General features: G+C 42.9%; 4 protein-coding genes and 1 pseudogene across 10 annotated transcripts; 2 read left to right on the forward strand and 3 right to left on the reverse strand.

Annotated features, from left to right (window-relative positions):
• Positions 1 to 420: 420 nt before the first annotated feature.
• Positions 421 to 102,951, reverse strand: LOC115151915 (PQ-loop repeat-containing protein 1). 4 transcript variants are annotated; one of them, XM_029696260.1, is made up of 5 exons: positions 102,924 to 102,951; positions 99,422 to 99,717; positions 98,979 to 99,112; positions 72,152 to 72,368; positions 421 to 3,504 (listed from the first exon to the last, which is right to left on the reverse strand). In XM_029696260.1, exons 2-5 carry the CDS (start codon positions 99,628 to 99,630, stop codon positions 3,330 to 3,332), a joined length of 735 nt encoding a protein of 244 aa, XP_029552120.1. In that variant the 5' UTR covers positions 99,631 to 99,717; positions 102,924 to 102,951; the 3' UTR covers positions 421 to 3,329. The 4 variants fall into 4 exon arrangements, with proteins under 4 accessions (XP_029552120.1, XP_029552119.1, XP_029552118.1 ...); XM_029696259.1 differs by lacking the exon at positions 102,924 to 102,951 and adding an exon at positions 102,497 to 102,625; XM_029696258.1 differs by lacking the exon at positions 102,924 to 102,951 and adding an exon at positions 102,384 to 102,625.
• A 417-nt stretch (positions 102,952 to 103,368) lies between these two features.
• Positions 103,369 to 128,509, forward strand: LOC115151916 (heat shock factor-binding protein 1-like). Its single transcript, XM_029696262.1, has 4 exons — positions 103,369 to 103,584; positions 104,649 to 104,715; positions 105,132 to 105,258; positions 128,191 to 128,509. The coding sequence occupies exons 1-3, from the start codon at positions 103,540 to 103,542 to the stop codon at positions 105,254 to 105,256; spliced, it is 237 nt and encodes a 78-aa protein (XP_029552122.1). The 5' UTR covers positions 103,369 to 103,539; the 3' UTR covers positions 105,257 to 105,258; positions 128,191 to 128,509.
• A 752-nt stretch (positions 128,510 to 129,261) lies between these two features.
• On the reverse strand, positions 129,262 to 166,372 carry LOC115151336 (DNA topoisomerase 1-like; annotated as a pseudogene).
• Positions 166,373 to 189,150: 22,778 nt separating this feature from the next.
• On the forward strand, positions 189,151 to 204,899 carry LOC115151917 (malonyl-CoA decarboxylase, mitochondrial). The gene is made up of 5 exons (XM_029696264.1): positions 189,151 to 189,778; positions 200,848 to 200,960; positions 201,051 to 201,207; positions 201,368 to 201,520; positions 203,992 to 204,899. The coding sequence occupies exons 1-5, from the start codon at positions 189,230 to 189,232 to the stop codon at positions 204,532 to 204,534; spliced, it is 1,515 nt and encodes a 504-aa protein (XP_029552124.1). The 5' UTR covers positions 189,151 to 189,229; the 3' UTR covers positions 204,535 to 204,899.
• Positions 204,900 to 289,847: 84,948 nt separating this feature from the next.
• On the reverse strand, positions 289,848 to 974,677 carry LOC115151918 (cadherin-13). Of its 4 annotated transcripts, XM_029696265.1 has the most exons (16): positions 974,503 to 974,677; positions 810,163 to 810,280; positions 746,634 to 746,845; positions 715,723 to 715,836; positions 691,731 to 691,736; positions 691,354 to 691,506; positions 639,128 to 639,272; positions 554,416 to 554,594; positions 465,660 to 465,800; positions 446,264 to 446,446; positions 445,031 to 445,284; positions 383,693 to 383,835; positions 339,764 to 339,994; positions 308,238 to 308,456; positions 293,502 to 293,625; positions 289,848 to 291,738 (listed from the first exon to the last, which is right to left on the reverse strand). In XM_029696265.1, exons 1-15 carry the CDS (start codon positions 974,545 to 974,547, stop codon positions 293,510 to 293,512), a joined length of 2,259 nt encoding a protein of 752 aa, XP_029552125.1. In that variant the 5' UTR covers positions 974,548 to 974,677; the 3' UTR covers positions 289,848 to 291,738; positions 293,502 to 293,509. The 4 variants fall into 4 exon arrangements, with proteins under 4 accessions (XP_029552125.1, XP_029552126.1, XP_029552128.1 ...); XM_029696266.1 differs by lacking the exon at positions 293,502 to 293,625; XM_029696267.1 differs by lacking the exons at positions 289,848 to 291,738; positions 293,502 to 293,625 and adding an exon at positions 297,493 to 297,575.
• Positions 974,678 to 1,146,116: the final 171,439 nt, after the last annotated feature.

Below are 1,146,116 nucleotides of genomic sequence, written 5' to 3' on the forward strand. Positions count from 1 at the left end.
TTGACAATGTGTCACAGCATCATTAATGGCTGGGCCTGTCTAGAAGTGTGGAACATGTAGAATATTAGAGAGGAGAGACATATCTCATCTATAATCTAGAGACCGTCCCTCCCTCAGGTTTTAATATTTCATGTTCTACCAATCTCCTCCTGGACATACCGTCCCCCTGGACCTCCTCTACATAGACCTATAGGGAGCTATGGTAATACATTACCCAGGAGTGGAGAAGAAGCTTCTTAATGAATATTCATCTCCCAGTTCATCTGCACCATGACAGGGAGAAGAGGCTTGGAATATAGGATTTGAACAGTGTTTCACAGGCAGGTATTCCTACTCTCATCAAACCGACACAAATAAATACTTGGCCGTCGCCTCACTCTGTACACACATCACCTTACAGAAATATGACAAATGACCAGCTGTTGCTATGAATGGTTTATAAGAATGAATGTTTGGGTAAATACAAGCATTTCCTAGATACACACTTTAATTTTATTTCCTACAACAGACTTTGGTAAATTTGACCACTTGGACAGTAACTGATCTTACAACAAAACACATTTATATATTATTTCCTATGTAGTTTAGCTTTGGCATAGCTCACAATTTTGAAAGTACATCTTTTGATGTTAAAACAGTGTTTATCCACGCAGATATCTCATCTCTAAAACATTTTTTACAACCAAACTGTAATTACAGCACCGTTTGGTAAAAGTCTTGAGATGTGACTTTTTTGGGAACATTTTGACAGTAGCAGACATCCACACAAAGCACATAGTTTATGTGGACATATCCCAAACACATATCTAAAAACAATGAATATACTTTCAGTATGTTTGAAGTTTAAAGGCAAAAACATATACTCTATAAAGAGTTGGTATAAAGAGTTGGTTGATAGATTGTCATTGGAAGGGTTATCCTAATTTCCTGGGGAATAAAAGGCTGGCTAGCCAGACCCAGTATATTAAACATAGGGAGGAACACATTAACACACAGACAATCTGAGCTTATGGGAAAACATCACAAGAAGGCAACTGATAGGATACAGACGCAATAAGAAAACAACACAAGAAGCCTTCTTGTACCAACTGACTATAATATGGCAATATAAGAATGATGATAAATAATGTCATTGTTTTTGCCAAGTATACTTTAAAACAATAAAACCATGTGAACATACAGTTCATAAAAATGCAGAATCAAATAATTTGGGGATTGGGGGTAGGTTTTGGTTGTGTTCCCCTGCTTAGATATTGAATGCATCAACCAGTGTTTTCATGCCACGTCATTGACTGTGTCATCGACTGACAGATTGCTATAATATATGATGTGGTTAGCTGATACGTATAATAACTTTCCAGGCGTTGTAAGATCTGGCGGCGTCAGCAACACCTTGGCAGAGGGATGCACCCATTAGTTAGATTTGAGTATGGTCCTTCCAGCTACCTAACTTAACACCTCTTGAAATGAATAGAATTCAAGTCAAGCCTACATTTATTTTCTTTATGTGGAGGATGGCATCACACACTTTTTACAGGCAATCTACAGGTAACTGCCAAAATAATGGAAACACTTGAGTAAATTAGGGATACAAAGTATATTGAAAGCAGGTGCCTAAACACAGGTGTGGGTCATGTATAGAAATGCTGGGCAGGCCATTATTTTGGCTACCATGGCTATTCTCCCTTAGGATGACAATGCCCCCATCCACAGTGCACAAGTGGTCACTGAATGGTTTGATGAGCATGAAAACAATGTAAGCCATATGCCTTGGACATCTCAGTCCCCAGATCTCAACCCAATTTAACACTTATGGGAGATTCTGGAGCAGTGCCTGAGACAGCATTTTCCACCACCATCAAAACACCAAATTATGGAATTTCTCGAGGAAGAATGGTGTCGCATCCCTCCAGTAGAGTTCAAGACACTTGTCGAATCTATGCCAAGGTGCATTGAAGCTGTTCTGGCTCGTGGTGGCCCAACGCCCTATTAAGACACTTTTTGTTGTGTTTCCTTTATTTTGGCAGTTACCTGTATCTGCCCTGGTTTTCAGCTTCACACTGCCAGGCAGAGGCAGGAAGGGCTGTCAGCTACTGATGGGAAACCTAACGGGACGGGGGTCTTTCTGCATGCTGTGCAAACATTAGCCATGCAAATTATTGTCACAGTCTCAGCACTGGGAGGCCACAGCCACATACAGACTGGCCATGCATAAAGGTCACATCTGAGGAAGACAGGCAGGCAGGCACAGACTTTCATTCAGCTGATCATCCATCTCTCTCTTTCCTCATTCCAGCAGGGTGTCTATAGCGTTAAACCATTTAGGAGGACTGTGATGGTCATGACTGGCGTCAAATGAGAGAAAACTAAATGTCCCTCTGATGACAATAAAGCTGTTCCCAACCAGAAAGACACAGCTCAGTCTTCTCAGATAGCGCTCAGTAAAACTAAACAGCATGAAATTGACGACCGACACTGATGTGACCACAGACTAAATGAGCCGGGAAGTCTCCATTATTTTCTCTCTAAATCGCCAGACTCAGAACACCATAACAATTTATTCTACAATGTTCCCTCACAACTGACCATTGAAACGTCTTCAGTATGGCAGGAGTACTCGTTAGCAAAAAAATCCAAGACTAACACTATGTTTTAATGGATCCTTATATAATTGTGCTGTATGTGGGTGATAAGATGGAATGGAGAATTGTTGATTTAGATAGCTGTGATACCAAGTATCAATTTTTGCAATACAGTTCATTCTCCTTTCCCTCTGAGTCAAAGGCAGTTCTTCCTGGTGAGTAGAAACCTCCCGTCTGTGATAGTAAGACAAAGCATATATAAACTGTCCAGAAATAGCTGTTTTAGAGAGATGAATGTGGCCCATGCTTCCTGTAGATATACTGTAATGTGTACATTCTGTGGTGTTGCCCTGCACCTAAGTGCCACGAATGCCCATGGCGCCACACACTAACAAACACATACATATGTCTATATTTAATCTTAAAAACACAATGAAGGAGTCACCCACACACACAAAATGTCCCCACTTGTCCAAATTATTTCTTTGTTTTACTATCCTTGTTAGAACTTCTGGTCCCCACAAGGATAGTAAAAGCAAAAACACATATACACGCACACAAACACACAGTGCCTGGCTCCTCTGCTACCATTCAGTTACTACCACAAAAAATTACCCATGAAAACAAATAAATAGCCTCAAAGACAAAAACATACACTCTCTGGTATTCTCTATCTAATTAAAAAAATAGACATGGTAAGGCACACGTTTGGTTAAGAGCATGGGTGTATGAGAAGGTTATGAGGGTTCAGTCCAGTTTGACTCCGATGTCCTGTCCATAGTAAAGCACCTGCAGCAGGATGGCTACGTCGATAAGGATCTGGACCGCCCCACACACCCAGAACTGAAACGGGCTGTCGTTCATCACAAAGTATGCCGTCTTGAAGATGTCTCCAGCAGTCCACAGCAGCACCATCTTCACACTATTACAAGAGAGAAGAGGTAAATCCATATGAACTCAATCACCTTTTGACAGCATCCCTCCTTTTGATTTAAAAACCCTGTATTCAAGAGTATGTTGTGTCTCAACCGATGGCGGGCACAACACAACAACTTCTGATTATATAAAATAGGGTTTAAGCTACAACATATGCGAATATTTAAAACATTTTGATCATTGACGTTTAACGTTAAAAACTTTTTTTTTCAATTCAAAAGATAGTTCAACAACCCTGTTTGTAAGCTTTTTAATTAGATCAATGTCAACCGTCTATCATTTCCAGTGATGAAGACATGGATGTCTCATGGTATGGTGAGTATGCAAAATAGGTCAACTTTGAGCACCTTCATTTCTTGTTTTGGCATTCAGGTCCAAAAAGTCACTCTCTGAGCACTTCTACAATGGGCAAATATGTATGGAAGGTTTCATTCAAATCAAAAGGGGTGCTGTCAGAAAGTGATTGAATTCAAATGGATTTACCCAAAGAGGAAATATGTAGCAAGGTATGCAAAAGAGACATTTTATTTTCTAAGATCCACATTTGGGAAAACCATATCTGTTGTATACACGTACAGACAGGCACAGCAACAAGCTGATACCAGGACACAACAGTATCACTGTTTCTTAAGTACAGTCTGAAATCAGTATACAACAAAGTCTGAGAGTAGGAAAAGAGAACAGAAGATAAACAATCAATAAACAGAGTAAATCGGCCAGCATAACAATGATTGATCAGGCAGAGCGCTGCCTAGACATCTGCAGTGCAGGTTAATACCCTCAAGAGGAGCACAGTAGCCATCTCCATATGAGTTTAGAGCTCAGCCAATAGTCTAACTTACCTAAAGTTAGAGCAAAACTTTTTAAAGAACATTTTGAATGAGAATGATTACCATCGTAACAGAGAATGTGACAGGGTTGAACTGAAGACAGACTGCTGAACAGCTTTCCCCCCTCTACCTCCTCCTCTCTTTCTCTCCCTTTCCTCAGGCCATTTCCATCCCACCGGTATTCATACAAAAATGTGTTTATTCATTTCATTTGAGCCGGGCAGAGTAGAGGAGAGCAGAGCAGGAGAGGCCTGGGAATGGGTGTGGGACTATCAGTCAACCGTCAGTTCTGAGGATAACACAGAGAACAACTCCAGCACGTCATTAAGGTCAGAGTGGCCAATGAGTCTATCACAGGACAGAACAACTCGAATGAACACAGGGAATGGCTGCCACGCTATCCTTGAGCTCTCCTTGCCCATGTCAACTCATCTCTCTTCCCATGAGCCCCAGTGTAACAAATGATCCATTATCACTGTACAAAACGTTGGCAATTGGTACAGCCCGGTGACATGATACAAACACATTATTATGACTGGGGTACAGTGAGGACAAGGTGAGGCTGCAGCTTCTACTGGCCAATCACTGGGTTGTTATAGAGCTGTATTGGGTGAGTACATGTGTATGTTCACATGAGGTGTGTATGGGGTGAAATAAGGATGAGTGCATGTGTATGTGTACACATCTATAGCATGCACATATGATGTGTTTGTATACAGACCAGGAAGAAAACCTTCACTGTGTAATAAGGTGTACAGTAGGTCAGCATACGTCAGTCTTCACTTTAGAGGTAGTTGTATGAGTGTGAGGAGAAACTCATATCTTGCTACATTAATGGACAAAGGATGACTCGAATGTCCTCTATAACCAATTCAAGTCACATTTTACTGACATACAGTATATGTGTATAGGCTACAGTACACTCTTAGACACTCTTAGAAAAAAGGGTTCCAAAATGCGACTGTCCCCATTTTGGTTCCAGGTAAAACCTTTTTGGTTCCAGGTAGAACCATTTTGGGTTCCCAAAACCCAAAACAATTATACTTGGAACTAACAAGGGTTCTTCAAAGGGTTCTCCTATGCTGACAGCCCAAAAAAACTTTTAGGTTCCAGATATAACCTTTCTTTTTAAGAATGTACATGTGCTTTTGAACAAAGAAGGAATGGGAGCTATTCTCAATGATGGACATGATCTCTCTCTCTGAGCTGCTATTCCACAGGGAAATCCAGTCCTTTTGATTGACTAAAAGATTCCTGTTTGAAGCCATTTTCAGAATGTGTCCTCTACCGCACAAGAGAGCTCTCCAGCAGAACCCCTCCCACTAATCCCAAGCACTTTAATGTTTGCTTTTTACCATTTCCCCCTTTTTTTTCTCTCCTGCCTGCCCCATGTCCTCTGCTAATTTCGTTGCTCCAGAGACTGCAAACATCATTAACGAGGATGAGTCATTAACGAGGTAATTAACAGGGGCAGGTCATCTGTACAAGAGCAGCCCCAACAGCAGCGCATCAGAATGGAGACAAAATGGCACTTTAAAGGTCGTTAATCTCATGCACAAAACACACCTCCACTTAAACTCAAGCTGTCACACACTAGCACACCATTCAACTTCTGGGCTGGGTTCAGTACGTTTTTACATTCTGGAACATTTAATTGAAAAAAGGGAGGGGTTGGGTTGTCAGTTGGGGAATACTGTCAGCATGGCCACTGCCCTTTAAATAAGTCACTCATTGCTTCAAGCCACACCTTTCCACACCCACCAAACGGGAGTAAACATACCTCAAAGTCTGTTCAAGAACGTAAAAGAAAGTTTGGGGGAAACGTATCATTCAGTACAAAAAAATCCACAACATAGCAAACATTCAAGCGAACTGAACGCACTTCTGGTCTCCATCCCTCTCGCTCATGACTCTACCTTTCTCCCCCCCTCTCTCACATGCACACACACACACTCTTACACATGTCATTTGTTCGGTGAATCAACAGGAGATGAAGGAAATACTGAGTAAACAATTGAGCGAGTCTTGGGTGGCCTTTGTAGGGAGGAGAAGTAATTATGGCATCGATTAGAAAAACTGACATGCTGTTTCTCGACCTGGGCCCCCCACTAATGCTCTCCAACTTGAGTCCTGACAAGTCCCCTATTGATCCCATCTAACCTGACACCTTCATCTACCCTAAGTCGCAGAGCATAGCAGAGGGAACAGAGAGTGAAGGAAGGACAAACAGAGAGAAAATGTGTGTGAGAGAGAGTGAGATTATCTCTTATTAGACATCTAATCTTTATCATCTCAAAAATATGTATTCATCTCAGGCAAACACACAATTTACAAACACAGAGCGTCAGCAAATCACCCTATACACTGGGTTGTTATAGAGCTGAGGCAGAGGGAACAGGAGGATATACTGTAGTGGTGCAGATGCCAGGGAGGATAGTTGCAGAATAAAAAGTGACAGAGAGCCAGTTGGAGGGAGCGTGTGAATGAGGTGAGGGTGGGTGTACTGATAGGTATCTGGCTCCGGCAGTGATTGTGCTCTGTATTGAGCGAGAGCTGTCAGGCCTCCATTTAGCTTTTCTTACAGAGGCATGGAACACAGATGGAGCATCTGAAAGGTTGCTGACTGCGGCGGCACTAAGAGTCCAGAAAGTTACATTTACAGTGAACTCCTCCTGAACTTAGACCACCTGAACATGAATCCCCTCAGTTCCTCCCCTTCATCACTACTCTCCTCCCTTCTTCTCTTCTTCTCTCCCGCCCTGCATCAGGGCTCATCTGTTCCCTCCTTTCTGAGCCTCTGAGCTAATTACTGTACTGACAGGGGAAGAGGAGAGGAAAGCAGATGAGAGAGGATGAGAGGTGGAGGAGAAGAGTGGATGTCACGTCCTGACCAGTATAAGGGTTATTTGTTATTGTAGTTTGGTCAGGACGTGGCAGAGGGTATTTGTTTTGTGGTTTGGGGTGGTGGTTTATTTAGTAGGGCATTTGATTTATTATTTTCCAGGGTTTTGGGTAATGTTCTATGTTTGTATTTCTATGTGGTCTCTAGTCTTTTGTATTTCTATGTCTGGTTTATTGGGGTTGGACTCTCAATTGGAGGCGGGTGTTTTCTCGTTGCCTCTGATTGAGAGTCCTATATATGGGTAATTGTTTGGTGTAGTGTTTGTGGGAGATTGTTTCTTGTTTTGCCTGTGTGAGCCTGACAAGACTGTTTTGTTGTTTGTGCGTTTTTCGGTTTGTTAATTTGGTGTTCTCTTTATTTAAAAATAAATGACAAGATGAGCATCCACATTCCTGCTGCGTTTTGGTCCTCTATTCCCGACGACAACCGTTACAGTGGAAGAAAGGACAGGAGGGAAAGGGAAGGAGAGGAGAGGAGAGGAGAGGAGAGGAGAGGATGAGACATTAACACTCCTCACCTAAGGGACCCCATGTGGAGGATTCTGGGTGGGATACTATTAAGGCATCTGAATACTAGTTTCGGTTTGCTCCTAGCAGAACTCACCTAGGCGAAGCGAACTTCAGTGCCTCGCATAATCAAGAATTCTGTCATTAATGTTGACGTCTTAGTCTGAGATGTTTGATGCAGTATTTCTCAAGTGAAAAACTGTGCATGAAAACAAGTCGTCTGCCGTTGAATGACGACAAACACTTCATTAAAGAATCCATACTGTTGACCAATCACAGACGAAGGGGCGTAGACTTCGGCTACTGAACTTTAGGCAGTGGGCCATAGCGAGCTATCTGATGTAGTTTAATTGATGATTGATCTCTGTTTTTTATATTTATTTCACTTTTTTTTTTACCAGGTAGGCCAGTTGAGGTCAAGTTCTCATTTACAACTGTGACCTGGACAAGATAAAGCAAAGCAGTGCGACACAAACAACAACACAGAGCTACACATGGAATAAACAAACATACAGTCAATAATACAATAGAAAAAGTCTATATACAGGGTGTGCAAATGAGGTAGGATAAGGGAGGTAAGGCACTAAATAAGGCGAAATAATTACAATATAGCAATTAAATGCTGGAATGATAGATGTGCAGAAAATGAGTGAGCACGTAGAGATACTGCACGTACATCAAAGTTGGATCAGCCTGTAGTGTGGTTTTCCATTTTAATTTTGAGTGTGACTCCAAATCCAGACCTCCATGGGTTGATAAATTGGATTTCCATTGATTATTTTTGTGTGATTTTGTTGTCAGCACATTCAACTATGTAAATAAATAAGTATTTAATAAGATTATTTCTTTCATTCAGATCTAGGATGTGTTGTTTAAGTGTTCCCTTTATTTTTTTGAGCAGTATATTTAAAAACAATAACATGGAGTGTGTGTGTGTGTGTGTGTGTGTGTGTGTGTGTGTGTGTGTGTGTGTGTGTGTGTGTGTGTGTGTGTGTGTGTGTGTGTGTGTGTGTGTGTGTGTGTGTGTGTGCATCCATCAGTTACACATACATGTCAGTACATACACACAAGTAGAGGGAGAGGCATTGTGCAGTGAGGTGCTGCTTTATTAAAAAAAAAAATACTTGTGCTATATAAGATGGAAGGGAGTTCCATGCCCTCATGGCTCTGGATAATACTGTACATTTCTTTGAGTTTGTTCTGGACCTGGGGACTGTGAAAAGACCCCTGGTGGCATATCTGGTGGGATGTATTTACATTTACATTTACGTCATTTAGCAGACGCTCTTATCCAGAGCGACTTACAGTAGTGAATGCATACATTTCATACAATTTTTTTTTTTCTGTGCTGGCCCCCCGTGGGAATCGAACCCACGACCCTGGTGTTGCAAACACCATGCTCTACCAACTGAGCTGTATGTGTGTGTGTCAGTACTGTGTGTAAGTTGACTATGCAAACAATTTGGAATTTCCAACACATTGTTTCTTACAAAAACAAGAAGTGAGTCTTTCCTCAACTCTCAGCCAAGAGAATAGTATGAATAGTATTAATATTTGCCCTCTGATTACAATGAAGAGCAAGACGTGCCACTCTGTTTTGGGCCAGCTGCAGCTTAACTATTTCTTTTTTTGCATCACTGGACCATATGACTGGACAATAATCAATATAAGATAAAACTACAGCCTGCAGGACTTGCTTTGTGGAGTGTGGTGTCAAAAAATCAGAGCATCTCTTTATTACTGACAGACATCTCCCCATCTTTACAACCATTGGATCTATATGTTTTGACCATGACTGTTTACAATCTAAGGTAACACCTAGTCATTTAGTATCCTCAACTTGTTCAACAGCTACACCATTCATTACCAGATTCAGCTGAGGTCTAGAAGTAAGGGAATGATTTGAACCAAATACAATGCTCTTGGTTTTAGAGATTTTCAGGACCAGTTAATTACTGGTCACTCATTCCAAAACAGACACTTTGTTAAGGGTTTCAGTGACTTCATTAACTGTGGTTGCTGATGCATATATGGTTGAATCATCAGCATACAGTGGTTCCTCTTTTAAAAGTTGTGAGCTTACACTGCGGGACTTAGAGGTACCCAGCGTCACGGCTTCATTGCTCCAGACCACCGCAAGGGGGAGTTAGAGCACTCATTATACATTTGAGTCCCAAGGTTTTTATATGACCAATCATATCGAGCAGTTCCAATGTCGAATTTGTCACGAGCCACCCGTCCCTGGTGACTTTCTTCAGCAAAGATGGCTGACAAAACATTACAGTGGAAGCTAATTTAAGTAATTATAACATCATAACGAGTCAAGCAAAACATTTACAGTTGAGAGGAATATGTTAGTTAATGTAGAGACATACGAAAATCGCTATTTAGCAAGTTTTTTTCAGTCATATTCAATGCCAGGTGTATCAAACTCCATTCTTTGAATGATGATGTGTCTGCATGTATGTATTACAATTATACACTTCAACAGTGTTTACCACTCCTGCTCCTGGGACATCAATGATTACACATTGTAACTTTGCAATAGACTAGAAACATGATTTAAGTAAAGGCTGATTTGTAATTCATATATACAGAATAAAAACAGTACATCCTGCCAGCACGCCCACAAGCGAGCCACTCAGGCGGAGAATGACACGTGGAAGAGAGCAGGAACGAGATGGGAGTAACAATCCAGGCTATTTGCTCTGAGACCGGCATAATAATGTAATGAAACAAGCAGAGAGCCCTCAACATTCTAGCCCAAAGTCCAGCACGCTATCGACTGTGCCCAAATGTATTAATTGGGGTTGGGGCCGATTGTGGCTAAAAACACTTTATCAATTGGAATCTTTAACATGTGGAAAGGGGAAAAAGTATTATTACTAGTTTTTCACAAGCGTAACAAGATGGGCTATTAGCTGAACAATAGATTATTAAACCTTTACTAAAGACTTGTCTCATAACTGAGCTAGGTGTGAACCCCACCCCCTTTCCCAACTTGCAACAAATCTTTCCACATCTACCTACACACGGTTAATGTTCTGAAAAAAATATCTATATCTATATATATATTGGTCATGGCTCCCAAGTGGGGCAGCGGTCTAAGGCACTGCATCTCGGTGCAAGAGGCTTTACTACAGTCCCTGGTTCGAATTCAGGCTTTATCACATCCAACAGTGATTGGGAGTGCCATCGGGTGGCGCACAATTGGGCCAGCGTTATCCGGGTTTTGCCGGGAAAAAAGGCCTTCATTGTAAATAAGAATTTGTTCTTACCTGACTTGCCTAGTTAAATAAAGGTTAAATTTAAAAAAACAACTGGTGGCAACCACAGCGCATTCAATAGGAGGTGAACAGTGGCTAGTGCTGAAAATATAGCTAACTTGTTATGCAAGTGTTGCACACCAACAGATGGAGAAAACCTACACCAGTCAAGCAATTCATTTCAACAATAATCTTCATTTTAATTTGACTTTAAAAACAACAAGAGGGCTTAATTGAAGTCTATTTCTTTGGAGCCTAGACCTATATAAAATAACTTAACTGGCTGAGGTAGGCTATGAGGCTTAACAGCCTAATAGAAGTAGGATTCTTTTTATTAGGCCTACTTACAATTGTAACCGGTCTCCCTTAAGCACGACAAAGGGATTCTTTAGCTAAATAGCCCAATACTGTACTGCCGACCGTCACGTTGTACAGCGACATATCTTCCGTTCCATCATAATGGAAACCCAGAGGGTTTTTCGTTTTTCTTGGAATAGAAACACCATAATATTAGTCAAATAAATTAAGCTAGTACCAGTAAAAAGTTTGGACACACCTACCATTTCCAGGATTTTTCTTTATTTTTACTATTTTCTACATTGTAGAATAATAGTGAAGACATCACAACTTTGAAATAACACCACTCTCCCGTGTGCTCCGCATTCTGTAGTACAGACATGGCCTGCTCTCCCTTATGTAAGGAATTAGGCACTTTCCCATGTTTATTACAGTATGTTTTTATTTATTTATTTATTTATTTCACCTTTATTTAACCAGGTAGGCTAGTTGAGAACAAGTTCTCATTTGCAACTGCGACCTGGCCAAGATAAAGCGTAGCAATTCGACACATACAACAACACAGAGTTACACATGGAATAAACAAAACATACAGTCAATAATACAGTAGAACAAAAGAAAACAAAAAGTCTATATACAGCGAGTGCAAATGAGGTAAGTTAAGGCAATAAATAGGCCATGGTGCGAAGTAATTACAATATAGCAATTAAACACTGGAATGGTAGATGTGCAGAAGATGAATGAGCAAGTAGAGATACTGGGGTGCAAAGGAGCAAGATAAATAAATAAATACAGTATGGGGATGAGGTAGGTAGATAGATGGGCTTTTACAGATGGGCTATGTACAGGTGCAGTGATCTGTGAGCTGCTCTGACAGCTGGTGCTTAAAGATAGTGAGGGAGATATGAGTCTCCAGCTTCAGAGATTTTTGCAGTTTGTTCCAGTCATTGGCAGCAGAGAACTGGAAGGAAAGGCGGCCAAAGGTAGGAATTGGCTTTGGGGATGACCAGTGAGATATACCTGCTGGAGCGCATGCTATGAGTGGGTGCTGCTATGGTGACCAGTGAGCTGAGATAAGGCGGGGCTTTACCTAGCAGAGACTTGTAGATAACCTGTAGCCAGTGGGTTTGGCGATGAGTATGAAGTAAGGGCCAAGCAACGAGAGAGTACAGGTCGCAATGGTGGGTAGTGTATGGGGCTTTGGTGACAAAACGGATGGTACTGTGATAGACTGCATCCAGTTTGTTGAGTAGAGTGTTGGAGGCTATTTTATAGATGACATCACCGAAGTCGAGGATCGGTAGTTTTACGAGGGTGTGTTTGGCAGCATGAGTGAAGGATGCTTTGTTGCGATATAGGAAGACGATTCTAGATTTAATTTTGGATTGAAGATGCTTAATGTGAGTCTGGAAGGAGAGTTTACAGTCTAACCAGACAGCCAGGTATTTGTAGTTGTTCACATATTCTAAGTCAGAGCCGTCCAGAGTAGTGATGCTGGACGGGCAAGCAGGTGCGGTCAGTGATCGATTGAATAGCATGCATTTAGTTTTTAATTGCGTTTAAGAGCAGTTGGAGGCCACAGAAGGAGAGTTGTATGGCATTGAAGCTCGTCTGGAGGTTAGTTAACACAGTGTCCAAAGAGGGGCCAGAAGTATACAGAATGGTGTCGTCTCCGTGGATCAGAGAATCACAAGCAGCAAGCACAACATCATTGATGTATACAGAGAAGAGAGTGAACCCGAGAATTGAACCCTGTGGCACACCCATAGAGACTGCCAGAGGTCCGGATAACAGGCCCTCCGATTTGAAACACTGAACTCTGTTGCCCTCCTACAGCCTCCTCCACGTCTCCTGATGTACTGGCCTGTCTCCTGGTAGCGCCTCCATGCTCTGGACACTACGCTGACAGACACAGCAAACCTTCTTGCCATAGCTCGCATTGATGTGCCATCTTGGATGAGCTGCACTACCTGAGCCACTTGTGTGGGTTGTAGACTCCGTCTCATGCTACCACTAGAGTGAAAGCACCGCCAGCATTCAAAAGTGACCAAAACATCAGCCAGGAAGCATAGGAACTGAGAAGTGGTCTGTGGTCCCCACCTGCAGATCCACTCCTTTATTGGGGGTGTCTTGCTAATTGCCTATAATTTCCACCTGTTGTCTATTTCATTTGCGCAACAGCATGTGAAATTTATTGTCAATCAGTGTTGCTTCCTAAGTGGACAGTTTGATTTCACAGAAGTGTGATTGACTTGGAGTTACATTGTGTTGTTTAAGTGTTCCCTTTATTTTTTTGAGCAGTGTATTTATATTATTATTCTGACATTTCACATTCTTAAAATAAAGTGGTGATCCTAACTGACCTAAGACAGGGAATTTCTACTAGGATTAAATGTCAGAAATTGTGAAAAACTGAGTTTAAATGTATTTGGCTTATGTAAACTTCCAAATTCAACTGTAGATTTCTCAAAGGCATTTGACACTGTGGACCATATTTCTTTAACCATGATTTTACCAGATAAGTTGACTGAGAACACATTCTCATTTACAGCAACAATCTGGGGAATAGTTACGGGGAGAGGAGGGAGATGAATGAGCCAATTGTAAGCTGGCGATGATCAGGTGACCATGATGGTATAAGGGACAGCTTGGGAATTTAGCCAGGACACCAGGGTTAACACCCCTACTCTTACAATAAGTGCCATGGGATCTTTAATGACCTCAGAGAGTCAGGACACCCATTTAACATCCCATCCAAAAGACAGCTCCCTACACAGAGCAGTGTCCACAATCACTGCCTTGGGGTATTGGGATATTCTTTAGACCAGAGGAAAGAGGGCCTCCTACTGGCCCTCCAACACCACTTCCAGCAGCATCTGGTCTCCCATCCAGGGACCAACCAGGACCAACCCTGCTTAGCTTCAGAAGCAAGCCAGCAGTGGGATGCAGGGTAGTATGCTACTATATTGATGCAGAGACTGAAGTGTTTTGGGATTACTGGGCATGCTCTAAAGTGGTTTGTGAACTACCTGTCAAATAGAACCCAGTGTGTTAAGGCAGATGGTTGCACTGTAAGTCTGACATCATAGAGATGCACTCAGGTGTGCCTCAAGGATCCATTTGAGTTACACTGTTGTTTATTATCTATGTCACCAACATTGGGAGACATATTGAGACAGCTAATGTCCATTTTTATGCAGATTACACTTTTCTATTGAAGTGGCAACAGTTTGACTTTGGCTTTTGAAAAAGCTTGACCAGCTTTTAACATCATTCAACAGAATCTTGTGGGTTCGATTCCCACGGGGGGCCAGTACAAAAAACCCCCGCATGAAATGAAATGTATGCATTCACTACTGTAAGTCGCTCTGGATAAGAGCGTCTGCTAAATGACTAAAATGTAAAATGTAGAATCTGTACGATTTGAAGCTTGTTCTGAATATCTCTAACACAAAATACATTGCATTTTAAAATAATAAGCACTCTGAAGACCATGTCATTACTACTTTTGTAGGAAATTCCATAGAGCAAGTCAAGACATACAAATATCTGGAAGTTTGGATGGATGAGAAGCTGAGCTTCACTAATCATGTTGACAACCTGGTAAAGAAGATCAAGTTGAGAATAGGTTTTTATTACCGGCATAAGTCTTGTTTTTATTTGGAGGCCATAAAAGAGCTGGTATGGTGTACATTCCTGTCTGTCTTGGACTACAGTCATTTAATTTATAGGTTTATACCAACCAAATACCTCTGACACACCACTGTGATCTCTATAGTGCTGTTGGCAGGTCTTTGTTGACTACATAGGCTTAAACATAGGTATACTATCACCCCTTGACACATCATCAGCAATCTACACACAATACCCCATAATGACAAACTGAAAAACAAAAATACCTTATTTGCATAAGTATTCAGACCCTTTGCTATGAGACTCGCAATTGAGCTCAGGTGCATCCTGCTTTGATCATCCTTGAGATGTTTCTACAACTTGATTGCGGTCCACCTGTGATAAATTCAATTGATTGGGCACACAGCTGTCTGTATAAGGTCCCACAGTTGACAGTGCATTTCAGAGCAAAAGCCAAGCCATGAGGTTGAAGAAATTGTCCAACAGGATTGTGTTGAGGCAGAGATCTGGGGAAGTGTACCAAAACATTTCTGCAGCATTGAAGGCCCCCAAGAACACAGTGGCCTCCATCATTCTTAAATGGAAGAAGTTTGGAACCACCAAGACTCGTACTAGAGCTGGACGCACAGCCAAACTGAGCAATTGGGGGAGAAGGGGCTTGGTCAGGGAGGTTACCAAGAACCCGATGGTCACTCTGACAGACCTCCAGAGTTCCTCTGTGGAGATGGAAGAGACTTCCAAAAGGACAACCATCTCTGCAGCACTCCACCAATCAGGCCTTTATGGTAGAGTGGCCAGACGGAAGCCACTCCTCAGTAAAAGGCACATGACAGCCAAAAACGCACCTAAAGACTCTCAGACCATGAGAAACAAGATTCTCTGGTCTGATGAAATCAAGATTGAACTCTTTGGCCTGAATGCCAAGTGTCACATCTGGAGGAAACCTGGCACCATCCCTACGGTGAAGCATGGTGGTGGCAGCATCATGCTGTGGGGATTTTCTTCAGGGACTGGGAGACTAGTCAGGATTGAGGCAAAGATGAACTGAGCAAAGTACAGAGAGATCCTTGATGAAAACTTGCTCCAGAGCGTTCTGGACCTCAGACTGGGGCGAAGGTTCATCTTCCAACAGGACAACAACCGTAACCACACAGCCAAGACAATGCAGGAGTGGCTTTGGGACTATTCTTTGAATAAGTCACACCCTGATCTGTTTCTCCTGTCCTCGTTATTGTCTCCACCCCTCCAGGTGTTGCTTGTTTTCCCCAGTGTATTTATCCCAGTGTTTCCTCTCTCTCTGTGCCAGTTTGTCTTCTATGTCCAAGCCTACCAGTGTTTTTCCCGTTTTCCTGCTTTGCCTTTTCTCCTTTTTCTAGTCCTCCCGGTTTTGACCCTTGCCTGTTCTGGACTCGCCTTCCTGACCATTCTGCCTGCCCTGACCTCGAGCCTGCCTGCCACTCTGTACCTCCTGGACTCTTATCTGGTTGTGACCTTTTGCCTGTCCACGACCATTCTCTTGCCTATTCCCGTTGGATTTATTAAACATCTTAAACTCCAACCATCTGCCTCATGTTTCTGCATTTGGGTCTCGCCTAGTGTCATGATAAAATATCCTTGACTGGCCCAGCCAGAGCCCGGACTTGAACCCAATCGAACATCTCCGGAGAGACCTGAAAATAGCTGTGCAGCAACTCTCCCCATCTAACCTAAGGATCTGCAGAGAAGAGTGGGAGAAATTCCCTAAATACAGGTGTGCCAAGCTTGTAGCGTCAAACCCAAGAAGACTCAGTGCTGTAATCGCTGCCAAAGACCATTCCACAAAGCACTGAGTAAAGGGTCTGAATACTTATGTACATTTAATATTTCCATTTTCTTTCTTTAATAAATTAGCAAAAAATTCTAAAAACCTGTTTTTGCTTTGTCATTATAGGGTATTGTGTGTAGATTGATGAGGGGAAAAAAAGATGTACAGTATCTCACAAAAGTGAGTACACCCCTCACATTTTTGTAAATATTTGAGTATATCTTTTCATGTGACAACACTGAAGAAATGACACTTTGCTACAATGTAAAGTAGTGAGTGTACAGCTTGTATAACAGTGTAAATTTGCTGTCCCTTCAAAATAACTCAACACACAGCCATTAATGTCTAAACCGCTGGCAACAAAAGTGAGTACACCCCTAAGTGAAAATATCCAAATTGGGCCCAATTAGCCATTTTCCCTCCCTGGTGTCATGTGACTCGTTAGTGTTACAAGGTCTCAGGTGTGAATGGGGAGCATGTGTGTTAAATTTGGTGTCATCGCTCTCACACTCCCTCATACCCACTGGTCACTGGAAGTTCAACATGGCACCTCATGGCAAATAACTCTCTGAAGATCTGAAAAAATAATTGTTGCTCTACATAAAGATGGCCTGGGCAATAAGAAGATTGCCAAGACCCTGAAACTGAGCTGCAGCACGGTGGCCAAGACCATACAGCGGTTTAACAGGACAGGTTCCACTCAGAACAGGCCTCGCCATGGTCGACCAAAGAAGTTGAGTGCACGTGCTCAGCGTCATATCCAGAGGTTGTCTTTGGGAAATAGACGTATGAGTGCTGCCAGCATTGCTGCAGAGGTTGAAGGGGTGGGGGGGTCAGCCTGTCAGTGCTCAGACCATACGCCTCACACTGCATCAAATTGGTCTGCATGGCTGTCGTCCCAGAAAGAAGCCTCTTCTAAAGATGATGCACAAGAAAGCCCGCAAACAGTTTGCTGAAGACAAGCAGACTAAGGACATGGATTACTGGAACCATGTCCTGTGGTCTGATGAGACCAATGTCATGACTGTCCTGATCAGGTCAGGGTACAGGAGACCACCACCCTACAGATTATCTCCCAAACCCCCAACAGAGGAGGAGAGATCTAGGGGTCTGAAGATGTGGGGGTTTTATGACACCTCATGCCCATAATACAGAGACATTCCTTTGTCCTAACAATGGAGAACTGGCCTCAGAACCTTAAACATGCAATAAAGGAACTTTGGAACAATGGTTTCCGTCAGCCACAATGGTGGTTATGACGAAAAGTGGAATATTAAAATGTATGTAACTTTTGTATTGGTTTTTAAAGGTTAAGAGATGACGTTATTATGAAAACATTGTACCTTTAAGAGTTTTCCCAGTATATGCCTGATGTTTATACATTGTACGCTGTTTGGAAAATATCCAAATCAAACAGAATGTTTTGATAAAGATGAAGTGTGAAGTTAGTGTCTAAAATCGGATTTTTAGCCAAATCTAAGCCTTGCCCCCTGTACTTGGTCCGCCCAGAGAATCGCCCTAAAGGCTGTTACACCCACTTCTGACCCGAGGGTATAAGACAGGAGAGTGAAGAATTAACATAGTGGACTATTGACCCCAAGCTGCAGCCAAGGTCTAACAAAGTCGACGAACCCCAAAACGAAACACAAGGTTGAAGACAAAGAAATATTTTTCTACACGAGCTACGGACGAGTAGCTGTGTCTAAGCGGGTGAATTCAAGCCGAACCACCCAGCCTCCACTCTCCATTGAATCGTGGTATCGACACCATTCGAGCCGAAGCTGTGAGCTCTGAGCTACAGAGCTGTCTGTCCTCAGAAGACCCCTTTCCGATCAAGGGTGAGGATCAGACCACTTAGCCAAGAAGGACACTGACATCGTGAGGACAACCAGAGAGTTGCGCCGGAGAACTTCGTCATTTAGAAGCCTAAACGACCCACGCGGAGCTTCCCACCTGAGAACTACAACACGTAATTACATCATTATATTCTGACCCATAAGAGCGGCAGTTCGGGGCAAGGCTAATTTTAAATAAGCATGGCTGACAAATGAACCCAAATGTATATTTCTCTCGTGTACTTCCTTTCTTTCTCTCTCTTTAAAATCCCCATTTTGGGTAACAAGCGCCATAGTGTGTTGGCCCGTTATACTAAGTCCTAATCAATAGCTAGACTGTGTTTTGTGTATGTGCATTTTTATCATCATTTTAGCTTGCTAGTAAATAAATAATCAACTAAGATTGGTGTGGTAAATTCAGTGGTAAAGCCCGTGCAGATTCCCGGATTATACGACTTTCAGATTATGAGACGGTAGAGGAAACTGATTAATTTAGCGACTGTTGTAATCGATATTCTGATATCCTTTGAGTTAATTTGGGAAATAGAAACTCAATCAAAACAATGTTCCCATGGTGCCCCAGGTTAATGAGTTAATAATTGCTTGATTCATTGCTTAATTCATTTAATCACGTAATTATAAACCGTTAATCATTCGATGAGCAACAGTCGTCACATTAACTAATACAACGTCACGACATATGGCGCCCCCTGTGAGGAATCTAAGATAGGACTAGGCCGCACTGTTGTGTTATTCCATATCAATTGTGTAGCAATATATATACATTCCATTAATAGCTATAGGCAGGACTAGTGCGGGAGAGAAGTGTGTGTGTGTCGTTCCATTTGACCCAGATACTGGTCGGGAGAGAACGACCCCTGTTGTATATCTGACCAAAGCCAGTGTGAAGGGGGTCTACTGAATGCTACGAGCTAGGGCATATGTACCAGCCGATGCAGGCATTCTGAGAAATAATACTAGTTGGGCCTAACGTAGTGTTATTTCTGTCGATCGCTTTCAGGAGTGATCTGACTCGGTCATAAGTAATTCCTAGAGCAGAGGACATATGAGCCAGCCATTACGGAAATTAGAGTAGATATATTCGTTTGACCGAAGCGAAGTTATTATCTCTCTACCTCTCGCGTTGGGTAACGGGGAGAGGTTAAGGGTTGAACGTGAGACGTCACCAAGTAAACCCGTTCCCTTGTTGGAGGGAACATCCCTTGTGCGGCGAGGGGGAAACCCCGCGCAAGGAAAGCTGAGCCTTGCGCCAGATGCTAAGCTAACAAAGGGGAGCCGCCATTTTTGTTTTCCTCTTTGTTCATAGTGAATTCCCGCGTTAGACGGGAATCCTGTGTGACCTCAGCTTGGGCTATCCGTAACCTCTGGCGAAGAATCGCCAGTCATTTTTCGTGAAATAAGTCAGGTTACGCTGTAGGATATCAAACCAGTCTTAACTGATTAGATATCATTGTCTTGTTCAATTTTATACATACATTAAATTGATACACTACCTCTCCAGGTTGGTTATGGGAATAATACACACACGAATGTGCCATAACCAATGAGACATGGTTAAACTGTTCCACGTTAACTTAGATATAGCAACTATTTCAGGTTAATTAAAGCTAATTCCTTTAGCCTATACAGGGTTGACTAATCATTCAAATTGATTAATAGATTAAAGCTGTTTTACCAGCTTAATGGTGTTTAGGTAGACTTTTAACAGTTTTGTAAAATTCTATTTTCACTGGTACCCTGTCGATTTTAGCTTGTGTTAACAGTGACCTCCGGTGGTGAAGAATCACCAGTAATTATTTTTAAATAATTCAGGTTATGCTGTACGATATCTAACCAGTCTCAACTGATTGGATATCATTGTCTCGTTCAATTTAATATACATTAAATTGCTACACTACCGTTCAGGTTGGTTATTGGAATAATACGCAAACTAATGTGTTCTAACCAATGAGACATAGTTAAACTTTTCAATGTTAACTTAGATATAGCAATTACTTCAGGTTAATTAAAGCTAATTCCTTTAGCCTATACGGGGTTGACTAATCATTCAAATTGATTAATAGATTAAAGCTGTTTTACCAGCTTAATGGTGTTTAGGTAGACTTTTTAACAGTATTGTAAAATTCTATTTTCACTGGTACCCTGTCGATTTTAGCTTGTGTTAACAGTGACCTCCGGTGGTGAAGAATCACCAGTAATTTAAAAAAAAAAATAATTCAGGTTATGCTGTACGATATCTAACCAGTCGCAACTGATTGGATAACATTGTCTCGTTCAATTTAATATACATTAAATTGCTACACTACCGTCCAGGTTGGTTATTGGAATAATACGCAAACTAATGTGTACTAACCAATGAGACATAGTTAAACTTTTCAACGTTAACTTAGAGATAGCAACTCTTTCAGGTGAATTAAAATTAAAATTCCCAAATAGCCGATACAGGTTAGATTTATCATTAAAATCGATTTAATCAATTAAACCTGTTTTGGCAAGTTCAGTAATAACCAACTCACATTACTGACCCAGTCTTGATGATTCATTGACGTTTACAAACTGAGTTAAATCGTGTTTGCAGCCTCCAACTAAAAACCCCAAACATTACGTAAATTGAAATAACTGACAATCATAATAATGAGCAATCCATAAGATGGGTTTCCACCCATTTCCCCTCTAATCAGTGGACCTTCACCCACGGAAAGATTGATCGCGGACCTCAGCAACGATGCAAATCCTAACTATGCCGAGGGGCTGAAAATGTTAGATTTCAATGCCATAAGCGAGAAAAATGCAGACATTGCGACAGACGCTCTTCAAAATAGACCATCAGGCGGAGGCCTTGTGAAGGTTCTCTCCAGTTTAGCCCTCAACTATGCCCACCAGCAGAGATGGACAGTGCACCAGTACCTCAGTGCCCAGCAGAGGCACGAGCAGGAAGCTGGGGAGTTCAAGGTACAGGTGGAGAGAACCAGGGAGCTGGCATCGAAAGCTGAAAAAGATAAGCTACTGCTAGCTGAGGAACTGTGTGTGAGAACAGATAAATTGGAAGATCTGTCTAACACTTATAACAAAGAACGCGAACAAACTCTTGACCAAGTCCGTATTCTAAAAGAACAACTCGGTTTAGCCAAAACTAAATACGATGAAGTCCACGCGAAACTAGATGAATCGGAAGAGCTAGTTAGAAAACGGGGCGAGCAAATTGATGCCCTACAAACGGTTGTGAATGAAACCACTCAAAGCAATAATGCTCTATTCCAAAAGCTGCAGACCAAAGACGATCAGTTAATGAACACAATGACCAAGTTGGAGGACAAAACAGCAGAACTCATTGAAGTCGCTGATTTAATGAAGGATGAGAAAGACCAGGTGAGAAAGTTGGAAAATGTGACCTCTAAACAAAAGGAGGACATCGCATCACTGGATCTCTCACTCCACACTCGCGACCTCTCCCTGCAAACCATGACAGATAAGTATGAGGCCGAGCGAAAAAAGGGCGACACCTACGTGTCGAAAATAAACACCCTCAACTCCCAGGTGGACTCTGCGATGCAGCATAACACCACCCTTAGGTATCATCTGGAGGAACTCCAGAACAGTCACGCACTATCGCGGGACAACCAAACCAAGCAACCTAGCTCACATCCGGAGCTAAGAGAACGAGGGAATGTAGATGACAGGAGATTTCAGCCTCTTTCTCTTGGCCATTCGGCCCACAGTGAATTGGGGCCTCCTCGCCAACACAACCACAGCTTGACTTTTCCTGTTGGCCTCTCGGCCGACAATTCTCCACGGGAGAGTGCAGATGCTCCCCGCGCACTTGGCGGGGATCGCCTTGACAAAATCGTCAAAAACTTCCGCCTCTTCGACCCCGTTCCGGGAAAGCCAAACGACACTGAGACATTATTAGCAGACATAGAGGACGCCTTGGATGGCTACCCAAACGCTACGAATGCAGACAGGCTCTATCTTTTGAAGCGAACGTCCAACAGACACGTGACAAGGTTCATCCGTCTACAAGAGCAACACGTGCAAAACGACTATGCTAAACTTGCCACGGTTTTGAAAATAGAATTCAGTGGTTCTGCGACTCGCAAACACGATAGTTCGTTGGCTAACAATATCAGACAAGCTCGAAATGAACACCCACAAGCCTACTATCACCGGCTTCGTTCAGCTTACTTTGGCATGCTCACTGAAACAGGAATGGAAGACCTATTACCGTTCAAACAACTTTTTCTGTCAAACATGTCTCCCAACTTCAGTAACTACTTGGGCCCTACTGCCCACGTCGGGTTGCCAATCTCGACGCTACGAGAGCTGGCAAGCACCGCTTTTGAAGCATCAAAAGCAAGCCGGGCTAAGAGCCCGGACACCTCGACTTTCGAGCTTAGGCGGGAACCATCACTCGAATTAGAAGGGGCTGCATCAGGGACATATGCTGTAAAAGAGGACGATCAAAGGGGGTGGCTACCAAGTAACCACCACCCCGACAACCACCGCCGTAACAATAGCTACGATGAACGTCCCCAATCTAACAGGTCCCGTAGAGATCAACCTAGCCGACATGCCCCTCTGCCTAACTCTCACAAAGGGTCAGGACACAAGGGTAATAAGCGTAACAAGGGCAACAAATTGTTCAACAATGATTTAAACGCTAACCGAAATGATATAGAAGCTCTGATAAAAGATGTACTGCATCGTAAGAAATTTGAGAAAGAGGACAAGGATAAATCCTCATGACTAGGCGTAAAATCGTTGGAAACCGAGTCCGCCGAAATTCATGCAATTCAAGAGGACGCAAACATTTCCATTACCCCCGCCCCCACTCGAATCCCTGTCCAGGTACCGCCCGTTCTAGACACAAGCCCGCAGGTTTTGTCTACAGACTTGGACACGGAGGTGGAGATGCACGAGATAAGCAGCTTTGTAACAGATGATTCCTCTACCATTCCGATAGAGGACCCACTGGTCACGTAGGTAACTTATCTGTCTTGGAAATCGACGCAGATTACAAACCGCTCCGTTCTCCCAACCCACTCCATTTTGTTGGGGATATGACGAGAAAAACCAACTCGAACAGGCCATACCTTAGAACAGTCCTGGAGGACTGTGTGACCTGTCACGCTCTGATAGATTCGGGTTCAACAATTTCCCTCATATCCGAAACCTTTCTGGATGAACTAAAAAGGGCAGTGGACCCAACAAAACGTTGGTTGAAAACGGAACATTGCGATACGAATCTTCGAGGTTTCACTCAAGCTACCTCGCCCCTAACCAAACGTCTCCTACTTAAACTCAACTTCGAAAGCGTGTCACTGATACACCCCGTGTATGTGACTAGCATCGAAATCAAACGAATGCTGATTGGGAGTGATTTAATTGACCGTTTGGTACCACTAATGGATTGGAAAACCAATCAAATCTGGTCACAGATACCTATGCCAACTCCGTTGACTTCGCCGCATTCTTCCAAGGCTACCTGCCATACATTGTGCAACGACGTGGGTCCGACGTCAGCATCTGACGCAAACCCTGTGAACTTGGCCATGAGCCCGCCATTTGTGGCAAAGGACAATGTGAGTTCGACTCGGAACTTAACCGAACATGTGGTTTTCTTGTGCGGCTTGGGTGATTCACCAGCCGACACTTACCGCCCTCCTCTGATAGGGGGCGTGTGCCTAAACGGCATTAGGGCTGAGGATACCAGGCTGGCCTCCTGGTCAGAAAAATCCGCAATCAGTTTGGAAATGTTCAACGAAATTTCGAAAACGGCTAACTGCCATCCCCTTGTGCCGAAAACGTTTAGATTTCCACTGGGAACGACTCCCCAGACAACACTCACCGCAATAGGGGTGTGTGCGCTATCGATCCGCATTGGAACCAAGGAATTATCCCACTACCTACTGGTTGTCGCGGACCTCCCACATACAGTCTATGTGGGAGCGGACATTTTGGTAAGATTGGGTGTTAAACTTGATACCATACACCAAGTTCTTTGGTCTTTGGCGCAGCCAAACCAACATGCCTTGTCTTTCGACCCGGTGCGAATGGCTTCCGGGCAGACTATTCCTGAAGCTTGCAAGACGATAACTGAGTCCGCCATGTTGATACCGGCAAGAACCACAGAGGTTTCTGTAAGACTGAACCTGGCGCCCGGATACCGGATGGAAAGCACCACTGCGTTCTTCCAACCCTCTCCAAAACTATTCGACTTGGGGCTAACTATCAATGGTAACCCACTGTTGGAACTAACCGCTAGATCCACTTACCTCCTGGTACAAAATCTGACTCAAGCGGATATTTCCATTCCTCGGCACACTCAGCTAGGAACATTGATCGATTACGCCTTCCATGATTTTGAACTAGTTGTTCCTGTGATTGGGCCTCTTCCGTCCTCCCTAGACCTAGATGGCGAGGGAGGTACGCTGTTTACTTGTCAGTCAAAAGCAATAGCACTAACTCCCGTATTGCCACTGGACGACACATCGGCATTCCGGCTGGATGCCGATCCTGACAGCAACCTGTTAATATACTCCATCGTCACGGAGGATGATATTGCGTCTCCTCCTGCATGCGAAGTACACTCTTGTGAGAAAACAACCGATGACTCTTCCAAAGGTGACATGCCGTCACCACCCGATGAAGACCTGTACAATGTCGCCGAACCATATCCTGGTTTCCATGCACAGGTAATACAACTACTGTCGGAGGCTGATGCTCTTGTCAATGACACTGAACGCCATCAGTTGAGAGAATTGTTTAACAAACACAGTGAGATCTGGTCGACAGACTCGCTGGATTGCGGGGTTACGGGTATCCATGTGGTGCGTATTCCTACGCCACCCGGAGCAACTCCTACGTTCGTTAGACAATACAAAATCCCGCTCGCAGCATACGCAGCAGTACAAGAGATTATCGATTCCTTATTAGCTAAACGGATAATCAGGGAATGTAACAGTACGTACAGCGCTCCCGTGTGGCCCGTTCTGAAACCAACGGGTAAATGGCGTCTTACCATTGACTATAGACAACTCAACAAACTGGTTCCGTTGTCTCGTTGGCCAATGACACAGCTCGACCAAGAGTTGCCAAAGGTGGCAAACGCCAAGTACTTCTCCACCGTCGACGTGGCAAATGGTTTCTGGACCATGACAGTCGACCCGCGTGACCAACACAAGTTGGCTTTCTCTTTCTCGAACAAGCTCTTCACGTTCAATCGTTGCCCATTCGGGTATGCGAACTCCCCCTCAGAGTTCAACATCTTCCTGCACAAGGCGATGCCAGACGCAGCCTCTAGGGGGACGATAATTTACGTGGACGACGTTCTCATGAGAAGTGAGACTTGGTCACATCACCTCAATGAAATGGACCACGTTCTCACCCAACTCGGGACTGCAGGGGCTAAGTTGGCCATCATGAGAGGGCAATGGTGCAGGACCAAGGTAAACTACGTTGGGCTTCTGGCGGGTGCCGAGGGCATCCTGCCACAGTCTAACCGAATCCAAGCAGTCCGCAACATCAAAACACCTACAAACCTTCACGAGGTGCGCAGCTTCTGTAATTACTCCCGTCAATTCATCGAAAACTACGCCGACTTGTCAAAACCGTTGACTCACCTTCTTCAGAAAGACACCCCATTCGTTTGGGATGTCACTCACAACGAAGCGGTGGCTTCCTTGAAAAACCTGCTTTGCGAGGCACCCTGCCTGGTATACCCCAACAAAGACAAGACATTCTTTTTGGAAGTCGGTTTCTCAGAGCACTGCCTTAGCGCTGGGTTGTACCAAAAATACGACCAAGACAAACGTGTGGTTGCTTACGCGAGCAAAACACTCAACCCCGCCGAACACAAATACTCAGACTGCGAAAAAGCGCTGCTGTCGACAGTCTGGGCGATCAAACACGTCACCAGTTATGTCGGCGGACAAAAGGTGATCATAGAAACATGTCACCAGCCTGTGACTTTTCTGAAAAGCCAACGAATCCGTGAGGGTGCTGTACACAACAGCAGGATAGCGGCTTGGCTCATGACGCTGCAGAGCCATGATGTAGTAATCAACTACGCAAAAGCAAAGAACCTGCCTTTGGGCAGTGCTTTGGCGGTGTGTCAACACTGTGGTGACGATGAAACCGACTCCGGACCACCCCCGCGTGACATCGCTCCGCCATTGCCTTCGAACCATCACTATTTCAAAGAGAACGTGTGTCTCGACATGCCGATGGCATTTGTAGATGGCTGTTCTTACCGCCATCTAGACCACTTGCAAGCTGGGGTGGGATTGGTATGGCACAACGACATTCCGTGCAAACCACTTCAATTTCAGCTTGGCAACAAGACCAGCCAGTTTGCAGAAGTGGCTGGCGTGCTGATCACCCTGCAAACAGCGGTGAAACACGGATTGGCAGAACTGGCGATCTGCACCGACTCTAACTACGCGAGACTCACCTTCTTATGCCACTTGCCGTTTTGGAAACAAAAGCACATGACTACTTCAAGTGGTAAAGAGGTGAAAAACAAAGAGCTCATTCTAGCTTGTGATGACCTCATCACCAAACACGACATACAGGTGTATTGGAAGAAAGTCAAGGGACACTCCAAATCACCTGGTCGTGACAAACTTGGCAACGACCATGCTGACAGCATGGCGAAATCTGGTGCAATTCACGGCACCCCTTGGGTGTTTGCTGCTCGAGACGAAAAACCCACTGAGGAAGCTATGGTGTCTGCGATAACGCGTAGCCATGTAGCACCACGGAAAACGTCGTCGCACAAACATAATGTGTTGCTAACGCATTCATTCATGAATGGCGACCTGGTAGCAATGCAACACCAAGATGAGTCCCTCGCCACGTTGATGGCATTCCTGTCGGATCCTGTCAACCACCCAGTGTCCGAACTGGCTTTGGCAGGTTCACACGACTTGCGTTCGCTGTACGCAACTAAACAGCACCTCACACTTGTAGATGACCTATTGGTGTATGTTTCAGAAACCGACACCGCTCGAAGGTGGGTGGTTCCTAAAACACAGAGGGGGATAATGATAGCTCATGCCCACGACGAGCCATGTGGAGGCCATAGGGGGGTCAAGGCTACATGCGAAACATTGCGACAGGTGGCCCACTGGCCTCACATGGAACAAGACGTGGCACGATACGTGAGGGGGTGTCTAGTTTGCTGCCAGTTTCAACCCACCAAGCCACTTCACAGAGCACCCCTGCAACGCACGGGTGTGTCTTACCCCTGGAGCTCGATCCAGATCGACTGGGTCGGCCCAGTTGCCAGGTCTGCCAGAGGCAACAAGTACCTCCTCACAGTGACTTGCGCATTCACAAAGTGGGTGGAGTGCCTGCCGGCGACCAATGACACAGCGGAAACCACTGCCGTTCTTTTGCTAAACCACGTTTTCAGTCGTTTCGGCCTGCCAGGAGAAACCGTGGACAGCGACAGAGGAACCCACTTTTCGGCAGCTGTAATGACCGAACTGTGGAAGCTCCTGGGAGTCAAAGCTAAACTCCACATCGCGTGCCACCCTAGGAGCTCGGGGGGGGTAGACCAGAGCAAACAATCAATTGTCAGAATCTTGAGGAAATATGTGGCAGCCAACCACAAAGATTGGGACCTCAAACTCCCATTGGTACTGATGGCAATCAGAGCCACACGCAACAAGTCTACGGGAATGACACCCTTTGAGATGATGACGGGCCGGCAAATTACCCTTCCTCTGCATCTCCTGTACCAACCGGGAGATGTCGCCGCAGCCACCGCCTACACGGCTCACCAATATGTGACCGACTTGCGGAACCATCTCCAGACTACCTTTGCGTACGCTCAAGGACAATTGGAAAGAAGTGCAGAAGGTGACAAGACCTATTACGACAAAAAAGCCTCACACCAGATGTTCGAGGTCGGAGATAAGGTGTGGTACTACATATACACCAAACCCGCGGGCGTCGCAACAAAGTTCCTGCCCCACTGGACGGGGCCACACGAGATTGTGGTGAAGCTATCACCTGTAGCTTACCAGATCAAAATCAGCAAAGGTCGACAAAACGCCACATTAAAGTGGGTCCACCGGAACCAAATCAAGTTGTACACTCCCCCCATGGGAATAGAAGGGGTGCTAGCCAGCACCGAATAGATAAAAACCCTAGCAAAAACCCAGAGGTACTAAGAAAATTCTTAAGTACCCTCAGCTGATCCCTTCCAGGAGACCAGTACGTTGCACCATATCTTTTATTCTCTTCCCAGCTACCAGATATACATCTGTTGTCACTAGTGATATCGTCCTGCGCTGTACTGATTAAAAATAAGAAAAACAGAAAAATAGTTGTCAAAACAATTTTTGTTTACGAATACAAATAACTGAAATAATCCAACAATCTCTGATTATGCGTTTCTGTAGGATGGAGTTCCTTTGGATGATCCTGACACTCTGCGCCCTGGTCAAAACCAACCCAGCAGACGTAATCACGAACGGACCCCTTACGGGAATCGTTCTCCGCGACGATCCAGGACTCCTCATAACTAACTGCAGAGTACACACGCAGAGGGTATATGTCCGCCTAGATGCAGAGAATGTGTACCGCCAACACATTCCACCTGCGGCGCATTTGAGTTGGGCCGGGGCTGACTGGACCAGCCAGGCAATTAAGCACGCCCAGCTAGACACTGCCCATATGTTGGCCCAACTCCAAAAGTTCACAGTAACCCAGTCAGAACTAGCTGAGCCCAGGCGAGAAAAACGATTCGTCGGGGCGCTACTATCGATAGGGGCAGCCGTAGGGTCACTATTTGCCCTAGGTACCACTGCCGTCAACGCAGTCAGTCTAGCCACAGTCAAGAGGAATGTTAGGGAGATTACTGAAGAGATGCCACTTATCCAGCAGCAGATGAAGGCACAGGCCCTTAGGTTGCAACATGTGGGAAAGTCTCTCCAGGACACTATTCTGGTGGTCAACACACACGCTACTCTCCTGAACAAAACTATCCTGTCTGTAGGAAAGCTAGCAGAGGTCATGAACCATGACTATGCCCATGTCCAATTGGTTCGATTGTTACTGGAGGATTTTCTCCGTGAAGTTAGCTCTTCTATGGACCACTTGGCCATGAATAGAATCCCCTCATATCTAGTGCCCCTCTCAATGGTGCACGACATATTGACCTCAGCTACTTCAACCACACTAAGGCCGTTACAATCACATTTGGCCTATAGTCTGGGGTCGGCCATCCCAATACACGTTGATGTTGATCGTAATGAAGTGGGTTTTCTACTGACGCTGCCGGTTGTTGAACTGGAGAATATCTATAGATTGAAAACGGTTCTCAATGTAGGATTTTGGCGCGACAGTACCCACGTAAAGATTGCCACGCCCCCAGTTGTAGCTTACCAGGAAAACAACCCAGATTTCTATCTCACCCCTAACCTGCTAATGTGTACTCTAACCAAAGATGTCCACTACCTTTGTCCTAGCAAACCATTTGTCAGGGATAACACTGAGCGTCTTTGTGGTATTAAAGCTATCACCAGCGAAGAACGCTGTAGAGCCAAACTAACAGCCAGGGATGGGGCCACCACCACACAAGTGGAGGTGGTAGGGAACCGATGGTTGGTCAACACACCGTTCGCGTCCGCCACTATGACTTACGAACGCCATGACTCCATCACCCAATTAAACCTCCCCAACCAGACTGTTTTTGTTACGGTACCAGAGGGGGCGATTATTCACGTAGACGACCTCGCTCTATACCACCTTCCCGACGACCGGATAGACACAGAGATTGAAATGCCGGACGCTTTTGCTAAACGTTCCCTTGAGTTACCACAAGCCATTCAATACCAAATCCAGTACGAGGGACCCATGACTGTCGATCTTAGCGTACTGGATGAGGCACTGTTAGTCGACCCGACTGACTACAGACCAAAAGATTGGTCTGTCGCCCGCTCTTGGACGGTGCCGGACAGTATCCTGACTGTTACCATGATCCTTGGTCTCATTTCCCTTGGCGTGTGCACCTACTACGTACACAGGCTCACACGTGCAATGGAAGACCTAATGAGGTCTTATACTAGGATCACCCGTGGGACGTAAGCGATCCCGATTTTTGGAAAGGTGGCAATGGATCCGGAAACCCTCTTACAGGACCCAGTCCCAGCCTCCTCTCCCGAACTCGCTAGGTCAGCCCAGTAATGTCCCTAATGTAAGCTTGGCCTTCAGGGGCCAAGTTTTTCCAAGTGCCTTAACTACCCACCTGCAAGTAGGATCAACCTAGACATGACATTAGAGACAATGCCATGATAAAGCTATTTAGCCAAGGCCTTGGACATATATAGAACATAGTCCATATTAGATGATTAAGGTGTGGTAGACATATTTTGTATACTTTTATGTTTTTATTCCAATTTTTCGTTTCATTACCTTTGACACTTAGGAAGCCTTAGAGCCAAGACACCGCTCCTTTGGGGAGGAAATGTAATGATGTATTGCCTGAGTGTTGTGCGTTATTAACGTCTGCCAAGTTACTGCCTAGGTCCACTAACCGGGATAACCGGACGACGGGCCGGAACACAGAGCCACTGCCAGACCTCCTTGATCCATTCTGGTGGTGATCCACAGCTTGCGGAAAGCCTACCAGGGGGGAACCACTAAAGGGGGGGGGCTGCTCTGATGATCCACAGACCAGGACATCCGATGGTCATTCTTATGGTGGGTTGCAACATGCAGAATCATTCCAAGTTGAACCTACCAGAGGGGGACTGTCATGACTGTCCTGATCAGGTCAGGGTACAGGAGACCACCACCCTACAGATTATCTCCCAAACCCCCAACAGAGGAGGAGAGATCTAGGGGTCTGAAGATGTGGGGGTTTTATGACACCTCATGCCCATAATACAGAGACATTCCTTTGTCCTAACAATGGAGAACTGGCCTCAGAACCTTAAACATGCAATAAAGGAACTTTGGAACAATGGTTTCCGTCAGCCACAATGGTGGTTATGACGAAAAGTGGAATATTAAAATGTATGTAACTTTTGTATTGGTTTTTAAAGGTTAAGAGATGACGTTATTATGAAAACATTGTACCTTTAAGAGTTTTCCCAGTATATGCCTGATGTTTATACATTGTACGCTGTTTGGAAAATATCCAAATCAAACAGAATGTTTTGATAAAGATGAAGTGTGAAGTTAGTGTCTAAAATCGGATTTTTAGCCAAATCTAAGCCTTGCCCCCTGTACTTGGTCCGCCCAGAGAATCGCCCTAAAGGCTGTTACACCCACTTCTGACCCGAGGGTATAAGACAGGAGAGTGAAGAATTAACATAGTGGACTATTGACCCCAAGCTGCAGCCAAGGTCTAACAAAGTCGACGAACCCCAAAACGAAACACAAGGTTGAAGACAAAGAAATATTTTTCTACACGAGCTACGGACGAGTAGCTGTGTCTAAGCGGGTGAATTCAAGCCGAACCACCCAGCCTCCACTCTCCATTGAATCGTGGTATCGACACCATTCGAGCCGAAGCTGTGAGCTCTGAGCTACAGAGCTGTCTGTCCTCAGAAGACCCCTTTCCGATCAAGGGTGAGGATCAGACCACTTAGCCAAGAAGGACACTGACATCGTGAGGACAACCAGAGAGTTGCGCCGGAGAACTTCGTCATTTAGAAGCCTAAACGACCCACGCGGAGCTTCCCACCTGAGAACTACAACACGTAATTACATCATTATATTCTGACCCATAAGAGCGGCAGTTCGGGGCAAGGCTAATTTTAAATAAGCATGGCTGACAAATGAACCCAAATGTATATTTCTCTCGTGTACTTCCTTTCTTTCTCTCTCTTTAAAATCCCCATTTTGGGTAACAAGCGCCAGAGTGTGTTGGCCCGTTATACTAAGTCCTAATCAATAGCTAGACTGTGTTTTGTGTATGTGCATTTTTATCATCATTTTAGCTTGCTAGTAAATAAAGAATCAACTAAGATTGGTGTGGTAAATTCAGTGGTAAAGCCCGGGTCCGTGCAGATTCCCGGATTATACGACTTTCAGATTATGAGACTGTAGAGGAAACTGATTAATTTAGCGACTGTTGTAATCGATATTCTGATATCCTTTGAGTTAATTTGGGAAATAGAAACTCAATCAAAACAATGTTCCCATGGTGCCCCAGGTTAATGAGTTAATAATTGCTTGATTCATTGCTTAATTCATTTAATCACGTAATTATAAACCGTTAATCATTCGATGAGCAACAGTCGTCACATTAACTAATACAACGTCACGACACCAAGATAAACTTATTTGGTTCAGATGGTGTCAAGCATGTGTGGCGGCAACCAGGTGAGGAGTACAAAGACAAGTGTGTCTTGCCTACAGTCAAGCATGGTGGTGGGAGTGTCATGGTCTGGGGCTGCATGAGTGCTGTGGTTTAGACATTAATGGCTGTGTGTTGTTATTTTGAGGGGACAGCAAATTTACACTGTTATACAAGCTGTACACTCACTACTTTACATTGTAGCAAAATGTCATTTCTTCAGTGTTGTCACATGAAAAGATATACTCAAATATTTACAAAAATATTTACACACTTTTGTGAGATACTGTAATACTCAGTACTTTGTTAAAATTACTCAGCTCCGTGGTCTTGGAATTCTAGAATAAGGCTGTAATGTAACAAAACGTGGAAAAAGTCAAGAGGTCTGAATACTTTCTGAAGGCACTGTATAAGGCTATTTTTGGAAAACTGCCACTTTATCTCTGTTCTTTTTTGATAAGGTAATTAAATAAATACCAGTTATGGTCTTACTCCTACTTAATTTGAATTGTTCCTAAAAATAGTACGGATCAGGGCAAAAAGTGTTTCAATTACTCAGCTCCGTGGTCTTGGAATTCTCTCCAAACCAGCTTGAAACTCCAGGATCTTGTTTCCTTGAAGGAGCTTAAACGTTTGGTTGACTCACATGTTACTGAGTAATGTGATTGTCATTAGGTACATATGATAGATTTTTTTTAAATCTAAGACACTAGCATGTTTCTGTAATTGAAATGTGTGTCTACGTCAAAACATATTTTTTATGGTGTGTCTATGTCTAAGTTGTTACAGTATATAATATCTGATATCTGTCTCAAACATTGTTCCACCCTGCTGCTATCTTGATTGGACTAGGTCACTCTTGAAAAATAGATTTTATCTAAATGAGACTAACCTAGATAAATAAAGTTTAAATGAAAATAAATAAACAGATACACACGCTTGTTTGAACATCTTTATTCATTATTGTCTCTCACTTTTGTCTAACATGATCTATTCACCAAGTCCTGCAGTTTGAACTAGCTCTGATGCATTTGCCTGTTGTCTTTTGTTTGTGGGTTTTGTCTTACACAGTCTAGTGCATTTTAGAGTTGAAGAACACCAACTACAGATACACACGCTTGTTTGAGCATCTCGAAGACTAAATTCTATGTAGAATCAGTTTGACAGGTGACAAACAGATTATTTGACTATTGTAACATGCAGTGGTGAGAATTATATTGTCCCCATCAGGAGCCCAGGCTTTTTCCATAGATGGTAGAGTTCTTGCCTTTGGACCACACAAGCTTTGGATTGCATTCTGCTTAAGCAAATGTCTCTCTCTACATTGGTCAGCTACATTGATGACCAGGGTGGGATCTTTCCGATATGCCTATGGGGCCTGGGCACACAAATGCTTCTAGAGAGAAGGAGGGATACTGAAGCATACGCTGATACGCTGATGACAGTTCTAGTCTCCATCAGAGGCCGGGGCTTTGGCATAGATGGTAAAGCTCTCATTTCTGGACTGCAACATTGTAAGATTGTGCCCTCCACAACACTTGATATACATTGATTGGTAGGTTACACTATATTTAGATACTTCAAAAACTGCCTGAGACACCTTTGCTATTTGTCTCTGTGCTCAATAAATGGTGAAATACTATTTGTGATGGTGTTCTTTGTTTGAATGTATATGCATGGAAAACACGTCTCACAGTCAGTCATAGTTAGTATGGATTAGCAAGATTTTGGCACCGTCAACTTTTAGAAAGTTAGTAGGAAAGTTAATCATTTAAACCACCAAAATATACTCACATTCACTGAACATTTAGTATTTGAAACTCAAATAGCCATTCCCAACAGATTTTTCGATTTAAGTGATAATGCCTGAGAAGCTGGTGTTTGGAGGATATATTGGCACGGGTGTTAGGCCCGAGACGAAGTTGAGTTATCAACAGGTTACCAACATATTCAAATAATGATTGACATATTTTAATTAAAAACATCATACTACTTCATCCTTCCACAAAATATAGTTACGACCCAGATCTAGGGTTGCTACCAAAGCCAGCTGGTCGTTCATTCGATTGGTTCGGTTGCTAGAGACGTAACCCAGTTGTTCAGTTTTTTTGTTCTGTGTCTATGGACGCGACCCAGTCGTTCGCTCTAAATGTTCCATTGCCATACTGTCTGGCAACGTTCTTATCCCTTGCATGCTAACCAACTACAGCTAACTTACAGTCAAGCCAAAAAGTGCAGCTAAAATAACAGTAAAGTAGCCGCATTTGCATTTGTTTAAGCTGTTTTCTAGTTACAATTATTTGGATACATCCATAATGAGGGAACAAGGCCCGATTCCGCCTGGCATAGAAAATGTGCTCACTTGTCAGGATCTAGCCAACAACACAGCTAATACTATCACTTCAAACTGACGCTGGAAAGACTGAAAACTAGCTGGACTTCGTTTAGTTTTATCTTCTTTCAATTGACATTTCTTTGTATACAGTGCATTCGGAAAGTATTCAGACACCTTGACTTTTTCCACATTTTGTTAAGGTACAGTCTTATTCTAAAATGTATTAAATAATTTTTTGCAATGAGACTCGCAATTGCGCTCAGGTGCATCCTGTTTCCATTGATCATCCTTGAGATGTTTCTACAACTTGATTGAGTCCCAAGCTGGCTCATTAATTCAATTGATTGGACATGATTTGGAAAGGAACACACCTGTCTATATAAGGTCCCAGTGCATGTCAGAGCAAAAACCAAGCCATGAGGTTAAAGAAATTGTCCGTTGAGCTCTGAGACAGGATTGTGTCGAGGCAGAGATCTGGGGACGTTACTAAAACATTTCTGCCGCATTGAAGGTCCTGAAAAACACAGTGGCTTCCATCATTCTTAAATGGAAGAAGTTTGGAACCACCAAGACTCTCCATAGAGCTCGTCGCCCGGCCAAACTGAGCAATTGAAGGAGAAAGGCCTTGGTCAGGGAGGTTACCAAACCCCGATGGTCACTCTGACAGTCCTCCAGAGTTCCTCTGTGGAGTTGGGGGAACCTTCCAGAAGCACAACCATCTCTGCAGCACTCCACCAATCAGGCCTTTATGGTAGAGTACTCCATAAAAATTATGGCATATCTTATCACAGCATAAGTTTGCCAGTGTTGAAATATACTTTTTTTTCTGAGAAAATGTGCAAGAATTGAAGGTGCTAACCAATTTTACAGTAATCATAAAAATATACCAAAAACAGCTCCTCTCTCGATGTAGATCGATCAACTTCCTGGTTTTTGGCGTTGGCCCACCACCTACCTCAGCTTGCCTCAAGAAAACATTTGGTGAACTCAAACAGCTGAAAAACGCTGCCAAACACCAAAACGAACAAAACTGTTTCAACTGGGACGCATAAGATAAGCTTTAGAGTAGCTCTGTCCAACCCACTGCGGTCACATTGAGACGGGTACCTCATTCCCCTGCTCTCCCTCTCTCTCTCCTTAACCCTCTCTCTGTGCCCCTCTGACGGAGTGTGCTGCTCATGAAGACATGACTGACATACAGCAGTCTAATGTGGGCAGAGATATACAGTGCTGCCTCAGGGAGGTCAACCCAGTGAGACTCAGTCTGGACACTCATAACACTCCCACTCACACTGGTCACTCATAGGGCAGAGGTCACTGGCAGTGCAGACAGTGGTTTACATGTCATGTGTCCTTGACTCCATGCTCGTCTGCTCCGACTCACCTTCTAGCCCCACTGTAATCTGTGCTGTGGTAGATAATAGACAGCAAACAGTAGGCTGCTGCTTTAATAATGCCGTCTGTAGTGTTACCATTGAGAATTCAGACACTTAAACAAAAAAAATATGAAATTCAATAACTAACACAACTGCTGCTTCTGTGGACACAAAGACTCCCCCTGAGTGAGTCTAGAATGTTTCTGTTAATTGGGTCATATTAATAATGCTAGCTAGCTAACTTACTACAGTGCTGTTTCTCTGAGTCAGACTTGGCTCAGCACTAGATTCTGGTGTGAAAACCCAGAGAGAGAGGCCTTCAGTTGAGACAGTGTTACATCTCTACTTGGTGGGGGGATTTCACAATGGGACTGTACACATCCACACCGTTTTCCCAGTGGGGTGATAGAGAAGATTTAAAAAGTCTGCTCATAACCAAAAGGATGAAATATGCATAGCTATCGATCGTCAAGAAGCAAACACTTTATCTGGCAAACTGCCAGAGAAAGATGGATCTGCTTTCCCAAACGAAGGAGAGGGGAGAGTTTGCCTACAGACATTTCACATTGTTTACAAGAAAGTAAATACGTCCTCATTCAAGTGAGACAGCCAAAAAGGGACCCTCGATTGTGCAAAGGTTCATCCATAAAAAGCCCAGATTTATATAAAACTGCAGTCATTTTTCTTCCCGGGCCAGACTAGGGGAAACACTTGCATATGCATGTAGGCTCTGACGTGTTCTAATTCCCAGTTTAATGTAACTTCTGTTTTCAAAGGCCCCCGTGAGAACCATGGGTCAAACTGGAAGACGAGGACAAGGAGGATGAATACTGATACAGGAGATGTACAGATTACAGGTAACACGAGCGGAATAAAAAGTGTTTCACATTAAACATATAACCATGAAAATAGAATTACCTCAATGATTAAATTCACAATGCAAAAAGCGAACAGCAGTGTTGTTCTTGAATTGCGGTGGCATTTGGGCATGGCATTATAGTTATATGACAATAGCATTCTTTTTAAATGAAATGTATTTGGGTACATCTTCACCGGTGGAGGCTCCTCAGAGGAGGAAGGGGAGGACCATCCTCCTCAGTGAAATTTCATAAAAATAAAAATGGTGAAACATTAAAAAAGTTATCCTTTTTAGATAAAACTATACTAAATATATTAATATTGTCACCAAATAATTGGTTAAAATACACTATTTGCAATGAATGTCTACAGTAACTTCAACAGCACTGTCTGGGCTAGCACCAAGGTTTAGCTGGAAGACAGCTAGCTTCCGTCCTCCTCTGGCTACATTGACTTCAATACAAAACCTAGGAGGCTGGTAGGCCTCACCCCCTTCCATAGACATACATGGTAATTATGACCACTTCCGGAGGAAGTCCTCCAACCAATCAAAGCTTTTGCAGTATGAACTGACATGTTGTCCATCCAATCATTGATATAGGATCAGAGAATGAACCTAGTGTGTTGTATTGGGATTGTGCCTCAGATCATTATGGGTGTTCTGTGTGGCTGGATAGAGATTAAGAGTGAAGAGTGATAGTTGAGCATTTTTGGTACATTATTCAACTCAAATTCGTTTTTTAATTACAGGAGATGGAGGAGGTATTTAATAAATTGTTTTCTTGGGTTTAGAACTTTATTTTTGTGTCCAGTTAGTGCAATGTATTTACATTTGCCTAGCTAACTTCTGTAGCTAGCTTGCTACCAGCGCGAGTGTGCAGTTTTCTCCGCCCAAATGGTAGAATGGCCAATGCTGCCGAAAATGTTGTGGACGTTTTGTTGAAGAACCCCTTTCATTCTCTGGGGTACACGGAAAAGTTGCAAATTAAAAGTGAGGGTCAACCTCTGCTTGAGATCAGTTTCATGAAGAAGGATGAAAAGGTGAGGGCATTCAATACCAACTGGTATCAAATGTATAGCCTATCATCAAACCGCCTGTAATTGCACATTACGATGCTTTACATGCTGAACATATTTTCTAGGATGTTGAAAGCAATTCCGAATGATTTGATAGCTTCCATCGCATCATCCATTAAAAGTTAGATTAGAGAGGTTGATGTAGCACATTTTTTAGCGTGCGTTCAAGTAGGCTTTGCACTTTCCTCCGGTATTTATTTAGCAAAGATGATAACACATAATCACTCCGGACAGACACAAGCAAAAACTCATTAAATAAATGTTGCAGCAGCCTAGGCTACACCTAAACATTAAAACTCTGACATGCTGTATGGGATGAAAACGAGACTATTTTTCCGTCTGATCAACTGTAGGCTACTAATAAGAGCAGCTGCATACAGTCTACGCGCCCTGTCCATCTGGTCAGGGTAAATGAATTGGTTGTGTACAGTGATGTAAAGGCTCAATATAGTTCCATTAGACTTAGATAAACTTAAATAAGTGTAATTTCATTCATGGTTTAATTTTGGTAGATGTTATTTACAATAATCTTTAAGGCTGCCATTAATTATGAAACCTTGATTTTGGTGAAATGTATTTTGTATTAAATAATTGCATGATTTTGGTTAGTTCCATTGAAACATTAATAAAGTACAATATTTCTCACATGTTGGTATTTTATCTCTATAATTATGTGGTTTGTGCATTGCCAGTCAGGGGTGCCAGTAATTTTGGAGCCCACTGTATTTATAGTCCATTTGTGTGTCAGGAGAAAATGTGAATGTGATCAAATTCAGATTATATTCAACATTGGGCTGGCTAGGCTGCCTATATGATTTTAATCCAAAATTATTAACTGGAATGAATCAATCAACATAATAGTGATGGCAGATGTGTAATCTTTTTTACAAGGTCATTTCTTTTACAAGGCATAGTTGCATAGGCCTGCATGATGCAAACACGCATAAAGCAAGCTCAGCCCTGTGAGTTCTATTGTCTATCAGTTGTTGTCTATGTATCTGGGTAGAGGAAATCCCCCTCCTAATCTTGTCTAAATATAATGTATATGAACAAATATAAGGTAGCTGCAGTTTGAAGGGGTTTTCATCCTCCCCAGAGCCAGTTTTTTAAAACCATGTGACTTGATTATGAAAAACTGGTCCCATCATAGCCCATATAAACCCTTTTTAGAAATGATTAATCACCTTATAGGGTACAGAGTTTCTTAGTTTGGTTAACATATAAGGAAAAACTCCAGGCCCCAGGGGGTAAAAATTGCCCCACCGCTCTGGGACCTATGTTGCCATCAGTCTGCTTGCAGTTGTCAGTTATCGTCAGGTATGTGGATGATCAGTGCTTTATTCAGGAACGTTTCTTGGGCTACTTTGATGTGTCAAGTGGGCAAGATGCGCAGTTTGTTTGACTTTATGAATTTTGAGATGTCTGAGTTTAACTTTATAGAGAAACTCGTTGTCCAAACCTACGATGGTGCAGCTGTAAAGGAATGTATCTGCTATTTGTATTTACAGCTAAGTCCCCCCTGATTAAGAGGCGATGACTACTCCACTCCACTACCATTGTCAACTTTCTCCTGACATGAACTGAAGCCACGACATCTCATGTGTCCACTCATTCCCCACTGGCACATTGAATGTTTCCCTTCCAAGTACTTTGAGTACTCCTATCAATTTTCTCTCATTACTGTATGTAGAGTCAATCACATACACAATCACATTATTACACATCAACGATTTTACTCCTTGCTTGGACTAACTCAATCTTAGCTCTTTTGTCTAACTGTGTACTGTAGTGACTTGTGTTATTGTTTTTTGTCTTCCCAGTAAAATCCTGTCCTGCACTGGTCAAGCCTCTGAACACCTGAACTCATGCCTCATACCCTCATTTAATCACTGCTGTGATCCCTTTCCAACACTAAGTATTAAATGCTTTAGGTTAAAATAATTAGTCTTTGAGGATTTTTGAAACACACTTTGTGGTCTCCGTGCATTCTGCACCTATATCGTGAGTCTCCCATCCTCCTAAATGTTTCAAGTCACCAGCCTCCACTGATTTTCACATTCTAAATCAACTAACATGTCAGCTTAATGACTTTAAATCATTTTTACCATTATGATAACTGTGGCAGACCAGGGGGTTTGATCAAGACGTTACACAGATCAGACACAAGTGTGATACCTCAGTTTCAAGGGTGTTTATTTAAAACAACAAAGAAAAAGAAAAGAAACCGGTCTCCTCCAGGGGACCTCTTCCGGGTTACCGACTCCTGGGCTCCGGGGAATGCTGTCTCCTCTGGGGTAGAACACTTAGTCCTGTCGGGAAGGGCTGGTCGTCAGTGCGATGTACGTCTCCCTTCTTGATAGGGCATCCACGTTCCCATGCTTCGCCCCTGACCTGTGCACAACAGAAAAAGAGAAGCGTTGAAGGGACAAGAACCACCTGGTGACTCGATCATTTGTGTCCTTTCCCCTGGCCATCCAGACCAGGGGAGCATGATCTGTGACCAGGCTGAATTTACTGTGTGTCTCCGGGGCCCGCTGATAGCACCGACTCCTCTCAACCCGGGCAATTCTATGCGAGGTGTACCCGGGCGCCACACTAAAAACACCTCCTTTGGTCTTCATCCACTTGGGGTTGTCGGCGGCGGGTAGACTCTCCCCCGGCTGTCTCTCTGCGGGTCTGCATTCCTTTAGTCCGGCTGACTGTCGGATTGGGGAATACGGTGGTGGGGTTGTCTTTCCGTCCCCTCCAACAGCTCCTGGTCGTGGCCTGCATCCCCTTCAGCAGGGCCTCTGTATTCTGGTGTGTCTCCACGGCTCCCAAGAGGTCCTCCAAGATCTGGGGCGCGCGTAGGCCCGCCCTCTTCATATCGTGAGGTAGCGCCCGTAAGAAGCAATCCATGACCACTTTGTCGATAACGGGGAGGGTGGCTACGTCGGTTAGGAGCCATGCCCTGGTGATGATCAGGTAGGTTGCTCATCTGGGCTCAGTGGGAACCGTCGGCCACAAACCTATAGTTGTGGACCAGTTGGGCCCGACGGGCCAGGCAGTAACCATAGCGGCTGAGTACCTCCTTCTTGAGACAGTCGTAGTTAGCTGTCCGTTCAAACATGCAGAGGTTGATCTCGATGACGACATCCTCCGTTAGCTTACTTAAAAACTGATTGGGATGTGATTTGGTCTGCATTTCTCCTCGCAGCTCCTGACTTCCTCAAGCAGGCAGACATTCTATAGACGCTGTTCTTCCAGCGTTGGTTCCTGAATGTCCTGTTGCGCTTGTCGGGCCCGAACAAACTGAGCTATCAACTCGTCCATGCTCATACTGCGTAAACGTCAACGCTGGTCTGATCATGTTGTCAGACTTGACCGCATTCTCCACCACTTGTGGCAGACCAGGGGGTTTGATCAAGACATTTACACAGATCAGACACAAGTGTGATACCTCAGTTTCAAGGGTGTTTATTTAAAACAATAAAGAAAAAGAAAAGAAACCGGTCTTCTCCATGAGACCTCTTCCGGGTTACCACCTTCTGGGAATGTTGTCTCCTCTGGGGTAGAACACAGAGCCCCTCGGTTCTAGCAGACCGTGAGGACGTCTATCCAGTAGCAACCTTTCACTCCTTCCAAACCTCCCGTGTGCTGCCTTCCTAGAAGCTTTATGGGCCCCGTATGGCTGGTGAGCAATCAATCCCTTGATTACACACCAGCCTCAATTAGACCCAATTATTCCTGTCTGGAGGACCCGTCGAGACCTGGCACGTCCAGCAGAGGTAGCCACCACCGCGTGATGTAGACGCCGTCTGTCACCAGGCCTCAACGAGTCTCTCCCTGGTGGCTTGTCTGCAGTACGCCACATGACATTGTGCCTCCAGTAGGAGTAGTAACAGGTAACACCTATGAGACATTTTAGGTTATTAAGGTCCAAGGCAGCCATTTTTATGTCAATATCAAATAATTTCTGGGTAACAATTAAGTACCTTACTGTGATTGTTTTCAATTGAAATGGTCAAAAAGAAACAAAAATAGCTTATTTTTGAACGTAATGTTATTTCCCTTCATTTAAATTGAATAACACCAAGTGACACTTTAGATTTGTTCAAAAAAGTTCTCAAATTGATGACATACTACAAACATACATATTTGAACATGTATAGCACTTTTCAAAGAATCTCAAAGCGCATCAAAATTAAAACGACAATAAAAAATGCTTTCATGATGGAGATTCAAAGTCTCAGTTAGCTTGGTGATGAAGTTGAGGCAGTTTGGGCTAGAAAAGCAGTGGAGGTTCAGTGGAGGGGGCATCAAAAAAGGGTGTGATTAGCTAATCATTTTATTTAATATTTTCCCGTCCCTGATAACAGATTGCCACCGTAGGGAATGCTCAAGGTCCTTGTATACTGTATCTTTGTAATGAGTGATTTTCAAGGCGTTAACACCAATAATCGTGTTTCCAGTCACAGTTTTTATGCGAGTAAAAACAAATACAGACAGCGGTGATGGAAACAGGAAGTTTTGGTACAATTTTATAAATGCCGGCAGATAATTTGTTTGTTAAACAAGGTGGGATCTTTTTGTGTCTGTAAAATTAATTATGTGAGAAATGGTAGTGGAAACACCTTTCATGAGCAAATATTGATATAATAACCATCATATGAAAGGAAACTTGGAGTCACGCGATGATACTGTGTGTGGTCGTCCCACTACAACTCAGGAAATCATGCAGTTCATTAGGCTACAGATGAAATAACTTATGAACTTCACAGGGTCATGAAAGTGCACAGTGATTAGCTTGATGATCATTTCAAATAAATATTGAGGGTCTTATTCTGGTGACGTGATGATCGATGCTTGTTTGACAAATACAAATATTCTCCCTCTTATCCATAATAATCTCATCATGTAGACTAGCCTACCCGCACTCTATCTGCGAGCTGTTGGCTAGAGCGCATGTGCCAAGACCATTGCTATTTAATGTAACAGTTTTTGTGACAAAACTATACGTAAGTATAGTTGAAAATTCGAAACATATTGAAGTTTAGATTTTTACTTAAGAGGAAAAGTACATTGTGTGCACTACTTCATCATGCAGCGATTTTATTCCCACAACAAGTCAGTTTGGTGGAAACACACCACTGGTGGGAAAATGTGTATATTTTCTTTATGCAGATTTTAGAATATTCACATGAAAATCTGTCGCCAATTGGATGGAAACCTAACTATGGACATAAAACCGAGGGACAGACATTATACTAGTATTTCAAAAGCCTTCTTTGTTTTTATTGATTTATACAATATATTATGTACTTTTGTTTACTTTCTAGCTTTCAAAATAATAGATCTTAAACAAAGCATTAATATACTTTTTCAGTATAAAGGACTTGCATTATGCTTTATCCTTAATAAAAAGTTCAATATTAACAAAAACATGTAACTATTTTTCATTTTAACCTGTTGGGGCTAGGGGGCAGTATTTTCACGGCCGGATAAAAAACGTACCCAATTTAAACAGGTTACTACTCTTGCCCAGAAATGAGAATATGCATATAATTAGTAGATTTTGATAGAAAACACTCTAAAGGTTCTAAAACTGTTTGAATGGTGTCTGTGAGTATAACAGAACTCATCTGGCAGGCCAAAAACTTCCATGCAGGAAGTGCCCTGTCGGACAATTTGTTGTCCTTCTGTTGCATCTCTCTCAAAATTACAGCATCTGTGCTGTAACGTGACACTTTCTAAGGCTTCCATTGGCTCTCTAAAGCGTTCAGAAAGCAGAATGACGCGTCTCCTGTCTCTGGGCAAAGTACAGCAGCAGAGTTTGGAAGTGGCCTGCCTGGGGACAGTGAGACTGAGATGCGCGTTCACAAGACTTCTCCATTTTTTTCTTTCAGTCTTTGAATGAATACAATGTTGTCCGGTTGGAATATTATCGCTATTTTACGAGAAAAATTGCATAAAAATAGATTTTAAACAGCGTTTGACATGCTTCTAAGTACGGTAATGGAATATTTTTAATTTTTTTGTCACGAAATGCGCTCGCACATTACCCTTCGGATAGTGACCTGAACGCACGGACAAAACGGAGGTATTTGGATATAACTATGGATTATTTGGAACCAAAACAGCATTTGTTGTTGAAGTAGAAGTCCTGGGAGTGCATTCTGACGAAGAACAGCAAAGGTAATCCAATTTTTCTAATAGTAATTCTGAGTTTAGGTTGCCCCAAACTTGGTGGGTGTCAAATTAGCTAGCCTGTGATGGCCGAGCTATGTACTCAGAATATTGCAAAATGTGCTTTCGCCGAAAAGCTATTTTAAAATCGGACATAGCGATTGCATAAATGAGTTCTGTATCTATAATTCTTAAAATAATGATGTATTTTGTCAACGTTTATCATGAGTAATTTAGTAAATTCACCGGAAGTTTGCGGTGGGTATGCTAGTTCTGAACATCACATGCTAATGTAAAAAGCTGGTTTTTGATATAAATATGAACTTGATTGAACAAAACATGTTTGTATTGTATAACATAATGTCCTAGGAGTGTCATCTGATGAAGATCATCAAAGGTTAGTGCTGCATTTAGCTGTGGTTTTGGTTTTTGTGACATATATGCTTGCTTTGAAAATGGCTGTGATTATTTTTGGCAGGGTACTCTCCTGACATAATCTAATGTTTTGCTTTCGCTGTAAAGCCTTTTTGAAATCGGACAACGTGGTTGGATTAACGAGAGGCTTATCTTTCAAATGGTGTAAAATAGTCATATGTTTGAGAAATTGAAGTTATAGCATTTTTGAGGTATTTGTATTTTGCGCCAAGCGATTCCATTGGCCGTTGACTAGGGTGGGACGCTAACGTCCCACTGGCCCAGAGAGGTTAAAGTGTTTTTCATGGATGCGAAGTTGGGGGGCGCAAATACCACCACAATTCAAGAACGACCCACCAAGCAAAAAGTTTTTAAAAAGTGCATGGGCAAACTGTCACAAACTGTCACGACATACAGGTGGAGATTGTAGCCATTTCGATACTTCACAAGCAGCTGTCAGTCAGGGAAATGGCTGGAGAAGACTCTCTTAACTCCATGAGCAGGTTCTCTGCTAACCTGATGAGCTCTCCTCTGCTTTTTCATTTTCCCTCTCCTTCTCCTCCTCTCCTGTGCTGGCCTGGAGGGGATATGAATAATTTCGGCTGGTTTCCGGTACAGGAGCTGTGCAACGGCAGGCAGGGCCTCTAATTCAATCATGCAGCTTGGTTTGATCAATGGATCTTCAGCAGCTGCAGTACCAGCCTCTCAGCCTCTCTCCCCTGCTAACTCACATTCTAGTATTCTCCCCTGGTTAACTCCCTCAAAACTCCCATCACCAGTCGGAAGCTGACCATGACACTCTGCAAGCAGTTCTCCAACAGGTGCAAATACAGTGAGACCTACACAATATAAAGACAACTTAGTTTGACCAGAACACTCACATCTTTAAAGAAATTCAATGACCTTGCTAAGCTTCTCCTTTATTTCATGGACAGTAATTGAAAGGGAAGTATGGAGGTGTGTGTGTGTGTGTGTATGTTAGAGAAAAATAAATTACCACACACACACATGCACGCGTGCAGTTTCTTCCTGTCATTATTCACTCAGTTTAAGGCAATTGCTCTGGGCTAGGATTTTTCCCAGTAAACACCTGTGAGCAGATGAGAGTTTCATGATGTGTGTGTGTGATTCCTCTTTCAGGTCATACAGAGGGGAGGAGAGGACTGGGAGCACCTATGGGACAGACAGGATGGATTCACAGGTCACAGCTGGCGCGCACACACACACACACACACACACACACGGTTCCATGATAAAACAAAACAACCTAATAAGAATGCTAGCCTCGTGTCTCGATGAGGTAGATTCCCCAGGTCCTCTACGGTGAGTAATCTCCACACGGCCACTCAGCACTTGGTTATTTTTATAAATCAGGAAACTTTTCTTTCTGCCTGGGCCTCCCTTGGGTAATCAGCTATGGTACGGGCTGGGTGTCTCTAGCGATGGCCCATGGAGAAGCAACCTCCCCAGGTGGCCCCATGGGAGGGAGGTGTCTACGTGTCCCTGCTTGTTTCAAAGACAGATTTGTTTTCTCAGCTCCGCTGCTCAGCAGGAACCAGCCACTAACTATCTAATTGACTTAACTCTATGGATCCCACGATATCACAGGCCCATATTTAGTGATTCTTATATTAATAAATGTATGAAAAACTCACCAATTGCGCTGAAAATCTGTGATCTGATAGTCCCATCAATTCTGAACACTGCCCTATACTACACTGCCCTTCATTCCTCACCCGTTTTGCTTGTTTACGTAAGGGTAGCACAGATTCTTGCTCCCGCCATTGAGGGTTGACCACTGACAAACGCGTGCGGTAGTCATCCCAGTGTCACATCGGGAATAAACCAATAGCGCTTCTATCATTGTTTGATGGATTGACCAATTGACCAATCTCGTTGAAAGGTGAGCCGATAGTCCAGTCTTTCGTGACATAAACTTGTTTTTCGCCAGTGGCTTTCCTATTATTCATTCGCCGTTCCTCTTCAGAAGTCGGCGCCGGCGTCTCATCATTGAATAATGGACTGAGTATCTGCTGCAGGACAGAAGTATATTTTTTGTGAAAACATGGCTCCAAAAAAAGCAACAGAGAAAACAGACAAGAAAAGGCCTATGACAGATGAACAAGCGACTGTTGTTTTCCTATGATTTCTCTTACGAGGATATAGGGTCAGGAGTGGAAAGTTCATTGTCAGGAGACGACCACCATTTTGTTTTGGAAGAGATCCCATGGAGACCTAAGCTGTGTTCGAATACCCATACTAGCATACTGTATACTTAATAAGTATATACTACATACTATTAGTTAATTTTAGTATACTGTAAATGAACTGTATCGTTTCAGTTGAGCGTACTAGAGCTTCGCCTGTCTACCGGATGTTGATGCTGTTGCTATGAAACCTCTTGCTAGCTTGTTAGCATAACAAATAACTAGCTAAACATTTTACGATTTCGGGTGTGTTTGAAAATCTGGAGTGCCAGAGTGTGCTCCGGGCATTTGTAAATCCAGCTCATTGTCAGATTGTTATTTCGTAAATTCATAGCATTTCGCTTTCGGAGCGCACACTGGACACTCTGGGCTCGGGCCGAGGAGTAGCCTGTAGGGTTGATCCGAGCGTTCAACGGCAGTCAAGAACCCAAGCTAACTGGCTAACGTTGGCTAGCTACTTCCAGACACAAATGAGAGAACACCTCACTGACCATTTTACTCTCCCTAGCAGAGCTGGTTAGGCTGTTTACATGTTATCCAGAGTGTTGGTGACTGTAACTGACTAACGCTTTTTTTGCTGACGTTTACTGACACCGGCCAACTGTAAATTCATCAGTTATTCTGTGCGAGAGTGCTCTGAAATCAGAGTAGATAGCCAGAATTAACAATGTCCATTGAAACACATGACAATACCACTTAGCTAAGAATGATGTGAATAATCAAGTCAATAAACTTTGGGTAGTTAGTTAGAAAGCAGATAGTTAATATACTGCCTGGCAAGTTCGATGTATTAGTAGCCAACTAACGTTAGGTAACTAGCTAAAATACCGGTACATCCTGCTGTAATGCTATGCGGTTCGTAAGGATAGTGTAGCTAACAAATTGTCAGCCAACATAAAGTGTAACATAACTTATTTGAAAAGTCATTACTTTATTACATTGCTCAACATTTTCTTAACATTTGTCATAATTAGTTAAAGCAATGAATTTGTGTCCGCTCTCGTCAGACATCGGCTGTATGTTTTCTGCCATTTTCTTCCAATCTGAAAAGTTGTGAAGCCATGCCCATTTTCTGAAGAATTACATTATGAGCCTTAAATGCATGGAAATAGTGTCTACTGCATGTATACTCCGTATTTTGGTGAATTTACTATGACATCCGGGAACTTTTGGCATACTAACTATATCCATACCATGACCAACAAGCATAATTGTAAGGACTGACACCGGAGATGAGAAGGAGGTACGGGGAGTCAACATTTAATACGGAACAGACATGAAACAAGATATGCACAGCGTCAGTACACGGGCAAAACAACGACATTTGACAATCAATGCAGCAGCGGGGAACAGAGATGGGGAACTGACAAAAATAGGGAGGAGGTAATAAACATAACCGCTACACACAGCCTACGTCGTTGTCACCATATTAGCTAACGTCATAGTCAACATAGCTACTATAACCAATTTGTTAATAAACCCGCTACAATCACGCAGTATAGTGTACAGCAAGCAGTTTAGCAGTTACACCGGCAGGCCCCAGTGGCAATAAATTAATACAACTGAAAGCTTACCTTGAATTGGAAGAGTTCCAGTGTTGGATAGCCTTAGCAAGCTAGCTAGCATATACTGAAAAAGATATAAATGCAAAATGCCACAATTTCAACGATTTTACTGAGTTAAAGTTCATATAAGGAAATCAGTCAGTTTAAATATATCTATGGATTTCACATGACTGAGTAAGGGTGCAGCCATGTGTGGGCCTGGAAGGGCATAGGCCCACCCACTTGGGAGCCAGGCCCACCCACTGGGGAACAAGGGCCAGCCAATCAGAATGAGTTTTTCCCCACAAAAGGGCTTTATTACAGACAGAAATACTCCTCAGTTTCATCAGCTGTCCTGGTGGCTGGTCTCAGACGATCCTGCAGGGGAAGAAGCCGGATGTGGAGGTCCTGGGCTGGTGTGGTTACACGGGGTCTGCGGTTGTGAGGCTGGTTGGACGTACTGCCAAAATCTCTAAAATGCCGTTAAGGCGGCTTATGGTAGAGAAAATAACATTCAATTCTCTGGCAACAGCTCTAGTGGACATTCCTGCAGTCAGCATGCCAATCTGTGGCATTGTGTTGTGTGACAAAACTGCACATTTTAGAGTGGTCTTTTGTTGTCCCCCAGCATAAGGTGCACCTGTGTAATGATCATGCTGTTTAATCAGCTTCTTGGTATGCCACACCTGCCAGGTGGATGGATTATCTTGGCAAAGGAGAAAGGTTCACTAACAGGCATGTAAAAAAATTTGTGCACAACATTTGAGAGAAATAAGCTTCTTGTGTGAATGGAAAAATGTAGGGATATTTTATTTCAGCTAATTAAACATGGGACCAACACTTTACATGTTGCGTATATATTTCTGTTCAGTATAAATAGCATTCCTCTCTATTTGAGACGGGTGTTTGAGTAGGCTAAATTAGCTAGCTGCATTAGCTAAGTGAAAGTTCAAAAAATACAATGAAATATAACTAGTTCTCTCTCTCTCTGCTGCTGCTCCATAATTTTTTAAGAAATACATTTGTTCAAAACTGTTCAATTATTTTCTTTCTCCGAGTCAACTACTCACCACATTTTATGCACTGCAATGCTATTTGGCTGTAGCTTATGCTTTCAGTAGTAGATTTATTCTCTGATCATTTGATAGGATGGGCAACATGTCAGTTCATGCTGCAAGAGCTCTGACAGGTTGGAGGACGTCCTCCAGAAGTTGTCATAATTACTGTGTAAGTCTATTTATGGGGGTGAGAACCATGAGCCTCCACGGTTTTGTATTGAAGTTAATGTACACCAGAGGAGGGTGGAAAATAACTGTCCTCCGGCTACACCATGTTGCTTCCCCATAGAATGCTGTTGAGGCTACTGTAGACCTTCCTTGCAAAACAGTTTTTAAATCAGTTACTTAGTGACATGAATATATTTAGTATAGTTTTGTCTAAAAAATACAACTTTTTTTTGTTTCACTATTTTTATGAAATTCACTGAGTAGAATGGTCCTCCCCTTCGTCCTCTGAGAAGCCGCCACTGCTGTATACTGCACCACATAGCCTTCCCTGTAGCTCAGTTGGTAGAGCATGGTGTTTGCAACACCAGGGTTGTGGGTTCGATTCCCACGGGGGACCAGCACAGGAAAAAAAAAAAAAAAAAAAATGAAATGTATGCATTCACTACTGTAAGTCGCTCTGGATAAGAGCGTCTGCTAAATGACTAAAATGTAAATGTAACATTACATGAGCTACAGTACCAATCAAAAGTTTGGACACACCGACTCATTCAAGGGTAGGATAATAGTGAAGACATTAAAACTATGAAATAACACATATGGAATGATGTAGTAACCAAAAAAGTGTTAAACACACCAAATATATTTTAGATTTGTGACTCACCACCTGGATTCCGTCTTATGTACAGTGGGAAAGTAATTCTGCTTTGAAAGTTGATCAACTTGTAAACTCATTTTGAGAAAACCGTATTTCAATGTGTTGGTAGTACTATTGAAGAGCCCTTCTTTGTCTACACCCATTCAGCATTGTTCACAACCTCTTAAGCCTTAGCCCAACCATCTCGTTAAGGGTTGATCTGAGCGTTCTGTACTAACTTGCCAGCTACTTCCAGACATTTAAGAGAGAGAGAGAGAACAGCTCACTGAACATTACTCGCCCTAGCAGAGCTGGTTAGGCTGTTATGTTATCCAGAGCATTGCCGACTGCAACTGTGCTGTCAGATTGTCCGTTTGTAAATGCAAAGTGTTTCGCATTCATATCGCACACTGGACGCTTTGGCCAATAAGTAGGGTTGATCCGAAAGCTCTGACCTCACAACGACAGTCAAGCACCCAAGCTAACCGGCTAACATTGGCTAGCTACTTCCAGACACATAATGAGAGAACACCCCACTCTGACCATTTTACTCACCCTAGCAGAGCTGGTTAGGATGTTTTCATTTTATCTGGAGCGTTGGTGACTGTAACAATTGAATTACGCTTTATTGCCGACGTTTACTGACACAGGACATATTCAATGGCTGTTGAGCGTAAATAAATGAATCAGTTATTCTGCGCTCTGGCACACTAAAATGAGAGTGTTTTGTTAAAAAAATAAGCTAGATAGCTAGCTAGATAAACAACGAATTAGAAACACGTAATATCTGAAAATGTAGCTAGCTAGACTATCTTACCTGTGGTCTGAAATCGGAGTAGATTGCCAGAGCGAATTTACCAGCCAATACGTCTTAACAGTTGCAGTGACATTCTATTGAAATGGATACTTGCATAGTGGAGTCTTTTGTTCAGACATGTAGCTAGCTAGCTAAACAATGGACCATAATCACAACTCATGACGTTACTACCCTGCATGAATCTGCAGGTAGCTAACCAACCAGGTTCTATGACTATAACTAGTCAAGCAAATGTGTCTGATATACGAAGAATAAGATGATACACATAACGTCAGCCAGCTAACGTTAGCTAGCTAACAGTACAATTGAAATGAAACCCCTTTCTGTCAAAATTAGAAACGTGTAATATCTGAAAATGGAGCTAGCTAGACTATCTTACCCGTACACATCATGGTTGGACGCGTCTCCTGCCTGATGCCATGCATGGTTGCCCTTAGTTTGAAGATGTAATCCATCTCCTTAGCTATCATACTCAAATTCCACTGATTTCAAAACTTGGTCCTCCAGAAAAGGGAGACCATACACATAACGTTAGCTATCTCACAGTACACTTTAAATTGACGTTAGGTTATTGCAGTTTTACTACGCGATACATTTTTTTTAAATCCTCGTTCGACACGATTACCTAGACATACTGACCAGCTCCAATAGACAGATGCGTGCTGTATGGCAGATCAATCCAAACTCATCTCTCGGCATGTCCAGCCCACTCATTATCTCAGCCAATCATGACTAGCGGGAAGGTTGCTCACTTTTTCTCTGGCTAAACCAACTAGGCTCGTAATTTAACAACTTTATTCGTATTTACAGATGGCATACAAGTTTTATATTAAGGCACATGAAAGTTCACATGTTCGAGAAGGCATTTCTGCCAAAAAAACGCATTTTGATAAAACATATTTTTTACGGTCAAACGGCTCTCCTGTGAAGTCGTGACTTGCGACATACGCCTAGATTCCTGAATCGGGTCACATTTGAGATTCTTCAAAGTAGCCACTCTTTGCCATGATGACAGCTTTGCACACTCTTGGCATTCGCTCAACCAGCTTAACCTGGAATGTTTTTCCAACAGCCTTGAAGGAGTTCCCACATATGCTGAGAACTTGTTGGCTGATTTTCCTTCACTCTGCACTCCAACTCATCCCAAACCATATCAATTGGGTTGAGGTCAGTGATTGTGGAGGCCAGGTCATCTGATGCAGCACTCCATCACTCTCCTTCTTGGTCAAATAGCCTGGAGGTGTGTTAGGTCATTGTCCTGTTGAAAAACAATTGATAGTCCCCACTAAGCGCAACCCACATGGGATGGAGTATCACTGCAGAATGCTGTGGTAGTGTGAATGCTGGTTAAGTGTTCCTTGAATTCTAAATAAATAACATGCACTGTCATCAGCAAAGCACCCCCACACCATCACACCTCCTCCTCCATGCTTCACGTTAGGAACCACACAAGCGGAGATCATCCATTCACCTACTCTGCGTCTCACAAAGACACAGCAGTTGGAACCAAAAATCTGAAACTTGGACTCATCAGACCAAAGAACAGATTTCCACCAGTCTAATGTCCATTGCTTGTGTATCTTGGAACAAGCAAGTCTATTCTTCTTATTGGTGTCTTTTAGTAGTGGTTTGTTTTCAGCAATTCGACCATGAAGGCCTGATTCACGCAGTCTCCTCTGAACAGTTGATGTTGAGATGTGTCTGTTACTTGAACTCTGTGAAGCATTTATTTGGGCTAAAATTTCTGAGGCTGGTAACTCTAACTTATCCTCTGCAGCAGAGGTAACTCCGGGTCTTCCATTCATGTGGCGGCCCTCATGAGAGACAGTTTCATCATAGCACTTGATGTTTTTTGCAACTGCACTTGAAGAAACTTTAAAAGTTCTTGAAATGTTCAGGATTGACTGACCTTCATGTCTTAAAGTAATGATGGACTGTCATTTCTCTTTGCTTATTTTAACTGTTTTTGCCATAATATGGACTTGGTCTTTTACCAAATAGGGCTATCTTCTGTATACCACCCCTACCTTGTCACAACACAACTGATGGGCTCAAACACATTAAGAAGGAAAGAAATTACACAAATTAACTTTTAACAAGGCACACCTGTTAATTCGAATGCATTCCAGGTGACTACCTCATGAAGCTGGTTGAGAGAATGCCAAGAGGGTGCAAAGCTGTCATCAAGGAAAAGGGTGGCTACTTTGAAGAATCTCAAATATAAAACATATTTTGATTCGTTTAACACTTCTTTGGTTACTACATGATTCCATATGTGCTATTTAATAATTTTGATGTCTTCACAAAACCCTGGAATGAGTAGGTGTGTCCAAACTTTTGACTGCTACTGTATATAGTATGTCATCGATTGGATTTCCAGTATGATGGCCTGGAAATGTCAACAACAAAAAAAAGGTTGTTGAAACACTGTAGCTTCATATATGTCACCATCTAGAAGCTGTAATAGGAGAGGAATTGTGTCTATCTCTCCATAGATGGTACAGTGTGTGAAGCCTGAATCCCTCTCTCTCTCCATCTCTGGAGGGTCACAATCCTCACTCACTCATCACATGAATGTGTTTATATTCCAAAGCAGCTCTGTGGTGGCCTACTCTCATTCTCATTCTCATCACCAGCACACAAACACTCCATCACCAGCCCCACCACCAGCACACAAACACTCCACCACCAGCCCCACCACCAGCACACAAACACTCCACCACCAGCCCTATCACCAGCACACAAACACTCCATCACCAGCACACAAACACTCCATCACCAGCACACAAACACTCCACCACCAGCCCCATCACCAGCACACAAACACTCCACCACCAGCCCCATCACCAGCACACAAACACTCCACCACCAGCCCCACCACCAGCACACAAACACTCCATCACCAGCCCCACCACCAGCACACAAACACTCCACCACCAGCCCCATCACCAGCACACAAACACTCCACCACCAGCCCCACCACTAGCATACAAACACTCCACCACCAGCCCCACCACCAGCACACAAACACTCTATCACCAGCACACAAACACTCTACCACCAGCCCCATCACCAGCACACAAACACTCCACCACCAGCCCCATCACCAGAACACAAACACTCCATCACCAGCCCCACCATCAGCACACAAACACTCCACCACCAGCACACAAACACTCCACCACCAGCCCCATCACCAGCACACAAACACTCCACCACCAGCACACAAACACTCCATCACCAGCACACAAACACTCCACCACCAGCCCCACCACAAGCACACAAAAACTCCACCACCAGCCCCACCACCAGCACACAAACACTCCACAACCAGCCCCACCACCAGCACACAAACACTCCACAACCAGCCCCACCACCAGCACACAAACACTCCACCACCAGCCCCATCACCAGCACACAAACACTCCATCACCAGCACACAAACACTCCATCACCAGCACACAAACACTCCACCACCAGCCCCATCACCAGCACACAAACACTCCACCACCAGCCCCATCACCAGCACACAAACACTCCACCACCAGCCCCACCACCAGCACACAAACAGTCCATCACCAGCCCCACCACCAGCACACAAACACTCCACAACCAGCCCCACCACCAGCACACAAACACTCCACCACCAGCCCCATCACCAGCACACAAACACTCCATCACCAGCACACAAACACTCCATCACCAGCACACAAACACTCCACCACCAGCCCCATCACCAGCACACAAACACTCCACCACCAGCCCCACCACCAGCACACAAACAGTCCATCACCAGCCCCACCACCAGCACACAAACACTCCACAACCAGCCCCACCACCAGCACACAAACACTCCACCACCAGCCCCATCACCAGCACACAAAAACTCCACCACCAGCCCCACCACCAGCACACAAACACTCCACCACCAGCCCCACCACCAGCACACAAACACTCCACCACCAGCCCCATCACCAGCACACAAACACTCCACCACCAGCCCCATCACCAGCACACAAACACCAGCCCCATCACCAGCACACAAACACTCCACCACCAGCCCCACCACCAGCACACAAACACTCCACCATCAGCCCCACCATCAGCACACAAACACTCCACCACCAGCCCCACCACTAGCACACAAACACTCCACCACCAGCCCCACCACTAGCACACAAACACTCCACCACCAGCCCCACCACCAGCACACAAACACTCTATCACCAGCACACAAACACTCTACCACCATCACCAGCACACAAACACTCCACCACCAGCCCCACCACCAGCACAAAAACACTCCACCACCAGTCCCACAACCAGCACACAAACATTCCATCACCAGCCCACCACCAGCACACAAACACTCCATCCCCAGCCCCACCACCAGCACACAAACACTCCACCACCAGTCCCACAACCAGCACACAAACATTCCACCACCAGTCCCACCACCAGCACACAAACACTCCATCACCAGCCCACCACCAGCACACAAACACTCCACCACCAGCCCCACCACCAGCACACAAACACTCCACCACCAGCCCCATCACCAGCACACAAACACTCCACCACCAGCACACAAACACTCCATCATCAGTCCCACCATCAGCACACAAACACTCCACCAGCGCACAAACACTCTATCACCAGCACACAAACACTCCATCACCAGCCCCACCATCAGCACACAAACACTCCACCACCAGCACACAAACACTCCATCACCAGCACACAAACACTCCACCACCAGCCCCACCACCAGCACACAAACACTCCACCACCAGCCCCATCACCAGCACACAAACACTCCACCACCAGCACACAAACACTCCATCATCAGTCCCACCATCAGCACACAAACACTCCACCAGTGCACAAACACTCTATCACCAGCACACAAACACTCCACCACCAGCCCCATCACCAGCACACAAACACTCCACCACCAGCACACAAACACTCCATCACCAGCACACAAACACTCCACCACCAGCCCCACCACCAGCACAGAAAACTCCACCACCAGCCCCACCACCAGCTCACAAACACTCCATCACCAGCCCCACCATCAGCACACAAACACTCCATCACCAGCACACAAACACTCCATCACCAGCACACAAACACTCCATCACCAGCACACAAACACTCCACCACCAGCCCCACCACCTGCACACAAACACTCCACCACCAGCCCCACCACCTGCACACAAACACTCCACCACCAGCCCCACCACCTGCACACAAACACTCCACCACCAGCCCCACCACCTGCACACAAACACTCCACCACCAGCCCCACCACCTGCACACAAACACTCCACCACCAGCTCCACCACCAGCACACAAACACTCCACCACCAGCCCCATCACCAGCACACAAACACTCCACCACCAGCCCCACCACCAGCACACAAACACTCCACCACCAGGACACAAACACTCCACCACCAGCACACAAACACTCCATCACCAGCACACAAACACTCCACCAGCAGCCCCACCACCAGCACACAAACACTCCACCACCAGGACACAAACACTCCACCACCAGCACACAAACACCCCACCAGCAGCTCACAAACACCCCACCAGCAGCTCCAGCTGAGACCTGAGAGTATCTCTCTCTCCACTAGTCACCTGCTGCTGTGGCAGAGACACTGTCTGACGGACTGTATACACTATGTACCACTGACCACAGGAATACATTTCAGTCTAGTCAGATTTACACAAACTAAAGACAATCATATTAATTCAATGCAATGCAGATAATGCACTGTATGTTATTATGCAAGAATATAAAAAGCCTTTTTAGTACATGGCCTTAAGCCAAGGTAAAAATTATATAGGGAGTCCACTTTTATAGGGAGTCCACTTTTATGAATATAGACGGATTATCAGGATATGGTAATTCTGATAATCAGTCTATATTCACAAATGTAATATATACTGTATATATATTCATAAATGTAAAATATAAATATTCACAAATTCAAAATATATGTTTTTACTCTAGGATACTGTAAGATTACAGCTATGAGACTATATCTGTGCGAGAGGAAAATGCTATAATCACACTGCCAAATCCCAGGGGTGGAAGCCTATCTGCAAAGAGGGGAAACACTTCAAACACTTGCAAAAATCAATTTCAAGAGAAACGAAAAAGAGGGTTGGCCTCAAACTTAGCAGACCCGCTTGCCATAGAAAAACAGTGGATCCTCCTGGGGTTGGAATGATCGTACTGTGACTGTGAGGTGCTGGGAGCTCAGTGCATTGCTGCCTGTCACTGTCTCAGGGAATGGGACACAATAGCCTGGTCTCATAGACTAGATGTAGCATAGCAAACGAAAATCCGGGACACAAATTAGTATGATGTTACGTTTGGTATGGTTACATTAGACAGAAGGCCAGGCACCACACCCTGATAGGGTAATTGTTTTCTCTTAATCATATCACCGGTTGAATGTGGACACAGATAATACTTTTTTGCATAATTTCCCCATGAAATTTGGTAATATATGTGCCAAAAATATGTGCATATTTGCATATCACACAAATACACTTATCTGGAGACTGGATGAAGTCAGCCTAAATATTTTGGTTTTATTTTGTTAAGAGACTCCAAGACTGGACGTATACATAGCAGATTGAGGATAAATATTTTTTGTTATCTTTCTATCTGTAAAATACTAAAGAAACGTATGTAAAATTAAGTTTTTGCTCATTTTTCTGAAGAAAATGTAATCTAGAATGGAAATTTCACAACAAATCAACAACCTACGTTTAAGTCTCGAGAATACATCTAGGGATAAACCATACAAAATGTGTGGAATGCAGATGCTTCTGACCATGAGAAAAATTAGTTGGGGTGTAGGAAGAGTCTGACTTTCGGGAAATGGCAGTTAAAAACACTACATTTAAACTACCAAACACCAATTTAGACCCAATAACCATCTCTTCATAGTAAGTTACTACATATAGTCCAGTTAGTAAAATTCTCTATGAAATGGGCTTTTAAATTGTGTGATTCAATGTAGTGAGCTTTGAAATTATGGACGTACAGAATGTCCATTTAAAAGTGGTTACAATTCATGAAATTTTGATGATGGTAGTATGAAAAACTAATGCAAATATAATTGTTTTATCTAATTAGCAACTACTTGCAACTTTTTAGTTACTTTGCAACTACTTAGCATGTTAGCTAACCATTCCCCTAACCTTAACCCTTTAACCTAATGGAGGAGGTGAGGGCACTCGGAGTATGGTGTCAGGAAAACAACCTCTCACTCATCGTCAACAAAACAAAGGAGGTGATCGTGGACTTCAGGAGGAAACAGCAGAGGGAGCACCCCCCTATCCACATCGACGGGACAGCAGTGGAGAAGGTGGAAAGTTTTAAGTTCCTCTGCATACACATCACAGACAAACTGAAATGGTCCACCCACACAGACAATGTGGCGAAGAAGGCATAACAACACCTGTTCAACCTCAGGAGGCTGAATAAATTTGGCTTGTCACCAAAAACACTCACAAACTTTTACAGATGCACAATTGAGAGCATCTGGATCGCCCACAACCGCAGGGCTCTCCAGAAGGTGGTGCGGTCTGCACAACACATCACCGGGGGCAAACTACCTGTCCTCCAGGACACCTACAGCACCGGTTGTCACAGGAAGGCCAAAAACATCATCAAGGACAACAACCACCCGAGCCACTGCCTGTTCACACCGCTACCATCCAGAAGGCGAGGTCAGTACAGGTGCATCAAAGCTGGGACCGAGAGACTGAAAAATAGCTTCTTCTAATAGCCATCAGACTGTTAAACAGCCGTTACTAAAACAGAGAGGCTGCTGCCTACATACAGACTTGAAATCATTGGCCACTTTTTAATAAATAGATCACTAGTCACTTTAATAATGCCACTTTAATAATGTTTACATATCTTGCATTAGTCATCCCATATGTATATACTGTACTGTATTTTTATACCATCCATTGCTTCTTGCCTATGCTGCTCGGTCATCACTCATCCATATATTTATATGTATATATTCTTATTCCATCCCTTTACTTAGATGTGTGTGTATTAGGTAGTTGTTGTGGAATTGTTAGGTTACTTGTTAGATATTATTGCACTGTCAAAACTAGAAGCACAAGCATTTCGCTACACTCGCAGTAACATCTACTAACCATGTGTATGTGACCAATACAATTTGTTTTGATAACTCATAATCTTAACTCTAACCTTAACCCCTAGCCTAAATAACGTTAGCCACCAAGCTGAAATTAGCCACAACAAATTGGAATCTGTAACATATTGTACATATTGTAAATTTGGAACAAATTGTAGGAATTGAAATTTGTAACTTATCATACAAAATGGATGATGGACATACCAAATGTAACATGTCATACTAATTTGAGTGTTACAGATTTTAGTTTACTATGTTACGTCTATCCCTGAGTCCAGGTTGGACAGAATGGCACAGGAAAATACTACACATGACACACTGGTATATTTATACCTCCCTCCCTCTCTGGGAGTGTTTTGTGTTTCCATTGTACCATTTGTTTTTATGCTTTGGGGATGTAGCCTAACACAGTGGATTGAACGAAATATTGAAGGACAGACACAGTCTAATAGAAAACATTGTCAGACAGGAAGAGAGGATAATAAGATGAAGAGAGATGGAAGTAGAAGTAGTGAGCAAGCAGTTACAGTATGTCCTAAAGGTACTGTGAATCTGAGTTATTGCTAGACTTCTGTCTCGCCTCACATTCTCTAATGCAACACAGCTGATCTGTCCAATAAATTAATAAATAAATAAATAAATAAATAAATAAATATCTCTCTCTAAGCTGCCTGCTGCTGTAGACCTAGACATATTCATACAACATACTTACTCTCACAAAGAACGAGAATGTACTACCAGAATGTCCCACCAGTTCCACACATGCAAGTATGGAGCATCCCTAGTTTTATAACCAAAGACCTGTATCTCTATAGGACAACTCTGGGGCCTGTGGGGATTGATGCGGAATGCTGATCCCCTAGGGAGTTCCTCAATGATGCTATGAGGTTATCACAGCATGGGAAGGTCAAACTCCTACCCAGTGCTGCAGTTTTGGCACTGACCACCCCAGGGACATGACAACTAATGAGGAAATGATCATAATTAGTATTAGCCTGAATATAATTACTTGGATAATTGATGTTACAGCCTCTATATTAAAAGGCCTTTTTATAATATCATGACCACAGAGACATTATTGAGCTCTGACTTGACCTTGGGTCAGAGTACAGTACAGTAATGTGAATACAATCAGCTACATTTGTCCTCAGGACAGAATAACCACACTATGAGACAGCTCAGTACAGTAACAGAAGCAATCCTTCTTGTTCTGTCCTCAGTTCCATGCAGATACAGTTGAAGTCAGAAGTTTACATACACCTTTGCCAAATACATTTAAACTCAGTTTTTCACAATTCCTGACATTTAATCCTAGAAAAAATACCCTGTCTTAGGTCAGTTAGGATCACCACTTTATTTTAAGAATGTAAAATGTCAGAATAATAGTAGAAATAATTATTTATTTCAGATTTTATTTCTTTCATCACATTCCCAGCAGTCAGAAGTTTACATACACTCAATTAGTATTTGGTAGAATTGCCTTTAAATTGTCAAACTTTAACTGCTTAACTGCACTAGCATCGAATAGTCCCCACGATATGCAACTTTTCAGGGAAGTCAGGAACCAATACATGCAGTCAGTCAAGAAAGCAAAGGCTAGCTTTTTCAAACTGAAATTTGCATCCTGTAGCTCTAACTCCAAAATGTTTTGGGACACTGTAAAGTCCATAGAGAATAAGAGCACCTCCTCCCAGCTGCCAACTGCACTGAGGCTAGGAAACACTGTCACCACCGATAAATCCACGAAAATCGAGAATTTCAATAAACATTTCTCTACAGCTGGCCATTCTTTCCTCCTGGCTACCCCAACCCCTGCCAACTGCTCCGCACCCCCCGCAGCTACTTGCCCAAGCCTCCCCAGCTTCTCCTTCACCCAAATCCAGATAGCAGATGTTCTGAAAGAGCTGCAAAACCTGGACCCATACAAATCAGCTGGGCTAGACAATCTGGACCCTCTCTTTCAAAAATGATCTGCCGCCATTGTTGCGACCCCTATTACCAGTCTGTTCAACCTCTCGTATCGTCCGAGATCCCCAAAGATTGGAAAGCTGCTGCAGGTCATCCCCCTCTTCAAAGGGGGTGACACTCTAGACCCAAACTGTTACAGACCTATATCCATCCTGCCCTGCCTTTCTAAAGTCTTCGAAAGTCAATAAAGTCAATAAACAGATCACCGACCATTTCGAATCCCACCGTACCTTCTCCTCTGTGCATTCCGGTGTCCGAGCTGGTCACGGGTGCACCTCAGCCACGCTCAAGGTGCTAAACAATATCATGACCGCCATCGATAAAAGACAGTACTGTGCAGCCATCTTCATCGACCTGGCCAAGGCTTTTGACTCTGTCAATCACCGTATTCTTATCTGCAGACTCAACAGCCTTGGTTTCTCAAATGACTGCCTCGCCTGGTTCACCAACTAGTTCTCAGTCAGAGTTCAGTGTGTCAAATCGGAGGGCCTGTTGTCCGGACCTCTGGCAGTCGCTATGGGGGTACCACAGGGTTCAATGATGTCGCTCTTGCTGCGGGTGATTCCCCGATCCACCTCTACGCAGACGATACCATTCTGTATACATCTGGCCCTTCTTTGGACACTGTGTTAACAAACCTCCAAACGAGGTTCAATGCCATACAACACTCCTTCCGTGGCCTCCAACTGCTCTTAAACACTAGTAAAACTAAATGCATGCTTTTCAACCGTTCGCTGCCCGTACCAGCCCGCCCAACTAGCATCACTACTCTGGAGGGTTCCGACTTAGAATATGTGGACAACTACAAATACCTAGGTGTCTGGCTAGACTGTAAACTCTCCTTCCAGACTCATATTAAACATCTCCAATCCAAAATTAAATCTAGAATTGGCTTCCTATTACGCAACAAAGCCTCCTTCACTCACGCCGCCAAACATACCCTGTCACCAAAGCCCCATACACCACCCACCACTGCGACCTGTATGCTCTCGTCGGCTGGCCCTCGCTACATATTCGTCGCCAGACCCACTGGCTCCAGGTCATCTATAAGTCTTTGCTAGGTAAAGCTCCACCTTATCTCAGTTCACTGGTCACGATAACAACACCCACCAGCAGCACGCGCTCCAGCTGGTATATCTCACTGGTCATCCCCAATGCCAACACCTCATTTGGCTGCCTTTCCTTCCAGTTCTCTGCTGCCAATGACTGGAATGAATTGCAAAAATCGCTGAAGCTGGAGACTTAAATTTCTCTCACTAACTTTAAACATCAGCTATCTGAGCAGCTAACCGATCGCTGCAGCTGTACATAACCCATCTGTAAATAGCCCATCCAATCTACCTACCTCAACCCCATATTGTTTTTTTATTTACTTTTCTGCTCTTTTGCACACCAGTATTTCTACTTGCACATCATCATCTGCACATCTATCACTCCAGGGTTAATTTGCTAAATTGTAATTACTTCGCTACCTTGGCCTATTTATTGCCTTACCTCCTCATGCCATTTTCACACACTGTATATAGACTTTCTTTTTTCTATTGTGTTATTGACTGTATGCTTGTTTATTCCATGTGTAACTCTGTGTTGTTTGTGTCGCACTGCTATGCTATATCTTGGCCAGGTCACAGTTGTAAATGAGAACCTGTTCTCAACTAGCCGACCTGGTTAAATAAAGGTGAAACAAAAAAAAAATAATAATAAAACTTGGGTAAAACGTTTCAGGTAGCCTTCCACAAGCTTCCCACAATAAGTTGGGAGAATTTTGGCCCATTCCTCCTGACAGAGCTGGTGTAACTGAGTCAGGTTTGTAGGCCTCCTTGCTCACACAAGCTTTTTCAGTTCAGCCCACACATTTTCTATAGTATTGAGATCAGGGCTTTGTGATGGCCACTCTAATACCTTGACTTTGTTTTCCTTAAGCCATTTTGCCACTTTGGAAGTATGCTTGGGGTCATTGTCCATTTGGAAGACCCATTTACGACCAACCTTTAACTTCCTGACTGATGTCTTGAGATATTGCTTCAATATATCCACATAATTTTCCTTCCTCATGATGCCATCTATTTTGTAAAGTGCACCAGTCCCTCCTGCAGCAAAGCACCCCCACAACATGATGCTGCCACCCCCGTGCTTCACAGTTGGGATGGTGTTCTTCGGCTTGCAAGCATCCCCCTTTTTCCTCGAAACATAACGATGGTCATTATGGCCAAACAGTTCTATTTTTGTTTCATCAGACCAGAGGACATTTCTCCAAAAAGTACGATCTTTGTCCCCATGTGCAGTTGCAAACCGTAGTCTAGCTTTTTATGGCGGTTTTGGAGCAGTGGCTTCTTCCTTGCTGAGCGGCCTTTCAGGTTATGTCAATATAGGACGTACTGTGGATATACAGCGGGGGAAAAAAGTATTTGATCCCCTGCTGATTTTGTACATTTGCCCACTTACAAAGAAATGATCAGTCTATAATTTTAAATGGTAGGTTTATTTGAACAGTGAGAGACAGAATAACAACAAAAAAATCCATAAAAACGCATGTCAAAAATGTTATAAAATGATTTGCATTTTAATGAGGGAAATAAGTATTTATTTTTCTAGAATATGCATATAAGGACTTAATTCTTCCAGCTGCCGGGGATATGGCTGGGACAATGCTGGGGGAAAAGGACAAAAAAACTATACAGACAATAACTGTTTCACGGCGCATCAGTGATATGGCAGGAGATGTTTTGAAACAATTACTTCTTCGCATACAAGCCAGTGAATTCTATGCGTAACAGCTGGATGAGTCAACAGACGTGGCGGGCTTGGCACAGCTCCTGGTATATGTCCGTTACGTTTATGGGGGGTCAATTAAGGAAGACATTCTCTTCTGCAAACCACTGGAAACCAGGGCAACAGGAGAGGATATTTTTGTCACAGCTTTGTGACATCAAATGGACTTTGGTTGTCAAGATGTGTTGGTATCTGTACTGATGGCACAAAAGCTATGACAGGGAGACATAGTGGAGTGGAAACGCAAGCAGTTGGTCCCGACGCAACTTGGATACACTGCAGCATCCACCAAGAGGCTCTTGCTGCCAAAGGAATACCTGACAGCTTGAAAGACGTTTTGAACACTACAGTGAAAATGGCTAACTTTGTTAAAGCAAGGCCCCTGAACTTGTATTTTCTGCACTATGCAATGATATGGGCAGTGACCATGTAATGCTTTTTCAACATACATGTGCTGGTTATCAATGGGCAAAGTATTGACACGATTTTTTAAATTGAGAGACGAGCTTAAAGTTTTCTTTACTGACCATCATTTTCACTAGACTGACCGCTTGCATGATGACGAGTTTCTCACACGACTGGCCTATCTGGGTGATGTTTTTTTTCGCCTGAATTATCTGAATCTAGGATTACAGGGACTCTCCGCAACTATATGCAATGTGCAGGACAAAATTGAAGCTATGAAGTTGGGGCTCTTCTCTGTCTGCATTAACAAGGACAACACACAGGTCTTTCCATCATTGTATGATTTTTTGTGTGCAAATGAACTCAAGCTTATGGACAATGTCGAATGTGATATAGCGAAGCACCTGAGTAAGTTGGGTGGGCAATTACGCAGGTACTTTCCCGAAATGGACAACACAAACAACTGGATTCGTTATCCCTTTAATTCCTGCCTCCAGTCCACTTACCGATATCTGAACAAGAGAGCCTCATCGAAATTGCAACAAGGGGTTCTATGAAAATTTTATTTAATCAGAAGTCACTGCCAGATTTCTGGATAGGGCTGCGCCCTCTTCGCAACTGTCTTGGTGTGTTTGGACGATGATAGTTTGTTGGTGATGTGGACACCAAGGAACTTGAAACACTCGACCCGCTCCACTTCAGTCCCGTCGATGTTAATGGGGACCAGTACTGCCCTCCTTTTCCTATAGTCCATGATCAGCTCCTTTGTCTTACTCACATTGAGAGAGAGGTTGTTGTCCTGGCACCACACTGCCAGGTCTCTGACCTCCCTATAGGCGGTCTCATCATTGTCGGTGATCAGGCCTACCACTGTTGTGTCATCAGCAAACTTTATGACGGTGTTGGAGTTGTGCTTGGCCACGCAGACGTGGGTGAACAGGGAGTACAGGAGGGGACTAAGCACGCACCAATGAGGGGCCACAGTGTTTAGGATCAGTGTGGTAGATGTGTTGTTGCCTACCCTTACCACCTGGGGACGACCCGTCAGAAAGTCCAGGATCCAGTTGCAGAGGGAGGTGTTTAGTCCCAGGGTCTTTAGCTTAGTGATGAGCTTTGTGTGCGCTATGGTGTTGAACGCTGAGCTGTAGTCAATGAACAGCATTCTCACACAAGTGTTCCTTTTGTTCAAGTGGGAATGGGCAGAGTGGAGTGCAATTGAGATTGCATCATGGGTGGATCTGTTGGGGCGGTCTGCAAATTGGAGTGGGTCTAGGGTTTCTGGCATGATGGTGTTGATGTGAGCCATGATCAGCCTTTCAAAGCACTTCATGGCTACTGACGTGAGTGCTACGAGGCGGTAATCATTTAGACAGATTACCTTCGCTATCTTGGGCACAGGGACTATGGTGGTCTGTTTGAAACATGTTGGTATAACAGACTCGGGCCAGGGAGAGGTTGAAAATGTCAGTGAAGACACTTGCCAGTTGGTCCGCGCATACGTTGAGTACACGTCCTTGTAATCTGTCTGGCCACGCGGCTTTGTGAATGTTGACCTGTGTAAAGGTCTTGCTCACATCGGCTACAGAGAGCGTGATCACACAGTCATCTGGAACAGCTGGTGCTCTCATGCATGCTTCAGTGTTTCTTGCCTCAATGCGAGCATAAAAGGCATTTAGCTTGTCTGGTAGGCTCACGTCACTGGGCAGCTCGCGGCCGGGTTTGCCTTTGTAGTCCGTAATAGTTTTCAAGCCCTGCCACATCCGACGAGCATCAGAGCTGGTGTAGTAGGATTACATTTTTGTCCTGTATTGATGCTTTGCCTGTTTGATGGTTTGTCTGAGGGCATAGCGGGATTTATTTTAAGTGTCTGGGTTAGTGTCCCGCTCCTTGAAAGCGGAAGCTCTAGCCTTTAGCTCGGTGCGGATGTTGCCTGTAATCCATGGCTTCTGGTTGGGGTATGTAAGTATGGTCACTGTGGGGACGATGTCGTCGATGCACTTATTGATGAAGCTGGTGACTGAGGTGGTATACTCCTCAATGCCATTGGATGAATCCCGGAACATATTACAGTCTGTGCTAGCAAAACAGTCCTGTACCGTAGTGTCCGTGTCATCTGACCACTTCTGTATTCTCTGTAGAATCTTACCAGATGTAGCTGCTCTGTCCTGCCGAAAAACAGAGAAGCCAGCCAGCTCTATATTATCCGTGTCGTCGTTCAGCTAAGTCTCGGTGAAACGTAAGATATTACAGTTTTTAATGTCCAGTTGGTAGGACTGTCTTGCGTCCCACCCTAGTCAACAGCCAGTGGAATCGCGTGGCGCGAAATACAAATACCTCAAAAAATACTATAACTTCAATTTCTCAAACATATTACTATTTTACACCATTTTAAAGACAAGACTCTCGTTAATCTAACCGCATTGTCCGATTTCAAAAAGGCTTTACAGCGAAAGCAAAACATTAGATTATGTCAGGAGAGTACCCTGCCAAAAATAATCACACAGCCATTTTCAAAGCAAGCATATATGTCACAAAAACCAACACCACAGCTAAATGCAGCACTAACCTTTGATGATCTTCATCAGATGACACTCCTAGGACATTATGTTATACAATACATGCATGTTTTGTTCAATCAAGTTAATATTTATATCAAAAACCAGCTTTTTACATTAGCATGTGATGTTCAGAACTAGCATACCCACCGCAAACTTCCGGTGAATTTACTAAATTACTCACGATTAACGTTCACAAAATACATAACATTTATTTTAAGAATTATAGATACAGAACTCCTTTATGCAATCGCAGTGTCAGATTTTAAAATAGCTTTTCGGCGAAAACACATTTTGCAATATTCTGAGTAGATAGCCCAGCCATCAAGGCTAGCTAATTTGACAGCCACCAAGTTTGGTGCTCACTAAACTCAGAATTACTATAACAAAAATTGGATTACCTTTGCTATTCTTCGTCAGAATGCACTCCCAGGACTACTACTTCAAATGTTGTTTTGGTTTCAAATAATCCATAGTTATATTCAAATAGCTCCGTTTTGTTCGTGCATTCAGGTCAGTATCTGAAGGGTGACGCACGAGCGCATTTCGTGACAAAAAAAAACAAAATATTCCATTACTGTATTTCGAAGCATGTCAAACGCTGTTTAAAATCAATTTTTATGCTATTTTTCTCGTAAAATAGCGATAATATTACAACCGGGTGACGTTGTATTCATTCAAAGACTGAAAGAAAAACATGGAGTCATCTCATGGACGCGCATCTCCAGTGTCATTGTTCTCTGCCTGACCACTCAGAAAAACTCCTGCTGTTTTTCGCCCAGAGACTGCAGAGACGTCATTCCACTTTCTGGCACCTTCTGAGAGCCAATGGAAGCCTTAGAAAATGTCACGTTACAGCAGAGATGCTGTATTTTTGATAGAGATGCCACAGAAGGAGAACAAATTGTCAGACAGGGCACTTCCTGCATGGAATCTTCTCATGTTTTGGCATGCCATATGAGTTCTGTTATACTCACAGACACCATTCAAACAGTTTTAGAACCTTTAGAGTGCTTTCTATCCAAATCTACTAATTATATGCATATTCTCGTTTTTGGGCAAGAGTAGTAACCAGTTTAAATTGGGTACGTTTTTTATCCGGCCGTGCAAATACTGCCACCTAGCCCCAACAGGTTAATCGTAGATCATCCAGTTTGTTTTCCAATAATTGCACATTGGCCAAAAATGCGGAGGGCAGTGGTGGTCTACTCACTTGGCGACGAATTCTCACAAGGCACCCAGACCTCCGCCCCCTGTATTTCCGTCTTTTCTTCACGCGAATGGCGGGGATTTGGGCATTGTCTTCACAAAGCAGTGTATCCTTCACATCGGACCCATTAAAGAGAAAATCTTCGTCCAGTTCGAGATGAGTAATTGCTGTTCTGATGTTCAGAAGCTCTTTTTGGCCATAAGAGACGGTAGCAGCAACGGAAGCAGCAACATTATGTCCAAAATTTGTTACAAAAAATGCTAAAAAAAACAACAACATTTCAGAGTTGGTTAGAAGCCTGTAAAAAGGCAGCCATTCCCTCCGGCAACCATCCCCTCCTCAGCATTTCTGAGAGAGCAGTGTGTGTGTGTGTGTGTGTACCACATTGGGTTTAGTGAGTGAGTGAGTGTGAGTGTGTATGTACACTACCGTTCAAAAGTTTGGGGTCACTTACAAATGTCCTTGTTTTTGAAAGAAAAGCACATTTTTTGTCCACTAAAATAACATCAAATTGATCAGAAATACAGTGTAGACATTGTTAATGTTGTAAATGACTATTGTAGCTGGAAACGGCAGATTGTTTTATTGAATATCTACATAGGCGTACAGAAGCCCATTATCAGCAACCATCACTCCTGTGTTCCAATGGCATGTTGTATTAGCTAATCCAAGTTTATAATTTTAAAAGGCTAATTGATCATTAGAAAAAACTTTTGCAATTATGTCAGCACAGCTGAAAACTGTTGTCTAATTAAAAAAGCAATAAAACTGACCTTCTTTAGACTAGTTGAGTATCTGAAGCATCAGCATTTGTGGGTTCGATTACAGGCTCAAAATGGACAGAAACAAAGAACTTTCTTCTGAAACTCATCAGTCTATTCTTGTTTTGAGAAATGAAGGCTGTTCCATGCGAGAAATTGCCAAGAAACTGAAGATCTCGTACAATGCTGTGTACTACTCCCTTCACAGAACAGTGCAAACTGGCTCTAATTAGAATAGAAAGAGGAGTGGGAGGCCCCAGTGCACAACTGAGCAAGAGGACAAGTACATTAGTGTCTAGTTTGAGAAACAGATGCCTCACAAGTCCTCAACTGGCAGCTTCATTAAAAAGTACCTGCAAAACACCAGTGTCAAAGTCAACAGTGAAGATGCGACTCCGGGATGCTGGCCTTGTACATGTGTTTGCATCCTCAGCACCATGCATCCCACTGGATCTGGCATGTGAGCTACGTAAGAACCTCACAAAGAAATAAGCTACAAGATCAAGTTGGCAGGTACACACGAAACGAGGCCCATGAAAACTGTGCAGTGCAACCAATTTGTTTGTGGACCCGAAGCATAAAGAGAAGACGCCATTGATTAATGTGTAAAGGCACGGAAATAATAGCACACTACAGTGTCTGATACAATCAACAAATTACTTTTTAAATCTTGTCATGAATATTTCCACAAATATTTCTTTATGCAATTAATTGTTTAGAATTGTTCATGGACTGGTGCTTTTGTTTAGGAATACAGCAAATAATTTCACCTGCACACCTGGATGGTTATATTATTATTATTATTCTCATCTTTTTTGTTTCTAATTTGTTAAAAGAAGCTGTAACTGGACTTTATTCATTACTATAACTCTATTACTAATCAAATCTACAAATAAAGTTGATCAAATGGATTACACTGTAGTGTTTTATTGTAAGGGAAATGAAAATAGGCTATAGGCCTACGTTTTTTCTAGGACTTTGTAGAATTATACAAAACATATCCTTGACTCTATCTATCTCTATTGTTGTTATTTTTGTTTGTTTGCGCGCCTTGCAGGTTGAGAGCATCTGATGCATATGCTAAAGGGGACGCCCAGCAAATGTCTCTAGCTGGTACTTATTTTCTAAAAGACCAGGTGGTTCTAGTTTTAATGCATTCAATATATTATTATTCCAGTCTTTTACCGTTCTGATTGTTGGAGTAGACACGTTGTTTGCATAGCACACAACCTATGCTACACTTGTGAGAAACAAGTTTGGTTAATTTCATTGCATTTAAGAGTTTTGTCAATTTCGTCACTGTCTTTTGTTTGGAGCGCTCCTGTCAATGTTGAGTAAGGATGCGCAACTGATTACACATAGAAGTAGGCCTATAGACTAGCTGACCTGCGCAGAAATATATGAATATATGTGTCCATTTGGGGATATGATAGTATTTCTGATTGGCTTAATGCACACCACGACTAATGAGCTGTGGAGCTTCTCAATGTAATGTTGTCTTCACCTCATACAGCAAGAAAATGAAGTCTGCTTCTACATCCATTGAGAATGACAATAACTCCTCAATGTATCTGAAAAATCTTTCCAGCTCTCTCCCTTTCGATAACCACTCAGCGTGAAAGGAAAAAATGTCATACTCTGACCCAGTGGAAACGTCATAAAATAGGCCTACCCAAATACTTCTTATCTCTTGAGCAAATAGTCTACAGCGGTGTCTGTCCCGAGCTCACTGGTGCAGGAAATGCTGAGGGCCCAGAATATGTTATACAATGTTGCTAGGAGCTTCTGCAAAGACCCAAGTTAATAGTTGATACAATGTTTCAAGTGCGTTGCAGACAGGCCATGCGTAGCCAATGTGTCAGGATATTTTCTACCTGCAGATTGCAATGTTTTCATTTGTTGGCTTTATAGGCAATTTTTACATAGTTGTCAATGGCAATAGAAGTAACTTTTTAGGTTTGTACCATTTTCATTTAGATTTGGATAGAATTTTGAATAACCACATGACAATGATTTTGAGATACGAAGACATTATTATAAATGAAATAAAACTGTTACACGAAAATGTGCATTTGAAAACATTAACTGGCACGCAGATTGGTAAAAATTGTAAGATAAATTGGCACTCCTCGTGCAGCCTATAACCAGCAACTTCAGGAGAGTAACTGCAAAATTTTCGAAAGCCAGTAGGCATGGGAGGAGGATGGTCGGGACAGGTTACGTTTTATTTTCTTATAGTTATCTTGATCTCTGGCTCCCTCTTGAGTAATTTGTGTCTTATTTCATCAAACATTGAGCTTAAAGCATCAGACAAGCTCAATGCATATATAGTTGATTTTATTAAAACACATAGCGTGTGTCTATATATGGAAAAATACAAGTTTAAAAATTTAGACCAATCGATTGGCTGAAAGAACAGATTACTTTCAGTTGGCCAACGGACAGCCCTAAACCATATACAATATATACAATGTACAATGTCTTAGAGTGATGGACTGTGCCATCCCAGCGGTCTCGGCAATGATTAGTCCACTGAGAAGGCGTGAATCAGACAGGTGTGAATCAGACTTGTGTGCCATTAAAAATCAAAATAAATTTCCGACCGCTCAAGAAAAAAACCCTCTGTCGACCAACAGCCTATTGACATACAGTATACACCACACAGGGTTCATGGAGTGTGTTCCAGCTAGGCCACTCACTCACCTCATGCCGCGGGTAGAGTGGTTGTGGAAGTTCTGCAGCAGCTGTGGCACCCCCAGGATGGCATCGAACAGCATAGCCAGGGAGCCTAGGCCCTCCACGAACAGCACAGAGTCCAGCAGGAGCAGGGTGAGGAAGGCACACAGCACCGTGAAGGCAAAGCAGAACAGCAGGTAGTCCTCAAACGCACTCCAGCTCCAGAAGTAGCGCAGGTCCAGATCTGAGAGGGGTGAGGGAGGGAGAGAGGAGGGAGAGAGGGAGAGAGAGAAGGAGAGAGATGGGGAGGAAAGGTGAGGGGGGTGGGGTTGGAGGAGGGAAAGACAGGAGAGAAAGAGAGGGCGATAGATAAGAGAGGGAAAGATGTGGAGAGAGATTCCTTCATTAGAAAATGCAGACATTCATTGAACACAGCACATAAATCAATAGAGTGCAGCTAAGTGAATGAACCGTTGGAGAGACATTTTTTTAAAGCTTTTCACATTTACATAATATCTGGCTCTGGATCCTGCAAGCGTCATCACTGAGCCCATTCCACCACATAGCGCCAATACAGAGCTACAGTACATAGAGCTATTCTAATAACTCATTCAAACAGATTTTTTTTAAATTAAAAATTAGATTAAAATTACAGAGTGAAGTAAAATGTAGCCGCAGAGACTAAGCCTACACTCTGACCAATGAGAAAGAGAGATGCAATGTGGCACCTAAAACAAAATGTGGTCAGACAGAGCTCCTCTCTCACTAACAAATATTAATTATTCAGATATTTTAAGACTATTTCAACTTCCATCCATTATTTTCCATGTTTGCACTGGCAGCCCAATATGGTAGGCCTACTGTATATAGTAGCAGAGCCCAGGAGTGGAGACAAACCGTTCACAGAGAGGCATGTAAATATACAGTTCCAGATCTGCTTCACTGGCATTTATTGCCATTGTTCATCGCATTATAGTCTAATGGATATATGGATATAAAAACCTAAAAGGAGAGAGGAGGAAGGCAGCGTGACATCAAAGCTAAGAGAAATCAGAAATAGAAAGGGAAATACCTAGTCAGTTGTACAACTGAAAGCATTCAACTGAAATGTGTCTTCCGCATTTAATGCATTTAACCCAACCCTGAGTACTAAAGAGAGCCCTGGGGGTCACAAGCTGAGATAAGGGTCTAGCTGAGTGTGATACCTAAAATCCAGACACAACCACGCATATTGAGCGCCAGAGGTTCTCGGTTTGGTAATGGTATGTATAGGACCAGTCAGCTCCTCACAAGACAGTAATCCCACATGATCAATGGCCTCGTATTCCTTTCAAATTACCAGAGGGGGAATTGAACGAGCTGACATCACCTGAATGGAATTGATAGCTAAATAAGAGCCCATTTGTAAGTGAACCGACTGGTCTGTGACGTTCCATGTAGGAAGTGGCCGTGTTCCGCGTATTGTCAATAGGTTCTGCATTCTGAGTGTCTGAAAAGAACACTTGGCAACACCTGTCAGGGGGAATCGTGATGACGATGGTACACCCCCGTCAGGAACACAGCATGCTAAACGCCACCGCTGGGCTCACGAAATTGTGGGAGAGGCAGAGTGAGACATCTCATAGCGAGAAGAATGCATGATTAATGTCCTTATCATGGGACACCTCCTACAGATCCAATACAGAGATAGAACAGGAGATAGGATCTGAGGGGGACAGGACACAGGCACGAGCGCTGAAACATGCGCGCACACACACACAGTTGCGTCCGTCCTTGTAGTGAGGGCTGGTGCGGTGCCCAGACTGTCTCAGCACATGAATAATGTCTGTAGAGTCAGACGCTGACACTGATAGCTTCTGAACAGGGCCTGGCAGAGAGGCCTTATTCAAAGAATCCTCTGAGGACTTCATTTTTCACCTGTGAATAAAATCGGATTGATTTTACCCCCCCCCCCCCACCCCCTTATTCTAGTGTGCTGGCAGCGGCAGGGGCAAGCTCCGCCATTTGTCAGGAACATGAAAGCTCTTCTCTCCTTTAAATAAGGCAGGCAACGCTGCTGAGAGCAGCAGAACTACTGGCACTCCTAAAGCTTGACCTGTTTTCCAAACTGCGGTCTGTTTTGTCTAAATACAGTATATTGTAGCTCCCTCTCTCTATTCACCCCTCCTTCTCTCCATCCACTCCCCTTCTCCTTTTAATAAAGCCTGGTAGTTTTATTTGCACAATAATAAAAACACCTAGAGCAAATTGTTAAGTAAAACATAATGAAGAAACATAACCAATGGATCTGCATCACATCCAAAAGAACAAATTCGTAAATCTACCCCTCTCTCATCCCCCTCTCATCTCTGCCCCTCTCTCCCTCCCTTGTCATCCTTCTCTTTCGCTCTCGCTCATCCAGGCTGCTGCACCATCTGAGGCAGGCTGGCCTTACCAGTGAGATCCCTTTCAGTGTTGTGCTTACCTTAGCCAGTCTGGAGAGCAGAGCATTAGTGATGTGCAGGTCAGCTGTTTGTTCACCTGCACCTGCCCGCAATTGCTAGCAACCGATCCCCAACAGCCTGGGGATGGGTTACTAGGATGGCGCCGGAGAAGAAGGATGACGTTTTACATGTCCCCAACCAATTTAGTTTTTTGTTTGTTTCTTTGCGTTGTTTGTAACTTTTTTTTATTTTATTTTGTACATAATGTTGCCGCTACCGTCTCTTATGACCGAAAATAACTTCTGGATATCAGGACTGCGATTACTCACCACGGACTGACAGAATCCTTTTTTTCCTTTAACGAGTCTGACAACCCCGACGTGAATGATATGGCAAAGTGGGTGGGGTTATATCCTGCCTGTTTGGCCCTGTCCAGGGGTATCATCGGATGGGGCCACAGTGTCTTCTGATCCCTCCTGTCTCAGCCTCCAGTATTTATGCTGCAGTAGTTTATGTGTCGGGGGGCTAGGGTCAGTCTGTTACATCTGGAGTATTTCTCTTGTCTTATCCGGTGTCCTGTGTGAATTTAAATATGCTCTCTCTAATTCTCTCTTTCTTTCTTTCTCTCGGAGGACCTGAGCCCTAGGACCATGCCTCAGGACTACCTGGCATGATGACTCCTTGCTGTTCCCAGTCCACCTGGCCGTGCTGCTGCTCCAGTTTCAACTGTTCTGGCTGCGGCTATGGAACCCTGACCTGTTCACCGGACGTGCTTGTTGCACCCTCGACAACTACTATGATTATTATTATTTGACCATGCTGGTCATTTATGAACATTTTAACATCTTGACCATGTTCTGTTATAATATCCACCCGGCACAGCCAGAAGAGGACTGGCCACCCCTCATAGCCTGGTTCCTCTCTAGGTTTCTTCCTAGGTTTTTGGCCTTTCTAGGGAGTTTTTCCTAGGGAGTTTTTCCTAGCCACCGTGCTTCTTTCACATGCATTGCTTGCTGTTTGGGGTTTTAGGCGGGGTTTCTGTACAGCACTTTGAGATATCAGCTGATGTACGAAGGGCTATATAAATACATTTGATTTGATTTGATACTGCTCTCCCGGGAACAGGCCCAGATACCCATGATTTGCGTGAAGAGAAGGCGAAGAAAAAGGGGCCAAAGGGCAGGCTGCTATCTGAGAATTCATAGGAGATCGTATAAACCCCCACTTCCTTCCATTCTGCTAGCAAACGTGCAATCTTTGCAAAATAAAATAGATGACCTACGCGGAAGATTAAACTACCAACGGGACATTCAAAACTGTAATATCTTATGCTTCACGGAGTCATGGCTGAATGATGACACTATTAACTGTATATACAGCTGGCTGTTTATACGCTGTACCGGCAGGATAGAACAGCGGCGTCTGGTAAGACAAGGGGCGGCAGACTATGTATTTTTGTAAATAACAGCTGGTGCACGATATCTAAGGAAGTCTCGAGCTATTGCTCGCCTGATATGATAATCAGGTAGACCACACTATCTACCTAGAGAGTTTTCATCTGTATTTTTCGTAGCTATTCACATACCACCACAGACAGGCTGGCACTAAGACCGCATTGGATGAGCTGTATTCCGCCATAAGCAAACAAGTAAAAGCTCACCCAGAGGTGGCTCTCCGAGTAGCTGGAAACTTAAATCCGTTTTACCAAATTTGTATTAGTATGTTAAATGTGCAACCAGAGGGGAAAATAACTCAGGACCACCTTTACTCCACACACAGAGATGCATACAAAGCTCTCCCTCACCCTCCATTTGGCAAATCTGACCATAATTCTATCCACCTGATTCCTGCTTACAAGCAAAAATGAAAGCAGGAAGCACTAGTGACTAGATCAATAAAAAAGTGGTCAGATGAAGCAGATGCTAAGCTACAGGACTGTTTTGCTAGCACAGACTGGAATATGTTCCAGGATTCCTCCGACGGCATTGAGGAGTACACCAGATCAGTCATTGGCTTCATCAATAAGTGCATCGATGACGTCGTCCCCACAGTGACTGCACGTACACACCCCAACCAGAAGCCATGGATTACAGGCAACATTCGCACTGAGCTAACGGCTAGAGCTGCTGCTTTCAAGGAGCGTGACTCTAACCTGGAAGCTTATAAGAAATCCCGCTATGCCCTCCAATGAACCATCAAACAGGCAAAGCATCAATACAGGACAAAGATCAAATGGTACTACACCGGCTCTGACGCTCATCGGATGTGGCAGGGCATGCAAACCATTACAGACTACAAAGGGAAGCACAGCCGAGAGCTGCCCAGTGACACGATCCTACCAGACGAGCTAAACTAAACATGCTCGCTTCGAGGCAAATATCACTGAAACATGCATGAGAGCACCAGCTGTTCCAGAAGACTGTATGATCACACTCTCCCGCAGCCGATGTGAGTAAGACCTTTACACAGGTCAACAGGTCAGGGCCAGAAGGATTACCAGGACAGGTACTGCGAGCATGCGCTGACCAACTGGCAAGTGTCTTCACTGACATCTTCAACCTCTCCCTGTCCGAGTCTGTAATACCAACATGTTTTAAGCAGACCAACATAGTCCCTGTGCCCAAGAACACTAAGGTAACCTGACTAAATGACTACCGACCTGTAGCACTCACGTATGTAGCCATGAAGTTTTTTGAAAGGCTGGCCATGGCTCACATCAACACCATTATCTATGAAACCCTAGACCCACTCCAATTTGCATACCGCCCCAACAGATCCACAGATGATGCAATCTCTATTGCACTCCACACTGCTCTTTCCCACCTGGACAAGGAACACCTATGTGAGAATGCTATTCATTGACTACAACTCAGCATTCAACACCATAGTGCCCTCAAAGCTCATCAATAAACTAAGGACCCTGGGACTAAACACCTCCCTCTGCAACTGGACCCTGAACTTCCTGACGGGCCGTCCCTTAGGCGGTAAGGGTAGGTAACAACACATCCGCCACGCTGATACTCAACACAGGGGCCCCTCAGGGGTGCGTGCTCAGTCCCCTACTGTACTCCCTGTTCACTCATGACTGCACGGTCAGGCAAGACTCTAACACCATCATTAAGTTTGCGGATGACAACAGTGGTAGACCTGATCACCGACAATGACGAGACAGCCTATAGGGAGGAGGTCAGAGACCTGGCCTTGTGGTGCCACGACAACAACAATGGAGATGATTGTGGACTACAGGAAAAAGAGGACTGAACACGCCCCCATTCTCATCGACAGGGCTGCAGTGGAGCAGGTTGAGAGCTTCAAGTTCCTTGGTGTCCACATCACCAACAAACTAACATGGTCCAAGCACACAAAGACAGTCATGAAGAGGGCACTACAAAACCTATTCCCCCTCAGGAGACTGAAAAGATTTGGCATGGGTCCTCAGATCCTCAAAAGGTTCTACAACTGCACCATCAAGAGCATCCTGACTGGTTGCATCACTGCCTGGTATGGCAACTGCTCGGCCTCCGACCGCCAGGCACTACAGAGGGTAGTGCGAACGGCCCAGTACATCACCGGGGCCAAGCTTCCTGCCATCCAGGACCTCTATACCAGGAGGTGTCAGAGGAAGGCCGAAATATTGTCAAAGACTCCAGCCACCCTAGTCATAACCTGTTCTCTCTGCTACCGCACGGCAAACGGTACTGGAGCGCCAAGTTTAGGTCCAAGAGGCTTCTAAACAGCTTCTACCCCCAAGCCAAAAGACTCCTGAACACCTACCCAGACTATTTGCAATGCACCCACCCCCTCTTTTACACCGCTTCTACTCTCTGTTGTTATCATCTATGCATAGTCACTTTAATAACTCTACCTACATGTACATATTACCTCAACTAACCGGTGCCCCCGCACATTGACTCTGTACCGGCACCCCCCTGTATATGGACTAGCTATTGTTATTTTACTGCTGCTATTTAATTACTTGCTACTTTTACTTCTTATTCTTATCCATATTTTTCTAACTGCATTGTTGGTTTGGGGCTCGTGGGTAAGCATTTCACTGTAAGGTCTACACCTGTTGTATTCGGCGCATGAGACTTGATAAAGACAGCACCTTTACAGACAGTCCTCCACTCCTGTTCCCAAGTCAAAATGTACATTTGGTGTATCATTTTACTACAATAACTGCTTAATTCTGTAGGAGTTAATATTATGTAAAGCTATGTGAGAGGTTATAGACCTACAGTCAGTGTTCTCACTTCAGTTACTATTCCATTTTACCCATCCGAACAGTACAGTTCCCTTCACATGCCATATTTGAAGTCTTGTGACTGTAGAATTTGTTCAGTGCCTCACAATCATCACACATAACATCTCTCCCAAACATTAGGCTACAGCTCTGGCCCTCCCTTCTCTTTTAAACCCACTCCGACATTGTCCTTTTTGCCTCAGTGGATCGATGTTACATTTTTCTGCATAAATTCCCAAAAGCATTTGGAAATATCTGTGAATTTGGCACGCGTACAGTTAAAGCTTAGGCTTACACACTAACGTCAGATAACAAGAATGAAAAAAAAAAACTCAATGTAGCCTATAGATCTTTATTGCACAAGAATGATACATTTACCGAATCTTTTATGATTTTTTAAAATCTTTATTTAACATGACCGCCACCCACCCAGCCTTCATCCACACAATATTTTATTACGTTAAACCCGGTTGCCCGCCCGCCCTGCGGATATAACTGCGGGGACTATAGGTTATGAGTCATTCCGCGCATCACTACAGAGCTACAGAACTTGTTGACGAGCCGCACTTCAAAAGACACACACAAGAGGCACCACATCAAGGAGGAGGAGTGGGGAGGTGAGGTGCACTTATTTTTTCCCCCAGCTCTTCAGATCAAACATTTTAATTACTAAAACAGAAGAAAAACTCAAAGCACTCAATGGAAATTCTTCACACATCCATGTGACAGTGTCGGTAACCCAGGGCAAGTAGGTCTACAGCGGAGTCCAGCTCAACCACATCTAGAATGCCAGAGGGTTTACATTCTGCCAGTCATCTGTAAGACAGTCAGCTCAGCAGCACTAACAGCTGCTAGTGTTAGCAATAGAGGTCTTCACGGGTCCGTTCCAAAATGGACCTTGGGATTTTCCATCCGGACCCGATATACATAAATACATTTTTTTAATATAGCGACCCGTTCCAAACTGACCCGAGGACAACTAGACCCATTGTCCCTTCACCTGCAGGGTCACCATGGCCAAACCAGCCATCCTGTCTCTGTCTGTCAGCTGAGCCCATAACTCTGGGACAGGTCAACCATGGGCACAGAGATGCTGCCCTTTCAGCTAACAGTACGCCCATGAGTATTGATTGTTCAAAGGGAACATATAACACAAGCTAGGTTGGATCCAGAATAATAAACCATTAAATCAGACCTGCCTGACAAACCAATAGAAAAACAGGAAGTTGGCTAGGCCTACATACGGTCAGTGTGGTCTGCACATATTTTACTCAACATCATTCAGACTGACTGGTGAGGGGACTCCTACAGTACCTCACCATTAGCAGTCATAACAACATGGCACCTATGCCCAGGTGGCATGGCCTATGGGCAGAGAGCTGTGTGAGAGGGCATCTGGCAAGGCAGGAGGAGGTTTGTGGGTTGTGTACACGTTTTAATGAAGGCAGCAGACACAGGGGCCTGGTTTTTGTACTCCCTCAGTCAGCAGTGTGTCTCATTTGAATAATGCAAGAGCTTCAGAAATAGTGGACTGATTAGCCTCTCATTAAGAAACACTGGACCACTGTCCTTTCTCATATTGCACAAGTAGGCATGTAAGTGCACATACTCACATGGAAAGAAAACATACAAGTGCGCACATGCACACACACATAAGCATGGACACATGTTCCACCTTCAAGCTTCACCTCTTTGTCATGTCACAGTTTACATAGGAACACAGCAGAGCAAAAGTGTCATTAAAATCTTGCCCCAGGTCAAGAAGTAGGATTTGTAATTTATCAAGTCACATTTAAATGAACTTGATAAGGGGTTTCGATTACAGCTGTATTACAGCATCTGAGACTGACTGGGTACCAGACAGACTGACCTGGACATGACTGCTGATCAGAGAGCAATAATGTGGGTCTGAATGTGGATCCATTCAAACTCTACACTAGAAAGAAAATGTACTGTACCCCTCTCATAAGCTCTTTGAATATTTTTGAACAAGGACAAAGACTGTGCCGATATAGCTAAGTCATTAAGTTCATATTCAATGAGGCAGCTCTAAATTCACAAATTAAATTGAAATAAATATACTTTCTAAGTCATTTAGCCATTCAGGCATGTCCATATTTGAATTTAGCTATATATAGTAGATGACTGCAGTACTATTCTATTGTCTTGTGGCCCTGCTGCAGTGTTCTGTCTTATAGGTTGACCCTTCATCAACCCCTGCCTCTGTGTTTAATGAATATGCATTCAAAAAAATGATAAGAGGACTGATTTGCATATACTGTACATAACATTATAATATTCCGATGCATAGTAGTATCACGCTATTTTATCCTGGAAGATTATTTCACAGGCAGCACAAACCAAGGCAATCACATCCCTGAATGCTCACTAAAGCAGGTCATGTTAGGTAAGCCTTTTCAAGGTACTTTCCATAATAATCTAAGACAGGGTTCCCCAACTAGCAGCCTGCGGGATGGTTTTATTTGTCATTGTTGGACATAAGACTGTAAAAACACCAAGGAAATCAGCTCCAAGTTATTTTAATTTTGCAAATCTGTTCCCAAGTATTCCCATGCATAATAGAGAGACACATGATCGTATACAAATGTAAGCAAGGTTTGAAATGATTATGTTTAAGTAAAATATTATATCTGTTTGGGTGACTTGCGGTCAATTTGCAGCCCCCCGACCATCCACTCAAGAAGAAATCGGCCCACGGCTGAATATAGTTGATGATCCTTTATATATGGGGTGGCAAGTAGCCTAGTGGTTACAGCGTTGGACTAGTAACAGAAAGGTTGCAAGATCGAATCCCCGAGCTGACAAGGTAAAAATCTGTCGTTCTGCCCCTACCCACTGTTCCTAGGTCGTCATTGAAAATAAGAATTTGTTCTTAACTGACTTGCCTAGTAAAATAAAAAAAATTAAAAAAATCCCTGATCAAAGAGAACAAACTAAACTTTGCAGTCAGAAGACTTGAGTTTAAGATGAGCGAGGTTATCTCAAACTTTAGCATGACATCAAGTCTGCCATTGATTTAACTTAGATTAATCTCTTATACAATGGTTTAAAGTTATGTACAGCAACCCCAGGTGTAAAATAGTAAATAATGATTACTTCTAAGAAAGTATTGAGCTTTTAAGAGGAGTAAAACATGGCTGTCCGTTGTCTCCATATCTATGTATTATGGCCATCGAAATGCTAGCTATTAAAATCAGATCCAACAAGAACATCAAGGGGTTAGAAATACAGGGATGTCAATGTAAGCCGATTACTCAAGTGTTTTCTTAAATCCGCAATCCGGATCCCTTCACAGTCTCATTGAAGATCTTGATCACTTTTCTAGCTTCTCTGGACTAAAACCCAATTATGTCAAGTATACCATATTACTTATTGGATCATTTAAAGACACAATGTTTAAACTACCTTGTAGTTTACCAATAAAATGGGCAGATGGTGAAGTAGAAAATATAAATTAACTTCCCACAACCAATTTCAATTGAAAGTTTGCAAAAATAGATAAGATTCTGCAACAATGGAGAGGTAAGTACTTGTCTATAAATGGAAATATCACATTGATTAACTCTTAGGTCCTATCACAGTCTACTTACTTACTAATGGTGCTGCCTACTCCAGACAACTCATTTTTTTAATCACATGAGCAAAAAATATTTTACTTTATTTGGAATGCAAAAACAGACTAAGACAAAATTAAAAGTGCCTGTTACATAATGAATATGAGTTTGGGCGGCTCAAATGATTAAAGATTAAAGCATTAAACCACTCAATAAAAGCTTCACTCAAACATAAGTTATACTTAAAACCGAATTGGTTCTCCAGTAGATTATTAAGAAAGGCTCATCCTTTGTTAAAAAATTAGCTTTTTGCCTTTATACAGATTACAATTTCCAATTTCCGACTAATGGAAAATGTGTTTAAAGTATGGCCCTTTCTTCAACAAGCCATACAAAGCTGGTTACAATTAAAAATGTATCATCCAGAAAAGATAGAACAAATATTACAACAAATAATATAGTTAATCTCAAATATATTGATTGATAAAAAAAACTGTGGTATTATACAGTACCAGTCAAACGTTTGGACACACCTACTCATTCAAGGGTTTTTCTATATTTTGACTATTTTCTACAATGTAGAATAATAGTGAAGACATCAAAACTATGAAAGAACACATTTGGAATCATTTATTAACCAAAAAAGTGTTAAACAAATCAAAATATATTTTATATTTGAGATTATTCAAAGTAGCCACCCTTTGCCTTGATGACAGCTTTGCACACTCTTGACATTCTCTCAACCAGCTTCATGATGTAGTCACCTGGAATGCATTTCAATTAACAGGTGTGCCTTGTTAAAAGCAAATATGTTGAATTTCTTTCCTTAATGGGTTTGAGCCAGTCAGTTGTGTTGTGACAAGGTAGGGGTGGTATACAGAAGATAGCCCTTTTTGGTAAAAGACCAAGTCCATATTATGGAAAGAACAGCTCAAATAATTGTATTTTTATTGAACCTTTATTTAACTTGGTAAGTCAGTTAAGAACAAATTCTTATTCATCATGATGGCCTACCCCGGCCAAACCATAGCCCGCACAATGCTGGGCCAATTGTGCACCGCCCTATGGGACTTCCAATCACGGCCGGTTGTGATACAGCCTGGAATCTAACCAGGGTCTGTAGTGATTCATATAGCACTGAGATGCAGTGCCTTAGACTGCTGCGCCACTCGGGAGCACCGAGTGGGGGCAAAGAGAAACGACAGTCCATCACTACTTTAAGACATGAAGGTCAGTCAATCTGGAAAATGTCAAGATCTTTGGTAAGTTTCTTCAAGTGCAGTATCAAAAACCATCAAGCGCTATGATTAAATTGGCTCTCATGAGGACTGCCACAGGAAAGGAAGAAGTTACCTCTGCTGCAGAGGATATGTTTAATAGAATTAACTGCATGTCAGATTGCAGCCCAAATAAATGCTTCACAGAGTTCAAGTAACAGACACATCTCAACATCAACTGTTCAGAGGAGACTGCATGAATTGCTGCAAAGAAACCACTACTAAAGGACACCAATAAGAAGAACAGACTTGCTTGGACCAAGAAACAGGAGCAATGGACATTAGACCGGTGGAGTCCAAATTTTGAGATTTTTGTCTTGGACCGCCATGTCTTTGTGAGATGCAGAGTAGGTGAATAGAGATCTCAGCATGTGTGGTTCCCACTGTGAAGCATGGAGGAGGAGATGTGATGGTGTGGGGGTGCTTTGCTGGTGACACTGTCAGTGATTTAATTAGAATTCAAGGCATACTTAAAGAGCATGGCTACCGCAGCATTCTGCAGCGATACACCTTACATTTACATTTTAGTCATTTAGCAGACGCTCTTATGCAGAGCAACTTACAGTGGTGAATGCATACATTTCATACATTTTTTCTCCGTACTGGTCTCCCGTGGGAATCAAACCCACAACCCTGGCGTTGCAAACACCATGCTCTACCAACTGAGCCACACGGGACCACCTTCCTGCCTTCCCATCTGGTTTGCACTTAGTGGGACTATCATTTGTTTTTCAACAGGACAATGACCTAACACACGTCCAGGCTGTGTAAGGGCTATTTGACCAAGATGGAGAGTGATGGAGTGATGCATCAGATGAACTGGCCTCCACAATCACCCAACCTCAACCCAATTAATATGGTTTGGGATGAGTTGGACTGCAGAATGAAGAAAAAGCAGCCAACAAGTGCTCAGCATATGTGGGAACTCCTTCAAGACTGTTGGAAAAGCATTCCAGGTGAAGCTGGTTGAGAGAATGCCAAGAGTGTGCAAAGCTGTCATCAAAGCAAAGGGTGGCTACTTTGAAGAATCTCAAATATAAAATATATTTAGATTTGTTTAACACTTTTTGGTTGCTACATTATTACATATGTGTTATTTCATGGTTTTGATGTCTTCACTATTATTGTACAATGTAGAAAAATAGTAAAAATAAAGAAAAACCCTTGAATGAGTAGGTGTGTCAAAACTTTTGACTGGTACTGTATGTATTAATTATATTATGAATAGAGAATGTAGTTATGTCACATATGTAGCTATCGAAAATATATGGGAATGTCTGCTCAATTCAATGTTACAACCAACTGATTGCAGCATTACCGCAAAACATGCAGGAGGCAAGTGGAAGAGGGGGAAGGGAGGGAACTTGTTTGTTTGCCATATATTAAAGATACAAATAGTCTGAAAATGATCGGCATAAATAGAAAAATATACCAGTTTCATTTGAGGACAAAAATGTGGACAGCTGTGCCATACAGGTTGCTAAATAAATGGAAAGAGATTTCCTAGATTTTGTTTATACAGTGCCTTTGGAAAGTATTCAGACACCTTGACTTTTTCCACATTTTGTTACGTTACAGCCTTATTCTAAAATGGATTAAAGAAAACAATTTCCTCAGCAATCTACACAAAATACCCCATAATGACAAAGTGAAAACAGGTTTTAATCAATTTTAGCTAATACATTTTTATTAGTTTTATATTTTTATAATACCTTATTTACATAAGTATTCAGACCCTTTGCTATGTGACTCAAAATTGAGCTCAGGTGCATCCTGTTTCCATTGATCATCCTTGAGATGTTTCTGGGAAAGGATGCCAAAACATTTCTGCAGCATTGAAAGTTCCCAAGAACACAGTGGCCTCAATCATTCTTAAATGGAAGAAGTCTGGAACCACCAAGACTCTTCCTAGAGATGGCTGCACAGCCAAACTGAGCAATCGGGGGAGAAGGGCTTTGGTCAGGTAGGGGACCAAGAACCCGATGGTCACTCTGAGAAAGCTCTAGTTCCTCTGTGGAGATGTGAGAACCTTCCAGAAGGACAACCATAGCTGCAGCACTCCACCAATTAGGACTTTATGATAGAGTCCCCAGACGGAAGCCACTCCTCAGTTAAAGGCACATGATAGCCCACTTGGAGTTTGCCAAACGGCACCTAAAGGACTCTCAGACCATGAGAAACAAGATTCTCTGGTCTGATGAAACCAAGATTGAACTCTTTGTCCTGAATGCCAAGCATCACGTCTGGAGGAAACCTTGCATCATCCCTACAGTGAAGCATGGTGGTGGCAGCATCATGCTGTGGGGATGTTTTTCAGTGGCAGGGACTGGGACACTATTCAGGATAGAGGGAAAGATGAACTGAGCAAAGTACAGAGAAATCCTTGATGAAAACCTGCTCCAGAGCACTCAGGACCTCAGACTGGGGCGAAAGTTCACCTTCCAACAGGACAACAACCCTAAGCACACAGCCAAGACAACGCAGGAGTGGCTTAGGGACAAGTCTCTGAATGTCCTTGAGTGTCCCAGCAAGATCCCGGACTTGAACCTGATCGATTATCTCTGGAGAGACCTAAAAATAGCTGTGCAGCAACGCTCTCCACCCAACCACACAGAGCTTGAGAGGATCTGCAGAGAAAAATGTGAGAAACTCACCAAATACAGGTGTGCCAAGCTTGGAGCGTCATACCCAAGAAGACTCAAGGCTGTAATCGCTGCCAAAGGTGCTTCAACAAAGTACTGAGTAAAGGGTCTGAATACTTATGTAAATGTGATACTTCACTTAGATTGATGAGGGGAAAAAAACAATTTAATCCATTTTAGAATTAGGCTGTGACGTAACAGAATATGGAAAAAGTCAAGGGGTCTGAATTCTTTCCGAATGCACTGTATATCTAAAAAAAACTTGATTGTTGACATGCAAAACATTGTGGGACTATATCAACAACGGACTAATGAAACAAATACCGAAAGATAGTTTTGGGGTGGAATATTCCTTTAATATAGGTAGAATCAGGACAAGACAAGGACAGAGCCAATAAAAGGCTGCGTTTTATCTCTTGTACTCTGAGTTAAATGGAAGTTACAAGGCGGGATTAAGACTGTAGGACAGGATAATGATAGTGTGTGAGAGAGATTGAGAAAGAGAGAGACACAGAGAGATTGAATAAATAAAACAAAGCAGCTCTGATAAAAGTTACATAAGAACCAACCATGCAAGCCAGAGAGAGGGAGAGAGAAAGAGTGGCATGGTGTCAAGGGCAGAGTGACAGTAACGCACGCACTACAGCAGGGTTTCAGCAGGGTTCCCCACAGCAGCAGGCTGATGATGCCAGTCTCCAGGCTCTACTCTACACAATGCCAAGTGACACACCTGACTGGGATCCATTTAGGACCAACTAACTAACTGACTAACTCATTCATGTCTCAAATATACTGCAGTAGCAATGTTAAATGGCTAGTTGATTTGGGAGAGAGCGAGGGATAGAGAGGGTTGGGGAATGAGTGAAAAATGAAAGATTTAAGGAGAGAACAATGACAGGATAGGACAGAAATGAAGTATAATAGACATTACATTAGACAGGGAGAGAGACAACAGTATATGCCAACTACTTTGAACCTACTTCAAAGTCAGTCTAAAATGAACAATAAAATAAATAAAGAGGAAATAAAGATGCTCAGAGCATCTATCTTGCTATCAGAGAGCCCGGTGTGGGACAGTGGGGGTCACAGTGGTTAGGCCTCCCTCCCAGGGCTACCATGGAGCAATAAGGCAGCAAGGACATGCTGGATGACGAAGAAGGGGAGCGTTTTCTGACAACGACTTGGGAAGATCACATCATCAAGACATATTGATAGGGGGACAACTTTGGTTATAGAACTGGTGGGGACAAAAAAATTATTATTATTATTAATATTTTTTTATCCAGTCGGATAAACACTCCAAACAGCCTACCCGACCGCTCGGAGGTGTCCGCATGGTTCTAAAGCACAACGTTGCCTTGTTTTGTATCACATTCCAATGATAAAATTGGGGGACAAAAACACAATTTCAGAACGTGGGGAGGACATGTCCCTCCTGTCCCCAGTGAAAGTTGCGCCCCTGCATATTGAGGACAGTGGGGTCAGTGTATTCTGATGAATGTGGAGGGTATCATGACCATGTCCTTTTTACTATTCCCCTTTGTAGCAAGGCAAATCCTAAGTAACTTCCTCAACCTCGTCAGCCTTGCTGTCTGAATCTCTCTTTAAGTCCACCGAAATGGAGCCTCCCAAGTGGCGCAGTGGTATAAGGCACTGCGAGAGGCGTCACTACAGACCTGGGTTCAATCCCAGGCTGTGTCAAAACTGGCTGTGACCGGGAGTCCCATAGGGCGATGCACAATTGGCCCATCATCGTCTGGGTTAGGGGAGGGTTTGGCCGGGGGGGCTTTACTTTGTTCATCGTGCTCTTGTGGAGGGCCGGGCGCCTGCAGGATGACTTTGGTCGTCAGTTGAACAGTGTTTCCTCCGACACATTGGTGCAGCTGGCTTCCAGGTTAATTGGGCGGGTGTTAAGAAGCGCAGTTTGGCGGGTCATGTTTCGGAGGACACATGACTCAACCTTCATCTGTCCCGAGCCCGTTGGGGAGTTGCAGCAATGAGACAAGATCGTAATTGGATATCACAAAATTGGGGAGAAAAAGTGGGCAAAATACAAAATAATAAGTCCACCAAAATGTATCTTTTTCACTCCTTTAGTCCCCTTTTCACTGATTTGCTCGCCTGTCCTCTGGCATTTGCCCTCCTCTCTCCTTTAATAGGGGTTGAACAGGATAAACAATAGGTTCTTCCTTTCATGTCTGAATAGGTTTGTGAAGTTCTGTGCATTCTCCGTTCAGTCTTTGTCAGCTTTGGCATATATTATTCTTCCTTTGATCTGAAACAACATTCTGAGAGAGCAAAAAATCCATTGTTGCAACACAGCGGTCAGAGTTCAGGCAATTGATGCGTAGAGAGAGAGACTGAATGCGTTGGATCATTATTGCCAATATAGCTAATTAATAAGATCTTGTCAGGGTCAAGGGGCTGGAGGCACCAGACTACTCTGTCTAATCACACCCTTACTGGGTAGCACAGCATGCAGCCACACAATCAATGAGGGGTATCAGCGCCAACGGGGAATCAGCCCCAAGGTTAGAGCAGCAGCACACTTTTTAATGGAAGACTGGCGTTACACTAAACCAGAGCTGGTTTCTCTTGGTGTGACATAAACTGGTGCTGTGTTTGGAAGGCAGGGTTTGGGGCTATGAGAACAGTGTGAGACGAGGTGGAGGAGACTGGAGCCTGCCTCTGGGAGAGCCCTGGGCACAAACAGGGCCGGAAGATCTGCAGCCCATGTTTGCGTCACAACCAGAACTCTGGAGGCTAAGAGTACACTCAACAACAAACACACAAAAACAGTCACCAGACATCTTGCATGCACACACATGCACACACACAAATGTGCGCACACACACCCCTTCACTGTGTCACAGCTCTTTTGTCGGACATATCACAGCATATCACAGAGTAACACTGCACAGGTTTTTATGTGCAATCTAATGAAATAGGGGAGATATTTGAATTTGCTTTTGATAGGTGCTGGTGTAGTCTTTAATGGGTCCATAGGGTGAGAGAAGCGGTTCATAGTGCAAGGAGCCTGACTGACTGTGTGTGTGTGTGTGTGTGTGTGTGTGTGTGTGTGTGTGTGTGTGTGTGTGTGTGTGTGTGTGTGTGTGTGTGTGTGTGTGTGTGTGTGCATCTCTCTCTGTCTTCAAGTTGGAGATGTGTCTATTTCCAGTCTCGGATCTGTGGAAAATGGGAGTGAGAGGTGGGGAGGGAAGAAGAGGAGGAAGGGAGCGGAAGGGATAGGAGAGCAGCGGAGAGAAGTGGAGGAGAGAGGAGTGGAGAGCAGGGGAGTGGAGAGGAGGAGAGAGCAGCGTGGTGCTGCAGGATAGGTCTCGGCAGGTGTCCAGGGGCTCCCTGTGTGTGATGTGTGATGAGGTTATTTTAATGAGGCAGCCAGAGAGGTGAGGGTTCAGCCTGTAGACATACACAAATATCAGAACAGACCAGGGAAACACTAGAAAATACTTCAAGAACCGATCAGAACCTGTGGTTTGGCAGTCTTGGCCTCTGAACACCACATTATATTCTATATTCTTTGATAGACCGTGAAGTTTGGCTCAACACTGACCCTGGGTAAACTAATGTCAGCCATGCTTTGCCTCGTTCACTGTTTCAGATGGTAGAGGAATATGCCTTTCGGGAGCCATCATCAGCAACCGTCTGTCTGCCACACCCTTCACTTGTCATCCTCTCACTCACAGGAGGGAGAGAGCAGGAATGACGGAGGGGGGAGACAAAAGACTGGAGACAAGAGGGAAGGCAGGGGGAAATTAATGGGACAGTGGTGGAAAGACAAACATGGCTGCTAAGAGGGGATTGAGATATACTGTTGTTAACAGGGAGATGATCTCTAGCCTTGCCTATCAATAGTCTGGGAGAAAACACAACACATATAGACCCTCTGTCTGTCTGCTCTGGATTGACACTACTGTTGGAGTGATGAGAGAACTAGTGATCAATGGTGTTGGTGGAATAGGTCATCTTTTCTCATCTTACACTGATGTGACCAGGGGGGAAGATGGACAGAACCAGAGCACTTAGGTCAAAGATGAACTCATGAATATATAAATATATCTATAAATAACCAATGGTATTCAGACAGGCCCACAGTGCAGCAACTGTCAATGTGTAGTGGGGACAGGAGCCACCATGATTTGGAATTCTACTCTGCACAATGTCAATTTGACATTTTTAAGGGTGCCACAAAAATGTCCATTAAAAACATCCCCGCAAATTCATACAATATAATACAAACAAAGCAGACACAGGCACACTTTTTCCACTCTCTAACTCACAGGTCAGTCTGCTGGGTATCTGCTGTATTTCTTGGAATTTTAATAATTCATATGACCCCGTGGGAGTAGCCACTGTCAGTAGTCTGACTCAACCTTTCCTAGAAAAGGACTGAGCACTCTTCTTGTTTAAGAGGGCCAACACTTAACCAGAGACAGAGCTTATGCAAACTTTCCCATGGGAATGATTCTAAAACAAGCACAAAATCAGAGACAACGACAAACACAAAACATATCACAAAACTAACTCTGAAGGAAAACTGAAGTGTTGGCTACTGTGTAAATGTTGCTTATGTTACAAACTGTACTCTACTCACTCATATACACCTGCCTAGCTTCATTTGACTTGTTAATTAGATGTCTGTTATCTAGGCTTCAATTAAAGTGTACACCTCTATATGTAAATGCGGGGGAGTAATAAACTCTGTCTGTGCTGAGAGCGGTCACACCTGATTCGCCTCGCTGCAATGCTGCACGCTGCAGATAACGCCACCTGAGTGGCAGACAGACTGGCAGTCACATCCCACACTGCAGTAGAGACCCTACACTGACTCAGCACAATGAAACCCACCCAAAAAAACACACACAGACCACTCTACTAAGGCACCTGGCATAGGTACTCTCTGTACACTGTCACATCACTACACAAGGAAGTCTACCTCTGGGTCAACAACACATCAGTCCATTCCCTTCACTTTCAACACAGGTATTGTATGATAAAGAGATATGAACAGACAGGGTCCAGTTATGACCAGTAGAGGGCTCTGTTGTTTCATTAGAACAACATACTATACGTGAGACTCAATTATTAAACAATTATACATGACCTTCACTCACATTTGAGTGTTGCAGAAGTATTTGTAATGAGGTGTGATATGTGCTGTTGAACTACTAAAGCAGATACAAGGCATCATCATTGGTGCACATTGATTTCTCTATTCTTGAGGTTGGAAGGGAGGCTCTTATTTAATGCTACACCAGGACAGAGACACAACTTATCCACTAACAACTTAGCAAATAAAAAGCTTAGGATGGGTGAGGTTAACATACAACACATTGTTCAAAAGAGTTGTCACTGTAGCTCAGCCAAAGCCAACACTGGCTTTAACAGCAGTATAGAGCAATACAGTATCCAACCTCCGCTAAACTGTAAAGGAACTCTAAGCCACAAGGTCTTCACCCGAGGAACATACCTGGGGCCTCATTTACAAACGTTGTGTACGCACAAAAGATGCGCCAAATTATGCGTGCACCAGTTTTCACGGAACAGTTGGCCTTTATAAAAACTTGACGTGAGAATGTGCTTATCATCCAACAAGCACAGCTTCTAGAGGTTGAAGTATTGCATTGCAGAAAGACAAAAGTAGTAGCCTAGTGAAAATGGGGAATTTATGACACTCTTATTTATAACACAATAACAGGTAGCCTAGCTACACTACCGGTCAAAAGTTTTAGAACACCTACTCATTCAAGGGTTTTTATTTATTTTTACTATTTCCTAACTTAAGAATAATAGTGAAGACATCAAAACTATGAAATAACACATGTGGAATCATGTAAGACGGTCCTAACCAACAGTGCAATTTTGTTAGTTTGTTTGCTTTATTTGTAACTTATTTTGTACATAATGTTGCTGCTACCGTCTATTACGACCAAAAATAACTTCTGCACATCAGAAAAGCGACTACTCACCGCGAACTGGAAGAAGATTTTTCCTTTAACGAGTAACGAGTAGGATATACTGCTTTCCCGGGAACAGGCTCAAATCCCCGTCATTTGCGTGAAGAAAAGGCGGAGGAAAAGGGTGCGCAGTTTGGGCTGCCTTCTGAGAATCCGTAGGCGAGCGAGTAAACTCCCACTGCCATCCGTCCTACTGTCTAACGTGCAATCATTGGATAATAAAATTGATGACCTTCGATTAAGATTATGCTACAAACGGGACATTAAAAACTGTAATATCTTATGTTTTACAGAGTCGTGGCTGAACGGCGACACTGATAATATAGAGCTGCTGCGATTTACCATGCACCGGCAGAACAGAGAAGCTAAGACGAGGGGTGGGGGTGTGTGTCTATTTGTCAATAACAGCTGGTGTGCGATGTCTAATGTTAAAGAGGTCTCGAGGTATTGCTCGCCTGAGGTAGAGTACTTTATGATAATCTGTAGACCACACTATCTACCAAGAGAGTTCTCATCCATATTATTCGTAGCCATCTATTTACCACCACAGACCGATGCTGGCACTAAGACCACACTCAACCAACTCTATAAGGCCATAAGCAAACAAGAAAATGCTCATCCAGAAGTGGCGCTTCTAGTGGCCGAGGACTTTAATGCAGGCAAACTTAAATCAGTTTTACCATATTTTTACCAGCATGTCACATGTGCAACGAGAGGGGAAAAAAATTCTAGACCACCTTTAATCCACACACAGAGATGCATACAAAGCTCTCCCCTGCCATCCATTTGGCAAATCTGACCATAATTATATCCTCCTGATTCCTGCTTACAAGCAAAAACTAAAGCAGGAAGTACCAGTGACTCGCTTAATACGGAAGTGGTCAGATGACGCGGATGCTATGCTACAGGACTGTTTTGCTAGCACAAACTGGAATATGTTCCAGGATTCATCCAATGGCATTGAGGAGTATACCACCTCAGGAGTATACCACCTTCATCAATAAGTGCATCGACAACGTCGTCCCCACATATCCCAACCAGAAGCCATGGATTACAGGCAACATCCACATCGAGCTAAAGGCTAGAGCTGCCACTTTCAAGGAGCGGGACACTAATCCGGACGCTTATAAGAAATTGCGGTATGCCCTCAGACAAACCATCAAATAAGCAAAGCGTCAATAGAGGATTAAGATTGAATCCTATTACAGCAGGCTCTGACGCTCGTCGAATGTGGCAGGGCTTGAAAACTATTACAGTCTACAAAGGGAAATCCAGTCGTGAGCTGCCCAGTGACACGAGCCTACCAGACGAGATAAATGCTTTTTATGCTCGCTTCGAGGCAAGCAACACTGGAGCATGCATGAGAGCACTAGCTGTTTTGGATGACTGTGTGATAACGCTCTCGGTAGCCAATGTGAGTAAGACCTTTAAACAGGTCAGCATTCACAAAGCCGCGGGGCCAGACGGATTACCAGGACGTGTACTCAAAGCATTTGCGGACCAACTAGTAAGTGTCTTCACTGACATTTTCAACCTCTCCCTGACCGAGTCTGTAATACCTACATGTTTCAAGCAGACCACCATAGTCCCTATGCCCAAGAAAGCAAAGGTCACCTGACTAAATGATTACCTCCCCGTAGCACTCACATCGGTAGCCATGAAGTGCTTTGAAAGGCTGGTCATAGCTCACAGCAACAGCATCCTCCAGGACATCCTAGAACCACTCTAATTCGCATACCGCCCCAACAGATCCACAGATGACGCAATCTCAATCGCATTCCACACTGCCTTTTCCCACCTGGACAAAAGGAACACCTATGTGAGAATGCTGTTCATTGACTACAGATTCTTCAAATAGCCATCCTTTACCTTGATGACAGCTTCGCATACTCTTGGCATTCTCTCAACCAGCTTCATGAGGTAGTCACCTGGAATGCATTTGAATTAACAGGTGTGCCTTCTTAAAAGTTAATTTGGGGAATTTCTTACCTTCTTAATGTGTTTGAGCCAATCAGTTGTGTTGTGACAAGGTAGGGGGGTATTCAGAAGATAGCCCTATTTGGTAAAAGACCAAGTCCATATTATGGCAAGAACAGCTAAAATAAGCAAAGAGAAATGACAGTCCATCATTACTTTATGACATGAAGGTCAGTCAATACAGAACATTTCAAGAACTTTGAAAGTTTCTTCAAGTGCAGTTGCAAAAAACATCAAGCGCTATGATCAAACTGTCTCTCATGAGGACCGCCACAGGAAAGGAAGACCCAGAGTTAGTTTGCTGCAGAGGATAAGTTCATTAGAATTTCCAGCCTCAGAAATTGCAGCCCTAATAAATGTTTCAAGGAGTTCAAGTAACAGACACATCTCAACATCAACTGTTCAGAGGAGACTGTGTGATTCAGGCTTTCATAGTCGAATTGCTGCAAAGAAACCACTACTAAAGGACACCAATAAGAAGAAAAGGCTTGCTTGGGCCAAGAAACACAAGCAATGGACATTAGACCGGTGGAAATGTGTCCTTTGGTCTGGAGTCCAAATTGGAGATTTTTGTTCCTTACAGCCGTGTCTTTGTGACAAGCGGTGTGGGTGAACGGATGATCTCCGCATGTGTTTTTCCCACCTTAAAGCATGGAGGATGTGTTATGGTGCTTTGCTGGTGACACTGACTGTGATTTATTTAGAATTCAAGGCACACTTAACCAGCACGGCTACCACAGCATTCTGCAGCGATACGCCTTCCCATCTGGTTTGGGCTTAGTGGGACTTGTTTTTCAACAGGACAATGACCCAACACACCTCCAGGCTGTGTAAGGGCTATTTTACCAAGAAGGAGAGTGATGGAGTGCTGCATCAAATGACCTGGCCTCCACAATCTCCCGATCTCAATCAACTTGTGATGGTTTGGGATGAGTCGGACCGCAGGGTGAAGGAAAAGCAGCCAACAAGTGCTCAGCATATGTGGGAACTCCTTCAATACTTTTGGAAAATCATTCCAGGTGAAGCTGGTTGAGAGAATGCCAAGAGTGTGCAAAGCTGTCATCAAGACATTTCACCGATAGTGTAAATATAATAACAATATGCAAACATTTGCCATTAGTGATAAGAGCGAGAAAATAAATGTTTCTTATCTTTGCATTCTAAAATAGAAATACGCATATATTTCCTACTATTTATTTCATTTCCATGATCATTGCAGAATAAATCTCTCACCTTTTCTGACTGTGATAGTTTCATAGGCTGCTTGTGTCACAAAATAGCCTACAGGCCGACAACAAGTTACAGGCCGACAACCATTTGTCCCATCTTTCATTTAATTGGACCCATTAAACAGTAATAATTAGATAAACTATTTCAAATATTTTGATCTAGGTATTTTGGTCTTTCCGAAACTGTCAGATACAGCAAATGTCACTGCAAAAGGAAACATTCTGCCAACACCTCCAAAGACATCTGATCAAGTTTGCCAAGCATTGCTATTTCCTTTTGATATTGTCTTGGCCTAATTCCAATACTTCCAATGTATACAGCAAATAAGGGCGTTATTGGCACTATAAAAGGTGAATGATGGGTGTTTTTCAGGCAAAGTTATAATGCTCATTCATGTGTGCACAGTTTTAAGAAGTCTGATTTATAACGGGAAACATTATGAGGCCCATGAACTTTCTGAGGTAAACTGTGGAGAGAATGTGAATCACCTTTTGCCACTCTAGACATGATGTTGACTTTCAATGACAATAGACCACATCAACCTTTCTTTAGGGCGAGGAGAAATGCTAATTTCATTCCATCTATTCCCCCCTCCATCAGAACAGTGAGCCTCACACTTCCTAGTTTGTCATTCCTGAAAGATCCTCTATGCATCTTCTGTGCTCTATGCAGCATGCAGCATGAAAAAACTAAGTTGGTAAAAGGTCACAATAGCATATCTATGTATTTTAATCCCCCCATATACTACTTACTGACCTCAGACAATCTCTAATAAAGGAAGCTAAATGTTATCCGAAAACTGGTACTTGTCGGCATGTGTGTTTATGGTTGTGAATGTTTATTATTGTTTGTGCATGTATGTGTGGTTGTGAACGTTTATTGTTGTTTGTGCATGGGTGTGTGGTTGTGAGCATTTATTGTTGTTTGTGCATGTGTGTGTGGTTGTGGAAGTTTACTGCTGTGTGTGCATGTGTGTGTAGTTGTGTTGTGTAAGTATGTGGTAGGGTTAGATGGGGACAAGTGCTTCTGTGCTGGCTGTCATAGAGCAGGATGTTCCTGAGGTAAGGACAGTAAAGTAATGATTGGGGAGGAAGTTAGGTCTATTCTGAGCCTGGACCGTCACACCCCGCCATCCCCTCTGAAATCAGACAGCTGACCTGCCCTTCAGCAGAAATAAAAGGCCTGGAGTGACGATCTGTTGTCCTGTAGTGTCTGTGGCAGGGTGATTAAGGGCACTCAAAACAGTTCAGAGTTCTCTAATGGTTTGGTTGCTGAGCTCCTATCATACAGTACTGACAATCGATGTGAGTAAAGATGGACTGAGGACTCTCCAGCTCCCAACAGGGGACAACAGAATCAGTCCGGAACTCAGTGTCTCAGCAGACAACAAGACCACAGTCTCTCTCACACATATCCTATGCCCAAACAAGGATTATCTACAGTATAACACAATCTCAGACTCGTGCATGGGTACATAGCACACATACACACATACATATATACAAACAAACCCACAATAACTCACCGATATCTACAGCATGAATAACTTAGCATCTATTCACTAATCAATCAACATGACAGATACATTATTAGAGCCGAGGAGTTAGGGATCTAATAACACACAACACACTCTTTGAAATATCGTAATATTACAAGATTTAATTTTGTTCCCAGTCAGACTAATAAAAAGCTGACCTAAGATTGGCTCTGTAAATGCAATGAAAGAGATTTAATCAACCTGTAGTTCTGTGAAAACACAATTATCCATAAATTCTCTCTCTCACTCACTCACTCACTCACTCACTCACTCACTCACTCACTCACTCACACACACACACACACACATAGAGCAGACCCCCTGTCACTGGCCACACACACTCTCACACCCAGAGCTGAAATTATCTCTTGTATGTGAAAGCCCAGTGACACTATACAAACACCATTTCCCCGTTATTCTCACATACACCAATCCCCATAATTACATCCACAAGATCATCACTCAACTCAAAGGACCTCAGGACCGCATATCAGCCCTGCAACAAAAGGACCAGCTGACATCGTGTCAGTGATTCTCTCGTTAACACAGGTGTGAGTGTTGACGAGGACAAGGCTGGAGATCACTCTGTCATGCTGATTGAGTTCAAATAACAGACTGGAAGCTTCAAAAGGAGGGTGGTGCTTGGAATCATTGTTCTTCCCCTGTCAACCATGGTTACCTGCAAGGAAACACGTGCCGTCATCATTGCTTTGCACAAAAGGGCTTCACAGGCAAGGATATTGCTGCCAGTAAGATTGCACCTAAATCAACCATTTATTGGATCATCAAGAACTTCAAGGAGAGTGGTTCAATTGTTGTGAAGAAGGCTTCAGGGCGCCCAAGAAAGTCCAGCAAGCGACAGGACCGTCTCCTAAAGTTGATTCAGCTGTGGGATTGGGGCACCACCAGTACAGAGCTTGCTCAGGAATGGCAGCAGGCAGGTGTGACGCACAGTGAGGCAAAGACATTTGGTGGATTGCCTGGTGTCAAGAAGGGCAGCAAAGAAGCCACTTCTCTCCAGGAAAAACATCAGGGACAGACTGATATTCTGCAAAAAGTACAGGGATTGGACTGCTGAGGACTGGGGTAAAGTCATTTTCTCTGATGAATCCCCTTTCCAATTGTTTGGGGCATCCGGAATAAAGCTTGTCCGGAGAAGACAATGTGAGTGCTACCATCAGTCCTGTGTCATGCCAACAGTAAAGCATCCTGAGTCCATTCATGTGTGGGGTTGCTTCTCAGCCAAGGGAGTGGGCTCACTCACAATTTTGCTTAAGAACACAGACATGAATAAAGAACGGTACCAACACATCATCCGAGAGCAACTTCTCCCAACCATCCAGGAACAGTTTGGTGACGAACAATGCCTTTTCCAGCATGATGGAGCACCTTGCCATAAGGCAAAAGTGATAACTAAGTGGCTCGGGGAACAAAACATCGATATTTTTGGTCCATGGCCAGGAAACTCCCCAGACCTTAATCCCATTGAGAACTTGTGGTCAATCCTCAAGAGGCGGGTGACAAACAAAACCCCACAAATTCTGTCAAACTCCAAGCATTGATTATGCAAGAAAGACCTGCCATCAGTCAGGATGTGGCCCAGAAATGAATTGACAGCATGCCAGGGCGGATTGCAGAGGTCTTGAAAAAGAAGGGTCAACACTGCAAATATTGACTCTTTGCATCAACTTCATGTAATTGTCAATAAAAGCCTTTGACACTTATGAAATGCTTGTAATTACACTTCAAAATTCCATAGTAACATCTGACAAAAATATCTAAAGACACTGAAGCAGCAAACTTTGTGAAAATTAATATTTGTGTCATTCTCAAAACTTTGGCCATGACTGTACTAAAAATTAACTGTGTGTTCATTTTTCAAATGTGATGAGTGGTCAAGTTAAGTACATGCATTATAATACAATTGAAATAGGGCTATTTGCCTGGCGTGTTTATGGTTTGGTTGGCTTACCTGTGAAGTGGCGCTGTTTGGTGCTGACGCGGTTGGTGTGCTGGATGTTGCAGCAGAGATGGAGCATAGCCAGCATGGTAATGATCATCACGACACTCTGGAGGAGCAGAGTCAGTTCAAACTGCTTCCCTATCCTGTAGGTAGACAACATTACAGTGGTTAATCAAATTACAATGTCAGCGAAGACAATGCTTCTCACTTCCTCTAACCACTTCTCAATCCATGTTTCAAGGAAACAAAACAAACCTGCACTGTTGTATGCTCACAAGTGAATTGTTTCATTAGGTCACCATGTGAGCATACTGTACAATAATTTATAGGTTTCTTCTGTTTACATTGAACTGTTTTCTCTACACAGCACCTGGCAGTTTCACTGGATGTATACACTGTGCATATACCCAATGTAATCGGTCCCCAGTGAACCCTCTCTACCCTGGACTCACCAGAAGAAGATGCGTAGGATGTTGGCGATGAGCAGAAGCAGACAGACGCAGGTGGAGAATCCCTCAGTGATGCTGCTCCTCTGGATCTCCTGGTACTGAGGCACGTAGGGCAGGGTCCCTCCAAACACCATCACACAGGAGGCCAGCCACGACAGCAGGGTCCATGAGCCCTCCATGTCCTCCTCCTGGATGCCCACCTCAATGTCCATCTCTAGCTAGGGCCTCACAGATAGCAGCCTGGTCTCACAGTCACACCCAGCACCGTGGAGTAGACAAACAGACACTCCTGATCATGACTGGAAGCATAGAAAACAAATAACGAACTCTAACTGCCGCTCCCTCTCTCATGCTTTGTTAGAGAACTCACCCTGTTATACTTACAAAACTAAAGATACCAACACATGCACCATCTCCCACTACAGCAAAATACTAAAACTAACTATCAGTTATCACCGTAACGCAACAACAATTCGTAAAGCACGAGTCACCTTGCTACCCACGAACATTCTCTCACACCCCTATCTGAATTAAGGATATCCAAAATAGCCATCCAGTAATATGCCAATGTTTCAAACCTGCAAGAGACCCCAAAGAGACCCCAAGAGACCCCATTTAGAGAGTTGGGCCAACTTTTAGAATTGTGAATATTGTTCCAATTCCTTCTGTTACATTGCATTATTTAAATATTCCCCCTGCAATGTTAATGGGGGGCTGCAACTGCTGCCATAAAATGTTGTCATGTAAATGCACCATAATGCTCATTCTAGACTTTATATACCCATTGTAATGTTAATGGTCGCTAACAAGGCTGCCATAAAATGTTGTAGTGTCATACAAATGCATCAGAATGCAGAAACCGCAATGGCCCAACTTTCTGAATACATTGCTCTGGCGTATTCTATTCTAGCCTATGTGAACATTACTACTATCCATACCACTACATTAAAGTTATTGCCTTTTTCCATGGAGGGTAGGAAAATTCAGGAAGGGATAACATAGACATGAAGTTGATATAATGCTCTTTCTCTTACGAGTCTCCCCTCTACTCTGTTACATAAAATGCAATACGTGGTCTTAATATTTGCAAAAGCTTTGCCAAATATTGAGTGATTCTAAATATAGTCCATACAGAACTGCCAGTATTTACATAGGGGGAAACATTCTTCTTTTTCCAGTTTCCCTCTCTTTGGCCCAATCTCAAAAATGACTCTTTAGCAGTACAGTAAAACAGAGTCTCACTTTTCCCCCCTAGACAGCCAGGGGAAGAATATTGAAACAATGAAATGTAACACTGCTCCTTCTGTAAAAAGAGCTCTTTAGGGTGTGCTGAATAAAATATGTCCTTCGTGCATTACCAGTGAGGCACTTCAACATTGTACACACCCATAGGAGTTACTTCAGGGCATTGTTTCCTGTGTGGAAACTGGAAGGTTGGTATGCAAGACACTCTATGAACAGTGTGTGTGTGTGTGTGTGTGTGTGTGTGTGTGTGTGTGTGTGTGTGTGTGTGTGTGTGTGTGTGTGTGTGTGTGTGTGTGTGTGTGTGTGTGTGTGTGTGTGTGTGTGTGTGTGTTTTGAAGGAATTTGTGTAGTCAGCTGAAGGCTGTCAATTCAAAATTATATTTAACAAGTAAAATAACTTGACCAAGAAGTATTTTCAAAACAATATGTGTCTGTAACTGCTAATATATAAAAGTGTTGGGTAAACTCAAGGCTGTTGAAATATTCAAGCACTACAGACCACAGGCTCATATTGGAGGAATGTTCACAGTTGGCTTAGTAACACTTCCTCAATAAACAGAGATACTTAATTACCTTGACATATTTTTTGCTCTGCATAACTCAGCTCTAATTGTCATTCAGGATGACATGGTTTCTACCACCACAGGATTCCTCTCAATGAAACTTTTAGTAGGAGGACAGCAGGCAGTAAAGAAAGACAAAACTGGGAATGCTGAAAGAGTGGGTGACATTTCACAGGAAATAGATACTTTGGTGACATTCAAAGTCTGTCAGTGAACATACACGTGTTGTCATTTCTAGTATATAATAGTTCATTAGACTGCATAGAGCAGCATGTGAAATGTGACAGTTAAAGAACCCTGGCCTAGAGTGTCCTTTGAAAAACAATCCATCACATTAAAACTAAAGGTCACTAGAACTTGAACGTTTTTTTTTATTACTTTTTCAGCTGAACATTAAGCTACAGTGAATAACTTGGATAGCCTATCCAATAATACCCAACAGAAAATGTTCCTTTGTTTTCTCCACAATATGCTTTTAGGCTAAAGAGTTTAGGTGGGCTGTCGTTCAATGTCTGTATTATACTAGGCTAACTGTATTTGGATGATGTGGGGAAAACAAAAGAAAAAAAAACACGTATGTAAACAAAGCATGAAGGGGTTGGGCTACAACATGCCCCAACATAGAGTAGGTTATTTTAACTGAAAAAGTACAACTACTCCAAAAATACTGCTAATTCTTCTGCCCAAAATCTGTACTTTTTGTTGGTTGTATATAAAGTAAAGAACCCAGATTGTGTTTTGAGGAGTAAAGAACTTCTCCCAGCAATGGATCCCCCCATCTAAGAATAGTATCTCAATTTAAATCCCTTTGGTACATGGACTAACCACCTGGCAGAAACTGTCCTTGAGATAATATTCCCGGGGCGATAGAGTAGGCTAAACTGTAAATAAACAGGGTAATAAACGTGTAAAACGGTGAAATAAAAATTTGACAAAGAATACAAGAGTATTGGAAACAAAACAATAACATTGCAGCGTGCGCACCGACAGCCTCAGGAGCCCAAGGGGTGCACTTTTTGGTTTTTGCCCTAACGTTGCTTGATGATGAGTTGATTATTTGAATCAGCTGTGTAGTTCTAGGGCAAAAACCAAAACGTGCACCGAGTTTGGTAAACCCTGGGACAGGCAGAGGGATCTATATACACTACCAACGTTACCATGGTCGGTCACGCGTATGGTCTTCGAATATCCTGAACAAAATTATCCTGGAAAGTGAGTAAAAATGTACTTATATTGCGGTTGCGGTGTCCCACTGGTGATTTGAATTTACCTCTTCCCTTTACGCGCAAATTCATTGACTACTCCCCAAGAACGCGCTCCAATTTATTCATAGACGAGATCTATCTACTGCTTACAGTAATACTACAGTCTTTACAATTTGACTTCTTCAACCAGTGCAACTACTATTGGCTATGGAAATATATGGGAGTCACCGCATGACATACATGATGACACACACAATGATGATTAGTTTCTCAAATATGGTGTCTTTGTTATTGTCACATTACAGTGTAGTTATTAAGAATTCTGAGTTTTTTCCCAAATAGTTTTAATTTGGACACTCCTGGAAGTCATAGTCTCCCTAGACAGTGGTGTAAAGTACTTACGACTCCATACATTTCCCCTGCCACCCAAAAGTACTCGTTACATTTTGAATGTTTAACAGGACAAGAAAATGGTCCAATTCACACACTTACCAAGAGAACTTCCCTATTGCCTCTGATCTGGTAGACACACTAAACACATGCTTAATTTGTAAATTATGTCTGAGATATAGAAATCGTTTGAAATTATTTTTTACTTTTGATACTTAAGTATATTTTTGCAATTACATTTACTTTTATAATTAAGTATATTTAAAATCGAATTATTTTTAAATTTTACTCAATTAGTATTTTACTGGGTGACTTTCACTTTTTTATATTAATGTATCTTTACTTTTACTCAAGTATGACAATTGGGTACTTTTTCCACCGCTGTCCACAGACAGACTTGTTGCCTCCCACAATGTATCAATGCTAGCACTTTGCATAGGGTCGGGTTTACGAGACTATGAAAACTGCGGGATTAAAATCATCGAATATAGCCAAATCGAGGCTCTGCATACCAAAAAAACTAAACGTTCCACATTCCGTTGGGTTCCTGCTTCAGTGTTCTCGCGATACAACGTGTTTTGCAAAAACAGCTGACTGACATATCTGGATTTACGGGGTAGAGCTAGGGATCCTCTATTTATTTTAGCTCACGGTAGCTAATTTAGCTAGAGTTCATTTTACACCACTTCATAACACGCGTGTCGTGCAGAGGGAAAATATGGCAGAAACTGATCCAAAGTCAGTTCAGGACCTTACCAATGTGGTGAGTATATGACATTGAAGCTAGCTAAATTAGCTAGCCAGCCAACATTCACCCAGGCCTGGTGAATGGATATGTTTCGATTTACATTAGCCAATCATTTCAATAGCCTATGTATCTAGCTAGCTAAGAAATTGGATCGTACGAAATGACTGTAAAAGTAGAGTATCAAACTCTAGAACGGTAAGAAAATATCATGGCTCCAATTGCTGTAGTGCCAAAGATGTTTTTATAACTAACCCAAGATAGACCACAGTCTGTAGGCAGAACAAGCAAAGAGGTGGGCAGACCCAAGCACGATTTAGCGAGATCCTATTGGCGCGTTCTCGCACGTATTTTCATACGTCATTAGGGAAAGAGTACCCTGTGAAATGCGTGTTGGCAATAATTACATTCGCTCGTGCACTCTTACTAAACACCGCAATTTAAAAAAAACTTTGGCAAAGGGTAAAGTCTACAAAACAGAATCTACTCTATTCGTAACATATTGTAGTTGGTAACAAATCTGTATTGAGATCAAATGTTTAATTGATGATACAATTTGCAGAATGTCGGCCAAAATCCATCTCGCGCCATCTTCTCCCATTACTGGCCTCCCACTCATCACCATATTTGGTGGGGTGGAAATGCCAATCGGATGTTTCAGATGTATGTATACATTCAGTGAAACATCTGGCTCATTGTTCTATCTGTGGTAATGCTGTGGCTACATCTCCCATAATCTGGACTTCACTGACTGAAAAAGAAACGCCTTCTCTTTTTATCCTCTGCTCTGTATAGCTTGCTTATATAAATAAACAAACACGATATAAAAAGGGCCTATACATTTTGATGTGGTTTGAATCCTGCTAAATTAAAGTTTACAAAATTATTCTGAATTGACCACAAACCATCTTTGCTGTATTTTTTTCTCTACTCCCCCCCCCACCCCTTTCTTTATTTCTATCCTCCAGTTTACCTTTTGGATTTTCAAAAATTGCTTGCAAGATGGGTTGGTCATTTGGTCATTGAATACAATAGATCATATCAGCCTGTGTTATGGTACACCTGTTACTGCTCTCTAAAAGGTCCAGACGCTGCTGCAACAGATGCAGGACAAGTTCCAGACCATGTCAGACCAAATCATCGGAAGAAATATCCTCAACATTTTTAGGTAACTTGGTATGGGCCTAGATCTTTCAAGTCATTATACATCTTTTATAAATGGGGGTGTCATACGGTCACATCCCCATTAGTTCATTTCCAAACATAATGGTCTTTAGTCCAATTTGATGTTTATTTTACATAAGCTAATTTGTCAAAGATTTCTGGTAGCACTTTATATTACAGCACAGAAAGAAGCAGTAATAACATTGTTATAGTATAGTAGTGCATATGAATACATTAGATATGTCTTACCAGTTGGAGTCAGAATATTGGTTGGGGAGTGTCTGTTAGTAATCATCATTAATGTTATAATGGAGAGGTATTCCAGCCAGCACATCCCATCCGTCAGCGTTATCCACAAGTCCATTTTGGGCTAGCCCATTGTCTTCCTTAACCATGTTCACTTGATGAGATGAGCACCCGCATCGATGACCTGGAGAAGAACATTGCTGACCTCATGACCCAGGCAGGCGTGGAGGAGATCGAGGGGGTCAAAGAACCGCAAGTCAAAGAAGGACAAGGGTCATGAAGGTAATATAACGGCACTTTACTAAATGTTTTCTATTTCTATATGATACTCATCGGTCCCCAGTTAAAATGTTTAAGATACGAGTGCATCGGTCTGCAGACCCCAAAAAGATCAAAATGAGGCATGCATTGGTAAGAAAATCTATTCAAATATTTCGAATCGCTGGTTCCCAAAAACCATTCTCATATTACTTTCTACCTTATCTTTTGTGACAAATGATGTGTCCTCTCCTTCACTGTCAAACTAAGCATGTAACTGTGTTGACAGTCATTGATCTACAAGTAATTTTGCATGGCGGACAACCCCAGGCAATATCAGTAGCCTAGCCAAACTGCGCAATGTGCGCAGCTTCACGTGTTTACCAACGAGGTAGGCCCCTTATCTTGCACATCTGTGTGCCTTCAGCGTAAAAAATAAATAAATGCTTGTGCAATATTTGGCTTTATTAGTTGAGTGACAACCAATGTAATTGCTAGGTTATTGTTATCAAATGTACTGTTGAAAATAGTGTTTTACCAGATTAAAGTAAGCTACCGGAGACACAACTAATCTGGCTATAGCCTACCTGCTGATCGGGGCATAGCCTACATTAGATTTTATTTCAATTGTTCAGGTTCACCATCAGCAATAGTTTTAGTAGTTTTGCTTTAAGCAATCAGTGTATATGGTCAAGTTTAGATATGCAGGGTTGGTTGATAATTTCATAAAGAGGACAGCAATCACTTTTGTAAACCGCACTGCATGGTCAAAGCAAGGAAAAGAAAAATGACTAGTTAATTAGTGGGTGATGGTGATTTCAGATCAAAAGTGTGGCCAAAATGTAGCTCACTATACCATTGCTTCCCCTAATCTGAGCGCCATACAGCCGCCATTTTGTAAGCTCTGACCCAAATGTACTATTTTGTGATTCTTTTGTCATTTAAACTCAGCAAAAAAAGACTGTCACTGTCAACTGTGTTTATTTTCAGCAAACTTAACATGTGTAAATATTTGTATGAACATAACAAGATTCAATAACTGAGACATAAAGTGAACAAGTTCCACAGACTTGACTAACAAAAATGGAATAATGTATCCCTGAACAACGGGGGGGTCAAAATCAAAAGTAATTGTCAGTATCTGGTGTGGCCACCAGCTGCATTAAGTACTGCAGTGCATCTCCTCCTCATGGACTGCACCAGATTTGCCAGTTCTTGCTGTGAGATGTTATCCCACTCTTCCACCAAGGCACCTGCAAGTTCCCAGACATTTCTGGGGGGAATGGCCCTAGCCCTCACCCTCCGATCCAACAGGTCCCAGACGTGCTCAATGGGATTGAGATCTGGGCTCTTCGTTGGCCATGGCAGAACACACACAGAACGAGCAGTATGGCTAGTGGCATTGTCATGCTGGAGGATCATGTCAGGATGAGCCTGCAGGAAGGGTACCACATGAGGGAGGAGGATGTCTTCCCTGTTAACGCACAGCGTTGAGATTGCGTGCAATGACAACAAGCTAAGTCCGTTAATGCTGTGACACACCGCCCCAGACCATGACGGACCCTCCACCTCCAAATCGATTCCCGCTCCAGAGTACAGGCCTCAGTGTAACGCTCATTCCTTCGACGAAAAACGTGAATCCGACCATCACCCCTGTTGAGACAAAACCGGTGATGTCTGGTGAGGACCTGCCTTACAACAGGCCTACAAGCCCTCAGTCCAGCCTCTCTCAGCCTATTGCGGACAGTCTGAGCACTGATGGAGGGATTGTGCGTTCCTGGTGTAACTCGGGCAGTTGTTGTTGCCATCCTGTACCTGTCCCGCAGGTGTTATGTTCGGATGTATCGATCCTGTGCAAGTGTCGTTACACATGGTCTGCCGCTGCGAGGATGATCAGCTGTCCGTCATGTCTCCCTGTTGTGCTGTCTTAGGCGTCTCACAGTACGGACATTGTAATTTATTGCCCTGGCCACATCTGCAGTCCTCATGCCTCCTTGCAGCATGCCTAAGGCACGTTTACGCAGATGAGCAGGGACACTGGGCATTTTTCTTTTGGTGTTTTTCAGAGACAGTAGAAAGGCCTCTTTAGTGTCCTAAGTTTTCATTACTGTGACCTTAATTGCCTACCGTCTGTAAGATGTTAGTGTCTTAACGACAGGTGCATGTTCATTAATTGTTTATGGTTCATTAACAAGCATGGGAAACAGTGTTTAAACCCTTTACAATGAAGATCTGTGAAGTTATTTGGATTTTTACGAATTATCTTTAAAGACGGTCCTGAAAAAGGGACGTTTCTGTTTTTGCTGAGTTTATTTTCACTTTTATTTTTTCAATGTAGCTGCTATCAATTTCTTACAACCGACATTAACTTTTGACCATCAGATCGGAAGTTACTTACCTCAATTCCGGTTTTGACTTTGACTCATCTACCCTTGGCTCTTTCTGTAATTCCAACCCAATTTTCGGGCTACCCAAGAGGAAATGCAGACGTTAGAGGCAAGAGAGGGGGATCCTGGCGAGATTAAAGTAAAGGGAGAACCGGCCACCTCTTCCCTCCATTCTACTGGCCAATGTGGATGAGGGAGAGGTTGTCTTTCCGGTCCCACACTGCCAGGTCTTCTTTTCTAACAAAGGGACTCTCGAAACTGCAATATTTTCTGCTTTTCTGAAACATGGCTCTCGGACAAGATACCTGCCTTTTGCTATCCAACTCGATGGATTCTCCATTCACCGTGCCCCAGTGGAGTTAGGGAAATCGAGGGGGGAGGGGTTTGCCTCTTCGTCAACAACAACTGGTGTGCTGACTCAAAGCCTATGGATGAATCGACCCCATTGTTTACCAGTCTTTGAATACCTCATGGTCAAATGCCGACCCTTTTACCTCCTGAGGGAGTTTTCAGCTGTTATCGTGACTGTTGTATACATTTCACCCCAGGACAAGAAAAATAACAAGCTGGCACATAAACTGTACAAGGCTATAACCAAGCAGAAGAACGTACATCCAGAGGCTGCTTTCCTGGTTGCCAGCAATTTTAATTCCACGTCATTAAGACATGTGATGCCTAACTTCCATCAACACGTCTCCCTCGCCAGTAGGGGTGATAAGTCCTAGACCACTGTTATTCTAGTCACAAGCAAGTATACAAGGCCCTCCCTCATCCTCCATTGAGCAAATCAGATCATGACTCCGTACTCCTGCTTCCTGTTTACAAGCAGAAGCTTAAACAGGAATTACCTGTGACTCGCTCTGTTGAGAAATGGTATCCATAATCAGAGTTTGTGCTACAGGACTGCTTTGCTAGCATTGATTGGAATATGTTTCGTGACTCCGCTGATAACATCGACGAGCTAACCACCTCAGTCATTGGCTTCATTAGAAAATGCATTGGCGACATTGTCCCCACAGTTTAGGTTCGCTGCTTTCCCATTTAAAAGCCCTGGATTAACACAGAGGTTGACGCTAAACTAAAGGATAGGTCTACCGCACACAGGGCTATCGCAGATAACCCTGAGGCTATGGCTGAAGACAGGAACAAGTACAAGAAATCCCACAATGACCTCCGCAGAGTCATCAAACGATTCCTATTTAAAGGAATAAAGTGGAATCATATTACACGCCACATGTGGCAGGGGCTACAATCCATTACGGATTACAAAGGAAGACCCGGCCGGGATCTGCCCAACAATGTGAGGGTAACCACCGACCCAGAAAATTGGGTGATCTAGCTCTCTGATGCCGACGTGAGTAAAGTCTAAATCGGGTCAAGGCCACAGAGTCCGATTAGTATTCCAGGGCGCGTTCTCACAGCATATGCAGAACAGCTGGCAGGTACACTACATGACCAAAAGTATGTGGACACCTGCTTGTCGAACATCTCATTCCAAAATCATGGGCATTTAATATGGAGTCGTCCCCCCCCCCCTTGCTGCTATAACAGCCTCCACTCTTCTGGGAAGGCATTCCACTAGATGCCGGAACATGCTTTGGGGACTTCCTTCCATTCAGCCACGAGCATTAGTGAGGTCAGGCACTGATGTTGGCTGATTAGGCCTGGCTTGCAGTCGGAGTTCCAATTCATCCCAAAGGTGTTGGATGGAGTTGAGGTCAGGGCTCTGTGCAGGCCAGTAAAGTTCTTCCACACCGATCTTGACAAACCATTTCTGCATGGACCTCGCTTTGTGCACTAGGGCATTGTTATGCTGAAACAAGAAAGGGCCTTCCCCAATCTGTTGCCACAGTCAGAAACACAGATTGTCTAGAATGTCATTGTATGCTGTAGCGTTAAGATTTCACTGAAACTAAGGGGCCCGAGCCAGGAAAAACAGCCCCAGACCATTCCTCCTCCACCAAACTTAATAGTTGGCACTATGCGTTGGGGCAGGTAGCGTTAACCTGGCATTCGCCAAAACTAGATTTGTCCGTCAGACTGACAAATGGTGAAGCGTGATTCATCACTCCAGAGAATGCGTTTCCACTGCTCCAGAGTCCAATGACAACGAGCTTTACGCCACTCCAGCTGACGCTTGGCATTGCGCATGGTGATATTAAGGCTTATTTGCGGCTGCTCAGCAATGGAAACCCATTTCATGAAGCTCCCAACTAACCATTATTGTGCTGACGTTGCTTCCAGAGGCAGTTTGGAACTCTATAGTGAGTGTTACAACCAAGGACAGATGAGTCACTATCGCTTTATTGATCCACTATCCCTGCACATTGTAAATATGGTACTGGAACTGACCCTGAGTATATAGTATGCTTACTTTATCATGTTCTTCTTATTTTTATATATTGTGTATTTTTGTTCTACCCTCTTATTGATTAATGCATTGTTGGGGTTAGAACTTGCAAGAAAGGCATTTCACTGTATTTGTGGATGTGACATTAACTTGAATCTAGATGCCCCATCTCCCTTATTGCTCAGCTCAGGTGCTTGCATATGGTGCACCATAGATATACCGTACCAGTCAAAGGTTTGGACACACCTACTCATTCCAGGGTTTTTTTTAATTTGTACTATTTTCTACATTGTAGAATAATGGTGAAAACATCAACACTATGAAATAACACATGGAATCATGTAGTAACCAAAAAAGTGTTAAACAAATCTAAATATATTTTAGATTGTTCAAAGTAGCCACCCTTTGCCTTAATGACAGCGTGTCACACTCTTGGCATTCTCACAACCAGCTTCACCTGGAATGCTTTTCCAACAGTCTTGAAGGAGTTCCCACATATGCTGAGCACTTGTTGGCTGCTTTTCCTTCACTCTGCAGTCCAACTCATCCCAAATCATCTCAGTTTGGTTGAGGTCAGGTGATTGTGGAGGCCAGGTCATCTGATGCAGCACTCCATCACTCTCCTTCTTGGTCAAATAGCCCTTACACAGCCTGGAGGTATGTTGAGTCATTGTCCTGTTGAAAAACAAATAGAGCGATAGTGGCTGCCAATGACTGGAATGAATTGCAAAAATCACTGAAGCTGGAGACTTATATCTCCCTCTCTAAGCATGAGCTGTCAGAGCAGCCAATCCGTAAATAGCACACCCAACTACCTCATCCCCATATTGTTATTTATCTTCTTGCTCTTTTGCACCCCAGTATCTACTTGCACATCATCATCTGCACATCTATCACTCCAGTGTTAATGCTAAATTGTAATTATTTTGCCTCTATGGCCTATTTATTGCCTTACCTCCCTACTCTTCAACATTTGCGCACACACTGTACATATATTTTTCTATTGTGTTATTGACTGTACGTTTGTTTATGTGTAACTCTGTTGTCGTGTCTTTGGCTATGCCTGATTAAGTGATATGACATGCTATTCTATAAAATAATTTCTCTGTAATTAATATTACCTGATTTAAGCTAATCGGGTTAATGTAATTGACTAGAAAGTCGGGGCACCACGAAATAATGTTTATAGAGCTGTTGTCTCCCGAATACACTCTTAAAGACCTGGTAATCTTTTACATCAATAACAGTCAATATTTAATCGTCACTTTATTCAGTCTCATCTAAAAGTTGTAAATTCTTGGTTATCTTCACAAACCCTGGCTTACAAGTTGAATCAGTAATACAAAATTTGGTTTAATTATTTATTTACTAAATACCTAAATAATCACACAGAATTACATCTACACAGAATGGATCATACATTGATTACAAATTATGTCATAAAGAAAATGTCCCTGGTGGACGGAACATATACGACGGCTGGTTACAACAAGAGAGGGGGTTGGGTTTGAGTGAAAGAGCGGGAAGACTGAGTAACAAAGGGAGAAGCTATGCTATCGTAAATACAGAATCTTATGCATTCTAAATAACCGCCCATTTGCAAAAGGAAAATGCAATAAATACTTACTCTGAGCTGCGCTTCGGTAGATTGGTCGTAGATGGTAGGCCGGGTTGTCCTTTGAAGAATGTCTGGTGGTAGAACAGATACTTTGTAGTATCGTTGTGTTAGACTGGATACGTTGTCCGTCCTTTCCTAGCCCACGTTTACAGCGACTGCTGCTAACTCAACGGCTAGGAGGTATCACTTCTGGAGTGAATAAGAGTGAAAAGTTCATACCAAGTTGCCATACTTTTAAGTAGAGGTCGACCAATTATGATTTTTCAACACCGATACTGATTATTGGAGGACCAAAAAAAGCCGATACCGATTAATCGGCCGATTTCTTTTCTTTTTTTATTTATTTGTAATAATGACAATTACAACAATACTGAATGAACACTTATTTTAACTTAATATAATACATCAATAAAATCAATTTAGCCTCAAATAAATAATGAAACATGTTCAATTTGGTTTAAATAATGCAAAAACAAAGTGTTGGAGAAGAAAGTAAAAGTGCAATATGTGCCATGTAAGAAAGCTAACGTTTAAGTTCCTTGCTCAGAACATGAGAACATATGAAAGCTGGTGGTTCCTTTTAACATGAGTCTTCAATATTCCCAGGTAAGATGTTTTAGGTTGTATTTATTATAGGAATTATAGAACTATTTCTCTCTATACGATGTGTATTTCATATACCTTTGACTATTGGATGTTCTTATAGGCATTTTAGTATTGCCAGTGTAACAGTATAGCTTCCGTCCCTCTCCTCGCTCCTACCTGGGCTCAAACCAGGAACACATCGACAACAGCCACCCTCGAAGCAGCGCTACCCATGTAGAGCAAGGGAAACAACTACTCCAAGTCTCAGAGCGAGTGACGTTTGAAACGCTATTAGCACGCACCCGGCTAACTAGCTAGCCATTTCACATCGGTTACACCAGCCTCATCTTGGGAGTTGACAGGCTTGAAGTCATAAACAGCGCAATGCATTGCGAAGGGCTGTTTGAATGAATGCTTACCAGCCTGCTGCTGCCTACCATCGCTCAGTCAGACTGCTCTATCAAATCATAGACTTAATTATAACATAATAACACACAGAAATACGAGCCTTAGGTCATTAATATGGTTGAATCCGGAAACTATCATCTCGAAAACAAAACGTTATTCCTGTTATTCCTGTTACATTGCACAATCTTCAATGTTATGTCATAATTACGTATAATTCTGGCAAATTAGTTCGCAACAAGCCAGGCGGCCCAAACTGTTGCATATACCCTGACTGCGTGCAATGAACGCAAAATGACACAATTTCACCTGGTTAATATTGCCTGCTAACCTGGATTTCTTTTAGCTAAATATGCAGGTTTAAAAATATATACTTCTGTGTATTGATTTTAAGAAAGGCGTTGATGTTTATGGTTCGGTACAGTCGTGCAACGATTGTGCTTTTTTCGCAAATGCGCTTTGTTAAATCATCCCATGTTTGGCCAAGTCGGCTGTCTTTTGTTAGGAAGAAATAGTCTTCACAGTTCGCAACGAGCCAGGCGGCCCAAACTGCTGCATATACCCTGACTCTGTTTGCAAGAGAAGTGAAACATTTTCCCTAGTTAAAAGAAATTCATGTTAGCAGGCAATATTAACTAAATATGCAGGTTTAAAAATATATACTTGTGTATTGATTTTAAGAAAGGCATTGATGTTTATGGTTGGAGCAACGTGTACCTAAGCGCTTATATGCAACGCAGGACAGGCTAGATAAACTAGTAATATCATCAACCATGTGTAGTTAACTAGTGATTATGATTGATTGATTGTTTTTTTTATAAGATAAGTTTAATGCTAGCTAGCAACTTACCTTGGCTTCTTACTGCATTCGCGTAACAGGCAGGCTCCTCGTGGAGTGCAATTTAAAGCAGGTGGTTAGAGCATTGGACTAGTTAACCGTAAGGTTGCAAGATTGAATCCCTGAGCTGACAAGGTAAAAATCTGTCGTTCTGCCCCTGAACAAGGCAGTTAACCCACCGTTACTAGGCCGTCATTGAAAATAAGAATGTGTTCTTAACTGACTTGCCTAGTTAAAGGTCTAAAAAAACAAAAATAAAAATCTGCCAAATCGGCGTCCAAAAATACAGATTTCCGATTGTTATGAAAACTTGAAATCGGCCCTAATTAATCGGCCATTCCGATTAATTGGTCGACCTCTACTTTTAAGCTCATGTTATATTCTGGCTGGTATAGTCGAAATTCATCCTTTTGTCGTGTAGGTCGTCACCTTCACATTGAAATTCGATGCCAATTGCGTTAGGTTCTTGCTGATGTTGGCTTAGTTCTGTAGGTGGTCTTTGTCCTTTCAACGTGGGGACTGCAAGTCCGCACGTCCTTGGAACAGGAAGTTACATTTTCGTCAAGGGGCTTATATAGGATTGGTAGAGAGGGCCGTGTTTCATAGTTTACAACCACTGTCTGTTCACATGGGCGGGGCCACTGAGTTGGCAGAGTTTACTCTATGACAAACTGTTCTCTCATTAAAGATAAACTTCTCCTTAATGCAACCACTGTGTCAGATTTCAAAAAAGCTTTACGGCGAAAGCACACCATGCGATATTCTGAGTACAGCGCTCAGCCACCAAAACAAGCCATACAGATACCCGCCATGTTGTGGAGTCAACAAAAGTCAGAAATAGCGTTATAAATATTCACTTACCTTTGATGATCTTCATCGGAATGCACTCCCAGGAAAATGATCGTCCCAATAAGTGCAAACCAGAAGGGATGGTGTATCGCTGCAGAATGCTGTAGTTGCCATTATGGTTAAGTGTGCCTTGAATTCTAAATAAACCACAGACCGTGTCACCAGCAAAGCAACCCTACACCATCACACCTCCTCCTCCATGCTTCACGGTGGGAACCACACATGCAGAGATCATCCGTTCACCTACTCTGCATCTCACAAAGACACAGCAGTTGGAACCAAAAATCTCACATTTGGACTCATCAGACCAAAGGACAGATTTTCACCGTTCTAATGTCCATTGCTCGTGTGTCTTGGCCCAAGCAAATCTCTTTTTGGTGTCCTTTAGTAGTGGTTTCTTAGTAGCAATTTGACCTTGAAGGCCTGATTTCACACAGTGTCCTCTGAACAGTTGATGTTTAGATGTGTCTGTTACTTGAACTCTATGAAGCATTTATTTGGGCTGAAATTTCTGAGGCTGGTAGCTCATTTTATTTTGGTATTTTATTAGGATCCCCATTAGCTGTTGCAAAAGCAGCAGCTACTCTTCCTGGGGTCCACACAAAACATGAAACATGACATAATACAGAACATTAATAGACAAGAACAGCTTAAGGACAGAACTACATGCATTTTTTTTTAAAGGCACACGTAGCCTACATATCAATCAATACATACATACATACATACATACATACATACATACTAGGTCAAATAGGGGTGAGACGTTGTGCTGTGAGCTGTTGCTTTATGTGTTTTAACCAGGTTTGCTGTTTATTTGAGCAATATGAGATGGAAGTGAGTTCCATGCAATAATGGCTCTATACTGTACGCTTTCTTGAATTTGTTCTGGATTTGGTGACTGAAAAGACCCTGGTGGCATGTCTGGTGGGGTAAGTGTGTGTGTCAGAGCTGTGTGTAAGTTGACTATGCAAACAATTTGGAATTTTCAACACAATGTTTCTTATAAACAGAAGTGATGCAGTCACTCTCCTCAACTCTTAGCCAAGAGAGACTGGCCTGCATAGTATTTATATCAGCCCTCCTGATTACAATGAAGAGCAAGACGTGCCGCTCTGTTCTGGGCCAGATGCAGCTTAACTTGGTCTTTCCTTGCAGCACTGGACCACACGACTGGACAATAATAACGATTAGACAATGCTTGAGCCAGCAAAACTTTGCTTTTTGGAGTGTTGTGTCAAATCAGCATCTCTTTATTACAGACAGAACTCTCCCCGTCTTCACAACCATTGAATCTATATGTTTTGACCATGACAGTTTACATTCTAAGGCAATGCCAAGTGATTTAGTCTCCTCAACTTGTTCAACAGCCACGCCATTCATTACAAGATTCAGCTGAGGGCTAGATCTTAGGGAATGATTTGTACCAAATACAATGCTCTTTAGTTTTAGAGATGTTCCGGGCCAGTTTATTACTGGCCACCCATTCCAAAACAGATTGCAACTCTTTAAGGGTTTCAGTGACTTCATTAGCTGTATTTGCTGATGCGTATATGGCTGAATCATCAGCATACATGGACACGCATGCTTTGTTTAATGCCAGTGGCAGTTCATTGGTAAAAATAGAAAAGAGTAGAGGGCCTAGAGAGCTGCCCTGCGGTACACCAAATTGTACATGTTTGACATTAGAGAAGCTTCCATTAAAGAACACCCTTTGAGATCTATTAGATTGCCATATCGTGAATTCAGAGCTGAGGTTAAAGCCATAACACAAGTTTTTTTCAACAACTGGTTATGGTCAATAATATCAAAGGCTGCACTGAAATCAGGCAGTACAGCTCCCACAATCTTCCTATTATAAATGTCTTTCAACCAATCATCAGTCATTTGTGTCAGTGCAGTACATGTTGAGTGCCCTTCTCGATAAGCATGCTGAAAGTCTGTTGTTAATTTGTTTACAGAGAAATAGCATTGTATTTGGTCAAACACAATTTTTTCTAACAGTTTGCTAAGAGCTGGCAGCAAGCTTATAGGTCTGCTGTTAGAACTAGTAAAGATCGCTTTACCACTCTTGAGTAACAGAATTACTTTGGCTTCCCTCCAGGTCTGAAGACAAACACTTTCCTCTAGGCTCAGATTAAAGATATGACAGATGGGAGTGGCTATAGAGTCAGCTACCATCCTCAGTAGCTTTCCATCTAAGTTGTCAATGCCAGGAGGTTTGTCATTATTGATCAATTACAATTTTCCCATCTCTCCCACACTAACTTTACATAATTCAAACTTGCAATGCTTTTCTTTCATTATTAGTTTTTTTTATGCATGAATACGATGGATCACTGTTCGTTGTTGGCATTTCCTGCCTAAGTTTGCCCACTTTGCCAATGAAGTAATCATAAAAATAATTGGCAACATTAAATGGTTTTGTGATGAATAAGACATCTGATTTGATGAAAGATGGCATTGAATGCCTTTCTGCCCATAATTTCATTTAAAGTACAAGTTTTTTCCATCATTCTTTATATAATTGATTTTGGTTTCATAATACAGTTTCTTATTCTTTTTGTTGAGTTTAGTCACAATTTCAGCCAGTCAAATGTGCAGCCAGACTTAGTGGCCACTCCTTTTGCTCCATCTCTTTCAACCATACATTTTTTCAATTCCTCATCAATCCATGGAGCCTTAATAGTTCTAACGGTCAGTTTCTTAACAGGTGAACGTTTATCAATAATTGGAAGAAGCAATTTCATAAATTCATTAGGTGAAATGTCTGGATGCTCCTCATTTATCACATCAGACCAACAAATATTTTTAACATCATCCACATAAGTCGCAGCAAATTATTTTGTATGAGCTCTTATACACTATTTTAGGCCCAGCTGTTGGAACTTTGGCTTTCCTGGATATTGTGATCACTGCATCCAATGGGTATGGATACAGCTTTAGAACAAACTTCTACAGTATTAGTAAAAATGTGATTGTTACATGTGGATGACCTTGTTCCTGTAGTGTTTGTAAATATTTTTTACTTAACCTTTATTTAACTAGGCTTGTCAGTTAAGAACAAATTGTTATTAACAATGACGGCCTACCCTGGCCAAACCCTAAACTGGACGACGCTGGGCCAATTGCCGCCGCCCTATGGGACTCCCAATCAAATTTATTTATATAGCCCTTCTTACATCAGCTGATATCTCAAAGTGCTGTACAGAAACCCAGCCTAAAACCCCAAACAGCAAGCAATGCAGGTGTAGAAGCACGGTGGCTAGGAAAAACTCCCTAGAAAGGCCAAAACCTAGGAAGAAACCTAGAGAGGAACCAGGCTATGATGGGTGGCCAGTCCTCTTCTGGCTGTGCCAGGTGGAGATTATAAAAGCACATGGCCAAGATGTTCAAATGTTCATAAATGACCAGCATGGTCAAATAATAATAATCGTAGTAGTTGTCGAGGGTGCAACAAGTCAGCAACACAAGAGTAAGTGTCAGTTGGCTTTTTCATAGCCGATCTTTGAGAGTATCTCTACCGCTCCTGCTGTCTCTAGAGAGTTGAAAACAGCAGGTCTGGGACAGGTAGCATGTCCGGTGAACAGGTCAGGGTTCCAGCAGGTCTGGGACAGGTAGCACGTCCGGTGAACAGGTCAGGGTTCCTTTGCCGCAGGCAGAACAGTTGAAACTGGAGCAGCAGCACGGCCAGGTGGACTGGGGACAGCAAGGAGTCATCATGCCAGGTAGTCCTGAGGCATGGTCCTAGGGCTCAGGTCCTCCGAGAGAGAGAAAAAGAGAGAAAGAGAGAATTAGAGGGAGCATATTTAAATTCACACAGGACACCGGATAAGACAAGAGAAATACTCCAGATGTAACAGACTGACCCTAGCCCCCCGACACAAACTACTGCAGCATAAATACTGGAGTCTGAGACAGGAGGGGTCAGGAGACACTGTGGCCCCATCCGATGAAACCCCCGGACAGGGCCAAACAGGCATGATATAACTCCACCCAGACAGGAAGGGGGGGGGGGGCAACCCAGACAGGAAGACCACGTCAGTGACTCAACCCACTCGAGTGACGCACCCCCCCCCCCCCCAGGGACGGCATGAAAGAACACCAGTAAGCCAGTGACTCAGCCCCTGTAACAGGCAGAGACAGCAAGGGCGGTTCGTTGCTCCAGCCTTTCCGTTCACCTTCACACCCCTGGGCCAGACTACACTTAATCATAGGACCTACTGAAGAGGCGAGTCTTCAGTAAAGACTTAAAGGTTGAGACTGAGTCTGCGTCTCTCACATGGGTAGGCAGACCATTCCATAAAAATGGAGCTCTATAGGAGAAAGCCCTGCCTCCAGCTGTTTGCTTAGAAATTCTAGGGACAATTAGGAGGCCCGCGTCTTGTGACCGTAGCGTACGTGTAGGTATGTACGGCTGGACCAAATCGGAAAGATAGGTAGGAGCAAGCCCATGTAATGCTTTGTAGGTTAGCAGTAAAACCTTGAAATCAGCCCTTGCCTTAACAGGAAGCCAGTGTAGGGAGGCTAGCACTGGAGTAATATGATCAAATGTTTTGGTTCTAGTCAGGATTCTAGCAGCCATATTTAGCACTAACTGAAGTTTATTTAGTGCTTTATCTGGGTAGCCGGAAAGTAGAGCATTGCAGTAGTCCAACCTAGAAGTAACAAAAGCATGGATTAATTTTTCTGCATAATTTTTGGACAGAAGGTTTCTGATTTTTGCAATGTTACGTAGATGGAAAAAAGCTGTCCTTGAAACAGTCTTGATATGTTCTTCAAAAGAGAGATCATGGTCCAGAGTGACGCCGAGGTCCTTCACAATTTTATTTGAGACGACTGTACAACCATCCAGATTAATTGTCAGATTCAACAGAAGATCTCTTTGTTTCTTGGGACCTAGAACAAGCATCTCTGTTTTGTCCGAGTTTAAAAGTAGAAAGTTTGCAGCCATCCACTTCCTTATGTCTGAAACACAGGCTTCTAGCGAGGGCAATTTTGGGGCTTCACCATGTTTCATTGAAATGTACAGCTGTGTGTCATCCGCATAGCAGTGAAATTTAACATTATGTTTTCGAATGACATCCCCAAGAGGTAAAATATATAGTGAAAACAATAGTGGTCCTAAAACGGAACCTTGAGGAACACCGAAATTTACAGTTGATTTGTCAGAGGACAAACCATTCACAGAGACAAACTGATATCTTTCCGACAGATAAGATCTAAACCAGGCCAGAACTTGTCCATGTAGACCAATTTGGGTTTCCAATCTCTCCAAATGAATGTGCTGATCGATGGTATCAAAAGCAGCACTAAGATCTAGGAGCACGAGGACAGATGCAGAGCCTCGGTCTGATGTCATAAAAGGTCATTTACCACCTTCACAAGTGCAGTCTCAGTGCTATGATGGGGTCTAAAACCAGACTGAAGCGTTTCGTATACATTGTTTGTCTTCAGGCAGTGAGTTGCTGCGCAACAGCTTTTTCTAAAATTTTTGAGAGGAATGGAAGATTCTATATAGGCCGATTTTTAGTTTTTTATAATTTTTGGGTCAAGATTCGGCTTTTTCAAGAGGCTTTATTACTGCCACTTTTAGTGAGTTTGGTACACATCCAGTGGATAGAGAGACGTTTATTATGTTCAACATAGGAGGGCCAAGCACAGGAAGCAGCTCTTTCAGTAGTTTAGTTGGGATAGGGTCCAGTATGCAGCTTGAAGGTTTAGAGGCCATGATTATTTTCATCATTGTGTCAAGAGATATAGTACTAAAACACTTCAGTGTCTCCCTTGATCCTAGGTCCTGGCAGAGTTGTACAGACTCAGGACAACGGAGCTTTGGAGGAATACGCCGATTTAAAGAGGAGTCCGTAATTTGCTTTCTAATGATCATGATCTTTTCCTCAAAGAAGTTCATGAATTCATTACTGCTGAAGTGAAAGCCATCCTCTCTTGGGGAATGCTGCTTTTTAGTTAGCTTTGCGACAGTATCAAAAATAAATTTCGGATTGTTCTTATTTTCCTCAATTAAGTTGGAAAAATAGGATGATCGAGCAGCAGTGAGGGCTCTTCGATACTGCACGGTACTGTCTTTCCAAGCTAGTCGGAAGACTTCCAGTTTGGTGTGGTGCCATTTCCGTTCCAATTTTCTGGAAGCTTGCTTCAGAGCTCGTGTATTTTCTGTATACCAGGGAGCTAGTTTCTTATGATAAATGTTTTTAGTTTTTAGGGATGCAACTGCATCTAGGGTATTGCGCAAGGTTAAATTGAGTTCCTCAGTTAGGTGGTTAATTGTTTTTTTGTCCTCTGACATCCTTGGGCAGGCAGAGGGAGTCTGGAAGGGCATCAAGGAATCTTTGGGTTGTCTGAGAATTTATAGCACGACTTTTAATGCTCCTTGGTTGGGGTCTGAGCAGATTATTTGTTGCGATTGCAAACGTAACAAAATGGTGGTCCGATAGTCCAGGATTATGAGGAAAAACATTAAGATCCACAACATTTATTCCATGGGACAGAACTAGATCCAGAGTATGACTGTGGCAGTGAGTTGGTCCAGAGACATGTTGGACAAAACCCACTGAGTCGATGATGGCTCCGAAAGCCTTTTGGAGTGGGTCTGTGGACTTTTCCATGTGAATATTAAAGTCACCAAAAATTTAAATATTATCTGCGATGACTACAAGGTCCGATAGGAATTCAGGGAACTCAGTGAGGAACGCTGCATATGGCCCAGGAGGCCTGTAAACAGTAGCTATAAAAAGTGATTGCGTAGGCGGCATAGATTTCATGACTAGAAGCTCAAAAGACGAAAAAGTCGTTGGGTTTTTTTTTTAAATTAAAATTTGCTATCGTAAATGTTAGCAACACCTCCGCCTTTGCGGGATGCGCGGGGGATATGGTCACTAGTGTAACCAGGGGGTGAGGCCTCATTTAACACAGTAAATTCATCAGGCTTAAGCCATGTTTCAGTCAGGCCAATCACATCAAGATTATGATCAGTGATTAGTTCATTGACTATAACTGCCTTGGAAGTGAGGGATCTAACATTAAGTAGCCCTATTTTGAGATGTGAGGTATCACAATCTCTTTCAATAATGACAGGAATGGAGGAGGTCTTTATTCTAGTGAGATTGCTAAGGCGAACACTGCCATCTTTAATTTTTCCCAACCTAGGTCGAGGCACAGACACGGTCTCAATGGGGATAGCTGAGCTGACTACACTGACTGTGCTAGTGGCACACTCCACTAAGCTGGCAGGCTGGCTAACAGCCTGGCCTGCACCCTATTTCATTGTGGAGCTAGAGGAGTTAGAGCCCTGTCTATGTTCGTAGGGATAAGATGAGAGCACCCCTCCAGCTAGGATGGAGTCCGTCACTCCTCAACAGGCCAGGCTTGGTCCTGTTTGTGGGTGAGTCCCAGAAAGAGGGCCAATTATCTACAAATTCTATCTTTTGGGAGGGGCAGAAAACCGTTTTCAACAGCGATTGAGTTGTGAGACTGCTGTAGAGCTCATCACTCCCCCTAACTGGGAGGGGGCCAGAGACAATTACTCGATGCCGACACATCATTCTAGCTGATTTACACGCTGAAGCTATGTTGCGCTTGGTGACCTCTGACTGTTTCATCCTAACATCGTTGGTGCCGACGTGGATAACAATATCTCTATACTCTCTACACTCGCCAGTTTTAGCTTTAGCCAGCACCGTCTTTAGATTAGCCTTAACGTCGGTAGCCCTGCCCCCTGGTAAACAGTGTTTGATCGCTGGATGATTCGTTTTAAGTCTAATACTGCGGGTAATGGAGTCGCCAATGACTAGGGTTTTCAATTTGTAAGAGCTAATGGTGGGAGGCTTCGGCGTCTCAGACCCCATAACGGGAGGAGTAGAGACCAGAGAAGTCTCGGCCTCTGACTCCGACTCGCTTAATGGGGAGAACCGGTTGAAAGTTTCTGTCGGCTGAATAAGCGACACCGGTTGAGCATTCCTACAGCGTTTCCCTCCAGAAGCCATGAGAAAGTTGTCCGGCTGCGGGGACCGTGCGAGGGGGTTTATACTAACATTACTATCTGTACTTACAGACGCTGTTTCATCCTTTCCTACACTGAAATTGCCCTTGCCTAACGATTGCGTCTGAAGCTGGGCTTGCGGCACAGCTATCCTCGCCGTAAGGCGATCGTTCTCCTGTATATTATGAGTACAACGACTGCAATTAGAAGGCATCATGTTAATGTTACTTAGCTTCGGCTGTTGGAAGTCCTGACGAACCATGTCCAGATAAAACCTCCGGAGTGAAAAAGTTGAATGAAAAAAGTTGAGTGAGGGAAAAACTAAAAATATAAACGGTAATCAAAAAGTAAAAACCGTGAAGTTGTCTGGTAGCAAAGTAAGATTGGCAACAAAACACACAGCAGCACGTAAACAAGTCTGCAAGTTGTGACCGGAAACAGGAAACAGTTTCCAATCACAGCCAGTTGTGATACAGCATGGAATCGAACCAGGGTCTGTAGTAATGCCTTAGACCGATGTGCCACTCGGGAGCCCCAGTAGGTAGGTTGATTAATAACCTGAACCAGATTACAGGCACTGGTTACGGTAAGAAGCTTCCTCTTGAGCGGACAGCTTGATGAAAAACAGTCAATATTCAGGTACCCAAGAAAGTAGACCTTTCTGTTTACATCACATACACTATCAAGCATGTCACACATATTATTTAGATACTGACTGTTTGAACTTGGTGACCTCTAGCAACACCCCAAAAAAAGGCTTTAGATGTGCCAAGTGAACCTGCAACCACAACACTTCAATAACACTTGACATAAGATCTTCTCTAAGCATTACAGGGATATGGCTCTGTGTATACATACAGCAACATCTCACCCATAAGCATTTCTGTCTTCTATAGATGTTATATCCTTGTATTGCTACTGCTGAATTATCTAAGTGAGTTTCAGAAATTGATAATATATGAATGTTAGCAAGTTATTGATTTCATGAACCTTATTTCTAAGGCTACATATATTAATATGAGCTATTTTCAGTCCTTTCCTGGGTAGCTTATCAGAGATAGATATAATGTGGAAAAGAGCAAACAAAGCAAGAGAAAAATAGGGTGGACAATGAGCCTGTAAGCAATGTCCCCACGCGCTCTGCCAGCTTTCATGGCTGGGATCAGTTCTTTCCTCTTTTGGCACACAGCTTCAGGATAGTCCTCGTTGAGGAAGATATAATTTCCTCAAGTTCTTGGCTCTTTCCAGAACAGCTACCTTGTCCTTGAACCTCAGGAACTTGAACACTGGGCCGGTGGTGGGATTTCCAGTCCTGTGGGCGCCCTTCACTTCAATCTTCCTGTGGTCCATCTTCAATTTCTCAGATATAATTTCCCTCACTTTGTCCTCAAACTCCATCCAGGTCTCATGTGAAGATTCTGCAATTACGTTCACAACCACGTGGTTCCACCTTGATTGTCCCTCAATGATTTATCTGTCATTGTTATTGTTGATTCACATACAGAACTGATGTCCTCTCTCAATGTCATCTTGCCGTTCTCTTGTTTCAACTCATCGAACTGACCCTGGGACAACCACAAACTGTTCTTCAGGTCCTGGACCTCGTCAATTATTTTAGTAGTTGAATCCACTAGTATTTGGACAAAACACTTGAAGCTATTTTCTTGTTGTAACAACTGCTTGTAGAACTCTTTGTTCATTTAAAAGATCCTTCATGTGTGATAGACACCACTGTCCTCAGTCTATGTCATGGTAGCTAGCAACGTAGGTTACGCTGTTACTCCTCGTAGTTCCAGGAAGAGTATTTGTCCTCTGCAGCAGAGGTAACTCTGGGTCTTCCTTTCCTGTGGCAGTCCTCATGAGAGCCAGCTTCATCATAGCACTTGATAGTTTTTGCGACTGCACTTGAAGAAACTTTCAACGTTTTTGAAATTTTCCATATTGACTGACCTTCATTTCTTAAAATAATGATGGACTGTCGTTTCTCTTTTCTTATTTGAGCTGTTCTTGCCATAATATGGACTTGGTCTTTTACCAAATAGGGATATCTTCTGTATATCACCCCTACCTTGTCACAACACAACTGATTGGCTCAAGCGCGTTAAGGAAAGTTTTATCAAGGCACACCTGTTAATTGAAATGCATTCCAGGTGACTACCTCATGAAGCTGGTTGAGAGAATGCCAAGAATGTGAAAAGCTGTCATCAAGGTAAAGGGTGGCTACTTTGAAGGATCTCAAATATATTTTGATTTGTTTACCACTTTTTTGGCTTCCTACCTGATTCCATATGTGTTATTTCATAGTTTTGATGTCTTCACTATTAGTCTACAATGTAGAAAATATTTAAAATAAAGAAACCCTTTAATGAGTAGGTGCGTCCAAACTTTTGACTGGTACTGTCTCAACTCAGACAGATCCAGTTCAGATTTTTATTTAGAATGGAAAATTAGTTAATGCAACAAATGTTAGTGCATTGACCCAAATCACATCGATTCGTTCCTCTAATCAAACCAAATTGTTTCAAACTGAATTGTATCATATTGGAGCCCATGTATCTACACTGAACAAAAATAAACACAACATGCAACATTTTCTAAGATTTTACTGAGTTACAGTTCATATGAGGAAATCAGTCAATTTAAATAAATTCACTAGGCCCTAATCTATGGATTTCACATGAATGGGAATACAGATAGTGTTTGGAAAGTATTCAGACCCCTTGACTTTTTACACATTTATTACATTACAGCCTTATTCTAAAATGGATGAAACTTTTTTCCCCCTCATCAATCTACACACAATACCCCATAATGGCAAAGCAAAATCAGGTTTTTAGAAATGCTAGCAAATGTATTAAAAATAAAAAGCATACCTTATTTACATAAGTATTCAGACCCTTTGCTATGAGACTCTGAAGTTGAGCTCAGGTGCATCCTGTTTTCATTGATCATCCTTGATGTTTCTACAACTTAATTGGAGTCCACCTGTGGTAAATTCAATTGATTGGACATGATTTGTAAAGGCACATACCTGTCTTATATAAGGTCCCACAGTTTACAGTGCATGTCAGAGCAAAAATCAATCCGTGAGGTCAAAGGAATTGTCTGTAGAGCTCTGAGACAGGATTGTATCGTGGCACAGATCTGGGGAAGGGTACCAAAACATGTCTGCACCATTGAAGGTCCCCAAGAACACAGTGGCCTCCATCATTCTTAAATGGAAGAAGTTTGGAACCACCAAGACTCTTCCTAGAGCTGGCCGCCAGGGGAGAAGGGCATTGGTCAGGGAGGTGACCAAGAACCCATCGGTCGCTCTGACAGAGCCCAGAGTTCCTCTGTGGAGATGGTTGTCCTTCTGGAAGGTTCTATCATCTCTGCTGCACTCCACCAATCAGGCCTTTATGGCAGAGTGGCCAGACGGAAGCCACTCCTCAGTAAAAGGCATATGACAGCCCGCTTGGAGTTTGCCAAAAGGCACCTAAAGGACTCTCAGACCATGAGAAACAAGATTCTCTGGTCTGATGAAACCAAGCTTGAGCTATTTGGCTTGAATACCAAGCGTCACATCTGGAGGAAACCTGGCACCATCCCTACGGTGAAGCATGGTAGTGGCAGCATCATGCTGTGGGGATGTTTTTCAGCAGCAGGGACTGGGATGCTAGTCAGGATCGAGGGGAAATATGAACGGAGCAAAGTACAGAGAGATCCTTGTTGAAAACCTGCTCAGGACCTCAGACTGGGGCCAAGGTTCACCTTCCAACAGGACAATAACCCTAAGCGCACACAGCCTAGACAATGCAGGAGTGGCTTCGGGACAAGTCTCTGAATGTCCTTGAGTGGCCCAGCTAGAGCCCACACTTGAACCCGATCGAATAACTCTGGAGAGACCTGAAAATAGCTGTGCAGCGACGCTCCACATCCAAGTGGGCTCTTCAAATACCGGTGTGCCAAGCTTGTAGCGTCATACCCAAGAAGACTCAAGGCTGTAATCCCTGCCAAAGGTACTTCAACAAGGTACTGAGTAAAGAAATGGGGTGTGTATATTGTTTGAAAAATAATAATAAAAAGGCTGTAACAAAATGTGGAAAGTCAATGGGTCTGAATACTTAACGAATGCACTGTATGCATCTTTGTCACACATACCTTTAAAAAAAAGGTAGGGACGTGGATCAGAAAATCAGTCAGTATATGGTGTGACAACCATTTGCCTCATGCAGCGCGACACATCTCCTTTGCATTGAATTGATCAGGCGGTTTATTGTGGACTGTGAAATGTTGTCCCACTCCTCTTCAATTACTGCACGAAGTTGCTGGATATTGGCGGGAACTGGAACACGCTGTCAATCCAGAGCATCCCAAACATGTTCTATGCATGTTATGTCTGAGTATGCAGGCCATGGAAGAACTGGGACATTTTCAGCTCCCAGGAATTGTGAACTGATCCTTGCAACATGGGCTGTGCATTATCATGCTGACACATGAGGTGATGGCATTGGATGAATGGCACAACATTGGGCCTCAGGATCTTGTCACGGTATCTCTGAGCATTCAAACTCCCATCGATAAAATGCAATTGTGTTCATTGTCCGTAGTTTATGCCTGCCCATGTCATAACTACACCGCCACCATGGTGTACTCTGTTCACAACACTGACATCAGCAAACCGCTTGCCCACATGACGCCATACTGCCCGGTACCATTGAAGCCGGGATTCATGTGTGAAGAGCACACTTCTCCAGCATGCCAGTGGCTATCGAGGTGAGCATTTGCCCACTGAAATAAGTTACAACACTGAACTGCAGTCAGGTCAAGACCTGGTGAGGACGATGAGCACGCAGATGAGCTTCCCTGAGATGGTTTCTGACAGTTTGTGCAGATTTTCTTCGCTTGTGCATACCCAGTTTCATCAGCTGTCCAGGTGACTGGTCTCAGACGACCCCACAGGTGAAGACGATGGATGTTGAGGGCCTGGGGTTGCATGGTTACACGTGGTCTGCGGTTGTGAGGCTGGTTGGACGTACTGCCAAATTCTCTAATGACATTGGAGGCAGCTTATGGTAGAGAAATTAACATTAAATTCTCTGGTGGAATTTCCAGCAGCCAGCATGCCAATTGTACTCTCCCTCAAAATTTGAGACATCTGTGGCATTGTGTTGTGACAACTGCACATTTTAAAGTGGCCTTTTATTGTCCCCAGCACAAGGTGCACCTGTGTAATGATCATGCTGTTTAATCGGCTTCTTGATATGCCACACCTGTCAGGTGGATGGATTATCTTGGCAAAGGAGAAATGCTCACTAAAGGGATGTAAACAAATTTGTGTACAACATTATTTAGAAATAATATTTTTGTGCATATGGAACATTTCTGGGAACATTTCTTTTTTTATTTCAGCTCATGAAACATGGGACCAACACTTTACATGTTGCATTTATATTTTTGTTCAGTGTAGAGACTTATTGTATCTTCTTGAACGTGAAAGATTCACATTCCTAGTACTCACCTTCTGGCACTCATCCCTGTATCCAAGTTGGTAGTAGTCCTGCATATACAAACATTTCAGGTGAAAGAAAAGTTATCATTTAAGCTGCATGAATAACCTCACTGGTCAACATCTTTGACAAATCCCATTCAGAAAGTGTCGCATGGCTAGCATTCACATCCTTTACTCAAATGATAGTTTATGGCCTACCTTTTGATGCCACATACCAATTTGAAGTTGAAATAACATTAGTTCTCCATCAATGACACATTTGATCAAAATGAATAATTCAGATTTTTTTTTAACTTGAATTGATGGAAAGTTCTTTAGGTCTATAGATAGATGATGATTGCAGTTGGAAACCGTAAACAATTCCATCAGGAAAAATTAGTGTCCCTAAGTGTATGCTTAACCAACTATAAAACACATTTCAATTACAGGTTGCCAAGACGACAAGCTGTCAAGGACTTTCTTCAGGAGCAGCATACTCTTCCACTATAACCATGAACTATTTTTATTTAGTGTGTTGTGAAATGCTTTTTTATATTGACTATTGTAATAAAAGTAACAGTTCTAATGTAGTGACTTGAAGATGTGTTATTTGTAAATGAGTATTTCCCTCAGAACTTTTCAGCCCTATTAGTAATGGTTGATTGAAGTATACAGTAGAAGCCAGTGATATTATCAGCACTGTGCCAAGTGGAATGCATTCAGAATTCAACTGATTTTCTTCTATTAAAGTTATTTAATACAAACCAATCTTAGTCTCATTCTTAGACAAAACATCAATCAACATATTGGTTTTACTTGGAAGTTGCTTTGTTTTAAAATCAGCCTGAATGCCCTGAACCTATCCTATGGGCCTCTTGCAGATGTGCCTCCTTTAAGGTGTGTATCAGGATAGTGTTGCCCTAGAGCCCTCAAACTCAACTCTGGAACTCAAAGCCATTTCCACTGCATTTTTTCATTGTTCCCCTCTAATCAGGGACTAATTTAGACCTGGGACACCAGGTGTGTGCAATTAATGATCAGATAGAAGAGAAACGAAACAGGCTCCAGACCTTGAATAACCCTGCCCTTAAGGAGATCTTGACTGAAGAACTCTCAGCTACAACAGAGGCGGCAAACACAATCAGACCCTAACACCATGTCCCACCTGATATCTCACCTCATCCACATGGGGATGTTGGCCTACTCTATAATTGGGATGATAATAATAATTTTCCTAGGACTCTTTATTCAAATGCTTATAAAAAGACGCATAAAAGGTCATGTTCTCCATACTTTCTACAAGATCATCTTGGTTTACCATATAACAATGGTAAAGAAATAATAATTTAAGTGCCAACAGCATTAAAACAATTAAACTTGGAAAAACGTTATGTGAGGCGGAGTGAAGAAAGAAAGAGTTCTGTAGTTCAATATATGGGCAGGTAAAGTCTGATAGAGCAGAGGATTAAACCTGCCTTCTAGTCTTTACATTTAGGTAGAACTAGAGGGTAGAGGCTGACTTAGAATGTAAAATCTGCCTCAGTCATGTCAATAGCGCAGCCAAACGTATCCCTCTGAGATTTGTTATATTTTGTCCAGAGGCAACTCCATGTTCTTACACCTATGAGGAGGGCAAAACAATGTGAGAAATGATGCACAATATTAATAACTGGATAATAATATATGAATTTCAATTGCATGTAAAGACATTGAGGTGTCAGTGTTTGATGCACATACAGTGTCATATTTCAGACCTGTGTGCGCCCTCACCAGGCAATGCTGATTCATGGGTCCAGGTAAGTTGAGTTTGGAGGTGCCCAGGGGAATCTGCTTGTTCTCCTGTCTGGGGCCTGAACCTACATCTTCATAAGATGCTTCTCACGACGCTGCACAGCCTTCTTACACTCCACCACCCTAAACACACACACTGAAAGGAGTGTTCAGTCAGGATATCGTCTTCCCTTTATGAGCAATAATATTCCGTCTGCCTGCTACCAGTAAGGGCCACTCATGCCTTCAGCTTGCCGTCTGAGCTGTGAGCTTTGACCTTGGACAGCTTCACCTCACTCTTGGCCAGGGCCAACTGCTTCCTCCTGCCGTCAATCTGGAAGTGTTAAATGAAGAGAGAAGACAGACTGAAGTAAATGTTGAGCTAAAATAGGACATGACAACGTATGACCACTTTTTGTCTCTGTATCAAATATCTGTTGATCCCTTCACCTTGGACTGGAGGTTGGCCTTAGACTGACCAAAGGTCTTTGGCGGCGCCCGCTGGTGGTTACACAGAACTGCAACCGCTCGGTTGGCCCTGTTGTAGGAGAGCAGCTTCTCTGCCAGGTTCTGTCACTGTGGAGCAACATGGGAATAAAGGAATATGAATGGTGTTAATACAGATATGTCAACAATAAGTGACTAAGATCAAATCAAATTTTATTAGTCACATGCACTGAATACAACAGGTGTAGACCTTACAGTAAAATGCTTACTTACGAGCCCTTAACCAACAATGCAGTTTATGGATAAGAATAATAAATAAAAGTAACAAGTAATTAAAGAGCAGCAGTAAAATAACAATAGCGAGACTATATACAGGGTACTGATACAGAGTCAATGTGCGAGGGCACTGGTTAGTTGAGGTAATATGTACATGTAGGTAGAGTTAATTAAAGTGACAATGCATAGATGACAACAGAGAGTAGCAGCGGTGTAAAAGAGGTGCGTGGGGGCAATGCAAATAGTCTGGGTAGCCATTTGTTTAGGTGTTCAGGAGTCTTATGGCTCGGGGGTAGAAGCTGTTTAGAAGCCTCTTGGACCTAGACTTGGCGCTCCGGTACCGCTTGCCATGCGGTAGCAGAGAGAACAGTCTATGACTAGGGTCTCTGGAGTCTTTGACAATTTGACCTTACCCGGTAATACATGAGCTCACTGGTCATTACAAGATCGAGTGGATGGTTTTAATTCAGGCCATATATACAGAGCAGGAGGCAGGAAGCCCTCTTGTCCTTGGTTGTTACCTCAAATATGTAAGGGGGTGGGCTAATGTTTGACCAGACCACCAGGGAGCACTCTTCTGTACCTCCACAGCCCCTCCCCTGGCCCATCTACTCCTCCCCCATCCAGATCATCTGCACGTGCACCTGCTTGCCTTTTGAGCACATGCACACATATGATTTAATTACAGTTTGCTATCCACAATGTAAACAGATTTAATCTCAGTGGCAATCCAGCGAGTGCCACCTCTATCAACAGAAACATCCCACTATGAGGATGGAGGGAGAGGGATACTGGGCCCCAGCAACACAGAGGGACTAACACGCTGAGAAGAAATCAGCAAGCATACTGACTGAACACAGAACATGCTGGGACTGAGAATCACAAGTGTTCTATAGGAATGAATGACTGCTAACATGAAGAGACAGGGCATCAGACACAGATCCATAGTGGGATCTTCCAGGAGTTCTAAACACAGCATTTTCATTCACAGACGTTTGAATAGGTTGAGGGGCGTGTGGTAAAATAATGGTATAAACAGGTGCACCTGTAAGGATGGCATGTAAATGTATATGTAGTGTTCGGGGTACATACTGTTGGACGGCTGTCGGAGCTGCTCCTGCACGGTGATGGATACCTTAGCAGTCAGGCCAGGCAGCAGGGAGGGACGACAGCTGCGTATTCAACAAGCCCGCCTGGAGGGAGGAGAGGCAACCACACGTAAGCGTGACATGAGGACTGGAACGAGACAGGTGTGAAAAGGTATGTCATGAAACACTAGATGGCAGTATAGTCCTGAGGTTTTTGAACTGCAGTCAACAAAAAGTGAAAATAGAAAATACTGCCATCATCATTAAAAGTAAGGAGTAGATTAAAAAAGGCCATCTTATTACTTGCCTCTGACTTAAATGCAAATCTAAAAGTATCAGTGTAGGTGTAATCTGCCAAAGACAAGAATTACATTTCCATTAACTGCACCACCACACAGGACTCTCCTCTCCAATAACAAGATATGCTTGGAGGTTAAGAGCAGGGGTCTACAGCTGTAATGACACATACCCCAACATAATTGCATGGGCGTCACATAGGCGTGTATAGATAATTAATTAACCAAAGCAATCCCAGTGAGATCCTACACTACAGTGTTGTGGAGGAATAGTAAAGGTGATGCTGGTATAATGACAATCTAAAATGTCATCAGACAGACCTGGAACAATCAGGACACACCCTCCCTCCCTCCCCCTCATACAGAGAGGCTGATGGGTGGTGAGAAAGACCTTCCTCCCCTTCTACTCCTTACCCCCTCCATTCCACACCCACTAGGGGAACCCATTAATCCCAGGATATATCTGCATTCTTTATGAATCTCTGGCCATGTCCCCATGCTTGCATTCTAAATAGTAGGCATTTTATGTATGCGGAAATATAAAGTTTTATAGTATGTGATATTTCAAGAATGCTTTAAATTCCAGGATGTTATATTCATTTCAGCTTGTCATCTAGTAGAATTCGGCTGCACCCTTCTTAGGAAGAGAATAGTCTTTCCAGACTCACATTTGTTTGACAACAGAAGATAATCAGCAGTACCCAAATGAACGAATGGCGTGAATCAACGCAATTGTGCATTCGATGGCACATTCTCAGGATGGGTGAGCCCATATTTTCTTTTATAGACATTCAGTTAGCCTACATAGCATTGTTTAAATATTCCCCATGTAATGTTAATGGGGAGCTAACATGGCTGCCATAGAATGTTGTAGTGTCATGTAAATTAATCATAATGCTGGTGTGGGTAGCCAAAGACCTGTATTTTCGTGTCATATGACCATAGCACTGGTTCCAATCCAAGGGCCAATGCCCTTTTAGCAAACTCCAGGTGGTACTATGGTCAGATGACATGAAAACAGAGCTCTTTGGCCACGCACACCAATGGCCATGCACACCAATACCTCATCCCTACTGTAAAATATGATGTTGGATCTTTGATGTTATGGGGCTAATTTTGCTTCCAGTGGTCCTGGGGCCCCTTGTTAAGGTCAACGGCATAATGAATTTTACCAAGTATCAGAACATTTTAGCCAAAACCTTGTTGCCTCTGCCAGGAGGCTGAAACTTGGCCGCAAGTGAATCATCCAGCAAGACAATAACCCCAAGCACACATGTAATTCCACAAAGAAATGGTTAATTGACCGCAAAATCAACATTTTGCAATGGCCAGCTCGGTCTCTCTGGACTTCAATAGGGCAGTCCGTAAGCGTAGGTGAAGAATATCGAGGATCTGGAAAGCTTCTGTATGGAGGAATGGTCTAAGATCCCTCCCAATGTGTTCTCCAATCTCTTTTTTTTAAAAGGCTTAGTGTCCTTATGCTCACAAGGGGAGGGTGCTGGAACTATGAAAACAAGGGATCCAATCATTTCAGATTTGTTGTATTAAAGGCCCAGTGCAGTAAAGTTGATTTTCCTGTGTTTTAAGTATATTTCCACAAGATGAGGGCAGAATAATACTGTGAAATTGTGAAAATTATGAGAATGCCCTTTTAGTGGAAGAGCTGTTTGAAAAGACAGCCTGAAATTTCAGCCAGTTTTGGCCTGTCTGGTGACATCACCAGGTGGTAAATTAGTTAAAAGACCAATAAAAAAGAGAGTTGCAGACCTCTCTGCCAATTACAGCTAATTTTCAGTTTTCCCCTCCCCACTCAGACCATTTGTTGCTTGAGAAAATGCTCTTTGCTAAGAAGCTATTTTTGTTCCTTTTTACCATTTTAATTAAAAATAATCACAGTAAGGTACTTAATTGTTACCAATAAATAATTTTATATTGACATAAAAAATGGCTGCATTGGACCTTTAAATAAAATATCTTGCTCTGAGCAATTGTATTAGTATCAAATATTACAATTGTAAAAAAGAATGTGCATAAAACATAGCTCAGTATTTGTATTATTTATTTTATAAAGTATTTTTTCTCATTTTTCTCATCTTTATCAAAGGATCCAATAATTCCGGACCCCTCTGTACCTCAGCTTGGTCTGGTGGTCAGCTACTGTCACAAGGGTTTGAGAAGTTGGTGGTGGGATGCTAAGAGAATCTCCACATTACACACAGCCTGAATAAATAAAGTTTGAACAAACCATTCTGATCGTACTCACTCAAGTAGCAACGGTGAGTCAGACCTGTACTGTATATGCACACTGACAATCACACACACTCACACAGACCCTTGTAATGTCCACAACAGGCAGATAAATAAGGTCTCAAGCCCGGCCCAGCTAAACATGGCAGAGGGAAAGCATTCATTAGAGCTTGCACCAATTTCCTCCTGTGGCTGGTGCTTAGACCCTCTCCCAACTTCTGACCTGGCCTTTCAAAGTGTTAATCAGCCCGACTCGGAGCAGCAATTAACATTCCCCCCTCCAACATGCCCCTCCATTTCCTGATGTGCCATAGGTCACGAAGGAGACACCCCCTTCTCTGTCCGTCAACTCCTCTGCCTCTCGCCTCTCAGGAGTGGATCACAAGCATGTAATTTCGCACCAATCATAGCAATAACCTGCCTCACTGCCTGGCGACACCGCCTTACTTCTGCCTGAGGGAACGGTGAAAGGAAAGATGATTTATGTATAATCCACCCACCCCTAGATCTGCCTCTTAGCCTTCCCTCTCTCCCTATCAGACACAGGATAGGCTGGGAACATCAGGCTAGAGTAGACTGAGGCTACAGGCAAAAACATAGACAGATGGAGATGGTTCTCTGAGGCTAGATTCACACCTGTGGCTGTTATGGTCACTCACTGGGCTTTACTGTATCTTTAGGCTACAGACATCTACAGCACAGCAACACAGACAACATGCTGTGAGGGATGTTCATTTACATGTTGAGATAAACAAGTCAGACTGGTTCCCGTGTGACTCACGTTGAGGCGATCAAACAGGTCATCTCCAGGCTCCTTATTCTCCATGAAGAGCTTGAGGTTCTTGAACACCTGAATAAACCAAATAAGGTCAAGACCGAGAGAGAGACAGGTTTAAAATCCTACCCTGTCCTAGACCTCCAGACCTCCAGCCCAGACACACAGATGCTCACATCTAGTCTACACACTGATCATGATAGGAGAGCCCAGGGCTGTCTAACCTGCTCCTTCTGCTCACAGGGGAGACAGAGAGTGATGGAGGAAGAAAGATCTGCATCAATTATATTTTCTAAGAAGTCCTGTTTTCTTCCTGCTCTAAATAAACCAGCTAAAATATGCAAGGAACTAATTAAATGGTAACAGATGTGTTGCTTTTTAAAACAGACTGATTTGAATATCCTTGAGCCAATACTAAATAACTAAATAGGGAAATAAGAGACTTTGATGAATGTGTGAGGATTTAGAAAGATGTATTCCAGACTCAGTGTCTGGAGTGGCGCAACAGAGAGCTGACAGCTGATTGATCAACCAATGTGTTGGAGTCATCAGGAAAGACCTGAAAACATGGCAACAATCTGCACTCATCTCAGGCTGTTTATGCATGAACAGATGTCTAAGACACAGCAGTATGCTGGTTCAACATTCAAAATGCTGTTTAGATGATACGCAAAGTGACCGGACACAGACATACACTTCAAAATGCAGAGGCTGGCAAGTGTAGATTGGTAAATAGATAATCATGTGATCTGGCTATCCAACACTTTGCATTGCAATTCATCACGCTCTCCCATGGAGCTGGAATGAGAATTCATTCTATTCAATCTGACATTTACCAGCTATCCCTTTCCCTCGGAATAAACAAACAAAAAATATTCAGGACACTAATACTAATTCATTGTACCTAATGTGTTGCTTTTAAATACTCATTTCAGAAGTTACACCTTCTGCCAGAAAGCAAAAAACTTTGGCTGTCAGAGGCAATGTTTCCTATTCCTCTTGGAGATGGCATGGCTGAATCATAGAGTCCTGACACCCCCCAGCTAATGTTGTTTAGCCTCATTTGGGTTTTTTTGTGGCAGAATTACTTTGACTGACAGACTCAATATTGGGCCTGATGGGATAATCAATTAAAGTGTGAATAGACAATTGTTTGGATACATTTTTCCTTCCTCAATAGTTTCTCTTGAACATGTAAAGCAGTCATTTGGATTTGAGTGTTGGCATATTCATTCAATTGAAGAGTATTGGAGGAATTACTGCAACATTTTGTTATGAAGAACAACCCTAGAAGTTAAACTCCTTCTGCATAATCGCCATCAAATTGATCTGTCAATTATTTCTCAAAAAAATATTATTAAACTACTAACTTTTCATTTGAACTCTTGACTTTAGAAGTTTGAAGTGAGCCTGTTCGAACAGGAGCAAACACTAGTGGTTAAATCAGAGAAATGTAAACGCTGGCAGCGACACAAATTCAATCTAAAATGATGCCCTCCAGGCATGTCTCTCTCTCTGGGGCTCTCTCCCTGTCCTCCACCCCAGGGCACCTACTCTGAGCAGACAGCTCAGTCTGTGGGTGCTGCTGGCCTTGGCTGCGTCTGAAATGGCAGTGCCTGGCCAAAACTAGTGAATATAAGGAAAGGGAATAGAGTGCCATTTCAGACGCATCCCTTGTAACAGCTAGTGGTGCGGAGGCTGTTGGCTACTTACCCTCGGTGACGGGAACCTTATTGTAGTAGCAGATAAAGTCTTTACCCAGGAAGTCAAACTCCACCACACTGTCCTTGTCCTCCAGCGTGTCGTGGAGGGTGATGTGCTCCACCCTCAGGGAGCAGCAGCCCACCGTGTCAGCCGTCTCGCCCTTCTCCTTCTCGTTACCCGACCTCAGCTGGAGGAAACAGCAGCAGGGGGGGACAGGGGATATGGTCTGGCCGAATGGAGTGATTTTCTCTTCGATGTGGTCTAGTACCCATCAACCTGTGTATTTACATTTACATTTAAGTCATTTAGCAGACGCTCTTAGAGGAGTGTCTCTGGCGGGTCCCCATCTGTTTGAACTTGAAGGTCCTGCTGGCGGATCGCATCCACACAGCTCTTCAACCTGAGGTCCACCTCATACTTCTCCCAGTCCTTCTCACCCTGAGGAACCACAACAACACAGAGCCTAAGGAACACTATGGTCACATCATTGTCTTTACATGGTCTCTCCACACCCATGTTTCATTACATGGGTGTGGAGAGCTTCCAGGCAGTGCTTTCTTATTCCATTCAGAAGCCTTGCATTTGCTACAACCGAGGGCCAACATTCAATCATAACCCTTTCAGTATTTCATGAGATTATGGTTAAAACAATGTATTCATAGTTATGTGTTTAGTATTCCACTTCTTCCACAAGTGTCTAACCTGAAGGCTGAAGAAATTTGGCTTGGCCACTAAGATCCTCACAAACTTTTACAAATGCACAATTGAGAGCATCCTGTTAGGCTGTATCACCTCCTGGTACGGCAACTGCATCGCCCGCAACCGCAGGGCTCTCCAGGGGGTGGTGTGGTCTGTCCAACGCATCACCGGGGGCACACTACCTGTCCTCCAGGACACCTACATCAACCACCCGAGCCACGGCCTGTTCATTCCGCTACCATACAGGTGCATCAAAGCTGGGACCGAGAGACTGAAAAATAGCTTCTATCTCAAGGCCATTGTTAAATAGCCATCACTAGCTGGCTACCACCCGGTTATTCAACCCTGCACCTTAGAGGCTGCTGCCCCATATAAATAGACATGGAATCACTGTTGACTTTAATAATGGAACACTAGTCACTAATAATGTTTACATACTGTTTTACTCATTTTATATGTATATACTGTATTCTATTTTACTGTATTTTAGTCAATGCCACTCTGACATGGCTCATCCTAATATTTATATATTCCATTATTTTACTTTTAGATTTGTGTGTATTGTTATGAACTGTTAGATACTACTCTATTGTTGGAGCTAAGAACACAAGCATTTCGCTACACCCACAATAACATCTGCTAAATATGTGTTGGTGACAAATAACACTTGATTTGATTTGTTAAATGTCTAGTGGAGAGAGGCAGTCAGAAAGGGTGACATTATGTTTGCATAGTAGCGTAGCGCTAGCCAGCGGCTGATTAATTAGCTATCCCCACACAATCTCACTGTTGCCAAGGCCATATCGTCTCTCTGCACCCCTCTGCACCCCTCTGCACAGGCCATACAAACGCTTCACACCGCGTGGCCGCTGCCACTCTAACCTGGTGGTCCCAGCGCGCACGACCCACGTGGAGTTCCAGGTCTCCGGCAGCCTCTGGAACTGCCGGTCTGCGGCCAACAAGGCTGAGTTCATCTCAGCCTATGCTACCCTCCAGTCCCTAGACTTCCTGGCGCTGACGGAAACATGGATTACCACAGATAACACTGCTACTCCTACTGCTCTCTCCTCGTCTGCCCACGTATTCTCGCATACCCCTAGAGCATCGAGCCAGCGGGGTGGTGGCACTGGAATCCTCATCTCTCCCAAGTGGACATTCTCTCTTTCTCCCCTGACCCATCTGTCTATCTCCTCATTTGAATTCCATGCTGTCACAGTTACCAGCCCTTTCAAGCTTAACATCCTTATCATTTATCGCCCTCCAGGTTCCCTTGGAGAGTTCATCAATGAGCTTGACGCCTTGATAAGTTCCTTTCCTGAGGATGGCTCACCTCTCACAGTTCTGGGTGACTTTAACCTCCCCACGTCTACCTTTGACTCATTCCTCTCTGCCTCCTTCTTTCCACTCCTCTCCTCTTTTGACCTCACCCTCTCACCTTCCCCCCTACTCACAAGGCAGGCAATACGCTTGACCTCATCTTTACTAGATGCTGTTCTTCCACTAATCTCATTACAACTCCCCTCCAAATCTCCGACCACTACCTTGTATCCTTTTCCCTCTCGCTCTCATCCAACACTTCTCACTCTGCCCCTACTCGGATGGTATTGCGCCGTCCCAACCTTCGCTCTCTCTCTCCCGCTACTCTCTCCTCTTCCATCCTATCATCTCTTCCCTCTGCTCAAACCTTCTCCAACCTATCTCCTGATTCTGTCTCCTCAACCCTCCTCTCCTCCCTTTCTGCATCCTTTGATTTTCTCTGTCCCCTATCCTCCAGGCCGGCTCGGTCCTCCCCTCCTGCTCTGTGGCTCGACGACTCACTGCGAGCTCACAGAATAGGGCTCCGGGCAGCCGAGCGGAAATGGAGGAAAACTCGCCTCCCTGCGGACCTGGCATCCTTTCACTCCCTCCTCTCTACATTCTCCTCTTCTGTCTCTGCTGCTAAAGCCACTTTCTACCACTCTAAATTCCAAGCATATGCCTCTAACCCTAGGAAGCTCTTTGCTACCTTCTCCTCCCTCCTGAATCCTCCTCCCCCCCCCTCCCTCTCTGCGGATGACTTCGTCAACCATTTTGAAAAGAAGGTTGACGATATCTGATCCTCGTTTGCTAAGTCAAACGACACCGCTGGTCCTGCTCACACTGCCCTACCCTGTGCTTTGACCTCTTTCTACCCTCTCTCTCCAGATGAAATCTCGCGTCTTGTGACGGCCGGCCGCCCAACAACCTGCCCACTTGACCCTATCCCCTCCTCTCTTCTCCAGACCATTTCCGGAGACCTTCTCCCCTACCTCACCTCGCTCATCAACTCATCCTTGACCGCTGGCTACGTCCCTTCCGTCTTCAAGAGAGCGAGAGTTGCACCCCTTCTGAAAAAACCTACACTCGATCCCTCCCATGTCAACAACTACAGACCAGTATCCCTTCTTTCTTTTCTCTCCAAAACTCTTGAACGTGCCGTCCTTGGCCAGCTCTCCTGCTATCTCTCTCAGAATGACCTTCTTGATCCTAATCAGTCAGGTTTCAAGACTGGGCATTCAACTGAGACTGCTCTTCTCTGTGTCACGGAGGCTCTCCGCACTGCTAAAGCTAACTCTCTCTCCTCTGCTCTCATCCTTCTAGACCTATCTGCTGCCTTTGATACTGTGAACCATCAGATCCTCCTCTCCACCCACTCCGAGTTGGGCATCTCCGGCGCGGCCCACGCTTGGATTGCGTCCTACCTGACAGGTTGCTCCTACCAGGTGGCGTGGCGAGAATCTGTCTCCGCACCACGCGCTCTCACCACTGGTGTCCCCCAGGGCTCTGTTCTAGGCCCTCTCCTATTCTCGCTATACACCAAGTCACTTGGCTCTGTCATATCCTCACATGGTCTCTCCTATCATTGCTATGCAGACGACACACAATTAATCTTCTCCTTTCCCCCTTCTGATAACCAGGCGGCGAATCGCATCTCTGCATGTCTGGCAGACATATCAGTGTGGATGACGGATCACCACCTCAAGCTGAACCTCGGCAAGACGGAGCTGCTCTTCCTCCCGGGGAAGGACTGCCCGTTCCATGATCTCGCCATCACGGTTGACAACTCCCTTGTGTCCTCCTCCCAGAGTGCTAAGAACCTTGGCGTGATCCTGGACAACACCCTGTCGTTCTCCACTAACATCAAGGCGGTGACCCGATCCTGTAGGTTCATGCTCTACAACATTCGTAGAGTACGACCCTGCCTCACACAGGAAGCGACGAAGGTCCTAATCCAGGCACTTGTCATCTCCCGTCTGGATTACTGCAACTCGCTGTTGGCTGGGCTCCCTGCCTGTGCCATTAAACCCCTACAACTCATCCAGAACGCCGCAGCCCGTCTGGTGTTCAACCTTCCCAAGTTCTCTCGCGTCACCCCGCTCCTCCGCTCTCTCCACTGGCTTCCAGTTGAAGCTCGCATCCGCTACAAGACCATGGTGCTTGCCTACGGAGCTGTGAGGGGAACGGCACCTCCATACCTTCAGGCTCTGATCAGGCCCTACACCCAAACAAGGGCACTGCGTTCATCCACCTCTGGCCTGCTGGCCCCCCTACCTCTGAGGAAGCACGGTTCCCGCTCAGCCCAGTCCAAACTGTTCGCTGCTCTGGCACCCCAATGGTGGAACAAGCTCCCTCATGACGCCAGGACAGCGGAGTCAATCACCACCTTCCGGAGACACCTGAAACCCCACCTCTTTAAGGAATACCTGGGATAGGATAAAGTAATCCTTCTAACCCCCCCCCCCTTAAAAGATTTAGATGCACTATTGTAAAGTGGTTGTTCCACTGGATATCATAAGGTGAATGCACCAATTTGTAAGTCGCTCTGGATAAGAGTGTCTGCTAAATGACTTAAATGTAAATGTAAATGTGACAAATTGCACCAAATCACATGTTCCTGTCACGCAACACAAAAGAAAATAGCTTCTAAACTCACCGATACTGATGTGCTCCCCACAGACCTCTCCTCAAAAATCAAAACAACTGTTCAGAATAGTCAAATCTTCAGAAGTTCACAGTGCAACTTCTTCACAGTGCGACTTCCTCCTACAACACACTCAACTGTTCTACGACAAAATAAAATAAAAACCTACAGATGCAGAACCTAACCATAATGGCCACGCAATGTTCAAAACAGAACCAACGTAAATAACGGAAGCAATTTTTCAACATTTTGATGCCATATTTATAATTATATAAAATATCTTAATTTAAAAGACTCATTCATGGACACTCTTACTGACAGTTGTGGCTGCTTTGCGTGATGTATTGTTGTCGCTACCTTCTTGCCCTTTGTGCTGTTCTCTGTGCCCAATAATGTTTGTACCACATTTTGTGTTGCTACCATGTTGTGCTGCTGCTATGTTGTGTTTCTACCATGTTGTTGTCATGTTGTGTTGCTGCCATGCTGTGTTGTCATGTGTTGCTGCCATGCTATGTTGTTGTCTTAGGTCTCTCTTTATGTACTGTAGTGTTGTCTCTTGTCGGGATGTGTGTTTTGTCCTAAATATATATTTTTATATATTTTTTAATCCCAGCCCCCGTCCCTGCAGGAGGCCTTTGCCTTTTGGTAGGCCGTCATTGTAAATAAGAAATTGTTCTTAACTGACTTGCCTAAAGGTTAAATAAAAATAAATATGAAATTAATTTTACACCAACAAGTTTTTGTGCCAATGCACCACACAACCAATTAACAAAGCATACTGACATCGGGTACTTCAATGTCATGGTTTGGGTTTTCAACACCACAATAAATAGACTGTCAATCTCGACAAACAGAAAACACATTCCCTCCCTAACTTGAAGGCCTACCCAGTATCAAAGCATTGGCTTGACAATCTGCGAATGTCATTGAACTTTTTTTTTTTTGCAACAGAGGTCTCTTTCCATTCATCAAATGGCTGCTGATTACTTTATTTATCAGTAGAAGAAAAATACATACACTACCGTTACACAAAATGTGCACAAAAGTTTGGGGTCACTTAGAAATGTCCTTATTTTTAAAAGAAAAGCACATTTTTTGTCCATTAAAATAACATTGATCAGAAATACAGTGTAGACATGGTTAATGTTGTAAATGACTATTGTAGTTGGAAACGGCAGATTTTTAATGGAATATCTACATAGGCGTACAGAAGCCCATTATCAGCAACCATCACTCCTGTGTTCCAATGGCACGTTGTGTTAGCTAATCCAAGGCTAATTGATCATTACAAAACTCTTTTGCAAATAGAATGAAACATTCAAATCACAGGGCTTTTGTGTGGTTATTGAAATGACATTTTCACTGCAGCCTAGTGTAGAATTGTGTACTCACTTGAAAACGATAATGCAATTATTCATTGCATTGTGGTGTTGTAGCGTCCTGTGGCTCAGTTGGTAGAGCATGGTGTTTGCAACGTCAGCATGGTGTGTGCAACGCCAGGGTTGTGGGTTCGATTCCCACGGGGGGCCAGTACAAAAAAATATATATATAATAACATGAAATTAAATGTATGAAATGTAAGTCGCTCTGGATAAGAGCGTCTGCTAAATGACTAAAATGTAAATGTAAATGTTGTAGTCTAGGGTAGGATAGGGGTATTGTCCCTAAACAAGATCGGGTTTTTGAGCTGCGTGTCTCATGTCTTCAAATATCAAATTGTATTTGTCACATACAACAGGTGTAGCCTTACTGTGAAATGCTTACTTACAAGCCCTAACCAAAAATGCAGTAACCAAATAAAAAACAATTAAGAACAAGAAATAAAAGTTACAAATAATTAAAGAGCAGCAGTAAAATAACAATAGTGAGGCTATTGGCGGAATCAATGTGCGGGGGTTAGTTGAGGTCATTCAGGTAATATGTACATTAAAGTGATTATACATAGATAATAACAGAGTATACGGTCTCTTATAAACTGGGTGGTTCGAGCCCTGAATGCTGATTGGCTGACAGCCGTGGTACATCAGACCGTATACCGCAGGTATGACAAAATATTTATTTTAACTGCTCTAATTACGTTGGTAACCAATTTATAATAGCAATAAGGCACCTCGGGGGGGTTGTGATATATGGCCAATATACCACGGCTAAGGGCTGTGTCCAAGCACTCCGAAATGCATCGTGGCCATATAGCACACCCCCTCAAGCCTTATTGCTTAAATATACCATGGCTGTCAGCCAATCAGCATTCAGGGCTTGAACCACCCAGTTTATAATAAAAGTTAGGGAGGGGAAAAACATTGAGCACCAAAACACCTTGGGGAGGCACATGCAAATCAATTTATAACATTTTTGACATCCGTTTTTCTGGATTTTTTTGTTGTTATTCTGTCTCTCACTGTTCAAATAAACCTACCATTAAAATTATAGACTGATCATTTCTTTGTCAGTGGGCAAACGTACAAAATCAGCAGGGGGTCAAATACTTTTTTCCCTCACAGTAAATCACAATTAAGTACAAAAATGTAAATAAAAAATACACCAAATTATTGTGCTATCATATGACAAGACACACAGACAAGATGTCTTAGAGTAGTGGAGTAGTTTGGAAAACTAACTTGTGGTCTTCCTCTAGATACAATACTTATTGAGCGATGACTATTGGAACATTAAAACCCGTTGTGAGACTGTTCCATCAGTTGACTGCTCCATAGTGTTTCTCTGGCCAGCAAACCTCTTTCATTAACCCTTTCCACTCCTGTAACCTCTCCTTTACCATCCAGTTAATGTTCTGAGCTGAGCCAGTCTCACTTTGCGAAGGTGATGATGACATCCTGGATCCTCTTCTTCAACATGCCTTGTTGATGGTGCTCCTCCCGCCCTCGGAACAGACCCGGGGGCTCAATCTTAAAGTTGCCGATGCGCTCCCGGTGGTGGTCGTGCATACTCCTCCACTATTTTCTGGTTGGCCTCTTTCATTACCTGGAATTAAATATTTATCAGAAAATACTGTATATCATGACAATAAAGCCTGCTTGATCTCAACCAGTTTTAATATTAACCCCCTTCGCTCTCACAATATTGTCAATCCATAGCAATTACACTGAATCCAATGTATTGGAGTAGTCATTTATCTCTTCCTTGAGTAATGGCCCTAGCCTCCGCTTTCTCCTTGTGCATGGGGTGGAGCTCCCCAAAGTGACACTTACTCAGGTCACTAATCAGCATCCTCTCCTCCATGGTCATCTCCTGCCCAGACAAACACAGGGACAATAGATGAGAAACAGACTCACTACTGAATTGTCCTTGACACAGTCAAACAGGTATCTGCGGAGTAGGCCTACATAATAAATCAAATAATGTAGAATATTCTTCCATTCCGCACATCTTCAACTTCATAACCTAACCTTCAACCTCAATTACTAACAGATCTAAGATCTGTCCTTATCAGAATAACTAAAACCTGTAACCTTCGCTTTAATCACTTGATCAAGACAGGACAGACCATCTCAGTCCTCACATCTCACACCTGAGAGCTAGTGACAACCATAAAGCAGGCCAGCCTGGGTTCCAGCAGCAGTAGCAGAGCCCTTTGTGTTCCTGTAATACTGCTCTGCTCTAGGGAGCCCCTGAAGGGTTCAGCCTGTAGTGGGCCCATAAAAGGACTATGCAATTAATATGTTAACAAAGTCTTTTAAATGAATTATCTAACTCCACAAAAATGATTTACTGTAGTTGAGTTACAGGAACTGTAAGGTCAAGAAATGTTTTCAGGTTTTATTTATTCGCACCAAAGGAAATAAGTGAAAGACAAAACAGTACAGATAAAAAGAACTGGTAAAAAACAGTGTGCAGGTGAGGTTGGAAGCACAAAATGGCTTATATGAAAACCACACCACAAATATAAGTACCAAAACAAAAGTTTGCTCAATCAGCTAAACAAAGCATATTCATTATAAGTGTACATTATATACTCAGTATACAAGAAAAAACATGTTTGACTACGTGTGTGTGCATGATTGTGTGTTAGGCTAGAGTTAGGCTACATGGAGGGCATTATTGTGTAGTTTGATTCATCAGGCTGACTCACAATTTTTGCTTGAAGTCATTGAGGGATGATGAGTTTTTTGCAATGTGAAGATAAGAATTCCAGAGTATGGTTCCTCTGTGTCTGATAGAGAATTGACCATGTGAGGTGCGGCGGTAGGGAGGGTGAAGGTTATCGCAGTGTCTTGTGTTATATACAGAATGAATTCGGAAGTTTACATATACCTTAGCCAAATACATTTAAACTCAGTTTTTCACAATTCCTGACATTTAATCCCAGTAAAGAATCCCTGTCTTAGGTCAGTTAGGATCACCACTTTATTTAAGAATGTGAAATGTCAGAATAATAGTAGAGAGAATGATTTATTACAGCTTTTATTTCTTTCATCACATTCCCAGTGGGTCAGAAGTTTACATACACTAACTTCGTATTTGGTAGCATTGCCTATAAATTGTTTAACTTGGATCAAACGTTTTGGGTAGCCTTCCACAAGCTTCCCAAAATAAGTTGGGTGAATTTTGGCCCATTCCTCCTGACAGAGCTGGTGTAACTGAGTCAGGTATGTAGACCTCTGACTTCAACTGCAGATGGATTTCAGAATGAACCTGGAAGCATCCATTGAAGGGTTTAGGTAAACTATCTGCGAAGTACGAGTATGTGTAGATGAAAGTGCATAATTGGCATACATTAATGTTGTAAATAGACAAGTTACTGAGTTTCTTAATTTAACAAAGGTGCAGATGGAGCCAGGTAATTAGAGGAGGTGGCTAGTCTAGCAAATGTATTTTGTATGATGAGTAATTTGTGTAGGTAGGAGACATATTTCCTGGCCCAGATAATATTACAGTAAATGAGATATGGGTAAATTAAGCTGTAGTATAGTGTTAGGAAGCAAGCCTGATGAACCAAACCACAAATATTTCTGATGATACCAGCAGATTTCATCACTTTGCTACAGACAAATTGAGTATGATCTTTCCAGGATAACTTTTCATCAATTAGAACTACGAGCTATATAGTGGATGTGACTTGTTCCATTTCATACCCACCAATTGAGATTCTGGCCATTTTTTTTGTTACAATGTTTCTTACTCTTACAAGTGAATATAATAATGTTGGATATTTTTACATTTAAAGATAATCAAATTATCTGGAACCCTTTTGAAAACGTGGCCATACGTGAGTTGGCTTCATTCATTTGTGAATCAAAATTATTGTGTGATAAAATCTAATTGGTATAATCAGCAAAGTGAATGAGAAGTATTGTAGAAAACACATCAGCAAGGTCATTGACATAGATTAGGAATAACAAAGGTCAGATACCATCCTGTGGCATGCAGTGAATGAGTTTAGGTCATACCCCAGAATTCCCTCAAATTAAGACTTCATCCACGACAGATCTATCGCTATTTTTCAAGATTACGAATTGAAACAGTATTGCTTCACTTAATTATTTTTTTTACTTGTGTTTGGTGCAAACAAACTACATGCGGATGCTGTATAAAACACGCAGCACTCCAACAGATCCCGACGCACTAGCAAAGATGATCAGAGATATTGTCCGCAAGGAAATATCCTCCACTCTGGACACCAAATTGAGTCAAATCCATGACACTCTGGAGAAACTTCAAACCACGGTAACTAACTGTGACTCAAAAGTAAAATATCTCGAGGTTTCAGCTACCGCATTACACTCTCGGCTGTAAACGATGGAGAAGAACTATGATAAATTGCTAATGGCAAATAAGTTGTTGGAGGAAAAGATATAGGTGTTAGAAAACCACAGCAAAAAAAATCTATTTGCGAATAATTGGACTCGATCATGGAATTGGTAAACAAGTAAAATGTAAAAAAACTTTTCTATTAACTTTTTGGTCAAGAGAAGCTTGGTCCCCCCTTCCTCATCACACTGACCTATGACAAATGGCAACCGGTGTATGTTAACACGGCTACATAGCTTCAAAGCAAAACAAATGATTATTTGTGTGGCGGGAGAGATGGGGAGACTGAAGTACCAGGTACAGACGATCAGCATCTACCTGCAGAGCTACGGAAACAGTAAGCTACCTACAATGAGTTGAGAGTACTACTGTGCAAAACTAACTTGAGTACGGCGTGGTTCACCCGGCAAAGCTGCTGATCACCTTCAACAACAAGACCTTCACGTTAGCAATGGACTTCTTCCTACGAGAGGCAAGTCAAGCCAATGCTTGATTCAACTCCCCCGACCACGGTCCTGTAGGCCGCACATAATTGTTGATCATGTGGGCACGGGCCCATGAACAGGCGCATAATACGGTCTAGCATGCTGACCACACCGCTCTCTAGTGCATGTTGATTTTGTCCACCCACACCAGACGCGATCTGGACATGCAGGTTGAAATATAAAAACGAACTCTGAACCAACTATATTAATTTGGGGACAGGTCGAAAAGCATTAAACATTTATGGCAATTTAGCTTGCTATCTTCCTGTTGGTAGCTAATTTGACAAAAGGGTAAACTGAGTTAATTTCTAGTAATCTCTTCTCCTTCAGGCTTCTTCTTCTTCTTTGGACTTTATACAGTGGTTGGCAACCAACTTTAAGGTGCATTACCACCACCAACTGGTCTGGAGTGTGGAACTCACTTGAGGCGGCAGGTAGCCAAGTGTTGGGCCAGTAACCAAAAGGTTGCTAGATCAAATCCCCGAGCTGACAAGGTAAAAATCTGTCATTCTGCCCCTAAACAAGGCAGTTAACCCAATGTTCCTAGGCCGTCATTGTAAATAAGAATGTGTTCTTAACTGACTTGCCTAGTTAAATAAAGGTAATAAAAAATACTAATAATCTTTCAATCACCCACGTGGGTATATGCTCCTAAAAACCAATGAGGAGATGGGAGAAGTTCTATTTTAGCGCCTGGCTACGCAGATGCTCGCTGACGTGCGTGAGCAGTGTGGGTGCAATGATTGAATAACATGCATGTGTACATTTATTTTGCAACACTCGCGCATCCAATGTGGGCCGGTGTGGTCAGCATGTAACACCCACAAATATCCCAGGTATGACAGAATACGATTTGTACGATCTGCCACAGACTTTGCAATTCATAATTGATTTTCTTCTATCAGAACTAACTCGTTGGAAATAATCACATCTTTCTGATTGAGTATTGTCAGTCCTCATATAGACAAATCAATACAGATATAAAAAGAACAAAGTGATACATTATTTCACTCAAAAATAGGATTTACTCTCATGTTATAGCGCACGGCTGCTTTCTTGACTGAATTATTATTTATATTCAACCCCATCTTTCTGTGGCCGGGTGTTCCATTCACTTCGTTTTTTTAATTATTTTCTTCTTCTTTTGACCTACCAAGATGGGACCCACTAAAAGAATATCCCCGAGGGAACGGAGCAGTAATGACCAATTCATGATCTGTTGAATGGCTTATACTGTATCCCTATCAAACAGCAACTGGACAAACATTATTTGGTTTTACATTTATTTATTTTTATTTCACCATAAATGGTTTCATTTTGTTCATTATCTTTTTCTTCTAGTCCAGTAGAATTGATTTGATACTTAGATTATGGGACAAAATAAATAAATAGAGGGAGCCCTGTGGATGGGCGATTTGTTATTGTCCTCCAACTGGATGCAGAGCTGTTAGAGTCTACGAGAAATGAATGCTGTAGATATTACGAGTATAATACAACTGCAATATAATCACACATTTTTTCCTTTTAGGTGGGAGAGTAGGGAAAGATTTGCGATTTGGGAGGGCTTTTGGGAAATGTTCTTTTACATATTCGATGCTGATTTGATTAGTCATCAAATTACTTTAAAATGGGAATGTACTCATTATTACATTTGCAACAAAGTATTTTCAAAAATGTTAATGGTTAAGTTATGTGTACTTTCTTGGAACTTTCAGGGCATAAATGGAAAAAAAGCATACTAGTTGTCTTGATATGAATAGGAAAGGAGTAGATATTGCCATGCTCCAGGAAACTCATATAATGAAGGATGATTTAAGTAAAATAGAAAACAACAACTTGTGTCTGTTTGCTACTAATAAAAGAAAAAGGGGTAATTATGTGTTTCGCCGTAATCTCAAATTTCATATATTAGATCAAGAGAATGATCAAGAAGAAAGGATTGCCTATGTGAAATAAATTTTTTCTGGATTTTTTAAATTGTTTTATTTATGCATATGCCCCAAATACGATTGTTTTTTGTTTTGTTTCCTTATCCAAAATACTTTCTGGAATATCTGATTTCCTTGTGGTCTTGGGTGGTGACATGAAACAACACTCAACCTGACTGTAATGAACACGATGGGCAACAGAAAGCTGGTTTCAAGCACAGGGCGCATCAGGTGTTTATTTGTAAAGGACCACAGGCAGGTAGCTGGGTCCAGGGTCAGGCAGAAGGTCATACACAGGAGGAGGTAGGTAGCTGGGTCCAGGGGAAGGCAGAAGGTCATACACAGGGTGTCAAAAAAGGCTAAAGTACAGGCAGGGAATGTGCAAAAGGTGTCGTTAGTGAGGCAGGCAAAAACTATCATACACGTGAGGATAATTACGGGAAAAACAGAGCTCCGAATAGAAGTGTGTCACAAAACAAACAATACCTCACAATAATGGTATGAGATAATGACATACAGGTGTGTGCACAGGTGATCAGAATTCAGGTGATTGGGATCTGGAGGGTGAGCTGCGTTCAGGCTATCTATGTGTTTGAGAGTGTGAGCTGGAAAGTGGATTGGAAAGTGAGCTGTGTTCAGGGGATCTACGTGTTTCAGAGTGTGAGTTGAAAGCAGACGTTACACCGTCAATGGATAAATCTAACAAATTGGGAAGTGCACCACCAGCCATCATAGCGTTGCGAAATATGGTCTCTGATTTTGCACTAGCAGATATATGGAGAGTGCATAATCCACAGCTGAAAGAATATACCTTTTTCTCCACTAGGCACCAATAACTTTCAAGGATAGATTATATATAACTTTCATCACAGTACCTGCATCCAGTTTAGAAGGTGGAAATTGTACATATGTCGGTCTGAGCATCATGCAAATGTTCAATAACCAATGCCCCAAATTGTGCCACAAGGTGGAGATTTAATCTCACTTTCTTTAAAAATTTGGATTTCTGTAATCAATTCAGGTCTGATTTACATAGATTTATCCTTCTCAACAAAGAGTCTGTGAATGACAATAGATTCTTGTAGGATGCCATTAAATGGTTATTTAGAAACAATACAATAGCATTTGCTTCTGGTTTGAACAAATCTCAAGAAAAAAATATGACTGAAGTGGAGTGCACTTTATATTTACCAACTCGTCAACAGAAGAACAGTTTCTTCGCCGAGAAGGAGAGAGAAATATTAATAATCAAATATGACCGACTGGATCGATTCGCTTAAGGTAGCAACATTTGAAAGTTGTTTTTTATATCGGATAAAAGTAGAGACTCAGAGCTAGAAAATGGTATATCTTACACTACAGTTGAGGAACAACGGGAAATTAATTCTGCTTTGTAAGTTGATAAACTTGTAACCCCACTTTTGAGAAAATGGCCCTTGAATGTTTTGGTAAACCTACTGGAGAGCTCTTCTTTGTCTACACCCATTCAGCATCGTTCACACCCTCTTAAGCCTTAGCCCCACCCATCTCTTTAAAAAAAAGCTGTGTTAGAAAGCATTACCTACACATACTGACCAGCTGATGTAATAGACAGAAGCGCGCTACATGGCAGAACAATCTGAAATCATCTCTCGACATGTCCAGCCCATCCATTATCTCAGCCAATCATGGTTAGCGGTAAGGCTCCTGTATTTTTCTGTGACTAAACCAACTAGTCTCGTAATTTGACAATTTTATTTGTTCTTGGTCACCTCCCTGACCATTGCCCTTCTCCCCCGATTGCTCAGTTTGGCCGGGTGGCCAGCTCTAGGAAGAGTCTTGGTGGTTCCAAACTTCTTCCATTTAAGAATGATGGAGGCCACTGTGTTCTTGGGGACCTTCAATGCTGCAGAAATGTTTTGGTACACTTCCCCAGATCTGTGCCTTGACACAATCATGTCTCAGAGCTCTACGGACAATTCCTTCGACACCATGGCTTGGTTTTTGCTCTGACATGCACTGTCAACTGTGGGACCTTATACAGACAGGTGGGTGCCTTTCCAAATCATGTCCAATAAATTCAATTTACCACAGCTGGACTCCAATCAAGTTGTAGAAACATCTCAAGGATGATCAATGTAAACAGAATGCACCTGAGCTCAATTTCGAGTCTCATAGCAAAGGGTCTGAATACTTTCGGAAGGCACTGTATACTTTCGGGAAGGCACTGTATACCATCCTCCTGTGCAGTCCTATCACTTGATGAAGAGGCGGCCTTTGACCGTCTCAAATGGTCCTACCTCTGCTATACTATGGAACAAATGGGATTTGGCAAAATGTTTATGACTATGTTAAAAACATTGTATGGTAACCCCTTTGCAATGGTCTTGACGGGTAACCGATGCTCCTCACAGTTTGCTGTCCAGTGTCCAGCCTCCTATATGCCCTATCACTGGAGCCTTTAGCTAAATAAAATACATAAATCCCAAGATATAACGCAAATATCAGATAAGGACACGTATCACCAAATGTCATTATATGTATATAACATATTATTGTACCTTGACAATATACCACAATCCCTCCCTAATGTAGTAAGTATACTGCTCAAAAAAATAAAGGGAACACTTAAACAACACATCCTAGATCTGAATGAAATAAATAATCTTATTAAATACTTTTTTTTTATATAGTTGAATGTGCTGACAACAAAATCAGACAAAAATAATCAATGGAAATCCAATTTATCAACCCATGGAGGTCTGGATTTGGAGTCACACTCAAAGTTAAAGTGGAAAACCACACTACAGGCTGATCCAACTTTGATGTAATGTCCTTAAAACAAGTCAAAATGAGGCTCAGTAGTGTGTGTGGCCTCCACGTGCCTGTATGACCTCCCTACAACGCCTGGGCATGCTGCTGATGAGGTGGCAGATGTTCTCCTGAGGGATCTCCTCCCAGACCTGGACTAAAGCATCCGCCAACTCCTGGACAGTCTGTGTTGTAACGTGGTGTTGGTGGATGGAGCGAGACATGATGTCCCAGAATTGCTCAATTGGATTCAGGTCTGGGGAACGGGCGGGCCAGTCCATAGCATCAATGCCTTTCTCTTGCAGGAACTGCTGACACTCCAGCCACATGAGGTCTAGCATTGTCTTGCATTAGGAGGAACCCAGGGCCAACCGCACCAGCATATGGTCTCACAAGGGGTCTGAGGATCTCATCTCGGTACCTAATGGCAGTCAGGCTACCTCTGGCGAGCACATGGAGGGCTGTGCGGCCCCCCAAAGAAATGCCACCCCACACCATGACTGACCCACTGCCAAACCGGTCATGCTGGTGGATGTTGCAGGCAGCAGAACATTCTCTACGGCGTCTCCAGACTCTGACACATCTGTCACGTGCTCAGTGTGAACCTGCTTTCATCTGTGAAGAGCACAGGGCGCCAGTGGCGAATTTGCCAATCTTGGTGTTCTCTGGCAAATGCCAAACGTCCTGCACGGTGTTGGGCTGTAAGCACAACCCCCACCTGTGGACGTCGGGCCCTCATACCACCCTCATGGAGGAGCAGACACATGCACATTTGTGGCCTGCTGGAGGTCATTTTGCAGGGCTCTCGCAGTGCTCCTGGATGAGCTTCACTACCTGAGCCACTTGTGTGGGTTGTAGACTCCGCCAGCATTCAAAAGTGACCAAAACATCAGCCAGGAAGCATAGGAACTGAGAAGTGGTCTGTGGTCCCCACCTGCAGAACCACTTTATTGGGGGTGTCTTGCTAATTGCCTATAATTTCCACCTGTTGTCTATTCCATTTGCACAACAGCATGTGAAATGTATTGTCAATCAGTGTTGCTTCCTAAGTGGACAGTTTGATTTCACAGAAGTGTGATTGACTTGGAGTTACATTGTGTTGTTTAAGTGTTCCCTTTATTTTTTTGAGCAGTGTGTATATTCAGACAATTCAGCAGTACACTGTATCAAGCCACAAGATCAACCTCTCTAAATAATATATGCTTCCATTTAACCAAGCAATGTTCAATGTCAATATAGAATCAAATATACCAATTGTGACCCATTTTAAATACCTGGATATTGAACATTTTCCCTCTCTGATACAATTGTTTTAAAGAACTACAAACAAGTTACAGCTGCAATTACAGCAGATCTCGACAGATAGTTAATTCTAACATTAACTTTATCAGGTCGATTTCGATAGTCAAAATTAATGTCTTGCCTAGACTACATTTTTTAGTTAGCATGCTTCCTTTGCCCACGCCATTAGGGTACTGGGAAAATATTAAAAGTTAAATCTCAAATATCAAATGGAAAGGGAAACGTCCCAGAATTAAGAGGACTATACTCCAGCAACCCAAAGGTTTTGGGGGTCAATCTTCAAGTTACATGCTTTGTCTTCAGTGATCCGCCCACTTAAGAAATTATTTGATCAAAATAAATGTCTTCCTTGGTTGGAAATAGAGGAAAATATAGTGTCAACATTTACATTGAAAGATGTGCTATTTTCTGCCTTATATCCTAAGTTTTGTTGTACTCAGTTTGGACCAATCTTTGCTCACTCAATACAGACCTGGCATCAAATTTAAAAACTTGGTAATTGGGAAGTCCGATGGCATATCCAAACATCAATATTTAGAAATAACTCCTTATTTCTTACCTTTGAGAGGGAATTATATGTATTTTTTTCAAGAATGGTTAAACAAGGAATTCAGAGACTTTCAGACATGATGAATGATGAAGATTTATTATCCTTTCATGACCTAAAAACATGTATAATTTACCTGGTTCGTCTTTTTTCTTCTTCTTCAGTTAAGAACCGCTATGCGCACTTATGGAGTTCATGGAGTCAACCACTCTCACTCCATCCACTTGCTGAGTTGTTAGGTAGTCAGAACAAAGGTTTTGTATCCAATCTATATAAAAAAAAATTTAACTACCAGAAGTCCTCCATAAACCAATGGGAATAGTAACTGTATATTTTAAAGACTACCAACAGAATACAGATTGGAAAAGAGTCTGGAACAATATTTCAATATCCTCCCAAAATTTGAATCATCAACTAATACACTACAAATTAATTCACAAATGTTATTTTACTATGTGGAAATGCTGTCAATTTAAACTTTCTCCTACTCCAAATTGTCTGTTCTGTTCTCAAATAAATATTGGGACATATTTTACATGCACATGATGTGGGACTGCCCCAGTTTGAAGACCTTCTGGTCACAGGTTGCCAGGTCTGTGTCGATGATAGTTGGTGCTGTCATTCCTTAACTTCCCAATATACTATTGTTGAATGATGACTCTTCACAGACTCTCACAGTTCCCGAGTATGGTTATCTGGACTGACCAAGGCAAAAAGAATGTTGGTGACCAGATGGAAACATCCACATAAGCTCAGCATAACTCAATGGCTACAAAACTTCCGTGGCGTCCTTTCACTAGAGCTCTCTTTAGCTCATGTGAATGGCGCCAAGGAAACAACATTTGATACATTTAAAAGTGCAATTGAAAAGGTCAAAAGCTTATGAGTTAATGTAATGTAATTATGTTTGAATTCATTAATTGTATTTTGAATATCTGTATCTAATATCGCTGTATGTAGGCTGATTCTATCCGTGTGTGACTTGTTCCCACAAAATCTTTACAAATACAAGATGAGTTATCCATGATGTTTTGTTTCGTGCACAGCTACAGTATATCCACAACAAGAGCCCATGGGGGGAAGGAGGGGGTGGTGAGGGCGGGAGAGAGGGTGAATAGGGATGGGTCACACTTATAAAGAAGGGGGAGGGAGATGGGAGACAGGATAAATAATGCTTATAACATTTTTTCTGTATTGTTTCTTTGTTTCTTTACATACAGTATGTAATTTTTGAATAGTATTGCCTGTCTGTGAACTAAACCATTCACACCATTTTTTGAAATTAAGTTATATACAACAACAAATTCTAATTATCAAACCTTACGGCATACCGCAGGATATCTTGTCTTTGGTAGATGCACAGTTGTTTGAGAATGGAATTCTAAACGCAAGTATTATTTAATAAATTTGTAAAATGAATGGATTCACATACAAGTAATACACTTAAGTTACAAGGCATTAACAAGCATTACAAGGCATTATTCTAAGCATGATCAGAGAGGGAGAGAGAGAGCAAAGTCATAGCCTGAAAGGGCATGCCCCAAGAGTCCCTGGGGTGGGGAGAGAAAGAAGTATCTCACCATCCAGACTAGACTTAGACATACAAACCATATACACACTCACACACACACTACATTGATAGTCCCATACAAAACCCACACACATTCACATCGGTGGAGGCTCCTCAGAGGATGAAGGGGAGGACCATCCTCCTCCAGAGTGAAGGAAAAGCAGCCAACAACTGCTCAACATATTTGGGAACTCCTTCAAGACTGTTGGAAAAGCATTCCAGGTGAAGCTGTTTGAGAGATTGCCAAGAGTGTGCAAAGCTGTCATCAAGGCAACGGGTGGCTACTTTGAATAATTTAAAATATATTTTGATTTGTTTAACACTTTTTTTGGCTACTACATGATTCCATATGTGTTATTTCATAGTTTTGATGTCTTCACTATTATATTCTAAAATGTAGAAAATAGTAAAAATAAATGAAAACCCTTGAATGAGTAGGTGTATCCAGACGTTTGACTGGTAAGGTATATATATATACATAAATACATACACACATACGTAAACATATACACACACATACATCTATACACACATACATACATCTATACACACGTACATACATCTATACACACACACACACATACATCTATACACACACACATACATTTATACACACGTACAAACATATATACACACACACACACATACATCTATACACACACACACATACATCTATACACACACACATACATTTATACACACGTACAAACATATATACACACACACACACACACATACATCTATACACACACACACATACATCTATGCACACGTACATACATATATACACACACACACACATACACACACGACCAAAAGTATGTGGACACCTGCTCATCGAACATATCATTCCAAAATCATGGGCATTAATATGGAGTTGGTCCCCCCTTTGCTGCTATAACAGCTTCCACTGTTCTGGGAAGGCTTTCCACTAGATGTTGGAACATTGCAGCGGGGACTTCCTTCCATTCAGCCACAAGCTCATTAGTGAGGTCGGGCACTGATGTTGGGCGATTAGGCCTGGCTCGCAGTCGGCATTACAATTAATCTCAAAGATGTTCGATGGAGTTGAGGTCAGGGTTCTGTGCAGGCCAGTCAAGTTCTTTCACACCGATCTCGACATACATTTCTTTATGAACCTCGCTTTGTGCATGGGGGCATTGTCATGCTGAAACAGGAAAGGGCCTTCCCTAAACTGTTGCCACAAAGTTTGAAGCAAAGAATCGTCTAGAATGTCATTGTATGCTGTAGCGTTTAGATTTCCCTTCACTGGAACTAAGGGGCCTAGCCCGACCATGAAAAACAGCCCCAGAACATACGATTCAAAAACTCCCCACCTTATGCGCTCCAAATGGACGTTAGCTGTAAGGGCCGAGATGCCCATGCATTGACTTTTGTTCGGGGATGCTATTCAAGAGGACATATTGTTCTGTCACACGATTCTCGAGGATGACACGGCACAGGGGATGTTCAGTGTGCTGCGTGGCTATTTTGACGAAAAACCGATTCCATGGGATCGAATGGTGGGCTTTTGCACAGATGGGGCTCCATCAATCACGGGACAGTGGGCAGGTCTCTACACTCTATATCTTCTTCAGGATAGGGTCTATTTTTCTCCATTTCCGCCTGACTGACATGCCCAAAGTAAACTGCCTGTTGCTTAGGCCCTGAAGCCAGGATATGCATATACTTGGTACCAATTGAAAGATGACACATTGAAGTTTGTAGAAATGTTAAAATAAGTCGGGAGGAGAAAATCCAAAGAAAAAGCACCATAATTTCTTTTTTTTTGAGAGCCCATGCTCTTACAATGGAAAGTATAGGGCATTCGGAAATCTAGCTCTCAGGATGCAATTCCTATGGCTTCCACTGGGTGTCAGCACTCAATGGTAAAGGTTTCAGGCTTGTTTCTTCCAAAACGAGGAAAAATAATATGTTTTACTACAGGGATACAGACTTGGAAATTCGTGTATGCAAGTGTGAGGAAGAGAACACGCACCTGCTAATATCGTTTTCCTATTGAACATGCTTCTTTCCGTATGAAATATTATAGTTTAATAATATTTTAGGGTATCTGAGGATTAAATAGAAGTGTATTTTGACTTGTTGAAACAAAGTTTAGGGGAAGATTTTCGGATTCCTATCTTGGCATGTTGTACGAGTGGATTACTGAAATCGATGGCGCCAACTAAACTGACTTTTTGGGATATTAAGAAGGATTTTATCTAACAAAACGACACTACATGTTATAGCTGGGACCCTTTGGATGACAAATCAGAGGAAGATTTTCAAAAAGTAAGTGAATATTTAATTGCTATTTGTGAATTTATGAAACCTCTGCCGGTGGAAAAATATTTTGATGTGAGGTGCCATCCTCAAACAATCGCATGGCATGCTTTCGCTGTAAAGCCTATTGTAAATCGGACAGTGCAATTAGATTAACAAGAATTTAAGCTTTTAACCGATATAAGACACTTGTATGTTCCTAAATGTTTAATTTCCATAATTTTTATGATTGTTTATTTGAATTGCGCGCCCTCCAGTTCCCCCGGAAGTTGTCCCGCTAGAGGGACGTCTAACCTTAAGAAGATTTATGAATGTGTCTCCCTCTGCCATATGGACTCATTGTATGATACAACCACTGATCTATAATGGATAAACAGAGAGCAACTGGTGGCAAAAGAGCTGAGCGCAGATCTCGGAGATATGCAGCAGGTAACTTTGATTGTAAACTACATTGCGTATGCCTGTTCACAAAACTATGTGGAGATATGGTATCAGAGCATGACAATGTTCTGACTCACACCAAGTCTTGGTGGTTATCGAGGGGGAGTGTTAGAAATATTGTTTTAATTAATTAAGAGAGAGAGAGAGGAACTGTTGTCATTCGCAATGAATGTATAAAACAGTATTTGTATACTTTGAGTAATTCAAATAAAATGTATCTCCTTGTCTATGTAACAGACATATTTGGGAAACTGAACGAACTGAACACAAGCATGCAGGGGAAATACAAAAAATTACACAGATGAGTGACCAAATCAGCAAAATCTGTTTGTCTGTGATCCTGGCTCAGTTGACTGTGATCCTGGCTCATTTGACATTGTTTTTAATGCAGACGACATCTCATCAGCATTAAAAACAAATATTGATCCAGGTTGGACGTGACAGGAGAGATGAGGTGCGCAGGGTCAACCATGCCCGCTGACCGCGAGAATCTCCGACGCAACATGCATCAAGCACACCCATCTCATTAGTGGTGGTGAGAAATTTTGTCAAACTAATTTGAAATTGACTGTCATAGCCCCACATTAAAAGTATATGATGGTGAGTTGATAATACAATCAGAAATACTGTTAGAATGTTTTGCAATTGACAGCCATAACCCCAATTAAAAAAGTAAACATTGGTTGTTAATTCTATTTTTCTTTCACATGGTTGGGGGCATGAGAATTTTGAGATATCAAAATTGGGTCGTGGGCCAAAAGAGTTTGGGAATGCCCGATTTAGAACCATGGAGAGTTACAGCAAGTCGCAAAGAAAACAGGAGTTGCCTCCACTATTCTAGCACCATTTCAACTTCAATATTTCGACATCATCAAATCACCTATGCTTAGTACAGTGACAACTAAAATCCCCAAAATGATTTAGTCCAATCTACGTGAACTAAATATGATATGGCTGCTCATGATACTGATTTCTGTGTGTACGCGCCCAACTGTAATACAATATGTTGACTCACCCAGTAACATCAATGCCATCCTCCTCTCTTTCATGACTGTCACACAGTACACGCCTTTAGGGCTAGTTGTCCTAGGCTACCTGGCTAAAATGCTTGCTCGCCAGCCTAACTTCCTTTCATGGGCAAAGATGCGGCAGGCCAGCTAGTTAACATTAGCCTACTACATCTAGCTACACGTAGGCCATCCTCTCAGGCTAGGGGCACAATGTATTCATTTATGGTTAGATCAGAATCTCTGTTATAATCATTATGGAGCATTAAGCAACACCACAAATCCAAATCCCTATCTCCATCCATGGCGAATTTAGGAAAGGGATGATTTTAGCTAGCTAGCTAGCTAGCCACTAGAGGACAACGACACAACGAGATGCAACAATTCAAAATAAAAAATTATGTAAACGACGTTCGGCTTGTGATTGGTGAGAAGCCAAATCCAAACTGGCTTCCCTTAACAATGTGTTTTGGTGCACCAGGACCCTTCACAGTTGAGCTCATTCAGTTTTGGCTTATTGGCTATTATTTCATTTTTATCAAGGGAAACCAAATGGCCACTTGTTTCCCTTGCATTCAATGCTACGGGTGGTAACAATGTCATACTCTTTTTGAACACACAGCATCAGATAGAAGGCCTACACAGAGACAGAGGGGCACTGTTTCGCTCGCTCTGATACTTTCTCCAGTGAGATACATTCAGTATCTTGCGAATTCTAGGACAATTCTGAAACACAGAGAGACGACAGATAAATTATTTGAAAAATATATATACAGTACCAGTCAAAAGTTTAGACACATCTACTCATTCCAGGTTTATTAAAATTTGTATTCTTTTTTAAATTGTAGAATAATAGTGATGACATCAACACTATGAAATAACACCTATGGAATCAAGTAGTAACCAAACAAGTGTTAAAACAAATCAAAATATATTTTAGATTCTTCAAAGTAGCCACCCTTTGCCTTGATGACAGCTTTGCACACTCTTGGCATTCTCTCAACAAGCTTCATGAGGTAGTCACCTGCAATACATTTGAATTAACAGGTGTGCCTTGTTAAGAGTTAATTTGTGTAATTTCTTTCCTTAATGCGTTTGAGCCAATCAGTTGTGTTGTGACAAGGTAGGGGTGGTGTACAGAAGATAGCTCTATTTGGTAAAATATAAAGTTGATATTATGGCAAGAACAGCTCAAATAAGCAAAGAGAAACAACAGTCCATCATAAGACATGAAGGTCAGCCAATTTGGAAAATTTCAAGAACTTTTAAAGTTTCTTCAAGTGCAGTCACAAAAACCATCAAGCGCTATGATGAAGCTGAATCTCATGAGGACCGCCACAGGAAAGGAAGACCCAAAGTTACCTCTCCTGCAGAGGATAAGTTCATTAGAGTTACCAGCCTCAGAAATTGCAGCCCAAATAAATACTTCACAGAGTTCAAGTAACAGACACATCTTAACATCAACTGTTCAGAGGAGACTGTGTGAATCAGGCCTTCAAATCAAATCAAACATGATTTGTCACATTCGCCGAATACAACAAGTGTAAACCTTACCGTGAAATGCTTACTTACAAGCCCTTAACCAACAGCGCAGTTCAAGAAGAGTTAACAAAATATTTACCAAATAAAGTAAAGTAAAAAATAATAAAAAGCAACACAATAAATTAACAATACAGGGGGTACCGGTACCGAGTCAGTGTGCGGGGGTACAGGTTAATTGAGGTAATTTGTACATGTAGGTAGGGGTGAAGTGACTATGCATAGATAATAAACAGCAAGTAGCAGCAGTGTACAAAACAAATGGGGGGGGGGGGGGGTCAATGTAAATAGTCCGGTGGCCATTTGATTATTTATTCAACAGTCTTATGGCTTGGAGGTAGAAGCTGTTAAGGACCCTTTTGGTCCTATACTTGGCGCTCCGGTTACGCTTGCCGTGCGGTAGCAGAGAAAACAGTCTATGACTTGGGTGACTGGAGTCTCTGACAATTTGACATGCCAAATGGTCGAATTGCTTAAAAAAAACACTACTAAAGGACACCAAAAATAAGAAGAGACTTGCTTGGGCCAAGAAACATGAGCATTGGACATTAGATTGGTGGAAATCTGTCCTTTGGTCTGATGAGTCCAAATGTGAGATTTTTGGTTCCAACCGCCGTGTCTTTGTGAGATGCAGAGTAGGTGAACGGATGATCTCCGCATGTGTTGTTCCCACAGTGAAGCATGGAGAAGGAGGTGTGATGGTGTGGGAGTGCTTTGCTGGTGACACTGTCAGTGATTTATTTAGAATTCAAGGCACACTTAACCAGCATGGCTACCACAGAATTCTGCAGCGATACGCCATCCCATTTTATTTGCGCTTAGTGGGACTATAATTTGGTTTTCAACAGGACAATGACCCAACACACCTCCAGGCTGTGTTAGGGCTATTTGACCAAGAAGGAGAGTGATGGAGTGCTGCATCAGATGACCTGGCCTCCACAATCACCTGACCTCAACCCAATTGAGATGGTTTGGGATAAGTTGGACTGCAGAGTGAAGGAAAAGCAGCCAACAAGTGCTCAGCATGCATGGGAACTCCTTCAAGGCTGTTGGAAAAGCATTCCAGGTAAAACTGGTTGAGAGAATGCCAAGAGTGTGCAAAGCTGTCATCAAGGCAAAGGGTAGCTCCAGTGAAGTATCTAAAATATATTTTTATTTGTTTAACACTTTTTTGTTTACTACATGATTCCATCTGTTATTTCATAGATTTGATGGCTTCACTATTATTCTACAATGTAGAAAATAGTAAAAATAAAAATAAAGAAAAGCCCTTGAATAAGTAGGCGTGTCCAAACCTTTGACTGGTACTGTATGTCAGTAAAGAGTTTTGGGAAGCCTGGCTTCTCTTGGCATCCATAACCACACGCCACTGCAAATCAGTCTAAAGAATTAAAAAAAACATACAGAAACAGTAACACACACACCTGACATTTCAGGACTCTAATAGCTTGAACAACACTACATTGTATTAGCACTCCAAATTTTCATTGCCAATGGCACTAGTAGACTGGTGATAGTTTCCCTAATACAGATTCAGTGCAGACAGTGTGTGTGATGGGACCAGAGCAGACACTCTAGCGACAGTATGGACACTTGGAGTCACTGACTCTACCTCTAAGCACGATTGACATGCGGCGGGGGCGGAGGGGGCGGAGACTGAAGGCAGCCAGGCAAGGAGAGTTTTCCTGTTATAATAAAACAGTTTAATTGGATTTGTTCAAATGCGGGGAGCGACTTGTCTGGATTAGCATATCAATGCCTTTACACAAATCAAATTTCAAGAGCACTGAGCACTAAGCAGCACGAAATTAATTCTGCATGGTACGCCTTTGGGCCTGGTGGAGTGTGTACAGAGAACACCCCTCCATACACCCATCTCCACACCCCTGTCTGTCACACTACATCTTGTTACATTCAACATCTCTTTCTAGTTTAAGAGTAGTGTCCTGATGACCACTTTCACTCTCTCCACCACTTCTTCTACTTGTTTGGTTCACTGTAAGACTTCAAATTCAAAATAGTTCTTATTTTTGGCTTAAGATCTGCCATACCAATAAGTTGTGCAATTTTCAAGGGCTAGTCTCTCTAGGCTATCTCTCCCTCCTTCCCTTCTCATCTTCCTCCAGTCCTTGTTGTTTCAGAACACGTCTTTGGTGGCATATTCATGGTCAAGCATTTGAACAAAGAACAGGGTCACTTCCACTGCAGCAAGGCTCAGCTTCACAGCTTTACCTGGAGAACAAGCATACACAGTTCAATAAGATCAATAAAATGTTGATCTTAGTTGAGCTATATTTTCGATTAGCACCTCGCATGTGCTAAAGGCGAAAAACGCTATACAGTGCCTTTAGAAAGTATTCATACCCCCAACTTATTCCACATTTTGTTGTGTTACATCCAGAATTCAAAATGGATTAAAAAAAAACATTCTCACCCATCGACACACAATACCCTACAATGACAAAGTGAAAACATGTTTTTAGAAATGTTTGCAAATGCTTTGAAAGTGAAATGCAGAAATATCTAATTTACATAAGTATTCACACCCCTGAGTCAATACATGTTAGAATCGCCTTTGATAGGGATTATAGCTGTGAGTCTTTCTGGGTAAGTCTCTAAGAGCTTTGCACACCTGGATTGTACAATATTTGCCCATTCTTAAAAAACATCTTCAAGCTCTGTTAAGTTGGTTCTTGAGTGCTAGACAGCAATTTTCAAGTCTTTCCATAGATTTTCAAGATGATTTAAGTGATGATTTAAGTGATGATTATTTTTATGATTTGTATGCAACTCCAGTGTATATTTGGCCTTGTGTTTTAGGTGATTGTCCTGCTGAAAGATGAATTTGTCTCTGTGTCTGTTGGAAAGCAAGCAACCTGTTGGAAAGCAGGCAACCTTTTCCTCTAGGATTTTGCCTGTGCTTAGCTCTATTATGTTCCTTTTTATCCCCCCCAAAACTCCCAAGTCCTTGCCGATGACAAGCATACCCATAACAAGATGCAGCCATCACCATGCTTGAAAATATGAAGAGTGGTACTCAGTGATATGTTTGGGGAAAATCCAACACAACACTTTGTAATCAGGACATGAAGTTAATTTTTTATTGCCAAATTTCTTTGCAGTTTTAGTTTAGTGCCTTATTGCAAACAGGGTGCATGTTTTGAAATATTTTTTATTTTCACTCTGTCATTTAGGTTAGTATTGTGGAGTAACTACGATGTTGTTGATCCATCCTCAGTTTCTTCCATCACAGCCATTAAACTCTGTTTTAAATCCCCATTAGCCTCATTGTGAAATGCCTGAGCGACTTCCTTCCTCTCCGGCAACTTAGTTAGGAAGGACGCTTGTATCTTTGTAGTGACTGGGTACACCATCCAAAGTGTAATTAATAAGTTCACCATGCTCAAAGGGATATTTAATGTCTGCTTTTTTCTTTTCCTTTACCCATCTACCAATAGGTACCATTCTTTCAGAGGCATTTGAAAACCTCCCTCGTCTTTGCGGTTGAATCTGTTTGAAATTCACTGCTCAACTGAGGGACCTGGGGTACAAAGATGAGGTACTCATGAAAAAATAATGTTTATTATTGCACACAAAGCGAGTCCATGCAACTTATTACGTGACTTGTTAAGCACATTTTTACTCTTGAACTTATTTAGGCTTGCCATAACAAAAAGGGTTGAATACTTTTTGACTCAAGACATTTCAGCTTTTCATTTGTAATTAATTTGTAAACATGTCTAAAAACATAATTCCCCTTTGACATTGACACAAAATCTCAATTTAATAAATATTTTAATTCAGGCTGTAACAACAAAATGTGGAAAGGATGTTAATACTTTCTTAAGGCACTGTATAATAATTTTGTACAGAGCTTTACTTCTTTGTCTTTTATTAGTCTGAAACAAAAAGGTGCAAACACTGTAAAACGTGCCCTTGTCATTTTCTCATAGTTGGAGGTCGGACCGGCACCTCTTTATGTGTAACTGAAGGGACAAGAGGCGCTGTGACCTCTGATATCATCAAAGTCACTCATTAAAAACAATGTCAACTGAGCCAGGATCACAGTCAAACAGATTTAGCTGATTTGGTCACTCATCTGTATAACCAAATGTGCCATATCATCCCCATAGGTCCCCTAGGAGCAGGCTCAGCTGGCCAATCAATACCTAGAGAGAGAGGCTGAGGCCTGCAGTGAGCGGCTGTGGATTTACATTTTAGACCAATCCGATGGAGTCAGCTATGGAGGCCTGGACCCAGGGAGGGATTTCACTACACACACAGTGATTAAACATACTATTTTATATGGGAGCTGTTGGGGCTGCACTATGGGGAGAAAATGTAAAAACTATGGTTCTCAATCAAAATGTTTGATCCAGCCAGCCAGACACATCCCCGGGCTGTATGCCCTAAATAAAGAGGCTGATCCTTTCTGGGCCGCTGTTGATCCATGCAAATCAATACAGAGTTCAGGAACAACCTTCTGGGGTGAATGATGAAAGGGAGGGTTCTCCCCAGTGTCGTAGATAGAAGAGAAAGTGTCAACAACATTCAACTTTTAATCTGACCCAGACAGAATGTGGAGAGTCTAAAGGGGGCTTCATAACTCAACTCTCATGCAGTAGGAGAGCTACTTAGATCTTTTGAGTGCATGGCCTGTCTTTGATACGTGTTGTGTGTTTACTTCTAAATTGTTGATGATCTGAGGGGGTGAGTATAAGGTCTTCAAACCACCAGGGCTGTACTGACCATTGTAGTAGAAGGGGATGTCATCTGGGAGAGGCTGGCACTACGGGGTGAAAAAGGCATCCTTGTGCTCCAGAAACTTCCACTTGACTCCGTCCTCATAATGTACTTCTCCTCTTCACACCTGAGGGACAAGAGTGTTTCAGAATGAGACCTTTTTTTAATATACTGTGCATACATCCACCTCCCACATATTCAGCATATACTGTAGAAAAACAAACCCCAATCTCCAGCACTGCTGCTCCTCTTCTTCTCTTGTTTTGATCTTCAATGCTTTTGCCGCCTCAATCTCTTCCTTTGACTTATTCTTCTTTGTAGTGACTGGATGCTCCCCCTACTTTTTCTTAGGCTTCTGTGAGACTAGGACAGCACCACAGAAACAAGACAACTTACACAGTAGATCATTTAGACAATCAGTAAGCCCATTGTACACTTTCCCAAAATGTTCACAGCATTTCATACAAAAGGAAGCATCTTTGTAATTTCAGCTATACCCATCTGAGTCATATGCTCCAAGCCCTAACATCTTACCTTGGTAATGTTTGTGAATACAATAAAATACAACACTTGGCTCAAATTCTTGTTGATGTGAGTAAAGTGGAAAAAATGATGCAACTACACAACCAGCTGAGGACTAGAACATTTGCCTGCTCCCCTGCTCAGGGAGGATGTCTACATTCTCTTTCTTTATCCCCACCTTCTCTGTGCCCCGGCACCCTCATCCTCCTCTGTCAGTTTCTTCTTTAACCTGAGGACAGCAAAAATGCACAACACTATTTGCACACCTCCAACAGGTAGTGGTGTGTTAGTCAGAACTTAGGGTTATTGAATGAGCGAGTGAGGGCTAACATATAATAAGGAGACCCACTCACATTGGGGTTGTAGTGGAACATGAGGGACCCTCCATGGGCTCATCCTCCTCCTGCCTTTTCCTCTTGTCCCCCCTCTTCTCTGGCACAAAGTCTCCATCTGCTTTCATAGCCAAATGAAACCTGATGAGCGAGCAGAGACACTCTGAACAATGACAGCCCTTAATCTGTCACTTTCACTCACATAGCAAGCTGGTTGGAAAGCAGACCCACATCCTGCTGAGGTCCCCTTTTATTTTCCATTAAGACCTGGCTATCCTTAGAGTAATAACTCAATCCAAAAGTACACAATGATGATTCAGTGACCACACGTAATGACATAATTACAGTGATTAAACAACATTATAGAGAAAGGCCTGATGATGATGGTATAATGATGGCAATTAGAAATAATAATCATTACAGGATGGCAAGCTTGAATTTCCCTGCAGTATGGCTTCGAAGTGGTAAGGAAATGCACCAAATGAATAGATAAAAACATTACAACCACCACTGCCACTAAATTACAGTAGTACTTAATTTCACATGGTTGGATGGAAGGGAATGAGGATTAGGAAAATGTCACATGATGCCGATAGGTTTGTCTGTAAGGCAGAACCAGCCTGAGTAAGTCAAAAACAGTGGATAAACATATTATGTCATTCACTTTGTCAGTGTGACTAAGTCAGAAAAACACATAGCAAAATCGATACAATCTGCCACCCCTGTTATCTGTAGTGGATTGTATGCTACAGGCCCAGGACCAAACCACACCTTTCAAACCCAGCCTAGACCCCCACCGTTCATCCACTCAGAAAATGACGGATGCTCATTTATTGCTTTTCTGACAAGTCACAGATATTTTTCTTCAATACAGCAATAAATCAATTTTCTGAGAGACAGCCAACGCTCCCTGAAAAATGGGAATGGATCCTGCAGGCTCTTGGACATCCAAATCACAATAATTAATTTCCATCACCTCCGGAAGAAAGGGGGAAAAAAGTGATTCAATTTGAAATGTTAATGGATTAAAACTAATTTCCAATGGCAGCAGTAAGGTGCTGATGTGACACATTCTGAGTGATATCAAGCCACTCAACTGCAACAGAAATGCTACGTGAGTAGGGCCATGACAATTAGCTGGCCCTCTCATCACTAATATTGTTAATAAGACGCAGTGTCAGAGGAAAATGCCAATCTCACATACTGTAGTCATCAAAACTCTCCGTGCTCTCTGTTTTGACAGACTTGACCTAATAGGGTGGCAGGTAGCCTAGTGGTTAGAGCATTGGACTAGTAACTGAAAGGTTGCAAGATCGCATCCCTGAGCTGACAAGGTAAAAATCTGTCGTTCTGCCCCTGAACAAGGCAGTTAACCCACTGTTCCTAGGCCGTCATTGAAAATAAGAATTTGTTCATAACTGACTTGCCTAGTTAAATAAATCAAAAATATAGAGGGAAAACAAACAAAAAACATGTCAGATCTCAGCATATTATTATATACTATACTCTCACTGAACAGAAACGGCAAAGTGGTATTTTTAACTACTACATAATTAGGCTACATGATGAAGAACTAAATAATTTACTAAGTAAATTGCCACACACAACTAACAAAGGCCTGCCAAGGACCGTGAAAAATGTTACATTTCAATCAAAAACACCAAAATAAATCGTAGGATGGAAGTGAAAACCCCTTTCCCTATATTTAGAAATGCAGTATGAGGGTAATGGACCTTGGGCACCAGTCGAAGTACAGTATCAGGAAATCCATTCCAATCTAGTTGGTTTGGGGAGCTTCTGAAATCAACCAACATGGGGTTCACACAGGGACATGCTGGCAGCACAGACTGAGAAGATGCAACTGGGGGTCATATTGTTCAGGAAAAACTATCCAGCATTACAAATGTCAAATGTAAATGACATAAACTGTAGCAGTGGTGATTTAGGTCAAAATGCTGCTGCTACTGTAGCTGCTCCTGCTGATAGCACTACTTACATCACTATTAGGCTAATACAAACACAAACAAACTGTTACAATATGTAGTGTATGCTTTAAGACAAAGTGATTGACCTTTTTCTGCCCACTGAAACTCCTCTGTGGCTTTAGTTCCTTCCTTCTTGGGTTTTGTACTGTCAAACAAAGCAGAGGGATAGGGAGAAAAATATAGGTTATTTAACTCCCCAGGTGTGTCATATTTCTCTCCCCCTGAGTTGGTAACCTCCAACTTAACTCCAGTCTGCTATGAAATGTTATCATGGCCTGTCACAGAAGGCTGCTGCCAGTCATGCTTACAGGTGTTTTTATTTTCTTTCGTCCCATTAATTACACTCGCCAGTGACGGATGACTCTGGATTCATTTGTCTGCTCATATAATGCATCAGATATCAAGGTGAATTAATTTATTCATATAAAGATGGAGTACCCTACTCTGGGTAATGAATGCAGGCGCCCACCCACTCACTCACTCTAGCACGTTGCTAGATTTACAATTGCTGGTGCGTCTCGTTTGGTTAGAGGCTTAATTTGTCTAAAGAATTTTGCAGCATGAAAGGCGTGTCTACACTGCAGAATTGTGATGTGTACAACAATAGCCAGATGTTGATTGTGATGTTGCAGTTAACTGTAATCGTTGAAGGATAGAAGCCATTAAGAAAGGTTGAATGCAATGGGTGGAAAAGATAGTGAGACTGACTACCTGCATGCAAAGACCATCTTTACATAATGAGATAAAAAAAAGAGTGAATATTAAGTGAACATGTTTCAGATTAGACCTAGCTAGTGCAATATACAGTATGTGTACTATTAACTTGGGTCTTGGAGATAGTGAGGAAGTCAAATTTCTGGATGCCTTTGGCTGATGTGTTACTGAGATCGACATTGCACATATTAGCCTATAAAACAGGGATCACCGACTAGATTCAGCCGCGGGCAGATTATTTTCTTGAGCGGATGGTCGCGGGGCCAGAACACAATTACAAATCATTTGTAGACTGCAAATTGACCGCAAAAAGCCCAAACAGATTTAACATTCAACTAAAACATTATTTCAAACCTTGCTTACATTTGTATATGTATCACACTGTATAATGATAGGAGACAAGCGCAGGAATATGTAATAGGGTTTTTTATTTTCTCCAAAGAAAGGAGCGAGGTGTAAACCTCTAAATAATACACGGGACGAGACCCGTAAAACAAGTGCACAATAACACGTAGCATGGAAGCCGAAACAACAGCACAGGTGCTCACAAGACCAACGGACATGGTAACAATAACCGACAAGGACAATGGGGAACAGAGGACACATATATAAACATACTAATCAGGGGGAATGGGAACCAGGTGTGCGTAATGAGACAAGACAGTCCATGGTTGGTGGTAATGAATCCAGTTCAGTGACGCAGACCTCTGGAGCTGGTGAACGGAATAAGCAGCAGTACCGAGGAGATCCGTGACAGTACCCCTCTGCGCACTGCAGGGGGACAACACCAGCCTCGGGGACAACAGGGATGCGGTGCAGGTCGGTCAGGGCACCGACAGTGAAAATCCCTGGTCAGCGAAGGAGTCCAGGATGTCCACCGCAGGAACCCTGCACCGCTCCTCTGGGCCGTACCCCTCCCAAACGATGCGGTACTGGAGACGCCCCGCCCGACGCCTCGGACCAGGACTTCATTTCACGGACCAAGTACGCCGGACCTCCCTCGATGTCCAAAGGAGGAGGAGGTGCGTCACAGGGTCCACCCTCAGCAAAGGAGACCAGGCATCACTGGCCTGAGGAGAGAAACATGAAAAGTCAGGTTAATGTGGTAATCAGCAGGGAATTGCAAACAGTACGTAACCTCATTAACCCTCCTCAGGACTTTAAACGGCCCCACAAACCATGGGCTCAGCTTCCGGCAGGGCAGACAGAGGGGTAGGTTCCGGGTGGAGAGCCAGACCTGGTCGACTGGAGAGAAGACAGGCGCCTCACTGTGGTGGCGGTCGGCCTGTTCCTTGTGCCGACGAATGGCCCACTGGAGACGAGTGTGCTCAGCTTTCCAGGCTCCTCAGAGAGCTGAAACCACTTGTCAACAGCAGGGGCCTCTGTCTGGCTCGGATGCCAAGGTGCCAGTGCCGGCTGATACAGTTGAAGTCGGAGGTTTACATACACTTAGGTTGGAGTCATTAAAACTCATTTTTCAACCACTCCACAAATTTCTTGTTAACAAACTATAGTTTTGGCAAGTCGGTTAGGACATCTACATTGTGCATGAAGAGTAATTTTTCCAACAATTGTGTACAGACAGATTATTTCACTTATAATTCACTGTATCACAATTCCAGTAGGTCAGAAGTTTACATACACTAAGTTGACTGTGCCTTTAAACAGCTTGGAAAATTCCAAAAAATGTCATCATGGCTTTAGAAGATTCTGATAGGCTCATTGACATCATTTGAGTCAATTGGAGGTGTACCTGTGGATGTATTTCAAGGCCTACCTTCAAACTCAGTGGCTCTTTGCTTGACATCATGGGAAAATCAAAAGAAATCAGCCAAGACCTCAGAAAAAAAAGGTAGAACTGCACAAGTCTGGTTCATCCTTGGGAGCAATTTCCAAAAGCTTGAAGGTACCACGTTCATCTGTACAAACAATAGTACGCAAGTATAAACACAATGGGACCACGCAGCCATCATACTGCTCAGGAAGGAGACACATTCTGTCTCCTAGAGATAAACGTACTTTAGTGCGAAAAGTGCAAATCAATCCCAGAACAACAGCAAAGGACCTTGTGCTGGAGGAAACAGGTACAAAAGTATCTATATCCACAGTAAAACGAGTCCTATATCGACATAACCTGAAAGGCAGCTCAGCAAGGAAGAAGCTACTGCTCCAAAACCGCAATAAAAAAGCCAGACTACGGTTTGCAACTGCACATGGGGACAAAGATCGTACTTTTTGCAGAAATGTCCTCTGGTCTGATGAAACAAAAATAGAACTGTTTGGCTATAATGGCCATCGTTATGTTTGGAGGAAAAAGGGGGAGGATTGCAAGCCGAAGAACACCATCACAACCGTGAAGCATGGGGGTGGCAGCATCATATTGTGGGTGTGCTTTGCTGCAGGAGGGACTGGTGCACTTCACAAAATAGATGGCTTCATGAGGAAGGAAAATTATGTGGATATTTTGAAGCAACATTAAGACATCAGTCAGGAAGTTAAAGCTTGGTCGCAAATGGGTCGTCTAAATGGACAATGACCCCAAGCATACTTCCAAAGTTGTGGCAAAATGGCTTAAGGACAACAAAGTCAAGGTATTGGAGTGGCCATCACAAAGCCCAGACTTCAATCCCATAGAAAATATGTGGGCAGAACTGAAAAAGCGTGTGCGAGCAAGGAGGCCTACAAACCTGACTCAGTTACACCAGCTCTGTCAGGAGGAATGGGCCAAAATTCACCCAATTTATTGTGGGAAGCTTGTGGAAGGCTACCCAAAACATTTGACCCAAGTTAAACTATTTAAAGGCAATGCTAGCAAACACTAATTGAGTGTATGCAAACTTCTGACCCACTGGGAATGTGATGAAAGAAATAAAAGCTGAAATAAATCCCTCTACTATTATTCTGACATTTCGCATTCAAGAAATAAAGTGGTGATCCTAACTGACCTAAGACAGGACATATTTACTAGGATTAAATGTCAGGAATTGTGAAAAACTGAATTTAAACGTATTTGGCTAAGTTGTCTGTAAACCTCTGACTTCAACTGTACCCCAACACGCACTGGAAAGGAGTGAGGTAAGTGGAGGGAATTCTGCACGTACTCAGCCCAAGGTAGATCTCCCCCGACCGGTCCTGACAGTAACACCTCAGGAATCTGCCCACTTCCTGATTGAGCCTCTCCACCTGCCCATTAGCTTGAGGACGGTACCCGGAGGTGAGACTGACCATGACCCCAGGTGTTCCATGAACGCTTTCCATACGCGTGAGGTGAACTAAGGGCCACGATCTGACACGTATATATATATTTTTATTTTTTATTATTTCACCTTTATTTAACCAGGTAGGCAAGTTGAGAACAAGTTCTCATTTACAACTGCGACCTGGCCAAGATAAAGCAAATCAGTTCGACACATACAACACAGAGTTACACATGGAGTAAAACAAACATACAATAGAAAAATAAGTCTATATACAATGTGAGCAAATGAGGTGGGATAAGGGAGGTAAAGGCAAAAAAAGTAAAACACTGGAATGGTAGATTTGTAGTGGAAGAAAGTGCAATGTAGAAATAATGGAATAATATTATATATATATATATACAGTATCTCACAAAAGTGAGTACACCCCTCACATTTTTGTAAATATTTGAGTATATCTTTTCATGTGATAACACTGAAGAAATTACACTTTGCTACAATGTAAAGTAGTGAGTGTACAGCTTGTATAACAGTGTAAATTTGCTGTCCTCTCAAAATAACACAACACACAGCCATTAATGTCTAAACCGCTGGCAACAAAAGTGAGTACACCCTTAAGTGTATACACACACACACACACACACACACACACACACACACACACACACACACACACACACACACACACACACACACACACACACACACACACACACATATATAATTATTTCTCACAACTATCTACACGCTCTCCTCCTCTCACCCTTTCCCTTTGCTTGTGGACTTCAGTGTACAACACATCAGCTGTCATTGACCAGGCGAAAGCACCTTTTCAAGCCAAACCATCTCATGACAGCTAATCACTACACACAGCCTACATCGTTGTCATGTCATTGTCAACTTGAACTACTGGAACTAACGCAATAGTAAAACTGCTACAATCACGCAGTGCAGTATACAGTCAGAAAGCAGTTCAGCAGTTACACTGCTGGGCCCCGGTGGCAATAAATTAATAAAACCAAAAGCTTACCTTGACTTGAAAGAGACTAGAATTTCAGTGTTGAAAGCCATAGCCAGCTAGCTAAACATAGCATCCCTCTCTGTTTGAGCCGGGTGTTCGAGTAGGCTAAAGTAGCTAGCTGCATTAGCTAGCTAAGTGAAAGTGAAAGTTAAAAAAAAATACAGACATTGATTTGTTCGAAACTGTTCAACTATTGTCTTTCTCTGTCTTTGAGTCAACTACTCACCACATTTTATGCAGTGCTAGCTAGCTAGCTGTAGTTTATGATTTCAGTACTAGATTAATTATCTGATCCTTTGAATGAGTGGACAACATCAGTTCATGCTGAAAGAGATCTGATAGGTTGAAGGACATCCTCCGGAAGTTGTCATAATTACTGTGTAAGTCTATGGAAGGGGGTGAGAACCATCCGGCAGTGGCCAGTCTTATGTGGGCTAAATATGGTAAACGATTCTGTATTCATTATGGCAGGCCAAATTTGGGCCGATTGTGGCGGGCGATATAATGCCAACATATATTTCATATATTTTTTTTAAATTAATTATGCACTCAAAATTGTATCCCTCTCATATGTACATATCAATTTCACAGTTATATTTAATTTATATTTACTCCCTGTTTGCACATTTTCTGTACCCTTTGATCCATTTAAATAAACCTTTTAGATTGTTATTAATATTTTAGATTGTGTATTATTATATTTTGTACTTGCTGTTGTTGACCTACATGCAAGTAAGCATTTCATACAAGACCCCTGCTATTTCGAGAGGAGACCCCAGGGTTCAGTTACCAACTTGCAGCATTGAGCTACATGCGACAATAACACTGTTGTTGGATCAGTTGCATCCAATATAGGGTGACCAGGCATCCCCGTTTTCCGGAGACAGTCCCCGTTTTTGGTGGCCTGTCCCTGGCTGGAGCTGTCCCCGTTTTTAACGGTGCGTTAAAAACAGACCTCAAAGTGAAATAATATTTTACGTGGCAAGAAAGACTGGGCAGCAGAGCCTACGGATTGACATCCTTATCGCGTTGTGCTTGTTTTGACCAACAGAGGGGGCTGCTGGCTATAGCAGTTTCATTCACTCTTCTACTAACTACTTTCTCGCGCTAGTTTAACAGAAAATTGCTGTGGAAAACTCGGCCAGAAACTAGCAAGTGTCAAGTGAATCCACAACATCACAACAAACGTATTTTTAAGCCAGGTAAAAGTTACAATCGTTTGAGATACTAGCTAGTGATGTTATAATGTCATAATTATATAGATAGATGATCTGTTCTATAAGGTTTTAAATAGGTTATGCTAGCGAACGTTAGTTATGTAGACTAAGTTAGCTAGCTAGGTTAGTTAGCTACTGTCATGGTAACTAGGTTAAAAAATGTTCACATGTAAACACGCAGTGCAGTGGAAGGGCTATTTTGAAAATATGATTATATTAAATTAATGCACAATTAATTATGAGTATATATTTGTAGATTACAATTTTAATGGTTTGGCATTATAATAAGTAGTGTGAGAATTTATATTGAAATTTTCATGGATAACATTAGCATAATGTTTTATGTTAGAGAGTGGAGAGGAAGGAGAGGAGGACAACTGGATAGGATGAAGAGTGAAGGAGATAGAGGAGGAAAGGTAAAGATATGATTACAGAGCCTGACAATTTATTATTCCAAACAATGTTTTTGAGATAAAATACAAAAATGAGGCAAGCAATGGGAATCTGTTAACCAAAGTATTTTATCTAATAGTATGCTATTTATTAATACAGATTGGAGAGGAAGGAGAAGAAAGTGAGAAGGAAAAATTAAGGGAGTAAAAAGAGTGACGCGAGGAGAGTGTAGAAGAGTGAGGTGGAAAGGTGAAAAGAAGAAAGAGAAGGAAGACGAGTGAAGAAAAGAGGAGGAGAAGAAAAAGTTAAGAGAGCAAGAAGACTGACACAAGGAGAGTGAAGAAGAGCAGACAGAGGAGGTACAATGGCCCTTTCCAAGGAACGGAAATGCCATTTTAATGACAACATGATGAGAGAATTTTCATTTATACGCTCAGGGCATTGTCATGCTGGAGAGTCATGTCAGGATGAGCCTGCAGCAAGGGTACCACATGAGGGATGAGGATGTCTTCCCTGTAAGGCACAGCGTTGAGATTGCCTGAAATGACAACAAGCTCAGTCCGATGATGCTATGACACACCGCCCTACACCATGACGGACCCTCCACTTCCATATCGATCCCACTCCAGAGCACACTTCTTCCTTTGACGTAAAACGCGAATCCGACCATCACCCCTGATGAGACAAAACCACGACTCGTCTGTGAAGAGCACTTCCTGCCAGTCCTGTCTGGTCCAGTGACGGTGGGATTGTGCCCATAGGCGACATTGTTGCTGGTGATGTCTGGTGAGGACCTGCCTCTCAACAGGCCTACAAGCCCTCAGTCCAGCCTCTCTCAGCCTATTGCGGACAGTCTGAGCACTGATGGAGGGATTGTGCATTCCTGGTGTAACTCGGGCAGCTGTTGTTATCACCCTGTACCTGTCCCGCAGGTGTGATGTTCGGATGTACCGATCCTGTGCAGGTGTTGCTACACGTGGTCTGCCACTGCGAGGATGATCACCTGTCTGTCCTGTCTCCCTGTAGTGTTGTCTTAGGCGTGTCACAGTACGGACATTGCAATTTATTGCCCTGTCCACATCTGCAGTCCTCATGCCTCCTTGCAACATGCCTTAGGCACATTGACGCAGATGAGCAGGGACCCTGGGCATCTTTCTTTTGGTGTTTTTCAGAGTCAGTAGAAAGGCCTCTTTAGTGTCCTAAGTTTTCATAACTGTGACCTTAATTGCCTACCGTCTGTAAGCTGTTCGTGTCTAAACGACCGTTCCACAGTTGCATGTTCATTAATTGTTTATGGTTCATTGAACAAGCATGGGAAACGGTGTTTAAACCCTTTACAATGTAGATCTGTGAAGTTATTTGGATTTTTACAAATTATCTTTGAAAGACAGGGTCCTGAAAAAGGGGCATGTATTTTTTTGCTGAGTTTAGTTACAGATCTATGGACTGCACAGCACAACTGACACAGAAGCTTTGAGCCAAGTTTACATGTGCTAGGACAAAATGTGACCCCATAGTGAGTAACGTGTTAGAACCATGGTCAACTACTTTGATAACACAGGACCTAGACCAGGTTGAATTTGTGTCCCTGTCCATTGATTCGTCCAATCATGGACATGTAAAGCTGCTGCCAATAGTAGTCAGATATTGTAAGATATATGATGGCAGCACATCTATGGAAACAAAACTTCTTGAATTTGTTGAATTGAAAGGTGAAACAGCAGAGGAAATTGCAGCTGAGGTCCTGGTGGTCATCTAAAAATGTAACCTGGAAAACAAAGTTGTGGCACACAAATACCAACTTTGGAGGACTGAATAGGCTGGGGAGGGTCAATGTCCATACCAAAGTTAAAAATGCTCTGCAGCGGGAGGTGATTGGCTTAGGTTGTCCTGCCCACATCATTCATAACACGGCCAGAACAGCTTTTGATATGATTCCCCTTGATATTGATTACCTGCTCACAAAGATATTTTTCCCATTCAGAGTAGAAAGACTGAAGAGCTTTTGTGAGTTTGTTGGCCAGGAGTACCATAACATTTTAGGACACAACAATGTTCGCTGGCTGTCCATGTTCCCTGCTCTAGAAAAGTGCTTAAAATGTATGTGCCATTGAAATCCTTTTTTCTTCCTGAAGACAAATACCCTGTTATCCTGTGAACAATGTTCAAAGATCCACTGACTGAACTTTGGCTGGCCTTTGTCCATGAAACCTGACCGTATTCAGTGACACGATAAAGATGCTTGAAGGCCAGGACCGCTGTGCTGTGGAGTCAGCTGCAATTCTGAGAAACATTAAGGCAAAATTTACTGCAAGATGTGAGTTCCTAAAGGGGGGATCGCTTGAAGAATGGAAAACATCTGAGACACCACTTAGTCAGAGATGGAGCATGGTGGTTACCCACTTCAAAGAGAATGACATCCCACACACTTACCTGGCTAGATTAGCATCTGTTGTCATGTGCTTACCTGGAAGTAATGCACCAGTCGAGAGTGTTCTCCCAAATGAATGATACATGGACAGCAGCAAGAAATAGGTTTACTGTTCCTACCATCAAGGCCATGCTTATTGTGAAGACAAACTTCAACCTCCCCTGCCAAGAGTTCATGGAGAAGCTGGCCAAAGACAGCAATCCTGAAGAAAATACATTCTTCTGAGAAATATACAAATTAGGTTGGTATAAGTATATTATGTAGTTACCAATCTCATCATCATATTTTTTCTTTATTATGTTGGTAACCTCTCTAGGGTAGGGGGCAGTATTTGCACGGCCGAATAAAAAACGTACCCGATTTAATCTGGTTATTACTACTGCCCAGAAACTAGAATATGCATATAATTGTTTGATTTGGATAGAAAACACCCTAACATTTCTAAAACTGTTTGAATGGTGTCTGTGAGTATAACAGAACTCATATGGCAGGCAAAAACCTGTGAAGATTCCTTACAGGAAGTGCCCTCTCTGACCATTTCTTGGCCTTCTACACTCTCTTTATTGAAAACTGAGGATCTCTGCTGTAACGTGACACTTCCTACGGCTCCCATAGGCTCTCAGAAGGCGGCAGAACGGGGAATGATGCCTTTGCATGCCCAGGCTGAAAAACAGTAGCGCATTTGGATAGTGGGCGATCAGAGAACAATGAGTCTGGGGGCGCGTGCACGAGCCGACACCATGTTTTTGTTTTTTCGTCTTTGAACGAAAACAGGGTTTCCCGGTCGGAATATTATCGCTTTTTTATGAGAAAAATCGCATTAAAAATTGATTTTAAACAGCGGTTGACATGCTTCGAAGTACGGTAATGGAATATTTTTTGTCACGAAACGCGTCGGGCGCGTAACCCTTCATCACCCTTCGGATAGTGTCTTGAACGCACGAACAAAACAGAGGATATTTGAACATAACTATGGATTATTTTGAACCAAACCAACATTTGTTATTGAAGTAGAAGTCCTGGGAGTGCATTCTGACGAAGAACAGCAAAGGTAATTCAATTTTTCTTATAGTAAATCGGAGTTTGGTGAGGGCCAAACTTGGTGGGTGTCAAAATAGCTAGCCCGTGATGGCGAGCTATCTACTCAGAATATTGCAAAATGTGCTTTTGCCGAAAAGCTATTTTAAAATCGGACATAGCGATTGCATAAAGGAGTTCTGTATCTATAATTCTTAAAATAATTGTTATGTTTTCTGTGAACGTTTATCGTGAGTAATTTAGTAAATTCACCGGAAGTTTGCGGTGGGTATGCTAGTTCTGAACGTCACATGCTAATGTAAAAAGCAGTTTTTTGATATAAATATGAACTTGATTGAACAAAACATGCATGTATTGTATAACATAATGTCCTAGGAGTGTCATCTGATGAAGATCATCAAAGGTTAGTGCTGCATTTAGCTGTGGTTTGGGTTTATGTGACATTATATGCTAGCTTGAAAAATGGGTGTCTGATTATTTCTGGCTGGGTACTCTGCTGACATAATCTAATGTTTTGCTTTCGTTGTAAAGCCTTTTTGATATCGGACAGTGTGGTTAGATTAACGAGAGTCTTGTCTTTAAAATGGTGTAAAATAGTCATATGTTTGAGAAATTGAAGTAATAGCATTTCTAAGGTATTTGAATATCGCGCCACGGGATTCCACTGGCTGTTGAGTAGGTGGGACGATTTCGTCCCACATACCCTAGAGAGGTTAAGTATTTCACATATACTATTGTCGCTGGGTTTTTTTTTTCAATTTTACTCATGTTCTCTTCTGCTCTTATTCTACCCAGACTACCAGGACCACTGAATGGCTGATCAGATTGGACAGTTCTGTCTTGTCTGTACTGTGATGAGTCCGATGCAACTGACAAAGAAGAGGGAAAAAAACAAAAGATGCTTCTGTCTGTCAGGGGATCGAAATGGTGGTTGTAAAAAAGAAGACAAAGAAGTGAGAGGTTGGACAATATGTAGATACTCTTGGTGGGGTTCTGATGATAACCACCAGAGGATTAAAAACATTTTAGCAAATGTTTGTTCCAATACTACACCATTTACCCTACATTTCTAACTGTGGGGGGTATGCTGTTTATAGGGCTTGTTGTAATCTGCAAGTCATGTTTCTATTTGGTCTTTATAAAGCTCATTTGGGAAACAATCATTTGAGATGTGAGCTTGTTTTAAAACAATATGTGTAACAGTGTTAGCTGTGTTGCCACTGCAGAACATTAATGTTAACTTATCAATGCATTTGAATGTTATGGTGTATGATTAAGCTAGCATGCACAAACTAGACTTTAGTGCATTAGAGTAGAGCACAATGGAGTACAGTATACATTACTGTATTCTAATTTAATATACTTTATTGTGCTAACTGGTACTGTACTATACAACTTAAGACAATATCTGTATTTAAGACCCTAATCACAAAAATGCCATGTTAAAGAAGGGTGAAGACACTTTGTAAAAAAATTAAATAAAAAATATCATTAGGTTTTGAGTAACTTACCAGCAGCAGCAGTTGTTTTCCTAAGATGGAAATAATAACAAAGGCTCCAAAAACACATAAATACATACTTTTACAAGCTGCAAAGTTCTCGTTATCATGGTACAGGTTTATAGATGTTGTAGAAATGAACATTCTGTCATAAAGTTTTAACTAGTCAGTGACTGTAACGCCCTGGCCATAGAGAGGGGTTTTTGTTCTTTATTTTGGTTAGGCCAGGGTGTTACATTGGGTGGGCGTTCTATGTTCCTTTTTCTATGTTTTTGTATTTCTTTGTTTTGGGCCGTGTGTGTGTGGCTCCCAATCAGGCACAGCTGAAGCTCGTTGCTGCTGATTGGGAGTCACACATAAGGAGCATGTTTTTCCTTTGGGTTTGTGGGTAATTGTTCCTGTCAGTGTTTTGTACCAGACAGGACTGTTTGCTGTCAGTTTGCTCTTTTCTTGTTTTGTATAGTGTTCATGTTGTTTACATTAAATTCTAATAATGAACACTAACTCCGCTGCACCTTGGTCCACTTCTTCAGACGACGGCCGTTACAGAATTACCCACCACCAAGGGACCAAGCAGCGGAAGAGGGAGGTCCGGTCAATGGAGGAGACGCCGGCCAGCAGACGGGGTCGCTGGCGTCGGTCGAGGAAGCCCGGAAGACACCCCCAAGAAAAAATTTTGGGGGGGCTAATGGGGTGGTCCGGAAGGGCAGAGGAGGAGCCCAGACCACTGCTCTCGTGGGGGATGACGGCAGAGGAGGAGATACAGATGATGAGGCAGTTGATTGAGGACCTGCAGAGGGATGATCTGGAGGAGCCTTGGTATGCGGAGTTGCGCGCTGTGTCGCCAGTGCGCCCGCACAGCCCGGTGCGTCCGGTGGACATGCCCAGCACATGCCGTGCTAGGAAGGGCATCCAGCCAGGACGAGTGGCAAAACCGGCTCCACGCTTCAGTTCACCAGTGCGTGTTCACAGTCCTGTCTGGCCCGTCCCTGCTCCCCGCACCAAGCCCAAGGTGCGTGTCCACAGTCCTGTCCGGCCCGTCCCTGCGCCCCGCACCAAGCCCAAGGTGCGTGTCCCCAGCCCTGCCAGTCAGCAGTCGTCAGAGCTGCCCGCCAGTCAACAGTCGTCGGAGCTGCCCGCCAGTCAACAGTCGTCGGAGCTGCCCGCCAGTCAACAGTCGTCGGAGCTGCCCGCCAGTCAACAGTCGTCAGAGCTGCCCGCCAGTCAACAGTCGTCAGAGCTGCCCGCCAGTCAACAGTCGTCAGAGCTGCCCGCCAGTCAACAGTCGTCAGAGCTGCCCGCCAGTCAACAGTCGCCAGAGAGGTCAGACTGCGCTGAACTGCCGGAGTGGCCAGACTGCGCTGAACTGCCGGAGTGGCCAGACTGCGCTGAACTGCCGGAGTGGCCAGACTGCGCTGAACTGCCGGAGTGGCCAGACTGCGCTGAACTGCCGGAGTGGCCAGACTGCGCTGAACTGCCGGAGTGGCCAGACTGCGCTGAACTGCCGGAGTGGCCAGACTGCGCTGAACTGCCGGAGTGGCCAGACTGCGCGGAACTGCCGGAGTGGCCAGACTGCGCGGAACTGCCGGAGTGGCCAGACTGCCCCGACCTGCCGGAGTGGCCAGGCTGCCCCGACCTGCCGGAGTGGCCAGGCTGCCCCGACCTGCCGGAGTGGCCAGACTGCCCCGACCTGCCGGAGTGGCCAGGCTGCCCCGACCTGCCGGAGTGGCCAGACTGCCCCGACCTGCCGGAGTGGCCAGACTGCCCCGACCTGCCGGAGTGGCCAGACTGCCCCGAACTGCCGGAGTGGCCAGGGACGCCCGCCAGCCCGGTGAGTCCTGTGCCTACGCCTAGGGCTAGGCCTCTGTCATGTCTCCCCAGCCTGGTGAATCCTGGGTCAGTGCCGTCAGAGCAGCCAGGGTCGCCCGCCAGCCAGGCGCAACCATCGCCGCCCGCCAGCCGGGCGCAGCCAGGGTCGCCCGCCAGCCGGGCGCAACAAGGGTCGCCCGCCAGCCAGGCGCAACCATCGCCGCCCGCCAGCCGGGCGCAACCATCGCCGCCCGCCAGCCAGGCGCAACCATCGCCGCCCGCCAGCCGGGCGCAACCATCACCGCCCGCCAGCCGGGCGCAACCATCGCCGGCCGCCAGCCGGGTGCAGTCAGTGTCGCCCACCAGACCTTCGGCGCGGCCAGGTGCGCCACCGAAGAGGGCGACGTCAAGGGTGGAGCAGAGGCCACGTCCCGCACCTGAGCCGCCGCCGTAAGAAGGCCCACCCGGACCCTCCCCTTCAGAGTCAGGTTTTGCGGCCGGAGTCCGCACCTTTGGGGGGGGGTACTGTAACGCCCTGGCCATAGAGAGGGGTTTTTGTTCTTTATTTTGGTTAGGCCAGGGTGTTACATTGGGTGGGCGTTCTATGTTCCTTTTTCTATGTTTTTGTATTTCTTTGTTTTGGGCCGTGTGTGTGGCTCCCAATCAGGCACAGCTGAAGCTCGTTGCTGCTGATTGGGAGTCACACATAAGGAGCATGTTTTTCCTTTGGGTTTGTGGGTAATTGTTCCTGTCAGTGTTTTGTACCAGACAGGACTGTTTGCTGTCAGTTTGCTCTTTTCTTGTTTTGTATAGTGTTCATGTTGTTTACATTAAATTCTAATAATGAACACTAACTCCGCTGCACCTTGGTCCACTTCTTCAGACGACGGCCGTTACAGTGACCACACCCTGTGAGTACAGACATTTACATTGGTGTCATGGAACGCCCCCTTTTCTACTCTAGTATAAAAGCCACTTCCAACAAAATGTACATTAGACCAGAAAATATGGAGCTGTCGCTACATGTTGAAATGGTTGTTAATTTAAACTAGAGTCAAGATAACGCCAGAACGAGGTCCCCACGTTGGAATGGTTATCACTCTAGAGACCAGAAAACATGTAAGCTGTCGCTACATGTTGAAATGGTTGGCAACTCTACCAAAGGACAAGACCAGAGAACGTGGATATCATTCCCATGTTGAAATGGCTAAGAAGTCTATAAACTAAAGAACAATTATTCAGGCACTTTAGTCTGGTAAACGCATCCGCCCTAAGAACATTTCCGTATGGTACTCTGAAGTACCCATCATAACAACCTACAACTCCGACGGAGTTTGATCTCTGGTGGACAAACCAGAGGCTTTCTGTCGACTGACTGTCCAGCAGATGGACCGGCAATCGCAGAGGGACAACAAAGGCATATACTTGTAAATATGGAAAATCCAAATGAGGTTGTTAGGGTGCTAAATGTCCATATTTCCGATGAAGCATTCAACTATGTGCAGTGAGGGAAAAAAGTATTTGATCCCCTGCTGATTTTGTACGTTTGCCCACTGACAAAAAAATTATCACTCTATAATTTTAATGGTAGGTTTATTTGAACAGTGAGAGACAGAATAACAACAGAAAAATCCAGAAAAACGCATGTCAAAAATGTTATAAATTGGTTATAAATTGATTTGCATTTTAATGAGGGAATTAAGTATTTGACCCCCTCTCAATCAGAAAGATTTCTGGCTCCCAGGTGTCTTTTATACAGGTAACGAGCTGAGATTAGGAGCACACTCTTAAAGGGAGTGCTCCTAATCTCAGTTTGTTACCTGTATAAAAGACACCTGTCCACAGAAGCAATCAATCAATCAGATTCCAAACTCTCCACCATCGCCAAGACCAAAGAGCTCTCCAAGGATGTCAGGGACAAGATTGTAGACCTACACAAGACTGGAATGGGCTACAAGACCATCGCCAAGCAGCTTGGTGAGAAGGTGACAACAGTTGGTGCGATTATTCGCAAATGGAAGAAGCAAAAAAGAACTGTCAATCTCCCTCGGCCTGGGGCTCCATGCAAGATCTCACCTTGTGGAGTTGCAATGATCATGAGAACAGTGAGGAATCATCCCAGAACTTCACGGGAGGATCTTGTCAATGATCTCAAGGCAGCTGGGACCATAGTCACCAAGAAAACAATTGGTAACACACTACGCCATGAAGGACTGAAATCCTGCAGCGCCCGCAAGGTCCCCCTGCTCAAGAAAGCACATATACATGGAGTAGGAATGCTGCCTATGACCCCAAGAATACCATCCCCACCGTCAAACATGGAGGTGGAAACATTATGCTTTGGGGGTGTTTTTCTGCTAAGGGGACAGGACAACTTCACCGCATCAAAGGGGCGATGGACGGGGCCATGTACCGTCAAATCTTGGGTGAGAACCTCCTTCCCTCAGCCAGGGCATTGAAAATGGGTCGTGGATGGGTATTCCAGCATGACAATGACCCAAAACACACGGCCAAGGCAACAAAGGAGTGGCTCAAGAAGAAGCACATTAAGGTCCTGGAGTGGCCTAGCCAGTCTCCAGACCTTAATCCCATAGAAAATCTGTGGAGGGAGCTGAAGGTTCGAGTTGCCAAACGTCAGCCTCGAAACCTTAATGACTTGGAGAAGATCTGCAAAGAGGAGTGGGACAAAATCCCTCCTGAGATGTGTGCAAACCTGGTGGCCAACTACAATAAACGTCTGACCTCTGTGATTGCCAACAAGGGTTTTGCCACCAAGTACTAAGTCATGTTTTGCAGAGGGGTCAAATACTTATTTCACTCATTAAAATGCAAATCATTTAATAACATTTTTGACATGCGTTTTTCTGGATTTTTTGTTGTTGTTTTTCTGTCTCTCACTGTTCACATAAACCTACCATTAAAATTATAGACTGATCATTTCTTTGTCAGTGGGCAAACGTACAAAATCAGCAGGGGATCAAATACTTTTTTCCCTCACTGTCCCCACCTCTTTCCTTTGTCTACCAAGCCGTCATATCGGCTTAGCCCACTAGGTACTTTTCTATCATGTCAATAACCAATGTATGACCTAATTGTGTGTGTCTATGTAATTTGTATATCGCTGATTCATGATCTATGCTAGGGTTCGTGCAGATATCCAAGGGTTTGCGACATTCAGAATATGATTGATGAGGTAATAATATATTAATAAGTGACTATAATCGATAAGATATGACAATTGGAACTCTATAAACAAAATGTTTCCGTGGTGCTCCGACTTCCTAGTTAATTACTATTCTGTGATTCGTTGAATTACAGAATAATTAAACATAGCGAATTGATTTGATAATATAGAGTCTTCACATTTATTGACAGCAAACGCTACGACAGTTTCCTAAATACTGAAATTGTCCTTCAACTGCTGTAATTTGATTTCCCAACTTGTGAATCAGATTGTTACTTGGTCCTGTCCGGACAAACCAAATCTGGGGTTGTAGCTCAAGAAGAGCCACATTGTAGTTTTATCATTGTATGTATTATCTTTTGCTGGTGAATAAAATGTACAAATCACAGTCCAACTCTGTCTTTAACGTTTTAGAAATGTTGTTCTCTGGACCACACTATCTACCTAGAGTTTTCATCTGTATTTTTCGTAGCTGTTTACATACCACCAAAGACTGAGGCTGGCACTAAGACCGCATTGAAGAGCAGTATTACGCCATAAGCAAACAAGAAAACGCTCACCCTGAGGCGGGGCTCCTAGTAGCCGAGTACTTTAATGCAGGGAAATTTAAATCCGTTTTACCAAATTTCTATCAGGTTAAATGTGCAACCAGAGGGAAAAAAACTCAGGACCACCTTTACTCCACACACAGAGACGAATACAAAGCTCTCCCTCACCCTCCATTTGGCAAATCTGACCATAATTCTATCCTCCTGATTCCTGCTTACAAGCAAAAATTAAAGCAGGAAGCACCAGTGTCTCGAGCAATAAAAAAATGGTCAGATGAAGCAGATGCTAAGCTACAGGACTGTTTTGCTAGCACAGACTGGAATATGTTCCGGGGTTCCTCAGATGGCATTGAGGAGTACACCACATCAGTCATTGGCTTCATCAATAAGTGCATCGATGACGTCGTCCCCACAGTGACCATATGTACATACCCCAACCAGAAGCCATGGATTACAGGCAACATCCGCATTGAGCTAACGGCTTGAGCTGCTGCTTTCAAGGAGCAGGACTCAAACCCGGAAGCTTATAAGAAATCCCGCTATGCCCTCCGACGAACCATCAAACAGGCAAAGCATCAATACAGGACTAAGATCAAATCGTACTACACCGGCTCTGAAGCTCGTCAGATGTGACAGGGCTTTTAAACCATTACAGACTACAAAGGGAAGCACAGCCGAGAGCTGCCCAGTGACACGAGCCTACCAGATGAGCTAAGCAACTTCTATGCTCGCTTCGAGGCAAATAACACTGAAACATGCATGAGAGCACCAGCTCTTCCGGAAGACTATGTGATCACGCTCTCCACTGCCGATGTGAGTAAGACCTTTAAACAGGTCAACATTCACAAGGTCGCAAGGCCAGATGGATTACCAGGAGGTGTACTTCGAGCATACACTGACCAACTCGCAAGTGTATTCACTTACATTTTCAACCTCTCCCTGTCCCAGTCTGTAATACCAACATGTTTTAAGTGGACTACTATAGTCCCTGTGCCCAAGAACACTAAGGTAACCTGCCTAAATGACTACCGACCCGTAGCACTCACGTCTGTATCCATGAAGTGCTTTGAAAGGCTGGTCATGGCTCACATCAACACCATTACCCCAGAAATCCTAGACCCACTACAAATTACTTCCGGCGCCGACAGAGATGGCCGCCTCGCTTCGCGTTCCTAGGAAACTATGCAGTATTTTGTTTTTTTGATGTGTTATGACTTAAACAGCCATCACTAACATTGAGTGGCTGCTGCCAACATACTGACGCACCTCTAGCCACTTTAATAATGAAAAAATGTATGTAATAAATGTATCACTAGCCACTTTAAACAATGCCACTTTATATAATGTTTACATACCCTACATTACTCATCTCATATGTATATACTGTACTCTATACCATCTACTGCATCTTGCCTATGCTGTTCGGCAATCGCTCGTTCATATATTTTTATGTACATATTCTTATTCATTCCTTTACCCTTGTGTGTATAAGGTAGTTGTTGTGAAATTGTTAGGTTAGATTACTTGTTAGATATTACTGCATGGTCAGAACTAGAAGCACAAGCATTTCGCTACACTTGTATTAACATCTGCTAACCATGTGTATGTGACAAATAAAATTGGATTTGATTTGAATTTGCAGACCGCCCCAACAAATCCACAGATGATGCAATCTCTATTGCACTCCACACTGCCCTTTCCCACCTGGACAAAAGGAACACCTATGTGAGAATGCTATTTGTTGACTACAGCTCAGCGTTCAACACCATAGTGCCCTCAAGGCTTATCAATAAGCTAAGGACCCTGGGACTAAACACCTCCCTCTGCAACTGGATCCTGGTGGATCCTGGACTTCCTGATGGGCCACCCCCAGGTGGTGAGGGTAGGTAACAACACATCTGCCACGCTGATCCTCAACACAGGGCACCCTCAGGGGTGAGTACTCAGTCCCCTCCTGTACTCCCTGTTCACTCATGACTGCACGGCCAGGCACGCCTCCAACACCATCATTAAGTGTGCCGATGACACAACAGTAGGCCTGATCACCGACAACGACGAGACAGCCTATAGGGAGGAGATCAGAGACCTTGCCATGTGGTGCCAGGACAACAACCTCTCCCTCAATGTGATTAAGACAAAGAAGTTGATTGTGGACTACAGGAAAAAGCGGACCGAGCACGCCCCCCACGTCGGGGCTGTAGTGGAACAGGTTGAGAGCTTCAAGTTTCTTGGTGTCCACATCACCAACAAACTAACATGGTCCAAGCACACCAAGACAGTCGTGAAGGGGGCACGACAACGCCTATTCCCCCTCAGGAGACTGAAAAGATTTGGCATGGGTCTTCAGATCCTCAAAAGGTTCTACAGCTGCAACATCGAGAGCATCCTGACTGGTTGCATCACTGCCTGGTATGGCAACTGCTCGGCCTCTGACCGCGAGGCACTACAGAGGGTAGTGCGAATGGCTCAGTATAGCACTAGAGCCAAGCTTCCTGCCGTCCAGGACCTCTATACTAGGCGGTGTCAGAGGAAGGCCCTAAAAATTGTCAAAGACTCCAGCCACCCTAGTCATAGACTGGTCTCTCTGCTACCACACGGCAAGCGGTACCGGAGCGCAAAGTCTAGGTCCAAGAGGCTTCTAAACAACTTCTACACCCAAGCCATAAGACTCTTGAACATCTAATCAAATGGCTACCCAGACTTTTTGCATTGCCCCCCCCCTCTTTTACACCGCTGCTACTATCTGTTGTTATCATCTATGTCTTCCCTGTTGCTCAGTTGGTAGAGCATGGTGTTTGCAACGCCAGCATGGTGTGTGCAACGCCAAGGTTGTGGGTTCAATTCCCACGGGGGGCAGTACAAAAAAAATAAAAAATGCATGAAATGTATGCATTCACTACTGTAAGTCGCTCTGGATAAGAGCATCTGCGTAAATGTAATCTATGCATAATCATTTTAATAACTCTACCTACATGTATATATTACCTCAACTTACCGGTGCCCCTGCACATTGACTCCCTTTTATTGTCTCGCTATTGTTATTTTACTGCTTCTCTTTAATTACTTGCTACTTTTATTTCTTATTCTTATCTGCATTTTTTTTTAACTGCATTGTTGGTTATTCGGCTCGTAAGTAAGCATTTCACTGTAAGGTCTACTACACCTGTTGTATTCAACGCATGTGACTAATAACATTTGATTTGATTTGAAATGTAGTTACAAGGTGGGTCAATTCTGGCTGAGTTATGGCTGCCGCATCTGGGCCACTGCATGGCCCTATTTCCAAACCACATGTGGGCGACACAAAAGTGGCCGTTGTGGGCCAGTCCAGCCCAGATAAATGTTGCTACCTGGGATGAGCCTCTTAGGTTTTGTATTGAAGTCAGTGTACCAGAGGAGGACAGAAGCTATCTTTCCTCTGGCTACACCATGGTGCTACCCTACAGAGTGCTGCTGAGGCTACTGTAGACCTTCATTGCAAAACTGTGTGTTTTAATAAACTATTTGGCAATGTGAATATATTTAGTATAGATTTTTCTAAAAAGTCTAACTTTTTAAATGTTTCAGTATTTTTTATTTGGGTGGAACCATTGAATTAAATATGTATTTAATAAAGTCATATTTTAGGTTCACAGACATCGTTTTATTTTAGTAGTCTGGGTGGAATTTGGTGGCCTGGGTGGAACCTGTCCACTCTTTTCCAACTCAATATGTATATTTTGTTACATAATTGCTCTCCCATACACAAGAGGCAAAGGTTGACCACGTGGAATAAAAATATTCCACAATTTAACCTAGCATTTTAAGGTGGGGAGAGTGTCATTGGAGGAACAAGGTTTGAAAAGGTCGGTTGTGAAAGTACTGTCACTTTAATAAGACACCGGAACTGATTGTGTTGTATTCCGTGTGTTACGATTTACAACTGTAAAGAGAGTACTTCCAGACTGCGATGATACCCCAGCACATAATTTGTACATTGCGTAGTGGTGTGAGGTGTTGGCAACATCGAAGTGTTTTGGGAACGGTTTTACGGGTAGAGGCCTTGGACTGTCGAAGTGTGCGCTGTCGGTCTACCTCGGCTGGCCCTCTCAGATCCATGGAGGAAATACTGACGAGGGTTGTGGTACCATTACCTACATACGAGACGAGAGAGAAGTCCCCGCCTCCCCCTGAATCGAACAGTGTGGAATTTATGCATTTCTACAGAAGCCTTGAAAAGGAAGAGAAGTCACAATTACTAGCAAAGTTGTCACACGATTTTGGTGTTGACCACAAAGGAGTTTCAGAGCTAGCAGGGAAGCTGCTCGACACTCAACAAAGGGACTTGGCTACAATACTGCAAGTAGAGGACAGGTTGCGATACAGTCTGACTCCTCGCTATAAACAATTACTTAATCACATAAGTAGGGTGGAATCGGGAGTGAAGTTTCTGGTGGACCTACGTGCCGATCTGCTTGAAATAATATCATCTAAAGCAAGTGACAGTCCTCATATTCGGGTAAAGGCATTGTTTACAACTTGGCCCGTTAATGTCAATTCCGTCTTGGGTATTGGAAATATTTGACAGGTGCAGTCGGGAATTCTTTACAAAAGTGCATGTGTTTCCCTCCTTGGAATCGACTGTCATTCCTGAGCATTTGGGGAATTGCTAAGCAAAAGAGAATAACATAATTGTCTGACTGCACCTGCCAAATAGTAACTTTCACTATAACCAGACAGGTGTGATTGAAAATGTTAGCTATATTCCATATTTCTATTGGAAACGCTAAGATAATACACGTGATTTGCTTACAAACATGCTAATATATGACAGATTGCCAAGAAATAAAATAGACGAAATAGGTTCAAAATATAATGTACCCAATGAATAGGTACATTGAACATTTGTGTGTCAAAAGTTAAATCAGATGCAGGCCTATGAATGTATGGACTAAATAAAGTGTTGGCATTTTGAATAGGCCTATCGACGCGGTATGACGTAAGTCAAGGGGGCTTCCACATTAATATTGGTGTCTCATTTCAACCCGACCGCTAGAACATTTCAGCTCAGATGACTTTTGCCCTAGTGAAGAAACGTACCTTAGTTTTATTTTTAAAATGTCATGACCATCTGACAATCTAACCAATTATATTTACTGTTAGCATAGCATACCTCCTGGGTGATTATCATGAAACCAGTTTTAAAATGTCTGTAGCAAAATGAGTTACAAAACCATGATGCATCTGCAAAAAATCTACCATTCTAAGGACTAAGATATTGAGTTTTTGGGGTCTTATTTTAAATACATTGTACAGTTTTGCTTGAATTTTGCAAATGTTCATATTGATTTATTTATAACTTTTTGGGACTTTGAGAACTGTTGTGGTAATGAGAATTGTGTTCATGTTTGTAAAATGCATAATCTGATAAACAAAAACATAATAATAACGATAAAATAGATTATGTACAGATCCTAATCTTTGTGAAAAATTACAGATGAGAATTTTGTTTGTTTGGTCAGTTTTGTAAGAATGACCCCACTGCAACATTGGCCCAGGGTAGGCAACCCTGTTCCTGGAGTGCCGTAGATACTGCAAGATTTTATTCCAACTAGGCACCACACCTAACCAACTGAGCTAATTGATCAGTTCAGTCATTGCCTAAATTCAACACACAGCTGGTCTTCCAGGTTGGTTAAATCAAAAACAGGACCTGGGTTGCCTAGACCCTGGCGTAGGCGATCTCCCTTCTTTAAACTTTTACCCGATTTACTAGGTCAGAAGTGACTGGTCTATTTGGCTATCACCTCAGACATGTTCCATGGAAAGGTAATACTGTATGGATGTGCCAGCTGTTTAAATATCAGTCCCAGGGGTGGACTGCCATCTGGCATTTATGGAAAATGCTAGATGGGATGGTCCAATTTTAGCCTACTGGGCCTGTCTAACTTGTTTATGTTTCTTCACAAAAGGATCATTATCTGGCTAATAATGGGCCAGTGCCTTGAGGGATAAAACAAATGCGCTGCGTTGGGGTCTCAAGTAAAAAAAAATGGTCCGGTTTGTCAAATGCCAGAGCTGATTTCTGGTCCCAGTCCGCCCCTGATCAGTCCAATCAGACTTTATACTCTTACTCCCATCACTCCCTCCAAACCTTTCTGAGGCAATTTACCATCTTGTACCCACATCAGTGTGTCTGACAAAGACCTTCTTTAATAGATACAAGTATTGTTCCCCTTGCTTCCCCTTGGGTGCTGTGGGACATGGAGGTGAAAGAGCAGAGATGAAATTGCTTAACTGGAACATCTAATTGGTCATCAATTAGGACATGCTTTGTTTAGTTTTCCAGCATCTCCCCACCAGTTATTATTTGGCCTCTTTATAGATTAGTTAAGTCTCACAGGGATTTGTTTATGTTCTGCTGGACCAGCTCTTTTCCCTTTTAACGTGTTTGAGAAATCTGCCATGATAACCAGAGGAGTTACTTTAACAAAGGTGGCACTGTCAATGCAGTAGGCGAAAATAGCTGTACTGTATACAATGTCTCCCTTACTTTTGGGAAAGAAATGTGGCATCCATACACTGCAACATTAGGAGAAGTTTAAATTTAACCTGGACCTCTCTCAATGTGCATCAGACAATTAAAATCGTGGACTTAGTTGCATGCGATATAATGCTACTTAATAGTCAAGGATGTATCATGCAATATCGGGACTCTACACTTTACAGACCTAGTGGAACAAAAGTAAACCTTGAATTTGGAGGTTTAAAATATCCCTCTGGTGGCCAGGTTGATCTATTTTATGAAATGCCTTTGGTTGGTGGATATAAAGTCTAAGGTCTTTGATAGGCTGATGCAGAATTCGTAATTATTATTATAATATTTTTTTTAAGCTGGTGAGGTTAGCATAGGGCTACTGTGTGCCAGGTTACCTAATGGGACCAGCTGCAATATAGCGTTCTATCACGCGCAACTACATCGACGATCGTAATTGGCTGATGCACATTTTGATACTGAGGTCCAGGTTCGACTTCGCAAGTATGGCCCCTCTTAAATGGAATAGGTGAGAGTTATATAAGAGCCTCTCACCTACAATTTAAAAAAACTCTGAACTATCAAATAGGCCTAGCCTAATAAGTTTGAAATGGTCAAGATCAATGTTCCCTCAAAAAAAAATGTTGGCGCTGAGCAAATTTCATGTCAGCTGAGCGCAAACTTGAATGTTGTGAAAATTCTGTGCAACTTCCAGGACGCGTTTACTGTGACCACTGAGGCTGTACCCGCTTTAAGTTACAGTTTTAACAATGGCCATGTAGGATACTGTGGCTATTCGATCATAATGTAGGCCTGCCAGAGTAGCCTACCCTCAAAAACAATGGAGAAAATGCATCCATAACGTTTTAACATGGAAATAGCTGTTTGATCATTCAGCCCACTGTAGCAGCCAATGTGTGGTGTTCAATGTAGGCCTACATTCCATGAGAATGAAACAAAATTAACATGCAGGGCTTGATATTAACCTGTTTATCCACTTGTCCTTCAGACAAGGAGGTAACTGAAAATGTTGTTGTTTGATGCAGGACACCACTTTACAAAATAAAATGCATTCCCATACCATTTATTACAGAGAATCAGACAAATTATATTGCCCTCTGCCTATTGGCTACTAAGCTTATTCAAGTGTGTCTTAACATGCAACACTGCCCCTTTAAGACAGAAAAAAGCTCTTTACCCGACTTATTTTTCAAAGATGTCTAGAAATGTATATGTTTTGTGCTCTTGTAGGATGCAATCACTCCCCTATTGCTGAGTAAAAATGATCTATAACTAGGCTAATAACTCACTAATTGGCAAAGGATATCAACAAAATGTGCACACGTGGCTACATGCGCTTGTTTTGAGATCAAAGCGAGAAGTATTCTTGAGGTATTTTCTTGATGCTATGAGAGTCTGCTGGTGATCCTGCTAAATTCTGGAAAACTGTCAACTCACTTAAACGAGGAAACTCCTTGACTTCTCTGCCGAAGCAAATTACATCGGAATCTGGGATCATCAGTGACCGAACTGAAATTTGTGATGTTTTTAATAAGCATTTTATTTCTGCTAGTTTTCTTTTTGAAAGAAAATTGGCCAACATGATCCTGACCGGTCTTTTGTTGTTTCAGTCCCTCGGCCTTCAGCTGATGTGGAAAACAGTAAGCCGTTTTTTAATTTTCAAAAAGTCACAGAAGATGAGGTCTTATCTGCACTATCTGCTATAGATTCTAAGAAATCATTAGGCGCTGACAATCTGGATCCATATTTACTCAAGTGTGCGGCACCTATTATTGCTGGTGTAGTGACGCATATTTTTTATCAAACATTTGTTGTAGGAAAGATTCCTAAATCTTGGAAAACAGCTTTTGTTTTACCACTCCTCAAGGGAGGTGATGGTAGTGAATTGGATAATTATCGGCCCATCTCTAAGCTCTCCTGTTTGGCTAAAATTCTAGACTCATTGGTGAATAGGCAACTACAATCTTTTTTAACTGTTAACAATACTCTTTCTAGTAATCAATCTGGCTTTAGACCTAAACACAGTACCATTACGGCCACTGTACGTGTTGTAAATGATATTACTAATGTCTTAGATAATAGAAAGTACTGTGCCGCCTTGTTCATAGATTTATCTAAAGCTTTTGACACTAGACCATGCAATACTTTTGGGTAAGCTGTTGTCAATAGGACTGGGATTGGATGCCTGTCGTTGGTTTCATGACTATCTGAAGGATCGAAGTCAGGCTGTTAGAGTCGATGGCATCCAGTCAGAGCCATTGGAGTTGGTTAAAGGGATCCCACAAGGTTCTATACCTGGTCCATTACTGTTCACTCTCTACATAAACAATATCGGTGATGAGATAAGAAAGTGTCAAATTCATTAATATGCTGATGACATTGTCATGTACTCTATCGCTTCAACGGCTGACCAAGCATTATCACTATTGGAGACAGATTTTAAGATATTACAAGGGTCTTTTATACAGCTGAAACTTGTTTTAAATGCAAAGAAAACACATTTAATTATTTTTAATAGGTTCAAAAAGTTGGTTGAAAATACACTTACGAGCTTAGATGGTTCTCAAATTAATCAGGTCTCTGCATATAAATACTTAGTTTATCATCCAACCATATCCCTATCTTTTAAAATGCATATTGACGAACTTTGTAAACGGCTAAAAATCAAGCTTCCTCTATAGAAACAGGACATTTTTGTCCTCTACAAATAGAAGACAAATTGTGCAAGCTACTTTTATGTCTGTTATAGATTATGGGGATATTATTTACACGCATGCTACGGCATCAACACTTAAATCGCTGAATGCTACTTATCATTGCGCACTTACGTTTATTACGGGTGCTAGCTACAGAACTCACCACTGTGTTTTATATCAAAATGTGGGTGGGACTTCGCTGTCCGTGAGACGAGAACAACATGCTCTCGTGTTTATCTATAAAGTACTTCTGAATAAGCTACCTTCTTATTTATCATCACTCATCAATATTATAATTATAATTCCTAAAACCAGGTCTCAAGCATGGATTACACTAGAGACCCATGCGATTTCCACAGAGTTGGGTATGGCTGCCTTTTCCTGTTACGCTCCTTGCCTATGGAATAGCCTGCAGACTAAACTTAAACTTGAGACTCTTGTCCCCCTTGCTCATTTGAAATATTTATTGGAGCATTTTTATTTTTGTATTGCTTGTAACTGTTTCGGGTAATGCAAGTTCTTGTGCTGTTAGGTTATTCTACTATGTGTATGTCGTGTCTTTGGCTATGCCGGATTAAGTGATATGACATGCTATTCTATAAAATCCTTTCTCTGTAATTAATATTACCTGATTGAGCTAATCATGTAAATGTAATTAACTAGAAAGTCGGGGCACCACGAAAGAGTGTTTATAGAGCTGTTATCTTCCGAATAAACTCTTAAAGACCTAGTAATATTTTACATCAATAGCAGTCAATATTAATCGTCACCTTATTTCAGTCTCATCTGAAAGTTGTAAATTCTTGGTTATCTTCATGAACCCTGGCTAACAAGTTGGATCAGCAATACAAAATTGGGTTTAATTATTTATTTACTAAATACCTAACTAATCACACAGAATTACATATATACATATTTACTCTGAGCTGCGCTTCGGTAGGTTGGTCGTAGATGCTGGCCGTGTTGGCCAACCGAGATCTTCCTGTCCTCGGAAGAATTTCTCTGGTGGTAAACTGGATACGTTGTAGTATCTTCGTTGTGTGTTAGACTGGATACGTCGTCCGTCCTTTCCTAGCCCACGTTTACAGCTGCTGTTGCTAACTCAACGGCTAGGATGTCTCACTTCTTTAGTGAATAAGAGTTCAATGTTCATACCATTCACAACCAAAGCTCACGCTGAGGTTGGCTTAGTTCTGTAGTTGACATGTTAGTCCTTTTTAACGTATGGACCGTCGTCCTATCGTCCTCGGAAACAGAAGGTTACATTTTCGTCAAGGGCTTATATAGTGGAGGGAGAGAAGGGTGTATTTCATAGTTTATAACCCATGTCTCTTCACAGGGGTGGGCCACTGATTGAGCAGGGCTCTAACCTTATGAAAACCCAATTCTCTCATTTGGAAGCTAAAATTACATTTAATCTCTTCACAAATAGTTTCATTTAAATTGAACAACAATTCCATGTGAATCTGGTAACTATCATGTGTAGACTTTCCCAGATACAGTTTATGTTGTCCTGTAATCAGTCATAATGTCTCAGATGACAACCGAACAGACATCATATTCATTAAGTACCAACGCATATTTTCAACTGGTTCTATTACCGAAATATGGTTCCTTTCCCCCCACTTGTTTGATGTTCCCAGACACTCTATGTTTAACAAAGGCAATTCAAGAGTCCTTCAGTAGAGTCAGAGAGAGAGGGAAGGGAGAAAGGTATTTATGGGGGGGTCATAAACCTTACCCACGGGCCAACGTCATGACATGTAAATGTAATCTGTTGCTGTATTTTTTTTGTGCTATCTGTGATCGTTTTGTTGGCTTGTTTAGTTTTTTAATCATTGTACCTAAACTGCATGTGTAAACATGTATACGCAGGGCCCAGCTGTAAAAGAGACCTTGGTCTCAGTCTGTGTTCCTTGTTCAAATAAAGGTATAATAAAAGTGCATCTACTCACGACCGCTCATGCTGTAAATGCGGTCCAGTTCAAAGTAAATGGCACAGATCCATATATGGCAATGGTCTATTTGCATATAGGCCTACTGCAGCTCTGATTGTTTATGCCTCACTGGTCTGTGTAGAGTACGGGCTGAGTAGTGTGTTCTGCCTACAACAAAATCTCTTGCATAGTTTGTTTTGTTTCGGTATTTTGAATTGAAAGTGACTATTGCGTTGATTTGATCACAATTGCCACAGTAAAGGGAAACGTTGATAGTGTTAACAGGGAAAACTCTAGAACAATGGTCACCAAACTTTACTGAATCAAGATCACTTTTGAGTCGAAATGCAAGATGACTTAAAGTTAACCTATACAACATTAACCTGTTGGGGCTAGGGGGCAGTATTTGCACGGCCGGATAAAAAACGTACCCGATTTAATCTGGTTACTACTCCTGCCCAGTAACTAGAATATGCATATAATTATTGGCTTTGGATAGAAAACACCCTAAAGTTTCTAAAACTGTTTCAATGGTGTCTGTGAGTATAACAGAACTCATTTGGCAGGCCAAAACCTGAGAAGATTCCTTACAGGAAGTGGCCTGTCTGACCATTTCTTGCCCTCCTTGATAATCTCTAACAAAAACAGGGGATCTCTGGCATGACGTGACACTTCCTACGGCTCCCATAGGCTCTCAGAACCCGGGAAAAAGCTGAATGACGTAATTCAAGGCCCAGGCTGAAACACACTAGCGCGTTTGGCAAGTGCTCTATCAGAGGGCCATTAGACTGAGGCTCGTGCATGAGGGGATAGCATGCTTTTACTTTCACTCTCTTTGTAATAAAAAACGATTTCCCGGTCGGAATATTATCGCTTTTTTACGAGAAAAATGGCATAAAAATTGATTTTAAACAGCGGTTGACATGCTTCGAAGTACGGTAATGGAATATTTAGAATTTTTTTGTCACGAAATGCGTCGTGCTCGTAACCCTTATTTACCCTTTCGGATAGTGTCTTGAACGAACGAACAAAACGCCGCTATTTGGATATAACAATGGATTATTTGGGACCAAACCAACATTTGTTATTGAAGTAGAAGTCCTGGGAGTGCATTCTGACGAAGACAGCAAAGGTAATAACATTTTTCTTATAGTAAATCTGACTTTGGTCAGGGCTAAACTTGCTGGGTGTCTAAATAGCTAGCCCTGTGATGCCGGGCTATCTACTTAGAATATTGCAAAATGTGCTTTCACCGAAAAGCTATTTTAAAATCGGACATATCGAGTGCATAGAGGAGTTCTGTATCTATAATTCTTAAAACAATTGTAATGTTTTTAGTGAACGTTTATTGTGAGTAATTTAGTAAATTCACCGGAAGTGTTCGGTGGGAATGCTAGTCACATGCTAGTCACCTGCTAATGTAAAAAGCTGGTTTTTGATATAAATATGAACTTGATTGAACAGACATGCATGTATTGTATAACATAATGTCCTAAGATTGTCATCTGATGAAGATCATCAAAGGTTAGTGCTGCATTTAGCTGTGGTTTGGGTTTATGTGACATTATATGCTAGCTTGAAAAATGGGTGTCTGATTATTTATGGCTGGGTACTCTGCTGACATAATAATCTAATGTTTTGCTTTCGTTGTAAAGCCTTTTGAAATCGGACAGTGTGGTTAGATTAACGAGAGTCTTGTCTTTAAAATGCTGTAAAATAGTCATATGTTTGAGAAATTGAAGTAATAGCATTTCTAAGGTATTTGAATAACGCGCCACGGGATTCAACTGGCTGTAGCCCAGAGAGATTAACCAATTATAAACAGTACTATAGCAATGAGGTTTGTGCAGTAAGCTATAGGCCCAATACATTATCACCGCATATTGTCCGTTGTTGTATTACTTGTTAAGAACAGCTGAGTGAGCATACATTTTAAATAATTAGCTTTACATTTTTTTCTTTTTTGTGGGCTGATGTTGCCTGCATCTGATGGTCAGTCTCCGCTGAGGAAGAGTGCAGTAGACTGGGCCCGCCAGGAAGGCAGAGTTTGTACCTTCAGACATGAAATGGTTCAAAATGGCAACAGTTTGTCTACCCATTTACAGAAATGTTTGGAGATCGACCAGTCGGTGACCACTGCTCTAGAAAGTTGAGTGAAGTTCAATCTCGTGCTTCTCTCTGTGGGCTGATATTTCTGCGCCACACGCGTAGCTTAGAGGGAACATTGGTCAAGACTGCAATTACTATGGTTCTTAGAAGTGTCACTTTGAATTCCACAGTAGATTTGTTTCCTGCTGTTGGTCTATCGATTTTATTTTCTCACCGTTTTCATTCATCTTCACCTGTGCACCTAATTACCTTGGAGGTGAGAGATGAGGAAAATAACTGGGATTCATAAAATAATTTTACTGTGAATGTAGTGTCCCTCACATTTGACAAGTACGTTAGTTGTGGTTTGTCACGGAAGCAATTTTAGCCAAGTCTGTCACGTCATCTAGGCCTACTGGAGCAAAATGCACGAAGTGGAGGCTGAGAGTCTGTCCTGTTGCACCATGGAAACTTTGGCTGCACAACTGAATAACTTTGGCTTTGGTTCCTGTTTTATATGCATCACAGTTTCCTTCTTCTCTTTGTGCATGCAATCTAGCAACTGTGTAGTAACTTTGGCATGCAACACAAATTCCTAATTTTACTGGTATGAAAGACTTAAGTCATTTTCTCTTAAGGATTTGAATCTCAAGCTTTTTTCAAAGGTTCACATTATTGCCACAGCCATTAAGGCTAGAGAAGGGGGGTTAAACAATTGTATTTGTTTGATTCCTCTTCTCTTGCTCTCTCCTCTACTTCCATGTCACTAAACTTGACGAATGTGAATGAAATACAGATTTTTCCCAGTGTTTCTTTTGTTTTGTGTGACTAAGAATTGTGAGCTCCTTCCACCCAGAGACAAGGCGGCAGCTGCGGTTTTATGTTCACACAGCATGATATCAATGCTTTTTCAGGGTTTATCAATCTCAGATTTATGTATTTGTGCCTGTTATCAGATTCTAAGCTTGGCTTTTTTGGTGCGAGCGATCAGACACACACACGAACGCACACGCACACATTTTTTTTAAATGTGCGGTTTTGGAGTTTTTGGCCCTGGGGCTTATGTGGATGTGGTACCTCTAAAGTAGTCTTTCCAGGGAGAAATCCATCTAGGTAAGAAAATATGTCAATAATTGAGTGTTTCGTGAAGAATTCTAAGTATTGTCAGTTGCTTTGGCTAGGTGTAGAATTCAAGTACTTTCAGCTACTTTGGAAGGGGTAGGCCTAAACTTTCATATTGAGGCCTGAAAATGATCAATGTTTTTTGTTGGGTGAGCTATTTTAGTGCATATTATGATTGGCAGTTACAGTATTTCATAGTGAACACAGGCATGTTTGGCTGTCGACTTGCCCAGAGGCTTCTGTACATTTTATTTATATGTATGTATGTATGTGTATATATATATATATAACATTTATTTTTTTATTTAACCTTTATTAGGCAAGTTAGATGGAGTACATTTGAGTTCATGCAGCCAGGTGTAATGGTGTGGATTTGTGTATCCCTCAATGCGTGCACTGTTTGTTTTTTGAGAGAGCCTTTCTCTGCTATAATGAAGTCAGATATTTGGAAGAGGACTATACCCTGCTCATATGGCGATGTGTTTATTGAAGTGCTAGGCCTGGGTCTATGTCTCCCTCACTTTTAAGGTATTAAAACATGAGTGAGAGCTGTGGAATTATGGAATTGTTGCACTCAGGGTACCATTGGAAATGCGACAATGGTCTCAATGGGTTCCCCTAAATAAATAAAAGGTACAAAATTAAAATACAATACTGTAGGCTGAAGAACAACCTGTTCCATTGTCACTACCACTAATGAGAACATCCATAAAAGCAAGCAAACAACAATTACTGACAGCCATGCCTTTGATACCAGCCTGTAAGGGAAGCTAGGCTGAATATTATTAATGCTGCCGTTAGTCACTAGATAGCGTGATGAGCCGTTCACTGCGTTTTTATAAGGGTTACACTAGAACAGATTGAGGAGAAAAAAAAGACCAAAAAGACCAGCTCATTGTGAGTGTCATCCTGTTTGGATGACATTAGTCAGGTGCTGGGACTGGAAGTGTGGGGCTCTGAGGTTACGTGTTTAATTATCACTTTAATCAGTAAGCAGATGTTTTTGTTCAGAGTTAAATATAAAAAGCTATGTGTTTTAATGTCAGCCACACTATAACATCTACAGTATACATCCTGTGTGGTTCTGATTAGTCTCCCTCCTGTCAGACTAACAAGAGTAGCTGGCCAGAGCGCACAGGTACTTTACTTCTGGATTCTGATGTTTTCACCCAACCCCCCCTACCTGCAGGACCTGAATGGCACTCTGAAGAGTCTGCTGTCTGAGTGGTTCTCTGTGGGTCTGCTGCGTCTGGAGAGGATCACCTGGCAGTCCCCCTGTGAGATACTGCAAAAGATCAGCCAGTAAGAAGCCCCTGTAGTGAACACACAGACCTCTACAGCATGCACACACAAACCCTAAACCCATATCTAACCATCACTCTGATCTGCCAGGTACGAAGCTGTGCACCCTGTGAGAAACTGGACAGATATAAAGCGTAGAGTTGGGCCGTACCGTCGCTGCTATGCCTTCACCCATGCTGCCATGCCAGGGGAGCCACTGGTTGTCCTGCATGTGGCACTCACAGAGGACATCTCTGATAACATACAGGTGAGAGGTTTATATGGAATATGAAAGAATGCATAAATTGTTAAGTTTGTTTAGCTGTCATGTGGATTCGTATTACTTTTCCTCTTTTCAGGTCATGAACCACATTTTGATAATTGACTGTGTGTCTGACTCCAACAATGTTGTTTCTCTTGTCCAATAGAGTATCGTGAGAGAGTTTGCTACCCTGGACTCAGAGGAGGATGTGAACAAAGTCAATACAGCAGTGTTCTACTCCATCTCCTCCACCCAGGCTGGCCTGCAGGGGGTGGAGCTAGGGAACGTCCTCATCAAGAGAGTGGTGCGGGAGCTACAGGTGGGTGGAGAATGACATCACCACTGTCTAAATGAGCAGGCAGACAGAAAGACTGGGACTGCCCTTCTCCTGTGACTATCTGAACACTGGAACGTCTTTTAGGAAAACTAGCTGCTCCGCTACATTGTAATTTGTTGATTTATTAGCCAGTTCCAGGGTCAGGGTCCTTTACTCTCTGTTAGTCACTTGCTTCAATGTCACCTGATAATTTCCATTCACTCTTCCAGAGAAGTTCCAGAGAACCACTCACGTCACCAAGCATTTCTGGCCACGGCCAGTAAACAGATGGCAGTCAATCACAGCAGTAGTTCAACATTAGCTGGAGGTCATTTCAGTGTGAAAGGAGTGGTTATTATGATTAGATAGCCAAAGCGTGTTATATAACCTAGACAAGCAATTTTTTTTGATTGCTCTTAGTCGTTTGAGTTTCTCAATTAAGCCAAATACTCTCTCACAATCTTGCAGTTCTACCTGCATCTGAGATGTGTTTTTCAGGGTAAAGAGTGGATAGCAGCATGATTGAATAACCATCTCCACACATCAATCAAGACCGAGAGCGAAATAATGACATTTCAGCTGGTTTTGATGTGAGGGTAGTTGATAGTCTGATAGAGTGTAGGCTTGTATGCTTAGTATAGGTGGTCTGTGCAGTTGTGTGTCTTGTTGATTTGTACAGTAGCCCTATTTACACTCAGTAGCATCGACACGGTAAAGGAGTCAATGTTACTCTGACTGTTCTATTGACCAGATTGGCGCACATTCAACAAATCTAATCTAACAAAGTGGATATTCATCAAATCCGTCATGATTCATGTATTGTAACAGGCCCACAATGTGGCTACTTAAGTCCGATTTGGATATATTTGGGTTTATAAGAAGTGACTGCTAAATGCTAACTCCTGTTTGTATAAGATGGTTAGCATAGCTAGCATACATAAATTGTTGGTGGTAGTCAAGTCGTTTTTAACCGTAATGCAGTTGATTGGTGACGATGACATGAACGTGTTGGGGTTGGCATCCATACAAGTATTGTACTCAGATTTTTACCTCAACAGTGTGAAAGACAATGTAGGCTAAATCTAGGCTGATTTTGCTGGGGGGCAATGAGGAGACTCTGGATCTTTCCCCCACGGCCCTTTCCATGGCAATTCCATTGTTTTGGTCGAGTTCGATTGACCTCTTTACCGCAACTATTAGTCCTGGCCTAAGTGTTCTAGCCTTTCCATTGTTCTGTCAGCACTCCTAACATTGTTTAAAATTATCGAGGGATGTACATTGTTCTGTAGGGCTTGAACCTCTTATCTGTAGTTCCGTCTGAACTCTGAGGATATCGAATTGAAGCAGAAACTTGTTTTACAAAGCCTTTTCTTGTGGCCTATGAGTTCTGGATTTATCCCATGGCCATCCTAATAGCCCTCGTATCAGTTGGGGGAAAAAAACTAAGAACGTTGAGCTTCTGGGCTGGCTCAGAACTGTGACTGTGTGCAGTGCCATGGCAGTGTTATGCACCACATTAAGGGGAATAGAAAAGCTCCACAGCCGCTGGGTGACCACTATAATAATGGATGGATGAGAGGAAGGAAAAGAAAAGGTCTTTCTGTGATTTAGGAAGAAGGGAGGAGGATCCTGTTGTCTTTCAGCATTACACCATCAGGCCCTTTACTGTCTCCCTCATTCTGTCTGTCCTCATCTCTCAGGTCTCTGTGGATTGCACGCCTGCTCTAAGCCTGCTGACCAGTTTTTAGTAAATTAAACTGATGAAATGATTGGAAAGTGACCTCTTGACATGGTTGTCCTCAGATCCACTAACTCGTGTGATTGAAGTACAGGGGAATGAATGAGACAGAGGCTGAGAGGGAGAGAGAGTGGGAGAAAGAAAGGCACACTCCAACATCTGCTTCCAGGGGTTGCCTGACACACGTTGCCTCCTGTGAATCAACACTCCACACAGCTCTGTGCCTTAACAGCCTTGACAAGCAAGAGCCAACATAACAGAGAGGGAGAGAAAGGCCAGGGTTAGAAGAGAGAGGGCAAGGAAGAGAGCTTGTAAAGAAGGGTAAGATAGAAGAGAGAGTGGAACGTAGGCGGCAGGCAGGCAGCATGTGATGATGGCAGAGAGGCACTAGGGAATAGGGACCAGAGTCAAGAGCTTGGAAGATATATTAAAAGTGAGAGAGAGGGAGAACAGGGTACACACTGCAAAAAGTGAGCCTAAATATCTTAATTGAGTGATAATTCACTTCATGTATTTTTCTTCTTACCAAGCTAAATTATCTAATGTCACTGACAGATAATTTAGCCTATTTTAACCAAAAAGCTTAATCCAAGTAATTTATCTTAATAAGATGATGTATTTCTATTCTCTCTATAATATCTCATTGGTATTGTTTATTAACTGGTGTAGACAAAGTTGTTTCATACTAAGGAGGTTTACCTCAGACTAACTCTCCTATCTTTCTCTGTCTTTGCAGAGTGAGTTTCCCCACATGTCCCAGTTCTCCAGCCTGTCTCCCATCCCGGGCTTCTGCTCCTGGCTACAGGGCCTGCTCAGCCAGCACCGGAAGGAGGGCCGCGTGGAGCTGCTAACTGACTGCGAGTGGAGGAAGGTGGCAGATGTCACAAACACAACCCCTGATACCAATGCCCTAGATGCCCTGCGTAAGCTGATCAGCACCGGTGACTGGACCCGTTCTGAACGCCTGGTCCACGTCCTGGAGCCCGCCCTGATGCGCCTCTGTGCCTGGTACCTCTATGGAGAGAAGAGGCGCGGCTACGCCCTAAACCCTGTGGCCAATTTCCACCTGCAGAACGGCGCCACCATGTGGAGACTGAACTGGCATGCAGACACCAGCCCGCGTGGAGTGGCCAACTCCTGTGGCATCATGGTGAACTACAGATACTTCCTGCAGGAGACCACGTCCAACAGCGCTGCCTACATGCACAATAAAGTCATCACAGCCACAGAGCAGGTGCTGGGCTTGATCTCACAGTTTCAGAAGAACAGCAAACTCTGAGCTCCATGGACACATATGTACACCCACACTTGGTATTAAAGATGCCTTTAGGTCCAGGACTTGCTGGCTTCATGGTGGCTCTGATCAGGACCATTTGTGGAATGATATCAGTTGTTGTTCTATTCTTTTTGCAATCTAGCCCATGTAGCACATGGATTTTCCTCTCCCTTCCTTCCCGAGGTGGGTATGTAGTGTTATCATCGCCGATAGAGACTCCCAGTGTTTTATGGTGTGAGAGACTGCAGCTAATGAAGCGAGAGACATTTATCAGGTCGTGCCATGTTTCTGCTTGACAATGTGTGATGCTGTAACACAGCAAATAGGCTGCACAACTATTGGAATAAATGATGTCTTTGATTCTTTCATTTGGCTGATCTGTGTGGGCGTGTGTGCATGTGCAAAGCCGTGCGGGTGAAAAATACATAACACTGACACCCACATTGTATATAGAATTATGTAGAACAAAACAGTACCATATTATCATCTCATTGTCTCTTGGCCCTGATTGTCACCCGGCAATCTCTACAAATCAGTTATTTACTGAAGCTCAATCAAGCTATTCTTTAATGAGCTGTGCTCGCAAGAGATTTTAAAATGTTTAATTTATCTGTATATGTAAAATGTGTAATGTTCTGCAAAAGTCATTCACAACAAGATGTGTAGGGTCTGTAGTTGAGACCGTAGTCCTTGCTATGTTTGCCACCTGCCATCACTCAAGCCTCCCTAGAGACCAATCTCTGATGTACTGCTACATCAAAATACTGGAACTAAGTGGGATTCCTATCTGCCCCACTCCGTTGTTGCGAAATAATATATCACAGCAAGTTGACTGTGAAATTACATTTTATCTCTCAAAGGAGCCTAACTTTTTTTCAGAGCCAGCCACAGTGTCCCTGAAACTAATGAAGTGAGAAATAAAGTTTAAATAAATTGATCGATTTATGGAATTCACTTTAAAGCAGGGGTGGGAATCAGTGAGCATAAAAGGACAGTGTTTAAAGGATGCCCTTGAGAAAGCATTCCTCGTGAAACAGACAGGAAGAGTGAACACTTGTGAGGAATGCAAAGTCCAAGGATGTCACACCGTTCCACCACCATGGACAGGAGTTTCCATGGAAATGGTAACGTCAAATAAAATAAAATGTCATTTGTCACATGTGCCGAATACAGCAGGTGTAGACCTTACTGTGAAATGCTTACTTACAAGCCCTTAACATACAGTGTAGTTCAAGAAATATAAAATATTTACTCAAAATAAAGTAAAATAAAAAGTAACAATTACATAACAATATGAGGCTATAGGGCTCCCGAGTTGCTCAGCGGTCTAAAGCACTGCATCTCAGTGCTAGAGGTGTCACTACATGCCCTGGTTCGATTCCAGGCTGTATCACAACCCGGCTGTGATTGGGAGTTCCATAGGGCAGCGCACAATTGGCCCAGTGTCGTCCGGGTTAGGTTTTGGCCGTGGCAGGCCGTCTTTTTAAATAAGAATTTGTTCATAACTTGCTTGCCTAGTTAAATAAAGGTTAAATAAATAAAAAATACAGGGGGTACAGGTTAGTTGAGGTAATCTGTACATGTAGGTAGAGGTAAAGTGTCTATGCATAGATACTAAACAGCTAGTAGCAGCAGTGTAAAAACAAAGGGTGGGTGGGGGGGCAATGTAAATAGTCCGGGTGGCCAGTTGATGAATTGTTCAGCAATCTTATGGCTTGGGGGTAGAAGCTGTTAAGGAGCCTTTAGGACCTAGACTTGGCGCACCGCTACCGCTTGCCATGCGTAGCAGAGAGAACAGTCTATGACATGAAGAGTGCTGATGCAGAGTTTGGTAACAGAATTACAGCACAAACTGTCATTCTGTTACCAAACTTTGCATCTGCACTGTACTTCAAGTAAATATTTTTTTTATCAAATGTTCAGTGGACATTGCTAAAAGTAGTCATTGTTCATTAGGTTGTATGGTTTATTTAACTTTGCAATCAATGATTTAAAGTGGAAAGTCTGAGTCTTAGCATCATTATGTTACCGTGAAATTGCCCTGAGATATCACAACTTTGCACTTCCACTTTGTCTTTAATTGTCAGACAAGAGAAAAGAACTATAGAACATGTACATAATGCTTTAATTGATTTGATGTGTGAATGAATATGTCAATGGTGTAAATGTATAATTAGTGTGAGGGATAAGAGAGAGCGTGGTCATGTTACTGCCATCCATTATGGGCTGATACATTTAATTTGAGGAGAGTACTACATGATAGGGGATAATCTTAGAAGCACTTGAGAATCCCAAAGAAAAACTGATTTATTCTAGGTACCTCTCAAAGGATTACTAGAGCTGTCAGTCACAGCATTACATTAGTATTGAAGTCCTGTAGACCCATCTCACTCTCTATTCAGAATCCATCTCATGTGGAACTTGATGCTGCCACTCACCCACACACACAGAGCTTTCTTCAACAGTACTCAAAGGGTGATTACTGACTATGACAGCTATGGTAAACCTGTATGGAATGGAAACATACAGCTTGTGTTTTTGTCAATATTACGGTGTAAGGCTTTCGTTTTGCTACTTTGTAATTTTCCAAAGAAAATGCAAACTGAGTTGTACAAGGTGAATGTGTTGGCATGAAGATGCAGATGTGTTGTGAAATATGAGGCACTGCTGGCCACACTGACGACCTGGAGATATGTCACAACAGTTTAATCAACACGACTCCAGCCGCCTGCCAAATCCACATTAACATTTAAGGGGCCATTTGTTAATAAGCAATTACAGCCAGAATGGATTAGTTGCCACTTTACACCCTTTTTAATAGCTTGGATCTGCCACTACACTTAGGCAAGGCACATACACTACAAAGTTAATTTCCCATATCACAGCATATACATCAACCCTCATGTTCCTGCTCTTGATATGAATATCGTGTGTCTTAACATGAAATATAGTGAATATGAGAATGAGCTGACCATATTCATACAGCCTGGTCCAGTCTAATGTCAAGTGGACAGCCTGTCTAATCCAAAACACTGGTAAGTAATGTAATCTTTCTAAACCTGATGCATGTTGAGGACCTGATGAATATGGATATCAAAAGTTAATATTCCTTTTGCATCTAAGTAAATAGCATAGCATAAAAACATAAAGTCAATTCTTAGGTTACAGGTATCATTCTCCTAAATCTATGATCATGACATTATCTTCTATTAATTATATGCTAACAAACCAGAGAATTCAATTATGTTCTCTTTACAAATGAATCAGAGCCATAATACTCTATCCAGATAATAGGAGTTTAATCCATATTTTGTCTCCAGGCCTGTCCGACTAGGCAAAGACGTCAACGCAACATATATTCCACGTTGGTTCAACAAAATTTAATTGAACTGACGTGGACTAGGTGAAAAATCTGTCAATGTGCCCTTGAGCAAGGCACTTAACCTTCATTTCTCATGTAAGTCGCTCTGGATAAGAGCGTCTGCTAACTAAACTGTAAATGTGAAACAACGTTGATTCAACCAGTGCGTGCCCAGTGGTGTGTGTGTGTGTACAGTCTGATTACTAACTACCATTGAAATAGAGTGCAAAGGGGTGCCAGTACTGAGTGCTTAATGTTTTTTTTGCATTTTCACAATGCAGTAGCGAGGTGCATTTAGAAAAGGCCAAATAGTCAATTAACACAACCCTCCTGATTACAATATGTTATGTTTACATACTGATGATGTTGCCATCTTTCTCTCTTTCCTCAATGGAAAGGAAACAAGATATTGAAATGAGCATAGTGATTTGTGATAAGGAAATACTGTAGAATTTAAATAAATTGTGGTATTTCAGAAAGAGATTGTTTAATTAAAATGCTAAGCATTAGCATTTTATTCTCCCCCGAACTGCACATTGAAGTTGGTGTTTTCATTTGGTTAGGTTCTATGTGCCCGCCGTTCTGTCTCTAATCACAAGCCTAAATCCACAGGGTCTCCTGAGGGTTAGGCCATGCTACGGAAGTAATTATGTCAAAGAATTCAACAAGGAAAAAAAGCCTCATTGTTTGCCTTTCTTTTCCTCTTTTTATTCAAAAAGAAAATAGTAAAAGAGAATCCCATCATACTGTGTGGAAATTGTAAGCTTTGAAAATAGTCATCCCAACAATTAGCATAATTATTGGGAGATTTTGGACATGATCAAACTGCTTTCTTGAAGTTCTGTTAATAATCCTGTTTATGGAAAATAGAAATGTGCAGCTATGAGCATAAACACTGACTTTGCGAGTAAAAGCTACTGTGTGGAATGTTTGCACTGGGTTCTGCACCATGTTTCATTTTGTAAGTACAGTAATACATGAAATGGTGGTCAGAATGCATGAGTACAACTTGAACTAACATTGAGCTGAATTAATTGATGCTGCTGCCTGCTTGTGGCTACATTAGTCCTCACTGTAATCAGGAGTTAATTTAGGTTATTTACCTAACTGAGCTCCAACGTGAACTCAGAAATCATCACTAGTTCAAAGGTGAAAGGGTAAGAGCTAGGGTTTGACTGCGCATCTCTGTGGTCTACTAGCCCAGAGCAGTGGGAGAGGGTGGGAGTGAGTGGCAGCAGGCCACCTGGGGTATTTTGGATCTAAACAAGCCTGGATTGTTCCCATCACCAACAGCTGCTTCACAAGTGTGGGCCAGGTGTCAACACTCACTCTAATCTGCATAAGGGAATGTAGGAAAATGCTTTGTTAATTTATTCATTCCAGAGTCGGATTAAGGTGACTGTGCACCAGCTATTAGGGCAAATTGAAAAGAGCTGCCATCTTCCAGATTGAATATGCTTTGGTAACTTTAAGATTCAATCACTGCGCCTACCTAGCCTACAGTCGATCCTACATGATCTTCCAACCCAACCTAACCCCAATGCATGTCATTATTTTCCACATCACATGAAATCTATACATAGTGTATCAGATGCATGCAGCCTTATGAATGTGCCTGTATGTATGAGGTGAGACGTTTACTGCTTAACAAAATATTTTCTAACCACAACAATTTTCTCAGTGCCCCAAACCATTCCTCCACAAGAGTGACATGTAAACACTGACAAGGTCAAAGTTCAATATTCCATCTCACAATGTTGAGTAATAAAAAAGCAATGTTTACAGCCTTGATCTCACCTTAGGCATTTAACTCTATTTCTTGTGGACAAACCCATCACAAAATCACGCCATTCACCGACTCTGTAAGTGTGTCTTTCTGGCAGCATGTGAATGTGTAACTAGCTTCTAAGTGTGTAATTCAGTGTAATTGTCTGCGTCAGTGATTTTGCAATTGTGTTGGTGTAGGAACATGACTGACTGCAGGGCACGGTTGATGTTTACATGCAGTAATTATGGATCTCAGGACAGATTGATCTGAAATATCCTGGACAATCACGATAAGACCTAAACAATGTCAGCAAGAAGCGCATCCGTCACTGCATTTGATTGTCAGCTATAAATAGGGCATGTTGCTCCAGCCCACCAAGGGATAAAGGGATACATTAAAAGGTACATGCCTGCCTGCCCAGAGCTCACTCTAATATCCAGGCAGTTTGAATTACTGGCAAATAATGCCATGGATGACTCAAATCAAGGAAAGAAAGGGAAATAAATTAAAGCAAAGAAGGGATTATGGGAGTGAAAGAGCGCTAGCTATGATTAAATTCACATTCAGGATGGCATTACAGCAGTGCTAAGGGGATTCATTACTCAGCGTATCAGTCCTGGCCAGGATTTAGGGAGTAGAGGGACATAGGGGGTAGATGAGGGAGTGAGGGGTACGGGCAGGTTGTAGGGAGTGGGGAAGTTTTTTTTGACAGAGGAGTGGAGTTTAGACGACTGCAACATGTAGCTGGGTGTCAGAGATCTTTCTTAATTACAGCCATTCAGAGCAGAGGGCCCTGTTTGTTTCTCTGCCTAATGACTTAGATAGGGATTAAGCTCTCTGCTCACTGCTAATTAGCTAGCGTTCCCTGGGTACGTACGTCAGACAGACCTCCGACAAGCACCATGGTCCACGTTCTGAGAGACGTACGTCTCCATCGCTGCCTCAGCTCCTCATTACTGTCGGGTAGAATGACTTCCGGATGAGGTGTACTATCTCCAGGAGACGTAGCAGCAGCAGAACATTATGCGGAAGCTGAAAGGATGAGATAGAACCCATAGCATCACACATTCTGTCATATCCCAGCTGAACAATGACATTCTGTGAACCATAATGTTTCTTGGTGAGATCGTGGTTGTGCTATGATTATTTTGCATACAATCTTCCCGCAACATTCTGGGTATGGTGCCTCCTAGTTGCTTGGTTTTGGAACATTCTCAGCACATTTAAGGAACTTGACAAATTAACGTTATTTTCTTGGCATTTCATTACTTAACAGAACGTTTCCTTAAAGTTCAAACATGGTTACATTTAATTACATTTTTGGTCATGTTCTAGGAATGTTCTCCAACTGGTTTGACATTGGGAATGTTCTCAAATACTTCAGAGAATGATAAGAAACAACATTCTTCTGTGGGAATTTCAATACTGCAGCAAAAGTTTCCAACAGGTTTCCTCATGGTTTTTTCTCAGAACATTAAGAAAACCTTCCATAAAAAACACAAGAAAACATTATTCATGTTCAAAGAACGTTCTAAGAATGCTTTTTAAAAACATATACATTCTGTTCTCAGCGTCAACAAAACTTCTTTTTCTTCGGTATAATGGTGTTCGCAACAATTTTATTTGCATTCCGCCACTTACTGTACAGGTGGATAATAAAGATCCCCAAAAATGGAGAAAAAAAATGCAGGGTAAAAAAAGAATATATATACAGTACCAGTCAAAGGTTTGGACACACCTACTTTTTCTTTATTTTTACTATTTTCTACATTGTAGAATATTAGTGAAGACATCAAAACTATGAAATAACACACATGAAATCATGTAGTAACGAAAAAAAGTTTTATATTTTACAATATATTCAAAGTGTTATACAAAATATATTTTATATTTGAGATTCTTCAAAGTAGCCAGCCTTTGCCTTGATGACATTTTTGCACACTCTTGGCATTGTGGAAAATAGTAAAAATAAAGAAAAACCATTGAATGAGCAGGTGTGCCCAAACTTTTGACCGGTACTGTATATAAAAACTTCCATACAAACTAAATGTAAATTCAACTAAATCAGCCTGTTTTAGGCTCAGAAGGATCCTGTGAGGGCGGGACATTTTCTGGCGACAGTAGTCCTTGCAATGCGTCTGCCGTTAAGTCTTAGAGGCATAAAAACTTCTCAGCTGCAGATCAAATCAAATCACATTTATTTTTCACATACACATGGTTAGCTGGTGTTAATGCAAGTGCAGCGAAATGCTTGTGCTTCTAGTTCAGACCATGCAGTAATATCTAACAAGTAATATAACCTAACAATTTCACAACAACTACATTATACACACAAGTGTAAAGGAATGAATACGAATATGTACATAAAAATATATAAATGAGTGATGGCCGAACGGCATAGGCAAGATGCAGTAGATGGTATAGAGTACAGTAAATACATAATAGATGAGTAATGTAGGGTAAGTAAACATTATATAATATAAAGTGGCTAGTGATAAATTGATTACATAAATTTTACCATTATTAAAGTGGGTGGAGTTGAGTCAGTATGTTGGCAGCAGCCACTCAATGTTAGTGAATGCTGTTTAACAGTCTGATGGCCTTGAGATAAAAGCTGTTTTTTAGTCTCTCTTTCAGTCCCCGCTTTGATGCACCTGTACTGACATCGCCTTCTGGATGATAGTGGGGTGAATAGGCAGTGGCTCGGGTGGTTGTTGTCCTTGATGATCTTTTTGGACTTCCTGTGACATCGGGTGGTGTAGGTGTCCTGGAGGGCAGGTAGTTTGCACCCGGTGATGCGTTGTGCAGACCTCACTACCCTCTGGAGAGCCTTCCGGTTATGGGCGGAGCAGCTGCCGTACCAGGCGGCAGGGGCGAAAATCTGATATCAACTTTGGAGGGGACAGTTACATGACATTTTCTCAAGAGCAATTCCTGAGGGGGACACCAAAAGTAGTGCTGTAACACATAGCCTACATTGTAATATGGAAAATGTATATTGAGGAACCAAAGAAATAAGGTGTTTGCCGTACTCCTAACTACCGGTACCCAAACTCCACAACTAATCACAACAGCAATACCATTGCCTTTAACAAATCTTAGTTCAGTCACCAGTTTAAGTTGAGAGTGGGGGTATCCATGGCATTTTCCAATTATGTTCCTATTTTACAAGTCAAAAAAATTGAGAACCTTTCATAATGTTGCAAAACAAAGACTCAACAAACTTACCTGAGACTCCCTGTCTCTGCCAGTCTGTCCCTGCATATCTGTCCCCAACTCTGCTGTCTGTGTGCCATCTGTTGCCTGCTCTGCCTAATGACATCATTGTGAAACATTTCCATTAGAATTAAATGTCTTTCTTATGAACATTTTATCAACTAGTCTTTGAGATATTAGGCTACTAGGGTCCTTACTTTGCGTTTTGGTGTACTGAAAAATACTCTGAGGTCCGTCTTTTATTTTTCTGCCATTTTTCTACCTTGCAGGCTGGCTGGCTGGCTACACACACACACAGTGTGTAGGTTATTTACAGTAGGAGATGGGCTTCTATCATCTTATCTTTTATCATTCTATTTGGGCTTCGATCTAAAAGGTAGCTAGCAAATGTGAAACGGATTAAAATGACAAGAGTTGACAGCTGAATGAGTTCACCATTTACACAACATATGCTGCAACCTTTTGTAATTTTAATAGTTTGTTTCATATTGGCTGGCTTCCAACAATAGCTGAATTTGCAAAGCTAGCGAGCACCAATTCTGTTTCAGTGGTGTTTGCTATAATCTTTGCTACAAGGGTTAAATAAAGTTGAAATAAAATAAATAAATAAAAGTTCCCTTGCGACAATTTAGCTTTTGCAACGAGACCATTAAATATATTTAAGACATTGGTAGAAGAGAGTGTAGTTCTGTTCAGTTTGGACTTCAGTTTATTGCTAACCTTATCACAGGGACTTTGAAGCACTAATTTACATCATCTGCATGCTGATCTTGGAATAATTTGAAGATAACAAAGATTCCATCTTTGACGAGGCCACATAAATGGAATAGGTACTAGCTAGCTTAATAGTTAATATTTGCGCGCTAGCTCTGCATATTCAGCTAGTGTGTCTGCACGATTGACTGGATTAACCTCACGTCAGTTACGTTCATTGAGTGCCTTTCAGACAGTGGATACGACCCCTCTGTTACCTTGCCAACTAAGGAACTGGCAGTGGATCAAACCATTGTGAGGCAAAGGGTGGGGGAGGGTCGCAATCTTTTGAAACTTAAAAAGGCGCTATTAAGTGTCTATAATCAGCACAATTGCTTTCATTGCGTATTATTAATATTATTTAAATTACATAGTTATGTTTCAGTGATATATTGGGGGGGACAAATCATATTTTTCCCAGGATGGGGGTTCGTGTCCCCCCCGGGATTTCCGCCCCTGCCGGGTGGTGAAACAGCCCGACAGGATGCTCTCGATTGTGCATCTGTAAAAGTTTGTGAGTGTTTTTTGGTGACAAGCCAAATTTCTTCAGCCTCCTGAGGTTGAAGAGGCGCTGCTGCACTTTCTTCACCACGCTGTCTGTGTGGGTGGACCATTTCAGTTTGTCCGTAATGTGTACGCCGAGGAACTTAAAACTCTCCACCCTCTCCACTACTGTCCCGTCAATGTAGATAGGGGGCTGCTCCCTCTGCTGTTTCCTGAGGTCCACGATCATCTCCTTTGTTTAGTTGACATTGAGTGTGAGGCTATTTTCCTGACACCACACTCCGAGGGCCCTCACCTCCTCCCTGTAGGCCGTCTCGTCGTTGTTGGTAATCAAGCCTACCACTGTAGTGTCGTCTGCAAACTTGATGATTGAGTTGGAGGCGTGCATGGCCACGCAGTCATGGGTGAACAGGGAGTACAGTAGAGGGCTGAGAACGCACCCTTGTGGGGACCCAGTGTTGAGGATCAGCGGGGTGGAGATGTTGTTACCTACCCTCACCACCTGGGGGCGGCCCGTCAGGAAGTCCAGGACCCAGTTGCACAGGGCGGGGTCGAGACCCAGGGTCTCGAGCTTAATGACGAGTTTGAAGGGTACTATGGTGTTAAATGCTGAGCTGTAATCGATGAACAGCATTCTTACATAGGTATTCCTCTTGTCCAGATGGGTTAGGGCAGTGTGCAGTGTGATGGCGACTGCGTCGTCTGTGGACTTATTGGGTCGGTAAGCAAATTGGAGTGGGTCTAGGGTGTCAGGTAGGGTGGAGGTGAAATGGTCCTTGACTAGTCTCTCAAAGCACTTCATGATGACGGAACTGAGTGCTACAGGGCGGTAGTCATTTAGCTCAGTTATCTTAGCTTTCTTGGGAACAGGAACAATGGTGGCCCTCTTGAAGCATGTGGGGGGATAAGGATTGATTGAATATGTCTGTAAACACACCAGCCAGCTGGTCTGCGCATGCTCTGAGGATGCGGCCGGGGATGGCGTCTGGGCCTGCAGCCTTGCGAAGGTTAACACATTTAAATGTTTTACACACGTTGGCTACAGTGAAGGAGAGCCCGCAGGTTTTGGTAGCGGGCCGTGTCAGTGGCACTGTATTGTCCTCAAAGCGAGGAAAAAACGTGTTTAGTCTGTCTGGGAGCAAGGCATCGTGATCCGCGACGGGGCTGGTTTTTCTTTTGTAGTCCGTGATTGACTGTAGACCCTGCCACATACCTCTCGTGTCTGAGTTGTTGAATTGCGACTCCACTTTGTCTCTATACTGACGCTTAGCTTGTTTGATTGCCTTGCTGAGGGAATAGCTACACTGCTTGTATTCGGTCATGTTTCCGGTCACCTTGCCCTGATTAAAAGCAGTGGTTCGCGTGTTCAGTTTTGCGCGAATGCTGCCATCAATCCACGGTTTCTGGTTGGGGAATGTTTAAATAGATGCTGTGCGTACAACATCACCGATGCACTTGTTAATGAATTCGCACACCGAATCAGCGTATTTGTCAATATTGTTGTTCGATGCAATGCAGTGCGCTTGCACTTGCACTTGTGCAGTGCAATTAATAACTGTGGCTATAAATGCTACAAAATCCACCTTCTTCACAATAAGTGTATCCAGATCACTTGATTGATGTATAACATTTACAACTGGTTGCGGTGCATCCACCACCATATCTTCTTCAGAACTGTGGCCTCTTGCCCCTTCAACACTCTTCACCGCCTCCACCTAGGAATTCTGCTGTATAGCTCTGATCCTTGACATCTCAACCTCTTTCACCCTAACAGGGAACTCAGGGAATTCAATAATATGATCCACACCACAGTTGTAACATTTTACATTCACAGTTTCTCAGATAACATATTCCTTCCGTCTGCAAACACTTAACCAAACGTTTTACACTTCTTAACTTGCATCGGGTATTGCACGAACACTCTTACGGCATACAGTGGGGGAAAAAAGTATTTGATCCCCTGCTGATTTTGTTTGTTTGCCCACTGACAAAGAAATGATCAGTCTATCATTTTAATGGTAGGTTTATTTGAACATTGAGAGACAGAATAACAACAAAAATATCCAGAAAAACGCATGTCAAAAATGTTATAAATTGATTTGCATTTTAATGAGTGAAATAAGTATTTGACCCCCTCTCAATCAGAAAGATTTCTGGCTCCCAGGAGTCTTTTATACAGGTAATGAGCTGAGATTAGGAGCACACTCTTAAAGGGAGTGCTCCTAACCGCAGCTTGTTACCTGTATAAAAGACACCTGTCCACAGAAGCAATCAATCAATCAGATTCCAAACTCTCCACCATGGCCAAGACCAAAGAGCTCTCCAAGGATGTCAGGGACAAGATTGTAGACCTACACAAGGCTGGAATGGGCTACAAGACCATCGCCAAGCAGCTTGGTGAGAAGGTGACAACATTTGGTGCGATTATTCGCAAATGGAAGAAACACAAAAGAACTGTCAATATCCCTCGGCCTGGGGCTCCATGCAAGATCTCACCTCGTGGAGTTGCAATGATCATGAGAACGGTGAGGAATCAGCCCAGAACTACACGGGAGGATCTTGTCAATGATCTCAAGGCAGCTGGGACCATAGTCGCCAAGAAAACAATTGGTAACACACTACGCCGTGAAGGACTGAAATCCTGCAGCGCCCGCAAGGTCCCATTGCTCAAGAATACATATACAAGCCCGTCTGAAGTTTGCCAATGAACATCTGAATGATTCAGAGGACAACTGGGTGAAAGTGTTGTGGTCAGATGACACCAAAATGGAGCTCTTTGGCATCAACTCAACTCGCCGTGTTTGGAGGAGGAGGAATGCTGACTATGACCCCAAGAACACCATCTCCACCATCAAACATGGAGGTGGAAACATTATGCTTTGGGGGTGTTTTTCTGCTAAGGGGACAGGACAACTTCACCGCATCAAAGGGACGATGGACGGGGCCATGTACCGTCAAATCTTGGGTGAAAACATTCTTCCCTCAGCCAGGGCATTGAAAATGGGTCGTGGATGGGTATTCCTGCATGACAATGACCCAAAACACACGGCCAAGGCAACAAAGGAGTGGCTCAAGAAGAAGCACAGTAAGGTCCTGGAGTGGACTAGCCAGTCTCCAGACCTTAATCCCATAGAAAATCTGTGGAGGGAGCTGAAGGTTCGAGTTTCCAAACGTCAGCCTCGAAACCTTAATAACTTGGAGAAGATCTGCAAAGAGGAGTGGGACAAAATCCCTCCTGAGATGTGTGCAAACCTGGTGGCCAACTACAATAAACGTCTGACCTCTGTGATTGCCAACAAGGGTTTTGCCACTAGGTACTAAGTCATGTTTTGCAGAGGGGTCAAATACTTATTTCCCTCATTAAAATGCAAATCATTTTATAACATTTTTTACATGCGTTTTTCTGGATTATTTTGTTGTTATTCTGTCTCTCACTGTTCAAATAAACCTACCATTAAAATTATAGACTGATCATGTCTTTGTAAGTGGGCAAACGTACAAAATCAGCAGGGGATCAAATACTTTTTTCCCCCACTGTATATTATATATATCCCAGCTTTACAGGCTGGTAGATACACTTCATCAAACATCAATCATACAAATACACTTTTCTTCTTTTTCCCATTCTCCATATGGGTCAAGCGATGTTCATTAACTACTCCTTGTCATACTCCTCTAGGTCATCAGGCTGCTGATTATCATGCACACCTGTCACCATCGTCTCATGCACCTGCGCCTCATGACACTCACCTGGACTTCATCACCTCCTTGATTATCTTCCCTATATCTGTTACTTCCCTTGGTTCTTTCCTCAGGTGTTATTGACTCTGTTTTCATGGCGGTGCATTGTTTTATTTATTAAAACTCACTCCCTGAACTTGCTTCCCAACTCTCAGCGCACTCAATACACTCCTGGACTTTTTAGCCTAAGATATTGACTATCAGTGTCCAACGGGATGCCAGATATCACTTTTTAACGGTGCAATGCTCTGAAAATCAAAGCTGTCCATGAATTGATCATTTCATGAGCCACAATGCATGCTCCTTTTGCTCTTTGAATACAAAGGATATCAACACCATACCACTCCTGGTTACTTTGACTGCATCCACTTCCCTACGCCTTCACCATCCTTGTGACTTCAAAAGGGTTTCCCAAATGAACATCCTTATTCAAAAAACATAAGCAAAGATTCAACAGACTTATTTCCTACAAAAATGTTTGCCCTTTTTGTTCCATTCTTGGACTTCAATAGCTCCATCCTGGTGGTGCAGTGGACTTGTTCCATGGACATAGAACAGGTTCAATTCTCACTAATACCTTATCACACAAAATACATGTGCTAATGCCTAAAGAAATGAATTTCCATGTCTTCAAAACAGATAACCTAAGCAAACAGTCTTATTGAAACATTCAGTGACAGTTTTTAGGAAGTTATTCAAAAACCTTCAAATGACCTATTTCTGTTCTCAGAATGACAGAACTTCCAGGGAACCATAGTTAAATGTTATTAGTACCTCCCTTCAACCTAAAAAACATTCCCAGAACATGCAACATTTTCACTTCAGCTCTCAGAACATTTAAATAACTTTGTTTTATCGGTCAGGAAACGTATGGCTTCATTCCCAGAACAAATGAGAAACCAAAAACGTACATTCCCACCACTTCCAAGGAACCAAATGTGCTAGCTGGGATGAAAGTGATTTGATAGTGTTCTGTTTCCGGAAGACACATATCTATGTGATCTAAAAACAACTTTCACCCCGAAGTTTCAAAGTCACTGCTCTGCCAGCTTCTCCTGGGATAGCTATAACTTCAAAACTGTTTTGCTCCTCCTCTTCAATTATGTTCAGTTTGATAGACTTCAATGGTGGTCACTCTAAGCCATGGTTCAAAGGGAATTTAAGGCACACACATTTAACACTCTGTTATCCCGTCAAATTCAAGTGATAATGTACAGCAAGAGCCAGCCTGGGGAAAAATTACAGATAAATGAATGAACAAGCTAACTGACAAATGAATAGTCAAATAAATTAAGTCTACCAGTCTCATGCGAGTCCATAATAAATTGGGTGTCATGACCAGAGTGGGAAACGGATTGCTAGATTCCAATCCAATGCTTTCAGATTTACGTACATCAAGGGCCTTGGGGCTGGGCTGGGATTCGATTTGGAATTATACAGCAACTGATTGAGACTACCTATCCACTAGACTGAGAGACCTGGCCGGACCCAGCTACTGTATACACCCTGTGATGTACTTCCACCGGTGAGTTCTGGTACATGCATCTCTCTGTGGGATCTCCACTCTCTGCGCTATAATTGGTTGCTGTGGTTGCTGCTCTCTGCTACACTAAAGCCTGATCTCTGCAATTACACCATGTAGTGTCAAAGAGCACAGCTCTCCGTGTCAGCGCTGAATTTCATCAGCAGCCAGTGAAAGGAACCGGCCTATAAAGCCTTGTTCACATTGGCAGTTTGAAGTGACTCAAATCCAATTTTTTTGCATATCTGATTCAAATCTGTTATTTTTCCTGCAGTCCAAACAGCTAAAAAGCACATGGAATAAGATACTTTTCTTCATATAGTGTATGTGGACACCCCTTCAGATTAGTGGATTCGGCTATTTCAGCCACACCTGTTTCTGACAGGTGTATAAAATTGAGCACACAGCCATGCATTCTCCAAAGACAAACATTGGCAGTAGAATGGCCTTACTGAAGAGCTCAGTGACTTTCAACATGGCCCCATCATGGCATGCCACCTTTCCAACAAGTCAGTTTGTCAAATTTCTACCCTGATAGAGTTGCCCCGGTCAACTGTAAGTGCTGTTATTGTGAAATGGAAACATCTAGGAGCAACAACGGCTCAGCCGCAAAGTGGTAGGCCACACAAGCTCACAGAATGGGACTGCCAAGTGCTGAAGCACGTAAGCCGTAAAGCACGTAGGCCGTCTGTTCTTGGTTAAAACACACACTACCGAGTTCCAAACTGCCTCTAGAAGCAACATCAGCACAATAACAGTTAGTCGAGATTTTCATGAAATAGGTTTCAATGGCCGAGCAGCCACACACAAGCCTAAGATCACCAAGCGCAATGCCAAGTGTCAGCTGGAGTGGTGTAAAGTTCGCCACCGTTGGACTCTGGAGCAGTGGAAATGCATTCTCTGGAGTGATGAATCACACTTCACCGTCTGGCAGTTCGACGTACGAATCTGGGTTTGGTGGATGCCAGAAAAATGTTACCTGACCCAATGTATAGTGCCAAATGTAAAGTTTGGTGGAAGAGCAGTAATGGTCTGAGTCTGTTTTTCATGGTTCCGGCTAGTTCCAGTTCCTTAGTTCCAGTGAAGAGAAATCTTAGTTATACAGCATACAATGACATTCTTGACGATTCTGTGCTTCCAACTTTTTGGCAATAGTTTGGGGAAGGCCCTTTCCCGTTTCCGCATGACAATGACCCTGTGCACAAAGCGAGGTCCATACAGAAATGTTTTGACGAGATCAGTGTGGAAGAAATTGACTGGCCTGCACAGAGCCCTGACCTCAACCCCATAGAGCACCTTTGTGATGAATTGGAACGCCGACTGCGAACCAGGCCTGATTGTCCAACATCAGAGCACAACCTCACTAATGCTCTTGTGGCTGAATGGAAGCAAGTCTCCGCAGCAATGTTCCAGAAGAGTGGAGGCTGTTATAGCAGCAAAGGGGAACCAACTCCATATTAATGCCCAGGATTTTGTAATGAGATCTTTGACGAGCAGGTGTCCACATACCTTTAGTTATGGAGTGTATTTCAAGCCACATTTCAAATCACGTTCATAGGTGGTTTGAAATCGGATACATATCTCATTCCTAGCCATGCAACTTGTCTGAATGGTCAAATGTGAGCGATTTGCCCTCAAGTGGTTTTTAAGCTGCCATTTGGCATATCTTGTTGCTTGCTATCTACTCGGTTGACAGTTTTGTCAAGAACATGTGGTTCTGTTGCTAAACTCTAAGTGGTCTCAGAACATTTTATATTATTCTCAAAGTAAATTCAAGACACTCCATTATGTATGATATGTTACGTTTTGTATCGCATGTATTAATTTGTAGATGTCAATCATGCATTTCATATGATATGTTATGAATTACAATTCATATATATTACGCATTTGTAAAACAAACAATATGTTACAAATTTGCTAAATGTATGATGCATTGCGAATTCCAATTTGTTGTGACTAACGTTAGCTCGGTGGATATGTTATTGCTAACTTTAGCTAATTCTGGGGTTAGGGTTAAGGGTTAAGATTAGGAGTTAGGTCAAACTTTGGGTTAGGGGAAGGGTTAGCTAACATTCTAAGTAGTCAAAAATGTGCTAAAAAGTAGTAAGTAGTTGCAAGTTGCTCATTAGCTAAAATGCTAAAGTTGTCTGTGATGAGATTCTAACACACAACCTTTGGGTTGCAAGATGTTCATGTTATATGACCATCCTCCTTTTGTTTTTGCCTGAAGAAATCCCTCTTATTTACCCATACCAAACATAACATATCATACAAACTTGAGTGTCCTGGATTTAAATGTACTATGTTACATCTAATAAATGAGACCAGTCTGCTAAACTAGCTTGTTAATTGTTTACAAACAATTTAATGAATGTGCTAGAATGCTAAACAGCTACCTAGCTAGCTAATTGACTGCTGTGGCTAGATACAAATGACTTGTTTTGAAAGTTGGATCATCTTATCCCTTGAAGCTTTAAAAGTATTCTTACACTTTGAACATTCAAAGCAACTGGGAAATGCCCATGGCAGGCATTGTTGTCAGATTCAATTCTCTGTTATAGGAAGCTTGAGCACCACCAATCAGCCTACACCACTGCGTGCACACCTGTCGTTAATATGACAACAAATGTAGCCATGTCAGCAAATGACTGCTGTCTGAACACACACAAATCCGATATGGTCACTTGTAACTTGTAACCAAAACGTTTTGAAATAATAACTGAGCATTAAGGCCTACAGTGTGAACAAGGCTTAAGAGCGTTAGACATAGAGCACCTCTCCCTGTCTGACCCCTGCCTATCTCTGTCTAGTTCTCATATTCAAATTCAATGTCATTCTATCCCAACCGTCTCCAGTGCTACCAGTAGCAAGAGCAGGCACAGGCGCACTTTAATAACAGCGAGCTTGGTACAAGTGGGTTTTAAAGAGACCCGTTGTTAGTCTGCATTAGAATAAACACATTACAATGCACCTCAATAAATAAAGGCATTCCATACAAATGTGCACACAATCACTTCATGAGACTTAAACTATTTAATAAAAACAAGGGCACACACACACAGTTGTTTAGATAAAACCACATAACTTTTGAAGTTTACCAGTAAACTACCAGAACTTTGGTAATTTTCAATTTTTGGGGGGAATTTTATCACATGCCATCTAGTTGCCTTTTTGGTACTTCAGATATTCACATGTGTCTAATTAGCTCTGGCCCTCTGTGTGTCCTTATGACGTGTAACATACATAAAATGATCAAGTAAGATTATTTAGAAACAAATATATAATGACAAAGCTCTAAAACCCTATCCTAAATATAATCCATTAACTTAGTAATTACCACTGGTGTTTAATATGAAGGTTTCAGCATAAATATTTATTTTTACACACTTCTTTATTTTAATATGTCAATATGTATTTTTTTTGTAAATGTTTTGATGCCAAACTGGTGACAGTTGAGAAAAAAAGTAAATAGTTGGAAGAGTTGCAGGAGAGTTAATTGAAAATAATGCCATTGTTGTTGCTTTTTTTCATTAATTAGGCTATTTTCTCTTTAACCATAATCTATCTACTAGAAACTCATGGACAATATGGACACATATATAAATAATGAGCACTATGTAATACATTTTTGCAAGTTATAAATGACCAAAGTTACCATAGATAGCCATAGATTACCTGTTAATTACCAAAATCACTGAAAAATCCAGTGTCTCTGGTAAATGAAAGGTAGTTTTGTAACCCTACTCAAACGACATAAGAGTTAAAAACACATTTCAGTTAAACTTTTACAAATTGAAACGTAAACAATCTGACAGGCATTTCTTTCACTCCTGTCCAATTTAAATATTGAGGGAGATTTTCTCCATAATGGAATGGGTGAAACAAGCAATGAAGAGGTTTACTCGGTGGGTAAAATCCAAGAGTGAAAAGTTCTGTTGTGAACTCCACTTCCTTGCATTCAACAAATGTAATGCAAGGTTGAGTTGAGTCCACAGTAAAGAGAAGGGAGTTGATGACAGATGCAAGATATCAGTCTCATCAAAATTAAGATTAGTGTAAGCAGGGGCGCAATTTTCACTGGGACTCAACTCAACCTTGCATTATGTTTGTTGAATGCAAGGAAGTGTCCCCCCCTCACATTCTGAAATTGTACTTTTGTCCCCCCCAGTTTTATCATTGAAATGTGATACAAAAAAAGGTAACGGTGTGCTTTAGGACCATGCGGACGCTTCAGAGCGGTCGGGTAGCCTGTTTCGAGTTTTCAGCTGGCTGGATTTAGCACCTTGTGGACACCACAGAGCGGGCGGACAGGCTGTGTGAAAAGCAAAGCTTCTGGAAGAGTGGCTGGACCAGCACGGGAGAGTTGACCAGAGGCAGCTGCTGTCAGTGTGTTGCGCTCTTTCTCTGAGTTGTAAAAGCAAGCAGAGCAGAAACTGGTTACTGTTTAGTTGACTGATGTAGCTGACAAGGTAACTGCTGTTTAACTTAAAATGAAAAAAACTAAACAAGTGTATATTTCCCAGTGCTGAGCTATTTGCTAATTAGCTAATGTTTCATACCCTTTCAACTGAGGTGAATGAATTAGCTAGCTAGTAGCTAACTTACCACAGCCAGTTGAGCTCTAACCTCTAGCTATCTGTCAGATAGCAATATGACGTGGCTGTTATTGCAAAAAGAAAGTATATATTTTTTATTTAACTAGGAAAGTCAGTTAAGAACAAATTCTTATTTACAGTGACTGCCTACACCGGCCAAACCCTCCCCTAACCTGGACAATGCTAGGCCAATTGGGTGCCGCCTTATGGGACTCCCAATCACAGCCGGTTGTGGAAATGTTTTGTAGCCTTTGTTGTGTCCCGTTTCAACAGAAGTAAATGAACTTGGCAAGCTTTTGCCAGTTGATGTACTGTTAGAGAAAGAGCTGGCCAAAAGTTGGGTAACGCTAGCTATTATTTTTGCCTCAATCACACTAGACCTGAATCAAATGATAAAACCAGCGGCCAAACGATTGAAGACCGAACTTCTGACATTTTTTTAGTGCAATATGACTTTTTATGAGGAAATGTAGCAATGTAACAGTATTAATCTGTCAGTTTCCCTAGCTAATTCCCTACTTTTCACACACATACTGTCACGGGCGTTGTAAGGAGTGGACCAAAATGCAGCGGGTATATTGATCATCTTCTTTACTTTATTAAAGAGAAGAAACTTAAACAAAACAAACGACGAAAACAGTCCAATAAGGTGCACAGACTATACTGGAAACAACCACCCACAAAACGCAAGTGAAACAAACCCCAACGAAATATGGCCTCCAATTAGAGGCAATGACAACCAGCTGACTCTAATTGGAGGTCCTACCAAAACCCCAACATAGAAATAGAAAAACTAGATAAACACATAGAAATAGAAAATGTAGAACATAAACCAAAAAACCCGAACCACACAAAACAAACACCCCCTGTCACGCCCTGACCTAACTACAATAACAAATAACCCCTTTTACTGGTCAGGACGTGACACATACATTAATAAACAGCTCTACAGGCTTCACTGTCATGGTGCACAGTCAGTACACAACACTATGCTCATCATGTCTTAACAAGATCTGATGGTGACAGGTGTCCCAGCAGGGTCAGACAGCCAGGGAAGACCAGTCTACGGAGCTCAGGTGAATTTTGCAGTATATCAGTGAATGATACAAAGTTCCATCTTAAGTTGATGGGTAGACCTACAGTAGCTACAGGAGAGATAGCTTAAAGCTACAGTCTGGGATCTGGGAATAATGGTAATTTAAATTTTTGAACCATTGATTCTATTCTTGGATAACATAACGTATAAATGTACACCAAGGTAATTATTTGTCATGCATCATCTAGGGAGGATCAGAGGGTGACAGGGGTCTCAGTGTAACAGTGTAGGTTCCGTCCCTCTCTTCGCCCCAACCTGGGCTCAAACCAGGGACCCTTGCACACATCAACAACTGACACCCACGAAACATCGTTAGTGTGCACCACAGCTAACTAACTAGCCATTTCACATCGGTTACATCAGCAGGGTCAGGCAGCCAGGGAAGACCCGTCTGTGACGGAGCTGAGGATCATTTTTGCAGCTACAACACTTTATTCTCTCTGTGCAGCAAACACAGGACAAGCCAGTTGTAATCTCAGACATAAATTACTGCAGTTTAAGACCATCCATAGAATTTACTATATGCCAGTGAAACTGAATTACATGCACTCAGAAATGTAATTCATCTCCTGCAGGTGTAAAACACAGAAGGGGAGATATTTGAATATGTTATGGTCTTGTGAAGGCTAGTTGAATTCTAGCAAAGAGTATGTTATTTTATCTCAGTATGTCTACAGATTCTACCTTGTCCCTGTTTTTTTTGTTGCTTGTAAATTTTGATTTTGGAGACTGTTATCAGAAGAAACTGTGTAACAAAGCATTTATAGTGGCTAAGAAATGCATTGCCATTAATTGGAAGGTTGGTTATCCTCCCACAAAGTCACAATGGATGATAGAAATGTCAAGTTATGTATCACTAGATTTAATTTATTAGCAGATTAAAAGTATACTGGGCACCTTTCATAAGGTCTGGATGCCTTACATGGAATACAGTATGACAAAAGGATTCTGCATTGAAAACATGCCCACGTCAGGGGAGAAATCTATTTAGGCAATCCCTAGCTGCTGGGCTGCTCAGTCCTGGCCCTGGGGCCTGCCCTGGGGGGCTCCCGAGTGGTGCAGCAATCTAAGGCACTGTTTCTCAGTGCTAGAGGTGTCACTACAGACCCTTGTTCGATTCCAGGCTGTATCACAACCGGCCCTGATTGGGAGTCCCATAGGGTGGCTCACAATTGGCCCAGCGTCGTCCGGGTTTGGCCGGGGTAGGCCGTCATTGTAATAAACTAAAAAGTTATTGAATGACTTGCCTAGTTAAATAAAACAATACAATCATGTGGATTGTCACTCTGGCCTTGGCCTAACACACCCTAAACCAATAATGAATGTTTCAGTAAGATCCTAAAGGTGTGTTTTGTTGAGGCACTGCAGGACTGTGGACCCCTAGGTTGTGATGTAGCTATATTGTGTGTAAAAAGTAAAAAGAGCTCTACAGTACTAGTAGGCCTGTGATATGAATTATATTGAACAAAACTGTAAATGCAACATGCAAATATTTCAAAGATGTTGCTGAGTTTCAGTTCATAAAAGGAAATACGTCAATTTTAAATAAATTCACCAGGCCCTAATCTATGGATTTCACATGACTGGGCAGGGGTTCAGCCATGGGTGGGCCTGGGATTTGTTTCCAAATCTTTCCCTTGAGAAGGTGGGGTCCTGTGTGGCTCAGTTGGTAGAGCATGTTGTTTGCAACGCCAGGGTTGTGGGTTCGATTCCCACGGGGGACCAGTACGGGAAGAATTTTTTTTTTAATGAAATGTATGCATTCACTACTGTAAGTCGCTCTGGATAAGAGCGTCTGCTAAAATGTGGGAAGGACATTGTGTTGTGAGAGAGTTGAGTTATGTACTAGATTGGTGGGGGTTGGGCGTGCAGGCGGCTCGGGCTGTCTGAAATGTGATATAGAGGATGTCTTAAATCTTTCTTTTTTTTAAGAGTTGTTCATTTGTTAGGCTATTAGTTAAAGGTGCAACACAATATTGAATTATCTAGTTCCGTCTTATCAATCACTTAAACATATGTAATAATGATCTCTTACCTAGCTTGATGACTGTGGTCATTTTTGCTTACTTATTGTTGTTCTAAAAAGACAACATATTGGATTTTGTAGAAATGCAGGAAATTAGCTATACATGGCCATAAAAAGTCCTCCCCCAGACCCCCCGCCAGGTTATGTCCCCTCACCACTTATAAAACCAAAGTTGTGCCCCTGAGTGAAAGAATAGGTGGCTGATACTCAGTATTGTTGCAACCCAAGGACATGGAAGTTGTTTTTACGGCTGTAGCTACACTGTTCCCTCTGACAGATCAGAATCAGAGAAGGTTCCATTATAGGCACTTTCACGGTGTCCTCTTTAGACACATGACCGCAACCCATCCACAAGATGGATTAAACGCCTTTTTAAATATGGCTAATGTGCTCATCTGGGGCTTCACCTTATATGCCTGAAGACAGAGAAGACGCTCCACAAAGCGTGACCGCTTACTGCTCTTTCAAATTGCAAACCATCCTCACACACGTTGGCCGGGGGAATTTGTGAATTTAATTAGACCTTTCCCCAATGCCCAAGGTTACTGTGGGTGAGCCGAAGCCCCTAAGATATCTGTAACGGTCGTCGTATATAGTGGACCAAGGCGTAGCGGGTTGAGTGCTCATTTTAACATTTATTAGAACACTGACAAAACAAAACAAGAAAACGAACGAACAGTAATGCAGGCTACACACACAGCAGTGCAAAAACAACTTCCCACAAGGGACATGTGAAAACAGGGCTACCTAAGTATGACTCCCAATCAGCAACAACGATGTACAGCTGTTCCTGATTGAGAGCCATACCAGGCCAACACAAAGAAATACACAACATAGACAGATCATAGAAATACAAAACATAGAACATAACCAAACCCCCCGGAATACTCTAAACAAACACCCCTCTACATAAACACATATCCCAACAAACCCCGAACCACATAAAACAAACACCCCCCTGCCACGTCCTGACCAAGCTACAATAACAAATAATCCCTTTACTGGTCAGGACGTGACAGTACCCCCCCTAAAGGTGCAGACCCTGGATGCACCTCACAAAAAATAAACACAAAAATAAACCCCCCCCCAAACTAAAGGGAGGGAAGGGAGGGTGGCTGCCGTCACCGACGGTTCCCGTGCTACACCCCCCCTCCCCAAACCTCCTAATGTGGAGGTGGCTCAGGCTCTGGCCTTAGTCCCCCACCTAACCTGTCCACCCCCGCTGAATACCTCGGGCTGAAGCGCGTCGCTGTAGACCTCGGGCAGAAGGGCAACTCTGGGAGCTCCGGACTCTAGGGCGACTCTGGGAGCTCCGGACTGTAGGGCGACTCTGGGAGCTCCGGACTGCAGGGCGACTCTGGCTGCGCCGGTTACGGACTGCAGGGCGACTCTGGCTGCGCCGGTTACGGACTGCAGGGCGACTCTGGCTGCGCCGGTTACGGACTGCAGGGCGACTCTGGCTGCGCCGGTTACGGACTGCAGGGCGACTCTGGCTGCGCCGGTTACGGACTGCAGGGCGACTCTGGCTGCGCCGGTTACGGACTGCAGGGCGACTCTGGCTGCGCCGGTTACGGACTGCAGGGCGACTCTGGCTGCGCCGTTTCCGGACTGCATGGCGACTCCGGCTGCGCCGGTTACGGACTGCAGGGCGACTCTGGCTGCGCCGGTTACGGACTGCAGGGCGACTCTGGCTGCGCCGGTTACGGACTGCAGGGCGACTCTGGCTGCGCCGGTTACGGACTGCAGGGCGACTCTGGCTGCGCCGGTTACGGACTGCAGGGCGACTCTGGCTGCGCCGGTTACGGACTGCAGGGCGACTCTGGCTGCGCCGGTTACGGACTGCAGGGCGACTCTGGCTGCGCCGTTTCCGGACTGCAGGGCGACTCTGGCTGCGCCGGTTACGGACTGCAGGGCGACTCTGGCTGCGCCGGTTACGGACTGCAGGGCGACTCTGGCTGCGCCGGTTACGGACTGCAGGGCGACTCTGGCTGCGCCGGTTACGGACTGCAGGGCGACTCTGGCTGCGCCGTTTCCGGACTGCAGGGAGACTCTGGCTGCACCGGTTCCGGACTGCAGGGCGACTCTGGCTGCGCCGGTTCCGGACTGCAGGGCGACTCTGGCTGCGCCGGTTCCGGACTGCAGAAGGACTCTGGCTGCGCCGGTTCCGGACTGCAGAAGGACTCTGGCTGCGCCAGTTCCGGACTGCAGGGCGACTCTGGCTGCGCCAGTTCCGGACTGCAGAAGGACTCTGGCTGCGCCAGTTCCGGACTGCAGGGCGACTCTGGCTGCGCCGGTTCCGGACTGTAGGGTGACTCTGGCTGTGCCGGTTCCGGACTGTAGGCCGTCTCTCTCAGTTCCGGACTGTAGGCCGTCTCACTCGGTTCCGGACTGTGGGCCGTCTCACTTGGTTCCGGACTGTGGGCCGTCTCTAGACGGGGCACTGTCGCCGGACACTCTGGACGGGGCACTGTCGCTGGACACTCTGGACGGGGCACTGTTGCCGGAACCTCTGGACGGGGCACTGTTGCCGGAAGCTCTGGACGGAGACTGTGCACTGAAAGCCTGATGCGTGGGGCTGGTAGTGGAGGTACCAGACTGGAGACACGCACCCCAAGGCAAGTGCGAGGTGCAGGAACAGGACGAGTTGGACTGGGCTGACGCACTGGAAGCCTGGTGCATGGGGCTGGTAGTGGAGGTACCAGACTGGGTACACGCACCCCAAGGCCAGTGCGAGGAGCAGGAACAGGACGAGTTGGACTGGGCTGACGCACTGGAGGCCTGCCTCTCAGGCTTAAATGCCAACCGTGTACCAATTGAACAGTCCCGGTCCACATCAGCCTTCCTCCATGGTCCAGCCCCGTCCAGAATTTCTTCCCATGTCCATGATTCCCCCTAGTCCATATAATTCATCTGCTGCTCCTTACCCTGCTGCTTGTTCCGTTTGTGGTGGGAAGTTCTGTAACGGTCGTCGTATATAGTGGACCAAGGCGCAGCGGGTTGAGTGTTCATTTTAACATTTATTAGAACACTGACAAAACAAAACAAGAAAACGAACGAACGAACGAACGAACGAACGAATGGAAATGCAGGCTACACACACAGCAGTGCAAAAACAACTTCCCACAAGGGACATGTGAAAACAGGGCTACCTAAGTATGACTCCTAATCAGCAAAAACGTTGTACAGCTGTTCCTGATTGAGAGCCATACCAGGCCAACACAAAGAAATACACAACATAGACAGATCATAGAAATACAAAACATAGAACATAACCAAAAACCCCGGAATACTCTAAACAAACACCCCTCTACATAAACACATATCCCAACAAACCGCGAACCACATAAAACAAACACCCCCCTGCCACGTCCTGACCAAACTACAATAACAAATAACCCCTTTACTGGTCAGGACGTGACAATATCAGTAATTAGTTACACAGAGGAGACCCCCCAGCCCATACTGCCTTAAAGTTAACACAAAGTGGGGAGTGATAGAAAGAGAGAGGGCAACCAGTGAAGAACAAACACCATTGTAAATACAACCCATATTTATGTTTATTTATTTTCCCTTTTGTACTAAAGCTAGTTGCACGTAATATGACATTTGAAATGTCTTTATTCTTTTGGTACTTTTGTGAGTGTAATGTTTAATGTAAATTTTTATTGTTTATTTCACTTTTATTTATTATCTACTTCACTTGCTTTGGCAATGTTAACAGATGTTTCCCATGCCAATAAATCCCTTGAATTGAATTGAATGAGAGAGAGAGAGAGAGAGAGAGAGAGAGAAAATTCAAAGAAAACTAGTAGAGGATGGAAGGATGAGTGCAGGGGAGAGAGAGGGCAGATGAAACTATCGGAGGAGGATGTAAAGAAACAGTATGGTAGTGATAAACATACCAATGAAGAGGTAGATGAATAGAACAGCTAGAATCCTCTCCATCTGTGGGGCATCACCTCTCACACAGCCATTCATGTCCGTTCCCACGTCACCATAGAAACACCAGCGAGCACAGTCATTTTCACCAACTCTGTAAGAGGTCTTTCTAAATGACATGTGGAGGCTGTGGCTGGGTCCAACCGACGTGAGAGACTCAACTGTTCCAAAATGTAAAACCCCTCATGCAAAATAATACATTTGGATCATCTTTGATTCCGTGTTCACGATCCCCTGATAGGGTTGTCAGCACCGCAGGAAGTCTGTGCTACAGCTTTGCCAAAGCCATGAGGACTGTTAAAACACACAGCAATACATCTGTATGCAGTGGAGTAAGAGATCTGATAACCTTCTACCAGGCAGGAGAGAGATAGTTCCACAGGTAGCCTCATGTAGCCAATCCACACAGCCATTGAAAGCTATTCCAGTCAGAGGCTGGGTTCAAATCATGATGTATGGCAGCACAATGAATGCCCGTTAGGATACAAAAATCAACACCCATCATTGTCCTCCAAGAGAAGTGCATAATTTTCACTTTGATGAATTTCCCATGCCACTCCCCCAATCAGTGAACTTGATTGCACTCAGTCTAACCTACCAATTCCTCTCTCCAGTAGCCTGCACAACCCTCTGAGTGGGGCTGGATGAATGCTGCAGACGTCTACTAACCCCACAGTCTCATGAGGCTATACCATTGATAGAATATCGAAGGCAAACCGTGTTATAAAGAGGTTTCTCTCATATGCTACACTACTGCAGTAAAATAATTAACGTGTATGTATTCACTCTCTGAGGAATTTTCAGGACAATCTCTTTTCACATGAATTTCCATTCTGTTACAAAGATACATCAATAGTCTACACAAGGTGAACTATTTTCAATCTTTTCATTCCCGGGTTTACACAACCTTAAATGCTGAGTGTTTTCTGCTTTTCTACAGCCAGCTGTTATCAGTCCGTGTGGGTTTTATGATGAGTTCATAGCTTCATACTGCCTCAGCTGCCCCCTCTAGTGGTACAATACAGTCAGTGGCCGGTTTATTCGGTACCCCACCCCATTCCGAAAATGGTTTGTGCCTACAGACCGTCAGTCATGTGGCTGTGGTTTGCTTTATATAGCAGGCAGACATGCATCGAGGCATTCAGTTACTGTTCAGTTGAACGTTAGAATGGGCAAAGCAAGTGACCTAAGCGACTTTGAGTGTGGTAAGATCGTCTGTGACAGAGGCGCCGGTTCCAGAATCTCATTAACGGCCGGCCTCCTGGGCTTTTCAAGCACGACAGTGTCTAGGGTATACCAATAATGGTGCGACAAAAAAAAACCATCCAGTCAGGAGAAGTCCTGTGAGTGAAAACAGCTCGTTGATGAGAGAAGTCAAAGGAGAATGGCAAGAATCGTGCAAGCTAAAATGCGGGCCACATACAGGCAAATAACGTAGCACTACAACAGTGGTGTGCAGAACGGCATCTCAGAAGGCACAACTCGTCGGTCCTTGTCAAGGATGGGCTATTGCAGCAGAGGACCACACTGGGTTCCACTCCTATCAACTAAAAACAACCCTAACCCTAACCCTAACCCTATATCGAAATAACCTGAAAGGCTGCTCTGCAAGGAAGAAGCCACCGCTCCAAAACCATCATAAAAAAGCCAGACTAGGGTTTGGAACTCCACATGGGGACAAAGATCATACTTTTTGGAGAAATGTCCTCTGGGTTGATGAAACAAAAAATAGAACTGTTTGGCTATAATGACCATCGTTATGTTTGGAGGGAAAAAGGAGGAGGCATGCAAGCCGAAGAACGCCATACCAACCGTGAAGCATGGGGGTGGCAGCATCATGTTGTGGAGGTGCTTTGCTGCAGGAGGGACTGGTGTACTTCACAAAATAAATGGCATCATGATGGAGGAAAATTATGTGGATATATTGAAGCAACATCTTAAGACATCAGTCAGGAAGTTAAAGCTTGGTCACAAATGGGTCTTCCAAATGAACAATGACCCCAAGCATACTTCCAAAGTTGTGGCAAAATGGCTTAAGGACAACAAAGTCAAGGTATTGGAGTGGCCATCACAAAGCCCAGACCTCAATCCTATAGAAAATGAGTGGGCAGACCTGAAAAAGCATGTAAGAGCAAGGAGGCCTACAAACCTACACCAGCTCTGTCAGGAGGAATGGACCAAAAGTCACCCAACTTATTGTAGGAAGCTTGTGGAAGGCTACCCGAAAAGTTTGACCCAAGTTAAACAATTTGAAGGTAATGCTACCAAATACCAATTGAGTGTATGTAAACTTCTGACCCACTGGGATTGTGATGAAAGAAATAAAACCTGAAATAAATCATTCTCTCTACTATTATTCTGACATTTCACATTCTTAAAATAATGTGGTGATCCTATCTGACCTAAAACAGGGAATATATATACTAGGATTAAATGTCAGGAATTGTGAAAAACTGAGTTTAAATGAATTTGGCTAAGGTGTATGTAAACTTCCGACTTCAACTGTGCAGTCGTGGCCAAAAGTTTTGAGAATGACACAAATATTAATTTCCACAAAGTTTGCTGCTTCAGTGTCTTTAGATATTTTTGTCAGATGTTACTATGGAACACTGAAGTATAATTACAAGCATTTCATAAGTGTCAAAGGCTTTTATTGACAACTACATGAAGTTGATGCAAAGCATCAATATTTGCAGTGTTGACCCTTCTTTATCAAGACCTCTGCAATCTGCCCGGTCATGCTGTCAATAAACTTCTGGCCCACATCCTAACTGGCAGCCCAATCTTGCACAATGCTTGGAATTTGCCAGAATTTTGGGGGTTTTGTTTTTCCACCTGCCTCTTGAGGATTGACCACAAGTTCTCAATGGGATTAAGGTCTGGGGAGTTTCCTGGCCATGGACCCAAAATATCAATGTTTTGTTCCCCGAGCCACTTAGTTATCACTTTTGCCTCATGGCAAGATGCTCCATCATGCTGGAAAAGGCATTGTTTCTCACCAAACTGTTCCTGGATGTTTGGGAGAAGCTGCTCTCGGAGGATGTGTTGGTACCATTCTTTATTCATGGCTGTGTTCTTAGGCAAAATTGTGAGTGAGCCTACTCCCTTGGCTGAGAAGCAACCCCACACATGAATGGTCTCAGGATGCTTTACTGTTGGTATGACACAGGACTGATGGTAGCGCTCCCCCTGTCTTCTCAGGACAAGCTTTTTTCCGGATGCCCTAAACAATCGGAAAGGGGATTCATCAGAGAAAATGACTTTACCCCAGTCCTCAGCAGTCCAATCCCTGTACCTTTTGCAGAATATCAGTCTATCCCTGATGTTTTTCCTGGAGAGAAGTGGCTTCTTTGCTGCCCTTCTTGACACCAGGCCATCCCCCAAAAGTCTTTGCCTCAGTGTGCATGCAGATGCACTCACACCTGCCTGCTGCCATTCCTAAGCAAGCTCTGTACTGGTGGTGCCCCGATCCCGCAGCTGAACTGCAAAAATCTCTGAAGCTGGAGATTCTTACCTCCCTCACTAGCTTTAAGCACCAGTTGTCAGAGCAGCTCACAGATCACTGCACCTGTACATAGCTCATCTGTAATTAGCCCATCCAATCTAACTCATCCCCATACTGTATTTATTGATTTATCTTGCTCCTTTGCACCCCAATATCTTTACTTGCACATTAATCTTCTGTACATCCTACCATTCCAGTGATTAATTGCTATACTGTAATTACTTCGCCACCATGACCTATTTATTGCCTTACCTATCTTATCCTACCTCATTTGCACATGCTGTATATAGATTTGTCTACTGTATTTTTAATTGTATGTTTGTTTATTCCATGTGTAACTTTGTGTTGTTGTACGTGTCGAACTGCTTTGCTTTATCTTGGCCAGGTCGAAGTTGCAAATGAGAACTTGTTCTCAACTAGCCTACCTGGTTAACCTCACTAGGGTAGGGGGCACTATTTTCACCTCCAGATGAAAAGCGTGCCCAAAGGAAACTGCCTGCTACTCAGGCCCAGAAGCTAGGATATTCATATACTTGGTAGATCTGAATAGAAAACACTCTAAAGTTTCCAAAACTGTTAAAATTATGTCTGTGAGTATAATAGAACTGATATGGCAGGCGAAAACCCAGAAAATCCATCCAGGAAGTGGGATTTTTTAAAACGTTTGTAGTTTTCTATTGAATGCCAATACCTTATCCTCAAATTGCACTTCCTATGGCTTCCACGAGATGTCAACAGTCTTTAGAAATTGTTTCCAGCTTGTATTCTGAAAAATGAGTGAATAAGACCACTTTGAGTGAGTGGACCCTGGGAAGTCGCCAGACCTGTTTCCTGCACACGACCGAGAGCGTGCCTTTCTTGTTTTTATTTTATTTTGACGACGCTATTGTCCGGTTGAAATATTATCGATTATTTAGGCTAAAAACAACCTGAGGTTTGATAATAAACATTGTTTGACATGTTTCTACAAACTTTACGGATACTATTTGTATTTTCCGTCTGCCTGTTGTGACTGCCTTTGAGGCATTGGATTACTGAACAAAACGTGCCAACAAAACTGAAGGTTTTGCATATAAAGAGGGACTTTATCGAACAAAACAAACATTTATTGTGTAATTGGGAGTCTTGTGAGTGCAACCATACAAAGATCATTAAAGGTAAGGCATTTTTTATATCTGACTTTTGTGTCGCACCTGCCTGGTTGAAATATGATTTTCATGCTTTTGTATGCGGGTCTCTGTCCTCAGATAATCGCATGGTTTACTTTCGCCGTATAGCCTTTTTGAAATCTGACACAGATTAACAAGAAGTTAAGCTTTATTTTGATGTATAACACAAATATATTTTCAAGAGAGGTTAAAAAATTTGAACTTAATCAGCATGACAGAATGATCTCCAGCCTTGTCCCCGTCAACACTCACACCTGTGTTAACGAGAGAATCACTGACATGATGTCAGCTAGTCCTTTTGTGGCAGGGCTGAAATGCAGTGGAAATGTTTTTTGGGGGATTCAGTTCAATTGCATGGCAAAGAGGGACTTTGCAATTAATTGCAGTTCATCTGATCACTCTTCAAATCATTCTGGAGTATATGCAAATTGCCATCATACAAACTGAAGCAGCAGACTTTGTGAAAATTTATATTTGTGTCATTCTCAAAACTTTTGGCCACGACTGTACATGTTACTGCTAGCTTGCTACATTTTACTCTTTGCTTCAAGTCAGGAGACCAGATGTATCTTGGAGATATTGTCATATTTGTCTGACTACTGTAACACAATAATGTTTTCAAAATATTCCAACTTGTAACATTGTTTTTACAAGATTCTCAGTTCAAACCTCTGCCATGTTTTCAAAAGTTGTGCACCTTTTAAACTCCACCCAATGACCTCTTAGAAACTACATCAGATTAAATCTGCCCTAAACCAATCAGATACTTTCTGCCATTAGAACAAAGTTGACTACACTTTATGTCAAACTCAATTCAAATCAAAACAAATTGTATTTGTCACATGCGCCGCATACAACATGTGTAGACCTTACCGTGAAATGCTTTCATTTGATTTGATTTGAGTTTGACATAAACAAACTGCAGGATGCAAGCCAATGCTAACTAGCATTAGCACAATGACTACAGATACCACTAGCGTGCTAGCGGTACTTGTAGATTGCGCTAATGCTAGTTAGTATTGGCTCACAAAACTACACTGAACAAAAATATAAACGCAATTGATGGTCCCATGTTTCATATAAAAGATCCCAGAAATGTTCCATACACACAAAAAAAAGCTTATTTCTCTCAAATGTTGTGAACAAATTTGTTTATATCCCTGTTAGTGAGCATTTCTTCTTTGCCAAGATAATCCATCCACCTGACATCGATGTCATGTCAAGAAGTTGATTAAACAGCATGATCAATACACCAGTGCACTTTTAGCTGGGGACAATAAAAGGCCACTCTAAAATGTGCAGTTTTGTCACACAACAGAATGCCACAGATGTCTCAAGTTTTGAGGGAGAGTGTAATTGGCATATTGACTGCAGGAATGTCCACCAGAGCTGTTGCCATAGAACTGAATGTTAATTTCTCTACCATAAACTGCCTCCAGCGTCATTTTAGAGAATTTGGCAGTACGTCCAACCGGCCTCACAACCGCAGACCATGTCTAACCACGCCAGCCCAGGACCTCCACATTGGGCTTCTTCACCTGCGGGATTTGTCTGAGACCAGCCACCCAGACAGCTGATGAAACTGTGGGTTTGCACAACCAAAGAATTTCTGCACAAACTGTCAGAAAACTTCTCAGTAAGCTCATCTGGTTGCTCATTGTCCTCACCAGGGTCTTGACCTGACTGCAATTCGCTATCATAACTGACTTCAGTGGGCAAACGCTCACCTTCAATTGCCATTGGCACGCTTCTCACAGAATAATCCCAGTTTCAACTATACCGGGCAGATGGCAGACATATGTTGTGTGGGCAAGTGGTTTGCCAATGTCAACATTGTGAACAGAGTGCCCCATGGTGGCGGTGGGGTTATGGTATGGGCATGCATAAGCTACGGACAACGAAGACAGTTTAATTTAATCAATGGCAATTTTAATGCACAGAGATACCGTGACGAGATCGTGAGGCCCATTGTCATGCCATTAATCCGCCTTCATAACCTCATGTTTCAGCATGATAATGCACGGTCCCATGTCGCAAGGATCTGTACACAATTCCTGGAAGCTAAAAATGTCCCAGTTCTTCCATGGCCTGTATACTCACCAGACATGTCACCCATTCAGCATGTTTGGGATTATTTGGATCAAGGTGTATTTTTTTAAATCTTTATTTTAGCAGGGAAAACAGACTGAGACCTGGATCTCTTTTACGGCTGTGCCCTGTGTAAACATGTTGACATATACAGTTTTAGGCATACAGACAAGAACATTTCAAACATACAAAACAAAGACACAATTCAACAGAAACAATCACAGATAACATCATATTGATCCTCCATAACATTTTTAAAATGGGCAAGGGACACCAGAGTGTCTAACTTAAGTTGGATCTGCAGTTTGTTCCATAAATAAGGCGCAAAGGAACTAAAGGCAGTCCTACCCAACTCTGTGGAGACCGCAGGAGTCTCTAATGTAATCCACATCTGTGATCTGGTTTTAAAACGTGTATATCTAGTGGAAATTAATGATGATATATATGGACGTAGTTTTAAAAGAAGCGCTTTATAAATAAACAAGAGAGCATGTTGCTCTCGCCTCACAGATAGAGAGGCCCAACCCACATGTTGATAAAGGATACAGTGATGAGTTTTGTAACTATCACCCGTGATAAACCTGAGTGCACAATGGTAAATAGCATCCAGTGGTTTTAATGTGTTTGCCGATGCATGCATATAGATAATATCACCATAATCTAAAACGGACATAAAAGTAGCCTGCACAATTTGTTTTCTATTTACAAAGGACAGACAAGCCCTGTTTCTGTAAAGGAACCCTATCTTGAATTTGAGCTTTTTTCCCAATTCAGTAACATGTTTTTTAAAAGAAAGCCTATCATCTAACCATACCCCTAAATATTTATATGCAGAGACCTGTTTGATTTGAGTACCATCCAAGCTAGTGATTACAAAAGTGTTTCTAACTGAGAGTTTAGACCTAGAAAAAAACATGACATTTGTTTTCTTAGCGTTTAAAACAAGTTTAAGCTGTAAAAGAGACCCCTGTAGTATCCTAAAATCAGACTCCAACTGCATTAAAGCTTGGTCCGCTGTTGGAGCAATAGAGTACATCACTGTGTCATCTGCATATAAATGGAATTTACAATATCTGACATCATCACCAACGTTGTTTATATAAAGTGAGAACAATAGTGGGCCAATTATTGAACCCTGAGGGACCCCTTTAAGTAACTGTAAGGAGTCAGACTTGACCCCGTCGACCATGACGGCCTGAGTTCTATCTTTAAGATAGTCATAAAACCATCGGCAGGCATCCGTGCCCACTCCTATAGATGACAGCTTACTCAAAAGGATAGCATGGTCTACAGTGTCAAAAGCTTTTGACAAATCTACAAACAACGCAGCACAGTGCTTTCTATCATCTAAGGCATTTGCAATATAATTTACAACAAGCATAGTGGCCGATGTGGTACTGTGTTTAGATCTAAAACCAGATTGATTGGTGCTAAGAATACTGTTAGCAGAAAGAAAAGACTGTAACTGTTTGTTGACTATAGATTCTAGGATCTTTGCCAGACAAGGGAGCTTAGAGATGGGTCGATAGTTATCCAAATCACTACCGTCACCTCCCTTATGTAATGGCAGAACAAAAGCTGCTTTCCACACCTTAGGGATAATTCCTGTGCTTAATGTTAGATTCAAAATGTGTGTCACTGAACCAGCAATGATAGGTGCAGCACACTTAAGTATGAACGGGTCTAAATTGTCAGCGCCTAAGGATTTCTTAGTATCAATGGCACACAGGGCAGCTAGAACCTCTGCTTCGGTTATTTTCTTGAAACTAAAAACAGGGTTACCATTTTTCAGAGTAACAGTTGAAAAGCAAGACGAAAAATCAACTAACTGGCCAGTGCCACAATGGCCACTTTTCCTTTCAAATAAAAAACCAGCAGAGATGAAATGCTTATTAAAAGCATCACAAATATCATTTTTTTCACTTAGGATACAGGAATCTGAGGTAATTTGCTTAGGAAGAGAAACAGCAGAATTCCCCCGTTTCAGTGAATTAACGGTTTTCCAGAATTTTGCAGGATTTCCTGCAGAATCTGTCATAGCATTAAGGAAGTAATTTGATTTTGCCTTTTTGACAGCTGCAGTACATTTATTTCTCAATTGCCTAAAAAACAGCCAATCAGCTGGAGTACCTGTTTTCCTCGCCAAGGCCCAGGCCCGATTCTTTTGCAGGAAAAGACCTGACAATTCAGGAGAGAACCAAGAACTGGTTCGGTTTCTTACTCTGTGATTCTTAAGCGGGGCATGTTTATCAGACATAGAGGTAACAATAGAAGAGAAAAAAGCAAGGGCTAAAACCGGGTCCAGAAAGCAGCAAGTGGATAAAAACTCAGAGTGATATAAGTCAAGGGTAAAAGCTTGCTGTGAGAAATGTTTATAATTTCTCTTAGAGATTATACAGGGATCAGAGCGTTTCAGCCTGGTATCTCTAATACAAGCAATAGGGCAGTGGTCACTGATATCATTTGCAAAAAACCCACTGGCTGTGTATTTATGGGGGGTATTTGTTAGAATAATGTCTAGTAGAGTAGATTTTACTGGGTTCTTAAAGTTGGGACGGGTTGGTTTAGTTATCAGCTGAGTTAGATTTAGCTCAGTACAAATGTCTTTTAATTTATCGGATACTGGTGAAAGCCAATCCAGGTTAAAATCTCCCAAAATCAGTAATTCAGAGTTTGCATAATTAGACAGTATATCAGATAATTTGCATAGAGTACAAGGAGGAGCTGAGGGGGGCGATATACCCCTCCTAAAGTTAAACGAGCATTATTACCAAGTACCAAATTTAAAACTAGACATTCATATTGCTTTGGGACAGAGGTTGATATGGACACAGAAACATTTAGGCAGCATTTTACATAAATCGCGATACCACCACCTCTACCAACTCTATCAGCTCTGTAAATATTGTACCCAATCAACTGAACATCTGAATCAGGCACAGAATCACACAGCCACGATTCAGATACAACCAATACGTCAACATTTGATTGTGAGACCAAAATTTCAATAAAGTCCAACTTTTGTATCAGGCTTCTAGCATTCAAATGAATTATTCCAATGCCATTGCTACAGGAATTCATATCAGATGGAGTATCCAAGGTAGCACCTGAAGCTGCACTGGATGAGCAATAAACCATTTTCGAGCTATTGACAGAGCTCAATTTTATGGGGACAAGATTACTACTAACAATACCTCTCTGCATGTGAGTAGTATTCGCAATACGGTGATTGGACAATAATCTAGGAATTGCAGAAAGGTTGTTAACTGTAGTTTGTTCCATATTTGCAATTGAGGGACTAATTAATGAAACTGGGAGAGGAGCATTGAACTTAGTCTGACAGGGGAGTGTACAATCCCAAAAGTCAACCCCCCAAAATACACAACGTCAGGTATCAAAGGCTCTACATGAGGCAAGAGTAAGAGACATGTTGGTGGAGAGGATGCTGGAGCCATACCTGTTAAGATGTAAATTGTCCTGAAGAAATAGACCTGGTCGGTCTGTAAAAGCTGCAAAGTTATCCACAAATGGAATTCCCATCGTGCAGCAGTATCCCTTAAACCAGGTGTGTAATTGGCGTATACAACTAAAAACCATATCCATGTAGCGTGGGGATGGAAACAACGCACTGCTTCCCAGATTCCAGCAGCGTATTTATCAATGTTTTAAAATCGTCTCTCAATTTCTCTGACTGCTGGAGTTTAATGTCATTAGACCCAACATGGACAATGACAGTTGAAGCGGCGGAGTGCTTGCTAATAAGTAGCGGTAGCATGGAATTTAGGTCAGGGATCCTAGCGCCAGGGTAGCAGAAGGTCTCAGCTTTCCGGATGGAAACGTCTCGGACCATGGAGGAACCCACAACGAGAACGGAAGGACTACAGATGGGTTTACTGGGTAAATGACAGGGCCTCTCCCGGGTGATCTGCCTCCTAGCAGGTTGAGGGGGGCTAGCAGCTGAGTCTGACGACCTAGCGGCGGGCAAGGAGCGCAGATGAGTATGCTTGGGCACTTCCACCTGAGAGTGAGACGGCAGCAGTAGAGATGTAGCGGAGGGACCCTGTACAGTATGATTGGAATGCACTTCCAGGTCTTCCAGGACCTCGAATCTTCTCCCCAATTGTAGCATCTCCGAAACATTTGATGGATTCCGTTTCCTGGAGTGCTTTACTCCCCGGACAGCAATCCAGGCATCCTGAGGCAGAGCAGAAGAGGTGGAACAGACCAGGCCCTTCGGTTTAGCTCCTAGCCTGGGCCATGGCTCGTTTAAGGGAACCAAATGGAGTTTCTCCTTTACAGGCTCCCCAAAAGTTGAGGTGCCGAGCCAGGGGCAGGTGACAGCGTATTCCAGTTCCCGACAGTATCCAGCAACTTTGTCATTGAAGAGGATTGGGACAACATTCCACAGGGCACAATCAACTGCCTGAGCAACTCTGTGTCGCGCTGCATAAGGAAATTGGTGGTCACACCAGATACTGACTGGTTTTCTGATCAATGCCTCTACCCTACCTTTTTTTTAAGGTATCTGTGACCAACAGATGCATATCTGTATTCCCAGACATGAAATCCATAGATTAGGGCCTAATGAATTCATTTCAATTCACCGATTTCCTTATATGAACTGTAACTCAGTAAAATCTTTGAAATTGTCTATATTTTTGTTCAGTGTAATCCCAACTTCCTTTAAATTGCACGCAGACATAAAAATGGTATCGATGAGTTTGGCTTATATGATCAGAATCTCGCAATGTCCCTAAGACACAATAAAAACGGTAAGGTGAGTAAGACAATCTCATCCTTTAAAATAAAGTAATTCTATGCACATTACTTTTATATCATCCCTGTTCTAATTAGAATATAATCTGGCAATCAGGAGCCCTCCTCCTCAACAATTCCCTCTAAGCGTTTGTCTCCAGAGGCGTAGCCTATGGCCTACTACACCCACCCATAATGATGGGTTCCAATCATCTCTTATTCTCTCATTCTACCACTCGGTTTGTAGACAAACATTTAATACCAATTAACACAGGATCTCAATCTGTAATGACCACTCAATTTCATTTTCAGTGTCATTCTATGTACACTTAGCAAGGTTAAGTAACGCTCTGATGCAAGAAGGATCATTGAATGGGCAATAGCTGTGGTAATTAACGTGTGTTAAGCCAGCCCAGAGGATCCGTCGTCTCCCTTCTACTATTCATCAGCTGTTATTTGGTGAATGCTGTGTCCTTCCTCAAACAATGTTATCTGCTCCGTTGTCTGTCTACATCCTTCTCTATGGTGGAATGGGAAAGGATGGTCTGTGGTGGACACAGAAGTCTCAGACTATTCACACATGTAGTCAGTCAGTGGCTGGTTGCAGACATCCCTGTCTAAGCTGTCTGAGCTAATACAGAGGAACAACTAAGCCCCTACATGAAGGACCAATCTGTATGGCTCCAGCAAAGCATGTAGTATTTTTGGTAGACAATAGAGAAGGGGTGTCAAACTCATTTTGTCCCAGTGGCCGCATTTGGTCTTCAACGAACTCCGGAGGGCCGCGCTGAAAGTGCTAAAATTTGCTAAAAACAGTCCTCTATTCATCATTTTGGGAATTTTCTATGCTCCCTATTTGTCTTTTATTTCAGTCATTGGTAGCGAGCTGGACAGTCAAGAAGCTGTATGAATGTACAGTAGGTTCATTATCATTTCTACATAGTTTAAATTTGGTTTTAGTCATTTTAAAATATATAGAGTTTATTCCTCTCCAAAAAAATGGTTCTAAACTCAAACCACCTGCTGCCAGATTGGACCCCTTGCAGGCCTGATCTGGCCATATGTTTGACATCCCTGCAATGGAGAGAAGAAAAAAAGGTAGATACACTTGCTCTCTGGGGTGATCTTGATTCGTGCAGAGAGAGGATCCAGGAGCATCACTCAGGTTTGCTGTGTCTCCTTTTATAAATGAATAGGACCCACTGATGAATAGGAAGAGCTAACATATGCTCTTCTTTACAAGATGACTATTCAGTGACCCATTTGGACAGCACAAAGGATAATAAGCACACACATGGACTTTTGGTTACATTCTTAGCCTCCTTACTTTCAACTCTCACAGAAACCAGCCTCTTCTGTCAACAGTCATTTAGGCCCAGGTGTGAAGAGATAAGCACCAGGTTATTATGCACTCCAAAGCTAACAGAGGCCATGTCTGTTGAAGTGGATTAGCCTTGCTCTTTAGCTCCCTGCATGATCGTCTTTTTCATTCACCTTGTCTTTGTTGTGTGGTTTGTATACTTTCTCCCTCTCTCCCTCGTCCCTCTACCGGAATTCTCTTTTAAACCCTCAAGGTCCTTTCCTTTGTCTAATTCTGAGAAGCATACCACAAGTGGATGATGAGCATCAAATCAAATCAAAATGTATTTGTCACATGCGCCGAATACAACAGATGTAGACCTTACAGTGAAATGCTTACTTACAAGCCCTTAACCAACAATGCAATTTTAAGAAGATCCCTAAAAAAGTAATAGATAAGAATAAAAAATAATTAAAGAGCAGCAGAAAATAACAATAGCGGGACTATATACAGGGGGTACTGGGACAGAGTCAATGCTGGGGGCACCTATGTCAAGGTAATTGCGGTAATTATGTACATGTAGGTAGAGTTTCTAAAGTGGCTACGCATAGATGATAAAAGAGAGTAGCAGCAGCGGCGGGGGGGGGGGGGGGGCAATGCAAATAGTCTGGATCGCCATTTGATTAGCTGTTCAGGAGTCTTATTGCTTGGGGGAAGAAGCTGTTTAGAAGCCTCTTGGACCTAGACTTGGCACTCCGGTACCGCTTGCCGTGCAGAGTCTTGACAATTTTTAGGGCCATCCTCTGACACCGCCTGGTATAGAGGTCCTGGATGGCAGGAAGCTTGGCCCCGGTGATGTACTGGGCCATACACACTACCCTCTGTAGTATCTTGCGGTCGGAGGCTGAGCAGTTGCCATACCAGGCAGTGATGCAACCCGTCAGGATGCTCTTGATGGTGCAGCTGTAAAACCTTTTGAGGATCTGAGGACCCATGCCAAATCTTTTCAGTCTCTTGAGGGGGAATAGGTTTTGTCGTGCCCTCTTCACGACTGTCTTGGTGTGCTTGGACCATGTTAGTTTGTTGGTGATGTGGACACCAAGGAACTTGAAGCTCTCAACCGGCTCCACTACAGCTCCATCGATGAGAATGGGGGCGTGCTCTGTCCTCTTTTTCCTGTAGTCCACAATCATCTCCTTTGTTTTGATCACGTTGAGGGAGAGGTTGTTGTCCTTGTACCACACGGTCAGGTCTCTGACCTCCTCCCTATAGGCTGTCTCATTGTTGTCGGTGATCAGGCCTACCATTGTTGAGTCATCAGCAAACTTAATGATGGTGTTTGAGTTGTGCCTGACCGTGCAGTCATGAGTGAACAAGGAGTACAGAAGGGGACTGAGCACGCACCAATGAGGGGTCCCCGTGTTGCGGATCAGCGTGGTGGATGTGTTGTTACCTACAGTTACCACCTGGGGGGTGGACCGTCAGGAAGCCCAGGATCCAGTTGCAAAGGGAGGTGTTTAGTCCCAGGGTCCTTAGCTTAGTGATGAGCTTTGAGGGTACTATGGTATTGAACGCTGAGCTGTAGTCAATGAATAGCATTCTCACATAGGTGTTCCTTTTGTCCAGGTGGGAAAGGGCAGTGTGGAGTGCAATAGAGTTTTCGTCATCTGTGGATCTGTTGGTGCGGTATGCAAATTGGAGTGGGTCTAGGGTTTCTGGGGTAATGGTGTTGATGTGAGCCATGCCCAGCCTTTCAAAGCATTTCATGGCTACAGACGTGAGTGCTATGTGTCGCTTGTCATTTAGGCAGGTTACCTTAGTGTTCTTGGGCACAGGGACTATGGTGGTCTGCTTGAAACAGGTTGGTATTACAGACTCAGACAGGGAGAGGTTGAAAATGTCAGTGAAGACACTTGCCAGTTGGTCAGCGCATGCTCGGAGTACACATCCTGGTAATCTGTCTGGCCCAGCGGAATTGTGAATGTTGACCTATTTAAAGGCCTTACTCACAATGGCTACGGAGAGCGTGATCACACAGTCGTCCGGAACAGCTGATGATCTCATGCATTTTTCAGTGTTACTTGCCTCAAGGCGAGCATATAAGTTATTTAGCTCGTCTGGTAGGCTCGTGTCACTGGGCAGCTCTCGGCAGTGCTTTCCTTTGTAGTCTGTAATAGTTTGCAAGCCCTGCCACATCAACGAGCATCAGAGCCAGTGTAGTATGATTCCATCTTAGTCCTGTATTGACACTCTGCTTGTTTGATGGTTCGTTGGAGGGCATAACGGGAATTCTTATAAGCTTCCGGGTTAGAGTCCCGCTCCTTGAAAGCGGCAGCTCTACCCTTTACCTCAGTGCGAATATTGCCTGTAATCCATGTCTTCTGGTTGGGGAATGTACGTACAGTCACTGTGGGGACAACATCCTCGATGCACTTGTTATGTTATTAAAAGTTAAAAGACGACGTTATAACAAAAACATTGTATATTTAAGAGTTTTCCTAGTATATGTTTGATGTTTGCATATTGTACGTTGTGTGGAAAATGTCCAGATCAAAGAGAATGTTTTTGTAAAGATGAAGTGTGAAGTCAGTTGTTTAAATTGGATCTGAGTAAAATCCAGACCTTGCATTGTAACTTGGTACGCCCAGAGAATTGCCCTAAACAGGGAAATGCCCATTTCTGACCGGAGGGTATAAAACATGTGAGTTAAGAATTAACATATCAGACTAAGTGACCTGAGCTGCAGCCAAGGTCTGAGTAGTCAGCAACCCCAAAACGCAACACGAGGTTAAAGACAAAGGAACCTTTTATCTATCTATGCTGCGTCTAAGAGGGTGAATTCAAGCAGGAACACCCAGTCACCACTCTCCATCGGATCATATGTCTATACTGTTTTCATTCCTACGCTGTCAGTCCTGAGCTACAGGGCTGGCTGTTCTCAAAAGGGTAAGGGTAAGGAAACAGACCACTAAGACAAAGGACACTGACATCGTGAGGACAGCCAGAGAGTTACACCCTGCAACCAGAGAAGTGCGTCAACCTAGAAGCCGAAACGGTCCATGCAGAGACCCCCATCGGAGACATTAGACACATAATTACATCAATATATACTGACCCATAAGAGCAGCAGTTCGGGGCAAGGTTAGGGTTAAAATAAGCATAGCTGACAAATGCACTCAAGTGTATTTTTCTCTCGTGTACTCTCTCTCTCTTTTGAAATCCCCATTTTGTGTAACACGTGTTATATTGTGTTGGCCCGCTAGGGACATGTTTCATTGTACTAAGTTCTAATCAGTAGCCTAGACTGTGTGTTTGTGTATCTTATATGATGATTTTAGCTTGTTATTAAATAAATAATCAACTCAATTGGTGTGGTATGGACTTATTGGTGGGACTCGGGTGTGTGCAGATTCCCGGATTATGCAATGTTCAGAATGAGGCTGTAGATGAAATTGATTCATTAGCGACTGTTGTAAAATCAATATTCTGATAGTCTTTGAGTTAATTTGGGAAATAGAGACTCAATAAAACCAAAATTTCCTATGGTGCCCTAGGTTAATGAGTTAATAATTACCTGATTAATTTAATAACGTAATTATAAACTGTTAATCATTCGATGAGCAGCAGTCGTCACATTAATCAATACAACATCACGACACCAGTGACTGATGTGGTGTACTCCTCAATGCCATCGGAAGAATCCCGGAACATTTTCCAGTCTGTGCTAACAAAACAGTCAGGTAGTTTAGCATCTGCTTTATCTGACCACTTCTTTATAGACCGAGTCACTGGTGCTTGCCGCTTTAATTTTAGCTTGTAAGCGGGAATCAGAAGGATAGAGTTATGGTCAGATTTGCCAAATGGAGGGCGAGGGAGAGCTTTGTACGCATCTCTGTGTGGAGTAAAGGTGGTTTCGATTTTTTTTCCCTCTGGTTGCACATTTAACATGCTGATAGAAATTAGGTAAAACAGATTTAAGTTTCCCTGCATTAAAGTCCCCGGCCACCAGGAGTGCCGCCTCTGGATGACCATTTTCCTCTTTGCTTTTGGCGGAATACAGCTTGTTGAGTGCGATTTTAGTGCCAGCCTCAGTCTGTGGTGGTATGTAGACAACTCCGAAAAATACAGATGAAAACTCTCTAGGTAGATAGTGTGGTCTACAGCTTATCATGAGATACTCTACCTCAGGTGATACTCTACCTTGAGACTTCCTTAGATATCGTTCACCAGCTATTGTTTACAAATATGCATAGGCCCTTGCCCCGTGTCTTACCAGAGGCTGCTGTTCTGTCCTGCCGATAGACTGTATAACGTATCAGCTGTATGTTCTTAATGTCGTCGTTCAGCCACGACTCAGTGAAACATAAGACATTACAGTTTTTAATATCCCGTTGGTAGGATATATGTGCTTTCAGTTCGTCCCATTTATTTTCCAGCGATTGAACGTTAGCTAGCAGAAGGGGAAGGGGAGGGCAAGGGGAGATCTCATCCTCACAAGGCATCCTGATCTTTTTCTGCAAAACCTACATTTCCTTTTCCAGCAAATCACAGGGGTCTGGGCCTGGTCAGGTGTCCGTAGTATATTCCTCGCGACCGATTCATTGAAGAAGAACTCCTTGTCCGATTAGAGGTGATTAATCCCAGTTCTGATGTCCAGAAGCTCTTTTTGGTCATAAAAGACGGTAGCAGCAACATTATGTACAAAAGAAGTTTCGAACAATGCGAAAAAACAAACAAAATAGCATGGTTGGTTTGAGAGACGATAAGACGACAGCCCTACACTCCGACGCCATCAGGCTCTATTCTAACCATTCCTGATTGCAAAATGGAATACAAGGCTTTTTCTGAGAATATGTAAAAAACTTTCATTGTGTCAGATGTTGTTACTATGACAACCACTTTGTTTAGCATTGGATGGAAACCCTTCATTCTTTCCAGAAAGTAATTGGAATTGTCTGAATGTACAAATACAGTGAAAACAACAAGTATAATTAACATTATGTAACAAAACTGCCAATAAAGACTATGAAGTAATCTATGCCTTGGAGCAGTAAATATCTTCCATAGCTTTGCAAAGGGGCATGATGCAACAGCAGAACAAATACAACCAGCAGAGGGTCCATTTCCAGTGTCCGCTGGCCTCTGCTCCTACCCACCCAGATCAAGAGGCCTGATCAAAGACCAGCTGCATCTGTAGACAATAGAAGCAGATAGTTCTCAAATTAGGGTCACTGACATGCTGTTGTGTACAGAGACCATAGTTACCGTATGTTCCATCCAGACAGAGCACATACATATCCGTTCTAAAACATGACTGAGAACAGAGAGAACCTTGCCATTCAAATCAGGCTGCAATGGATAGATATGGTATGAACAAGCATTTAATTGCAAGGGAAAACCTATTGCAATCCCCATTACACCGACATACTGTGCTTATTACAAACAGTGTGACTGTTTACATGTGAATAAACTAGTTCTGCTTGACCTTTGTGTGTTTCGCACCACGTCTGTGTGATAATTGAGTGTGGCGGGATCTCCCTGGGCCTCAGAATGGACACGTGGCGGTCTCATCCTACCAGCATCCCTACCCAGACCCCAGGGACACACCATAGTATGCGATCTCCAACATACTGGAACACAATATGAAAATGGGTAAGCAAAGCATTCCCTATCCTAGAGTATCAATTTCTTTTCACTGCTGGCTGCTTTTTACTTTGAAATTCAATGCCTGTGATTTTTTTTCCCCACCCGACTAGGAGATCCTACCCAGCGCTCCACCACAGGAGTCCCACTGTCACCATGCCCACATCAGAGACTCTCTTTCACAGGGCACTATGGACTACCAGGCATTTTGGGTGCTATGTTTTGGCTATTTTTCTGTTCAGTGATTTATGCGTCTCATCATTGTCCTTTTGAGCCAAATATAGAATTATTCCATGCCCAAGAGTAAATAACCACTATCTTCCCACAAACCTAAGTTACAACAACAGTTTAAGGTCATAAAATGACAACAAACAATAGGGATGTGGGAGAGTTGTCCTGACATGAGGGAATAGGTGTGTGATAGATAGATAATGTAGGAAGTAGAGTATATAGAAAAATGAACTTGGCCAGGCACGGAATATTTGCTGAGGTAGCTAAGCAAATTTCTCACAGAATTTGTGCCATTTACCAGATATTGAGTGAAATGTCCTACATGAATTCAGCAAATTAGCATTGGGATTAACTAAATTTGCTTTAGAATTATGGAACTCTGTAGAATGAGACCATTTGTCTATAACGTTTAGTTTCTTCATAGAGCATCAGAGAAATAAAAGGAGACTTCCATTAACCTTAAATCCAGCAGTAGGAAGCACAGCATTTAAACACTATCACCACAGCGAAGCCATTCCACACCCAGAGTTTTGAACTGAACCATTTTCTCCAGAAGGCCTCATTTACTCAGCATGGCTTCCTCAGAAGTCTAGATAATACAGAGACCCCTGTGTGTTATTTATTGAGTCAGGACTCTTTACATAACTCTAATTATTGATAGCAGTCCTGTTAATAGCCCTATCGTCTACATTTCCCTCTTACCTTATTAACTGCCACAGCAAAGTCAATTAACTCAGTGGAGCGCTGGCCTTTCCTGCTCTCTTTTGCTTCTGTGGTTCAGATAATGAGCTATCTATTTATTGCTGAATCTTCCGCCTCAGTACCAGACGCCAGTGAGCACCTGAACATCTGTGTGCAGTGCCTCCCTACCATGTGCCCTGTGTGACTCCTACCCAACTCTAATTGTTACTGCATATCCTTGGATATCCTGTAATAATTGGCTGTTGAGGCTGTTCAGTTTTTTATTTGTTTTGTTCATGGTAATTCACTACAAAGATGTATTCAATTGTGACAAAGCTCTCAAAAGAAATTGAGAAAAAATTATGGAATGGACTCTACCTACATGTTTATTTATCCTACAGTTTTTACCAAACAAATGTAAAAAAAAATGGTCACGTAAATCACAAAGCATATGCATTGCTTACACCAAACTTAAAGCAGACCGCTCCCCCCCCTTCCTGCCTGAATGATGTGGCAAAAGTAAACTGCCTGTAGCTCAGGCCTTGAAGCCACAACACGCATATAATTTGTATCATTGGAAAGAAAACACTTTGTAGTTTGTAAAAATGTGAAAATAATTTAGGAAAATATAAAACAATAGATATGGTATTAGAAAATCCAAAGAAAACCAACCCAGAATTTTGGAGGTGTGTTGGGTTATTGTCCTGTTGAAAAACAAATGATAGTCCCACTAAGCGCAACCAGATGGGATGGCCTATCGCTGCAAAATGCTGTGGTAGCCATGCTGGTTGTGTGCCTTCCGTTCACCAACTCTGCGTATCACAAAGACACGTTGGTTGGAACCAAAAATCGCAAATTTGGACTCATTAGACCAAAGGACAGAATTCCACAGGTCTAATGTCCATTGCTCGTGTTTTTTGGCCTAAGCAAGTCTCTTATTATTGGTGTCCTTTAGTAGTGGTTTCTTTGCAGCAATTCAACCATAAAGGCCTGATTGACGCAGTCTCCTCTGCACAGTTGATGTTGATATGTGTCTGTAATTTGAACTCTGTGAAGCATTTAATTGGGCTGCAATTTTTGAGGCTGGTAACTCTAATGAACTTATCCTCTGCAGCAAAGGTTACTCTGGATCTTCCTTTCCTGTGGTGGTCCTCATAAGAGCCAGTTTCATCATAGCGCTTGATGGTTTGTGCAACTGCACTTGAAGAAACTTTCAAAGTTCTTGAAATGTTCCTAATTGGCTGACCTTCATGTCTCAAAGTAATGATGGACTGTCATTTCTCTTTGCTTATTTGAGCTGTCCTTGCCATAATATGGAATTGGTCTTTACCAAATATCTTCTGTATACCCCTCCTACCTTGTCACAACACAACTGACTGGCTGAAATGCATTGAGAAGGAAAGAAATTCCACAATTTTACTTTTAACAAGGCACACCTGTTAATTGAAATGTATTCCAGGTGACTACGTCATGCAGCTGGTTGAGCGAATGCCAGGAGTGTGCAAAGCTGTCATCAAGGCAAAGAATCTCAAATACAAAATATATTTTGATTTCTTTAACACTTTTTTGGTTACTATATGATTCCAAATGTGTTATTTCATAGTTGTGATGTCTTCGCTATTATTCTACAATGTAGAACATAGTAAAAATAAAGAAAAACCCTTGAATGGGTAGGTGTGTCCAAACTTTTGACTGGTACTGTTGGTGTTCCTTTTGTCCAGGAGGGAAAGGGCAGTGTGGAGTGCGATTGTCACGTCCTGACCAGCAGATGGAGCTGTTGTAGTAGTTTGGGGGTCAGGACGTGGCAGTCTTGTGGGTGTGTTTGAATGTTCTGTGTGTCTTGTGACTCCTGATCAGGAACAGCTGGGGATCGTTGTTCCTGATTGGGAGTCATATATGTAGGAGTATGTTTGTCACTGGGGTTTGTGGGTGGTTGTTTTTGCACTGCGTTTATAGCCTGTAAAACTGTTACTGTTGTCACCTTTATTGTTTTTTCAAGTGGATGCTTTACTCTTTTTTTGGTAATAAAAAACCATGAGTATTCACATACCTGCTGCGCCTTGGTCCATTTATGAAGACAACCGTTACAGTACCACCCACCAAAGGACCAAGCAGCAGAAGAGGAGGAAGCCACAGGAGAGAAAAAGGGAGGATTGGACATGGGAGGACGTCCTGGACGGCAAGGGAGCCTACACCTGGGAAGAGATCCTGGCCGGAAGGGATCGCCTCCCATGGGAACAGGTGGAGGCACTCAGGAGAGTGGAGGCAGCTGGACAGAGGAACCAACATGAATGTTATGCTGGAACACGGCTGGCGAGGAAGCCGGAGAGGCACCCCCAATAATTTTTTTGGGGGGGGCACACGGGTAGCTTGGCCAGGCCAGGGAAGAGCCGTAAGCCAGCTACCCATGACTACAGGGAGGTGCATATGAGGTGGAGGGCGCCATGTTACGCTGTGGTACGCACCATCTCACCTATACGGACGCACAGCCCAGTTCGCCCAGTACCAGCGCCCCGCAGGTGCCAGGGCAAGGGGAGCATCGAGCCGGAAGGGGTGATGCCAACCCTGCACTCAAGACCGCCAGTGCGACCTTTCGGTCCGGTGTTTCCCGCTAGACGCACTAGCATGGAGGTGCGTGTCTCCAGGCTGGCACGTCCAATACCAGCCCCACGCATCAGGAGTCTAGTGTGTCAGCCCAGCCTCGCCAGTCAACAGTCACCAGAGCTGCCCGCCAGTCAACAGTCACCAGAGCTGCCCGCTAGTCAACAGTCACCAGAGCTGCCCGCCAGTCAACAGTCACCAGACTGCCCTGAACTGCCAGAGTGGCCAGACTGCCTTGAACTGCCAGAGTGGCCAGACTGCCTTGAACTGCCAGAATGGCCAGACTGCCCTGAACTGCTAGAGTGGCCAGACTGCCCTGAACTGCCAGAGTGGCCAGACTGCCCTGAACTGCCAGAGTGGCCAGACTGCCCTGAACTGCCAGAGTAGCCAGACTGCCCTGAACTGCCAGAGTGGCCAGACTGCCCTCCGGTCCAGCCCGAGTGGCCCTCCTGCCCTCCGGTCCAGCCCGAGTGGCCCTCCGGTCCAGCCCGAGTGGCCCTCCTGCCCTCCGGTCCAGCCCGAGTGGCCCTCCTGCCCTCCGGTCCAGCCCGAGTGGCCCTCCTGCCCTCCGGTCCAGCCCGAGTGGCCTTCCTGCCCTCCGGCCCAGCCCGAGTGGCCCTCCTGCCCTCCGGCCCAGCCCGAGTGGCCCGAGTGGCCCTCCTGCCCTCCGGCCCAGCCCGAGTGGCCCGAGTGGCCCTCCTGCCCTCCGGCCCAGCCCGAGTGGCCCTCCTGCCCTCCGGCCCAGCCCAAGTGGCCCTCCTGCCGTCCGGCCCAGCCCGAGTGGCCCAAGTGGCCCTCCTGCCCAGCCCGAGTGGCCCTCCTGCCCTCCGGCCCAGCCCGAGTGGCCCTCCTGCCCTCCGGCCCAGCCCGAGTGGCCCTCCTGCCCAGCCCGAGGGGCCCTCCTGCCCTCCGGCCCAGCCCGAGGGGCCCTCCTGCCCTCCGGCCCAGCCCGAGGGGCCCTCCTGTCCCCCGGCCCAGCCCGAGGGGCCCTCCTGTCCTCCGGTCCAGCCCGAGTGGTCCGTCTGCCAGGGTCAGCCCGAGTGGCCCGTCTGCCCGGCGCAGCTATCGGCGCCATCAAAGTGGGCGACGCCGAGGGTGGAGCGAGGTCCACGGCCTGCACCTGAGCCACCTCCAGGATAGGTGGGTTGGGGAGGGAGGGTGTAGCACAGTGCCGTCGTTGACGGCAGCCACCCTCCCTTCCCTCCCTTATTGTTTAAGGGTTAGTGTTTATGGGTTTTGTTGGGGATTTTGTTTGTTGGTGTTTTTTTTTTTGTTAGGTGCATTCCGGGGTCTGCACCTTGAGGGGGTACTGTTGTCACCTTTATTGTTTTTTCAAGTGGATGCTTTACTCTTTTTTGGTAATAAAAAACCATGAGTATTCACATACCTGCTGCCCCTTGGTCCATTTATGAAGACAACCGTTACAGCGATTCAGATTGTGTCATGTTTGGACCTGTGTAGGCAGTATGATAATTGGAGTGGGTCTAGGGTTTCTGGCATGATGGTGTTGATGTGAGCCATGATCATTCTTTCAAAGCAATTTCTGGCTAACGACGTGAGTGCTACGGGTGGTAATAATTTAGGCAGGTTACCTTCGCTTTCTTGGGCACAAGGACTATGGTGGTCTGTTTGAAAGATATAGGTATTACAGACTCGGCCAGGGGGAGGTTGAAAATGTTAGTGAAGACACTTGCCAACTGGTCGGTGCATGCTTTGAGTACATGTCTTGGTAATACATCTGGCTCCGCGGCTTTGTGAATATTGACTTGTTTAAAGGTCTTGTTCACATCGGCTACGGAGAGCGTGATCACACAGTCGTCCGGAACAGCTGTTGCTCTCATGCATGCTTCAGTTTTGCTTGCATTTAGCTTGTCTCGTAGGCTAGCGTCACTGGGCAGCTCGAGGCTGGGTTTCCCTTTGTAGTCCATAATAGTTTTCAAGTCTTGCCATATCCGACGAGCATCAGAGCCGGTGATTTAGGATTCAATCTTAGTCCAGTATTGCCTGTTTGATGGTTCATCTGAGAGCATAGCGGCATTTCTTATAAGTGTCCGAATTAGTGTCCCACTCCTTGAAATCGGGAGCAATAGCCTTTAGCTCGGTGCGGATGTTGTCTGAAATCCTTGGCTTCTGGTATGGTAATGTATGTACAGTCACTGTGGTGATGACGTCTTCGATGCACTTATTGATGAAGCCGGTGACAGAGGGGGTATACTCCTCAATGCCATTTGAAGAATCCTGGAACATATTCTAGTCTGTGCTAGCAAAAAACTCCTGTAGCGTAGCATCCGCATCATTTGTCCAGTTTCGTATTGAGCGAGTCACTGGTACTTACTGCTTTAATATTAGACCGCGCACCAGCAGTTGTTGACAAATAGACACACACCCCCGCCCCTCGTCTTACCAGATGTAGCTGCTCTGTCCTGCTGAAACATGGAGAAGCCAGCCAGCTCTATATTATCTGTGTCGTTCAGTCAAGTCTTGGTGAAACATAAGATATTACAGTTTTTAATGTCCCTTTGTTAGGATAGTCTTGATTGTACAATGATTGCACGTTGGCCAATAATACCGAGGGCAGTGGTGGTTTACCTACATGTCGGCAAATTCTTACAAAGCACCCCGCCCTCCTCCCCCTTTTTCTCCATCTCCATAGGCAGGATCAGACCTGGGTCTCTGTGGAGAAATAAACACTGGGCCTATAAAGGGCATTGACACGACACATAATCCTTCAATAACAACACAGCTCAACCTGCAAGGTAATGTTCACAGCTGAATTCAATATATGCTAATGGTTACCCTGGCTATAAATTACAGGAAATTGTTCCTGCGATGGCAAAGACCTTGAGGGCTATGCTGGCTGGCAATGCCAATAGTGCAGTGAGCCTTAAGAGTTGGTTGGCTGTCTGAATAGACATCATCAGAGCTAACAGCACCCTTGCTGAGTTATAAAGTCACCTAGATGGACCACAAACCCTCAGGTGGTCTTGTCCAAATAATTCATAGACCTTTTGTCTGTGTGACCCTGTGTGTGGAGCAGAGCAGGGGCCCAAGGGCCAGTCTATTCCACAGGAGGCTTCCCTCCTAGCATCAGAGAGATTAGAGCTGTGTGCATCCGCTGGCCCCAGTGTAATGTCCCTTCTCCACAGGACTTCACAACTAGATCATTATCACACGCAACCAGGGCCCTGTCATTCTGCTCCCTCTCTATCCCCAGGGAGAAGACAGGAAGAGAAAGAGAGACAGGGATGGAAAACTACTTAGGGTGATGAAATAAAAGAGACAGAGGGAGAGCGATGAAATATCTTTGAGAGCTTTATTACACCCTTCCTCCTTGGAAGAATCTTGGCTTGACATTCAAGCACTGAAAATAAAGCACATCTTTGGTAATAATGGCATGTTTTGCATGGCATTACGCTTCTCCCTTAGATACCATTTATCGTTTTCTTGCACTTTAGCCTCGCTCCTTTTCTGCTTCCTCTTATTTCTCTCCACCTCATTCTGTCCCTTAGTTTCTCCCTCTCTCTGTATCTGTCTGTCTCTCCAGAAGGGGGAGAGGGCCCTGGCTCTACAATAACAGAGGGCAGAGCCCCAGTGAGACCAATCTTTGTAGTAGAATGCCCTGGTGCTCTAGTCTTTCATTGTCTCAGCTCTCTCTCGTTGCTCTGCCTGCCACATCAACCTCTCCTCTCCAGGGCCTCATCTAGAATTCATTCTCTGACACTGATGTGACAAGGAAAACAAACGCTCCTGAATATTTAACAATCAGCAGCAGGGAGGTGATTCTGTTTCCGTTATTATTTACCTGCCAAAGGTTTCTGTCCTTCACAGAGCTTTGCACCATAGTGTTATCAACAATGTCCGCTCTACAGAGATAATACATTATGAGATTACGATTCTGTCTTATAACGTTACATCACAGCACCTCTGATAGTCTTGTTTTAGGGAGTGATGCTATTTTGCATATTACACATAGAAAGTGATCAATTTATGCAGAGGAGGCTGGTGGGAGGAGTTATAGGAGGATGGGCTCATTGTCATGGCTGCAATGGAATTAATGGAATGGTATCAAACTTATGGAAACCGCATTTGACTCTGTTCCTGTAATGGGTGCGTGCTGGTGGCAGGGAAGTCAGGCGCAGGAGAATGAACTTGGTATAAACGGAGTCGTTTAATAAGTGCTCACAAAACTCCGAAAACCAAAATATCCCAAAATAATAAAAGTGGGTACAAAACCCGTCGCACACCAGAACATAACTGCACATAACATACAATCAAACAATCACCGACAAGGACATGAGGGGAAACAGAGGGTTAAATACACAACATGTAATTAATGGGATTTGAACCAGGTGTGAAGGAAGACAAGACAAAACCAATAAAAAATGGATCAGCGATGGCTAGAAGGTCGGTGACGTCGACCGCCGAACACCGCTCGAACAAGGAGAGGGAACGACTTCGGCGGAAGTCGTGACAGTTCCATTTATTCAATTCCAGCCATTACAATGAGCCCGTCCTCCTATAGCTCCTCCCACCAGGCTCCACTGATCTATACCATTGCTGCATATGCAGTAAGAGTGGTGAATAATCTATAAATCTGTTAGTCCAGTGAAGCAAAGGTACGTCCGTGTGTGTGTGTGCACAACAGTGGATTGATCTGAGTGATTTATATACAGACACGTCTCTGTCAGGTGATCAGATGAGGAGTGAGAGCAGTGAAAGACTCTCTTTATCAGACTGAGGTGTAGCTGGGTTCTGTTGGAAGTTAATTATCTGTGGATTATCTGGGCTTTTAGCCTCTTAAACCCACATGGAAACATCAGTTATATTGGGCAAACCTTTTTGCCAGCCGGTGATTGTCAAGCAAATAACTGCCATTCTCACGGTAATTGAGCGTTAATTAACATAAACACGTTTAGAATGTCCTGTCTTCCACGCATAGCCTATAAGCTACTGATGCAGACATCTACATTTTAAATTCATGTAATATAGCCTACACCATCACAAAAAATCTTTTGTTTATTTTAGATAGGTCTAAAGAAATATGATAGGAAGAAAATGTAGTCTATTTCAGAAGAACAGAATAGCATACTCTGCGTTGTCCTTAACTTAGGTCATGATCTGGTTATGTCATGGGCTACACTAGTTCATTTAGCGGACAATATTTGCTTAAAATTCCGTAGTATTATTTTATATTATTTTATAGTATGAAGAATACAATTGAACATAGCTGAATAAAATAGAAAGGATATTTTTTCTCCAAATGATTTGAGGGAGTGCACACATGTGGCTATTCTGTGAGCGGTTAACAAAGAAACAGGTACTCCTATATGCTTGATCTAGAGTTATTTATGTAAGTTTAGTTGTGATAAAAATGCTGGGATATGTGTTCAGATTTTTTATGCATTCTAAGGTTGCATGATGCGACTAATGATGATTTGAAAAAAGTCGCATGAAAGGCATGAGCTCTGCTTTGTTTTTTGCACAGGCTGTACACACTTCATCAGTCTTTCTCACAGGCTACAAGTGGGATGCAACTGTACGTGTCCTTTCCAATTCTGAGGCTTATATTGAAGATATTGGAAGAACTGTACACATTTACTTTTCGTCAGCCAACAAGATGAGTAGGCCTAACGAACAGCAAAAGCACTAGCCTATGTCAATATAGTACCCCCCATAGTAGATCCCAAATTAATATAACCACTAGCATAAAAAAAACTGTTTGAAGCAATGAGCCTGATGTAACAGATGAGAACGTTTAGTTTAAAATGTTGATAAACTATTAGGCTATTTCTTCACATTATATGTTCAGCAATGCGCACACAACGTTAGGTTATAAGCGTGAAAGTTCCATTAGCAGGAAAACACCATCCTCAAAAGTGACCACAAATGTGATTATGCATGTAATGCTTTTATTATAAAAGGTGCATTTTTTTGGTGGACATTTTCTTCCCCAAACTTGAAACTCACGCACTGCGTATATATGGCATTTAGGCTCTACACCCATTGTAAAGCAGATTAATGTGCATCATTTTAAGAAGTTATTTGTCCACTTTAGTTGTGATACAAACCTTATTAAAACATATAAGCCTATGGGCTAGGATTAATGAGGTGTGCGACTATGATTTGAAAAAGTCACAAAAAAAGCATGCACTGTTTGCCTTAAGCCAGGCATCATTCACAAGTGATGATGTATCATTCACAAGTGATAGGCTAATATTGTCACCCATCATACTATTCTTGATTTAATCTTTAAATATACTTAATAATGTATGTGTGACATTTGTTGTGATTTAGAATAGACCATTATCATGCACCTGCCTCGAAACAGGGGCAGCGGGGAAAAAATACATGTCATCTATTCACTTAAATAGCGAATGGAGGACGCTTTTCTCAGGGTTAATTTTCATGCCAGCCAGGTAGGCTATAGTCCTGTTTTAAAGAGAAGCAATATGCTTAATATGAGGAAGGTTGAAAAATAAATATAGCAAGCCTAGCCATAGAAAGCTGATGGGATCCTCCTCTTTTTAATAGAGGCCATCACTCTGTTTTCTCACGCAATTGCATAGCCTATAGAAATGTTGCACAAAATGTGTTTGATTAGATTTTTGATTACATTTGCATTGATGTCAGAGTGATTAGAGGGACAATAGAGTGCGGAGTACCAGGCAGTTAGCAAGTTTGGTAGGCTACTAATGACCATCAGCAGCATCAGAGCTTGGAGAAGCCTAATTACCATTACTAAATGGTCACATGGAATTTGACTGCCATCATGACTTGTGACCGCCGATGTTGCGGTAATACGGTCACCGTAACAGCCTTAAGCAGACCCATAGACTTGTCTTGAGACCTGTCCACATTATTACACCATGCATTTAATGCTCATGATAACAGTTGTGTGTGTGTGCGTGTGTGTGTGTGTGTGTGTGTGTGTGTGTGTGTGTGTGTGTGTGTGTGTGTGTGTGTGTGTGTGTGTGTGTGTGTGTGTGTGTGTGTGTGTGTGTGTGTGTTATGAGTCCTCTTAAGGATCTGCCCCTTTATTTCAATTTTAGCCTAAAATTACATACCCAAATCTAACTGCCTGTAGCTCAGGGCCTGAAGCAAGGATATGCATATTCTTGATTCCATTTGAAAGGAAACACGTTGAAGTTTGTGGAAATGTGAAATTAATGTCAGAGAATATAACACATTAAATATGGTAAAAGATAATACAAAGGAAAAAACATGCAGGTTTTTTTGCACAAATCTTTGAAATTCAAGAAAAAAGCCATAATGTATTATTCCAGCCCAGGCGCAATTTTGAATTTGGCCACTAGATGGCAGCTGTGCATGTGCAAAGTTTTAGACTGATCCAATGAACAATTTCATTTCTGTTCAAAATGTTGTAACAAGACTGCCCAAATGTGCCTAATTGGTTTATTAATACATTTTCAAGTTCATAACTGTGCGCTGTCCTCAAACAATAGCATGGTATTATTTCACTGTAATAGCTACTGTAAATTGGACAGTGCAGTTAGATTAACAAGAATTTAAGCTTTCTGCCAATATCAGATATGTCTATGTCCTGGGAAATATTCTTGTTACTTACTAACTTATGCTAATCACATTAGCCTACGTTAGCTCAACCATCCCTCAGGGGACCCACCGATCCTGTAGAGGTTGAGTGCGCGAATGCATTTGTCTGTTCTTGGCTAAAGTCAGGTGTGAGAATTTTCTGGCTTTAATTTTCACTTCAGAAAGTGTTTCATCAGTGATTTGTTTACTGTAAAAAAATAAAAAAATCCAGAGAATGAGCACGCACGCACGCACACACACACAGCAGATGTGAAAGGGTAGTGTTTTTGTACACATAGCCTATCCTATTCCCAGGGGCCTCCAGACTGATGCGTGATGACATCCTGTTAAGGTGAGTTTGGCCTCCATTAGAGGCTCCTATGGCCCATGCGTGTCCCCCCACTCAGCATTTAATATGGGTCTGCCTGTAATCATCCTGTTAGGAGCTGCATTATGTGGCGATGGAAATGAACAGACTCCCAGGAATATTAAGAGAGACAGATATCGAGAAGAACACAGTAATTGTGAGGATCACTGTCAGAAAAACAAAGCACAGAGAGAGTGGAGAGAGAAAGAGAGAGCGGAGTGAGACAAGGTTTTTAGCTGCCTTGATGGCTAAAGGGCAGCTTACAGCAGAGGAGTGCTGTTGGGAGATGTTGGGTGTAAACTGGGTAGAATAATTTAAACAGATGTAATGAGAATGAATGTTTGTCTTTGTTGTCTCTATTCTCGCCAGCTGTGGTTTATAGCTGGGCCCCAGCTCAAATACACATTAATCTCTCCACCAACTGACACCGCTTACGGAATGGTTCGGAGGACAAAAGAGAAGACAAAAAGAAAGAGAAAACATTCTCATTACAGTTAACGCTAGGGTATGATTTGCACTGAAGCCGAATGTTAAGAGTTTCTCTCTCTTCTATTTGTGCACAGAGCAATTCAGGGGAAAGGGTTTGATCAGGCACCTTTAATCTGTTTAATCATATCTCACTGGGACCAATAGGCTAAATTAACTTGTGCTAGACTCTGTATGCAATCCAAGGACAGTTGAATTTAAACACCAATTTAGAGAGACATTGACACTCTAAATGCATTAACTCCAAGAATAATTGAATATAGTGATCCACTGAACTTAAAGAATTATAAGGTATTTCAAGGACAGCAGTAACAACATAGAAGCCTAATAGCCATAATTTTACCCTGAGACCATTCCTGGGATATATAGAGGTTCCTCTTGAGTAGTCAAAGGAATAGGGAAGTTTCGAACCCCTTAAAAATGCTACCTTTTCATCAACCCAGCGAACCCTCAGGCAATATAGTGTTCTTATTATTCTTCACTTCAGTGGTCTGAGTGTCCCTTGTTAAGGAATTTATACAGTGTGGGTCCTCCTAGGATGAAATATCTAATTTACCAGGCCTTGTCAGGAAGGGCTGAATCAATATCTACCATGATGTATATATGTTATATGGCAGTCCTGGAGCCAAATGTGTAATATATTGATTCACATTCATGTGTCCCAGCGGTCGGGGCATTTATCTTGCTATCTGACAGGGCAGAGAGAGACAGGTCACAGGGATTTCCTGTGTCTCAACACTTTTATTCAAATCAGGTCTGGAGGATTTACTCCCTCCCGTCTCTCTGCGTGTTTTTGGCAGGGTTGTGATGGATTGCGCATCCTGCTGAAATTCAGATGTGTTGTGTACTCGGGGAGCTGCTGAGACGCAGCCCAGTGCCCTCTCTGCTTATTGATCTGTGTTCAGGGCTGACCCCAGCCCAGTCCCTCAGACAACGGCAGCGTTAAGCTACAAGCCGAGCAGATAAACATCACTGCATCTGATGTTCCATCAGCTTCCCCTCCTCATGGCACAGAGCCTCCCTCCTTCACTCGAACCCTGCTACTCAGCCACCGCACCGCTGGTGCACACTACCACAGCTGAGACCCTCATCTTCCTTCTTCCTCTCCTCACACAGCCTTCATCCTTCTTCCTCTCCTCACAGTCTTCCTCCTCCTCTCCCCACACAGCCTTCCTCCACCCTCTCCTCACACAGCCTTCATCCTTCTTCCTCTCCTCAGTCTTCATCCTCCTCTCCTCACAGCCTTCATGCTTCATCCTCTCCTCACACAGCCTTCCTCTTCTCCTAACACAGCCTTCCTCCTCCTCTCCTCACACAGTCTTCCCCATCCTCTCCTCACACAGCCTTCCTCCTCCTCTCCTCACAGCCTTCATCCTTCCTCCTCTCCTCACACAGCCTTCCTCCTCCTCTCCTCACACAACCTTCCTCCTCCTCTCCTCACACAACCATCCTCCTCCTCTTCTCACGCAGCCTCCTTCCTCCTTTGGACCCTGGAACTGAGCCACTGAGACACTCATCAACCACCACCAACGCCCCCAGGCTACTCGTACACACACCCACACACCAACGCATGTGCACACACATGCTTAAATACAAACACAATGTAACTTCAGATAGACAGACACACAACAGCTTTAACATGCTATGCCACCATCATCACTTCTCCAACTCTGCACCATGCAGTGACATTGTCAAGTAAATGTAGCTCAAAACGGTGTTAAAGTCAGATGGGAATTGTTCTGTGTTTTAGACGTTAGATACCATCCCACATTTCCATTTCTCCACGGGCAGGAGCGTGAAATATCCTGGGTAGCTAGGCTTAGCAGCGTAGTTATCAACCACTTTCACAGCAATCACCCGGCATTAAGAGAGACGACACGGCCGCAATTAGGAAAGAATTACACGGGGTCTGAGGCTCAGAGAAAACGTTAAACTCACTGCTTGTTCCTTGTTCCTGATTGCCACAAATCACCTCTGACTCACACCATTGACTACATCATCTGAAGACTAAATAGGGGGAAATTATTTGTTAAAAAAATGTAGATGATTTCCTTTCCATCCACAGTGGTGCTTACAGCAAATCCATGCCTAATCAAAACTGTTAAACTCTTTTAGCTTGAGAAGAACAGGTAACTAGTGGCTAATGGAGCAACATGAGCACCTAGGGAAACTATTGTAACCTTTTAGTCTAAATAGTGAATGTGCCACTAAAAGCCACAGCACAGTCAACACAATGGGGTAGGTTTGTTACGATACCACTATTGCGATACTAGGAAGTAAGAAAGGAAAGGAAACAGAACATGAAGCACACCAAATTTCTTGAGGGAAACATTCCTAATGTTAGATAAAACAGCTGTATGTTGTCACCCAGTTTATTTCACAAGCTATACCACAATATTTTACATGAAGTAGGATTTTAAAGGACCATAGAGTTTAGACTGCTTTGTGTTTTCTTTGTCAATAGTATTACAATACTGGTATCATGACAACCTGTACTGTACTCCACAGTCTCGCCCACTCAGGGGAGGACTGTGGGAAGGGTGCAGAGATTGGAACATTGCTGCAGGGACTTGCTTCCATTTAGCCACAAGAATTGAATTGAATTGCAGAGCTACTCTGCTTGCTTTCTCTGATAAAATTCACAACAGCCATGTGCCACCAGAAAATAGGTGAGCTTCATACAGTAGTCCCTTCCCAGACACCCCTTCCTTGTGTAAGACTAATTCTGGGCAGCTGTGTGATGCTCCCGTTGCTAAGACGATTAGAGTGTAAAGATTCCCCAACACCATTTCCTACCAGTATGGTTCCATTTACTCCTGACAAGAAGCATGCTGTAATCCAATAATCGTTTTGGTTTGTAGACAAAGATTACCTGTACCAAAAATAGCTTAGGTTGTCTGTAACATACTCTTGCACCCGTAAAGATCTCCATATCTCTGCTCTTACATGTATATACATGCAAACACAAAGAAACACACACAAACTCCTGCACCCACCCACACACACACACACACACACACACACACACACACACACACACACACACACACACACACACACACACACACACACACACCTGTGTACATGTGAATTATTCAAAGCAATATTTTCAATAACTACAATAACTACCCAAAAAGGCATAATGCTCTATTTTTCTCCTCCAATCAGGATGATGGTGAAAGGGGTAATGGACTGACACTGTAGAGTTGGGAACACTTTGAATAAAACAGTCTGTAATAAGAAGACAAATAGCGTTCCCATTTACATCTGAGCATCAGTCTATATCAAAAGACCCAGTTTATGCATGAACATATTCCAATGAGTAATACTGGAGTAGTACTATTAATCACATCTCAATGCCAGTCAGATGCATAACCAATACAAAGAGGTGCTAAAACAGAAGATCTTTCCCAAAACCATTTAGCACCCAAGTGGATCTAGGTGCAATTAGAGAAATAGAAGCCATCCAAACCCATCTACCAAGTTAAATGCAGCTGAGCTTTCATTGCGAGGGGATGGAGCTCTCTCTACTAGAGAGGAATGGAATGTTGGCTAGTTTGTGGTGATGACATCCTTGTGAAACAATGTTCTCATGCTTCAAGATCACATCCTGAAATCTTGGCCATGCACAGCATTATCTGTGTACTGCCAGGATACAAGATACGTTGTATAGTATTACATACAACGTGTCAAGGTCTACTTGTGACAGTAACAATGTATTCATTATCATAATGTTGTGCCTTTACTGTGCATGCCTGTGGGCTTGCAGTGTGTCTTTATGCTGCGTAGGCCAAGCACAGTAAAGGCTAGCGTTGATGTAGTGTGTGTGTGTGTGTGTATTGTGTAGGTGTTGATCTGCAGTTTCATGCTGTGAAGATGTGGGTGTACCAACGAGTGCACTGGATCTCCATGGGCTTTCTCTTAAATTGATTTAATTTAAATCTGGCCTCTCAGTAGCAAGGTCTCATCTCCTCATTGTTCTGCAGCTAATGGGAAATAAGCCACAGTGGTGGAGAATTCACATATTATTAACAAAGGCTTTCTGCTCCCTGTAAATTGTATTTTGTCTGTGTACCTGTGGGTGTCTCATAAGAGGAACAGAAGTTCACATGGTCCTGACTGACTCAAGCGCTCTAGTTTCACATCCATATACATTATTCACAGTAAGTGCCAACAACATAACATTTTCATTTTGTGTACCACAGCCATGACGGAAAGCAAAACAGCCTTTCATGAAGTCGGAAATACTGTAAATAGGCCTTAGCTCAGATATCTGATAGTCTTGCTCTGCATCTCAGTCAGGATTTCCAACCACAGTTTCTTTGTGTAAGTGATGCACCCATTGCTCATGTTTTTCTGCCACCTTCCTGTCACGAATACAGGGGGTATCTGAGCAAGAAAGCCAAGCAGATGCTACATGATCCCACCTCTGAAAGTAATTTGCGAACCGAGTGTGAACTGGTTTTACATGTAGAATTGCATGAAAAATGTTGGCAGTCAGACTACAGTGGGTGGTCACAAAAACACAGCTCGCTGAACGATTGGTAGACGAACGCTTGTATCTACGTCCAGAGGTGTTAAGTATTGTCGGCCAGGAAAGGATATTGGTGTGTCTGAGCCCTTAGAATACAGCAGAAGAAGGAGGAACGCTCCCACTGTTTGATTAGAACAGCCACAAGGGACCACGGAGAGCAGACTTAATTAAAACTCATCTAGATGGAAAATGCAGGGAGAAAATGCCATTAGTCCAGGTGCTTTGGTCTTAGGATATATATAATCAAGGTGTAGGGGAACATGAGAGGGGCTCACTAACCAATTGACTAATGTAAATGGGAAAGTATCACAATTAGTGTGCTGCGACCACTTGGGTCATGGCCAGAAAAACACTTTTAGGTTTCAGATAAAAAATAAATATGGTAAATTAAAGGCCAGTGATCAAAGTACACATATTAGAATATTCTCTTGGCAATGGAACGGACAACGTGCTATTAGGCTCTCCCTGGACCTGGCGTTGGGACATAGAGCATGCCTTGCTGCCTCTAGATAGGGCACATTTCCTCTGGCACCTCATACATTCATTCTCCCTTTAATCCTTCACTGTTCCTGGGCAGCTAAACGACAGCACGCTTCTGCAATGGGCACATCTCAAACCTCCATTAAAAATAATGAGCTAGCCTATTTCCAATGCCTGTTACTTTAAAAAAGAAGTTACACAGAGAGACAAGCAGAAGGCAACAATTGCAGAAAGTGAAAGTATTTAATGACCTCTTGTTGTCCTTGGTTGGGCTGCTTCTCTCCAGGGATAAACATCTCTAAGAGAGCCACAGAGAGTATTGAAGGGGGTTTCTGAGACAGAAGCAGACGTGCTCTTATAGAATAACTGCATCTAGGGAGGGAGTGTAAATATTTGTGACCTTTACTTTTCTTGTAGCCACCAGTCTGGAAAGCAGAATATAATGCTTGAGATGTCATAATGCTTGATGATTCATTTAAGTCTCTGATTTTTAGTCATCATCCAGCTAAGGAAATGTGTTGTTTTTCCTCACTATGTGCACCATTCCAGGGGCTGAACAACAGATTGAGGACAAGGGTCAGTAAAATTACGTTTTTCACATTCAATGTTTGTCTGGATAAGAACTCTGTTTGTGCCACTATCTTCACATCTCCCCCTCATCCTTGTTTATCTCAGTCAGTATGAAGTTAGAATGAGTGACTGGTTGCACAGCAGAGTCACATCATGGCTGAAAATGTGTTTACTAATCTCCTGCTAGTTCTGAGGGAGATGAGGGAATTTTTCTGTGGAAATGAACAACGTCACTGATGTTTTCTCCTCTGACAAAAGAAGTGCAGATGTAATTGAAGTCCCTGGTAGTGTTTGATGTGATGCCAGAGGGACCAGCCAATGACACTAGTGTAAATCTATGAATAACTAACATCACTTCCCTAATTTTCTCCATATCCTGCTGAGGTCAGTCAAACATCTATTTCAATCATTTCTCTAACCTTTCCTCACTCAGTGGTATGTGCCTAGTGGGGCGGGTAGTCTAGTGGGGCGGCAGGTAGCCTAGTGGTTAGAGCATTGGACTAATAACAGAAAGGTTGCAAGATTGAATCCCTCAGTTGACAAGGTAAAAATCTGTCATTCTGCCCCTGAACAAGGCATTTAATCCACTGTTCCTAGGCTGTCATTGAAAATAAGAATTTGTTCTTAACTGACTTGCCTAGATGAATAAAGGTAAACAAAAATACAAATCCACTTTGGGGAATGCAACAGAGCCATTTACATGGCAGTGCTGACAACCTAAATAAGAGCATGAGAATAGAACCTGTACATGTGAGAAGACTTGGTCAAATGAAAAAAGGCTTCAGTAAACCACTGTAAGAGAGACTTGGAGATTTCTCAAATTGGAGACATTTCTGAGAAATAGGTTGATATCATTAGCTCCGTCAGAATAACTTCCTCTCGCTCTAATTTATAGCTCCGGTGGTAACCTTATATCAATCTTGGTGATTGAAATATGACATATCATACTGTGGAAGTGGGCCAAATCCAACGTTGTCCCTGATATGAGACACATTCATACAACACAATTTCACTCTCATGTCTTGAGTCCTGCGTTTCTGTGTTGTGTGTCTCTGGATGGGGAGCCACTGCAAGGCATTCAGGGAGAGCCAAAGATTGATACTGGGTCAGATCTCTGTAAGTTAAACCGGTATGAAATGGCTAGCTAGTTAGCGATGCACGCTAGTAGCATTTCAATCGGTGAAATCACTCACTCTGAGACCTTTAAGTAGTTGTTTCCCTTGCGCTGCCAGGACTTTGGCTTTTTTGGAGTGATAGGTAATGATGCTTCGTGGGAGGCAGCAGTTGATGTGTGCAGAGGGTCACCTTCAAGTCCAGGTTGGGGCAAGGAGAGGGACGGAAGCAATACTGTTACATAAGCAGTGCTTCTGGGGTGTCTGGGATACGTCCTTGGGAAGGAGAATACATTAAGCTCTATGACAAGAGCAGAGCAGTCAGCACTGAGTGTCTACAGGTTTGCACAGTCAAGTCCAGTCTTACACTCTCCGGGTTTTTCTGTCTGAATGGTTAAGTTTCAGATTTAAACATGTTACATGAAGGAATCACTGAGTATATGTTGCCGACAAATGCAGTGGTTGTTGGGATTTATGATATTCATGTTATTTACACTAGTAGAGACTAATTCATTTTTTCTCCATTATTGTATAAAATCTGAGAATGCAATCATCTATCTCAGTTCAATAATAAAATATCCAGAGGCCTCATTCATAACCGTTGCGTTAATTTCACAATAAATATCTGTGTGCAACAAAAACTACGCATGTGCAAAATATTGAGATTCATAAACTTCGTGCACCACATACATAGGCATGTTTCCTGTTATAAATCAGACCCCTCCTGAAACTGTGCACGCGTGAACTTGTAACAGTTGTCGTACTGGAGAGAAGACCAAGGTGCAGCGGAGTTAGTGTTCATCATTTAATATTTAATTGAACAACGTGAACATTATACAAAAACAAGAAAAGAGAAAACCAACAGCCAACAGTCCTGTCAGCTGCAAACACTAACAGAAACAATTACCCACAAAACACCAATGGAAAAACATGCACTTGTGTGACTCCCAATCAACCACAACGAACTTCAGCTGTGCCTGATTGGGAGCCACACACGGCCCAAAACAAAGAAATACAAAAACATAGAAAAAGAACATAGAACGCCCACCCAATGTAACACCCTGGCGTCGCCCTCTTAGGTGGCGCACCTGGCCGCGCCGAAGACCCTGGCTGCGCCCGGCTGGCGGGTGTCCCTTGCTGCGCTCGGCTGGCGGGCGGCGATGGCTGCGCCCAGCTGGCGCCGATGACTGCGCCCGGCTGGCTGACAACCCTTGCTGCGCCCGGCTTTTGGGCCACTCTGGCAGATCCGGCACGGCGGGCCACTCTGGCAGATCCGGACAGACGGGCCGCTCTGGCGGCTCCTGACAGGCGGGCGGCTCTGGCGGCTCCTGACTGGCGGGCGGCTCTGGCGGCTCCTGACTGGCGGGCGGCTCTGGCGGCTCCTGACTGGCGGGCGGCTCTGGCGGCTCCTGACTGGCGGGCGGCTCTGGCGGCTCCTGACTGGCGGGCGGCTCTGGCGGCTCCTGACTGGCGGGCGGCTCCTGACTGGCGGGCGGCTCTGGCGGCTCCTGACTGGCGGGCGGCTCTGGCGGCTCCTGACTGGCGGCTCTGGCGGCTCCTGACTGGCGGGCGGCTCTGGCGGCTCCTGACTGGCGGGCGGCTCTGGCGGCTCCTGACTGGCGGGCGGCTCTGGCGGCTCCTGACTGGCGGGCGGCTCTGGCTGCACCAGACTGGCGAGACCCACTGGAGGCCTAGTCCTGGGAGCTGGCACAGGACGGACCAGGATGGGGAGACCCACTGGTGGCCTGGTCCTAGGAGGAGGCACAGGACTGACCAGGATGGGGAGACCCACTGGAGGCCTGGTCCGTGGAGCAGGCACAGGACTGACCAGGATGGGGAGACATGCAGGAGGCCTGGTTCTGGGCGCAGGCACAGGATTGACCAGGATGGGGAGACATGCAGGAGGCCTGGTTCTGGGCGCAGGCACAGGATAGACCGGGTCCTGAAGACGCACTGGAGGTCTAGAGTGCACGACCTGCACAACCCGTCCTGGCTCGATGCCCAATCTCCCCCGGCAGATGTTAGGAGCTGGGATGTAACGCACCGGGCTCTCCACACGTACTGGGGACACCGTGCGCTTTACTGCATAACACGGTGCCTGACCAGTACTACGTTGCCTACTGTAAGCATGGGGAGCTGGCTCAGGTCTCCAACCTGACTCTGCCACACTCCCCGTGTGCCCCCCCCCCAAAAAAGATTTGGGGCTGCCTCTCGGGCTTCCTTCCCAGCCGTGTTCCCTCATACCGTTGCCGTTGGTCCTTCTTTCCTGCTGCCTCCACTCTTCTGAGTGCCTCTACCTGTTCCCATGGGAGGTGATCCCTTCCGACCAGGATTTCTTCCCAAGTGTAGGATCCCTTGCCGTCCAGGATGTCCTCCCATGTCCAGTCCTTTCTCTCCCTGGTCCAGGATCCTTGCTCCTCCTGGCTCTGCTCCCTCCTCCGCTGCTTGGTCCTTGTTTGGTGGGTAATTCTGTAACGGTTGTCGTACTGGAGAGAAGACCAAGGTGCAGCGGAGTTAGTGTTCATCATTTAATATTTAATTGAACAACGTGAACACTATACAAAAACAAGAAAAGAGAAAACCGACAGCCAACAGTCCTGTCAGGTGCAAACACTAACAGAAACAATTTCCCACAAAACACCAACGGAAAAACATGCACTTATGTGTGACTCCCAATCAACCACAACGAACTTCAGCTGTGCCTGATTGGGAGCCACACACACACGGCCCAAAACAAAGAAATACAAAAACATAGAAAAAGAACATAGAACGCCCACCCAATGTAACACCCTGGCCTAACCAAAATAAAGAACAAAAAACCCCTCTCTATGACCATTCTTATTCATTCATTTACACTTGTGTGTATCAGGTAGTTGTTGTGAAACTGTTAGATTACTTGTTAGATATTACTGCATGGTCGGAACTAGAAGCACAAGCATTTCGCTACACGCGCATTAACATCTGTTAACCTTGTGTATGTGACCAATAAAATTTGATTTGATTTGCGTAATTGCATATGTTAGTGTGATGACTTTGCTGTATGTCAGCCGGTAACTATGCATATTGTCATACATTTGGTTAATTTAAGTGTTACGTTTAAGTGACTTAGAGCTAAAAAATATATATAATGTATGCAATCATGTTCACACAGAGCTGAGTGAGAAAAGACTGTTTTCATCATGTGGGAAAGATGGAAAACATTATTTTGGAAATGCCTGCTGTCAGAAACAGGGAAAGAAACAGTAAGAGAGCAAGAGAGAGTGTGTGTATGAGAGAGAAAGAAAGAGAGAGAAAGAAAGGGAGTATATGTGTTTGTGAGAGAGAAAGAGTGAGTGAAAAGAGAAAGCACGTGAGAGGATCAATTGCAGGACAACCCCCCCTCCCCCGTTTTCAATCTCACAACCATTAAGAGGTTGTTAATACAACCATTAGATGACTTCACAATGTGTTTGTGTGATGTAGAGCTATCTGATAGCAGCAGCGGCACATAAATAGCAGTTATTACTTTACACATACATATGTGGCTAATGGCAAGAGTGAGTACTCAATCAGAGCCAGTGCTGTTTTTAGGCATAAGTGGCCGCTTAGGGCCCCGTAGCTGCTAGGGGCACCCCAACCCCCCCAAAAAGGCATGCAAATTAGATGGACAGTTAAATACACAATGTGCAAATTAAAAATTTGGTAGTGCATCAGCAGTTTTCCTCTTGTTATGTCGGTCATTATCAATGTTTCCATTAACTTGTCCAGTGATTTTTTTTGTTGACATTTCAAAAGTTTGCATTGAAAATATATGCAACAATTGCCTGCTAGGGTGTGTTTCCATTGAATTGTCTTGTGTCCATAAAAACAGCTGGACGTAATGACGTCACACCTAAAAAAAGACTAATGTTGAATAAAAATGAAGAGGTTTCCAAATTGCGCCTTAATACATTGGCCACAGCCTGTATAGCCTTCCACCTATCTGTTTTATATATCAGTTAGCCCGCAAAAGTCAGCATGGATAGGATGCAAGAATTGACTAATATTTGCCCCCTGGAGAAAATAAAGGTTAAGTGCCTTGCTCAAGGGCACATCAACATATTTTTCACCTTGTCTGCTCGGGTATTTGAACCAGCAAACGCTGCCGGTCAGGACAATCCTGGTCCTGCAAAAAAATCATATTTTTACAATTGAAATTTTGCTACATTGTTTTTGTCTAATAATCCTGTGTCAATGGAAACAATACTGTCGGAAAATGATTTCTAAAACATCTAGATGATGGGACTGAAAGAACAATCATTCTCCCAGGGGCCACCCGTCAGCTTAGACCCCCGAGACCCTTCATCTCAGAACGGTGCGACATGATGTTATCCAAGTGAAAGGCTCTGCTGTGACCTTCAGCGTTTCACCTTTAGGAAACAGGGACGTGGCCTATAACATCACCAATGCCTTCACGGCAGATGGCCTGAATCTCGCAGAGCACTCCTGCCCGGTAAGTGTTCTACAGAAACAATATCCTCATCTCCGAGGATTGCGTCTTCCTAACCTGGCCAGGTTTGCGACACTCATCCTGATTGGGTCAGACCACCCACATCTCGTCACTCCGACCGAGCCTATACGAGCTGGACCAGAAGAAGGGCCCGTTGCTGTCCATACATCCTTGGGTTGGGCTGTGTAAGGTCCAGCCCATCTACTTCTCTCCACAAGCTGTACAGTCACAGCAAGTCCTCTTCACCAGAAGCAATCCAGCTCCATCCCCCTGTCCAGCCACTGACATCCTTCGGAATGTTGAGATGCTCTGGAAGATGGACACCTTCTCAGATCGGAAGCTACAGGAGGTGCGAAAGCACTCCTTGATAAAGTACGGAATCTCCTGTCCAAAGGGGGATTCGAGGTCCGACAGTGGGCAAGTAACAGGGCGGAGGTTATTCAGCACCTCCCGCCACAAGCCAGGTCCAGTACGAGACCTCAAACCAGACCTCAGATGGGGTGGCTTCCATACCCACCTCCCTCATGGCAGAGACACTACTCCTCCAGCATGCACAAGCAGTTAGCTTCCCTGAGGAGCTAAAAGCTCTGAAAGCCGGTAGGGAAGTGGCTAAGGACAGCCGTCTTCCCTCTCTTGCCCCAGAATATGACAAAATCCTCGGAGTGATCAGAGTCGGAGGCTGCGCCAAGCAGAAGTCTTGGATCCCGATGCTATCCACCCAATTATCCTTGACTCCAGACACCCTATTACCAGGCTCCTCATCAAGATTTATGATGAGAGGCTTCTCCTCCCAGGGCCAGAGAGAGTCTATGGGGAGATGAGGCGGAAGTACTGGATACTTGAAGGACGAGGAGCCATTTGTAAGCACCAATACGCCTGTTTGGAATGTCAGAGATGGTGGGCCGGAGCCACTGTACCCAAAATGGAAGATTTGCCCCCTGCTCGCTTGCACCACCTCAAACCACCCTTCTGGTCAACAGGAGTAGATTGCTTTGGCCCCTTGATGATCAAGCTAGGTCATCGAGTGGAAAGGTGCTGGAGCATTCTATTCAAGTGTTTGACAACTGGATGTGTACACCTGGACCTACTGGAGAGTTTGGATACTGAAGCCTTCCTCTTGGCCCTGCGGCGGTTTATCTCTTGACGGGGGAAACCCTACGAGATCCTGGCAGACGGGCACAAACTTCAAGGCAGGAGAAGCCAGGTTGGAGGAAGCCTTCCAAGCCATGGAACCCAGCCTCCTGGATCAGCTGATGATCCAACGAATCTCATTCAAATTGAACCCTCCAGGAGCTCCTTATTTTGGAGGAACATGGGAACGAGAGATCAAATCTGTAAAGACGGCCTTACGAGTCATCCTGGGGGACCAAACTGTCACTGAAACTGTCTTGCGGACCGTCCTGATTGAGGTGGAAGGGATACTGAACTCCAAACCCTTGGGATATCTCTCTGCAGACATCGCTGACCCCGATCCGGTTATACCGAATATGCTCTTGATGGGATGCCGATATGTGTCACTTCCTCAAGCCATGTATGCTGATACCAACCTCATTGCCAGACGCCGGTGGCGACACAGCCAGATCTTGGCTGACCATTTCTGGGCCTGATTCATTCGATATTACCTACCAAGCCTACAGCACAGAGGGAAATGGCGAGCATGGAAACTGGCCAAGTAGAAATGATAGTGGACCCTCAGCTGCCTCGAGCCTCCTGGCCGGTGGGCCGTATCACTAAGACCATGCCTGGGACCGATGGTTGTGTTAGATCAGTGGAGATCCAGGTAAAGAACCGAACATATATCCGGCCAGTTGCCCGACTAATTCCTCACCCTGAGATGACTGAGGACGGGGAGCAATGAGCCTTTTTGAGGAGTGTGGAATTTAACACATTTCCCAGGGTGGCTGTAGAAAAGGCCCATGGAGTTGGTGGAAGAAACCTTTAATTCATGGCCACTTGCTCAGCTGGGCCAGGGGCACTTTAATTATGTCAGGTGGAAATGTCCGACAGATCTCAACTCCATAAAAGGAGGATATCGCCATCGCCCGATCTCGCTGCTTTCTCTTCCTTAACTCTGTCTAATCCAGACGTTCTGTGTGTCCATGAATCCACCACAGACTACCCAGTAAATATACCACTTTATGGTTAAAGGAATTCCTGCCTCAGTCTCATCCATTCCTCTGTCACCTGACCCGTGACCACCTGTTCACCTTCACTGTCAGTCATCCTACCTGTCGTTACCCACACAGATTCCACTAATCTTTCAATGACATTCTAGACAATTTTGTGGAAGGCCCTTTCCTGTTACAGCATGACAATGCCTCGTGCACAAAGCGAGGTTCATACAAAAATGTGTCGAGATCGGTGTGCAAGAACTTGACTGGCCTGCACAGAGACCTAACCTCAACCATCGAACACCTTGGATGAATAAAATTGCCGACTGTGAGCCAGGCCCAATCGCCCAACATCAGTGCCAGACATTACTAATGCTCTTGTGGCTGAATGGAAGCTAATCCCCGCAACAATGTTCCATCATCTAGTGGAAAGCCTTCCCAGAAGTGTGGAGTCTGTTATAGCAGCAAAGGGGGGACCAAGTCCATATTAATGACCATGATTTGAAATGAGATGTTCGATGAGCAGGTGTCCACATACTTATGTTCATGTAGTGTAGTTGCCAGTTGACTCAATCCACAAAAAAAATCACAAGAAAGAGGATTGACACCCACTATCTCAGATTGTTCTGAAATCCTTTCTGTAGTTAGAACCAGATAAGATTAGCATTCCTGAAACATTATTTTGGTGAAATATAATTTGATCTCTGATAAATTAAGATAATTGACTACACCCAAATTAGCCCTTTTGATTTATAGGATTCACATAATATTCAACAAATAAAGTACCCAACATCCGATCTGGACCAAACTTCTTCCTACCATTGAGTAAGACGAGGAATAAAAAAAAAGTCAAAAGCCACCCACGGACCCCCCCACACCAATCCTACCCCAACAACTAGTATATGCTATTGGTTCTCTATGTTTGACAAATAGTATGGAGCTGCTGCTTGGGGTATTGCTTCTTCATCCTTTGTAATGTATTCCCGGTGAATCTGGTGGTGTTTTTTTCCCTGTTCAGAGAAATTAGCCATTGAAGTCACTTGCATTATTTACCATAATTAGTGTTAAAGTACCAGGTTTTGCGCAATCGATGCCGATGTTCCTGCTACTGCAACCACACCCTTTAATCCATGTTGCAGGTTTCTTGTGTTTATTAAATGGATCACAACATTTTCTTTGCAACTTTAGGTAGAAAACCAATAGCTTTTGCTCATGATCAAAATCGATTGTATGGTCCTCCTCACAATTCAAACCAGTCCTCCTGTCGTGACTTCCTCCGAAGTCGGTCCCTCTCCTTGTTCGGGCGACATTCGGCGGTCGACGTCACCGGTCTTCTAGCCATCGCCAATCCACCTTTCATTTTCCATTTGTTTTGTCTTGTCTTCCCACACACCTGGTTTCAATCCCATCAATTACATGTTGTGTATTTAACCCTCTGTTCCCCACATGTCCTTGTCCAGTATTGTTTATTTGTAAGTGCTTGTGCACGTTATGTTCTGGTGTGCGTCGGGTTATGTACCCATTTATTTTTGTTCTGTAACCTGGTGGGTTTTATTTATTAAACTGAGCCGTTGGAACCACAGTTTTTGCTCTCCTGCGTCTGACTTCTCTGCCGCCAGTATGCACCCCTTACACCTACATGAAAGCTATTCAGTTCGTCCTTGTTATAGGCTTCATTTGTGGCCCTTCTGTGGTTTATTCCCTATAAAAAGGTCTGGATTAGTTATACCATTCCTGGTGAACTTGCAAACCATAAGTCTACAGCAGTTCTAGTGGTCTTCAATGGTAAAGTCCTAAACACACACTGTATGGTGTTTTGCAATGGTAATGGTATTGGGTTGGGTTGGGTATAATGGTAAATGTCACTAATCATGCTAGATGTAGAATTGTTTTTTAATAATTTTATTGAATAACATATGACTGCCATGCAATGGTTTATAATTATTATATTAGGGTTGCCAAAACATTTTAGTCACTAGCCCATTTGTCCATCAAAGTTTTGGGCTTGTAGGAAGTCTTCATATGAGAATTGCAACATAAGCCCTCAGAGAGCTGTCATTTGTTGGACTATTCAAGGAGAGCTGGGTTGAAGCATTAGGTTGCTGAAATAAGGACAAACTGAATCGCTTTCATGGAGGAGTGGTTTCACCGACAGTGTTGTAGTACTCAAGTCCAGTCTCGAGACCACATATTGAATATCTTGGTCTTGTCTAGGTGTCGGATACATTTGTACTAGGTCTTGAATCGGTCTCAGACACTGAGGACTCCTAATTTCTTCCCAGCACAGCCAGAGTAAAAAACTCATAATTATTCAGTCAGCGCATTCAGTCAGCGCATAAAACTGCTTTGTCAGGACAAATATATACACTCCTTTCTTAAAACATTAATACAGTAGCTTAACAGCCTTTATATCTATTATAGACATGTTTGTGCAGTGGCGAACCTAAAGGCCTTCAGTGTGTGACAGGTTCGTGATACTGAAAGGACAGCAACCATAATACCAGCGCACTCATGTAGGAGAGTGCACTTTTTGTAAAACACAAGAGCCAGTGATGTAGTGTAGGCTATACACCAGTTTAAGCTGTATACCCACTTTTTTTCAGTGGGCATTGCATATACTTACTTCTTAATCCCTATTGATGCGTATTAAAGTAGTTTAGTGGAGGTATACGATTGATCAATTATGTAGTACAATAGAGAAATCATGCCAGGTAGCCTACACCATCGCAAAGCATGTGAAATATATTCACAAGCGCACCACACACATAGCCTAGTTAATTAAGGCAACAACGGGTATGCAAACAAGGTATTGAAAAAGTTTGGTCCAAAATGGTTAGTAGGCTATTTGTGATGCACAATTGTCATCATGTGCTGTTTGCATCAGGGGCCTGGGTGGACAGAGGCCCACCTACAGTGGAGCCAGCCCTACCCAAACAGATTGATGTGGTTTAAGCATTGCTGTGGACTTAGACCATCACATAAAAAAAATTATATAAAAAAAAAAAGAATGATTTGGAGAGGGTTTATCTAATGTTCCTTCATTAGATTTGAGCAAATTTTGCTCTGGCTAGCATTAGTTGATGTTGTTTTTGTTGATATGCATAACTGAGGGAGAGAGAGCCTACCTTTTCATTGTTGTTTGATCAATAGGACTGTAAAGTTCCCAAATGTAAGATGACTCCCGTGGTGTTCACATGTTAGCAGAAATCCAATCAGCTGTATTTTGTGGCTTGCTGCGAATGCGTTCTAATGATCTGAAGTCGCACAACTGCAACTGCCTGTAAACACACAGTCCAGTTCAAAGTGAATGATAGCAGGCCCGTGTGGCAAAAGCCTTGTTTGAATAAAGGCCTATTGTAGCTGTGATTGGTCTGTGTAGACTCCAGTCCTGGACAAGACAAATGTTTTTATGTGGTTTTATTTTCTGCAGTGTCTATTAATTGTCCAAACGCACGGCCATTTTCCCACTCTGTATTGCAAAAGAAATAATCCCAAACGCCTTAGTATACGCACAGTTGAAGTCGGAAGTTTACATACACTTAGGTTGAAGTCATTAAAACTCATTTTTCAACCACTCCACAAATTTCTTGTTAACAAACTATAGTTTTGGCAAGTCGGTTAGGACATCTACATTGTGCATGACACAAGTCATTTTTCCAACAATTGTTTACAGACTGATTATTTCACTTATAATTCACTGTATCACAATTCCAGTGGGTCAGAAGTTTACATACACTAAGTTGACTGTGCCTTTAAACAGCTTGGACATTTCCAGAAATGATGTCATGGCTTTAGAAGCTTCTGATAGGCTAATTGACATCATTTGAGTCAATTGGAGGTATACCTGTGGATGTATTTCAAGGCCAACCTTCAAACTCAGTGCCTCTTTGCTTGACATCATGGGAAAATCAAAAGAAATCAGCCCAAAAAATTGGAGACCTCCACAAGTCTGGTTCATCCATTTCCAAATGCCTGAAGGAATCGCGTTCATCTGTACAACCAATAGTACGCAAGTATAAACACCATGGGACCACGCGGCTGTCAATCAGCTCAGGAAGGAGATGCGTTCTGTCTCCTAGAGATGAATGTACTTTGGTGCGAAAAGTGCAAATCAATCCCAGAACAACAGCAAAGTACCTTGTGAAGATGCTGGAGGAAACAGGTACTAAAGTATCTATATCCAGAGTAAAATGAGTCCAATATTGACATAACCTGAAAGGCCGCTCAGCAAGGAAGAAGCAACTGCTCCAAAACCGCCATAAAAAAGCCAGACTATGGTTTGCAACTGCACATGGGGACAAAGATCGTACCTTTTGGAGAAATATCCTCTGGTCTGATGAAACAAAAATAGAACTGTTTGGCTATAATGACCATCGTTATGTTTGGAGGAAAAAGGGGGATGCTTGCAAGCCGAAGAACACCATCCCAACCGTGAAGCACGGGGGTGGCAGCATCATGTTGTGGGGGTGCTTTGCTGCAGGAGGGACTGTTGCACTTCACAAAATAGATGGCATCATGATGGAGGAAAATTATGTAGATATATTGAAGCAACATCTCAAGACATCAGTCAGGATGTTAAAGCTTGGTCACAAATGGGTCTTTCAAATCGACAATGACCCCAAGCATACTTCCAAAGTTGTGGCAAAATGGCTTTAGGACAACAAAGTCAAGGTATTAGAGTGGCCATCACAAAGCCCTGACCTCAATCCCATATAAAATGTGTGGTCAGAACTGAAAAAGCATGTGCGAGCATGGAGGCCTACAAACCTGACTCAGTTACACCAGCTCTGTCAGGAGGAATGGGCCAAAATTCACCCAACTTATTGTGGGAAACTTGTGGAAGTCTACCCAAAACGTTTGACCCAAGTTAATCAGTTTATAGGCAATGCTACCAAATACCAATTGAGTGTATGTCAACCTCTGAACCACTGGGAATGTGATGAAAGAAATAAAAGCTGAAATAAATAATTCTCTCTATTATTATTCTGACATTTCAAATTTTTTAAATAAAGTGGTGATCCTAACTGACCTAAAACAGGGAATTTTTACTCTGATTAAATGTCAGGAATTGTGAAAAACTGAGTTTAAATGTATTTGGCTAAGGTGTATGTAAACTTCTGACTTCAACTGTAATTCCCAAACATTCAGAGAATTTAGAAACATTTGAAAATATCTACTGTAAGTGGTCGCTTGTCAGAATCTTTTTTTTCAAGTGTCATATTCTTCCTTGGTGTGTATATGAACAGATTTTTTATTCGATTTCATGTTGCTAAAATGCTGTCAGTTCCATTTTCAATGCAACTTTTTACACACAAGTTATTTTCAAAGCGATGGCTAACAACAGCAAGCGAGCTGCAATAAAAAACACAGTTCCACTCACCAGATTATGCTATTTTGTGAGTTAACTTCTTGTTGAAAGTTATTTTTGAAAAGGTAGATGGTAACAAATTAGCAACAACATCACCTTTGATAACACCTGCTGCAGCTGCTGCAAACTAGCCGACAACAAAAGCTAGCTAGCTAGACCGTGGGAAAACTACTTCTAGCTATTGCGCAGTGAGCTGTTGGCCTTCAAGAAGGCAGAAGTTTCCATACGTTTTTGTAAAAACGGTCCCAGTCATTAAGTCAAAATGTAATTGAATGATTCCACTGTCACTCCAAAATATTGCCCTAATACAGTTGAATGGCAGAGGCCTTTATCTAGCTTCTGATGGCCTAGCCAATTGCTGACTCAGGCTAGTTAGATTTATCTCCCCAGAGACCAGCAAAGAAATGTCCCGAAAGGATAATGTTTTCTCTTCAATGTTAACCCCTTTCCTTTCCAACAAAAATTTAAGAGATTAAATCAGAACATCATTAAAAATAATAATATAATTATCATTAGTATTATATTATATTATTATAATTATTATTTTATGAATTCTTAGTCCTTCTCTGAAGGCATAGAAGGCCCAATGTTCTCCACTGTGTTTGGGTTACTAAAATATTTAGAGTGGCTCTATTTTCCCTTAGCATGCATTTTTTCACTATTTTGAATGTTTAAAGAATCCATATGTTCTTCTGAAATATTAACACAGAAATACTGGATGTTTTGAACTCTTATTATGGTGGTAATATGACCAAATTACAATCATGGTCTTGAATTGGACTCACATTCTTCTGGTCTCGGACTTGACTCGGTCTCGAAGCCTTTGCCCCCCTCCCAGTCTCGGTCTTGACTCGGTCTCACCCCCCCTCCGGTCTTGGTCTTGACTCAGACTTGATTTGCTCCGGTCTTGCTCTTAAATCATTCTCGCTTTAGGTGGTCTCGAACACAACCCTGTTAACCACACAATCTATTTTCATCATGAGCAAAAGTTATTGGTTTTCTACCCAAACTTGCAAAAAAAACTTTGTGATTCAATAAACCAGCCAAATGGATAGTAGCAGGAACAGCTGCATCTAGTGGGTAAAATCTGGTACTTTCACACTAATTTATGGTAAATAATGCAAGCGACTTCCATGGCTAAGTCTTCTAAATGTGGGGGAAATCACTAGATTCACAGGGAATACATTACAAATGGTGAAGAAGCAAAACTCCAAGCTACAGCTCCATAATACTTGCTTGTCAAACATAGAGAACTACTACAGTACTGGTTGTTGGGGTGGGATTGGTGTGGGGTGTGGGGGTCCATGGGTGGCTTTTGACCATTATTGGATTCCTCATGTTTACTCAATGGTAGGAAGAAGTTCGGTCCAAATCAGATGTTGGGTACTTGTTGAATATTATGTGAATGCTATGAATCAAAGGGCCAATTTGGGTGCAATTAATTAGCTTAATTTATCAGAGATCAAATAACATTTAAAAAAAATAATGTTTCAGGAATGCTAATCTTATCTGTTTCTAACTACAGAAACGATTTCCGAACAATCTGAGATGGTGGGTGTCATGGCTTGCTGAAATGGCATGGAATGACCCTGTTGCTTTTTGTATCTGTTAACAGCTGTGTCCTGTAAAAGAAGCCAAGCAAGACATATCATAATAAACTTCATAGGACCAACAGGCAGCAGATTACAAAGGATACCATCTTCTGCCTGCCGCAGAACATCAGTACAGAAGACATGGGGCAAAAGATCCTGCTTCCTTACTGGAGACACAAACATACAGTACACACAAACATAGTACACACACACACACACACACGCACATGCACACGCACACACACACACACTCCCCTGCGATCTGCGTTGTGTTGAAACATTGAGCTGCCTGGTTTCTAGGAGTCAGGCTGGAGGCCGTCTTGCCCCTTTTCCAATCAGGAGCTCTGCGGAAACAATTAGGTGTCTGACAGCTCTGTTTCTTTTCCAGACTGAGAAAGCATCTGCCCCCAGGGCACTCACCTGTCACGTCAAACACACACCTACCTGTCCCGCTGCATGCTCCATAGCACCAGAAGCTTTACCCACCAGCGGAGCACTAACTCTAAAAATACATCAAGTCTCTTCTCCTCACAGAGCGTGAGAGCCAGACACAGAGAAAAAGACACAACGAGAGAGACAGAGAGAGAGCTGATTCCTCTTTACGTTTTTACACAGAAATTAAGTGGCTTTTATTTACCCGTCTCTATCCAAGCAAGACGGATGTGGACACAGTATTTGGGCTGGGAATCCATCACTTTGTCTGAAGGTATTTTATATGGAGGTAGACACTGTCTGAGAAACAGAGCCAAGCACAGCCCAGTACAGCCCTCTCCTCTCTACATCCTGGACAGGGACAACACAGCCACTCAACCCTGTCAAATATAGATCTCCAAGGTTTCGCTCCCTATACCATGACACAGCTGAACATTCAACAATCAGTGTTTTCAACTGCTTCTCATCACATTTTACACAGTTTACATAAAAGTAGCAGATATTTTACTATCTGACTGTAGATGTTTTATTATCTAATGGGCAAAGCATGCAAACATGGGGAAAATAGGAGCAGAATGAATAATGGTTTTTATTTAAAGGAAATGTATCCTCTGCTTGGATAGTTCTATCTCTGCCACTGACTTAGTCTGGCTTTAATTACAGTTTGTCTATAAATTAACAATTGATATGTTGGATTCATGTCTACATCTCAACCAAGTTATAGAATAGGACTACTTCAAATCAAACTTTAAATGCACTTTAAATAAAGCTTCATTGGATTTAGTCCTAGTACTTGTATTTTTCAAAGTCAATCATTTTACTTGTACTTAAGTATGTTTTGAATGAAGTATTGTATTTTGCTGCCTTTTTAAAACATCCTTTACAGAGTAGAATTTTGTAGGCTATCCATAATATTACATCGTGCGGGCACGGAAAGTTTGCGAGAGCCTCTCGGCGCAAGAAAAAACTGCTCATTATCAGTGACCAAATCATGCATCGCGCCAATACAGGCCAATCAAATCAAGCTAAGTTAGCTCGTTAGCTACATGACTAACCACAACACGATGATGATAGCTGTTATGGCTAATGTTAGTACATTGATGTCACTATGTGTGGAAGTGGCTAGCTAGCTAGTTAGCCATGTAAGTTATCTGGGCTAGCTAATATTAGGATAACGTCAGCACGTGAACTAGCTAGCTAGCAAACGTTAGCTTGCTTGGTCATGACATACAGTATTTAGAGAGACCAAGGATTTTTTGCCTTGGTCTCTTGTATAAATTAGCATAATGTTCATCTAAAAGCCAGAGACTCAGTAAGTCTAACTGTGCATATAACTGAATCTACACAATAGGTACAGCAAGACATGGAGTCATCAACATTAGACAACTTTTTAGGTCTGAGAATATCTGACAAACTCACTTCAGTTTCAGTATCTGAGAATAACAAGAATGGAAAGTCTGTGTTTGGACTATTGTAATATCAGTGATATGATGAACTAAGGGCCCTATTCAATCAGATCCAAGGTTGAAGGTAGAACTGCGTTAGAGCTGGGAAATTCACAAGTGTCCACAACCTTCTCCTGGCATTTTACGTAAAGCGGGCATTGTCATTGGCTACATCGAGCCGCAGTAAGAGAAACCCATGCAGCCTTGTTTACAAGTTCAAACACTGGAATGTGAGATGTAGTCTCACAACTCAATCGCTGGTTGAAAACTGTTTTCTGCCCCTCCCAAAAGATAGAATTTGTAGATAATTGGCCCTCTTTCTGGGACTCACCCACAAACAGGACCAAGCCTGGCCTGTTGAGGAGTGACGGACTCCATCCTAGCTGGAGGGGTGCTCTCATCTTATCTACGAACATAGACAGGGCTCTAACTCCCCTAGCTCCACAATGAAATAGGGTGCAGGCCAGGCAGCAGGCTGTTAGCCAGCCTGCCAGCTTAGTGGAGTCTGCCACCAGCACAGTCAGTGTAGTCAGCTCAGCTATACCCATTGAGACCGTGTCTGTGCCTCGATCTAGGTTGGGCAAAACTAAACAAGGCGGTGTTCGCTTTAGCAATCTCACTAGTATAAAGACCTCCTCCATTCCTGCCATTATTGAAAGAGATTGTGATACCTCACATCTCAAAATAGGGCTACTTAATGTTAGATCCCTCACTCAAAGGCAGTTATACTCAATGAACTAATCACTGGTCATAATCTTGATGTGATTGGCCTGACTGAAACATGGCTTAAGCCTGATGAATTTACTGTGTTAAATGAGGCCTCACCCCCTGGTTACACTAGTGACCATATCCCCCGCGCATCCTGCAAAGGCGGAGGTGTTGCTAACATTTATGATAGCAAATTTAAATTTACCCCCCAAAAAAACAACAACAACGTTTTCGTCTTTTGAGCTTCTAGTCATGAAATCTATGCAGCCTACTCAATCACTTTTTATAGCTACTGTTTTCAGGCCTCCTGGGCCATATGCAGCGTTCCTCACTGAGTTCCCTGAATTCCTATCGGACCTTGTAGTCATCGCAGATAATATTCACATTTTTGGTGACTTTAATATTCACATGGAAAAGTCCACAGACCCACTCCAAAAGGCTTTCGGAGCCATCATCGACTCAGTGGGTTTTGTCCAACATGTCTCTGGACCTACTCACTGCCACAGTCATACTCTGGACCTAGTTTTGTCCCATGGAATAAATATTGTGGATCTTAATGTTTTTCCTCATAACCCTGGACTATCGGACCACCATTTTATTACGTTCGCAACAAATAATCTGCTCAGACCCCAACCAAGAAGCATTAAAAGTCGTGCTATAAATTCTCAGACAACCCAAAGATTCCTTGATGCCCTTCCAGAATCCCTCTGCCTACCCAAGGACGTCAGAGGACAAAAATCAGTTAACCACCTAACCGAGGAACTCAATTTAACCTTGCACAATACCTTAGATGCAGTTGCACCCCTAAAAACTAAAAACATTTGTCATAAGAAACTAGCTCCCTGGTATACAGAAAATACACGAGCTCTGAAGCAAGCTTCCAGAAAATTGGAAATTTATTTTTGATACTGTCGTAAAGTTAACTAAAAAGCAGCATTCCCCAAGAGAGGATGGCTCTCACTTCAGCAGTGATGAATTCATGAACTTCTTTGAGGAAAAGATCATGATCATTAGAAAGCAAATTACGGACTCCTCTTTAAATCTGGCTATTCCTCCAAAGCTCCGTTGTCCTGAGTCTGCACAACCCTGCCAGGACCTAGGATCAAGGGAGACACTAAAGTGCTTTAGTACTATATCTCTTGACACAATGATGAAAATAATCATGGCCTCTAAACCTTCAAGCTGCATACTGGACGCTATTCCAACTAACCTACTGAAAGAGCTGCTTTCTGTGCTTGGCCCTCCTATGTTGAACATAATAAACGGCTCTCTATCCACCGGATGTGTACCAAACTCGCTAAAAGTGGCAGTAATAAAGCCTCTCTTGAAAAAGCCAAATCTTGACCCAGAAATTATAAAAAACTATCGGCCTATTTTGAATCTTCCATTCCTCTCAAAAAATTTTGAAAAAGCTGTTGCGCAGCAACTCACTGCCTTCCTGAAGACAAACAATGTACACGAAACGCTTCAGTCTGGTTTTAGACCCCATCATAGCACTGAGACTGCACTTGTGAAGGTGGTAAATGACCTTTTAATGACGTCAGACCGAGGTTCTGCATCTGTCCTCGTGCTCCTACATCTTAGTGCTGCTTTTGATACCATCGATCACCACATTCTTTTGGAGAGAATTGGAAACCCAAATTGGTCTACATGGACAAGTTCTGGCCTGGTTTAGGTCTTATCTGTCAGAAAGATATCAGTTTGTCTCTGTGAATGGTTTGTCCTCTGACAAATCAACTGTAAATTTCGGTGTTCCTCAAGGTTCCGTTTTAGGACCACTATTGTTTTCACTATATATTTTACCTCTTGGGGATGTCATTCGAAAACATAATGTTACATTTCACTGCTATGCGGATGACACACAGCTGTACATTTCAATGAAACATGGTGAAGCCCCAAAATTGCCCTCGCTAGAAGCCTGTGTCTCAGACATAAGGAAGTGGATGGCTGCAAACTTTCTACTCTTAAACTCAGACAAAACAGAGATGCTTGTTCTAGGTCCCAAGAAACAAAGAGATCTTCTGTTGAATCTGACAATTAATCTGGATGGTTGTACAGTCGTCTCAAATAAAACTGTGAAGGACCTCGGCGTTACTCTGGACCCTGATCTCTCTTTTGAAGAACATATCAAGACTGTTTCAAGGACAGCTTTTTTCCATCTACGTAACATTGCAAAAATCAGAAACTTTCTATCCAGAAATTACGCCGAAAAATGTATCCATGCCTTTGTTACTTCTAGGTTGGACTACTGCAATGCTCTACTTTCCGGCTACCCGGATAAAGCACTAAATAAACTTCAGTTAGTGCTAAATACGGCTGCTAGAATCCTGACTAGAACCAAAAATGTGATCATATTACTCCAGTGCTAGCCTCCCTACACTGGCTTCCTGTTAAGGCAAGGGCTGATTTCAAGGTTTTACTGCTAACCTACAAAGCATTACATGGGCTTGCTCCTACCTATCTTTCCAATTTGGTCCTGGCGTACATACCTACACGTACGCTACGGTCACAAGACGCGGGCCTCCTAATTGTTCCTAGAATTTCTAAGCAAACAGCTGGAGGCAGGGCTTTCTCCTATAGAGCTCAATTTTTATGGAATAGTCTGCCTACCCATGTGAGAGACGCAGACTCAGTCTCAACCTTTAAGTCTTTTCTGAAGACACATCTCTTCAGTAGGTCCTATGATTAAGTGTAGTCTGGCCCAGGGGTGTGAAGGTGAACGGAAAGGCTGGAGCAACGAACCGCCCTTGCTCTCTCTGCCTTGCCGGTTTCCCCTCTTTCCACTGGGATTCTCTGCCTCCACCCCTATTATGGGGGCTGAGTCACTGGCTTACTGGTGTTCTTCCATGCCGTCCCTGGGAGGGATGCGTCACTTGAGTGGGTTGAGTCACTGAAGTGGTCTTCCTGTCTGGGTTGGTGCCCCCCCTTGGGCTGTGCCGTGGCGGAGATCTTTGTGGGCTATTCTCGGCCTTGTCCCGGGATGGTATGTTGGTGGTTGGAGATATCCCTCCAGTGGTGTGGAGGCTGTGCTTTGGTAAAGTGGGTGGGGTTATATCCTACCTGTTTGGCCCTGTCCGGGGGTTTCATCGGATGGGGCCACAGTGTCTCCTGACCCCTCCTGTCTCAGCCTCCAGTATTTATGCTACAGTAGTTTATGTGTCGGGGGCTAGGGTCAGTCTGTCACATCTGGAGTATTTCTCTTGTCTTTTCCGGTGTCCTGTGTGAATTTAAATATGCTCTCCCAAATTCTCTCTTTCTCTTTCTTTCTTTCTCTCTCTCGGAGGACCTGAACCCTAGGACCATGCCTCAGGACTACCTGGCTTGATGACTCCTTGCTGTCCCCAGTTCACCTGGCCATGCTGCTGCTCCAGTTCCAACTGTTCTGCCTGCAGCTATGGAACCCTGACCTGTTCACCGGACATGCTACCTGTCCCAGACCTGTTGTCCCAGACCTGCTGGAACCCTGACCTATTCACCGGACGTGCTACCTGTCCCAGACCTGCTGTTTTCAACTCTCTAGAGACAGGAGGAGCGGTAGAGATACTCTCAAAGATCGGCTATGAAAAAGCCAACTGACACTTACTCTTGTGTTACTGACTTGTTGCACCCTCGACAACTACTATGATTATTATTATTTGACAATGCTGGTCATTTATGAACATTTGAACATCTAGGCCATGTGCTTTTATAATCTCCACCCGGCACAGCCAGAAGAGGACTGGCCACCCCTCATAGCCTTGTTCCTCTCTAGGTTTCTTCCTAGGTTTTGGCCTTTCTAGGGAGTTTTTCCTAGCCACCGTGCTTCTACACCTGCATTGCTTGCTGTTTGGGGTTTTAGGCTAGGTTTCTGTACAGCACTTTGAGATATCAGCTGATGTAAGAAGGGCTATATAAATCAATTTGATTTGATGTAATCTACAACTGATAGAAATCCTCATTATTTAATATAATAATTTTCATTCTGAGATTAATTATTTCTATATTGCCTACACTTTTCCGTTCTGAATTTCTAACAGGAGTGGGGATGAGTGACATCGGTACAATGATAACGAGCAGCTGTTCCCCTATTTGACAGTTCCAATGCAGTTACACCTCCAACACAGCCAAAACATCAGCTATGCAGGTTTCAGCTATCGCCGGTTAAAGTTTGATCTGATTGAATATAGGCCTTACTGTTAGTTAGGATAGTAGAATACACAATATGCCATTTCTAAATTTGGTAGTGCAACAGCAGTTTTCCTTTTGTTATGTCAGTCAGTAGCTAGGTTTCCATCCAATTGGCGACAGATTTTCATGTGAATATTCTAAAATCTGCATAAAGAAAATATGCACATTTTCCCACCAGTGGTGTGACCAAATGGACTTGTTGCGATTAAAATCAGTGTGTGTTGACATAGTGCACACAAAATGTACTTTTTCACTTAAGTTGTCATGTACCGAATAAAAATCTAAAGTGTAATGTGTTTCCATTGTATTTTCAACTCCACTGATAGTTTTGTCACAAAAACTGCTGGGTTAAATAGCAAATATGCCTACTCTGGTCTTGGCACGTGTGCTCGAGCCAACAGCTCGCAGACACTAGGGTAGGCTGTGCAGGTAGGCTAGTCTACATGATGGGATTATTATGGATAAGAGCAGAATATTTTGATTTGATCGATCATCATGCCACCAGAATCAGACCCTCAAAATGTATTGCATCAAGATCACCATGCACTCTTATTACCCTGTGAAGTTCATCATAAGTTATTCAATCTGTAGCCTAATAAATTACTGACCAGGCACGCAAGGCACATGCCCAAGGTCTCTGACCTCATGTGGGCCGCCATTGATTTTGTTAGTCATTCTCACACAGATAGCATATGTACATGGCATAAGTTATGGCAAAATGTTAAGAATTGCAGGAAATTATCTTGAAAACTTCCCCCATTGATTCTGTTAGTCACTCTCACACAGATATCATATGAACATCTTCACAATTGCAGGAAATTAGCTTTAAAATGGCTAAATGTTCTCTCCATCACATGGCAAAATGTGTAGAATTGCAGGAAACTAGCTTTAAAATGGCAAGGTTCTCTCTCCTCCCCATGACAAAATGAGTAGAATTGCATGAAATACATTTTAAAAAGGCAAAAGGTTTTCTCTGCCCATGGAAAAATTTGTAGAATTGCAGAGAATTTGCTTAAAAGCTACATGTTTTTCTATGGGGCGACCTCTAACGGGCCCAGAAACCATATTTAAAATAAAAAAAGTGGGCCCCTCCGCATTGCGGGGGCTGCGGGGGTGTGTGGTACGCCAGTGACCTTGAGTCTCCATTTTGCTGTCAAAACCAGTTGGCAAACACACTTACTAGCCCTGTAAGTCAATCAATGGGGCTCACACAAACAATAACATGTATAGTGATGGGAATTACAGTAACAGCTTTATTAAATTAGTGCAAAAGACAGACATAACTCATTCAAAATATCAGATTTTTCTTTGTTTTATCATGAATCATGGGGTCTTCCACACGAACCATACACACTTTTTTTTTACGAGCGCAAAAAACAAACCACCAATTCAATAGCTTTCCTTGACCTCTTTGTGTGACTCCGGCGGGGGGGGGGGGGGGGTTCTAGTGGTAGTGAAACAAGACCATGAAACACAAGGCAGACAGATTGCCAATCTTCAAAGCAAATGAAAGCTCCAGATCGGGGGTTGGAACCGGTTCAGGTTTCAAGGAACAGAATCAGAACAGGGAACGAAAGTGATCTATACTGTTCTATAAAGTGATCAAATGACAGAACCGTAATTTGAAAAGCATGGCAACCAGTTAACAACGTTCCTTTACATTCCTGTGCAAAGCCCTCACTCTGTCACTCAGAAACGTATTCCAGCGTCTCCCTGCCAGTTAAACATCTTTGCCAGCTGAAAATCTTTGCCAGTGTTTGCACAGGCTACCTGCCCCTCCCACTACTGTAGCCTACTGACATTATAAGCATGATTCAGAAATTAGGGAGGGATTTTAAATTAGAAAAGAAGGGATTGCCTTTTTCAATGCTAGTTAAGGATATTATATTTGACATGTTTCACATTGGATTTATTAACTACAAAAGGTATGGTTTTTAATTCTGGTAGCTAGCTCTGGTCCAATGTTAAGCCAACTCTCTAAAGTTCAAAGATGTTCAAAGTTCCTCCATTGAAGCCGATCCCTCGCAGGTATAATTCTGTGGGCCTAATTCAGATAATGCATGTCATATCAAGATGCTCAATGCTTCAAGCCACATTGTTACCATCAGAGAGTGCTGACCACTGAGCAAGACCGTGAGGTTCAACGTCCTCAAGGTCACAAAGGCCGCTGAAGCCAAGAAGCAGCCACAAAATTTCTGTCGCATTTCACGCATAGCAAGCTGCTCTATACGCCCTGATTGGTGAAGTAATTTAATGTTGAGCTGAATGTAAAAAAAATCATCAGAAAACGAACGATATAAATTGTTACTTTTTTGGGGTTTGAACCGGTACAGAACTTTATTTTGCAGGTCCGAACAGTGGAATGGGACAAAAGAAAAAGGGTTCTGTTCCGAATGAAACGATTGAATATTTTTTTATTTTGGTTCCAACCCCAAAAATTGATTTACATAAAAAATAGGAAACACATCGATAGCATTAGAAATAGTGCCTAAAGTCCACAAAAAGGTTTCCGTTTTTTTTCTTCTGTAAGGGTAATTCAAGAGCCTTCAGTCCAAGTACATAAGTTAATTAATATATTTATACAATGGTAAAAAATAAAATATATATAGTGTACTTTTTTAAAAGTTTCACACCATTCTATAAAGATATTGTTTTCCACTCCATGACAACTAATGCAATCGAAACAAAATAAATCAAAAAAGACTCCAGAAACTTCTGACTTGAGAAGGCTTATGGCTACCATCTTGCCCACAGAGACCACAACCACCGCAGACAAAAACTGGCTCTTGTCTCTCATTACAGTAGGAAACAAGATAAAATAAAGTAATACATCAAAAAGTAAATGCTTTTCCCCTTCCAGTATCCAGTAACTCAGACTATGCAGTGTTTCCTTGCCCAGCGAAAGAGTCCATTTAGGCGGTGGTGTCCATGACAACACAGCGATGGCGGGAGGAGACAGGCAAGGAGTGGGAGAGGGATGGGCAAGGGAAGACCAGGGGCAACGACAACTGTTCAGGTGAGGGGGAACAGAGCTAGGGTCGGTAATGGACATAGAGATGGGTGAGGTAGAGATGAAGGGGGGTAACTAAAACCTGGTGGGGAGCCTGGGGCCACGGATGGGTGAGATATCGTTGGAACACCCAAGAAGCTCAGTACCACAGAGGTCCAGTCTGAACTGTGTTTTTTAAATTGTTTGCTAGTTGTTGTCGTTATGGTGAGAGGTCTTCTCTTTCCTTAGGCTTGGTCACGTAGGGGAGATATGTTGTTTCTCTTCAGTGTTGCATGTAGACTACAGTAGATTTCAGCACAATTTACAGGCCTGAAAGGAGAAAATAGAAAAAGAGAAGAGACAAGAAGAGAAAGATAAACAGATAGTTAAGGGTATCGTCAACACAGATCAGTTGCAATCAATTACACAAGACAGGTGATAGGCATCCTACATTAAAGATTCAGGATGGAGAGGACATAGAAGATTGAAATACACAGCCTTGGTTCTAGATTTAGACAGAATTTAGAAACGCAATGATCTGTCTTTTTAGCTGTACATGGAAACATCTCCGGGCTTGACAATGACACGTCCTCCTCTGCCATGTCCCAGTTGAATGGGACAATATATATGTATTTTCTATAGTGGTAATGTATCCCACACTTCCGAAAACCAGCAGAAAAAAACATGTATCGCAGCCTGGTACCTTTATATCTACACAGGGTCATTTATGAAGAGTTACATACAAGTAGAGTAGTAAAGGTATCATAAATATCTTACAATGATATAAATCAGATTACAGCATGATAACTTTTAATACACAGGCTGCTATCAGTATATACTGTACCTTTCCTCACACACAGACACACATACACACCGCGATATGAAATGTGAGATGTTATCAATCAATCCATCTGCCTGACTCTCTCTGCCATCCCTCTCCTCTGGGCTAGTCTCCTTTCCTCTATGCTGTCACCGCAGGCTGTACTCAGAACTCTCTCTATATCGGTTTCTCTCTTTCTCTTTCACTGTTTCTCCATTATGACATATACTGTGCCACTGTATGAGTGTGGTTGTTTTTCAGTCCTGTCCGGACAGAAAGAACAGACCTTTCAGGACCATAGGACTGATCCTTCCTGAGCTCACGACTCCGTGTAGAAGTGTGCGTGTCGTTCCTGTTGAAAGTGGAGACAAGCTCTCGCTCTGCCGCAGAGAAGCTGTGTTGCTCATGGTCTATATGCTACACAGATCTGCTATGTGAATGGGGGGACATTAAAAAGGCAATTTCTTTAGCCCATAGAAGAGGCATTTTATATCTGATACACAGAAAGAGATAACATTTCCTGACTTTTACTGAAGACCTGTGAGTCTTGAGCTGTCAGTCCAAGAACAAATGCAGCGTAAGGGTTTAGGTTTATGTAGGTTTTCCTTTTGAGATCTACTAGTGCAATGCATGCAGTGTATAAGAAGTTCATAAGAAGTATCAAGTATATAAATTTACATGATCACACTACTATTACTTTCCTTGTTAAATTGAGCATATGGTTCATTTAGTCAGCTTGATATGTATTCTGACTGCAGCTACAGCTGTCTACAGCTTCCTTTTCTTTGTTTAATATTTTCGGGGTTGATTTAAGACTTTTCTGTTTTATTTTATGTGATATCTGTCTTTCTCTTTTTCTGTATTTCCTCCTCTGTCTCACGTAAGATTAGAGAGTAGTTTTGAGAAATGTGAAATGTAATTTTGCGAGACATTCTGAAATGAATTGGCCCGTAGACGTAACATTTTTCGGAGCAATCGAAGTGTGCCTGATTCAATGGGGGGGAATATCTAATGGGAGGTACTATTGATTTTTTTATTCTCACAGTTGTTGTTTTCCACTGGCCCTCTTTTCTATTGTGTAGGTGTAAGGGATTCTGAAAAGGAAATATAAGTTGAACAACACTCTGGAGCTGCGTGAGATAGGTTTTGAAAATGTAATGAGACTCTGGGAACCTTTATTCAAGCATGCAGGCCTTGAAACATACCAATTGTTCCCCCTCTGGCTAAAAACTCATGGCCTGAAACATGAAAATACACAGATAGATCAATTCACCTCAGCTCTCACATGGAGGCAATGAAGTCCAGCAAAGAGCGGACCCTTCCTTCCCTCTCTCCCACCCACCTGAGTGAGAATGGGGAAGGAAATGTGACCATCACACCTGCTGTACCTGGAGAGGCTGAGACGAGGAGGGAATGACGGAGAAAGAAAGAGAGAGAGACGGGGGGAGATGGAGAGAGCAAGAGAGAGAGGGAGAAAGGGACAGGGGAGGAGGCAGAGAGGGATACAGGGAGACAGAGGGCTGTTTGATCTAATCACCATCACCTTAATTGGGTGAAAGTGCTTCTGGCAGCAGTCAGCTGGAGTTGAGGCAAATGTGATAGCTCACAGGAGGGCTACCCTCGTAAACTCCAGTCCAGCAGAATTACCATCCTCCCTGCCTGCCCGTGGATTTACCCTGCTCTCCTCCATCTTCATCTCATTCTCAATGTCAATATATCAGGAGACAAGTCTCACAGCATATGGTTAGCCATATCCAATATCTGCTACATTTCTGAAGAGAAGGAGGAATGCAAAGTTTGCCTTTTGAACATATAATCATATAGCAGCAACTCTCACTGTCACTCTTTGCTTCCCATTATGGCATCAACGAGAGTAGTTCTGACAAAACTAGAACCAACTCAAATAAAACATTTGATAGCATGAAAAGAAAATCAGTGCTCTTCAAATGATTCTTTGCCAAACATGAAATAGTTCTCAAAGTGCCATCATCCAATAATACAGGCATGACTAGACTAGACACAGTATAAAACATGACATTGGAGAACAATGTCAGGGTAAGAGGGTGAGAGTTTATCAGCCAGGTAATGTCATGCCTATTAAATTAGAACAAAAGGATTAAAGGAGGAAAAAGGAATATTACCAAGGAGGAGGAGGAAGATCCCATTTCTCCTTCTCCTAAATAATCTGCTCCTGTAACTGAGTGGATTAGAGCAGAGCAAAGTGGCTGTTTGGGCAGGAAAGTGGATTTAAACATCACTGTGAAGGAATTGTTGTTGGCAGACTAAGGCAGGGAGTCTGCCTGGGTATATTCCCTTATTTGTGGATGAATTGCGTTTTCTCTCTGAGATTCGTCAGCCAGTCTTTTATCAGATCTCTAGCCGCTTATAAAATCCCACAGAGCTCAGCTTGGCCTCTGAGACAAACACTAACAACAATACACCCACACAGGGAATACATGTAAAATATCCCCTAAAGATCCTCATCAACCTTTAACTGATAGCTAATAACAGGAGCATCATTGTGAATGTGTCCCAATGCAGTCAACATTATACTGCTATAGCACACCATCCAGCAACTCTGTTAGATTGGAAAACAGGCAGTGTTGGACTGTGGTGCTGGGCTGGTGATTCTGCATAGACTGCATAGAGGAGATTGCAGGAGGTTGACTGAGCCTTGAGACAGCCCAATGGGAGTGGGAGAGGAAATGTCAACTTGTTTAATACTGCAGCCGCTCGTTCACCCATGCCTTTCACGTTATCACCTCCGCTCACATGTGTTTTCCTCATAAGCTTAATACATAAAAACCTATTCATCTTAAAAAGCCAGTGGTGCCCACAGCGCTCATGCGAAAAACGACTATATATTTACATGCTCCTGTCCATCCAACAGCTCTTACAGCCCCAACATCACATGATGCTAGACTTCCATTTTAGACCTGGCAGAACCTGCTGGAGAGAGATAATACATACACACTGTCTTTCTGTCAGGCCATTCACTGACAGGGAGATAGGGGGCACTGTGGTCATCTCTGCCACACTGGCAAATTGGGTTTCCAATCTTATTTAGAGCATTTCCTCAACAAAATAGCTATACTACATTTATTAAAATGCTACTAACAATGGTCCTTATTTTTTTATTAAATTGCAAACAGTAAGCACCATCCAGAGAATTTGATCCACAACACAAGAACACAAGAACATATAAAACATACACCAGCTACATCTATGTGTTCTTTGACATATGAAATCCACTGTAAGCCCAGTTAGACTCTGTTGTCAGAGTTAAAGCAGCATAAATACAAGTGGGATTTTGTGTCTAATGAGTTACGAGTCTGTGGTAAAGTCCTGCTACACGTCGATCACACTGTAGAGGCTCACACATCAACAGGGGCTGACTAAGCTCCAGGATTCAGCCAGTAATTTAGCAGCAGTAAATGCTACAGTAGAATATCTGTGTTCTCTCAACACCGCCTCTGTCCCAGAGGCTTACATACATCATTTAAGAGTGTGTAAAAGTAACACCACCGGAGTTCTTTATCCTTGAAAAGGATCAGGAGGGTACATGTGGACATGGATTTTTTCTGTGGGGCTGGGCAGAAACACAGTCACTTTGGAGCCTGCTGCCCAGTGAGGAAGATTGATGGAGCAACGTCTCTCCTTAGGTTGAGTGCAGTCCTCTCTGGTTGACTTACAGCAACCTCCACCACCCACTCAGTGTTTAAGAGCTTTCCTTCTTAAAGTACACATAGCCTGCTATAGAAGGCCTGCAGAGAGTCGCAATGTTAATGTAAATGCAGAAAGTACATGTGCACATGTTCTGAAAGTGTGTCTTTAGAATGTGTGTCTGTCTATGTGAAGGTACATGTACGTACATATGGATGGGAGAGAGTGGGTGTTAGACAGAAGTCCCGTATCGTATGAAATTGTGTGTGTACGTGCGTGTCTATGACTCGTGTCTAATCTCCTCACACCTTTCTCCTCTCTATCTGTCGCTGAGTGGTTGAGCCTGGGTCAGGCTGATGTGCCCTGACAAAAGTAATCTCTCTGTGTGTGTATCGCTGTACTGACTTTGATACAGAGGGGACCTCTGTGGCCCAGCTCTCTTCTCTCACCAGCTCCCACTGGGCACACAGACAAAGATTGCCTCCCTCTTTATGTCACTACCTGTCTCTCCATGCTGCACGGCTCAGCTGAATAATATGCTGCAGTGTCTGCTGCTGAGGCCTTACTGTCTGTCTGCAGCTCCACATAACACACCCCATTCAGCTATGGTGTTGACCAATGAAAGGACACGCTTGGAGTCCTAGCTGAGGTACATGGTTGGTTAATAAATGCCAAAGTCTATCAGTACAGTATGGTGTGTCATAATGAATGCCAGAGTCTATCAGTACAGTACGGTGTGTCATAATGAATGCCAGAGTCTATCAGTACAGTACGGTGTGTCATAATGAATGCCAGAGTCTATCAGTACAGTACGGTGTGTCATAATGAATGCCAGAGTCTATCAGTACAGTATGGTGTGTCATAATGAATGCCAGAGTCTATCAGTACAGTACGGTGTGTCATAATGAATGCCAGAGTCTATCAGTACAGTACGGTGTGTCATAATGAATGCCAGAGTCTATCAGTACAGTACGGTGTGTCATAATTAATGCCAGAGTCTATCAGTACAGTATGGTGTGTCATAATGAATGCCAGAGTCTATCAGTACAGTATGGTGTGTCATAATGAATGCCAGAGTCTATCAGTACAGTATGGTGTGTCATAATGAATGCCAGAGTCTATCAGTACAGTACGGTGTGTCATAATGAATGCCAGAGTCTATCAGTACAGTACGGTGTGTCATAATGAATGCCAGAGTCTATCAGTACAGTATGGTGTGTCATAATGAATGCCAGAGTCTATCAGTACAGTACGGTGTGTCATAATGAATGCCAGAGTCTATCAGTACAGTATGGTGTGTCATAATGAATGCCAGAGTCTATCAGTACAGTATGGTGTGTCTTAATGAATGCCAGATCAAAGGAGGAGCATTTCACTGCCACCCAATTAACATTCACTGTGCACATACACAGACTGATTTCCACAGGGACCACTGATGACAAAGTACTGCTCATCTAGCATATAGAACACACACACACAGAGAGACAGAGAGAGAGACAGAGAGAGAGAGAGAGAGAGACAGAGAGACAGAGAGACAGAGAGACAGAGAGAGAGACAGAGAGAGACAGAGAGAGAGACAGAGAGACAGAGAGACAGAGAGACAGAGAGAGAGAGAGAGAGAGAGAGAGAGAGAGAGAGAGATGCTTGGTATGATCAGAACTGTGGGTGTCTTAGGCTCAACACTCTAGAGAAACAGAGTGAAAAGTAGACAGAGAGGGGACAGATGGATAGATACATACCCAAAGGGAGTGTGAGTAAGATGTAGAGAAAATGAAGAGATTAAGAAAAGAGATAGTGATTGTAACCAGGGATGGCTGGAGGTTGAGAGATAGATAGAGACAAAGGGTGAATGAGTGATAAAGAAGAAGAAAAACAGAGAGAGAAGGGGAATTGAGAGAGAGCGCGCGAGAGAGAGAGATGAGGGATCGAGAGAGAAAAAGAGAGCGAGAGAGATGTGAGGTAGAGTGAGAGAATCAGTGGCTGCTTGGTATGATCAGAACTGTGGGTGTCTTAGGCTCAACACTCTCAATGGCTCCACTGTGTGTTGAATTACAGATTACCCCGTCGCCTCCCTCCTCTGGCTCCTCTCCTGCCGAACACTGCACAGAACTCAGCCATAACACCAGCTCAGCCCCAATCCCCCTCTGAACACAGGATAGGCATCTATATAGACTGGCTGTTAGATCTCCTTCATTATGCCTCCCATTCCCAATCGAGGAGTAAATTATACATTTTATCACTAATGGTATAAATGAGATATACAGCTTGAGCTCCCAACAGGAGTCCCTGGGAAGCTCCTGGCTGTAGCAGGGGATGCCAGACTAACAGTGGGGGAAACAAAGAAATGTCATAAAAAAACGGAAGAGATGCTGGGAACACGCCTAAAAGTAACTGCAAAGATGTTTGAGATTTCATGAATGCGTATACTACCCAGGGCATGTCGATATTAGCAGCAGCAGCTTATCACCCTCAACAAGCTCAGATATTATCGCCTGTCTGGGTAAAGGCAGAGGAATGTGGAGTCGACATAACTGCTGTTGTTTACTTCTATGGTTTAATAGTTTAAGAACATTATAGACTTTATTTTAACAAACCTAATGCAATGGTCAAACATAATGCAACGGTCAATCTAAGCGCTGGGGGGTAGTACTATAAGTTCGCGGGTGTGTCAGAAATATTTTTGCTATTTTCTTAAGCACAGTTATTGGCACAGATGCTGGTATTGGCTCGAAAGGGCTGGGTTTTGATGAATAAACAAGTTGTGGGTGTGTCGCGGCTTGTCCCCTGACCGGCCAATCAGAACGTGCTCCATGGCTAAATATGTGGTTGCTTCAAGTTCTGTATTTATTGCCTTTTATGTATTGCCTTGGAATCAACTCCAACTCCAATTCCAATGTTTCATTTCATTTATTTGAGTAGGGACAGATGCAATTGTCACGTCCTGACCATAGAAAGCTTTTATTTTCTATGGTAGCGTAGGTCAGGGCGTGACAGGGGGTTTGGTCTAGTTTATTTATGTCTATGTTGGTTCTAGTTTCTTTTTTCTATGTTGGGGATTTTGTCTAGTTTATGTATTTCTATGTGGGGTTCTAGTTTATGTATTTCTATGTTGTTGTTTTTCGGGATGATCTCCAATTAGAGGCAGCTGGTCATCGTTGTCTCTAACTGGGGATCATATTTAAGTTGTTGTTTTTCCCACTAGGTTTTGTGGGAGATTATTTTGAGTAAGTGTATGTTGCACCTCGTCGTCACGGTTTGTTGTTTTGTTTATTTGTATGTCTTGCATAGTTTCACAGTTATAATAAAATGTGGAACGATACACACGCTGCGCCTTGGTCTCCTTCATCTTCAGACAGACGTGACAGCAATAACGTTGACACATTGCAATATACAACATTTATATACATACATGCACACATACATAAACAACAACAAACAAAAACTGCAAAAAATACATACTAAACATGCAGTTTCACAAACACAAACCCAAACCAAGCCAAGCCACGTCTTAAAAACCCAGGCCGATGGAGAATCGTCATTGCCCTCTAGTCCAGAACCTGTCATTATCCGTTTCCAGAAACCATTTTAGGAGGTCTATAAGTGATTTTTACTTTATGTTTAAACTCATTGAGATTTTGCCAATTCTTAACGTCATCCGGAAGCAAGTTCCAGAGTCGAACTCCTTTCACACAGATTGTTGACTGAGCAATAGCAAACCCTGCACATTAGAATTCTACAGTTACCGCAAGTGCCCCCGAGTGCATGTACCTGTAGATTGCAATATTGTCACTAAGTTACAGAGTGATTGTGGCACGAGTCCACACAAGCATTAAAAATCAAAATCACATCGATAAATGTACTGTCAAAACTAAACAAATTATGTGTCCTTAGCACATTGCAGTGATGGTGCCTTACCGGCTTTTTGTCTAGAATTTTCAAGGCTCTATTGTAGAGTGATTCTGTGTCCATGTTGTCATGCAGTAGGATAATTGTGAAATTATTATTGTGTGTAAAAACAAAAGTGCAGTATCAGAGGGTTTCTTATTAACTTATAACAGATGAGACTTGCTTTCACTGTTCTGTGGATTTTTTTTGCATGCTTATCAAACTTATGTTTAGAGTCTAAAATGATCCCAAGATATTTAACATCAGAAACCTGCTTGATTCGCTCTCCTTTGATCACAGTGTTGAGTGATTCTACCATTGGCTGTTAATCAGTTTTGGTTTGTTAAACAGCTTACAGAAACAAAATAACTAAATGTAGACCTATCCCATCTTTGCTAAATACAGTGCCTTTCGGAAAATATTCAGACCCCTTGACTTTTTCCACATTTTGTTACGTTACAGCCTTATTCTAAAATTGATTAAATAAACAAAAATCTCTGCAATCTACACACAATACCTTATAATGACAAAGCAAAAATAGGTTCTTAGAAATGTTAGCAAATTTATAAAACACTAAAAACAGAAATACCTTATTTACATAGGTATTCAGACCCTTTGCTATGAGACTCGAAATTGAGCTCAGGTGCATCCTGTTTCCATTGATCATTCTTTCTACAACTTGTTTGGAGTCCACCTGTGTTAAATTCAATTGATTGGACATGATTTGGAAAGGCACACACCTGTCTATATAAGGTCCCATATTTGACAGTGCATGTCAGAGCAAAAACCAAGCCATGAGCTCGAAGGATCTGGGGAAGGGTACCAAAAATATTCTGCAGCATTGAAGGTCCCCAAGAACACAGTGGCCTCCATCATTCTTAAATGGAAGAAGTTTGGAACCATGAAGACACTTCCTAGAGCTGGCCGCCCAGTCAAACTGAGCAATCGGGGAAGAAGGGCATTGGTCAGGGAGACCAAGAACCCAATGGTCACTCCGGCAGAGCTCTAGAGTTCCTCTGTGGAGATTTGAGAACCTTCCAGAAGGACAACAATCTCTGCAGCACTCCACCAATCAGGCCTTTATGGTAGTGGCCAGACGGAACCCTCTTCTCAGTTAAAGGCACATGACAGCCCGCTTGGAGTTTTCCAAAGGGCACCTAAAGACTCTCAGACCATGAGAAACAAGATTATCTGGTCTGATAAAACCAAGATTGATCTCTTTGGCCTGAATGCCAAGCGTCACGTCTAGAGGAAACCTGGCACCATCCCTACAGTGAACCATGGTGGTGGCAGAATCATGCTGTGGAGATGTTTTTCAGCAGCAGGGACTGGGAGACTAGTCAGCACAGCACAGCAAAGCACAGAGAGATCCTTAATGAACACCTTTTCCAGAGCGTTCAGGTCCTCAGACTGGGGCAAAGGTTCACCTTCCAACAGGACAACAACCCTAAGCACACATTCATGACAACACAGGAGTGGCTTTGGGACAAGTCTCTAAATGTCCTTGAGTGGCCCAGCCAGAGCCCGGACTTGAACCTGATCAAACATCTCTGGAGAGATCTGAAAATAGCTATGCAGCAACGCTCCCCATCCAACCTGAATGATCTTGAGAGAATCTGCAGAGAAGAATGGGAGAAACTCCCCAAGTACAGGTGTGCCAAGCTTGTAGCATCATATCCAAGAAGACTCAAGGCTGTAATCGCTGCCAAAGGTGCCTTGACAAAGTACTGAGTAAAGGGTCTGAATACTTATGTAAATGTCATATTTCAGTTTTTTATGTTGTCTAAATTTGTAAAAACATATAAAAACCTGTTTTTGCTTGTCATTATGGGGTATTGTTCTCCTTATCCAAGATGGCATAGCAGTCAGACATCCTTTGTCCTCCTCTTGTCGTGTCCCGTGTATATATATATTTACATATTTTCTTCGCATATCTTTTTACATATTTTTTTCCCGAAAAACTCAACCTCAAAACACTCTCCTGCAACCCGCCTCACCAATTTAAAAAAAAGTATTATTTACCTCAAATCTGAAATCCACAACAGAAGCGTTGGAGTTCAGCTAGCCACGGTTAGCGGTCATCAGCTATCCATTAGCTCGAAAAGCTATCGGCAGTTTTGTACAGCGCGACTCAGACCAGAGCATACCGGACCTATTCTCTCTCCATATCCCCGGATTTCTACCGCAGGCTCTGGACATTTACACCTGGATCTTGCAGCTAGCTAGCTGCTACCTGAGTGACTATTGGCAAACGTCAGTCCCGGAGCTAACATAAATTATTCCGGAGATAGCCAACTGAAGAGTTCCATCAGCCACTCCTGGGCTACAATCACCTATCCGGACCCGTTTTACTGCCGATGCGGAGCCCCATCGAGCCTTCACGACTGGACTACCAACGTTATCTGACCGAGGGAGTTATCCAACTGGCCCCTCCATCGCGACGTAACCTGAACGCCCATCTGCGGCCCGCTAATCGTTAGCTGTTTTTTCGGCTGCTATCTGAATAGGTCTATCGGACAATTTTCTTGGGACACTATAACTATAACTATTTTGCCAATTGAACTGGTCCCCCCACCACACGGAACCCCACTAATCTACAGACGGAAACGCACGAGGTGGCTAAAAACAGACCTCCCTCCATCTTCTACCAGCTTGCTACCTATGGCTCGGCTAGCTGTCTAATTCTCACTGGACCCTTTGATCACTCGGCTAAGCATGCCTCTCCTTAATGTCAATATGCCTTGTCCATTGCTGTTCTGGTTAGTGTTTATTGGCTTTTTTCACAGTAGAGCCTCTAGCCCTGCTCATTATACCTTATCCAACCTTTCAGTTCCTCCACCCACACATGCTATGACATCTTCTGGTTTCAATGATGTTTCAATATCTCTCTCATCATCACTCAATGCCTAGGTTTACCTCCACTGTATTCACATCCTACCATACCTTTGTCTGCACATTATACCTTGAAGCTATTTTATCGCCCCCAGAAACCTGCTCCTTTTACTCTCTATTCCGGACGTCACAGACGACCAATCCTCATAGCTTTTAGCCGTACCCTTATCCTCCTCCTCCTCTGTCCCTCTGGTGATGTAGAGGTGAATCCAGGTCCTGCAGTGCCTAGCTCCACTCCTATTCCCCAGGCGCTCTCTTTCTATGACTTCTGTAACCGTAATAGCCTTGGTTTCATGCATGTTAACATTAGAAGCCTCCTCCCTAAGTTTGTTTTATTCACTGCTTTAGCACACTCTGCCAACCCAGATGACCTAGCTGTGTCTGAATCCTGGCTTAGGAAGTCCACCAAAAACTCTGAAATCTTCATTCCTAACTACAACATTTTCAGACAAGATAGAACGGCCAAAGGGGGCGGTGTTGCAATCTACTGCAGAGATAGCCTGCCGAGTTCTGTCCTACTATCCAGGTCTGTACCCAAACAATTTGAAAAATCCATCTCTCTAAAAACAAGTCTCTCACAGTTGCCGCCTGCTATAGACCACCCTCGGCCCCCAGCTGTGCTCTGGACACCAAATGTGAACTGATTGCCCCCATCTATCTTCAGAGCTCGTGCTGCTAGGTGACCTAAACTTAGACATGCTTAACACCCCAGCCATCCTACAATCCAAGCTTGATGCCCTCAATCTCATACAAATGATTAATGAACCCACCAGGTACCACCCCAAAGCCGTAAACACGGGCACCCTCATAGATATCATCCTAACCAACATGCCCTCTAAATACACCTCTGCTGTTTTCAACCAAGATCTAAGCGATCACTGCCTCATTGCCTGCATCCATAATGGGTCAGCGGTCAAACGACTTCCACTCATCACTGTCAAAAGCTCCCTGAAACATTTCAGCGAGCAAGCCTTTCTTATAGACATGGCCCGGGTATCCTGGAAGGATATTGACCTCATCCCATCAGTAAAGGATGCCTGGTTATTTAAAAAAATGCCTTCCTCTCCATCTTAAATAAGCATGCCCCATTCAAGAAATTTAGAACCAGGAACAGATGTAGCCCTTGGTTCTCTCCAGACCTGACTGCCCTTAACCAACACAAAAACATCCTGTGTCTTTCTGCATTAGCATCGAACAGCCCCCGTGATATGCAACTTTTCAGGGAAGTTAGAAACCAATATATACAGGCAGTTAGAAATGCCAAGGCTGGCTTTTTCAAGCAGAAATGTGCTTCCTGCAACACAAACTCAAAAAAGTTCTGGGACACTGTAAAGTCCATGGAGAATAAGAACACCTCCTCCCAGCTGCCTACTGCACTGAGGATAGGAAACTCTATCACCACCGATAAACCCACTATAATTGAGAATTTCAATAAGCATTTTTCTACGGCTAGCCATGCTTTCCACCTGCCTACCCCTAACGCAGTCAACAGCACTGCACCCCCCACAGCTACTCGCCCAAGCCTTCCCCATTTCTCCTTCTCCCAAATCCATTCAGCTGATGTTCTGAAAGAGCTGCAAAATCTGGACCCCTACAAATAAGCCGGGCTAGACAATCTGGACCCTTTCTTTCTAAAATTATCTGCCGAAATTGTTGCAACCCCTATTACTAGCCTGTTCAACCTCTCTTTCGTGTCGTGTGAGATTCCCAAAGATTGGAAAGCAGCTGCTGTCATCCCCCTCTTCAAAGGAGGGGACAGTCTTGACCCAAACTGCTACAGACCTATATCTATCCTACCCTGCCTTTCTAAGGTCTTCGAAAGGCAAGTCAACAAACAGATTACCAACCATTTCGAATCCCACCGCACCTTCTCTGCTATGCAATCTGGGTTCAGAGCTGGTCATGGGTGCACCTCAGCCACGCTCAAGGTCCTAAACGATATCGTAACCGCCATCAATAAGAACCAATACTGTGCTGCCGTATTCATTGACCTGGCCAAAGCCTTTGACTCTGTCAATCACCACATCCTCATCGGCAGACTCAATAGCCTTGGTTTCACAAATAATTGCCTCGCCTGGTTCACCAACTACTTCTCTGATAGAGTTCAGTGTGTCAAATCAGAGGGCTTGTTGTCTGGACCTCTGGCAGTCTCTATGGGGGTGCCACAGGGTTCAATTCCTGGGCCAACTCTTTTCTCTGTATACATCAATGATGTCGCTCTTGCTGCTGGTGAGTCTCTGATCCATCTCTACGCAGACGACACCATTATGTATACTTCTGGCCATTCTTTGGACACTGTGTTAACTACCCTCCAGACGAGCTTCAATGCCATACAACTCTCCTTCCGTGGCCTCCAACTGCTCTTAAATACAAGTAAAACTAAATACATGCTCTTCAACCGATCGCTGCCTGCACCTGCCCGCCAGTCCAGCATCACTACTCTGGACGGTTCTGACTTAGAATATGTGGACAACTACAAATTCCTAGGTGTCTGGTTAGACTGTAAACTCTCCTTCCAGACTCACATCAAACATCTCCAATCAAAAAGTTAAAGCTAGAATTGGCTTCCTATTTCTCAACAAAGCATCTTTCACTCATGCTGCCAAACATACCCTCGTAAAACTGACCATCCTACCGATCCTCGACTTCGGTGATGTCATTTACAAAATAGCCTCCAATACCCTACTCAACAAACTGGATGCAGTCTATCACAGTGCCATCCGTTTTGTCACCAAAGCCCCATATACTACCCACCACTGCGACCTGTACGCTCTCGTTGGCTGGCCCTCGCTTCATACTCGTCGCCAAACCCACTGGCTCCAGGTCATCTACAAGACCCTGCTAGGTAAAGTCCCCCCTTATCTCAGCTCACTGGTCACCATAGCAGCACCCACCTGTAGCACGCGCTCCAGCAGGTATATCTCTCTGTTCACCCCCAAAGCCAATTCCTCCTTTGGCCGTCTGTCCTTCCAGTTCTCTGCTGCCAATGACTGGAACGAACTACAAAAATCTCTGAAACTGGAAACACTTATCTCCCTCACTAGCTTTAAGCACCAGTTGTAAGAGCAGCTCACAAATCACTGCACCTGTACATAGCCCATCTATAATTTAGCCCAAACAACTACCTCTTCCCCTACTGTATTTATTTATTTTGCTCCTTTCCACCCCATTATTTCTATTTCTACTTTGCACTTTCTTCTACTACAAATCTACCATTCCAGTGTTTTACTTGCTATATTGTATTTACTTTGCCACCATGGCCTTTTTGCCTTTACCTCCCTTATCTCACCTCATTTGCTCACATTGTATATAGACTTATTTTTCTACTGTATTATTGACTGTATGTTTGTTTTACTCCATGTGTAACTCTGTGTTGTTTTATGTTGTCGAACTGCTTTATCTTGGCCAGGTCGCAATTGTAAATGAGAACTTGTTCTCAACTTGCCTACCTGGTTAACTAAAGGTGAAATAATTTTTTTTTTTTTAATTAAAAATTGTGTGTAGAATGACGAGGAAAAAAATATTTTATCCATTTTAGAATAAGGCTGTAACGTAACAAAATGTGGAACAAGTCAAGGGGTCTGATTACTTTCCGAATGCACTGTATGGTAGAGACATGGGGTTTGAACTATTGTTTTTCTTATTGAATTTTCTATTGAATGGACATATTTGTATAAACCTTGAATTAATTAATAATTTTATGGGTGAACTCCCTACAAACTAGCATCACTACATCTCTATCATCATGACAGTATGGGGTGTTTGTTAAGCCTCCATTCAGATGTGCTACAGACCTACTAAAAAGTATGAGGTGGACGTCATCTGAATTAATTTCATTTTTAGGGACTGTAACACTTTACTGGAGGTTTCACCTATTGAGCGAAGTTTCAGTTCAACCTGTAGAGCTCGTTACCCCTTAGAACTGCTGTATACTCACAGAGTATGTAGAGCAGGACTAGAGTTACCTTATTGTTATGTTCCAGTTTCTGTGTTGTTGTGGGTTTGTATGTGTCTATTTTAGGAAATGGCTTCTGGATTCCTAAAGCAGCAGATTGGTCGGCCCCATCGCTGATTAGAGCTCTGACCCCTACCCCTCGTCAGAGGATACAGCTGTTTCTTCAATTACCAACTCCTTTTCCAGCTTGATAAAAGCCAGCATTCATCAGTCAGAGAGCTACTTTTTATGTCCTGTGTTGGTTGTTGTGGCGGTCAGTGAACGTTTTTTTTAAATATTATTTTGTAGCTGCTCCTTCAGGGTGGAGGGGAACACACCTTGGGAGTGTTTAGGCAAGAGGCCTGAGGGCATACATAATACATAAAAATGTAATCTGTCTACGCACACTAGGTAAGACCTGGGCGGACCACCCCCTGTATTTTGGTTAGTGCGCCAGGTGGTGCTAAAGGGTAGGTTAGAAATAGGAAGGCAGGTAAGGTAGGAGAGGGGATTCCTTAACTTTTAACTTCTTTGCTTTGGTTCCCTACATTACTGTGTGTTAGGAAAAATAAATTCCCTGTAAATGGTATTTTTTCTGCATCTGTCATTATTCCCCACACCTCTCTTCACATACTTTTTTTCACTCCATGGGGAGTTGCATTCCCTCCTCCAAGAGGTGTACGTAACACTTACACTCACAGAGTAGGTAGAGCAAGCCTAGAGTTACTATATACTCACAGAGTAGGGAGAGCAGGCCTAGCGTTACTATATACTCACAGAGTAGGGAGAGCAGGCTTAGCGTTACTATATACTCACAGAGTAGGGAGAGCAGGCCTAGAGTTACTATATACTCACAGAGTAGGGAGAGCAGGCCTAGCGTTACTATATACTCACAGAGTAGGGAGAGCAGGCTTAGCGTTACTATATACTCACAGAGTAGGGAGAGCAGGACTAGCGTTACTATATACTCACAGAGTAGGGAGAGCAGGCTTAGCGTTACTATATACTCACAGAGTAGGGAGAGCAGGCCTAGAGTTACTATATACTCACAGAGTAGGGAGAGCAGGCTTAGCGTTACTATATACTCACAGAGTAGGGAGAGCAGGCCTAGCGTTACTATATACTCACAGAGTAGGGAGAGCAGGCCTAGCGTTACTATATACTCACAGAGTAGGGAGAGCAGGCTTAGCGTTACTATATACTCACAGAGTAGGGAGAGCAGGCCTAGCGTTACTATATACTCACAGAGTAGGGAGAGCAGGCTTAGCGTTACTATATACTCACAGAGTAGGGAGAGCAGGCTTAGCGTTACTATATACTCACAGAGTAGGGAGAGCAGGCCTAGCGTTACTATATACTCACAGAGTAGGGAGAGCAGGCTTAGCGTTACTATATACTCACAGAGTAGGGAGAGCAGGCTTAGCGTTACTATATACTCACAGAGTAGGGAGAGCAGGCTTAGCGTTACTATATACTCACAGAGTAGGGAGAGCAGGCCTAGAGTTACTATATACTCACAGAGTAGGGAGAGCAGGACTAGCGTTACTATATACTCACAGAGTAGGGAGAGCAGGTCTAGCGTTACTATATACTCACAGAGTAGGGAGAGCAGGCCTAGAGTTACTACATACTCACAGAGTAGGGAGAGCAGGACTAGTCCCAGCAGCAACATCAGGTTGGAGCGTACAGAGCCAGCACCACTGCAGTCCATTCTGTTTTTCTTACAGGTGCACACCTGGACCTTGATCTCGGTGCTGTTGGAGAGCGGGGGCAGGCCAGAGTCTGTCACCACCAGAGGCAGCTGGTAGTTGGCCTTCTTCATATTCTGTAGCAGCATGATCTGAGCATGTGTGTCTGAAACATATACCAGGCAATGAGGTTAACTTCTATGGGCTATGTGGGACGCTAGCGTCCCACCTGCGGGACACAGCCAGTGAAATATCAGGGCGGCAAATTCAAAAACAACAACATGTCATAATTCAACTTTCTCCAACATACAACTATTTTACACCATTTTAAAGATACACTTCTCCTTGATGTAACCACATTGTCCGATTTCAAAAAGGCTTTACAGCGAAAGCAAAACATTAGATTATGTTAGGAGAGTACATAGACAAAAATAATCACACAGCCATTTTCCAAGCAAGGACATGTGTCAATAAAACCCAAAACACAGCTAAATGAAGCACTAACCTTTGACGATCTTCATCAGATGACACTCCTAGGACATTATGTTACACAATACATGTACGTTTTGTTCGATAAAGTTCATATTTATATTCAAAAACAGCATTTTACATTGGCGAGTGATGTTCAGAAAATGTATTCCCACCAAAACGACCGGTGAATGTGCACATCAATTTACAAAAATACTCATCATAAACGTTGACAAAATATATAACAATTATTTAAAGAATTATATATGGACTACTCCTGGATGCAACCACTGTGTCAGATTTTAAAATAGCTTTACGGAGAAAGCAAATTTTTCAATATTCTGAGTACATAGCTCAGCCATCATAGCGAGCTATACAGACACCCGCCAAGTTCGGGGCAATCTAAACTCAGAATTAGTATTACAAATATTGTCTTACCTATGCTGATCTTCGTCAGAATGCATTCCCAGGACTGCTACTTCCACAAGAAATGTTGTTTTTGTTCGAAATCCTCCATATTTATGTCTAAATACCTCCGTTTTGTTCGTGCGTTCAGGTCACTATCCAAAGGCATACCGCGCGAGCGCGGTACCAGAGACGAAAAGTCAACATTTTCCATTACCGTACTTAGAAGCATGTCAGTAGATAGCAGCCTAGTGAGTGTGGTGTTCTGTAGACAGTAGCCGAGGGAGTGTTCTTTTCTGTAGGTAGCAGCCGTCTGAGTGTACTTTTCTGTAGGTAGCAGCCTAGTGAGTGTACTGTTCTGTACGTTGCAGCCCAGTGAGTGTACTGTTCTGTAGGATGCAGCCTAGTGTGTGTACTGTTCTGTAGGTAGAAGGCGAGTGAGTGTACTGTTCTGTAGGTAGCAGCCTAGTGATTTTACTGTTTTGTAGACAGCAGCCTAGTGAGTGTACTCTTCTGTAGATAGCAGCCTAGTGTATGTACTGTTCTGTACGTTGCAGCCTAGTTAGTGTACTGTTCTGTAGGATGCAGCCTAGTGAGTGTACTGTTATGTAGGTAGAAGGCTAGTGAGTGTACTGTTCTGTAGGTAGCAGCCTAGTGATTGTACTGTTTTGTAGATAGCAGTCTAGTGAGTGTACTATTCTGTAGATAGCAGCCTAGTGAGTGTACTGGTCTGTAGATAGCAGCCTAGTGATTGTACTGTTCTCTAAGTTGCAGCCTAGTGAGTGCCCTGTTCTGTAGACGGCAGCCCAGTGAGTGTCCTGTTCTGTAGATAGCAGCCCAGTGAGTGTACTGTTCTGTAGATGGCAGCCTAGTGAGTGTACTGTCCTGTAGGTAGCAGCCAAGTGAGTGTACTTTTCTGTAGTTAGCAGCCTAGTGAGTGTACTGTTCTGTAGATAGCAGCCTAGTGAGAGTACTGTTCTGTAGACGGCTGCCAAGTGAGTGTACTGTTCTGTAGATAGCAGCCTAGTGAGAGTACTGTTCTGTAGACGGCTGCCAAGTGAGTGTACTGTTCTGTAGATAGCAGCCCAGTGAGTGTACTGTTCTGTAGATGGCAGCCTAGTGAGTGTACTGTCCTGTAGGTAGCAGCCAAGTGAGTGTACTTTTCTGTAGTTAGCAGCCTAGTGAGTGTACTGTTCTGTAGATAGCAGCCTAGTGAGAGTACTGTTCTGTAGATGGCTGCCAAGTGAGTGTACTGTTCTGTAGATGGCAGCCTAGTGAGTGTACTGTCCTGTAGGTAGCAGCCAAGTGAGTGTACTTTTCTGTAGTTAGCAGCCTAGTGAGTGTACTGTTCTGTAGATAGCAGCCTAGTGAGAGTACTGTTCTGTAGACGGCTGCCAAGTGAGTGTACTGTTCTGTAGGTAGCAGCCTAGTGAGTGTACTGTTCTGTAGGTAGCAGCCTAGTGAGTGTACTGTTCTGTACGTAGCAGCCAAGTGAGTGTACTTTTTTGTAGAATGCAGCCTAGTGAGTGTACTGTTCTGTAGATAGCAGCCTAGTGAGTGTACTGTTCTGTAGACGGCTGCCAAGTGAGTGTACTGTTCTGTAGATAGCAGCCTAGTGATTGCACTGTTCTCTAAGTTGCAGCCTAGTGAGTGCCCTGTTCTGTAGACGGCAGCCAAGTGAGTGTCCTGTTCTGTAGATAGCAGCCTAGTGATTGTACTGTTCTGTAGGTAGCAGCCTTGTAAGTGTACTGTTCTGTAGATAGCAGCCCAGTGAGTGTACTGTTCTGTAGATGGCAGCCTAGTGAGTGTACTGTCCTGTAGGTAGCAGCCAAGTGAGTGTACTTTTCTGTAGTTAGCAGCCTAGTGAGTGTACTGTTCTGTAGACAGCAGCCTAGTGAGAGTACTGTTCTGTAGACGGCTGCCAAGTGAGTGTACTGTTCTGTAGATAGCAGCCTAGTGAGAGTACTGTTCTGTAGACGGCTGCCAAGTGAGTGTACTGTTCTGTAGGTAGCAGCCTCGTGATTGTACTGTTCTCTAAGTTGCAGCCTAGTGAGTGCCCTGTTCTGTAGACGGCAGCCTAGTGAGTGTCCTGTTCTGTAGATAGCAGCCTTGTGAGTGTACTCTTCTGTAGATAGCAGCCTAGTTAGTGTACTGTTCTGTAGATAGCAGCCTAGTGATTGTACTGTTCTGTACGTAGCAGACAAATGAGTGTACTGTTCTGTAGATAGCAGCCTAGTGAGTGTACTGTTCTGTAGATAGCAGCCTAGTGAGTGTACTGTTCTGTACGTAGCAGACAAATGAGTGTACTGTTCTGTAGATAGCAGCCTAGTGAGTGTACTGTTCTGTAGATAGCAGCCTAGTGAGTGTACTGTTCTGTAGATAGTAGCCTAGTGAGTGTACTGTTCTGTAGATAGCAGCCTAGTTAGTGTACTGTTCTGTAGATAGCAGCCTAGTTAGTGTACTGTTCTGTACGTAGCAGACAAATGAGTGTACTGTACTGCAGATGGCAGCCTACTGAGTGTACTGTTCTGTAGATAGTAGCCGAGGGAGTGCCTGTACCAGCCTAGTGAGTTTACTGTTCTGTAGGTAGCAGCCTAGTGAGTGTACTTTTCTGTAGGTAGCAGCCATGTGAGTGTACTTTTCTATGTTCTGTACATTGCAGCCTAGTGAGTGTACTGTTCTGTAGGTAGAAGCCTAGTGAGTGTACTGTTCTGTAGGTAGCAGCCTAGTTATTGTACTGTTTTGTAGATAGCAGCCTAGTGAGTGTACTATTCTGTAGATAGCAGCCTAGTGAGTGTACTGTTCTGTAGACGGCTGCCAAGTGAGTGTACTGTTCTGTAGATAGCAGCCTAGTGAGTGTACTGTTCTGTCGATGGCAGCCTAGTGAATGCCCTGTTCTGTAGATAGCAGCATAGTGAGTGTACTGTTCTGTAGGTAGCAGCCTAGTGAGTGTACTGTTCTGTAGATAGCAGCCCAGTGAGTGTACTGTTCTGTAGATGGCAGCCAAGTGAGTGTACTGTCCTGTAGGTAGCAGCCAAGTGAGTGTACTTTTCTGTAGTTAGCAGCCTAGTGAGTGTACTGTTCTGTAGATAGCAGCCCAGTGAGTGTACTGTTCTGTAGGTAGCAGCCTAGTGAGTGTACTGTTCTGTAGATAGCAGCCTAGTGAGTGTACTGTTCTGTAGGTAGCAGCCTAGTGAGTGTACTGTTCTGTAGGTAGCAGCCAAGTGAGTGTGCTGTTCTGTAGATAGCAGACAAATGTGTGTACTGTTCTGTAGATAGCAGCCTAGTGAGTGTACTGTTCTGTAGATAGTAGCCTAGTGAGTGTACTGTTCTGTAGATAGCAGCCTAGTTAGTGTACTGTTCTGTAGATAGCAGCCTAGTTAGTGTACTGTTCTGTACGTAGCAGACAAATGAGTGTACTGTACTGCAGATGGCAGCCTAGTGATTGTACTGTTCTGTAGATAGTAGCCTAGTGAGTGTACTGTTCTGTAGATAGCAGCCTAGTTAGTGTACTGTTCTGTAGATAGCAGCCTAGTTAGTGTACTGTTCTGTAGGTAGCAGACAAATGAGTGTACTGTACTGCAGATGGCAGCCTAGTGAGTGTACTGTTCTGTAGATAGTAGCCGAGGGAGTGTACTTTTCTATGTTCTGTACGTTGCAGCCTAGTGAGTGTACTGTTCTGTAGGTAGCAGCCTAGTGATTGTACTGTTTTGTAGATAGCAGCCTAGTGAGTGTACTGTAGATAGCAGCCTAGTGTATGTACTGTTCTGTACGTTGCAGCATAGTTAGTGTACTGTTCTGTAGGTAGCAGCCTAGTGATTGTACTGTTTTGTAGATAGCAGCCTAGTGAGTGTACTATTCTGTAGATAGCAACCTAGTGGGTGTACTGGTCTGTAGATAGCAGCCTGGTGAGCGTACTGTTCTGTAGATAGCAGCCTCGTGATTGTACTGTTCTCTAACTTGCAGCCTAGTGAAGTGTACTGTTCTGTAGACGGCAGCCTAGTGAGTGTCCTGTTCTGTAGGTAGCAGCCAAATGAGTGTACTTTTCTGTAGATAGCAGCCTAGTGAGTGTAATGTTCTGTAGATAGCAGCCTAGTGAGTGTACTGTTCTGTAGACGGCTGCCATGTGAGTGTACTGTTCTGTAGGTAGAAGGCTAGTGAGTGTACTGTTCTGTAGGTAGCAGCCTAGTGAGTGTACTGTTCTGTAGATATTAGCCCAGTGAGTGTACTGTTCTGTAGATGGCAGCCTAGTGAGTGTACTGTCCTGTAGGTAGCAGCCAAGTGAGTGTACTTTTCTGTAGTTAGCAGCCTAGTGAGTGTACTGTTCTGTAGATAGCAGCCTAGTGAGAGTACTGTTCTGTAGACGGCTGCCAAGTGAGTGTAATGTTCTGTAGATATCAGCCTAGTGAGTGTACTGTTCTGTAGATAGCAGCCTAGTGAGTGTACTGTTCTGTAGACGGCTGCAAAGTGAGTGTACTGTTCTGTAGGTAGCAGCCTCGTGATTGTACTGTTCTCTAAGTTGCAGCCTAGTGAGTGCACTGTTCTGTAGACGGCAGCCTACTGAGTGTCCTGTTCTGTAGATAGCAGCCTAGTGATTGTACTGTTCTGTAGATAGCAGCCTAGTGAGTGTACTGTTCTGTTGATAGCAACCTAATGAGTGTACAGTTCTGTAGGTAGCAGCCTATTGAGTGTACTATTCTGTACGTAGCTGCCTAGTGAGTGTACTGTTCTGTAGATGGCAGCCTAGTGAGTACTGTTCTGTAGGTAGCAGCCGTCTGAGTGTACTTTTCTGTAGGTAGCAGCCTAGTGAGTGTACTGTTCTGTACGTTGCAGCCCAGTGAGTGTACTGTTCTGTAGGATGCAGCCTAGTGTGTGTACTGTTCTGTAGGTAGAAGGCGAGTGAGTGTACTGTTCTGTAGGTAGCAGCCTAGTGATTTTACTGTTTTGTAGACAGCAGCCTAGTGAGTGTACTGTTCTGTAGATAGCAGCCTAGTGTATGTACTGTTCTGTACGTTGCAGCCTAGTTAGTGTACTGTTCTGTAGGATGCAGCCTAGTGAGTGTACTGTTATGTAGGTAGAAGGCTAGTGAGTGTACTGTTCTGTAGGTAGCAGCCTAGTGATTGTACTGTTTTGTAGATAGCAGTCTAGTGAGTGTACTATTCTGTAGATAGCAGCCTAGTGAGTGTACTGGTCTGTAGATAGCAGCCTAGTGATTGTACTGTTCTCTAAGTTGCAGCCTAGTGAGTGCCCTGTTCTGTAGACGGCAGCCCAGTGAGTGTCCTGTTCTGTAGATAGCAGCCCAGTGAGTGTACTGTTCTGTAGATGGCAGCCTAGTGAGTGTACTGTCCTGTAGGTAGCAGCCAAGTGAGTGTACTTTTCTGTAGTTAGCAGCCTAGTGAGTGTACTGTTCTGTAGATAGCAGCCTAGTGAGAGTACTGTTCTGTAGACGGCTGCCAAGTGAGTGTACTGTTCTGTAGATAGCAGCCTAGTGAGAGTACTGTTCTGTAGACGGCTGCCAAGTGAGTGTACTGTTCTGTAGATAGCAGCCCAGTGAGTGTACTGTTCTGTAGATGGCAGCCTAGTGAGTGTACTGTCCTGTAGGTAGCAGCCAAGTGAGTGTACTTTTCTGTAGTTAGCAGCCTAGTGAGTGTACTGTTCTGTAGATAGCAGCCTAGTGAGAGTACTGTTCTGTAGATGGCTGCCAAGTGAGTGTACTGTTCTGTAGATGGCAGCCTAGTGAGTGTACTGTCCTGTAGGTAGCAGCCAAGTGAGTGTACTTTTCTGTAGTTAGCAGCCTAGTGAGTGTACTGTTCTGTAGATAGCAGCCTAGTGAGAGTACTGTTCTGTAGACGGCTGCCAAGTGAGTGTACTGTTCTGTAGGTAGCAGCCTAGTGAGTGTACTGTTCTGTAGGTAGCAGCCTAGTGAGTGTACTGTTCTGTACGTAGCAGCCAAGTGAGTGTACTTTTTTGTAGAATGCAGCCTAGTGAGTGTACTGTTCTGTAGATAGCAGCCTAGTGAGTGTACTGTTCTGTAGACGGCTGCCAAGTGAGTGTACTGTTCTGTAGATAGCAGCCTAGTGATTGTACTGTTCTGTAGGTAGCAGCCTTGTAAGTGTACTGTTCTGTAGATAGCAGCCCAGTGAGTGTACTGTTCTGTAGATGGCAGCCTAGTGAGTGTACTGTCCTGTAGGTAGCAGCCAAGTGAGTGTACTTTTCTGTAGTTAGCAGCCTAGTGAGTGTACTGTTCTGTAGACAGCAGCCTAGTGAGAGTACTGTTCTGTAGACGGCTGCCAAGTGAGTGTACTGTTCTGTAGATAGCAGCCTAGTGAGAGTACTGTTCTGTAGACGGCTGCCAAGTGAGTGTACTGTTCTGTAGGTAGCAGCCTCGTGATTGTACTGTTCTCTAAGTTGCAGCCTAGTGAGTGCCCTGTTCTGTAGACGGCAGCCTAGTGAGTGTCCTGTTCTGTAGATAGCAGCCTTGTGAGTGTACTCTTCTGTAGATAGCAGCCTAGTTAGTGTACTGTTCTGTAGATAGCAGCCTAGTGATTGTACTGTTCTGTACGTAGCAGACAAATGAGTGTACTGTTCTGTAGATAGCAGCCTAGTGAGTGTACTGTTCTGTAGATAGCAGCCTAGTGAGTGTACTGTTCTGTACGTAGCAGACAAATGAGTGTACTGTTCTGTAGATAGCAGCCTAGTGAGTGTACTGTTCTGTAGATAGCAGCCTAGTGAGTGTACTGTTCTGTAGATAGTAGCCTAGTGAGTGTACTGTTCTGTAGATAGCAGCCTAGTTAGTGTACTGTTCTGTAGATAGCAGCCTAGTTAGTGTACTGTTCTGTACGTAGCAGACAAATGAGTGTACTGTACTGCAGATGGCAGCCTACTGAGTGTACTGTTCTGTAGATAGTAGCCGAGGGAGTGCCTGTACCAGCCTAGTGAGTTTACTGTTCTGTAGGTAGCAGCCTAGTGAGTGTACTTTTCTGTAGGTAGCAGCCATGTGAGTGTACTTTTCTATGTTCTGTACATTGCAGCCTAGTGAGTGTACTGTTCTGTAGGTAGAAGCCTAGTGAGTGTACTGTTCTGTAGGTAGCAGCCTAGTTATTGTACTGTTTTGTAGATAGCAGCCTAGTGAGTGTACTATTCTGTAGATAGCAGCCTAGTGAGTGTACTGTTCTGTAGACGGCTGCCAAGTGAGTGTACTGTTCTGTAGATAGCAGCCTAGTGAGTGTACTGTTCTGTCGATGGCAGCCTAGTGAATGCCCTGTTCTGTAGATAGCAGCATAGTGAGTGTACTGTTCTGTAGGTAGCAGCCTAGTGAGTGTACTGTTCTGTAGATAGCAGCCCAGTGAGTGTACTGTTCTGTAGATGGCAGCCAAGTGAGTGTACTGTCCTGTAGGTAGCAGCCAAGTGAGTGTACTTTTCTGTAGTTAGCAGCCTAGTGAGTGTACTGTTCTGTAGATAGCAGCACAGTGAGTGTACTGTTCTGTAGGTAGCAGCCTAGTGAGTGTACTGTTCTGTAGATAGCAGCCTAGTGAGTGTACTGTTCTGTAGGTAGCAGCCTAGTGAGTGTACTGTTCTGTAGGTAGCAGCCAAGTGAGTGTGCTGTTCTGTAGATAGCAGACAAATGTGTGTACTGTTCTGTAGATAGCAGCCTAGTGAGTGTACTGTTCTGTAGATAGTAGCCTAGTGAGTGTACTGTTCTGTAGATAGCAGCCTAGTTAGTGTACTGTTCTGTAGATAGCAGCCTAGTTAGTGTACTGTTCTGTACGTAGCAGACAAATGAGTGTACTGTACTGCAGATGGCAGCCTAGTGATTGTACTGTTCTGTAGATAGTAGCCTAGTGAGTGTACTGTTCTGTAGATAGCAGCCTAGTTAGTGTACTGTTCTGTAGATAGCAGCCTAGTTAGTGTACTGTTCTGTAGGTAGCAGACAAATGAGTGTACTGTACTGCAGATGGCAGCCTAGTGAGTGTACTGTTCTGTAGATAGTAGCCGAGGGAGTGTACTTTTCTATGTTCTGTACGTTGCAGCCTAGTGAGTGTACTGTTCTGTAGGTAGCAGCCTAGTGATTGTACTGTTTTGTAGATAGCAGCCTAGTGAGTGTACTGTAGATAGCAGCCTAGTGTATGTACTGTTCTGTACGTTGCAGCATAGTTAGTGTACTGTTCTGTAGGTAGCAGCCTAGTGATTGTACTGTTTTGTAGATAGCAGCCTAGTGAGTGTACTATTCTGTAGATAGCAACCTAGTGGGTGTACTGGTCTGTAGATAGCAGCCTGGTGAGCGTACTGTTCTGTAGATAGCAGCCTCGTGATTGTACTGTTCTCTAACTTGCAGCCTAGTGAAGTGTACTGTTCTGTAGACGGCAGCCTAGTGAGTGTCCTGTTCTGTAGGTAGCAGCCAAATGAGTGTACTTTTCTGTAGATAGCAGCCTAGTGAGTGTAATGTTCTGTAGATAGCAGCCTAGTGAGTGTACTGTTCTGTAGACGGCTGCCAAGTGAGTGTACTGTTCTGTAGGTAGAAGGCTAGTGAGTGTACTGTTCTGTAGGTAGCAGCCTAGTGAGTGTACTGTTCTGTAGATATTAGCCCAGTGAGTGTACTGTTCTGTAGATGGCAGCCTAGTGAGTGTACTGTCCTGTAGGTAGCAGCCAAGTGAGTGTACTTTTCTGTAGTTAGCAGCCTAGTGAGTGTACTGTTCTGTAGATAGCAGCCTAGTGAGAGTACTGTTCTGTAGACGGCTGCCAAGTGAGTGTAATGTTCTGTAGATATCAGCCTAGTGAGTGTACTGTTCTGTAGATAGCAGCCTAGTGAGTGTACTGTTCTGTAGACGGCTGCAAAGTGAGTGTACTGTTCTGTAGGTAGCAGCCTCGTGATTGTACTGTTCTCTAAGTTGCAGCCTAGTGAGTGCACTGTTCTGTAGACGGCAGCCTACTGAGTGTCCTGTTCTGTAGATAGCAGCCTAGTGATTGTACTGTTCTGTAGATAGCAGCCTAGTGAGTGTACTGTTCTGTTGATAGCAACCTAATGAGTGTACAGTTCTGTAGGTAGCAGCCTATTGAGTGTACTATTCTGTACGTAGCTGCCTAGTGAGTGTACTGTTCTGTAGATGGCAGCCTAGTGAGTACTGTTCTGTAGGTAGCAGCCAAGTGAGTGTACTTTTCTGTAGATAGCAGCCTAGTGAGTGTACTATTCTGTAGATAGCAGCCTAGTGAGTGTACTGTTCTGTAGATAGCAGCCTAGTTAGTGTACTGTTCTGTAGATAGCAGCCTAGTTAGTGTACTGTTCTGTACGTAGCAGACAAATGAGTGTACTGTACTGCAGATGGCAGCCTACTGAGTGTACTGTTCTGTAGATAGTAGCCGAGGGAGTGCCTGTACCAGCCTAGTGAGTTTACTGTTCTGTAGGTAGCAGCCTAGTGAGTGTACTTTTCTGTAGGTAGCAGCCATGTGAGTGTACTTTTCTATGTTCTGTACATTGCAGCCTAGTGAGTGTACTGTTCTGTAGGTAGAAGCCTAGTGAGTGTACTGTTCTGTAGGTAGCAGCCTAGTTATTGTACTGTTTTGTAGATAGCAGCCTAGTGAGTGTACTATTCTGTAGATAGCAGCCTAGTGAGTGTACTGTTCTGTAGACGGCTGCCAAGTGAGTGTACTGTTCTGTAGATAGCAGCCTAGTGAGTGTACTGTTCTGTCGATGGCAGCCTAGTGAATGCCCTGTTCTGTAGATAGCAGCATAGTGAGTGTACTGTTCTGTAGGTAGCAGCCTAGTGAGTGTACTGTTCTGTAGATAGCAGCCCAGTGAGTGTACTGTTCTGTAGATGGCAGCCAAGTGAGTGTACTGTCCTGTAGGTAGCAGCCAAGTGAGTGTACTTTTCTGTAGTTAGCAGCCTAGTGAGTGTACTGTTCTGTAGATAGCAGCACAGTGAGTGTACTGTTCTGTAGGTAGCAGCCTAGTGAGTGTACTGTTCTGTAGATAGCAGCCTAGTGAGTGTACTGTTCTGTAGGTAGCAGCCTAGTGAGTGTACTGTTCTGTAGGTAGCAGCCAAGTGAGTGTGCTGTTCTGTAGATAGCAGACAAATGTGTGTACTGTTCTGTAGATAGCAGCCTAGTGAGTGTACTGTTCTGTAGATAGTAGCCTAGTGAGTGTACTGTTCTGTAGATAGCAGCCTAGTTAGTGTACTGTTCTGTAGATAGCAGCCTAGTTAGTGTACTGTTCTGTAAGTAGCAGACAAATGAGTGTACTGTACTGCAGATGGCAGCCTAGTGATTGTACTGTTCTGTAGATAGTAGCCTAGTGAGTGTACTGTTCTGTAGATAGCAGCCTAGTTAGTGTACTGTTCTGTAGATAGCAGCCTAGTTAGTGTACTGTTCTGTAGGTAGCAGACAAATGAGTGTACTGTACTGCAGATGGCAGCCTAGTGAGTGTACTGTTCTGTAGATAGTAGCCGAGGGAGTGTACTTTTCTATGTTCTGTACGTTGCAGCCTAGTGAGTGTACTGTTCTGTAGGTAGCAGCCTAGTGATTGTACTGTTTTGTAGATAGCAGCCTAGTGAGTGTACTGTAGATAGCAGCCTAGTGTATGTACTGTTCTGTACGTTGCAGCATAGTTAGTGTACTGTTCTGTAGGTAGCAGCCTATTGATTGTACTGTTTTGTAGATAGCAGCCTAGTGAGTGTACTATTCTGTAGATAGCAACCTAGTGGGTGTACTGGTCTGTAGATAGCAGCCTGGTGAGCGTACTGTTCTGTAGATAGCAGCCTCGTGATTGTACTGTTCTCTAACTTGCAGCCTAGTGAAGTGTACTGTTCTGTAGACGGCAGCCTAGTGAGTGTCCTGTTCTGTAGGTAGCAGCCAAATGAGTGTACTTTTCTGTAGATAGCAGCCTAGTGAGTGTAATGTTCTGTAGATAGCAGCCTAGTGAGTGTACTGTTCTGTAGACGGCTGCCAAGTGAGTGTACTGTTCTGTAGGTAGAAGGCTAGTGAGTGTACTGTTCTGTAGGTAGCAGCCTAGTGAGTGTACTGTTCTGTAGATATTAGCCCAGTGAGTGTACTGTTCTGTAGATGGCAGCCTAGTGAGTGTACTGTCCTGTAGGTAGCAGCCAAGTGAGTGTACTTTTCTGTAGTTAGCAGCCTAGTGAGTGTACTGTTCTGTAGATAGCAGCCTAGTGAGAGTACTGTTCTGTAGACGGCTGCCAAGTGAGTGTAATGTTCTGTAGATATCAGCCTAGTGAGTGTACTGTTCTGTAGATAGCAGCCTAGTGAGTGTACTGTTCTGTAGACGGCTGCAAAGTGAGTGTACTGTTCTGTAGGTAGCAGCCTCGTGATTGTACTGTTCTCTAAGTTGCAGCCTAGTGAGTGCACTGTTCTGTAGACGGCAGCCTACTGAGTGTCCTGTTCTGTAGATAGCAGCCTAGTGATTGTACTGTTCTGTAGATAGCAGCCTAGTGAGTGTACTGTTCTGTTGATAGCAACCTAATGAGTGTACAGTTCTGTAGGTAGCAGCCTATTGAGTGTACTATTCTGTACGTAGCTGCCTAGTGAGTGTACTGTTCTGTAGATGGCAGCCTAGTGAGTACTGTTCTGTAGGTAGCAGCCAAGTGAGTGTACTTTTCTGTAGATAGCAGCCTAGTGAGTGTACTATTCTGTAGATAGCAGCCTAGTGAGTGTACTGGTCTGTAGATAGCAGCCTAGTGATTGTGCTGTTTTGTAGATAGCAGCCTAGTGAGTGTACTATTCTGTAGATAGCAGCCTAGTGAGTGTACTGGTCTGTAGATAGCAGCCTAGTTATTGTACTGTTCTCTAAGTTGCAGCCTAGTGAATGCCCTGTTCTGTAGACGGCAGCCTAGTGAGTGTCCTGTTCTGTAGATAGCAGCCTAGTGAATGTACTGTTCTGTAGGTAGCAGCCTCGTGATTGTACTGTTCTCTACGTTGCAGCCTAGTGAGTGTACTGTTCTGTAGGTAGAAGGCTAGTGAATGTACTGTTCTGTAGGTAGCAGCCAAATGAGTGTACTTTTCTGTAGATAGCAGACCAGTGAGTGTACTGTTCTGTAGATGGCAGCCTAGTGAGTGTACTGTCCTGTAGGTAGCAGCCAAGTGAGTGTACTTTTCTGTAGTTAGCAGCCTAGTGAGTGTACTGTTCTGTAGATAGCAGCCTAGTGAGTGTACTGTTCTGTAGACGGCTGCCAAGTGAGTGTACTGTTCTGTAGGTAGCAGCCTCGTGATTGTACTGTTCTCTAAGTTGCAGCCTAGTGAGTGCCCTGTTCTGTAGACGGCAGCCTAGTGAGTGTCCTGTTCTGTAGATAGCAGCCTAATGATTGTACTGTTCTGTAGATAGCAGCCTAGTTAGTGTACTGTTCTGTAGATAGCAGCCTAGTGATTGTACTGTTCTGTACGTAGCAGACAAATGAGTGTACTGTTCTGTAGATAGCAGCCTAGTGAGTGTACTGTTCTGTAGATAGCAGCCCAGTGAGATTACTGTTCTGTAGATGGCTGCCAAGTGAGTGTACTGTTCTGTAGGTAGCAGCCTAGTGAGTGTACTGTTCTGTACGTAGCAGCCAAGTGAGTGTACTTTTTTGTAGAATGCAGCCTAGTGAGTGTACTGTTCGGTAGATAGCAGCCTAGTGATTGTACTGTTCTGTACGTAGCAGACAAATGAGTGTACTGTTCTGTAGATAGCAGCCTAGTGAGTGTACTGTTCTGTAGATAGCAGCCCAGTGAGATTACTGTTCTGTAGATGGCTGCCAAGTGAGTGTACTGTTCTGTAGGTAGCAGCCTAGTGAGTGTACTGTTCTGTACGTAGCAGCCAAGTGAGTGTACTTTTTTGTAGAATGCAGCCTAGTGAGTGTACTGTTCTGTAGATAGCAGCCTAGTGAGTGTACTGTTCTGTAGACGGCTGCCAAGTGAGTGTACTGTTCTTTAGATAGCAGCCTAGTGAGTGTACTGTTCTGTAGACGGCGGCCTAGTGAATGTCCTGTTCTGTAGATAGCAGCCTAGTGATTGTACTGTTCTGTAGGTAGCAGCCTTGTGAGTGTACTGTTCTGTAGATAGCAGCCTAGTGAGTGTACTGTTCTGTAGACGGCGGCCTAGTGAATGTCCTGTTCTGTAGATAGCAGCCTAGTGATTGTACTGTTCTGTAGGTAGCAGCCTTGTGAGTGTACTGTTCTGTAGATAGCAGCCTAGTTAGTGTACTGTTCTGTAGATAGCAGCCTAGTGATTGTACTGTTCTGTACGTAGCAGACAAATGAGTGTACTGTTCTGTAGATAGCAGCCTAGTGAGTGTACTGTTCTGTAGATAGCAGCCTAGTGATTGTACTGTTCTGTACGTAGCAGACAAATGAGTGTACTGTTCTGTAGATAGCAGCCTAGTGAGTGTACTGTTCTGTAGATAGCAGCCTAGTGAGTGTACTGTTCTGTAGATAGTAGCCTAGTGAGTGTACTGTTCTGTAGATAGCAGCCTAGTTAGTGTACTGTTCTGTAGATAGCAGCCTAGTTAGTGTACTGTTCTGTACGTAGCAGACAAATGAGTGTACTGTACTGCAGATGGCAGCCTACTGAGTGTACTGTTCTGTAGATAGTAGCCGAGGGAGTGCCTGTACCAGCCTAGTGAGTTTACTGTTCTATAGGTAGCAGCCTAGTGAGTGTACTTTTCTGTAGGTAGCAGCCATGTGAGTGTACTTTTCTATGTTCTGTACGTTGCAGCCTAGGGAGGGTACTGTTCTTTAGGTAGAAGCCTAGTGAGTGTACTGTTCTGTAGGTAGCAGCCTAGTTATTGTACTGTTTTGTAGATAGCAGCCTAGTGAGTGTACTATTCTGTAGATAGCAGCCTAGTGAGTGTACTGTTCTGTAGGTAGCAGCGAAGTGAGTGTACTGTTCTGTACATTGCAGCCTAGTGAGTGTACTGTTCTGTAGATAGCAACCTAGTGAGTGTACTGTTCTGTAGGTAGCAGCCTAGTGAGTGTACTGTTCTGTAGATAGCAGCCCAGTGAGAGTCCTGTTCTGTAGACGGCTGCCAAGTGAGTGTACTGTTCTGTAGGTAGCAGCCTAGTGAGTGTACTGTTCTGTACGTAGCAGCCAAGTGATTGTACTTTTTTGTAGAATGCAGCCTAGTGAGTGTACTGTTCTGTAGATAGCAGCCTAGTGAGTGTACTGTTCTGTAGACGGCGGCCAAGTGAGTGTACTGTTCTGTAGAAAGCAGCCTAGTGAGTGTACTGTTCTGTCGACGGCAGCCTAGTGAATGCCCTGTTCTGTAGATAGCAGCCTAGTGAGTGTACTGTTCTGTAGGTAGCAGCCTAGTGAGTGTGCTGTTCTGTAGATAGCAGCCTAGTGAGTGTGATGTTCTGTAGACAGCAGCCGTGTGAGTGTACTTTTCTGTAGATAGCAGCCTAGTGAGTGTACTGTTCTGTAGGTAGCAGCCTAGTGATTGTACTGTTTTGTAGATAGCAGCCTAGTGAGTGTACTGTAGATAGCAGCCTAGTGTATGTACTGTTCTGTACGTTGCAGCATAGTTAGTGTACTGTTCTGTAGGTAGCAGCCTAGTTATTGTACTGTTTTGTAGATAGCAGCCTAGTGAGTGTACTATTCTGTAGATAGCAACCTAGTGGGTGTACTGGTCTGTAGATAGCAGCCTAGTGAGCGTACTGTTCTGTAGATAGCAGCCTCGTGATTGCACTGTTCTCTAACTTGCAGCCTAGTGAGTGTACTGTTCTGTAGACGGCAGCCTAGTGAGTGTCCTGTTCTGTAGGTAGCAGCCAAATGAGTGTACTTTTCTGTAGATAGCAGCCTAGTGAGTGTAATGTTCTGTAGATAGCAGCCTAGTGAGTGTACTGTTCTGTAGACGGCTGCCAAGTGAGTGTACTGTTCTGTAGGTAGAAGGCTAGTGAGTGTACTGTTCTGTAGGTAGCAGCCTAGTGAGTGTACTGTTCTGTAGATATTAGCCCAGTGAGTGTACTGTTCTGTAGATGGCAGCCTAGTGAGTGTACTGTCCTGTAGGTAGCAGCCAAGTGAGTGTACTTTTCTGTAGTTAGCAGCCTAGTGAGTGTACTGTTCTGTAGATAGCAGCCTAGTGAGAGTACTGTTCTGTAGACGGCTGCCAAGTGAGTGTAATGTTCTGTAGATATCAGCCTAGTGAGTGTACTGTTCTGTAGATAGCAGCCTAGTGAGTGTACTGTTCTGTAGACGGCTGCCAAGTGAGTGTACTGTTCTGTAGGTAGCAGCCTTGTGATTGTACTGTTCTCTAAGTTGCAGCCTAGTGAGTGCACTGTTCTGTAGACGGCAGCCTACTGAGTGTCCTGTTCTGTAGATAGCAGCCTAGTGATTGTACTGTTCTGTAGATAGCAGCCTAGTGAGTGTACTGTTCTGTTGATAGCAACCTAATGAGTGTACAGTTCTGTAGGTAGCAGCCTATTGAGTGTACTATTCTGTACGTACTGTTCTGTAGATGGCAGCCTAGTGAGTGTACTGTTCTGTAGGTAGCAGCCAAGTGAGTGTACTTTTCTGTAGATAGCAGCCTAGTGAGTGTACTTTTCTGTACGTTGCAGCCTAGTTAGTGTACTGTTATGTAGGTAGAAGGCTAGTGAGTGTACTGTTCTGTAGGTAGCAGCCTAGTGATTGTGCTGTTTTGTAGATAGCAGCCTAGTGAGTGTACTATTCTGTAGATAGCAGCCTAGTGAGTGTACTGGTCTGTAGATAGCAGCCTAGTTATTGTACTGTTCTCTAAGTTGCAGCCTAGTGAATGCCCTGTTCTGTAGACGGCAGCCTAGTGAGTGTCCTGTTCTGTAGGTAGCAGCCTCGTGATTGTACTGTTCTCTACGTTGCAGCCTAGTGAGTGTACTGTTCTGTAGGTAGAAGGCTAGTGAATGTACTGTTCTGTAGGTAGCAGCCAAATGAGTGTACTTTTCTGTAGATAGCAGACCAGTGAGTGTACTGTTCTGTAGATGGCAGCCTAGTGAGTGTACTGTCCTGTAGGTAGCAGCCAAGTGAGTGTACTTTTCTGTAGTTAGCAGCCTAGTGAGTGTACTGTTCTGTAGATAGCAGCCTAGTGAGAGTACTGTTCTGTAGACGGCTGCCAAGTGAGTGTACTGTTCTGTAGATAGCAGCCTAGTGAGAGTACTGTTCTGTAGACGGCTGCCAAGTGAGTGTACTGTTCTGTAGGTAGCAGCCTCGTGATTGTACTGTTCTCTAAGTTGCAGCCTAGTGAGTGCCCTGTTCTGTAGACGGCAGCCTAGTGAGTGTCCTGTTCTGTAGATAGCAGCCTAATGATTGTACTGTTCTGTAGGTAGCAGCCTTGTGAGTGTACTGTTCTGTAGATAGCAGCGTAGTTAGTGTACTGTTCTGTAGATAGCAGCCTAGTGATTGTACTGTTCTGTACGTAGCAGACAAATGTGTGTACTGTTCTGTAGATAGCAGCCTAGTGAGTGTACTGTTCTGTAGATAGCAGCCAAGTGAGTGTACTGTTCTGTAGATAGTAGCCTAGTGAGTGTACTGTTCTGTAGATAGCAGCCTAGTTAGTGTACTGTTCTGTAGATAGCAGCCTAGTGATTGTACTGTTCTGTACGTAGCAGACAAATGTGTGTACTGTTCTGTAGATAGCAGCCTAGTGAGTGTACTGTTCTGTAGATAGCAGCCAAGTGAGTATACTGTTCTGTAGATAGTAGCCTAGTGAGTGTACTGTTCTGTAGATAGCAGCCTAGTTAGTGTACTGTTCTGTAGATAGCAGCCTAGTTAGTGTACTGTTCTGTACGTAGCAGACAAATGAGTGTACTGTACTGCAGATGGCAGCCTAGTGAGTGTACTGTTCTGTAGATAGTAGCCTAGTGAGTGTACTGTTCTGTAGATAGCAGCCTAGTTAGTGTACTGTTCTGTAGATAGCAGCCTAGTTAGTGTACTGTTCTGTACGTAGCAGACAAATGAGTGTACTGTACTGCAGATGGCAGCCTAGTGAGTGTACTGTTCTGTAGATAGTAGCCGAGGGAGTGTACTTTTCTATGTTCTGTAAGTTGCAGCCTAGTGAGTGTACTGTTCTGTAGGTAGCAGCCTATTGAGTGTACTTTTCTGTAGGTAGCAGCCATGTGAGTGTACTTTTCTATGTTCTGTACGTTGCAGCCTAGTGAGTGTACTGTTCTGTAGGATGCAGCCTAGTGTTTGTAATGTTATGTAGGTAGAAGGCGAGTGAGTGTACTATTCTGTAGGTAGCAGCCTAGTGATTGTACTGTTTTGTAGATAGCAGCCTAGTGAGTGTACTGTAGATAGCAGCCTAGTGTATGTACTGTTCTGTACGTTGCAGCCTAGTTAGTGTACTGTTCTGTAGGTAGCAGCCTAGTGATTGTATTGTTTTGTAGATAGCAGCCTAGTGAGTGTACTATTCTGTAGATAGCAACCTAGTGGGTGTACTGGTCTGTAGATAGCAGCCTAGTGAGCGTACTCTTCTGTAGATAGCAGCCTCGTGATTGTACTGTTCTCTAACTTGCAGCCTAGTGAGTGTACTGTTCTGTAGACGGCAGCCTAGTGAGTGTCCTGTTCTGTAGGTAGCAGCCAAATGAGTGTACTTTTCTGTAGATAGCAGCCTAGAGAGTGTAATGTTCTGTAGATAGCAGCCTAGTGAGTGTACTGTTCTGTAGACGGCTGCCAAGTGAGTGTACTGTTCTGTAGGTAGAAGGCTAGTGAGTGTACTGTTCTGTAGGTAGCAGCCTAGTGAGTGTACTGTTCTGTAGATAGCAGCCCAGTGAGTGTACTGTTCTGTAGATGGCAGCCAAGTGAGTGTACTGTCCTGTAGGTAGCAGCCAAGTGAGTGTACTTTTCTGTAGTTAGCAGCCTAGTGAGTGTACTGTTCTGTAGATAGCAGCACAGTGAGTGTACTGTTCTGTAGGTAGCAGCCTAGTGAGTGTACTGTTCTGTAGATAGCAGCCTAGTGAGTGTACTGTTCTGTAGGTAGCAGCCTAGTGAGTGTACTGTTCTGTAGGTAGCAGCCAAGTGAGTGTGCTGTTCTGTAGATAGCAGACAAATGTGTGTACTGTTCTGTAGATAGCAGCCTAGTGAGTGTACTGTTCTGTAGATAGCAGCCTAGTTAGTGTACTGTTCTGTAGATAGCAGCCTAGTTAGTGTACTGTTCTGTAGGTAGCAGACAAATGAGTGTACTGTACTGCAGATGGCAGCCTAGTGAGTGTACTGTTCTGTAGATAGTAGCCGAGGGAGTGTACTTTTCTATGTTCTGTAAGTTGCAGCCTAGTGAGTGTACTGTTCTGTAGGTAGCAGCCTATTGAGTGTACTTTTCTGTAGGTAGCAGCCATGTGAGTGTACTTTTCTATGTTCTGTACGTTGCAGCCTAGTGAGTGTACTGTTCTGTAGGATGCAGCCTAGTGTTTGTAATGTTATGTAGGTAGAAGGCGAGTGAGTGTACTATTCTGTAGGTAGCAGCCTAGTGATTGTACTGTTTTGTAGATAGCAGCCTAGTGAGTGTACTGTAGATAGCAGCCTAGTGTATGTACTGTTCTGTACGTTGCAGCCTAGTTAGTGTACTGTTCTGTAGGTAGCAGCCTAGTGATTGTATTGTTTTGTAGATAGCAGCCTAGTGAGTGTACTATTCTGTAGATAGCAACCTAGTGGGTGTACTGGTCTGTAGATAGCAGCCTAGTGAGCGTACTCTTCTGTAGATAGCAGCCTCGTGATTGTACTGTTCTCTAACTTGCAGCCTAGTGAGTGTACTGTTCTGTAGACGGCAGCCTAGTGAGTGTCCTGTTCTGTAGGTAGCAGCCAAATGAGTGTACTTTTCTGTAGATAGCAGCCTAGAGAGTGTAATGTTCTGTAGATAGCAGCCTAGTGAGTGTACTGTTCTGTAGACGGCTGCCAAGTGAGTGTACTGTTCTGTAGGTAGAAGGCTAGTGAGTGTACTGTTCTGTAGGTAGCAGCCTAGTGAGTGTACTGTTCTGTAGATAGCAGCCCAGTGAGTGTACTGTTCTGTAGATGGCAGCCTAGTGAGTGTACTGTCCTGTAGGTAGCAGCCAAGTGAGTGTACTTTTCTGTAGTTAGCAGCCTAGTGAGTGTACTGTTCTGTAGATAGCAGCCCAGTGAGTGTACTGTTCTGTAGGTAGCAGCCTAGTGAGTGTACTGTTCTGTAGATAGCAGCCTAGTGAGTGTACTGTTCTGTAGGTAGCAGCCTAGTGAGTGTACTGTTCTGTAGGTAGCAGCCAAGTGAGTGTGCTGTTCTGTAGATAGCAGACAAATGTGTGTACTGTTCTGTAGATAGCAGCCTAGTGAGTGTACTGTTCTGTAGATAGCAGCCTAGTTAGTGTACTGTTCTGTAGATAGCAGCCTAGTTAGTGTACTGTTCTGTAGGTAGCAGACAAATGAGTGTACTGTACTGCAGATGGCAGCCTAGTGAGTGTACTGTTCTGTAGATAGTAGCCGAGGGAGTGTACTTTTCTATGTTCTGTACGTTGCAGCCTAGTGAGTGTACTGTTCTGTAGGTAGCAGCCTAGTGATTGTACTGTTTTGTAGATAGCAGCCTAGTGAGTGTACTGTAGATAGCAGCCTAGTGTATGTACTGTTCTGTACGTTGCAGCATAGTTAGTGTACTGTTCTGTAGGTAGCAGCCTAGTGATTGTACTGTTTTGTAGATAGCAGCCTAGTGAGTGTACTGTTCTGTAGATAGTAGCCGAGGGAGTGTACTTTTCTATGTTCTGTACGTTGCAGCCTAGTGAGTGTACTGTTCTGTAGGTAGCAGCCTAGTGATTGTACTGTTTTGTAGATAACAGCCTAGTGAGTGTACTGTAGATAGCAGCCTAGTGTATGTACTGTTCTGTACGTTGCAGCATAGTTAGTGTACTGTTCTGTAGGTAGCAGCCTTGTGATTGTACTGTTTTGTAGATAGCAGCCTAGTGAGTGTACTATTCTGTAGATAGCAACCTAGTGGGTGTACTGGTCTGTAGATAGCAGCCTAGTTAGTGTACTGTTCTGTAGATAGCAGCCTAGTGATTGTACTGTTCTGTACGTAGCAGACAAATGTGTGTACTGTTCTGTAGATAGCAGCCTAGTGAGTGTACTGTAGATAGCAGCCTAGTGTATGTACTGTTCTGTACGTTGCAGCATAGTTAGTGTACTGTTCTGTAGGTAGCAGCCTAGTGATTGTACTGTTTTGTAGATAGCAGCCTAGTGAGTGTACTATTCTGTAGATAGCAACCTAGTGGGTGTACTGGTCTGTAGATAGCAGCCTAGTGAGCGTACTGTTCTGTAGATAGCAGCCTCGTGATTGTACTGTTCTCTAACTTGCAGCCTAGTGAGTGTACTGTTCTGTAGACGGCAGCCTAGTGAGTGTCCTGTTCTGTAGGTAGCAGCCAAATGAGTGTACTTTTCTGTAGATAGCAGCCTAGTGAGTGTAATGTTCTGTAGATAGCAGCCTAGTGAGTGTACTGTTCTGTAGACGGCTGCCAAGTGAGTGTACTGTTCTGTAGGTAGAAGGCTAGTGAGTGTACTGTTCTGTAGGTAGCAGCCTAGTGAGTGTACTCTTCTGTAGATATTAGCCCAGTGAGTGTACTGTTCTGTAGATGGCAGCCTAGTGAGTGTACTGTCCTGTAGGTAGCAGCCAAGTGAGTGTACTTTTCTGTAGTTAGCAGCCTAGTGAGTGTACTGTTCTGTAGATAGCAGCCTAGTGAGAGTACTGTTCTGTAGACGGCTGCCAAGTGAGTGTAATGTTCTGTAGATATCAGCCTAGTGAGTGTACTGTTCTGTAGATAGCAGCCTAGTGAGTGTACTGTTCTGTAGACGGCTGCCAAGTGAGTGTACTGTTCTGTAGGTAGCAGCCTCGTGATTGTACTGTTCTCTAAGTTGCAGCCTAGTGAGTGCACTGTTCTGTAGACGGCAGCCTACTGAGTGTCCTGTTCTGTAGATAGCAGCCTAGTGATTGTACTGTTCTGTAGATAGCAGCCTAGTGAGTGTACTGTTCTGTTGATAGCAACCTAATGAGTGTACAGTTCTGTAGGTAGCAGCCTATTGAGTGTACTATTCTGTACGTAGCTGCCTAGTGAGTGTACTGTTCTGTAGATGGCAGCCTAGTGAGTGTACTGTTCTGTAGGTAGCAGCCAAGTGAGTGTACTTTTCTGTAGATAGCAGCCTAGTGAGTGTACTTTTCTGTACGTTGCAGCCTAGTTAGTGTACTGTTCTGTAGGATGCAGCCTAGTGAGTGTACTGTTATGTAGGTAGAAGGCTAGTGAGTGTACTGTTCTGTAGGTAGCAGCCTAGTGATTGTGCTGTTTTGTAGATAGCAGCCTAGTGAGTGTACTATTCTGTAGATAGCAGCCTAGTGAGTGTACTGGTCTGTAGATAGCAGCCTAGTTATTGTACTGTTCTCTAAGTTGCAGCCTAGTGAATGCCCTGTTCTGTAGACGGCAGCCTAGTGAGTGTCCTGTTCTGTAGATAGCAGCCTAGTGAATGTACTGTTCTGTAGGTAGCAGCCTCGTGATTGTACTGTTCTCTACGTTGCAGCCTAGTGAGTGTACTGTTCTGTAGGTAGAAGGCTAGTGAATGTACTGTTTTGTAGGTAGCAGCCAAATGAGTGTACTTTTCTGTAGATAGCAGACCAGTGAGTGTACTGTTCTGTAGATGGCAGCCTAGTGAGTGTACTGTCCTGTAGGTAGCAGCCAAGTGAGTGTACTTTTCTGTAGTTAGCAGCCTAGTGAGTGTACTGTTCTGTAGATAGCAGCCTAGTGAGAGTACTCTTCTGTAGACGGCTGCCAAGTGAGTGTACTGTTCTGTAGATAGCAGCCTAGTGAGAGTACTGTTCTGTAGACGGCTGCCAAGTGAGTGTACTGTTCTGTAGGTAGCAGCCTCGTGATTGTACTGTTCTCTAAGTTGCAGCCTAGTGAGTGCCCTGTTCTGTAGACGGCAGCCTAGTGAGTGTCCTGTTCTGTAGATAGCAGCCTAATGATTGTACTGTTCTGTAGGTAGCAGCCTTGTGAGTGTACTGTTCTGTAGATAGCAGCCTAGTTAGTGTACTGTTCTGTAGATAGCAGCCTAGTGATTGTACTGTTCTGTACGTAGCAGACAAATGTGTGTACTGTTCTGTAGATAGCAGCCTAGTGAGTGTACTGTTCTGTAGATAGCAGCCAAGTGAATGTACTGTTCTGTAGATAGTAGCCTAGTGAGAGTACTGTTCTGTAGATAGCAGCCTAGTTAGTGTACTGTTCTGTAGATAGCAGCCTAGTGATTGTACTGTTCTGTACGTAGCAGACAAATGTGTGTACTGTTCTGTAGATAGCAGCCTAGTGTATGTACTGTTCTGTACGTTGCAGCCTAGTTAGTGTACTGTTCTGTAGGTAGCAGCCTAGTGATTGTATTGTTTTGTAGATAGCAGCCTAGTGAGCGTACTCTTCTGTAGATAGCAGCCTCGTGATTGTACTGTTCTCTAACTTGCAGCCTAGTGAGTGTACTGTTCTGTAGACGGCAGCCTAGTGAGTGTCCTGTTCTGTAGGTAGCAGCCAAATGAGTGTACTTTTCTGTAGATAGCAGCCTAGTGAGTGTAATGTTCTGTAGATAGCAGCCTAGTGAGTGTACTGTTCTGTAGACGGCTGCCAAGTGAGTGTACTGTTCTGTAGGTAGAAGGCTAGTGAGTGTACTGTTCTGTAGGTAGCAGCCTAGTGAGTGTACTGTTCTGTAGATAGCAGCCCAGTGAGTGTACTGTTCTGTAGATGGCAGCCAAGTGAGTGTACTGTCCTGTAGGTAGCAGCCAAGTGAGTGTACTTTTCTGTAGTTAGCAGCCTAGTGAGTGTACTGTTCTGTAGATAGCAGCACAGTGAGTGTACTGTTCTGTAGATGGCAGCCTAGTGAGTGTACTGTTCTGTAGATAGCAGCCTAGTGAGTGTACTGTTCTGTAGGTAGCAGCCTAGTGAGTGTACTGTTCTGTAGGTAGCAGCCAAGTGAGTGTGCTGTTCTGTAGATAGCAGACAAATGGGTGTACTGTTCTGTAGATAGCAGCCTAGTGAGTGTACTGTTCTGTAGATAGTAGCCTAGTGAGTGTACTGTTCTGTAGATAGCAGCCTAGTTAGTGTACTGTTCTGTAGATAGCAGCCTAGTTAGTATACTGTTCTGTACGTAGCAGACAAATGAGTGTACTGTACTGCAGATGGCAGCCTAGTGATTGTACTGTACTGTTCTGTAGATAGTAGCCTAGTGAGTGTACTGTTCTGTAGATAGCAGCCTAGTTAGTGTACTGTTCTGTAGATAGCAGACAAATGAGTGTACTGTACTGCAGATGGCAGCCTAGTGATTGTACTGTTCTGTAGATAGTAGCCTAGTGAGTGTACTGTTCTGTAGATAGTAGCCGAGGGAGTGTACTTTTCTATGTTCTGTAAGTTGCAGCCTAGTGAGTGTACTGTTCTGTAGGTAGCAGCCTATTGAGTGTACTTTTCTGTAGGTAGCAGCCATGTGAGTGTACTTTTCTATGTTCTGTACGTTGCAGCCTAGTGAGTGTACTGTTCTGTAGGATGCAGCCTAGTGTTTGTAATGTTATGTAGGTAGAAGGCGAGTGAGTGTACTATTCTGTAGGTAGCAGCCTAGTGATTGTACTGTTTTGTAGATAGCAGCCTAGTGAGTGTACTGTAGATAGCAGCCTAGTGTATGTACTGTTCTGTACGTTGCAGCCTAGTTAGTGTAATGTTCTGTAGGTAGCAGCCTAGTGATTGTATTGTTTTGTAGATAGCAGCCTAGTGAGTGTACTATTCTGTAGATAGCAACCTAGTGGGTGTACTGGTCTGTAGATAGCAGCCTAGTGAGCGTACTCTTCTGTAGATAGCAGCCTCATGATTGTACTGTTCTCTAACTTGCAGCCTAGTGAGTGTACTGTTCTGTAGACGGCAGCCTAGTGACTGTCCTGTTCTGTAGGTAGCAGCCAAATGAGTGTACTTTTCTGTAGATAGCAGCCTAGTGAGTGTAATGTTCTGTAGATAGCAGCCTAGTGAGTGTACTGTTCTGTAGACGGCTGCCAAGTGAGTGTACTGTTCTGTAGGTAGAAGGCTAGTGAGTGTACTGTTCTGTAGGTAGCAGCCTAGTGAGTGTACTGTTCTGTAGATAGCAGCCCAGTGAGTGTACTGTTCTGTAGATGGCAGCCAAGTGAGTGTACTGTCCTGTAGGTAGCAGCCAAGTGAGTGTACTGTTCTGTAGTTAGCAGCCTAGTGAGTGTACTGTTCTGTAGATAGCAGCCCAGTGAGTGTACTGTTCTGTAGATGGCAGCCTAGTGAGTGTACTGCCCTGTAGGTAGCAGCCAAGTGAGTGTACTTTTCTGTAGATAGCAGCCTAGTGAGAGAACTGTTCTGTAGACGGCTGCCAAGTGAGTGTAATGTTCTGTAGATAGCAGCCTAGTGAGTTTACTGTTCTGTAGATAGCAGCCTAGTGAGTGTACTGTTCTGTAGGTAGCAGCCAAGTGAGTGTGCTGTTCTGTAGATAGCAGCCTAGTGTGTGTACTGTTCTGTACGTAGCAGTCTAGTAAGTGTACTGTTCTGTAGGTAGCAGCAGTGTGAGTGTACTGTTCTGTAGGTAGCAGCCAAGTGAATGTGCTGTTCTGTAGGTAGCAGCCTAGTGATTGTACTGTTTTGTAGATAGCAGCCTAGTGAGTGTACTGTAGATAGCAGCCTAGTGTATGTACTGTTCTGTACGTTGCAGGCTAGTTAGTGTACTGTTCTGTAGGTAGCAGCCAAGTGAGTGTACTTTTCTGTAGGTAGCAGCCTAGTGATTGTACTGTTCTGTACGTTGCAGCCTAGTTAGTGTACTGTTCTGTAGGATGCAGCCTAGTTAGTGTACTGTTTTGTAGATAGCAGCCTAGTGATTGTACTGTTTTGTAGATAGCAGCCTAGTGAGTGTACTGTTCTGTAGATAGCAACCTAGTGGGTGTACTAGTCTGTAGATAGCAGCCTAGTGAGTGTACTGTTCTCTAAGTTGCAGCCTAGTGAGTGTACTGTTCTGTAGGTAAAAGGCTAGTGAGTGTACTGTTCTGTAGGTAGCAGCCTAGTGAGTGTACTGTTCTGTAGATAGCAGCCCAGTGAGTGTACTGTTCTGTAGATGGCAGCCTAGTGAGTGTACTGTCCTGTAGGTAGCAGCCAAGTGAGTGTACTTTTCTGTAGTTAGCAGCCTAGTGAGTGTACTGTTCTGTAGATAGCAGCCTAGTGAGAGTACTGTTCTGTAGACGGCTGCCAAGTGAGTGTAATGTTCTGTAGATAGCAGCCTAGTGAGAGTACTGTTCTGTAGACGGCTGCCAAGTGAGTGTACTGTTCTGTAGGTAGCAGCCTCGTGATTGTACTGTTCTCTCAGTTGCAGCCTAGTGATTGTCCTGTTCTGTAGATAGCAGCCTAGTGATTGTACTGTTCTGTAGATAGCAGCCTAGTGAGTTTACTGTTCTGTAGATAGCAGTCTACTGAGTGTACTGTTCTGTAGGTAGCAGCATATTGAGTGTACTATTCTGTAGGTAGCAGCCTATTGAGTGTACTATTCTGTACGTAGCTGCCTAATGAGTGTACTGTTCTGTAGATGGCAGCCTAGTGAGTGTACTGTTCTGTAGGTAGCAGCCTAGTGAGTGTACTGTTCTGTAGGTAGCAGCCAAGTGAGTGTACTTTTCTGTAGGTAGCAGCCTAGTGACTGTACTTTTCTGTAGATAGCAGCCTAGTGAGTGTACTGTTATGTACGTAGCAGCCAAATGAGTGAACTATTCTGAAGATAGCAGCCTAGTGAGTGTACTGTTCTGTACGTAGCAGCCGAGTGAGTGTATTGCTCTGTACGTAGCAGTCTAGTGAGTTTACTGTTCTGTAGACGGCAGCCTAGTGAGTATACTGTTCTGTAGACGGCAGCCTAGTGAGTGTACTGTTCTGTAGATTGCAGCCAAGTGAGTGTACTGTTCTGTAGGTAGCAGCGCAGTGAATTTACTGTTCAGTAGACAGCAGCCTAGTGAGTGTACTGTTATGTAGATAGTAGCCTAGGGAGAGCCTGTACCAGCCCAGTGAGTGTACTGTTCTGAACGTAGCAGCCTAGTGAGTGTACTGTTCTGTAGATAGCAGCCTAGTGAGTGTACTGTTCTGTACGTAGCAGCCTAGTGAGTGTACTGTTCTGTAGATAGCAGCCTAGTGAGTGTACTGTTCTGTAGATAGCAGCCGAGTGAGTGTTCTGTTCTGTATGTTGCAGCCTAGTGAGTGAAGTGTACTGTAGATAGCAGCCTAGTGAGTGTACTGTTCTACAGATGTCAGCCTCGTGAGTGTACTGTTCTGTAGGTAGAAGCCTAGTGAGTGTACTGTTCTGTAGATTGCAGCCTAATGAGTGTACTGTTCTGTAGATAGCAGCCTAGTGAGTGTACTGTAGATTGCAGCCTAGTGAGTGTACTGTTCTGCAGATGGCAGCCTAGTGAGTGTACTGTTCTGCAGATGGCAGCCTAGTGAGTGTACTGTTCTGTAGATAGTAGCCTAGGGAGCGCCTGTACCAGCCTAGTGAGTGTATTGCTCTGTATGTAGAAGCCTAGTGAGTGTACTGTTCTGTAGGTTGCAGCCTATTGTGTGTACTGTTCTGTAGGTAGAAGCCTAGTGAGTGTACTGTTCTGTAGGTAGAAGCCTAGTGAGTGTACTGTTCTGTAGACGGCAGCCTAGTGAGTGTACTGTTCTGTAGGTAGCAACCTAGTGAGTGTACTGTAGATAGCAGCCTAGTGAGTGTACTGTCCTGCAGATGGCAGCCTAGTTAGTGTACTGTTCTGTAGGTTGCAGCCTAGTGTGTGTACTGTTCTGTAGGTAGAAGCCTAGTGTGTGTACTGTTCTGTAGATAGTAGCCTAGTGAGTGTACTGTTCTGCAGATGGCAGCCTAGTGAGTGTACTGTTCTGCAGATGGCAGCCTAGTGAGTGTACTGTTCTGTAGGTTGCAGCCTAGTGTGTGTACTGTTCTGTAGGTAGAAGCCTAGTGTGTGTACTGTTCTGTAGGTAGAAGCCTAGTGATTGTATTGTTCTGTAGATAGCAGCCTAGTGTACGTACTGTTCTGTACGTAGCAGCCAAGTGAGTGTACTGTTCTGTACGTAGCAGCCAAGTGAGTGTACTATTCTGAAGATCGCAGCCTAGTCAGTGTACTGCTCTGTAGACGGCTGGCAAGTGAGTGTACTGTTCTGTAGGTAGCAGCCTAGTGAGTGTACTGTTCTGTAGATAGCATCCTAGTGAGTGTACTGTTCTGTACGTAGCAGCCAAATGAGTGTACTGTTCTGAAGATAGCAGCCTAGTGAGTGTACTGTTATGTACGTAGCAGCCAAATGAGTGAACTATTCTGAAGATAGCAGCCTAGTGAGTGTACTGTTCTGTACGTAGCAGCCGAGTGAGTGTATTGCTCTGTACGTAGCAGTCTAGTGAGTTTACTGTTCTGTAGACGGCAGCCTAGTGAGTATACTGTTCTGTAGACGGCAGCCTAGTGAGTGTACTGTTCTGTAGATTGCAGCCAAGTGAGTGTACTGTTCTGTAGATAGCAGCGCAGTGAATTTACTGTTCAGTAGACAGCAGCCTAGTGAGTGTACTGTTATGTAGATAGTAGCCTAGGGAGAGCCTGTACCAGCCCAGTGAGTGTACTGTTCTGAACGTAGCAGCCTAGTGAGTGTACTGTTCTGTAGATAGCAGCCTAGTGAGTGTACTGTTCTGTACGTAGCAGCCTAGTGAGTGTACTGTTCTGTAGATAGCAGCCTAGTGAGTGTACTGTTCTGTAGATAGCAGCCGAGTGAGTGTTCTGTTCTGTATGTTGCAGCCCAGTGAGTGAAGTGTACTGTAGATAGCAGCCTAGTGAGTGTACTGTTCTACAGATGTCAGCCTCGTGAGTGTACTGTTCTGTAGGTAGAAGCCTAGTGAGTGTACTGTTCTGTAGATTGCAGCCTAGTGAGTGTACTGTTCTGTAGATAGCAGCCTAGTGAGTGTATTGCTCTGTATGTAGAAGCCTAGTGAGTGTACTGTTCTGTAGGTTGCAGCCTATTGTGTGTACTGTTCTGTAGGTAGAAGCCTAGTGAGTGTACTGTTCTGTAGGTAGAAGCCTAGTGAGTGTACTGTTCTGTAGACGGCAGCCTAGTGAGTGTACTGTTCTGTAGGTAGCAACCTAGTGAGTGTACTGTAGATAGCAGCCTAGTGAGTGTACTGTCCTGCAGATGGCAGCCTAGTTAGTGTACTGTTCTGTAGGTTGCAGCCTAGTGTGTGTACTGTTCTGTAGGTAGAAGCCTAGTGTGTGTACTGTTCTGTAGATAGTAGCCTAGTGAGTGTACTGTTCTGCAGATGGCAGCCTAGTGAGTGTACTGTTCTGCAGATGGCAGCCTAGTGAGTGTACTGTTCTGTAGGTTGCAGCCTAGTGTGTGTACTGTTCTGTAGGTAGAAGCCTAGTGTGTGTACTGTTCTGTAGGTAGAAGCCTAGTGATTGTATTGTTCTGTAGATAGCAGCCTAGTGTACGTACTGTTCTGTACGTAGCAGCCAAGTGAGTGTACTGTTCTGTACGTAGCAGCCAAGTGAGTGTACTATTCTGAAGATCGCAGCCTAGTCAGTGTACTGCTCTGTAGACGGCTGGCAAGTGAGTGTACTGTTCTGTAGGTAGCAGCCTAGTGAGTGTACTGTTCTGTAGATAGCATCCTAGTGAGTGTACTGTTCTGTACGTAGCAGCCAAATGAGTGTACTGTTCTGAAGATAGCAGCCTAGTGAGTGTACTGTTATGTACGTAGCAGCCAAATGAGTGAACTATTCTGAAGATAGCAGCCTAGTGAGTGTACTGTTCTGTACGTAGCAGCCGAGTGAGTGTATTGCTCTGTACGTAGCAGTCTAGTGAGTTTACTGTTCTGTAGACGGCAGCCTAGTGAGTATACTGTTCTGTAGACGGCAGCCTAGTGAGTGTACTGTTCTGTAGATTGCAGCCAAGTGAGTGTACTGTTCTGTAGATAGCAGCGCAGTGAATTTACTGTTCAGTAGACAGCAGCCTAGTGAGTGTACTGTTATGTAGATAGTAGCCTAGGGAGAGCCTGTACCAGCCCAGTGAGTGTACTGTTCTGAACGTAGCAGCCTAGTGAGTGTACTGTTCTGTAGATAGCAGCCTAGTGAGTGTACTGTTCTGTACGTAGCAGCCTAGTGAGTGTACTGTTCTGTAGATAGCAGCCTAGTGAGTGTACTGTTCTGTAGATAGCAGCCGAGTGAGTGTTCTGTTCTGTATGTTGCAGCCTAGTGAGTGAAGTGTACTGTAGATAGCAGCCTAGTGAGTGTACTGTTCTACAGATGTCAGCCTCGTGAGTGTACTGTTCTGTAGGTAGAAGCCTAGTGAGTGTACTGTTCTGTAGATTGCAGCCTAGTGAGTGTACTGTTCTGTAGATAGCAGCCTAGTGAGTGTACTGTAGATTGCAGCCTAGTGAGTGTACTGTTCTGCAGATGGCAGCCTAGTGAGTGTACTGTTCTGCAGATGGCAGCCTAGTGAGTGTACTGTTCTGTAGATAGTAGCCTAGGGAGCGCCTGTACCAGCCTAGTGAGTGTATTGCTCTGTATGTAGAAGCCTAGTGAGTGTACTGTTCTGTAGGTTGCAGCCTAGTGTGTGTACTGTTCTGTAGGTAGAAGCCTAGTGAGTGTACTGTTCTGTAGGTAGAAGCCTAGTGAGTGTACTGTTCTGTAGACGGCAGCCTAGTGAGTGTACTGTTCTGTAGGTAGCAACCTAGTGAGTGTACTGTAGATAGCAGCCTAGTGAGTGTACTGTTCTGCAGATGGCAGCCTAGTGAGTGTACTGTTCTGTAGGTTGCAGCCTAGTGTGTGTACTGTTCTGTAGGTAGAAGCCTAGTGTGTGTACTGTTCTGTAGGTAGAAGCCTAGTGATTGTATTGTTCTGTAGATAGCAGCCTAGTGTACGTACTGTTCTGTACGTAGCAGCCAAGTGAGTGTACTGTTCTGTACGTAGCAGCCAAGTGAGTGTACTATTCTGAAGATCGCAGCCTAGTGAGTGTACTGCTCTGTAGACGGCTGGCAAGTGAGTGTACTGTTCTGTAGGTAGCAGCCTAGTGAGTGTACTGTTCTGTAGATAGCATCCTAGTGAGTGTACTGTTCTGTACGTAGCAGCCAAATGAGTGTACTGTTCTGAAGATAGCAGCCTAGTGAGTGTACTGTTCTGTAGACGGCTGGCAAGTGAGTGTACTGTTCTGTAGGTAGCAGCCTAGTGAGTGTACTGTTCTGTAGATAGCAGCCTAGTGAGTGTACTGTTCTGTACGTAGCAGGCAAATGAGTGTACTGTTCTGAAGATAGCAGCCTAGTGAGTGTACTGTTCTGTAGATAGCAGCCTAGTGAGTTTACTGTTCTGTAGGTTGCAGCCTAGTGATTGTACTGCTCTGTACGTAGCAGCCAAATGAGTGTACTGTTCTGAAGATAGCAGCCTAGTGAGTGTACTGTTCTGTAGATAGTAGCCTAGGGAGTGCCTGTACCAGCCTAGTGAGTGTACTGTTCTGTAGGTAGCACTCAAGTGAGTGTACTGTTCTGTAGATAGAAGCCTATTGAGTGTACTGTTCTGTAGATAGCAGCCTAGGGAGTGGCTGTAGTAGCCTAGTAAATTTATTTTTCTGTAGGTAGCGGCCTAGGGAGTGTAATGTTCTGCATGTAATAGTCTGAACTCACTGTTGACCCTGGAGACCTTCCACGTCTTCTCCAGCCCTGGCTGTTTCCCCAGCTCGATCTTGAAGGGCCCAGTGTTGGGGTGGATATCCCTGTCCCGTCCCCCCACTATCACCACACTGTCCATGGCGTCTTCACACAGCCGTACCACAGACGGGTGAACATAGGGAGCATTGTCATTGTAGTCCTCCAGGTGAATGACCAGAGTGCCAGTACCAGTGGCTGGTGGGCTACCTGTGACAAGGACACAATACACACCTGTTACTAAAACATCAACAACACAGCTATCTCTGTTACAAACACAAGGCACTGTTCTGAAAGCCTAGTGTACTCTGGTGTTTTGGGAAATGTTTATTTCAGGTTTGCCAGGTCTATCCCCCTGCAAGTATTTCCAAGTATCAGTTTCTTTCCACTTGAATCCAGTCAGGCGGTTCCAACTTCCTCAGATTCTAGCTCTGTGGTTAACTTCTCTTTCCTTTGACTCTGAGCTTCATTTAACTTGATAAAGAACTGTACAAAACAAACTGCGTGTCATTTCCAGACCAAAGGAACATGAATCACTTGGATCATGGTTAATTGATAATAGGCTCCCGAGTGGGGCAGCAGTCTAAGGCACTGCATCGCAGTGCTAGAGTCATCACTACAGACCCTGGTTCGATCCCCTCACTATCGGCCGTGATCGGAAGTCCCATAGGGCGGCGCACAATTGGCCCAGCGTCGTCCGGGTTAGGGGACGGTTTGGCCGTCATTGTAAATAAGAATTTGTTCTTAACTGACTTTCCTAGTTAAATAAAGGGGGGAAAAGTGGTTGAGAGAGACCTGGCTTGGCAGGGAGAGCAGGTCTCTGTTGTTTAGATGAGATTACTCTTAATTGAATGATGCAGAGAGAGGGCACTGCAGCATCAGACATGGTGTGCTGTATGAGTTTGTCCAAGTCCCAAATGGCACCCTATTCCTCTAATCTCTAAAAAACAAAAAGTCTATATCCAAAATGGTGTCCTATTCCCTAGTGCACAACATTTGGCCAAAAGTAGTACACTAGGAAATAGGGTACCATTTGTGACACAGACTTCCTGTTGCATAGAGATTAGAGGTGATTTGAAAAGTGGCTGCATGCAAAACAACTCTGGAAGTCACTTGCAATTACCCACACATGACAGGATTAACCTTACGAAGCACTGTAAACCCCACCAAAAATTATACCTATAAAGTTTTTGTTATAAAAATCCCAGCAGATACAGGCTTATCAAGATTGGCGATAAACTTCTCAGACACACTGACCCGTAGGGCAGAGTGGGGTTAGGTGAGACAAAGGGTTAGTTGAACCAACCATTGTTTCTTGGAAACATACACAAAAAAATAGCTGCGAGCAGCAATGAAAAGGGTTCACAGGATGACAGAATGGACACAAGATCAGTTGGATAACAAAGCATTTTCATGTTTACCTCTCAATACCTCAACGATGATGCAAGTTTAGTCTAATACCGTAGTTTATGAATATTTATAAATATACACTACATGACCAAAGGTATGTGTACAGTACACCTACTCGTCAAACATTTTATTCCAAAATCATGGGCATTAATATGGAGTTGGTCCCCCCTTTGCTGCTATAACAGCTTCCACTCTTCTGGGAAGGCTTTCCACTAGATGTTGGAACATTACTGTGGGAACTCGCTTCCATTCATCCACAAGAGTATTAGTGAGGTCGGACACGGATGTTGGCTGATTAGGCCTGGCTCGAAGTCTGCGTTCCAATTCATCCCAAAGGTGTTCGATGGAGTTGAGGTCAGGACTCTGTGCAGGCCAGTCATGTTCTTCCACACTGATCTCAACAAAATATTTCTGTATGGACCTCGCTTTGTGCATGGGGGCATTGTCATGCTGAAACAGGAAAGGGCCTTCCCCAAACTGTTGCCACAAAGTTGGAAGCATTATCTAGAATGTCATTGTATGCTGTAGCGTTACAATTTCTCTTCACTGGATCTAAGGGGCCTAGCCCGAACCATGAAAAACAGCCCCAGACCATAATTCCTCCTCCACCAAACTTTACAGTTGGCACTATGCATTCGGGCAGGTAGCATTCTCCTGGCTTGTGTGCAGCTGCTCAGCCATGGAAACCCATTTCATGAAGCTCCTGACAAACAGTTACTGTGCTGACGCTGCTTCCAGAGGCAGTTTGGAACATCGGGAGTGAGTGTTCAACCAAGGACAGAGGATTTTTACGCGCTACCCTCTTCAGCACTCAGTGGTCTCAGCGGTCTCATTCTGTGAGCTTCTGTGGCCTACGACTTTGCGGCTGAGCCATTGTTGCTCCTAGGCGTTTCCATTTCACAATAACAGCACTTACAGTTGACCGGGCAGCTCTAGTAGGGCAGAAATGTGATGAACTGACTTGATGGAAAAGTGGCATCCTATGACGGTGCCACGTTGAAAGTCACTGAGCCCTTCAGTAAGGCCATTCTACTGTCAATGTTTGTCTATGGAGATTGCATGGCAGGTTAAATGTTATACACCTGTCAGCAATGGGTGTGGCTGAAATAGCTGAATCCACTAATTTGAAGGGGTGCCAAAATACTTTTGTAGTGTATATATGCTGACTGCGCAAGAGGCAGGACTTCCTGTTTCTAATTTTCCCTGATAAAATATCCACTTTTTACTATGTTCAGACCACATACAGTAATAGGGCAACAATATGTGATCACACAGATATAATAATCACAATATTTCTAATTGTTTGTCTGCATAATTAAAATCTAACATGTATTTGCATGAGACAAAAATTGTCTCCTGTGATGCCACTGGTGCCAATTACATCTATAGCGCCACCAACTGGTGGTTTAGGAGGAGATGAGACACAATCAGACACAACAGCTGTTCAATCTGAACTAAAGAAACAGATGGAAAAATTTGGGAATTAATAAAAGAAATTGTGATCCAAATGGAAAATAAGTTTTTCTCACTGTGTTTATAGAAGGGTAATGACAAATTGTCACTTCTTCTGTCTGCATCCTCAGACTGTTCGTCAGCAAAAAGATTTTGGGTGAGGTTCAACTAACAGGGTTTAGGACCTCCGAGAGTTAAGTTTCAGTATCAAAAATGGTATGTTGCTGTAGCAACCTCTTAAGTTTGATCTAAAGAGTGCAATTAGAAGCTGGAGTTTTGATGAGGATGGAGATTGTTTGGGACAAGGCCCTGTCATTTATTTTAACGCAACACTAGAGACTATCAGCGAAGACAGATGTCACAGGAAACCTGCAGATACTGGTCATTTACAGTGAGACAAGCAGACACTGTGCTTGGCTAGAGTTTAATGAAGTGATTGTTTTTTTATGATTGTTTTCTGTTGGCTTCCAAAATGAATATTCCTTCACCTAATCACTCTGTTGTCCTCCCTCCTTCCTTCTCATCATCCTCATATCCTCATAATCAACCTGTCTCATCAACAAAACAAAAAATGGTCCTCTACTTCACTCTGCTTTGTCACGGAGATTAAATTAAACTAATACGTGTGTTGAGACATTAAATCATTATCCTTTTTGCATTCATAGGCAATTTGGTCAGAGTTCAACATTACATTAAACAAATCAATGTTACAACAGAGTAACAATATATTTCCCTTCCCCTCCATATAGGCTACACAATATTGTTGGCAGTATAAATTGACAGAGTTTAAATGAATCTTTGTAACCATTGACATTGTGTGTTTAGAGAGAGAGCAGGCTTATTATGAATAACCCATTCTGGTATGCGTCAGGCTGCATGTCTAGATCCCTCCTCAGGTCCAATGAGTGAACCCAGTCAGTTCAGCTATCTGGTCTATTGTCAGAGCCCTGTCTGTGGGCCCCTGGCCTTGCAGCTCTGCTATTTTCCTGTACAGCCCAGAGATGAGAGGTGGATCGGGAGAAGTGGACTGATTGACTTGTGGGGTTGGCAGGCTGGGAGGCTGCAGGCTGTGAGGAGAGACGCTCCCTTCTTCCTTCTCTTCCCCAGACGTTGTCTGGTGGCTAACACACTTTCCTGTTTTTCTCTCTCTCTGCTCTCTGGGAAGGAAATGAGGGACAGGCTTGTGTTGTGACCGGCAGCAGTTTGAAATAGAGCGAACGGAGCTTCTCCCTCGCACACAGCGTGATGGGCAAAATCTATTTCAGCTCCTCTTTTCATCTGGGGAACAGGCTTTGCAGAGCAGTACAGAAAAACAACATCACATGGGCTACAATGAAATAGAAGAATCCTGTGGTCAGTCAAATGCTCTTTATTTCTTGTAAGAGAAGGTTATTGTTGTGGAATATTTATTAAGAGAAAAATATGTTTTTTTAGAGAAAAGGCTGTCCTTTTTATAATCTCTCCAAACACATAGGCTTTCTGTAGATGAAAGGGCCTACTCACATTCCACTAAAAGCTGAGAATGCGGCCATTCAAAACTCGTCGAAGTCTTACCTGGCTGGCTGCTGCTTCTTTTCTCATTAGAACACCCATTAAGTGTAGGAATACCAGCAACAGGGAGGGAGGATGCTCTTGGCTGGAAATGCTTATTATTGTTATTATTATTATTGTGATTATTTTCTCAGCTACTAAAGCAGCTAATGGATATTATTAATCTTAATCAGACAGGTTTTTTACATGGACCATACATTCAAGATAATATAAGACAAGTACTGGAAACAATAGAACACTATGAAAAATCGGGGAAACCAGGCCTGGTACTCATAGACTTTAAAAAGGCCTTTGATAAAGTACGACTGGAATTTATATATCAATGCTTGGACTACTTTAACTTTGGAGAATCTCGTACATTGGGTTAAAGTTATGTATATTAACCCCAGGTGTAAAATAGTAAATAATGGCTACTTCTCAGAAAGTATTAAACTGTCAAGAGGAGTAAAACAAGGCTGTCTTTTATCAGCATATTTATTTATTATTGCTATCAAAATATTAGCTATTAAAATCAGATCCAACAATAATATTAAGGGGGTAGAAATACAGAGTTTAAAAACAAAGTTGTCATTGTACGCTGACAGTTAATGTTTTCTTTTAAATCCGCAATTTGAATCCCTGCACAGCCTCATAGAGGATCTAGATAATAGTTCTAACCTCTCTGGATTACATCAAATTATTATAAGTTCACCATATTATGAGTTGGATCTAAAATAAATACAACTTTTACATTATCGTGTAGTTTACCAAAACAATTGTCCGACGGTGAAGTGGACATACTCTGTATTCATATCCCAAAATAATTAATTATCTCACTACAATACATTTTAAAAGAAAGTTAGTAAAAGTAGATAAGATTTTGCTACCATGGAAAGGACAACACCTGTCTATTTGTGGAAAATTCACCCTGATCAACTCTTATGTCATATTCCAGTTGACCTATTTACATGTGTTCCTGCCTACACCTAAGGACTTGTTTTTTCAATTATATGAGTAGAACATACTCTGCTTTATTTTAAACGAGAATCTGGAAAAATGTTTATGGGCTTATTTATATAATGAATATGAATTCTGAGGGCAGAAATGATTACATATTAAAGCATTGGACCTCTCACTAAAGGCTTCAGTCATACAAAAACTGGTTTTCAAGCAGATTAGTAAGAACGGCTCACCCCGTGTTCAAGAATGGCCTTTTTCCCTTCATTCAGATTACAACCGCTCTCTTTCGGTTATTTGAAAATGAAATTAAATCATAATCTCCAAAATATTGCTATTTTTAAAACAAGCAGAACAATTATTAGAACAAATATTATGGTTAAACTCAAATATATACACTGCTCAAAAAAATAAGGGAACACTTAAACAACACAATGTAACTCCAAGTCAATCACACTTCTGTGAAATCAAACTGTCCACTTAGGAAGCAACACTGATTGACAATAAATTTCACATGCTGTTGTGCAAATGGAATAGACAACAGGTGGAAATTATAGGCAATTAGCAAGACACCCCCAATAAAGAAGTGGTTCTGCAGGTGGTGACCACAGACCACTTCTCAGTTCCTATGCTTCCTGGCTGATGTTTTGGTCACACTGCGGTGCTTTCACTCTTACTGGTAGCATGAGACGGAGTCTACAACCCACACAAGTGGCTCAGATGGTGCAGCTCATCCAGGATGGCACACCAATGCGAGCTGTGGCAAGAAGGTTTGCTGTGTCTGTCAGCGTAGTGTCCAGAGCATGGAGGCACTACCAGGAGACAGGCCAGTACATCAGGAGACGTGGAGGAGGCCATAGGAGGGCAACAACCCAGCAGCAGGACCGCTACCTCCGCCTTTGTGCAAGGAGGAGCAGGAGGAGCACTGCCAGAGCCCTGCAAAATGACCTCCAGCAGGCCACAAATGTGCATGTGTCTGCTCAAACGGTCAGAAACAGACTCCATGAGGGTGGTATGAGGGCCCAACATCCACAGGTGGGGGTTGTGCTTACAGCCCAACACCGTGTGGGACGTTTGGCCAGAGAACACCAAGATTGGCAAATTCGCCACTGGCGCCCTGTGCTCTTCACAGATGAAAGCAGATTCACACTGAGCACATGTGACAGATGTGACAGAGTCTGGAGACGCCGTGGAGAACGTTCTGCTGCCTGCAACATCCTCCAGCATGACCGGTTTGGCGGTGGGTCAGTCATGGTGTGGGTTGGCATTTCTTTGGGGGGCCGCACAGCCCTCCATGTGCTCGCCAGAGGTAGCCTGACTGCCATTAGGTACCGAGATGAGATCCTCAGACCCCTTGTGAGACCATATGCTGGTGCGGTTGGCCCTGGGTTCCTCCTAATGCAAGACAATGCTAGACCTCATGTGGCTGGAGTTTGTCAGCAGTTCCTGCAAGAGGAAGGCATTGATGCTATGGACCGCCTGTTCCCCAGACCTGAATCCAATTGAGCACATCTGGTACATCATGTCTCGATCCATCCACCAACGCCACGTTGCACCACAGACTTGTTGGCGGATGCTTTAGTCCAGGTCTGAGAGGAGATCCCTCAGGAGACCATCTGCCACCTCATCAGGAGCATGCCCAGGCGTTGTAGGGAGGTCATACAGGCATGTGGAGGCCACACACACTACTGAGCCTCATTTTTACTTGTTTTAAGGACATTACATCAAAGTTGGATTAGCCTGTAGTGTGGTTTTCCACTTTAATTTTGAGTGTGACTCCAAATCCAGACCTCCATGGGTTGATAAATTGGATTTCCATTGATTATTTTTGTGTTTATTTTGTTGTCAGCACATTCAACTATGTAAAGAAAAAAGTATTTAATAAGATTATTTCATTCATTCAGATCTAGGATGTGTTATTTTAGTGTTCCCATTTTAGTGTTCCCCAGTGTACATTTCTGGAGAAAATAAAAAACGTTAAAAAGAATTAAGTGAGAAATAGAACTGGTGCAGTTATGTCACACATGCAGTTAACAGAAATATATGGAGATGTCTGCTCTATTAAAAATTACAACCAACTGATTGCAGCATTACCACAAAAATGGAACAGCCAAGTAGCCAAGTGGAAAGGGGAGAACGTAAGGAACTTGTCTGTTGGCCCTAAAGACCAAAATTGGCTAAAGAAAATTGTGATGAGTAAAAAGTATACCAGTTTCATTTCAGGTCCAAATAATTGACAGCTGCACCATACAGGTTGCAAAATAGTTGGGAGGACATGTTCGATGTACTAATTCCATAGCACATGGTTTATGGACTGATATACAAAACGACGCCAGATCCAAAACATAGTTTTTTTCAATTCAAATGATTATACAACATTTTTGCAAGCAATATACTGTTATATATATATATATGGGGGATACAACCATCTCAGCACTGCAGGCTTAGCTGCAAAGAGATAGAATCATTCGATCACTTGTTTTGGTATTACCCATACCGTGCATATGGAAAATATTCTGGCCACTTGATTTTTCCCGATTTTGTTACGTTATAGCCTTATTCTAAAATTGATTAAATTGTTGTTTTTATTCTCATCAATCTACACACAATACCCCATAATGACAAAGCAAAAAGCAAAATCTGAAATATTACATTAGTATTCAGACGCTTTACTCAGTACTTTGTTGAAGCACCTTTGGCAGTGATTACAGCCTCAAGTCTTCTTGGGTATGACGCTACAAGCTTGGCACACCTGTATTTGGGGAGTTTCTCCTATTCTTCTCTGCAGATCCTCTCAAGCTCTGTCAGGTTGGATGGGGAGCGTCGCTCCACAGCTATTTTCAGGTCTCTCTAGAAATGTTCAATCGGGTTCAAGTTTGGGTTCTGGCTGGGCCACACAAGGACATTCAGAGACTTGTCCCGAAGCCACTCCTGCGTTGTCTTGGCAGTGTGGTTAGGGTCATTGTCCTGTTGGAATGTGAACCTTAGCCCCAGTCTGAGGTCCTCAGCACTTCATCAAGTATCTCTCTGTACTTTGCTCCGTTCATCTTTAATTCGATCCTGACTAGTCTCCCAGTCCCTGACACTGAAAAACATCCCCACAGCATGATGCTGCTTCCCTGATGCTTCACCGTAGGAATAGTATCATGTTTCCTCCAGACGTGATGCTTGGCATTCAGGCCAAAGAGTTCAAATTTGGTTTCATCAGATCAGTTGCTTCTGTCTGGCCACTCTACCATAAAGCCCTGACTGGTGGAGTACTGATTGGTGGAGTGGTTATCCTTCTGGAAGGTTCTCCTATCTCCACAGAGGAACGCTCCCTGACCAAGGCCCTTCTCCCCCAATAGCTCAGTTTGGCTGTGCGGCCAGCTCCAGGAAGAGTCTTGGTGGTTCCAAACTTTTTCCATTTAAGAACGATGGAGGCCACTCTCTTGAAAAAGCCGAATCTTGACCCAGAAATTATAAAAAACTATCGGCCTATATCGAATCTTCCATTCCTCTCAAAAATGTTAGAAAAAGCTGTTGCACAGCAACTCACTGCCTTCCTAAAGACAAACAATGTATACGAAACGCTTCAGTCTGGTTTTAGACCCCATCATAGCACTGAGACTGCACTTGTGAAGGTGGTAAATGACCTTTTAATGACGTCAGACCGAGGCTCTGCATCTGTCCTCGTGCTCCTAGATCTTAGTGCCGCTTTTGATACCATCGATCACCACATTCTTTTGGAGAGATTGGAAACCCAAATTGGTCTACATGGACAAGTTCTGGCCTGGTTTAGATCTTATCTGTCGGAAAGATATCAGTTTGTCTCTGTGAATGGTTTGTCCTCTGACAAATCAATTGTAAATTTCGGTGTTCCTCAAGGTTCCGTTTTAGGACCACTATTGTTTTCAATATATATTTTACCTCTTGGGGATGTCATTCGAAAACATAATGTTAAATTTCACTGCTATGCGGATGACACACAGCTGTACATTTCAATGAAACATGGTGAAGCCCCAAAATTGCTCTCGCTAGAAGCCTGTGTTTCAGACATAAGGAAGTGGATGGCTGCAAACGTTCTACTTTTAAACTTGGACAAAACAGAGATGCTTGTTCTAGGTCCCAAGAAACAAAGAGATCTTCTGTTGAATCTGACAATTAATCTGGATGGCTGTACAGTCGTCTCAAATAAAACTGTGAAGGACCTCGGCGTTACTCTGGACCCTGATCTCTCTTTTGAAGAACATATCAAGACTGTTTCAAGGACAGCTTTTTTCCATCTACATTGCAAAAATCAGAAACTTTCTGTCCAAAAATGACGCAGAAAAATGTATCCATGCTTTTGTTACTTCTAGGCTGGACTACTGCAATGCTCTACTTTCCGGCTACCCGGATAAAGCACTAAACAAACTTCAGTTAGTGCTAAATACGGCTGCTAGAATCCTGACTAGAACCAAAAAATTTGATCATATTACTCCAGTGCTAGCCTCCCTACACTGGCTTCCTGTTAAGGCCAGGGCTGATTTCAAGGTTTTACTGCTAACCTACAAAGCATTACATGGGCTTGCTCCTACCTATCTTTCCGATTTGGTCCTGCCGTACATACCTACACGTACGCTACGGTCACAAGACGCATTTCTAAGCAAACGGCTGGAGGTAGGGCTTTCTCCTATAGAGCTCCATTTTTATGGAATGGTCTACCTACCCATGTGAGAGACGCAGACTCAGTCTCAACCTTTAAGTCTTTACTGAAGACTTATCTCTTCAGTAGGTCCTATGATTAAGTATAGTCTGGCCCAGGAGTGTGAAGGTGAATGGAAAGGCTGGAGCAACGAACCGTCCTTGCTGTCTCTGCCTTGCCGGTTCCCCTCTTTCCACTGGGATTCTCTGCCTCTAACCCTATTACAGGGGCTGAGTCACTGACTTACTGGTGTTCTTCCATGCTGTCCATGGGAGGGGTGCGTCACTTGAGTAGGTTGAGTCACTGACGTGGTCTTCCTGTCTGGGTTGGCGCCCCCACTTGGGTTGTGCCATGGCGGAGATCTTTGTGGGCTATACTCGGCCTTGTCTTCGGACGGTAAGTTGGCTGTTGTAGACATCCCTCTAGTGGTGTGGGGGCTGTGCTTTGGCAAAGTGGGTGGGGTTATATCCTGCCTGTTTGGCCCTGTCCGGGGTATCATCGGATGGGGCCACAGTGTCTTCTGATCCCTCCTGTCTCAGCCTCCAGTATTTATGCTGCAGTAGTTTATGTGTCGGGGGCCTAGGGTCAGTCTGTTAAATCTGGAGTATTCTCTTGTCTTATCCGGTGTCCTGTGTGAATTTAAATATGCTCTCTCTAATTCTCTCTTTCTCTCTTTCTTTCTTTCTCTCGGAGGACCTGAGCCCTAGGGCCATGCCTCGGGACTACCTGGCATGATGACTCCTTGCTGTCCCCAGTCCACCTGGCCATGCTGCTGCTCCAGTTTAAACTGTTCTGCCTGCGGCTACGGAACCCTGACCTGTTCACCGGACGTGCTTGTTGCACCCTCGACAACTACTCTGATTATTATTATTTGACCATGCTGGTCATTTATGAACATTTTAACATCTTGACCATGTTCTGTTATAATATCCACCCGGCACAGCCAGAAGAGGACTGGCCACCCCTCATAGCCTGGTTCCTCTCTAGGTTTCTTCCTAGGTTTTTGGCCTTTCTAGGGTGTTTTTCCTAGGGAATTTTTCCTAGCCACCGTGCTTTTTTCACATGCATTGCTTGCTGTTTGGGGTTTTAGGCTAGGTTTCTGTACAGCACTTTGAGATTTCAGCTGATATACGAAGGGCTATATAAATAAATTTGATTTGAAATTTGATTTGATTTTGATTTGATTCTTGGGGACCTTCAATGATCCTGGACTTCCTGATGGGCCGCCCCAGGTGGTGAGGGTAGGAAGCAAAACATCTGCCACGCTGATCCTCAACACTGGAGCCCCTCAGGGGTGCGTACTCAGTCCCCTCCTGTACTCCCTGTTCACCCACGACTGCATGGTCAGGCACGACTCTAATTTGCAGACGACACCACAGTGGTAGGCAACAATGATGAGACAGCCTACAGGGAGGAGGTCTGAGACCTGGCCCGGTGGTGCCAGAATAACAACCTATCCTTCAACGTTATCAAGAGAAAGGAGATGATCATGGACTACAGGAAAAGGAGGACTGAGCATGCCCCCATTCTCATCGACGGGGCTGTAGTGGAGCAGAGTGAGAGCTTCACGTTCCTTGGTGTCCACATCACCAACAAACTATCATTGTCCAAACACACCAAGACAGTCGTGAAGAGGGCACGACAAAACCTATTCCCCCTCAGGAGACTGAAAAGATTTGGCATGGGTCCTCAGATCATCAAAAGGTTCTATAGCTGCAACATCGAGAACATCCTGACTTGTTGCATCACTGCCTGGTACGGCAACTGCTCGGCCTCCGACGACAAGGCACTACAGAGGATAGTGCGTACGGCCCATTACATCACTGGGGCTAAGCTGCCTGCCATCTAGGACCTCTACACAAGGCGGTGTCAGAGGAAGGTCCTAAAAATTGTCAAAGACCCCAACCCCCTCTTTTACGCTGCTGCTACTCTCTGTTTATCATCTATGCATAGTCACTTTAACTATACATGCATGTGCATATTACTTCAATTAGCCTGACTAACCAGTGCCCCCGCACATTGGCTACCCGGACTAATTGCATTGTGTCCCGCCACCTGCCACCCCCCACTCGCCAACCCCCTCTTTAACGCTGCTGCTACTCTCTGTTTATCATCTATGCATAGTCACTTTAACTATACCTACATGTACATATTACCTCAATTAGCCCGACTAACCGGTGCACCTGCACATTGACTCTGTACCGGTACCACTTGAATATAACCTTGCTACTGTTATTTTCACTGTCATTTTACTTTTTTCTTTCTTTACTTATCTATTGTTTACCTAATACCTATTTTTTACTTAAATATTGCACTGTTGGCTAGGGCTTGTAAGTAAGCATTTCACTGTAAGGTCTCCACCTGTTGTATTCGGCGCAAGTGACAAATAAACTTTGATTAATTTGATTTGATTTGCTGCAGAAATGTGCCTCAACACAATCCTGTCTCAGAGCTCTAAGAACAATTCCTTCAAACTCATGGCTTGGTTTTTGCTCTGACAACTGTCAACTGTGGGACCTTAAATAGACAGGTGTGTGCCTTTCCAAATCATGTCCAATCAATTGAATTTACCACAGGTGGACTCCAATCAAGTTGTAGAAACATCAATGATGATCAATGGAAACAGGATGCACCTGAGCTTAATTTCGAGTCGGAATACTTTGTCATTATGGGATATTGTGTGTAGATTGATGAGGAAAAATCTTCAAGACATTTTAGAATAACAAATGTGGAAAAAGTCAAAGGGTCTGAATACTTTCCAAATGCACTTGTATGTAACTTGTTTTTGGTCGCAGGTTCAGGAATGGCTGAAAAACGCAACATTTACTTGGAGCTAACTCTGCAAATAGCACTGCTTCGTGATTTGATAAGTCATAGTCAATCGATCCATAATATAATAACACTCTTAGAAAAGTTGTTTATCTTTAATTTACAATCTGTATAAACTATGAGAATAGAAATGCTCAGAGCTTTGTGAAACATCACAGCACAGTGGAAAAATATATGGCAGCTAAAAATCAAAACTGGATGGTCTTCAGAGATAGATGAGAGGTGTTGAGGGTAGCTGAAGGCTGGGACTAAAAACAAACAAAAGATAACAAATGTAAAATATGCTGTCTGTGAAATGTATGTAGGATACACAGTATAACCTGGAAGTGGAAGCCTACGTGTCATTGTCCATTAGTTTACTCCAATTAGGGGAGGTATGCTAAGGAAAGGGGAAAATAATAAAAAAAGGGAAATATATGTGACTCGTTTTAGGACACTAGACGTATGTCACGTGTCACTACTTCACAGGAGAGCCATTTTAATCTAAACTTTTTTTTTTATCAAATTGTTTTTTTTTGGTAGAAATGCCTTCTGGAACATGTGAACTTTCATGTGCCTTAATAACAAACGTGTATGCCATCTGTAAAAAAAAAAAAAAATTGTTAAATTACGTGCCTTGATGGTTTAGCCATGGAAAAAGGAAACAGCAACCTTCCCAGTAGCCATGATTGGCTGAGATAATGAGTGGGCTGGACATGCCGAGAGATGAGTTTGGATTGGTGTGCAATGTAGCTATCATTGAACGTGGTTGGTTAGCTACCTGCAGATTCATGCAGGGTAGTAACGTTATGAGTTGGGATTGTGGTTCATTGTTTAGCTAGCTAGCTCCATGTCTAAACAAAAGACTCCACTATGCAAGTAACTATTTCAATAGAATGTTTATGATGTCACACCGACAACTGTCAATAGACGTAGCTGGTAAATACGCTCTGGCTATCTACTCCGATTTCAGAGCATTCTCATCTGAGTGTGCCAGAGCACAGAATAACTGATGAATTTACGAGCACTCAACACCTGTTGAATATGGCCGGTGTCAGTAAACGTTGGCCAAAAAGCATAATTAAATTGTTGCCAGCAGCACAGTTGCATTCACCAACGATCTGGATAACATAAAAACAGCCTAACCAACTTTGCTTGGTGAGTAAAATGGTCAAAGTGAGCTGTTCTCTCATTTGTGTCTGGAAGTAGCTGGCAAACTAGACAACTTTAGCCAGTTAGCTTTGGTGCTTTACTGCTGTTGTTAGGTCAGAACGCTCGGATCAATCCTACTTTTTGGCAAGAGCGTCCAGTGTGTGCTCTGAACGCTCTGAGAGTGAAACGCTCTGAATTTACAAACGGCCAATCTGACAACCTCTGAGTTTACGAATGTCCAGAGCACACTCCAGAATAAATTTACGAACACACCAGTAGTATAAGCAGCCAGCCTTTAGTCTTTAACGCTTTGGTTGTTTACTACATAGTGAATCCTTAGAGAGATGGGTGGGGTTAAATCATAAAAGGGTGTGACCGATGCTGAATGGGTGTAGATAAAGAAGATCTTTCCAGTAGGTACCATTTTCTCAGTTAATCCATTTTCAAAGCAGAATTACTTTCCCATTGTTCTTAAAATGTAGTGTCTGATATACCATTTTCGAGCTCTGAGTCTCTACTTTTATCCAATGTAAAAAAACACAATTTCAAATTTTGCTACATAAGACCGAATCGAGCCGGTCGGTCACATATTTAATTAGTTTACTCCAATTAGGAGAGGGGTGGAAGGATTAGGGGAAAATAATAAAAAGGAAAATATACTTAATAAGTTTATTCCAATTAGTGGAGGGGTGGTAGGCTTAGGGGGAAATAATAAAGAAGGAAAATAAACTGACCAAAAATATAAAGGCAACATGTGAAGTGTTGGTCCCATGTTTCATGAGGTGAAATAAAGATTCCAAGAAATGTTCCATATGCAGAAAAAAACATATTTATCTAAAATTTTGTGCACAAATTTCTTTACATCCCTGTTAGTGAACATTTCTTCTTTGCCAAGTTAATCCATCCACCTGACAGGTGTGGCATATCAAGAAGCTAATTAAACAGCATGATCAATACACAGGTGCACCTTGTGCTGGGGACAATAAAAGGCCACTCTAAAATGTGCAGTTTTCTCACACAAAACAATGCAACAGATGTCTCAAGTTGAGGGAACGTGCAATTGGCATGCTGACTGCAGGAATGTCCACCAGAGCTGTTGCCAGAGGATTGAATGTTAATTTCTCTACCATAAGCCGCCTCCAATGTCGTTTTAGAGAATTTCGCAGTACATCAAACCGGCCTCACAACCGCTGTAAGGTATCGAGCAGTTTGCTGATGTCAACGTTGTGAAACGACTGCCTCATGGTGGCGGAGGGGTTATAGTATTGGCAGGCAGAAGCTACGGAGAAAGACCACAATTGCATTTTATCGATGGCAAATTGAATGCACAGACATACCGTGATGAGATCCTGATGATCAAAAGATGGATATCTGTATTCCCAGTCAGGCCCGAATGAATTCATTTCAATTGACAAATATCCTCATATAAACTGTAACTCAGTAAAATTGTAGAAATTGTTTCATTTGCATTCATATTTTTGTTCAGTATATATAAAATATATATATTTAAAATAACATATATATTTTAAATATACAGTGCCAGTCAAAAGTTTGGACACACCTACTAATTCAAGGGTTTTTCTTTATTTTTACTATTTTCTACATTGTAGAATAATAGTGAAGACATCAAAACTATGAAATAACACATGAAATCCTGTAGTAATGAAAAAAGTGTTAATCAAATCAAAATATATTTTAGATTCTTCAAAGTAGCCACCCTTTGCCTTGATGACAGCTTTTCACACTCTTGGCACTCTCAACCAGCTTCATATGGAATGCTTTTCCAACAGTCTTGAAGGAGTTCCCACTTATTCTGAGCACTTGTTAACTGCTTTTCCTTCACTCTGTGGTCCAACTCATACCAAACCATCTCAATTGGATTGAGGTTGGGTGATTGTGGAGGCCAGGTCATCTGATGCAGCACTCCATCACTCTCCTTCTTGGCCAAATAGCCCTTTAACAGCCTGGAGGTGTGTTGAGTCATTGTCCTGTTGAAAAACAAATGATAGTCCCACCTAGCGCAAACCAGATGGGATGGCGTATCACTGCAGAATGCTGTGGTAGCCATGCTGGTTAAGTGTGCTTTGAAGTCTAAATAAATCAGGGTGTCACCAGCAAAGCACCCCCACACCATCACACTTCCTCCTTCATGCTTCACGGTGGGAACCACACATGCGGAGATCATCTGTTCACCTGCTCTGCGTCTCACAAAGACACGGCAGTTGGAACCAAAAATCTTGAAATTGGACTCAAAGGACAGATTTCCACCTGTCTAAATGTCCATTGCTTGTGTTTCTTGGTCCAAGCAAGTCACGTCTTATTATTGGTGTCCTTTAGTAGTGGTTTATTTGCAGAAATGTATCCATGAAGGCCTGGTTCACACAGTCTCCTCTGAACAGTTGATGTTGAGATGTGTCTGTTACTTGAATTCTGTGAAGCATTTAATTGGGCTGCAATCTGAGGCTGGTAAATCTAATGAATTCTCCTCTGCAGCAGAGGTAACTCTGGGTCTTCCTTTCCTGTGGTGGTCCTCATGGGAGCGAGTTTCATCATAGCGCTTGATAGTTTTTGCGACTGCACTGGAAGAAACATTCAAAGTTCTTGAAATGTTCCGGATTGACTGACCTTCATGTCTTAAAGTAATGATGGACTGTTGTTTTTCTTTGCTTATTTGAGCTGTTCTTGCCACAATATGGAATTGGTCTTTTACCAAATAGGGCTATCTTCTGTATACCTTGTCACAACACAACTGATTAGCTCAAACACATTAAGATGGAAAGAAATTCCATAAATTAACTTTTAACAAGGCACACCTGTTAATGGAAATGTATCCCAGGTGACTACCTTATGAAGCTGGTTGAGAGAATGCCAAGAGTGTGCAGTGCTGTCATCAAGTCACTGTGTTAACAACCCTCCAGATGAGCTTCAATGCCATACATCTCTCCTTCCGTGGCCTCCAACTGCTCCTAAATACAAGTAAAACTAAATGCATGCTTTTCAACCGATCGCTGCCTGCACCTGCCCTCCTGTCCAGCATCACTACTCTGGACGGTTCTGACTTAGAATATGTGGACAACTACAAATACCAAGGTGTCTGGTTAGACTGTAAACTCTCCTTCCAGACTCACATCAAACATCTCCAATCCAAAGTTAAATCTAGAATTGGCTTCCTATTTCGCAACAAAGCATCCTTCACTCATGCTGCTAACGTAAAACTGACCATCCTACCGATCCTCGACTTCGGCGATGTCATTTACAAAATAGCCTCCAATACCCTACTCAACAAACTGGATGCAGTCTATCACAGTGCCATCCGTTTTGTCACCAAAGCCCCATATACTACCCACCACTGCGACCTGTACGCTCTCGTTGGTTGGTCCTCGCATCATAATCGTCGCCAAACCCACTGGCTCCAGGTCATCTACAAGACCCTGCTAGGTAAAGTCCCCCCTTATCTCCGCTCACTGGTCACCATAGCAGCACCCACCTGTAGCACGCGCTCCAGCAGGTATATCTCTCTGTTCACCCCCAAAGCCAATTCCTCCTTTGGCCGTCTGTCCTTCCAGTTCTCTGCTGCCAATGACTGGAACGAACTACAAAAATCTCTGAAACTGGAAACACTTATCTCCCTCAATAGCTTTAAGCACCAGCTGTCAGAGCAGCTCACAGATCACTGCACCTGTACATAGCCCATCTATAATTTAGCCCAAACAACTACCTCTTCCCCTACTGTATTTATTTATTTTATTTATTTTGCTCCTTTGCACCCCATTATTTCTATTTCTACTTTGCACTTTCTTCTACTACAAATCTACCATTCCAGTGTTTTACTTGCTATGTTGTATTTACTTTGCCACCATGGCCTTTTTTGCCTTTACCTCCCTTATCGCACCTCATTTGCTCACATTGTATATAGACGTATTTTTCTACTGTATTATTGTCTATGTTTGTTTTACTCCATGTGTAACTCTGTATTGTTGTATGTTGTCGAACTGCTTTGCTTTATCTTGGCCAGGTCGCAATTGTAAATGAGAACTTGTTCTCAACTTGCCTACCTGGTTAAATAAAGGTGAAATAAATAAATAAAAGTCAAAGGGTACAACTTTGAAAAATATAATCGCCAGAAAATCTCACAATACATCATACTCACAACCTGCCAAGGAAACAAATTCACAGATGCAAAGGGGAAGTAGTGAGTGTTAGAAAAGAGGAAGAGAGAGCAGCTAAGGAGAAGGAGAGGAGAGAGGAGGCTGAGGAAGGAGGAAAGAATGAACAAAGGTGTGAAGGAGGAGGATGTCAAGAGCAATATGGGCAGAATTGAGGATGGAGAGATAGACCCTGCGAGAGAGAGGTGGGAGAGGAGAAAGTCAGGTGGATACGCACAGCAAGTAAAAGGAGAATTAGGACACAGAATAAGAGAGAACTTTGATGATGGGTTGAGAGGAAATTAAATAATCTGTTTAGAGAACATAACACAATACTACTAACACAGAGAATGAGCTGTAAACTCTTAGAAAAAAAGGTTCCAAAAGTGTTCTTTGGCTGTCCCAACAGGAGAACCCTTTTTGCTACATGGAACCCTTTAGGGTTTTACCTGGAACCAGAAGGGTTCAAACTGGAACTAATAAGGGTTCCCCAACAGGCGGCCCGTGATTTATTTGCCCCCACCACAAGTTTTCTGAGCAAAAAATAAATACAACTTTAAATTTTATAAAAAAATTTTTATTGTTGGACATAAAAGACTGTATTAACACCAGCAAATCAGCTCCAAGTGTTTTAAATTAGGGAAATCTGTTTCAAAGTATTCACACACATAATAGAGCAATCTACAGTCGTGGCCAAAAGTTTTGAGAATGACACAAATATTAATTTTCACAAAGTCTGCTGCCTCAGTGTCTTTAGATATTTTTGTCAGATGTTACTATGGAGTACTGAAGTATAATTACAAGCGTTTCATCAGTGTCAAAGGATTTTATTGACATTTACATGAAGTTGATGCTAAGAGTCAATATTTGGTGCTCCATCATGCTGGAAAAGGCATTGTTCGTCACCAAACTGTTCCTGGATGGTTGGGAGAAGTTGCTCTCGGAGGATGTGTTGGTACCATTCTTTATTCATGGCTGTGTTCTTAGGCAAAATTGTGAGTGAGCCCACTCCCTTGGCTGAGAAGCAACCCCACACATGAATGGTCTCAGGATGCTTTACTGTTGGCATGACACAGGACTGATGGTAGCGCTCACCTTGTCTTCTCCGGACAAGCTTTTTTCCGGATGCCCCAAACAATCGGAAAGGGGATTCATCAGAGAAAATGACTTTACCCCTGTACCTTTTGCAGAATATCAGTCTGTCCCTGATGTTTTTCCTGCGGGAAGTGGCTTCTTTGCTGCCCTTCTTGACACCAGGCTATTCTCCAAAAGTCTTCGCCTCACTGTGCGTGCAGATGCACTCACACCTGCCTGCTGCCATTCCTGAGCAAGCTCTGTACTGGTGGTGACCCGATCCCGCAGCTGAATCAACTTTAGGAAACGGTCCTGGAGCTTGCTGGACATTCTTGGGCGCCCTGAAGACTTCTTCACAACAATTGAACCGCTCCCCTTGAAGTTCTTGATGATCCGATAAATGGTTGATTTAGGTGCAATCTTACTGGCAGCAATATCGTTGCCTATGAAGCCCTTTTTGTTCAAAGCAATGATGACGGCATGTGTTTCCTTGCAGGTAACCACGTTTGACAGAGGAAGAACAATGATTCCAAGCACCACCCTCCTTTTGAAGCATCCAGTCTGTTATTCGAACTCAATCAGCATGACAGAGTGATCTCCAGCCTCGTCCTCATCAACACTCACACCTGTGTTAATGAGAGAATCACTGACATGATGTCAGCTGGTCCTTTTGTGGCAGGGCTGAAATGCAGTGGAAATGTTTTTGGGGGATTCAGTTCATTTGCTTGGAAAAGTGGGACTTTGCAATTAATTGCAATTCATCTGATCACTCTTCATAACATTCTGGAGTATATGCAAATTGCCATCATACAAACTGAGGCAGCTGTCATGGCTGTCGAATGGATCGGACCAAAATGCAGCGTGTTCGTAGTTCCACATATTTTATTTACCGTGAAACAAAATGCAAACACTAAATACTTGAATACACAAAACAACAAACCGTGACGCAGAGAGAAAACACACTACTCAAGAATTAATCACCAACAAAAACAGGTGGGACAAACATCAACTTAAATATGACCTCCAATAACAGACAACGACAACCAGCTGCCTCTAATTGGAGATCATACCAAACAAAACCAACATAGAAATACCAAACTAGAAACTGAACATAGAAATACAAAACATAGACAAACACCCCCTGTCACGCCCTGACCTACTCTACCATAGAAAATAACAACTTACTATGGTCAGGACGTGACAGCAGCAGACTTTGTGAAAATTAATATTTGTGTCATTCTCAAAACTTTTGGCCACGACTGTACAGACACATTCAGAAATACTTTTTCAAAATGTTGTTGTGTTACAATGCGGGATTCAAATTGATTTAATTGTCATTTTTGTCAACTATCAACATAAAATACTCTTTAATGATAAAGTGGAAGAAAAATGAATTATGAAAGATAAAAAACAAATACACTAAGTATTCAACCCCTTCAGTCAATACAAGTTAGAATCACCTTTGGCAGCGAGACTGTGAGTCTTTCTGTGTAAATCTCTAAGAGCTTTCCACACCTGGATTGTGCAACACTTGCACATTATTCATTTTCAAATTCTTAAAGCTCTATCAAGGTGGTTGTTGATCATTGCTAGACAGCAATTTTCAAGTCTTACCATAGATTTTCAAACCGATTTAAGTCAAAACTGTAAATAGGCCACTCAGGAACACTCAATGTTGTCTTAGTAAGCAACTCCAGTGTATATTTGGCCTTGTGTTTTAGGTTATTGTCCTGCTGAAAGGTGAATGTGTCTCCCGAGTGTCTGTTGGAAAGCAGACTGAACCATGCTTTCCTATAGGATTTTGCCTGTGCTTAACTCGATTCCATTTATTTTTATCCCCCAAAAACTCCCTAGTCCTTGCCGATGACAATTGTAGTGACTGGGTCTATTGATACACTATCCAAAGTGTAATTAATAACTTCAACATGCTCAAAGGGATATTCAATGTTGTTTTTTTTATTTTTACCCATCTACCAATAGTCACCCTTCTTTGTGAGGCATTGGAAAACTTCGCTCGGCTTTGCGGTTGAATCTGTGTTTGAACCTCACTGCTCGGGACCTTAGATAAATGTATGTGTGGGGTACATTAAACTTATTGTGTGGCTTGTTAAGCACATTTTTACTCCTGAACGTATTTAAGCTTGCCATAACAAAGGGATTGACTACTTATTGACTCAATACATTTCAGCTTTATATTTTAAATGAATTTGTAAAATGTTCTATAAACATACTTCCACTTTGACATTATGGGGTACTGTGTGTAGGCAAAAATCTCTATTTAATAAAATGTTTAATTCAGGCTGTAACACATCAAAATGTGAAAAAAGGCACTATATGTGATCGTGTACAAATGTAAGCAAGGTTTGAAATTATGTTTTAGTCAAATATTATATCTGTTTGGGCTTCTTGCGGCCAATTTGCAGTCAACAAATTCTTTGTAGTTATGTTCTGGCACCCTGACCATCCACTCAAGACATTTTTGTTGTTGATGATCCCTGTCATATGAGGACAGCCAAAGAACCCTTTTAGGTTCTAGATGGCAATTTTTTTTCCTAAGAGTTGATGGAGTGGTCTTGTTTAGTCTACCCAGAGAAGGCCCTTCATTCACTAAATCACTCACATCTCTCTCTATCTCTCTCTCTCTAGCGGATGATGTGAAATACTATAGCTTCATGCTAATCTGATTGCCTGATCAATGGTGTAAATTAGTCCAGCCACAGCCAATTTAGCAGTGGGAGAGTGCTATTAAGAAGGATGACTTCAGGGAGACAACTGAGGAGGACAGGTGCACTGATAGTTTGACAAATTACTTTCAAAATAGACTTCTGGTTGTCATTTTATTCTATAAAGCTGCTGGAACGGCTATTGATATGACTAGAAACAGCAAGTGAGGAATGAAAGCATACTATTCACTCAACTTTAAAGCAAGTGTCACGGATTCCCCGGTACTGCTGCTCATTCCGTGCACCAGTTCCGGAGGTCTACGTTACCGGCCTCTAGGCGTCTCATTACACACACCTGATTCCAATTCCCCTGATTAGTAATTGTATATTGGTGCCCTCTGTTCATCATTGTCTTGTCGGTTATTGTTCCTATGTCCGTTGGTCTGTGCGGCCCACTTTTTGGAAGCAAATCACTCGATTTCGTCCCTATGTTATATCGGCATCGAACATGTCACCGTCCCTAGGAGAGGGGGTGACCTCGACAAGTTATTGTTAAAACGAGAGGCTGCCTGGATTTTTAATTTAAGAACCTTGCTCCTCTCAAGTCTCAATGTAGACTTTAATCTGAAGCCATTCTTGTGATTATTGTGATTTTGCTATTGTAAATGTTTGTAGGCCGATATAGCCAAATTGTATCTATGATCGTATGCTATCCATTCATGTTTTTGGTATGTTATTTTTTTATATCTGAGAATTAACCAATGATATCAGGCCACACCCGGCCATGATTATAGACACGTGTGTGTCCTTTGACACTGTACAAACTTTTAACCGCACAGTGTTTGTCATTATACTTGGATGAAGACAGCTTGTCTGTCGAAACATTCGATATTAAGTTATTCAATTATTGCATCTGAGCTACTAGAGTGTGCGGCTCTCCTTTAATTTTTCAAGTGTTCTACTCTGCTAGCCAGCAACTTGCCTAAATAGGTGTGCGTTTCTTTTGACTCTAGATTGGTCTATTGGTGGATTGTTGTGCACTTGTTATTACTGGTCTCGTCCCGTGTATTGTTATTACGGGTCTTGTTCCGTGTATTTATTAGAGGTTTAACCTTGCTCTTTAGTTTGGGTTACATCCCTGTCACAGATTCCCCCGGTACTGCTGCTCATTCCGTGCGCAAGATCCGGAGGTCTACGTCACCGGCCTCTAGGCGTCACTGAACTGTCTCATTACGCACACCTGATTCTATTCCCCTGATTAGCAATTGTATATACAGTTGAAGTCGGAAGTTTACATACACCTTAGCCAAATACATTTAAACTCAGTTTTTCACAATTCCTGACATTTAATCCTAGTAAAATATTCCATGTCTTGGGTCAGTTAGGATCACCACTTTATTTTAAGACTGTGAAATGTCAGAATAATAGTAGAGAGAATGATTTATTCCAGCTTTTATTTCTTTCATCACATTCTCAGTGGGTCAGAAGTTTACATACACTCAATTAGTATTTGGTAGCATTGCCTTAAAATTGTTTAACTTGGGTCAAACGTTTCGGGTCGCCTTCCACAAGCTTCCCACAATAAATTGGGTGAATTTTGGCCCATTCCTCCTGACAGAGCTGGAGTAACTGAGTCAGGTTTCAGTTCTGCCCACAACTTTTCTATAGGATTGAGGTCAGGGCTTTGTGATGGCAACTCCAATACCTCGATACTTTTGTACCTGTTTCCTCAAGAATCTTCACAAGGTCCTTTGCTGTTGTTTTGGGATTGATTTGCACTTTTCGCACCAAAGTACGTTAATCTCTAGGAGACAGAACGCGTCTCCTTCCTGAGCAGTATGACGGCTGCGTGGTCCCATGGTGTTTATACTTGCATACTATTGTTTGTACAGATGAACGTGGTACCTTCAGGAGTTTGGACACTGCTCCCAAGGATGAACCAGACTTGTGGGGGTCTACCATAGTTTCTCTGAGGTCTTGGCTGATTTCTTTTGATTTTCCCATGATGTCAAGCAAGGAGGCACTGAGTTTGAAGGTAAGCCTTGAAATACATCCACAGGTACACCTTCAATTGACTCAAATGATGTCAATTAGCCCATCAGAAGCTTCTAAAGCCATGACATCATTTTCTGGAATTTTACAAGCTGTTTAAATGCACAGTCAACTTGATGTATGTAAACTTCTGACCCACTGGAATTGTGATACAGTGAATTATAAGTGAAATAATCTGTCTGTGAACAATTGTTGGAAAAATTACTTGTGTCATGCACAAAGTAGATGTCCTAACCGACTTGCCAAAACTATAGTTTGTTAACAAGAAATTTGTGGAGTGGTTGAAAAACGCGTTTTAATGACTCCAACCTAAGTGTATGTAAACTTCCGACTTCAACTGTATGTGCCCTCTGTTCACCATTGTCTTGTTGGTTATTGTTCCCATGTACGTTGATCTGTGAGTACCTGTGCTTTGTTATTTCGGCTTTTGTGCTGCGTGTATTGTGCACTTGTTATTACGGGACTCATCCGGTGTATTGTTGTGCATTTATTATCACGGGTCTCGCCACGTGTAGTGTATTGTGGGTCTCGTCCCGTGTATTTATTAGAGGTTTAACCTCTCTCTTTTGTTTGGGCTACATCTCTGTGTTTTTGTATACGTGTTTGTTTTGGGCTTCGTCCCCGTGCCTTTTCATGGCATGTTGTATATTTTGGTGGAGTATTAAACCCCCCTATTATGAATTCCTGCTCATGTCTCCAATCATTTACACAACGTGACAGCAAGCTTAACCATCATGGTGTTATTACAACATGGTAGAATGGCATGATCAACAGTACTTCTTTAAATACAATTTGAGTAATCAATACCTCATTTGTTATCTCAGTCAAGATAGTGGGTTCGATTCCCGGGACCACCCACATGTAAAATGTATACACGAATGGCTGTACGTCGCTTTGGATAAAAGTGTCTGTTAAAAATAGCATATCTTATTGTTATTATTATACTGTATGTTATTATTAGAAGGTTAATCACATCTGGATATCTCATAGTTGAAAGGGAATGTGAATGTCAAAAACCCACATATAAAATGTTCAACACACTGTATCTCTGGTGATTTAAATATGATAGGAAACTGATCTGTCATTAATGTCAATGGTCTTTCTAACTAGGGGACTTGTTGGAACCTGCTATGGCAAAGACAAACCATTAAACTGCAGCCTCCCAGCCTGCTGGCCAGGCCTCCCTCTAAGAACAAAGCAGCTGATTGGCCTCCCATGTCCGTCTAATGAGAGACAAACTAGGAGGATGAGTCCAGTCACCAAACTCTGCCAACGCCCTTGGCAGCTTTCATCACTAACGCCCACAGCCATGCCACCGCTTTGTGCTGTCTCTGAAATGTCCTTAAATTCAGAGGAAGAAAATACACGATGAAGGCCTTTTATTTCTCACAGAGAGACTTATAACAGAAAGTGACAGCTGGACCATTGGTAAAGCCACTGGGCTTATATTTCTATTACTATTTATACTTCATTTTAATTAGAAGTGGTTAAAAAGTTCAGTGAAACACCCAGTGACAATCAGTGTAGCATACATCTTCACCATGGCAAACTAATTTGACCATGGACACTAGACAGATTTGTAACATCAACAAACAAGGCAAACTTCTCTCTTGCCAATTTAACAGGAGTGTCCTTTAATCACAGACATGGGAACTCTGAAGGACGACTGCTTTTCTTCTCTAAGGGCTCTCTCTCTGGCGAGGATAAAAACAACTTGTTTGGCCAGAGAGAGGGAGAGAGAGTGGGAGGGAGAGAGAGAATAGGGAGAAAGAGAGAGAGCTCCTGAGTTCTTCTGCAAAAAAGATAGAATTAGAGTTGGATACATTTTTTCACAAGGACTTATACAGGATACCAACCTCAACATTAAAACCTTCAATCCAAATCAAAATTCCATACCCAAAACCTTGATTTTGGACAAAATTACCTGAATGGACTATTACTACCAAGGACTATCACAAAAACTTCTAACAAACCAAAACATTCAGAAGAAACACAGCATAACCTGTAAATACCATCCAACACAAAAGCGAGTGAGTAATATTCAGTCTGAAGCTACTTCTGAAGCCAAAAAGTAAAAGGCAATAATCTCTAGGTCATTTTGTTATATAAAGCTAAATAAATAAGCATACTAAGCTACCAAGATGCTATGACAGAACAGACCTGGCGGCACCTTCAATTAGCACTGAAGTGTGAAATCAGATGTGTGATGCAAAAGCTCCAATGGCTTATCCCTGTCCAGAAGTCATTACAATACAGTACCCTACTGATATTAAGAATAACCCTGCAAGGAATAAGTACAAAAAAAGCTACTCAAGGACAATCCAGAGACACTATTTGCTGACAGCCCTCCTGTCAGCTCCCCCGATAGCCCTCCTGACAACCCCCCCACATCCACTGAGGACACACAAACGGCAGAGATTGTTCTCCTCATTGACTCAAATGGCAAATACATTCAAGAGGAGAAACTTTTTCCCAGACACAACGTGGCAAAACTCTGGTACCCAAACACTAGGCATGCCCTGGAGCTGTTATCAGAGGACAGACTAGGTTCCCCCAGCCACATCATAATTCACATGGCCACAAATGACCTGAGGGCCCAGCAGGAAAGGGTGGCAACAGCATTCAAGGGAGTGATTGAAAAAGCTTCTTCCACTTTCCCCAATGCACAAGTGGTTATCTCCACCCTGCTACTACAAAAATACTTTCACCCTCCTAACCATAGAGCGGGTGAATGCAAGCATTTCAAGGGACTGTGCCTCAAAACCAAATGTCTATATGGCCTACCACTCCACCCTAGACTTGAACAGCCTTTACGACCAGGTCCACCTCTACAAGGCAACAATCCCAACTTTTGCCAGGACCCTGAAGGACGTCACCATCAACTGTAGCCCCAGCACCTCACACAGGAGCAACAGAGCAACGGACACCCCGCCCAGACCAGCGAGACACCCTTCCAGGCCTGCAAGACCCCCTCCTGAAGGACCTGCTCCGAGAGAGCCCACGCTAAGAGGACCTACACCCAGACCACAGTATCACCAGCCATACCCAAACCAGCTAAGACCACCCCAAGCAAACCCTGGCTACACCCTATATAGGTCCCCCATATCAGACCCATGCTCCTTCTGCCCACCCCATGCCCCTCGCCCCTGTGGCAAGGACATCAATATGACAGCAGGACATATGCCCAGGCCGTGAGCAGAGCAACAGGCCCAACCCCCACTATTACACCCACCTAAGCGGAGGTAGAGGTATGTATGCAGAGGTATGTATGCAGATGCTAAAAATGCTCTGCTCACACCTACTGTGATGGTCCGGGCCTAAACCACACAAAAACAACACTAGACAATATGGAACACAAAGCTTTTACTAGGCAGGTAGCCTAGTGGTTAGAGCGTTGGAGTAGTAACCAAAGGTTGCAAGATTGAATCCCCGAGTTGACATTCTGCCCCTGAACAAGGCAGTTAACCCACTGTTCCTGGGCCATCATTGAAAAGAAGAATTTGTTCTTAACTGACTTGCCTAGTTAAATAAAGATTAAAAAATACAAGGTCTGTGGTCATCTGCATTTGGCCTAAAGAGCAGGAACCCAGACTTCATCAAATAAATTTTAAATTCAGACATTGTCATCCTACCAGAAACATGGTATAAAGGAGATGGACCCACTGGTTGCCCTCTAGGTTACAGAGAGCTGGTAGTACCATCCACCAAACTACCAGGTGTGAAACAGGGAAGGGACTAATTTGGTGTGAAACAGGGTATGCTAATTTGGTATAGAGCAGACCTAACCCACTCCATTAAATTAGTCAAAACAGGAACATTTTACATCTGTCTAGAAATTAATAAGGAAATTGTCTCAACAGAGAAAACATGCCCTCATATGTGCAACCTATATCCCCCCAAAAGAATCCCCATACTTTAACGATGACAGCTTCTCCATCCTAGAGGGGGAGATCAACAATTTCCAGGCTCAGGAACATGTACTAGTCTGTGGCAACCTAAATGCCAGAACTGGACAAGAACTCAACACCCTCAGCACACAGGGGGACAAACACCTACCTGAAGGTGGCAGCATTCCCTCCCCTATATGCCCCCCTAGACACAACTACGACAACATATCCAACAAACAAGGGTCACAACTCATGCAGCTCTGTCAGATTAAGTTAACAAACAGATCACGACCATTTCGAATCCCACCGTACATTCTCCGCTATGCAATCTGGCTTCCGAGCTGGTCATGGGTGCACCTCAGCCACGCTCAAGGTCCTAAACGATATCAAAACAGCCATTGATAAGAGACAATACTGTGCAGCCTTATTCATCGACCTGGCCAAGGCTTATATCGGCAGACTCAACAGCCTTGGTTTCTCAAATGATTGTCGCTCTTGCTGCTGGTGATTCTCTGATCCACCTCTACGCAGACGACACCATTCTGTATACTTCTGGCCCTTCTTTGGACACTGTGCTAACTAACCTCCAGACGAGCTTCAATGCCATACAACTCTCCTTCCGTGGCCTCCAACTGCTCTTAAATGCAAGTAAAACTAAATGCATGCTCTTCAACCGATCGCTGCCTGCACCTGCCCGTCCGTCCAGCATCACTACTCTTGACGGTTCTGACCTAGAATATGTGGACATCTACAAATACCTAGGTGTCTGGTTAGACTGTAAACTCTCCTTCCAGACCCACATTAAGCATCTAAAATCCAAAATTAAATCTAGAAGCGGCTTCCTATTTCGCAACAAAGCATCCTTCACTCTTGCTGCCAAACATACCCTCATTAAACTGACTATCCTACCGATCCTCGACTTTGGCGATGTCATTTACAAAATAGCCCCCAACACTCTACTCAACAAATTGGATGCAGTCTATCACAATGTCATCCGTTTTGTTACCAAAGCCCCATATACTACCCAGCGCTGTGACCTGTATGCTCTCGTTGGCTGGCCCTCGCTTCATACTCATCGCCAAACCCACTGGCTCCAGGTCATCTACAAGTCTTTACTAGGTAAAGCCCCACATTATCTCAGTTCACTGGTCACCATAGCAGCACCCACCCACAGCACGCGCTCCAGCAGGTATATCTCTCTGGTCACCCCCAAATCCAATTCCTCCTTTGGCCGCCTTTCCTTCCAGTTCTCTGCTGCCAATGACTGGAACAAACTGCAAAAATTGCTGAAGCTGGAGACTCTTATCTCCCTCACTAATGTCAAGCACCAGCTGTCAGAGCAGCTCACAGATCATTGCACCTGTACATAGCCCATCTGTAAATAGCCCATCCACATACCTAATCCCCATACTGTATTTATTTATTTTGCTCCTTTGCACCTCAGTATCTCTACTTGCACATTTTTCTTCTGCACAGCTATCACTCCAGTGTTTAATTGCTATATTGTAATTACCTCGCCACTATGGCCTATTTTATTGCCTTACCTCCCTTATCTTACCTCATTTGCACACACTGTATATATACTTTTTTTTTCACTGTATTATTGACTGTATGTTTGTTTATTCATGTGTTGTTGTATGTGTCAAACTGCTTTGCTTTATCTTGGCCAGGTCACAGTTGTAAATGAGGACTTGTTCTCAACTAGCCTACCTGGTTAAATAAAGGTGACATAAATAAAAAACATTAAAAAAAATGATGTGGCCCTTAACAGAGAGTACACAGTGTCAGAATACCTAACCACTGTCACTGACTCAAATTGAAGGACATCTTTGACTATGTACAGACTCAGTGAGCATATCCTTGGTTGAGGCAGACCTGGCTCTCAAGAGAAGACACACTGCCCACAAAATGAGGTGGAAACTGAGGTGCACTTCCTAACCTCCTGCCAAATGTGTGACCGTATTAGAGACACATATTTCCCTCAGATTACGCAGACCCACAAAGAATTCGAAAATTAATCAAATTTTGATAAACTCCCATATCTATTGGGTGAAATACCACAGTGTGCAATCACAGCAGCTGTCACGGTTGTCGTCGGTGAAAGAGGACCAAAATGCAGCAGGTACGTGTATGCTCATTTTGACTTTTATTTAACTATCAAAAGAACACTCCAAAACAACAAAACATGAAAACGAACGAACAACAAAACAGTCTGGCAAAGCCTAGGGCTGAACACAGAACAATCACCCACAAATCACAAACACACCCTTACATATGGGACTCTCAATCAAAGGCAGATAGACAACACCTGCCTTCAACTGAGAGTCCCAACCCCAATTAACCAACATAGAAACACACTCACCAGATTAGACATAGAAATACATAAACATAGACTATAAACCAAAACCCCGGAAATACTAAATCAAACCCCCCTTTGAACAAACACACCACTATGAACCACATAAAACAAATACCCTCTGTCACGCCCTGACCAAACTACAAAACAATTAACCTTATATACTGGCCAGGACGTGACAGTACCCCCCCCTTAAAGGTGCTACCCCGGAAGCACCTTAACAAAAAAAAAATACCCCAAACAATACCCAAAAGAAAAATTCCCCCTTACTAAAGGGAGGGAAGGGAGGGTGGCTGCCGTCAACGACGGCACTGTGCTACACCCCCCCTCCCCAACCCACCTATTTTTGGAGGTGGCTCCGGCTCAGGCCGTTCCAGGCTGTCTGGGCAGTCTGGCCGCTCGGGACAGTCTGGCCAGTCTGGCCGCTCGGCGCAGTCTGGCCACTCGGGACGTTCGGCGCAGTCTGGCCACTCGGGACGTTCGGCGCAGTCTGGCCACTCGGGACGTTCGGCGCAGTCTGGCCACTCGGGACGTTCGGCGCAGTCTGGCCACTCGGGACGTTCGGCGCAGTCTGGCCACTCGGGACGTTCGGCGCAGTCTGGCCACTCGGGACGGTGGCACTCGGGACGTTCGGCGCAGTCTGGCCACTCGGGACGTTCGGCGCAGTCTGGCCACTCGGGACGTTCGGCGCAGTCTGGCCACTCGGGACGTTCGGCGCAGTCTGGCCACTCGGGACGTTCGGCGCAGTCTGGCCACTCGGGACGTTCGGCGCAGTCTGGCCACTCGGGACGTTCGGCGCAGTCTGGCCACTCGGGACGTTCGGCGCAGTCTGGCCACTCGGGACGTTCGGCGCAGTCTGGCCACTCGGGACGTTCGGCGCAGTCTGGCCACTCGGGACGTTCGGCGCAGTCTGGCCACTCGGGACGTTCGGCGCAGTCTGGCCACTCGGGACGTTCGGCGCAGTCTGGCCACTCGGGACGTTCGGCGCAGTCTGGCCACTCGGGACGTTCGGCGCAGTCTGGCCACTCGGGACGTTCGGCGCAGTCTGGCCACTCGGGACGTTCGGCGCAGTCTGGCCACTCGGGACGTTCGGCGCAGTCTGGCCACTCGGGCAGTTCAGCGCAGTCTGGCCACTCCGGCAGTTCAGCGCAGTCTGGCCACTCCGGCAGTTCAGCGCAGTCTGGCCACTCCGGCAGTTCAGCGCAGTCTGGCCACTCCGGCAGTTCAGCGCAGTCTGGCCACTCCGGCAGTTCAGCGCAGTCTGGCCACTCCGGCAGTTCAGCGCAGTCTGGCCACTCCGGCAGTTCAGCGCAGTCTGGCCACTCCGGCAGTTCAGCGCAGTCTGGCCACTCCGGCAGTTCAGCGCAGTCTGACCACTCCGGCGACTGTTGACTGGCGGGCAGCTCCGACGACTGTTGACTGGCGGGCAGCTCCGACGACTGTTGACTGGCGGGCAGCTCCGACGACTGTTGACTGGCGGGCAGCTCCGACGACTGTTGACTGGCGGGCAGCTCCGACGACTGTTGACTGGCGGGCAGCTCCGACGACTGTTGACTGGCGGGCAGCTCCGACGACTGTTGACTGGCGGGCAGCTCCGACGACTGTTGACTGGCGGGCAGCTCCGACGACTGTTGACTGGCGGGCAGCTCCGACGACTGTTGACTGGCGGGCAGCTCCGACGACTGTTGACTGGCGAGGCTGGGTTTACGCACTTGCCGTTTAGTGCGGGGAGCGGGAACAGGACGAGTCGGACTGGGTGGACGCACTTCCGGGTCCGCACGAGAGACAGGAGCTGGAAACCCAGGGCTATGGAGGCGCACAGCCGGTCTAGATCTTACCTCCTGCACAACCCGCCTTGGCTGGATGGAACTAGTAGCCCTGTATGAGCGGAGTGCTCGTACAGGGCAGACTGGGCTGTGCAGGGGCTTGATGGTAGCCGTGCGTAGAGCGGAAGTTGGGTAGCCTGGTCCTCGGAGGCGTACCGGCGACCAGATGCGCTGCGCAGGCATCCTCCTACCAGGCTGGATGCCCGCTCTAGCACGGCACCTGCGAGGGGCTGGAATAACTCGCACCGGACTGTGCGTGCGTATGGGTGAGAGTGCGCTTCTCAGCAAAACATGGCGCTCCCCACCTCATACGCTCCTCCATATAACCACGGGTAGCTGGCTTCCGGCTCTTCCTTCGCCTAGCCAAACTACCCATGTGCCCCCCCAAAAAAATTTCTTGGGGGTGCCTCTCGTGCTTCTCCCTCAGCGCGTCTCTGGCCTCGTACCATCGCCTCTCCGCCTTGGCTGCCTCAATTTCCCACTGCGGGCGCTGATAATCCCCAGCCTGATGCCAAGGTCCGGCCCCGTCCAGAATTTCTTCCCAAGTCCACTTCTCCCGCCAGTCCAACTCGAACGCCGTCTGCTCCTTCCTCTGCTGCTTGGTCCTTGAGTGGTGGTGATTCTGTCACATGTATCTTCGTCTTCTGACGATATAACGAAATCGTCGTCGGAAAAGGATGACCAATACACAGCAGAGTCGATATAGTTCATCTTGAACATTTAATTAAATCAACACGAATACAAAAAACAAGAAACCGACCGATAAACTGACAGTCTGGCAAAGCCTAGGGCTGAACACAGAACAATCACCCACAAATCACAAACACAAACACACCCTTATATATGGGACTCTCAATCAAAGGCAGATAGACAACACCTGCCTTCAACTGAGAGTCCCAACCCCAATTAACCAACATAGAAACACACTCACCAGATTAGACATAGAAATACATAAACATAGACTATAAACCAAAACCCCGGAAATACTAAATCAAACCCCCCTTTGAACAAACACACCACTATGAACCACATAAAACAAATACCCTCTGTCACGCCCTGACCAAACTACAAAACAATTAACCTTATATACTGGCCAGGACGTGACAGCAGCAATATTTGTAACCTGTTGCCACAAGAAAAGGGCAACCAGTGAAGAACAAACACTACCGTAAATACAACCTATATTGATGTTTATTTATTTTCCCTTTTGTACTTTAACTATTTGCACATCATTACAACACTATATAGTCATAATATGACATTTGCAATGTCTTTTTTCTTTTGGAACTTTTGTGAGTGTAATGTTTACTGTATTTTTTTTATTGTTTATTTCACTTTTGTTTATTATTTATATCACTTGCTTTGGCAATGTTAACATATGTTTCCCATGCCAATAAAGCCCCTTAAATTGAAATTGAATTGAATATGAAAGAGAGAGAGAGAGAGATATAGATATAGAGCGGCAAGGTTAATGAGACAGAGAGACGAGACAGGGGAGAAAACAGAAGGCGAGGCAGCGTTGGACTGTAATCTCCTCCGCTTCCCGACCATATCCCATTACAACGCCGTTAGACTGGACCGGATGCTGGCTCCTCTCCCCCTACCCACTCCGTCCTCCCCTGCACGTCCCGCTTCAAAGCTCTGGGTCATAATTGATTGGCTGTGCAGAAACACATGTCTGCTATGTAGTTAACCTCCTCACCTGCAGCTTTACTCCTCATAAAGGGACAGCTCTGACTAAAACACAGAGGATGAAAAGCAGCACTCAGTCCACTCAGAGGGGTGAGGTATCCTGGCTCATTCTCCCATCCCTTTCTATCTCTCTCTTGTATGGGAGCCTGTGCTCTGCAGACCTGGCTGCTGGAAGGACCTATATGAGACAGCTTGTTTTGTTGTTAGATGTTGAACACCTTTATTGGTGCAGCTAGCCAGCCAGCAGGCCAGTCAGAGCTGATCCAGCCCATTCAGAATGCTTCAATCTGTTAAAATTACAATCAGTCCCAAATCCCAAATTAGCCAGGCATTGATTCGTCAATGATATGAATCAAGGCCCTCACTGAGTTCCTTATTAAGCAGTAAAAGCACAGCCAGACACAGATCTATAGAATGTAGATCAGCAGTCTATCAGACAGAGGCATAGTCAGTGGTGACTGATCTAGAATGCAGATGTATTGCAGTGGGCTGACACATGATGAGTCACACTGCTGTCCCCGTAGAGACAGTCTCCCTGTACTCTGCTAGTTAGCATTACTCCATCTCAATTCCCTTTCTCTCTATCACCCTCTGATTCAACACACTGTCTGACTGGAGATGTGGAGCAGACATAACAGACACTTCGCTCTAAATCATTGTATCAGAACAGTTCTGAATGCTGGAAATTACTCAGGCCATTACTGGGACGAACATCTCATTCTCTGCACTTAGCATAGCAATGATGCAGGACAAGCAGAGCAGAAGTTATCTGAGGTACTGACAGGAGAGAGGCATACTGTTAATGGAGAGAAAGAGCACTGATTTTCTCACTAAGTGAAGCAAGGATGGAGTTGTTATTCTTTAAGTTGAAGAGTGCAGAGTACTGCAGACAGTACAGGCGTTTGATTGACAGGTCCTCAGCTCATCCGGGGTTATGAGACTACATTCTGGCCTGTGGCGATGAGCTACCAAATGAATCTGAATCATGATGAATCAGACCTCTATGGAGCTGTGCACCAGAGCTGAGATACAAAACACACAGACACCTCGCTCGCTGCTCCTTCTTAGCTTTCAATTACACTAGAACGGAAGCCAGTTTGCTCTGATGAATACCGAGGCATCACCCTGCTTAAATGTGTGTGGATAATATCCCTGGGTGGGTGCACAGTGCAGCATAGCGCAGCGGTGTTCTGAGCGGGCTCTCCCTCTACATAGCGTCTGTATGGAGGTCGTGTATGTCACCGTAAACAAACCGCGCTCCGCTCCTTCATGCATACATAAAGAGCTGCTGATATGAGGCAAGGTGGCAGGTGGTAGGGGGCTTTGATAATGTATTCATCACTCTAACTGACAAGTGCAGCCCACCAGGAGGGTGTTTCACATTTTGATAAAGAGCCAATCAACAGCATGCAGGACTGTTGGCTGCACCGTAAACAGCAACACAACGCTGACTCCGAACATCACCTAAGACCTTGACTAGAGCATTCACATAAACATGTGCATGTTTCTTTTCCCTTGTAGCTTTTACTATCTCACATAGTGGTAGGGGGTTTTGGGAGTGAGACCATTATTAGATAAGCAGATAGGATTCAGACCCTATCTGCAGAATTTTCAACACAAACACGTTGACCTTTTACTGCAGTGGGCTAAATCAGGGTCACACAGAGTGTTCCTCGGTAGTCTTAAATCTACTTTGAAACAAAAGTATGCACCTTACACACATGGTTATGGGCTCAAAAAAAGAAGACTCCTGTACCATGTAAGATATAGAGTTTAAATGTATAAAATGTTGAGTTTGCATCCCAATATTACACTTTATATACATCCCAGAAGATTGAAATATAACAAAACCGTTCAACATAAAAACACTTTTATGAATGTATTAATGATGACATTTTGAAAAATATAAATATATTCCACCGATGAGGCCACTAGAGGGAAATTTGATCATTTGACTGCAGGAAATGGCCAAAAGCATATCAAATACACACAAGGAGGACTGAAAGAGTCCTCAGTAGGGCATTACAGATCAGGAGAAAATCCCACTGACGAGGGAGTCCAAAATAAACACCCAGGAAACCCCTTCTCCTAAAAACAGTATCTCTCCTTTACCTTCATCTTTCTGATAGCTCCACTGTGCAAGGCCATCAGGTGTTGTAGTGAGGCAAAGCTCTGTGGAATTCACCCATTCATTCCAAAAAGAAGGAGTGTTTTCTGACAAGCGGAGAAATGTTTTACAGTGTATCTGGAACACAGGGGCGAAGTAATTCAGGCGAATCTGCAACTTCACACACCAACGAGTGCAACATGAATCTATTTCTTTCTCCTTCTTGTAGAACAATGGCTCCGCCACGCAGACTGAGCACAGTCCTCACCTCACTGCTCTCTGACTGGCTGCAGGGCAAATGGAGGACACCCAGGTGAGGTGACCCCTGACTGTTAGAACCAGGAAGTCTATGAGGATTTGTATTATTTTTTTGATACCAACTTTTTATTATACATTTTTTTTCTGTGAGGGGTTCAAATCACAGGCAGGCAATAATATTCAAAATGTACATAAATTTCTCTCCATCCATGTGACCAAAGAACCCTCCCCTTACCATCCCTTCCCTGTGGGCCTGAAAGCAAAGAAAGTAAAAAAGATTAAAATACAGTGCCTTCAGAAAGTATTCCTACCCCTTTACTTATTCCACATTTTGTTGTGTGACAGCTTGAGTTCCAAATTGATTAAATATTCGGTTTTTTTTCTCAGCCATCTACACACAATACCCCATAATGACAAAGTGAAAACATGCTTTTAGACATTTTTACAAATGCTTTGAAAATGCAATACAGAAATATCTAATGTACATAAGTATTCACACCCCTGAATCAATACTTAATGCAATACAAAAATATCTAATGTACATAAGTATTCACACCCCTGAGTCAATACTTTGGAGAATCACCTTTGGCAGCGATTACAGCTGTGAGTCTTTCTGGGTACGTCTCTAAGAGCTTTCCACACCTGGATTGTGCAACATTTGCCTAAGATTATTTTCAAAACTCTTCAAGGTCTGTCAGATTGGTTGTTGATCATTGCTAGACAACCATTTTCATGTCTTGCCATAGATTTTCAAGTAGATTTAAGTCAAAACTGTAACTCTGCCACTCAGGAACATTCACGTCTTCTTGATAAGCAACTCCAGTGTACATTTGGCCTTGTGTTTTAGGTTATTGATACTGAAAGGCGAATTCATCTCCCACTGTCTAGTGGAAAGCAGACTGAACCAGATTTTCCTCTAGGATTTTGCCTGTGCTTAGCGCCATTCTGTTACTTTTTTATCCTGATAAAGTCTTCAGTTCTCAACAATTACAAGCATACCCATAACGTTTGATTTTTTTTTTATTTAACTAGGCAAGTCAGTTAAGAACAAATTCTTCTTTACAATGACGGCCTACCCCGGCCAAAACTTTTTATTCCTTTGTATTCAGGACAAAAATGTCATTGCTTTGCCACATTTTTTGCAGTATTACTTTAGCGCCTTGTTGCAAACAGGAATCAACAAGGCACTCTGTACAGGCTTCATTCTTTTCACTCCGTCAATTAGGTTAGTATTGTAAATTCAATGTGCCCTTTTAGGTTTTAGATAGCACCTGTCTTTCTAAGAGTGTACAATTATCATACCAGATGCATCGTTATTTACGAGCCAAAATTTTAAGAGTGTTTCCCAAACAAGCACGTAGAGAGAATGTTCACTAAGTGAGTCGTTAGTCCTTGTGTCGATACTGATAGGATCGAAAGAAAAGCAGCGCTGCTCTTGGATAAGCTTTTTCTATTCAAATCTTACCTTAAAAGATATATAGGCTACAAAGGGGCTATTGGCTGCTTCAATAGTATTGAAATCAATTTCATGTTTAGTCAATTGAGTTATATTTTGCAACTAGGCTACTGCCTGTAATGTTTGCATGTGTTTCACGATGTGTGACATAATGTGTGCAATGATTTGCCCAATCTGTGACTTAGTGCATTATTATTGCCTAAGTATAATAAGCCACCTCAATAGCCTACTTGCAGCCATAAGTGGTAATACACTGTATCTCTACGAGCTGATCCGTCGTCAGTATTGTGTAATAATTCTAATGTTAAAAAGTTTGTTGCTGGCTGAAAAGTTAAGAATTACTGAAGTATAAAGGAGGAAGTAGAGTGAGGAAATCAATGACGATAGCATACGCTGCCCCTGCACCACATCACAATGTCTTCCTTTACCCTCTCACCCTGACCCCCAGCCTATATCCATAGAATTATATACAGTAAGACTTTGTTTTATCTATCTCTCTTCTCCTTCCCATTCTCTACCGAATCACTTTATCTTTATCTGTATATATTTTCTACCCTTGCTCTCTTTCTCTTGGAGCAAGGACCATCCCCCTCAACCCCTCTCCCTCCTGCTCTCACCCTCTCTCTCTCAGCCAGAGCACTCTGCTGGTCAGTTGGAGGCCTGGAACATTCCTTTGAGTGTTCCAGATAAAGATGTGTGTTAGATCGATACCCTGTTAGTAGCTGGCGTAGGTGTGTTGTCATGCAATCATCTAAAAGATCATTGTAGACAAGCTTCAGCCTGTCTATGACAGAGCACTTTCCTCAGGCCAGGCCAGGCCAGGCCAGGCACACACACACACACACACACACACACACACACACACACACACACACACACACACACACACACACACACACACACACACACACACAGGTAAACAAACAAGAAAACACACACACAGAATGGCATGCAGTGCACGGAACCTGGGTTAGCTGTGGAGACATGGGCCATTACTCCAGCACAGCCCCAGAGGGCATGTTCTTAGACATACAACACATGGCTCAAATGGGCGTCAAAAACTATGATTTACTAGCAGGTTACAGCAGCAGCTAGACTGATCGGTGCATGAACATCTTAACAGACAATCATTTTACTGAAAAATTTGCTAAAAATCATGACATATTATTATCATAACTGTCAAATCATGATGTCCGAACTAGGCTATTGAGAGCAATAGTCCAGATAGTACAGCTGGAATCAGATAATTAAACCCCTTTATTGACATTACGCATATTAATGAGTCAAATACTGCTGGCACAAAATGTAGACTCATAATTCATGCTGGCAACGACAAACTACACCACACTACACCATCTTCCAGATCAGTTTCCTGCGGTCTCATCCCCATCCTCTGCCTCTAAGACAATCACATTTCACATGCTTGTTCTTCCAACTGCTCAAACAACTACTCCCTTGCTCCTTCTCTTCATCTCTCTCTCGCTCGTGAAAGAAGGAGTGGGACTGAAAGGGTGAGAAGTGGACACAGAGCTATAGTGATGGAAACATTCATAGATATGTTTGTCTCCAGATCTCATCTGAGTCTGGTCGGCCTCTGGACTAGCCCCAGCCATGCAATCCTGGAGCACCATGGGACCAGAGTGGAGACCTGCCCCGACTTCCTCCTCCCCAATCGCTCCAGCTCCTCTGCTCTCCTCCCAGCTGCCCACTGAACTGAGGCTAGGAAACACTGTCACCACCGATAAATCCACGATAATTGAGAATTTCAATAAGCATTTCTCTACGGCTGGCCATGCTTTCCACCTGGCTACCCCTACTCCGGTCAACAGCTCTGCACCCTCCACAGCAACTGGCCCAAGCCTCCCCCATTTCTCCTTCACCCAAATCCAGATAGCTGATGTTTTGAAAGAGCGGCAAAATCTGGACCCCTACAAATCAGCCGGGCTAGACAATCTGGACCCTCTCTTTCTAAAATGGTCTGCCAAAATTGTTGCAACCCCTATTACTAGCCTGTTCAACCTCTCTTTCGTATCGTCTGAGATCCCCAAAGACTGGAAAGCTGCCGTGGTCATCCCCCTCATCAAAGGTGGAGACACTCTAGACTCAATCTGCAACAGACCTATATCTATCCTACCCTGCCTTTCTAAGGTCTTCGAAAGCCAAGTTAATTATTGGTGACAGGGGGCAGTATTCGGAAATTCAGATGAATAACGTGCCCAAATTAAACTGCCTGCTACTCGTGCCCAGAAGGTAGGATATGCATATTATTAGTATATTTGGATAGAAAACACTCTGAAGTTTCTAAAACTGTTTGAATGATGTCTGTGAGTATAACAGAACTTATATGGGAGGCAAAAACTTGAGAAACGAGAAAGTGGTTTGTAGTTTTTCAATTGATTGCCTTTCCAAACTACAGTGTCTGTGGCGTCATTTTGCACTTCCTAAGGCTTCCACTAGATGTCAACGGTCTTTAGAACTTTGTTTCATGCTTCTACTGTTACTGGGGAGAGAGCAGAGAATAAGAGCTGTCTCAAGCCTGGGACCAACGAGTTGTTTACTGCACAGGTACGCAGGCACGCCGTTCCTTCTTTTTCCTCTGTAATGAATACGCTATTATCCGGTTGGAATATTATCAAAGATTTATGTTAAAAAGACCCTGAGGATTGATTGTAAACATCGTTTGACATGTTTCTACGAACGGTAATGGAACTATTTGACTTTTTGTCTCGGGTTTTGAATTCCCGCATTATGCCTTTGGATTAGTGATCTGAACGCGCAAACAAAACGGAGGTATTTGGACATAAATATGGAGTTTATCGAACAAAACAAACATTTCTTGTGGAAGTGGGAGTCCTGGGAGTGCATTCCGACGAAGATCAGCAAAGGTAAGTGAAGATTTATAATACTAATTCTGAGTTTTGTTGACTCCAGAACTTGGCGGGTAACTGTAAAGCTTGCTTTGATGGCTGAGCTCTGTACTCAGAATATTGAACAATGTGCTGTCGCCGTAAAGCTATTTTGAAATCTGACACAGCGGTTGCATTAAGGAGAAGTGTATCTATAATTCTTTCAATAACTGTTGTAAATTTTATCAACGTTTATGATGAGAATTTTTGTAAATTGATGTGCTCATTCACCGGTAGTTTTGGAGGCAATACATTTTCTGAACATCATGCGCCAATGTAAAATGGGGTTTATGGATATAAATATGAACTTTATCGAACAAAACATACATGTATTGTGTAACATTGAGTCCTGGGAGTGTCATTTGATGAAGATCGTCAAAGGTTAGTGATTCATTTTAGCTGTATTTCTGATTTTTGTGACGCCTCTCTTTGCTTGGAAAATGGCTGTGTGGTTTTTCTTGTTTAGGCGCTGTCCTAACATAATCTAATGTTATGCTTTCGCCGTAAAGCCTTTTTGAAATCGGACAATGTGGTTGGATTAACGAAAAGTGTATTTTTAAAATGGGATATAATAGTTGTATTTTTGAGAAATTTGAATTTTGAGATTTTTGTTGTTTTGAATTTGCCGCCCTGCTATTTAACTGGCTGTTGACGCTAGCGTCCCACATGTCCCTGAGAGGTTAACAAACAAATCACCGACTATTTCGAATCCCACCGTACCTTCTCCGCTATGCAATCTGGTTTCCGAGCTGGTCATGGGTGCACCTCAGCCACGCTCAAGGTCCTAAACGATATCATAACCGCCATCGATAAGAGACAATACTGTGCAGCTGCTGTATTCATCAACCTGGCCAAGGCTTTCGACTCTGTCAATCACCACATTCTTATCCGCAGACTCAACAGCCGTGGTTTCTCAAATGACTGCCTCGCCTGGTTCACCAACTACTTCTCAGATAGAGTTCAGTATGTCAAATCGGAGGGCCTGTTGTCTGAACCTCTGGCAGTCTTTATGGGGGTGCCACAGGGTTCAATTCTCAGGCCGACTCTGTTTACATCAATGATGTCGCTCTTGCTGCTGGTGATTCTCTGATCCACCTCTACGCAGATGACACCATTGTGTATACATCTGGCCCTTCTTTGGACACTGTGTTAACTAACCTCCAGATGAGCTTCAATGCCATACAATTCTCCTGCAGTGGCCTCCAAATGCTCTTAAATGCAAGTAAAACTAAATACATTCTCTTCAACCGATCGCTGCCCGCAGCTGCCCACCGTCCAGCATCACTACTCTGGATAGTTCTGACTTAGGAAATGTGGACAACTACAAATACCTAGGTGTCTGGTTAGACTGTAAACTCTCCCTCCAGACTCACATTAAGCATCTCCAATCCAAAATTAAATCTAGAATCTGCTTCCTATTTTGCAAAAAAGCATCCTTCACTCATGCTGCCAAAGATACCCTCGTAAAACTGACTATTCTGCCGATCCTCGACTTTGGCGATGTTTACAAAATAGCCTCCAACACTCTACCTAGCAAATTGGATGCAGTCTATCACAGTGCCATCCGTTTTGTCACCAACACCCCATATACCACCCACCACTGCGACCTGTATGCTCTCGTTGGCTGGCCCTTGCTTCATATTCGTCGCCAAACCCACTAGCTCCAGGTCATCTATAAATCTTTGCTAGGTAAAGCCCCACCTTATCTCAGCTCACTGGTCACCATAGCAGCACCCACTTGCAGCACGCGCTCCAGCAGGTATATTTCACTGGTCACCCCCAAAGCCAATTATTCATTTGGCCACCTTTCCTTCCAGTTCTCTGCTGCCAATGACTGGAACGGATTGCAAAAATCACTGAAGCTGGAGACTCATATCTCCCTCACTAACTTTAAGCACGAGCTGTCAGAGCAGCTCACAGACCACAGCACCTGTACATAGCTCATCCATATTTTATCTAACAGGTGGCATCCCTAAGTCTAAATATTGCTGTTACATTGCACAACCTTCAATGTTATGTCATGATTATGTACAATTCTGGCAAATTAATTACGGTCTTTGTTCAGAAGAAATGGTCTTCACACAGCTCGCAATGAGCCAGGCGGCCCAAACTGCTGCATATACCCTGACTCTGCTTGCACAGAACGCAAGAGAAGTGACACAATTTCCCTAGTTAAAAGAAATTCATGTTAGCAGGCAATATTAACTAAATATGCAGGTTTAAAAATGTATACTTGTGTATTGATTTTAAGAAAGGCATTGATGTTTATGGTTAGGTACACATTGGTGCAACGACAGTGCTTTTTTCGCAAATGTGCTTGTTAAATCACCCGTTTGGCAAAGTAGGCTGTGATTCAATGATAAATTAACAGGCACCGCATCGATTACATGCAACGCAGGACAAGCTAGATAAACTAGTAATATCATCAACCATGTGTAGTTAACTAGTGATTATGTTAAGATAGATAGTTTTTTATAAGATACGTTTAATGCTAGCTAGCACCTTACCTTGGCTCCTTGCTGCACTCCCATAACAGGTAGTCAGCCTGCCATGCAGTCTCCTCTTGGAGTGCATTGCAATCGGCCATAATCGGTGTCCAAAAATGCCGTTTACCGATTGTTATGAAAACGTGAAATCGGACCTAATTAATCGGCCATTCCAATTAATCGGTCGACCTCTACTGTATATAGACTTTTTCTATTGTATTATTGACTGTATGTTTGCTTATTCCATGTATCTTCCATGTATCTTGGCCAGGTCACAGTTGTAAATGAGAACTTGTTCTCAACGGGCCTACCTGGTTAAATAAAGGTGAAATTAAAAAAAAGAAAGCCTCGCTAATATAATGTCACACGTCTGTTAATGGATCTGTCAGAAGTTCCCTGAGGTCCTCCTAGTAGAGAGGATGGAGCCCCTTCTACTGTCCTCTCTCTCTCTCTCTCTCTCAAGGCTTAAGTGATGTGGGTCTGAGTGTGCCTCTCAAAGCCACAGTCAGTGACAGAGAGTTCCAGGTAGAACCCTTTTGGTACAAAGTAGTACCGTTTTGGTTTCCATGTAGAACCCTTTCCATAGAGGGTTCTACATGGAACCGAAAATGGTACTTCCTGGAACCGAAAAGGTTTTTTACCTGGAACCAAAAACAGTTCTCCTATGGGCACAGCTAAAGAACCCTTTTTATAAGGGTCTACCTGGATGTCAAAACTCCAAGGCCTGTGTAAACCCATGGTTATACACCACTTTGAGGAAATAGGAGAGGAACTATCTACAACTTTACAGCAATCATGCCATACCAGTTGTCATTCGTTCTACAGCAATCCTTTTTTTGTGTTGATGTACTAATTCAAATATGTGACTTTCAAGCTCTAAGTGTATTATTTTAGGATTAGACATGACATTTGATGAAATATTCCTTATACCACATTCTCTCCAGATGCAGAATAGATTATCATCACACCATTTTTTGAGTACTCCACATCACTATTTAAAGAGATTTACTGAATCTCTGACTTACCGTTGTCTGTGGCCATGAAGATGGCAGTGTATTTGTTGTCTTGAACGTAAGGCGACTCTCTGTCCAGATTGGCAGAGGTGTTGACCGTACCTCTAACCGGGTTCACACTAAGCCAGTTAGCCGGGTCTCTCAGAACTGCAAACCTGAACAGGGAACAGATGACAGCTGATCAGAATATAGTCAGGGCAATGCCATGGTGTCATGACTGTCCTGTGAGGATCAAAATAGGTCAGATCAGCATGGCAATAAAAAACTTCAACCATACCCCCTCTCACCCGCAGAAGGGGGGAGAAGGGAACTGGTGGGTGTTGACAGCTCACACCCTGTTGTAAATCAAGGACAGAACATTCAGCATCTCCCTCTCCAATATTCTCCAGAGGAATGTGCCTCTACACAGACCTTTTCCCGCAGAAACTCTAACATGTTCTAAAGTGAATACTGGAACAATATATCTAACATAGAATGTGGGGAATGGTCAGAGACGACCTAAAGAAACACTGATGTCGGTTTGGTTGTCATTTTGTGATGTCATTAAAAATGTTATAAAGGAAATACTGTAACTTGGGAAGTATACCCACTATATGTGTGAAGTGTCCATCCGATGCGTTGTGCATGAAATATGAACAATTATGAAAGTATTTTTGTTAAGAGAGGAGCATAATTTTAGGAGCCATAAGAGATAATAGATTTACATAACTTTGCACAGTGAAACGTCATGCCCCTGAGGGAGGTCAGAGCGCGTGTCAGCCTGACAGAACCGGCCTTTTGAACAAACTGTATAAAATGATGGGTTAAGAATGAACATATCAGACCAGAGAGACGTGGAGCTGCAGCTCACGTTTAATGTGGTTTGAACTCTGAAATCGAAACACGTGGTAGAGACGATAAAGTCTCCTCCCAGACAGTCATTGGTACGGCTGATTAGCTGTCCTAAGTAAAGTATCTTCGAAAGTGAATTTAAGTGGAACCATTCTACTACTCTTCTCAAATCACCGTAGTACGCTACTCTCATCACCCCACTGGGAACCATCGACCCAGCTGGCTAGCCTATCTTCAAAGAAGCATCTTCCAGAGCAAATGGAAGGAGAATAAATTCTGCAGTTCCTTTCCGGATACCGGACGACTGCAGAGGAGAACAACAGTAGAAGACGTGAAAAGGCCCAACTCCCTTTCCTAGGTGGCCTGGTTCCGACAAATACACGAAGAACCAAGATATTTCACGTAAATATATTCATGATCTCTTACTCAAAGAGGGCGGCGGTTTGTGTGCAAAGTATATGATTACTGTGAGAGTAGTTTATAAATGTACCAACGTATTATGTCTGTCCTCTCTCTCTGTCCCTCTCCATGTCTTTTGTAACAAGCAGTACTGAATCATAAGTAAGGCTCAAGTTTTTCAGATGCAGGAGGTTAGGACTGTTCAGAATGCTGTTATGATACGAGGTTATGATTAATAAGTTGGCTATTTATGGATGTGATAGGTAAAGACCTTTAGAGTTAAATTCAGGAAATGGTAACTCTTTAAAGAACCAATCTCGTGGTGACCCAAATCCTAATGAGTTAGTTGTAACAATTAAACCTAGTTAGTTGATTTGATAAATAGTAGTCATCAGATTAATGAAAGTAAAGTCACGACAATGGTATGAGACAAATCCAACATGATTAGATATGGAGATAATGTAGCTACAGTATTTTCCTGCTGTAGCCAGTTTGCTACAGCAGGAAATCAATTCTGCAGCAACAGGAAATGTTAATTATTATGTGGATCATAGTTTGATACATATCTGACATTTTAAAGTGAAACTGCAAACTTTAGATCCTGCTATGCAAGAATATCTCAGCAACAAAAGATTATACATTTGTATAGGACATCAGCTAGTAATAGCTTTTTCAGTAAAGACATTTTAACACTGTTTCTAAGGAAGATATTGAGATACTGAAATGACAATATCTATCAAAGACACAAAACTGTTGAATTGAAGCATGATGAGACTGCATATTTGAAGTGCAACGTGTGATGTGTGAAGTTGAAGCTGAGGTTTAGTGGACAGTCTGTGTATGTCTGTGGATGCTCTGTCTGTGGTTGGAGTGTGAAGATAATGGATGAACTCAGATAACTCCTCAGAGAATAATGTATTTGCGTGGAAAGCAGCTGGAGTCTGAGGCTGAGGCATGACCCTACTAATGTGATCCTGAGAGCCAGGTGATGGGAGGTGCATTTTGATTGGATGGGGAATGGTGCCGTGCCTCTGGGGGTTCACATCTGTGTTCATGTCACACACCGCTGATTTAGTGGCTCAATCCCATTTGGCTCTGTTGGTAGAGCATGGCACTTGCAACACCAGGATTGTGGGTTTAATTCCCACAGGGGACAAGAATGAAAAATGTATGCACTCACTACTGTAAATTGCTCTGGATAAAAGTGGCTGCTGAGGGGAAGATGGCTCATAATAATGGCTGGAACGGAGCTAATGGATTAGCATCAAAAATATGGACACTGTGTATTTGATACCATTCCACTAATTCTGCTCAAGCTGTTACCACGAGCCTGTCCTCCCCAATTAAGGTGCTAATAAAATGTAAAATAGACACACGCAGCCCCACCCCTAACCTCTTTAAGTTTACCAATAAACACTCCACATGCAACACCTTTGTATTTTTACACTGTCAGACACGCTCACACAAATACACACACTTCCTGGTTATTAGCTCTTCATCACTACCAGGCATCACAAGCTCATCACTTCAGAAAGAGGAAAACACAAGATGATTATCCTGCTGCTGTGGGTACACAGATAGTCACTTGATCCATTATAACATGGTTTGTATATTGTCTGCTTGCCTATTTGTTGATAGAATCTATTCAGAGGCAGCTTAAATGATAAAGCTTACAAAAGTTTTTCCACCACCGGTTATCCACAACATCAATATGTTTGACTCTCTGCAACTGTTTCTCTCACACACATGCATGCGCACACGCACACACACACACTGGACTTCCTGACAGGCCACCCCCAGGTGGTGAGGGTAGGCAACAACACCTTCGCCACGCTGACCCTCAACACGGGGGCCCCTTATTGGTACCTGCTTAGTCCCCTCCTGTACTACCTATTCACTCACGACTGCGTGGCTGCGTAAGTTTGCTGACGACTCGATGGTGGTAAGCCTGATCACCGAAGACGATAAGACAGCCAATAGAGAGGAGGTCAGTGCCCTGGCAGTGACCAACCTCCCCTCAACGTCAGCTGTAGTGGAGCGGGTCTAAGTTCCTCGGTGTCCACATCACTAAGAAATGATCATGGTCCACACACACCAACACATTTGTGAAGAAGGCACGACAATGCCTCTTCCCCCTCAGAAGGTTGACAAAATTTGGCATGGGCCCTCAGATCTTATTATCTATCCTGTTGCCTAGTCACTTTAACCCTACCTATATGTACTGTACATATTACCTCAATTACCTTGTATCCCTGCACATCGACTCGGTACTTGTGCCCCATGTATACTTTTCTATTATTTTTCTATTTCTCCCTGCAGTTTTGGGAAGGACCCGCAAGCATCTTACTGTTAGTCTACACCTGTTGTTAACGAAGCATGTGACAAATAAAATGTGATTTGGCACGCATGCACGCACACACACACACACACACACACACACACACACACACACACACACACACACACACACACACACACACACACACAGGAGAGGTGCAGTAAATCCCTCCAGTTGGCCCGTCCAGGGGCTGTGAGTGGGAGTGTGTGTGCAGTGAGGAGGACTGAGGTGTGTTGGTTCGAGTGGAGAGGGGAGTGATACCGATGGGTAATTAGAGAAAAACATTCGCTCTACAATAGCATATCGTGAGTGTGGCATTAAGAGCAGCCCTGGGAAGCCAGGCTATGGTACTTGATCAACCCAGCTCCATGGTAACCCTAAATGAGGCATCACAATGTTTACATACACAGGGACCCTCCATTAGCCTTCTCTTAAGGTCATTAGAGGGTCATTAAAAACCATTATGAAAATAAAGTAAATATCTTTCCCATACAGGGTACATATTTTTCAGCCACATAACAAAATTGCCCACAAATAATCACTTGCATCCGCATGTAAAATGTTCCTTTTAATCTTTCCTCTCTCTCGCTTACCACAAACAATCACATGTCCACGCAGACGCACTCTCTCTCTCTCTCACACACACACACACACACACACACACACACACACACACACACACACACACACACACACACACACACACACACACACACATGCCTGCATACGAGCTCAATCACAAACACACAAAAAGAGAAAAGCTCAGAGACAAAAATTGCCTGTACTGTTCAAAATTTACTTCACTTTCATAAAATGTCCAATAGCATAGTGATTTGCCCATATTTCTGCTTGAGTGGCAGAATTTATCCCCTGAGCTACTGTATACGGCAAATCCTGGCCTGACCCCTACTCTACTAAGAACTGAGCCCATTTCAGCTTTCATGGAACAGTTATACAGTAGCCTCCCAGCAGACACCTTATAGCAGGGTTTCCCAAACTCGGTCCTGTATGCACATTTTGATTTTTGCCGTAGCATTACACAGCTGATTCAAATAACCAATTCATCAAGTTTTGATTATTTTACTCAAATGTGTAGTGCTAGGGTAAAAAACAAAACGTACACCCATAGGGGGGAGGGGAAGGGGGGGCACAGAGTCTGAGTTTGGGGAACCCTGCCTTATAGGACAGACCTTCTAGGACACAGTACAGCCCACTCAGGGGGAGTGCTTTTCCTACATAACAGGATGAGGCAGTCTATTCTAGGATAATGCCAGTACCACACTGAGAGAGGACGTCAAGACAATGCAGCAGCACTCTTTAGGAGTAATCTGCTCACTCACACAGTTCACATACTGTAGTTATCTCTGAGGTTGAGAGGCCTTTAGGATCCACGATAACACTACCATTGCATCAGATGCATATGGATTATGCATACAGTATGCCTCTGTGTGTGCGTGCGTGCGTGCGTGCGTGAGAGAGAGAGAGAGAGTGTGAGAGAGAGTGAGAATTACAATGACAGATTTGATTGGTTCTATTGTTTCTAACACAATATCCCTTCTTACTGACAGCAACTATTTGTGAAAAAGCTTGGACTAAGTGGTTTATTCCACATCCTCTTTTAAATACACGTATTGTAAGTGCATTGGATAAGACCATTTGCTAAATGAAGGACTGTAAGTGGACTGTAGAGAAAAGGACAGATACAGTAGAGTACATAGGTACATTAAAACACAGGATGTGTGTATGCTGTAAGTTAGTGAGTGTATGGCCACAGTATGGATCTGTCTCTAACATCTGTTTCAGTACAGCATGGGGTCCTTTGTTCATTAGTGTTTCCTGTGACAGGAGTGATGTCGTAAATTTCCCCAGCAGCTGGAGAGAAATGCTGACTCTTACTGTACATCACATCACATTAGACAGGCCCAACTGCTCTGCTCTGCCTGCGCACCTCCTAATCTGGATGGGCAGAGGGGACAGTAATCACTGGAACACCAACACCCTGGCCCGCTCAGGGAGCAATGCACGTGTCCACATCTAGCATGCAAGGCACAGATCTGCTAAGTCTCCAATAAAAATGCCCAAATAGGCAATAACTCATTTATCTTTTTCACACTTGTGCTTTTTTACGCTGTGTCAACCAAGTACATTTCCAGAGGTGTGTTGCATATTGATGCCCCCCTCTGTGCCTCTCCGTTTCAGGCTGGGGTGCTGGAGGCTGGTAACTGTTTGCTGCTGGAGCAGGTGGATGGAAGTGGGGAATGGAAAATGCTACAGGCTTCCTCTCTGATATGTTGTTATTTAAAATGGCTGAATATGTACAGTGGGGGAAAAAGTATTTGATCCCCTGCTGATTTTGTACGTTTGTCCACTGACAAAGAAATGATCAGTCTATAATTTTAATAGTAGGTTTATTTGAACAGTGAGAGACAGAATAACAACAAAAAAATCCAGAAAAACGCATGTCAAAAATGTTATAAAAGGATTTGCATTTTATTGAGGGAAATAAGTATTTGACCCTTCTGCAAAACATGACTTAGTCCTTGGTGGCAAAACCCTTGTTGGCAATCACAAAGGTCAGACGTTTCTTGTAGTTGGCCACCAGATTTGCACACATCTCAGGAGGGATTTTGTCCCACTCCTCTTTGCAGATCTTCTCCAAGTCATTAAGGTTTCGAGGCTGACGTTTGGCAACTCGAACCTTCAGCTCCCTCCACAGATTTTCTATGGGATTAAGGTCTGGAGACTGGCTAGGCCACTCCAGGACCTAAATGTGATTCTTCTTGAGCCACTCCTTTATTGCCTTGGCCGTGTGTTTTGGGTCATTGTCATGCTGGAATACCCATCCACAACCAATTTTCAATGCCCTGGCTGAGGGAAGGAGGTTTTCACCCAAGATTTGACGGTACATGGCCCCGTCCATCGTCCCTTTGATGCGGTGAAGTTGTCCTGCCCCCTTAGCAGAAAAACACCCCCAAAGCATAATGTTTCCACCTCCATGTTTGACGGTGGAGATGGTGTTCTTGGGGTCATAGGCAGCATTCCTCCTCCTTCAAACACGGCGAGTTGAGTTGATGTCAAAGAGCTCCATTTTGGTCTCATCTGACCACAACACTTTCACCAGTTGTCCTCTGAGTCATTCAGATGTTCATTGGCAGACTTCAGACGGGCCTGTATATGTATTCTTGAGCAGGGGGAATTTGCGGGCACTGCAGGATTTCAGTCCTTCACGGCGTAGTGTGTTACCAATTGTTTTCTTGCTGACTATGGTCCCAGCTGCCTTGAGATCATTGACAAGATCCTCCTGTGTAGTTCTGGGCTGATTTCTCACCGTTCTCATGATCATTGCAACTCCACGAGTTGAGATCTTGCATGGAGCCCCAGGCCGAGGGATATTGGCAGTTCTTTTGTGTTTCTTCCATTTGCGAATAATCGCACCAAATGTTGTCACCTTCTCACCAAGCTGCTTGGCGCTGGTCTTGTAGCCCATTCCAGCCTTGTGTAGGTCTACAATCTTGTCCCTGACATCCTTGGAGAGCTCTTTGGTCTTGGCCATGGTTGAGAGTTTGGAATCTGATTGATTGCTTCTGTGGACAGGTGTCTTTTTTACAGGTAACAAGCTGCGGTTAGGAGCACTCCGTTTAAGAGTGTGCTCCTAATCTCAGCTCGTTACCTGAATAAAAGACACCTGGGAGCCAGAAATCTTTCTGATTGAGAGGGGGTCAAATACCTATTTCCCTCATTAAAATGCAAATCAATTTATAACATTTTTGACATGGATATTTTTGTTGTTATTCTGTCTCTCACTGTTCAAATAAACCTACAATTAAAATCATAGACTGATCCTTTCTTTGTCAGTGGGCAAACGTACAAAATCAGCAGGGGATCAAATACTTTTTCCCCCCACTGTAGCAGCATTTCAACCAATGTTTTCCTTCAGTATAACATTTCATTTGTAAGTCGCTCTGGATAAGAGCGTCTGCTAAATGACGTAAATGTAAATGTAAATGTAAATGAATGCAATGATCACGTTCCTGCAGGCCTCCCCCCCCCACACACACCAAAACCTGTCTGGCAGTGAAATGCCAATGTACCTAACCTTGACTATCCTGAGTGCACTGTGACTTAGACAAGTGCATACTTCTGAGGTGTGACGTTTTGGCAGCATTTCAAAGCCACTAAACATGCTCCCTCTCTCCACTGTCAGACAGCAGTGATCAGTGACTGAAAGAAACAGAGGTAAGGAAGTCAATGCTAATGCTCCTCTCTATCAGTGAGCCACTGTATGTGAAAGAAACATTTGAGGGGGGCCATTACTTAATGTGAAATTAATGTGAAAAGTTTAGTGCCTGTTTTTGGCATCGGCAGTCTGTAGACTTCATCAGAATTCAGAACTAGCTGAGCAGGAATGAAGGAAGTAGAGATAACAGTAGAATGCAGAGGAGTGTGAATAAAGGAATGATGAAAGCAAGCCCTCTCTCTCGTTCTCTCTATTTGTCTGTATCCTTCCCTACCTCGTTCACTCTCTCTTCATTTCATCAAACTGTCTGCTACTCCGCTGACAATGGCTCTAATAACCTCTGATGTTTAAGCAGCATTGTGAAAAAACATGCATTTATTTCTCAGTTGATAACAAGGTGAAAAGACAGAGATGTTGGCTTTGATCGAGTCTGCCCCGGAGAGAACTGCAGCTACTGTATAATCAGAGAACTGATAGGGCCTGATAGGAAAATTACAGTCCCCCATGCTGCCCAACAATGATCTGCTCTGGCCCACAGGACAAATTGTCATTGTCACACCTGGTCATATTTCTATTCCATATCAGCACAATAGCAGGGCTGTAGGAAGGAAATATATATGATGGGCCGAGTGGACAAAATAAACACAATGTGACTGGCCATCAATCAGCTGTCAGACAGAGCAGCTCAGAGAGAGTCAGAGCCCCTCGTCTATCAGCACCGCCACCACACATCGTACCAGGCATCGTTTCGGTCGGCTATTTATTATGGCCTCGTTAACACTGTGACTGTCACTCCCCATCCATTCATCTAGGTCTGATACGGGGGACCCCACTGACAGCTCAAACCCACCCAGCCATCTCTCCCCAGTCCAGGACCATCCCTAATGCACTGGGACTGGGAGGTAGACTAGACTACAGCACATATATCATAGAAGTAATTGAAACAAACAGTTGACACAGTCCTTTAGAGTCAAACTCACCTCAGTCAGTACCACTAACACTGCTGCAGTCAAAGGTTCTGACAGTAACTCAATTAGCCCATGTCAGCTAAGATTTTATTAGTCACACCGTTGATTTTATTAGTCACTCTCACTCAGATACATTTAAAAAACTGCAAACATTTCTATCCACCTTAAGCAAAATGTTTAGAAAGCAGGAAATTATCTGTAAAACTGCTAATATTTCTCTCTGCCCAATGGCAAAATTAGTAGAATTGCATGAAATTTGTTATAAAACCGCAACATTTTCTCTACACCCCATGGCTGTCAGGTATGCGTAAATGGCTATACGGGAGTCAGGCGCAGGAGAGCAGATATTGGGTAGCAAACAGAGCCTTTTATTTAGGCGAACCAAAAAACACACTGCACAACGAACACGAAATACAATACGGGTTGACATAACCCAGCGCAACCAGTCTAACGTGCACATACATGAAACAATAAACAATCTCACACAAAGACATGGGGGGAACAGAGGGTTAAATACACAACAAGTGATTGAGGGGATTGAAACCAGGTGTGAGGAAAACAAGACAAAACAAATGGAAAATGAAAAGTGGATCGATGATGGCTAGAAGACCGGCGATGCCGACCGCCGAGCGCCGCCCGAACAAGGAGAGGTCCCGACCTCAGCGGAAGTCGTGACAATGGCAAAATGTGTATAATTGCAGGAAATTAACTCTAAAACTTTGAAAAGGGGAGGCCGCTAAAAATATTTTGCTAAGAGCCCCCAAAAGGCTATGGCCTGGTCTGTGTGGATATGGATGTGTGTATGCATAGCCATGAGCCACTGCGGTCCTTCACGATGAGTTATATTTTTTGTGGCCCCCACCCCAATCAAAGTTGCCTACCCCTGATCTAGACAGAGTCAATTTGGAGCGATGTGGGTTCCTGCCAAGACATCTATGTCTCTGCCCATCAACAACTTGACGTGTGGGACAGTGTGTGTAACCAAAATCCACTACCAATCTACTACCTCTCCCACTTTTCATCCCCATAATCAGCTTCCTCAGTGTGTTTAAATGAAGTTCCTATATGATAACTCTTGGGCTGCTTTATTCCACTCTAACCAGAGGTGGTGTCAGTGAGTCACAAACCAGTAAAATACGTAGGGCCGGGTCGCTCTCTGTCAAACACACTTGCAAACAAGCATGCACACACGCACACACACACACGCACACAAACACGCACACACACAAACACACACACACGCACAGGTACACACACGCATGCACAAACACACACAAATGCACCCAAGTACACCCAGACAAATGCACCCAATCTCTCTGCAAGGGTAATAGCAGCCACTATGGCATATTTCCATAAATTATCATTCAATGACATTTATTATCATAATAAGGCACAAAAAGCTGCTCTTTGCATCAGTTGAAAATCATAACCCTGTAATTAACACAGAGAAAAGCAATTTATCTGCGCTTCAGTGAGGCGTTGCAGCTCAGTCTCTCTCTCTTCCTCTTGGCACCTTTTGGGATTGTTTTAATTATCTCATGGAATCATGGTTATGTGTCTGTAGTCTTCCCCCTCCACACATTTGGCACTCTATTACATTGATTCTAAAATGAGAAACTAAAATACAGAGCTGATTCGACTGTAATCTGCCTCCACTCAACCCAGGAGGGAGAATCTATCAGGGACACAAAGAGAAGAGAGTGAGAGACAGACTGGGATGGGGTGATAATAGGTTTCCCCTTACAAGCTAGACAGAGCTTGATAGGATACACCTGATAGTAAGATATATGGTCCCAGAGTAACAACCCACTGGGCACAGACTGGTTGAATCAATGTTGTTTCAACAAAATGTGTTTATGTCAAGATTATGTCATCATTGTAACCAATTAACAACATAGACATACCTTGTATAAAATAAGTTGAACTTGTACTGTAGAGGAAAGTTGAATTAACACGTCCACACCAGACATCAACCACAATGAGAATACACAGTAGGGAGGCTATATACAGTAGCGAGGCTATAAAAGTAGTGAGGCTACATACAGACGCCGGTTAGTCGGGCTGATTGAGGTAGTATGTACATGTAGATATGGTTAAATTGACTATGCATATATGATGAACAGAGAGTAGCAGTAGTGTAAAAGAGGGGTTGGCGGGTGGTGGGTGGCGGGACACAATTCAGATAGCTAATGTGCGGGAGCACTGGTTGGTCGGGCCAATTGAGGTAGTATGTACATGAATGTATAGTTAAAGTGACTATGCATATATGATAAACAGAGAGTATCAGCAGCGTAAAAGAGGGGTTGTTGGGCGGGTTGGAGCACACAGTGCAAATAGTCCGGGTAGCCATTTGATTACCTGTTCAGGAGTGTTATGGCTTGGGGGTAAAAACTGTTGGGAAGCCTTTTTGCCCTAGACTTGGCACTCCGGTACCGCTTGCCATGTGGTAGTAGAGAGAACAGTCTATGACTGGGGTGGCTGGGGTCTTTGACAATTTTTAGGGCCTTCCCCTGACACCGCCTGGTGTAGAGGTCCTGGATGGCAGGCAGCTTTGCCCCAGTGATGTACTGGGCCGTACGCACTACCCTCTGTAGTGCCTTGCGGTTGGAGGCCGAGCAATTGCCGTACCCGGCAGTGATGCAACCAGTCAGGATGCTCTCGATGTTGCAGCTGTAGAACCTTTTGAGGATCTCAGGGCCCATGCCAAATCTTTTTAGTTTCCTGAGGTGGAATAGGCTTTGTCATGCCCTCTTCACGACTGTCTTGGTGTGTTTGGACCATTCTAGTTTGTTGGTGGTGTGGACACCTAGGAACTTGAAGCTCTCAACCTGCTCCACTACAGCCTCGTCGATGAGAATGGGGGTGTGCTCAGTCCTCCTTTTCCTGTAGTCCACAATCATCTCCTTAGTCTTGGTTACGTTGAGGGATAGGTTGCTATTCTGGCACCACCTGGCACCACCTGGCCAGGTCTCTGACCTCCTCCCTATAGGCTGTCTCATCGTTGTCATCAGGCCTACCACTGTTGTGTCGTCTGCAAACTTAATGATGGTGTTGGAGTCGTGCCTGGCCATGCAGTCGTGGGTGAACAGGGAGTACAGGAGGGGACTGAGCACGCACCCCTGGCGGGCTCCAGTGTTCAGGATCAGCGTGGCAGATGTGTTGCTACCTACCCTCACCACCTGGGGGCGGTCCGTCAGGAAGTCCAAGGATCCAGTTGCAGAGGGAGCTATTTAGTCCCAGGATCCTTAGCTTAGTGATGAGCTTTGAGGGTACTATGGTGTTGAACGATGAGCTGTAGTCAATGAATAGCATTCTCACATAGGTGTTCCTTTTGTCCAGGTGGGAAAGGGCAGTGTGGAGTGCAATAGAGATTGCATCATCTGTGGATCTGTTTGGGCAGTATGCAAATTAGAATGGGTCTAGGGTTTCTGGGATAATGGTGTTGATGTGAGCCATTACCAGCCTTTCAAAGCACTTCATGGTGTTGGGTTCGACATTTTGAACATTGAGATATTAAGAATTATAGATACACAACTCCTATATGCACTCGCTATGTCCGATTTTAAAATAGCTTTTCGGTGAAAGCACATTCTGCAATATTCTAAGTAGATAGCCTGGCATCACAGGGCTAGCTATTTAGACACCCACCAAGTTTAGCCCTCACCAAAGTCAGATTTACTATAAGAAAAATGTTATTACCTTTGCTGTTCTTCGTCAGAATGCACTCCCAGGACTTCTACTTCAATAACAAATGTTGGTTTGGTCCCAAATAATCCATAGTTATATCCAAATAGCGGCGTTTTGTTCGTGCGTTCAAGACACTATCCAAAGGGTAAATAAGGGTGACGCGCCCGACGCGTTTCGTGACAAAGAATTTCTAAATATTCCATTACCGTACTTCGAAGCATGTCAACCGCTGTTTAAAATCAATTTTTATGCCATTTTTCTCGTAAAAAAGCGCTAATATTCCGACCGGGAGGGGTTGTTTTCGTTCAAAGATAGAGAAAGTAAACATGGTGTCAGCTCGGGCACGCACGCCCAATCTCATTGTCCTCAGATCGACCATTATCAAAATGCGCTAATGTTTTTCAGCCAGGGTGTAACGGCTGTCGTCTGAAGAAGTGGACCAAGGTGCAGCGGAGTTTGTGTTCATTATTAGAATTTAATATAAACAACGTGAACACTATACAAAACAAGAAAAGAGTAAACCGACAGCAAACAGTCCTGTCTGGAACAAAACACTGACAGAAACAATTACCCACAAAACCCAAAGGAAAAACATGCTCCTTATGTGTGACTCCCAATCAGCAGCAACGAGCTTCAGCTGTGCCTGATTGGGAGCCACACACACGGCCCAAAACAAAGAAATACCAAAACATAGAAAAAGGAACATAGAACGCCCACCCAATGCAACACCCTGGCCTAACCAAAATAAAGAACAAAAACCCCTCTCTATGGCCAGGGCGTTACACAGGGCCTGCAAAGCCACCATTCAGCTTTCTGGAGCCTTCTGAGAGCCTATGGGAGCGTTAGAAAATGTCACGTCATGCCAGAGATCCCCTGTTTTGGTTAGAGATTATCAAGAAGGCCATGAAATGGTCAGAGAGAGCGCTTCCTGTTTGGAATCTTCTCAGGTTTTGACCTGCCAAATGAGTACTGTTATACTCACAGACACCATTCAAACAGTTTTAGAAACTGTAGGGTGTTTTCTATCCAAATCAAACAATTATATGCATATTCTAGTTATTGGGCAGGAGTAGTAACCAGATTAAATCGGGTACGTTTTTTATCCGGCCGTGCAAATACTGCCCCCTAGCCCCAACAGGTTAACCTCTTATGGCTAGGGGGCAGTATTTTCACGGCCGGATAAAAAACGTACCCGATTTAATCTGATTATTACTCCTGCCCAGAAACTAGAATATGCATATAAGTATTGGCTTTGGATAGAAAACACCCTAAAGTTTCTAAAACTGTTTGAATGGTGTCTGTGAGTATAACAGAACTCATATGGCAGGCAAAAACCTGAGAAGATTCTGTACAGGAAGTGCCCTCTCTGACCATTCCTTGAGCTTCTTGGCTCTGTTTATTGAAAACATAGGATCTTTGCTGTAACGTGACACTTCCTACGGCTCCCATAGGCTCTCAGAACCCGGGAAAAAGCTGAATGATGTAATTCCAGCCGCTGGCTGAAAAACATTAGCGCCTTTGGTAAGTGCTCTATCAGGGGACCATCAGACTGAGGCGCGTGCACGGGGCGACCTCATGTTTTTACTTTCTCTCTCTTTGAACTAAAACACAGATTCCCGGTCGGAATATTATCGCTATTTTATGCGAAAAATGGCTTAAAAATTGATTTTAAACAGCGGTTGACATGCTTCGAAGTACGGTAATGGAATATTTAGAAATGTTTTGTCACGAAACGCGTCGGGCGTGTAACCCTTCGTCACCCTTGGATAGTGTCTTGAACGCACGAACAAAACGCCGCTATTTGGATATAGCTATGGATTATTTTGAACCAAACCAACATTTGTTATTGAAGTAGAAGTCCTGGGAGTGCATTCTGACAAAGAACAGCAAAAGTAATACAATTTTTCTTATAGTAAATCTGACTTTGGTGAGGGCTAAACTTGGTGGGTGTCTAAACGGCTAGCCCTGTGATGCCGGGCTATCTACTTAGAATATTGCAAAATTGTCACAGAAAATGTCATACTCGTCACGGAAAATGTCGTACTGGAGAGATGAGGACCAAGGCGCAGCGAGAATGTGAATAGTCATATTTAATTACCAAAAAAAGGAGTAAAGTATCCACTGACAAAACAATAAAGATGACAACAGCAACAGTTTTACAGGCTCTACAAACGCAGTGCAAAAACAACAAAACTGACAGCCAACACAGTCCTGTCAGGTGCAACCACAATGACAAGAACAATTACCCACGAAACACAAAGGAAACGTAGGCAACTTATGTGTGACTCCCAATCAACCACAACCCTCTACAGCTGTGCCTGATTGGAAGTCACACGGCCAAAATCAATGAAACAATAAAAAACACACACTCCCTCTGCCACGTCCTGACCCAACTACACCCTCTACTGGTCAGGACGTGACAAAAATGTGCTTTCACCGAAAAGCTATTTTAAAATCGGACATAGCGAGTGCATAGAGGAGTTCTGTATCTATAATTCTTTAAAAAATTGTTATGTTTTTTGTGAACGTTTATCGTGAGTAATTTAGTAAATTCACAGGAAGTGTTCGGTGGGAATGCTAGTTCTGAACGTCACATGCTAATGTAAAAAGCTGGTTTTTGATATAAATATGAACTTGATTGAACAAAACATGTATTGTATAACATAATGTCCTAGGCGTGTCATCTGATGAAGGTCATCAAAGGTTAGTGCTGCATTTAGCTGTGGTTTTGTTTTTTGTGACATTATATGCTAGCTTGAAAAATGGGTGTCTGATTATTTCTGGCTGGGTACTCTGCTGACATAATCTAATGTTTTGCTTTTGCTGTAAAGCCTTTTTGAAATCGGACAGTGTGGTTAGATAAAGGAGAGTCTTGTCTTTAAAATGGTGTAAAATAGTCATATGTTTGAAAAATGGACGTTTTTGGACTTTTGAGGAATTTGTAATTCGCGCCACGGCTATCCTTGGATATTGGAGCAGGTGTTCCGCTAGCGGAACGTCTAGATGTAAGAGGTTTTAAAATAATTGTTATGTTTTTTGTGAACGTTTATCGTGAGTAATTTAGTAAATTCACCGGAAGTGTTCGGTGGGAATGCTAGTCACATGCTAGTCACATGCTAATGTAAAAAGCTGGTTTTTGATATAAATATTAACTTGATTGAACAAAACATGCATGTATTGTATAACATAATGTCCTAGGTGTGTCATCTGATGAAGATCATCAAAGGTTAGTGCTGCATTTAGCTGTGGTTTGGGTTTATGTGACATTATATGCTAGCTTGAAAAATGGGTGTCTGATTATTTCTGGCTGGGTACTCTGCTGACATAATCTAATGTTTTGCTTTCATTGTAAAGCCTTTTTGAAATCGGACAGTGTGGTTAGATTAACGAGAGTCTTGTCTTTAAAATGGTGTAAAATAGTCATATGTTTGAGAAATTGAAGTAATAGCATTTCTAAGGTATTTGAATATCGCGCCACAGGATTACACTGGCTGTTGAGTACGTGGGACGCAAGCGTCCCACCTAGCCCATAGAGGTTAAATAAATGATAGAGATGAAGCATAGAATCAAAGGAGATAGTTAAGGGTTCTCTGTAGAAAACCAGAAGGCTTTGGAATGTGTTTGATGGAGGAGAGGAGAGCAATGTGTTGATACAGGAAAGACAGATGGACATCTGTGTATTAGACGAAAGAGGGGTTGAGGTCAGGAGGTGAGGACAGATTCTCTTAAGAGAGTAATAAATCTTTGGTATTCTGTTACCCTCTTTATTAGCTTCCTGTAGAGCCATAAATGTAAGGATTGGAGAGAAGGAGAAGTGTCTAAAGTGGGATATAAATATCTGGATGGGACAAATGTTGGGTTGTCTGATTACAGCTGTACAGAACCTTTGGGAAGATTTAAACTTGGTTAAAGCTTCTCTAATGTCCGTGGGTTATTTACTCTGAAAAATAAGAACCTAACAATGGCTACGGACGTGAGTGCTACGGGTCTGTAGTCATTTAGGCAGGTTGCCTTCGTGTTCTTGGACACAGGGACTATGGTGGTCTCCTTGAAACATGTTGGTATTACAGACTCAATCAGGGACATGTTGAAAATGTCAGTGAAGACACCTGCCAGTTGGTCAGCACATGCCCAGAGAACACGTCCTGGTAATCTGTCTGGCCCCGCAGCCTTGTGAATATTGACCTGTTTACAGGTCTTACTCATGTCGGCTTTGGAGAGCGTAATCACACAGTCGTCCGGAACAGCTGATGCTCTCATGCATGCCTCAGTGTTGCTTGCCTCGAAGCGAGCATAGAAGTGATTTAGCTCGTCTGGTAGGCTCGTGTCACTGGGCAGCTCGCGGCTGTGCTTCCTTTTGTAGTCTGTAATAGTTTGCAAGCCCTGCCACATAAGACGAGCATCGGAGGCGGTGTAGTATGATTCAATCTCAGCCCTGTATTGATGCTTTGCCTGTTTGATGGTTCGTCTTAGGGCATACCAGGATTTGTTATAAGCTTCCGGGTTAGAGTCCCGCACCTTGAAAATGGCAGCTCTACCCTTTAGCTCAGTGCGAATGTTGCCTGTAATCCATGGCTTCTGGTTGGGGTACAGTCACTAGGGACGACGTCCTTGATGCACGTGCAGTTCTGCAGTTCTGCCTTACTATTGTTACTATAGTTCTGTCTTACTATCCAGGTCTGTGCCCAAACTATTTGAGCTTTTACTTTTAAAAATCCACCTTTCCAGAAGCAAGTCTCTCAGCGTGGCCTCTTGCTATAGACCACCCTCTGCCCCCAGCTGTGCCCTGGACACCATATGTGAATTGATTGCCCCCCATCTATCTTCAGAGCTCGCACTGCTAGGTGACCTAAACTGGGACATGCTTAACACCCCGGCCGTCCTACAATCCAAGCTAGATGCCCTCAATCTCAAACAAATTATCAATGAACCCACAACCCCAAATCCATAAACACGGGCACCCTCATAGATATCATCCTAACTAACACTAAATATACCTCTGCTGTCTTCAACCAGGATCTCAGTGATCCCTGCCTCATTGCCTGCGTCCGTAATGGATCTGCGGTCAAACGACCACCCCTCATGACTGTCAAATGCTCCCTAAAACACTTCAGCGAGCAGGCCTTTCTAATCGACTTGGCCCGGGTATCCTGGAAGGATATTGACCTCATTCCGTCAGAAGAGGATGCCTGGATATTCTTTAAAAATGCTTTCCTCACCATCTTAAATAAGCATGCCCCATTCAAAAAATGTCGAACCAGGATCAGATATAGCCCTTGGTTCACTCCAGACCTGACTGCCCTTGACCAGCACAAAAACATCCTGTGGCGCACTGCATTAGCATCGAATAGCAGACCGTGATATGCAACTTTTCAGAGAAGCTAGGAACCAATATACAGAGGCAGTTAGGAAAGCAAATGCTAGCTTTTTCAAACAGAAATTTGCATCCTGTAGCACACACTTCAAAAAGTTCTGGGACACTGTAAAGTCCATTGAGAATAAGAGCACCTTCTGTACTGAGGCTAGGAAACACTGTCACCACTGATAAATCCACAATAATTGAGAATTTCAATAAGCATTTCTCTACGGCTAAACATGCTTTCCACCTGGCTATCCCTACCCCGATCAACAGCCCTGCACCCCCACAGCAACTTGCCCAAGCCTCCCCCACTTCTCCTTCACCCAAATCAAGATAACTGATCTTCTGAAAGAGCTGCAAAATCTGGACCCCTACAAATCAACTGGGCTAGACAATCTGGATCCTCTCTTTCTAAAATGATCTGCCAAAATTGTTGCAACACCTTTACTAGCCTGTTCAACCTCTCTTTCATATCATCTGAGATCCCCAAAGATTGGAAAGCTGCCGCGGTCATCCCCCTCTTCAAAGGGGGAGACACTCTGGACCCAAACTGTTACAGACCTATATCTATCCTACCCTGGCTTTCTAAGGTCTTTGAAAGCCAAGTGAATTCTTGGTGACAGGGGGCAGTATTCGTAAATTCAGATGAATAACGTGCCCAAATTAAACTGCCTGCTACTCGGGCCCAGAAGGTAGGATATGCACATTATTAGTAGATCTGGATAGAAAACACTCTGAAGTTTCTAAAACTGTTTGAATGATGTCTGTAAGTATAACAGAACTCATATGGCAGGCAAAAACCTGAGAAAAAATCCAACCAGGAAGTGGTTTGTAGTTTTTCAATTGATTGCCTTTCCAAACTACAGTGTCTGTGGGGTCATTATGCACTTCCTAAGGCTTCCACTAGATGTCAACAGTCTTTAGAACCTTGTTCATGCTTCTACTGTTACTGGGGAGAGAATAAGAGCTGTCTCAAGCCTGGGACCAACGAGTTGTTTACTGCGCGGGCACACAGGCGCGCAGTTCCTTCTTTTTCCTCTGTAATGAATACACTATTATTATTATTATCCGGTTGGAATATTATCAAAGATTTATCTTCAAAAAAGACCCTGAGGATTGATTGTAAACATCGTTTGACATGTTTCTACAAACGTAATGGAACTATTTGACTTTTCGTCTCGGGTTTTGCACTCGCGCATTATGCCTTTGGATAGTGATCTGAATGCGCGAACAAAACGGAGGTATTCAGACATAAATATGGAGTTTATCGAACAAAACGAACATTTCTTGTGGAAGTGGGAGTCCTGGGAGTGCATTCCGACGAAGATCAGGAAAGGTAAGTGAAGATTTATAATACTAAATCTGAGTCTGAGTTTTGTTGACTCCAGAACTTGGCGGGAAACTGTATAGCTTGCTTTGATGGCTGAGCTCTGTACTCAGAATATTGAACAATGTGCTTTCGCCGTAAAGCTATTTTGAAATCTGACACAGCTGTTGCATTAAGGAGAAGTGTATCTATAATTATTTTAATAACTGTTGTAAATTTTATCAACGTTTATGATGAGTAATTTGTAAATTGATGTGCTCATTCACCGGGGGTTTTGGTGGCAATACATTTTCTGAACATCACGCGCCAATGTAAAATGGGGTTTATGGATATAAATATGAACTTTATCGAACAAAACATACATATATTGTGTAACATTGAGTCCTGGGAGTGTCATCTGATGAAGATCATCAAAGGTTAGTGATTCATTTTAGCTGTATTTCTGGTTTTTGTGACACCTCTCTTTGCTTGGAAAATGGCTGTGTGGTTTTTCTTGTTCAGGCGCTGTCCTAACATAATCTAATGTTATGCTTTCGCCGTAAAGCCTTTTTGAAATCGGAAAATGTGGTTGGATTAACGAAAGGTTTATCTGGATATAACAGTTGTATGTTTGAGAAATTTGAATAATGAGATTTTTGTTGTTCTGAATTTGCCGCCCTGCTATTTCACTGGCTGTTGACGCTAGCGTCCCACATGTCCCTGAGAGGTTACCCTGTTGGGGCTAGGGGGCAGTATTGAGAATTTTGAAAAAAATATGTGCCCATTTTTAACAAACAGATCACCGACCATTTCGAATCCCACCGTACCTTCTCCGCTATGCAATCTGGTTTCCGAGCTGGTCATGTGTGCACCTCAGCCACGCTCAAGGTCCTAAACGATATCATAACCGCCATCGATAAGAGACAATACTGTGCAGCTGCTGTATTCATCAACCTGGCCAAGACTTTCAACTCTGTCAATCACCACATTCTTATCAGCAGACTCAACAGCCTTGGTTTCTCAAATGACTGCCTCGCCTGGTTCACCAACTACATCTCAGATAGAGTTCAGTGTGTCAAATCGGAGGGCTTGTTGTCTGGACCTCTGGCAGTGTCTATGGGGGTGCCACAGTGTTCAATTCTCGGGCCGACTCTCTTCTCTGTTTACATCAATGATGTTGCTCTTGCTGCTGGTGATTCTCTGATCCACCTCTACTCAGAGGACGCCATTCTGTATACTTCTGGCCCTTCTTTGGACACTGTGTTAACAAACCTCCAGACGAGCTTCAATGCCATACAACTCTCCTGCCGTGGCCTCCAACTGCTCTTAAATGCAAGTAAAACTAAATGCATTCTCTTCAACCCATCGCTGCCCGCACCTGCCCGCCCGACTCACATTAAGCATCTCCAATCCAACATTAAATCCTATTTCGCAAACAAAGCATCTTTCACTCATGCTGCCAAAATAGCCCCCAACACTCTACTCAACAAATTGGATGCAGTCTATCACAGTGTCATCCGTTTTGTTACCAAAGCCCCATATACTACCCACCACTGCAACCTGTATGCTCTCGTTGGCTTGCCTTCACTTCATATTCATTGCCAAACCCACTGGCACCAGGTCATCTATAAGTCTTTGCTAGGTAAAGCCCCGCCTTATCTCAGCTCACCGGTCACCATAGCAGCACCCACCTACAGCATGTTCTCCAGCAGGTATATTTCACTGGTCACCCCCAAAGCCAATCCCTCATTTGGCCGCCTTTCCTTCCAGTTCTCTTCTGCCAATGACTGGAACGGATTGCAAAAATCACTGAAGCTGGAGACTCATATCTCCCTCTCAAACTTTAAGCACCAGCTGTCAGAGCAGCTCATAGATCACTGCACCTGTACATAGCCCATCTGTAAATAGCCCATCCAACTACCTCATCCCCATACTGTTATTTATTTGTTTTGCTCCTTTGCACCCCAGTATCTCTACTTCCACATTCATCTTTTGCACATCTATCACTCCAGTGTTTAGTTTGCTAAATTGTAATTATTTCGCCACTATGGCCTATGTATTGCCTTTCCTCCCTTATCTTACCTCATTTGCACACACTGTATATTGACTTTTCTATTGTGTTATTGACTGTATGTTTGTTTTTTCGATGTGTAACTCTGTGTGGTTGTTTGTGTCACACTGCTTTGCTTTATCTTGGCCAGGTCGCAGTTGTAAATGAGAACTTGTTCTCAACTGGCCTACCTGGTTAAATAAAGGTGAAATAAAAACAAATAAATACATTTAAAAAATAGTCCAAATTGGTGAAGTGAAATGAAAATAAATACTTGTTTAAACAAATTCTAAAGATTCTAAAATGGAAAAGTGGTGCATGCATATATATTCACCCCCTTTGCTATGAAGCCCCTAAATAAAATCTGGTGCAACAAATTACCTTCAGAAGTCACATAATTAGTTATAAATAAAGTCCTCTTGTGTGCAATCTAAATGTCACATAATCTGTCACATGATTTCAGTATATATACACCTGTTCTTGAAGCTCCCAGAGTCTGCAACAGCATTAAACACCACCGATCAAGCGGCACCAAGAAGACCAAGGAGCTCTCAAAACAGGTCAGGGACAAAGTTGTAGAGAAGTACAGATCAGGGTTGGGTTATAAAAAATAAAAAAAATTGAACATCCCACAGAGCACCATTAAATACATTTTTAAAAAATGGAAAGAATATGGCACCACAACAAACCTGTCAAGAGAGGACCGCCCACCATAACTCATGGACCAGGCAAGGAGGGCATTAATCAGAGGCAACAAAGAGACCAAAGATAACCCTGAAGGAGCTGCAAAGCTCCACAGCGGAGTTTGGAGTATGTGTGCATAGGACCACTTTAAGCCATACACTCCACAGAGCTGGGCTTTACTGAAGAGTGGCCAGAAAAAAGCCCTTGCTTATAGAAAAAAATAAGCAAACACGTTTGGTGTTCGCCAAAAGGCATGAGGGAGACTCCCCAAACATATGGAAGAAGGTTCTCTGGTCAGATGAGACTAAAATGTAGCTTTTTGGCCATCAAGGAAAAAGCTATGTCTGGAGCAAAACCAATACCTCTCTTCACCAAGTGAACAACATTTTCATTGGCAGGGACTGGGAAACTGGTCAGAATTGAAGGAATGATGCATGGCACTAAATACAGGGACTTTCTTGATGGAAACCTGTTTCAGTCTTTCAGAGATTGTAGACTGGGACAGAGGTTTACCTTCCAGCAGGACATACTGCTAAAGCAGCACTTGAGTAGTTTAAGGGGAAACATTTAAATGTCTTGGAATGGCCTAGTCAAAGCCCAGACCTCAATCCAATTAAGAATCTGTGGTAAGACTTAAAGATTGCTGTACACCAGCAGAACCCATCCAACTTGAAGGAACAGGAGCAGTTTTGCCTTGAAGAATGGGCAAAAATCCCAGTGGCTAGATGTGCCAAGCTTATAGAGACATAACCCAAGAGACTTGCAGCTTGTTTGTTTCACAATTAAACTATTTTGCATCTTCAAAGTGGTAGGCATGTTGTGTAAATCAAATGATGCAAAACCCCAAATATCTATTTTAATTCCAGGTTGTAGGGCAATAAAATAAGAAAAATACCAAGGGGGGTGAATACCTTCGCAAGCCACTGTATGTGAGAATGCTATTCATTGACTACAGCTCAGCATTCAACACCATAGTTCCCTCAAAGCTCATCAATAAGCTAAGGACTCTGGGACTAAACACCTCCCTCTGCACCTAGATCCTGGACTTCCTGATGGGCCGCCCCCAGGTGGTAAGGTTAGGTAACAACACATCTGCCACGCTGATCCTCAACACAGGGGCCACTCAGGGGTGCGTGTTCAGTCCCCTCCTGGACTCCCTGTTCACTCATGACTGCATGGCCAGGCACGACTCCAACACCATCATTAAGTTTGCCGATGACACAACAGTGGTAGGCCTGATCACCGACAACGATGAGACAGCCTATAGGGAGGAGGTCAGAGACCTGGCCATGTGGTGCCAGGACAACAACCTCCTCAACATGATCAAGACTAAAGAGAGGATTGTGGACTACAGGAAAAGGAGGACAGAGCACGTACTCATCGACGGGGCTGTAGTGGAGCAGGTTGAGAGCTTCAAGTTCCTTGGTGTCCACATCACCAGCAAACTATCATGGTCCAAACACATCAAGACAGTCATGAAGAGGGCACGACCAAGCCTATTCCCCCTCAGGAGACTGAAAAGTCTTGAGATCCTCAAAAGGTTCTACAGCTGCAACATCGAGAGCATCCTGACTGGTTGCATCACTCCCTGGTATGGCAACTGCTTGGCCTTCGACCGCAAAGCAATACAGAGGGTAGTGTGTACGGCCCAGTGCATCACTGGGGCCAAGCTTCCTGCCAACCAGGACCTCTATACCAGGCGGTGTCAGAGGAAGGCCCTAAAAATTGTAAAAGACTCCAGCCACCCTATTCATAGACTGTTCTCTCTGCTACTGCAAGGCAAGCAGTTCCAGAGTGCCAAGTCTAAGTCCAAAAGGCTTCTTAACAGCTTCTACCCCCAAGCCATAAGACTCTTGAACAGCTAATCAAATGGCTACCCAGACTATTTGCACTGCCCCCCACCTCTTTTACACTGCTGCTACTCTGTTTATTATTTATTATTATTATTATTATGTATCTTGTTAACTCTACCTACATGTACATATTACCTCATTTACCTCGACTAACTAGTGCCCCTGCACATTGACTCTGTACCAGTACCCCCTGTATATAGCCTCGCTACTGTTATTTTACTGCTGCTCTTTAATTTTTTTTTGTTTTAAAATGTATTTTTTACTCATCTATTTTTTTACTTAACCAACAATGCAGTTGTAAGAAAAAGAAGTGTTAAGGGCTTGTAAGTAAGCATTTCACTGTATGGTCTACACCTGTTGTATTCGGAGCATGTGACAAATCAGATTTGTTTTGATTTGATTTGAAAAACGCATTTGTGTTTAGTGTGTCCTCCAGATCAGAGGCAGTAGGGATGACCAGAGTTGATCTCTTGTTAAGTGAGTGAATTGGACCATTTTACTGTCCTGCTAAGCATTGAAATGTAACGAGTACTTTTTTGTGTGCTCGTTACATTATTTTCTTTAGGAATGTAGAGAAGTGAAAGTAAAAGTAGTCCAAAATATAAATAGTAAAGTACAGATACCTATAAAAAAAACTACTTAAGTAGTACTTTACAGTATGTTTTACTTAAGTACTTTACACCACCAGTGTCAGCGTTTATTATTACTACGTTTGACGTACAGTTACAAGATGACATGGCGTCAAACCCTGGGTTGTTCTGAACAAAATTTGATGGGGCACACGCATCTGAATGCACTCATGACTTATTTCTATGAAAACCAAAATTATTATCTGTTTCCCTGAATTGCACAGTGAAAGCCTAACACTGTAAAATGTATTATTATAACTTAGCTAGTCATGCTAGCAGTAGAACAGGCTTTCAAATGATGCCCGCCTGACCCAGATTGAGATTTATTATGGACCGTTCTTGGATTGCGTAAACAACAACAATAATTGTGTGATGGTGGGGATGCAGGGTTGTGTTCCAAATAAAACAGCTACAAGTATGCTTGCTCTAGTTCCTCAACGGCACAGCTAGGAGAACTAAAAAAAAGCACCTTATAGCTGAAGACTCTTCTTTGAGTCATAAAAGTGCATTGAAATGACTTCAGAACTATGCACACTTTGGAGAGGTGTGTGACCACTTGGAGACACCAGTTTGTCCTCTCACTCAAACCCTTGTATTTTTTTGTGTTATGTTGCACATGCCCCACATTTACCAGGAATATTCTTATATGTTACTGAATGTGTCCAGAGTATTTTCAGATTTGTTATGAAAAAAGTTAGTGAAAAGTACAGTAAATGTAAAATGCACATAAAATCAACATTGTAATGTTTGGATATAGTCTTGTGTCAAGTGAACTGGTGTGTCCTCACCTTTGGTCTAATAATTTTCCCATAATCTCTGAACTGCTCCCTTTCAATTGCTACCATTGTTATGCATATGTTTTTCACATTTCTACTGTAAAAAAAACAAACATTTAAATTTAACCCTATCCACATGGGCCAATTCCCACACGAGTAAAGCGTTAACCAAGCCCTGCATAGCTTTTATATTTGTCACTGACTACTGCTAATGTGCAATCATGAGAATGATCACCGAGAGACCTCTTAACTAAATACAGTGCATTCGGAAAGTATTCAGACCCCTTGACATTTTCAACATTTTGTTAATTTACAGCCTTATTCTAAAATGGATTAAATTGTTTTCCCTCATCAATCTACATACAATACCCCATAATGACAAAACAAAAACAGATTTTTATAAATTGTTGCTAATTTATAAAAAAAAAAAAAACTGAACACAATTACATATGTATTCAGACCCTTTACTCAGTACTTTGTTTAAGCACCGTTGGCAGCGATTACAGCATCGAGAATTCTTGGGTATGACACTAAAAGCTTGGCACACCTGTATTTGTGGAGTTTCTCCCATTCTTCTCTGCAGATGCTCTCAAGCTCTACCAGGTTGGATGGGGAGCGTTGCTGCACAGCTATTTTCAGGTCTCTCCAGAGATGTTTGATCAGGTTCAAGTCCGGGCTCTGGCTGGGCCACTCAAGGACATTCAGAGACTCCTGCGCTCTCTTGGCTGTGTGCTTACTGTCATTGTCCTGTTGGAAGGTGAACCTTCGCCCTAGTCTGAGGTCTTGAGCGCTCTCGAGCAGGTTTTCATCAAGCATCTCTCTGTGCTTTGCTCCGTTGATCTTTCCCTCGATCCTGACTAGTCTTCCAGACCCTGCCGCTGATAAACATCCCCACAGCATGTTGCTGCAACCACCATGCTTCACCATAGGGATGGTACCAGGTTTCCTCCAGACTTGATGCTTGGCATTCAGGCCAAGTTCAATCTTGGTTTCATCAGACCAGAGAATCTTGTTTCTCTTGGTCTGAGAGTCTTTAGGTGCCTTTTGGCAAACTGCAAGCAGGCTGTCATGTGCCTTTTACTATGGAGTGGCTTCCATCTGGCCAATCTACCATAAAGGCCAGATTGGTGGACTGCTGCAGATATGGTTGCCCTTCTGGAAGGTTCTCCCATCTCCACAGAGGAACTCTGGTGCTCTGTCGGAGTGACCATCAGGTTCTTGGTCACCTCCCTGATCAAGGCCCTTCTCCCACGATTACTCAGTTTGGCCGGGTGGCCAGCTCTAGGAAGAGTGTTGGTGGTTCCAAACTTCTTCCATTTAAATAATTATGGAGGCCACTGTGTTCTTGGGGACCTTCAATGCCACAGAAATGTTTTGGTACACTTCCCCAGATCTGTGCCTCGACACAAGCTCCTGTCTCAGAGCTCTATGGACAATTCCTTCAACCTAATGGCTTGGTTTTTGCTCTGACATGCACTGTCAACTCTGAGACTTTATATAGACAGGTGTGTACCTTTCCAAATCATGTCCAATCAATTGAATTTACCACATGTGGACTCCAATCAAGTTGTAGAAATATCTCAAGGATTATCAATGGAAACAGGATGCACCTGAGCTCAATGTCAAGTCTGATAGTAAAGGGTCTTATGTAAATAAGGTATTTCTGTTTTTATTTATAAATTTGCAAAAATTTAGAACGACCTGTTTGTGCTTTGTCATTATGGGGTATTGTGTATAGTTTGCTGAGGATTTTTTATTTATTTAATCCATTCTAGAATAAGGCTGTAACGTAACAAAATGTGTAAAAAGTGAAGGTGTCTGAATATTTTCGAAGTCATTCCAAAGGGTAGGTCTAACAGAGCAAATGAAATGTAACCATACTTTATGTCATACATCATCAATGATCTTATTAAAGTCCTCAACAGCTATTGTTTCAATTTAACCCAGGGTTCAACAACAAATAGGCAATACATATAGGCATAGGGTTTCAAGCTTTGGTTGATTAAAATGTAAAATGTAATCAAACTTTATTTAAAGTGGATTTAACGTTTTATTAGATTCGATTTTTTCCCTTTTCTTTAACTTAGATTTTTGGTTGAGATGGAGACATATACAGTGCTCTCAGTAATTATTGTGACAGTATAGCATTTTTTCTTCTTTTGGCTCTATACTCCAAATGTTTTCATTTGAAATCAGTAAATGACTATGAGGTTAAAGTGCACACTGTCAGCTTTAATTTGAGGGTATTTTTCATCCATATCGGGTGAACCGTTTAGAAACTGCAGCAGTTATAGCCTCCCCCATTTTAGGGGAGCAAAAGTATTGGGACAAATTCACTATGTGTATTATGTGTATTAAAGTAGTAAAAAGTTAAGTATTTTGTCCCGTATTGATAGCACGCAATGACTAGAATATGCTTCTAAACACTTCTACATTCATGTGGATGCTATCATAATTACAGAAAATCCTGAATGAATCGTGAATAATGATGAGTGAGAAAATTACAGAGGCACAAGTATTTGAATTTTATTATTTACAATGACAGCCTACCCCGGCCAAACCCTCCCCTAACCTGGACGACGCTGGGCCAATTGTGCACAGCCCTATGGGACTCCCGATCACGGCCGGTTGGGATACAGCCCGGGATTGAACCAGGGTCTGTAGTGCCACCTCAAGCACTGAGATGCAATGCCTTAGACCGTTGTGCCACTCAGAAGACATGCGTACCTCTCACCATTACAAAAAGAAGGGAGGTTAGGATTTTTTGGGGTGGTATGATATTTGTGCGTCTGTAACTTTCTCACTCATCATTATTCACAATTCATTCAGGATTATCCATAATTATTGTGGCAACCACATTCATGTAGAAGTGTTTCTAAACATATTCTATTTCTACTTAATAAAGTTATTTTATTGATAGGAGTGGGAAAAATGTGCTCGTGGTTGTGCATTGATAAGCACACCAAAGTACACTAAAGTTGGTATTTACATGCTAATTTCACATGGATGAAGCCTGAGCTGGAATGTGAAGCTAACTGAAGCTGGTTAGCTTTAAAAAAACCTGAGTAGATCTAGCTTGCTTCATCAGATACTCCTCTGGTATGACATCAACCCATGATTTGGTTTTGTTTAGCTGGCCACTAGTTGAATTGCTAACTTTTTAGTATTTGTGCCACAAATCCAATGCAAGTCAACTGTACCTATACTGGTATTTTCACACTTCATGTCCAAATCATCCTAAAGTATCAAAAATGTATTGTGTAACTCAATGATGTTACTTATAGATGATTTTGATATGAAGCGTGAACATGCTATTATAAATACCAGTGACTTGAATTGGAGTTATGCCACAAATGCTAAAAAGTTAGCATTTGAAACAGTGGCCATGTGAACAAAACCAAAGCATGGGTTTCTGTCATGCCTGGTCCATAGACTGGTTACAGGGTATGAAAACCAATATGTAATTGTGTAATCCCTTTAAACAATGGGGGGGGGATATTAAAAAGCAGGAACAGAACCATGTAGTGGTCAGAACATGGTAATATCAGGATGGAGGATGGGACATAAACCTAACAACTTCACTGACTCATTTATCTTAACAGGGGAAAAAACATCACCATACTCACTGAGAATACATTACATAAGATGAAATAACAATTTAACAACAATCTGAGATGGTTGGTGTCATGGCTTGCTGAAATGACATGGAATGACCCTCCAGCTGGCTGTACTAGCATTGCTGAATTATTAGACACAGCCAACCACCCACTCATTCCTCTCTCACTGTATATTTGTCTTTCTATCTCTCTCTCACTATACCTCACTCTCATCATCCTTCTCTCACTATAATTCTCTCTCTGTCCCTCTCTCACTATATCACTCTCTTCTCATCTTTCTTTTACAACAGTCAATCTACACACAATATCCCATAATGACAAAGCAAAAACAGGTTTTTAAATGTTTTTGTAAATGTATGAAGACCCTTTCCTTAGTACTTTGTTGAAGCACCTTTGGCCAATCAATTGAATTTACCACAAGTGGCCTCCAATCTTGTTGTAGAAACATCTCAAGTATGATCAGTGGAAACAGAATGTACCTGAGCTCAATTTCGAGTCTCAGAGCAAAGGGTCTACATGCTTATGTAAATAAGGTATTTATGTTTTTTATTTTTAATACATTTGCAAGAATAAAAAAAACAAGTTTTATCTTTGTAATTATGGGATATTGTGTGTTGATTGATGAAGGAAAACAATGATTTAATCCCTTTTAGAATAATGCTGTAACTTAACAAAATGTGGAAAAAGTCAAGGGGTCTAAATACTTTCCAAATGCACTGTATACCTCAGTCTACCCATTCCTCTCTCACTATATATCTTTCCTCATCCCCCTCTCCCATTACCTACCTCCACTTCATTCTAAAATCCTCATCTCAATTCTCTGTTTCTATACCTTTCACAATCTCTCCCTCTATCCTTTTTTTTATCCCCATCTCTCATTCATTTTAGGGAGTTTCCCTGAGCTCTCCATCCACTTACACGAATACTCATCCATCAGTGTTCAAACCACCAGAACTCCCCCTCTCATATGTAGACTGTCATCTATAGAGAGAGCAGGGGAAATCAGAAGCTCAGGTTTCATATCTAATTTAATACACAAAAGGATATGAGAAACACTCAAAGATAAAATGTCAAGATGCACCACTAAGCCACCTGCACTATAATGACACTAGAACTTGAAGTTGAGGATTTACCGTCTCAAAAAGGATTTGCACTAGAACATGGACAGATGAACCCTCTGAAGAATGTCACTGCAGGAGAACAACTCTAAGGGCATTTAAAACCAGGTACCCAGTACCCAGTTTTCTAAGACCACTCAAAAAGCCCAAAGTACATGCATTGTTCTGAGCAAGAGTATACTGGTACTATGTGCAACTGCCTGAAGAATAAGGGTAAATACTATGTACTCTTCAGCCATGATAAAACAGTGGGAAATTTCAATAGTTCCAGGAAAGATAGTTCCAAGATGTCACTTCAGGTGGGCAGCCACTTCTGTTGAGTGACAACAGTGTCATTAAGAATGTCCAGATGGCGTGAGAGCCACTGGAGCTCCAGTCCAGTACACCAGCAGAAGGCCTGGTAGGAGCAGGTACAGTACAGGACTGTCTGTCATCCTGCAGCTAGCCTTCCTGTAGCACAGCTCTCACCTGGGTCAACAAGTCAAGACCACAGCCACACTGACACAGATACAGGTCTCTGGACTGTATTTCTACATGGTCCATTACATAATCCCAGGATCACAGAAAGCACACAATAGGATAACTACATCATTATGTTATGTGTCTGCTCTCATGTGATTTGTCACGACAGATACAGTACCAGCAGTGCTACAGTAGATTACCATCATCCCTCTACAATGGGGCACAGGACTTTAGTGTTTATTACAGCACTTATTACAGAGCCTTGTACAGCTGTAGATGTGGCTCTGTCTACTAGTTCCACTAGCAGTGCGTGTGATGGGGCTCTCTCTCTGTGTGTGTGCGTGTGTGTGTTGACTACATGGAGGGGGAGTCAGCCTCAGCAGGGAGTCAGACTTAGCAGTGCTGAAGGGAGAGAGATGGATAGAGAGAGAAAGAGACTCTTCATGCCTCTTCCACTCCTTTAAAGTCTCAGCACTTTTAACTTAAATATGGCCAAAGAGAGGGGAACGTTTTGAATTATGGATAACTTGGTCTGTTTGAGACTCAGTCTGTACTTTCAAGGGAAGAAAAAACAACCCAAGTATGTCTTTTAAAATGATATGGGCTAGGGGATAGGAGATGGTCTGAGGGGTTTGTGTAAGGCAGAGGAGTTGATTCTTTGCATGATTCCACTGGGGACAGTCAGCGCTGCATGGATGTCCTGTCAGTCTGGCTGGCTGGGGTGAATGTGATGAAGTAAATTCCTGTCAACTTAATTCACCCAACAAATTCAACTTTAGGCAAAACTCTGCCAAGGACTTTTGTGTCATAGTAGGTGCAAACACAGTTATCTTTCTGCAGTTTGCAATAAGAATTATTGATTCAAAACTAGTAATAAGTAACATACTGATGATATTCAGTAAGGTGTAGGTAAGAACGCCATGCTGTATGTCAATACTCAAGTCAACAAAATGTTCATTACTCAAGGAGACTTTTCTAAAAATCACTAGAAAATAATTACACGTAAAACAGCACACACACATCCAACAAAATATCAAACTAAAAACAGCTGTGGTAAAGTTAGCCAGGAACGCAAGGTCATTCCCTTTCACTTCACCCTGCTATGTAGCCCAGAATTTCAATGATGTAGTGCATTCGGAAAGTATTCAGATCCCTTCACTTTTTCCACATTTTGTTACATTACATCTAAAATTGATTAAATAAATAAAACATTTTAAACATAAAAATAAAAAACAGAAATACTTTTTTTTACACATGTACTCACTCACTTTGCTATTGAGCTCAGGTACATCCTGTTTCCATTGATCATCCTTGAGATGTTACTACAACTTGATTGGAGTCCACCTGTAGTAAATTAAATTGACAGGGCATAATTTGGAAAGCCACACACTTGTCTATATAAGGTTGAGAGTCCACAGTTGAGAGTGCACGTAGAGCAATAATCAAGCCATGAGGTCGAAGGAATTGTCCGTAGAGCTTTGAGACAAAATTGTGTTGAGACACAGATCTGGGGAAGGGTACCAAAAAATTTCTGCAGCATTGACGGTCCCCAAGAACACAGTGGCCTCCATCATTCTTAAATGGAACAAGTTTGGACCCACCAAACTGAGCAATCGAGGAAGAAGGGCCTTGGTCAGGGAGGTGACCAAGAACCCGATGGTCACTCTGACAGAGCTAGACTAGTCAGGACCTAGGGAAAGATGAATGGAGCAAAGTACAGAGAGATCCTTGATGAAAACCTGCTCCAGAGTGCTCAGGACCTCAGTATGTGGCGAAGGTTCATCTTCCAGCAGGACAATGACCCTAAACACACAGCCACGACAATGCAAAAGTGGCTTCGGGACAAGTCCCTGAAAATTCTTGAGTGGCCCAGCCAGAGCCTGGACTTGAACCTGATCTAACATCTCTGGAAAGACCTGAAAATAGCTGTGCAACGACGCTCCTCAACCAACCTGATAGAGCTTAAGAGGAACTGCAGAGAAGAATGGGGGGAGAAACTCCACAAATACAGGTGTGCCAAGCATGTACCGTCATACCCAAGAAGAATCAAGGCTGCAGTCACTGCCAAATGTGCTTCAACAAAGTACTGAGTAAAGGGTCTGAATTGGAGCACCTTCCTTCCTGGTACGGCAACTGCACCGCCCGCAACCGTAAGGCTCTCCAGAGGGTGGTGCGGTCTGCCCAACGCATTACCAGGGGCAAACTACCCGCCCTCCAGGACACCTACAGCACCCGATGTCACAGGAAGGCCAAAAAGATCGTCAAGGACATCAACCCTCCGAGCCACTGCCATCCAGAAGACAAGCTCAGTACAAATGCATCAAAGCTGGGACCAAGAGACTGAAGAACAGCTTCTATCTCAAGGCCATCAGACTGTTAAACAGCCATCACTAGCACATTAGAGGCTGCTGCCTACATGCATAGACTAGGAATCACTGGCCACATTAAGGAATGGAACACTAGTCACTTTAAAAATATACATATCTGACATTACACATATCATATGTAAATACTGTATTCTATACTATTCTATGGTATCTAAGTCACTTAATGTTTACATATCTGGCATTACTCATCTCATGTGTATATACTGTTTTCTATACTATTCTACGGTATCTCATTCACTTAATAATGCTTACATATGTTGCATTACTCATCTCATATGTACAATATATACTGTTTTTCTATACTATTCTACTGTAGCTTAGTCCGTTCCGCTCTGACATCGCTCGTCCAGATGCATATTGTCTTAATTCATTCCTACTTAGATTTGTGTGTATTGGGTATATGTTGTGTAATTTGTTAGATATTACTTGTTAGATATTAGTGCACTGTCTGAGCTAGAAGCACTTCGCCACACCCGCAATAACATCTGGTAATCACTTGTATGTGACCAATAAAATTTGATTTGAATACTTATGTAAATGTATATTTCAGTTTTTTGCAAAAAATTCTGAAAACCTATTTTTGCTTTGTCATTATGGGGTATTGTGTGTAAATTGATGAGGGGAAAAAAACGATTTAATATATTTCAGAATAAGGCTGTAACGTAACAAAATGTGGAAAAAGTGAAGGGGTCTGAATATGTCACGTCCTGACCCTAGTAAGATGTCATTTTCTATAGTAGAGTTGGTCAGGGCGTGACAGGGGGTGTTTTGGGGTTTTCTATGTTTTATATTTCTATGTTTAAGTTCTAGTTTTTCTATGTTGGGATTGTTTGGGTTGATCTCTAATTGGAGGCAGCTGAACCTCGTTGCCTCTAATTAGAGATCATATTTAAGTAGGGGTTTTTCTTCCTTGGTTTTGTGGGTTGTTTTCTGTTTAGTGTATGTTCACCTGACGGAACTGTTGTCGGTCGTTTTGTTGTTTGTTCTAGTGTCTTCATAATAATAGTGAATATGAGCACTATACACGCTGCACCTTGGTCCCCTTTAGATGACCCTTATTACAGAATACTTTCCGAATGCACTGTATCTATCTGTGATGTTCCTGAGGCAGCCTTTAAAGCAAGGTTCCCCTTACTCAGGGCCAACTCTTAGAAAAAAAAGGTTCCAAAAGTTTTTTTTGTGTATGATACATGTTGTACCTACAACCATTTTCATCAGAGGAACCCTTTTAGAAAGATGAGGGTTCTTTGATTCTTTAGAAGGCAAGAAAGATTATTTGTAAGGCAAAAAGGGTTCTACATAGAACCCTTCTGGATCTGAACACATCAAATTTGCCTGTGAGAGAGTAAAACATTCCCATCAACACCACACCGATCATTATCATATTCCCCAGCATGCTCAACTGTAGGAAGATTTTTTTAGATTTTTTTATTATCTGTTTTTCCATGAACATTGATTGATCCTATGCTACATAAAGACTAATCTAAATTGACACAATATGACTCGACTGAATGCTTTTATCCACATCAAAATTGCTTTTTATAGTTCCATTGGGTTAAGGTGGAATCTACTCAGTGTTAGCTAGTCTAGCGAACATCTTTTATCATAGCTGTTAATTACACTTTCTCCAAATCATCAAGGAAGGAACAAGAGTGAGGCACCGAGAACAATTGGAAGCGTGTTCCTTCTGCACGCCACCTTCTCGTTCTAGCTCATTAGGATCCATGGAACAACCTCCAGCAGGATCAATCCTCAATAATCAGGTACTGTCATAATGTGATGGGGGATGGATCCACCAAAAAAATGAAAACTCCACCCAATAACTATCTTTTGGTATTTTTTTCATTAGTCCACTATTGATACAGTCCCAAATGTCACCAGCTGAAAAATGGACTAATGAAAAACAAAAATGGTTTTGAATGCTGATCAAGAACATGGCTGACATTTTTCATTCTCAATAGAGATGGTTTGGGATGTGTTGGACCGCAGAGTGAAGGAAAAGCAGCCAACAAGTGCTCCACATATGTGGGAACTCCTTCAAGACTGTTGGAAAAGCATTCCAGGTGACTACCTCATGAAGCTGGTTGAGAGAATGCCAAGAGTGTGCAAAGCTGTCATCAAAGCAAAGGGTTGCTACTTTGAAGAATGTAAAATATATTTTGATTTGATTAACACTTTTTTGGTTACTACATGATTCTATATATGCTATTTCATAGCATGTAGAAAATAGTAAAAATAAAGAACAACCCATGAATGTGTAGGTGTGTACACATTTTTGACTGGTACTGTATCTTGGTGCAAAGCTGTACCACCACACTCTCTCACTCTCACACACACACTTGGGCCGAGCTCCCTGCCATCCAGGACCTCTATACCAGGCGGTGTCAGAGGAAGAATTGTCAAAGACTCCAGCCACCCAAGCCATAGACTGTTTTCTCTGCTACCGCATGGCAAGCGTTACCAGTGCACCACGTCTGGAACCAACAGGACCCTAAACAGCTTGTACCCCCAAGCCATAAGACTGCTAAACAAGACTGCTCACATGGCTACCCGGACTACCTGCATTGACCCTTTTTTGCACTAACTCTCTTGCACTGATTCTATGCACACACACTAGACTATACCCACACATTCACACATGCTTACGCTGACACTCCAACACACACATAACATCCGCACACATGCATACTGATGCCACACACACTCATCACATACGCTGCTGCTATTGTCTTATCTATCCTATTGCCTAGTCACTTTACCCCTCACTTTACCCATACTCCTAGTGCTTAAACTCTTAGTTTTGGACTGTTCCGGTGCCTATTTACCAGGATCCGGTACCTCTCATGGCATGAAAAAAAATCTATCACAGAGCTAGAATGTGATTCACTTTATATGATCTCCCTCTCTCTGCTCTGATAGACATGAACCTGCAACTCTCATCTATCCAGCGTATCACTACATCATTTATTTCCTTATAGAATCATATCCGTGGGAACCGCGCTGCAGCACCTGTGATACATTTGCAAAAGTTATAGAGTTAGGCCTACTGCTGTCTGTTCAGAAAGAAATAAAATCATTCAGAATACTACACCAGGATTATGTCAATAGGCCTAATTTAGCAGAGGATCGGTAGCGTCTTTAAATAAATAGTCGAGCTATGAATTGTGTGTAGCACAATCACAAGCGGTCGGAAATCTGTCAGCATGCAGCCAAAACAGGCATTTTTCAATGTTTCAAATAAAACCGTGGGAAAACACAGGTTGGAAAGCAAATGGCTCCTGCTGAAAAGAGAAGACTCTAATCTGTCTGTAGGCTACCATAATATTTGAACAACTTCCAAATAGGCCTAGCGAACAGTAGTCTGTGTTACAAAGTATAACAAGAGAGAGAGAGAGGCATTTGGCACGAGCACATCGGCCATCGCCAGCGAGTGAGCTGCGCATCATTGTGTGAAACTGGAAAACTATTTTAGGACTATAATTTCCTCCTCATATTGTACGTGTGTCATCATACACCTAGGATAGTGATGGATTCAAGACAAGGTTTCTTTTATTGATCTTAGATTCTCACTTTGTCAGTGTCAAAGTAGTCATTTCAGTGTAGAATGCATTTAATGTATAATTGCATTAACCTGTTGGGGATAGGGGGCAGTATTTGCACGGCCGGATAAAAAATGTACCCGATTTAATCTGGTTACTACTCCTGCCCAGTAACTAGAATATGCATATAATTATTGGCTTTGAATAGACAACACCCTAAAGTTTCTAAAACTGTTTGAATGGTGTCTGTGAGTATAACAGAACTCATATGGCAGGCAAAAACCTGAGACGATTCCTTACAGGAAGTGGCCTGTCAGACCATTCCTTGAGCTTCTTGACTGTTTATTGAAGACTGAGGATCTTTGCTGTAACGTGACACTTCCTACGGCTCCCATAGGCTCTCAGAAGGCGGGAAAAAGCTGAATGATGTAATTCCAGCCCCAGGCTGAAACACATTAGCGCTTTTGGCAAGTGCTCTATCAGAGGACAATGGGCTGAGGTGCGTGCACGAGTCGACCCCATGTTTTATTTTCTTTCGTCTGTGAACCTAAACACGCTTTCCCGGTCGGAATATTATCGCTTTTTTACGAGAAAAATGGCATAAAAATGTATTTTAAACAGCGGTTGACATGCTTCGAAGTATGGTAATGGAATATTTAGAATTTTTTTGTCACGAAATGGGTCGTGCTCGTCACCCTTCTTTACCACTCGGATAGTGTCTTGAACGCACGAACAAAACGCCGCTATTTGGATATACCTATGGATTATTTGGGACCAAACCAACATTTGTTATTGAAGTAGAAGTCCTGGGAGTGCATTCTGACGAAGAACACCAAAGGTAATAACATTTTTCTTATAGTAAATCTGACTTTGGTGAGTACAAAACTTGCTGGGTGTCTAAATAGCTAGCCCTGTGATGCCGGGCTATCTACTTAGAATATTGCAAAATGTGCTTTCACCGAAAAGCTATTTTAAAATCGGACATATCGAGTGCATAGAGGAGTTCTGTATCTATAATTCTTAAAATAATTGTTATGCTTTTTGTGAACGTTTATCGTGAGTAATTTAGTAAATTTTTTGTAAATTCACCGGAAGTTTGCGGGGCGTATGCTAGTTCTGAACGTCACATGCTAATGTCAAAAGCTGTTTTTTATATAAATATGAACTTGATTGAACAAAACATGCATGTATTGTATAACATAATGTCCTAGGTGTGTCATCTGATGAAGATGATCAAAGATTAGTGCTGCATTAGCTGTGGTTTGGGTTTTTGTGACATTATATGCTAGCTTGAAAAATGGGTGTCTGGTTATTTCTGGCTGGGTACTCTGCTGACATAATCTAATATTTTGCTTTCGTTGTAAAGCCTTTTTGAAATCGGACAGTGTGGTTAGATTAACCTCTTGACGTTACCCTAGGATAGGGGGCGCCACAGCGCATTTTGAAAAAAAATCGTTCCCATTTTCAACGGCCTACTAATCAAAGTCAGAAGCTAGGACATGCATATACTTATTTTATATGGATAGAAAACACCCTAAATTTTCTAAAACTGTTTGAATGGTGTCTGTGAGTATAACAGAACTCGTATGGCAGTCAAAACCCCGAGACCGATTGAACCAGGAAGTGGGAATCTGAATTGTGGACTCGACTTCACAGCCTTACCTATAATTCACAACGTGAAAAAATGATAATTGAGCACTCTCCAATGCTTCCACTAGATGTCCCCAGTCTTTACAAAGTGTTTTGAGGGTTCTGCGGTCGAAACTCAGTGAAAGAGACGATGTGGCAATTGGTCACTGTAGTAGGGCCATCAGCATTGTGACGTCGGCGGCCGTGTCTGCCCCCACCTTTGGAAACCTTTTGAAACACAATGAAATCGTCCCACTCGAATCTGATTGGCTCTCTTGTTGAAACAGGCCCTGACGATTATTTTATACAACGTTTGACATGTTTGAACGAACCTAACTGACAGTAAACAGTCATTTTGCGTTAGCCAGCTGCAGCCTACGGATCAACATTTGATTACAGCCTTAGGACGCGCTAACAACAGGAAGCTAATGGAACATAAAGCATGGACTTTTTCGACCGAAAATACATTTGTCATGGACCTGGGATATCGGGAAGTGCTTTCTGATGAAGACAACTAAAGGTGAGGGATTATTGGCGATATTATACAATATCAGATGTGATTTGCAATTGTTCAAAGATGGCGCCGAGCTAGGCTTTCGAGCTCATTTTCTGGGTATCGCATCCCCTTTGATCTCAAAGTGTGATTACCCTGTAAAGTTAATTTAAAATCTGTTATGACAGGTGTTTTCAAGAGATATTCATCTATAAATCTTAGATTGACAATATAAAAAAAAAAAATCGTTTTCGAATAGTAATTTATAAAATTGTAGCACTGTTTCCCGGGACGCATTTTATGGGAAAATAGTTAGTCAACGTCAGGTGCCGATGTAAAATGCTGTTTTTATATAGAAATATGACCTTTATTGAACAAAAGATTGCATGCTGTGTGTAATATGATGTCCTAGGTGTGTCATCTGATGAAGTTTGTAAAAGGTTAGTGCTGCATTTAGCTGTTTTTTGGTTATATGTGATGCATGTGCCTGGTTGGAAAATTCATATGATGCAATTTTTACAAAGTACTCCTCTAACATAATCTAATATTGTGCTTTTCCTGTAAAACCTTTTTGAAATCGGACAACGAGGGTCGATTCAAGAGAGGTGTATCTATAAAACGATATGAGACAGCCCTATATTTGAAAAAAAAATATATAGAATTTCGTTATGCTAATGTCGCTAGGAGTTTTCGCTGGAAAATGATCCCGCTAACGGGATGATATGCGCAAGAGGTTTCGAGAGTCTTGTCTTTAAAATGGTGTGAAATAGTCATATGTTTGAGAAATTGAAGTAATAGCATTTCTAAGGTATTTGAATAACGCGCCACAGGATTCCACTGGCTGTTACGTAGGTGGGACGATTTCGTCCCGCCGACCCTAGAGAGGTTAAATGCATTTATAAAAGTCCCCCCCAAAAAATGTTCATAATTTTGTGTGCAACTTCTGCAAGCGCCTCTAGTCTACTGCTCTATGCTATTACGCAAATGCGATGAAATGCAGGCAATACGTTATTATTATATATTTTTTTAAATATTTGTCATGGTACTTTAGAGCCTCCCAGGTCACCCATCTTGCGCTCACGTTTTTTTTCCCGGAACCACCCGATTTAAAAATTAAGCACTGTCCCTACCTATATGTACATACATTAGAGTGCGTTCAGTATTCATACCCCTTGACTTATTCCACAATTTGTTGTGATACAGCTTGAATTCAAAATGCATTAAATAAAAACATTTCTCACCCATCTACACACAATACTCCATAATGCCAAAGTGAAAATATGTTTTTAGAAATGTTTGCAAATTTATTGAAAATGAAATACAGTATTTATGTATCTCATTTACATAAGTATTCACACCCTTGAGTCAACACTTTGTAGAAGAACCTTTGGCAGTGATTACAGCTGTGAGTCTTTCTGGCTAAGTCTCTAAGAGCTTTACTCACCTGGATTGTGCAATATTTGCCCATCCTTCTTTTCAAAATTCTTCTTTCAAGTTGGTTGTTGATCATTGCTAGACAACCATTTTAGGTATTGCCATAGATTTTCAAGTAGATTTAAGTCAAAACTGTAACTCGGCCACTCAGGAACATTCACTGTAGATTTGGCCTTGTGTTCTAGGTTATTGTCCTGCTGAAAGGTGAATTAATCTTCCAGTGTCTGGTGGAAAGCAGACTGAACCAGGTTTTCCTCTAGGATTTTGAATGTGCTTAGTGTGGTGGCTAACTTTTGCATTACCAAATGAGGAGAGAGACAAACTTCACACACCAGTCAGAGTTATACTTAAACTACATCTTTAATAATAAGAGCTTTGCAAAAGCACTTGACTTTCAATGATGTGCTATCTCTAATGAACCATTGAAAGTGACAACACAAAAGTACAAAGATCTTTTATAGCCAAGATACACCCCTCTCAACGTACATGACGAACCACAGATCTTAGGAACAGTTCACAAAGGGACTTTATATTTGAGAAAGGAGTATCCCTTAGCCAGATAACATTCACTATAAATTATCGTTCAGTTTGGTCCCTATGACGAGGTTCTAAACTCGTTCCTGGTACTTCATAGTACAGAAACACCAACTCATCCAATGGCATATATCAATTGTCAACTCTAGATACTCCCATCTCAAGTAAACCCACTCTTGATCCCACTCCTGGACAAGCTCACAGAGGTGAGTGACTTGCGCACAGACATTGTGGAGACAAGTAATTGGTTCCCCATTAATCACGTTCTAATGACAAGTATCTCACATAAGCATATTATGCAAATAAAACATCTTAATTATCTATGTTACCCAACTAATTCTGATTCATCCGCCACATTAGCTCCATTCCCTTTATTTTTTTATCCTGAAAAACTCCCCAGTCCTTAATTAACCTGTTGAGGCTAGGGGGCAGTATTTTCACGGCCGGATAAAAAACGTACCCGATTTAAACTGGTTACTACTCTTACCCAGAAACAAGAATATGCATATAATTAGTAGATTTGGATAGAAAACACTCTAAAGTTTCTAAAACTGTTTGAATGGTGTCTGAGTATAACAGAACTCATATGGAGTCAAAACCCTGAGACAAATCCTAACAGGAAGTGGAAATCTGATTTGTGGAATCACTTTCAAGCCTTTGCCTATGAAACACCGTGAGTTAGGATTCATTTAGCACTTCCTAAGGTTTCCACTAAATGTCAACAGTCTTTACAAAGTGGTTTGAGTCTTCTCCTGTAAAAACTGACCGAACGAGAGGTCCTGGAAAGTTTGTCATAGGGGGAGGGCCATTACTACTATGAGGCGCGTGCCCGTGGGTACTCTCTCGTTCCGAAACGTTTTGTAAGACAATGCAATCGTCCACCTTGAATATTATTGAAGTTCTGATTGAAAAAGGCCCTAAAGATTTATGTTATACAACGTTTGACATGTTTGAACGAACGTAAAAATATATTTTTTGCACATTCGTGACGACAAGTCCCGCACGCTTCGTACATTTTGAGTAGCCTTCGGAACGCGCTAACAAGAAGGAGCTATTGGGACATCAATTATTAACTTTTTTGAACAAAACTACATTTGTTGTGGACCTGGGATTCCTGGAAGTGCCTTCTGATGAAGATAATCAAAGCTAAGTGAATATTTACAATAGTACATTTGATTTTAGATGAGTCCAAGATGGCGCTAACCTGTAACTTTACTGGGAAATCATACTTTGCAATAAACGAGGTGCTATGCTCAGAAAAATAGGCTAGGCGACTAGTAAAGTTATTTTTAAATCTGGCAATGCGGTTGCATTCACGAGATGTTAATCTATAATTCTTTGAATGACAATATTATATTTTACCAATGTTTTCAAATAGTAATTTTGTAAATTGTAGCGCTGATCCACCGGAAGCATTTGAGGGAAAATATTTTCTGAACATCACGCGCTGATATGAAATGCTGTTTTTATATATAAATATGAACTTTATCGAACAAAAGAATGCATGTATTGTGTAACATGATGTCCTAGGAGTGTCATCTGATGAAGATTGTCAAAGGTTAGTGCTTCATTTAGCTGTGTTTTGGTTATTTGTGATGCATGTGGTTGGTCGGAAAATGGCGGTGTGGCTATTGTGTCGATGTACTCTCCTAACATAATCTAATGTTTTGCTTTCGCTGTAAAGCCTTTTGGAAATCGGACAATGTGGTGCGGTTCAAGAGAAGTGTATCTATAAAATGGTGTAAAATAGTCCTATGTTTGAGAACTCTGAATTATGACATTTTGTGGTTTTAAATCTGGCGCTCTGATTTTTTACTGGCTGTTGAATAGTGTGGGACGATTTCGTCCCACTACCCTAGAGAAGTTAACGATTACAAGCGTACCCATAACATGATTGTCACGTATACTCCCTCTCTGGCCTCTAGGTCATCAGGCCGCTGATTATCCCGCACAACTTTCCCCATCGTCAAGCACATCAGTGCCTCATGACACTCACCTGGACTCAATCACGTCCTTGATTAACTTCCCTATATCTGTCACTCCCCTTGGTTCTTTCAACAGGTGTTATTGACTCAGTTTCATGTCGGTGTGTTTGTTTCGTGTTTATTGTTTTGTTTATTTATTAAAACACTCACTCCCTGTACTTGCTTCCTGACCTTCAGGGCACTCGTTACAGAATAACACCTCACCTAAGGGAAGCATCAGGGAGTGTTTTTTGTTTCGTTGTCAGTGTAAATGACGTTGGGCTACGGAGCCGCTACAGGCTCTCATGCTTCAGCTGGATCGCCAGGCTCCCCTGCCTCAGCCAGCTAGTCGGGCTTTCATGCCTCAGTCGGCTCGTTGGACTTTCATGCCTCAGCCGGATCGCCACGCTCCCCTGCCTCAGCCGGCTCGTCAAGCTTTCATGCCTCTGTCGGATCGCCAGGCTCCCCTGCTTCCACCGGCTCGTCAGACTCCCCTGCTTCCACCGGCTCGTCATGCTCTCATGCCTCAACCGATCTGTCAGGTTCCCGCACCCCAGCCGGCTCGACAGGTTCCCGCGCCTCAGCCGGCGTGACATGTTCCTGCGCTTCAGCAGGGGTGACTGGTCCGCTCCTGATCCCCGGGTTCGTCCCCTTTGTCGGCGTCCTGCTGCTGGAGCCGCACGTTGGGGAGGGGGTACTGTCACAAACTCCCTCTCCGGCCTCTAGGTCATCAGGCTGCTGATTATCCCGCACATCTGTCACCATTGTCAAGCGCATCAGTGCCTTTTGACACTCACCTGGACTCCATCACGTCCTTGATTATCTTCCCTATATCTGTCACTCCCCTTGTTTCTTTCCTTGGGTGTTATTGACTCAGTTTCATGTCAGTGTGTTTGTATTTATTGTTTTGTTTATTTATTAAAACACTCACTCCCTGTACTTGCTTCCTGACTCTCAGCGCACTCGTTACAATGATGCAGCCACCACTATGTTTGAAAATATGGAGTGGTACTCAGTAAGGTGTTATGTTTGGGGCAAATCCAATACAACACTTTGTATTCAGTACAAAAACTTAATTGTTTTGAATTTTTTTTTCAGTATTACTTTAGTGCCTTGTTGCAAAGAGGATGCATGTTTTGGAATCCTTGAATTTTGTTACAGGCTTCCATCTTTTCACTCTGCCAATTAGGTTAGTAAGTACAGTGTTGTTGATCCATCCTCAGTTTACTTGTATCACAGCCATTAAACACAATAACAGTTTTAAAGTCACCATTGGCCTTATTGTGAAAGCGGTTTACTTCCTCTCCGGCAACTGAGTTAGGATGGACGCCTGAATCTTTGTAGTGACTGGGTGTATTGATACAAGATCCAAAGTGTAATTAATAACTTAACCATGTTCAAAGGGATATTCAATGTCTTTTTTGCCCATCTACCAATAGGTGCCCTACTTTGTGAGGCATTGGAGATCCTCCCTGGTCTTTGTGTCTGAATCTGTGTTTGAAATTCACTGCTCAACTGAGAAACCTTACAATTATCTGTATGTGTGGGGTACAGAGATGAGGTAGTCATTAGCCTGTTAGGGTATAGGGGGCAGTATTTTCACGGCTGGATAAAAAAATGTACCCGATTTAATCTGGTTACTAATCCTACCCAGTAACTACAATATGCATATACTTATTATATATGGATAGAAAACACCCTAAAGTTTCAAAAACTGTTTGAATGGTGTCTGTGAGTATAACAGAACTCATTTGGCAGGCAAAACCCTGAGACAGATTCTGACAGGAAGTGGATACCTGATGTGTTGAATTGACTTTAAGCCTATACCATTGAAAAACAAAGGGAAGGAGGAATATTTTGGCACTTCCTATTGCTTCCACAAGATGTCCCCAGCCTTTACAAAGTGTTTTGAGTCTTCTACAGTGAGATCTGACTGAAGAAGAGCGTTGGAACGGCGATGGCCCATTAGACACCTGGCGTGCGATTTGATGGTGGGTACTCTCATTCCGAAACGTTTTAAAAGAGAACCCAATGGTCCGCCTTGAATTTTATTCATGTTCTGGTTAAAAAAGGCCCTAATGATTTATGCGATACAACGTTTGACATGTTTGAACGAACGAAAATATATTTCTTCCGTTCTTGAAGTGAAGTGAAGTCCGCCTGGCTTAGATCATGTGCTACAACACGGAGGTTTTTGGACATAAATGATGAGCTTTTTTGAACAAAACTACATTCGTTATGGACCTGGGATTCTTTGGAAGTGACATCTGATGAAGAGAATCAAAGGTAATGGATTATTTACATAGTATTTTCGATTTTAGATCTCTCCAACATGGCGGTTAGTCTGTATCGCAATGCGTATTTTTCTGGCGCAGTGCTCAGATTATTGCAAAGTGTGATTTCCCAGTAAGGTTAATTTTAAATCTGGCAAGTCCATTGCGTTCAAGAGATGTAAATCTATAATTCTTTGAATGACAATATAATATTTTACCAATGTTTTCTAATATTAATTAATTATTTTGTTGTCATGACTTGACTGCCGGTATTGGAGGGAAACGATTTCCTGAACATCAACGCCATAGTAAAACGCTGTTTTTAGATATAAATATGAACTTGATAGAACTAAAAATGCATGCATTGTCTAACATAATGTCCTAGGAGTGTCATCTGATGGAGATTGTAAAAGGTTAGTGCATAATTTTAGCTGATTTTATGGTTTTGGTGACGCCTGTCTTTGAATCGACAATACACTACACACAGCTATTGTCAATGTACTCTCCTAACATAACCTAACTTTATGCTTTCCCCGTAAAACCTTTTTGAAATCGGTAAACGTGGTTAGATTAAGAAGATGTTTATCTTTCAAAGGCTGTAAGTTAGTTGTATGTTTGAGAAATTTGAATTTTGACATTTATTTGGTTTCAAATTTGCCGCTCTTGAAATGCACCTGCTGTTGATAGGGTGCGCCACGGGTGGCACGCTAACGTCCCACATAGCCCCAAGAAGTTAAACATGTTAAACACTATTATTGCACACAGTGAATCCATGCAACTTATGTGACTTGTTAAGCACATTTTTACTCCTGAACTCACAGTTGAAGTCAGAAGTTTACACACACCTTAGCCAAATACATTTAAGTTTTTCACAATTCCTGACATTTAATCCTAGTAAAAATTCCCTGTCTTAGGTCAGTTAGGGTTAACCACTTTATTTTAATAATGTGAAATGTCAGAATAATAGTAGAGAATTATTTATTTCAGTTTTTATTTCTTTCATCACATTCCCAGTGGGTCAGAAGTTTAAACACTCAGTTAGTATTTGGTAGCATTGCCTTTAAATTGTTTAACTGGGTCGCCTTCCACAAACTTCCCACAATAAATTGGGTGAATTTTGGCCCATTCCTTCTGACAGAGCTGGAGTAACTGAGTCAGGTGTGTAGGCCTCCTTGCTCGCACACACTTTTTCAGTTCTGCCACAAATTTTCTATAGGATTGAGGACAGGGCTTTGTGATGGCCACTCAAATACCTTGACTTTGTTGTCCTTAAGCCATTTTGCCACAACTTTGGAAGTATGCTTAGGGTCATTGTCCATTTGGAAGACCCATTTGCGACCAACCTTTTAACTTCCTGACTGATGTCTTGAGATGTTGCTTCAATATATTCACACCATTTTCCTCCTTCATGATGCCATCTATTTTGTGAAGTGCACCAGTCCCTCCTGCAGCAAAGCCCCCCTCCCCCCCATGCTTCACGGTTGGGATGGTGTTCTTTCCTCCAGCATCTTCACAAGGTCCTTTGCTGTTGTTCTGGGATTGATTTGCACTTTTTGCACCAAAGAACATTCATCTCTTTGGAGACAGATCGCGTCTCCTTCCTGAGCGGAATGACGGCTGCGTGGTCCCATGGTGTTTATACTTGCGTACTATTGTTTGTACAGATGAACGTTTAGACATTGCATGCGTTTAGAAATTGCTCTCAAGGATGAACCAGACTTGTGAAGGTCTACATTTTTTTCTGAGGTCTTGGCCCGATTTTCTTTTGATTTTCCCATGATGTCAAGCGAAGAGGCACTGAGTTTGAAGGTAGGCCTTGAAATACACCCACAGGTACACCTCCAATTGACTCAAATGATGTCAATTAGCCTATCGGAAGCTTCTAAAGCCATGACATTTATTTGAATTTTCCAAGCTGTTTAAAGGCACAGTCAACTTCTGTATGTAAACTTCTGACCCACTGAATTGTGATACATTGAATTATAAGTGAAATAATCTGTCTGTAAACAGTTGTTGGAAAAATTACTTGTGTCATGCACAAAGTAGATGTCCTAACCGACTTGCCAAAACTATAGTTTGTTGACAAGAAATTTGGTGAGTGGTTGAAAAACGAGTTTAATGACTCCAACCTAAGTATCTGTAAACTTCCGACTTGAACTGTATTTTGGCTTGCCATAACAAAGGGGTTAAATACTTATTGAATCAATACATTTCAGCTTTAAATTAAAATAAATAAATAAATAATTCCATGCTGACATTATGGGGTATTGTGACTAGGTCAGTGACCAAAAATCTGAATTTAATCCATTTTAAATTCAGGCTGTAGCACAACAAAATGTGGAAAAAGTCAAGGGGTGTGAATACTTTCTGAAAGCACAGTAGCTACGTCAATTACCTCGTACCCATGCATTTTGACTCAGTACTGGTACTCCCTGTATATAGCTGTTTTCTTTACTCATTATTGTTATTTGTTGTTCACTGTGTATTTATTACTTGTCACAATGTTTTTATTTTTATCTTTTACTCTGCATTGTTGGAAAATTACCCATAAGTAAGTATTTCCCTGTTACTCTACACCTGTTATTTACAAAGCATGCAACAAATAACTATTTATTTTATTTGACACACACACACACACACACACACACACACACACACACACACACACACACACACACACACACACACACACACACACACACACACACACACACTTACACTGTCACACCTTCTCCCCTTTATTCTCTGTCACTGCTCTTTATACGCTCTTTCTCCATCTCCACCTCACGTCTTCCCCTGTCCTCATTCTCCTCTAGCCTCAGGTGAAAGCTGTGGCACTTCAAAGTCCATTTCACTGGCAAAAACAGATCAAAAGACATAAAAGTCCCCAAAAGAGAGAGAGAGAGAGAGAGAGAGAGAGAGAGAGAGAGAGAAATTAATACAGAGAGACACAGATAAAAGAGAGAGCAAGACAGTAAAGTACACTCTTGAAAAAATGGTGTTATCTACAGTGGTTCCTCCTTTAAAAGTTGCGAGCTTACTTAGAGGTACCCAGCGTCATGGCTTCATTGCTCCAGACCACCGCAAGGGGGAGTTGGAGCACTCATTATGCATTTGGGTCCCAAGGTTTTTGTATAACCAATCATATCGGGCTGGCAGGTAGCCTAGTGGTTAGAGCGTTGGACTAATAACTGAAATGTTGCAAAAATCTGTCATTCTGCCCCTGAACAAGGCAGTTAACCTACTGTTCCTAGGCTGTCATTGAAAATAAGAATTTGTTCTTAACTGACTTGCCTAGTTAACCTGTTAGGGTATAGGGGGCAGTATTTTCACGGCTGGATAAAAAAATGTACCCGATTTAATCTGGTTACTAATCCTACCCAGTAACTACAATATGCATATACTTATTATATATGGATAGAAAACACCCTAAAGTTTCTAAAACTGTTTGAATGGTGTCTGTGAGTATAACAGAACTCATTTGGCAGGCAAAACCCTGAGACAGATTCTGACAGGAAGTGGATACCTGATGTGTTGAATTGACTTTAAGCCTATGCCATTGAAAAACAAAGGGGCTGAGGAATGTTTTGGCACTTCCTATTGCTTCCACTAGATGTCTGCAGCCTTTACAAAGTGTTTTGAGTCTTCTACAGTGAGATCTGACCGAATAAGAGACTTGGAACGGTGATGGCCGATTAGACCCCTGGCGCGCAAGTTGATGGTGGGTACTCTCGTTCCGAAACGTTTTAAAAGAGATCCCAATCGTCCGCCTTGAATTTTATTCATGTTCTGGTTAAAAAAGGCACTAATGATTTATGCGATACAACGTTTGACATGTTTGAACGAACGTAAATATATTTTTTACGTTCGTGAAGTGAAGTCCGGCTGGCTTAGATCATGTGCTAACAACACGGAGCTTTTTGGACATAAATGATGAGCTTTTTTGAACAAAACTACATTCGTTATGGACCTGGGATTCCTGGAAGTGACATCTGATGAAGACAATCAAAAGGTAATGGATTATTTACATAGTATTTTCGATTTTAGATCTCTCCAACATGGTGGTTAGTCTGTATCGCAATGCGTATTTTTCTGGGCGCAGTGCTCAGATTATTGCAAAGTGTGATTTCCCAGTAAGGTTATTTTTAAATCTGGCAAGTCGATTGCGTTCAAGAGATGTAAATCTATAATTCTTTGAATGACAATATAATATTTTACCAATGTTTTCTAATATTAATTAATTATTTTGTTGTCATGACTTGACTGCCGGTTATTGGAGGGAAACGATTTCCTGAACATCAACGCCATAGTAAAACGCTGTTTTTGGATATAAATATGAACTTGATAGAACTAAAAATGCATGCATTGTCTAACAAATGTCCTAGGAGTGTAATCTGATGGAGATTGTAAAAGGTTAGTGCATAATTTTTGCTGATTTTATGGTTTTGGTGACGCCTGTCTTTGAATCGACAATACATTACACACAGCTATTGTCAATGTACTCTCCTAACATAACCTAACTTTATGCTTTCGCCGTAAAACCTTTTTGAAATCGGACAACGTGGTTAGATTAAGGAGATGTTTATCTTTCAAAGGGTGTAAGTTAGTTGTATGTTTGAGAAATTTGAATTTTGACATTTATTTGGTTTCAAATTTGCCGCTCTTGAAATGCACCTGCTGTTGATAGGGTGCGCCACGGGTGGCACACTAACGTCCCACATAGCCCAAAGAAGTTAAAACGTTAGGTTCTGAACTAACAGTCATAACAATCTATGAACCTCAGCTTTCATAGTCGTTGTATCGACTTCAAGTCTGAATGGCATTAATGAAGCCTATTGATTGAGTAGAATATAATAACTTTATTGTGCCAAGGATGCAAGTCCTATATGCATGTAGTTATTACCACACATGAGATCCCCACATTGTAGCCTGTACATTGAATATATTTACTGATCATGCACTCTTGGCAAAATAAAGGTGCGTTTCAGGTATGAATCTCTGTGAGACATTCTTTTTCAGTCATATCCAATACCAGCTGTATCAAACTCCATTCTTTGAATAATGCTGTGTCTGCATGTATGTATTACAATTATACACTTCAACAGTGTTTACCACTCCTGCTCCTGGGACATCAGTGATTACACATTGTAACTATACAATAAACTAGGAGCGTGATTTAAGTAAAGGCTGATTTGTAATTCATATATACAGAAAAGAAAACAGTAAACCACACTTCCTTTGCATATCTAACTCCCTTCATCTGCATTAATCTGAGGACACAAGATAGGTGTAGTATTTCAATGAGATATTTAATTCCAACCAGTGGACAATGTAAAACGCTTTATTGAAATTTCATTATCCAGGTGTTATAAATACATAATACATGCATTATACCTATTATAATTGTAATATATTATGAATACAAATTCAATCTGTACTTCAATGCACATACATTGTCTATTATAAAAAAAAGATGAAGAAAGAAGAGGTGGGGAGAGAGGTGTAGAAGACAGAAGGGGAAAGAGGTAAGAGCAGAGAAGACAGCATTGTAACGTCTGCTGCCAACTCACACCCTCAAACACCTACATCCCCTGAACGCAGCCCACTCTCCAGATCCCAATCACCTGAATTCTAATCACCTGTATGTCATTATCACACAGTATTTAGTTCAGTTCTTTGCACCCCATTGTTTTTGCCTGCCTCGTACTTTAGCCTATCGGATTTCCTGTCATCTACATATTGCCTGATCTCCCGGACTACTTTACTAGCCTTTTCCCTGCCTGTACTGTTACCCTTTTGGACCCCTGTGTATGACCTTCTGCCTGCCCCTGGACCCAGATACCTGCTTCCTCCTGTGGTGCTTTGCAATAAACACCTGCTACGCCCTGCGCTTGAATCCAGCTCTCTGTCTCCCCTCGTATTCATTACAAGCATATGATTCATGAATTAAAGTGCTACCCTAATATTTTCTCAGTTCATCACAATTTCATAGTGTCTCTAGTGGTGTCTCCTAACCAGCCTTGGGCCCCCAGTTGACCCAAAGGTTATCTTAAGAGCGGGTGAGGTGGCGATGACTGGACTGGCTTCCTCTCTCACATCAAAACATACCCACAGACTAGAGACAGATGGATAGAGTGAGAGCATGATTAAGATTTGTTTTTTTCATTCTAACACAGTCAGTCATCATAATCATCAGGAGTTGAAATTCTAAACTGACCTTGGATTATTAACTCTGGAACTACTACATCTCTATCTGTATCTGTATTTCAATGTAAAGCATCTCTTTAACCTGTTAGGGTATAGGGGGCAGTATTTTCACGGCTGGATAAAAAAATGTACCCGATTTAATCTGGTTACTAATCCTATCCAGTAACTACAATATGCATATACTTATTATATATGGATAGAAAACACCCTAAAGTTTCAAAAACTGTTTGAATGGTGTCTGTGAGTATAACAGAACTCATTTGGCAGGCAAAACCCTGAGACAGATTCTGACAAGAAGTGGATACCTGATGTATTGAATTGACTTTAAGCCTATACCATTGAAAAACAAAGGGGGTGAGGAATGTTTTGGCACTTCCTATTGCTTCCACAAGATGTCCCCAGCCTTTACAAAGTGTTTTGAGTCTTCTACAGTGAGATCTGACTGCAGAAGAGCGTTGGAACGGCAATGGCCCATTAGACACCTGGCGTGCGATTTGACGGTGGGTACTCTCATTCCGAAACGTTTTAAAAGAGAACCCAATGGTCCGCCTTGAATTTTATTCATGTTCTGGTTAAAAAAGGCCCTAATGATTTATGCGATACAACGTTTGACATGTTTGAACGAACGAAAATATATTTTTTCTGTTCTTGAAGTGAAGTGAAGTCCGGCTGGCTTAGATCATGTGCTACAACACGGAGGTTTTTGGACATAAATGATGAGCTTTTTTGAACAAAACTACATTCGTTATGGACCTGGGATTCTTTGGAAGTGACATCTGATGAAGAGAATCAAAGGTAATGGATTATTTACATAGTATTTTCGATTTTAGATCTCTCCAACATGGCGGTTAGTCTGTATCGCAATGCGTATTTTTCTGGCGCAGTGCTCAGATTATTGCAAAGTGTGATTTCCCAGTACGGTTAATTTTAAATCTGGCAAGTCCATTGCGTTCAAGAGATGTAAATCTATAATTCTTTGAATGACAATATAATATTTTACCAATGTTTTCTAATATTAATTAATTATTTTGTTGTCATGACTTGACTGCCGGTATTGGAGGGAAACGATTTCCTGAACATCAACGCCATAGTAAAACACTGTTTTTAGATATAAATATGAACTTGATAGAACTAAAAATGCATGCATTGTCTAACATAATGTCCTAGGAGTGTCATCTGATGGAGATTGTAAAAGGTTAGTGCATAATTTTAGCTGATTTTATGGTTTTGGTGACGCCTGTCTTTGAATCGACAATACACTACACACAGCTATTGTCAATGTACTCTCTGTACATGAATTTTGACATTTATTTGGTTTCAAATTTGCCGCTCTTGAAATGCACCTGCTGTTGATAGGGTGCGCCACGGGTGGCACGCTAACGTCTCACATAGCCCCAAGAAGTTAATAATACTTCCTGTTGACCTGACCAAGTGACCTCCCATCTATGATCATGCTGTGCCCTCAATGTCAGCCAGGTCAGATGCGGGAGGGGTTCACCAACACAGCTGATATAACCTAGAGGATTTAGGGAGAAGGGGGAGAGGGATGAAGTGAAGGAGAGAGACTGTTATTGAGAAAATAAGGTAGTTAAAGAGACTGTGTTCAACAGGAATCTGTGTGTGTAGTCTCACCTGATGTCCACACTAAGTGGCTACAGAGTACTTTATGCTGAAAAACAGACACATGAAGACAAACAATAGAAGATAATGTCATTATTATACTTTTACATTACCAGATCATTGTGAATTACTAAAGTATAATATCCCTTATAACAAATCACGACAACATTGGATAGATAGATACATGTGTAGCATGTGACAATAGCAGGATCATATCAAGGATAGCGTCACAAATGAATACATAAATACCACTTGAAGCTTGATGATGACTTGATCATTTGAATCAGCTGTGTTGTGCTAAGGCAAAAACAAAAATGTGCACCGCTTTGAGTCCCCAGGACCAGGAATGAGAACCGCTGTTCTTCATTGGGACCTCTTAATCTGCAGACAGGCTTTCACAGTTCTCTGTATCTGAGGACAGAAAACATCACAAGAAATAGACTTCATTATACTCAAATTAGACAGCACTGAATATGATGTTCTCTGTCCTCACTTCTAAGGACTGGAACTACACAAAATGACCTGCTTTATCCAGAATAGCCTACTCTCTCACTTTGACAGCTGGGCCTGCTATCCTTTCACCCTCCTCCATGGCGGTTAGCTAGCTACCTACACATGTATTTTACAGTGTTAAATATATCAAGATAGCTAGCTAATATGAAGTTAGGTAACTGGTCAAATGTATTTAACTTAGCTAGCTATCTGTACAGTATGTAAACTAGCTAGCTATGTTAGCAGCTCATTTTAGTTCAAATGCACTGTAGCTAGTTACTGTAGCTAATAATACATTGTTTTTTACATTTTCAAAATGTGTTTACTTACTTGAATAGGTTCTCCCAGCCATGTGGACTACTAGAAACAGGGCAGCAAAGTTTGTCACCAGAGCAGTTTCGAGCATATTACTATTTGCCTGTGAATAACCAGACCTTCATACAAACTTGCTATGCCGAATTCTTGACGCACAACCGAAGGTGCTGCCCTATCCTGCCAGCACGCCCACAAGCGAACCCCTCAGGCGGAGAATGATGCGTGGAAGAGGGCGAGGAACAAGATGGGAGTAACAATCCAGGCTATTTAACAAGTGGAAAGGGGAAAAAATTATTATTATTAACCCTGCATTATAATTATATAAAAGCACCTTAGATATTCTGTGTTTCTACAGCTGGAGGCATTTTGTTTTTCACAAGCGTACTGTAGCAGGCTGTGAATTCTGCAAACAACGTTTCTAGGATGGGATATTAGCTGAACAATAGACTATTCAAACTTTACTAAAGAATTGTCTAATAGCCGAGTTAGGTGTGAAAAAAACAACAAAGAATTTGCAACAAAGAATTTGTTTTGACCTTTCTAAGGCATTGCATCTCAGTGCAAGAGGCATTACTACAGTCCTTGGTTCAAATACAGGCTGTATCACATCCGACCATGATTGGGAGTGCCATAGGGTGGTGCACAATTGACCCAGTGCAATCAATAGGAGGTGAACAGTGGCTGGTGCTGAAAATATAGCTAACTTGTTATGCAGAGTTAAAGTAGAAATTCTACACCAGTCGAGCAATTCATTTCAACAATAATCTTCATTTTATTTTGACTATACAAACAACAAGAGGGCTTAATTGGAGTTTATTTCTTTGGAGGCTAGACCTACATTGTTGCAGGTTCGATACCCGTGCCGGCCGCCACTGGGAGACCCATGAGGTGGCTTTTGGTTTAAATTTAGAATCCTCCAATCCTCTACATGTAATTATTGGCGGAGAGTCACGTCATATTTTTCAATATACTGTAGGCGACATGAGTCTCACTGGTGTTGAGTAATGTGCTGTTAAAAGTTGTTGGTCTTCTTTATTTAAAAAGCATATTGAAGTTAGAAGCAATAGGGTTTGAAGCAAAAGCCTACAACTATTTTAGCACAGTTTTGTGCTGCTCTGAAACAAGCATGGGGACTGGTCTTGATAAATCAATGAGATTTTTATTTTTTCATTCATCTCCGTTTGGTTATTTTTTAGACTAGAATTTAAAACTTAGGGTGCAGAAATGTTATGCTCTTATTAGTGAAGAAGGAAAAACACAAACAACGTATACAAAAAAAAAACGAACTAGACAGTCTCGTCAGGCATACAGCAAAACAAGAAACAATCTCCCACAAAATCCCATGACAAACACATACCTATTTATAGGACCTTCAATCAGAGGCAACGATAGACAGCTGCCTCCAACTGAAGGCCAACACCAATTAGCTAAACATAGAAATACAAACGACTAGACTGAACATAGAACTAAACTAACATAGAACAATAACCAAAACCCTGGACTAATAAATCAAATACCCCACTACATACACAACCACCCCAAACCATATAAACCAAATACCCCCTCTACATGAACACATACACAAACACACCCTGAACCACAAAAACAAATACCCCCTGCCACGTCCTGACCAAACTATAAGAACAAATAACCCCTTTACTGGTCAGGACGTGACAGTACCCCCCCCCCCCCAAATGTGCATACCCCGGATGCACCTTACAAACAAAAAAAACTACAAAAACAAACCCCTAAAGGGAGGGAAGGGAGGGTGGCTGCCGTCACCGATGGCTCCCGTGCTACACCCCCCCTCCCCAAACCTCCTACAGTGGAGGTGGCTTAGGCTCAGGCCTTAGTTCCCTACCTGACCAGTCCACCCCCACTGAATACCTCTGCCTAAAGCCTGTCACTGAGGACCCTGGACTGTACTCTGGGAGCTCCGGACTGTAGGACGACTCTGGGAGCTCCGGACTGTAGGACGACTCTCTTGGTTCCGGACAGTGGGCCGTCTCTCCTGGTTCCGGACACTCTGGACGAGGCACTGTTGCCGGACACTCTGGACGAGGCACTGTTGCCGGACACACTGGACGAGGCACTGTTGCCGGACACTCTGGACGAGGCACTGTTGCCGGACACTCTGGACGAGGCACTGTTGCCGGACACTCTGGACGAGGCACTGTTACCGGAAGTTCTGGACGATGCACTGTTACCGGACACTCTGGACGAGGCACTGTCGTCGGAAGCTCGGGACTGGGCTGACGCACTGTAAGCCTGATGCGTGGGGCTGGTAGTGGAGGTACCAGACTGGGGACACGCACCTCAGGCCTAGTGCGAGGATCAGGAACAGGACGTACAGGACTGGGCTGATGCACTGGAAGCCTAGTGCGTGGTGCTGGTACTGGAGGTATCAGACTGGAGACACGCACTTCAAGGCTAGTGCGAGGAGCAGGAACAGGACATACTGGACTGGGCTGATGCACTGGAAGCCTAGTGCTTGGTGCTGGCTTGGGATGTGCCAGACTGGAGACACGCACCTCACGGCTAGTGTGAGGAGCAGGAACAGGACGAGTTGGACTTGGCTGACGCACTGGAAGCCTGGTGCATGGTGCTGGTACTGGATGTGCCAGACTGAAGACACGCACCTCAGGGCGAGTGCGAGGAGCAGGATACACTGGACCGTAGAGGCGCACTGGCGGTCTCGAGCGCAGGACTGGCACCGCCCGTACTGGCTGGGTGCCCAATTCCCCCTGGCAAATGCGGGGTGCTGGCACTGCACACACCGGCCTGAAGATACTTGGCCTCGCCACAGTACGCATTAACCCGAAGCACGAGACCTGTCCAGTCAAAGGTTGCTTAACCTCTCTAGGGTAGGTGGGACGAAATCGTCCCAACTACTTAACAGCCAGTGGAATCCTGTGGCGCGTTATTCAAATACCTTAGAAATGCTATTACTTCAATTTCTCAAACATATGACTATTTTACACCATTTTAAAGACAAGACTCTCGTTAATCTAACCACACTGTCCAATTTCAAAAAGGCTTTACAGCGAAAGAAAAACATTAGATTATGTCAGCAGAGTACCCAGCCAGAAATAATCAGACACCCATTTTTCAAGCTAGCATATAATGTCACATAAACCCAAACCACAGCTAAATGCAGCACTAACCTTTGATGATCTTCATCAGATGACACTTCTAGGACATTATGTTATACAATACATGCATGTTTTGTTCAATCAAGTTCATATTTATATCAAAAACCAGCTTTTTACATTAGCATGTGACGTTCAGAACTAGCATACCCCCCGCAAACTTCCGGTGAATTTACTAAATTACTCACAATAAACGTTCACAAAAAACATAATTATTTTAAGAATTATAGATACAGAACTCCTCTATGCACTCGCTATGTCCGATTTTAAAATAGCTTTTCGGTGAAAGCACATTTTGCAATATTCTAAGTAGATAGCCCGGCACCACAGGGCTAGCCATTTAGACACCCACCAAGTTTAGCCCTCACCAAAGTCAGATTTACTATAAGAAAAATGTTATTACCTTTGGTGTTCTTCGTCAGAATGCACTCCCAGGACTTCTACTTCAATAACAAATGTTGGTTTGGTCCAGGGGGTCAGAAGTTTACCTACACTCAATTAGTATTTAGTAGCACTTTTTCAGTTCTGCCCACAAATTTTCTATAGGGTTGAGGTCAGGGCTTTGTGATGGCCACTCCAATATATTGACTTCTTTGTCCTTAAGCCATTTTGACACAATTTTGGAAGTATGCTTGTGGTCATTGTCCATTTTGAAGACCCGTTTGCGACAAAGCTTTAACTCCTGACTGATGTCTTGAGATGTTGCTTCAATATATACACATCATGTTCCATCCTCATGATGCCATCTATTTTGTGAAGTGCGCCAGTCCCTCCTGCAGCAAGGCACCCCCACAACATGATGCTGCCACCCCCGTGCTTCACGGTTGGGATGGTGTTCTTCGGCTTGCAAGCCTCCCCCTTTTTCCTCCAAACATAACGACGGTCATTATGGTCAAACAGTTCTATTTTTGTTTAATCAGATCAGAGGACATTTCTCCAAAAAGTACAATCTTTGTCCCCATGTGCAGTTGCAAACCATAGTCTGATTTTTTATGCCGGTTTTGGAGCAGTGGCTTCTTCCTTTTACAGAGCGGCCTTTCAGGTTATGTCGATATAGGACTTGTTTTACTGTGGTTATAGATACTTTTGTATCTGTACCTCTCGCATCTTCACTAGATCCTTTGCTGTTGTTCTGGGATTGATTTGCATTTTCACACCAAGTACGTTCATCTCCAGGAGATAGAACACGTTTCCTTCCTGAGCGGTATGATGGCTGCGTGGTCCCATGGTGTTTATACTTGCGTACTATTGTTTGTACAGATGAATGTGTTACCTTCAGGCATTTAGAAATTGCTCCCAAGGATGAACCAGACTTTTGGAGGTCTACAATATATTTCCCAGGGTTTTGGCTGATTTCTTTTGATTTCCCCATGATGTCAGGCAAAGAGGCACTTAGTTTGAAGTTAGGCCTTGAAATACATCCACAGGTACACCTCCAATTGGCTTAAATGATGTCAATTAGCCTATCAGAAACTTCTAATACCATGACATCATTTTCTGGAATTTTCCAAGCGGTTTAAAGGGACAGTCAACTTAGTGTACGTAAACTTCTGACCCACTGGAATTGTAATACAAAATTACTTGTGTCATGCACAAAGTAGATGTCCTAACCGACTTGCCAAACTATAGTTTCTTAACAAGAAATTTGTCGAGTGGTTGAAAAACTAGTTTTAACCTGTTTGGTATAGGGGGCAGTATTGAGAATTTTGGAAAAAATATGTTCCCATTTTTAACGGCCTCCTACACCAACTCAGAAGCTAGAATATGCATATTATTGTTCAGGTTTGGATAGAAAACACTCTGAATTTTCTAAAACTGTTTGAATGGTGTCTGTGAGTATAACAGAACTCCTATGGCAGGCAAAAACCTGACAAGGCTTCAAGCAGGAAGTACCCTGTCTGACAAGGAGTCGTGCGTCTTACCTCTTTTTATTGAAAAGTAAGGATCTTAGCTGTAACGTGACAATTCCCAGGGCTCCAATAGGCTCTCAGAGCCCGCGAAATAACTGAAGGTTTACGAGGGAACCTCAGGTTGAAATATATTATCGCCTTTTGTAAGTGGATGCTCGGAGGACCTTTCAATGATGCGCGTGCATGAGTCGCTTCTGAGGAGAAATTTTATTCGGCTGTTTAGGCTCAATGCATACTCCCGGTCGGAATATTAACACTTCTCTATGACATAAATGGCATAAAAATTGGTTTTAAACAGCGGTTGACATGCTTCGAAGTACGGTAATGGAATATTTAGACATTTTTGACACGCCAATGCGCCATGCGCGACACCGCGAAAAAGCATTCTAGAACTCACGAACAAAACGTCGCTGTTTGGATATAACGATGGATTATTTGGGACCAAACCAACATTTGTTATTGAAGTAGAAGTCCTGGCAGTGTATTCTGATGAAGAACAAGCAAGGTAAGAACATCTTTCTTATAGGAAATGTGATTTTGGTGGATGCTGACCTGGGTGGGTATCTAAATAGCTAGCCCTGTAATGCCGGGCTATGTACTTAGATTATTGCAAAATGTGCTTCATCCGAAAAGCTATTTTAAAATCGGACATATCGAGTGCATAGAGGGGTAATGTATCTATAATTCTTAAAATAATTGTTATGCTTTTTGTGAACGTTTATCGTGAGTAATTTAGCAAACTGTTAGTAAATTCACCGGAAGTTTGCGGTGGTTATGCTTTTTCTGAACGTCACATGCTAATGTAAAAAGCTGGTTTTTGATATAAATATGAACTTGATTGAACAGACATGCATGTATTGTATAACACAATGTCCTAGGTGTGTCATCTGATGAAGATTATAAAAGGTTAGTGCTGCATTTAGCTGTGGTTTGGGTTTATGTGACATGATATGCTAGCTTGAAAAATGGCTGTGTGATTATTTCTGGCTGGGTACTCTGCTGACATAATCTAATGTTTTGCTTTTGTTGTAAAGCCTTTTTGAAATCGGACAGTGGGGTTAGATTAACGAGATTCTTGTCTTTAAATAGCTGTGAAATAGTCATATGTTTGAGAAATTGAAGTTATAGCATTTCTAACGATTCAAAAATCGCGCCACTGGATTTCAGTGGCTGTTACGTAGGTGGGACGAGTTCGTCCCACATGTACTAGAGAGGTTAATGACTCCAACCAAAGTGTATTTAAACTTCTGACTTCGACTGTATGTCTTGACTGAATATAAGCACGTGATGTCTGCTAAATAATCATGTTAGATTTCTCCAGAAATAAATAATTCTAAATAACAAACTGGCTTTATTTACAAATGAGTGAGAATGTCTCACCCCATGTTCAAGGATTGCCTTTTTCTCGCTCACTCTAGGCTCAATGAAAATGAAATCTCCAAAATATTGTTACTTTATAAACAAAGCGATTCTTCTTATTGTTAATTAATTTAGAATTATATAAAAGCCCCTTAGATATTCTCACAGATCCTCACGAAAAATGCCCCATAGACATTAATTTAGAATCCGCCAATCCTCTAAATGTAATTATTGGCGGAGAGTCACATCATTGAATTCTTTTTTTAATAGATATACTATAGGCCTACCATAGGCAAAATGAGTATTGGTTACACTACAATTAGGGTGTGGAGATGTTATGCCCCTTAGATATTAATTTAGAATTCTCCAAACCTTTTATGCTGTAGCCTACTCCCGACCGTCACGTTGTACAGCGCAATATTTTCCATTCCATTCTAACGGAAACCCAGAGGGTTTTGTTTTTAATTTTTCTCGGAATAGAAACACCATAATATTAATAAAATTAATTAAGCCAAATTTCTTGAAATCATTCCCATATACTATGTTATTACCAAAAAGGTTTTAAATTCTCTAGTAATGCCAATTTGGGAGAATATCAAATGCTTCTCAAAGATGCCCTCTGGTGGTCAAATTAGCACTAACTTGCATTAATGTAATAAATGGCTGACAATTAAATAACGTGCCATAGAATGCTGCAGCAGCCCGCAAGGTGTGCTGCAGTATGATGCAACTTTTAAAGGAGGAACCACTGTAGAACCTAAAAGGGTTATTTGGCTGTCCTCGTAGGAGAACCATTTGAAGAACCATTTTGGATTCCATGTAAAACCCTTTCCACAGAGGGCCTGATATCTATGGCCTGATATATTTACATTAAAATCTTTAAAATTTGATGTAACACCGACAATTCACGAGCTGTAGCATCACACATTTAGCATAAATCTCTGCTTAAAGCCAATAAAGCAATCACAACTTTCCCCTTTTGTAAAGCAAGAGAAGTTCACCAACACGTAATGGCTCCCCAAGGCTGCCAGGTAACAATTTGACTGTTACACACAGCAAAAAGTAATAGCCCTCCTAGACATGGAGAATAGAATTGACCTGAACACGCCTCTCTAGTAATAGGCCACCCTGGTGACAGAGGAATAATTGGACTGTTTACAGGAAGTTGACAGCCAGACAGGCAGTTTTATAAGAGGCGGTTGGCTGACATGCATAAGATGATAAATAGGGTGTCTGGTGATAGACAGGGCGGGACAGTTGAGGGATGGAGGGATGGAGAGAGAGGTGAGAGCTGAAACAGATGGAGAGATGTCTGGAAACCATGAGGCGTGCTGTCATGCCAGGCTACACTTCTGATAGGTAGTCTTTGTTAAATCACCTTGTCACACTTACATGGAGAAGCTCACTGAGAAGAATCTCTCTCGTTCAATACCATAGACAAACTCTGAAGTTGAGAGATGGTAAAGAGGTGAAAAGAGAGAGAACAAACTTCCTTGTACATGATCATTTTTTAACCCTGACTGCCCGCCTTGACCAGTTTCAATCAATAACAAAGGCGAGCATCTGTGGAATCAACACCTAATGAGATTTACTGCACAATAACATACCTGCACACAGCTCATTGTTGTCAAGCTGGCAGTCAGTGTGGACCTAATGTCCACGCTGAATGTGTGGAACTCTGAATGTTGCAGAATGTTCTACCTGGCGCAGCTTGATGACCTCATCACTTACCTGATGCTCTGTGATTGGAGGACGTCTGGGTCGGTGGCGTTGAGTAAGGCCACGAAGCTTCCCAGGGGGACGTTCTCCATCTTGGTGACCTGGAGGGGGTCGGGGAAGAAGACGGGTCCTTCGTTGACGTCCAGGATGGTGACGTGTACGGTGGCTGTAGAACTGGAGCCGTAGCCCACATCTGGCACCAGGGGGTCCTCGTTCTCCACCTTGATCAGCAGTGTGTGGAACACTAAGCTCTCATAGTCTAGAGGCTAGAGGAGGAGAGGAGAGGAAAGGGGAGGAGAGGGGAGGAGATGAGAGTGTTTATCATGTAGTTAACATGTCACTTCCACACTGAGTGGACAAAACATTAGGACAACTTTCCTAATATTGAGTTGCACCCCCTTTTGATCTTAGAACAGCCTCATGGACTCTGCAAGGTGTCGAATTGTTCCACAGAGATGCTGGCCCATGTTGACGCCAATGCTTCCCACAGTTGTGTCAAGTTGCCTGGATGTCCTTGATACACATAGGAAACTGTTGAGTGTGAAAAACCCAGCAGCGTTGCAGTTCTTGCCCCACTCAAATTGGTGAGCCTGTCACCTACTACCATACCCCGTTCAAATGCACTTAAATATTTTACCTTGCCATTCACCCTCTGAATAGCACACATACACAATCCATGTCTCAATTGTCTCAAGGCTTAAAGATGCTAATTTAACCTGTTTCTTCACCACTGATTGAAGTGGATTTAACAAGTGACATCAGTAAGGGATCATAGCTGCTCAGTATATGGAATGAGCAAGTGTTCCTAATGTTTTGGACTCTCAGTGTGTAACAGGTTGCTCTCATAGTATGTCAATAATGTAGGAGAAAATTACACATGAGAGTAAAGGGGCAAACTGCAGTGTACTAGAGTGAAACATACAATGTTACCAAGGTTACAAATATCCTGTATTCCTGTATCCTGTATTGCTATATTGAATGAGAACACACACTTATTGGAATAATGAGAGCAATAAAAACTGTGAGTGCTACAGGGTCTTTACTGTGCTGTATGTTCATATCTCCGGTGAATTGGCCAAATCGTGCCGTATATAATATCACCATCCAACCTGCCTGTTATAGTGACACCACAAACACACCTTTATTAGCTATTCCATCAATAAGAGAGATGAGAGATATTTGAGAAAGATAATTAAGAGAGACATTTAAGAGATAATTGAGATAACTTTTGGGCCCTGTGGTTACCTTGATGAGGGAAAGCATGCCCTCATTGTTGTCAGGGTTGGTTTGGATCTCAAAGCTCTGGGTGGGGTCACCGTTGATGATGGAGTAGACGGCTCGCCACGCCCCCGTCGCAGGGTCATCTCTGTCGTCCACAGTCAGGTTGACCACCACGCCTGTGGAGCCCTCATCCACATTGGCCTGGAACTGGAGGAACAGCCGGAGACAGAGGGACAAGACTGGTCAACTGACATATACAGCTGGTTTCTATTCAGTGGTCTGGAACTGGAGGGACAGAGGAACACCATTGGTCACCACATACAAGGGCATCTGGCTATGTGTCAGTTGACATATAGCTATGCAATTTTAGGTTTAAAATAAGGTTTTTGCATTCATCATCACATCAGTGGACTTGGCGCTGACAAGTGAGGGATAGTGTATGTTGTTTTGTTCAAGGTAGGTTACCCAATGTGAATCACGCTCCACTTGAAGTGACTTACATTTAGAGGCTATTAAAAGCACCATGTTCTCTCCCTCGCATCATTCACATTTCTCGAAATCTATTCAGTTGAACATGAACCCAGTGTCAAACTCGTCTCTCTGTCCTTCCTTCCCAACACTCTCCATCCCATCCCTTCACTCACACACACATCTGCACGCACACGCACGCACGCACGCACACACACACACACACACACACACACACACGCCCAAACACATGCACGCCAGTATGCGCACGGCGGCTGCAAGATAATATCTGTTTTGACAGTATTACTCAATCATTGTGCTTCTCATGTGGGCTGTCCAGGATTAAAAAGAAAGGGGAGACAAGATCCTTTTTTTTCGGCTTAATCTACACCATCCTCAAATTAAAGAATGCTGGAAAAATTTAACTCAGGCTTTGAATAGAAGAACAACCCAAACTGCTCTCTCTAACACCGCCCCCTCTTTACTTGAGAGATTGTTTCTCATACCCTCCCTGCTCTCTGTCTCATTCACTCACTCTTCACTCTCTCTCTCTGAGTTTCTCTCTCTCTCTTCAATTCAATTCAAGGGGCTTTATTGGCATGGGAAACATATGTTAACATTGTCAAAGCAAGTGAAGCAGATAATATACAAAAGTGAATTAAACAATAAAACATTACACTCAGTAAACATTACAAACAGTAAACATTACACTCAGAGAAGATCCAACAGAATAAAGACATTACAAATGTTGTATGATGTATATATACAATGTTGTAACGACGTGCAAATGGTTAAAGTACAAAAGGGAAAATAAATAAACATAAACATGGGTTGTATTTACAATGGTGTTTGTGCTTCACTGGTTGCCCTTTTCTTGTGGTAGCAGGTCACAAATCTTGCTGCTGTGATGGCACACTAGTATTTCACCCAGTAGTTTATCAAAATCGGGTTTGTTTCCTAATTCTTCGTGGATCTGTGTAATCTGAGGGAAATATGTCTCTCTAATATGGTCATACATTTGGCAGGAGGTTAAGAAGTGTAGATCAGTTTCCATCTCATTTTGTGGGCAGTGTGCACATAGCCTATGGTGGCCTTGCTCAATAGCAAGGCTATGCTCACTGAATCTGTACCTAGTCAAAGCTTTCCTTAAGTTTGGGTCAGTCACAGTGGTCAGGTATTCTGCCACTGTGTACTCTCTGTTTAGGGCCAAATAGTATGCTCTGTTTTTTTGTTAATCCTTTCCAATGTGTCAAGTAATTATCTGTTTGTTTTCTCATGATTTGGTTGAGTCTAATTGTGTTGCTGTCCTTGGGCTCTGTGGGGTCTGTTTGTGTTTGTGAACAGAGCCCCAGGACCAGCTTGCTTAAGGGACTCTTCTCCAGGTTCATCTCTCTGTAGGTGATGGCTTTGTAAAGGTTTGGGAATCTTTTAGGTGGTTGTAGAATTTAAAGTCTCTTTTCTGGATTATGATAATTAGCGGGTATCGGCCTAATTCTGCTCTGCATGCATTATTTGTTTTTTTACGTTGTACACAGAGGATATTTTTTGCAGAATTCTGCATGGAGAGTCTCAATTTGGTGTTTGTCCCATTTTGTGAATTAATGGTTGGTGAGTGGACCACAGACCTCATAACCATAAAGGGCAATGGGTTCTATAACTGATTCAAGTATTTTTAGCCAGATCCTAATTGGTATGTCGAAATTGTATGTTCCTTTTGATTGCATAGAATGCCCTTCTTGCCTGTGTCTCTCAGATCGTTCACAGCTTTGTGGAAGTTACCTGTGGCGCTGATGTTTAGGCCAAGGTATGTATAGTTTTTTGTGTGCTCTAGGGCAACGGTGTTTAGATGTAATTTGTGTTTGCGGTCCTGGCGACTGGACCTTTTTTGGAACACCATTATTTTGGTCTTACTGGGATTTACTGTCAGGGCCCAGGTCTGGCAGAATATCTGCAGAAGATCTAGGTGCTGCTGTAGGCCCTCCTTGGTTGGTGACAAAAGCACCAAATGATCAGCAAACAGTAGACATTTGACTTCAGATTCTAGTAGAGTGAAGCCGGGTGCTGCAGGCTGTTCTAGTGCCCTTGCCAATTCGTTGATACATATGATGAAGAGGGTGGGGCTTAAGCGCCATCCCTGTCTCACCCCACGGCCCTGTGGGAAGAAATGTGTATGTTTTTTGCCTATTTTAACCACACACTTGTTGTTAGTGTACATGGATTTTATAATTTCGTATGTTTTTACCCCAACACCACTTTCCATCAGTTTGTATAGCAGACCCTCATGCCAAAAACTGTGTTGACTGGTGGTTTTAGCTCAAATGAGCGTAAAGCTGATGGGAAACAAAGGAGAAGGTAAAGGTACAGCGAGGGAAAAAAGTATTTGATCCCCTGCTGATTTTGTACGTTTGCCCACTGACAAAGAAATTATCAGTCTATAAATTTAATGGTAGGTTTATTTGAACAGTGAAAGACAGAATAACAACAAACAAATCCTGAAAAATGCTTGTCAAAAATGTTATAAAATGATATGCATTTTAATGAGGGAAATAAGTATTTGACCCCTCTGCAAAACATGACTTAGTACTTGGTGACAAAACCCTTGTTGGCAATCACAGAGGTCAGACGTTTCTTGTAGTTGGGCACCAGGTTTGCACACATCTCAGGAGGGATTTTGTCCCACTCCTCTTTGCAGATCTTCTCCAAGTCATTAAGGTTTCGAGGCTGACGTTTGGCAACTCGAACCTTCAGCTCCCTCCACAGATGTTCTATGGGATTAAGGTCTGGAGACTGGCTAGGCCACTCCAGGACCTTAATGTGCTTCTTCTTGAGCCACTCCTTTGTTGCCTTGGCCATGTGTTTTGGGTCATTGTCATGCTGGAATACCCATCCACTACCCATTTTCAATGCCCTGGCTGAGGGAAGGAGGTTCTCACCCAAGATTTGACGGTACATGGCCCCGTCCATCGTCCCTTTGATGCGATGAAGTTGTCCTGTCCCCTTAGCAGAAAAACACCCCCAAAGCATAATGTTTCCACCTCCATGTTTGACGGTGGGGGATGGTGTTCTTGGGGTCATAGGCAGCCTTCCTCCTCCTCCAAACACGGCGAGTTGAGTTGATGCTCCATTTTGGTCTCATCTGACCACAACACTTTCACCCAGTTGTCCTCTGAATCATTCAGATGTTCATTGGCAAACTTCAGACGGGCATGTATATGTGCTTTCTTGAGCAGGGGGACCTTGCGGGCACTGCAGGATTTCAGTCCTTCATGGCGTAGTGTGTTACCAATTGTTTTCTTGGTGACTATGGTCCCAGCTGCCTTGAGATAATTGACAAGATCCTCCTGTGTAGTTCTGGGCTGATTCCTCACCGTTCTCATGATCATTGCAACTCCACGAGGTGAGATCTTGCATGGAGCCCCAGGCCGAGGGAGATTGGCAGTTCTTTTGTGTTTCTCCCATTTGCGAATAATCACACCAACTGTTGTCACCTTCTCACCAAGCTGCTTGGCGATGGTCTTGTAGCCCATTCCAGCCTTGTGTAGGTCTACAATCTTGTCACTGACATCCTTAGAGAGCTCTTTGGTCTTGGCCATGGTGGAGAGTTTGGAATCTGATTGATTGATTGCTTCTGTGGACAGGTGTCTTTTATACAGGTAAGAAGCTGAGATTAGGAGCACACCCTTTAAGAGTGTTATATTAAATTATAGACTGATCATTTCTTTGTCAGTGGGCAAATGTACAAAATCAGCAGGGGATCAAATACTTGTTCCCCTCACTGTACATACCCAGCAGGCAACAGAGCTGATGGAGTTGAGACCCATTTCTGTTGGTTATGTTGTCATAGTTGTGCCTAGGGGGCATATGGGGGAGGGAATACTGTCACCTCCAGGCAGGTGTTTGTCCCCCTGTGTGCTGAGGGTGTCAGGTTCTTGTCTGGTTCTGGCATTTAGGTCACCACAGACTAGTACATGTCACTGGGCCTGGAAATGTTTGATTTCCCCCTCCAGGATGGAGAAGCTGTCTTCATTAAAGTATGGGGATTCTTGTGGGGGGATATAGGTAGCACACAGGAGGACATTTTTCTCTGATAAGATAATTTCCTTTTGAATTTCTAGCCAAATGTAAAATGTTCCTGTTTTGACTAATTTAATGGAGTGAGTTAGGTCTGCTCTTTACCAAATTAGCATACCCCCTGAGTCCCTTCCCTGTTTCACACCTGGTAGTTTGGTGGATGGGACTACCAGCTCTCTGTAAGCTAGAGGGCAACCAGTGGGTCCGTCTCCTCTATACCATGTTTCTTGTAGGATGACAATGTCTATATTTACGATTTATTTGATGAAGTCCAGGTTCCTGCTCTTTAGGCCAAAGGCAGATGACCTCAGGCCTTGGATATTCCAGGTTGAGATAGTGAAGGCTTTGTGTTCCATAAAGTGTCTAATGTTGTTGGTCGTGTGGTTTGGCCTCAGGCCAGTAAGTGTGAGCAGAGCCTGCTGTGCATCTGGTACGTGCCATTGGCTTGGGCTAGTGTAAGAGTGGGGGTTGGGCCTGTTTGCCTGCTCACGGCCTGGGCGTATATGTGTGACTTCCATGTTGAGGCCCTCTTTGCGGGGGTGGGGTGCATGGGGTGGGCAGGAGGGGCATAGATCTGGTCTGGGGGGGGTCCTACAGGTTTGGGAGAGTGTCTCGCTGGTCTGGGCGGGGTGTCTATTGATCTATTGCTCCTATGTGAAGTGTTGGGGCTGCGTTAAAAAGCGATGTCCTTTAGGGTCCAGGCGAAGGTGGGCACTGCTGCCTTGTATAGGTGGACCTGGTCATAAAGGCTGTTCAAGTCCAGGGTGGAGTGGTGGGCCAGGTAAACATTTGGTTTTGAGGCACATTCACAGGAAATACTTGCGTTTACCCGCTGTATGGTAGTAGGGTGGATGTAACCACTTGTGCGTTGGGGAAAGTTGTCACGATTCCCACCGAAGGTGGCACCCCCTCCTGCTCGGGTGGCGCTCAGCGGTCGTCGTCACCGGCCTACTAGCTGCCACTGATTCCCTTTTTGTTTTCCCCCTTTCTGTTATTGTTTGCACCTGTTCTTAGTGTGTGTGATTAGCGGGGCTATAGGAGCCAGCTGGCCCGCCTGCTCTTTGTGCGGGTTTGTTTATATGTTGTATGCTTGTGTACACGCTGGTTGTGTTTTTGTGCTAGTGCATTGGTTTTGCGCCGACTGTGTTTTCCCCTGTGTTTGGGGAACTTTGTTTTGTGTGCTTGGGGTTCTTCATTTGTCTGTCCCGCTGTGATGTCGAGGCTATGGTCAGGGTCTGGGGTGGACTGTTCTGCTGTGGTGTCGAGACTATTGTCGGGAGCTGAGGTGAGCTGTTCTGCTGGCCACCTCTCTAGCGGGTTGTTCTCTGTCACACGCCATCCCCCTCACCCTCTCCTCCAGCAGTCTGATCCTCTCCTCTAGTGCTCTGTTCTTCTCCTGCTCATGCTTTTTTATCATGGTGAAGTTGTCTCACCACAGTCCAGAGTGCAGATATGTCTCTCTCCACCTCCAGCACTCCGAGTCTGGTTAAGGGGGTGTTGTGCTGGACTGTTGTCTGGGTCTGTGCTGACTGGAGTGTAATCACCTGCTGTTCCAGCTCCACCTGCCTTACCTCCATCTGGGTAAATGTATCCTTCATTTCAATGAGGGAGTAGTACTCTGCTGGGAGGTTCACTTTTCGCTTGGGGTTGCTCGTCTGTGGCGTTATATAATGAAGAGGTCTGGTCTGACCTGCTCGGGGTGGGGGTATCTTTCTCAAGCGAGAGCTTCTCCTGCTGAGCTAATTCTTTGATTAGGTGGAAGTCCGGCTGAAACTGTTTGGGGTTAACCTGTACAAATACTGTTCCAGACTTATAGAAATGTATATTAGCTGACTCAGGATACTAGACAACGAGGACTCTGAGTTTCCACCCCTCGGTAACACCCTCCCTCTTAACAGAGGGGTAGTGTTTTCACATAGCACTGTGCCATGCCAGGGGATGGTCTGTGTGGAAGATGAGGTTGCTGATATTCCCATTTTTATAATAGTCAGCAAAAAGTGTCTCTTAATTTTCCATAAGGAGCTTCATTTTGTACTCTTTTCTTGTCTTATTATTCTTTACATACACAGGGCACTGTATTTTAATTGTCTCTAAACAGCGGGAGGCAGCTTCTAAAGCCTCTCCATTTGGTTGGAGTAGACTGTGAGACTCTCCTGCCATTGTTGGGCTAAAGGGCTAAGCTTGCCAGCCTTAATTTAGCATTCACTCCTTATAAAGTAATGTAATGTATTTTTCTTCTTGGCTTTTGGAAATGAAATATAGCTTCAGCCTAAACATTACTCACTCAGTTCCAGGTTGGATGGTGTTTTCAGGTTTCTGTTGTTTACCAGAGCATTTGCTGTATAGCTTTGGAATAATAATCTTTGTTAGCTGTAAGCCTTCCAGTTGATTCCGTAATTCCATCCAAAATCAGGTTGTAGGTTTGGAGTTTTGATTTTGAGTGAAGGTTATGTTGTAAAAAAAAAAATCCAAATTTATCTAACTCTAAATCTATATATTTTTAAGAACATGCTGAACATGCAGGAGCTCATCTGCTCATGACCTGTCTCTCTCCCTCTTTCTCTCTCTTCTCTCTCTCTCTCTCTCTCTCTCGCTCTCTCTCTCTGACTTCTCTCTCTCTCTATTCCAAGCAATGAGAGGTCAGTTTCAACAGCAGTCACCAGTTCTCTGTCCCCTAGTTCTGGAGATTGTCTCCTTTCAAAGGCATCATCCAGGCCAATCTCCCAGGCTAGTTGGTGTGGATGGAGTGTTTATTTTAGGCTTGACCAGGCCCATCTGACCAGACCCTGCTATCATCCCTGTTCAACACAGTATGAAGGCTGTCCACATTCAGCCCCAAGGGGATGGGGTGGGGCGTTGTGATGTTCACCTCTCTTGGGAATGATCTGACTCAGAGAGAACGTGCAGCCAGGGGACACTAATACTGCTTGTGTCCCAAATGGCACCATATTCCCTATATAGTGCACTACTTTTGACCAGGGTCTATCGGCTGCATTTGAGACACAGACTCTATCTGTCTCTCTGTGAATGCCAGGTTAAGAAGTCTGAGGGCTGTACTTAGGCTATCCTGGGTGAAGTAGCAGCACTAAAATATTCCATAGCTCACCTCACCTGAATTTAAAGTTTGTGTGGAAATAAAGAGATACAGACATATGCATGCAAGCACACACGCACACAAAGGACCCTGTTGTTGTAGCAGCCCTTAATTAGATTTATATCAGGAATGTATTCTGCTTGGCAGACACTGTTGCATGGTGTATTGTGAAGCGGAATACTCTAGAAGCATTACTGCATCCAGCCAACAGCAATTCCCTCTGTCTCTGTTAGGACCATTACTGTATCACAGCGTACAGTCTAACAGTTCAAACACAGAACGCTCTGTTAAAGGAAAGTGTTGTATCCCAGATCACAGTGTATTCTGTCAGGATGGTATTGTGTTATAGATTACCGCTCGATCTTCCCAACACCGTGGGCAAAAACATAGATTTTTGCCAAGAACCCTTTCAAAAACACACTTTAAACAACGCAGTCATTTAGGCTATTGAGGAAGGTAACAAAATGTTCTTCTGAAGGAGAGAAAGAGAAAGAAAAATAAACACACAGAGAGAGACAAATACAGAGAGAGAGCGAGAGAGAGAGACAAATACATAGAGAGAGAGATCTGAATCTAAAAATGTCAAATAGAAAACCAAAGAAAATTAACAATGACAAATGGTTTGATGAAGAATGTAAAAACCTAAGAAAGAAATCGAGAAACCAGCAGCAAACCACCCTGCATCCCACTGCTGTCTTGCTTCAGAAGCTAAGCAGCGTTGGTCCTGGTCAGTCTCTCGATGGGAGACCAGATGCTGCTAGAAGTGGTGTTGGAGGGCCAGTAGGAGGCACCCTTTTGTCTGGTATAAAAATATACATATATATCCCAGGGAAGTGATTGGGGACATTGCCTTGTGTCGGGTGCTTTCTTTCAGATGGAATGTTAAATGGTTTTCCTGACTCTCAATGGTCACTAAAGATTCCATGGCACTTATCATAAGAGTAGGGGTGTTAACCCCGGTGTCCTGGCTAAATTCCCAATCTGGCCCTCATACCATCATGGTCAACTAATCATCCCCAGTTTACAATTGGCTCATTCATCCCCACTCCTTTCCCCTGTAACTATTCCCCAGGTTGTTGCTGTAAATGAGAATGTGTTGTTCTCAGTCAACTTACCTGGTTAAATAAAAATAAAAAATCCAACCAATAACATAGAGACCCAGAAAACCTGAACCTATGCCTTCACTATGGTGAATCACTAAAACAATATGAAAATAGAAGGAACAGCATAACAGAAATCAGCTCAATGTAATTGAAGAATCCATAGAATCTAACCACTTCTGGGAAAACACTAAACAAACAACAACACAAAGAGATATCTATCCATGTATGAGTATGTATGAGTAAACCACTTCTACAATCTTTTTGGCCCTATAATAAAGAACAAACAGCAAAAACATGATCAAATACAAATCTTAGAATCAACTATTAAAGACTACCAGAACCCACTGGATTCTCCATTTACATTGAATGAACTACAGGACAAAAAAGGCCTGTGGGGTTGATGGTATCCTAAATGAAATGATAAAATATACAGACCACAAATTCTAATTGTCTATACTTAAACTCTTTAACATCATCCTTAGCTCCGAAATGTTCCCCAATATTTGGAACCAAAGATTGATCACCCCAATCCCCAAAATTGGAGACAGATTTGACCCCAATAACTACCGCGGGATATGTGTCAACAGCAACCTTGGGAAAATCCTCTACAATATCATTAACAGCAGACTCGTACATTTCCACCACAGTGAAAACAATGTACTAAGCAAATGTCAAATTGGCTTTTTACCAAATTACCGTACGACAGACCATGTATTCACCCTGCACACCCTAATTGACAAACAAACAAAGCAGAACAAAGGCAAAGTGTTCTCATGAAAGTGGTGTTGGGGTAAAAAATGCTATATTATAAAATCCATTTACACAAACAACAAGTATGCGGTTAAAATTGGCAAAAAACACACACATTTCTTTCCACAAGGCCATGGGGTGAGACAGGGATGCAAGCTTAAGCCCCACCCTCTACAACATATATATCAACGAATTTGTGAGGGCACTAAAACAGTCTGCGGCCTCACCCTACTAGAATCTGAAGTCAAATGTCTACTGTTTGCTGATGATCTGGAGCTTCTGTCCCCAACCATGGAGGGCCTACAGCAGCACCTAGATCTGCTGCACAGACCTGGGCACTGACAGTAAATCTCAGTAAAGCCAAAATAATGGTTTTCCAAAAAAGGTCCAGTTGCCAGATCCACATATACAAATTCGATCTAGACACCGTTGCCCTAGAACATACAAAACACTATACATACCTCGGCCTAAACATCAGCGCCACAGGTAACTTTCACAATGCTGTGAACGATCTGAGAGACAAGGTAAGAAGGACCTCTATGCCAGCAAAAGGTACATACAATTTGACATACCAAATAGTATCCGGCTAAAATACTTTAATCAGTCATGGAACCCATTTCCCTTTATGGTTGTGAGGTCTGGGGTCCGTTCAGCAACCAAGAATTCACAAAATGGGACAAACACCAAATTGAGACTCTGCATGCAGAATTCTGCAAAAATATCCTCAGCGTTCAATGTAAAACACCAAATAATGCATGCAGAGCAGAATGAGGCCCTTACCCGCTAATGATCAAAATCCAGAAAAGGGACATTAAATTCTACAACCACCTAAAAGGAAATTATTCCCAAATCCTCAATAACAAAGCCATCACCTACAGAGAAATTAACCTGGAGAAGATCCCCCTAAGCAAGCTGGTCCTGGAACACAAACAGACCCACAGAGCTCCAGGTCAGCAACACAATTAGACCCAACCAAATAATGAGAAAACTAAAAGATAATTACTTGACACATTGGAAATAATTAACAAAGCTTTGACTATGCACAGACTCAGTGAGCATAGAAATGCTATTGAGCAAGGTATACCTGGCCGCCGTAGGTATATCTGGCTCTCGAGAAGACAGGCTATGTGCACACTGCCCACAAAATGAGGTGGAAACTGAGCTGCACTTCCTAACCTCCTGCCAAATGTATGACCATATCAGAGACACACATTTCCCTCAGATTACACAGATCCACAAAGAATTAGAAAACAAACCCAATTTTGATAAACTCCCATATCTATTGGGCGAAATACCTGTGTGCCATCACAGCAGCAAGATTTGTGCCTGATGCCACTAGAATACAACCCATATTTATGTTATTTATTTTCCCTTTTGAGCTTGAACTATTTTCACATAATATGACATTTTAAATGTCTTTATTATTTTGGAACTTTTGTGAGTGTAATGTTTACTGTAAATTGTTATTGTTTATTTCATTTTTGTTTATTATCTACTTCACTTGCTTTGGCAATGTTAACATATGTTTCCCATGCCAATAAAGCCCTTATATTGAATTTAATTGAATTGAGAGATAGAGAGAGACAAATACACACAGAGAGAGAGAGAGAGAGAGAAAGAGAGAGAGAGAGATAATTCTTCAACTCAGATCAGAGGCTAAGATCATTCATGGGTAATACAGCTAGTCTACAAACCTAACCCTGTCCTGATGTTAAACCTCAAACGGGATCCTCAATGGAAGAGAACATGGTCTGTTGCTGAGTACCATGACATCCTGTTCTATGTTTGCTCTCTTACACCACACACTGATTAGCAGGCTGCTATAGCGACAGACCAGACCTCAGTCTCCCATCTCAGCCATGCTGTCAGATGAATGTATTCAATCTCTGGGCTGTTGCCACTTAGCCCTGCTACTGATAAGACGCCAATACCACTGAGTGTACAAACTAACCAGCGGTGTGAGAGAATGGGGGAAATAACCACCAACTCAGGCCTCCTGCGTATCTACATGTGTGCTTTTACTATGTGTGTGTGTGGTTATGTGTGTGTCGGAAAAAAAGGGCCATCGCTACAACACAAACTGCTTGTTTACTGTAAAAATGGCCTGTCATATCTCTCCGTGCACTCACCACTTGTTGCTGACAATGCATGCATATTGATCTAATCTGGCTGTATAATTGGAGCAGAGGGTAAATATCAAACCCCATTAACACCATTTTGGAAATTACCCATTCCCCCTTCATTCATCATGCAATGCCAGCTGGCACAATAAGCCTGTTGGAAGGCAGCGGCCCTGGCTTTATTTCAGTGTTGAGATGTCTTCTCTATGTGCTGTCAATGAGTGGTGTCTATACTGCCTGTCTGTCAGTCCCTGGCCTTCCTCTCAATATGTGAATATTATAGGGTGATTGGCTGCTCAGCCTGCACTAATGTTAAGTGGAGTGAAGAGGAGAATGAACATCTCTCTATGTCCACCTCTCTCTCTTCTCACAGTGATAGAAACTGTACCATCACACGTCCATCATACACATCCTTTTACACCTCAACCCATCCTTCTCGGCGGCAGCTCCCCCCTTCCTCTGACAGACCGCAGAGAAGAGAGATAAACGTGCAGAGTTCCCCGACCGTCAGACATAATGGCTTATGAATATAAATGTGGTTTGATTTGGTTGGTCTGACAGAGATACAGCCATGCAGGGAGAGAACACAGAATACAGCAGTGCAACTGTTCATCTTATTGGAAAGTGCTTTGTGCCACGTTTCTGTGGCCCCGTAGATTGAGCTGACAACATACACACAGTGGCATGTCACTTTAGTCCCTGGGGAGACAACACTATTCCCTTAAGGAGCCTTGCCATCACAGCCAAGATTCTAACTCTCAAAGGTACAGTATGTCTTTCTACAGACAGTGCTGTTCTCTCTCCCATTCTGCCTGCTGGCATCATCTGACCTGACTTCACAAAAACAACTGAAAAGCCCTCAAAGAAAAATCCTATGCTGCAACTTTTCTCATTATTATTCCACTTAGGTTTGATACTTTTGAAAGGTTGATTTATTTGAACTGTGCATGCTCTTATTCGTATGTGGGTAATTAGCATGCTAGCAGTATTTTGAGAAAATATCCTCCTACATGCTTAAAGATATTCCCTGGAGTGAAATACAGATCTTAAAAATCTTTCAGCGGTCGTCTCTTTTACCCCATCAGCTCACTTATAAGAGCTGCTTATCTTATCTGATTGATGTGCCTCCTTTAGATAGAATGAAGAAGAAAATTGGGCACACACACACACACACACACACACACTCTCTCGCTCTCTCCCTTCCTCCTACATCTTACATACATGGGCCAAGGAAGGTAATGAGCTTACCTGCACCATTATTAAATTTGAAGAGATCCAGCTCAAGCTGTTCCCATAGATACACTTCAGCTGAACATGTGGCACAGAAAACCAGCTCTGCCTTTATAAGTTGATTTAACTATAACAGTAAAATAGACTCTAGTCATTGCATTAACCTAGACAGTGAAATAACATCAATACTTTTCCACAACACTTGAACATAACAACCTGGCTGACAGCTTTAACAGACTTGTGTTGCTATGCAGGTTGTTTTGCACATATACAATGAAGGCAATGTAAATAGCTTTGTTTTCACCTTGAACCCACAGAGAAAATTATGTACACACTACTGCCAACTCTTAACTTCACTGGAAAAGATGGGCACACAAAAAACAAGTTCCACAGTCAATTATAACCTTACAACCAATTAAGTCCTGTAGTGACAACAGCATGTCGCCAACTATAGTTTGCCACCATGTATAGTAAAAGTGCTCAGTGGGAGCTTCACTTCAGAGTGATGCCATTATTGAATGGACAACAACCTTTTTTTGTATACAGTTTCAGTTAAAGATTCAGCCTTAACACCTTCTAGGCACACAGTATCTAAAGTAAGTTCGAAAAAAAATTATTCTCTATTCCACTTTCAGAGAAACGTTTATATTTTGTATTTCAGATAGAAAGGATCAGCTAGGATTCAAGGCGTGCAATAACAACCACTACTACATAAACTGAACACAAAGCTAACTGAGCTTGCGCTAACTGAGCTTGCGCTAACTGAGCTTGCGCTAACTGAGCTTGCGCTAACTGAGCTTGCGCTAACTGAGCTTGCGCTAACTGAGCTTGCACCAGCTGACCCAATGCTTGACATGACAAAAGGCTACAGTTGCGGTATAATATACACCGCTCAAAAAAATAAAGGGAACACTTAAACAACACAATGTAACTCCTAGTCAATCACACTTCTGTGAAATCAAACTGTCCACTTAGGAAGCAACACTGATTGACAATACATTTCACATGCTGTTGTGCAAATGGAATAGACAACAGGTGGAAATTATAGGCAATTAGCAAGACACCCCCAATAAAGGAGTGGTTCTGCAGGTGGGGACCACAGACCACTTCTCAGTTCCTACGCTTCCTGGCTGATGTTTTGGTCACTTTTGAATGCTGGCGGTGCTTTCACTCTAGTGGTAGCATGAGACGGAGTCTACAACCCACACAAGTGGCTCAGGTAGTGCAGCTCATCCAAGATGGCACATCAATGCGAGCTATGGCAAGAAGGTTTGCTGTGTCTGTCAGCGTAGTGTCCAGAGCATGGAGGCGCTACCAGGAGACAGGCCAGTACATCAGGAGACGTGGAGGAGGCTGTAGGAGGGCAACAACCCAGCAGCAGGACCACTACCTCCGCCTTTGTGCAAGGAGGAGCAGGAGAAGCACTGCCAGAGCCCTGCAAAATGACCTCCAGCAGGCCACAAATGTGCATGTGTCTGCTCAAACAGTCAGAAACAGACTCCATCAATGTTACATGCTTTGTGACAAAGTGAAAAGGCCTAGGCTGACAGTATATGTATGTCATTAAATAGATAATGCAAGGTTATGGCAGCCCAACAATGCATCTGGCTGAGGATTGGGCTCTTGCAGATACACTATTCATTTTACCACATGCCCCCCCCCCCCCCCCATTGAGGAAAAGCAGACTTACTATGCCTGCAATATGTGTGCCAGCTATCTTAAGATTAATGCACTAACTGTAAGTCACTCTGGATAAGAGAATCTGCTAAATATCAAGTAGATACAATAATGTGCAACTTCATACAGCAAAGCATTGTTGGTGGTAGGATGGTATTTTAACCAGAAATGCTATCAGCGATTTGAATGGGGACCCTTCAGTGCTCCCTGAAGAGACGTCTTGTGTTCTCCAGACCTGAAGGACGGCAATACTCTGAACAAACCACTCAAGTGTTCATACACTCTACACAAACCCTCTCAGGACCCCTGAGTGTCTGGCGAACATGAGAGGTTTCCTATTCATCTCAACATCTAAATGACATGAGGAAAGATATGGAATACAATTGGCCCTCTTCAGACACTGTAGGTTTAAGATCATGTTTATACACCACATGGTCTCTTATACCAAATGGCTTCTTCTATTTGAATACGATAGAGAAAGGAATGGCTAAGCTAAACTACTGCCACTTTGATATACAGTACCTTGATTGGTTACAAGGAAAACACACAAAATCTTATCTATTTGGATATATTTTGTCAGCACAAAGCATTCAAGCAGAAATAAAGATGGTCCGAACCCCAGGTTTCTTCCTGCCTCCTCTCCATCACTATCCTCCCACACTGACACAGTCCATTCCATCAAAGCAACAAATGGCACGCGTATGGCAGCCTTCACTGAGACAGCCAGCCCAGCCCTGACAGATAGCCCAGCCTAGCCCAGCCTGGCCCTGGGTAGGACAGACCTCAGTGTCTCAGTCATCACCGTTAAACGGGCAGTGCAGTCAAAAACTCAATCTCCTGTTTAAAAAATAAAAAAAATCCACACTATGGGGTCGAAATAACACTATCAAATTGTAAACATGATGATAATGCCCGTTTAGTGTAAGATTTTTTAGCCTGGAATTTCAGTCTTTTCAGGTGGGATGGAGTTTTTGGCCCAGAGCATGAAATCAAATTCTGATCTGATTATTCTGACCAATGACTAGTCTCCCTTTTTGCATATATATCCTCCTACTTCGAATGGATAAGCGGGGTAGATGACAGATGAACACAGGTGTCAAACTCATTCCACAAAGGGCCAAGTGGCTCTTGTTTTTTTGCTCATCCCTCATGATGAATTAAGGTCACTAATTTGTTTTTTAACTAGGCAAGTCAGTTAAGAACAAATTCTTATTTACAATGACGGCCTACCCCAGCCAAACCTGAACAACGCTGAGCCTATTATGCACCGCGCTATGGGATTCCCAATCACGGCTGGTTGTGATTCAGCCTGAAATTGAACCAGGGTTTGTAGGGAAGCCTCTAGCACTGAGGTGCAGTGCCTTGAACTGCTGTGCCACTCAGGATCCCGAAGAAGTAAGGAACTCGCCACACATGGTTGTCTAAAACCTGCAGACACTAGGCCCTCCATGGAATAAGTTTGACGCTCCTGGTCTAGACGATCCTATCCGCTAATCAGGATGGGGTATGCAAATATATTTAAATGAGTATCAACACGGCCACATGAGCAGACTGAGCATTTCAATGGCAAAAGGAGGCTCAGGGAAATAAATGATTACAAATATATTTGGAGTTATTGTTATGAAAAAAAAACGGTGATTTATTAGACTTACAGTGATGATTTAAAAAAAAATAAACAATGTAAGACTGCATGGGGGCTTTAATATCATTATCATTTGGAGGGCATGCATATTCTCCCGTCACCACGGGGGAGCAAGGGCATGGATTGGCTGTCAGTCTCCCTGAGTGTCAGGAGTGATAAGCCAGATCAGTGGCTGCTAAGAAACTATGAAATGGGCTAGTCAGAAATGAGATGCCAGTTATCACCCAGAGCCAGATGGGGGTGGGGTTGCTGGTGAGGGGATGACAGGGGTACACAGTCCACTTCAACCAGGAGGTAGTATCACCAGCCTATCCTCTCTGTGTCACCACAGGCTTTAATTAGGGAGACTTCAGATCAAGCAGAAATTATGTCATAGGGGCTGTTACTGTCCTCTGTCCTACTTTGAAATGTTTGCTAATGTGTGTTTTAGTGGTGTGGATCAGCGGTCAGAGCTGTACTGGAGCAGCAGTTAGACTACAGGTCAAACCGTGGTAAAGGCTGATATGTAGACTGACAGGAAGAGTCAGAGTCCATTGGTCAGTTAACAGCAGTGGTCAATAAACACATTTCAAAGACAGACAATGCACAGTAACACACACTGTGGGGAGTAGTTAGTTGTCAATGCCCGGAGTGGTATTGGTTAGTGCAATATCTTTATTTTGAACCCCAAATAGGAACAAGGTCCAACAGAAGTATTTGTCAATCATTATGCTAAGATATTAGCATAGTATTGCATTGCAGAATAAATCAATAAAATAAGACAATATAAGCCAGTGGTTTATTGCTGTTGGTTTTTATCAGGAGTGGATTTAATTTCCTACTATACATATTCCGTCTTTAAATTATTCTAATACCAGGGGATTCCCAATCATCTTTTGTTGTTTCCACTCTCATAAAAATAGGATTAGAACTTGTTCAAAAAAAGTTAATCATTGTGGATCCCAATTCCCTAAAGAAGCTTCTCAGAATGTAACACATTCGTAAGTATGAAAGAGCAATTTAGCCTTAGATTAAAAAAGTTGGGCGGATAGATTACACAGGGCCCTCAGAGAAACTTGCTAAGGAGAACAATAGTGCAGCTCGACAGACTCATGAGTGTATATAGTATCTGTAGGACTATGCACCAACCAAGAAGACTATGATAGGTTTACTACTGACTCACTGTAACATACTGTAGTCTGTCCATCTTTACCAGATATGAAACAACAGTCCGTTCTATGATAAACCCACCCTGCCCTCCAGCTACACGGGACTGCATGGTGACCTGTGTGAGTCCATTTCACTCAGAATCTTTGATGAATTAAAGTCAACCTGAATTTGTTAAGTGCATTTCCAAGTAGTTTCACACTGTGTAAGAGAGAAGATATGGAATACAAATCCAACAGAATTTCCTCTTTGAGAGGTGTTTAGATAGCACTAGAGAATGTGTAATACCTTACAAACCATGTTTGTCTTTGTGGAGCTTTATTATATCTCACTACTCTGTATGGGAATCATAGGTTCTAAAGTCTATTTCAAGAGTGCGTTGGGTAGGCAGGGTACTTTGTGAATCCCCCACTGGTTGACTTAAGCACATTCAAGTAGACTAGTGTTATGTGGAGTCATGCCAACACTATCAGCACCTGTATGTACTGTAGGAAGCCTAGCTCTTCTGTGATTGATGAATAATGAAAGGTAAAGCAGAACATGTCTTTCTCTGCTTGAATGCAGCACAGACACAATGCAAGAGATGCACATCTATGTTTGTAGACAGAGTTTTCAGTTGGAAAACTTTCAACATCCAGAAGGATATGTTATTTTAAAAGGTTTTTCAAGAGAGTGCAGAATATTTGCACTACAAGTGGAATTCAATATCTATGAATGTGCCCACATTCACATTAACATGTCCGCTCATGGACACCCACACCTACAATAGTTGGAAGACATAAGAGATGATTCATGGCCAGGTTAGTGGCTGCTGAGCGGGTGGGGGACTTATATGAGGAGTTTAGCACCTTAAATGGCTGTGTTTTTAAAAGGAACATTTCTCCACACTGTTAAACGGATCCCCAAAAGAAAGATGGAGGCATTAAGTGAGGACATGGACAGAGTGCACTCAGCACGGCCCCAGCATGACTACTCAGCCAGAACATTTCACTGTGAAGATCTCACAACGCTCTGACATGGCAATGCATTATGGAAGCCCGTCTGGTGGAGGTTGGGGTTGATGTGTCTCAAAGCCTGACAACAGCTCTGGGCATTTCCATTAAAAACCACACAACTCAACATTACGACCTCTCCTCCAGGGCCTGATGAGTTTTTCTTCACCTCAAGAAGAAAAAAAACAGCAACAGTTGCAGTTTTTTGAAAGACTCATCATGAGTTCGCACAAACAGGCAAATAGGTTAAGTTTGTTAAGGGCGTTTTTTTCTGAATGACGGAGATAGTGTGGCTGGTGGATATTGGGTTACGTGTGCCATACAGGGTTTCTACTAGAGCCTTGAGGCTGTGCTGACAAAGGAAACCAACACCATGATCATAGCAGCACAACACGCAAACACACACACACAAACATTCCCTTATCTCCCTTGTGAGCCCCTACCTCCTGACTACTGTGATGTGTTGTTTATTACATGTGGTCTCTCTCTCTCACACACACACACACACACACACACACACACACACACACACACACACACACACACACACACACACACACACACACACACACACACACACACACACAGGATGACGACTGATGTGAGCTAAGCCTTTCCTCGGGCAGGCTCTGAGAATTATAACACTATCATTTTAAATTGGATAGCAGAGGACATGGTGGATAACTGGTGTGTGTGTGTGTGTGTGTGTGTGTGTGTGTGTGTGTGTGTGTGTGTGTGTGTGTGTGTGTGTGTGTGTGTGTGTGTGTGTGTGTGTGTGTGTGTGTGTGTGTGTGTGTGTGTGTGTGTGTGTGTAACCCACTCTATCAACTGGACGTGAATCTAGCCCGTCACCAGCTGTATCTGCGAACAGGGACAGATGACAGAGTACAGGGAACAGAAAGTGAGGACAGGGACAGAGGACAGGGGACAGAGAACAGGGGATATGGCAGAAAGGACAGACAGAGGACAGGGGACAGAGGACAGAGAGGACAGACAGATTTCAGGGGACAGAGAGAGAGAACAGGGGTCAGGGGACAAAGAGGACAGACAGGGAACATGGGTCAGGGGACAGAGAGGACAGACAGAGAACAGGAGTCAGGGGAACAAGCAGGGGTGCAGGTACTTACCAGTGAGTGGGTGAACTCTGGGGCGTGGTCGTTCTTGTCTGTGATGGTGATGGTTGCCGTGGATGTTCCTGTCAGTCCCACGTCTCTTCCCTTCATGTCCTGGGCTACGATCTCCAGCTCATACTGTGTAGTGGGGAGTGTCTGGAGGGACACACACACAGACACACACAGTGTCAAGTCTGTCATTATAACACATCCATTTCAGGGGTTACACACAACACAATCATCATTAGACATAGGATTTGTTGAGGGAGATCAAATGAATCCACTGAATACAAATGATAACAAATGATTAACTGACTGACAAAAAGCAATTTAGACTGAATGATTGTTACGCCGGTGTGGATTCCTTTCGGAGTAAACATATTCTAATAAAAACACACCCCCTTGGCATCTTATTATGTTGACACTTTGTACATTTCTATCAAGCCTCTTAGAAAGCTCAGGAACAAAGCACCAGACTTTTGGAGGCATAGAGCCAGACAGGTACTGGAGTGTAATGATCACATAGTCACATAGCCCAAGTGACTCATACACACAAAACAAACAAAAGAGAGTTGCTACGGCATGGTCTCCTGTCTGGGGGTGGTAGTGCAGTACTCTGTAGTCTACTAAATATGACAGCCATTTCCTGACATTTAAATAGAACTAAATAGATGTCAAGTGTCTGTTATAACCTAAGCTTATCACATTATAGAAACCAACCAACACCCACATCATCTATTGGCATCTATCATGCATCCAGGTCTTGTGCAAACCAGATGAAAAAATCCACAAACAAATGTATTTACAGTCTGTGTAGAACACCTCTCAGCACATATGATTATGAGTAGACGTATGGAAGTACGACACACAGTATTTTACGTTCATCCATTTTTAAATACCTAAGGGGGTAAGTTGCTTCAATACTTCCCCTTCAATGGCTCAGAAGACATAAGATCAAGGTTTGTATGCTTGGCAGACATGCAAGCGGCATTATTAACATTTTTCTCCCAGCTTTCATGATGTGCTACATTAAAAGAGAAAGGATCCTCTTTGGAGCTTGGCTCTCCCGGGTAATTCTAAGGCGAGGGAAGGCAGTGGGGAGGGACCCTGGAGGACAGAAGCTGGCCAGGCATTAGGGTAAGTTGGAGAAGTGGAGTGTGATTGCAGTGCAGGTTAAATGCCAAGCTCAATTTGGTATATGCAGCTCTGCATCCAGCATAGATTATTTTGTTGCTTTTAAAGCCATGGTTAATATTCACCTGCAGGCTACAGAATTTTTTTTTCTCCAAAAGGAATCTTCAGTTGTCTCCATAAGATAACCCCTTTTGGTTCCAGGTAGAATCCTTTTTAGTTCCAGGTAGAATCCTTTTGGTTTCCCTGTAGAACCCTCTGTAGAAAGGGTTCTATATGGACTGCAAAACGGTCTACCTGGAACCAAAAGTGTTCTACCTGGAACCAAAAAGGGTTCTTCAAAGGGTTCTCCTATGGGAACAGTCAAAGAACCCTTTTAGGTCCTAGATAGCACCTTTTTTAAAGAGTGTATAGATGGAATAAGGCAGTCACACTTTAAACAAGCCCTGTGAAGCTGGTATTACTGTAGCAGAGGTGAGCACCAGGTAAGTATTGTTTAACAGTGGACACTGGCCATGATGTCATCACAGTGAGTCCAAACCAACATTTACATTGACCATACTAAACTTGTGCTTCAAACTGGCACATGTGAAACATAACCTTTACCAAGCATAATGTATTCTTAATGATCAGAATCACAACATTAATTTCTTTGAATATTTCCTGCTTAGAAATGGTGGTCCAATGGCATAAATTACACCAAGTATTGTTGATAAGCTAACATTTATTTTCCTTGGCGAGATCCCACTCAATGTGGTGTTCAGTGCCACATGCTTAAAAAAACAAATCTGTATGTTTCACTAAAACCCTCAGGAGCCCACTCCTGCATCTCCTCTGTCTCTGTTACCCACAATGCAGCCCTCCCTCCCTCCCTTTCCCCTCCCAACTCTGCACACCACAGCAGTCACTACCCACTGCGCACACCACATCATTTCAAAGTGGAAATTTGGGTAATATGTGGGTAATAACTTTTATGAATACATAATGTATATGTTTTATTGACATTAATTGTATTGCAAAAGTGATATTGAATTGTGTTTGGTTGTCAACAAATTCCTGTTTGTTTATAAATGAATAATTTATATGTTGGATTTATGTCTCCATCTCAAACAAGAATCACAGTTAAAACCTGTTGGGGCTAGGGGGCAGTATTTTCACGGCCGGATGAAAAACGTACCCAATTTGAACAGGTTACTACTCTGGCCCAGAAACTAGAATATGCATATTATTAGTAGATCTGGATAGAAAACACTCTGAAGTTTCTAAAACTGTTTGAATGGTGTCTGTAAGTATAACAGAACTCATATGGCAGGCAAAAACCTGAGAAAAATACAAGCAGGAAATGAAAATCTTGTGGCTGTACTATTTTCAAGTCATTGCCAATTGAACACACAGTGACAAAGGATTCATTTTGCACTTCCTAAGGATTCCACTAGATATCATCAGTCTTTAGAAAGTTGTTTGAGGCGTCTATGATGAACAGAGACCGAATGAGAAGGCTGGGAAGTTGGTGTCCCAGGGAATGACATCACTTCATTGGCACACGTTCATGTGAGATGGGACCTGTGTTCCAAAACGTTTTTCAAGACACAGGAATGGTCCGGTTGAAATATTACTGAAGTTTCGCGTTAAAATTGCCCTAAAGATTGATGCTATACAACGTTTGACATGTTTGAACGAACGTAAATAGATTTTTTAAAACTTTTTGTCTTCACATTTTCCGCGCGCTTCCTACATTCGGAGTAGCTGAACTGAACGCGCGAACAACAAGGAGTTATTTGGACATAAATTATAAACTTTATCGAACAAAACAACATTTGTTGTGGACCTGGGATTCCTGGAAGTGCCTTCTGATGAAGATTATTAAAGGTAAGTAAATATTTGTAATGCTATTTATGCATATAGATGACTCCAAAATGGTGGCTATCTGTATTGCGTAGTGTATTTTTCTGAGCACAGTACTCAGATTATTGCAAAGTGTGCTTTCCCAGTAAAGTTATTTTGAAATCTGTCAATGCGGTTGCATTCAGGAGATGTTAATCTATAATTCTTTGAATAACAGTTTAATATTTTATCAACGTTTATAATGAGTATTTTTGTAAATTGTAGTACTGATTCACCGAAAGTTTTGGGGGAAATACATTTTCTGAACGTCAAGCGCCGATGAAAATGCTGTTTTTGGATATAAATATGAACTTGATAGAACGAAAAATGCATGTATTGTCTAACATAATGTCCTAGGAGTGTCATCTGATGAAGATTGTCAAAGGTTAGTACATAATTTTAACTGGTTTTCTGCTTTTGGTGACACCTGTCCTTGCATTGAAAATGGCTGTGTGTAATTTTTTGTCTATGTACTGTCCTAACATAATCTAACTTTATGCTTTCGCCGTAAAGCCTTTTCGAAATCGGACAACGTGGTTGGATTAAGGAGATGTTTATCTATAAAATGGTGTAAAATAATTGTATGTTTGAGAAATTTGAATTATGACATTTTGTTTTTTTCGAATTTGGCGCTCTGATTTTTCACTGGCTGTTGAATAGTGTGAACCGTGGGTGGGGCGCTTGCGTCCCACGTAGCCCATAGAAGTTAAAGAATAGGACTAAATCCAATCAAACTTGAAATACACTTTAAATAAAGTTTGATTTGATTTAGTGTTGTTCTTTAACTTTGATTCTTGGTTGAGATGGAGATTTAAATCCAATGTTCGCTGCTCTGGCACCCCAATGGTGGAACAAGCTCCCTCACGACGCCAGGACAGCGGAGTCAATCACCACCTTCCGGAAACACCTGAAACCCCACCTCTTTAAGGAATACCTAGGATAGGATAAAGTAATCCTTCTAACCCCCCCCCCTTAAAATATTTAGATGCACTATTGTAAAGTGGTTGTTCCACTGGATATCATAAGGTGAATGCACCAATTTGTAAGTCGCTCTGGATAAGAGCGTCTGCTAAATGGCTTAAATGTAAATGTAAATATCCAAAGCTTGAAACCCTAGGCCTATGCATTGTATATTTGAAAGAAAGCTGTTGATGAATTTGTAAATGCTATATAGGCCTAAATACTATCATTGATGATATGACTAAGTATGATAAAGTATGATTAAATTGTATTTGCTCTGTTAAACCTACACTTTGGAATGACTTCAATAGAAATATATTTAATTATCTAAGAGGTCTCTTAATAGTGATTCTCACAAAAGCACATTGATAGTAGTCAGTGGCAAATATAAAAGCTGGGTTTGTGACTCGTTTCTGGAAATTAGGCGTATGTCGCGCATCACTACTTCACAGGAGAGGTATTTGAATGTAAACATGCATTTTGCAACAAAATGCGTTTTTTTGGCAGAAATGCATTCTGGAACATGTGAACTTGTATGTGCATTAATAACAAATGTGTATGCCATCTGTTAATATGAATAAAATTGTTAAATTACGAGCCAAGTTAGCTTAGCCACGTAAAAAGACAGGAATCTTCCCACTAGCAATGATTGGCTAAGATAATGGGGTGGCAGGTAGCCTAGTGGTTAGAGGGTTGGACTTGTAACCGGAAGGTTGCAAGATCGAACTGACAAGGTAAAAATCTGTTGTTCTGTCCCTGAACAAGGCAGTTAATCCACTGCTGCTAGTTAAATAAAGGTTACATTTTAAAAAAAAGAAGAATAATAATGGATGGGCTGGACATGCCGAGAGAAGAGTTCAGATTGGTCTGCCTTGTAGCACGCCTCTGTCTATAACAAAGAGCTGCTCAGTACGTGTAAGTAATCCTTTCTAAGACGGGATTTCTGAAAGATATCACAAAATAACTGCGAAAGTGTTGCTCTTTACTTTCTGGAGGACAGAGTTTTTAAATCAGTGGAATGCCTGGTGGAAGCAGAGTATGATAGCTAAAGGGATGGAGAAAATTCTGGCGTTTGATTGCAAATATGCTGAGGGGGTCGCAAAGAGAACACAGAGGGGGTTGTATAAAACACCTTCAAACTAAGGAAAACCATGGCATCTGTGACAGAGAGGGAGAAGCATTTATCCATGTGTACGAGTATACGGGTAAGAGAGTCTAGCTAGCTACATTTTCAGATATTAAACGTTTCTAATTTTGTCAGGAAGTTGTTTTCATTGCAAGTTAAAGCATACTGTTAGCTAGCTAACATTAGCTGGCTCGCTATTTAATGTTACGTGTATGATCTGTGTAGTAATATTATTCATATCTCAGATATGCTAGCTAGCTAACATTGCATCTAGTTGGTTAGCTACCTGCAGATTCATTCAGGGTAGTAATGTTATGAGTTGGGATTATGGTTCATTGTTTAGCTAGCTAGCGACATGTCTAAACAAAAGACTCCTCTATGCAAGGTACCATGTGACAAATACACTTTGATTTTATTTGATATAGCTAGTGTGTGTTTACCAGAGATGGTAATGTGAAGAGCAATATGACCTGCACTAAAGTCAAATTAGGATATGATGTTAGGCCAACGAGACAGTGTCAAAGGTAAAAAATTCTCTGGTAGAATGCCCTGCTTTTATTTAGTCTGTTATTTTCTGTAATTATCTTGTTGTGAGTTTATTTTCATGTAATAATGAATACAAATTAGCTCAAGTTAAGACGATGTCAGCTATATTATGTGGTCGTTATTTGAACTGGCTAGCCACCTAACTTAATGTTAGCTAGCTAGCTAACAAGCTCGAAACAATGTTTAGAACATTGCTTTTCTAGCCTGGTTTGCCAGATTGACATATACTAAATACATGTTGAACCAGATAGGTTTATTGCTGTTAAAATACACAAGTTATGCTATTTTGGACCACCAGGCTGCTGATGTCATGCATGTGAATCCTTAAAGAGATGGGTAGGGCCAAGGCTTAAGAGCAGTGGTGTAAAATACTTTAGTAAATATACTACTTAAGTAGTTATTTGGAGTATCAGTACTTTACTTTCTTTTTGACAACTTTTACTCCATTCCTAAAGAAAACATTGTACTTTTTACTCCATACATTTTCCCTGACAACCAAAAGTACTCATTACATTTTGAATGCTTAGCAGGGCAGGAAAATTCACACACTAAACAAGAGAAGAACATGTGGTCATCCCTACTACCTCTGGCCTGGCGGACTCACTAAACACAAATGCATCTTTTGTAAATAATGTCTGAGTGTTGGAGTGTGCCCCTGGCTATCCGTACATTTTAAAAACAAGAAAATGGTGTCGTCTGCTATGCTTAATATAAGGGATTTTAACCACTTGACGGTCGCCTAGGATAGGGGGCGCCACAGCGCATTTTGAAAAAAATTCGTGCCCATTTTAAACGGCCTACTACTCAAACTCAGAAGCTAGGATATGCATATAATTAATACTTGTGGATAGAAAACACCCTAAAGTTTCTAAAACTGTTTGAATGGTGTCTGTTTGTATAACAGAACTCATATGGCAGTCAAAACCCCGAGACAGATCGAAACAGGAAGTGGAATTCTGAATTGCGGACTCAACTTCATCACATTGCCTATTAATCACACCGTGAGCTATGGTTCATTGACCACTTCCTATTGCTTCCACTAGATGTCCCCAGTCTTTACAAAGTGATTTGAGTCTCCTACTGTGAAAACTGACAGAATGACACGCTGTGGAACGTGGTCACACGGAGAGGGCCATCACCATTATGACGCCGGCGCCCCTAGCTACCCTCCCCTTTCGAAACGTTTTGAAACACAATGCAATCGTCCCCCTCGAATCTTATTGGAGCACTAGTTGAAAAAGGCCCTAAAGATTTATGTTATACAACGTTTGACATGTTTGAACGAACCTAAATAAGAAAAAAATGCATTTTGTTGAAAGAGTAGCCCCGCGCACGTCGGAACTTTTGGTGCAGCCTTCAGAACGCGCTAACAACAACAAGCTAATGGAACATAAAGGATGAACTTTTTCGAACGAAAATACATTTGTTGTGGACCTGGGATTCCTGGAAGTGCCTAAGGATGAAGATAATCAAAGGTAAGGGATTATTGACAACAGTATACAAGACTAGATTTGATATGCGATTGTTCCAATATGGCGCTGACCAGTATTGCTAGCCTATTGTTCTGAGTATCGCATCCCCTTTTATCGCAAAGTGTGATTACCCAGTAAAGTTATTTTTAAATCTGGCATTACAGGTGCTTTCAAGAGATATTCATCTATAAATCTTAGAATGACAATATTACATTTTAAAAATGTTTTCGAATAGTAATTTAGTAAATTGTAGCGCTGTTTCATCGGATGCATTTGAGGGAAAATAGTCAACGTTACGCACCGATGTAAAATGCTGTTTTTATATAGAAATATGAACTTTATTGAACAAAAGAATGCATGTATTGTGTAACATGATGTCCTAGGTGTGTCATCTGATGAAGATTGTCAAAGGTTAGTGCTGCATTTAGCTGTTTTTTGGTTATTTGTGATGCATGTGGTTGGTCGGAAAATGGCTATGTGGCTACTTTTACGATATACTCCTCTAACATAATCTAATGTTTTGCTTTTGCTGTAAAGCCTTTTTGAAATCGGACAACGTGGTTCGATTCAGGAGAGGTGTATCTATCAAACGATATAATTTGAAAAAAAAATTGAATTTTTTTTTAAATTAAATTTTGTTATGCTAATGGCGATAGGATTTTTCGCTGGATGTCGAGGCCACACAGGGGTTAAATGATTTATACTTTTGATATATATATTTTAGAAATTACATTTGATACTTAAGTATATTTAAAACCAAATACTTTTAGACTTTTACTCAAGTAGTATTTTACTGGCTGACTTTCACTTTTACTTGAGTAACTTTCTATTAAGGTATCTATAATTTTACTCAAGTATGACAATTGGGTACTTTTCCCACCACTGCTTAAGAGGGTGTGAACAATGCTGAATGGGTGTAGACAAAGAAGAGCTATCCAGTACGTGTACCAAAACATTCAAGGGCCATTTTCTCAAAAGTGGGGTTACAAGTGTATCAACTTTCAAAGCATAATTAGTTTCTTATTGTTCCTCAACTGTAGTGTATGATATACAGTACCTCTCTACTTTTATCCAATGTAAAAAAACAAAATTTCAAATTTTGCTACATAACACCAAATCGAGCTGGTCGGTCACGCAGGAATAGCTGTAGATCAGGGTGCGCTGCCAAGCCTATTGTTTTTATAGCGGATACAACGTTGAAGAGCTGATGTTGTTTCAATGGTACAAATTCAACATATTTTATGCATGGTTTGTCAATGTTGAAAATTTGTTACAATTATGAAATAATCATGTGATTGAAATTTCACCCTCAAAACAACAGTTGATTACTTTAAAAAAAATCGAACGTTTTTTCCACCTAGATTCAACATCACAATACATTGACAAATTACGTTGAAACATTGTTGATTCAACCAGCTGTGCCTAGTGGGTAGACACTATGAGATGAATCTATACAATTTATTCTGTGCAAGTGAAATAATCTATACTGAAAGATACTCAATTTTTCCCATAATCACAGAAATGTTTCAAAGCAAAGACATCATCATAATATTATTCTATTAGAGTCAGTTCTGTAATGGAATATAGATTAATGAGATGAGGAAATGGAACTACTAATACTTCTTCTAATTGGCCATTTGTGTAATGACCCTGCCCACATCACCAACCTTGTCCAACCCCTCTACTGTCTCTCCTGTTCTACTGGTCTCATTAGAGAGATGCTCTTTGTAAACCACACACAGTCACACACACAGTTACAGTCTTACACACATGTGCAAACGCAAACGCACACAAACACACCAGCCCCCACTGCAGTGGCTCATCAACACTAGACAGGAGTGTGACATCACCTGTGTCCTCCACACTCTCTGCCTCCATTCCATTTCTCCTTTAAAATTCTCTATTTTCACATCTCAAATCTCTCCCACATAGCCTCTTTATTGTGGGAGTAACAGCCTAAAACAGGGCGTGTCAACAAGGGGGCCAGGCTGGATCTTTGAGACCAAGAGAGGAGAGGAGGCAGTAGGCAGTGGGGAGGGCCCGCTCCGTTTCTCTTCTCTCTGCTGCTCCTATCACTGATAACACTGGGATCGATCGGACCCCAGGTAGGGGGAGACCAGACAATCAATGCCTGAAGCCCCTCAGGCACATTTTAATTATCATGTCAACACAGAGTGATAGTGTAACATAGACACTGGAAACAGTAGGCTACAGTACATAAAGTCTGTCTGGAAGTTCACTGCTGGGTATGTATATTTATACATTATATGGACTTAAGAATTACGTTCCCGAAACACGTTTCTCAATTATGCTGAAGCATAAGCTGCTTTACTATTATATTATACAATCAGCCAAAGTACTTCACTATGGCATTCATACAGCACTGTAACATTAGAGAAAGCAGTACAGTGCAATACATGAATATCCTGGAGTCCAGTCCTCTAGCCGTGATTATGCATACACAGTACAAACACTGAGCTCTCCTATGAATACAGTATGATGCAACAGGAGTGTTCTTATCATTGTATTTTATCTCATTACATCTCCCTGTGTTTTCTTTCCTGGGCCTCGCCACACCGCGCCACGGAGACATCCTCAAAAGCGGAAGACTCTTTACATCAATGTGAAGTAAATCTAGGCTCCTTTGACCCCCACGCCCCACCTCTCCACTCTTCTCCTCCACTCCCTTCTACTCCCACGCCCAATGCTCTACCCTACACCAGACACAAATCTTCATTCCTCTCTCATGAACTGAGCTGTTTACTGGTGTCCCTGTCAAAAGTATACCACTATATAGAGAATAGGGTGCCATTTCATATACACAGTATGTATACAGGAAGCAGCAGCACAGTAGGTGTTTACGCCACAGATACTGGGTGACAGAGGTGTCTGTGACAGCCAACTGAGGATATATCAAACCCTCATAAACAGATGGTCTTCCACAGACCTGTGAGTTGAGAAAAAGCTCAGCTCCATCTGGAAGAGAGCTGGGCTCAGAGACACTTAATCTCAGTGGCGTCACAAAACTCCACAGAGTCCTCCTGTGGCGTGACAACGTCTTAATGACTATTGTCTCTCGTGTTTACGTTATTAGAGAACTCTGGGAATACTTCACTAACATGAGATATTTTCCATGATATGAGGGTCAAGGAGCATTCACAAATGAGATCTCAGTGTGCCAGCAATTACACCAAAGTGGAGAATAACATGTTCTCTGTAAGTGCATTAATCATCTTTTCACAGAACGAAAGAATAACATGGCATAATTGCAGTAAACGCAGCCAGCCACGGGACTGAACAAAACTTAAATTAAATTGAACATCTGAAATTAAATGACAGGCTTTTAGAGATATGTGGTCATCCGATATTGTGGTCATCGATTTTCTCTTAAAATAATTCCACAGCTTTCAGGAATAATGCCATCACAAAGTAAGTAGAGACGGGAGCACAGAGTCAGGTAGAGGGGTTGTGTTCCTCTGTCTCAGATACTACATTACCTTCCTAAATAGGTATGATGCCATAATCAAAATTCCATTAGCTCTTTTTTTTCACTCTGGGCCCTTCAAAAGAAGATGGCTCCCCTTGCCAAACCTTTGGGTGATTTACAATTACAGGTTAACACAGGAACCAACCCATGATCAATTCCGTCTCTGCATTGTTCACATTCGGATGTGAACTGATAGCCTAGCCCCACTGGCGATTCCTGGTTGATGAAACTATCATTTCACGGTTGTGAAAGCATGTGTTGGTGGAGCCTCTCATATTTCCCTCTCAATTGATAAGACCATCTCGTCCTCAAAAGTCTGATGAATGTACGGTATGTACTGTTGTATTTGCTGAGTTGTGTACGGAAGTTCATTTATCTTGACCTGTGGAGATTCTCACCTCAATAACTGTGTTGTATCCAATATACCCTGCCTCTATATTGTATCTGTTAACTTCCCCATTTCCCAACTTATTTAGTCTAGTAAATAAAATCTTGAATTAATTATTTGTGGCATTGAGTTAATTTACAAGCGATTGGATTATTAAAGTTTCCGAGCTCGATGACCATTCAGAATGACAATATAGTAAATTGACAGCTGATTAAGACTGTTGATTTTGAATTAATGGTATAACAGTTAATGATATAATTAATTCAAGGTGGTTTCTATATCAAAACCCTTAAGGGTGCCCTTCTTAGATTAATTTGGATAAGATAACCAAATTAATTAATAAATTAGATCAATTAATTATTCCAGTAATTAATCAGTAAATTATTTTGAATATCCAAAAGTCACAACAGCTCCTTCATTTTGTTATTTTCCTGGCACCACTCCGCCAGGTCCTTCATCTCCTCCCTGTAGTAGGCTGTCTCATCAGGCCTAACAATGTTGTGCCATCAGCAAACTCGATGACTGAGTAGGAGTACTGGGTGAACAGGGAGTAGAGGAGAGGGATGGGGCCTCCGTGTTGAGGGATAGCGTGGTAGGTGTGTTGTTGCCTACCTTCACAACTTGGGGCCGGCCTGTTAGGAAGTCCAGGACCCAGTTGCACAGGGAGGGGTTCAGACCCAGGGCCCTGAATTTAGTGATGAGCTTGGAGCGCACTATGGGGTTGAAGGCTGAGCTGTAGTCGATGAACAGCATTCTTACATATGTATTTCTCTTGTCCAGGTGCGGTAGGGCAGTGCAATGAAGATTGTGTCGTATGTGGATCTGTTGGGGCGATATGTGAATTGTAGTGGTTCTAGGGTGTCGGGTAAGGTGGAGGTGATATGGTCCTTAACTAGTCTCTCAAAGCACTTCATGATGACAGAAGTGACTGCTACAGGGTGATTGTCATATAGAATAAGCCCTATGACATTCTGGCTCACAAAGCAACACATTTTTCTCCCACCTTTATACCTCTCTTTTTATTGTTGTTCTTTCTTTCTTTCCTATCTCTCACTTGCACTATCTCACCAAAGAAAGTCTAAGTTAAACTTTGTTCTAAGCTATTGAATGATGTTTTTCTTTTTTCTTTTCTTTTAATCATATCCCATTCCCTTACTTACATTTCCCCCGCTGTGATTTCACCATTGTTCACCCTACTGTCTCTCTTTGAATGTCTCCTACCCCCTCATGCGTTCTGTATGTCTTATGTTAAACAGAGTGTATCCTTTCTGCTAGTCTTTCAGATATCTTCATTGACATCTTCACACATTTTTCAACGGATCCTCAAAAAGAAATCTCAATCAATTAATAATGCCATATTTTTCAGTTTTGTAGCACATGTATTCTGAGGCCTTGCTGAGGTAGGAAAGTGGTAGACAGAGTGATAGAGAGAGTTTTGTATCTCTGTTGATAGGGGACCACTTTAAGACTGTAAAACACTTTCACTGTCCTTCCTTTTGGTAGATTAAGCAGCAGGGAGAGGGAGAGGGAGAGAGGGTGCAGTAAGTACATATCTCTGTCTGTTTCTCCATCTGCTAAAATTGTGCTATCTTCCACAGCAACAAAGGACCTCTTGAGATTCATGCATATCAACTACAGTTCACTGTTAAACACACACACAGTCGCTTTCTCTTTCTCTCTCTGAACTTGATACGAATTAGAATGGGAATGGGAGCATTGTTCTGAGAACAAATCCCATTCTCAAGTTACTACTTGCACCATATCAGAAAAATGTTTTAATCAATGAACCTATAGTTTTATCTCATCTATAACAAAGCTCCTGCCAATGGCCCAGGGCTGTTAGAGAGGCATTAATGGACAATACAGTATACATCACAGCTCAGAGCTCAGTTCATCAGATCATCAGATCATGGCATATAGCCTGCAGCCTCCTGTCTGTGTCTGCTCAGAGTGGAGCCAGCCTGCTAGGCAGTGAGCGGATCACACCAGGGGATCCAGCTTAGGCACATCACTCTGGACCCTGGCAGCTAACACATTCTCACAACCTTGATGTGGGCTTGTTTCCATCCACAGCAAAACAGAAAAGTAGCTGGATGTTTACCCAGGAGAGCTCACTTGGCTCTCTGCACTATCTGCCTGTAATGAGGGGCCTTTGAAAACAAAGGCTGCCTCTCCTTCACTATAACACTCACACATGCACACACTCTCTCTTTCTCTGTCTCGCTGTCTCTCTTTCTCACTCTCTGAAAAACAAAGAAATAGTGTCACCAAGAGGTGTGGATTCGAGTCACATGACTTGGACTCGGGTCTGACTTGAGTCACAAATTTGATAGAAAATGAAACAACTTGAGACTTGACTTCACCTAGGATCTTCAAGACTTGGGACTTGACATAGACTTGATACTGATGCCTTGATGTCACGGTCGTCGTAAAGGTGGGACCAAGGCGCAGCGGGAATGTGAATACTCATCTTCTTTTATTTGAAGAAGGAAAACCAAAACAAACACTGAATACAAAAACAACGAGAAACAGTCCTGTAAGGAACACAACTACACAAGGAACAACTACCCACAAAAACCCATGAAAAAACACCTACTAAATAGGACCAACGAGGAACAGTTGCCTCCAATTGAAGGTCAGCCCAACAAACTAAGCATAGAAATAGAAAAACTAGGCACAGACATAGAAATAGACTAACATAGAACATTACCCCCCAAATGAAATACATAAAACAAACACCCCCTGCCATGCCCTGACCAACCTACAATAACAAACAACCCCTTTTACTGGTCAGGACGTGACACTTGAAATGATCTGGCCAGGTTTTGTAACATTTTGTCACTCATTTTGTGGCGCAGAGTCTCTGTGGAATAGGCTATTCTCCATTTGCAAAAAAAACCCCAGATTGGCTAGTGAAACGCACACTGGGGGGGTCGTGAGTGTGAAACTGAATGAGAAAAATACATAAAAATATCATACATATTTGATTAGGCTAGATATAGCCTATCAATTGTATTTTATATTTACACCTTTGCTTATTTAATCTGGTCACTAACATAGGCCTACGGCATTGCTCCAAATTCTTGTAATCTGTGCTTCAGAATCAAAAAGTTGCGCGTCTTGACTGTTGACCATTGACCAGTCATCAGCACTGGCGTACAAAGGCAGGTGCACATATCCATATTAGTGACCAGAAGCACTTATTTATTTTCTCTGGTTTTGCCTGGCAAAAACACAGTAGCCTACCTACTTTGATATTATCCATATACAATTCAGTTTAGCATTCTGCTACGGACTCATTTTTGACAGAAAAATAGGCTGGTTATTTCATTAATCATTTTCAGATTTCAGATAGACCTAGTTTGGACGGATTATATACCTCAGTGGTGGTACTGGCTATAAAGATAGCTGTAACATCGCACTACCTTCAATACTTATGGGATGAAGATGTAACATATTCAGGCAACAGACAGATCATGCTTTCCATTCGATCTTGTAAGCCCCCTGCATACAGGTAGGCCATATGATCCTGCCTGCTCTGGACTCGAGAGAAGTGAAAATGTGACATGATGTCCCAAGTTGAAATTGACTGTTAACATAAATGACTTTCAGCTCAAAATGAAGGTGTAAAGCGCAGTGTATTTCTGTATCAAGCGTTTTGAAAAAGCATCAACTGTGCGCGTGTGCATGTGCGAGCGCATGTGCAAGCGCTTTGAACCGCTCCTTTTTGGGGGTCGTGGGTAAAAAAGTTTTAGAACAACTGAGCTAGCGAACAGATTGCTGATTTGCTGTACAGCTGTAGAATCGGGTGCAGGGCAAACGTCAAATTCTAGGGAGAGGATTGACAGAAATAAATATGCAGCTCCAAAAGTTGTTTGGCGATCACTAATATGAACTCTTTACTTTGCATTCTCACCAGCAGTGAAGCATCAAGCAACAAGTACTAGCATAGGCCTACTGGTCTTTTGGTATGTCAAAATTGCTTGAAATTGATAATTGGGTTATGACACTTACATTAGGAATTTGTTGTTAAAATTAATGATTACATAATCAAAATGTGTTGTAGACAAATGAATGAAAAGGGCTGTCTGGTAGCCTCATTAAATAGACACATATTTTGTGACCTTGGGACTATAAGGTTCTATCTGCACTAAGTTCTGAGATATTGAGCATCATTTTTCACATCCCAGATCTCAGAACTGTTTTGTAGTGAAATATGTTTTCAGAACCCATTAAGGTCCTCACCTTAAAGGTACCTAAAGAACAGAGTATCAACATGTTTAGGGGGGTGCAATAGCAGATAGAACCTTATGGCTCTGAAATGTCCATCTGGGTTCTCTGACACTTCTGAATTAGACATTTTCAGTAAAAAAAAATACTTGAGCTATCTGAATACATAAACGATAGAATAACACTATGTTACCTAAATAGAGTCAGAACACATTAAATACATTAAGAAATGCATTATGATCATTAGACAAATTGCTGTCATCACTTAGCAATGATGTGACATCACTTACTTTAAGATTTCTGAGTGTTTTTTTTTGTTGCTTGCGTGCAATTATTGCTGGCTAGACTAGCCTAGACCATACTTAGAGGGACACGGCAAAGACGTGTTCTGATTGGTCTGTCTGTATTTGTTCAGGCTTGTGATTGGATTGCAGAAAGATCTTGAGGCGAAATAAACGCACACTTTTTTAGGTGAGGTGCTGGCTAGTGGAGTAGAACACTTGAAAAATTAAAGGAGAGCCACACATTCCAGGAGCTCAGATGCAATAATTGAATAACCTAATATCCAACTTTTTGACGGACAAGCTGTCTTCATCAGGGTATTGCAGATAGAACCTTTTAGCGCCAAGTTCAAATGGGTTTATGCAGATAGAACTTTCTAGTATTTCCTTTTTTTTACTTAAAATGTACTTTTTCAGAAATATAACTTTACAGACATATGAAGAAACATCTAAAGATCTATTATATGTGAAACATTTTTGGGGAAAAATGTGTAGTTAAACAAGTCATTGCATGTACTCTATATATCTTTTTTTACTTGACTTGAGACTTAACTTGGAAAAACTTGTGACTCGACTCATCTTGCTTTTAGAATGCATGACTTGGACTTGACTCAAGGCTTGACCCGTTCTACTTGGGACTCGACTTGAGACTTGAGACTTGTTTGTGACTTGAATAATAGTGACTTGGTCCCACCTCTGGTGTCACCTTACCTCAAATGTGTCACAACTAGCTGGCAGGTGGGCTCCCAGTACCCAGTATGCACCACAACATATATTTGATGCCATGCCAACCATTAATGGTCCAATGCAGCTGTTTTTATCTCAATATCAAATCATTTCTGGGTAACAATTAAGTACCTTACTGTGATTGTTTTCAGTTAAAATGGTCAAAAATAAATGAAAGAGCAATTTTTCAAGCAAGAATGATGCTAGGACTGTCTGGGAGTTGAAAACTAGCTGCTGGCAGAGAGGTTTGTCGCTCTATTTCTTATTGCTCTATTACCTAATTTACTGTCTGGTGATGTCATCAGACAGAACAAAACTCCATCTCACCTGAACAGTGACAGATGTGCAGATGATTATGTGCAAGTATAGATACTGGGGTGCAAAATAGCAAGAAGACAAATAACAATAATGGGATGAGGAAGTTGGGTGCGCTATTTACAGAATGGCTGTGTACAGGTACAGTGATCAGTAAACCGTTCTGACAGCTGATGCTTAAAGTGAGAGAGGGAGATATAAGTCTCCAGCTTTAGTGATTTTTGCAATTCGTTCCAGTCATTGGCAGCAGAGAACTGGAAAGAAAGGCGGCCAAAGGAAGTGTTGGCTTTAGGGATCGACCAGTGAAATATACCTGCTGGAGCACGTGCTACGGGTGGGTGTTGCTATTGTGACCAGTGGAGCTTTACCTAGCAAAGACTTATAGATGACCTGGAGCCAGTGGGTTTGGCGACGAATATGTAGCGAGGACCAGCCAACGAGAGCATACAGGTCGCAATGGTGGGTAGTATATGGGGCTTTGGTGACAAAACGGATGGCACTGTGATAGACTGCGTCCAATTTGCTTAGTAGAGTGTTGAAAGTTATTTTGTAAATGACATCGCCAAAGTCAAGGATCGGCAGAATAGTCAGTTTTACGAGGGTATGTTTGGCAGCATGAGTGAAGGAGGCTTTGTTGCGAAATAGGAAGACGATTCTAGATTTAATTTTGGATTGGAGATGCTTAATGTGAGTCTGGAAGGAGAGTTTGCAGTCTAACCAGACACCTAGGTATTTGTAGTTGTCGACATATTCTAAGTCAGAACCGTCCAGAGTAGTGATGCTAGTCGGGCGGGCGGGTGCGAGCAGCAATTGGTTGAAGTGCATGCATTTAGTTTTACTAGCATTTAAAAGCAGTTGGAGGCCACGGAAGGAGTGTTGTATGGCATTGAAGGTCGGAGGTTTGTTAACACAGTGTCCAAAGAAGGGCCAGATTAATACAGAATGGTTTCGTCTGCGTGAAGGTGGATCAGAGAATCACCAGCAGCAAGAGCGACAATATTGATATATACAGAGAAGAGAGTCAGCCCGAGAATTGAACCCTGTGGCACCCCCATAGAGACTGCCAGAGGTCCGGACAACAGGCTTTCCGATTTGACACACTGAACTCTATCTGAGAAGTAGTTGGTGAACCAGGCGAGGCAGTCATTTGAGAAACCAAGGCTATTGAGTCTGCTGATAAGAATGCGGTGACTGACAGAATCGAAAGCCTTGGCCAGGTTGATGAAGATGGCTGCACAGTTCTGTCATGACTGAGAGTCCTTGTTAAACTTTGACACAAAGTAGTCTGTGATAAATAGCACAATATGTTTCATCTGAGTATTTGTTATAGTCAAAATAAAACATAATTTTTTTAAAACTTAAAAACGAGTTGAAAGGGCTCAGTTCAATGAGGCCATAAATAGCAAATAGAAGTTCAAAACGTGTAATGTTCACAAGAACTTAAGTTAATAAAAAGACCTAACACAACATTAGGTGATAATATTATTATGGATTTATAATCAGCTATAATGGGGCGGTCATTTTGGACTGGGAACACAGAATTAATTAACATGAAATTAACACAACAAGATGGTTAAAACCATGTCTAGAGAAAGACTCAATGAATACAGCAAAGAGCTGCTGTTTTATAAGTGAGTTCATGTTTAAGTTGTTATTTAGCACTGTCAACAATTTGTTCAACACTTTCATAAGCCATAAAATGTGCATTCTCCCTAATTCCACTCATGCTACAACCAGCACTGCAGCTGCAATGAATGAGCATAGCAAGGTGTTTAAATAAGCTTTTGCTATTATTAGTGGCTTGTGTCTTTTTTAATATTGAGGAAGATTTCACTTTCTCTGATCAAAGGAATAACAACATGAATTGGTGCATGAGGTAAATTAGAAATAATGCAGTGCGACTTTAGTTTACTCTTGTGTCCCCTTTTCTCAGCAGAGGGACGGTGAGTTGGGTGAGAGGCAGCCTCACCGCTGTTCTCTCCCTCCCTTCCTCCCTTCAGACTGACCATAAGATGCAGGCCATCAGTCCAGTAAAATAAAGAAAGCAAATTATTATTTTCAGTCAGCTGTGACACACGTAACTTTATTTTACCATGATTTAACTAGGCAAGTCAGTTAAGAACAAATTGTTATTTTCAATGACGGCCTAGGAACAGTGGGTTAACTGCCTTGTTCAGGGGCAGAACGACAGATTTTTACCTTGTCAGCTCAGGGATTCAATCTTGCAACCTTTCGGTTACTAGTCCAACACTCTAGCCACTAGGCTACCTGCCGCCACTAAGCTACAACAAATTATCTATTACCAGTGTGATCATATACCATTTCAAAAAATATATAATTTCAAAATGGTCTGAGAAGAACAACATTGGCAGGGCAATTGAAGTATTGCCAATATGCAGTGATAATATATTGGGCCTTTAACCTACTGCACAAACCTCATTGCAACAGAAGGGTTTTTAATAGGTTAATGTTACATAGGCTTGTGTTTTTTAAGTAATGTTTGTTTTTATTCTGAGCGGTAGAACTCAGAAAAGGTTGGTGACCACTGATCGACACTGTTTTACATCAATAAGGGATCAGAGCCTTCACCTGGATTCACCTGGTCAGTCTATGTCAAGGAAAGAGCAGGTGTTCATAATGTTTGTACACTCAGTGTATATAAAACACAGGACAATCTAGCTTTTGACTACACTGGGCCTTTAATTACGGGGAGAGGAACATCATATGGCTCTTTTCTAGGGCACTTAAATTTAGTATGTTACCCGATTCTCTTATTTGCTTTTCAGGGAGTGCAGGAGTGTTTTGTTACACAAAGAAAACGTGAGATGTAGAAATCAATTCTGACACAATAATACAAAAAATACAGCAAAATGTAAATATACCATCCATAATGATTAATGACAAACTGTGACTGTGTCTATTTGTTGCAATGGTGCCATGGTGCCCAGACTTCAAATGAGTAGATCTGATGATGAGATGGCAGTGCAGAGGAGGGTGTGCCTCTTGCTGGTTACTGCTCGACGTGGCTTCTTTATGGCTATTTTTGCATTAATTATTACTCACGACCGACAAACACTTCTGGATCAGTAGTTAGAAGCTACATACTTCTCTCCCAGGTTCCCAGATATGGAATACTACATGTGTCTTTGTTCCCCGCACAGCTGGCCTACCAGTTGCTGCTGACCAAGATGACCAAAGGCAACACCGGCGACAAAGAAGGGAAAGGAAAGGAAAGGTGGAATCCAAATGGTGGAATCCTAGCTACACGGCCTCCTCTTCCTAGTATCCTGATAGATAATGTCCAGTAGCTTAAAAATACAACTTTATGAACTCAGAGCAAGGCTTCAATTGCAGAGGGACATCAGGGAATGCTGTGACTTTGTTTTTACAGAGCCAAGGCTTACAGATATACACTCAACTCTGCTATTCAACCAGACGGCTTTTCCATTTTCCGTATGGTTCGAACGGAGGCTTCTGGTAAAAGTAGGGGAGTAGGAGTAAGTCCACATCAACAATTCCTGGTGTACTGAAGGTGAAAACATTTCGAGCTTATGTTCACCAGACCTGGAGTTTCTGAAGCTAAAATGCCAATACCTCAAAATTCAGAGGGAATTAACTTCTGTTATTTTCACAGCTGTGTACAAACCACCAGAAGCAACACCAGCTAGAATCCTCTCAATCGAAGCAGTCTTTATTGTCGCGGGGGACTTTATCTAAGCACGAATTTAAAAAAAAGCCTAAATATCACCAACATGTATCCTGCCCCACTAGAGAAAGCAACGTGCTGGGCCATGTACAGTGTATTCGGAAAGTATTCTGACCCCTTGACATTTTGTTACGTTGCAGCCTTTATTCTAAAATGGATTAAATCGTCCCACCCCCCATCAATCTACACACAATACCCCATAATGACAAAGCAAAACAGTTTTTTCGATATTTTGGCAAACGTATTAAAAATAAATAACTTAAATAAAACATTTACATAAGTATTCAGACCCTTTACTCAGTACTTGTTGAAGCACCTTTGGCAGTGATTACAACCTCAAGTCTTCTTGGATATGACGCTTCAAGCTTGGCACACCTGTATTTGGGGAGTTTCTCCCATTCTTCTCTGCAGATTCTCTCAAGCTCTGTCAGGTTGGATAGGGAGCGTCACTACATAGCTATTTTCAGGTCTCTCCAGAGATGTTTGATCGGGTTCAAGTCCGGGCTCTGGCTGGGCCACTCAAGGACATTCAGAGACTTGTCCCAAAACCACTCCTGCGTTGTCTTGGCTGTGTGCTTAGGGTTGTTGTCCTGTTGGAGGTTAAACCTTCATCAAGGATCTCTCTGTACTTTGCTCCGTTGATCTTTCCCTCGATCCTGACTAGTCTCCCAGTCGCTGCTGCTGAAAAAAATCTCCACAGCATGATGCTGCCCCCACCATGCTTCACTGTAGGGATGGTGCCAGGTCTCCACCAGATGTGAAGCTTGGCATTCAGGTCAAAGAGTTCAATATTGGTTTCATCAGACCAGAGAATCTTGTTTCTTATGGTCTAAGAGGCCTGTATTTAGCAAACTCCAATCAGGCTGTCATGTGCCTTTTACTGAGGAGTGGCTTCCATCTGGCCACTCTACCATAAAGGCCTGATTGGTGGAGTGCTGCAGAGATGGTTGTCCTTCTGGAAGGTTCTCCTGTCTCCACAGAGGAACTCTTGAGCTCTGTCAGAGTGACCACCGGGTTCTTGGTCACCTCCCTTCTCCCCAGTTTGTCGGGCAGCCAGCGCTAGGAAGAGTCTTGGTGGTTCCAATCCTCTTCCATTTAAGAATGATGGAGGCCACTGTGGGGACCTTCAATGCTGCAGACATCTGGTCCTCGACACAATCCTGTCTCGGAGCTCTACGGACAATTACTTCGAACTCATGGCTTGGTTTTTGCTCGGACATGTACTGTCAACTGTGGGACCTTATATAGACAGGTGTGTGCCTTTCAAAACCATGTCCAATCAATTGAATTCACCACAGGTGGACTCCAATCAAGTTGTAGATACATCTCAAGGATGATCAATGAAAACAGGACGCACCTGAGCTCAATTTCGAGTCTCATAGCAAAGGTCTTAAAACGTATGTAATTACACTATTTCAGTTTTTTATTTTTAATACATTTGCCAACATTTATAAAACCTGTTTTCACTTTGTCATTATGGGGTATTGTGTGTAGATTGATGATGAAAATGTATAATTGAATCAATTTTAGAATAAGGCTGTAACTTAACAACATGTGGAAAAAGTAAAGGGGTCTGAATCCACTGATGTTTGTATATACACTGTATATCCACTGTATATACAAACATCTGTGACTCATACAAAATCAATCCCCTGCCACACTTCGGCCAATCAGATCATATCTCTGTTCCTACTCCCCGCCTACAAGTAGCAACTCAAAATGGAGCCACCAAGGCATAAAATAGTGAGGGGCCGGACCGTGTGTAACAGTATAGGTTCCGTCCCTCTCTTCGCCCCAACCTGGGCTCGAACCAGTGACCCTTGCACACATCAACAACTGACACCCACGAAGCATCGTTACCCATCGCGCCACAAAAGCCGCGGCCCTTGCAACGCAAGGGGAACAACCACTTCAGGTCTCAGAGCGAGTGACGTCACTGATTGAAACGCTATTAGCGCGCACCACCGCTAACTAACTAGCCATTTCACATCGGTTCCACGTGGATGCAGACTCAATGCTGTAGGATTGTTTTAGAGAATACTGATTGGAATATGTTGAAAGATTCATCCACCCAGGACTTATCCATGAACATTGAGGAATCTACATCGACAGTCACAGGCTTAAGTAGGAAATGTGTTGATGATGTTGTACCCACAATAACAATCCAAACATACCCCAACCAAAAACCCTGGATGAACGGATATGTCTGTACCATGCCTGTACTGCAGCATTCCATGTCAGTAGAACAAACCCTGATAACGTGCAACATGTACAATGCAAGCAGGTACGACATCTGCAAATCCATTACGGATGCAAAAAGATAATACAGACTCAAACTTAAATCGATGTTCTACAACTCAGACTCGCAACACATGTGGCAAGGACTACAGACTATCACAGACTACAAAGTCAAATCCAGCTGTGTGGTGCCCACCAACGCCTCCCTCCCAGATGAGCATTCTTCACTCGCTTCGAGGCAGACAATACCGATCAATCCAGTAAAATTGTTGCTTCTCTGGACGATCAGGTGCTTTCACTCTCCGAGACTTCTGAACCTGTCCCTGTCCCTGTCCCAGGCTATAGTACCCACCTGCTTCAAGGTGACCACCATCGTCCCAGTGACCAAGAAAACTAAGGTGACATGCCCAAAATGACTATCGCCCCATCGCACTCACCCCAGTCATCATGAAGGGCATTACACAGGAGTAACACCTATGTTAAAATGCTGTTCATTGACTACAGTTAAGCATTTAACATTATTGCTCCCTCCAAGCTTGACACCAAGCTCAGAGCCCTGGGCCTGGACACCACCCTCTGCAACTGGATCCTGTACTTCCTGATGGGCAGACCAAAGGCTGTGAAGATTGGCAATAACACCTCCTTCACACTGAACTTAACATGGGGGCCCCCCAGGGGTGTGTCCTCAGCCCTCTGCTGTACTCCCTGTTCACCCACAACTGTGTGGCTTTGCACAACAGCAACTCCATCATCAAGTTTGCTGACGGCATCACGGTTGTAGGCCTGATAACCAACAACGACGACTCAGCCTATCCTATACTAGCATTGTGGTGTCATGACAACAACCTCTCCCTCAACGTCACCAAAACCAAGTAGTTGAATGTTGACTTCAGGATGCAGAAGAGAGAATGCCCCGTTCCACGTCCTGACCGGTTGCATCACTTCCTGGTATGGGAATTGTTCAATCCACGACCGCAATGCCCTCCAGCGGATGGTGAAGATATCACAGTAATTCACTGGGACCGTGCTCCCAGCCATCCAGGACATCTACTCAAAACGGTGCCTAAGGCCCGCAGCATCATCAAGGACCCCCCAAACCCATCTACAAGCTGTTCACTCCCTTACATCAGGCAGACAGTATCGGAGCATGAGGTCTGATACCAACAAGCTCAGAGACAGTTTCTATTTACAAGCCATCAGACTGCTGTATACGAACTTGACTAACGACCTGTTCTCATTTTCCGCACCTTAGCAACATACACTCGCTCATGCACACCCACAAAGACATACACACATATATACAGTCATGCTGCACACACATCAGAACTGCTGCTACCAGACTCTTATTATGATTGTTAATACTGCACAGTTTAAACACTTGTAAACTTAAAATGCTATTTGGGCAATGTGGTGCTTGGTACCTATGAAAAAAAACATCTGTGGGAGAAGATGACAGTGAGATCAAAGGATCCCCCTCAAGAGAATAAGAGAGCCATTGAACTCTTAAATGGTGAAATAAGTCCCAATTTTCCAGGAAGCCTGACATTCAAGTGGCACATACAGGACTGTGAGATAGACCCAGCAGTTGGATTTTACAGTGAGGACACAACAATGCAGAACAGCAAAGAGTGAGGCTTTTATTAGAAAATGTGAAGATACAGCCAGGGAAATGTACAAGTATTTACAAAAAGAATAAACTAGATCAAATTGAGCTCTTCAAACAAAACCCACACTACAATAGCGCCTGAAAACCCAGCAGCATGTCAACCGGTTCCCTGTCTTGTCTCGTCTAACAAAGAAATGACATGCTTCTTGTAGCAATACACATTACCCAGCATGCATCACAAACCCGACCAATTACCTAATTATCAATCAACTTTAACAAAGGTATGAAAAAGGAAACTCATTCAGGTAAGATATTCCACATGATAAATATTCTAACATTATTATCAATACATTTTTTTCTTCTGATCAACCGTAAATCATCATCAGTGTCTCGTTATTCATAAAGGAAGGCTTTAGATTAAGTGTTGGATGACATGGGACAATCATCACAAGTACAAAGTGTGCTCAAAACAATCTCTCCTTTTCTTGCTTTTTGTTGTTTCCTTCCTCAGCCTCTGTGATCTTTGACTAGTATTGATTTCAAGTTCTTTCCTTGGATAGGACTTTCTTATAAGAGGACTCATCCCTTTATCCCAGCAGAGTTAGTGGAATAGTCCATTTTCCAGATGCTAAACAGACGACGGTAAAACTCAGAAAACTCCAAGACTTTGCTTCAAAAGGTTCTCATATTATAAATATTGCAAGATAAAAGTGGTTGTTATTCAAAAGAAATTTGATGCAAAGCCTTGATTTGTCAGAAGTTGGGCAGTGCTCTCAGGGATAAGTATGTAGGATTCACACACTGTAAACTCACCAGTTTGAAAGACTGCCAGAAAATGTTGACTTGATAAGAGCTTGAAGGATAAAGAATCAGTCTTTTCCTCTTTTAATTAACTTTGTGGAAAGCTAGCTATTCAAGAAGTGAGCAAGCTGAAATAATGAAAACAGAATAATATCTACATGCGCATACAGTCCAGGCCATTTTCCTTGAAAAATTCAATAATAGTAGATGAGATAATGGATGCATTCTGAATCCTCCTCATATGAAGAAACATAAGCACACACCTGTACAGGCACATTGATCAGGGGATTACATGGCGCAATTGACCATATTTATCGTGGCTCATCAGCCCAATTAGGTGGCGGATGATAAGAATGGTGAGGCGCTGGTGTCCCCCAGCTCTTCTTGATGAGTGCGGGGCTAATTGAGGTCAAGGTTGGGTTGGGTGTGGTGAAACCGAGCAAAAAAATACCTGCAGTAATCTAATCAGGTGCATCATCAGACCACAGCCTAATCACTGTCAATTACCCACCAGTTGGGTAACATTGGGGAATAGCCTCCATTAGGCTACGCTGAACCCCCGTTAAAAGAGAGAGAGAGAGAGAGAGAGAGAGAGAGAGAGTAACAGCTCCCTTCCCGCATCGCCCGCAGCCATCAAAGGCCCATCTGGGATGTGGCAGCAGCACTTTTATTGAAGAGCACAGGTGTTCCTGTGTATTAATTAGATTGGTGCAGATCAAACGGGGGCGTCGCTCGCCAGACAGCGAAGGTGGAGGGGGCATCCCACAGGGTCTGGGGGTCCAACCCATTCTCCTCACCCACCTATTAGGATGAATTAATCAGTTGATGGAATAATTGTATTGGATTCCCTGAAACTGGGATGGAGCCTTGTAGGGTCACATGCAACAGCATAGTGAGGCTTTCCGATGGTCAACCTAAGTTGATACCAGACCTTTCTGGTGGGTTCCATGCTATCTCGGACCCTTGGGACGTCCCAGCTCTGACTTCACCCCATTGAAAGTTAAAATGGTTAAGGTAAAGGTTAGGGTTAGGTAAGGGTTATGCTTATGGTAAAGGTTAAGGTTTAGGATAGGGATGTTCCAATGATCCTGGATTGCATCAACCTTTCTGGTGGTAACCAAGGAGAAGCGTGGCAGTCTACAGGGCTGGCTGGATCAAAACAAGCACAACAAAAATAGCACACAAATGAAAAATCGTATTTTTAAAGTGTGGAGTGTCTGAGCTGTGCCTGACAAACTAGCCGTGAGAGGCCTGAGTTTTTTTATTCTATGCATTGTGCCCTTACTCTTTTGAGGACCTCAGTGGTGTTTGTGTGGGTCCTGTGGGGGCGTGGTGATGCTACAGATACGGGACCTGTTCTCAGAAGTAGGAGCTGGAGCAAGAAGAGGGGAACCATGGGAACCCCTAACCAAATTCACCCACCTTCCTCAAAGTTAGAAAACAAACCTTGCTGTGTGACATCTCCCAGAGCAGATGTCACACAGAACAGGGACTGCCATATCAATGACACTACACATCAATGGCACACCACATATTCTATCAGCCTCTGATGCATTGTCTTACGTCAGATAGAATGTTGATTCCGCCTGCACTGATCTGTCTCGTATCTCCCAAATACTAATCGGAAAGATCAAAAGTAGTTTGGCTACAGTGCGCTGTCTCACATTCGAAAATATCACCTAGGTGACATTGTCTGCTGAAGCCCATTTCTGCCTGAAAATAGTCTAAATTAATCTAAGCTAAAACAATAAATCTGTCAATAATGTTAGTCGTGCCATTTTACATCTAGTCAAAGATTATTGTGCTTCACCGAGCGGAACTGAAGTTTGATAATGGGCACGGAAGCTACAATAAATTTGTCCAACGTTAGCTTGCTGAGCCAGTTACTGAAACGATGCTGCTAACCAACCAGCTACCTACTTCCAACAAAAGCTAGGTAGCAAGCTACTGTAGTAGTGCTAATGCCAACATTATTATGAGTTTTTCAGGGGTTTCCCGAGGCATCTGCTGTGCTCATCTGACCCAACGATAAAAAGTAGCATGGGGAGCTAGCTAAAACAGCTAAGAAGTTGATCAAGTCACTACACTGACGACTGACGTCTTTGCCCATCATTTTTGCCGGAGATAGCTTTGCTTTAATTTTCTCACAATTGCAAACTATTAAATTACAGTTTTTATTACTTTAGATAGTTATTTGGCCTATTTCATGGAGAGTCATATGAGAGCTAAGTGATATAAAAACAATGTGGAACTATGTTTTCATTGTTGAATGGCAGATGCTCAGGAACATTCACATTTTGAAAATGAGTTCCACGTCCTACAAGCCAAATCGGTTGAGGGACGAGCGTAGTGTAGGAGTGACACCATCTGATGCAAAACAATGCCTTTGATGTGGATAGCACTATTCTGCAGCATCCAACACAAAAGGTTCCCAGTTTGTTTGTTTGTTTGTCTGGCTCTTCTTCCCTTCTCATGAGTTAATTGCAACAGTAACGGCGCAGTGAACTTCACCATCTCAATCCTCTGCTGATAGTGTGTTTGTGTCCTTCCGTGCATGTGCATGCGTGAGTGTATCTTTATGGCATGCTTGTGCATGTGTGAGTGTGTGTGTGTGTATGTGTGCATGCGTGTGTTTGTAAGGAAAGGAGCTTAACATGGTTGCACAGTCTGCAAGCCGTGCTAGACAGGTCTGGCTTTGCAGGTATTAGCTTTCATGTGGTATCAGTGTCTGCTCACCTGGTTTCACATAGCATGACTGAGCACTGGCAAAGCCCCTGTCTCAACCCCCGGGAAGGCTGTCCTCTCCCACAGCCCCAATTTACCAACCCGACCTAGAAGAACATTATAGAGATGCTATAGGTATCGGGATCATCAGAGGGTGTTGAACCAAAGTGTGTAGGTGTCTGCTGTGTCATTCCGTGAGTGTGCGAGCGTGCCTGCATGTGTATGTGAAACCGTGCCTCCGTGAGGCTATGTGTGTGTGAGAGATTATGTCATTTTTAACTGAAGATAAAGAGTGGAGAGAAACGGAGGGGTCATAACTATACTTCAGCTGTTGAAGGGGGCCAGAGGGTGCTAGCACATTAGGAATGGTGACTATAACTTGTGCGCTGCTCTAATAATCATGATCATTACTGCAGCCATAAACGTGTAGAACAGGACATTAAATCAGAGTTTATGACCATAAACCAGAGGCTGCTTAAATAATCAGAATATTGACCTTAATTTCACTGCCATGCACACCGGTTCGCAAATTCCATTCAGAGGTGCTAAGTACTCTCGGCCAGCAAACGCTATTGGTGTGTCTGAGCCCTAGAGCTGGAGGCTACACAATATCTTGATGCAGCAGGGAGAAAGCACACCAAAATCTGCAAGACCAGTCTACAGAGAAGCAGAACTGTATTTGTTTTCCCCTCTCTCTTTAGTGGGTGCAACTTTATCAACAGAGAGAGGAGAGAGGAATGTGAAGCCAAGACCACACACTGAGAGCAAAAATCTGTCTGACATAATCAAGTCTGTTCCAGGCTCTTCCTCAGAGCAGAGCTGCTTTCTCTGTGAGAGGAACAAACAGGCTGGAGCTTCTCTCATGCCTCCCCCAGGAGAATATATACAGACAGGACCCTCCCAGGTGTTCACACAGTCAGAGTAGCAGTCTATAGTACCTGGGACACTTCTACTGTAAGTGTTCAGACACAGAGCAGTCTATTTGAGCTGTGAAACTTCTAAATGTTCAATCACAGAACAGTCTATAGGAGCTGGGACACCTTAGGATTAGAGAGGCACACTACTCTCTCCACTGCATCTCATCTGTGATCTGTCAAGTCCGTCTCCTTTACAGGGAGAGGACAGAGAGAAAACAATTTTTCATTCATACATACAGCTTGCATACATACTGTAGTTTTGTCAACACATTGACTGTAGTACTCACGCAGCTGAAACACTTGACGACTACTACTCCAACTTCCGGGATGCCTACAATGCCCTCCCCGCCCTCCCTTCGGCATATCTGATCCCGATTCTGTTTTGCTCCTCCCTTCCTATAGGCAGAAACTCAAACAAGAAGTACCCGTGCTAAGGACTAATCAAGGCTGGTCTGACCAATCCACGCTTGAAGGTTGTTTTGATGACGCGGACAGGGATATGTTCCGGGTAGCCTCCGAGAACAACATAGATGAATATACTGATACGGCAACAGAGTTTTTCAGGAAGTGTATAGTAGATGTTGTACCCACTGACTATGAAAACCTACCCTAACCAGAAACTGTGGATAGATGGCAACATTCGCGCAAAACTGAAAGCGAGAACAATGGCATTTAACCATGGCAAGGTGACTGGGAATATAGCCGAATACACACAGCATAGTTAATACTTCCGTAAGGCAATAACTCAGACAAAATGTCAAAATAGAGACAAAGTGGAGTTGCAATTCAACGGCTCAGACATGAGACGTATGTGGCAGGGTCTACAGACAATCACGGACTACAAAGGGAAAACCAGCCACGTTGTGGACACCGACGTCTTGCTTCCGGACAAGCTAAACACCTTTTTCGCCCGTTTTGAGGATAACACAGTGCCACTGACGTGGCCCGTTAAGTTTGTTAACCGTCGCAAGGCTGCCGGACCAGACAACGTCCTTAGCCGCTTCCTCAAAGCATGCGCACACCAGCTGGCTGGAGTGTTTACGGACATATTCAATCTCTCCCTATCCCAGTCTGTTGTCCCCACAGTCTTCAAGATGTCCACCATTACCCAAGAAAGCAAAGGTAACTGAACTAAATCATAATCTCCCCGTAGCACTCACTTCTGTCATCATGAAGTGCTTTTTTGAGACTAGTCAAGGATCATATCACCTCTACCTTACCTGACACCCTAGACCCACTTCAATTTGCTTACTGCCCCAACTGATCCAATCGCTATCGCACTGTTCACTGTCATATCCCATCTGGACAAGAGGAATACCTATGTAAGAATGCTGTTCATTGACATTAGCTCAGCATTAAACACCATAGTACCCTCCAAGCTCATCATTAAGGTCGAGGCCCTGGTTCTGAACCACGCCATGTGCAACTGGGTCCTGGACTTCTTGACGGGCTGCCCCCAGGTGATGAAGGTAGGAAACAACACCTCCACTTCGCGGATCCTCAAAAGTGGGGCCACACAAGGATGCGTGTTCAGCCCCCTCCTGTACTCCCTGTTCACCCATGACTGCATGGCCACGCACACCTCCAACTCAATCATCAAGTTTGCAGACGACACAACAGTAGTAGGCCTGATTACCAACAATGACGACACAGCCTACAGGGAGGAGGTGAGGGTCCTGGGAATGTGGTGCCAGGAAAATAACCTCTCACCCAAAGTCAACAAAACAAAGGAGCTGATCGTGGACTTCAGGAAACAGCAGAGGGAGCACCCCCCCATCCACATTGACAGAACCACAGTGGAGAAGATGGAAAGCTTCAAGTTCATTGGCGTACACATCACTGACAAACTGAAATGGTCCACCCACACAGACAGTGTGGTGAAGAAGGCGCAAAAGCACCTCTTCAACCTCAGGAGGCTGAATAAATTTGGATTGGCACCTAACTCCCTCACAAACCTTTAACAGATGTACACTTGAGAGCATCCTGTTGGGCTGGGACCGAGAGACTGAAAAACAGCTTCCATCTCAAGGCCATCAGACTTTTAAATAGCCATCACTAGCACATTAGAGGCTGCTGCCCTGTAAATGGACTTGAAATCACTGGCTACTTTAATAATTGGAAGACTAGTCACTTAATAGTGTTTACATAATTTACATTACTCATCTCATATGCATATACTGTATTCTGTATCTATTCCACTGTATCTTAGTCTATGCCGCTCTGACATGGCTCGTCCAAATATTTATATATTATTCATTCCATTCCTTTACTTTAAATTGTGTGTATTGTTAGATATTACTGCACTGTTGGAGCTAGAAATACAAGCATTTCACTACACCCACAATAACATCTGCTAAACACATGTATGTGACAAATAAAATTTGATTTGATTTATAAACATACAGTACCAGTCAAAAGTTTGGACACACCTACTCATTACAGGGTTTTTCTTTATTTTTACTATTTTCTACATTGTAGAAGAATAGTGAAGACATAAAAACTATGAAATAACATGTATGGAATCATGTAGTAACCAAAAACAGCGTTAAACAAATCAAAATATATTATATATTTCAGATTCTTCAAAGTAGCCACCCTTTTCCTTGATGACAGCTTTGCACACTCTTGGCATTCTCTCAACCAGCTTCATGAGGTAGTCACCTGAAATGAATTTCAACTATCAGGTGTGCTTTGTTAAAAGTTAAATTGTGGTATTTCTGCCTTTCTTAATCCATCTGACCCAATCAGTTGTGTTATGACAAGGTAGGGGTGGCATAGAAGATAACCCTATTTGGTAAAAGACCCAGCCATTATTATGGCAAGAACAGCTAAATAATCCCAAAGAGAAACGACAATCCATCATTACTTTGAGACTTGAAGGTCAGTCTATGAGGAAAATTTTAAGAACTTTGAAAGTTTCTTCAAACCATCAAGCACTATGATGAAACTGGCTCTCATGAGGACCGACACAGGAAAGGAAGACCCAGAGTTACCTCTGCTGCAGAGGATAAGTTCATTAGAGTTACCAGCCTCAGAAATTGCAGCCCAAATAAATGCTTCACAGATTTCAAGTAACAGACACATCTCAACATCAACTGTTCAGAGGAGACTGCGTGAGTCAAGCCTTCATGGTCGAATCTCGGCAAAGAAACCACAACTAAAGGACACCAATAATAAGAAGAGACTTGCTTGGGCCAAGAAACACGAGCAATGGACATTAGACTGGTGGAAATCTGTCCTTTGGTCTGATTCGTCCAAATTTGTGATTTTTGTACCACTAATACGACTCCACTCAATTTCACCACATAAACATATGCAAATTCCTAGCAGGAGTGGAAATATATCAAGTTGTTCTAATAAGTGGAGTACAGACAAAAATCGCACGCTATCATTCCTCTGCTAAATACCACTTTCATAACTACAGTCAAGTTAGTACACTGCTGTCAGTGTGGATGGTGAGTTTAAGTGGGGATGCCAGGTAGGTAGAGGAGTGAGTGTTCAGAGCAGTGTTTTGCTCTAAAGTATGTGCATGCTAATGTTAGTGTAGCGTTGACGCTGGCCAGGCCCAGCTGGGTGTGTGAATGTGTGGCAGGGTGTAATATCGAGGACAAGGCCCCAGTCTGAGAGACTAATGAAACAGTAACAGATGCTGAGAGCTGTCTTTCTGTTCATCTGCTGTTAGTGAACAATGTGACACTCAAATCTGCTGAACTACTAGATAGGAATACTAATGCACAGGAATAGATTAATAGTTAGGAAAACATATCAAGTCTGCCCATTGAACAACAGCACAACAACTTTCAACAACAGCACAACAAAATTATTTAGTTGAATAGATTTTTACGCTGGGGCAATCTGACTAATCAATATTCAGGCCATCCCAAAATATCCTAACCATGGGATGTTAACAATTTCAATGCTATACTACACAGCCTGTAGTTTCTGTGGACCCATAAGTTCCTATGAACTACCACTAAACTACCACTCTATACCCTGTTCACAACGAGGCACATCATCAGTATGTCACATTAAGTTGGGAAGGTACTGACTGAAATGGATGTGCTTTCCCCACTCTAAACGCCAGTCATGAAAATGTCATAATGGTTTGGCCAATGAGATTACATCTAAGGCTATATCGATATCAACTAATTAAAAACACATTTTCCTTTAAGTCCCTCATCTGGTGTTGCATTCCTTTTTTTCACACACATCCAAGAACATGAGAGAACTGATGGAAGATATACTTCAAATAATTGCCTTTACATGCCATGGTTAGGATAGAACTTGGTTCTATTTGTGACCCTTACATTTTTTTACATTTTAGTCATTTAGCAGACACTCTTATCCAGAGTGACATTTTCATACATTTCATAATTTTTTTCTTCCATACTGGTCCCCTGTGGGAATCGAACACACAACCCTGGCGTTGCAAAAACCATGCTCTACCAACTGACCAACACGGGCTTCAAATCCTGCCTCTCCCATCTCCTCATTGGTTTTTAGGAGCATATACTCACATGGGTGAATGAAAGAGGATCTGAGGTTCACACTCCAGTCCAGTTGGTAGTGGTAATTGTCACGTCCTGACCATAGAAAGCTTTTATTTTCTATGGTAGAGTAGGTCAGGGCGGGACAGGAGTTTTTGTCTAGTTTATTTATTTCTATGTTGGTTCTAGTTTATTTTTTCTATGTTGGGGTTTTGTCTAGTTTCTGTATTTCTATGTGAGGTTCTAGTTTCTTTATTTCTATGTTGTTGTTTTTTGGGATGATCTCCAATTAGAGGCAGCTGGTCATCATTGTCTCTAATTGGGGATCATATTTAAGTTGTTGTTTTTCCCTCTAGGTGTTGTGGGAGATTATTTTGAGTTTGTGTCTGTTGCACCGCTTCGTCACGGTTTGTTGTTTTTGTTTATTGTATGTTTTGCATAGTTTCACAGTTAAATAAAGATGTGGAACGATACACACGCTGCGCTTTGGTCCCATTCTTCAGACAGTCGTGACAGAATCTCCCACCTCCAAAGGACCAAGCAGCGTGGTAAACAGGAATGGACATGGGAGGAAATATTGGACGGGAAAGGACCCTGGAGGCAGGACGGGGAGTTTCGCCGTCCAAAGGAGGAGATTGAAGTAGCGAGAGCAGAACGGCGATATTACGAGGCGTTATACCATCAAGGCAAGCACGAGAGGCAGCCCCAAAAATTATTTTTGGGAGGGCACAGGGGGAGTTTTGTGGAGTCAGGTTTGGGACCTGAGCCAACTCCTCGTGCTTACCGTGGAGAGCCGAGTGGTGAACCAGAGCCAGTCAGGGAGACGAGTGAGGAACTCGACGCAAGATTCCGGAGAGAGGTGTTGGCATTGAGAGCGCTGCAGAGCGGGCGTGCTGAGGAGCATGACACCAGTCCGGTGTCATATGCACCAGTTTCACGCATCTGGCCTTCAGTGTACCTCCCCAGTCTGGTACGTCCTGTGTCTCCTCCACGCGCTCGCTTTAAGGGAGCGTGTGACCTGTCAGGCACCATGTTTTGCGGTGATACGCATGGTGTCTCCAGTGCGCATTCACAGCCCAGTGCGTCCTGTGCCAGCGCCCCGCACTTGCCGGGCTAAAGTGAGCATCCAGCCAGGACGGATTGTGCCAGTCCTACGCTCCAGACCTCCAGTGCACCTCCACAGCCCAGTATGCCCTGTGCCTGCTCCTCGCACTCGCCCTGAAGTGCGTGTCACCAGTCTGGGGCCACCTGTCCCGGCTCCACGCACTAGGCCTTCAGTGAGTCTCTCCAGTAAGGTGTGTCCTGTTCCTGCTCCCCGCATTCGCCCTGAGGTGCGTGTTATCAGTCTCGCGCCACCTGTGCCAGCCCCATGCATCAGGCCTCCAGTGCGCATTCCCAGTCCAGAGCTTCCGGCGACAGTTCCCAACAAACAACCACAACAGTCAAGCAGAGGGGTCTAGGTACACGTTGAGAGAACTGACAAGGTTCCTGAATGAAGTTTGTGTAGGGGTAGGCTCCTTGTTGTTAAAGCAGAAATTAACAACATGGGTTTTGTCTTTATAAATGTGTATGCGCCTAATACAGGGAGAGAAAGAGGGGTTCTATTTGGGAGTCTTAGACAGGAACTCTCACAGGTAGCGCCTGAGGAGACGCTGGTGGTCGGAGGGGACTGGAACTGTACAATGGATTTTACAAAATACAGAAATGGGGAAGAGCCTCATTCAGTGTCAGTGGGAGTGTTAAGGGACAACATTAATCAGTTCGACCTAGTGGAGGTTTGGAGAACTAAACATCCAAACACAAGACAGTATACATGGGTGAATGTTTTTGGGGATAGGGTGAGTGCAGCTCGACTTGATTGGTTTTACATGTCTAGGAATCGGAGCAATAGCCTGCTGGGCGCTACCATTCTCCCGGTGGGGTTTTCGGATCATCACATAACCATGGCTCGGCTGTCTATTTCACCAGGCAGGCATCTTATTGGAAGTTCAATGTAAAGCTCTTACAAGATGCCACTTTTTGCTCAGGTTTCCAGACCTTTTGGGAAAGGTGGGGGCAGCGAAGAGAGGAGTATGAGTCTCTGAGCCAATGGTGGGATGTGGGGAAAGTCCAAATTCGGCTTTTCTGTCAACAGTACACAGCTCTCTCATCCTCAGAGGCTAGGAGAGTAATGGGGGAACTAGAGCATTGTATTAGCGAGATGGAGGTAGAGATGGTGGGGCAAGGCAATGTAGGCCTCCAAACTAATTTAGCTGAATTATGTAGGGACCTGGGTAGTTTTTTCCAGGTTAAAGCAAAGGGAGCACTTGTAAGAGCTAGGTTCTCCATGCTCAAAGAGATGGATGCTCCCAGCTCCTTCTTCTTTGGTTTGGAAAGACAGAGCAGTGAAGCCAAGGGTATGCATTGTTTATGGCTGTCTGATGGGCGGGTGACATCTGTGGTGGGTGAGATGCGGCAGCGGACTGTGGAGTTTTATACTGAATTGCATAGTGCAGAAGTGTGTGATCCTTTGTTTGCTCAGGTCTTGTTTGCAGGACTCCCTAAGCTCTCTCTGGCACAGAGGGATGAAATGGACATTCCTCTGTTGTCCCTTGAACTGGCAGAGGCTGTAACCCAGATGTCCCCCGGTCATGCACCGGGGTTTGATGGACTCCCAGTGGAGTTTTATAAAAAATTCTGGGGAATAATTGGACAGGACTTCTTTTGCGTGTTGCGTGAATGCGTCGGGGTAGGAGAGTTGCCGATGAGCTGCCGTCGGGCGGCTCTGACTCTCCTGCCCAAAAAAGGGGACTTGTGTGAACTTAAGACCTGGAGGCCTGTGGCATTACTCTGTGCGGACTACAAGATATTTGCCAAGGTCCTCTCTAACAGACTGAAGTCCCATTTAGACTCGATAGTACATAAGAACCAAACATATTGTGTACCGGGACGCTCAATCATGGACAACTTGTTCTTGATTAGGGACATGTTGGACTTGTCGAGAGTTTCTAATGTGAACTTTAGACTGGTCTCTTTAGATCAAGAGAAGGGTTTTGATAGAGTGGACCATGAGTATCTGTTTAAAGTGATGTCTGTGTTTGGGTTTGGAAAGAGTTTTTTGACATGTGTGAAGCTGTTGTATGCTGGGGTGTCATGTATAGTTAAGGTGGGAGGGGGGCTCAGTAGGCCAGTCTGGGTGAGACGGGGCATTAGACAAGGATGCCCTCTATCTGGGCAGTTATACACACTAGCAATTGAGCCTTTTTTAGGACTGCTACGCAGGAGACTGCAGGGAGTGTGCTGGACAGGCATGGAAATGGTGACAGGAATAGCAGTGTCAGCATATGCAGATGATGTTTCTATGATGGTCAGGGATGGTCAAGATATGCAGGCACTAGAGACCAGTCTGAAGGTGTACGAGGGAGCTTCATCAGCTAAGGTAAACTGGGGCAAGAGCAAAGCTCTGTTATGTGGGGCATGGGGGGATAGGGCTCCTCCTCTGCTTCCAGGGAGTTTGCAGTGGGGTTGTGAAGGGCTTAAAGTGTTGGGGGTGTACCTGGGCTCGGAGAAGTGGGTCAGGAAGGACTGGGAGGGGCTGTCACAGGCAGTGGTGTCAAGACTGGCCAGGTGGAGGTGGCTCCTGTCCCAAGTGTCATATAGAGGGAGGGTGCTTATAATTAACAACCTGGTGGCATCTTCCCTGTGGCATAAACTGGCTGTCCTCAACCCCCCCGCCGGTCTGCTCGCAGACCTGCAACGCAAGCTGGTGGACTTCTTCTGGTCGGGCCATCACTGGCTGAGGGCGGCAGTGTTGTATATGACCGTCCAGGAAGGAGGACAGGGCCTGGTGGAACTGGAGAGCAGGATGGCTGCCTTCCGGCTAAAGGCGGTGCAGAGACTGCAGTACCATACTGATGTTGGCTGGAGGAAACCAGCATGCGCGCTGCTGAGGAGAGCTGGTGGATTAGGGTTGGACCGGCAGCTGTTCCTCATGAAGCTGGAGAGGCTGAGTACAGCAGGTCTCTCAGATTTTACTCTGCAATGCTGAGGGCCTGGCAGCTGCTAAGGCCCACACGAGAAGGGGGTGTGGAGCCTGGGCTGTGGGAGTGGGAGGAGCCTATCTTCCACAACCCAGCCATCCCTTTGAGATCGGTTCAGTCGGCCACCCTGCAGAGGCAACTGATGGCAGGGGGTTTACAAAGGCTGGGTGACCTGAGACTGCTGGGAGAGGAGGGGTGGAAAAGCCCAGATGTCTTGGCACAACAAACAGGAATAACGTCTCTTAGGCTGCTGGAGAGATTCCTGGAGGAGGTCCAGGAGGCACTGTCTGAGCCGGTAAGGGGGATGTTTGAGCGGCCAAAGGGAGAGGGGCCACCAATGTTTCCGCCACTGCAGGTGACGGCAGAGACTGGAGACTGGCAAGGGGGTCTGGAGGACTTGTTAGATTTTAACACTCCGAGCCTGGGGGAGTTGAAGGGGTGGGAGGTAAAGCCCTCTACAACCTCTGCTTTAAGGTGAGGAACATTAGAAGCCTAACAGGAGTGAGGGCACATCAGTGGCAGGGGGTATGTGGGGCAGAGAGTATGGTGGGTTTTAGATGGAGGGGGCTCTACAAACCCCCAGTACCAAAGAGGTCAGGGGACCTCCAGTGGAGGGTTCTACATGGAGCCCTGGCCACTAACAGCTGGTTGGCACGGGTTGAACCGGGAGTCGGGCAGGGGTGTCCATTCTGTGTAATGAAAGAAACTGTGATTCATGTGTTTTCTGTGTGCACCAGGTTAATGCCATTAATGTCTCTGTTGGAATGTCTGTGTGAGAGGCTGGGGGTGGTTTTTCCTGTTGGGGTGTTTATAATGGGATACAGGTATTCGAGTAAGGAGAAGGCCACATGTTTTCTGTTTGCTCAGGCAAAGTTATCTATTTGGCTAACAAGGAGGAACAGGGTCAAAGGTGGGGGATAACAGACCCTTTATTATTGTTTAATGGGATGGTCTCTGCGCGCCTTAGGGTTGAGTTCGAGTTCTATAAAATGATAAAAAGTGTGGAGATGGTTCAGGAGATATGGTGTGTGGGGGGGGGTGGGCTGTCTGTATAGCTGGGGAAGATGTTTTGGATATACGGTTGTAGGAGTGGGTATTGTGATGTTGGTTTGTATCATGTGGTAGCTGGAAAGGTGAGTATGGTACATGTATGCAGTACAGGATATATATATGAGTTTAAATTAAATGAGAATGTTTCAGTAAAGAGAGACAAAAAGTCTCTCTCTCTCTCTCTCTCTCTCACTCTCACTCTCACTCTCTCTGCGAGTGGGCAGTGCTTATCTTGGAGGCCCAGAGGCCCTAGCTCTTATCACAGCCATTCATCAAGGTCAGTCTCCCGGAGAGGCTGCAGTAGCCCTCCTCCCCAGGGCCGGCCGGCCGTACCACACCACACAGCACCACAGACACTATAATACCAGCCCTGGGGGCGCTATGGAACCACGAGCAGGGCCAGCAGCACCGCTCTCACCTCTCTCTCTATCTTCAACTTGAAGGTTGACAACTATCAGGCATACAGACTCAAATGCGTCATGTGGTTCCTCCCTACTGCGAGTACCAGTGGCTGTCAGTGCTGTTTAATATGAGCATGGCCTTATTTCTATAACAGCATATTGTATGACCCTCATTCATATTCCATTCACCCAGGTCAATGTAACAGCGATAGGTTTAGGCTACTACATGATACTCTAATTTTCCCTATACCCATCATGAGGTTGCTACAACCTAGTCTATGAATGAGAGTTTACAACGTAGGTGCTTATATAGGGTGTAATCATTAGTCCAACAGCTGCAAACTGTTTAAGAAATTTAAGAAACGGTTTTCAGAATGAATACACCCCTGATCACGCATAATCACAGTTCACTTTCATAGCAGGCACATTGTATTCCTTCTCGCATCTCTCCTCCTCTCATCTATTCCCTTCGCTTGTGGACTTCAATGCACAACACATCAGCTGTATGTGAACAGCCGAAAAAACCTTTCCAAGCCAAACCGATACAACAGCCTACATTGTTGTCACCATATTAGTGTCATAGTCAACATAGCTAATGAAACTAACACGTTAGTAAGCCCGCTTCAATAATGCAGTAACGTTTCAGTGTACAGTCAGTAAGCAGTTACACCAGCGAGCCCCGTTGGTAATATATTGGTAATACCAAAAGCTTACCTTGAATTGGAAGAGTTCCAATGTTGTGTTGGAAAGTCATAGCCAGCTAGCTAACATAGCATCCCTCAGTTACTTTGAGCAGGATGTTTCAGTAAGTTAAACTAGCTAGCTGCATTTGCTGGCTAAGAAAGAGAAACTGAAAGTGGAAAAAATGACACTCTCTTTATTTCTCTCTTGCTTCTCCTTCATTTTGGAAGACTTATTCATTTTGGAAGAACTGTATTTGTTAAAAACGGTTGAACTATTGTCTTTCTCTCTCTGAGTCAACTACTCAACACATTTTAAACACTGCTGTGCTAGCTAGCTGTAGCTTATGTTTTCAGTACTAGATTAATTATCTGATCCTTTGATTGGGTGAAGAACATGTCAGTGCAAGTGCTCTGATAGGCTAGAGGACGTCCTACGGAAGTTGTCATAATTTTATTTTACCTTTATTTAACTAGGCAAGTCAGTTAAGAACAAATTATTATTCTCAACGATGGCCTAGGAACAGTGGGTTAACTGCCTTGTTCAGGGGCAGAACAACAGATTTGTACCTGGTCAGCTCAGGGATTCGATCTTGCAACCTTTTGGTCACTAGTCCAATGTTCTAACCACTAGGCTACGTGCCACCCCAATTACTGTGTAAGTCTATGGAAGGGGGTGAGAACCATGAGCCTCCTAGGTTTTGTATTGAAGTCAATGTACCCAGAGGAGGACGGAAGCTAGCTATCCTCTGGCTACACCATGGTGCTACCCTACAGAGTGCTGTTGAGCTTTCTGTAGACCCTCTTTGCAAAATAGTGTGTTTTAATCAATTATTTGGTGACGTGATTATATTTAGAATAGTTTTATCTGAAAATGTTCACTTTTTAAATGTTTTACCATTTTTATTTGTATGAAATTCACTGATGAGGATGGTCCTCCCCTTCCTCCTCTGAGGAGCTTCCACTGGTGAGTACCTATGCCTCCCATCATTTACAGTGTACCTGCTAGTGCTCCCCAGACTTCCCTGGCCACAGTGCTAATTGCAAGACAAAGGAGCTAATCGTGGACTACAGGAAACGGAGGGCCGAGCACACCCCTATTCACATCGCTGTGGTGGACCGGATTGAGAGCTTACATTTCCTCAGTGTCCACATCGCTAAGGATCTATCATGGTCCACAAACACCAACACAGTCATGAAAAGTGCACGACAATGCTTCTTCCCCCTCAGAAGGCTGACAAGATTTGGCAAGAGCCCTCAGATCCTCAAAAAGTTCTACAGCTGCACCATTGAGAGCATCTTGACTGGCTGCATAATCGCTTGGTATGGCAACTGCTTTGCAGCAGGTAGTGCATACGACCATCCAGGAGCTCTATACCAGTGTCAAAGGAAGGCCCTACAAATATTTTATTTCTCTCTGCATTGTTGGGAAGGACCCATAAGTAAGCATGTCACTGTTAGTCTACACCTGTTGTTTACGAATCATGTGACAAATAAAATGTTATTTGAATTGGCAGGAGAGTTATTGCCATAGCCCAGGTTCCATAGACCTCACCTTTGTTTCTCTGAGGTGAGCCCCCTCTGCCATAGACCACTTAAACTGGTACAATTTCCACTCACGGGTGTGGAAAAATAACTAACCAAAAGCCATGTTCCACTAAGCCATGCCTCCAATATCATTTCCCATTGTTCCTTGCCTTTTTAAGTTAAATGACTGTATTTATTAGTTACAGAGACATGGTTGTTGTATTTCTTCATTTTCATTCATGTGGCCTTCACCAATATATTAGATATCTCATAAGGTTTTACTTTGAACCCTAGTTTTACCCTAATACAGTTGCCTGAAAAGGCCACATCAGGCCTGCAATTAAGGTTGCAAAATTCCAGTATTTCAGAATTCCATATTTCAGATTATCTGCTTATTAACTTCAGTTTCCAGGAATCTTCCAACCAGGATTTCTGAAAAACCTGGAAATTTACCAGAATTTTGCAACCTTACCTGCAAGTCACAATATGTTGTCTTGCAAATTGATATACAATTCCTTTTGGAATCCAGCCAGAGTTAAGATTCAACATTTCACATTTTTATTCAATGACTGCCAGGGTTAGGAACATTGTGAGAATACTACCTAAGTCATTTAACCCTTTACACTCGAGGGAATTGGTCTGTATGGATAGGGTTTAATTGAATTGTTTCTAATATAAGAAATGGGAAAGTTATATGCATAACCATAGTAACAATTGCCGCATTTGTTGATAACGAAATCTGAAAATGATCTGGATACATTCAGTAACATGATAATAATATTCCTCAAAAATGTGGGGTAGGTGCAACATAAGACCAAATAATTACAAGGGTTTGAGTGAGAGGATTAACTGATGTCCACACACACCTCTCCAAAGTGTGAACCATTCCTATAAGTCATTTCAATGCACTTTTATGACTCAAAGAAGAGTCTTCAACTATAAGGCAATTTTTTTTAGCTCTCTTAGCTGTTTGGTTGAGGAACTAGAGTAAACACACTTGTAGTTGGGGTTTTTTGGAACACAACCCTACATCCCCACCATCACACAGTTTTTGCTGTTGTTTACGCAATCCAAAAAACAGTGAAAGCCTGTTCTACTGCCAACATGACTAGCTAAGTTATTAAAAATACGATATTACAGTGTTAGCCTTTCACAATGCAATTCAGGGAAACAGGTCAGAATTTAATAACACACCTCTAGCAAAACTGTAAACATTGGTCTCTACACTATTTTGCCTTTTGTTGTTTGAGGAGTGTTAGAACATTTTGAGAAAAGAATGTTGTATTGATAGTGTGTTATGTTCGGAATACACATCCATACTTTACACATTTGGATACATGTGTGTGTGTTTACTACATGTATGACAGTGCATCGTTGGTGCTTCGTGTGCTTATTCAAATGATGGTTTGTGTGTACTGTATTGATGCAAAAACACAATTTTTTAAAAGAGTTTGAAGAGTTTTGAAAGAATTGTTTGCTTTTGCAAGAGATGTATAATGTTTTGCTGGTTTGGTGTAAGGTTTTGTGGTTAGTGTGTAGAGTTTTGCAAAAATAGCCTTTCGTTTCAAAGATAGTGCCTAAGCAATCAGAAAAAACTGGAAATTAGTTGTAAAAATGTTTTTTTTTTAACTAGGCAAACAAATTCTTATTTGCAGCTGGTTGTGATACAGCCCAGGATCAAACCAGGGTCTGTAGTGACACTTCTAGCACTGAGATGCAGTGCCTTAGACCGCTGCGCCACTCGGGAGCATATGGAAATATGAAGTGCTGGTGTTTGGCTTGCTTGTATGACATCAAAGCGATATTTACTATAATCCTCAATGTCTCATCTTTCACAATACATAGAGCCCTCTTAATTTTTAGCATTTCCCTCACTCAGTCTACAAAAACTATTCTAAAGTTGCCCAATTAGCGGGAGGGATGGGGGAAACTTGATCTCATGTTGTGCACGGTGCTCAAGTTCAGAATGGCTGTCAGTAATGATGGGAAACCGAGGCTTTCTGAAGGCTATGGCGCTTTCTCCAAATTGTGCCTTTGTTACAATCATTATACAAGTTTATACCACGTACTAAGGTTTATATTACAGTGAATTGTATAAATTACCTACTCACTTATCCAAACCTTACCTAGAATTGATTTGATTTGATTTAGAATGTCAGAAAGAGGTAGTTTCTCTAAAGGTGATAGAGATGGGGTGGGTCAAGTTGAACAGCCGCAGCAACACCTCGCAAACTTCAAGCCTTCATCAGAACAAACAGAGCAGCATGAAGAGACCCAGACTGGTGTGGAGTCACGGCTGCCAGCGAATGATGATACAGAGGCTGCTAATGAGACATCACAACAAAAGGTGAGAGGGTCCGCAGGTTAACTGAAAAGGGCAGAGAACTGCCCGACGGAAGGTGGAGACAGCTCGAACATCGTTTCAGGGTCAGCTATGAGAAGTGGAAGGCTCTGGTAAAGGAAGCAAAACTGTCACTGACAGGCTGTTGCTCTGAGGATCTACTAGAAGACCTCTTAAACAAGATTAGCCATACCTCTACAGAGCTAAACCTTGTCTATGTAAATTTGCGTCAAATCGACATTCCTGACAACAATATACGCCGCAGAATTGATACTTGTGAAGCAGTTACAATGTCTATTATCAAGACTGTAAGGTGTCATTTAAAAGGCAGGGAAGAAGTTCAAAGTAACCAGATGGAGCTGCACTGGAAGGACAGCAATTCGTTGTGCATGTCCGAACTCTCACTTAAGTCAAGTCTCAACTATCAGCCATCAGGTGCTTCCTCCCAGTCTCAAAGCAACTCCAGACGCTCAAGCGCGTCATCTGTCAAGAGACAAAAGGCTACGGCAGAAGTTGCTGCTAACCAAGCAGCTTTAGAAGTAATGGATAAGCAAGAATGCCAACTAGAAGAGATTCAGAGACTTGAAGATGAAGATAAGAAGAGGACAGCGGAGCAAGAAGCTGAGGTTGTGAAATGCAGCTTAGAAGAAGCTAGGCTGCAAGTCAAGTTAGAGGTAGAAAATGCTGCCAGACGAAAGATGCTAGAAGACAAGCGTAGAGAGTTAGAGCTCCTAGAAGTGCTCAAGAAACTAAATGCTGCCAAGGCGCGGATGCAAGTGTATGAGCAAGATGAAAACTCAGAGGACGAGAAGAGAGAACTACTCTCTAACTGCAAATCTGTGAAAGAAGTCATGCACAGAAGTGGCTCATTTCACAGTTTCTGACAAGCACACAACAAGAAGATAGCACCAAGACCATGTTCAGGTTAGTAGCGGAATCAATCAGTGAAAGCCGCCTCCCCATACCAGAACCAGTAACATTCAATGGAGAACCACTCTCGTTCACTGACTGGAAGGTCTCTTTTCAGACTCTGATAGACAGGAAGAACATACCAGCAACTGAGAAGATATATTACTTAAGAAAATATGTCGGTGGGCCTGCCAAGAAAGCCATTGAAAGTTACTTTATATTAGGAACAGAGTCAGCCTACCAAGCTGCGTGGAACATTCTTGAAGAAAGGTACGGAAACAAATTCCTCATCGCCAAGTCCTTCAGAGATAAACTCAATGCATGGCCTAAGATAGGATCCAAGGACAGTCTTGAACTTAGATACCTTGTAGACTTTCTTCGCAGCTGTGAGGCTGCTATGTCTCAGACTAAGGGCCTGGAGGTGCTTAATGACTGTAATGAAAACCAAAAGATCCTCGCTAAACTTCCAGATTGGCTAACATCAAGATGGAATAGAAAGGTCATAGACATCTTAGAAGAAACTGAGACCTTTCCAAGCTTCAGTCAGTTTGTGAAGTTTCTCACGAGAGAAGCCAAGATCGCTTGCAATCCTGTAATATCCCTTCATGCTTTGAAACCAAGTGAAGATGGAAAACCTAAGATGCCAAGGATTCAAAGCCCCGGAGCAAGGGTATTAGCAACTAACCCTGATGAGAAAGACTCTGTTACTAGTTGTGTCTTCTGTGAGAAGTCAGGTCACAGTCTCCACAAATGTTGGAAGTTCATGGAAAAGCCCAATGCAGAGCGACAGAAGTTTGTTCAAGAGAATAAATTGTGCTTTGGCTGTTTAACCTTACTAGGGTAGGGGGCAGCATTTGGAATTTTGGATGAAAAGCGTGCCCAAACTAAACTGCCTGCTACTCAGATCCAGAAGCTAGAATATGCATATAATTGGTAGATTCGGATTGAAAACACTCTAAAGTTTCCAAAACTGTTAAAATAATGTCTGTGAGTATAACAGAACTGATATGGCACGCGAAAACCTGAGGAAAATCCATCCAGGAAATGCTTTTATTTTGAAATGGCTGTTTTCCATTGAAAGCCTATCCATCATACAAAGACTTATGACGCAGTTTATGATCTCTATGCCTTCTACAACATGTGGCCAGTCTTTAGGCATTGTTTCAGGCTTTTACTCTGAAAAATGAGGGAGAAACTGCACTTTCAATGAGAGGACGGTGGAAATATCTAGACGTGACCAGGAGAGCGCCTTTCTTGTTTCCCTTTTCTATTGACGAAGATATTGTCCGGTTGAAATATGATCGATTATTTATGACAAAAACAACTTGAGGATTGATTATAAACATCGTTTGACATGTTTCTACGAACCTTTATGGTATATTTGGATTTTTCGTCTGTCTTTTGTGACCGCGCTTTGTTCCAATGGAATACTGAACAAAACGCAGCAACAAAACAGAGGTTTTTGGACATAAAGAGGGACATTATCGAACAAAACGAACATTTATTGTGTAACATGGAGTCTTCGGAGTGCAACCATATAAAGATCATCAAAGGTAAGGGATACATTTTATCGCTATTTCTGACTTTTGTTACGTCTCTTCTTGGCTGCTAACTGTTTGTAATGATTTGTCTGCTGGGCGCTGTTCTCAGATAATCACATGGTTTGCTTTTGCCGTAAAGCCTTTTTGAAATCTGACACAGCGGTTGGATTAACAAGAAGTTTATCTTTAAGCTGGTGTATAACATTTGTATCTTTTATGTATGTTTATTGTGAGAATTTCTGTTTTGTTGAGTTTCACGCTCTGAAATTTCACTGGATGTTGTTTGAGACAGTGTTTTACTGAACAAAACGCGCTAACAAAATTGAGGTATTTGGATATTAAGACGGACTTGATCGAACAAACAAATCTTTATTGGGTAACTGGGATTTTGGTGAGTGTAACCATATGAAGATCATCAAAGGTAAGTGATTAATTTTATCTCTATTTCTGACTTTTGTTACTCGTCTACTTGGCTGGTTACTGTTTGTAATGATTTGTCTGCTGGGCGCTGTTCTCAGATAATCGCATGGTTTGCTTTCGCCGTAAAGTATTTTTGAAATCTGACACCGTGGTTGGATTAACAAGAAGTTTATCTTTAACCTGTCTGGGCTAGGGGGCAGTATTGAGAATTTTGGAAAAAATATGTTCCCATTTTTAACTGCCTCCTACACCAACTCAGAAGCTAGAATATGCATATTATTGTTCAGGTTTGGATAGAAAACACTCTGAATTTTCTAAAACTGTTTGAATGGTGTCTGTGAGTATAACAGAACTCCTATGGCAGGCAAAAACCTGACAAGGTTTCAAGCAGGAAGTACCCTGTCTGACAAGGAGTCGTGCGTCTTGCATCTTTTTATTGAAAAGTAAGGATCTTAGCTGTAACGTGACAATTCCCAGGGCTCCAATAGGCTCTCAGAGCCCGCGAAAAACCTGAAGGTTTACGAGGGAGCCTCAGGTTGAAACAGATTATCGCCTTTTGTAAGTGGATGCTCAGAGGACCTTTGAATGAGGCGCGTGCACGAGTCGCTCCCGAGGAGAAATTTTATTCGGCTGTTTAGGCTCAATGCATACTCCCGGTCGGAATATTATCACTTCTCTACGACATAAATGGCATAAAAATTGGTTTTAAACAGCGGTTGACATGCTTCGAAGTACGGTAATGGAATATTTAGACATTTTTGACACGCCAATGCGCCATGCGCGGGACCGTGAAGAAGCATTCTAGAACTCACGAACAAAACGTCGCTGTTTGGATATAACGATGGATTATTTGGGACCAAACCAACATTTGTTATTGAAGTAGAAGTCCTGGCAGTGTATTCTGATGAAGAACAAGCAAGGTAAGAACATTTTTCTTATAGGAAATGTGATTTTGGTGGAGGCTGACCTGGGTGGGTATCTAAATAGCTAGCCCTGTAATGCCGGGCTATGTACTTAGATTATTGCAAAATGTGCTTCATCCGAAAAGCTATTTTAAAATCGGACATATCGAGTGCATAGAGGAGTAATGTATCTATAATTCTTAAAATAATTGTTATGCTTTTTGTGAACGTTTATCGTGAGTAATTTAGCAAACTGTTAGTAAATTCAACGGAAGTTTGCCGGGGGTTATGCGTTTTCTGAACGTCACATGCTAATGCAAAAAGCTGTTTTTTGATATAAATATGAACTTGATTGAACAGACATGCATGTATTGTATAACACAATGTCCTAGGTGTGTCATCTGATGAAGATCATCAAAGGTTAGTGCTGCATTTAGCTGTGGTTTGGGTTTGTGTGACATTATATGCTAGCTTGAAAAATGGCTGTCTGATTTTTTCTGGCTGGGCACTCTGCTGACATAATCTAATGTTTTGCTTTCGTTGTAAAGCCTTTTTGAAATCGGACAGTGGGGTTAGATTAACGAGATTCTTGTCTTTAAATAGCTGTAAAATAGTCATATGTTTGAGAAATTGAAGTAATAGTATTTCTAACGATTCAAAAATCGCGCCACTGGAATTTCAGTAGCTGTTACGTAGGTGGGACGAAATCGTCCCACATACCCCAGAGAGGTTAAACCGATGTATAACAGTTGTATCTTTTATGAATTTTATAATGTATTTCTGTTTTTGAATTTGGCACTGCAATTTCACTGGATGTTGGTGAGTGGGACGCTAGCGTCCCATATCTCCTAGAGAGGTTAAGGCCTGGGCCTCGTTCGAAAGATTGTGATAACAGGAACACCTGTGACACGTGTCAGAGCAGGCATCCATCCTGCCTGCACGAAGATCGTACTAAAGAAAGGTCAAGGGATAGGAAGACAGAGCCCCCACAAGATAAGGGGACAAGAGCGTCAAGTGAGGCCATATCTAACAGAGTCGTAAGGGACCTCACACCTCCACAATCATTCCAGTATGGGTGTCAACCACAAGCGAGCCAGATCGTGAAGTTCTCGTGTATGCACTTCTTGACACCCAAAGCGACACCACTTTTATCCTTGAAGAGACAACAAAAACTCTCAATACAAGGAAGGAGCCAGTACAACTGAAACTCTGTACAATGGCTTCAAGGAATACCATCGTGCCCTGCCAGAAGCTGTCTGGTTTGCAGGTTAGAGGGTTTTACTTGGAGAAGAAAATCCCTCTGCCAATGACCTACTCGAGAGAGTTTATTCCTGCAAACAGAGATCATATTCCAACTCCAATGACTGCAAGAACATGGTCTCATCTGGAACACATTGCAGAGGAGATTGCTCCTCAACAGAGCTGTGATGTCGGTCTCTTAATTGGCTACAACTGCTCCCACGCTCTCCTTCCAAGAGAAATTGTGTCTGGTAAGGGAAATCAGCCTTTTGCTCAGAGAACAGACCTTGGCTGGAGCATAGTCGGCTATGGAAACCCATTTATCAACTATGGCGACGCTATTGGAGTGAGTCATTGGGTTATTGTTGAATCTGACTTCAATGAGAGAGCTGCAGAAGAGGACCTCATATCTCAAGAGGATATTCGGTTCCTAACAAAAATGAAAGCGGGCATCAGACGCAAGGACAATGGACATTACAAGATGCCGCTGCCATTTCAGGAAGAAAGACCCAACCTGCTGAACAATAAAACATGTTCAGTTCACCGTCTCAAGTGCCTGGAAAGGAGGCTAAGTAGAGACAAGCAGTACTAAAAGGACTACACAGCATTCATGGAAGAGACCATAGCTTGTGGAGATGCTGAGAAGGTCTCCAATGAGGAAATTAACAAGCATCCAGCATGGTACATCCCGCACCATGGGGTATATCACCCACAAAAGCCTGGGAAGATATGAGTCGTCTTTGACTGCTCAGCTAAGTTTTGAGAGACGTCCTTGAATGACCATCTCCTTACCGGTACAGAGTTGACAAACACATTGCTGGGTGTCCTTTGTCATTTTCGTAAGGGTCCAGTTGCAATCATGTGTGACATAGAGCGCATGTTCCACCAGTTTCATGTGAAAGCAGAAGACCAAGATTATCTCTACCAGGCAGTGATGCAGCCCGTCAGAATGCTCTCAATGGTGCACCTGTAGAAGTTGCTGAGGGTCTTTGGGGCAATGCCGATTTCATCAGCCTCCTGAGGTTGTAGAGGTTCTGTTATGCCTTCTTCACAACGGTATCATCCTCCCGCTGCACGCTGAGGAACTTGAAGCTTTTGATCCTATCCACTGTGGCCCCATTGATGAGGATGAGGGCATGCTCCCTCTTCTTTTTCTTGTGGTCCACAATAAGCTCCTTTGTTTTGTTGATGTTGAGGAAGAGGTTATTTTTCTGGCACCACTCCACCAGGGCTCTAACCTCCTTCCTGTAGGCTGCATCGTCATTGTTGGTAATCAGGCCTACCACTGTTGTGTCCTCAGAAAACTTGACGATTGAGTTGGAGTCACGCAGTCATGGGTGATCAAGGAGTACAGGAGGGGGCTGAGCACACTCCGCTGGTGGGCCCCCGTGTTGAGGATCAGCATGCCGGAGGTTTTGTTGCATACTCTCAGTACCTGGGGTCGGTCCTTCAGGAAATCTAGGATCCAGTTGCGCAGGAAGGAGTTCCGACCCAAGGCCCTGAGCTTAGTGATGAACTTAGACGGCACTATGTTTTTAAAAGCTGAGCGGCTGTCGATGAACAGCATTCTCACATAGGTATTCCTCTTGTCCATGTGGGATAGAGCGGTATGTAATCGCAATGCTGATTGCGTTGTACATGGATCTGTTGGGGTGTTATGCAAATTGTAGTGGGTCAAGGGTGTCCGTCCGGTATTGTGGAAGTGATATGGTCCTTGACTAGCCTTTCAAAACAGTTCATGATGACAGAAGTGAGTGATACTGGGTGATAGTAATTTAGTTATGTTACCTTAGCTTGCTTGGGTACATGAACATTGGTGGACATGTTGAAGCAAGTAGAGACATGAAGCAAGTGGGGCTGACAGACTGGAATAGTGAGAGGTTGAAAATGTCTGTATTCGTCCAGATAGCTGGTCTGTGCATGCTCTGAGAACCCGTCTCGGGATTCACAACTGAGTATGCGGCCATTTCCAAAATCACTACTGTCTCTCTTTCCTTGATACATGGACTAGTCTGATCCTAAATGGGATACAATATATCCTTGGGTAAACTGATCTGAAATGGAACTGATCTGAAATGGCACACATACATGCATGTCATTAGGGTTGCCTTCTGTGTAACGTTATTTCAGTGCCCTTAATCTAGCTCCATGACTGGAGCATCCATTATCTTTCTTAATTTCCTCTGATGCATTATGATCTCCTCTAGTGATAAAGAAGAAAGACAAGCATCACCCCGTGAGAGAGAATGAGGCAGAGTAGGGAAAGCTTAGGAGATTAGAGTGTAGTAAAGCACATACCACCCCTGAGCTATGGAATTGTCAGTAACACTTCATTTTAAGGGGTCCTTGTTACAGTGTAATTACATATGCAATTACATTGTAACAAGTATTGTAATTCATTGTAATAATTCATAGTTACACTGTAGTAACAGCATGTAACTGGTGGTAATTGCAGTCTGTAATTACAGGGGTGAAACAATGAATGCTAAAGTTTCTGAGAGCATCACAAAGCACCATATTTCAACTTGCACAAACCACGTGATAAGTGTTAGCCAATTGAAAACCGACCACCTCATTAACACAACTCTGCAATAAAGATCTGGAGTCTGATGCCCAGGCCCATAGACAAAAACAGGTTCACTACTTTAAATACTTCAAATTGTTAAAACATTTAAAGGTGCATTTGACAATGGGTCAAACACTTTAACCATCCACATTTTTTTTAACACATTAATGAGCAGTTATGGTTAAATCCGGGACACTCAAACTGGTATGATATGTTATGTTTGGTATGGTTACATAAGACAGATGACTACCTACAACAAAAAGGAAAGTAGGGTGGTTGGTCAGGAAGATGTATAACATGAACATCTAGCAATCCAAAGGTTGCAAGTTCAAATCTTATCACGGACAACTTTAGCTTTTTAGCTCATTTGCAAATGTTCAATTACTTACTACTTTTTAGATACTTTGCAACTACTTAGCATGGTTGCTAACCCTTACCCTAACCTTAACCCTTTTTGCTAAACCTTCCCCTAACCTTAACCCTTTTTGCTTTCCCCAACCTTAACCCTAAACTTAACCCTAACCTTAGCCCTAACTCCTAACCCCTAGCCTAGCTAACGTTAGCCACCTAGCCACCTAGATAGAATTCGTAACATATCATACATTATGCAATTACGTAACATATAGTAAGTCTTTAAAAAGTGTAATATATTGTAATTTTGTCAAATTTGTAACATATTGTACATTTTGCAAAATTGTAACATATAATACAAATTATAATTCGTAACATATGATACGAAATGGAGTGTGTCAGATTTACGTAGAAAATAATATGAAATGCTCTTAGACCAGGCTAAAAACTCAAGCGAAAGAAGGTACGTTTTCCATGCAATATTATTATTATTATTTTAAAATTTTTTGGGGGGGTACATGAATTCTGCTGGATGATTTAGCATAGGTAGTAAGTTACAGTGTGCTAGCTAGCTAGCCTAGTGTTGGATAGCTAGCTAACTGTAGATAGCTAGCAAACGTTAGCTGGCATTTTGTTGGGCCTAGCAACTAGGCTAGATAACTACTGTAGTTACAATGTACAGAACAGGCTTTTCATGCAATCTGTTAAATTTTTGGGGATTAGCTAGCAGACACACCCAGCATGTTAACGTTAGCTAGCTAGCTACTTGTGTCAACACAAGCACTATTTTTGCAAGCAGGATAACACAATTGCCTAGCTTTTATATGCCTAAACCATTTTAGTTTTTTAGTTAAGTTTATTAATTTGACCTTTTTTTTTAAAGCACACATAAAACTTGAAAAAGCCATACATGTACTTGAGTAAAATCATTGAGGATAACACACCATAAAGTCTGGGACTTATTTCCATTGTGGTCCTCTGTAGCAATCATGATGATGATAACTAGGGTTAATTTAGATGTTAAATTGTCATACATTCTTCTTCTCTACCACAGATTCCCACAAGGTCTCAGATACCAGGATGGGAAAATGCTTACAATAAAGAAACAGATGAAGACAGAGTCAGAAACAGAGTTGTCGATTTCAATTGTTACTTGTAATGTTAAAAAGGTAAGAAAAAGGCAATATGATTTTTCTAAATTAGTTATCAACAGTAGGCTACTCACCATAGTATAGGCTTCAGATTTGAGTCACCACAACAATAGTTATTGTTATGTTATTGAGTAGACCTATATATTTGTTTAATCAAGTGAATAAACTAACAATAGAAATTTATTTTTATTCTTGCAATTAAGCTGACTAAAGCAGAAGCAGAAATGTTTTTACATTTATTTTTATTGTCCCATCCACCAAAATCTGCAAAGTTGAAATGGTTGTATGCCCCACACAGTTGAAGTCGGAAGTTTACATACACTTAGGTTGTAGTCATTAAAACTCATTTTTCAACCACTCCACAAATTTCTTGTTAACAAACTATAGTTTTGGCAAGTCGGTTAGGACAACTTCTTTGTGCATGACACAAGTCATTTTTCCAACAATTGTGTACAGACAGATTATTTCACTTATAATTCACCGTAGCACAATTCCAGTGGGTCAGAAGTTGACATACACTAAGTTGACTGTGCCTTTAAACAGCTTGGACAATTCCAGAAATGATGTCATGGCTTTAGAAGCTTCTGATAGACTAATTGACATTATTTGAGTCAATTGGAGGTGTACCTGTGGATGAACCTTCAAACTCAGTGCCTCTTTGCTTGACATCATGGGAAAATCAAAAGAAAATAGCCAAGACCTCAGAAAAAGATTGTAGACCTCAAGTCTGGTTCATCCTTGGGAGCAATTTCCAAATGCCTGAAGGTACCACGTTCATCTGTACGAACAATAGTACACAAATATAAACACCATGGGACCACGCAGCCATCATACCACTCAGGAAGGAGACATTTTCTGTCTCCTAGAGATGAACGCACTTTGGTGCGAAAAGTGCAAATCAATCCCAGAACAACAGCAAAGATGCTGGCGGCAACAGGTCCAAATTTATCTATATCCACAGTAAAATGAGTCCTATATCAACATAACCTAAAAGGCCACTCAGCAAGGAAGAAGCCACTGCTCCAAAACTGCCATAAAAAAAGCCAGACTACGGTTTGCAAATGCACAAGGGGACAAAGATTATAGTTTTTGGAGAAATGTCCTCTGAACTGATGAAACAAAAATAGAACTGCATGGCCATAATGACCATCGTCATGTTTGGAGGAAAAAGGGGGAGGCTTGCAACACCCTCCCAACCGTGAAGCACGGGGGTGGCAGCATCATGTTGTGGGGGTGCTTTGCTGCAGGAGGGACTGGTGCACTTCACAAAATAGATGGCATCATGAGGTAGGAAAATTATGTAGACATATAGAAGCAACATCTCAAGACATCAGTCAGGAAGTTAAAGCTTGGTCTCAAGTGGGTCTTCCAAATGGACAATGACCCTCAAGCATACTTCCAAAGTTGTGGCAAAATGGCTTAAGGACAACAAAGTCAAGGTATTGGAGTGGCCATCACAAAGCCCTGACCTCAATCCCATAGAAAATTTGTGGGCAGAACTGAAAAAGCATGTGCGAGCAAGGAGGCCTACAAACCTGACTCAGTTACACCAGCTCTGTCAGGAGAAATGGGCCAAAATTCACCCAACTGTTTGTGGGAAGGTTGTGGAAGGCTACCTGAAATGTTTGAACCAAGTTTAAATTGTTTAAGGCAATGCTACTGTCGTGTCTTTGGCTATGCCGGATTAAGTGATATGACATGCTATTCTATAAAGTCCTTTCTCTGTAATTAATATTACCTGATTGACTAATCATGTAAATGTAATTAACTAGAAAGTTGGGACACCACGGAAGAGTGTTTATAGAGCCATTATCTTCCGAATAAACTCTTAAAGACCTAGTAATATTTTACATCAATAGCAGTCATTATTAATCGTCACCTTATTTTCTGTCTCATATGAAAGTTGTAAATTCTTGGTTATCTTAACGAACCCTGGCTAACAAGTTGAATCAGCAATACAAAATTGTGTTTAATTATTTATTTACCAAATACCTAACTAATCACACAGAATTACATATACACAGAATACAAATTATGTCATACAGAAAACGTCCCTGGTGGACGTTACCTGTATGAGGCTTGTTACACAAAGAAAGGGGGTTGGGCTTGAATGAAAGAGCAGGAAGACTGAGGAACAAAAGAAACAGCAATGCTATCGTAAATACCGTATTTTATGAATTGTAAATTACCGCCCATTTGGAAAAGGAAAATGCAATAAATATTTACTCTGAGCTGCGCTTCGGTAGGTTGGACGTAGATGCTGGCCGTGTTGGCCAACAGAGATCTTCCTGTCCTCGAAAGAATGTCACTGGTGGTAAATTGGATACGTTGTAGTATCTTCGTTGTGTGTTAGACTGGATACGTCGTCCGTCCTTTCCTAGCCCACATCTACAGCGGGCGCTGCTAACGCAACGGCTAGGAAGTATCCCTTCTGTAGTGAATAAGAGTTCAAAGTTCATACCATTCACAACCAAAGCTCACACTGAGGTTGGCTTAGTTCTGTACTTGACATGTTAGTCCTTTTAACGCAGAGGCTGCAGACCTCACGTACCCGGAACAGCTGGTTACATTTTCGTCAAAGGCATATATAGTGGAGAGGGGAGGAGGGTGTGTTTCATCGTTTATAACCCATGTCTTTTCACAGGGGCGGGCCACTGATTGAGTAGAGCTCTTTCCTTATGAAAACCCAATTCTCTCAATTGGAAGCTAAAATTACATTTAATCTCCTAACAAACAGTTTCAATATCAAACATTTAAATTGCACAACAATTCCATGTGAATCTGATAACTACAATGTGTAGACTTTCCCAGGTACAGTTTATGTCGTCCTGTCATCAGTCATAATGTCTCAGATGACAACCAAACTGACATCCATACTCATTAAGTACCTGGTATATTTCCAACTGGTTCTATTACCGAAATATGGTTCCTTTCCCCCCACTTGTTTGATGTTCCCAGACTCTCTATATTTAACAAAGGCTATTCGAGAGTCCTTCAGTAGGGTCAGACAGAGAGGGGAAGGGAGAAAGGTATTTATGGGGGGTCATAAACCTTACCCACAGGCCAACGTCATGACACTACCAAATACTAATTGAGTGTATGTAGACTTCTGATCCACTGGGAATGTGATGAAAGAAATAAAAGCTGAAATAAATCATTCTCTCTACTATTACTCTGACATTTCACATTCTTAAAATAAAGTGGTGATCCTAACGGACCTAAGGCAGGGAATTTTTACTAGGATTAAATGTCAGGAATTGTGAAAAAACTGAGTTTAAATGTATTTGGCTGAGGTTCCAACTTCAACTCTATATAGTACCAGTCAAAAATTTGGACACACCTACTCATGACAGGGTTTTCTTTATTTTTACTATTTTCTACATTGTAGAATAATAATGAAGACATCAACATGATGAAATAACACATATTGAATCATGTAGAAATTAAAAAAGTGTTAAACAAATCTAAATATATTTTAGATTTTAGATTCTTCAAAGAAGCCACCCTTTGCCTTGATGACAACTTTGCACACTCTTGGCATTCTCTCAACCAGCTTCATGAGGAATGCTTTTCCAACAGTCTTAAAGGAGTTTCCACAATTGCAGAGCACTCGTTGGCTGCTTTTCCGTCACTCTGCGGTCCAACTAATACCAAAAAATCTCAATTGGGTTGAGGTCAGGTGATTGTGGAGGCCAGGTCATCTGATGCAGCACCATCACTCTCCTTCTTGGTCAAATAGCCAATTCTTGGGCCAACTCTTTTCTCTGTATACATAAATGATGTCGCTCTTGCTGCTGGTGAATCTCTGATCCACCTCTACGCAGACGACACCATTCTGTATACTTCTGGCCCTTCTTTGGACACTGTGTTAACAACCCTCCAGACGAGCTTTAATGCCATTCAACTCTCCTTCCGTGGTCTCCAACTGCTCCTAAACACAAGTAAAACTAAATGCATGCTCTTCAACCGATCGCTGCCTGCACCTGCCCGCCCGTCCAGCATAACTTCTCTGGACGGTTCTAACTTAGAATTTGTGGACAACTACAAATACTTAGGTGTCTGGTTAGACTGTAAACTCTCCTTCCAGACTCACATCAATCATCTCCAATCCAAAGTGAAATCTAGAATTGGCTTCCTATTTCGCAACAAAGCATCCTTCACTCATACTGCCAAACATACCCTCATAAAACTGACCATCCTACCAATCCTCGACTTCGGCGATGTCATTTACAAAATAGCCTCCAACACCCTACTCAACAAGCTGGATGCAGTCTATCACAGTGCCATCCGTTTTGTCACCAAAGCCCCATATACTACCCACCACTGCGACCTGTACGCTCTCGTTGGCTGGCCTTCGCTTCATAATCGTCGCCAAACACATTGGCTCCAGGTCATCTACAAGACCCTTCTAGGTAAAGTCCCTCCTTATCTCCGCTCACTGGTCACCATAGCAGCACCCACCTGTAGCACGCGCTCCAGCAGGTATATCTCTCTGGTCACCCCTAAAGCCAACTCCTCCTTTGGTCGTCTCTCCTTCCAGTTCTCTGCTGCCAATGACTGGAACGAACTACAAAAATCTATGAAACTGGAAACACTTATCTCCCTCACTAGCTTTAAGCACCAGCTGTCACAGCAGCTCACTGATCACTGCACCTGTACATAGCCCATCTATAATTTAGCCCAAACTACTACCTCTTCCCCTACTGTATTTATTTATTTTATTTATTTTGCTCCTTTGCACCATATTATTTATATTTTAACTTTGAACTTTCTTCAAACTACAAATCTACCATTCCAGTGTTTTTCTTGCTATACTTTATTTACTTTGCCACCATGGCATTTTTTTGCCTTTACCTCCCTTATCTCACATCATTTGCTCACATTGTATATAGTCTTATTTTTTTTCTACTGCATCATTGATTGTATGTTGTTTTATTCCATGTGTAACTCTGTGTTGTTGTATGTTGTCGAACTGCTTTGCTTTATCTTGGCCAGGTCGCAATTGTAAATGAGAACTTGTTCTCAACTTGCCTACCTGGTTAAATAAAGGTGAAAAAAAAACACCGCCTGGAGGAGTATTTTGGGTCATTGTCCTGCTGAAAAACAAATGATAGTACCACTGAGGCACCATCTCTTATGACCGAAAAGAGCTTCTGGATATCAGGGCAGCGATTACTCACCTCGTACTGGATGTGAAGAATTTACTTCAGACACCCGACAATGCCCAAATCCCCATCATTCGCATGAAGAAGAGACAGAGATATCAGGGAGGTAGGTCGGGGTGACTTGTAAGATTCCGATGGCGAGTGAATAATCCCCCTCTACCATCAGTCCTATTAGCCAACGTGCAATCATTGGATAACAAAATGGATGCACTCCGATCAAGACTATGCTACCAACGGGACATTCAAACTGTTTCACAGAGCTGTGGCTGACCAACAATATGGATAACATACAGCTGGCTGGGTTTTTGGTCCATTGGCAAGATAGAACAGCTGTGGCCTGTCGTGGAAATTCATACTGAGAGAGACTTTGTCATTTCTTCAAACATTCATCTTTATTTAATATCGATTAATTATTGCAACAATGAGACTAGTCAACCCAACACTCTTGACTGTTGGGCTGAGCAGCCAAACCTTTACAGAAATGCAGAGTTCCTTATATAGCTGACACTAAGAATGCTTAGTAACCTCATGCAGACTGGGGTTATCTGCACCTAGTGTTGTTTTAACCCTCACCCGGCTTAGTCTCCCAGATGCAAGGATGATTTTGAGACAATGAGGGATAGTTCTACAACCCACCCCATCTTGTTTATGAAAGCTGTACCTCTAATTGTCAGCTCAAGCCCCACAGACACATGATGAAAGAGTACTCATCAAACACTGTTTGACGCATAAACAGTATTATAACATAATCTTGTATTTTGCTCTCACACTCCGGTAAGACAAGGGGTGTCAGTCTGTGTCTATTTGTAAATAACAGCTGGTTCACAAAATCGAATATTAAGGAAGTGTTGAGGGTTTGATCGCCTGAGGTAGAGTATCTCATGAAAAGCTGTAGACCATACCATTTATCTATATTTTTCGTAGCTGTCTATTTACCACCACAAACCAATGCTGGCACTAAGACGACACACAACGAGCTATATAAGGCAATAAGCAAACAAATAAATGCTCATCCAGAGGCGACGCTCCTAGTGCTCGGGGACTTTAATGCAGGGAAACTTAAATCCGTTTTACACAATTTCTACCAGCTTGTTAAATGTGCAACCAGAGGAAAAAAACCCTAGACCACCTTTACTCCACACACAAAGATGCATACAAACCTACCAGATGAGCTAAATAACTTGTATGCTCACTTTGAGGCAAGCAACACTAAAGCATGCATGAGAGCATCAGCTGTTCCGGACGACTGCGATCACGCTCCCTGTTGCCGATGTGAATAAGACCGTTAAACAGGTTAACATTCACAAGGCCGCAGGGCCAGACGGATTACCAGGGCGTGTACTTCGAGCATACATTGACCAACTGGCAAGTGTCTTCACTGACATTTTCAACCTGTCCCTGACTGAGTCTGTAATATCAACATGTTTCAAGCAGACCACCATAGTTCCTGTGCCCAAGAACACCAAGGTAACCTGCCTAAATGACTACCGACCCGTAGCACTCACATCTGTAGCCATGAATTGCTGGCTCACATCAACACCAATTTCCCAGAAACCTTAGACCCACTCCAATTTGCATACCACCCCAACAGATCCACAGATGATTCAATCTCTATTGCACTGCACACTGCCCTTTCCCACCTGGACTAAAGGAAGACCTTTAGTGCTGTTCATTGACTACAGCTTAGTGTTCAACACCGTAGTGCCCTCCAAACTCATCACTAAGCTAAGGACCCTGGCACTAAACACCTCCCTCTGCAACTGGATCCTGGACTTCCTCACGGACCACCCCCAGGTGGTAAAGGTAGGTAACAACACATCTGCCATGCTGATCCTCAACACGCTGATCCCCATCCTGTACTCCCTGTTCACCCATGACTGCATGACCAAGCACGACTCCAACACCATCATACAGTTTGCCGGTGACACAACAGTGGTAGGCCTGATCATCGATAACGATGAGACAGCCGATAGGGAGGAGGTCAGAGACCTGGCAGTGTGGTGCCAGGATAACAACCTCTCTCTGAATGTGATCAAAACAAAAGAGATGACTGTGGACTACAGGAAAAGTAGGACCGCGCACGCCTCCGTTCTCATTGACAGGGCTGTAGTGGAGCAGGTTGAGAGCTTCAAGTTCCTTGGTGTCCACACCACCCACAAACTATCATGGTCCAAACACACTAAGACAGCCGTGAAGAGGGGCATGACAATGCCTATTCCCCCTCAGGTTGCATCACAACCTGGTATGGCAACTGCTCGGCTTCGGATTGCAAGGCACTACAGAGGGTAATGCATACGGCCCAGTACATCACTGGGGCCAAGCTAACTGCCATCTAGGACCTCTATACTAGGCGGTGTCAGAGGAAGGACCAAAACGCTTCTGAACAGCTTCTACCCACAAGCCATAAGACTCCTGAAGAGCTAATCAAATGGCTACCCGGACTATTTGCATTGTCCCGCACACTGGTATTTTTTCACTGCTGCTACTCTCTGTTTACTATCCATGCATTGTCACTCTACCTCTGCCTGCATGTTCATTTTTTATGAAAATTTTTAAAAAAAAACATTTTTTACTTCAGTTAATTTTAGTAAATGTATAAGGTCTACTATACCTGTGGTATTCAGCGCTAGTGACAAATAAACATTTCATATGAAGTGTGCCTTGAATTCTAAATAAATCACAGATAGTGTCACCTGAAAAGCACCCCCACACCATCACACCTCCTCCTCTATGCTTCACAGTGGGAACCACACAAGTGGAGATCATCTGTTCATCTACTCTGCGTCTCACAAAGACACGGCGGTTGGAAACAAAAATCGCAAATTTAGACTCATCAGACCAAAAGACAGATTTCCAGTGGTCTAATGTCCATTGCTTGTGTTTCTTAGCCCAAGCAAGTCTCTTCTTCTTATTGGTGTCCTTTAGGAGTGGTTTCTTTGCAGCAATTCAACCATGAAGGCCTGATTCACGCAGTCTCTTCTGAACAGTTGATTTTGAGATGTGTCTGTTACTCTGTGAAACATTTATTTGGGCTGCAATCTGAGGTGCAATTAACTCTAATGAACTTATCCTCTGCAGCAGAGGTAACTCTGGGTCTTCCTTTCCTGTGGCGGTCCTCATGAGAGCCAGTTTCATCATAGCGATTGATGGTTTTTGCGACTGCACTTGAAGAAACTTTCAAAGTTATTGACATTTTCCCGCATTGACCGACCTTCATGTCTTAAAGTAATGAACTGTTGTTTCTCTTTGCTAATTTGAGCTGTTCTTGCCATAATAATGTCTTGGTCTTTTACCAAATAGGGCTATCTTCTGTATGCCACCCCTACCTTGTCACAACACAACTTATTGGCTGAAACGCATTAACCTCTTATGGCTAGGGGGCAGTATTTTCACGGCTGGATAAAAAACGTACCCGATTTAATCTGATTATTAGTCCTGCCCAGAAACTAGAATATGCATATAATTATTAGCTTTGGAGAGAAAACACTCCACAGTTTCTGAAACTGTTTGAATGGTGTCTGTGAGTATAACAGAACTCCTATGGCAGGCAAAAACCTGAGATGCTTCTGTTCAGGAAGTACCCTGTCAGACCTTTTATTTTCTTTGTTTGACATCTCTTCCAAAAACTAAGGATCTCTGCTGTTACGTGACACTTCCCACGTCTCCAATGGAGTCTCAGAGCCCGGGAAAAACAGGAATGACGTAATTCAAAGCCCTGGCTGAAACAAAGGAGAGCAAAAGCTAAGTGGTCACTCAGTGGACTAAGCCTTACGCTCGCGACTCGCCCCACCCCCGGCTTTCGGTTTTTCCCTCAGTATACAGACAGGCAGATTCCCGGTCGGAATATTATCACTTTTCTACGAGATAAATTGCATACAAATTGGTTTTAAACAGCGGTCGACATGCTTCGAAGTACGGTAATGGAATATTTAGAAATTTTTTGTCACATTCTGCGTCATGCTCGTGGCCGAGATTTAGCGTTGGGATAGTGTCTAGAACGCACGAACAAAACGTCTTGATGGAACATAACGATGGATTATTTGGGACCAAACCTACATTTGTTATTGAAGTAGAAGTCCTGGGACTGCATTCCGACAAAGAACAAGCAAGGTAAGAACATTTTTCTTATAGGAAATGTGATTTTGGTGAAGGCTAAACTGGTTGGGTGTCTAAATAGCTAGCCCGTGATGGCTGGGCTATGTACTTAGATTATGAAGCAAAATGTGCTTCATCCGAAAAGCTATTTTAAAATCGGACATATCGAGTGCATAGAGGAGTTCTGTATCTATAATTCTTAAAATAATTGTTATGCTTTTTGTGAACGTTTATCGTGAGTAATTTAGTAAAATCACCGGAAGTGTTCGGTGGGAATGCTAGTTCTGAACGTCACATGCTAATGTAAAAAGCTGGTTTTTGATATAAATATGAACTTGATTGAACAGACATGCATGTATTGTATAACATAATGTCCTAGGTGTGTCATCTGATGAAGATCATAAAAGGTTAGTGCTGCATTTAGCTATGGTTTGGGTTTATGTGACATGATATGCTAGCTTGAAAAATGGGTGTCTGATTACTTCTGGCTGGGTACTCTGCTGACATAATCTAATGTTTTGCTTTCGCTGTAAAGCCTTTTTGAAATCGGACAGTGTGGTTAGATAAAGGAGAGTCTTGTCTTTAAATAGCTGTAAAATAGTCATATGTTTGAAAAATGGAAGTTTTCGGATTTTAGAGGAGTTTGTATTTCGCGCCCCGCCCATCATTGGATATTGGAGCAGACGTTCCGCTAGTGGAACGTGTAGATGTAAGAGGTTTTTAAGAAGGAATGAAATTACCCAAATTAACAAGGCATACCAGGGGACTACCTCGTGATGCTGGTTGAGAGAATGCCAAGAATGTGCAAATCTGTCATCAAGGCAAAGAGTGGCTACTTTGGAGAATATAAAATATATTTTGTGTCTCGCCCTGATCTGTTTCACCTGTTCTTGTGCTTGTCTCCACCCCCCTCCAGGTGTCGCCCATATTCCCCACTTATCCCCTGGGTATTTATACCTGTGTTTTATGTCTGTCTGTGCCAGTTCGTCTTGTTTGTTCAAGTCAACCAGTGTTTTGTCTCAGCTCCTGCTTTTCCCCAGTCTCTCTTTTTGTCGTCCTCTTGGTTTTGACCCTTGCCTATCCTGACTCTGAGCTTGCCTGTCATCCTGTGCCTTTGCCCCTACTCTGGATAACCAACCTCTGCCTGACCTGACCCTGGGCCTGCCTGCCATCCTGTATCTTGGCCCCTCTACTCTGATTATTGACCTCTGCCTGCCTTGACCTTTTGTTTGCCTGCCCCTGTTGTTGCTATAAACATTGTTATTTCAACACAATCTGCACTTGGGTCTTACCTGAAACCTGATATTTTGATTTGTTTAACACTTTTTTGGTTACTACACAATTTCATATGTGTTATTTCATAGTTTTGATGTCTTCATTATTATTCTACAAAGTCGAAAATAGTACAAATAAAGACAAACCTATGAATTAGTAGGTGTGTCCAATCTTTTGACTGGCACAATACATAACATTCTGTTTGTTTCAAGAATTGTGTATAATAATTTAAATAGAAAAACTTAACATTTTGAAACAAGTGTTGTTTTCTGTATCAGTTTACAAACCATGTCCCATGGAATCGGTACATTGAAAATCTCTTCCCGCTATTTTGCAACCTGTATGGCACCTCTGTAAACATTTTGGTTGTCAAATAAAACTGGTAAAAAAATGTATTATGCTGATTTTTTTTTATCCAATTTTGGTCTTTAATAAAGGACAGACAAACAAGTTCCCTATCTTCTCCTCCATCCACTTGCCTCCTCCATTTTTGTGGTAATGCTGCAATCAGTTGGTTGTAATTTTGGATAGAGCAAGCATTTCTATATATTTTTGTTAACTGCATAGCACCACCTTTCCAATTCTTAATATCACTAACAAAGATAATTCATTTAAAAAATATAAATTCCATAAAGAATGTTTTTTTTTATCAATTAGTATATTTGAATTTAACTATAAGATTTGTTGCAAAATTGGTTCTGTCTTTTCTGGAGGATGAAACTGGAATTGCAACCAGCTATGTATGGCTTGTTTTAGATAGGGCGATATTTTGAAAAGGGTGAGCCATTGTTACTAATCTACTTGAAAACCAGTTCAGGTTTAAGTATAACTTTTGTATGACTGAAGCTTTTAGTGAGAGGTTTAACTCAAATTCATAATTTACTATAAATATGAAAGTTTCATTTTGTCTGGCTTGTTGTTCCAAATAAAGTGAAATATCTTTTGCTCATATAATTTAAAATAAAATTCATTCGGGACAGGCAGGGCCATAAGTAAATAGGTAAACTGGGATATCAGTAAGGAATTAATCAGGGTGTAACGATCGTCGTGCAGGAAGGAAGAAGTGGACCAAGGCGCAGCTGGGAGCGAACACATGTTATTTATTACAGACTGAAATAACACGGTCAAAACAGAGCATAAACGTATCGTTACTGCTCCAACAAAAAGAGACAACAACCCACAAACATCGTGGGGGGAAAAGGAACTTAAATATGATTCCCCAATCAGAGGCAACTAGCGACAGCTGTCTCTGATTGGGAATCGACATAACCCAACATAGAAATACGCCCCAAAGCAAGGTTATACCAAAACATAGAAAATAAACTATAGAAATGCCACACCCTGACCAAAATAGAAGAGTTCACCTGGTCAGGGCGTGACAGTACCCCCCCTCCAACGGTGCGTACTCCCGGCGCACCAACCTAAAGTCTATTAGGGGGGGGGGACCCGGGTGGGCGCCTCACCCTCGGTGGAGGCTCTGGCCCCGGGCGTGTTTCTCCCCCTGCCTCCACCCTAGCCCTACCCCTCTGGCCCGGACTGGACCACGGTGGAGCGGCATGCTCAGGCTCCGGAGCGGAGCCGCCGACCGGAACAGGACTGGTCACCAGTGGACCGGACACAGGCCGTGCCGGACTGTGGACACGCGCCGTGGGCCTGGTGCGGGGGACAGGGACGGGCCGGACAGGACCGGGGACACGCACCACCAACCTGGTGCGGGGAGCAGGGACGGGCCGGACTGGCCTGGGGACACGCACCACCAACCTGGTGCGGGGAGCAGGGACGGGCCGGACTGGACTGGGGACACGCACCACCGGCTTGGTGCGGGGAGCCGGGATGGGCCGGACAGGACTGTGGACACGCACCACTAACCTGGTGCGGGGAGCAGGAATGGGCCGGACAGGACTGGGGACACGCACCACTAACCTGGTGCGGGGAGCAGGGACGGGCCGGACTGGACTGGGGACACGCACCACTGGCTTGGTGCGGGGAGCAGGGACGGGCCAGACTGGACTGGGGACACGCACCACTAACCTGGTGCGGGGAGCAGGAATGGGCCGGACAGGACTGGGGACACGCACCACTAACCTGGTGCGGGGAGCAGGGATGGGCCGGACAGGACTGTGGACACGCACCACTAACCTGGTGCGGGGAGCAGGGACGGGCCGGACTGGACTGGGGACGCCTGGCAGCTCGGGACAGTCTGGGCAGTCTGGCCACTCCGGCAGTTCAGGGCAGTCTGGCCACTCCGGCAGTTCAGGGCAGTCTGGCCACTCCGGCAGTTCAGGGCAGTCTGGCCACTCCGGCAGTTCAGCGCAGTCTGGCCACTCCGGCAGTTCAGCGCAGTCTGGCCACTCCGGCAGTTCAGCGCAGTCTGGCCACTCCGGCAGTTCAGCGCAGTCTGGCCACTCCGGCAGTTCAGCGCAGTCTGACCACTCCGGCGACTGTTGACTGACGGGCAGCTCCGACGACTGTTGACTGGCGGGCAGCTCCGACGACTGTTGACTGGCGGGCAGCTCCGACGACTGTTGACTGGCGGGCAGCTCCGACGACTGTTGACTGGCGGGCAGCTCCGACGACTGTTGACTGGCGGGCAGCTCCTGCCCCGTCAAACAGCCCTTGTGCCCCCCCCTAAAAAATTATTGGGGATGCCTCTCGGTCTCCCTAAACTCTTCCATCGCCCTGGAAATGCTCCTCCTTAACTCGGCCCATGTCCATCCTTCCTCTTCGTTCCTCTGCTGCTTGGTCCTGGTTTGGTGGGTTGTTCTGTAACGATCGTCGTGCAGGAAGGAAGAAGTGGACCAAGGCGCAGCTGGGAGCGAACACATGTTATTTATTACAGACTGAAATAACACGGTCAAAACAGAGCATAAACGTATCGTTACTGCTCCAACAAAAAGAGACAACAACCCACAAACATCGTGGGGGGAAAAGAAACTTAAATATGATTCCCCAATCAGAGGCAACTAGCGACAGCTGTCTCTGATTGGGAATCGACATAACCCAACATAGAAATACGCCCCAAAGCAAGGCTATACCAAAACATAGAAAATAAACTATAGAAATGCCACACCCTGACCAAAATCGAAGAGTTCACAGGGTGATTTTTTTCCACAAATATTCAGGTATTTAACTTTCCATGGTAGAAAGATCTTATCTATTTTTGCTAACTTTCCATAAACATTTGTTGTAGTATGTCCACTTAAATCCGTCAAACCATTTTATTGGTTAACTACACGGTAATGTAAAAGTAATAGTTTTTAGCGATTCAACATGTGATATGATACTCTTATCATAATTTGGTTATAATCCAGAGAGGTTAGACAAATTATCTAGATCCTCTATGAAGCTGTGCAGGGATCCAGATTATGGATTTAAGAGGAAACCTTTGTTTTAAGTCCTGGATTTTTAGCCCCTCTATATTATTGTTGGATCTAATTTTAAATAGCTAAGATTTCAATGGCCATAACAAATAGATATGTTGACAGTGGATAAACTTGTTTTACTCTTCTTGACAGTTTAATACTTTTTGAGAAGTAGCCATTATTTATTATTTTACACCTGGTGTTACTATACATAACTTTAATCCATTGTATAAGAGATTCTGCAAAATTAAAAGACTCCAGGCAAACCTAGAAGCCCTTTTTTTGTTTGTGACGTAGAAGTCCGTCACTGTCCGCGGGCAGCATTTGGTACTTTAACGCACGCACACATTCATCACTCCTCCCTGCTCCATTATCAGATAAGTTAACAATGTGGGTCGACACACAAGTTAGCTTCTCTATCTTAGTACATACATTTCACACTTACTTCAGTAACCGGTTATGGTATAAAGAAATAAACAGACAGGTGTTCATATTTAATATAAGCAATATTTATTATACTTAAGATGTTATGGATGAGTGCGTTGTTTGTTCTGTTCCTCTCTCTCTCCATCTCTGTAGCTTCCAGCTATGCTGGATAAGGACCCGAGCTAAGGGAATTGGGCTTACTTTGTAGTGCCTGTCCGGAATGGCTCATTAATGTAAATGGGCATATTGGAAGACACTGTCAGTAGTGATGTAATATTGTAAATGTTATATTATGATGTTGTTTCATAAACGTGTTGCAATGTATATATTTTGGTATGTTTAGATAAATGGAAACTGTAGGTTGAATAGGTAATTGCTTAATTAATTAGTGTTAATTGTTCTGAGGGGAGGGGCTACCCCTACAAAAGGAGCCTCTCTTTCAGTTCATGGAGAGGCATTTTGGATTGAGCTGTAGGTGGGGCAGCATTGTTTTTAGCTGACCCATAAGGTTTGATGGCAGTACTGTTGTTTTTGTTCCGGAATCACTATGTAAATAAACACCTTTGCACAGAAGAACTTTTGCGGCTCCGCCATCTTTTTATTTTTTATGGAGGTTAGATTTTCCAGTTTAGCCTTCTGGCCTACTCTACGTGACATTGTTTATAGGTATTTTCACTTGTTAATGAGTAAAAAGTTATTGTACAGAAATTGCTCATAGGTAAGTATAAAGTTACACTTCACTTTAAATAGCTAAATCCTGTGTAACAGCTAGCCTTGTACTTATCCAAATATTACAGATTTGTACTCTGTGATGTATTAGTGTGTTTATTTCCTCACTTGGATGGTGCTTTCAGAAACTGACGATTTGATTGTCAGAATGGGTAACGTACTTTGTACAAACATAATAATTACAAATAAGTACACCTCAAGATATACTTCATTCTTGCTAAATCCTGTGTAACACTTAGTAATTAGATTTTATTTATGCAGATATTACATGTACTCTGTGGCGTACTAGTGTTTATCCTCCCACTTGGATGGTGCTTCCAAAATCATTAAAATAATTGCCAGGATGTCAGGATTGGTAATGTACTATTTAAATGAACATTAATTACAAGTACCCATCAAGATACACTTCATTTTTAACTAGCTAAATCCTGTGTAACACCTAGTAAATACATTGTACTTATGGGGATAGTACATGGACTCTGTGGTGTACTTGTGGGTTTATCCACTCTCTTGGATGGCAAGGTGGTCCCGGTTGTCATAATGGGTAACGTACACATTAATTATACTTTAAAAAAAATCTGGGATGACACCTGTATAGTAGACCACAGTCAGTGAGAATGACCTATATCTGATCTGTTTTTGAAACTCAAACAAGTTAACCCAGAAGGTACACTTTTGGGGTCAAGTGCTAGCAACAACACTGAGTGGAGATTTTTAAGAGTGTACATTCACGGGTAGATAATTAGAGCTTTTTGAGCCTTTAACCTTTAACAAAGGCTGGTAGAGGGGGGGTCACCTGATCAAATATGCTTTGGATGGCAGTGCCACATGCCAACTTCACCTGATGTGACCGAACAACCAACTTGTCAAATCAATACACTTGTTCTTCAAGACATCCAAATGGTTCCAAACTTGAAGACTTTTGTTCAGGTACGGAAGTACACAGGAGAAATAAGGCCATTGACAGATCCTCCCTCTTTCTCAGGTCAGTGAGGACAGAAATGGAAGGAGAAGGAGAGAAAGATAGGTGAGGTAAGGGGCGTGCAGTCTCTCTCTGCGGCAAGCTACCTCACCATAACCATATTGACGCTGCTTAGGCACTCAATGCCACTTAAAGCAGCCTGATGCCTGATGCATGCTCCAGATACACACCTAGTTATTATTCCTCCCTCTATCTCCATCCCTCTGTCTTTATCTCCCTCTCTACTGCCTTTTCAGTCGCTCTAAAAGGACAGAGATAAAGTCGACCGGCTGTAGCAACTAGATTGTTTCTGAATTTTGAAAAGGTCTCTATGATATTTTGCAGAATATCAAAAAAATATATAGATATATTTTAGGAGCTGCTCTTATACTCAACCACTTAATTATGTTCATCAAGATGAAATCAATCTCCACTTTCATTATGGGTGTCTAAAGTACACATAATCAAAATCAAATTATTAAACATTGTCTGTGAGAATAAACATTGTATTAAACACATTAACTAAGACCAGCATTGAGGGAAGAGAACAACACCTCAAAGGTAATGTCCTGGCCTTGCGAGAATTAAAGTAGAAACACCTACAGTACACTTTTGACTGCTGACTCAATATTTCCCTGAAACCTGACTGGACCTATAGCTGTATACATGTGAATAATCAACTATAAACGCATGTCTGATCAAATGCATAGAAACACACATCTCTCTAATGCTGTGGTTAAGGGGAGTCATCGATCCACTGTACCACTGGGTGGTGAAGCAGGCTGATCTAGCCTTTGTGGGGCTCAGTGGGGCTCTATCAGTGTGTCTACAGGGCAGTAGGAGGATGTTTCTCCTTCTCACTCTTCCTATCTGGTCAAGCCAGAGGACCATCTCTCAGTTCACTGGTCATCTGAGTGTAGTTCTAATCCTGTCACATAGCCAATCTCTTCTTAGTCCTCAACTCTAGCCATACATCCATGCAGGAACACTACACTTTAGAAAAGGTGCTATCTAGAACCTAAAAGGGTTCTTTGGCTGTCCCCATAGGAAAACCCTTTGAAAAAACCTTTTTGGTTAAAGGTAGAACCCTTTTTGTTTCAAGTTGAACCCTTTTGAGTTCTATGTAGAACCCTTTCCACGGAAGGTACCACATGGAACCCAAAAGAGTTCTACCTGGAACCAAAAGGGATCTCCTATGGGGACAGCCGAAGTACCCCTTTGGAACCTTTATTTCTAAGATTGTAGACTGAACCACAATCCCTACCAAGACAAGCACCAGGTGACAAAAAGTGGTGATAAAGCTCAAATTAAGGACAGAATTAATGGGGTAAGTCAGCATTACCTCATGGCTGAGGTATACAAAGTGTATGAGATGTATAAGCTAGCACTGTTCTCTTACCTAGTGTCCTGGCTAACAACTACTTAATACTGATACCACTCCCCTCTATTGCAGTAGGGTCAGACTTCCCAGACACAGCTGAGAGGAGAGAACACTGTGGGGTTGTCAGTTTCTCCCATCTGTCTCTTAATGACTTAATCTTTCACCTCTCTGTTTCCCTATTCTCTGTTCCATCCATGTTCTCTGTTCTCCTCTGGAGAAGACAATGCTCATCTGGGCTGTTCCCTCTGTTTTCCCAGACCCTTATTGACTTAGCCAAACTGTCTGTGAGACTCAATTAATAACAGGAAAAAAAGATGAACATCTTGAATGTTTTACTCATGATACCCAGGGGGCTCAATTTATCTACAGTAATTCACAGTTTGAAAAAAAAGTGATTGACATTCCTAACCTTCATTGGGATGTAATCTTCATCTTTAGCACTGAGATCTAATTAATTAGTGGAATCTCATTTCCACACTAAAGCATCTGGACAGAGGCGTGATGGAGGAGGGAAGAAGAGGGGAGGAGAAGAGGACAGCAGGGCCCAGAGGAGAGGAGAGGAGAGGGAGGTGCCATCACTGTCTGTGAACTGTGTCCACCTTTTTCATTCCAGCAGAGCAAGTGGGATATCTAGATAGGGGTCATTGTCCACAGCCACTGGCACACTGGCTATGTGCCATCTCACTTTTACACAAACATCACACCATAGCCCTGGGATCAGTTCAGGCAAAGCTTTGCATGGTCATGACCTTGTGAGTGAAGCATCTGTTTACATGGAATACATTGAATAGATTCAGAATAGTATTTCACTTTTCTAGACTTTAGTATCAGAACAAATAGTATGAGAGCAAAAGTTTCTAAATGAATGTCCAAAAGAGTGTATGCTTGTGTGTCAGAGAAAAGGAGTGTGGGAGTGTGAGAAAAGGATAGAACGAGGAAGGGTAAATCAAAGAGAGTGTGTTTGTTGAATGTGCAGTGGCTTTCAAACTGACCAATTTCTCTTAGATGCTAATTGACATTGATGTAAAGTTGGAGTCCTCTTAAAGTAGGAGGTCATTCTTCTCTCAGATCAGTTCATTTATCTTCCACATAATCTGCTGTTTGTGCTGACCTTCTCAAAAATGTCAACAAAGGCCCATGATAACAATACAAGGCCATAAACCTCCCTCCCAATATACACTTTAGGAGAATGTTTGGGCATTTGGTTGAAAATAATCAGCTTTGTAAAAAGTACATCTCTGTAAAAGTCCTTCTTAGTTTTTTGACCTGGCATTCTGATCATAGGCAGTCTAGAAGCATAGAGAGTCACAAAAAGCCAATTTAAAGGTGCATTGCGATGTCAGAAGATGAAAGGGCTGAGGAGAGAAAGAGGAGTGAGAGAAAAGGTAGAAAGGAAAGAGTAAGGCAGCAGAAAATGAATCCATCCCTCCATTCTGAGAACCCTATGTTGCTCCCTCTCTCCCGCTCTTCACTGCTCCCTTTAGAGCACCACCATTTTATTTCTCAAACAATCTCTGGATCATAATAGGGGAATGAAAGGGAGTTCATAAACCGGAGTGCACACATCAGATCTGCAATAATTGTCACGTCCTGACCAGTAAAGGGGTCATTTGTAATTGTAGTATGGTCAGGGCGTGGCAGGGGGTGTTTGTTTTGTGTGTTTTTTTTTTTTGGTTCTAGGGGATTTTGGTTCTAGTTTTCTATTTCTATGTTTCTTTTTCTATGTGTGGCCAGGTATGGCTTCCAATCAGAGGCAGGTGTCTTTCGTTGTCTCTGATTGGAAGCCATACTTAGGCAGCCTGTTTTTCCTGTGTTTTTGTGGGTGGCTATTTTCTGTATAGCCTGTGTGCCTTATGGAACTGTTTTGTCATCTGTTTATTTTGTTTTGAATATTCTTTCTAAATAAAGAAGAAAGATGAGCACTATACCCGCTGTGCCATGGTCTGTCCCTTTTGACGCCAGTGACAATAATGACATTTTATCAAATGATGTCACAGCTGTATTTGCATATAGATCACATAATATAACAACTCTCTTCCCTACCTGGAGAAAGAGTAAATACTTTTCTGTCTGCTTTGTCTCATGGTGGTAACACAGGGAACCAGCTGCTAATTGAGGAGAGGAAGGAATCTTTATGTGGCGACTGACATTCAATTATGTCTGAGGGATCAGATTAGGTGGCGGATGAGGAATGTCTGAAAACAACATTTTGCAGCTTGTGGCATGGGAAAGGAAGAGGCGGTAATTTGAATGGCTGTTTGAGGCAGGGGTGAATAATGTCGCTGCTCTGAATGAAATCACTATGCTATGACCCGGGAGTAATTGGATGTCCGGAGTGAAGTGTTGAGAATTGGAGGTGGCGAGAGAGCGAGAGAGAGAGATCGAGAGAGACAGAGAGACAGAGAGACAGGGAGAGAGAAAGACAGATAGAGAGATAGAGAAAGAGAAGAGGTAATAGAGGGAGCAGTAGAGGTAGAGGGAAACAGTGATAGGCAGGCAGAATGGTAAACTTGTGATGAGGATAACCTGCCAAAGCCAGGGTTGTCATCTATCACAACACACACACAGCCACAATTTCATCACCAAGCCAAATAAGCCATCACACAAGCACTGCTTTCTTATCAGCCCAAACACCATGATGAAATCACAACAGCAAGGTCACCACTAACAAACACTGGGGTCATTCTGTAGTGCATCCATTACTCATTAAGTACTACTGATCAAGCTGAGTGCTATGGATTCCTGTCATACCGAGGAGCCCATAACTTGGAGCACAGAAAAAAAGTTTGTATCAACTAATTATTATTAAGTAACTGGTTCCACAGCCTTTTTTAGTTTACTCAACATTTCAGTCAAAGTATTACCTGAAGTTGAAATGTATAGTTGGCCCAAAATTCAGTCAACTTAAAATTATGTGTTTGCTCAACTTGTCTCATATGTTCATTCAACTAGACATTATTATTTGGGCATTTTCATTAAAAAAGGCTGTGAACTACAATAGTTGCACCTGTATTGTTATACTTTACTCTTCAAAGTAAATCTCAGCTCTGATAAAAGTACACTCAAGTAAAACTATTTAATTTATCATAGTGATTAAGTAGTCACATTAAAACAGAGTAGTACACTGAGTATACCAAACATTAGGAACACCTTCCTAATATTGAGTTGCACCCCTCCTTTTGCCCTCAGAAAAGCCTTCATTCATCGGGACATGGACTCTACAAGGTGTTGAAAGCATTCCACAGGGATGCGTCTCGCTTCTTCCACAGGGATGCCTCCCAATGCTTCCCGCAATTGTGTCAAGTTGTCTTGATGTCCTTTGCGTGGTGGATAATTCTTGATACACACGGGAAGCTGTTTAGCATGAAATACCCAGCAGCGTTGCACTTCTTGACAGAAACTGGTGAGCCTGGCACCTACTACCATACCCCGTTCAAAGGCACTTACATTTTTTGTCTTGCACATTCACGCTCTGAATGGCACACAATCCATGGCTCAATTGTCTCAAGGCTTAAAAATCCTACTTTAACCTGGATTCACCTGGTCAGTCCATGTCATAGAAAGAGCATGTCTTCTTAATGTTTTGTATACTCAGTGTATGCTCCACTAATATTAGATAACTATATAGAAAACCCTACAATTGCTTAACCTTTTACTGCAGTGGGCTAAATCAGGGTCACACAGTATTTCTAGGTAGTCTTAAACAAATCTACTGTGAAACAAAAGTATACACCTCACACACATGGTCATGGGCTTAAAAAAATAAGACACCTGTACCATGTCCGATATGTGACTCGTTTCAGGAAACTAGGCGCATGTCGCAAGTCACTACTTCACAGGAGAGGCATTTGAACGTAAACATTTATTTTTCATCAAAATGCGTTTTTTGTCAGAAATTACTTCTGGAACATGTGAACTTTCATGTGCCTTAACCTTTTCATGCTTGAGTTCCAAATATCTCTAAAGGCCTCCCCAGCGTGAGTTTTTATGCGCGTGATGTCATAATGTGGTCACTGTTCCAAATTATGGGTGCGTCTAATCCTGAATGCTGGTTGGTTAAAAACGCATTCTAACCGGTGTCTATACCACAGGTTACCACCGGATAAATCTATGACATTAAAATACTTATTTACTCTGTTCCATCTGACTTCGCAATCCACTGTCTCATCTGCCCAGGCAGGCAAGTCATAAACTTGATCTCCACTATAAAAGCATCTAGACATTATCTCACATTTCTTTTAGACTAACATTTAGTTTTCAACAGCGGAGATTTGTATAAATCTTGCTGTTTGTCTCTCCGACATTTGCAACATTGTTTCAATATTCAAAATCGATCTCCAGCTGTCCCATAATAATGTAGGGGTCAGGAGTCGGGATGAGAGAGAGAGGCAGGAAGTGGCATAAAGTACTTAAGTAAAAATACTTTAAAGTACTACTTAAGTAGTTTTTGGGGGTATCTGTACTTTACTATTTATATTTTAGACAACTTTCACTTTTACTTCACTACATTCCTAAAGAAAATAATGGACTTTTTACTCCATACATTTTCCCTGGCACCCAAAACTACTCGTTACATTTTGAATGCTTAGTAGGACAGGAAAATGGTCTAATTCATACACTTATCAAGAGAACATCGCTGGTCATTCCTACTGCCTCTTATCAGGCACTCACTAAACACAAATGCTTTATTTGTAAATTATGTCTGAGTGTTGGAGTGTGCCCCAGGCTATCCGTAAATTAAAACAACAAGAATATGGTGCTGTCTGGTTTGATTAATTTAAGGAATTTGAAATTATTTAAACTTTTACTTTTGATACGTAAATATATTTTAGGAATTACATTTACTTTTGATATTTAAGTATATTTATAACCAAATACTTTTACTCAAAATACTTTCACTCAAGTAGTATTTTGCTGGGTGACTTTCACTTTTACTTGAGTAATTTTCTATTAAGGCATCTTAACTTTTACTCAAGTATTACAATTGGGTACTTCAAATAAAATCTTATTGGTCACATACACGTGATTAGTAGATGTTATTGTGGGTGTAGCGAAATGCTTGTGCTTTTAGCTCTGACAGTGCAGTAATATCTAACAAGTAGTATCTAACAAATTACACAACATATAACCAACACACACAAATCTAAGTAGGACCAACCACTGCTCCCGCACATTGTGTCCCACCCACCACCCGCCAACCCCTCTTTTACGCTACTGCTGGTCTCTGTTCATCATATATGCATAGTCACTTAAACCATATCTACATGTACATACTACCTCAATCAACCTGACTAACCGGTGTCTGTATGTAGCCTCCCTACTTTTATACCCTCGCTACTGTATATAGCGTCTTTTTTACTGTTGTTTTTATTTCTTTACCTACCTATTGTTCACCTAATAACTATTTTTGCACTATTGGTTAGAGCCTGTAAGTAAGCATTTCACTGTAAGGTCTACACCTGTTGTATTCGGCGCACGTGACAAATAAACTTTGATTTGAAGACTATATACATATGGACGAGTGATGTCAGAGCGGAACGGACTAGGAAACAGTAGATTAGTATAGAAAAACAGTATGTACATATGAGATGAGTAATGCAAGATATGTAAGCATTATTAAGTGGATGAGATACCATAGAATAGTACAGAAAACAGTTTATACATTAGAGATGGGTAATGCCAGATATGTAAACATTATTAAAGTGACTAGTGTTCCATCCTTAAAGTGGCCAGTGATTCCTAGTCTATGCCTATAGGCAGCAGCCTCTAATGTGCTAGTGATGGTTGTTTAACGGTCTGATGGCCTTAAAATAGAAGCTGTTTTTCAGTCTCTTGGTCCCAGCTTTGATGCACCTGTACTGACCTCGCCTTCAGGATGATAGCGGGGTGAACAGGCAGTGGCTTGGGTGGTTGATGTCCTTTTTGGCCTTCCTGTGACATCGGGTGCTGTAGGTGTCCTGGAAGGCGGGTAGTTTGACCCCGGTAATGCGTTGGGCAGACCGCACCACCCTCTGGAGAGCCTGGTGGTTGTGGGCGCTGCAGTTGCCGTACCAGGCGGTGATACAGCCCGACAGGATGCTTTCAATCGTGCATCTGTAAAAATTTGTGAGGGTTTTAGGTGACAAACCACATTTCTTTAGCCTCCTGAGGTTGAAGAGGCTCTGTTGCGCCTTCATCTGTCACGGTTGTTGTAAGAGACGGACCAAGGCACAACCACCAACACAAACAATATCCCACAAACATAGGTGGGAAAAATGGCTACCTAAATATGATCCCCAATTAGAAACAACGAGTACCAGCTGCCTCAAATTGGGAACCATACAAAACACCAAAATAGTAATATAGAACTAGAACACCCCCTAGTAATGCCCTGACCTACTACAGCATAGAGAACCAAGAGCTCTTTATGGTCAGGGCGTGACAGTACCCCACCAAAGGACTCCGGCCGCAAAACCTGAAGCCAACTGAGGGGGGGGGGGGGGGGGGGGGGTGACTAGTGTTGGTGGCAGCTCCGGTACAGGTCGTAGCCCCCGCGCAGGCCCCGGATCTAGCCCTGGCACTGGGCTGAACGCCATGCCTGGACTGGACATCGGCGCAGTGGAGGGCCCCAGCCATGGAGCTGGGTTGGACGTCGTGCCTGGACTGGGCACCGGCGCAGAGGAAGGCTCCGGCCATGCAGCTAGGTTGGCCGCCGTGCCTGGACTGGGCACCAGCGCAGAGGAAGGCTCCGGCCTTGGAGCAGGACTGGACGCCGTGCCTGGACTGGGCACCGGCGCAGAGGAAGGCTCCTGTCATGGAGCTGGACTAGGCGCCGTGCCTGGACTGGGCACCGGTGCAGAGGAAGGTTCTGACCTTGGAGCGGGACTGGACACCGTGCCTGGACTCTCCGGACCGTTGATCGTCACTTGAAGCTCCGGGCCGTTGACCGTCACTGGAAGCTCCGGGCCATTGACCGTCACTGGAGGCTCCGGGCCGTTGACTGTCACTGGAGGCTCCGGGCCGTTGACCGTCACTGGAGGCTCCGGGCCGCTGACCGTCACTGGAGGCTCTGGCCGCTGACCGTCACTTGAGGCTCCGGACCGTTGACCGTCACTGGAAGCTCCGGACTGTGAACCGTCGATGGAAGCTCCTGACTGTGAACCGTCGCTGGAAGCTCCGGACTGTGAAACGTCGCTGGAAGCTCCGGACTGTGAACCGTCGCTGGAAGCTCCGGACTGTGAACCGTCGCTGGAAGCTCCGGACTGTGAACCGTCGCTGGAAGCTCTGGACTGTGAACTGTCGCTGGAAGCTCTGGACTGTGAACCTTCGCTGGAAGCTCTGGACTGTGAACCGTTGCTGGAAGCTCTGGACTGTAAACCGTCACTGGAGGTTCCGGGCTGTAGAGGCGCACTGGAGGCCTGGTGCATGGAGCCGGCACAGGTGGCACCGGACTGGTAACACGCACTTCAGGGCGAGTGCAGGGAGCAGGCACAGGATGTACCGGACTGGGGAGGTGAACTGGAGGCCTGGTGCGTGGAGCCGGCACAGGACGTACCGGGCTGAGGAGGCGCACTGGAGGCCTGGTGCGTGGAGCCAGCACAGGTGGCACCGGACTGGTGACACGCACTTCAGGGCGAGTGCAGGGAGCAGGCACAGGACGTACCAGACTAGGGCAGCGCACTGGAGGCCTGATGCGTGGAGCCGGCACAGGTGGCACCGGACTGGTGACACGCACTTCAGGGCGAGTGCGGGGAGCTGGCATAGGACGTACCGGACTGGGGAGGCGCACTGGAGACCTGGTGTGTGGAGCCGGCACAGGTTGCACCGGGCTGAGGAGGGGCACTGGAGGCCTGGTGCATGGAGCCGACACAGGTGGCACCGGACTGGTGACACGCTCTTCAGGGCGAGTGCAGAGAGCAGGCACAGGACGTACCGGACTGGGGAGGCACACTGGAGACCTGGTGCATGGAGCCGGCACAGGTTGTTCCAGACTGGTGACACGCTCTTCAGGGCCAATGCGGTGCCGAACACACCAAACCAACATCTCTCTCATCTCTCTCTCTCCCAACTTCTCCATCGCCTCCCTGACGGTCTATGGCTCTTCAGGGCGAGCGCAGGAAGCAGGCACAGGACGTTCCGGGCTGGGGAGGCGCACTGGTGGCCTGGTGTGTGGAGCCGGCACAGATGGTACCGGGCTGAGAAGGCGCTCTTCAGCGCGCCAGCACTGCAGCATACTCCTCGCCAAAACCTCTCTCCGGTATCCCTCGTTGAACTTCTCCAGAGTTTGCCATTCTGGCTCTGTCACTCCCCGCTGCTTCGCCGACCGCTCCTGATGGTTGAGTTGGAGTCGTGCTTGGCCACACAGTCATGGGTGAACAGGGAGTACAGGAGGGGGCTCAGAAGCCAGCTGCACCAATGTGTCGGGGGAAACACCGTTCCACTGACGACCGAAGTCAGCCTGCGGTAGCCCAGCCCGACACAAGGAGTCGCTGCACCACTCGGGAGGTCCTAGCTTTTTCTTTACAGTGTGGACCACATTGACAAATGGAAGCTAAACATCCAAAGAACATCAAGAACAAAGAAAGAGAAGACAGGAAGACAGGAAGACCACATGATACCTTGGCCATCGTATCAACATGATTGTTTATAACGAGACAGATACACAGGTACAACAAACGCGGAAAATAATGTTTATCTGTCATCCTGTCACTCTTACTTAAATATTGTGTTATTGTAGCGGCTCTATTTTAAGTGTTACTTTGTGCCTGACAGAGATTGGAGATTAATAAGCAGCTCTCATAGCCCATCTGTTTACACACACTCAGAGAGACAGAGGTACAGAAGGACCGAGAGACAGTGACATAGACAGACAGACCCTCAGAAGCACTCAAGCCACTGATTTGTGCACATCCATTTTGGCTCCATATATTTCATCCATATGGAAGTGGACGGCGAGGGGCTGCCAGGCCTATCGATTGGCCGCCGTTACCAGTGACAGGTCCCAGATTGCCCAGTGAAAATTAGAAACCCACCGAGTCACCACCATTAACAGAGTGTCCACATCAGTTAGGTTACAGCCAGACCAGCAGCACCACAGACCCACACCGTAACCTACACCCCCAAAACTGCTGCTTCAATCACATTAGCCTGTGTATGACTGTGTCTGTGTTCATGTGTGCATGCGTGCATGCTTGTGAACGTGCTTGTCAGTGACACCTGGCAAAGCCACCGCAAAATAATCTAAATTAAAGACACAGCCTGAAACATCAGAGATGTCCAAATAATTCATAGCAGGGTGTTGATCATTCAAACGTGCAACCATTGCTTTTTATTAGTGTATGACTTGCCATTATGTCCTTTTCCTTTGGACTCACATTTAATTATACTCATTACTACTTACTGCTTTGTCTTAACCTAAGGAGCTTAACACTGCTCTGTGTTTTAGCAAAAAAGTAACAAAAGGTCATCTGGCTTGTAAATACTTTTATTTTTCTGATTTTAAGCTTAACACAAGAGTATCTTAAAGTGTTGGCATTATGAACCCAAGTGGAGTTCCCCAAGGAGTTTAAAAGCAAAACAACACACTACACAATGCTGTCTGTCACTCAGAGAGCTTTACATCCTCAGAGCAGCAGCAGCATTGGTCAGAGGAGATCCAGAAGAGATAAGTGGCAGCACATCATTATACACATATCCTCCCGCTGACCTTACACTGTGCTTCAGCAGAAATCACAGGCTGTAATGAGGGGAGATGAGCGGAGGAGTGGAGACACACTTAGTATAGACCAAAGCCTTCACTAAGTGTGGTACACGCACACATCATATAAGACGTGTGCTGTAAATAATTTCAAATGATAGAGGAATGTGGGAATGTGGTATGTATGGGGTGTGATTACTGTGGTATGGGTGTGATCTTACACTCTCCCAGCTTGACCGCTTAGATATAGGATGTAAAAACCAGTAAGCATATCAGTTTTTTTAAATAACACCCATTGCAGGGACACCACACAGAGAGTTGATAAACTACACAGTTCCTGTGGTGGGTGGTGGTGGGATACCTGATAATCAATGATGAAAACACCATGAGCCTGATTCATCTGAGAAGCTGACTAGTAATGAATGAGGGGTGTAGGCCAGATAAAACCTGGACTGACAGAGAAAGCCTGGACTGACAGTGCCTCTGTGGCCTGTAGAGTGATGAGCCCTGGGTACTGGGTCCTGGGAAGGTACAAGGTGATATTGTCTGTCAGAGGGGAGCAGAGCGGAAGTTCTACTCTGCTGTGATTCAGGTACTGATGACTGTGGACAGGATGTAGGATAGTGTTAATGAGGGGACGGGAGGTGGGCTGTGTGAAGAGGGGAAGCAGGCCCTGACAGCACAGTGGACTGGCAAGTACATTAATCACAATGCCCCACAGCCGGGAGACTGAGACAACAGCTCGAAACACTAATATGACACATGCACAGGCAAGCACGCACGCATACACACACACACACACACACACACATGCATATACAGTACACACACATATACATAATAACATATACACAGCCCATTATTCAGGGCCATCAATCCGACAGACAGCTAGTATAAATGACACATTGTGCCTGTCAGTCAAATCACATCTGCCATGGAAAGGGCCACGGGTAGTACAAGTAGAGGCTTTTTTTAAATGACAACATACTTTTACACCCACTGAAACAACATACTTTCAGTTTATTCCTTTATATAAAAAAACAACTCAAAGCGTTTGATACCCACCAATCGATTTTGCCATGAGAGAAATGTCTGAGCATGAGAGTGGTTTGTAGTTCTGTCCAGTGTCAGTGAGACCGTGTGTGTCCATCAGATTGACTACTGATAGACTTCTGCTCTATGAGACTTGCAGAGATTGAAAGAGACCTGATCTCTAACGTCTGTCTTTTCTGTCTGATCGGCGACATGAATGCTAATTCACAACCCCAAGGAAAATATCTCTCATCAGTGTGTGATATTAGCTGTAAAAAATGATATTCTCCCATTGATCCAAAAAGTGAGAGGCACATAGAAATGAGAGAGGAGCAGATAAAGTGGAGGGAAAAATATATACTGTATGGAGGAAATAAATATGCATATCAAGACAGAATTGAATGCCTGAGAGAGAAAGCAGTGCAGGGAAAATGAACTTGATTTCAATGTGACACAATTGATTTTCAATTTTCTCTGGTTTGCTTTGCCTCCCGGGTGCCAGAGAATATCTATCCAAATACACTTACAGGTCAACCTGAATTATGTCCAATGCATTCACATACTGTAGTATAGGGACAAAGTTTTCATCCAGGAAAAGTAGTTTTGTGTGACAGACAGAGGTGTGACATGTGGGGTACATACAGTATTTATGATTACCTGTTTAAGCAGCAGAGGTTCAAATATCTCCAGACACTTCAAAAAAATGATAGGTTAAAAACAACACATTTTGGGTTATTTGGTAACCCAGCGCTGGGTAAATATTGGACAGAACACAGGCTGGGTTATTTTGACCCAGTCAGTTGGGTTGTGTGAATAACCCAACATGTTGGGTTGTTTGGATTACCCAAACATGGGTGAATTTAACCATCAGTTGGGTTTTTATTCACTTTCATATTGGGTTGGCCCAGGATCCATATAAAAAAAGAGGCATGGCCTATTAGGGGTGTGCCTTTTAAGGTAATTATCTTTGACCACACTTGAGAGTAAATGTCTGTACACTGAACATTTCAATTTCCCTTGAAATGTTTTAAAATGTAACCATTATTTAACTTGGCAACAAATTCTTATTTACAATGACAGACGACACTGGGCCAATTGTATGGGACTCCTATGGGACTCCTATGGGACTCCCTATGGGACTCCCTATGGGACTCCCTATGGGACTCCCTATGGGACTCCCTATGGGACTCCCTATGGGACTCCCAATCACTGTCAGTTGTGATACAGCCTGGATTTGAACCTGGGTGTCTGTAGTGAAGCCTCTAGCACTGAGATGCAGTGCCGTAGACCGCTGTGCCACTCAGGAGCCCCTTAATAACACTACCAGGAGACCCAATGCCTGCAACCCAGCAGATGGGTCATCCAAACAACCCAGGATTTTTTAGAATGCACCTAGAAGATAGCTTTGAGTCATCCTGTTCATATCTGCATCCCAGCTCACTCACACATGACCCACTGTTACTACATCTGTCTGTGAATGTTACAGTATATATGGAATTCCTGCTGACGAAATGTACCAAGAAATATAACAAGTGTATGTATAACTTTTGACTGGTACTGTAGGTCGTTATCAATAAAACGTCACAATAAGGTGCAGAGTGTTCGATATGGCTGCTGGGGGGCAAGTAGACCTCCAGCTCCGCTAAAACCATTGACAGCTACGTGATGTTTTCAAGGGATTGTAAAATACATTTTAAAACAATTTTTGTTTTTAAAAATCATCACCCCTTGTAGATCATTGTCAGAACCACACATTTCCGATTTTTACACATTTATCATCAGAGTTATACAGCAAGTAACTGTGTGCTTTTCATGATCAGTACACATCCATTGATCGGGTATTTTCAGATACGTAAGGGTAGCCTAACCATTTGGCATGTAGCTAGTGAGCTAGCTAAGCAAACAACATCTGTCATTTAGCTTGCTTCATCAGAGATTAGGCTTTTGGAAAGAGCTTGACATCGGCGATTCCTCGTCCTGGTAAACTTGTCGGACTACTGCCATCATCACTATAGAGGGCAAGCAAGTCAAACAATATTTGGATATAGCCATCTAGTTTATCACTTGAAAATTAGCTTTTTAATTAGCTAGCCATATTAACGTGATCTGTTATTAGCTAGCTAGCGGATTTGACGTGGTCCATCAAGCAAGTTAGCCTATCGTGTCTGTCAGCAGCAATTGTGATTAAACCCTTAAAAATATGTTGAAAAGGGGGTAATTGTTAGCCAACTTCACTCGGTTGGCGCTGGAGGTAGCACTGGAGATGGCACTAGAGGGAATAGCAGCCGGTTTACGGTTCCTGACCAATTGTGTTATTTTGTGTATTCTTTTGCATTTATCTTAACCATTTTTGGTACGTAATGTTTCAGTCATCGTTTCTCATGACAAAAAATTGCTTTTGGACATCAGAACATCTATCACAAACGTTGATTTGTTTTAGGACTTCTACTTCAATGAGTCGGAGGCAAATTACATATTGATTATCCAGGACTAAGCCCAAATCACCGACATTTGGAGAAGGTGGAGGCAGTGCTGTATAGGCTGGCTTGCGGGATACCTGATGAGACTATGTCGGAGAGTGGATAAACAGCCTCTACCCTCCGGTCTATTGGCAAACGCTCAATCACTGGTGAATAAACTGGACGAGCTCTGTTCGAGACTATCCTGTCAACATTATCTGAAGATCTGTAAAATCCTATGTTTCTTTGAGTTATGGTTAAATAAGGACATGGAAAATATAAATCTAGCTGGTTAATCTATACATCAGCAGGACAGAACGGCAGCTTTGGGGAAGCTCAGGGGAGGGTGTGTGTCTTTTTTTTAACAGCTGGTGCATGATATCTAATATTAAGGAAGTCTTGAGGTTCTGTACAGTCGTGGCCAAAAGTTTTGAGAATGACACAAATATACATTTTCACAGTCTGCTGCCTCAGTTTGTATGATGGCAATTTGCATATACTCCAGAATGTTATGAAGAGTGATCAGATGAATTGCAATTAATTGCAAAGTCCCTCTTTGGCATGCAAATTAACTGAATCCCCCCAAAACATTTACACTGCATTTCAGCCCTGCCACAAAAGGACCAGCTGACATCATGTCAGTGATTCTTTCGTTAACACAGGTGTGAGTGTTGATGAGGACAAGGCTGGAGATCACTCTGTCATGCTGATTGAGTTCGAATAACAGACTGGAAGCTTCAAAAGGAGGGTGGTGCTTGGAATCATTGTTCTTGTCCGGAGAAGACTAGGTGAGCGCTACCATCAGTCCTGTCTCATGCCAACAGTAAAGCATCCTGAGACGATTCATGTGTGGGGTTGCTTCTCAGCCAAGGGAGTGGGCTCACTCACAATTTTGCCTAAGAACACAGCCATGAATAAAGCATGGTACCACACATCCTCCGAGAGCAACTTCTCCCAACCATCCAGGAACAGTTTGGTGACGAACAATGCCTTTTCCAGCATGATGGAGCACCTTGCCATAAGGCAAAAGTGATAACTAAGTGGCTCGGAGAACAAAACATTGATATTTTGGGTCCATGGACAGGAAACTCCCCAGACCTTAATCCCATTGAGAACTTGTGGTCAATCCTCAAGAGCCGGGTGGACAAACAAAACCCCACAAATTCTGACAAACTCCAAGCATTGATTATGCAAGAATGGGCTGCCATCAGTCAGGATCTGGCCCAGAAGTTAATTGATAGCATGCCAGGGCGGATTGTAGAGGTCTTGAAAAGAAGGGTCAACACTGCAAATATTGACTCTATGCATCAACTTCATGTAATTGTCAATAAAAGCCATTGACACTTATGAAATGCTTGTAATTATACTTCAGTATTCCATAGTAACATCTGACAAAAATATCTAAAGACACTGAGGCAGCAGACTTTGTGAAAATTAATATTTGTGTCATTCTCAAAACTTTTGGCCATGACATTACATAGACTTGACATCACTGGCCACTTTAATCATGGAACACTAGTCACTTTAAAAATGTTTACATATTTTGCATTACTCATCTCATATGTATATACTGTATTCTATTGTAGTGTATTTTAATCTATGCCGATCTGACATTGCTCATCCAAATATTTATATATTCTTAATTCCATTCCTTTACTTTAGATTTGTGTGTATTGTGTGCATTGTTGTGAAAATGTTAGATATTACTGCACTGTTGGAGCTAGAAACACAAGCATTTTGCTACACCCGCAACAACATCTGCTAAACATGTGTATGTGACCAATAAAATTTGATTTGATTACATTCAATACAACTCTGTAATCATGCATTGATTTCTCAACAGAAATCGATAGCATCCTTCATGAGCACACAGACCAGGCGCTCAATGTATGCATTAGACACAACACTAACACATTTATCAATTCATCATATACAGTATGAGAGTTATAGCTCAGAGATCCACTCATTGCCGTTTGCTAGTGATTCCTCTGTTCCAGCTGAGAGGTTTCTGTTGGACTTGTTGGACACAGCCAATGCTGGTGGATGAGTGTGTATTACCTCAATTAAACCGTGCTTTAAGTGTCTGACAACACCTAATATTCCTCTTCCACGAGCACAGCAAATCAATGTTCTGGCATTCGTCACCCCGCTGAAAAAGCAATCATGTAGTTGCCTTGCTCCGGTTAAGGAATGGAGAGACGCTGCCTCTGCTTGCTCATTAGAATACACCACCGACAGCTACGCCTTCCCTCATCCTCCTCCTCACCTCCCCAGCACAACGACCCCTCTCCTGCTTCCTACGTTCGCCTATCTCTAGTCTCTTTAATGACAATAACGAACAGTTCTTTAAAGGTCCAACGCAGCTGTTTTATCTCAATATCAAATACTTTCTGGGTAACAATTATATGCCTTGCTTTTCGATTAAAATTGTCAAATTATCAATGGTCAAAAAAGAGCAATTTCTCAAACAAGAATTTTGCTCTGACTTTTTGTACATGGTCATAGAGGTAACTCCAAGACACCCCACTTTTACCAGCTAGTCATAGTTCACCGTTCCCGTGCATCTCACTGAACCGCACTCCTGCCGTCAGAGCGAGATCGTGGTCAGAAGAGAAAGGACTCATTGGACTGTTCCTCAAGTTTCTGTATATGACTTGTTAGTGTGTGCATCTAATTGTAAGTAAGGGAGAGTGGGATTATGCCTAAAGGGTAAATTGAGCCACCCTTGTTTCTAGGAAACCATACACAAAATGAATAATTTGACAAAATATTTCAGAAGAGGTCATAATTTCATGGAGACTGTGAAGGGAGAAACCACATTGAAAATGTTAGCTCCCAAAACTTTTTCACAAAGTAAATTAATTTGTTGTGTTAGAGGTTTCATGATGCTGTGGTTTACCATATATACCATATTTGGAAATAGCCACGGGATGATTTTTCAATACCATCAATAACATTGAAACTATTTATTTTAAGTTTTTCAATACATTTCAGTATTTTTAGCTATTATTTCAGTAAATACGGGCAGTCAACTTGTGCAATGCTTTAAGAGATAAGCGTTCTTCATTTCACCTGTCATATTATTTAAGATTATGAAGCTTAGGCAGTTCACCAGAACAGTTGAGCCAGTCACGTGTTTGTTTGTAAATAGCACAATGGGAGAAGGCGGGAGCAGGTGACTCCAGTTGTGTATTCACAGGGGTTGCATTTGATATTGAAGGTCAACAGTGTTTTTTTGTTTCAATAGAGTGATCAGGGACGTGCAACTATAGTTTTCCTTTACTGAAAATACACTAGTGCAACATATTCGGCAGAAAATAGATACATTTTCATCAGATGAATACAGAAGTGCAATGCTATTTGGCTGACAGCCACACAGGTAAATGAGCTTACAATGAAAAAGCATATTTCTAATGTTTAGGCCTATCATAGAAATAATGTAGCCACCTACATTTCCTAATGTGTTTCTTAAAGTTAATACGCCGTTTTACCTGAGAACAATAGGCTGGCTTCACCGAGAAAAGTACCTGAGAAAAGTAGCTACATATCAGTCAGAGCGTTGTCTGCTGACAGAATGCCCGTTCAGGAATTTAGAAGTGCAACTGAAACACAAAATGAGTCGGATGCTGAGCAGAAATTACAGTAAGAAGCATTTTAGATCTGCATAAAAAAAATGCAGCAAGATATTTCTTATGCGTTTAATATTTTTTTCCTGCATGAAAAACGCAGAATTCTACTTTAACACGACCCCTAAGTTGAACTTGTTATCTAAGAAATAGGCAGAATTAATTAGGTGATGGGGAATCATATTGTGTTAGCTTTCTGCTGTGTTTGAGAAGTCAAAGCCCTTTTGGATGAGTTATTTGTACAGCTGCCACTGCTATCTTGATTTCCTTGCGTTTTTTCTCCTCTCCGTTCTCGGCCGTCTGCTCCGCCCCCTCTTCTCTGAGCAGAGCAGGCAGGCCCCTTGCCCTAGCAACCCCAGACTCCACACAGAAACAGCTGTAGACATGCTGCTGGAGTACTGTTCTTCCTTCAGACAAACATGAGCCAAAACTTTGTTCATTTGTACAATGTCTCTCGATCACATTCGCTTGTAAATGTCCAATCTCACCAAACAATGACATTTGGTAGCTTCTACCTATATATGTATATAACGTTATGAGCTGGATTGCCTGTCTTTGCACTTAGTTTATTTTTGTTTGCACTCGTTAGCATATTTTGCTAGCAGCCTCAATGGAAATTCGCTATTACGTGCTAATTTTGTTAGTATTTTGGCAATAGACACCCAATGGGTCGGACCCCTAGATGGGGAATTATTTGTCTGTCTGTGATCCGCCTGTTAGCTTGCACGATTCTTGCCATTCTCCTTCGATCTCTCTCATCAACATGCTCTTTTTGGCCATAGGACTGCCGCTGACAGGATGTTTTTTGTTTGTCGCACCATTTTTGGTAAAGACTAGACACTGTTATGTGTGAAAAGCCCAGGAGGAAGGCCGTTTCTGAGATACTGGATCTGGCAAGCCTGTCACCGACGATCATATCATGCTCAAAGTCGCTTAGGTCACTCGCTTTGCCCATTCTAATGTTCAATCGAACAGTAACTGAAAACCTCGATTCCTGTCTGCCTGCTTCATATAGCAAGCAATAACAGCCTCAAGTCCTCTTGGAAATGACGCTACAAAAGCTTGGCACACCTGTATTTGGGGAGTTTCTTCCAATAATCTCTGCAGATCCTCTCAAGCTCTGTCAGGTTGGATGGGGAGCGTCGCTCCACAGCTATTTTCAGGTCTCTCCAGAGATGTTCAATCGGGTTCAAGTCCGGGCTCTGGCTGGGCACTCAAGGACATTCAGACGTGTCCCGAAGCCACTCCTGCGTTGTCTTGGATGTGTGCTTTGGGTTGTTGTCCTGTTGGAAGGTAAACCTTCACCACAGTCTGAAGTCCTAAGCGCTCTGGAGAATTTTTCATCCAGGATCTCTCTGTAGTTTGCTCCAAGCACCTGTCCCTCGGTCCTGACTAGTCTCCCAGTCCCTGCCGCTGAAAAACATCCCCACGGCATGAGGCTGCCACCACCATGCTTCACCGTAGGGATGGTGTCAGCTCTGCTCCAGACGTGACGCTTGACATTCAGGCCAAAGAGTTCACAATTGGTTTCATCAGACCAGAGAATCTTGTTTCTCACGGTCTGAGAGTCCTTTAGTGGCCTTCAGGCAAACTCCAGCGGGCTTTCATGTGCCTTTTACTGAGGAGTGGCTTCCGTCTGACCCCTCTACCAAAAAGGCCTAATTGGTGGAGCGCTGCAGAGATGGTTTTCCTTCTGGAAGGTTCTCCCATTTCCACAGAGGAACTGTGAAGCTCTATCAGAGTGGCCATCGGGTTCATGGTCACCTCCCTGACCAAGGCCCTTCTCCCCCAATTGCTCAGCGGCCAGCTTTAGGAAGAGTCTTAATGGTTTCAAACTTCTTCGTTTTAAGATTGATGGAGGCCTCTTTGTTCTTGGGGACCTTTAATGCTGCACACATATTTTGGTACCCATCCCCAGATCTGTGCCTTGACACAATCCTGTCTCGGAGCTCTACAGACAATTCCTTGGACCTCATTGCTTGATTTTTGCTCTGATATCCACTGTTAACAGAGGGACCTTATATAGACAGTTGTGTGACTTTCCAAATCATGTCCAATCAATTGAATTTACCACAGGTGGACTCCAATCAAGTTATAGAAACATCTCAAGGATGATCAATGAAAACAGGATGCAACCTGAGCTCAATTTCGAGTCTCATAGCAAAGGGTCTGAATGCTTATGTAAATAAGGTATTTTATTTTCGCTTTGTCAATATGGGGTATTGATGAGTTTAAAAAAAAAATGTTTAGAATAAGGCTGTAACTTAACAAAATGTGGAAAAAGTCTAGGGGTGTGAATACTGTCTGAATATACTGTATATATAAAACACAAGAAAATCTAGTTTTTGTCTGCACTGGGCCTTTAAAACTTCATGGTAGGGAGGCAGTGAGACAGAAGCAGTGTTGTGGGGGCCCATCAGATCAGTCTGGAGAGGCTCCCAGCCCAATCAAAGCAAACCCACCTCTCTGTCCAGCAGCGTGGGGGAGATGACAGTGACAATGTTGCCGCTCTCTGGGTTGATGTAGAACATGTTGGGTGAGGGTTTGTCGGGCGACTGCCTCACAATGTTGTAGCGCAGCACCGCGTTCTGCAACCTGGGATCATCAGCATCCTCCGCTGTCATCGTCATCACCACGGTTCCTATAGAAACAGATAGTTTACTGTTAGAAGGTTGCAGCACTATCTCAGTTTTTATTTTTGTATATGATTTTAGTTTATCATTTATAAACAATACAAAACATACACATACAAATGACTACATCATACAAACATCACTACATCACACCTGCCCAGAACCACTAGCCCCCACCCCTAAGGGCACCCTTATCACTTTCTGCCACATGGCCTCAAACTGCACAATTTTGGTACATTTTTTGATAATAAAGCATTTGACCTTTCCATTGCGTGAACAACGCAATGGCTAATTTCCAGTTTTTGAGTATATATTTTTTAAATATAATTGATGAGAATTGTCCAACCCATCTATCTGGTATCTCACTGCACCCTCAAATGGCATGTCTTGAAATATACAGACAGACAAATTAAAAGTACATTTACATTGCAATATCTCTGACATCCATCTTTCCAACTCCGCCCATAACATTCCCAGAAGGCATGAGTTATTGAGTCATCAGTAGTTTTACACTTCAGACATGACTCTGCCGTTGTGCTGTCAAAGTTCTTTATGTCACCAAATCACAATTATGATGAAAATATGAGCCTGTTCAAACTTGCACTGAGACAAAGGCTAAGAATGGTGACAGACATCAGTCAGAATACTCTGGGTGACTCTCTCTGAACACACATCCTTTTTACTAATGCATTCTCTTCCAAACATTGGTCATAACGATATACCACGTTATTTAGTAATGGAACAAAGATGTGGTGCCCTCCCTGCATCAGAGCTGAAATCCCAGTCCAACCTTGACATCCCCTCAACCCTCCATCCTCTTGTCTCACCTCAGTGATGAACCTTACACCTCCACTCTACAGGCAAGAAAATATATAAACTGCTGTGAAGCCAATCTCTCTCCCACCTCATATTCTTTCAGAACATACATCTCTTCTGAGGACAGCAAGGCATCTCTGTGGAGACTGAAAATTTAGTTTGGAACACTGTGTTTCACTCATAGAATGCAGAGTGCAAATTACGAGTGGGTCAGGGGGGGCTAAACCGGCCAGAACGAGATATATTTTTTTACATTTAACCTTTATTTAACTTGGCAAGTCGGTTAAGAACTACTTCTTATTTACAATGACAGCCTACCCCGGCCAAACTCGGACGACGCTGGGCCAATTGTTCGCCGCCCTATGGGACTCCCAATCACGGCCGGATGTAATACAGCCTGGATTTAAACCAGGGACTGTAGTGGCGCCTCTTGCACTGAGATGCAGTGCCTTAGACCACTGCACCCTTCGAGCCTGACATGTATGGACTGGGAAATTATTACTTATTGAGCGACTATATTTCATTAATTACATTTGTATTCATTTTATTAATCTTAGAAATTACAAATGTTAGAATTGTTCTTCCACTTTGACATTATTGATTATATTGTGTTGATTGTTGACAATAAAATGACAATTAAATCCATTTTAATCACACTTCGTAAAGAAAATGTGAAGAAACCAAAAGGTGTCTGAATACTTTTACAAGGTAATATAAAGTGGGTAAAACAGTATGCTAACATTCTTAAAGTGACCAGGGTTAAATGACTATATGTACATAGGGCAGCAGTCTCTAAGGTTCAGGGTAGGGTACCAGGTGGTAGCTGGCTAGTGACACTGTATTTTTAAAGCTTTGTTGTGGGTGTGTGGGTGTGTCTGTCTACTGAGAGCTCTATATAGCCTGTAGAAGGATTACTGCTTTACCGACCACGGACGGTTCACCTCAGCAAAGCCTCATAAAACATTGAGGTGAACAGTCGAGGATGTCGGCTAAAATTAAAAAGCCTTGCCAAAGAGACTGAAACAAGGCCTGTGTTTCTGTATGGGTACTATCAGAGTGCGAATTATACTGTGACATTAGGTCTACAATCTTGTAGCCTGAATTGATTGATAAATTTTTTGTAGAAAGAAAAGTTGGGACACCTGAAAGGGGCTGAAATACGGGACTGTCCCAGGATGACAAGTGCAGCATGGGGAATTTTTTTTTTAAACCATGACACAGATATGGGGGTGTTCGTTTCCTTTAGAATATGCTTTTATTTTAATATTACTACTGTAGCAGTAAGTCTACAAATTCCATTTTTAACAAATACGAGAATGCTTAAATCTGCATTATTTAGAGACACCTCTACTGTTGCGTTGTCTGCAAACTTGATGTTCAAGTTGGAGGCGTGCATGGCCACGCAGTCATGGGTGAACAGTGAGTACAGGAGGGGGCTGAGCACACCCCCTTATGGGACCCCAGTGCTGAGGATCAGAGAAGTGGAGATGTTTTTTCCTACCTTCACCACCTGGGGGCGGCCCGTCAGGAAGTCCAGGATCCAATTGCACAGGGCGGGGTGAGACCCACAGCCTCAAGCTTAATGATGAGCTTGGAGGGTACTATGGTGTTGAATGCTGAGCTGTAGTAAATGAACAGCAGTCTTACATAGGTATTCCTCTTGTCCTGATGAGATAGGGCAGTGTGCAGTGTGATGGCGATTGCATCGTCTGTGGACCCATTGGGGCAGTATGCAAATTGCAGTAGGTCTAGGGTGACAGGTAAGGTGGACCTTGACTAGTATCTCAAAGCACTTCATGATGACAGAAGTGAGTGCTACAGGGCAGTAGTCATTTAGTTCAGTTACTTTTGCCTTCTTGGGTACAGGAACAATGGTGGCCATCTTGAAGCATGTGGGGACAGCAGACTGGGATAGGGAGAGACTGAATATGTCCGTAAACACACCAGCCAGCGGGTCTGCGCATGCTCTGAGGACACGGCTAGGGATGCCGTCTGGGCCAGCAGCCTTGCGAGGCTTGACACGTTTAAATGTCTTACTCACGTCGGCCACGGAGAAGGAACGTCCACAGTCCTTGGTATCGGGCCTATAGGAAGGGAGATACAACATGGAGTTGTGGTAAGATTTGCCGAAAGGAGGGCACGGGAGGGTCTTGTATGCATCGCAGAAGTTAGAGTAGCAGTGAACAAATGTTTTACCAGCCCGGGTCTTACAATCCATATGCTGATAGAATTTAGGTAGCCTTGTTCTCAAATTTGCTTTGTTAAAATCCCCAGCTATAACAAATGCAGCCTCAGGATATATGGTTTCCAGTTTGCATAGAGTCCAGTGAAGTTCCTTGAGGGCTGTCGTGGTATCGACTTGAGGGGGGATATACACTGCTGTGACAATAACCAACGAGAATTCTCTTGGGAGATAATACGGTCGGCATTTGATTGTGAGGAATTCTAGGTCAAGTGAACAAAAGGACTTGAGTTCCTGAATGTTGTTACAATTACACCATGAGTCGTTATCAAGAAACATACACCCCCAACCTTCTTCTTGAGAGATGTTTATTTCTGTCGGCACGACGCACAAAGAATCCCGGTGGCTGTACTGACTCCGACAGCACATCCCTAGAGAGCCATGTTTCCATGAAACAGAGTATGTTACAATCCCTGATGTCTCTCTGGAAAGCAACCCTTGCCCTAATTTCGTCTACCTTGCTATCTAAAGACTGGACATTATCGATTAATATACACATATTTAGCAATAACATCTGCTAAATATGGGTATGTGACCAATATAATTTGATTTGCTTTGTTTTGCAAATGTACATTGTCCCAGGGGTGTTGGCAGTCATAATGTAAGTAACCTAATTTATGTTTTTCTAACCCCCCTGAATGCCTCTGTCAATCGAACAGCTATTGTCAGCAGTAATACTGCGCCTATGAACCAGAGTTATACTGTTAGCACAGAGGCATTTTGACCTAGTAGGAAGCCAACAGCTCAAACATAAATATCACTCTCATGTCTAACTCTGATAAGCTTCCCTCCCAGTAAAGCAATAAAAATAATAAAGAATTCAAGAAAAGCGCTACATATAGCTCACATTATTAACATAACTAGCCTAAGAAACAAGGTTCATGAAATCAATAGCTTGCTAGTAACAGATAACGTTCAAATACTGACTATCACTGAAACTCGCTTAAATAATACCTTTGATTATACAGTGGCAATACATGGTTTCAACATCTACAGAAGAGACAGGAATGCCAATGGGGGGGGGGGGGGTGTTGCTGTTTATATACGGAGTCATATTCCTGTAAAGCTTAGAGAGGATCTCATGTCAAATATTGTTGAAGTAATATGGCTACAGGTTCACCTGCCTCACCTAACATTTATTATTGTGGTAAATTGCTATAGACCACCAAATGCTAACAGTTAGTATCTGTATAATATATATCGGCAGAAACTTCAATAGGAAGTTTCTGTGGTAAGGACTGTTCAACATTGGACTGATCAATCAAAATCTATGCTTCAAGATTGTTTTGATAACGTGCACTGGTATATGTTCTGGGTTGCCTCTGGGAATAACATTGACCGAAACACTGACTCGGTGACTGAGTTTATCAGGAAGTGCATTGGCAATGCTTTTTCCAATGAGACGATTAGAACATATCCAAACCAAAAAACGTGGATAGATGGAAGCATTCAGGCAATACTTAAAGTGCGAACCACCGAATTTAACGATGGCAAGTTGACTGGGAACATGGAAGAGTATAAACAGTCCAGCTATGCCCTCCTGTGAGGTAATCAAACAGGCAAAATGTCTGTACAGAGACTAAGTGGAGTTGCAATTCAATGGCTCAGACACAAAACGTATATGGCAAGGACTCCAGACAATGATGGATTATACAGGGAAAACCAGTGATGTTGCAGACACCGATGCCTTGCTACCGGACGACCTAAACACCTCCATCGCCCTCTTCGTGAAAAAAACAGTGCCACCCATGTGGGAAACCTCTGCTCACGAGGCCTGTGAGCACTCATTCTCCAGGTCGACATGAGTAAGACATGTTAACTCCCGCAAGGCTGCCGGCCCAGATGCCATGCCTAGATGCGTCCTCAGAGTATGTGCAGACCAACTGACTGGAGTGTTTACGGACATATTCAATCTCCCCACTTGCTTCAAGATGTCCACCATTGTTCCTGTACCCAAGAAAGTGAAGGTAACGGAACTACATTACTATTGCCCAGTAACACTAACTTCTGTCATAATGAAGTGCTTTGAGATGCTAGTTAAAGATCAGATCACCTCCACTTTACCGACACCCTAGACCCACTGCAATTTGCATACCACCCCAACAGATCCATGGATGATGCAATCGCCATCGCACTGCACGCTGCCCTATCCCATCTGGACAAGGGGAATACCTATGTAAGAATGTTGTTCAGCATTCAACACCATAGTGCCCTCCAAGATCATCTCCATGCTTGGGGTCCTGGGTCTGAACCCCGCCCTGTGCAGCTGGGTCCTGGACTTACTGGCAGGCCGTCCCCAGGTCGTGAAGGTAAGCTACAACACATCCGCTATGCTGATCCTCAACACGGGGGCCCCACAAGGGTGCGTGCTCAGCCCCCTCCTATACTCCCTGTTCACCCATGACTGCTTGGTCACGCACATCTCCAATTCAATCATCAAGTTTGCAGAAAAACAATAGTGGTAGGCCTGATTACCAACAACAACGAGACAGTCTACAGGAAGGAGGAAATGGGCCTTGCGAAGTGGTGCCAGAATAATAACCTCTCCCTCAACATCAAAAAGACGAAGGAGCTAATCGTGGACTTCACGAGACAGCAGAGGGAGCACACCCCCATCCACATGGACCGGGCCGAGAGCGTGAAAAGCTTAAAGTTTCTCGGCATGCACTTCAAATGAACATACGGTATTCCAGTCAAGGCTTATCCTATATAACTACTGCTGTCCACATATTTCCTACTCATACACTGCCCATAATGTCTCTACACACCATTGTATACATATATACAGTTGAAGTCGGAAGTTTATATACACTTAGGTTGTAGTCATAAAAACTTGTTTTTCAACCACTCCACAAATTTCTTAACAAACTATAGTTTTGGCAAGTCGGTTTTTTCCAAAAATTCTTTAGAGACAGATTATTTCACTTATAATTCACTGTATCACAATACCAGTGGGTCAGAAGTTTACATACACTAAGTTGACTGTGCCTTTAAACAGCTTGGAAAATTCCAGAAGATGATGTCATGGCTTTAGAAGCTTCTGATTTACATCATTTGAGTCAATTGGAGGTGTACCTGTCACTGTATTTCAAGGCCTACCTTCAAATTCAGTGCCTCTTTGCTTGACATCATGGGAAAATCAAAAGAAATCAGAAAAAAGTTGTAGAACTCAACAAGTCTGGTTCATCATTGGGAGCAATTTCCAAACGGCTGAAGATACCACGTTCATCTGTACAAACAATAGTACGTAAGTATAAACACCATGGGACCACGCAACCGTCATTCAACCCAAAGAACACCATCCCAACCGTGAAGCACGGGGGTGGCAGCATCATGTTGTGGGGGTGCTTTGCTGCAGGAGGGACTGGTGCACTTCACAAAATAGATAGCGCCATGAGGAAGGGAAATGATGTGGAAATATTGAAGCAACATCTCAAGACATCAGTCAGGAAGTTAAAGCGTGGTCGCAAATGGGTCTTCCAAATGGACAATGACCCCAAGAATACTTCCAAAGTTGTGGCAAAATGGCTTAATGACAACAAAGTCAAGGTATAGGAGTGGCCATCACAAAGCCCTGACCTCAAGCCTATACTTAGTGGGCAGAACTGAAAAAGTATGTGCGAGCAAGGAGGCCTACAAACCTGACTCAGTTATTCCAGCTCTGTCAGGAGCAATTGGCCAAAAGTCACCCAACTTATTGTGGGAAGGTTGTGGAAGGCTACCCGAAACGTTTGACCCAAGTTAAACAACTTAAAGGCAATGCTACCAAATACTAATTGAGTGTATGTAGACTTCTGACCCACTGGGAATGTGATGAAAGAAATAAAAGCTGAAATAAATCATTCTCTCTACTATTATTCTGACATTTCACATTCTTAAAATAAAGTGGGTATCCTAACTGACCTAAGATAGGGAATTTTTACTTGGATTAAATGTCAGGAATTGTGAAAAACTGAGTTTAAATGTATTTGGCTAAGGTGTATGTAAACCTCCGACTTTAACTGTATGAATATATTCGTTCAAATATTTATATATTTCTTAATTACCTTCTTTTAACGTTTGGGAATTTGTGTGTATTGTTTTACATTGTTTTGTATTGCTACACTGTTGGAGCAAGGAACATAAGCATTTCGCTACACCCGCGATAACATCTACTAAATATGTATATGCAAACAATACAATTGGATTTTATTTGATGTGTGAAATGCTTTATCTGTGAAATGCTCTCTGTTGGTATATGATACCAACAGAGAGGTATATTTTCTGGGTGACCTAAATATTAACTGGCTTTCATCAAGCTCTCCACTCAAGAAAAAGCTTAAAACTGTAACCAGTGCCTGCAACCTGGTTCAGGTTATCAGGCAACCTACCAGGGTATTTACAAACAGCACAGGACTGAAATCCTCCACATGTATTGATCACACCTTTCTTAATGCTGCAGAAATCTGCTTTAAATCAGTATCCACATTCATTGGATGTAGTGATCATAATATAGTAGCCATATCTAGGAAAACTAAAGTTCCAAACGCTGTGCCTAATATAGTGTATCAGAGATAATACAAGAGGTTTTGTAGTGATTTTCTATGTTGAAGATGTAAAGAATATTTGCTGGTCTGTGGTGTGTAATGAGGAGCAACCAGATGCTGCACTTGACACATTTATGAAATTGCTTTTCCAGTTACTAATAAGCATGCACCCATTAAGAAAATGACTGTAAAAACTGTTAAATCCCCGTGGATTGATGATGAATCGAAAAATTGTATGGTTGAGAGGGATGAGGCAAAAGGAATTTGGATCATATTGTAAATGTAGAAATCATGGGACTAAACTAAACAAAAAGAAGAAGAAACTGTACTATTAAACAAAGATAAATGATATAAATGATGACAGTAAAAAGCTTTGGAGCACCTGAAATGACATTTCTGGGCAAAAAGGCAAACTCAGCTCCACCATTCATTTAATCAAATGGCTCATTCATCACTGAGGATGATAGCAGACTACTGTATATTGCCACTACATATGTTTCCTTCTCTTCAATCTAAGCCTACAGGAAAGTATGTTCCCTCAGGCCTGGAGGGAAGCAAAAGTCATCCCACTACCCAAGAATAGTAAATCAACCTTTACTGGCTCAAACAGCCGACCAAAAAATTGGCTGAACGAAACTGATAAGAAGATTCTGGGAGCTGTTTTGTTAGACAACAGTGCAGCTTTTGACATTATTGATTATAACCTGCTGCTGGAAAAACTTATGTGTTATAGAACTATCTAACAGAACACAGAGGGTGCTCTTTAATGAAAAGCCTATCCAACATATGTCTGTCTATGACCTGCCACTGGCAATGAACTGCGACTGGCATTGAGTAAAGCCTGTGTGTCTATGTATGCTGATGACTCAACACTATACACATCAGCTACCACATCAAGTGAAATCCCTTCAACACTTAACTAATAGCTGCAGTCAGTTTTAGAATGGGTGACAAGAAATAAACTAGTCCTAAATATGTAAAAAACTAAAAGCATTGCATTTGGGACAAATCATTCACTAAACCCTAAACCTCAACTAGATATTGTAAAGAAATTGAGCAAGTTGACTAAAGACTAAACTGGTTGGTGTAAGCTTGGATTTTAAACCGTTATGGTCAAAACATACTTTAGGTAGACCCCCCCCCCCCCCCCCCCCCCCCCACACACACACACACACGCACACACACAGGCACACACACACACACACAGGCACACACACACACACACTCTACATACACATACATTGTAAAATTGTTATATTGCTGTATTATGGATTTTGTATTGCAGATATGTTGAAGTAGTGTAGCGAGTAGTAATGTACTGTGTGATGTATGTTTTTTTTTTGTATTTGCCTTAATTTTGTTTAGATCTCAGGAAGAGTAGCTACTGCCTTGGCAGCAGCTAATGGAGATCCCTAATAAATACAAATACAAATTGCACATTTGCATCATACTTCTAATCATTATTCATGACTCTGGAAACAGAGATGTACATGTATAAAGCTGGAAACTTTGTTCCTGTGCTGTCACCTTCTGCTTGTAGTGATAGAGATAAAGAATTCAGAAAGTGAATCTGGTTATTACTAGTCTACCAAGAGTAGGATACAACCCTTGGACATAATGCTAGGATGGGTGGGATCGGGTGAGGTAAGAGAATTCAATTCCATGTCTCTACAATGGATAATCATGGAGTACACTCTACTCAGCCATCAGTCCAATATAACTGTTGGCGAGCTCTTGTGACTTGTCTCCCAAACCCTCTCTATGTCATCTGGTGGAGATCCCTGGTCGCATGCCAAGGTCAAATGACTAGGCTCCTGATGTGATTAACATCTACTGACCCCCGGTGACCTCTGACCTGTCTGCTCAGACAGGCTGATAGGAATGAAAGAGGCATCATGTACTGTACCTACTATCAATATGGGCATGCAGGGAGATGGCAACCAGCTACTATCAGCACAAACACTCCCGCACACACGCATGTGCGCACACACACACACACACACACAAATAAATAAATCAAGCATTCATAATTGGGTAATGGAACTAGATAAAAAGCAATAGCTGATTGCCAGTACCTAATCATAAACCAATTACAGCTACCTAGACTCAGTGACGAGTCATTGTCCTTTCTCATGAAGCCCATGTTCTCATCAGTGCTAAGGCAGAATCAATGTTAACTGGATTGGATGGTTAATGGGAGGATCTGAAATAGCTGGAGATGAAGCCACAGGTCCGAACTACTGTATTATAAACTTCCCTCATCTAATGGAGAGGATGAGATCAGCAAACAGGGTGAAGGCCTTCCCTCCTCTCTTCTAGCCTACCTTCTCCAGCCTTCTCCCCCTCTCCTCTCCACGCCTTTTGTGGATAAATATGTCAATACATAAATGTCTGTAGACCACTACTGTTTAAAACCAACAAATTAGGAAATATGTTTTACTTTCAATCTCTTTCTTTCCCCATCTCTCTCTATACTGAGGCAGAGGGGTCCCTGCTCCAAGTTCCCTGCTAGCAGTTATTTCAGACACAGTGGTGTCTCTCTCCCTGTGATTACCCCATAGCTGGGTACTGACGGTGTGTGTGTGTGTGTGTCTTTCTGTTTTCTATATGTGCACGTATGTGTCCACGTGCACCAGCATCCATCTGAGGCTGAGGTGCTACCCACTTACTGCAGCTGGAGAACCATGGGAACCAATCACAGAGGCCCCCACTATGGTGCAAGGAGCAGGTCTTTTCTACTCTTCTATGCTGTTACTTTAGCTCAACCCCAGGAGTCAGCCACAGCAGCACTCAACCCAACCACACAACCCAGGCAACTCCAATTGACTCACTACAGTCAACTATGAAAGGATGAAAGGGATGCGTGGTTAATGTGCATGGACAAGCAGGTAATTATGAAGATGTCACACAGTATTATTAGTTCATAGGGTGCTTCATATCCTAAATGATCCATGAATGAATAGGGGGAAAGTAATACTGATTCAGTGTCCTAACATTTTCTGGTCACGTTATATAAAATCTATTGAAACTCAGTATCAAAGATAACAAAAAGCTCATTGGGAAATGGGGAGTGGAAGTACAAGTGGGAGAGAGAGAGAGAGAGAGAGAGAGAGAGAGAGAGCATTTTTACAGCTCCTTCCCCAGCTATGTGGTCCTCCGGGTGAACTAACTGAATAGGATGGTTCTGAATGAGCTTAGTCAATGCATGCAGCAGATGCACTTTACCTCATTCCACATTGTTGCTGTTGCTGTTGCTGTTGCTGCTATTCAGAAAGAACACTTACCATGTGTTTTTGTGCTGAATCTTTTCCACCGGGGGTATTTGGTAGATTAACGCTGAGGTTTTTCCTTTCCTTAGCCCACCATGCCCCCCTACGCAGAGCCCAAACGAAAACACACAGCCACAACAAATATCGAACATCCATCCTCCTATTCAACCGTTAATACTTCAAGTCCATTGTGCACTACCAATGGGGAGTGGGCACAAAATGGAGACTGAACGTTCCACTGTAGAGACACATAATTCCATTGAACAAGCCATTCGCTGCCTTCTGCTGCTGTATTACCATAGCCAAGGACATTTTCACTGGCCTTTTTATTGTATGTTCATGTGGTGGTTAATTCTCATCCTTCCTCAGCAGGTATACTGTCATGCAAATAAACTAGTGACACAACTAAACATTTCTGTGGCTCAGGGTTCTCTCATAGCAGTTTCCTTATGGAAGTAAACCTCCAAGGTCCTTGCTGAGAACACAAAGAAATAGTGTCACCATCTTGGATAGACAATTGACAGAAAAAGAAAGATTGCATTGTAATTATTTGCAAGAATTAACAATGAACCAATTAAGCACAACAATTAACACTTCATCTGTTAAACTGTGACAGTTAATCTGAGGAGAATTATAGGCCCTTCTCCAAGGACTAAAAAAAGTTTAACAGAAAGTTTACAACTATTTTACAAAAACTTTTCCCATTCATTCATTTACGGCACTTGAATATTGTTAGTGGAAATAATTCATATGCTATGAAACTAGCAGCAGCAGAAGTAGGAGGCTAGGAACTGCAGACCAGACCGCTGTACTGAAACACAATGGGCTTTAATGAGTATTGGGCTGACAGTGAGGGGAATTGACTCAAATAGTTTGCCCTCAACTGCTTACCGCTCATCACAGTCTAATTGTCTTTAAAGATCAGATCAGAACACAGGGGTTGGCAGATTTTATTTATTTATTTTATTTCACCTATATTTAACTAGGCAATTCAGTTCAGAACAAATTAAATTATTGATCAAGAAGGTCAATTATTGATCTATGGCATACATGTACACTACCGGCATTCCAGGTGAACCTGGTTAAGAGAATGCCAAGAGTGTGCAAAGCTGTCATCAAGGCAAAGGGTGGCTATTTGAAGAATCTCATATATAAAATATATTTTAATTTGTTGAAAACTTTTTTGGTTACTACATGATTCCATATGTGTTATTTCATAGTGTTGATGTCTTCACTATTATTCTATAATGTAGAAAATAGTAAAAATAAAGAAAACCCTTCAATGAGTAGGTGTTCTAAAATTTTTGAGCAGTAGTGTATTTTTCCTGTTTCTTCCCAGACAAGATAATGATCAGATTTGGGAAAAATATCATAAGGGTGGATTTTAGTAACATGTGAAAGGGAACATTGAATGCTGGGTATGAAGTTATCTGACTGAAGAATTAAATTGAGATTGTCACCATTTTGGAACATAGCATTGCCCAATCGTGGGGTAAACTATAACAAAGTTTTGTGGAATTCAAAAAAGGACTTCCTTTGTTTGGTATGACTATTTTGTTCCCCATGAGCACTTAAGCTCTTCTGTAGGCATTCACAACAGACTGACAAATCATTCAACCAGGATTAAAGCGTGTATGAAACACACAAACAAAATGTCTGCCGGAATCATCTTCTCTCTTTGCTTCAGCAGCAACACAGCAGCATGCCACAAATCCCACAGCAATAAATAGCAAATAAACTCCACTGTGTCATCCTGATAACATCTGCGTAGACGACATGATCCATGGCTGTGATGACATGTTCAGCGGAGTGAACCATGCCCTCTCCCGGCTACACACAAGACCACACAAGCCCAACCCAACCTGGCACCCCAGAGGCAAGTTCAATCAGCACACAGCCACACACCTCCTGTCAAAGGATTACACTTACTGGTGGGCCAGCAAATGTCACTTATCAATAGAGGAAGAAATACAAGATGAGGGGATAGTTGCTTCAGTGTTTGTCTCTCTACTGCATCTAAATATTTCCCTCAGCGTCTGCTGGTGGCAGGACAAAGTTGATTATTTCACAGCAACAGTAGAATGGATCCCTGTCCATCCAAACTAGCAACTAGCCAAAAAGCTCTCTTTAATCAAAGAAACTATGCACTAAGATATTGTTTCTTCTATGAAAACCTACTCCACCTCAGGTCCACAGGCATATTCAGGGGCAGTTTCTGATGTTATTGTGAATATGGCCTTGCTCTGAGAGCTGTGAGTGGGATAGAGAGAGAGAGAGATTGAGAGAGAGAGAGAGAGCTATTTCAGTCCTTTCAAGAACATTTATAAAATAAATAAACCCATTATGGAGGACAAGGACATTCCCTTGGGTAAATACCAAGCTATAAACAGTGTGAAGAGAATTACGCTAGGTAATTAAATTAAATATTATTCCTTCCATTGGCAAACATATGAATCATGGTATTTTAAATTATTAGAAGGGTACAGTAATAAATAAATACATTGAGACAGAAATTTCAATGAACTGGTGTATGGGGATAAATAGACCAAGTTGTTGTTTTCAGTCCATCACAGTGTCTTCATTATAATCGGATCCATGTGTAACCTCCATCCATCACTTTAAGTCTACTGGGAATAGCTGCTTACAGATATCATATTATGTAGCTGCTCATGATGTAGATCACTGATTATAACTGTCACTGGTACAGTATGTCTAATTCAGAATACAAGCTTTTAAAAAAATACTTGTATTATAGTACGTTGATAACAGTCCAGCTTTCTTGGGTTCTACCCTGTATCCTCTTTTCCTCCTGCTTATAAACCCCCCATTTCTCCCTCTGTAGTAGTGTTCATGCTCTGCAGTGGTGTTCATGCTCCGCAGTAGTGTTCATGCTCTGTTCTGTAGTGCCTGTAGTTTTCAACGCCTGTCAAATACGATCCCTAGTCAGTCTTCAGCTGTTCTCATGGTTCACTTTCTGCCTCATACCTGCAATCCAGCTGTCCAGCTCAGAAACACAGACAGACAGACAGACAGACAGACAGACAGACAGACAGACAGACAGACAGACAGACAGACAGACAGACAGACAGACAGACAGACAGACAGACAGACAGACAGACAGACAGACAGACAGACACTGGCCTCTAATACCCCGTAGACAACATCAAACATTGGCAGCCTACCTGCTGCAACACCACACATACACCTATTAGAAAAAATGGTGCTATCTAGACCCCAAAAGGGTTATTCGGCTGTCCCCGTAGGAAAACCCTTTGACGAACCCTTTTTGGTTGTAGGTATAACCCTTTTGGGTTCCATGTTGAACCCTTTCCACAGAGGGACCAAAAAGGGACAGCCGCAGAACCCTTTTGGAATTTTTTTTTAATGTGTAGGCAACCTCTGCTGCAGCACCTCACACAGGCTACCCCATCAGACAGCCTACCTGTAACACCTCACAGCCCAACAAAGACACACAGCCTGCATCCCAAGGCACCACTGGGCACTCTAGTCTTTTGGAGGCCCTAAGCGAGATATGATTGGGGGCCCCCCACCAAGCTGGCACATTTGTTTTGTAATTATTTGTTTTTGTAATTACTTTTTTTCATTTTAAAATTGTTTTTTACAAGGGGTGATTCAATTTTAATATTGCGGAAAGATTGTTGCTTCCATCAATGTAATTGTCTGCATCATTTACAACCCCCCATATCTTTTTGGGGTAAATATATATATCCATATACATACATACATAGACATACATACCCATATACATATGTATACTGCTCAAAAAAATAAAGGGAACACTTAAACAACACAATGTAACTCCAAGTCAATCACACTTCTGTGAAATCAAACTGTCCACTTAGGAAGCAACACTGATTGACAATAAATTTCACATGCTGTTGTGCAAATGGAATAGACAACAGGTGGAAATTATAGGCAATTAGCAAGACACCCCCTATAAAGGAGTGGTTCTGCAGGTGGACCACAGACCACTTCTCAGTTCCTATGCTTCCTGGCTGATGTGATTGAATGCTGGCGGTGCTTTCACTCTAGTGGTAGCATGAGACGGAGTCTACAACCCACACAAGTGGCTCAGGTAGTGCAGCTCATCCAGGATGTCACATCAATGCGAGCTGTGGCAAGAAGGTTTGCTGAGTCTGTCAGCGTAGTGTCCAGAGCATGGAGGCGCTACCAGGAGACAGGCCAGTACACCAGGAGATGTGGAGGAGGCCGTAGGAGGGCAACAACCCAGCAACAGGACCGCTACCTCCGCCTTTGTGCAAGGAGGAGCAGGAGGAGCACTGCCAGAGCCCTGCAAAATAACCTCCAGCAGGCCACGAATGTGCATGTGTCTGCTCAAACAGTCACAAACAGACTCCATGAGGGTGGTATGAGGGCCCGACATCCACAGGTGGGGGTTGTGCTTACAGCCCAACACCATGCAGGACGTTTGGCATTTGCCAGAGAACACCAAGATTGGCAAATTCGCCACTGGTGCCCTGTGCTCTTCACAGTTGAAAGCAGGTTCACACTGACCACGTGACAGACATGACAGAGTCTGGAGACGCCGTGGAGAACGTTCTGCTGCCTGCAACATCCTCCAGCATGACCGGTTTGGCGGTGGGTCAGTCATGGTGTGGGGTGGCATTTCTTTGGGGGGCCGCACAGCCCTCCATGTGCTCGCCAGAGGTAGCCTGACTGCCATTAGGTACCGGGATGAGATCCTCAGACCCCTTGTGAGACCATATGCTGGTGCGGTTGGCCCTGGGTTCCTCCTAATGCAAGACAATGCTAGACCTCATGTGGCTGGAGTGTGTCACCAGTTCCTGCAAGAGGAAGGCATTGATGCTATGGACTGGCCCGCCCGTTCCCCAGACCTGAATCCAATTGAGCACATCTGGGACATCATGTCTCGCTCCATCCACCAACGCCACGTTGCACCACAGACTGTCCAGGAGTTGGCGGATGCTTTAGTCCAGGTCTGGCAGGAGATCCCTCAGGAGACCATCCGCCACCTCATCAGGAGCATGCCCAGGCATTGTAGGGAGGTCATACAGGCACGTGGAGGCCACACACACTACTGAGCCTCATTTTGACTTGTTTTAAGGACATTACATCAAAGTTGGATCAGCCTGTAGTGTGGTTTTCCACTTTAATTTTGAGTGTGACTCCAAATCCAGACCTCCATGGGTTGATAAATTGGATTTCCATTGATTATTTTTGTGTGATTTTGTTGTCAGCACATTCAACTATGTAAAGAAAAAAGTATTTAATAAGATTATTTCTTTCATTCAGATCTAGGATGTGTTGTTTAAGTGTTCCCTTTATTTTTTTGAGCAGTGTATAAATAAACATTCATACATACATTCAAACATACTTTTGAAGGTCCAAAAAGAGGAGCAAGATAAATACAGTATGGGGATGAGGTAGGTAGATAGATGGGCTGTTTGCAGATAGGCTATGTGCAGGTGCAGTGATCTGTGAATCATCCTATATTGCCCGTAACATATTTTACTCCCTCGCAACAGTTGTGGGATACACACACACCCACACACCCACATACTCATACACACTCATACACACTCAACACCTTCCCCCACAACAACCATAGACTCAGATTCTCAACAGTTGCACCATCCCAGAGCCCAACTCAAGAAAGGTCTTGATTTACGAATGCATATACAGCTGTAGCTGTATGAGAAGGCCTGCAAACCTGGGCAAAAAATGGGCAGAAATCGGGAGATTTGATTAACCATTGTCACGTACTAGATGATGGAGGTCAGATATAACCCCTTCCCCCGAAACACCCACAAAATAGTCCCCCGTATTGACCATATTCCCAAGCATCTCCGTGCAGTCAGACCTTTGATTTCGTGCCACCAGGGCCACAATAATATGCCCCCTCTGTGAATGTCCGAGTGTGACCCCATGGGTTACTGCAGCTAGTGTTGCCAGCACAACCACTGCCTGGGTGGGGGCACCCCACCGGAATCCCCACCGACTAGATACAAGGTCGTCAAGGTTGTCATTAGCAGCTTTGAGAATTTCCTTGTATATTATGCTCTCCCTTCAGGGGGCTTTGGCTTTGCAGGACCAACCCTGCCAAGCAGGCTCAGAATCTTGAGGGGGAGGTGCTGTAGCCCGCCCTCTTGGCGGAGGAGAGAAAAATGTACATGTTAAGGTTAATTTCCTGCAAATCTACACATTTTGCCATGTGGCGTAGAGGAAATGTTACAGTTTAAGCAAGTTTTCTGCAGCGCTACACATTTTGTACACATTCGTTTCTGGGCCAGAGTAGTAGCCTGTTTAAATTGGGTACGTTTTTTATCCGGCCGTGCAAATACTGCCCCCTAGCCCCAACAGGTTTTAACTGACATGGCTAATTTGAGTGACTGTCAGTGACTGACAAAACAAGAGAAAAACTGCTGATGCACAACCAAATTTCAAACGTTCACCTTGTGTATTATACTATTCTAACTCTCATTAGTAAGTTGAGAACCTAAATAGTCAAAAAAATGCTTATGTTGCTTATGACTGGAGCTGACCATGCTACCGTGTTACAGAGTATTCATGGGTAAAGCGTTGGGATGCCCAGCTTTAAAATAATAACTGACAGAGCTTCTTCTGGGTTTAAGCAAAGCAGCATGAAGTAAAAAAGCCACTATTGTCAAATGCAGTCAGTGGGTGTGAAATTCAATAGGCAGAAGTGCTTATAAACTGTAGTATGATCCTCTTTTTTTGAAAAGCACTAAACCCCAAAACATCATGATTATTTACATGCACTGCTAACAATCATATCAGATGTTCCTACCTCATCCCCATACTGTATTTATCTTGCTCCTCTTTTTGGACCTTCAGTGCCTTCAGAAAGTATTCACACCCCTTGACTTTTTCCACATTTTGTTGTGTTACAGCTTGCATTTGAGATTTTGTGTCACTGGCCTATACACAATACCCCATAATGTCAAAGTGGTATTATGTTTTTAAAATGTTTATAAATTATTTAAAAATTAAAAGCTGAAATCTGTTGAGTCACTAAGTATTCAACCCCTTTGTTACGGAAAACCATAAAAAGTTCAGGAGTAAAAATGAGCTTGACAACTCACATAATGAGTTGCATGGACACACTCTGTGTGCAATAATAGTGTTTAACATGTTTTTATTGATGACTTTCTGTACACCCCACATACAATTATCTGTAAGTCCCTCAGTCGAGCAGTGAATTTCAAACTAAGATACTAACGAATAGACCAGAGAGGTTTTCCAATGCCTCACAAAGAGTGGCACCTTTATAGGGAAATGGGTGACGACAGACATGGCAGCTCAGCTTCTAGCTCCTAAACAACTTTGCAGTATTTTTTCTTAATTTTTTACATTATTAGCCCAGAATGTTTGTTGTGTTATTACATATAGCCGGAAATAACTCTTGGATGTCAGAGCGGCGGTAACTCAACAGTATTCTGACCATAAATACGGCTTTCCCGAATAGAATTCTTTGTTCGTACCCCCCAAAACAATTGAACTTATCCCAGAGGCTGCTCCAAGTCGCCACTGGAGGAGAAGACACCTTCGGAGTGAATTTCTAGTCCGACTCAGGAGGCGTGCACACCATCCACCACTTCCGAGTATATTACTTGCTAATGTTCAGTCCCTGGACAATATAGTAGACGAACTCAGGGCGAGGATGTCCTTCAATAGTGTCATGACTGTCCTGCTCGGCTCAGGTTCCCAATGACCACAATCCTGCAGAGAAATGTCATCCCGACCAGAGGAGAAGGGATCTCAAGGGATAGGAAGATGTGGGGGTTTTATGACCCCTCACGCCCATGATAAATCTTAGGCAACAGACAAAATTCCTTTGTCCTCTCACTATGGTGAACCAGCCTCAGAACATTAAACATGCAATAAAGGGACTTTGGAACAATGGTTTCCGTCATGACGATAGATGGAATATGAAAATGTGTCATTTTTGTTTTTTTATTAAAGGTTAAAAGATGACGTTATTACTAAAACATTGTAACTTTAAGAGGTTTCCTAGTATATGCTTGAATGTTGTACTGACACGTCCTGACAAGTATTGGGGATTATTTGTAATTGTAGTTTGGTCAGGACGTGGCAGAGGGTATTTTGTTTATGTGGTTCGGGGTGGTGGTTTATTTAGTAGGGTGTTTGGTTAGTTAGTTCCGGGTTTTGGGGTTAGGTTCTGTGTTAGTATTTCTATGTTCTTTCTGGTTAGTTGTATTTCTATGTCTAGTTAATTGGGGTTGGACTCTCAATTGGAGGCAGGTGTTTTCTAGTTGCCTCTGATTGAGAGTCCTATATATGGGTAAGTGTTTGGTTTAGTGTTTGTGGGAGATTGTTTCTTGTTTTGCTGTGTGTGCGCCTGACAAGACTGTCTAGTTTGTTTGTGTTTTTGTATACGTGTTTATTTTGGTTTTTCCTTCTTTGTCCGTAATAAAGAAGATGAGTATACACTTCCCTGCTGCATTTTGGTCCTCTCCTTACGACAACCGTGACAGAATCTCCCACCAATCAAGGACCAAGCAGCGGGGTAAGGAGCAGAAGAACAAATATATGGACTATCAGGAGAAATGGACCTGGGAGGAAATTCTGGATGGGGCTGGACCTTGGCACCAGGCTGGGGACTACCGTCTCCCTCCGGAAGAAATCGAGGCAGCCAAGGCGGAGAGGCGTCGGTACGAAGCTATATACGCGCCGATAAAGCACGAGAGGCATCCCCAATAAAAAAATTTGGGGGGGGCACACGGGTAGTTTGGCTGGGCCAAGGGTGAGCCCTAAGCCAGCTACCCGTGCTTATAGGAAGGATCGTATGGAGTGGAGAGCGCCGTGTTTTGCAGAAGTGCGCACGATCTCGCCCATACGCACGCACAGTCCAGTGCGAGTTATTCCAGCCCCTCGCAGATGCCGTGCTAGAGTGGGCATCCAGCCTGGTAGGAGGATGCCTGCACAGCGCGTCTGGTCGCCGGTAAGCCTCCTAGGACCAGGCTACCCTACTCCCGCTCTACGCACGGCAACCATCAGGCCCCTGCACAGCCCAGTTCGCCCTGTACTAGCACCCCGCTCGTACAGGGCTGCTAGTTCCATCCAGCCAGGACGGGTTGTGCAGGAGGTGCGTTCAAGACCGCCTGTGCGCCTTCATGGCCCAGTTTTTCCAGTTCCTGCCTCTCGTGCTGACCCGGAAGTTCGAACCCCTAGTCTGGCACGTCCAGTACCAGCACCACGCATCAAGCTTCCAGTGAGTCAGCCCAGTCCAGTACAGCCTGTTCCTGCTCCTCGCACTAGCCCTGAGGTGTGTGTACCTAAACTGGCATTTCCAGTACCAGCACCACACATCAGGCTGCCAGTGCGTAAGCCCAGTCTGACTCGTCCTGTTCCCGCTCCCCGCACTAGCCCTGAGGTGCGTGTCTCCAGCCTGGTACCTCCTCTACCAGCCCCACGCATCAGGCTTCCAGTGCGTCAGCCCAGCCTCGAGAGTCCAGAGACAGTGCCCCGTCCAGAGGGTCCGACAACAGTGCCCCGTCCAGAGTATCCGGCAACAGTGTCCAGTCCAGAGTATCCGGCAACAGTGTCCAGTCCAGAGTATCCGGCAACAGTGTCCAGTCCAGAGTATCCAGCAACAGTGTCCAGTCCAGAGTATCCGGCAACAGTGTCCAGTCCAGAGTATCTGGCAACAGTGTCCAGTCCAGAGTATTCGGCACAGTGTGCAGTCCAGAACCGAGTGAGTCTGCATACAGTTCGGAACCAAGTGAGTCTGCATACAATCCGGAACCGAGTGAGTCTGCAGACAGTCCGGAACCGAGTGAGTCTGCAGACAGTCCGGAACCAAGTGAGTCTGTCTGCGATCCGGAACCGAGTGAGTCTGTCTGCGATCCGGAACCGAGTGAGTCTGTCTGCGATCCGGAACCGAGTGAGTCTGTCAGCGATCCGGAACAGAGTTAGTCTGTCAGCGATCCGGAACCGAGTGAGTCTGTCTGTGATCCAGAACCGAGTGAGGTTAAATATAACTTTGCACTGTGTGAGTCTTCCTACAGCTCGGAACCGAAGGAGTCTGCCTACGACCCGGAACCAAGCGAATCTCCCTACAGTCTAAAGGGTAGAAGACCGTCGGTGATGGCAGCCACCCTCCCTTCCCTCCCTTTTTGTTTAGGGGGATTTTTTTTGGGGGGGGGATTTATGTTTTTCATGGAGGTGCATCCGGGGTATGCACCTTTGGGGGGGGGGGGTAATGTCACGTCCTGACCCGTATTAGGGATTATTTGTAATTGTAGTTTGGTCAGGACGTGGCAGAGGGTATTTTGTTTATGTGGTTCGGGGTGGTGGTTTATTTAGTAGGGTGTTTGGTTAGTTAGTTCCGGGTTTTGGGGTTAGGTTCTGTGTTAGTATTTCTATGTTCTTTCTGGTTAGTTGTATATCTATGTCTAGTTAATTGGGGTTGGACTCTCAATTGGAGGCAGGTGCTTTCTAGTTGCCTCTGATTGAGAGTCCTATATATGGGTATATGTTTGGTTTAGTGTTTGTGGGAGATTGTTTCTTGTTTTGCTGTGTGTGCCTGACAAGACTGTCTAGTTTGTTTGTGTTTTTGTATACGTGTTTATTTTGGTTTTTCCTTCTTTGTCCGTAATAAAGAAGATGAGTATACACTTCCCTGCTGCATTTTGGTCCTCTCCTTACGACAACCGTGACATGTACGTTGTGTGGAAAATGTCCAAATCAAAGAGAATGTTTTGGTAAAGATGAAATGTGAAGTTAGTTGTCTAAAATTGGATTTGAGTAAAATCTAGACCTTGCCTCTTAATTAAAACTTCTTAGGGCTAGGGGGCAGTATTGAGAATTTTGAAAAAAATATGTGCCCATTTTTAACTGCCTCCTACACCAACTCAGAAGCTAGAATATGCATATTATTGTTCAGGTTTGGATAGAAACACTCTGAATTTTCTAAAACTGTTTGAATGGTGTCTGTAAGTATAACATAACTCATATGGCAGTCAAAACCCTGAGACAAATTCTGACAGGAAGTGGATACCTGATGTGTTGAATTACCTTTAAGCCTATGCCATTGAAACACACAGGGGCTTATTAATTGTTGAGCACTTCCTATGGCTTCCACTAGATGTCACCAGTCTTTACAAAGTGTTTTGAGTCTTATAATGTGAGATCTGACCGAACAAGAGCCATGGAACGGTGGTGGCCGATTAGACTCTGGCGCACGAGTTCATGTTGGGTACTCTCGTTCCAATACGTTTTAAAAGAGAATGCAATCGTCCGCCTTGAATATTATTCATGTTCTGGTTGAAAGAGGCACTAATGATTTATGCTATACAACGTTTGACATGTTTGAACGAACGTAAATATTTTTTTCCCCCTCGTTCATGAAGTGAAGTCCGGCGGGCATAGATCATGTGCTAACAACACGGAGCTTTTTGGACATAAATTATGAGCTTTTTCGAACAAAACTACATTCGTTATGGACCTGGGATTCCTGGAAGTGACATCTGATGAAGAGAATCAAAGGTAATGGATTATTTACATAGTATTTTCGATTTTAGATCTCTCCAACATGGCGGTTAGTCTGTATCGCAAAGCGTATTTTTCTGTGCGCAGTGCTCAGATTATTGCAAAGTGTGATTTCCCAGTAAGGTTATTTTTAAATCTGGCAATCCGGTTGCGTTCAAGAGATGTAAATCTATAATTCTTTGAATGACAATATAATATTTTACCAATGTTTTCGAATAGTAATTATTTAATTTGTTGTGCTGATTTGACTGGCGGTTAATGAAAGGAAAAGATTTCCTGAACATCAACGCCATAGTAAAACGCTGTTTTTGGATATAAATATGAACTTGATAGAACTAAAAATGCATGTATTGTCTAACATAATGTCCTAGGAGTGTCATCTGATGGAGATTGTCAAAGGTTAGTGCATAATTTTAGCTGGTTTTCTGCTTTTGGTGACGCCTGTCTTTGAATTGACAAAACATTACACACAGCTATTGTCAATGTACTCTCCTAACATAATCTAACTTTATGCTTTCGCCATAAAGCCTTTTTGAAATCGGACAACGTGGTTAGATTAAGGAGATGTTTATCTTTCAAAGGGTGTAAGATAGTTGTATGTTTGAGAAATTTGAATTATGACATTTAATTGTTTTCAAATTTGGCGCTCTTGATATTTCACCTGTTGTTGATAGGGTGTACCAGGGGTGGCACGCTTGCGTCCCACATAGCCCCTAGAGGTTAACTTGGTACGCCCAGAGAATTGCCCTAAAGGTGGTTACGCCCTCTTCTGACCCGAGGGTATAAGACATGTGAGTTAAGAATTAACATATCAGACTAAGTGACCCGAGCTGCAGCCAAGGTCTAAAAAGTCAATGAACCGAAAACGCAACACAAGGTTGAAGACAAATAAATATTTTTTCTACCCATGCTATGGATGAGTACCTGTGTCTAAGCGGGTGAATTCAAGCTGGAACACCTGGCCTCCACTCCCCATCGAATCGTGGTATCTACGCTGTTTCATTCCTACGCTGTGAGCTCTGAGCTACAGAGCTGTCTGTCTTCAGAAGTCCGCTTTCAGAGCAAGGCGAGGAATCAGACCACTAAGCCAAAAGGACACTGACATCGTGAGGACAACCAGAGAGTTGCGCCGGAGAAGTGCGTCATTGAGAAGCCTAAACGACCCACGCGGAGCTTCCCATCTGAGACCTCCAACATGTAATTACATCATTATTTTCTGACCCATAAGAGCGGCAGTACGGGGCAAGGCTAGGGTTAAAATAAGCATAGCTGACAAATGCACCCAATTGTACATTTCTCTCGTGTACTTTCTTTTTTCTCTCTCTTTTAAATCCCCATTTTGGGTAACACGCGCCATAGTGTGTTGGCCAGTTATACACAGGACTAATCAATAGCCTAGACTGTGTTTTGTGTATGTGTATCTTTTATCATCATTTTAGCTTTCTAGTAAATAAATAATCAACTAAAATTGGTGTGGTACGAACTCATTGGTGGGACCCGGGTTTGTGCAGATTCCCGTATTATGCGATGTTCAGAATGAGACTGTAGAGGAAATTGACTTATTAGCAACTGTTGTAAAATCGATATTCTGATATTCTTTGAGTTAATTTGGGAAATAGAAACTCAATAAAGCTAATTTTCCCATGGTGCCCCAGGTTTATGAGTTAATAATTGCCTGATTCATTTAATCACGCAATTATAAACCATTAATCAATCGATGAGCAGCAGTCGTCACATTAACTAATACAACGTCACGACAATAGAGACATCAGGGACTGTAATATACTCTGTTTGATGGAATCATGGCTCTCTCCAGATATACTGTCCCTATCCATAGATCCAACTGGGTTCTCAGTACATGGCTCAGTCAGGAATAAAGAACTCCCCAGGAAGAAGAAAGGCGGAGGTGTATGTTTCATGATTAACTACTCATTGTGTGATTGTGATAATGTACAAGAATTCAAGTCCTTTTGTTCACCAAACCTAGAATACCTCAATCAAATGCCAACCGCATTACCTCCAAAGAGAATTCTTATAGTCACAGCCGTGTATATTCCCCCTCAAGCCAATACCATGATGGCCTTCAAGGAACTACACTGGATTTTGTGCAAACTGGAAACCACATATCCTGAGGTTGCATTTTTTCTAGCTGGGGACTTTAACAAAGCAAATCTGAGAAAAACGCGACTGAAGTTCAAGCAACACATTTACTGTAGTCCCCGCGCTTCAAAAATTCTCGACCAATGTCACTCTCCCTTCCGGGATGGCTACAAGGCCCTCCCCCGCCATCTCTTCGGCAAATCAGATCATGACTCCCTTCTGCTCCTCGCTTCCTATTGGCATAAACTTGTGCTAAGTTCTCTTCAACACTGGTCTGACCAATCGGAATACATGCTTCGATAATTGTTTGGATCACACGGACTAGGATATGTTGCCTCTGAGAATAGCATTGACATATACACTGAAACGGTGACTGAGTTAATCAAGCAGTGTATAGGGGATGTTGTTCCCACTGTGTCTATTAAAACCTACCCAAACCAAAAACCGTGGCTAGATACAGCCGTCACGTAAAACTAAAAGCAATACACCACAATTAACCATGGCAAGGTGACTGGGAATATGGTTGAATAAAAACAGTGCAGTTATGCCATCCGTAAGGCAATAAAACAGGCAAAACATCAGTACAAAGTCAAAATGGGGATGCAATTCAACGGCTCAGACACGAGATGTATGGGACAGGGACTCCAGACAATCACGGATTACAAAAGGAAAACCAGCCACGATGCCTTGCTCCCGGACAAGGACACTGTGTTCTTGCTCCCGGACAAGCTAAACACCTCCTTCGCCCACTTTGAGAATAACACAGTGCCACCGACGCAGGCTGTTCCCGAGGACTGTGAGGTCTCATTCTCCATTGCCGAAGTGAATAAGACGCGCATTAACCCTCGCAAGGCTGCTGGCCCAGAACATACGCAGACCAGCTGGCTGGAGTGTTGACGGACATATTCAATCTCACCTTATCCACACTATCTCTCCCTATCCACATTTGCTTCAAGATGTACACCATTGTTCCTGTACCCAAGTAAGTAATCCCCCATAGCACTCACTTCTGTCATCATGAAGTGCTTTGAGAAGCTAGTAAAGGATTATATCATGGTAAGAAACAACAACTCCATAACGCTAATCCTCAACACAGGGACCCCACAAGGGTACGTGCTCATCCCCCTCCTGTACTCCCTGTTCACCCATGACTGCATAGCCATGCACATCTCAAACTCAATAATCAAGTTTGCAGACGACACAACAGTACTAGCCCTGATTACCAACAATGACGAGGTCAGTACAGGTGCATCGAAGCTGGGAACGACAGACTGAAAAACAGCTTCTATCTCAAGGCCATCTGACTGCTAAATAGCCATCACTAGCTGGCCCCCACCCAGTACCCTGCCCTGAACTTAGTCACTGTCACTAGCCGGCTACAACCCGGTTACTCAACCCTGCACCTTAGAGGCTGCTGCCCTATGTACATAGACATGGAATCAATGGTCACTTTAGTAATATTTACATACTGTCTTACTCATTTCATAGGTATATACTGTATTCTAGTCAATGCCATCTTATTGCTGTATACAGTTGAAGTCGGAAGTTTACATACACTTAGGTTGGAGTCATTAAAACTCGTTTATCAACCACTCCACACATTTCTTGTTAACAAACTATAGTTTTGGCAATTCGGTTAGGACATCTCCTTTGTGCATGACACAAATAACTTTAGCAACAATTGTTGACAGACAGATAATTTCACTTATAATTCACTGTATCACAATTCCAGTAGGTCAGAAGTTTACATACACTAAGTTGACTGAGCCTTTAAACAGCTTGGACAATTCCAGAAAATAATGTTATGTCTTTAGAAGCTTCTGATAGGCTAATTGACATAATTTGAGTCAACTGGAGGTGTACCTGTGGATGTATTTGAAGGCCTATCTTCAAAATCAGTGCCTCTTTGCTTGACATCATGAGAAAATCAAAAGAAAACAGCCAATACCTCAGAATTTTTTTTTTAGACCTCCACAAGTCTGGTTCGTCCTTGGGAGCAATTTCCAAACGGCTGAAGGTACCACGTTCATCTGTACAAACAATAGTAGGCAAGTATAAACACCATGGTACCACACAGCCGTCATTCTGCTCAGGAAGGGGACACGTTCTGTCTCCTAGAGATGAACGTCCGTTGGTGCGAAAAGTGCAAATCAATCCCAGAACAACAGCAAAGGACCTTGTGAAGATGCTGGAGGAAATAGGTACAATAGCATCTATATCCACAGTAAAACGAGTCCAATTTCGACATAATCTGAAAAGCCGCTCAGCAAGGAAGAAGCTACTGCTCCAAAACCGCCATAAAAAAGTCCGACTACGGTTTGCAACTGCACATGGGGACAAAGATCGTACTTTTTGGAGAAATGTCCTCTGGTCTGATGAAATAAAAATAGAACTGTTTGGCCATAATGACAATCATTATATTTGGAGGAAAAAGGGGGAGGCTTGCAAGCCGAAAAACACCGTCCTGATAGTGAAGCACGGGGGTGGTAGCATCATGTTTTGGGGGTACTTTGCAGCAGGAGGGACTGGTGCACTTCACAAAATAGATGGCATCATGAGGAAGGGAAATTATGTGGATATATTGAAGCAACATCTCAAGACATCAGTCAGGAAGTTAAAGCGTGGTCGCAAATGGGTCTTCCAAATGGACAATGACCCCAAGTATACTTCCAAAATTGTGGCAAAATGGCTTAAGGACACAAAGTCAAGGTATTTGAGTGGCCATCACAAAGCCCTGACCTCAATCCTATAGAAAAGTTGTGGGCAGAACTGAAAAAGCGTGTGCGAGCAAGGAGGCCTACAACCTGACTCAATTACACCAGCTCTGTCAGGAGGAATGGGCAAAAATTACCCAACTTATTGTGGGAAGCTTGTGGAAGGCAACCTGAAACGTTTGACCCAAGTTAAACAATTTCAATGCAATGTTACCAAATACTAATTGGGTGTATGTAAACTTCTGACCCAATGGGAATGTGATGAAAGAGGAGGATTAAATGTCAGGAATTATGAAAAACTGAGTTTAAATGTATTTGGCTAAGTGTATGTAAACTTCCGACATCAACTGTATATACTATACCATCCAACATATTCTACAGATACACTAAATATTCTATCAACATACGGTCCATAATGTTTATACTGTACATCCCATCACACACACATACAGTAACAGTGAAAAGTTTGGACACACCTAGTCATTCAAGGGTTTTTCTTTATTTTTACTATTTTCTACATTGTAGAATAATAGGGAAGACATCAAAACTATGAAATAACACATATGAAATCATGTAGTAACCAAATTACAATATATTTTCTGTTTTAGATAATTCAAAGCAGCCATCCTTTCCCTTGATGACAGTTTTGCACAATTTTGGCATTCCCTCAACCAGCTTCATGAAGTTGTCACCTGGAATGCATTTTAATTAACAGGTGTGCCTTTGTTAAAAGTTAATTTGTGTAATTTCTTTCCATCTTAATGTTCTTTCCTTCTTCAGTTGTCTTGTGACAAGGTAGGGGGGTATATAGACGAAAGCTCTATTTTGAAAAATACCAAGTCCATATTATGGCTAAAACAGCTCAAATAAGCAAAGTGAAACGACAGTCCATCATTATTTAAGGCATGAAGGTCAGTCAATCAGGACAATTTCAGGAACTTCTAAAGTTTCTTCAAGTGCTATGATGAAACTGGCTATCATGAGGACCGCCACAGAAAAGGAAGACCGAGAGTTACCGCTCCTGAAGAGGATAAGTTCATTAGAGTTACCAGCCTCAGAAATTGCAGCCCATGTAAATGCTTCACAGAGTTCAAGTAACAGACACATCTCAACATCAACTGTTCAGAGGAGATGCGTGAATCAGGCATTCATGGTCAAATTGCTGCAAAGAAGCTACTACTAAAGGACACCAATAAGAAGAAGAGACTTACTTGGGCCAAGAAATACGAACAATGGACATTAGACTGATGGAAATCTGTCCTTTGTCTGATGATTCCAAATTTGAGATTTTTGTTTCCAACCGCTGTGTCTTTGTGAGACGCATAGTAGGTGAACGGATGATCTCAGCATGTGTGGTTCCCACTGTGAAGCATGGAGAAGGAGGTGTGAGGGTGTGGGTGTGCTTTGCTGGTGACACTATCAGTGATTTATTTAGAATTCAAGGCACACTTAACCAGCATGGCTACCACAGTATGCTGCAGCGATATGCCATCCCATCTGGTTTGCGCTTAGTGAGACTATCATTTGTTTTTCAAAAGGACAATGACCCAATACACCACCAGGCTGTGTAAGGACTATTTGACCAAGAAGATGAGTGATGGAGTGCTGCATGAGATGACCTGGCCTCCATTATCACCCGACCTCAACACAAGTGAGATGGTTTTGGATGAGTTGGATCACAGAGTGAAGGAAAAGCAGCCAACAAGAATGCTCAGCATATGTGGGAACTCCTTCTTGACTTTTGGAAAAGCATTCCAGGGAATCTGTTTGAGAGAATGCCAAGAGTGTGCAAAACTGTCATCAAGGCAGCTTTGCACCAGAATCTAAAATCTAAAATATATTTTGATTTGTTTAACACTTTATTGGTTACTACATGATTCCATATGTGTTATTTCATAGTTTTGATGTCTTCACTATTATTTTACAATGTAGAAAATAGCAAAACTAAAGAAAAACTCTTGAATGAGTGGGTGTGTCCAAACTTTTGACTGGTACTGTATGTTTTCAACTTTTTGGGGGGGATAGGGGGCAGTATTTTCACATCCGGATGAAAAGCGTGCCCAAAGTAAACTGCCTGTTACTCAGGTAAACTACCTGTTAGTCAGCTAGGATATGCATCATTAGATTTGGCCAGATTTGGATAGAAAACACTCTAAAGTTTCTAAAACTGTTAAAATAATGTCTGTGAGTGTAACAGAACTGATTTGGCAGGGGAAACCCTGAGGACAAACCATCCAGGGAAAAAAATGAATTGAGGTCATATTTTTTCCCAATGGTTTTCTATGGGAAGCCCTATTTAATAGGAACCTGTTTGCAGTTCCTATGGCTTCCACTAAATGTCCACAGTCTTTAGAAATTGGTTGATGTTTTTCTTTTGAGAAATTAAGAAGTATGGCTGTTCTTTGTGTCACTCCATGTGGACTCTACTGTTTGGTGCTCGTGAACTGGAATGCGCATCACGTTGTTTTTATCCGGTATTGGAAACAGTTTATCCCGTCTTAAATTTTATAGATTATTTACGTTTTAGGATACCAGAGGTTGGATTAGGAACGTTGTTTGACATGTTTGATGTTTCTGGGACATTTTGGAGTGCCAACAGAAGAAGATCTTCAAAGGTAAGGCATTTATTATATCATTATTTCTGACTTTTGTGTCGCCACCTGCCTGGTTGAAAATTATTTTCATGTGTTTGAATGTGGGGCGCTGTCCTCAGATAATCGCATGGTCTGCTTTTGCCGTAAAGCCTTTTTGAAATCTGGATTAACAAGAAGTTAAGCTTTATTTTGATGTATTACACTTATATTTTCGTGTATCTTGAATATTGATATTTCTGTAGTTTGAATTTGGTGCTCTGCAATTTCACTGGATATTGGCAAATCGATCCCGCTTAAGGGATTGGCGCGCAAAGGGATCACTAACAGGTTAACAAATAATAAAAAATGTAAAAGTTGTAATATTTTAGACATGAGTCTAATGAAAACCATCAATATGTAGGACACATGTTACACTGGTCAGGGAAAATACTTGGCCCAGTCAAATGCAATATAAGCCATATCTAAGAGTTATTTATTGTAGTTTTTCAATGGCAGGTCCCTGTAGACTTTTAAAACATCTTTTAAACATCTTTATTATTTTTATTCATGAGCAGTTGACCGAGGGCTAGTAATAAGTATCCTTAATTACACCCCACACCTCTGGCTCCCACTCACTCCCATAACTCTCTGAGCACTCCCGTGTGCTGTCTTTGCTGGTCTGTGGTAGATTCTAGCTAATATTTATCACATCCAACACTGCCTTGTCAGTCAAATCCCTACAGAGTCACTGTAATGTTGGGAGTCAGAGAATGCCTCTTCTATTACCTGTCTTACACTGTCTGCAGAGAGACTGCATCTGTCACTGAAGTTGCTTTAAACTGAAGCAACAGCTATGCCACTCCTGACCACCTCTATCCCCAAACCCAAAGAGAGAGAGAGCTACAGCTACCCCACAAGACAAATAAATTATTGAAATCAAATGATATAAATCAAATTAAATGTGTTCTGATCCCAGGTTCTGCTCTGTTCTATTCCCTCTGTTTGTTAACTTTGATTTGGAACGGGTAGGTGACGGCAACAGGCCTGGACCAAAGACTAACCCTCCCCAGCAATTTACATCTCATCTCCCTTTCATCATGGACAATCACACACCAGTCTGTCTCTCTGTCTGCCTTCTTTCTATAAGCTTCCAGTTTCATGCCCGGAAGGGGACACATCAATTCTTACACAGACGCAGGCACCTGCACACATACACACACTCACAAAACTGATTATTAGGATCAAATGACATTGCATCAGACCAGTGGGATGCCAATCAGGTCCCATTATTTCTCCCAGTCTCCCTCGTCTGTCTCTGTACCTCTCTTGAATGGCTTTCAATGTCAGAGTCTGTGCATATCTCTGCTGATTTCCTGTGCCCCTTCCCAGTCTCTCCTTACAGAGCAAAGGCCATGCTAGAGACAAATGTCTGAGTTGAGCGATATTCCAGGTCTGCTGCCTCTCAGGGCCCACTAAAGGACAGAGGCCCAGGTGGATGTGCCTGTGGGAATGAGGTGGTAGGGGTGCTGGGGTGGGGTGGAGTGGCTCACTGCTCCTGCTATAGGGCCTCATCTGATAGACTCATCTGATAGCCTATCTGCAGAGGACCAGGGCCTATGTCTCCGGGCAGGCGGGTAGAGCAAGGGTTAAAAAATACTGTAGAACTAGTGGAAATGAATGGGAGATGGAGAGAGAGAGAGAGAGAGAGAGAGGGAACGGGAGAGAGAGAGATCCAATCTTTTCAAAGAGTGACTGCTGCTTACCTCACCAGAGACGAATACATTAAGCAGTATTCTATTTGCATCAGCCATTTAGATTAACACAGATGTAATGCTACTGCGATCAACCATCTTCAATAAGTATATTTCTTAATATTGATTAAGAAAAAAAGACGAGAAACTATGGTAGATGCATTCATTAAACAAAATCTAATTTCTTCATGCCATGAGACATGTATAATGTATCAATGTTTTGCTAAAGTTAGACTATTGAAGCACATTTTAAAACAAGTCATTAATCTGGGGAGGGATGTGACAGAATATTGCTTTAGTTCTCCAAAGCTTAATTAATCATTCTGGCCTGCATCATCAGACAGCAGATTAGATCTGAAGGCCCTGCACTGCGTAGTGTTTCACCATTGGTTGATCAGTCGGTCGGTCGGCTCCTCCCTCGGCCCCTCACTCTCTCACTCAGTCACTCAGTTACTATGTTGTTGTGACTGGTCTGAATCAAAACAGACTACCTTCAAAGTCTAGACCATTCAGACACAGGATGAAGAAACAAGGGGTACAAACAGTTCATCATCATTGTCAGATTGAATGAAAGGTGCATCGATGTCGAGTTGATTGATGGGTTAAATCAGAGGAGACTACCTTCAATGTCTCTAGATACTATTCAGTGTCTAGACTATTTGTTTACTAAGAAGAAAGAAACAACAGGCTAGAGTTGATAATACATCTCAGAAATTGAAACCATTTCATGTCTCTAAACAAGATAGATTGAAATAACTTATATTGAACTTAATTAAAGACCCACTGGGCACAAACTGTTTGAATCAATGTTGTTCCAACATACTTTGTCAATGTATTGTGACGTGGAAAATACAGTGGATTTGCAAAAAGTCATACATTTTTGTTTTGAGGGTAACATTTCAACCACAAGAATTATGTCATCATGATAACCAATTTTCAACATAGACAAACCCTGTATACAATATGTTGAATTTTTAAACAACGTCAGATCTTCAAAGTTATGTCCACTATCAGAAACAAAACAATAGGCTGAGAAGCACCTACTACTGGAGAGTTGATCTATCCATTTGGTCTGCCATCCAGGGTTTTAACCAAGCTCTGCTTAGTTTTGATATTTGTCACTGATTATTACCAATGTGCTATCGGGAGAATGATTATTGCGAGATCTCTTAATAACTAAATAGATTCACTGTTGCTATCAAAGTCATTCCAAACAGTATGTTTAACAGAGTAAATGAAATGTAACCATAGTTTATAAGTCATACAGTATATCATCAATGATACTATTTAGGCCTATATAGCATTTTCGATGTCATCAACAGCTATTGTTTCAATTCAACCCAGAGTTCAGCTAAAAATAGACAAGACATATTCTGTACCAGTCAAAAGTTTGGACACACCTACTCATTCAAGGGATTTTCTTTATTGTTACTATTTTCTACAATGTAGAATAATAGCAAAGACATCAAAACTATATAGAATCATCTAGTAACCAATAAAGTGTTATATTTGAGATTCTTCAAAGTAGCCACCCATTGCCTTTATGACAGCTTTGGACAGTCTTGGCATTCTCACAACCAGCTTCACCTGGAATGCTTTTCCAACAGTCTTGAAGGAGTTCCCATATATGCTGAGCACTTGTTGGTTACTTTTCCTTCACTCAGCGGTCCAACTCATCCCAAACCATTTCAATTGGGTTGAGGTCATGTGATTGTGGAGACCAAGTCATCTGATGCAGCACTCTATCGCTCTCCTTCTTGGTCAAATAGCCCTTAAACAGCCTGGAGGTGTGATGGGTCATTTTCACCTAAGCGCAAACCAAATGGGATGGAGTATCGCTGCAGAATGCTGTGGTAGCCATGCTGGTTAAGTGTGCCTTGAATTCTAAACAAATCACTGACAGTGTCACCAGAAAAGCACCCCCACACCATCACACCTCGTTCTCCATGCTTCATGGTGGGAACCACACTTGCGGAGATCATCCGTTCACATACTCTGCGTCTTACAAAGACATGGCAGTTGGAACCAAAAATTTCAAATTTGGAATCATCAGACCAAAGGACAGATTTCCACCTGTCTAATGACCATTGCTCATATTTCTTGGCCCAAGCAAGTCTCTTCTTCTTATTGGTGTCCTTTAGTTGTGGTTTCTTTGCAGCATTTTCAACCATGAAGCCCTGATTCACACAGTCTCCTCTGACCAGTTGATTTTGACATGTGTCTGTTTCTTGAACTCTGTGAAGCATTTATTTTGGCTGCAATTTCTGAGGCTGGTAATTCTAATGAACTTATCCTCTGCAGCAGCGGTAACTCTGGGTCTTCCTTTCCTGTGGAGGTCCTCATGAGAGCCAGTTTCATCATAGCGCTTGATGGTTTTTGCGACTGCACTTTTACTGATTGACTGACCTTCATGTCTTAAAGTTATGATGCACGTTTCGTTTCTATGCTTATTTGAGCTGTTCTTGCCATAATATGGACTTCGTCTTTTACCAAACAGGGCTATCTTCTGTATACCCCCTACCTTGTTACAACACAACTGAAGACGGAAAGAACATTAAGATAGAAAGAAATTACACCAAATAACTTTTAACATGCATTCCAGGTAACTACTTCATGAAGCTGGTAGAGAGAATGCCAAGAGTGTGCAAAGCTGTCATCAAGGCAAAAGGTGGCTACTTTGAAGAATCTAAAATATATTTTGATTTGTTTAACACTTTTTTGTTTACTACATGACTCTATATGTGTTATTTCATAGTGTTGATGTCTTCACTATTATTTTACAATGTCGAAAATAGTAAAAATAAAGAAAACCCTGGAATTATTACATTGTTTTTTTAACTTTCATTTATTTAGTAAATATTTTATGAACTCTATTTCTTGAACTGCATTGTTGGTTAAGGGCTTGTAAGTAAGCATTTCACGGTAAGGTCTACACCTTGTAACGTTCGGCGTCTGGTGTCGAGGAAGCGGACCCAAAACGCAGCTGGGAGCGAACACATGTTTATTCAACACCATGGAATTAAACATGTACACAAAATTCAAGAAAATACCGAAACGTTAGCTGCTCAAAATCAAAGAGACAACAACCCACAAACATCGTGGGGGGAAAAGGAACTTAAATGTGATTCCCCATCAGACATAACTAGCGACAGCTGTCTGATTGGAAATCACCTCCGAGCCCAACATAGAAATAAACCACAAAGAAAGGCTATAACAAAACATAGAAAATAAACCATAGAAATACCACACCCTGACCAAAAATAGCAGAGTTCCCCTGGTCAGGGCGTGACAGTACCCCCCCTCCAACGGTGTGTACTCCCGACGCACCAACCTAAAGTCTATTAGGGGGGGGACCCGGGTGGGCGCCTCACCCTCGGTGGAGGCTCTGGCCCCGGGCGTGTTTCTCCCCCTGCCTCCACCCCAGCCCTACTCCTCTGGCCCGGACTGGACCACGGTGGAGCGGCATGCTCAGGCTCCGAAGCGGAGCCGCCGACCGGAACAGGACTGGTCACCGGTGGACCGGACACAGGCCGTGCCGGACTGTGGACACGCGCCGTGGGCCTGGTGCGGGGAACAGGGACGGGCCGGACAGGACCGGGGACACGCACCACCAACCTGGTGCGGGGAGCAGGGACGGGCCGGACTGGCCTGGGGACACGCACCACCAACCTGGTGCGGGGAGCAGGGACGGGCCGGACTGGAATGGGGACACGCACCACCGGCTTGGTGCGGGGAGCCGGGATGGGCCGGACAGGACTGTGGACACGCACCACTAACCTGGTGCGGGGAGCAGGGACGGGCCGGACTGGACTGGGGACACGCACCACTGGCTTGGTGCGGGGAGTAGGAATGGGCCGGACAGGACTGGGGACACGCACCACTAACCTGGTGCGGGGAGCAGGGTCGGGCCGGACTGGAATGGGGACACGCACCACTGGCTTGGTGCGGGGAGCAGGGACGGGCCGGACTGGACTGGGGACACGCACCACTGGCTTGGTGCGGGGAGCAGGGATGGGCTGGACTGGACTGGGGACACGCACCACTGGCTTGGTGCGGGGAGCAGGGATGGGCCGGACAGGACTGTGGACACGCACCACTAACCTGGTGCGGGGAGCAGGGACGGGCCGGACAGGACCGGGGACACGCACCACCAACCTGGTGCGGGGAGCAGGGACGGGCCGGACAGGACCGGGGACGTCTGGCAGCTCGGGACAGTCTGGGCAGTCTGGCCACTCCGGTAGTTCAGCGCAGTCTGGCCACTCCGGCAGTTCAGCGCAGTCTGGCCACTCCGGCAGTTCAGCGCAGTCTGGCCACTCCGGCAGTTCAGCGCAGTCTGGCCACTCCGGCAGTTCAGCGCAGTCTGGCCACTCCGGCAGTTCAGCGCAGTCTGACCACTCTGGCGACTGTTGACTGGCGGGCAGCTCCGACGACTGTTAACTGGCGGGCAGCTCCGACGACTGTTGACTGGCGGGCAGCTCCGACGACTGTTGACTGGCGGGCAGCTCCGACGACTGTTGACTGGCGGGCAGCTCCGACGACTGTTGACTGGCGGGCTGACGCACTATAATCCTGGTGCGTGGTGCTGGTACCGGATATGCCAGCTTGGGAACACGCACCTCTAGGCTAGTGCGTGGAGCGGGAACAGGATATATAGGACCATGGAGGCTTACTGGCGGTCTCGAACTTAAACCTGGCATCGCCCTTTCTGGCTGAATGCCTACTACCCCCTGGTAACTGCGGGGTGCTGGTATAGCGCGTACTGGCCTAAAAACACTTGGCCTTGCCATAACACCCATTACCCCGAAGCATAAGACCTGTCCATTAACTGGCCTCCAAGAAACAGTCCGGGGATTTGGCCTGGGGCTCCAAACTTGCCCCGCCAAACTACCCATATGCCCCCCCCAAAAAAATTCTTGGGGTTGCCTCTCGGGTTTAATCGCCAGTCGTGTTCCTCGGTAGCATTCCCGGTCTTTGCTCCATTTCCTCCATGTATCCAATCCAAATTCCCTCTGCTCCTTCCTCTGCTGCTTGGTCCTTTGGTGGTGGGTTGTTCTGTAACGTTCGGCGTCTGGTGACAAGGAAGCGGACCCAAAACGCAGCTGGGAGCGAACACATGTTTATTCAACACCATGGAATTAAACATGTACACAAAATTCAAGAAAATACCGAAACGTTAGCTGCTCAAAATCAAAGAGACAACAACCCACAAACATCGTGGGGGGAAAAGGAACTTAAATGTGATTCCCAATCAGACATAACTAGCGACAGCTGTCTGATTGGAAATCACCTCCGAGCCCAACATAGAAATAAACCACAAAGAAAGGCTATAACAAAACATAGAAAATAAACCATAGAAATACCACACCCTGACCAAAAATAGCAGAGTTCCCCTGGTCAGGGCGTGACACACCTGTTGTATTCGGCGAATGAGACAAATAATGATTTGATTTCAGTAGGTGTGTTCAAACTTTTGACTACTGTAATTTCCGGACTATTAAGCGCACCTGAATATAAGCCGCACCCACTGAATTTTAAAAAAGTATTATTTTTAACATAAATAAGCCGCACATATCTATAAGCCGCAGGTGCCTACCGGTACATTGAAACAAATGAACTTTACACAGCCTTTAACGAAACACGGCTTGTAACAAAAATAAATAGGCTTTAACGAAACACGGCTTGTAACAAAAATAAATAGGCTTTAACGAAACACGGCTTGTAACAAAAAATAAAAAATGAGCAGTAAACTTTAGTTGTCTTTTTGCACTGAGTCAATTCCTCACGCTGCTGTTTCCAACGTCTTATCATCGACTCATTAAGACCAAGCTCCCGTGCAGCAGCTCTATTTCCTTTTCCAACAGCCAGATCAATCGCCTTCAACTTGAAAGCTGCATCATATGCATTTCTCCGTGTCTTTGCCATGATGAGAGTGACAAAATGACAACCGCAATCAGAATGATGGGAAGTTTGAGAGCGCTCGATTTAATCTAAACAGTAAACAAAAAAGTTGTTTGACCTTAACCCGTTCGGCAATTTCATTGGTCTAATGAAAGCTTCATGCCGCCAAAAAACTGAGCACGTCACAGAATGTGTTTTTTTATTTTTTTTTATTTGAAAGCGGGAAGAATCCATATATTAGCCGCGTCATTGTTTAAGCCGCGAGGTTCAAAGCCTGGGAAAAAAGTTGCGGCTTATAGTCCGGAATTTACGGTAGTAATGTAGGCCTAGGGTTTCAAGCTTTGGTTGATGTCAAATGTCATTTTTAAATTAATAATGAATATGTTGGATTTACGTCTTCATTTCAACCAAGAATCTAAGTTAAAGAATAGGACTAAATCTAATCAAACATCATTTAAAGTGCATTTCAAGTTTGATTTTATTTGATTTAGTAAAAAAAAATGTTTTACTTGATTTTGATACATAACATAACAATTATTCATTTGTAGACAAACAGGAATTAAAGTCAGACTAAGTCAGTGGCACAAAATATACATCTCCTTCAAATGTTAATATTTGGTTGGGTTGACAACCAAACACAATTCAATATCACTTTTGCAATACATTAAATAGCCTATTAACTTGATGACAAGTTAATTAACAAATGATACTGTACGTTGGATTCACTTCTCCAACTACACCACAAATAAATGTGAACAATAGGATTAAGCTGAAACTTTCCAAGCAGCCTCCTTTAAATGTTAATATTTTGTTGTGTTGCCAACCAGACACAATTCAACACGACTTTGTAATACAGTAAATAGCTTAAGATGTAGTCTAAGGTGACAGTTTTTTTTAAACCTTAAAATTAGTAACACATCTATGGCCACATTTTGAGGTTACTGTAACTATAGAAAGGCTTATTATGTAATCAAATATCTGTGCAGAATCTCAATTGATCACTTGCACCATGTACTTTTAATGTAATCTCTACTACAATCCAGGTCATTTGGTTGAGCTATTAGATGAAGCACAGTGATAACACATTAAGTTGTTGTATAAATACAAAATAATTGACATTGTATTCCCATTTGAACTTTGTTCTCCTTTTAAATGGTTGAAAGTGCAGTGAACACATTTAGAAGACAACTAAACAAATAAATCTGACATTGTTTTTCCATTGGAATTTGTTTGTGCTATTAGATGGTTGAAAACATAGTGATAACACATTGGGAATTCAACAAACTTCTGGCTGTCTTTTTGAGAAGGTGAAGAAAGGTTGAAATCTCAATGATCAACATCTCAACCAACAATTACCACCGTTTCTATGTTGAAATGACGTGGTATGCCCAGTGCGGAGCTTCCCTACATACTGCTAACCTTGGTGAGTCAACTATTTCAATGTCTTTTAAAGGAATACTGAAGACATTTAACTTTACACCATGTTTCCAACAATAGTATGATGCTGTTTGGATGTACGATATAGTTCAGGTAAAGTGCTACCACAAGTGTACAGGGATACAAAAGTCATACATTTGGATACAAACACAAAAACAGGGGAGTAGAGAGATGTGAAGCAAAAAGGTGCTTTGAAGTAGCATGTCAAAAACATACTTCCTCCTCCCATTGGGAAGCCCCTAACTGAGATATAACATGGATATACTGCAGCGCCATAGCTTTGTGATATTATTCATATTACAGTACATGATTATGATCAAAACAAGACATTTAACATGCTTCTCCACAAAAAACAGTGACATCAATCAAATTAAAAGGAGATTATTTATTGCTTAAAAAAAGGGAAAAAATAAAACATTCCTCAGGGAAAGAAACAATCTCTTGATAAAAACACAATGTGAGTTCTTCAGACAAACTCCAGCACTACTGTCATGTATAAAACTCCACCAGTACAACTGTACTGTTATCTATGAAACCTATATGACTCCCAGATCAATACTTCAATCTTTATAATGTGAGCTGACTTTACTGTCCGCGGTTAAAGTAATCTAACCATACTCTACTAAAAATCAATCAAAGCAATAATGCCAAACCTTTCTCAGAAATCTTTATAGAAGTGCATGCAATAGACTTGAGTCTATTGGACTCCACTGACATACAGTAGGGAGCCCAGGGGAGCACAAAGAACAGTGAATGTGGCATCATTGATTCATGGTTTGATTGACATGACAGAAGAGGGTTTACAAACTGGATGTGGTTATGTGTGTGTGTATGTGCGTGTGTATGCATGCTGTGTGGGTCTGTTTGTGCTTGCATGGGTTTGTGTGCCAGATGTATAAGTCTTGTATGAATGCTCTGTGTGCCTGCTAAGCTGCAGTGATGTGGGGAGGCTGCTGGCTGGAACAGAACTGACAGGGTGCTCACAGCAACATCTGTAACTCAGAGGAACATCTGCACCTCACTGTACTCTCACATCTGACATCTCTGTGTCATCGTACTGTTATTGTGCTGCAGTCAGCCAAAACTACTGTAGCCTACTGTACCAGCACTCTGGTATTACTGATAGACTGACCTTACATGTAGCTACTGTACATTAATTCAAGGACCCATTAGAGGCATTGGGTGAAAAGGGGCAACAGTTTCTGTCCTGTTGATTATCAGGTGTTTTAAAGTGGGTTCAGTCTGAGTTGCACAGGAACAGACCCAAGCTAACTGTGATTGGCTGTACTTTTCTGAGAAGCCTCTTCTGCCAGTTCTGCTATTAGCTGCTCTAAATCAGGAGAAAGGAACTGGGCTCTTTGAAGAGGCACGTCTATTAATGACCTATTCGCTGCTATTCGTCCGAGCAGCTCAAAGACCAGGAAGCAATCAATTCTGTCCTGTGTGGCTCAGTTGGTAGAGCATGGTGCTTGCAATGTGAGGGTTGTGGGTTTGATCCTCATGGGGGACCAGTATGAAAATGTATGCACTCGAAATCTGTAAGTTGCTCTGGATAAGAGCATCTGCTAAATGACAAAAATGTAAATACAGGGCAAATATGTGGTGGGGAGATTAGAGCGTGTGACAGGGGAGTGGTGAAAGAAGTACAATTAAATGAACCACAGAAACAGGTTGTGTGTGAAAGGGAGAGAGATGGACACAAACAAATAAGGAAGTAAGAGTGCAACAGGGCAAATGACAGGTTGAGATAAGGACAGTACAGTCGAGGGACAGAGAGCGCAGTATCAAGCTGAGCTGAGCAGCAGAAATACAGAAAGAGGGAAATGGGTTATTCTACTGATATAAATCCCACTGTTCCAAAATGCAGAGACAGCCTCAGGTCAGAATAATGGATTAGGTAGATACGGTTCTAATGAGATGGATGTGCCATCGCTTGACTGCCTCTTCAGACTTCTGATTTATTTTTACTGGGCAACATTTTAATGTTACTGCTTTGAGATATTTCCGTATTAATCAAATCCAAGCGGCACAACTTTGTTTTCTTTGTTCCTCAGCAAGCAGAGATTTATGAGGAGTGAACATTGTTAAAAGGGGAATTATACACACTTTGATATTATACGTGTGCAAGAACAAACACAGAGTGATGAGGACAAAAAAACATCAAAACAAGCATATCCCCAAACAAACATTTCATTTGATTTTCATTCTAGATAATGAAAATCAATATGAGAGAAAGGCACAGTCCAGCTCAAACCTTAGTAAGGTGAGAAGCTGCCACTCAAATTATTTTCCTGTTTACACAAAAAACAGATATTTTACCATTGTTCTGTTTGTGAAGAAACTGAGCTTCATTTCATGATGTACTACCAGTACATGAACTTGAAGAGAATGACAATTAAAATTCAAAAGAGAGTGACAAACAAGTAAATTGCAAAAACTGTTGACTACTTAGAAAAATAAGTTTTATGTGATATAATTCACTGACATACATTGTGACATTGGAAGAGAAAATTGCCTGCTATCCAAAAGTAGCAAGTCGATGTGAGGTTTTTATTTTTCCTTCATTGTTGTTTGTCCTCCACTCATATAGGATACATCAGTAAATTAGCCCCGATGGGCAGGCAAGAAAACACGATGGAAGGACATGTTTGATCTCAATGGCCAATCTGGATATCTTAAGGTGAATGCACCAATTTGTAAGTCGCTCTGGATAAGAGCGTCTGCTAAATGACTTACATGTAAATGTAAATGAAGCAAAAGTACTCTATGAATCGTTAGATGCAGAAATATATCATTCTGCTAAAGCGCTGAGGAACAGCCTGGTTATTCTCCTGTCCCAATAGGAGAACCCTGTAAAGAACCCTTTTTAGTTCAAGGTAGAACCCTTTTGGTTCCAGGTAAAACCCTATTGGGTTCTACGTAGATCCCTTTCCCCAGAGGGTTTTACAAGGAACTCAAAAGAGTTCTACCTAGAAGCAAAAAGCATTCTCTTATAGGGACAGTTGAAGAACCCCTTTGGAACCCTTTTTTCTAAGAGTGTATATCTGCTGTGAATGCTTTAGTATACTTGTGCATGTTAAATTGGGATGTCCATTCTTCTCTATCCACCATTATGACTTTGAGTGAACTCTGTCTGTCATCTGTCAGCCACAGGAAACTCTATAGCTCACCTTGGCAAATCTACCCTACAAAGTGGCCTGGGTTGAGAACCACTCTTTACCAGTCCTTGTGTTGGAGGCAATTTGAACACATTTGCTACAGCCTGGAGACCTTATTACCCCCCCAGTGCTCTCTATTACCTGGGACCTAGACTAGGAGAGGCCAGGGAGACAGCCAGAAGGGAACCCCATATCTACCCGTAACTCCTGTTGCTATTCTCACAGTGGTCAATCTTACAGTATGTTTGTTTGATAGAACTGTGGGAGTAGCCGTCTCCAAACAGGGTTCTGCTCTGGTCAGGTCTGCTCTGGTCAGGTCTGGACAGGCCTGCTCTGGTCAGCTCTGGTCAGGTCTGTAAAAGAATGGCACTGACAAAGAGAGCTGCCGTGCTTCTAGCACTTAGGAAACTTTGTCCAGAATTTTTTGTTTGTTTGTTATTACATACAGCCGGGATGAACTATTGGATATCAGAGTGGCGGTAACTCACCAGCACTACCAGCATTACGACTTTCCCGAATCGCATCCTTGTTCGCCAGGGCAAATGAACTGATTCCAGAGGTCAACCCAAAACACCACCTGTACAGAAGCGGTACTCTGAATGGACTTGTTGTCTGACGCGCACACCACCCACCACTTCCGAGTATATTACTCACAAATGTTCAGTCTCCGGATAATAAAGTTGTCGAGCTCAGGGCAAGGATTTCTTTCCAGAGAGATCAGGGATTGTAACATACTCTGTTTCACAGAAACATGGCTCTTCCGGGAAAACTGTTAGAGTATGTCCAGCCAGTTGGGTTCCTAGTTTATCGCGTAGACAGGTATAAATATCTCTCCGGGAAGAAGAAGGAGGGGAGTATGTTTCATGATTAACGACTCATGGTGTGATTGTGATAACATACAGGAACTCAAGTCCTTTTGTTCACCCGACCTAGAATACCTAACAATTAAATGCCGACCGTATTATATCGCAAGAGAATTGTCATGATGTTGGCCTGTGGGTAAGGTTTATGACCCCCCATAAATACCTTTCTCCCTTCCCCTCTCTCTCTGACCCTACTGAAGGACTTTTGAATAGCCTTTGTTAAATATAGCGTATGGGAACATCAAACAAGTTGGGGGAAAGGAACCATATTTCAGTAATAGAACCAGTTGGAAATATGCGTTGGAACTTAATGAGTATGGATGTCAGTTCGGTTGTCATCTGAGACATTATGACTGATGACAGGACGACATAAACTGTACCTGGGAAAGTCTACACATTCTAGTTATCAGATTCACATGGAATTGTTGTGCAATTTAAATGTTTGATATTGAAACTGTTTGTTAGGAGTTTAAATGTAATTTTAGCTTCCAAATGAGAGAATTGGGTTTTCATAAGGAAAGTGCCCTGCTTAATCAGTGGCCCGCCCCTGTGAAGAGACAGGGGTTACAAACGATTAAACACACCCTTCTCCCCTCGCCACTATATAAGACAATGACACAATGTAACCACCGAGTTCCGGTACGTGAGGTCTGCAGCCTCTGCATTAAAAGGACACACATGTCAAGTACAGAACTAAGCCAACCTCAGCGTTAGCTTTGGTTGCAAATGGTATGAACTCTGAACCCTTATTCACTACAGAAGTGATACTTCCTAGCCGTTGAGTTAGCAGCGGCCACTGTAGACGTGGGCTAGGAAAGGACGGACGACAGATCCAGTCTAACACCCAACGAAGATACTGTAACGTATCCAATTTACCACCAGAGACATTCTTCCGAGGACAGGAAGATCTCTGTTGGCCAACCCGGACAGCATCTACGACCAACCTACCGAAGCGCAGCTCAGAGTAAATATTTATTGCATTTTCCTTTTCCAAATGGGTGGTAATTTAGAATGCATAAGATTCTACTCCATCCACCAGGGATGTTTTCTGTATGACATAATTTGCATTCTGTGTATATGTAATTCTGTGTGATTAGTTTAGGTATTTGGTAAATAAATAATTAAACCCAATTTTGTATTGCTTATTCAACATGTTAGCCAGGGTTCGTGAAGATAACCAAGACTTTACAACTTTCATTATGAGACTGAAAATAAGGTGACGATTAATGTGGACTGTTATTGATGTAAAAGATTACTAGGTCTTTAAGAGTTTATTCGGAAGATAACAGCTCTATAAACGTTCTTCCGTGGTGCCCCGACTTTCTAGTTAATTACATTTACATGATTAGCTCAATCAGGTGATATTAATTACAGAGAAAGGATTTTATAGAATAGCATGTCATATAACTTAATCCGGCATAGCCAAAGACACGACATAATTATCTTTGGTTTTATTCACAGCCGTATATATATATACCCCCTCAAGCCGATACCACGATGGCCCTCAAAGAACTTCACTGGACTTTATGCAAACTGAAAACCACATATCTTGAGGTCGCATTTATTGTAGCTGGGGATTTTAACAAAGTAAATTTGAGAATAAGGGTGCCAAAGTTCTATCAACACAATGAATGTAGTACTTGTGCTGCTAAAACACTCAACCACTGCTACTCCAACTTTCGGGATGCCTAAAAGGCCCTCCCCCGCCCTCCTTTCAGCAAATCTGACCACGACTCCATTTTGCTCCTCCCTTCCTATAGGCAGAAATTCAAACAGGAAGTGCCCGTGCTAAGGACTATTCAATGCTGTTCTGACCAATCGGGAACCACGCTTCAAGATTGCTATGATCACACGGACAGGGATATGTTCCGGGTTGCCTCCGAGAATAATATTGACGAATATACTGATACGGTGACTGAGTTTATCAGGAAGTGTACAGTATAGGAGATGTTGTACTAAATTACCATTGCCCGATAGCACTCACTTCTGTCATCAAGGAGTGCTTTGAGAGACTGGTCAAGGATCATATCACCTCTACCTTACCGGTCACCCTAGACCCACTTCAATTTGCTTACCGCCCCAATAGATCCACAGACGATACAATCGCCATCACACTGCACGTTGCCCTATCCCATCTGGACAAGAGGAATACCTATGTAAGAACGCTGTTCATTGACTATAGCTCAGCATTCAACACCATAGTACCCTCCAAGTTCATCATTAAACTTGAGGACCTGGGTTTGAAGCCCGCCGAACCCCGTTGGTCCTGGACTTACTGATGGACCCCCCCCCCAGGTGGTGAAAGTAGGGAATACTTTGATACAGGTGCATCAAAGCTGGGACAGAGAAACTGAAAAACAGCTTCTATCTCAAGGCCATCAGACTGTTAAAGAGCCATCACTAGCACATTAGAGGCTGCTGCCCTATACATAGACTTGAAATCACTGGCCACTTTAATAATTGGAACACGAGTCACTTTAATAACGTTTACATATTTTGTATTACTCATCTCATATGTATATGCTCTATCCTATTCAATTCACTGTATTTTAGTCTATACCGCTCTCACATTGCTCGTCCATATATTTATATATTCTTAATTCCATTCCTTTACTTAGACTTGTGTGTATTGGGTATATGTTGTGAAATTGTTAAATATTACTTGTTAGATATTTCTGAAATGTTGGAGCTAGAAACACAAGCTTTTCGCTACACCCACAATAACATCTGCTAAATAAGTTTATGTGACCAATAAAATTGGATTTGAATCGATTTTTTTGGACATTTCAAAGAGGATTATAGCCCACAGCCTCAGGGCAAATGATGATGAACTGTATGTAACCTTGTGCTTGACTCAGAACCATAGCATTCATTGACATATTTGAAGGGGGTGTTCTACTAAACTAACATATGGAATTGTTTTAAGATGGTCATACCAAGGATCATTTAGCTATTTGATTTAGAATTTTAGGACCCCTGTAGGTATAAAAATATTCAATTTGGCCTTTACTGTTATAGCCCTTAGAAATGCATTGAATAACACATTCATAAATGGCAAAATAGAGTCAAAAAATCATTCATAAAGAATAAGGTTTATAACTGTCTGTCCTATATCTAGGACATATAAGAAAACTCAGGATTTTTTTTCTTCTACTTCCATTCTTCCATAAAAACAATTAACCGGTACCGGTTAACGTCTGGCGAATCCTGTGAAACTTGTGTGGTCGCCGAACAAAACGTAGAACACCATCGTGTTTGTGAGAGTTTCCCCATTCCGTAGTGGGGTCATATTAGTTTGTAGCCCAAACGATTCGAACGCGACAGACAGAAGTTGGCACATCGGCAGTTCCGACTTCAGACGAGTTGGGGCTTGTGGGGGGTCATAGAAAAAAAACAGAAAACACCATCATGTTTGTGAAAGCCTCATCTTTGGGATGTCTCCTGGTCTGACAAACTGTGTTGTAGCTCTGACACTTTACACCGTAGATGCAGAAGGCCGACATAGGCGGATGCGGTGGATTGAGACGCAGCCCATTTAACCTGATATCTTTAAATCTCAGACAGATTTAGATGGGATTTTTTAAATTATATACATTTGATTGATGCACAGGTGTGTCAATCGACTACAGTGTGTTTATAGTACACTTTGTTTACCTTTTAGCCAGTAGTTCTGAAAGTAGAGCTCACAAGCCAAAAGTAGTCTCCAAAAATGTTTTACTACATCACATTTGTGCAAATATGTGCACACATCATTGCTCTCGCTCTCACATTGCTGTGTATGCATCTTGCTAGCTGCCACTCAAATGGCGAGAGGCTGAAGCCCATTAGGGTGGCAGGGTAGCCTAGTGGTTAGAGTGTTGGACTAGTAACCGAAAGGTTGCAAGTTTGAATCCCCGAGCTGACAAGGTACAACTCTGCAGATAACCCCACTGTTCCTAGGCTGTCTTTGAAAATATGATTTTTTTTGTAACTGACTTGCCTAGTTAAATAAAGGTAAAAAATAAAATTGGCTAGAACTTGAATTGCTAGGGGGGCTGTCCCATGTGGGAGAAAATGTAGGAAAAATAGCACAGCAAAGGTTCCAGAAAAACAGTATCTTTAAAACAAGGGATTTCATGGCAAATTGAGGTGAGTCAGTAGTTTTGCTCAGATATTATGCATGTATGGACTACACATTGAGCATCCAGCCCAAAGCTGGAGGTTTAAAAATAATAGTGGTCGCAAAAGTTCCGGAGCATGTCTTTAAATGTTAGAAGCTGCGCTTTCATACTGTGGACTATGCCCATAATCAAAGAATACACAAAAAGCATATTCACAAAAACATTCTGATAATCTGATGAGACAATGGCATCCATTATTTCTATAATTCCAGCCCTCTTTATATAATGAAGAAAAATAGAAACGCAACATGTAAAGTGTTGGAACCATGTTTCATGAGCTGAAATAAAATATCGCAGAATTTGTCCATATGCACAAAAAAGTTTATTTCTCTCATTTTGTGCACAAATTTGTAACATCCCCGTCAGTAAGCATTTATCCTTTGCCAAGTTAATCCATCCACCTGAAAGGTGTGGCATATCAACAAGCTATTTAAACAGCATGATCATTACACATGTGCACTTTGTGCTGGGGACAATAAAAGGCCACTCTAAAATATACAGTTTTGTCACACAACACAATGCCAAAGATGTCTCAAGTTTTGTGTTGAGAATGCAATTTCCTTGCTGACTGCACACAAGCCGCATTCAACCTCGTTTTAGAGAATTTGGCAGTACGTCCAACTAGCCTCACACCCGGAGACCAGGTGTAACCACGTCAGCCCAAACCTCCACATCCGGCTTCTTCACCTGTGGGATTGTCTGAGACCTGCCTAATACTCCTGAGGAGTATTTCTGTCTGTAATAAAGCCTTTTTGTTGGGAAAAACTAATTCTGATTGGCTGGGCCTAGCTCCCCAGTGGGTGGGCTTATGCCCTCCCAGGCCCACCTATGGCTGCGACCCTGAGCAGTCATGTGAAATCCATAGATTAGGGTCTAAGGAATTTATTTCAATTGACTGATTTCCTTATATGAACTGTAACTCAGTAAAATTGTTGAAGTTGTTGCATGTTGCATTTATTACAGTACCAGTCAAAAGTTTGGACTCACCTACTCATTCAACGGTTTTTCTTTATTTTTACTATTTTCTACATTGTAGAACAATAGTAAAGACATCAGAACTATGAAATAACACATATGGAATCATGTAGTAACCAAAAAAGTGTTAAATTATACCTATAAATTATACCTATATTATAGATTTTTCAAAGTAGCCACCCTTTGCCTTGATGACAGCTTTGCACACTCTTGACATTCTCTCAACCAGCATCAACTGGAATGCTCTTCCAACAGTCTTGAAAAAGTTCCCACATATGCTGAGCTCTTGTTGGCTGCTTTTCCTTCACTCTGAGGTCCAACTCATCCCAATTGGGTTGAGGTCGGGTGATGGTGGAGGCCAGGTCATCTGATGCAGCACTCCATCACTCTCTTTCTTGGTAAAAAAGCCCTTACACAGCCTGGAGGTGTGTTGGGTCATTGTCCTGTTGAAAAAAACAAATGATAGTCCAACTAAGCGCAAACCAGATGTGATGGCATATAGCTGATGAATGCTGTGGTAGCCATGCTGGTTAAGTGTGCCTTGAATTCTAAATAACTCACTGACAGTGTCACCAGCAAAGCCCCCCCACACATCACACCCCCTCCTCCATGCTTCACGGTGTGAACCACACATGCAGAGATCATCCGGTCACCTACTCCGCGTCTCACATAGACACGGCAGTTGTTGTACTTTTGTAGTGGTTTCAATGCAGCAATTAGACCATGAAGGCCTGATTCACGCAGTCTCCTCTGAACAGTTGATGCTGAGATGTGTCTGTTACTTGAACTCTGTGAAGCATTTATTTGGGCTGCAATTTCTGAGGCTGGTAACTCTAATGAACTCTGGGTCTTCCTTTCCTATATTGGCCCTCATGAGAGCCAGTTTCATCATAGCGCTTGATGGTTTTTGCGACTGCACTTGAAGAAACTTTCAAAGTTCTTGAAATGTACCTGATTGACTGACCTTCATGTCTTAAAGTAATGATGGACTGTCATTTCTCTTGGTCTTTTACCAAATAGGGCTATCTTCTGTATACCATCCCTACCTTGTCACAACACAACTGATTGGCTCAAACGCATTAACCTTTTGGGGATAGGGGGCAGTATTGAGAATTTTGGAAAAAATATGTGCCCATTTTTAACTGCCTCCTACACCAACTCAGAAGCTAGAATATGCATATTATTGTTCAGGTTTGGATAGAAAACACTCTGAATTTTCTAAAACTGTTTGAATGGTGTCTGTGAGTATAACAGAACTCCTATGGCAGGCAAAAACCTGACAAGGTTTCAAGCAGGAAGTACCCTGTCTGACAAGGAGTCGTGCGTCTTGCATCTTTTTATTGAAAAGTAAGGATCTTAGCTGTAACGTGACAATTCCCAGGGCTCCAATAGGCTCTCAGAACCCGCGAAAAACCTGAAGGTTTACGAGGGAGCCTCAGGCTGAAACACATTATCACCTTTTGTAAGTGGCTGCTCAGAGGACCTTTGAATGAGGCGCGTGCACAATTCGCTCCTGAGGAGAAATTTTATTCGGCTGTTTAGGCTCAATGCATACTCCCGGTCGGAATATTATCACTTATCTACGAGATAAATGGCATAAAAATTGGTTTTAAACAGCGGTTGACATGCTTCGAAGTACGGTAATGGAATATTTAGACATTTTTGTCACGCCAATGCGCCATGCGCGACACCGTGAAGAAGCATTCTGATAGTGTCTAGAACTCACGAACAAAACGTCGCTGTTTGGATATAACGATGGATTATTTGGGACCAAACCTACATTTGTTATTGAAGTAGAAGTCCTGGCAGTGTATTCTGACGAAGAACAAGCAAGGTAAGAACATTTTTCTTATAGGAAATGTGATTTTGGTGGAGGCTGACCTGGGTGGGTATCTAAATAGCTAGCCCTGTGATGCCGGGCTATGTACTTAGATTATTGCAAAATGTGCTTCATCCGAAAAGCTATTTTAAAATCGGACATATCGAGTGCATAGAGGAGTAATGTATCTATAATTCTTAAAATAATTGTTATGCTTTTTGTGAACGTTTATCGTGAGTAATTTAGCAAACTGTTAGTAAATTCCCCGGAAGTTTGCGGGGGTTATGCTTTTTCTGAACGTCACATGCTAATGTAAAAAGCTGGTTTTTGATATAAATATGAACTTGATTGAACAGACATGCATGTATTGTATAACACAATGTCCTAGGTGTGTCATCTGATGAAGATCATAAAAGGTTAGTGCTGCATTTAGCTGTGGTTTGGGTTTATGTGACATGATATGCTAGCTTGAAAAATGGGTGTCTGATTTTTTCTGGCTGGGCACTCTGCTGACATAATCTAATGTTTTGCTTTCGTTGTAAAGCCTTTTTGAAATCGGACAGTGTGGTTAGATTAACGAGATTCTTGTCTTTAAATAGCTGTAAAATAGTCATATGTTTGAGAAATTGAAGTAATAGTATTTCTAACGATTCAAAAATCGCGCCACTGGATTTCAGTGGCTGTTACGTAGGTGGGACGAGTTCGTCCCACATGCGCCAGAGAGGTTAATCTAACCACACTCTCCGATTTCAAAAAGGCTTTACAACGAAAGCAAAACATTAGATTATGTCATTAGAGTACCCAGCCAGAAATAATCAGACACCCATTTTTCAAGCTAGCATATAAAGTCACAAAAACCCAAACCAGACCTTTAGACAGGTCAACATTCACAAGGCCGCAGGGCCAGACGGATTACCAGGACGAGTACTGCGATCATGCGCTGACCAACTAGCAAGTGTCTTCACTGACATGTTCAACCTCTTCCTGTCAGAGTCTGTAATACCAACATGTTTCAAGAAGACCACCATAGTGCCTGTGCCCCCAAACACTAAGGTGACCTTCCTTAATAACTACTGACCCGTAGCACTCACGTCTGTAGCCATGAAGTGCTTTGAAAGGCTGGTAATGCCTCACATCAACACCATCATCCCAGAAACCCTAGACCCACTCTAATTTGCATACTGCCCCAACAGATCCACAGATGATGCAGTCTCTATTGCACTCCACACTGCCCTTTCCCACTTGGACAAAAGGAACACCTATGTGAGAATGTTATTCATTGACTACAGCTCAGCGTTCAACACCATACTGCCTCAAAGCTCATCAATAAGCTAAGGAATCTGGGACTAAACACCTCCTTCTGCAACTGGATCCTGGACTTCCTGATGGGCCGCCCCCCAGGTGGTAAGGGTAGGTAACAACATATCCACCACACTGATCCTCAACACAGGGGCCCCTCAGGGTTCGTGCTCAGCCCCCTCCTGTATTCCCTGTTCCCTCATGACTGCACGGCCAAGTACGACTCCAACACCATCATTAAATTTGCCGATGACACAACAGTGGTAGTAGGCCTGATGATCGACAACAACAAGACAGCCTATGGGGAGGAGGTCAGAGACCTGGCCGTGTGGTGCCAGGACAACAACCTATCCCTCAACGTGATCAAGACAAAGGAGATGATTGTGGACTACAGGAAAAAGAGGACCGAGCACGCCCCCATTCTCATCGACGGGGCTGCAGTGAAGCAGGTTGTGTCACGATTCCCACCGACGGTGGCGCCCCCTCCTGCTCGGGTGGCGCTCGGCGGTCGTCGTCACCGGCCTATTAGCTGCCACCGATTCCCTTTTGCTTTTCCCTTTTTTTATTTTGTGACACCTGTGGTCAATTAGCCATTAGAGGGGCTATTTAGTTTAGCTGGCCCGCTCCTGTTCGTGCGGGATTAATGATTGTTTCTTTGACAGACGGCTTATGTTCGTGTCGACGTTGTTTGACGCCGTATGTACTTTCTCCCCTGTGTGTGGGAACATTTGTTTTTTGTGTGAGTGTATATTAAAAACACCACTACCCTGTGTTCGCTGCTTCCTGCGCCTCATTCCTCCTCCACGATTACCAAGCCGTAACAGGTTGAGAGCTTCTAGTTCCTTGGTGCCCACGTCACCAACAAACGGGTCCAAGCACACCATGACAGTCGTGAAGCAGGCACAAAAAAAACTATTACTCCTCAGAAGACTGAAAAGATTTGGCATGGGTCCTCAGGTCCTCAAAAGGTTCTAGAGCTGCACAATCGAGAGCATCCTGACTGGTTGCGTCACTGCCAGGTATGGCAACTGCTCGGCCTCCGACCACAAGGCACTACAGAGGGTAGTGCGAACTGCCCAGTACATCACTGGGGCCACGCTTCCTGCCATCCAGGACCTCCATACCAGGCAGTGTTATAGGAAGGCCCTAAATATTGTCAAAGACTCCAGCCACCCTAGTCATAGACTGTTTTCTCTGCTACCGCACGGCATGCGGTACCGGAGCGCCAAGTCTAGGTCCAAGATGCTTCTAAACAGCTTCTACCCCCAAGCCATAAGACTCCAGAACATCTTGTCAAATGGCTACCCAGACTATTTGCATTGCCCCCCTCCACCTCTCCACACCATTGCCACTCTCTTTTGTCATTTATGCATAGTCACTTTAATTAACTCTACCTACATGTACATACTACCTCAACTAACCGGTGCCCCCGCACATTGACTCTGTACCAGCACCCCCCTGTATATATTGGTATTTTTTACTGCTTCTCTTTAATTACTTGTTACTTTTATCTCGTATTCTTATCCATATGTTTTGGGAACCGCATTGTTGGTTAGGGGCTCGTAAGTAAGCATTTCACTGTAAGGTCTACACCTGTTGTATTCGGCGCATGTGACTAATAAAATTTGATTTGATTTGAAATTCTCAAAAAATGAGTGAACCCTTACTCACCTCATTTTGTTATAACATCTTTGGTCCGACAGACGATTACGTGACACCCAGAATGCATTGTATGTCAACAAACATGGCTCCACACATATCTGGAATTAGCTTAGCTCATCATAATAAGTACAACCTTCAAAAAAGTTTTTTACACATTTGAAATTGACAAGTTGGAAACAGCCTATAAAAAAAACAGGCTGCGTGCCTTGCTTTGAGGGCAGCGTGGATTAAATGTACTGTTTCGTAACAATCACATTCTAACATCACGTGCATAAAAAAAACTCACGCTGGGGCGACCGATAGAGATATTTGGAACTCATACGTGAAAAGGTTAACAGGTGTGCCTTGTTAAAAGTACATTTGTGGAATGTATTTCCTTCTTAACGAGAGTCTTGTCTTTAAATAGCTGTAAAATAGTCATATGTTTGATAAATTGAAGTAATAGCATTTCAAACGTTTTAAAAATTGCGCCACAGGATTCAACTGGCTGTTACGTAGGTGGGACGAATTCGTCCCGCCGGTCCCATAGAGGTTAATCCCATAGAAAATCTGTGGAGGGAGCTGATGGTTCGAGTTGCCAAACGTCAGCCTCGAAACCTTAATGACTCGGAGAAGATCTGCAAAGAGGAGTGGGACAAAATCCCTCCTGAGAAGTGTGCAAACCTGGTGGCCAACTACAAGAAACGTCTGACCTCTGTGATTGCCAACAGGTACTTAGTCATGTTTTGCAGAGGGGTTAAATACTTATTTGCCTCATTAAAATGCAAATCAATTTATAACATTTTTGAAATGCATTTTTTTTTTTTTGTTATTCTGTCTCTAACTGTTCAAATAAACCAACCATTAAAATTATAGACTGATCATTTCTTTGTCAGTGGGCAAACATACAAAATCAGCAGGGGATCAAATACTTTTTTCCCTCACTGTACATGCGGTCACTGTGGGGACGACATCATCAATGCACTTATTGATGAAGCCAATGACAGATGTGATGTACTCCTCAATGCCATTGGACGAATCCCGGAACATATTCCAGTCTGTGCTAGCAAAACAGTTCTGTTGCTTAGCATCTGCGTCATCTGACCACTTTTTTATTTATCTAGTCACTGGTGCTTCCTGCTTTAATTTTTGCTTTTAAGCAGGAATCAGGAGGATGGAATTATGGTCAGATTTGCCAAATGGAGGGCGAGGCAGAGCTTTGTATGCATCTCTGTGTGTGGAGTATAGGTGGTCCAGAATTATTTTCCCTCTGGTTGCACATTTAACATGCTGATAGAAATTTGGTTTACGGATTTAAGTTTCCCTGCATTAAAGTCCCCGGCTACTAGGAGCGCCACCTCTGGGTGAGGGTTGTCTTGTTTGCTTGTGGCGGAATACAGTTAATTTAATGCTATCTTAGTGCCAGCCTCTAACTGTGTTTTTTTGTAAACAGCTACAAAGAATACAGATGAAAACTCTCTCGGTAGGTAGTGTGGTCTACAGCTTATCATGAGAAACTCTACCTCAGGCGAGCAATAGCTCGAGACTTCCTTAGTTATAGTGCACCAGCTGTGTTTACAAAAATACATAGACCGCCGCCCCTTGTCTTACCAGACGCCGCTGTTCTATCCTGCAGTACATCTTATAACCAGCCAGCTGTATGTTGGTATTGTCGTTGTTCAGCTACGACTCCGTGAAGCAAAGATGTTACAGTTTTCAATGTCCTGTTGGTAGTTTAATCTTCCCCGTAACTCGTCCATTTCATTGTCCAAAGGTTGCATGTTTGCTAGCAGAATTGAGGGAAGTGGGGGTTTATTCGATTGCCTCCGACTTCTCAGAAGGCAGCCCGCTCTCCGGCTTCTCTTTCTCCACTTCCTCTTGACGCAGATCACTGGGGTCGGGGCCTGTTCCCGAGGGAGCTGTATATCCTCCGCCTCGGTCTCGTCAGAGTCGTGAAAGAAGAAAAAGGATTCTGCTTGTCCGTGGTCGGTAATCGCAGTCCTGATGTCTAGAAGTTATTTTCGGTCATAAGAGAATGTAGTGGCAACATTATGTACAAAAGGAGTCAAAAAATAAGATAAACGAACAAAAAAAACACAATCGGTTGGGGGCACGTAAAACGTCTGCCTTCTGCTCCAGCGCCATCTTCCGGAAGTGAATGGTGGGATGTGAACGATGGTAGACGACACACCCCCTTCAACATGCATACTATAAACAGATCAATCTCATCTTGTCTTCTCTTTTTATCTTTGGTTTCTGTGAGAAAAAAAGCATGGCGGCACGCAGAAACTACCCATCGTCAGATTACTTTTGATTTCTAGAAAATGTTTTACTCAATTATTTCGATCAATGTTGAGCTCACCCGTGATGTGATTAATTATAATAGTAATTGCTATTAGCTAATTCACATTGTAGTTTATGTCAGCCGAGAGTTATAAAAATATGACCACTTGTGTTACGTCAATCTTTCCTCAGTTAGCGCTAGGACAAATGTAGCCTACATTTTTTAGATTTGGATGATTGTGTTATGCTGTTGATACTTCTGTGAATGTCTGAACATTGCATTCATAAAATAAACTGCTCACATTCTGGACAACTGTGTAAGGACTGTGTTTGTGCAAAATGTTTCCGAAAAAACATCGTGGCCAGCTCAAATGCTCATTGTTGCGTCATTCGAAACTGGCCGTTCTAAATAAGCGTTCTAATCCCACCAGTTTGATCGTACGCTACAGGGACCACTGTAGAATGATTACACCCGTATGTTGGTACGTGTGAAAAAGCTAATTGAAATGCATTCCAGGTGACTACCTCATGAAGCTGGTTGAGAGAATTCCAAGAGTGTGCAAAGCTGTCATCAAGGTAAAGGGTGGCTACTTTGAAGCATCTAAAATATATTTTGATTTGCTTAACACTTTTTTGGTTACTACATGATTCCATATGTGTTTTGTCATAGTTTTGATGTCTTCACTATTATTCTACAATGTAGAAAATAGTCAAAATAAAGAAAAACCCTTGAATGAGTAGGTGTGTCCAAACCTTTGACTGGTACTGTGTATGTGTATGTGTATATATATATATCAATGCACAGTGTCCAAAGTACTTGTGTACTGTTTACGAGTGTGCACTATTCTGAGAGCTCCATTACTGCACGGAGATGTCATTAACAGAATCGGGTGAGAGGGTCTATGTTATTTATCCGTGTAAAATGTATGTTCTCTCTGTTTGGGATGGTGAGGAGCATTTCTATTCAGAGCACACAACTGGGCTGTATTTACTTTGCTGCTAAAAGGGAGTGGCATTGTGCTGGAGTACTTCTGATTAAATGGAGTGCTCTTTAGAGTGGAGAATGCACTTCCATATCAACATTGAGCCCATTCACCTCCACCTAGCCAAGCTCCCTGCCTGCTCTCTGCCACAGCCAGCCACTGTCTCTTGGAACCACTTCGTGTTGCTCTGACACTCAGCACAACAACACTCCAGGGAGGATGACACGTGACAGCAAATAATTTCCCAAGGGTGCAAGGGGAAGCTTGTTAAGTGAATGTTAATAAGAGCTAATGCTGCACTTCGCTTGCAGCACACTGACGGCAGAAAACACAACAAACTGTCAAGGAACAATGGTTTCCCTGGTCCCCCAAACTACAGGTACCATGGAAACGGTGTCTGTAGAAATAAAGAACTGACATGTACGAGATAGCTTCTGAATGCCCGTCAAGGCAGGTTTAATATCTCCAGAACTTTCCTCGTCCAACATGAGGAGCAGTGGAGCTTGCTTAGATCAGGTTATTTTCAAGTTATCTCTGCCCAATGATGTCTGAAACAGCTAATTAGACATCCAGTAACATTTTAAGTGTAAAGTATAATCTCACAGAGAGAAATATAAACCACTAAATCAAAGCATGAACATCTAGTAACACAGTGTCTCAAGTTCAGTACAGGATCAAAGCAAGCCAAATCTAGCAAAAAAGAGCAACATGTTAACACTCTTTAGGGATAGGGGGCAGCATTGGGAAGTTTGGATGAAAAGCGTGCCCAGAGTAAACTGCCTGTTACTCAGGCCCAGAAGCTAGAATATGCATATAGATTAGTAGATTTGGATAGAGACCACTCTAAAGTTTCCAAAACTGTTAAAATAATGTCTGTGAGTATAACAGAACTCATATGGCAGGCGAAAACCTGAGAAAAATCAAACCAGGAAGTGGGAATTCTGAGGTTTGTAGTTTTCAAGTGAACGCCTATCGAATATCCAGTGTCTGTGGGGTCCGATTGCACTTCCTAAGGCTTCCACTAGATGTCAACAGTCTTTAGAAGTTGTTTCAGGCTTCTATTATGAAAGGGGAGCGAATAAGAGCCCTCTACGCAGATGGCCCAGGTGAAAGCCTTTAGTTTAGTCACGCGCGTGGCCGTGAACGCAAGCTCCCTTCCCTTTCCTTTCTAAGGACAACAGCATTGTCCGATTGAAACATTATTCAATATTTATGATAAAATCACCCTAAGGATCGATTAGAAACATCGTTTGACATGTTTCTACGAACTCAAATGGAACTTTTTTAAATTTTGTCTGGACTTTGTGCCTGCGCTTTGTGCATTTGGATTAATGGACTAAACGCGCAAAAAAAAGGAGGTATTTGGACATAAAGATGAACTTTATCGAACAAAACAAACATTTATTGTCTAAACCTGGGAGTGCCATTAGATAAAGATCATCAAAGGTAAGTGATTCATTTTAACGCTATTTCTGACTTTTGTGACACCTCTCCTTGGTTGGAAAATGGCTGTATGGTTTTCTGTGGCTAGGCGCTGACCTAACATAATCACACGGTGTGCTTTCACCGTAAAGCCTTTTTGAAATCGGAAGTGTATCTTTAATCGTATGTATAACACTTGTATCTTATATCAATGTTTATGATAAGTATTTCTGTAATTTGATGTGGCTCTCTCTATTTTCACCGTATGTTTGTTTGAGACAATGCATTTCTGAACATATCACGCCAATTTCAAATGAGGTTTTTGAACATAAAGATTAACTTTATCGAACAGACCAAACATTTATTGTCTAACAGAGTCCTGGTTAGTGATTAATTTTAACGCTATCGTTGACACCTCTCCTTGGTTGGAAAATGGCTGTATGGTTTTTGTGGCTATTGTTGACCTAACAATCGCATGTTGTGCTTTCACCGTAAAGCCTTTTTGAAATCGGACACTGTGGTTGGATTAACGAGAAGTTTATCTTTAAAATGGTGTATAATACTTGTATGTTTGAGGAATTTTAATTATGAGATTTCTGTTGTTTGAATTTGGCGCCCTGCAATTTCACTGGCTGTAGGCCAGGTGTTCCGCCAGCGGAACCCCCTTCCCAGAAAGTTTAAGTTCCATCCTCGGACTCTTCACTCTCCTGCATCATAACACGCATGGGTTCCTGAATCATGATGCAATCAGAGGCAAGACCAAAGACAATGTAACAACTGGGCCAGTATTTTGCATCTCTTTAGACTCAAGACATGGTCGAGACGTAGGTAGTCATTTTCTGCGTCTCTGCTGTACAGTACCAGGAACCCCAATGGACATAGCTTGTTGCTCCCGATCTGACCTTCAGAAGTTTGGAGAGGATAGCCAGCTATTGGTTTTCTTCAAACAATGGCATCAGTTTGATGCTGACAGTTGGTAGACATGATGAAGAAACAAGAAACGAATGGTTCCCCTCCACATGACACTGCTCAATTACTCTCTCCAGCCAGTCAGAGACGACACAATGAAGGATGTTCACAGATACTAACACGTTTGACCGAGCCCAGTTAAAAGGAATGTGTCTGCCTTATTACTGTATATACAGTGCATTCGGAAAGTATTTAGACCCTTCCCTTTTTCCACATTTTGTTACATTTCAGTCTAATTCTAAAATGGATTACAAAAAAAAAATAACTCTTGGGCCTGAATGCTAAGTGTCACGTCTGGAGGAAACCAGGCACCATACCTACGGTGAAGCATGGCGGTGGCACCATCATGCTGTGGGTATATTTGTCAGTGGCGGGACAGGGAGAGTAGTCAGGATCAAGGGAAAGATGAAAAGAGTTCAGAGATCCTTGATGAAAACCTGCTCCAGAGGACCTCAGACTGGGGCAAAGGTTCACCTTCCAACACGACAACAACCCTAAGCACACAGCAAAGACAACGCAGTAGTGGCTTCGGGACAAGTCTCTGAATGTCCCTGAGTGTCCCAGCCAGAGCCCAGACTTGAACCTAATCAAACATCTCTGGAGAGACCTGAAAATAGCTTTGCAGCATTGCACCCCATCCAATCTCACAGAGTTTGAAAGGATCTGCAGATAAGAACGGGAGAAACTCCCCAAATACAGGCGTGCCAAGCTTGTAGCATCATACCCAAGAAGACTCGAGGCTGTAATCGCTGCGAGAGGTGCTTCAACAAAGGGTAAAGGGTCTGAATATCTATGTAAATGTGATATTTCAGTTGTTTTTTATACATTTTCACACATTTCTAAAAACCTGTTTTTGCTTTGTCATTATGGGGTATTGTGTGTAGACTTATGAGGGGAAAAAACTATGTAATCCTTTTTAGAATAAGGCTGTAACAGTACAAAATGTGGAAAAAGTCAAGGGGTCTGAATACTTCCGAATGCATTTAATCCACATATTCGACCTAAAAAATGTCTTATTTGTGGTGATTATTATTGTTCCATATCTTAAACAATCTCCAGTTGTGTGTGACAGGACAGGATACATTCAGTATAAAAAGTCTGATCATTCTCAATGAATGGACCCCTAGAGATCCAATTGAAGGTGGCTCTTTGACTAGGCCTGTACGGTTTCTCTGGGCACAGAGGGTCAGACTTTTCAGACTTTCAGATTTATATTCCACCTCCTGAGCCCAGTATTTAACCACTGGGGTCTCAGAGAGATGGTGTCTAAAGCCCACTCAGTAGAGCAGAACACTGAGGTTAGCTGACACCCAACCCGCCCCAGCCCTGGCTGTCAGAACACAAGTCCAGCCTGACAGGGTGCTGTCTCATTCCACAGACCCATCAAACAGAGAGCCAAGCCACCAAGGACAGGAATCTCATTAAGATTGACCAGATTGCCAGGATAAAATGGCACTCATAAATATCCCAGCCTTATCTGATTTATCTCTGCTTTCACAAAAACAGAGGACTATGAAACAAAATTACCGCATTCCACCGAGCCATCAGATGCCACAGATTGTTTCAGTGTGTACTGACTGTAAGGACAACCAAATGTATTTCACATCCACAATGAGTACAAACATGGGAACTGCGACCTGCTGCCCTCAAAGCATTGAACTGCATAAACATGCATAATCATGGAAATGTGGATTATTGTCATGCTTGTCAAGTCTTTGGATCCTATTATTACCATCATTCTATTTTCATGTTTTCCTTTGGAGCCATGACTTCTCTGGGCCAGTACAAGTGTACAGTAACTTGGTGTAATCTAATTTCGGCATTTTGAAATGCTCGTCATGGCTACTGATGTGAGTGCCATGGGGTGGTAATCATTGAGAACACTAACACTGACTCAGCTGCCACCGAACAACACACGTGCGTACACACGCACACGTACACACACGCACCATTTTGTTCTGTAGAAAGCATAGACACCAACTCAAAGTCATATCTGTCAAAAAAGAAGAGAAATCCTAACCCTCCAGAAGACAAAATTCAGAATAAAACATACCAAGCCTGTTTTAAGAAGGGCTCCCATAGACCGGGGTCTCTAACCCTGTTCCTGGAGAGCTACTCTCCTGTAAGTTTCACTCCAAACCCAGTTGTAACTATCCTGATTCAGCTTATCAACCAGATAATTATTCAAATCAGGTGCACTAGATTAGGGTCAGAGCAAAAACCTAGGGTTGGAGAGGCCGCCATAGACCCATACTAACAGCAACACAATGAGAATTTTGACATAAACAGTGGAGTCTTTGTGGCTCAAATAAAATAGAACAAATCAAATACAATTTTATTTGTCATGTATCGTAAACAACGTGTAGATTAACTGTAAAATGCCTACTTATGGCCATTCCCAACAATTCAGTGAGAAAAATATAGAAAAATAATAACATAAGGAATAAATACACAATGAGTAACAATAACTTGGCTGACGTTTTAAATTCTCCCAACCAATTGTGCTATTTTGTTAGTGTTTTTGCATTTTGTAAAACATATTTTTTTACTTATTGTGTATATAATGTTGCTGCTACCATCTCTTATGACCGAAAATAATTTCTGGACATCAGAACTGCGATTACTCACTGCGGACTGGAAGAAACCTTTTCCTTTAATGAGTCCGACAAGAAGGATATCCTGCTTTCACTGGAACAGGCCCAGATCAACACCTTTTGCGTGAAGAAAAGACGCAGGAAAAATATAGAGCAAGCGGGATTTTCCATGCACCGGCAGAACAGAGACGCTACTTCTGGTAAGACGAAGGGGGGGGGTGTGTGTCTTTTTGTCAATAACAGCTGGTGCACAATGTCTAATATTAAAGAAGTCTCGAGGTATTTCTCACCTGAGGTAGAGTACCTTATAATAAGCTGTAGACCACAATATCTACCAAGAGAGTTCTCAACTAAATTATTCGTAGCCATCTATTTACCACCACAGAACGAAGCTGGCACTAAGACCACTCTCAACCAACTCTAATAATTCATAAGCAAAGAAGAAAATGCTCACCCAGAAGCAGTGGTCCTAGTGGCCGGAGACTTTAATGCAGGCAAACTTAAATCAGTTTTACGAAATTTTTACCAGCAGGTCCTAGACCACCTTTACTCCACACACAGAGATGCATACAAAGCTCTCCCACGCCCTCCATTTGGCAAATATGACCATAATTCTATCCTCCTGATTCCTGCTTACAAACAAAAACTAAAGCAGGAAGTACCAGTGGCTCGCTCAATACAGAAGTGGTCAGATGACGCAGATGCTACACTACAGGACTGTTTTGCTAGCACAGACTGGAATATGTTCCGGGATTCATCCAATGGCACTGAGGAGTACACCACCTCAGTCATCGGCTTCATCAATAAGTGCATCGACGACGTTGTCCCCACAGTGACTGTACGTATATTATCCCAACCAGAAGCCATGGATTACAGGCAACATTCGCATCGAGCTAAAGGCTAGAGCTGCCGCTTTCAAGGAGCAGGAGACTAATCTGGACGCTTATAAGAAATCCCACTATGCCCTCAGACGAACCATCAAACAAGCAAAGCGTCAATACAGGATTAACTTCTTCGGGCTAGGGGGCAGTATTCGGAAGTTTGGATGAATGAGGTGCCCAAAGTAAACTGCCTGTTACTCAGGCCCAGAAGCAAATGTATACATATAATTGGTAGTATTGGATAGAAAACACTCTAAAGTTTCTAAAACTGTTTGAGCATTTCAAAGCATGTCATGGCTACTGACGTGAGTGCCACGGGGTGGTAATCATTTAGGCAGGCTACCTTCGCTTCCTTGGGCACAGGGACTATGGTGGTCAACAGCATCCTCCCGGACACCCTAGACCCACTCCAATTCGTATACCGCCCCAACAGATCCACAGATGACGCAATCTCAATCACACTCCACACTGCCCTTTCTCACCTGGACAAAAGGAACACCTATGTGAGAATGCTGTTCATTGACTACAGCTCAGCGTTCAACACCATAGTGCCCACGAAGCTCATCACTAAGCTAAGGACTCTGGGACGAAACACCTCCCTCTGCAACTGGATCCAGGACTTCCTGATGGACCACCCCCAGTAGGCAACACCACGTCTGCCATGCTGATCCTTAACACTGGGGCTCCTCAGGGGTGTGTACTTAGTCCTCTCCTGTATTCCCTGTTCACCCACGACTGCGTGACCAAGCACGACTCCAACACCAACATTAAGTTTGCTGACGACACAACAGTGGTAGGCCTGATCATCGACAACAATGAGACAGCCGATAGAGAGGAGATCAGAGAACTGGCAGTGTGGTAACAGGACAACAACCTCTCTCTCAATGTGAGCAAGACAAAGGAGCTGATCGTAGACTACAGGAAAAGGCGGGCCGAACAGACCCCCATTAACATCGACGGGGCTGTAGTGGAGCGGGTCGAGAGTTTCAAGTTCCTTGGTGTCCACATCGGCAATGAACTATCATGGTCCAGACAGTCGTGAAGAGGGCACGACAAAACCTTTTCCCCTCAGGAGACTGAAAAGATTTGGCATGGGACCCCAGATCCTCAATAGGTTCTACAGCTGCACCATCGAGAGCATCCTGACCAGTTGCATCACTGCCTGGTGTGGCAACTGCTCGGCATCTGACCGTAAGGCGCTATAGAGGGTAGTGCGAACGGCCCAGTACATCACTGGGGCTAAGCTACCTGCCATCCAGGACCTATACAATAGGCGGTGTCAGAGGAAAGCCCATAAAATTGTCAGAGAATCCAGTCACCCAAGTTATAGACTGCTTTCTCTGCTGCCGCATGGCGAGCGGTACCTTAGTTCCAAGTCTAGGACCTAAAGGGTTCTCAACAGCTTCTACCCTCAAGCCTTATTAAGACTGCTGAACAATTAATAAAATCGCTATCGGACAATTTACATTGACCCCCCCTCCCTTTTCTACAGTGCTGCTACTCGCTGTTTATTATCTATGTATAGTCACTTCACCCCCACCTACATGTACAAATTACCTCAACTAATCTGTACCCCCACACACTGACTCGATACCGGTGCCCCCTGTATATAGCCTCGTTATTGTTATTCTTGTTGTGTTACTTTTTATTATTACTTTTTATTTTCATCTACTTGGAAAATATTTTCTTAACTCTTCTGGAACTGCACTGTTGGTTAAGGGCTTGTAATAAAGCGTTTCACGGTAAATTATACACTTGTTGTATTTGGCGCATGTGACAAATAAAGTTTGATTTGATATACACGGGGTACCAGTGCTGATCCAGTGTGCAGGGTTACGAGGTAATTGAAGTAGATATGTACACATCGGTAGGGGTATAGTGACTCTTTGTAAGGGCTCTGATCAATACCGATCCCATTTTCAATCGGCCTATTTCACCAAGGTCCATTGAAGTCATGTCTGTGTCAGCATTATAATACTTCTACAGTTGGCTTAAAATGAAAGTTGCTGACATTTTTGCATGCATTATTCAGCTCTTTTCATGAGGCTCGGAGAGGAAAAGTAAAAGTTCAGAGTTGAACAGTAAGTGAGGGCCATGAGAATGCATCAGTAGTACTTTGTGGTGAGAGTGGAGAAATATGGGTCAGAGAGTTTAATGAAGAGTGTCCCTGAATCTATGAGCCTCCACAATAAACACTGAAAGTGCTTTTCAAAGAGGCAGTTACATAGGTGTTGGTCGATGTCTTGAGTGCAAGTTTGCACTTCATAAGGCTATCACGGATGACTTGCTGATATCGTCTTGCGCATGGAATGGCCTGTGATATCTTATCTAAAACATTCAGTTAAAATACCAGAGATAATGTAGATAAGTAGTAGGTTGTAGATTGCAAACATAGAAATAGGACTAATATAAAACAAGATGACCAACTGGCTTATGAATCTCAAACATATACACTATATATACAATTAGTGGATTCGGCTATTTTAGCCACACCCATTGCTGACAGGTGTATAAAATCGAGCACACTGCCATGCAATCTCAGACAAACATTGGCAGTAGCATGGCCTTACTGAAGAGCTCAGTGACTTTCAACATGGCATCCTTATAGGATGCCAACTTTCCAACAAGTCAGTTTGTCAGATTTCTGCCATGCTAGAGCTGCCCCGGTCAACTGTAAGTGCTGTTGTTGTGAAGTGGAAATGTCTAGGAGCAACAACGGCTCAGCCACAAAGTGGAAGGCCACACGAGCTCACAGAACGGGACCTCCAAGTGCATGTAAATATCTTCTATCCTCGGTTGCAACACCCACTACCGCGTTCCAAACTGCCTCTGGAAGCAATGACAGCACAATAACTGTTCGTCAGGAGATTCATGAAATGGGTTTCCATAGCCAAGCAGCCTCACACATGCCTAAGATCACCATGCGCAATGCCAAGAGATGAATAACGCTTCACCATTTGGCAGTCCGACGGACGAATCTGGGTTTGGCGGATGCCAGGAGAGCGCTACCATAGTGCCAACTGTAAAGTTTGGTGGAGGAGGAACAATAGTCTGGGGCTGTTCTTCATTGTTAGGGCTAGGCCCCTTAGTTCCAGCGAAGGGAAATCTTAACGCTACATCATACAATGACATTCTAGATGATTCTGTGATTCCAACTTCGTGGCAATAGTTTGGGGCCCTTTCCTGTTTTAGTATTAAAATTCCCCTGTGCCCAAAGCAAGGTCCATACAGATCGGTGTGGAAGAACAACTGGCCTGCACGGAGCCCTGACCTCAACCCCATCGAACACCTTTGGGATGAATTGGATTGCCGACTGCAAGCCAGGCCTAATCGCCCAACATTAGTGCCCGACCTCACTAATGCTTGTGGCTGAATGGAAGCAAGTCCCCGCAGCAATGTTCCAACATCTAGTGGAAGGCCTTCCCAGAAGAGTGGAGGCCATTATAGCAGCAAAGGGGGGGACCAACTCCATATTAATGCCCATGATTTTGGAATGAGATGTTTGACGAGCAGGTGTCCACATACTTTTGGTCATGTTGTGTACTAGCTGCATTGAAAGCCACATCATAAATCATCACAAATCTGTGTCATCAATGTATGAAGGTCTGTTTTCCAAAAGCACAAACTTAAGATGCACTGCTAATAACAACCCAACCTAAACACAGATTGACCAAAAAACTGAAAAGTAATTAAGTGGTTCTTTCGCTTTTTTCTGTAAATGAAATTCTGTGCTTGGTGTTTCCCCAGGGGACATAAGAAACGGGTGCGCTTGACAAATTAAAGAAAAAGCAATTTATTCAAAAACTTTAGGTTAATATGATCCTGACAGCATTCCATTTTAGTCAAACTTGCAAGTGTTTTAATGCTTTGTTTTGGTGAAAACCATTTTTCAAGCTGTCAAAAAGAAAATGGAAATGAATTAAGCAAAAACATGGAAACATATTTAAAGATCGTGTTTCCCTGGTTTTCACTTGACTAACCCCATAATACCATTTTGGCTACCCATGCGTCTCTTTAAGTTGTTTTGATTGTACAGTGTAGGTAGGGATCTGAATATGTATTTTGAACCTTCGCTCCCACATGATTTCTCAGGACCACTCTGAAGGTTAGTAATGAGGTAAGGTATGGCAGAAGTTTATACAAGACGGCTTCCCAAATAAAAAAATACTATAATGTATGCTATGGTAGAAATACTATAGTATTCACTGTACTGTTTTTGCGGACTGTAGTATACTGTAGTATTTACTGTAGTGTTTTTGGGGACATTACTGTAGTATTTACTAAAGTGTTTTTGTTTTATTATCTTTGACACTGAAGTGGAGGCTTTCTCCTTGAGGAAACATACAATCCACCTGCAGTGAATCCAATCAAACATTGGCATTACATACCAGTCATCTAGCAGACACTCCCATCCAGAGCGACCCACAGGAGCAACCATGGTCAAGCGCCCTGCCCAAGGGTACATCGACAGATCCCCCACCCAGTTGAATCAAGGACCCGAACCAACAACCTCTAGACCACCGGCCCAACGCTCCCAACCACCAGGCCACCAACCATTCAAGATAACCCTCAACCATGCAAGACCACCCCACAGTCCCCCCAGAGGGCGTACACATGGTATTTACTATGTGGATTTAAAGCACAAAATAAGAGTTCTTAATAAGGATGCCAATAATAATATGGTTCACAGTTACTCTCCTGATGTTTTGATGTAATGTTAGATTGACTTAAACAGCACCCATATCATCTGCACGGCTCATCGCCTCTGGGAGTTATGTCTTGTCTCAGAACTACCTGAACTACCTCTGCCACCTCTGTGACCCTGTGATACTCTGTAATGTAATTAGCTCTTTGTTTCAGTGTAAAAGCCACAGAGTTGATAACAGTACAGGGAACACAGCAGAGCTCAATGTACAGGCCAGGTCCAGGCTGCTCGTCTGACAATCCCCAATCGATACTCAATCAAAGAGTTCATACCCTGGAGCAAAACTGTACTAGTGTCCTGTGGCAGCTGAGCCCTGGAGCTCTTCGTATCTCAGCAAACTGGAACATGCCTCTGACAAAGACAGAGCACAGCGCAGGACACAACCGGTGGAGAGAGAACACCGGTTTGAGATTTTGATATCCATGTACTGTAGGTCTCTCTGTTCAAACACTCCCGGCCACTGTCATTTGAAAGACGCAGGAACAGGTAGTGTAAGTAGTGCTAGATGGAAGGTCTGTGTCAAGACACTGAGCAAACTCCTGCTTTAAGTTTGTCCTATCTAATCATAACATTGCCCATGGAAATGTTTTCAATACACAATCAATAACTTGAGCAAAGAAAGGTTACAGTTTTAAACTTTTAATGTGAAAAAGGAAATAAGGATGGGGGGGGGTTCTAGCTTTCACAGTCTCTCATAGTTATCCCTTTCACAGTCTCTGTGGTCACAGTCAAAGGTCTGACACACACAGACATATGTCCGAATGTCCAAGGACTCAACTCAACATTTTCGAAGAGAAGCAGCCTGGCCCTTGCATAAGGGTACACTCCAGATTTAATCTACTAAAATATGCTGTGGTAATAAGACATGTCCTGGGTAAATGTCAATTTCTATAAATACAGCCTGTTGTTTGATTTAACGTTCCCTCATCATCTGCTGCATGAATTACCCACTAAACATCCCAACTGAGTATCAAACATGAAGACATAGCTAAAACAGCATCAGACCTTCTAAACCTGACAGCAACAACTGTACATTGGGGATACTCTCAGTCTGTGCACTTAGATCAGTCTTCTTCCCAATAAAAGTTTATCTCAGCGGAAAGAGCAGGGGACTTAGGACATTTTGCAGATGAACTCCAAATCAGTTCTTGATGTTTTATCTATTGACGTAAATAGAGAGAGAGAGACCATCAAAGGCTTGATATCAGCAAGTTTTAAACAGCCTTGGGTATGCAAGGCATCATGAATACTAAACCTCCCAGATGTAAACAAACTGAGAAGCTGAAGTTAAACCTCAGCTATCATCAGGCTCAGGGCTCCCAGTTATAGCTCCCTCTTTATTAGCCCAGGACCCAAAGATTAGACTAGCATTGATTTAAATTGAACAAAACATGTCAAGATCTTTTTAAATGCTATCTCCATAAAACACTTTTCTGGCTCTCCTGCCTTCAATATAAACCTTTTAAAAGTCCCACCAGGGGACGTGGGCCAGTTCTAAAGGGCTTATCCTGTCGGCGAACACTTATGTGAAACAATGAGGGCAGATAAACTAAATTGGGGAACTGGAAAGAGTGCAGGCTCTTAAAATGCCCAGGCCGTTGGAGCAGAGGCAGATTGAGGCAGGGGAGAGAAGACGGGGGAGAGATTGGTTTGTCTGGTCTCTCTCAGTGGGGCTGTGTGAGTCAGAGAGGGGGACAGATAATCAAGCCCCAGTTGATGTGGGACAGTGTAGAGGGACAGAAGGAGAATAGAAACTCTTTAATAGATTAGCAGCGTTCATGTAGTGGATCTGCCACCGGGGAGACCATAGTGGCAGCCACAGCTGCACCTCACAACCCACAGTACTGCCTGATTGTCCCTGGAAGTCTGGGAGAGAGCTCTGATCTGCATAGCACTCACGCATGACGAATGGAGAGGGGGAGAGGGAGGAAGGGATGGGCCCTGAATGATGCAATTTAGGGAGGGATGGGCCCAGAATGATGCAATTTAGTTCAGAGATGAACTAAGAGCCACCACATCAACTGCTAAAAGAGTGGTTTAATTTACCCCAAACCACTGAAATGTATTGGAATAAAGGCATATTCGCATATATTCAGATCAAATCGCACTGAGAATAAAGCATTTTTAGAGAGCTATTTTTTCCACAGAGGAGTCATGCATATTTCTCCTTATGGTAATTCAAAAGAAGAAAGCTCACTTATGATCGCTCCAGACAAATCTAATTGTAGTCTTTTGAGGACAAGTGTATAAATGAATGAATAAACAATGAGGGAGTGTTTATAGTTTCTCTAGAGGGGAGACAGACTTTTCACCGTCTACCCCTGAGAGATAGTTGGCTACACCACGATACACATCAGGACGCCTGCAGAAGCTGTTCCTGGAGTCTCCCGTCTCTAAATGAGGAAGTAGGACTGTCATGTGATGTGTCTCAAGTAAGTATCCCATAACCACTCTAACAAAACATTTAAACCAAGTACAATAATTTTCCATACAGTGTCCATAAGTGTCCAGCCATCAGTATATAGAGTAACCACTTTACTCAATCAACAACAGAGATTGAGTAAAGTGGTTGCTTGGCTGCTTGGCTTGAAGAACAGATAATGAGGCATTGTGTGAAAGGCTCCCCAAGCTGTGAGCAGTAGTTGGTCTGTGCTGTGAGAGACCCAGACGGCTATGTGAGGAAATCCTAATGGTACAGACAAGGTGCCATTATGCTACAAATTACCTGCCAGCATTAGCGTCACCCTTAGCCCAATAATTTTCTCTCCCGGATCAATCTGGAATCTGGCCTCCCTAGCCCTCGACGGGGGCCAGTCTTGGCAATTAGGTATTGATTTTGTTCTCCTTTTATTTTCTGAACCTGATGACCCAACACCCCGGTAGTCTCTCAGCTCTGCCGCTCCGTGTTCAGTTGTGAAAAGTGGGAAACGCAGAAATGTCTCTTGTCAGACGGTGAACCACATGGGAGGAGGTAGAATAGGCTGCAGTAGGGCGATCAGTTCAGCAAGTCTGGACAAGGATTCATTAAGTAGAGCATCATTGGACACTTTAGCATGTTCTCACATGTGAGGTCATTGGATACTGGGATAGTGCTAATGGATTTGAGTGTCATTGAATGGTTTGTAGTGGATGGCATGTCATGGTCCTGTTTGGCTCAGCTGGTAGAGTATGGTGCTTGCACCGCCAGGGTTGTCGGTTTTATTACCATGTGTTACGGAGCTGCTCTTCCTCCCGGGGAAGGACTGCCCGTTCCATGATCTCGCCATCACGGTTGACAACTCCATTGTGTCCTCCTCCCAGAGTGCTAAGAGCCTTGGCGTGACCCTGGACAACGCTGTCGTTCTCTGCGATCCAACATTCGCAGAGTACGACCCTGCCTTACACAGGAAGTGGCGCAGGTCCTAATCCAGGCACTTGTCATCTCCTGGATTACTGCAACTCGCTGTTGGCGGGGCTCCCTGCCTGTGCCATTAAATCCCTACAACTCATCCAGAACGCCACAGCCCGTCTGGTGTTCAACCTTCCCAAGTTCTCTCACGTCACCCCGCTCCTCCGCACACTCCACTGGCTTCCAGTTGAAGCTCGCATCTGCTACAAGACCATGGTGCTTGCCTACGGAGCTGTGAGGGGAACGGCACCTCTGTACCTTCAGGCTCTGATCAGTCCCTGCACCCAAAGAAGGGCACTGCGTTCATCCACCTCTGGCCTGCTCGCCTCCCTACCTCTGCGGAAGCACAGTTCCCGCTCAGCCCAGTCAAAACTGTTCGCTGCTCTGGCACCCCAATGGTGGAACAAGCTCCCTCATGACGCCAGGATAGCGGAGTCAGTCACCACCTTCTGGAGACACCTGAAACCCCCCTAAAAAAGATATAGATGTACTATTGTAAAGTGGTTTTTCCACTGGATATCATAAGGTGAATGCACCAATTTGTAAGTCGCTCTGGATAAGAGCGTCTGCTAAATGACGTAAATGTAAATGTAAATGTGTTACGTTCCCCAGTTTCTGTGTTGTAGTTTGTGTATTTGTGAGGGTGTGTTTCAGGAAATGGCTTCCTGAAATTCTCCCCAAGCAGTTGATTGGTCAGCCCCCATTGATGATTGGAGAGCTGACCCCGCCCCCTCGGCAGGACGCAGCTGTCTTCAATTACAGACTCCTTCTGAACCAATATAAGCCAGTGCTCTGTTGCTCAGAAGAGAACCAGATGATTGCTGAGAGAGGAGGCTGATGGTTATATCATGTTGGTTGTTGCTAACAGAGATGGTTATACTATATTAGTTGTTGCTGAGAGAGCTGATGGTTAATTCTGTGTTAGTTGTTGCTCAGAGTTTTTTGTTAAGTATTGTGTAGCCGCTGCTTCTGAGGTATGTGTGTGCCAATAGGATGAAGTGGTTTTGATTATTGAAATTGTTTATAATATTCTTTCATTTGTTCCCAGGGGGGAAGGGGAAGGCACCTAGGGAGTGCTTAGGCATGAGGCCCGCGGGCATACATAACCAGTCATATTCACTGTCTATGCACACTAGGTAAGACCTGGTCGGACCATCCCCTGTATTTTGGTTAGTGCACCAGGTGGTGCTAGATGGGTAAGTAGTGGGTAGGCAGGTAAGATAGGAGAGGGGGCTTTGATATTTACTTTCTTTGCTTTGGTTCCGTCCAGCCCCTTTTCCCCAAAATTACCGTGCAACGGAATAAATTCTCAGTAAACGGTAATTCTCTGCCTTTTGTCATCCTTACTCGCACCTACAGTCCCATACCTCTTTCACACCACGGGGATTTGAGTTGTAGGAGGGTGTTACGTTCCATCTTCCTAGAGGCATGCGTAACACCAGGGCCATCCATACACAAAATGTATGCACGCATAACTGTAAGCTGCATTGGATAAAAGCATCTACTAAATTGCGTTTATTATTATGATGTTAGCTGATGCAATGTTAGTGGATCGTGCAAAAGGGTACACAATAGTTTTGCCCTGACCATCGTCTGTGAGTGTGTTTGTGTGTGTCAGGGAAGAATGACTGGCCCCTCTCATTGAAGCCATGGAAGTTCAAGGCTGACTGCGGTACTGGAAGCATAATTACTTCTAATAGACCAGATGTATGTCCTTTTATAAAAAAATAACACACAGAAGAAGTTATAAGGAGAATTTATTTGCTAATTGCAGTACCCTGGAAGGCCTTCGACTTGAGTTACCATTGAGAGGAGGCAGCACTGACCTAGCCTGCAACATCCTTTCCTGTTGTAGTTCAAACTCCACATTTGAAGTTGACACAGGAGTGAAAATGTATTCCTGTCTTGTCCTGTCAATTTTTTTTCTTGTACTATCTTGATCCTACAACAGTTTCATAACCCGGGAACTTTCCTGTCCCATCCTGATAATAATCCGTCCCATCACGTGCTCATTTTTAATCGCAGAAATAACATCCTCTGTTAGCTGCTTGTCTGTCTGTCCCCCGCTCTGCATGTGACTAGCCATCATCAATCACTGTATATATGGCAGCCATAGCAACTGCTCCGTTTGGCTGTTGCTCAGTAAAGATTGTCTATTACTGTATATGGATAAATGTAATCTATATTAGGCCTATACATGTTTTTTTTATTTTTTATAAAAAAATATAATATTCCTATACTGCCCGTTCCTTTGAACTGCCAATTCTGTCACGTTCAGAACTTGACTCTAGAACTTCCCTCCCATTCCTGACGGAGTCCTGTTCCCGTGTCAACCTGTACATGTTACGCCATTTGTATAGTCTTCATATACAGTGCATTCGGAAAGTATTCAGACCCCTTCCACATTTTGTTACGTTACAGCCTTGATTAAATCAATAACAATCCTCATCAATCTACACACAATACCCCATAATGACAAAGCTAAAACAGTTTTTTTTTATGTTTGCAAATGTATTACAAATAAAAACATACCTTATTCACAAAAGTATTCAGAACCTTTGCTATGAGACTCCTCTTTCCATTGATCTTCCTTGAGATGACCCTTTCTACAACTTAATTGGAGTCCACCTGTGGTAAATTAAATTGATTAGACATTAATTGGATAGGCACACACCTGTCTATTTAAGGTCCCACAGGTTACAGTGCATGTCAGAGCAAAAACCAAGCCATGAGGTCAAAGAAATTGTCCGTAGAGCTCAGAGACAGGATTGTGTCGATGCACAGATCAGGGGAAGGGTACTAAAACATTTCTGCAGCATTGAAGGTCCCCAATAACACAGTGGCTTCCATCATTCTTAAATGAGAGAAGTTTGGAACCCCCTATACTCTTTCTAGAGCTGTGCAGTGATGCTCCCCATCCAACCTGACAGACGTTGAGAGGATCTACAGAGAAGAATGGGAGAAACTTCCCAAAATCGGGTGTGCCAAGCTCGTAGTGTCATAACCAAGAAGACTCGAGGCTGTGATTGCTGCCAATGGTGCTTCAACAAAGTACTGAGTAAAGGGTCTGAATACTTATGTAAATGTGATATTTCAGTTGTTTTTTATACAGTTTCACACATTTCTAAAAACCTGTTTTTGCTTTGTCATTATGGGGTATTGTCAGTAGTTGCTAGGAGTGGTGGTAGGAGTCAGGCGCAGAGAGCAGAGGTAAGGAACTTTGTGTTTATTTAAATAAAACACAACACGATCGACGCCAACACAACCGGCGTGGAAAAAATGCAAAGTGCCCAGAACAGGTGCACAGCATGCATAAAATATAACAGTAGTAGATCGCCAGCACATCCAAATACAAAACACAACCTGACGCTAAATAATCCCGCACAAACCTGGGCGGGCTAACCAGGCTTAAATAACCAAAATCAAAAGACCCAAATGAGGAACAGGTGCAAACAATAAGACATACCAAACGAAAAGGAAAAAGGGATCAGCGGCGGCTAGTAGGCCGGTGACGACGACCGCCGAGCGCCGCCCGAGCAGGCAGGGGAGCCACCTTCGGTGGGATTCGTGACAGGTATTGTGTGTAGACTTTTATGAGGGGGAAAAACTATGGAATCATTTTTAGAATAACACTGTAAAGTAACAAAATGTGGAAAAAGTAAGGGGTCTGAATACTTTCTGAATGAACTGTATATAGTCTCTCTCTCATGATAGCGATCGTCTTTTACCGATGCATCGTTCTTACAACGGCCAAAGATGTAACATGTGTTTCTCAAAACACCACGCAGAAAAAACATTTGCTAACTGTGTCGTTGGAGCATGTGTCGATACATCTTAGAATTATTCCACAATACTGATCAGCTCCAAGAGATATATTATCACCTACACTCGTAGAAAAAAAGGTGCTATCTAGAACCTAAAAGGGTTCTTTGGCTGTCCTCATAGCCAAAGAACCCTTCTTTGGCTGTTCTTTGGCTCTTTGAATAAACCTTTTTGGTTCCAGGTTAAACCCTTCTGGTTCCAGGTAGAACTCTTTATGGGTCCATGTAGACCCCTTTCCACAGAGGGTTCTACATGGATCCCAAATGTTTTCAGCCTACTCTATTGCACACATGTTGTTAAACATCATTAAATATATTGCGGTACAGACAGTAGCCTACAAATAGCAAATTAGAAATCAATTGAGTGAGCTTGAAAATGATTTCAATATAATTGTAATATACAGGCCTATGTAGCCTACTATATTTATATTTTAATACAATAATCTCGGTTTTGTAGCCTAACAATTGCAGACATTGGCAACGTTGTATTTCTAGTCAACTGCGTTCTGAAGTTATTGGAGGTCACAGAGAGACAAACAACTTGATTCTATTTTTTAGCAGAGATCTTCTGTTTATAAAGTGACACGGAAGGGCAAAAAATTATCTGACAACGCACATATCTGTTCTACGAGTGGTCTGAGGCAGTCAGTAAATAAGAAGCATTTTCAATTGCAACTTTAGTACCAATGGTTTTGAAAAACAGCTTGGAGATTTAGCGATGCTCCTACGAAGGTTCTTACGATTAACTTAGCCTTAAGATGCTTTTGGGAAACTGAGCCGAGAGCAAAGCAGAGTCAGACTGCGTAGAGGAATGCAGATGCATCCTTCACATCCATTCTCACAGCTGGAGCCTCGGCCATAATTGCTTCTGATAGAGACACACATTTGATGTGTTTGAATACGTTCATTTATTCCTCATCATGTTCAATTTCATGAGAAGGATTTGTTTAAATACTTAGCTGACAAAAAACAAACATGGCCTGAGTACTGAGGGCAGATATAGAAAAACACCCACCCCCAACACAAATGGCCAAATAGAGGCATGCATTTTATTCCACACAGATACCTTGAAGATGTACTGTAAATATTTTCATGAACTGTAGCAAGGCAGACCAACTATTCTAAGGCTGTCAAAAAATATGGGGTGCTTGGGGTATAGGAGAAATTGAGAGAGTAAAAACAAAAAGCAAACGAGAGTGCATGTCGAAATGTACAAACAACCTTGGGGCATGCATGGCAGTGAGAGAGGAGTAAGATAGAAAGAGTAAAAATGGAACTGAAAAGGAGTGTGGGTAAGTAAACAGAAGGGGAGAAAGGCTTGCCAGGAGAGCTGGGCTTGGGGTTGCTCAGTTATCAGTTTGCACAGAAATGTCAGGAGCAGTGAGACTTTGTCCCCTGCAGCCTCCCCTGTTGCCTGCTGGCCCCCACAACAGAGACAAACACACCACACATCACATACATCACCATACTGTATTATCACATACTACAGTAAAACACACACTCCACACAAACATAATTTCCATGGTAGTTTAGAGGGTTTGTTTGGGGGCAACTATACTAAGTATGCTGTGGTATGGTTAAGTTATTCTTTAAGAAATATGGTGTGGAATATTGCAGAACATATGTAGGGTAAAGAGTGAGGTAAATAAAATAAGGCAACCCACACGAAATAATACTATAGAAGGCCTAAATACTACAGTATTCACTCTAGTGTTTATATTCTCTTTACTGTAGTATTCATTGTAGTATACTGCAGCAATTAAAGTTAACGATAATATAAAAACTGTAGAAAAAAACTGTAGTATATTCTATAGTAATTCATGTATTGTTTTTCAGATTGTAGTATACTGTAGTATTTACTGTAGTGTTTTGTGCGGCCTGTAGTATACTGTAGAATGTACTGTAGTGTTTTTGGATACAGCCCTTAGCAGTGGCATATTGGCCATATATCACAAACCCTCGAGGTGCCTTATTGCTATTATAAACTGGTAACCAATGTACAGTAATTAGAGCAGTAAAAATAAATGTTTTGTCATACCCGTGGTATTCGTCTGATATACCACGTCTGTCAGCCAATCAGTATTCAGGGCTCAAACCACCCAGTTTATAATGTAGTTTATTATTTATCAACTGTAGTGTTTTTGCAGATAATACTGTAGTATTTACTATAGTATTCTACAGTATACTACTAACTTCTATAGTAAGTACTACACATGTTAGTGTGTAGTGTAGTATTCTACAGTATACTACAGTATTCGATTTTGGAAAGCACACAAACACATGCTTGCTCCTCACACATTAATATCGAAATCAAACAAACAAATTAACTCCTCTACAGGTTGTGTGTTACAGTAATGTAATGGTATGGGAGAGTAAGGGTTACCCTGGGGAGCATGTTTGAGGCCAGCAGTAGGGTTGTAAGGTCTCTGATTGGACCCCTCCTCCTGGGAAGTCCATATTGATGACAGGACAGGACAGGCCAGAGGTCCAGGACTCGTCTAGGACCTGTCCACCTCTATGATTAATGATGCAGTCAGTGGTCATTTGCTGAGTGACATGGGGGCATTTTGAGTGTGAGGCTGTGGGGTTGGGTCCTGATTAGGATGGTATTGGCAGGGGCATAATTATGAGGCTGATCCCATTAACCTCATCTCACACCCACCCCTGTCCACATAGACACCTAGCTAAATAACTATGGTACACCTTGCCTGGTGCCACCTCTCAGGAGCAGGGGCAAAGTGCACTAAATTCATCTCATTACATTCTACTGGCACTGTGTGTGATTGACTGAAAACGTATCCCACCTGCCCCCCCATAACCCGCTTCCAACAACCCTGAGAGCTGTAGCAGTGAAATGAGAGCAGGATTTAATTGTCTCCTCTGTACATCATCAGTCAGATCCCTCATCTCAATTTGATTTACCATGGCAACTGCGTCAAAGAGATGTTATGAAAATATAGTGAAATTAAATCAAGACCAGAGCGTTTTTGAAACATATCATAGCAAATAAAACAAATCAGCTTCAATCTTATTAAAGCGAGTCACTCGGAGGACCTGATTCTACTTTCTAGAATAAATTGAATCCAAACTAGGCAGGAAACTACACAACATAGCCAAAAGTATGTGGACACACCTTCAAATGAGTTGATTCGGCTATTTTAGTCAACCCGTTTCTGACAGGTGTATATAATCAAGCACACAGCCATGCAATCTCCATAGAAAAACACTGGCAGTAGAATGGACGTTACTGAAGAGGTCAGTGACTTTCAGCGTGACATCGTCACACCTTTCTAACAAGTCAATTCGTCAAATTTCTGCCCTACTAGAGCTGTCCCGGTCAACCGTAAGTGTTGTTATTGTGAAGTGGAAATGTCTAGGAGTAACAACGGCTCAGCCACAAAGTGGTAGGTCACATAAGCTCACAGAACAGGACCGCAGAGTGCTGAAGTGCATAGCGTGTAAACATTGTCTGTCCTCGGTTGCAACACACACTACCGAGTTCCAAACTTCCTCTGGAAGCAACGTCAGCACAATAACTGTTCGTTGGGAGCTTCATGAAATGGTTTTCCACGGCCAAGCAGCCACACACAAGCCTAAGATCACCATGTGCAATGCCAAGCGTCGGCTGGAGTGGTGTAAAGCTTGCCGCCATTAGACTCTGGAGTACTGGAAACACGTTCTCTGGAGTGATGAATCAGGCCACCATCTGGCAGTCCGACGGACGAATGCCATGACAAAGCTACCTGCACGAATGCATAGTGCCAGCTTTAAAGTTTTGGGAGGAGTAATAATGGTTAGGGCTATGCCCCTTCGTTCCAGTGAAGGAACATTTTAACACTACAGCATACAATAACATTCTAAATGATTCTGTGCTTCCAACACTGTGGCAACAGTATGGGGAAGGCCCTTTCCTGTTTCAGAATGACAATAACCCCGTGAATAAAGCGAGGTCCATACAGAAATGGTTTGTCGAGATCGGTGTGGAAGAACTTGACCGGCTGGCACAGAGCCCTGACCTCAATCCCATCAAACACCTTTGCGATGAATTGGAATGCCGACTGTGAGCCAGGCGTAATCACCGACATCAGTGCCCGACCTCACTAATGCTCTTTTGGCTGAATGGCTGTTATAGCAGCAAGGATGGACCAACTCAATATTAATGCCCATGATTTTGGAATGAGATGTTCAATGAACAGGTGTCCACATACTTTTGTTCATGTAGTGTAGTTCTGAAATGTTAATGCAGCGGAATTTGCAAAACCTTAACTTGTCCCAGTAAAAGGATTCACACTTTTAACTAAGATGATTCATCTGTATTTTGGCCTGAACCTCCATATCCCAATAAAAACCTAGCCCGCTGGGTATCTGTCCTATTCCTGAATCCCACCCAATTCACTGCAAGGCTTTAAACCATAACTTTACTAAGAGCTACAGGGATATCTAAAGTAATTCCATCATTTGGACCTTTGGCTATTAGAAAAATCTGCTTTGGTTCTTGATATTAGTTCAATGTGCAACCAAGAGCTCTGTGCCTACTGTTTCACTACCCCAATGAGAGTTTAACATCATTATGACTTCATTAGCCAAGCTGTATGCATCCATACAGCCAAACGGTGCAGTTGAAGACTATTGTCACCATGGGGAATAACACTGTGTTACTCTACTGACTGTGGGATTAATTTCTCTCTTTGCCTGCTGACTTTCCTCCCTCATCTTCTGTACATAGTATACTGTACATAGTGTTATGTACAGTATATTTGTTTGTGTGTAGGGATAGGCATTTGAAATCATTTCACTATGCAAATAATATCATAACAATTCTTCGGATTTCCGGACAGTTCTGATGTTTTTTGTTATTGTTTATACTTGGACACTTGCTTACTGCGCAGCCTACGTAACAGCTGCAGCACATCTCTCCTGAGTCACACAGGCTGCGCATTAAGCAAGTTGGGCAGGGGCCAGCAGTGTGTGTGACACCTGAGGGAGAGAGAGAAAAAGTAGCCACTGAATCGCGTTAGTTAGACAAACTTGTAAATGCCATAAATTATCTATTATCCCATCTGGCAGTGCAGGTCTTTACAGCATCAAATCGATGTAAAGAAGCTAGCTAAGATACCCAGAGGCTATTTTGTTGCGATACCCATCCTTGTCTACAACGTTCCATTCAGATTAAACAACAGCGCACCTGTCGGTTGCTCGTTGTAACCTACTACTTCTCATTTAGCTAACTTAATTTCGTAATTGTTATTCCATTTTGCATTGATTGTAGATCTCCCACTTCATGTTGCTACACATGGAGCCTCTGTAGTGCCAACAGCAACAAGCTACACACGTTAAAGCAGTGTAGGCTATCTTTTTATGGGGAATATGTAAAAAAAATTACATTCTAAAGTTTGTTATTTTATTAAATTAAGTGTTTCAAATGGCATGCTATTTCCTTGTGTGTAGCAATGTCACATAGATCACTTCATTTAATTGAGACAAAGCCTTTTGATTTGATGTGATTTTCATTGATAAGAATTCTTTATTTCACTCAAAAATGAATACTTTCGCAATGTATTGAAATACCAACGTCTGTTCAGATATTCAAATAGCTGTGCCCATCCATATTGGTGTGCTAATGATAAGAGCACAAGGACCTGATATCATCTCAAATCAAATCAAATTTTATTGGTCACATACATATACTGTTTAGAAGATGTTATTGCGGGTGTAGCGAAATGCTTGTGCTTCTAGCTCTGACAGTGCAGTAATATCTAACAAGCAATATCTAACATTTTCACAACATATACCCAAGATGCACGTAATTCTAAGTAAGGAATGAATTAAGGATATATATACATATATACTACCGTTCAAAAGTTTGGGGTCACTTTGAAATGTCCTTGTTTTTGAAAGTAAAGCACATTTTTTGTCCATTAAAATAACATCAAATTGATCAGAAATACAGTGTTGACATGGTTAATGTTGTAAATGACTATTGTAGCTGGAAAGGGCTGTTTTTGTTATGCAATATCTGTAGGTGCACAGAGGCCCATTATCAGCAACCATCACTCCTGTGTTCCAATGGCACGTTGTGTTAGCTAATCCAAGTTTATCATTTTAAAAAGCGAATTGATCATTAGAAAACCCTTTTGCAATTACGTTAGCACAGCTGAAAACTGTTGTGTTGATTAAAGAAGCAATAAAACTGGCCTTCTTTAGACTAGTTGAGTATCTGGAGTATTAGCATTTGAGGGTTCAATTACAGGCTCAAAATGGCCAGAAACAAAGACCTTTCTTCTGAAACTCGTCAGTCTATTGTTGTTCTGAGAAACGAAGGCTATTCCATGCGATAAATTGCCAAGAAACTGAAGATCTCGAACAACGCTGTGTACAACTCCTTTAATAGAACAGTGCAAACTGGCTCTAACCAGAAAAGAAAGAGGAGTGGAAGGCCCCGGTGCACAACTGAGCTTGAGGACAAGTACATTAGAGTCTCTAGTTTGAGAAACAGATGGAATGCATACGTATTCACGCCCTTTGCTATGAAGCCCCTAAATAAGATCTGGTGCAACCAATTACCTTCAGAAGTCACATATTTAGTTAAATAAAGTCCACCTGTGTGCAATCTAATTGTCACATGATCTGTCACATGATCTCAGTATATATACACCTGTTCTGAAAGGCCCCAGAGGCTGCAACACCACTTAGCAAGGGGCACCACCAAACAAGCAGCACCATGAAGACCAAAAAGTACAGGGTTGGGTTATAAAAAAATATCAGAAACTTTGAACATCCCACGGAGCACCATTAAATCCATTATTAAAAAATGGAAACAATATGGCACCACAAAAAAACCTGCCATGAGAGGGCCGCCCACCAAAACTCACGGACCAGGCAAGGAATGCATTAATCAGAGAGGCAACAAAGAGGCCAATGATAACCCTGAAGGAGCTGCAAAGCTCCAAGGCAGAGATTGGAGTATCTGTCCATAGGACCACTTGAAGCTGTACACTCCACAGACCTGGGCTTTACATAAGGGTGTCCAGAAAAAAGCAATTTCTTAAGGAAACAAATAAACAAACACGTTTGGTGTTCGCCAAAAGGCATGTAGGAGACTCCCCAAACATATGGAAGAAGGTACTCTGGTCAGATGAGACTAAAATTGAGCTTTTGGCCATCAAGGAAAACACTATGTCTGGCGCAAACGCAACACCTCTCATCACCCCGAGAACACCATCCCCACAGTAAAGCATGGTGATGGCAGCTTCATGCTGTGGGGATGTTTTTCATCGGCAGGGACTGGGAAACTGGTCCGAATTGAAGGAATGATGGATGACGCTAAATACAGGGAAATTCTTGAGGGAAACCTGTTTCAGTCTTCCAGAGATTTGAGACTGGGATGGAGGTTCACCTTTCAGCAGGACAATGACCCTAAACATACTGCTGAAGCAACACCCGAGTGGTTTAAGGGGAAACATGTAAATGTCTTGGAAGGGCCAGACATCAATCAAATTGAGAACCTGTGGTATGACTTAAAGATTGCTGTACACCAGCGGAACCCATCCAACTTGAAGGAGCTGAAGCAATTTTGCCTTGAAGAATGGGCAAAAATCCCAGTGGCTAGATGTGCCAAGCTTATAGGGACGTACGGGGGCTCTACAAAGTATTGACATTGGGGGGGTGAATAGTTACACAATGAATTGTTATGCAGTTTTCTTGTCTTAATTCTTTATTTGTTTCACAATAAAATATATTTTGCATCTTCAAAGTTATAGGCATGTTGTGTAAATCAAATGATAGAAACTCCCCCAAAATGTATTTTAATTCCAGGTTGTAAGGCAACAAAACAGGAAAAATGCCAAGGGGGTGAAGACTTTCGCAAGCCATTGTATGCCTCTTATCCAGATGGGAGAGGGCAGTGTGGTGGCGATTGCATCATCTGTGGTTCTATTGGGGCGGTAAGCAAATTGAAGTGGGTCTAGGGTGGCAGGTAAGGTGGAGGTGATGTAATCCTTAACTAGACTCTCAAAGCACTTCATGATGACAGAAGTGAGTGCTACGGGGCGATAGTCATTTTGTTCAATTACCTTTGCTTTCTTAGGTACAGGGACAATGGTGGCTATCTTGAAGCATGTGGGGACAACAGACTGGTAAAGGGAGAGATCGAATATATCTGTGAACACACCAGCCAGCTGGTCTATGCATGCTCTGAGGATGTGGCTTGGGATACCATCTGGGCCGGCAGCCTTGCGAGGGTTAACACGCTTAAATGTCTTACTCACGTCGGCCACGGAGAAGGAGAGCCCACAGTCCTTGATAGCGGGCCACGTCGGTGGCACTGTATTATCCTCAAAGCGAGCAAACAAGGTGTTCAGTCTGTCCGGAAGCAAGACGTCGGTGTACGCGATGTGGCTGGTCCTTTTATAATCCGTGATTGTCTGTAGACCCTGCCACAAATGTCTCGTGTCTGAGCTGTTGAACTGGGTCTCAACTTTGTCCCTATACCAACATTTAGCCTGTTGATTGCTTTGCGGAGGGAATAACTACACGGTTTGTATTCTTCCATATTCTTGCCATGGTTAAATGCGGTGGTTCGCACTTTCAGTTTTGCACGAATGCTCCCATCTATCCACGGTTTCTGGTTGGGGTAGGTTTTAATGGTCACAGTGGGTGCAACATCTGCTATGAACTTCCTGATAAACTCATTCACCGTATCGGTATATGTGTCGATATTATTTTCTGAAGCTACTCTGAACATATCCCAGTCCGCGTGATCAAAACAATCTTGAATCGTGGATTCCGATTGGTCAGACCAGCGTTGAATAGTCCTTACCACGGGTGCTTCCTGTTTGAGTTTCTGCCTATAGAAGGGAGCAAGATGAAATCGTGGTCCAATTTCACGAATGGAGGGTGAAGGAGGGCCTTATATGCATTATGGAAGGTAGTATAGAAATGGTCGAGCGTTTTAGCAGCGCGAGTACAACAATCAATATGTTGATAGAATTTCGGTAGCCTTTTCCTCAAATTCACTTTGTTAAAATCCCCAGCTACAAGAAATGCAGCCTCAGGATATGTGGTTTCCAATTTGCATAAAGTCCAGTGAAGTTCTTTGAGGGCCGCCGTGGTTTCCGCTTTGGGGGGATATAGACCTCTGTGGCTATTATTGACAAAAATTCTCTCGGGAGATAGTACGGACGGCATTTGATTGTGAGATATTCTAGGTCGGGTGAACAGAAGGACTTGAGTTCCTGTATGTTATCACAGTTACACCGTAAGTCGTTAATCATAAAACAAATACCTCCACCCTTCTGCTTCCCGGAAAGATGTTTGTTCCTGTTGGCGCGATATACTGAGAACCCAACTGGCTTTAAAGAGTCAAACAGAGAGTGCCATGTTTCTGTGAAGCAGAGTATGTTACGATCCCTGGTGTCTCTCTGAAAAGCAACTCTCACCTTGAGCTCATCAATTGTATTATCCAGAGATTGGACATTAGCGAGTAAAATATTCAGGAGCGGTGTGTGGTGTGCACGCTTCCTAAGTTGGACCAGAAGACCGCCTCGAGTACCTCTCCTTCGCCTGTGTTGTTTTGGGTCAGCCTCTGGAATAAGTTAAATTGCTCTGGGAAGAGCAAACAAAGGATCCGCTCCAGGGAAGTCGTAATCCTGGAAGTTCTGGTGAGTTACCCTTTTGTGTTGTGCAAACTCACTCTCTCTCTCTCTAAGTGTCTTTTTCGCTGTCTCTCACAAACACACACACTATTACACACGGCCATACATATATGTGTGCACACGCACAGACGCACACACACACACACACACACACACACACACACACACACATAGTGACAGCTGAGTGAGTGGTAAGGGAGGGTGAGGTGCCTTGTGACTGGTCTAAACCACAGTGTTTGAGATTGCTACAGTAACCAGCCCAGAGAGGGCGAGTAGCAAACGAGGGAGAGGGGCCGGAGCCGGGGATAGCAGAGCAGCAGAGCCCCAGACAGGGCCAGCTGGAGACCACAGAGGAAATGTGATATGGTGGAATGAGTTCAGACCTCTAAGGGCTCTGCTCTCTCTCACTGACTTTCGAATTTCTGCAGCCCATAGAAGTGGAAAGAAGAGTGAGGAGATTTCATCCACTTTCCAAATGGTCTGCTTCCTGTGTGATTCATTGAACAACAAAAAGACAACAACAATAACCTCGTAAAAGGAGGAAAGGAATGAAAAGCTCAACTGATGATGTTCACCTTTCTATGGTCACATTTCTTGCACGAAGCACGTGCATTATTCTGACACATTCATGGGTTTTTTCAAAATGTGTCAGTGTATGTCTTTCAAAATTGAAGAAGCACTTGAGAACAATTATGTTCTCAAGTACTGAGCACAAATAATCAATATGACAAAGTAATTACTCCAAAATGTTCCTGTCTCTCTTTTGTCCCCTCAGCTGCTTTCACAGAGACCACCATTAATTCAACACTATGAAGTCTAGTCAAAGAATGGTTACTGCTGGCGGTAGCAGATAATGACACTCAATCACCATCTTCATACTAGCTTTCCCTTGACCCAGGGTTGTCTTCAGTAGGAACCAAACGGTTGAAATAGGGAGAGTCTCCAATAACGTGTCCAATAAGAAACGCTTGTTTTCCTTTTCCATTGCAAAATGTTGGCAGCAGTGTGCACTAATTAATATTACCCAACATGGCCATAGAAAAGCAGAGAGAGCAGCATCTCCTACCTGTAGGTGAGCCCTCCAGCACCTCCCCAGCGTAGCGGGTCTCCTTGAAGATGGGCCTGTTGTCATTCTGGTCATTGACGTCCACGAGCAGGGCTACAGGACCCTCCACCAGCTTCCCATTCAGGTCTGTAACAGACACCTCCAGCTGCAGGCAGGACACACAAGGGTCAGGACAGGAGTTCAAAGGTCACAAGAGTATTTCACTCATCCAGTTGGCATTGCAGGGTTTATGCGGGATGAACACGGGTAGATAGACATGTGAAAGTATAGAGTACCTGATTGCGTGTTAAACACCTGAGAGATTAATGTATGAGAAGAAGAGGTCAATCAAGTGGTTGAAAATGTGTAAAAAAAATAGTATTTTGTATGAACAAGAGTAGTTTATGTATTTATTCTCGGACTCAAACACACACACTCGGCACATAGGCACGTAACACATAAAGCAGTGACTACATTGTTTCCAATGATATTCCACTTAAAGCACTGTAAACTCTATGTAAAAAAAACAAAGTGGTGCAAATCTAGTGCTATTCCATTTGCCTCTGTTTTCTCTCTCTCTCTCAATTTCACAACACTACAGCAGCAGAACTTATAATGTAATGAATAGATGGACAGTGATGAAAGTTAACGACTGTAATTTTCACCCAAATGATGTCGCAAGCATTTATCTCCCGCTGAAGTGAAAATGTCACTTAGAGAGAGACTTTGAAACATCAGTCCTAGGCTCTGTGCAGGGGGGGTAATTACATTGCGTTTTGTTGCCCATGGTCCGCAATTACTCTCAACCAGCAGGAGAGATGAGTGGCTGTTCCTGTTCCTGAATGAAATGGATGGATCTGGTGTTAGAGACCTGCTCTGCCATGTTACCAGTGAGAAGAGACAATGAGAGGACACATTTGGCCTGTTCTCAGATATGAAAAGGTCCTAGTAAGCTCCAAACCACAGGAAGCATCTCAAACTCACTCACCCCACTGGGCGCAAACATCAGTTCAACATCTAGTTTGGATTTACATTTAGTTGAGTTGTCTGTTGTGAATATAATGTGAAATCAACAAAACATTTTTTTGTCATTGGATGTCATTGGATTTAGGTTAAAAGTTAGGTGAAAAAAAAGACAAAATGCCCTTTGGTGATGACTTTTTGCAAATCCAATGACTTTTCATCGTCATAAAAATATTTTTTGGGGGTTGAAATGACATTGAAACAATGTTGATTCAACCATTTTTTGCGCAGTGGGACCCCTCACTCACTTCCCAGAATGACTCTAGAGTGTGCTCTCATCAAACTATGGATTCTTTCATTCACCATAGTTATTTATCTCTCCCTATCTTCCCTCTTCACAATGTCCCCTTCTCTCCCTCGATCCACCTCCACTTCTCTCCCCTCCTAGCTCTTGACACTGTATCAGGTACCTGTGTGATGAAAGGCACTCCCTCCCTCCATCCAGCCTGCTGTCCTGCCTGGTAGCCTGCTGTGCTGCCTGGTCTGCCTGCCTGCCTGCCAGCCTCTATCAGGCTCTGGAGCTCCTGGAGACAGACTGTACATAAGCCCTCAGTGTTGTGGTGCTTATCCTGCCTTCCTCTGCCATACAGCTCCTGGTTTCTCACTGTGATATCTCTATGCAAAAGGGTGGAGCTTCATTGGCTCTTCCTATAAGAAAAGTTGAGAGCCCTCCCCCCACAGGCCCATATCATTTATTTATGTATTCAACATCTCCTTACGCTGCTGTATGGGCCCAGTCTGTCAACCCCTCACCGGCAGGACCTCTCCGGCTTAGCAGAGCACAGGCGAAACAAACAAATTCCAACATCTGACACAAGGAAGCTGATTGAATTACTATGAGTCAGAGTGTGAGCCCAGCTCTGCTTAGTTAACCTGTTACATCTAGGGGGCAGTAATTTCACGGCTGGATAAAAAACGTACCCGATTTAATCTGATTATTAGTCCTGCCCAGAAACTGGAATATGCATATAATTATTAGCTTTGGAGAGAAAACACTCCAAAGTTTCTGAAACTGTTTGAATGGTGTCTGTGAGTATAACAGAACTCCTATGGCAGGCAAAAACCTGAGATGCTTCTGTTCAGGAAGTACCCTGTCTGAACATTTCTTGCCCTTCTTTATTATCTCTGTCGTTTACAAAGGATCTCTGCTCTTACGTGACACTTCTCACGTCAACAATGGAGTCTCACAGCCCGGGAAAAACAGGAATGATGTCATTCAAAGCCCTGGCTGAAGCACACGAGAGCAAATGCTGAGTGGTCAGTCAATGGACTAAGCCTTAGGCGCGTGACACGCCCCGCCCCCGGCTTTCGGTTTTTTCCTCAGTTTACAGACAGGCAGATTCCCGGTCGGAATATTATCGCTTCTCTACGAGATAAATTGCATAAATATTGGTTTTAAACAGCGGTTGACATGCTTCGAAGTACGGTAATGGAATATTTCGAAATTTTTTGTCATATTTTGCGTCATGCTCGTGGCCGAGATTTAGCGTTGGGATAGTGTCTAGAACGCACGAACAAAACGTCGCTGTTTGGATATAACGATGGATTATTTGGGACCAAACCTACATTTGTTATTGAAGTAGAAGTCCTGGCAGTGTATTCTGATGAAGAACAAGCAAGGTAAGAACATTTTTCTTATAGGAAATGTGATTTTGGTGAAGGCTACACTGGGTGGGTGTCTAAATAGCTAGCCCTGTAACGCCGGGCTATGTACTTACATTATTGCAAAATGTGCTTCATCCGAAAAGCTATTTTAAAATCGGACATATCGAGTGCATAGAGGAGTTCTGTATCTATAATTCTTAAAATAATTGTTATGCTTTTTGTGAACGTTTATCGTGAGTAATTTAGTAAAATCACCGGAAGTGTTCGGTGGGAATGCTAGTTCTGAACGTCACATGCTAATGTAAAAAGCTGGTTTTTGATATAAATATGAACTTGATTGAACAGACATGCATGTATTGTATAACACAATGTCCTAGGTGTGTCATCTGATGAAGATCATCAAAGGTTAGTGCTGCATTTAGATATGGTTTGGGTTTATGTGACATGATATGCTAGCTTGAAAAATGGCTGTGTGATTATTCCTGGCTGGGTACTCTGCTGACATAATCTAATGTTTTGCTTTCGCTGTAAAGCCTTTTTGAAATCGGACAGTTTGGTTAGATAAAGGAGAGTCTTGTCTTTAAATAGCTGTAACATAGTCATATGTTTGAAAAGTGTAAGTTTTCGGATTTAGAGGAGTTTGAATTTCGCGCCCCGCCCATCATTGGATATTGGAGCAGACGTTCCGCTAGCGGAACGTGTAGATGTAAGAGGTTTTAACATACTCACCCATGTCTGAGATCCAATTTAGCACCATGTGTCGTACACTTCAATGTTGAAATGAGAAGCCTTAATGTTAATTCTTCCCTACCTGCCCCATAGTTTATATGGAGAGTGTCACGGGATACTAGGAGTGGTGGTAGAGTCAGGCGCAGAGAGCAGAGGTGAAGTATAACGACCTTTATTCTTCCCAGCACAAAACGGTCAACGCCAAAACCAACGGGCGCGTAAAACAAATGACCAACCCAGTACAACGGGCAAAACAGTCCGGAGAGAGAATACAAGGCGTAAGCCAGCACATCCAAAATAAACACAACAGTAAACGTAATCCCGCACAAACCTGGGCGGGCTAAGCAGGCTTAAATAAACACAAATCAAGAACACAATAGGGAACAGGTGCAACCAATAAGACTAAACAAACAGAAAAGGAAAAAGGGATCAGCGGTGGCTAGTAGGCCGGCGACGACGACCGCCAAGCGCCGCTCGAGCAGGCAGGGGAGCCACCTTCGGTGGGATTCGTGACAGTACCCCCCCCTGACGCGCGGCTCCCGCAGCACGCCACCGCCGGCCTTGAGGGCGACCCGGAGGACGAGGCACAGGGCGATCCCCATGAAGGCGGTGGAAGTCCCTCAGAAGTGAGGGGTCCAAAATGTCCTTCCTCGGTACCCAGCACCTCTTCTCCGGGCCGTACCCCTCCCAGTCTACGAGGTACTGTAGGCCCCCCACCCAACGTCTGGAGTCCAGAATGGCGCATATAGTATACGCCGGGGACCCCCAATGTCCAGAGGGGGTGGAGGGACCTCCGGCACCTCACCTTCCTGCAGGGGACCAGCCACCACCGGCCTGAGGAGAGACACATGAAACGAGGGGTTAATACAGTAGTAAGATGGAAGTTGTAACCGGTAACACACCTCGTTTATCCTCCTCAGGACTTTAAACGTCCCTACACACTGCGGCCCCAGCTTCCGGCAGGGCAGACGGAGGGGCAGATTTCGGGCCGAGAGCCAGACCCGATCCCCTGGTGCAAACACAGGGGTCTCACTGCGGTGCTGGTCAGCGCTCTTCTTCTGCCGTCCACTCGCCTTAGTTAATGCGTCCTGGACGGCTCTCCAAGTGTCCTTCGAGCGCTGTACCCACTCCTCCACCACAGGAGCCTCGGTCCGGCTCTGGTGCCATGGAGCCAGGACCAGCTGGTAGCCCAACACACACTGGAACAGTGACATGTTAGTCGATGAGTGACGGAGGAAGTTTTGGGCTACCTCTGCCCATGGGACGTACCTCGCCCATTCCCTGGGCCGGTCCCGGCAATACGTCCGTAGAAACCTACCCACATCTTGGTTCACTCTCTCCACCTGCCCATTACTCTCGGGGGTGGAAACTCGAGGTCAGGCTGACCGAGACCCCCAACCGTTCCATAAACGCCCTCCAAACTCTGGACGTGAACTGGGGACCCGATCAGAAACGATGTCCTCAGGCACCCCGTAGTGCCGGAAGACATGGGTAAACAGGGCCTCCGCAGTCTGCAGAGCCGTAGGGAGACCGGGATGAGACGGCAGGACTTCGAGAACCGATCCACAACGACCAGGATTGTGGTGTTCCCCTGAGATGTGGGAAGGTCGGTGAGAAAGTCCACAGACAAGTGCGACCACGGCTGCTGTGGAACGGGGAGGGGCTGTAATTTCCCTCTAGGCAGGTGTCGAGGAGCCTTGCTCTGAGCGCATACCGAGCAGGAGGAGACATAAAACCTCACGTCCTTAGCCAATGTGGGCCACCAGCACTTTCCCCTAAGACTCCGCACTGTCCTCTCGATCCCAGGGTGACCCGAAGAGGGGAGAATATGGGCCCATCGAATCAATCGATCACGGACACCAAGCGGCACGTACTGAGCACCTTTTGGACACTGAGATGGTACAGGTTCCAACCGTAACGCCCGCTCGATCTCCGCGTCCACCTCCCATACCACCGGTGCTACCAAGCATGACGCTGGGAGGATGGGAGTTGGATCGATGGCCCTCTCCTCGGTGTCATATAGGCGGGACAGCGCGTCAGCCTTCGTGTTTAAGGAGCCTGGCCGATAGGAGATTGTGAAACGAAATCGGGTAAAGAACATGGCCCACCTGGCCTGACGCGGATTCAGTCTCCTAGCTGCCCGGATGTACTCGAGATTACGGTGGTCAGTCCAGATGAGGAAAGGGTGCTTAGCCCCCTCAAGCCAGTGTCTCCACACTTTCAGAGCTTTGACTACAGCTAACAACTCCCGGTCCCCCACGTCATAGTTCTGCTCCGCCGGACCGAGCTTCCTAGAAAAGAAAGCGCAAGGGCGGAGTTTTGGTGGCGTGCCCGAGCGCTGTGATAGCACGGCCCCCACCCCAGTCTCGGACGCGTCCACCTCCACTATGAATGCCAAAGAGGGGTCCGGATGAGCCAGCACGGGAGCGTCGGTAAACAGCTCCTACAGACGACTGAAAGCTCTGTTCGCCTCTGCTGACCGGTCCATCCTCTCCATCATTTGATCCATGGCCGAACCGATCCAGTGGAGAATGCTGATATGATGGCGGACTCGTTCCTCCATCGATGGGAGAGGGGGTGCGGTTGCTCCTGCTGACTCCATAACTGGTGCGGGATTCTGTCACAGGATACTAGGAGTGGTGGTAGAGTCAGGCGCAGAGAGCAGAGGTGAAGTATAACGACCTTTATTCTTCCCGGCACAAAACGGTCAACGCCAAAACCAACGGGCGCGTAAAACAAATGACCAACCCAGTACAACGGGGAAAACAGCCCGGAGAGAGAATACAAGGCGTAAGCCAGCACATCCAAAATAAACACAACAGTAAACGTAATCCTGCACAAACCTGGGTGGGCTAAGCAGGCTTAAATAAACACAAATCAAGAACACAATAGGGAACAGGTGCAACCAATAAGACTAAACAAACAGAAAAGGAAAAAGGGATCAGCGGTGGCTAGTAGGCCGGCAACGACGACCGCCGAGCGCCACTCGAGCAGGCAGGGGAGCCACCTTCGGTGGGATTCGTGACAGAGAGCTACTCAGTATGCTCATTGTACTCTGCACTGTCTGAAGATATTGTCGGAAGACGTCACGTACCGGTACCTTGAAAGTGTTTAACCCCAGACTGGATCAGTGTCATTTCAAGAGATAATGAACACTCTAAAACTAAAATGAGAAAAATTGAATTAGTGTATGACATCACTTGACATTACAGTCACACAGTCACCTCTGTCCACTGTTTCACACCATCAGAATAACTTATGTACCCGCTTCCTCTCTGCCGTCCAATAGAAATAGCTAACAGGATAATTCCCCTGAGAGTCAGACCCAAGGTATCCATCCCAGAGAGTGGTCCGGTGGCAGTGCCCTTCTCTTCTCTTATCTAGCACATGAGCTGCTCCTGCTCCCCTCACTATTAGTAATGCATGATATCTCTCCCCATCTCTATCACACAGGTCATCCACTCTCCCTCTATCTCTTCTATCTCTTCTATTTCTCCATCTCCAGTGGTGGGCCCCAGGCCAGGCGCACAAGGCATAATGGTAGTATTGAACAGAAGGTGAAGTGAGAGCGTTAGGGGTTAGAGACCTAATGGCCCTATACATTATCAACTCTTCTCCTCTGTCCTTTCACCTCGACTGTGTGGTCGGTGTGGAAGGAGCAGCACAGACTACAGTACAGTAGCAGGGGATTTATTAAGCTCCATTTCCTCTACCTCTGTCTTCATCAGCAAAACTGACTCCCAACTAATGGTGCTCACATGAGCAAACTCACAATCTCATCTTCTCCAGCAAACCATGTCCCACACAAACACAAAGGTTAAAATTATAAAAATTATAAACAACATATAGTATATATGTCTGTATATGACCTAGACTCAAAAACACATACCATCTAGTCCTGTGTATCTGATCCGGCTTGTCTGAACCATCAAAAGTCATTCATGTTTCAGTGTTTTGTACCGTAGCATATGTGTGGTTTAAATAAGCCACCTAACATTAGTAAGTACACCTTAAAAATACTAACAAACAAAACACATAGACTAATCCTGATAATTACACACACACCCACACACACATGCACACACACCAAAAGTACAAAACATGAATAGGGTAACAGCTAAATGAGATAACACATTCATTTAGGGATATTTAGGAACACAAAAGGCCTCCTTTGGAGACAGGGATTTATAAACAGGCCCCCCTGTGAGTCCTATTGATATTCTCCTTGACACAAACACACCTCACAGCGTGCCATGTCTGAGTGACTAAGATAACATTAGCTGTGAGCAAGGCACCTCACATCTGATCTTTGGAGAATGTATGAACAGAGCCATCATCTGTATGGGAGACAAAGGAAGCCCGACTTCAAATGCAGGACTGTGCATACTGTATGCAATTACTTTTCAAATGCCACAAACTCACCCCATCAAATAGCTTTAATTTGCCAGTCTAACTCAGTGACAGTCAACACACACCTCAGCTAAATGACACTGCTTGCCTTGTACTCTTACCTCTGTTGTTTTCAAACATTCCATTTCTTCAAAATGTTTACACCCTGTGAATTGCACTTAATCTCACAGTACACACTCCTGGTGCTGTACAGAGACGTGCATTTACAGCTATGTTCACTGGAGTTTTAGACAATGTACACAAATTCTATGTACTACAGTACATTTCTTTACTTCTTTCTTTGTCCATGTGACTAGAACTCTGTCTCTGGCGAGGTGAGGTGAGATGACCCTTCTGGCTGGTGGAAAAACATGTCATGATGCAAGGCTCTCTCATTACACACTGTTCCTGCTTTATCTGTTGATTTATTTCTGAATCAGGGCCAGATGAATGAGAGATACCAGACCAGTGATTTAAGAGATAGCTAAAGAAAGCCACACCGTCCGCTGCCCGTGTGTTTGCACATCCATTATGCATTGTACCTATAAATTCATTATTCATACATACTTTGGGTATCGAATTCACCTCATCGATTTCAGTAGCTTCTACAAATTATCAGGCAGCCTTCTTTTGACAAGCATTTGTATTAAACAATAGAACATTTGACCTTACATCAACTGAGATTATTATGTGTAAGTACTTGGAATGAGTACTTGTCTGTAGCCCAGGACCTCTAACCGAGATAATTTAAATTGTGGGTGAAACAAGTCAGTGACAGCAATGCAGTAAGACAGGGCTTTGTATACTGCTGAATAAGTCAAATGCTGTAGAAGACAATAGATAGAAGACAACGACTGAAGTCAGTGACAACATACTTTACCTAGCATAGCTGGGTAATTCACTTCTCAAATCTGTAACTCCTCTCTCTTTCTTTCTCCGATAGACATACCAGCAACTACTTACTATGGGACTATGAAACAAATGCACTACCCCCCATAGTCTCACACACGTTCTGTGGAGTCGACTGAATTAACTCCCACACGTCCCCATGGCACATGCTTAACTAGTATCTCAATGTGGATGAAAGCCTGTGGCCCCAGAGGAACAGCGCACTGGTATGGCATGTGTAGGAGCCTATATACTTAGAAAAAAGGGTTCCAAGTGTTCTTCGGCTGTCCCCATAAGAGAACACTTTTGGGTTCTATGAAGAACCCTCTGTGGAGAAGAACACTTTTAGTTCTAGATTGCACCTTTTTTTCTAAGAGTGTATAGGAGACTTTAACATGTAAGAGCCTGCAGCTCACTCCCAAAGGTCAAAATTAATGAAGGGAGAATTTTCATGTACTTAAAATACAGTCATTGAGCATTATTTGCTAAATCTGCATACATTGCTGAATGACTCGTAATGCTCTCGTAAGCATGTGGTGCCCTGAGAAAACGAGCCAAAGGCAGCGAGAGAATTTCACAGTCCAAACTGAATCAATGGCAGGCACGTTGCCCTAATTTCCCGGTGCCATTCCTGAGAGGGAGGCAGCTAGCTGCTAATGGGAGCCCAGTGGCAATGCATTGCATTCTGTACACAGCTCTGTGCTTGTTCGGAAAATGAGTTAGCGATTTCTATCACTCTAAATATTTCCTAAAGTTTAAAATGTGTGAGTTTTTAAGAGGAGGCAGTGATTTCATTTGGTGGAAAATTACTTATTAAAGGTAGGGAGAATGAGAGAAGACGGGTTTCTCTCGCTCTCTGGTGAGAAAATTACACGCAGCGCACATCACTGGCTGTCACAGTCCGCCATTCCATCATGTTAATTAGCTGAGTTGGCCATGCCTTCACAAACTGCAGATATCAGACCACTCACTTCTCCATGCTTACATAATTCTCTTTCCCTTTCTCTCTCTGCCTCTCTCTGAGTGGTTAGATATCTTTCTATCTTTATCACTGTAAAAACTAAGAGATCAAATATTTCAAATTGAGCCATAAGAGCTCTCTACTAGCCTTTATGGTTGATAAGCCTTCTCTGTCTACCTCCCTCTCTGAGTGGTTTGCTAGCTCTCTCTCTTACTTTCTCTCTCTCTTACTCAACATTCAAGTGTCAACTCTACCATTTACTAGCCTCACATGCCTTCTGAGCTTACATGGATGTTCGCTTCATGGTAATAGCGCAGTGGTAATCAGTCTGGTAATTACGAGGCTAACCATTTACTGTAGATTGAATAAAACACAATGGATAATATCTGCTTGAGTCACGTATCGTTGATAGTTTCCACATTGACGTCTCACAAAAGGGATCGTCAAACACAGCCTTAGTCCAAAAAAGAACATTGATGAAAACCATTTCACATGCACACACCTCTGAAGAAAAAGTCAGTAACCTTGACATGAGAATGACTGTTCCTTTTTAGTAGAGGAAAGCCATTCATTGGGTTCCCTCCTGAACTACAATAACACCTAAAACAGAATACTGTACACCTTGAATAAGCATTAATTGACTAACACAGAGGATGAAAGGAGCTATAGACCACTGCAGAAGCAACCATGCATTGCAAAACTGGAGAGCAACCTGTCCAGTGAAGTCCACAAAACATATTGCATGTATCAAACAGTTACATGACCTACAGCAGGGATCATCAACTAGATTCAGCCACTGGTCAATTTTTTCTTGAGCAGATGGTCAGAGGGCCCGAAGATAATTACAAATAATTTGTAGACAGCAAATTGACCACAAGAAGCCCAAACAGATATAATATTTGACTAAAACATAATAATTTCAAGCCTTGCTTACATTTGTATACAATCGCATATATCTAATCACCTATGCTTAGTCTAATATGGTGACAACTAAAAGATACCAAAAACGATTTAGTCCAATAAATGTAAGCTTAATATGATATGGCTGTCCTTGGTACAGATTTTTGTGTGTGTGTGTGTGTGTGTGTGTGTGTGCGGGGGTGGGTGCGTGTGCGTGCGGGGGTGGGTGCGTGTGCGTGCGTGAGTGTGTGGTGTGCGTGAAAGTAGAAAAAGCATGTTGACTCACCCTACTTCTAGAGAAACCACAATACCATCCTCCTCTTTCATGTTGCTTAAATGGTCTATGACTCTGTCATACAGTACACACTTTTAGATTTGGTTGTCCTAGGCTACCTGGCTAAAACGCTTGCTTTCTAGCCTAACTTCCTTTCATGTGCAACAATGCGCAAGGCAGCTAGTTAACATTACTATACTACTTCTTCTAGCTACATGTTGAACATCCATTCTCTCAGGCCAGGGGCACAGTGTGTGAATTTATGGTTGGATCAGAATCACCATTATAATCATTGGCCAGTACGGAGAATTAAGTAAAACCACAAGTCTAAATCCCTATCTCCATCCATGGCTATGGCCGATTTTAGCTAGCTAGCCACCTGAGGTCAACGACACGGGATGCAACAACTCAAGTTTTTTTTTTCTGTCAATGACGTTTAGATTCTGATGTGATTAGTTCAGGATATGTATTTTTTTTGGGGGGGGGGGGTCGAGATGAGGAGGGGGAGAATTTAAGATACTCTTTGAACTTTGAAGAGGTAGGTTTTCAGGTGCTTTCGGAAGATGTGCAGGAACTCTGCTGTCCTAGCTTTAGGTGGAAGCTGTTTCCACCATTGCGGTGCCAGGACAGAGAAAAGCTTGGACTGGGCTGAGCGGGAGCTGCACTCCCGTAGGGGTGGGAGGGCCAAGACACCAGAGGTGGCAGAAAGGAGCGCTTGAGTTGGAGTGTCGAGTTTGAGCATAGTCTAAAGGTAGGGAGGGGCAGTTCTTCTTGCTGCTCCGTAGGCAAGCACCATGGTCTGAGCGCACATTCTGATTGGCTATTTTTTTATTTAAAAAAATATCAAGGGAGGCCAAATGCTCGCTGGCTTCCCTTGCATTCAATGCTACGGGCGGCAAAAATGCCATACTCTTTTGGACCAGACAGCATCAGATAGATATGCTGCACATACTGAGACAAAGGGCTGTTTCGTTCGCTCTGATGCTTTCTCCGGTGAAATACATTCAGCCTATTGCGAATTTAAGGACATTTATGGTCATTTTTTAGGGGGAAGCCTGGCTTCCCTTGGCATCCATGAATACATGCCACTGAGTTTCTCTCTAATCAGTTAGAAATGCTACAGAATATTGGCTGCTGACTATGTCGACTCTTTTGGAGAAAAGGCTTGGAGTAGCTTAAAGGCTTGAAGTACATCAAACAAACAAAAAATCCTGCCTCTTTCCTTTTCCTCTCGCTCTTGCGCACTCTCTCTGTCTCTTTTCTTCTCTCAGTATGGACACACTGACTTTGAAACGAAATCCCTGTGAGGGCAGCTAGAGAATGGTTCATTAGAAAAGAGGGCCCTGTGCTGTGGCTGTGTGGCCTGGACCACAGTGGGGCTCTGCTCACTGTGATGTTGAAATAGAGCTGAGTGGGGACTTCATCATTTACCTTAAATATACTCAGAAAGGACTGTATGGAAGTGCTGAAAGAGCCAAGTCAAGCATTAGGAAGCCGCTTCACTTCATCATGTTGAAGATTCACTCTGTACTTAGCTCCTAGTAGGCATTCAAGAGCCTGCCGCGCATTCCTCACATTCCAGAGAGACTGTTCTCCTCTCCTGCAGCTCTGCCTATTTCAGGCTACCTCTACCTCCAACACATCACACCTGCCTCAGTGTACTGGGCTGGACCTAGCCTTTTTGGGGGCACTAAGCGAGATTTGGTTGGGTGGCCCCCACCTCGCATCAAAAAAAAATTGCGGCCCCTCACTTGACAGTGGAGAGACATTTTTCCTGCAATTCTATTTATTTTTCCATAGGGCAGAAAAAATATATGTTTTACAGTTCATTTCCTGCAATTCTAACCATTTTGCCATGTGGTGGAGGTACATTTTAGCAGTTTTAAAAGCCTACAAGAGCGGAAATAAATGTTCAGCTGAAAGACAAATCCCATAGCTTACCCATGATTTAAGTCATTGTTTTAGTCAAAGTATGATATATTTGGGTTTGAAGTGGTAACTTTTGATAACGTGCTAATACTTTTCAGTCTATGTTTCTTTACAGGGCTGGGTTTTATTGGAATGTTACCAACCACCAGCATGGCATTGTTAATTAATCAGAAACACATGCAAAGTTCTTTCTCTTTGTGAGTCGCGACAGAGCTGAACAATATTATAGATCATCTTTAACAGAGCTCAACAGCTTTTTGCTGTAGCCTACACTCGGCCGCCTGAGCCATGAAACGAATTAAAACACGGTGTGAAAACCTCCATGCCCCTCCACCTCAACACAGCCACCCCTGGAGACCGAGAGGGAGGGTTTCCTACTTTCCATAAAGCACTACTCTGCTTTCACACTGTCAAATGCAGCAGCAGGGAGAATGTGTGTGACTGGCCAAGTCTTTCAGAAACAAAGGCATGAGAGTGTATGATTGGCTATGGGTGTAATAACTAAAAGTGAAGGAGAACATCCAATTGTAAATCCTGGCCAGAGATGTGTTGAATGTAGCCTACAGGGAGAACAGACTGAGAAAAAGCCCAAGTGGCTTGGTCACAATTTGAGTTCACACCTGTTCACAGTCTGTTGAAGGAATTTCATAATCCAGTATTGCAGTATTGTATGAAAAAAAGAGAAAAAAGAAATGAGCGATAGAAAGATAAAAGTGAGTCTGCTAAACAGAAAAAGGATTTACATTCTTGAGAACATCAAACTGCATCAATTTCATAATTTTGCCACTACACCATACTTCTCAATCTTCAGAGTAGAAGATCCCATTTCAAGTTGATCTTTTAAATAATATATCTCATGGGTTTCTCATTTTTTTATTTTTTTTATCCCACCTTTATTTAACCAGGTAGGCTAGTTGAGAACAAGTTCTCATTTACAACTGCGACCTGGCCAAGATAAATCAAAGCAGTGTGACACAGACAACAACACAGAGTTACACATGGAATAAACAATAAACAAGCCAATAACACAATAAACAAGTCAATGACACAGTAGAAAAAAAAGAAAGTCTATATACAGTGTGTGCAAAAGGCATGAGGAGGTAGGCAATAAATAGGCCATAGTAACAAAGAATTACAATTTAGCAGATTAACACTGGAGTGATAAATGAGCATATGATGATGTGCAAGTAGAAATACTGGTGTGCAAAAGAGCAGAAAAGTAAATAAAATAAAAACAGTATGGGAATGAGGTAGGTAGATTGGGTGGGCTATTTACAGATGACTATGTACAGCTGCAGCAATCGGTTAGCTGCTCAGATAGCTGATGTTTAAAGTTGGTGAGGGAAATAAAAGTCTCCAGCTTCAGCGATTTTTGCAATTCGTTCCAGTCACTGGCAGCAGAGAACTGGAAGGAAAGGCGGCCAAATGAGGTGTTGGCTTTGGGGATGATCAGTGAGATATACCTGCTGGAATGTGTGCTACGGGTGGGTATTGTTATCGTGACCAGTGAACTGAGATAAGGCGGAGCTTTACCTAGCATAGACTTATAGATGACCTGGAGCCAGTGGGTCTGGCGATGAATATGTAGCGAGGGCCAGCCAACTAGAGCATACAGGTCGCAGTGGTGGGTGGTATAAGGTGATTTGGTAACAACACGGATGGCACTGTGATAGACTGCATCCAGTTTGCTGAGGAGAGTATTTGAAGCTATTTTGTAGATGACTCATCTGATCCAGTGATAAAGCACTTGCATCGAAACAACAGTGTCTTGTGCATCTCTGCTACTAGACAGCAAGCATGTGTGCATTTTACTCTGTTCTTCTCCATGCAGAGTCAGGGCTGCTCAGGGCAGCTTTTCACACAGGCCCACTGGGACGGGCTCTAATCAACAATTCCTGTCCACATCTATTGCCTACCTACAAAGCACTACATATTTGAATGGGTCAAAACAAATGTTTTCCTGTCCATGTTTTCTCATTAAATCTCTGAGGGACAATGCCAAGAGAGTTGCAGAGAATGACAGAGTGAGGAAAATAAAGATAGAGCATTCCCAACATGTCCCTTGTGGGAAGGATAAACATAGTAGATGCATAGTGAGATATTATAGACTGAGACGTCTGTCTGTTGTCTCTGTTGTGTCTGTACATGATGCCGTTTGCATCCACAAAATGCTCAATAAATAGCATGTTTATTAACAGATCAGCAACTTTGCAAACACTTTGTATCCAGAAAATCGTTCAATCAATGTTTATATGCTACCACGTAATGATTTCCACATAAGCTTAGCCTTGTACATGTTTATCTGTGAGGAGACTGTACACTCTAATGGCTCGTAAGCCGTCTATTTCATTTATTCCTGACAGGAGAGGGAATCATCTGCTCACATAGTGGTGCCACTGTGTTCGGTTTCAGTGTATAGTGGGTTACTAGGTGGCCAGATAACTTGTGATTAAACTGCCATTGATAGTGGTCATTCAAAGGCCTCTTTAATCTTCTCTCTTTCAACATAGAATCTTTGTGACTCTTTGTTGAAAGAGTCACAAAGGCTTTCCAAGATGTCTCAAGGTAGAGAAATTGCCCACTCCTCTCTCAAGGTATTACTCAACTCCTTTGATTGTTACGTGTGCTGCCCAGGCCGACTCGCTCATGCCGAATTTGCAGTTTCACGTGAAAATATTATTTATTTATTCGGAATTTAGGAAAATAAATTGCTTCTTCCAATTATTGATAAACATGCACCTGTTAAGAAACTGACTGTTAGAACTGTTAAGGCTCCATGGATTGATGAGGAAATTAAACAAATGTATGGTTGAAAGAGATGGAGCAAAAGGAGTTTGACACTGCACATTTGACACTGACTTGATGCCAATTGAGAAATTATGTGAATAAACTCAACAAAAAGAAGAAGAAACGGTATTATGAAGCCAAGATCAATGATATAAAAACTTTGGAGTACTTAAAATGAAATTATGGGCAGAAAGACAAATTAAACTCCATCTTTCATCAAATCAGATGGCTTAGTCATCACAAAACCTGTTGATGTTGCCAATTATTTGAATCATTACTTCATTGGCAAAGTGGGCAAACTTAGGCAGGAAATGCCAACAATGAACAGTGAGCCCTTGTACTAATGCATAAAATAATGAAAGAAAAGCATTGCAGGTTTGAATTTTGTAAAGTTAGTGTGGGAAAGTTTGATTTTTTTTGTTATCGATCAATAATGACAAACCTCCTGGCATGACACATTAGATGGAAAGCTACTGAGGATGGTAGCTGACTCTATAGCCACTCCTATCTGTCATATCTTTAATCTGAACTTAGAGAAAAGTCTTTGTCCTCAGGCCTGGAGGGAAGCCAAAGTCATTCCGCCACCCAAGAGTGGTAAAGCGATCTTTACTAGTTCTAATAGCAGACCTATAAGCTTGCTGCCAGCTCTTAGCAAACTGTTGTGAAAAAATCTGTTTGACCAAATACAATATAATTTCTTTATAAACAAAGTAATAACAGACTTTCAGCATGCTTATGAAGAAGGGCACTCAACATGTACTGCACTGACACAAATGGCTGATGATTGGTTGAAATACATTTATAAATGCAAGATTGTGGGAGCTGTACTATTAGACTTCAGTTCAGCTTTTGACGTGATTGACCATAACCTGTTGTTGAGAAAACGTGTGTTATGGCTTTTCAAGCTCTGCCATATCGTGGTTTCAGAGCTATCTATCTAATAGAACTGACCATTCTGGTAATGGATGGTGTGGCTGTTGAACAAGTTGAGGAGACTAAATTACTTGATGTAACCTTAGATTGTAAACTGTCATGGTCAAAAATCATAGATTCAATGGTTGTAAAGATGGGGAGAGATCTGTCTGTAATAAAGAGATGCTCTGCTTTTTTTGACACCACACTCCACAAAGCAAGTTCTGTAGGCCTTACTTTTATCTTATCTTGATTATTGTCCAGTCATATGGTCAAGTGGTGCAAAGAAAGACCTAGTTAAGTTGCTCCTGGCCCAGAACAGAGTGGCATGTCTTGCTCTGCATTGTAATCAGAGGGCTAATATTAATACTTTGCATGCCAGTCTCTCTAGGCTAAGAGTTGAGGAAAGACTGACTGTGTCATTTCTTGCTTTTATAAGAAGCATTGTGTTGGAAATTCCAAATTGTTTGTATAATCAACTTACACACAGCACTCACATACACACTTACCACACCAGACAAGCCACCAGGGGTCTTTTCATAGTCAAAAGAGAACCATCGCGCTCTCCCAGAAGCTTGGCTGGTGCGTAAACCCGCAAATTCAGACAAACAAAGAGGTGTAATAGGTATTGTCATTGTCCCCAGGTTCAGAACAAATTGAAGGAAACGTACAGTATTATACAGAGCCATGAGTGCATGGAACTCCCTTCCATCTTATATAGCACAAGTGAACAGAAAACTTGCTTACTAAAACAAATAAAGCAACACCTCACGGCACAACGCCTCTCCCCACTTGTTGTGTGTATATACTGACATGTATATGTAACTGATAGATTCACACACACCATATGTTAATGTTTTTAAATGTATGTAAATTGCAAAGTATTTTGTCTGTAATGTCTTTTTGTTATGTGTCGGATCCCAATAAGACTAGCTGTCGCCAATGGGGTCTGCTAATGAGGATCCTAATAAATCCAATCAAATGTTGGGAAACCACATGTCTGAGTTATGTGAAAAAAGTACATGTGAAAACGTGAAACTTCACACGTGTCTGAAAATCACGTGTCTGACTCACGTTGTTTTTCCCACGTGTCATTTTCAGGTGATATGTTCACATGAGAAAAATGCTTGTGAAATATCACACGTGTTCGGCCGGTGTAGGCCGTCACTGTGAATAAGAATTTCTTCTTAACTGACTTGCTTAATTAAATAAAGGTTAAATAAAAATAAAAACATTAATAAGTGATTGGATGGAGAGAGACAAAATCTGAACAAAGTAAAGATGGATCAGATATCACTATTTGGTCCCACCTCTATTTCGAGACGTGCCTGCTAACATTTAGGCAGCTTTATTATAGAAATAGCAGTAAATGCCCACTTCTGTCCCTGTACCTACTGTGCGGTAAATGTCCGTCCATAATCACAGGGCTAAGAGTTTTGGTTCCAGACGTTTATTCCTGAATGTGGTTGAAAGTAGAGCTGTCCTTCCTGGCTCTCAGGCAGGCCGAGCAGAGTACATTATGGGCCGTGCCACACAGCGGGGCGACAGAGTGACTGAATTACTGGCAGTAATGCACAAAACATGGCCGAGCGACAGGGCACTCGCAGCCCTGTCGCTCGCTTTATCTGGGCCTGAGGGCCGTGGGGTGTCCGGGGATTGAACACTTCTCAGTCACATCCAAGAACCAAGGAAGTGGACATTGTTTTCTGCACAGAGGAATAACTTATGATAGCAACTTTAGATAGAACCTTTTCATGAGGTAGGAAGTTACATTATTGGTAGATTATAGAAATGGTAGCAGTTCACTAGAGTCTGTGCAAATGATTTCAATTTACAGGAATAAGATGACTGTACAGATTAAGCAGAGGTGTACACTTGTTGGGTCATATTGTCACGTCCTGACCAGTAAAGGGGTTATTTGTTATTATAGTTTGGTCAGGACGTGGCAGGGGGGTGTTTGTTTTATGTGGTTCGGGGTTTGTTGATATGGGTGTTTGTTTAGAGTATTCCGGGGTTTTGGTTATGTTCTATGTTGTGTGTTTCTATGCTCTATCTATGTTGTGTATTTCTTTGTGTTGGCCTGGTATGGCTCTCAATCAGGAACAGCTGTACATCGTTGTTGCTGATTGAGAGTCATACTTCGGTAGCCCTGTTTTCACATGTCCCTTGTGGGAAGTTGTTGTTGCACTGCTGTGTTAGCCTGCAATACTGTACGTTCGTTCGTTTTCTTGTTTTGTCAGTGTTCGAATAAATGTTAAAATGAGCACTCAACCCGCTGCACCTTGGTCCATTACATACGACGACCGTTACACATATAGGATAAACTGTAGATAAATCTCTGAGACAGTAATTGAAATCAAAGCCTCACTTTGAATAATGAAATAAAAATTACTGTAATAGCAATAGTTTTGCCTGTTCTTGACTGCATTGATGCATAGTGACAACAAATACATTTGCCATTACGTTAGATTGTCACGCCCTGACCTTAGAGATCCCTTTTATTATCTATTTGGTTAGGTCAGGGTGTGACTAGGGTGGGAAATCTATGTTTTCTATTTCTTTGTTGGCCGGGTATGGTTCTCAATCAGAGGCAGCTGTCTATTGTTGTCTCCGATTGGGGATCATACTTAGGCAGCCTTTTTCCACCTTTAGTTTGTGGGATCTTGTTTTTGGTACTGTGCTGTATGCCCTACTGAACGTTACGTTTTGTACTATTTTTTATTTTGTTTCGGTGTTCATCTAATAAAGAATGATGTACACTTACCACGCTGCACCTTGGTCCGGTCCTTCAATCAATGAACGTAACATAGATGCCATTTTTCAACATCACATTGAACTAACTACCACTACCTCTACTACTACCACTACCAATAACTTGACCTTACTACCACTATCTTTACCAAGTGATTATGTATGAACAACAATTTTCCAACTTCAGGTCTCATCTAAATGGGACTAAGTCACGCATGTTTGTGGCTGAGTAATCGCTGTAGGTAGGTATTTTTGTGGGGTACGAGCAGGTAGAAGTAAGGGGATGGGTGTCACGCCCTGACCTGAGAGAGCCTTTTTATGTCTCTATTTAGGTTTGGTCAGGGTGTGATTTGGGTGGGCATTCTATGTCTGTATTTCTATGTTGGGGATTGCTTAATTTCGGCCGGGTATGGCTCCCAATCAGGAACAGCTGTACATCGTTGTTGCTGATTGGGAGTCATACTTAGGCAGCATGTTTTTCCTTTGGGTTTTGTGGGTAGATATTTTCTGTTTAGTGTTTTGCACCTGACAGAACTGTTTGGCTGTCGGTTTCTTGTTTTTTGTGTTTAAAGTGTTCGATCTTTAATAAATTAATGATGAGCACTAACCACGCTGCGCCTTGGTCCACTCTCTCCAAAGACAGCCGTTACAATGGGGTGGTGGAGGGAAAGAGTTGGGGTCACGGCACCAGCAGCAGTGTGGGACTTATCTCAGCAACACACACAGAGTAGAAGCACTTAAGGCCTGTTTTCCTGTGTGCAGGTCAGCATAGCCTGCTCTCCAAAACCCAGGAAATGATTGTCCAGCCAAGCAGAAAAGAGGAGTTGGATTTGGACACAGGCACCTCCTGTCTCAGACCATCTCCCCAAAGACAGGCCTAAATGAAGTAGACAACAAACGGTTTACTCCCCCAGCCTCCCTGCATGTCCATGTGTACACTAGCTGACAGGATGGGCCGCTGTCTCCTCCCGTTATCTCACTGCACTGCTCTGTTCTAAGATCTCAGCGACTAAGATTCGTCAGAAAAACCTTCCTTCCTTCAACCTTCCTCCACATCACTTAAAGCGGTGAACTAGCCACTGTGAAAAATACAGATGGGCCTCAACTGTAAAAGTTCATTAAACAACACGTTTTTGTATATCAGTCATTGCTGTATGTGGTGTTACGATTCCGCTCGAATCCTGCAGTGTAGATATTCAAAATAAGTGTTGAAGCAGTGTAGTGTTGTACGTGCAGGAAAGAAAGTGCATTTAAATATTTCTTTATGACTTATAGATAAGCCTGCCCATGTATATGTACGTGGCTCTGTGTGTGTGTGTGTGTTTCTGTTTGTGTGAATGTGTGTGTGTCAGGATGTGCTAATACATACACACACACACACACACACACACACACACACAGTAGCAGCCAAAAAGGTTTTCTGTAGCACCGTCAGTAGGTGGCAATGCGTAGGGAAATGGCAGTATGAGGAAAGACATAGGAGGAAGGGAGGATTAGAGAGCGGTACCTCTGAAATCTGCTGTCAAGAGCTAGGGAAAAAAGAACATAACATCTGAGAGTCCTGCAGTCTACTGCAACTCAGAGCCTTCCCCTTACAGTACAGTACCAAGAGAGCTCCAGAGCCCAATACAGTATGAAACTGCATTTAAATGCACACCTAGGAAATGTTAATAATGTACATATCCCAACTTTTACATTGCTCATTTATGAAAATAAAATCTTTAGTCCTTTTGAAATATTCAAAACTGTCATTCAGCCATTTGTGTTTTAGATTAAAATTTTAACCAGATTTAACAATGACTTTCTCCTATTTTAAGGTTGACTTACAAAATATGTATTATTTTATCCTTTCTATATTCAGATCTTCTGCAGTAGCATTTAGCTGGCAATTAATCTCGCTCTCTCTCATTCTCCTGTCTATCTCTCACTCTCTCTCTGGTGAACAGACAGTAATTACTGAGTAGTGCTGATGGGACCATTATCATAGATCAGTTGTCAGTATAGACAATTTCTTGACCAATTAACTGGTGTGTGTGTGTGTGTGTAGGTGTGTAGGTGTGTGTGTGTGTGCGTGTGTGTGTGTGTGTGTGTGTGTGTGTGTGTGTGTGTAGGTGTGTATGTGTCCAAATGCACATGCTGAATGAATATTGGAGCAATATATTGGGTTTGGGAGTAACAGTGCTATCTATTAGTGTGGAACTGTGTGTGTGTATGGGAGTCACAGTGCTTCTGGTGTTGAGGAGTATTATCATATAATATGCAATCATGCTATTTGTGTGGGTGTCATTCATGAATTGGGTATTCTCAAGGAGACTCATGCCTGTGTCTCATTTACAGGCTACATCTGCTGTTGCCGCCATAGAATTCCAAAGGTTGATCATTTAGAGCCATCAGACCCCATGCAAGGACGCACATACCTATGCACATGCATGCACACACATAGACTCACACACACACACACACACACACACACACACACACACACACACACACACACACACACACACACACACACACACACACACACACACACACACACACACACACACACACACACAGTAATCAAGGCATGTTGTGTCTGTCCTAACACGTGAGCAACACTCAACACGTGACCAGATCCTCCAGTATCTACCTGGCTAAATTAGTGTGCTATTTACCACTCCACACTCTGCCTGCCTGACCATCATCCTCCCACCAATCAGCAAGCTGCATCCCTCTCCTCCTGACCCAACCAACCTTGAGCTTGTCGCCACAGTGATGGTGAGGATGGTCAGAGAGACAGGTGGCTCCATCCTCGAATCTGACTCTCTCTGTCTCTCCAGCCCCCAATCTATCTCTCTCTATCGTTCTCTCTCTCTTTGTTACGCTCCATTTATATCTCATTAACATTTATTTTTACTCTAATTGAGCTTAATAAGAAAATAATCATAGCCTGTTGCTCCATGTTCTTGTGATTCACAAGGTAAAATGTTTATTCTATTGTTTGCTTTGTTCCTGCGTCAATAACTCTAGGATTAATCTGCTTTGCCCTGCCTGAGACGAGTACCTGAAGAAACTTTGCAATGACAGGAATGTCTCCTTTTGTGACAACCAGCACTTTTTGAAAGAGACAGGATTAACCACAGGGGTTCGAGGATTATTTCCAGCAACATCACAAACTGTTTTAGAGTCTGACGGCAGGGTCTGGTAGTGCTCCAGTCCTCCCTGTCAGAATAAGCAAGAGGCCTTGGAAAGCATACAGTATCAACTCCTGTGGAAATGGCACTATGGTTGTGGTGAGTAACCTAATTTATATCCCTCTAACTCCGCCTTCTAGTGCGTTTATACAAAATGTCATATTCTACTATTCTGATAGATTGGAGACTGTCAGAAAACGTGGTTGTAACATTAATCATTTGTTGTTAATCCATTGACTACCCCGAGGCAGATGCCCCAGGGGCAGGGTGGCCCACACTCATTGAATATGGTACTTTTTTTAAATTTATGTCATCATGAAGGGTTTTGAGAGCCTAGTCAAGGATCATATCACCTCCATCTTATCTGTCACCCTAGACCCACTTCAATTTTCTTACCGCCCCAATAGGTCCACAGACGATGCAATTGCCATCGCACTGCACACTGCCCTATCCCATCTGGACAAGAGGAATACTTATGTAAGAATGCTGTTCATTGACTATAGCTCTGCATTCAACACCATAGTAACCTCCAAGCTCATAATTAAGCTTGAGGACTATGGTCTCAACCCCTCCCTGTGCAATTGGGTACTGGACATTCTGACGAGCCGCCTCCAGGTGGTGTAGGTAGGAAAACATTTCTCCACTTCGCTGATCCTCAACACTGGGGCCCCACAAGGGTGCGTGCTCAGCTCCCTCCTGTACTCCCTGTTCACCCATGACTGCGTGGCCATGCACGTCTCCAACTCAATCATCAAGTTTGCAAATGATACAACTGCAGTAGGCTTGATTACCAGCAACGACGAAACAGCCTACAGGGAGGAGGTGAGGGCACTCAGAGTGTGGTGTCAGGAAAACAACCTCTCACTCAATGTCAACAAAACAAAGGAGATAATCGTGGTCTTCAGGAAACAGCTGAGGGAGCACCCTCCTATCCACATTGACGGAACAGCAGTGGAGAAGGTGGAAAGTTTTAAGTTCCTCAGCGTACACATCACGGACAAACTGAAATGTTCCACCCACATAGACAGTGTGGTGAAGAATGCGCAACAGTGCCTCTTCAACCTCAGGAGTATGATTAAATGTGGCGTGTCACCTAAAACCCTCACAAACTTTTACAGATGCACAATTGAGAGCATCCTGTTGGGCTGTATCACCGCCGGGCACGTCAACTGCTCCGCCCACAACCCCACGGCTCTTCAGAGGGTGGTGCGCTCTACACAACGCATCACCAGGTGCAAACTACCTGCCCTCCAGGACACCTAAAGCACCCGATGTCACAGGAAGGCCAAAAAGATCATCAAGGACAACAACCACCCGAGCCACTGCCTGTTCACCCCAGTACCATCCAGAAGGCGAGGTCAGTACAGGTGCATCAAAGCTAGGACCGAGAGACTGAAAAATAGCTTCTATCTCAATGCCATCAGACTGTTAAACAGCCATCACTAACACAGAGAGGCTGCTGCCTACAGTACATACAAACTTGAAATCATTGTCCACTTTAATAAATGGATCACTAGTCACTTTAATAATGCCACTTTAATAATGTTTACATATCTGGCATTAGTCATCTCATATGTATATACTGTATTTTATACAATTTATTGCATCTTGCCGATGCCGCGCTGTCATTGCTCACCCATATATTTATATGTATATGTTCTTATTCCATTCCTTTACTTAGATTTGTGTGTATTGTTAGATTACATGTTAGATATTGCTGCACTGTCGGAACTAGAAGCACAAGCATTTCACTACACTCGCAATAACATCTGCTAACCATGTGTACTTGACCAATAGAATTTGATTTGATTTGAGTGAATGACTGCTTTAGCACTTTTGGTTGGAACTTGGAACATGGATGGCTTCTGGGATCAGAACTATTAGAAGGTAAATAATTATCATAATTAGTAATAGCCAGAACTTAATGAGAGACATAATTGATGTTAGATTCAAATTTTACTTAAGGCCCACTTTCAATTGACATTTTGGACCCCTCCAGTTTTCCACCTTAAAAGTAATATTTAGTCATTAGCTGAAAATTGTTAACACACCTAGGAATCCCTGTGGGAAAAAAGCATGTAGGCTTTGTACACAACACAAATTTTCATGTTTCATCCCTCTTTCTTGGTCTTCTAAAAGAGCCACAGATATGGTGTAGAGTACACACTGTGTGTGTAATTACATTAGGAGGGGTATGAGATACCCTGATGAGGCCATGGAGGCCACGTGAGAGCCAGGCAGAGAGACAGAGACACAGAGAGAGAGACTGTACCACAGAACAGAGCTGAGCTGTGTGCCAACTGTTGAGGGCCTGAGGACCACACAGGGGGAGGGAGGCAGCAGATCGATGGTGAACAAACAGCTGACACAGTGATTCCATTACTACCCTACAGTGGATCAAAACATTCACTCCGCCAACTGTAAACGATACTGCCCCTCTGGTGGCTGAGCTTATGGTGACAGCAGGAGAGCAAACCTACTCTCAACTAGCTGGGGGGAGGAGAAATCACTGCTACTGTGCTCTTGAACTATGTGCAGGAATTCATCAGACCCAAGAAGCATCACACTGACATACTGTACATATCATCAGGAAAATATGCAGCACTGTTCTATAGCAGCAATAGTACAGAGAGTGGGAACAGTGTGGTACCTGACCTCATATGAAGAGACAACAACAACATACTATTCTTGATGGATGACTGAATTTCTCTCTCTCCTCTCGATCTCAATATTTCTCTTTTTCTCTGTCTCGCTCGGTCACTCCGTCTCTCTCTCTCTCACACTCCATCCATCTCCTACTCTGTCTCTTACTCTCTCCATCTCTCCACCTCTCTCTGTCTCCCTCTGTTCTCTCCTGTGTTTCCTCCTCTGTGTCTCTCCCCATCCTACAGTCAATATCTATGAGGCTGTGTAGACTGCAGTAACTTGCGGGGGATGAGGTTGTGCTGCCATTGTGTCATTCTACAGCAGTGTCTGGGAACTGATTAGAATAAGGTCTTATCTGACATCAGGAGCATGTCTCTGTCCCCTGTTCCCCATTCTCTCAGCTTTTATGTACCAGTCTCAAGGAGGCTGGGGGACTCAGCCTTTTCAGAACATTTTGGTAGAGAGGAAGAACAACTATTATGAGTTTACCTTCCTTTTACATAACAGGGAATTGCTAGCCTTGATGTCAGGAAGATATTTCACAGTGTGCTGAACATACAGTACATGCTCAACAAGCACACAACCACTCACAAAATATTGTCCAACAACAACAATGTTTAACCAAAGATGGTTAAAGTCTATAGAGGGCTGACTATCTTTAAAAGAACAGAGCGTTGACTGGTCAGACACACACACATACACACAAAACCAAACATACCTTTTAAAGTCTGTGTACTGTATATTTTCTTTCTGAGTCTGGCTGTGTTTCTGACTGCAGATTAAGGTTGTCTGGAAAGCTGAGGGATATCCAGTCCATTAAACTCTCCTCCAGCTCTCTCATACCTTTACACTCCTCAGCCAATGATAACAGATCACTTATTTCCATTTATCCAGGAGCCTCTGTTAGTTTTTTTATTCTCCAACTTCTCTATCTCCTTTAACTTCCTACATGTCTTGTTTCTATGGAAATAGCTGCATGTATGCTCTCGTCTCTTACTATACAACTGTAAGTAGTCATGAAATCACTATCAAGTCCTATACAGGAGTGAGTGACTTTCTCATATTCTCTGTAATGCACTAGGGATAAGAGACTAGAGGACCACTCAGTGGTGGAAAAAGTTCCCAATTGCCATACTAAAACTAAAGATACCTTAACAGAAAATGAGTCAAGTAAAAGTCACCAAGTAAAACACCACTTAAGTAAAAGTATAAAAGTATTTGGATTTAAATATACTTAAAGATGCACTATGCGCAAATAGCTCCGCCATTTCCTGGTTGCAAAAATTGTAATAGTTTGTCTAACTTCAGTTTATGTGTATAGTAGAGAATCATTGTTCCATCTAATCTGCTTTAAAATATATTTGAGATAACAACAAATAGTGTATTTTCAACTGTTTGAAGCTGGTGTACAAAACCGAAAGTAAAATAAACTAAACTTAAGTACAGGAAGCACTTACACTAGTGCACTTACAGTAGAACAATCTACCGCTTCTTAGACTTGCTTTCAATGTGATTGACAGATCTATAACTGAAATTTCTATTTCAAAAGTTACATATGCAAAGCTCCTAAAGGCTCACCCAGAAAGACTCACAGCTGTAATCGCTGCCAAAGGTGATTCTAAAATATATTTACTAAGTGGTGTGAATACTTATGTAAATTAGATATTTATGCATTTCATTTTCAATAAATTTGCTAACATGTTTTCACTTCATCATTATAGGGTATTGTGTGTAGATGGGTGAGAGAAAAAAATCAATTTAATCATTTTTTTATTCAGGCTGTAACAACATCATTTGGAATAATTTAAGGAGTATGAATATATTCTGAAGGTACTTGGATACACTTAAGTATGAAAAGTATAAGCTATAAATCCTTTTAAATTCCTTATATCAAACAAATGAGGCAGCACAATAATTTTTTTAGATTTTTGTTTTATTAACGGATTGCCAGGGGCACACTCGAACCCATCATTTACTAACTAAGAATTTGTGTTTAGTGAGTCCGCCAGATCAGAGGCAGGAGTGATGATCACACGTTACCGAGATAAGTGTGTGAATTTGATCATTTTCCAAGCCTGCTGCTAAGCATTCAAAATGTAACGAGTACTTTTGGGTGTCAGGGTAAATGTATGAGAATAAAAGGTACAAATATTATTTAAGAATGTAGTGCAGTGAAAGTACAACGTGTCAAAAATATAAATAGTAAAGTACAGATACCCCCAAAAAACAACTTAAGAAGCACTCCAGAGTACTTTTACTTAGTTATACACCTTTCAAACTAAAACATTTTTCAGCCAACTTTAGCATTCCCGACACCTTTTTGCCGAATTTTCTTTATATATGAAATATATATGAAAGGTATTGCCGGTGGCAAAAACTCTACTTTTATTTCCGCCAAACCGACCTAGTCAATATTCCCATAAAGTTCTGACTACGGCTTAGTATTAAATGTGTCCTTGAAGCTACATTGTCACTCCATACGCTCCGAAGTTCCTGATGGTTGCTAGGCAGCACCCGTTACTGCTATCCTCCTGGCAGATCTAAACTTTGCGAGGCATGTCACTTCACCCATCTCTTCTCATAGCCGACCACATGCACTGTTTCTTAACCACAACTGGATGGATCCATAAAGAACAATTGTGGAAATAAATATCAGTTAATTACGAAAATATTAGAAGTAGGCTAATGCAATTTAAGACATCAAATTGTTGCTTACTGAAACTCACAAATTCATCCAATTGTTATATTGAACAAAAATACACTGCTCAAAAAAATAAAGGGATCACTTAAACAACACAATGTAAGTCCAAGTCAATCACACTTCTGTGAAATCAAACTGTCCACTTAGGAAGCAACACTGATTGACAATAAATTTCACATGCTGTTGTGCAAATGGAATAGACAACAGGTGGAAATTATAGGCAATTAGCAAGACACCCCCAATAAAGGAGTGGTTCTGCAGGTGGAGACCACAGACCCCTTCTCAGTTCCTATGCTTCCTGGCTGATGTTTTGGTCACTTTTGAATGCTGGCGGTGCTTTCACTCTAGTGGTAGCATGAGACGGAGTCTACAACCCACACAAGTGGCTCAGGTAGTGCAGCTCATCCAGGATGGCACATCAATGCGAGCTGTGGCAAGAAGGTTTGCTGTGTCTGTCAGAGCATGGAGGCGCTACCAGGAGACAGGCCAGTACATCAGGAGACGTGGAGGAGGCCGTAGGAGGGCAACAACCCAGCAGCAGGACCGCTACCTCCGCCTTTGTGCAAGGAGGAGCAGGAGAAGCACTGCCAGAGCCCTCTAAAATGACCTCCAGCAGGCCACAAATGTGCATGTGTCTGCTCAAATGGTCAGAAACAGACTCCATGAGGGTGGTATGAGGACCCGACGTCCACAGGTGGGGGTTGTGCTTACAGCCCAACACCGTGCAGGACGTTTGGCATTTGCCAGAGAACACCAAGATTGGCAAATTCGCCACTGGCGCCCTGTGGTCTTCACAGATGAAAGCAGGTTCACACTGAGCACATGTGACAGACGTGACAGAGTCTGGAGACGCCGTGGAGAACGTTCTGCTACCTGCAAAATCCTCCAGCATGACCGGTTTGGCGGTGGGTCAGTCATGGTGTGGGGTGGCATTTCTTTGGGGGGCCGCACAGCCCCCCATGTGCTCGCCAGAGGTAGCCTGACTGCCATTAGGTACCGAGATGAGATCCTCAGACCCCTTGTGAGACCATATGCTGGTGCGGTTGGCCCTGGGTTCCTCCTAATGCAAGACAATGCTAGACCTCATGTGGCTGGAGTGTGTCAGCAGTTCCTGCAAGAGGAAGGCATTGATGCTATGGACTGGCCCGCCCGTTCCCCAGACCTGAATCCAATTGAGCACATCTGGGACATCATGTCTCGCTCCATCCACCAACGCCACGTTGCACCACAGACTGTCCAGGAGTTGGCGGATGCTTTAGTCCGGGTCTGGGAGGAGATCCCTCAGGAGACCATCCGCCACCTCATCAGGAGCATGCCCAGGCGTTGTAGGGAGGTCATACAGGCACGTGGAGGCCATACACACTACTGAGCCTCATTTTGACTTGTTTTAAGGACATTACATCAAAGTTTGATCAGCCTGTAGTGTGGTTTTCCACTTTAATTTTGAGTGTGACTCCAAATCCAGACCTCCATGGGTTGATAAATTGGATTTCCATTGATTATTTTTGTGTGATTTTGTTGTCAGTACATTCAACTATGTAAAGAAAAAAGTATTTAATAAGATTATTTCTTTCATTCAGATCTAGGATTTATTGTTTAAGTGTTCCCTTTATTTTTTTGAGTAGTATATAAAAGCGACATGCAACAATTTCAAAGATTTTACTGAGTTTATTTAAGGAAATCAGTCAATTGAAATTAACTAAATTAGACCCTAATTTATAAATGTCACATGACTGGGAATACAGACATGCATCTTTTGGTCACAGATACATTAAAAAAAGGTAAGGGCATGGATCAGAAAAACAGTCAGTATCTGGTGTGCCCACTATTTTCCTCACATAGCGCGACACATCTCCTTTGCATAGAGTTGATCAGGCTGTTGATAGTGGCCTGTGGAATGGTGTCCCACTCCTCTTCAATGGGTGTGCAAAGTTGTTGGATATTGGCGGGAACTGGAAGACGCTGTCATACAAAACGGTCCAGAGCATCCCAAACATGCTCAATGGGTGACAAGGCCTGCATACTCACCAGACATGGAAGAACTGGGACATTTTCAGCTTCAAGGAATTGTGAACAGATCCTTGCGACATTGGGCCGTACATTATCATGCTGAAACATGAGGTGATGGCGGTGGATGAATGGCATGACAATGAGCCTCAGGATCTCGTCCCGTTACCTCTGTGCATTAAAATTGCCATCAATAAAATGCAATTGTGTTCGTTGTCCGTAGCTTATGCCTCCTAACCATAACCCCACCACCACCATGGGGCACTCTGTTCACAACATTGCCATCAGCAAACCGCTTGCCCACACAACACCATACACATGGTCTGCGGTTGTGAGGCTGGTTGGACGTACCACCAAATTCTCTAAAATGACATTGGAGGCGGCTTATGGTAGAGAAATTGACATTAAATTCTCTAGCAACAGGTCTGGTGGCCATCGGTTTGTCAGCATGCTAATTTCACACTCCCTTAAAACTTGAGACATCTGTGATATTGTGTTGTGTGACAAAACTGTGGTCTTTTATTGTCCGTAGCACAAGGGGCACCTGTGTAATGATCATGCTGTTTAATCAGCTTCTTGATATGTCACACCTGTCACGTGGATGGATTATCTTGGCAAAGGAGAAATGCTCACTAACAGGGATGTAAGCAAATTTACACTCAACATTTGAGAGAAATAAGCTTTTTGTTCATATGGAGAATATCTTGGATCTTTTATTTCAGCTCATGAAACATTGGACCAACAAGTTACATGTTGTGTTTGTATTTTTGTTCAGTGTACAGTATAAGACATTTCATGTAATAGCCTACCAGTGCGTGATCAACTATTTCAGCTTCGTGTCGCGCTGTTTGGAGAAAAGCTTGGGGTCTTGATAAATCCATCAATGTCAGATTTGTCTTTTCACTGCATCGCAGTTCAGATAGTGGTTAACTACAATTAAGCTGTAAAAATGTTTGAGGTGAATGCTGCTCATGATCATCTTGTCTAGTTGTCTCATTTATTAGCATTGATCAGAACACTTTGCCAGCGTGGTGTGGTTAGCCTAGTGGTTAGCGTGTTGGGCCAGTAAATAAAAGGTTGCTTGATCGAATCCCTGAGCTGACAAGATAAAATATGTTGTCTGCCTCTGAACAAAGCAGTTAACCCACTGTTCTTAGGCCATCATTGTAAATAAGAATTTGAGCATAACTGACTGTCCTAGTTAAATAAATAAAAATGTTTTCTAGCTTAACAAGTGGATCAAGTTTCTCTTCAGTCGCTTAGGCCCACTCCCAACCAAAAGCCTCCTAATCAATCAATGTGATTTTGTTTCACTGAATCACTGTCTGTATAGGCTATTTGGTTCATTGGTTTCTGACAGGGCAAATAAGTGGAGTTGTTAGGTTATAGCTCATATATTTTGTTGCTCATCTATCACTGATCAGAAACATTTATCATTCAATAATGTAACCTGAATCAAGTGTAGGGCTATTGTTTTGCTTCGTCGCGTATAGGCAACTACAAAAACACGCTGAGGTTGTGAAATATGAACACGAGACTCACATACATACTTTTGAAAATATAGATTGCTATTATTTTCTATCAAGATGAAGATAGGCTTACTCTCAATGTAAGACCCTACGCCTGCTCCCGAACAAAGCAGAGTGAGGGTAGGAAAAAGATGAACGTGGAACAAGCATCGGTTTTTATTTTACCTTTATTTAACCAGGAAGGCTACTTGAGACCAAGTTCTCATTTGCAACTGCGACCTGGCCAAGATAAAGCATAGCAATTCAACGCATACAACAACACAGAGTTACACATGGAATAAACAAAACATAGTCAATAATACAGTAGAAAAAAAGAAAACAAAAAGTCTATATACAGTGAGTGCAAATGAGGTAAGATAAGGGAGTTAAGGCAATAAATAGGCCATGGTGGCGAAGTAATTACAATATAGCAATTAAACACTGGAATGGTAGATGTGCAGAAGATGATTGTGCAAGTAGAGATACTGGGGTGCAAAGGAGCAAGGTAAATAAATAAATACAGTATGGGGATGAGGTAGATAGATGGGCTGTTTAAAGATGGGCTATGTACAGGTTCAGTGATCTGTGAGCTGCTCTGACAGCTGGTGCTTAAAGCTAGTGAGGGAGATATAAGTCTTCAGCTTCAGTGTTTTTTGCAGTTCGTTCCAGTCATTGGCAGCAGAGAACTGGAAGGAAAGGCGACCAAAGGTGGAATTGGCTTTGGGGGTGACCAGTGAGATATACCTGCTGGAGCGCGTGCTACGAGTGGGTGCTGCTATGGTGACCAGTGAGCTGAGATAAGGTGGGGCTTTACCTAGCAGAGACTTGTAGATAACCTGTAGCCAGTGGGTTTGGCAACGAATATGAAGCGAGGGCCAACCAACGAGAGCGTACAGGTCGCAGTGGTGGGTAGTGTATGCGGCTTTGGTGACAAAACAGATGGCACTGTGACAGACTGCATGCAATTTGTTGAGTAGAGTGTTGGAGGCTATTTTATAGATGACATCGCCGAAGTCAAGGATCGGTAGGATGGTCAGTTTTACGAGGGTACGTTTGGCACCATGAGTGAAGGATGCTTTGTTGCGATATAGGAAGCCGATTCTAGATTTAATTTTGGATTGGAGATGCTTAATGTGAGTCTGGAAGGAGAGTTTACAGTCTAACCAGACACCTAGGTATTTGTAGTTTTCCACGTATTCTAAGTCAGAGCCGTCCAGAGTAGTGATGCTGGACGGGCGGGCAGGTGCGGGGAGTGATCGATTGAATAGCATGCATTTAGTTTTACTTGCATTTAAGAGCAGTTGAAGGCCACGGAAGGAGAGTTGTATGGCAATTGAAGCTCGTCTGGAGGTTAGTTAACACAGTGTCCAAAGAGGGGCCAGAAGTATACAGAATGGTGTCGTCTGCGTAGAGGTGGATCAGAGAATCACCAGCAGCAAGAGCGACATCATTGATGTATACAGAGAAGAGAGTCCTGCTTTTCCTGTTTCCTGTTTCCGGTCACAACTTGCAGACTTGTTTACGCTGCTGTGCGTTTTTGTTGCCGATCTTACTTTGCTACCTGACGGTTTTTACTTTTTCATTACCGTATATTTTTACTTTTTACCCTCACTCAACTTTTTTCATTCAACTTTCTTACCCCGGAGGTTTTATCTGGACATGGTTCGTCAGGACTTCCAACAGCCGAAGCTAAGTAACATTAACATGATGCCTTCTAATTGCAGTCGTTGTACTTATAATATACAGGAGAACGATCGCCTTACGGCAAGGATAGCTGTGCTGCAAGCCCAGCTTCAGACGCAATCGTTAGGCAAGTTAATTTCAGTGTAGGAAAGGATGAAACAGCGTCTGTGCCACCAGTAAGTACAGATAGTAACGTTAGTATAAACCCCCTCGCACGGTCCCCGCAGCCGGACAACTTTCTCATGGCTTCTGGAGGGAAACGCTGTAGGAATGCTCAACCGGTGTCGCTTATTCAGCCGACAGAAACTTTCAACCGGTTCTCCCCATTAAGCGAGTCGGAGTCAGAGGCCGAGACTTCTCTGGTCTCTACTCCTCCCGCTGTGGGGTCTGAGACGCCGACGGCTCCCACCATTAGCTCTGACAAATTGAAAACCCTAGTCATTGGCGACACCATTACCGCAGTATTAGACTTAAAACGAATCATCCAGCGATCATACACTGTTTACCAGGGGGCAGGGCTACCGACGTTAAGGCTAATCTAAAGACGGTGCTGGCTAAAGCTAAAACTGGCGAGTGTAGAGAGTATAGAGATATTGTTATCCACGTCGGCACCAACGATGTTAGGATGAAACAGTCAGAGGTCACCAAGCGCAACATAGCTTCAGCGTGTAAATCAGCTAGAAAGATGTGTCGGCATCGATTAATTGTCTCTGGCCCCCTCCCAGTTAGGGGGAGTGATGAGCTCTACAGCAGAGTCTCACAACTCAATCGCTGGTTGAAAACTGTGTTCTGCCCCTCCCAAAAGATAGAATTTGTAGATAACTGGCCCTCTTTCTGGGACTCACCCACAAACAGGACCAAGCCTGGCCTGTTGAGGAGTGACGGACTCCATCCTAGCTGGAGGGGTGCTCTCATCTTATCTACGAACATAGACAGGGCTCTAACTCCTCTAGCTCCACAATGAAATAGGTTGCAGGCCAGGCAGCAGGCTGTTAGCCAGCCTGCCAGCTTAGTGGAGTCTGCCACTAGCACAGTCAGCGTAGTCAGCTCAGCTTTCCCCATTGAGACCGTGTCTGTGCCTCGATCTAGGTTGGGCAAAATTAAAAATGGCGGTGTTCGCTTTAGTAATCTCACTAGTATAAAGACCTCATCCATTCCTGCCATTATTGAAAGAGATTGTGATACTTCACATCTCAAAATTGGGTTACTTAATGTTAGATCCCTCACTTCCAAGGCAGTTATAGTCAATGAACTAATCACTGATCATAATCTTGATGTGATTGGCCTGACTGAAACATGGCTTAAGCCTGATGAATTTACTGTGTTAACCTCTACGGGCTAGGGGGCAGCATTGAGAATTTTGGAAAAAATATGTGCCCATTTTTAACTGCCTCCTACACCAACTCAGAAGCTAGAATATGCATATTATTGTTCAGGTTTGGATAGAAAATACCCTAAAGTTTCTAAAACTGTTTGAATGGTGTCTGTGAGTATAACAGAACTCCTATGGCAGGCAAAAACCTGAGAAGGTTTCATGCAGGAAGTACCCTGTCTGACAAGGTGTTGTTGTTCTTGCTTCTGTTTATTAAAGAGTCAGGATCTTAGCTGTAACGTGACAATTCCTAGGGCTCCAATAGGCTCTCAGAACCCGGGAAAAACCTGAACGATGACGAGGCAACCTCAGGCTGAAACACATTATCTCCTTTTCCAAGTGTCCCATCAGTGGACAATAGAATTAGGCGCGTGCACGATTCGCCCCCGTGGAGTATTTTCATTCGGCTGTTTAGCTAATTGCAGATTCCCGGTCGGAATAATATCGCTTTTCTACGAGATAAATTGCATAAAAATTGATTTTAAACAGCGGTTGACATGCTTCGAAGTACGGTAATGGAATATTTAGAAATTTTTTGTCACGTTCTGCGCCATGCGCACGACCCTGATTTAGCATTCTGATAGTGTCTAGAACGCACGAACAAAACGCCGCTGTTTGGATATAACGATGGATTATTTGGGACCAAACCTACATTTGTTATTGAAGTAGAAGCCCTGGGAGTGCATTCTGACGAAGAACAGGAAAGGTAAGACCATTTTTCTTATAGGAAATATGATTTTGATGAAGGCTAAACTTGCTGGGTGTCTAAATAGCTAGCCCGTGATGGCTGGGCTATGTACTTAGAATATTGCAAAATGTGCTTCATCCGAAAAGCTATTTTAAAATCGGACATATCGAGTGCATAGAGGAGTAATGTATCTATAATTCTTAAAATAATTGTTATGCTTTTTGTGAATGTTTATCGTGAGTAATTTAGCAAATTGTTAGTAAATTCCCCGGAAGTTTGCGGGGGGTATGCTTTTTCTGAACGTCACATGCTAATGTAAAAAGCTGGTTTTTGATATAAATATGAACTTGATTGAACAGACATGCATGTATTGTATAACATAATGTCCTAGGTGTGTCATCTGATGAAGATCATAAAAGGTTAGTGCTGCATTTAGCTGTGGTTTAGGTTTTTGTGACATTATATGCTAGCTTGAAAAATGGGTGTCTGATTATTTCTGGCTGGGTACTCTGCTGACATAATCTAATGTTTTGCTTTCGTTGTAAAGCCTTTTTGAAATCGGACAGTGTGGTTAGATTAACGAGAGTCTTGTCTTTAAATAGCTGTAAAATAGTCATATGTTTGAGAAATTGAAGTAATAGCATTTCAAACGTTTTAAAAATCGCGCCACAGGATTACACTAGCTGTTACGTAGGTGGGACGAATTCGTCCCGCCGGTCCCATAGAGGTTAAATGAGGCCTCACCCCCTGGTTACACTAGTGACCATACCCCCCGTGCATCCGGTAAAGGCGGAGGTGTTGCTAACATCTACGATAGCAAATTTCAATTTACAAAAATAAAACAATGACGTTTTCGTCTTTTGAGCTTCTAGTCATGAAATCTATGCAGCCTACTCACTTTTCATAGCTACTGTTTACAGGCCTCTTGGGCCATATGCAGTGTTCCTCACTGAGTTGCCTGAATTCCTATCGGATCTTGTAGTCATAGCAGATAATATTCTAATTTTTGGTGACTTTAACATTCACATGGAAAAGTCCACAGACCCACTCCAAAAGGCTTTCGGAGCCATCATCGACTCAGTGGGTTTTGTCCAACATGTCTCTGGACCTACTCACTGCCACAGTCATACTCTGGACCTAGTTTTGTCCCATGGAATAAATGTTGTGGATCTTAATGTTTTTCCTCATAATCCTGGATTATCGGACCACCATTTTATTGCGTTTACAATTGCAACAAATAATCTGCTCAGACCCCAACCAAGGAGCATTAAAAGTTGTGCTATAAATTCTCAGACAACCCAAAGATTCCTTGATGCCCTTCCAGACTCCCTCTGCCTACCCAAGGACGTCAAAGGACAGAAATCAGTTAACCACCTAACCGAGGAACTTAATTTAACCTTGCGCAATACCCTAGATGCAGTTGCACCCCTAAAAATTAAAAACATCTGTCATAAGAAACTAGCTCCCTGGTATACAGAAAATACACGAGCTCTGAAGCAAGCTTCCAGAAAATTGGAACGGAAATGGCGCCACACCAAACTGGAAGTCTTCCGACTAGCTTGGAAAGACAGTACCATGCAGTATCGAAGAGCCCTCACTGCTGCTCGATCATCCTATTTTCCAACTTAATTGAGGAAAATAAGAACAATCCAAAATTTCTTTTTGATACTGTCGCAAAGCTAACTAAAAAGCAGCATTCGCAAATGGAGGATGGCTTTCACTTCAGCAGTAATACATTTATGAACTTCTTTGAGGAAAATATCATTATCATTAGAAAGCAAATTACGGACTCCTCTTTAAATCTGGGTATTCCTCCAAAGCTCCATTGTCCTGAGTCTGCACAACTCTGCCAGGACCTAGGATCAAGGGATATACTAAAGTGTTTTAGTACTACCCGTATAAAGCACTAAACAAACTTCAGTTAGTGCTAAATACGGCTGCTAGAATCCTGACTAGAACCAAAAAATGTTATCATATTCCTCCAGTGCTAGCCTCCCTACACTGGCTTCCTGTTAAGGCAAGGGCTGATTTCAAGGTTTTACTGCTAACCTACAAAGCATTACATGGGCTTGCTCCTACCTATCTTTCCGATTTGGTCCTGCCGTACATACCTACACGTACGCTACGGTCACAAGACGCAGGCCTCCTAATTGTCCCTAGAATATCTAAGCAAACGGCTGGAGGTAGGGCTTTCTCCTATAGAGCTCCATTTTTATGGAATGGTCTGCCTACCCATGTGAGAGACGCAGACTCAGTCTCAACCTTTAAGTCTTTACTGAAGACTTATCTCTTCAATAGGTCCTATGATTAAGTATAGTCTGGCCCAGGAGTGTGAAGGTGAACGGAAAGGCTGGAACAACGAACCGCCCTTGCTGTCTCTGCCTTGCCGGTTCCCCTCTTTCCACTGGGATTCTCTGCCTCTAACCCTATTACAGGGGCTGAGTCACTGACTTACTGGTGTTCTTCCATGCCGTCCATGGGAGGGGTGCGTCACTTGAGAGGGCTGAGTCACTGACGTGGTCTTCCTGTCTGGGTTGGCGCCCCCACCCCTTGGGTTGTGCCATGGCGGAGATCTTTGTGGGCTATACTCGGCCTTGTCTGGTGGTTGTGGACATCCCTCTAGTGGTGTGGGGGCTGTGCTTTGGCAAAGTGGGTGGGGTTATATCCTGCCTGTTTGGCCCTGTCCGGGGGTATCATCGGATGGGGCCACAGTGTCTTCTGATCCCTCCTGTCTCAGCCTCCAGTATTTATGCTGCAGTAGTTTATGTGTCGGGGGGCTAGGGTCAGTCTGTTACATCTGGAGTATTCTCTTGTCTTATCCGGTGTCCTGTGTGAATTTAAATATGCTCTCTCTAATTCTCTCTTTCTCTCTTTCTCTCGGAGGACCTGAGCCCTAGGACCATGCCTCGGGACTACCTGGCATGATGACTCCTTGCTGTCCCCAGTCCACCTGGCCATGCTGCTGCTCCAGTTCCCACTGTTCTGCCTGCGGCTACGGAACCCTGACCTGTTCACCGGACGTGCTTGTTGCACCCTCGACAACTACTATGATTATTATTATTTGACCATGCTGGTCATTTATGAACATTTTAACATCTTGACCATGTTCTGTTATAATATCCACCCGGCACAGCCAGAAGAGGACTGGCCACCCCTCATAGCCTGGTTCCTCTCTAGGTTTCTTCCTAGGTTTTTGGCCTTTCTAGGGAGTTTTTCCTAGGGAGTTTTTCCTAGCCACCGTGCTTCTTTCACATGCATTGCTTGCTGTTTGGGGTTTTAGGCTGGGTTTCTGTAAAGCACTTTGAGATTTCAGCTGATATACGAAGGGCTATATAAATACATTTGATTTGATTTTATTTGAGAGTCGGCCCGAGAATTGAACCCTGTGGCACCCCATAGAAACTGCCAGAGGTCCGGACAACAGGCCCTCCGATTTGACACACTGAACTCTATCAGAGAAGTAGTTGGTAAACAAGGAGAGGCAATCATTTGAGAAACCAAGGCTGTCGAGTCTGCCAATAAGAATGTGGTGATTGACAGAGTCGAAAGCCTTGGCCAGGTCGATGAATACGGCTGCACAGTAATGTCTCTTATCGATGGCAGTAATGATGTCGTTTAGGACCTTGAGAGTGGCTGAGGTGCACCCATGACCAGCTCTGAAACCAGATTGCATCGCGGAGAAGGTATGGTGGAATTCGATATGGTCGGTAATCTGTTTGTTAACTTGGCTTTCGAAGACCTTAGAAAGACAGGGTAAGATATATATAGGTCTGTAGCAGTTTGGGTCTAGTGTGTCACCCCCTTTGAAGAGGGGGATGATCGGGGCAGCTTTCCAATCTTTGGGAATCTCAGACGATACAAAAGAGAGGTTGAACAGGCTAGTAATAGGGGTTGCAACAATTTCGGTAGATCATTTTAGAAAGAGAGGGTCCATATTGTCTAGCCCGGCTGATTTGTAGGGGTCCAGATTTTGCAGCTCTTTCAGAACATCAGCTATCTGGATTTGGGTGAAGGAGAAATGTTGGGGGCTTTGGCAGGTTGCTGTGGAGGGTGCCGGGCAGTTGACCGGGGTAGGGGTAGCCAGGTGGAAAGTATGGCCAGCCGTAGAGAAATGCTTATTGAAATTCTCAATTATAGTGGATTTATCGGTGGTAACAGTGTTTCCTAGCCTCAGAGCAGTGGACAGCTGGGAGGAGGTACTCTTATTCTCCATGGAGTTTACAGTGTCCCAGAACGTTTTTGAGTTTGTACTACAGGATGCAAATTTGAAAAAGCTAGCCTTAGCTTTCCTAATTGCCTGTGTATATTTGTTCCTAACTTCCCTGAAAAGTTGCATATCACGGGGGCTATTCGATGCTAATGCAGAACGCCACAGGATGTTTTTGTGCTGGTCAAGGGCAGACAGGTCTGGAGTGAACCAAGGACTATATCTATTCCTATTTTTTTTTTTTTTAATTAGGCATGCTTATTTAAGATGGAGAGGAAGGCACTTATAAAGAATAACCAGGCATCATCTACTGACGGGATGAGGTCAATGTCATTCCAGGATACCCCGGCCAGGTCGATTAGAAAGGCCTGCTCGCAGAAGTGTTTTAGGGAGCGTTTGACAGTGATGAGGGTTGGTCGTTTGGTCGCAGAGCCATTATGGATGCAGGCAATGAGGCAGTGATCGCTGAGATCTTGATTGAAAACAGCAGAGGTGTATTTGGAGGGCGAGTTAGTTAGGATGATATCTATGAGGGTGCCCGTGTTTACGGATTTGGGTTGTACCTGATGGGTTCATTGATAATTTGTGTGAGATTGAGGGCATCAAGCTTAGATTGTAGGATGGCCGGGGTGTTAAGCATGTCCCAGTTTAGGTCACCTAGAAGCACGAGCTCAGAAGATAGATGGGGGGCAATCAATTCACATATGGGGACCTAAACTGGGGGCAGAAGGTGGTCTATAGCAAGCGGCAACAGTGAGAGACTTGTTTCTGGAAAGGTGTAGAAGTAGAAGCTCGAATTGTTTGGGTACAGACTTGGATAGTAATACAGAACTCTGCAGGCTATCTTTGCAGTAGATTGCAACACCGCCCCCTTTGGCAGTTCTATCTTGGCGGAAAATGTTATAGTTAGGGATGGAGATTTCAGGGTTTTTGGTGGTTTTCCTAAGCCAGGATTCAGACACGGCTAAGACATCCGCGTTGGCAGAGTGTGCTAAAGCAGTGAGTAAAACAAACTTAGGGAGTAGGCTTCTAATGTTAACATGCATGAAACCAAGGCTTTTACGGTTACAGATATCAACAAATGAGAGCACCTGGAGAGTGGGAGTGGAGCTAGGCACTGCAGGACCTGGATTAACCTCTACATCACCAGAGGAACAGAGGAGAAGTAGGATAAGGGTACGGCTAAAGGCTATACGAACTGGCCATCTAGCACGTTTGGAACAGAGAGTAAAAGGAGCAGGTTTCTGGGCACGATAGCATAGATTCAAGGCATAGTGTACAGACAAAGGTAAGGTAGGATGTGAGTACATTGGAGGTAAACCTAGGTATTGAGTAATGATGAGAGAGATATAGTCTCTAGAGATGTTTAAACCAGGTGATGTCATTGCATATGTAGGAGGTGGAACAACATGGTTGGTTAAGGCATATTGAGCAGGGCTAGAGGCTCTACAGTGAAATAAGACAGTAATCACTAACCAGGACAGTAATGGACGAGACATATTGATATTAGAGAGAGGAATGCGTAGCCAAGTGATCATATGGGTTTGCCTTGGGCTCTGTTTCAAAATATTTTTTTTAAATGACAATGGTTCCACACGTTGCTGTGACGCAAGTTGTGTGGGAAAAATACTTGTTGTATTTCATTTTGTTATATTTCATTATATTCTTAGCCTAATATTAAATAGCCTATATGTGTGTTGACTGTGGTCAGGGTAGCCTAAGTGTGTCTTGTCTGTTTAATGAACACAATATTGATTTCATGTGCATGGCACAGCCATTTAGTATATAGGCTGCACACACCAGCAATGTTCCCTCTAAGCTGCATGCGGGCGCAGTAGCAGTCGCGCAGCTCCCCCGGGACTCCCGCACAAAATAAATATCAGCCCACAGAGAGAAGCACGAGATTGAACTTCACTGAACTTTCTTGAGCAATGGTCACCAATCGGTCAATCACGATCGACTGGTCGATCTCCAAGGCATTCCAAGTCTATTGCCAAACATTTCTGTAAAAAACAACAATAAAGCCTTGTATTCCAAAAAGTTGCCAAAATAAATATTCCTTTTTGATGAAACATGTCAATCATAGTGTTTAGTTCAACAGGTTATTATTGACTACTGGAAGACACATTGTCTAGATTATGTCTTTCTTTTCCTTATGGACAGACAGACAGATAGAAGAGTGCCGATCAATATGCGGGCTGTCAAACCTCAATAGGAACAATGCGTGTGAGAAAAGAGAATAAAGCTCCAACATTGCTGACACAACAAACAGAAGTCTGAATCACATTTACAGTTTTTCTCAATTGTTAACATGTTTGCTGATACTACATCTCAGGTACTCTAAACACAAAACACAAAACAATTAGCCAATTTCCCCAAACCCCACAGACATCTATTTTTTATTTATTCGCACCCGATTCAGCTGCACTGAGCGCCGAGTTGGCGAACTCTTGCCATTTTGATTGATTTCATATGTCTAAAGGTACAAACTCTGCTTTCCCGGTGGGCCCTGAAAGCAAATCAAGTGCATTATAGGCCTGCCGCAGGCCAATTGGATGTCTCAGATTACCATATACGAGGTAACGTAGCTGGCTTAAAAGCTACAGCAAAACTGATACTGTGAGATTTCAAAAAGTTTAAAACCATGACTAGAGAGACACTGTAAACAAATACAGAAAATAGCTGCTGTTTTTATGAGTGAGTTTACGTTTAAGTTGATACTCAGCACTGTCAACACTTTGTATTCAACACTTTTATTAACCATAAATTGTGCTTATTTCCTATTTCCACTCAGCGCTACAACAAGCACTGCAGCAAGTAATGAATGAGTGGGAAAGTGTATCTATAGCCTTGCGTTGTTGTTATTATTAGGAATATTTTACTTTCTCTGGTCATAGGAGTAACAACATGAATTTGTGCATGAGGCAGAAATAATGCGGTGTGACTTGAGTTTCGCCATCAGCTGGAAGACAGTGTCCCTTTTTGGTCAGTGTCAGTGGAGGAAAGGGAGAGCAGAGGGATATTGAGAGGTGGACCCTCAGTCTGCTGCGCTCTCCCTTCGCTAAGACTGATCATCAGATGCAAGCACCATCAGCCCAGTTAAATAAAAATAAAAAGCACATTATTTAAATGTATGCTCACTCAGCTGTGCTTCACAAGTAATACAATATGGATCTATTACCGGTGTGATCATGTAGCCTTCATCACATTTTGAAATATATATTTTCTAAATGGCCCGAACAACAATGGGCAATTCAAGTAAAGCCAATATGCAGTGATAATGTATTGGCTATATCTTTGCGCAGAAAACTCATTGCTACAGTGTTGTTTTTAATTGATTAATGTTGCATAAGCTTAGGTTTTTTAAGTAGATTTCGGCTTGCAATTTTACTCAAAAAGTGATCTTGACTCAAAAAAGGTTGGTGACCACTGTTCTGGAGTTTTCCTTGTTAACACCATCACAATTGTGATTGAATCAATGCAATATAAGTGTCACGCCCTGACCTGAGAGAGACGGTTTAATTCTCTATTTTGTTAGTTCAGGGTGTGTGGTGGGCATTCTATGTTTTGTATTTCTTTATGTTGGGCCGAGTATGGTTCCTAATCAGAGGCAGCTGTCTATCGTTGTCTCTGATTAGGAATCATACTTAGGCAGCCTTTTCCCACCTATGTTTTGTGGGTAGTGAATTTCTGTTTTGTATTTCGTTAACTGACGGAACTGTTTGGCTTTTCGGTTTGTTTCTTCTTCTAGTGTTTTCATTGTTGAATAAATATAATGAACACTTACCACGCTGCGCTTTGGTCCCCTCTCTATGACAGCCGTAACAGAACTACCCACCACCAAAATACCAAGCAGCGTGGTCAGGAGGACTGGACCTGGGAGGAAATCCTGGATGGGGCAGGACCCTGGACAAGGCCTGGGGAGTATCGCCGTCCGCAAGAGGAGATAGAGGCAGCGAAAGCAGAACGGCGATACTATGAGGAACAAGCACGGCAACAACGGAAGCCCGAGAGGCAGCGGCCCAACATTTTTTGGGGGGGACACACGGGGAGATTGGCGAAGTCAGGGTTGAGACCTGAGCTAACTCCCCGTGCTTACCGTGGGGAGCGAGTGACCGAGCAATCACCGTGTTATGCGATGATGCGCACTGTGACGCCAGTGCGCACTGACAGCCCGATGCGCTCGGTGCAAGCTCCTCAAAGTTGCCGTGCTAGAGTTGGCAGTCAGCCAGGAAGAAGTGTGCTGGCTCAGCGTTCCTGGTCTCCAGTGCGTCTCTTTGGCCCAGGTTATCCTGCGCCAGCTCTACGTACGGTACCCCCCGTTCACCAGCACAAACCAGTTCGTCCTGTGCCAGCGCTCCGCCCTTGCTGGGCTAAAATAAACATCCAGCCAGCACGGGGTGTGCCAGCCCTAAGCTCCAGACCTCCAGTGCACCTCCACGGCCCAGTATACCCTGTGCCTGCTCTGCGCACCCAGTCTCCTGTGCGTCTCCCCCGTCTGGTGAGACCGGTTCCAGCTCCACGTAGGAAGCCTCCAGGGACGATCTATGTTCCGAAGCCTCCAGTGATGATCCATGGCCCGGAGCCTGTAGGGATGATCCATGGCACGAAGCCTCCAGGGATAATCCATGGCCCGGAGCCTCCAGTGATGATCCATGGCACAACGCCTCCAGTGATGATCCATGGTGCAGAACTTGTAGTGATGATCCATGGCACAGAGCCTGCAACGACGGTCCCCAGTCCGGAACCTCCAGCGACGCTCCCCAGTCCGGAGCCTGCAGCGACGCTCCCCAGTCCGGAGCCTCTAGCGACGCTCACCAGTCCGGAGCCTCCTGAGACGGCCTGCAGCCCGGAACCTCCTGAGTTGGCCTGCAGCCCAGAGTCTTCAGCGGCGGTCTGCAGCCCAGAGTCTTCAGCGGCGGTCTGCAGCCCAGAGTCTTCAGCGGCGGCCTGCAGCCCAGAGTCTTCAGCGGCGGTCGGCAGTTCAGAGCTGCCGGCGATGATCCACGGTCTGGTTCCTCCGGCAACACTGAAGAAGGGGGGATCAGCGGGCGGTGTGGGGGCTACACCCCGAACCAGAGCCGCCGCCAAGTATAGATTCCCACCCGGACTCTCCCCTATAGGTTCAGGTTTGCGGCCGGGAGTCCACACCTTTGTGGGGTGGGGTGGTCCTGTCACGCCCTGACCTGAGAGAGACGGTTTATTTCTCTATTTTGTTAGGTCAGGGTGTTGGGTGGGCATTCTATGTTTTGTATTTCTTTGTGTTGGGCCGAGTATGGTTCCTAATTTGAGGCAGCTGTCTATCGTTGTCTCTGACTAGGAATCATACTTAGGCAGCCTTTCCCCACCTGTGTTTTGTGGGTAGTTATTTTCTGTTTTGTATTTCGTTACCTGACGGAACTGTTTGGCTTTTCGGTTTGTTTCTTTGTTCTAGTGTTTTCATTGTTGAATAAATATAATGAACACTTACCACGCTGTGCTTTGGTCCCCTCTCTACGACAGCCGTAACAATTAGCCACTTTTATTAATGCAATATACCAAAACAAACAAACTATGCAAGAGATTTTGTTGTAGGCAGAACGCATCCAAGTAGGATTGTATTGCATTGACATGCACGACTCAGCCCGTACTCCAGACAGACCTGTGCAGCATAAATAATTAGAGCTGCAGTAGGCCTATATGCAAATAGACCATTGCCATATATGGATCTGTGCCATTTACTTTGAACTGGAATGTGTTTACAGCATGAGCGGTCATCAATAGATGCGCTTGTTTAGAGATCAAAGCGAGAGCTACATTTAGCCATGTGTCCACATTTTGTTCATATCCTTTGCTAGTTAGTGAATTATAAGCCCAGTTATAGACAATTTGTAGTCCTCAATGGGGGAGTGACTGCTTCTTACAAGAGCACAAAACATGTACATTATTAGATATCTTTGAAAAGCGAGTCAGGTAAAGAGATTTTTTTGTCTTAAAGGGGCAGTGTTGTATTTTGAGACAGGTTTGAATAATCTAAGTAGCCAATAGGCTGAGGGTAGCATAATTGGTCTGATTCAATGTAATAATGGAAAGGGAATAATAGTGGATTTTATTTTGTAAAGTGGTGTCTTGCATCAAACAACACAACAGCATTTTCAGTCACCTCCTCGTCTGAAGGAGAAGTGGATAAACAGGTTCATGTCAAGCCCTGCATGTTTTTTTCCCAAAAGTCTCATAAAATGTAGGCCTACTTTGAACACCACACATTGGCTGCTACTGTAGGCTGAATGATAGAACAGATATTTCCATGTTAAATTGTTATGATAGGCATTTTCTCCATTGTTTTTGATGGTAGCCCACTCTGGTAGGCCTACATTATGATCAAATAGCCACAGTAGCCTACTTGGCCACTGTTAATACTGTAACTTAATGTGGTACAGCCTCAGTGTTCTCATGAAATGTGTACTGGAAGTTGCACAGAATTTTCAAAACGTTCACGTTTGTGCTCAGCAGACCTGAAATTTGCTCAGTGCTGGAAAACGATTAGAGGGAACATTGCAGACCAGTAACAAACTCAAAATATTCCATTCTATTATAAAAATAAATAAATAAATAAAATAATAGTGTTTCTTAGGACAGACTTTGGAGTTAGTCCAGCCCAGTGTCTGCAGAACTCTATGAATACCCTGCTTAATTAGTGATTCATTGCATTGACAGAGAGAGAGAGAAACATCCTCTGTGTACAACATAAAACCCCAAATAATAATTGCAGAGCAGAATTAGGACGATACCAGCTAATGATCAAAATCCAGAAAAGAAGCATTAATGCAGAACTGACAGACAAGTTCCTTTCTTTTTCCCATTAAAAAAAAATATATATATTTGAGTTTAATCACACTCTTTGTTGTGTTATTTGATCTGTCTTTTCTGGTGGATTAAACTGAAATTGCAACTAACTTTCTATGGCTTGTTTAAAAAATAACGATATTTCTGGGAAAATTTTGTTTTCAAATAATGAAGGGAAAAAGGCCATTCTTGAACATGGGGTGAGACATTCTTACTAATTTGTAAATAAAGCCAGTTTGTTATTTAAAATTATTTATTTCAGTTTTTAGAGGGAGAGAAACCAAAAGCCCACCGTGCCTATTTTTGAGAAAATTGTCAGTCCACATGTCAAGTGTAATTCCCCCATTGTATTTCCCCAAGTTCTCTCTTAACTCCAGGACCATCGATGCAGGACTCTAGTGCCAGAGAAGAGAGACTCAGACTGAAAACGCCTCCATTAATTTATGAAAAGATAGCTAATTTGTGCCACAGTTTAGACTACAGATAGATCAGTGTTCTAACTCCCCCTTGTGATAGTGTGGTGCCACCATCTACCACTAACGGTCGCGGCATAAGTTTGTAACTTTTAAATGAAGAACCCTGTATATAATTACTTGACACATTAGAAAGAATTAACCAAAAAACTGAGCAAACTGGAAAGCTATTTGGAAACTTAGCTGCACTTCTGTCAGATTACATAGACCCACAAAGAATTAGAAAACAAATACAATTTTGATAAATTCCCATATCTATTAGGTGAAATACCACAGTGTGCCATCACAGCAGAAAGATTTGTGAACTGTTGCGACAAGAAAAACGCAACCAGTGAAGAACAAACACATTCTAAATACAACCCATATTTATGTTTATTTTTGCTTTTGTACTTCAACTATTTTCACATTGTTACAACACTGTACATAGCCATAATATAACATTTAACATGTCTCTATTCTTTTGAAAATTTTGTGACTGTAATCTTTACTGTTAACCTCTTGACGGTTGCCTAGGATAGGGGGCGCTACAGCGATTTTTGAAAAAAATTTGTGCCCATTTTAAACGGCCTCCTACTCAAACTCAGAAGCTAGGATATGCATATAATTAATACTTGTGGATAGAAAACACCCTAAAGTTTCTTAAACTGTTTGAATGGTGTCTGTGAGTATAACAGAACTCATATGGCAGTCAAAACCCCGAGACAGATCGAAACAGGAAGTGGAATTCTGAATTGCGGACTCAACTTCATCTCGTTGCCTATAAATCACACTGTGAGCAATGGTTCATTGAGCACTTCCTATTGCTTCCAATAGATGTCCCCAGTCTTTACAAAGTGGTTTGAGTCTCCTACTGTTAAAACTGAATGAATGAGACGCTGTTGAAATTGGTCACATGAGGAGGGCCATCACCATTATGACGCCGGCGGCCCTGGCTACCCTCCCCTTTCGAAACATTTTGAAAGACAATGCAATCATCCCCCTCGAATCTTATTGGAGCTGTGGTTGAAAAAGGCCCTAAAGATTTATGTTATACAACGTTTGACATGTTTGAACGAACCTAAATGGAAAAAAATGCATTTTCTCGAAATAGCTGTCCCGCGGCCGACGGAGCTTTTGGATCAGCCTTCAGATGCGCTAACAAGAACAAGCTCTTGGAACATAAAGGAGTAATTTTTTCGAACGAAAATACATTTGTTGTGGACCTGGGATTCCTGGAAGTGCTTTCTGATGAAGACAACCAAAGGTAAGGGATTATTGACAATAGTATACAAGACTAGATGTGATATGCGATTGTTCCAAGATGGCGCTGACCTGTATTACTAGGTAATTTTCTGAGTATCGCATCCCCTTTTATCGGAAAGTGTGATTACCCAGTAAAGTTACTTTTAAATCTGGCATTACAGGTGCTTTCAAGAGATATTCATCTATATATCTTAGAATGACAATATTAAATTTTAAAAATGTTTTCGAATAGTAATTTAGTAAATTGTAGCACTGTTTCACCGGATGCATTTGAGGGAAAATAGTTAGTCAACGTTACACACCGATGTAAAATGCTGTTTTTATATATAAATATGAACTTTATCGAACAAAAGAATGCATGATTTGTGTAACATGATGTCCTAGGTGTGTCATCTGATGAAGATTGTCAAAGGTTAGTGCTGCATTTAGCTGTTTTTTGGTTATTTGTGATGCATGTGGTTGGTCGGAAAATGGCTATGTGGCTACTTTTACGATATACTCCTCTAACATAATCTAATGTTTTGCTTTTGCTGTAAAGCCTTTTTGAAATCGGACAATGTGGTTCGATTCAGGAGAGGTGTATCTATAAAACGATATAATTAGAAAAAAAAAATTGAAATAATTTTTTTTTTTACATTTTGTTATGCTAATGGCGATAGGATTTTTCGCTAGATGTCGAGGCCGCACAGGGGTTAATTTCTGATTGTTAATTTCACTTTTGTTTATTATCTATTTCACTTGATTTGGCAACGTAAACATATGTTTCCCATGCCAATTAAGCCCCTTTCATTTAATTGATAGAGACAGAGAGAGTGATGGGGGATGCTGTGATTACAGCCCGTATAGAGGAGGAATGATTGGAATGAGGACATAGTCCAGTGAGTCCAATATCACACAGAGACCTCTGGCCTGTGTGTGTGTGTGTACTGTACAGTACACGTTCTACTATACTTGTGAGTACCAAATGTGTGTGTGTGTGTGTGTGTGTGTGTGTGTGTGTGTGTGTGTGTGTGTGTGTGTGTGTGTGTGTGTGTGTACAGGATTTACTATACTAGTGAGTACCAAACATCACCACAAGAATAGTAAACCAACAGCAATTCTGAGAAGTGCCGGTCCTCACTTGTAAAATACTATTTTTGGCATAGGGGATAGGTTTAGGGTTAGAGCTGTGGGTTGGCAGCGCACTACATTGCTGCCTGCCATAAAAAGAGGGACATTGTCCGACAGACCAAACAACCTGGACATGTCCTCTATGACATTGTTATTGTCCATTGTATGGTTATGTTAACTCTTGATTGTTGTTCTTACTGATTTCCCGTTTACAATCTTAATTATATATTTTTAAATTATGTTAATATAACTGTATCACTTAATCTACATTTGACAATATGTAACTCGTCAGGTAACTAGGCGTATGTCTCACATCACTACTTCACAGGAGAGGCATTTGAATGTAACGGCTGTCGTCGGAATGAGACCAAAGCGCAGCGTGGTAAGTGTTCATGATGTTTTATTTTCACCAAAAAACACTCAAACGGTCCCCTGACTGGGGACCGTCTCTGGAGGCCCCTGACTGGGGACCGTCTCTGGAGGCCTCTGACTGGGGACCATCTCTGGAGGCCCCTGACTGGGGACCATCTCTGGAGGCTCCTGACTGGGGACCATCTCTGGAGGCTCCTGACAGGGGAAGGTCGCTGGAGGCTCCGGACTGGGCTCCGGACTGGGAACCATTGCTGGGGCCTCCGGACCGGGGACCGTCGCTGCAGGCTCCGTGCCATGGATCATCACTACAGGCTCCGCGCCATGGATCATCACTGGAGGATTTGTGCCATGGATCATCACTGGAGGCTCCGGGCCATGGATCATCACTGCAGGCTCCGTGCCATGGATCATCACTACAGGCTTCGGGCCATGGATCATCACTGGAGACTCCGGGCCATGGATCATCACTGGACGCTCCGGGCCATGGATCATCACTGGAGGCTTCGTACGTGTAGCCGGAACAGGTCTCACCGGACTGGGGAGACGCACTGGAGACCGAGTGCGCGGAGCTAGCACAGGATATACTGGGCCGTGGAGGCACACTGGAGGTCTGGAGCGTAGGGCTGGCACAACCCGCCCTGGCTGGATGCTTACTTTAGCCCGGCAAATGCATGGCGCTGGCACAGGACGAACTGGGCTGTGAAGGCGCACTGGCGACACAGTGCGTAGAGCTGGCGCAGGTAATACTGAGCCGTGGAGGGGCACTGGAGGTCTGGAGCGTAAGGCTGGCACAACCCGTCCTGGCTGGATGCCCACTTTAGCCCGGCAAGTGCGGGGAGCTGGCACAGGACGAACTGGGCTGTGAAGGCACACTGGCGACACAGTGCGTAGAGCTGGCGAAGAATATCCTGAACCGAGGAGACGCACCGGAGACCAGGAGCGCTGAGCCGGCACAATCCGTCCTGGCTGAATGCTCACTTTAGCCCGGCAAATGCGGGGCACAGGCAACGAGCGCACCGGGCTGTGAATGCGCACCGGAGATACGGTGCTCATCACCGCATAACACGGTGCCTGACTGGTCACACGCTCCCAACGGTAAGCACGGCCGCTCCGCAGCACTCTCAATGCCAGCACCTCTCTCCGGAATCTTGCATCGAGCTCCTCATTCGACTCCCTGACTGGCTCTGGTTCACCCCTCAGCTCTCCACGATAAGCACGAGGAGTTGGCTCAGGCCCCAACCCTGACTCCACCAAACTCCCCGTGTGCCCCCCTCGTGCTTGCTTTGTTGAGCTAACTCCTCGTAATGTCGCCGTTCCGCTTTCGCTGCCTCCATCTCCTGCTTCGGACGGCGATACTCCCCGGGCCTTGTCCAGGATCCTTTCCCATCTAGGATGTCCTCCCAGGTCCATTCGTCCTGACCACGCTGCTTAGTCCTTTGGTGGTGGTTAGTTGTTTAACGGCTGTCGTCGGAATGAGACCAAAGCACAGCGTGGAAAGTGTTCATGATGTTTTATTTTCACCAAAAAACACTCAAACAAAAATAACAAAAATTAAACGAAAGCGCACAGTTCTGTCAGGTACAGATACGAAACAGAAAACAACTAACCACAAAACACAGGTGGGAAAAGGCTGCCTAAGTATGATTCCCAATCAGAGACAACAATAGACAGCTGCCTCTGATTAGTAACCATACTTGGCCAAAAACAAAGAAATAGACAACATAGAATGCCTACCCCACATCACACACTGACCTAATCAAATAGAGAAATAAAACGGCTCTCTAAGGTTAGGGCGTGACAGTAAACATACATTTTGTTTTATCTAACTACATTTTTGGGCAGAAATGCCTTCTGGAACATGTATGAGCACAAAGTCCAGTGAGTCTAACCTCACACAGAGACCTCTCTGGCCTGTGTGTGTGTCAGCCTGAATTAGCAGCCATGTAATTATCCCTGATGTGATGCTGTTTCCGGGATTAGCTGGAAATGCAGCAATTTTCCTCAGATACCACAGAATTAGGTAAAGAGTGCTTCATCGCTGAAGCCACTTTGTGTGGGTGTGTGTGTATATGTCTGTGTGTGTGTATGTTCCTGCCTGTGTGTGTGAATGTTCGAGAAAAGTCCTGGGAATCAATCCATGACTCATTTCCAAATTCTGAATATATTTGTGCAGTAAATTGTTATAGCAGACCAAGGGGGAGAGAGAGTGTAACTATATGCCATCCTTGTAGCTATGTATTTTCTGGATCTACTGTGACTAACAGTACAACAGCCATCCCAGCACCAAGTCTACAATGGCAACAGGTCATGTACATAAGCAACTAGTAACAACCATGAACAGCACCTTTCAATGTAAAACTCAAAACCCAAACACAATTCTTTAAACCACTGATACATGACCATCAAACACAGACAACTAGACAGGCAAACAGCCCCTTACACAAACTCATGAAGGTGGACGCAGTCACACTCCTTTATCGAAATCTAAATTTAACTGAAGTGAAATGGCAGCCTTTAATGCGTGCATGATTGCCAGTGGGGACTGAGATTGGCAAATCAGTGTGTGTGTTTGTGTGTGTGCATGCGTGCTTATGTGTGTGTCTGTGTGGGCGATCTTTTGTGTGTGCGTGCATGTCTGAGTGTGTAGCTGGGGAGAGCAGAGGAGGGAGATGTAAATGTCAAGTGTTGTGCTTGGCTGTGTCTTATTTGAACCCACCTGGGCCTGCTGGCTCCCTCCGCTCCTCTCTCTTTCTCAAGGCAATGCTAACCCCAGAGGCACTAGGCTAAACTAGATTCTCAGTCTCTTTGTGACTCTTTTGTCACAAAGCTCCAACTTCTGACGGATAGTGTCAAGTCACCAATGAGAGAATATGATACAATTTTCACTCAGACAGATTCTGCTAGAAATATGCACAGTCTAGATCTGGCATCAAAGTCTGCAACTGACACCTAAACACCTCTGCTGTGAATTTTCTCTCATTTTATGTTTCAGCCATTTTTGTTGTACATAAACGGATAAGCATCAGCTGATGGAATCAAAATGTCGATGTTTCTTTCTGCTGTGCGCATACCCGCGGCAGGGTACTCACCATGTAGGAATTGATGGCCTCTCTGTCCAGCTCTTGGCTAACGGACACCTCTCCAGTCAGCCTGTTGATGGTGAACACCCCCTTTGGGTCCTGATCTGCACCCGACCCAGTCATATGGAAGATGTGGTTATCCTCCATGCCTGACGACATCACCTGGAGCAACACACAATAAAGTACAACAAGTAGTCATTAGCAAACTGTCAATGCTAAACGATAACTGACTGTATTTCTCCAACAAAATATATGGATTGTGTATTCATTACATATGTATTCAAATAAGGCAAAATCTTCCAAGCAAACGTCCCATTGACGTCAAAACATGAAATATTGAGATGAGAATATGGTTTGGCCAGATGTCTAATCAGATGTGTACTCACAATAAGCTAGCAAAGGCATCAACATCCACAGGTCCCAGCAGGAGAAGGCAGGTTAGAGACAAAAGAGATCAGAGCATGTTAGATTCACACTGTACTGCACACTCACATGCTCATACAAGGCTGCACATGTCAAACACAGACTGGTTTGACATGTAAAACCAGTGCTTACAGACTGGTCCCAGATCTGTGTGTGCTGTATAACCAACTCCTATCGTTGTTGTGATGCCAATCACCAAAGGAGATGGCAAGATGGCACAAACATATCTGGGACCAGGCCACAATGTCTATACTACAGGAAGATATACAGGTAATTTACAAAATAATGGAACCACTTGAGTAAATGAGGGATACAACGTTTATTGAAAGCAGGTGCTTCCACACAGGTGTGGTTCTCGAGTTAATTATGCATTTAAAATCTCATCATGCTTAGGGTTATGTATAAAAATCCTGGGCAGGCCATTATTTTGTATACCATGGCTATGCCCCCATAGGATAACAATGCCCCCATCCACAGTGGTCACTGAATGGTTTAATGAGCATGAAAACGATGTCAGCCACATGCCACTTGAACACTTATGGGAGATCCTGGAGAGGCGCCTGAGACAGTGTTTTCCACCACCATCAACAAAACACCAAATTTATTGTGGAAGAATGGTGTCACATCCCTCCAATAGAGTTCCAGACACTTGTAGAATCTATGTCAAGGTGCATTGAAGCTGTTCTGACTCGTGGTGGCCCAATGCCCTATTAAAACCTCCTCGAGTTGATTTCAGCGACCCCGCTGACATCTAATTAGCATAATACAAACGTTCCCATCAAAATCCGTCAGTTTAAACTAGAGATATCGTTTTTTTGCAATGGATGCATCTCAATCCACCACATCTGCGGTAAAAGATGACAGAGCTAGAGCGATGTTTGTCAGACCATAAGACGTTCCGGAAATCGGTCTTTTCACAACATCGTCTGTAGCGTCCGAATGGTTTGGCCTACAAACTATGACCCCTCTATGGAAAATGATACTCTTACAATGGTGTTCTCCGTTTTTCTCAACAAACCCCCACAACATTTTGGAACTTGTCTGAAGTTGGTGCAGCCGATCTGACAATTTCTGTCTGCAGCGTCCGAACAGTTTGGGCTACACACTAATATGACCTCTGTGGAAAGGTGAGACTCTCATGAACACCTACATGTCAGTTGTGTTGCTCTAGGATACCCACAGGCCTCCAAAGACATTGTCTGAAGGTCCCCTGGTACTAGTTAAAAAAAATAATTACAGTAGTTCCAAAAATAAGGGGTTAAATATATGTAAAAAAAGTTATTAACTTGACTATCTGTTGTTCCATGTAGTGAATCTGTTATTCACATTTGTTTGTATGGGCTAATAGCAGTAAAGCCAAATTAAACATTATAGCAAAAAAAATGTACATGTATTTCTTATATTTCAAGGGCAGTTACAGTACATGTACGTATATTCATTTAAAATACATGTATACTGTGTCCTTCAAACCACAAGGAAAACAATGGGTGGTTAGTTAATTTCAAACACAGATTAATGTTCTGCCGATTGACATTTTTCCCAAAATATCCTTGATTTCCTTTATCCCATAGATGCTGTACAATAGAACATGTGTTTTGAGGACAGAGTTATCATTTTAAAATAATTTTGAGAGTGCATGATGTCCATGATGAGAGTCTAATTTAGTTGCTACTCAAGTCACATGACACACAAAGAAAACACATACAGCACATGTATGTATAGGCACAAGTGTAATCCTGTGTCTATTTGTGTACAAGGAAGGCCGCATTTCAAGGTCATCTGTTGTTCCCGTATAGACACTGTGCTAATCCGCTGGTGGGGTTTGCTATTTAGAGCCATTGAAGTCCAGAGCCTTATAGGTCTAAGAGGAAATCCAACTGGGCCAGTGTAATCCCTGCAACAAATCTACAGCTTGTTTCAGCACTTCCCAGTGGAGAAGACGGGGGAGCAATGGATCTGCTGACTTCTACAGGTTTCAGATATACAAACAATAGATCCATTTTCAATCAGACTGCCTCCTGGAGTTAGTCCGGGGGGCGTTGGATAAAGGAAGTCTTTAAACGTGTGTTGGTTCTCAAAGCCGAAGGTTACCATTACTTAGGACATTTAAGCAAGCTACCTTTTTCAGGGGCATGTCCATTTTATCAAACAATCTCTGATCCCTACCAACACTTTCTTTCAGCACTCCACCACGTTGCGGCCCAGTCCAGTGGCTAACCTAAGCCATATATCTCGTAGGGCTGTGAATCATTGATGTTGGCCATTTTTGTCATGAACTTTAGTCCTAAGTGTCTGTAAGTTTTTTTGGATAAGTGTGTGCCTCCATCTCCACTACGGACGCAGAAGGAGCCATGCTCCACAGTGGGGGTAAATGGCCCCTCCCCTCTGCCTTCACCTCTCAGGGAGCTAGAAGGTCATGTCTAATGAGAGAGTGCTTCAAGCGTTCCTGGGGACTAGGGCTAAAACGCAGCCTTTCTACTCTCACTTGAAAGTGCATCTGGTATGAGGCCAGCATTCTGAGCTAGGCTCCTTCTCCTTTCTCTTCAACTCTCTCTCTCTCTCATTTCACCCCCCCACTCTCTTTCCTCTCCAAGGCTGGGTACATTGCACGTTCCACAGCCCCCCACTACTCCCTCTGTTCTCTCGCTCTCCCTCTGTGCATCTCGTTTGAAGTAGCAAAACGTCAGACTCTCAACAGTCCCAAGCCACTGGAGTATGTGGGAGAAGAAACTACAGCACCTACTCTTCATTCAGCCTTCATACATTATGTAGTACCCCTCTTTTCCTCCTCCTCCTCCTCCTCCTTCTCCTCCTCCTGTTCTCTCGTGTGGGACGCTACCGTTCTCTAGATAGGCTCTGTAATGGCCTTCGAAGAGTCCTGTGAGATGTTGCTAAGGGAGCAATTCTCTTGTAGAATACCAAGTTTACCCTTTTTTCTCATACACAGTAGCTACACTAAACACACACAGCTAGCGACTGCAATAGATAGAAATGTTTTAAAACAGTTATTAGGTAGGAAGAAAAACCCTGCAGAGTGAGTGGTAAACTGGGTCACATGAAAAAGGACCCAATATGTAGTCAGAGTTTGCTCATGTAACATCTTATTGAAGTAGCTATGCAGGCAGTGTGGAAGGTGAGTGTCAATGGGGCAATAAGTTGAGATGAATAGCAACAGGAAGTGTCATGAGGAGTTTAAAGGGTGTGTGGAGGGGGAGTGTGATCCTCTGAGCTGCTGCTGTGGAGATTCATTTCACACACATGCACGCGCATGCACAAAAAACACACACACACCCACACCCAAACCCAATTGGCCCTCTCCATAGTCTTGACAATCCCTGTGTGGGAGCTCTAGTGGGAGAACCTCAAATATTTCTATCACCTCTCATAACCATTGCAGCCAACATGAAAGAGTGCAGGGCTCTTGCTGTAACCTGCTGATGACAGGGGGGTGTGGATCCTCTCTCCATCTCCACACAACACAACAAGAGAAGAGGAGAGGAGGAGGAGGGAGCTCTACACCACTGGAGCACTTTGCAGTAGTCTCCTGATAAGCTCTGGTTGGATGAATGCTAATTATTTTCAAGTGCAATGTTGTGCATCACGCCAGTCCAAACCCATACGAAGGCTTGACTGTACACCTGACTGTGAGATCTAAAGTATGCTAATGCATGATGGCTCAGTCCACCAGCACTGTAAGACACTTCACTGACTGTAGATGAAATTCTGCCACTTAGAATTTTGGGCAAGGTGAAGTTTCCAGTAGCCTGAAAGTCAACAACAACTTGGGGCAAACAAGGCAAATGAGGAAACACAGACAGAGACGTAGAGAGCACTCACACACTCCCAGTCTCAGAGAGTGTCTTTCCGTGTCAGGGAAGAGTGGAGATGCAGTCTCTCCAGTGAGCAAACAGATTGCACCAAGATGTTCCCAAGGAGCTCTTCACAGCTCTGGAATATATTCAGAACAGAACAGGAGCCACACAAGAAGTATCTCTCTGGTTGCATAATAGGGGCATCACTGGCAGGCAGGTGGAGAGATCTTCTGCGGTGCTTCAGATATTCTAACATAGTCAAAGCAGCAGCTGATAATAGCAATCAGAGGCTAAGAACAGCCTGATTGTCTGCCCACTCTGCTGATAATTAGCAGGAAGTATATGGAGGGGCCCCTGGTCCCTGGGCCTCCTGGTCCCCCCTGGCATTGAGGTGGTGATGAGCCTCGTCCTCGTTGCACAATGTCCATCCGCTCACATCAGTGGGGAAACAATGGGACAATTTGTACCTCTGATTGGCTGTTAAGTCTTCGTTAAAGGAAATCAGCCAAGGTGTATTTGAGGAACTTTCAGGCTAAGATGAAAATGTGACAAAAGACAGTGTTAACTCCTTTGCGCAAAGAAAGTTAAAGATACTGTAAGCTTCAGTAAATTCAGTGAAGTTATTTCCATGAAGACACAGGCTGATCTACTCAGTCTGAATTAAGCTGTGTTCTGCACTGCCCTCCAACAGCATATACTGTAGTCTCTGATAGTAAAAGTCCTACTGCTCTCCCTGCAAGGTAACCATCAGAGCATTCACAAGAGAAGAATTCTATGTATATTAAATAAAACTGGAGCCTTTAATTTGTACATTTCTGTCACACCCTGATCTGTTTCACGTGTCCGTGTGCTTGTCTCCACCCCCTCCAGGTGTCACCCATCTTCCCCATTATCCCCTGGGTATTTATACCTGTGTTTTCTGTCTGTCTGTGCCAGTTCGTCTTGTTTTCTCAAGTCAACCAGCGTGTTACTCCGTGCTCCTGCTTTTTCCTTTTCTCAGTTTTTTGCTAGTCCTCCTAGTTTTGACTCTGATTCTGCCTGCCTGACCATACTGCTGGCCCTGACCTCAAGCCTGCCTGCCACTCTATACCTCCTGGACTCTGACCTTGTTATGATCTTTTGCCTGTCCACGACCATTTTCTTGCCTGCCCCTTGGATACTAATCAATATCAGAGACTCGAACCATCTGCCTCTCGTGTCTGCATCTGGGTCTTGCCCTGTGCCCTTATACATTTCTATCATTTCTCACCATCCTGACCAGCTTCCTTCCTTTTTCTTCCAGTTCCTTCTATCTTTCACTATTTTGCTCAGTCTTTTCTCAATATCACAAATAATCATACCGTTCTGATTGAGATCTTTCTCTGAATGCATTACTGTCAACTCAAAGTTTCAATGTGACCATTAATAGAGTTATCTAGGAAACAAAAGATCAAATTCATAAAATAGCTCTTAATATCCTCGTTGGGCTAGGGGGCAGTATTTTCACGTCCGGATGAAAAGCCTGCCCAAAGTAAACTGCCTGCTACTCAGGCCCAGAAGCTAGGATATGCATATTATTAGTAGGATGGAAATAGAAGTATTTGGATAGAAAACACTCAGATGTTTCTAAAACTGCTTGAATAATGTCTGTGAGTATAACAGAACTGATTTGGCAGGCGAAACCTCGAGCACAATCCATCTAGGGAAAAAATGTTTTGAGCTCAATCTGTTTTCCATTGGGTTTCTATGGCAATCCCTTTTTAATAGAAATATGCTTGCAGTTCCTATGGCTTCCACTAGATGTCAACAGTCTTTAGAAATTGGTTGATGTTTTTCCTTTGAGAAATGAAGAAGTAGCCCTGTTATTTTCATGTGTCACTCCAGGTGCACTCTAATGTTTTGGTGCGTGCGACCTGGAACGTGCTTCACTTTGTTTTCGTCCGGTATTGAGCACACTATTTCATTTCTTATATTTTATTGATTATTTACATTTTAGGATACATAAATTTGGATTTGGAACGTTGTTTGAAATGTTTGGACAAAGTTTACATGTAACTTATTAGATACTTTGTAAGCATGTTGGGCGAGTTGGAACCGGTGTTTTTCTAAATGAAACGCGCCAAATAAATGGACATTTAGGGGATATAAAAAAGCTAATTATTGAACAAAAGGACCTTTTGTGATGTTTACGTGACATTTTGGAGTGCCAACAGAAGAATATCTTCAAAGGTAAGGCATGAATTATATTGTTATTTCTGACTTTTGTGTAGCACCTGCCTGGTTGAAATCTGATTTTCATGTGTTGGTATGCTGGGCGCTGTCCTCAGATAATCACATGGTCTGCTTTCGCCGTAAAGCCTTTTTGAAATCTGACACTGTGGCTGGATTAACAAGAAGTTCATCTTTAAACCGATGTATAATACTTGTATGCTTTTTGAATTCTTACTATGAGTATTTCTGTTTTTGAATTTGGCACGCTGCAATTTCACTGGGTGTTGTGAAATCGATCCCGCTAAAGGGATTGGCGCGCGAAGGGATCCATAGGAAGATATGAAGTTGATAGCAATAACAGTGGTGTCATGACGCTGCCCTTTCTGGGTGTAGATTGTGGCTGACCCCCCCCCCACTATTTCTCCTAACCCAGGTTTTGTTATCTCAGGTCATAAATTCCTGGCAGAAACTCTTTCCCCCTGGTCATGCAGAAAGAAAGGGAGAGAGCACAGAGAGAGAACAAAGGACTTCACTTGGTCAAACTCCTAAATCCCCAAAATTAAACAATATTTCTACTTTTGACAATGTGGGAAGGGTTATGACGAGTGTGTTTCATTTGGTGATCTCATGAAGGACAGGAAACACACATAACTGTATCTCCTAAAGTGTACATTTTCCAGCTGTCAGGTTTACATCTAAATATTGTGAAACGTATGCGATTAAACATGAAACTATTTGTGAAAAGATGTAATGTGACATTAACATTCTAAATGAGTGTATGGACTTTCATATAAAGATTAACTTGTCAATGGCCATGCCCACATGAGCATAGACATTACGTCGGCGTCATGGACCGCCCTTTTCTACTGAAACGCATAAAACCCACTCCTGATGAAATTCACACCAGACCAAGCAAACCCTGGTGTAAGCTAAGGTTGCAAATGGTTGAATTTCTAAGACCAAAACATGCCGGGTGACACTGGTGTGTGAAGTGGTTTAAACTTCAACTCTACCAAAGGACAAGGCTATACCATGTGGAGCATTGGCTACACGGCTAGAAATGGTTCAACTCTGAGACTATCAATCCCTACAGAATAAGAGCTACTCTTAGACGTATAATTACTAGTCTGCAGCTAGAAATTACATAAACCTAGTACAAGAATACAGACAACCGCCAATGCACATATTCTATGAGAACGTTTCTGAATGGTACTCTAAAGTATCCATTCTAATAACCACAAAATACTTTGATCTTCGGGGAAACACAACCAGAGAGACTCTGTTGACTCTCTCAGCAGACAGACCAGATTCCAACAGAGAAGATAACAACAACTAACGGGCGTAAATATAAATTGCAATTTATTTTCGAATAAGCGGTCGTTCATGTAAAGTATTAGCAATTTCTTTGAGTGTAGTAATCGATGAGTTTCCCGCTCTTGAACTGCACACCTCTTTTCTTTTGTCTACCAAGCCGTCATATCGGCTTTGCCCACTAGGGACTTTTTCTTTGTATCATTGTTGTGTGTAATATTTACTGTGTAGGTATTTGTGATTTGATTAGTTAGTGAATAAATAATTAAGCCAATTTGTATATTGCTGATTCATAATGTATGCTAGGGTTTGTGCAGATAACCAAGTATTTTACGATGTTTGGAACAAGGTAATAATAATACATTAATGAGTGACTAATCGATCAGATATTAAAACATCTGAAGTTATATTCGGAAAATTATAGCTCTGTAAATCAACATTTTCCGTGGTGCCCTGACTTCCTAGTTAATTAAGTTTACATGATTAGTTTAATCACGTAATAATAATTACACATACAGAATTGATTTGATAAAATAACAGTCTTCACATTTAATGATAGTAGACACGACAGTGGTCAGAGCGATAACACCTTTGTTATGCTGTAAAGTGCAAGGTGAGTACTCATATATATTACATCTCCCATAAGCCACCACAAGGCCAATGTCTTACTGGGAGTGCAAGCCAGGGAAATCTGCTCTTTATTGCTTTTCCCCTTCTTCAAGATCATCTCATCAAAATGGATTTCACGTCACTTTGATTCATATGGGGATCTGTATTAGAGGCTGTGTGAGACAGTTTAGCCTAACATTGGCACTTTCACCATAATAGTGATGATTAACATGTAGAAAAACAGAAGGGAAGGAAGGATGGGATTCCTCCCCTACAGTCATCCTAACACAATTAACACAATCAATTAGACTAAATGAACAAGGCCCCAGGCACCAAGCCGGCGCACTGAGCACACTGCCTGGACAACCACTTCCTGTTCTGCTCTGGAATAGTTCTAATAAATGGTAGCTAACTACACTCCTAGAAAGAGAAAGAGAGAGAAATGGAGAGAGAGACCGAAAGATACAGAGAGTGTGTATTCAGAATGAACAAAGTGCTCCTCTATTATTTTGCTGAGTTAGAGCAGGATACTGGTATTGGTATTTTTATATTTTATTAGGATTCCCATTAGCTGTAGCAAAAGCAGCAGCTACTCTTCCTTGGGTCCACACAAAACATGAAACTTGACACAATACAGAACATTAATACACAACAGCTCAAGGACAGAACTACATACATAAAAAAATACAAAAGGCACACGTAGCCTACATATCAATGCTGCAATACACACAAACTATCTAGGTCAAATAAGGCTGAGACGTTGTGCAGTGAGGTGTTACTTTATCAGTTTTTTAGCAATAGGAGATGGAACGGAGTTCCATGCAATAATGGCTTCATATATTACCGTATGCTTTCTTGGGGCCTGTGAAAAGACCCCTGGTGGCATGTCTGGTGGGGTAAGTGTTGTGTGTCAGAGCTGTGTGTAAGTTGACGATGCAAACAAGTTGGGATTTTCAACACAATGTTTCATATAAAAAGAAGAAGTGACTCAACTCTTAACCAAGAGAGACTGTCATGCATAGTACACTGCTCAAAAAAATAAAGGGAACACTAAAATAACACATCCTAGATCTGAATGAATGAAATAATCTTATTAAATACTTTTTTCTTTACATAGTTGAATGTGCTGACAACAAAATCACACAAAAATAATCAATGGAAATCCAATTTATCGACCTCCATGGAGGTCTGGATTTGGAGTCACACTCAAAATTAAAGTGGAAAACCACACTACAGGCTGATCCAACTTTGATGTAATGTCATTAAAACAAGTCAAAATGAGGCTCAGTAGTGTGTGTGGCCTCCACGTGCCTGTATGACCTCCCTACAGCGCCTGGGCATGCTCCTGATGAGGTGGCGGATGGTCTCCTGAGGAATCTCCTCCCAGACCTGGACTAAAGCATCCGCCAACTCCTGGACAGTCTGTGGTGCAACGCGGCGTTGGTGGATGGAGCGAGACATGATGTCCCAGATGTGCTCAATTGGATTCAGGTCTGGGGAACGGGCGGACCAGTCCATAGCATCAATGCCTTCCTCTTGCAGGAACTGCTGACACACTCTAGCCACATGAGGTCTAGCATTGTCTTGCATTAGGAGGAACCCAGGGCCAACCGCACCAGCATATGGTCTCACAAGGGGTCTGAGGATCTCATCTCGGTACCTAATGGCAGTCAGGCTACCTCTAGCGAGCACATGGAGGGCTGTGCGGCCCCCCAAAGAAATGCCACCCCACACCATGACTTACCCACCGCCAAACCGGTCATGCTGGAGGATGTTGCAGGCAGCAGAACGTTCTCCACGGCGTCTCCAGACTCTGTCACGTGTGCTCAGTGTGAACCTGCTTTCATCTGTGAAGAGCACAGGGCGCCAGTGGCAAATTTGCCAATCTTGGTGTTCTCTGGCAAATGCCAAACGTCCTGCACGGTGTTGGGCTGTAAGCACAACCCCCACCTGTGGACGTCGGGCCCTCATACCACCCTCATGGAGTCTGTTTCTGACCGTTTGAGCAGACACATGCACATTTGTGGCCTGCTGGAGGTCATTTTGCAGGGCTCTGGCAGTGCTCCTCCTGCTCCTCCTTGCACAAAGGCGGGGGTAGCGGTCCTGCTGCTGGATTGTTGCCCTCCTATGGCCTCCTCCACGTCTACTGATGTACTGGCCTGTCTCCTGGTAGCGCCTCCATGCTCTGGACACTACGCTGACAGACACAGCAAACCTTCTTGCCACAGCTCACATTGATGTGCCATCCTGGATGAGCTGCACTACCTGAGCCACTTGTGTGGGTTGTAGACTCCGTCTCATGCTACCACTAGAGTGAAAGCACTGCCAGCATTCAAAAGTGACCAAAACATCAGCCAGGAAGCATAGGAACTGAGAAGTGGTCTGTGGTCACCACCTGCAGAACCACTCCTTTATTGGGGGTGTCTTGCTAATTGCCTATAATTTCCACCTGTTGTCTATTCCATTTGCACAACAGCATGTGAAATTTATTGTCCATCAGTGTTGCTTCCTAAGTGGAGAGTTTGATTTCACAGAAGTGTGATTGACTTGGAGTTACATTGTGTTGTTTAAGTGTTCCCTTTATTTTTTTGAGCAGTGTATTTATATCAGCCCTCTGATTACAATAAAGAGCAATATGTGCCGCTCTGTTCTGGGCCAGCTGCAGCTTAACTAGGTCGTTCCTTGCAGCCCTTGACCACACGACTGGACAATAATCAAGATAAGACAAAACTAGAGCCTGCAGGTGTTGCATCTATTTATTACAGACAGACCTCTCCCCATCTTTACAACTTTTGAATGTATGTTTTGACCATGACAGTTTACAATCTAAGGTAATGCCTTGTAATTTAGTCTCCTCAACTTGTTGAACAGCCACACCATTCAGTGTCAGATTCAGCTGAGTTCTAGAACTTAGGGAATGATTTGTACCAAATACACTGCTCTTAATTTTAGAGATGTTCAGGACCAGTTTATTACTGGCCACCCATTCCAAAACAGAATGCAACTCTTTGTTAAGAAATTCAGTGACTTCATTAGCTGTGGTTGCAAATGCATATATTGTTGAATCATCAGCATAAATGAACACACACAATTAGTTTAATGCGAGTGGCAGGTCATTGGTAAAATTAGAAAAGAGGGCCTATAGAGCTGCCGTGCGGTACACCACACTTTACATGTTTGCAATTAAAGAATCTTTGATTAAATAAGACCCTTTGAGTTCTATTAGATAGATAGCTCTGAATCCATGATATGGCAGAAAAGCCATAACACAAACAATAAAACTGCAATAAAACTGGCCATCTTTAGACTAGTTGAGTATCTGGAGAATCAGCATTTGTGGGTTCGATTACAGGCTCAAAATGGCCAGAAACAAAGGACTTTCTTCTGAAACTCGTCAGTCTATTGTTGTTCTGTGAAACGAAGGCTATTCCATGCGAGAAATTGCCAAGAAACTGAAGATCTGGTACAACGCTGTGTACTACTCCCTTCACAGAACAGCGCAAACTGGCTCTAACCAGAATAGATTGAGGAGTGGGAGACCCGTCTTTCTGCCCAGAATTTAATTTAAAGTACTCAAGTTTTTTTCCATCATTCATTATATCATTGATCTTGGCTTCATAATAGTTTCTTATTCTTTTTGTTGAGTATAGTCACATAATTTCTCAATTTGCAGTAAGTCAAACAGTCAGATGTGTAGCCAGACTTATTAGCCACTCCTTTTGCTCCATCTCTTTCAACCACACAGTTTTTTAATTCCTCATTAATCCATGAAACTTAACAGTTCTAACAGTCAGTTTCTTAACAGGTGCATGTTGTTCAATAATTGGAAGAAGCAATTTCATAAATTAACCTGTCTGGGCTAGGGGGCAGTATTGAGAATTTTGGAAAAATATGTTCCCATTTTTAACTGCCTCCTACACCAACTCAGAAGCTAGAATATGCATATTATTGTTCAGGTTTGGATAGAAAACACTCTGAATTTTCTAAAACTGTTTGAATGGTGTCTGTGAGTATAACAGAACTCCTATGGCAGGCAAAAACCTGACAAGGTTTCAAGCAGGAAGTACCCTGTCTGACAAGGAGTCGTGCGTCTTGCATCTTTTTATTGAAAAGTAAGGATCTTAGCTGTAACGTGACAATTCCCAGGGCTCCAATAGGCTCTCAGAGCCCGCGAAATAACTGAAGGTTTACGAGGGAGCCTCAGGTTGAAACATATTATCGCCTTTTGTAAGTGGATGCTGAGAGGACCTTTCAATGATGCGCGTGCATGAGTCGCTTCTGAGGAGAAATTTTATTCGGCTGTTTAGGCTCAATGCATACTCCCGGTCGGAATATTATCACTTCTCTACGACATAAATGGCATAAAAATTGGTTTTAAACAGCGGTTGACATGCTTCGAAGTACGGTAATGGAATATTTAGACATTTTTGACACGCCAATGCGCCATGCGCGAAACCGGGAAGAAGCATTCTAGAACTCACGAACAAAACGTCGCTGTTTGGATATAACGATGGATTATTTGGGACCAAACCAACATTTGTTATTGAAGTAGAAGTCCTGGCAGTGTATTCTGATGAAGAACAAGCAAGGTAAGAACATTTTTCTTATAGGAAATGTGATTTTGGTGGATGCTGACCTGGGTGGGTATCTAAATAGCTAGCCCTGTAATGCCGGGCTATGTACTTAGATTATTGCAAAATGTGCTTCATCCGAAAAGCTATTTTAAAATCGGACATATCGAGTGCATAGAGGAGTAATGTATCTATAATTCTTAAAATAATTGTTATGCTTTTTGTGAACGTTTATCGTGAGTAATTTAGCAAACTGTTAGTAAATTCAACGGAAGTTTGCCGGGGGTTATGCGTTTTCTGAACGTCACATGCTAATGCAAAAAGCTGTTTTTTGATATAAATATGAACTTGATTGAACAGACATGCATGTATTGTATAACACAATGTCCTAGGTGTGTCATCTGATGAAGATCATCAAAGGTTAGTGCTGCATTTAGCTGTGGTTTGGGTTTATGTGACATGATATGCTAGCTTGAAAAATGGCTGTCTGATTTTTTCTGGCTGGGCACTCTGCTGACATAATCTAATGTTTTGCTTTCGTTGTAAAGCCTTTTTGAAATCGGACAGTGGGGTTAGATTAACGAGATTCTTGTCTTTAAATAGCTGTAAAATAGTCATATGTTTGAGAAATTGAAGTAATAGTATTTCTAACGATTCAAAAATCGCGCCACTGGAATATCAGTAGCTGTTACGTAGGTGGGACGAAATCGTCCCACATACCCCAGACAGGTTAATAAAGTGCAGCGTCTGGATGCTCCTTATGTAAGGGGTGCGTACTGGCGGCAGAGAAGTCAGACGCAGGAGAGCAAAAACTGTGTTTCCAACGGTGCAGTTTAATAATAAAAACCCACCGGAAAACAGAACAATCAATAAATGGGTACATAAACCGACGCACACCAGACATACCGTGCACAATCACTTACAGCAAACAATACCGGAAAAGGACATGGGGGAACAAAGGGTTAAATACACAACATGTAATTGATGGAATTGAAACCAGGTGTGTGGGAAAACAAGACAAAACAAATGGGAAATGAAAGGTGGATCGGCGATGGCTAGAAGACCGGTGACGTCAACCGCCGAACGTCACCCGAACAAGGAGAGGGACTGACTTCGGAGGAAGTCGTGACACCTTATTAATCAGACCAACAAATATTTTTAACATCATCCACATAAGTCACAGCAAAATATTTTGTATGATCTCTTATACAATATTTTAAGCCCAGCTTTTGGAACTTTCCTGGATATAGCCACTATATTGTGATCACTGCATCCAATAGGTACGGATATAGCTTTAGAACAAATTTCTAAAGTGTTAGTAAAAATGTGATCGATAAAGTACATTTTTTTAACCTTTATTTAACTAGGCAAGTCAGTGAAGAACAAATTCTTGTTCAGGACCAGAAAGACAGATTTGTACCTTGTCAGCTCGTGGATTCGAATTTGCAACCTTTTGGTTACTAGCCCAACACTCTAACCGCTAGGCTACCCTGCCGCCCCGATGTGGATGATCTTGTTCCTGTAGTGTTTGTAAACAACCTGGTAGGTTTATTAATAACCTGAACATGATTACAGGCACTGGTTACAGTGAGAAGCTTCCTCTTGAGCGGACAGCTTTGATGAAAACCAGTCGCTATTCAGGTCCCCAAGAAAGAAGACCTCTCTGTTTACATACACCATCAACAAATTGAAATACTCCCCTAAAGAAAAGGCTTTAGATGTGCCAAGTGAACCTGCAACCACAACACTTCAATAACACTAATCTTCTCTAAGCATTACAGGGATTTGGCTCTGAGTATATACAGCAACACCTCCCCCATAAGCATTTCTGTCTCTTCTACAGATGTTGTATCTTTGTACTTCTACTGCTGTATCATCAAATTAATGATCGAAGTGAATCTCACAAATGGCTTATATATGAATGTTATCGGATGTTAGCAAGTTATTGATTTCATGAACCTTATTTCTAAGGCTACATATATTAATATGGGCTATTTTCAGCACCTTTCCTGGATAGCTTATCAGAGATAGACATAATATGCTGGCAGGCTGTTAGCCAGCCTGCCAGCTTAGTGGAGTCTGCCATTAGCACAGTCAGCGTAGTCAGCTCAGCTTTCCCCATTGAGACCGTGTCTGTGCCTCGATCTTGGTTGGGCAAAATTAAAAATGGCGGTGTTCGCTTCAGTAATCTTACTAGTATAAAGACCTCCTCCATTCCTGCCATTATTGAAAGAGATTGTGATACTTCACATCTCAAAATTGGGTTACTTAATGTTAGATCCCTCACTTCCAAGGCAGTTATAGTCAATGAACTAATCACTGATCATAATCTTGATGTGATTGGCCTGACTGAAACATGGCTTAAGCCTGATGAATTTACTGTGTTAAATGAGGCCTCACCCCCTGGTTACACTAGTGACCAAACCCCCCGTGCATCCGGCAAAGGCGGAGGTGTTGCTAACATTTACGATAGCAAATTTCAATTTACAAAAAAAAAAACAATGACGTTTTCGTCTTTTGAGCTTCTAGTCATGAAATCTATGCAGCCTACTCAATCACTTTTTATAGCTACTGTTTACAGGCCTCCTGGGCCATATGCAGTGTTCCTTACTGAGTTCCCTGAATTCCTATCGGATCTTGTAGTCATAGCAGATAATATTCTAATTTTTGGTGACTTTAACATTCACATGGAAAAGTCCACAGACCCACTCCAAAAGGCTTTCGGAGCCATCATCGACTCAGTGGGTTTTGTCCAACATGTTTCTGGACCTACTCACTGCCACAGTCATACTCTGGACCTAGTTTTGTCCCATGGAATAAATGTTGTGGATCTTAATGTTTTTCCTCATAATCCTGGATTATCGGACCACCATTTTATTGCGTTTACAATTGCAACAAATAATCTGCTCAGACCCCAACCAAGGAAGATTAAAAGTCGTGCTATAAATTCTCAGACAACCCAAAGATTCCTTGATGCCCTTCCAGACTCCCTCTGCCTACCCAAGGACGTCAGAGGACAAGAATCAGTTAACCACCTAACCGAGGAACTCAATTCAACCTTGCGCAATACCCTAGATGCAGTTGCACCCCTAAAAATTAAAAACATCTGTCATAAGAAACTAGCTCCCTGGTATACAGAAAATACACGAGCTCTGAAGCAAGCTTCCAGAAAATTGGAACGGAAATGGCGCCACACTAAACTGGAAGTCTTCCGACTAGCTTGGAAAGACAGTACCGTGCAGTATCGAAGAGCCCTCACTGCTGCACGATCATCCTATTTTTCCAACTTAATTGAGGAAAATAAGAACAATCCGAAATTTCTTTTTGACACTGTCGCAAAGCTAACTAAAAAGCAGCATTCGCAAATGGAGGATGGCTTTCACTTCAGCAGTAATAAATTTATGAACTTTTTTGAGGAAAAGATCATGATCATTAGAAAGCAAATTACGGACTCCTCTTTAAATCTGGGTATTCCTCCAGGGCTTCATTGTCCAGAGTCTGCACAACTCTGCCAGGACCTTGGCTCAAGGGAGATACTAAAGTGTTTTAGTACTATATCTCTTGACACAATGATGAAAATAATCATGGCCTCCAAACCCTCAAGCTGCATACTGGACCCTATTCCAACTAAACTACTGAAAGAGCTGCTTCCTGTGCTTGGCCCTCCTATGTTGAACATAATAAACGGCTCTCTATCCACCGGATGTGTACCAAGCTCACTAAAAGTGGCAGTAATAAAGCCTCTCTTGAAAAAGCCGAATCTTGACCCAGAAATTATAAAAAACTATCGGCCTATATCGAATCTTCCATTCCTCTCAAAAATTTTAGAAAAAGTTGTTGCGCAGCAACTCACTGCCTTCCTGAAGACAAACAATGTATACGAAACGCTTCAGTCTGGTTTTAGACCCCATCATAGCACTGAGACTGCACTTGTGAAGGTGGTAAATGACCTTTTAATGACGTCAGACCGAGGCTCTGCATCTGTCCTCATGCTCCTAGATCTTAGTGCCGCTTTTGATACCATCGATCACCACATTCTTTTGGAGAGATTGGAAACCCAAATTGGTCTACATGGACAAGTTCTGGCCTGGTTTAGATCTTATCTGTCGGAAAGATATCAGTTTGTCTCTGTGAATGGTTCGTCCTCTGACAAATCAATTGTAAATTTCGGTGTTCCTCAAGGTTCCGTTCTAGGACCACTATTGTTTTCACTATATATTTTACCTCTTGGGGATGTCATTCGAAAACATAATGTTAAATTTCACTGCTATGCGGACGACACACAGCTGTACATTTCAATGAAACATGGTGAAGCCCCAAAATTGCTCTCGCTAGAAGCCTGTGTTTCAGACATAAGGAAGTGGATGGCTGCAAATTTTCTACTTTTAAACTCGGACAAAACAGAGATGCTTGTCCTAGGTCCCAAGAAACAAAGAGATCTTCTGTTGAATCTGACAATTAATCTGGATGGTTGTACAGTCGTCTCAAATAAAACTGTGAAGGACCTCGGCGTTACTCTGGACCCTGATCTCTCTTTTGAAGAACATATCAAGACTGCTTCAAGGACAGCTTTTTTCCATCTACGTAACATTGCAAAAATCAGAAACTTTCTGTCCAAAAATGACGCAGAAAAATTAATCCATGCTTTTGTTACTTCTAGGCTCGACTACTGCAATGCTCTACTTTCCGGCTACCCGGATAAAGCACTAAACAAACTTCAGTTAGTGCTAAATACGGCTGCTAGAATCCTGACTAGAACCAAAAAATTTGATCATATTACTCCAGTGCTAGCTTCCCTACACTGGCTTCCTGTTAAGGCAAGGGCTGATTTCAAGGTTTTACTGCTAACCTACAAAGCATTACATGGGCTTGCTCCTACCTATCTTTCCGATTTGGTCCTGCCGTACATACCTACACGTACGCTACGGTCACAAGACGCAGGCCTCCTAATTGTCCCTAGAATTTCTAAGCAAACGGCTGGAGGTAGGGCTTTCACCTATAGAGCTCCATTTTTATGGAATGGTCTGCCTACCCATGTGAGAGACGCAGACTCAGTCTCAACCTTTAAGTCTTTACTGAAGACTTATCTCTTCAGTAGGTCCTATGATTAAGTATAGTCTGGCCCAGGAGTGTGAAGGTGAACGGAAAGGCTGGAGCAACGAACCGCCCTTGCTGTCTCTGCCTTGTCGGTTCCCCTCTTCCCACTGGGATTCTCTGCCTCTAACCCTTTTACAGGGGCTGAGTCACTGACTTACTGGTGTTCTTCCATGCCGTCCATGGGAGGGGTGCGTCACTTGAGTAGGTTGAGCCACTGACGTGGTCTTCCTGTCTGGGTTGGCGCCCCCCCCTTGGGTTGTGCCGTGGCGGACATCTTTGTGGGCTATACTCGGCCTTGTCTTCGGACGGTAAGTTGGTGGTTGTAGATATCCCTCTAGTGGTGTGGGGGGCTGTGCTTTGGCAAAGTGGGTGGGGTTATATCCTGCCTGTTTGGCCCTGTCCGGGGGTATCATCGGATGGGGCCACAGTGTCTTCTGATCCCTCCTGTCTCAGCCTCCAGTATTTATGCTGCAGTAGTTTATGTGTCGGGGGGCTAGGGTCAGTCTGTTACATCTGGAGTATTCTCTTGTCTTATCCGGTGTCCTGTGTGAATGTAAATATGCTCTCTCTAATTCTCTCTTTCTTTCTTTCTTTCTTTCTCTCGGAGGACCTGAGCCCTAGGACTACCTGGCATGATGACTCCTTGCTGTCCCCAGTCCACCTGGCCATGCTGCTGCTCCAGTTTCAACTGTTCTGCCTGCGGCTACGGAACCCTGACCTGTTCACCGGACGTGCTTGTTGCACCCTCGACAATTACTATGATTATTATTATTTGACCATGCTGGTCATTTACGAACATTTTAACATCTTGACTATGTTCTGTTATAATATCCACCCGGCACAGCCAGAAGAGGACTGGCCACCCCTCATAGCCTGGTTCCTCTCTAGGTTTCTTCCTAGGTTTTTGGCCTTTCTCAGGAGTTTTTCCTAGGGAGTTTTTCCCAGCCACCGTGCTTCTTTCACATGCATTGCTTGCTGTTTGGGGTTTTAGGCTGGGTTTCTGTACAGCACTTTGAGATTTCAGCTGATGTACGAAGGGCTATATAAATAAATTTGATTTGATTTGATTTGATTTGATTTGAAAAGAGCAAACAAAGCAAGAGAAAAAATGGACTTGCAACCGAAAGGGTGCAAGATCAAATCCCTGAGCTGACAAGGTCAAAAACAAAATCTGTTGTTCTGCCCCTGAACAAGGCAGTTAACCCACTGTTCCTAGGCCATCATTGAAAATAAGAATTTGTTCTTAGCTGACTTAACTGATAATTAAATAAAAAAATTGCAGATGTAAGCAATGTCCCCATGTGCTCTAGAAGCTGTCACGGCTGGGATAAGTTCTTTCCTCTTCTGGCGCACAGCTTTAGGATAGTCCTTTTTGAGGAAGATATACCTTCCTCTCAAGTTCTTGGTTCTTTCCAGAACAGCTTCTTTGTCCTTGAACCTCAGGAACTTGACCACTATCGGCCTAGGCCTGTCACCTGGGTCGGTGGTGGGTTTTCCAGTCCTGTGGGCACGCTGCACCTCAATATTCATGTGGTCCATCTTCAATTTCTGAGAGATCATTTCACTCAGACTCCATCCAGGTCTCATGTGGAGATTCTGCAATTCCGTCCACAGCACATTATTCCGCCTTGATTGTCCCTCGAGATAGTCTTAATTAACCGTCATTGTTATCATGGATTCACACACAAAACTGATGTCCTCTCTCAATGACATACAGATTGCTGTCATTCTTCTTTTTCAACTCATCAAGCTGAACCTGGGAGAACTGCAAACTGTTTTTCAAGGCCTGGACCTCACTGGTCAGGTCATCCATTCTTTTATTAGTTCAGTCCACCAGTATCTGGACAAAACACTTGAAGCTATTTTCTTGTTGTTGTAACAACTGCTTGTAGAACTCTTTTTGTTTGTTTAAAAGATCCTTCACCGGTGATAGAGAGACGCCAATGTCCTCAACGGTACTCCCGCCAGCTTTGGTCTTTGTCATGGTAGCTAAATCAAATAAAATAAAATACAATACATACACATGTTTAGCAGATGTCATTCCGGGTGTAGCGAAATGCATGTGTTTTTTTGAAGCTCCAACAGTGCAGTAATATCTAACAATTCACAACAATACACACAACCTAAAAGTAAAGAATGGAATTAAGGAATATATAAATATTAGGATGGGCAATGTCAGCATGGCATAGACTAAAATACAGTAGAATAGAATACAGTATATACATATGAGAAGGGTAAAGCAAAAATATGCAAACATTATTAAAGTGACTAGTGTTCCATTATTAAAGTGGCCAGTATATTCAAGTCTATGTATATGGGGCAGCAGCCTCGAAGGTGTAGGGCTATTTAACAGTATGATGGCCTTGAGATAGAAGCTATTTTTCAGTCTCTCGGTCCCAGCTTTGATGCACCTGCCTGCCTTCTGGATGATAGTGGGGTGAACAGGTAGATGCTTGGGTGATTGTTGTCCTTAATGATCTTCTTGGCCTCCCTGTGACATCGGGTGCTGTAGGTGTCCTGGAGGGCAGATAGTTTGTCCCCGGTGATGTATTGGGTAGACGCATCACCCTCTGGAGAGCTCTGTGGTTGTGGGCGGTGATACAGCCTGACAGGATGCTCTCAATTCTGCATCTGTAAAAGTTTTGTGAGGGATTTAGGTGCCAAACCAAATTTATTCAGCCTCCTGAGGTTGAAGAGGTGCTGTTGCATCTTCTTTTCCACACTGTCTGTGTGGGTGGACCATTTCAGTTTGTCAGTGATGTGTACGCCGAGGAGCTTGAAGCTTTCCACCTGCTCCACTGTGGTCCTATCAATTTGGATAGGAGCGTGCTCCCTCTGCTGTTTCCTGAAATCCACGATCAGCTCCTTTGTTTTGTCGACATTGAGTGAGAGGTTATTTTCCTGGCACCATACTCCCAGGGCCCTCACCTTCTCTCTAGGCAGTCTCGTCATTGTTGGTAATCAGGCCTAATACTGTTGTGTCATCTGCAAACTTGATGATTGAGTTGGAGGCATGCATGGGAGTACAGGAGGGGGCTGAGCACGGACCTTTGTGGGGCCCATGTGTTGAGGATCAGCGAAGTGGAGGTATTGTTTCCTACCTTCCCCACCTGGGGGTAGCGCGTCAGGAAATCCAGGACTCAGTTGTACAGGGTGGGGTTCAGACCCAGGGTCCCGTGCTTGGAGGGTACTATGGTGTTGAATGCTGAGCTATAGTCAATGAACAGCATTGTAATATACAGCTGAAGTCGGAAGTTTACATACACCTTAGCCAAATACATTTAATACATTTAACATCACAATTCCTGACAAGGTTGCCATGTTCTCAGAATATAAGATATTAATGAAAGTTCCTTGCACAATACAGGAACAATACTATGAGCATATGCTATTCAGGTTCTCCTGATATGAAATAGCTGCAGTAGTCCTGGAACGCCAGAGGGAGAACATAGGATAGACCCCATATCAAATCCATTTCCTTTACCAGGCTCTCCCTCATAGGGGCAACACATGAGAAATCAATGGCTACCATGATGGTGGTGAGGAGGATAAGGAGGAGAAGCTGTATCCATTTTGAAAATAAACAGTGCCTGCTCTCCGATGTATAGCTGCCGTCAGATAAAATAGCATAACTATGGGGAGAAGGTGAGCACAGAGAAAGAGAGAGAGAGATAGAGATAGAGAAAGGCTTGGTAGCGGGATCATTCCCAGCACAGTCTTACTGAGCTTCTTCAAAGGATTGTAACATAATCTCTCTATGGAGCGATGACTACTCCAAACCAGGAGCATGTCAACCCTCGTCTCGTTCTGCCATCAGTGGAGGCACATCACTGATGCATGACATACAGTATATTACATGGTCCTTGTAACACTGAAATTAATCTTGTACGGACAGAAAAGGAAGGATATGGTGTGTCTGTATCTACAGTATGTAATCAGTAAATGCCTGAAGAAAACAATTCCAAGCTGTATGTTTTCTTTCAACTAATTTAACAGTTTTTCCATACACCTGTAGAACTCCTGTAAACCAAACTAATCTGCTGACTGTCGATCTCCCTCACACTCTCTGTCTCTTTCTCTCACATTGGGGGCATGACACTTTGCCTTGGTGCTTACCCACCACTGAGAGCCACAGAGGGGAGGGAGGAAGGCTATACTATGACTCCTCCACAGACCCCTCAGGGACCCAAAGTTCCCCAGATTCCACAGGACAGAGGGGGAATAGAGAGACCAGAGCTTCAGAAGAACTCTTCAGTGTGCAATTATATATTATGTGCAGGGCTCAGCTTTGTGACGTCACTCTTTTAAGGTTTCATTTTCAGACTCTCTTTCTGGGTGTTCTGAGAAGTGGTTGATTCTTTAGTCTAATCTGCAAAGCTCTCTCTCTCTCTCTCTCTCTCTCTCTCTCTCTCTCTCTCTCGCTGACACGCACAGACACAAACACACACACATAAGTTACACAGATATACACACACCTGCACACTCAACGTCCTGAAAATACATTGCTTCATGTCTTAGTGTTCCTTCTGCAAATGAGGCTGTGAGGACTCAATTATGGAAGGTATAACCTCTGTAGAAGTCCAATAGCTGTTCCACATAAACTATTAAATCTATTCCTTTTTTTACAGATGGTCTGTAGGCTTGAACCTGTATGTCTGAGTTCCTAAATGGAACAGCAGTAAAATTGGCCCTCCATCTATCTCATCTAAGCTGAATTACTTGTGCACACATTAACACCAAACAACTATGATCAAATGACCTAGCCACCAATGTATTCCGAAAAATCAACCAAAGCACTTGAGCATGGTACTGACTAAATGTTGTTTTTTATCAACCCTTGGTAACATAACCAGAGAAGGACATCAAGGATATAGCCTTTTTATTAAAAAGGAATACATCAAGTTATATTCATCGAGTCATATATTTGTTTTGACTGTCATCCAAAAAGTATTGGGTAGTTTTGAGAAAGAAATATAGGACTAAAATATCCAATTCAAACACACACAGTTTAATTTGTGAGGGGTAATTGTTTATGCTGCTTAAATGCTGATTATTCATGTTATTCAAATCAAATCAAATTTTATTTGTCACCCGCGCAGGGAAATGCTTACTTACAAGCCCTTAACCAACAATGCTTTTTTTCTGGGAAAATGGTGTTGATGTGAGACATGACCAGCCTTTCAAAGCACTTATTGGCTACAGACATGAGTGTTACGGGTCAGTAGTCCTTTAGGGAGGTTACCTTAGTGTTCTGGGCACAGGGACTATGGTGGTCTGCTTGAAACATGTTGGTATTACAGACTCAGTCAGGGACTGGTGGAAAATGTCAGTGAAGACACTTGCCAGTTGGTCAGCGCATGCTCGGAGTACACATCCTGGTAATCTATCTGGCCCTGCAGCCTTGTGAATGTTGACCTGTTTAAAGGTCTTACTCATATCGGCTACGGAGAGCGTGATAACACAGTCGTCCGGAACAGCTGGTGCTCTCACGCATGCTTCAGTGTTACTTGCCTCGAAGTGAGCATAAAAGTAATTTAGCTCGTCTGGTAGGTTCGTGTCACTGGGAAGCTCGTGGCCGTGCTTCCCTTTGTAGTCTCTAATAGTTTTCAGGCCCTGCCACATCCGACGAGAGTCAGAGCCAGTGTAGTACGATTCAAACTTATTCCTATATTGACGCTTAGCCTGTTTGATGGTTCGTTGGAGGGTAGAGTGGGATTTCTTATAAACTTCCAGGTTAGAGTCCCGCTCCTTGAAAGCGTCAGCTCTACCCTTCAGCTCTACCCTTTAGCTCATCTGCGGATGTTGCCTGTTATCCATGGCTTCTGGTTGGGGTATGTACGTACTGTCACTGTGGGGACGACGTCATCCATGCACTTATTGATGAAGCCAGTGACTGATGTGGTGCCATCGGAAGAATCCCGGAATATATTCCAGTTTGTGGTAGTAAAACTGTCCTGTTGCTTAGCATCTGCTTCATCTGACAACGTTCTTATTGACCGAGTCACTGGTGCTTCTTGCTTTAGTTTTAGCTTGTAAGCAGGAATCAGGAAGACAGAATTACGGTCAGATTTGCCAAATGGAGGGTGAGGGAGAGCTTTGTACGCGTCTCTGTTTGTGGAGCAAAGCTGGTCTAGAGTTTTTTCCCCTCTGGTTACACATTTAACATGCTGGTAGAGATTAGGTAGAATGGATTTGAGTTTCCCTGCATTAAATTCCCCTGCCACTATTCACATATGTTTTCACTGGAATATGGATATCCACATTGCTTGATTGTGAATAACACTAAATATGGTGGTAAACAGTCCACAATCTGTCTATTAGTGTATCAGAAGGTGTCCGAGGAGGGACAGACAGGTGAGGCTTACCGTGCCAATGACTTTCGGGAATGGCGGCTCCATGTTCTCACTGACATGCATGCGGGGGGCGAACAGGGCTCTCTTTGATCTGTAGGGCTGGATCTGTCCAAGGCCAAGGATCTCCTTTGAACACACAGAGGGAGGGTGGCATTAAAACAACATATTGTATAGTTTATACATTACCTATGTGGTCCTGTGTGGCTCAGTTGGTAGACCATGGAGCTAGCAATGCCTGGATCATAGGTTCAAATCCTGCTGGGGCCACCCATATGGAAATGTAGGAACTCACTTTTGTAAGTCCCTTTGGGTAAAAGCGTCTGATAAATGGCATATATACAGTCACTTCCAAAAGTACTGGGACAGTCATACAGTTTTGGTTGTTTTGACTCCATACTCCAGCAATGAAATGATACAATGACTATGAGGTTAAAGTGCAGACTGTCGGCTTTAATTTGACGATATTTCCATGCATATTGGGTGTACATAGTCACCCCATTTTAATCCACTTATACCGTAAATATACTGTACCACTCAAAAGTTTGGACACCTATTCATTCCAGGGTTTTTCTACATTGTAGACTAGTAGCAAAGACCTCAAAACTATGAAATAGCACATATGGAATCATGTAGTAACCAAAAAAGTGTTAAACAATTAAAAATATATTTTATATTTGAGATTCTTCAAAGTAGTCAGCCTTTGCCTTGATGACAGCTTTGTACACTCCTGGCATTCTCTCAACCAGCTTCATGAGGCAGTAACCTGGAATTCATTTCAATTAACAGGTGTGCCTTGTTAAAAGTTAATTTGTGGAATTTCATTCCTTCAGTATTCGGAAGTTTGGATGACTGAGGTGCCCAAAGTAAACTGCCTGTTACTCAGTCCCAGAAGCTAGGATATGCATATGCATTGGATAGAAAACAATCTAAAGTTTCTAAAACTGTTAAAATAATGTCTGTGAGTATAACAGAACTGATTTGGCAGGCGAAACCCCGAGGACAATCCATCCAGGAAAATAATTTTGAGGTCATTCAACTTTCCAATGCTTTTCGATGGAAAAGCTGAATTGTTAGGACCCAGATTGCAGTTCCTATGGCTTCCACTAGATGTCAACAGTCTTTAGAAATTGTTCAATGTTTTTTTTTTGAAAAATGAAGATGTAGTCGTATTCTTTCTAAGTGCCACTCAGGAGGACTCTAGTATTTTGGTGCGCGTGAATGACTACGCTCTCCTCGTTGTTTTTCTCCGGTATTGGAAACAGTTTATTCCGTCTTAAATTTTATCGATTATTTACATATTAGGGTAGCTGAGGTTGGATTAGAGATGTTGTTTGAAATGTTTGGACCAAGTTCACAGGTTACTTTTTAGATTCCTTTGTAGGCATGTTGGGCGAGTTGTACCAGGTGTATTTCTGAATCAAACGTGCCAAATAAACAGACATTTTTGGGATACAAAGGACTTTATCGAACAAAACAACCATTCATTGTGTAATGGGGACATTTGGGATAGCAAAAAGATGAAGAAAAGGTAAGTGATATATTTTATTAGCTTGGTTGGAAAATGATTGTGACGCGCTCCGGTGAGGGCACGCACTTGGTTATTTATCTACGGTATTGAATATACTATTTTCCATCTTCAATTGTATAGTTTATTTACATAATAGGGTACCTGAAATTGATTAGGAATGTTGTTTGACATATTTGAACCAAGTTTATTGGTAACGTTTGGGATTCATTTTGTATGCATTTTTGTATGCATTTTGAACAAGGGGAATTATTGAATGAAGCGCGCCAAATAAACATACTTTTTTCATCAAACAAAAGGACCATTTGTTATGTAACAGGGACCCCTGTGATTGCAACCAGATGAAGATCTTCAAAGGTAAGTGATTTATTTTATCGCTATTTCTGACTTTCGCGAAGCATTTGCTTGGTTGGAAAATATTTTTTATGCTTTTGTATGCGGGGCGCTGTCCTTAGATAATCGCATGATGTGTTTTCACTGTAAAGCCTTTTTGAAATTTGACAACGCGGCTGGATTAACAAGAAGTTTATCTTTTAAATGATGTATGACACTTGAAAGTTTAAGCTTAATATTATTAGTTTAATATTACGATTTCTGTCATTTGAATTTGGCACTCTGCAATTTCACCGGATGTTGTCGAGGTGGGTCGCTTGAGACACGCCTAGCCCAAAGAGGTTTTATTTCACGTTTGGATGAAAAGCTTGCCCATAGTAAACTGTCTGCTACTCAGGCCCAGAAGCTAATATATGCATATTATTAGTAGATTTTGATAGAAAACACTCTGAAGTTTCTAAAACTGTTTGAATGATGTCTGTGAGTATAACAGAACTCATATGGTAGGCGAAAACCTGAGAAAAATCCAACCAGGAAGTGGGAAATCTGAGGTTTGTAGTTTTTCAAGTGATTGCCTATCCAATATAGAGTGTACATTTGGTCAGATTGCACTTCCTAAGGCTTCCACTAGATGTCAACAGTCTTTAGAAGTTGTTTCAGGCTTCTATTGTGAAAGGGTAGCGAATAAGAGCACTCTAAGCAGATGGCCCGGGTGAAAGCCTTTAGGTTAGTCACGCGCACAGCCGTGACACGAGCTCCGTTCCCTTTCATTTCTAAAGACAAATAAATTGTCCGGTTGGAATATTATTGAAGATTTATGATAAAAACATCCTAAAGATTGATTCTATACATCGTTTGACATGTTTATACAAACTGTAATGGAACTTTTTTGACTTTTCGTCTGGACTTAGTGCCTGCGCCTTGTGCATTTGGAATAGTGAACTAAACGCGCGAACAAAAAGGAGGTATTTGGACATAAAGATTAACTTTATCGAACAAAACAAACATTTATTGTGGAACTGGGATCCCTGGGAGTGCATTCCGATGAAGATCATCAAAGGTAAGTGAATATTTTTAAGACTATTTCGGACTTTTTGTTGACTCCACAACATTGCGGGTATCTGTATGGCATGTTTGTTGGCTGAGCGCTGTACTCAGAGTATCGCATGTTGTGATTTCACCGTAAAGCTTTTTTTAAATCTGACACAGCGGTTGCATTAAGGAGAAGTTTATCTATAATCATATGCATAACAATTGTATCTTTCATCAAAGTTTATGATGAGTATTTCTGTAAATTGATGTGGCTCTGCAAAATCACCGGCTGTTTTGTAGGCAAAACATTACTGAACATAACGCGCCAATGTAAACTGAGATTTTTGGATATAAATATGAACTTTATCGAACAAAACATACATATATTGTGTAACATGAAGTCCTATGAGTGCCATCTGATGAAGATCATCAAAGGTTAGTGATTCATTTTATCTCTATTTCTGCTTTTTGTGACTCCTCTCTTTGGTTGGAAAATGTCTGTATGTTTTTTTGTGACTAGGCGCTGACCTAACATAATCGTATGGTATGCTTTCACCGTAAAGCCTTTTTGAAATCAGACACTGTGGCTGGATTAAGAAGAGGGTTTATTTTTAAAATGGTGTATAATACATGTATGTTTGAGGAATTTTAATTATTAGATTTCTGTTGTTTTGAATTTGGCACCCTGCAATTTCACTGGCTGTTGTCGAGGTGGGATGCTAGCGTCCCACATATCCCAGAGAGGTTAACAAACTATAGTCTTGGCAAGTCAGTTAGGACATCTACTTTGTGCATGACATAAGTAATTTTTCCAACAATTTTTTACAGACCGATTATTTCACTTAGAATTCACTGTATCACAATTCCAGTGGGTCAGAAGTTTACATACACTAAGTTGACTGTGCCTTTAAACAGCTTGGACAATTCCAGAAAATTATGTCATGGCTTTAGAAGCTTCTGATAGGCTAATTGACATCATTTGAGTCAATTGGAGGTGTACCTGTGGATGTATTTCAAGGCCTACCTTCAAACTCAGTGCCTCTTTGCTTGACATCATGGGAAAATCAGTCAAGATCTCAGAAAAATAATTGTAGACCTCCACAAGTTTAGTTCATCCTTGGGAGCAATTTCCAAATGCCTGAAGATACCACGTTCATCAGTACAAACAATAGTATACAAGTATAAACCTTGTGAAGATGCTGGAGGAAACAGGTACAAAAGTATCTGTATCCACGGTAAAAGGAGTTCTATATCGACATAACCTGGAAGGCCGCTCAGCAAGGAAGAAGCCACTGCTCCAAAATATGGTTTGCAACTGCACATGGGGAAAAAGATTGTACTTTTTGGAGAAATGTCCTCTGGTCTGATGACACAAAAATATAACTGTTTGGCAATGATGACCATTGTTATGTTTCTAGGAAAAAGGGGGACGCTTGCAAGCCAAAGAACACCATCCCAAATGTGAAGCACGGGGGTGGCAGCATCATGTTGTGGGGGTGCTTTTCTGCAGGAGGGACTGGTGCACCTCACAAAATAGAATCATGAGGAATGGAAAAGTATGTGGATATATTGAAGCAACATCTCAAGACATCAGTCAGGAAGTTAAAGCTTGGTCGCAAATGGGTCCTCCAAATGGACAATGACCATAAGCATACTTCCAAAGTTGTGGCAAAATGGCTTAAGGAGAACAAAGTCAAGGTATTGGAGTGGCCATGACAAAGCCCTGACCTCAATCCCATAGAACATTTGTTGGCAGAACTGATAAAGCGTGTGCGAGCAAGGAGGCCTACAAGAGGCCTACAAACCTGACTCAGTTACACTATCAGGAGGAATGGGCCAAAATTCCCCCAACTTATTGTGGGAAGCTTGTGGAAGGTTACCCAAAATATTTGATCCAAGTTAAACAATTTAAAGGCAATGCTACCAAATACTAATTGAGTGTATGTAAACTTCTGGCCCACTGGGAATGTGATGAACATTTGTTGGCAGAACTGATAAAGCGTGTGCGAGCAAGGAGGCCTACAAGAGGCCTACAAACCTGACTCAGTTACACCAGCTCTATAAGGAGGAATGGGCCAAAATTCCCCCAACTTATTGTGGGAAGCTTGTGGAAGATGACCCAAAATATTTGATCCAAGTTAAACAATTTAAAGGCAATGCTAGCAAATACTAATTGAGTGTATGTAAACTTCTGGCCCACTGTGATGAAAGAAATAAAAGTCTAAAGTCTCTCTATTATTCTGACATTTCACATTCTTAAAATAAAGTAGTGATCCTAACTGACCTAAGACAGGGAATTTTTACTAGGATTAAATGTCAGGAATTGTGAAAAACTGAGATTAAATGTATTTGTCTAAGGTGTATGTAAACTTCCGACTTCAACTGTATATTTTGATTTGTTTAACACTTTTTTGGTTGTACATGATTCTATATGTGTTATTTCATAATTTTGATGTTTTCACTATTATTCTAAAATGTAGAAAATTGTGAAAATAAAGAAAAACCTTTGAATGAGTAGGTGTGTTCAAACTTTGTTTCTGCCCTCTTAGTGCTGCCCCGGTCAACTGTAAGGGCTTTTATTGTGAAGTGGAAACGTCTTGGAGCAACAACGGCTCAGCCACGAAGTCAAAAGTATTCAGACCCTTTACTCAGTATTTTGTTGAATCACCTTTGGCAGCAATTACAGCCTTCAGTCTTCATGGGTATGATGCTACAAGCTTGAAACACCTGTATTTGGGGAGTTTTTTTCTCATTCTTCTGTTGTCCTGTTGGAAGGTGAACTGACACAATCCTGTCTCGGAGCTCTATGGACAATTCCTTCAACCTCATGGCTTTGTTTTTGCTCTGGCATGCACTGTCAACTGTGGGACCTTATATAGACAGCTGTGTATCTTTCCAAATCATGTCCAATCAATTGAATTTACCACAAGTGGACTCCAATCAAGTTGCAGAAACAGCTCAAGGATGATTAATGGAAATAGCATGCACCAGAGCTCAATTTCAAGTCTTATAGGATTGGGTCTGAATACTTATGTAAATAAGGTATTTCTGTGGTGTTGTTTTTATAAATGTGCCAACATTTCTAAAAACCTGTTTGGCGTATTGTGTGTAGATTGATGAGGGAAAAATGATTTAATCCATTTTAGAATAAAGCTGTAACATAACAAAATGTGGATAAAGTCAAGGGGTCTGAATACTTTCTGAATGCACTGTACATGTAGGCCCTTCATATATAGTTTATGCACAGCACTTCATTTTAAGCATCAATTTATCTAATCAGTTATTGTTTCATGCTCAAACCGTGAGCAACACTTGTCAAGCTCAGACAATTCTCTCAAAACACAGGGATGTATATTCACACAGGACTAGTATTATCAGAGGACCTTGGAGTTAGTCGAAAAACATTAGGATTTTTTGCCTGGAATTATTACTCTCCTGCTATGGAAAAATGACAGACATGGAAGATTCGGTCAGGACTCTGTGCTCATGTACATATTTACATAATCCTATCTCCCCCAGTAAAACTAATCCTGTGCAAATAGGGCTATAGGCTACTGACGGTGATGGCCAATGCGTTCGTCGTGGCAATAGCCTATCTCAAAATGAGCTACTTTGAAAAACAGTGCCGCTGTTAACTACAAATTGGTTCTACAGACAGATTAGTATTCTCTTTTCAGCAGTATGCATTTGCTTCCCAAACTATATGTTTTTCCTGGAATTGTATTTTGAAATCTGCAAAAGGCAAACCGACAGCTGCAACCAACCAGAGAAATATAATCCATAGATGGTAGTTCTCATTCAGGTCAGGACTGGCATCCATTGCTTGTGTACCCATGAGTTTAACAGTCAAACTGCCAGGGTAAGAGGTTTTAAAAACCTTGTATGGATTGTATGTCTATGGCCACAATGCAAAAAATCTATAGCCTATATTTGGCACTCATGCTGCCCAAACAGCTGCCGTCACAAATACAGGCACATTGTAACTGCCAAAATAAAGGAAACACTTGAATAAACAAGGGATACCTGTATGTTATGGTGTGGGTTGCATTTCCTGGCATGGTTTAGGCCCACTTGTAGAATCTATGCCAAGGCGCATTGAAGCTGTTCTGGCAGCTCGTGGTGGTGCAATACAATTTTAATACACTTTATGTTGGTGTTTCCTTCATTTTGGTAGATACCTCTATGTGCTTGTGATAAAATGTAATCTTGAACTAAATAATTTTTTTAGAAACTATTGATCCTGTGGCTAAATTATGCTCTCTGGTGTATTTTGAACATTGAGACCGGGCTAGTGTGGTTGGATAAAAAAAAAAAAAAAAAAAAAATGTAATTTGTATTGGTCTTTTTTTGCTCGGGGCCCAGCCCCTGACTCACACAACTGACCAGTCACATTCCTTTATTATGAAGTTTATTTTATTATTTTTATTGATCAGCTGCCTCGGTCAACTGTAAGTGCTGTTATTGTGAAGTGGAAACATCTAGGAGCAACAACGGCTCAGCCATGAAGTGGTAGGCCACACAAGCTCACAGAATGGGACAGCAGCGTGCTGAAGCACATAAAAATTGTCTGTCCTCGGTTGCAACAGTTACTACCGAGTTCCAAACTGCCTCCAGCGCAACGTCAGCACAAGAACTGTTCGTCGGGAGCTCATTGAAATTTGTTTCCATGTCCGAGCAGCCAGACACAAGCCTAAGATCACCATGCGCAATGCCAAGCGTCGGCTGGAGTGGTGTAAAGCTCACCACCATTTGACACTGGAGCAGTGGGAACGCGATCTCTAGAGTGATGAATCACGCTTCACCATCTGGCAGTCTGAAGGACGAATCTGGATTTGGTGGATGCCAGGATAACGCTACCTGCCCGAATGAATAGTGCCAACTGTAAAGTTTGGTGGAGGTGGAATAATGGTCTGGGGCTGTTTTTCATGGTTCGGGCCAGGCCGCTTAGTTCCAGTGAAGAGAAATCTTGATGCTACAGCATACAATTACATTATACACGATTCTGTACTTACAACATTGTGGCAACAGTTTGGGGAAGGCCCTATCCTGTCTCAGCATGAAATGGTTTGTCGAGATTGGTGTGGAAGAACTTGACTGGCCTGCACAGAGCACTGACCTCAACCCCATTGAACACCTTTGGGATGAAATGGAACGCTGACTGCGAGCCAGGCCTAATCGCCCAACATAGTGCCCGACCTCACTAATGCTCTTGTGGCTGAATGGAAGCAAGTCCCCGCAGTATTGTTCCAACATCTAGTGGAAAGCCTTCCCAGAAGAGTGGAGGCTGTTATAGCAGCAAACGGTGGACCAACACCATATTAATGCCCATAATTTTGGAATGAGATGTTTGACGAGCAGGTGTCCACACACTTTCGGTCATGTAATGTAGCATAACACAGGAAGTTTCTAGAGATCATGTCCCACATCCAATATGACAGCGGGACCCATGTACGATTAGGGAAGACAGCCCTGCCTCCTGGTCGAAGCATTGCACGTCTCCACTGACACATTGGGTTTGCTGCTACACCCTGAGGCAACCCACATATTCCCCTGAACGATGTTACTCCAGGGACACTCAAGGGCCACCTATGAAGCTACTGAAATCCTCTGGAACTGTTTTGAGTCCACTGGCTGGGCGACCCTGATGGACAGCGCCGATGACCTGGAAGAGGCAGCGGATACTGTCTCTGAGTACATCTGTTTCTGTGAGGATCTTGTTATTCCCAAAAAGAAAGTCAACATCTTCCTCAATAATAAACCGTAGGTATTTAAATCAGGTGGCAGTAAAGAGGGAAAAAAATACTCAGAGGCGACTCAAAAGCAAAATCAAGGAGTGCAAGGCAGCATACAAAGACAAATTAGAAAACCTTTACAAGGACAAGGACAGTAGAAATGCCTGGCAAGGGCTACAAACCATCGCAAACCAAAGAGACATTGTATGACAGTCGGAAAAGACCTTGCTTTTGGAAATGATTTGAACAGTTTTCATTGTTGGTTTGACGTGTGATTTTATATCGCAGCAGAAAGTACACTTGGACCGTATAGACAGCATATCAGATGTTGATATACACATCTCTGTGAAGGATGTCAAGCAATACTTTCAACGTGTCAACCCACAATAATCATATGGTCCAGACTCCATCAGCAGCAAGGCAGTTCAGGCATGCGCAGACCAGCTCCTATTACCTTTACAGAAGTTGTTCCAGCTGTCACTGGACAGTGGGATAATTCCAGATGAATTGAAGACGTCACTGATTGTCCCAGTACCTAAAAACAACAGGCCAAAAGAAAAGAACGATTTATGCCCTGTAGCCTTGACATCTGTACCTATGAAATGTTTTGAATTTTTTTTTCAAAAACAAATTCTCTCTGGTCTCTCATTCCATTTAAATCCAAACCAATTCGCCTTCCGTGCCTCTAGGGGTGTTGATTATGTGTTACTGGTTATGCTGAACAATATCTATGAACATTTTGAAAAGGCAAATAGTCTAGAGAAAATTGTATTCATTAAATTCAGTAGCGCGTTTAACCTGTTAGGGTATAGGGGGCAGTATTGAGAATTTTTGAAAAAATATGTGCCCATTTTTAACTGCCTATTACACCAACTCAGAAGCTAGAATATGCATATTATTGTTCAGGTTTGGATAGAAAACACCCTAAAGTTTCAAAAACTGTTTGAATGGTGTCTGTGAGTATAACAGAACTCATTTGGCAGGCAAAACCCTGAGACAGATTCTGACAGGAAGTGGATACCTGATGTGTTGAATTGACTTTAAGCCTATACCATTGAAAAACAAAGGGAAGGAGGAATATTTTGGCACTTCCTATTGCTTCCACAAGATGTCCCCAGCCTTTACAAAGTGTTTTGAGTGTTCTACAGTGAGATCTGACTGAAGAAGAGCCATGGAACGTGATGGCCCATTAGACACCTGGCGCCCGATTTGATGGTGGGTACTCTCATTCCGAAACGTTTTAAAAGAGAACCCAATGGTCCGCCTTGAATTTTATTCATGTTCTGGTTAAAAAAGGCCCTAATGATTTATGCGATCCAACGTTTGACATGTTTGAACGAACGAAAATATATTTTTTCCGTTCTTGAAGTGAAGTGAAGTCCGGCTGGCTTAGATCATGTGCTACAACACGGAGGTTTTTGGACATAAATGATGAGCTTTTTTGAACAAAACTACATTCGTTATGGACCTGGGATTCTTTGGAAGTGACATCTGATGAAGAGAATCAAAGGTAATAGATTATTTACATAGTATTTTCGATTTTAGATCTCTCCAACATGGCGGTTAGTCTGTATCGCAATGCGTATTTTTCTGGCGCAGTGCTCAGATTATTGCAAAGTGTGATTTCCCAGTAAGGTTAATTTTAAATCTGGCAAGTCCATTGCGTTCAAGAGATGTAAATCTATAATTCTTTGAATGACAATATAATATTTTACCAATGTTTTCTAATATTAATTAATTATTTTGTTGTCATGACTTGACTGCCGATATTGGAGGGAAACGATTTCCTGAACATCAACGCCATAGTAAAACGCTGTTTTTAGATATAAATGTGAACTTGATAGAACTAAAAATGCATGCATTGTCTAACATAATGTCCTAGGAGTGTCATCTGATGGAGATTGTAAAAGGTTAGTGCATAATTTTAGCTGATTTTATGGTTTTGGTGACGCCTGTCTTTAAATCGACAATACACTACACACAGCTATTGTCAATGTACTCTCCTAACATAACCTAACTTTATGCTTTCCCCGTAAAACCTTTTTGAAATCGGAAAACGTGGTTAGATTAAGAAGATGTTTATCTTTCAAAGACTGTAAGTTAGTTGTATGTTTGAGAAATTTGAATTTTGACATTTATTTGGTTTCAAATTTGCCGCTCTTGAAATGCACCTGCTGTTGATAGGGTGCGCCACGGGGGGCACGCTAACGTCCCACATAGCCCCAAGAAGTTAACACCATCCAACCCCACCTACTGGTAGATAAGCTGGTGAATTTGGGTGTCAACTCTCTACTGATCAAGTGGATTCATAGTTTCTTTGTGAAACAAGTGAAGTTTAACGCCGCCATTTCTACATCTTGAACGGTTAATGCGGTAGCCCCTCAAGGATGTGTACTTTCACCCATACTCTACACACTGTACACACTCTACACAAACGATTGTCAAGCCTCTGACTCAGCCCACAAATTCTTTCAAAATACAGGTGACACCACTGTTGTGGGTTTCCTCCACCCAGACCAAAAAATGTATCCAGTGGTGTGCAGATAACTTTCTTGAAAGAAATGTTAAGAAAATAAAAGAGATGGAAATTGATTTCAGAAAGAACAAAACTCCACTACCCCTACAAAAATCAATGGGGAATCAGTCAATTCACAGCACACAAATACCTGGGAATCGGAATAGACAACAAACTGAAATTCAATGACTGTGCCTTTGAAAAGATAAATAAATTGAAACAGAAAAAGTTATTTCTTGAAAATTGAACAATATTGACCACCATATCTTACAAATGTTCTATAAATCTGTCTTGCTGAGTGTGCTGTTCTTTGGTCTGATATTCGTGTTTGAAAACACGCGAGCGCAAGCCCAAGTCAAGCTTCTGTACTTTATCAAGACGGCGGGACAGCCACCAGCCTGTACACAAAACTCATCCTCCTAAATCTTGAAAGCATTTTATGGGACAGTACTCATCCCCTTCACTCAAACCTCGGTCACAGAAGCAGCCGGACAAGTGGAAAGAGACATCTTAAAAATAAAATAAAAACAGATATTCATTACTAGTAAACATTTTGGACACATCTACTCATTCAAGGGTTTTTCGTTATTTGTTCTACTTTCTACTTTGTAGAATAATAGTGAAGACATCAAAACTATGAAATAACACATATGGAATCATGTAGTCACCAAAAAAGTGTTAACCTCTCTAGCGTAGGGGGCAGTATTTTGGCGTCCGGATGAAAGGCGTGCCCGTAGTAAACTGCCTGCTACTCAGGCTCAGAAGGCAAGATATGCATATTAGTAGTGGATTTGGATAGAAAACACTCTGAAGTTTCTAAAACTGTTTGAATGATGTCTGTGAGTATAACAGAACTCATATGGCAGGCAAAAACCTGAAAGAAATCCAACCAGGAAGTGGGAGATCTGACGTTTGTAGTTTTTCAAGTGATTGCCTATACAGTATACAGTGACTTAGGGTTCATTTTGCACTTCCTAAGGCTTCCACTAGATGTCAACAGTCTTTAGAACCTTGTTTCATGCTTCTACTGTTACTGGGGAGAGAATAAGAGCTGACTCAACAAGTGGACTGCCTGAGGCCAATGAGTTGTTTACTGCGCAGTCACACAGGCGCGCCGTTCCTTCTTTTTCCTCTGTAATGAATACACTATTATCCGGTTGGAATATTATCGAATATTTATGATAAAAAGACACTAAGGATTGATTGTAAACATCGTTTGACATGTTTCTACGAACGGTAATGGAACATTTTGACTTTTCGTCTAGGGTTTTGCGCTCGCGCATTGTGCCTTTGGAATAGTGATCTGAACGCGCGAACAAAACGGAGGTATTTGGACATAAATATGGAGTTTATCGAACAAAACAAACATTTCTTGTGGAAGTGGGAGTCCTGGGAGTACATTCCGACGAAGATCAGCAAAGGTAAGTGAAGATTTATAATACTATGTCTGAGTTTTTTTGACTCCAGAACTTGGCGGGTAACTGTATAGCTTGCTTTGATGGCTGAGCTCTGTACTCAGAATATTGAACAATGTGCTTTCGCCGTAAAGCTATTTTGAAATCTGACACAGTGGTTGCATTAAGGAGAAGTGTATCTATAATTCTTTCAATGTTTATGTTGTATTATTGTAAATTGATGTGCTCATTCACCGGCAGTTTTTTAGGCAAAACATTTTCTGAACATCACGCGCCAATGTAAAATGGGGTTTTTGATATAAATATGAACTTTATCAAACAAAACATACATGTATTGTGTAACATTGAGTCCTGGGAGTGTCATCTGATGAAGATTGTTAAAGGTTAGTGATTCATTTTAGCTGTATTTCTGTTTTTTGTGACACCTCTCCTTGCTTGGAAAATGGCTGTGTGGTTTTTCTTGTCTAGGTGCTGTCCTAACATAATCTAATGTTATGCTTTCGCCATAAAGCCTTTTTGAAATCGGACAGTGTGGTTGGATTAACCTGTTGGTGATAGGGGGCAGTATTTGCACGGCCGGATAAAAAACGTACCCGATTTAATCTGGTTATTACTACTGCCCAGAAACGAGAATATGCATATAATTATTGGCTTTGGATAGAAAACACCCTAAAGTTTCTAAAACTGTTTGAATGGTGTCTGTGAGTATAACAGAACTCATATGGCAGGCAAAAACCTGAGAAGATTCCTTAGAGGAAGTGCCGTCTCTGACCATTTCTTGGGCTTCTACACTCTCTTTATTGAAAACTGAGGATCTCTGCTGTAACGTGACACTTCCTACAGCTCCCATAGGCTCTCAGAAGGCGGCAAAAAGCTGAATGATGTCTTTGGAGCCCCTGGCTGAAAAACATTAGCGGATTTGGATAGTGGTCGATCAGAGGACAATGAGACTGAGGCGTGTGCACGAGGCAACACAATATTTTTATTTTCTCTGTCTTTGAACGTAAACAGGGTTTCCCGGTTGGAATATTATCGCTTTTTTACGAGAAAAATTGCATAAAAATTGATTTTAAACAGCGGTTGACATGCTTCGAAGTACGGTAATGGAATATTTAGAAATGTTTTGTCACGAAACGCGTCGGGCGCGTCACCCTTCGTCACCCTTCGTCACCCTTCGTCACCCTTCGGATCGTGTCTTGAACGCACGAACAAAACAGAGGATATTTGAACATAACTATGGATTATTTTGAACCAAACCAACATTTGTTATTGAAGTAGAAGTCCTGGGAGTGCATTCTGACGAAGAACAGCAAAGGTAATCAAATTTTTCTAATAGTAAATCGGAGTTTGGTGAGGGCCAAACTTGGTGGGGTTCAAAATAGCTAGCCATGATGGCTGGGCTATGTACTCAGAATATTGCAAAATGTGCTTTTGCCGAAAAGTTATTTTAAAATCGGACATAGCGATTGCATAAAGGAGTTCTGTAACTATAATTCTTAAAATAATTGTTATGTTTTTTGTGAACGTTTATCGTGAGTAATTTAGTAAATTCACCGGAAGTGTTCGGTGGGAATGCTAGTTCTGAACGTCACATGCTAATGTAAAAAGCTGGTTTTTGATATAAATATGAACTTGATTAAACAAAACATGCATGTATTGTATAACATAATGTCCTAGGGGTGTCATCTGATGAAGATCATCAAAGGTTAGTGCTGCATTTAGCTGTGGTTTGGGTTTATGTGACATTATATGCTAGCTTGAAAAATGGGTGTCTGATTATTTCTGGCTGGGTACTCTGCTGACATAATCTAATGTTTTGCTTTCGTTGTAAAGCCTTTTTGAAATCGGACAGTGTGGTTAGAATAACGAGAGTCTTGTCTTTAAAATGGTGTAAAATAGTCATATGTTTGAGAAATTGAAGTAATAGCATTTCTAAGGTATTTCAATTACGCGCCACGGGATTCCACTGGCTGTTGAGTAGGTGGGACAATTTCGTCCCACATACCCTAGAGAGGTTAACGAGAAGTGTATCTTTAAAATGGGATATAAGTTGTATGTTTGAGAAATTTGAATTATGAGATTTTTGTTGTTTTGAATTTGCCGCCCTGCTATTTCACTGGCCCTGCTATTTCACTGATGCAAGCATCCCACATACCCCAGAGAGGTTAACCTGTCTGGGCTAGGGGGCAGTATTGAGAATTTTGGAAAAATTATGTTCCCATTTTTAACTGCCTCCTACACCAACTCAGAAGCTAGAATATGCATATTATTGTTCAGGTTTGGATAGAAAACACTCTGAATTTTCTAAAACTGTTTGAATGGTGTCTGTGAGTATAACAGAACTCCTATGGCAGGCAAAAACCTGACAAGGTTTCAAGCAGGAAGTACCCTGTCTGACAAGGAGTCGTGCGTCTTGCATCTTTTTATTGAAAAGTAAGGATCTTAGCTGTAACGTGACAATTCCCAGGGCTCCGATAGGCTCTCAGAGCCCGGGAAATAACTGAAGGTTTACGAGGGAGCCTCATGCTGAAACACGTTATCACCTTTTGTAAGTGGCTGCTCCGAGGACCTTTGAATGAGGCGCGTGCACAAGTCGCTTCTGAGGAGAAATTTTATTCGGCTGTTTAGGCTCAATGCATACTCCCGGTCGGAATATTATCACTTATCTACGAGTTAAATGGCATAAAAATTGGTTTTAAACAGCGGTTGACATGCTTCGAAGTACGGTAATGGAATATTTAGACATTTTTGACACGCCAATGCGCCATGCGCGGGACCGTGAAGAAGCATTCTGATAGTGTCTAGAACTCACGAACAAAACGTCGCTGTTTGGATATAACGATGGATTATTTGGGACCAAACCAACATTTGTTATTGAAGTAGAAGTCCTGGCAGTGTATTCTGATGAAGAACAAGCAAGGTAAGAACATTTTTCTTCTAGGAAATGTGATTTTGGTGGAGGCTGACCTGGGTGGGTATCTAAATAGCTAGCCCTGTAATGCCGGGCTATGTACTTAGATTATTGCAAAATGTGCTTCATCCGAAAAGCTATTTTAAAATCGGACATATCGAGTGCATAGAGGGGTAATGTATCTATAATTCTTAAAATAATTGTTATGCTTTTTGTGAACGTTTATCGTGAGTAATTTAGCAAACTGTTAGTAAATTCCCCGGAAGTTTGCGGGGGTTATGCTTTTTCTGAACGTCACATGCTAATGCAAAAAGCTGTTTTTTGATATAAATATGAACTTGATTGAACAGACATGCATGTATTGTATAACACAATGTCCTAGGTGTGTCATCTGATGAAGATCATCAAAGGTTAGTGCTGCATTTAGCTGTGGTTTGGGTTTATGTGACATGATATGCTAGCTTGAAAAATGGGTGTCTGATTTTTTCTGGCTGGGCACTCTGCTGACATAATCTAATGTTTTGCTTTCGTTGTAAAGCCTTTTTGAAATCGGACAGTGGGGTTAGATTAACGAGATTCTTGTCTTTAAATAGCTGTAAAATAGTCATATGTTTGAGAAATTGAAGTAATAGTATTTCTAACGATTCAAAAATCGCACCACTGGAATTTCAGTAGCTGTTACGTAGGTGGGACGAAATCGTCCCACATACCCCAGAGAGGTTAAACAAATCAAAATATATTTTAGATTCTTCAAAGTAGCCACCCTTTGCCTTGATTATAGTTTTTGCACACTCTTTGCAATCTCTCAACCAGCTTCATAAGGTAGTCACCTGGAATTCACCCCCACCTGATCACACCGGTGGAACCAGTCCGGCTTGGCCCACCAGGAGGCCCAGCTGGCATTAAGACCCTCCTGGGCTGAAGAGCACTGTGCAGTGACTGAAATACAGCCTCTCAGAACAGCAATGCTATGTCACCTCTACGCTTTTCCAATCTGCTGACCTGTTCAGTCAGGTTCAGAAGTTGTGACAAATGGATGTACTGCCATGGCACATAAAGAATATCAGCACCAGATCTCACCAGGATCAGGAGGCAATAGACCTTCTGGAGGCCCGAACAGTGAGAGTTGAAGTGGATGGAGTCCAACGTTACGCGACTCTTCTCTTTTGCATCAAGAACATGCCCCAGCTGCAAGCCCTTAAGGAAGCTGTGCTCTCACTGCTCACATCCCAGAGAAGAGGCTGGCGAAGTCACCAGAGCAAGCATTCAAAGTAGCATTCAAAGCGAAGATTCAGAAGTTGAAGCAGGCCAGCTACGCAGTCAAGCTAGCGCCAGGTGCTGAAGAGGACACTGCCATTAGCTGGTACATCCCACACCACAGCATAACGGTAAGATTTTTGTGGTATTCAACTGCTCGTTCCAGTACAATGGGGACCACATAAACAAGCTCCTGCTCCCAGGACCCATGCTGGGCCCCTCTTTACTTGCAGTGCTCCTTAGATTTAGAGATCACTCTCTTGCCATCAGCAGTGACATTCGTGGGATGTTCCACCAATGGTGAGGTTGGTCTGGAGAAGACAAGAGAGTCGATAGAGAAGTCCTTCTACATGGACAACTGTTTGCAAAGCCTGACTGACAAGGAAGATGCCAAGGCCCTTGTGGACAATCTTAGCAAGCTACTAGCCAAGGGAGGCTTCAACCTGCGACAATGGACACGCATTGTCCCGTCGGTGACCAGTAATCTCCCTTCTGAAGCCAGGTCGATCAGCGCCAAACTCTAGATTGCACAGGGGCAAGCGAACGTTCCCTGGGGTAAGCTTGCACTGTCAGTCCGACACCCTGTTGTACAAGTCCTGCCAGTCGTACAAGTCCAAACGTTACCATGCACACCATTTACAAGGTCCTGGATAGCAATATGACCTGCTGGGGTACATCACCCTATACCACCAAGGCCAAAATGCTGGTTCAGCGTCTATGGGAAAATAATTACGACTGGGACGACACCCAGTTGCCCAAGAACCTACTTCTCTCCTGGAAAGAGTCGGAGAGAGAACTTCCAGACCTGCACCAGATAGCCCTTCCAAGGTGCCACACAAGCCCAGAGATGGAATTCCCGGCTTCCCTTAGGGACATACACATGTTCTGTGACGCCTGTGTCCTGCAGAGACTATGCCCTTTAGGTTAGAGGCCTTTTAGTGGATGCTAATATCGGCCAGAGAGGGTGCCATAAATCTTTATCTTGTCAGTCTTAGTAATTGGTTTCTCTCTCTCCTACAAGAGGTTCATCTTTAGGTTAATGTTTATGCTGCTCTGTTTATAGCTGTATTTAAATAGTGTAATATTATGCTTATTCATTCATGTTTATATAGCATTATTTTTATTGTGTAATTATGACACTTTACTGATGTGTTGTGCATGTTTTTGCCTTGTAGAACTACAATTAATTTGGATTAACACAAGTAGTATTCCACCAAGTGTGGCATACAGCAGGTCATCCACCAGGGGGAGAATCATCGAGGCCTGGTGACAGACGGAGTCTACATCACGAGGCAATGGGTCCCTCTGCTTGATGTGCCAGGTCTCGACGGGCTTTCCTGCCAGGACTAATTGGGGCTGATTGTGCTTGGTGAGTAATCAAGGGGCTGATTGCTCACCAGCTGGATGAGTCCCATAAAGCTGCCAGAAGGGCAGCACACGGGAGAGGGGACTGGGGGAAGAGAGGTTACCCCTGTATGGTCGTGCTCAGTCCCAGGGATAATGGAGGGAGCTCAGTTTGGTTCCCCCAGGATACAGCAACACCCCGGAGCCCAGAAGACGGTATCCTGGAGGAGATTATTTTATTTTTGTTTGTTGTTTAAATAAACACCCTTGAAATTGAGCTAATCCAACTCTGTCCATGTCTGATCTGTGTAAATGTCTTGACCAAACCCCCTTGTCTGCCACACAAGATTCACTCCCAGTCAAGAATCAATATTCATGACCAAAAGTGTGTGTGTGCTTAATGTGTGTTGATGAAGAGGAAAAGGAAATACATATCCCGAAAGGAGAAGCGTCAGCATTGTTCTTACCGGACATCCTGTGGAGCGTCAGACCCAAATCACAGTCAGCATAAGTGTACTAGCGGGTGAGGGCATTCACAGCTGACTGCTCAAATGGGTGGAAAGTCCAGACCAGGTCTTCACCGTGCGCATCCCCTCAGAATATGCAGATTTGGCACTCGCCTTCTGTAAGAAGAGGGTGACTAAATTACCACTCCATCGACTGGGGGATTGTGCGGTAAATCTCCCGGTAGACGCAGCACTTCCCAGAAGTCACGTGTATCCTCTGTCACAGGAGGAGACGGCGGCTATGGAAACATATGTCTCCGAATCCCTGGGGCAGGGATACATTCGGCCCTCCACTTCACCTGCCTCAAGTTTTTTTTGTGAAGAAGAAGGATGCGCCCGTGTATTGACTATCAAGGGATCAATCAGATCACTGTGAGGTATAGCTACCCGCTGCCTCTCATCGCCAGTGTGATCGAGTCAATGCACGGGGCACACTTCTTCACAAAATTGGATCTCAGGAGTGCTTACAACCTGGTGCGTATCCGGGAGGGGGACGAGTGGAAGACGGCATTTAGTACCACCTCAGGGCACTATGAGTACCTCGTCATGCCGTACGGGTTGATGAATGCTCCATCAGTCATCCAGGCCTTTGTTGACGAGATTTTCCGGGACCTGCACGGGCAGGGTGTAGTGGTGTATATCGACGACATTCTGATACACTCCACTACACGCGCCGAGCATGTGTCCCTGGTGTGCAGGGTGCTTGGTCGACTGTTGGAGCATGACCTGTACGTCAAGGCTGAGAAATGTCTGTTCTTCCAACAGTCCGTCTCCTTCCTAGGGTACCGCATTTCCACATCAGGGGTGGAGATGGAGAGTGACCGCATTTCAGCCGTGCGTCATTGGCCGACTCCCACCACAGAAGTGCAGCGGTTTCTACGGTTTGCCAACTACTACCGGAGGTTTATCCGCGTTTTGGTCAGGTAACAGCTCCCATTACCTCACTGCTGAAGGGGGGACCGGTGCGACTGCAGTGGTCGGCTGAGGCAGACAGGGCTTTTGGTCACCTGAAGGCTCTGTTTACCTCGGCCCCCATGCTGGCTCATCCGGATGCCTCTTTGGCGTTCATAGTGGAGGTGGACGCATCCGAGGCTGGGATAGGAGCCGTGCTCTCTCAGCGCTCGGGCACGCCACCAAAGTACCCCTGTGCTTTCTTTCCGAAGACGCTCAGCCTGGCAGAGCGAAACTATGATGTGGGGGACCGGGAGCTGTTGGCTGTGGTCAAAGCTCTGAAGGCGAAGAGACATTGGCTTGAGGGGGCTAAACACCCTTTTCTCATCTGGACTGACCACCGCAATCTGGAGTACATCCGGGCGGCAAGGAGACTGAACCCTCGCCAGGCAAGGTGGGCTATGTTCTTTACCCGTTTTGTTTTCACTCTATCCTACAGACCAGGTTCCCAGAACGCTAAGGCAGACACACTGTCCCGGATGTATGACACAGATGAGGAGTCCATGGATCAAACTCCCATACTTCCGGCCTCTTGCCTTGTGGCACCGGTGGTGTGGGAGCTGGACGAGGACAGCGAGCGGGCGATACGCACAGAGCCCACTCCCCCCCAGTGTCCAGCTGGGCACCTGTATGTTACATTTGCGGTCCATGACCGTTTGATCTATTGGCCCCATACGTCACCCTCCTCTGGTCATCCTGGCATCGGTCGGACGGTGCGTTGCCTTAGTGGGAAGTACTGGTGGCCCACCTTGGCCAAGGACATGAGGGTTTATGTTTCCTCCTGCTTGGTGTGCGCCCAGTGCAAGGCTCCCAGGCACCTGCCCAGAGGAAAAATACAACCCCTACCCGTTCCACAACGGCCGTGGTTGCACCTGTCGGTGGACTTCCTGACGGATCTTACTTCCTCACAGGGCAACACCACGATCCTGGTCGTTGTGGATCGGTTTTCTAAATGCTGCCGTCTCCTCCCTTTGCCCGGTCTCCCTACGGCCCTACAGACTGGGGAGGCCCTGTTCACTCATGTCTTCCGGCACTACGGGGTGCCTGAGGACATAGTTTCTGATCGAGGTCACCAGTTCATCTCCAGGGTCTCACCTCAGGTTTTCACCCCGAGAGTAACGGGCAGGTGGAGAGAGTAAACCAGGATGTGGGTAGGTTTCTGCAGTCATATCGCCAGGACCGGCCGGGGGAGTGGGCGGAGTTCATCCCCTGGGCAGAGATGGCCCAAGACTCACTCCGCCACTCCTCCACTAACCTCTCACCTTCCCAGTGCATACTGGGGTATCAGCCGGTTCTGGCACCATGGCATCAGATCCAGATCGAAGCTCCTGCGGTGGACGAATGGTTCAAGTGCTCAGAGGAGACCTGGGACGCCGCCCATGTGCACCTACAATGGGCCGTGAGGCGGCAAAAAAAGGCCGCTGGCCGCCACCGCAGCGAAGCCCCGCCACCGCTCTTGACCCGAAACCTGCCCCTTTGCCTGCCCTGCCGGAAGCTGGGTCCACGGTTTGTGGGGCCATTTAAGATCCTGAGGAGACTGAACGAGGTATGCTACAGGTTACAGCTTCCCCCAGATTATCATATTAATCCCTCGTTCCATGTGTCTCTCCTCAGGCCGGTGGTGGCTGGTCCACTCCAGGAAGCTGAGGTGCAGGAGGTTCCTCCGCCCCCTCTGGCGTATGATGTTCGAGCTATCCTTGACTCGAGGCGTCGGGCGAGGGGCCTTCAGTACCTTGTGGATTGGGAGGGGTATGGTCTGGAGGAGAGATGCTGGGTGCCAGTGGAGGACGTCCTGGACCCTTCTTTGCTGCGGGATTTCCACAGTCTCCATCCGGATCGCCCTGCACCTCGTCCTCCGGGTCGTCCCCGGGGTCGGTGTCGGCGCGCGGTCAAGGGGGGGTACTGTCACGAGTTCCGCCGAAGTCGGTCCCTCTCCTTGTTCGTTAGGTGGTCAACGTCACCGGCCTTCTAGCCACCGCCGATCCAGTTTTCATTTTCCATTTGTTTTGTCTTTGTTTTACACACCTGATTTCAATCCTGCAATTACTGGTTCATTATTTAACCCTCTGTTCCCCTATGTTTTTTTGTGAGTGATTGTTTGTTGTATTTTCAGTCTGTCATGGTGTGCGTGTCTTTGTTACTTTGTATATTTGACATTTTGAGGAACAGTACTTTGATTACTCATATCTGCAGTCCTGCGTCTGACTCTCTACACCAGCTACACCTAGGACCCATCACCGATTGAAACGCTATTAGCGCGCACCCCGCTAACTAGATAGCCATTTCACATCGGTTACATAATTTTGAGGACACAGTCGTGTGTCTGTGTCAAGACTACAACACTGCTACCGAGAATCTAACAGGCCCTGCTCTCATTACAACACTAATCCACAGAGAGGAATAACAGGGTCAGGGCAGGAGAGGAAAATGTCAGTGTTGGCTGACTGGCTGAAAAGCAGCCGCCTCGCTCTCTACATTTTATATATTCTCTCTTTCTCTCTCTCTCGTGACAGCCCTGTGCCCACTCGGTACAGGTCCTCCTGATCCCCTGCTGCCCTGGCATGTGGTGCCTATGCCTACGCTGCTTCAAGAAACAACAGCCGGCACCAAGGCGACAGTCCTGCTAAAAACCGAAAGAAACGGTGACAAGCCATTGTCCAAGGAATAACATGACAATATAAAAAACATCTCTGGGGTTGAGATTAAATTTACATTAGAAACTGAAGTCTCTCCTTTGTCCTACCTCTTTTATGGCACATCACACAGATACATTGGCAGTATTTTACACAATGTTGTGCTGTGCTGCAAGCTGGCAGTGCTCACCCCTGTCAGAATGACAGAGCGGGACAAGGTAAGGAGATTGGGGGATGGAGGCATTTGTTTACAACGCTGTATGTTGACACTGAGACTAAGAGGGCACACTGACTGCTATACAGGCAACTCAATCCAAGTCACTTTCCTTTCCTTTTCCAGACAACCTTCAGAGGTTGGATGAAACATGAAAGCCATCAAAACCCAACCCGACCAGAACAAGGTACATAAAATACATACTGTTACTGTAATGGACAGTGTTTTCCAGGCACCGAGTGATTCTCAAATGTCAAGAGAACATCCCTGAAGCAGTTAACCAGACTGACACATAATTGCTCCAGATTAAATTGACTATTATGGGTTTAAAGAGCAAGTTTAGTGGTGGGTTGTCCTCTGTGATTGGTTTCAAAGATAACCCCTGGCCTTTGGGTGGCCCTGTAAAACCTCACTTAAGTTAGTTGTTTTTGTACGACCGCATCAATCCCATGATGCACTACTCTTGGCTCCTTGATTGCTATGATACAGTAAAATACCTTTATTTTTAGCATCTCAATGGAAAACAGCCGAGAGTGATGACAGGTATTACACTGAAGATGGAACATACTGTCAATATCCCTTTTCTGGGCTGAGAGATGGTGAGAGCAGTGGAGGGACAGGGATTTTATACCCATCAATGCTCTGCATACGGGCTATGACCTTGGGGATATTGATGAACACACTCAGTTTGATACACATACACATGTAGGATCTTAATGTGATCAAACTTTTAGTGGAAATGCAAACTTGCAGTGTATTCAAGGTTTAAAAAGGCTTCTAAAATGTATAATTTCCACTTTAAAATGCCAGACTTAATTTGCCCTAACGTAAAATGTATCAACCCCTACAAAAAATATCCATGATTTCTAATCCACATAATAATTGGCATTTCCTGTTGCTGCAGGATTATTTTACTGCTGTAGCAAACTGTCTCAAATTAAGATCCTACATCTGTACCAAGATACACTATTAAGGACAGAGAAACGTGAAGCTCGCACTGAATGCTGGGAGTCTAAACATAACGTGTCCCTTCCTCTCCTTCCTGTGCAAGTGATGAATAAGCCTAGTGCTGTGCTCAGCTCTGTGACACTGGCTCTGTGACACCTCCCGAGAAGTTAGTCATGAATCTTTAATGTTTATAAATTACTGCCACACCATCACCCCTGACTTTGCTCTCTCTCTCTCAGTGTCTGAATTCTCACTACGGAATCTTAGTGAGGACCAAGATGTGTCAAAATTTAGGGCAGTGGAAAGACCAGGATCGATGTGTGTGTAAGTGTATGTACAGTGCATTCGGAAAGTATCCAGACCCCTTGACTTTTCCACATTTTGTTACGTTACAGCCTTATTTAAAAATTACTAAATAGTTTTTGTTCCTCATCAATCTACACACAGCCCATAATGACAAAGCAAAACAGGTTTTTACAAATTTTAGCAAATTTATAAAAAATAAATAACAAAAATATCACATTTACATACAATTGAAGTCGGAAGTTTACATACACCTTAGCCAAATACATTTCAACTCATTTTTCACAATTCCTGACATTTAATCCTAGTAAAAATTCCCTGCCTTAGGTCAGTTAGGATCACTACTTTATTTTAAGAATGTGAAATGTCAGAATAATAGCAGAGAGAATGATTTATTTCAGCTTTTATTTCTTTCATCACATTCCCAGTGGTTCAGAAGTTTACATACACTCAATTAGTATTTGGTAGTATTGCCTTTAAAGTGTTTAACTTGGGTCAAACGTTTCGGGTAGCCTTCCACAAGCTTCCCACAATAAGTTGGGTGAATTTTGGCCCATTCCTCCTGACAGAGCTGGTGTAACTGAGTCAGGTTTGTAGGCCTCCTTGCTCGCACACGCTTTTTCAGTTTTGCCCACACATTTTATATGGGATTGAGGTCAGGGCTTTTTGATGCCCACTCCAATACCTTGACTTTGTTGTTCTTAAGCCATTTTGCCACAACTTTGGAAGTATGCTTGGGGTCATTGTCCATTTAGAAGACCCATTTGCGACAAAGCTTTAACTTCCTGAATGATATCTTGAGATATTGCTTCAATATATCCACATAATTTCCCCTCCTCATGATGCCATCTATTTAGGGAAGTGCACCAGTCCCTCCTGCAGAAAAGCACCCCCACAACATGACGCTGCCACCCCATGCTTCACGGTTGGGATGGTTTTCTTCGGCTAGCAAGGCTCCCCCTTTTTCCTCCAAACATAACGATGGTCATTATGGCCAAACAGTTCTATTTTTGTTTCATCAGACCAGAGGACATAAAACTGTGATAGAACACATGTAAAGACTTCAACATAGGAATGACCAATATCAATATTCAGACTATGGTGTTACTGCATCCTTGTATATATATAGATCCTTGTATATATATATGGATAAAACACAGTATCTGTTAACACCCCGGCCATCCTACAATCTAAGCTAGATGCCCTCAATCTCATAGAAATTATCAAGGAACCTACCAGGTACAACCCCAAATCCGTAAACATGGGCAACTTCATAGATATCATCCTGACCAACATGCCCTCTAATTACACCTCTGCTGTTTTCAACCAAGATCTCAGCGACATTGCCTGCGTCCGTTATGGGTCCGCTGTCAAACGACCACCCCTCATCACTGTCAAACGCTTCCTAAAACTCTTCTGCGAGCAGGCCTTTCTAATCGACCTGGCCCAGGTATCCTGGAAGGGCATTGACCTCATCCCGTCAGTAGAGGATACCTGGTTGTTCTTCAAAAGTGCCTTCCTCACCAACGTAAATGAGCATGCCCCTTTACAATTTTTTTTAACTAAGCACAGATATAGCCCTTAGTTCACTCCAGACTTGACTGCCCTTGACCAGCACAAAAACATCCTATGGCGCACTGCACTAGCTTCGAATAGTCCCCGCGATATGCAACTTTTCAGGGACGTCAGGAACCAACATACACAGTCAGTTAGAAAAGCAAAGTCTAGATTTTTCAAACAGAAATTTGCATCCTGCAGCACTAATTCCAAAAACACTGTAAAGTCCATGGAGAATAAGAGCACCTCCTCTCAGCTGCCCACTGCACTGAGGCTAGGAAACACTGTCCCCACCAATAAATCCACGATAATCTTGAATTTCAATAAGAATTTCTCTGCGGCTTGCCATGCTTTCCACCTGGCTACCCCAACCCCGGCCATCAACTCTGCACCCCCTGCAGCAGCTAGCCCAAGCCCCCCCCCCGCTTCTCCTTCACTCAAATCCAGATAGCTGATGTCCTGAAAGAGCTGCAGAATCTGGATCCTTACAAATCAGCTGGGATGGAAAATCTGGACCCTGTCTTCCTAAAATTATCCGCCGCCATTGTCGCAACCCCTATTACCAGTCTGTTCAACCTCTCTTTCGTATCATCTGAGATTCCTAAAGTTTAGAAAGCGGCTGCGGTCATCCCCCTCTTCAAAGGGGGAGACACTCTAAACCCAAACTGTTACAGACCTATATCCATCCTGCCCTTCCTTTCTAAAGTCTTCAAAAACCAAGTGAACAAATAGATCACTGACAATCTCGAATTCCACCGTACCTTCTCCGCTATGCAATCCAGTATCCGAGCTGGTCACGGGTGCTCCTCAGCCTAAAGGATATCATAACCACCAAAACAGTACTGTGCAGCCGTCTTCATCGACCTGGCCAAGGCTTTCGATTCTGTCAATCACCGTATTCTAGACTGTAAACTCTCTTTCAGACTCATATTAAGCATCTCCAATACAAAATTAAATCTAGAATCAGCTTCCTATTTCGCAACAAATCATGCTGCCAAACATACCCTCGTAAAACTGACTATCCCGCCGATCCGTGACTTTGGCGATGTAATTTACAAAATAGCTTCCAACACTCTAGTCAGCAAATTGGACGCAGTCTATCACAGTGCTATCCATTTTGTCACCAAAGCCCCATATTCTACCCACCATTGCGACCTGTCTGCTCTCGTTGGCTGGTCCTCGCTACATATTCATCGCCAAACCCACTGGCTCCAGGTTATCTATAAGTCTTTGCCTGGTAAAGCGTTGCATTATCTCAGCTCACTGGTCACCATAGCAACACTCGTAACACGCGCTCCATCAGGTATATTTCACTGGTCATCCCCAAAGCCAACACCTCCTTTGGCCGCCTTTCCTTCCAGTTCTCTACTTCCTGTGACTGGAACAAATTACAAAAATCATTGAAGCTGGAGACTTATATCCCCCTCACTAACTTCAAGCATCGGCTGTCAGAGCAGCTTACCGATCTGTAAATAGCCCATCCAACCAACTACCTACCTCATCCCCATATTTGTTTTCCTGCTCTTTTGCACACCAGTATTTCTACTTGCACATCCTCATCTGCACATCTATCACTCCAGTGTTAATTGCTAAATTGTAATTACTTCGCCACTATGGCCTATTTATTGCCTTACCTCCTTACTTCGTTTGCACAAACTGTAGATAGTTTTTCTATTGTGTTATTGTCTGTACGTTTATTTATCCAATGTGTAACTCTGTGTTGTTATTTTTGTCGCACTGCTTTGCTTTATCTTGGCCAGGTCGCAGTTAAAAATGAGAACTTGTTCTCAAGTGGGTACCTGGTTAAATAAAGGTGAAATAAAATTAAAATAAAATAAATGATTCTCTGAAGAGCTTCCTTGTAATAGCATTCATTTATCAGCAGCCTCCCTCCCGCTGTAGCCCACATTAACGTCTGTTCCCCCCCACTGAGGAATTAAAAACATTCTCCACTCAGACAACACTTATCAATTATCAAATGCCAATAAATCTGAACTATACCATTGATATATCAATATACACACCCAGGGACATTTCCACTGGGCATTAGTGAAGAATTGGAGGGGTTGGAGTAATGACAGCTTGGCACCAGAGACATGGAAACAGGGTTTTAAGGGAAAATAAGTTTTGTACTGTTATTTGCTGTGGTTGAGATTGATTGTGTTTACAGGATGGCACATTAAAATGTGGAACCCAACTCTATTTTTCAATTTAATTATGTTTCCTCTCATTCTAAAATAGCTATGTTCCTAACATCAAATCAATTGCTATGACGTCAGCCTCGTCCGATTGGTGTAGTGGAGTTTGTTCGCCCAAAACAAACTCCAAACACAACCCCTACTAAACTATTTTTCCAGACTTTGGGGCTTTTGGCGGGGACAGTCAGCCCTGTTTGGTGGATCAATTGGGGAATAATTATGATGACTGAATCTTGAAGTCTGCATCATGGAGAAATCCAATGTATGATGGGGGGGATGAGATTGATGGTTCTGTTACTTTGTTCTGTGGATAGCTGCTTCTCAAAGCAGAGAGCCCCTTGTCCATTAATTGATTGTGAAATAATGAGAACTCTTAACCACATGACATTAAAGGACTCATCCACCCAGCTAACAACAAACGTTCCCACAAATTTAGAGAACATTCCGTTAAGAGTCTCATTAGGTCATTACCTAACGTTTTCATAGGAATGTTCCAGTGATGTTCAAGGACTGTTTCCAAGAGACCATTCCCTTAATGTCAAATAGAACTTACCCAGAACCTGGTTACCATGTTCTCCGAAAATTTCATTAACATCTCATGAAACATACACAGAACATGGCTTCCATGTTCTCAGAACATACTGTATGATATGAAAATTCTAGACACGTTTAATGGGAACGTAGCAAGAACATGCATGTGTATCAGTTGTCAAGACGTAACCTGATGTTCAAGCCAATCATGGCCCTGATTGGTGAACTACTGATCCATTCACAGCTCTTTGACTGTTGGCAAGGTTAAGGACAAACACAGTACTTTTAACATACTGTTTTTAACAACTGGACAGTGTTTTCAACCTACATATTTGACACACTTTGACATACATGATTTCATTGTGCATGCTCATTTACAGTGCCTTCAGAAAGTATTCATACCCCTTGACTTATTCAACATTTTGTTGTGTTACAGCCTGAAATCAAAATGTATTATTAAAAAAAATGCATCACCCATCTACACACAATACTTATTATGTGATTTGTTTATACTCCTGAACCTATTTAGGCTATCCATAACAAAAGGGATTGAATACTTATTGACTCATTTAAAACAAAATGTATAAATTGTAGAACATTTTGACATTATGGGGTATTGTGTGTGGATCAGCGACACAACATCTCAATTTAAATTCAAGCTGTAAAACAACAAATGTGGAAAAAGTAGAGGTATGAATCGTTTCTGAAGGCACTGTATACAGTATAAAGGGATCCCAGCTTGCAAAATAGATCTACATCTCAATGGGACTCCATGCTAAAATAAAGGTGAAATAAATGTTTTAATAAAATAGTTTTTCTTGAGTGTACTTTTAACAGAGCTGAGATTTACTTCAAAGTGCATTCACCCTACTGCTTAAACCTATCCAGTTGTTTCAGATCAATCTGATTATTGTGCCAGTATAGTTAGGCCCTGTCGAGAAGAAAACCCTGACCCCTTCTCCTTAGATCTGAAACAACTGCATAGGTGTAAGCAATAGGGGGTATGCACTTTGAAGTAAGTCTCAGCTCTGATAAAAGTACTGTGCATTCAAGAAAAACGATTGTATTGATCATACTGATTCAGGAATATCATTAATACAGGGCAATATGCCCCACCAACATGATACAACTATACAGAAATGCCTTAAATTGCTGAAATAAGTTGATCAAATCAATGATGAGAGTATAGTCAGATTAACTGATAGACATGGACATGGTGGCGTAGCAGGAAGATCTGAGTACTCTGAATCAAGATCCCAGGTGAGGACATGTTGAATAATAAATACTGTATAAATTAATTAGTAATCATGTATGTCCAACTGTGCAGTCTCTTCCGGGGGGGGGGGGATTTCTGTGGGATCATCAGGCAACATCCATGAAACGTGTCTAGAAAATTAGTATCTAATATTCTGAGAACATGGCAACGATGTTCTGTGTATGTTTAGTGTAACGTCGATGGAATATTCTCCTAACCTTCAGAAAACTGGACACATGAATGTTCTTGCAGCATCCCATGAAACATGTCTAGAACATGCTAAGTAGGTTCTCGGGAGGTTTTTGCTAACATACATAGAATATTGCCCTAAAAAATAGAAAACTGGATACTCAAACATCAAGGGAACATTACATGTAGCATCACAAACATGTTTTCTCTCCCTAGAAATGTTAGCTGGGCAGTCACATCTGCCTGTTTTTCCCCCTTTTCTCCGCCTGTCTTTCTGCCACTTTTGTGTTCAATCCTTTTCTCTTTCTCTTTCTCTTCTTCAAATATAACCTTATTATGTCTAATATTCGCCTCTGTCTCTCTATTCTTACTTTCCCTCTTTGCCTAAGTCATGAGGTTCATGTGTTCTATGCAATTAAGACTAATATCTCCCATTGGGTAGAGCAGCAGAGAGAGATATCAAAGAGCCAGAACAAAGGGAGGGGACAATGGATGATCTGGGATCGGAGCTGGTCTGACACTGCTGCAACAGAAGAAATCTGAAGAAAAGTTCAAAAGGTCAAATTGGGCCATTGTCATCCAACTGGCCATTGCCATCCAACCATCCAACCCAAAACAATTATGTAACACTTATTCTTGTCAATATGTGTAATGTCTCGTTAATTTATGGCAAGGAAATTATATATAGCGGAGCTTCTTTTAACTTGCATCAGAAGACTAAAAACAATTAAAAAAAACAGAGCGCCTTCACATTCGCCCACAAGGACAATATGGTGACATTACTCATGAGGAAATCTTCTCTACCTACTCACACACAGAATGGAGATTACTAATTCACTTATGTCCTCCCAGGCCTGCCAAAGATATACTAGTGGACTGGCTAACTAAATAAATGATGGGAAAGGCAAAAACAAATGAAGGCAGTGTGATGCATGGAGATGAAGAGAGAGAGCTGCTCATTAGGCCGCGAGTCGGAGAAATGACACCAGCGGGACACCTGGGCAGGGTGCAGGAAAGAACAACGATTGGAGGAGAGATAACAGAATATCTAAGATGGCCCTGGAAAATGTTTTAATCAAGTTGGCAGCACTAGTGCTGGCCTGGAGGGTGGGGACTGGAACAGGCTAGAAGGTAAGAGGAGGGGGTAATGAATGGAGTGGGCCTATATGAATACTGTGAAGTTGATTCATTTGGTTTTATAGATTTTTGGACAAAAATCAAGTACCTGTATTTGTTACTTTGAACAAAGATGTGATATGTAAAAAGCAGTAGGCACAGTGGGCCTTTCTATAAACAGTACTTGCATGATAAAAATAAGATGCAGGTAATATCACAGTCATTTCATCAACTACCAGCTCTCCAAACCCAAATTAAGTCCACTCATCCCAGCGGGAGGAAGTCAATCTAAATACATGCATATTGTAGATGAATACAATGAAAAGACACAAGGTTGTAATTTAAAAAACGATGACCTCTGACCCTCAACAACATGTTGTTGGTACTAAATGCTGAATAGTGACAATTATCAGCATCTCTCATGGTAAGAGATATCCATTGGACAGCTAGTGACTCACCCTGAGTGTTTGGGGAGACCGGGGTAGAGCTCCTACAATGTCCACCTGTGCCATGTCCTCAGCATGCTCATTGACACCATGGATGAACATGACGGTGCCGCTGTCCATCACATCCCGTCTGGCCACCAGGTTCATCTCCTCATCAACTTGGAAGTCTGGGTGGGACACCTCGAACGCCATGCCCTCGTTCCCCACACAGTCATCAAATAACACTGGGGGGAGAGAGAGAAAGCTGTTACCCACACTGTTTAGACAGCTTTGCTAGATGGTTGTCCCTTCAAATATCTTTATTGAGTTCCTGTGCATCACAGGGACTCTCTCTAATCTACATGTGCTGTCTCTGATAAGTAGCAGTCTCTTCCAGGGTTCAGTGATCCCTATGCGTGAACAACGTCACATGAATGACACCTGCCATGGTAGCTATTCAAATTAGCTAACCTTTGGCTCCCTCTCTGTCAATTACAAATACACACATGGAAAGATACATATGCACATATATACACACATCCACATCTGCTAATGCTGTACCTACTACTCCTTATACATAAGTATGTGATACTGTGCTGAGTGTGAATGTTTGCTTTCAGTTCGTTTTTTTTATCGCTTTGGTGCAAGTTTCATAAGTATGTGGTAAATGTTCACAATGCTTAGTACAAAACTCAAAACAGATAATCAAAAAGGAAGTTGTTTCAAAACTCTAAGCACATTTTCAATTGACTTGAAGTACAACACACAAAATCATACAGTCATCATTCAGTCTTTCATTCAGTCTTTCATCTAGAAATACATGGTTCACATTGCAATACATGTTCATATATTACTTTTGATATGATTGTGTTCACTCGTTAAAGGCCCGGTGCAGTCAAAAACATGATTTTTCTGTGTTTTATATATATTTCCACACAATGTGGTTGGAATAATACTGTGAAAATTATGCTAATGACATTTTAGTATAAAAGATGTTTGAAAAGACCACCTGAACATGTCTACCTGTTTTGGTGGTGCCTGGTGACATCAGTTAATAAACCAATAAGAAAGAGTGTTCAAAACCTCTCTGCCAATAACAGCTAATTTTTGGTTTTCCCCTCCCCACTAAGACCACTCCCAGACTGCCCTAGCAACATTTTTGTATATTTAATCGCTATTTGTGATTTTATGATGCATGTGCTGGTTGAATAATATTTTGATGTGGGGGCGCCGTCCTCAAACAATCGCATGGCATGCTTTCACTTTAAAGCCTATTGTAAATCGGACAATGCAGTTAAATGAACAAGACTTTAAGCTTTTATCCAATATAAGACACTTATATGTACCTAAATGTTTAATATCCATCAGTTTTATGATTGTTTATTTGAATTGCGCGCCCTCCAATTTCACCGGAAGTTGAAGACAGGTGTCCCGCTGGTGGGACGCCTAGCCCTAATTTTAAACTAATAGCAAAAAATACAAGATACACATTTCAAAACTGTTCTTTTTGAAGTGCTGATTAGAAAGAATAGTAGATGATAAATATAATTTTCCATACAGTATTCGAATAAAACGTGATATGCACAATTTTTGATTATTATTTATATCCAATGGCAGGATGTGAGCATGTTGTGAAATATGTCAGTCTTACAGTTTCATTATCCTTATACAGCACATACGTAGGACAAGTCATCATAATTGGGGTATTGTAAAGCAGTTGGCTACTGTAAAAACGTAGCACGCTGTTGTATGCCATTTCTGCCCAACCCAGCATTGTACGAGATCATCTTTTCTACATGACTTGTCAACTGATACAGTATCGCCTGTCTTTTTGCTGAAATTCATCAGCTTTCGTAATATACAACACAGGTATTTCAGTAGTGCATTGTAAACTACACCATAATTCCAAATGGTAGCATATAGTAAGTGACTCTTTCCACTTAGTCCTATTGAAACACACTGGCTGATGGAGAATAATGATTTAGTATTTACAGCCACATAGGATTTGGTTTTATTGATGTCAAATTGATACATTTATGAGGTAAAATATAGAAATTGACAGCTTTCAGTATTTATCAAAATATATACACTGAGTGTACAAAACATTAAGAACACCTTCCTAATATTGCGTTGCACCCTTTGCCCTCAGAAAAGCCTAAATTCATCGGGGCATGGACTCTACAAGGTGTCAAAAGCGTTCCACAGAGATGCTGGCCCATGTTGACTCCAATGTTTCCCACAGTTGTGTTAAGTTGGCTGGATTTGTTTTGGGCGGTGGACCATTCTTGATACACACGGAAAACTGATGATCATGAAAAACCCAGCAGCGTTGCAGATCTTGATATAAACCGGTGCACCTGGCACCTACTACCATACCCCGTTCAAAGGCACTTAAATCTTTTGTCTTGCCCATTCACCCTCTGAATTGCACACATAAACAATCCATGCCTCAATGGTCTCCTCCCCTTCATCTACACTGACTACAAAGGGAAAACCAGCTGCGAGCTGACCAGTGACGCGAGCCTACCAGACGAGTCAAGTGCTTTTTATGCTCGCTTCAAGGCAAGCAACACTGAAGCATGCATGAGAGCACCAGCTGTTCCAGACGACTGTGTGATCACGCTCTTCGTAACCAATGTGAGCATGAACTTTAAACAGGTCAACATTCACAAGGCCATAGAGCCAGAAGGATTACCAGGACGTGTACTCAGAGCATGTGCGTACCAACTGGCAAGTGTCTTCACTGACATTTTCAACCTCTCCCTGACCGAGTCTGTACTACCAACATGTTTCAAGCAGACCATCATAGTCCCTGTGCCCCAGAAAGCGAAGTTAACCTGCCTGAATGACTACCACCCCTATAGCACTCACATCAGTAGCCATGACGTGCTTTGAAATGCTGGTCATGGCTCACATCAACACCATCATCCCAGAAACCCTAGACCCACTCCAATTTACATACCACCCCAACAGATCTACAGATGCCATCTCAATCGCACTCCACACTGCCCTTTCCTACCTGAAAAAAAGGAACACCTATGTGAGAATGCTGTTATTTGACTACAGCTCAGCGTATAACACCATAGTGCCCACAAAGCTCATCAGTAAGCTAAGGACCCTGGGACTAAATACCTCCATCTGCAACTGGATTCTGGACTTCCTGAAGGGCCGCCCCCAGGTGGTAAATGTGGGCCAATCGACCTGCCACCAGAGGGCGGCAGAGACCGTCCTAGAGACATTAATGACACTCAGGTGTGTCCTATTACACATTATGATTTCCCTGTTAAAAGAGGTGTGTTTTCTGATTTCCTTTGCAGAAGCTTGAATTGTTTACCGTGTGCGTTTGTTTCCTGAGTGAGTTAAGACTTTGTGTTTGTTGTTTTTTCCTGCGGCTACTGTTTATCAGTAAAGTATTTATGTTTATCCTTAACCACTGATTCCTCGTCTGGTCTCTTCTCTGCACCTGGGTCCAACTGCACCAGGTCACAAAGACTGTGTGGCCAAGCACGACTCCAACACCATCATGTTTGCTGACGACAACAGTGGTAGGCCTGATCACCGGCAATGATGAAACAGCCTATAGGGAGATGTGGTGCCAGGACAACAACCTCTCCCTCAACGTGAGCAAGACAAAGGAGCTGATTGTGGACTACAGGAAAAGGAGGACCGAACACACCCCCATTCACATCGGCGGGGCTATAGTGGAGCGGGTCGAGAGTATAAAGTTCCTTGGTGTCCACATCACCAACAAACTATCATGGTCCAAACAAGCCAAGTCAGTTGTGAAGAGGGCACTACAACACCTTTTCCCCCTCAGGAGACTGAAAAGATTTGACATTGGTCCCCAGAACCTCAAAATTTATAAAGCTGCACCATCGAGAGCATCATGACCGGTTGCATCATCGCCTGGTATGGCAACTGCTCGGCATCTGACTGCAAGGCGCTACAGAGGGTAGTGCGTAAGGCCCAGTACATCACTGGGACCAAGATTTCTGTCGTCCAGGACCTCTATACTTGGCGAAGTTAGAGGAAGGCCCCCCCAAAAATTGTCAAAGACTCCAGTCAATCAAGTCATAGACTGTTCTTTTTGCTACAGCGAAGAGAACATTTTCTAGCCCCAAGCCATAAGACTGCTGAACAATTAATCAAATGGCCACCCAGAATATTTACTTTGACACCCCCACCCCTTTGTTTTTACACTGCTGCTACTCGATGTTTATTATCTATGCATAGTCACCTCGACTTGATACCAGTACCCCTTTATATATTTTGTGTTACTTTACCAACAATGCAGTTCAAAAAATAGAGTTAAGGGCTAGTAAGTAAGCATTTCATGGTAGTCGGTGCATGTGACAAGTAAAGTTTGATTTGATTAAAGTGGTTTTAACAAGTGACATCAATAAGGGATCTTAGCTTTCACCTGGTCAGTCATGGAAAGGTGTTCCTAATGTTTTGTTCACTAGGTGTACATTAACTAGGCACTGTAATTGATAATCACTTAACCATTTGGTAAACCTATTTGGTTAAACTTGTGTCTAGTACAGATTCAGAACTACATAATGAAAATGTCTGTTTTTAAAGTATAAACATATTGTAGCAGGTTCAAGGGTGTGGGGTTTACACGTCACCAAGTTCAATAACCAAAAACACACAAGGAGCACAGCTAGAATGCAAATGAGTAAATTATTAGGAAGTTTTGTACACTGGGGAGAATTCACCAACCATTTCACAATCGTTGTCCGTTCTGTTCTCTAGGTGTAATCCTAAAACTCAGGTCCTCAGCCAAACCGGTTCGGTACACAGTGGGGATAATCAGACCGCTATTTCTCCCTTCTCACACTCTCCATAAAATACACTTCCCTCTCCATTCTCTGCCCCTTTGTGCAGGCCATTTCCTCTTTTATCCCCAAGCACTCCCTGGCTTAATGATCAGGCTCGCCTCGTGGGGCAGGAAGTCTATATAAGGCTCGGTGGTGGAGCCAGCGGGTTGCAAGATATCTCCCTTCAATTATCACTCCCCTCACCTCTCCCTGTCGTCTGCCACAATATAAAGTATGATACCTATTGTAATGTACTATTATGATGATGACTATTATGATTTTACTTCACAGTAAATTTGACAAAATCTGATATTGACAAGATCAGATAAGTACTGTATGTAACACACATCCCCTATACAGTAAACATGTTTTCAAAATGAAGTTGCTGGGGTCTTTTAGATGGAGGGGATTCACACTACTTTTCTAAAATAGCATTGGTCAATACAGTAATGTAAAGAATATTGTTTATGTAGCAGGTGCTTTTATCTAAAGTGACAACAGTGAGTCCATTCATTTTTGTATGTGACCCCAGCGGGAATTGAACCCACAACGCTGGTGTTGCTTGTCCCATGCTCTTACAAACTGAGCCACACAGGACCACTATAACATTTAAGTACCATTTACTGTAAAATACAGAACTGTAAAATACAATACATGATGACAATACAGATGGAAGGTGTATGATTGCCATCCCCATGAGTGTACCACTCTCCTTCAGGCCATGGATGAGGCACGCAAAGACATCAATCCAAACCAATGTCAGGCTTGGCTTCGCCATGCCAAAAGACTTTTCTGCAGGTGCATGAACAATAAAGACATTTACTGCGATGTCGATGAGAACTTACGGCCAAATGTTCAAGACAGGCTTGATGCAAACTAGTGCCTGTAAACGTAATGTATCTTTCATTAATTTAATTTGATTACAATACACCAATGCTATAATTATATCTGATCAATACATTTATTTGTGCATCAATGTTTGTGAAATATGTCTTTAATGATCACACCTTTGATCACACATGGGATAGAAATTATGGAAATGTTTATGGGTAGAGCAAGTGTATTGCCTAATGTGAAAACAGTGCAATGTACTGAAGTTTACGGTAGTGTAGCATATTACATTCAAAGGGCAATTTTGTAATATTTGTCTTGCATTTTTTGCTATTGAATTAACTGGAAAGATATCATTATGCTGTGTTTTGCTGATTAAATCAATGTTGTAATGGTGTTTCACAGAAAACATATTTTGGACCAATGCTGTGTGGTGAAAGATGAATGTACAATAAAATGTTTTGAATGCAATACTTGCTGTGTTACAAGTGTTACCAGTTTGGAGTTTTGTACTAAGAGTTTTGAAAATTCCCCACATACTTGTGATAATAACACCAAAGTGATTGAAAAACACTGTATTAGAGATAATTAATACTTCAATCAGCATTTATCACCGTCATGTGCTTTGCCTCAATTTCCCTCCCCATCCCTCATCATTCCCCACCCCTTACCATCACCATCCTCATGCTGCAATTCCATGTCTGTACAAGGAAATGGAGTGGTAAAAAAATGATGTGTGTGTGTGTGTGTGTGTGTGTGTGTGTGTGTGTATGCCGCCCTGGACACGTGTGTAAAAAGGCCTTTGTAGTCTGACTGAGACAGATACCGGCACTCCACAATGGTTTATCCTCTCTGATCGTGTTGATCCTATCCTTATCTCGCTTTGCCACACTCCCCTCCTTGGCCCAACAAGTACCCTTCTCTCATCCACCCTGCCCCATTCCACTGTGAGGAGCCCTGGAGGGAGATGGTGGGGTGAAAAGACCTCCCTCCGGATTCTAGACTCTTTGACTTGTGAGAGTCATCACATTCTAGCTATTGGGGTGAAGAATAACTTATATAACACTTCATTATTACATGTTCTGATTCACTTTGAGATCATAATTGTTTGAAAAACATGATGATTTCTGGGATATACATGGCTTGATGATGTTTCCTGGAATCTGAGCGAGCAGCGGCTAGGGTATTAACAGCGCTATGTGCAAATGAGACCACTCCACCATAGAAGGAATCCACTGCTGCTTTAAGGAAAAGCCCTTTGCTTTAATGTCGGGACTGTTCTAAATAATACATCCATAATGAATGAATTCCATGTTCTCTTATTTTCTGTACATAACAGAAAGATCCTTAGCAGCGTATACTCTCTAGCCATTGGAATTTTTAAACTGAAGGACACTGTACATATATATCATCTATGCATTCAGTTTATAACGGAGAGCCAGACTTTCAGAGTTTAAAGTTGGGCCCTTGGATGAAACTGACTCTCAAGTGACAAGAATGGGAAAAACGCTCCTAGCTCATGAGTTTACCCAGGAAACAACCTATATTCCTGCTCTCAACAGCTTGTACTATACATGTACATGATGTACATGTACATGTACATCTGGTGGCACTTCCAGTAAACCTGGGCTTGATGCTAAGCTAATTGTAGTGTTGTACATTTCATGTTGAAAAACCCTCTTTAAAGGCCCAGTGCAGTCAAAATTCTGTTTTTTTCCCCCTATGTTTTGTATCATATTGTACAACAGCTGATGAAACTAAGACTGTAAAAGTGTGCTGGTTGAAAATAAAATCTACACAGGACCGTCTAATCAGCAGGTTTTGCATGCGTAGAGTTTCTGCTTGCCCGGTGACATCACCAGGCAGTAAATTAGTTATTAGACCAATAACAAAGAGAGTTCCAAACCTCTCTGTTTTAATTCAATATATACTTTTTAAGTGAGGGGTTAAGAGGTTGGTAGGATCATCAACACACAATTGCTATCTGTAAATATGATTAAAAGCCAAATATGCATTCACACATGCACATACTCACACAGAGAGAGAGAGAGAAAGAGAGAGAAAGCCATGTATGCAGACTACACACACAAAACACACAGAGCTGTCCATGCAAACACCAGACACTATGATGTGCAGTGGGCCATAAAAGGCAGTTCTATATGGAGGGAGGCAGTGTTTTACAAGGAAGAGGCTGTGGAAGAAAATTAACTGAACACTCATAAATAATCCCTGATGGGTGACCAGACGACACACGCACACACACACACACACACACACACACACACACACACACACACACACACACACACACACACACACACACACACACACACACCTAGCAGCCTAGCTGAGATGTTTCCTGTATGACAATGGAAAAACACTCTTTCTGGTCCAGGTAGATTGTAAGAAACCTCCTTCTAACCCAGGCAGGCGGCTAGCAGTCCCACAGTGGGACGTGTTAGCAGGGCAGACTACGGCAGGTCTGGTGAGGAAGACAGTGAGCAGGGCCGGTTGGCACACTGTGACACTGACAGGACCGTGATATAAGGGACTGATGGACAGTTAGAGTTACATGGTGGTGTGTCTCATGTGAAGCGTTGTTCTGTTCTGGTACTCCCACTGATCACTGTGACACTAACAAGCTCACACTTGCCTGCCATCATCCCTGTCATTATAATTACTGTTATTATGAGAAACGGGGGGGCACAGCAGAACACAATGGCTGTGTATCTATAATAACTGCTCTTTGCACATTTATTTCAATCCCTCTCTCTCTCTACCTCCCTCTCTCTCTTTTTTCTCTCTCTCCTCTGTCTCTTTCTCCCCTCTCTCTTTCTCCTCCTGTCTTAGTCTGTACTTAAAGTTGGGGGATCTGGGAATGCTGACATAATTACACCATTACCTCTTGGCTGAGGACAGGAAATAAAAGAGATAGAAGGAAGTGTTTCTCAAACATAGATGAAACTTGTACCAGGCTCTCAGCAGTGTCTCTCTTCTCTTTGTTGTGTGAAGCTATGGAGTGCAAGCTGAACTAGGCCTCTCCTGCTCTCAGACTATACTCTCAACACCTCAGGACCATCTGAAATTGGAAAACCCTACAGTTAGTGCTGTGTGCCTATATAACCAATAGGAATCAAATCTATCAAAGTAGTCGTTCAATGCACTTAACCTTTTCAACTCTGTAGTGGGGCCTTTTTATCGTTCTCTCCACCACAGCCACTTTAAATCCCCCTCTGGCCACAATCACACAGTCACTCTGGCTATGGACTGACAACACAGAGGAAAGGAAGAGAGGCAAGGCTTCCCCATGCTGAAGAAATGTGCAGTAGAGGTTGAGAGAGTCCACAATACAATCTCAAGGGAAACAAACTACTATTTATATATTCAACTATCATTGCTAACCCAAAGCATGACAGATGTGTTCATTTCATCCACATTTATTTCAATAACACACACAGCTCTTTACAGCCTGCAAATTGTGCAGGGAACAGTGTCAGAAATTTCAAAGGCAGTCAGCAAGTGTTTGATGGTATTCTAATGTTGTCAGTTTTGGGGGGATTTCAGCAGGAGCATGGCGGGCTGTGCTTTGATTTCAGGCAACAATGGCAGAAGGCCCCGTCGTCCTCCGAGAAGTGCCTGAGTTTAAAGCACTGCACAACACGGATTAGCTGGCTAAAACCCCTCACTGAGGATGGTGTCACACAATTTGACATGAGTTCCTTTTAGGCCATAAAACCAATCATGGTAATATAAAATGCCTAGCTGTCCTCTCATGACTGGGCGTGGTCATTTAGCACACTGGAGCTAAGTAATATGGTATTGCTGTATATCCACTGACAATCCCGAATGACTCCTTTAGAATAGAATTTACTGAGGTTCTTGCATACAGTAATACTTACAATTTGTGATTTTGGGAATTTCAGCCTGCAAAATTATTCAAATTAAACAACAGAGCTGGTCATGCAGCTAGTTACTGTAGATGTTCAATTCCATTTTAAATGTCAATAAATAATTTACAAACAAAATAGGTGGGCTCATTACATGTAAGTAATGACAAGTAATGTCAATTTATTTTGAAGCATTTTTCAATACTCCAAAACAGTTTCCTATGCTTTAACAAATGGAGATGTAGTTGAATGTGCTTGACATTACTGTCTCCTTTCATGAAACAAGCATCCTGATCATTCAATGTGCTCTCTTGAAAGTATTACAGTTGTGTTGTCTGCATCCTAAAAGGGTACGGAAGCACCCCAACAAGTCTTTGAAATCAAAACAGGACGCTTCAGATGTGTAACCTTTTCTGCTTAGTTTTGATCGAGGGAAATGGGCTTTCATCTTACAACATGATCCACTCATATTTACTTTGGATTCCTTTTCATTGTCAGGCAAGAAATGTGATTTCTTTCTGTCAGGTATTAAGGTTTTTCTACTCAGTGTTTCTGCCTCCTAACTAAATGTCAAGACGCTATGATGGGGAGAGATGGGAATCTGAAGACTAATCTGAAAGGTGACAGTGTCTGTATCAGAGCTGATAGCTCAGTCCTACTAGAGTGTGCTCCACCTCAAAAGGCCTTGCAAAAACATGACACTAAGTAATCCGGCATGACAGCGCTGTGCTACTTCTGAAACTATTCAAACATAATTCCATATAATGCTAGACTTTCTTATTTGCAAGGAGCATTGTGTATAACACACCACAGCCTTTGAGAGGGAACAAGGCTGAGCTTCTCCTGTAAGCAGAACGCCCCAGGAAGCATTCACACCAGCATCTCACTTTTAGGATGACATTTAGAGAGCTGGAATCTGACTGGGGCTTTCAGACAAGTTCTACAAAAAAAGTAGAAGCAGCATGTCTTATTCCACATAAAATTCTCTCTCTCTTCCCCCCCTCCCTCTCTCTCTCTCATTCTCTTTTTAATCTTTCTATTTCTAACACGCTCACTCTCTCCCAAATATGAAATATGGTCTATGAAGATTAGTTAAAACAGACGACTGATCTTAGTCTAGCTCTTGGGACTTACACACATTCTAAGCCAGGGAACAGACCAGACAGACCTTAAGAAAATAAGTGCAACCTGTTGAATAACACATCTGACTGGCACAAAATTACTATAATCAAGTTAAAGTCTCTCTGCTGTGCCTTTTACAGTACATATCTCCATTGCACCTAGAGTAATCATATAGAAATGGACACAGATATTTCTTCTTATTGAAAGCATTACAGTTATGTAGTCTCTAACAAGATGGCACGGACAGATATGGCAGCTCTGCTTCTAGCTCCGAAGCAACTTTGCAATATTTTGTTTATTACAAATTAAATATATGTCTGTTATTTCTTACATTATTAGCCCAGATTTGTTTTTGTGTTATTACATACAGCCAGAAAGAACTTTGGGATATCAGAGTGGTGGCAACTCACCAGCATTAGGACCAGGAATAAGACTTTCCCAAATTGGATCCGTTGTTCGTACCCCCCAGGGCAATTGAACTTATTCCAGAGGCTGCTCCAAAACAACACCGGCGGAGAAGAGGTATTCGGAGTGGACTTCTAGTCGGACTCAGGAGGCGTGCACACCATCCACCGCTCCCGAGTGTATTACTCGCTAATGTTCAGTCTCTGGATAATAAAGTAGACGAGCTCAGGGCTAGGATCACCTTCCAGAGAGACATCAGGGATTGTAACATACTCTGTTTCACGGAAACATGTCTCTCTCGGGATATACTGTCCCAGTCCATAAAGCCAGCTGGGTTCTCAGTACATCGTGCAGACAGGAATAAAGAACTCTCTGGGAAGAAGAAAGGCGGGGGTGTATGTTTTATGATTAACTACTCATGGTGTAATTGTGATAACATACATAAACTCAAGTCCTTTTGTTCACCCAGACTAGAATACCTCACAATCAAATGCTGACCGAATTACCTACCAATAGAATTCTCTTCGGTTATAGACACAGCTGTGTATATTCCCCCACAAGTCGATACCACGACGGCCCTCAAAGAACTACGCTGGACGTTGTGCAAACTGGAAACCACATATCCTGAGGACATATATATTGTAGCTGAGGATTTCACAAAGCAAATTTGAGGAAAACGCTATTGAAGTTCTACCAACACATTGGCTGTAGTACTTGCACTGGAAAAACATTGTACCCTTGCAACTCAACATTTCGAAATGCCTACAGGGCCATCCCCCACCTTGCCTTCGGCAAATCTGATCACGACTCTATTTTGGACCTCCCATCCTATAGGCAGAAACTCAAATAGGAAGTACCCGTGCTAAGGTCTATTTAACGGTCGTCTGACCAATCAGAATTCATGCTTCAAAATTGTTTTGATCACGCAGACTGGAATATGTCCTGGGTATCCCCTGAGAATAACATCAACAGACATGGTGACTGAGTTTATCAGGAAGTGTATAGGAGATGTTGTACACACTGTGACTGTTAAAGCCTACCTAAACCAGAAACTGTAGATAGATGGCAGCATTCGCACAAAACTGAGGGAGTGAACCACCATATTTAACCATGGCAAGGTGACTGGGAATATGGCAGAATACAAACAGTATAGTTATTCACTCCGTAAGGCAATCAAACATGCAAAACGTCAGTACAGAGACAAAGTGGAGTCACAATTCAACAGCTCAGACATAAAGAGTATGTGGCAGGGTCTACAGCCAATCATGGACTACAAAGGGAAAACCAGCCTCCTCGCGGACACCAACGTCTTGCTTAAGGACAAGCTAAACACCTTCTTCGCCCGCTTTGAGGATAACACAGTGTCACCGACGCGGCCCGCTACCAAGGACTGTGGGCTCTCCTTCTCCGTGGCCGATGTGAGTAAGACATTTAAGTGTGTTAACCCTCACAAGGCTGCCGGCCCAGATGACATCCCTAGCCGCGTCCTCAGAGCATGTGCAGACCAGCTGGCTGGAGTGTTTATGGACATATTCAATCTCTCCCTATCCCAGTCTGCTGTCCACACTTGCTTCATGATCATATCATCTCTACCTTACCTGACACCCTAGACCAACTTCAATTTGCTTACTGCCCCAATAGATCCACAGACGATGCAATCGTCATCGCACTGCACACTGCCTTATCCAATCTGGACAAGAGGAATATCTATGTAAGACTGCTGTTCATTGACTATAGCTCAGCATTCAACACCATAGTACCCTCCAAGCTCATCATTAAGCTCGGGGATATGGGTCTGAACAACTGGATCCTGAACTTCCTGACGGGCCGCCCCCAGCTGGTGAAGGTTGGAAACAACACCTCTAATTCGCTGATCCTCAACACAGGGGCCCCACAAGGGTGTGTGCTCAGCCCCCTCCTACACTCCCTGTTCACCCATGACTGCATGGCCACGCATACCACCAACTCAATCATCAAGTTTGCAGATGACACAACAGTACTAGGCCTGATTACCAACAATGATGAGACAGCCAACAGGGAGGAGGTGAGGGCCCTGGGAGAGTGGTGCTAGTAAAACAACCTCTCACTCAAAGTCAACAAAACAAAGGAGCAGATTGTGGACTTCAGGAAACAGCAGATGGAGCCCACCCTATCCACATCAACGGGACCGCAGTGGAGAATGTGGAAACCTTCAAGATCCTCAGCATACACATCACTGGCCATCTGAAATGGTCCACCCACACAGACAGACAGTTTCCACCCACACAAATGGTCCAACCACACAGACAGTATCACCGCCTGGTATGGCAACTGCACCGCCCGTAACTGCAGGACTCTCCAGAGGGTGGTGTGGTCTGCCCAATGCATCACCAGGGGCAAATCACCTGCACTCCAGGAATACCTACAGCACCCGATGTCACAGGAAGCCCAAAAAGATCATCAAGGACATCAACCACCCAAGCCACAGCCTGTTCACCCCATTATCATCCAGAAGGCGAGGTCACTACAGGTGCATCAAAGCTGCCCTACATAGACTTCCTAGTTAAATAAAGGTTGAAGAAAAAAATCACTGGCCACTTTAACACTGGAACACTAAATCCAATCAAATCAAATTGTATTGGTTACATAAACGTGATTAGCAGATGTTATTGTGGGTGAAGTGAAATGCTTGGTTTCTAGATCTGATAGTGCAGTAATATCTAACAAGTAATATCTAACAAATTACACGGCAAATACACAACACACACAAATCTAAGTAGGAATGAATTCAGACTATATAAAATTGAAGACGGAAGTTTGCATGCACTTAGGTTGGAGTCATTAAAACTCTTTTTTTCAACCACTCCACAAATGTCTTATTAACAGACTATAGTTTTGGCAAGTCGGTTAGGACATCTACAGTACTTTGTGCATGACACAAGTCATTTTTCCAACAATCGTTTACAGACAGATTATTTCACTTATAATTCAGTGCATCACAATTCCAGTGGGTCAAAAGTGTACATACACTAAGTTGACTGTGCCTTTAAACAGCTTGGAAAATTCCCGAAAATGATGTCATGGCTTTAGAAGCTTCTGATAGGCTAATTGACATAATTTGAGTCAATTGGAGGTGTACCTGTGGATTTATTTCAAGGCCTACCTTCAAACTCAGTGCCTCTTTGCTTGACATCATGGGAAACTCAAAAAAAATCTGCCAAGACCTCAGAAAAAAATATTGTAGACCTCTACAAGTCTGATTCATCCTTGGGAGCAATTTCCAAACGCCTGAAAGCACCAACTTCATCTGTACAAACAAGAGTACACAAGTATAAACACCATGGGACAACGCAGCCATCATACCGCTCAGGAATCAGACGCATTCTGTCTCCTAGAGATGATCGTACTTTGTTGTGAAATGTGCAAATCAATCCCAGAACAACAGCAAAGGACCTTGTGAAGATGCTGGAGGAAACAGGTACAAAAGTATCTATATCCACAGTAAAATGAGTCCAATATCGACATAACCTGAAAGTCCGCTCAGCAAGGAAGAAGCCACTGCTCCAAAACCGCCGGTTTGCAATTGCACATGGGGACAAAGATCATACTTTTTGCAGAAATGTCCTCTGTTCTGATGAAACAAAAATAGAACTGTTTGGCCATTATGACCATTGTTATGTTTGGAGGAAAAAGGGGGAGGCTTGCAAGCCAAAGAACACCATCCCAACCGTGAAGCACAGGGGTGGCAGCATCATGTTGTGGGGGTGCTTTGCTGCAGGCGGGAATGCTGCACTTCACAAAACAGATGGCATCATGAGGCAGGAAAATTAATATGTGGATATATTGATGCAACATCTCAAGACATCAGTCAGGAAGTTAAAGCTTGGTCGCAAATGGGTCTTCCAAATGGACAATGACCCCAAGCATACTTCCAAAGTTGTGGCAAAATGGCTTAAGGACAACAAAGTCAAGGTATTGAAGTGGCCATCACAAATCTCTGACCTCAATCCTATAGAAAATTTGCAGGCAGAATTGAGAAAGCGTGTGCGAGCAAGGAGGCCTACAAACCTAACTCAGTTACACCAGCTGTGTCAGGAGGAATGGGCCAAAATTCACCCAACTTATTGCGGGAAGCTTGTGGAAGGCTACCCAAAATATTTGACCCAAGTTAAAAAATTTAAAGGCAATGCAACCAAATACTAATTGAGTGTATGAAAACTTCTGACCCACTGGGAATGTGATGAAAGAAATAAAAGCTGGAATAAATCATCCTCTCTGCTATTATCCTGACATTTCACATTCTTAAAATAAAGTAGTGATCCTAACTGACCTAAAACTGGGAAATTTTACTAGGATTAAATGTCAGGAATTGTGAAAAACTGAGTTTAAATGTATTTGGCTAAGGTCTATGTAAACTTCCGACTTCAACTGTATGGACGAGTGTTGTCACAATGGAACGGACTGAGATAGCGTAGAATAGTATAGAATTGTCACGCTCTGACCTAGGAGAGCTGTTTTTTCTCTGTTTAGTTAGGTCAGGGTGTGATAGGTGGTTGGGCATTCTATGTTTTGTTTTCTATGTTTTGGCCGGGTATGGTTTCCAATCAGAGGCAGCTGTCTATCGTTGTCTCTGATTGGAAGCCATACTTAGGCAGCCTGTTTTTCCCTTTGTTTTCGTGGGTAGTTGCTTTCTGTTTAGTTTGTAAACCTGACGGAACTGTTGGCTGTCATTTTGTTATTTTGTAGTGTTCGTTTCCATTGAAATATATAACGATGAGCACTCTACACGCTGCGCCTTGGTCTCCTCTATATGACGCCCATAACAAGAATACACTATATACATATGAGTTGGGTAATAAAAGATATGTAAACATTATTAAGTGACTAAGATACCTTAGAATAGAATACAAAATATACATATGAGATATATATATATACACTAGTGACTTTAATCATGTTTAAATACTGCTTTACTCATCTCATCTCATACTATATTCTATTTTACTGTATTTTGGTCAATGCCACTCCCACATTGCTCAATCTAATTTTTACATATTTCTTATTTCCATTCTTTTACTTTTAGATTTGTGTGTATTGTTGTGAATTGTTAGATACTACTGCACTGTTGGAGCTAGGAACACAAGCATTTCACTACACCCGCAATAACATCTGCTAAATATGTGTATGTGACCAATACAATTTGATTTGATTTATTAAAAATAGCATACCCACATTCACACTCACACACACGCATGCACACACATTTTATCCGATGATGACTTCCACTTACTTCTGAGTTAACAGTGAATTATTTGGTGACTGTAGAGTCCAATCTGAGATCCACAAACTTTATTGCAGGTGGGGCAATGTGCAGTCTGTGTTGGCAGGCGCATGGTTGTATGTCTCCTGAGCTGTTTTCGCTGCTTCTTTGTACTCTTCTCTTCCTCCCACCTCTGTACGCCAGGTGGAAAACTCAGCAGCATCGTTCTCCAGGTCTGTTGGTTTGATTTTGCACTTCTTCAACAATGTTTTCAACTGGTCCTTGTATCGCTTCATCTATCCTCTAAACAGCCGGCTAAGGTGTAGCTGGCCATACAGGATCTTCTGCGGCAAGCGCTCCTGAAACAAACATTCTAATGACATGCCCAAGCCAGCGCTGTGCTGGCAGCATGTGCTAAAGGCATCTTATGTGGAATCGCACAAGCTGCTTGTTGGGGCAACTGTAAGTGACCCAGGCTTCACAGCTGTAAAGAAGTGAGGTTATCCAGGCGGCTTGATAGACGGCGACTTTGGTGTGGAGGTGGAGATCCCTGTTTTGGAAGACCCTGCATCTGAAATTCCTGAAGGCAGCTGACCCTTGCTTGATCCTGTTTTGAATTCTGAGGTTGATGCTGCAGTCCTCTGAGTGGATGCTGCCCAGGTATTTAAAACGGGACTATTGCCAGTGATTTGTGTTCAATGGTGAAGACAGGCATGGTAGGTGGAGGGTTGGATCTCCATTGACAGACCACTTGGTGTTGATAGATAGTCCCATCCAGCTATAGACACTCACCACCATTACAAGGATGGACTGAAAGTCTTCCGGAGTGTGGGCCACAAGAATAACAGTCATCAGCATACTCAAATAAAATACAACAGGTGTAGACCTTACAGTGAAATGCTTACTTACAAGCCCTTAACCAACAATGCAGGATTTAAGAAAAAAAGTGTTAAGTAAATAATAAGAAGTAAAAGTAACAAATATTTAAATAGCAGCAGTAAAGTAACAATAGTGAGGCTATATACAGGGGGTACCGGTACGGTCTTGCATTCGGAGACCGAGCAGTTACCATGCCAGGCAGTGATGCAACCAGTCAGGATGCTCTCGATGGTGCAGCTGTAGAACTGTTTGAGGATCAGAGGACCCGTGCTAAATCTTTTCAGTCTCCTGAGGGGGAATAGGCTTTGTCGTGCCCTCTTCACGACTGCCTTAGTATATTTGAACCATGATAGATTGTTGGTGATTTGCACACATATGATCTTGAAGCGCTCATCCTGCTCTACTACAGCCCCGTCGATGAGAATGGGTGCGTGCACTGTCCTTCTTTTCCTGTAGTCTACGATCATCTGCAGGTCAAGAACCCACTCAGTCAAAATGTTGGTGGTTGCTTGGAGCCTCCTGATGTTAAATAGGTTTCCATCCAGCCTGAAAACCACTGCTACCCTGCTTCTGTCCTCAAGCTACTTGTGGAGAAGCTGGGTGACACATAGGAGGAAGATATTGTAGAGTACAGGTGAAAGCACACAACCCTGCCTCACACCGGTGCTTTTTCCAAAGGGCACTGACTCCTGCCTTCCTATGGCCACCCGAGCCATCATCCCATCATGGAACTGGAAAAGGATGTTAACAAATTTGACTGGACAGTCAACTTTGAGTAGAATGCCCATGGTAGTTCCCTGCTCGCAGTGTCGAAGGCCTGGGAGAGGTCGACAAAGGCCATGAAAAGGTCCTGGAGTTGCTGTGCCGTGAACATCATGTTGACCGTACACCTCTTCTTTCTGAAGCTGCATGGTGACTCTAGCAGCATTTCCTCTGTGATCTTGTTCACCAGCCTGTGTAGCATCACCTTGGCCAGGACCTTGCCGGCAACAGCCAGAAGGGATATCCCAAGGCTGTTGCCGCAGATGGACTTGTCATCCTTGTTCTTATAGATGGTGACAATGTTTGCATCCCGCTGTTGGGAGACGATCTCCCAATCCCAAACCTCAGTGATGTACTGGTGGAGCGTTCTGGTCAAGAAGTAACCTCTGTCAGCACCAGGAGTTTTGTTGCTCTTGAGGGAATGGATAGCTTAACCTCTTGGAAGGTTGGCGAATGGTTGAGGCCTTGAATGGGTGGAAGGACAGGCAGTTCTTCCAGGATGGAGTGGTCTGTAGGAGAATGCTGATTGAGTAGTGCTTCAAAGTGTTCAGCCCACCTCATCAGGATCTGTTTTTGGTCTTTCAAGAGAGTCAGAGCATCAGCATGATGGAATGACTTCTAGGGCCATAGATAGCTTTAGCTGAGTTGTAGAAATTCTGCATGTAAACTCATCAAAAAAAGAAACATCCCTTTATCAAGACCCTTTCAAAGATATTTCGTAAAAATCCAAATAACTTCACAGATCGTCATTGTAAAGGGTTTACACACTGGTTCCCATGCTTATTCAATGAACCATAAACAATGAATGAACATGCACCTGTGGAACGGCCGTTAAGACACGGTCATTAAGACACAGATGGTAGGCAATTAAGGTCACAGTTATGACAACTTAGGACACTAAAGAGGCCTTTCAACTGACTCTGAAAAACACCAAAAGAAAGATGCCCAGGGTCCCTGCTCATTTGCGTTAACGTACCTTAGGCATGCTGCAAGGAGGCATGAGGACTGCAGATGTGTCCAGGGCAATAAATTGCAATGTCCGTACTGTGAGATGCCTAAGACAGCGCTACAGGGAGACAGGACAGACAGCTGATCGTCCTCACAGTGGCAGACCACGTGTAACAACACCTGTACAGGATCGGTACATCCAAACATCACACCTGTGGGACAGGTACAGGATGACAACAACAACTCCCTGAGTTACACCAGGAACGCACAATCCCTCCATTTTGTATTTATTTTTTATTTTACCTTTATTTAACTAGGCAAGTCAGTTAAGAACAAATTCAATGACGGCCTAGGAACAGCGGGTTAACTGCCTTGTTCAGGGGCAGAATGACAGATTTTTACCTTGTCAGCTCGGGTATTCAATCTTGCAACTTTCTGGTAACTAGTCCAACGCTCTAACCACTAAGCTACCTGCCGCCCCCTCCCTCAGGCTATCTGCCGCCCCCTCCATCAGTGCTCAGACTGTCCGCAATAGGCTGAGAGAGGCTGGACTGAGGGTTGTAGGCCTGTTGTAAGGCAGGTCCTCACCAGACATCACCAGCAACAACGTTGCCTATGGGCACAAACCCACCATCCCTGGACCAGACAGGACTGGCAAAAAGGGTTCTTCACTGATGAGTCACGGTTTTGTCTCACCAGGGGTGATGGTCAGATTTGCGTTTATCGTCAAAGGACATTAGTGTCAGAATGTCTCACTATGACGTAGTCGATTAGGTATCACTGTTTGGAGCGTGGGTGCATCCATGATGTATTATATTTGTTCTTCTGCTGTAACAAGGTATTAGTGAAGATGAGATCATGCTCGGCACAGAGTTAGCAGTCTCATGATGTTCTCATTGACCTGGCCAACACCATGCTTCCCCAGCACTTCACTCCATTTCCTGTTGGTCTGTCCCGCCATAGAGTTGAAGTCACCCAGCAGAAAGATCGAGTCATTCCTGGGGATGTGGTGAAGGGTCTCATCTAGTGACTGGTAGAAGCAGTCCTTTGCCTCATTTTCAGATGGTAACATTGGTGCATATGCACACCCACGTACACACACACACACACACACACACCTTTAGGACGAGTGTTTCACAGGGAGGCTAGCGAAGTGTTCTAAGTATGAGCTGGTTTCAGATAACCTTGTATTTATCATGTCCCTCTCTGTGGGCTAATGGTGTCCCTCAGTGTGTCCTCAGGGAGAGGTGGGGCACAGAGGGGGGAGCAGGGGGATTCATCACACAGTACATATCTACTTTATTGTCCAACTGACTACACAGACAAACTACAAGTACATAATTGACAGCCTCAGACAGAATGTCCTCTCATCTACAGTTAAAGGTCAGCCATGCATGCTAACTGGTCTATTAAATGTGTTTGTCACCTTGGGATACACACTGCATTCCAACTAACTCAACCGCATCGAAGTGAAGATGATTATTCTTTCTGGATGATTGTCCCCTCTGATGTCATTCCAACAAGAGACGTCAATTCTTTACTATGCAAACCACAATGAGATTTCACAGTTTGCATTATGTAATATGACTATGTAATTACCATGTAAATACATGGTTTTAGAGACACTGAATGAAGTGGGACCGACAGCATCTTGTGGACTATCAAAGACAAATGCTTAAGCGTGTAGAGAACCAGCCTGCATCAGCCTGCCCTTACATACATACACACACACACACACAGGCCTGGCACGTGGGCTGCCAGAGAAGTGGGCTGTGTGGCACGTCATATGCACAGAAGCTTTTATTTTTTATCTGAGATGAACATGATGCTGTGCTGTTCTAATGAGCCACACTCGAGTTCTAACGTTGTGTAGAAGTAGAGGTTAATTGCTTTGTCTCATGACTACAGCAAGCTTTTATTTCATTTCAAACTGCAAATATGAAACTGCAAATTGTTTGTTTTTTTGTAAGGGAAGAGCATACTTGACAGCATTGAGGGTGCTTATTGGTAAAACACACTAGAGCACTATGCAGGCTGAGGCTACAACAATATAGCTAACAGCCTTTGAAACTCTAAGGCTGAGGTTTTGAGATTTTCTAGACAAAAATAACACCATGCTATTTTCCCTAATCCATTTCTCCTGCCTTCCACACATACACTATCGCTCTCTATCTCACATTCACACCATTAACAACAAACTAATATGAGCCTGGAATGAGTCATTGCTCCTCTGTATTCTAGCAGACTCATATTGAACTTGAATCCCTATAATAGGTCAGGTGACAGGAGACTAATTACAACACTCAGTGGCTTTCTCAAAGTGCACTTACAGATACAATAATAATGAAATACATTTACTCAGAATATAAAACTATATTTGTAAACACACATGCATATTTTCATACCTGTGTGATGAATTACAAAACTGGGTCAGTTATACTGTAAGCTCAGAATTCCACAAATGTCATGTTTTTGTTAACAATCAACAGTATAAATAGCAAATTAATCTATAGACTGATGTTATTCCAGTATTTCCCCTCAGAAAGGCTTTTATTGAGACAAAATAATTATGCACGCATCATAGCAGATACTGGATGTCATCCATTATACCATCTAAATGAGTGATGGTGAGCACAGAAAACACCATAGACTGGCATTATGTTTGACCTGATTACTACTACAGGGACATTGTAAATGCCCAGGAAATGCCCAGGAACCAGGTGTGCAAAGTTTCATTACATCAGGCTTGGGTCGGCCTCTGCTTGCTACCCAAATGTGCATTTAGGGCAAGAGAGGAGAGTGGTGTGTGTGTAATGATGGTGAAATTATGAGGTTCTACTCTCTAACTGGAAGCTCATGGTGATCAGCTCCTTGTTATCACTCTCTCTGAGTTACAGGCCATCCTCTACTCACCAGGCCACAGTGTCAGGGCCCAGCAATAAGAAAATCCAACACACAAGTGCACGCACACAAGCACACAGTAACGAGCAATATACCCAAGCCCTGCTCATGTATCTCAGCACAGTTAATCTAAAATCAAATTCTCAGCTAAATAAAGCAAGCTTAGGACCAGCGAAACAACCATTTTCACCCTCTTTAACCACTTCAGGTCAAATCATTGATGATCAGAGATATCCTTTGCATATTTGAGTATTAAACTACACTGGCTATTACTCTATTAAACTCTGCCACCAAACTGATTTGTGACTACTAGGATTTCCCATCGTAGCCAATTAAATTGCAATATTTCCGTTAGAGATTTTTTACAGAATTAAACGTTTTATTCAGTTAATCATTTACAATAAATATATATATATACACATAATAATATAAATATACAGTTGAAGTCGGAAGTTTACATACACCCTAGCCAAGTACATCTAAACTCAGTTTTCACAATTCCTAACATTTAATCCTAGTAAAAATGCCCTGTCTTAGGTCAGTTAGGATTACCACTTTATTTTAAGAATGTGAAATGTCAGCGTAATAGTAGAGAGAATGATTTATTTGAGCTTTTATTTCTTTCATCACATTCCCAGTGGGTCAGAAGTTTACATACACTCAATTAGTATTTGGTAGCATTGCCTTTAAATTGTTTAACTTGGGTCAAACGTTTTGGTTAGCCTTCCACAAGCTTCCCGCAATAAGTTGGGTGAAATTTGGCCCATTCCTCCTGACAGAGTGTAACTGCCGTCGTTCAAATGAGACTAAGGTGCAGCGGAGGATGTGTTCATCATGAAAGGATTTAATGATCAACGAACACTGTACAAAAGAAACCAAAAAAACGACTAGCAACAGTTCTGTCAGGAACACACTAAACAGAAAACAATCACCCACAAAAACCCAAAAGAAAACCAGGCTCCTTTATGTGTGACTCCCAATCAGCAACAACGAACTACAGCTGTGCCTGATTGGGAGCCACACACGGCCAAAAACATAGAAAAATGAACATAGAACGCCCACCCAATGTAACACCCTGGCCTAACCAAAATAAAGAACAAAAACCCCTCTCTATGGCCAGGGAGTTACACAGAGCTGGTGTAACTGAGTCAGGTTTGTAGGCCTCCTTGCTCGCACACACTTTTTCAGTTCTGCGCACACATTTTCTATAGGATTGAGGTCAGGGCTTTGTGATGGCAACTCCAATACCTTGACTTTGTTGTCCTTAAGCCATTTTGCCACAACTTTGGAAGTATGCTTGGGGTCATTGTCCATTTGGAAGACCTATTTGCGACCAAGCTTTAACTTCCTCAGATGTCTTGAGATGTTGCTTCAATATATCCACCTAATTTCCCCTCCTCATGATGCCATCTATTTTGTGAAGTACACCAGTCCCTCCTGCAGCAAAGCACCCCACAACATGATGCTGCCACCCCCGTGCTTCACGGTTGGGATGGTGTTCTTTGGCCTGCAAGCCTCCCCCTTTTTCCTCCAAACATAACAATGGTCATTATGGCCAAACAGTCCTATTTTTGTTTGATCAGACCAGAGGACATTTCTCCAAAAAGTACGATCTTTGTCCCCATGTGCAGTTGCAAACCGTAGTTTGGCTTTTTTATGGCGGTTTTGGAGCAGTGGCTTCTTCCTTGCTGAGCGGCCTTTCAGGTTATGTACTGTGGATATAGATACTTTTGTACCTGTTTCCTCCAGCATCTTCACAAGGTCCTTTGATGTTGTTCTGGGATTGATTTGCACTTTTCACACCAAAGTACGTTCATCTCTAGGAGACAGAATGTGTCTCCTTCCTGAGCGGTTGTCACAACTTCCGCGAAGTCGGCTCCCCTCCTTGCTCGGGCGGCGTTCAGCGGTCGACGTCACCGGCCTTCTAGCCATCGCTGCTCCTTTTTTCATTGTTCCATTTGTTTTGTCTTGTTCCCCGCACACCTGGTTTACATTCCCTAATCACACTGCATGTATATATTCCTCTGTTCCCCCCATGTCTTTGTGTGGAATTGTTTTTGTTTTGTGTTTGTTGTATTGCGCTAGTCTGGTTTTTCACCCTGGGCATTGCCTGTACCCTATGTGGGGAATTATTGGTGAACCTTATTATTCTATATTTGACGGTATTTTGCACTTGTCACTTTTGCCGGTTGGCTTGAGTTGTAGCTGTTTGCGCCCATCTGTTTGTTGCTTGGCTAATGAAGACGCCTGATCACCTATTCTCTGCTCTCCTGCACTTGACTCGAATGACCAGCAGCTAAAACCTTGACAGCGGTATGACGGCTGCATGGTCCCATGGTGTTTATACTTGCATACTCTTGTTTGTACAGATGAACGTGGTACCTTCAGGCGTTTGGAAATTGCTCCCAAGGATGAACCAGACTTGTGGAGGTCTACAATATTGTCTGATTTCTTTTGATTTTCCCATGATGTCAAGCAAAGAGGCACTGAGTTTGAAGGTAGGCCTTGAAATACTTCCACAGGTACAACTCCAATTGACTCAAATGATGCCAACTATCTTATCAGAAGCTTCTAAAGCCATGACATCATTTTCGGGAATTTTCCAAGCTGTTTAAAGGCACAATCAACTTAGTGTATGTAAACTTCTTACCCACTGGAATTGTGATGCAGTGAATTATAAGTGAAATAATCTGTCTGTAAACAATTGTTGGAAATATTACTTGTGTCATGCACAAAGTAGATGTTCTAACCGACTTGCCAAAACTATAGTTTTTTATCAAGAAATTTGTGGAGTGGTTGAAAAACGAGTTAATTACTGCAACATAAGTGTATGTAAACTTCTGACTTCAACTTTATAATTAAATAATATATACACTGTGCAATGGGCTCCAAAATTACTGTCACCCCTGACTGGCAATGCACAAACAATACTTAAAAAATATAAACAATCTAATTATGGAGATAAACTCAAAATACCAACATGTGAAAAATACTGTACTTTATCAATGTTTCAATGGAACCCAACAAAATAATTTATTGATTTAATTAAAAATAAATGTCCTGCAAATCAAGGTTTCACAATTAATGGCACCCTTAAATATTATTGTAAATAACATCTACCAAAATTAAACCAGGAATTAAACTCCACTTATTTAAGTTTATCTAAGTGTTAAGGAACTATATTGAGCCATTACATCACTTCCTTTTTCACTAGGGTATAAAAATGAGATAACATGCATGCAATATCCCTTTGTCATCCAACACCATGAAGGAAAGAAAAGAACTGGCAGTTCAAAAGGGACAGATGTTCGTAGACCTTCATAAATCTGGTAATGGCTACAAGAAGATCCACAAACGATTGAATATACCACTGAGCACTGCCAGGGCAATTATTAAAAAAATTAAAAGATATGGAACAGTTGAAAACCTCACGGGTAGAGGATGCAAATGCATTTTGCCCCCCAGGATAGGGAGGAGGATTGTGAGAGAAGCAACAAAATCTCCAAGAATCACTGTGAAAGAATTGCAGGCCTTGGTGGCGTCTTGGGATCACCATGTTTAAAAAAGCACCATCAGATGCCACCTCCACAACCACAGGCTCTTTGGAAGGGTTGCCAGAAGAAAGCCCTTAATGACCCCAAGACACAGACGCAAGTGCTTGGAGTTTGCCAAACGTCATTTAAATTATGATTGGAAGAAGGTGCTCTGGTCAGATGTGACCAAAATTGAACGTTCTCTATAATTATATTGTTTATATTTGTAAGTATTGTTTGTGCATTGCCAGTCAGGGGTGCCAGTCATTTTGGAGCCCACTGTATATACAGTACCAGTCAAACGTTTGGACACACCTTCTCATTACAGGATTTTTCTTTATTTTTACTATTTTCTACATTGTAGAATAATAGTGAAGACATCAACACTATGAAATAATACATCATGGAATCATGTAGTAACTAAAAAAGTGTTAAACAAATCAAAAGAAATTTGAGATTTGAGATTCTTCAAAGTAGCCACCCTTTGCCTGGATAACAGCTTTGCACACTCTTGGCATTATCTCAACCAGCTTTATGAGGTAGTCACCTGGAATGCATTTCAATTAACAGATGTGCCTTGTTAAAAGTACATTTGTGGATTTTATTTATTTATTAATGCATTTGAGCCGATCAGTTGTGTTGGTAAAAGACCAAGTCCATCTTATGGCAAGAACAGATCAGATAAGCAAAGAGAAAAAAACAGTCCATCATTACATGAAGGTCAGTCAAAACGAAAAATTTCAAGAATTTCAAAAGTTTCTTCAAGTGCAGTCACAAAAACCATCAAGCGTTATAATGAAACTGGCTCTCATGAGGACCGCCACAGGAAAGGAAGACCCAGAGTTACGTCTGCTGCAGAGGATAAGTTCATTAGAGTTATCAGCCTCAGAAATTGGAGCACAAAAGAATTCTTCACAGAGTGAAAGTAAGGGACACATCTCAACATCAACTGTTCAGAGGAGACTGCATGAATCAGGCCTTCATGGTTGAATTGCTGAAAAGAAACCATTACTAAAGGACACCAATAAGATGAAGAGACTTGCTTGGGTCAAGAAATTCGAGTAGTGGACATTAGATAGGTGGAAATCTGTCCTTTGGTCTGATGAGTCCAAATTTGAGATTTTGGTTCCAACCGCCGTGTCTTTGTGAGACGCAGAGTGGGTGAACGGATGACCTCCGCATGTGAATTCAAGGCACACTTAACCAACATGGTTACCACAGCATTCTGCAGTGATAAGTCATCCCATCTGGTTTGTGCTTCGTGGGACTATCATTTGTTTTCAACAGGACAATGACCCAACACACCTTCAGGCTGTGTAAGGGCTATTTGACCAAGAAGGAGCATGCTGGAGTACTGCATCAGATGACCTGGCCTACACAATCACCCAACCTCAAACCAATTGAGATGGATCGCAGAGTGAAGGAAAAGCAGCTTACAAGTGCTCAGCATATGTGGGAACTTGTTTGAGAGAATGCCAAGAGTGCTCAAAGCTGTCATCAAGGCAAAGTGTGGCTACTTGATGAATCTAAAATATGAAATATATTTTTTGGTTACTACATGATTCCATTCCATGTGTTATTTCGTAGTTTTGATGTCTTCACTATTATTCTACAATGGTAAAAAAAATATATATAAAACATTGAATGAGTAGGTGTCTCCAAACTTTTGACTGGTACTGCATATCTCGTAACTACATGGCAAAGTATACAAAAGCCATGGCTTGTGCATCACTATGGTAACATCCCAACCATAGGGGTGGCAGGTAGCCTAGTGGTTAGAGCATTAGGCCAGTAACCGAAAGGTTGCTAGATCGAATCCCTGAGCTGACAAGGTAAAAATCTGTCATTCTGCCCCTGATCAAGGCAGTTAACCCACTGTTCCTTGGCTGCTGTTGTAAATAAGATTTTGTTCTTAACTCACTTGCTGAGTTAAATAAACCCAATTGTACAATAAACCCAATCACACCAGAGCCATACTTACAATTAGTGGAAGAAAAGGTGTGTGACAAGGTATGCTTTGCAAAAATGCATAACACATACTGGCATAGAGAGATACAGCAGGTGGAACAAGAGACTCTGAGCAACATGACATAGTGGGGACTCCCTGTACATGGCTCCTTACACCACCTGTTGTATTCCTCCCCTCCATCTTTACAATCCCTCATAATGTTCTGCCATCAAAGACCAACAGCTAAAAATAACTTAGGGCTTGTTCAATTTTAATAAGGTTCTCCAGGCATCCTCATCCAGCACCCCCCCCCCCCGGAATTGCTTTCTTTATTTCCCCGAGCGCTGTTGTTTGTTTTGTTATAGGCGTAGAGTCATGGAAGTCACAGACTAACTGTGCTGGCTCCCTCCCCACACGCCCCAGCAGCCTCTCTTCTCCCACAAGCAGTAAAAAAAACTAGCTCAATCACAATGGAATATTACATTGCATGGCCTAATTATTATAGATTTTTTTCTCCCTTTTCCTTCATTATTTTGAACAAATGCATGTAAAGTCTGGAAACTGCACTTCGTTTGACTTCATTGTGTGTGTTACAGGAAATTAGCTTGGCCTGTCAGACTGAATTGATTCATGCATTGTGTTATTAGGAATCAGGTTGTCACATTGATTCAGGTGGTTAACGTATTTAAAGCCATATCTAGCATGGGCATAGAGTATGAATATAGTTTGTCTCTATAAAATTCATATGAACAGTATAAACTGTCATGTTTGTTGAGAAAAATACGATCCCTATTAACACTATGAGGGGTGGAGTAGGCAGCGGTGCACTCTGAGGAGATGGGTAGGCTTTTCAGCTGGGACACATGCAGCGAATCAGATGTCCTGACTGAGGCACGAAAACCAATAAATACTCAGTTATTTATTTGTCGGGAGGCGGATACCTTGAATAACTAGTAGAGCACTAGAGTTAGTTATTAAGCCAATTTGCATTGGAGGTCCCTAAATTCTTGTTAACCCTAACCACTCTCTAAACCTTCACTTCACATGGCTTTTGGAAGCGTTGTTAGAGACACCTTCCAGAAGAACACCTGAGACTAGAGGAACTCATGTAAACTTAATCGCGATGATTTCCACAGGGTTGGGGAGTAACGGATTACATGTAAGGGATTACAAAAAAAGGGAACTGAAATCCATTACGTTACAAGCAAACGGACTCACAAGACTCCATGTTACACAATAAATGTTTGTTTTGTTTGATAAAGTCCCTCTTTTTATCCAAAAATCTCTGTTTTGTTGGCGCGTTTTGTTCAGTAATCCACTGAAACATGTCAAACGATGTTTTTTATTAATCCACAGGTTGTCTATTGTCTTTATAATCGATAATATTTCAACCGGACAATACCGTATTCAATACACAGGAAAAAGAATGGAGGGCGCGCTCCCTGTCGCACGCAAAAGAAGCGCTGGTTCATTCAACCGACCACTCAGATAATGTTGTCATTCTTACTCATTTTTCAGAATAAAATCCTGAAATAATGTCTAAAGACTGTTGACATCTAGTGGAAGCCATAGGAACTGCAATCTAGGTCCCATCCATTTATATGGTGGATAGGATTTCAATGGAAAAACACTCAATTCAAAAGAATGCCACTTCCTGGATGGATTTTCCTCAGGTTTTCGCCCACCATATCAGTTCTGTTATACTCACAGATATTATTTTAACAGGTTTGGAAACTTTAGAGTGTTTACTATCCAATACTACCATGCATATGCATATCCTAGCTTCTGGGCCTGAGTAACTGGACACCTCATTCATCCAAAATTCAAAATACTGCCCCCTACCCAAGAGAGGTTATCAACATTAAAAAACATTTTCACCCATTTGTGCCCAATGAATGGTGTCGATGTAAACACCTGCAAACAAACCCATAGAGAATGTTCTCACTAGAACCTGAAGGTGCAAAACTCAGCATGAAACCCTACACAGACAGACAAAACCACTATGAAACTCAATTTGAAATGTATTTTCTCACTTATCTGACAGGAAGATGAGACTTGCTATTTTCCTCTCCCTGAGAAATTACATGCCCCTTTCCAACAGAGTAAATTGGCTGTACCTATGATGCAGAGAGAGCAAGTCATTTTCCAATGCGGGGCCTGCATGGTTGACGGGAACAGTCGTCTCCTAAGTGGAGGTGATCGGGATGGATGTGCTCACAAGATACTGGCTCTGTGGTAGAAATATCACTCACTGCTAGGGCCAGGATAACAGACAATCTCCCACTCCAGCTGAAAGGAGTCATCCCTCTCCCACACCATTACCACCCCTCTCCCCTCTCTTCACCCGGAGGCAACCCACTGGGAACAGACCTCAGTTCAACTTTTAGTTTTGATTTACATTTGGTTGAGTTATCAACTAGTGTGAATTCAACGTGAAATCTACAAACAACCCTGCCTTTGGACTTAGGTTAAATGTTGGATGAAAAAAAGACAAACTCCCTTATGTTGATTACTTTTTGCAAATCCAATCAGTTTTCCACGTTGATTCAAAGTCATCACATAGATTGATTTTGTTGAAATGACATGGACACAATGTTGATCAACCAGTTTTTGCCCAGTGGGGGGGAGCTCTCTGACCCCCCAAGACTGTGGAGCTCTGGACAGCTGTTGACAATGCCAGGACAAACTGCCCCATCTCACTGTCGAATGAAGCACTTATGAAGAGGGGCAGACCTACAGATAACAATGCCACAGGAAAGAGAGCAACAGACAATTTAAAAGGTACTCAGACATGGAAAAAAGACTCAGAGAAGCTGAAACATTTCTCTGTCTCAGGAGAGGGATTAGGAAATATTTTCTCTTCACCTCTCTTTTCAAACAAATTCAGTGAGAGCTGAATAAGTTATGCTGTGTGGAAGGTGAGAGACGATATGCATACGTGCACCCGAGTACTTATGAAAGCTATCACAAAGTATTCAAAAATAGATCAAATTCAGGTCTAAACTGTAACATTTTGACAGAAAGCCAGCATCTGTAAAACGAAAACACCTACTGTGCAGCTCTGAGAAAGAGCAGGAGATGGTGTCAGATTCTATCTCATCAGAGGTATGACTGCTCACTCAGACTTAACTATATGCTATTCCACACATCGCTTAAACAGAACTATAGAAGTAAATAAACACCCAAACCAGCATCAGTTTTTTAAACCTAAAGCATTGGGTCATTCCACCAATTTAGGTGTCTTCTGAGGACTGTAACTGTATGGATATGGCAGAGTATGACAGTCGCCATATCCCAGCTTAACACCAACTATTTAAAATAGGCTACTAAAAGGCAAAAGCAGCGTAGTGGTATTAAGGCTGGCTTTAGGACCATGCGGACGGCCCAGAGCAGAGCAGGGCGGGAAGGCTGTTTGCGCGGCTGGCTAGCATCAACGCAGCTCTCCAGTAAACAGTGCAACTTTTCTCTCAAAATAGTGCAGAGGTGGAAGATGGCTGTACATGGCTATAGGTAACTGCTGTTTGACTTGATGTGAAACTAATGAAGTTACAGCAGCCAAGGTGATAATGACTGGGGTTTCAATGTTGGTTATTTGTTGCTGTTCGTTAAATTGCATTTTAGAGTTTTTGAAGGTGGACTCAGCAAAATGACATTGCCACGAGCAGCACTGCACATATTGAGAAAAGCGAGATGCAAGACCTCACTCTCACACAATCACACACAGTATCTGCGCATGAGCACAGGTTCGCTTCACACTGTTAGAGTGTTGAAGCCACGGGACCAAAACAGAGGAGAAGTTGACCCTTGTGATTCAACGTTGTTAGTTGTTGAGGAAATTGACCCACTATGCTGTTAACTTTCTGAATCTATGTCATTTCGGTGACTCTACTTTTATATTGTGTAGAAATGCAGTAAATGAGCTTCAACATTATAAAAAATCCTTAACATACCATAGATTTAGCTGAAATCACGCCCCTGGTAAGTTGGTGAAAAGGAAAAAAGTTTTATTTAATCTAATTCTTACATTCTGTCATAAAGACCACCTGTTTAACTTAATAAAAGAGGCTAAATAAAAAGATTACTACAGTAAGTGCCAAAATAAAGTAACAGGGTTGACCTTAACAGGGTTGATGATTTCATCTTAAATCGGCCATGAATCCCCACGTGACAGGGGGAATGGAAGCTTGTTGTGTGTAACAAGGAGGGGCAATTGAATGCATGCTTCAAAGATCGTTTTTAATTCTGAAAACAATTCTAGCCTGTCTATCTATCTAACAGGGTTGACGTTTTATGCTCGACCTGCTCAGTTTCCCACCACAAAACACCTGAAAATTGCCAAAAAGAGTAGAACCATCTCACCTGCTTTTACACTATGATTTGACTATTAGATGTTCAGTGTTTCTATTGAAACGAGAGTTCAGTTCACATAACAGGCTGTTGTTTTTTACCTTAAAATGAATCACTAATCACATGAAATAAATAATAATCTTCAGAAATGACTGTGTCAAAGCAACAAAAATAACAAGGGCTTTACAATGATGGTGAAAACTTGGAGAAATGTTGGATTTAAGTGTGTCTTCCTAGAAGGATGCACAGATGTCTTTATTCATGTCTTTATTCATACAAAAAATCTGATTTCTAGATTTTTCCATGCGGTATTAAAGGGCACTTCACTTAACCCTCCTATTATTTTGCGGGTAAATTTGACCCATTTCAACTTTGGAGTTGCTAGTTAACTAGTTAACCTCCCTTTTTTTCCATGAAATTAATTGACTTTTCCTCATTTACGGTCATGAACCTAACTTCAAAATGTGGATACACTGATGTGTTATGGATTGTCTGTAGATTTTGTATACAACATGATGGTGTGGGTCATTTTGACCTGGAGGTGTTCATGTGTATACATATTTGCACAGGTCCTAAATAAACAAATGTATTTCATGTATTTTGTTTTGTCTGGTTCTGGTTGCATTTTTATAATTATGTTTTGGTGAAAAGGAGCTTTCACAAGCGTCTCTTTCTCAGTGCGAGAGCAGCAGATCTCTGACACAGACACTCCAAAATGAGCTCCAAAAGATGTTCAGTTAATGAAGACTTATCACAAATTCTGGACTGTGACAGTGAAATACAAGAAGAGGTTTCGGAGACAGAGGACATTTCAGAGATAGAGGACAATGCTGTTGATGATCCAGATTTTGAATTTTTCTTTAGTGAAGAGGATTCAGAGGAGGAGTCTGCCATACCATCTCCTCCATCAGATGAGAGAGAGCATGCAACAACCATCATCCAGAGAAGAGAGGACATAGCAGTCTAAAGATGGTAATATAGAATGGTCACCGTCACCACAACAAAGGTAGACTGTCAGACTGTCAGCTTCCAATGTAATCAAAATTGTTCCAGGTCCTAAACAATTTCCTCTGTCCCCCTTGACAAGACAGTAAACCAGCACCACTTGTATAGAATGCAATAAATACATCTGCAGAAAGTTGATACGTACATTGTGTTCAACATGTGGAGAGAAAGATTGAAGTGTTACTGCTACTGGGAAATACAACAAAAACGCCTACTTGGGGAAACAGAAAATGCTTGTTTGTGAGAAGGAAATATGTTTAACAAATAAGTATTGAGTTTTTGAAATCAAATGTTCTTGTATTTCTTCTTTCTGAAAGGTCTGACAAGACAAAATAAAGTGTTGGCTGTTTTTACTTGATTCTTTGACAGTCTAGAGTGTGTTTAAACTGTGCAGGTCAATCTGACCCATACCACAATGTCACGTCCTGACCCTAGTAAGATGTCATTTTCTATAGTAGAGTAGGTCAGGGCGTGACAGGGGTTGTTTTGTGTTTTTCTATGTTTTCTATTTCTATGTTTGTGTTCTAGGTTTTCTATTTCTATGTTTTTTTTGGGGGGGGGTTGATGGTCCTCGTTGCCTCTGATTGGAGATCATATTTAACTACAGGTTTTTCTTCATGGGTTTTTGTGGGTAGTTGTTTTCCGTTTTGTCAAGCGTGCCTGACGGAACTGTTGGCTATCGTTTTGTTGTTTGGTTTAAGTGTCTTCATTAAAGTGAAAAAATAGCACTCTACACGCTGCGCCTTGGTCCCCTTTATACGACCGCGTTACACACAATGGACGTCATTTTTTTCAGAAAAGCACAAGGGTTAATATAACAGGCTTTTAAAATGCAATATTTGTGCACAATTCCTAATTAAAATATCAAAGGGACGCAAAAGGCACTCATTTACATTTTAAACATTTTCACTTAGAAGACGCTCTTATCCAGAGCGACTTATAGGAGCAATTAGGGTTAAGTGCCTTGCTCAAGGGCACATCGGCCGATTTTTACCTTGTGGAACGACCCTCTTGTTCTTTGAAATTTGCAGTTAAGGTTGTGATTTTTTTCTTAACAGCCATTGCATTTTGATATTTTTTTTTATATAGAAATATATATCCATGACTCTGTCAAATCCCTAAATCCCAGTGTTAGTATTGAGACATCTCAGCTTGATCTGAGGGACAGCTCACTGGAGACTGGAAGTTATTCTATCACCACAACAAACTTCAAAAAGTTTTTATTAGTCTCTGCCTGGGCATGGCTGTCCATCAGAGGGTTTTGTTGGGATAGGGACAGACACCGGTTACACTAGATAAAGGAACCTTATAGTGACTCAAAACCACGGCCTCATTCATCACTGCATGCAGCTAGTGCAACTCAGCAAAACGTTCCCAGCCCTGCCTACTGACACAGACCACACTCAGATGGAGGGGCTTGTCATTTAGGTAAAGAATAGCAATGATGACCTGATACTATTTCCTGAGGGGTGTACAGGTGGAGGATCTTAATTTGATAATTATTTTGTTGCTGATCATTTTCCTGAATTCACTAAAAACCCACACTAACACATGGTTACATTAACAATATTGCACTTTTCTTGTAGCCTACTTTTTGTCAGCTAATAGCCTAACCACTGATCAAGCAAGATTATGGACTAAACATTCAAATCCTGTTGCTGTGAGGAATTTGCTGTAAGAATATACTTTAGGTCAAATTAAGACCCTACATGGTCTTGTGTGGCTCAGTTGGTAGAGCACATCCCTAGAATGGCACTTGCAACGCCATGGGTGTGGGTTTGGTTCCTACAGGGGACCAGTATGAACAAATATGAAAATGTATGCACTCACTACCGTAAGTTGCTCTGGATAAGAGCATATGTAAAATGTACGTCTGTATCAACAAAGATCATGTATTTTTTTTTATGTTCATATCTCTCAAGTTTACTTTAATTAACTGCATCATTAGTTCGCCATCTCCACCACAGGAGGTTTGTGGCCCCTTAATTGGGGAGGATGGGCTCATAATAATGGCTTGAACGAATAAATGGAATTCAAACTGAAACACATAGCTTCCATGTGTTTGATACCATTTCATTTACTGTGTTCCAGCCATTATTATGAGCCGTCCTCCCCTCAGCAGCCTCCTGTGATCGCCACCTAATCATTCAGTATGGCAACAGTACTTCAATAGACACTCATTTGAAAGGATACTTCGGGATTTTTGGAAGGTAGAGGTAGTTTTGCTAGCCAATGAAAACTAGCATTAACGCAATAACTAGAAGTCTATGGTATCTGCTATAGATTTCCAGTCATTGCGCTAATGCTAGTTAGCAATTGCACTCAAGCTTGTTAGCAACTCCCTTCAAACTGCACTCAGAGACACACAAATGGTATCTGACTCTGGGAAAGTAGATAAAGGGCATCATTACTAAAATCCTGAAATATCCCTTTAACTCGTTTTTGAATAAACCTAATATACATATGTATCAAGTAGTGCGTTGTCTGTACATATGGATCTGAATCTGTGTCCATAAACAATTGGCATGCCCAGCTGGTCAGCATGAGTGCTGTCTCTGAAATCTAATTAGGATCATACAAAAATCTCCATAAAAATCTGTCTATTTAAGAAAGAGATTTTTTTGCATGGGAAAAAAAACTCAATATCCAGCGCATCTGCCAATTTTGCGGTCGGAGTTGGGTAGGTTAATTTCTAAATGTAATCCGTTACAGTTACTACTTACCTGTCCAAAATTGTAATCAGTAACATAACTTTTGAATTAGCCAAACTCAGTAACGTAATCTGATTACATTACTTTTAGATTACTTTCCCCTTAAGAGGCATTAGATGAAGACAAAAATGAATGTTACCAATTGAACGACATCTATTGCAGGATAAATCAATGTTAAAGTTTACATAGCTGGCCATATATGGATGTTGAATTTTACTTTATGAGTTGGTTATGTTGGCTTCTTCTAATCCATCGCTTTCTACTACATATAATAACACGTTAAATTATATCTTTACATTAAAAACCAAAGTCTATCAGAAATCCAGTAATTCCAATAAATGTTGTACCCCTTGATCATCAAGAATAGGACTTGGAAATATGGAAGTATAGATTAGCCAAATTGTTTTACCTGAGCATAACCCCAAAGCTAAGGACTTATCAGCCAGCCTTACTCTGTTGTTTATGATTTTGATGTCATGCAGGACTGATTGGGCTCATTGATTCGAGTTGAAAAAAATGCTTTGAGCACTACTGAAAAGTGCTATTTACATGTGAAAATGAATGCCATATGCTGCATTTGTTATAGGCCTATTGTTTACCTTTTTGTTGGTGACACTTTGATATCTTGATAATATGCAGTTGTTTAAAAGGCAAATCCAAAGACGAAACAATAACAAAACCTGGACCCCGCCTCTGTTTTGGTAAAAAGCTGAGGGATGGGTTTGGAGAAATGTAACCACTCTCAGATTAATAGACAGAGCTATGGATGCAAGGACTGACCATGCTATCAAAATTATTTTTTTAAACATGGTATGAGGCTATACAGTGTTTTTTTTACAATGTTGCATTTACAATGTTTACAAACATTGGAGAAAAACAAGCTGATATTTAAATTTGTTTAACGCTTTTTGGATTACTACATGATTCCATATGTGTTATTTCATAGTTTTGATGTTTTCACTATTATTCTACAATGTAGAAAATAGTACAAATAAAGAATAACCCTTGAATGAGTAGGTGTGTCCAAACTTTTGACTGGTACTGTATGAATGGGCTAATAGCAGTAAGGCCAAATTAAATGTATATCTAAAGGGGTTCTGAGATGTTAAATCTAAAAGCTAAATTATCCTTGCTATGACCATCTTAGCTTAGTAGAACTCCCCTCCCCGGCTTAGACTCTGGTGGGATTATTAATGTTCTCTGAAAGCATTGTGTTCAATGCCATTTAACAGTGGAAAAACTTTCTGCCTGCAGCAGTAATAGCCTGATATGTCGTCACTCACACTGTCTGGTCCGGGCCGCTCCAGCTCTCTACAGCACAAGACACACAGGCAGATAGATAGGCTCTAAGGAAGCCAGTTCAGCCATGTTGGCTTCTCTGGCCAAGTTACTCAGCACGTTCTGTGGCCACTCAGGAGAGAAGGACCTGGGAGCACATCCAACAGCTCTGACTACCATCAGGAGTGAAAAACACGGGGGGGCAGAAAACATTCAACAAAAGATTATACCAGCAACTCTACGATCACACCCGTCATTATCCAAGGTTGTTGATGGGTACAATTTGTAACATTCAATGTCTTGAGAAAGTTACCTTAATTTGTGCAACTGTAGAAAAGGTAAACAAACCCCTTCTGAAGTGAATTTAGAACATAATCTCCTATCTATAAAATCAGGTCATACTGTGTTGCTCACTGATTAGGGAGATAGTGTATTCTATGAACACTGTAAACCGCTGTCACATCTCTCATATTTGAACATGTAAAGACTATGAAGACTATGATGGAGTGCTGTGATCTTTTGTGAAGAGGCTACAGGAACTAATGAAGAAGTGATCTGTGATGGGTAGAGCACAGTAGCGTGCATGATAACAGAGTCCCAGTCCCCATTCCCCCACTCAGCCGAAAAACACTCTGTAGTTCCATGGGTTCATCGTGTGTGTGTGTGTGTGTGTGTGTGTGTGTGTGTGTGTGTGTGTGTGTGTGTGTGTGTGTGTGTGTGTGTGTGTAATTGCACCAAGTGAATGCATAATTTGGACAACAACAGACTACTTAAGGTAAGGCTTTGAAAATGTATATTTTGTGGGAGACTGTATAGATATCAAAACCCTTTTCATGTTTCTACATTATATCTAGAATTATAATATACTGAGTATAACAAGCACTGTATGAATTTCATCCAAACCAAATGCATCAAGAATACCAAACGAGTACCATGTGTATACTTTAGTAGAACATTTGGGTAGAGAACGTTCTATAGCGCCAACAGAACAGCAGGAGAACACTGGACACAAGAGGTTATTAATCGTGACAGTTTGTAGATGCTCAGAAAATGCAACTCTTTAAATTCTTCTTCAAAGCTGCAATTGAAAAGCTCATGTAACTAATTGATGAACACCCTCCTTGGTGAACAGGCTGTCTTGAATTAAACATGTTTGGTTATTTCTTCCCGGAGTGTTGTTGTGAATAAAGTTAGTTAATTCTAGCAGATGTATCGTAAGTAGGTTAGTGAGGCAATCACTGGCGATTTTTCTGAGGGAAGCGGATCAAATGGAGCCAAACTGTGTGGTGCTTGCAGATGGGATCCTGGCATGGGTTGGCCCTGTGCTCTGGATGCTCTCTTTGGCCAGGCACTCAGGCTGTGTCTCTCACCAACCAATGGTGCCGGCTCTCAGCTAGCTGCAGGTGTGGCAGCACAGCAGGAAGGTGGACACTAACTAACAACACTTATCTGCTCCCTCTGCAGCATAGTACAGTAATGTATACATCTCTTCCTGCTCCCTCTCTCTTCTCTTCCTCCCAACATTCTCTATCCCTCAGCAGAGTCCCTCACTTCCTGCCCCACATAACAGTCCCGCCCCGGGTAACTGTGCCTCAGTAGGTCAGTGTGCCTTAGTAGGGAGAGGGACAGGCTGTGGTAACTAAGTGCCATGGCGGATCCAAGCCTGGTTGTACCCATTCAAACACAACAGGATCACTCCCCGCCGACACCTTTTCTTTCTGAGGGAAACACTGGCTCTCACCATAATTGCCTCTGTAATTACTGTAATTTGTCAAAAGCACACCTGATTTATAGTCAATTAAAAATATACCGGAAAAGAGACAGTGGGTCCTGCTGGAAAAGAGGAAAGTGATTAATGTAGCAGAATTACTACAGCCATGAGAGTGGCATGATCTGGATATGAATGCTGTCATGCGGAAAACACTGGGAACCCCAGTCCTCAAGTCAACCATGTCTTTCAGAAACCACCTGGAGTTAGAAAGTAGAGCAACAGTAGGAGATTTCAGATATTCAGGTTACACTAACAGCTATGGACTTTACTATGACACCAGCGGTCTAGTAAAAGGTTGATCGACGGATTTATAGACTATTTAAAAAGCAAATCTTTAAAAAACTGTTGGCTTTGTGGCAAGCAACTCATTTTTTAAAGGTCCTTCAAGTCAACCATCAAGTTGACAAATGTAGCATGAGGTAATGCATACATACTATTGAAAAATGACTACTTACAGCGCCACCAACAAAGTATACATGCACTGTATGGGAATGCACAGGAAGTTATGTGCAGGGAAAAACAGACAGAATATAAATCGCAAATTCTCTGTAATATTCAACATGATAGAAGATTTTGTTGTGGGTGAATAGGTCTGAAGGTTGGGTGCGCTTATCAAATGAAAAAATCTTGAAAACTGCAATTTGTGTGCGTGTGCAGGGGGGGGGGCACAAACATGCTACTGAGAATGTGAGTGTGTGCCTGGAGCACAAGGACAGAGTACTTTATCATGTAAACTTAAATCTTGAAGCGGAACCTCAAGAAGTAAAAAATAAAACAGATGAGAGAGCATGTTACATTTAACCAATTTATCTAAAACCAGTAGGCTATATCAGAATCAAAGTACTTTTAAATTGGCCCGATGATCAAGTCAGAGTGAACACAGGCTAGACAGGGATCCTGCTCAAGAGGAGGTCTTAGGAGCTCAATACAGTTAATAAGCCATGGGCTCAGAGCCAGTAAGGAGAGGGCTCTTTCCTCTGTCCTCAACTGACCATTATGCATAGGAAGAGTCCCTCATAAAGCTAATGGAGGTGTCGCTCTACCTAATATAATGCTGGAAGGGAAGTTTCAAAAACCTCAATAACTGCATAGCAATTACGTATTGTATAAGAACTCTTGAAGCAATGAGCACAACTTCACGAGAAGCCATTGTAGTGAAACACTTGGGCTTCCGAGTGGTGCAGTGGTCTAAGGCACTGCATCTCAGTGCAAGAATTTGTCACTACAGTCCCTGGTTCAAATCCAGGCTGTATCACATCTGGGTGTGATTGGGAGTCTCATAGAGTGGTGCACAATTGTCTGGGTTTGGCTTGGTTAGGCTGACATTGTAAATAAGAATTTGTTCTGAACTGACTTGCCTAGTCAAATAAAGGTTATGTTTAAAATAAAAAAAATGAAATGTCTCCTTCATAGTTGTTTTTCTCTGTGAGACATCAACTGGTGAGAACTTGAGCTCCTACTTTAGTTATGGCACAGTAAAAGTGATTTCTATTGCAGTGCTGCCTAAAGTATTGCAATGCTGAGAAGTCAAAATTGGTAGAAATGTGAGCCTTTGGTTTGTGATTTTCCTGGGATGTGTTTGAAAGTGATACTCTAAATCCCACTGGTAGTGGGGTTCTGTATCAGAATACAGTTTGTTTTTGTACCGTCACATTTTATTTCAGCGAGGTATAATGCCTTACTGATACTGGAACTCATGTTGAGTTGGTGAGAGTGTGCTCAGTGAGATTACAGGATCAATTTCATTGGGTTTTCATAAATTGAGCTACATTACATTTTTCATTCATTACCAAACAGAGATATACATTTCCAATCTGCCCAACTCTAAAACTCCAGTACTAAAACTAACATACCTGATTGAACTCCTCTCCACATCGCTAATATGAAAGCCCTCAAAGTCTATTCTGTTAAAGGGTCTCTATTACTTTTTCCATTTAAAAGCAAATTATTTCATTTTGAGTTTTGCTTTTCAGACCAAGCTTACCGCGAGAAAAGGTTAACTATGCCTTCAAAGAATATGCTGAAGAATTCAAAGAATACGCTCACCTCACATAACATCTAGGTTCAAGACATTGGACTTTTCTATGTCCAACTAATTTAGAGTCAGACAGAAAGCTGAAAGCTGTCTACTATACCAGAAGCACAATGAGTCTGGAACAATGTGTTTTATAGTATCTTAGAGTGTGCTATTCCGAGGACGTCTGATCGTGTATGTATGCTTAACATCACTTCATCAGCTACCTGGGCACAGGGGCAGGACAGGGGCGGAATGGGGCAGGGGCGGGGATAACTTCATCTTTATTCACGCCACCCGCTCTCTGCACATTTGCTTATGGATTGCCATTTGCATTTCTGACATCAATTATTCATGTAATTAGGTGCTGTCCATCTGGAAGTAATGGTACTTGAGTGTGAATGTGACTGTGTGTCTGTTGGTCGCTGCCTAGTTTCTAACAGAACCCATTAGAAAGATGAATGTCCTTGACCTAGGCCTTCCCAAACATGTTGCGGCCCCCTATATACCGCCCCTATCCTGGTAATTACAGTACTTCCCTGCCTGAATACGGCCGAGGGATAGGAGTGCAGCTGGGCCGATTTAAATAAATCTGCATGTGTCACCTGCAGAGCCAGCACCCAGCCTGAGTCACAGTGTCTCTCTGACTGGCTCACTGCACAGCCTCACTACAGAGCCTACCTGCAGCTCACAGGGGCACAGTCTGCTTTGTGCTGCAGTGTCTAATGAATCTGACTGCATCCCTCTCCCTGATTCCCTGCAGTCTGAGTACTTATGCTATAGCCCAGCATACTAACTCTTTATCTTCTTGCTAAACTATTTCAGCAACCGTGCATCTCCTCCAATTGGGCTAGAAGATATTTTAGACAAAAGGCTGTGTGTCAAAGCTTTTTTTCATTGAGAATGCGTGCACAAGGATGTGTGTCTCAGGGGAAGGTGTGTTGTGAAGTAGACTATCTACTCATCTGTGTGAGGAAATGTTTGTGTGCTAACCCCCCATGGTGTGTTGTGTTTCTGCTGACAGGAGCATATTCAAGGTAATGGAAGTGTACTGTTGTCCCAGAGCGGTGCACTAAAACAGAACTATGCTCTGTCTCGCTGGACCTCAAGATTACAAAATGCCTCACTGCTTCTCCCAATCAAGCACAATGAAATAAAATATTGAAAAACAAAACTTGGGCAAAGAGTCGTCATGTTACGGTAGAGAATATGACATATGTTTTGTTGTACTGAAAAAGCAGCACTCCCTCTGCAGTGCCACTTCAGAAGTGTGTTCTATAGTCAAATGCCACTATGAACCATGACCTTTCAGTCATTAATGAAATGTCAGGCTGTGACTGCATGTACATACACACGCCACACTAATTTATCACTTAATTTATCACTAAAGAGACTAATTAAATCTTTGAAAGTGAAACTGACATCATTTTAGTGTAACCGATGGGAAATGGCTAGTTAGTTAGCGGTGGTGCGCGCTAATAGCGTTTCAATCGGTGACGTCACTCGCTCTGAGACTTGAAGTAGGGTTTCCCCTTGCGTTGCAAGGGCCGTGGCTTTTGTGGCGCGATGGGTAATGGTGCTTCGTGGGTGTCAGTTGTTGATGTGTGCAAGGGTCCCTGGTTCGAGCCCAGGTTGGGGCGAAGAGAGGGACGGAACCTACACTGTTACATTAGCAACATCAAGTCCTATTATAATCTGTTCATATACATACAGAGGAATATGACACCTTTTTTTGATAAGCTAGTACTGAGATATGGTCATTTTCAAGTTTTCATATGTTTGGGAATGACGTAGAGTAAGGCATTTGTGAAAATTATATAGCAATATAGAGTGGGAAGCGGCTGTTCATTTGGACAATATATAGACACTGCAGTAAATAAAACCTAATAAAAGCATGTCAGTCTTGTCCAGGACCGGACTCTACACAGACTAGTGCGCCGTAGCCAATCAGAGCTACAGTAGGCAAATAAGCCATTTGCCACAGTCACTTTGAACTGGACTGTGTGTTTGCAGGCAGTACCAACAGCGTGAATTTAGATCATTAGAAAGCATTCACTAAAAGCCACATAATACACCTGAATGCATTTCTGCAAATATGTGACCCGATTCAGGACTAGTCGTAAGTCACCACTTCACAGGAGAGCCGTTTGAACGTACATTTCTTTTTTGTTTATCAAAATGTGTTTTTTGGCAGAAATGCCTTTTCGAACATGTGAACTTCCATGTGCTAAAGCTTAAGAGGGTGTGAACAATGCTGAATGGGTGTAGACAAAGAGCTCTTCACTAGATACCAAAACATTCAAAGGCGATTTTCTCAAAAGTGAGTTTACAAGTTCCTCAAACGCAGTGTATGGTATACCATTTTGTAGCTCTGACTTTCTACTTTTATCCAATGTAAAAAACCCAATTGCACATTTTTCTACATAAGACTACATTTTAGCTTGTGCAGTGCCTTCAGAAAGTATTCATACCTCTTGACTTTTTTCACATTTTGTTGTGTTACAGCCCGAATTCAAAATGGATTCAATTTTTTTTTTAAACATATCATCCATCTGCTCACAATACCCCATAATGACAAAGTGAAAACATCTTTTTAGAATTTGTTGTAAATGTATTGAAAATAAAATACTGAAATATCTAATTTACATAAGTAGTCCAGCCCCTGAATCAGTACATGTTAGAATCACCTTTGGCAGTGATTACAGCTGTGAGTCTTTCTGGGTCTCTAAAAGCTTTGTACACAGTGGTTCCTCATGTAAAAGTTGCATAATAAGGCAGTATAGCATGCAGTATGCTGTGGTACAATTCGGTGTTTCGCAGTGCTTGCCGTTAATACTAATTTCTTATCACCAGAGGGCACATGTAACGGAGAAGTCCGTCACTGCCCGCGGGCTGCGTTTGGTACACTAACACACACACATCGCCCCTCCCTGCTCCGTTATCAGCTACGTTAGCAATGTGGGTCGACACACAAGTTAACTTCGCTGTCTTAGTACATGCATTACACTTTATTCTTACCTCCCGTCAGTAACAGTTTATGGTACAAAGAAAATACAGACAAGCGTTCATGTTTAATTTTTAAGCAACATTTACTGTACTTATCAATGTTATGGATGAGCTCGTTGTTTGTTTGGTTCTGTTCCTCTCTCTACGTCTCTGTAGCTTCCAGGTATGCTGGCATAAGGACCAGAGCTACGGCAATCGGGCTGGCTTTGTAGTGCCTGTCCCGAATGGCTCATTCACGTAAATGAGCATATTGAAAGACACCATGTCAGTAGTGATGTGATTTTCTAATTGTGTTATATCATGAGAAACGGATTGCAAAGGTGCAATGTATATAATTCATGATGTTTAGCTGAGTGGAAAATGTAGGCTTTGATGATGGTAATTGCTTAATTAATAAGTGTTTGGTATTTTCTGATGGGAGGGGCTTCCCTTACAAAAGGAGCCTCTCTTTCAGTTCAAATAGGGGACCATTTTGGATTGAGCTGTTGATGGGGCATCATTGTTTTTAGCTGTCCCATAATAGAAACGTTTGATGGCAGTGCTGTTTTTCTTCCATATTCACTATGTAAATAAACACCCTTGCACAGAAGTACTTTTGCGGCTCCGCCATATTTTTGTTTGATAGAGGTTAGGTTTTTCAGTTTAGCCTTCTGGCCTACTCTACGTGACAGCATATTTGATCACAAAAATAATGGAATAAAGTAGGCTAATGCAATTGAAGGCATTTAATGGTTGCTTACTGAAACTCCCAAGTCGTTCAATTGTTATGATACATTTGAAGCAGTAGCCTACCCACGTGCGTTCAACTATTTCAGCCCCATTTCGTGCTGCTTAGAGACAAGTGTGGAGACTCGTCTTGATAAATCTATTGTCAGATTTTTCTTTTCACTGAATCTCTGTTTGGATATTGGTTAGGCTACAATCAGGCTGTGGAAATGTTAGCTAAATTAAGGTGAGTGCTGCCATGGCAACCATAAAGTATGTCTAAAGGGTATTAGACAAGAAGGGAAAGGGTGAGCATTAAATACATGTTAATGCATGTATTAATTACAGTCATTTACCGTTCTCATTCTCGGAGAGGAAATGTTGTTTGCAGAGTTCACAACCTGCTATATTTGTGAGAAACAAGTTTTGGTTTATTTCATAACTGTAATTTACGAGATTTGTACATTTTTTCATTGTCTTTTGTTTGGAGTGCTCCATGTTAGCAATGAGAATGTGTTTGGTTTCTCTATCCTGATAATGTTGAAGGAGCGCACACGCCTGAGCATGCATAGAAGTACCTGGCCTGCTGTGCGAAAATGTAAGAAAGTGTTTTTAACATCCATGGCAAATGATAATATTTTGAAACTATAGTTCCTCACAGTAAGCTATTTGAAAGATCTTTCCAACAATCTCCCCCTCGATAATCACCAATCCTCGGTGTGAAAGAGGAATGGAAGTTATAGTCCTACTGCTGCATTAGCCTATAGGCTATCTCTGAGTTCCATGCTCTCATTTCTTTAGCCACCATTGGATCACGGTTTATCAATATGATTCTCGTTCCAGGAAACTAGGCATATGTTGCGCATCACTACTTCACAGGGGAGCCATTTGAACGTAATTATATATTTTTTTAAATCAAAATGCGTTTTTGGGCAGAAATGCCTTATGGAACATTGAACATTCATGTGCCTTAATAAAAAACTTGTATGCCATCTGTAAATACGAATAAAATTGTTATATTACAAGCCTAGTTGGTTTAGCCACGGACAAAGGTGGGCAACCTTTCCGCTAGCCATGAAAAGAGAACACACAGAAGGCTGTTGTAATCCGGAGACAGGTGTTTTATACATCTTCCAACTATGGCATCTGTGACAGAGAGGGTAAGAGCTGCTGACATTTTCAGATATTACACATTTCTAATTTTGTCAGAAAGTCATCTTCATTTCAAGTTAAAGTGTACTGTTAGCTAGTTAGCTGGCTGGCTAGCTAACGTTACGTGTAAGATCTGTGTAGTAATATTATTTGTACCTCAGAGCCATTTACTTTGCTAGTTATAGCATAATATTAGCTAGCTAACATTTGAACTTGATTGGTCAGCTTCCTGCAGATTCATTCAGGGTATTAATGTTATTGTAAGGTTCTGCTTTTCTTTTCTTAGTCAACCTTGTTCTTTTTCTTTGTCTTTTGGAACATTGCCCTGTCTTTAATTTATGTTCATTGATTTCACCTGTGTTCGTTTCTCACCTGGTCTCATCAGCTCCCTATTTATTACAGTTCTTTCTATTTGTATGGTTGTGAGGTATTGTTTGTTTTTGACTGACTACCTGTGTTTGACCATTGCCTGCGACCACGATTCCTGCCTTCTGCGAAGGCTTAATAAACATCTGCCGTGCTCTGCATGTGAATCTACACCTTTTTCTCCCTGAGTATTCATTACAGAATACCTCACCTAAAAACAGAATGGATTCAGCGGAGCTACAACAGCACCTAACCCAGCAAGCGGTGCTTTTGGAGGAAATTAGCTGTCTTCTCCACCAGCCTATCCCTACTCCTCCGATGCCAGGTATCGTAACCCATAGCCCTCCTTCGTTCATACCCATGCCTGGAAAATATGACTGTTCGCCTGGTAAATGGGATTTCTAATGCAATGCAACATATACATTGAGCACAACCCCACTAACTTCACCCCCGACAGAGCCCTAGATTGGGCTACGCCATATGGACTGCCAACAGCACAGAACTTGGATCCGAGACCCATTCCCACACCCTCTTCAAAGAGGTATTCGATAACTCTCCCTCCAGTCGTCCTATAGGAGACCTCATAGAACTTCAACAAGGATGCAATTCAGCTGCCGAGTATGCCCTCGAGTTCCGCACCATGGCTGCAGGGAGTGGATGGAATGAGGCTGCTTTACTAACCGTCTACCAAAAAGGGCTCAACAGGCAACTTCAGGTGGAGCTGGCCTGTAGAGGTGACCTTCAGGATTTAAATAAATGCGTTCGTATGACCATCTCCATCAGCCACCTCATTGTCGACCGCAGAAGAACTTTGCCACCCAGGAACCCGAAACCTTCTCTTTCCATGATTCCGTAATCCCGTCCGAGTCTTCCAGAGCCCATACAGTTGGGCCATGCTCCTCTCCCATGTATCGGATGTCAAAAGCGGATCCAAGAAAGGTTCTGCCTATACTGTGGAGGGAGAGATCATCTACTCAGCCATTGCCCTGTTCGCCCCCTACAGAGAGATGAGAAGGGTCCCCCTGCTGCCATGCAGGTAGGTGTCCTTATTTATATACACTGCTCAAAAAAATAAAGGGAACACTTAAACAACTCAATGTAACTCCAAGTCAATCACACTTCTGTGAAATCAAACTGTCCACTTAGGAAGCAACACTGATTGACAATACATTTCACTTGCTGTTGTGCAAATGGAATAGACAACAGGTGGAAATTATAGGCAATTAGCAAGACACCCCCAATAAAGGAGTGGTTCTGCAGGTGGGGACCACAGACCACTTCTCAGTTCCTATGCTTCCTGGCTGATGTTTTGGTCACTTTTGAATGCTGGCGGTGCTTTCACTCTAGTGGTAGCATGAGACGGAGTCTACAACCCACACAAGTGGCTCAGGTAGTGCAGCTCATCCAGGATGGCACATCAATGCGAGCTGTCGCAAGAAGATTTGCTGTGTCTGTCAGCGTAGTGTCCAGAGCATGGAGGCGCTACCAGGAGACAGGCCAGTACATCAGGAGACGTGGAAGAGGCCGTAGGAGGGCAACAACCCAGCAGCAGGACGTTTGGCATTTGCCAGAGAACACCAAATTGGCAAATTCGCCACTGGCGCCATGTGCTCTTCACAGATGAAAGCAGGTTCACACTGAGCACGTGACAGACGTGACAGAGTCTGGAGACGCCGTGGAGAACGTTCTGCTGCCTGCAACATCCTCCAGCATGACCGGTTTGGAGGTGGGTCAGTCATGGTGTGGGGTGGCATTTCTTTGGGGGGCCGCACAGCCCTCCATGTGCTCGCCAGAGGTAGCCTGACTGCCATTAGGTACCGAGATGAGATCCTCAGACCCCTTGTGAGAACATATGCTGGTGCGGTTGGCCCTGGGTTCCTCCTAATGCAAGACAATGCTAGACCTCATGTGGCTGGAGTGTGTCAGCAGTTCCTGCAAGAGGAAGGCATTGATGCTATGGACTGGCCCGCCCGTTCCCCAGACCTGACTCCAATTGAGCACATCTGGGACATCATGTCTCACTCCATCAACCAACGCCACGTTGCACCACAGACTGTCCAGGAATTGGCGGATGCTTTAGTCCAGGTCTGGGAGGAGATCCCTCAGGAGACCATCCGCCACCTCATCAGGAGCATGCCCAGGCATTGTAGGGAGGTCATACAGGCACGTGGAGGCCACACACACTACTGAGCCTCATTTTGAACTGTTTTAAGGACATTACATCAAAGTTGGATCAGCCTGTAGTGTGGTTTTCCACTTTAATTTTGAGTGTGACTCCAAATCAAGACCTCCATGGGTTGATAAATTGGATTTCCATTGATTATTTTTGTGTGATTTTTGTTGTCAGCACATTCAACTATGTAAAGAAAAAAGTATTTAATAAGATTATTTCTTTCATTCAGATCTAGGATGTGTTGTTTAAATGTTCCCTTTATTTTTTTGAGCAGTATATATATCTCCCAGAAGCAATTCTCCGTCCCAGTATTGATAACCGTGAAGGGGGTTACCAAATACGTAGATGGCTTGTTGGATTCGGGAGCAGCAGGTCATTTTATCGATCACCAGCTAGTACAAGAGCTTGACATTGATCTAACAACTGTCACACCTCCTTTAAGGATTAACACCCTGGACGGGCAACCATTGGGCACGGGCTTCATCACGCACCTGACACAGAGCGTCACCCTCCAGATTGGAGTCTTCCACACCGAAACCTTTTAACTCATGGAACTCTCATCCCCCAAACAGCCACTCATCCTCGGACACCCTTGGTTTTGTCGTCACAACCCTGCCATCTCGTGGCAACAAGGTGAACTACTCTCCTAGTCTTCTACCTGCTTCTCCATTTGTCTCAGCCTACCCTGCAGAGCCGCCACCATTGAGGACTCTGCCTCGGCAGTGCCACCCACCATACCATCTGAATACGACCAGTACAGAAATGTCTTCAGCAAAACCAAGGCCTCCACTCTGCCACCACATCGCCCGGGAGACTGTGCTATTGACTTACTCCCTGGAGTGTCCCCGCCGAATGGCCGTGTTTACCTCCTATCTATCCCGGAAAATGAGGCAATGTAGAACTACTTTGATGAATCACTCAAACTGTTTCATTCGTCCTTCTTCCCCGGCTGCGTCCAGCTTCTTCTTCATTGGAAAAAAAGGATGGTGGTTATTGTTCCCTGAATGACGTCACGGTCAAGAACTGTTTTCCTCTTCTTCTGATCCCAGCATCCCTTGAACAAGTGGGCCGTGCCAACATCTGTACTAAACTCAACCTGCAAAGTGCATATAACCTTGTCCGTATACGTGAAGGCAACAAATGGAAGACGGCCTTTATCACTGCTCGAGGGCACTATGAATACCTGGTCATGCCTTACGAACGCCCCTGCCATCTTTCAATCCTTTATGAACGAGGTTTTCCAGGATCTGATCAATCGCTTTCTCATCATCTACATTAATGACATCCTGAATTACTCCTACTCCCTGAAGGAACACATATAGCATGTGCAAAAGGTTCTTCAACGGCTCCTTGACCATAACCTTTATGTGAAGACTGAAAAGAGTCCCTTCCATGTAGCCTCGGTAAACTTCCTCGGCTTTGTATTGACACCTGGAGGGGTCAGCATGGATGAGATCAAAGTCACCGCCGTCAGTAACTGGCCCAGACCCACCACCGTTACGGAACTCCAAAGTTTAATTGGGTTCTCCAACTTCTATCGCCGGTTCATTCGGAACTTCAGTTTTATGGCCGCTCCCCACACTGACCTTACCAGCAGAAAGACCCGGACCCTTCAATGGATTGATACCGCCCTGAATGCGTTCAACAACTTGAAATGCCTCTTCACCTCAGCTCCTGTCCTTCGCCAACCTGATCCAACCCTTTCTTTCACCCTGGAGGTGGATGCCGCTGAAGTAGGAGTAGGAGCCATACTCTTTCAGCGGGTGGGAACACCTCCCAAATCACATCCCTGTGCCGCCTTCTCCAGGAAGTTATCCCCCGCTGAGAGGAATTACAATGTAGGGATCAGAGAACTCCTCACTATCAAGCCAGCCTTCGAGGAGTGGCGCCACTGGTTGGAGGGTGCACAATATCCCTTTCTCGTTTTAACAGATCATCATAATCTGGAATATATCAGAGGGGCCAAGAGGTTAAACTCCAGACAAGCCCGCTTGGCTCTTCTTCACATGCTTCCATTTTCATGTTACTTACATCCCTGGAAAGAAAAATGCAAAAGCTGATGCTCTCTCCCACCAGTTGGACCTTCCGACCAGTAACTCAGACCCTACACCCATTCTTCCTTCCTCTTGTATTATGGGACCGGTACAGTGGGAGGTTCACTCTGCCATACAAGAAGCACTAACCTCAGACCCGGCTCCTCCTGAGACTCCAGCTGGGAAGAGTTACATACCAGCAGCTGTTAGACCCCAACTGATGCAATGGTGTCACACGTCCTTGGGGTCAGGACATCCAGGCATTACACAAACCACCAAACTTCTAGCCCGGAAGTTCTGGTGGTCCTCACTGGCATCCAACGTAAGGGATTACGTACTCTCCTGTCCAGTCTGCACCCAAACCAAAAGCCCTCCTCACCCTTCCAGGAAGCTTTAACCTTGGCTAATCTCTCACAGACCCTGGTCCCACTTCTGTTTACTTCATCACAGACCTTCCTGAATCCTCTGGTAACACCACCATCCTTGTCATAGTAGACCGTTTTTCAAAAATGTGTCGTCTGGTTCCTCTTTCTCATCTACCTAACACCATGGAACTGTCTAGTGTATGTTCCAGCAGTTGTTCCGTCTGCATGGGATTCCGGAGGACATTGTCTCTGACCGCGGGCCTTAGTTTGTCTCCCGGGTGTGGCGAGCCTTTTGTGACCGACTGGGGGTTGCCCTCAACCTCTCCTCCAGGTACCATCCCCAGACCAACAGGCAGACGGAATGCCTGAACCAAGAAATAGGTTAGTACCTTCACCAACAATGTTCTGCCTCTCCTCATGACTGGAGTCCGTATATGGCCTGGGCCGAATATGCTCAGAACTCACTCATGCACTCATCCCTCCGCCTTACTCCGTTTCAGTGTGTCCTTGGTTACCAACCCCCCATGTTTCCCTGGGAGGCGGAGCCTGGTACGGTCCCAGCTGTCGACGACTGGTTTCGGCGTAGTGAGCGGGTATGGGAGACCACTCACCGACATCTGCAGGAAGCCTCTAATACCCAGAAATGCTTTGCCAACAGACGCCGTCGACCTAGGCCATTCTTTCACCCTGGAAAGCGTGTGTCTCTCAACCGGAGACATCTGGCTCCGCCTCCTCTGCAAAAAGTTCTGTCCTCGCTTCATTGATCCCTTCAAGATAACCCATCACATCAACCTTGTGACGTATCTCCTCCAGTTACCTCGTCAGTATAAAATCTCCTCGTCCTTCCATGTGTCTTTGTTGAAACTGGTCACTTACAGTCCTCTTCATCCTCCAGTCTCTACCCACAGTGCACCCCACCGTTGGACATCGGAGGGGAACCTGCCTACGCCATATGGGCCATCCTTGATTCCAAACGCCTGAGAGGTCACACCCACTACCTAGTGGACTGGGAAGGTTATGGGCCTTAAGACTGGTCCTGGGTTCCCAACCAAGACATCCTCAACCCAAATATGATTCAGGCATTTCACCATAACCATCCGGATCGTTCCGCTCCCCGACCTTGACCCTCGAACAGACCCACTGGACATCAGCCTCGACACAGAATGTCGGGTCAGTCCACGACTTCGTCGAACCAGCCTGCCGGACCTCTCCCCCGAAGTAGGTGTCCGCCTCTGCTCCCCCGCCCATCCGCTCCACCCTCTGGTGCCATTGGGTAGTCAGGAGCCTCCCTTGGGGGGGACCTGTAAAGTTCTGCTTTTCTTTTCTTAGTCAACCTTGTGTTCCTTTTCTTTGTGTTCTTGAATGTAGCCCTGTTTCTTTGTATTCTGGAACGTAGCCCTGTCTTTCATTTTTGTTCATTGATTTCACCTGTGTTCATTTCTTACCTGGTCTCATCCGCTCCCTGTTTATTTTCTGTTAGTATGGTTGTGAGATTTTGCTTTTTTTTGACTGCCTACCTGTGTTAGACCATTACCTGCCTGTGACCACGATTCCTGCCTTCTGAGAAGGCTTAATAAACATCTGCCGCGTTCTGCGCGTGAATCTACACCTTTTTCTCCCTGAGTATTCATTACAGTTATGAGTTTGGGATTATGGTTCATTGTTTAGCTAGCTAGCTACATGTCTAAACAAGACTCCACTATGTAAGTAACTATTTCAATAGAATGTTTATGATGTCACTGCGACAAATTTTGATTGACAAAGCTGGTAAATTCACCCTGGTGATATACTCCAATTTCAGAGCACTCTCGTCTGAGTGTGCCAGAGCGCAGAATAACTGACAAATTTTACAAATGCTCAACACCCATTGAATATGGCCGGTTTCAGTAAACGTTGGCAAAAATATGTAATTAAATTGTTGCTAGCAGCACAGTTGCAGTCAGCAGCACAGTTGCAGTCACCAACACTCTGGATAACATAACTGCCTAACCAGCTCTGCTAGGGTGAGTAAAATGGTCAGAGTGAGCTGTCCGTTTGTGTCTGGAAGTAGCTAGCAAGCTAGCCACCGTTAGCCAGTCAGCTTGGTTGCTTGACTGCAGTTGTTAGGTCAGAACGCTTGGATCAACCATACTCCTCGGCCAGCGCATCCAGTGTACGCTCCAAGAGCGAAACACTGAATTTACGAACGGACAATCTGACCATGCAGAGTTTACGAACACCCAGAGCACACTCTGGCACTCCAGATTAAATTTACGAACACACCCGTATGTCATGGATCCCTCCGGGTACTGCTGCTCATTCTGTTCACCAGCTCCGGAGGTCTACGTCACCAGCCTTCTAGGCGTCACTGAACTGGATTCATTACCACCAACCCCATTGTGCACTTGTTTTACGGGTCTCATCCTGTGTATTACACCTCTCTCTTCTGTTTGGGTGGAGAAAATAAAACCCCCTAATACATATTCCTGCGCCTGTCTCCAATCATTATACACCATGACACCGTATTATAAGCCAGTCTTTAGTCTTTGAAATCTTTGTTTCACATGTGACAAAGTCACAAGTCTATATGGCATCAATTCGTTTTGTCTTGAGAAACTGATGATACGACAATCCAACAAATACAGTGCCAGTCAAAGGTTGACACCTACTCATTCAAGGGTTTTTCTTTATTTTTTACTCTTTTCTACATTGTAGAATAATAGTGAAGACATCAAAACTACTGTATGAAATAACACATTTCGAATCATGTCGTAATCAGAAAAGTGTTCAACAAAATCAAAATATATTTTTCATTCTTCAAAGTAGCCACCCTTTGCCATGACGACAGCTTTGCTCACTCTTGGCGTTCTCTCAACCAGCATCATGAGGATCAATGCTTTTCCAGCAGTTGCCACATATGCTGAGCACTTGTTGGCTGCTTTTCCTTCACTCTGTGGTTCAACTCATCCTAAACCATCTCATTTGGGTTGAGGTCGGGTGATTGTGGAGGCCAGGTCATCACCTCCTTCTTGATAAAATAGCCCTTACACAGCCTGGAGGTGTGGTTTGGGTCATTGTCCTGTTGAAAAACAATGGGATGGCATATCGCTGCAGAATGCTGTGGTAGCCATGCTGGTTAAGTTTGCCTTGAATTTTAAAAACCCAGCAAAGCACCCCCACACCATCACACCTCCCCCTCCATGCTTCACTGTGGGAACCACACATGCAGAGATCATCCGTTCACTTACTCTGCGTCTCACAAAGACATGGCAGTTGTAACCAAAAATCTCAATTTGATTTATCAGATCAAAGGACTGGTCTAATGTCCATTTGCACGTGTTTCTTGGCCCAAGCATGTCTCTTCTTCTTATTAGTGTCCTTTAGTAGTGGTTTCTTTGCATTAATTGGACCACGAAGGCCTGATTCACGCAGTCTCCTCAACAGTTGATGTTGATGTGTCTGTTACTTGAACTTTGAAGCAGTTATTTGGGCTGCAATTTCTGAAGCTGGTAACTCTAATGAACTTGTCCTCTGCAGCAGAGGTAACTCTGAGTCTTCCTTTCCTGTGATGGTCCTCATGAGAGCCAGTTTCATCATAGCGCTTGATGGTTTTTGCGACTGCATTTGAAGAAACTTTCAGAGTTCTTGAAATATTCTGTTTTGACTGACCTTCATGTCTTAAAGTAATGATGGACTGTCATCTCTCTTTCCTTATTTCAGCTCTTTTTGCCATAAAATGGACTTGGTCTTTTACCAAATATGGCTATCTTCTGTATACTACCCCTAACTTGTCACAACACAACTGATTGACTCAAACTGTCACGGTTGTCGAAAGGATCGGACCAAAGTGCAGCGTGGTTGTCGTTCCACATTTTATTAAATCCGTGAAACCTTTGCAATACACAAAATAACTGAATTTACAAAAAACAACACACCGTGACGCAGAGAGAAACAAACACTACTCAAAGATAATCACCCACAAAACCCAGGAAGAAAAACCCCGACTTAAATATGATCTCCAATCAGAGGTAACGATGACCAGCTGCTTCCAATTGGAGATCAACCCAAAAAACAACATAGAAATAGAAAAACTAGAACTAAAACATAGAAATAGAAAACATAGAAAAAAAACACAAAACACCCCCTGTCACTCCCTGACCTACTCTACCATAGAAAATAACCTCTTACTATGGTCAGAACGTGACACAAACGCATGAAGAAGGAAAGAAATTCCACAAATTAACTTTTAAGAAGGCACGTGTTAATTGAAATGCATACCAGGTGACTACATCATGAAGCTGGTTGAGAGAATGCCAAGAGTGTGCAAAGCTGTCAAGGCAGGGTGGCTGCTTTGAAGAATCTCAAATATAATTTGTTTTTGATTTGTTTAACACTTTTTTGGTTACTACATGATTTCATATGTGTTATTTCATAGTTTTGATGTCTTCCCTATTATTCTACAATGTAGAAAATAGTTTTAAAAAATAAGAAAAACCCTGGTAAGTGTGTCCAAACTTTTGTCTGGTACAGTACATCAATCATCTCAGCAACATTTTACCCTCAGTTGTGGAGCTGGTGGGGAAGTATCACCGAAATGTAGTTGAAATAAACATCTGAACTTTGAAAAAGTATTTTATTTTATATCAAATAATTAACATTACTTTATTAACGAAAACACAAAGATGTTGATTAACAAATACTTTTGATATTTAAATCCTTACCTATTATATGGTTTATTTGCAGATTTTTTTTTTCTCAATTAAAAACTATATCCTTAACCAGCATTCTCTGTAGACACACAGAGGCACTTACGATAATTGAGGGGGATTTTTCACACGTAGGCCAGACTAATTTGTTACTAATTGATTACCGGTATTTATTCTTTGTCACACTAATGTAAAGTGTAAAAAGCGATAATACTGTTTGTGCTTGCCTGGCTGAGTGAAGGACCAGATTTCAGGGAAAAAGTGAACAAACTAAGAAACCAACGGCAAAGTTACTGTTGAAGCTATTTCATTTAATTGTTAAGACATGGCCATTTAGAATGCCATTTTTCAGTATAAAGCTATATTTGGCAGCATAAAGCTGAGCATCATTCATCATTCATGGCTGTCACTCAAAATAAGTTATACTATAATGCAGGGTTAAAGACATTCTTTCTGATCGGCTTTAGCATATGCAGTCTCTCTCACTACAGCTCATTTTGTTTGAACTATTGTGTGGATTATAATAAATGTAAATATTTGTAGGGGTTGATGCATTTTTTGCAAGGGCAAGTTGTGTCTGTGATATTGAGTTAGAAATGTAAAACTTTAGAGGACTTAAGCCTTAAATGCATTTCAAGTCTGCCCTTTTAGGCCTGTACAGGCTTCCTTTTTTCACAGTTTAGTTTTGTGGAATAACTACCATGTTGATGATCCATCCTCAGTTTTCTCTTATGACTGCAATTAAAATGTTTTAAAGTCACCATTTGCCTCATGGTGAAATCCCTGAGCGGTTTCCTTCTTCTCTGGCAACTGAGTTAGGAAGGACGCCTGTATCTTTGTAGTGACTGGGTGTATTGATACACCATCCAAAGTGTAATTAATAACTACACCAGGGATATTCAATGTCTGCTTGTTTGTTTTTTACCCAAAATTGCACTGATAAATGATGGGGAATAGTAGCGAGCTTGTCCTACTGCTGCTGGCCTGCCAATGCATGCTTGTCCCAACCCACGTTTTGACAACTGAATGAGAACTTGCCTGCCTGCCTGCCCATTTGATCGATTCCAAATATGAAAATGTGGAAAATGGCACCGGATTGGCTCTTAATCAACTATTTGTTTTTTTCCGCGTTGTTAATAACTTGTTTTGTACATAATGTTGCTGCTACTGTCTCTTATGACTGAAAAGTGCTTCTGGACATCAGAACTGCAATTACTCACCTCGAATTGGACGAAGACTTTTTCTTTAATGAGTCGGATGGGAAATATATACTCAAAACACCCGAATAGGCCTTCATCCTGTCATTCGCTGGAGAAGGAAATGGAGATCAGGGTGCCTTGTGAGGATCAGGCAATAAGTGGCTAATCTGTCTTTGCCTTCCGTACTGCAAGCTAATGTTCAAATGCTGGAAAATAAATGCGACGAACTGAAAGCATGTATATCCTACCAATGGGACATTAAAAACTGTAATATTTTATGTTTCACAGAGTCGTGGCTGAACGACGACATTAATAACAAACAGCTAGCGGGTTATACACTATCGGCAGGATAGAACAGTAGCCTCTGGTAAGACACGGGGCGGGGGCTTATGCATATTTGTAAACAATAGCTGGTGCTGATATCTAAGGAAGTCTCTATTTATTTGATTTCACCTTTATTTAACCAGGTAGGTAAGTTGAGAACAATTTCTCATTTACAATTGTGACCTGGCCAAGATAAAGCAAAGCAGTTCGACACATACAACACAGAGTTACACATGGAGTAAAACAAACATATAGTCAATAATACAGTAGAAAAATAAGTCTATATACAATGTGAGCAAATGAGGTGAGATAAGGGACGTAAAGGCAAAAAAAGACCATGGTGGCAAAGTAAATACAATATAGCAAGTGAAACACTGGAATGGTAGATTTGCAGTTGAAGAAAGTGCTAAGTAGAAATAGAAATAATGGGGTGCAAAATAAATAAATACAGTAGGGGAAGTGGTAGTTGTTTGGGATAAATTATAGATGGGCTATGTACAGTTGCAGTGATCTGTGAGCTGCTCTGACAGCTGGTGCATAAAGCTAGTGAGGGAGATAAGTGTTTCCAGTTTCAGAGATTCTTGTAGTTCGTTCCAGTAATTGGCAGCAGAGAACTGGAAGGAGAGGCAGCCAAAGGAGGAATTGGCTTTGGGGGTGACCAGAGAGATATAACTGCTGGAGCGCATGCTACGAGTGGGTGCTGCTATGGTGACCAGTGAGCTGAGATAAGGGGGGACTTTACCTAGCAGGGTCTTGTAGATGACCTGGAGCCAGTGGGTTTGGCGACGAGTATGAAGCGAGGGCCAGCCAACGAGAGCGAACAGGTCGCAGTGCTGGGTAGTATATGGGGCTTTGGTGACAAAATGGATGGCATTGTGATAGACTACATCCAATTTATTGAGTAGGGTATTGGAGGCTATTTTGTAAATGACATCGCTGAAGTCGAGGATCGGTAGGATGGTCAGTTTTACGAGGGTATGTTTGGCAGCATGAGTGAAGGATGCTTTGTTGCGAAATAGGAAGCCAATTCTAGATTTAACTTTAGATTGGAGATGTTTGATGTGAGTCTGGAAGGAGAGTTTACAGTCTAACCAGACACTTAGAATATGTGGAAAACTACAAATACCTAAGTCAGAACCGTCCAGAGTAGTGATGCTGGACGGGTGGACAGGTGCAGGTAGCGATTGGTTGAAGAGCATGCATTTAGTTTTACTTCTAATTAAGAGCAGTTGGAGGCCACGGAAGGAGAGTTGTATGGCATTGAAGCTCATCTGGAGGGTTGTTAACACAGTGTCCAAAGAAGGGCCAGAAGTATACAGAATGGTGTCGTCTGCGTAGAGGTGGATCAGAGACTCACCAGCAGCAAGAGCGACATCATTGATGTATACAGAGAAAAGAGTTGGCCCAAGAATTGAACCCTGTGGCACCCCCATAGAGACTGCTAAAGGCCCGGATAACAGGCCATCCGATTTGACACATTGAACTCTATCAGAGAAGTAGTTGGTGAACCAGGTGAGGCATTCATTTGAGAAACCAAAGCTATTGAGTCTGCCGATGAGGATGTGGTGATTGACAGAGTCGAAAGCCTTGGCCAAGTCAATGAATACGGCTGCACAGTATTGTTTCTTATCGATGGAGGTTACGATATCGTTTCGGACCTTGAGCGTGGCTGAGGTGCACCCATGACCAGCTCTGAAAGGACATTGCATCGCAGAGAAGGTGCGGTGGGATTCGAAATGTTTGGTAATCTGTTTGTTGACTTGGCTTTCGAAGACCTTAGAAAGGCAGGGTAGGATATATATAGGTCTGTAGCAGTTTGGGTCAAGAGTGACCCCCCTTTGAAGAGGGGGATGACCGCAGCTGCTTTCCAATCTTTGGGAATCTCAGACAACACGAAAGAGAGGTTGAACAGGCTAGTAATAGGGGTTGCAACAATTTTGGCGATAATTTTAGAAAGAAAGGGTCCAGATTGTCTAGCTCGGCTGATTTGTAGGGGTCCAGATTTTGCAGCTCTTTCAGAACATCAGCTGACTGGATTTGGGAGAAGGAGAAATGGGGAATGCTTGGGCGAGTTGCTGTGGGGGGTACAGTGCTGTTGACCGGGGTAGGGGTAGCCAGGTGGAAAGCATGGCCAGCCATAGAAAAATGCTTATTGAAATTATCAATTATAGTGGATTTATCAGTGGTGACAGAGTTTCCTATTCTCAGTGCAGTGGGTAGCTGGAGGTGCTCTTATTCTCCATAGACTTTACAGTGTTCCAGAACTTTTTGGAGTTTGTGTTGCAGGAAGCAAATTTCTGCTTGAAAAAGCTAGCCTTGGCTTTTCTAACTGCCTGTGTATATTGGTTTCTAACTTCCCTGAAAAGTTGCATATCACGGGGGCTGTTCGATGCCAACACAGAACGCCACAGGATGTTTTTCTGTTGGTCAAGGGCAGTCAGGTCTGGAGAGAACCAAGGGCTATATCTGTTCCTGGTTCTAAATTTCTTGAATGGGGCATGCTTATTTAAGATGGTGAGGAAGGCATTTTAAAAAATTAACCAGGCATCCTCTACTGACGGGATGAGGTCAATATCCTTCCAGGATACCCGGGCCAAGTCGATTAGAAAGGCCTGCTCGCTGAAGTGTTTCAGGGAGCGTTTGACAGTGATGAGTGGAGGTCGTTTGACCACTGACCCATTATGAATGCAGGCAATGAGGCAGTGATCGCTGAGATCTTGGTTGAAAACAGCAGAGGTGTATTTAGAGGGCATGTTGGTTAGGATGATATCTATGAGGGTGCCCGTGTTTACGGCTTTGGGGTGGTACCTGGTAGGTTCATTGATAATTTGTTTGAGTTTGAGGGTTTGGCTCTAGGTTTGGCTCACCTGAGATCTCATGATAAGCTGTAGACCACACTATCTACCTAGAGAGTTTACATCTGTATTTTTTGTAGCTGTCTACATACCACCAAAGACCGATGCTGGCACTAAAACTGCACTCAATGAGCTGTATACTGCCGTAAGAAAACAGGAAAATGCTCATCCAGAGTCGGTGCTCCTAGTGGCTGGGGACTTTAATGCAGGGTAACTTAGAAATGAGGTAAAACAGATTTATCAGCATGTTAAATGTGCAACCAGACAGAGGGAAAAAACTCTAGACCACCTTTACTCCACACAAACACGTACAAAGCAATCCCTCACCCTCCATTTGGCAAATCTGACCATAATTATACCCTCCTGATTCTTGCTTACAAGCAAAAATTAAAGTCTATAAAAAAGTGGTCAGATGAAGCAGATGCTAAACTACAGGACTGTTTTGCTAGCACAGACTGGAATATGTTCCGGGATTCTTCTGAAGGCATTGAGGAGTACACCACATCAGTCACTGGCTTCATCAATAAGTGCATCAATGACATCGTCCCCACAGTGACTGTACGTACATACCCCAACCAGAAGTCATGGACTACAGTCAACATTCGCAGTGAGCTAAATGGTAGAGCTGCCGCTTTCAAGGAGCAGAAATCTAACCCAGAATCTTATAAGAAATCCTACTATGCACTCCAATGAACCATCAAACAGGAAAAGCGTCAATGCAGGACTAAGATCGAATCGTACTACAACGATTCCGACGCTCCTTTGATGTGGCAGGGCTCGCAAACTATTAGACTATAAAGGGAAGCACAGCCGAGAGCTGCCCAATGACACGAGCCTACCAGACGAGCTAAATAACTTATATGCTCACTTCGAGGCAAGTAACACATAAACATGCATAAGAGCAGCTGTTCCGGGCGACTGTGTGATCACGTTCTCCGCAGCCGATGTAAGACCTTTAAACAGGTCAACATTCACAAGGCCGCAGGGCCAGACGGATCACAAGGACGTGTACTCCGAGCATGCGCTGACCAACTGGCAAGTGTCTTCACTGACATTTTCAACCTCTCCCTGTCTGAGTCTGTAATACCAACATTTTTCAAGCAGACCACCATAGTTGCTGTGCCCAAGAACACTAAGGTAACCTGCCTAAATGACTACTGATCCGTAGCACTCACGTCTGTAGCCATGAAATGCTTTGAAAGGCTGGTCAAGGCTCACATCAACACCATTAACCCAGAAAACCTAGACCCACTCCAATTTGCGTGCCGCACCAACAGATCCACAGATGATGCAATCTCTATTGCACTCCACACTGCCCTTTCACACCTGAACAAAAGGAACACCTATGTGAGAATGCTATTCATTGACTACAGCTCAGCGTTCAACACCATAGTGCCCTCAAAACTCATGACTAAGCTAAGGACCCTGGGACTAAACACCTCCCTCTGCAACTGGATCCTGGACTTCCTGACGGGCCGCCCCCAGGTGGTAAGGGTAGGGAACAACACATCTGCGACGCTGATCCTCAACACGGGGGCCCCTCAGGGGTGCATGCTCAGTCCCCTCCTGTACTCCCTGTTCACTCATGACTGCACGGCACGACTCCAACACCACCATTAAGTTTGCCAATGACACAACAGTGGTAGGCCTGATCACCGACAACAATGAGACCGCCTATAGGAAGGAGTTCAGAAACCTGTCCGTGTGGTGCAAGGACAACAACCTCTCCCTCAACGTGATCAAGATAAAGGAGATGATTGTGGACTACAGGAAAAGGAGGACTGAGCACGCCACCATTCTCATCGACGGGGCTGTAGTGGAGCAGGTTGAGAACTTCAAGTTCCTTGGCGTCCACATCACCAAAAACTCACATGCTCCAAGCACGCCAAGTCAGTCATGAAGAGGGCACGACAAAACCTATTCCCCCTCAGAAGACTGAAAAGATTTGGCAAGGGTCCTCAGATACTCAAAAGGTTTCACATCTACACCATTGAGAGCATCCTGACGGATTGCATCACTGCCTGGTATGGAAACTGCTCAGCCTCTGCTCAGCCTCAAGGCACTACAGATGGTAGTGTGTATCGCCCAGTACATCCCTGGAACCAAGTTTCCTGCCATCCAGGCTCTCCATACCAGGTTGTGTCAGAGGAAGGCCCTAAAAATTGTCAGACTCCAGCCACCCTAGTCATAGACTGTTCTCTCTGCTACCACACGGCAAGCGGTACCGGAGCACCAAGTCTAGGTCCAAGAGGCTACTAAACAGATTCTACCCCCAAGCCATAAGACTCCTGAACAGTTATTATCTATGCATAGTCACTTTAATAACTCTACCTACATGTACATATTACCTCGACACCGGTGACCCGCACATTGAGTCTGTACCGGCACTCCCTGTATATAGCCCCACTATTGTTATTTACTGCTGCTCTTTAATTATTTGTTATTCTTATCTCTTACCTTTTTTTTGGGGGGGGGGGGTATTTTCTTAAAACGGCATTGTTGGTTAAGGGTTTTTAAATAAGCATTTCACTAAGGTTTCACTTGTTGTATTCGGCGCATGTGACAAATAACATTTGATTTGAAATACATATCACAACTAAGAGATATTCTAACTGTGGATAAGTTGTTGAAGTTCAGCATAGCTAGCTAGCAAAGTGATTCACATTTCTTGCTAGCTAACCAGATGACACCTGCATCTCTAGCTGTAGCCACCGAAAACGATATGGGGGGAAAAGTCGGCCACTCACCCATTCGTCCAATGACATCCTCCCAGCAGCTAGTTAGCTAGCTAACATTAGGCTCTGTGATTTTAGCTTGCTAAATAAATAGCTACATAAATAGATAAGCTAGCCTATTAGCCAAGTTATGACTGACTTGTGATCATTGCCCTTGCTGGTTTGATTGTATTGACCTTCCCAGTCTTTGTTACATTTGTCTGTTTTTGTCCAAAATATTGAGTCATTTAACTGAAACAGTGGATCCTGAATGGCTGGAGGCAGCAAACAAATGTATTTGTGAATTATCTATTTTAATCATACATTGAACTGCATCCATCTATTCTGCCAACAATGACATACGCTACGTCATGGAATTTGTCAAGTATAACCTACTTTTAAAACCTCTTATAAAGTTGGTTTTGTAGCATAAACTGGGAATTTGATACTTTTGAATGATATTAGGTTTGTTTCAGATTTGCTAAGTTTTTAAAACGCTGTCATTTCCACTTTAATGACTCATTCTCACCATTGCAATCTTTCATTGTTGCTGAGAGGAAACACCACACTCATGCTGCTGTGTACCCTGTTGACATCCCTGTCAATCTCAGAGGACCTAGAACACAAGCAAGCAACCATAACTCATCTCTCTGAGCAGTAGGAAGCTATCTAGCAGACATGGCTAGAAATCCCACTGGAGATGGAGACCAGCAGGCAGACATTACTGCCGATCCCAAAGGAGCCGAGGACCAGTGAATTGTGACAGTAATGAGGCGGGGGCTGTTGAAGGAAGAGAGGGAGGGATCTCCCAGTACAGGGTTCTGTGGAGGCCATATAGAAACACTGTCAAGATGACCAGGCCTTCTCACCACAGACTCAATAGAACTGCTGTATCTGTGGTGATGATCTTGGTCATGAACTCACTGACTCTCCTCTGAGATCAAATAGACTTCTGTAAAGAATTCCCTTCATTCTAACATTCTGTAAAACATCTCTATGGGTACTGAGGAGAATTGAGACCTCTCGAGATATTGAGCAAATTCCTGCACAACAGTTAACGTGTCAATCGGGATGACTGTGTCCGTGTGATGTGTTTTTTTCCCTCAACAGCAGAGTGTTTCTCAGTTAAAGACCACAACTCACGGCAGCCTGCGGGTGAGAATCGCTTAGCAAGGTTTTGTAAACATCACACAATCAAGGAGAATAATTCATAAGCACAGTAACATTTTTTGTTGTTGTGTTTGGAAACCATTGCTTCTATTTCCTGTTTTTAATAAGATTTTGCATGAATTATACTGAATGTTGGGAACACAACAGCCAGCCCACACAGAATCACCTCTTCTACAACCCCAGGGGAAACTGCCTGACGCTAGGAGCTAGACAATGAGCAACTGTAGAGCTACAGTCTGCATGAAAATATGTGTTCGCGTATGTCCGTGCATGCATATGTGTGTGTCCATGAGTGAGACAGAGAAGGAAAGATAGATAACAGTAATTAAATACATTTGTATCTGAAGTGTTGTGCGCCTGCTTGACTTTCTCTAATCCTCCATATGTCAGGATGGTATCAGGTCTCTCACTCACTTTGTGTGAGAGGATGGTCCTTCTGGAAACCTCTGTTGTTCTCCACCTGGTACTCCTTCACCTGAAAGCCAGGCACGCATCCCTTCTCCCCCTCCTCCTGGGTTCCAATATGGACAACCTGACAGACAACAGAGAAGAGAAGGATAAAGCTCAAGTTCAAATTCAGGAAAACTGCTGTCTTCTCTGACGCACTTCTTTAATGATAATCAACATCATTAGCAGAAGACATTGTCATTCTACTGCCAATGTTTGTCTATGGAGATTGCATGGCTGTGTGCTCAATTTTATACACCTGTCAGCAATGGGTGTGGCTGAAATAACCAAATCCACTAATTTGAAAGGGTGTCCACATACTTTTGTATCTATAGTTTACATCCTGTATCTATAGGTGTCACTTCATCTCATCACTGTTCAGACAAGAGGTCATTCATGGGTCATGTGATATTATCACCACACGCACCCATTGGAGTGACATGGTGTCCTCCAACTTATTCCATTCACATTGTTTCATGCTGCAGCCATGACAACCGTCACAGTGCAGAATTATTTGCAGTTTCTGATGGTAGCTCCTCTGCAAAACAGTACAATAATGCTCTCATTGCACAGTCTGAAAAGTATCAACAGTGCACATATCATAACACCCCTGATAACACATCATATTGTGACTCATATGGATATTTTATTGGCATTTCAATTATTACATAACCTATAGTGTAACACAAAAAACATCCTCTTTTAAATGTAATTTATTACAAGAGGGGAAAATGTCTGTTAGAATAAATACAGCCATTTCAGGGACATTTTTATCACTACTCCAGTCACTGGGTCATTTATGTTGTTGTTAAACCAAAAGTTCAATGTAATTAAGACGTCGCTCAAAAATGTCAGAATGCTTCTTTCCGTCACTGTAATGGTTGATTGACTGGAGGAGAGAATAAGAGAGATCACAGAGAGAGATAATGGCAACTGCGCAGGTAGCCAGCCAGGTGGGGAAATTGACTGATGCTCTTTCTCACTCAACATCAGATCAGGGATATGGAAACAGATGTGATAATTATGGGATATGATGCTGTTTTTTGATGACGTAAAGGTGATTTATGTAAATAAATTGGCCTGATTATCATGTAAGAGGGAGGAGATATGCTAATAAATTAGTTTAGGATTCCAGAGGTCATCATTATGCTGTACAGGTACATGAGTTCTCATACCACAGGGTGGCTATGGGGATGTCCAGTAATTGCACGACAGGGGAATAAACAGCAGAGGACTTCTTGCAGAATGCTGATGTCTGATTGTAAGTCTGGTATTGGTGGTTGGTAACCATGAGTTTAGCAATCCTTATTAGAGGTTGGGGTCAATCAGAAACATTTGATTGTCATTTTGGGCTGGCTAGATACCTGGACTGTGGGATCATGGCTAACCATTTAGCTATGCAGTAATATGGAAATGAGGTGTACAGTCTGCTAAGGATAATATGGGTTTGGCAGGGCCTCAGGTATAGAGCCCATTATATGTCATGTATCTGCTATTATTCACTATTTCCTGCCGGTCTCAAAATGTTAATTCAATTATATCTGGGGGCCTCTGTCAGAAAATATACAATTCTTGTTAGTCACACTTATGGGCCAGCCGGCTTGACGAGGGCCTGACGACAAGACTGTCACTGTTTCTCCACCTCGGCAGAGGATCAACAATATCAGACCAATTTAATAAGAAGTAAGACAACACAGTAAGAGCATCTCCAACAGCAGTACAGAAACTACATTAGGGGAAAAGACGAAAGTGGCAGTATCACCATGAGCTCGCCCGAGCATTTGCCAGGTGCAGCAGGAAGACAGCGCCATTTTGACGGATGTTCCAGTAAAAGACAGACAGAACGGTCATAATAGACACTATACGTCTGCTGCGGTGAATAGCCTTTCTACCCGGCCCTCTGCTCGGTCTGTGTTAAATTAACATTAAAATCTGAAAGATGAAGAGAAAATGTGGAGTCTTTTATGACAGAGTGACCATGCCGAGAGAAATATGCTGGAACGTGTGTATGAGCCTCTAGTGTGTGTGTGTGTGTGTGTGTGTGTGTGTATGTGTGTGTGTGTGTGTGTGTGTGTGTATGAATGAATGTGTTAGTTGAGTGTGCAGTGCATCGGAGTATGTCTGGGCAAGTGGGCATGGGTGGATTTGGAAGTACTGTGGGCTTAGGGAATGGGATAAAAAAATAATGAATGTAAAATATTTGTTTTGTTTGCAGGTGCACAGTGCCTATGAACATAAGAGTGGGCAGGCAGGTGTGAAATAAAAGTTTGAGAGAGAGTGTATGTGCAGCCGTGTGTGTGTGTGTGTGTGTGTGTGTGTGTGTGTGTGTGTGTGTGTGTGTGTGTGTGTGTGTGTGTGTGTGTGTGTGTGTGTGTGTGTGTGTGTGTGGGTGTGTGTGTTTGAAGTGAGATGGAAGAAAGCAGGACACATGGGTATTCTGCAGGCCTTCCTTCATCTGGAGGTGTCATGCTGCATTTTGGGAGCTTCACATTCTGTCTATGGAAACCACCTGCTGTCTGCTTCAGCCCAGCACCGAGGATAAACATACACACGTATGAGCACACACACACACATACACACACACTGAATCTGTCACCACACACACATCCCCTGGGCCTACAGCAGTGGAGATACTAATTGATTTGTTCACATTTCATCCTCTGTATCATGCTTTTTGATGTCTGTGTGAAGACAGCATTGTTTTGGTGTGATTGGCTCAGCAAGACTCTACACAGCCGAACACAACATGGGAGGATTACTGCTCTAGTCACATCTGCTCAACAAAGGAGCTTGGTGAACAAACACAACATGGTGTCAACATGCAAAATATTTTTAAAAGCTACATCACTGAAACGGTCTTTCTTTCTTTTTACATATACGACAGATTGAAAGAAGGAGAGAGACAGAAGGGGAATAAAATAGAGAGAAAAACAGAAATGGAGAGAGAGCATGTAGTATTATAATGTAATAATATGATATCCTTGGTTGTATGCTTTAAGAAGCCTCAGTGGAAATAGTCATATAATGGGCTTAAACAGCAAGTGATGAGGAGATGTGTTTGTTATTTTTTGGAGGGGGAGCAGCGGGTGAGTTGGAGAGCTTCAATCCTCATCCATTTCTGCCCTGATAAACTCCTGCTGGTAATAAGCCTAATGTGACATGTGATGCTCTCTATCAATAAAAGGCCCGCTCACACTGAGACAGGATTAGCAGAGCCACTGAGGACGACACAGCCACAATTCTCTGAGTTGACATTTTTATCATGGGCCAAGCACAGATTTCATGCAAATTCACTCATCACTAATGCTACAAAATGAAAACGCAGCGGAATTCTTAAATGGATACCGTAGAGAGAGGAAACTCACTCACTCAAGGCAGTTTCCATGGCTCAGTCTGATCCTTGGAACAATCAAGCAGCCCAATGTTTGGGTCTTGTACAATCTCAGAAAAAATTGTTATTCAGCTGTCTCCATATGATAACCCTTTTTGTTCCAGGTAGAAGCCAGTGGAAAGGGTTCTACATGGAACCAAAAAAGGGTTTTTCAAAGGGTTATCCTATGGGGACAGCCGAAGAACCCTTTCAGGTTGTAGATAGCACCATTTTTTCTAAGAGTATATGCATTTATTTCCCTATGGCACTAATATAAGGTCTGCAGTATATTAACAAAGTATTCTACAGCATTGTTAACTCCTGGGCATAGTTTTTGCTAGGGGGTGTAAATTCAAAATGTTGGGGCAAGCCCATAAAATAGGGGGAGAACACTTAAAATCACATTTACTGTATACAAGGCCTTCATTGAGTACGTTACATCCCCCTACTGTAGTACCACTATCTGAGTGTGCAGCTGGCACTGAAAACAATGTCCACACTCTGGTCCAAACTAGTTCAGCTCATTGTAAGTGATATAGTAAATCTTTATGAGAGCACACACTACTCTCCACAGCATCCCACCCTGGTCCCAGAGAACACTAGGGAAACAGATCTCTAGAATAGAGAGGAGACTGCTGTCTCTGTTAGCTTGATACAGTGCCATATCCTATACAATCAAACTTATATCTCCCTCACTATCTTTAAGCACCAGCTGTCAGAGCAGCTCACAGATCACTGCACCTGTACATAGCCCATCTGTAAACAGCCCATCTATCTACCTACCTCATCCCCATACTGTATTTATTTATTTATCTTGCTCCTTTGCACCCCAGTATCTCTACTTGCACATTCATCCTCTGCACATCTACCATTCCAGTGTTTAATTGCTATATTGTAATTACTTCGCCACCATGGCCTATTTATTGCCTTAGCTTACCTCATCTGCACTCACTGTGTATAGGCTTTTTGTTTTCTTTTGTTCTACTGTATTATTGACTGTATGTTTTGTTTATTCCATGTGTAACTCTGTGTTGTTGTATGTGTCGAATTGCTATGCTTTATCTTGGCCAGGTCGCAGTTGCAAATGAGAACTTGTTCTCAACTAGCCTACCTGGTTAAATAAAGGTGTAATAAATAAAAAGAAAAAAATTACAGGGACCACACTGGCAGAATAGCAGGGAGAGGTCCTTTGTATCCTATGGATTTTTTTGCAGCGGAAAAGTAAACACTGCAACCTATTGATAAACACTTATTTGCATAGTGTTTATGTGTGTTTTATTCCTTTAAGTGCACCAAGGAAATGCTTTCCTGGAATAAAAAAATCTATACCCCCTGCTTTTCCAACCCTTTAACATTGATCACATGACGATGGGAATGCTACTTCAGACATGAAGAGGGAACGAGGATCAACAGAACAAATAGCTACAGTATTATGCTTATTGTATGTCCTGTTCCTATGGTCTACAGTAGTCTTGTTAAACAGGAGATGTATTTTTGTCCAACTGTTTTGGATAAATCAACTCACTAGTGGCCAGGTCTATTTGGTCATGTCATTATGTGTGGTCTGCACAGTGTGACCATGTCATTTGATGTGATAGATCTAACTATCCAGTGTGACAGTAACCCCACTAATGACAGCTAGGATGGTCTGTCCCATTTCATGAGTGGTCTCCAAAGTGACAGTCCCACTGCTGACTATCTGCATTGACCATTTTTTTACTCATCACATACGCTGCTGCTACTGTTTTATTATCTATCCTGTTGCCTAGTAACTTTATTCCCAGTTATATGTATAGTTATCTACTGTACCTCAATTACCTCGCACCCCTGCACCACAGAAGGCTGCTGAGGGGAGGCGACTCATAGTAATGGCTGGAACAGGGCGAATGGAATCTCATCAATCACATGGAAACCCTGTGTTTGATGTATTTGATACCATTTGATACCATTCCAATAGGTATCTCTGCATCATTGGAAAGAGCCAGTAAGTAAGCATTTCACTGTTAGTCTACACCGGTTGTTTACGAAGCATGTGACAAATACAATTTGATTTGATTTTGCCGAGTAGGGTTGGCTTGTTCTATGCTGCTGTATGATAGGCTAGGCTGCTCCATTATGGCAGTGGTCCAGCAGGTGTGACAGGGCAGCAGTGTGATTAAGGGAGTGGCTCCATTGATGAGCACCGGAAGCAGAGCAGAGCCAATTGGCAGAGCCAGCTGTAAATGTCAGCTTTGGAGGAAATCAATAAGTCAATATGAATCCTCAGCAAAGCTGATAGGAGACAGCAACTGGTCTCTGGCGTGACTCTTGACTGTATGTGGGTTTGTATGCCATGTGTGAGAGATCATAGAGATTGTGTATGTGCGGGCATGCTGGCAGGTACGTGGGTAGCTATATGTGCATGCCTGTGTGCATGTGTGGTCTCTAAGTCTCAGAGACAAGTTATTTCTGTGTCCAGCATGTGTTTGGCTTTCTTCCTCATGCATTTTGACATCTCTGTTTAAGCCATGGCCAGCTCTCCACTCTTCTTCTCTCCCTGTCATGAGTATGCTATGCTCCCTCCCTGCTGGACTGACCAGCCCAGATATCGCCCTCTGTGTTTGGCCACCCTTACAAAAAAATCCTGTGAAAATCACAAGTGGGGTGGCAGGTAGCCTAGCGGTTAAGAGTGTAGGGCCAGTAACTGAAAGGTCGCTTGTTTGAATCCCCGGGCTGACTACCGTAATTTCCGGATTATTAAGCGCACCTGAATATAAGCCGCACCCACTGAATTAAATTTTTTTTTATTTTGAACATAAATAAGCCGCACATGTCTATAAGCCGCAGGTGCCTACCGGTACATTGAAACAAATGAACTTTACACAGGCTTTAACGAAACACGGCTTGTAAAAAAAATAAATAGGCTTTAACGAAACACGGCTTGTAACAAAAATAAATAGGCTTTAACGAAACACGGCTTGTAACAAAAAAAAAAAATTAGCAGTAAGCTTTAGTTGTCTTTTTGCACTGAGTCAATTCCTCACGCTGCTGTTTCCAACGTCTTATCATCGACTGATTAAGACCAAGCTCCCGTGCAGCAGCTCTATTTCCTTTTCCAACAGCCAGATCAATCGCCTTCAACTTGAAAGCTGCATCATATGCATTTCTCCGTGTCTTTGCCATGATGAGGGTGACAAAATGACTACCGTAATCAGAATGATGGGAAGTTTGAGAGCGCTCGATTTAATCTAAACAGTAAACAAAAAAGTTGTTTGACCTTAACCCGTTCGGCAATTTCATTGGTCTAATGAAAGCTTCATGCAACCAAAAAGCTGAGCACGTCACAGAATGTGTTTTTTTGGAAGAAAAAAAATTGAAAGCGGGAAAAATCCATATATTAGCTGCGTCATTGTTTAAGCCGCGAGGTTCAAAGCCTGGGAAAAAAGTTGCAGCTTATGGTCCGGAATTTATGGTAGGTGAAAAATATGTTGATGTGCTCTTGAGCAAGGCTCTTAATAAGAGAGTCTGCGAAATGACAAACATGTAACATATAAAAACACATGGTTTTCAGACATGTGTGAACAAACTAGTCAGAAAAAAGGTTTTCGGACACGTTAAAAACGTTCACATGTGAAAATTGGATATGCAGTTTCACATTTAAGAAACTGGAATTGCAGATTCACATGTGGGTTTGAAATAATGTTATTCTCCTCACATGGGAAAAGCTGGTGTTAACATGTTGCAGTAGCAATGTTTCCACCAGTGGAATTACAGTGACCACATTTAAAAGACCAAATGCGGGACAAGGGAACGTTTTGCAGGACATTCACGTTACAGTGTACATGTGAAATCAAAAACATTTTATTTTCCTCACATGAAAAGTTGATATTAAAATGTGAACTCTAAATGTAATACATGTGAAAATATGATATCACGTGTGAATTTAAGATCAACATGTGAAAACAGCTATTTCAAAATGTACCAAAAAATATTGATTTCACATATGAAACTGCACTTTGATGTGTTCTTTTTTATTAAAGGCAGCCATCCAGCCAGCAAGCCAGCCAGCCATCCAGTCGTCCACCCACTCAGCCAGCTAGCCAACATTCAGCCATCCACCCAGCCTTCCACAGGCAAAGAAATGAATACGCCTCCTCCTTCTCCTCACACTTCTGCCCCTCAGGCCTGGTCCTCTTGACTGTGGTAAATGTGAGTGCACACCCCAGACTGAGCTTGGCCGACCCATGCTTGGACCCATGCCTGGCCAATATACTACACCCCAGACTGAGGAGAATCAATCAAGCTGGGCCTAAAAAACCTGCAGCTGGCCAGCCAGCAGGAGCACCTGTGTCTTTGAACCATCTGGAGCCTGGACACAGCACCATACCTGCTGGGCCTGTGAATGAGGATTGCAAGCAATAAACACACACCCAGGAGGGGAGGCGAGAGTGAAGAGCGCTAAAACCACATGTATCCTACAATACTCTAGCACTAGCCTTTATCAAAGGCACATTTCTATTTCCAGTGTATGAAACATTCAGAACACCTTGTAGAATGCTATCCAGGTTATTCTATGTCATCTTCTAAGCATAGAAAATGCACCTCATGGTGTCCATGACCTGTTGACTCATCAACGAGAGGCAGGGAGGTTGGGTGCTCCTCATTCACAATGTGCAAATTCCATAGAATTCAGGGCCCGTCTTTGCAGCCTTTCTGTGCTGAGATGCTTTACTGTGAAATTAAAGGTATAGGTAGAGATGAGGTCTTCATATGCCGTGTACTGACTAGTTTTCTCATCAACACCCAAACTATTTTTTAAGGTATCTGTGATCAACAGATGCATTTCTGTATTCCCAGTCATGTGAAATCTATAGACTAGGGCCTAATGAATTTATTTTAATTGACTGATTTGATTATATGAACTGTAACTCAGTAAAATCTTAGACATGGTTACATATTTTTGTTCAGTGCATTTGGAAAGTATTCAGACCCCTTGACTTTTTCCACATTTTGTTGTTACAGCCTTATTGAAAAATTGATTAAATTACATTTTTTCCTCAATCTACACACAATACCCCATAATGACAATGCAAAAACAGGTTTTTAGAAATTTTTGCAAACGTATTAAAAATAAAAAACAGAAATAACTTATTTACATAAATATTCAGACCCTTTGTTATGAGCCTCAAAATTGAGCTCAGGTGCATTCTGTTTCCACTGATCATCCTTGAGATGTTTCTACAACTTGATTGGAGTCCACCCTTTGTAAATTCAATTGAATGGACATGATTTGAAAAGGCACACACATGTCTATACAAGGTCCCACAGTTCACAGTGTATGTCAGAGCAAAAACCAAGCCATGATGTCGAAGGAATTGTCTGTGGAGCTCCGAGACCGGTTTGTGTTGAGGCACAGATCTTGGGAACTTCTGAACCAAGACTCTTGGCCGCCCGGCCAAACTGAGAAATTGGGGGAGAAGGACCTTGGTCAGGGAATTGACCAAGAACCCGATGACAGAGCTCCAGAGTTCCTATGTGGAGTTGGGAGAACCTTCCAGAAGGACAATCATCTCTACAGCACTCTACCAATCAGGCCTTTATGGTAGAGTGGCCAGACGGAAGCCACTCCTCAGTAAAAGGCAAATGACAGCCCACTTGGAGTTTGCCAAAAGGCACTTAAAGGACTCTCAGACCATGAGAAATAAGACTCTCTGGTATGATGAAACAAAGATTGAACTCTTTGGCCTGAATGTCAAGCCTCACGTCTGGAGGAAATCTGGCACCATCTCTAAGGTGAAGCATGGTGGTGGCATTGTCATGCTGTGGGGATGTTTTTCAGCGGCAGGGACTGGGAGAAAGTCAGGATTGAGGGAAAGATGAACGGAGCAAAGTACAGAGAGATCCTTGATGAAAACCTGCTCCAGAGTGCTCAGGACCTCAGACTGGAGTGAAGGTTCACCTTCCAACAGGACAATAACCCTAAGCACACAACCAAGACAACGCAAGTCTCTGAATGTCCTTGAGTGGCCCAGCCTGAGCCCGGAATTGAACCTGATTGAACATCTCTGGAGAGACCTGAAAATAGATTGTAGCCAAGCTTGTAGCGTCATACCCAAGAAGACTTGAGGCTGTAATAGCTGCCAAAGATGCTTCAACAAAGTAAAGGGTTTGAATACTTATGTAAATATTATAATATTTTTGGCAAATATTTCAAAAAACATGATTTTGCTTTATCATTAACAGCAGGAGAAGAAATTATTCTATATAACAAAGATAAATTATAAAAGGAATGATAGTTCATAACAAAACCCTTTGATATTGCCAACCCCTTTAATAACTTTTTTTGTTGACAAAATTAGCAAATTTAGGTATGACATGCAAACAATAAATGTTGAGCCTTCATATTCATGCATAATGGAAACAATTCTGAAAGACGAGCACTGTAGTTTAGAGAGGTGAAAAAATTGTTGCTATATATAAATAAGGACAAACCACCTGGTACCGACAACCTGGATGGTAAATTGCTGAGGTTGTAGTGGAACACATTGTGACTCCTGTTTTCCACATCTTAAATTTAAGCCTAGAAGACGATGTGTGCCCTCAGACATGGAGGGAGACAAAGGCCATTCCGCTACCCAAGAATAGCAGAACACCCTTTAATGGATCAGAGTTGAGGAGAGATTGACTGCATCACTATTGGTCTTTGTGCTAGGTATTGATGTGTTGAAGGTGCCGAATTGTCTGTTCAAGCAGTTGGCACACAGTTCAGACACTCATCGGGACAACACAAGACATACAACCAGATGTCTCTTCACAGTCTCCAGGTCCAGAACAAAGGATGGAAACGCACAGTATTAAATTGAGCCATGGCTACATGTAACTCCACCACCGTAGGTAACTCAAGCTAGCAATAAAACCTGCTTAACTTCTTCGGGATCGGTGTCCCTTCCATGTGACGTTTGAGCTAACGTAGGCTAATGCGATTAGCATGAGGCTGTAAGTAACAAGAACATTTCCCAGGACATAGACATATCTGATATTGGCAGAAAGCTTCAATTCGTGTTAATCTAACTGCACTGTCCAATTTACAGTAGCTATTACAGTGAAAGAATACCATGCTATTGTTTGAGGAGAGTGCACAATTTTGAACATGAAAAGTTATTAATAAACAAATTAGGCACATTTGCGCAGTCTTGATAATAACATTTGAACAGATACGCAATGGTTCATTGGATCAGTCTAAAACTTTGCACATACACTGCTGCCATCTCTACTTGCACATCATCATCTGCACATCTATCACTCCAGTGTTAATGCTACATCATAATTATTTAGCCTCTATGGCCTATTTATTGCCTTACCTCCATACTCTTCTACATTTGCACATACATACTATTGTGTTATTGACTGTACGTTTGTTTATGTGTAACTCTGTGATGTTGTTTTTGTCTCACTGCTTTGCTTTTTCTTGGCCAGGTCGCAGTTGTAAATGAGAACTTGTTCTCAACTGTCCTACCTGGTTAAATAAAGATGAAATAAAATAAAACTAAAAAATATAGTGGCCAAAATCTAAATTGCACCTGTGCTGGAATACATTATGGCCTCTCTTGCATTTCAAAGAGGGTAAAAAAAAAATACAAAAGAGCGGTTTCTTTTTTCTTTGTATTATCTTTTAAGGTTAGATTAAAACAGATAAAAGAACACCTTACTGCACAGAGGGGACTGTGAAGAGACACAGCCATTTTATATATCTGTTATGTTGTATAAGGATCGGAGACAGGTGCAGGAATACGTAAACGTTTTTTTTATTACTCCACCCAAAATACAACATGGCATGGGGACGAAGCCCAAAACAAACACGTGTAAAAAATACACAGGGATGTAACCCAAACAAAAGAGCGAGGTATTAACATCTAAATATTACACAGGCCGAGACCCGTAATAATACTACACGAGACGAGATCCGAAATAACAAGTGCACAATACACGTAGCACGAAAGCCGAAACAACAAAGCACAGGTAATCACAAGACCAACGGACATGGGAACAATAACCAACAAGGACAATGGAGAACAGAGGGCACATATATAACATACTAATCAGGGGGAATGGGAACCAGGTGTGCGTAATGAGACAAGTCAGTCCAGTGTTGGTGGTAATGAATCCAGTTCAGTGAGGCCTAGAAAGCTGGTGACGTAGACCTCCGGAGCTGGTGCATGGAATGAGCAGCAGTACTGGGGGAATCTGTGACAATATCGTGTATTGTAATTTGAGCTGTACTATGTAATAGACCTAGATATTGTGTGTATGTACTGATACATGTATGTAGGCTATGTGTGACATTTTAAATGTATGTATTTCAGTCCTTGACTAATAATGTTCTGTACTATGTATTATGTCCTGTTTCCTGTAGACCCCAGGAAGAGTAGCTGATGCTTTTGCATCGGCTAATAGGGATCCTAATAAATACCAAAATACCAAGTCAAGCACTGAATAATCTTAAATTGGTTATGCATATTCATGACAAAAAATTGTATTTTTTAGAATACATTTTCTTACTGTAAAACATTGTATTTATCATCTGTATTAACAAACAGGAACATCCACAGGAAACAGTCTTATAGGATGTGATATGGACAATCCAACACAATTAAAAATAAGCTTTTAAATGGCCAAATGGGAACTAATCCACCTTCCATATATAGTGTCTATAGAAATTCTACACCCCCTTGAACTTTTTCACAATTCTGTTGCATGACAATGTGGGATTGAAATAGATTTCATTGTATTTTTTTGTCTTTATCTAAACAAAATAATCCATAATGTCAAAGTGAAAAGAAAAATCTACACATTTTTTCAAATTAATAAAAATGTAAGAACTAAAATATAGTAGTTGCTTAAGTATTCACCCCCTTTGTTTAGGAAATCCTAGTTCAGAAGTAAAATGTGGCTTAACAAATCACAAAACAAGTTATATGGACTCACTCTGTGTGAAATATCCTAGAGGAAAACCTGCTTCAGTCTGATTACACCAGACACTAGGCGAGGAATTCACCTTTCAACAGGACAATAAGCTACAACACAAAGCCAAATCTACACTGGAGTTGTTTACCAAAAAGACAATGAATGTTCGTGAGTAAACAAGTTACAGTTTTGACTTAAATCCGCTTGAACATATATGGCAAGACTTGAAAATTGCTGTTTAGCCATGATCCCCAGCACCTTGACAGAGCTTGAAGAAAATAATAATGGGCAAATATTGCACAATACAGGTATGCAAAGCTCTTATGAGACTTGCCCAAGAAGACTCACAGCTGTAATCACTGCCAAAGGTGTTTATAACATGTATTGGCTAAGGGTGGTGAATACTTATCTAATCAAGGTATAGAGTTGAAGTCGGAAGTTTACATACACCTTAGCCAAATACATTTAAACTCAGTTTTTCCACAATTCCTGACATTTAATCCAAGTAAAAATTCCCTGTCTTAGGTCAGTTAGGATCACCACTTTATTTTAAGAATGTGAAATTTCAGAATAATAGTAGAGAGAATTATTTATTTCAGCTTTTATTCCCTTCATCACATTCCCAGTGGGTCAGAAGTTTACATACACTCAATTACTATTTGGTAGCATTGCATTTAAATTGTTTAACTTGGGTCAAATGTTTCGGGTAGCCTTCCACAAGCTTGCCACAATAAGTTGGGTAAATTTTGGCCCATTCCTTCTGACAAAGCTGGTGTAACTGAGTCAGGTTTGTAGGCCTCCTTGCTCGCACACACTTTTTCAGTTCTGCCCACACATTTTCTATAGGATTGAGGTCAGGGCATTGTGATGGCCACTCCTATACCTTGACTTTGTTGTCCTTAAGCCATTTTGCCACAACTTTGGAAGTATGCTTGGGGTCATTGTCCATTTGGAAGACCTGTTTGTGAGCAAGCTTTAACTTCCTGACTGATGTCTTGAGATGTTGCATCAATATATCAATGTCATTTTCCTCCCTCCGTGCTTCACGGTTGGGATGGTGTTCTTCGGCTTGCAAGCATCCCCCTTTTTCCTCCAAACATAAGATGATCATTATGGCCAAACTGTTCTATTTTTGTTTCATCAGACCAGAGGACATTTCTCCAAAAAGTACGATCTTTGTCCCCATGTGCAGTTGCAAACCGTAGTCTGGCTTTTTTATGGCGGTTTTGGAGCAGTGGCTTCTTCCTTGCTAAGCGGCCTTTCAGGTTATGTCGATATATGACTCGTTTTACTGTGGATATAGATATTTTTGTACCTGTTTCCTCCAGCATCTTCACAAGGTCCTTTGCTGTTGTTCTGGGATTGATTTGCACTTTTCGCACCAAAGTATGTTCATCTCTAGGAGACAGAACACGTCTCCTTCCTGAGCGGTATGAAGGCTGCGTGGTCCCATGGTGTTTATACTTGCGTACTGTTGTTTGTACAGATGAACGTGGTTTCTTCAGATGTTTGGAAATTGCTCCCAAGGATGAACCAGATTCATGGAGGTCTACAATTGTTTTTCGGAGGCCTTGGCTAATTTCTTTTGATTTTCCTATGATGTTAAGCAAAGAGGCACTGAGTTTGAAGGTAGGCCTTGAAAAACATCCACAGGTACACCTCCAATTGACTCAAATGATGTCAATTAGCCTATCAGAAGCTTCTAAAGCCATGCCATCATTTTCTGGAATTTTCCAAGCTGTTTAAAGGCACAATCAACTTAGTGTATGTAAACTTCTTACCCACTGGAATTGTGATACAGTGAATTATAAGTGAAATAATCTGTCTGTAAACAATTGTTGGAAAAATTACTTGTGTCATGCACAAAGTAGATGTCCTAACCGACTTGCCAAAACTATAGTTTGTTAACAAGAAATGTGTGGAGTGGTTGAAAAACGAGTTTTAATGACTCCAACCTAAGTGTATGTAAACTTCCGACTTCAACTGTATTAGTGTTTTATTTATCTTTGACTTTGACATTACAGAGTATTTTGTGTAGACATTTACATCTATTTTAATCCCACTTTGTTACACAATAAAATGTGAAGAAATCCAAGGGGGTGTAGACCTTCCATAGGCACTGCACTTTTCAATATTTGCTCTGGAAGGTATCCGTTTCAGTAGAAAGAAGTTCAAAGATATCAAGCCTTACAAGTCCACCTAAACAGAAAAATGCATTTATAAATCCAATAGAAAAATATCTATTGTAGAGTCGTGAAATGTTATTCCTTGATGGAACTTCAGTGCAAGCTAGTAACCCGATTTCACGAGGCAGGAAAGTACGTTTCCAAAACCTTCAGTACATCCAATCCCATTTGATCCTGTCAAAAGTACATTGTAAAGTGGGAATCATATTCCATGCTGTTTTGCTGCTGTGTGCACACTGCCAAATGGATAGATTATTCTCTAGAAGAAACAGCAGTCTTGGTCTATCGCCGTGTGAATACATAATAGTTTACGTATAAATATACTGAGAAATATCTCCTGCTGTTTTATTTTTGTGCCATTGTCGAGTTGCTCCAGTATCAATCAATAGGAAAGTGCAGCACTATGATTTGTGTGACTATTTCTCCTATAGCCATACAGGGACATATAGCAGACATTTGTTAGATGATAATGATGTCCCACTCATTACATTTTGATTGTGTTACATCTTAATTAAATGATAATCTCTTGCAAGAGTTAGACATTGACCACAATAATTACCCATGAACAAATATGTGGATGCTTCCATATTTGAGAAATTATTCAAGCTCAGTAGAGCATAACCTATGAGTTCCTGACTGCTGTGTTTTAACGATTCTAAGTCTGATGTGGAGGGTAAAGAGTAAGACTCTCACTCATTGGATGCTCTCATGCTGTCCATACTGTAGCAGTGGATCTATCAGTAGTGGATGAAGAGGTGAATTCTCTTACAAGCTGTCCCCAAGATGTATTCATTCAAAAACTGTTCTCTAAAAGTGGAACTCATTACTAGGGTCCGCAGTGGCTCATGGGAAAGTATCATGTAGTAGCCTAAACCTATCGAGCTGGGTGAATGGAATATAAATGACAGTAATCCAATATGCTGTTAAATGGCACGACCGCCACTGCTGGTCAGTTTATGTAATGGAAAGAGCAGGTGTTCATAATGTTTTGTTCACACAGTGTATGTAGTGCCTGGCCAGCCTGAGAGTGTGTGAATGTCTCCTCCACACAGCTGCTGTATGTGTTCCTGTGATGAAGTGACTGTGGTCTGGAGGTCATCTGTATCTGCCTGGGAGTGCAGTTCTACATCATCATAGACTTAAAGCACAATGCTCCATCATGGTCCTGTCGCTCAATATTGCACTCTGCAACAACTAGAGGAGACACACGCAGTCACACACACAAACTGAGGCTGCTCACAAAGCAGTGACAGGTAAAGTCATGATCGATTCTGCCTTAAGTGACATTCAATGATGTTTATTCACTCCTTCACATAAACACACAGGCACCTACACACATAAGAACACACATAGTTAATGGAGAGAAGAGGAGGTCCATTTGTGTCCTTGGTTCTAAGCCACAGACACTTTGTTACAGCACAGGACTGCCTGTCAGAGAGGATGAGATTTCAGAGAAAATTAAGGGCATAGGATATTATTCTCATCTAAAACACGGGAAGCACAGTAAAGCTAGGGTCACTTATCAGGGGATTGAGAGGTTTCGTAGACAGAATATTGTCACTTATGCCTTGTTCACTTCTCACACTGTCTGAAGCAGATTTAACTGTAAGACTCTCCCTCAAAACGAACAGCTGTTGCTGCTCTGGATATAACCTTTAATCAAGACACAAGCAGGAGGAGATTGTTGCTCCTCAGAAAAAAGTATATTTTTTTCAGGGTCTGCTTCCTGTTGCCTATTTAGGCTTCCTATTGCCTATTTAGTGCACTACTTTTGACAAGGGCCATTGGAGCTCTAGTCAAAAGTAGTGTATTATATTGGGAATAGTGTGCCATTTGCGACACCCTGTGAGACATTATATTCGATTTAGCCTGTTGAGCCATGTAATATTTAAGTGAGTCTGGGACGTTGACCATAGCTGTTTACTCATTACTGTAGGGGTTAATGGCTGTTTCCTGGTGGCTATATTTTGGAACATTAGTCCATCATCAGCCATAATTGCTTGTTATTCCACTCTCTCAGGCATTGGTGCCATTCAAATAATTGGATGCTTTATTGAACATACATATCCCTGCCATCCAGCAATATCCTTCTGCAACGGTTAAGACTAGAATTGGATGATGCTATCTTTAGATTTCTCAAGCACTCAAGACCAATTAAGAAACACTAATGTTGGTAACTGAGAGTAACTCACAGATATACAGTGCCAGTCAAATGTTTGGACACACCTACTCATTCAAGGGTTGTTCTTTATTTGTGCTATTTTCTACATTGTAGAATAATAGTGGAGACATCAAAACTATGAAATAACACATATGGAATCAAGTGTTAAACAAATCAAAATATACTTGAGTTTTGAGATTCTTCAAAGTAGCCACCCTTTGCCTTGATGACAACTTTGCACACTCTTGGCATTCTCTGAACCAAATGTACATTTACCGATTTTAAGGTTGTGTAGTTAGATTTGGAGTGTGGCATTGTCACCAGAAAGTCTGGCGATTAAAATGGGGTCCCCACTGAAAACATTTGAATACCACTTGTTAAGCAATCTTTCTGGAGAAATTATGTACAATTAAAAATAAAACATTGTATTTTTAGAATATTAACTTAAGATGCTCTCATTCCTCAGTCCCTCAGATGTGTACCTATTTCTGTATTTCGTAGCTGCGTAGATGTTACACAGGGGCCAGAGAGATGAAGATGAATTCTGTTCAATACCCAGGCAATAATCTGTACTGCTGCTGTTCGAGCAGCCTGAAGTGTCCCCACTTGCGCCCCCAAATAACTCGTTTTGCTGTGGCACGACTGGTAAGGTGCTTCAGGAGTGCAGTCACATGTGTTTGCAAGGCAGAGGTCCTGGGTTCAAACCTTGGTATCTGCCAAATTAGGAGGAAGCGGTACTTGCTAAGCAAGAAGCATGCCATCTGTTACACTGTGCTCACTGCGAACAGGGTGATAACAGTCTTTCACTGGCGACATTCCAATAGAAAACCTTTTCAGCTAGATATTTCCCCAGCATGGAATCACTGTCCTGCTTTAGTATCAGAAATACTTCCAGACAAACATACATGACTTCAGAAACAGAAATACCGAGTGGGTCCGGATCTAGAATTCTAAATGATGTTGCAGGTCTGGGTCGGATCTGATGTGATTGTAATGGGTCTCGGGTATGTGTAATTCTAACTGACTTGTCCGGAAGGACCTGTACAGATCTGACATGACTGCTGCAGTAGAGAGAGAGAGAAAAAAAATAGACTTATACTGCTTACCTCACTCGGATTGGATCGGGTCTGGATCCAACCCGGTCTATACGGAACGGGTCTAGTTGTCCTCAGGTCAGTTCGGAACATGTCTCTATATGTTTTAAATTAATTTATGCCTATCTGGTCCAGATGGGAAAACACAAGGTCTATTTCAGAACAGGATCGACTTTTTGGACCCATGTAGTCGAGCAGTGAATTCCAAACACAGATTCAACCGCAAAGACCAGGAAGGTTTTCCAATTCCTCGCAAAGAAGGGCACCTAAAAAGCAGACATTGAATATCCCTTTGAGCATGGTGAAGTTATTAATTACACTTTGGATGGTTTATCAATACACCCAGTCACTACAAAGATACAGGTGTCCTTCCTAACTCAGTTGCCAGAGAGGAAGGAAAACTTGCAGGGATTTCTCCATGACACCAATGGTGACTTTAAAACACTTTTAATGGCTGTGATAGGAGAAAACAGCATTGTTACTCCACAAGACTAATCTAATTGACAAAGTGAAAAGAAGGAAGGCTATAACGAATACAAATATTACAAAACATGCATCCTGTTTGCTACAAGGCACTTATGTAATACTGCAGAAAATGTGGCAAAGCAATTCACTTTTTGTCCTGAATACAAAATGTTATGTTAGTGGCAAATTGAATACAACATGTGACTGAGTACCACTCTCCATATTTTCAAGCATAGTGGTGGCTGCTTCATGTTATGGGTATGCTTGTAATTGTTAAGGACTGGGGAGTTTGTCAGGATAAAAAAGAAACCAAATAGATCTAAACACAGGCAAAATCCTAGAGGAAAGCCTGGTTCATTCTGCTTTAAAACAGACACTGAGATTAATTCACCTTTCAGCAGGGCAATAACCTAAAGCACATGGCCAAATCTACACTGGAGTTGCTTACCAAGAAGAAAGTGACAGATTTGATTTAAATCTACTTGAAAACCTACGGCAAGATCTGAAAATGGTTGTCTAGCAATGATCAATAACCAATTTGACAGAGCTTGAAGAATTTAGAAAATAATAATGGGAAAAAGTTGCACAGTCCAGGTATTAAAACTGTTAGAGACTGACACTGAAAGACTTACAGCTGTAATTGCTGCCAAAGGTGCTTCTACAAAGTATTGATATAGAGGTGTGAATACTTATGTAAATGAGAAATGTCTGTATTTCATTTTCAATCAATTTGAAAACAATTCTACAAAGATGTTTTCACTTGTCATTATGGGGTATGGTGTGTAGATGGGAGAAAACAATTGATTGAATTTGGGCTGTAAAGAATAAGTCAAGGGGTGTGACTACTTTCTGAAGTTTTACAGCAAAATACTACTATTTTTACAGCTTGGATCAAAGTCTGTATTTTTTTTAACCTTAGTGTGCAAAGTTTTAATGAAGATAATATAAAAGTTTGATTTAATGGTAACTTTAATGAGTTTAACAAAGGTTAAAAAATAGTATTAATAAAGTATTAATACATGTGATTTGATCTGTTTCCCTATACATCCTATTGATCTGTTCCAGGGCTATAGCAGCAGGTCAGCAGTAATGGATGTTCCTGCACCCCTCTATCCCCGTCAGTGACCTTCCCCAAGCCTCCACCCCAGAGATGGGATGTTAATGTTGGTGTCTGGAGCCCTGCCACACTGCAGGCTCCACTTGAATTGATTGATAAAAAAGCTCAGAGCAGGGAATCAATCATGACATAAACCTGGCCTGAGCTTGTTAAATTTCCTGAAAGTTCCTTTTCTTAATACCTCTAATATTCTGCCATGTGCTATCCAAAGTGAAAATCACAGGACTACTCTCCCATGCATTACTAAGCTGCAGATGATGGACCAGAGAACTGCAAAATAGGATAAAGAGGACATTTTGAATAATTTCTGTCAAAAGCACTGCCAAAAATATAAAGAGAAAGAAATGGTTTGAGGAAACTGTGCTTTGATAACTTGGCCCCTGATAGTGAAAACATAACAAATGATATATAGGTAGCAATTTTAAAAAGAGAGAATGTAAGTGACCAATTCCTGCATATGCAGAGGTATATGTACTGTACATAGATATATGTGCACAGGTATATATGCACAGGATGTCCAATTTTAAAGTATCAGTATGAATGTATCTAAATGCAGAGAGATGGACAGAGTGCAAATACAGTGCAATTATTTTGTGTACAGTTCTGAGATGGCTTGATGCGGTGTGCAGCATAGAGTGCATAGTCCTTTAGTCGCCATGGGCCAGATGGCCGGTTGGTGAGGACCAGAAACTGTTCAAGTGGCGGGTGGCTTTGGTCACCACCTGCCAGAGGACAATTTGTGACCTGTTTCAGGAAACTAGGTGTATGTCGCGGGTCACTACTTCATAGGAAATCCATTTGAATGTAAACTTAATTTTTTTAATCAAAACGCTATTTTTTGGCAGAAATACCTTCTCGAACATGTGAACTTTCATGTGCCTTAATAACAAGCTTGTATGCCATCTGTAAATAAGAATACAATTGTTAAATTATGAGCCAAGTTGGTTTAGCCAAATAAAAAAACAGCAACCTTCCCGCTAGCCATGATTGCTGAGATAATGAGTGGGCTGGAAATGCCGAGAGATGAGTTTGGATTGGTCTTCCGTATAGCATGCTTCTGTCTATTTGAGCTGGTCAGTCTGTGTAGGTAATCCTGTCTAACGTGTATTAAAACTGCACTTTCTGGAGGACTGAGGTTTGAAATCAGTGGAATTCAAGTATGATAGCTAAGAAGATGGAGAAAACACGGATTACATATTCGGACTAAGGGCAACCATGGCATCCGACAGGAGATGCATCCAACCATGAATGATGTAAGATAGTCTAGCTAGATACATTTTCAAATATTACATGTTTCTAATTTTGACAGAAAGAGTCATTTGTTTGGCTAGCTATAGCCTAATGCTAGCTAGCTAACATTGAACCTGGTTGGTTAGCTACCTGCAGATTCATGCAGGGTGGTAATGTCATGAGTTGTAATTATGGTTAGCTAGCTAGTAATTAGCTCGCCAGCTAACGTTACGTGTATGACCTTATTGTTTGTATATCAGAACCATTTGCTTAACTAGCTATAGCCTAATGTTAGCTAGCTAACATTGGACCTGGTTGGTTAGCTACCTGCAGATTCATTCAGAGTTGTAACGTCATGAGTTGGGATTTTTTATTTTTTATATTCTTTTATATAACCTTTATTTAACTAGGCAATTCAGTTAAGAACAAATTCCCTCGCAAAGATGGCATCCCTAGCCACGTCCTCAGTGCATGTGCAGACCAGCTGGCTGGTGTGTTTACGAATATATTCTGGATATCATAAGGTGAATGCCCCAATTTGTAAGTCGCTCTGGATAAGAGCGTCTGCTAAATGACCCTGTTGGGGCTAGGGGGCAGTATTGAGAAATTTGAAAAAAATATGTGCCCATTTTTAACTGCCACCTACACCAACTCAGAAGCTAGGATATGCATATTATTACCAGATTTGTATAGAAAACTCTCTGAATTTTCTAAAACTGTTTGAATGGTGTCTGTAAGTATAACAAAACTCATATGGCAGGCAAAAACCTGAGAAAACCTGAGAGAAAAAAATAATTTTGTGGCTGTACTATTTTTTTGAGTCATTGTTTAATAGATACCACAGTGAGAAATGATTCATTTCGCAACTCCTACGGCTTCCACTAGATGTCAGCGATCTTTATAAAGTTGTTTGAAGCGTCTATGATGAACAGAGATCGAATTAGAATGCAGGGAAGTTGACGTCCCTGGGATGTCGTCACTTCCATTATTGCCTGCACCTGCGCAATCATGAGACGCGAGACATTTTTCAAAAACGTTTTTCTAGACACAGGAGAGGTCGGGTTGAAATATTACTGATGTTTCACGTTAAAAATGGCTCTAAAGATTGATGCTAAACAACGTTTGACATGTTTGAACGAACGTAAATAGATTATTTTTTTAACTTTTATAACTTTCTGCCGTGACTTCACACCCCCCCGCGCTACTTTTTAGTAGCCACCGAAGCGCTAACAACATGGAACAACTTGGAGTTATTTGGACATCAATTATGAACTTTGTCAAAAGAAACCACATTTGTTGTGGACCTGGGATTCCTGGAAGTGCCAATGGATGAAGATAATCAAAGGTAAGGGATTATTGACAATAGTATTATTGATATTACATGGTTACAAGATGATGCTAACCTATATAGCCTAGCCTATTGTTCTTAGCACAGCACCCGGTTTATTGCAACTTGTGATTTCCCAGTAAACTTATTTTGAAATCTGGCAATACAGTAGCATTTACGAAATGTTAAACTATAATTATTTGAATGACAATATTATAATTTACCAATGTTTTCGAATAGTAATTTTGTAAATTGTAACGTTGTTCACCGGAAGCATTTCAGAGAAGAAAAAAATCTGAATTTCACCGCTACTGTAAAATGCTGTTTTTGGATATAAATATGAACTTGATGGAACAAAAAATGCATGTATTGTATAACATAATGTCCTAGGAGTGTCATCTGATGGAGATTGTCAAAGGTTGGTGCATAATTTTAGCTGGTTTCTGCTTTTGGTGACGCCTGACCTTGAATTGAAAATGGATGTTTGTACTTTTGTGGCTATGTACTGTCCTAACATAATCTAACTTTATGCTTTTGCCGTAAAGCCTCTTTGAAAATCGAACAATGTGGTTAGATTAAGGAGATGTTTATCTTTTAAATGGTGTAAAATAGTTGATTGTTTGAGAAATTGAATTTCCAGCCTTGCTAGCAATCCCGTCTCGGGGTTCATTGCTACCCCGTAGCCCCAACAGGTTTTAAATGTAAATGTAAATGTATTCAATCAATCCTATCCCAGTCTGTTGCCTGTTCCCAAGAAAGCTAAGGTAACTGAACTAAAGGACTATTGCCCCGTAGCACTCACTTATGCCGTCATTAAGTGCTTTGAGAGACTTGTCAAGGATCATATCACATCCACCCTACCTGATACCCTAGACCCACTCCAATTTGCTTACCGCCCCAATAGATCCACAGACGATGCAATCGTCATCACACTGCACACTGCCCTATGGATTTAATAAAGGTATCACTAGTCACTTTAAATAATGCCACTTTAATAATGTTTACATATCCTACATTACTCATCTCATGTATATACTGTATTTTATACCATCTATTGCATCTTGCCTATGCCGCACGGCCATCGCGCATCCATATATTTATATGTACATATTCTTATTCCATCCCCTTACATTGTGTGTATAAGGTCGTCATTGTGAATTTGTTAGATTACTTGTTAGATATTACTCCACTGTCGGAACTAGAAGCACAAGCATTTTGCTACAATCGCATTAACATCTGCTAACCATGTGTATGTGACCAATAAAATTAGATTGAACAGCCTAACCAGCTCTAGTAGGGCGAGTAATGTTCTGTGAGCTGTTCTCTCTCAGATGTCTGGAAGTAGCTATCAAGTTAGCTTGGGTGCTTGACCACTCTTGTTAGTACATTTGGATCAATCCTTAAAGAGATGGGTGGGGCTAAAGCTTAAGAGGGTGTGATTGATGTTCAATGGGTGTAGACAAAGAAGGGCTCTCCAATAGTAGTACCACAACATTCAAAGGCCATTTTCTCTAAAGTGAGCTTACAAGTTTATCAACTTTCAAAGCAAAAATACTTTCCCATTGTTCCTCAACTATAGTGTGTGATATACCATTTTGTAGCTCTGAGTCTCTACTTTTATCCAACGTAAAAAACGCAATTTCAAATTTTGCTACATTTGAGCAGGTCGGTCACATTTTTGGAAGAGGGGGTGACCGGGGTGGGAGGGGTTGGCGATGATCTTTCCTGCACCATTCCTTTCCCTGGAGTTGTGGAGGACCTCAATGGAGGGCAGTTGGCAGATGATGACACTCTCTGCAGACCAGACAGTTTGTTGCACCCTGACATTGGAGCAAACAAACGCAGACCCAAACCAGACGGTGATGGAGGAGGTGAGGATGGACTCAACAATTAATGCGTAAAAATGGATCAGGCTTGATTGGGAGATTTTTCAGCTGCCGCAAGTAGTTCATCCGCTGGTGTGTCTTCTTGGTGACTGCTGTGATGTTGCCTTCCCACCTGAGGTTGGGGGCGATGAGGGTCCTCAGGAATTTGAATGATTCAGCCGTGCTAACAGCTGAGCCATCAATCTCAAGGGAGAGAGATGGTGGGGGAAGTTTTCTGAAGTCAACCACCATCTCCACGGTTTTGTCGGTGTTGAGATCAAGGTTATTGCGACTACACCAGGCCACCAGCCAGTTGACCTCCCCACAGTACATGGAAAGGAGAGTTATGGCCTCTCTTCAGATCAATAACAATCAGAGATACAATATCCACAGAGAGAGACCATGAATCTCTATAAGATTGTCCATAATACACCTTTCGACCTATCACCTACAGAGGTTAAAGATCAACTAAAGACCTGGGGATAACAAGGTTTCCATCATAGGAGTCAGTTATCTCTATGAACTGAAAGCAGTGAGTAATTAATCAGAGGGCACAAATATCTACAAATCCCCTATTACAAAACAGGAAATAGAATGGCGATGCAGGCTACACCTCTGATTGAGACGGTTTATGGCAGAGGGGAGAATCATGCCTCTGCAATGTTACAGTGAGGATGGGAACCCCTGCTATATTTCACCCAGCCAGCCCCAGCCCTGGACAGCCGGACGTGCAGAGCAGAGCAGAGGAAGCTCTGTGCGAGCTGAGGATGATGACCCTGACAGACAAACTGGATGACAGGAGAATACAGGGATGCCTCTCTCCCCTCTCTGTGGACCCCCTCCAGAGCTCTGACCATGACTGAGCCCCTGCAGGCTGCTAGCTACATCACATCAGACACATTCATAATCAACTGCTGACTACTGACTGCCATTATGACAACACCAGCTACAATGAAAAAGAGAGAGAGAAAAATAGAGAAAGAAAGAGAGAGGAAAATGTGGTGGTGGTGGGGGGGTGGGGTGTTATGGGCTTAAAATAACAACAGCTCCAACCACAGCCTTGCTATAGTAGCTGGAGATGTACTTTCAGCAGGTTGTTCCTTTATCTGCCATGAACAAACACAGAAACAAAACACTTCATATTTGCACTGAGAATCATCCAGGATAACAATGTTGGTGCCTATTTCAATAAATAACTAGGTAAATACATGTATGCATTGTCAATATTGGTGTGCAGTGACTGTCATTAAATGCCGAAGTAAATGTGTCTATTTTGCTAATTGATAAGAATGAAACGAGAAAGGTAATTATGAACATAATCTTGAGCACAACTGACTGTGCCTTTTCCCTCAGAACACACATTCTAGCTAAAATTGTATATTTTAAATCAATATCAATTAGCTCTAAATATAACATATACAGCTTTTTTTTATTACCGTTCATGTGCCATCTTGCAAGGCTTAATTACCATTTTAGTACCAATTACTACTAAGCACATCTTTACCTTGTTAGTTCATGAACAAGGCACAGTAAAATGAAATGTAACCGCAGTGTTTGCTAAGAATATCCATATAGGCCTGTGTTGTGTTGGTGCTGGGTAAGTGCATAATATCTCGTCCAAGTGCTTCCCCAACCAGCCGTTTAATGATGTGGAGCACAGGGCCAGAGTAAGCTCTGATGATCAACAATGCCAATATGGTGATTAGACCATCATTAGACAACCAAACCAGACAGCAGCACAGAACATACCGCACCTCAAGATGACTTTCTGAATGTTCCCTTTCTTTCTTCCTGATCCATCTCTTGTCTATGTCTATGTCTATCTTAACTTTTCAACCTGCTTTTGTACACAGGGTATTCGTGGTGTATAGCTTTGAGTATTCACTGTTTTACTAAATTCACTGAATTACATGGCCTCAAGGTTGTCTTCTTTAATGTAGCATGTGAACATAGACTGGCTGAATCAGATATAATCACAACGCAATTCAATCTATTGTTCTCTCTCTCAATCTTTATCCTACAACCTCTCTACACCGATATCCTCTTAACCCTATCAGTCCCGAGACCCCAGCAAAAATCATCTTTTCATTTATCTGACTTTCATTTAACTGCATGTCCAGCTCATATATTTAGCCTCACAATGATCTGTTTTACCATTGTCTTTTCAGGATAACCAGGGCTACAAGTCGAAGACAAAAAATTTGACATAAACAGTTGCATTCATGAGTTTTATTGACAAAGAAAAATATAGTCAGTCAAAGCAAAAACCTAATAAAAATGAATTTATATGAATGTGGTAAGTACAGAAATGGGTTGCTCACTGGGAAATGAATATCCACCTAGTCAGTGAGTTTGACAGTTTATGAAAGCAACTATGTAAGGTCTACTTTCTTGGCAACCTGAATACTGACTGGTTTTCATCAAGCTGTCCGCTCAAGAGGAAGCTTCTCACTATAACCAGGGCCTGTAATCTGGTTCAGGTTATTAATCAACCTACCAGGGTGTTTCCAAACACTACAGGAACAAGATCCTCCACATGTATTGATCACATTTTTACTAATACTGTCGAACTTTGTTGCACTTGGTGAATTTATGAAATTGCTTCTTCCAATTATTGATAAACATACACCTGTTAAGACTCCATGGATTGATGAGGAATTGAAAAACTGTATGTTTGAAAAAGATGGGGCAAAAGGAGTGACTAATAAATCTGGCTACACATCTGGCTGGCTGATTTAATGAACATTTAGAAATTACGTGACAAAACTCAACATGAAAACAAGATTAATGACATATAAAAAATGAATCTAATGACTTTTTCATCACAAAACCATTTGATGTTGCCAATTATTTAAATGATTACTTAATTGGCAAAGTGGGCAAACTTATCCACGAAATGTCAACAATGAACTTTGAGGCATCATACTCATGCATGAAAGAAAAGCATTGCAAGTTTGAATTTTGTTAGTCTGGGAGAGGTGGAAAATTATTGTTAGCGATCAATAATGACAAACCTCTTGGCATTGACAACTTAGATGGAAAGCTGCTGAGGATGGTAGCTGACTCTATAGACACTCCTATCTGTCATATCTTTAATCTGAGCCAAGAGGAAAGTATTTGTCCTCAGGCCTGGAGGGAAGCCAAAGTATTCCACTACCCAAGAGTAGTAAAACGGCCTTTATTGGTTCTAACAGCAGACCAATCACCTTGCTGCCAGCTCTTAGCAAACTTGGACAAAATTGTGTTTCACCAACTACAATACTATTTCTCTGTTGTTACGAACCGGCTCAGGGTTCGTAACAAAAGGGAGACAACGTGGAGACAAGGTGTATCAAAAATATATATTTATTAAATAAAGCAACTAAGAAGTTAACAATGGCATGTGTAATCAGTAATCAGTAATGTAAGTGAGTGTGTTGCATACTTGAATGTAATATTGCAGAGTGTTGAAAGGTGCCAAAGCAAATAACCAAAAGAACCACAAAACTCCCCAACCAATATCAACAAGGTGTCTGCGTGGAGAGAGTCTCTTCTATGAATGGGGAAGAGGTCCATTTATCCTGGGAAACACCTGAGCCCAGGTGTTTCCCATTCATCTGACGACCCTTCCAACTCCGCCCACCGGCCTCCTAATAAAGAAACAAGAACAAGAGAGAATACGGCAGACAGAGTGGGAGGGTCGTCACACCCCCCCCCATAAAACCGGGGACCAACAAGGACCCCGGAACAACGTATCAGCCTCTGCGTCCCAAATTTACAAGAGGTTACATGTTCATCTTCCACTTGCCCCAGCCAACCTCCTTCTCCCCAGACCTCAGCAACCTTTGTGTACAGGAAGCAACTTTTAAGAGGAAAGAAGAAAACGAGACCAGGAAGGTACAGACAGGAACGACAGAACACGACAACCCAAACAATGATCACTCACATAACACTCAGGAACAGGGCACACAAAAGACCACATCAGCTACAAACTCAAACAACATTTCCCAACGATTCATAGTCACGCCAACGATTCATAGTCACTAAACTCATAACGAATACGAGTACAGACTAGAGGGTGTAATACAGGCAAAAATGTCATATGCCCTACTCGTTAGTGGCACCTGCCAATGGCACAGTAATATATCAAATTTGCTCACAAACTTAACCGCGCCGACTTGATCAACGCCATCCTCCATCTAAGGAAGAGGAAATTAATCCGGCTTAGTAACTCCGTTTACATTACGGTGGTCCGTTCCATCCGTTTTACTGACCAAGATACAGGGAGAAGCCCAACTAGAGAAAGAAGGCTCTGCTATCTTACTCTCCAGCATGTACCTGACCTCAGCATCCAGACAACGCAGTTTCTCTACAGAGACTCTATAGAACCGCTGACGAATGGGGTCAGCATTTCCAGTGTCAATACCATGCTCTATCAAGTTTGTACGTGTATGTGTCACAGAAAACAAACCTGGAATTTTCCGAATCAGAACAACCAGCTCTTTCCGCCCATCAACAGGTAGCTGAGTGAAAGGGCCATCCAAAATATCCAGTGTCTCAGAATTTTTTAATCTACCCTGCAGTATGCAATCATCGGGACTAGGAACATTTTTTTCCTCATGCACAGACCTAGTATTAACAGAACCAAGGGAAGCAACGTTATCAGCCAAACGAACAGGTTTACCGTCCCCTATAGACACCCACTTTCTCATCAGAACATCCTCTTGGGGAAAATAACCATATGCGACATCTCCCAACTGTTCCACAGGCACAATTTGGTCACGCAACTCTTCTAATGTGTGGTCCATCCGTGGCGCATTGTTTAGATCGGAGAGGAGTACAGACAACGGAATAACAGGGAAAACAGTGAGAGACTTCTTTGTGGTATTCTCATTTACCGGAGCAGGGACCAGGTCACCATGGCTCATAGACCGCGTCACTGTACCCGCAGAGAACACCGCTGGGAACCTCTGCTCACTCTCATCAGGAATCCCTACAAGTGACGGTTTAGTGGAAACCACTAGAGATGGAAACACGACAGGCCACACACTCTCGCCAGCCAAGTTATTCCCAAGGATAACGTCGATACCCTCAATAGGCAACGAAGGACGCACTCCCACAACAACCTCACCTTTCACCAGTCCACAATCCAACATTAGTCTATGCAATGGAACTGACAGATTGTTTAAACCTATTCCCCTAATTAGAACACTATTCCCAGAATCAGACTCAGCAGAGAAGGGTAACACAGATTCCAACACAAACGATTCCGAGGCACCTGTGTCTCGTAGGATCTTCACTGGCACTAGGTTCTTACTTCCTAACATGGACACAAAACCCTCCGTAACGAAAGGTAAATAGCCTGGGTCAATATGAACTTTCACATGGCCCTGGGCCTGAGACAATGTTTCAGTAGTAAACTGATGTGGAACAGACGCAGCTAACGCCGTAGGCCTAGATTTAACGTTAGCGCACGTACTGAATTTACCCCTAGACCTGAGAACCGGACATTCATTTTTCCAATGACCTGAGCCGTGACAGTAGTGACACTCTTGACCAAAGTCAGTTTTACCACGGGAGTCAGGCTCAACCCTAGTTGAATAAAACTCTGCCCGTGAACCAGAGTATCTTTTTGAGCGTGGCTCAAATCTCTCCGAACGCCCCCACTCACTCCAAGTACGGGGTTCTACAAAAACACTTTTGTGAGTCAAAACATATTCGTCTGCCAAAACCGCAGCTTCAGCGACAGTTTTAACTTTCCGTTCGTTAATGTACGTGGCTATATAATCAGGGATTGTGTCCTTAAATTGCTCTAGCATAATCAGATCACACAGCCCTTGAAAAGTCATAACCGCAGAGGCGGAACACCAGCGATTAAACTGTGAAGATAATTTTCACGCAAACTCAACATGAGTCTGCTTATCATCCCTTTCTAAAGTTCTAAATCGTTGGCGGTAAGCCTCAGGAACCAATTCGTAAATCTGTAACACCGCCGTTTTAACCTTATCATAAATGACACTGTCGGCTATACTAAGAGCTGAATATGCTTCCTGCGCTTTACCAGTCAGCACACATTGCAACATCAAAGCGCGATCAGAATCAGGCCAACTCCTAGCGTTAGCAACACGCTCAAACAACAAAAAGAATGTCTCAGGATCCTTTTCATTAAACTGAGGCAACAACCGTAAATTCCCAACAATGTCAAATGTGTCCGGGGCACGACCAAAAGAGGAATGATTCCTAAGTAATTCTGGGTCACCTTCCCAGAGCAAACTCTCTCCTGAGAGCTTTCCTTCCCTAACCAACTCTAGTCGCTCTTGTTGCAGCTTGATTTTAGCACGCTCGATATCCTGTTTAAATTCCAATTTTAACTGATCAGCAGCCAATTCCTTTTCATATTTTAACTGATCTGCACGCTCCTTATCCTGTTTAAATTCCAATTCCTTTTCATATTTTAACTGATCAGCAGCCAATTCTTTTTCATATTTTATACGATCGTACTCTAGCTTCTCACGATCGTGCTCTTGCTGTAACAGAAGCAGCTCTTTCTGCTGTTCAAAAAGAAGATTACTAGGACTAACCGATGGAGCGGTAATTGTGACATATCGGGGAGACGGCGAGTCCTCAGCAGAGGCTGCCCCAGTGGAAACGTCAAGAATACCACTCTCCATCAGATTGGCCTTCACTATTAACCTAATGGAATTTTTTAGACGTTTATCACTAATTTCAATTTTGTAGTGTTCAGCAACCTTCAACAGCTGTTCTTTAGTACATAAGTCTAACAGTTCCTCTGATGGAAAGCGAATGAACTCGTCTACATTAGACGCCATAGTCAGAGAGAGAGAGGAAAGGGAGAGAAAAAAAAAAATCTCACTCAACCCCTCTGAGCACACCAGACCACAACAAGAGAAAAAACAATCACACTGGTACCACAGAAAAGAGATGAGATATGGAGCTTCCCCAAAACCTACAATAACTCAACCCTAGTCTTCATGCAGATTTGCGGTGGGTAATTATGCACTGTAGCCCGCTGGCGAGGAAGTAACCCCCCAGCACGCTGGTAGATTCCACCAAGCCACGTATGTGCTCCCGAGACAACTGCTCAGTCCACAGACACCACACAAAAATAACAAACATTAACAATGCCCAACATATTCCAAAATGAAACACGTCGCTAAGCCTATCAGGGGAAAAAGGCTATAGCTCCGGTAGTAAGTTTCACTACCCTATCCAAATCTCCCACCGAGGTACACAGCTGATTGTACTCACCTCAGACCAATGTTCCAACAGCGAGTACAACAAGTGTTTCCAGGCTGGGCAGAGGCCTGGAAACTAACCAATGTACTCTCTCCAACGCAGCACACAAACAAAACAACCAAAGGCAACCAGTACTGAGCACCAAACTCAAACTAACAAACAAAGCACCTCAAGTTAACATACCTCCACGTTTTCTCCCAAACACAAGTTCAAGATCCCGGATGAGCTCCCACTTGTTACGAACCGGCTCAGGGTTCGTAACAAAAGGGAGACAACGTGGAGACAAGGTGTATCAAAAATATATATTTATTAAATAAAGCAACTAAGAAGTTAACAATGGCATGTGTAATCAGTAATCAGTAATGTAAGTGAGTGTGTTGCATACTTGAATGTAATATTGCAGAGTGTTGAAAGGTGCCAAAGCAAATAACCAAAAGAACCACAAAACTCCCCAACCAATATCAACAAGGTGTCTGCGTGGAGAGAGTCTCTTCTATGAATGGGGAAGAGGTCCATTTATCCTGGGAAACACCTGAGCCCAGGTGTTTCCCATTCATCTGACGACCCTTCCAACTCCGCCCACCGGCCTCCTAATAAAGAAACAAGAACAAGAGAGAATACGGCAGACAGAGTGGGAGGGTCGTCACACTGTAAACAAATGAGCAGACTATCAGCATACTTATAGAGAAGGGCTCTCAACTTGTACTGCATTGCCACAAATGACTGATGATTGTTTGAAGTGTCTTATATTTGCTGAAAGCTTAAATTATTGTTAATATAACTGCACTGTCCAATTTACAGTAGCTATTAATGCAAAAAAATGCCATGCTATTGTTTGAAAAAAAAACGTTTTTTTTCTCACCGTGATAGGTTTGATAAATTCACCTCTGAAGGTGAAATGTGTACTTACATTCTGAAATGTTTCTCTGATTTAACATCCAAAGGGTCCCAGAGATAACATGAAGTGTTGTTTTGTTAGATAAAATCCTTTTTAATATCCTAAAAAGTTCCATATCCTGTTGGGGATAGGGGGCAGTATTTTCACGGCCGGATAAAAACATACCCGATTTAATCTGGTTATTACTCCTGCCCAGAAACTAGAATATGCATACAATTAGTAGATTTGGATAAAAAACACCCTAAAGTTTCTAAAACTGTTTGAATGGTGTCTGTGAGTATAACAGAACTCATATGGCATGCCAAAACCTGAGAAGATTCTATATGGGAAGTGCCCTGTCTGACCATTTCTTGGCCTTCTGTAGCCTCTTTATCGAAAATACAGGATCTCTGCTGTAATGTGACATTTTATAAGGCTTTCATTGGCTCTCAGAAGGCGCCAGAACGTTGAATGATAACTCTGCAGTCTCTGGGCGAAAAACATTAGGGGTTTTGGAGAGTGGTACTTCTGAGAACAATGACACTGGCGCGCGCGTGCATGTGATGACACCATTTTCTTCTTTCAGTGTTTGAACGGATACAATGTCGGAATATTATCACTATTTTACAAGAAAAATCGCATAAAAATGTATTTTAAACAGCGATTGACATGCTTCGAAGTACGGTATGGAATATTTTGAATTTTTTTGTCACGAAACGAGCCGGCGCGTCACCCTTCGGATAGTGACTTGAATGCACAAACAAAACGGAGCTATTTGGATATAACTATGGATTATTTGGAACCAAAACAACATTGGGTGTTGAAGTAGAAGTCCTGGGAGTGCATTCTGACGAAGAACAGCAAAGGTAATCCAATTTTTCTTATAGTAAATCTGAGTTTGGTGAGTGCCAAACTTGGTGGGTGTCAAAATAGCTAGCCGTGATGGCCGGGCTATCTACTCAGAATATTGCAAAATGTGCTTTCACCGAAAAGCTATTTTAAAATCGGACACCGCGATTGCATAAAGGAGTTCTGTATCTATAATTCTTAAAATAATTATGTTTTTTGTCAACGTTTATCGTGAGTAATTTAGTAAATTCACCGGAAGTTTTCGGTGGGTATGCTAGTTCTGAACAAAACATGGTAATGTAAAAAGCAGTTTTTTGATATAAATATGAACTTGATTGAACAAAACATGCATGTATTGTATAACATAATGTCCTAGGAGTGTCATCTGATGAAGATCATCAAAGGTTAGTGCTGCATTTAGCTGTGGTTTTGTTTTTTGTGACATATATGCTAGCTTGAAAAATGGGTGTGTGATTATTTCTGGCTGGGTACTCTCCTGACATAATCTAATGTTTTGCTTTCGTAGTAAAGCCTTTTTGAAATCGGACAATGTGGTTAGATAAAGGAGAGTCTTGTCTTTAAAATGGTGTAAAATAGTCATGTTTGAAAAATTGAAATGTTTCCATTTTTGAGGTATTTGTAATTCGCGCCACTCTATACCATTGGATATTGGTGAGGCGTTCTGCTAGCGGAACGTCTGTCCCTAACAGGATATAGCATGCATGATCGATTGTGTATTTCCACTCTTTCAATTTGCAAAGAAAGGAATCTGTGAAAATCTCACCTTAAACGTTGTTTCAACGAGTCAAATCATGTTCGTATCTATTCCTCAGAGATACTAGAAGGTAACAAGACTTCACTATTTCATTAGGGGTGTAATATATCCTATAGGACACCATATTTGGTCAGAGAGCGAAGTTTCATAGCACGCAGATGACGCGGGTGGCCATCCCTTGAACGTCTGTATCTTTGGCAAATAAGCACCAATTGGGGTCTAACAAAGCTAGCTAGATAGCCAATGACATGGGCTTCATGGAAGAAACCATGTATATGTCGTAAAATGAAGCTTCTAACCTTGTACAACAGCATGTCTTTTCATTTTAGACAAAAATTATAAGGACATTCAGAGCTATGACGTTTTGAAAACTGGTTGTTTTGCAAATGTTGAACTTATAATATGGCTACTAATACTTGGAAAGCTAAATCAAAGTCCAAGTATACAGATTTGATGATATTCTTGCTGAAAAATGGAATATGAATGCGAATGTCTCCTTCATGATTTGCCCAAATGTACATGGGGACTTCACACTAAAAGTCTTGAGGATCAGTCATACTCTAAGTTATCTATCTGAAACTTTACACATACACTGCTGCCATCTTGTGGGCACTATTGGAATTACAACCAGAGTGATGGCTATAACAGTGACCTTTCTCCTGCATTTCAAAGATGGTAGTAAAAAAACACTGGTTGTTTTAATCTTTGTATTTTCTTCTACCAGATCTGTTGAGTTATATTCTCCTACATTCAATTCACCTTTCCACAAACTTAAAAGTGTTTCCTTTCAAATGGTACCAATAGTATGCATATCCTTGCATCAGGGCCTGAGCTACAGGCAGTTAGATTTCAAATGGCTATCCAGACTATTTGCATATCCCCCCCCACGCTGCTGCTACTCTCTGTTATTATCTATGCATAGTCACTGTAATAACTCTACCTACATGTACATATTACCTCAATTACCTCGACACCAGTGCCCCCGCACATTGACTCTGTACCGGTACCCCCTGTATATAGCCCTGCTAATGTTATTTACTGCTGCTCTTTAATTATTTGTTATTCTTATCTCTTACTTTTTTGGGGTGAACTTTCTTAAAACTGCATTGTTGGTTAATAAGGGCTTGTAAGTAAGCATTTCACTGTAAGGTCTACACCTGTTGTATTCGGCGCATGTGACAAATAAAATTTGATTTGATTTGATAAGGGACGTTTCTCTAATGTCAAACATGTAAAGTGTGGTGTAGTGCTGGGCAGCTCTCTAGGCCCTCTACTATTTTCTATTTGTACCAATGACCTGCGACTGGAATTAAAACAAGCATGTGTGTCCATGAATGCTGATGATTCAACTATAAACGCATCAGCAACCACAGCTAATGAAGTCAATGAAACCTTTAACAAAGAGTTGCAGTCTGTTTTGGAATGGGTGGCCAGTAATAAACTGGTCCCAAACTCTCCAAAACTAAGAACATTGTATTTGGTACACATCGTTCCCTAAGTTCTAAACCTCAGCTGAATCTGGCTGTTGAACAAGTTGAAGAGCCTAAATTACTTGGTGTTACCTGTAAATGTAAACTGTCATGGTCAAAACATATAGATTCAATGGTTGTAAACAGGGGGAGAGGTCTGTCCGTAACAAAGAAATCCTCTGCTTTTTTTTACTTCACACTCACTCCAAAAAGTAAGTCATGCAGGCTCTAGTTTTTTCTTATCTTGATTATTGTCCAGTTGTGTGGTCGAGTGCTGCAAGGAAAGACCTACTGTAGTTAAGCTGCAGCTGGCCCACAACAGAGTGGCACGTCTTTCTCTTCGTTGTAATCAGAGGGCTAATATAAATACTATACATGCCAGTCTCTGTTGACTAAGAGTAGAGGAGAGACTGACTGCATCACTTCTTCTATTTATAAGAAACAATGTGTTGAAAACTTCAAATTGTTTGCATAGTCAACATACACACAGCTCTTACACACACACTTACCCCACCAGACATGCCACCAGGGGTCTTTTCACAGTCCCCAAAATCAAGAACAAATTGAAGAAAGTGTACAGTATTATATAGAGCCATTATTGCATGGAACTCACTTCCATCTCATATTGCTCAAATGAACAGCAAACCTGGTTTCAAAAAACAGATAAAGAAACACCTCACGGCACACCACCTACCTATTTCACCTAGATAGTTTGTGTGTATGTTTTGACATGTAGGCTACTTGTATCTTTTTCAAATGTATTTAATTCTGCCCTTGAGCTATTTAATGTTCTGTATTAAGTCATGTTTCATGTTTTGTGTGGACCCCAGGAAGAGTAGCTGCTGCTTTTGCAACAGCTAATGGAGATCCTAATAAAATACCAAATACCACAAATTACAGTATTGTAGACATTAAGTCTTTGGATTTCCTATGATCCTATATGTAGAAGAACCCCTTCCCTTCTAACGGCTCGTGTAGTTTGGGAGCATCATAGAGCAAACTATTACATGTGCGTGTTTGTGAGACTCTCAGCTTTTCATAGATTGCTTTTAACAGTTTGTAGTTCAAACCATTCGGACTCTACAGACGTTTTTGTGTAAAAGTCCTGGCCCCGGGGCCCTCTTTGGGATCCGCCCCCAGATCTCACAAACACCACTCTAGCTCAACCCCAGTTAATCACACAGACTAATGGTACCAACGGATGCAGAAGAAATAGACAAATACAATGGTACAACCCAAAAGCTTGCAGATCAAACACACAATGTTTGTTAGGAGTTAGAAGTTCCCATCGCGCTGGCGTCACGGTGGGACTCATTGGGTTAAACACCCTTAAAATTCAGATAAAACTGACAGGGTGAGATGTAGGAATGGTTGATCTAAAGCATTCCTGTGCTCATATGAGCATTCAGCCTGGCTCTCCGCAGTTATTCCAACAGAGCACATTTAGAACTGCTGTCCCTAATTCTATTTCGCCCCAGTGTCATTCCAAAATGGAATGTTACCAATTCTAAGGAGCAAATTGAGGGGCCATCAATTTTGCAGGGGCTGTATTGTCACCCTGGGCCGTTGGGTGAGGAGCGGAGGGGAGGGGGCGGTTCCCCGCTCCCCAGCAGGCAGGCAGGCAAGCAGAGCTGTGGGTCAGACACCATTCTATTGCCTGATGATAAATCTGATTTAATATCCATTGTGCTTCCTTCCTTCCTGCCGGGCCACGCATCGAGACAGGCTGGGGGAGGCTGGATGGCGAAGTGGCATAAATAAAAAGTGAAGGAAGCAGAATGGATATTGGAAAGCATTGTTATATTAAATCAGAATAATAAAGCTGTGCATGCACAAATAGGATTTAATAGAGATGTCTCGGAGCAACACAGTGGAGAGAAAGAGACGCAAAGCCACAGCTTGGTGTGGTGGCATAGCCATCAACAGCACAAGGACACAGCTGCAGCAGCCAGTCTTAATCAAAGCTAGCGAATTCCTTGGCTAGAGTAAAGTGTGTTGTAACAACAGACCCTGAGTCAGTCTAATGGCTAATGTCAGGAGACCTGTGTGTATGATGTCAGGTGCTACACTGATTTATATAGCCTACTATAATAGATCCAGCGCCTTGTGTACTGTATGGCAACCCCATTTAAACGACAACCACTATCCCCTTCCTCCACTATGACTGTGACCTTCCTAGGGGTCATGGAACATCACAGGCACCATGTTTACAACTCATTAGGCTTTGAATAGCCCCGTGGGACACATAGTTGTGATGTAGACTCATGTTTCAGACTCTAGGTGAAATAAAAGACTGGCCTCTGACACAGCACACAGACTACGGCAGCACAGTGTACTGTACACAGTACACAGACAGCATGTCAGATATCCAGACCAGATAGCTTCTAGCCCGGACAGAATGGTAGCAATAGCAACAAAGATTTTTCTAAATCAGTGTCAGTGTCTTCTATGGTCTACACAGCATTCCACGTCAGAGAAAAAAAACAATCTAGTGAGTCACCCAGAAATGAACATCCTTCGCCCTGTTGAGTCCCTAATTGCTGCATGCATTGAAGAACCAGATCTTAATGTGTTCCACTGTTTATTTTTGGGATAGAATAGAAAACTAACCTACTAAAAGTAATGAAGATACCAATTTACACACATTCAAACTGTCTCCCTGTCATTGAAACAGCAGAGGTATTTCAAAAGAAGATGAGTCATCTTGTTGAGTTTGGTTGTGGTCCAACATCGTTGATTCCTCAGGGAGTCACAGGGAGGGTGACACAGCCAAAAAGCCACAACAGGTTCTTTATGTGAACTGAACCAGATATTTCAATGAAAGAAAAGGGTGTACGCTTTCTATGAAAAGGAGAAATGTTTCCAATTCCAACATTTTAATCAAGAAAAAACCTAAATAAATGAGCCAGACAACGAGATCTAGATGATCGATAAAAGTAGGCTTCTGCACCTATATTTGTTCTCACAAATAAAGCACCAACAGTAAGATAACTGTTATGTTATTGCTATACAAACCCCTCCGGAAACACCAGCCCTTCCAGACAAAGAGCAGAGATTCTTGTACATACTGTATATTTAATGTATACTGACGCCAGTGCTTCTATGTCAACGGAGCAGGATGTAGAGCGAGTCAGTGCATCTTTTTAGTGTTTGACAAAAGACCTGTTATGAGGAAGGATGCTATTGTTAGATTCTGCACTCACTTTCCTCACATGCTATTTGTCTTGTTTCTGGAGGATATGTTAACACCGTACAGCAGCTGCTGCTGGCGAGAGAAGGCTGAGAAAAGGCTCCTCACCCGGACATCTAATGTTCATATAGAATAGTAGAAGAGTAGTGATGTGATCGTAGTAGAGCCGTGATAGAGACGTAGTAGTAGTAGTAGTAGTAGTAGTAGTAGACATAGTAGTAGTAGTAGTAGTAGAGACTTGATTTGGCCCAGATGTCTTGGTGATTTATAGTTCACATTTAGAGAATAACACTGGTCTGGGAATAGCAGTGGAGCTGGGAAAACCATATAATCATCACACTTGTCTGAGAACATATAACACTAAGCAGGGCCACTGCTTCAGCCAACTACATGTCAGACTCCATCAGTGTAAGCAGTGCTCCACTGTTACAGGCAGTTAAGACATGTAATCACATTGAACTCTCCTTCCTCATTCAGTTAGATTTAGTGTTGATCTCAGGATCTCTCTGCTCGCTACACAGTGAGAGAATCACTGTTTGAGCAATTGTTCATTATTCTCACTCAGACTGTTACTGAAGCCAGTGACCCCAATCTGGCCCAGTCAATCTATACTACAGTCAGTCTGATAACTGAGCTCAACAACACAGTTAACACTGTGTTGACACTATATACCTCCACAGGGTGTTATCCCCAGGCTGGCTTCATGTACATCTCACATTACAATACATTGGATCAAAACCTCTCTCCACTCCAGCCCTGAAAAAGCCCACAGCGTGACACACAGCCCCAGAGACATGGGTGTGAGAGCATCTCGTCTCTGAACTGCACTGACTTCCTCCATCTTCTGAATCATTATCTTATGAGCTGATGTGTGTTTTTCTCAGAGGGGATCGGGTTAGCTGTGCCAGGTTAGAGGTGGCATGGCGCGCGGCGTTGCATGGCGCGGGGTGGCACGCTGGTGAGGACAGTGCCCGCAGGGAGATTAATGAGAGGCGGTGAGGAGTGCCAGTGGATGTCAGCCAGTCCTGCCAGGGAGCAAGGAAGGGCAAAGCGCTGCCTGTCAGAGCCTGCAGACACAGCAGGGAGAGAGCGAGAGAGAGCGAGAGAGAGCGAGAAAGAGAGAGATAGATATAGGGATAAAGATAAAGTGGGAGATAAATGATTACCGCCCCATAGCACTCACTGGTAGCCATGAAGTGCTTTGAAAGGCTGTTCATGGCTCACATCAACAGCATCCTCCCGGATACCCTAGACCCACTCCAAATCGCATACCGCCCCAACAAATCCATGGATAACACAATCTCAATCGCACTCCACACTGCCCTTCCCACCTGGACAAAAGGAACACCTATGTGAGAGTGCTGTTCATTGACTATAACTCAGTGTTCAACACCATAGTGCCCACAAAGCTCATCACTAAGCTAAGGACCCTGGGACGAAACACCTCCCTCTGCAACTGGATCCTGGACTTCCTGACGGGGCGCCCCCAGGTGTTAAGGGTAGGCAACAACACGTCCGCCATGCTGATCCTCAACACTGGGGCCCCTCAGACGTCGGTAATTAGTTCCCTCCTGTACTCCCTGTTCACCCAAAACTGTGTGGACAAACACGACTCCAACACCATCATTAAGTTTGCTGATGACACAACAGTGGTAGGCCTGATCCCCGACAACGGTGAGACAGCCTATAGGGAGGATGTCAGAGAACTGGCAGTGTGGTGCCAGGACAACAACAACCTCTCCCTCAATGTAAGCAAGACAAAGGAGCTGATCGTGGACTACAGGAAAAGGCTGGCCGAACAGGCCCACATTAACATCGACAGGGCTGTAGAGGAGCGGGTTGAAAGTTTCAAGCTCCTTGGTGTCTATATCACCAACTAACTATCATGGTCTAAACACACCAAGACAGTCGAAGAGGGCACAACAAAACTTTTTCCCTCTCAGGGTCCCCAAATCCTCAAAATGTTATACAGCTGCACCGTCGAGAGCATCCTGACCAGTTGCATCACCGCAACTGCTCAGCATCTGACCATAAGGCGCTACAGAGGGTAGTGCGTACGGCCCAGTACGTCGCTGGGTCCAAGCTTCCTGCCATTCAGGACTTCTGTCAGGCGGTGTCAGAGGAAAGCCTTATGGCCTCAGAGACTCCAGTCACCCTAGTCATAGACTGTTTTTTCTGCTACCGCACGGCAAGTGGTACCGGAGCAACAAGTCTAAGACCAAAAGGCTCCTTAACAGCTTCTACCCCAAGCCATAAGACTGCTTAACAATTAATCAAATGCCAACCGGACTATTTACATTGACCCTCCCCTCCCTTCCATTTGTTTTCTACACTGCTGCTACTCACTGTGTATTATCTATGCATAGTCACTTCACCCCTACATGTACAAATTATCTCAACTAATCTGTACCCCCACACACTGACTCTGTACTGGTACTCCCTGTATATAGCCTCGTTATTGTTATTTTATTGTATTACTATTTATAATTTTTTACTTAGAGTTAGACTAATTCCCCATCAGTCTTAGCTGAGGGTGAAGCAGGGCCTGGTGTCTCAGTCAGGGTAACCTCTGGTGATTGTCCTTCCTTCCGCCTCCAGCATGAGGAACATCATTAACAAACTCACTCATTGTTGAAGGAGGACAATAATTAAAGAGCTCTCACATCAATGCCAGTGGCTTGATTGGACGAGCAGGGGACACACTGATTTTACCCCATCACATCGCCACCACCGATGGATTGACCTTCACTCAACCACTCCACTAACCTATAGCTGCTGCTCGGTCAACAGAACAGACAGGAAACACAGGGAGGGACAATTAGAGAAAGACTAGACAACCTCTACCTTTGTTCTTCATTGAGTGAATGAAGCAGCAGTGATCAGTGGCAGGAAGTAAAAGGCCAGTACAAAAGACCAGTACAAGAGCAGAGAAGAAAGTTGTCCTCCTGCTGTCTAGGACCTAAAACCAGAACAGAAACATAATGTTGTTCTCTCTTAGTACCCCTGAGTTCACAGAGGGCTTGTGTGTTTACTGTAAGCCAGGTGTTCTGAGGTTCTTCTGAAACAAAGGGTGTATAAGAGACAGGATGGGCCAGGGCCACAGCTCACAGCCTGGCTGTCTGACCCTGCTACATCCCCTAGAGGACTGGAGGTCAGCAGGTTAATATGCAGTTCCTCTGCTTGTGGGTGGACAGCTCCAGCATATAAAACCAACACAAAACCAACTGCACATACACATCATAGAAGAATGGGTGCCACATGTTTTAGAGTGTAATCCAATGCAGAACTAAGGTTTTCTACACAGTATCCAGTAAGCTGAGGAACTCAGTTAACCCTTGTGCAGTCTTAACATTCTGTATACTCCCCTTGTCCTAAGGGTAAAAAATGACCTGCCTTCACTAAACCCCTCAAATAAAGCAGCTTCATTGAATTTTAAACCCCAAATCTATTTTGCATGAAGAAACAACCTGTCATTCATCACAAACTTTGTGAATATCTGGTTTTTCCCGCTTCACAATGCAGGAAGACTGCATTTAATCAGTGGACACTCGTTTTTATTACAACACACCTGTCATAATTGTGTTCTTTACTAAAGTGTAAACATGCTTTTTTTTGCAAGAGATAGCACTAGTATAGTCTAAAGAAGTAGCAGAAATGTGCAGAAAGTAATTTTGAATGCATTTTATTGAAGGGAAACATTAACAATCTTGAACCTTTTGGGCAACATAGTGATATATTCTTATATATTGTACAATGAGGAATTCAACTACAAAATACTAGTCTTCTCGCAATTGTTAACCATTGCCCCCACCCACAATGTGTATAAACAACAACAGTAATTAATAATAAAATAAGATAATAGATACAAAACAAAAATGTGAAGAACATAAATCAATCAACTCTTATTAGCACATGTAGGACAGTATGCAGGTGTGTGCATGGGCTTTGCAGATGTATTTCTCACATGTGCAGCACATAGTATTTGTTTTCCAGTCCTTTGCGGGGCAGAATTGGCATCTCCTCTTGCCTGCCCCAGCCTCGGGTGGATCAGGACAAGATTCAGCCCCCTGAACAGCTTTCACAAGTGCTGCAGAGGCTGCTGTGCAGGGAAGGCGCTCCCTTCTTTGAATGTGTGGGGTTATAAGTGCCTTTCCCAGCTGCTCCAGGAACACCCTCCTCTTGTGCCTCTTATCAGGCATCCAGGTAGAGTTGATCTTGTTCCATATCACAAAGGGATTGTATGAAGACACATCAATGATGTTATGGAAGATGACCAGGGGCCAGCGGGCAGTCATCCTCCTGCAGCTGTAAGTTCCAATCACCTTGTCCAGATTGTCCACGCCTCCTTTGATGTAGTTGTAGTCCAGGCTTCCTTTCCTCATGATCACTGATCTCAGTCGTTTTGTGCAGTGTGCTCAGGAGGACCACATTCTTGTTCCTCTTTGGGAGGTAAGAAACTAGAGTGGTGTTGAAGGCAAACTTTGATGAGAAGGCCTCTCTCCCCCTTGTTGCGAGTAGTGCAGGGGGTAGCTCAGGCTTGATCTTTCTAACTGTGCCAACCATGGTGATCTTCCTCTTCAGGAGCTGCTGGCTGAGTTCATAAGAGGTGAAGAAATTGTCACACGTGACATTGTGCCCCCTCAGTCCATCTGTCACATCAAGCACAAACCGCATCCCCTGGTTCTGCTCCGGGCCTCCACTGGTACGCTTCTCTGTGTAGACTTGCATCTTCCAAGCGTAGCTGGATTGTGCGTCACAGGCCACCCATATCTTGATGCTATACTTTGCTGGCATGCTGGGCATATACTGCCGGAAAGGACAGCAACCTTCTAACAAAAGAGATTACTATCAGTAATTAGTATCAGTGTCACAGAAAACAATCACATAAATCAATTATATTACAGCAATACATAATAAAATGAACAGTGAAAATCACTTACATAACAGATATGAAAATAAAATGTACCTCTGAATGGAACCAGTTGCTCATCCACTGTTACTTCAGGCCCAGGGTTGTAGAGGTATGGCAGATGCTCCACGCATTCCCCCAAACTTCTCTTATGGCCACCAGTTCGTCTGTCACACGCCTTGCAGGTCTTGACTCACAGTTATCAAATTGTAGCATTCTTGAGAAAGTGTGAAAGACTTTCAGTGGCATCGTGGCACAGAAAATTGCCCATCCAATCTCTGCATCCCAGAGACTACATGTAGCCTCGCCTTGGGACCTCTACACACCTGCTAAGATTAGCAGCCCTATGTAGGCACGCAGATCAGTGTCATCCATCCTTTTCCAGTTGTCTCCATTTTCACAGAAACCCTCAAAATGTGTCATCTCCAGGATGATTTTTTCGATGGCTGGTGTGATGAACAAGTAGAATGTTGAGGTGATGTCCTGGGCATGGGAAACTGCATGTCATGTGGGCCCATCTTTATTACATTTTATGCTGCCATCCTGCCCTGGTTGTCATATGGTGACAAGGACCATGTTATTTTATTTGACAGAATTGTCTCTCTTTCAGCTTGGGGGATTTGAAGATGATACACCGTGCTTTGGGTTGTATTCTTCCCCATCTTCTTCTTCAGATACCTCCTCTTTTGAATCATTGTTCTCTTGTTCCTCCAGGACATCTGAAAAAATCTGATCTACAACCTGTTGGGCACTGAAACGTGCACTCGTGGCTTCAGCAAAGAGAACTGGGGGGACTGTCATCTGCAGCACCTTTATATAGCCTTTGACTGCATTCCCCATTAGTAAACAACGCTTTCAAGAAATGTTTATTTTGTCTGAAATTGTTTTATTTTGTCTGAAATTGTTTTTATTTTGCCTGTGAATTTGAGTAATTTGTGGGGTGATGCTGCAAATGCACAATAATGTTTTGTTTTTGTCTGAGTTCAATCAGTAGTACACAATCTCAATTTCTCATTGTGTGTATGTGTGTGTGTATATGTCTTTGTGGTTTTTGAGGTGTGTAAATTATTTTAGAACTACCGGGTCAAAAATGACCCTAAGACAATCTTTGGTGGTGTACAGCTTTCATGGAAATATGAACAAAGGCGATGTTTCACTTTTTCTAATGTTGGGGTCACTCTAGGAAAATTCATAAAATTTCAAGTTTGAAAAAATATTATTTAGGGGGTTTTCTCTGCTGTTAAACATAGTGGCGGGTCATTTTTGACCCTTAAGACAACACAAGGGTTAATGGCCAGTTGATAGCGTTTTGCACCACAACCATTACATCCTACTCCTCCACTACCGACCACTGGAATTCATTTCCTCTACTTTCCCTCCACCTCCTCCGCATTCCAGATAATCATATGATCCGCACGGGGGAGGTGGGGGATTGCGCTCCCGGAATGTGGAGTCGTGTGTAAAACTTATCGATCTTCTGGGCTGTGTAGATGGCCTTTCGTATTCTGTACAACCTTGACAAACTCCACACATGTGCAAAGGTGAGAGCTACAGTGAACGCCTCATTCTCTGACCACGGCGGTTACAAAAACCTTCACGCTTCCTTCCTGTAAAACCTCTCTCTGACTGACTGAGGGAGGACAGCCCAAAGCTCTCTCTATCTCTCTCCGCACATTATCGCCGCCAACGTCTCATCAGTAAACAAATACGTATATGTTCACGCTGGCTGCAGAAGTCTTCATCGTGGTATTGACTGTGGCAGCCCCTCACTCAGCCCCCACCACCACTCACAATGTCAGATAATAATAACATAACACCCGGAGACACACAATCCCTTTAACAAATGCCGAGCCTATTACCGCTGCAATTAAAGAGATAAAATAGATCTATTCAGCCAGTCAAAACCCTCCAAACACACCCTCCCTCCCTCCACCCTCACCCCTAGCAGCCAGCCAGGCACACACCCATCTGAAGTAGAATAAGACAGCCGAGGCAATAGCATTGAAATAGTGTCCGTCTCAATGCTCCATCATATTGTGTTTCTTGATTTATTTAATTCCCTCCAACACTCTCTGTTCAACGCATTAAGCACCATTAGTGATGCTGCTGCATGCTTAACTCAAAAAACTGTGTTGTGAGAGAATTCATCACATCACTGCAATACAGTACCTTATCCACTGTTATACAATGGATGGGTCCTGTCCTGGATGCTGATTGACTAAAACTGCATTCCAGCCGGTGTCTATTCCACAAGTTACCACCGGCAAAATCTATGACGTTGAAATACCTATTTATTCTGTTCCATCTGACTCAACAATCCACTTTGTCATCAGCTCAGTCAGGAAATGTATGTACAAGATCTACACTGTAAAAAGCATCTAGACTCCCATTTCTTTTAGACTACCATTTGGTTTAACAGCAGAGATTTGTAATAACCTTGCTGTCTGTCTCTCCGACATTTGCAACATTGTTTCAATATTGAAAATCAATCTCCAGCTGTCCTACGGTAATGAACGTGTTGGGAGTCGGGACGAGACAGACAGACAGGCTGCCAGCTTTTCTCAGTCAGTCGAAATCATGAATCAGCATTATGTTTATGGATATACATAAAGAAAAACACGAAATCCAGCTAGTTTGCTGTAATTACAGCTTCAGTTTGAAGTGATTGTGTTAGCTGTGTAGTTGGCTATCTCTTCTGAACAGTGACCTGGAAAGAGACCAAATGTTCTATACCAGGCAAAATTGCACATTATTAGCTACTTGTTATGGATGTATCCTCAAAAAATCACTAGAAAACAGCTTAGACAAAAGCTAATGCAGCTATTTTGCAGTTATTCTGGTTGCACTGTTTGACGTGACTCTGTTACCCAAAGTTGGATAGCGAGCAAGCAAGGGATAAGAACATTGCCAGCCATAATGAAAATGGAACATTGAGAATGAACGACTGGGTCGCATCCATAGATTTAGAAAAAAAAGACTTAAAAGAGTGAGTTGCGTCACTGGCAACCGAACCAATAGAACAAACAACCAGACGGCTTGGTTAGCAACCCTAGATTTGTGTCAGCACTTTATATCGTGGAAGGATCAAATAGTATAAATAAATTAATCAATATACAGTACCAGTAAAAAGTTGGGACACTTTTCAGGGTGTCCCACTCATTCCAGGGTTTTTCTTTATTTGTACTATTTTTTACATTGTAGAACAATAGTGAAGACATCAAAACCATGAAATAACACATATGGATTCATGTAGCAACCAAAAAAGTGTATTTTATATTTGAGATTCTTCAAAGTAGCCACCCTTTGCCTTGATGACAGATTTGCACACTCCTGGTATTCTCTCAACCAGCTTCACGAGGTAGTCACCTGCAATGCATTTCAATTAACAGGTGTGCCTTGTTGAAAGGTAATTTGTGTAATTACCTTCCTTCTTAATGCATTCAAGCCAATCAGTTGTGTTGCGACAAGGTAGGGGTAGTATACAGAAGATAGCTCTATTTGTTAAAAGACCAAGTCCATATTATGGCAAGAACAGCTCAAATTAGCAAAGAGAAACAACAGTCCATCATTACTTTAAGACATGAAGGTCAGTCAATCAGGAAAATGTCAAGAGCTTTGAAAGTTTCTTCAAGTGCAAAAACCATCAAGCGCTATGATGAAACTGACTCTCAATAGAACCCCCACAGGAAAGGAAAACCCAGAGTCACCTCTGCTGCAGACTATAAGTGCATTAAAGTTACAAGCCTCAGAGATTGCAGCCCAAATAAATGCTTCACAGAGTTCAAGTACCAGACAGATCTCAACATCAAATGTTCAGAGGGGACTGTGTGAATTAGGCCTTCATGGTGAAATTGCTGCAAAGAAACCACTACTAAAAGGACACCAATACGAAGAAGAGACTTGCTTGAGCCAAGAAACACGAGCAATGGACATTAGACCGGTGGAAATATGTCCTTTGGTCTGATGAGTCCTTTGGTTTTGTGAGACACAGAGTCGGTGAACAGATGATCTCTGCATGTGTAGTTCCCACCATGAAGTATGGAGAAGGAGATGTGATGGTGTGGGGGTGCTTCTCTGGTGACACTGTCTGTGAATTATTTAGAATTCAAGGCACACTTAATCAGCATGGCTACCACAGCAATACAGCAATACATCATCTCATCTGGTTTGCACAGTTTTTCAACAGGACAATGACCCAACACACCTCCAGGCTGTGTAGGGGCTATTTGACCAAGAAGGAGAGTGATGGAGTGCTGCATCAGATGACCTGGCCTCCACAATCATGCAACCTCAAGCCAATCATTCGTGATGTATTTGTTTACAAGATGATCTAAGTCCATCCTTTGCAAAATTTATAATTTTCAAAAAATGACTATGGCATAAATGTAAAAATAGACTAATAGGGTTCCGTCAAGCCATGTAATTGTATGATTTGTCTGAAAGGTGCTCAAAACAGAGAGCTAGTAAAGAAACATTTGCCGATACTGAAAAGATATAGCTAGCTAACGACCTCCTTTTCCATGTGGAAAAGACAGACAGAGACTTGTTAGCTATGTTAGCTAACTAGCTGGGATTTTCTACAAGGAATCTGCCTCCCGAAAAAAGCTTCTCCCAAGTGGGTGTGACACCTACTCCCGTTGCCTGCTGCACTGCCTCTTAGATTCCACCTGGAAATCTGTTCACCATCTGCCCCCTGTCTCTTCCGAGCTCTCGCTCGCCTCCAGAACACATGCACTGTTGAGGCGAGTGACTCTGAACATACAATGGCTAGCCCCAAGTTGTTATATTTTTCGGTTGTGCTTTATGCTATTTGCCTCATGACTCCTGCGTGCGTTGTTGACTATGAACATGCTTGATTACCCAACCGTGGGACAGTCTATGTTTGATCCCACACTTGGGACTCTGACTTTTTATTGGTTACATCCTATTCTAACCGCCGGCTTTGTATTCGTGTTACCTGATGAAATTGCTGTCCAAAATGATCTTGTTGTCATCTAATGCACATTAAAATGTTATAAATCAACACTGCAGAGCTCTCCCTGTCCTCTGATTGTATTACTGCTGATTACATCTGGAAATGTGCATGTACACCCTGGCCCATCTACTGTTGCTAGCCTCAATACTGAATTGTGCTCTGATATCTGCTTCACTAATTTCTGCTCTCGTAAAAGCCTGGATTTTCTGCACGTTAACACTAGAAGCGTATTACCTAAAACTGGTTAATAAAGAGTGTTTTGAACTCTGATGTTAATCTTTCTGGTTATAACCTTTTTCGGCAAAACAGATCGTCCAAAGGTGGTGGAGTGGCAATCTTTACCAAGGACTGTCCCCAAACAATTTGATTTTCTGGTTTTACACCTTAAACTTTAAAATAACTATTTTTTGACTGTTGCTCGGTGTGTTATTAGCAAGTCCAAAAGCAATGGGACTCAAATCAAATCAAATTGTATTAGTCACATGCGCTGAATACAAAAAGTGTAGACCTTACAGTGAAATGCTTACTTACGAGCCCCTAATCAACAATGTAGTTTTAAAAAATACAGAGAAGAAGAATAAGAAATAAAAGTAACAAGAAATTAAAAGAGCAGCAGTAAAATAACAATAGCGAAACTATATACAGGGGGGTACCGGTACAGAGTCAATGTCCGGGGGCACCGGTTAGTTGACGTAATATGTACATGTAGGTAGAGTTATTAAAGTGACAATGCATAGATGATAACAACAGAGAGTAGCAGCGGTGTAAAAGAGGGGGGGGATGCAAATAGTCTGGGAACCTATTTGATTAGGTGTTCAGGAGTCTTAAATCTTTCTCAGATTATTACCAATCCCACAAGGTATGACTCCAAACACCCAGAAAAAGGCTACTCTCCTTGATGTTATCCATACAAATAATCCTGATAGGTATCAATCTGGTATTTTCTGACCTTAGTGATCACTGTTTTACAGCCTGTGTTCGTAATGGTTGCTCACTGAAATGACCGTTCCTGACTTGTCATAGACGCTTCCTAAAAAACTTTAATGAGCAAGCCTTCCTTCATCATCTGGCCTCTGTAAATTGGTATAGAATCTGTCAAAGACGCTTGGACCTTCTTTTTTTATATTTTCAGTGGTATTGTTAAGAACTATGCGCCCATAAAGAAAATTAAAATTAAAAAGAGGTTCAGCCCATGTTTCGACCGTGATCTGGCAGAGTTACTCCACCTCAAGAATTCGATTTGGCAAATTGCTCGGCACATGCATACTCTCGTGAGTGGCTCTCATTCAGGCAAATTATAATTAAGTGCACTCAGGCTATCCAAAAGGCCAAAGCTAGTTACTTTAAGGAGCAGTTCTCTCTCTATGGGTCTAACCCCAAGAAGTTCTGGAAAACGGTTGAAGACCTGGAGAATAAACCCTCCTCCTCACAGCTGCCCATGTCCCTTAATGTTGATGATGTGGTTGTTACTGACAAGAAGCACATGGCTTAGCTCTTCAATCACCACTTTATTAAGTCAGGATTCCTATTTGACTCTGCCATGCCTCCTTGCCCATCCAACATTTCCTCATCTCCCATCCCATCTAATGTCACTATCCCCAATGCTCCTCCCTCTTTTTCCCTGCTACAGTGTTTCTCCCTACAGGTGGTCACTGAGTCCAAGGTGCTAAAAAGGAGCTCCTTAAACTTGACCCCCAAAAAACATCTGGTTCAGATGGTTTAGACCCTTTCTTCTTTAAGGTTGCTGCCCCTGTCATCGCCAAGCCTATCTCTGAACTTTTTAACCTGTCTCCTCTCTGGGGAGGTTCCCATTGCTTGAAAGGCAGCCACGGTGCGTACTTTATTTAAAGAGAGATCAAGCTGATCCTTACTGTTATAGGCCAATTTCTATTTTGCCCTGTTTATAAAAAGTGTCCGCTCAGGTTATGGATGTGTCACTGCAACTTTAAAGGTCCTAAATTATGTCACCATTGCCCTTGATTCTAAGCAATGTTGTGCTGCTATTTTTATTGACATTTTCAAAGATTTTGATACAGTAGAGCATTCCAAGGGAGTATTGGTGTCTCTGAGGGGTCTTTGGCCTGGTTTGCTAACTACCTCTCTCAAACAGTGCAGTGTATAAAGTCAGAACATCTGTTGTCTCAACCACTGCCTGTCATCAAGGGAGTACCCCAAGGCTCGGTCCTAGGCCCCACGCTCTTCTCAATTTACATCAACAACATAGCTCAAGCAGTAGGAAGCTCTCTCATCCATTTATATGCAGATGTTACAGTCTTATACTCAGCTGGCCCCTCCCCGGATTTTGTGTTAAACGCTCTTCAACAAAGCTTTCTTAGTGTCCAACAAGCTTTCTCTGCTCTTAACCTTGTTCTGAACACCTCCAAAACAAAGGTCATGTAGTTTGGTAAGAAGAATGCCCCTCTCCCCACCGGTGTGATTACTACCTCTGAGGGTTTATTTAGAGCTTGAGGTAGTCACCTCATACAAGTACTTGGGAGTATGGCTAGACGGTGCACTGTCCTTCTCTCAGCACATATCAAAGCTGCAGGCTAATGTTAAATATAGACTTGGTTTCCTCTATCGTAATCGCTCATCTTTCACCACAGCTGCCAAACTAACCGTGATTCAGATGACCATCCTACCCATGCTAGATTATGGAGACATAATTTATAGATCGGCAGGTAAGGGTGCTCTCGTGTGGCTAGATGTTCTTTACCATTCGGCCATCAGATTTGCCACCAATGCTCCTTATAGGACACATCACTGCACTCTATAGTCCTCTGTAAACTGGTCATCTCTGCATACCCATCGCAAGACCCACTAGTTGATGCTTATTTAGAAAACCCTCTTAGGCCTCACTCCCCCAATCTAAAATGCATACTCCAGCTCTCATCCTCCACATGCAACACCCGCTCTGCCAGTCACATTCTGTTAAAGGTCCCTAAAGCACACACATCCCTAGATCGCTCCTCTTTTCAGTTCACTGCAGCTAGCAACTGGAACGAGCTGCAACAAACACTCAAACTGGACTGTTTTATCTCAATCCCTTCATTCAAAGACTCAATCATGGACACTCTTACTGACAGTTGTGGCTGCTTAGCGTGATGTATTGTTGTCTCTGCCTTCTTTCCCTTTGTGCTGTTGTCGGTGCCCAATCATGTTTGTACCATGTTTTGTGCTGTTACCATGTTGTGCTGCTGCTATGTTGTGTTGCTACCATGTTGTTGTCATGTTGTGTTGCTACCATACTGTGCTTTCAAGTGTTCCTGCCATGCTAGGTTGTTGTCTTAGGTCTCTCTTTATATAGTGATGTGTGTCTCTTGTCGTGATGTGTGTTTTGTCCTATATTTTTATATTTACTTTTATCTTAATCTAAACCCCGTGCCTGCAGGAGGCCTTTTGCCTTCTGTTAGGCTGTCATTGTAAATACAAATTTGTTCTTAACTGACTTGCCTAGTTAAATAAAGGTTAAATAAAAACACAAATAAATAAAAAATTGAAATGGTTTGGGATGAGTTGGACCTCAGAGTGAAGGAAAATCAGCCAACAAGTGCTCATCATATGTGGGAACTGTTGGAAAAGCATTCCATGTGAAGGTGGTTGAGAGAGTGCCAAAAGTGTACAAAGTTGTCAACAAGGCAAAGGGTAGCTACTTTGAAGAATCTAAAATATATTTGGTTTTGTTTAACACTTTTTTGGTTACTATAAGATGCCATATGTGTTATTTCATAGTTTTGATGTCTTCACTATTATTCTAGTGTAGAAAATAGTAAAAATAAAGAAAAACCCTTGAGTAGGAGTGTCCAAACTTTTGACTGGTATTGTAAGTGATAATGCCCCCGAAGCCAGTGTTTGGAGGATATATTGGCACTGTTTGCCGGCCCGAGATGATATATCCTCCAAACACCGGCTTCTCAGGCATTATCACTTAACAGGATGGAAGACCACTGATACTGGGATGACAATCAGTTAGCACTGGGGACATACTGTATAGTGTGTATAAGTCTTATTTAAACACATTTTGACATCCTTAAGTCGGCCATTGCCATTTACAGTGTGTTCATTGAGTTCTCAACCTTAATGCTGATCCCTTGAAAAAGCTACAACTGTACATCCTATTGATATATGCAGCATGTAACCAGTTGCACTCCTGGTATAGCACCTACATGCAGTATTATAGGGGGACCTTATCTCAAGGTAACACGGCAGAGATGGAGAGGAACACTGAGAATAAAACATGAAGCATGACACTCTCTTGCGCTCTCTTTGAAAAACAATCTTTCTTTAGTGTTATCTTGTCATTGTCCATACAACGACCCTGGCCTAACATCCCCATGAGTGAGCCTTGATCAGAAGGCCTGGGGATGGGTAGAGCAGCAAATCTACAAACAACAACAAGCACCGTCAACATCGTATATGGCACATGAATAGTATGTGTTCAGAACCGATAAGCTATATGTGCAGGCAATGATCTATGGCCTTGTTGCTATTGTCATACAGTGTTATATATATATATAATGTACAAGGAGAGATTTCTGTGATACTTCCTCAGATAATGTAGAATACAGAACAGTTTCGTTGAACAGCAACAGTATAGAGTGAGAGAGAGAACATGTTTTATAATAGCAGGAGCAAAGAGAGGAGGTCAGAGCCTACAGCACACAGCCTTAGAGGCATTTAGAGAGGCCAGGCCATGTGTTGAAGCCTGACTAAAGATAGACAGGAAGTTGACATGTTTCATTGTGTTAAACTCTCCTGCTCTGGGCTAAAAACAGAGAAAACACTCTACAGAACAGGCCTAAAAAGCAGAGCAGTAGACAGTATTCATACACTATCATATCTAGACAGCTCCTGCTTGGGCTGGAGGCTATGGGGAGGGGGGGGGTCAGATGAGTCGATGTGTTCAGGCAGAAAATGTGATTTATTTTTTCTCATTTCTCATGCTATCCCTCCTCCTCCCCTCTGTTTATTTGCATTCAACTAATTCACATCTCAGTCAAATGTCACCCGTTCCTCAAGCTGTGTTTGCAGAGATGACAATTAAATGACATTATCAGGAATTTACTGCATACAAGTGTGTTATGGGCATACCTGTAACAATGTAATGACTTACATTTCAGCCATTTAGCAGACATGAAGGCTTGCAGGTATGTCTTAAATACATATTCATAAGGTTGTGTGCTTCTGCAGAAAAAGTTATTTCCCATGAATGAGACCAGGAATATTATAAAGATCACCAACCCAACCTGGCTTTTCATCCACCCTACGTCTTACACGTTTCACACTTTTCACAATTCTTTACCTTTGTAGTGAGGATGCACTTAAAGAACTGCACTTGAATTAACCTAGTAAATATCACTTTGCAAATCAGCACTCACACCATTACCGTGAACAGACACTTTCAGGGAAAATCGGATTTTAAATGGGACTGAATTGTGTGTCCCCACAAGGTTAGTTATACAATACTGTGTGTGTGTGTGTGTGTGTGTGTGTGTGTGTGTGTGTGTGTGTGTGTGTGTGTGTGTGTGTGTGTGTGTGTGTGTGTGTGTGTGTGTGTGTGTGTGTGTGTGTGTGTGTGTGTGTGTGTGTGTGTGTGTGTGTGTGTGTGTTTGTGTGAGCACGCACGTAAGCACCTAGTTGTGTGTGTGATGGTACATTAGTGACAGCAGAGAGATGCAGTGTCCAGGCTCTGTTGGCTGGGCCTTTGTTTTCCATTAGGCAGAGTTATGGTCCTTAAGACAGTGTGTGAGAGCACTCAACCAGGTGATAAATACACCATCCCACTAAAACAAGGCCGGTCCTGTCAGCTCAGGGACACCACACCACCATGCCTGGTCTAAACCCGCTTTAATTACAGCTCTGGACTTCTCAGCAACTCCACACTCAGAGAAACACTTTTTTGCTGAGGAAATACACAAAACATCTCTCCTCACCTAGCCAACCCCACAGCCCACACCACTCAGAGACCGACACTCTGGTCCACATCATTAACAACCAGGGAATCAGAGGAATCTGGGAATCTGGGCATATTGAATTTAAGATGAAACAAAACAAACTATATTGTAGGATAAATCTGATGCAAAGTTGCTGAGCGCAAGAGAGAACATAAAAAGGCCTGTGTTTCATATTAGTAAGAGGACAAAACTCAAGCCCAGAGAAGAAATGTAATAGCCTTCATACTGCCAGTAATCAATTGAACATGGAACAAACCCCTGCAGATAACTGGTAGAGACTGGCAGCGTCACCCCAAACAAAATCACATCTCCATGTCAGCGAGAGGACGGCATGTCAATTCTGTGTTTGTTTGATGGGGTCGAACATCAATCCATCTTGAATAAAACATGCTTCCCAGAAATGAGGAGCATATTTATTCTGCTTGCTATAATGTTTAATGTTTATAAGACAGAATGCAGTGGTTGACACAACACTCTTCTTTGAAATTCTGCAATTCTCTCTTGAGCAGTTGCATACTTTAATCACAAACCAGAAATTAAAACTCACTCTCAACAATATCCCTCTTAACAGCAGGATATTTTGAAAGATCAAACAGGGAAAGGCACTATACAACCAGTTTTACTGTACCTAAAATAGTCTGTTCTGTGTTAAGTCTATAAACAGTCTCTTGTTGGACTGAGCCTTGGGATCAGGCAGCCTTCAAAGCACTTCTGTTCTGTCTCTCATTTAATGTGGTTGCTGCTCTCCTTCTGTGGTGAGAAACAACCTTGCCCTGTGCTGCTCTGAAGACACATCAGAATAAACCTCACCACTGTGACAATGAGAGATGAAAGAGGATGCTAATGTGTTCTCTCCTTCACTGTGTGTGTGTGTGTGTGTGTGTGTGTGTGTGTGTGTGTGTGTGTGTGTGTGTGTGTGTGTGTGTGTGTGTGTGTGTGTGTGTGTGTGTGTGTGTGTGTGTGTGTGTGTGTGTGAGAATGTGTTCTCCCGCACGTGCGTTGGGGGAAATAATATTGAACGAGACAGACTCAGTTAAGCCTTGAGCTGCTTTTCCCAATCAAGAAATTATGAAAACCATCACAAATCACACATGACAGGATCCATGATATAATGCTGACAGACAAAAGAAGAGTTGAACAGAGAAGTGAAAGAGTGAAAAGTGCAGGATGCCAGTTTCTCCCACTCCTCTCAGACCAGCCTATCCTCGAGTAAATATCACCCAGGGAAAGACAACGTGGACAAACATACTGCATAATCCAAGAGGGGCAGAGTGAGTAACAATCAAATCAACACAAAGGCTGATCAATTTCTCTCAACTTTCTCTAACTGCATAACGTAGATTTGAGATACCAAAATAGAGTTACCAGATTGATTTTCAGAGAGCTGGAGTTGGTGTAGCGCTCAGTGCTTTCAATAAAGACATCTCACCTCCAGCACGGGGTGCTAATGTAGGTTGACAGATGCCCAGCCAAGATACTACTAGTCTATTATGTTCAAAGTAAAAACAAGTATATTTTCAGATCATCGATAAAATGCTGGCTTAGGTACAGTACTTTCATATATTTTCTTCATATTTTGTGGGAGAATGTTCTATTTTACCATTATCCCTGGAGATGATAGTTCAACTGATGAATTATCAGAGCTCCTGTCTCCATTACTCATTAGTCCACAGCTACCAGAGCACATCATATGACTACACAACCAAGCACTCAGGCCTGGTTTCCTCCAACTAATACCAAAATAATGGTACTTTATCAACGTACCACACTTCCTATCATCCTCCAATCATGATTGTCAGTTACCCTACTTCTCTCCCCGGGGCTCTTAGCCAATGTCCAACACCTTCCCAGCACTGCAGATCTAACGTGTGTTGCACTGTGTGCATTAGCTGGGCATTAGCTGTGCCGGCCAGGCACCAACATGGTGCGTTGCGTCCACAGCGTGACATTCTGGTCCAGGCAGCACCATGAGACTCAGAGTCAGAGCAGATGGGCCACAGCACCAGGCAGCCAAGGCCTTAATGGAGTCACAGCTGGTGGAAGACAAAGTGAATCTTCCTACATATGCACTGCTTTGTTTGATGCCTGTTTGATACAGTATGCAGCTCTGACTGAATCTAGTGACACCCTGTCTGCCTGTCTGTACACCTGGCCTGCCTGCCTGTCTGCCTGGACCGCCTGCCTGCCCATCATATTGGATCACCCTGTTGCAGGAGAACTTTCCTGTGATGCAGGAAATATAAAACTTGCAGTGTATTTGAGGTGTAAAAAGACTTCTTAAGTTTGTAATTTCCACTTTGAAATTTCAGACTTGATTTTCCCTTAAGAAAAATGTATCAACCCCTACAAAAATGTACTTTAATTATAATCCACATAATAATTCACATTTCCTGTTGCTGCAGGATTATTTTACTGCCGCAGCAAACTGGCTCAAATTAAGATCCTACATCTGTATGACAGACACATGAAAGACCACAGCTATAAAGACCACAGCTAAAGTTACAGTTAGCTAGCTAAAGCTTCTGGTGCCCACCCAGGGAGAGGAGCTCTGCTGTTATCTAGAGTTGACCACTGTGTTACTTACCATGCCAAACTCTCAAAAATGTAATCATTTGCTACTTCAACTATCAGTTGTGCAGTAATAACCTACAGTTCAAAATACGGATATATATAGAGTGTGTATAATTGGCAATGTAGGCCACTAGACCATATCCCACACTGTTGCAATTCTGATTCAGTTGCATCCCTTGTCAATTTCAATCAGACACCAAACAAAACACAAAGGTAATAGCCCTATAAAATATATATAATATCTTCCTCTATTATGTGTTAATTGATAGGGGTCTCGCTGGACACCGCTCTGCTGCTCTATAACACTCATCTACTTTTTACATTGTCTGTATTCTATGGGGTTTGGGTTAATAGTTGTTTGTCTCCCCAAGTGCTTATTATGCTTAATTAGCACAAGCCACTTACTTCCAACATTTAATGACAATCCAGACTCAACAGTTTTTACACTAAAGCTACAGTATGCTCTGTTTAGGGTGCTATCATCAGTCACACTGAGCAGGAGGAAACAGCCCTTCACTCATCACTTCACTGTCAGCTGCAGCTGTTGTACAACACTTGCCAACACAGACTACTGTACATTTTCAACAACCACTCCAGGAATTGGGACTTCCGCAGTCATGCATACACTGTAGACACATCCCTTATCTATCTCGCTATGTAAATTTGTCCCACACATTTTACTTTCTCACGTCTTAAGGCTAAGAAAATCTCTTTATTTTCCCGAAGTGTCTCAAAAGATGACACTGTGATGGCTTATAATCACTATTTTCTGAAACCATGCATGCAAGAGCACAAAGCTGTGAGAGACAAGTGCTGATTCATGATGGGTAAAGAGTGTGACAGGAGAGGGGAATATGAAATGAGGGAATAGAGAAGATGTGTGTCTCTATCTATCTAATAAAGGTCAGTAATGCCTGGGAAGACCAGGAAACAGACAGGCATAGCTACTGAGACAAGATCCCGAGGAGGGGATGTAAACAAAGATTGAAGGAGGGAGAGGAAGGAGGAGAGGAGAGAATGGAAGGATGATGTATGAGATAAGCCTAGCCGTCCTTCAATTAGACAGAGCAAGACAGTGAGAGTGAGAGAGTGAGTGAGAGAACGATAGAGAGAGCGTGAGAGAGAGAGCGTGAGAGAGCGAGCGTGAGAGAGAGAGCGTGAGAGAGAGAGGGGAAGAAGAGAAGAGAGAGGGCGAGAAATTAAGTGAGGAAGGGAAAGAGAGAGAGCTGAAGCCCCAGACGTTTTGAACTATTCAATTAACCTTAATTGAATCGCTCTCCAACGCTGAACGCTTTGTTTACCGATCGGCAGCCACCACAGTCCATCAATCTCACCTGCTGCAAGGGATAACACACACACACTCAAGGTGTATCAAGAGGTAGTCTGGGAAATCTATGAGGGAGAACTCATTAAAACTACTGGTGAGCATTTAGACAGGGAGGTGTGGAGGATTGCAGGAGACAGTTATCACCAAACTTCAGTCTGCTTCAAAATACAAACAGACAGCAACCCAGCAACAGCGTGTTAATCTGCTTACACAAGGCCCAAGAGACTACAATTTGCACAAGTTTGTCTTTCAGTGTTTTAAGTGTTATCTCATCCGCTACAGCAGTCCCATCTCAGGTGTCTCTGAACAGCTTCCACCCAGCTTCTGCCCCCAAGTCATAAGACTGCTGAACAATTAATCAAATGGCCACCAGACTATTGACACTCTCCCCCCCATTTATTTTGTACACTGCTGCTACTCGCTGTTTATTATCTATGCAGTCACTTCAACCCTACTTACATGTACAAATTACCTCGACTAACCTGCACCCCCGCACATTGACTCAGTACCGGTAGCCCCTGTATATAGCCTCATTATTGTTATTTTACTGTGTTACTTTTACTGTGTTACTTTTAATAATTTTTTACTTGAGTTTATTTGGTCAATATTTTATTAACTCTTTCTTAAACTGCACTGTTGCTTAAGGGCTTGTAAGTAAGCATTTCACGGTAAGGTCTACACGTCATGTACTCGGCACATAAAGTTTGATTGATTTGATTTGACTCTTAGAAAAAAAGGTACTATCTAGTTCTTTTGCTGTCCCCAAAGGAGAACCCTTTGAAGAAGCCTTTATGGTTCCAGGTAGAACTATTCTGGGTTCCATGTAGAACCCTTTCCACAGAGGGATCTACACGGAACCGAAAAGTATTCTACCTGGAACCAAAAAGGGTAACCCCAGTCTGAGAAAATGGGCCTTGAACGTTTTGGCATACATACTGGAGAGCTCTTCTTTGTCTACACCCATTCAGCATCATTCACACCCTCTTAAGCCTTAGCCCCACCCATCTCTTTAAGGATTCACATGTGAGGCAATGTGCTAAACAGAGTGAGTATGGTAGTGTACAAAGTTTCTAATTCTGTCAGAAAGTCATTAATTGCAAGTTAAAGCGTACTGTTCACTAGCTAGTGAACATTAGTTAGCTGGCTCACTAATGTTAAGTGTATGATCTGTAGAGTAATATTATTTGTGTGTCAGAAAGCCATTTGCATTGTTAGTTACAGTGGGGCAAAAAAGTATTTAGTCAGCCACCAATTGTGCAAGTTCTCCCACTTAAAAAGATGAGAGAGGCCTGTAATTTTCATCATAGGTACACTTCAACTATGACAGACAAAATGAGAAAAAAAATCCAGAAAATCACATTGTAGGATTTTTTATGAATTTATTTGCAAATTATGGTGGAAAGTAAGTATTTGGTAAAATAACAAAAGTTTATCTCAATACTTTGTTATATACCCTTTGTTGGCAATGACTCAGGTTTTCACACACTGTTGCTGGTATTTTGGCCCATTCCTCCATGCAGATCTCCTCTAGAGCAGTGATGTTTTGGGGCTGTCGCTGGGCAACACAGACTTTCAACTCCCTCCAAAGATTTTCTATGGGGTTGAGATCTGGAGACTGGCTAGGCCACTCCAGGACCTTGAAATGCTTCTTACGAAGCCACTCCTTCGTTGCCCGGGCGGTGTGTTTGGGATCAATGTCATGCTGAAAGACCCAGCCACGTTTCATCTTCAATGCCCTTGCCGATGGAAGGAGGTTTTCACTCAAAATCTCATGATACATGGCCCCATTCATTCTTTCCTTTACACGGATCAGTCGTCCTGGTCCCTTTGCAGAAAAACAGCCCCAAAGCATGATGTTTCCACCCCCATGCTTCACAGTAGGTATGGTGTTCTTTGGATACAACTCAGCATTCTTTGTCCTTCAAACACGACGAGTTGAGTTTTTACCAAAAAGTTATATTTTGGTTTCATCTGACCATATGACATTCTCCCAATCCTCTTCTGGATCATCCAAATGCTCTCTAGCAAACTTCAGACGGGCCTGGACATGTACTGGCTTAAGCAGAGGGACACGTCTGGCACAGCATAATTTGAGTCCCTGGTGGCGTAGTGTGTTACTGATGGTAGGCTTTGTTACTTTGGTCCCAGCTCTCTGCAGGTCATTCACTAGGTCCCCCCGTGTGCTTCTGGGATTTTTGCTCACTGTTCTTATGATCATTTTGACCCCACGGGGTGAGATCTTGCGTGGAGCCCCAGATCGAGGGAGATTATCAGTGGTCTTGTATGTCTTCCATTTCCTAATAATTGCTCCCACAGTTGATTTCTTCAAACCAAGCTGCTTACCTATTGCAGATTCAGTCTTCCCAGCCTGGTGCAGGTCTACAATTTTGTTTCTGGTGTCCTTTGACAGCTCTTTGGTCTTGACCATAGTGGAGTTTGGAGTTTGACTGTTTGAGGTTGTGGACAGGTGTCTTTTATACTGATAACAAGTTCAAACAGGTGCCATTAATACAGGTAACGAGTGGAGGACAGAGGAGCCTCTTAAAGAAGAAGTTACAGGTCTGTGAGAGCCAGAAATCTTGCTTGTTTGTAGGTGACCAAATACTTATTTTCCACCATAATTTGCAAATAAATTCATTAGAAATCCTACAATGTGATTTTCTGGATTTTTTTTCTCATTTTGTCTGTCATAGTTGACGTGTACCTATGATGAAAATTACAGGCCTCTCTCATCTTTTTAAGTGGGAGAACTTGCACAATTGGTGGCTGACTAAATACTTTTTTTGACCCACTGTATAGACTAATGTTAGCTAGCTAGCTAACATTGATCCTAGTTGGTTAGCTTTACCTGCAGATTCATACTACAGCTAGCAATGACAATCCGTTTTCAGTGCTAGTAGTACTGTATGGGTTTGATTATATTTGATTATGGTTCATTGTTTAGCTAGCTAGCTAGCTACATATCTAAATAAGAGACTCCACTTTGCCAGATGATTACGTGAAGTTAGCCAGCTGTGTATGGGGGTGATTACGGTCATCTATTATATTTCATGAACATGTGTACATGTCTAGACAATAGTGACCCATCCACTAGATGTGGCTGGGGGGTGCTTATAGCATTTCTTTCACATGACCAATCAATTTAGACAAGTGTGTCTGGGTAAGCATCATCTAATAATTATAAAATATTTATATCTACACACTTTCTATTTTTTATATTACTACTATGCAAATATGCAAGTAACCATTTCACTGTATTCTTTACACTTTCTGTATCCTGTGCATGTGACGAATAAACCTAGATTTTATTTGATATAGTGTGTGTTTACCAGAGATGGTAATGTGAAGAACAACATGACCTCAACCAAAGTCAGATTAAGATATAGGTCAAGGACTAGATAAAGTGTATTTTTACCTAGACTTTTTCCTTTTGTAGGCTACAACTTTTACCACTTTTAGTCTTGAACTCTTTGGTTGTTTACTACACTTCCTTACTCACTCTTTTTAGCACACCTCGTTAACACTAGAACCACCTGGCCTTTCAGCCTATAAGTATCCACTAGAGAACGTTGCGAATGCCATTTGCACACACGGTATATAGACTTTATTTTTTTTTATTGTGTTATTGACTGTAAGCTTGTTTATTCCATGTGTAACTCTGTGTTGTTGTTTCTGTCGCACTGCTTTGCTTTATCTTGGCCAGGTCGCAGTTGTAAATGAGAACTTGTTCTCAACTAGCTCACCTCTTTCTTGGTTAAATAAAGGTGAAATAAAAATAGCTTTTAGCTTGTGAGTCGGATGCATATCAATCCGCAAGGTGCGCAAACATAAGCACCAAGACTTGATAAATAGTGCATAAACCATGAATTGCATGAAGAAATTTTACTACAAATATATCCATGTAAAAATATAACAACAATAGTTATTGTTTAGATAGAATCAAGGATATGTTCCAGCCCATGGTGCATCAACATTCTAACAGTCTAATAAAAACATTTCATATATTCTATCGGAAGCATAATAATTTGGTTGTGTTTATAAAGGTCTTAGAAAACGTTAGAAAACAAATAAACAATTATTTCAATGAACATAATAGCATTTTCATTAGTTTATGTTACACTAGGCTATAAGTAAAATTGAAAAACCACTAGTTCAAGTTCTATTTATGGAACTAGTTTGCTTAGAAAAAGTGAAACTAGGAAATAGAACGGCAACTCTTGAATTTTGAGAGTTATTTGACAAAGGTAAGTGTCATAGAAACTGCAGAATATGCTCTTTCTGATACTATATAGAAATCAAAATGTTTTAATTGAATGTGACTCTGAAGGGAGTAGGGAGTTTGTCCTAGCCACCGCCGTGCTTCTACATCTGCATTGCTTGCTGTTTGGGCTTTTAGGCTGGGTTTCTGTACAGCACTTTGTGACATCTGCTGATGTAAAATGGCTTTATAAATACATTTGATTATTTGATTGAAGGAGGATTTGATAAGGTGATGCTCCTTTCCCTGCATCGGTCAATTACAAGATGTGTCCATCTCTTCATGTACAATTTGACAACTGATAATACTGTCACTCATCAGACTATAGTTTAGGTGTAGTTTTGATGGGCTGGCAACACGTAGCATGTTTTCGTTTCCCTTACAATAAATGCAATCAGTAATAGTGTTATAGTAAATACAAGAGTCCTGTTCACAGCTTATTTTTACAAAGTAAAACCTAAAGGAGAACGTTATCAACCCGCAAGGCATGAGGTCAAATTATTGAGATGAGTGCCAACTATGATAAATAACAGTGGGTGTAAAGGACTTAGTAAAAATACTTTAAAGTACTCCTTAAGTAGTTTTTTGGGGTATCTGTACTTTACTAATTTATATTTTTGCCAACTTTTACTTCACTACATTCCTAAAGAAAATAATGTACTTTTTACTCCATACATTTTCCCTGACACCCAAAAGTACTCATTTGTATTTTACTGGGTGACTTTCACTTTTAATTGAGTCATTTTCTATTAAGGTATCTTTACTTTTACTCAAGTATGACAATTGAGTACCTTTCCCACCACTGATAAATAGGCATAACACAACTCATAATTACACTATTGTTGATCTAAATTAAATCAACCTATTCACTCTCATTATCATTCAATTAGGACTAAATTAAATTCAATTGTGAAGTAACATGCACAATTATCGCTCATTCATCCATTTGTCATTCATTCAGTGAGGAGAGAGAGACACATTAGCGCCTGGCTGGGTACCAACATCCTACAGCGCATTGTCTTGGCGAGTTAAGATAGGAATAGGTGTTAAAAAAAGGTAAAAAGGCTCTAAATGCTTTTCTGTTTGTGATTTCAAAATTCAGACATATTAGCATTTTAATTTACTAACATTTAGGAAAAGTCAAGGAAGGAGCAGGACATTGCTTTTTTTTTATTTAAACAACACTTGGTCAGAACGTTACATTTTGTACCTGAATGCCAATATATATATATTATTTTTTATAAGAGGTGGATCAGCTTAAAATTGAGGAAAGATTGTTGCTTCCATCAATGCAATTGTCTGTATCATTTCCAATCCCCCATATCTTTTTTTTGTAAATATATATATATAAATATATATATATATATATATATATATATATATATATATATATATATATATATATATATATATCCATATATACATACACATATGCATACATATACACATATATACATACACATACCTATATAGATATACATACTTGTTTTTGAATATACCTTTATTATTCCCCACAAACCCTACCACCCTTCCCCCAATTGGAGTAAACTAATAAACAATAACACTAAGGCTTCTACCTTCAGTTTACATCTTATACACATTTTATAGACACAATCTATTTTACAATAGTTACATTTTGTTTGTTTTTAGTCCTTCCTCTATTTCTGATGTCCATCCAGTTTGATTTATATTTGTAACTGTGCTATTTCACAACATTTCTGAACCTATATACATTTTACAGACCCCGTATGTTTTACATTGGTTATCTTGTTATTAGTCCCACCCTTCAGCTCCATTCAACCCCTCCCATGTATCTCTCATCACCATCCATTTTGGATTTCTATTTGACATATATTTTTCAACTGTGCTGTGATGCTTCACAAAAGTACTGAACCTTTCTATTCTCATAGCTTCTACAGATTGTAAATTAAAAATAAACATTTTTGCTAAAATAATTATTATATTATTGATTAATTGACTATGGATTTTCAAATCCCCCAGTATTGCTATCTGCAGCATTAGTTCAAGGCAAATGTTGCAATTCTTCAGCCATTCCTGGACCCAGCCATTTCTGGACCAAAAACGAGCTACATATGGACAACACCAAAATAAATGATCTAATGACTCTGCCTCCTCACAGCAAAATCTGCAGAGCTGGGAAGATTGTATCCCCCATATATATAACATTCTATTGGTTGCAAGAATTTTGTATAGTAATTTAAATTGAAAAATTCAAAGTTTTGAATCTGGCGTTGTTTTGTGTATCAATTCATAAACCATGTGTCATGGAATGCGTACATCGAAAATCTCTTCCCAACTATTTAGCAATTTATATGGCACCGCTGTAAGTTTTTTGGTCCTTAAAAATGAAATTGGTATATGTTTTTATTTATCACACTTTTCTTTAACCATTTATGTTCTTTAATACAGGGCTGACATACAAGTTCCTTACTTTTTTCCCCTTCTACTTGCCTCTTCCTCCTCTTTTGGGGAGAGCAGACATTTCGATATGTCTGTCTTAGCTGCATGTGTGACATAACCCCACCAGTCCTATTTATGATATCATTCACTAAAATTATACCTTTTTTAAAATGTATTGGAAAAATAATGTTTTTTTTTATCAATTAATATATTTGAGTTTTGTATTATTTGTCCTATCTTTTCAGGTGGATTAAACTGAAATTGCAACCAACTTTCCAAGGCTTGTTTAAAAAATAAGTATATTTTGGAGATTATTACCTTTTCAAACAACGGAAAGTGAATAGGTATAATCTGAATAAAGGGAAAAAGGCCATTCTTGAACATAGGATGAGACATTCTTACCAATTTACTAGAGAACCAGTTTGGATTTGAGTATAACTTTTGTATGACTGATGCCTTTAGTGAGAGGTCTAATGCTTTAATATTTAATAATTTTGTATAATTTCTATTCGTTATATAAATAGGCCCTTTTAACTTTGTCTGGCTTGCCATTCCAAATAAAATGTGAATATTTTTGGTTCATATAATTTTTAAAAAACAGCTCACTAGGTGTAGGCAAAACCATAAGCAAATAGGTAAACTATGATATGACTGAAGAGTTAATCAGGGTGATTTTCCACAAATAGACAGGGATTTTCCTTTCCATGGTAGCAAGATCTTATCTCTTTTTGCTTTCTACAAAAATGAATTGGAGTTAGACAATTTATTTCTTTTGGGATTTGTATACCGAGTATGTCCACATCTCCGTCAGACCATTTAATTGGTAAACTTCACGTCAATGTAAAAAAGTTTTGGTGATAAATACGTAATAAATATAATTTGGTTTTAAACCAGAGAGGATAGCAAAAGTATCTAGATCCTATATGAGGCTGTGGAGAGATTCTAATTGTGGTTTTAGAAGAAAACATGAATTATCAGCATACAATGACAGCTTAGTTTTAAAGCCACGGATTTCTAATACCTTAATATTATTGTTTGATCTATTTTTAACAGCTAACATTTCGATGGCAATAATAAATAGATATGCCGATAATAGACAACCTTGTTTTACTCCTCTAGTTTAAAACTTTCTGAGATGTAGCCATTATTTACTATTTTACACCTAGGGTTATTATACATAACTTTAACCCAATTTATAAGAGATTCCCCAAAATGTAAACATTCTAGGCATTTATATATAAACTCCAGTCGTTCTTTATCAAAAGCCTTTTCAAAAACAGCTATGAAAACCAGGCCTGGTGTCCCTGATATTTCATAGTATTCTATTGTTTCCAGTACTTGTCTTATATTATCTCCAATGTATTGTCCATGTAAAAAACCTGTCTGATTAGGATGAATAATATCTGACAATACTTTTTTAATTCTATGCGCCAAGCATTTTGCCAGGATTTTTGCATCACAACACTGAAGTGTAAGAGGTCTCCAATTTTTTAAATGGACTGGATCGTTATATATACACCACTTGGGTGCTGTTTCAGTAATAATGATATCAGACCTTCTTGTTGTGTGACTGATAATTTACCATTTATATAGGAGTGGTTAAAACATGCTATTAATGGTCCTCTGAGAATATAAAAATACGTTTTGTATACTTCCACTGGTATGCCATCCAGCCCGGGAGTTTTCCCAGCCTTAAAGGCTTTAATTGCATCAAGAAGTTCCTCGTCTGTATGGAAAAAATCCATACAATTAGCTTCAGTTAGTGGAGATGGAGGAGACTGAAACAAAAACATATTCTTAAAGTACTTCCTCTTTCAAAACATAATTAGGTGAATCATGTGTGACTCCATCATTTGTAAAAAGTTTCAATACTTTTTTTGTAGCATTTCTATATTAAAGATTGAAAAAGAATTTGGTGCATTTTTTCCCCATATTCTATCCAGTTCGCTTTATTTTTATTATATATTACACTGGATCTTTCTTGAATAAATTCCTCCATTTCTTTTAGTTTTTCCTCTAACTTATTCTGTTCCTCTATGGAACAGTTTTTTTTGCTATCTAACTGTACTGTTAGTCCATCAATTTCCTTTGTTAATATGGACTCTTTTGATCTAAATTGCTTTTGTTTTATAGGTGAGTACTGAATTGCATGGCCTCTAAAGGCACATTTAAAACCTCTTGGGGCTAGGGGGCAGTATTTTCACGGCCGGATGAAAAACGTACCCAATTTGAACAGGTTACTACTCTGGCCCAGAAACTAGAATATGCATATTATTAGTAGATTTGGATAGAAAACACTCTGAAGTTTCTAAAACTGTTTGAATGGTGTCTGTGTGTATAACAGAACTCATATGGCAGGCAAAAACCTGAGACAATTCCATGCAGGAAGTGGAAAGTCTGTGGTTGTAGTTTCTTCAAGTGATTGCCTTGACCGTATACAGTGAGTTAGGGTTCATTTTGCACTTCCTAAAGCTTCCACTAGATGTCAGCAGTCTTTAGAACGGTGTTTGAGGATTCTATGGTGAATTTGATGGGAATCACAGTATGTGTCCCATTATAAGGCATGGGCTCAGTCACGCGCAATGACTTGGGAGCGAGCTGAGTTCATATTCACTGCTAAAGAGAATGTATAGGTCCGGTTGGAATTTTATTCAAGATATATGATAAAAGCAACCTAAAGATTGATTCTATACATCGTTTGACATGTTTCTACAAACTGTAGTATAACTTTTTTGACTTTTCGTCTGGACTAAGTAAGTATGCGATTTGTGGATTTGGATAGTGAATCTAACGCGCGAACAAAATTGATTATTTGGACTTATACATGAACTTTATCGAACATTTATTGTGGAGCTGGGGTTCCTGGGAGTGCCTTATTATGAAGATAATCAAAGGTAAGTGAATATTTATAATTTAATTTGTTAGTTTTATTGACTCCAAGATGGCGGGTTTCTGTTTGCTAGTTGTTAGTGTCATCTGGGCTGTACTCAGATTATTGCAAATTGTGCTTTCACCGTGAACCTTTTTTGAAATGTGACAATGCGATTACATTTAGGAGAAGTGTATCTATAATTCTGTGCATAACACTTCTATATTGATCAAACATTTTGATGAGTTTTTCTGTAATATGTGTGCTCATTGTGCTGATTCACCGGTGGTTTGGAGGGAAAACATTTCTCAACATTACACGCCAATGTAAAATGCTGTTTTTGGATATAAATATGAACTTTATCGAGCAAAACATACATGTATTGTGTAACAATGTCCTATTAGTGTCAACTGATGAAGATCGTCAAAGGTTAGTGCATCATTTAGCTGTGTTTTGGGTTTTTGTGATGCATCTAGTTGCTTGGAAAATGGCTGTGTGATTATTTGTGTCTATGTACTCTCCTAACATAATCTAATGTTTTGCTGTGATTACTTGAGTAAATACGTTGATTACTCATATCTGCTGTCCTGCGCCTGACTCTCTACACCAGCTACACACAGGCCGATTACACCTTTCCGGTCAATAGAGGTATTTAAGACCGTTTTAAAACCTCCCACCATAATAATAGACTCTAGTGTTGCTTGTAGAGTTGATCAATTTTATATATACACAGCTCAAAAAAATAAAGGGAACACTTAAACAACACAATGTAACTCCAAGTCAATCACACTTCGGTGAAATCAAACTGTCCACTTAGGAAGCAACACTGATTGACAATACATTTCACATGCTGTTGTGCAAATGGAATAGACAACAGGTGGAAATTATAGGCAATTAGCAAGACACCCCCAATAAAGGAGTGGTTCTGCAGGTGGGGACCACAGACCACTTCTCAGTTCCTATGCTTCCTGGCTGATGTTTTGGTCACTTTTGAATGCTGGCGGTAGCTTTCACTCTAGTGGTAGCATGAGACGGAGTCTACAACCCACACAAGTGGCTCAGGTAGTGCAGCTCATCCAGGATGGCACATCAATGTGAGCTGTGGCAAGAAGGTTTGCTGTGTCTGTCAGCGTAGTGTCCAGAGCATGGAGGCGCTACCAGGAGACAGGCCAGTACATCAGGAGACGTGGAGGAGGCCGTAGGAGGGCAACAACCCAGCAGCAGGACCGCTACCTCCGCCTTTGTGCAAGGAGGAGCAGGAGAAGCACTGGCAGAGCCCTGCAAAATGACCTCCAGCAGGCCACAAATGTGCATGTGTCTGCTCAAATGGTCAGAAACAGACTCCATGAGGGTGGTATGAGGGCCCGACGTCCACAGTTGGGGGTTGTGCTTACAGCCCAACACCGTGCAGGACGTTTGGCATTTGCAAGAGAACACCAAGATTGGCAAATTCGCCACTGGCGCCCTGTGCTCTTCACAGATGAAAGCAGGTTCACAATGAGCACGTGACAGACGTGACAGAGTCTGGAGACGCCGTGGAGAACGTTCTGCTGCCTGCAACATCCTCCAGCATGACCGGTTTGGCGGTGGGTCAGTCATGGTGTGGGGTGGCATTTCTTTGGGGGGCCGCACAGCCCTCCATGTGCTCGCCAGAGGTAGCCTGACTGCCATTAGGTACCGAGATGAGATCCTCAGACCCCTTGTGAGACCATATGCTGGTGTGGTTGGCCCTGGGTTCCTCCTAATGTAAGACAATGCTAGACCTCATGTGGCTGGAGTGTGTCAGCAGTTCCTGCAAGAGGAAGGCATTGATGCTATGGACTGGCCCGCCCGTTCTCCAGACCTGAATCCAATTGAGCACATCTGGGACATCATGTCTCGCTCCATCCACCAACGCCACGTTGCACCACAGACTGTCCAGGAGTTGGCGGATGCTTTAGTCCAGGTCTGGGAGGAGATCCCTCAGGAGACCATCTGCCACCTCATCAGGAGCATGCCCAGGCATTGTAGGGAGGTCATACAGGCACGTGGAGGCCACACACACTACTGAGCCTTATTTTGACTTGTTTTAAGGACATTACATCAAAGTTGGATCAGCCTGTAGTGTGGTTTTCCACTTTAATTTTGAGTGTGACTCCAAATCCAGACCTCCATGGGTTGATAAATTGGATTTCCCTTGATTATTTTTGTGTGATTTTGTTGTCAGCACATTCAACTATGTAAAGAAAAAGTATTTAATAAGATTATTTCTTTCATTCAGATCTAGGATGTGTTGTTTAAGAGTTCCCTTTATTTTTCTTGAGCAGTATATTTTGAAAGAAGCTTGGCTCATCATTATTTGGACCGTATAGGTTAATAAGCCAATTCTGTTAATTGTCCAATAACATATTGATGATCTGCTTGGACAATTTGCACATTTGGATCAAAATGACTGTTAATTAAAACCATCAAACCTTTTGAATTTCTTTGCCCATGGGAGAAATATATTCCGCCCCGCCCACCCCCCCCCCCCCCAGTCCTTTTTCCACAAAACTTCATCTGAAATTGTTGAATGAGTTTCCTGCAAACAATAGATATTGTATTCCTTCTCTTTTAGCCAGGTAAATACTGATTGTCGTTTCTTGTTATCTGCTAGGCCATTACAATTGTAACTGGCTATACTTATTTCACCACTTACCATAATTAGACAACTTTCAATTCTATTTATCAAAATATATGTTTGTAAACGTACCATTAAAAAGTAACATGATGATTGGGTGTCTATATAGATGTACCATGATATTTGCATTGCTACTAAGTAAACCTTCAATTGGTCCCCATTATTCCACCCTAAAAGCCCTCCTCATCCCGAATTGGCTTGTCATCCCAATGCCCGGCAGACCACCCCCGACCCCCCGATATCCCATAGCCCTGAAAAGACTGGGATCCATCCTTCGAAAAGAGCACACAGTGCCATTTACAGAACAGAAGTAGATCAACCACCAAATGCATTTCCATCACCCTCACCTCGATTTGTATTATATATAGCCATCAAAAAATATATATATTTTAAAAATCCTGTTTCTTATTTTCCATAATTAGCTATTAATATTTGGAGTAATGTAGGCAATTTATGCAAAGGATTTTACCTCTCACCAGTCTCGCCATTACCAAAATTACATTATTGCAAGCAATTATTATATTAGCAAACAATTATTGTGAATCATTCTATATTATCCCTAACATCTTTTACTCCTTCGCAACAGTTGTGGGATATGCACATACACCCACACACTCATACACACTCAACCCTTTCCCCCCACACAACCATAGGCTCACATTCTCAACAGTTGCACCATCCCAGAGCCCAAAAAATATATTTGTTTTCATGAAATAATACGCTTATTTGACAACCCTGTTTGTACGTTTTAAAATTATATCAATCTTAATCGTTTATGTGTTATGGTAGGGAATGCAAAAATAGGGTCTACTTTGAGCAACTTCAGTTTTGGCATTCAGGTCAAACAAGTAACTTTCTGAGCACTTCAACAATGGGCAAATATTTTGGGACGGTTTCGTTCAAATCAAAAGGGGTGCTGTCAAATAGTAAATTCAAATGGGTTTACCCAATACTTTGTGGTCAAGGTGCTGTATGAGACATATTACTAATGCTAATTACTGCATAAACACATGCCAGTCAAACTGCACTCAAGCAAGTCACCTCGGTGTTAATTAATTAATATAATTGTTTTCATTAATATTCCTGGCATGACTAACAGGCATGACAGAGTATAGGCAGCAGAGGTGTGTAATTAACTGCAACAGAACATACTAGTAGAAACAGGGAGTGAGTGTGTCATGGGTAAACCCTCACAGCCACAGCTGAGAAAGCAGTGGAGCGGAACAGCAAGCACAACCACCACCACCACCAATTGTGCTAGCTTGTGTTTTTTATACATTGATTGTAACTTTTTTTCTACATGTTTCCGCCATAATTTCCTATTACCAAAAAGAGCTTCTAGACATCTGAAAAGCAATCACTAACCTCTATTTGGATAAGAACTTCTACTTCAATGAGTCGGCAGCGAAGGACATACTGCTCATCCCGGACCAGGCCCAAATCCTCGACACTCGAAAAAGGAATTGTGGGCTACCTGACGAGACTACGTCGGCGAGTGGATAAACCACCTCTACCCTTCATTCTATTGGCGAACGTGAAGTCACTGGAGAATAAACTGGACGAGCTCCATTCCAGACTATCCTATCATCGTGATAGGAATAAATGTAATATCCAATGTTTCCCCGAGTTGTGGCTGGAGGTGGAAGGACATGGAAAATATAAATCTAGCTGGTTTTTCTATAAATTGGCAGGACAGAACGGCAGCGTCGGGTAAACTCAAGGGGTGTGGTGTGTGTCTCTTGTTTAACAACAGCTGATGTGCGATCTCTAATATTAAGGAAGTCTCGAGGTTCTGCTCGCCTGAGTTAGAATATCTCATGATAAGCTGTAGAGCATACTTTTTACCACAACTATATTTTTCATCGCTGTCTATTTATCACCACAAAATGACAACAAGCTGTATAGGGCCTTCAGCAAACAAGAAAATGCTCATCCAGAGTAGGCCTGTAAAAGCAGGGTACAGATGTAGGATCTTAATTTGAGCCAGTTTTCTACAGAAGGTAAATAAACAAGAATAATTATATTTAATGGACGATTTTGTAGGGGTTGATACATTTTTCGTTAGGGGTAATTACAAACTTTAGAAATCTTTAAAACTCAAATACACTACAAGTTTGCATTTCCTGCTTTGCAGGAAAATTCTCAGCAACAAAAGAGGGATCAAATTGAGATCCTACATCTGTACATCACAAATCAGTTAAACTTCTGTAGTTCTCATTACCGACTTTTGTAATGTCTGCTTCCAACTCACACCCTCAAACACGTAGATCCCCTGAACACAGCTCACTTTCCAGCCCACTTTCCAGCCCACCCTCTCAAACACCTCAACCCCCTGAACACAGCTCACTCTCCAGATCCCAATCACCTGAATTCTAATCACCTGTTCACATACATGTATGTCATTCATGACACACTATTTAGTTCAGTTCTTTGCACCCAATCACTGAGAGGTATTGTTTGTTTTGTGACACGGCTGTCAGAGCTCTGGTTGTCCCGTGAGTGTGATCGTTTTTGCCTGCCTCACTAACGATGCCTTTTGCATATTCCCTGCCTATACTTTAGCCTATTGGATTTCCTGTTATCTACGTATTGCCTGATCTCCCGGACTACGTTACTAGCCTTTTCCCTGACTGTACTGTTGCACTTTTGGACCCCCTGTGTATGACCATCTGCCTGCCCCTGGACCCAGCTACCTGCCTCCTCCTGTGGTCCTTTGCAGTAAACACTGGCTATGCCCTGCACTTGAAACCAGCTCTCTGTCTCCCCTCGTGTTCATTACAACTAAGTTCATACACAGGGAGATAGTTCATAGCTGTCTTTGATATAGTGATCAATCTACACTAAACAAAAATATAAACGCAATATGCATGTTCTCTAAAACGATGTTGGCTTATGGTAGAGAAATTAATATTAAATTATCTGGCAACAGATCTGGTGGACATTCCTGCAGTCAGCATGCTGATTTCACACTCCTTCAAAACTTGAGACATCTGTGGCATTGTATTGTGTGACAAAACTGCATATTTTGTGGCGTTTTATTGTCCCCAGCACAAGGTGCAGCTGTGTAATCATCATGCTGTTTAACCAGCTTCTTGATATGCCACATCTATCAGGTGGATGGATTATCTTGGTAAAGGAGAAATACTCACTAACAGGGATGTAAACAAATTTGTGCACAACATTTTTGAGAAATAAGCTTTTAGTGCGTATGGAACATTTCAGGTTTTTTTATTTCAACTCATGAAGCTAGCACTTTACATGTTGCGTTTATATTTTTGTTCAGTATAGTTCACCTACCCAGTTCAAACTTCCCTCTATTACCAAAACAATCAATCATGGTGTATGGTTTTTGTGGGACCCGTAATCTAGTAGGGGTGGACAAGTTGGTCAGTAACTTGGCAGGTCTAGATCATTACTCTGAGGCCAGTAGAGGAGCTGGAGCTGGGACTGGCTGTCTCCTCTAACCCCCCAATGCCCCCTCCCCTAAGCTGCTGTCTGCTGTGCCCTTGGCTCAAGGTCCTTCACCTGGATTGCTTCAGAGCAAACCCAGCTGTGTAAATGTGCTGTTAGATTTGGATAAATGGATTATAAATTATGAATGGGCCTCAATCCAAAAGGTGCTAACGCAATAACTATTTAGGCCTACACTAAAAAATTTTTTTTTTTACAGAGACAACGATGACCCCGACATGCACACACACCCTTGCAGACACGCACATACAAACACACACAAACATTCATTCACACCAATAGACACAAACGTTAATACACACAAACCTGCAGGGATGGAAAAGTCCTTGGCAGACAGATTCGCAAAAATGACTTCCGCTATCTGTAAAAGGAACTCAAAAGTAGTGACAGGCAGCACTAATCCTCCCAGTTTGATGATCCATTAACCTAGCCTTTATTCTCCTGGCTAATTACAGAGAAGAGCTAGCACACAGCAGTCACAAAACAGACAGAAGGCACCAATCAACTTCTGATAGGGGGAGATAGAGATGAGTGAGAGAGAGAAAGAGTCAGAGGAGAGAGGGGCAATACAGAAAGAACATAGACCTAGACACATGCGGCGATATGTTAAATTCATTATTAGCCTCTCCTTAGTATTTTGGCAGAATGTACGCTGATTCCCATCCCTTGAAGAGCAGGGTATTGGCTCCAAGTCCAACCCAGAGAAAAAGCCATTTGTTTCCAATATCCCTCATAAAGGAATTAATGCCACGTTAATGAGTTTTTCCCTATTAAGGCTGACTGATTCATCTCAACTTGAAAATGTCATTTCCCAGAGAGCCGACTGGGATATTCATGCCATGGTCTTTGTCAGGTAATTTACGAGGGAATATTAAGTGTTTAATACATATCCTTACAAAAATGGGGATATTTAATGGTGTTCCATAGATGAGCAAACTTCACTTCAATAATGTTTTGTGATGAAGAAGTCGGTTAGGCCCATCATTAGAAATGAGCGGTGGAAAACATAACCTACTGGACAAAAACTGGTTGAATCAACGTTGTTCCCATGTAATTTCAACCAAAACAATCAATATGATGACATTGAATAAATGTGGAAAACTGATTGAATTTGAAAAAAGTCACCAACGTAAGGGAATTGTCTTTTTTTCACCCAACTTTTAACCTAAATCCAATGACAGGGTGACATTTTCTGTTGATTTCATGTTTAATTCAGGTTAGTTGACAACTGAACCAAATGTAAAACAAATCTAGATGTTGAAATGACGTCTGTGCCCAGTGGGAAGATGCAGCAGCTTCAAAGCCAAGTGTGAAAACACACCGACATGAGTCTAACCTAAAGCAGGTGGATTCGTTTGAAGCTAAAACAGCATGTGAAAGTACCGTGACACGTGAGGTACAACTGGGAGAGGAAGTCATCATCGTTCCTGGAAAGGTAATGACATTCCTACCCAGGAAAGAGACACACAGCATGAAAAAGATCCTCCATGTTAGAAATACTGTATTCGTCATGAAGGATGAGCAGGAAGTTGAAAATGATGAATATGAGGTTCACGTCCATGTTTCTGATGTCATGCTCCCTGCCCTCCCCCACTCCTCCATGGTAACCTCAGTTGGTAGAGCATGGCGCTTGCAACACCAGAATAGTGGGTTCGATTCCCGGGACCACCCATACGTAAAATATATGCATGCATATAAGTCATGGAACCAGAGAGGATGGCTGCTGTTTTATTGCCTCTTAACCAACCTGTAACGCCCTGGCCATAGAGGGGTTTTTTGTTCTTTATTTTGGTTAGGCCAGGGTGTTACATTGGGTGAGCATTCTATGTTCCTTTCTCTATGTTTTTGTATTTTTTTGTTTTGGGCCGTGTGTGGCTCCCAATCAGGCACAGCTGAAGCTCGTTGTTGCTGATTGGGAGTCACACATAAGGAGCATGTTTTTCCTTTCGGTTTTGTGGGTAATTGTTTCTGTTGAGTGTTTTGCACCTGACAGGACTGTTTGGCTGTCAGTCCTCTCATTTTGTTTTGTGTAGTGTTCTTTAGTAAATTAAAATAATGATGAACACTAACTCCGCTGCACCTTGGTCTACTCTCTCTCACGACAGCCGTTACAGAATTACCCACCACAAAAAGACCAAGCAGCGGAGGAAGGAGGACTATAGGAGCAGCGCGCTCGGGAGGAGATGGCATCCTGGTCGCTGGAAGTATTGGAGGCAAGAATAGACTGGACTTGGTAACAGCTATTTGACCATTGCAGCAACCTGCCGGGGAAGCAGGTGGAGACACGAGAGGCAGCCCCCCAAAAAACTTGGGGGGGGGCACACGGGGAGATTGGCGGAGTCATGCGGTAGACCTGAGCCAACTCCCCGTGCTTACCGGAAGCAGCGTGGTACTGGTAAGACACCGTGTTATGCTGTGGAGCGCACGGTGTCCCCAGTGCGCGTTCAAAGCCCGGTGCGCTACATACCAGCCCCCCGCAAGTGCCATGCGAGTGCAGGCATCGAGCCAGGGCGGATGGTGCCAGCTCAGCGCGTCTGGTCTCCAGTGCGCCTCCTCGGTACAGGTTATCCTGCGCCGGCGTTGAGCACTGTGTCTCCAGAGCGCTGGGAGGGTCCAGTTCGCCCAATGCCTGCTCTCCGCCCGTGCCGGGCCAAAGTGGGCATTCACCCTGGAGTGTGGGTAAAGAGCATCCGTACCAGAACTCCAGTGCTCCCCCACAGCCGGTTTATCCTGTGCCTCCTCCTCGGACCAGGCCTCCAGTGGGTCTCCCCATCCTGGTCCGTCCTGTGCCACCTCCCAGGACTAGGCCTCCAGTGGGTCTCGCCAGTCTGGAGCCGCCAGAGCTGCCCGACAGTCCGGAGCCGCCAGAGCTGCCCGCCAGTCCGGAGCCGCCAGAGCCGCCCGCCAGTCAGGAGCCGCCAGAGCCGCCCGCCAGTCAGGCGCCGCCAGAGCCGCCCGCCAGTCAGGCGCCGCCAGAGCCGCCCGCCAGTCAGGAGCCGCCAGAGCCGCCCGCCAGTCAGGAGCCGCCAGAGCCGCCCGCCAGTCAGGAGCCGCCAGAGCCCCCCGCCAGTCAGGAGCCGCCAGAGCCGCCCGCCTGTCCGGAGCAGTCACAGCCGCCCGCCAGCCCGGTGAGTCCTGTGCCTGTGCCCAGGGCCAGGCCTCCTTCATGTCTCCCCAGCCTGGTGAATCCTGGGCCAGAGCCGCCAGAGCCGCTCGCCAGCCCGGGGCTGCCGGAGCCGCCAGAGCCGCCCGCCAGACTGGTGAGTCCTGTTCCTGCGCCCAGGGCCAGGCCTCCTTCATATCTCCCCAGCCTGGTGAATCCTGGGTCAGTGCCGCCGGAGCCGCCAGGGACTCCTGCCAGCCGGGCGCAGCCAGGGACGCCCGCCAGTCGGGCACAGCCATCGCCGCCCCCAGCCGGGCGCAGCCATCGCCGCCCGCCAGCCGGGCGCAGCCATCACCGCCCGCCAGCCGGGTGCAGCCATCGTCGCCCGTCAGCCAGGCGCAACCATCACCGCCCGCCAGCCGGGCGCAACCAGGGTCGCCCGCCAGCGGGCGCAGCCATCGCCGCCGCCAGCCGGGCGCAGTCAGGGTCGCCCACCAGACCTTCGGCGCGGCCAGGTGCGCCACCTAAGAGGGCGACGCCAAGGGTGGAGCAGAGGCCACGTCCCGCACTTGAGCCGCAGCCGTAAGAAGGCCCACCCGGACCCTCCCCTTCAGAGTCAGGTTTGGGGTGGAGGGTTTTGGGGTGGAGGGTACTGTAACGCCCTGGCCATAGGTTTTTTGTTCTTTATTTTGGTTAGGCCAGGGTGTTACATTGGGTGGGCGTTCTATGTTCCTTTCTCTATGTTTTTGTATTTCTTTGTTTTGGGCCGTGTGTGGCTCCCAATCAGGCACAGCTGAAGCTCGTTGTTGCTGATTGGGAGTCACACATAAGGAGCATGTTTTTCCTTTGGGTTTTGTGGGTAATTGTTTCTGTTGAGTGTTTTGCACCTGACAGGACTGTTTGGCTGTCAGTTTTCTCATTTTGTTTTGTGTAGTGTTCTTTAGTAAATTAAAATAATGATGAACACTAACTCTGCTGCACCTTGGTCTACTCTCTCTCACGACAGCCGTTACACAACCAGGCTATTTTGTCTGTTTTTTTCGCATGGATTGTAACTTGTTTTGTACATAATGTTGCTGCTACTATCTCTTAAGACCAAAAAGAGCTTCTGGACATCAGAACAGCGATTATTCACCTTGAACTGGACAAATAATTTTTCCTTTTATGAGTCGGACGAAAAGAATATACTCCAAACACCCAAACAGGTCCTCATCCCAGTCATTCGCAGGACAAAGAAACTGAGATTTCGTGGAAGGAGATCGGAGAGCCTTGTGAAGATTAGGCGACGAGTGGCTAATCTGCCTTTGCCATCTGTACTGTTAGCCAACGTTAAATCGCTGGAAAATAAATGTGACGATCTAAGAGCACGTATATCCTACCAACGGGACATTAAAAACTGTAATATCTTATGTTTCACCGAGTCGTGGCTGAACGACAACATTAATAACATACAGCTGGTGGGGCATACACTCTATCGGCAGGAAAGAACAGCAGCCTCTGGTAAGACATGGGGTGGCGGCCTATGTATATTTGTAAACAACAGCTCGTGCCGATATCTAACAAAGTCTTGAGGTATTGCTTGCCTGAGGTAGAGTATCTCATGATAAGCTGTAGACCACATAATCTACCTAGAGAGTTTTCATTTGTATTTTCCGTAGCTGTCTACATACCACCACAGACCAATACTGGCACTAAAACCTCACTCAATGAGCTGTATACCACCATAAGCAAACAGGAAAACGCTCATCCAGAGGAGGCCGAGGACTTTAATGCAGGGAAACTTCAATTAGTTTTACCTAATTTCCACAGCATGTTAAATGTGCAACCAGAGGGAAAACAACTCTAGACCACCTTTACTCCACTACAGAGATGCGTACAAAGCTCTCCCTCGTCCCCCATTTGGCAAATCTGACCATAATTCTATCCTCCTGATTCCTGCTTACGAGCAAATATAAAAGAAGGAAATACCAGTAACTCGGTCAATAAAAAAGTGGTCAGATGAAGCAGATGCTAAACTACAGGACTGTTTTGCTACCACAGATGGGAATATGTTCCGATATTCTTCTGATGGCATTGAGGAGTACACCACATCAGTCACTGGCTTCATCAATAAGTGCATCGATGACGTCATCCCCACAGTGACTGTACATACATACCCCAACCAGAAGCCATGGATTACAGGCAACATTCGCACTGAGCTAAAGGTTAGAGCTGCCGCTTTTAAGGAGCTTATAAGAAATCCCGCTCTGCCCTCCGACGAACCATCAAACAGGCAAAGCGTCAATACAGGACTGAGATAGAATTGTACTAAACTGGCTCCGATGCTCGTCGGATGTGGGAGGGTTTGCAAACTATTACAGACTACAAAGGGAAGCACAGCCAAGAGCTGCCCATTTGCCCTTTCACACCTGGACAAAAGGAACACCTATGTGAGAATAGTGTTCATTGACTACAGCTCAGCGTTCAACACCATCGTGCCCTCAAAGCTCATCCCTAAGCTAAGGACCCTGGGACTAAACACCTCCCTCTGCAACTGGATCCTGGACTTCCTGACGGGCCACCCCCAGGTGGTAAGGGTAGGTAACAACACATCTGCAATGCTGATCCTCAACACGGGGGCCCATCAGCGGTGCGTGCTCAGTCCCCTCCTGTACTCCCTCTTCACTCATGACTGCACGGCCAGGCACGACTCCAACACCATCATTAAGTTTGCCGATGACACAACAGTGGTAAGCCTGATCACCGACAACGATGAGACAGCCTATAAGGAGGAGGTCAGTAACCTGACCGTGTGGTGCAGGACAACAACCTCTCCCTCAACGTGATCAAGACAAAGGAGTTGATTGTGGACAACAAGAAAAGTATGACCGAGCACGCCCCCATTCTCATCGACAGGGCTGTAGTGTAGCAGGTTGAGAACTTCAAGTTCCACATCACCAACAAACTAACATGGTCCAAACACACTAAAACAGTTGTGAAGAGGGCACGACAGTCTCTCCCCTCAGGAGACTTAAAATATTTGGCATTGGTCCTCAGATCCTCAAAAGGTTTTACAGCTGCACCATTGAGAGCATCCTGACGGATTGCATCACTGCCTGGTATGGCAACTGCTCAGCCTCCGACCGCAAGGCACTACAGGGGGTAGTGCGTATGGCCCAGTACATCACTGGGGCCAAGTTTCTTGCCAACCCAGGACCTCTATACCAGGTGGTGTCAGAGGAAGGCCCTAAAAATTGTCAAAGACTCCAGCCACCCTAGTCATAGACTGTTCTCTCTGCTACAGCACAACAAGCAGTACCGGAGCGCCAAGTCTAGGTCCAAGAGGCTTCTAAACAGCTTCTGTTTAGAAGCCATATGACTCCTGAACATCTTATCAAATGGCTACCCACTACGCTGTTGCTACTCTCTGTTATTATCTATGCATAGTCACTTTAATAACTCTACCTATATGTACATATTACCTCAATTACCTCGACACCGGTGCCCCCGCACAATGACTCTGTACCGGTACCCCCTGTAAATAGCCTTGCTACTGTTATTTTACTGCTGCTCTTGAATTATTTATTACTTTTATCTCTTACTTTTTGGGGTTATTTTCTTAAAACTGCATTGTTGGATACGGCTTGTAAGTAAGCATTTCACTGTAAGGTTGTATGAACATGTGACAAATACGATTTGATTTGATTTGAAGTCGCTTTAGAGACAGATTTGGTTCTGGGTGCAGATGTTAGTAGGAGTAATAGTAGATGAGTCATCAAAGTCTTTGTGTAAGAGGAAACCTGATCCTAATGGAATCCCTTCTGGTGCTGGAAACTTCACTCAGCATAGCTGTCACATCTCAGCAGAGGTTTGGAGTGACGCATTGATTCAACACTCAATGCATCATCACTCTCATCCTTTACACTTTCAACCCGGGAGATCAGTGCAAAGTTAAATGGATTTCCTGGAGAAACCAAAAGGATAAAAACATTTATTGAAATCATTGATAATTTCCTGTGACGTTTAGGCACAGACATTTAATTCCGATAGGTTGTCATATTAGCGAGCTCGGAGCTGCTTCTTCACTCTTAAAAATCCCTCAGACGGACTAGTGGGAATGAATGAGCTCACCACCAGAGGCTTACTGAGGATTAAAACCACATGGGAGTCAACCAGCCACATGACACTGTCATATCACTGGTTGAGTTGTGTCATGCATACAGTATATAACGTAAGGTTTATGTGGATCAGACATTCATACCACAGACTATTACCAGGAAACTGCTATGAGATGAGCCTTGCTTGATATTGGTTGAATGCAAATTATGATTCCATTTATCAACATGTATTTGACCAATCCAATTGACACTTGAAGTGCACTCTTGTATGCTAACTTGTAAAGTACTGTAATAACAGGATCCAATACAAATGTTTTGACTTGTGGGAATTATGTGCTGTTCTCTGAGGCGTGGACAGCCCAGGGTGGTATGGTCCTCAGTGTTAGCTCTTTTGTTAAATGAGACAGGACAGTAGAGTCAGGGGAAGGGAGTACTGTGCGTCTACCTCCTAGCAGGTATCTGTTCAATGAGCTAACACCTGTCTACAGCTCAGAGGACTGAGGAGGGACACACTTTCCCTCATCTGTCCTCCTCAAAGCTTTATACACAGTGAGAGGTGTGTTGCCCTGGGGGTGTTTCTGTGTGTTTGTGTGTGTATGGCTGGGGTATTTGCGGGGTTGTTGTGGGTAGTTATCGAGGAATTTGTATGCTCTTTGCTTTCTCACTCCTCCTCCTTCTCTCACTATCCTTGTCTCTCTTCCTCCCCTCCTTTCCCCTCCCTCCCTCCCTCCCTCACCTCCCTCCCTCCCTCTTGGTATAGGAGATGGAAGCTGTTTTCTTCTCACCCATCCATCAGGGAGGCTGACAGCAATCCTGTATGGACGGATTGGAATAAATAGCTTTGCCTTTCATTATCGGCAGCCACTGTCAATGAGTCGAATGCATGGCTGCCTCTGTGTTTTGCCCCCATCTCACAAACAAACTCATTTATTCTAATAACATGATGTCTCCATTTACATCCATGACTGCACATATTAACTCCATATTCTCCCAAGGCAATGTAGGTGCCTCCCAGCAAATTAAACAATTAATCTAGTAATTCATATTATGATTAGCTAAATAACTTTAGAAAATTCTAACCATGCAAGGCAATATCTAAGACAATATCTAATATGACACGATTATACAATTATAAATGATTACTCTATAATATGCTAGATGAATACAAAGAGACTGCAGGGCCACAGTGTGCCTGACTGGCATTCCATTTTTTTATGTTGTTCTCCAAGTTTACTCTGAAGATAGACAAAAATTGGATGCAGAAAAATAGAGCATCTAGACAAAGTATACACTCTTCCAAAAAAAAAATCAATCTAGAACCTAAAAGGGTTCTTCGGCTGTTCCCATAGGAGAACCCTTTGAAGAACCCTTTTTGGTTCCAGGCAGAACCCTTTCGATTCCAGACAGAACTTTGCACAAAGGATTTTACATGGAACCCCAAAAAGTTATACCTGGAACCAAAAAGGGTCCTCCTATGAGGAATGCCGAAGAACCCCTTTGGAACCCTTTTTTCTAAGAGTATAGTATAATATAAACATTTGCTCAGACTTGGCAAACAAAATCATCTTATAGAAGTGAGTGACTGTCACTAAGTCACTCAGTCACTCACATACTGGGAGACAGAGACATGCGACTGAGAAGACAGCACTTAATTTCAACTACATAGTCAGAGACAAGCTTCGATACAGGCTTTCTCTGCTCCAAATCTAGGCCATCCCATCTCTCCCTCTCTCTTTCTCCATCTCTCCATCTCTCCCCTTCTCCCTTTCTACCTCCTATATATAGATATACATTCCCATTCAGACAGGCAGTTGATCAGATAATGCGTATGGAAACAAATTCTACAGTAATCCTAACATCCTACCAAGAAAACACAGCATTTTCGAGTGAACACCGGTCATCTTAACATGGTCTTCCTATAAGCATCCTCCCACAGTAAAAAACAACACAGACAATACACGTGAAACTCAGAAAAGCCCTTGAGTTTCTGTCCTCAAATCCCTGAAATCATTGCACTCAATAACAGCAAAACCAGAGCCGTGGAACTGAGGACAAACTAGGAAAACTACAACCCCAGATTGGAGAGCTGGATCAGTGCAGTGTGGCATATGTATTTTCTAGCTGTCTGTCCATGACTGGCTCACTGAGTCTGAGCATCCAGTGCTCAGTGGCGGCATCAGGAAGCACTCACATCAGAGGAGCTGTCAATCACTGAGCCCAGCCTGACCCACCAACACAATAACCACCAGCACCAAGCAGCACCCGTCAAAAACCTCTGCTTTAGATAGATCCCTTGATGTCAGATGTCTGCGCTGAACAGAGAAATGAAATGGAACATATGCGTTATTGACCGGATCAATCAGGCCAGTGCTCTAGCCAGAGCTCTTATCTGGCTGGAAAATGACTGGAACATAAAACATCATGGCCTCACCCTCGACCTTCCCTGAAGCCATCATGACCGCCACCATTATGACCATCACCATCATGACCACCATCATTATCATGACCACCACCATCAAGACTATCAATACGACCACCATCACGACCACCACCTTCACGACCACAACTGTCACTGCACCCGGCTTCAGGGGGAATATGGATGCAGTAATACCCAGAGGTCTTGAGGTCCCTCTCAGGAGAGGGGTGTTTGGGGGAGATCTATACTGAGCTGAGGGTTCATCAATAAGCCATGAGATGCAGCACACAGTCACTTCCAGCAAAACAAGAAATAAAAATGGCAGAGAGCATGTTTAAAAATAGATCACCCAGGCTCTAGGGAGTGAGTTTAGGTTGTGAGTAGTCAGAATACATCAGTGCAGTGTGCTCGAGGTGAAAGTCTGAAGCTTGACTGCTCCAGGTTTCCACCATCAAAACACAGAAGTTCAGAATAGTCAATGTTCCAGCATTAGAATGATGGAGGAGCAGGAGGATGAATTCTTAGCTTTCCATAATGCTCTACACACTGGAATGAAGGTCCACAACACAGGCCATAGGTAAAGCGCCTGGTAGGATGTCAGTGAATGATAGTGAATGAGTACTGAGGAAAGCTGTATGTCCCTTCCTGTCCTCTGTCTACTCTGGAGAGTGTCAGATCCACTGATCCATCAACTGGCTCGTCTTTCTCTCATCCCTTCTATTAGTTTTCACTTACTGGGGGGGGGGAGAAATGAACTCTAATATCACACTGCACTGAATCTACAAACAAATTGGGGACTGCTAGACAAACACACTCTCGTCAAGAAAAGGAAAGTTGTGCCTGGCTGTTTGTCTGTCTGTTTTTCCCTCCTATGTGAGTGAATGCATGTATGTGTGTGGTCTCTACTGAGTAAGTCTGGTAATGCATGGCTGTGTTCATGTGCATGTCTTCATGCCATTGTGTGTGAGTGCTTAGCGTTACAGTACATGGTTGTTTATTTGTATGTATCCATGATGAGGCCATGGAGAGTACACCAGGGGTTCTTGGGGAATATAGAGGCCGTGCTCGCCCTTTCTCACCTATATTGTCCAGGCTGAGATGCTTCTCTCTGTCATGTTTAATATTTAACTCTGCATGTAGCCTAGCGGTTATAGAGTTGGTCCAGTTACCGAAAGGTCGCTGGTTTGAATCACTGATCCTACGAGATGAAAAATCTGTCAATGTGCCCTTGAGCAAGTCACTTGACCCTAATTGCTCCTGTAAGTCGCTCTGGATAAGTGTCTGCTGAATTACAAAAATGTAAATAAAAGCAATGTAAAAGGCTGAAAAGAAACACAGGTTTTCCTCTCTGTGGCTATTCAAAATGCAAGGCTATGTATGTTATGTAAGGTACCACTTTGACCTATTACTGAGAATAAATGCAGCATACATAACACAGACTACAAAAAAAAGAATGTGAATGTGTGTCTTAATTTTCATTTGTGTAGGCCTATAGTATCTGCTGTACTGTACACCCCTCGCCCACTGCAGTAGCACCTCCAGTAGTGGCCCAACTTGGCAGAAGCAGCACCTCTCATTAATCACAACGTGTCAGGTCTTTAATAAGTCCTTGACGTGGGTTTCGGCTCAAACGACATTCTTTATCAAAGGTTTACACTGGCACTGTGTCCTGGCGCTATGATTGATGCCCTGCTCGGTTGCGTAGCTCTACGTCTGCCCTTCATGCTGACTGACAGAGCAACACCCACCCTGTCAGGCTCTGGGCTCCGCTGCAAGGCTAAAGCAGGGAGACGCAGGGAAATGCAGGGTGGGTACTGCAGCAGGGCTGGCAGAGACCAGCAATGATGTCAAGGAGATGGATCATTTCACCCATTCATTTTTCTCCCAGCGTACCGCCTGACGCAGGATGCAACACCGCGCAGAATCCAAAAATGTAAAACAGTCTCTTTATAAATGATGCAATGCAAGTGATCTGTTCACCTTGTCTTGGCTGTTTCTGAAGAGGAAGTGGGCAATCCACTTAACAAAAGAAGTGATATCAAAGATCTGTTAACCTTGTCTGCATGCTTATGAACATTATGAATGAAGCAGTATGTATGATCTGTTGGCCTTGCCTGAGGGGCGATGGAAACATTGTGGTTCGCTGGAGTACAAACTCTGCAGGATTAAGTCTCCAGTTCTCAGCCTGCTATTATCTTACAGCAGAACACCATGACCCTGTGAAGAGCACATCTGAAAATGTCACATTTCCACCATTTCTTTCTCTGCTGAAACAAATGATCAAAGGGCAATAATTACACACTCAAAAGATGTCTAATTGTATAATGGAGGGGCCCGTTAAATTACATCCTAACTGTCTACTCAGAGTGGATTAGCGTAGGACAAAACATATATTGGAGAAAAGCAGCAGCATGGCTGAGAGTGTCAGACTGAAGGAGTGCTTCATTACACATGGCCATGATGAGATCATCTACATAATACAAAGACTGGACTACAGCACAGCAAAAAGACTGAATATGATGGCTACATGCACAAATACATCTAGATTACGGCTTTACACTGCTTTTAAGTTAATTGGTGGCAGGCGTGCTGAAGAGCTCCTCCAGGCTGTGCTGGCAAGATGAGGAGAAAGGGGGGGGGGGCTGAATTAGAGGGAACATAGAGATTTGTTCATATATCTTACTTATAAATGAATGTATGATTCATTTCAGAATAGGAACTACCTAGGGTGACATTAGTGTATTGGTAAAATCGTTGGTGAATTGAACATACAACAGATATAATTATTTCATATGTGTTATACTTTGGGGTTAAGTAACTACATATTTTCTCAGAAAGGCTACCATACTGTGGGTACCCATTACACATCTCACTGTCGTAAGCGCTGCTGTTTCTACTGGATCCAATCAGCAGAAATTGGCTAAGGTTTACTTTACAGTATGCCGTTTACCTAATATTTATGAAGACATTACATGGTAAAATAGTAATGAGCTCATAACAACCACATACGCCTAATTACTTTCTGCTTTCTTCGGGATTCATTGAAACAACCACAGCCACATACCATTTAGTGTTAATAGGAGTGGCGCAGCGGTCTAAGGCACTGCATCTCTAGTGCAATGAGGTATCACTGCAGTCCTTGGTTCAAATCCAGGCTGCATCACATATGGCTGTGATTGGGAGTCCCATATGGCAGTGCACAATTGGCCCAGTGTTGTCTGGGTTTGGCTGTCATTGTAAATAAGAATTTGTTTTGGACACTGGTTTTTGTTCGGAATTTCGGATGACTGACGTGCCCAAAGTAAACTGCCTGTTACTCAGGCCCAGAAGCTATGATATGCATATACTTGGTAGCATGGGTTAGAAATCACTCTGATGTTTCTATAACTGTTAAAATAATGTCTGTGAGTATAACAGAACTGATATGGCAGGCGAAAACCTGAGGAAAATCCCTCCGGATTTCTTTTTTGGAGGTCACAGGCCATTTCAGTGCTAGCCTATGGGAAATACAAATAGATAGGACCCATTTTGCAGTTCCTATGGCTTCCAGTAGATGTCAACAGTCTTTTGAAAGGGTTTCAGGCTTGTTTTTTGAAAAATGAGCAAGTAGTTGGAAGAACTACAAGGTGTCTCATTAGAAAAGTAGTCTTGTTGGCGCGTAAATGAGGTGCGCGCTCTTCGTTATTTATCTTCCCTATTGAACATACTATTCTCCATCTTAAATATTATAGTTTATTTAGATATTAGAGTACCTGAGGAATAATTAGAAACATCGTTTGACTTGTTTGGACGAACTTTACCAGTAACCTTTTGGATTCGTTTGTATGCATGTTGAACAAGTGGATTACTGAGATCATTGGAGCCAACTAAACTGACTTTTTTGGATATAAAGAAGGACTTTATCGAACAAAACGACCATTCATTGTGAAGCTGGGACCCTTGTGATTGCAAACCGAGGAAGATCTTCAAAGGTAAGTGATTTATTTAATCGCTATTTGTGATTTTGTGACGCCTGTGCTGGTTGAAAAAGTATTTTGGTGTGGGGCGCTGTCCTCAGATAATCGCATGGTATGCTTTTGCAGTAAAGCCTTTTTGAAATCTGACAATGCGGTTGGATTAACAAGAAGTTAAGCTTTTAAATTATGTATGACACTTGTATTTTCATGAATGTTTAATGTTACGATTTTTGTATTTTGAATTTCGCGCTCTGCAATTTCACCGGATGTTGTCGTAGGTGTCCCGCTAGCGGTTCATGCGCCAAAATAGGTTTTTAACTGACTTGTGCCTAGTTAAATAAAGGTTAAATAAAAACATGTAAAGGTCAATTGTAACTTTTGTACATATTTTACATCTAGAGATGGGAACTCTGGGACGAATGAAACCATCACAATGAGAGTGAGTGAAACTAACATTTTGGGGACTTTCTTGGAACACATAGGGCCATAAATAGTTTGGGGATTTTCTCCCACTCAGACCTGAAGAGAACATTTGGTATTCTCTGGAGAAGCACAGCGAATTGGAGCGTTTGTGTAGCAGCCTACATGAACATACTAACACACATGGACGGGGTGTTGGAAGAGGCCAGGCTGTTTGATGAGCAAAGCTGCCCCTCTGCCAGGAGAGAACGGGTAGCTCTGCCATCTGGCATACTGGGCATGGAGAGGGAGAGAGGAATGGAGAGATAGTCTACAGCAAAGGGAGGGGACATGTGATAGTCTGTCTGATCCAGCCGTTTGTGGTCCTACCCAGAGGGTTTCCCCATGGACAGCCAGAGCTCTTCTGCCCCTGGCCACACAATACCACAGCCTATCAGCCATTGGGCCCCTAGGCCACTCGAACACTGCCCAGGTATCCAGGCTCTTTGTGTGTTAAAAAAACACATGTTCACACCCCTGTCCTCACATTGTTCGCCTCAATTTGTTTGTACAAAATTACACAGATATGTGGCCAAAGCAGGCCTACTGAATGTGACTGTAATAACAGAGAAACCCCATGTTCTGTCTGAGAGCAGTAAAGAGGCCATTGTTAACCTCTTATGGCTAGGGGGCAGTATTTTCACGGCTGGATAAAAAACATACCCGATTTAATCTGATTAGTAGTCCTGCCCAGAAACTAGAATATGCATATAATTATTAGCTTTGGATAGAAAACACTCCAAAGTTTCTAAAACTGTTTGAATGGTGTCTGTGAGTATAACAGAACTCATTTGGCAGGCCAAAACCTGAGAAGATTCTGTTCAGGAAGTACCCTGTCTGACCATTTCTTGCCCTTGTTGATTCTCTCTATCTATTACAAGGGATCTCTGCTGTTACGTGACACTTCCCACGTCTCCAATGGGCTCTCAGAGCCCGGGAAAAACCTGAATGAAGTAATTCAAAGCCCTGGCTGAAACACACGAGAGCTTTTGCTAAGTGGTCTATCAGAGGACAAAGGCTTAGGCACGTGTTCTGCCCCGCCCCCGCCTTTCGGTTTTTCCCTCTGTTTACAGACACGCAGATTCCCGGTCGGAATATTATCGCTTTTCTACGAGATAAATTGCATAAAAATACATTTTAAACAGCGGTTGACATGCTTCGAAGTACGGTAATGGAATATTTAGAATTTTTTTGTCACGTTATGCGCCATGCGCACGACCGTGATTTACCATTCGGATAGTGTCTAGAACTCACGAACAAAACGTCGCTGATGGAACATAACGATGGATTATTTGGGACCAAACCAACATTTGTTATTGAAGTAGAAGTCCTGGGAGTGCATTCTGACGAAGAACAGGAAAGGTAAGACCATTTTTCTTATAGGAAATGTGATTTTGGTGAAGGCTAAACTGGGTGGGTGTCAAAATAGCTAGCCCGTGATGGCTGGGCTATGTACTTAGAATATTGCAAAATGTGCTTCATCCGAAAAGCTATTTTAAAATCAGACATATCGAGTGCATAGAGGAGTTCTGTATCTATAATTCTTAAAATAATTGTTATGCTTTTTGTGAACGTTTATCATGAGTAATTTAGTAAATTGTTAGTAAATTCCCCGGAAGTTTGCGGGGGGTATGCTAGTTCTGAACGTCACATGCTAATGTAAAAAGCTGGTTTTTGATATAAATATGAACTTGATTGAACAGACATGCATGTATTGTATAACATAATGTCCTAGGTGTGTCATCTGATGAACATCATCAAAGGTTAGTGCTGCATTTAGCTGTGGTTTTGTTTTTTGTGACATTATATGCTAGCTTGAAAAATGGGTGTCTGATTATTTCTGGCTGGGTACTCTGCTGACATAATCTAATGTTTTGCTTTCGCTGTAAAGCCTTTTTGAAATCGGACAGTGTGGTTAGATTAACGAGAGTCTTGTCTTTAAATAGCTGTAAAATAGTCATATGTTTGAAAAATGGAAGTTTTCGGATTTTAGAGGAATATGTATTTCGCGCCACGCCCATCATTGGATATTGGAGCAGACGTTCCGCTAGTGGAACATCTAGAGGTTGGTGATGGAACAGACAGGAAACACAACCCTGGGATGGAGGAGGGTACTCCATCCCTCCTCCATCCAACACCACTGTCATATTTGGACGAGGTGCAGGGCGATCCGGATGGAGACGATGGAATTCTCGAAGCAGGGAAGGATCTAACACATCCTCCACCGGAACCCAGCATCTCTCCTCCGGACCGTACCCCTCCCAGTCCACAAGGTACTGAAGACCCCTCGCCCGACATCTCGAATCCAGGATGGATCGAACGGAGTACGCCGGGGCCCCCTCAATGTCCAGAGGGGGCCGAGGAACCTCCCGCACCTCAGCCTCTTGGAGCGGGCCAGCCACCACCGGCCTCAGGAGAGACACATGGAACGAGGGGTTATTGCGGTAATAGGAAGGGAGCTTTAACCTATAACATACCTCGTTCACTCTCCTCAGGACTTTAAACGGCCCCACAAACCGCGGACCCAGCTTCCGGCAGGGCAGGCGGAGGGGCAGGTTTCTGGTCGAGAGCCAGACCCTGTCCCACGGTGCGAACACCAGGGCCTCACTGCGGCGACGGTCTGTGCCCACTTTCTGTCGCCGCACGGCGCACTGAAGGCGGACATGAGCAGCGTTCCAGGTTTCCTCCACGCGCCGGGAACCAGTCGTCCACTGGTTCCCGGTCTGACTCTGTCAACAGCTCCCGGTCCCCCACATCATAGTTTCGCTCCACCAGGCTGAGCTTCTTGGAAAAGAAGGCACAGGGGCGGAGCTTAGATGGCGTACCTGAGCACTGAGAGAGCACAGCTCCTATCCCAGCCTCAGACGCATCCACCTCCACTATGAATTGCAAAGACGGATCCGGATGAGCCAACACAGGAACCGAGGTAAACAGAGCCTTCAGTTTCCTAAAAGCCCTGTCCGCCCCAGCCGACCACTGCAAAGGCACCGGACCCCCTTCAATAGTGAGGTAATGGGAGCAGCTACCTGACCAAAACCCCGGATAAACCTCCAGTAGTAATTGGCAAACCCTAAAAATCGCTGCACCCGCTTCACCGTGGTTGGAGTCGGCCAATTACGCACGGCTGCAATGCGGTTACTCTCCATCTCCACTCCTGACATAGATATGCGATACCCTAAGAAGGAGACGGACTGTTGAAAAAACAGGCATTTTTCAGCCTTGACATACAGGTTATGCTCCAACAGGTGACCAAGTACTCTGCGCACCAGGGACACATGCTCAGCGCGTGTAGCGGAGTATATCAGAATATCATCGATATATACCACTACACCCTGCCCGTGCAGGTCCCTGAAAATCTAATCTACAAAAGATTGGAAGACTGATGGAGCATTCTTCAACCCGTTCGGCATGACGAGGTACTCATAATGCCCTGAGGTGGTACTAAATGCTGTCTTCCACTCGTCCCCTTCTCGGATATGCACCAGATTGTACCCACTCCTGAGATCCAGTTTAGTGAAGAAGCGCGCCCCGTGCATTAACTCAATCGCCGTGGCGATCAGAGGTAGTGGGTAACTGTATCCCACCGTGATTTTATTTAAACCTTGATAATCAATGCACGGGCGCAGACCTCCATCCTTCTTCTTCACAAAAAAAGAAACTCGAGGAGATGGGTGAAATGGAGGACCTAATGTACCCCTGACGCAGGGATTCAGAGATATATGTCTCCATAGCCACTGTCTCCGCTTGCAACAGGGGATACACGTAACTCTTGGGAAGTGCAGCGTCTACCATGAGATTTATCGCATAATCCCCCTGTCGATGGGGTGGTAATTGAGTCGCCTTCCTTTTACAGAAGGCGAGAGCCAAATCGGCATAGTCGGGGGGAATGCGCACGGTGGAGACCTGGTCTGGACTTTCAACCGTAGTAGCACCAACGGAACCCCCTACACACCTACCTGAGCACTCTCGCGACCACCCCGTGAGAGCCCTCTGTGGCCAAGAAAAAGTAGGGTTATGACTAGTTAACCAAGGTAGACCCAGCACCACGGGATACGCAGGAGTGTCAATAAGGAAAAGACACATTTTTTCCTTGTGACCCCCCTGCATCACCATACTCAAAGGAGCTGTGGCCTCCTTAATCAACCCTGATCCTAATGGTCGACTATCTAAGGAGTGAACGGGGAAAGGCACATCCACGGGTATAATGGGGATCCCTAAACTACGAGCAAGAGCTTGATCAATGAAATTCCCATCTGTGCCTGAATCTATTAGCGCCTTATGCTGGGAACGTGGGGAAAAATCAGGAAAAGTAACAGACACAAATATATGTGCAACAGAGGGCTCTGGATGAAAATGGTGCCTACTCACCTGGGGTGGCGCCAGAGCGCCCTGCCTGTTACCTCGATTCCCTGAGGAACCTACCCTGCACCGACCAGCAGTGTGACCTCTGCGGCCACCCATGGTGCACAAGCGGGAACCCCCTCCAGTCTCCCTGTGCACCTTCCTCCTAATTCCATGGGAAGAGGAGAGGGGGTGCAGGAGGATGGAACCACCAGACCCCGATCTGGACGTCCGCGAGCAGCCAGCAGGTTGTCCAGCTGGATGGACAGATCCACCAGCTGGTCGAAGGTGAGGGTGGTGTCTCTGCAGGCCAGCTCCCGACGGACATCCTCACCCAGACTGCAGCGGTAATGGTCGATCAGGGCCCTGTGATTCCATCCCGTACCGGCTGCCAGGGTCCTGAACTCCAGGGCGAAATCCTGGACGCTCCTCGTCTCCTGCCTCAGATGGTAGAGGCGCTCACCCGTCACTCTGCCCTCGGGTGGGTGGTCGAAAACTGCCTGAAAACGGCGGGTGAACTCCTCATAATGGTCCAACGCCGCATCTCCTTCTCCGCACACAGCGCTGGCCCATTCCAGGGCTCTCCCGGTGAGGCACGAGATGAGGGCGAAACTCTTCTCACGGTCAGTTGGAACGTACAAAATAAATGGGTCAAGTATACCCGGCGCACACCGATACACAAGCCCACATAACATCACAAACAATCACCGACAAGGACATGAGGGGAAACAGAGGGTTAAATACACAACATGATTAATTGGATTGGAAACAGGTGTGTAGGAAGACAAGACAAAACCAATGGAAAATGAAAAACTGATCAATGATGGCTAGAAGACCGGTGACGTCGACCGCCGAGTACCACCCGAGCAAGGAGGGGCATCGACTTCAGCAGAAGTCGTGACAACCACCATCAGCTGAAAGCAGGAAAGCGTAAAAAGGGAACATTTCCACAGGTTTCAGTAGCAGATCAATGATAGATAGGACAACCGCCATTATATTGTTTTGAAACCCTCTGAGAGGCAAACCTCTCAATGCATTTTGGGGTTGAATACATTGGTAGTAGCACAAACAGAGTAATGGATGGAAGTGGTGAACAGCAATGACAGACATAGAGCTTCCAAAAGCACAATGTTTACACTTTTCCCCACAATGCCACGAGTCAGGTGCATGTGCCAAAAGGATCCGTGATTACCGGGGTGGAGCCATATCCTGGCATGTTTTTGTTAAAAAGGAGGGTGGAAAGGTAGTTTACGGTTAAGTAAGGTTTGATTGGTAGATTGGTAGGTACTACTCAGCTGCAATTATACAAAGAGGAGTTTGATAAAGAGACGGAGGAACAAATTAAATGGTCGGCATGTCCTTGTCTCATTGTGCTCTAGCGACTCTTTGTGGCAGGCTGGGCACTTGCACGCTGATTTTGGTCACCAGTTGTACGGTGTTTCCTCCGACACATTGGTGCGGCTGGCTTCCGGGCTAAGTGGGCAGTGTGTCAAGAAGCAGTGCGGCTTGGCCGTGTCGTGTTTCGGAGGATGCATGGCTCTCGACATTCACCTCTCCCGTGTTCCTACGGGAGTTGCAGCGATGGGACAAGACAGTAACTACCAATTTGATATCACGAAAAAGGGCTAAAAAAAATCTAAGCCAAGAGTCTATATTTTTGAGAAATTAACACTTTACACTTGTGGGAATTAGCCTATATGGATAGGGCAAAATTTAAATGTTTCTTACAGAAGAAATATGAAATGCATACCGCATGCATGAGCAACGTAGCAATGGAAAGGGAACAGTTTGGAGGAAATTATCAAACAAAGTTGAGGACACAACAGTTCACCTGACACAAGACTGAATCCAAATATTATACTGTGGTTTTATGTGCATTTTACATTTACTATACTTTTCACCGCATTTCTTGATAACGAAATTTGAAAATATTCTGGATACACTCAGTAACATGATAAGAATATTCCTGGAAAATGTGGGGCAACATAAGACAAAAAAATGTCAAGGGTTTGAGTGTGCATAGTTCTTTAGTAATTTCAATGAATATTTATGACAAAGAAAAGTGTTCAACTACTGCATAAGGTGCTTTTTGAGCTCTCCTAGCTGTGCCATTGAGGAACTAGAGCAAACACACTTGTAGCTGTTTTGTTTGGAACACAACATTGCATCCCTGCCATCACACAATTACTGTTGTTGTTTACGCATTCCAAAAACAGCCCATTATAAATCGAAATCTGGGCCAGGTGGGCATCATTTGAAAGCTTGTTCTACTGCCAACATGACTAGACAAGTTATAAAATATGATCTTGCAGTGTTATTAGGCTTTCACAAGGGAATTCAGAGAAACAGATCATATTTTTGGTGTGCAAAGAAAGGAGTCATGAGTGCATTCAGGTGCGTGTTCTGCAGTGAATTTTCTTCACAATAGACAAACAGTCTCATTCTGTTCAGAACAAACCAGATTATGATGCCACCAAACATAGTGATTATACATGTTGACACTGTATATGGCATGAGTTTTATTATATGGAAATGTGCAGTGTACATTTGGACTCATGGGTGTTTGGCTTGTTTGTGTGATATAAAAGCGGTATTTACTATAATTCTCAACATTTCATCTTTCAAAATACGTAGAGCCCTCTAATTTACAGCATATCCCTCACTCAGACAACAAAAAATGTGTAAAAGTTGGCCAAATGTGCAACATTTCTGGTAGGCATGCATTGAAACGTATGGCTTTCTCTTGGCTTTCTTTTGCAAAATAACTATGAATGAACATATCTATTTTCAAATAATTGTCAACATAAAACACCATATTAAGGCATGGGATATTCACTGTATTACAAGGAACGGCAAGCAGGTCTATTTTGCTCCAGCAGCTAGCATAATCTGTCCGTTCACAATACACCAGTGGGAACATGGAGGCTCTCAACACCTGCCAACAGAAAGAGTTGGCCGCTACTATCTGAGAGATTGTGAGGAAATTACCTCTGCCCTCATCTTACAATTAAAACCGGAAAAATAAGTCTCTTGCACTACTCACTTCTAAAGTGGATACCATCTCAAGTGGAACATTTGGAAACAGCGGCCAATGTGACAGAAGGGCGACTCCATGACCTGGAAACAGCCCAAACTAAGTGAGAAGGGGAAATCAAACTCCTAGATTTTTTTACAAAATCACTTGAAAATGATTCCCTGAAATTCAATGTGTGGGTCACAGGATTTGAAACTGTTGTCGCAGCGGACAACCCAACTTCCTTCATGAGCAATCTTTTCTATGAGCTGTTTAGGCAGGAGAAACTGGGTCCCATGCCGTTGATTAACATTTCGCACCACACAGGTCCTCGCTACAATGGATCTTGATGTATAATTGTACAAATCCACAGATTTGAAGTCAAACAGCGAATTGTTCGCTTTGCAGCGGAATCGGGGGCTCTGACCTATGCAGAAAAGAGGATCAGCATCTACCCAGATCTGAGTGCCGAACTGAAACAGAGGGCGACCTACAACGAGGCGAGATCCCAGCTACACAAGCTAAACCTGAGATGTGAGTTCATCCACCCAGCAAAACTCATCTTGAACTTCAAACATACAGCACACATGTTTTACACTGCAAAGGAGGCTCAGGACTTCTTCTAGAAGCACATCAAGCCCAACACACAAGGGGACTAGCCGACAGATATAAGATAGGCTCAATATTTAGGTATGCTATCCATGCATAATCACACAGCCTTGCCTATTGCTATGATTCTGCCCTCAGCATAAGAACATGACGACACCCCCCCAATTGGGTAAAAGGAAATGTTTTATTATTATTATTATTATTATTGCTGAACATTGAACTTTGTTGTTATTATACTGCCTATTGACCAGAAGATTTAGACAATGATGACACCACACCAATTAATGAAAAATTGACCAAATATTGAAGTGTCATACACACTGGGGCTGCTTCTTTGTGGGTCTACAGCGCATTGCATCACTGTGGGCTAAATTTGGCAATATAAATGGGAAGATATTCCCATAATATTTTTATTGTATTACTGTTTAGGATAGAGGGCCAGTCCGATATGGCAACCACACAATTCATTTTTGTTAGTTTTTTTTTCTTCTTGTTGATGGCTATCCCCCTCCGTTTACATTACTGAATATATCTCCGAGTGAGGACTTGGCCTACAGGCCACAATTAATTATTGTGAAGGTCTATATTATAGACTGCATTTCTTGCAGATACCATAATCTTTTTTATTTTATTTTACATAATACTTACAGTATCTTCAGAAAGTATTCATACCCCTTGACTTATTCCACAATTTGTTCTGTGACTGCCTGAATTCAAAATGGATTAAATAGATTTTTTTTCTCTCACCCATCTACACAAAATACCCCATAATAACAAGTGAAAACATGTTTTTAGAAATGTTTGCGAATTTATTGGATATGAAATACAGAAGCATCTCATTTACATACAGTACCAGTCAAAAGTTTGGACACACCTACTCATTCCAGAGTTTTTCTTTATTTTTACTAGTTTCTACATTGTATAATAATAGTGAAGACATTACAAATATAAAATAACCAAAAAAGTGTTAAACAAATCAAAATATATTTTGAATTTGAGGTTCTTCAAAGAAGCCACCCTTTGCCTTGATGATAGCTTTGCACACTCTTTGCATTCTCTCAACCAGCTTCATGAGATAGTCACCTGGAATGCATTTCAATTAACAGGTGTGTGTCACGACTCCTGCCGAGGATGACTCCTCTCCCTGTTCGGGTGGCGCTCGGCGGTCGTTGTCACTGGCCTACTAGCTGCCACCGATCCCTTTTTCCTTTTCTGTTGGTTTTGCCTTTATTTAGTGCACCTGTGTTCTATTTAGTAATTAGTTGGGTATTTAAGCCCGTTTCCCCACCTGTTCTGTGTGCGGGCTTGTTTCGTTCTATCAAACTGTGTGTTGTGTAGTGGAACGGGTTTTTGTATGAGACTCTGTATTTTGATTTTGCCCTGTTGTATTTTTGGGTGAATACTCTTTTGGTGGTGTGTCTAATAAAGCACTATAGTAAACGCTCTTGTTTCCTGCGCCTGACTCCACACCCACAACGTCCATCGTTACAGTGTGCCTTGTTAAAAATTCATTTGTGGAATTTCTTTCCCTCTTAATGCATTTGAGCCAATCAGTTGTGTTGTGACAAGGTATAAAGAAGATAGACCAAATCCATATTATGCCAAGTACAGCTCAAATAAGCAAAGAGAAACAACAATCTATCATTACTTTAAGACATGAAGGTCAGTCAAATACGGAAAATGTCAAGAACTTTGAAAGTTTCGTCAAGTGCAGTCGCAAAAACCATCAAAACCATATGATGAAACTGACTCTCAAGAGGACCGCCAGAGGAAAGCAAGACCCAGAGTTACCAATGCTGCAGATGATAAGTTCATTAGCGTTACCAGCCTCAGAAATTTCAGCCCAAATAAATGCTTCATAGAGTTCAAGTAACAGACACATCTCAAAATCAACTGTGTGAATCAGTCTTTCGTGGTCGAATTGCTACAAAGAAAAAACTACTAAATGACACCAATAATAAGAAGAGACTTGCTTGGGCCAAGAAACACAAGGAATGGACATTAGACCGGTGGAAATCTGTCCTTTGGTCTGATGAGTCCAAATTTTAGATATTTGGTGTCTTTGTGAGACGCGGAGTAGGTGATCGGATGATCTTCGCACGTGTGGTTCCCACCGTGAAGCATGGAGGAGGAGGTGTGAGGGTACTTTGCTGGTGACACTGTCGGTGATTTATTTAGAATTCAAGGCACACTTAACCAGCATGGCTACCACAGTATTCTGCAGTGATACGCCATCCCATCTGTTTTTGCACTTAGCGGGACTATCATTTATTTTTCAACAGGACAATGATCCAACACACCTTCAGGCTGTGGAAGTGCTATTTGACCAAGGAGAGTGATGGAGTGACCTGGCCTTCACAATCACCCATCCTCAACCCAATTGAGATGGTTTGGGATGAGTTGGACCGCAGGGAAGGAAAAGTAGCCAACAAATGCTCAGCATATGTGGGAACTCGTTCAAGGCTGTTGGAAAAGCATTCCCCGTGAAGCTGGTTGAGGGAATGCCAAGAGTGTGCAAAACTGTCATCAAGGCAAAGGGTGGCTACTTTGAATAATCTAAAATCTAAAATATGTTGGTTTGTTTAACACTTGGTTACTACATGATTCCATATGTCTTATTTCATAGTTGTGATATCTTCTGTTATTCTACAATGTAGAAAATAGTAAAAATAAAGAAAACCTTTGAATGTGTAGGTGTGTCCAAACATTTGACTGGTACTGTAAGTATTCACACCCCTGAGTCAATACATGTCGAATCTGGGTAGGTCTCTAAGAGCTTTGCACAGCTGGATTGTACAATATTTGCACATTTTTCTTTAAAGAATTCTTTAAGATCTGTGTAGTTGTTTGTTGATCATTGCTAGACAGCTATTTTCAAGTATAGCCACAAATTTTCAAGTCGATTTAAGTCAAAACTGTAACTAGGCCCATCAGGAACATTAAATGTGGTCTTAATAAGCAACTCCAGTGCATGGCCTTCTGTTTTAGGTTATTGTCCTGCTGAAATTTGAATTTGTCTCCCATTGTCTGTTGGAAAGCATACTGAACCAGTTTTTCCTACAGGATTTTGTCTGTGCTATTCCATTTCTTTTTATCCTAAAAAACTCCCTAGTCCTCGCTGAAGTTGCCACAACCATTCTTGAAAATATGAAATCAAATCAATTTGTATTTGTCACATGCGCCGAATACAACCTTACAGTGAAATGCTTACTTACAAGCCTTTAACCAACGATGCAGTTTTAAGAAAATAGCTAAAAAAATTAAAGTAAGAAAAAAGTAAGAGATAAGAAAAACAAATAATTAAAGAGCAGCAGTGAATAACAAAAGCGGGGCTATATACAGGGGGTACCGGTACAGAGTCAATGTGTCAATGTGTCAATGTGCAGGGGCACCGGTGTCGAGGTAATTGAGATAATTATGTACATGCAGGTAGGGTTATTAAAGGGGTTATGCATAGATAATAACAGAGAGTAGTAGCAGCGTGGGGGGTGTAAATAGTCTGGGTAGCCATTTGATTAGCTGTTCAGGAGTCTTATGGCTTGGGGGTAGAAGCTGTTTAGAAGCCCCTTGGACCTAGACTTGGCTCTCTGGTACCGCTTGCCGTGTGGTAGCAGAGAGAACAGTCTATGACTAGGGTGGCTGGAGTCTTTGACAATTTTTAGGGCCTTCCTCTGACACCGCCTGGTATAGGAGGTCCTTTATGGTAAGAAGCTTGGCCCCGGTGATGTACTGGGCCGTACGCACTACTCCATGTAGTGCCTTGTGGCTGGAGGCCGAGCAGTTGCCATACCAGGCAGTGATGCAACCCATCAGGATGCTCTCGATGGTGCAGCTTTAAATCTTTTAAGGATCTGAGGACCCATGCCATATCTTTTAAGTCTCCTGAGGGGGAATAGGTTTTGTTGTTCCCTCTTCACGACTGTCTTGGTGTGTTTGGACCATGTTAGTTTGTTGTTGATGTGGACGCCAAGGAACATGAAGCTCTCAACCTGCTCCACTACAGCCACGTTGATGAGAATGGGGGCATGCTCGGTCCTCTTTTTCCTGTAGTCCATAATCATCTCCTTTGTCTTGATCATGTTGAGGGAGAGGTTGTTGTCCTTGCACCACATGGTCAGATCTCTGACCTCCTCCCTATAGGCTGTCTCATCGTTGTCAGTGATCAGGCCATCCAATGTTGTGTCATTGGCAAACTTAATGATGGTGTTGGAGTTGTGCCTGGCCGTGAAGTCATGAGTTAACTGGTAGTACAGGAGGGGACTGAGCACGCACCCCTGAGGGGCCCCCGTGTTGAGGATCACATGGCAAATGTGTTGTTACCTACCCTTACCACCTGGGGGCGGCCCGTCAGGAAGTCTAAGATCCAGTTGCAGAGGGACCTGTTTAGTCCCAGGGTCCTTAGCTTAGTCATGAGTTTTGAGGGCACTATGGTGTTGAACGCTGAGCTGCAGTCAATGAATAGCATTCTCACATAGGTGCTCCTTTTGTCTAGGTGGGAAAGGGCAGTGTGGAGTGCAATAGAGATTGCATCATCTGTGGATCTGTTGGTGCGGTATGCAAATTGAGTGGGTCTACAGTTTCTGGGATAATGGTGTTGTGAGCCATGACCAGCCTTTTTAAAGCATTTCATGGCTACAGACATGAGTGTTACGGGTCGGTAGTCATTCAGGCAGGTAACCTTAGCGTACTTGGGCACAGGGACTATGGTGGTCTGCTTGAAACATGTTGGTATTACAGACTCAGAAAGGGAGAGGTTGAAAATGTCAGTGAAGACACTAGCCAGTTGGTCAGCGCATGCTCAGAGTATACGTCCTGGTAATCCGTCTGGCCCAGCGGCCTTGTGAATGTTGACCTGTATAAAGGTCTTACTCACATCGGCTGCAGAGAGAGTGATCACACAGCCATCCGGAACAGTTGATGCTCTCATGCATGTTTCAGTGTTACTTGCCTCGAAGCGAGCATAGAAGTTATTTAGAATGTCTGGTAGGCTTGTGGTGAAGAGAGGTATTCAGTGATGCGTTGTTTTGAATTGCCCCAAACATAACACTTTGTATTCAGGACAAAGTTCATTTCTTTTCCACATTTCTTTGCAGTTTTACTTTGGTGCTGTCACGGTTGTCGTAGAGAGGAGCTGACCAAAGTGCAGCGTGTGTGTCGTTCCACATTTTATTTATACTGTGAAACTATGCAATACATAAATAAACTTAATGACAAAATCAACAAACCGTGACGCAACGGTGAAACATACACTACTCAAAATGAATCTCCCACAAACCCAGGTGGACCAAACACCAATTTAAATATGACCTCCAATTAGAGACAACTATGACCAGCTGCCTCTAATTGGAGATCATCTCAAACAAAGCCCAACATAGAAATACAAAAACTAGAACAACCCAACATAGAAATACAAAACTAGAACATAACAACATAGAAAAACTCAAGTAGAAAACACCCCAGTCATGCCCTGACCTACTCTACCATAGAAAATAACAACTTACTATGGTCAGGATGTGACAGTTGCCTTATTGCAAACATGTTTTGGAATATGTTTTATTCTGTACATGCTTCCTTCTTTTCACTCTGTCATTTAGGCTAGTATTGTAGACTAACTACAATGTTGTTGATTCATCCTCAATGCTCTCCTATCATAGCCATTAAACTCTGTAACCATTTTAAAGTCACGATTGGCCTCATTGTGAAATCCCTCAGTGTTTTCCTTTATCTCCGGCAACTGAGTTAGGAATAATGCCTGTATCTTTGTAGTGACTGGGTGTATTGATACAACCTCCAATGTGTAATTAATAACTTCACCATGCTCAAAAGGAATATTCAATGTCTGCTTTTGTTATTTTTACCCATCTACCATAGGTGCCCTTCTTTGTGAGGCATTGGAAAACCTCCCTAGTCTTTGTGGTTGAATCTGTGTTTGAAATTCCCTGCTCAACACATTTTTTCTCCTGAACTTATTTAGGCTTTCCATAACAAAGGGGTTGAATACTTATTGACTCAAGACATTTGAGCTTGAATTTCTAATCACATAATTCCTATTTGACATTATGGGGTATTGTGTATAGGTCAGTGACACAAAATCTAAATGTCAAATTCAGGCTGTAACAAAATGTGGAAAAAGTCAAGGGGTATGAATACTTATGAAGCCTATGTTTGCATCAAATATCCGTGTATCAAAGACCCTAATCCTTGAAAGTTGTGTATTGTTTATATATAGCATATGCGATGAATAATGATTACTGCAATCAACAGCTGCAGTGTTGCACATTGGATTACCCCATATCATGGAATAGACTATGTAAAAATGTATAAAGACAAAAGGCAGACACATTAAATTACTTAATTTGGATGGATACTTGACATGGGAGAAAGGTAGGCGGATATTTCCTTATCTAAAATGTGGGTGAAACTTTGCTTCAGTCCCAAGCTCGTTATGTGTGTTGTTTCACGCACTGGACTCAAGCTTGGATGGACGCTTGGTAAAAACCTTATAGCCTATTGTGCAATATATTCAAAAATTCTAACAAAATACACCAGCGACATCATAGGAGATAAAGGTTGTGAGCACAGTGTTTCTGATCAGATCCACAATAATCTTCTAATGTATTTGTATGGCTACGAGGCCGTCTTTAAGACGTGTTATGTTGGGTGATCTGCTAAAGTCTGATGTTGCCTATTTTGAAAACTGCCAGTGTGTTGTGTTTATGAGGAGTCCCCTCCTGCATGTGTTGTTGCATGAGCTGGCTGCTTTTTCCTCCTTACTTGGCAGAGATCTAAGAAAATGTACAATTGTGAACCCAGGACCCAAATGTATCACATAAAATGTGCATGCCATATGTCACAATCGATTAGACTTCCCCAATTTAGTATTTTCGCTGTGATACAATGTTTATATTTTTTGTAGATTTGGGTCATTCCACTAAATTCTATCTAGCGCTGCAGTGAATGGGGTGGTGTATAAGCCTGTGATGTAACGCTCGCTCTACCTCATCCTCCTGAGTGAGAAAGGTGCACACTTTGACAGTCAGTCCAACAACGAGTCAGAGGGGTTTAAGAACATAGACACATTTTAGAAATTTGACACTATTCCCCTTTATTTATTAACAAAGTTTTAGGAAAAAGTGGTCACATAAACTGAGGGAGATTTTACTGTCATTCTGTTACCAAACTTTACATCTGCACTGTTCTTTGAATAAATGTGTTTTAGTCAAATATTTTGTGGACATTTTTACCTTTGCAATCAATGGTTTTTGCTTGGCATACTTTTAAAGCGTCATTCTGTTACCGTGGAATTTTCCAGGGCCCTATTTCCCAAAGGCATCTTAAGGCTAAGTTCATCATTAGAACTATAGGATCATATGGCTCTAATGATGAACTTAGCCTTAAGATGCTTTCTGCACAGGACTAATTTTCTTACACATTTGTCAATGTCAAGGATTCCAGGCAAAAGTCTGAAGATACCTTGAAAAAGTATTTGGATTGCAGGCAACAGTCTGTGGATTCCAGGCAAAAAGTTTGTGGATTCCAGGAAATAGTTTATGGATTCCAGACAAAAAAAATGGGGATTCCAGAAAATAATTTGTGGATTCAAGACAAAACATTTGTGGATTCCAGGAAATAGTCTGTGGATTCCAGACAAAAACCTTGTGGATTCCAGACAAAAACCTTGTGGATTCCAGGTAAAAAGTATGTGGATTCCAGGCAAATGTCTGTAGATTACAAGCAAAAAGTGGAGCTCTATTGTCTGTCTATTGAATGAGCTCCCAGAAATCTCCTTGTAATCTCCTTGTCATTTCTAGTATTATCCCTTGCTAGTGTATAAAGCAACCATTATGAAACTCTTTATTAGAAAAAGGAAAGCAAGATTCAGAATGTCTCCTATATGAGACCCTCAGACTACTTTCTCTGTGCTGTATTGTCCAGTGGGCTGATAAAGGGATGGCACACATCCTTTCATTTCCCTACCGTTTGATGCTTTCCCTCCAGTTTGCACCACTGGCCCACTTCGAGCCTTTTGACACGAATTTCATTCTCTTTCCGTCTTCTTTTAAAGTGCTCACTACACACTGTACTATTGTGGTGGTCCATACTAGACATGTTGCCAAGAATTTTCAAGTACTTGCTTAGAGGCGAACACAAACACATAACCCAGTTTAACAGTTCTTATGAACAGTGATTTATCAGGAGGAATAATAAAGGTGTAGCTCAGCATAGAGGGGGGGAATGAGTGTAGCCCACAGCAGAGGAGACATGCAGTAGCGACTATAGCCAAGAGGAATGGTTTAATTAAAATTCCCCACAGCATAGTTTCCCCTATTCTAAGCATCCTAACATTAGCCTCAACCCCAAAACCTGCTGCCCTATAGAACCATTCCTGACTCAATTTCACAGGCTGATGCTGCCCACTGATCCGCTATCAGCTGGTGCTGAGCAAACAGCAGCAACATTCCATATTAATGTCTAATATGGAGCTATAGGGTTTGATGGATCAATAGCTACCGTACACACAGCACATATGAGATGCACTACAGTATAAGATCACAGGCAAACGGGAGCACATTACGTGTGACTGTTAAATCTAGGTCTCACCATTACCATTTGTTAAGCTTATAATGATTGAGCGTCATCCATCATACATGGTTTCAATATAACGAATGGTTATGAAGGCACTTGTTCCGATCAAACAAACCATTAGGAAAGAGTTACCATTATTGGACATTAATCAATTGGTTGACCTACACATCTGTTAGCTGATATAGGCTGTGTTAGTGGATGTGGCTGAGGTCCTCATGTCAGCTAGCAGTCGTCTCCTCTCCTCTCCCAGACTGCCCAAACACCGGGGCTGTCACAGCTCCACACGTCAGGCCGTGATCTACGACCCACTTTTCAGCTTTAATGCATTTGAATGGGGATATGAGTCCAGGAGACCAACCGGCCCAATTTCAAACCTACAGTTAAGGCTCAACCTCATCTACCAATGTGGGACTGCTGATGTACATGTGGAATGGAAAAGAAAAATCCATCACACACACAATTATTTTTTTCTATCACCACCTTCCCAGTGCCCTAAATCTTTACATTTCAAAGATGTACAAGAAGGGCTGTGTGATGATCTGTCTGCTGATTTACAGCAGTAATTGAACTATTGCAGAAGACTTATGAGAACCAAGGATCCAAATGCTGCACCCTCCGGGTGACTATTCTAACCTTTAATTTGATTACTGGATCCTGCTCTCACTCAACCTCTGCATAGCATACCATCGCACTGTAATCATAAAGTCACACCTGACAACGTTCTAAATTGTTTAGCATGCATTAAGTTGGCACTGTTGCTAGACTGATTACACGGGAGTGCTAAGGGGTTTGATCATGTGAGGAATGGAATGCATGGAGTATATCATAGTGGGCCCTGGGCAGACAGAGAGACAGCTCCTGCTGATGTCCACATGCCATGGCAGGCTGGATGGGCTCCAACAGACAAGACATTCCTCACTCACTGCACTGGGCTGATAAAGACCGGCAAACAAAACCACAGCAGACGGCCTCCCCAGCGGTCAGGGTGACGAAAGGACCCTTTCTCTCTCTCCCTGTGACAGTCTCAAACAGCAGTGCCATCAGTCTGCCAACTGCTGTCTGCATAGACATACACAGGCACAATGGAGGAGGAGCAGGCTGGCAATGTAGCAGGCAGGAAATGTCAGTGTATACTCCTGCTGGGGTCCAGGTGGACCAGTTTCCTATTGGTTGGTGGGGAAGCACAGAAATATCACCATGCACAGAGTCCATGGCCCTGTACATGCTCTCTGTTGTGGTACTGTAACCCATCTGGGGATGGCAATGGACCTTGGAGGTGCTTTTCTGGACCCCTGCTAATGAGTCAGACCCTACAGGGAGATGGATATGTACACATACAGTATGTAACACAAAGGAGTGGTCAGTGGTCACTTACTCCCCAATGTGACCAGCAGACGAGTGATGGTTGGCCAGGCAGTTCCTTCCTAACACTGTAATACCAGTCATTGTTCTATCCATCAGGCCTGTCCAAGCAAACAGTCATTCCTGTTATGGCTCATTGTGAGTAGGACAGGTACAGGAGAGTACAGTGTTACAGGACTATCATTATGTGTCGAGAGGTAGTGATTATTGATTCAGCCCTGTCACTACCACAGAAAGACTAGACGTCCATTAATAAGACTGCACTTTAGGATAACCCACTTTAATAGCATCAATGGAATACAAGACCTGCACTTATTTTGTGAGAGTTTGTCAATGCAAGTTTTGATACATTTGCATAAGAAAAGCATGCTTCAAATCCATCATTTTATTATGCTTCAGTATGCTACTGAAGCAACTGTTATCCACAAACAGTGTCACTCAAGAGCATGTTGAGCTTCTGAGATACAAACAGTCTGACTTTGTAGTAGCTGATGGGTGAACTGAATGAGCTCAGGTGAATGAGCCTCTTGGTTATTCCAGAGAATTATTCCACTCTGTTATTAGCATACCATATATGGTATGCTAAGAGCTAGTGTTAATAGCTGACCAAAGCTGACTGGTCCACCATCTCCTGTGCTTTCTAAACTTGCCCCAGACCCTGCCTCTGCTTTCTTAAACAGTCTAAATTGAATTAGGACATTCTTCCAGCCGACAAATTAAGTAGAAGTGTACCCTGAGATTGGGCATGCGATGCGGGCTGCAGGATTTAAACACTTGAAAGGAACACAGTGGGATCAGCTCTGTACGTCTGCATTCTAAACATGGAGAGTATGGGGGAGATAAGGGACATCTGGCATTCACACAGTGAGGCAGCTGAAGAGATGTGTGTGAATGTGTGCATACAGTAGGTGTTTGTGTGTGTGTGTGTGCGTGCGTGCATGCGTGTGCGTGCGTGTGTCCGTATGTGTGTGTTTGGCGTGCATGTGTGTGCAACATGCATTTTTTCTATATCCCAGCTTTAAACTCTCAGTGCACAAAGCACAACTCCTCAGCTGCTGGATAAAACATGACTAGAGACTACAGGATGGGAAAACATTACACTGTTGATCTGAATGTTTCATCACACACACACAGACTTGCTGAATTCATCTGTCATTCACAATCACAGACTTTTCTCTGTCCTGGCCCATCCTGCAGTAGTTCTGCCTGCTAACATACTAGAAGCGGGAAGGAAGACCTGACTCCTGACCAGGGACCACGCCCACAGAGATAAAACAGACCTGACTCCTGACCAGGGACCACGCCCACAGAGATAAAACAGACCTGACTCCTGAACAGGGACCACGCCCACAGAGATAAAACAGACCTGACTCCTGACCAGGGACCACACCCACAGAGATAAAACAGACCTGACTCCTGACCAGGGACCACACCCACAGAGATAAAACAGACCTGACTCCTGAACAGGGACCAAGCCCACAGAGATAAAACAGACCTGACTCCTGAACAGGGACCACGCCCACAGAGATAAAACAGACCTGACTCCTGAACAGGGACCACACCCACAGAGATAAAACAGACCTGACTCCTGACCAGGGACCACGCACACTGAGATAAAACAGACCTGACTCCTGACCAGGGACCACGCCCACAGAGATAAAACAGACCTGACTCCTGACCAGGGACCACACCACACAGAGATAAAACAGACCTGACTCCTAACCAGGGAACACACACTGAGATAAAACAGACCTGATTCCTGACCGGGGACCACCCCCACAGAGATAAAACAGACCTGACTCCTGACCAGGGACCACGCCCACAGAGATAAAACAGACCTGAATCCTGAACAGGGACCACGCACACTGAGATAAAACAGACCTGACTCCTGAACAGGGACCACGCACACTGAGATAAAACAGACCTGATTCCTGACCAGGGACCACGCCCACAGAGATAAAACAGACCTGACTCCTGAACAGGGACCACCCCCACAGAGATAAAACAGACCTGACTCCTGAACAGGGACCACCCCCACAGAGATAAAACAGACCTGACTCCTGAACAGGGACCACACCCACAGAGATAAAACAGACCTGACTCCTGAACAGGGACCCCGCACACAGAGATAAAACAGACCTGACTCCTGAACAGGGACCACGCCCACAGAGATAAAACAGACCTGACTCCTGAACAGGGACCACGCACACTGAGATAAAACAGACCTGACTCCTGAACAGGGACCACGCCCACAGAGATAAAACAGACCTGACTCCTAACCAGGGAACACACACTGAGAGATGAATCAGACCTGACTCCTGATCAGGGACCACGCCCACAGAGATAAAACAGACCTGACTGACCACAGGCAGGTTGAGGTGTCATCTGCATTAGGCCTGGTTTTATTTCCAGCCAGGGTGTCACGTCCTGACCGGTAATAGGGGTTATTTGTTATTGTAGTTTGGTTAGGACGTGGCAGAGGGTTTTTGTTTTATGTGGTTCGGGGTGGTTGTGTGTTTAGTGGGGTGTTTGAGTTATTATTCCGGGTTTTGGGCAATGTTCTATGTTTATGTATTTCTATGTTTAGTCTAGTCATTTGTATTTCTATGTTTAGGTTATTGGGGATTGGACTCTCAATTGGAGGCAGGTGTTTTCTAGTTCCCTCTGATTGAGGGTCCTATATATAGGTATGTGTTTGTTTTAGTGTTTTGTGGGAGATTGTGCTAGGTATAGCTTTGTTGCCTTACCGGCCTGTTATTAGTCATTGTGTTTTTGTTGTGTACGAATTTAGTTTGGTTTACCTTCTTGTCCATTTAAATAAAAAGAAGATGAGTGCACTTTTCCCCGCTGCGTCTTGGTCCACTTTACCCTACGACAACTGTGACAGAATCTCCCACCAACCAAGGACCAAGCAGCGGGGTAAGGAGCAACGGGATAATTATGTGGACTATCGGGAGTTTTGGACGTGGGAGGAGAATATGGCCGGAGAGGGCCCATGGAGGAAGTCTGGTGAGGACCGGGAACGCTACCTGGGAACACGGCTGGCTAGGAAGCCGGAGAGGCAGCCCCAATAATTTTTTTGGGGGGGGCACATGGGTAGGTTGGCTAGGCCAGGTAGTGGACCTAAGCCAGCTCCCTGCGCTTTTTATGGGGGACGTATGGATTGGAGAGCGCTTAGGTATGCGGAAGTACGCACGATCTCGCCCATACGCACGCACAGTCCGGTGCGAGTGATCCCAGCCCCTCGCAAATGCCATGCTAGAGTGGGCATCCAGCCTGGTAGGAGGATGCCTGCGCAGCGCATCTGGCCACCGGTGCGCTTCCTAGGTCCAGGCTACCCTACGCCCGCTCTACGCACGGCAACCATCAGGCCCCTGCACAGCCCAGTTCGCCCTGTGCCAGCACTTCGCTTGTGCAGGGCTACTAGTTCCATCCAGCCAGGACGGGTTGTGCAGGAGGTGCGATCAAGACCGCCAGTGCTTCTCCACGGCCCGGTATATCCAGTACCAGCACCACGCACCAGGCCTCCAATACGTCAGCCCAGTCCAACTCAGCCTGTTCCCGCTCTCGCGCTAGCCTTAAAGTGCGTGTCTCCAGTCTGGTACCTCCACTACCAGCCCCACGCACTAGGCTTCCAGTGCATCAGCCCAGTCCTATTCAGCCTGTTCCCGCTCCTCGCACTAGCCTTAAAGTGCGTGTCTCCAGTCTGGTAGCTCCACTACCAGCCCCACGCATTAGGCTTCCAGTGCGTCAGCTCAGTCTCGAAATTCCGACAACAGTGTCCAGTCCAGAGTATCCGGCAACAGTGTCCAGTCCAGAGTATCCGGCAACAGTGTACAGTCCGGAACCGAGTGAGTCTGCCTACAGTCCGGAACCGAGTGAGTCTGCCTACAGTCCGGAACCGAGTGAGTCTGCCTACAGCCCAGAACCGAGTGAGCCTGCCTACAGCCCGGAACCGAGTGAGCCTGCCTACAGCCCGGAACCGAGTGAGTCTGCCTACAGCCCGGAACCGAGTGAGTCTGCCTACAGTCCGGAACCGAGTGAGTCTGCCTACAGTCCGGAACCGAGTGAGTCTGCCTACAGTCAGGAGCTTCCAGAGTCGGCTTACAGTCCGGAGCTCCCAGAGATGCTCTACAGCCCTGAGCATTCAGCAGGTGTGGACAGGTTGGGTGGGGGAAATAGACCTGAGCCTGAACCACCTCCAGTATAGGTTGGTTGGGGAGGGGGGGGTGTAGCACAGGTGCCGTCGTTGACGGTAGCCACCCTCCCTTCCCTCCCTTTAGTTAGGGGTTTATTTTTTGTTTTGTTGAGGTGCATACGGGGTCTGCACCTTTTGGGGGGGGGGTACTGTCACGTCCTGACCGGTAATAGGGGTTATTTGTTATTGTAGTTTGGTCAGGACGTGGCAGAGGGTATTTGTTTTATGTGGTTCGGGGTGGTTGTGTGTTTAGTGGGGTGTTTGGTTTATTATTCCGGGTTTTGGGCAATGTTCTATGTTTATGTATTTCTATGTTTAGTCTAGTCATTTGTATTTCTATGTTTAGGTTATTGGGGATTGGACTCTCAATTGGAGGTAGGTGTTTTCTAGTTGCCTCTGATTCAGGGTCCTATATATTGGCATGTGTTTGTTTTAGTGTTTTGTGGGAGATTGTGCTAGGTATAGCTTTGTTGCCTTACCGGCCTGTTATTAGTCGTTGTGTTTTTGTTGTGTACGTATTTAGTTTGGTTTACCTTCTTGTCCATTTTAAATAAAAAGAAGATGAGTGCACATTTCCCCGCTGCGTCTTGGTCCACTTTACCCTACGACAACTGTGACACAGGGTCTGAGTGTTGGCTTACTAAGGCCTAACTGGGATGGGGCCATCTCCTGACTCAAGCCTGCTTCCTGCTGCCAATTAGGAGCCAGATTTAACTTCTTCCCCTGGCCACTGATGGATGGACCTGACCCCACTGCCCAACTGCAGACTCCAGTAGCACAACAGCACGAGAGGGTTGAAAAGAGAGAAATACACTGAGACTCAGACAGCCTCTGTCTCTCTCTCTCCTCCCAGGGTTCTCATGGCTCTCTGTGGCCAGGTAGGTCACTGTGGGGCTGCTAAAGGTTAGTGGTGTGGGCCACTTAGAAAAGAAAAGGAAAAGCTGCACTCTAATGGCTCCGATGCAATCATTTATTTCACAGACGTTTTGACAGCTAAGCTGTCTCCATCAAGGCTTCCTCCGAAAGGACATATGCCTTGACTTCTGACTCCTCATCTACTCTCTCTCATCTCTCTGTGTATAAGTTGAGGGCTTGCTCATGTGCTCGTATTCTATCCCCCAGGATGAGGATATTAGGCAATTGAGGAAGCCCTGCAGCGAAACAAGGAGAAGGATTCAACATTTTTTATGCACTCTGTCTTTATTCTGAGATGTAAAAAAATTATGATTTGGTGCATTGCAATGAATGCTTTGTTTAAGGGAGCCTGGTCGTCGTGTCGCTACCAGAACAGCACCTGAGTTTCAATTCATCCTCTCTAGGTAGTCTAAATCACCCCTCTCACTGTACCCTGGCGTCATGCATGGCTGTTATCCATCAAAGCAGAGCACTTGCCTTCCTTCCCTCAGCTAATCAAAGCCCTGTATACCAATGTCCCCCTCAGCCCTCAGAGCCACGGCCGACTCCCTTGACTCCCCCTCACAGCCCTACACATAGCCCTTACCTGCATCAACAATGGTCCGTTCCATTAGACACACTTATTGTGCTCCTTGCTTCCCCTTCAGCAATGGCTCATTCCATCACTCACATCCACATGCAGCTGCAGCTGCTTCATACTTCAGTGGTGTGACTGTGAGGCAGAGAGCTCTGCTCTATCAGGACTAAGATAAATAAATCAGAGTCACAAAGCAAAGGGAATAATTACACTCAATCCCTGGATATCATAGTTAGGCTGTGGCTGGTACTGAGCCTGGGACTGGGGGTGGGGATGGGTCTGCAGCCGGGGCTAAATCAAATCAGATTTTATTGGTCACATGTGCAGAATACAACAGGTATAGACTTTACCGTGGAATGCTTAATTACAAGCCTTTTCCGAACAATTCAGAGTTAAAAAGTAAGCCAAATATTTGCTAAATAAAAAAAGGAAATCGTGGGTGAACGGGGATTATAGAAGGGGACTGCGCACGCAGCCCTGAGGGGCCCCCGTGTCGAGGGTGGATGTCTTTTTTAATTGTTTTATTTAACCTTTATTTAACTAGGCAAGTCAGTTAAGAACAAATTCTTATTTACAATGACGGCCTACCCCTACCCTCACCACCTGGGTGTGGCCCGTCAGGAAGTCCAGGATCTAGTTACATAGGGAGGTGTTCAGATCCAGGCTCCTTAGCTTACTGATGAGCTTTGAGGGCACTACAGTGTTGAACGCTGAGCTGTAGTAAATGAACAGCATTCTCTCACAGGTGTTCCTTTTGTTCAGATAGGAAAGGGCAGTGTGGAGTGGGCTAGGGCTGGGTCTAAGGGTGTAGCTTGGACAGGGTCTAAGGGTGGGGCTGGGACTGGGTCTAAGGGTGGGGCTGGAACTGGGGTTGGGGCTGGGTCTAAGGGTGGGGCTGGGACTGGGTGTAAGGCTGGGGTTGGAACTGGGGTTGGGGCTGGGTCTAAGGGTGGGGCTGGGACTGGGTGTAAGGCTGGGGTTGGAACTGGGGTTGTGGCTGGGTCTAAGGGTGGGGTTGGGACTGGGTGTAAGGCTGGGGTTGGAACTGGGGTTGGGTCTAAGGGTGGGGCTGGGACTGGGTGTAAGGCTGGGGTTGGAACTGGGTTGGGGCTGTGACTAAGGTTTGGGCTGGGACTAAGGGTGGGACTGGGACTGCAGCCCATCACTAGGGCACTGTGTCCCCGTGAGAGTCATGGGCATAGGTCTGGCTGAAGGGCCTCCTTCAGCCCCATGGTACACCCTACCACAGAGTACAAGTGCTCAATACTCGGCACAGTGGACAGGTGTGCTATCTCTAGCACCATGGTCAGCTGCACTTGCTGCAAGACAGTGGACAGCCTCACTAGAAGATACAACAATGAATGAAGGAAGCAGCAGGTTATGGATTGAGAGGTGATACAGAAGGAGTAAAGGAACAGAGGGAGAGATGGAGACAGGGAGGATAGGTAGAGGGAGAGCCAGATGCAGACAGGATCCTGAGGGATTCACTCTTCTGAGGGTGTATTATATTTCTCTGAATTGGACTTGAGTTGGGTTGTTTGCCATCATTTTGTTTGATCACCCTGTCATCTGTCTCCATCTCTGATGTGATGTAGTCATTTTGTTTTAATTTAACTTTTAATCTGAGTAGCAGCTGGTTTTGTGTTGTGCTCTAACCTCTTCAACATCCTCTACCATTATTATCAGTCTCTCTATGATGCTGTCAATTATGTCTCGTAGGTTTCATAACCACGTCTTTAAAACAATTCAGTAATGATGAGACGAAGGAGAGGAATCAGTTCAATCATTTATATGAACGTGCTCATCTCATCACATAAAATCTGCATGATGCTCTGCGGAACAACCCCAATATACCTCATCTGCTCTCCACCTACTTAAATTGTCCCCATTATTAACAGCTGTCCTGAGAAGGTGACTGTGAGCCCCTAGGTGATGACTACTGGGTCAGGGTGTCACCCAGTAACAGTTCTGGGCCCGGATTCCTAAATGCATCTTAAGGCTAAGTTCATCGTTATAACCTTCGTAGGAGCATCGTTAAACTCCAAGCTGTTTCCCAAAACCCTTGTTATTAACGTTGCACTTGAAAATGCTTGTAGAAAAGTGAAGTGCCTCGATATATGCTTTTTCGCCCTCCCGCATCAGTTTATACACAGAAGATCTCCGCTAAACATAAAATCAGTGGTTATCCGTCTCTCCATGACCGCAGATAACTTCACAACGAAGTTGACTACAAATATAAAGTTGCCAATGTCTTTGCAATTGTTACAAACAAGTGAAGGATAAAAAGATGCTTCAAATGAAAACAGAGATGACTGCATTAAAAGATAAATAGCCTACCTACAGTATAGGCTATAAGCCTACACACTGAGTATACAAAACATTAAGAACAGCTGCTGTTTCCATGACATAGACTGACCAGGTGAATCCAGGTGAAAGCTATGATCCCTTATTGATGTCACTTGCTGAATTCATTTCAATCATTTTAGATGAAGGGGAGGAGACATGTTAAATTATTTTTAAGCCTTGAGACAATTGAGACATGGATTATGTATGTGTGCCATTCAAAGGGTGAATGTGAAACATAAAATATTTACAGTGCATTTGGAAATTATTCAGACCCCTTCCCTTTACATTACAGCCTTATTCTAAAATGGATTAAATTCCTCATCAATCTACACACAATAACCAAGCAAAAACATTTTTAAAATACAGAAATACCTTATTTACATAAGTATTCAGAACCTTTGCTATGAGACTCAAAATTGAGTTCAGGTGCATCCTTTTTCCATTGATCATCTTTGAGATGTTTCTACAACTTGATTGGAGTCCACTTGTGGTAAATTCAGTTGATTGGACATGATTTGGAAAGGCACACACCTGTCTATATAAGGTCCCACAGTTGACAGTGCATGCCAGAGCAAAAACCAAGACATGAGGTCGAAGGAATTGTCCGTAGAGCTCCGAGACAGGATTGTGTCGAGGCACAGATCTGAGGAAGAGTACCAAAACATTTCTGCAGCATTGAAGGTCTCCAAGAACACAGTGGCCTCCATCATTCTTAAATGGAAAAAGTTTGGAACCACCAAGACTCTTCCTAGAGCTGGCCGGCCGGCCAAACTGAGCAATAGAGGGAGAAGGGTCTTGATTAGGGAGGTGACCAAGAACCCCATTGTCACTCTAACAGATCTCCAGAGTTCCTCCTTGGAGATGGGAGAACCTTCCAGAAGGACAACCTTTTGGTATTCTATTAGGATCCCCATTAGCTGTTGCAAAAGCAGCATCTACTCTTCCTGGGGTACACACAAAACATGAAACATGACATAATACAGAACATTAATAGACAAGGACAGAACTACATACATTTTTTTAAAAGGCACATGCAGCCTACATATCAACACATACACAAACTATCTAGGTCAAATTGCGGAGAGGCATTGTGCCATGAGGTGTTGCTTTATCTGTTTTTTGAAACCAGGCTTTCTGTTTATTTGAGCAATATGACAGGGAATGGCTCTATATAATACTGTACGCTTTCTTGAATTTGTTCTGGATTTGGGGACTGTGAAAAGACATCTGGTGGCATGTCTGGTGGGGAAAGTGTGTGTGTCAGAGCTGTGTATAAGTTGACTATACAAACAATTTGGAATTTTCAACACAATGTTTCTTATGAAAAGAAGAAGTGATGCAGTCAGTCTCTGCTCAACTCTTAGCCAAGAGAGACTGGCATGCATAGTATTTATATCAGCACTCTGATTACAATGAAGAGCAAGATGTGTCACTGTTCTGGGCCAGATGCAGCATAACTAGGTCTTTTCTTGCAGCACTGGACCACACGACTGGACAATAACCAAGATTAGACAAAACTAGAGCCCGCAGAACTTGCTTTTTGGAGTGTGGTGTCAAAAAAGCACAGCATCTCTTTATTACGGACCGACCTCTCCCCATCTTTGCAACCATTGAATGTTTACAATCTAAGGTAACACCAAGTCATTTAGTCTCCTCAACTTGTTCAACAGCCACACCATTCATTACCAGATTCAACTGAGGTGTAGAACTTAGGGAGTGATTTGTGCCAAATACAATGCTCTTAGTGTCAGCGATGTTCAGGACCAGTTTATTTCTGGACACTCATTCCAAAACAGACTGCAACTCTTTGTTAAGTTATTTCAGTGACTTCATTAGCTGTTGCCGCTGATGTGTATTTGGTTGAATCATCAGCATACATGGACACACATGCTTTGTTTAATGCCAGTGGCAGGTCATTGGTAACAATAGAAAAGAGTAGAGGGCATAGAGAGCTGCCCTGCGGTAGACCACACTTTACATGTGTTAAAGAAGCTTCCATTAAAGAAAACCCTTTGAGTTTAATTAGATTGCCATATCGTGGATTCAGAGCTGTCTGAGGTCGAAAAGCCATAACACATGCGTTTTTCAACAACAGGTTATGGTCAATAATATCAAAGGTTGCACTGAAATCTAATAGTACAGCTCGCACAAGCTTCCTATTATCAATTTCTTTCAACCAATCAACAGTCATTTGTTTCAGTGCAGTACATGTTGAGTGCTCTTCTCTATAAGCATGCTGAAAGTCTTATTTTGTTTACAGAGAAATAGCACTGTATTTGGTCAAACAGCTGGCAACAGCAAGCTTATAGGTCTGCTGTTAAAACCAGTAAAGGCCGCTTTACCACTCTTGGGTAGCAGAATTACTTTGGCTTTCCTCCAGGCCTGAGGACAAAGTCTTTCCTCTTGGCTCAGATTAAAGATATGACAGATAGGAGTGGCTATAGAGTCAGCTACCATCCTCAGTTGCTTTCCATCTAAGTTGTCAATTCCAGAAGGTTTGTCATTATTGATTGATAAGAATCATTTTCCCATCTCTCCCACACTAACTTTACAGAATTCAAACTTGCAATGCTTTTCTTTCATTATTTGTTTTTTTATGCATGAATACGATGGATCACTGTTCGTTGCTGGCATTTCCTGCCTAAGTTTGCCCACTTTGCCAATGAAGCAATCATAAACATAATTGGCAACATTAAATGGTATTGTGATGAATAAGCCATCTGATTCGATGAAAGATGGAGTTGAATTTGTCTTTCTGACCATAACTTCATTTAAAGTACTCCAAATTTTTTCCATCATTCTTTATATCATTGATCTTGGCTTCATAATATAGTTTCTTCTTCTTTTTGTTGTTTAGTCACAATTTCAGCCAGTCAGATGTGCAGCCAGACTTATTAGCCACTCTTTTAGCCCCATCTCTTCAACCATATCGTTTTTCAATTCCTCATCAATCCATGGAGCCTTAAAAGTTCTAACAGTCAGTTTCTTAACAGGTGCATGTTTATCAATAATTGGAAGAAGCAATTTCATAAATTCATCAAGTGCAGCGTCTGGATGCTCCTCATTAATCACATAAGACCAACAAATATTTTTAACATCATCCACATGAGAGTCACAGCAAAATATTTATATACACTATTTTAGGCCCAGCTGTTGGAACATTGTTTTTCCTGGATATTGCCACTATATTGTGATCACTGCATTAAATGGGTACGGATACAGCTTTAGAACAAAGTTCTACAAAAAATGTGATCGATACATGTGGATGATCTTATTCCTGTAGTGTTTGTAAACAACCTGGTAGGTTGATTAATAACCTGAACCAGATTACAGGCACTGGATACAGTAAGAAGCTTCCTCTTGAGCGGACAGCTTGATGAAAACCAGTCAATATTCAGGTCCCCAAGTAAGTAGACCTCTCTGTTTACATCACATACACTATCAAGCATGTCACACATATTATTTAGACACTGACTGTTCGCACTTGGTGGCCTATAGCAACACCCCAAAAGAAAAGGCTTTAGATGTGCCAAGTGAACCCGCAACCACAACCATCTCTACAGCACTCTACCAATCAGGCCTTTATGGTAGAGTGGCCAGACAGAAGCCACCCCTCAGTAAAAGGCACATGGCAGCCCGCTTGGAGTTTGCCAAAAGGCACCGAAAGGACTCTCAGACCATGAGAAACAAGACTCTAGCTGGATGAAACCAAGATTGAACTCTTTGGCCTGAATGCCAAGCGTCACATCAGGATGTTTGGGAAACTCAGCCTGGCACCATCCCTACGGTGAAGCATGGTGGTGGCAGCATCAAGCTGTGGGGATGTTTTTCAGCGGCAGAGACTGGGAGACTAGGTAGTATCGAGGGAAAGATGAACAGAGCAAAGTACAGAGAGATCCTTGATGCAAATCAATATTAGGAAGGTGTTCCTAATGTTTGGGAAACTCAGTGTTATTAAAAAAAAGCTTGAAACTGTAATGGAATGGGATTAGTGTGGTGTGTGAAGAATCCAATACTTTAACTTGTATGCAGTGATTTTTTTCCAACCACGACCGTACGAGTAGTGATGGACAGTCTCCTTTCACGACAAAGAGTGGCAGCTTTTCAGTTTATCTGTTTAACTGAACTATGACCTCAGTGATGCCTCTCACAGCGACAGATTCACCTGTGTTAGTCTTTAACACGAGGTGTACGGTCTGAAGTGGAAGGTGTTTGTGTATTTTTGTAGACTGTGTCTGACAGAAGAGATACAGCTACCCTGGGGAAATCTCCATATGCACTGGCTGCCCCTCAAGCAAGGGAGAGACATAGTAGCCATGCAGCTCCCAAGCAACATATTCAGTGCAAGTTTCTCATCTGATGAGTCACTTACCTCAGTGTTGTCTTGCTCAACAGCGTGAACATGTCTCTTTTTCTATCTTTGGAATGTCTCTTGTTTTCAGTCTGACTTTTCTCTGAAATCTTTTTGTTTCTGCAGGCTCGTTCGATGTGGCCGTTTTTACCATAGGCTCGGCAATCCATGTCTTTATACCAGCCTGATGTCCCGCTTTGCCACAGCGGAAGCATGTGCCTCGACTTCCCCGTCTCTGATTTTCAGTTGCAACTCTGTGCACTTTTCCTGATGAAACTCAACTGCTGAGCCTCTTTAGCAGCTAGTTCCATGGACAAACTGACTTCAATGGCCTTTTCCATCATCAGATTACTTTCAGTAAATAGTCTCTTTTGTGTAGCTTCACTTTGTAGCCCACATACTAGTCTGTTTCTAATTGTGTCATTTAGAACATCATTAAACTCAGTGCTCTGATAGTTTCTTTAACGCAGCGGCAAACATTGTCACTGATTCATCCTCTTCCTGATTTCTTCTCTGGAACCTAAACCTTTCAGCAATAACTAGTGGTTTTGGTGAAAATTGTCCTTTCAGTATTTCCAGAATATCCCCATACGTCTTATTACCTGACCTGTCTGACTGTAGCAGGCTGTGTAGTAAATTAAATGTCTGACACCATTACACAAAAAAATGTAGGCACAATTTTGCCCTGATCAATGTCATTAGCAAGAACAAAATATTATAACTGTTCAGTATATGAGCTCCTCTGCTCAATACTTTTATCAAACTGTCCAATGTTTCCAAAATTCCAGGCATTTTTTTTCCTCAAAAGGCTACCAATTGTCACACTTCAATATTGTCCACAACCACGGCAATATTTTCTTCTGTCACGTGATCTTCATTCACTTCACTCACTGACGTGAGTCACATGAGTCACAGTTTTAAAGTTCTTCTTCACAGTTGAATAAATGTCCTTTCCTTTACTCACTGTATATTCCTCACTTTTTAATCAGGTTGTTTTCCCGCTCTGATGTCCATCTTGAATCCTTTTCTGCCATCCATGACATTGCTAACTCTCTCTTAGCTAGCTCGACTATGCACTTGCCTCTGCTAGTAATACACTGTGCGATTCCATAATGATGAGACGGGAGACAGGAATCAGTTCAATAATTTATAGGAATGTGCTCATCTCAACATGATGCTCTGCAGGGCATCATGCACCCCAAAAATCAGAGAGGTCACAAAGTATGTGAGGATGACTGGGGGTGGTCTGGATCGGGTTTAGGTCCCCTGTCCGTTAGTTGGAGAATTTAGGATTAGCATTTTTCAAACACCTGAAACAGTTTATTCCGGCAATCTAGCCATAATCATTATGCTCAATCCTAGGTAAAAATAAGTATATTTTTCAGCATACCTAAGCATACATCTTGAACATTATTTATTTTTATAAACTAAATATGCTTCTCTGCATCTCTGCTAAAATCTGGGTAAAAGATTGAAAGTCATTCCAGCTAAGATAGTTAGGCAAGCCAGCTACTCTAACTTGATTAAGAGCCTGAAATGGCTACTTGGTAGCTAGTTATTAGGTTGGGAGATTGGGAACCTAAACCCTCTCCGCTATGCAATCTGGTTTCAGAGCTGGTCATGGGTGCACCTCAACTACGCTCAAGGTCCTAAACGACATCGTAACTGCCATCGATAAGAAACAATACTGTGCTGCCGTATTCATTGACCTGGCCAAAGCTTTTGACTCTGTTAATCACCACATCCTCATCGGCAGACTTAGTAGCCTTGGTTTCTCAAACGATTGCGTCGCCTGGTTCACCAACTACTTCTCTGACAGAGTTCAGTGTGTCAAATCGGATGGCCTACTGTCTGGACCTCTGGCAGTCTCTATGGGGGTACCACAGGGTTCAATTCTTGGGCCAACTCTTTTCTCTGTATACATAAATGATGTCGCTCTTGCTGCTGGTGAATCTCTGATCCACCTCTACGCAGACGACACCATTCTGTATACTTCTGGCCCTTCTTTGGACACTGTGTTAACAACCCTCCAGACGAGCTTCAATACCATTCAACTCTCCTTCCGTGGTCTCCAACTGCTCCTAAACACAAGTAAAACTAAATGCATGCTCTTCAACCGATCGCTGCCTGCACCTGCCCGCCCATCCAGCATAACTTCTCTGGACGGTTCAAACTTAGAATTTGTGGACAACTACAAATACCTAGGTGTCTGGTTAGACTGTAAACTCTCCTTCCAGACTCACATCAATCATCTACAATCCAAAGTGAAATCTAGAATTGGCTTCCTATTTCGCAACAAAGCATCCTTCACTCATGCTGCCAAACATACCCTGGTAAAACTGACCATCCTACCAATCCTCGACTTCGGCGATGTCATTTACAAAATAGCCTCCAATACCCTACTCAACAAGCTGGATGCAGTCTATCACAGTGCCATCCGTTTTGTCACCAAAGCCCCATATACAACCCACCACTGCGACCTGTATGCTCTCGTTGGCTGGCCTTCACTTCATAATCGTCGCCAAACACATTGGCTCCAGGTCATCTACAAGACCCTGCTAGGTAAAGTCCCCCCTTATCTCCGCTCACTGGTCACCATAGCAGCACCCACCTGTAGCACGCGCTCCAGCAGGTATATCTCTCTGGTCACCCCTAAAGCCAACTCCTCCTTTGGTCGTCTCTCCTTCCAGTTCTCTGCTGCCAATGACTGGAACGAACTACAAAAATCTCTGAAACTGGAAACACTTATCTCCCTCACTAGCTTTAAGCACCAGCTGTCAGAGCAGCTCACAGATCACTGCACCTGTACATAGCCCATCTATAATTTAGCCCAAACTACTACCTCTTCCCCTACTGTATTTATTTATTTTATTTATTTTGCTCCTTTGCACCATATTATTTAGATTTGAACTTTGAACTTTCTTCAAACTACAAATCTACCATTCCAGTGTTTTTCTTGCTATACTTTATTTACTTTGCCACCATGGCATTTTTTTTGCCTTTACCTCCCTTATCTCACATCATTTGCTCACATTGTATATAATCTTATTTTTTTTCTACTGTATTTTTGACTGTATGTTGTTTACTCCATGTGTAACTCTGTGTTGTTGTATGTTGTCGAACTGCTTTGCTTTATCTTGGCCAGGTCGCAATTGTAAATGAGAACTTGTTCTCAACTTGCCTACCTGGTTAAATAAAGGTGAAATAAATAAATAAATAAATAAAGCCAACCTCATAAGATTGCTAAGTGGCTAGTAGTATTTCAGAGAAACAACAAACAAAAATAACAAAATATACAGTACCAGTCAAAAGTTGGACACACCTACTCATTCAAGGGTTTTTCTTTTTTTTCTATGTTCTACATTGTAGAATAATAGTGAAGACATCAACACTATGAAATAATACATATGGAATCATGTAGTAACAAAAAAGCGCTGCAAATATCTAAAAATATTTGAGATTTGAGATTTTTCATTTTTCCTTGATGACAGCTTTGCACACTCTTGGCATTCTCTCAACAAGCTTCATGAGGTAGTCACCTAAAATGCATTTCAATTAACTGGTGTGCCTTGTTAAAAGTACATTTTTGGCATTTCTTTCCTTCTAAATGCGTTTGAGCCAATCAGTTGTGTTGTGACAAGGTAGGGGTGGTATACAGAAGATAGCCCTATTTGGTAAAAGACCAAGTCCATATTATGGCAAAAACTGCTCAAATAAGCATAGAGAAACGACAGTTCATCATTACTTTAACATATGAAGGTCAGTCAATCCAGAAAATGTCAAGAACTTATCTTCAATGGCAGTCAACACCATCAGGCACTATGATGAAACTGGCGCTCATGAGGACCGCCACGGCAAAGGAAGACCCAGAGTTACCTCTTCTGCAGAGGATAAGTTCATTAGAGTTACTAGCCTCAGAAATTGTAGCCCAAATATATGCTTCACAGAGTTCGAGTACCAGACACATCTCAACATCAACTGTTCAGAGGAGACTGCGTGAATCAGGCCTTCATGGTCGAATTGCTACAAAGACACCACTACTAAAGGACACCAATAAGAAGAGACTTGCTTGGGCCAAGAAAAATAAGCAATGGACATTAGACCAGTGGAAATCTGTCCTTTGTTATGATGAGTCCAAATTAGAGATTTTTGGATTCAACCGCTGTGTCTTTGTGAGACGCAGAGTAGGTGAATGGATGATCTCCGCATTTGGGGTTCCCACCATGACGCATGGAGGAAGAGTGATGGTGTGGGGGTGCTTTGCTGGTGACACTGTCTGTGATTTATTTAGAATTCAAGGCACACTTAACCAGCATGTCTACCACAGCATTCTGAAGCGATAAGCCATCCCATCTGGTTTGTGCTTAGTGGGGCTATCATTTGTTTTTCAACAGGACAATGACCCAACACACCTCCAGGCTGTGTACGGGCTATTTGACCAAGAAAGAGAGTGATGGAGTGCTGCATCAGATGACCTGGCCTACACAATCACCTGACCTCAACCAATTGAGATGGTTTGAGATGAGTTGGACCGCAGAGTGAAGGAAAAGCAGCCAAAAATTGCTCAGCATATGTGGGAACTCCTTCAAGACTGTTGGAAAAGCATTCCAGGTGAAGCTGGCTGGGAGAATGCCAATAGTGTCCAAAGCTGTCATCAAGGCAAAGGGTAGCTTCTTTAAAGAATCTCAAATATAAAAAAATATATTTTGATTTGTTAAACACGTTTTGGTTACTATATGATTCCATATGTGTTATTTCATAGTTTTGATGTCTTCACTATTATTCTACAATGTAGAACAGAGTAAAAATAAATAATAACCCTGGAATGAGTAGGTCTGTCCAAACTTTTGACTGGTACAGTATATACAAATATTGTTTTAAACATGACAAATCTGAGCCCAATATGGGCTCTGCGGCACAACCCCAATATAGCTGTGCTCCTGCCATCCAGCAAGTGCTACAGACTCCCCCTGTGCAAACTGGTCAGGTATAAAATGAATTTGTACCACACATACTGACCCTTATAAACAAATAAAGAGGACATTAGGGACATGGGGATACATTCACTCATTTTACTGTGTAAAATAATAATGGATATCAAAACTATATGGTTGTGCAATAACATTATGTGCAACACTCAGGGACCTTGGACATTAAGGGGATGTGTAACATTGAGTATAGGAGGGGAAACTATGTAATGTGGAAGGGAGGGGTAAGAGTCCTTAAGCTTTCATTCTTGTTTTGTTTTTTCATGAATGTATACGTTTGATGTTATGACTTGTCTATGCCATGTCTCTCACTATATCGCAGTGCATTTTCTTATACGTAAAGTAAATATCTGTGAAAATCAGACAATAAAGAAATATCTAATCTAAAGCACACTCTGATACAATTTGAGTGAATTATTATTTGTTTTCTCATTGCCAAGTATTATCTTCATATCATTCAGAGTAAACTATTCATTTCCGTATTGTTGGTTTTATGGCGCCTCAATTATACTCTAGGGGTAATTTCACATTGATAAAATACTGGATTGGATTTCATAAAACTGCAAGTTATGATATTCAGTTACAAACATTGAGTACCTCCATCTCTCTGCCTCTCGTCCTCCATGATTCTGATGCTCTCTCTCTCTCTCTCTCTCTCTCTTTCTCAGTGCATGGCCAAGCCCAGAAATAGTTGATTGTACTGGGGAACACAGGCTATTATCAGGGGCTGAGGTGTAGAGAGAAAGGTGATGGGGAGTCATGTGAAACGATAAGGGGAACCAAAACAGAGCCAAAACACTCAAAATATGTCTCATAAAAAAATCAGCTTGAACTGTCTTTCTCTCCCTCTATCCCTCTTTCTCTCTCCTTGAATGGTTTTTCCCCTCCCTCTCCCTTACCCGTTCCACAGGGACAGGCCACTGATAGCCACAGGAGAATCCCTCTCCCTCACCCTCACTACCCGTTTCTCCTGGAGCCTAATCAGAACTCTTAGGCACCATGTAACTGTGTATTTGTCTCAGTAATCTAAATGTCCCTCCTGAGCCCCAGAGAGCCATGATCAGGCCCGGAGTAGCCTGCCATTTCCCCTGGCTCCCCTCACTGCAACCAGCCTGAGAGGAGGAAAGGAGGGGACACTCCTGGATAGAGAGCTGCCTGCATGCAACAGGCCCCTTCACACCCCTCACCCCTCGCCCTGATAGAGGAAACACAGCACAGGCCTCTCATCACAGAGTGATACTTCAGCCATGCAGTGCACAAGGAGAAAGGGATTTAAGTCAAGAGCTGCTCTTTCATGCCACTAACACACTGCAGCCACCAGCCAGCGGCCCATCATGAGAAGAAACCACTGGCCCCTTATGATAATAGCACACTGCTCTCTAAAAAATGCTGGGTTAAAGACAACCCAGTTTGGGTAAATATCGGACAGAACACGTTGGGTTATTTTGACCCAACCAATTGGGTCACTCAGTTGGGTTATTGATGCTGGTTTATTGAGCTATACTCACCAGGAAGACTGGAGGCGTGGCTTAGGAGAGGTGTGGCTTTCAGATAGTTATTTTTTGGCCACCTGTGAGAGTAAATTCAATTCTAGTTAATCTGTTCTGTTGTATTGTTATCTGTATGTTGAGCACTGACATTTTTGTAGCTTTTGTGAGGCTTACCCAAGAGTATGAGTTCATTAACGGCCTATGCATGTCCCAATGTTGGGATTTTGTTATAATATTTAAAGAATAATTTTATAGTAGGATATAATGCAAAAATATTGAAGGAAAAGTGAAACTTGCAGTGTACAAACTTAGCATGATCAACAGGAATACCATTTACTCTCACGAGTGGCCAACAATAACTATCTGAAAGCCACGCCCCCAAACCCTACCCTCCGTACACTGAAAGATGACATGCTTTTCCTTCTTTGAGCCCACCACTCTCTTTACTCATGTTTCGTTTTGACTCCTGTTTTGTTGTTTTGCTTTTTCATCTCTACAATTTTAAAGTGACGTTGGGTCCATGAAACGCGCTATATAAGTCCTATGTACTATTATTATTATTATTATTATTATTATCAGCGATCACCTAAATAGCCCTCATGCCACTGGGTGAGAATGTTATTATTGTTTTTGGGCAGAATAATCCCGCCCTTGTCAAACTGACACTCTAGGCGGCTGCCTAATCCTGCCTAATGGGCGAGCCGGCCGTGTGGCCGAATCACATAATTATATTTAGTCCCTATTAATTCAATAGCATCTCTGTGGGCCTAGTCATAAAGATTTGTCATTTGACTTTTAAAATCTATGACATTTTATTGTGGCATAAACGCAACCAGTCTAGCTGTTTTAATCTGATTGTCAAACAATCACTTCAAAGGGCTCCTTTACTAGCCTACCCGTGCACGATCATCCACTCACAACATATTTCCAGTTTCCAAACAGTGGTGAATGGAAAGAGATATCTGTTACACAAAACATCCAAAAGTGTAATGACATTTGGCGATTGTCATTAGGCCAGAGTTAATGCCTCCACTGCTGTCCGCGCGCGTCCAATCATCTCTGCAAAACATCAGTGTTCTCGTCTAACCACATCGCATTTTAGAGCGTAGAGTATACCACCAGTTTTCAAGTCCATTCTCTCATTTTTAGTGCCTCTGACATGCACTAACGAAAAATACTGGTGTAATAGTCTACAGTTTTCTTGACATTTTGTTTTCATTAAGGTGATAGGCTCATGTTTTATCGGTATGACGTACCCCCACTATTTATTTTTACCGGACCATACCGCCTTACTTTCACTCCTGCAAATACCTTTTAAAAAAGGTAGAACTCCTGTTACATTGTGCTTAGTTTCACTCAAGCGGAAAGCCCATTTTCTCCAGCCTCACCAGCCCAGCCACCAGCCCCGCTACAAATCCAAGACACTTGTGCAGTCACACTCCCTCGCTGTAAAACAAGCCTAATTTGTTATTTCCCATGGCAGAGCAAAGGGAGGCTGCAATCAGACAGCGTGGTGCTGTTGTTGTGATAAAACTCAATGCAGGAAAACAATGAGGAGGAGGAATATCAACAGGGTCCATGCTATCTGGGATCCTTGGGCAGGGGTTCTCAAACTTTTTGGGATCTCAACCCCATTTTGATCAGATCAATTTCGCCACACCACCATGCTATGACAGTCTATTACAAATCAGTCTGACAGTACTTTTGGAAGAATTTAAATCTGAAGAAAGTATGGTTTGAAGTGACTGAAATGCATCAAAAAGATATTGTGAAGTTCAGAAGATCATCAGGCAATACTTTTGTATGATGTTATTTTTCCCCCAGTCTGATTTATTGCCTGGTCTTGTCCACTCTGTTCTAATGAGGCTTGTGGGCATTGTAGATGGAAACAAAATATATATACATCCAAAGAGTCTTATCTTTCAGTGTTGGGGTATTGATATTTTGTAGCTTAAACCATTCAAAACTTCGAGCCACATTTGTAGGAAGAAAACAGAAACAGCTATGTTTATTACAACCTCATTTAGCGGCTAGAGGAGGTTAATGATTTAACCCCGGTTCTATAAAACAAGCAAGGTGTTTTTTTGTTTCTCTTGCGACCCCAAATTAAGAACACCTAGTTTGGGAAACGCTGAGGTAAGGGTTACGGTTATGGTTAAGGTTAGGGTAGGGGTTAAGTTTAAGGTTAGGATTTAGAATTTAGGGTAGGGACATCCCAAGGATCGCACTGACCATATCAACAGGCTGCTTGGCCTTAATCTCTCACTGCTTTGAAAAGGCCAATAACCAATGAAAGAACTGTTCTCCCTATCTCAATCATTACCCTGAAAATCAGTGATTTACCCACTGAATGGAAAACATCTTTGGATATGACTTGGATATGGATTAGCTGTTGTAGTGCTGTATGTTTCAGCCACGCACATGTTGGTCTCCAGGCGCGATGGGATATACAGTGCATTTGGAAAGTATTCAGACCCTTTGACGTTTTCCACATTTTATGTTACAGCCTTATTCTAAAATTGATTACATATTTTTTTTTGTCATCAATCTACACAGAATACCCCATAATGAGAAAGAGGAAAAAAAGGTTTTTAGAAAGTTTTGCAAATGTACTCAAAGTAAAAAACAGATACCTTTTTTACATAAGTATTCAGACACTTTGATATGAGACTCAAAATTGAGCTCAGGTGCATCCTATTTCCATTGATCATCCATTGAGGTATTTTTTATTTTATTTTATTGATTGGAGTCCACCTGTGGTAAATTCAAGTGATTGGAGATAATTTGGAAAGTTATGCACCTGCCTATTTAAAGCCCCAAAGGTCAAAGGAATTGTCCATAAAGCTCCGAGACAAGATTGTGTCAAGGCACAGATCTGGGGAAGGGTACCAAAACATTTCTGTAGCTTTGAAGGTCCAAAAGAAGACAGTGGCCTCCATCATTCTTAAAAGTCAAAAGTTTGGAACCACCAAGACTCTTCCTAGAGCTGCCCGCCTGGACAAACTGAGCAATCGGGGGATAAGGGCCTTGGTCAGGGAGGTGACCAAGAAACCGATGGTCACTCTGACAGAGTTCCAGAGTTCCTCTGTGGAGATGGGAGAACCTTCCAGAAGGACAACTTTCTCTGCAGCACTCCATGAATCAGGCCTTTATGGTAGAGTGCCCAGATGGAAGCCACTCCTCAGTAAAAGTCACATGACAGCCTGCTTGGAATTTGCCAAAAGGCACCTAAAGGACTCCTAGACGATGAGAAACAAGATTCTCTTGTGTAATGAAACCAAGATTTAACTATTTGGCCTGAATGCCAAGCATCACGTCTGGAGGAAACCTGGCACCATCTCAACAGTGAAGCATGGTAGTGGCAGCATCATGCTGCGGGGTTGCTTTTCATCGGCAGGTAATGGGAGATTAGTCAGGATCGAAGAAAAGATGAACGGAGCAAAATACAGGGAGATTCTTGATGAAAACCTGCTCCAGAGCGCTCAGGACTTCAGACTGGGGCAAAGGTTCACCTTCCAACAGGACAACAACCCTAAGCACATAACCAAGACAACTCAGGAGTGGCTTTGGGAAAAATCTCTGAATGTCCTTAAGTAGCCCAGCCAGAGCCCAGACTTGAACCTGATCGAACATCTCTGGAGAGACCTGAAAAAAGCTGTGCATCCAACCTGACAGAGCTTGAGAGGATCTGCAGAGAATAATGGGAGAAACTCCCCAAATACAGGTATGCCAAATTTGTAGCGTCATACCCAAGAAGACTTAAGGCTGTAAACGCTGCCAAAGGTGCTTCAACAAAGTACTGATTAAAGGGTCTGAATACTTATGTAAATGTGATATTTCAGCTTTTTTTCACCTGTTTTTGTTTTGTCATTATGGGGTATTGTATGTAGATTGATTTTAGAATATGGCTTTAACGTAACAAAATGTGGAAAAAGTGAAGGGGTCTGAACACTTTCCGAATGCACTGTAGTTTACATTATTATTAAAAGGGGGAAAGTAACACAGGCAATACTGCTGTTTCCACTACAACTAAAATTAGCATTACTACTTAGCACCTACTAGTATGGTGGATGTTGTATTGGCATTCAAGGTTATTGGCATAAATGGGTTAAATGTGACAAAGAATTCCCAGTTATCTATAGGGGATAGATACAGCACCACAAAGAGTTAACTCAATTAAGGTTCAGCTTGATATTTCACAACCTTAGCTCTGACTGAGTAAAGCTCCTCCATTCTTTCATGCATCATGACTGAAGGCTTTACACAGCAATACATCAATCACTGATCACACACGCACACGCACACGCACACACACACACACACACATTTAAAATCGCATGGCTAAAAGCTGTTTCCCTGTTGCTAGCTACCAAAGGCAGCCCTTAATTCCCTGCAATCACAACTACAAAGGCCAATCTCTCCATCCAGCAAGATAAAAGTGATTGCTTGGAACCATTCACACACCACACACTCTCCACTCCAGCAGCAAAATCACACACAGGTACACACACAGACACGCACACACTGGATTGTTAAATGTTTGTCAGTTTTCATTTTCTTGCTTATTTACTATGGCTGTACCACGGTATATAGAACATTCAATAATGGAAAATAAGTTGTATTTGCTATCCTTTTTTTCTTCTTTAAAGATATTGAAAACTTATTTGTGACACCATTGTTTATCGCAATGTTTAAGTGAAAAATTGCACCATGCCTCTAACCTACTTCAATTCATTTTCTATTTTCACTTTATCACAGTAAAGAATGGAACAGATTATTTAGAGATGTATTGGAGGGAGGTCAGTGGGAGTACAACAACAACCACATGACGAATGCATGTTCCTGATGCTACTGCTACCGGGATGGCAATGATAACCACTTAGTAGGAAAGCCCGTTAAACCAGCGGATGGAACCAGTTCAGGGAACCGAACAGAAAAATGGAAAAAGCTAAATTATTCAAGGAACAGAATCAGAACTGGGAACGAAAGTGATCTATACTATTCTGAAACAGAACCATTATTTGAAAAGCATGGGGACCGGTTAATAACGTTATTTTACGTTCTAGGCCTTTTTTTCAGTCCCACAAAAATCACAACAAAGCGCCTATGCAAGGCCCTCACTCTGCCACTTAGAAATGTATTCCAGTGTCTGCCTGCCAGCTGGCAATCTTTGCCAGTGTGTGTGTGCGTGTCTCCCCTCCGAAGCATAGGTTACTGTGGCATACTGACAACGTTACAAGTGTGATTCAGAAATCATGGAGAGAGAATGGATTAACTTTTTTAATGCTAGTTAAAGATACTATAGTTATCACGATTTAAATTGGATTTATTAACTACAAAAAGGTAAGACGTGTTTTAATTAAAGTGCTGCTCTGCACACACAAGCTTGTTAGCTTGCAAGCCAGCTAACGTTAGCTCTGGTCTAATGTTAACCCAACTCTCAGAAGTTGAAAGACATTTAAAGTTCCTCCATAGAAGCCATTCCTCAGTAGGTATAATTCTGTGGGCCTAATTCAGATAATGCATGTCATAAGATGCCCAGTGCTTCAAGCCAAGCCTGCTCCTACACCCTCTCTCACTCTCTCCCCAACCGCAAAATTTCTGTCACATCTCACACCCTAGTGACTGGCTGCACAGTGCACAGTGTGTGGTTTGTCTTTCATTATGATTAAACCATGCTGTTACGGCAAAACACAATTTGCTTTTAACAACTTTCCTAAAGGTTAAATAGCTTACCTGCTCCATAGCATTCTGGGTAATACTCATATAGAAACAATTATCTTACTTGAAATACATGAATTACAATTTTCTTTACAAGAGAAACAATGCTCTTACTTGAATTACAATTGTTGTAGGTGTTAGGTTGGAATGGAAGGTAAAATCCTGTTTACAAAGTACAATAGCTGGAGTGGAGACCTGGAAAATAAATACTATTCTTTCAAAAAGGGTATTCTCGCCTATGTTTGGAAGTATGGTGTGTAAGTTGTACATTTAATCATATAGCTCACTGGTTCAGGTTTCAGTCCTCAGGCCAATGATCATTTGACATACAGGTAACATCATCTAGTTAAATGCTGTCTGCTTTTGACATATATAAACTAGGAGGATGAGAGGAAAGAGAGCCAGAGAGAGAGGGGGATGAGTTCTCCTCATTACCTTTCCCCGTGGCCATGACAGTCCTAAAGGCAGGGAGAGAAAGAGGCCAGTGTGCTCTGCTCATCAATCTCTGCACATACCAGCAAAATAAATATGAATCACTTCAAGAAATGAGCACCCCCCTGCCAATGCAGTCCAAGAAGACTCAAACAGCATCTTTGTCTTTAAACAGTCGCTTGTATTGGTGGAGATGTACTGTAAGTTTGAGCTTTAGTTTGTGATCATTAAAGAGCGGATCTATGGCTGTGGCTGTTTGAGGCTGAGCTCCTGACCCCTACGTGCCCTCTGAGTGAGCTGGCAGTCTGACGGTATGCTGGGGAGGGATACAGCTGTTGGTCAGACACTACATACTCATTACGTTCCCTTCAATAACGTTCCCTGTGTTGTGAAGAGACAACACCACACTACAGGTGGGGAATTTTCCATGAGGCAGCCAAGCAGAGCCAAGCCAACCAGCACAGCCAAGAGAGGTCAGAAACAGCAGAGGGCGGGAGGGAGACGTGAGGAGATGTGATTGTAAACCAAACTATGTAAACCAAGATGCTCGTCTGATGAAAGAGGGGATTTTAATAAGGACAGGAAGGTGATTGTGATTTAAACTGTGTCTTTTAAGCTTGAGGGATCTTTCAGCTTGTTGGGAAAGTGATACTGTCAACTAGGCAAAGTCAAGAGAGGACTTCGATGCAATGTCTTAGACCGCTGCGCCACTCCGTTAGGAAAATATGGCGCTGTACAATGTGACGGTCAGGAGTAGGCTACAGTAATTGTAATTGTAGTGTTACCAATACCCAAACAGTGAAAATAAAATCTCACTGATTTATCAAGACCAGTCCCCATGCTTGTCTCAGAGCAGCGCGAAACGATGCTGAAATAGTTATTGCTTTAAATCCTATTGCTTCTAACTTCAATATGCTTTTTAAATAAATCAGACCTACATCACTTTCAACAGCACATTACTCAACAAGTGAGACTCATTTTGCCTACGGTAGGCCTACAGTATATCAAAAAAGTATATTTTTCAATGACGTGACTCCCCGCCAATAATTACATTTAATCGATTGGAGGATTCTAAATTAATGTCTAAGCAGCATTTTTAGTTAGGGAAAATCTGATCTGTGAGAATATCTAAGGGGCTTTTATATAATTCTAAATTAAATAATACTAATAATAATGGCTTTGTTTACAAATGTACGATATTTTGGAGATGATTTTGTTTTCGTTTAACCTAGAGTGAACCAGAAAAGGCCATTCTTGAACATGGGGTGAGACATTCTCACTAATTTGTAAATAAAGGCAGTTTGTTACTTAGAATTATTTATTTCTGTTTTTAGAGGGAGAGAAACCAAAAGCCACCTCATGGGTTTCCCGATGGCGGCCTGCACGGGCATTGAACCAGCATCTGTAGCGATGCTGTGTCTTAGACCACTGCACCCCTCAGGTGGCCCCACCCACAACGTGTTTAATGCTGATCAATTGCCTTGCACAAAGTATCAAAATACAGATAGGTGTTGGTAAGCATATATTGTCCTGCTAATAGCCCATAATGGGCTATTATAATACTGTACATGGTGTCCAGGTCAGGATAACCAAAACATTTCTTCATTAAAGACTATCGGAAAGAATGTTGGTACTTATTTATTTTGATCCAAAGCCATGAATGAGTGAGTCACTCATCTTTATGTAGTTGCCGAGGCTGTGCCATTGACTTGATTATTTATCAGACATCACTTGCTTATATTCAGTCAACACATACAGTTGAAGTCGGAAGTTTACATATGCCTTAGCCAAATACATTTAAACTCAGTTTTTCACAGTTCCTGACATTTAATCCTAGTAAAAATTCCATGCCTTAGGTCAGTTAGGATAACCACTTAATTTTTAGAATGTGAAATGTCAGAATAATAGTAGAGGGAATTATTTATTTCAGCTTTTATTTCTTTCAATGACTTGTGTCATGCACAAAGCAGATGTCCTAATCGACTTGCCAAAACTATAGTTTGTTAACAAGAAATTTGTGGAGTGGATGAAAAATGAGTTTTAATGACTCCAACCTAAGTGTATGTAAATTTTCGACTTCAACTATATATCTTAAGAATATCATGGAATATTATTGAACATTTTCATTTCTCCATGCTTCTCTCAGAGCAGCACAATATGGTGCTGAAATAGTTGATCACAGCTGGTAGGCTATATATAATAATTTTTAGAATGGCCAAAATATTTATTTGTTTTTAGAAGGAGAGAAACCAAGGACATCCCAACCAGCCAAACTAGGCCTATTGTGAGCCACCCTATGTGACTCCCAATCACGGCCAGATGTGATACGGCCTGGATTCAAACCAGGGACTGCAGTGATGCCTCTTACACTGAGATGCAATGCCTTAGACCACTTCGCCACTAGGGAGCCTTGACATATATGACCAATATACACTGCTCAAAAAAATAAAGGGAACACTTAAACAACACAATGTAACTCCAAGTCAATCACACTTCGGTGAAATCAAACTGTCCACTTAGGAAGCAACACTGATTGACAATACATTTCACATGCTGTTGTGCAAATGGAATAGACAACAGGTGGAAATTATAGGCAATTAGCAAGACACCCCCAATAAAGGAGTGGTTCTGCAGGTGGGGACCACAGACCACTTCTCAGTTCCTATGCTTCCTGGCTGATGTTTTAGTCACTTTTGAATGCTGGCGGTGCTTTCACTCTAGTGGTAGCATGAGACGGAGTCTACAACCCACACAAGTGGCTCAGGTAGTGCAGCTCATCCAGGATGGCACATCAATGCGAGCTGTGGCAAGAAGGTTTGCTGTGTCTGTCAGCGTAGTGTCCAGAGCATGGAGGCGCTACCAGGAGACAAGCCAGTACATCTGGAGACGTGGAGGAGGCCGTAGGAGGGCAACAACCCAGCAGCAGGACCGATACCTCCGCCTTTGTGCAAGGAGGAGCAAGAGAAGCACTGCCAGAGCCCTGCAAAATGACCTCCAGCAGGCCACAAATGTGCATGTGTCTTTTCAAACGGTCAGAAACAGACTCCATGAGGGTGGTATGAGGGCCCGACGTCCACAGGTGGGGGTTGTGCTTACAGCCCAACACCGTGCAGGACGTTTGGCATTTGCCAGAGAACACCAAGATTGGCAAATTCGCCACTGGCGCTCTATGCTCTTCACAGATGAAAGCAGGTTCACAATGAGCACGTGACAGACGTGACAGAGTCTGGAGACGCCGTGGAGAACGTTCTGCTGCCTGCAACATCCTCCAGCATGACCGGTTTGGCGGTGGGTCAGTCATGGTGTGGGGTGGCATTTCTTTGGGGGGACCGCACAGCCCTCCATGTGCTCGCCAGAGGTAGCCTGACTGCCATTAGGTACCGAGATGAGATCCTCAGAACCCTTGTGAGACCATATGCTGGTGCGGTTGGCCCTGGGTTCCTCCTAATGCAAGACAATGCTAGACCTCATGTGGCTGGAGTGTGTCAGCAGTTCCTGCAAGAGGAAGGCATTGATGCTATGGACTGGCCCGCCCGTTCCCCAGACCTGAATCCAATTGAGCACATCCGGGACATCATGTCTCGCTCCATCCACCAATGCCACGTTGCACCACAGACTGTCCAGGAGTTGGCGGATGCTTTAGTCCAGGTCTGGGAGGAGATCCCTCAGGAGACCATCCGCCACCTCATCAGGAGCCTGCCCAGGCGTTGTAGGGAGGTCATACAGACACGTGGAGGCCACACACACTACTGAGCCTCATTTTGACTTGTTTTAAGGACATTACATCAAAGTTGGATCAGCCTGTAGTGTGGTTTTCCACTTTAATTTTGAGTGTGACTCCAAATCCAGACCTCCATGGGTTGATAAATTGGATATCCATTGATTATTTTTGTGTGATTTTGTTGTCAGCACATTCAACTATGTAAAGAAAAAAGTATTTAATAAGATTATTTCTTTCATTCAGATCTAGGATGTGTTGTTTAAGTGTTCCCTTTATTTTTTTGAGCAGTATATATTGTCCTGCTAATAGCCCATCCTAGAAACGTTGTATGCAGAATTCACAGCCTGCTATGCTTGAGAAAAACAGGGTTAATAATAATAATACAAATAATAATAATACTTTTTCCCCCTTCCACATGCTAAAGGTTCCAATAGATCATGTTTTTTTAATCAATTACTATATTTGAGTTTAACCACAATATTTGTTGTATTATTTGTTCTGTCTTTTCTGGTGGATTAAACTGAAATTGCATGTCACAGTATCCACAGAAAATGGTGCCCCTCCTCGGCCGGGCGGTGCTCGGCGGTCGCTGTCGCCGGTCTACTAGCTGCCACCGATCTATGTTTCTGTGTTCGTTGTGTTTTGTCTGTCTAGGTCCACACCTGTTTCCATTTCTGTCATTAGTGGGGGTATTTAGTTTGTTCCTTTGGGGTTGTGTGTTGTGCGGGATTATTTGTGTGTCAGTGGGGTTGTACGTGTCACGGTTGTCGTCGGTGAAAGAGGACCAATACGCAGCAGGTACGTGTATGCTCATTTTAAATGATTATTTATTTTCAAAACAACGGAATACAAAAATAACAAAACCACTAGAAACGAACGAACGACAACAAACAGTCTGGCCAAGCATAGGCTCAACACAGAACAATCACCCACGAATAACAAACACAAACACACCCTAATATATGGGACTCTCAATCAAAGGCAGATAGACAACATAGAAACACACTCACCAGACTACACATAGAAATACATAAACATAGAACATCAACCCAAAACCCCGGAAATACTAAATCATACCCCCCTTTGAACAAACACACCACCCTGAACCACATAAAACAAATACCCTCTGTCACGCCCTGACCAAACTACAAAACAATTAACCTTATATACTGGCCAGGACGTGACAGTACCCCCCCCTTAAAGGTGCTACCCCAGAAGCACCTTAACAAAAAAAAATACCCCCAAACAATACCCAAAAGAAAAATTCCCCCTTACTAAAGGGAGGGAAGGGAGGGTGGCTGCCGTCAACGACGGCACTGTGCTACACCCCCCCTCCCCAACCCACCTATTTTTGGAGGTGGCTCCGGCTCAGGCCGTTCCAGGCTGTCTGGGCAGTCTGGCAGCTCTGGACAGTCTGGGCAGTCTGGCAACTCGGGACAGTCTGGCAACTCGGGACAGTCTGGCAACTCTGGGCAGTCTGGCAACTCTGGGCAGTCTGGCAACTCGGGACAGTCTGGGCAGTCTGGCAACTCGGGACAGTCTGGGCAGTCTGGCAACTCGGGACAGTCTGGGCAGTCTGGCAACTCGGGACAGTCTGGGCAGTCTGGCAACTCGGGACAGTCTGGGCAGTCTGGCAACTCGGGACAGTCTGGGCAGTCTGGCAACTCGGGACAGTCTGGGCAGTCTGGCAACTCGGGACAGTCAGGGCAGTCTGGCCACTCCGGCAGTTCAGGGCAGTCTGGCCACTCCGGCAGTTCAGGGCAGTCTGGCCACTCCGGCAGTTCGGCGCAGTCTGGCCACTCCGGCAGTTCGGCGCAGTCTGGCCACTCCGGCAGTTCGGCGCAGTCTGGCCACTCCGGCAGTTCGGCGCAGTCTGGCCACTCCGGCAGTTCGGCGCAGTCTGGCCACTCCGGCAGTTCGGCGCAGTCTGGCCACTCCGGCAGTTCAGCGCAGTCTGGCCACTCCGGCAGTTCAGCGCAGTCTGACCACTCCGGCAGTTCAGCGCAGTCTGACCACTCCGGCGACTGTTGACTGACGGGCAGCTCCGACGACTGTTGACTGGCGGGCAGCTCCGACGACTGTTGACTGGCGGGCAGCTCCGACGACTGTTGACTGGCGGGCAGCTCCGACGACTGTTGACTGGCGGGCAGCTCCGACGACTGTTGACTGGCGGGCAGCTCCGACGACTGTTGACTGGCGGGCAGCTCCGACGACTGTTGACTGGCGGGCAGCTCCGACGACTGTTGACTGGCGAGGCTGGGTTTACGCACTTGCCGTTTAGTGCGGGGAGCGGGAACAGGACAAGTCGGACTGGGTGGACGCACTTCCGGGTCCGCACGAGAGACAGGAGCTGGAAACCCAGGGCTATGGAGGCGCACAGCCGGTCTAGATCTTACCTCCTGCACAACCCGCCTTGGCTGAATGGAACTAGTAGCCCTGTACGAGCGGAGTGCTCGTACAGGGCAGACTGGGCTGTGCAGGGGCCTGATGGTAGCCGTGCGTAGAGCGGGAGTTGGTTAGCTTGGTCCTCGGAGGCGTACCGGCGACCAGATGCGCTGCGCAGGCATCCTCCTACAAGGCTGGATGCCCGCTCTAGCACGGCACCTGCGAGGGGCTGGAATAACTCGCACCGGACTGTGCGTGCGTATGAGTGAGAGAGTGCGCTTCTCAGCAAAACATGGCGCTCCCCACCTCATACGCTCCTCCATATAACCACGGGTAGCTGGCTTCCGGCTCTTCCTTCGCCTAGCCAAACTACCCGTGTGCCCCCCCAAAAAAAATTATTGGGGGTGCCTCTCGTGCTTCTCCCTCAGCGCGTCTCTGGCCTCGTACCATCGCCTCCCCGCCTTGGCTGCCTCAATTTCCCACTGCGGGCGCTGATAATCCCCAGCCTGATGCCAAGGTCCGGCCCCGTCCAGAATTTCTTCCCAAGTCCACTTCTCCCGCCAGTCCAACTCGAACGCCGTCTGCTCCTTCCTCTGCTGCTTGGTCCTTGAGTGGTGGGTGATTCTGTCACGGTTGTCGTCGGTGAAAGAGGACCAATACGCAGCAGGTACGTGTATGCTCATTTTAAATGATTATTTATTTTCAAAACAACTAAATACAAAAATAACAAAACCACTAGAAACGAACGAACGACAACAAACAGTCTGGCCAAGCATAGGCTCAACACAGAACAATCACCCACGAATAACAAACACAAACACACCCTAATATATGGGACTCTCAATCAAAGGCAGATAGACAACACCTGCCTTCAACTGAGAGTCCCAACCCCAATCAGCACAACATAGAAACACACTCACCAGACTACACATAGAAATACATAAACATAGAACATCAACCCAAAACCCCGGAAATACTAAATCAAACCCCCCTTTGAACAAACACACCACCCTGAACCACATAAAACAAATACCCTCTGTCACGCCCTGACCAAACTACAAAACAATTAACATTATATACTGGCCAGGACGTGACAGTACGTTGTGTTTTTCTCCAGCGTTTTTATATTGGAGTATTGATTCTAGCCGGGCTGTGCCCCGTGCGTATTTTTTCCTCTTCATTGGATTACCTGTTTCCCTTTTGGGGTTTTGTGCGATCGCTGTGCTTTTGATACATCTAGTGTGTTGGGTGTCAATAAACTTCGGCCTACCGAACAATCGTATCCTGCATTTGACTCTGCTCCTTCCTCCTGCCCTACATATCCGTGACATTGCAACCAATCACGGCCGGTTGTGATAAAGCCAACCTAACTAAGAAATACATTTGACAATAGAATTCTCCCCCTACTCTCAATCTAGGCACGTCTATTGTCCTGCTAATAGACCTGCTAATAGCCATAATGTTGCTGAAAGAGTATTTTCCAGTAAGCAACCATTTGTTTACCTTCATTAGCCTACTTTGTTCCAATATTACTGGCATTCAGTGATATTTATTCGAAATTCATTATGGATGCATAACTAAATAAAAATCTGCATTTTGAAAGAGTATTTTTATCATTATTTTATTAACGAAAGCATAAAGATGCTGATGAAGAAATACAGTACTGTACAGTACACACTACCGGTCAAAAGTTTTAGAACACATACTCATTCAAGGGTTTTTCTTTATTTTTACTATTTTCTACATTGTAGAATAAAAGTGAAGACATAAAAGCTATGAAATAACACATATGGAATCATGTTGTAACCAAAAAAGTGTTAAAATAATCAAAATATATTTTATAGTTAAGATTCTTCAAATAGCCACCCTTTGCCTTGATGGCAGCTTTGCACACTCTTGGCATTCTCTCAACCAGCTTCATGAGGTAGTCACGTGGAATGCATTTCAACTAACAGGTGTGCCTTCTTAATAGTTCATTTGTGCAATTTCTTTCCTTCTTAAGGGCTAGGGGGCAGTATTGAGAATTTTGAAAAAAATATGTGCCCATTTTATAACTGCCTCCTACACCAACTCAGAAGCTAGAATATGCATATTATTGTTCAGGTTTGGATAGAAAACACTCTGAATTTTCTAAAACTGTTTGAATGGTGTCTGTAAGTATAACAGAACTCATATGACAGTCAAAACCCTGAGACAAATTCTGACAGGAAGTGGATACCTGATGTGTTGAATTACCTTTAAGCCTATGCCATTGAAACACACAGGGGCTTATTAATCGTTGAGCACTTCCTATGGCTTCCACTAGATGTCACCAGTCTTTACAAAGTGTTTTGAGTCTTATACTGTGAGATCTGACCGAACAAGAGCCATGGAACGGTGGTGGCCGATTAGACTCTGGCGCGCGAGTTCATGTTGGGTACTCTCGTTCCAATACGTTTTAAAAGAGAATGCAATCGTCCGCCTTGAATATTATTCATGTTCTGGTTAAAAAAGGCACTAATGATTTATGCTATACAACGTTTGACATGTTTGAACGAACGTAAAAAAAATGTCCCCCTCGTTCATGAAGTAAAGTCCGGCGGGCATAGATCATGTGCTAACAACACGGAGCTTTTTGGACATAAATTATGAGCTTTTTCGAACAAAACTACATTCGTTATGGACCTGGGATTCCTGGAAGTGACATCTGATGAAGAGAATCAAAGGTAATGGATTATTTACATAGTATTTTCGATTTTAGATCTCTCCAACATGGCGGTTAGTCTGTATCGCAAAGCGTATTTTTCTGGGCGCAGTGCTCAGATTATTGCAAAGTGTGATTTCCCAGTAAGGTTATTTTTAAATCTGGCAATCCGGTTGCGTTCAAGAGATGTAAATCTATAATTCTTTGAATGACAATATAATATTTTACCAATGTTTTCGAATAGTAATTATTTAATTTGTTGTGCTGATTGACTGGCGGTTATTGGAGGGAAACGATTTCCTGAACATCAACGCCATAGTAAAACGCTGTTTTTGGATATAAATATGAACTTGATAGAACTAAAAATGCATGTATTGTCTAACATAAGTTCCTAGGAGTGTCATCTGATGGAGATTGTCAAAGGTTAGTGCATAATTTTAGCTGGTTTTCTGCTTTTGGTGAAGCCTGTCTTTGAATTGACAAAACATTACACACAGCTATTGTCAATGTACTCTCCTAACATAATCTAACTTTATGCTTTCGCCGTAAAGCCTTTTTGAAATCGGACAACGTGGTTAGATTAAGGAGATGTTTATCGTTCAAAGGGTGTAAGATAGTTGTATGTTTGAGAAATTTGAATTATGACATTTAATTGTTTTCAAATTTGGCGCTCTTGATATTTCACCTGTTGTTGATAGGGTGTACCAGGGGTGGGACGCTTGCATCCCACATAGCCCCTAGAGGTTAATGCGTTTGACCCAATCAGTTGTGTTGTGACAACGTGGGGGAGCTCAAGTAACCAAAGAGAAACGACAGTCCATCATTACTTTAAGACATGAAGGTCAGTCAATGCGTAACATTTCAAGAGCTTTGAAAGTTCTTTCATGTGCAGTCGCAAAAAACATCAAGTGCTATGATGAAACTGGCTCTAATAAGGACCGCTACAGGAATGGAAGACCCAGATTAACCTCTGCTGCAGAGGATAAGTTCATTAGAGTTACCAGCCTCAAAAATTGCATCCCAAATAAATGCTTCACAGAGTTCAAGTAAGAGACACATCTCAACATCAACTGTTCAGAGGAGACTGTGTGAATCAGGCCTTCATGGTCAAATTGCTGCAAAGAAACTCCTACTAATGGACACCAATAAGAAGAAGAGACTTGCTTGGTTCAAGAAACACGAGCAACGGACATTAGACCGGTGGAAATTGGTTATTTGGTCTGGATTCCAAATTGGAGATATTTGTGAGACGCGGTGTGGGTGAACGAATTATCTCTGCATGTGTATTTCCCACCGTAAAGCATGGAGAAGTAGGTGTTATGGTGCTTTGCTGGTGACACTGTCTGTGATTTGTTTAGAAGTCAAGGCACACTCAACCAGCATGGCTACCACAGCATTCTGCAGCGATATGCCAGCCCCACTAAGCCAAAATCAGATGGGATATCATTTGTTTTTCAACAGGTCAATAACTCAACACACCTCTAGGCTGTGTAAGGGCTATTTGACCAAGAAAGAGAGTGATGGAGTGCTGCACCAGATGACCCTGCCTCCACAATCCCCCGACCTCAACCAAATTGAGATGGTTTGGGATGAGTCGGACCGCAGAGTGAAGGAAAAGCAGCCAACAAGTGCTAAACATACGTGGGAACTCCTTCAAGACTGTTGGAAAAGCATTCCAGGTGAATCTGGTTGAGAATATGCCAAGAGTGTGCGGAGCTGTCATCAAGGCAAAGGGTGGCTATTTAAGGAATCTCAAATATAAAAAATATTGATTTGTTCAACACTTTTGTGGTTACTACATGATTCCATATGTGTTATTTCATAGTTTTGATGTCTTCACTTTTATTCTACAATGTAGAAAATAGTAAAAAAGAAAGAAAAAACCTTGAATGAGTAGGTGTTCTAAAACTTTTTGATTGGTAGTGTATGCTTTATCCAACATGTTGCGGTTGCATGAGGTCGCCCACACGCATTTTAAACAGTTGGATAATAAAGCATTTAAAGCATTTTTTAGATAGAAGCCGACTGCATTTGTTTATTAGGCTACTGTGCAGTCTGACAAGTAAACATAGCCTACAGTACATACTCTAATAAACATGGTAATGTCATGATGCTAGCCCTTTCAGTGAATTGGCTAGCAGAGATGTGCGGCTCCCCCCTCTCCTGTTAGGAGGGGGGCAGTTTTACAACTTAACCCCCACATCATACATTCCGTAAAGAGACTCTCCCTGGCCATGCAGTATGGAGAGATAGAGTTTCACAGTAGAACAAAGGAACTCCCGCCAAATTCTACTACATCCCCGAATTTGAGAATTGAACAATGCTCATATTTTGGAGAATGTGTAAACGGTCGGTGGAGAAGCCAGATACGACCCGGTCCATTTTGATTCATGTTTGTGACCTCATGAAAGACAATACAGCCACATTACCCTAACTCTGTTTATACAGGTGCCTCATGAGGTTTGCATCTAATTCTTGTATGAAATGAATGAGTAAAGATGAAACTATGTAATGTGAACTTTTAAAATTAGAAAATCATCTTCCCTGTAACGTTTAACTAAGTCAGTAGCCACGCCCAAGTGAATAGGCATTGGTTGGAAATTATGAACCAACCCCTTTTCTACATTTTTATAAAAGCCCCCATGACCCAAAGTCACCTAAGTTCCAAATAACGGGAGAACCTTTTAAAAAGGGCAAATTCTAATTTCAACCCTACAGGCCAGGAAACGTGAGAGCTTGTGCTACACGTGAAATGGTATGAACTCTGAACTATTGATCACTCAAGGAGAAGTGAGTCCTAGGTGACAGCCTAGCAGACTGCAGCTGGAAAGGTAGCAAATCTAGTACAAGAACACTGATCGATGTAGACGAATCTCCAGATTAAGACGAACCTCTCAGACCACGTGATCACACGACGACCCGGAAGATTCCACAAAAGGACAGGACAAACCAGAGCCTCACATAACCAGCTTCATGTAAATACAATGCATTGCTTTTCCGAATGAGCGATCATTAGTGGCATATGTATTTATGTGAGAATAGCTTCCCAGGTCCGATAAAGACCAATGTTCCTTAGCCTTCCTTCCAAAACCCTGTTTCTTCTCTGAATCTATCGTGTTATAACCAAACTGTTTTTGCTTAGCTCACTGGGGAATCTTCCCTGTCATTGTAAGTAACCAATATCTACTGATTGGTTGTTTATGCTGACTGTGCCTTTAAACAGTTTGGAAAATTTCAGAAAATTATGTCATGGCTTTAGAAGCTTTTGACAGGCTAATTGACATCATTTGAGTCAATTGGAGTTGCACCTGTGGATGTATTTCAAGGCCTACCTTCAAACTCAGTGCCTCTTTGCTTGACATCATGGGACAATCAAAAGCTCTTAGTTAAATTGAATGAGACATCGATATCCAATCAGTTGAGATTGGCTGGATATCATAAGTAACCACTTGTAATAAAAGTGATACACGTTGGGTGTCACATAAATAATTAGAAGGGGACAAAAATGGGCGATTCTTCACCCCCAGGGGTCACTGATAGCAGAAAGCTGAAATCAAACGAAAGTACAGAGGGCGGAACTTCCGTCGCCCAAGATGGAGGAATTTCAACGTGACACAGGAAAAACAAAATGGCTGCTCTCCCTTTGTTAGCTTTAGCATCTCGTGCAAGCTAATCCTACTTTGTACACTTTCAAGCATAACATAGGATCCCCTTAAACAAGGGAACGGTTTTACTAGTAATCATCTTACATTCAAACCTTTTTGTCATTCTTCTTTGTTAGCACTAAATTACCGGAACTAGCGGTCATTTTAGAAAAAAGATGCGCCTGTGGCCTACCCACGCTGTCTAAGTGCGGTAGACGGAAAGATAATACTCCTAATTAGCGGGGGATTTATGCCCTCGCTCTGGAATTTAATACTGACCGAATCACTCGCTCCTAAAATGCAAGTGACAGAAATAGTACATGTTCGGCCTAATGGAATATATCTGGAATTTAACAACTCATGACTACTCTGACTATGTCAGCGAAACAAGACGGAGGAAACCTCCTTGTATTGTTCAAATGGCAACACACACGTCAACAAGTCCTGTCTACAACCCCCATGTTGTATAACATAATCTGGGTGCATAATGCAATCTGCTTTTCAATTTTATATAGACTGAATCAAAATAAATGCCTCATTCTATCTTCGATTCCTCACACGGGGGCTCCATATGTCGTTGCGTTTGCTGTCATTAAATGTGAAGACTGTTATATTATCAAATCAATCCTCTATGTGTAATTATTCCTTATGTGATTAAATTAATCATGTAACTTTAATTAATTAGGAAGTCAGGGCACCACGAGAAAATGTTTATCGAGTCTCTATTTCCCGAATTAACTCTTCAGATATTTTCATATCTTATCAATTACAGTCTTCTATTAATGTAGAATCTCATTCCTGAATGTCACAAACCCTTGTATATCTGCACGAATCCTAGCATCGTAAATCATGAATCAGTGATATACAAATTGGCTTAATTATTTATTTACTAACTAATCAATCACAGAATTACATAAACACACACACAATAGGTCATACATTGGTTACTAACATGATACCAAGAAAAAGTGGACGAAACCGATATGACGGCTTGGTAGACAAAGGAAAGGGGTAGGGACAGCTCAAGAGCGGGAAACTTAGAGTGGACCCACAGTAATACATTTCATAACTACACTCATGTAAATGCTAATACTTTGAACATGAACAGCCGCTCATTAGAAAATAAATAGCAATTTACCTATTTACGAGTGTATGCCTTTGTTGTCCCTCTGTGATCGCCGGTCCGTCTGCTGGATAGATTGTCGACAGAAAGTCTCTGGTTTGTCCACCAGAGATCAAAGTCTTCCGTAGTTGTAGGTTGTTATAATGGAAATGACAGAGTACCATTCGGAAATGTTCTTAGAATCAGATGCGTTTACCAGACAAAAAGTATTTAAACAGCTGCAACCTGAATAATTGGTCTTTAGTTTGTAGATTTCTTCACCATTTCAGCGTTGGGATGATCTCCACGTTCTCTGGTCTTGTCCTTTTGTAGAGTTGTAGTTTAAACCATTTTGCAACATCCGGCTCACGCCTTAGTCTGCTTGGTCTATAGAGCGATAGCCATTCCAATGTGGGGACCTCGTCCCTGTGTTCTCTTGACTAGATTGAAATTGCCACCATTTCAACATGTAGTGACAGCTCCATGTTTTCTGATCTCAATGGTTGATTATTCAGGTCACAGCTAAAACCACTTCACACACCGGCAGTAACCCGGCATGTTTGGTCTAATGTAAATTTAGTCGGAAGTGGCTTTTATACTGGAGTAGAAAAGGGGGCGTTCCATGATGCGGATGTAAATGTCTGTGCTCACGGGGGCATGGCCATTGACTGATCATAAGTTACTATGAAAAACAATTCTCATTTAGAAGACTAACATCACATAACATCTTTTCAAAAGTAGTTTCATATTTAATCACATACGTTCCCCCACATTTGGATGTGACCCTGACAACTGGGTAATATATTCATTAAGAGATAAAATTATTTTGTCCTACCATCTTTAGTTACATCAGAAATGATTAACCAATTCGACAGGATTGTTCTTTAAATACCCACGGGCAATTCCAACTGGTTGGAATACAGAAATATTGTTACATTATTCAACCTTTTGAGGTTACCGTACTGCAAAGTCCTTCTCTGTTGTAACAAAGGGATTCTCAACTTTCACTTTGGCAGAGTGGTGAAAGGAGTTTCGGTATTTACGACTGTCATAAAACAGCCAACTTCCCGCTCTCCCGCTCTACGAGAGAGAGTGCGCTGTGGAGCGGACCCACTGTAACCTGATCCTTCAGATCTTCACAGGAGAGTCATGACAAGAGCGTTGCCCCTAAACTGTGAGGAGAGCACAAAGTGATTGGAGGGTGCACTGCTCATCCTGCAGGTGGTTTCTGAAAGTAATGAAATATTTGTATGAATCCATTGAGTCTAGGGAGGGTTTCCTCCAAGGAATCCTTATCTTTTCTTGTCCTCCGAGAGGGAGGTTATCAGAAAACCCACTAGATTGTAGCTTGGGCTAACCATAATTGGGACATTGATAGTAGGGCCTTTGTTTTACCATGCCATTAGAATCCTATTGTTATAGCACATTAATACATATTGCTTTCTGGACAATACAGTCAATTCATTACTGATGAGGCTTCGTCTTGCTTTGACACCTGAGGATGAGAAGGACGGAGAGGATACTGTCTCTGATGAATTAAGTCAAAAGTTTAGAAAGTTACAGAGGCATGAATATCATACCCACCAAAAAATGCTAACCTCCCCTGTTACTGGTAATGTTGAGAGGTTAGCATGTTTTGGGGGCATGATCTTTGTGAATCTGTAACTTCCTCACTCATAGTTATTCACAATTTATTAATGATTATCCGTAACCATGGTAGCAGTGTTCAGAAACGTATTCTATTTTTATTTACAATAAAAGTGACTCCAAAATGACACAATACATTATTTACCATTCATTTCTAGTGGGCACAACGTAATCTGAAACACAACCAAAAACAAACTGCATGAAGCTTGATGATGTCACTGTGTTCTAAGAATATGGGACCAAATACTAAACTTTTGACTAAATGTAATGCACTATGTGAAGTTGTCCAAATACTTATAACACCTATCAGGAAACATCAATGAAAGTTTAATACCAACATTAGTTATTATGTTGAGCTTTGAAGTCTGCCTGTTTAGAACAGCCTCTCTACTGCACAATAAACACCATGAAGTACAAAGACACACACTTATGCAAAAAGCACTTAGTTGTGAACAACGTAGAATGAGGATGTACACTCCCAGAAAGGGTTGGAGCAGCAGAATATGTGACTCGTTTCAGGAAACTAGACGTATGCCGTGCGTCACTACTTCACAGGAGAGGCATTTGAACGTAAACATTAAAAACATTTGATCAAAATGAGTTTTTTGGAAGAAATGCCTTCTGGAACATGTGAACTTTAATGTGCCTGAATAACAAACTTGTAAGCCAGCTGTAAATACAAATAATATTTTTTAATTACGAGCCTAGTTGGTTTAGCCACGGTAAAAGACAGTAATTCCCGGCAGCCATAATTGGCTGAGATAATGGATGGGCTGGACATGCCGAGAGATGAGTTCGGATTGGTCTCTCATGTAGCACACTTCTGTCTATAACAAAGGCTTGCTCAGTATGTGTAGGTAATCATTTTTAGTGGGGCTTTCTTGAAAGCTATCACGAATAACTGCAGAAGTGTTGCTCTCCACTTTCTGGAGGACCGAGTTTTTAAATCAGTGGAATGCCCGATGGAAGCAGAGTATGATAGCTAGTAACATTATGCGTTGGGATTATGGTTAGTTGTTTATGTAGATAGCTAGCTACATGTCTAAACAAAAGCCTCCACTATGCAAGATACGATTTCACTGTACCAGTTACACTTTCTGTATCCAGCCAAATTAGAATATAACATTTGACCAACGAGACAGTGCCCAAGTAAAAAATTCTCAGGTAAAATGCCCTGCATTTATTTCATGACACTCACAACCTTAAGCCTTTTTCTTTAATTAGCTTGCCATTAACTTGTAAATAATGTAGTGTATGATGTACCATTTTTTAGTTCTGAGTCTCTACTTTTATCCAATGTAAAATAAACTATTTCAAATTTTGCTACATAAGACCGAATCAAGCCGGTCGGTCACATGTGTTAGAGAATGTGAACATAGTAAGTCAACGTGGACTCAGGGTTAGACGTAACATAGTAAAGTTAAATCCGGGATACTCCAATTAATATGATATGTCACGTTTCATATGATATGTATTGATTTTTGGATGTCCATCATTCATGTCGTATGATATGTTACAAATTACAATTCGTGTTATATGTTACAAATTACAATTCATGCAATATGTTATGAATTTGCAAAATGTGTGATATGTTAAGAATTCCAATTTGTTGTTGCTAACGTCAGCTAGGTGGCTAACGTTAGCTAGGTTAGCGTTAGGGGTTATAGATTAGAGTTAAGGTTAAGAGTTAGGTTAAAGGGTTAAGGTTAGGGTTAGGGTTATTGGAAGGGTTAGCTAACATCTAGTAAGTAGGTACAAAGTTTCTAATTAGCTAAAATTGTCTGTAATGAAATTGGAAATGCTACCTTTGGGTTGCTAGACATTCGCGTTATACTCCCACCCCTCCAGCCCATCTTACTTCGTCTTACGTAACCATACCAACCATAACATAACATAACATACTTCTTTGAGTGTCCCGGATTTACATTTACTATGTTACGTCTAGTCTATGAGATCAGGCTGAGTAAATGAGCTGGGACAGGAGGATTCACCATGCAATAAATCATCAGACAGGGCATGCTAATATAAGCATGTCTGTTGCACACTACACTAAGCCTTTAATGACCATGGCTTCTCTTACTGGGGAGAAAACAACATAGATCAGGGCTGTGACCTACTAGATAACCAGCTCTGGAGCCAATAGAGCATGGACTCCTAATAAAAGTCAGACTACTGAAGCCACTCACATGCTCATTATATGATTCCCAAGTACTGTATTGGTAGCATCAAAACTGCATCATAAGTTAACTGAAGACTCGGTAGATTAGAATACTGTAAACGGATGGGAACATGAATAATTCAGTAATGACTATGGCGCTGACATACAGTATATTTCCAGTGGTGGTAGACATACAGAAGCTTTTATTTAAGGAACTGGAGTCCTTCCTACTTAAGGCTCAGAGATTAGTGAGTCATAATGCTGGCCAGCCTTGTGTTGTGTGAGTCTGACCATGCAATGTATTGAAGATTAACATTCATTTTGATTGGCACTTGGCTCTCTGTTTGCTTATGTTTTATACTCTGGGCAGTCTGTGTGACATTTACATTAGGAAATCATTGAGTGAATGATGAACAGAATATTTCCTCCAGATCAACGCCTTTCTACTCTTCTGATCGCACCACTTATCTCACATCCATTCAGCTCTCACACAATTGGATAAACATTCAGTATGACCACATACATCAACAGACTTTAAACACACACCCACGTGTTGCCATTTGGAATGTGGATGTGTATGTGGTTATTTGTGTGTGTGGGTTTGCATGTGTGAAGATATGTAGGTGTGTGTGTGTGTGTGTTGTGTTCTGCGAGTGTGTAGAAGCAGGGGGTGGTGTTTTGAGAGAGGCCAGACAGCCACCTCAGTGCGAGAGAACACATTGATAACCAGCCACCCGGTGTGGATCAAGCGCAGCATAAAAAAACAACCAGTCCACCGTGTGGGTCCACCGCAGCGGAAAATTGTGTCCACCAAAGCGTGCAGGGTGGGGAGAGGAAATGACAGCCAAGACATGAAATCCTAATGAAAATCAAATCCAGTCTGGTGGCTCCAGAGACAAATCTAGACTGCTCACTGAAACTCCCCACAGATAGGAGTGGTGAAAACCAGATAATGGCATGTGGTTGAAGGTAAATGTATAACGAATGTGCATATGTGTGATTGAATGTATATGTGTGTGTGTGTGTGTGTGTGTGTGTGTGTGTGTGTGTGTGTGTGTGTGTGTGTCTCCGCGTCTGTGAATTTCTGTGTGCTGTCTACTGTGCATTGGGCGGGAAGGAGTGTTAAGTGAAGAGTCAGCCTGTATCATTAAAATGTTACTGAAATACCTTTTCCTCCCTCTTCCATGTCTCCCGCACAGCCTAAGCACACAGCATCTAGAGCGGAGCGCAGGCAGATGCTCCAGCAGTCTCACCGGACCGACCTGCCTCACCTCACCTAGCAGCTTCAGAGCAACGGTCAGAGCAGAGCCTCAGAGCAGAGCCTCAGAGCAGAGCCTCAGAGCAGAGCCTCAGAGCAGAGCCTGGGCTACTGCAGTTTAATTAAAGACCCCCTCACCTTAGAGAGGCACATATAGGACAGCAGGATAATTACTGCCTGGCTTCACCCAGGATAGACACACAGCCTACAAGAACAGGAAATTAACCAAACTGCCAAACTTCTGCTCATTTCTTCCAACGATGCCGGTTGTTTCACAGCTAGTTTCCCAAGGACTTGTGTCATTTTGAGAAGTATTTGTTTTTTACAGGCTGTGGTTAGAAATATTACCAGATGTCCTTGTTTCCTTAATTCCTCTCAGAACTCATTGGAGGAGAATGGATGGACCCTGGATCCTCTCCTCCAATGCAATTTGAAAGGAACTGCAGAACAATGGATGGAAGAAGCAAGGATTTCACAGCAAGTAACGATTACAGAAACAGTCTGTGTATTGTCGGTGACTAGGTCAAATTGATGCTCTACTCAGAGGAGCTCTGACTTTTGTACATCCTGTGTATCCCCTGGGACATGCTGGTAGCTCCACAGAGAGCGACAGCAGTGGGTCCCATGCTGGCTCCAGTGACAGACAGGGGGTTGATGGAAGTGCCTTACTCAACACATGACAGAGCTGTAATCAGACAGGTCTAAATCTTCTCAACACTCGCCCATCCATCTCCCTCCCTGTAGAACAATAGCTTGTAGTCCCCCCAAAAGTAGCTACGCAAGCTCGCTTAATGACTAACACACTTTGAGATTTCTTTAACTTCTTTGGGAAAGGGGGGCAGTATTGAGTAGCTTGGATGAATGAGGTGCCCAGAGTAAACTGCCTGCTACTCAGGCCCAAAAGCTAGAATATGCATCTAATTAGTAGATTTGGATGGAAAACACTCTGAAGTTTCTAAAACTGTTTGAATGATGTCTGTGAGTATAACAGAACTCATATGGCAGGCAAAAACCTGAGATAAATCCAGCCCGGAAGTGGGAAATCTGGTTCTTGTAGTCTTTTCAAGTCATTGCCTATCTAACACACAGTGACTTAGGGTTCATTTTGCACCTCCTAAGGCGTCCACTAGATGTCAACAGTCTTTAGAACCTAGTTTCAGGCTTTTGCAGTGAACAGAGAGCAAACAAGAAGGCCGGGAAGTTGGTGACTCAGAAAATGACATGAGTTTTGTGGCGCGCATGCACGTGATGAGGTATCTGTGTTCCAAAATGATTTTCAAGACATTGGAATCGTCCGGTTGGAATATTATTGAAGTTTTATGTTAAAAAGGCCCTAAAGATTGATGCTATACAACGTTTGACATGTTTCACCGAACATAAATATAACTTTTTTTTAAAACTTTTCGTCGTGAAATTTTGGGCGCGCTTCCTACATTTGGAGTAGCTTACTGAACGCGCAAACAACAACGAGGTATTTGGACATAAATTATGGACTTTATCGAACAAAACAACATTTATTGTGGACCTGGGATTCCTGGAAGTGCCTTCTGATGATCATCAAAGGTAAGTGAATATTTATAATGCTATTTATGATTTTAGATGACTCCAAAATGGCGAGTATCTGTATTGCCTGGTGTATGTTTCTGAGCGCCATACTCAGATTATTGCAAAGTGTGCTTTCCCCGTGAAGCTTTTTTGAAATCTGTCACAGCGGGTTGCATAAAAGAGATGGTTATCTATAATTCTTTGAATAACAGTTTAATATTTTATCAACGTTTATGATGAGTATTTTTGTAAATTGTTGTGCTTATTCACCGACAGTATTGGAGTCAAAATATTTTTTGAACATCACGCGCCAATGTAAAATGCTGTTTTTGGATATAAATATGAACTTTATCGAACAAAACATACATGTATTGTCTAACATTGAGTCCTAGGAGTGTCATCTGATGAAGATCGTCAAAGGTTAGTGCTAATTTTAGCTGAATTTCTGTTATTTGTGACCCCTCTCCTGTTTGGAAAATGGCTGTGTGGTTTTTCTTGTGTTGTACCTAGCGTCCCACTTGCCCAAGAGAGGTTAACACAGTGTCCAAAGAAGGGCCAGATGTATACAGAATGGTGTCGTCTGCATAGAGGTGGATCAGAGACGCACCAGCAGCAAGAGCGACATCATTGATATATACAGAGAAGAGAGTCGGCCCAAGAATTGAACCCTGTGGCACCCCCATAGAGACTGCCAGAGGCCCGGACAACAGGCCCTCAGATTTGACACACTGAACTCTGTCGGAGGAGTAGTTGGTGAGCCAGTCGAGGAAATCATTTCAGAAACCAATGATGGATGTGATGCTATACATCAAACACTGTATGGGTTACAAAAAAAAGTACATGGTGGATGATGACTATGGAATGGAAAAGGAAATTGGCAATATAATCCTGTCTATTTCGCCATAATTTCAGACTGCATTATACAGTGAAATGCCTCCACTCAGTCACGATATACAACCAATCCCTTAAAAAAGGACAATAATTGCATCTAAAGGAATTCAATTGAACTCCCAGCCCCATGTCAAAGACTAAAGCTCTGGCCGTGTCCTATACCCATACTTGCTAAATAGTAAGCCGTTTGAGTATGCGAAAAAAATATAGTCTAATAGTATGTGAAGTTTTGTAAATCGAGTATGCCAGGATGTTATACTAATTTTGGCTTTTCATCTAGTAGAATTTGCTGCAGCCTTTCTGAAATTTCACAGCCACAATGCATTGGAAGATGGAGGCTGTGAGTTTTGATAGCTAGATCTCTTCAAGTAAACAACTTGGAAGATGGCGAATAGTGAAGCTTCTGCAGAGGTGTTCAAATCTAAGTAATTTTTGTTCTGCTTAAAATGACCCTGACTATTTCATTGTTACGTTACATCTTTGAAAACAGATCTGCAGCCTACTGCCTGCCGTGTCTTCAGCTAGCTATGTGCTTTAGAAGGACTAGAAGTTATAACTGTTCAAACAGTAACGTTAGCTACAGGGTTAATTGCTTGCTGTTGAGAGATTTTTCATTTAATAATAGCCTAGTTAGCTAGCTAGCTACTTGTTGTAAATACTTGTGTTCAAACTTTTCCAGGGTCTGATGACAATACCAGGCATGTAACTTTTTTGGGATGGGGGCAGCATTCGGAATTTTGGATGAAAAGCGTGCCCAAAGTAAACTGCCTGCTACTCAGGTCCAGAAGCTAGGATATGCATATAATTGGTAGATTTGGATAGAAAACACTCTAAAGTTTCGAAAACTGTTATTATAATGTCTGTGAGTATAACAGAACTGATATGGCAGGCGAAAACCTGAGGAAAATCCATCCAGGAAATGCTATTATTTTGAAATGGCTGTTTTCCATTGAAAGCCTATCCACCATACAAAGACTTATGACCCAGTCCAGATTCTCAGAATATTGAAAAATGTGTTTTCGCCGAAAAGCTATTTAAAAATCTGACACAGCGATTGCATAAAGGAGTTCTGTTTCTATAATTCTTAAAATAATTTATGTATTTTGTCAACGTTTATGATGAGTATTTTTGTAAATTCACCGGAAGTTTTTGGTGGGAATACATGTTCTGAACATCACACGCCAATGTAAAAAGCTGTTTTTGGATATAAATATGAACTTGATTGAACAAAACATACATGTATTGTATAACATAATGTCCTAGGAGTGTCATCTGATGAAGATCATCAAAGGTTAGTGCTTCATTTAGCTGTGTTTTGGGTTTTATTGACATATATGCTTGCTTGGAAAATGGCTGTGTGATTATTTTGGTCTATGTACTCTCCTAACATAATCTAATGTTTTGCTTTCGCTGTAAAGCCTTTTTGAAATCAGACAATGTGGTTAGATTAACGAGAGTCTTATCTTTAAAATGGTGTAAAATAGTTGATTGTTTGAGAAAATTTAATTGTGGTATTTTAGTCGTTTTTGTATTTCGCGCCATGCGATTCCATTGGCTGTTGGCTAGGGGTCCTGCTGGCGGAACGGCAACAGGATAAAGTTTCTCTTTTCTCTGTCAGCAACAACACTTTACCATCTTGTTCCTATGCTTCACCCGACACATTAATGTAAGTGTGAAGATATACAGTGCCTTCAGAAAGTATTCACACCCCTGGACTTATTCCACATTTTGTTGTGTTAGAGCCTGATTTCAAAATGGATTCAATTGTTGTTTTTTTATCACCCATTTACACACAATACGGCATCATGACAAAGTGAAACAAGTTTTAGAAAGTTTAGCAAAATTATTGAAAATGAAATACAGAAATATCTCATTTACATAAGTATTCACACCCTTGAGTCAATACATGTTAGAATCACCTTTGGCAGTGATTACAGCTGTGAGTCTTTCTGGGTAAGTCTCTGAGAGCTTTACACACCCAGATTGTACAAACAAATATTGTTGATCGTTGCTAGACAGCCTTTTTCAAGTCTTGCCATAGATTTTCAAGCCAATATAAGTCAAAACTGTAACTAGCCCACTCAGGAACTTTCTATGTCGTCTTGGTAAGCAACTCCAGTGTATATTTGGCCTTGTGTTTTAGGTTACTGATCTAGTCCTTGCTGATGACAAGCTTATGCATAACATGATGCAGCCACCACTATGCTTGAAAATATGAAGAATGATGCTCAGTAATGTGTTGTGTTGGATTTGCCACAAACATAACACTTTGTATTCAGGACATAAAGTTAATTTCTTTGCCATATTTTTTGCACCCTCACTTTAGTGTCTTATTTCAAACAGGATGCATGTTTTGGAATGTTTTTATTCTGTACAGGCTCATTTCTTTTCACTCTGTCATTTAGGTTGGTATTGTGGAGTAACTAGAATGTTGTTGATCCATCCTAAGTTTTCTCCTATCACAGCCAATAAACTCTGCAACTGTTTTAAAGTCACCATTGACCTCATGGAGAAATCCCTGAGCGGTGTCCTTCCTATCCAGCAATTGAGATATGAAGAACACCTGTAACTTTGTAGTGACTGGGTGTATTGATACACCATTCAACATGTAATTAATAACTTCACCATGCTCAAAAAGATATGTAATGTCTACTTTTTTTTATCTACCAATCAGTGTCCAACTTTTCGTGGCATTGGAAAACATCCCTGGTCTTTGTTGTTGAATCTGTACTTGAAATTCACTGTTCGACTGAGTGACATTACAGATAATTGTATGTGTGGGGTACAGAGATGAGGTAGTCATTCAAAAATCATGAAAGACTATTATTGCACACAGAGTGAGTCCATGCAACTTATTATGTGAGTTGTTAAGCAAAGGGGTTGAATACTTATCACAGGGGCGCAACTTTGGTTTTAGAAGTGGGGGGGACATAACATTAATTTATTTTTTTATGTATCCAGTCGGACCAACACTCCAAACAGACTACCCGACCACTCACTGGGGTCTGCAATTTCAGAATGTGGGGGGGACATGCCCCATCCCCAGTGAAGCTGCGCCCCTGACTTATTGACATTTAAGCTTTTCATTTATTATTAAATTGTTAACATTTCTAAAAACATAATTCCTCATTGACATTATGGGGTATTGTGTGTAGTCCAGTGACACAACATTTTAATTTAATTCATTTTAAGTTCAGGCTGAAAAACAACAACATTTTGAAGAAGTAAAGGGGTATGAATACTTTCTGAAGGTACTGTACATTTTAGAAATGTGAAACTATTCCGGAGAAATGTACTGCAATTGGCATGTGTCACGATTGTCTAGGACTAGTGGAGATGTGAAATCAGGAGCAGGAGACAGAGGGCCGGAGCAACTGAGTTTTAATAATAAATAAAAAATGCAATAGCCGTTGGGCACAGGGCGCGTGGCGAAGTCCGCCAGGAGAAAACACTTTTCACAAAACAAATAAGCGCACTGGAAAACAAACAGCGCGCGGGGCGCAGCCCGGCAATATAATGTCTTCTTAATCGGATATAATTACAACTGTCCTGAGTGAACAAATGAACAATCCCGCACGAGAACCCCAACTGAAAATACACACTAAATAACCCCCCACTAATGACAAACACAAAACAGGTGCGGGATAGACAGACAAAACCAAAAGACACAGAAACAACGATCGGTGGCAGCTAATAGGCCGGCGACGACGACCGGCGAGCGCCGCCCGACCGAGGAGGGGCGCCACCTTCGTTAGATACTGTGACAGCATGCTATTTTTTACAGTCCTTTACATGTAGTACATGTATGTTTGATGCTGAAAGCTATCCTTTTCCATATTTTTCAGGAGTTGAAAGCTCCCTGCACCGAAGTCAGCACGGAGGGAGGGGAGGCCACAACCGCATACTGGAAGTGGTATGCGGTGATGGATGAGATGCTGCAGGGTATGCCACTCCATCACCCCACCGGTCATCATCTCCTCCTCTCCCTCCCAGAAGGGTCCAGATGTGGTGGCGGGAGAAGGATGTGACTGCCAGGGAGGCACGCCTTTTGGCTATTTTAGAGGCCATGATTAAGAAGTATTTTTATGTATTTTATTTATAGCTATTCAGTTATTCATTTTCTACTGTTTTTGGTGAAATCCTTTTTTAAACTCAAAGTGGATTTCTGTTTTCATTAAAAAGTGTTTATTGTTTGTAATAAAAACATATATTTCATACCGGTACATCTACTGTTGTGTTTTACTTTCAACATTTCAACATTAAAAAACGCACTCGCACATTTGAGCATCTTGTTGTAGGTGCATGGTAACAATTAGATAAGTTGAAAGAAAAAAGAAACCTGCATACTGCTTTTCCTAGTATTACTTTTACTGAATCTTGAGTGGCAGGCCTTCATTAGAGCTTTTTGCTCAACTAAACTAAATAAACCATCTTTGGTATAATAATTGATTACATTTCAATAGAGCTTTTCATCATCTCAAAACACATCAAAGCAAAAAACGAACAAGCAATACATAATGTGTAGCCTAGCTATAGTTGGCTAGGTCAACCAATAGAGGCCAAGTCTGAGTCCATGCATCCTCCAAAGATGGAGAAGAACAGTTCATGGGGCATGGAAGGTGGTGGAAGGAGGAAGGTGGTCAGGGATATGGTTGATGAAGATGAAGTCTGGTGACGATCTCCCCAAATACAGGTGTGCCAAGCTTGTAGCGTCATACCCAAGAAGACTCAAGGCTGTAATCGCTGCCTAAAATGCTTCAACAAAGTACTGAGTAAAGGGTCTGAATACTTATGTAAATGTGATATTTCATTTTTTTCAAAAAAAAAAATTCATCTTTGTCATTATGGGGTATTGTGTGTAGATTGATGAGGAAACAAATTCATTTAATCAATTTCAGAATAAGGCTGTAAGGTAACAAAATGTGGAAAAAGGGAAGGGGTCTAAATACTGTCCAAATGCACTGTATATCGGTCCGCTGATACAGCACTAAAGCCCCAGTGGATGTATTTTTTTATACATGTTATTTGTTTTAATTTTTTCAGGGGCTGGTGCAGTACCCTACTTTCCGGGGATATGGTAGTAGGCAAGCCAGATTTCGGACACGGCCACTGGCTCCCTCATTCCACCACATGCTCACATCAAAAGCAAAAAAGTGGAAAGCTACTCCAATTGCCTGCAAGTGGCCTCCTCGGTCATCAATATAGTGCTTTGTGTACGCTACTTCCTAGTCCTCTGACAGCAACTCACTTCTTCTAACGGCCAAGTTCACACGTTTAATCTCCAATCTGCTGTAGGATATCTGGCCCCATGTCGCCATCTAGGAGACCAGGGGAGGTACGGCGGATGTCAGGGTGAATGCAGGCTGTGATTGATTCCCTCTCCCACAGATGTGACATTCTGTTCCGACCATCTGATATGGATCAAAAGGAATGAAAGGCAACAGGCGGACCAGCGAGCAGAGCGAGGGGGAAGAGCTTGAGACAGAGGTGAAACAAGTCCAACGCTCTCTGGCCTCTCATGTCTCCACTGGTTACCACCCTCTCTCGGAGCTGGAAGGGTGGCAGGGAAAGGGCATAATGGGCTACTTTCAGAACAAGCATTCCCTTTGGCTTGTAACGAGACTGTTGTAATGCTCAGCCACATTGAAATGACAGATTCATCCCATCAGAGACACACTGGACAGAATCAATAAAATCACAGGCACAAGGGCAGAGAGATAGAGGAAGTGAAGAGGTGAGTATGTAAAATGTTAGCTCACGTGAAAGTTCAGCAATCAGCTGGTGTGTCTCACAGTGACACACACAAAGTGACACAGTGACACACACAGTGACACACACAAACAGCACTCATCATAAATCAACACTCACACCTCCCCATCCAGAGGGGAGAGCATCTCCTTCTTAAGCACCAAAGTCATCACCATCACCCCATTAGTATTTCACAACCATTTTACTTCAGCAGGTATAGTGCACTATAAGCAGCTCTACATCATGTATCCTCACTCTCTTGTGTCAGCTGGCTGGTCGGGCTGGCTCCCACAGGGCCTGCTGAAGAGATGTTGCCTTCTCAAGGTTCAGCAGCACTCACATTCCATCCATCCCTCTCTCTCTCGATCTCTCTCACCCCCCCCCCCCCCCCCCAATACCTCACTACATACTGATAGATCATTACCAGCTCCTATATTTAAAAAAAATATATATATAACCTTTATTTAACTAGGCAAGTCAGTTAAGAACAAATTCTTATTTACAATGACGGCCAACAAAAAGGCAAAAGGTCTCCTGTGGGGACGGGGGCCTGGGATTAAAAAAGTAAATACATATAAACACACATCACAACAAGAGAGACAGAACACTACATAAAGAGAGACCTAAGACAACAACATAACAGCAAAACATGACAACACAGCACGGTAGCAACACAAGATGACAACAACATGGTAGCAACACAACATGGTAGCAGCACAAAAACATGGTACAAACATTATTGGGCAAAGTCAACAGCACAAAGGTCAAGAAGGTGGAGACAACAATACATCATACAAAGCAGCCACAACTGCCAATATGAGTGTCCATGATTGAGTCTTTGAATGAAGAGATTGAGCTAAAACTGTCCAGTTTGAGTGTTTGTTGCAGCTATAGTCTCAGCTTCACAGACACACACAGCAGTTCTTACTTATACAACGGGATGGAATCATCACAGACGACACTGGAACACAGACTTATAATGAGCACCAACTCTGTCATTAATTCACTCTCCATATACACAAATACAACTTAAAGTCACAATGCTTGTTTGTGTGCATCTCGGACAGGGATGTGTTCTGTCTGTGTTGTTGGTGAACTTGAATGGGAGACAGGAAAAACAGAGAGTGTGAGTTGTGACAACTCATCAATATGTGTTTAACTGTGAGAGAATGACGGACCAGAGCAGAGAGCGAATAGAGAGAGAGAAGAGAGATATAGAAAGAAAGAAAGAAAGAGGGAACCAGTGATTGTCTGAGGCTGACCATACTACACCACCAGACAATCACCGGTTCCCTCTTTCTTTCTTTCTGGCTGCCTGGCTGTTTCTGTTTGTACGGAGGATTTGGGAGTCCCGGGCTTTGCAGCTCTTCCCCAGCAATTACCTGCCTGACAGAAGGATGATCTGAGCAAACAAACGAAGAGATGGAGACGTTGCGGAAACAGGACGACGGCAATTGCACTGCCATCTCCTCTCCTCCTGCACGACACGCTGTTATATTGTGTGTGTGTGTGTGTGTGTGTGTGTGTGTGTGTGTGTGTGTGTGTGTGTGTGTGTGTGTGTGATTGCGCGTGTGTGTGCTCATAACATAAAGACATCCAAACACTGCCGGTTAGTCCACAAGTTTCTCATTCTCTCTCTACACTACAGTACCACAGGCACACAAATAAGCCATTATTTCATTTTCCCAAGACAGTAGCCTTTTCAGTTGGCACATTTAATGAATTTATATCCATTGGCATTTTGTATAATTAGGCTACAGCGGGCTGATATCAAACCTGGCTCTCTCTGTTTACTCTAATTATCAGTTTCTTGCCTGGGAAAATGGTCCCCTCCTACCTATTGCTTCTCTCCCTCTCCATCCCCATGAGAGTTCAATTGCTTTGCTCCAGGCAGAGAAAATATGGATGGTTAACTTTCCCCACAAGGTCAAACCCTCCCTGAACAGAGTTAAGACTTGAGTTGACCTTACAGTTCATTAAAGTGAACCGCTAAACCACAGTCATCAAGGGAGAGAGCACTGGAGATCTGCTCGCTCCCTGCTTTGCTTAGTCTTACAGAAATGTGTGTGTGTGTCTGTGTGTGCATGTGTTTTCGTCAGCAGCATCATTTACAGGAAGCTTTTACTCCAGTATGGATGCCGTCAATACCAGCTACAACCAAATACATTTTTAAGAGCACTCTAACATCACAGGGTTGGCTATCTGCTTTGATATCTTCCCTTCATTAAGCCACTGGAGAGCAAGACTTTCAACTCCTCCAACAACCCTCCACCAGCTAATATCTCCCAAGGTACTCAACAGTACTAGACAAGCAGCTCATCATAACATGTAGGAGGATACTGGGGTCAAGCCACCTGACCTGTGTGTTTATGGCCCAGGGCTGAGTATCGAGAAGCAGCACTCCATAATGACATGATAACAGGCTGTTTTTATGCTCATCTGTAACTCAGTCTCACACACAGCGGCGGGGGTGAGAGATACACATCAGGTACATCTAGCACAGCTCAGAGCTGACATTGGGTGGAGCGCTGCACCCCTCACAAAGCGGAGAAAGAGAAAGAGAAGGAAGAGAGAGAGAGCAAGAGTGAGAGAGTGTGTTTCAGATAGCCATCAGCACTAATGACTGGCTTCCATCATTACTGTCATCATTACTGGCCCTGCGTTGGGCTTATTGTGCTCCTTCACCAGACATAATTATCATTAATTCAGGATCTTTAAAATACAAAGCTTCTCAAAACACCAAACACAGAATGTTAGGAGGGATGTGGTCTAGTCTAATCTGTATCCAAATCTTCTCCAAAACGTTAAGGTTCAATGAAAAAGTAAGCTAAAGGGTCAAGTGAGGGCATGGCTGGGGATTGTGTGTGGGCGAGGGACAGGTGTGTTTTTACTTTTTGGCTTAGCTAAGCTTGATAAGATCACAATAACAGAAATATTTTCAACCTTTTGTTTTCTAAATGTGTGAGTTCGTATCTTGAATTTTGGCAGTGTGTTTGTGTGTGTATCAAATCAACAACAAAAAATGTCACATGTGCCGAATACAACAGGTGTAGTAAACCTTACAGTGAAATGCTTACTTACAAGCACTTAACCAACAATACAGTTAAGAAAAATAAGTGTTAAGAAAGTAATTACTAAAATAAAGTGAAGTAAAAAATGAATAAATAATTAATAATAATAATAATTGAAGAGCAACAATAAAATAACAGCAGCGAGGCGATATACAGGGGGTACCGGTACAGAGTCAATGTGCGGGGGCACTGGTTAGTCGAGGTAATTGAGGTAATATGTACACTACCGTTCAAAAGTTTGAGGTCACTTAGAAATGTCCTTGTTTTTGAAAGAAAAGCTAATTGTTTGTCCATTAAAATAACATCAAATTGATCAGAAATACAGTGTAGACATTGTTAATGTTGTAAATGACTATTGTAGCTGGAAACATGCAGACTTTTTTGGAATATCTACACAGGGGTACAGAGGCCCATTATCAGCAACCATCACTCCTGTGTTCCAATGGCACGTTGTGTTAGCTAATCCAAGTTTATCATTTTATAAGGCTAATTGATCATTAGAAAACCCTTTTGCAATTATGTTAGCACAGCTGAAAACGGTTGTGCTGATTAAAGAAGCAATAAGACTGTCCTTCTTTAGACTAGTTGAGTATCTGGAGCATCAGCATTTGTGGGTTCGATTACAGGCTCAAAATGGCCAAAAACAAAGACTTTCTTCTGAAACTCGTCAGTCTATTCTTGTTCTGAGAAATGAAGGCTATTCCATGCGAGAAATTGCCAAAAACTAAAGATCTCGTACAACGCTGTGTACTACTCCCTTCACAGAACAGCGCAAACTGGCTCTAACCAGAACAGAAAGAGGAGTGGGAGGCCCCGGTGCACAACTGAGCAAGAGGACAAGTACATTAGAGTGTCTAGTTCGAGAAAAAGACGCCTCACAAGTCCTCAACTGGCAGCTTCATTAAATAGTACCTGCAAAACACCAGTCTCAATGTCAACAGTGAAGAGGTGACTGTAACGTCTGCTTCCAACTCACACCCTCAAACACATAGATCCCCTGAAAGTAAAATGAATTTAAGTTTCCCTGCATTAAATTTCCTGACCATTAGGAGCACGACCTCATGATAAGCATTTTCTTGTTTGTTTGTGGTTGTATACAGCTCGTTGAGTGCAGTCTTAGTGCCAGCATCGGTTTGTGGTGGTAAATAGACAGCTACGAAAAATATAGATGAAAACTCTCTTGGTAAATAATGCAGTCTACAGCTTATCATGAGATACTCTACCTCAGGCGAGCAAAACCTTAAGACTTCCTTAATATTAGATTATTAACAGATTTCCATGAACTTTGTGTGTGTGTGTGTGTGTGTGTGTGCGTGCGTGTGAATGAACTGGCCAAGGGCAGTGGAGTGTGTGTAGTCCCCATCCCTGCACCTGTTTCTGCAGTAATAAATGGAGTTGACATGCAGCCATGGCTGTGTCCCTTTCTTTTTCCTGGATCAGTGGAGTGAGCTGCAGACAGGGGAGAGGAGGGTCACTGAGATGGGCACACCTCCTGTCTCTCTGTAATCAGGCACCAAGGTAAAGCGTACTCTCCCATTCCCCCCTGAATGGCCACTTTAACATTCACCTGGACACTATGACCATAAAGGACCATGCCAACACTCCGTCACACTCACACTTCAGGCCAGCTTAGAGGGGACTTTAACACTCTGTTGACCACCAGCTCCATAAACGTCCAGAGCAACAAATGTATCTGCTGTCACAGGTGTACCACTTTCTTTACCTTTATTTTTCCATTTTCATTCAAACCCACCTGCACTGTGCTGAGCCTTTTGGAAATACTTAGACAAGTGCATGAAATAGAATAGGAAAAAAGAAGACTCCAGTTATCCTCGATCACTTCATAGAAAGAGATAGAGAAATAGAATGGAGGAGAGAGAGTCAGAGAGAGAGAAAGAGAGGGGGGAGAAAGAGAGACAGAAAGATAGAGAAATATGGGCACCTGCACCTCCTGGTTGTGCTGTGCTGTACTTATTCTGAATCATCGTTGAGGCTCTCGACTGCTTAGCGTTTCATTTCTAATACAGGGATTTATGGTGAGAGGGAATACACCATCAGCTTATTCTGGAGGCAAACTTGGCGCCCTGCCTGAGCTATAAGATAAATAAGAAACGTGGATGTTGTGTTGTCCTGGCGTTTGGTAAGCGTTGCTGTAGCGTCAGAGGAGAGTCGGAGGGCGACCTGATTCCCTTGACGAAGCGGGCCAACAGAGCCAGACAACTCTGGCGGTAAAAGTATGGGACACAGTCTCACCAGAAATAATGATTTTTTTTTATTTCTCCTTAGTTTACATGTCGCAGCCAGCAGCCTATTAACTCTATTTTCAATCTAACAATTTATGTTTGTGTCCCCCAGTTTAGTCAGACAATTGCAGTATCAGTGGAAAGAGAACTGTGTACATGTTGCAGCAGTATCGAGACTATGTTACTAACCTGAGAATGCTGATGATGTCATACTCTTAGCAAAAGGTGTGTAACAAACATCTTGTCTCATCACACACTAATAGCCATGTAATCTATCAACAGCAATGCATATGGAAAGTAAAGCTCCCTATCGTGATGGGTAAAATTCAGAGGAAAAGCTAGTCATTAATTCGGCACCTGCCTCTGCTTGAACCTCGCCCTTTGACGGAGAGAGAAATAAGAATGCGCAGCATCTGGAAATTCGTGGGAAGGCGCGCACCTTCAATGCAGTTGTTCTCCCACAAGTCAAGTTTACTATGAATCCAGTTTAAAACAATACCACTGAAGGAGAGAGGAGATTCAGCAACACTTGGAGGACAATGGAATTAAACGTTTTTTTAAAAAGCTTCTTGCTAAATGTAGAACCAACGCATTTTGGCTTTCAACAGTTTTTTTTCCAACACATTCCATTAACAGCAACTGTTGAGTGCACACCTTTGTAAAATGTCACCATGTTTCTATTTTATAAAATCAACTGATTCGCGATGACAAGATGTAGCCTAGGCTATGCTTCATATTTTATTTAAATTGCGACTTAATTTTCCAATGATGAGCAACGGTTGGCCAACTACTTTGCTGTGTCACTATTCAGCCATATTGCCCTTTACCGCTTTAAATAGAGTAAAATGTGACTGAGGGAGGCAGCTGCTCCAAGTTATCAGTCACTCCAAATTAATGCCAGATAAGATCGGCAGCGAGCTATCAAAGCAAGTATAGCCTACATAAGAGGCTGTGTCAAAGGGAAACGGGGAGGGAAAATATCTGAAATAAAATGCTTCTAAATTGCATTCCTATCTTCCAACACCACCCTTGTTTTTGAAGTTAGACGCTGACTGTTTCAGTGATGCTCTGGGAGATCAGTAAGAGCTGACTGCCTTGAGAATCCTCCCCTCAACGTTCGTTCACCCACATGAACACAGAGCCAAAGAAACGTTCAACTGGGTATCTGAGCGGAATATAGATGTGGCTGTTGACAAGAGTTCGTCCGTGATTTGCACATAGCTCCACACTTTACCCTGTTCCGCCCATTGGACGCCTATGTGAACGGCATCCGTAAAAAGACTGATTGACCACTGCAGATTAATGTCAAACTCGACACTCTCCCCAAGACGACCAGGTGCCGCAAATGCAACATGTAACACATCATCGACTGTCTCCTAATCATATCTTTCGTGGTATTCAGTTATTAAATCACTGTATGTGTACTGTTCTGAAATTATTAGGCTATATTGGCTTCATTTAGTTTCTCTTTAATTGTATGTTTCATTCAATCTATACAGACAATCATTAAATATCGTAGGCTATAGCCTATGCAATGCAAATAATCATTACCCCTTTGCGGTTCATTAAGTGTGGCATGTTAAAGTTCAGAATATAAATCATTGATAAAGATCATAATATAAATCATAGATGAACAACTGCGGGAGAGCGCTATGCAATGCCACATAAAATGTTCCTGCTTACCTGTGGGATAAGGAACGCAATGAGGATGCCGATGCTAATCTCCATGGTCTCAATTCTCTGGGAATAAAATTCAAAACAAGGTACAGGATTGACCAGCTCTGCTCATAATTCCAGAGTCGAACTGCCAGTGCGAGAGTAAAAGAGGTTGCCGCGAGCTGCCAACTTCCCAAATAGAACTGCAGCCTGTAAGCATTGGATAGAGGCGCGGAGTCCACAACCAATAGATTTATAGGGGGATTTTTTATATCCACCGGCGTCTGTATGAATCAGAAAAATTATAGGGTTCGAATTTTATTATATACAGACAAATGGCATGGACTGACTCACATTCATATGTGTTTGAATATTATATTATATATAATTAGTCAGAAATACATTTTGGATGTAGGCAAACAAATTATTGATCTGTAAATGAAGGGTAATATGTCTGCATATCAGATGAGAAGATGTATGCCTTAATGCAAGATCTGTCATTTAAAATGAAAGAGCGAGAGAACATAGCCTATATCACATAGCCCAATAAAATGAACATAAAATGTGTTGACACATGCAATGTTTCATGAGACTTCATTCTTGAAGAAGCACTGGCAGAACCGTACACCTTTCTCTTTTTCTCATCTCACTATTCTTCATTTGGAAATATGTGGGAGTTTGACAGCCCTTCAGAAGTGGCATTTTATTCCCTCAGTCTGCGTGCCTCGAGCCTCGGGGCATGTTTTTTTGCCGAGGACGAGAGACGTGACCGTTGCAGGGAAGTTTGCGTTTGGGTGGAAAATATAGCCTCTAAACGCTATTCGCCGGGAGCCCCTGAGAAACTGATGCTTGCTGTGACCTCACTTTGGTAAATCGACCACATTTTAGTTCAGAAAAATATTGCTTGTTATGAACACAGAACGTGTTTGTTATGGCTAGGGTAGAAAATAATAATGCTATTTGATGGGTCATATAGATTGGAGAGAGAGAGAGAGAGGACTTGTTTAAAGACTTGACCATTTTAATTGTTATTCAGAATGATCCAGTGGCTTGCCTAAATCATACTGATGCATCCATACTGATGCATGACACTTCTGGCATATTGTGCCTAAGAACGTTATATAACATGGAATATGAATTGAATGGCTGATTTGTTAATACCTGCTTTAACAAAAAGCTATATTGAGATTACGTGCAACTCTTTAGGTGGTACTGCATGACGGCCATGGGTTTGGTTTGAGGAGAGGAAAAAATCCACACCCCTCAGTGAAGGTTACCTTGTGAATACAAAACATTTCCATTTAGGACCAAAGCTCAGGTGTCTTATATGGCTGCCCATCTCTCCTTCTTAGGTGGCAAAGCTGTCATGAAGTTAATCTTCATGCAAAGTACCCTTCAGATTTCTAATGTCAGACAAATCACTCTGGAGAGGGATGACACTGGGGGATGTTCCTGAAGAGAGAGATGAGATGAACTTTGAACCAAGAGAGAATTAAAAAAACTCAGAGCCCCACAGAGACGTGCGTTCACAAGGATGCATATTATGACGATGAAGGATTTGTGCAAATATCCATTGTGAGTAGGGAAGGAAAAAGGTCATGCCACCCAACAAGATAGGGTCCTTGTATTCCTTCTGCTCAGGAAGCAGTCACATTTCTTTACTCTTCTCTCGGATGTGAAAAATGAGGCTGGGAATAGTTGTGACGTTCAGAGGAATTGCTTTCCGAGACAATGTTGCACAATTTTTGCGCCATATTTACTTATCAAAAGAATAGGAGGGGAAACGGCACATCAACACTGATGGCTCTGTTTCAGGTCCAGAAGTTCTGGTTATCAAATTCCATAAATGAGGTGAAATAGGAAGTATGGTAATAATTCATGAAATATGACTTAATGGTGGATCAGAAGTGAAATGTCAAAGAGAACAACATTTCTGGTGACACATTCTTAAAATGCCATTGATATTTTAGACGTTGAAAATTGAAAATGTTTTGTTAAATGTTAAGACTTCAGTCTGAATTTCATGCTTGAGAGTCTACAAATCAAAAGTGGAACCTCTGCATACTGAAAAGGCATTCGGGGCTTTACTAAATCAACTTGACAGGCTTTACAGATTTGGCCTTCATTAGGCTACTACATGCATCAGTCACTTATTCATTGATTTCTAATGTTGAATAAGAGACTGTAATATTCTAATAGTCAAATGAACTAATATTCTACTATTCTACTTAACTAAATTAATGACTGCAAATCAGGTACATTTCTTCTGTTTTGATGACAAGATTGTCCTTGTTGTGTCCCTAATTTATTACTAATGTGAGTGTCTCTGTCACGTCCTGACCAGTAAAGGGGTTATTTGTTATATTAGTTTGGTCAGGACGTGGCAGGGGGTATTTGTTTAGAGTGTTTCGGGGTTTTTTGGGCTATGTGTTTTGTAGAGGGGTGTTTGATTAGAGTGTTCTGGGGTTTTGGTTTATGTTCTATGTTAGTATATTTCTATGTTCTGGTCAAGTCTTTCTAGTTCTATGTTTAGTTGATTGATTTGGCCTTCAATTGGAGGCAGCTGTTCCTCGTTGCCTCTGATTGAATAGGGGTGTTTTGCCTCTATGTATAGGGGTGTTTTGATAATGCGAATTGTGGGTAGTTGTCTCCTGTTTAGCGTCTATGCACCTGATAGGACTGTTAGTGTCGTTCGTTGTGTTTTGTTTGTTTTTCCTTCTTTTCACAATTAAAGATGAGTATACATTTTCCCGACGCACCTTGGTCCACTCATTACGACAACCGTTACAGTCTCTACATACCAAACACTGCAGCTCATGTCTGGTTGAGGACTTTGCGGAAATTGGTTTTACTTGCCGTAATCCTCTTGGCCCCTTTGGAAGCATAGGGCATACTCCACGGCTCTCCACCTCAGTAGAAAGATGGGAGATGTATTATGATCCTCTTGGGTTTGACTCATCAAGCTGCTGGGAAGGAGGAGAGAGGAAAGTTAGTGAGAGAGGGTAGATACTCGACTGCCTGGTAACCCCCTTAGGACCCATAGGACCAGAGGCTAGATTAACTTTAAACAAACCCTGGGGCAGAGAGCAAGTGCACCCTGGACTGGACCTGGAGATGGAGTAATCCTTTTACAGTATCAACTGTGCCTCAGAGAAGCAGGGGTCAATAGTACACTGTGAAATTCACCATGGAGTGTTGTAGCTTTACCAAAATAATTTATGGATTTTTAGTTATTGTGGAAATTCCGGAGCTTTAATTTATTATCTTAACATTGAATTGGTAGAACAATTATAGCATCAACCATCAATTGTAGACCATTGTGAAAACTGGTCTATAAATAAATGTGAATAATTGACAGTTATGGATAGCTTTGTGAATGATTGAGGGATAATGATTCAGCCTGTTGAAATCTGTCCACCCCTGAGAATACTGATTCTCTATGTACTGAACCTGAACTAAACTGAGGTGAATCAAACCATCTATGCATGTTCTAAATTATTTGCATTCATTTGTTTAATCATCTGGAACAAAAACAAGCACACACATGGGACACACAGACTGAAGAGCCTGATTTGGTTGAATTACACTGTAGCGCACCACTGGATGCAACAGACAGACCACCTCTCAAGGCCTGAGCACCACTAATGAAACATAACACATATTCATGCCTTAATCAGCTGTCTGGGAACACTGTGTCAATTCGTTTCAGAGGAATTTCATAAGAAATCAAAGCATTCATATGAATTAGACCGGATGCAAAATCTCATTTGAATGACTCAATGATGTGTAAAGGGGGATGGGGTTGGTCTTCCCAAGGTGTTATTCTCCTATCTGACCACTAGGTGGGAATGAAGTCATCCTACTCCATTCTTGACCCTGTCCTGGCAGCAGCGGGGCTCTGTGGCCAAAGAGGGAGTTTAGTTTTGTCCTTGGGAGGGCCTGTTGGAGCAAATCTATGGTCTGACATCTGTCGGTTTATCACACCTTGCATTCTCTTTATTACTTACCTCAACTCTGGACAATTCTGGACTGCACACCTATCTCTTTAAGTGTCTCAAATGTTTTTCCCATCCAAAATTTGGGGTGTGTGTAAAGTATCCCTGCTAGGTGACTGAGGATGCTGGCAGACTCATACATTTAGTTATGTGGGCCTCCCGAGTGGGGCAGCGGACTAAGGCACTGCATCGCCGTGCTAGAGGTGTCACTACAGATCCGGGTTCCATCCCAGGCTGTGTTGTAGACTGGGAGACACAAAGGCAGCGCACAATTGGCCCAGCATCATCCGGGTTAGGTTAGGGTTTGGCTGGTTTGCATGCTGTATGCATGCTGACTTTGGTTGCCAGCTATACGGTGTTCCCTCCGACACATTGGTGCGGCTGGGTTAAGCGGGCAGTGCGGCTTGGCGGGGTAATGTTTTGTAATACACATGGCTCTTGACCTTCCTCTGTTCGGGAGTTGCAGCGATGGAACAAGACTGTAACTACAAATTGGGAAGAAAAAAAGGCTAAAAAAAAGAGTTATGTGGCAACAGGAAGTTAATACCATGCTGGGTGTACACTACATGACTTTCAAAATACTAACATCGCTGAGCCTCTCATTTTAACAACCATATTTTCTGTCGTTTTTTTTTTCTCGTGCCAACGTAGTGGTATAAACCTTAATTGCGCCGACAAATAGAACTGCCGTTGTCCGAGCTATTAGAAGAATTTGCTGAATTTAGTGTTTTATATGTTATTTCTTACATTATTAGCCCAGGAAATTTTTGGTGTTGTTACATACAGCCGAGAATAACTTTTGGGTATCAGAGCGACGGTAACTCATCAGCATTACCAGCATTACAACCGGGAATACGACTTTCTCGAACTGGATCCTTTGTTCGTATCCCCCAGGGTAATTGAACTGATCCCAGAGGCTGTTCCAAAACTGTTCCCAGAGGCTGTTCCAAAAAGGCACTCAAAGCGGGCTTTTAGTCTGACTCAGGAGTCGAGCACACCACCCACCGCTTCCGAATATATTACTCGTTAATGTTCAGTCTCTGGATAATAAAGTTGATGAGCTCAGGGCAAGGATTTCCTTCCAGAGAGACATCAGGGATTGTAACATTCTCTGTTTTATTCTCTGTTGCTCTCTCGGGATATACTGTCTGAGTCGGTCCAGCCAGTTGGGATCTCAGTTCATCGCGCAGACAGGAAAAAATATATCTTGGGAAGAAGAAGGGCGGCGGAATATGTTTCATGATTAATTACTCGTGGTGTGATTGTGATAACATACAGGAACTCAAATAATTTTATTGATCCCACCTAGAATGCCAATCATATTAAGTACCTCCCAAGAGAATTCTTTCCCATTATAGTCACAGCCGTGTATATTCCCCCATAAGCCGATACCATGACGGCCCTCAAAGAACTTTACTGGACTTTATGCAAAATGGAAACCACTTATCCTGAGGCCGCATTTATTGTAGTTGGGGATGTTATCAATGCAAATTTGAGGAAAACTTTACCAAAGTTTTATGAACAGATTGACTGTAGTACTCGCGCTAATAAAACACTCGACCACTGCTACTTCAACTTCCGGGATGCCAACAAGGCCCTCCCCCGCCCTCCCTTCGGCAAATCTGATCATGACTCGATTTTTCTCCTCCCTTCCTACAGGCATAAACTCAAACAGGAAGTACCTTTGCTAAGGACTTCAACACTGGTCTGACCAATCGGAATCCACGCTTCAAGATTGTTTTGATCAAGTGGACTGGCATATGTTCCGGGTAGGCTCCGAGAACAACATAGACGAATATACTGATATGGTGACTGAGTTTATCAGGAAGTGTATAGAAGATGTTGTACCCACTGTGACTATATAAACCTACCCAAATCAGAAACCGTGGATAGATGGCAACATTCAGCAAAACTGAAAGCGTGAACTATCGCATTTAACTATGGCAAGGTGACTGGGAATATGGCCGAATACAAACAGTGTAGTTATTCCCTCCGTAAGGCAATCAAACAGGCAAAAGGTCAGTATAGAGACAAAGTGGAGTCGCAATTCAACGGCTCAGACACGAGAAGTATGTGGCAGGGTCTACAGACAATCATGGACTACAAAGGGAAAACCAGCCACATCGCGGACACCGACGTCTTGCTTCCGGACAAGCTAAACACCTTCTTCACTCGCTTTGAGGATAACACAGTGCCACCAACGCGGCCCGCTACAAAGGACTGTGGGCTCTCCTTCTTGGAGGTCGACGTGAGTAAGACATTTAATCGTGTTAACCCTCACAAAGATGGCGGCCCAGACAGCATCCCTAGCCCCGTCCTCAGAGCATATCCCAGTCTGTTGTCCCCACATGCCTCAAGATGTCCACCATTGTTCCTGTACCCAAGAAAGCAAAGGTAACTGCACTAAATGACTAGCACTCACTTCTGTCATCATGAAGGTTTGAGAGACTAGTCAAGGATCATATCACCTATACCTTACCTGACACCCTAGACCCACTTCAATTTGCTTACCGCCCCAACAGATCCTCAGACAACACAATCGCCATTGCTCTGCACACTGCCCTATCCCATCCGGACAAGAGGAACACCTAAAGCACGTAAGAATGCTGTTCATTGACTATAGCTCAGCATTCAACACCTCAGTACCCTCCAAGCTCATTATTAAGCTTGAGGCCCTGGGTCTGAACCCTGCCCTGTGAAACTGGGTCCTGGACTTCCTGACAGGCCGCCCCCAGGTAGGAAACAACACCTCCACTTTGCTGATCCTCAATTCTGAGGCCCCACAAGGATGCATGCTTAACCCCCTCCTTTACTCCCTGTTCATCCATGACCACATGGCCATGCACTCCTCCAACTCAATCATCAAGTTTGCAGATGACACAACAGCAGCAGGCCTGATTACCAACAATGATGAGACAGCCTACAGGGAGGAGGTGAGGACCCTGGGAGTGTGGTGCCAAGAAAATAACCTCTCGCCCAACATCAACAAAACAAAGGATCATGGACTTCAGGAAACAGCAGAGGGAGCACCCTCCTATCCATATCAATGGGACAGTAGTGGAGAAGGTGGAAAGCTTCAAATTCCTAGATGTACACATCACTGACAAACTGAAATGGTCCACCCACACAGACAGTGTGGTGAAGAAGGTGCAACAGCGCCTCTTCAACCTCAGGAGACTGAAGAAATTTGGCTTGGCACCCAAAACCCTCACAAACTTTTACAGATGCACAATTGAGAGCATCCTGTCGGGCTGTATCACCGCCTGGTATGGCAACTGCACTGCCCGCACCCACAGAGCTCTCCAGAGGGTGGTTTGGTCTGCCCAACACAGCAAACTACCTGCTCTCCATCACACCTACAGCACTCGATGTCACAGGAAGGCCAAAAAGATCATCAAGGATAACAACCATCAAGGACCATCAAGGATAACAACCACCCTGCTATCATCCAGAAGGTGAGGTCAGTACAGGTGCATCAAAGCTGTGACCGAGAGACTGAAAAACATCTTCTATCTCAAGGACATCACTGTTAACCTTGTTGTCCTCTTCAGCCTTGTCTACAAGGATTGCTTCCACCAGGTATGATCAAAAGCATTTCTCAAAGGGCTCTTTGTTGTTTTTGTTTTTTTACGTCTGATGCATAGCCCAACTTTGAATTCTGCTTGACAAGCCAGGGGTTATACTTTTCTCCAAGCACTTCATCGGTGAATGCAATGCCCCCCTCCCCCCAGCTCCCCATCTCCTGCTGAGTCTGACTTGCAAGTAGGCCTACTAGCTAGTGGAAGTGCGAGTGGTGATACTGAACTGACGGGATTAGCATCGCCATCAGGAACAATTTTCCCCTCATTCCTCTCCTCTGGCACTGACAGTTCTCTGGCTGGGTTTTATTCACCATTTTTCTCTGAATTTTTGGACAAGAAATGACAAACTCAATTGCCTTTTCTTATGAATTTTTTCAGGGAGATGACTCAACTAGGCTACGTGACGTGATTTCGTAGGGACCTCTAATGCAGGCAAACTTAAATCTGTTTTATCAGCATGTCACATGTGCAACCAGAGGGAAAAAAACTCTAGACCACCTTTACTCCACACACAGAGACGCATTCAAAGCTCTCCCTCGCCCTCCATTTGGCAAATCTGACCATAATTATAACCTCCTGATTCCTGCTGACAAGCAAAAACTAAAGCAGGAAGTATCAGTGACTCGCTCCATACGGAAGTGGTCAGATGACACGGATGTTACGCTACAGGGCTGTTTTGCTAGCACAAACTGGAATATTTTCTGAAATTCATCCAATGGCATTGACGACTGTACGTTACATATCCCAAACAGAAGCCATGGTTTACAAGGAACATCCGCAGCTAAAGGCTAGAGCTGCTGCTTTCAAGGAGCCGGACACAAATCCGGACACTTATAAGAAATCCCGCTATGCCCTCAAATTAACCATCAAACAGGCAACGCCTCAATAAAGGACTAATATTGAATCCTACTACACCGGCTCTGATGCTTGTCGGATGTGGCAGGGCTTGAAAACTGTTAAGTACTAAAAATAGAAACCCAGCCATGAGCTGCCCAGTGATGTGAACCTACCAGACGAGCTAAATGCCTTTTATGCTCACTTCGAGGCAAGCAATAATGAAGCAGGCATGACAATACCAGCCGTTCCAGACGACTGTGTGATCACACTCTCAGTAGCCGATGTGAGCAAGACCTTTAAACAGGTCAACATTCACAAAGCCACGGAGTCAGACGGATTATCAGGACGTGTACTCAAAGCATGCAAGGACCAATTGGCAAGTGTCTTCACTGACATTTTCAACCTCTCCCTGACCGAGTCTTTAATAACTACATGTTTTAAGCAGACCACCATAGTCCCTGTGCACAAGGAAGCAAAGGTAACCTAACTAAATTATTACCGCCCCGTAGCACTCACATCAGTAGCCATTAAGTGCTTTGGAAGGCTGGTCATCAACACCATCATTGCAGAAACCCTAGACCCACTCCAATTCGCATACCGCCCCAACAGATCCACAGAAGACGCAATCGCAATCGCACTCCACATTGCCCTTTCCCACTTGGACAAAAGGAACACCTATGTGAGAATGCTGTTCATTGACTACAGCTCAGCATTCAACACCATAGTGCCCACAAAGCTCATCACTAAGGCAAGGAACCTGGGACTAAACACCTCCCTCTGCAACTGGATCATGGACTTCCTGACAGGCCGCCCCCAGGTGGTAAGGCTAGGCAACAACACATCTGCCACTCTGATCCTCAACACGGGGGCCCCTCAGCGGTATGTGCTTAGTCCCCTCCTGTACTCCCTGTTAACCCACGACTCCAACACCATCATTGCTGACAACACAACAGTGGTAGGTCTGATCACTGACAGCCTATAGGGAGGAGGTCAGAGACCTGACAGTGTGGTGCCAAGACAACAAACTCTCCCTCAATGTGAGCAAGACAAAGGAGCTGATCGTTGACCACAGGAAAAGGCAGTCCAAACAGACCCCCATTAACATCGACGGGGCTGTGGCGGAGCCCAGAGAGTTTCAAGTTCCTTGGTATCCACATCACCAACAAACTATCATGGTCCAAACACACCAAGACAGTCGTGAAGAAGGCACGACTACACCTTTTCCCACTCAGGAGACTGAAAAGATTTGGTACCCAGATCCTAAAAAAATTCTACACCTGCACCATCAAGAGCATCCTGACCGGTTGCATCACGGCCTGGTATGGCAACTGCTCGGCATCTGACCGTTAGGTGATACTGATGGCAATGCGTACGGCCCAGTACATTTCTGGGGCCAAGCTTCCTACCATCCAGGACCTACAGTTGAAGTCGGAAGTTTACATACACTTAGGTTGGAGTCATTAAAACTTGTTTTCAACCACTCCACAAATTCCTTGTCAACAAACTATAGTTTTGGCATGTAGGTTAGGACATCTACTTTGTGCATGACACAAGTAATTTTTCCAACAATTGTTTACAGAGATTATTTCACTTAGAATTCACTGGATCACAATCCAGTGGGTCAGAAGTTTACATACACTAAGTTGACTGTGCCTTTAAACAGCTTGGAAAATTCCAGTAAATGATGTCATGGCTTTAGAAGCTTCTGATAGGCTAATTGACCTCATTTGCGTCTATTGGAGGTGTACCTGTGGATATATTTCAAGGCCTACCTTCAAACTCAGCGCGTCTTTGCTTGACATCATGGGAAAATCAAAAGAAAACAGCCAAGACCTCAGAACATTTTTTGTAGACATCCACAAGTCTGGTTCATCCTTGGGAGCAAATTCTAAACGCCTGAAGGTACCACGTTCATTTGTACAAACAATAGTATGCAAGTATAAACACCATGGGACCACGCAGCAGTCATACCGCTTAGGAAGGAGACACGTGTCCTAGAGATGAATGTACTTTGGTGCGAAAAGTGCAAATCAGTCCCAGACCAACAGCAAAGGACCTTGTGAAGATGCTGGAGGAAACAGGTACAAAAGTATCTATATCCACAGTAAAACGAGTCCTATATCGACATAACCTGAAAGGCCGCTCATCAAGGAAGATACCACTGCTCCAAAACTGCCATAAAGAAGCCAGATTATGGTTTGCAACTGCACATGGGGACAAAGATCATACTTTTTGGAGAAATGTCCTCTGGTCTGATGAAACAAAAAAAGGACTGTTTGGCCATAATGACCATCGTTATGTTTGGGTAAAAAAAGGGGAAGCTTGCAATCCAAAGAACACCATCCCAACCATGAAGCACGGGGGTGGCAGCATCATGTTGTGGGGGTGCTTTGCTGCAGGAGGGACTGGTGCACTTCACAAAATAGATGCCATCATGAGGGAGGAAAATTATGTGGCTATATTGAAGCAACATCTCAAGACATCAGTCAGGAAGTTAAAGCTTGGTCGCAAATGGGTCTTCCAAATGGACAATGACCCCAAGCATACTTCCAAAGTTGTGGCAAAATGGCTTAAGGACAACAAAGTCAAGGTGTTGGAGTGGCCATCACAAAGCCCTGACCTCAACCCTATAGAAAATGTGTGGGCAGAACTGAAAAAGCGTTTGCGTGCAAGGAGGCCTACAAACCTGACTCAGTTACACCAGCTCTGTCAGGAGGAATGGTTCAAAATTCACCCATCTTAAATATTAATTGAGTGTATGTAAACTTCTGACCCACTGGAAAGGTAATGAAAGAAATAAAAGCTGAAATAAATTATTCTCTCTACTATTATTCTGACATTTCACATTCTTAAAGTAAAGTGGTGATCCTAACTGACCTAAGACAAGGATTTCTTACTAGGAATAAATGTCAGGAATAGTGAAAAATTTAGTTTAAATGTATTTGGCTAAGGTGTATGTAAACTTCCGACTTATATGCTAGGCGGTGTCAGAGGAAGGCCCAAAAAATAGTGTGGCAAAGAAGGGGGTCGAGTGATAAATGGCAGATATGTGAGGGCAGAACTAATAAACGGGCTCTGCCCGATCACTAAAATGGCCACCCCGATCAGAACTACAGATCACAAAATGGCCGACTGCCAAAACTACAATTCCCAGAAGCAAGGGGAACCCTCAGAAGGTGGAGCCGACCCACAGATAAAAGGTCAAGAAAAAACAGAAAGAGAGGGAGAGGGCGGGAAGGATCTATGAACCATAGAGAGACATTCTACATTGGCTGGATTTACCGTGTACGAGCTGGACTGTTTTGGACTTACCTGTTGGCGTTTAGACCTGGACCTACCGAGAACCAGATTTGTGTACCGAACCCTGCTATCCTTGACCTTACCTGCGGCCTGGGTGGACCAGGACAGAGAAACAAACATACAGGTACTGTCATGTTCGAAAGAACTTTAATTCTGGGCTGACTTTGGTGACAGTTTCCCACTTAATTTGTGACAAACGCTCCTAGCTTTGAAGAGGTTTGCCACAATAGTCAAATACTTCCTTCACCCAGGTTATAGACTGTTCTCTCCGCTAACGCACGGCAAGCGGTCCCGGAGCACCAAGTCTAGTAACAAAAGGCTCCGTAAAAGGATTGGCCCCTTTTTTTTATTTTAGTCTAATGACATACCCAAATCTATCTGCCTGTAGCTCAGGCCATGAAGCAAGGATATGCATATTATTGGTACCATTTGAAAGGAAACACTTTGAAGTTTGTGAAAATGTGAAAGGGATGTAGGAGAATATAACACATTAGATCTGGTAAAATATAATACCATCATCTTTGAAATACAAGAGAAAGGCCATATTGTATTATTCCAGCTCAGGTGCAATTTAGATATTGGCCACTAGATGGCAGCATTGTATATGCAAAGTTTTACATTTACATTTTAGTCAATTAGCAGATGCTCTTATCCAGAGCGACATACAACGACTTAGTGAATACATACATTTCATGCATTTTTTTTTGTACTGGCCCCCCGTGGGAATCTGAACCCACAACCCTGGCGTTGCACACACCATGCTGGCATTGCAAACACCATGCTCTACCAACTGAGCCACAGGGAAGACTTTTAGTCTGATCCAATGAACCATCTCCTCAAACAATAGCATGGTATTCTTTCACGGTAATAGCTACTGTAAATTGGACAGTGCACTTAGATTAACAAGATATTAAGCTTTCTGTCAATATCAGATATGTCTATGTCCTGGAAAATGTTCTTGTTACTTACAACCTCGTTCTAATCACATTAGCCTACATTAGCTCAAGCGTCCCGCAGGGGACCCACCAATCCTGAAGAAGTTTTAATAGGATCCCTATAAGCAGTTGCAAAAGCAGCAGCTACTCTTCGTGGGGTCGACAGAAAACATGAAACATGAAACATGACATAATGCAGAACATTAATAGACAAGAACAGCTTAAGGACAGAACGACATACATTTTTTAAAGGCGCACGTATACTAGATATCAATAAATATACACAAACTATCTAGGTCAAATATGAGAGAGGTTTTGTGCCGTGAGATGTTGCTTTATAAATTTTTTTAAATCAGGTTTGCTGTTTATTTGAGCAATATGAGATGGAACGGAGTTCCATGCAATAATGGCTCTATATAATACGGTCCGCTTTCTTGATTTTTTTTTCTGGATTTTGGGACTGTGAAAAGACCCCTGGTGGAATGTCTAGTGGGGTAAGTATGTGTGTCAGAGCTGTGTGTAAGTTGACTATGCAAACAAGTTGGGATTTTCAACATGTTTTGACCATGACAGTTTACAATCTAAGGTAACGCCTTGTAATTTAGTCTTCTCAACTTGTTGAATAGCCACACCATTCAGTACCAGATTCAGCTGAGGTCTAGAACTTAGGGAATGATTTGTACAAAATACAATGCTCTTAGTTTTAGAGATGTTCAGGACCAGTTTATTACTGGCCACCCATTGCAAAACAGACTGCAACTCTTTGTTAAGAGTTTCAGTGACTTCATTAGCTGTGGCTGCTAATGCTTAAATGTTTGAATCATCAGCATAAATGGACACACATGATCGGTTTAATGCCAGTGGCAGGTCATTGGTAACAATAGAAAAGATAGCCTAAAGAGCTGCCCTGTGGTACTCCACAGTTTACATTTTTGAAATTAGAGAAGCTTCCATTAAAGAAAACCATTTGAGTTCTATTTGACAGGTATCTCTGAATCCACGATTTGGCAGAGGTTGAAAAGCCATACCACATACATTTTTATGGTCAATAATATCAAAGGCTGCGCTGAACTCTAACAGTACAGCTCCCACAATCTTCTTTTTATCAATTTCTTCAACCAATCATTAGTCATTTGTGTCAATGCAGTACATGTTGTTTGCCCTTCTCTATAAGCATGCTGAAAGTCTGTTAATTTGTTTACAGAGAAATAGCATTGTATTTGGTCAAAAACTATTTTTCCCACAGTTTACTAAGAGCTGGCAACAAGCTTATAGGTCTGCTGTTAGAACCAGTAAAGGCCGCTTTATCACTCTTGGGTAGCGGAATTGCTTTGGCTTCCCTCGAGGCTTGAGGACAAAGACTTTCCTCTTGGCTCAGATAAAATATATGACAGATGGGAGTGGCTATAGAGTCAGCTACCATCCTCAGTAGCTTTCCATCTAAGTTGTCATGAAAGGAGGTTTGTCATTATTGATCGATAACCCAAAAATGTCCACCGCTCCCACACTAACTTTACAAAATTCAAACTTGCAATGTTTTTCTTTCATTATTTGTTTTTTCTGCATGAATATGATGGCTAACTGTTCATTGTTGGCATTTCCTGCCTAAGTTTTGCCAATGAAGTAATCCTTAAAATAATTGGCAACATCAAATGGTTTTGTGACGAATAAGCCATCAGATTCAATGAAAGATGGACTTGAATTTGTCTTTCTGCCCATAATTTAACTTAAAGTACTCCAAGGTTTTTTCCATCATTCATTATATAATTTATCTTGGCTTCATAATACTGTTTCTTCTTCTTTTTGTTGATTTTAATCACAACATTTCTCAATTTGCAGTAAGTCAGCCAGTCAGATGTGCAGCCAGACTTAGCCACTCCCTTTGCTCCATATCTTTCAACCATACAGTTTTTTAATTCCTCATTAATCCATGAGACTTAACAGTTCTAACAGTCTCAGTTTCTTAACAGGTGCATATTGTTCAATAATTGGAAGAAGCAATTTCATAAATTCATCAAGTGCAGCGTCTGGATGCTTCTTGTTAATCACATCAGACCAACAAATATTTTTTGCATCATCCACATAAGAGTCACAGCAAAATATTTTGTATGATCTCTTATACACTATTTTGGGCCCAGCTTTTGGAACTTTGTTACGGTAAATAAATAAAATAAAATTAAATGTTATTGGTCACATAGACATATTTAGCAGATGTTATTGCGGGTGTAGCGAAGTGCTTGTGTTCCTAGCTCCAACAGTGCAGTAGTATCTAACAATTCACTACGATACACACAAATCTAAAAGTAAAAGAATGGAATTAAGAAATATATAAATATTAGGATGAGCAATGTCGGAGTGGTATTGACTAAAATACAGTAGAATAGAATACAGTATATACAGTACCAGTCAAAAGTTTGGACACACCTACTCATTCAAGGGTTTTAATTTATTTTTGCTATTTTCTAAATTGTAGAATAATAGTGAAGACATCAAAACTATGAAATAACACATATGGAATCATGTAGTAACCAAAAATGTCTTAAACAAATCAAAAAATATTTGATATTCTTCAAAGTTGCCACCCTTTGGCTTGATGACTGCTTTGCACACTCTTGGCATTCTCTCAACACGCTTCACCTGGAATGCTTTTCCAACAGACTTGAAGGAGTTCCCACATGTTGGCTGAATATCTATATCAATATCAAAAAAGACATGAACAAGCACCTAAGATTCCTCACATGGCAGCTTCTTATCATTGTTGCTAGCTCTCTGGCCATCCAGATTGACTACACGGCCTAAAAAGACTACATTAATCTTAAAGTGGTAATGGCCTACTTTTTAAAACACTTTTTGCATGCTTTTTTTTGGGGGGGGGGGTTCTATATTAGGCTCTATATGTACAATTATATAAATGACACAACTGTATAACATTGAGGTCCTTGAAAATTTCAGCGTAGTGCTTAAAAAAGTCCCTGACAGTCCTTGAATTTGACTTGCCAATGTCTATATGAACCTTGCTTAAAGGATGTATAGTCCTAAGCCTATGTTGTTGTGTAGGTGGCGTTATGGGCCAATTTGCATATTCACATATTCACAAGTACACATGTGGAACTGCAGGAAAATTATTTTATTTTTGTTTCAAAGCATTTTAAAAATGTTATCCCAATCTCACACACTGGCCCAATTATTTATAGAAAGACCCATTTGAGGTTTAAGAAGTTTGTAATTTCCACTTTGAAATGGGACTCGATTTTCCCTCACAAACTTGTATCAAGCCATACAAACATTTCCATCCATTATAATCCAGATAATAATTCATATTTCCAGTTGCAAGAGGGTTATTTTCCTGCTGTGGCAATGTGGCTCAAATTAAGATCCTACATCTGTAGGTGTGTGTGCATGCTGCTCTGCAGTGATGCTTCTGAAAAGCAGAGTGAAATAGGTGTTCTTAATAAATAATTAATTAAAACCATTGATCTGACACTCTTCGCTGAATGGCAATTCACCCAATAAATTTGATTTTTTTCCCCCTAGTGGAGTCCTTCGGCATCATTTAGGTGAACATCTCTGCCAAACAGCTCTATACAGACCTGTGAATGTCATCGTAAGGTCGTAAGAAACGTTGTTAGGTGTGTGTGTGCTCGTGTGTATGTATGTGTGTGTCCATGTTCATGTGTGCCCTCTATTGCTGTATGGTTCTTATGTGTCTTAAGTATATGTGTGTGCATCCCAGTGTTAAGCAGTGAGTCACTAGCCATGTGTATCTCCAGATATGTCCCATTGCCTTATGCTCTGTATGTGAGGCAGAAGCTGCTATCAGAGATGACAAATCTATATATTAATATTGATAGAGGAAGTCTGACTGTGATGGAGTCAATGGGAACAAACCTTATCTTCGCAGTAGCTACAACACTCTGTCTTGTAAGAATAAAATAAAAGTTCTAAGCTGTGAGTTGGCCAAGGACTCTAAAACTTTGGGAAGGCAAGATAGCTTGGAAATTGGATGATATTTATCCAAGTCAGAAGGATCTCCGCCTTTGTGTAGGGGGAAGACTTGTGCCATTTTCCAGATCTTAGGGATAACCCCAGAAACAATTGTCAGATAAAAAATACAGGTCTGTAATAAGTGGAGCAGATAGCTGGAGCAAAAAGGGATCAAGTCAGCCCCAGTGGATTTTTTTTCATTGATCTTCAATAAGGCACTTATTACATCATAGACATCAAATGGTTGAAATTAAAATGAGGAATGTGTAACTACAGTATTACATCGAATTAGTCAGCAGTCACTGAATAATAAAGAAAACATATTTTTTTAAGAAAAATAAATTACACCTGATGGATTTTGGCATAGTTCTGACAATTAAACGTAGTGGCACAGGAGGGGCTGCCCTATGGGGTGCTGTTGTAATGGTTGACGACTGACATACTATATTGAGAATGACATGGTTGCGCTCTTTCCTTTCTTGTGTTCACACAATTACACTGTTAATTGTGAAGGCTACACTGCTGAGAGAAAAATAAGATAAAATATCAGATATTGAAAAAGTTATTATGGTTGAAGCACCAGTCTAAGGAATCTATTAACAATCCCGTCTCCTGCGAAGTATAAAATGTTTTATTATACTACTCACACTATAAGGTTTAATGTGCTGGCCATACACTATCCATATTCTGACACGCTGCATCAATGGCAGTGTTCAACTGTGCTTACAGAGGCAACTGAAACACTTAACATGTAGAGCAGGGGTATTCAACTCTTACCCTACGAGGTCCAGAGCGTGCTGGTTTTCTGTCCTACCAGATAATTAATTGCACCTACCTGGTGTCCAAGTCGAAATCAACCAATATAAATGTAAGCAGTCCATATGGTGTGATTTATGCTTTTGTTACCCAGAGGGTCACTTTCTCAGTGGTGTTATTGTTGGGGAAAGAGTTCATTTATCCTTCCACACTTGACAGAAGTAGATGTATAACTGTGTGAGATGGAACAGCGAAACCCCTCTGAGAATTAATGTTGGAGATCAACAAGATAGAACAGACACTCAAAGATAAATCGGTTATGTTAAAGAAGCAACACGGACAGGGTTGCAAAGTTGAAAGCACTCTAGAATGGGTGTTGTTGATGAGGAAGCAGGTGCTAAATCAATATGTTGGTTTTCTTTCACTATGACACTGTGTATGTACAAACACTAGCATGTGTACATGTGTACAAGACTCTCGTTAATCTAACCACACTGTCCGATTTCAAAAAGGCTTTACAACGAAAGCAAAACATTAGATTATGTCAGCAGAGTACCCAGCCAGAAATAATCAGACACCCATTTTTCAAGCTAGCATATAATGTCACATAAACCCAGAAGACAGCTAAATGCAGCACTAACCTTTGATGATCTTCATCAGATGACAACCCTAGGACATTATGTTATACAATACATGCATGTTTTGTTCAATCAAGTTCATATTTATATCAAAAACCAGCTTTTTACATTAGCATGTGACGTTCTAGTGAGATTGCTAAGGCAAACACCGCCATGTTTAGTTTTGCCCAACCTAGGTCGAGGCACAGACACGGCCTCAATGGGGATAGCTGAGCTGACCACACTGACTGTGCTAGTGGCAGACTCCACTAAGCTGGCAGGCTGGCTAACAGCCTGCTGCCTGGTCTGCACCCTATTTCATTGTGGAGCTAGGGGAGTTAGAGCCCTGTCTATGTTCGTAGATAAGATGAGAGCACCCCTCCAGCTAGGATGGAGTCCGTCACTCCTCAACAGGCCAGGCTTGGTTCTGTTTGTGGGTGAGTCGCAGAAAGAGGGCCAATTATTTACAAATTCTATCTTTTGGAAGGGGCAGAAAACAGTTTTCAACTTGCGATTGAGTTGTGAGACTCTGCTATAGAGCTCATCACACCCCTAACTGGGAGGGGGCCAGAGACAATTACTCGATGCCGACACATCTCTCTAGCTGATTTACACGCTGAAGCTATGTTGCGCTTGGTGACCTCTAACTGTTTTATCCTAACATCGTTGGTGCCGACGTGGATAACAATATCTCTATACTCTCTACACTCACCAGTTTTAGCTTTAGCCAGCACCATCTTCAGATTAGCCTTAACGTCAGTAGCCCTGCCCCCTGGTAAACAGTGTATGATCGCTGGATGATTCGTTTTAAGTCTAATACTGTGGGTAATGGAGTCGCCAATGACTAGGGTTTTCAATTTGTCAGAGCTAATGGTGAATGACATTATACACGTAGTGTACAAAACATTAGGAACACCATCCTTATATCGAGTTGCACCCCTTTTTGCCCTCAGAACAGCCTTAATTCGTTGGAGCATGGACTCTACAAGGTGTCGAAAGCATTCCACAGGGATGCTGGCCCATGTTGACTCCAGTGCTTCCCACAGTTGTGTCAAGTTGGCTGGATGTCCTTTGGGAGGTGGCCCATTCTTGATACACTTGGGAAACAGTTGAGAGGGAGAAACCCAGCAGCGTTGCAGTTCTTGACACACTCAAACCGATGCGCCTGGCACCTACTACCATACCTCATTCAAAGGCACTTAAATATTTTGTCTTGCCCATCCACCTTCTGAATTATACACAATCCATGTCTCAGTTGTCTCAAGGCTTAAAAATCATTCTTTAACCTGTCTCCTCCCCTTCATCTACACTGATTGAAGTGGATTTAACAAGTGACATCAATAAGGGATCATAGCTGCACCTGGATTCACCTGGTCAGTCTGTCATGGAAAGAGGTGTTCCTAATGTTTTGTACACTCAGTGTATGTTAAAAGTACAAAAAATATGCTTAAAATGATCCAAATACAGAAAGCGATGGTGATTATGTTGAATTTTGTTTGGTAAATAAAGATAGACATGGTTTTAAAAAGGTAGTGGTATTTCATTCCGTACAGACATTTGTAGGTGGTGTGACTTACTCTGTCCTGCCTAGAGACCACTTCTTTGGACAAGCTATGCCCAGCAAACATCTTACATAACCACGACCAACCCTGACGTAATGGATTGGTAATGACATGTCATTACCTTCCCACAACGTTATGGCAACGTATTTGGAAGGTAATATCATAAGCACCGCATTTGATCATCTTCCCTACCTCCTCAACACGTCATAGCAAATTGAATTCATAATGTTTCATAGCTGCCCTGAATCTCAATTATGCCCACGGAGAACGTCACCGTATGACTGATATGGGTTTTTCAAGGCTGCATGGGCATTTGCATTGCTGTGTTTATGAAATAATTTGGTGTTGCAATTGCTGTATGGCTCTAAATCGAGTGACTGCTTTGGCCATAGAGATGTTTCTCTGATCGTTCCAAAATAACATTTAGCATGCATCACAAATGTATTTTGAATGCATAGATATACGGTTTCGGTCAATTCAATGTTAAGATTGTTTTTTAAGTAACACAAGTTCTCCCTCTGTCTTTAAAATCATAAAGAATACATTTAATCTTTTCAGCTGGAGCGTCAATATTTAGTATTGGCCCTAGAGGGAGATGTTAAGTGTTGCAACTGCCTGAGCAAGCTGCTCTTCTTCACATTGAGAAGAAGCATCAAGAAAGCAAGCTGACGCTCCCATCTCATTCATTTATCCTGTTTTACAGGTTTGTAATATGTATAAGCATATATTAATATTTAAAATCTTCACATAACATGTTCAACATAACTGTGATAAGTTTTGGTGACATTTACACGTTGTTCAAATTATTAAAAGATTTTTTCATTCAAAGTTAATGAAGCCAGGCTAGCTGGATAGTTTTGTATCTAAGTCTATGAGACAAAATGGCGGCCACAATGTTTTTAGCTCGTAATGGTTTAGTTTGCACAAACGAAGGCTCTCGACATTATTATGTATTTTAACATGTTATATTTTATGAGATTTGTTAGTTACAGTTCCTTGAGAAAGTAGGTATACCCCATTACTTATTCCACATTGTGTTGAATTCTAAATGGGAAAAAAATAATCATATTTCTCACCCATCTACACACAATACCCCATAATGACAAAGTGTAAACGTATTTTAGAAATGTTGGCAAACTTATTGAAAATGAAATACAGAAATATCTAATTTACATCAGTATTCCCACCCCTGATTCAATACATTTTAGAATCACCTTTGACAGTGATTACAGCTGAGTCTTTCTGGGTAAGTCTCTAAGAGCTTTGCACACCTGAATTGTACAAATGTGCACATTATTCTTTTCAAAATTCTTACATTTCTGTCAAATTGGTTGTTGATCATTGCTAGACAATAATTTTCAAGTCTTGCCATAGATTTTCAAGCAGATTTAAAACGCTATTCTTGGCCACTCAGGAACATTCACTTTCTTCTAGGTAAGCAACTCCAGTGTAGATTTGGCCTTGTCTTTTAGGTTATTGTCCTGCTGAAAGGATAATTAATATCTCAGTGTCTGCTGGAAAGCGAACTGAACCAGGTTTTCCCCTAGGATTTTGCTCGTGCTTAGCTCCATTACATTTCTTTTTTGTCCTGAATAACTCCCCAGTCCTTAACGATTACAAGCATACTGTAAGGGCTGTCTGAAGAGAGAGTGGACCAAAACGCAGCGGAGTTAGTGTTCATCATATTTAATTATAAAATGGAACACTATACAAATACAAAATAAGAAACTGACAGCCAACAGTCCTGTCAGGTGAAACACTGAACAGAAACAATTACCCACAAAACCCCAACGGAAAAACATGCACTTATGTGTGACTCCCAATCAACAACAACGAACTTCAGCTGTGCCTGATTGGGAGCCACACACGGCCCAAAACAAAGACATAGAAACAGAACATAGAACGCCCACCCAATGTAACACCCTGGCCTAACCAAAATAAAGAACAAAAACCCCTCTCTATGGCCAGAGCGTTACAGTACCCCCCCCCCCAAGGTGCGGACTCCGGCCGCAAAACCTGACACTGAAGGGGAGGGTCTGGGTGGGCCTTCTTACGGCGGCGGCTCAGGTGCGGGACGTGGCCTCTGCCCCACCCTTGGCGTCGCCCTCTTAGGTGGCGCACCTGGCCACGCCGAAGGTCTGGTGAGCGACCCTGACTTCGCCAGGCTGGCGGACGACCCTGGCTGCGCCCGGCTGGTGGGCGGCGATGGCTGCACCCAGCTGGCGGGCGACCCTTGCTGCGCCCGACTGGCGGACGACCCTGGCTGCGCCCGGCTGGCGGGCGGCGATGGCTACACCCGGCTGGCGGGCGACCCTGACTTCGCCCGGCTGGCGGACGACCCTGGCTGCGCCCGGCTGGCGGGCGGCGATGGCTGCTCCCGGCTGGCGGGCGACCCTTGCTGCGCCCGGCTGGCGGGCGACCCTGGCTGCGCCCGGCTGGCGGGCGGCCCTGGCTGCGCCCGGCTGGCGGGCGGCGATGGCTGCACCCGGCTGGCGGGCGACCCTGACTTCGCCCGACTGGCGGACGACCCTGGCTGCGCCCGGCTGGCGGGCGGCGATGGCAGATCCGGACCGGCGGGAGGCCACTCTTGCAGGAGGCCACTCTGGCAGCTCCGGACAGGCGGGCCGCTCTGGCAGCTCCGGACAGGCGGGCCGCTCTGGGAGCTCCGGACAGGCGGGCGGCTCTGGCAGCTCCTGACTGGCGGCGGCTCTGGCAGCTCCTGACTGGTGGGCGGCTCTGGCAGCTCCTCACTGGCGGGCGGCTCTGGCGGCTCCGCACTGGCGAGACCCACTGGAGGCCTAGTCCTGGGAGGTGGCACAGGACGGACCAGGATGGGGAGACCCACTGGAGGCCTGGTCCGTGGAGCAGGCACAGGACAGACCAGGATGGGGAGACCCACTGGAGGCCTGGTCCTAGGAGGAGGCACAGGACTGACCAGGATGGGAAGACTTGCAGGAGGCTTGTTTCTGGGCGTAGGCATAGGACGTGCAGGGCTGGGAAGACATGCAGGAGGCCTGTTTCTGGGCGTAGGCACAGGACGTACAGGGCTGGGAAGACATGCAGGAGGCCTGTTTCTGGGCGCAGGCACAGTCTTCAACAGACGGCCAGCACGCACCTCAGGACGAGTATGGAGAACTGACTCAGGTGACATCAATTCACTGACACGCTCCGTAGGGCGAATGCCGTGCCTTATGCACCAAACCAGCAGGTCTCATCTCTCTCTCCTCCAATCTCCCCATCAACTCATTCAATCTCTGCTTTCCACCTTTCGCTCACCTCCAACGTCAACCCGACTGGCTCTGGTTCCGACCTCGGCACCGCCGACTGTCCCGTGTGCCCCCCCCCAAAAAAATCTTGTGCTGCCTCTCGTGCCTGTTGCGCTCTCTCTCCTCATACCATCGCCTCTCCGCTCTCGCCGCTTCGATCTCCCACTGCGGGAGGCGATACTCCCCTGCCTGAGTCCATGGTCCCTCTCCGTCCAGTATTTGTTCCCACGTCCATGAGTCCATCATGCTGCTCTCCTGGTGCTGCTCCTTCCTCCGCTGCTTGGTCCTTTTGTGGTGGGTAATTCTGTAAGGCCTGTCTGAAGAGAGAGTGGACCAAAACGCAGCGGAGTTAGTGTTCATCATATTTAATTATAAAATGGAACACTATACAAATACAAAATAAGAAACTGACAGCCAACAGTCCTGTCAGGTGAAACACTAAACAGAAACAATTACCCACAAAACCCCAACGGAAAAACATGCACTTATGTGTGACTCCCAATCAACAACAACGAACTTCAGCTGTGACTGATTGGGAGCCACACACGGCCCAAAACAAAGAAATACAAAAACATAGAAACAGAACATAGAACGCCCACCCAATGTAACACCCTGGCCTAACCAAAATAAAGAACAAAAACCCCTCTCTATGGCCAGGGCGTTACACATACCAATACCTACGTGCACATATTACCTCAATTACCTCAACTAACCTGTACCCCCACACATTGACTTGGTACCGGTACCCCCTATATATAGCCTTGTTATTGTAATTGTCTTGTGTTACTTATTTTTATTTTTTTACTTTAGTTTATTTAGTAAACTCTTTTTTTTCTTAAAACTGCATTGTTGATTAAGGGCTTGTAAGTAAGCATTTCACGGTAAGGTCTACAACTGTTGTATTCGGCGTATATGACAAATACAATTTCATACCATGATGCTGCCACCACTACGCTTGAAAATATGGAGAATGGTACTCAGTAATGTGTTGTATTGGAATTGCTCCGAACATAACAGTTAGTATTCAGGACAAGAAGTGAATTGCTTTGCCACATTACTTTAGTGCCTTGATGCATGTTTTGGAATATTTTTAATTCTGTAGAAGCTTTCACTCTATCAATTAGGTTAGTATTGTGGAGTAACTAAAATGTTGTTGATTCATCCTCAGTTTTCTCCAGTAACTGTTGTAAAGTCACCATTGGCCTCAAGTTGAAATCCCTGAGCAGTTTCCTTCCTCTCCGGCAACTGGTGACTTTGTAAAACCTCCCTGGTCTTTGTGGTTGAATCTGTGTTTGAAGTTGACTGCTCGACTGAGGGGGTACAGTGATGAGGGTTGTCATTCAAAAAGCATGTTAAGCCAATCAGAAGAGACTATCCAACAATGCCATGGCATAAACACTATTATTGCACAAAGAGTCCATGCAACTTATTATATGACTTGTTAAGCACATTTTTACTGCTGAACTTATTTAGGCTTGCCATAACAAAGTGGATGAATACTTGTTGACGTAACACAAAGATTTTAATTGTTGTCAAAAATTCGAAAAATATTGTTACACTGACATTGTATTGTGTACAGGCCAGTGAATTGTATTTGTTGCAATATCATCCATTTTAACTTATTAAGGCTGTAGCACAACAAAACGCAGAAAAAGTCAAGGGTTGTGATCACTTTCTGAAGGTACTGTAACTGTTGAATGTCCTAGCTAGAACGTTATTACGGCAAACTTTTTTAAGCTTCGATTATTAGCTAATTGTCAGTGGGTCTTTGTTACTCTGAATATACACATGCCTCTTCTATGCTTAATTTTACTGTTAGCCTGTATAATGGGAAAATTCTGTAACGTTAGCTACTGTTACATTTACGTCATTTAGCAGACGCTCTTATCCAGAGCGACTTACAAATTGGTGCATTCACCTTATGATATCCAGTGGAACAACCACTTTACAATAGTACATCTATATCTTTTTTTGGGGGGGGGGGGTAGGGGGGGTTAGAAGGATTACTTAATCCTATCCCAGGTATTCCTTAAAGAGGTGGGGTTTCAGGTGTCTCCGGAAGGTGGTGATTGTCTCCGTTGTCCTGGCGTCATGAGGGAGCTTGTTCCACCATTGGGGTGCCAGAGCAGCGAACAGTTTTGCCTGGGCTGAGCGGGAACTGTGCTTCCGCAGAGGTAGGGAGGCGAGCAGGCCAGAGGTGGATGAACGCAGTGCCCTTCTTTGGGTGTAGGGACTGATCAGAGCCTGAAGGTACGGAGGTGCCGTTCCCCTCACGCTCCGTAGGCAAGCACCATGGTTTGTAGCAGATGCGAGCTTCAACTGGAAGCCAGTGGAGTGTGCGGAGGAGCGGGGTGACGTGAGAGAACTTGGAAAGGTTGAACACCAGACGGGCTGCGGCGTTCTGGATGAGCTGTAGGGGTTTGATGGCACAGGCAGGGAGCCCCGCCAACAGCGAGTTGCAGTAATCCAGACGGGAGATGACAAGTGCCTGGATTAGGACCTGCACCACTTCCTGTGTGAGGCAGGGTCGTACTCTGCGAATGTTGTAGATCATGAACCTACAGGATCGGGTCACCGCCTTGATGTTAGCGGAGAACGACAGGGTGTTGTCCAGGGTCACGCCAAGGCTCTTAGCACTCTGGGAGGAGGACACAATGGAGTTGTGTGCAAAACAATAATGGCCTCCCCATCCTGGTCCGTACTGTGCCACCTCCCAGGACTAGGCCTCCAGTGGGTCTCGCCAGTTCGGAGCCGCCAGAGCCGCCCGCCAGTCTGGAGCTGCCAGAGCCGCCCGCCAGTCAGGAGCTGCCAGTAATACAAGGGCGTTATTTCAGTGGTTTTGTAATGCTACACCACCTTATTTTGGTGTAATGCCATCACTAATTACATGAGTAGCTGAGAGCTATATCATATTATAAAGTACACTATAGATACAAAAGTATGTGGACACCCCTTTAAGTTAGAGGATTCAGCTATTTCAGCCACCCCTGTTACTGACAAACATTGGCAGTACAATGGCCTTACTGAAGAGCTCAGTGACATTCAATGTGGCACCATCATAGGATGCCACCTTTTCAACAAGTCAGTTTGTCAAATGTATGCCCTGCTAAAGCTGCCCCAGTCAACTGTAAGTGCTATTATTGTGAAGTGGAAACGTCTAGGAGCAACAACGTCTCAGCCTTGAAGTGGTAGGCCACACAAGCTCACAGAATGTGACCGTCGAGTGCTGAAGCGCATAGCACGTAAAAATCGTCTGTCCTCAGTCACTACCGAGTTCCAAACTGCCTCTGGAAGCAACGTCAGTACAATAACTGTTCGTCTGAGCTTCATGAAATGGGATTCCATGGTCAAGCAGCCACACAAAAGCCTAAGATCACCATGCACAATGCCAAGCGTCGGCTGGAGTGGTGTAAAGCTCGCCACCATTGGCATCTGGAGCAGTGGAAACACATTCTTTGGAGTGATGAATCAGGCTTCACCATCTGTCTTCTGACGACGAATCTGGGTTTGACGGATGCAAGGAGAACGCTACCTGCCCCAATGCATAGTGCCAACTGTAAAGTTTGGTGGAGGAGGAATAATGGTCTGGGTTCGAGCTAGGCTGCTTAGTTCCAGTGAAGAGAAATCTTACCGCTACAGCATTCTAGATGATTCTGTGCTTCCTACTTTGTAGAAACAGTTTGGGGAAAGCCCTTACCTGTTTCAGCATGGCAATGCCCCCATGCACAAAGCGAGGTCCATACAGAAATGGTTTGTCGAGATCGGTGTGGAAGAACTTTACTGGCCTGCACAGACTGCGAGCCAGGCCTAATTGCCCAACATCAGTGCCCAACCTCACTAATGCTCTTGTGGCTGAATGGAAGCAAGTCCCCGCAGCAATGTTCCAACATCTAGTGGAAAGCCTTCCCAGAAGAGTGGAGGCTGTTTTAGCAGCAAAGGGGGGAACCACTCCATATTAATGCCCATGATTTTGGATTGAGATGTTGGACGAGTAGATAACCGCATACTTTTGGTCATGTAGTGTAGTTCCTCAACACAGCCTGTTTGAAAAATCTTTCCAGCTCTCTGTTTCGATAACCCCTCAGCATGAAAGGCGAAAAAATGTCATGCTCTGATCCGGTGGAAACATCATAAAATAGACCTACCTGATTACTTCTTATCCCTTGCGCAAATAGTCTACAGCTGTGTCTTTGTCCAGAGCTCACTGGCAAGGGAAACTCTGAGGGCCCAGAATATTTTATACAATGTTGCAAGTTTGCTAACACAATCATAACTGGCAGATCAGTAGAAATGCTACTGATAATGTGGCACTCCAAATGGAAAAGGTTTGACCGCTGGTGTAGCCTATTACCGGCAACCTAAGGAGCATAATGGCAAAATCTGCAAAGACCAGCAGAAGTGGGCAGCAGGAGAAGGTTTTTACCTTCTTCTGGTTAGGCTATATTGATCTTTGGCTCCCTCATTAGTAATTTGTTTGTCTTCTTTTTAAAGCATCAGACAAGCTCAGTAGCCTACACATAGTTGATTTTCGTCGCTGGATGCTCCAGACCGTGAACCGTCGCTGGAAGCTCTGGACTGTAGAGGCGCACTTCAGGGCGAGTGTGGGGAGCTGGCACAGGACGTACCGGACTGGGGAGGCGCACTGGAGGCCTGATGCGTGGAGCCGGCACAGGTGGTACCGGACTGGTGACACGCACTTCAGGGTGAGTGCGGGGAGCTGGCACAGGACGTACCGGAGTGGAGAGGCGCACTGAAGGCCTGGTGTGTGGAGCCGGCACAGGTGTCACCGGAGTGGTGACACGCACTTCCGGGAGGGTGCGGGGACCTGGCCCATGACGCACCAGACAGCTGACAGGATCTTCAGGTCGAATGTTGTGCAGAACACACCTGACCAACATCTCTCTCATCTCTCTCTCTCTCCCAACTTCTCCATTGCCTCCCTGACGGTCTCTGGCTCTTCAGGATGAGTGTGGGGATCTGGCACAGGACATACCGGACTGGGGAGGCGCACTGGAGGCCTGGTGCGTGGAGCCGGCACATGTTTCACCGGACTGATGACATGGTCCTCCAAACGCCTGTGTTGCCGTATACTCCTAGCTAACCCCTCTCTTCGGTATCCTTCCTCAAACTGTTCCATCGACTCCCAGGTGGGCTCTGGCACTCTCCACTGCTCAGGTTACCACCCCTCGTGCCCCCCCTAAAATAATCTTGGGGTTTCTGTGGCCGCGGTCCCCGACGTTGTCGCTGTCCTTCCTGCGTCCTCTGTGACTCCTGCCAAGGAAGGTTCTCATGTCCTCCCATGATCTCCTCCCATGTCCAAAACTCCTTTACCAACACGCTGCTTGGTCCTTGTGTGGTAGGATATTCTGTCACGTTCTTCAAAAGGACGGGACCAAAGCGCAGCGTGCGTATACTTCCACTTATTTCATTTCAAAGTGAAACTTAACAAAACAACAAAGACCAAAATGAACGTGCTGTTCGTAGCACACAATGCACTAAACAAAACAATTTCCCACAAAACACAGGTGGGAAAAAGGCTACCTAAATATGATCCCCAATTAGAGGCAACGATTACCAGCTGCCTCAAATTGGGAACCATACAACTCACCAACATAGAAATACAATGACTAGAACACCCCCCTAGTCACGCTCTGACCTAAACACTATAGAGAACCAAGGGTTCTCTATGGTCAGGGCGTGACTGTGTTCCAGTGCCCGCCAATATTGAGGAACTTCGCACAGGCATTGAAGAGGAATGGGACAACATTCCACAGTCCAAAATCAACAGCCTGATCAACTCTATAAGAAGGAGATGTGTCGCGCTGCATGAGTCAAATGGTGGTCACACCAAATACTGACTGGTTTTCTGACCCGCGCCCCTTCCTTTCTTTTTAACTGTGTATCTGTGATCTGTATTCCCAGTCATACGAAAGTCCATAGATTTTGGCCAAATGAATTCATTTCAATTGACTGATTTCCTTATATGAACTGTAACTCAGTGAAATCTTTGAAATTGTTGCATGTTGCTTTTATATTTTTGTTCAGTGTATGTATATAAATTTATATTCCGGATTTTGACATTGCTTGTTATAATGTTTCTTAATTCCTTTCTTTAATTTTGGGGGATTTACTTGTATTGTTTTATATTGTTAGGTATTACTGCACAGTTGGAGCAAGGAACATAAGCGTTTCGCTACACCCGCGATAACATCTAAAAAATATATGTACGCATCCAAAAAGATTTGAACAGATTTGGACCAAATAGACTAGACGTAACATAGTAAACAAAAATGTGTGTAATATGTTACGTTTGATGTGGTTACATAAGACAGAAGTTTACTTAAGGCAAAAACTAACCCGAGGGTGGATGGTCGGGGTGGATGGGTAGGCTATTACATGAACGTCTAGCAACACAAATCATTTTAGAAATGAACAACTTTGCCACTACTTAGCATGTTAGCTAACCCTTCCCCTAACCTTAAACCTAACTTTAACCCTTTAACGGAACTGCTAAACTTAACCCTAACCTTAACCCGTAACCCAAGCCCCTAGCCTAGCCAATGTTTTCCAACTAGCTAACATTATACGTTAGCCACCTAGCCACTAGCCACAGAAAATTGGAATTTGTAACATACAGTATCATACATTTTGCAAATTTGTAACATATTGTACGAATTGCAAATTTGTAACATATTGTACAAATTGTAATTCATAACATATCATACAAATTGTAATTTGTAACATATCATACAAAATGGATGATGGTCATCCACAAATAAATACATACCATATCAAATGTCACATATCATACTACCTTGAGTGTCCCGGATTTAATCCTTAAGAGCCTATTGATGCATCCGTGCGCCAATCTAAGTAACATAATACAAAAGATCCATCAGTTTAAGGTACAGATACGTATTTTTTTCAAGGGCTGTGTCAGTGGTGTTTGTAAGACCATGAGACATCCCGAAAATTGGTGTTCTCACAAAAACGACTGTAGCATCCAAACAAATGTGACCACTCTGTGGATAGATGAGACTCTCATGATGGTGTTCACCGTTTTGTTCTAGTGTCACAGGACTCGTCTAAAAGTTAACCCATACAAATGAATGGAAGTATGGGCATCAATTTGTGCCAACAAAAATAAGGGGTTAAATATGTGTCCAAAAAAATATACTGCTCAAAAAAATAAAGGGAACACTAAAATAACACAATCTTATTAAATACTTTTTTCTTTACATAGTTGAATGTGCTGACAACAAAATCACACAAAAATAATCAATGGAAATCCAATCCAATTTATCAACCAATGGAGGTCTGGATTTGGAGTCACACTCAAAATTAAAGTGGAAAACCACACTAAAGGCTGATCCAACTTTGATGTAATGTCCTTAAAACAAGTCAAAATGAGGCTCAGTAGTGTGTGTGGCCTCCACGTGCCTGTATGACCTCCCTACAACACCTGGGCATGCTCCTGATGAGGTGGCGGATGGTCTCCTGAGGGATCTCCTCCCAGACCTGGACTAAAGCATCCGCCAACTCCTGGACAGTCTGTGGTGCAACGTGGCGTTGGTGGATGGAGCGAGACATGATGTCCCAGATGTGCTCAATTGGATTCAGGTCTGGGCAACGGGCGGGCCAGTCCATAGCATCAATGCCTTCCTCTTACAGGAACTGCTGACACACTTCAGCCATATGAGGTCTAGCATTGTCTTGCATTAGGAGGAACCCAGGGCCAACCGCACCAGCATATGGTCTCACAAGGGGTCTGAGGATCTCATCTCGGTACTTAATGGCAGTCAGGCTACCTCTGGCGAGCACATGGAGGGCTGTGCGGCCCCCCAAAGAAATGCCACCCCACACCATGACTGACCCACCGGTCATGCTGGAGGATGTTGCAGGCAGCAGAACGTTCTCCACGGCGTCTCCAGACTCTATCACCTCTGTCACGTGCTCAGTGTAAACCTGCTTTCATCTGTGAAGAGCACAGGGCGCCAGTGGCGAATTTGCCAATCTTGGTGTTCTCTGGCAAATGCCAAACATCCTGCACGGTGTTGGGCTGTAAGCACAACCCCCACCTGTGGACGTCGGGCCCTCATACCACCCTCATGGAGTCTGTTTCTGACCGTTTGAGCAGACATATGCACATTTGTGGCCTGCTGGAGGTCATTTTGCAGGGCTCTGGCGGTGCTCCTCCTGCTCCTCCTTGCACAAAGGCGGAGGTAGCGGTCCTGCTGCTGGGTTGTTGGCCTCCTCCACGTCTCCTGATGTACTGGCCTGTCTCCTGGTAGCGCCTTCATGCTCTGGACACTACGCTGACAGACACAGCAAACCTTCTTGCCACAGCTCGCATTGATGTGCCATCCTGGATGAGCTGCACTACCTGAGCCACTTGTGTGGGTTGTAGACTCCATCTCATGCTACCACTAGAGTGAAAGCACCGCCAGCATTCAAAAGTGACCAAAACATCAGCCAGGAAGCATAGGAACTGAGAAGTGGTCTGTGGTCCCCACCTGCAGAACCACTCCTTTATTGGGGGTGTCTTGCTAATTGCCTATAATTTCCACCTGTTGTCTATTCCATTTGCACAACAGCATGTGAAATTTATTGTCAATCAGTGTTGCTTCCTAAGTGGACAGTTTGATTTCACAGAAGTGTGATTGACTTGGAGTTACATTGTGTTGTTTAAGTGTTCCCTTTATTTTTTTGAGCAGTGTGTGTATATATATATATATATATATATATATATTTCCTGAGCGTTCTCAGATCTCGTAGATATAGGACAGACACATTGTTCCCCAATGAAGGATGTTCCCAATGCTGGAAGGGGGGCCTGAGTGAAAACATTTGGGAACTCCTGATCTGGAGCTCATACAAGATGTAACATTTTAATTTACTCCAGTCTGCTGCGCTGCCCTGGCAGTGTACTGGCTAATATATGGAATGTAAACACACAGCCACAGCCCAAATTCCATCTTTAGGCTGTCACTTTCACTGAGGAACTGCTATTAAATTACTGTTGCACGGAAAAGGATCAACTCTCACAGTGCATTTTTTTATGAAAATTACTTCAGATGCAGTAAACATGAATTTCCAGCTCCACATGCGGCAGCAAGTTCAGCAAATTAACTTTGACATTATTTATCCTCATCTTTTCTCTCACCGACTGAAGTTGAGCTCCCACTGAGAGCTTATTTAGACAGTTGTAAATGGAAGAAAAAACATATTAGATTGGAATGGTTGATTGTGACTTTTTGTATTGTGTCTTTATGTTTGTGTGCATGCATGTGCATGTTTGTGACAAGTATCACAGGCTTACATGTGTAAGGACTGAGACTGTTAAATATGTTTAATTGACAAAGGATAGTGCCGTTTATTATTGCTAATAACAATGGTTTATTGTTAGCAGTTATTTACGTTAGACTATGACTACAGTTTATAGCATGTTCTGTAGCTCTGTGTCTATGAAGCCATCTGTTCGACCTCCCCAGTCCTGAATCAATGGCTATAAATATTGTTGCTAAAGAGCTCCATAATGGCAGCATCAGCGTTTTATAACACAGAGACAGTTAAAGGAAAGAATGGTTCACCAAAGTAACACAAGCATTTTGTTGCACCCGCTATAACATCTGCTAAACTGTGTACGTGACCAATACACTTTAATTTGATTTGAAGTGTGCTTTATAATGCACCCTGTTTGATCAGTGAAGAGTTTGTGAGATCATGTTGGTATTATGGAACTTCCTATGCAATTCACATTATAGGTACAGCGATACCATTTGTTTTTCCCAAAAACATTCCTTACCCCCAGGATACTTCAACTGGCAACTATCCGGGAAAAAAAAGCAAAAGGAGCACTCTGTTTCTGTGTAAATCTGATAGATTTATTGACGGGACAAACAAACAATAGGCTTACGTTTCTGCATGAATTGCCTTCATCCCCTTAACACTAAATAAAATATATAAAAAAATAGACACTACAGCCAGAGTCTTCAGAACAGCCTTAGAAAGAGGCTAAACATCATTGCCACATGCCCGCTCATGGCTTTGAGCAAGAATTGATTTATTTAATTTATTTGAAGTTATATTCTGATATTGTGATATCTGTTCTACTGCTACATTGATGTCTTGAAAATGATATACAATTCGGCTCTTGTAAGCCCCACAGCTGAGTTTGTGTGCATATGGCGGGTGTTCTGTAGTGTCGTCTAAAAATGGTGTTGTACGTTGATGGCTAGAAAACTAGGCTATAAGAAATTTGGTCTTGTGTAAGCCAGTAGGCTACTTAACTGCTACGTCGTGTTTGACACTTATTTTCTCAATGTGTTCCGGTACCTCAGAGCCGTCCGGATAAAAACGCAGAGAATTGGCAGAGAATAAAGGCTCTATGTTGCCCCTGCTAGATACAGGGTCATTCCTTGTAGAGGGAGGTATAATCCTCTGACCCTTCCACCACCCTAAAATGGGTGGATCTGTCAGCCATGGGGTGAGGTGTAAAATATGTGTACAGATGGGCAGATAGGGAAGAAAAGCTTCAGAGGAGATACAACTCATTGATTTGTGTTCCAGATGTAGGATCTTAATTTGATCAGTATTTTGTTGCTGAACATTTTCCTGCACTGCAGAAAATGCAAACCTGTAGTGCATTTGAGTTTTAAAAAGGCTTCTAAAGTTTGTAATTTCCACTTAGAAAATTCAAACTTAATTTGCATTAACAAAAATGTACCACCCCTACAAATTTGTCCATTCATTATAATCCACATAATAATTCACATTTCCTGTTGCTGCAGAATTATTTCATGTTGTAGAAAACAGGCTCAAATTAAGATCCAACATCTGTATACACTTTTCCCTCCCTCCCCCCTCTCTCTGTCTCTCTGCCGCGCATCCCCTTCTCTTCACTTCCCATTTCTCCTTATCCACCCACAGCCCTAGCAGACGTCTATCACCCCACATCAGACACACCGCACATTAAAACATCCCAGCAATCCATTTCATTTTCTATTACTGGTCCAAACCTGCAGTGACTGTCTGGATTGATGGTGTTTATTCAAATGTCTGCAAACACATCCCTGAATTATTATGGCTGCCCATAAAAATATAATTTACTGCTAATATTTTTCTCCCATGTCATATCGAAGTGACTTTGATGTATCATTTTATATCTGCTTCAGGTGTGATGTACTAGTAGGAATATACACATCACTGGCGAAAACAACTTACATGCATGTGCACATACACATATCCATTTCCATATATTCTGATGTACACATAAATAGGCAAAAATGCAGACATCAACATACATATCCACATTTATTTGCACAACACTCATTCACACATAAACGTACAGTATGTATGTGTGCATAGATTGAGTTTGCAGACAGCTTAAATTGCTCGTGCTGCTTGATTGCCGAAATCCATTTGGAGCATCAAAAGAGGAAACACTTCAGCAATAAACATTTTAAATCAGGTTGGTATTCTGGAGCAGTGGCTGTGTGAGAGTTACATATGTTTAGCTGCATCTCTTACTATGTATTTTAGTATGCTTGTTTTCAAAGTTTAAACTGTGGAAACAAAATTCCTGATGAATTACCGGTCATGAGTGCTAATTGTATTATTTACCAGAGAATGAGTTGGCATTAGCAGCTTTAGAATAACAGACCGGGTTACATTGTTTCCCACTCATCACTGTGTGTGCAGTTTTGTGTAAAAATATTCTCAGAATTTTTCAAAAGACCTTCTCAGTAGGAGAAAAAAATGACACCTACACTTTTTCTATGAAACTAATTGTGGAAAAAATGTCATCCTTATCCCATTTGTCTCTGTACTGTGGCACAGAGGCACAGTCCAATATGTACTCTGCTGTTCTGTTCTCCAGAATGGGAGTTTCTATTGTTCCATGCATTCACACGGTAGCAGCACAGCTCCCTGTGTCACGTCATTGCATCCTGCAGTTAGCCTCAGACAGGAAGTACTGAAAGAGAGCGGACCTGCTGGGACCACCGTCTGTGGAGAAAAAAGCTGCTTTTGCACTCCGTCCTTTTCAAAGGAAGACATGACATATGTGACTCACCACCTGGATTTGGTCTTATGGAGCAACATTTGAATTTATGTTTTTTTACATTGGATAAAAGTAGAGACTCAGAACTACACAATTGTAAATTACACACTGCATTTGGGGAAACAATGGGAAAGTAATTGTACTTTGAAAGTTGATCAACTTGCAAACTGATGTTTTGGTACTACTATTGGACAGACCTTTTTTGTCTACACCCTTTCAGCATTGTTCACACCCTCTTAAGCCTTAGCCCCAACCATCTCGTTAAGGGTTGATCCATCCGTTCTGTACTAACTTGCCAGCTACTTCCAGATATCACAGCTCACTAAACATTACTCGCGCTATCGCTCTATCTGTGGTTTCGCATTCAGTGCGCACACTGGATGCTCTGGCCAATAAGTAGGGCTGTTCCAAAAGATCTGACCTCACAACTACAGTCAAGCAACCAAGCAAACTGGCTAACATTGGCTAGCTACTTCCACACACATAATGAGAGAACAACCCACTCTGACCATTTTACTCACCCTAGCAGAGCTGGTTAGGCTTTTTACATGTTATCTAGAGCGTTGGTGAATGTAACTGTACTGCTAGCAACAATTGAATTATGCTTTGTTGCCGATGTTTACTGACAACGCACATATTCAAGGTGTTGAGCGTTCAACAACGCATCAGTTATTCTGCGCTCTGGCACACTACGTGTCTTTTGTTGACCTGTTGGGGATAGGGGCAGTATTTGCACGGCCGGATAAAAAACGTACCCGATTTAATCTGGTTACTACTCCTGCCCAGTAACTAGAATATGCATATAATTGTTTTATTTGGATAGAAAACACCCTAAAGTTTCTAAAACTGTTTGAATGGTGTCTGTGAGTATAACAGAACTCATATGGCAGTCATATGGCAAAACCCTGAGACAAATCCTAACAGGAAGTGCCCTCTCTGACCATTTCTTGGCCTTCTTTGTCATCTCTATCCAAAACAAAGGATCTCTGCTGTAACGTGACATTTTCTAAGGCTCCCATAGGCTCTCAGAAGGCGCCAGAACGTTGAATGATGACTTTGCAGCCCATGGCTGAAAAACAGTAGCGCATTTGGTAAGTGGTCGATCTGAGAACAATGAGACGAGTGCACGTGAAGAGTCCATTTTACTTTCTCAGTCTTTGAACCAAAACAACGACTCCTGGTCGGAATATTATCGCTATTGTACGAGAAAAATCGCATAAAAATATATTTTAAACAGCGTTTGACATGCTTCGAAGTACGGTAATGGAATATTTTGACATTTTTTGTCACGAAACCCTTCGGATAGTTTCTTGAACGCACGAACAAAACGCCGCTATTTGGATATAACTATGGATTATTTGGAACCAAACCAACATTTGTTATTGAAGTAGAAATCCTGGGAGTGCATTCTGATGAAGAACAGCAAAGGTAATCCAATTTTTCTTATAGTAAATCTGAGTTTGGTGAGTACCAAACTTGGTGGGTGTCAAAATAGCTAGCCTGTGATGGCCGGGCTATCTACTCAGAATATTGCAAAATGTGCTTTCACCAAAACGCTATTTTAAAATCAGACACCGCGATTGCATAAAGGAGTTCTGTATCTATAATTCTTAAAATAATTGTTATGTTTTTTGTGAACGTTTATCGTGAGTAATTTAGTAAATTCACCGGAAGTGTTCGGTGGGAATGCTAGTCACATGCTAGTCACATGCTAATGTAAAAAGCTGGTTTTTGATATAAATATGAACTTGATTGAACAAAACATGCATGTATTGTATAACATAATGTCCTAGGAGTGTCATCTGATGAAGATCATCAAAGGTTAGTGCTGCATTTAGCTGTGGTTTTGGTTTTTGTGACATTATATGCTAGCTTGAAAAATGGGTGTCTGATTATTTCTGTCTGGGTACTCTGCTGACATAATCTAATGTTTTGCTTTCGTTGTAAAGCTTTTTTGAAATCGGACAGTGTGGTTAGATTAACGAGAGTCTTGTCTTTAAAATGGTGTAAAATAGTCATATGTTTGAGAAATTGAAGTAATAGCATTTCTAAGGTATTTGAATATCGTGCCACGGGATTCCACTGGCTGTTGACTAGGGTGGGACCAGAGAGGTTAAAAATGTAGCTAGATAGCTAGCTAGGTAAACCATGAATCCTAACGCATGACGTAACGTTAGTTAGCGAGCCAGCCAGCTAACGTTAGCTAGCTAACAGTACACTTTAACTTGAAATGAAAATACTTTGTCAAAATTAGAGTGGAGTCTTTTGTTAAGACATATAGCTAGCTAGCTAGCTAAATAATGGACCATAATCACAACTCATGACGTTATTACCCTTCATGAATCTGCAGGTAACTAACCAACCAGGTTCTATGGCTATATCTAGTCAAGCAAATGTGTCTGAGATATGAAGCTAGCGACCCAACCAGCTAACGTTAGCTAGCTAACAGTACACTTAAAATGAAACCACTTTCTGTCAAAATTAAAAACGTGTAAAATCTGAAAATCTTACCAGTGTATGATTGGACAAGTCTCCTGTCTGATGCCATGCATGGTTTCCTTAGTTCGACAATGTAATCCAGACTGGTGTTTTCTCCATCTCCTTAGCAATCATACTCAAATTCCACTGATTTCAAAACTCGGTCCTCCAGAAAGTGGAGAGCATACACATAACGTTAGCTAGCGAGCCAGCCAGCAAACGTTAGCTAGCTAACAGTACACTTTAACTTGACATTAGGTTTATGCTGTTTTACTAAACTATTTTTTTAAAATTAAGTCGCGTTCGACATGATTACCTAAACATCCTGATCAGCTCCAATAGACAGACGCATGCTATATGGTAGACCAATCCAAACTCATCTCTCGGCATGTCCAGCCCACTCATTATCTCAGCCAATCATGGCTAGCGGAAAGGTTGCTCACGTTTTCTGTGTCTAAACCAACTAGGCTCATAATTTAACAATTGTATTCAAATTTACAGATGGCATACAAGTTTGATAATAAGGCACATGAAAGTTCACATGTTCGAAAATGCATTTATACCCAAAAACGCATTTTGATTAAAAAAAAAACGTTTTACTTTCAAACAGCTCTCCTGTGAATTCGTGACTTGCGACGTACGCCTAGTTTCCTGAATGGCATACATATACACATATACAGTGCCTTCAGAATGTATTTTGTGATTTTTTTGTGTCACTGGCCTTCACACAATACCCCATAATGTCAAAGTGGAATTATGTTCATAGACATTTTTACAAATAAAAAATCTGAAATGTCTTGAGTCAATAAGTATTCAACCCCTTTGTTATGGCAAGCCTAAATAACTTCAGGAGCAAAGATGTGCTTAACAACTCACATAAGAAGTTTGGACTAGAAACAAATATGACCCCACTGTAAAATGGGGAGACTCTCACAAACACGATGGTGTTCTCCAGTGTCATAGGACTCGTCTAAACACAACCCATACAAAATAATGGAAGTATTTCCCGAGCGTTCTTACATCTCCTAGCTATAGGACTGAAACTTCAAAACCTCATTCCTGATGATACATTTTTTTACAGTCTTGTTTGACTTTTATGAATGTGTTATTTAGTGCGTTTCTATGGGCTAAAGTAGTCAAGGCCAAATTCAATATTTTATCCCAAATTTTTTTTTTTTTTTTTGAAAACTAAACGGGTCCTAAAATTCAAATAGCTAATGGCTTAGACTTTTAAGATTTAAAAACATATTGTAAGGCATATATATCCTTTTTTATTTTTTACAGATGTAGTAATTATTGACAACACAATAAACCCACATTATTAAACCTGCAATTACAGCACCCCTATAAAGCAGTGCATGACATTTATATGGATTTGCAAGTGCAGTGGACTCATGCTGGAATTAAAAACTGAGAAGGATAGAAAGACAATTGGCAATGACAGGTGAAACATATTATATAGTCCAATTAATGCAATATTACAAGCCAACAGCAACATATCTTACAATGCACTACAACTAAAGCATCACTGTATACAGCTGTGTCTTGCACCCATTATTTTAGAGGTGGCACGAACTACATGAGGATGGAGGGGGTCGGGGGGTGTAAATTGGAGAATTTTGCATTGTTCAAACACCTGAAACAGTGTTTCTCCCTGTAATCTAGAGCCATAATGTGCCTAATTCTATGTAATTTTTCTGCATAGGTTATCTAAGCATACCTCTTTAACTGTTCAATTTTCATTTTAATTAATTATGCACATTTATTATTTGGAGAGGTTTTATGCCTTAGGAGTTTCAGTACATCTGGCATACAGGTACAGTTGAAGTCGGAAGTTTACCTACACTTAGGTTGGTATCATTAAAACTCGTTTTTCAACCACTCCACAAATTTCTTGTTAACAAACTATAGTTTTGGGAAGTCGGTTAGGCTTCGTGCATGACACACGTAATTTTCCCAACAATTGTTTACAGACAGATTATTTCACTTATAATTCACAATCACAATTCCAGTGGGTCAGAAGTTTATATGCACTAAGTTGACTGTGCCTTTAAACAGCTTGGAAAATTCCAGAAAATGATGTCATAGCTTTAGAAACTTCTGATAGACTAATTGACATCATTTGAGTCAATTGGAGGTGTACCTGTGGATGTATTTCAAGGCCTACCTTCAAACTCAGTGCCTCATTGCTTGACATCATGGGAAAATCAAAGGAAATTAGCCAAGACCTCAGAAAAATATTGTAGACCTCCACAAGGCTGGTTCATCCTTGGGAGCAAACGGCTGAAGGTACCACGTTCATCTGTACAAACAATAGTAAGCAAGTATAAACACCATGGGACCACGCAGCCGTCATCCCGCTCAGGAAGGAAAGGTGAACCTATCTAGCTGGCTACCTAAAGAAAACTTCATCAAATTGCTAGGTGGCTAGTATTACAGAGAAACAAAACATTGTCTTTATTTATTTATCAAGATGGAATCAATAAGCTACATAGCTTGATTCAATTAATTTACAAACATACCTCCTGCCCCTCACCGGCAGCTAAAATCAAATCAAACGCTCTGTGTCACTTTACACTCTCTCTCTTTGCCGAATAACCCCTTTAGGTTCTAGATAACATATTTTTTCTAAGAGTGATCTGTAACTGTTTAAAAAGCTATGTGCCCTTGGTCATGCTCCTGTGATCTGTGGCTGGGCCCTGGGGGGAGTCCTGCAGTGCAGCCTGCAGGAAGGAGCAGGACAGGAGGGGAACAAAACAGGATCCAGTGAGATAGGAAGTCAGGAACCTGCTGAGTTTCTCAGCTCATTAGCAGCCTACATACTGCGCAGGCAGCTCCCCGCACCACTCTGTTTCAGAGGGGTTGGGTTAAATGCGGAAGACACATTTCAGTAGAATGCATTCAGTTGTGCAACTGACTAGGTATTCCCTTTCCCTTTCCATTCCCTTTCCGAGTATGGTGTTGCATTGCATAGCAGCCGTTTTGCGGTCTCCTGACCAATTCTGATATTTATTCATTTATTTTTTTAGCTGATCTTAAAACATTTTTTACATAATGTTTCCGCCAACATTTCCTATAACCAAAAAGAGTTTGTGGGCATAATAACGGCAATCACTAACTTCGATTTGGATGAAGATCTGTACTTCCAACGAGTCGGAGGCGCAAGACGTACTGTTCACCCTGAACCAGGGTGCATACTGGACCCTATTCCAACTAAACTACTGAAAGACCTGCTTCCTGTGCTTGGCCCTCCTATGTTAAACATAATAAACGGCTCTCTATCCACCGGATGTGTACCAAACTCACTAAAAGTGGCAGTAATAAAGCCTCTCTTGAAAAAGCCAAATCTTGACCCAGAAATTATAAAAAACTATCGGCCTATATCGAATCTTCCATTCCTCTCAAAAAAAAATGAAAAAGCTGTTGCGCAGCAACTCACTGCCTTCCTTAAGACAAACAATGTATACGAAACGCTTCAGTCTGGTTTTAAACCCCATCATAGCACTGAGACTGCACTTGTGAAGGTGGTAAATGACCTTTTAATGACGTCAGACCGAGGCTCTGCATCTGTCGTCGTGCTCCTAGATCTTAGTGCTGCTTTTGATACCATCGATCACCACATTCTTTTGGAGAGATTGGAAACCCAAATTGGTCTACATGGACAAGTTCTGGCCTGGTTTAGATCTTATCTGTCGGAAAGATATCAGTTTGTCTCTGTGAATGAGTTGTCCTCTGACAAATCAACTGTAAATGTCGGTATTCCTCAAGGTTCCGTTTTAGGACCACTATTGTTTTCACTATATATTTTACCTCTTGGGGATGTCATTCAAAAACATAATGTTAAGCTGCTATGCAGATGACACACAGCTGTACATTTCAATGAAATTGCCCTCGCTAGAAGCCTGTATTTCAGACATAAGGAAGTGGATGGCTGCAAACTTTCTACTTTTAAACTCGGAAAAAACAGAGATGCTTGTTCTAGGTCCCAAGAAACAAAGAGATCTTCTGTTGAATCTGACAATTAATCTGGATGGTTGTACAGTCGTCTCAAATAAAACTGTGAAGGACCTCGGCGTTACTCTGGACCCTGATCTCTCTTTTGAAGAACATATCAAGACTGTTACAAGGACAGCTTTTTTCCATCTACGTAACATTGCAAAAATCAGAAACTTTCTGTCAAATGATGCAGAAAAATTAATCCATGCTTTTTTTACTTCTAGGTTGGACTACTGCAATGCTCTACTTTCCGGCTACCCGGATAAAGCACTAAATAAACTTCAGTTAGTGCTAAATACGGCTGCTAGAATCCTGACTAGAACCAAAAAATTATTACTCCAGTGCTAGCCTCCCTACACTGGCTTCCTGTTAAGGCAAGGGCTGATTTCAAGGTTTTACTGCTAACCTACAAAGCATTACATGGGCTTGCTCCTACCTATCTTTCCGATTTGGTCCTGCCGTACATACCTACACGTACGCTACGGTCACAAGACGCAGGCCTCCTAATTGTCCCTAGAATTTCTAAGCAAACAGCTGGAGGCAGGGCTTTCTCCTATAGAGCTCCCTTTTTATGGAATGGTCTGCCTACCCATGTGAGAGATGCAGACTCAGTCTCAACCTTTAAGTCTTTACTGAAGACTCATCTCTTCAGTAGGTCCTATGATTAAGTGTAGTCTGGCCCAGGGGTGTGAAGGTGAACGGAAAGGCTGGAGCAACGAACCGCCCTTGCTGTCTCTGCCTGGCCGGTTCCCCTCTCTCCACTGGGATTCTCTGCCTCTAACCCTATTACAGGGGCTGAGTCACTGGCTTACTGGTGTTCTTCCATGCCGTCCCTAGGAGGGGTGCGTCACTTCAGTGGGTTGAGTCACTGACGTGGTCTTCCTGTCTGGGTTGACGCCCCCCCTTGTGTTGGGCCGTGGCGGAGATCTTTGTGGGCTATACTCGGCCTTGTCTCAGGATGGTAAGTTGGTGGTTGGAGAAATCCCTCCAGTGGTGTGGGGGCTGTGCTTTGGCAAAGTGGGTGGGGTTATATCCTGCCTGTTTGGCCTTGTCCGGGGGTTTCATTGGATGGGGCCACAGTGTCTCCTGACACCTCCTGTCTCAGCCTCCAGTATTTATGCTGCAGTAGTTTATGTGTCGGGGGGCTAGGGTCAGTCTGTTACATCTGGAGTATTTTTCTTGTCTTATCCGGTGTCCTGTGTGAATTTAAATATGCTCTCTCTAATTCTCTCTTTCTCTCTTTCTTTCTTTCTCTCTCTCTCTCGGAGGACCTGAGCCATTTTTTTAGTCATTTTAGCAGATGCTCTTATCCAGAGCGACTTACAGTAGTGAATGCATACATTTAATACATATCATACATTTTTTTTCTGTGCTGGCCCCCCGTGGGAATCGAACCCACAACCCTGGTGTTGCAAACACCATGCTCTACCAACTGAGCTACAGGGAAGGCTAAGCCCTAGGACCATGCCTCAGGACTACCTGGCATAATGACTCCTTGCTGTCCCCAGTCCACCTGGCCGTGCTGCTGCTCCAGTTTCAACTGTTCTGCCTGCGGCTATGGAAGCCTGACCTGTTCACCGGATGTGCTACCTGTCCCAGACCTGCTGTCCCAGACCGGCTGGAACCCTGACCTGTTCACCGGACGTGCTACCTGTCCCAGACCTGCTGTTTTCAACTCTCTAGAAACAGCAGGAGCGGTAGAGATACTCTCAAAGATCAGCTATGAAAAAGCCAACTGACACTTACTCTTGAGTTGCTGATTTGTTGCACCCTCGACAACTACTATGATTATTATTGACCATGCTGGTCATTTATGAACATTTGAATATCTTGGCCATGTGCTGTTATAATCTCCACCCGGCACAGCCAGAAGAGGACTGGCCACCCCTCATAGCCTGGTTCCTCTCTAGGTTTCTTCCTAGGTTTTGGCCATTCTAGGGAGTTTTTCCTAGCCCCCGTGCTTCTACACCTGCATTGCTTGCTGTTTGGGGTTTTAGGCTGGGTTTCTGTACAGCACTTTGAGATATCAGCTGATGTAAGAAGGGCTATATAAATACATTTGATTTGATTTGAACCAGGCCCGAATCAAGCATTTCACTACACCCGCAATATCATCTGCTAAGCATGTGTATGTGACCAATAACATTTGATTTGATTAGAATCTCTTAGAAATAGAAAATAAAAAGGTGGCATAAGAGAAGCCTATGTGCGGACACCCCGGCGAAACTGAATCAGCAAGTACATAAACCGCTTCTACCGTCCGTTCTATTGGCGAACATACAGTCAATGGAGAAGAAATTGTACAAGCTCTGTTCGAGACTATCCTGTCAGTGGGACCTGAAGAACTGTAATATCCTATGTTTCACGGAGTCGTGGCTGAAGGGAGTAGGTGTGTGTCTCTTTGTTAACAACAGCTGTTGCGTAATCTCTAATATTAAGAAAGTCTCAAGGTTATGCTCACCAGAGTTAGAATATTTAATGATAAGCTGCAGACAATACTATTTACCAAGAGAGTTTTCATCTCTATTTTCGGAGCTGTCTATTTACCACCACAAACCAATGCTGGCGCTAAGACCGCACTCACCAAGCTGTATAAGGAAATAAGCAAACAATAAAATGTTCATCCAGAGGCGGCACTCCTAGTGGCCAGTGATTTTAATGCAGGAAAACCTAAATCCATTTTACCTAATTTCTACCAGCATGTCACGTGTGCAACTACAGGCGAAACAAACTCTAGATCACCTTTTGCTCCACACACAAAAATGCATACAAAGCTCTCCCTCGCCCTGCATTTGGCAAATCTAACCATAACTCTGTACTCCTGATTCCTGCTTAAAAGAAAAAGAAAAATCTCAATCAGGAAGTACCAGCTTAATACGGAAGTGGTCCGATGAAGCGGATGCTAAACTAAAGGACTGTTTTACTAGCGCAGACTGGAATATGGTCCGGGATTCATCCGATGGCATTGAGGAGTTTACCACATCAGTAACCGGCTTCATTAAAAAATACATTGACAATGTCGTCCCCACATACATACATATCCCAACCAAAAGCCATGGATTATGGGCAAAATCCGCACTGAACTAAAGGCTAGATCTGCCACTTTCAAGGAGGGGGACACTAATCAGGACCATTATAAGAAATCCCGCTACGCCCTCCGATGAACCATCAAAATGGCAAAACCTCAAACAGGACTACGGTCAAGTCCTACTACACCGGCTCTGATGCTCGTCGGATGTGGCAGACGATCACAGATTACAACGGTAAACCCAGCCGTGAGCTGCCCAATGACGCAAGCACTTCGAGGCAAGCAACACTGAACCATGAATGAGAGCACCAGCTGTTTTGCACGACTGTGTGATCACGCTCTCCTTAGCCGATGTGAGAAAGACCCACAAATTGGACCACTCCAATTTGCATACCACCCTAACAGATCCACAGATGACACAATCTCTATTGCACTCAACACTGTTCTTTCCCACCTGGACAAGAGGAACACCATCGTGAGAATGCTGTTCATTGACTACACCTATGTGAGAATGTTGTTTAATTACTACGTTCAAACACCATAGTGCCCTCCAAGCTCATCACTAAGCTAAGGACCCTAGGACTAAACACCTCCCTCTGCAACTGGATCTTGGACTTCCTGACAGGCCATCCCCAGGTGGTGAGAGTAGTTCTCCCTGTTCACCCACAACTGCGTTGCTCCAACACCATAATTAAGTTTGCAGACGACACAGCGGTGGTAAGCCTGATCACCAATGACGATGAGACAGCCTATAAGGAGGAGGTCAGAGACTTTGCAGTGTGGTGCCAGAACAGCAACCTTTCCCTCAATGTCAGAAAGACAAATAGCTGATTGTGAACTACAGGAAACGGAGAGCTGTAGTGGAGCAGGTCGAAAGCTGCACGTTCCTTGGTGTCTACATCACTAAGGGTCTATCATGGTCTACACACACCAACACAGTCGTGAAGAGGGCACGACAATGCCTCTTCCCCCTCAGGAGGCTGATTTTTTTAAAATGGACACTCAGATCCTCAAAAATGTATACAGCTGCGCCACTGAGAGCATCTTGACTGGCTGCATCACTGCTTGGTATGGCAACTGCTTGGCAATTGACCGCAAGGTGCTATAGAGGGTGGTGCGTATGGCCCAGTGCTGTGTTCGAGCTTCCTGCCATCCAGGGCTATATCAAGCGGTGTCAGAGGAAGGCCCTAAAAATTGTCAAAGACTCCAGCCACCCAAGTCATAAACTGTTCTCTCTGCTACCACATGGCAAGCGGTACCGATGCCCCAAGTCTAGAACCAACAGGCCCCTGAACAGCTTCTACCCCCAAGCCATGACTGCTACATTTTAAGTTAAGCAAATGGCTAGACTATCTGCATTGACCCTTTTTGCACTAACTATTTTGTCTCATCACATACGCAGCTGCTACTCTTTATTATCTGTTACTTTCTTCCTAGTATATCTACCTCAATTAACTCGTATCCCTGCACATCGACTCGGTACTGGTACCCCGTGTATATCGCCAAGTTATCGTTACTCATTCTGTATTTATGATTACTTCTATTTGGTATCTATTTCCTTTCTCTCTGCATTGTTGGGAAGGGCCCGTAAGTAAGCATTTCACTGTTAGTCTACACCTGTTGTTTACGAAGCATGTGACAAATACAATTTGATTTGTTCATATTTAACATCTTCTAAGCCACCTCTGAGCACTAATAAGAATACTTTTTCAGAGGGAGAGAGAGACAGTGAGTAAGACAGAGGGAGAGAGATAAATAATGATAAACATGTCTGCAGAATGCATGAGAGAAATACGGAGAGACAAGACAGAGAGAACCTGCACTATATAAAGAAAGTTTGTGTCCTAGCTGTCTCTGCTCTGTGAATGGCAAGTACACGAGGTGGATATAACCCAGTAAAGTTAGAGCTGTGATTAGCAACGGCAGTGCTTTTCACAGCATGCCTAGAAAGACAAGCTCACCCTGACCTTATCATTCCTGCTCAACAAACTTAACCACACACTTAATTCTCTGAATCACTTTTTCACTGACGTTGGTTTTCCATCGCTCTATAATCAACACTTGACAGCAAATAGCAATTTTGTTTGAGCCAGGATGTACATCAATAAGCAGCTGCTTCAGTAACTCAGCATGTTGTGTTGTGATGTTATACACAGCTAGCTAGAATTGATTGATGTGATTTATCCTGGCATGGGGGTTACGCTCTCCTATTATCTGATAATTAACAGGAGATTCATTAATCAGAGAAACAATAAAGAACTCAAAACCTGGTTCCTGATAGGCAAATCACAAGAACATAGAATTGTGTAATTTCAACACATTTTCACCCAGTGAGAATTTAATGTAACTTGGAAACCATCCAAGGCTGCAACATACATTATTTTTTCTCTCTCTCTCTCTCTCTCTCTCTCTCTCTCTCTCTCTCTCTCTCTCTCTCTCTCTCTCTCTCTGTTCCCCCTCAGCAGAGCAAGGTAAAGCTGAGTGGACCGGGGCTGGGCCCGGCACTGGTCTTGGGCTGGGGCAAGACCTGGGGGCTTGACTGGCTGCTCAAAGGGCTCCTCAGTCCTCATCCCTCTATTGAGTGAGGAAGAGAAAAAAACATCAAATTATTTAGAATGTGGCATAATGGCCCATTAAGTTCTAGAATTGCATTCTGCTACCTGCAGCTCAGCAGCCCCTTAAAGTCAATTAATTATGTGCTGGGATGGAAAAACGCTTTTCCATTAACAGCTATCAAATGATTCTCAATTAATAAAACAATGGCTTTCACTGCCATTGACGGTGAAAGGAGGCTCTTTATCGCTCTGGCATTGTAGATATGTTAACATCATTAGGCATGCGTATGATCAGGATTAAGAAATCATAGAGGGCTTGGATATTTTATAGCCCCCTCTCTTCATTTTTAATTGTAAAAAATATATTTAAAAAATCTCTGCCTCTTGGACCCCTTAGGCCCCAGGCCTGTGGTTGGCAGTTGTACTTTAAAAAAATACAATATATACAGTACATTTTCATTTTTCTCTGCCTCAAGGGCCCCTTACGAGCTTGGACCCCAGGGCTTCAGGCTCTGCTTCTGATAGCTACTGTGGTAATAATACAGAGGTGCTGATGTTAGGTGCCACAGAGAATAGAAACTGGGATAGTTAGGGTGACAGTGATAGCTGCATTTACATCCCATAAAACCAACCATTCTTCACTGTTTGTTTCATAATACAGTGATAAACTATTTGCTAGGATTTCCCTGAGGAATTATCCATTTCAAAATATAAAATAAAGCCATTATTAAAGGCTGATAAATCTAATACAGTGGTGAGAGAATAACACAATCATGAAGTGATGCTGAGGAATGAAGACTGTTGCTCTGGTAACAGTAAACTTTATTCAGTGTTTTTGTTCTTTCAGTTTGGTAACTATCAGGATTACTTGTTTTTAGATGTGAGTATTACAAGGATCACTCTGCATTGACATGATATGAGTATAAAAAGTCCTTGAATGTATAGTTTTTTTCTGTGAAGTTATGAATGAGATGACTAGTTAACAGGTAAATGATGATGAATGAGGCCTTGCACTCAAATACATGACTTCTCCAGAGTGCTCTATGAATGGGTGTCTGTGAAATAATGCCAAGACAATTAATAGTTATTGATTGATATTACTGTCATTGGATGATGCCAGGGGTTAGACAGCACTGCAGGGAGGGAGTGTATTCAATACTTATGCATGAAAATTAGACTATAAATCAAATCAGAATATCTAGAAGACATGCCAAATATAGAACATGGCCACCGGCAATATTTACAAAAAGAAGCCCGATACCCTCAATGTTTGAATTAGCGTTTTGAATTACTGACAATATTTACGATATTCTCCTTACATTTTGACATAAAAATAATGACAATATCTAATATAGGTTTGCATCCATCACATCAACAACCTGCCTACAGAGATCCTTCACTCACAAAGTAAAATGTGTTGCCTGGGGATCCCACGGGTCAGGTTAATGTGTTGGCAGTATGACGGAGGACATAAGCACTTCCATTAGGGGGATATAGTCAGTGAGTGGGCCGTAGTGATGAACCTATGCATTTCTATAGTCTTAGGTAGGTAACATCCCTGAAGCAAGATCATGAGTGGCAGCAGAAGTAAGGCAGATGGATAGGCAGGATATATAATATTGTAATGCTGCTGATCTGGATGCACCAGTATGTGGGAGTTACAGACCTACAGTACAGTGGTGGGTCTTTACTGGGATAAGAATGATGGATGACTCATGATACAACCAGCAACATCCAGTAAGCTTGTCTTAGATACTGTGAAGGTAATTCCATTTTACCAACTCAATAACATAATCACTTTGACCAATGTGATGCCACCCACTAACTTAATAATTATGACATAATGCTAATATAGGCAGCCGAGAACAAAAAGCTTATTAACAGATTTCCATGAACTGTGTGTGTGTGTGTGTGTGTGTGTGATATGCTTCTAATTCATTGGGCATGGATGTGGTTTAAAAGCAACATCCACACAACTCATTCCCTAAGCCATTAGTTGGATTCCATTAAGATGTATTTAGATTCGCAAAACACTCGCCACACCTGAATTTCTGCTGGGTTTAAAAAGCAATAGGATCTAACAGTTGAAGTGATAAAAAAAGAAATGTGGTGAAGACAGTTTCACTCCATGATTTATAAAATGTAAATAAGTGTAAGCGATGGCTAAGGTTTACCCTACACTTTTAGAGAGCAAAGATTTACACAACAAGTGGAAAGGGCTCTTCAGCTCCTGAAGGAAAGTTTCTTATCTGCCACTTACTACTGCTACTGCCCCCATATCAGCGGCTGCCCACACAGGTTCCTGTTGCAGACTGGGATCAATCTCTGCCCCTACCCTCTCTCTCTCTGCCCTCACCCTGTCTCTCTCTCTGTCCTCACCCTCTCTCTCTCTCTCTGACCTCACCCTCTCTCTCTCTCTCTCTGCCCTCACCCTCTCTCTCTCTCTCTCTCTCTCTCTCTCTCTCTCTCTCTCTCTCTCTCTCTGCCCTCACCCTCTCTCTCTCTCTCTGCCCTCACCCTCTCGCGAAGGAGAAAATGTGACAGGTGCATACCCACCCAGCCACTCACTGCTGGTCACCCAGCAATGCCAGTGATGTCATTTGAACTTAAAGTCATGTGGAGCCCGTTCTACAGTTTTTTTCTCATTGCAACCATTAGCTTATTGAGTTTCATTATTTCAAACGCCTAAAAATGCTTTTCCTTTTAATGAATTATTTTGTTTGCGGTGTACAGTTGCCACTTCAAGTAAAACAAACTCACAACACAGCATGCTTCCACCACACATCTCCTCTTAATTGCACAATTAACCTAATCAAGAGATGTTTTGACATTTTGAAAAGTTCCCAGCTAAATAGCTTGAGAAAAACTAGATCAGAGACTATCTTCAAATGGTTTAGTGGACTGGCTAAATAGAAAACATCAGGCCCAGTTCAATAATGAGATCAATTAAGCTAGTGAGCAATCAGATGCAAAGAAGAGCAACACACAAAGCTCTCCTTCAAATGATTTCCCGTGAACTTTCAGCTATCATTGTCCTAAGAGGACCTCCATCTCATCTGGAGTCATGAGCAGATAAAACACACCTTTAATGGATGTTTATAGGATAATTGTGTGCACACATTATGCACATATGCTAACACAAAATCCAAACCCCTCCACAAGAGAGGGATAGGATAATTGCCACTTTAGAAGTTACTGGATCTGTACAGTGTTACGTTCCCCAATAAGAAACCAAAAACCGTCGCTCAACAGAAAATGGGAACTAACAAATGATCCATTGGGAACACAGTGTTTGAATAAACCTTGCTCCCACGTAATTGTAATGAAATTATGTTGAACCAACCTGGAATAGACGTTTTTAACATGGGTTCTGAAAGGCATCCATGGAGGGCCTGAGTGCTGGCCAAGCAACTCCAGTTGGGTCTTTCAAAGATCCCCACCATGGAACACACACTAGATTTGCTTGATATCAGACACATTTTTTTTAAATGAGGATAGGGACTGAAAACCCAAACAGGGAAAAACACAGGTAAAGGCTCTGTTCAACAACCTAAAGCAGAAGCGCTAAACAGAGGTGTAGCTCTTCCAACATCTATTTTCCACAAGAAGCACTGGGCCACAGCTCTTAAATAGCAGTTGTGCCAGCACAGGTAAAACACCTTCTGACTAATGTGTTAAGATGGCGCCGGAGAAGAAGGCAGACGTTTTACGTGCCCCCAGCCAATTGTGTTTTTTTTGTTCGTTTATTTGCATTGTTTGCAACATTTTTTTAAACTTATTTTGTACATAATGTTGCCACTACTGTCTCTTATGACTGAAAATAACTTCCAGACATCAAGACTGCGATTACTCACCACGGACTAGCAGAATCCTTTTTTTCCTTTCACGACTCTGACGTGCCCGACGCAAAGGATATACTGCTTCCTCGGAAACAGGCCCCGATCTACTTGAAGAGGAGGCGGAGAAAGAGGGGCCAATGGGCGGGCTGCCTTCTGAGAATTCGTAGGTGATCGAATAATAAACCCCCACTTCCCTCCATTCTGCTAGCAAACGCGCAATCCTTGGAGAATAAAATCAACGAGTTACGCTGAAGATTTAACTACCAACTGGACATTAAAAACGGTGAAATCTTATGCTTTACGGTGTCGTGGATGAACAACGACAATATCAACATACAGCTGGCTGGTTATACCGGCAGGATAGAACAGCGGCGTCTGGTAAGATAAGGGGCGGCGGACTATGCATTTTTGTAAATAACAGCTGGAGCACGATATCTAGGGAAGTCTTGAGCTATTGCTCGCCTGAGGTATCTCATGGTAAGCTGAGATAACGTCTATTTGCGCCCCTACTGGATGGAAATTACAAGTGTAATGGCTGTGCTCAATGCAATGGCACTTATAAATGTAGATCCTTCAAACACCCACAAACAGGGAAATCGATCCTAATCAAAGGTGTTATTACGTGCTCCATTAAGGCAGTTATTTATGTTATAACATGTCCTTGTGGTAAAAATGTATGTGGGTAAAACAAAGCGCAAATTAAAAGTACGTATCTCAGAGCATCGTAGCACCATTAGGTGCAAAAACTTGATTTACCCAGTTGCGGCCTACTTTTTGGAAGCAAACCACTCGATTTCGTCTCTGCGTTATATTGGCATTGATCGTGTCACCCTCCCTAGGAGAGGGGGTGACCTTGATAATTTATTGTTAAAACGAGAGGCTGTCTGGATCTTTAATTTAAAGACCCTTGCTCCCTTCGGTCTCAACGTAGAATTTGATCTGAAGCCATTCTTGTGATTATTGTGACTTTGCCATTGTGATTGTTTGTAGGCTTGTATAGTCTAAAGTGAATCTATGATCGTATGCTATCCATTTGTTTTTTGTATGCTGTTCTTTGTATGCCATTTTTATATTTGAGAATTAACCAATGATATTAGGCCAAACTTGGCCATGATTACAGACACCTGTGTGTCTTTTGACACTATATAAACGAGTCATCCCGCAGTGTTTGTGATGATACCCTGATGAAGACAGCTTGGCTGTCGAAACGTTGGATATTACATTTTTGCATCTGAGCTCCTAGAGTGTGAGGCTCTCCTTTATTTTCAAGTTTTCAACTCCGCTAGCCAGCACCTCGCCTACAAGGTGTGCATTTATTTTTCTTCTAGAAGCTGTAGGTAGACCACACTACCTACCCAGAGAGTTTTTATCTGTATTCTTCGTAGCTGTTGTCATGACGTTGGCCTAAGGGGGAGGTTTATGACCCCCATAAATACCTTTCCCATTTTTCCTCTCTCTACTCTACTGATGTGACTATTGAGAATCCCTTTGTTAACATTGAGAGAGAGTCTGGTGACATCAAAAGATGGGAAACGGAACCATATTTCGGTAATCCAACCAGTTGAAAATATGCGTTGGGACTTAATGAATATGATGTTAGTTCAGTTGGCGTCTGAGACATGATTACTGATGATAGGACGACATAAACTGTATCTTGGAAAGTCTACACATTAGAGTTATCAGATTCACATGGAATTGTTGTGCAATTTAAATGTTTAAATATGAAACTATTTGTGAAAAGATGAAATGTAATTTAGCTTCTTAATGCGAGAACAGTTTGTCATACAGTAAACTGCCAACTCAGTTGCCCTGCCCATGTGAACAGACAGTGGTTGTAAACTATGAAACACGGCCCTCACTCCCAATCCTATATAAGCCCCTTGACGAAAATTTAACTTCCTGTTCCGAGGACGTAAGGGCGACGGTCCTACGTTAAAAGGGCTCAGATAATAACCTGTTCCAAGGACGTGCAGACTGGCAGTCCCCACGTTGAAAGGACAAAGACCACCCACAGAACTATGCCAACATCAGCAAGAACCTAACGCAATTGGCATCAAATTTCAATGTGAAGGTGATGACCTACACGCCGGAAGGATGAATTTCGACTATACCAGCCAGAATGTAGCATGAGCTTAAAGTATGGCAACTTGGTATGAACTTTGAACTCTTATTCACTAAAGAAGTGCTACCCCCTCCGCCCGCTAAACGTGGACTAGGAGAGGACGGACAGAGTATCCATTTTACCACGCTCCAGTTCACCACTAGACAGTCTTCAGAGGACCAGAGATCCATGCTGGACAACCCGGCCTACGATCTACAAGCAATCTACCGAAGCGCAGCTCAGAGTAAATATTTGTTGCATTTTCCTTTTTCAAATGGGCAGTAATTTAGAATGCATAAGATACTGTATTTACGATAGCATAGCTTCTCCCTTTGTTAATCAGTCTTCCCGCTCTTTCACTCAAACCCAACCCCCCTCTCTTTGTGTAACCAGCTGTCATATTTGTTCCATCCGCTAGGGACGTTTTCCTTTATGACATAATTTGTAATCAATGTATGATACATTCTGTGTATATGTAATTCTGTGTGATTAGTTAGGTATTTAGTAAATAAATAATTAAACCAAATTTTGTATTGCTGATTCAACTTGTTAGCCAGGGTTCATGAAGATAACCAAAAACTTTCAGATGAGACTGAAATAAGGTGACAATTAAACATTGACTGCTACTAATGTAAAAGATTACTAGGTATTTAAGAGTTTATTCAGAAGATAACAGCTCTATAAACATTATTTCGTGGTGCCCCGACTTTGTAGTTAATTGTTTACCTGATTAGCTTAATCAGGTAATATTAATTACAGAGAAAGGATTTTATAGAATAGCATGTCATATCACTTAATCCGGCATAGCCAAAGACACGACACTGTTTACATACCACCACAGTCAGAGGCTGGCACTAAGACAGTATTGAATGAGCTGTATTCCGCCATAAGCAAACAAGAAAATGCACACCCAGAGGCAGCTCTCCTATTAGCCGGGGACTTTAGTGCAGGGAAACTTAAATCCATTTTTACCAAACTTCTGTCAGCATGTTAAATGTGCAACCAGAGGAAAAAGACCTCTGGACCACCTCTACTCCACACACAGAGACTCATACAAAGCTCTCCCTCACCCTCTATTTGGCAAATCTGACCATAATTCTATCCTCCTGATTCCTGCTTACAAGCTTAAATTTAAGCAGGAAGCACCAGTGACAAGATCAATAAAAAAGTGGTCAGATGAAGCAGATGCTAAACTACAGGACTGTTTTGCTAGCACAAACTGGAATATGTTCCGGGATTACTCCGATGGCATTGAGGAGTATACCACATCAGTCATTGGCTTTATCAATAAGTGCATTGATGACGTCGTCCCCACAATGACCATAAGTACATACCCCAACCAGAAGCCATGGATTACAGGGAGCATCCGCACTGAGCTAAAGGCTAGAGCTACCGCTTTCAAGGAGCTGGACTCTAACCCGGAAGCTTATAAGAAATCCCGCTACGCCCTCCGACAAACCATCAAACAGGCAAAGCATGAATACAGGACTAAGATCGAATCGTACTACACCGGCTCTGACGCTCATCGGATGTGGCAGGACTTGAAAACCATTAGACTACAAAGGGAAGCACAGCTGAGAGCTGCCCAGTGACACGAGCCTACCAGACGAGCTAAACTACTTCTATGCTCGCTTCGAGGCAAATAACACTGAAACATGCATGATTCTCTCTGCTACCGCACGGCAAGCGGTAACGGAGTATCAAGTCTAGGACAAAGAGGCTTCTAAACATCTTCTACCCCCAAACCATGAGACTCCTGAACATCTAGTCAAATGGCTACCCCACGCTATTTTCATTGCCCCCCCTCTCCCTCTTTACACCACTGCTACTCTCTGTTGTCATCTATGCTTAGTCATTTTAATAACTCTACCTACATGTATCAAATCAAATCAAATCAAATGTATTTATATAGCCCTTCGTATATCAGCTGAAATCTCAAAGTGCTGTACAGAAACCCAGCCTAAAACCCCAAACAGCAAGCAATGCATGTGAAAGAGGCACGGTGGCTAGGAAAAACTCCCTAGGAAAAACTCCCTAGAAAGGCCAAAAACCTAGGAAGAAACCTAGAGAGGAACCAGGCTATGAGGGGGGGCCAGTCCTCTTCTGGCTGTGCCGGGTGGATATTATAACAGAACATGGTCAAGATGTTAAAATGTTCATAAATGACCAGCATGGTCAAATAATAATAATCATTGTAGTTGTCGAGGGTGCAACAAGCACGTCCGGTGAACAGGTCAGGGTTCCGTAGCCGCAGGCTGAACAGTTGAAACTGGAGCAGCAGCATGGCCAGGTGGACTGGGGACAGCAAGGAGTCATCATGGCAGGTAGTCCCGAGGCATGGTCCTAGGGCTCAGGTCCTCCGAGAGAAAGAAAGAAAGAGAGAAAGAGAGAATTAGAGAGAGCATATTTAAATTCACACAGGACACCGGATAAGACAAGAGAATACTCCAGATGAAACAGATTGACCCTAGCCCCCCGGCACATAAACTACTGCAGCATAAATACTGGAGGCTGAGACAGGAGGGATCAGAAGACACTGTGGCCCCATCCGATGATACCCCCGGACAGTGCCAAACAGGCAGGATATAACCCCACCCACTTTGCCAAAGCACAGCCCCCACACCACTGGAGGGATGTCTACAACCACCAACTTACCGTCCGAAGACAAGGCCGAGTATAGCCCACAAAAATCTCCGCCATGGCACAACCCAAGGGGGGGCGCCAACCCAGACAGGAAGACCACGTCAGTGACTCAACCCACTCAAGTGACGCACCCCTCCCATGGACCGCATGGAAGAACACCAGTAAGTCAGTGACTCAGCCCCTGTAATAGGGTTAGAGGCAGAGAATCCCAGTGGAAAGAGGGGAACCGGCAAGGCAGAGACAGCAAGGGCGGTTCGTTGCTCCAGCCTTTCCGTTCACCTTCACACCCCTGGGCCAGACTACACTTAATCATAGGACCTACTGAAGAGATAAGTCTTCAGTAAAGACTTAAAGGTTGAGACTGAGTCTGCGTCTCTCACATGGGTAGGCAGACCATTCCATAAAAATGGAGCTCTATAGGAGAAAGCCCTACCTCCAGCCGTTTGCTTAGAAATTCTAGGGACAATTAGGAGGCCTGCGTCTTGTGACCGTAGCGTACATTTACATTTACATTTAAGTCATTTAGCAGACGCTCTTATCCAGAGCGACTTACAAATTGGTGCATTCACCTATAATATCCAGTAGAACAACCACTTTACAATAGTGCATCTAAATCTTTTAAAGGGGGGAGGGGGGGTTAGAAGGATTACTTTATCCTATCCCAGGTATTCCTTAAAGAGGTGGGGTTTCAGGTGTCTCCGGAAGGTGGTGATTGACTCCGCTGTCCTGGCATCGTGAGGGAGCTTGTTCCACCATTGGGGTGCCAGAGCAGCGAACAGTTTTGACTGGGCTGAGCGGGAGCTGTGCTTCCTCAGAGGTAGGGAGGCGAGCAGGCCAGAGGTGGATGAACGCAGTGCCCTTGTTTGGGTGTAGGGCCTGATCAGAGCCTGAAGGTACGGAGGTGCCGTTCCCCTCACAGCTCCGTAGGCAAGCACCATGGTCTTGTAGCGGATGCGAGCTTCAACTGGAAGCCAGTGGAGAGAGCAGAGGAGCGGGGTGACGTGAGAGAACTTGGGAAGGTTGAACACCAGACTGGGCTGCGGCGTTCTGGATGAGTTGTAGGGGTTTGATGGCACAGGCAGGGAGCCCCGCCAACAGCGAGTTGCAGTAATCCAGACGGGAGATGACAAGTGCCTGGATTAGGACCTGCGCCGCTTCCTGTGTGAGGCAGGATCGTACTCTGCGAATGTTGTAGAGCATGAACCTACAGGATCGGGTCACCGCCTTGATGTTAGTGGAGAACGACAGGGTGTTGTCCAGGATCACGCCAAGGTTCTTAGCACTCTGGGAGGAGGACACAAGGGAGTTGTCAACCGTGATGGCGAGATCATGGAACGGGCAGTCCTTCCCCGGGAGGAAGAGCAGCTCCGTCTTGCCGAGGTTCAGCTTGAGGTGGTGATCCGTCATCCACACTGATATGTCTGCCAGACATGCAGAGATGCGATTCGCCACCTGGTTGTCAGAAGGGGGAAAGGAGAAGATTAATTGTGTGTCGTCTGCATAGCAATGATAGGAGAGACCGTGTGAGGATATGACAGAGCCAAGTGACTTGGTGTATAGCGAGAATAGGAGAGGGCCTAGGACAGAGCCCTGGGGGACACCAGTGGTGAGAGCACGTGGTGCGGAGACAGATTCTCGCCACGCCACCTGGTAGGAGCGACCTGTCAGGTAGGACGCAATCCAAGCGTGGGCCGCGCCGGAGATGCCCAGCTCGGAGAGGGTGCAGAGGAGGATCTGATGGTTCACAGTATCAAAGGCAGCAGATAGGTCTAGAAGGATGAGAGCAGAGGAGAGAGAGTTAGCTTTAGCAGTGCGGAGAGCCTCCGTGACACAGAGAAGAGCAGTCTCAGTTGAATGCCCAGTCTTGAAACCTGACTGATTAGGATCAAGAAGGTCGTTCTGAGAGAGATAGCAGGAGAGCTGGCCAAGGACGGCACGTTCAAGAGTTTTGGAGAGAAAAGAAAGAAGGGATACTGGTATATACCTACGGTACCGTACATACCTACGGTCCTGCCGTAGGTATGTACGGCAGGACCAAATCGGAAAGATAGGTAGGAGCAAGCCCATGTAATGCTTTGTAGGTTAGCAGTAAAACCTTGAAATCAGCCCTTGCCTTAACAGGAAGCCAGTGTAGGGAGGCTAGCACTGGAGTAATATGATCAAATTTTTTGGTTCTAGTCAGGATTCTAGCAGCCGTATTTAGCACTAACTGAAGTTTGTTTAGTGCTTTATCCGGGTAGCCGGAAAGTAGAGCATTGCAGTAGTCCAGCCTAGAAGTAACAAAAGTATGGATTAATTTTTCTGCGTCATTTTTGGACAGAAAGTTTCTGATTTTTGCAATGTTACGTAGATGGAAAAAAGCTGTCCTTGAAACAGTCTTGATATGTTCTTCAAAAGAGAGATCAGGGTCCAGAGTAACACCGAGGTCCTTCACAGTTTTATTTGAGACGACTGTACAACCATCCAGATTAATTGTCAGATTGAACAGAAGATCTCTTTGTTTCTTGGGACCTAGAACAAGCATCTCTGTTTTGTCCGAGTTTAAAAGTAGAAAGTTTGCAGCCATCCACTTCCTTATGTCTGAAACACAGGCTTCTAGCGAGGGCAATTTTGGAGCTTCACCATGTTTCATTGAAATGTACAGCTGTGTGTCGTCCGCATAGCAGTGAAATTTAACATTATGTTTTCGAATGACATCCCCAAGAGGTAAAATATATAGTGAAAACAATAGTGGTCTTAAAACGGAACCTTGAGGAACACCGAAATTTACAATTGATTTGTCAGAGGACAAACCATTCACAGAGACAAACTGATATCTTTCCGACAGATAAGATCTAAACCAGGCCAGAACTTGTCCATGTAGACCAATTTGGGTTTCCAATCTCTCCAAAAGAATGTGGTGATCGATGGTATCAAAAGCGGCACTAAGATCTAGGAGCACGAGGACAGATGCAGAGCCTCGGTCTGACGTCATTAAAAGGTCATTTACCACCTTCACAAGTGCAGTCTCAGTGCTATGATGGGGTCTAAAACCAGACTGAAGCGTTTCGTATACATTGTTTGTCTTCAGGAAGGCAGTGAGTTGCTGTGCAACAGCTTTTTCAAAAAAAATTTGAGAGGAATGGAAGATTCGATATAGGCCGATAGTTTTTTATAATTTCTGGGTCAAGATTCGGCTTTTTCAAGAGAGGCTTGTACATACTAACTCAACTAACCGGTGCCCCCGCACATTGACTCTGTATCAGTACCCTGTATATAGTCTCGCTATTGTTATTTTACAGCTGCTATTTAATGACTTGTTACTTTTATCTCTTATTCTTATCCATATTTTTTGGAAACTGCATTGTTGGTTAGGGGCTCGTAAGTAAGCATTTCACTGTAAGGTCTACCTACACCTGTTGTATTTGGCGCATGTGACTAATACAATTTGATTTGATAAGGGTAATAGGTGCAACACATCCTGAACAACGAGGATAGTTCTAATCTGTATGCCACACCCAAAGAGAACCAACCTCAAAATTTAAAATTGAGAGAAAAACCAAAGCCTGTAACAACAGTCCTGTAACTCTGACAACTCCATCCACTAACAACCCACACAGGAAATGACCCTCAAAACTCTCATGTTGTAACACACAGATCATCTTCAAATATTTCCAAGAGATGTTTTACTAATTTCTGCACCTTCTCTTTCACTCTTATAGGCCAACATATCAAATCACTTTTACAGTGCAATATCCCTCCATCTCTCCTCCTCCTCCTCCAATTGTACTTCATCATAAACCACTAAAAGTACAGCTGATTAGCAGGAAGTGATCTTGAATCAAGAAGGCCGATGTGTAAAGGCCAGTCATGCATGCCCCTGGGTACAAATCATCATGCTCTCCAACGGTGGTGATAAGTTAAAAACTGCATGGGTAATGTGAATGGACTGCTGTCAGAGCCAACACACACACACACACACACACCATCAGAGTGGAGACATCTGAATTAAGTTATAATGTACTTCACAGGGTGGTGAAAGTGCATAATGATGAGTTTGATGCTCCTTTCAAATAAATATTGAGGGTCTTATTCTGGTGACATAATGATCAATGCTTGGATGTCGTTTGACAAATAGAAATTATCTATAAAAATGTCATCATGTACAGTTGAAGTCGGAAGTTTACATACACCTTACCCAAATACATTTAAACTCAATTTTTCACAATTCCTGACATTTAATCCCAGTAAAAAATACCCTATCTTAGGTCAGTTAGGGTCACCACTTTATTTTAAGATTGTGAAATGTCAGAAGATTACATACACTCAATTAGTATTCAGTAGCATTGCTATTAAATTGTTTAACTTGGGTCAAACGTTTTGGGTAGAATTCCACAAGCTTCCCACAATAAGTTGGGTGAATTTTGGCCCATTCCTCCCGACAGAGCTGGTGTAACTGAGTCAGGTTTGTAAGCCTCCTTGCTCGCACACGCTTTTTCAGTTATGCCCACAAATTTTCTATAGGATTGAGGTCAGGGCTTTGTGATGGCCACTCCAATACCTTGACTTTGTTGCCCTTAAGCCATTTCGCCACAACTTTGGAAGTATGCTTGGGGTCATTGTCCATTTGGAAGACCCATTCGCCATCAAGCTTTAACTTCCTGACTGATGTCTTGAGATGTTGCTTCAAGATATCCACATCATTTTCCTTCATCATGCCATCTATTTTGTGAAGTGCACCAGTCCCTCCTGCAGCAAAGCACCCCCACAACATGATGCTGCCACCCCTGTGCTTCACGTTGGGATGGTGTTCTTCGGCTTGCAAGCTTCCCCTTTTTCCTCCAAACATAACAATGGTCATTATGGCCAAACAGTTCTATTTTTGTTTCATCAGACCAGAGGACATTTCTCCAAAAAGTATGATCTTTGTCCCCATGTGCAGTTGCAAACCGTAGTCTGGCTTTTTTATGGCAGTTTAGGAGTAGTGGCTTCTTCCTTGCTGAGCGACCTTTCAGGTTATGTCGATATAGAACTTGTTGTACTGTGGATATGGATACTTTTGTACCTGTTTCTTCCAGCATCTTCACAAGGTCCTTTGCTGTTGTTCTGGTATTGATGTGCACTCTTCGCACCGAAGTACGTTCATCTCTAGGAGACAGAACGCGTCTCCTTCCTGAGCGGTATGACGGCTGCGTGGTCTCGTGGTGTTTATACTTGTGTACTATTGTTTGTACAGATGAACGTGGTACCTTCAGGCGTTTGGAAATTGCTCCCAAGGATGAACCAGACTTGTGGAGGTCTACTCAAATGATGTCAATTAGCCTATCAGAAGCTTCTGAAGCCATAACATAATTTTCCGGAATTTTCCAAGCTGTTTAAAGGCACAATTAACTTAGTTTAATTAAACTTCTGACTCACTGGAATTGTGATACAATGAATTATAAATGAAATAATCTGTCTGTAAACAATTGTTGGAAAAATGACTTGTTTCATGCACAAAGTAGATGTCCTACCCGACTTTCCAAAACTATAGTTTGTTAACAAGAAATTTGTGGAGTGGTTGAAAAACGAGTTTTAATGACTCCAACCTAAGTGTATGTAAACTTCCGACTTCAACTGTAGGTAAGCCTACCCGTGCTGTATCTGCAAGCTGTTGACTAGAGCGCACGTGCTAAGACCTGAGTGGGTAAATCCCCAATATAATGCAAATTTCTTTTTTACAATTCCATCTGTAGAGAAATCCATTTAACTTTGTATTCGGTACATCTGAATTTAACTGCAACAGTTATTTGTATGTGCACTACGTCATCACGCACACCTTTTTATCCACAACAATTCAATTTGATGGAAACCCGTTAAAAACATTATGCAGATTTTGGAATATTCACATGAAATTCTGTTGCCAATTGGATGGAAACCTAGCTAATGAGACAATCACGTCGGATTGCCAAAACTAAATCATTTCAATTTTATTGACCCTTTTCAGACAGTTTTCCCCTGATCACCTTAGAGTGTTATATGGAACAGAGTGGGAGCTCTCCAAGGAGCTGAACTATTTCAAGAGGCGGTGGCACTGCCTGCAGGGCTAAATACACAAAAATACACACAGCGGTGCTGTACTGTACATGGTTCTGGTAGGAAGCTGTTACTGACTTTACTGCTGTAAGTGTAAAACTGTTACATCTTCTCAGCATTGCTCTCCACAAGAGTAGTCTAGAATCCTGTCGTGACATTACTTTCATTAATCTGTTGACTGTTATTTATCTAAAGAACAAACTATGTTTAATTGTTACCCAATGAAATTTATCATGGAACAATTAACTCATTAGGATTCGGGGCACCACGAGAGCAGTTCTTCAAAGAGTTACCATCTCCCGAATTAAACCCTGAAGGTATGTACCTATTACAGTACCAGTCAAACGTTTGGACACACCTACTCATTTCTTTATTATTACTATTTTCTTCATTGTAGAATAATCGTCAAGACATCAAAACTATGAAATAACACACATGGAATCATGTAGTAACAAAAAAGTGTTAAACAAATGAAAATATATTTGAGATTCTTCAAAGTACCCACCCTTTGCCTTGATGACAACTTTGCACACTCTTGGCATTCTCTCAGCCAGCTTCATGAGGTAGTTGACTGGAATGCATTTCAATTAACAGGTGTGCCTTCTTAAAAGTTAATTTGTGGAATTTCCATCCTTCTTAATGCGTTTGAGCTGATCTGTTGTGTTGTGACAATGTAGGGTTGGTATACAGAAAATAGCCATATTTGGTAAAAGACCAAGTCCATATTATGGCAATTACAGCTCAAATAAGCAAAGCGAAATGACAGTTACTTTAAGACATGAAGGTCAGTCAATGTAGAGCATTTCAAGAACTTTGAAAGTCTCTTGAAGTGCAGTCGCAAAAACCATCAAGTGCTATGATGAAGCTGGCTCTCATGAGGACCGCCAGAAGAAAGGAAGACGCAGTTAAATCTGCTGCAGAGGATAAGTTCATTCGAGCTACCAGCCTCAGAAATAGCAGGCCAAATAAATGCTTCACAGAGTTCACATAACAGACACAACTCAACATCAACTGTTCAGAGGAGACTGCTTGAATCAGGCCTTCATGGTCGAATTGCTGCAAAGAAACCATTACTAAAGGACACCAATTAGAAGAAGGGACTTGCTTAGGCCAAGAAACATGAGCAACAGCTTTTTCCCCCAAAATTTGGAGGAATAGGAGATTAGATACAAGCCGATAGTTTTTGATATTTTCTGGTTCAAGGTTTGGCTTTTTCAAGGGAGGCTTTATTACTGCCAATTTAAGTGAGTTTGGTACACATCTGGAGGATAGGGAACCATTTATTATGTTCAACATAGGAGGGCCAAGCCAAGGAAATAGCTCTTTCAGTAGTTTAGTTGGAATAGGGTCCAGTATGTCGCTTAAAGGTTAAGAGGCCATTACCATTTTCATGAATGTGTCACGAGATACAATTCCTTCGGAAAGTATTCAAACCCCTTGATTTTTCCACATTTTGTTACATTACAGCCTTGTTCTAAAATTGACAACTTTTTTTCTCACATCAATCTACCCCATAATTACGAAGCAAAAACAGTTTTTTAGAAATGTTTGCAAATGTATTAAAAATAAAGAACAGCAATACCTTATTTACATAAGTATTAAGACCCTTTGCTATGAGACACGAAATTGAGCTCAGGTGCATCCTGTTTCCTATGTTCCTCCTTTCCACAACTTGATTGGAGTCCAGCTGTGGTAAACTCAAGGCACACACCTGTCTATATAAGGTCCCACAGTTGACAGTGCATGTCAGAGCAAAATCCAAGCCATGAGGTTGAAGAAATTGTCAATATAGAGCACCAAGACAAGATTCTGTTGAGTCACAGATCTGGGGAAGGGTACCAAAAACTTTCTGCAGCATTGAAGGTCCCCAAGAACACAGTGTTCTCCATCATTCTTAAATGAAAGAAGTTTGGAACCACCAAGACTCGTTCTAGAGCTGGCCGCCCGGCCCAACTGAGCAATATGGGGAGAAGGTCCTTGGTCAGGGAGGTGACCAAGAACCCGATGGTCACTCTGACAGAGTGCTATAGTGTCTCTGTGGGGATGGGAGAACTTTCCAGAATCAGGCCTTTATGGCAGAGTGGCCAGACGGAAGCCACTCCTCAGTAAAAGGCACATGACAGCTCGCTAGGAGTTTGCCAAAAGGCACCTAAAGACTCTCAGACCATGAGAAAAAAGATTCTCTGGTCTGATGAAACCAAGATTGATCTCTTTGGCCTGAATGCCAAGCATCACGTCTGGAGGAAACCTGGAACCATCCCTACAGTGAAGCATGGTGGTGGCAGCATGCTGTGGGGATGTTTTTCAGTGGCAGGGCCTGGGAGACTCGTCAGGATCAAGGCAAAGATTAACGGAGCAAACCTGAAAACCTGCTCAAGAGCGCTTAGGGCCTCAGACTGGGGCGAAGGTTCACCTTCCAACAGGACAACGACCCTAAGCACACAGCAAAGACAACGCAGGAGTGGCTTCGATTGTAGTTGGTCTTATTAGACTTGTCCCGCATGTCCAAAATAGTGTTAGCAGTTGATGTTATTATTTAATAACACAGACCCCAAAGCAAATCAGGGGAGGAAAATAGGTTTATTCAACGAGGATAAATCATAGATGTTATGATGAGAGGTAGATGGTCATTCCTTCCTTGTCCTCAGCGATTCTCTCCTGTGATCAAAGGGACAGGATGTAGTTTATAACCCAGCCCTAGCCTGTGGTTGACCAATTAGAATTCCTTGCAATAAAACTGGGCCAATGGCCAAATAACAAGTATCCTGTTTCAGGCTCACTGTATAGACAAATTCCTCCCATGTCTCTGATCCATTGCTCATTATTTCCCTATTACAGAAAAAACACTATATCTATTGATCGTAAGTACTCTATTGACTTTTAGTCCTCTTGACCTCTCATACTCTGACCTCTCATCCTCTGTCTCTGCGTTGTGTATTTATCTTAGAAATATTCTTATAATAGTATTCATGTCTGTCCCTATAACCAGATGGAATTCAGTTAATTCTTACAATATGCTGTTCCGAGAATCAAAAAACTTTGGATCATGTGAATTTGGAGCGTACACATTAATAAAGGCAATTTTCTTTCCATTATGGATACATTTAAAGAATGGGATTCTGCCTTCACCTTTTCCCAAGATGGTGATTCTGAGTTCCTTATGTATCTTTATGATTGCACCTTTACTTTTGATTTGGGCTGATGAAAAAGAATCCAGGTTGTACAAATGGTTCTCTTTCTCTATTATATGTGCATCCATTTGGAGCAGGTGTGTTTCTTGGAACATTGCTATATCAATGTGGTTTCTTGCTAGGACATTAACAGCTGGAACATTTGATAGGACAGTTCAGGCCTTTCAAATTCCAAGAGGCAATAGCTAACATTGCCATTGTTTTTCAAGAAAGAAGGTATTATTAATAATGTAATTGTTAACTATAGTGATAATAAGTCCATGGATGTGAAACAAAAAGTAGGACCCACAAGGAAACCCCACATTGGTTGGTTCCCACCCAGAACACACCCCCCCCCCCACACCCTTCCCCCTGCGGTGAAACATTCCCCCTTCCCCTCCCCCTCTGTTTAAAAATACAGCCACTTCCAGATCAGGGATCAGCGAGTTCAGTGCTAACCAAACAAGCTGGAAGATACTGCTCATAAAAGCTCACTATAGGAATATGCCTACATGTGTTGCAGTGGCTTCTTGCTATTAGGGTGCATTGTAAAGATTAATTTTCAAATAGAAATATGTTTACTTTGTCACAAAAACTTTCAGATGGAGTGCTTTGGTCTGTGCTAATCATAGCAATCTACTTCTACTGCTACCTATCTGTGAGTTTGTCATTGTGTTTTCCAATTGATATAGCTCATTGAAAAGAGAATGGAAATTCACATGGAAAACAAAATAAGACAAAGAGACAAGGACACAACTAGAATGGAGAAGAAAATATTGAAGAGATTACACTGACAGAGAGGTGAGGGTAGGATGTAAAAATCACCTTTGCAGTTTCACATGTAAGAAAACTTCACAATTGAAAATCTCACTTTCACGTATGGAAAACAATAATATGTGAAAAACAATCATATTTGAACATCTAATTTGCATTTTCACATGTAAGAAAACTCCACCTGTAAAAGGTAACTTAGCCTGCCTGAGTATAATAATTCAAGTGTCTTAAATAATAATAATTTCTTATTTTTGAGCCATCCATTCAGTTTTACTGCTGCAGGCACATGCCTCTGTTCTTTATACATTGGTCAGTGACCTCTGGAAGAAGCCCAGTGAAAAGAACAGAGAAGCTAGCGCTGCGTGTCTCCTTATTTATCCTTTTTAACATGTTAAAATGTGCGCTGTCAGAATTAATCAGTTACTCTCCACCCTGCAGGTCTCGTTCAGAAAATAGTTAAAACTCTCACTGTGTACTTCTCTATTTAGAACAAAGGAGAATTGAAAAAGCTCCGCAGGTTGCCTGACTACTTTGAAATCTAGGACACAAAGCTTTTGAATTAACATTTGCCTCACAGTGCTGTCCCTGAATGCCCTGTGTCTCTGTGTTTGTCCCTCTCTAGTATCTAAATGTGATCGTCCCTCTCCCTCCTCCACTAAAGGATTCAGCAACATCTGCTGCGGAGGACCAGGGAAATGTCTTTGTCTGTCTGTCTGTCTGTCTGTCTGTCTGTCTGTCTGTCTGTCGAGACATTGGTTGTAATTCTCAGGGCCACATAATGGAGTGTCCATGCCAGCAGGATGTCTTGGAGCAGATCCAGGGCCCTGCATGTCCAAACATCTGGCGCCTCTCTTCTGCTAAGACTGCAAAGCCATTTAACTTCCATTCACTTGGCCCACATCGAGAGTTATCATCACTATGCAATACACAAGGGAATCAAACAAAGACTGCTCATTGCATTTAGTAATTACTGCAATAAATTCACAGAATTCACTTACATCTATGGGTCCAATCAGAGAGTGAATGGTTATGGTAGACCAAACAGAGTTCGGCTTCAGGTAGAAACTATAAATAACTGTCTGTAGAAACTATCAATCACTGGCTTTACAGACTACTGAAACAGGGAGGAAGAGAATAAAAGACACATGAAGAGAGGATGTGTGAGAGAAAACAAAGTCGAAGTGGAAGACATTATTAGAGCAATGGAAAATGGAGACATAAGGAGAGGAAGTAAGGAGGGAGGAAGAGAGAGGGAGGGACGTGTGGAGCATAGCAGTTGTCTGCCAGTGTGTTAATCTGGGAGATTATAATGGGAGACAGCCATCAGCAATCAGACCCAAATTCCCACATGAAAAAATACTATGGTCTAAATATTATAGTATTACTATATTTATAAACTATAATATTCAATGTAGTGTTTCTGCGGACTTTACTGTAGTATTCACTGTAGTGTTTTTGCGGACATGACTGTATTATACGATAGTATTCACTGTGGTGTTTTTGATAACTTTACAGTAGTATACAGTACCATAGTATTAAATGTAGTGTATTTAGCAGACATGACTGTAGTATACTAAAGTATTCACTGTAATGTTTTTGCAAATGTTACTGTAGTATACCGTAGTATTTAATGTAGTGTTTTTTGCAGACATGACTGTAGTATACTAAAGTATTCACTGTAGTGTTTTTGCAAACAATACTGTAGTATACTATAGTATTCACTGTAGTGTTTTTACAGACATGACTGGTGTATTCACTGTAGTGTTTTTGCAGACATGACTGTTGTCGTGTCATTGGCTATGCCGGATTAAGTGATATGACATGCTATTCTATAAAATAATTTCTCTGCAATTAATATTACCTGATTAAGCTAATTAGATAAATAATTAACTAGAAAGTCGGGGCACCATGAAAGAATGTTTATAGAGCTGTTTGTTATCTTCCGAATAAACTCTTAAAGACCTGGTAATCTTTTACATCAGTAGCAGTCAATATTTAATCCTCGCCTTATTTAGTCTCATCTGAAAATTGTAAATTCTTGGTTATCTTCATGAACCCTGGCTAACAAGTTGAATCAGCAATACAAAATTTGGTTTAATTATTTATTTACTAAATACCTAACTAATCACACAGAATTACATATACACAGAATGAATCATACATTGATGGACCTGGTGTACGGCGCCGATACAGTGAGGGGGAAAAAGTATTTGATCCCCTGCTGATTTTGTACGTTTGCCCACTGACAAAGAAATGATCAGTCTATAATTTTAATGGTAGGTTTATTTGAACAGTGAGAGACAGAATAACAACAACAAAATTCAGAAAAACGCATGTCAAAAATGATTTGCATTTTAATGAGGAAAATAAGTATTTGACCTCTCTGCAAAACATGACTTAGTACTTGGTGGCAAAAACCTTGTTGGCAATCACAGAGGTCAGACGTTTCTTATAGTTGGCCACCAGGTTTGCACACATCTCAGGAGGGATTTTGTCCCACTCCTCTTTGCAGATCTTCTCCAAGTCATTAAGGTTTCGAGGCTGATGTTTGGCAACTCAAACCTTCAGCTCCCGCCACTCCAGGACCTTAATGTGCTTCTTCTTGAGCCACTCCTTTTTTTCCTTGGCCGTGTGTTTTGGGTCATTGTCATGCTGGAATACCCATCCACGACCCATTTTCAATGCCCTGGCTGAGGAAAGGAGGTTCTCACCCAAGATTTGACGGTACATGGCCCCGTCCATCGTCCCTTTGATGCGGTAAAGTTGTCCTGTCCCCTTAGCAGAAAAACACCCCCAAGCATAATGTTTCCACCACCATGTTTGACGGTGGGGATGGTATTCTTGGGGTCATAGGCAGCATTCCTCCTCCTCCAAACACGGTGAGTTGATGCCAAAGAGCTCCATTTTGGTCTCATCTGACCACAACACTATCACCCAGTTGTCCTCTGAATCATTCAGAGGTTCATTGGCAAACTTCAGACGGTCATGTATATGTGCTTTCTTGAGCAGGGGGACCTTGCGGGCACTGCAGGATTTCAGTCCTTCGCAGCGTAGTGTGTTACCAATTTTTTTCTTGGTGACTATGGTCCCAGCTGCCTTGAGATCATTGACAAGATCCTTCCGTGTAGTTCTGGGCTCAGGATCTCAGGACACATGCCAAATCTTTTTCGTTTCCTGAGGGGGAATAGCCTTTGTCGTGCCCTCTTCATGACTGTCTTGGTGTGTTTGGACCATTCTAGTTTGTTGTTGATGTGGACACTGAGGAACTTGAAGCTCTCAACCTGCTCCACTACAGCCCCGTTGATGAGAATGGGGGCGTGCTCGGTCCTCCTTTTCCTGTAGTCCACAATCATCTCCTAAGTCTTGGTTACGTTGAGAGATAGGTTGTTATTCTGGCACCACACGGCCAGGTCTCTGACCTCCTCCCTATAGGCTGTCTCGTCGTTGTCGTTGATCAGGCCTACCACTGTTGTGTCGTCCGCAAACTTAATGATGGTGTTGGAGTCGTGCCTGGCCATGCAGTCGTGGGTGAACAGGGAGTACAGGAGGGGACTGAGCACGCACCCCTGTGGAGCTCCAGTGTTGAGGATCAGTGTGGCAGATGTCTTGCTACTTACCCTCACCACCTGGGGGCGGCCCGTCAGGAAGTCCAGGATCGTTGCAGAGGGAGGTGTTTTGTCCCAGGATCCTTAGCTTAGTGATGAGCTTTGAGGGTACTATGGTATTGAACGCTGAGCTGTAGTCAATGAATAGCATTCTCACATAAGTGTTTCTTTTGTCCAGGTGAGAAAGGGCAATGTGGAGTGGGTATAGGATAATGGTGTTGATGTGAGCCATTACCAACCTTTCAAAGCACTTCTTGGCGATGGACGTGAGTGCTACGGGTCTGTAGTCATTTAGGCAGGTTGCCTTTGTGTTCTTGGGCACAGGGACTATGGTGGTCTGCTTGAAACATGTTGGTATTACAGACTCAATCAGGGACATGTTGAAAATGTCAGTGAAGACACCTGCCAGTTGGTCAGCACATGCCCGGAGCACACGTCCTGGTAATCCGTCTGGCCTTGTGTATGTTGACCTGTTTGAAGGTCTTACTCACGTCGGCTATGGAGAGCGTGATCACACAGTCGTCCAGAACAGCTGGTGCTCTCATGCATGCTTCAGTGTTACTTGCCTCGAAGCGAGCATAAAAGGCATTTAGCTCGTCTGGTAGGCTCGTGTCAATGGGCAGCTTGCGTCTGGTTTTCCCTTTGTAGTCCGTAATAGTTTTCAAGCCCTCCCACATCCGACGAGCGTCAGAGCCGGTGTAGTATGATTCAATCTTAGCCCTGTATTGACGCTTTGCCTGTTTGATGGTCCGTCGCACACGCATAGCAGGATTTCTTGTAAGCTTCCGCAACATGCAACAATTTCAACGGTTTTACTGAGTTACAGTTCATATAAGAAAATCAATAAATTGAAATAAATTCATTAGGCCCTAATTTATGGATTTGGGCAGAGGCGCAGCAATGGGGTAGCCCAGCCAATCAGAATGAGTTTTTCCCCACAAAAGGGCTTTATTACAGACAGAAATACTCCTCAGTCTGCGCCTCCTGAGGAAAAGCTGAAATGTCTTGAGTCAATAACTATTCAACAGCAATTTCATTTTGTCCTGAATACAATATGATACATGACTGAATAGCACTCTACATATTTTCAAGCATAGTGGTGGCTGCATCATGTTATGGGTATGCTTGTAATCATTAAGGACTGAGAAGTTTTTCAGGATAAAATAAAAACGGAATGGAGCTAAGCACAGGCAAATGTCTGTATTTGCAAACATTTCTAAAAACATGTTTTCACTTTGTTATTATGGGTTATTGTGTGTAGATGAGTGAGAAAAAAATCTAGTTAATATATTTTCATGTCAAGGTTATAACAAAACAAAATGTGGAATAAGTCAAGGGGTATGAAGACTTTCGGAAGTTACTGTATCTACCTCAAGAGGTTGGTGGCATTATCATGAGTCGTTCTCCACTCAGCAGCCCCCACTAGTATCTACCTCGGTTTCCTCATATCCCTGCACATTGACTCGGAAATGGTATCCCTTTTATATAGCCAAGTGCTATTTTTTTTATTTTTTTTATTTCTCTCTGCATTGTTGGGAAGTGCCAGTAAATAAGGAATTCACTGTTAGTCTACACCTGTTGTTTCCAAAGCATATGACCACATTTATTTTTATTTGATTTTACATCCCCAGCACAATGACTCAGGGGCCCTTGAATACCACACAATACCACACAACTGGACCATCAGACCCATCACAATAACAATAAAACACTATTAGGAGGGTCCTCCCGAGTGGCGCACTACAGACCCGTGTTCGATACCAGGCTGTGTCACAACCGGCCGTGACAGGGAGTTCCATAGGTCGGTGCACAATTGTCCAGCATCGTCCGGGTTAGGGGAGGGATTGGCTGGGGGTCTTTACTTGGCTCATCGTGCTCTAGCAACTCCATGTGGCAGGCAGTGGCGGTTCTAGACCATTTCAACTGGGGGGGCCAAGCTGGAGCCAGTTGTACTGTTAAAGGGGCCAGTTACATTAGACGTTATTGTTGTCATATCATTTTCTTCACTGCATTGCAGGCATTAGCAGGCAAAAGACTATGTTCATAATCTTTCAACAATTTATTTGCATTTTCTGTCTAATAACGTATGTAAAAAAAGAACGATAGCAAAAATGTGTTATGTAAAAATTATTTCATACTCCACATTTAGGGGGGCCACAAGGGGGTCCAAAATTGCTGTCACAGGGGCACTGGCCCCCCCTGACCCCCCCCCCCCAGAACCGCTAGTGGTGGCGGGCCGGGTGCCTGCAGGTTGACTTCAGTCGTCAGTTGAACAGTGTTTCCTCCAACACATTGGTGCAGCTGGCTTCCGGGTTAACATCTTGGGTCATGGGTGAACAGGGAGTACAGGAGAGGGCTGAGAATGCACCCTTGTGGGGCCCCAGTGTTGAGGATCAGCGGGGTGGAGATGTTGTTTCCTACCCTCACCACCTGGGGGCGTCCCGTCAAAGTCCAGGACCCAGTTGCACAGGGCAGGGTTGAGACCCAGGTAGGGTGGAGGTGATATGATCCTTGACTAGTCTCTCAAAGCACTTCATGATGACGGAAGTAAGTGCTACGGGGCGATAGTCATTTAGCTCAGTTACCTTAGCTTTCTTGGGAACAGGAACAATAGCCATGATATATTGGCCATATACCACCTTGGGCCTGATTGCTTAATTAAAACTCTCCAAAACTGTCCTCCCTTTGAGAGGAAATGAATTTGCCTTGAATATGAAAAAATCAACAACAACAAAAACAGAATTTTGAAATAATCCAGAACAATTCTTGAAGTTAAATCAAAACAACTTCAAGCAACTGAAAATATGAATCTAACACGTTTTAGGTTGTCACGTCCTGGCCAGTATAAGGTTAATTGGTATTGTAGTTTGGTCAGGACGTGGCAGAGGGTATTCGTTTTATGTGGTTCGGGGTGTTGTGTTTGTTGAAGGGGCATTTGATTTAAGTATTCCGGGGTTTTTGGGCACTGTTTGGTTTTCATGTATTCTATGGTTAGTCTAGTGTGTGTGTTTCTATGTTGAGTTAATTGGGGTTGGACTTCCAATTGAAGGCAGCTGTTTGGTGTTGCCTTTGATTGGAAGTCCTATATTAGTTGGGTGTGTTTGTCTTGTATTTTGTGGGAGATTGTTCTGAGTTTAGCCTTGTGCCTTGCCAGACTGTTTTGTTGTTCGTGAGTTCGTTTTGGTGTTCATTTAGTTTGTAAATAAATACACACGATGAGCATACACATACCTGCTGCGTTTTGGTCCTCCATTACCGACGACAACCGTGACATAGGTCTAGCCTATGTGTGAGAATTACAATGTAGGTTTAGAGTGGTTTAACAAGCAATTTGAAAATGTAATGTATTAGCATCTCAGTTTACAGCACGCAACATTAGCATAACAATGGTGAAAGTTCGAAGGCCATTTTGTGACAAACAAAGCAATGACTTTTCATAGCACACACACATCTAAACATTCAGATGGACTTAAACCATGTGCACCATGCATAGGAAAACAAACTATTATTTGTGTCTTAACAGGAGCCATTACATTTTGTCTTGCACTGTGTATACATATAAGAAAGCACATGAACAAAAGTAACCAATAGCCATCACAAAAGGATCTAGAAATGATTGAGTTTCAAAGTAAGAAATCATCATAAAAATAATCAACACCCAACATTTCAAGGGGAAACTCAAAATCTACCCTATGCTGCATGAAGAATCTAGATGGTCTGCCCCTCCCTAATTCCCAACATTTCTGCATTTTATGACCACTTCTGTGACAGGAGTTACAAAAACTAACTAAATAATCGGTTCTACTCTGTGGGCCAGCAGACTGCCTAAAATGTGCAGGAGAATTTCCTCTGCCTAGGTTCGAACAGCACCTGACCATATGCCCTTCCCTTTTACAAAAATCACAACGTTTTGTGAGCTGCCAAGCACACCAGAGAGCAGCTTGGGCATGCATACAACACTTGTAGGTCGGACTAACTGTGGGTCCATCCCGCTATCTGTATCCTAGACAGACAAATCACTTTGTAGCGTTTGCGCTCTGTTCTAACAAATCTCTCTGTGCTCTTTTTCACATGCTTGAAGTTCTAATTGCAACTATTTTGCGCTCTGATGTCCTCTGGGACTTCACAGTCGTAACAAGCATGTTCAACGCAAGTTTGCTGTGTCGCAGTTCATTCTTTCCAAGTAAAAACACAAGCTTTAGGATCAACGTCTTTGATGTTTTCTTATGCATGCCAATATATTGCCAGTAATTAAGAATTTCCTACCTAATCAAATCAGATGTAAGCCCTTTCTTATCTGTTTTGATCAAATCGATTACCATAACTAAAAATATAAAGTTTTGTATGTTGCTATAGCAACCAGTTTAATTTGCTGTCAGTGTCGTTCAGACACATTCACTTTATATGGGACGGTGGAGATCGCAATTCAATATTGAAACAATATTGAATAGGTCGGAGAGAAAGACAGCAAGGTTTATCCAAATCTCTGCTGTTGAAAACCAAATGCTAGTCTAAAAGAAATGGGAGATAATGTCTAGATGCGTTTTATTGCGGAGATCAAGTTTATACATTTCCTGGCAGGTTTGATGAGACAGTGGACTGCGCAGTGAGATGAAACAGAATAAATAGGCAATTCAAAGTCATAGATTTAGCCAGTGGTAACTTGTGAAATAGACAGCGGCTGGAATGCGGCTTTAACCTATCAGCATTCAGGATTAGACCCACCCGTTGTATAATAACAAACAAAGGAATAAAGGGTTTTTCTTTATTTACTATTTTCTACATTGTAGAATAATAGTGAAGACATCAAAACTATGAAATAACACATATGGAATCATGTAGTAACCAAAAAAGTGTTAAACAAATCAAAATATATTTTATATATGAGATTCTTCAAAGTAGCCATCCTGTGCCTTGATGAAAACTTTGCACACTCTTGGCATTCTCTCAACCAGCTTCATGAGATAGTCACCTGGAATGCATTTCAATTAACAGGCGTGCCTTCTTAAAAGTTAATTTGTGGAATTCCTTTCCTTCTTAATGCGTTTGAGCCAATCAGTTGTGTTGTGGCTAGGTAGGGTTGGTATACAGAAAATAGCCCTATTTGGTAAAAGACCAAGTCCATATTATGGCAATAACAGCTCGAATAAGCAAAGAGAAACAACAGTCCATCATTAGTTTAAGACATGAAGGTCAGTCAATCCGGAAAATGTCAAGAACATTTAGACAACTGTATTTCCAAGTCAGTTGTGGCTAAAGATACTGAGAAGTCTGTTTAACGGCCTGCTAGAAGGTGATTTAATACAGATAGCATACTTTAATCTCTGAATAGCATTGCATAATTCCTCATTATCTTTTTGGGATATGGTTTGTTGAGTTTAATCCATGTTTTTTGATAATGGGTCTAAAGTAACATATTTCAGCTGATTGTGTGTGCTGAATCATGCTGGTTTAGAAATCAGTCAGAAATTTACAACACAATTGTTTTTATGGTTTGTCTGGTGATGTCACGTCCTGACCAGTAAAGGGGTCATTTGTCATTGTAGTATGGTCAGGGAGTGGCAGGGGGTGTTGTTTTTGTGTGTTTTGGGTTGGTTTATTTAGAGGGGATTTGTTCTAGTTTTCATTACCTATGTTCGTTTTCTATGTGTGGCCGAGTATGGTTTCCAATCAGAGGCAGGTGTCTTTCGTTGTCTCTGATTGGAAGCCATACTTAGGCAGCCCTTTTTTCCTTTGGGCTTGTGGGTGGTTGTTTTCTGTATAGCCTGTGTGCCTTACAGAACTGTTTTGTCAGTTGTTTATTTTGTTTGATTGTTCTCTCTAAATAAAGAAGGAAGATGAGCACTATACCCGCTGCGCCTTGGTCTGTCCCTTACGACGCTTATGACAGAACCACCCACCAAAGAAGGACCAAGCAGCGGAAGAAGGAGCAGCAGGAAGAATGGACATCAGAGCAGATATTGGACGGCAAGGGATCCTGGACATGGGATGAGATCCAGGAGTAATGGAATCGCCGTCCATGGGAAGAAGTGGAGGCAGCAAGAGCAGAGCGGCGACGAGAGGAGGCTCTAAATGCACCTAAAGGCAAGACGGAGAGGCAGCCCCAAAACAATTTTAGGGGGGGGGGGCACAAGGGGAGTTGGACAGGGTCAGGAGGGAGTCCTGAGACAACTTCCCAGGTTTACTATGAGGAGCAAGTGATGGAGCAGACACCGTATTTTGCGGTGACGCGCACTGTGTCGTCAGGGCGCATACAAAGGCCGGTGCGAACTGTGCCCGCACCCCGCAGTGATCAAGCGGAGTTGAGTATCCAGCCAGGGCAGGTTGTGCAGGCAGTGCGCTCCAGACCTCCAGTGCGCCTCCAAGACCCAGTGGACCCTGTGCCTGCTCCGCGCACTCTACCTCCAGTGCACCACCATAGCCCAGTACGCCCTGTTCCTGCTCCCCGCACTAGCCCGAAGGTATGTGGTACTAGCCTGGCGCCTCCTATGCCAGTCCCACGTAGCAGACCTCCAGTGCGTCACCAGAGCCCAGCACGTCCTGTCCCTGCTCCCCGCACTAGCCTGAAGGTGTGTGTGACTAGCCTGGCGCCTCCTATGCCAGCCCCACGAAGCAGACCTCCAGTGCGCCACCATAGACCGGTGCCTGCTGTGAGCACGCGGTCCGAAGTACGTCTCCCCAGTCCGGTGAGACCAGTTCCAGCGCCCCGAAGGAAGCCTCTAATGACGGTCAATGGTCCGACGTCTCCAGCGATAATCTATGGCATGAAGCCTCCAGTGATGATCCATGGCCTGGAGCCTGTAGTGTTAATCCATGGCACGAAGCCTCCAGTGATGATCCATGGCCCGGAGCCCGTAGGGATGATCCATGGCACGAAGCCTCCAGTGATAACCCATGGCCCGGAGCCTCCAGTGATGATCCATGGCACAAAGCCTCCAGTGAGTATCCATGACGCGGAACCAGTAGTGATGACCCATGGCACGGAGTCTGCAGCGAAGGTCCCCAGTCCGGAACCTACAGAGACGCTCTTCAGCACGGAGCCTCCAGTGACGCTCCTCAGCCCGGAGCCTCCAGCGACGCCCCTCAGCCCGGGGCCTCCAGCGACGCCCCTCAGCCCGGGGCATCCAGCGACGCCCCTAAGCCCGGGGCCTCCAGCGACGCCCCTCAGCCCGGGGCCTCCAGCGACGCCCCTCAGCCCGGGGCATCCAGCGACGCCCCTAAGCCCGGGGCCTCCAGCGACGCCCCTCAGCCCGGGGCCTCCAGCGACGCCTCTCAGCCCGGGGCGTCAGTGGTGGTCTGCAGCCAGGAGCCTTCAGCGGTGGTCTGCAGCCCAGAGTCTTCAGAACGGGAGCTACGCCCAGAGCCAGAGCCACCTCCATAGTGGGAGGATTGGCAAAGGGGGGGTGTAGCACAGGAACCGTCATTGACGGTGGCCACCCTCCCTTCCCTCCCTTTAGGTTTGGGGTTGTTTTTGTGTTTTTTTTTATTTTGAGGTGCAGTTGGGGTCTGCACCTTTGGGGGGGGGGGTGTCCCTTACGACGCTTGTGACAGCTGAGAACATGGAAATATAGTTTCATTTGAGTTTTTCAAAATATTCACTGATTGATTGGAAATTTCACAGAGCATAGATGCATGTGTTACTTTTCAATGTAGTTTCCTATTTCATGCATTGTTTATTTGACTTGAATATTCTTAGGATTTTATTGATCTCATTTACTTCCTGCACCATAGGGGTGGGAAAGGTATTTGCTCAACACTATACAGATCATTTTAGAGTGTTCTCATTTGTTTCCAAACTCATCACTCTCAAAGGGAGGAGGAGGAGTAGGCTAATTGTTCATTACCGTATATTGTTAAAAATTTGATTTGCAATGATGCTGGATGGTACATTTTTTTTGCGTTTCTTTTTGCTTGTTTTTCTTTCATCCAACTAGGTCATGTGTCCCCTAAATTGTCAACTGTTTGGATCAGGTAATTGACGGGATAACTTTGTTGGCTATTTTCAATATTGATGATAGTGAAACTTTATTCACAACTCTTCATGAGACATTTAGTGTATAATTTGTATTTCTCATACATTGCAGAATGTTATGTTGATGTGTGTACTTTCACTGTATTGCTATTTTGAATGCTTTCCAAGTCTTTCACAAACAGTGGTGTGTCATCAAATTTACGAAATGGAGTCCGATGATGGGTCTGACCTGTCCAGTTAAGACAGACCTTCGGATGGAGGATTCCACGATGGGACAGCTGAGCATTCTAGGTAGGCTACCCCTGGAGGCTGACGTTCCACCCTGGTGGGAGGACACCTTCTATGAGGAGAGCACCATGGTCGCTGACGGACTCCATGACCATGGTATAGGAGCTTCTGCAGCATATCAGCTACCATCTTGCACACTCCCAGGTCGAAGTCAACCTGGCCAAGAAAACAGCAACTATCTTGTTGAGCGCCTCCACTGGTTCAGCCAAATTGTCATGTTTGGATTGTTTCAAGAGTTCATAAAGAGCTATGCATTTTTTTATGTTTCATTGTACTGCTAAGTGCTTTGGATTAACTGTTACAGAGAAAGTGTGTTATTCTGTTCGTCGGACGCTGGATAGTTAAAAGACGAGCGACACGTGTGTGCTCTTATCATACAGTTATGAGGTATGGTGATTAAATTAGAGAATGATTGTGAAGTTTTATGCCTTTTGTTTTAACTTTGCATGGCCCAAAATATTATGTTAATAATCAGACAATGGGAGATACTGGGATTTGGTGCTCTTGGAAGAATAAAAGCTGGGTTTAAACGTTGATCATGGAGTCATTGGTTAACCGATCTCCTGATGTACATTTGTTTATCATAGTGGGGAATTTTCAATGCTGTTAAGACGTAGGATATTTTGTATTATTTTTATCATGAAGATTTCTGGTATGTACCATTTGTTAATTGTATTCTTATTGCTTAACTGTAATAAATATGACTACTTTTAAATCGATATGAACCGTAGTCGTCACATTTCTGAGTAATATTCATTGAATTATTATTTGGTGAAATGTCTAATGGTAAATGTTATTAAGAATACACATAGAATATATGCTTGGTCTCTAACTGTGCATCTCTGAGCTATGGTTAACTCAATCGTTTAATTCTAGGACAGTGATTGCAAGATATTAGTTCCTTGTTCCTCAGCCTCTTAAAAATTGGATAATGGTAAACCCAGTCCATCATTTGTAAATCGGGAGGTGCTGGAACAAAAAGTGAGTGTGAGAGAGGGGTGACCTGGGGAGCTCTGAGGTACCGGAATGCATGAGAAAGAAAATCACCTTTATAATAAAGCATTGCATGCATATCATCGCATTTGGGTAGTGGCATAAAGCAGCAGAGTAGAGGTATTTACACATGAGGAACATTTTAGTAGCCTAGGGTCCGGGAAAATGTTGGCCTTTTTATGAACGCATTTCATGCAATTCTACATGACTGGAAACTTTGAAAGAATATTTTTTAATACCGCACCAATGATCGAAATCACAAGCTACTTTGACACTGAGAATCTGAGATCAATAAAAATTCCCTTGAATCCATCAATAGCATACTGTAGGCCTAGGTGTGCTGAGGCTACAAGGGCCAGTCGTGTATTGCCGTAACGGAAATTTTGGTGCCAAGTTTTTTCTGTTGCTTTTGAGACGCGGTTCGTTCCCCCATGGACCTACTTGTTGAGTAAATAAAACACTAAACAATCACAACTATTGGTAACTATTGGTCACTCTATTCTAGATGATTATTATTATTATTCTAATATGTATTCATTATAGAATTGTGTCAGTTATTAACAATAAACCTTTAAACTGCACTCTTCCTCCCCTCCCTCCCTATGTCTCCTCATCTCTCTATTTTTCAGCACCAGATGAAAAAACCTGCACACAGTCCAAGGGTTGCAGGTCTGCCGACATTGTATTCAGAGAAATATCCAATAAACCGAAGACACTGCTTTAACTGTGAATGTACTTTATTGCATATATTTTCCTCAAATAAAATGGAGCATACATAAAATATACAAGTTATTACAATTTATTTGCATTGGGTCTAATATGTGTGTGTGGGTGTGTGTGTAACAGTGTAGGTTCTGTCCCTCTCTTCGCCCCAACCTGGGCTCGAACCAGGGACCCTTGCACACATCAACAACTGACACCCACGAAGCATCATTACCCATCGCGCCACAAAAGCCACGGCCCTTGCAACGCAAGGGGAAACCCTACTTCAAGTCTCAGAGCGAGTGACGTCACTGATTGAAACGCTATTAGCGCGCACCACCACTAACTAACTAGCCATTTCACATCGGTTACATGTGTGTGTGGGAGGCATGTTTTTCAACTCAGAAAAAAGCACACAGAATTTCCTAAAACTGTACACACATGGCTAGTTAGTTAGCGGTGGTGCGCGCTAATAGCGTTTCAATCAGTGACGTCACTCGCTCTGAGACTTGAAGTAGGGTTTCCCCTTGCGTCTTTTACAATATTAGTCTACAATCAATCAGTTTGATTTGAGAGGTATTTAGAGTAATTATGTACAGTAGATATTGAGAATGGATATGAAGGAGTAGATAAACAAGTATTTACAACTTATTTACATTGTGGATAATTTGTGTGAGTGTGTGTGTGTTGTGTGTTGACAAAGCAGACACCCATCTCTGCTTGGTCAGTCTTGATAGACCCAGTGCATGCACATAATTATACAACATAACAGAGTGAGTGAATGAGTAAGTGTGTATACGTGTGTTTGATAAATACCTGGACCACATCACACTGCTTCAGCTCTACAAGACTCTGGAAGTTCCAGCATGCCACTCCAGGCCTGGAACACTCCACCGAGCAGATTGGCAGATCTGAAAATAGGCACAATATCATTTTAATGACAAAGCCTTGACGACACACTAACCTAAACAGAACAGACCCTGACTACATGGAACTATATTCCACATCAAGTAACTCATGCAAGCAGTAAAATTTGATTTAAAAAACAGATACAAATACTGTGAAGAGACACATGCATAGCATACGCACTGTACACACAGGTATACAAGGATTTTGTGTTGTAGATATGTGGTAGTAGAGTAGTGGCCTGAGGGCACACACTTAATGTGTTGTGAATGTATTGTAATGTTTTTAAAATTGTATAACTGCCTTAAATTTGCTGGACCCGAAGAAGAGTTTTGGCGCGGCAGGTAGCCTAGTGGTTAGAGCGATGGGCCTGTAACCGAAAGGATCAAATCCCTGAGCTGACAAGGTAAAAGTCTGTCTTCTGCCCCTGAACAAGGCAGTTAACACACTGTTCCCCGGTAGGCCGTCATTGTAAAATAAGAATTTGTTCGTAACTGACTTGCCTAGTTAAATAAAGGTTACTTAAAAAAAAAAAAAAGATTAACTGCTGTCTTGGCAGGAGCTAATGGGGATCCATAATAAATACAACAAATGAATTGTGTTTGTGTGTGTATCTGGCAACCCATGCAGCAGACTTTATTTTCCCAACTGCTCATTGTACTTGCCCTTGCAATCTGATATGTGTGTGTGTTCTGTGTTATTATGACTTAGACGTGTCAACCTGACCACATCCTTGTAGTAGGACATCCAGTGATTAGCTTTGGAAAAAATTACTATCAAGTGTACAGTAAAAAGGATATCAAATATTCAGATCTGGATTGACAGGTACGCTAAATCATGTCATCATCAAGTTACAAACCTCAAGGGCTTAGTCTACACTCATGTTAAATAAAGGATGCAGGACATGAGCTCTAGGACTATGCCTCAGGACTACCTGGCCTGACAACTCCTGGCTGTCCCTGTCTCCAGTCCACCTGATCATTCTGCTGATCCAGTCTCTGCTGTTTCTGTCTGCAGCTATGGAACCCCGACCTGCTCAAGGCTCACCAGAGGTACTACCTTGTCAAAGACCTGCTGTTTGATCCTGTCTCTCTCTACCGGACCTACTGTCTCAACCTCTAAATGCTCAGCTATGAAGAGCCAACTGGCATTTACTCCTGAGGTGCTGAACCATTGCACCCTCTATTATTTGACACTGCTGGTCATCTATGAACGTTTAAACGTCTTGAAGAATAATCTGACCTAAATGGCTGTACTCTTTTATAATCTCCACCAGCACAGCCAGAAGAAGACTGGCCACCCTCAGAGGTTGGTTCCTCTGAGGGTAGTAAAAAATAACATCATTTTGTCAAGGGACCCAACGAATAACTAAACAGTAGGAAGGATATTGTTGCTGTATACTGTACCTTACCCCATCAACCAACTACTAGCTGGTCACAAGGCTACGTTGTTATCATTTAGTAATGTTATACTGTATTCTATATCACCCTATATCAGCCAACTAATTGTGACAAGGCTATATTGCTGTCGTTCAGTAATACTGTAACGTTACTGTAGCCTAATAATGTACATCACATTATTATCTACCTAGCTAGCTAGTGGTAGCTTAGCATCAAAGAAACAACCAATGAATGACAACAGGCTTTTTTTAACAAAACAACTACCTAGCTTGTATGATTACATGTAAAACAACTTTACAGATGATTACAACGTTTGAAAGCAAAGTTGACTTTGCAGCACTCTCTCAGGAACTAGAGTGAGGCATCCAGATATGAGGTTAGCTAGCATCGTTAGCATTAGCTAGCTAGCAGCGCCAGCATGTTAGCTATAAAAGTATATTTCCAGCAACAGTGTCGGGGTCAAAAACTAAATAAACTATGTTAAGCCATGCTGACTTTGTAAGATAAGTAAAATCGGACTGAAATAATTAACAGGCTGAACGTACATTTCTGTGACTAACTAGCTAACTTTAGCTTACTAGCTCAGTGACCGGTGAATCACCTATTCCTGTTTACAGAGTGTGCTTCCTGTAATATTCATATGTGAATACATACTGAATTATAATTGGATGCATTTTACTGCCGTATCCTACTGTGCAGTGATTGGTTAAGACCACCCAGACGGTTAGGGCATCGTCAGTTGATCGTGGTTGGAGATAGGCGAACATGTAGTTGTAGCTAGTTAATAAAGAGTTATGTTAAGAAACATCCTGTAGTTCTGCGTTTTATTATTTGTACGAAGCGTACAAAACAAGACACTTCCCTCCCCTCTTCCACATCCTGCATGGAGAAGCGCCACCTCACAAGTCCTCAACTGGCAGCTTAATTAAATAGTACCTGCAAAACACCAGTCTCAATTTCAACAGTGAAGAGGCGACTCCGGGATGCTGGCCTTCTAGGCAGAGTTCCTCTGTCCAGTGTCTGTGTTCTTTTGCACATCTTAATCTTTTCTTTTTATTGGCCAGTCTGAGATATGTATTTTTCTTTGCAACCCTGCCTAGAAGGCCAGCATCCCGGAGTCGCCTCTTTACTGTTGATTTTGAGCCTGGTGTTTTGTGGGTACTATTTAATGAAGTTACCAGTTGAGGACTTTTGAGGTGTCTGTTTCTCAAACTAGACACTCTAATGTACTTGTCCTTTTGCTTAATTGTCCACCGAGGCCTCCCACTCCTCTTTCTATTCTGGTTAGAGCCAGTTTGCGCTGTTCTGTGAAGGAAGTAGTGCACCGTGTTGTACGAGCTCTTCAGTTTCTTGGCAACTTCTCGCATGGAATAGCCTTCATTTCTCAGAACAAGAATAGACTGACGAGTTTCAGAAGAAAGTTCTTTGTTTCTGGACATTTTGAGCCTGTAATCGAACCCACAAATGCTGATGCTCCAGATACTCAACTAGTCTAAAGAAGGCCAGTTTTATTGCTTCTTTAATCAGCACAACCGTTTTCAGCGGTGCTAACATAATTGCAAAAGGGTTTTCTAATGATCTATTAGCCTTTTAATATGATCAACTTGGATTAGCTAACACAACGTGCCATTGGAACACAGGAGTGATGGTTGCTGATAATGGGCCTCTGTACGCCTATGTAGATATTCCATTAAAAATCTGCAGTTTCCAGCTACAATAGTCATTTACAACATTAACAATGTCTACACTGTATTTCTGATAAATCTTATGTTATTTTAATGGACCAAAAATTTGCTTTTCTTTCAAAAACAAGGAAATTTTGAAGTGACCCCAAACTTTTGAACGGTAATGCATGTGTTATGACGTTACACCCCCTGCTATATTGTGGAAAAAGAGTTACCTGTCTAGCAGAACACAGATAGTGTGTTTTAATGGGAGCCTCTTCAACATAATCCAGGTAGAATCAGGAATTCCCCAGGGCAGCTGTCTAGGCCCCACACAGGCACAGAAACAGACACACATCCACATAATAATCAAATCAAATCAAATGTTATGCACCGAATAAAACAGGTGCACCTTTTTAGTGAAAAAAAGCCCTCCCCAATCCCGGTGGACCATACAGTGAAATGCTTACTTACAAGCCCTTAACCAACAATGCCGTTTTAAGAAAAATAAGTGTAAAGTAAAAAATAAGTAGAAAATAGCAAATAGTTAAAGAGCAGCAGTAAAATAACAGTAGCGAGGCTATATGTGTGAGGTACAGGTTAGCTGAGCTAATTGAGGCAATATGTACATGTCGGTAGAGTTAAAGTGACTATGCATAGATAATAACCAGAGTAGCAGCAGTGTAAAGGGGGGGGGGGGGGACAATGCAAATAGTCTTGGTAGACATTTGATTAGCTGTTCAGGAGTCTTATGGCTTGGGGGTAGAAGCTGTTAAGAAGCCTTTTTGGACCTAGACTTGGCGCTCCAGTATCGCTTCCCGTGCGGTAGCAGAGAGAACAGTCTACTGTATGACGAGGGTGGCTGGACTCTTTGACAATTTTTAGGGTCTTCCTCTGACACCGCCTGGAATATAGGTCCTGGATGGCAGGAAGTTAGGCCCCAGTGATGTACTGGGCCGTACGCACTACCCTCTGTAGTGCCTTTGGAGGCCGAGCAGCTGCCATACCAGGCAGTGATGCAACCAGTCAGGATGGTGCAGCTGTGGAACTGTTTGAGGATCTGAGGACCCATGCTAAATCTTTTCAGTCTCCTGAGGGGGAATTGGCTTCGTCGTGCCATCTTCACAACTGTCTTGGTGTGTTTGGACCATGATAGTTTGTAGGTGATGTGGACACAAAGGAACTTGGAACTCTACAGCCCCGTCGATGAGAATGGGGGTGTACTCGGTCCTCCTTTTCAAATAGTCCTTAATGATCTCCTTTGTGGCCTCCCGAGTGGCGCAGTGGTCTAAGGCACTGCATCGCAGTGCTAGCTGTGCCACTAGAGATTCTGGGTTCGAGTCCAGGCTCTGTCACAGCCGGCCGCGACCAGGAGACCCATGGGGCGGCGCATAATTGGCCCAGCATCGTCCGGGATTGGGGAGGGTTTGGCCGGCAGGGATATCCTTGTCTCATTGCGCACTAGCGACTCCTGTGGCGGGCTGGGCGCAGTGCACGCTGACACGGTCGCCAGGTGTACAGTGTTTCCTCCGACACATTGGTGCGGCTGGCTTCCGGGTTGGATGGGCATTGCGTCAAGAAGCAGTGCGGTTTGGTTGGGTTGTGTTTCGGAGGACGCATGGCTCTTGACCTTTGCCTCTCCCGAGTCCGTAGAGGAGTTGCAGCGATGAGACAAGACTCTAACTACTACCAATTAGATACCACAAAATTGGGGAGATAAAAAGGGGGTAAAATATTTGTCTAATAATAATAAATAAATATCTCCTTTGTCTTGAGGGAGATGTTGTTATCCTGGCACCATACGGGTGACAGGATGCCCCTGTCTCCAGTAATGCACTGATTCAGCTCTGAGGCTCACACTGGCATGGCTTCACTGTTGTGAAGCTTGAAGATTACTAGCCCCCCCCCCCCACACATTTCTTTTTTACGTGAGAATTATTTTTTTATTTTTTATTAATCACCTTAAATTCATGTGAAGGATTCTGTCAGGAATCTAAATTGTTCCCCAAAACATGTATTGATAGAAATCAACAGTGTGGTGGAACCAGGGTGAGGATAATTTGTCTTGAATAAAGACGAGAAGGCTTTTAAGCGTGGAGGAACTATCTCCAATAACAAAGAGACTGTGTAAAAAAACAGGTCCACTAAAAATCAAAATCACCTTTCATATGCTTTGAGTCAAAAAGGCAGAACATTTCTAGCTCTTTCACACTGCCTAGAACCCATTATGATACAATCAGACGGTTTATGTACCTCAAACACAATGTGAGTTGATCTTTTAGTAATGAGTCAGAAGGTTTCATAACATGTACAATGAGGGAATACAATACTATCCGTTGTTGATAGGGAATCAAAGCATTGTGAAATATTAATGGCATGTCCTCATTTGTGTGCAAAAACTCATCAAATCACGGTGTGGGATTGTTGAAAGGGGTGATGGGAGGACAATGATTTTTGATTTATTGCTTTAGCTGACATGTATTTATATGTTGCATAGGTGACATTACTTGAATGTCAGAAAAGTGACATTACTTCATATCGCATATATGACATACTGTATTATTTGTTACTTCTATACCAGGTGCATGGGGATCCTAGACATTTATTTTCTAAAAGGTTTTGGTATTGCTTGAGAGTTCAGCCAAGAGCATCATATGATGACAGAAATCAGAATATTGGTTTCACAGACACAACACCCTATGCAGAGAGAGAGAGAGAGAGAGAGGGAGAGGGAGTTTGTTTTGGAGAGGAAAGACGTGTCCTGTTTGAAAACCTGCCTCTACCTGTTGTCATCATCTACACTTTGAGTCAAGGCTTAGGAGCACTCCAAATGGATGACAATGGATGTGTTGGAACATGTAATATTGTTATTTTGATCAGGCCACCCACTCTGAGGTTTACTGGGAAAAATATGCACATTTAAATCTCTTACAGTCTGAGAGGAAATTACTCTACTGCACGGCCCCTTTGATCACATTGCTGCTACCACTAGAATCACGTTTTCTATACCACTTTCTTTCCTAAAAGCATCAATTTACTCAATCATAGTTCCCCCGTCTCTGTTGCTGCTTCTACCTACTGTCCTCCAGTGGGACGGAAATGTGAGAGAAATAGTGCACGGCTGATGCATGCTCATTCATTTGTTTCCACAATGTAGTTATTGATAAAATCACAGCTGGAGGAAGATTTGAAACGTCAGTGAGGGGGTAAATGTTCCGTGCTTGCTGGAGGACACAGACTCAGTGATCTCTGAAAATGATGATGATGATGATGATGATGTTATGGAGGCAGCTTGTGTAATGTTAAATTTTTAGCATTGAGGACATGCCAAGAAGAGAGAGAGCAGGAAATATATAAAGAGAGAGAGAGAAAATGTTGTCATAGAAAGGTCAATGAAACGGGAAAGCTAAACAGAATGTGAGAGCAGTGGAAAAAGAGAGCAGGCACGTTCACAGATCAAGGTCTAAGGGTGCCTGAAAACCTGCCCTTTTGCCATCCTATGAGAAAATTGACCATTCAGATTGGTGGCATTTTTTAATTATGGTCTTTTTAATTATCACATTTTTTGCTCACTTTTAGTACATTTTCTCTCTTGTTATTTAAATGAATTGCCTATCAAACTACCTAATTTCTCATTTTTGAATCACTGAAAATTCCCCCACTCCTCTCTGGCCCCAAACGAATGAGCATTGCACTCGTCCTGCAGGCAGAAGCTACCGGTGCCGAACGGCAGTGTATTAGCTAGTGTGGCTCCCTTTTGAGTTGCATGTGTCATCTCATGGTGAAGAACAGTGAAGGTTTCAATTTGACTGTTTGTTAGTAGGCCTACGAGGCAGATGTCAGCAGCAGAACAAACTCCAATCACATGTCAATACTAGTTTGTTTATTTCAACAGCATAGCTAACTAGCTAGCTAGCTAACTAACTGGCTAGCTGATTTACATGATCTACATTAGCTATGATCAGCTGATAGCCCACCCCTATTTGCCTTCTCTTTGGGCAGGTTATAATTGCATAAAATAAAGGCCCATGCTAAAAAACATATGTTGAAATGTTTCTAGAAGAGCATTGGATAATTAGCTATGAATGTAAGTCCCCAAAAATGAGAACCTGCCCTCCAAAGGTCTGTGCATGGCCCTGAAAGAGAGTAATATGTGTTGGTGTAGAAATATGATGAGTGTGGGATGAGAATAGACATCAAGAAAGACGGATGGCTGTTAAAATAGACTAAGTACTGTAAGAGATGAAAAAAACTGTGACAAAATAGGTGAAAAAAACTGTTGGTCGCTAAATCCAGTGAAATAAAATGGCCATCTGTAGCTCGACTGAGCAGTAGGTTGTGAATTCCCTCAACCAATATAAACTCATGATAATGGTTTAGGTTCTCACTACAGTGTTGTCCGGTCAGAACATGATGTTGATGCCCATAATGAACACTTGATCACTACCACATGTACACACAGACATTCTGATTCCATTCACATTCTTTCACCGCCACGCTTCACTGTAGGGATGGTGCCAGGTTTCCTCCAGATGTGACGCTTGGCATTCAGGCCAAAGAGTTCAATATTAGTTTCATCAGACCAGAAAATCTTGTTTTTCATTGTGTGAGAGTCTTTAGGTGACTTTTGGCAAACTCCAAGTGGGCTTTCATGTGCCTTTTACCGAAGAGTGGCTTCCGTCTGGTCACTCTACCATAAAGGCCTGATTGGTGGTGCTGTAGAGATGGTTGTCCTTCTGGAAGGTTCTCCCATCTCCACAGAGGAACTCTGGAGCTCTGTCAGTGACCATTGGGTTCTTGGTCACCTCCCTTATCAAGACCCTTCTCCCCCAATTGCTCAGTTTGGCCAGGCTACCAGCTCTAGGAAGAGTCTTGGTAGTTCCAAACTTCTTCTGTTTAAGAATGATGGAGACCACTGTGTTCTTGGGGACCTTCAATGCTGCAGACATGTTTTGGTACCCTTCCCCAGATCTGTGCCACGACACAATCCTGTCTCGGCGCTCTACGAACAAGTCCTTCGACCTCATGGCTTTGTTTTTGCTCTGACATATACTGTCAACTGTTGAACCTTAAATAGACAGGTGTGTGCCTTTCCAAATCATGCCCAATTAATTGAATTTAACACAGGTGGACTCCAGTCAATTTGTAGAAACATATCAAGGATGATCAATGGAACAGGATGCACCTGAGCTCAGTTTAGAGTCTCATAGCAAAGAGTCTGAATACTTATGTAAATATGGTGTCAGTTTAAAATTTTAATACATTTGCAAAAATTTGTAAAAAACGGTTTTCGCTTTGTCATTATGGGGAATTGTGTGTAGATTGCTGAGGATTTTTCTTAATCCATTTTAGAATAAGGCTGTAACATTACAAAATGTGGAAAAAGTCAAGGGGTATGAATACTTTCCGAAAGCACTGGAAACTTATCAGAGACTTGGCAGTGTGGTGCCAGGACAACAACCTCTCCTTCAATGTGAGACAAAGATTGTGATTGTGGACTTCAGGAAAAGGAAGGCTGAACAGCCCCCATTAACATCGATGGGTCTGTAGTGGAGCCTGTCGAGCGTTTCAAGTTCCTAGGTGTCCACATCACCAACAAACTATCATGGTCCGAATACACCAAGACAGTCGTGAAGAGGGCACGACAACAACTTTTCCCCCTCAGGAGACTGAAAAGATTTGGCATGGTCCACAAATCCTCAAAAAGGTCTACAGCTGCACCATCGAGAGCATCCTGACCAGTTGCATCACTGCCTGGTATGGCAACTGCTCGGCATCTGACCGTAAGGCGCTACAGATGGTAGTGCGTATGGCCCAATGCATCACAGGGGCCAAGCTTCCTGCCATCCAGGACCTACAGTGCCTTGCAAAAGTATTCATCCCCCTTGGCGTTTTTCCTATTTTGTTGCATTACAACCTGTCATTTAAATGAATTTCTATTTGGATTTCATGTAATGGACATACACAAAATAGTCCAAATTGATGAAGTGAAAAAAATTATTTGTTTAAAAAAAAAATAAGAATAAAAATGGAAAAGTGGTACGTGCATAGAATATGTATTCATCCCTTTTACTATGAAGCCCCTAAATAAGATCTGGTGCAACCAATTACATTCAGAAGTCACATTATTTAATTAATTAAATCCTCCTGTGTGCAATATAAGTGTCACATGATCTGTCACATGATCTCAGTATACATACACCTGTTCTGAAAGGCCCCAGAGTCTGCAACACCACTAAGCAAGAGGCACCACCAAGTAAGCAGCACCATGAAGACCAAGGAATTCTCCAAACAGATCAGGAACAAAGCTGTGGAGAAGTACAGATCAGGGTTGGGTTATAGAAAATATACGAAACTTTGAACATCCCAAAGAGCACCATTAAATCCATTATTAAAAAATGGAAAGAATATGGCACCACAACAAACCTGCCAAGAGAGGGCCGCCCACCAAAACTCAGGCAAGGAGGGCATTAATCAGAGAGGCAACAAAGAGACCAAAGATAACCTTGAAGGAGCTGCAAAGCTCCACAGTAGAGATTGGAGTATCTTCCCATAGGACCACGTTAAGCCGTACACTCCACAGAGCTGGGCTTTATGGAAGAGTGGCCAGAAAAAAACCATTGCTTAACTTCTCTAGGGTATGGGGCAGTATTTCGACGTCCAGATGAAAGGCGTGCCCAAATTAAACTGCCTGCTACTCAGGCTCAGAAGGTAAGATATGTTTATTATTAGTAGATTTGGATAGAAAACACTCTGACGTTTCTAAAACTGTTTGAATGATGTCTGTGAGTATAACAGAACTCATACGGCAGGCAAAAACCTGAGAAAAATCCAACCAGGAAGTGGGAAATCTGAGGGTTGTAGTTTTTTCAAGTGATTGCCTACACAGTATACAGTGACTTAGGGTTCATTTTGCACTTCCTAAGGCTTCCACTAGATGTCAACTGTCTTTAGAACGTTGTTTCATGCTTCTACTGTGAATATGGAGCGAACAAGAGGGCCTGGAGTCAGATGAGTGAGGAAATGACATGAGCTCAGAGGCGGGCGCTCACGTGAGTGTGAGCTGTGTTCCTTTTCTTTTCTGAAGACATTGGAATTGTCCGGTTGGAATATTACTGAAGATTTATGTTAAAAACATCGTAAAGATTGATGCTATACATCATTTGACACATTTCTGCGAATGTAAATATAATTTTTTTTGACTTTTCGTCGTGACATTTTGCGCGCTTCCTGCATTTGGAGTAGTGGACTGAACGCGCAAACAAAAAGGTATTTGGACATAAATGATGGACTTTATCGAACAAAACAAACATTTATTGTGGACCTGGGATGCCTGGGAGTGCATTCTGATGAAGATCATCAAAGGTAAGTGAATATTTATAATATTATTTCTGAGTTTTATTGACTCCACAAAATGGCAGGTTTGGTTTCATGTCTGAACGCTGTACTCAGATTATTGCAAAGTGTGCTTTCGCTGTAAAGTTTTTTTAAAAATCTGACACAGCGGTTGCATTAAGGAGAGGTGTATCTATAATTCTTTGAATTACAGCTTAATATTTTATCAACGTTAATGATGAGTATTTCTGTAAATTGATGTGCTCATTCACCGGACGTTTTGGGAGGCAAAACATTTCTGAACATTACACGCCAATGTAAAATAGGGTTTTTGGATATAAATATGAACTTTATCGAGCAAAACATACATGTATTGTGTAATATGAAGTCCTATGAGTGCCATCTGATGAAGATCATTAAAGGTTAGTGATTCATTTTAGCTGTATTTCTGGTTTTTGTGACGCCTCTCCTTGCTTGGAAAATGACTGTGTGGTTTTTCTTGTCGAGGTGATGTGCTAACATAATCTAATGCTATGCTTTCACCGTAAAGCCTTTTTGAAATCGGACAATGTGGTTGGATTAAGGAGAAGTATCTTTAAAATGGGATATAATAGTTGTATGTTTGAGAAATTTGAATTATGAGATTTTTGTTGTTTTGAATTTGGCACCTTGCTATTTCACTGACTGTTGAAAAGTGTGTCCCGCAGGTGGGATGGTCACGTCCCACATACCCAAGAGAGGTTAAAGAAAAAAATAAGCAAACACATTTGGTGTTTGCCAAAAGGCATGTGGGAGACTCCCCAAACATATGGAAGAAGGTATTCTGGTCAGATGAGACAAAAATTTTGCATTTTGGCCATCAAGGAAAATGCTGTGTCTGGCACAAACCCAACACCTCCCATCACCCCGAGAACACCATCCCCACAGTGAAGCATGGTGGTGGCAGCATCATACTGTGGGTATGTTTTTCGTCGTCAGGGACTGGGAAACTGGTCCGAATTGAAGGAATGATGGATGGCACTAAATTCAGGGAAATTCTTGAGGGAAACCTGTTTCATTCTTCCAGAGATTTGAGACTGGGACAGAGGTTCACCTTACAGCAGGACAATGACCCCAAGCATACTGCTAAAGCAACACTTGAGTGTTTTAAGGGGAAATATGTAAATGTCTTGGAATGGCCTAGTCAAAGCCCAGACCTCAATCCAATTGAGAATCTGTGGTATGACTTAAAGATTGCTGTACACCAGCAGGATCCCATCCAACTTGAAGGAGCTGGAGCAGTTTTGCCTTGAAGAATGGGCAAATATCCCAGTGGCTAGATGTGCCAAGCTTATAGAGACATATCCCAAGAGACTTTAAGCTGTAATTGCTGCAAAATGTGGCTCTACAAAGTATTAACTTTGGGGGGGTGAAAAGTTATGCACGCTCAAGTTTTCAGATTTTTTTGTCTTATTTCTTGTTTGTTTCACCCCTAAAAATATTTAGCATCTTCAAAGTGGTAGGTATGTTGTGTAAATCAAATAATAAAACCCCCCCAAAAAATCTATTTTAATTCCAGGTTGTAAGGTTGTAAGGCAACAAAATAGGAAAAATGCCAAGGGGGGTAAATACTTTCGCAAGGCACTGTATTTACTAGACGGTGTCAGAGGAAGGCTCCAAAAATTGTCAGACTCCAGTCATCCAAGTCATAGACTGTTCTCTCTGCTACAGCACGGCAAGTGGTACCGGAGCGCCAAGTCTAGGTCCAAAAGGCTCCTTAACATCTTTTACCCCCAAGTTATAAGACTACTGAACAATTAATCAAATGGCCACCCGGACTATTTACATTGATACCTCCCACCCCTTTGTTTTTACACTGCTGATACTTGCTGTTTATTATCTATGCATAGTCACTTTACCCCTACATTCATGTACAAACTACCTCAACCAACTTGTACCCCCACACATTGACTCGGTACCGCTACCCCTGTATATAGCCTCAGTATTGTTTTGTAATTTTATTGTGTTACTTTTTACTTTAGTTTATTTAGTAAATATTTTCTTAACTCTATTTCTTGAACTGCATTTTTGGTTAAGGGCTTGTAAGTACGCATTTCACCGTAAGGTCTACTGCACCTGTTGTATACAGATCATTTGACAAATACAATTTTATTTTGATTTGATTTTAAAAATGTATCTACACAGTAACACTAATATTGCCGCCAATCTTATCCCAGTAGCATTTCAAACACTTACTTATTGTAGTAAACAGCATGTGAACAGTCCTTCAGAACTTCCTTCTTCTTGCAATGGCATGTAAACATGCACTAACTTGAGGGGTCAAGGGCAGAGCCCTGTAGTGTGTCCAAGTATCCTGATTGGTTGGAAGACCTTGAAATATGGTGCCTGAGGAGGTGGCTTGCCTACTGTAGAAGAAGAATGGTGAAAGAATGTGGCACGCCGGCCACAACTGTTGTTGGCAGACATGCTGGATGCTGCTGGGGTTGGTGAGTCTTGCACCATCAGGGATCCAGAAGGCAGGGGCCGACTGGGCCCCAGAGATGAGGTCAGATGGTTCCCCAGGTGCGAGGGCGGAGGGTCTTCCAGTGCAGAAGGCGGTAGGCCCCCCAGAACTGGAGACAGCAGGCCCCCGGGTCAGGGAAACTAACTCTGGACCTGACAGGGAAATTTACTTTGGAACTGGCAGGGAAACTGACTCTGGACCTGAGAGGGAGAACGACTCTGGACCTGACAGGGAGAACGACTCTGGACCTGACAGGGAGAATGACTCTGTAGGGTACATCTGACCTACCAAAGGGGCAGGATAGTCTTGACCTACTGAGGGGGCAGGATAGACGTACCGGGAAAGCAGGGAGCTCTAGACCCACTGGGAAGGCAGGCAACATAAATCCAATGGGGGAGGCAGGGAACTTAAAGCCTACCTAAGGGGCAGAAAACTGAAACTCTGACCCTGCCAAGGGGGCAAGGAACTCTGACGGTGACCCTACTGAGAATGAAGGGAACTCTGACCCTACCAGGAGGGAAGGGAATTTGAAGTCTAGGTCAGGGGGGACATCGGGGATGACTTCTGGTGGGTCACCCAAGTTGATGTCCGGAGAATCCCCTGAGGCAAGGTCTGGAGGACCTCGAGGCTGGAGCTAACAGGGTGCTAGCAGACGGGGCCAGTGGGGACTCCAGGCCTGGGACCGGCGGGAGGGGAGGGTGGGGGGGTGACTACTCCCTGTTGAGTAGCTGGCCATGGCTCTGGCCAAGGGGCGTAGAGCGGCAACAAGTGGCTGGGCTACCTTAGCGTGTAGTAGAGATTCGTGGCAGTGGTGAACACTCAGGCCGGAAAGGCCTGTAGTAGTGTCTTGTCGGGGAGTATCGGCTGTGTTGGCGCTCCCGTGGCAGTGACGATGCCTCTGGCTAGGAGGGCCTAGAGCGGTGGTGAGGACAGTAGCGGCGGTAAAACTCAGTTTGTTATTTTTTATTAAAACAAAACGGCTATTCATTACATACAAATACCGAAATGTTTTTGTGTGGATTCCGCGACACGGTTAGCGTTTACCAGGTAGGACCACTTTCCTTGTCCCGGAATCCCGCTTAACAGACAGGTTGAAGCCTAATTGACAGAGATGCTAAGATGCTAGCCATCATGCTAACGAAGTTGGTACCAGATTAATTACATGAACGGTTGCAGCGCTGTAGGAGCTGTATCTACTACGCTTTGTTTCGGGACAAACCGGATTACTCGGAGTTCCAATGCGGCAATGCGGTTTACTTGCCGAGGATTAGAAGCTTGAAGTGGCTTCCTTGATCACGCAGGTCGCCAGCCTACGTAGGAAACTGGGAAACAATTTAAATTTTCTATGCCGGTGGCTGGACAGAGTTTGCGCTTGTTGGATTTATCTCCACCTTGTCGTTTGTCATTATCTGACTGGCCGGTGTTGCCCGGAGCTCCCCCATCTGATAGTGGAGTCGAAGGAGCACAGTAAGAGGAGCAAGGCAATCAACGATGGTCACATGTCACGAGCCGTGGAAGCCGAAGACAATGGCCTCCCGCAAAGCAGCCTACACAGGCCCGGAGCGGATACAAACAATGAATAGTTTCGCTGTCCTGGAGCCTGATCTTCCTGCGCTTTCTTCGCTGGGCGTGTCTGTGGCCGCAGTGCCTACTACTACGATTTTGAAGTTGAGGTCGGCAACCTTCTGTCCCTGCTCTGGATCAAGCGGGGCTTCTCCATCTGCCAGAGGCCTGCACCAGGCACCAGGAGCAATGGCCTCAAGTTATCCTGCCTCTCGCCCATCCATAAAGGGCTCTCCGAATACTGTGAAGCTTGGGTTTTAATGACATTATGAAGGGCAGCTCTGAACAGTTGAAACTGGATTTTAAAGAGCTGATTAACTCTCTGCTAGACACTATCAAAAGACCCATCATATCAGGCCCTGTGCACTCTCTGAATCGTGGCATTGAACGCTTTAGCAGGATTCTTTCTCTTCACAACTGGCTATGTGATTATTGCAGGTCAATGGGTGTAACTTTTGTTGACAATTTCAATTTTACATTTTGGAAACAAAACACATTTTAAAAGGAGAATGAGATCCATCAAAATCATTTGGGTTCCTGGATCCTTTCACAACATTATAAGGCTGCGTTGAGACAATGACTTATCAATGACCGAAGCCCAACTCAGCTAATCCCTACCATTGTGACGCAGAGTTCTCATAATGCTTCAGCAAATGTACATTACACCAGGGGAGTTGGTAGACACAATGTAAGTAACCTGATTTATGTCCCTCTAACTGTCCTGAATGCCTCTGCTGATCCTACAGCTATTGTATGCAGTAATCATGTGCCTATGAACCAGATTTATACTGTTAGCGCTGAGCCGGTGTGCCCTAGGAGGAAGTCCACTGTGTGCAGCTCACCCTGCACTAAAATAAATAACATGAGCATATCTACTTCTGCTAAGCTTCCCAGTAAAGCAATACAAATAAGTAATCTGTGAAGCTCACTTAGATAATACATTTGATGATACAGTGATAGCAATACAAGGTTATAACATTTACAGAAAAGATAGAAATGTCAATGGTGGAGGTGTTGCTGTTTATATTCAGAACCACTTTCCTGTGAGAGGATCTCATGTTAAATACAGTTGAAGTAATATGGCTACAGGTTCATCTGCCTCACCTAAAGCCCATTCTTGTGCGAAGCTGCTATAGACCACCAAGTGCTAACAGTCAGTATCTGGATAAGATGTGTGAAATGCTTGATGATGTATGTGATAGCAACAGAGAGGTATATTTTCTGGGTGATTTAAATATTGACTGGCTTTCATCAAGCTGCCAACTCAAGAAAAAGCTTCAAACTATAACCACTGCCTGCAACTTGGTTCAGGTTATCAGTCAACCTACTAGGGTAGTTAAAAACAGCACGGGAATGAAATCATCAACATGTATTGATCACATCTTTACTAATGCTAAATCAATTTTCTTGAAAGCAGTATCAAGATCCATCGGATGTAGTGATCACAATATAGTAGCCATATCTAGGAAAACCAAAGTGCCAAAGGCTGGGCCAAATATGTATAAGAGGTCATTCAAAGTTTTGAAGGGATTCTTATGTTGTTGATATTAAATAATATTTGTTGGTCTGTGGTGTGTAATGAGGAGCAAACAGACACTGCACTTGACACATGCACCTAATAAGCATGCACCTATTAAGAAAATGACGGTAAAAACTGTGGTATCCCTGTGGATTGATGAGGAATTGAAAAACGGTATGGTTGAGACAGATGAGGCAAAAGGAATGGCAAATAAGTCTGGCTGCACAACCGATTGGGATCATATTGCAAATTGAGAAATCATGTGACTAAACTGTAGAAAAATAAGAAAAAACTACACTATGAAACAAACTTAGGCATGACATGCCAGCAACAAATGCTGACACTACACATCCAAGTATATCTGACCAAATTATGAAAGACAAGCATAGTAATTTTGAATTCTGTAAATTGAGTGTGGAAGAGGTGAAAAAAGTATTGTTGTCTATCAACAATGACAAGCCACCGGGATCTGACAGCTAGGATGGAAAATTACTGAGGATAACAGTGAACGATATTGCCACTCCTATTTACCATATTTTCAATTTAAGCCTACTAGAAAGTGTGTCCCCCCAGGGTTGGAGGGAAGCAAAAGTAATTCCGCTACCTAAGAATAGTAAAGCCCCCTTTACTGGCTCAAATAGCCGACCAATCAGCCTGTTACCAAGCCTAAGTAAACTTTTGGAAAACATTGTTACAAACCTGACTCAGTTACACCAGCTCTGTCAGGAGGAATGGGCCGAAATTAACGCAACAACTGTGGGAAGCTTGTGGAAGGCTACCCGAAATGTTTGACCCAAGTTAAACAATTTAAAGGCAATGCTGGCTTTACTCAAGTAAAGATTGAAAAAAGTAATGGGCCTAGACAGCTGCCCTAGGGAATTCCTGATTCTACCTGGATTATGTTTGAGAACATCCTATGTTCTGTCAGACAGGTAACTTTTTATCCACAATATAGCAGGGGGTGTGAAGCCATAGCACATATGTTTTTCCAGCAGCAGACTATGATCGATAATGTCAAAAGCCACACTGAAGTCTAACAAAACTGCCCCCTCAATCTTTTATCATCAATTTCTCTCAGCCAATTAATGGTCATTTTGTGAAAGTGCTGTGCTTGTTGAATGTCCTTCCCAATAAGCATGCTGAAGACCTCAGATGTATTTCAAGGCCTACCTTCAAACTCAGTGCCTCTTTGCTTGACATCATGGGAAAATCAAAAGAAATCAGCCAAGACTTCAAAAATAATTGTAGACCTCCACAAGTCTGGTTCATCCATGGGAGCAATTTCCAAACACCTGAAGGTACCGCGTTCATCTGTACAAACAATAGTACGCAAGTATAAACACCATGGGACCACGCAGCCGTCATACCGCTCAGGAAGGAGATGCGTTCTGTCTCTTAGAGATGAACGTACTTTGGTGCAAAAAGTGCAAATCAATCCCAGAACAACAGCAAAGGACCTTGTGAGGATTCTGGAGGAAACAGGTACAAAATAATCTATGTCCACAGTAAAACAAGTCCTATATCGACATAACCTGAAAGTCCGCTGAGCAAGGAAGAAGCCACTGCTCCAAAATCGCCATAAAAAAGCCAGACTATGGTTTGCAACTGCACATGGGGACAAAGATCGTACTTTTTGGAGAAATGTCCTCTGGTCTGATGAAACAAAAATAGAACTGTTTGGCCATAATGACCATCGTTATGTTTGGAGGAAAAAGGGGGAGGCTTGCAAGCCAACGAACACCATCCCAACCCAGCATCATGATTTGGTGGTGCTTTGCTGCAGGAGGGACTGGTGCACTTCACAAAATAGATGGCATCACGAGGAGGAAAATCATGTGGATATCTTGAAGCAACATCTCAAGACATCAGTCAGGAAGTTAAAGCTTGGTCGCAAGTGGGTCTTCCAAATGGACAATGACCCCAAGCATACTTCCAAAGTTGTGGCAAAATGGCTTATGGACAACAAAGTCAAGGTATTGGAGTGGCCATTACAAAGCCCTGACCTCAATCCTACAGAAAATTTGTGGGCAGAACTTAAAAAGTGTGTGTGAGCAAGGAGGCCTACAAACCTGACTCAGTTACACCAGCTCTGTCAGGAGGAATGGGCCAAAACTCACCCAACTTATTGTGGGAAGCTTGTGGAAGTCTACCCGAAACATTTGACTCAAGTTAAACAATTTAAAGGCAATGCTATCAAATACCAATTGAGTATGTGTAAACTTCTGACCCATGGGAATGTGATGAAAGAAATAAAAGCTGAAATAAGTAATTCTCTCTACTATCATTCCGACATTTCACATTCTTAAAATAAAGTGGTGATCCTAACTGACCTAAAACAGGGAATTTTTACTGTGATTAAATGTCAGAAATTGTGAAAAACTGAGTTTAAATGTATTTGGCTAAGGTGTGTGTAAACTTCCGACTTCAACTGTATGTTCTGTCAGGAAGTTGTTATGGAACTCTAATGATGAAGGAACATGAATATTCTAGAAATTAAAGCTTGAGCATACAGTTATTTATACAGAATTTGAATGCAAGAGCTTGTTATTCACAAAAACACCCACACTGACACAAAAGCATGCAGTACACATACACAGACGAACACACACAAACACATGCCTAAAGTACATACACAAGAGGCAGATTAGGCAGTTTAAAAAGCTTTTTAATGTGGTAGGCTGACAGGCAGCTGACAGGTGCTTCCGAGTGAGGGCTCTTCTCACTGCAGCCTCTATGGGTCCATTCTAGATGAGGTCCTCTCTGATCAGAAATGGCAGCATTTAGACTGTCTGGGCCCCATCTATCCTGTCCTCACATGTTACATTGACTGCCTTCTCTTCTTAATCACATTGTACCTCCCCTGTGAGCACTCTCTCTTTCTCTGACTCTCGGTCTCTCTCTCTCTCTCTTCTTAAGAGGTAAACGGGGTAATTGTCAAGCACATGGGCCGACATGAGATTCAAATTGCCGCTTAAAACCCGTAGACACATACAAACACAGGGGTGTGATCATTCCACAGTGGTCCCTGTAGCATACGCTCATACCGATGTGATTATTACACTTATTTAGAACACCCAGTTATGAATGATGCAACAGTCAGCGTTTGAGCTGGCCACAGTTTTCTCACAGAAAGATTTTGCACAAACACAACTTCATGTCCTCAGTGTAAGCAGTTTATTTTTGGATGCAATGTTCAAACATTCACAGAAGTAGAGACAGCATAACACAATTCTCATTCAAACTTAAAAATGTAGGCTAAATTAGTCATAGTGCTAGCTGAGGAAAGACTGACCTAACACAAGCAGTCATATTTAGCAAACTCGGCTGACAGAAACCATAATATGAATTAGCTAATAGCAATTACTATTTACAATTCATCACATCACGGGTGTGCTCACCAGTCATGATATAATTAAGTAAAACACTTTCTAAAAAGTGAAAGTAATCTGACAATGTGTTGTTTGTGCATGCCACCATGTTCGTTTTTTCACTTCAACCAAAGATAAGAGGTTACAAGCAACGCTTGACTTGGGATGGAAAAAGTGCAGGAGCTGTCTTTTTCCAAGTCGGTCTATTTGATGACGTTCACCGAAATTCACAAATGACATTATGCTATAGAGACCTCTGATTATTCACTGTTAACGGTTTACACACATTTTCCATGACTTCTCCATGACTTAACAACATTTTCATGACTATTATAGCATACATGAAAAAGCATTATTGGACACTGGAAAGGTGCTGTTTCTGATCCTATGTCGACCTACCATCTCTTGCCGTTGTGCCCTTGATCAAGGCACTTAGCCCCCCACATAGAACTGCACTGTTAGTCACATGTTGTGAACATGTGGTCAACCTTCCATCTGGAGAGCTCCTGGGTGTGCAGGCTTGGCTTTTTCAATATTACAACCAAATTCTTTAGAAAATGTGTCCCTCAAACAATAAATCTGGGATTAAATGGATAAGGCATGCTACTTCAAAGCAAGGTATCTAACTAGACATGTTTATATATAAGGCTCCAATATTCATGTTTAGGGGGAGTTCTATGCACAGCAAGTTATTTGTCAATTGCGTTATTCACAATTACATGGCTACTGTTTAATAGAGGGGAATCCCAGCTTTCCAACTGTGCAGATTGATTTAAGGCTCTGTAGTGCCGGTGGAAAGGCAACAATAAAATACATGTTTAGTAAGCTATAGTTAACTAGCGAGATTACTGCTACAAGTTATGTTTTGAATTGGTGATCTAGTTAGTCTGTCTGCCATTATTTTATACCTGCTGCTGAAATGTCATGCTCTCTCTCCTCGGGCAACAGCCCACTCACACTGGCACACACACAGCACCACAGACATGCACTGAAGGATGATTTCGATAATGGCTGATATGTTCTTATTTAATTGATTTATCATATTTAAAGTGCGCTTTCATGAATGACATTAACAATAATTATTAAACTAATTTCCATTACTTTTCATGACCTTACAAAGCCTAATTCGACAATTTAGAACAGCGCGGTTGATCAAAGCGGAATGAAGGCAGGATCTTCATTGAATAGTAATGTAGAGTGGGCATTCATTTCCTGATTCCATTTTGTTCAAGTTTATTTGCCGCTCGTCTTTGAATCTGTTAGTGACAGTAGGCTGTTCAAAAGTGCACAGATTGAAAATGTGCCAGCCTGAATGGCCTTGGTGTGTGAATCTGGGTGAGCGATAGGTTACTTTGTTTTTATAGAGGAGCCGGTAAGCAAAAACCAAAAAATGTGAAGTGCTGGTATGGCATTCAGGACAGCTCTGGCTCAAGTCAAGCACGGGTTACAAGAGGAGTTGGGTCTGTTTGCAGTGTACAGTTGAAGTTGGAAGTTACATATATACATCTTAGCCAAATACATTTAAACTCAGTTTTTCCCAATTCCTGACATTTAATCCTAGTAAAAATTCCCTGTCTAGGTCAGTTAGGATCACCACTTTATTTTAAGAATGTGAAATGTCAGAATAATAGCTTTTATTTCTTTCATCACATTCCCAATGGGTCAGAAGTTTACATACACTCAATTAGTATTTGGTAGCATTGCCTTTAAATTGTTTAACTTGGGTCAAACGTTTCGGGTAGCCTTCCACAAGCTTCCCACAATAAGTTGGGTGAATTTTGGCCAAGTCCTCCTGACAGAGCTGGTGTAACTGAGTCAGGTTGTAGGCATCCTTGCTCGCACACGCTTTTTCAGTTCTGCCCACACATTTTCTGTTGGATTGAGGTCAGGGCTTGTGATTGCCACTCCAATATCTTCACTCTGTTGTCCTTAAGCCATTTTGCCAGAACTTTGGAAGTATGCTTGGGGTCATTGTCCATTTGGAAGACCCACTTGCGACCAAGCTTTAACTTCCTGATTGATGTCTTGAGATGTTGCTTCAATATATCCACATGATTTTCCTCCCTCATGATGCCATCTACAGTGAGGGAAAAAAGTATTTGATCCCCTGCTGATTTTGTACGTTTGCCCACTGACAAAGAAATGATCAGTCTGTAATTTTAATGGTAGGTTTATTTGAACAGTGAGAGACAGAATAACAACAACAAAATCCAAAAAAATGCATGTAAAAAATGTTGTAAAATGATTTGCATTTTAATGAGGGAAATAAGTATTAGTAGGCAGCGTGCCTTGGTTGGAGGCGTAACAATCACATTTTGAAACAGTGAATTCTGACATCACACTCATAAAACAAACTCACGCTGGGGCGACGGTTTGAGATACACTGCAAGACCATCTGCTCATTGAACATCTCATTCCAAAATCATGGGCTTTAATATCGGGTTGTTCCCCCTTTTGCTGCTATAACAGACTCCCCCCACTTCTGCGAAGTCTTTCCACTAGATGTTGGAACATTTCTGCAGGGACTTGCTTCCATTCAGCCACAAGACCATAAGTGAGGTCGGGCACTGATGTTGGGCGATTAGACCTGGCTCGCATTCCAATTCATCCCAAACGTATTTGATGGGGTTGAGGTCAGGGCTCTGTGTACATTTACATTTTAGTCATTTAGCAGACGCTCTTATCCAGAGCGACTTACAGTAGTGAATGCATACATTTCATACATTTTTTTCCCCATACTGGTCCCCCATGGGAATTGAACCCACGACCCTGGCGTTGCAAACACCATGCTCTACCAACTGAGCCACACGGGACCAGTCAAGTTCTTCTACACCGATCTCGACAAACCATTTCTGTTTGGACCTCACTTTGTGCACGAGGGCATTGTCATGCTGAAACTACTGCCACAAAGTTGGAAGCACAGAATCGTCTAGAATGTACCGTTAAGATTTTCCTTCACTTCAACTAAGGGGCCTAGCCCGAACTATGAAAAACAGCCCGAGACCATTATGCTCTTGATGGTGCAGCTTTAGAACTTTGAGGATCTGAGGACCCATGCCAAATCTTTTCAGCCTCCTGAGGGGGAAGTGTCATTGTTGTGCCTTCTTCATGACTGTGTAGCTGTGGTTGAACCATAATAGATCCTTAGTGATGTGGACACCGAGGAACATAAGGATTAGGGTTGACCCATTCCGCTACAGCACCGTTAATGTGAATGGGCGCTTGCTCTGCCTTCCGTTTCCTGTAGTCCACGATCAGCTCCTTTGTCTTACTGGCGTTGAGGTAAAGGTTGTTGTCCTGGCACCACACTGCCAGGTCTCTGACCTCCTTCCTATAGGCTGTCTCGTCAATGTGATCAGGCCTACAAACGTCATGTCGTCTGCAAGATTAATGATGATGTTGGAGTCATGCGTGGCCACACAATTGTGGGTGAACAGGTAGTACAGGAGGGGACTAAGCACGCACCTCTAAGGGGCGCCCATGTTGAGGGTCAGGGAGGCGGATGTGTTCTTTCCTACTCTCACCACCTGGGGGAGGCCCGTCAAAAAGTTCAGGATCCAGTTAAAAAGGGAGGTGTTCAGTCCCAGGGATCTTAGCATAGTGATGAGCTTCGAGGGCACTGTGGTGTTGAACGCTGAGCTGTAGTCAATGAACAGCATTCTCACGTAGGTGTTCCTTTTGTCCAAGTGGGAAAGGGCAGTGTGGAGCGCAATAGAGATTGTGTCATCTGTGGATCTGTTGTGACAACAACACAACTAAAGACTATAAGTACTGCACACAACTCCTGACCACAACTACTGACAACAACTGACCAAATCTATTGACCACAACCACACAACTACTGACCACAACTGCTGACCACAACAACTGACCAAACCTATTTACCACAACCACACAACTACTGACCAAAACTACTGACCACAGCCACACAACTACTGACCAAAAGTACTGACCTCAACCACAAAACAACAGACCAAAACGACAGACCCCAACCCCACAACTACTGACCACAACTAGAAAACGACTGACCACAACCACACAAGTATTGACCAAAACTACTGACCACAATTACTGACCACAATCACACAACTATGAACCACACAACTACTGATCACAACCACTGACCACAACAACACAACGACAGACCATAAATACTTCACACAACTTTTGACCACAACTACTGACCACAACCACACAACTACTGACCACAATTACTGACCACAACCACACAAATGCTGACTGTAACCACATAACTAGTGACCACAAATCTCTTGACCACAACTACTGACCATAACCCCACAACTAATGACCACAGCTACTGACCACAACTGCTGACCACAATACCACAACTATTGACCAAAACTACTGACAACAATCACTGAACACAACTACTGAACACAACTGCTGAACACAACTACTGATCACAACCAAAACACTACTGACACAACACCACAACTACTGCCCACCACTACTGACTACAACTACTCAGCACTACTGGCCACAACTACTGACCATTCCAGACCACAACTACTGACCAAAACTACTGTCCACAACTATTGATCACAACCACGAAATTACAGACCACAACCACACAACTATTGACCACAACTACTGACCACAATTACTGACCACAAAAACACAACTACAGACCATAATGATTGCACAAACCTCCTGACCACAACTACTGACCACAACCACACAACTACTAATGACCACAACACACTTACTGATCACACAATTACTGATCACACAACTACTGACCACAACTACTGACCGCAACCACACAACTACTGACCACAACCACAACTATTGACAACACAACTACTGAACCACACAACAACTGACCAGAACCACACAACTACTGATCACATTGCCTGCGTCCGTAATGGGTCTGCGGTCACCCCTAATCACTGTCAAACAATCCCTAAAACACTTCAGCGAGCAGGCCTTTCTAATCGACCTGGCCCGGGTACCCTGGAAGGATATTGACCATATTCCTTCAGTAGAGGATGCCTGGTTATTCTTTAAATGTGCTTTCCTCACCATCTTCAATAAGCATGCCCCATTAAAAAAATTGAGAACCAGGAACAGATATAGGCCTTGGTTCACTCCAGACCTGACTGGCATTGACCAGCACAAAAACATCCTGTGGCGTACTGCATTAACATCAAATAGCCCCAGCGATATGCAACTTTTCAGGGAAGTTAGGAATCAATATACACAGGCAGTTAGGAAAGCAAAGAATAGCTTTTTCAAACAGAAATGTGCATCCTGTAGCACCAACACCAAAAAGTTCTGTGACACTGTAAAGTTCATGTAGAACAAGAGCACCTCCTCCCAGCTGCCCACTGCACTGAGGCTAGGAAACACTGTCACCACCAATAAATCCACGATAATTGAGAATTTCAATAAGCATTTTTCTACGGCTGGCCATGCTTTCCACCTGGCTGCCCCTATCCGGGTCAACAGCACTGCACCCCTCACAGCAACTTGCATTTCTCCTTCACCCAGATCCAGATAACTGATGTTCTGAAAGAGTTGCAAAATCTGGACCCTTACAAATCAGCTAGGCTAGACAATTTGGACTCTCTCTTTCTAAAATGATCTGCCGCAATTGTTGCAACCTCTACTTCTAGCCTGTTCAACCTCACTTTCGTATTGTCTGAGATCCCAAAAAGATTGGAAAGCTGCCGCGGTCACCCCCCTCTTCAAAGGGGAAACACTCTAGACCCAAACTGTTACAGACCTATATCTATCCTACCCTGCCTTTCTAAGGTCTTCAAAAGCCAAGTTAACAAACAGATCACCGACCATTTCGAATCCCACCGAACCTTCTCCGCTATGCAATCTGGTTTCAGAGCTGGTCATGGGTGCACCTCAGCCACGCTCAAGGTCCTAAACGATATCATAACCGCCATCGATAAGAAACAATACTGTGCAGCCGTATTCATCGACCTGGCCAAGGCTTTCGACTCTGTCAATCACCACATTCTTATCGTCAGTCTCAACAGCCTTGGTTGCTCAAATGACTGCTTCGCCTGGTTCACCAACTACTTCTCAGACAGATTTCAGTGTGTCAAACCGGACCTCTGGCAGTCTCTATGGGGGTGCCACAGGGCCGACTCTTTTCTCTGTATACATCAATGATGTCGCTCTTGCTGCTGGTGAGTCTCTGATCCACCTCTACGCAGACGACACCATTCTGTATACTTCTGGCCCTTCTTGGGAAACTGTGTTAACTAACCTCCAGACGAGCTTCAATGTCATACAACTCTCCTACGTGGCCTCCAACTGCTCTTAAATGCAAGTGAAACTAAATGCATGCTCTTCAACCGATCGCTGCCCGCACCCGCCCGCCAGTCCAGCATCACTACTCTGGACGGTTCTGACTAAGAATATGTGGACAATTACAAATATCTAGGTGTCTGGTTAGACTGTAAACTCTCCTTCCAGACTCACATTAAGCATCTCCAATCCAAAATGAAATCTAGAATCTGCTTCCTATTTCACAACAAAGCATCCTTCACTCATGCTGCCAAACATACCCTCGTAAAACTGACTATCCTACCTTTCCTTGACTTCGGCGATGTCCTTTACAACATAGCCTCCAACACTCTACTCAGCAAATTGGATGCAGTCTATCACAGTGCCATCCGTTTTGTCACCAAAGCCCCATATACTTCCTACCACTGCGACCTGTATGCTCTCGTTGGTTGGTCCTCGCATCATATTCGTCACCAAACCCACTGGCTCCAGGTCATCTATCAGTCTTTGCTAGGTAAAGCCCCACCTTACCTCAGCTCACTGGTCACCATAGCAGCACCCACCCATAGCAAACGCTCTAGCAGGTATATTTCACTGGTCATCCCCAAAGCCAATTCCTCCTTTGGCCGGCTTTCCTTCCAGTTCTCTGCTGCCAATGACTGGAACGAACTGCAAAAATCACTGAAGCTGGAGACTCATATCTCCCTCACTAACTTTAAGCATCAGCTGTCAGAGCAGCTCACAGATCATTGCATCTGTACACATCCCATCTGTAAATATCCCATCCAACTACCTCATCCCCATATTGATATATTTTTTTTCTCCTTTGCACCCCAGTATCTCTACTTGCATAATCATCTTTTGCATATCTATCACTGCAGTGTTTGATTGCTAAATTGTAATTACTTCACTACTACGGCCTATTTTTTGCCTTACCTCTAACCTTACCTCATTTGCACACACTGTATATAGATTTTTTTTCTTCTATTTTGTTATTGACTGTACGTTTGTTTATTCCATGTGTAAATCTGTGTTGTTGTTTGTGTCGCACTGCTTTGCTTTATCTTGGCCAGGTCGCAGTTGTAAATGAGAAGTTGTTCTCAACTGGCCTACCTGGTTAATTAAAGGTGAAATAAATACAAAAAATGTAACAATTACTGACTCCAACCAAAAAACTACTGACTAGAACTACTCACCACAACTACTGACCAAAACTACTGACCAAAACTACTGACCACAACCACACAACTACTGCCAACAACCATACCACTATTTATCACAACTATTGACCAAAACAACTTACCACAGCTACTGACCACAACCACAAAACTACATACCAAAACTACAGCCCAAAACTACTAACCAAAACTACTGACCTAAACTACTGACCACAATAACTAAACTACTGAACCACACACCTACTGACCAAAACCACACAACTACTGACCAAAACCACTGACCAAAACCACTGACCACAACCACACAACTACTGACCACAACCACACAACTACTGACCACAACCACACAATTACTGACCACGCAACTACTGACCACAACTACTGATATAACCTACTGACCTAACCTGCTCACCTAACCTACTTACCACAACCAGACAACTACTGACCACAACCACACAACTACTGAACACAACTATAGACCACACAACTACTGACATAACCTACTGACCTAACCTGCTCACCTAACCTACTTACCACTACCAGACAACTACTGACCACAACCACACAACTACTGACCACAACTATAGACCACACAACTACTGATCACAACCACACAACTACTGACTACAACTACTGAACAACACAACTTCACAATCCTGCGTTGGTTTAAGAAGTCTGATACCATTGGGCAAAAACTGGTTGAATCAAAGTTGTTTCCACGTCATTTCATCCCCCCAAAATGATGTGATGATGTTGAATCAACGTGGAAAACTGATTGGATTCATCAAGTCATCAACATAAAGGAATTCTATTTTTTTTATAATTCAGGACTAAAACCTAATGTCAGTAATATTGGAGGACTGTAGTCTTCCACTGTAGAGCAAACATGACTTTATACTGCCTTTATTCATTTCTAGTGTGTGTTGGTGCCATGTTGAGCTGACCTTTGGTAGCTGTTTGATGCTGTGGTGGGTGTGAGAGAGGAGGTAATGGCCCTGCGCTTTAAAGCAGCCTTTTTTTTAATACTTGTTCTGGATCGATTGTGTGTGCAAGAAACTTGATGTTTCAATAAGTAGTTGAAAAGGCTCTGATTCGCATCCAGAGCTTATGTCCCTATGTGTACGCAAGCTGTGAACCTGCATGTGCCCCAGGGGTCCTGGTGGCCAATGTAGAGAGAGGGAGGGCGAGAGGGAGAACGAGAGTGGGGAGGTTGGCTGATGGAAATAGTCTGTGAGAGATGAGGTCCTTATCCAGCGGTACTGTCTTCTTTGTAGTGGTCAGAGATCCGCCAGGTGTACAACTCTAATGGATAGGGAAGAGTGCCTAAGACGAATGCACTAACTGTAAGTCACTCTTGATCAGAGTGTCTGCTAAATTACTCAAATGTAAATGTAAGAATTATGTCAAGTCTTTTCTGTCTTAATCCTTTCACTTTCAAAATGGTCTCTCTCCCTCTATCGATTTCTCTCATTACTCTCTTTTTCACTATCGTTTACTTTCATCATTTGCTTTCTTTAATCTATTGAACAAACTCCTTCTCTAGGCATGCATATGATGCCATTGTTGTCACAGTGAAACTCTGAGAGGAACATTCAGGGGGAGATCAATACTGGATATAACTCTTTCCCTGTGGCACTTTTCCTTTAAAATTACAATGCTAAAAAGCAATGAGAAGGGTGTCTGAGAGAGTTTCTCACCAGCTCTTGACTCATCTAATACACCTTGAATTACAATTCTTGGATTTGCTAAGAGGAACAATAGAGCCATTCATCTTGTCTGGATATCCCGTGAAGAGGGTTTCCATTCAATAGTGGAAACAGAGAGGGATGAAAGTCAATATAGCCCTCATCCGCAGCTTCCGCCAGCTCTCCTGTGTCTCGTGTTCCTCGCTCGATACCAGGCCGGGTGGATGTGTGAATGGATCCTAATAGATGAGGGCCTATGTTGTTTCTGCCATTAGTTTGCACCACCAAAAGACCTACTCAGCTCTAAGACCAGGTTTTCTGAGTAGTCCACAATAAGTGTACGTTTACATTGGGTGTGCGCAGCATTGACAAAAAAGTGACGAATGATTACCAATACTTTATAGGACTGGTAGTTTCTTATAAGGCACTACATTGGTACTCTAATCAAAAGATACATCAAATGTCACGGTATGGCAGGAAGCCTTAACAATTGCACGTAATTGCTCCTAGCTAAGTACATTGCAATTGTTATTGACATTGTAATCCTATTATAGGTATGTATGCATTTATCACAAGTTTACTCTCTTCTTCAAGAGTACCCTGACAGGTTCTCCAGCAAATGACAAGAAGCGTTGAGATAGATCTCTGATGAACAATGGTAATTGTCCATTAAGTCCTGCATCCCAGTAATTGTCACTTATTATCCTCATCTCAGTTCTGCGGTGCCATGGTTTACCACGTTCTTTATCCAGGGACACCCATTTCACAAAGGAGTAACAGGAGAGAGACAGAGAGAGGACGACCCAGTCCCACGCTCCTGCATGTCTCCTATAGCATGGTTACACAATGTATGTGCCATTCCTAATGACATCACGGCACCTCTGTTCCCTCCTGGGCTGGGAGCAGGGCAGCAAGGCAGTAGGAGAAACACCTCACAGACCTCAGCATCATTACTATCATGACGGGTGTCAGAGAGGTGACATGGTAGACAGGAGAAAGATTAAGGGAGAGAGGGAGCAGGAGGAGGAGAGCATGGATAGAAAACACTGGCTCTTATTATCAGGCCTGTGACATATGGAGAAAAGAGGAGACAAAGACACAAGTCAAGCTATACAGTCACTGTACAGGAAGTGTGGCAAAGTTGATCATTATGAAAGAAGCACATAATGGGATCATTTTGATTCTGACAGCAGCTGGCTGAGAACCATCTGTTATTGTTACTGGTCTCACTTTGTGTGGTTTAATGCTGCCATGTGTTTGAATGTGTCTGGTGAATTTGAGAAGCAACGATAAGCAGAGAGTGGTTTCTATAATGTTAGAAGTTTTAACTCAGCTCTGGTGGAGAAGTATGTTTAGAATGTTGCCCACTTTACCTCAGATCACTACTATTTCATTGGCAAAATCATTACATTAAAACAGTTACAAAGTTTATTAAATCAAAAGAAGGAAAAACAAACAAATCACATATACAAAACAACGAACGACACTAAACAGTCCTGTCAGGTGCACAGACACAAAACAGGAAACAACTCTACCAACTGTGGCTCAGTTGGTACAGCATGGTGTTTGCAACGCCAGCATTCCCCCTTCTGATAACCAGGTGGCGAATCGCATCTCTGCATGTCTGGCAGACATATCAGTGTGGATGACGGATCACCACCTCAAGCTGAACCTCGGCAAGACGGAGCTGCTTTTCCTCCCGGGGAAGGACTGCCCGTTCCATGATCTCGCCATCACGGTTGACAACTCCATTGTGTCCTCCTCCCAGAGTGCTAAGAACCTTGGCGTGACCCTGGACAACACCTTGTCGTTCTCCACTAACATCAAGGCGGTGACCCGATCCTGTAGGTTCATGCTCTACAACATTCGCAGAGTACGACCCTGCCTCACACAGGAAGCGGCGCAGGTCCTAATCCAGGCACTTGTCATCTCCCGTCTGGATTACTGCAACTCGCTGTTGGCTGGGCTCCCTGCCTGTGCCATTAAACCCCTACAACTCATCCAGAACGCCGCAGCCCGTCTGGTGTTCAACCTTCCCAAGTTCTCTCACGTCACCCCGCTCCTTCGCTCTATCCACTGGCTTCCAGTTGAAGCTCGCATCCGCTACAAGACCATGGTGCTTGCCTACGGAGCCGTGAGGGGAACGGCATCTCCATACCTTCAGGCTCTGATCAGGCCCTACACCCAAACGAGGGCACTGCGCTCATCCACCTTTGGCCTGCTGGCCCCCCTACCTCTGAGGAAGCACACCCCTCTTAAATAAGACCTTCAATTCGAAGCAACTTGGGGCAGCTGCTTCCAATTGAAGGTCAACCCTATTAACTAAACATAGAAATAGAAAGACTAGAACTAACATAGAAATAACATAACAAGAACATAGCCCAAAAAACCCCGAAACACATAAAACAAACACCCTCTGCCACGTCCTGACCAAACTACAATAACAAATAACCCCTTTACTGGTCAGGACGTGACAGTGAAAGGAGAAAACAGAGGATAGATCAACAATATTGTAGTTACTCCACAATACTAACCTAATTGACAAAGTGAAAAGAAGGAAGCCTGTACAGAATACAAATATTCCAAAACATGCATCCTGTTTGCAACAAGGCACAAAAAAATACCCCCCAAAAATATGGCAAAGCAATTAGCTTTTTTGTCTTGGATACAAAGTGTTATGTTTGGGGAAAATCACATTACTGAGTACCACTCTCCACTTTTCAAGCATAATGGTGGCTGCATCATGTTATGGGTATTCTTGTAATCATTAAGGACTGAGGAGTTTTTCAGGATAAAAAAGAAACGGAAGCTACGGTAAGCACATGCAAAATCCTAGAGGAAAACCTGGTTCAGTGTGCTTTCCATCAGACACTGGGAGATTAATCAATATTTCAGCATGACGATAACCTAAAACCCAAGGCTTACCCAGAAGTGAATGTTCCCGAGTGTCCGACTTACAGTTTTGACTTAAATCTGCGGCAAGACCTGAAAATAGTTGTGTAGCAATGATCAACAACCAATTTGACAGAGCTTGAAGAATTTAGAAAAGAATAATGGGCAAATGTTGCACAATCCAGGTGTGAAAAACTCTTAGTGACTTACCTAGAAATATTTACAGCTGTAATCGCTGCCAAAGGTGCTTCTACAGGGGTGTGAATACTTATGTAAATAAGCTATTTGTGCATTTCATTTGCCAAATAAATTGTCATTATGGGGTATTGTGTGTAGATGGGTGAGAGAAATAATCCATTTAAACCATTTTTAATTCATAATTCTGGCTGTAACACAAAACATGTGGAATAAGTCAAGACCTATGAATAATTTCTAAAGGCCTAAAATGATCCTTGAAAAGAACACAGTATATACACTAAAGAGTAAACATATAAAGTATAGAACCCATGTTTCATGAGCTGGAATAAAAGATCAGACATTTTCCATGTGTACAAAAAGCTTATTTCTCTCCAATTTTGTGCACAAATTTGTTCGCATCCCTGTTAGTGAGCATTTCTCCTTTGCCAAGACAATCTATCCACCTGACAGTTGTGGCATATTGTCATGACTTCTGCCGAAGTCGATGTCCCTCCTTGTTCGGGTGGTGCTCGGCAGTCGATGTCACCGGTCTTCTAGCCATCATTGATCCATTTTTCATTTTCCATTGGTTTTGTCTTGTCTTCCTACACACCTGGTTCCAATCCCATTCATTACATGTTGTGTATTTAACCCTTTGTTTCCCCTCATGTCCTTGTCAGAAATTGTTTGTTGTTATGTGCTCGTGTTATTGTATTGGTGCGCGACGGGTTATTTTACCCATGTTTATTTTATTTATGTACGTTGGTTTTGGAGTTTGTTTTTATTAAACTACTCCAGTTACACCAAGTTGGTTTCTCCTGCGCCTGACTTCCCTGCCACCTACACACACGACGATGACACATATTAAGAACCTGATTAAACAACATGACCCTAAAAATTGTCAAACACCCCAGCCACCCCATTCATAGACTGTTCTCTCTACGACCGCATGGCAAGCGGTACCAGAGTGCCAAGTCTAGGACAAAAAGGCTTCTCAACAGTTTCTACCCCCAAGCCATAAGACTCCTGAACAGGTAATCAAATGGCCCCCCCAACCCCTCTTTTTACACTGCTGCTACTCTCTGTTTATCATATATGCATAGTCACTTTAACTATACATTCATGTACATACTACCTCAATCAGCCTGACTAACCGGTGTCTGTACGTAGCCTCGCTACTTTTATAGCCTCGCTACTGTATATAGCCTGTCTTTTTACTGTTGTTTTATTTCTTTACCTACCTATTGTTCACCTAATACCGTTTTTGCACTATTGGTTAGAGCCTGTAAGTAAGCATTTCACTGTAAGGTCTACACCTGTAGTATTCGGCGCACGTGAAAAATAAACTTTGATTTGATTAAACAGGTGCACCTTGTGCTGGTGACAATAAAAGGCCACTAACTTTGTCACACAACACAATGCCACAGAGGGAGTGTGCAATTGGCATGCTGACTGCAAGAATATCCACCAGAGCTCTTGTCAGAGAATTTTATGTTAATTTCTCTACCATAAGCCGCCTCCAAAATCATTTTAGAGAATTTGGCAGTACATCCAACCGGCCTCACAACCACAGACCACGTGTAACCACGTCAGCCCAGGACCTCCACATCAGGCTTCTTCACCCGCAGGATCGACTGAAATCAGCCATCAGCTGATGAAACTGTGGGTTTGCACAATGTAAGAATTTTTGCACAAATTGTCAGAAACCCTCTCAGGGAAGCTCATCTGCATGCTCGTCGTCCTCAGTAAGGGTCTTGACCTTACTGCAGTTTGGCGTTGTAACCAACTTCAGTGGGCAAATGCTCACCTTAGATTGCCACTGGCACGCTGGAAAAGTGTGCTCTTCCCCCTTGTTTGAAAATATGGAGAGTGGTGCACCGTAATGTGTTTTATTGGATTTGCCCCAAACATAGCACTTTGTATTCAGGACAAAAAGTGAATTGCTTTGCCAAATACTTTAAAGTACTACTTTTCTGCCTTGTTGCAAACAGGATGCATGTTCTGGAATATTTTTATTTGATACAGGCTTCCTTCTTTTCACTCTGTCAATTAGGTTAATATTGTGGAGTAACTACAATGTTGATTCATCCTCAGTTTTCTCCTATCACAGCAAGTAAACTCTGCAACTGTTTTAAAATCACAATGGCCTCATGGTCAAATCCCTGAGCGGTTTTCTTACTCTCCGGCAACTAGGAGAGGAAGGAGTCCTGTATCTTTGTAATGACTGGGTGTATTGATACACCACCCAAAGTGTAATTAATAACTTCACCATGCTGAAATGGATATTCAACATCTGCTTTTTACATTTTTTTGACATCTACCAATAAGTCCCCTTCTTTGTGAGGCATTGGAAAACATCCCTGGTCTTTGTGTTTGAATCTGTGTTTGACTGAGGGACCTTACAGATTATTGTGTGTGGGGTACAGAGATGAGGTAAAATCATGTTAAACACTATTATTGCACACAGAGTGAGTCCATCAACGTATTATGTGACTTGTTGAGCAAATTGTTACTACTGGACATATTTAGGCTTGCCATAACAAAGGGGTTGAATATTTATTGATTGAAGACATTTCAGCTTTTCATTTTCTATTAACTTGTAAACATTTTAAAAAACATAATTCCACATTGACATTTTGTGGTATTGTGTTAAGGCCAGTGATCAAAAAATCTATACCTTTTTTTTTTCATTTAAAATTCAGGCTGGAACACAAATGTGAAAGAAGTCAAGGGGTGTGAATACTTTCTGAAGGCACTGTAATGGTCACGCTTTAAATGACGTACAGCTCACGAAGGCTTCAGAAAGCCTTCAGAAAGCTTTCATAAGCACTATATACATGTTTTACAAATCATCTATAACCGTATGTCATGCTTTGTAAAGGGTTCATAAATGTGGCATAACTGTGTGACATAACCACCAATGTCAAATTGACATAAACAACGATGTCAAAAATGTCATAGACCTCTGGTTTATAAAGGGTGGCATAAGCAACGCTTAAACGTCTTTTAAATCATAATAATTTGAGGCTTTACAAAGCATTTATAACCCTGTCATACATCTTGTTAGAGCATTGCAACGCCAGGATATTTGGGCCACCCATGCGTAAAAACATATTCACCCATGACTAAGTCGCTATGGATAAAAGCATCTGCTAAATTGTATATATTCTATTTTAATATCACATTTCTATGTTTCTCTTGGGTACATTGTCAATATTGGACTTGACCTCAACTTCCCCCAAAAATGTTGGTAGGGCCTTTTTAAAATATTTTAAAAAATTTGCCGATTTCTGGGTTTTTTTTCCAAAATTTGGTTTTCTTGGTTTTGAATATTCCAGTTTTTGGATTACCCCATTTTTGTTCCTGATTTACCTGTATTTTCACAGTTTTTTAATAGAACAACAACGAAATTGTATTTTCTATGTTCACTACAACGCATAAACCACATCAGGGGATTACTATTGAGGGCTGGGAAAAATCTTAGAAACTTAGATATTTTAGTGTAGTTGCACATTAATTCAGTTAGCATGCCATGCACTGTTTGTGTCACGTCCTGACCATAGAAGCTTTTATTTTCTATGGTAGAGTAGGTCAGGGTGTGACGGGGTTGTGTCTAGTTTAGATTTTCTATGTTGTCATGTTCTTGTTTCTGTATTTCTATGTTTTTTGGGGGGGGATGATCTCCAATTAGAGGCAGCTGGTCATCGTTGTCTCTAATTGGAGATCATACTTAAGTAGTTGTTTTTCCCACCTGGGTTTGTGGGAGATTGTATTTTGAGTTAGTGTATGTTGCACCTCTTCGTCACGGTTTGTTGTTTTGTTTATTAGACTATTTATATGTCTTGCATAGTTTCACAGTGATAATAAAATGTGGAACAATACACACGCTGCGCTTTGGTCCCCTTCTTCATACGACAAACGTGACAGTTTGGTCTGTGGGTTTTCTGTAGTGCAGGAAGTACACATGATTTGATTCAGCCGCCAATGGAATGGGTGGAGTAAAATGCCAACAACACTGTATTATTCAGAGCCCCATGAAGTGACACGATATACTGTATACATTCTACAGACCCTACTGAGTATTGCCTACTATTCTTTTACTGCAGCACCCAAAAAAGCTATTGCTCTAAGCCAGTGGTTCCCAAACCTTTTATAGTCCCGTACCCCTTCAAACATTCAACCTCCAGCTGTGTACCCCCTCTAGCACCATGGTCAGCGCACTCTCAAATGTTGTTTTTTGCCATCATTGTAAGCCTACCACACACATGCTATACGATACATTTATTAAACATAAGAATGAGTGAGAGTTTATGTCACAACCCAGCTCGTGGGAAGTGACAAATAGCTCTTATAGGACCAGGGCACAAATAATAATAATCAATCTTTTTGCTCTTTATTTTGCCATCTTACATATAAAACCTTATTTGTTCATGGAAAATTGTGAATAACTCACCACATGTTAATGAGAAGGGTGTGCTTGAAAGGATGCACATAACTGGAGAGAGTCTGTCTTAAATCATTTTCCACACAGTCTGTGCCTGTATTTAGTTTTCATGCTAATGAGGGCCGAGAATCCACTCTCACATAGGTACATGGTTGCAAAGGGCATCAGTGTCGAAACAGCGCGATTTGCCAAGGCAGGATACTCTGAGCACAGCCCAATCCAGAAATCTGGCAGTGGCTTCTAATTAAATTACATTTTCACAGAACCTCGTTGTAATTTCGATGAGGCTCTCTTGTTCAGATATCGGTAAGTGGACTGGAGGCAGGGCAAGAAAGGGATAATGAATCCAGTTGTTTGTGTCATCCGTTTCGGTAAAGTACCTGCGTAATTGCGCACCCAACTCACTCAGGTGCATCGCTATATCACATGTGACATTGTACGTAAGCTTGAGTTCATTTGCACACAAAAAATCATACAATGATGGAAAGACCTGTGTGTTGTCCTTGTTAATTGAGTATAGTTGCGGAGAGTCTCTGTAATCCTAGATTCAGATCATTCAGGCAAGAAAAAACCACCTAGATAGGCCAGTCGTGTGAGAAACTCGTCATCATGCATGTGGTCAGACAAGTGAAAATTATGGGCAGTAAAGAAAACTTTAAGCTCTTCTCTCAATTAAAAAAAACGTGTCAGTACTTTGCCCCTTGATAACCAGCGTACATCTGTATGTTGTAAAAGCGTTACATGGTCGCTGCCCATATCATTGCATTGGGCAGAAAATACACAAGTTCAGGGGCCTTGCTTTAACAAAGTTTACCATTTTCACTGTAGTGCCCAAAACGTATTTCAAGCTGTCAGGCATTCCCTTGGCAGCAAGAGCCTCTCTGTGGATGCTGCAGTCTACCCAAGTGGCATCAGGAGAAATTGCTTGCACGCACGTTACAACTCCACTATGTCTCCCTGTCATGGCTTTTGCGCCATCAGTACAGATACCAACACATCTTGACCACCAAAGTCCATTTGATGTCACAAAGCTCTCCAGTACTTTAAAAATATCCTATCCTGTTGTCCTGGTTTTCAGTGGTTTGCAGAAGAGGATGTCTTCCTTAATTGATCCCCCATAAACATAATGGACATATACCAGGAACTGTGCCATTTTTTCTTCAAATGTGAATCACATTTTTATTTGGTGTACCCCTGACGGCATTGCGCGTACCCTTGGGGATACCTACTCTAAGCCAATATGTATTCCATATACAGTGATTCACATTGGGGGCATTTAATTGACCTTGGAACATGTTTTTAAAACACACATTTAATGCAAATGTGTAACGGTTGTCGTCGGGAATAGAGGACCAAAACGCAGCAGGAATGTGGATGCTCATCTTGACATTTATTTTAAATAAAGATAACACAAAAATAACAAAACGAAGAACTCACGAACAACAAAACAGTCTTGTCAGGCTCACACAGGCAAAACAAGAAACAATCTCCCACAAACACTAAACCAAACACATACCCATATATAGGACTCCCAATCAGAGGCAACGAGAAAACACCTGCCTCCAATTGAGAGTCCAACCCCAATAAACCAGACATAGAAATACAAAAGTCCAGAGACCACATAGAAATACAAACATAGAACATTATCCAAAAACCCGGAAATAATCATTCAAACGCCCTACTAAATAAACCACCACCCCGAACCACATAAAACAAATACCCTCTGCCACGTCCTGACCAAACTACAATAACAAATAATCCTTATACTGGTCAGGACGTGACAAAATGTCACATAAATATGAACAAATATTAATCATTGTTAATGTTTAGACAATTATATTTCATATATCATGAATGGTTATTAACATTTTTTTACATTTCCAAAATTCTTTGACCCGGAAGTACTTTTTTAGTGTTGTGACGAGACGCTGATCATGTGATGAGTTCGCAAATAAAATCCCCACTTGTGCTGCCACTGGAAAGCGAAAATCAAGTAAGTTAATTAAGCTTTTTTTATTGTAATTTAATTTTGTTTGTAGTAGTTAAGTGTAGAGTTAGATTACATACTGTAGTTACCTCAATTGTTATTTAATTTGTTTATTTTATTTAACCTTTATTTAACTAGGCAAGTCAGTTAAGAACAAATTCTTATTTACAATGACGGCCTACCAAAAGGCAAAAGGCCTCTTGGGGATGGGGGCCTGGGATTAAAAATAAAACATAAATACAATATAAATATAGAACAAACACACATCCCAACAAGAGAGACAACACAACACTACTGTCGTGTCTTTGGCATCATTATAACTGAAGACATGTTTATCAAATAACTCTCTGTAATTATTATTATGTGATTAAACTGATTAATCTTGTAACTGTAATTACTAGGAGGTAGGGGCACCAAGGAAAATATTCAGATTACAAAGTTATACATTTTCCTAATATAACTTTCAGATATCATAATATCTGATCTCTGAGTCTTCTGATTTAATGACGGATTCTTTACCTTGGTCAGTTTCATTCCATATGTCGTAAATTGTTGGTTATCTGCACGAACCCAGTCTTCCCTATGAGTCATCCATACATCAATTGTCTTAAAATGATTTATTTACTAAACTAAATAATTCACAGAAATGCATAATCAAACAGATATGTTACAAAGAAATGATAAAGGAATGTGCCCTAGTGGGCTAAACCGGCATGGCGGCTTGTTAAACAAAAGGGGTGGTTCAGATTTGAATATTATACAACTGAACTGCTCATCCTTTGCACATGAACGCTCACTCATTCGGGAACAATTGCAATCTCTCTCTCTCTCTCGGTTAGAATGGATCTTTCAAAGTGACATTCGTTCATGTCGTTATAGGACAGATGTTTCCGGCAGTTGTCGCGTTCAATGATACCGAATTCCTAGCTGCAGACTAGTAATTAATATCAAAGACTTGTTCTTATTCTGTATCGATAGTCTAATAGTTTAACCACGTGGTATGGTTAAAGTTCAGTAGAGGGATGCATGGTCAAACCTATTAGCCAACTCGTAATGGAGTGGAGGCCTGGTCTCGGGAAAGAAACCCTGGGTGGGGGTTTATATACTGACCATAGAAAAGGCTGTCACATGATGCCAGGTCCTGTCTGTGTCCCTGGGGGCATGCCGATGACTTAGTTAAACAAATCAAAATATATTTGAGATTCTTCAAATAGCCACCCTTTGCCTTGACTGCTTTGCACACTCTTGGCATTCTCTGAACCAGCTTCATGAGGTTCATGAATGCATTTCAATTGTTAAAAGTTAATTTGTGGAATTTCGTTCCTTCTGAATGCGTTTGTGTGTGTTGTGACAAGGTAGTGGTGGTACACAGAAGATGGCCCTATTTGGTAAAAGACCAGGTCCATATTATGGCAAGAACAGCTCAAATAAGAGAAATGACAGTCCATCATTACTTTAAGACATGAAGGTCAGTCAATACAGAACATTTCAAGAACTTTGAAAGTTACTTCAGGTGCAGTCGCAAAAACCATCAAGTGCTATGATGAAACTGACTCTCATGAGGACCGCCACAGGAAAGGAAGACCCAGAGTTACCTCTGCTGCAGAGGATAAGTTCATTAGCGTTACCAGCCTCAGAAGTTGCAGCCCAAATAAATGCTTCACAGTTCAAGCAAAACAGACACATCTCAACATCAACTGTTCAGAGGAGACTGTGAATCAGGCCTTCATGGTCAAATTGCTGCAAAGAAACCACTACTAAAGCACACCAATAAGAAGAAACTTGTTTGGGCCAAGAAACACGAGCAATGGACATTAGACCGGTGGAAATTTGTCCTTTGTTCTGGATTCCAAATTGGAGATTTTTGGTTCCAACCGCCGTGTCTTTGTGAGACGCGGTGTGGGTGAACGGATGATCTCTGCATGTGTATTTCCCACCGTATAGCATGAAGGAGGAGGTGTGAGGGTGCTTTGCTGGTGACACTGTCTGATTTTATTTAGAATTCACACTTAACCATTATGGCTACCACAGCATTCTGCAGCGATACGCCAACTGGTTTGGGCTTAGTGAGACTATAATTTTGTTTTTCAACAGGACAATGACCCAACACCTCCAGGATGTGTAAGGGCTATTTTACCAAGAATGAGAGTGATGGCGTGCCGCATCAGATGACCTGGCCTCCACAATCCCCCGACCTCAACCAAATTGAGATGGTTTGTGATGAGTCGGACTGCAAAGACAAGAAAAAGCAGCCAACAAGTGCTCAGCATATCCGGGAACTCCTTTGACTGTTGGAAAAGCATTCCAGGTGAAGCTGGTTTAGAGAATGACAGTGTGCAAAGCTGTCGTTGGCTATTTGAAGAATCTCATATAAAATATATTTTGATTTGTTTAACACTTTATTGGTTACTACATGATTCCATATGTGTTATTTCACGGTTTTGATGTCTCCACTATTATTCTACAATGTAGAAAATAGTAAAATAAAGAAAAACCCTTGAATCAGTAGGTGTTCTAGAACTTTTGACCAGTAGAAGGTTTGCGGAAGTAAGATTTATCTGGCCATCAATGGTCGAAGAGTGCTTTCAAATTATTCGGATTTATTAGTAATCAAGTTAGGCTCATTTTTCTATCTGGCATTTCTAATTGATCTGAGTAGCATAATGTACCTGCAATTTTGACTTTCTCCACTGCTCTGCCTGTCTTTTTTTAAATGGATTTATTTCCTCATTCCAAAGAGCTCTCTGTTTTAACAGAATGTGACTGGCAGAACAGGTGTTGTATGTGGAGGATGAGGGCTGAAGTAGATATCTCAGATGGGGGGAGTGAGGCCAAAGAGGGTTTTATGAATAAACATCAACCAGTGGGTTTGCGATGGGTATACAGAAATGACCAGTTTACAGAGGAGTATAGAGTACAGTGATGTGTCCTATTAGGAGCATTGGTGGCAAATCTGATGGCCGAATGGTAAAGAGCATCTAGCCTCTCGAGAGCACCCTTACCTGCCGATCTATACATTATGTCTCCGCAATCTAGCATGGGTAGGATGGTCATCTGAATCAGGGTTAGTTTGGCAGCTCAGGTGAAAGAGGAGCGATTACGATAGAGGAAACCAATTCTAGATTTAACTTTAGCCTGCAGCTTTGATATGCGCTGAGAGAAGGACAGTGTACCGTCTAGCCATAATCCCAGCTACTTGTATTATGAGGTGACTACCTCAAGCTCTAACCCCTCAGAGGTAGTAATAGCACCTGTTGGAACAGGGGCATTCTTCTTACCAAACCACATTACTTTTGTTTTGGAGGTGTTCAGAACTAGGTTACGGGTAGAGAAAGCTTGTTGGACACAAAGAAAGCTTTGTTGTAGAGCATTTAACACAAAATCTGGGGAGGGGCCAGCTGAGTATAAGACTGTATCGTCTGCATATAAATGGATGAGAGAGCTTCCTGAACTATGTTGTTGATGTAAATTGAGAAGAGCATGGGGCCTAGGATCGAGTTTTGGGGTATTCCCTTGGTGACAGGCAGTGGCCGAGACAGCAGATGAGAGGTAGTTAGCAAACCAGGCCAAAGACCCCTCAGAGACACCAATACTCCTTAGCCGGCCCACAACAATGGAATGGTCTACCGTATCAAAAGCTTTGGCCAAGTCAATAAAAATAGCAGGACAACATTGCTTAGAATCAAGGGCAATGGTGACATCATTGAGTACCTTTAAGGTTGCAGTGACACATCCATAACCTAAGCGGAAACCAGATTGCATACCCGAGAGAATACTATAGACATCAAGAAACCCAGTCAGTTGATTATTGACAAGTTTTTCCAACACTTTTGATAAACAGGGCAAAATAGAAATAGGCCTATAACAGTTAGGATCATCTTGATCTCCCCTTTAAATAAAGTACGAACTGTGGCTGCCTTCCAAGCAACTGGAACCTCCCCAGAAAGGAGAGACAGATTAAAAAGTTTGGAGATAGGCTTGGCAATGATAGGGGCAGCAACCTTAGTTAAGAAATTGTCTAAACCATCTGACCCAGATGTTTTTTTGGGATCAAGTTTAAGGAGCTTCTTTAGCACCTCGGACTCAGTGACTGCCTGCAGGGAGAAACTTTGAGGCGGGGCAGGGAAAAAGAGGGTGAAGCATCGGGTATAGTTGCATTAGAAGGGGTGGGAGATGAGGAAATGTTGGATTGGCAAGGAGGCATTGCAGAGTCAAAAAGGAATAATGACTTAATAAAGTGGTGATTAAAGAGCTCAGCCATGTGCTTCTTGTCAGTAACAACCACATCATCAACATTAAGGGACATGGGCAGCTGTGAGATGGATGGTTTATTCTCCAGGTCTTTAACCGTTTTCCAGAACTTCTTGGGGTTAGACCCACAGAGAGAGAACTGCTCCTTAAAGCACTGTAACTAACTTTGGCCTTCCGGATAGCCTGAGTGCACTTATTTCTCATTTGCCTGAATTTGCCACTCATTTGCCAGTCAGCTGGAGTGTGCGTGTGTCGAGCCTTCCACCAAATGCAATTCTTGAGCTGGAGTAACTCTGCAAGGTTATGGTCAAACCAGGGGCTGAACCTGTTTTTAATTCTCATTTTCTTTATGGGGGCGTGTTTGATAACAATACCACTGAAAATAACAAAAAAGAAGGTCCAAGCGTCTTCGACAGAGGGGATCAAGCTGATTCTATACCATTTTACAGAAGCCAGTTCATGAAGGACAGAGGCCAGTTATTTCAAATAATTTCAGTGACTTCACAGCAATTGCTATCTAGCTGAAATGTAGCTAGCTAGCAAGTTGAGCTATATACAAATCCCCCTAGATACAGCCTTATCTCAGTCACATCATGAGATTTGTAAATGAAAGAGGAATATAATAATATGAATTGAATGGAGCAAAAGCACCCCCACACCTCCTCCTCCATGCTTCATGGTGAGAACCCCACATGCTGAAATCATCCGTTCACCTACTCTGCGTCTCACAAAGACACGGCGGTTGGAAATCAAAAATCTTAAATTTGGACTCATCAGACCAAAGGACAGATTTCCACCAATCTAATGTCCATTGCTCGTGTTTCTTGGCCCAAGCCTATTGGTGTCCTTTAGTGGTGGTTTCTTTGCAGCAATTCGACCATGAAGGCCTAATTCATGCAGTCTCCTCTGAACAGTTGATGTTGAGATGTGTCTGCAATATGAGGTGCAGTTAAGAACTTATCTCTGCAGCAGAGGTAACTCTGGGTCTTCCTTTCCTGTGGCCGTCCTAATGAGAGCCAGTTTCATCATAGCACTTGATGGTTTTTGTGACTACTCTTGAAGAAACTTTCAAAGTTCTTGAAATGTTCCATATTGACTGACCTTCATGTCTTAAAGTAAGGATGGACTGTCGTTTCTCTTTGCTTATTTGAGCTGTTGTTGCCATAATATGGACTGTGTCTTTTACCAAATAGGGCTATCTTCTGTATACCACTCCTACCTTGTCACAACACAACTGATTTGCTCAAAAGCATTAAGAAGAAAATAAATTCCGCAAATACATTTTTAACAAGGCAAACCTGTTAATTGAAATGCATTCTCATGCAGGTGGTTGAGAGAATGCCAAGAGTGTGCAAAGCTGTCATCAAGGCAAAGGGTGGCTACTTTGAAGAATCTAAAATATAGAATATATTTTCATTTGTTTAACACTTTTTTGGTTACTGCATGATTCCGTACTGTCACTTCCTGACCTGAGTAAGATGTCATTTTCTATAGTAGAGTAGGTCAGGGCGTGACAGGGGGTGTTTTGTGTTCTAGGTTTTCTATTTCTATGTTGTTGTTTTTTTGGTTGATCTCCAATTGGAGGCAGCTGGTCCTCGTTGCCTCTGATTGGAGATCATATTTAAGTAGGGGTTTTTCTTCCTTGGTTTTTGTGGGTAGTTGTTTTCCGTTTTGTCAAGTGTACCTGACAGAACTGTTGGCTGTCATTTTGTTGTTTTGTTTAAGTGTCTTTATTAAAGTCAAGAAATGAGCACTCTACACGCTGCACCTTGGTCCCCTTTATACGACCGATGTTACAGAACTACCCACCATGATTGGCTCAAGCGGCGTGCCCAGGCAGAAATGGACACCTGGTCTCATAAGGAGTGGACGGAGAGGAGAAACTGGACTTGGGGCCAGGTAATTGAGCGATATCGGAGCCTACCTGGGAAGAACGAGAGGCAGCCCCCCAAAAAAATGTTTGGGGGGCACACAGGTAGTTTGGCTGGGCCAGGGGTGAGGCCTGAGTCAACTCCCCGTGCTTATTGTGGTGAGCATGTGCCTGCCTCTCGCACTCTCTCTCCAGTGCGCCTCCATAGCACAGTACGTCCTGTGCCTGCTCCTCGTGCTCTCCCTCCAGTGCACCTCCATAATCTAGTACGTCCTGTGCCTGTTCTTCGCACTCTCCCTCCAGTTCGCATCCATAGCCCAGTACGGCCGGTGCCTGCTTTGAGCACTCGGTCCTCAGTGTGTCTCCCCAGTCCGGTGAGACCGGTTCCAGCTCCACGTACAAAGCCTCCAGTGATAATCGATGGTCCGACGCCTGTAGAGATGATCCATGGCACTAAGCCTCTAGTGATGACCCATGGCCCAGAGCCTGTAGGGATATTCCCTGGCATGAAGCCTGCAGAGGTAATCCATGGCCCGGAACCTGTAGAGATAATACTTGGCAAAAAGCCTGGAGGGATTATAAATGGCCCGGAGCCTGTAGGGATGTCCCATGGCACGAAGCCTGTAGGAATAATCCATGGCCCGGCACCTGTAGAGACGATCCATGGCATGGAGCCAGCAGCAACGGTCACTAGTCCGGAACCTAGTACGACGCTCCCCAGTCCGGAGCCTCCAGCGACGCTCCCCAGTCCGGAGACTCCGGCGACGCTCCCCAGTCCGGAGCCTCCGGCGGCGGTCCGCAGCCCGGAGTCTTCAACGGCGGCCTGCAGCCCAGAACCTCCAGCGGCGGCCTGCAGCCCAGAACCTCCAGCGGCGGCCTGCAGCCCAAAACCTCCAGCGGCGGCCTGCAGCCCAGAACCTCCAGCGGTGGCCTGCAGCCCAGAACCTCCAGTAATGATCTACAGTCCGGCTCCTTCGATGATCCACGGTCAGGTGGTAATAAAGCAGAAGGATCAGCGGGTGGAGCTGGGAGTACGCCCCGAACCGGAGCCGCCTCCTATGCTGGAGGTTAAGGTTATGTGGACTGCATTTGAGCCGCCATAGACAATTATCACCCTTCTATTTCTATGTTGTTTTTTTGGCGGGTTGATCTCCAATTGGAGGCAGCTGGTCCTCGTTGCCTCTGATTGGAGATCATATTTAAGTAGGGGTTTTTCTTCCTGGGTTTTTGTGGGTAGTTTTCCATTTTGTCAAGTGTACCTGACAGAACTGTTGGCTGTCGTTTTGTTGTTTTGTTTAAGTGTCTTTATTAAAGTCAAGAAATGAGCACTCTACACGCTGTGCCTTGGTCCCCTTTATACGATCCGCGTTACATGTACGTGTGTGTCTTCACTGTTATTCTACAATGTATAAAATAGTCAAATTAAAGAAAAACAGTGATGCTTTTCCATCTGTCCTCCGAGCTGGGGTTAGCCTCTCAACCCCCGAGCGAACTACTATAGTAGCAGACACGCGAACAAATTCATAATTACCATGTACACTCACTTGTTATATTAAATATGCAGATACATTCATAGTTTTTTCCCCTGCATATGTTGCAGGTCTGGCATTTTTTCCCCTGCTGCGGTTGCCTACCTTGTTGAATATAGAATACAGAGTTCAGTAGGCCTAGTTCTGGAATGGAAATAGAATGAATAGAACTTATAGTTCTGTGGCGCTAAGTGACTGGGATTCACTGTTAGAACCAGAACCAGTGGCCAGTGTGGGAGGGCCTGTATTAGATGAACAACAGTTGCTGTAGGAGTCTCCACATCTGTGTTTTCATCTTGGGACCAATTTCCTATTCCAGTGTGTTTCTCTATGATGTGTCTGTGTGAGATGTGCCTGTGGCCTCGCTACTTTACAGTGACTGTGATGTTGTGTCAAAGTGCAAGGCCTGATTGAAACTATTAAAGGAAGATGAGTTGAGTGATGAGGCAGTAGCTGGTACAGTAGGGGGTGAGTCTCTGCAGGCTGCGGGCTTCATGTTACAGCCTTTATCATCTTGTGGGGCGGGAGGCTGGAGTCTGTGCTGCTGCTACTCAGCTTCATTGGAATCATTTCTCCCCTCTACACGTTCATATTGCATAATAATGCTGATGTTCTGTGATGCCACTCACTGTATCTGTTTTACTGCTTTCATAATTACAGGTTCTTGAAGTGTGTGGCAGCCATCTAATTGGAAGATGAGTTAACATGCATGACTTTAAGTGATTTTCATTTTCAGGCAACCAATTGAGTGGTCGGTTCTACCATCCCTCCCTCCCACACACACACACACACACACACACACACACACACAGAGAGAGACCAAAAGACAGACACAAACATTTGTCTTTATTCACTTCCTATTCTGTGAAAAAGACGGTTAAAATGTACCCTGAGTATAGTAGTTTTATTTCAGTCACACAATTATTAAACACACTCTACTGAATGTGTAAACTCTGTTTTTCTTTAATTACTTGAATACGCAAACTATCAATTTTCTTGCTGTGTTTAATTACAGAGCTGTGAGACCTGGGGTTCTTGTCTAAGGCTTGGCAAAACAATTGTTAATTGAACGGGTATTACAATAAATGTTCATGATTTTCTGTTGGATGCATCCTTTGTAGGAAAATAACAAACAATGGAATTGATTCGATAGTATGTTTGTTCAATCAAGACAGAGGAAATCATTAAAACACACCCACGCACAAACAGACAGACAGATACTCTACTAGGTTCTATAGGAGACCACCTTCAACTTGGAAGTGAATAAACTGCCCTGACTACCTCTTCCACAAAATGTTGTTTGATGTTTTTTTGTTGGTGAACAAATGAAGGCTTTGAAAGGCATCCTTCAAAGAGAAGTACAGTACCTGTAAGGACCGACGCCTGGAGACGAGAAACAGGTAGAGGGAGTTGACATTTAATTAGGAACATACAAAGAGCAAGACAGAAACAGCGTCAGCACATGGATACACAATGACAAATGACAATCAGTGCAGCAGCAGGGAACCGAGATGAGGAACTGACAAATATAGGGGAGGTAATAAACAGGTGATTGAGTCCAGGTGAGTCCAACAATACGCTGATGCGGGGGAAAGGCAGGTGTGTGTAATGATGTTGGCAGAGTGCGCAATGCTGGGGAGCCTGGCGCCCTTGAGCGCCAGGGGGGGAAGAGCGGGATCAGGCGTGACAGTACCAGTCAAAAGTTTGGACACACCTACTCATTGAAGTGTTTTTCTTTATTTTTTACATTGTAGAATAATAGTGAAGACATCAAAACTATGAAATAACACATTTGGAATCATATAGTAACCAACATTTTTTTAAACAAATCAAAATATATTTTATATTTTAGATTCTTAATTCAAAAGGCACTCGCACATCTGAGCTATCTTTTTTGCAGGTGCATGGTAACAGTTGAATAAAATGAGAAAAAAGAAGAAACCCACACACTACATTGATAGTATCACTGCTCTTTAATAAGCTTTACGTATCGAGCTCTGACGAAGGCCGTGAGGCTGATACGTAAAGCTTATTAAAGAGCAGTGATGCTATCAAGAGCAGTATGCAGGTTTCTTATTTTTTCTCAGATTTTAGATTCTTCAAAGTAGCCACCAAATCTCAAATATATGTTGATTTGTTTAACACTTTTTCGGGTACTACATTATTCTATGTGTGTTATTTCATCATTTTGATGTCTTCACTATTATTCTACAATGTAGAATACAGTAAAAATTAAGAAAAACCCTTGAATGAGTAGGTGTGTCCAAAGTTTTGACCGGTACTGTATGTCACACAAGTGATGCTACTATACCACTGTCTGGGAGGTATTCAGAGACATGCCATTCTGTATGACACTAAAGTAATTGTTTGGTTACCTAGCATCAAAGTTAATGTAACTCTGTGCCAGCATTTACATAGTAACGTTGGTATAAGCCAGATGTTTATACCAACGTTACTATCTAAAGTAGCATCATTCACCCGCTGGTACACTAGCACAGCGCCACCCACTTGATCTCACTCAGTTTCATGTAGTGTCATGTAGAGCGCTGTGAGCAGTGGCTTGTTTGACAGATACCAAGAGCTCATCAGTCATTCATGTTTAGGGTCCCTCATCCTGTTTGTGTGTGATGCTGACAGTCCCCACACTACCACCTTGATTTATGCTTCCCTTAGCTCTTCTGCTAAGGGAAGCAATAATTACAATTTTGCACCAATCTCTCTCCCTCCCTCCATCTCTTTCTCTTTCACTACTCGCTCTCTCCTTTGTTCCCCCTCTGTCTGAGAGAGAAGTAAATAAAGTTTACATTGTGCTTAGCCAGGCACTCGCTGGAGTGACAAATGCAGCTCTCGTCAGGCAAGGAGAGGAGGAGATGCAATGTAGAGGAAATTGTTGTTGCGTTAGATGTTGTTACACACTGTTCCTTCACTCCACACCATTCAGTGTGGTTATCAGGCAGAGCAGAGAGCACACCAGTGATTGTCTTACAGCTGATTCCAGATTTCCAGATTTGGTCTCGGCAAAGCTTAAGTGATGCAGGCAACCCGCCAGGATCCCCTGTTTCTCCCAATTAGAAGATACAGGGATGGTGTGGTGGAGAGGATAGGCACCTGAGTGCTGTGATAGTGACTTGGACTAGGTATCGGAAACAAAGATCAGCCCTAATTCTCAGGACAGTACTGCCTCCTAAAGGCCTAATATCAGTGTTGTTCTTCTAAGTTTAATGGGTGGTTCAGTTCAATCACAGTGCTCCTCAGTTTCTCCCTAAATCAGACAGGGAAGTAGAACTGGCCCAGAATCATCAGTATGCTGATTGTCTATGTGGCTGACCTGGGTTCAGCTGCTGGTCTTTAGCCATCAGTCGTTATTATAGAGCTCCTGATGAGACTTCAGTCTAGGCTTAAAAGCCACTGCAGACAGACAGAGCACCAAATCACTTCCATCCCAGGTTTTTATGTTTTATCTTTCCTTCCTCGTGTGGTTTGACTTGTTCTGATGTCCACACAGAGCGGAGCAGGAGCATGTCGAGATGTGAGCTCCAGAGTCGAGCCGTTTAAAACGTTACCAGGAGAACGGGAGCTGAGACGATGAGCAGAGATGAAACAGGCTCCTCTCTTTCTGTTTTTCAATTTTTTCCCACTCACTGTGCAATGCAGCACCTCACACTCATTACCTTAGACACTTTCATCTTCTTGGTAGGAAACAGCCATTTCGCTCCATCTCCTCTGCCTCTCCTATCTCCCCTCTGGAATGGGATGACAAAGTCTTGTAGTACCATCGACAGGCCTTTGATACTTCTCTGCTGCTCATTGATCATAATAACATTCAAACTGGGATCACGTTCAAGTAGGGACAAAAGGCATTCATGCATTCAAAATGGCTCTACTCTCTCTGTGCTCAACTTCTACACGCCAGAGTGCCATTTTGTGGCCTAAATCAGTGTTTTATTTCTAGCGAAGGTGGTGGAGCCACAGGTCATAGCATAGAGGGGATGATCCAAGGCATCGATATCCTTGGACTAATCATAATGCTACTGTCACAAAACAAACACTTGGGTAGCATTTGACTGACTTTCGAAGCTTTGTGCTAAAATATGTGAGCTGACAGGTGGAAAATGTGATCTGGAACACATAACCACACCTGTTTTGGGAGCTAACATGTTGAAATTAGTCCGAGTGCCAATGCCGTTTAGCAATTATCAATGGAGGGTTTTTCCTTTGAAAGAACAATGCATATGCAGAAATTACCTCATCCCTAGTGTAAAATATGGTGGTGGATCTTTGGTGTTATGGGGCTATTTTGCTTTCACTGGTCCTGGGGCCCTTGTTAACGTCAATGGCATCATGAACTTTTCCAAGTGAACTTTAACTGTTCATCGTTATAACCTTTGTAGGAGCATCGTTAAATCTCAGAGCTGTTTCCCAAAACCATCATTATTAACATGGCACTGGAAAACGCTCGTAATCTAACACCTGCCTCAGTCTACTCGTAGAACAGCTAAGATCGTCGTTAGATGCTTTTTTGCCCTCCTGCGTCACTTTATACACAGATCTCTGCTAAACATAGAATCACATGGTTAATCTGTCTCTCTGTGACCATGATAACTTCAGAACAAAGTTGATATAAAATACTAAGTTGCAAATGTCTTTGCAATTGATACAAGCAAGCAACATATAAAAATAGGCTTCACATGGCATGACTTCATTAATATGTTAACAGTAAGATATAGGCCTATTTGAATCATATTGATATACATTCAATCGAGTTCTATTTTTCTACTTGTAAGCTACTCTGTATATTTCATGATATGTAGCCTAACATTTGCGCAATGGTGTGCCGAATCAGTGATTTTGTGAATTTTATTGGGTAAGCATTAGAATAAGCCGCCTCAATATTTACAGCCGTAGGTGGTAATACCTCTCTAGGAGCTGATCTGCATGGTGTTCTGGGAAACGCATCTTACATCTTCGCCCATTCTATCATTAAAACACTTGTTAGCCTAAGTACCGTCGCTATCGGGAAACTGTGCCCAGGACATTTTAGCCTAAAACCTGGTTTCCTCTGAAGGCCAAGTGAATCTTCCAGCAAGACTATAACCCCAAGCACACATTAATTGACCACAAAATCAACATTTTGCAATGGCCTCAGTCTCTGGATTTAAACACCATTGAAAACCTATGGTTTTAATTGAAGAGGGCAGTCCATAAGCACAGACAGAGGATATCCAGGATCTGGAAAGAGTCTGTATGGAGGAATTATCTATTTCTCCATACATGGAGGAATTGTTTTCCAATCTCATAAAACATTTTAGAAAATGCTCAGTGTTGTTAGGGGAGAGTGCTCTGCAGTATTGAAAACAGAGGATCCAATAATTTTGACCCCAATCTTTTTTAGATGTTTTTTGTATTACACATTTTTTTTGTAATACAATATAGCTCAGTATTTGTATTATTTATTTTATAGTCTTTTTTGCTCTTCTTTATCAAGGGATCCAATCATTCCAGACCCTAGTGTACATTGTACAGCTCCAAATATCATACAGGGCCGTCTGTGGGAAAGCCAGACAGGAAGGGCACACTGAGCATCTGGGAGGCGGTTCTTACAGACAGACTTCTGCACCTCTGGAGGGAGATGCCATTTCAAATGGCTGCAGTGTGATAACCCAGCCACTCCAAATCTGTCCAACCCAGAGAGTTGCAGTGATAACACCCACTTAGATCTACCAAAACACTGCCGTCCACAAACACCCTCTTGGCCCGCAACAAATTAATTGTCTGGGATTCCTAAAGTCAGGATTTTAGTGGGCAACCTGCTAATGACCCTCTCCCAAAACTTCCCGTTACTGATCAGACCGGTAAGTACTGTACGTCACGGATGGAGGAACTGAGAGTTTTATGTTTTTTACCCTCTTATCACTCCCCCTCTCTCTCACTCATCTCTCTCCCTCTGGCTCGCTCTCACACACACACACACACACACACCCTTGCTTTTTTTGTCAGTCTCAATCTTGCAGCCTTATCGCAGGGCCTACAGTTTGACTGAACTGCACATGGTGGCTATAATCTTTTCCTTTCTTTTCTACAGTTTGTTTTCCTCCAGATGGGAAATTCCAGATATACTAAGATACCCACCATCAACATCTAGATAGCAAGCAATGCATTTCATTGGGTTCAGATAAAACAAGTTAAACTAGGCTTGAAATGGACAGAACAGTCTGTTTTCTCAAAATTACAAGTACGAGAGAAGCATGTTAGCTAGAGCAGCTTTGCCCTTTAGAGTCTCTGTGCTGTTGCTCCATCTGTGCAAAGCCTCCTCCAACATATTCATTGATTTGTTTTGTTTTGAAAGTTCAGTAAAACAGTCAATTGAATAACAATGTGGGTTTAGCTAAGCAATAAGGCCCGAGGGGGTGTGTTATATGGCCAATATACCACAGGTAAATGCTGTTCTTAGGCAAGACGCAACGAGGAGTGACTGGATTCAGCCCTTAGCCGTGATATATTAGCCATATACCACAAACCCTAGAGGTGCCTAATTGCTATAATAAACTGGTTACTAACGTAAACAGAGCAGTAAAAATGCATGTTTTGTCATACCCTTGGTATATGGTCTGATATACCATGGCTGTCAGCCAATCATCATTCAGAGCTCGAACCACCCAGTTAATAATATAGTATATAGTACTGTGTAGTGTTCCAATATATCTGACTCATTGGCCTCTTTATCCAAAAATTTGAATAACGACACCACTGTTCATTGCCCAATACCCACATATTTATAGAACTGGAGCCGTGAGAATGAAATAGCATCTATCTAGTATTAAGAAGAGGAAGCATCCCGATGGAAGACAGACAGCACTCATTACATTCAAAAGAATAAAAGGAGATGAAAACAAAGATAGAACAATCAGGGGCCTGTGGGATTCCACATGCAGAGTGAAAATAACCCAGAGCTGAAATACAGGAATGATCTCTGACAGTAATACGCTAACACTGCTAGCTCAATGTCGGAGACGGCGCCTTAGGACTTTTATAAGGTGGGAGGAATGGCTCGCCCATATAACCAAGCTCTGTCTCTGTGGCCTATTATCTTCATAACTTTCATCATCTTTCTACCTTCATAGTCTGATTTGAAAAGGTTGGGGTCAGATAGCTCATTAATGACGCTGTCATTGAGTAAACACTGACCTGATAAGCCCTCAGTAGGAGTCTATTGAGACAAAATGTCATCGTGATAATATAATCATAGTCATAAGATTTATGGACTATAAAAAATAGGAGTCCGATCTAATGGGTGAAACAGTCAAATGGAAAATAGTGTTATTTAAATAAATCAATGAAATTCTATCTCGGAAAATGATTGTTTTTATGAGCAGTCTGTGGGAAGTAAAATGTGTCAGTTGGCTATGCCCGGTGCTTTTGATCTCTGCACAGAGGGTGGTATCACATGGCTGCCAAATTGGTGAGCGGCCATTATGAGCACCGGTTTGGGTGCAGCGGTGCAAGGGAAGGCACTGTTCAAAGGCCATTGTTTAGTCCCTGCAATGTATCAACCTTGCATTCCATCTCTCTCTCTCAGTGTGTGTGTGTGTGTCCTCCCTCTTCCTGTCTGCTCTTTAGTCCTTCTATTAATCTGTTTTATGGAGTTGTGCCACGACGCAACCAATCAAAATGCTCAAAATGCTCAGACATACATTCAGGGATGAAACACATGGGTAAGTGCCCAGGATAAAGGTTGTTGATCCACCAAGGCCATTCAGGATTCTCCCATTCTAACATTAGAGAAGTAACAAAGACGCCATCCCAGTGCACAGTGGAGCCACAGTATTAAAGAGGGACTTCTCCCTCCCTTATAATATCAGGAAAAGATAAATGGTGCTTCCATGGACAGAATCTATTCTGAGAGCAACCAATAGAGGTAAAGGCTGGCTGTGAGAGAGCCAGGTATCCTGTCATTACTCATGGTCCCCAGCCCAGAGCCGCTACTCACACAATCACACAGATCAAATAGACATCAAAGGGACAAATGCTAATTTCAGATATGCACACATAACTTAAATTTTTGCACAAATCCTTCACTGACACCAATGCATGAATTATGCCAAGGTTTGAGTTATTTGCATTTATCTCAAGTTTTGGCCCCGGAGTCACTCTTCACACCACTCACTAAAGTGGTCATCTGAGGATTCCAGGAAAGCTTGTATCTAATTTTTTTAAATGATAATTACATTTTAGGTGATCGCCACACTAATTGGAGGTGTGTTGAAATTACTAGAGGTAGGGGTTACATGGTGTTCATATGGATGCTGCTGTTTGAAGTGTATGAAGGGTCAGACACAGCCTAAGACCGCTTGGTTCCCCCAGCTCTGCATTTCCCCCCCCAGCCCTCCATCATCCCATCCAGATATCTATTAATCTGATGGCCCAGAGGCAGGCAGGCATGATTCCCTAACCCCAGGGCTAATTATAAACCTCATTATGTCCTGCTGTCAAATGATGTGGCAGGGCTGGCTGTAGGCTGGCAAATGATGGGCTGGGGGGGTACAGTCATACAGGCTAGTCCTTTCTGAAAGGAAGGTCTGGTCTGTGCAGGTAAACACTGTCATAAATAACAGGTACTGAAGAAAAATAACTAGTAATTAAGGCTCTAACAAGTATGTTACATGATTTACAATTTAGACTATGTGCATACAAATTAACCCTTTCAATCACTGACCTGGCGCTGTGTGAACAAGAATGCAAATAGTTCAGCTGGACAATAACATGACTATTCCTAAGAAAATACTACACTGTACATAATAAGGGGACATGGAGGAGACATTGAATGAATGGGAGAAATAGGATTGATAACAAAAGAGGATTAAAATATCATACTGATTGATGTTTTAGGAGAGATAAGTAGTCAGATGGCAATAAATGTTGCTGCCCAGTAAAGTCTACTTTGGGTTTGCTCAAAACTTGCCTCTTATTACATGACACAAGTAATTTTTCCAACAATTGTTTACAGACATATTATTTCACTTATAATTAACTATATCACAATTCTAGTGGGTCAGAGGTTTACATACACTAAGTTGACTGTGCCTTTAAGGATCCGCCCCTTTTTTTCAATTTTCGCCTAAAATGACATACCCAAATCTAACTGCTTGTAGCTCAGGACCGGAAGCAAGGATATGCATATTCTTGATACCATTTGACAGGAAACACTTAAGTTTGTGGAAATGTAAAATTAATGTAGGAGAATATAACACATTAGATCTGGTAAAAGATTGTTCCCTAAATCAGTTTTTCTTTCTAAGTTGATGCTGCCATCACTAGATAAGGTTATCAATCCCTTCCGAACTAGCACAGTGGATCTGGGCCGTTTCCGGCTGAGAGTCGGGGAACTTGGCTGAGAGTCAGACTCGGCCGACATCTGGGCTGCCTTCGGCAGTATTACTTATGACTAGGATGCGCTCGGGCCTATTCCGGTGTGAGTTATCTGGACCTTACTTGGGGCTCGGGCCGATTGTGGCTACTCTGACAGATGATTACACAGGCTGCTTTATATAATTAACATTGAATTATTTATTAATGTATCTCATTGTTTCTGTGATAAAATTTTTTAATTAACATTTCAATTAAATTCTTTAAGAGTCCTGTTTAAGTTGCATTTTAGTATTTTGATACTTGGAGCATTGGTGCGGCTGGCTTCTGGGTTAAGCGTGCATTGTGTCAAGAAGCAGCGATGGGACAAGACAATTGGATATGACTAAAGGGGGGTAAAAAAATAACAAATACAATTGTTTAAAAAAATATTGTGGATGGGTATAATTTATATGTATAAAATGTATATTGTAATATCTAAAATTACTAAATTGAGTAATTCTGTATACATTTATTTAAAATTTCATTGACCTGGATTCTGGTAAGATGCCGGCAAAGTCGGCTGAATTCTGGTAGAAGGAAAGGCCCGATGTACTTGGGCCGATTCTGGGCAGTCATTCATTTTGAATCCGGGCTAAGTCCGATACCCGATTCCGGGCCGATTCAATCAGTTCCGGTACCCCGGAAGAGGGCCGCTTCTGGGCCGATTCCTAATTGCTAGCTGGGCTGTGGTAGTTTTGGGATCCCGTATGAGCCTTATAGGTTTACAGCATCACACAGATCAAATCTCCGCATTACGGCCCAAAGCCACAGTCATTATTTCTGTATCTATTTATCTGTTACTGTGCTGATGATAGAAAGCAGCGCTTCATTAACCTCCATTAGAGCCGACAGAAAACAACAGCGCTAGGTTAATGGCCTCCATGCAGCAGCAAATTAGCTCTGATTTGACACCTGTGTGTTACAAGCTCTGCAGTGTGGTGAGTGTGTGAGGGCCTGGGGAGAGTGGGTGTGGGCTGGTCACTTGATGCTGACCTACAACGCTGGGTAGAGCCGATGGACTAAGCAGCAAGCTTTCACAAAAAATAAAATATTAACTCAGATATTCATGCAAAAAACAACAGGTTTTCGACAATAACAATAAAACTCACAATGTGATTGAGTATTTACTTTGGTTAGTTGGTTGCCAAAGTACAGTGCTGGGGAAGCTACCAATTACTTCACACTGGAAGAAGTTAAGCTACACTCAAGCTACCCTTCAGAAAAATATAGTTTACTTCATTAAAGTTACTTTGAAAAAGTAGTTCACTATATCCAACTTCTTCGGGAAAATTATCATATCTACAGTTGAAGTCGGAAGTTTACATACACTTAGATTGGAGTCATTAAAACTCGCTTTTCAACGAATCCACAAATGTCTTGTTAACAAACTATAGTTTTGCCAAGTCGGTTAAGACATCTACTTTGTGCATGACACAAGTAATTTTTCCAACAATTGTTTACAGACATATTATTTCACTTATAATTAACTATATCACAATTCTAGTGGGTCAGAGGTTTACATACACTAAGTTGACTGTGCCTTTAAACAGCTTGGAAAATTACAGAAAATGATGTCATGGCTTTAGAAGCTTCTGATAGGCTAATTGACATCCTTTGAGTCAATTGGAGGTGTACCTGTGGATGTATTTCAAGGCCTACCTTCAAACTCAGTGCCTCTTTGCTTGACATCTTGGGAAAATCAAAAGAAATCAGCCGAGACCTCAGAATAAAAATTGTAGACCTCCACAAGTCTGGTTCATCCTTGGGAGCAATTTCCAAACGCCTGGAGGTACCACGTTCATCTGTACAGACAATAGTACGCAAGTATAAACACCATGGGACCACGCAGCCATCATACCGCTCAGGAAGGAGACGCATTCTGTCTCCTAGAGATGAACGTACTTTGGTGCGAAAAGTGCAAATCAATCCCAGAACAACAGTGAAGATGCTTGTGAAGATGCTGGAGGGTACAAAAGTATCTATATCCACAGTAAAACGAGTCCTATATTGAGATAACCTGAAAGGCTGCTCAGCAAGGAAGAAGCCACTGCTCCAAAACCGCCATTAGAAAGCCAGACTATGGTTTGCAACTGCACATGGGGACAAAGATTGTACTTTTTGGAGAAATGTCCTCTGGTCTGATGAAAACAAAATATAACTGTTTGGCCATAATGACCATCATTATGTTTGGAGGAAAAAGGGGGAGCCTTGCAAGCCGAAGAACACCATCTCAACCGTAAAGCACAGGGGTGGCAGCCTCATGTTGTGGGGATGCTTTACTGCAGGAGGGACTGGTGCACTTCACAAAATAGATGGCATCATAAGGCAGGAAAAATATGTGGATATATTGAAGCAACATCTCAAGACATCAGACAGGAAGTTAAAGCTTGGTCGCAAATGGGTCTTCCAAATGGACAATAACCCCAAGCATACTTTCAAAGTTGTGGCAAAATGGCTTAAGGACAACAAAGTCAAGGTATTGGAGTGGCCATCACAATGCCCTGACCTCAGTCCTATAGAAAATTTGTTGGCAGAACTAAAAAAGTGTGTGCGAGCAAAGAGGCCTACAAACCTGACTCAGTTACACCAGCTCTGTCAGGAGGAATGGGCCAAAATTCACCCGACTTATTATAGGAAGCTTGTGGAAGGCTACCCGAAATGTTTGACCCAAGTTAAACAACTTACAGGCAATGCTACCAAATACTAATTGAGGGTATGTAAACTTCTGACCCACTGGGAATGTGATGAAAAAAATAAAAGCTGAAATAAATCATTCTCTCTACTATTATTCTGACATTTCACATTCTTAAAATAAAGTGAGGATCCTAACTGACCTGAGACAGGGAATTTTTACTCGGATTAAATGTCAGGAATTGTGAAAAACTGAGTTTAAATGTATTTGGCTAAGGTATATGTTAACTTCCGACTTCAACTGTACATCTGAAATGTCATAGACTACAAATTGAAAGTACAGATCACTCTGGAGTCAGATGTTGACAGAATGTGTAATTTAGCCTATTAAACACAAAACTGTTACAAGTGAGAATTAGGCTGGTCTGATCCCGAAAAAGAAAAGGAAATTCTTGCCTACTTCACCTATGTTTTATTTTTGATAAAAAAAAGGTGTGTGTAATGCCAGTAGTTAGCTACACCTCCACATGGCATAAAAAGTTATTAACCCTTTACTCTCGTACCCATACAGAGGTTGAAATCGGAAGATTTGGACTCTGATAAGTGCTTAAATTGGAACGCAGTTGCTGTACAGTAACGTGCTATACATGATGTCAGAGCTTAGGGTCTCTGCTTCACAGCTTTGTATGGACTTTGACTGACAGGCTTTCTGAACATAAGCACAGCGAGCGACAAGAAGTTGCCCCCATCCCTCCCACTAATTTGGCAACTTTTGCAACACAAAAATGTCTGAGTAAGGGAAATGCTGAGAATTACTAAAACTCGATGAATTTTGAAAGATGAGACATTGAGGATTATCATAAATATCGCTTTGATGTCATACACGCAAGCCAAACACTGGTGAGTCTAAATATGCACTTCACATTTCCATTTCATAAAACTTATGTAATATACAGTGTCAACGTTTATGATCACTATGCTTGATGTACAGTTACATTATGACATGGCGTTATACGCTGGGTTGTCCTGAACAGAATGAGCCTTTTTGTTGTATGGTGAAGAAAATTTTCCGCGGACCACGCATCTGAATGCACTCCTGAGTCATGACTCCATTCTATGCGCACCAAAATGACAATATGCTTCTCTGAATTGCCTTGTGAAAGCCTAATGCTGTAAGATCGTATTTTACAATTTAGCTAGTCATGTTGGCAATAGAACAAGCTTTGAAATGATGCCCACCTGACCCAGATAATTGGCCATTTCTGGATTGCGTAAACAACAACAGTAATGGTGTAAAGGCGGGGATGGAGAGTTGTTTTCCAAACTAAACAACTTCAAGGATGCTTGCTCTAATTCCTCAACGACACAGCTAGGAGATCTAAAAAAAACACCTTATAGTTGGAGACTCTTCTTTGAGTCATAAATGTGAATTGAAATGACTTAGGAACTGTGCACACTTGAGGTGTCTGGCCACTTGGAAACACCAGTCAGACCTCTCACTCAAACCCTTGTCATTGTTGTACCTACCCCAATTTTCCAAGAATATTGTTATTATGTTACTGAATATGTCCTGAGTATTTTCAGATTTCGTTATCAACAAATGAGGCGACAAGTACAGTAAATATAAAATGCACATAAAATCAACATTGTTATGTTTGTACTCAGTCTTGTGTTAGGTTAACTCTTGTGACCTCACCTTTAGTCTAATAATTTTCCCATAATTTCCCAACAGTTCCCTTTGAATTATTACCTTGGTTATGCATATGTTTTACATATTTCTTCTGTAAGAAATTTTTCAATTTAGCCTTATCCATATAGGCCAGTTTCCACAAGTGTAAGGGGTTAACTACTGAAAAACTAAATTCAAATATTGGTAGTACTACCACCAAGCTACTGCAAAATGTAGTTACATTACTAGTTGAACTACAGTGGGGCAAAAAAGTATTTAGTCAGCCACCAATTGTGCAAGTTCTCCCACTTAAAAAGATGAGAGAGGCCTGTAATTTTCATCATAGGTACACATCAACTATGACAGACAAAATGAGAAGAAAAAAATTCAGAAAATCACATTGTAGGATTTTTAATGAATTTATTTGCAAATTATGGTGGAAAATAAAGATTTTGGTCACCTACAAACAAGCAAGATTTCTGGCTCTCACAGACCTGTAACTTCTTCTTTAAGAGGCTCCTCTGTCCTCCACTCGTTACCTGTATTAATGGCACCTGTTTGAACTTGTTATCAGTATAAAAGACACCTGTCCACAACCTCAAACAGTCACATTCCAAACTTCACTATGGCCAAGACGAAAGAGCTGTCAAAGGACACCAGAAACAAAATTGTAGACCTGCACCAGGCTGGGATGACTGAATCTGCAATAGGTAAGCAGCTTGGTTTGAAGAAATCAACTGTGGGAGCAATTATTAGGAAATGGAAGACATACAAGACCACTGATAATCTCCCTCGATCTGGGGCTCCACGCAAGATCTCACCCGTGGGGTCAAAATGATCACAAGAATGGTGAGCAAAAATCCCAGAACCACACGGGGGGACCTAGTGAATGACCTGCAGAGAGCTGGGACCAAAGTAACAAAGCCTACCATCAGCAAGGGCATTGAAGATGAAACGTGGCTGGGTCTTTCAGCATGACAATGATCCCAAACACACCGCCCGGGCAACGAAGGAGTGGCTTCGTAAGAAGCATTTCAAGGTCCTGGAGTGGCCTAGCCAGTCTCCAGATCTCAACCCCATAGAAAATTATAGTAATCCTTCTAACCCCCCCCCCCCCCCTTAAAAGATTTAGATGCACTATTGTAAAGTGGTTGTTCCACTGGATATCATAAGGTGAATGCACCAATTTGTAAGTCGCTCTGGATAAGAGCGTCTGCTAAATGACTTAAATGTAAATGTAATGTAAAAATCTTTGGAGGGAGTTGAAAGTCCGTGTTGCCCAGCGACAGCCCCAAAACATCACTGCTCTAGAGGAGATCTGCATGGAGGAATGGGCCAAAATACCAGCAACGGTGTGTGAAAACCTTGTGAAGACTTACAGAAAACGTTTGACCTGTGTCATTGCCAACAAAGGGTATATAACAAAGTATTGAGAAACTTTTGTTATTGACGAAATACTTATTTTCCACCATAATTTGCAAATAAATTCATAAAAAATCCTACAATGTGATTTTCTGGATTTTTTTTTCTCATTTTGTCTGTCATAGTTGACGTGTACCTATAATGAAAATTACAGGCCTCTCATCTTTTTAAGTGGGAGAACTTGCACAATTGGTGGCTGACTAAATACTTTTTTGCCCCACTGTACATTTAGTTCACTACTCCCCAACACTGCCAAAGTACACAATAGAATGTGCATATTGTGAAGGGAGATGAACTTGTGCTGTGGTAGATGGTATTGAGCTGTGGTTTAAAAAGGGCTCAGCTGTTGGTGTGTCCTTGGATGTGGCACTTTAACCACTTTCACTGTCACTGACTGGCCAGATCCAGCTCTATTTATACAGCAGAGTGAACAAGACTTTATATGCACTCTGCATTGTATTGGATTAGAGAGTTTGCTGCCTGCACAACACAAACAGACACCCATAAAAAGAAGAGATGTTTCTTTTTCAAAACATCCAGTGTGGCTTGCCATCAAATCAGCTCTGAAGAACAGTAAGCCTTTACATTGCTCTCAATCATGCAGAGCAAGCCTACCTACTGCATTGGTTTAAATTCAAACATGAAATATCTGTCAAGGGGAAAGAGAGGATCTGAACCCATAGTAATCTAAGGTGATGGCACTATACTCATATGACAGTAACAGAGCAACCATAGATTTGAAGTATATACATGGCTGGGTATGACAGCAATAAAGATAAGACAGACAATGGGCTCCCTAAACAAGACATGGCTTCTTTTACTGAGGTAATTATAGTGAGAGACTGATGGTAGTGGTAGTCTTTACAGATGTAGGATCTTCATTTGATCACTCTTGTTGCTGAGAATTGTCCTACACCGCAGGAAATGCAGGTGAGCTTCGTGATTTACGTAAATTCACTGAAAACCCACACTAACTCACCTTATATGAACAATATTGCACTTTTGATGTAGCCTACCGTTGGCCAGCTTATAGCCTTACTACCGATCAAGCATTATTATACACTACACGCAAATTGCTCAAATCCTATTGCTGAAGGATTATTTTGCTGTGACACTATAGTTCAAATTAAGATTCTACATCTGTAGCTCTCTCTTTGTTATTCTGTTGGCATGGGCTGGAGTTAGCAGCCAGCACCTGTCCAGTGTCACATTTTAGGAATAGAGTGACAGAGCGAGGTTGCTTATAAAGCCTAACTGATTGCATGATTTCACATAACTTAGATCATGTAGTGTTCATACAAATCCTTGTCTGTTCCAATCAAATAACAACAAAGAACTATCTTGAATAGAACTGAGAACAATATCAGCATAATTGTTGATAATCTGTTGATAAACAACTGCTTGCTAAGGTTATGGATAGTCTTAAATTTAGAATAAGGGTTAGGGTAAAGGTTAAGGCTAGAGTTAGGGTTAAGTTTAGGGTTAGGATAAGGGTTAAGGTTAGTAGATAGTTGAAATGTTAATGATAGTCTGTAGAGCATCTACAGATAGACTATCCAAGTAAAGTGTTACCAAAATATAATTTTGAATGACAGCACTAATTGTAATAAGGTGACCCTGAACATTACATAACATCGAGTGAAATGTTTGTGATAATTGATAGATATGCTTGTGATGACATAAGTGATGAATAGAAGTGAGCATATTGAAAGATGCCAGGCATATCCTGGATAACTAGATTTACATAAAACGAGGGCCAAGCACACCCCCATGGTCCAAACACACCAACACAGTTGTGAAGAAGGCACGACAATGCTTCTTCCCCCTCAGGAGGTTGAAAAGATTTGGCGTGGGCCCTCAGATCCCAAGAAAGTTCTACAGCTGCACCATTGAGAGCAACTTGACTGGCTGCATCACCACTTGGTATGGCAACTGCTTGGCGATCGACCGCAAGGCGCTACAGAGGGTAGTTCATATGACCCAGTACATCACTGGGGCCGAGCTCCCTGACATCCAGGACCTCTATACCAGGTGGTGTCAGAGGAAAGCCCAAAAAGTTGTCAAAGACCTCAGCTTCCCAAGTCATAGACTGTTCTCTCTGCTACCGCATGGCAAGTACTACTGATGCACAAAGTCTGGAACCAACCGGACACTGAACAGCTTCTACCCCCAAGCCATAAGACTGAAAAGTAGTTAGTCCTGGTAGCTATTGGTTAACTATCTGTAGTAACTATTTTGACTCATTACATTCACTGCTGCTACTGTTTATTATCTATACTGTCACCTAGTCACTACCTACAGTGCATTCGGAAAGTATTCAGACCCCTTGACTTTTTCCACATTTTGTTACGTTACAGCCTTATTCTAAAATGTATTAAATCATATTTTTTACTCAGCAATCTGCACACAATATTCCATAATGACAAAGTGAAAACAGGTTTTAAGAAATGTTTGCAAATGTATTACAAATAAAAAACAGAAATACCTTATTTACATAAGTATTCCGACCCTTTGCTCTGAGATTTGAAATTGTGCTCAGGTGCATCCTCTTTCCATTGATCATCCTTGAGATGTTTCTACAACTTGGAGTCCACTGGTGGTAAATTCAATTAATTGGACATGATTTGGAAAAGGCTAACACCTGTCTATACAAGGTCCCACAATTGACTCTGCGTGTACCGGAGTGCCAAGTCTAGGACCAAAAGGCTCCGTAACAGCTTCTACCCCCAAGCCATAAGAAAATTAATCAAATGGCCACCGGACTGTTTACATTGACACCCCCCTCCATTTGTTTTGTACACTGCTGCTACTCGCTGTTTATTATCTATGCATAGCCACTCCATCCCTACCTACATGTACAAATGACCTAAACTAACCTGTACCCCTGCACACTGACTCGGTACCGGTACCCCCTGTATATAGCCTCATTCTTGTAATTTTGTGTTACTTTTTATAATTTTTTACTTTAGTATATTTGGTAAATATTTTCTTAACTCTTCTTAAACTGCACTGTTGGTTAAGGGCTTGTAAGTAAACATTTCACGGTAAGGACTACACTTGTTGTATTTGATGCATGTGACAAATAAAGTTTGATTTGATGTCAGAGCAAAAACCAAGCCATGAGGTCGAATTAATTGTCTGTAGAGCTCTGAGACAGGATTGTGTTGAGGCACAGATCTGGGGAAGGATACAAAAAATGTCTGCAGCATTGAAGGTCCCCAAGAACATAGTGGCCTCCGTTATTCTTAAATGGAAGAAGTTTGGAACCACCAAGACTCTTCCTAGAGCTGGCCAACCGGCCAAACTGAGCAATCGGGGGAGCAGGGTCTTGGTCAGGGAGGTGACCAAGAACCCAATAGTCACTCTGACAGAGCTCCAGAGTTCCTCTGTGAAGATGGGAGAATGTATCACCCTTTTTCCCCATTATTCACAGGGTATTTATTCCTGTGTTCTCGGTTTGTCTGTTGCCAGTTCATCTTGTCAAGTCAACCAGCGTGTTTTTCCGTCCTCCTGCTTTTTCCTTGTCTCTGTTTTTCTAGTCCTCCTGGTTTTGACCTTTTGCCTGCCCTGACTCTGAGCCCACCTGCCTGACCATTCAGCCTGCCCTGACCTTGAGCTTGCCTGCCTCCCTGTACCGTTTGGAACTCTGACCAGGTTAATTAACTTTTGCCTGTCCTCGGCCTGCCTCTTGCCTACCCCTTGTTGTTCAATAAATATCAGAGACTCGAACTACCTGCCTCCTGTGTCTGCATCTGGTTCTTTCCCTGTGTTGTTATAGCAGCACTCCACCAATCAGGCCTTTATGGTAGACTGGCCAGACAGAAGTCACTCAGTAAAAGGCACATGACAGCCCGCTTGGATTTTTCCAAAAGTTACCTAAAGGACTCTCAGACCATGAGAAACAAGATTCTCTGGTCTGATGAAACCAATGTTGAACTCTTTGGCCTGAATGCCAATCATTACATCTGGAGGAAACCTGGCACCATCCTTACGGTGAAGCATGGTGGTGGCAGCATCATGCTGTGGGGATGTTTTTCAGTGGCAGGGACTGGGAGACTAGTCAGGATCGAGGCAAAGATGAACAGATCAAAGTAGAGAGATGAAAAGCTGCACCAGAGCGCTCAGGACCTCAGACTGGGGCGAAGTTTCACCTTCCAACATGACAACGACACTAAGCACACAGCCAAGACAACACAGGATTTGCTTCTGGACAAGTCTCTGAATGTCCTTGATTGGCCCAGCAGGAGCCCAGACTTGAACCCGATCAAACATCTCTGGTTAGACCTGAAAATAGCTGTGCAGCAACGCTCCCCATCCAACCTGACAGAGCTTGAGAAGATCTGCTGAGAAGAATGTGAGAAACTCCCCAAATAAAGGTGTGCCAAGCTTGTAGCATCATACCCAAGAAAACTCGATGCTGTAATTGCTGCCAAAGGAGCTTCAAGAAAATCTTCAGGAAAGGGTCTGAATAATTATGTAAAAGTGATATCAGTTTTTCTTTTTTATGAATTTGCTATGTCATTATAGGATGTGTGTAGATTGATGAAGGAAAAAAATGATGTAACAAAATTTGGAAAAAAGTCAAGGGGTCTGAATACTTTCCGAAGGCACTGTATATGTACATATCTACCTCATACCCCTGCACATGGACTCGGTACTGGTACCCTGTGAATATAGCCAAATGATTGTTACTCATTGTGTATTTATTCCTCGTGTTGTTATTATTTCTTTATTATTTCTATTTCTTTCTCTGCATTGTTGGGAGAGAAAAGTATGCTTTTCACTGTTAGTCTACTGTTAGAAGCATGTGAAAAATAACATTTCATTTGATTTCAATATTCAATACTACATTATGTTACGAAGTGAATACAATAAAGTATAGCTTTCAATTAAAAGTCTGCATTTAAAGACATGAAAAACCAGTGAACCTTAGTTTAGCATGTTAAAAGTACATTTCTGCTGTCTTTCTGTTCTCCATCTAAAAAAACATTATTGATTGAAGCTCAAAGACATGGACACCTAATCACACATTATCTAGGCCAGGCAACCAAGGTACACACAGAAGATAAAGCACACACACGCTCACCTGCTGACTACACAATTACCATCATCATCAGTTCCACTACCCTTGTGATGAGGATGATGATGACAATTATGCTCACTAACAAAGCATGAAATCATCAGAGACAACGGCTGGGCTACAAGTCACAAGGACACTACTAACAAGGCATCCTACTGAGAGCCAATACAAATATAAATACATAAACAGGCTAGTAGAGCAATCAGCTACACAAAAGCTATAATCGACACAACACAGAGAGAAGAAAGACAGAAGACTACATACATAAACTACAAAATATTGAAACACCATATACTGTAGGTCTACAGCAGTGCATACAGGACACGTCAAGATCCACATAGCACCAGAGGACATTCTGGCTAAGCCAACACTGTTTACACTGCCTCTACAGTATCTCTTGAAACATTAGTGGTAAAACATATTTAGATGGTTTGATGTGTCTGGTTGTCTGTTCCCTCCAACAGCAGTACCCCCAGGAAAGTAAAAGTAGCAGTTTAGTGTAAAAACAGAGTCCCATAGTGTAAGCGCATTATACATTGCTATAGACATGCATACATTAAAACAGAAATGTAATTCACGCGTACAATTGTATCTGCAATCGCTCCTCTGTGTTTCATATCTGTTCTGTCTCTTATCTTAGACTATACAGATTGGACGGTTAGAGCATTTCATCTGCTTAATGATTATTTATTAACGGTCAACATCTAATCATCTCATCATCAACTCAGATGCTGGTCACTGAAGTAGCATGGTAGGAACAAGTGTTGCACACAAACTACCGTTCAAAAGTTTGGGGTCACTTAGAAATGTCCTTGTTTTTGAAAGAAAAGCTAATTTTTTTGTCCATTAAAATAACATCAAATTGATCAGAAATACAGTGTAGACAATGTTAATGTTGTAAATTACTATTGTAGCTGGAAACGGCCGATTGTTGATGGAATATCTACATAGGCGTACAGAGGCCCATTATCAGCAACCATCACTCCTGTGTTCCAATGGCACGTTGTGTTAGCTAATCCAAGTTTATAATTTTAAAAGGCTAATTGATCATTAGAAAACCTTTTGGCAATTATGATAGAACAGCTGAAAACTGTTGTGCTGATTAAAGAAGCAATAAAACTGGCCTTCTTTAGAATAGTTGAGTGTCTGGAGCGTCAGCATTTGTGGGTTCGATTACTGGCTCAAACCTTCTTCTGAAACTCGTCAGTCTATTTTTGTTCTGAGAAATGAAGGCTATTCCATGCGAGAACTTGCCAAGAAACTGAAGATCTCGAACAACGCTATGTACTACTCCCTTCACAGGACAGCGCAAACTGGCTCTAATCAGAATAGAAAGAGGAGTGGGAGGCCCCGGTGCACAACTGAGCAAGAGGACAAGTACATTAGAGTATCTAGTTTGAGAAACAGACACCTCACAAGTCCTCAACTGGCAGCTTTATTAAATAGTACCGTGTAAATAGTAACAGTGAAGAGGCGACTCCGGGAGCTCTGAGTTCCTCTGTCCAGTGTCTGTTCTTTTGCCCATCTTAATCTTTTCTTTCTATTGGCCAGTCTAGATATGGCTTTTTCTTTGCAACTTTGCCTAGAAGGTGACATAAAACAAAACAGTTTCAACATATTCCCAACACTCTGTAGATGAGAAAACTATTTATTCTGAGGTGCACTGACATTAAGAAGCAAACAATTGCCAATTCAAACACGAGCCGTCTCTGCAGAAATATTTGTGAATGAGCGGGATACACACCATAAAAATGATTGATGGCAGACTGCAGGCACTCCCAGGGATCAGTCCCACACACAGCCCCATATTCATTACTCTAGTCCACCCACCAAACCAGTAGCTCCTCAGCCTCAGTGTGCTGCTGCGAGCATGTGAGACTGTGTGTGACTGGCAACAGTGTGAATGTTAACATTATGCGTGTGTGTGCATTCGCATGTGTGTGTGTCCGTGAATGTGCGTTTGTGTGTATATGCATGTGTGTATTCGTGAGGGTTACTGTGTTTTTATTTATATAAAAGCGCACTTGTCTGTGCATGCATCACCTGACCTACACCTGAGGGAATTTGCTGCAGGCTGCCTGACAGTAAGCATGATGGAGCCACTCATCAAGGATTAGCCTTAAGTGAATTTCTAAAGGCCGGTGCACGCAGCACCTAATCTAAACTAACTGAGTAATCTGCGTTTACCTTAGCAGCAGACTCCTCTACCACGTACCCATGGCCAGCGTTTACTACCTGTCCTGCTCTCTTTCTCCCCCTACAGCCAGAGACTTGCTCGGCAGGCTTTGTGTGGTAATGATGCTGACATCATGGGTAAAAAAACAAGCCATTTGTTACTGTTGTGCTGCTCTAAAGAAAGCTTGCCTTGCAATGCTCAGCACTCAGAGCAATATCTAGCTCATAAATCACTCACCATCAAGTACACATATATCCATGTGAAAGTGTACAGTATCTCCCACCATTAGTGTTTAATACACCAAGAAAACACATGTTGATGGTGTCCATCCAGTATTGGGATAGATTACCATCATGCTCATGTTTAATGCATGTTGGTCTGACTCCATCAAACAAAGAGAGCAGCAGAGCAAAAGCATGACCAGTGAAGAATAGCTACTTTATATTTCCTTGTGTCACGCCCTGATCAGTTTCACCTGTCCTTGTGATTGTCTCCACCCCCTCCAGGTGTCACTTATTTTCCCCAGTGTATTTATCCCTGTGTTTCCTGTCTCTCTGTGCCAGTTCGTCTTGTATGTTTCCAAGTCAACCAGCGGTTTCCCGTTCTCCCGCTTTTTGCATTCTCTTTTTTTCTTGTCCTCCCGGTTTTGACCCTTGCCTGTTTCTGGACTTTGTACCCACCTGCCTGACCATTCTGCCTGCCTTGACCACAAGTCTGTCTGCCACTCTGTACCTCCTGGACTCTGATCTGGTTTTGATCTATTTGCCTGTCCACGACTATTCTCTTGCCTACTCCTTTGGATTATTAAACATTGTAAGACTCCAACCATCTGCCTCCTGTGTCTGCATTTGGGTCTCGCCTTGATACCTTGGTACGGGAGAACACACATGTAAACACTCTGTATTTGTCATACAGTATGTGGGCACACTTTGCTCCAAACAAAGTGTGCTGTATAGGATCAAATGTCCTACTCAATTACAAGAGCTTTCAGCATCGTAGACCAATGCGTCATACATGTATTAATTTCACTCATTCATTCACTACAGGTCAAATGCTTGAACCAGAAATTGATCAGTTATTCTCTTCAGACATATATTATTGTATGAGTGTGTGCATCTGTGAGTGGGTGGGTGAATGACTGTGTGCCTGCATGCTGTATGGTTTCTCCCACTATTGCCTGCACTATGCAGATTGAGGAAAATACAAAGGCAAACGCATTAGACAGACAGCACAGAGACAGTCAGAGGACATTATTAGACGGAGAGTTAAGTCAATTTTCCTGTAAATGCCTCTCCCCATTATCATATTTACCAGGAATTAACTGTGTAGCTTACTCTCTCACACACAGATAGGCAGGCTGCACTCTGCCTCTCTACTCTACTCCACTCAGCTCTATTAGGAGATACAAGCCTGTTTTAAGATAGAACTCACCATTTGAATCATGGTTAGTATTGATACGTAGTGCTACAGTATGAAGTTGTCCAATAGAAAACAATGAGTTAAACACACACACAGTCTAAGATGAGCACTGCAATCTATCATAATGAAGAACTGTTCTACAATGCCACAGATACAGTTGCTTCCACTTCATATTCAAACTGATATAGTATACAGCAATTCGTTATTGTCAGATTATAATAAACAGAACTTGAATCCTAGGAATGATCGATCACTGGGAAAAATAAGGGCAAAACTTTTGAGTAAATTATACATTAGAGTATGTCTATGGTCCACATAAATCTACTAATCAAATCTAAATTGTCAATGATAAGTATAAGTAACCATAGAAGTTTCCACACCAAAGCCTACCACTGTGGACTAGTCATAGCTGGCCAACAAAAGAGCTTCTCCATAAATGAAAAGCAGTCCAAACTGTGGAAACACACAACACAGCTGCACTACTTTTGGAAGTTGGTTGTGTGGTGCTTATTGGTTGTGTTGTGCATTGGCACAGACACCTGTTGGTGGAAAATTTGTTGCATATATTTTATATAATTATTAAATATATGCAACGACTTTTCCACCAACAGGTTTCTGTGGCAATTCACCACACAACCAATAAACAAAGCATACTGACTTCGGCACTTCAATATCATGGTTTAAAGGGTTAGGCTCTAGGTGAGCAAGCAATACCCACTCGGATTGGAAAGGAGACAGCGTGTGCGTTAAGCTTTCCTGAATATCTAGACCTTCCGGGAGCATTCTGTATACTTCTGGCCCTTCTTTGGACACTGTGTTAACAACCCTCCAGACGAGCTTCAATGCCATTCAACTCTCCTTCCGTGGTCTCCAACTGCTCCTAAACACAAGTAAAACTAAATGCATGCTCTTCAACCGATCGCTGCCTGCACCTGCCCGCCCGTCCAGCATAACTTCTCTGGACGGTTCTAACTTAGAATTTGTGGACAACTACAAATACCTAGGTGTCTGGTTAGACTGTAAACTCTCCTTCCAGACTCACATCAATCATCTCCAATCCAAAGTGAAATCTAGAATTGGCTTCCTATTTCGCAACAAAGCATCCTTCACTCATGCTGCCAAACATACCCTCGTAAAACTGACCATCCTACCAATCCTCGACTTCGGCGATGTCATTTACAAAATAGCCTCCAATACCCTACTCAACAAGCTGGATGCAGTCTATCACAGTGCCATCCGTTTTGTCACCAAAGCCCCATATACTACCCACCACTGCGACCTGTACACTCTCGTTGGCTGGCCTTCGCTTCATAATCGTCGCCAAACACATTGGCTCCAGGTCATCTACAAGACCCTGCTAGGTAAAGTCCCCCCTTATCTCCGCTCACTGGTCACCATAGCAGCACCCACCTGTAGCACGCGCTCCAGCAGGTATATCTCTCTGGTCACCCCTAAAGCCAACTCCTCCTTTGGTCGTCTCTCCTTCCAGTTCTCTGCTGCCAATGACTGGAACGAACTACAAAAATCTCTGAAACTGGAAACACTTATCTCCCTCACTAGCTTTAAGCACCAGCTGTCAGAGCAGCTCACAGATCACTGCACCTGTGCATAGCCCATCTATAATTTAGCCCAAACTACTACCTCTTCCCCTACTGTATTTATTTATTTATTTATTTTGCTCCTTTGCACCATATTATTTACATTTTAACTTTGAACTTTCTTCAAACTACAAATCTACCATTCCAGTGTTTTTCTTGCTATACTTTATTTACTTTGCCACCATGACATTTTTTGCCTTTACCTCCCTTATCTCACATCATTTGCTAACATTGTATATAGTCTTATTTTTTTTCTACTGCATCATTGATTGTATGTTGTTTTACTCCATGTGTAACTCTGTGTTGTTGTATGTTGTCGAACTGCTTTGCTTTATCTTGGCCAGGTCGCAATTGTAAATGAGAACTTGTTCTCAACTTGCCTACCTGGTTAAATAAAGGTGAAATAAAAAATATAAAAAAATATGTGGCCACTAATTATAGGACGACTTGGGAGAATGATGATCTGCAACAGACAGCGCATTCAGTATCAAAAGAAAAAATACAGCCAGACTGGCCTGCTACGGTCCCTTTCTAGACATTATGAACTGTCGAGAGTAGTCCCACAACTGATCCAAATGGAATTAATGGGATGAAACATTCAAATTACATGGCTTTTGCGCCGTTATTCAAATGACATTTTCACTGCAGCCTAGAGTAGAATGTTGTACTCACTTGAGAACGATAATGCAATTATTCATTGCATTGTGGTGATGTAGGCTAATCTAGGTAAGAAAGGAGAGCTTTTTGAGCTGCGTGTCTCACTGTCATGAGTAATGAGGCACCTGGCCTCTCCGCTGCCTATCAGCTATTCCTATTTGTGTGGAATCATATTGAACATTGGTGCAGCTTTGAATTATTTTATATGTGGTAGGATTGCTAGTTACCTACCCAATTGCAGATCTGGACAAATAATCCACATACCACTATTGTCACTATGAATAGTGGATAGAGGGCAGGATAGACAGACTGGTAGACTATATTAGTCTGTGGTGTATAGTAATAGTTAGCGTGTGGAAAGCTTAGTGCAGAAGGGAAGTACCAAAACGCCTTGTTATAGGGGAGGTGCATTCAAACAGATAAGGACATTTGGCTAGGATAGAATAAATGAATTAGTAAAACCTGCAAAGGTGTCAATGTAAACCAGGGAAAAACACACTACCCTCTACTGTGGCCCAATAAAAAAGAAACACACAACTATCCCCAACGCAAAAAAAAAAGTTAGACAACCCTCTCCTATGTTGGCCCACTCCCCTAGTATTGTCACGTCTTTCTAAGGAAGTGTCCCTTACAAGGACATGTGACAATCTCACACCAAGGGTATATCAGACTTATCATGCTTAGATATGCAAATGCAGCAAGTAATGAATAGTACTTAGGGCCAGTTGTTTTGGTTGGTTATTGTGTTTTATTTCTATTTCTATGACTGGAATTTCCATTATTATCCACTAGGTTTGCTGCAGGTAGAAAATCCTATGAAATATTATTTAATTGGCACAAGCTGTCTCCAATCAATGTCTGGTTCTGTGTGAGTGTTTGGTGGGGGGATTGCCTAAGCCAGGGGACGAGTGGCTCTATGGATCTTAATTGCACAAAGCCTATTATGTGTCAGGGAATACTATTTGTAGATCAGTGATTCTACACCTCACCTTGCTCAAGCTGATCCTCTGCAACAGACTTGAAAGTTGTAGCAACAAAATGAGTCAATTAGGTGCAGTTGACGAGAAGAGTCAATGAAACCAACCATGGGAGTATGTTGTAGCGAACTCAACGGGTAGCCCCGAAAGTGACTCGTACCCAGATGCAGCGACTGTCAAGCCAACACTTTAACCGTTTCGCCAAGAGGTCCGAACCGAAGAGTAAGACACCCTCCTTGTCCATCTCTGTAACATCCATCCACCTGAGGTTGTTGTGACACTGGAGCCAGACAGGCACACAGCATCCTGCTCCCCCTCTAGAGGGGAGCGAGCCTTACGGTAACTAAGCCCTAGAAGCCTGTGTTCTCCAGCAGATGCTTGGCTTTCCCACGCCTCTGATGTTAAATGGAGATATCATTCTAGAATGTCACATACTGTGTGTGCTTCAGTGTGCACACATCCAGAACACACACATGCTGTATGTCTTTGTGAAACATGTAGGTATGTGTAAAGGTCAGACAGACTGAAAGAGAGACAAAGACAGAGCTATCCATCCAACTAGGCCACCTCACTTCCGTAAAAGTATGAAAAGAGTGTTAAAATGTGCCTCCAGAGCATTGTAAGCAATGTAAATCTGATAGAAATGTAATGTATATCTAATGAAAATGTAATCTATATCTGATGTAAATGAAATGATGCACCGGAGTATAGACAAGATACAGGCATGTCACAGGGGAAGCTGCATTTAATGTAAATCGGATGAGGTGTGGTGGGGCACCAGAAAGTTGACCGAGATTTGACTCCCACGTACCAGCTTCTTCTTTAATTCACACCTGAGTTCAGACAGAATAGTTGTAATTCACATTTTAACAGCAGAATACAGTGAGGGAAAAAAGTATTTGATCCCCTGCTGATTTTCTACATTTGCCCACTGACAAAGAAATGATTAGTCTATAATTTTAATAGTAGGTTTATTTGAACAGTGAGAGACAGAATAACAACATAAAAATCCAGAAAAACGCATGTCAAAAATGTTATAAATTGATTTGCATTTTAACCTGTTATGGCTAGGGGGCAGTATTTTCACGGCTAGATAAAAAACGTACCCGATTTAATCTGATTATTAGTCCTGCCCAGAAACTGGAATATGCATATAATTATTAGCTTTGGAGAGAAAACACTCCAAAGTTTCTGAAACTGTTTGAATGGTGTCTGTGAGTATAACAGAACTCCTATGGCAGGCAAAAACCTGAGATGCTTCTGTTCAGGAAGTACCCTGTCTGAACATTTCTTGCCCTTCTTTATTATCTCTATCGTTTACAAAGGATCTCTGCTCTTACGTGACACTTCACACGTCTCCAATGAGGTCTCATAGCCCGGGAAAAACAGGAATGACGTAATTCAAAGCCCTGGCTGAAACAAAGGAGAGCAAAAGCTAAGTGGTCACTCAATGGACTAAGCCTTAGGCGCGTGACACGCCCCGCCCCCGGCTTTCGGTTTTTTCCTCAGTTTACAGACAGGCAGATTCCCGGTCGGAATATTATCGCTTCTCTACGAGATAAATTGCATAAATATTGGTTTTAAACAGCGGTTGACATGCTTCGAAGTACGGTAATGGAATATTTAGAAATTTTTTGTCATATTTTGCGTCATGCTCGTGGCCGAGATTTAGCGTTGGGATAGTGTCTAGAACGCACGAACAAACGTCGCTGTTTGGATATAACGATGGATTATTTGGGACCAAACCTACATTTGTTATTGAAGTAGAAGTCCTGGCAGTGTATTCTGATGAAGAACAAGCAAGGTAAGAACATTTTTCTTATAGGAAATGTGATTTTGGTGAAGGCTAAACTTGCAGGGTGTCTAAATAGCTAGCCCTGTAACGCCGGGCTATGTACTTAGATTATTGCAAAATGTGCTTCATCCGAAAAGCTATTTTAAAATCGGACATATCGAGTGCATAGAGGAGTTCTGTATCTATAATTCTTAAAATAATTGTTATGCTTTTTGTGAACGTTTATCGTGAGTAATTTAGTAAAATCACCGGAAGTGTTCGGTGGGAATGCTAGTTCTGAACGTCACATGCTAATGTAAAAAGCTGGTTTTTGATATAAATATGAACTTGATTGAACAGACATGCATGTATTGTATAACACAATGTCCTAGGTGTGTCATCTGATGAAGATCATCAAAGGTTAGTGCTGCATTTAGCTGTGGTTTGGGTTTATGTGACATGATATGCTAGCTTGAAAAATGGCTGTGTGATTATTTCTGGCTGGGTACTCTGCTGACATAATCTAATGTTTTGCTTTCGCTGTAAAGCCTTTTTGAAATCGGACAGTTTGGTTAGATAAAGGAGAGTCTTGTCTTTAAATAGCTGTAAAATAGTCATATGTTTGAAAAGTGTAAGTTTTCGGATTTAGAGGAGTTTGAATTTCGCGCCCCGCCCATCATTGGATATTGGAGCAGACGTTCCGCTAGCGGAACGTGTAGATGTAAATGAGAGTACGACCCTGCCTCACACAGGAAGCGGCGCAGGTCCTAGTCCAGGCACTTGTCATCTCCCGTCTGGATTACTGCAACTCGCTGTTGGCTGGGCTCCCTGCCTGTGCCATTAAACCCCTACAACTCATCCAGAACGCCGCAGCCCGTCTGGTGTTCAACCTTCCCAAGTTCTCTCACGTCACCCCGCTCCTTCGCTCTCTCCACTGGCTTCCAGTTGAAGCTCGCATCCGCTACAAGTCCATGGTGCTTGCCTACGGAGCTGTGAGGGGAACGGCACCTCTGTACCTTCAGGCTCTGATCAGGCCCTACAAGGGCACTGCGTTCATCCACCTCTGGCCTGCTCGCCTCCCTACCTCTGAGGAAGCACAGCTCCCGCTCAGCCCAGTCAAAACTGTTCGCTGCTCTGGCACCCCAATGGTGGAACAAGCTCCCTCACGACGCCAGGACAGCAGAGTCAACCACCACCTTCCGGAGACACCTGAAACCCCACCTCTTTAAGGAATACCTGGGATAGGATAAAGTAATCCTTCTACCCCCCCCCCCCCCAAAAGATTTAGATGCACTATTGTAAAGTGGTTTTTCCACTGGATATCTTAAGGTGAATGCACCAATTTGTAAGTCGCTCTGGATAAGAGCGTCTGCTAAATGACTTAAATGTAAATGTAATGAGGGAAATAAGTATTTGATCCCCTCTCAATCAGAAAGATTTCTGGCTCCCAGGTGTCTTTTATACAGGTAACGAGCTGAGATTAGGAGCACACTCTTAAAGGGAGTGCTCCTAATCTCAGCTTGTTACCTGTATAAAAGACACCTGTCCACAGAAGCAATCAATCAATCAGATTCCAAACTCTCCACCATGGCCAAGACCAAAGATCTCTCCAAGGATGTCAGGGACAATATTGTAGACCTACACAAGGCTGGAATAGGCTACAAGACCATCACCAAGCAGCTTGGTGAGAAGGTGACAACAGCTGGTGCGATTATTCGCAAATGGAAGAAACACAAAAGAACTGTCAATCTCCCTCGGCCTGGGGTTCCATGCAAGATCTCACCTCGTGGAGTTGCAATGATCATGAGAACGGTGAGGAATCAGACCAGAACTACACGGGAGGATCTTGTCAATGGTCTCAAGGCAGCTGGGACCATCGTCACCAAGAAAACAATTGGTAACACACTACGCTGTGAAGGACTGAAATCCTGCAGCGCCCGCAAGGTCCCCCTGCTCAAGAAAGCACATATACATGCCCATCTGAAGTTTGCCAATGAACATCTAAATGATTCAGAGGACAACTGGGTGAAAGTGTTGTGGTCAGATGAGACCAAAATGGAGCTCTTTGGCATCAACTCAACTCGCCGTGTTTGGAGGAGGAGGAATGCTGCCTATGACCCCAAGAACACCATTCCCACCGTCAAACATGGAGGGGGAAACATTATGCTTTGGGGGTGTTTTCTGCTAAGGGAACAGGACAACTTCACCGCATCAAAGGGATGATGGACGGGGCCATGTACCGTCAAATCTTGGGTGAGAACCTCCTTCCCTCAGCCAAGGCATTGAAAATGGGTCATGGATGGGTATTCCAGCATGACAATGACCCAAAACACACGGCCAAGGCAACAAAGGAGTGGCTCGAGAAGAAGCACATTAAGGTCCTGGAGTGGCCTAGCCAGTCTCCAGACCTTAATCCCATAGAAAATCTGTGGAGGGAGCTGAAGGTTCAAGTTGCCAAACGTCAGCTTCGAAACCTTAATGACTTGGAGAAGATCTGCAAAGAGGAGTGGGACAAAATCCCTCCTGAGATGTGTGCAAACCTGGTGGCCAACTACAAGAAACGTCTGACCTCTGTGATTGCCAACAAGGGTTTTGCCACCAAGTACTTAGTCATGTTTTGCAGAGGGGTCAAATACTTATTTCCCTCATTAAAATGCAAATCAATTGATAACATTTTTGACATGCGTATTTCTGGATTCTTTTGTTGTTATTCTGTCTCTCACTGTTCAAATAAACCCACCATTAAAATTACAGACTGATCATTTCTTTGTCAGTGGACAAACGTAAAAAATCAGCAGGGGATCAAATACTTTTTTCCCTCACTGTATACTGATCACCCAGCAACCGGTAAACTTCCTATACCCCTCCCAGAATCACCCCTCCCTGCATTACCCTCCAGAACTTGACATCTTCTTCCACCCCCTCCGATCCCTAAGCGATTTAATTCCTTTGTTTTATCTGCATGACATTGCCACAGTAAGATTACATGCATTGTAAGTGTGAGGTCAGGAAGATGGGCAGGACTATTATAGAGTGGGAATCCAATCGGGAGGAGTAAGCTCAGCCTGGAGACATTTATTGGGGTCACTAGAGGGAAGGAACAGCAGCAGGAGCTTCTGTTAGAAGGAGACGATAAGCTGCATATCGCATATTAACAGCCCAACTGCCAAAGGGATGTTTCCTTCTCTCCTCTACTTCTTATTTCTTTCTTTCTGTGTTTTGGCTTGGATGGGTTCATCTGGCTGGGCTTGTGTAAGAACAAGATTGTTTAAGACTTTTGTTGGTGGAAGACAAGAGGAGGCTTGATGGATCCGTTAATGTCTTTGGTCTTCCATTTCAAGGCTGTGCACAATGTGCAGACACTCTAATGCCACTGTCTCAGTGTTCTCTCTCGGTAGAATTGAGAGCAAAGAACACCAACTGAGAAAAGCCTGTGTTTAGAGGACAATTCATGTACTATAGGGCATTAATAACACATTCTAATATTTAACAAAAAGTTGTTAAATCATGTTGATTTGGTGTTTACAAATTATTGATGTACAGTAGATAGTTGACGTATTGTTACCACATAGCCAAAGTATGTATAATTCTCCTCCTAACTCCTTCCACCAGCAGACCCTCCCCTGCAGTAAATAGAACACAAATGTTCACCTGAAAATCTTCCACTGATTAACACATACACCCACAGGCCACACAACACTCAGGTACTAGTTCTCTGAATCAGCTGCTCATTTCATCTTGCCCTACAGGGGAGGTACAGTATCATATTTCAGAAACAGTTTGGCACACCACATGTAGTACAACAACAATATTCAGAGTGATGCAATATACAACTCATACAACGCAGTTTTACACCGCTTCCACGAACACACATGCACTCGCGCACACACACACACACACACACACACACATCTCAAGATTCTGTGCGAGACCACCCTTAAAACATAACTCCTAAGTTTCCCTCCTAAACCAGTCAATCTCTTCCTTATTCTCTCCCTTAGTCATTACTGATGAAGGTTCATCCTCTGACTTCCGTGTGTACCTTGACTGAACAGTTGTTTTATTAACTGTAAAAAGCCCAGCGCCACAGTGATCAATGCCTCAGATCATCGCTCATCCTGATCCGCTAACAGGCCAAAGGCTGCTGTGATGGAAAGGGATGGAGACCCTGCAGGGCTCAGAGTGGTGATGGAGTGTGTTGGTGTTGGGAGTCTGATGAATTGTTATTACCCTTGATATATTCAAGTACTTTAATTTCCAATGCTACTTTTTACCCAACATCAATTTCCTAACAAGCCCACATGCTCTTCAGGAAAAATAATGGTGCTAATTTCCTTTCCAATACATCTGATATTAAAGCAAATAAATAAACAGTACATAATGAGATGGCACTTACTCAAGGCAAGTGTTTTATTTTTACTTGCCTGCCTGGCAGCTTTATTGAGCTGTTTCTCTGGCCTGCCTATATCTCTAACATTTCAATTAAATCAAACTGGGCTATATCTGTCCATCACCTTGTCCTGCCAAACCAACTTTTTGTTTATTTTAGATTTTCTCTATTTGACTGCAGCATCGGAAAGTGCCTGTGAATGAATGAATGGCTTGAATTGGATTAGCATTTATATGAAACTTTTTTTCCCAGAGTCTGGCAGAGGGAGATGCTCTCGCTAAGCTCTCGGAGAAGCCACAGCGCGGCGGCACCCAGAGATAAAATTGGCACCTCCATTGGCCCCTTCCACAAAGCAAGACAAAGCAGGGGCCAATTAATCAGCTCTATTACTGCAACGCAGACTCCACAAAAGGAGAGGAGAAAAACATAGGGAGCAAGAATAAACCTAGACCTAGCCTCAGTGAGAAAAAGAGAAATAAGAAAACACAGAATCCGCCTCTTCCTTCCGCCCCCAAGAGAACATGGAGTCATGAGGCAACGACTGTCAGCCCAGCTGGCGAAGCCATTTAAATTAGCTCTCAGTTCATGAAGTGAGACTATGTTCCCTTTCAATATGTCACACTGTGCGTCGGGAGAGAGCCATATTCCACTGTGTATCTGTCTGCGCGATACATCCCAATGCCGTGTTGTGAATGACACTTGAAATGGCTGTTTAAGATTGCATGCAGGGGACATTTATACATTCGACAGGTCATCTGAATTCATGCAGAAAGGCTAAAAGGCAAAGACAAGAGAAAAAATGGTGATACTGACTTCTATGAATATGGCCGGCAGCGAATAGAGAATAGGTTAGATTGGGAACTCAGAGTAAGCTATGAATTATTCATTGCCATTAGTATAAAACACTTTTCATCAGACCAAAAAATGCCTCATAGAGAGAGAGAGAGACAGAGGTGGGGGTTAAGGTAGGTTGGTAAACTCATTCAGCGGTGACATCAAAATCTACACATAATATGACTCCTCATTGCACAACCCATTAGAGCATTCATTTTTATTTTGCATAAAGTCACACACCTGATCCCTGATTGCCTATGATTAGAGATAGAGGGGAAATTATGAACTGATCCTGATCCAGCAGAGGCGCTAACATAACAGACATTGCAAGACACAAGAAAAGCAGTGGCGACCCAATATTCAGGGAACATTTTTTAAAAAACAAAACAATCTTTGAGTTAATAAAGCCGCATACAAACATGGTCTCTTTTTTGCCTTCTTGAGCAAGGCAGCTCCAAAATGCAGGTGTTTCAACCTAGCTCAATGCTTTCTGTGGTGGTGGGGCAGCCAATGGAAAATACAGAGCGTAGGGGTTGGTAATGTTCTCTAGTTGCGCCATGATTGGCTCAGTGTTCTGTCACTTATGGGGACACTACGTCACCACCAAATCTAAGGGTAGAGCTCGAAAATTCAAGCCACTTGGGTGCTGCCATAGAATTACATTAGAAGTGACCATCTGAGAAGGTCATTGGCCACAGATAAAATGACATCAAATCACGTTGTATCTATAGTAGCTTTGACTGGACTGATGTACATATTGTCGTGTCTGTGACTATCATTAAATGTGAAGACTGTTATTTTATCAAATAAATTCTCTATGTGTAATTATTATTACGTGATTAAACGAATCATGTAAACTTTAATGAACTAGGAAGTTGGGGCACCACGGAAAAATGTTAATAGAGTCTATTTCCCAAATCGACTCTTCAGATATTTCCATATCTTATCAATTTGTCTTCCATTAATGATTATTAATTGTTACCTCATTAGTCTCATTCCAAATGCCATAAAATTATTGGTTATCTGCACGAACCTTAGTTTCCATAATGAATCAGCAACATACAAATTGGCTTAATTATTTATTTACTAACTAACTAAATAATCACAGAAATGCATAACAAACAAACGGTAGATATTGGTTACTAACAATGATGAAAATAGTCCCGAGTGGGCTAAACTGATATGACGGCTTGGTATACAAAGGAAAGGGGTAGGTACTCAGAAAGAGCGGGAAAGACAAAATGGATTCACTGCACACAGTCTATAATTGTATTAATTGAAATGCTAATCCTTTTCACATGAACGGCCGCTCATTCAAGAATAATTGCAATTTATATATTTACGCCTGTATGTCGTTGTTGTCTTCTCTGTTGGAATCCTCAATCGTCCTGTAGGGTTCATCAAAGTCTCTGGTTAACTTTCCCAGAAGTCACAATGTCTTTCGTGGTTGTAGGTGGTTAGAATAGATACTTCAGAGTACCATTCTGAAATGATGTCAGACTAGATGCTTCGGCGGCTGTCGGTATTCGCGTTCTAGACTTACGTAATTTCTAGCTGCAAACTAGTAATTATACATGTAGTGATGGATAGTCTCAGAGTTTAACCATTTCCAGCAGTGTAGCCAATGCTCCGCGTGGTATGGTCTTGTCTTTTGTAGTGCCAACTATTTCAACATGTCGCGTCAGCTGCATGTTTTCTAGTCTTAGAAATTCAACCATTTGCAACCTTAGCTTACACAGTGGTTTGCGTGATCTGGTGTGAATTTCATCAGGAGTGGGTTTCATACATTTCAGTAGAAAAGGGCGGTTCCATGACACCGACGTAATGTCTATGCTCACATGGGCATGGCCACTGACTAGTTAATCTTTATATGAAAATCCATACTCTCATTTAGAAGGTTAACATCACATTACATCTTTTCACAAACAGTTTAATGTTTAATCACATAGGTTTCACAATATTTAGATGTAAACCTGACAGCTGGGAAATGTACACTTTAAGAGATACCATTATGTGTGTTTCCTGTCCTTCATGAGATCACCAAATGAAACGCACTTGTCATGGTCCACGGACCATTCCCACATTCTCAAGTGGCAATATTGTTTAATTCTCGCATTTTGGAGATTTAGGAGTTTGGCCAAGTCTCTCTTTGTTCTGGTAGACTCTCTCAATACTGCATGGCAGTTTCTACGATGTATTTATGACCTGTCGTAAAGTCATAAACTGTGGAGAGCGAGGGGGGGGCTATGATCCTCCCCCCATGTCACGTCCTGGCCAGTATAAGGGTTAATTGTCATTTTAGTTTGGTCAGGACGTGGCAGAGGGTATTTGTTTTATGTGGTTCGGGGTGGTGTGTTAGTTAGGAGGGCGTTTTATTTATTATTTCTGGGTTTTGAGTTATGGTCTATGTTGATGTATTTCTATGTTAGGTTGATTGGGTTTGGGACTCTCAATTGGAGGCAGGTGTTTCCTCGTTGCCTCTGATTGAGAGTCCTATATATGGGTAATTGTTTGGTGTAGGTTTTGTGGGAGATTGTTTCTTGTCTAGCGTATGTGAGCCTGAGAAGACTGTTCGGTGATCGTGAGTTTGTTTTGTTGTTTTGTGTTCATTTTGAGTTAATAAATGTTCAAAATGAACAAACTCAGTCCTGCTGCATTTTGGTCCTCCTTTACCGACGATAACCGTGACACCCCAGGGCACGTCATGACACATCATACTTTAAAATCTTAGCTAGCAATCATCATCATGAATCAAGTCGACAAACTACTGGCAAATCCTTTTTAATCCTTGTCATATGAAGAGAAATAATGAAGTGAAATTATAGATAAAATGTATCGGTGCTCAACGGCCATTGGACATTACACAACAAGTTGAAAATCACAAATTCAACAAGGATTGGTTTGGAAGGAATCAGTGGCTAACTGCAAGCATTGCAAGCAAACACTAGCCTGCTATTCAGTGGAGTGGCTGTATGGTCCCAAGTCTGGGTTTAAGGGTCTATTTTCCAAGCTTAAAATTATAAACATTCAACATTGGCCATGCTGTCAATCCAGCAGTATTTCTGCCACGCTCAAAACAACTGTTAACTTGGAACTGGGAAATATGACTTCAGTGAGTTCAAGACAACTGGGAACTCGGGAGAAAATGAGCTCCGACTGGGAAAATACGTTTTGAACGGTCATCCAACTCGGAATCGTAAGTCGGGAACTCTATTTCTAGAGCTCCCAGTTGTCTTGAAAGCACCATAAATCCAGAGAATGCCAGACTTTGATGACAAAGTTTGATGACAGAATTTGCCCACGAAGGACCGCCGTGCCACCTTCCTGCTCAAGTGAGTACAACACAACAAGGTGAGTACAAAAATGTATTGTATACTGCTGCATAAATTGTAATATGCCAGGGAGATATGTATACTGTAGCAAGCTGTTAGTAGACCATATGCCTCACCCTAATAATTTGGTCTATTTTCCCCTCTTAATTTTGCCTACTGTTCTGACTTGGTGGTGCACATGTAGCCTATAACCTGTTTTAGAAAATGTAATCATTGAATATTGTAAGAGCTTTCATTGTATGCTTATATGCCCTCTTTATTTATCCAACGGTTCTGACTTGGTGTACAGAGAGAACACTGTAAGAACGACCCATGTTCGGAATTCTGTCGCTGTACATTTCAAAAGTGCTGGACAAATAGTTACATTGACTACATCCGTCCTAGCTCACTCATTAATGTCTTAATCGAAATGACGGATTGCCTCTTATCCGCTTGTCATCCCCTCATGCCATAGCTTGTACATGTCAATTGTCAGTAGAAACCACATTTATTTAAGCCAGTCAGCCGTATCAGCTACATTTGTTTTAAAGGCAGTAAATGAGGCTGAATTAAAAGTTTCGCTGCCAGACAGGGCTTTGCTGATAGCCAGGTGTAGTAGTGAGGTGTTGGGACTGCTGTTGGGACTGCTGTTGAGACAATTCATGTATTGTTTAGTGTGGAGTTGTGTAGTGGCTTTGCTGGCATGCATCCTCCACATTTTTTTTGTCCCCACCAAGATTTACATGCTAAAATCACCACTGATTAAAAGTTTAGGGTACAATCCACTTCATTAATGTGGATGGCACTGTGTGGTGGAGGTGGTTTGGTGGATTATGTTTGTGTGATGACTAACTTTCCTTGAGATCTGAAGACTCCCATAGCTCAGGCCAACAGGCTTAGCTCACTGGACTAACGCAGACTTAAATCCCAAAGACAACCCAAGTTTGATAATTGCTCAGTCACAGGTAGCCTACTGAAACTCAAATTCACTCTGGATCTTGACACATTTACCATTAAAATCAATTCTGCATCCATACTTCCTAAAATGTTAAGCCTACAGCTGTCACTGTGATACTCGGGTGGTCTTGTGGGCTGTAAATCGAGAGCAGACCCAGTGCCTGGGCCACACAGAGAAGTGCGTCTGGTGGAGGAACAGACAGGACAGGTTTTAAGGATTTATCTTCCTGTGTAATCTATCACATTCTGAGCTCTGAGGGTTTACCTGATCAATAAGGCAGAAGAGCCTATCATGCATTATAGAATACCTATAACTCCTCCATCCATCCATCGGCCTGAGAGGAGAGCCGTCCCAGGACACCCAAGGGGGTGGTGTCTTTGCTTGTTTGCAATCCCCTCCCAATAAACCTATCTGATGCTATATGTTAGGAACCCAATACTGTCTGTAATTGGAAGGCATGGCGGGCGCGGAAAATGCCATCAGCGATCTAAATTAGTTTTAATTACAGCTGATAACCAGAAATAGCCAATCCGTCAATCTCCTCCAACTCATTTGTCAGTGGAGAGAGAGGGTGGAAATAGAGGAAAGGCAGAAAAGAGGGAATGTAAATAGTGATCTGTTAATTATGACTGCACACCACTGTGTTGCTCCCTGCCAGGGAGGAAGAGCGTGCTCAAGACCTGAACATAACACACACCTTCTACACACTGCTCTACTGCGTGTAGTACTGCTGCCCTCTATGGATAGCTTTCCCACCAGTCAGGGGCGAGTGGGCGTCTGTTCTGCTGCCATGGCTGCTCAGAAAGCGTGAAGCCCTTTGAAGGGAAACGGGAGGATTGAGTACATGGGGGGAGATGAGGCATGGAGGACCAGCACACCGAAGAAGAGTGGATTAGCACAAAGCAATACTTCTCTTTCCCTCGGTCCATCACCAGCCCCATTCCGCTGTCAGCTAGCCATTCACATGCACTGTGCTGACTGTTCTGTCACGTCCCTACCTACCCTGAGACGGAGAAAGCAGAGCCTTCCAGGGCAGACCAAGCCTCCCAGGAGCAGAGCAGGTGTCTGACATAGAACCTCTATAGAGAGGTCCCGTGTGGCTCAGTTGGTAGAGCATGGCGCTGGAGTTGTGGGTTGATTCTCACAGGGGACCAGTATGAAAAAGTACAAAAATGTAATCAGTCACTACTGTAAATCGCTCTGGATGAGCGCATCTGCTTATTGATTTAAATGTATAGCATAAAACAGCTCATATGGGCACTCCTACTTCTCTGAATTTACAATCTAAAGGTGGCTAAAATAAGTGTTGGTTGGACATCTTGAGGAAAAGGATGTCCGATAACTAAGCCCAATAGAAAATGTGAAATTGTTGGAAATGGCCTGGTGAAAATTTTGGTTTTCAGATATCAAAGATAAATTGCCTACTGAGATTACTACAGTAAAAATAAATACAGACACTATCAGGTTTCAGGTAAGACCCATGTGCAGACTGTGTTGAAGTAACAATGTTTATTGCAACAACAGGGGCAGGAAAACGACAGATGAAGGGGTCGATAATCCAGAGTAGCAAAGGTACCAAAAGTAGCAAAGGTACCGGCAAAGGTACCGGGTGGGAGGCAGGCTCAGGGTCAGGCAGAGGTTGGTAATCCAGAGGGGGGCAAGGTACAGGTCAGCAGGCAGGCTCAGGCAGAGTGGTCAGGACAGGCAAGGGTCAAAACCAGGAGTGTGAGAATAGAGAGACTGGAAAAAGCTGAGACACAAAATGCTGGTTGACTTGAACAAACAAGACGAACAAACAGACAGAAAACACAGGTATAAATATCCAGGGGATAAGTGGGGAAGATGGGTGACACCTGGAGGGGGGGGGGAGACAAGCAAAAGGACAGGTGAAACAGATCAGGGCGTGACCTCATGTGTGAAATCCATAGTGTGGAAAAACATAGCAGATCGCTCATTTTACATTTACATTTACGTCATTTAGCAGACGCTCTTATCCAGAGCGACTTACAAATTGGTGCATTCACCTTATGATATCCAGTGGAACAACCACTTTACAATAGTACATCTATATCCTTTTTCGGGGGGGGGGTTAGAAGGATTACTTTATCCTATCCCAGGTATTCCTTAAAGAGGTGGGGTTTCAGGTGTCTACGGAAGGTGGTGATTGACTCCGCTGTCCTGGCGTCGTGAGGGAGCTTGTTCCACCATTGGGGTGCCAGAGCAGCGAACAGTTTTGAACTGTGCTTCCGCAGAGGTAGGGGGGCCAGCAGGCCAGAGGTGGATGAACGCAGTGCCCTTGTTTGGGTGTAGGGCCTGATCAGAGCCTAAAGGTACGGAGGTGCTGTTCCCCTCACAGCTCCGTAGGCAAGCACCATGGTCTTGTAGCAGATGCAAGCTTCAACTGGAAGCCAGTGGAGTGTGCGGAGGAGCGGGGTGACGTGAGAGAACTTGGTTGAACACCAGACGGGCTGCGGCGTTCTGGATGAGTTGTAGGGGTTTAATGGCACAGGCAGGGAGCCCCGCCAACAAAGAGTTGCAGTAATCCAGACGGGAGATGACAAGTGCCTGGATTAGGACCTGCGCTGCTTCCTGTGTGAGGCAGGGTCGTACTCTGCGAATGTTGTATAGCATGAACCTACAGGATCGGGTCACCGCCTTAATGTTAGCGGAGAACGACAGGGTGTCGTTGGAAAGGGCAGTCCTTCCCCGGGAGGAAGAGCAGCTCCGTCTTGCCGAGGTTCAGCTTGAGGTGGTGATCCGTCATCCACACTGATATGTCTGCCAGACATGCAGTGATGCGATTCGCCACCTGGTTATCAGAAGGGGGAAAGGAGAAGATTAATTGTGTGTCGTCTGCGTAGCAATGATAGGAGAGACCATGTGAGGATATGACAGAGCCAAGTGACTTGGTGTATAGCGAGAATAGGAGAGGGCCTAGAACTGAGCCCTGGGGGACACCAGTGGTGAGAGCACGTGGTGCGGAGACGGATTCTCGCCACGCCACCTGGTAGGAGCGACCTGTCAGGTAGGACGCAATCCAAGAGTGAGCCGCGCTGGAGATACCCAACTCGGAGAGGGTGGAGAGGAGGATCTGATGGTTCACAGTATCAAAGGCAGCAGATAGGTCTAGAAGGATGAGAGCAGAGGAGAGAGAGTTAGCTTTAGCAGTGCGGAGAGCCTCCGTGACACAGAGAAGAGCAGTCTCAGTTGAATGACCAGCCTTGAAACCTGACTGATTTGGATCGAGAAGGTCATTCTGAGAGAGATAGCAGGAGAGCTGGCCAAGGACGGCACGTTCAAGAGTTTTGTAGAGAAAAGAAAGAAGGGATACTGGTCTGTAGTTGTTGACATCGGAGGGATCGAGTGTAGGTTTTTTGAGAAGGGGTGCAACTCTCGCTCTCTTGAAGACGGAAGGGACGTAGCCAGAGTTGATGAGCGAGGTGAGGTAAGGGAGAAGGTCTCCGGAAATGGTCTGGAGAAGAGAGGAGGGGATAGGGTCAAGCGGGCAGGTTGTTGGGCGGCCGGCCGTCACAAGACGCAAGATTTAATCTGGAGAGAGAGGGGAGAAAGAGGTCAAAGCATAGGGTAGGGCAATGTGAGCAGGACCAGCGGTGTCGTTTGACTTAACAAACGAGGATCGGATGTCATCGACCTTCTTTTCAAAATGGGGGGACGGTGAGAGGGTGAGGTCAAAAGAGGAGAGGAGTGGAAAGAAGGAGGCAGAGAGAAATGAGTCAAAGGTAGACGTAGGGAGGTTAAAGTCACCCAGAACTATGAGGGGTGAGCCATCCTCAGGAAAGGAACTTATCAAGGCGTCAAGCTCATTGATGAACTCTCCAAGGGAACCTGGAGGGCGATAAATGGTAAGGATGTTAAGCTTGAATGGGCTAGTGATTGTGACAGCATGGAATTCAAATGAGGAGATAGACAGATGGGTCAGGGGAGAAAGAGAGAATGTCCACTTGGGAGAGATGAGGATTCCAGTGCCACCACCCTGCTTACCAGATGCTCTCGGGGTGTGCAAGAACACGTGATCGGACGAGGAGAGAGCAGTAGGAGTAGCAGTGTTTTCTGTGGTAATCCATGTTTCCGTCAGCGCCAAGAAGTCGAGGGACTGGAGGGTAGCATAGGCTGAGATGAACTCTGCCTTGTTGGCCGCAGACCAGCAGTTCCAGAGGCTGCCGGAGACCTGGAACTCCACGTGGGTCGTGCGCGCTGGGACCACCAGGTTAGAGTAGCAGCGGCCACGCGATGTGAAGCGTTTGTATGGCCTGTGCAGAGAGGAGAGAACAGGGATAGCCAGACACATAGTTGACAAGCTACAGAAGAGGCTACGCTAATGCAAAGGAGATTGGCATGAAAATTAACTAAACAACTGGGGAAGCGAGAGAGCAGGGCCTCCCTCACTAACAATTCACTGAAACACTAAAACGCTAAAATATAACTTTTCTAGCTACCACTAATTAAAATTGATGTAAACTACAGTGGTTCAATGTTTCCAGGGATAGGCTCAAACTTAGTTTATTCCGCTAGATAACTTGGTACAGTATTCTTCCGTGAAAACCCACCTAGTGCACCGTGTCCTATGACGCCGTAGCTAACTAGCTAACTAGCATGCTAGCATCCTATAACACACGGTTAGCACCAATACTTGGTAACAACAAGTTACCATTGGATTATTCCCTCATCCCTCATCCCTCATCCTACCAGATCTTGCCATCCTTTGGCATGTGTAACAGGAGTAGTGGTGTAAACCTTGGTGTTCAAGCTAAATGCCCCACCAGGCCACTCATACAATCATTGCTACATAAACATCGCCATGTTAAAATTGGCTCATTCAGACCCCACTCCAACATTGATTGATGTTCCAAATGAGAGTTCATCAAACCAAGTAAAATAGGCCTCACCTTGGAGACCACTCATCAGGAGAAAAGATTTGTGGAGGAGAAGAAGAATTGAGCTGTACTTATAAAAATAACTTATGGAGAAAGCTGAAAGGCGACAAATTGTTTGTTAAAAAAAACTCCAACTCATATAATATGTTGTTGAGGTCTCCACATCTGCTTGCCTCCCTTAGAGCCTCCATAGATCCTTATTTCGTCTCGGCTCTGTGTCTGCTTTAAATGGTGGAGCTGAAACAGATTTAACAATGAATGAACTTAAGGTTGACATTATTTCAAATAGCATCGAATAACTGTATTTAATATCGATTTTACATCAATTTACAGGCTAAGTGATTCAAGAATGGAATGTTAAAGACATTTTTACTGATCATATATTCATATTAGAGCTTCTAAAACAATCATTTATTTAATCTCAGACAGAAATCGAGGTCTTTCAAGTGTTCTGGCACACCTTTCTTTTTTATCAGAGCAGAGAAAGCCTACCACCCACTGTCTCCCCTGGTCATTGTACCCCTGAAAAGAGATTAAGTTATTTGTAAGACTATTCCCCTTGAAAAAAGGGAATGGGAAATAAGAAGAGCAGAATTAGTTTTAGATGAAGGATGAATTCCAGTAGAGACCGCTTTAATCAATTCTAATTAATTCTCCTGGTTTTGGCCAACAGTGGCATGGCAGAGAAAGACCTGCAATATTGAACTGCGTTGAAAATCCATTAACACCTCGTTTTGGACAGGAAGAGTGACAAAACTGAAATAAGAGTTATACCAATGTGTCAGTGTCTCTATGGAATACAATGCAAACGCTTTGTTTTCAATTTATTATTTTTGTTTCAAATGCACACAACACTGTGTTACAAAACCAATAACTAGCCTACTGATTTTGCTGCACTTGACATATATAGGGGTCTTAGGCCTAGTTAACTGGTCTGGAACCTGAATGAATGTGTGTATTTAGGTGAGGAATCAGCATTTGATGCCCGTGTTGGATGCACATGTGCCCAGGGAAACAGCAACCTTACATTATGTCCAGGGCCAGCTCTGTCTTGACTTCTTTGGGTGGGCGAGCGCAAGCGGATTGTTATGTTCAGATGGTGACAGAAACAAATACATACGAAAAGGAAAACTACAAACAGGCATGCCAAAACGACATTTTCAAAATCCAAACAAAAGGCCTCATGGCCATCAAACAAAACAGAAGCATCACGGCTTGCAAGCTGGGACACTAACTGACCATCCTTTAATTGGCAGCATCTGTCTCCTTATCAACTGGGCTCAGCATCTGGACACGGTTGCTGCTGCACCCTGGGGGAATGGAGTGTGGAAGTGGTAGTGTTCTGTCTTACTACCTAACCTATTCCATTACCACCCAAAAAGAAAATAAAAACCCTGATAGTCACGAGTATCCATTTTCCTTTAGATTTAAAAAAATATTATTTTCCATAAAACTTCCTTAACAGAAGAGACAAAATATGTCCACTATAAACACTGTAAAACTGGGCTACAAAAAAACTAAACTCTGAGATAAGCCATTCTCTAAACCGGAAACCAGTCAAAAACCAAAACCATCAAATTCACTGCTCTCCCCAACGCCTTTTTGCCCCAGCCCTGAGCACTCAACTGAAGGGAACCGCTAGTCATATCCTCCTCACTTTGACTTTTAGAGAACTTACTGAGTCCCTTCTCTACCTTCCTCTGAGCCTCAGTGTTCATCACACGAGAATTACCAATGAGGAAAACACGAACAATATTCTCCTAACCTTATTCTCCTCACTTCACTCCAACTTAACAGGAGACACACTACATGCTGGAGGAACTATCGACCACTCTTCAATAACCGAAAGTTCTTCAACAACCGGAAGTGACAAGACCAGTGGATCAGTTTTTTCTACCAAATTCACTTCTTCAAGCTCCTGAACCCAGACCAGGTGTTCCAGTGAATCCTCACTGTGCTGTCTAAACTACCTAACCCAGTGGTCGCTAGTCGATTTTGAAGGCATTCCTAGTCGATCACCAAATATTTCTGTAGAAAAGCCAACAAACAATAAAGGCTTGCGCTCCTTTTTTTAAATGGTGTTGAGCTGTTGCCGGTAGGTGCACTTGATTCAAAGGTCCTGCGCACCGGGTAAGCAAAGTGTTCCCATGAGACAAACTCTGCATACCTGGCGGCGGCAAATCTGTGACTAAATCGAGTGCACCTACTGCACTGCCCAATCGGATAGGTCAAATCACCGTGGCTACAGAGCTTCCATGACCCTGGCCACAGCCAAGTTTAATAGGTTACTAACCTACGTAAGATTTAATAACTTTTAAAACCATGACTACAGAGAGACTGTCAACAAATACAGCAAAGAGCTGCTGTCTTTGAGTGAGTTCATGTTTAAGTTTATATTCAGCACTATCACTGTTTTTATTCAACACTATTACAAAACGCGCTTCTCCGTACTTCCGCTCGGGCTGCAGCTGCAATGAATGAGTAGCCAAGTATTGATAGCCCTGCGTTTTATTATTAATAGCAGCTCGTTGTGTCGATTTTAATATTAAGGATTATTTCACTTTCTCTGGTCATGTTGTAGGGAGGCTGCTGATCCACCGGTCTTGTGCATGAGGGAGATTTGGTGCAACTCGAGTTTCGCCATCAGGTGGAAGACGGTGTCCCCTCTCTCTGGTCAGTCTCAGGCGGTTGGGAAAAATCGTTTTGAACGGTCATCCAACTCGGAATTCCAAGTCGGAAACTCTGGCATCTTTCTAGAGCTCCGACTTTTCGATCTGAACATCACTGATGTCGTGATTTGACCTCGTTGACCATCAGA

The sequence above is a fragment of the Salmo trutta genome, chromosome 17 (genome assembly GCF_901001165.1).
Source record: "Salmo trutta chromosome 17, fSalTru1.1, whole genome shotgun sequence".
Taxonomy (NCBI): domain Eukaryota; kingdom Metazoa; phylum Chordata; class Actinopteri; order Salmoniformes; family Salmonidae; genus Salmo; species Salmo trutta.

Coding starts and splice junctions, on each gene's coding strand:
- LOC115151917 (XM_029696264.1), top strand. CDS start 189,230: ATGATACCCCAGCACATAATTTGTACATTGCGTAGTGGTGTGAGGTGT. Junction 189,779..200,847: donor GTGACAGTCCTCATATTCGG/GTAAAGGCATTG, acceptor CCCTACCTGCAG/GACCTGAATGGCACTCTGAA. Junction 200,961..201,050: donor ATACTGCAAAAGATCAGCCA/GTAAGAAGCCCC, acceptor CTGATCTGCCAG/GTACGAAGCTGTGCACCCTG.
- LOC115151916 (XM_029696262.1), top strand. CDS start 103,540: ATGGCAGAAACTGATCCAAAGTCAGTTCAGGACCTTACCAATGTG. Junction 103,585..104,648: donor TTCAGGACCTTACCAATGTG/GTGAGTATATGA, acceptor GCTCTCTAAAAG/GTCCAGACGCTGCTGCAACA. Junction 104,716..105,131: donor AGACCAAATCATCGGAAGAA/ATATCCTCAACA, acceptor AACCATGTTCAC/TTGATGAGATGAGCACCCGC.
- LOC115151918 (XM_029696265.1), bottom strand. CDS start 974,547: ATGGAGATTAGCATCGGCATCCTCATTGCGTTCCTTATCCCACAG. Junction 554,595..639,127: donor GCTGGAGGGCTCACCTACAG/GTAGGAGATGCT, acceptor CTGTTTCTATAG/GAACCGTGGTGATGACGATG. Junction 445,285..446,263: donor GCATGCTTTCCCTCATCAAG/GTAACCACAGGG, acceptor CTCCTCCTCTAG/CCTCTAGACTATGAGAGCTT.
- LOC115151915 (XM_029696260.1), bottom strand. CDS start 99,630: ATGGACATTGAGGTGGGCATCCAGGAGGAGGACATGGAGGGCTCATGG. Junction 99,113..99,421: donor ATCCTACGCATCTTCTTCTG/GTGAGTCCAGGG, acceptor GTCTACCTACAG/GATAGGGAAGCAGTTTGAAC. Junction 72,369..98,978: donor CAAACAGCGCCACTTCACAG/GTAAGCCAACCA, acceptor CACCCCTCTCAG/ATCTGGACCTGCGCTACTTC.